At 45.0% G+C, this 1,153,433-nt stretch overlaps 23 protein-coding genes and 7 long non-coding RNA genes across 59 annotated transcripts; 15 read left to right on the top strand and 15 right to left on the bottom strand.

Annotated features, from left to right (window-relative positions):
* Positions 1-17,023: 17,023 nt before the first annotated feature.
* On the top strand, positions 17,024-102,266 carry PCDH1 (protocadherin 1). 4 transcript variants are annotated; one of them, XM_081917719.1, is made up of 6 exons: positions 17,898-18,444; positions 44,922-45,733; positions 50,338-52,530; positions 86,673-86,892; positions 94,544-94,587; positions 98,070-98,205. In XM_081917719.1, exons 1-5 carry the CDS (start codon positions 18,117-18,119, stop codon positions 94,567-94,569), a joined length of 3,579 nt encoding a protein of 1,192 aa, XP_081773845.1. In that variant the 5' UTR covers positions 17,898-18,116; the 3' UTR covers positions 94,570-94,587; positions 98,070-98,205. The 4 variants fall into 4 exon arrangements, with proteins under 4 accessions (XP_081773844.1, XP_081773845.1, XP_081773842.1 ...); XM_081917718.1 differs by lacking the exons at positions 17,898-18,444; positions 94,544-94,587 and adding an exon at positions 17,024-17,042 and having other exon boundaries at positions 98,070-102,266; XM_081917716.1 differs by lacking the exon at positions 94,544-94,587 and having other exon boundaries at positions 98,070-102,266.
* Positions 36,184-38,734, bottom strand: LOC309374346. Its single transcript, XR_014170536.1, has 3 exons — positions 38,633-38,734; positions 37,416-38,283; positions 36,184-37,026 (listed from the first exon to the last, which is right to left on the bottom strand). It is a non-coding gene; the product is annotated as an uncharacterized lncRNA (long non-coding RNA).
* A 25,010-nt stretch (positions 102,267-127,276) lies between the features above and the next one.
* Positions 127,277-135,411, bottom strand: LOC309373621. The gene is made up of 3 exons (XR_014170102.1): positions 134,878-135,411; positions 132,634-132,753; positions 127,277-127,806 (listed from the first exon to the last, which is right to left on the bottom strand). It is a non-coding gene; the product is annotated as an uncharacterized lncRNA (long non-coding RNA).
* Positions 135,412-186,336: 50,925 nt separating this feature from the next.
* On the bottom strand, positions 186,337-187,553 carry LOC309373616. The gene is made up of 2 exons (XR_014170097.1): positions 186,641-187,553; positions 186,337-186,543 (listed from the first exon to the last, which is right to left on the bottom strand). It is a non-coding gene; the product is annotated as an uncharacterized lncRNA (long non-coding RNA).
* A 237-nt stretch (positions 187,554-187,790) lies between these two features.
* On the top strand, positions 187,791-208,730 carry DELE1 (DAP3 binding cell death enhancer 1). Its single transcript, XM_081917865.1, has 11 exons — positions 187,791-187,947; positions 188,043-188,151; positions 195,356-195,431; positions 195,581-195,716; positions 195,946-196,086; positions 197,400-197,461; positions 202,010-202,103; positions 204,654-204,796; positions 205,885-206,046; positions 207,505-207,622; positions 207,736-208,730. Exons 1-11 carry the CDS (start codon positions 187,896-187,898, stop codon positions 207,981-207,983), a joined length of 1,341 nt encoding a protein of 446 aa, XP_081773991.1. The 5' UTR covers positions 187,791-187,895; the 3' UTR covers positions 207,984-208,730.
* On the bottom strand, positions 208,679-219,266 carry PCDH12 (protocadherin 12). The gene is made up of 4 exons (XM_081917741.1): positions 212,684-219,266; positions 211,376-211,473; positions 210,429-210,541; positions 208,679-209,417 (listed from the first exon to the last, which is right to left on the bottom strand). Exons 1-4 carry the CDS (start codon positions 215,381-215,383, stop codon positions 209,128-209,130), a joined length of 3,201 nt encoding a protein of 1,066 aa, XP_081773867.1. The 5' UTR covers positions 215,384-219,266; the 3' UTR covers positions 208,679-209,127.
* Positions 219,267-219,416: 150 nt separating this feature from the next.
* Positions 219,417-234,226, bottom strand: POLR3F (RNA polymerase III subunit F). Of its 2 annotated transcripts, XM_081917903.1 has the most exons (9): positions 234,098-234,226; positions 229,978-230,095; positions 228,582-228,649; positions 228,168-228,235; positions 227,380-227,492; positions 224,256-224,399; positions 222,296-222,403; positions 220,512-220,703; positions 219,417-219,799 (listed from the first exon to the last, which is right to left on the bottom strand). In XM_081917903.1, the coding sequence occupies exons 1-9, from the start codon at positions 234,139-234,141 to the stop codon at positions 219,722-219,724; spliced, it is 933 nt and encodes a 310-aa protein (XP_081774029.1). In that variant the 5' UTR covers positions 234,142-234,226; the 3' UTR covers positions 219,417-219,721. The 2 variants fall into 2 exon arrangements, with proteins under 2 accessions (XP_081774029.1, XP_081774028.1); XM_081917902.1 differs by lacking the exon at positions 234,098-234,226 and having other exon boundaries at positions 222,332-222,403.
* A 77-nt stretch (positions 234,227-234,303) lies between these two features.
* On the top strand, positions 234,304-260,008 carry DZANK1 (double zinc ribbon and ankyrin repeat domains 1). Of its 4 annotated transcripts, none has more exons than XM_081917839.1 (17): positions 234,304-234,376; positions 235,198-235,321; positions 237,779-237,932; positions 239,555-239,672; positions 242,830-242,926; positions 243,571-243,695; positions 244,118-244,231; positions 244,387-244,479; positions 245,748-245,967; positions 246,773-246,876; positions 249,156-249,230; positions 251,625-251,721; positions 253,063-253,157; positions 254,695-254,779; positions 255,725-255,848; positions 256,683-256,757; positions 259,123-260,008. In XM_081917839.1, exons 2-17 carry the CDS (start codon positions 235,213-235,215, stop codon positions 259,277-259,279), a joined length of 1,842 nt encoding a protein of 613 aa, XP_081773965.1. In that variant the 5' UTR covers positions 234,304-234,376; positions 235,198-235,212; the 3' UTR covers positions 259,280-260,008. The 4 variants fall into 4 exon arrangements, with proteins under 4 accessions (XP_081773965.1, XP_081773967.1, XP_081773968.1 ...); XM_081917842.1 differs by lacking the exon at positions 234,304-234,376 and adding an exon at positions 234,383-234,506; XM_081917840.1 differs by lacking the exon at positions 234,304-234,376 and adding an exon at positions 234,498-234,516.
* A 663-nt stretch (positions 260,009-260,671) lies between these two features.
* KAT14 (lysine acetyltransferase 14) lies at positions 260,672-278,493 on the bottom strand (the record flags this gene model as incomplete). Of its 2 annotated transcripts, XM_081917789.1 has the most annotated exons (10): positions 260,672-260,896; positions 262,720-262,910; positions 264,122-264,297; positions 265,692-265,828; positions 267,894-268,453; positions 270,598-271,014; positions 271,837-272,018; positions 272,532-272,653; positions 277,119-277,237; positions 278,238-278,493. In XM_081917789.1, 10 exons carry the CDS (start codon positions 278,491-278,493, stop codon positions 260,723-260,725), a joined length of 2,334 nt encoding a protein of 777 aa, XP_081773915.1. In that variant the 3' UTR covers positions 260,672-260,722. The 2 variants fall into 2 exon arrangements, with proteins under 2 accessions (XP_081773915.1, XP_081773916.1); XM_081917790.1 differs by lacking the exon at positions 270,598-271,014.
* Positions 278,494-278,510: 17 nt separating this feature from the next.
* PET117 (PET117 cytochrome c oxidase chaperone) lies at positions 278,511-280,859 on the bottom strand. Its single transcript, XM_081917957.1, has 2 exons — positions 280,699-280,859; positions 278,511-278,759 (listed from the first exon to the last, which is right to left on the bottom strand). The coding sequence occupies exons 1-2, from the start codon at positions 280,792-280,794 to the stop codon at positions 278,613-278,615; spliced, it is 243 nt and encodes an 80-aa protein (XP_081774083.1). The 5' UTR covers positions 280,795-280,859; the 3' UTR covers positions 278,511-278,612.
* Positions 280,860-289,071: 8,212 nt separating this feature from the next.
* Positions 289,072-298,673, top strand: OVOL2 (ovo like zinc finger 2; the record flags this gene model as incomplete). 2 transcript variants are annotated; one of them, XM_081919139.1, is made up of 4 exons in its annotated part: positions 289,072-289,429; positions 294,035-294,219; positions 296,021-296,210; positions 297,608-298,673. In XM_081919139.1, 4 exons carry the CDS (start codon positions 289,072-289,074, stop codon positions 297,916-297,918), a joined length of 1,044 nt encoding a protein of 347 aa, XP_081775265.1. In that variant the 3' UTR covers positions 297,919-298,673. The 2 variants fall into 2 exon arrangements, with proteins under 2 accessions (XP_081775265.1, XP_081775266.1); XM_081919140.1 differs by lacking the exon at positions 289,072-289,429 and adding an exon at positions 290,431-290,515.
* An 881-nt stretch (positions 298,674-299,554) lies between these two features.
* On the bottom strand, positions 299,555-307,164 carry MGME1 (mitochondrial genome maintenance exonuclease 1). Its single transcript, XM_081919141.1, has 5 exons — positions 307,034-307,164; positions 305,903-306,506; positions 302,269-302,488; positions 300,739-300,871; positions 299,555-300,249 (listed from the first exon to the last, which is right to left on the bottom strand). Exons 2-5 carry the CDS (start codon positions 306,426-306,428, stop codon positions 300,103-300,105), a joined length of 1,026 nt encoding a protein of 341 aa, XP_081775267.1. The 5' UTR covers positions 306,429-306,506; positions 307,034-307,164; the 3' UTR covers positions 299,555-300,102.
* Positions 307,165-309,223: 2,059 nt separating this feature from the next.
* SNX5 (sorting nexin 5) lies at positions 309,224-333,095 on the top strand. Its single transcript, XM_081917867.1, has 13 exons — positions 309,224-309,328; positions 315,357-315,461; positions 316,712-316,822; positions 318,531-318,652; positions 320,875-320,998; positions 321,536-321,631; positions 322,483-322,588; positions 322,683-322,758; positions 326,091-326,130; positions 327,784-327,870; positions 328,688-328,847; positions 330,525-330,610; positions 332,513-333,095. The coding sequence occupies exons 1-13, from the start codon at positions 309,269-309,271 to the stop codon at positions 332,561-332,563; spliced, it is 1,224 nt and encodes a 407-aa protein (XP_081773993.1). The 5' UTR covers positions 309,224-309,268; the 3' UTR covers positions 332,564-333,095.
* A 1,203-nt stretch (positions 333,096-334,298) lies between these two features.
* On the top strand, positions 334,299-342,240 carry BANF2 (BANF family member 2). The gene is made up of 3 exons (XM_081917955.1): positions 334,299-334,433; positions 340,332-340,460; positions 341,974-342,240. The coding sequence occupies exons 2-3, from the start codon at positions 340,335-340,337 to the stop codon at positions 342,118-342,120; spliced, it is 273 nt and encodes a 90-aa protein (XP_081774081.1). The 5' UTR covers positions 334,299-334,433; positions 340,332-340,334; the 3' UTR covers positions 342,121-342,240.
* A 2,896-nt stretch (positions 342,241-345,136) lies between these two features.
* Positions 345,137-383,452, top strand: RRBP1 (ribosome binding protein 1). The gene is made up of 22 exons (XM_081917756.1): positions 345,137-345,272; positions 347,687-348,340; positions 350,197-350,345; positions 351,967-352,089; positions 353,880-354,032; positions 355,388-355,506; positions 356,711-356,864; positions 359,018-359,156; positions 362,475-362,662; positions 362,865-362,902; positions 364,550-364,640; positions 365,836-365,928; positions 368,912-369,004; positions 371,228-371,305; positions 375,496-375,585; positions 376,366-376,458; positions 377,038-377,109; positions 377,399-377,494; positions 381,207-381,290; positions 382,203-382,295; positions 382,676-382,819; positions 383,282-383,452. The coding sequence occupies exons 2-22, from the start codon at positions 347,707-347,709 to the stop codon at positions 383,321-383,323; spliced, it is 2,766 nt and encodes a 921-aa protein (XP_081773882.1). The 5' UTR covers positions 345,137-345,272; positions 347,687-347,706; the 3' UTR covers positions 383,324-383,452.
* Positions 383,453-388,084: 4,632 nt separating this feature from the next.
* Positions 388,085-424,421, top strand: MARCHF8 (membrane associated ring-CH-type finger 8). Its single transcript, XM_081917849.1, has 8 exons — positions 388,085-388,103; positions 395,300-395,426; positions 397,923-398,100; positions 404,948-405,027; positions 406,417-407,235; positions 411,886-412,066; positions 414,549-414,696; positions 423,201-424,421. The coding sequence occupies exons 3-8, from the start codon at positions 398,008-398,010 to the stop codon at positions 423,503-423,505; spliced, it is 1,626 nt and encodes a 541-aa protein (XP_081773975.1). The 5' UTR covers positions 388,085-388,103; positions 395,300-395,426; positions 397,923-398,007; the 3' UTR covers positions 423,506-424,421.
* Positions 424,422-427,103: 2,682 nt separating this feature from the next.
* ALOX5 (arachidonate 5-lipoxygenase) lies at positions 427,104-465,693 on the bottom strand. Its single transcript, XM_081917821.1, has 14 exons — positions 465,514-465,693; positions 454,836-455,034; positions 453,660-453,741; positions 451,958-452,080; positions 450,550-450,656; positions 447,373-447,545; positions 445,374-445,520; positions 445,092-445,295; positions 443,616-443,702; positions 440,727-440,905; positions 439,280-439,401; positions 436,958-437,058; positions 433,927-434,097; positions 427,104-432,879 (listed from the first exon to the last, which is right to left on the bottom strand). Exons 1-14 carry the CDS (start codon positions 465,661-465,663, stop codon positions 432,700-432,702), a joined length of 2,025 nt encoding a protein of 674 aa, XP_081773947.1. The 5' UTR covers positions 465,664-465,693; the 3' UTR covers positions 427,104-432,699.
* A 4,117-nt stretch (positions 465,694-469,810) lies between these two features.
* SEC22B (SEC22 homolog B, vesicle trafficking protein) lies at positions 469,811-476,492 on the bottom strand. Its single transcript, XM_081919292.1, has 5 exons — positions 476,333-476,492; positions 475,688-475,797; positions 475,368-475,528; positions 474,402-474,548; positions 469,811-471,254 (listed from the first exon to the last, which is right to left on the bottom strand). The coding sequence occupies exons 1-5, from the start codon at positions 476,405-476,407 to the stop codon at positions 471,100-471,102; spliced, it is 648 nt and encodes a 215-aa protein (XP_081775418.1). The 5' UTR covers positions 476,408-476,492; the 3' UTR covers positions 469,811-471,099.
* A 2,993-nt stretch (positions 476,493-479,485) lies between these two features.
* PACS2 (phosphofurin acidic cluster sorting protein 2) lies at positions 479,486-529,219 on the top strand. Of its 8 annotated transcripts, none has more exons than XM_081917759.1 (25): positions 479,486-479,642; positions 482,331-482,418; positions 483,899-483,988; positions 485,501-485,626; positions 485,881-486,043; positions 487,854-487,927; positions 488,777-488,833; positions 491,624-491,683; positions 495,137-495,294; positions 495,576-495,666; positions 496,333-496,407; positions 498,206-498,324; positions 501,465-501,597; positions 502,998-503,102; positions 505,524-505,630; positions 509,668-509,822; positions 511,906-512,016; positions 512,974-513,082; positions 515,044-515,076; positions 518,955-518,997; positions 519,765-519,807; positions 522,462-522,597; positions 524,849-525,075; positions 527,054-527,167; positions 528,160-529,219. In XM_081917759.1, exons 1-25 carry the CDS (start codon positions 479,509-479,511, stop codon positions 528,270-528,272), a joined length of 2,664 nt encoding a protein of 887 aa, XP_081773885.1. In that variant the 5' UTR covers positions 479,486-479,508; the 3' UTR covers positions 528,273-529,219. The 8 variants fall into 8 exon arrangements, 6 of the variants coding, with proteins under 6 accessions (XP_081773885.1, XP_081773884.1, XP_081773889.1 ...); XM_081917758.1 differs by having other exon boundaries at positions 488,777-488,857; XR_014170070.1 differs by lacking the exon at positions 522,462-522,597 and having other exon boundaries at positions 488,777-488,857; positions 524,991-525,075.
* Positions 528,688-631,210, bottom strand: LOC309373641. Its single transcript, XR_014170121.1, has 2 exons — positions 630,850-631,210; positions 528,688-529,839 (listed from the first exon to the last, which is right to left on the bottom strand). It is a non-coding gene; the product is annotated as an uncharacterized lncRNA (long non-coding RNA).
* On the bottom strand, positions 533,059-537,466 carry LOC309373633. Its single transcript, XR_014170113.1, has 2 exons — positions 537,389-537,466; positions 533,059-535,349 (listed from the first exon to the last, which is right to left on the bottom strand). It is a non-coding gene; the product is annotated as an uncharacterized lncRNA (long non-coding RNA).
* MTA1 (metastasis associated 1) lies at positions 537,062-609,838 on the top strand. Of its 5 annotated transcripts, XM_081917814.1 has the most exons (21): positions 537,068-537,398; positions 545,196-545,261; positions 550,075-550,142; positions 552,169-552,262; positions 561,298-561,450; positions 561,578-561,641; positions 565,000-565,117; positions 567,197-567,299; positions 572,325-572,424; positions 573,676-573,864; positions 576,073-576,147; positions 577,532-577,590; positions 580,685-580,800; positions 584,324-584,475; positions 584,611-584,800; positions 586,094-586,183; positions 587,620-587,772; positions 590,336-590,371; positions 598,216-598,247; positions 606,567-606,718; positions 609,225-609,838. In XM_081917814.1, the coding sequence occupies exons 5-21, from the start codon at positions 561,302-561,304 to the stop codon at positions 609,361-609,363; spliced, it is 1,917 nt and encodes a 638-aa protein (XP_081773940.1). In that variant the 5' UTR covers positions 537,068-537,398; positions 545,196-545,261; positions 550,075-550,142; positions 552,169-552,262; positions 561,298-561,301; the 3' UTR covers positions 609,364-609,838. The 5 variants fall into 5 exon arrangements, 4 of the variants coding, with proteins under 4 accessions (XP_081773942.1, XP_081773941.1, XP_081773939.1 ...); XR_014170071.1 differs by lacking the exons at positions 545,196-545,261; positions 609,225-609,838 and adding an exon at positions 598,025-598,094 and having other exon boundaries at positions 537,062-537,398; positions 561,324-561,450; positions 606,567-606,691; XM_081917813.1 differs by lacking the exon at positions 545,196-545,261 and having other exon boundaries at positions 537,067-537,398; positions 561,324-561,450.
* A 3,649-nt stretch (positions 631,211-634,859) lies between the features above and the next one.
* Positions 634,860-926,083, top strand: ENOX1 (ecto-NOX disulfide-thiol exchanger 1). 8 transcript variants are annotated; one of them, XM_081917830.1, is made up of 18 exons: positions 634,860-634,955; positions 709,000-709,103; positions 782,924-783,009; positions 791,887-791,978; positions 811,117-811,231; positions 811,713-811,847; positions 837,878-838,051; positions 839,232-839,438; positions 846,160-846,393; positions 853,523-853,735; positions 867,184-867,290; positions 874,492-874,612; positions 897,214-897,398; positions 907,313-907,420; positions 912,687-912,746; positions 919,977-920,079; positions 921,859-921,944; positions 925,185-926,083. In XM_081917830.1, exons 5-18 carry the CDS (start codon positions 811,222-811,224, stop codon positions 925,314-925,316), a joined length of 1,875 nt encoding a protein of 624 aa, XP_081773956.1. In that variant the 5' UTR covers positions 634,860-634,955; positions 709,000-709,103; positions 782,924-783,009; positions 791,887-791,978; positions 811,117-811,221; the 3' UTR covers positions 925,317-926,083. The 8 variants fall into 8 exon arrangements, with proteins under 8 accessions (XP_081773956.1, XP_081773952.1, XP_081773957.1 ...); XM_081917826.1 differs by having other exon boundaries at positions 811,710-811,847; XM_081917831.1 differs by lacking the exon at positions 791,887-791,978.
* Positions 926,084-949,849: 23,766 nt separating this feature from the next.
* DNAJC15 (DnaJ heat shock protein family (Hsp40) member C15) lies at positions 949,850-973,858 on the bottom strand. The gene is made up of 6 exons (XM_081917934.1): positions 973,682-973,858; positions 962,751-962,802; positions 962,074-962,147; positions 958,074-958,150; positions 955,503-955,573; positions 949,850-950,100 (listed from the first exon to the last, which is right to left on the bottom strand). Exons 1-6 carry the CDS (start codon positions 973,778-973,780, stop codon positions 950,030-950,032), a joined length of 444 nt encoding a protein of 147 aa, XP_081774060.1. The 5' UTR covers positions 973,781-973,858; the 3' UTR covers positions 949,850-950,029.
* Positions 973,859-974,797: 939 nt separating this feature from the next.
* On the top strand, positions 974,798-1,015,458 carry EPSTI1 (epithelial stromal interaction 1). Of its 3 annotated transcripts, none has more exons than XM_081917908.1 (12): positions 974,798-975,014; positions 990,803-990,861; positions 992,179-992,262; positions 994,674-994,747; positions 995,254-995,337; positions 996,903-996,976; positions 1,005,291-1,005,384; positions 1,005,545-1,005,628; positions 1,007,149-1,007,222; positions 1,008,321-1,008,423; positions 1,013,121-1,013,169; positions 1,015,024-1,015,458. In XM_081917908.1, the coding sequence occupies exons 1-11, from the start codon at positions 974,926-974,928 to the stop codon at positions 1,013,136-1,013,138; spliced, it is 837 nt and encodes a 278-aa protein (XP_081774034.1). In that variant the 5' UTR covers positions 974,798-974,925; the 3' UTR covers positions 1,013,139-1,013,169; positions 1,015,024-1,015,458. The 3 variants fall into 3 exon arrangements, with proteins under 3 accessions (XP_081774034.1, XP_081774035.1, XP_081774033.1); XM_081917907.1 differs by lacking the exon at positions 974,798-975,014 and adding an exon at positions 981,167-981,364; XM_081917909.1 differs by lacking the exons at positions 974,798-975,014; positions 1,005,545-1,005,628 and adding an exon at positions 981,163-981,364.
* A 31,604-nt stretch (positions 1,015,459-1,047,062) lies between these two features.
* Positions 1,047,063-1,053,457, top strand: LOC309373628. Its single transcript, XR_014170108.1, has 3 exons — positions 1,047,063-1,047,570; positions 1,047,964-1,049,948; positions 1,053,139-1,053,457. It is a non-coding gene; the product is annotated as an uncharacterized lncRNA (long non-coding RNA).
* On the bottom strand, positions 1,049,851-1,060,143 carry FAM216B (family with sequence similarity 216 member B). Its single transcript, XM_081917956.1, has 4 exons — positions 1,059,979-1,060,143; positions 1,056,776-1,056,911; positions 1,053,465-1,053,585; positions 1,049,851-1,049,989 (listed from the first exon to the last, which is right to left on the bottom strand). Exons 2-4 carry the CDS (start codon positions 1,056,872-1,056,874, stop codon positions 1,049,937-1,049,939), a joined length of 273 nt encoding a protein of 90 aa, XP_081774082.1. The 5' UTR covers positions 1,056,875-1,056,911; positions 1,059,979-1,060,143; the 3' UTR covers positions 1,049,851-1,049,936.
* A 6,426-nt stretch (positions 1,060,144-1,066,569) lies between these two features.
* LOC309373604 (snaclec coagulation factor IX-binding protein subunit A-like) lies at positions 1,066,570-1,082,536 on the top strand. The gene is made up of 6 exons (XM_081917958.1): positions 1,066,570-1,066,677; positions 1,067,959-1,068,044; positions 1,071,161-1,071,387; positions 1,073,650-1,073,787; positions 1,079,934-1,080,069; positions 1,082,160-1,082,536. The coding sequence occupies exons 2-6, from the start codon at positions 1,067,984-1,067,986 to the stop codon at positions 1,082,240-1,082,242; spliced, it is 645 nt and encodes a 214-aa protein (XP_081774084.1). The 5' UTR covers positions 1,066,570-1,066,677; positions 1,067,959-1,067,983; the 3' UTR covers positions 1,082,243-1,082,536.
* Positions 1,082,537-1,119,126: 36,590 nt separating this feature from the next.
* Positions 1,119,127-1,152,029, bottom strand: TNFSF11 (TNF superfamily member 11; the record flags this gene model as incomplete). The annotated part of the gene is made up of 5 exons (XM_081917901.1): positions 1,119,127-1,123,856; positions 1,125,635-1,125,733; positions 1,125,823-1,125,871; positions 1,138,125-1,138,292; positions 1,151,814-1,152,029. 5 exons carry the CDS (start codon positions 1,152,027-1,152,029, stop codon positions 1,123,435-1,123,437), a joined length of 954 nt encoding a protein of 317 aa, XP_081774027.1. The 3' UTR covers positions 1,119,127-1,123,434.
* LOC309374581 lies at positions 1,139,615-1,139,930 on the top strand. The gene is made up of 2 exons (XR_014170632.1): positions 1,139,615-1,139,720; positions 1,139,772-1,139,930. It is a non-coding gene; the product is annotated as an uncharacterized lncRNA (long non-coding RNA).
* Positions 1,152,030-1,153,433: the final 1,404 nt, after the last annotated feature.

Raw genomic sequence — 1,153,433 nt, 5'->3', positions numbered from 1 at the left:
TTGAACCTGGGACTTTCTGCATTCATTTTGGTGGAAAATCCAAGCGGTGTCCCCTTGTGAGAATGAATGAGCATATACGTAATTGTGCTGCTGGCTGTTAGAAGTCTTTTGTGGGTATCACAGTAAAATCTCGTTGCACATACAAAAAATTATCTGTGGGTTTACCATGAAATAGACAATGAATTCTCAAACATGGCATAGATTTAGAAGACCCAGGTAAATACTGTACTGACCGGTCAGCTTGACGTTGGTACCAGGAAAGCTCCTAAAAGAGATGATTAAACAGTCAGTCTGTGAGCACTTAGAAAACAATGCTGTGGTTACTAAGACCCAGCCTGGGTTTCTCAAAAACAAGTCATGCCAGACCAATCTCATTTCTTTGTTTGATAGAGTTACAAGCTTAGTGGATCAAGGGAATGCTGTGGATGTAGTAGTATATCTGGATTTCAGTAAGGCTTTTGACGGGAGAAAGTCCCATCGCACAGGTGGAAGTCCTTCCACAGGACTTCCGCTGGTAGGGCTGCTTAGCTGAATCCCACCCTCTGTTTCTGATGGGTCAAAAGAATAAATGATTCTTTCCTCACGTAGGAAATCTGTGACACACACCCCCAGGTACTGTTGGACTATAATTCCCAGCACCCCCTAACCACTGAGCATGCTGGTAATCCAACAACATCTGGAGGGGTCCCCTGCTCTAGGATCTTTCCACTGGTAGGGAGCCTATTCTATGTGGCTCGGTAGCCTCTGTTTTGGAGGCTTCCAGGAAGCTATATTTGATTTTGAGCCCTTTGAAGAGAGGAATGATTTTGTTTCTACTGTGTGGTGTTGATCAGGCTCTGTGGATCTGTGATTACAGATATGTTAAAAAATAAGAGGCATTCTTTTCATCAGCCTGAGCTGAGGGACAACAGAGTTCAGGCAAGGAAGGGTAGGGAGAGAGCATTCTGGGATTGGAGCTAGAGGCCTTCAGATGTCAGTTAGCATCCACATTTTGGATGAGATGGGAAAACATATGCCCATGAGGAGCTCATGACTGTTTCTTCATAGCAGGATAACCTACCAGCAAAAGTGAATATCATGTGTAGATCTATTTGGGTTTTATATTAAGTAGGATAGACTAGCTGTGGTGCTCTGGGCATGGGTACCATTTTCAGATTTCAGCAAAGGCAAACATCTCAGTTCATTGATTCCTTTCAAGTTAAAATTGAAAGGTTGTCTCTCTGAGGAGACTTTGTGAGCATTTAAGTTAAAAGTCACCACAGAAAATTTATGAACATCCACCATTCATTTAGCAAGCAGTGAGTTTCTCCCCCTGCTGACTGTTTTCTAGCAACCCCTTATTTGACATCAGGGTGTTTTTTAAAAAAAATAATAATGATATGTAGCTTAATATGAAACTGAAGTGATCAGGGAGCCTGTGCTAGCATGTTAGAAACTGGGCAGAGGGAGTTGGATATCATAGCTGTGAGAGAATTTGAACAGAGCTCCTGCTTAAAAACAACTAAAAACAAAACAATTAAAAGCAAGTACGATTCTATGGCTTGGGACAATAGAAATCAAGCTTTAAAAATGTGTGTGTGTGTGTGAAAACTAGAGCACAAACAGAACAAATCACATTTTAAGCTAGCCCAGAATTCTTTTTCTCAAGTATGATCTTTTCCCACTACTGCTGCTACAACTGCCCTTTTTTACTTCTGGCTAAAAGGACAAATATTGGCTTCACCCAATATAGAATGTGATATTCCGTGTTGAGTTCTGCTTCCTAGAAGTCTCTGCTTGCTTTCATTTTTCTTTTTTAAGTCGTTGTCTAGCCTTTAGGGAGGAAAGGATATACTGGAAAGAACATGGGCAGAAATCTTGCACTTTGAAATCAAGTGGAGCAGAATGGCTGCTCTAAAAAGCTCTTCAGAGCACCACTTAGCACTGCACTTTTGTGCACACTCTCATGTGTGCAAATAAAAGGGCGTGCTCATTCAGATGCAGATAGTTCTCTGATTTGTAATGGGGCTGCACACAGCTCACCCACTCTGCCTCATGGCTCTGATCTGGAGGGGTCCCCAATCAGGCTGACCCACCCTGAGCCAACCCAGGGACCACCCACCCCACCCTGGACCTGGTTCAGCGAAAGGCTAATTACTTAAACATACAGCTGGGGCAAGAAAAGGAGAAGTTGCATTTATTTATTTTAGCCCCAAAGCTTTCTCTGTGAAAACCTGCTCTTTAAAGCTGAAATGTAACCATTGCCTTTAGGTTTCTCCACAGATTGCCGTTTGTTCCTATTCAGCGATAAAGAGCAGGTTTTTGCAAGAAAAGCTCTGGGGCGAAAAAATGAAGCTTTAAAGCATGGATTGTGCCCAGAAAGCACAGAGGAAGGTAAGTGTGGGCAAACCCCAAGGCTTACTTAGTTCTGAAGTCAGGTCCAGACCCAAATTGTAATGAGTCTACATAATCTATCCCATCCAATGAGTTTAACCCATGATGTCAGCCCTCTGGAATAAGTTACTGGCTAAAATTAGCCAGGCAGGTGGCGCCATGATATTTAGGCCCCCACTAAAGACATTTTTAGTGACGCAGGTGGCGCTGTGGTCTAAACAACAGAGCCTAGGGCTTGCTAATTGGAAGGTCAGTGGTTTGAATCCCCACGATGGGGTGAGCTCCCATTGCTCAGTCCCTGCTCCTGCCAACCTAGCAGTTCGAAAGCACGTCAAAGTGCAAGTAGATAAATAGGTACTGCTCCGGCAGGATGGTAAACGGCATTTCCGTGTGCTGCTCTGGTTCGCCAGAAGTGGCTTAGTCATGCTGGCCACAGGACCCGGAAAAACTGTCTGCGGACAAACGTCAGCTCCCTCGGCCAGTAAAACAAGATGAGCGCCGCAACTCCAGAGTCGTTCGTGACTGGACTTAACTGTCAGGGGTCCTTTACCTTTACCAAGACATTTTTATTTAAGAAAGTTTCCCCAGTCATTTTGTGCTTTATCGTTTTAGAGCTTGCCTTTTTATTATTTATTTTTTGTATTTTATCTCATTTTTACGTGGTATACCACTTTGCGGGCTTCAGTCTGTGAAGCAGTTTATAACTTTGTAAAATAAATAAATAACGAACCTGGTGCCCACGGGATGTTTTGAGCTCCCAGCTGTACTTGATCAAAGTTGCACTCTGAAACATCTGGAAGGCTTGATGAATGCTGCCATGAGGAATGTAGCTACAAACTTGTGGACTGCTGTTCTCAACCAGCTGGCCATGATCAAGGGTATGTAGCTCTTGAATTTGGGATCTGTACTCCCATTTTTTGAGAACATAAATAATGCTATATGCCCAATCCCTGTCTGCACTGAGCCAAAGTGGTTAAAACCCTGCATCACAATTTGTGCATGCACTTGGTCTTGACATCCTAAAGGTTTGGGAAGTGTGTTCCAGCCACCCACTGACCCCTTTCACTCTCAGTGGCTGCAGGATTCGTGTCTAATACCTTGAAATGATGAGAAGAGAGGGAAGGACTTTGGCTGGCATTGGCGCAGCTTACAATTGGGACAACTGGACATGCCAGGGCCTCTTGTACAACCATATAAGCAAACTGTCAGGGAATCCATGTATTAGCTGTGAATTAATGTCCTGCAGAGACTGGAACCTGGATCATGCAGGGATTAAAGAGGCATTACCCTTTTGTTAAAGCTGATGTTTCGGGGATAATCTGGAAGCTTTAGCTAATACATTATTGCAGAAACTTCTTCAATCACAGTGGCAGACAGTAAGCAGATTTGGATATTACTGCATAACTGTGTGCGGAAACCGCTTCTGGCTGCGCTTCGTAGGCTGAGTTGGCGTCATGATGGCGGGCTCAAACTCAACCCGAACCAGGGCTGGGGGAGAAGGAAGAGGGTCCTTTCAGGCAAGGAGTCACAATAGGTAGACTTCTGGTCGTGCTGTGAGAGCAAAGGGCAACTGGACACTTCCCCAGTGAGAGGGTGATCATTGGAATCACTGGGGGAGGCCGACAGACTGCGGCCAAGACTTCAGTCTTCCATCAGGACAGGATATGGTCATCTTGGAAAGGAAAAGAGCTTCTCTGTCATTGATGACAGCTGCTGCATGTGGGAACCAGGTACTGCCGTCTGATGATGAGGCATCAAAATCCAAGAAAGCCGGCCAGAGCCCTGGCTCCCCACCCCCTGTGACCCTGAGGGGACAGGGTGGCACTTCTATATGGAGCTAGAGTGTCTAGCCCAGTACTAACTCTTCTGGCTAGGACAGGTTCTTCAAGTCCTCCCTAGTCCTACTACTGGGAGGATGCTGTTTTTAAAAAAGCCAAAGTCATGTACTTTATAACAGACTGTAAATAGTCAGTGCTTTTTTTCTGGGGGTATTCAAGGGTATACAGTACCAGCAACCCCCTCCCCAATGTTAAAAGGGTGTCACTTACAGTTACAACTTCATGGCCAGTTGTTGACTGCTTCATGGGTGCCACCACACGACTCAGGTAAGGGAGGCTTTGGCAGGGGTGTGGGGCACGCACCTCAGGTGGCAAAATGGAACTTGCCACCTCTGGTGGTGGGACAGGGCAGCCTAAATTGTGCTGACTTCCTGTGTTTTTGATTGCTGTGCCTGCCTTGCAACTACCCTGTGAGGCAAATTAGGCAGAAAGGTAGTGGCTGGTTCAATGTTGTACCAAAAGCTTCACAGATCTGAAGTTAGGCCTCCCTCCTTTAAGACCAAGACTCTAACCACTGTGCCACACTAGGTCTCTTTGTCTCAAACTGCTGTTGATGGAGTTCAGTTGTCAAAGGTCCATTAATACAATGGTCTGAATTCATGCAATTGTTTGGGAGTTTCCATTTTTACTCCAGGTGCTGCTTAGACTCTTGTGCACAACCCTCGTTTCCTCAGCTCCTCCCTTGTTCCTTCTCTTCTTCTGCCCTGGAGCAGAAGATCTCTCCTGTCTGCATGCGCCCTGTGGCTGTGTGTCTGATTTTGTGCCTTTGGCCTCTCTGTCCTAAACATCATTTGCTGCTTCACTCCCCTGCTGTTTTTGATCCCCCAGCGCTGTGTTGAATTAATCCTTATGGGCTGATCCTTGCTTAATGCTGTACTTGCTCCTGTTCAGACTTATAATAAAGCATGATTCTGCAATGACTTGTCCAATAGCTCCAGACAGTCTCTGAGATTGTGAGCTCGGTTAGTGGTGGCAGCAACAGCAACGCTCCAATTTGCTTGCTCTCCTTTCCAAGGATGCCACTAGGGTCTAAGGAAACGTTTCCTCCAGCTACTGTTGCCGGTACACCCCCCAAGGGTATTTAGATTCAAGAAAAAGAACAAAGAGTTTTGTGGCATCTTGAGGCCTAACAAGTGTTTGATGGCAAAAGCTTTCATGGACTACAGTGTAGTACAAAGTGTTGTTTGAGTTACAGTTACAATAATAGACACACTTTTTTTTCCAGAGGGTGGGATTGTAAATAGTGAGGTCAGAGGGAAATGAAATCCACAGACAGTGATAATTAAGCAAATAACAGTGACAAATCACAACACAGTTGTTGATGACACAAACATCCTGGCATTGGTAAACCAATTAACACAGGTAAAGGTAGAGGGACCCCTGACAATTAAGTCCATTCTCAAACAACTCTGGGGTTGCGGTGCTCATCTCGCTTTACATGCCAAGGGAGCCGGCATTTGTCCGCTTCCGCAGACAGTTTTTCCGGGTCCTGTGGCCAGCATGACTAAGCCACTTCTGGCGAACCAGAGCAGCACAAAGAAACGCCATTTACCTTCCGGCCGGAGTGGTACCTATTTATCTACTTGCACTTTGAAGTGCTTTCGAACTGATAGGCTGGCAGGAGCAGGGATCGAACAACGGGAGCTCACCCCATCGTGGGGATTTGAGCTGCCAACCTTTCAATCGGCAAGCCCAAGCAACACAGTGGTGTAACCCACAGTGCCACCCGTGTCCCTAATTAACACAGGTATTGTGCTAGAAATTGATTGTCTCAGTATAGGACCTAATAATTTCATCCACAACGTCAAGTGTTCCTTTACTTGCCTCTCTTTGAATATGATAAAGCCCATCATCTGCAAGCAATGCCCTTCTGCATTCTACTTAAGACAAACAGACTGGTCTCTGTGCGAAATACCGGTAATAAATAGACACAAATCAGAAACGACTATTTTCCAAAGCTAGTGAGCAAACATTTCAACCTCTGAGAACACTCTATAAATGACCTTAAAGTGGCCATCCAGGAGCAAACGAACCTTAAACATGAAACCTCTGTATTACAACTGAACAAGATGTTCAGTGCAATTACTTTTGGATTGAATTGAGACAAATAATTTTCCAAGATCCTTCATATGTTAATTAGCTGACCAATGCTGGAATGTCTGTATTATCAAAAGCTGCTTTGTGAATTGCCACTGATGTTTACGTACCGTAATTATCACTTTCTGTACTTTTCTGCGTTTCAGTTCCCTCTGGTCTTGCTGCTTACAACCCTGTGTATGTATGCCTGTAACTCAGGATAACACTTCAATGCAGCGATGAAGTGGACTGTAGTCCTCAAAACCTTGTGCCATAATAAATCTGTTAGCCTTGGGAGGTTGTTAGAAGTAGGATGTTGAAAGCACAATAGCCAACAACTGCAGAGCAAGAAAACTTGGGTGGGTGCAAAAGGAGCTTTCTGATGATCTCATATTTTAAAGGGACATGTATAGGAAACAGAAGGAGTGTCAGGGGGGCTTAAAGCTCAGAATGAGCTTAGGCTTTCGAGATAGGTAAAAAAAATCACAATAAGGGATTTTCGACTGTGTTCAGAGCTAGAGGCAAAACAAGGAAGTGTAAGTCTGCTGTGTGGAAAAGATGGAGAAATGGCAGCTTAATGAAACTGCTGGAGACACTTCTGCAGGGAGGAAATTCTGCACTTAGGGGCTGCCTCAGGGAAGGCCTCACCCAGGCAGAGGTGTAAGGGAGAGGCCGTCTCTTGAGTAACTTGGTCCACACCTATTTAGGACTTCTTAAGAACTTGGTCTGGTAGCAGATAATCCACTAGTCCAGCAGCTTAGACAAAGCTGTGATATGTTGGTACTGGTTAGCTCCAAACAGCAAGCACACCTTCTGGACAATCTGCAAGGGCAGCCATACTGTGTACTATGATCAAAAAATGCGGATGTTTTGCATTTTTTGCCTCAGACACAGAATGTCCAGGGCAGGGTTAGGCCCTAGTTGAGACAAGAATACAGTGTCTCTGTTGCTGGAGTTGCACCTGGGCTTTGGGTGGGACTAGCATGGAAGCTGTGTCATGGTCTGGAATAAGGCTGCTACTATGTGAGTGTTGGGATGCGGGTGGCGCTGTGGGTTAAACCACAGAGCCTAGGACTTGCCGATCAGAAGGTCGGCGGTTCGAATCCCCACAATGGGGTGAGCTCCCGTTGCTCGGTCCCAGCTTCTGCCAACCTAGCAGTTCAAAAGCACTTCAAAGTACAAGTAGATAAATAGGTAACACTCTGGCGGGAAGGTAAACGGCATTTCCGTGCGCTGCTCTGGTTCGCCAGAAGCGGCTTAGTCCTGCTGGCCACATGACCCGGAAGCTGTACGCCGGCTCCCTCGGCCAATAAAGCGAGATGAGCGCTGTTACCCCAGAGTCGGCCACGACTGAACCTAATGGTCAGGGGTCCCTTTACCTTTTACCTATGCGAGTGTTGTTGCATGCCCCCCAACCTCTGAGCAGTGTGTGAGTCCAGGGGTTCCCGGCGCTAATCCAGGGTTCCATTTCCTTGGAATGAGGGAGAGCAGAGACTGTGGCATCTTTATGATATGTGGTTTATTTACACAAATGTATAACGTGATCATATGATGGAGGGGCTTACAACACCCCAGAACATCTTGCCTCTCCCACCTGCACAGCCTTGGATTCCAGCTGAAATCTGGACTCCTAGCTTTTGCCTCCTTCCAGCTCAGCTCTCTGCCCTTATCTTTCTTTATATCAGCCAGGTGAAGAAGGTCATTTGCCCTCTGGCTCAGAGCAGCTTCCCTTGTCAGTCTAATGACCATACTTAGATGGTAACTATGGGCATTCTCTCAGTCCAACAATGGGATCCTCCTTGAGAGTTTAACCCTTGCTGGGTCCAGCTCTCCAGGGATGGTAAGAGGTTCAGGCATCATAAAGACAAGCCCCTCAAACTCAGAACCCTATGCATCATGAATCATCAAATAGCAGCATCAGAACTATGAGCAGAACAGACCTGATCTTTTTGAGAAGTTCCAATTTAAATGGAAGTAAGAATAATCTTTACTGTTTTTATGAAACAGCAAACTAAAGAAGCATTTGAGCCTGATTGGCTGAGGAAAGGAATGCAGTAGGATGTTCCTCTTTAGACGTCCTTTAAGAAATTTAATGCTCTGTCTCATTAAGTCCTCCTCACAAAATTAAATCCATTGGCATGGATGCATTGCTGTCAATTGGACAGAAAGCTGGCTGAACATCTTGAATAAAAGATAATGAGAGGTGTCAGCATTTCAGAGAATGAGGCGGTATCTGTTTGTGAACTGCGGTGATCTTATTTAAACACCTTTCCCTAGTGATCTTAGAGATAGAGTAAATACCTAGACTAATGGGATTCAAAGATGCTATACTGGAGAAGATCCGGTGCACAGAGCAATGAGAGAGAGATGGGAGGAGAGAGAGAGAGTTTGTTATGCATTTTTCATGATCAAGATGACTGCAGAGAGCAAATACTGTGTGCAGGAGTTTACTAAACAACAACAACCACCTGTTTCTTTGGCAGGATTGACCAATTTTTTGCACCTTAACTGAAAATTCAAATAGTACCCTCCCATCCAGCAGGGGAAAAAACACACAAACTGACACACCACTTCACTAAACCAGAAACCATTTTTCACCACCTGCCTGTCTGCTTTGGCATATGCAGGCGGAACATGGCTGGTACTGGAATCATGAGCAGTTTGTCACACAAATTCTTTGTAATGTGCTTTGAATTTTCAGTTGAAACTCATGAATCCTGTTACAATTTTGCAGATCTACTGGTTATTAATTGTGGGAGGAATTCGCTGCTGTGCTATTAAGAACTGCTGCTGTTGCTCCATTTTGGTTTCAACTCTATGGTGGTGGCCTTTTCTTGAGCTCAGAGGATGAATGCAACCCTGATTCCAACATGCTACATACTTCTGATGGGTTCAGAGCTGAAGCGGTTAGCAAATTCAGGTCCTGCAATGGCCCCAAATGCATGGCAGGAGTTGAAAGGATGAAGGCAGGAAGCCATTCCCTCCCTTCCGCCATCCAGCCCTTTAGCCTGGCCAACTGAAGCCTGTGCCCATGTATTGCTTTCTGCTGAGAGGGGTTTCGCATGGCTATAAGTGGACAGACTCAAGGACATTTGGCTCACAAATCTGGGTGGGAGAACTAGGGATTTATTGTGGATTTCTTAAGATCAATGGTGGCCAGCAAGGGGTCTCTTTCACTAAGTGACTCCTTCCTGATGATGATGATGATGATGCAGCAGCAGGCAGAAATAAATAAACAAACAAACAAACAAACTTTCTACCACCAATAGCAGCTGTCTTTGTATGCCTGTGTAGTGGCTTCCCCAGTCCAGGTGCCTTGGGCTGAAACTACATCTTGGGCATTAGGGCAAAAACTAAATGGTGGACACCAGCCCACAGCCACCACTTTGGACAGCTGCATGGCCACCCACTGCTTTACAATGGTGTGTGTGTGTGAGAGAGAGAGAGAGAGAGAGAGAGAGAGAGAGAGAGAGAGAGAGAGGGGAAGGAAGGAAGGAAGGAAGGAAGGAAGGAAGGAAGGAAGGAAGGAAGGAAGGAAGGAAGGAAGGAAGGAAGGAAGGAAGGAAGGAAGGACTCACTCCTTAAATATCTTTAAAATCACCAAAATTGATTCCCCCCCCCCCAATTCACTGCCTCTGATGAATTTTGAGGGTCAGATTGAGATCAGCATTATATGTGAAGCTGCCCTTCTTGTACCTTGACCCCCAAGTAAACATTTCCTGGGTTTTAGCTAGTTAGCCATTCTGGCAGTTTAATGCCTTTCTTCTCCCTTACATCTATTGCTTTCAAACCACTGGAAGGGACCACATGGGACATGTAGTCCAACCCCCTGAAATGCAGGGAAATCTTTGCCCGATGTGGGGCTCAAACTCACAACCTTAAGAATCTCATGCTCTGCTGACTGAGCTATCCCAGCAGTCAAGTTATGTAAAATCACTTTAACTAACTGCATGGTTTTAAGGTCTATTTTAATTGACTGCAAGTCACTTTGAGAGTTGCAAACAGAACAAGCGGCTCATAAATGTATAACAATAGAGATACCAACAAATAATTCCATTCTTCAAGTGGGCAATTGAGGCTGAGACTTGCCAAAGGCTACACACAGAATCTATGTTTGAAACCCATTGGCTTTGAGCATCATGTAAGCACAAAACTTATTACAAGGGCTGACATTTGCTCACTCGTCTGGGATCATGTGTGACTCATGTGTGTGACACAAGGAGTTTGACAGCAGGGGAAGAGGGTGCCAAGAATGCCTTTGCTTGCCAGAGAATTGTCACATATTCACATATTTTAAGTTAGAACCAAGGCCATTATTCAGCTCATGCCTTAGAACGGTTGGGGGAAATCTCCCTCCTCACTCCTAGCATTCTGTTCCTGTCCATCTTGCTTCTATTGGCTAGTCTCTTTTTATATACTAGAACCCACTTCCAAAGGTTCCACATACTCTTTTATGACTATTGTCCCCTTCACACGCAAACATGTGAATGGATTAATTTTTAACTTTGAGAAATCCTGAGAATGCTGTTGCTTGCACCCCAATCTCTGAGTGGTACGAGACTCCAGCCGTTCCAGTTCTCACCCAGGGTTCTGTTTCCTTGGAATGAAGATCACTGGAGACTGTAATGTGGTTAGGATTTGTGATTTGATTCACACATATATACAACATGAGGATAGGATGGAAAAGCTTACAGCATGAACTCTCCAACAGCTCTGGCTTCCCCGTTCAATGTATAGGTATGTCCCCAAAACCATAATTTTGGATTCAGCACAGAGAGCAAAACAAGCCTCTGTGTATCTCTGCAGCTTCAACTCAAACTAAATGGAAGACCAGCTGTTGGCCTTTTGTTCTCCTAGATGATGTAGCCTCTAGCAGAGTGAAGGGGGAGGCCTACCCCCTCCTGAAATAGCACCACCAACCAGTTGTTGCAGTGGTGGCACACCTGTCCTTTTCCAGCTCTTAAGGCATGTAAATGGAGTGCATACAGGCCCATCCCAGGGACATAAACATAATAAAGAAACTGGTTTGACCAGTTCAGCAGCTCCTTCTACCACAGACTGTAGTCCTGCAGAGATAACATCACAGGCTTGATTGGCATCCACTGAAGTCAACCAAAGCAACCCCTCTGTCGTATAACAATAGTTATGGGCTGAAGATAAATTGATTAACCCAATTACATTACATTACACTTTGCATAATTTGCTCTTCTTAATGAGCATTGCAATTAGCATTATTTTAATATCCTGCTTTATTTACAAATTCAAAATAAACGAGTACCTCACAGGTTAAATGAAACTAAACTGGCAGGAAAGCTGGATATTATTTCATGGTTAGCAACCCTAAAGAGCATGGCTTATATTAATAAATAAACCCCTATCCTTCCAGGGCCCCAAATCATTCCACAATGCCACCTTATTAATCTATGTGACCTTGCTGGCTGGGAAGCAGCTACGTGTTTTGTTACTGAGAAGTATGGTAAACTGGATTCATCCATTGGTATAAGGCTACATTAGAACACAGCAGACCAGATACCTAGAAATTTAAGAAGCGGACTCTACTGCATTGGTAACTTGCTTTTTTCAAACAAGAATACCTCCAAATATCATGCCAACGCAAGCCTTTCCAATACAGTGGCCACCCCAGAAAGATTGCCTATTTGAGCATCTCTGCACATAAGTAAACACCACTGAGGGGTTCTTGATTTAGGGCTACCTAAGGCTGAAGCAGGTTAATAATAATTTTTAAAAAGCCTTTCCACTTATAACTGTAATCCCCATTGCTTGCCACGGTGGAGGCTGCTGTAGGGATGGAAGACACTACCTCATTATCACATGTCACTCTGGTTCTTGGTAGTATATTAACAATTAAGTACTCCCTGTGTTTCAAGAATCACTCAAGAATCCTTACAAGTTTCTTGTAAGGTGGACTAGGGTTGTTATCATCCCCAGAGCAGTATCCCATGGATTACTGCTTACCAGGAACGTGCTCTAACCATGCAAAATGCAACTGTCTATAAAACATGGGTTAAGTTAATGGAGGAATCTTACCTGTGTTCTTGCCCAAAGCAGGGCCTCAGGGTTAGAGATGGCATTGGAAATCTAAATGTATCATAGTTCTCAAGATATACTGGGCAGCCTTATGGTTCTGCTATTCAAGCAGACCATTTGCACTGTTGCAGTGTTGGTAGAATGTATTCCGTACCTCTCCAAGAAACACAGAACGAAGCACCCATACCCACAGTAGAGGAGCTACTAACAGCGACACCTGCAGTAGCAATTGAGTCCCTGGTTCCCCTTTCTGTCAGTGTCCCATTGCACTCATCTGTAGCAACAATGAATTACCACGAAGAGGGGGGGCATGGACTCCTTATTTGCTCACTCACTGTGACAAAGATGCAAACTTTTATTGAACAGCACCAGGGATGGGGAGGGGGTTTCTGCAACATGCGTATGGGTTTGCCAAGTGGTTGCTCCAGTAGGGCTCTTCCGCCTTTGACAGCTGCATGGCCAACAGCAGGACAGGAGGGTCACATTGCCTGTGACTCCATCTCTGTTCTGCATATCTCTTTGCCTGTTATAGAACTGCCTCTCATGGAACTTGCAAAGGTGCAGGATCCTGACTAGAACAAGTTGGTTGTCCACCACACTGAGGAACAGCTGGGAGCACTCAGCACCCTGCTGCTAGGACTGCTGTGAGGCCTCCCTTGTGGTCTACCAAGAACTGCATACATGGAAGGTCCTGTTCTCTGCAGAGCGCCATAGAAATGAAGGTATGCAGCAGGTATTATCTGGTACCAGCTGTGGTGTTCCATCCATTGCCTCCAACCATGGAGGAAGAATAGCCATCACGGCTCAGATGTTTGTGTTCCTTTTCCCCCCATGTAAATGTCTCCAATAAAAACATCCCTTGTTTTATTAGATTTTGGTATGAAGTATTATGTGGTGAAGGAAAAATGAGCTGAGCAATTTGGGCCATTCCCTTCCCCTGGGGCAGTGGTCCCTTCCGTCCTCCTCTTGGTCCACGCTCTGCATTCTGTGTGGACTCCAAAGGCCAAGGTAACGAATTAGGACCCGAAGGAGAGGGAGCTGGCAGGCTGAATGGGTGGAAGCAGCAGGACGAAGCAGATCTCAGGGTGCCGAAGAAGCACCCTGTACTGTACAGGGAATATTTAAAAAGGATTGGCATCTTCTTTTGGAATACTAGGCTCATAGGGGGGAATCTGAAAGACATAAGCAAACCAGTGATGTAACCGTTAGCAGCCAATATTTCCCTCTCTTCCAGATTTCCTTCTGGGACTTGCTTCTCAAGGAACAGGGGAATCAACAGTCAGGAAGGAAAACTGACATCAAAGGGAGCGGGAAAGGGCAACATCCACTCAGAGGGTTCTCGTTCAGTGGGTGCAGCCATCTGCATCTGGTAATCTTCAGACAAGACCACGACTTGAGGGGCCTTGGGCTAATAATGGGAATTCTCCTCTAGCTCACAGCCCCTTCCTCTTCCTCCCATCACCGCAAGGTCTGCATCAAACTGGCATTTGCAGCGGCTGACACAAGCTGCCTGTGTTTTCTTATTTTTGTTATTTTTGAGAGGATATTTTAGCGCTGAACGCATTCCCTCCTGTTGCCATGGCAGCCGTGACAGGGGTTATATACCGTGAGAAAAATACCAAAATTAATGAGTGAGTGAAAGTGCAGCAGAGAGAAAAACAAGGTTAAAGAAAGAGTTAAAACAGTAATAAAAACAACCTCTTGATAATTTGGCAGCATGTATCCTACAGGCAAGAGGAAAGAGAGAGAGAGAGAGAAAGCTTTCCAGGGAAGAGCATACATCATGGCCTCCGCGAAAAGCCCTGTGCGACAGGAATCACACCTACACAAGAGCTCCTTCCTGGTGCCACTCCAATATGTGAGTGATGCTGCAAAAAACAGAAACAAACAAACAAAAAACCCACCACCCCAAATCCATGCCAAACCTTCTCTCCTGACAACCCCAGCCCAAGGTCTCACAGTGTCTGGCACCCTTCTGACTATAACCTGGACTCAGGATGATGCCACACCCCAAATCCATGTGAATATCATACAAGAATATCAGCAAATACATTCTATCTCAGGACCCCAAACTGGCACACTTCCTGCCTCTACTTGCCGATCAGCATGACAACTCTGAGATTGTCATCACAATCAACACCCAGGAATTAGCACTGTGTCTTTGAACCACCACCATAACATTGTCTATTTCATGTCTACCCCCCCCCTTAGTGTGAGCTGGTGCCCCCTCCCCAAACAGTGGTTCCTTTCTGCCCACCCATTTGGTACTGTAAATTCTTAAAAGCAGCCCAGGCGGTCCTCATATCAGCAGGACATCTCCCCAAGTGTGCCCTAGATACTGTTAGAACCTGGCTTGAAAAATCAACATTGCGCTCAGATCTAGCAATGGTGCCCAGGCTGCCACACAGAGACACCCATCTTTGTTTGGCCTTGTATTTGTTTGCAGGAGCAATACTGTATGGGGGAAGAGGGGAAAAGCCTAGAGTCTTTCATGTTGCTCATTTCCTCATGTTTGTTTTTCAGTGCCTTTTGTTTTTAATTGTAGGAAGGAGAGAATTGTCAGAACATCTGTGTTATTAGCATTAGCTGCCCGAATCCTCTCCCTCCCCCCTCCTGTGGAGCCCAGAGCTGATGAGAGAACAGAGGAGCCTTTGAAACAGCTCACAGCAACCAGCAGCCAGGTTTGCAGCATTTGTGTTGGGGGAGAGTATTTATTCTCATGTAAGGTTCATTTGCTCTCCTATATTTCCCCTTTCCTGGAGGTTTATCTGGCTACTCTCCCGTCACAGACTTTGTTTTCCTGACAAGGCCCCGTGGCACCACACTGCAGCTGTCTCTGTGCAATGTGCCACAGCATGGTAGGGCTGATGGACTCTTCTGCGCCATGCTGGGCTCCCCAGTGTCCTCCGGAAGGGGCAGCATCAAAACCTGCGGGTGGTTGAGGGAGAGAAGGCACTGCTGAGAGCCGCTCTTCTTCTGAGGATCACCCACGCCTTCACGGAGATTCGCTTCCTCCTCTTGAACACAGTAGGAACCAGGCTGAAGGACACGGGCAGGGCCTTTTCAGTCATAAGCAGCTGTACCCACAAGGCAAAGGCAAGGAGCTGCCTCAGGTGGCAAATGCAGAGGAGCATGCCACTCAAGGACTGCGGTGAGAAATAAACAAATGCAGCCCTCTGAACACCACCCACCAGGAAAATAATGGGAGTTAATTAATGGGAGAGGTTTCGAAGGAGGGGCATTCAAGTGACAACCTCCCTCCTTTTGACTCTTGTGCGAGTTAAGAGGAGGGACGTTGCTACTTCAATTTCTCTCCTCATAAATCTATCTTAGGGTAACATTCAGTTCTCTTTTAAGAACTGGAAACACCTGAAGGAACAGGAACAGGAAGTGTACTGTACTTCTGAGAAGACCATGTAGCTGAACATGATCTCAACCCATCAACATCCTTGATGCTCCAGCAAGCTTTTGAAAGCAGACAGAAAATAAAAGGGAAAAGGTAAACTTTTTAATACCAGCTGCATGCTTCCTAGTCTTAACAACCCAACTAGAATAACCCTTCCCCAGTCTCTAACGCAGGTGCGGCCTCACACCAGTTACCTGGGTATCTTATGCAAACAAAGTCTTGCAGGCCTACCTACAAAATAAACAGAGCAAAGTCCTTTGAGACTGGGCTGGGCAACAGGCACATTACCTTAGCCAGATTTGTAGCTACAATGGGAACATGCAAACGCCATCCTAATTGGGGTCAGAGTTCACTACTGGGTGAAGATCAAACTAAAAAGCTTGAAGTGGCCAGTTCCACTGCAGTGCGTTGCTTTTCCAAACATCAGCATCGAGTGATGTACTAGGGGAAAGCAAACTTCAAGCCTTGGATATGATTTAATTTAAGATGAAATGAAACAAAAGTGGGGGGGGGGGATAAACATAGCTCCAGAGCAGTGGGCAGTAGCAGAAAAGCCTGGAGCAAGCAAGGAGTGGAGGATTAGACTGGAGAGATGAGTAGGAGCAAAGAGGAGCAGCAGGAATCCTTAAGAGACTCTCTCTTTTTTTTGGGGGGGGAAGAGTCTTTTGATAAGAAATTCACATTCCTCACAAGACCCCTCTCTCCCAGGAAGGTGCAGAGATACTCTCTCTTTCTCTTTTTAACACACACACACAGCCCAAGGACTCAAACTCACATAAAGCCCGTCATTCCATTGGAAGACAAAGCAGCCTCTAGATGGTGCAATGGGTTATGGAAGGCGAATGGAGCATGTATGGGAAGAAGGGACGCGGGGGCTGCGCTGCGCAACAGGTTCATAGAGCTGAGCAGCATGTAAAAAATCTGGAGCTGCAGGAAAGAAGCAACACGTGTTTTTAACAGGTTGGCTCTGCCTCTAATCTACTCCTAACGATGCTAGAAAGTACACCGTGCGGACTTGGGAGCTCGCCAGCAGGGCAGCCCGGCAGCCCCCCACCCCGGGAGGGCTCCGCAAGGCGCCTGCTGAGTTGTCTGACGCGGCCGGCCTGCAGGGGCCCAAGAGCCAGGGATCTCTGGAGCCTGGCAGCTTGGCACCGGGAGCGCCAGGCTGAATGTTAACGAGCGCTCAGTCCTTGGCAAAGGACCAGAATCCAGCTTGGAAATCCGGACCACTGGCAGAGCGGGGCCCGCGCCGCTTAAAGGGGCAGAGCAGGAGCCGGCGCTCGGCAGCCGCTTCCCCGCGTGTGAGTGCCCGCGGTTTTCTCGGCCGCCCTGGATGCCGGGGCAGCTGGCAACCATCTTGGCCTCGCCAGCCCGGAGTTCTCCCTGGAAGCCCCTCGCCCGCCCGCCCGCCCCAAAGGGCCCGCGGGAGGGTCGCCGCCTGCTCGGAAGCGGCTCTCCGGAGACGGATCCCGAGGGCAGCTCCGCCGCGCGATCCCCGAGGGGCATCGGCATGGCACTGGCCAGCCCCCTCGGGGGTTGCTGCAGTGGCGGCGAGGGGGAAGGGCGGGCGGCTGGGCAGGTGCGCAGTCCCAGCTCGCTCCCTCCTCCCCCGGCAGGTGCAGCCGGCGACGCGCGGGTGACTCACCGGAACCGGCCGCGAGGACAGCGGGGGAGGAGGGGGAGGGGAGGGCGCGCGGCGGGGCTGGCGGGGGCAAGGTCAGCGGGAGTCACGCGGGGAGAGCGAACGGCGGGCAGGCGGCGCTCCAAGCGGCTCCGGCCAGCAGGGCAGGCAGGCGGGCGGGCGGGCGGGCGCGCAGGCCTGGTCCGCGTCTCGTGGGGAGCAGGCCTCGCGCGCCCCTAGTGGCCGTGGCCGCCGCCGCCGCCGCGAGTGGGACGCCTCCTGCTGCCGGGCGCCAGCGCGCGACCTCGCGGCTCGGGCAGCTGCAGCGACGGGCTGCAAATCCTCGGGGCGGGCGGGCGGGCATCTCGCCGCGAATTCCCCGGGCAGCGCGGGGCTGCCCATCGCTTCCCCCCAAGCAGGCAAGTCAGCGGCCGCGAACAGGGGGCCCGAGGCGGCGCGCCGGTCGCGATGATGCTCCCGAAGGCGCTCGGGGAGGGCTTGTTCCCTTCCTCGGCTGGGCTCGGCTAAGGCACGCGAGGCTGGCTGGGTCGCTGGCGCTGCGGCCACCTCCGCGCGGAGCTTGGCTTGGGCACCGGCTCTGCCAAGGCGCCGGAGCTCCGCCTCCCTCTCCCCGGGCAGCGAGGACGGCGGCGAGGAGGAGGAGGAGGAGGCGGCCAGCCGGGAGGGAGCGAGCGAGCGCGGAGAGGGAGGCGGCGGCGGCGCGCGCGCGCGAGAGGAGCGGGCGGGGGGGGCGATGCAATCCCTGGGCTGCGCTTCCCCTGCACTTCCTCCTCACACACACCGAGAGAGCAGCTCCGGCTCGGACACAGCCCGGCTCGGCGCGCGCCCCGGCAGCAGCGGCTGCTTGGCTGGGCTCGTGGCGCGGGCGAGCGGGGCAGGAGGGAGGGCTTCCTTCGGGTGGAAGGGACTGAACGGAGCGGCGCGGATTTGGAGCGGAGCGCGACGGCGCGGGGGGCTCGGAGAGCCCGGCTGCTGGCGGATTTGCTGCGGAGAGCAGCGGCGGGAGGCGAAGATGCCCGGCGAGGAGCGGCGAGCCAGGAGGAAGCCCCGGGCGCCGCGAAGTAAGGAAGCGCGGCGGGCAGGCGGGAAGCGGCCAGGGCGGACCCCGCGGCGGAGGACCGCGCTCGGCTCGCGGCTGTGTCGGAATGCGGGCGCCGGGCTGGAGGGAAGCGAGCGAGGCAGGCGCCCGCTCGAGGCTGCGGGTGGCGGGAGCAGCGGCGGGCGAGCAGCCGCGCAGCTCCCCGAAGACGGACGGGCGAGGGGTGGGTGGAGGGGCGAGGATGGCGATACTTGGTAGGCAGCTTGTGGGGGTCAAGTTTTTGCTGCAGCCGGCGGGCGACTCGCCTGCGGTCCTGCGCCGGGTCCTTCTTCCTCTCGCCGCATCCAGCTGCTTCGCGCCCCCCCCCCCCCGCGAGCTGCGGCGCCTCCGTTGCTGCTCTCCCTCCCGGAGCCAATTCGATTCATTCTCTCCCCCCCGCGCGCGCCCCTCCTTTTCGGCACCCTGTTTTTTCACGGATCGGGGTCTCGATGAATCTTTTCCAATCTGCGGAGACAGGAGCGCCCCCGAAATCGGAAGCAGCTCCCGGGGGGGGGGGAGGCAGTGAGGGCTCCGCGCACATTGATACCCCCTCCCGTTACAGGCGAGAAGCAGCGGGGGGGACGACGACGACAGGGAGGCGTTTGTGGGCGACGCCTGGCTTCCCCCCGATGGCTGCACCCCGATGCGCTGCGTGCGCCCCCTCCCGGATCAGAAAGGGGGGCAAGTAGTCGGGCTCCTGCCAGGACCCAAGCCCCCTCGCCTCCTGCCACTTGTTGGGTGCTGGGGGTGGCGAGAACTCCGCTTCGCTCGTGTGCCCCCCCCCGCCCGCCCCGACGCCTGCCCCTGCCCCGGAATGCCCTGCCTGTGTGCGGGCTCCGGGGACGTGGCATCCCTGCAAGCGCCTTTTCGGACTGCGCGTGTTTTGCTGGTGCGGCGAGGGGGGGGCGCGGGCGGGCGAGGCTGGCAGCTGCCCTGGCTGGCGCTCGTGCTTCGTTCCTGCGCGCGGATGGCCGAGGCGGCAAGCGCGCCTCCTCTTCCCCGGGTGAAAAGTGCGTTGCATTCTCGCCCTTGCCAGGTCCCCCCCCCCCCACACACGCTCTGTCCGGGGCATTGCTGCTCCGGGGTTGGGGTCTGGAGGAGCGTCTGCACGGGAAAGGGTGCTGCCGCGCAGCGGGTTCGGGTGTAGAGACCCCGAGGAGTGCCTGGGGAAGGAGCAGAAGGCAGCCCAAGGGAAGGCTGGGGAATACGCCCGAAAGAGGAGGAAGGCGAACGGGGTGCGTGTGCATGCAAGAGCGGACAGGTCTGAGGTGAACTTCAGGTGTTGGGCATGTAAAGGAAGTGGGCATGCATGGAGACCCGGGTTTCAGCGCTGGCGTACGCTTTCGGTGAGAACTCGCGCCCGTAGCGTGTCGTCGATGAATCGGAGTGTGTGTGCGCGCAGATGAAGTACGATGGGTGGAAGAAGGGGAGACGTGGAAGGTGCACAGAAAAGAGGCGCCCCTGGGTATCCCGGGGGGGGGGGTGAGGCAGGCTGGAAGAATGTGGTGGCGGTGCATGTACCTTCCTATGGAGGAGGAGCATGGAATGCGTGTGTATCCTATGAGGATGTTCCTAGGAGTGAGGGATGGGTTAGGTGTGCCCTGCGAGAGGGGCTGTATGGATTTGATTGTGCAAAAAGCCATTTGCTGTATTGTTGCCGGATTACTTGTTGCCATTCGCTCTTAACCCGACCTCTTTGAGGGGCTGGAAGGGTGGGGTGAGGCGGAGTCCCCTTTACAGCTAGTTATATGCAGCCTCGTATGCAGATACTAACTATGAATCATGCTCTATTTTCCTCCTCCCGTTTGTGGTTACTGTAAGTTTCTAGTCCAGCATCTGGGGACCTCTCATTTTCCCAGCGCTAGTACTGAATGTTTCTTATGTGTTACCCAACCAATGATTATTTTTTTTATAAAAAAAACTGCAGCAACATCCAAGCATTCTTTCCAACACAATATTTGAGACCAGAGAATAAGTTTGTGCCTTTTATCTGCCATCACTACGTGAATTAGGTAGCTGCTGTTTTAAGGGTTTTGCACAGCACAATCTGATTTCGACCCCAAGCCCTAATTCTCATTTGTGCTTCCTGGTGTTCCTGTGTGTGTGTGTTCTGTTGCCCGGAGAGCTTTTATTTCCTGTGCACAGTGTTTTCAGTGTATGGCTTTCATCCTATAGCCTCTTCTAGTAAGGTAGGGGGGTTTGATATTTTGATAGGGAAGTCATGAGTTAACTGCCATTGCCAGCTGCTGGTGACCCCAAGGAGTTCTAGGACTTCTAAAGAAATCTTTATTGCTTTCTGAGTTGCCTTAAGGCAGATCTGTTATCTATGTGTTTCCCAGAATCAAATGCTACAAAAGACCACCACCACTGTATCCCTATAGGCAGAACCTGCTTCCAAATAGGAGCCAGGAGGCCTAAGCCCTGCTGAATAGCTTTGTATATGCTAATGTGTTTACACCTAAATGAGTTGGAGAATGGTCTTGCTAAGCCAGTTGTAAGAGGAAGGGAAAATTGGTCTAACAAAGCCAGGTGTAGATAACAGGTGCTTTCCTTGGGGATTTGAAAGCATCTCAGCCAGCATAGGCCTTTGGCCAAAAGTCTGGGTTGCAACAAATCAGTGGGACCTACAGGGCAAAAGACTAGGTCATGGATCATGGGCCAAACCCATAATCCTCAGCCCCAGCCAACATGCTTAGGGATGGGAGTGGTCTTCCAGAATACCTGGCGTTGGTGGCCAACACCCTGTTGGCACCCTCTGGACTCAGAGCTGGATTGATACATGCTGAGGCCCCAAGCTATGGCAGCTTTAAGAGGCCCCTGAGCATTACCCAGGCTGTATTATTCTAACAAGAAGGACAACGGAAATAGAAATAATGAACTATTGTATTTGTATACATGCCGATGCATAGGCTAGGATGGAACTGAAAACTAACAATCTTGCACATCTAAGCCTGCTTGCTTACGAAAATACCATATGATTTCTTAGCATATATTAAAACAATATTATTGTTATTTCTGAATAGATATATAAACACAACGTGACAAATTATTGTGTAGCCGTTGAGTATATTTCATCATATCAGAATGAGTTTGTTTTCCTATTTCCTTCATTAACCAATTATGCAAAACTCCAAATTTAGGTTAGTTTGGTTAGTTTGTTTTTTACTTAGAGGCCTCTCATAATCTGAGGCCCCAAGCTGCAGTTTATTTTGCTTGTGCACAAATCCAGCACCGACTAGACTAGGCAAGCAGCTCGACAAGGTTAAAGCTCTGACCCTGACTCTGGCTTAGAAGCGTTGCAGAAGGAGCCTAACGAAGTGGTGGAGCTGGATTTGTTAGGCAAGAGCATGAGCTGTGGCTTGTTCTGTTGTTGTTTTTTCCTTCTCCTGGGTGAAATGTGGCTTCTCTAAGATCACACAAAAATAATAAGAAATGCACTATTGTGAGACGGTGAATAGTCTGTGTTGAAGGTTGGTGTTGAGCTGGTATGTGTTGAGCATCATTCTGCAGGAATGCTGCAAGGGCTTAAGCTCATAATGCACATGCGTGCTCATATTGTACGGGGACATGGATAGAGAGGAATGTATGGATGTGCTTGTTTCCACTGGGTATGCACATGTATGAAGTAATCAACAATGAATTTCTCAAGGGCAAATGCGGTGCAGAATCCGTGGGCAAGAGGCTGTGACAACTCACACTGCAGCCTTGACCATTCATTAGCCAGGTGTGGCTCAAAATATGGTGCTTGAGATGGAAATGCAAAATGGTGACTTTATTTTAGTAATTAAGCGTGGTTACAATCCACTGGCAAGTTCCTTCAGGAACTTCTCAATGCCCAGAGTCAGCTATCTTCCTTTGCCTGCATCTGGTCAGATTGCACAGGTAATTACGTTAGGAAATGCAATTATTTCATTTTTATCCCATGAAGTCCTAATGCGATGGACTTTAAGGAAGGCTTAGCTATCCTATTTCCACATTTCTGCTGTTGCTAGGCTCTGAATTGAATTGGCAGTAGTATGAGTTCCTTTTTCTGCTCCCTATTGCAGGCCTACCATGTTGGCTGCATCATTAGATGACTGAAATGCAGTTCAGGAATTGCTCGGCTATCTGCTTTCTTGGGTTCTGTTAAATGTTTAGAAGTGGAGCTCTTTGTTTTAACAGGGTTCCTTCCATTGCATTGGCCTATACTGGGTACTAAGTACAAAGTATTTCTGGGTGATACGTGTTGCAAAACTATCCTCTCGCAAATCCCTCCCACATTTTGGCTTTCTCTCATTTCCTCGCCGCCTGCACCACTGCCCCTCCCTTTTTACTGCCCATCAGGATATAATCCCTATAGTTTACAGACAACCACCCCATCCTATCTGAAGGGCAGAGTCCATACATTTCACGTACAAGGTGGATTGAAATCAAACATCCGCAGCAATAAAGGTCTAATAGTAGGGAGGGCCTGCTTCAAAGTTTATCCTGGGTGGGGAGGGGGGCAAGGTTGGCTTCCATGTGGAGGAGGTCCAGTTCCATTGCAGCTACAACCCCCAGCCCCTCCCAATATGCAGGGCTATCTCTGTGCTGTATTTATTTTGACTGTTGTTTCTAAGGGCATTTGCTTTGGTTTCTGTTCTGGTTTTTAATTGGTTTTGTGTATTTTATTCTGATTTTTAATTGGCTTTATGTATTTTAGTGATTCTTTTTTTAAAAAAAGAAATGCTTTCTTGAATTCAGTTCTTCACCGAATGTATGTATACCAACCAGTTGCCATAATAGCATTTTTAAAAATTGCCTAGTGCCTTCTGTGCCTTATTTCTGGAAAATTCTGAACAGTTCTTCAGAAACATGCATAGGACCAGACTGTAAGCCCTACTTTGTTCAGTGGGACTTCTTTCCAAATAGTCGTCCATAAAACCACAGCCTTAATCTCTACACACATGATCTTGCTTAGTATCTTTACATATGTAAGACCCTAATGAAGTTATAACTAAATGAAATTAGGATTATATCCAAGTAGATAAAAGCCAAGCAGAAAACACTTAGAATACTCCAATACAAAAGACATGTGGACTGACCTCCAAAGGTTGCCTATTGCTCCTAGATCAGGGGTAGGCAACCCAAGGCCCAGGGGCCAGATGTGGCCCAATCGCCTTCACAATCTGGCCCGTGGATGGTCTGGGAATCAGCTTGTTTTTACATGAGTAGAATGTGTCCTTTTATTTAAAATGCATCTCTGGGTTATTTGTGGGGCATAGGAATTTGTTCATTATTATTTTTTTCCAAAATATAGTCCAGCCCACCACATGGTCTGAGGGACGGTGGACCGGCCCACGGCTGAAAAAGGTTGCTGACCCCTTTCCTAGATTGTCCAAAAGCCCCGTGCAGTTGCAACTCAGTACAGACCCAGTTCACATGGTATGCTAAGCCAAACAATGTGGGTTCCTTCCTACAGGGGAGATAGCTGTTGCTATGCTGCTCCTCATTGCCTGTTGCTGCGCCACTGTGAGCTAAGCCATGGTTAGGCTTAGTGTGTCATTGGAACCTGGGCTCATAGTTTCCCTTACTCCAGACAAATGATGAGCTATAGCCACGGTTTGTTTTATGGCTTACTGCTCGTGGGTTTTTTTGTAGGAGACAAATCATGAACCAAGTACGGATGATATGCTAAACCAAACCATTGCTTAGCTCTCAGTGATGCAGCAAGAGAGCAAAGCAGCTGTGGTCTCTCTGGAAGTGCACATGCTCATGCATTTATGCTAAGTCAGGGTTTTGGTTAGCATGATGTGTGAACTGGTGGAAAGCAAACGCTCGTGTATTTTGATTAGGAATCATAAATATTTTTTGACCTGTGCATTTATAATCCCCATTTGCAGCATAATTTTAGCAATGCTGTGAATCTTATTATACTGTTTTATTAGCTGCTGCTGCTGCTAAACATTTTGTGCTACTTTTTATTGTTTATTGCTGGTTTGTCATTACATTTTAATGCTGGATTGTTGTAAGCTACCCAGGTAACATTGCTACCGGGTAGCACATAAGCACTGCAAACAATTAAACAATTAAATATTCACAGTTTGAGAGCTCAACACATTGCAGAGGCCAGGTAGTTAGGTGGAAGGAATAAAACAAGGACATAAGAGCATCAGTAAGTGTGTTTGTGCAGTGATGGGCCCTCCAGATATTATTAAACTACAACTTCCGTTTCCATGACCATTGGCTATGCTGGCCTGGGGCTGATGGGAGTTGGAGTCCAACATTTGAAGGGCCTCTGCTTTTGCCATCCCTTGTTGAGTGGATGATGCTGGTCTGATATAGGATGGCATTTCTGGGATCTTTTCAGGGCACAGTAAGTAGCTGAGGAGAAGGGAATTAAAAGCCAAGAGAGGAGTATTGGGGTCTGCTTTGGTGCAGAGCAAGCAATGGCACGTATTGCCTTCAGCTCACCTTTAGCTCCTTGTTGTTGTATGCGTGTGTGTATGCCTGATGCTTGGTCAACTTCCTGATACAGAACAGGAAAAACGATTGGGCTGAGAAAGTTGCAGGGTTAGCAAGGAAAGGAGTCTAGTGAAAGGAAATGGGCAGGAATAGGGAGGCAACTAACTAGGAGAAAGTAAACGGAGCAGGCAAAAGGGACTAGGATGAAGGACTAGAGAAGGAGAGGAAGAGTTTGGATTTGATATCCCGCTTTATCACTACCCGAAGGAGTCTCAAAGTGGCTCACAATCTCCTTTCCCTTCCTCCCCCACAACAAACACTCTGTGAGGTGAGTGGGGCTGAGAGACTTCAGAGAAGTGTGACTGGCCCAAGGTCACCCAGCAGCTGCATGTGGAGGAGCTGGGAAGCGAACCTGATTCACCAGATTACGAGTCTACTGCTCTTAACCACTACACCACGCTGGCTCTCATCTGGGGGGCAGGAGGGACCGAGCAAGGGAAGGAGGCCCCTGGGCTGAGAAGTGTTCCCCACCTCTCAAGTCCAGCAGGCAGCCTTATCCAGGCAGCCTTTTCTGCCCCTTCCTGGTTCTTCCCTGGTATCATGCCATCCAGAAGCTCCTGTCAAATCCAGTGAGGCAGGGAAGTGGGGCTAAGCAGCTGGATCTCGCTCAGACCTGGACGGGAACAATCTGTCTTTGCTGGCTGTTGCTAGGCAACAACTCCCACTGAGGTCCTTTCAAATGTAAAAAGAAATCACAAGTAGCTCTCAGTTTGCCTATTATTATTATTATTATTATTATTATTATTATTATCTGTAAGTTTGCATCCACAGATCAAACCACTTACTAGCTGCTTCCCATTTGGGGATCTTGGGTGGTTCCAAGACAGCAACGAGTACAAATTCTAACTAAAGTCCCATGATTACCCAGAGCACTTATGTCTGATAAGAAGGGTTTAATTTTTAGCAGTGGTGCCTTTTAGCAGTGAGCCAAGGCATTTTGGTGTCTGATGTGGAAAACATAAATGGCTAGTTATTTACTTTATTAAATGTATATCGTGCCCTTCTACCCAAAGAAGCCCTATTCTCTCCCAAACGGACACAATTCACCAGGAAATTGGCTGATTGATTTAACTTATATGCCACTTTCCCACATTGAACTGTGCACAAAGCAGCTTACAGTAAACGTTGAAAACATTCAAATAGAGGACATTGGAAATACAAATATATAGGCTATATAAGATATGCAAATATATAAAATGTCAAAAATCAACAATTTAGCAAACAGAATAAATTAAATATTACCAAAAAAACACACCAATCTAGGCTGAAGTATATAAATACAAAGCAAAAACGATAGATAGCCAACAATAAAGTTTCTGCTACTGCTCTTGCTGCACTCTCCTGCACAAATCCTGTTCAAATGATCAGTAACGTGTGCGCCATAAGTCATCACTGTTTTCCATTGCATTGCCCAAGGCAACTGCAGCCATTTTTCCAGGGTTTGTGTGTCTAAAGTACATGCATGGGTGTACAAAACTAGTCCTGTTGAGTAAGTGGCAGTGAAGCCTGGGCAGCAAATCTACCAAGCTGGGTAGACCTGGTCCCCAAGACACTTGTACCACATCTACCCCTCCATTGGGGCTGACCTCAACCCAGAGCAAAAACAACTATTCCCGAAAAACAGCAGCAGCAACAATAACCTGTAGCAATGGTTCATATTTAGGAAGAAAAGGCTAGAGAGAAAAACTTCCTGGTTCATTCGCTGGTGAAGAAGTGATTGCTGCCCCAAAGGGCAAGAGCAAAACCAGAAATTCAGCATTTGAGAGTAGCTGTGACTGGGTAGTAGTGTTTGTACCCAAAATCAAAGAAAAAAAATGACAGCAGGATTAATGATTTAGTCATATCTTACTTAATGCCCCACCCCCCAGTTTATTTTTAAAAATAAATGTGATGGGGAAGAAGCACCAATAAACACCATCGTTTTTATTCAGGAGCTGGGCTTGTGGTTTAGAGAGTACAAGTTACACCAGCCCTGCAAAATAGTTCAGTGTTGGACCCTTTTTGTTGGGTAATGTATGACAGCCCTGCAATTTAGTCCTCTAATAATAATAATTCTATTATTTGTACCCCATCCATCTGACTGGGTTGTCCCAGCCACTCTGAGAGTCTTCCAGCAAATTATCAAACCAAAGTAAAACATCACACATTAAAAAAACTTTCCTATACAGGGTTCGCATTCAGATATCTTCTCAAAGTCAGATAGTTGGTAATCTCCTTTACATCTGATGGGAGCACATTCCAAAGGGCGGGCACCACCACCGAGAAGGCCCTCTGCCTGGTTCCCTGTATCTTCACTTCTTGCAGTGAGGGAACTACCAGGAGGCCCTCAGAGCTGGACCTCGGTGCCCAGGCTGGATGATGGGTGTGGAGACACTCCTTCAGGTATACTTGGCCAAAACCATTTAGGGCTTTAAAGGTCAACACCAACACTTTGAATTATGCTCGGAAACGTACTGGGAGCCAATGCAGGTCTCTCAGCACCAGAGTTATATGGTCCTGGCAGCCACTCCCAGTCACTAGTTTAGCTGCTGCATTCTGGATTTGTTGTAATTTCCAAGTCACCTTCAAAGGTAGCCCCACGTAGAGTGCATTGTAGTAGTCCAAGTGGGAGATAACCAGAGCAGGTACCCCTCTGGTGAAACAGTGCACAGGCAGGTAGGGTCTCAGCCTGCGTACCAGATGGAGCTGGTAGACAGCCGCCCTGGACTCAGAATTAACCTGTGCCTCCATGGACAGCTATGAGTCCAAAATGACACCAAGGCTATGCACCTGGTCCTTCAGGATACGGTTGCCATATGTCCTCTTTTTCCAGGACATGCCCTCTTTTTCATGGGTAGAGTCGTCATAGCGATCCATAATTAAAAGTAGAAGTCAACAAATGTGTCCTCTTTTTTGCTCTTCAAAATATGGCAACCCTACTTTAGGGGCACAGTTACCCTGTTGAGGACCAGGGGCTCCACACCTGCCCTCCCCGTGTCCCCCAGAAACAGTACTTCTGTCTTGCCAGGATTTAACCTCAATCTGTTGAACGCCATCTGTGTAAAACCTTTACAGGAGATCTTGGAGTCCTTATTAGACCCCAATAGTGAAGGTGGTTCTGTTAAACTTTGAACCACCTGAAAGAGTCTCCTGGAACAGTTTTCTGTGGATGCAACAGAGGTGGCGAATAAATTTTCTTCGCTATCGCCACTAGGTAGGCTCTCACCCGTTGAGCTCTCACCCGTGTTTGGTCTGATATGAAATGAGTTTTTCACCACCAGCATTCTAGCCTTCTCAGTAATGACTCAGCCCTGGGGAAAACCTTGAGGCCATCCGGGGTCCATGCAATTGAGAGGGCACTTTGGAGCCAGACAGTTGATAGCCCTGTTTAACTCTGCAATCCATCAGGCCACCAGGGAATCAGCTGAGAGGCCATCAACCTGGGAAAATTCATTCCCTACCACTTTCTGGAAGCCATTTGGATCCATTAAGTGGCGGGGGTAGGCCATTCAAATCTGTCGCCCTTCCCTGTGGAAAGGAAGGGTCGCAGAAAAGTCTAGTTACACCAGGAAGTGATCTGACCATGGCACTTCTTTTGTTCTACTGGAACTTAGTGTTAGATCACCCACTTCCACAGAGGAAAATGTCAAATCTACGGCGTGTCCATGACTATTGAGTAGGGTCAGATTTATGCAAGGAGAGACCCATGGAGGCCATGCTTTCCACAATGTCTCAAGCAGCCCCTTGTATGGCCAAGTTGGCATGGAGGTTAAAATCCCCTAGGACAGAGGTTTTCAAACTTTTTGAGTCCATGGCTCCCTTGACCAGCTACATTCTTTCTGTGGCACCCCTGTGGGGCTCAGGAGCCAAGTTATGTCACCCCTTGCCTGCAGAGCTGAATGCCTCTCACCTTTTTCAAAACACCTCCCCTCAGCCTCCTCTCCTCTTCTCCTTGGGAGTCCTCTGTGTAGCTGCTGCTGCCATACCTGGTCTCTGAGCTGCTCCCCTGCCCAACCCCAGAGGCACCATTCGCCTGCCAAGCTTATAGCCAGGGCTGCTGCAATAAACAGCTGTGCAAGGTTGCAGCACCCCTGACCATCATTCAAGGCACCCCAAGGTGCCAGAGCACAGTGCTTGAAAACCATTGTCCCAGGACCACCAGGTTAAATGTCTACAGGAGAACACCCGGCAGGACCTGAAGCAACTCAGGCAGGGGATTTTTGGTGCAGCAGGGAGGTTGGTACACCAATAGGTATCCTGTACTGCCTCTATTGCCCAAATTCCAGAACTAGTGTTATATAATCCAGATATATACAGGTAAAGGTACCCCTGACCATTAGGTCCAGTCATGAACGACTCTGGGGTTGCGTGCTTATCTCGCTCTATAGGCGAGGGAGCCAGCATTTGTCCACAGACAGTTTTTCCAGGTCATGTGGCCAGCATGACCAAGCCACTTCTGGCAAACCAAAGCAGCGCATGGAAATGCCGTTTACCTTCCCGCCGGAGCGGTACCTATTTATCTACTTGCACTTTGACATGATTTTGAACTGCTAGGTGGGCAGGAAATCTAGATATATAATTAGATATATAATCTAATTGCCAAATGGCACCTTAAACCTAAGTTAGTCGCCACAGTGGAATGTCTAGGTGGCATTTCCCCACCATAACTGGAATTTGTTGCTGTTGTTAGATTCATTTCTATAGCATTTTATATTTTAAAGAACAAATCTCAAAGTGGCTTACAACACATTAAACCTCAAATAAAACAATCCATAGAATCATAGAGTTGGAAGAGACCACAAGGGCCATCGAGTCCAACCCCCTGCCAAGCAGGAAACACCATCAGAGCACTCCTGACATATGGTTGTCAAGCCTCTGCTTATAGACCTCCAAAGAAGGAGACTCCACCACACTCCTTGGCAGCAAATTCCACTGTCGAACAGCTCTTACTGTCAGGAAGTTCTTCCTAATGTTTAGGTGGAATCTTCTTTCTTGTAGTTTGGATCCATTGCTCCGTGTCCGCTTCTCTGGAGCAGCAGAAAACAACCTTTCTCCCTCCTCTATGTGACATCCTTTTATATATTTGAACATGGCTATCATATCACCCCTTAACCTCCTCTTCTCCAGGCTAAACATGCCCAGCTCCCTTAGCCGTTCCTCATAAGGCATCGTTTCCAGGCCGTTGACCGTGGTTGGTTGCCCTCCTCTGGACATGTTCCAGTTTGTCAGTGTCCTTGAACTGTGGTGCCCAGAACTGGACACAGTACTCCAGGTGAGGTCTGACCAGAGCAGAATACAGTGGCACTATTACTTCCCTTGATCTAGATGCTATACTTGATGCAGCCCAGAATTGCATTGGCTTTTTTAGCTGCCGCTTCACACTGTTGGCTCATGTCAAGTTTGTGGTCAACCAAGACTCCTAGATCCTTTTCACATGTACTGCTCTCAAGCCAGGTGTCACCCATCTTGTATTTGTGCCTCTCATTTTTTTTTTCATTTTTTTTTGCCCAAGTGCAATACTTTACATTTCTCCATGTTAAAATTCATCTTGTTTGTTTTGGCCCAGTTCTCTAATCTGTCAAGGTCGTTTTGAAGTGTGAGCCTGTCTTCTGAGGTGTTAGCCACCCCTCCCAGTTTGGTGTCATCTGCAAATTTGATCAGGATGCCCTTGAGTCCATCATCCAGAATAAAACAAATTCAAGCTTCAAGGATCCTTATCTGAGTGACGTTTTGCTCTTCCCATTCACCAACCTGGTGTCCAGAGATCTTCACATGGTCACTCTTGGACCCATGCCAGTTGCAAAATGCGCCCAGCACTTGGCTAATTTCTAACACTGTTCTAGAACATGCACTCAGAGAACTGGGTCTCCTTAATAGGACACCTGATGAAAACTGAAGGCTTCCTAAAAACCACTGAATCCACCTCTCCCTACCCACATGACCTGGGCTGCTGTGTGTGAGAGAAACATGGTGGACAAGCAGCAGCAAGAACAGGCCCATCTGCTTCATCCAACCAAGTCTCTGTTACATGTGCCAGGTCAGTTCCCCCAGCCATGATCAAGTCATGGATGGCACTGGTTTTCTTGGTCATTGACCTGGCACTGCAGAGCAGCACCTTCAAGTCATGTGGGACATCCTTGTTGACACCAGTATCCTTCTGGGATAGCCTTCAGATAGTGACTAAACCTGCCTCCTTGGTAATGCCATGGTCTGGTCCTAGTGCAGCTCCTCCTGCTGACCAGGGTCACTGAGATTGGGTGTTCCATTGCTCCCGTCCTAGTGGTACCTGCCCCATCCATAATATTGGCTAGCCTTCTGTTGTTATCCGGTCAGCTGTTGTGTGGTTTTGGTTTTTAAGGAAATGCTGGGGGAGGGGGTAATTCCCACCCCCAAAAAATTCTCACATATGTTAGGGCAGGCTCTGTTTAATTTGACATGAAGTTTGCTATGACAAGGATTATAACTGCCTGTTTTCTATTTTGCGATAATTGCCTGGGAAGTTGGTGTTGTATCATGTATGGCTAGTGGAGTTATTTTAGAGGAGGAGGAGGAGGAATGATGAGTGGGAGGAAGTCTGGGTCAGTGAGACTGGTAAACAGGATGGTAGGCAGATGGTATGTTGTGACTTCAATGCGCTGCACACTGTTTGGAGGAAGTGAGTTTGGGTTGCACTCTGGCATGTTATTGGGTAGGCTGAGCCGAAGTTGGGTAATGACTTTGTTTGAATGTAAGCAAGATAGCGTTTGAAGATCCTTTCTCAGAAAGGAATGTACTTTGTTTTGAGGCCATGGAAGTGGGTGTGGAGGACACAAGTCTAAATAGGATGTCGGTGATTGGGATAAATGGCAGCTGTGCTTCACTCCCTGGAAAACAAAGGATGTATCACAATCCAGTTCGCTTCTGGAAGTATTAATTGATGGAAAGGCTTTTAATTTATGGGTTTAACCAGTTTAAACACTCTTTAAGGACCAAATCCTGATTAACACAATAAGAATTACTTTTGAGCAAAACCAGGATTTTGCCAACATTTAGCAATATTAGAGTTGCACACTTGTCAGCTACAATTTCACTTGATTAATCTACTGATTAACCAATGGAGGGCCAACTATAATAGGTGAGAAATAATTTCCATCTTGGTTGTCTGTATATTATGTGTCATACCCTGTACTGGTTCTGGAGAATTAATATAATGGAACGGAAAAGAACATATATCCTTGTTTTTGTTACCTTACAACTTCCTATTTTTTTTAAAAAAAGCCCTTATATTAAAGTTTAGTAATATGCAAATTTTATTTTTAGTACTCTTCATTGCAACTAGGTCTTTGGCAAAGCAGCATATTTTAGAAATGTGTGCATAAATACACACCTAACCCACAACCCTTTCTACTGCAGAGAATACAGGACAAGACAGAACCCTGGTCTCCCATGGTATATCAGCCCTTAGCATTATAATGATATACACTAAGAGCTGGCCTACCAGGTCCGACCAGTGGCGAGTGTTGAGTGACAAGTGCTCACTTTATATGCAGCTGGTTTTGGAAGTTACTGAACCTGTGGCTTCCATTACTGAGCAACCACTACAAGGGATCTGTCTGTGTCAGAAGTGCTGACTTCCTAAATGTAGAACAGCCAACTGCTTGCTTAGGTAGGTAATAACAATAAGGATAACAATAATTTTATTACTTACACCCCAGTCACTCTGGGCAGTTTCCAGCACATATAAAAATATAATAAAATGCCAGACATTAAAAACTTTCTGATTTATCTTTGAGTGAAACTTGTTGTGCAAGAAGGGTATACAGGTGACTTTCAACGTACGATAGTTTACATTCCTGGGACAGCACATAAAGCCAAAATTGCATATAGTCAAAACACATTGGGTGCAACGGCAGCTGGCCTTCCTTTTTAATTTTTCTTTAATTGCCAAATGTGTAAAGCTCAATGCGGACAAGTTAAATGTGCATAAGTTGCGAGTTACCAGTACCTGAAAAGATGTTAACATCTTAACTTAACTGGGTAGGTCGTATTTCCGTCAATATTGCATCAAAAGTATTTTGTCCATGACGAGCTGTTTTAAGGAACATTGCACTCAGATGAATTAGTTATCCCACGCAACTACCTCTGGAAAGTGGCACAAGGGCTGTGCCACACAGTTTTTCCCACACCCTATCAGGGTGACCACATCTGGGATGTTGCAAGAACCTAATTACTGCTGAACGTTTTCCAAGCTCTGCCTTCCACTGCCTACTGTCTCATTACCCAAGGATCAGAGAACACACACCCTGGGAGCCGGGAATATGACAGCTTCCTTGGAAAAGGGAAAAACCTTGCCAGAGTCCTCTCCCCCCCTCCCCCCCCCCCGCCACACAGCTGTTTGCAAAGTTAAGATGCTGGAAGCCTCATTTTCTGCTGGGGATCATGTAGATTGTTATTCAGCCCGATCGCCTGCAGAGAAAGATGCTTGCAGCAATGATTCACCTTTCTTTTGCAAACAGTTGGGGGAAGGAGGAGGCCTGGTGGGCTTCTCCTGTTCTTGAAGGAGTGATGTCTGCCACCCGCTGTGCGCTGGCGCATGTCTAGAGTCTGCAATCCTCGCACAGAACGGTATCGTTCAAAACAAACCGGCCTCCTCTTAATATAGCCAATGTACCTGAGAAAATACTATATTTAACAAAAGTGTGTGCGAGGGGGGGTGGATCCCATCTTTATTTAAAAATGCCTCAGTCCACGAGAGGGCCATGTTGCACACTTGCTAGTTGCTACACTCCTTCCTCCTCCTCTTCCTCCTCTTCTTCTTTTAAAAGTTTAATACAGAAAATCTATTTGATATTTATTAAACTTAGTTTCTCCAGTTACAGTTTTGCATTGTACAAAGCATTTTAAAAGTTAAAGTTAAAAAGATCTTTACAAATTGAAATGTGATACCCTATTCTCCAAATAATTAATTGCCATAAATTTGTTTAAAAATACACATTAAACGCATACTTCAGACACTAAACGTTCTATAATCTCAATACCACAAAATACATAGATATACTATATAGAGGCGGGAATCTAGTTAGTATATAATATTTTGCTCACCATTAACATACGTGAAATGCACATACTGACTTAGAAATCCTAATTTGGAGCCCCAAAGTACCCTTTTGAAATTTCAAATGTTTTGCAAAGTAAATGGGGGGTGGTTCTTCTTCTGAACATTGGGGCTCCATAGGGCCTATACATTCTGGAAATAATGGAAATGTTTAGAATTGGATGCATTTTAGTTTGGCAAATGTAACCTTGATAACTGGGGGTGGAGTCAATTCTGTCTCCACTCATGTTATTTTTCCTCAGAAGCATGGGTGACTCCAGCTATAATGCTCTAAAAATCAGGGGAGGGTGGACTTCCGGGTCGGCGCCATCGCCGAATGGCGGGCTCCCTCCGAGCTCCGGAGGGAGCCTGCTCGGCAGGGGCTGGGTCCTACCGCACCGGCGATGCGGGGACCCTTAAAAACCACGGCCACGGAGGCCGTGGACATGGAGACTCGGCTGGCACCGTCAGCGCCCTCTCGATTCGTGAAGGAGCCTTTTTAAAGGCTACGGATCGGGTGCCGGGGAGGAGCGTGGTGCTTTGAGTCCTCTGCTATCCCTGCCGAGCGCAGCCGCATGCCATCCGGCGGAGAGCGCTGACTTCTTCTATTGAAAATTTGGACCCAAAAGAAGAACCCGTGAGTAATTGGAATATGGACTAAAAAGAGGGATAAATTTTTAGAATTTGGAGCGAACGGGGGAGGAGGAAAAAAGGAAGTCAGCACCCCCCCCAAATTGTAGAAGAGCCAAAACAAAGGACTGGATAACTAAGATCGAGAGGAACCTTATCTTGCCGAACTAGCAACTTCGCGAGGGAAATTTATAAGATTGAGCTGGAGGAGAAAAGTGGAATTCGTATTAAAAAGCAACCCCCCCGGAACCCCTGGAGCGATTCGGGAAAATGCCTGGAGAAGAATAACGGAGGTTTTGACAGCTGTCAAAGAGCTGTCAAAACGGAAGAATGAAATTGAGACTTTGTTATGAGGACTTTGCCGGTTACATTTGTTATAAATTGGAGATAAATTGTTTCAAATAAGGATTTATAAGTTATTTGGACTGGCGGATGTGATCTGGAAGGGAACTTTGTTATTGTAATCCACCTAGAGGAGCTGAGGGACATTGCATGTGTTTTCGACGGGAAACTTGAACAGTTGGATAGAACTTTTAATCTCCTGGGAAACTGCAGAAATGGAACATTATTTTGTCTACAGAGGCCTACACTTTACTGGAAACAATGGATTATGTTTTGCTCCTGAATAACAAGCCTCTGTAGAGACACTAGAAGCCTTTGGAAAAAGAACATTTCTGTGAGGGAACAGGGAAGTAAAAAGGAGGAGAGTGATTGACAAGAACAAGGAAACAACAAGAACTGGACAGAACTGGAGTGGGAACATTTGGGATATCCAGATTTGACAAGCTTATGGATATAAAATTGGAGTTTATACTCCTGGATATAAAAATCTGGATAGAAGAAATGGGCCCCCTTTGATAGACTCCTTCTATGATTGGACATCTGTAATTTAAAAAAAAAAGACCGGTAAAGAACCAGAGGGATGTGGGTTTAGTGAAATGTGGGTTCATCAGGAAGACATTAGAAGTGGAGGGATAGGAGGAACGCAACAGGGAAAGAGGGGAGGGAAATTTGGAATCCAAAGGTTGTAAAATTATTGTTTGTTTTTATTCTATTTTCATCTGTACTATATTTGAAAGGGGGGAACTCGTGGAAGGGAAGAGGTCGACCTTAGGGGATGGAAATTTGGATAAATTGAGTTATTGATGATGAGTGTATTTTGGGAATAAGAATTTGTTGAATATTATTGCTTTTTTGGAAGATCTGGAACACAAGAGGGGGTGGGGAGGGGAAGTCCTGGATATTGGAAAAAGTTTATGAATTGGATTTTATTTGTTTTAATTTGGAAAACCTTAATAAAAATTATTTAAAAAAAAAAATAAAAATCAGGGGAGGGTGCAGTGGCGTAGCATGGGTTGTCAGCACCCGGGGCAAGGCAAGTAATTTGTGCCCCCTAACCCGTGGATTTTGCGCCCCCTAACCCGTGGATTTGCGCCCCCTAACCCGTGGATTTGCGCCCCCTAATCCGTGGATTTGCGCCCCCTAACCCTAACCCCCAGATGTTGCGCCCGGTGCGGCCGGGCCCCCCTGCACCCCCCACGCTACACCACTGGGAGGGTGGTTCCCATTCAATTTTGCTACATAGGTTTGATCTACCTAAGGGCAGGCCATCAGACCTTCCTCTAGATCCTTCCATCCTGAAACACCTCTCTGCTTCCCCCTAAATACCACAGCCTCCCCTAATCTGGAGATCTTCAGGTGTGTTGGACTACAACTCCCATGAGTCTCAGCCATCATGACCATGCCAGCTGGGGCTGATGGGAGTCATAGTCAAAAACAACTGGGGGGTACCAGGATGGCAAAGGCTGCACTGCCCCCCAAAATATTTGTTTATTAGTTCATTACACTTCTATGCCACTCTTCCTTCCAAAGGAGAGCCCAAGATGGCAAACATTGGAGTGTTAAAGTTTAAGATAAGATAAAAACATATTTAAAGCAGTTAAAAACTCCACTGCCGATCATAGAGTCCCAAGATGGTTGATACAGGAGAGCTACTCCCTCAAGGACTTGAGTCCCAAGCCGTGTAGGGCTTTCTGTGCTAGTGCTAACACTTTGAATTGGGCTCAGTAGCCCACTGGCAGCCGGGGCAGAGCTTTTGCAGCTGGCAAGATATGGTCCATTTGGGCTGCCCCAATGACTACCCTAGCAGCCTTATTCTTGTGTACTTGCATGGGTAGGGTATAAATAAAATTAGTAGTAGTAGTAGTACTTTATGGTGTTGATTCCTACCACACAGGTAGGCATTGAACCACCGTGCAGAGCCTTTGACTTCCATTCCTTTGAGGTCTTCCAAAAGGGCACCATGATCAAAAACTATTGTGAGGCTGAGAATTTCCAAAATGGTACTCCGGTCAAAGCCTCAAGCAAACTAAGCTTGTGGCTTGTGGGTGACTATTCTGTCTGCATCTCTTCATGAGGAACGGCTAAGGGAGCTGGGCATGTTTAGCCTGGAGAGGAGGAGGTTAAGGGGTGATACGATAGCCATGTTCAAATATATAAAAGGATGTCACATAGAGGAGGGAGAAAGGTTGTTTTCTGCTGCTCCAGAGAAACGGACACGGAGCAATGGATCCAAACTACAAGAAAGAAGATTCCACCTAAACATTAGGAAGAACTTCCTGACAGTAAGAGCTGTTCGACAGTGGGATTTGCTGCCAAGGAGTGTGGCGGAGTCTCCTTCTTTGGAGGTCCTTAAGCAGAGGCTTGACAACCATATGTCAGGAGTGCTCTGATGGTGTTTCCTGCTTGGCAGGGGGTTGGACTCGATGGCCCTTGTGGTCTCTTCCAACTCTGATTCTATGATCTTCCATGCAGGCTTCCAAGAAGCATTGCCATAGTTCAAGGACACATTCCAGGCAGCTGAAAGCTCTCAAGAAGGGCCCAGAAGATGACCATATGGATTGTGGCCTGGGAAGAGTCCCAAGGGCCAGGATAGACGGGACTAGAGGGCTACATTTGGCCCTCGGTCTCCCACCCCTGGCCTATACCAACAGAAGGAAAGTAGAACTGACCAAAGACATTTCTCTGCCTCAGGCGAATGACAAAATGGACCCCTTTCTGCCTCCCACATACAGCAGCCGATTGGACTGGTAGCTGAATCTTAATTCAACACTGATGATAGGACAGAGGCAGCAGGTATGGGGCGGGGAGCAATACACACTGTGAAAGATCCACAGCTTTCTCCTCCAACAGAAGGGAATGGCTGAGGAGTGACTGTCTTCAGCACCTGCCTTACCTTGCCTAATGGTAGGGTGGGTGGGCCCTGAAGGGGAGGGCTTGTCTTATTGTTCCCTTCTCGTTCACAAGAACTAGACCACATTCTCAGTCCTCAAGTGGGCATTCGCCAGCAAGAAATGACACCTGGGGGGGTATGGTAAAGGTATGGTATGGTATGGTAAAGGACCCCTGGGTGGTTAGGTCTAGTCAAAGGTGACTATGGGGTTGCAGCGCTCACCTTGTTTCAGGGCAAGGGAGCCGGCATTCATCCACAGACAGCTTTCCAGGTCATGTGACCAGCATGACTAAACTGCTTCTGGTGCCAAAATGTTTCCAAAACTGAAATCTAAGGTCAATCAGGTACCATAAAAGGAAAATGCCATGGTGTGGAGATGGTGGGGGGTAGGAGGGTTCTGGACTTTGTTTATTGACAGCTAGTACCTGTACATCCGGGGACGCGGGTGGCACTGTGGGTTAAACCACAGAGCCTAGGACTTGCTGATCAGAAGGTCGGCGGTTCGAATCTCCGTGACGGGGTGAGCTCCCGTTGCTCGGTCCCTGCTCCTGCCAACCTAGCAGTTCGAAAGCACATCATAGTGCAAGTAGATTACGGGAAGGTAAACGGCGTTTCCGTGCGCTGCTCTGGTTCGCCAGAAGTGGCTTAGTCAAGCTGGCCACATGACCTGGAAGCTGTACGCCAGCGCCCTCGGCCTATAGAGCGAGATGAGCGCCGCAACCCCAGAGTCGGTCACGACTGGACCTAATGGTCAGGGGTCCCTTTACCTTTTACCTGTACATCCAGGGCGAAGATGCTTGGAGGGGGGGGAGGCTTTGCTTATTGAAACGACCCTCTTGCTTCCAAACACAGTGCCTGTGAGGAGGGATGGCCAAGTCTCAGAAGCATGAGCTTTCCCCCACTGGCTTAACTCTTTTGTCAATTCAGAGAGAGAGGGAGAGAGAACATTTGAAAGAGCTGGTGAGCAGAGTTTGTTTGGTGGGTTCGTTCCATTATTCAGCTTGTCTTGTTTTCCTTTAGTCCCTCCTGGCCTTAAATCTGTGTTTGCTTGCTCCCAGCCTTCCCTTTCTCAGTCAATCAGTCCCATCCTCCTTATTTTAAAATAATAATTGTTGTCTGAGTCTTATCTTAGTTTTCCATTTTGAACCTGTTTTCATGGGCACAGATGTTTTCTCTTGGGTTGTGCGTGTCTGTTAGCAGTTCTTCCCGCAGCTTGTCTTTCCATTAGCGCTGCTTTACGGCCCTGCCTTTTCCCACCCAGTCTCCCTTACCCTTCTTGCCCAGTACCCAGCCACCCACAACCCAGCCTTGCAGCTTCTCCAGTCCTTTCCTAATTCATCATTTCCCATCCTTCCTTGTAGTAGTTTTAAAAGCAAAATGGCTGTTCGTTGTCTGCGTGTTTTCTACCTTAACTGTAGCTTTGCCTTGTGTATGTTATGTGTATTGGGTAAATCTTGCATGTGTGCATCCACCATTGTACGAGCACGCACATCGCAACATCACACATTGAACATAGCACAGAATGAAATGATAATAAATCAAGGCACCTGCCTGGCAGCACCGTGGTGCCAACAGAGGCACAAGCGGCAGAGGTGCTGGCAGCAGCAGAAGCACCACTGGCCAGACCGGTTCTCTCCCAGTCAGGCTAGTTCATCCGCCTGCTCCTGGTGCGAGGGGGGGGGCCTGCCTGCCTAAGTTACCTGAATAGCCCCTTACTGCCAAAGCAACATCTTACCTGCTCCTGTGTAAGTTGCCCCGGTAGCAGTCCAGATCCAATGCTGCCTGTCTAGGCTGTACCAGTCACCTAAGACCACAAAGAGTTGGGGGTAGCAGTCTCTCAGTGGGGAGAGCGTTCCGCATGTGGGTCCTGTGTTTAAAGCGCAGGCAGGTCAGTATGGAAGAAGGGGGTCTGCTCCTTGCAGATTTTGGTCCAAGGCCATTTGGGCTTTAAGCACCAAAGTCAGCCTTGGAGCCACCACCATCCCTGCGCCTCTTGGGCATCCCTGACTGGGTGCTACAGGGGAGCTGATGCATTGGGCTATTAGCTTTGGTAGCTTAATGCAGCCTCCACATTCAGGGCTAGTGAAGAAGAAGAGTTTGGATTTGATATCCCGCTTTATCACTACCTGAAGGAGTCTCAAAGCGGCTAACATTCTCCTTTCCCTTTCTCCCCCCACAACAAACACTCTGTGAGGTGAGTGGGGCTGAGAGACTTCTAGGCTAGTGTGACTAGCCCAAGGTCACCCAGCAGCTGCATGTGGAGGAGCGGGGACGCGAACCCAGTTCACCAGATTACAAGTCTACCGCTCTTAACCACTACACCACACTGGCTCTCAGTACTAGTGTCCAAGTACTAGTGTACTTCAGAATGTTGCTTTCTTGGGTGGGTGGGAAGAACACGGGCAGTTTTATCATTTCATGCCTGTCTCAGGGCCCTCTGGGGTCAGGAAAAAATGCTTGGCCTGCAGAGGCAGCTGCTGCATGGCTACCTAGCTGTCCCCATGTTTGGTATCATTGTGTTGTGCCTTCTATTTCTGCTATGGCCAGCTGCCTCACAGACTTCCTACTCCATTGCTATCTCTTCCTCTGGGCTCAAGGAAGTCCATCACCCCCTTCCAATGGATCTTCTTCTTAAAGGACAGGGCCTTGAGTCAAAAGACTTTTGAATAGCCCTTTCTCCTGACCCACCCATCACAAGCCCTGGAGGTAAAGGACTCCCTTGCCCTGCAACAGTAGCAGGTGCCTGGCTGACCAGCCACCCCCAGCAGACAGCCCCACTATCATGTCTTCTCAACTGCTTCCTGGCTCTACAGCCTCACACCTCTCTGTCCCAGCTGCATGCCTCTGCTGCCAGACTAAGTTGGCAACCACAGCTGCCTGCCTCCGGTCTCCAGGATTGGAGAAATCAGCCTGCAGAGCCAGCTGTGCCGCATGCCTGTCCGGCTGCCCCCACCCCCACAAACATCTCCATCTCCAAGGCTGCTATTTGACTAACCTCCCCCTCCCTCCTTGCCTACCTGCATTGCTGCCTGAGTCACCTCCTTCTCTGCCGCCTCTTCTCTTCCTGCTGGCCACCCAGACTCACCCGCTTGTCTGCCGGGGCGAGCTACCTGCCACTGTGCTAGCCCTCACTTGCCCAAAATCTCAGCACTCTCTGTGCGTGCACCGCGTGGTGTTTTTTTTCAATTTCCCTGGGCCGTTTGCTGTGGCGTTTCATGGCTCATCAGATCTGATTCAGAGCCTGCCACTTGGGCTCCTGCCGCCTGCCTGCTTCCAGTGGTCTGCCTCAATTGTCCGGTGCATTTGGCGTTGGAAACTTCAACTGCCTGGCTGACGGCCTCCCACTCCCACCCCACCCCAGGCTAAGCTGGACAACCTCCCTGCACCTTGTATGTCTGGGGCCACCCTGACATAGAGTCCTGTTATTTAGTCAGAGCCGTCTTTCCCATTGGTCTTAGTGGTGTGTCGCGCCAGGGCGCTGGCCTCTCAGGGACGCCCTAGCGAGTGGGGGAGCTGCGTGGCTTTGCCGGAAGCCTCCCCTTTGACTGCACGCCCCCAGCTGCGCCCCGCCAACTATATGGCTGGCGGGCGTGCAGCTTCCCTCCCAAGCCTCTGCATCTGTAAAGACGGCCCTTCTCCTGGTCGTTGTCCTTCTCCTGCTTCCTGGAGAAAGGCGGCGCACAGCCTTCCCGGGCTGCCTTCTCGGGTGCGCCAACGCTGGAGAGCATGTCCGCCAGCATGTTTTCCTGCTTGATCGCCCCCACCACGCTGGGGATCAGGGTGGTGGGGGAGGCAGAGAACATTTTCCACCAACCCCTACCTTGCTTTGGATCTTTGCACCACGGTGCCAGATATGATTAAGACGGCCCTGTGTTTAGTGTTCCACTTCCAGGTACTTCCTTGGGGGAATTTTACATGCTGCAGTTCCTCATGGGTCCTCCTTTCTCACAGTCATGCTGAGTGTTGACCAGGAGACTGCTGGCACCGCTCTGCCCCCGGCCCCCTGTCTTGCAGGGCCATGAGGATCCCTTGTGCTGTGGTTTTTCCATCTCTGCTGCCCCATGTCAGACTTCATTCCTTGGTCTCCCTCTGTGGTGCCAGCTGCCTGCTGCTCTCTCCCTCTCTCGCTACCAGCCCCCTCTTCCTTCCCTAGGGCCGGGGAAATTGGTGTGCAGACCAAGACTGCTAGGCCGGTAGGCTGGTTGCAGCAACCCCATATTTGCCTAGTCTAGTCCACTGTGTCCACTGTGCTCATCCCAGTATGATTGCTGGTGCTGGTGCTGGTGCTGGTGCTGCTACTGCCTCCTAGATTTTAGGGCCTGGAATCAAAATACACATTCCTATTTTCTCTCTCATTTTACATTTTGCCCCATATATGACAGGGTCCCTCTCACGTTGAAAAAGCGACTGTTAATTCTTTCTTTCCCATCACCACTGCTGCTGACAACAATCTGCCCCTTATAAGACAGGGATTTGAGTAAGAAGTCTCCCATGTTATTTTTCTGTGCATATCTGCCTATCAGATAAGGCAGGTCAGTGGGGTTTCCAAGGATTGGTGGTGGTTTTCTGGATTGCAGTTCAGATTCGGTGGTTGGGTCAGGGCAAATCTGTATTACTGAATCAAGTGGGGGCACAACAATTTGCACTGCCTTCATTTTAATGCTCCAGAATGCCATTTAAATGCTAAGGCTGCAGTCCTGGATGCACTTACCTGGGAGTAAACCCCATTGGACTCAATGGGTGTTACTTCTGAGTAGACTTGGATAGACTTGTGCTGTATGTATAATTATTAACCATTTACATCAGGGATTGCAAGTCAGTTTATTTACATCCGTCTCCAGATGTTCTTCCCCCTTATTGTAGCGTGTGTGTGAAACAGTGATAAAGTGAGTCTTCCCTCCTGTTAGCAGATGACTTCTTGGGGAAGAAAAGGGCAGATGGTGTCTCCTAGAAAGAGAACATGGAATAGTGGGTCTCTGCTTGGTACGGCACAATAATTAAGTTGTGATTATCCCTTCCATTTATTTTTTTAAATAAATATTTTTATTAGATTTTCCATTAAAAAAAACATTTTTACAAAATTATACATCCATTTTTAACTTAAACCCTTTTTTCCAGAACTTCCCTCAGCTTGTCTGATAATTTTCCGTTTATTTTTTATCCTCGTCTCACATTTCCCAATATTATATTGTGATTATCCCTTCCAAAGTGTTCTTTGCAGAACTTATGAGGTAGGAACAGGTGCCTTCAGTCAGACCCCTGCCCCAGTTCTGCTTATACTCTGGGTGCCTTTGGACAGTGGCTGTGGGTCACATGCAGGTCATTCAAATGCAGTTCTTATGTGTTCACATTATCTTCATTCCCTCATGCATTCATGTATTTATCCATTTCCCAGATTTTTGTATATATACATAACATATTTTCCATTACAAGTCAATTCTCTTAGGACTTACCAGTCCATTCTTCCATGGCATTCTATTTTTTAAAAAAAAGCTTAATTCTCATTTTATTACTCTTCCACCATTTGGAATCCACACCAGAGTTTGGCCTAATGTATCCAGGCTTATTTTGTATACCTGTGTGCACACACTTAAAAAATAAAAAATAAAAATCACTCAAAGATCATGAGAACAAACATTGCTGGCCCTTAGTTATCATGTCCCATAATGGGGAAAACGGGAGGGGAGGGGTAATACCCATTTCCATTTGGTTTTTAAAAATAATAAATACATACATACAGAAGTCTTGCATAAGGGTAGTATTTAGCTATTTTAACTGTTTGATTTTTCTGGGATGGAGTGAGTGGAAATGTAAAATAAAAAAAATGGGATATCAGATGGTCCCTTGTAACTGTTAGCAAAAGAGCCAGCCACACAACCGTTTTCATTTATTTCTTCCCCCGAAAAAGAAGCCCTGGTGCCACTCCTCATGTAGGAATTAATGAGATCTAATTGCTGGCTGGCAGAAAAAAAAGTTATGCCTGAACAGCACAGAGATTTAGAGGAGACTCCCTAAAACACATCCAGGTGTTGTTGCATGAAGTGCCGTAGCTCACGGGCGGGGAGCCTGCGGCCCCCTAGTCCGTGGGTGACTGTTGGCAAGGCTGGCTGGGGCTGAGGGGAGCCCTACAACTTTTACTGGGCTGGCGGCCTGCCCTACCCAGACTGATGCTATACCATTGGCCCCCAGACCAGTGTGCCTGCCCGCCTGTGTTGATGACGCCACCTTCCCATTTGTGTGCAATGCTGGCCTTTTTTAAAAAAAATCATTCCTATGGCAGTGTTGGCAAAACCAGCTTCATGGTCTGACTTGGATAGCATAAGAGACTGTTGGCGTTGTGTAGGGTGTATAAGATTTTGTGTGTGTGTGTGTGTGTGTGTGTGTGTGTGTGTGTGTGTGAAAGAGAGAGAGAGAGAGAGCATAATACTGGTGTTTGGGTGTGTTCTTAAAGAGCAGCTGTGCTTTCCTCATTCTCGTGTTAGGTATACTGGCATAGCTGTCAACGTTTCCCTTTTTTTAAGGGAAATACCCTTATTCCGAATAGGATTCCTCGCAAGAAAAGGGAAAAGTTGACAGCTATGATATACAGGAGCACACAGACATTTCTGTGAAGGAAAGCTCACGCCATAGACTGGGTACGTGACATAGTCTGCATTTATGGCTCTTTGTCTCTCTGGGATGGAGCAGCCTGCCCACCAGGAGTGCTTGGGGACATTGTAGCTACCCCCCCCTCGCCTTTCTGCATCCCTGGCAGCGATTACAAGTCTTCCTGTGGTGACTAAGGAGCCGAGCAGTGGGAGGTGCGGCTTCCGACAGGGTCGGGCGGGCGTGGCCAGTCTGGTTTCGGGGTTGGGATGATTGACGTCAGCACCTCCGAGGCTGGGCACTCTTCACCTGTTTCCAGGAGGCGGCAAGGCCCATACAAGTGTTTGCCTGCTCCACAGAGGACTGTGTACATAGCCCTCAGCAGCTAACATGCTGCCTCCTGCAAATATTCGGCGAAGACTTCTTGGTCAGGCAAGTGAACTATACTAATGCCTGCTCTCTCCCTCCTTTCTTCCAGCTCTGCCACCCTTCAGGATGCAGCAGCTGATCTCCTGCCTGGGCTTGTGGCTCTTCTTCCAGCTCCCCTGCCTGAGCTCCGGGACACGTGTCGTCTACAAGGTACAGGAGGAGCAGCCACCCAACACACTCATCGGCAGCCTGGCAGCAGACTATGGCTTCCCGGATGTGGGGCACTTGTATAAGCTGGAGGTAGGTGCCCCCTACCTGCGTGTGGATGGTAAGACTGGTGACATCTACACTACAGAGACCTCCATTGACCGAGAGAGCCTGCGAGAATGCCAGCAGCTGTTTCCAGGGGACCCGTGCTTCCTGGAGTTTGAGGTTTCCATCACGGACCTGATGAACAATAGCCCACGCCTGCTGGAAGGGCAGATTGAGGTGCTGGACATCAATGACAATACACCCAACTTTGCCTCTCCCGTTATCACATTAGCCATTCCTGAAAACACCAATATTGGGACACTCTTCCCCATTCCGCTGGCCATGGACCGTGATGCTGGCGCCAACGGTGTGGCTTCCTATGAGCTCATGCCTGGTTCAGATGCCCAGAAGCTTTTTGGCTTGCAGGTGGCAGAGGACCAAGAGGAGAAACAGCCACAGCTGATCGTCATGGGAAGCCTGGACCGGGAGCAATCGGAGTCCTATGACCTGACTATCAAAGTACAGGACGGGGGCAACCCACCACGTGCTAGCAGTGCCTTGCTGCGCATCACCATCCTGGACATGAATGACAATGCGCCCAAGTTTGAGAAGCCCCTCTACGAGGCCGAACTCTCGGAGAACAGCCCCATTGGTCACTCCGTGCTGCAGGTGAGCCCCTCCTTCTGTGGGGAAATGGGGGGAACTAAACGGCTCTCAGGTGGGGCTGATGAATGCATTTCCTGTTTGAAAAGCAGGGCAAGGGGCGGGCTGTGTGACTCAAGGTTTAGAATGACTGGCGTTTTCAGAGGCCGTGCAGATATGCCGCTGCTTTTCCCAGCTAAATTTCACTGCCGCTTGACAATGTGGAGAACGGGAAGAGGGCGTGGGGAAGGCAGAAGTGGCTTAGCAAGGATTTTCATGGGGGAGTGAAAGCCAGCTTGGGTGGGAAGGGTAGAAAAAACACAGGTGTGTCTGGGACACACCATCTTCAGTGCTGGCCCAACCCTGGCTGAGACCTCATCACTTCAGAATGGAGATGGCAAATCTGATGTTTGATTTATGCCCCTATAGATTTTTTCAATTTCATTGTTCTGTATGGGACAATGAAAATAAAGATTATCGTAATTGTAATATATATATACACACACACACACACACACAGAGAGAGAGAGAGAGAGAGAGAGAGAGAGAGAGAGAGAGATACAACCTTGTTGGATCAGGATAATGCTAATGTATGTATACACACACACACACACACACACACACACACAGGTCAGAACTTTTCCTCCTAGCATAGGTGAAATTGGTGGTGCTCAGGCATTGAAAGGCATTCCTAGGATTTGGGGTTAGATAATTTTACTGTGGGTTTTAAATTCTAATTTTTCACTCTTCTATTGGGGTATCACTGGTTAATAAAGCAGCAGCCCAAGCCGAGGGTGTGAGCATTTGATTCCTGCTTTTTTAGAAGAAGGGGCTGGGGTACCACCTTCCACCTTGCGTGTGAAGGTGATACCTGGAATTGACATTTAACATCAGGGCCCTCCATCCATCCAGTACAGCAAAATGATAAGCAAGAGGAGCAAACAAGAACAGAAATGACTGGTTGTAAGAGAAAAGCAAACATTAGCCAGACCTTTTAAAAAAGCAAACAATGAGTATGGGGGTGATTTCTTGGAATAGGGCGCAGCTTTGAGAAATGAGTAATCTGTGGCCAAGGTGACTAGCAACCTCTGTTACTGCTGCTCCTGATGTTTAATAAAGTGCTTCTATCTGGTTACCTGGCAGGAGGGCTGGTGCCAATCGCCATCTGGTTTCTCCACCTTCCCTTCCAGAACAGTCTCATACAATGTGTCTAGATTGGCTCCCCTCCCTTTTGAATTATTCCCATTAAATTGTAAACTATTATATTAAACTGTGAAATCCGTGTTTATAAAGTGCATTTCATGTGTTCACAGTGTGCCATGTGCATTTTCGCAAAAGCTCTTTCAATCATTCTGTTAGGTATTTTGTAAAACAAATCTCTTTCTGTCTAGATGTAACACCTGAAGTGGCTTAAGTTACTGCAGGTAAACTTTCTCCTTCAGACACAATACAAGAGCTTGGGCATATATGGGATTGTGTGTAGCAAGAAGAGGAAGGGGGTGGGTCTTTGCATTTCACCATTTTTCTTTCTTGCATTTTTTGTTGTTGTTGCTCTTGCTGTGGCCCTGCTTGGCTAGTTTACATCTTCTCCATGTTTATAATTAAAGCCAATTGCTGAATATCCATTTTCTGATGACAGCAGAGAGACATGTTGTCTTGTCAGTCGGGCTGTGTTGTTGTTGTTATGCTGCTACTGTACTTCACAGCCCCCTTTGTTGTCTGCTGAGTGGTGCAATCTTATACCTGCCTATTGAGAAGATGCTTGATAGCATCAGGTCAGATTAGTTATCTCGTATTTTAACGAGTAACTGATCGGGCAAAGATGTACCCTTGGGACAGTCCCACCGCAGGAGCAAGACATCACAATGAGGCATTGTTGGTGCCCACCATGCACCTGCCATTGTGAGACTCACTGTTTCCTCTAGGTTTTGCTGACACCTCTGAGTCCTGATTTTTGGAGCTGACACCCCACTCTAATGAATGCAAAAGGAAAGTGTGGATTCCCACAACCCAAGAGGCACATACAGATCTATGGTTGCCTCACCTCAAAAAGGATATTGAAGAGTTGAGAAAGGTTCAGGAAAGGGCAGCCAAAATGATCACAGGTGTGGAACACCTGTCCTGTGAGGAAAGGTCCCGTGACTTCAAGCTCTTTAGCTTAGAGAACAAGCAAGTGAGAAGGTAGTGTGACAGAAGTTAATAAAACTATGCATTGCATGGAGAAAACGGAGAAAGGTTTTTGTCCCTCTTTCGTAACACTTGAACTGAGTGTTGGAAGATTAGGAGAGATAAAAGAAAGCACTTCTTCATGCAGCATGTAATTAGACTATGGAACTCGCTCCCCCAGTATTGATCTTGGGTTTGTCCCTTCTCAGCTAGGGAGTCATTCAATGGTTTATGCAGTAAGGACTTTCTCTGCAGAAACCCTTTGGCAAAGCCCCACTTCTTTCTATTGCTCAGCGTCAGGGACCTGCTGGGTGGTTTTTGGATTGGTTTTCTTGGTAAATTCTTCGCATACCAGAGCGGAAGAGGTGGCCTCTCAGCTAGACCAGCCAAGCCAGTTCCACCAGAAAGAGAAATGCCTCCTGTCAGTCTCAGGCAACACCTGGGCTTTTGGCCAAGAGCTGAAAGAACTGAGGAGCCTAGCAAGCTTCTGCAGAAGTCATGGGATGTGGGTTATGGAGTTGTTGTATGTGCAGTTGGGGCACTTAGGAGAGACGGTGTTTGGGTGTATCAGGTATGGATTGTGGGTGTCATCTTTGACTAACAGAGGACTTGAATGGCGGGATGTAGTAATAGTGGTTTTTTTAATAGGGACAATTTGCATGTAGTGATAAACCACGTTTAATGACGACTGGGACAGCCAGATCACTCTGGCTTTGCTCCTCCCTTGGTGGAAGTGGGAGTAGGAAGCCATGAAGCCTTTGCATGTCATTACCAAGGTTGCGGTTTGTTTCTGCCTAACAAACCATGATCAGCAAGTCAACAGCAAACCATGACTTCATGTTGGCTAATGATTGTGGTTTGTTAGGGAGAACCACAACCCCAGATTTGTAATGCTGTAATGACAGGCAAAGGCCTTATGGTTTATTGCGGCTGCTTGCCACCAGAGAAGGAACAAAGTAGGGAGTGATCCGGCAGCATTCATCAGCACACTTCTCAATAACCCTGACTTACTGCTACATATTAAGGAGACCATTTGTTGTATTTTACCACACCATTTCTCAAACGTGGGCATTGACTCATTTTATCCTCCCCACAACAACCCTGTGCAATTGAGTTAGGTTGAGAAAAAGACTGGCCCAAGATCACCTGGTGAGGTACTGTGTACAGTTCTTGTCACCCCATCTTAAAAATGTTATAACAGAGTTGGAAAATGTGTACAAAAGGCCAACCAAGGGGTTGTAGCATCTTCCCTATATGTTTGGGGTTTTTTTTTAATAAAGAACTTGTTTTAGAGAAAAGGAGACATGATAAAGGTTTATAATATTATGTCTCATGTGCAGATAATATATGGAGATATATTTCTGTCTGCTTCCCAGAACACTAGAACGCAAGGCCACCCAATAAAACCTATAGCTCAGCTAGTATATTCCAGACAGACAAGGAAGAACACAATGTCTGCTTTGTAATTCCTCCATCACAGGAGGGTGTGGATGGCCACTGCGTCACAGTGGCTTTAAAAGGGGATTGCGCAAGTTCATGGAAGACCGGTTTATCAGTTAGAAGAGACACCTGGAACCTCCATGTTCAAAGGCAGTGTATCTCTAACTGCTAGTTTCACGGGGGCAAAGTTTGCATCTGGCTGGCCACTGATGGAAATAGGATGCTGAAGTAGGTAGAGCAAAGCTCTTTAATTTTTCTTATTATTTATGGATGAGAGAGGATACGAAGAGATCCAAAGCTGTAGAGTCCACACTACAACATCTCTTTTAATGCTTTTATGACAAGACAAGGCACGCCTCGTGCTTGCAGGGTTGTTTTGTGTTTTGTTAGAACCAGGAGTGGAACAGCCCAGAGCTATGTGAAAAATAGGGATTCCTGGAGGTAGACTTACACCTCAGATTAAAGATGAGGGAGCCTCTGAACACATCTTCAGTCTAGGAGCACCATTCATACAAGAATGCACTCATGGCTTTCCCTCGCTGTCTTTCATTTAGACAATGAAATTCAGATTGGGGGAAAACAACCCTTTTCGTTGTTGCTATTGTTCTACAGTTAAGAGTAAAACAGAGTTGCCAACCTATTACAAATCACCATTGTAGATCCTGATGTACTTTCTGCCCACCGCTATTATAGACAACAGTGCTATAAAAGTTTCAGTGTGAAACTTTTATTGGTGATCACCAAGAAAAATATTGGTAACTTTTGGAATTTTGACGGGGATGGCTCCCTTTGGCTTGCATCTTGCCCAGTGAGAAGCAGCTGTAGTGAACTAGTGCTCTTGGTGTTGGTGCAATTGATTCAGTTGACATCACACAATGTGATACAACCCTTTGCAATGGCTGAAGTGTTCTATCATCTCCTTGGTGCAAGGGATAGTTGGGGCACATTCTTAAGGCCAGCAAGCTCAGTTTTCTCAGGCATCATTTATCAAGGTACCTGCTCACCACTTCCTTTTCTCATTGCAGGTGAAGGCCAATGATTCTGACCAGGGTGCCAATGCTGAGATTGACTACTCCTTCCACCAAGCTTCCGATGTGGTTCGCCGGTTGCTGCGCCTGGACAGAGCCACTGGACTTATCACTGTTCAGGGTCCCGTTGATCGTGAAGACATCAATGTGCTCAAGTTCTCCGTGTTGGCCAAGGACAAAGGGGCCAACCCCAAAACTGCCCGTGCCCAGGTGGTGATTAGTGTCAGGGATATGAATGACAACGCTCCATCCATTGAAATCCGTGGTATTGGCTTGGTCACCCACCAAGATGGCATGGCTAATATCTCAGAAGATGTGCCGGTTGAGACACCTGTGGCTCTGGTACAGGTGTCTGATCGGGATGAAGGTGAGAATGCTGTTGTGACCTGTGTGGTGGCTGGTGATGTACCTTTCCAGTTGCGACAAGCCAGTGACACCGGAAGTGACAGCAAAAAGAAGTATTTTCTCCAGACCACAACGCCACTAGACTATGAGGCCGTGAAAGAATACACCATTGAGATTGTGGCTGTGGATTCTGGCAATCCACCTCTGTCCAGCACCAACTCTCTCAAGGTGCAGGTGGTGGATGTTAATGACAATGACCCAGTTTTCAGCCAGAGCTCAACAGAGGTATCTTTCCCAGAAAATAATTCCCCAGATGACTTGGTGGTAGAACTGAGTGCTACTGATGCAGACAGCGGGTCCAATGCGAAGCTGGTGTACTCCCTGGTGACAGAGCCTTCATCCAAAGGCATATTCTCCATTGATCCAGAGTCTGGTGAAATCCGAGTTAAGACGGTCCTGGACCGTGAGCAGCGAGAACGCTATGAATTCTTGGTAGTCGCAGCGGACAAGGGCAGCCCTAGCCGGAAGGGGACGGCCTCTGTTGCCATCAACGTCATGGACCGCAACGACAATGACCCAAAGTTCATGCTAAGTGGCTACAACTTCTCCGTCATGGAAAACATGCCCCCTCTGAGTCCCGTGGGCATGGTGACAGTAATCGATGCAGACAAAGGGGAGAATGCCTTCATTCAGCTCTCAGTAGAACAGGACAATGGGGACTTTGTTATCCAGAATGGTACTGGCACCATCCTCTCCAGCATTTCCTTTGACCGCGAGCGGCAGAGCACTTACACCTTCCGACTGAAAGCTGTGGATTCAGGTGACCCACCCAGGTCTGCCTATGTTGGGGTGACCATCAATGTTCTTGACGAGAACGACAACGCTCCTGTCATCATTTCTCCATCCAACGCTTCTTACAAGCATATCCAGCCACACACTAGTCCTGGGCAGCAGGTCATGAGTGTCGGAGCAGAAGACATTGACTCTGGGATCAACGCGGAGCTGCAGTACAGCATCATGGGTGGAAACCCCTTTGAGCTCTTCAAGATTTCGCCCCAGAGCGGAAACATCACATTGGAGAAGGAGATCCTCCGCAAGCACCACGGTCTTCACCGCCTGGTGGTGCGCGTCAACGACAAGGGGAAGCCGTCTCGCCACGGCACCGCTCTGGTCCATTTCTACGTCAACGAGACCCTGACTAACCGCACGCTGCTGGAGACTCTGGTGGGACACAGCTTGGACACGCCTATCGACATTGACATCGCCGGCGACCCCGAGTACGAGCGCAGCAAGCAGCGCAGCAACATCCTCTTCGGGGTCATTGCGGGCATAGTAGCCGTCACTCTGGTCATTGTGCTGGTTGTGCTGGTGCGCTACTGCCGCCAGAAGGAGGCCAAGAGCGGCTACCAGGCGGGCAAGAAGGAAACCAAGGACCTGTACGCTCCCAAGCAAGGCAGCAAAGGCAACAAAGCCAAGAGCAAGGTCAAAAAGAACAAGTCCCCCAAGCCGCCCAAGCCAGCCGAGGATGAGGAAGAAACGGGCCTGCAGAAATCCCTCAAGTTCAACCTGATGAATGACTCGGTCAGCGACAGCCCCCGCATCCACCTGCCCCTTAACTACCCCCCTGGCAGCCCTGACTTGGGCCGCCACTACCGCTCCAACTCCCCCCTGCCTTCCATCCAGCTCCAGCCCCAGTCGCCGTCTGCCTCCAAGAAGCACCAGGTGGTGCAGGACCTGCCGGCCACCAACACATTTGTGGGCACAGGGGACAGCAATTCCACAGGCTCGGAGCAGTATTCAGACTACAGCTACCGCACCAACCCTCAGAAATACACCAACAAGCAGGTAGGAGAGATTGTCCTGCACCCTCCCAGAGCCCCCTCACGCCGCACCCGGGCCATATGGACAGAAGTGTGGGAGTGACGTGGACTCCGCCCACCCTGAATGAATGGACCTTGGCCCCTTGGCATGTTGCAGGCCGGAGCCTGCAGGTGTCCAGGTGCCGGTTGCTCAGGAAAGGACTGCTCAGGGAAGAGGCCTCCTGCCAGCCCAGCCGGTGGAGGGAACAACTGTGTGGGAGGCGGGAGGAGACCTTCTGGCTGCAAGGAACAGGAGCTGGCAGGTGGCATCTGGGGGGAAGCAAGCATGTTGCTTGGGAGGGGCAGGATCCACTGGCGGGTGGGGTCTCTGTGCGTTCTGCTGGAGCCCTTTCACGGAGCCCTCCATGTATGGTGCTCGCTGAAATAAAACGGGTCGGAAGGCATGCATTCTGGGTCTTTGTATGTGTGTTCCAGGCTCCAGCCACTCTTCCACTCACAAATCTTATACCTCAGGCAAGGCACAGAAATGCCTGTCCCAGTTCTGCCGCAGAGCCTGATAACACGAGAGCCTCAGTGTATCTGAGGACGCAGGGTAAGAAAGGCAAGTATCTTGAGCGGTGGCACAAAGGGTGTGGCTGCAAGGCTTCTGCATGTGGAAATGGCACCTGCCCCCGCAGCTGGGGCTTCTCTGCTGCTTTGAGTGCGCCTCCGCTCTGAGGGCTATCTGTGCATGCGTTGGGATACATCCGTGGTTTACAAGAAAGAGGTTAGCTTTGAGCGCATGTAGGGCACAGAGCTTATTGCTTCTTCTTCTTTCTTCTTCTTCTTTTTGTTCTTGCTGTGTTTGAAGCAAGGCCTGGTATCTGCTGAAATAAGAGATTCTGAACTGCATGACAGGGTACTTGGCAGCTTTGGGAGCACAGGAGAGGGACACCTCCGGCTTGCAAACTGGTTAATGCACCGGGAAAGTCCGTAGGCGGTGTGGCTTCGGTAGGCTTTGTCCTTTCAAGCTAGTGACCTGAAGAGGGTTTTCTGTGCAGGGTTCTGCAACAGATCCAAAGTATTAAGAGGAGGGGACTTGTCTCCCTGATACTGTGCCATGTTCTCCTTCCATCCAGACTTGTATGTCCTCAGAGTGAAAAGGTGTTTGCCTATTGAAGGGCTGCAATAAAATACCCGTTGCTAGTGAGCATGTTGTGAAGTGTGAATGTCTGGCTGCTGTATCGCAGCCTCTGGGGCAGTGCAGGAGAAGAGAATGAGGAGGAAGGAAGGACTTTCCTTCCAGAAGTCATTTTGCCACTGATATCCTCTTGTTCCTTTTTTGTTCGTAATTTAATATGGCCTGTTTGTGTATTTTTTATTACTATTTTATATGGTATGTTGGGCAGGGAAAGGGGAATATGGGGGGTCACATTAAATCATGTTTCTTTTTTAAAAGAATACCATATGAACAATATTTCACAAATTAGTTTGGAATAATGCTATTGCATTATCCCAACGGGACCTACTATTTTAAAAAATAAATAAATAACCCCCAGTTGTTTCCACACACATGCATTTCTGTTTAACAAAACAAATGGGTTTAAATCACAGTAGTGACTTTGTGTGCACTCATAACAAACTGTATTTTCTGCAATAATAATAATAATAATAATAATAATAATAATAATAATAATAATCCTCATAAAAAGGACTTTTTGAGAGCTCCAGTTTTTGGCACGAGGCATTATTGCTGCATTATCAGTGTATAATCTAGATAGCATTATTTTAATCCAAAGAACTGTTTGTATTGTTTCTCACACCCATTTGGTGCTCAGAACAACAGGGATTTCAATTTTTTATATCCTGACTTTCCACCAAGAAGATGAAAGCAGCCTATATCACTCTCCCTGGCCTGTGTCATCTTCACAACCACCCTTAAAAGGAGATTAAGCTGAGGGATATTACCTGGTCTAAGGTCACCCAGGGAGCTTCATGGCTGCATAGGGATTTGAAGCTGAGACTCCCCAGTCCCACTCTGACACCGTCGTCAATACACCACGCTGTGTTTTTATGGGGGCCCTAAGTATTTAATTTTCTTACATAACCAGCAAATCTGCCAAACATCTGTAGGGTTAGATTTGCAGTACGCACACAGCAGATTTGCAGCACAGTTTGCTCAGGGGTAGAAGTGTCCCTGCTGAGAATGTAAACAGCTTTAACAATAGATTGTTGTAAGCCAAAGTGTCTAAGAACTTTTTGTTGAAGTGTAGTGTATGTACATGTTCCAAATAAACACACAAGTGTTTTAATTCTTTTTACTGCTCACATTTAAGGATACAGAGGTTGCTAATTTTTATATAGGTACTGTCAATCTTTATCTGAAAAACACACCTGCAGGTCCAATTCCCATTTTACCTTACTTGAAAATGGTTCAGCCTCTGTTGTAATAGTATGTACCCTTTTCAATATTTCCAAAGTCATGTTGTGGCTCCTCGCATGGGAATAAATCCTTTTGAGTACAATTTCTGAGTTGGCCAGCATAAGGTTGCCATGTTTGTTTCCTTTTTGTGTTATATCATGTCCAGACGTTAAGGACCCCATCCCTAATGTTGGTAGTTCTGTGATTATTTATTATAGCAGCGAAAGGTAAAATTATATTGATCATCACAGTATCTGCTCAATTTTTTCTTTACCGTCCCCAAAACAATACTTATCCTACTTATTGAGAAATATTCAGCGCCCAAATTTTAGACTGTAGTGCTGGTGATAGTAGGGCCAAAATCCATTTATATTTCCCCCAGATGTTTACAGTTGCAGACTTAATTACATGATTCTTTAATTTTATAGAGCTCCTCTCCTTCTCTGCCCCTTCCCAAGGTCTATCCCTCTTTGCTCTACAAACCGCCTCCCAAGTTCACTACCTGGCTCCCACCAAAAGGATAAAACCATTAAAATGGCAGCGTAGTAATAATTGTTGCCGTGCTGAGAAGTCTCAAGCCATCCTTGGATACCAATTACTGTGAATTTTCTAAGCTAATTCTTATGTCCCTCACCCTCCAATGAATTGATGGATTAATTAAGTGGATTTGAATCTTCTTAAGTGTTTTTGGAGGGTCATAGGTAGGGAGAGGGAGCTTTCATTTTAACAACCGGAAGCCTTCCTATCCAACAAAAACATTTTCCCCACCTGGTTAAATTGTGCCTTAGCTCATTAAACAAGGGGTCCATCTTGTCATTAAACAACCACCAACAAAGGCACTCTTTGATTACAGGCAACTCCCCATTTGTGCCCCATTTGTGTTCCAAGGCACCATGCACACTGGCGAGATGTACATAAGCCCCCTCCTCGCTCTGCCCCAGCCTCAAACCCAGTCAAATGGGGAAGAGTATCAGGGTGAAGAGGTGGGGGTAGCTGTGCGCAGGTGTGCAGCCTGGGAGTCATTCTGGACTCACAGCTGTCCATGAGGCACAGGTAATTTCTGTGTCCAGGGCAGCTGTTTATCAGCTCCATCTGGTACACAGGCTGAGACCCTATCTGCCCGCAGACTGTCTTGCCAGAGTGGTGCATGCTCTGGTTATCTCCCGCTTGGACTACTGCAATGCGCTATGTGTGGGGCTACCTTTGAAGGTGACCCAGAAACTACAACTAATCCAGAATGCGGCAACTAGACTGGCAACTGTGGGTGGCCGCCGAGACCATATAACACCGGTCTTGAAAGATCTACATTGGCTCCCAGTGCGTTTCCGAGCACAATTCAAAGTGCTGGTGCTGACCTTTAAAGCCCTAAACGGCCTCAGCCCAGTATACCTGAAGGAGCATCTCCACCCCCATCATTCAGCCCAGAGACTGAGGTCCAGCTCCAAGGGCCTTCTGGCGGTTCCCTCGCTGCGAGAAGCCAAGTTACAGGGAACCAGGCAGAGGGCCTTCTTGGTAGTGGCACCCACCCTGTGGAATGCCCTCCCACTAGATGTCAAAGAGAAAAAAACTACCAGACTTTTAGAAGACATCTGAAGGCAGCCCTGTTTAGGGAGGCTTTTAATATTTAATAGGTTATTGTATTTTAGTGTTTTGTTGGAAGCCACCATGAGTGGCTGGGGAGACCCAGCCAGATGGATGGGGTATAAATAAATTATTATTATTATTATTATTATTATTATTATTATTATTATTTATTTTCCTGTTAAGGCGTGTCTCATAGCAGTTGTTTAAACTTTTTCTATAAGTGCAATTATTTTAAGCGTTTTTACATATGTAGCTGTTTTATATTTGCTTTTATGTAAATCATTTCACGACGCCTCATAGAAAGCGATTCATAAATGAAATGGTAACGGCATAATAATAAAATTGCACGAAGGATTGGCCCATATGCTCATAGTGCAAGGGGAGGCAGGGACTCTTTGCAACGTGGATGGGATGGGGGAAGAAAGAGATGGCGGCCTACACTTAATCCCAAAGCAGCAGCAGATAGGATACCCTCAAAAACTTGATGTGGTTTAAGTCTGGGTGGAGCTTGTGCTGGAGAAGGAGGAGCAGAAAATTGGTGGGGGTGGACAGACACATGAAACTGCCAGCCGTGTGGTCATCAGGAGATGGCTTGGGAGGAAGGTTGTGCTACTTAACTGAAGCACCAGCAGGAGAAGAACTTTATCAGAAATTGCCACTGTTATTAGGCCCCACCATCTCCGACTGCTGACCAGTGGCTGTGAAGATACAGCAGTCCCTGAGAGCAGCACTTTGTGGTTCAGCAACACCCCTTCCTCGCTCTGTGGCAGCCGTGGCAATGGTTCACCTTCTCTCCTTTCTCCTGGACCAAAGAGGACAAGTGGCACAGAGGAGCTGTTGCTTCCTCATCCATCTACTAAAGCTGGCAAATGTATGGCTGTTCCAAAGAGGAGGAGGAGGAGGAGGAGGAAGAAGAAGCTGCTGCTGCTCCTGCCCCTTCCCATTTTCTTTGAGAAGTCCAGCAGGGTGATTCAGCTCAGTGGGCATAATAATAATAATAATAATAATAATAATAATAATAATAATAATAATAATAATAATAATTTATTATTTATACCCCACCCATCTGGCTGGGCTTCCCCAGCCACTATGATACATCAAACATTAAAAGCTTCCCAAAGGGAGTGTGCCCTCCTTTCTTTTGCACACCCTTTCTGGATATTAGGGTGGTGAAAGTTTGGGCCTGTGATCTAGATTTCAAGACCCTTCCATATTGCATTGCTTTGGAGAAGCTCTTCATAAGCGCTCCAGCATCCCATCCTTCCTTTAGTCTGTGCAATTGGAGAGCAATGGCGGGAAGGAGGGCGAAAGGGACCCTCCCTTTGCTGCTGTTCCATCCTGTTGAGGATGCTAAGGAGAACAGAGTTTATGTTTGGGAGAGCAAAAGCAGCTTGGGGAGGTTCAGGAGAGTGGCAGGCGGCGGGTGGGTTAGAGTACACCTTTCTAAACACTTGTATTGGGTATTTTCTGGGTTTTCAAAAGTGTCCGCAGAAAGTGACAACATTAAAATCCCTAGCCATAATTATTTCATGTTTAATTATTATTATTATGTTATTATATATGTATTAATTTTATATCCCACCGTTCCTCCAAGGTGCTCAGGGTGGCACACATGGTTCCTCTCCCCCCCCCATTCTATCCCCACAACAACAACAACCCTGTGAGGTAGGTTAGACTGGCCCAAGGTCACCCAGTGAGCTTCCCAGCTGAGCAGGGATTTGATCCCCTGTCTCCCAGGGCCCTAGTCCAATCCTCTAGTGACCCCATCACACCAGCTGTCATTTGTGACATTGACCAATCATGTTCCTTAAGCCAAGAATCCTTCTAAGAACTAGGGGGATTGCAGGGAATATGCAACCGTGGGAAAGTCCTGGCTCTGCTCTTCTACTCTCTTGCCCTCATTCTGGTGCTTCTACAAAAGCAGGTGGGGATTGAACAAGTGTCAGGGGTCTGGGACCTTGAATCGGGAAGTCTGTCCATAGGCTCCCAGTGCACCACCAGAGAAGCCCTCGGGAAGAGAGGGTCTCCAGCTTCATCTGTATTGTGTTGCAGTAGTGCCCTAGTGAAAGCCAGGAATGGAGTTGCAGCTTGGCACTCTGGCCATAGCATATGACCCAAGTAACTCCTATCTAGCTCCTGCTTCAGGTTTGGTTCTTCATTCTGAGCAACTCACCCATGATAGAAGATGCTAAACAGATGCCTGCTCTGCCTTCCCTCAAGTTCACTTCATATCATTTGCCCATTTTGGAACTTGACCATGGAAGAACCACCAGCTCAAGGCTTGATCTAAAAGCCTGCGAGCGTCTGGTTGAAGCACCTACAGAATGATCAGGCTGCTTGTGGAGTGCCCTCCTGCCCATCCCTTCTCCTGATTCCAAAGGACCAGCATCTTGCCTGCACTGGCAGTGGAGGTGGGAGCAGATGCTCCAGGTCCCTGGTGCATCCATTTCTGCCAGGAATGCCACTGGGATTTTAAGCCCCAGCATTTCCAGTAGAAAAACTATGGTTTTCCACTTAGCTGGGAGAAGGCCCTCTGGAGATCTTTCTCTAGAACCAGATCAGCACCCCTTTGGTTCATTATCTCCTTTCTTTGGAAGCTGATTGTGACCCTGTTTGGACTCTCTGCCTCTAGTGGTTCCTGACAGTTTGCTCAGACTCCATTAATCTACGGGTTTACATTACTCTCAAAAACATAATGGATGGAGCCCCAACTGGTCCCCAGGCTCTGCAGGAACAGATCATCACCAGGCAGAAAACTAGTTGTTCAAAGACAAGATTCCCAACTGCAAGCAGAAGACTGTCAGAAAACCATTGTACCACAAGCCAGGAACTCACAGCTCCAAATGCCTTTACACGAATGTTTTAATAGCACCCAAACAAACTTGCATAGTTTTATTGCCCAGTGCCAAGCTATTGTCTATGCTGCAGCCTGAGACCTATCACATGCACAAGACTCAATTGGTTCTAGCACTATGGAGAGAAGATCTTGACTGGGTATCTCCGTCCCTGAACAGGAAAGCCCATTTCTCCATGCTGGGATGCTTTCTTAGCTGCCTTTATGAAGATTTTTGAACCACCTAAGGCCTGCCAGAGCAGCACTTTGCTGACTTATGTCACTCGCTGGTCAGGTTCCACTTATGCGGCTCAATTCTAATCCCTTACAGGGGATATCAGCGACCAGAGATGAAGGATGAATTGGCCGTTGTGAAGCCCATCACTGAGTTAATGAGCGTGCCTCTGTACTGACACTCGCCTCCAAGAGCAGAAGCATGGGGGCGTGGCCAATGAGATCTTATGGGTGTGGCCAGTTCTGGTTTTCTCTCCACCTGGCTCCCTTGCAAAGATACTACTGATTCAGTCAAGATACAACTGCTGCCACAGTTGCTTCTCTGCAGGAAAGAAATATGTGCGGCCCCATCTCTCCCTCTCCTCCTCCTTTGCAATGAAACAGTGGGTTTATTTATACCTAAGTGTTGTGCCTTGGTTCAGAGTTGCCACCACAATTTCTAGTGTGTGTTCAAGTCAAAGAAACCGTACATTACTCAGAAGCAGGCCTCAATGAATCCCTGGGATTGCCACCTCATAAGCTTGTACACAATTGCAACCTGAGTAGGTTAGTCATAAAGGTGCCCCACAGGCACTGTTTGGGAGGATACAGTGATCTTAGTCATTTCTACATCATCATTCCAGAATGTGGAATAGGGAGAAGGGATATTAAGTGGACCAGGAGCTGGGAGACTTGGATTCAAATCCTCACTCAGTCATGAAGTTCACTGTCTGACTTGGGCCAGTCTCTCAGCTTAACAAACTCCACAAGGTCTTTGTGAGGATAACACGGGGGAAAGGAGACCCATGACTACCACCCTATAATAATAATAATAATTTATTATTTATTCCCCAGCCACTCTGGGCGGCTTCCAAAAAAATATTAAAATACTGCAATACATCAAACATTAAAAGCTTCCCTAAACAGGGCTGCCTTCAAGATGTCTTCTAAAACTCTGGTAGTAGTTGTTCTCTTTGACATCTGGTTGGAGAGCGTTCCACAGGGAGGGCGCCACTACCGAGAAGGTCCTCTGCCTGGTTCCCTGTAACTTGGCTTCTCACAGTGAGGGAACTGCCAGAAGGCCCTCAGTGCTGGACCTCAGTGTCCAGGCAGAACAATGGGGGTGGAGATGCTCCTTCAGATATACTGGACCAAGGTCGTTTAGGATTTTAAAGGACAGCACCAACACTTTGAATTGAGCTCCTTGGAGGAAGGGTGGAATGGACACAAACCCAATAATGATTAAAAGAAATGAGAATTGTTTAAAAAGTAAATATCCAGCCTTCCTGCCCCTGGTTTTGAATTGGGGAGGTGTGGAGGGCCAGTTTGGAATCATTAAACAAACAAATGAAAAACAGCAACCCAAAAGCAAAGGGGGAAATGGTCTGGTCAACAGCTGCGATATGCGGACCTAGAAACATAAGACTTCATAGGTAACTCTTCAGCAAATCCAACATGTGCCTTGCCTGTTGCAACAGGCTTGCTTGGGTGTGGTGTGCAAGAAGAGACTGCAACCCGCGCACAGTGTTCTTGTTTGAGCCTTTTGTAATGCATTTTAAATTTGCCCAAGTGTTGAATACTCTTTTTATCCTTAGAAGCCTTCAAAATAGCTTGTACAATTTCAGCAAAACAGGGAAAGGACCAGCATGTTTATCAGCGCATAAGCTTTTGGAGGCTAAAGTCCACTTCGTCCGATGCATCATTTGTAGTAAACCATGAACGTTTATGTAACAATGCACTTGCAAACCTTTAAGGTGCTCCCAATATCTCAGTCCATGTAACAAAAATTGTGTAAGTAAAACAAATACATACGGAAAGACAACAAAGCCACTTTGCGGCCAGTCCTGCTCAGTTACACAAAAAGGCAGCAAGGAAGCTCAGAGAACAAGGCCTGGCTGGGTATGTGTGGTCTTCAAGGAAACAGCTCTGAGCATGCTCAGAACAGATGCCTGGTTCTGAACCATGCTAAGGCTGTTCTTGAAGCAGTCCTAACACCTCCCAAGTTTGCTATAGTGGCTGTGCTTGATAGCCCTCTTAACCACCGATTTTTTAGTTGGAGAAGTCCAGTCAGTCACATGCTTTTTTTGCTTAGAGATGCATGGGAGGAATCTCTCTGCCATACTGTACTTTGGGGTTGGGGTTGGCTGTGTGGTGCAGAGAGCTGATTGACAGCAACGTTTGCAGAACCTCAGACTTCAATCAGAATTATAAAATGGGGGGGGGGGCGGCACAGGACAGAGAGTGTAGCTTTGAAATAAGTTTATTTTAAAAATGCTTGACATACACATTAGGAGGGCTGTGCCCAGTGCTATTTTTGTAGAAAAAGAGGTGCCAGAACTCGCCATGAACACCTCCCTCGTTCTCTTAGAATGGCAATAGTGCCCACCTGAGAGGTGCCAGAACTGAGTTCCAGTGAGTTCCCACGGAAAAAAGCCCTGGCTGTCCACTGCTAACCCTGGTGGACCAGCTTCCACTGGTTCCCTGTTCACCTAGCCTTCTGCTGATGGCTTGGAACCTGCAAGTGGATTGTGTCTGACCTAGGGGGAGTCCTACCACTAGCAGCAGCACTATTTTCTTTCATGGCTTTTTGAGTGTGTGCACGTGAATTTCACTTTAAGGAGAAGGAAAAAGGCAGAGAGATGGTTAATAATAATAATAATAATAATAATAATAATAATAATGCTCCACCCAAGTGACTGGGTTGCTGCAGCCACTCTGGGTGCCTTCCAATCAAGTGTAAAGGAACACATCGAAACATCAAACAGCTTTCCGATACCAATCTAGATCCTAGTTTTGCTCATCTTGGGGAGCAGGCAAGGATCTAAGAGGAGCCGTGGTCCAGTAGGTATCCTCAGGGTCTGGGGTCCCAATCTCAGGTGGTATAAGCTCCTACCAAAATGAGTTCAGGGTTGCAGGTGCAGCACTACTCAGGCAAGCCAAAGACAAGCACAGAGAATCCGTCTAGGTCCAAAATACAACCCAGAGGTGGGGGGGAGGGGACAGCTCAAGGTCATTATCACAGGGACTTCAGGCAAGATACAAGGAGGGGTAACTGGACCAAGGCATCAGCAACTTGAGATATTTCCAGCAACTGGAAGGCTCAAGAGGGAGACCCCCTTTAATCTATCCTTCTATATCACACCACTGCAGCTAGTAATGAAGGCATTTCCGAGATTGCTTACTCATGAGACCAGGCGACAACTCTGGGATTGTAGAAACATGCTGTGTCATTGCTGTCTGGCCTGGACCTTGATCTTTACAAGGACCTCCTCTTCTGACGGGGACGCGGGTGGCGCTGTGGGTAAAACCTCAGTGCCTAGGGCTTGCCGGTCGCATGGTCGGCGGCTCGAATCCCCGTGGCAGGGTGAGCTCCCGTCTTTTGGTCCTTGATCTTTACAAGGACCTCCTCTTCTGACGGGGACGCGGGTGGCACTGTGGGTAAAACCTCAGTGCCTAGGACTTGCCGATCGTATGGTCGGCAGTTCGAATCCCTGCGGCGGGGTGAGCTCCCGTCGTTCGGTCCCAGCTCCTGCCCACCTAGCAGTTCGAAAGCACCCTTAAGTGCAAGTAGATAAATAGGGACCGCTTTCTAGTGGGAAGGTAAACGGCGTTTCCATGTGCTGCGCTGGTGCTGGCTCGCCACATGACCCGGAAGTGTCTCTGGACAGCGCTGGCCCCCGGCCTATAGAGTGAGATAGGCACACAGCCCTAGAGTCGGACACGACTGGCCTGTACGGGCAGGGGTACCTTTACCTTTACCTCTTCTGACAGCACCAAGGACTCTTCAATGGGTCTTCTCAGCACTGATTCCAAGGGGCCCTGGCAGCTCCTCCTTGACCAGTGCTGTTTCTGGTTTGTCTCTGAGGACAAATGTCTGGTACCAGGTCAGATAAAGGCATGGCAGCAAGTCACTGAAGCGCTTCACATAACCGGTGGAAATCTTATGAGGTTCCATGAGATTCTGAGGCTTCAGCAGGGTGGTCTTTGAGGCCATAAGCAGAATAAACTTGTTGCTTCATCTGAAACAGGTTCATACCCTTAAATATTACTATGAGCCCTTAAGCCATCTCTCTCTTAGCACATCACATACCAAAAAATGAAATAAAATGAGGGGAGAACCTAAATCAGATCCTTTTTGTGCTATTTGGTCTAAATTATTGATATACGTCAATACAGCAGAGACGGAACATGGACTCTCAACGGTCCAATTAAGTTTGTAGAGAGGATATATTTTAGAAGATTATGGTAGAATACTTTTTTCATGCCTTGGATTGTGACTATAAAAGTTGCATCACATGAATTAATGTAAGGTAAAGGTAAAGGTACCCCTGCCCATACGGGCCAGTCTTGACAGACTCTGGGGTTGTGCGCCCATCTCACTTAAGAGGCCAGGGGCCAGCGCTGTCCGGAGACACTTCCGGGTCACATGGCCAGTGTGACATCGCTGCTCTGGCGAGCCAGAGCTGCACACGGAAACGCCGTTTACCTTCCCGCTGGTAAGCGGTCCCTATTTATCTACTTGCACCCGGAGGTGCTTTCGAACTGCTAGGTTGGCAGGCGCTGGGACCGAGCAGCGGGAGCGCACCCCGCAGCAGGGATTCGAACCGCCGACCTTTCGATCAGCAAGTCCTAGGTGCTGAGGCTTTAACCCACAGCACCACCTGTGTCCCGGTATGAATTAATGTAGGGTGCATTAATTAATTAATGTAGGGAACAGAGTCTAGAGCTTGCTGATCAGAAGGTTGACAGTTCGAATCCCCGCAACGGAGCTCCCGTTGCTCGGTCCCAGCTCCTGCCAACCTAGCAGTTCAAAAGCACGAAGTGCAAGTAGATCAATAGGTACCGCTCCAGCAGGAAGGTAAACGGCATTTCCGTGCACTGCTCTGGTTCACCAGAAGTGTCTTAGTCATGCTGGCCACATGACCCGGCAGCTGTCTGCAGACAAACACTGGCTTCTTTGGCCAGTAAAGCAAGCTGAGCACCGCAACACCAGAGTCGTCCGCGACTGGACTTAACGGTCAGGGGTCCCTTTACCTTTACTTTTATTATCTTCTCTTACCTTCCCCTCCCTTTTATCCACTCTAGTCACTTCGCCCCTCTTTCCTTTTGTATCCGTATGTTTTGTGTTGTTTGTATTTTGTCTATATTTTAAAAATTAATAAAGTTTATCTTATAAAAAAAGACGGCACAGGTTGTGGCTTCAAATGCATAGAGTGTGCCCATGATGGACGGTGAACTGTTCCAATGGTGTGTGTAGCTTTGGTGAGATTCTTTTTCATGAGATTTTAAAGACTTTTTTTCCCAAGACGTGTTAAAATAATTCAGTAGCGGAAGCTGCTGTGACTTGCAGTGCAGTTCTATGCAGAAGTAACTTTCCTTGAGTTCAGTTGGGCTTGCTCTCGGGGTCTAACTGCACACAAACTTTAGTTGGAGAGGTAGGGTCTCCTCTCTTACCTGCTATCTCCATCTTGTGGCAGGTTGCTGTCAGTAATATGGAAATTGGTTCCAGCTTGTCAACCGCAGTTTGTTATAAAATTGCACTGTCCACTAAAATGAGGCGTTGTGCTTCAGGTCTGTCCATCTTCTTTTGCTAAACTGTATTTTCAGGCTAGAGGCTGCTTGAATTTTGATTTATTTGTTTGCAATGTTTATATGCCAACCAAATAACAAGAGTTCCCCAGGTGACTTACAATAAAGGTAAAACATTGCCTATGAAATTAAAACCGCAGTATCTAAAGACAGCATAAAAACAGAAGCAATATAATGAAAGCCACAGCAGCACCCAAAATGTCACAGTTCTTTAAAATCCAGGAATACCAAATCTATAAATCAAAAAATGTTTCATGATAAAAACCCTGGGGGTCCCGCTGATTACCCTGATCTGTTGCTGCTAAGTCAACAGCCACCACTGCCCCCTGCCCTGGTTTGTGGGTTAGTGTGGATTGCCCACCCCCATCACCAGACCTCTCCTTGTGTCAGCAGCTCTTTATCATCTCATCTGCTCCTTCCCGCTGTTGCTCCTCCACAGTCTCCATCACCTTCTCCCTTTGCAGTGCTCATAACTCACTTGGAAGTAACCACTCAGTCACTGGGCATTTAGCCAAAGATTCTCAAAATGCAAGAACCTTCACATGGGCAAGATAGGGGAAGAGGAGATATTCAACCTTGGTCACTACCTCCTCCATCTTTTTTCTTAGGTGTCAGTGGTGTGTCACCTGTCCCTGATACCTCCTCTAGTGTCTCCTCTTGCAAAAGAAACTCCATTTCACACCTTCAGGAGCAAGAAAGCCCTCCCACCATACCCTGGGGAGGGGATGCATGTCCAGTGATCCCCTTGTTACTGATTAAGACAACAACAACAACAACAATGAATGAGGGTAAAGGTAAAGGGACCCCTGACTGTTAGGACCAGTCGCGAACAACTCTGGGGTTGAGGTGCTCATCTTGCATTACCGGCTGAGGGAGCCGGCTTACAGCTTCCAGGTCATGTCGCCAGCATGACTAAGCCACTTCTGGTGAACCAGAGCAGCACACGGAAACGCTGTTTACCTTCCCGCCGGAGTGGTACCTATTTATCTACTTGCACTTTGACGTGCTTTCAAACTGCTAGGTTGGCAGGAGCAGGGACCGAGCAACGGGAGCTCACCCCGTCGCGGGGATTCGAACCGCCGACCTTCTGATTGGCAAGCCCTAGGCTCTGTGGTTTAGACCACAGCACCACCCGCGTCCCTAAGTGAGGACAAAACCAACTAGCAATTGCCACACTCTTGCTTAAGGCTTTGTGCCACACTTGGACTCACTACCATGCTGTCCAGGTTAGTGTTGCACACATATCTTCCTATATACATAAAAATGCAAGGCTGCTATCATTTGTAGTGCTGCATCACAATCCTGGATTTCCTTGAAGTCGGAGCACAGCCCCCTCTGAAGAAATTGAATCATAGAATCATAGAATCCTAGAGTTGGAAGAGACCACAAGGGCCATAGAGTCCAATCCCCTGCCAAGCAGGAAACACCATCAGAGCACTCCTGACATATGGTTGTCAAGCCTCTGCTTAAAGACCTCCAAAGAAGGAGACTCCACCACACTCCTCGGCAGCAAATTCCACTGTCAAACAGCTCTTACTGTCAGGAAGTTCTTCCTAATGTTTAGGTGGAATCTTCTTTCTTGTAGTTTGGATCCATTGCTCCGTGTCCGCTTCTCTGGAGCAGCAGAAAACAACCTTTCTCCCTCCTCTATGTGACATCCTTTTATATATTTGAACATGGCTATCATATCACCCCTTCACCTCCTCTTCTCCAGGCTAAACATGCCCAGCTCCCTTAGCCATTCCTCATAAGGCATCGTTTCCAGGCCTTTGACCATTTTGGTTGCCCTCCTCTGGACACGTTCCAGTTTGTCAGTGTCCTTCTTGAACTGTGGTGCCCAGAACTGGACACAGTACTCCAGGTGAGGTCTGACCAGAGCAGAATACAGTGGCACTGTTACTTCCCTTGATCTAGATGAATTCCCTTGATCTAGATTGCATGAATTCAGAGTCAGGGAGCAAAAGAGAGGGCAGGCTGTACATCACCAGCAGCCACCACGGACAGGGAAAGTGGTGGTGTAAAACAACAGCAGACATTTGAGTAAAACGGGTGGAGGGAAGTGAGAGTAAAATGGCAGTTTTGCACCATGACAGAGGTTCTGAGTAAAGTTCTGCATCTTTTATCTCTCACATGAGGAAGCTGAGGTATGCAAGAGGGAGACGTTTGAGAATAAAAAGAGACACTGAAAAAGAAGTGGCTGTTTTAAATAAGGGCAGAAGTTTGAGAAAAGCAGCGGTAAAGCAACACTAAGGGAAAAAATGGTTTTAAACTACAGGTATTTGAGTAAAGCAGGAGTGCAGTTTTAAACAACAGCAGAGGTTTGAATGAAACAGCAATGGAAACGAAATGGTAGAGATGTTAAACGGTGGGACTTCCGGGTTGGCGCCATCGCCGAATGGCGGACTCCCTCCGAGCTCCGGAGGGAGCCTGCTCGGCAGGGGCTGGGTCCTACCGCACCGGCGATGCGGGGACCCTTAAAAACCACGGCCACGGAGGCCGTGGACATGGAGACTCGGCTGGCACCGCTAGCGCCCTCCCGACTCGTGAAGGAGCCTTTTTAAAGGCTACGGATCGGGTGCCGGGGAGAAGCGTGGTGCTTTGAGTCCACCGCTATCCCTGCCGAGCGAAGCCGCATGCCATCCGGCGGAGAGCGCTGACTTCTTCCATTGAGAATTCGGATTTTAACAACAACCCGTGAGTAATTTGGAAACCGGGTTTAAAAGGAGGGGAAAAAAAGAATTTTTTTTCGGATTTGGCACGAGCGGGGGGGGGATCCAAAAAGGAAGTCAGTCCCCCCCCCTACTGTAAACCTTCCAAAACAAGGACTGGGAAACCAAGGTCCAAAAAGAATTGGATTGCTGATAAAAACTAAGAATTCCACGATGGGAAACTACAAGAACTGTGCTGGAGGAAGAATGGAGGGAGAAGGAAAACGTAAACCCCCCCCCTGGGAACCGGGGTGATTGAGGAGAGAGCCTGGCGAAAAGTGAAGGAGATTTTGACAGCTGTCAAAGTAGCTGTCAAAGTCGGAAATTCAAAGAGGACTTTAGTACGAGGACTTTGCTGGTTAATTTTGTTACAATTTGTTACAATCTGTTAAAACTTGGATACAAAATGGCGAAAACATGGATAACAATCGGACTTTTGGATTAGAGAAAACAAAGTTACAACAACCCCCCTAGAGGAGTTTCGGGACATTACAAAGAAGGTCGTAAGTGGAAAAATACCATCGGAATTTTACAGGACTGGTTATCTTCTGGGAAAGCTGCAAAACGGAAACAATATTGTGTCTACAGGGTGCTCAGCTAAAGGAGACAATAGAATTTTCTATTGAAGAAAGGAAGGGACTGAACGCAAGTTTTTGTTCCTGAATAACAATAACTCCTGCAGACTTACTAAACTTCTGAATTAGAACGTTTTAGCAGCGGAACAAGAGGAAACTAGACTATAACTTGGAAAGAACAATAGGGGGAGTTTTATTAAAAGATTTGAAGTTAAATGGTTTCAAAATAATTTTAAAAAATAATTATAAAAAGGAAAAGCCAACAAGGAGTTGGGGGAAAAATGTGACTTATGGATTTTAAGAATTCCAGGCAGACAACAAGGATTGGTGGTCAGGGGGAAACTAAACCGGGGACGGGGGGGGGGGGGGAGAAATAGAATCCAAAGGCTTGTCAACTATTTTCTGGATTGGCTTTTTTGTTTATTTACTATATTTCTTTATTTCTTATTTTCTTATATTTTTATTGTGTGGGGTGTCTTTATCATCAAAAAAAGGGAAATTGTGGAACGGAAAGGGGGCGGGCCCTGTGGAGAGAACTTTTGTCTTTTATTAAGTGTATTGATGAGGATTGTATAAATTTTAATCTAAATTTGACTAATGGTTTAAACAAACTAAGTTTTAATTTGAATTGAGAGCTTGTGGAACTAACAATATGATAGGGGAATATGGTAGGGGTGGGGGAAGGAGGGAGTCCCGGAAAGTGGGTATATGAAAATAAGGCTTTGAATGTACTTTAATCTTTTCTTTCTGTATTTCTGAAAATCTTAATAAATATTATTATATAAAAAAAAAGATTTTAAACGGTGGCAGAGGTTAAAATAGTGTTGAGTAGGGGTGACAATGAAGGAAGGAAAGTGGCAATTTAAAACAGGGATTGAGTACAGCAGGAAGGAAGTTAGGGAAATCCTCTCATTTGTAAGCTTCTGCATTGTAGCTTCTCCTGCTATTTCTCCTTCTTCAAACTGCTTTGTTTCCTTGCTTTTAGAAAAACAAGCCCTCTGTGTTATTCCACCCCGCTTCACTCAAACATCTGCCATTTTTTGAATGGGGCAAGAAGGGAGGACACTCAAAGGTTTTTGGGGGACAGGAGGCGGGCAGGTGTGGAGGATTCCCTGGTCCTGAATGGGGTAACTGTGCCCCTGAAGGACCAGGTGCGCAGCCTGGGCGTCATTTTGGACTCACAGCTGTCCATGGAGGCGCAGGTTAACTCTGTGTCCAGGGCATAGGCGCCGACTCCATGGGGCCTGAGGGGGCCCGAGCCCCCTCAAAAATTCGTTTGGGGGGGCTCCGCCCCCCCAATAATTTAAGAAAATTATTAGTTATATTATGCTTTGTAAAATCACAAAATTATGTTGGTATTTTTTATTTTCCTTGTTTGACGATAGTTACCTTTTAAAATACATTCAGTAATGAGTTAAAACAAAGCCACTCCCGATCTAGAGAGGGGGTGGGGTTGCAGGCTCTCGACCCATCAACAATCTCGCGGGGCTGGCATCAGCCCCGCGAGAAGCGGGGATTCCCCCTAGCTCATTAATATTCACCGCCCACGGCAGCAGCCAATCGGCTGCCGCAAAGGGCGGTCCCTCACAGGTTCACTTAAGGTCGGGGCAGCCCGGGGCTCGCCCCTTTCGTTCCCCCAGCAGCAGCGGTTTGGAGGTCATGGGGCCCCCCAATATTTTTTATAAGTCGGTATGGGCCCCCGCCCCCCCCAATATTTTTTATAAGTCGGCGCCCCTGGTCCAGGGCAGCTGTTTACCAGCTCCATCTGGTACGTAGGCTGAGACCCTATCTGCCTGCGGACTGTCTCGCCAGAGTGGTGCATGCTCTGGTTATCTCCCGCTTGGACTACTGCAATGCGCTCTACGTGGGGCTACCTTTGAAGGTGACCCAGAAACTACAACTAATCCAGAATGCGGCAGCTAGACTGGTGACCAAGACCATATAACACCGGTCTTGAAAGACCTACATTGGCTCCCAGTATGTTTCCGAGCACAATTCAAAGTGTTGGTGCTGACCTTTAAAGCCCTAAACGGCCTCGGTCCAGTATACCTGAAGGAGCGTCTCCACCCCCATCATTCTGCCCGGAAGCTGAGGTCCAGCGCCGAGGGCCTTCTGGCGGTTTCCTCATTGCAAGAAGCAAAGCTACAGGGAACCAGGCAGAGGGCCTTCTCGGTAGTGGCGCCCGCCCTGTGGAACGCCCTTCCAGCAGATGTCAAAGCGATAAACAACTACCTGACATTCAAAAGACATCTTAAGGCAGCCCTGCAGGGAAGTTTTTAACGTGTGATATTTTACTGTATTTTTGGTTTTTATGGAAGCCGCCCAGAGTGGCTGGGGAGGCCCAGCCAGATGGGCGGGGTATAAATAATAAATTATTATTATTATTATTATTATTATTATTATTATTATTATTATTATTAAAGGAGCGGAGTGGCTGTTTTACACCTCTCCTTCCATTCCTCAGTTGTCTCAGGTGAGAGAGAGAAAGTATGCAAAGAGCCCTCAAATATTCTAGGAGGCACAACATTGCTCCAGTCATCAACCTAGCTACTGCATTCTCTAAACGTATTATGAGTAATCTCAGAAATATTGTAAAATAAAACCAGCCTATTATTATTATTATTACTACAGAGATTATACATATTATTTCAGAGAACCTGACATTTATTCACAAATATTTGTTGTACATCATCAGAATTAACACAAAGGATTGACTATGCAGCTATTGGTACTACTCTATATAGTGATCACAGTCCAATTAGTTTTACTATTAACTATACAATATAATGCAAATATTAATTTGTTCTTAATACAGAGTAAGTCTTTTGTTAAAACTGTTTCAGAGGAACTTAAAATATAGCTTGATAATAATGATACCCCAAACATTACTGATTCTATATTATGGGAATCTGCTACGGCCTTTGGGGGGAGGGGGTTAAAAAAGATGCATCTAAGGGGGGAAAGGATGCAAGGAAATGATTAATGAAAAATTATTAGAAGCTAAAAGCCTATTATAGTGAAAGTACAGTTTGGTTTAGCAAGAAAATGTTTTTTTTTAAAATAAAGGTAACAGATGATAAATTACTTGCATATTATTCAAGAAAGAAGTTTAGAAAGCAAGTTATTCCACTTAATAGGAAGGATGATAATCAATATGTTCTTAATGAGCAAGAACTAAAGGAAGGGTTTAAGAAATATTATATCAGGTTATGTCTTCCAAAAATCCACAAATACAAGAAAAAACAAAAGTTTTTTCCTAATATAAGACTGTGAAACCTGACAGGTGTAGAAAAAGAATGTTTGCATGCTCCAATTCAAGAAAAAGAAGTAAGGAAAATGATAGCAAAAGCTAAAATTTAAATATTGTCCAGACCTGATGGATTTTCATTTGAGCTCTACAAAGCATTTGGCTGCATTGCAGGGGGTTGGGCTAGATGACCATTGGGATATCTTCCAACTATACAATTGTATGTTATACAGGAAACTCCCCACTCACACAGAAGTGCATTCATGACCAGCCCCAGCCCCTTGCAGTGCTGAAAATTGCACACGCGTGCTTATTGCATGGACATGGGCCGATGCCTATGATTCCATGTTGAGGGAAGGTAAAATCCTACAAACATTGAATGAGGATTCAGTCATGATTATTCCCAAACCAGAAAAGAATTTATTACTACCCATATAGCATACTCCAGTATCATTATTAAATTCTGATTAAAAATATTTGCAAGGAGCTTTGATGTGGTAATGCATAAATAAATTTATACAGAACAGTAGGTTTTTCTTAGAAGGAGAATGGCATATAATATCCTTGAAATGATAAATATAATAATTTCATCAATGGGGGTTCACATTCATCACTTTTGTCGACACTAAAAAGCTTTTGATAGGGTTGAATGGTCCTATCTTTTATATGTGCTGCATAAATTTGTCTTTGGAACAAGTTTTATAAAATAGATTCAGTTTACTCCAAGCAAGAGTTTTAGTGAAAGGAAGCTTACCTACAAAATTTAATCTGCAGAGAGGGCAACATCAAGGTAATAACTTGGCAACGATTAAATATCAGTTTTATATAGGCTGAAAAACAAAAACACCACAACTAAAAGCTAAAATAACGTACACCAACAAAGATAAGGGAGGGTTGTCATCTCCTGATTTAATAAATGAATATCAGGCAAATAATTTGAATTACCAAATGGTATTATCAACCAGGACAAGGAGAAATAGGAGTAGTAGAGCAATGTTTTGTAAGAGTCCCATCAAATGTATTATTATGGATGGACCCAAAAGACAGAATATTGAAAAAGGGTTGTTTTTCCAGCACTTTGCACTATATGGGATAAATAAAAAGCAAACTGTGTCTATTGACATCACCAATTACATCTCTGCTATTTTATCCACCATTCAGGAAAAATGGAACCGTGGGGTAGTTTGTTAACTGGCATAAAGGAGGGCTGGAAAATTTGGTTGAACAGGTTGGTAATAATCAAGTAATGTCTCTAGATCAAATGAGGGAAGCTTTGGCTAATGTAGAATTCATATTATATTAATATTTTTGAATTAGAGATTCTTAAAATAAATGGCCAAATAAGTTTGAGAAATCAATTTGTCAAAAACCTGGAAAAAAATCGCCCCAAAAATATCAAATTGTTATTCACGTGGGAGACAGAACAAAAATTGACTATGTTACAAAATGGGAGGAAATTACTAAAGTGCTATGTTGTATTTTATTTTATTTTTATATAAATTTTTTTAGTTTTTAACATATTAATTATCATTCATACAACAAAACTTCTCATCTTATACAATAATTTTTGGACTTCTGTCAACACCTCTGATGATTTTCCTTTCTTATCACTTATTATGCATTTCTTAATTTCATATTATCTTTAACTAAGAATTCTCCTCATTATCTTTTTTTGCAATATTTCAAATAATTCACCTTACAAAACTTCTTGCAAACCGTGCTATGTTGTATTTTAATGCCATTTAACAGCCATGCTGCATGGGCTAGCAGTTCCTCAAGGCTGGATAAATCTATATTGATGTCTGTGGGGGGACAGACTCTGTTAAACTTTGGATATTGTGGTATTTATACACAACATATACAAAATGGGAAGTGGTGAGTGCTGGAAATGGATGGATGTGGAATGGATAGATAGAGCAGAATTTATCCACTGCTGGTGGAACTGTCCTGAGGCTAAAAAGTAATGGCATGAAATGGTATCTGATATAAGCTAAAAGGGGATTAAAACAGATGTGAATTTTCTACATGTCTGGATAGGTTTGCCTAAACAAAAACATTTTAAACAGGCACTGAAAAAAGTACAGCTAAGGTGTCTTCCAGATATCAATAGGCAGGGGGGTTCCAAAGTGTAGGTGCCGCCACACTAGAATAATGTTTTCTAGAGCAGAATGAATATTATGTGGCGCCTGTAACTGTGCACAGTTCCACAGATCAAAAAAGTTGGACCTAAAAAAAATTTTTTTTAATGACTATTCCCATAGGTTCTCACTCTGTGATACTGTGATGTCAAAAGTTTTTTTGGGGGGAGGATCCAGGATGTCCATTAAATTCCTTTTTTAAAAAAATTAAATTACTGGCTGCTCCCTCCCAGAATTCATCCCCTGCCTTACGAGTTGCCCCTCAAAACTCACCTTTTGCAGGGAGCCTTTGGAACAGCCAGCACCCTGTTGTAACTAAGCCAAGATTCATGTAATTGCAACGATCACATACTCTTCCCCTTTTGCCCTGCCTCCATTCTCCGCTCCTCTGTTGTTTCACTTGTATTTATTTTAAACTGTACGCTCCTGTGATAGGAAGCTATCAAACACAATGTAGAACCCAATGTACGGTATTTTTCGCCCTATAGGACGCACTTTCCCTCTCCAAAAATGAAGGGGAAATGTGTGTGCGTCCTATGGGGCGAATGCAGGCTTTCGCTGAAGCCTGGAGAGCGAGAGGGGTCGGTGCGCACCGAACCCTCTCGCTCTCCAGGCTTCAGGAGAGCCCCACCGCCAGCCCCCAAAACTTGGGGGACAGCGGGGGGTGCAGCGCGCCTTTCCCGCTGTCCCCCAACTTGGTTAGAAGGCTGGCGGAGGGAAGAAGCCTGCTCCTCCCCCTCGCCAGCCCCGCAAACTCGGGGGACAGCGGGAGAGGCGCAGCGCGCCTTTCCCGCTGTCCTCCGACTTGGTTAGAAGGCTGGCAGGGGGGAGAAGCCTGCCCCTCCGCCTCGCCAGCCCCGCAAACTCGGGGGACAGCGGGAGAGGCGCAGCGCGCCTTTCCCGCTGTCCTCCGACTTGGTTAGAAGGCTGGCGGGGGGGAGAAGCCTGCTCCTCCCCGTCACCAGCCCCGCAAACTCGGGGGACAGCGGGAGAGGCGCAGCGCGCCTTTCCCGCTGTCCTCCGACTTGGTTAGAAGGCTGGCGGAGGGCTTCCTCCTCCTCCAGCCCCGCAAGCTCCCAGAGCGATGCCAAAGCTGCACACAACTTCGGCATCACTCTGGGTCCCGTTCTGGGGGCTGGGGGAGGGGGAAGCTCGGGCTTTCCCTGCCCCAGCCCCACGCCTGGGGGGGGAATAATTTTCTTCCCTTCCCCCCCCCCCAAAAAAAATCTACGTGCGTCCTATGGGCCAGTGCGTCCTATAGGGCGAAAAATACGGTATGTAAATAGCATATCATTATCATTATATCATTATCATTATCATCAACAACACAACTTTATTATTGTTATTATGCTAATAATAACAACTGTTATTGTTGTTGTGTGCCATGACAGTGCAGTCTGAAGTGTTTGACTCTATTGAAAGCTACGTCCGTGGCTCCACCTTTGCACCACTTTCCAATCTGTACAGAAGTACCTCCGTGTATAAAAGCCCCAGCTTCTTGCAACCCCAACCCCACCTCTCTCTCTCTCTCTCTCTCTCTCTCTCTCTCTCTCTCTCTCTCTGCTGTGCAGGGATGCCAGTAGCTCTGATTGATATTCCCGGCACTGTAGCTCATGCCTCGCACATTCAGCTGCATTGCTGTTTGCTTATTAGAACTTGTGATCCCTTTGGAGCAAGTCATTATCTACTACCTCCTGGTATCAAGCCAAGGACCTTTTGTGACCTCATCTAGCAGCTTTTGGAGACTTCTGTGCATTGGGCAGAACAGGCACAGGAAAGGGAGGCTGGGGTATGGAGTATTAAATGGCGAGAGTTTATAAGGCTCTTTCTGTTGACCCGTTTTCCTAAATTTTCCATTGCAACCCGTTATTGCATACCGATAGTGCTGCATGCATGCCATTTATTCGTGATTTGTAATTATTGTCATAATCCTATGGCAGTGCAGGAAAACCGTGGGTGCCTAATTCATGATCCAGGTTCATAATTCATCTCCCAGTCATTCTTTTGCTCCTTGCCCCTCAACACTTCTCTGATGGCTGACTGCAGCAGTAGAAATAAAGGAACCTTAAATTGCCTCTTTAATCTGCTTCCTGTTCCGATGTGAGAAGCAGCGGTTGGTGAGGAGACTTGGCGGAGAGAAGGGAGGTTATGTAAGTCTCCATACCCACTGCCAACTTTCTTCCTTCTTAATTTGGGGTCTGGTTACCCAATCCTTACAAAAGTTGTATGGAGAGGAGCCACCTTCTTTCCCTAAGACCCTCATGGGAACATGCACAGGAACTTAAAGCAGTCTCACTCTCCCTTTGAACATTCGTGGCTCCCCCCAAAGAATCCTGGGAACTGCAGTTTGTTATGGGTGCTGAATGCTCTTAGGAGACTCTTCTTACCATCTCAGGGCTACAATTCCCAGAGTTCATTGGGAAGAGAGATTTATTGTTAAACCACTCTGGAAATCGCAGCTCTGTTGGAGGGAATAAGGCTGCACACACAAGTCCTGCTATCCAAACACAAGGCGTTTTCAGGAAATTGTTCATTGGGTGAATGTTTCACATAACGAGCTAACGATTTCCATTGCTTTCTGTAGGAAAATTTCTAATGCATTCTTGAACATGGAGTTTTCACACACACACAAACACACACACACACACAGAGAGAGAGATGAAAAAACCCTGGAAAACCTCTGAAAGTTTGCAAAAGGAGGGAAAGGGAGGCAGCAGAAAAATAAGAAAGCGCCTTCTCCTTATTTGCTTGCCTTTTGCAAGTGAAACGGTTGCTGCAGACCAAAACACAAAAAACAAAGTTTGTTTAAGGCTGCTTATTTGTTTACAGTACTACACGTAGGTCCGGCTGTTTGGGTACCTGTGGTGTGTATTGCAAGGTTAGGGCACTAATTCCTCATCTTTGGATAAGTGAATTTTTGTACAATGAGCATTTGGATAGCAGGAGCTGTGAGTATACGGTAATGGCAAAGGCAGCTGTTGAAATAAAGGGCACTTGAGAAGGTACTTTTGCCCTGGACCTTTAAGGAAGTGTCTTTAGAGAAGCTTTGGGAGAGCCAGGGACTTGACCAGCTGCCCCTTAGATTAATATTTTGAGCACACCTGCCTGCTCTGTTTCCCTGTTGTCAATGGGTAGATAGGTGAGTTCCATTCAGCCCATCAAAGCATTGTAAAGGAGAGCAATTCTGGGGATTTCCCCAAAATTCTCCACAATTTGTAGGGAGAAAATGAAGTAGAACCATTGGCAGGTCCGAGCTGTTTCTGTCTGGGGACAAGTTATCAGGAATCTCAGGGCTTTGGGGAGCTAATTTTGTACTCGGTACTCAAACATAAAACATGCGCACAGTTTTGCTTACTTCAAAATGGATGATACTCGGAACGGAAAAGAAAATGTCTCCAAAATGGTGGTCCTTGGAGGATGGAGCTCTGTGAAAAATGGTGGTAGCCCTACTTGTCTCTGCAAGGCATCTCTCTGGATTGACAGCTGCTTCTTTTTCATTGGCTCTGCTCTTGTGAATTTAGCAGCAGACAGATACACACAAAAAGCTAATGAGACCGAAAAGTGAGCTTATCAATGCTGCAATCCTATGCACTAATGAATAAAATCTTTTCATCACGGGGGAACTTACTTCTAACTATACATGTAGAAGCTCAGAATGGAAGTTTCTCTAGCCAGGTGATGAATAGCTTCATCTGTTTAATTTAATTAATCTTAGCATTCTGGAGGAGTAGGAGTGCAAGCCAGTAGCAGAGCATCTTCTTTGCATGCAGAAGGTCCTGTCGGGTTAATCCCTGGCATTTCCAGGTAAAGGAAAGGTCCCTGCCTGAATCCGTGGACAAGTGCTGTGCAGACGGTACTGAGCAAGAGGAACCGAAGATCTGACTTGGCAACTTCCTGTCCTGGTTCCCACTGGGCGAAGAACTCAAATTATGGGTTCAACAAAACCGTTAATACTGAAATCAGCACAGTACGTAAACAAAGGGAAGTTCAAGACCCTGCAGATGCAATGTATGGCTAAACAAGCTAAGATGTTGGTCCAACAAGCAACCTCCTCCTCACCTATGATCCCATGATATGGAGTGGGCACAAACCTAGCCTGGCAAGCGGGACTGTTCCTTAGACTATAAATACAAGTGTGCATTCCTTTGAGAAGACTGGGCTCATGCCTGTGTTGTGAATCCTCTGGAGTAGACAGGTTTCTCTTGAGGGGCCAAACCAGAGACAGACTCAGATGCCTTTGGAGGCAGGTTTAGCCTCACAAGCAAGATGTCTGGAGTGGACCCTGGCAACTCCTGAGATGCAGAAGCTGCATGTCTGAGTGATGGGATTGGGCAGAGAGGACCCTGCCAAACTTGCACCTCTCCCTGGATCCTCATCCACAAGCCCCTGGCAGGGTCTGTCCAACCCCACTGAGACCCTCCCCAGGAGCATCCATTGCATCCAGCCAGCCCTGCTACTTGGAACTCATGGCGCTTCCTATGGGCAAAGCAAGGGGACGTGGGGACACCAACCTTTAGCTCCACCTACCACTCACTGCCATGTCCTCTGCCCCACCAGGCCCAATGCACAGACAGGGTCAAGCAGGAACTGGGAAGAGGCAGCTATTACCATTATTTCAATCACAGTCATTGCCAATGGGGTGTAGATAGCTTTGCAAGCCTCCATGGAGCCCATTGGCCCCACATTGGTGACTTCTAGTATAGAAAGCATTATTAGTGAAAATGCTGGGTAAATCTTTCAAAATAATAATGCTAATTTACATCATTTATGCAGGTTACAGATTCAGCTTTTCTAGGTTCCTCTGTGGGACATTCTTTTCTTTTTCTTTAAAGGCAATGCAGGGTAAACTCTAGGCTTGCAGGCAAACAGTGTACGCTTAATAATGTAGTTTGCATATAAAGGGCACAATTCTCCTCCTTCTCATCTTACTGCTTCCCCTTGACAAAATGATGAGATGGATAGCCACATAAAAGTGAGTAAGTATTGAGTAGCATCTACCAGCAGGTGTCCCTGTGGCTGCAGCTGAGAAGGAAACAAACTCCGTAATCGGAACCAGAGCACAGAGCAAGGAAGGTACGCTGCGAACTGCAGCGGACAGTGGAAGTGATAAGAGCCCAAGCAACTCTTCCCAAGGAACACCCAGAGCTGGCTCAGGTGTTGCTGGTCAGGAAACCAAGTGGTAGTGACATTACCGAATGATAATAAGTGTGCTCACCTGTTGTGTTAGATGCACTGTGACTCACGGGTAGAGCAGGCAGAGGTCCCAGCTTCAGTCGCTGACATCTCTAGGTAAGGCAAGGACAGACTCTAGTTTGAAACCCTGGAAAAGCACTGCCAGTTACTAGCAGCAACAGTGAGTTAGACTTAGAGGGACCACTGGTCTGGCTTGATATAAGGCAGCCTCCTCTGTTTCCAGACTACCAAGAAGTGTGGGTGTTGTTCACACCAAATTTGCAATGTGTTGCAGGAAACCAAATGCCTCATTAAAGAGGGATTTGTTCCCCAAGATGTTCCATATCACGCTGAACAGTAATCAAAAGAGCGTGAAATGTGCTGGCCAGGAAGAGTTTTCTGCCAGCCCACCTCTGCATCAGAATATCAGCTGGTTGGAACAGGCTCCTTTTCAAGCAACAGAAATGGACTGCCCTCAGCCCTCGATAGATTAAGAGGAAAGGAACCAACCACCCTGCTGTTGGCAATCTGGAATCTTTCTGAGACTGCAGTTCTTTAAGGTCATCGTTTTGGAAGAGACACGCTCCAGTGTGTTGTTTTAAATTCCACACTTTCTAGAACTCCTAATGAATTATTATTATTATTATTATTATTATTATTATTATTATTATTATTAAAACAAAGTAAGCTGCAACAAATATTGTGGAATGCATGTATAAGAAGAAAATCCCATTGAATTAAATGGAACAAACAGTCAGATATGAGGGCAACAATCTGGTTTTCTTTCTTAAGTTCAGAGTTCTGAAATTTCTTATTTGAGGCGTGGCAGCGATGCATTTGCAATCCCTTTTTCGTCAAGCTTGCTGTCATGTGCAATTTGCCGCAGTTTTCAGTTAGTATGATTATGCACATTAATTAAACCATACAAAAAGGATTGAACAGGGATCTTTTTCATATGGATTTAGTTTTTGTGTGAGTTCCAGGCGGTGTGTTTGGTCTTTCAAGGGGGATACTGCTGCATCCAGAACCCGTTGTAAACTTCCTTCTGGATCTGGGGATCTCATAATCTTGCTCAGATTTAAACTCAGGTTATTCACCCTCACCCACCCCAGAACTGTCTCCAGTCATCGGTTCAGAACTTCAGCAACCCCTTGGATCAGAGGTAGAGTTGTGTGTCACCAGTGTACTAATAACACTGCAAACTTCTAGATGACTTTCCTCATTGGCTGAAAATCATATAGACTCCCATGGAACTCTGTAAACCCTGGCACCACCCTATCTGAGAAGGACCAAAACTGCTGTAAGATGGCGCCCCCTTTAGCCCAACCCTGACAGGTGACCTAGAAGGATAGCATGGTAGGTGGTACTGAAAGCTGCTATGAGAGGTCCAGAACTAATATGGTAGCACATAACCCATCCATTCACCTGTGTAAGTCATCCACCATGGTGGCCAAAGCTACTTTTGTCCCATAACCAGGCCTGAAACCAGACTGGAATGGATCCAAATAACCACCATCACCCAAGACTGTCTGGAATTAAGAGGCAACCACTCATCTAGCACCTTGCCCTCAAGAGGGAAATTTGAGACCAAGGGGTCCATAAATAGTCTTATCAGCACCTCCTTGAAGCAGATAGGAACAAACCCTTCCATTAGGGAGGTATTAAGCCACCTCAGAAGCCTAGACATCAGATGTCAAAGAGATAAAGAATTACCTGACATTCAGAAAACATCTTAAGGCAGCCCTGTTCAGGGAAGTTTTTAATATGTAATGCTGTACTGTTTTTAACACTGATTGGGAGCCGCCCAATAAATAATAATTTATTATTTATACCCCGCCCATCTGGCTGACCAGCGTATTTCCAAGATCTCATCTGACTCCAGAATGCTATGAATGATACGATTCTGTGAAAACTTTGACACACCTGCCTAATTTCTGACCCTGAGGACAGACTTTTTAGGAATGGATCTACATGAGTTTGTATTAGGGATATAGAGACCCCTGACCATTAGGTCCAGTCGTGGCCGACTCTGGGGTTGCAGCGCTCATCTCGTTTTATTGGCCGAGGGAGCCGGCGTACAGCTATTGGTCATGTGGCCAGCATGACTAAGCCACTTCTGGCAAACCAGAGCAGCGCACGGAAACGCCATTTACCTTCCTGCCAGAGCGGTACCTATTTATTTACTTGCACTTTGACGTGCTTTCGAACTGCTAGGTTGGGAGGTGAGGGACCGAGCAATGGGAGCTCACCCCGCACAAGGATTCGAACCGCGACCTTCTGATCGGCAAGTCCTAGACTCTGTGGTTTAACCCACAGCTCCACCCGCGTCCCTCTGTATTAGGGATATGCAGCCCAAATTATGAAGTGAATTTGGGTGATGTTTTCACGTGTTTGTGTTGGACTGTACCGGTAATAAGGCATCTCACATTGCACCAGGGACCCTCTAAAGATCTGTGGACTTAGCCACCCCCTCCCCCCAAACCACGACATTTTCCTATTTAACATAAAGCAACTATTGCAATTAAACAAAAAACACCCTGAGCTCAAGTGGGAAGAGGGCGGAGAGTTGGGCTTTTTTTGGTGGTCAGATCTAGGTTTTCATGAGAGCGAAATATTCTTCCAAGGCATACATATTACAATGATTTGGAGGAGGAATGTTGAAGTAAATAAAAAGCATTTGTTTCCTTGATGCTGTTCTGCGAGTTCTGCCTGAGAAAGCGGGGGGGGGGGGGGCTTGGAAGAGGAGTGGACTGTTGGCATTCTTCCCAGTTGCTTTCTGTTTCCTAGCAAACAACTGAAAATCAATACTTCAATCAAATTGACTTCATTCTGCTGTTTTTCATTTTTTCCAGATTGTGTAAGTTTGGTTGTTATTTTGCAAACTTTTAGGAGGGATCAGTATAGGGTCATTCCATTTTACCCCTGCCTTAGTTCACTTGTACGGCTTTTATTTATGTGATTTATTTATTTGTTTGTTTCTTTTTTTATTCTAATCACATTCTGTTTTTTAACAAACACCACCTACTATAATTACTTGTTTTTAATTCTGTTTGTTCCATTTTATTTTTCCTTTTGTTTGTCTTCAAAAAAAAACATGCCTTGTTGCTTAATGTGTCTATTGCTTTTATTAATTTTGCGATTTAGTTGAATACTTTAAAAATATCAAGAATACTCAGGGATGTTGAGACCTTTTGAGAGTTGCTATGGGCCACCACCTTAAAACCTCTATGCATAGAATCTGCAGTCTGCCTAGTCAGAATGAAACCTGGATGGATGGATGGATTTATTAATTAAATTTCTGTACTGCCATTCATCCAAGGATCACCTGGCAGTTTAAAATATAAAATCACAAAAACATATACCATAGCAACAAACAAAACAGTAACCCCCACCACCTGAGTTTAAAAGGCCATAGATGGTTGTTAAGTTGTGGGTTGACATAGCAGCCGGCACAGCGATTTCTTCAAGTAGCTCTTTATTTTGTAAGCTGGAATAGAACTGACTGCAAACAGCTCAGCCGGCCTGCTTTTATAGGCAGCCGGCTGTCAACATTGTAACAACAACAGCCCAGAGTTCCCGCCTAAAATAACTGACGCGGACCTGAGTGAAAACTATCTACAGACCTGAGTGAAAACTATATACAGTATCCCCCTGTTGGCCCAGGGTGAAACTACACTACATAACAATGGTTTAATTAGCCAAAAGCCTGGGAGAAGAGGAATGTTTTTGCCTGGTACCTAAAGATTTGTAAGGAAGACCTGAGGTCAACCTCCCTGGGAAAAGGGTTCCCCAAATGGGGAGCCACCACAGAAAAGGGACCATTTTCATGTTACCACCCACCAGAGCTCTTGTGAGGGAGGCCCATGAAGAAGGGTTTCAAAGGATGATCACAGGGTCCAGGCTGGTTCATATGGGGAGAGGTGGTCCTTGAGGTGTTGCGGTCAGTGCCGGATTTATGTATAAGCTAAACAAGCTATATCTTAGGGCCCCACTCTCTTGGGAGCCCCAAAAAATTTAAAGGAGGAAAAAACTGGATGCACATTTCCAAAATATAAGATAAAAAACAAATAAAATAAAACCTACATACAGTGGTACCTCTGGTTACAGACGCTTCAGGTTACATACGCTTCAGGTTACAGACTCCGCTAACCCAGAAATAGTACCTCGGGTTAAGAACTTTGCTTCAGGATGAGAACAGAAATCTGGCGGAGTGGCGGCAGCAGGAGGCCCCATTAGCCAAAGTGGTACCTCAGGTTAAGAACAGTTTCAGGTTAAGAACGGACCTCCGGAACGAATTAAGTGCATAACCAGAGGTACCACTGTACAGCTACAGTGTTTTGTGTTGTGTAGGCTCCTATGATGTAAGTAATGGACCCCACCTGCTAGCCTGCTCTCTAAAATATCACTGGTTTGCTCATTTCTATATACAGTACAGATCAACAATTACTTTGATAAAATACATTTTTTGTTATGTGCAAATGGCTTTAGATACCTATTAGGTCCATAAATTGCCATATGGCATATATTCAACACACAAAAACCAGCAACAATTTGTTGTTGACAAAGGACAGCTGGACATATGAAGGGCCCCATTACCTTCAGGGACGCGGGTGGCAGTGTGGGTTAAACCACAGAGCCTAGGACTTGCCGATCAGAAGGTTGGCGGTTTGAATCCCCGTGACGGGGTGAGCTCCCGTTGTTTGGTCCCAACTCATGCCCACCTAACAGTTCAAAAGCACGTCAAGTGCAAGTAGATAAATATGTACCGCTCCGGCAGGAAGGTAAACGGCATTTCCGTGCGCTGCTCTGGTTCACCAGAAGCAGCTTAGTCACGCTGGCCACATGACCCGGAAGCTGTACGCCAGCTCCTTCGGCCAATAAAGCGAGATGAGCGCCGCAACCCAGGAGTCGGCCATGACTGGACCTAATGGTCAGGAATCCCTTTACCTTTTAGCTTCAGTAGCTTAGGGCCTCATCAAACCTAAATCCAGTCCTGATTGCGGTCCTGAGTCATTTAAGGCTTTATAGGTCAAAACCAGCACTTTGAATTGGGCCTGGAAGCTAATTGGCAGCCAGTGCAGTCTGGGCAGGATCAGTGCAATATGCTCAAACTGCATATTTGCAGGTATCACTGCACCACCATATTCAACCTTGCAGTAAGGACAGCAAAGAGGAGCTTCAGACCTGGTTAATCAAGAGGGTTGCCATGAACCCTGTGTGGGATGGGTGAGATCTGCCAGAGGGAGAAAGGGATTCTGAGATGGGGGGCAGAGGCAGTTCAAACACCTTGCTTGCCGTATCCAACATCCCTGCAAATCGGAACGGTTTAGACCAAGCAGTGCAATCGCTGCTTGCCAGTCCGCTGCTAAGTCATCGTGGGGTGATTTAAAGTAATGAGCAATGTCTCCACCATTTGACAGGTTGTTAGTTTCACGCCTTTCCCTGGTCGGAGCCCATCCTGCACGGTATCAGTTTCATTGGCGCTTGACAGCCCCAACTAAGAATGTTCTCTTTCATGCAGATCTAATTCAGGGGGTTTTGTATGTCTCCTACCAGATGCCAGTTGCATTCCCCTGCTAGATTGTCCGTCTCAACAACTTAGCGCATCTAAGTTATGTTGGTATAGAGCAAAAAGGACCTTGGTGGGTATGGGAGAGATTAAATTATACAGCCATCTTGCACGCTGGCAAGCTGCCACCCCCATGACATACATTTTGGGGGACTGGCATCTACTTCATCAGGTGCCTCTGTGACTATGGCACTTATGAGCAAAGAAACCACTTTGAAAGGGTACATAACTTGAAAGGAAGGGTAAAAATATGTAAAACAGTGATTTATTATAGATAGATAGATAGATGATAGATAGATAGATAGATAGATGATAGATAGATGAGAGAGAGAGAGAGAGAGAGAGAGAGAGAGAGAGAGAGAGAGAGAGAGAGAGAGAGAGAGAGAGAGAGAGATATGATAGATAGATGATAGATAGATAGATAGATAGATAGATAGATAGATAGATAGATAGATATAGATAGATTAGATAGATAGATAGATGATAGATAGATAGATAGATAGATAGATAGATAGATAGATAGATAGATGATAGATAGATAGATGATAGATGATAGATAGATAGATGATAGATAGATAGATAGATAGATAGATAGATAGATAGATAGATAGATGATAGATAGATAGATAGATTAGATAGATAGATGATAGATAGATGATAGATAGATAGATGATAGATAGATGATAGATAGATGATAGATAGATAGATAGATAGATGATAGATGGATAGATAGATGATAGATAGATAGATAGATAGATAGATAGATAGATAGATAGATAGATAGATAGAGATAGATAGATGATAGATAGATGATAGATAGATGAGATAGATAGATTAGATAGATAGATAGATGATAGATAGATAGATAGATAGATAGATAGATAGATGATAGATAGATAGATAAATAGATAGATTAGATAGATAGATTGATAGATGATAGATAGATAGATAGATGATAGATAGATGATAGATAGATGATAGATGGATAGATAGATAGATGATAGATAGATAGATAGATAGATAGATAGATAGATAGATAGATAGATAGATATAGATAGATTAGATAGATTAGATAGATGATAGATAGATAGATAGATAGATAGATAGATAGATAGATAGATGATAGATAGATAGATGATAGATAGATAGATAGATAGATAGATGATAGATAGATAGATAGATAGATAGATAGATAGATAGATAGATGATAGATAGATGATAGATAGATGAGATAGATAGATAGATAGATAGATAGATAGATAGATAGATAGATGATAGATGGATAGATGATATAGATAGATGATAGATAGATAGATAGATAGATGATGATAGATAGATGATAGATAGATAGATAGATAGATAGATAGATAGATAGATAGATAGATAGATAGATATAGATAGATGATAGATATAGATAGATACACACACACACATACACATTCACACACACCAGGGAATCTTGGAGGTTTACATGTACCTTTTATGTGCTTTCTACTTTTGAGGAGGCAGCATCACAAAGTGTGAGAAGGCATCTTGAATCTCTGCCTTATGTTTAGTACAAAGATCATTGGCATTGACTATCTTCAGGTTGCTAACAGCTCTTCGTATTTATTACTGTTGCATGTGCTGGGTACGGTCTAGCTCATCTCACGTTCTAGGTGGGCTCTCTTAATGGAGAAGTGTTTCTCAGGTTGCATTGATAAGTTGTGCTTCCTTGCTATTCATTGTAGTCAGTGGCGTCGCAACAGGGGGCGGTGCGGGCGGTCTGCCATGTCTGGGGGGTGACAAGAAGGCACCCCATGGGGGCTCGCGGTGGCGCGAGCAGCCATCACGCTGCCACAGCCGCATGTGGAGGATCCTCCATTTGTGGCTGCAGCCGTGAGCAGAGGATCCCGGCACTGTCCATATGGCGCTGGAGCGGCGGCTCCGGCAAACCGCTATGTACAGCGCATGTGCAGCATTGCTACCTTTGGCGCATGTGCCGTACGTAGCAATGCCACACATGCGCCGTACATAGCGGTTTGCTGCCCCGGGTGTCACGGCGCCTTCGTTCGCCCCTGATTGTAGTGGCAACATTTTACAGTTCACCTATGGAATATGTTTTTGTGATTTCTTGTTTTGTTTTTGTTTTTGCGCAGTTACCTCATCGCCGAGTGACATTCTCTGCAGCCAATCAGGCGCAAGATCTGCAGGACCCCTCCCAACACAGTTACTATGACAGTGGCCTTGAGGAGTCAGAAACACCAAGCAGCAAGTCGTCATCGGGGCCCCGCATTGGACCACTGGCTTTGCCGGAGGATCACTATGAGCGCACCACGCCAGACGGCAGCATTGGGGAAATTGAGCACCCTGAGAATGGTAAGGAACCTGCTCAAAATGGCTAAGGCTCTTTAGGAAACCCACCAGTATGAGTAGAGCTGTGTCCCACTTGCCAAAGAGCGTGCACTGCTGCTACCAAAGCAAGGGACAGAGCAGGATTGTGCATTGGACGTGAACAGTGGCGGGCAAATACTTTAGTAGTAAATTTGCTGTAAAAATTGGGACAGATCAATATCCAAAGAGTGGATAGGGGCAGGAATGACAGGAGCAGAAGACACACAGAGAGGGTTTCAGGACACAAGTTTGTAGCAGACTATTCAGCATATGGATGGATTTACTGTATTTTTCGCTCTATAAGACGCACCAGACCACAAGATGCACCTAGTTTTTGGAGGAAGAAAACAAGAAAAAAAATATTCTGAATCTCAGAAGCCAGAACAGCAAGAGGGATCGCTGCGCAGTGAAAGCAGCAATCCCTCTTGCTGTTCTGGCTTCTGGGATAGCTGCGCAGCCTGCATTCGCTCCATAAGACGCACACACATTTCCCCTTACTTTTTAGGAGAGAAAAAGTGAGTCTTATAGAGCAAAAAATACGGTACTCCATACCAATCCATGAGTTTGCTATGATCTGCATTCCGTTCAGTCTACCTTCCCACTTAACTTGGTGTAATTCTCAACATAATTTCTGATTTGGTGCATGCCTTTTTTTTGTGCACCGTTTTCAGTTTGCTGGTGGTTACTGATGCACACCAGAATATATGCACACTGCAAAAAGTGACCTTGATGTGATGACACAATAGGATTCACATTCCTTTCCGTGTTGTAAATTAGTCACTCCCCAGATGTACTGGTGCACATCGGTAAACTGTAAGAAAAGAAGATGCAGCCTGTGGACCTCAGAAAAATGCAAAGTCCTGAAAACAAAGTGGAAGAATAGCAGATCACTAATGCATCAACATGGGACGTGGGTGGCGCTGTGGGTTAAACCACAGAGCCTAGGACTTGCCAATCATAAGGTTGGCAGTTTGAATCCCCGCGACGGGGTGAGCTCCTGTTGCTCGGTCCCAGCTTCTGCCAACCTAGCAGTTCGAAAGCACATCAAAGTGCAAGTAGATCAATAGGTACCACTCCAGCGGGAAGGTAAACGGCATTTCCGTGCACTGCTCTGGTTTGCCAGAAGCGGCTTAGTCATGCTGGCCACATGACCCGGAAGCTGTACGCCGGCTCCCTCGGCCAATAAAGCGAGATGAGCACCACAACCCCAGAGTCGGCCAGGACTGGACCTAACGGTCAGGGGTCCCTTTACCTTAATGCATCAACACTTATGTAGAAACGAAACCCCGAAACACAGACAGAAATTTGCATGTTGAGCAGCAGCTCGGGTACATGCTTGCCTTTGGCTGCTAAGGATTAAAGAAGTAGGAGGGAAGAAAAAGAGGAAGCCAAAAATAACCCACCTCAATTTATTATTAAGATTTCCAGCACCACTTGAATGAAATAATGCACCCCACTGAATTTGAATGGCGGGGGGAGGGGCAGCAGGAGGTTAAGTAACAGGGAGAGAAGATGTTTGTGTGTGTGTGTGTGAAAGTTTTGAGTGTGAGTGTGCTTTTGGGGAGTGTGTGTAAAAGACAGGGTGATCCTGAAAGAGAGAACTGTGGGTTAAGGAATGGTTTTATGCTTTTGGCATCACCCCCCACCTCTGCCTTTGTCCTTGGGTTCTGGGGCAAGTTAACTGTCTCCTTAGCTAGTATCACCACTTTTCCTTCTGTGAAATGGGTTCCTGTTAGAGCATAAAACTGGCTTAAAAGAGGTGATTTTGCACATTGGGTATCAGATCCTTTCCCCTGCCTTGCACTCAGGTTTGGAGACACATACGTTTCATGGTCTTGCAGAGAGATTGTTCGTTTGTTTATTAAATTTATAGCCTGCCCTTCCTCCTGCAAGAACCTGGGTGTGGGGCGGGAAAATATATATAATATACCTGCATTCAGGTGTTACATGATGTTGTGCTAAAATATAGTATCCACAAATAAATCCAGGGCCAGAAACAAGTAAAAAGATGTCTGAAAGACAATAATATGAACAGGTAAGGCTTGCCTCACAATTGTATTTCCATGTTAGAAAAGGCTTGCCCTGTTAAATTTGTGCCAGCCACACAGTCGTTAAAAGCACAAGAAATCATTCACTTTGTTCCTGTTCCTGTACTTCTCACTGCCAGCTGCTCCTGTTGGAAGAGAACAAATCTCTTAATCAGGGAAGATACAGAAAATCCCTCACATTCCTTCCTTCTGGTTGCTTAGCAACAGTGATTAAGTGACTAAGCATCCTTAGCAACAGCAGTGCCTCCATATCTGCCTAATAAACCTTAGAATGTTGCCTCCATGTTCTGCTTTCTTTAAAGATGTTGAACTGACTCCTTTTTAAAAATGTAAGCTAGGAGCCCAATGGAGGCAGGGAGAGAATGAACATGAAGATGAACTAGAAATTATTCAAAGTTCTACTCCAAAATGAACTTAATTCACCTTTAGTTTACCTGACAACTTTGGGAAACTACTTTTGTGTGAAGTTCAGATTTTTTTCCCCAGCTAGTTCAGTGAACTTGGGTCAGCTGAAGGAGTTCATTCCAAGCACTGAAGATCCCTCCACGTTCTTCTGCAATAGTACCTCAGTCCATCCTAGGTGCTGGATTTAAGGTGCTGCCTTAAATGTACCTAACATAATGTACCATAAGGAAAAAGGATAAGTCCCTCATTTGATGATTTTATTCACTAAGCAAGTCCAGGTATTTTATGTCCACCAAAAATCCATAGCTGACAGCTCCAACTGGTTTCCCTCAGACCTTCAGAATATATTGAAGAACATTTTTGAGCCATTCTGCAAGTTTCACATACCATTTTGATAGACTTGGGTGGTAGAATTCTAGACACTGGGTGATATTCAACTACGTTTTACTTAAAGTTGACTTACTTGTTGAAGTTAATGGGCCTAAGTTAAGCCATGTTCATTAATTTCAATGGGTTTACTCTGAGTAAAACATCAGATTGCGGGGGGGGGAGAGAAGGGTCATATTTTTGGATACTTCCTCACGTAAAAACTCCCTGCATGTAAGCTCCGGGGAGGGGAATGAAATTGGACAAAATACATGTCAAAGTCCATTCATTACATTTATTTATACCAGGATACAATTCCTCCCAAAGTAACATAAAGATACATCAACAAAATCACAATAATAATATTGTTTACTCTTTTTATCCACACACCATAGTACAGTAATGTACGCATGCATCTGTATACCATTGCACTGTAAGAACTATATAAGGTAAAGGTACCCCTGCCCGTGCGGGCCAGTCTTGACAGACTCTAGGGTTGTGCGCTCATCTCACTCTATAGGCCGGGAGCCAGCGCTGTCCGCAGACACTTCCGGGTCACGTGGCCAGCGTGACAAGCTGCATCTGGCGAGCCAGCGCAGCACACGGAACACCGTTTACCTTCCCGCTGGTAAGCGGTCCCTATTTATCTACTTGCACCTGAGGATGCTTTCGAACTGCTAGGTTGGCAGGCACTGGGACCGAACGACGGGAGCGCACCCCGCCGCGGGGATTCGAACCGCCGACCATGCGATCGGCAAGTCCTAGGCGCTGAGGTTTTACCCACAGCGCCACCCACGTCCCTGTAAGAACTATATAGTGAATTCTTAATGATTGGCTGGACTTCAGTTCCTGCACAGAAGCATCCTCTTTGCAAAGTTTTCACATTTTGCATTTCCACTTACTGTGCTGTCGTATTTGCAGAAAATAAATGAGGAGGAGTCCCTGATCTCAGGTGAAACATCATAGCAAACATGTAGCCTAGCTAGATGAATGGAAGGGCTGGCTCCAGGTTGTTGTAGTTCTTTGGGCAACCAAACATTAGTAGACCCTCTTTGGCACCGCCCCTTGCTTCTTGTTGATCTGGATCCTGAACCAAAAGCATAGACTGCTCTATTGGACTGCTCCATTCATTATGCTCTCTTTATGTCAGTAGTGTTTATATCCTTCAAACTATACAAAGCCCATTACTGAATATTCCAAATACATTTACCAAGGAAGAAGCCCCCACACTGAACACAGTGGGACTTAATCCTGAGCAGACATACAAAGCATTCTGTGGCACAGATCTGCTGCAAAGTGCACTGTTTGCCTGCCAGCCTGAGATTCCAGTGGGTGGCTATAGACTGTGAGGAAAGATGGATCTGAGATTTGGAGGTGATGCATCTAAGGAGGGAAGAACTCACAACAGCAAGGGGAAGAAAGAGAGACATGATTAGGCTGGAAACAGAAGATGGAGAAGCAGGGAGACCCTGAGGCTTCTGCTAGGCTTGCTTGCCAAGAGAGAAGGGAGATTTACTACCTGTCCTTGGGTGGCGGCTTAATGGGTTGGCGTCAAGGCAGTAGAAACAATTGAAACAATTTGTCTTTGTTTTGCACCACCTGCATGCTCTCCCCTTCTGTCTTAACCACTGATTATCCAATGCCTGAAACCTTTGGGTTGTAGCCAATGTTGTTTCTACTCAGAGTAAACCCACTGAAATGAATTGACATGACTAGCTTAGCTCCATTAATTCCAGTGCCTTACAGGCCTCTTCCAATTCCTTCACTTGGGATCTGTTTGCATTTACCTCCAAATCTTTTCCCTGGGATGCTTCTGAATCTGAGGCAGGGAGGGCGACCAAAATGATCAAAGGTCTGGAAACCAAGCCTTATGAGGAACGGTTGAAGGATCTGGGTATGTTTCGCCTGGAGAAGAGGAGACTGAGAGGAGATAGGATAGCCATCCCCAAATATATTAAGAGCTGTCACATGAGAGATGGAGCACTCCTGCTCTGGAGGGGAGGACTCCAACCAATGGCTTTAAGTTACAAGGAAGCAGATTCCGGCTTAACATCAGGAGGAACTTTCTGACACTAAGAGGTGTTCAACAGTTGAATGGACTCAGAAGGTGGTGCGCTCCCCTTCCCTGGTGGCTTTTAAGCAGAGATGGGATGGCCATCTGCCAACGATGCTTTAGTTGAGATTATTGCATTGCAGAGGGTTGGAGTAGGCCCTTCCAACTCTACTAGCTAGCTATTATTCCTAGCTCTGGGCTTAGGGAATATGTTGTTTCCAGCTACGGTGTTTTCCTTTTATGGGTCCCTCCTGCTGCAAATGCAAAACAAACATTAGCAGCATCAATAAATGTAAGTTCCTACAGCAATCTTGCTGCCTTCTCTACAGCGGCAGGAAGTTCCATTGATGAACATTCTGCTTACTCTGAGTTCTTTGATGCTTATTCTGTCAGGGAATAAATGCAAAAAAAGTAACTGCACACTGCGCATTAAAGAGAAAGCTCATTAGCAGTAAATGCTTTGAAACAAACACTGGGGGAAAGGTGCTTTCAGGAAAGGCATCACCAAATGTTCTGCACCAGTGCGGGCAGTAATAGATGTCAACAGTAGCAGAATGTAAGCATCATAGCCAAACAATGGAGGGACCTGTCAGAAGTAAGCATGGACCAATGGTACCAAATAGTATGGGAAACAGCCCTACTAGAAAAATTAACCAATAAACTGAAACCGACACGGGGACAAATAGAAGAAGACACCTTCACCCTGGTATGGCTCCCCTTTATCACATACACAGCCCAACAAGACAATGACAAAAATCCACCAACAGCATACAAATCAGTATGGCTAACCTGATCCAAAACACCCACCCACCCCACTCTCATATGAAAACAAAGACCACCACAACCAACCACAAATGAACAGCCACACCCCAGGCCAACCCCAACCTCTCTCACCACCAAAGGAAGACAAGTGAACAGCAAAGAACCTGCACAAGCAGCGCTGACACAAAACCCTACATATAGTAGTAAAATAGAAACCTGACCCCACTCCCACCTATCTTCCCCCCCTCCACCTCTTTCCCCCTTTTCTTCCTAATGTCTCAACAAATGAAACTGATTTGTAAAAATGTTACATGGGGAGGGGGGGGGACAAGAGAGAGACATTGCAAACACTTTTGTAAATCAAGAAAATCTTTAATAAGAAAATTTTTTAAAAACAGTAGCAGAATTTCTCATAAGGGGGCCTCAAATAAACAATCACTAGCTGCTCTTCCCCAATAGAAACTTCTAAGCTCCCTGTGGAAATCTTAGGGTGCTTTGCAAGACCCAACCATGTCATTACAATTTTAGTACCGTCAAGCTCAGACCCGGACGCCAGACTCTGGAGGGGGAGGAGTCAGAGGTTGGAGGAGATGGAAGCCTTTCCCTCTCTCCAAATTGCCCCAAATTTGAGACAGGAGTTCCACCCTCTTCCCCGCTTCCTGTGGGAGAAAGAGTGCTGTTGGAGTCCAGGGAGGGCTCTGGGCCACAGCCTAGGGAGACTGAGCAGGATGCAGAGGGGGAGGCCGGTCCAGCGCTCTCTCCCAGGGGAAGGCAGCACCTATGGGGAGGCAGGAGACCCAACCATCTAGATGCAGCACCTGACTGGAGGCAAGACCTGCAAGAAGAGATTCTCATGAGTAAGGACTGCACCCCACCTGAGCTTTAAAGCTTGGCTGGTGGGTGTGAAGACTTGTTGGAACAACTTCTCAGCTCCCACGAAGTCCGGAACTCCTTCTTGCTGATCCTGGATTCACAAGCCTTGGCCCTGGTTCCTAGGCTCACGCCCCAGGTGCCTTTCCACTTGCATGCCTGTTTTTATTGAATTCCCGTATTTTTCACTCTATAAGACGCACCAGACCACAAGACGCACCTAGTTTGCTGTTCTGGCTTCTGGGATAGCTGCGCAGCCTGCATTCACTCCATAAAACGCACACACATTTCCCCTTACTTTTTAGGAGGAAAAAAGTGAGTCTTATAGAGCAAAAAATACAGTAGTTTCCTTGGGACCTTTGAATCTGTTAGCTCAAAGGGCAGAGTGGACTGTGCTGTCTGCTTTCCCTGCTGCTCAATCTGTTCAGCTGCTTAATTTGCCTGTTAGTTTGGGTCTCCCCAGGCCCAGTCCATCCCTCTAATCTTTACACAAGTGTGCCTGGCCCACAGTTTGGGATTCGCTGTGTGAAAATGCAGGTTAGGAGCACAAACCTTGTCAATTTGGGAAGGGGGCGGGGAGAAGATTGTAAAAGGTGTTGACGTGAATCAGAATACTCGTGGGTTTCAGAACTGGCTGTTTCTGGGGGAGGCCAGGATCAGGTCTCGGAGAGATAGCATTGCCCTACTTTGGTGGTGAAAGCCCCATGGGATTGCTGGGTGGGCAGGTGGAACAGTGAACGCTTAGGGAGTTGAGAGTGGGGCTGTATCCTGAGCAGTGCCGGATTTACGTATGAGCTAAACAAGCTATCGCTTAGGGCCCCACTCTCTTGGGACCCCCAAAAAAATTACAGGGAAGAAAAAACTGGATGTACATTTCCAAAATATAAGATAAAAAACAAAGAAAATAAAACCTACATACCGCAACAGTGGCAAATGGCATTAGATACCTATTAGGTCCACAAATGACCATATAGCATATGTTCAACACAAAAAACAGCAACAATTTGTTGTTGACAAAGGACAGCTGGACATATAAAGGGCCCCGTGACCTTCAGTAGCTTAGGGCCTCATCAAACCTAAATCCGGCCCTGATCCTGAGTGACCCTCTCCTCCTTTTTCTGCTCCTCATTAGTGTCCCCCGAATGGAGCAGACTGTGAAGGGGGCTCTGCACCCAGGTAGGTGTGCATGGCTTTCCAGGGAGAGAGGGGGCTCAGGGACCTACGGATCCCCCCCACACCTTGCGAGGGTTTCGGGGAGGCAATGGAAGTGGGGCTCCAGGAAGCGCAGCCCCGCTTGGAGCAGCATGGAGATGTTTTGGGAGGCAGCATTGGGAGATGGAACAAAGGCACTGCTGGCAAACTGGCGTGGGTGGAAGTGCGAGGTGAGAGAGAGAGAGAGAGAGAGAGAGAGAGAGAGAGAGAGAGAGAGAGAGAGAGGTGCTTCCGCTTTGCTGCTACCAAAAACGGGGCAAAGCCAAACAGAAACGTTCAGTGCTGCATGACTTGGGGAAACGCATGCTCTTGGGGGCAAAGAGTGCAACAGGCGACAGCTGATGCAATTTCAAAAGCTAAGGAAGGGAGGATACTGGCATGTTCTGAGCCTCCCTGCAGATATATTATCCAGTCCCTTTGCTTTTTCTTCCCAAGCCTCTGTTGTCGCTGGAATCTCTGGGCGACGGAGAGCAAAGGGAAAGGGAGGTGGCTGAGCTCGTGATTTTCATCTTTATTATTCTTCATTGATTTGCTTATTCATTAAAGTGCTTTAGTCCGCTTTCCCATCTGTGTGAATCCTATGCCGTGATTATAGTATATATCTCACAAATGCCAATGGGCAAGAGGAATCAGTCTTGGCATTTTGGGCGTGGTTGTGTGGGAGGGCAGGAAAGGTGATCCAAGTGATCCCTTGAGACAAAGCAGTGAACACGTGGAGCATTCAGAAGTATAGGTGTAACCCGATTTCCTGGTTAGCATAAGCCTTAGGGGACATTAGCAGAGCTAGCATTGGAGTGCTCAGGATGGGTGAGAGAAGGGGATTATTTTATTTTATTTTATATTTATTTTATTTTATTATTTTATTTTATTTTATTTTTTATTGTAGTGTAGTGTAGTGTAGTGTATCTGCCTGCAGTCTGCAACACACCAGTATTTTATAGCCTTTTACAAGTTGTTAGGGCAACTTTAAAGTGGGACATGGCAAACTTCCAAAATATCTCTCTCTCTCTCTCTCTCTCTCTCTCTCTCTCACACACACACACACACACACACACACACACACACACACACACACAATATCTTAGACTGACTTGTCCTTCCTTAATTGGTAGTGACAATAATTAGCGCGAATAATTGGTATCTGAGCTTGCAGGAATGGGCTCATAAATAGAGATATTGCAGGGTATTTTTAAGCATGTATAGTAGTGGGGAGTTCTCCTCCTCTGGCCCTTGTGAATTCCCTTCTAGTGAGCTCAAAGTGTCACCACTTTTCTGTTTGTCCAGCCTGCTTCTTCACCCTCAGGGCACGGATCCCTTGGCCCACCTCACCCATTCTGTGCCCCTTCTTAGTAAAGGAAAGCAATTGCAGGTGATGGAATCATTTGGAAAAAAAACCAAACACAGTACATCCCCCTCCACTGAAGCTTCACAAAGCAGTGAGGTTTCTGTGGGGGGCAGCGGGAGGTAGGGAGGGTTAAGTATCCATGGCTGGAAAATCAGATGGCACAGAATGCAGAAAATATGAACTCGGGCATGCAGTTACTATTTTGGAAATCTGGATGTTTTTATTTAAATGTAAATACTAATTTTTTTAAAAAAAAAAATCACATTTAAATTAAAGTACATTTCTCACAATATTGCTTCATAGTGTGGGTTTTATTTTAATATAAGGCTAAGCCCTCCTCTTTGCATGATTAAAAATACCCTTCCCCAATGAAAAATTCTTTCTATAAAAGCATGGCGAGAGATCTGTTATGCACCTTTGGCCCAAACAGCTACAGTTGGGCAGAAGCGATAAACACCTAAAAGCAGAAACATATAATTTATTTAAGTAGTCTGAGCCACTTTTTCTTTTCCATCTAGGCACCCCTGCGAGATAGGCCAGCATGGGACAGAATGACTGTCCAAGTCCCCTGGCAGCCTTCACAGCTGAGCTGGGAGCTGAATCCAGGTTTCCCTAGTTGAAGTTCAACTCCGTCCTCTACACCATAATACTAGTGAGGTGCCTTGCAAGTACTTAGGCATCGAGGGTTCAGTTCTGTGCATGAAAATATTCTCATCGCAACATACATATATATGTTTATTTTTCTATGTCCACGTCAGCTGTAGCCTAGGCAGGGGAACAGCTGCCACCTTGGGGAGCGGCCGCTGGTTTTTGGTGCCCAGGTGCCCCCTTGGGGAGGAGAGGTGAGCTTTGCTGGCAAATAAAGGAAATCTGGCTGAAATGAGAACTGGTACTACGATCCTGTAGGGTGTGGGGTCGGGGGTATGTTTGTGCATAAGCACATGTGCAAAAACCAAACCAAACCAGAGGTAAACAGAAAGACAGAGTTCTTTAGACTGGCCTAAGCTATAGGCTTGGTTTGCACATGAAGGAAAATAAGATGAAAGAATCTCGGAGGAGTTAGACTGTATAGCCATTTCAGACTCTTAAGTGGGAGGAATGCCATTTTTTAAAAAAAGTTAAAAATCTGCAGTTAAAAAAACAACCCTTTCGGGATAAATTTTCTCTCTAGCATGTAAAGATTTTCCTAATGTAGAAGAGCAGTCACATATCTGATCCCTCTGCTACAGTCTGAAGTGTTAGAGTTCATTTTGCCCCATCTGGACTCAGCTATATATCAGTCCAGCCTCATTCTGTTGTCTGGACCAGGCCTCAGTCTTTTTGCCTGTAATACAATGGGAAACAGGAGGCGCTGGGGGTTAAACCACAGAACCTAGGACTTGCCAATCAGAAGGTCGGCGGTTCGAATCCCCGTGACGGGGTTAGCTCCCGTTGTTCAGTCCCAGCTCCTACCAACCTAGCAGTTCGAAAGCACGTCAAAGTGCAAGTACAGTAGAAGGTAAATGGCATTTCCGTGCGCTGCTCTGGTTCGCCAGAAGCGGCTTAGTCATGCTGACCATGTGACCTGGAAGCTGTATGCCAGCTCCCTTGACCAACAAAGCGAGATGAGCGCCACAACCCCAGAGTCGGCCACGACTGGACCTAATGGTCAGGGGTCCCTTTACCTTTATAGTAATACAATTCACCTAACCCATGAGGGCTAGTGCTTTGCTTGACTCTCTAGTCAGTTGCAGACCGTGGGTCCTCAACTTTCAGTGGCGCCCTGCAGAACGCCAAAATTTGGCACCCTCTCGCCTTGCATTCTGCATCCTAGTGGTGCCACACACCCCAAGGCTCTGTGCCCAGAGTGACTGAACCAGTTGTGCTCCCTAACTCTGCCTCTGCTCCAGTCCTCACTTCTGGTACTTCTTCTGTGACAAATGCAGCACTGCAATAATGGAAAAGACTGGTGAGGAAGATGGCTCCTGAGGGTGTGTACTCCCAGGCATGATTTGCCTGACGTTTGGCCATAGCGGCTTCTCAGACTGTGTACTGTGTCTCTATGCGTGTTTAATCCTCCTCCCTCTCCTTCCTTTTTTGTTGTTGTTGTTGTGTTGTGCAGATCTCCGGCCTCTGCCTGACGTAGCCATGACAGGGAACTGCACCCGGGAATGCACAGAGTTTGGTCACTCTGACACCTGCTGGATGCCAGGTCAGTCCTCTCCAAGCCGGAGGCCCAAGAACGCCCTCAAACTCTCCACATTTGTGCCTTATCAAGACAGAGGGAGTCAAGAACAAGTTGGGAATGGCAGCCCCAGACTCTCAGAAGAGCGCAACACCAAAATGGCTAACCTCCACCTGCTCCCCACGTACAGTGCCTTCTCCAACAGTAGCCATGAGCCCTGCAAGGACTCCCCCATGGAGGAAATCCCTCTGACCCAGACCTCGGACTTCCAGGCAGCCACCACACCATCGTCCCAAACTGCCAAGCGGGAGATCTACCTGTGAGATGAAGAGGACCGTGGAAGGTGCCTGCGAAACACCTCAGACCAGTGTCTGGATTTCAAAGAAGAATAAAAAGAAGGGACTTTTCAAACTGTGATGCTTTATCGCTCGCATTGGTGGTTCTGTGCCTGCCAGGTGAGAATGCCTTGCCTAAGCCCTGGGCACAGGAACACTTTTTTATGAACTCATTGCTCCCAGGGCAAGAGAACCGATGTCAACATGAATTTCCAAGCTCTCAGTAGAGTGGTCCCTAGATGCCTGGAAGGAGGGAGAGAGGAAGGTAGCGAAGAGGGCTTGGCCTCATGGCTTCAGGGCTGGGGGTGGGGGGAAGGGCTGAGTTACCAAAGGTCCACGTAGACTTGGTGGAGTCCATTGGGCACAGGGCCAAGGGCACCTGGCGCAGGTCCAGGGGGAAAAGCTGCCTCTCTTGTTACTGTAGACTCCTGTAAATATGAATCTTAGGAATGACATTTGCGTCCTGCCTGATCAGAAGTTTTATTGTCCTTGAAACAAAAAGACTTTGAAACAAAACAAAACCACAGGGAGCAATTTCCAGCTTGAATCTTTCACCACACAGAAGAGCACATGGGAGCAAGTGCTTCCAAGCAACCCACCCTCGCCTTCCACAGTGTAAAAAGGATGGGGCACTGGCTGGTGAGGGGAGAGCTCTGGCCGGTCGCCAGCACTGGGCAGAAGGGCATTGCAGAGCTTTCAACCCCAATCTCTTTCCAGACTTCAGCAACTCTTCTCGTCACATGTGAGGAGGAGGAGGAGGAGCCTTAGAGCTGCTGGTTGTGGGTTTCATCTGGTCCTCCCTTGCCCCTGCCCCCTGGACAGTGGAGCTAAGGCCAGCTGGAAAGGTGGAAGAGACGTCCAACCCCCTAACTTCCCAGTATCTCTTCTGCCTCGTGCGAGGCAGGGAACTCCCATGGGGTCACTGGGCCCCAGCGCCATGATCCCGGCCTTTGAAAAGTCTGCCTGTAAGCCACCATTGCCTTTGTGAATGGAGCTTTGACTCAGGGTCACATTGGGGGCCACGAGGCCTCTGCATGCTGGAGTCACCCCCTCCCTCCCTCTGCCTTGAGACCAGAGAGCCAGCCTCAAGGGCTCCAGTGTTCTCTTTGGGTGCCACAGGTTTAGCCACATAGGAACTCTCTGGCGGTACCTTGGTTCCAGCAGGGCCCTATAACAAATAATGGAGCTACCCTTGGAAGCATTGATCCCCACAGTGGGTTGTCCCCTTGGATGGGTGAAAAGACCAGCCCCAATTGGGCGAGGGGCACTCTTCCACCTCCAGCCACCCATGGGCTGCTCAAGTAACTTGGTTCTTCAGTTGCTCGTAGGTGTCCTGACTTAATTGGACCTGGCTCCAGATAGCCAAGAGCTCGTGGCCACCCCTGCCCATCCACCTGTCCACCCTGCGAGCGGTGGGGCTTCATTCCAATCTGCATGGCAATGGAGGATACAACTGTTTGCCCCGCACAACGTCCATTGGTAGAAACTCCAGTGTGGGACCTCTGTTCACCTGACCACTGATACTTGTTGGGCCCGGCTCAGCCCTCTTGGTCCCTGCATTGGACTTGGTTCTTCTGGTGCCCATAGACCCTGCCCCCTCCCCCCACATTTTACCATGGGTCATGGATGTGTTCTTCTTAGCTGGGCTGCAGGAGGCAGACTGGTCGTCACCCTTTGCTGTGTCTCTGTTCAACTTTCTCTGTTGCATGGATCTGGGGAGAAGGGGGAAGCACCTCGTGGTATCTGCAGGGATACTTCTCCTTAGCTTTTGTGGTACAGTTGTGTGTGTGTGTGTGTGTGTGTGTGTGTGTCCGGGCTGACAGTCTGGAAGCAGGTAGGTGGGGAGGAGCAGTCTCCAAGACTGAGCCAGAAGCTTTATAGGACCCTCTTGTCCCATTGTGTCATCTGGCTCCCACCAAGTAGGTTGCTAAACTATCATCTTCTGACCATCGGCATTGGTGACACCAAAGTGCAGAACAGAGCAAACAAGCATCTTCCTTCAATGGCTGCCACCAACCAGAGAATTAGGTGTCTGGATCTCGGTACTAGAGTCCTCCATTTGCGATCCCTGGTGACTTGCAGTCTGCACGAGAGCAAAGGACTTTCCTGTTCTGTTGCCTACATCTCTGAGACTCAGGGCTGGTCCAGAAGCAACTCACAGATAGTAGGGGGCGCCTTGCACTACCTATTTATTCTGGTACCAAGAGGCTGGGTGACCAGTGGTGAGCTTTGACCTCAAAGGAGCTGGAAATGGCTGTTCTTTCCATACCCACTCAAACACAAGCTTATATCTGCTCTGCCCAGGGATCAAAGGGATTTCAGCCACCCATCCTGAACCATACATTGTCCTTTCCAGACACTTTAAAGTGCCACTCTAAGGTGGAGAGGGGGCAGGACCCTCTCGCTCTTCCATATTATTACTTCCCTGCTGTGGAAGGCATAGACGGGAGCCAGGCTCACTCACCAGGGAATACCTGTGGTTCCCAGGTAAGGTTACCTTATTTCATTTTTAATAATAATAATAATAATAATGCCTATGGAATGGGACATTCAAATAGGCCTGTCCATAAGTTGGGCCTGCTGAAAGAAAGCAAAAAGAACACAACGGAAAAGCCCAGGCCTTTCGCTTGACAATGGGCATTTTAAGGCTGCCCTCAGCCGAACGCTGCTCCCATCCTTGGATGCATTTGCCACAGGGCTCCGGGGAGCAAAATGAGCATGTGCCAAGCAGGCTAGGGTTGCTTGTCCCCTTCTCAGTTAGGCAAAGGCCGATACGTGAATGTGAATGACAGGCTGGATCAATCCACACTGGTGTATCTGGTGGTATCTGACATGGTGTGTGTGCGTGTGTGAGTGTGTGTGTGTAGAGTCTTCCACCTCTTCCCTCCTGGTTTGCCCCTGGAAAATTGGATAAAAGAAGGCAGAGGGAGGAAAGAGAAGGGGGCTTGGTCTCTGGTCCCATGAAGGAAAACCATGAGGAAAACCACGTTCAAGACATAGCTGCCTCCCGCGTGCGGCAGAAGAGGTGAGGATGTTTTGGGGGGACAGCGGTAGTGCCCTTGGGCTGAAAGGCCACGGAATAGGGAGGTGCCACAGGGTGGTGCAGGCAATCTCCAAAAGCCCAGGTGCCACCAGGAGAAGCTCATTTTGCACAAGTCAAAGCCAGAAGGAGAGAGCCTATGTGCGCAGGGGAGGAGGAGGAGGAGGAGCTCAAGGGTCCTGGGCTAGACAAGCACATTGAAGGGCGAGGGGGGAGGGAAGGACACTTTTGAGCACTGCACTAGGACAAGCCAGGGGTAAAACCAAAGGTGGGAGGCCAGGCACAGGCCAGCTGTGTAAGATGGAGCCAAGTGACCCCTTTGTAGCTCTTCGTGTTGGTTCTATTTATATGAGATTTCAGTTCCTTGCTTGTGATGCCTTGTTTTTTGTACAGTTTTATGTACATGCAGGTGTAGCTTTTTCTAAAAGGAGGAATCCTACGGCAGAATAAAGAGTACCCAACTATTTTTCAGAAGGTGACCTATGTTTAGGCGCTGCCTCTCTTGCTAAGGTTGTATTGCTCTCAATGTGATGCATTTCCCTTGCACTGGGACGGCCTTGGGCCCGGGGCTTCGTTCTCCCCAGGCGCCATGAGCACAATTGATTCCCTTGTAATCCTTTTTGTTTGGAACAGTGAGCATGACACCTCGTGAGCCCTTTTCTGTTCTCTTCCATTCTGTTTGTTTGCTGAGCTGTCAGATGACAAACTCCACTGTAATTAGCCCTCCCAAAGCTTTACAATAAAAATGTGAAAACCTTCTGGCTTGATCCGATTTATTGTCTCGGCAGATCAGTTAGGTTAGGTGTCAGATATATATACCCTGGGCTTCTTTTCAGATCATTTCTGAAGGACAAAATATGCAACCAGGAAGACCCATGACTAGATCTCCGTGTGTGTGTGTGTGTGTGTAAAACACCACGAGGCTGTAAATAAGGGTTAGTTAGCCTGGAGCAGTAGCACCAGAAGGAGAGAAGGGGATTCAATGAATTCTCCCAGCTCAGTGACCCCTGCCAGTTGATATTTGTCCCACAGGAGGGAAAGACATCCATACTATGCCCATTTTCATAGCAGGGGGAAAAACAGTCGTGTAGTAAACTTAGTTTAAATATATCTGACTTGCCTTTTAGGGCAAAGTTCTCATAAGGCATTTTGCAGACAGAAGTTAAAGGCTGGCAAAATGTTAAAGGCTGGCAACTTAATAATAATAATAATAATAATAATAATAATAATAATAATAATAATAATAATAATTTATACCCCGCCCACTCTGGGCAGCTTCCAACAGCATATTAAAATACAATAACCTATTAAACATTAAAAGCTTCCCTCAACAGGGCTGCCTTCAGATGTCTTCTAAAAGTCTGGGAGTTGCTTTTCTCTTTGACATCTGCTCGGAGGGCATTCCACAGGGCGGGTGCCACTACCGAGAAGGCCCTCTGCCTGGTTCCCTGTAACTTGGCTTCTCGCAGCAAGGGAACCACCAGAAGGCCCTCAGCGCTGGACCTCAGTGTCCGGGCAGAACGATGGGGGTGGAGACGCTCCTTCAGGTATACTGGACCGATTTTATTCTGGCATAATATGGATCCACTTCATTGTGGATCCAGTGAAGGATAATTATGCATATGATGAAGTGGACTCTAGTCCATGAAATTTTCATTTCATTTTATTTATTCAATTATTGCATTTATGTTCCAGTTTTTCCTCCAAGGAGCTACATGGTTCTCCCTGTCATTTAATCACCACAACAACCTGTGAGGCAGGTTAGGCTGAGAGGCAATGACTGGCCTAAGGTTACCCAGTGAGCTTTATGCCCAAGTCCGGCACTTCAGGTCCTAGTCCAACACTCTTAACCACTGCACCACGCTAGCTTTAACCATAAGCTTAATAAATACCGTATTTTTTGCTCTATAAGACTCACTTTTTCCCTTCTAAAAAGTAAGGGGAAATGTGTGTGCGTCTTATGGAGCGAATGCTGGCTGCACAGCTATCCCAGAAGCCAGAACAGCAAGAGGGACTGCTGCTTTCATTGCGAAGCGATCCCTCTTGCTGTTCTGGCTTCTGAGATTCAGAATATTTTTTTTCTTGTTTTCCTCCTCCAAAAACTAGGTGCGTCTTGTGGTCTGGTGCGTCTTATAGAGTGAAAAATACAGTAATTTTAATAGTCTTTATTTGCGTTGTGCCAATAGTCTGTGTTGTATCCAGTCCCTCCCTCCATTGTCCTTCGTGAGACTATTAGCAGCTTCAGTGGGCAAGGAAATGGCCCGGTGGAATAAAATTTAAAGTATCCCTTGTGTGTCCTACTGCCCTGAGCCAATTCCCCCACCCTGGGGGGCTGTTTTAAGAAGGCTGCCGAACAAGTGTCTGAGGTCAGCAATACGGCTGGATGAGAGTGAATAAACTGAAACTCAGCCTAGACAAGATAGATCAAGGAAGTGGGGTTCCGCCTGACCTCAGGGATATTGTTTCTCATCTGGGAAAGCTGTCTGCCCCACACCTGGGACACCCACAGAGTAGCTGCAGCTTGGAGCAGTTTTCCTGGATTCCTCTCTCCCGAAACGAAACCAGGCTGCCTGGGTAAATGCCCAGACAGGGCCGTCTTTTGCAGATGCGGCACTTGGGTGCAAATATCCACCCTGCGCCCCCAAATTACCACGGATAGTGTTGGGGTGGCCGTAGCTGCGCACTGCCAGCCATTGGTGGGTGCAACTCTCCCCCATGCTGCTGCGGGAGAGCGATCCTTGCAGTGGCTTGGGAGTGAGGTTGCGCCACTCCCAAGCCTTCTCGGGAGGAGAGCGATCTCCGCAGAGGCTTGGGAGGGAAGCTGCATGCCCACCAGCCTTATGGTTGGCGGGGCGCAGCTGGCGGACATGCAGGGAAAGGGGAGACCACCGGCAAAGCCCCACAGCTCCCCCACTTGCCGGGGTGCCCTTGAGAGGCCGGCACCCTGGCGCAATGCACCACTAAGCCCTATGGGAAAGACGGCTCTGTGCCTGGAATTTTAGGAGATCTTTACTTATGATGGCAGGGACCTGTTTGGCCACCTGAGGAAAAATAGGAAGGTGGCATCCGGGGCTGTAGCTAGGGGGTGGTCAGGTGGGCCCCAGCCAGGGGCGCAGGCAAGGGGGTGCACAAAACCGGCTTTAAAATATGTCCATAAAAAAAAATATTGATTACTGCCTTATAAGAAAAGAGGGTGAATTGAATGGGGGGGGAGGTTTGGAGTAGAGGTGGAAAGAAGAGCTAATTTGGGGGCGCAATCTGGACAGTTCTGCCAGGGGCGCAAGATCACCTAGCTACGGCTCTGGTACTGCCCTCCCCACTTCGCAAGTCTCGCTTACTGGGATCATGGGTGGGTGCTGGTCCCGTTGGGGTGGGGGAAAGATCCTGCCAGATGTACCTCATGGGTGGACTGGCCCTGTTCTCAGTGAATCATTTCCCCAGGGCACCCCAGTGATTTGGGAAAGGAGTTTGGGTCTGTTTTTTAACCCGGTTCTATGCCTTCCCCAGCACATGCCAATGGAGATCTCTTAATAGCATTTCCCAAAATCCACGTTTCTTCCACCAGCAATCTTTGGAGGTAACCAGCAGGGCTGTGCACTGGATTCAGCCAAACCCAAATCTAGAAAAGTCAGATAAGTTCAGGAGGATCTTGGGCCAAGGGCTTGGGCCAAGTGATATTGAATCAGCCCTGGATCTCCCCTGATGTGTACCATAAATCTACCACTTGTGCTCCTTTTACTTGTCAACTTGGGGAGCTTCATCCCTTAACCAGATGTGCTTGCTTTAGTGGGCAGGGAGAAGCAAATAGATTAATGGAAAACCATTCTCTGCTGTCCCATTTATTTATATTCCCCCCCATTGCACCAGGTAAGCAACCCACCACCACATGAGGTTGGGAGCAGTTCTGGGGGTTCCCCTCTATGCGTTTTTGCCTTTGATGAGGTAGACCCACTGTACCTCCACATTACTGGAAGTAAAATGTGGTTAAAATCGTTTCCTGTCAAAGGAAACGCATAGAGAGCACATATAGAGCTACTTCTCTATTTAGGGCATTTTCCACCTATGTAGAGCTTGCCGGGGGACAGGTTGGTTGGAGAAAACAAACATATATCAAACTGGGTTGCAGGAAAATGTCAGAACACCCTTGTGAAGCTCTGAGATAGTTCTGAATCTTTGGGGCAAGCTTGATGTGACTTGAACCAATTGGAAGGTCGGCGGTTCAAATCCCCGCAACGGGGTGAGCTCCCGTCGCTCGGTCCCTGCTCCTGCCAACCTAGCAATTCGAAAGCACGTCAAAGTGCAAGTAGATAAAAAGGGACCGCTCTGGCGGGAAGGTAAATGGTGTTTCTGTGCGCTGCTCTGGTTTCGCCAGAAGCGGCTTAGTCATGCTGGCCACATGACCCGGAAGCTATATGCCAGCTCCCTTGGCCAGTATAGCGAGATGAGCTCCGCTACCCCAGAGTCGTCCGCAACTGGACCTAATGGACCTTTAACACCTGGAGAATTCATGGCAAAGCCGAGTATACAAAAATCAAACCTACACACATTTTCTTTGTCATGAATGCTATTGAACGTGAACACGAACGTTACTAACTGAGCTTTTCAAGTAACTGTGCTTCGGGCGGCAGCCAAACAGGATGGGGGAGGGCCCCACAGGGCTGCCAAGAATTATTTCAATAAGGTGAAATACCAGAAATACAGTGGTACCTCTGGTTACAGACGCTTCAGGTTAGAGACGCTTCAGGTTACAGACTCCGCTAACCCAGAAATAGTACCTCGGGTTAAGAACTTTGCTTCAGGATGAGAACAGAAATTGTGGTGCGGCAGCAGCAGGAGGCCCCATTAGCTAAAGTGGTACCTCAGGTTAAGAACAGTTTCACGTTAAGAACGGACCTCCAGAACGAATTAAGTTCTTAACCCAAGGTACCACTGTACCTCAAATGCAGTAGACAAGCATAGAATTACACTGTAGATGTTGTTGCGGTTATTGCCAGAATTTGGTGCAAGGGACAAATATCAGCAGACAGGACACGGGAGCTGGATTTCACAGAGAGGAGCAGGCTGGAGGTGAGGATCCCAACAAGAACACGTGTCATGATGAGGACCATAGCCCAAGTTGTGGGAGAAGGGCCCACCATAATGGGAGAAAAGCATCTGACTATGCAATGTAATATTTTGCCTTAGGTGCTAAATGACCAGAGGCTGAGCCTGCCTGCTGAACTCTGGGCAATCTCTTGTCCCCTGTGATACCAGGTGTGCTTATATCCAGCCTTTCCCTGCTAGCTTTCCTAGATTGGAATGGAGAAGGGAGCCATTGCGTTGACGGCTTGGTGCGATTCATAGAATCATAGAGTTGGAAGAGACCACAAGGGCCATAGAGTCCAACCCCCTGCCAAGCAGGAAACACCATCAGAGCACTCCTGACATATGGTTGTCAAGCCTCTGCTTAAAGACCTCCAAAGAAGGAGACTCCACCACACTCCTTGGCAGCAAATTCCACTGTCAAACAGCTCTTACTGTCAGGAAGTTCTTCCTAATGTTTAGGTGGAATCTTCTTTCTTGTAGTTTGGATCCATTGCTCCGTGTCCGCTTCTCTGGAGCAGCAGAAAACAACCTTTCTCCCTCCTCTATGTGACATCCTTTTATATATTTGAACATGGCTATCATATCACCCCTTCACCTCCTCTTCTCCAGGCTAAACATGCCCAGCTCCCTTAGCCGTTCCTCATAAGGCATCATTTCCAGGCCTTTGACCATTTTGGTTGCCCTCCTCTGGACACGTTCCGGTTTGTCAGTGTCCTTCTTGAACTGTGGTGCCCAGAACTGGACACAGTACTCCAGCTGAGGTCTGACCAGAGCAGAATACAGTGGCACTATTACTTCCCTTGATCTAGATGCTATATTCCTATTGATGCAGCCCAGAATTGCATTGCCTTTTTTAGCTGCCGCGTCACACTGTTGGCTCATGTCAAGTTTGTGGTCAACCAAGACTCCTAGATCCTTTTCACATGTACTGCTCTCAAGCCAGGTGTCACCCATCTTGTATTTGTGCCTCTCATTTTTTTTTTGCCCAAGTGCAATACTTTACATTTCTCCCTGTTAAAATTCACTGGAAGGAAATCCGCAAAGGGAGACCAGAATAGCTATTGTCTGGAAAGGAAACCCGGTGGAGTGGGGGGGTGTCAGCAGAAGGGAACAACTTTTCTTTCAAGGCGCTGACACAGAGTGTGTGACTGAGAACAGGAGGAAATCCTCCTCAAAGTAAAAATAAGTGTAGACAGGGGGAGGTGGCTGCCTCCTTAGAATTTATTATTTGAAAATTGCTTTATGGTTTTATTTTATTTTTCAGTTCCTTATTTCCATAACTTACACCCTGTTCTTCCTTTGTATTTCAACAAAAGGGCTTCAGGATAATTAAAAGTGGGGCTTTGCCACCCTTAGGTGCTCATAGAGGAAGTGATGGCATCTCGGGTGACCAGCTGCTACCGCACAACAGCACTTCTGGCACACCCTGGTTTGAACCCAGTTGGGCCCGGCTGTGGAGTTGGGCACCAGCCGCTGCCAACCTCTCACATCCAGTTGGTGAAGAAAACTGAACAGCCCAGTCCACCATCTTACAGCCCATTCCAAGAACACGCTAAACTTTTGAAAACAGCACAGGATTTGGTAAGGGTAAAGGGACCCCTGACCATTAGGTATAGTAGTGGCGGACTCTGGGGTTGTGGCAGTCATCTTGCTTTACTGGCCGAGGGAGCCGGCGTACAGCTTCCGGGTCATGTGGCCAGCATGACCAGCCGGCTTCTGGTGAACCAGAGCAGCGCATGGAAACGCTGTTTACCTTCCCGCCGGAGCAGTACCTATTTATCTACTTGCACACTGAAGTGCTTTCGAACTGCTAGGTTGGCAGGAGCAGGGACCGAGCAACGGGAGCTCACCCCGTCGCGGGGATTTGAACTGCCGACCTTCTGATCGGCAAGTCCTAGGCTCTGTGGTTTAACCCACAGCGCCACCCGTGTCCCTACAGGATGTGGAGCATCACACAAATGCAGAATCATGTGAAAATTGCAGGATTCATGTGCAAATGTGACATTTCAATGCACAGAGGAGTAGCGTTTTCTTGTTGGACCTCACCTAGGAGAATAAAAAAAACACACTTCTATTTCAACATCTCAAGGTAGGGTGGTGAATTTTAGGTACAGCTGTTGATCTAACCTAATACTGTATATATTAATATTTTTGAAAGCAAAAATGGGTTTGGCCTTACTTTCTCCAGTCAGCCTTTCTTAGCCTTGCTTTTTTCATCCATCAGTTTGAAATACTAATATGATTTTCTTCAGAATTATATGAATCTAAATTTATTGGAAGAGATTTTTTCTGAGACATTTTTCTGAGAATTTTCCTTTCTGAACTGTTTAAAAATCCCCCTTGCAGAATAGTTGGTGAAATTCACATGACAACATATCCGATGGGAGCAATGTAGCATTCAAACAAGTCTCAGGAGTGACATCATAACCTGTTTATGCCTTGTTTAGGCATGTGGTCTGCAAAACTGGAGACTTCCATAGCCATGGCAATCAGGGATATATGAGAGACCTGCGCATACACAGCCACTTCCTAACTGAATCTAATCTACAGCAAGAGGCAGGATTGAAAAGCCAGACTTAATACTCTCTACAGCAATTACTCACAGAAAATAAAGGAGCAGATGTAGGAAGGAGCCTTGAAGGATATCTTGATGTTATGCTTGGGTATCACTTGCTGTCCCTTGGCTGGATCTCAATGCTGGCAAGTACAGTGGGCTTCCAGATACCCTGGACTTCGTGTGACTGCTCTGTCCTCAAAAGCAGCACATCATCTCAACTCGCTCTGCATGTTGGTGTTGGAAGTGCTCATCCCAGATCTCTGAACCAGGAGTCCTTCCTCTTGGGTGTCCAAAAGCCCTGTATCAGTTTCCCATGCAAATAGCACTGGCAATAAAATGTTCTGAGGTTCCGCAGCTGAGCTCACCAGAGGCACTCAAAAACGATGACCATCTTAAGCTGCATTCGGGATTTCTCTGAATTTCAGACTGAAAGGTACAAAGCTATGAGAGAAAGACAGGTCTGTATTTCTCACAGCATCGTGGGAGTAATTGGTCAAGATTAGCTTAACAGGGGAAAAATCCAGTGCGCATTTGAGCCGCTAAGGCCACCTAGACTTGCACTGACAGCTGGGTCAGGCATCAAAAGTCAGGCACCTTCCAGGGGCCCAAACCCTGATTCTGACCATACTAACAGGAGCCTCGTGGGACTGCTCTTCCACATGGTAGTGAGAGGGAACAGAAGCCACTGCCTGCTTGTTCGTAATTCTAGGACTGTCCCTGGAAAGTATGGACACCTGGCATGGTATAGAACCTCAAAAGAATGTAAATTATAACTGTCAAATGGTGGAAACCCAAAATACACAGCAGGCGGGGGGATCTGATTTGCATATTGTATGTAGCAACAGTATCTGTTGGTCTGAAGTACTCTTCAGTCTTCCGCAGTCGGCTCTACAGAAAGCCTAGGCGATGGCTCTCTCTGCCTGGCAGTGGCAAGCACAGATGTGCAGGTCTTGGCGGATAAAGGATCTGTGCATAATTTTTAAAAAGCTAAATGGAGGTCTGCCTGGCTCTTACTCCAATGGCAAATGAGCCATTTTGTTTATCAGTGGCCGGGAGCACCTTTCCTCAGCTTCAGCTGGTTAAACAGCTGTGACTGTTTCTGGACCAAAATAGTTTGATCACCACAGTTTAGGTACTCATGACTTCAAGACCTGAATGCTGCACTCAATGTGAGTCTTCCGTATTGATTGATCCTGAAACTGCACCTCGTACAGAGTGCTGACATGAGACTGATGCTGTGACATGCATATCAAAGGGATACATTGCTGCAGTCATTATCCCTCCATGTGGCCTACCTTTCAGGCTTGTTGGGAGGATAAATGCGGGAGAAGAATCCTGAACACTCCCAAAAGCTTCTGCACAGCCTCATTCTACACATTACCACACTGCAACCACTGATTAGGGGGTAGGGTTAGAGTTTGCAGTGCACGAGGTTAGGATATTATATGACAGGTCACGTCCCCACATTAAATGTTGGAAATATTAAATGTCCTGCAGAAATATTGATAAGCCCTTTCCTGACCAAACTGATGTACAGTATTCCTTAACAACAAAAAGTAGGCATTGCACATAGCAGCCACTAGGTGGCTCTCTCTGCAAGCACTGCACTTCTGACGGGACGTGTGGATCTGACCATGCCCTGTGCGATCTGCCAGTACTTTGGTTTCCATAGGCTTCAGTGGGGCAGGGAAAGCATAATAACTTCTGAACTGCTGCTCAGAACTTCTCCCAACCAATGCATGATCGTCTTCCATGGAAAACCTGAATAAAGTACGTACGTCATTCACACTAAGATTGGAAAGAAATGTGATGGATCATTTCTCAAACAAACAAACAAATGGGGCAGTATCAGTTTTCAGCACTTTTTAATTTGCTGTACCAGTGGCAATTTTCATCAGATTGGTTTGAAATCTGAAATGGTTGTAGACCTCATCGTGCAGATCATGTATGCAAAATTTCAAGGTGTTAGCTCAGCAAGTGTCATTTCTATGAACTATAGAATCTTGAAAGTGAACTTTCCCCCCCCCCCCACACCTTAACTAAAGGGAAAATCTTATTGCACTTTTAATTGCTTTTTTGTTCGTTTTAGTAAATAGAGTCATTTGATCACATTTCAGGTGGTTGTATCAGGAGGTGTGATGGGGAATGGGTATCAAGTCGTCCAAAGTCAGGTCCCAGGTTTCCCTAGGTGGGGTCCCAAGTGAGAAAAGGGATCCCTAGATCAGGACTGGTGAACCATTTCCATTTCCATTGACAGTCAGCGTGAAGGTTGCATGACCAGCACACACATATGCCCATGCACACAAACACAGACACCAGACACGAAGCTCTCTCTCATGCCAGCTCTTCAGGGATTGTTCCCTGAACAGCCAGGGATCAATGACAACGTTTCCCACCCCACTGCCCAGTCTTAGCCCTAGAATATGAGGAGAGGGGAAGCCATCTCTTAGGGGATGATCCTTGAATACAAGCAGTGTATCCCACCCCAGCAGCCATGCCCAAAAACCTTCCTGAACATTTCTGCTGCTCTTGTTACTATTGCTGTGACCTGGATTGCCTGCACAAAATGTGCCGGCCTCATAGATGATTGATTGGGCTTTGATTGGGTTGCACAGGAAGAGGCTGGAATCAATGGCTTTTTGCTTCCAGCTTTATGAGACTGTGCTCCCATGAAAAATGCCCCTGCATGGAACAAGAAAACCTGCAGAGGGGGCATAGAAGGGACTTGAGAGCCTCTGACATTAGAACACCCGATTGATGGATAGAACATAATGATGTAAGGACTGACAGTATCCGAAACCAGGAAGAAGGGACGCTGGATAAAGTTAGAATGAGAATCTCTTTTTTATAAACTATTTTACTTTTGGAATTAGTGTAACACTAATGAAATACTAAAATGTGCTGGAAAGGAATTAATTGGCTTTAGCAGAAAGGTTTGAAGGAGTTAAGTTTAAATATGGTTTAAATCCCAAAATTTTAAGGTTTAGAAGGTAAGATAAGATTAAAGAAATTAATGGTAAATTGAACTGTAAAATTTTTAAATGGTAATGATGTTGAAATGAAACAAAGCAGTTCTAGTAATAAGGTAAAATAAGAATTTGTAAGAACGGATTGATATTAGATGAATTTGAAGTGATAAATAATCAAGGGTAAAATATAGAGGGTATGAATTTGCTGAACCAATTTTTAAATGGAATACAAAAAAGCGAGGTGAGAGGAAGTCAGGAAAACAAGTAAATGAATGGTAAGAAATTTAAAAGAGGGATTTTTTTCTTTTCCTTTTTACTTTTTTATGTTAAATTTTGGGTTTTGTATTTTTTTGTGCCTTTTTATTTTTCTGTCTATTGTTTTGTAACCTTTTCTCTGTTAAAATCTAATAAAATATCATTTAAAAAAGAAAAATGCCCCTGCATGGTGGCTCCCTTATGCAGCAGATGTAGCTAGAAGTGTTTAAACTAGTGCTAGGTGATTGTGTCCCAAGTTACAAAGAAAATGCTGTCAGGCTGCTGACGGAAGCCAAAACATTCATTCATTCATTTACAACTATGATGATCATGTGATGGCCTGGGATTCCGATTCAGAGGATGAACCAGAGGAATCCCAGCCTGCACAGGAGTCCCCGCCTCCAGGGCCGGCTGAACTGGGGCAAGGCCTAGATGCTGAAGAGCCTGCACCTGTGACAGAGCATCAGGAGCTGGCCCCAGGTGAAGCCCTTCTGGCCCCAGAGGGGCTTGACGACTCAGTGGCCACAGGTGAGCCTCCTCCAGGGCCCAGTAACCCTTCGGCCTCTCCTGATCTGCAGAGGCTTAGGGCAGAGAGGCGAAGGGAACTGGTTGCCCCCAGGAGGAGTGCTCGCCTTAAGGCCAGAGGAGGCGGGGCTCCTGGGGGCCGGGACCGCCCCCGGCCTTAGAAGAGGATAAAAGCCCAGTCAGCCCGGCCCCAGGTTGCGGGAGCAACGTCGTTGTTGGCTTCGTACCTTCCTGTGTTCCTGTTCCCTGCTCGGCCTCCTGTTCCTGACCATCCGGTGCTCCTGTTCCCTGCTTGGCCTCCTGTTCCTGACCATCCGGTGCTCCTGTTCCCTGCTCGGCCTCCTGTTCCTGTTCATCCGGTGTTCCTGTTCCCTGCTCAGCCTCCTGTTCCCCGCCCGGCTCTCTGCCTCGGACCTCGCTCCTCTTCGTGTGGACTCTGCTTACACCCACGGTACCTTACCCCCGGGACCAGCACAGTTTGCTCCCGCCACACCCGCACTCCCCCTTCGTTGGGGTGCGTTCGGGAAGAGCCAGAGGCCATGGCTGACCAGGCAGCTGCACTGGTGGCTTTGGCCCAGGAGAACCAGGCCTTGACTCACACCGTGCAGCAGCTCAGTGACGCGGTTACGGCACTTCAGCAACGCTTGGAAGCCCTACCGGCTCCTGGGGCCGACGCCCCGGCTCCTGGCAAGTACCCAGTGGCTTTGCCTGAGAAATTTGATGGGGCCCTGGCCAGCTTTCCCATGTTCCTGGCCCAGGCCAAGCTGTATATTCAGGGGCGAGCCCGGAACTTTCCTGACGACCGCACCAAGGTGCACTTTTTGATTAGTTTGTTAAAGGACCAGGCGGCCAAGTGGGCATTGCCGCTACTCAGGCAAGACTCCCCCTTGCTGGCAGACTATACGGGGTTTTGCAATCGTTTGGAGGCCGCGTTCGGCAACCCCCAGAAAGGGAGTCAAGCCAACCGGGCGATTCAGCGGTTGAAACAGGGCAAGTCCACGGTGGCCGCATATACCACGGAGTTTCGGCTGTTGGCACAGGACTTGACCTGGAATGACTCGGCGCTGTGGGACCAGTATCTTGAAGGGCTTTCGGACGAGATACTGGACCAGCTGGCCACAATGGAACGCCCCACCACGCTAGACACTCTCATTCAACGGAGTCTACAAATAGACGACCGGCTGGAGGATCGTCGTCAGGCCCGGGGTCGCCGACACTTCCAGTTCGCGGCACCAGCTTCTTCCGGCAGCCCCACGGTCACAACTGATTTAACGGAGGAGCCTATGCAGCTCGGGGCAGTGCGGCCACACCTTTCCCCCGCAGAGAAGGCGCGGCGTCGGGAGGGAAATCTCTGTCTCTACTGTGGCGGAAGTGGACACTTCGCTCGGTCCTGCCCTGAGAAACGCCAGCCGCAGGGAAACCGCCAACCCCAGTAGCTGATGGCCCTAGCTACCGGGGGTCCCGAACCGCGCAGAATGGGCCCGCACCAATGGACTTGCAACATCTTATGGTTTCGGTACGTTTATACCCTCCAGGTGGGCCCTGGATCCTCACCCATGCTTTGGTAGATTCAGGGGCAACCCGCTCCTATATGGACGCTGCTTTTGCTGCCCATCATCAGGTGCCACTTCGGAACAAGCCAGTACCGGTCCAGGTGGAAGCAATTGACGGACGACTTCTGCGTTCAGGTGCCGTTACTCAGGAGACTCAGCCCCTGGTCCTGTGTCTCCAGCAGCACCGGGAGTTGCGAACTTTGGACATTGCCTCTATGCCCCGCTTCCCCCTGGTGCTCGGGATGGACTGGCTGGAAGCCCACAACGTTCAGATTGACTGGGTCAAACGGACCGTGCACTTCCCAGACCCATGTTCCCATGCTCAATCCGAGACGCTGGCGGCCGCACCCTCAGAGGAGGCAGCACCCACGCTCCCAGCCGTGTACCAGGACTACCAGGACGTGTTCGAGGAACGGGGGGCAGACCAGCTGCCGCCGCATCGGCCTTTTGACTGCGGCATAGACCTCCAACCCGGAGCGCCTTTACCAGTAAGTCGCTTATATTCTCTAACAGAGCCAGAGCGCGAGGCTTTGCAGGACTTCTTGCGCAAGAACCTGGAGCGTGGGTTCATTAGGCCTTCCACCTCGCCTACCGCGGCACCAGTGCTTTTTGTTAAGAAGAAATGTGGGGAACTCCGCCCTTGCCATGATTACCGAGCCCTGAACAAAATTACCATCCCAGACCGGTACCCCTTGCCCCTTATCTCGGAGTTGCTGGAGCGGGTGCAAGGGGCACAGGTGTTCACCAAGCTGGACCTCCGGGGGGCCTACAACTTGATTCGGATCCGAGCCGGGGATGAGTGGAAGACAGTGTTTGGGACCCGGTACGGGCAGTTCGAATACTTGGTTATGCCTTTCGGTTTGTGCAACGCGCCTGCTGTGTTCCAACGCTACATCAACCACGTGTTTCAGGACTTGTTAGACAAGTACGTGGTGGTGTATTTGGATGACATAGTGGTTTACTCCCGTGACCCGGCTCGCCATGAGGGACATGTCCGGACCGTGCTGCAGCGCTTGCGTGAGCACCGTTTGTATGCAAAGCTCAGCAAGTGCGAGTTCCATCAGCGGACTGTGGACTTCCTTGGTCACCGGCTCTCTCCAGATGGGGTGCAAATGGACCCTGGGAAGGTGACAGCGGTTCGAGAATGGGCGGCACCCCGGAACCGCAAGGACCTACAGCGTTTCCTGGGGTTCGCCAACTACTACCGGACCTTCATCGCAGATTATGCTCATCGCACCACCCCGTTGACCCGGCTACTGCGCCCGAAGACGCCGTTTTCCTGGGACAAGGAGGCAGAGGAGGCGTTTCAGGGGTTGAAGGCCTGTTTCCAGAGGGCGCCAATCTTACAACATCCTGACCCCTCTCGACCCTTTGTGGTGGAGACCGACGCCTCCAGTACGGCTCTCGGTGCTGTCTTGTCTCAACAGAATGGTCCTGAAGCGCCACTCTTACCCTGTGCCTTCTATTCCCGCCAGCTCCTACCAGCGGAGCGTAACTATACTGTGTGGGAGCGGGAACTACTGGCCATCAAGGTAGCCTTTGAGGTCTGGCGCCACCATCTTGAGGGGGCACGACATCCGGTGGAGGTGAGAACCGACCACCGGAACCTGGAGTACCTCCAGACCACCCGCAAGCTGAACCAAAGACAGATCCGGTGGGCGTTGTTCTTTTCCCGGTTCCAGTTCCGGATCCGCTACATCCCTAGCTCTCAGAACCAGAAGGCGGATGCCCTGTCCCGGAAACCTGAAGACAATGCAGACACGGTACAGCAAGCAGAACCCACCACGATCCTACCTCCGGCTGCATTTCTGGCCACCCAGGAGGCGGAGCCACTGCAGGCTCGGGTGCGGGAACAGCAGCGGGTTGACGCTTGGGCCCAGGAATGACTCCGGGAGCTGGCTGAAGGGTCCAGCCCACAGTATCCGGGGCTGGTCCTGCATCAGGGCCTTCTGCTGCACCACGGTCGTCTGTACATCCCGCCAGGGCCACTACGGCTGGAGGTTCTTCGGATGGCCCATGATGCCCCAGCAGCGGGGCACTTTGGACGGTATCGGACCACCCATCTGGTCAGTCGTGAGTTTTGGTGGCCCCGCCTGAAGGCTGACGTGGCTCGCTACGTTGCTGGTTGTGATGTCTGCCGGCGCGCCAAGGGCCCTACCGGGCGACCCCCCGGCCTACTTCAGCCATTGCCAGTTCCACCGCGCCCTTGGCACACGGTTTCGTTGGACTTTGTAGTGGACTTACCCCCGTCTCGTGGCTGTACCTGCCTTCTGGTTTTCTCCGACCATTTCACCAAGATGGTGCACTGCGCTCCCTGTCCATCTGTACCCACAGCCAAGGAAACCGCTCAGCTGTACCTTCAGCATGTCTTCCGCCTGCATGGCCTACCTGAGCGCGTGGTGTCCGACCGGGGCGTTCAGTTCACATCCCGGTTCTGGCGAGCATTACACCAGACCCTCGGGACAGAGGTCTGCCTCTCGTCAGCCTACCACCCACAGACCGATGGCCAGACGGAACGGGCGAACGCGGTGCTGGAGCAGTACCTCCGGTGTTACTGCAGCTACCAGCAGGATGACTGGGTCGACCACCTGGCATTGGCGGAGTTCGCCTACAACAACGCGGTGAATGCGTCCACCCAGCAGACCCCGTTCCAATCCAGTTATGGTTATCATCCACGGCTGTTTCCAGATGTGCTGCCGGCATCCGCGGTCCCGGCGGTGACGGAGTGGCTTCAAGAGCTCCAGTCCCAGCAACAGCTTTTGGTGGAGCAACTGCACCAGGCCAAGGAAGCGTACAAAGCCCAGGCCGACCGCCACCGCCAGGTGGGGCCGGAACTTCGCGTCGGTGACCTGGTTTGGCTCTCCACGCGCCACCTCCACCCCTCTCGACCTTCGCGGAAGTTGGACACCTGCTTCACCGGCCCGTTCCCTATCGTGGACCAAGTCTCTCCTGTGGCATTCCGTCTCCGGTTACCCGCAACCCTGAAGGTTCACCCGGTCTTCCACAGGTCCCTTTTGAGTCCGGTGGCCCCACCCGACGAGTTCCACCCGAACCGTCCCCGCCCGCAGCCAGTGTTGGTTCAGGGAGAGCCTGAGTACGAGGTGGAACGCATCCTGGACTCCCGATACCGCAGGGGAAAGCTGCAGTATCTCATTGACTGGAAGGGGTACGGACCGGAGGACCGTTCCTGGGAACCAGCGGCCAACGTCCACGCACCTGCCTGCCTCCGAGAGTTCCATGCGACGTACCCCGGCAAGCCGGGTCCGGACCCTCGGTTGAGGGGGGGGCCTGGGAGGGGGGATGGTGTGATGGCCTGAGATTCCGATTCAGAGGATGAACCAGAGGAATCCCAGCCTGCACAGGAGTCCCCGCCTCCAGGGCCGGCTGAACTGGGGCAAGGCCTAGATGCTGAAGAGCCTGCACCTGTGGCAGAGCATCAGGAGCTGGCCCCAGGTGAAGCCCTTCTGGCCCCAGAGGGGCTTGACGACTCAGTGGCCACAGGTGAGCCTCCTCCAGGGCCCAGTAACCCTTCGGCCTCTCCTGATCTGCAGAGGCTTAGGGCAGAGAGGCGAAGGGAACTGGTTGCCCCCAGGAGGAGTGCTCGCCTTAAGGCCAGAGGAGGCGGGGCTCCTGGGGGCCGGGACCGCCCCCGGCCTTAGAAGAGGATAAAAGCCCAGTCAGCCCGGCCCCAGGTTGCGGGAGCAACGTCGTTGTTGGCTTCGTACCTTCCTGTGTTCCTGTTCCCTGCTCGGCCTCCTGTTCCTGACCATCCGGTGCTCCTGTTCCCTGCTCGGCCTCCTGTTCCTGACCATCCGGTGCTCCTGTTCCCTGCTTGGCCTCCTGTTCCTGATCATCCGGTGCTCCTGTTCCCTGCTCGGCCTCCTGTTCCTGTTCATCCGGTGTTCCTGTTCCCTGCTCAGCCTCCTGTTCCAGCGTTCCTGTTCCCCGCCCGGCTCTCCGCCTTGGACCTCGCCCCTCTTCGTGTGGACTCTGCTTACACCCACGGTACCTTACCCCCGGGACCAGCACAGATCACCATCAAGGTCATGGGTAAGCAAACTAAGGCCCAGGGGCCAGATCCAGCCCAGTCGCCTTCTAAATCCGGCCTGTGGACGGTCCAGGAATAAGTGTGTTTTTATATGGACACGGGTGGCACTATGGGTTAAACCACAGAGCCTAGGACTTGCCAATCAGAAGGTCGGCGGTTCGAATCCCCGTGACAGGGTGAGCTCCCGTTGCTCAGTCCCAGCTCCTGCAAACCTAGCAGTCCGAAAGCACGTCAAAGTGCAAGTAGATAAATAGGTATCTCTCCAGCGGGAAGGTAAACGGTGTTTCTGTGCGCTGCTCTGGTTCGCCAGAAGCGGCTTAGTCATGCTGGCCACATGACCCGGAAGCTGTACGCTGGCTCCCTCGGCCAATAAAGCGAGATGAGCGCCGCAACCCCAGAGTCGGCCACGACTGGACCTAATGGTCAGGGGTCCCTTTACTTTTACCTTTACATGAGTAGAATGTGTGCTTTTAAAATGCATCTCTGGGTTATTTGTGGGACATAGGAATTCATTCTTTTTTCCTTTTCTTTTTCAAAATATAGTCCAGCCCCCCACAAGGTCTGAGGGACAGTGGACCAGCCCCCTGCTGAAAATGTTTGCTGACCCCTGGTTAAGGTGGTCCAAGCAAAATGGAAGGAACAGGCCTGGGGTTCCAAAACAGAAGGGAAGGGAAGGGTACTGTTTCAGAACCACACTTTGCCCTGCAGCTAACCCAGAAAACCAGAAACAGCTGTCTTAGCAGTGTCTTGAGGCAATTGGCGGAGCTTTATATGCTGGACCGGGAAGTGAAGATGACAGCCCCAGCCATTGGCCCCAGTGCAGGTTATCAACCAGGGTGACCAATGTTGCTTCAGTGCCAAAACCAGGCTGGAAACCCAACTGGAATGAATCTAAATCATCAACATGGAGTTGCATGGTAATCCCCTGCTCAAGCCAGTTGCCCAGTGGTTGTGTGGAGAGAGGATGCAGAGGAAGGGAGCTCTGGAGGAGGAGCAATGGCGTCTTCTGATAGACTGCCAGCATAATCGATTAACCCTCCTTGCCCCGTGCCCCACCAAGTGGTCAGTCTTGGAGGCCCTCCATGCCCACCCCATTTCATTTATCATCATCATCCCCACCACCAAACTGATTTTTCGAATTTATTTATTTAATTTATGATTGCTCCTTTAGGTATCTTTCTTTAATACTATGTTATCAAGTTGGGGGGTGGTTTGGGGGATCCACTGGAGTCCACAAAATCTGCCCCTTTTATCTGTTTTTTAAAAGCAATAATTCTTTTTCCTGACCACTACCACTGTACTGGGACGCGGGTGGCGCTGTGGTCTAAACCACTGAGCCTAGGGCTTGCTGATCAGAAGGTCGGCGGTTCGAATTCCTGCGACAAGGTGAGCTCCCATTGCTCGGTCCCAGCTCCTGCCAACCTAGCAGTTCGAAAGCACATCAAAGTGCAAGTAGATAAATAGGTACCGCTCCAGCAGGAAGGTAAACGGCATTTCCGTGCACTGCTCTGGTTTGCCAGAAGCGGCTTAGTCATGCTGGCCACATGACCCGGTAAAACTGTCTGCGGACCAACGTCGGCTCCCTCAGCCTGTAAAGCGAGATGAGCGCCACAACCCCAGAGTCGTTTGCAACTGGTCTTAACTGTCGGGGTCCTTTACCTTTACCTTTACCACTGTAATACCAAAAACCGACCCCTCTCAAGAGACCTCGAAAGCTGCTCAATGATTTTTTTTAAGCCCACACCCACTTTTACAGTTCCGTCACACCCACTTTGAAATGCCCCTCCAGAGCATTGGGTCAATACTGGCCCTCTGCCTTAAAAAGGTTAGCTACCCCTGCCCTAAAACATGCTCTAAACTCAAGTTCAGCCAAGAGTTCTTTTTTAAAAAAAATGAATATTTATTAGCATTTTCAAAAAAGAACAACACATATAACAACAAAGACAAAAAGAAACAAAAAAAATACAAAAATACAAAACTTAAAAATAAAAACAATTAAAAACACCTGAAAGTTCAAATACTTATTTTCTTTTAACTTATTTCTCAGACCTCCTCACACCTCCCCTTCTTGTATTCCAATTTAAATTATTGGCTCAGCAACTCCTTAATTTACTTCTCCATTTTAACTTAATTTAATTTATTCTAACATATTATTTTATTTTTCTTCTTTCTTCCATTTCCTCAATTTACATTTACAAACCTTATTTTCATTTAATTTAGCCATTTAGAAAAAGATCAATTTGAACTTAACCAAATTTACACATCAATATTTATACCTCATTATTTTTTCTTAAACATTTTAAACATTTTTCCTAAAGTCGACCAAAATTTCCCTTCCACGTCTTTCCCAATTTCCATGCCAATAGCAAAACAAAGTAAAAATAAAACAAACTATATTTATATACCCTTTGGATTCCCAAACTCCACTCACCCTTTTCCCGGTTTCAGTCCTTAGCAAAAATCCATCAGTCTCAATATAGTGTTTCGCCTGGAGATCTCAGGTCCGAGGCTCTCAATTCTCTCTCAGTTCCTCTCTGCCGGTCTTTTTGGTAGTCTTTAATGTTAAACTCCAAGTCTCGAAGAAGCTCCAGCCCAACAGGATCCAAATCTCGAAGAAGCTCCGGTCCCACAGGATCCATATTTCTTCCAACCAGACCTCCATTTTTAGAGGTAAAGCTTATGGGGTACTTCGAATCTTGTTTTATACTCCTTTCAAGTCCAAATGTCCCCCAGCCAAGAGTTCTTCAAGACGTCCTCCATCTGTGTTCTTAGCATGGTCCCTGCTGCTTCATTGCTCCCACTCACCCAGTCAAGCATCAAACTCTGTGACCTCTTGCCAGCAGGAGAGCGTCCTTGGGAGCAATTGTGGTATATTTCCCCCCACCCTTTATTAATAGTCTTACAATACATTACATAAATATATGATACATCTCATAAAGTAAATTGAAGTTTCAATCATATGCACAAAAAAAGAAAAGAAAAACATATACTTTATCTTTTCTTACCTTGAACTTCTGCTGTATTTATGTTACCTTTTATGTGATCATTAACAAAAATTCTCATCAAAAATTATTAACAAAAAATATCCTAAGGACTTTGGACTTCCTGTCAATTCCCGTTGTATAATTTTATTTTGATAGCGAATGTACCTACCATGATTATTCTTTATATATTCTCTAATACATTCTTACAACAATTTGTACCGTTGATCTTATTTACCATATGTTTCTTTATCCAAGGTTGATCAAGTGTTGCCATAGATGATAAAACCACTGGCATATTTTTGCACATATCTCTTATATTTGTCCCATTCTTTTTCCAAATTCTTGTCTTGAATTACCCCTTAAACTGTTGGTCAATTGCACCATTTCCACATATGCTTGTAGTTTATTCTGCCACTCCATTAAAGTTGGAACATTTTCCCCTTTCCAATTTTTTGCTACTAGTGTTTGGGCATATAAAAATATTTCTCTTAAGAAAAACTTAAGGGAGCAATTGTTGTCTAAGCTATCTCTGAAAGACTGGTCAAGGTGTCAACAGGAGCACCAGCCATGCTAGGTGGAAACTTCCCAAAGGCTTTCAAGAATCCATCCACTTGCACAGGTGGACCATGTGGTTGTATCGGCCTGCAGGGGGAGAAGAAATCCCATTAGGAAAGGGTTTGAAAAGGGAGTTCAAAGAAAGTCCTCCACATGCAGACCACCATCCTCCTGGGCTGATTAAATGTCAGATCCAGAGTGGAGAATTGCACTACAAAGTGAATGTTAGCTCAGTTCGTAGAGCGTGAGGCACGTAATCTCAGAGCCATGGGTTCAAGCCACACATAAGGTAAAGGATTCTTGCATTGCAGAGGGTTGAACTAGATCAGTGATGGCCAAACCTGGCCCTCCAGCTGTTTTGGGACTACAACTCCCATCATCCCTAGCTAACAGGAGCAGTGGTCAGGGATGATGGGAACTGTAGTACCAAAATAGCTGGAAGGCCAAGTTTGGCCATCACTGAACTAGATGATTCTATGAACTGTTGTTGTTTAGTCGTTTAGTCGTGTCCGACTCTTCGTGACCCCATGGACCAGAGCACGCCAGGCACTCCTGTCTTCTACTGCCTCCCACAATTTGGTCAGACTCATGTTTGTAGCTTCGAGAACACTGTCCAACCATCTCGTCCTCTGTCATCCCCTTCTCCTTGTGCCCTCCATCTTTCCCAACATCAGGGTCTTTTCCAGGGAGTCTTCTCTTTTCATGAGGTGGCCAAAGTATTGGAGACTCAGCTTCACAATCTGTCCTTCCAGTGAGCACTCAGGGCTGATTTCCTTAAGAATGGATACGTTTGATCTTCTTGCAGTCCATGGGACTCTCATGAACTATGATTCTATGAATATTTATGTGGATTTTCTTTCATGTGCATAGACCCTAACAAGATAAGGCATGGTGTTACGGGTTGGCCATTAAGAGTTGTTTTACTCTTAATAGTAGTGTATCCATCTAGAAGGTTCTTCATCTGGCTTCTCAAGGCTGAAATAATGAAATAGGTGGCCAACCTTCAATGAACAAAGAGCCAGCCAGAAAGAAGACTATCTGTCCTCTCTTGCTGTGTCCCTCGTTTGCGCTGATCTCATTAGATTTGCTCGCATTAAAGCTCGTGCAGGGAAAGTGCCGCTGCTAATGTCTGCCTCAGAACAAGCAGATGGGAGAATCACGAGCCCACATCCCAGTGGGATTAGACAATCCAAAGCACTTCACATGCTACAGCTAAGACAGCTTGGCTGTGGTGGAGGGAGAAGGCCAGGGAAGGAGAGGAAAAGTAGAGACTGGGGAAAAGCAAAATCTTAGTAACCACCAAACTGCAGGCAGGATGCTTGAGGTCAAGAGTGTGTATATAACATGGAGGTTGATGCCCAGTGATGGATGTGGACTAACCATGCATTTAAAATGCTTGTTTACAAAGTTATTGTACTACCAACCTTACTGTACGCTTGTGAAACATGGAGCACTCCTTGAAAAATTCCACCAATGATGTCTCCAAAAATTTTACATATCACATGGGAAGACAAGCAAACTGATGCCAGTGTACTTGAAGAAGCCAAGATCACCAGTGTTGAAGCAATGATCCTTCAACATCAACTTCGTTGAGGTATACAACTGCTCTATTCTGAACATGAAAATGGAAAGTGTAATGCTGGTGATCAACAGAAGAGGTTTAAAGACGCTCTCAAGGCAAATCTTAAAAAATGTAGTATAAACACTGAGAATTGGGAAACACTGTCCTGTGAGTGCTCCAATTGGAGAACAGCCTTTACCAAAGGTGTCATGGACTTTGAAGGTGCTCAAACTCAGGATGAAAGGGAGAAACGTGCTAAGAGGAAGGTACATTTGGCAAACCCTCATTGTGATCAACTCTAGCCCGGAAATCTATGTCCCCACTGTAGAAGGATGTGCGGATCCAGAACTGGCCTCCACAGTCACCTACGGACACACTGCTAAGCCCATGCTCATGGAAAACAATCTTACTCGTCTACGAGTGATCACTATAGAAGAAGAAGCATTCAAATACTGTAATCATACAGGCCAATTGCTAGGTGGCTGGCCGTAATGATTGATCTCTCATCCCCGCTCTCCCTATTTTTGCTCTGGCAAACTTGCAAAATACCAAATCAATGACCCTCGGCTCTGCTTGGACTCTAAAGCAGATCTAGTCAAGATGCAATAAGATACAATTGAGCGCTTCCACTGGTCTCTCTGTGGCACCCGTTTGGGAAGAATAGGTAATGATTTGCAACTTTCCCCCTCTTTAAACCTATTTTTCAAGGCTTTTCCTAAGACCTACTGCAATTTTCCCTTCCCTCCACCTTCTCTGAAACAAAAATAGCCACTTATTATGGCACCCCAGATCCCTGGGTCCTACGCCACCTGGGAGGGGAGATCTGGTCATATAGAATGTCTCCTAAAGAATATCTTCCTTCTGTTAAAGTTTCTCAAACTCCAATGCCTCAGAAGCCTTATTCTTGGTAATCCATGAAAACCTGTGCATATTTACTCTTTTTTTTAAAGTACTACTGAACTACTGTTCAGTATTATATTTAAGTGTTGTATTTTTGCTGCAAACCATGGCTAGTTGGCTGAAAGTGCACTATTTTGGCTTAGGGAGAAGGAAAATGTGAGGCCAATCAAAACATGCTGCAGCCTAAGGGGGTTCATTTAAGTTGGGGGAGGGGTAGCTAAGAATTATGGACCTCAGAAATACACAGCATGAGCATATGCAGAGTGCAGCTGCTTGACCAGTGAGGAATCCCTGTATTTAATAAGATGATTTCTCAACAGCTGAAATATAACCCACCCCTCCCTGTCATTGTCATTCATGGGATGCATAGAATCACTGCCTTTCATTTACTAGGCTAAAAAGCAGACAGGGTTTTTTTTTTGGGGGGGGACAAGCAGTCATCACTGTAGTGTTAAGGGAATTCAGTCTGTATTTTAGCTGCTCCAATTTACCAGAGCCGAGAGCAGCTCCAGTCCATGTTTTACAAAAAGCTGAGCAGCCTGAAGCAGCTGAAGGAATAGATTGCTGGTGGCTATGTTTTTTCCCTATGCCTAATGTGTGTTCCACTTTATTCTAAATAAGGTGATTTGGTCATCAACCTCCACTTAAAGAGTAAATCCGACCATCACCACAGTATTAACAACAATTGAGCGCTGCACTCAGTCGGTCCAGCAGCAATCGTACACTTCCTTACACAGTAAATAGCCCCAGGTCGAGGCTATAAGCGAACAGCCCCCTCCTGAGACTGTGTTTTACATGACATTTCTGTTTCGGTTCCAGCCTTTAAAACACCCCACAATTTAACTGGAGCTTTCATTGCTCCAAAGTTACAGCTTACTAACTGAGAAATCTTACTTCTTTTTAGGGCATTTGTTGTTGTTGTTTAGTCGTTTAGTCGTGTCCGACTCTTCGTGACCCCATGGACCAGAGCATGCCAGGCACTCCTGTCTTCCACCGCCTCCCGCAGTTTGGTCAGACACATGTTTGTAGCTTTGAGAACACTGTCCCACCATCTCGTCCTCTGTCGTCCCCATCTCCTTGTGCCCTCCATCTTTCCCAACATCAGGGTCTTTTCCAGGGAGTCTTCTCTTCTCGTGAGGTGGCCAAAGTATTGGAGCCTCAGCTTCAGGATCTGTCCTTCCAGTGAGCACTCAGGGCTGATTTCCTTCAGAATGGATAGTGCATAAAATTCATCCTTAAGAATTTTACTGCATTTACTGTACATGCCACCTTTCCTGCCCATGTTTCTCTTCCTTCCCATTTTAGTCTCAGAACTATCCTGGGAGGTAGGCTAGGCTGAGAGACTGTGACTGGCCCAAGGTCACCCAAGGGAGGTTCATGGCTGAAGTGGGCATTTGAACCCCGTTTGCCCCCAGGCCCTAATCCAGGGGTCAGCAAGGATTACCTGCCATAGGCCGGATCACTCCCACGGAGATCTTCCGTGGGCTGGATTGGCGCAGTGTGGCGCCGAAAATAGCGTCTGTGCATGTCCACAGCGCCAGAAATTGCTTCTGCGCATGCCCAGACGCCGAAAATTGCACCTGAAAATTGTCTGGACATGCGCACATGCGATTTCCGGTATCTGCGAGTGCACAGACACAATTTCTGGCACTGCTCAGCAAGTCCCTGCACTGTGCTGGGCTGGTTTAGTGCAGCGCATGGGAGATTCGCCAAGCGGGCGGCTCGGTTCATGGGCCGGTAAAACGGTCTTTGTGGGCCAGATTTGGCCCATGGACCGCACGCTGCCGACCCCTGCCCGGTATTTCTCAAACTTGGTTCTCTAGCGGGACTACAATTCCCATCATCCCTGACCACTGATTCTGCAAGCTGCAGATGATGTGAGTTGTAGTCCAGCAACAGCTGGAGACCCAAGTTTGAGAAACACTGCATCTACCTAATACAAGATAGCCAAGAAAACTACTATCCTCATCACTCAGCATTTCTTTTCTATTATTTTCACAAGCTTTATTTATTAAACATAAGGCAAGAAAAACAACAGTGTTCAGCATGCAAATCTGATTAGGAGAAAGGAGGAGGGAGGATAACCTGCAAAGTGCTATTTCTTAGGAGTCTGCAGTTCAAAATGCAGATTTTTCACATCCCTCCCCTAAACCATTCCAGATGGATGGGAGGGACCTCCTGGCCACAGCAATATAGTTTTGAACGGGGACTGGCTGAATTGTGCAGAGAGCTGATTGGTCAGGGAACTATTGGTCAGAGAAGATTGACAGAACTATTTTCACAGGAGTCTCCCTAAATGTGGAGACCAGGAAAGAGTGTGGCTTTGGTTAGTTAGTTTTATGGAGGGGAAGGGCTTTTACCTTTTTTTGCTTGCAATTCTATTTACCAGTAGACCTAGTGGACCAGCCTCCTCTGTTTAATCTATTTGCAATGTGAGGATTGACTTGGAAAACTTGTAGGACTTGCTGGTTTGCCTCTGCATGCAGCCGCAGGACTGGGAACATACATAAAATATATAGCTATAGGAATGATGGTCCCACTCAACTGCTCCTTAAGATGCTATGGAGAAAAAGAATGCATAGTTCAGGTCTCAGAAAACAACTACTGGATCTTGGGCTAAATTAGGCTTTACTTGTTATGTACTTTTCTATGAAAAGACCCTTGAAAGAACCCAAGAAAATATTTAATTAAAATATTATTATTATTATTATTATTATTATTATTATTATTATTATTATTATTATTTTAAAAAGACCCTTGAAATGTTGTGTTGTGTTGTTGTGTGTTGTGTTGTGTTGTGTTGTGTTGTGTTGTGTTGCAACACAATTGTCCTCAGGCCCATCACTGGTCCCTGGAGGGATGGGCATCCTCAAATCTGATTACTCACATTCCCACCCTATGCAATGGTTGTTCTGAGATTCAAATAGCATTCTCAGATACGTGATAACAGTATTTTATGGGGAAAGTGCCTACAAAAATGCTTATTTTAGGGGAAATGCATTGTGGAAATGCAAGTACATCAATAATAGTATTTTCAGAGAAAGTGTACTCTGTGAATGCATTCCCACCCTTTGTTCCTATAGAACTTCTGAGTAGAGTCAGACCTGTTAGTTGTTACAACATACATGTTTGTACTACAACTGAAGTACACACTTTTTTGCACAAGTGTTTACTGAACTTCACATAAATTAACTAGAATGATCTACAAGATGGGTCAGTGGCTATGATTGGTGGCTAAGATAGGGGGGTTTGCTGTGGTCACATAGCTGAGATTTCCTCTAGCTCCAAGCTCACATTCTCAGCTCTCCTGGAAATAAACAAAGAAAAATATGGATGAGAGATTCTAGCGAATGTTTTCCATGCTCACACTTAAAGAAACAGGAAATATTTAATTAAAAATATTGGTTGGACTAGATGATCCTCCAACTCTACAGTGCTATGATTCTGTGAAATACAGAAGCACTTTGGTAGGGATAGATAGCGACCAGCGACCATTAGCAATAGCTCAGTGACAGAGCACATCCTTGGCATCAAAGATTGAGATTGAATCCCGACAAGACAGAAGTACTGTTTTGGGGGGACAGGAGGTGGGCTGGTGTGGAGGATTCCCTGGTCCTGAATGGGGTAACTGTGCCCCTGAAGGACCAGGTGCGTAGCCTGGGAGTCATTTTGGACTCACAGCTGTCCATGGAGGCACAGGTCAAATCCGTGTCCAGGGCAGCTGTTTATCAGCTCCATCTGGTACGCAGGCTGAGACCCTATCTGCCCGCGGACTGCCTCACCATAGTGGTGCATGTTCTGGTTATCTCCCGCTTGGACTACTGCAATGTGCTCTATGTGGGGCTACCTTTGAGGGTGACCCAGAAACTACAACTAATCCAGAATGTGGCAGCCAGACTGGTGACTGGGAGCAGCCGCCGAGACCACATAACACCGGTCTTGAAAGACCTACATTGGCTCCCAGTACGTTTCCAAGCACAATTCAAAGTGTTGGTGCTGACCTTTAAAGCCCTAAATGGCCTCAGTCCAGTATACCTGAAAGAGCGTCTCCACCCCCATCATTCTGCCCGGACACTGAGGTCCAGCTCCGAGGGCCTTCTGGCGGTTCCCTCACTGCAAGAAGCCAAGTTACAGGGAACCAGGCAGAGGGCCTTCTCGGTAGTGGCGCCCGCCCTGTGGAACGCTCTCCCATCAGATGTCAAAGAGAAGAACAACTACCAGACTTTTAGAAGACATCTGAAGGCAGCTCTGTTTAGGGAAGCTTTTAATGTTTGATGTATTACAGTATTTTAATATTTTTTTTGGAAGCCGCCCAGAGTGGCTGGAGAAGCCCAGCCAGATGGGCGGACTATAAATAATAAATTGTTGTTGTTGTTGTTGTTATTATTATTATTATTATTATTATTATTATTATTATTATTATTATCAGTTTCAAAAGACTCTCATGTAGTACCATTTGAAAAGATCATTTGCCTGAGATCTTATAGAGCTTCTGCCAGTCCGAATAAACAGCCCTAGACAAGATGGAGTTCTGTCTAACAAAACATGACTATTTTATATCTTTGGGACCTGCTTGATTCAGTGTCTGGTACAGACTGGCAATATTAAAGGCACCCGCACACCTTCTTTAAGGCACAGAAATACTGTATGGCACATCAGCCGCCCTTCAGGAGGGTGACTGTGGAAATCCTGCTATTGTGAAAGAACTGGAAATGTTTGCGTTTTCAAGCCCGGTGTCAGAGAGTGAGCCTTGGGGTTGCCATGGAAACCTTTCATGCCACCACTGCAAAAGATGTGAAATCCATAATGTGCAACTGCCTGGCTCTTTGATTTGGGGGAGAGAACATGTACAATATTGTGTGTGGAGTGGGCGGGGGGGAGAGGAGACCTAGACTACATTCAGTAATAAAAATGATACAGACAGATGGCAACATGGAGATGGGTCAAGAGAAATCAATCTCAGTAACAAAGGTAATGAACAATTCTCCCTTCCAATATTACTGAAGAAGATTCTGATAAACAAAAATGTGGGAAAAAATCGCTTTGGAAGTGTCTGTCATTGCCTTCCTACATCTATATACAATTCTGAGTAGAAAAAGAAGGCTGTGCAGCATAAATTTCTAGCCACAGAAAGGGGAAATGAAGAATATCCATTAATGTAACAAGCAGATTCTCATTTTTCATTTGCAGTTATTGCTAACTGAAAGACACCACCCCAAACTCCAAGAGATGCTTACCAAGGTCTTTGTTTCCTTTTGGGAACATTGAGGCACAATGGAGCCTATTGCTGACCACCTGACAAGGTGTATCATTATACTCCAGGGGTCACCAGCCCAGTGCCTGCGGCACCATGACACGGGTGCCCCAAACCCAGACTCTGAGCTTTCAGTAAAAAGTACCTAGCTCTCCTAGAAAGAAAGATATGGAACAGAAAGTGCAGGTCCCTTCTAAGCAATTTCTGTGAAATGGGAACTGGAACCGAGGAGTGTTCCCTGTTGTTATTAGGTGGTGACAGCATCGCTGTGGTGGGTGCATGTAAAATCAGGAGCTGTAGGACATAGCTGACTTCCTGTGGTTAGCATGAAGTTGTTGCGGGTGGTTGATTTTCTAATTCTGTGAGTGCCACACCTCACACAGCAGCCATTTTGTGACTGGCACCCCCGGTATTCTCTCAAAATTCAAAATGTCCCCATTGGTTCAAAAAGGACATACTGTACAGTGGTACCTCAGGTTACAGATGCTTCAGGTTACAGACTCCGCTAACCCAGAAATAGTACCTCGGGTTAAGAACTTTGCTTCAGGATGAGAACAGAAATCGTGCGGCGGCAGCGGGAGACCCCATTAACTAAAGTGGTACCTCAGGTTAAGAACAGTTTCAGGTTAAGAATGGACCTCCAGAACAAATTAAGTTCTTAACCCAAGGTACCACTGTACTAGATAGTCATCGTACTGTGAACTGGATAGTTCACAGGTAATGATCACACACAAACATCAGTATGAATTGTTTTCTGTGAAATGACGGATCTTTTATTATAGACTAGTTGGAGTTTCCTGTTCTGTTTCATAAACATTTCAGGCAGGGATCTCTGGGAGGGACCCATTCTCATTGGTTGCTGTTTAATATATAGCCTATATTTTCAAACAATGCCAGAAACCCCTGGCTAACGTCTTTTCCCCACCCCAGTTTGTGGCTATTTGATCATCTAGAAGATGCATATGAATCACATATGTATCTGTTGTTTGGCTCTTGCACATATCTCAGCTGAACCAAACAACATACAAATGTCATTTACATATTACAGTTTTACTAGCGTAGGTGTCGCTTTCAGCAGCTGGTCACAGGGAATGAATTCCCAAGGTACTGGTCCAAGAAGCTAAACTAGGGCAGAAAGGGCAAAGTTCCTGGAAAAGCCCTACCTTCAACTGGGGGCTATTGTGTAATGTCCTTCCTTTTCAATTCCTCCCTTCCTTAATCTAGGAGAGCATTCACAATAAGATGCTTATCTGGCAGGTAATCACATCCACAGCTGTTTCCTGCTTTGTCAAAACCAGTCTGAAGACGAGGAAAAATAAGGATCTCATCCAGCTGAAGAAATAGACACAAAAGGCATACACTGGGTAAAGAAAAAAAGCAAGACTATATGTCTTTCTAATCACACTAATGTTAACACTCGGCTAAAGGAACTCCTTGTTCCAGTTTGCTTTGGATAGTGCCTGAAATATGAACTGTCCTTAAAAAAAAATATTTTTTTGTTGATTTTGAAGCAAAAGTACAAAGAAAAAGAGCTGTGTACAATAGTGTACGCGGACGCGGGTGGTGCTGCGGTCTAAACTACAGAGCCTAGGGCTTGCCAATCGGAAGGTTGGTGGTTCGAATCCCCGCGATGGGGTGAGCTCCCGTTGCTCAGTCCCTGCTCCTGCCAACCTAGCAGTTCGAAAGCATGTTAAAGTGCAAGATGACAAATAGGTAAACGGCATTTCCGTGCGCTGCTCTGGTTCGCCAGAAGCAGCTTAGTCATGCTGGCCACATGACCCGGAAGCTATACGCTGACTCCTTCGGCCAATAAAGCGAGATGAGCACTACAACCCCAGAGTCGTCCACGACTGGACCTAATGGTCAGGGGTCCCTTTACCTTTACCTTTTACAATACAGTGTATTTCTGCATGTTCAGACTGTTATAGGAAAGCACCTCCTATGTGTCCATGCATTTGGAACATCTGAGTGTGTCCAGGTTTCAACAGCAAACAATCCCAAGAAATGGGTAGCAGGGTGCCATGTGAGAAATGTGGGCTTGTGTGCCAACTGCACCCTTCATAACAATAGTGCTTCAAGGATAGCTGCAAGGCCCAGGAGGTTCTCGCCAGCTGTCTATTGTCACAGCCACAGGAAGGCTGTCTCAGTCTCTGCCCCCAAGTCAGGTTCCTCAGCACCCCCACCTAGTGCTACTGCAGCTCTTGTCACAGTTGTGTCCTGATATGTGTTTGGATCTTTGACTAAGAATCATGGTGCACCATAATGATGGTTGGTGTTACGTACTGAGCTGAATCCTAGATCAATAGGATCCAGAATGCAGCAGTCTGATTGGTCCGCAGGAGCCACCCAATCCAGCTCCAGGAGGAAGTGAATCCGCAACCTGATTGGCCTGCAGGAGCAGCCAATCAGGATTCTGGAGGAATGAATCCACAACCTGATTGGCCTACAGGAGCAGCCCGGAATTAGCCAAGCACGCAGGGCCCATTGTGTAAATAATGTGTATATATATAGCTAGACGTTCTGGGGAAAGTTTCATTCATTGCTACTACGAGCTGAATAAAGAGCATGAAATTCACACTCGACTCCGAGTATATTTCAGTTGGGTTGCCTGATAAAGGGGAAACGAAGTCTAGAATAACAAAATAGGTTGTAAACCAGAGGTTTAAACCCGCCCCGCCCCCGCCCCCGGCACTCTCTTCCCTCATATCTCAAGACAGACAGATCCCAACAACATCATTTATTTCCAATCTGTAAGAAGGACCCAACTTGTATTACAATAATATAGTAGAGGAACCGTGTTTCACAATAGAGAAACATGCAGCTTATCTGCATTATTAAACAACAGCTATTACTGCTATATCTGAGACAAGCTGCAATGACCTGTGTTAATAGGGATCGGTTGGCATCTGTCTGCCTCGGGAAACATCGATCCTCAGAAATCCATTGGTGCATGAGTACAGTCAGACAAGATTGTCTTGGAATTTGTCAGGCGATGTTCTCCTATGTAAACATAAGGAGAGAGTACACGTTTTGGATTTTGCTTGGATGGCTCCAAAGAATTTTTCAGTTCCTTTCTACGTAGCTGGTAGACAGCAGCATCTGAGGTGAAGTGTGTGATAGAATTGTAATAGAATTGTAGAGAACTGTAGAATTGTACAATTGGAAGGGACCCTGAGAATCGTCTAGTCCAACCCTGGCAACACAGGAATATACCGCCGACCCATACAGGGATCGAACCTGCAGCCTTGGCGCTATCAGCACCACACTCTAACCAACTGAGCTATCCATGACATGCGGAAGAATCAGTGTAAAAGAATGAAAGCTGGCGCAGTTGATGTCAGTGGGTACAATCTATTCCCGAGAGAGAGAGAAGGAAAACATTACACAGAGAACATTACACTCTTCCATAGGCATGGAGATGGAGGAGAAATGCAAATTCACATTCAGATGTATTTTATTGGCAGGAAGAATGTATTTCTTTCTTTCTTTCTTTCTTTCTTTCTTTATTTATTTATTTATTTATTTATTTTCTACACCGCCCTATACCCGAAGGTCTCAGGGCGGTTCACATAAAATACCAAATACATAAAATCAAAACAAAACCAACAACCCAATAAAAAAAACCCAAAAGAGCCAGCCTTTTTTAAAAGGATATAGGATATAAATCAAGTCAGGCAAAGGCCTGGCTGAAAAGAAACATTTTTGCCTGGCGCCTAAAAGTGTATAGTGAAGGCGCCAGGCAAACTTCCCCGGGGAGAGCATTCCACAGATGGGGAGCCACTGCAGAGAAGGCCCCGTTCTCGTGTTGCCACCCTCTTGACCTCTCGTGGAGGAGGCACACAAAGAAGGCCCTCAGAAGGTGATCTCAGGGTCCGGGTAGGTTCATATGGAAAGAGACGGTCCATGAGGTATTGCGGTCCTGAGCCATTTAAGGCTTTAAAGACACTCTTTACTATCTTTTGAAGGGGCAGGGACAACACAAGTCCAGTTCAGACATGTAGCTTTCCCCATGTTCTAATGATCATGGGAATTAGGAATGTGTGTGACCCAGTTATTCACATGTACGGTCATACACACTGTTGTAACCATTTCTACTGTTGGAAATGGCACCTTCTTTTCCTGGTTTGCCGCAACAAATATTTTCTCGGACGCAGTGAGAGAAATTCTGAAAGTATGTGTGTCCCTTTCCAATGTGGAAAACCATTGGTACACCATGGAGAGGAAAGGAGCCCACTCCTAGGCGCTACCATTCAAATGGTGTGCATGCCCTATAACAGGGGTCAGCAAACTTTTCCAGCAGGGGGCCGGTCCACCGTCCCTCAGACCATGTGGTGGGCCGGACTATATTTTTTTTGGGGGGAGGGAATGAACGAATTCCTATGCCCCACAAATAACCCATAGATGCATTTTAAATAAAAGCACACATTATACTCATGTACAAACACCAGGCAGGCCCCATAAATAACCCAGAGATGCATTTTAAATTAAAGGACACATTCTATTCATGGAAAAACACACTGATACCCAGACCGTCCACAGGCCGGATTGAGAAGGCGATTGGGCCGCATCTGGCCCCTGGGCCTTAGGTTGCCTAGGTAAAGGTAAAGGGACCCCTGACCATTAGGTCCAGTTGTGACCAACTCTGGGGTTGCGGCGCTCATCTCGCTTTATTGGCAAGGGAGCCGGCGTACAGCTTCCGGGTCATGTGGCCAGCATGACTAAGCCGCTTCTGGCGAACCAGAGCAGCACACGGAAACGCTGTTTACCTTCCCGCCAGAGCGGTACCTACTTATCTACTTGCACTTTGATGTGCTTTTGAACTGCTAGGTTGGCAGGAGCAGGGACCGAGCAACGGGAGCTCACCCCATCGTGGGGATTCAAACTGCCGACCTTCTGATCGGCAAGTCCTAGGCTCTGTGGTTGCCTACCCCTGCCCTATATCTTGTGACTGATTACGCAGGGAAGAGATTACCTCCCTCCCTATTTTATTCAGGTGGCACCTCTGATGGAGACGGATGGTTCTGGGAGCCATTGACTAGGACTGGAACTTCCGCAGGTCTGGTGCTGACCCAGGAATTATATGCAGCACACGGAGTCAGGCTGGCAGCAGCATCCATTAAATACCTGCTGAGAGTTGGTTTTGTGAAGTCCTCTGTAGTATCACATTAGTTCTCTGGAATACTGGCTCTTCTTGACAACTTCACCATGCCCCGAAGGCCAAGGAAGCTTTGTCACAATAAACCCGGTTCAGTTTTCCTTCGACATCCTCATTTGATCTGGGAGGCAAAAGAGGAGGAGCATTAGAAAGCCACCTGAATTTGCAAAGGATGCTGAACAGGATGCTGCAAACAGCATTTAGAACAAAAAGGAGAGAGGGAGATAAATTTAAAGGACGCAGCACTGTGCTGACCTAGCAAACATAGGTCACCTCTGGGAAGGAAACAGCAAATGAGATGAATTCTAGGAAAGTGTGATATTGTCCATCTGGAGAATAAATTGCAGAGAGAGAGACGTTTGCATCCTTCTCTGGTTCCCCTCCGCTTTCCTAATTCATTCACCCTCCCTATTCACTCTTCATCAGATGTAAGAGTTTGATTTGTGTTGGCATCTAGCAAACCAAACAGAAAAAGATTTGAAAACGTAAGAAACTTGTTCCTCTTAAGAACCTTGTTCCTCCTCAAGTGTTATTAATTAATTTACTTATTTAAAATGGATGTTTTAAAAGGTCTTAAATTATATATTTATCGGTTATGTTTTGATGACTACAGTCATACCTTGGGATAAATGTGCTTCAAGTTAAGTATTTTCGGGTTGCGCTCCGCAGCAACCCGGAAATAACGGAGTGCATTACTTCCTGGTTTCGCCACGTGCGCATGTGCAGATGGTCAAAATGATGTCACGTGCATGCATGGAAGCGGCGAAACACGACCCTTGCCCATGCAGACACACAGAAGCAGGTTGCATTCGCTTCAGGATGCGAACGGGGCTCCGGAACGGATCCCTTTCGCATCCCAAGGTACCACTGTATTTTAGAAGCGATTTTGTAAACTACGGCTCTTGTGAAGTGGCTGATGAATGTGTTAAACTGGTGGGAGTCCCTACTTGCTCCACTTGTCAACCCCCAACCCCCTGCCTGCCTGTTGGCCTCCCCCAGGGTTTCCTTCTCCAGGACCACAATCTCCTTTTCCCCAAATTGATGTTTCTTTTCAGGATGACTTTCCCTCCTCAGACCATCACGGATTCTTTCTTCCTCAGCTTCCAAGCTCACAAACAGGTCCCCATTCCTGAGACCCCCTTATTTCCTATCCACAGCTGCTCCCCAGCACTATGATGTCACCCTCCCTCGGAGCCTCTCCTTCCTACATTTTTCTCCTGAGAAGCCCCATTCAGGTTCTGACTTGATTCTGAAAAGGTCACTCCGTGGGCCTCTTCTGCCGCCTAGTGGTCCAGACTGTCATCACAGCATGATGACGAACTTGAGTAAACGCAGTATAAAGAGGGAGAGATAAATATCATAGGAATACAGCCCAACAATGAAAACAGAACAGCAGGGAGAGCCAGATAGTGCCACCGGTCAGAACTAAAACTAGAAAGCGTGAGTGAATAATAAAAAAAAAGGTCTTCACCTGGTGCTGAAATGGTAAGAGAGCTTCTGATAGGCTAGCCTTCTGCCAAGAGCAGTCCTGAGATAGTGTGCCACAACTTAAATCGTTTTATCACCTGCCTCACTTCATGGTCCTATGATCAGGTAATGGAATGACCCCAAGAAAAACCTCTGAGGAGCACCTTAATACCTGGGCAGGCATGTGTAGGAGGAGACAGTCCTTCAAAAATCCTGATTCCACACCATTTAAAGGTCAAAGTCAGCACAATGAATTAGGCCTGGAAATGGACTGTGAGCCACTGCAGCTATTTTAAAACTGGCAAGATATATCCAGGTCAAATTAATAACCTAGCTGCCATACTTTGCACTAACTGTAGCCTCTGAATTGTAGTTTCTTTAAAGATGGCCCCACAAGCATTGCAATACAGTCATACCTCATGTTACGTCCGCTTCATGTTACGTTCTTTCAGGTTACGTCCCGCGGCAACCCGGAAGTACCAGAAAGGGTTACTTCCGAGTTTTGCCACTCGCGCATGCGCAGAAGCACAAAATGGCATCACACACATGCGCAGAAGCGGCAAATCACAACCTGCGTGTGCGCAGACGTGCCGCTGAGGGTTGCACTCTTTTCATGTTATGAACGGGCCTCTGGAATGGATCCCGTTCGCAACCAGAGGTACCACTGTATTACAAATGGGATATTACCATAGTATAATAAACTATGTCTCAAGCTGTCTCTGACTCTCTAGGAGAAACCACAAGGGACACACCTGCCTCAGTTGGTGAACAGCGCTTCAGTCCACTGAGGCCATTCGGATCAAGCTAAGGTTGGCTCTAACCACATACCCAGGCTGAAGAAATGGTCCATGCACCTGCAGAAGAGCAAAACACCATCCTCCAAGTCAGATGAACCACCAACCAACATCTGGTCAAGACATAGCAACTTGTCAAAACATAAAAGGTAAAGGGATCCCTGACCATTAGGTCCAGTCATGGCCGACTCTGGGGTTGCGACGCTCATCTCGCTTTATTGGCCAAGGGAGCCAGTGTACAGCTTCCGGGTCATGTGGTCAGCATGACTAAGCCACTTCTGGCAAACCAGAGCAGTGCATGGAAACGCCGTTTACCTTCCCGCTGGAGCGGTACCTATTTATCTACTTGCACTTTGATGTGCTTTCAAACTGCTAGGTTGGCAGGAGCAGGGACCGAGCAACGGGAGCTCACCCCATCACGGGGATTCGAACCGCCGACCTTCTGATCGGCAAGTCCTAGGCTCTGTGGTTTAACCCACAGCGCCACCCGCGTCCCATTGTCAAGACATAGCTGCAGTTTATTAGTCTTTATGCAGAGGCATTACAGGGATGCAGCTTCACCTGGGTTTAAACAAAAGGGGAAAGGATTTGGGCATCCTCAACTAAAACCTAATGATACCTCAACTGAAACATCTGGAGGACCACAGTGGTTGTAGATGTTGAACAGCAAGGGGGACAAAGCAGAGCTGTGCTACACAGCATCACTGCCATGGACAAGAGCAGCAGTCTCCCACTCAGGGATCTTAACCCAAAAAATATATTTATGAACAGAATAATACTGAAAATCCAAGTCTGTGGGTGTGTTTGTTTTCTTTTTTAATTTATTCTTTTGATTAGTTTCAACTAATGATCTAAGTGCTTGCGTAGACTGGTGTGACTTTCTCAAGGAACATCCTCACAACTCTCTTTAGAAAGGTATTTATTACCTCTGATTGGCTCATGAAAAGGTTAAGTGATGTCTTTGCACAGCGGAGAGAGACCTTCTTCCAGAGTCACACATTCCTCCAACATGTTAGTTATCCACAACCAGTGTGTTGCTACATACCTAAAAGATTTGTGGCATGGACCTTTGAATATAAATTGGCATAACATTTTCTAATCTACCTGTGCAGATGAAAACTTGGAAAACATTTACATGAACTTTTGTGCCACTGTGTTTGCAGACATGCTACAGTTCATCTTTCTCCTCACTGCAGACAGGGAGGCTTCCAATATAATTTTAAATGCATTCACACAGAAACTGCCCAACATGTTTCCCAGCAGTCTAGCTGACCAGCATATATGAGCAAATATGTATTATTAGAGAAATTAGGACTGAGTAAAAAAAGAATTGTGGAAAATTTTTGAAGGTTTTCCCCCTTTGAGCCTTTCTCTCCTGCAGACTACTAGGCAAAACCACCTGCGGATTTTGGATAGAACTTTGGATCTAGTGTTAATCCTTTGCATAGCTGTATTTGAGCCAAAGTGGCACTGTGGGTTAAACCACAGAGCCTAGGACTTGCCGATCAGAAGGTCGGCGGTTCGAATCCCCGCAACGGGGTGAGCTCCCGTTGCTCGGTCCCTGCTCATGCCAACCTAGCAGTTCAAAAGCACGTCAAAGTGCAAGTAGATTACGGGAAGGTAAACGGCGTTTCCGTGCGCTGCTCTGGTTCGCCAGAAGTTGCTTTGTCATGCTGGCCACATGACCCAGAAGCTGTACTCCGGCTCCCTCGGCCAATAAAGTGAGATGAGCGCCGCAACCCCAGAGTCGGTCACAACTGGACCTAATGGTCAGGGAGGGAAGCCTACGGCTGGTGTTATGTACTGAAGTTCTCACCCTGGGCCAGCAGGGGGATACTGTAGATAGTTTTCACTCAGGTCCACATATGCAAATAAGGGATTGAAAGTGACATTCAGTGATCGGATAGTTACAGAAAGTGGTTACTGTTGCGTTGTAGTGGAACTCTATATAAGCAGGCTGGCTGAACCCTTCAGTTCGGTTCTGTTCTGGCCTGTGAATAAACAAGAGCTGTTTGAAGAATCGCTGTGTCGTCTGATATGTTCACCCACAACTTAACAGCTTCCCCAACCCACAACACACTTGGCCATCATTCAAGGTGCCCCAGGGCATCAGTTATTTAGGACCCTGCGTGTCAAAGGAAGAAGCCATGGTGGCTTTTCATGATGGTCCTAGCATTTTCAGGGCAGTTGGAGACTATGCAATTTTAAAATGCTATAGGAGATAAAGGATATAAAATGCCATTGCATGCACCAATATTGTCCTTGGCTGGCTGGCATTCCCATCTCACAGGGCAGGTGATTATACGTATTGCATGCAATGTAGGCCAAGGCCTTCTGGCCTCCTGGAGTCCAGGAGCTTCATCTGCATAACAAAAGACAGAAAGGATTTAAAAAACCCACCAGTTGGCAGACAGCCAATCCCTGCTGAGATAGGGCCAGTGTTGTGATTTGCTAATTTCAAGGTGACCTATCGCAGGTGAGGTGTGTATTTTGCCGAGCCGGCTTAAGGTATATAAAATGGTCCAAGTGCCCCTGTTCGTTAGTCTCGTTCTTATGCTCCTGATGTTCCAATAAATCCTACTCTTTCCAGTCATCTCCTTGGTCCACTGATTCCTTCGTTCACCAAAATGATCTCGTAATAGAGTTCCATTAAATGAGCGGAGTAGTCAGCATCCCAATTTTGCTGCCCACATAGAATGGAGAATTTTGGAAAGCCGTTTTAGCTCAGCCCATGAGAAATCGAGATGCTTACCACTGGCATGCTTCTGTCTCTCCAGAGAGCAACCTGCAGGCAAAGGCTCCTGCACCCGTTCAACCTTTCGATAACCCTCATCGAACGACAGAAAAACCGCTCCGGCTTCTAGGTCTCCCTCCCTGCTGCTGTGCTTGTGTGTGGTGAAGCCCATAGCCGTGGGGCTGCTCTGAGTGCCAGCGCCAGAGTGTGTTAGGAAGCTTGTGAAGCTATAACAACGGCTTGCCCAGTGATGGGGCGAGGGAAGAAGGGGGAGAAGGCGGATATTGCTCATTATCAGGCCTCACTGCCTGGCCTAATTGCTTGCTCAAGCTGAAACAATTGTGTTAGATGCTGCTTTGCCTAATTATTGTGAAGCTAACAATCACTGGTAAGGGAGACCCAGCACAGCACGAGGAAGCCAAGGTGTACGTGGGGAGGTGCCTGTTTGCTGGGCACTTAAGGGACGTGGCTGCTAAAGCTCTGAGTTAGAAGAGAGAGAGAAAACATGACCTGAAATTGGTTGAGCAGGTCTTCTTTCTGTCTCTCTCCCACCCACACATTTCCTCTGCAAGCTCCATGGAGAAAAATAACAACAGATCTAGTGCCATGGCAGTAGATTTGATCTGCACCTGGAACTCCAGCAAATGTAAGCTGTTGGGGAAAGAAAAATGGGCACCACAACAGGATATTATTATTATTATTTATTATTATTGATCCCCATCCATAGCATTAGGTTGAGGCAGAGTTTGCAACGGACACCGCCACAAAGTGCTACCTCCCACCACAACTCACATGTGCACACATCAACCACAGGGTGCAGTATACGGGGCACACATTTCTCTGTACTAAATCAGGCAGCTGCAGCTCTCTATAGGTAGAACAGATGCTCACCCAACTAATAGCTAGCAGGGACCCCACCATTCTTTGCAGGCTGCAAAGGCATCTAGTTGTTACACTGTGGAACAAAAAGCCTGCCAGCCTGTCTATTACGTACAGAATTTGCTCCATGTCATTTGGTGTTTTCTGCTCTACTAATTTTTTGTCCCCCCTTCCTGATTTGTGGCTTCTTTAATCCCACATTTTAAAGATCCAGCTACGCAGAGTAGCAGTTTTGGAAAGTTAAGAGGCATTGAAAGCATAAATATAAGTTCCAGCTATAAGGAGCTGGAGCTGGAAACTAGGACTTTGCACTGACTTCACATTTGAATGTGAATTTAGGTTCAGCACTTTTTGTTTTGATTTGCTTCGTTTTCTGGGCAGTAGGGTGGGCATTGGTTCAATACATCTTACCCACTAAATCAGATCTAAACGGATACGAGGAAAATCTGAAGGGAGATTTTGCTTCACCAAGCTCCAGTTCAGAGGATAAGATTGCATTTTCTCAGGCCACAGTTGTAGAACAACAAGAAAAGCTCCCAGACCTGAGGTAATTAATCAGTATGTAATACGGTTGAAATAAATCTGGAGCAGAAATGTGGATGAGCAGTAACCACACCCTAACTGCTGCTGCTGGCAGTGAATAAGATAATGTTTACTCCTGAGTAATAAATAATAATAATAAATTTTATTTATACCCCGCCCTCCCCAGCCAAGGCCAGGCTCAGGGTGGCTAACAAGCAATAATAAAAACAAGTTGAATGAATGCAACTTAAAAACAAGATTAAAATACAACATTAAAATATTGAAACATTAAAATGCAGCCTCATCACAGGAGGAGAAAGGAAAAAAGAAAGAGGGGGAGGGAATCAAACTGACTTCAAGCCAAAGGCCAGGTGGAATAACTCTGTCTTACAGGCCCTGCGGAAAGAAATCAGATCTCATGAGGCAGAGCGTTCCACCAGGCTGAAGCCAGTGTTGAAAAGGCCCTGGCTCTGGGTGAGGCTAATCTGACTTCCTTAGGGCCCGGGACCCCTAGGGTGTTGCTATTTATGGACCTTAAGGTCCTAAGTAGGGCATATCGGGAGAGGTACAAGGGTCCTAGGCCGTGAAGGGCTTTAAAGGTCAAAAGCAGCACCTTAAATCTGACCCTGTACTCCACCGGGAGCCAGTGCAGCTGGTAAAGCACTGGGTGAATATGCTCCCATGGCAGGGACCCCGTGAGGAGCCTCGCTGCAGCATTCTGCACCGCTGGAGTTTCTGGGTCAGCTTCAAGGGCAGCCCCGCATAGAGCGAGTTACAGTAGTCAAGCCTGGAGATGACCGTCGCATGGATCACTGTGGCCAGGTCGGGGCGGGAAAGGTAAGGGACCAACTACTTGATGCAGCGAAGGTGGGAAAATGTCGCCTTGGCTGTTGCTGTAACCTGCGCCTTCTTGGAAAGGGAGGAGTCAAGGATTACACCCAAACTCATAACAGAAGGCAATGGCACTAATTGGGCCCCCACAAGGGAAGGGAGTTGGTCCCTCATCCCATGCCATCCCGACCCAGCCATAGGACCTCTGTCTTCGAAGGATTTAGTTTCAATCAGCTCCCATGAAACCATCCAGCCACAGCTTCCAAGCATCTGGTCTGTGTGTCCGGGGCCGAGTCGGTGTGGCCATCCATCAGCAGATAGAGCTGAGTGTCATCAGTGTATTGGTGACAGCCCAGCCCAAAGCTCCGGACAATCTGGGCAAGGGGGCGCATAAAGATATTAAAAAGCATCGGGGAGAGAATTGCGCCCTGCGGCACTCCACACACCAAGGAGTGGCACGATGACATCTCCCTCCCTAGTGCCACCCTCTGTCCTCGACCAGAGATAAAAGAGCACAGCCATTTATGGGCTAAGCCCTGTATCCCCACGTCGGCGAGGCGGTGGTCCATAAGTTCATGATCGACCATGTCAAAGGCTGCTGACAAATTTAAAAGAATCAGCAGTCCTGACCTGCCTCGATCCAGTTGTCTATGGAAATCATCTGTTAGGGCAACCAGAGCCGTCTCGGTCCCGAAACCAGGACGGAACTCGGACTGAAATGGATCTAAAGCCGATGTTTCCTCCAGAAACCTACCAAGCTGTTCAGCAACCGCTCTCTCAATTACCTTACCCAGATATGGAAGATTTGAAACTCGGCAGTAATTGGATAGGTCTAAAGGATCTAGTGAAGTTTTCTTTAAGAGCGGACACACCACTGCTTCCTTCAGTTCCCCTGGGAATGTCCCCGTGCCAAGGGATAAATTGATAATTTCAACCAGGGCGGGTCCGTGCGACATCTGGACACGCTCTAATCAGCCAAGACGGGCACGGATCAAGGAGGCAGGTGGTGGGCCTACCAGCTTGGAGGAATCTATCCACATCAGCAGGGAGTATCTGATTGAAATGGTCCAACACTGGCCCCGAAGACAGTCGAGGGGCCTCCAGTTCAGTCACTGTATCTAAATTGGCAGGGAGGTCACAGCAGAGCAACAGGACTTTCTCCGCAAAAAAGCTCGTGAATGCCTCACAGCTGTGGGTCGAATTTGTGCTTAAATTTGGTTGTCCTCCTAAGGACGTTAGGTTGTCCTCCTAAGGAGTAGACCCTTATTCACAAATAGACCCCCTTATAAGTCTTATAAGTTCTGCCCGGACACTGAGGTCCAGCACCAAGGGCCTTCTGGCAGTTCCTTCACTGCGAGAAGCCAAGTTACAGGGAACCAGGCAGAGGGCCTTCTCGGTAGTGGCACCTGCCCCGTGGAATGCCCTCCCACCAGATGTCAAAGACAAAAACAACTACCAGACTTTTAGAAGACATCTGAAGGCAGCCCTGTTTAGGGAAGCTTTTAATGTTTAATAGGTTATTGCATTTTAGTGTTCTGTTGGAAGCTGCACAGAGTGGCTGGGGAAACCCAGCCATTAGGGCAGGGTATAAATAACAAATTGTTATTATTATTATTATTATTATTATTATTATTATTATTATTATTGATGGTTGAGGGGATGGGGCACGACACTTTTTTTCTCACATTCCCAGGGGTTCTTCATCAGATGTCAGTCCACAAGTCGCCCCAAGGAGAACCTCAGCGCTCCATTCAGGGGTCCCTGTCTGCTCCTGAGCCTGTGTGGTGTCTAGTTCATCCTCTGAGGAGTCCATGCCTGAGCTGGGCATCACAACTGCACAGGAGAGCCTGTGTGGTAGAACTGTTAGACCTCATGCCCCTATGTCAAAAAGCAAGTCCACTGTGGCCATTTTAGTTTTGCAATGCAAGTCAATCGGATTTCCTGAGATTTGGAAAATCTGGGTAGGGTTGGACCAGGTCTAAATCGGTCTGGAACAGACTGGGCCTGATCCGGATTTACAAATCGGAGCCACGAATTGAATCTGCAGGAGTCTGAGGCACAGCCCCAATATTTACTTACATTCACTACTTTGTGTGCTTTGTCATATGACCAGAAAGCCTGCCGAAATCTGACAGATTTAATAGCAGAGAGCTTGAGACTTTTGAGAAGGAAAAGATATTAGCAAGTTAATCATCTCTCTCCAAATTAGTCCAGAGGGAGCACATCCAAGCTCCTCATAAAGCGCCGGAAAGGAAGAAAACTGACAGAGAGAAGCTGTTTGTATAAGAGCAATCTTAGCACCCAACTACAAAATACAAATACCAAAAGCAGTTGCACTGCATATATAATGGTGGGAGAGGGAGATGAGAGAGAGGAGGGCAAAATTGCCTTGGCACTAATGACAAAAACCTCACCAATTAGCTCAGAGTTCCTTCACTGGCATCTCATGGGACTCCCAGCCCCATTTCTCAAAAACTCCCTGTTGGTGGAAGCCAAATCCTCACTCTGGGCTGGCTGAGTGAAAGGAAGGAGGGCTTCTGCATGTGCATCTAGTTAGTTCTTGCATCACAGGTAAGTACCTGAAGAGGGAACATCCTGCACAGGAGAGTGGGGAGAGGAAGCCAGTGGGGGTCTCGAGGCAGAAGAGGAAGTGGGGTATCCTGCCAGCAGCGGCGGAGGAAGCTGCTCGGGTGCCTGGGGAACCAGTTACAGGGAACCAGGCACAGGGCCTTCTTGGTAGTGGCACCCACCCTGTGGAACACCCTCCCACCAGATGTCAAAGAGAAAAACAACTACCAGACTTTTAGAAGAAATCTGAAGGCAGCCCTCTTTAGGGAAGCTTTTAATGTTTAACAGAGCATTGTATTTTAATACAGTGGTACTTCAGGTTACAGATGCTTCAGGTTACAGACTCCGCTAACCCAGAAATAGTACCTTGGGTTAAGAACTCTGCTTCAGGATGAGAACAGAAATTGTGTGGCGGCAGCGCAGAACAGTATCAGGTTAAGAATGGACCTCCGGAACAAATTGCTGTAAGTTCTTAACCTGAGATACCACTGTATTTTGTTGGAAGCCGCCCAGAGTGGCTGGGGAAACCCAGACAGATGGGCGGGGTATAAATAAATTGTTGTTGTTGTTGTTGTTGTTGTTGTTGTTACAGTGGTACCTCAGGTTAAGAACTTAATTCATTCTGGAGGTTTTACAGGGCAACAGGAGCTCACAAAAAACCCAAAAGGTTTGTTGTTCCAAGAATCTTACAAAGTTCTGAAGGAAAGCACAGAAAAGGGAAACAGAACGAAATTATGCAAAATGATAAGAATGCAGTATAAAGAATACAAATTAGGAGGAAATTGTGCACATTTGCTTGATATAGATTTTTGAAGTAACAAGTAACCCATGATGGCTCAATTGCAAAAGCATATGCAGGTTTTTTAGTTCACCAGAATTCTGGAGAAGAATTTGTGTGAAAAGTATTGCGTTCTATTTTGTGATTTTTTTTTTGTGGGGCTCTCATAGTGGTATTGTTTTATACTACTCTTTTATGGAACAATTCAGGTTTAACAATTCACCTTTTCTTGCATTAGACTTTGGATAAGCTTGGGCTGACATATATATGTGCATAGCATTAATCTAGGGCTGCTATTGGTTCACCCAGAGCTGTCGGTCCAAGATGTGAAATCACCTGAATGTCTGGAGGCTTACTGAGCTTGTGGGAAGCAGCAGTATAACTGGTTAGTAGAAAGCACAGTGGCGTTGTATTTGCCTTAATATTGTCTTGTGGACTCAATTTGCATTTATGAACAGCTTTGGGAGATGAACTGGTGAATTTCCCCATCTAATGGAGCAAGAATACACCAGGATCTGAAATATCAGATGAGCTAACTGAGCAGCACTGTGAATTGATGGTTTCCCAGCTTCTGGCTGAGGAGAAAGGCACATTCACCCCTCGGGCTGCCTAGCTATGCCAAGCGCAAAGCCAGCTGCAAGGCGAAGGGAGGCAGCGAGCGAGAAAATGCCCAGACCCTTGTGTTAAATTCCTGTACACTAGCCCTGTCACTTCCTGTCACCATGCTTTGCCCATCATGTGAATCTCCTGCTCAATTAAAAGTGATGTATCAGTGGAGCAATAACTGAGGGGTGTCGGCTTCCTGTCCCGTCCCCCCAAGCCTGCTACAAGCAACCTTCTTCACCTGGCTAGGTGCCAACCACTAGCCAGGGCGATCTCACAAAGGAGAAATGTTTGGTGCCACTTTCAATTATATAGTATATACACACAAAGTAGCAAATGTGGTGACAGTAATAATAATACAACAAAACAACACCACCACTAACTGGCTTATAAGTATAAAACCAAATTCACTAGAATAATAGCTAGAATAGAGATAGACTTGTAACCCTTCAAACAACAAACATACTCAGGTGTCATGTGCAAGACAAAGCCTGGAAACATGGAGTGGATAAATGTATAAATGTACAACTGTATCTTAACAAGGTAAACACCTATCTGCAATAGGTAAAGGTAAAGGGACCCCTGACCATTAGGTCCAGTCGTGGCCGACTCTGGGGTTGCGGCGCTCATCTCGCTTTATTGGCCGAGGGAGCCGGCGTACAGCTTCCAGGTCATGCGGCCAGCATGACTAAGCTGCTTCTGGCAAACCAGAGCAGCACACGAAAACGCCGTTTACCTTCCCGCTGGAGCGGTACCTATTTATCTACTTGCACTTTGATGTGCTTTCAAACTGCTAGGTTGGCAGGAGCAGGGACCGAGCAACGGGAGCTCACTCCGTCACGGGGATTCAAACTGCCGACCTTCTGATCAGCAATTCCTAGGCTGTGTGGTTTAACCCACAGCGCCACCCGCGTCCCCTCTTAACAACTTACATGTGCAGTAAATGTTATACAGACTGGATAAATGATACGTTCAACAAGTTCGTAAGTCCAATCACAGAAAGGCAACCCAGTGTGTTACTCTTGCTGTTGTGGCGGCACGGGGTTGCTGTTCTGTGATTGGACTTACGCTACTTGTACATTTATCCACTCCATGTTTGCAGTATTTCCAGACTGTGTCTTGCACATGGCACCTTAGTATGTTGGTTGTTTTAATGGTTACAAGTCTATCTCTATTCTAGCTATTATTCTAGTAAATTTGGTTTTATACTTAAGCCAGTTTGCGTTGTTGTTGTTTGGTTTCAATTATCACATGCTTTCATTTTGTGAGACACAGCTATGGCTTGACTCAGCATTGAACAATGGATTAACAGTTGTTGTTGTTGTTGCTGCTGCTGCTGCTGTTAATGTGAAGAGGAAACATGTCACAGTTCGGACCTAAAGCAGCCTGCTGGATCCTCTGAAGTCCTTACCCTGCCAGAGCTCAGGAATCCATGCATGTGTGTTCCCTAGAACCATTTATCCACTGAAATACTGTTTCTGTAACTCTCATGAATGCCAACAGGCCTGTGCTAGTGATTTATCACGAGAATTTTCTGCATACGGTTGCTGAGTTGCATGTGGGAGATGCCATTTTTGAATGCTCCATGTTAAAAGCAAGAGCAACTCTTAATTACAGGGAAAGCTATTCTAAACCAGCTCTCTTTCTGCTGGGCTAATCCTCTACAGTATTTGCAAGAAGTTTCATTAATAATAATAAAAGAATCCACCTGTTCTGATTCAGCCAGGACTGCTCTGTTCTGTGTTCTGAGCCTGGTCCTACAGAAAGCCTTAATCTCAATCATTCTGATGTTAAAGCAGTTACTTCTGTTTTCTCATTGCACTGTCAATGCCTCTGGTAGCTAAAGATGAAGCCTAGGAAAGGACCGAGAGCTCAGCCATTTGCTGAAAACACTGGTCTAGCATGTGTTTACATGCACACATGTGCCTGAGTTATAACTATGCAGAGAGATGGGGGGGGGGAGTTGTTCACTGATTTAGGCAGGGCACTGTACGTGCTTAGGCAACAAAAGTTAAATATCTTTTATTGAAAGAAAAAAAGTTAATGGTTCCCTGCATGAAACACCTGCATAGATTTGCCTGCAATTCTGTAGGCTTAATCCGCTCAGGAGGTAATTCTGTGTATCTGCAAATTTCATCCACTTCTGCAAAAAGGAAATCACTTATAGCCATTTTTAGATTCCCTCTTATATTCAGTTTGAGTGGGAGGGTGTGGACACAGAGCTTCAGATTTAACACATCTAATTTGGACCTGAATAATAAGCTGAATGTGTACATGCCTGGTGTACATACCTCTCTTTTTTTAAAAAAAAAGCTGCAGCTCTCAGGGAAGAGCAGAGGAAGTCTTGGGAGTAAGGAGTATGGGTGGACGGGGAGGCAAAAAATAAAACACAGTTTCTGCCCTTAACAGATGTATTATTTAAGCAATATATAGTATTCTAGCTCAGAAGCAGCTCATGAGATGGGGTCACTACACTAGCTTCCCAGCATGTGGGTCTCTGCTGCTTACCAGAAGATGGAGGGCAAAGAAAGGAGAGGTTGGCATGGTGCAAATGGACTGGTGGAGCCAATTGTCACACCTGCTGGTGCGTTTGCACCATACAAACTTCCCTGCCCCCTCGCCCCCTTCAGTCCCAGTAAACAACAGCAACACACCTGCCAGGAAGCTAGTATAGTGACTCCACTTTACACCCCCTTAGTTCCAGTTTGGAGCTAGAAGGCTGTCAGTGACAGAGGGGTGAACCTAAGTCCCAGTTTTGTCTATTCACTGGAACGGACATGAGGAGTCCATTCAACTGAAGTATTCCGAACTTTAAAATGGAAAGTGTAATGCTGTGGTCAATAAAAGAGGTTTAAAGACTGTCTCATGGCAAATTTTAAAAAATGTAGTATAAACACCAACAATTGGGAACACTGGCCTGCGAGCGCTCCAAAGGTGTTGTGGGCTTTGAAGACACTCAAACTCAGGATGCAAGGGAGAAAGGTGCTAAGAGGAAGGCACATTTGGCAAATCCACACCGTGATCAACTCCCGCCCAGAAACCAACGTCCCCACTGCAGAAGGATGTGTGGACCCAGAATTGGGCTCCACAGTCACTTACAGACTCATTGTTAAAACCGTGTTTACTCGGCTACAAGTGATCACCAAAGAAGAAGACCATTCTATGTTGCAGGCAACCAATACAATCCCCACATAATGATAGATAGGATAATATGTCTGACTCCCTCAGTGGCCAACGCAAGAGGAGTGAATCAGATAGCAGATGTACAGTCTTCTCCACAGGCAGAGGAAATGAGTTTGAGGACAGACCTGGGGTGGGGGTTTGGAGTGGCGCTGTGGGTTAAACCACAGAGCCTAGGACTTGCCGATCAAGGTCGGCAGTTCGAATCCCCATGACGGGGTGAGCTTCCGTTGCTCGGTCCCTGCTCCTGCCAACCTAGCAGTTCAAAAGCACATCAAAGTGCAAGTAGATAAATAGGTACCACTCCGGCGGGAAGGAAACAGCGTTTCCGTGCACTGCTCTGGTTCACCAGAAGTGGCTTAGTCATGCTGGCCACATGACCCAGAAGCTGTACACCGGCTCCCTCGGCCAATAAAGCAAGATGAGCACCGCAACCCCAGAGTAGGCCACGACTGGACCTAATGGTCAGGGGTCCCTTTACCTTTACCTATTGCAGATAATAATATTGTGCAGCTTGAAGCAACTGGATGATAAGAACTTTCTCCTTTTGGAATAAAACATTGTCCAGACCCATAAGTTCGATTCAAAGCTTTACTTGCAGAACTTTCTTCAAAACAGAAAAAACAGTACATCCAAACATTTTCATAAGATCATGTGCATGTTCAGCACAGGCTCAGCTTCTTAGAAATTAAATAACTTATAATCAGAGCTGACAAATATCGCTTTCTCTCACACACAGGCTCCATTAGACTGTATTCCAACCCCAAGGCTGTTGAGCTCCTGGAGTGAGTCATTCACACATCTTTCTCCCACAGAGCCTGGGAACAAAAGACCACCAAAGACCAACTCCCCAAGATGGCAATCTGCAATTCAATACCTCTCATGTGATCTACAGTTAAACACTCACATGTTAGCTAGCAGAGACAGTGACGGTTAATTATCAACCCATCTATGTGCTTAGAGCGCTTTTCTTTAGCTTCAATGGAATCTTCCAATTAAACCCTTTCAGCGATGCACACAGGCATTCTCCATTTCAGTGGGAATTAAACAATTATACTTAACAAAAACAAAACAAGAAACTGGGCTACGCTAATGGACATTCTGCATGTGTTGCGGTGAAGTACCATCATGAAAAGTTCATTTGGTTAATTGTGCATTGATCTTAGGTATTTTCGTAATTATCTACTGCAAAGTTGTTCTCTGTTCATTTTCTCTTCCTATGTGTTTCTTTAACATTCTTTTAAAATTGAGGGAAATGACGACAGCAAAAAGAAAGATTTTAAAGCCCTTTTGCTTTGTATAGGATCAAACTGTACTGTGGCATTATTAACACCACTACAAAACAGGGGTGAGGCTTGTCACCCTCCTCCCAGAGACCCTCATAGACAACAGTTCTGAAATTGAAGCTGTTGCTAAGCAACACAGCTTCCTACTGAGCATGTGCCACAGCATACCATATCACCATTCATAGGATAAAGTAGCCCAAAATAAAATGCTTTACAAAAACTACCTACAGGTTATACACTTACTCTGGCAAAACACATAGTTTGCTTTCCCCCTGATTTAATGCAAATATCTTTCCTCAAATGGAGAAATCTGCCAACAAAGTCTAACCATAGTTTTAAAATGCCATTTGCAAAGCAGTTTACAGTGCAATCCTAACCCTTATGTCTACTCAGCAGTATCGTAGATTCCGGCGTATATGCGGCAGCTTTGCTGGGCAGCGGCAATGGGTGGCGGACTCCACGCCGGGAGGAAGCTGCCCGCCGAAGCTGCCCAGCGATGCTCAGCCAACTTAGCCAACTTAACGGAGCCCGATGCCCACTGCCGCTGCCCAGCAAACCCATACCTGGCGTATAAGACGGCCCCCAACTTTTTAGAGGAATTTTCTGGGGTTAAAAAGTCATCTTATACGCCGGTAAGTTATATTGAACGCAATGGGGCTTCCTCCCCCTAAGCAGAGCCATAGTTAGGGGGGGGGCTAGCCAGCATTTTTGCCCCGGGTGAAGCCCCCAGAGGGGCACCATTGATGCTCCCAGCCTGTGTGTGTTTGTGTGTGTGTGTGTGTGTGTGTACGCAAATGCATTTGGGAGCGTGCCAAACCAGGTCTTTGACCCAGTGAAATAATGCCTAGTTTTTCCCCTGCGGCCTCAGTGGGGTTAGGATTGCAGCCTAATTACACACAGGTCTCACTTACCATACACAATGCATTCCCAATAAATTGTTTGCTAGGTGAGCATTCGCATAACAAATTGATGATTTTCACATAATGAGTGGGAGAATAGCGGGACCTGAGAAACTGAGGAGTTTCCACATCTCCCATTCAATATCTGTGTTGGTTCTCAGACTTGCTGCCATGCAGATTGATTTTATTCCTTGCTCTGAGTTTGAAGCAAGGAAGGAAGGGGGCACCCTATTTTGTTTTTATGTGTTGACCATTGTATTTAATTTTTATTGTGGCTAGGGGCCCCAAAAGGTGAAAGTGGCCTGGGCACCTCTGTGTCCTTGATGAAAGAGCCAGTGGTTTCATCTGATACCATCTTCTCCCTCAATCAGGCATCTCTAAGGTCATAGAATCATAGAATTTTTTTGAATTGGAAAGGACCCTGAGGATCATCTAAACCAACCCCCTGCAGTGCAGGAATATGCAGCTGTCCCATACAGGAATCAAACCTGCAACTTTGGTGTTATGTTACCAGCTGTGATGGCCTGGGACTCCGGCTCGGACTCGGAGCCAGAGGAGTCTCAGTCCGCACCGGATCCTGTGCCTCAGGCGGCATCTGAACCTAGTCTGGGGCCTGATTCTGAAGAGCCCCAGTCTCCACAGGTTCCCCTGCAACAAGCACCAGCTGGGCCGAGTCAGGGGCCTGAGCCTGCCCTGGCTCCAGATGCGGGGATGACCTCGTTGTCTCCAGCTGGGCCATCACTTACAGCTGCTCCACTACGAGTTGGGTCAGGAAAGGCTGAGGCGGCCTCTGGGTCTAATAACCCACCGACATCTCCCAAGCTGCATAGACTGAGATCTGAGAGAAGGAGAGACCTGAGTACTCGCAGGAGGAGTGCTCACCTTCGGGCGAGACAGGGAGGTGAGTCACCAGGGGATCAGGACCTGCCGTTACCCCGACAGAGATAAAAGGCTGCTGGACCCCGCCCCAGGTTGTGGAAGCAATGTTGCTGTTTGCTAGTACTTGCCTGTGATCCTGTGTCTGACCTTGTCTGGTTTCCTGCCTCGTGTCCTACCTTGGCCCTGTTGGACTGACTCCTTGCACAACCCTTGGATTCGGGACCAGACCCCAGGCCCAGCACATCAGCACCGCGTTCTAACCGACTGAGCTATCCATGATGCCACCCTAGCTCACCAAGCTCCACCCACCGAGCCATCAGCCACTTCCCTTTAGCACCAAAACTACACTTGGGAAGATGTGGAAATAAAGGATAGCCGGTGTCAAATTGAATCCAGATGAACCAGGCAGGTTGCATTCTTTTCTGTGATGTAGATTTAAAGCTGCTATTGCCGCTGTAGGTGGCACTGAGTCCAGATGAAACCGCAAGTCACACTATTCTTTTACAATAAAGCTGCTCTTCTTTTAAGCAAACATTTTGGCCTGGCTTCTTCCCTGAAATGACCTGACGCTTCCTCTGTTCCAACACTGCCACTCACCCTGGACTCTGCCTTCCACCTTTGGCCCTTTCCTGGGCCTCAATTCTGGCCAGTTGTTCTCCATTCCTAGTTCATCAGCTCTGTAATACTGCACTAAGTGGGAAGGCACATGGAATTGGGGTGCTTGCCTCACTTTTATGGGAAGCCTGCTTGGGCTCTGGGTTGAGCAATGTAGGGATGCCAATGCACTCCTTTGCCCTGTTCACCAGCCATTCAAGGACCAGCTGTAGCAGCATCTTAGTACAAAATTTTATCTCTTTACATTATGATGCTCTCTTGGTTGCCCAAGAAGACATCCATGGCAGGCAAAATCCCAGAGACACAAAAATAGCTTTGCATTTCCCCCCACCCTGCTCTAACCTGTTCTCCTCTGGCTGTGCCAACCCCACAGCCAGTCCATCACAACCCTATTTCTAGGGAAGATCAAAGCATGCCTTCTTCTTTTTTGCAGCTCCATTATGGGGCTGCAGAGATGAGGGAGCACCATCTTTATTCCTTTCACTGGAATCTCAACCTAAAGTCTTTGGGGAAATGAGGTATATCGTGTCCTCCCTTAAAGTGTTGTGGTGAGACCTGGAAACCGAAACCCTGTGTTGTGGGTAGGTAAGATTGGTCAGCCACAACACCCAATTGGTACAGTAGGTCCCTCGATGCTGGGTTCAATCTGGCCAACGGGGTGCAGTCCAAATGGATCGAGGGACCTTTATATACCCATGCACACGACCCAGAGCTTCCTCTTTTGGTGTGTGCATTCGGAACAGCAACAGTGTGTCCTCTGTGCTGCCAAGAGAGGGTGATTTACCTTCGACGTATCGTCCTGGTGATATCTTTCCATTTTCCCTTCTTTCCCAAATCCAATTTATTTCCTTTGTTAATTTTTGCTCCTTTCCCTTCCTTTGCCTTTCCTCCTTCGGCCCCTGAGTGCTCCTGCTTGCGGAGATTCCCGCTGCTCGTTTAATCACCTTTGGTTTCCTTGCGCAGCGGTCTTTTGATTCATTTCCTTAGAAGGGCTTTCGCCCCGGAGTGCTCCCTGTTCGGAGCTTTCCTCTGCCTGTTCAATCGCATTTGGGTTGCTTTGTGCAGCGGTGTTTAATTCAGTTCCTTAGAGGAACCTTCACCCACGGAGCAGTTGCTCCAGAGTGCTGCCGGTTCGTGGAGCTTGCTGTTGCCTATGTAGCATCATCCTCGGGCTCCCCCTTGAGCAGCGGCTGTTGCGAAGTTCCTTTGAAGGCTTTTCACCTAACGGGCCTGTGCCTCTGAGCACTCCCTGTCTGCAGAGCTTCCCACTTCCCCTCAGGCTCTTCGAGCAGCGGCCTTTCACATCGGGTCCAGCTGCGCTTGCAGTTTTGGCAGGAACGCCATCTTGTGTGGCAGGAGCGCCATCTTGTTTTGGCGGGAGCGTCATTTTTTTACAGCCTGGGTGTCTTTAATTTTGTTGTAGTATCCCTGCTTGTTACGGAAGGGTTTAAAATGCCTGTTAAGAGGAACCCTAGTCCTGCTCTCCCTTCAAAAAGGGTAATTAGAGGCCCCTCTTAGTCATTGCATTCAGTGCAGTTCCTCAGCATACACTGGATCGCTTGGGTGCTAGTGGCCAATATTGGTTCAGACCCTGCGGCCTTGACAAGGTTTAATATGGAGCTTGAGTCATTGGCTCAGCAGTTTGGAGGCAGCCTGATTCTCAGTCCAGCCCCTCCACATCTTCCATTGTTTTTGAGGCCCATGGTCCCTCTGATGCGAGCGAAGGGAGCGAGGCTTATGACCCTTCTGGGGTCCTGCTCTCCCAATTCCAACCTTCTAGGATCCCAGCCCCAGCTAGTCCTAGGGGTCGTCTAGGAGTACGGGTGCCATGGTTCAGCAGGCGTTTCGGTCTGGCTTGCCACGTTCCCAGTCAGCACCTCCGGGACCTGGGAGCTCAGGGCCTTCAGTTGCACAACATGGGGGGGGGGACTTCTTCCCAGCAGAGTACCTCACATGTTTTAAGTTCTATGCAGGATCAGTTGGCTCCATCAAGAGAGGCGCTCAGCACCCAGTCTTCAGAGGAGGCTCTCCCGGTGCCTATGGTCCCTTCATCCGGTGGCAAGCAGCAGAAGAGTCATCGCTCCAAACGCAGGGCCAAGAGTTGCAGAGATGGTGATTCCTCCTCTTCTACTGGTACATCTTCTCAGTCCTCTGATGATGATTCAGATGTGGTTATGGGTCTTTATTGGGGCCACGGTGAGGGGGTTTCGGGCCTTCCCAGGTGGGCATGGCAGCATAGAGCCAACACGCACAGGGCTAGGTATGGCCTTCCCCTCAAATGCATCGATGGTGAACCGGTCAAGGATGTTAAAGTCTCAACCAATGCTGTCAGGGATATTATTCCCGATGTGCATTGGCCTTCCAGGTTGCGAAATAGGATTCTCAATGGTTGCTATGTGGATATCTTCAAACTCCTTCCCCCTAATGAATGCCCGGACAAGGATAAGCAGGTTATTTCGTGGAAGGGCAAGGCCAGCTCCCTTAAAGTGGAGAGAACTTTTGAGAGATGGCTTGATATCCAGAGGAGGAATGCTTCGGAGGAGCTTCTCCCTACAGTGCGGGCAAAGGTGTCTGTGGAAGTCACGCCTGTGGCAATGGTGGTGCAGCTGGGCGAGAACAATTTGCCGGAAGCTCCTGGCTTGAGCCTGTGGACCTGTGGACTTGGAAGAGTTGAAGGCAGCTCTTCCCAGATTCAAAATTTTTTGGTCGCAGCTGTTGCAGCAATGTGTGACGAGGTAGCTGGTGCCCAGCTGCCACCGAAAGGGCCAGGAGGTGCGTCCAGAGTGCAGTGGCCAAGAAGGTTCTGGCCTTGCGCAGGACGGTGATCCATCACCCAGGCATTACCTTCCGTGATGTGTCCCTTTACAAGCTTGATGGGGTTCATCTGTCTGTGATTGGGAATGATTTGTGGCTGACCTCCGTGTCAGCGGGGTTAAGGGACTGGTTACAGGTGTGAGTGGTTGGCGGCGAGCGCAGGTGCTCGTGTGGTGGATAGGCTCTGGTTCAGGTGATAGGGATGGGAGAACAGTCTCGCCATCCCTATGTGAAGGGTATTTCGTTAAAGGAATCCAGGGACTGAAATGGTTTGGTCAACCCTAGGGAGGGCGTTGTGCCCATGCCTGAGTCCAGGGGGGCATCTGGGTGGCGGACATAGTCTGTTCCTGGCTTTTCACCTACCCAGGTGTTCACCCTTGGCTGACCTATGCTGGAACCCTGGGTCAGCGCTACCTGCATGGCAGGGAGCTAATCAAACCAGAGCCTATGAACCACTCACTTTCTGCAATCAATAAAGTTGTGGCCTAAATTCTGCCAAAAACCAAACCAAAATTTGAGTCAAGTGCGAATTTATTTAGGGGGAGGTTTCTGGGTCCGAACACGCAACTAAGATTTTGTTAAACGGTTTTTACAGCTGTGGCAAAGCAGTGGCACTCTCATGACTCTTTGGGGCCACCTACCCCCACAGTGATGTAGTGTCCTTCCTCACATCGAGGCATCATATAGGAAGATGGCCGGAGGAAACTGTATGTATCCTGCCATGGTAGCAAAATCTGTTTGAGAAAAATGAGGAGGGGAGGAAACTCTGCTTTTTAAATTTGCTAATTGAAGCTCTGCTCCCCAAAAGTCTCTGGAGCCTAAAAACCTCTGGCAGCCTCCCTTTCCAGCTTCCTGGGCATCGTGCTAATATGCTGCCTTAGTTCCCAGCCTTGTCTTCTCCAAGCCCATCTTTCCTTCCATAATATTCTGCTGGTATCCCAGCACAATTCTTGTGGATGGAGATATATGAGGGTTTGCGTCGGAATAGCAGGGGTTTATTAGGTTTGAGTTGGAAGCTCTGAAGGGCTGAGTTCACAATTAAGGTCCCAAAGGCATCCTATAAAGCATTTTGACACGGGGGGATCTGCGCCTGATTATGAGCATCCTTCATCATCAAATATTAATGCCGAAGATGCTTAGAAGCGGGCAAAAGAATTATAGAATTTAATATCTACCCTGCTCTGTCAATAGACTGGGAGAAATGTACTCGCCCCACCCCATGCACAAAAATGTTTGCATTGCTTCTGTGTAAACTGGAAGAATGGCAACATTAACAAGCACGGCTCTTGTAGCGGAACCACTGGGAACTGCAGAGAAGGAAACACCAGGGATCAGAAGTGTTTAATATGCTGGTGAATTAGCTCATTAAACTGTAGTGGGGAATCTGTGCAGCCAAATTAAAATGCAACCGAGAAATCCATCTGAAGCAAGGAGGCTGAACTGCAGCCACTGCTGTTTATTGCACATTCATGCACCCCTGGGCTCCTGGGCTCCCTCTGCTTGGCTTGCCGCTGCTCAACATACCTAAATCCTGAACGCTATATCACCTCCTCTAAAGTCACATACTTAAAACTCAACATATGCTGTTCCGTGAAGGACTGGGAAGTAATCACAGACTCAAAAGAGAGAGCATCAGTTAAACACAGTTATACTGCAGAGGTCTCCTACTTAATTCTGTTAATGCTGTAGTATCAGTATTACAGATTTACAGTCCTTTAATCGTTATTTCCTCCCCATGGGAATCCTGGGAATTGTGATTCTGTATAGTTATAAGAACTGTACTTCTGTATCATCGGTTCTCAAACACAAAATCCTTAACACTCTCACCAAATTCCTGTTTCAGGATTCTCTGGGAAGGCATGGTAATAAACTGATTAAAGTCAACATAGGCTTATAGTGGGTTTCTCCAACTCAGTGCCCATAGCGTTCATTCAGCATAGGCATCCCTCGCACTGCATCTCTATCAAAAGCTACACTAGCCATCTCAAAATTCGAAAATTTGAGGGGGGAAAATCAAAATTTCAAAAATTTGCCAAAATTTCAAAATCAAAATCTCAAAAGTAAAAACAGCTCTTCACTGCCTTGGGCACTGTGAACTCCGAGGGAAGGGGGTGTTTACTTAATCCCCTCTACACAATGGAACAAAAGGCCATGTGTTTACCAGCAAGTACACTCTGAAAAATACTCTTCAGCATAGGATCTCAATCCTTTGCAATCCTTGAAAAATACTCAAAAATACGCAACACTGGGGCCAATAACCCTTTGTGGGAATGTTCAGGGAAGCAGGAGAGGATATATTGTTTATTAATATCCTTCCTAACTTGCATTAGCAAGTTCCTTTACTTAGCAGAGTGCATTCCCCTTTACACAGCAGAAAACTAGTTGAAAACTCGTGTGAGTTTCTTAAGACAATATGTAATTCAATCTGGCTTGTCCAGATTGAAATGTGTTCTAATATTTTCCTGGTAAGACCCCTTGGATCCCTCCTAAAAGAATAAAGACACCTCAATTTTATTCATAAGCAATAAAAAGAAAGTTTGCTCACGATCAGGCAGAGCACAGTGTGATCCTTGAAGGCAGGTTTAAAGCTTAAAGTTACAAATAGGTTTACCCCATATGTGGGTTGACCTAGTGACTGCAGTTAACAGTCCGAGGAGTTTGAGGATGAAGATGGAAAAGGAGGGGAAGTGGCAGCATGCCTTGGCCTTTTACCAGGTCTGGAAAGGTCACGCCCACCCACTAGTCACATGCAAGGGAAGGATGCTCCAGGCCAGGAGGAACAGAAAGTTTCAACTGGCTGGACCAAACATTTCCTTGCATGTGGACTCTTAATCTGGTGAACCGGGTTCGCGTCTCCACTCCTCCACATGCAGCTGCTGGGTGACCTTGGGCCAGTCACACTTCTCTGACGTCTCTCAGCCCCACTCACCTCACAGAGTGTTTGTTGTGGGGGAGGAAGGGAAAGGAGAATGTTAGCCACTTTGAGACTCCTTAAGGGTAGTGATAAAATGGGATTATCAAGTCCAAACTACTCTTCTTCTTCTTCTTCTTCTTCTTCTTCTTCTTCTTCTTCTTCTTCTTCTTCTTCTTCTTCTTCTTCCCTTGCATGTCCATTCTAGCAAAACAAGGAATAATAATTATTATTATTATTATTATTATTATTATTATTATTTATTATTTATACCCTGCCCATTTGGCTGAGCTTCCCCAGCCACTCTGGGCGGCTTCCAACAAAATATTAAAATACGATAGTCTGTTAAACATTAAAAGTTTCCCTAAACAGGGCTGCCTTCAGATTGTCTTCTAAAAGTCTGGTAGTTGTTGTTCTCTTTGACATCTGGTGGGAGGGCGTTCCACAGGGTGGGTGTTGTATTTGACTGCTCCCGGTAGATTACATCCCACACGGCGGAGGACTAGAGGGGTGTCCCATTTTAGCAGAAAATAAAAATGTGTTTCAAAGGGTCTGTGGCTGAATTTTGCCATACGTTTAGTTCATAGGGGCGCGTGATTGTTTCAAATTAAAAATGGAAACAAATAGGGCCTCGTTTGTTTGTTTTTTATATGATACTAGCAAAGAAATGAGTTCCAGAGTCACAAAGGAGTTCCAAATGTTCTTTCATCTCAATTCTCAGGGCAGAGAGCGGCACCTGACATCCTTGGGCAGCTGGAATACCAGCAGCATCCCAGAAGAGCCCACCACGGATGCCCACTTTAACCCCACCCCTGCGTTTTGTGACCTGGCTTTTCAAGCAGCACCGTGCAATGAAGTGTAGCTCTGATTTTAATTTCCCTGATGTAACGTCACTCAGAAGAATTGTGGGAAATTAAAATGGCAGCTAGATCCAATTATCTGCCCCTGCTTAGAGAGCTGCTTCCCGCTGCCCTAGACTGGGCACTCACACTGCTAAAGGGCCCTTTGCTCAGGGGCCCCGCACACCTGGAGCCAAGGTGACTTCTACGTCTCAAAATTCTTTAGTCAAGTTCTGGGGTTCATGATAAAGAACATGCACAGAGGCAGAGAACATAAAATTCTCAAACTTCAAACAGTAACAGTATTTTTTCTTAATGAGTGTATGTAGACAATTATAAAAGCATCAAAGAAGCACTTCATGCAAGCTTGCTCTGGATCCCTTTTAGGAGTCATTTAATCAGTTAAATAATATATATGTTACTGTGATTAACAAAACAGAGGATTTTTTATTTATGTGGCAAAATGTTTCGGCTTCTGCCTTCATCAGCTGCTCTGATAAAAATGAAACAATGCTGTTTCCAGAGGTGGGAGTTACAAAGCTTTGAGGATGGGGTGCTCAGGGAAGCTTCATGCCCTGAAGGAAAGCGATGCTGGTGCCAGGTTGAGGCCATGTGGTGTCCATGTGTCCAGTGGGCACATCCATAAGTTAACATTATTAGATCTGTCGGCATCCGAGTGCCTTGGAGACATCAAAGGCCATTGGCACCAGCTGGACTACCACCCCTCCCATTTTCAGACCCTCTCATGCCCCTGCTTTCATCTGGGCACCAGTTCTGGGCACCACACTTCAAGAAGGACACTGACAAACTGGAACGTGTCCAGAGGAGGGCAACCAAAATGGTCAAAGGCCTGGAAACGATGCCTTATGAGAAACGGCTAAGGGAGCTGGGCATGTTTAGCCTGGAGAAGAAGAGGTTAAGGGGTGATATGATAGCCATGTTCAAATATATAAAAGGATGTCACATAGAGGAGGGAGAAAGGTTGTTTTCTGCTGCTCCAGAGAAGCGGACACGGAGCAATGGATCCAAACTACAAGAAAGAAGATTCCACCTAAACATTAGGAAGAACTTCCTGACAGTAAGAGCTGTTTGACAGTGGAATTTGCTGCCAAGGAGTGTGGTGGAGTCTCCTTCTTTGGAGGTCTTTAAGCAGAGGCTTGACAACCATATGTCAGGAGTGCTCTGATGGTGTTTCCTGCTTGGCAGGGGCTTGGACTCGATGGCCCTTGTGGTCTCTTCCAACTCTATGATTCTATGATTCTATGATCTTCAACCTCATTACCATGCCTCCTACCCCCTACTTTTTTGCAACCCCATTTCCACCTTCACCCCCTTTTAGAAGGCGATAAGGATGCTTAGCAATGCAATGCAGGCAGGGCCGGCCCACTCATGAGGCAAGGTAAGGCGACTGCCTCGAGCAACAGAAGCCCATGAGGAGGAACCCCTGCGGGCACCCTGCCACCATTAAGAAGTGGACCGGCAGCTGCATCAGTTTCCAACAACATCTTGCCAAAATTGCAAGAGATTTCACCAGAAGCCATTGCCACTGCTCCACAGACCCTGCCACACAACACAGGTAAGTGGGTGGGGGGCTTTAGTGGTGGTAGGGAGCAGGTCAGCGGCAGCAGGCAGTGGTAGCCTCAAGCGGCAAAACAGGAGACATCTTCCCTGAATGTAGGGGAGGAAGAAGTTGCCAGAAGTTGCCATGGGGTGGTTTGTGAGCCAAGGGGAGGACCAAAGGAGCAGGAGGACCAAAGGAGCAGGATGTGTTCATGTGGGTGTGCTAGTGAAAATGGGTGCAAAGTGGGACTGTGAAATCGAAGGGAGAATTGGATTCTGAAATGAGATTGGGAAGTGGAAGTTCAAAGCGGTTAATGCCAGGCTGTTGGTCACATGGAGGAAAAAGACTTATGGAGGGCCACCAAACCCCTATTGGTTCCACATTTCACCCCGGGTTTCAGTCAATGCTAGTCCTATTTGTAGTATACCCATTGAAATTAACAGACCTAGGTTAGGCATGTTAGGAAGAAGTGTTCTATCTTCTTATAAGTCTTCTTTCCTCATAAGCCCTTACAACTACAAAGGCAAGGAAAGATGCTTGTGGAAATCTTGCAAAAAAGGAGACAAAAGTTTGTTTCGTCTGTGTGGATTCCTTCTCCCTGGAGACGGAGCATTTGCAGGTTCCTCTGCTAGCCTATTTTTCATTTTTATGCACCAGCCATTCCTCTTGCACATCACCTCTTATAGCCCCCTGGAGCATTTTCAATCCATTCCACGCAAGATTTCCCTGCCTTTACCCATTTCCTTATTGTTTTTTAATTGTTTTGTGGTGTGGTGTGTGTAGATAGAGATGTTAGTTAATAGCATGATCTCTGTGGGTTGAATCCAGACTTTGTCCTCCTTACAGTAAACCTATTGAAATCAGTGGCACTTAAGTCATGACTAACGTAAACCCCACTGATTTGCTAGGGGTTGCTAGACAGATAGGGATATTTTTCTATGCAGGGGCCTAGGAAGATTGGCTGACTGCCAGACCCCACAGCCACAAAGGCAAGCTATTTTCAGCCTGGTGGTGGGCAGGGGGTTTTTCTTTGTGGTTGTTACTTCAGGGGTGAGAACGAGGGCAAACGCAGGCTGGGCCAAAACTTAGAAAATGACTTTCAATTGGGACAAATGTAAGGTTCTGCACTTAGGCAGGAAGAGCCAGATGCACAAATAGAAGATGGGGGGCATCTGGCTTACTAGCAGTACATGTGAAAGGGATCTAGGGGTCTTGGTGGACCACAAGCTTAACATGAGTCCACAGTGTGATGCTGCAGCAGAAAATGATAACACTCTTCTATGCTGCATCAACAGAAGTATAGTGTCCAGATCAAGGGTGGCGCTGTGGGTTAAAGCCTCAGCGCCTAGGACTTGCCGATCGAAAGGTCGGCGGTTCGAATCCCCGCGGCGGGGTGCGCTCCCTTTGCTCGGTCCCAGCGCCTGCCAACCTAGCAGTTCGAAAGCACCTCCGGGTGCAAGTAGATAAATAGGGACCGCTTACCAGCGGGAAGGTAAACGGCGTTTCCGTGTGCGGCTCTGGCTCGCCAGAGCAGCGATGTCACGCTGGCCACGTGACCCGGAAGTGTCTTCGGACAGCGCTGGCCCCTGGCCTCTTAAGTGAGATGGGCGCACAACCCCAGAGTCTGTCAAGACTGGCCCGTACGGGCAGGGGTACCTTTACCTTTACCTTTTATTCTGCCTTACTTGGCAGAATACTTGGTATTCAGACCACACTTGGAATACAGTGGTACCTCAGGTTAAGTACTTAATTCATTCCGTAGGTCCGTTCTTAACCTGAAACTGTTCTTAACCAGGAGCACCACTTTAGCTAATGGGGCCTCCTGCTGCCGCCGTGCTACCGGAGCACGATTTCTGTTCTCATCCTGAAGCCAAGTTCTTAACCCGAGATAATATTTCTGGGTTAGCGGAGTTTGTAACCTGAAGCGTATGTAACCTGAGGTACCACTGTACTGTGTCCAATTCTGGGCACCACAATTTAAGGAGGATGTTGCAAGCTGGAATGTGTGCTGAGGAAGGCAACCAAGATGATCAAGGGTCTGGAAACTAAGCCTTATGAGGAATGGTTGAAGGAGCCGAATATGTTTCGCATGGAAAAGTGGACACTGAGAGGTAATATGAGAGCCATCCTCAAATATCAAAAGAGCTGTCACATGAAGGAAGGAAAGCAATCTTGTTTTCTTCTGATCTGGAGGGCAGGACTTGAACCAATGGCTTCAAGTTACAAGAAAGGACTAAACATCAGGAAGAACTTTCTGGCATTAAGAGAAATTAAGACAGTGGAACAGTCTTCCTTGGGAGGTTGTGGACTCTCCTTCCAACTCTGCAATTCTATGATTCTATGGAAATCCTTAAGTCTAAAACCCCAACACTGAGCAGCGGTACAGTATTCCCCATGGTGTGCATATCTCAGAAATCTCAAAAATACGAGTGTAAAGTATGCACAAAATGCATTAATTAGTGAAAATGACATATATACAAACATGCGTTATCATAGGGGAAATTGCTCTTCCAAAATGTGCATATTAGGCAAAACTGCATTAAGAAAGTGTGTAGTAGGAGAAAATGGTGCTAAAATGCTGGGGACCTTTTAGAAAAAAAATCACAAATTGATGTGGAAATGTGGAGAACTGATCTGAAGATTGGGAAAATGAGAAACTGAGATAAACGGAAATTGACAGATTTGCTCACCCCTAGCAGGCACTACAATTACAATGCCTGTTGGACAGAGGCACGGCAATATTTTACGTGCTCCCTTCACTCCTGAGCCTCCACTAGTGAGGAGCAAGTCTTTCCCTGGCACTCAGAAAACAGCAAGGGAGCTCAGCAGCCAGCCTAGTCAGAGAGCCAGCTCCCGGCACTTGCCTTCCAGGTGTGTTGAAGGGTTGCTATGGCTACCAGCACTGCCACTTTATTCAGCATTTGCTGTTAAGATAAGCTTTGGTCTCTGTGTCACAGCAAGAAGCTGCTTGTGTATACTCTCTAGGGCGCTGTCTGTTTTTGCTTTGAATTACTTGTGTGATGCAGCCTCTGTTCCTGCCCTTGAGGTGGAAAGAGATAATTGTGTGACCTGGAACCAACAGGGTTCTTCCCCAGACACATCTTCTGTCTCTCAATTTTATCCCAACCACTCTTACTTTATCTTACTGCCATGGATTATCTCTTTCTTAGCTCTTTAGTTAGGCATCATTAAGAACGCAGCAGCTCAGGGAGCTTTGTACACTCCCAGTTCAGCCAAACCTAGGTAAAGGGACCCCGGACAGTTAAGTCCAGTAGCGAACAACTCTGGGGTTGCGGCGCTCATCTCACTTTACAGGCCGACGGAGCCGGCGTTTGTCCGCTCTGCAGACAGTTTTTCCAGGTCATGTGGCCAGCATAACTAAGCCGCTTCTGGCGCAATGGAACACCGACACCAGAGCAGCGCACGGAAACGCCGTTTACCTTCCCACCAGAGCGGTACCTATTGATCTACTTGCACTCTGAAGTGCTTTCGAACTGCTAGGTTGGCAGGAGCTGGGACCGAGCAATGGGAGCTCACCCCGTCGCAGGGATTCGAACTGCCGACCTTTTGATCGGCAAGCCCAAGGCTCAGTGGTTTAGATCACAGCGCCACCCAGGTCCCACCAGCCAAACCTTAACTTCCCCCAAAAGCTGGAATTATGAGCTATGAACATACTTTCCAGCATTTCACAAATCAAAAGCGAGGCAGGCTTTCAACACCTCTATTACTGAGTATCACTGCCTAATTCCTACCTCCACTTCCAGTTGGACATTGCTGACATCTATACATCCTTTGTGTGGTCTATTCCTTTCCTTTGCAACTCCTTGAGCTGTATTGTTGTTAGAAAACAAACGAACCCCAAACCCCGGGACATTTGTTTCCTGGTTAATCACCCTCAAGAAAAATACAGTACTCTTACAATCTCTTGTTATCATCCATTCAAAACTAACCTCACCAGCATGTGAAATGGCAAGCTGTGCAGTGATGATGCCTTAATGTGTGTGCATTTATGTCAGGGATGAGGGATATTTGGCCCACCAGATGTTGTTCAACAGCTGGGCTGCAGAACACTTTGCAAATGGTCCCATGGGGCAGCTGCATTTCCCCCCAGGAGTGCCTCTGGGAACACCATCCCATAACGGCATTCCCAGGTGTATTCTATCCCTCATTTGAAAATTATTTGGCATCCAACATTATGCTGATATTTATTTCTACCATGTTTTTCAGCCAAAGGCCTCCAACGCAATGCATAAGGAATTTAAAATGCACAATAGACCAGCAAAATTAAAAACAAGCAAGAAGAAAAAGAAGAAAAAACAAAGAAGAAAAGGAAACAGCAACAATATCATAAGGAGCCAGGAAAATGGAAAGAAATCAAGCAGAAATAGGATGAAATGTGCTCATTATAAAAGATCTAGTGGCTGAAAGAATGGCTGAAAGTAGAAGCAGGAGGCAGTCATGGACACTTTCTGAGGGGACCCCACAATCTAGATGCTGCTATTGAAAAGTTCCCATCCTGTGTATACACTGATTTAATCTTACATCTAACACCAGTTCTGAGAGATCTGCATTGGCTCCCAGTACGTTTCCGAGCACAAGTCAAAGTGTTGGTGCTGACCTTTAAAGCCCTAAATGGCCTCGGTCCAGTATATCTGAAGGAGCATCTCCACCCCCATCGTTCAGCCCGGACACTGAGATCCAGCACCAAGGGCCTTCTGGTGGTTCCCTCGCTGCGAGAAGTGAGGTTACAGGGAACCAGACAGAGGGCCTTCTCGGTAGTGGCGCCCGCCCTGTGGAACACCCTCCCTTCAGATGTGAAGGAAATAAGCAGCTATTCTATTTTTAAAAGACATCTGTTCAGGGAAGTTTTTAATATTTAACGCTGTACTGTTTTTAACACTTGATTGGGAGCCGCCCAGAGTGGCTGGGGAAACTCAGCCAGATGGGCGGGGTATAAAAAATAAATTATTATTATTATATTCTTATTAGATCTTAGACTGGACCAGATCTTTATCTACAGACCCTGCCCACCAAAGGCCATGTTTGAAGGGGAGGGGAGGGCTAATCACCTGCCAATCACTTGGTGTCACAGTGATGTCAGGTTTTCACTGCCAGCATTTGAAATAAAGCCATTCGGGCAGAAGCAGTGACAATCCGTTAATTGCTGGGGCTTCTACTCAGCAAGCTTTATCTCTCGCTCTTAGCACTTTAATTACCGTAGCTATTGCTAATATCACACCGGCTCAACAGCTTCCACAGAGCTTCTGAATCTCCAACAATCCGTTGTCAGGGCTTGCAAAGTGTTTTGCAGGTGCTACTGATCAGCTGATCACAGATGCCTGTAAACCCCATTTTAGCCCTACCTGCTGACACAATATATGATGTCAGGGGTGAGGCAGGTGGACATGGCTTGGGGGAAAATCTAGGAAAAATCATATGTCCTTGATTTCCTCCTCCACCGCTATTTGATGGCTGAACCTGCTTTGTATCTGCTTATTATTTTAGGTTTTAGGCAGAAAGCCAAGGAGGAACTATAAGGATGCTATTCTGGCTGGCTTTGAGGCCCTTGCTAAGCCTCTGAGCAATCTAATATCTGCTTTTTCATCTATCATTGTGAAAACATGCTTCGGCATTCCAAGCTGAAAAGGAAGTATTACATAATTAACATTATTTCAAACACTGTCAGTATATTACATATTTTATGCCCACTGGCAACATCTCTGAAATAGAGATTCAAGACATGAATTAATGGGTAAATTAGAGCCCTAACTGTATCAAAACTTTCAAAACCAAGATGTGCAGCAAACAGGAAACTTTTGCAGAGCTCTACTCATTTGCAGGACACCTTGGCAAGGACACTGCCAAGAGTTTCAGAGAGCATGAAACTCCGGGTTGGGGTTAGTATGATCCCATCTCTCCACCTTGGCTGTTCCCCTGCATTGGGGGACGCTCTCCTGAGCCCCCCGGCCTCCAGGTCCTACAATTCTGAGTGGGTGAGGGAGGTTGACTCCAGTTATGGTTCCTTACCCTGTTCCATAGGCCCCACAGCCCTGAGTGGCAGGTCTCTAGAATTCTCCATCACCTTAAAGATGATTCTGGGTGCTCACTGGTGTGAACAGCAATTTTTGAAATTATCTTTACCCAGCCTCTTTGGGCAATGAAATATACTCTGAGTCTAGTGTGAAATTCATGCTCTTTATTTAGCTCGTAGTAGCAATGAATGAATCTTTCCCCAAAACGTCTATACTGTACATTATTTACACAATGGGCCCCATGTGATTGGCTAATTCCGGGCTGCTCCTGTAGGCCAATCGGGTTGCAGATTCACTTCCTCCAGAAGCCTGATTGGCTGCTCCTGCTGGCCAATCAGGTCGCTGATTCACTTCCAATTGGAGTTTGATTGGGTGGCTCCTGCGGACCAATCAGACTGCTGCATTCTGGATCCTATTGTTCTAGGATTCAGCTCAGTACATAACAGGCAAGTAGCTAAACTCATGCTATCCAGAAGAGGGTGGCTGAGTGCTGTGTGGCAATGCTAAGAGGACCTGGCGAGAGTGTGCCACTGCTTTAATGGCCCACTCACAGCAGTGCTGATGAAATGTGAGAAGGGCCAGACCAAGACATTTTGGCACCTGAGGCAAATCACAAAACGGCCAAAAGAAAACCCAGCCAGGGAAGATGGGGTGGGTTAAGATCTACATCAGGAACAAGGAGGAAATTGAACTGGGAATCAAATGGGGGGAAGGGGCCCACTCTGAATCGCCCTGTGGCAGGTGCAGAACCCAGGAGACCCCAGAGGGCAGCCATCATCATTTCCTCTCTAAAGTGGGAGACCACCAGCAGCACCTCCTATTTGCTAAGAGGCCACTGTAGAGATGACATTTCAGAAGGAGGTGGCAGATCCAGCTCCAAGGAGCATCTCGCTGCCCCCATGGCAGCAGTAGTGGGCAATGCGTTCCCTGGAGGCCAGATCTGCTGCGCCATGGATCCTGCTGTCCCAGACAGTTGGCCTCACCTTGCCTCTGGAATGGGCCAGCCTTGAGTGTGGGAATACACACAAATGTTCCCTGCCTCCGTCAAGGGCTGCTGCAAACATCACCTCCACCTGAACCTTGCTGAGCCAAATGGGGAAGCGGATTTTTCAGCCTCATCTCATTTGTGCCCAGGAGTGACACCTCTATCGCACCATCCTGCTAATTAAACCATTTGATTCCTGGATGCAAATTTCCTTTTGCTGTTATTTCTTATTGTAGGAAGGGGGCAGTTTGTGCCGGAGGGAACGAGCTTAGAACAATCACGGTTGGGTTCCATATTTATTTCTGTATATACAAAAGCAGCACCTTCATTATTCATCCCCCTTCAGGGCAACTATCTCATAATAATAAAAACGTCAAAAGGAATACACAGATACATATATCCACCAACAGAGAAGGTTCTACAAATGTGCCTGGAGAGACTGTGATTTATGACCTAGCGAAAATGGGGATGGGGTGAGGATCCTGCTGCGCCAGCTGAAATGTAACTCCTTCTTGACTAGCTGTGTTGGTTACTGGAATCAGTCATCTCACGGGGCAATGCTCTGAGCACCTACGTATTAATGTTAGGTGTTTAGAAAGGTGATACATAAAGCCATGTGTGCAGTGTGAATGTACACTGGTAGCTCACGGCTGTGCCGTCCTCTCTGAGTAAATCAAACCCCCACCCTTTTCCATGGGAGTAGGCAGGGGGGCAGCTGTTCTCCCCCAATCCAGCAAATAAATAAAAATACTTAACTAACTGACCATTCGCATCACAGATAGATCAGTTCTGCCCCCCATAAATCCTGCCTCCCACGAACATAAATCCTGGCTACGTCCAGGCTCCTTTCTAGGAAAGGGCAGAGTGATTTGGACTGCACTTCTATGAACCTTTCCACTGCACAATGCACAGCTGCCTTAAGATTTCCCTCTCCGCGCTTCCCTTTGTCTAGTGATTTCTAGTCTTGGGTCTTTTGTCCCACCGCATTCGCCAGGAAAACCCGATGTTTACTGCTGAATCGGAACAAATATCAATAGTTTTTTCTGCAGATTGCATTTTTTTGTGATTCACCTGCAGGGGAAGTCCCTAACTCACTGAGGGTTTGAGACCCATTGGCTCCCCTCACCTGGTTTAGGCTGCCAGTCAGAGCCGTTTCCTGGGCTGTGGCCGTTGTCACATGCTGACAGCTTCTAGGAGCCACAGCTGAGAGCTGAGTGCAGGGTGGGGACCCAAGGTGGACAAACTACGCCTGAAGGAGCACAACGTGCCCCCCACCAGGGGTCCCACCCCTCCCCTAACACCCTATGCACTCCAGAGATTGCAATACTGTGCAGCTAAATAGACCCCACACCTCAGCAATAAGAATGTCATATCTTAGGGCTGTCGTTCTTCCTAGGCTTCTGTTTCGTTTCTGGCACTTGAAAATTCCCCTCCTCAACTTCCCATACCACTTCTGTCCCTCGAGTCCTTGGGTAACACTCCTTCATCCTAGGCATCTTTGCTTTTGACGTTAATCCCATTATCTCTCTAGCCTCCATCTTTTTTACTACCTCACTTGTTTATAACCATATCTTGGTTGCCAGTGGAGTCATAAATCTCTTTTACGCCTCTGGTGAGTGACACCGTGGAAATGCTCCGAAGGAAAACTCATATTGCTATAATATAGCTTACTTTGTGCACCTCAAGCACTGTGGTGTTTTATGTGTGTGCATATTTAAGAGAAAGAACATATCAAATGAGGATGAGGATGAACCATTAATGACTACTCTTGGGTTAAGTCAGTCAACCAGCTACAAATCCACCGAACGGTTACATTGTCAAGCTCACATTTGACCAGCTTTTTCCGCAAGAATATCAAGGCCCCAGTAGATAAAAACAAAATGGCCTCAAACCATATAGAGAAAGTTGAAGGGATGATGGAGCAGCTCCCACAGAAGCAGCTGCAGCAAAAAGACTTGACAAAGGGGTGGATTAGAGCCCTAAGATTCCCAGGGACACAATTCACATGAAAATCACAGAAGCTGAGGCCGCAGCCAGCAAGGCATTCAACATGGGTGTGAGGCACAATGAAAAGATCCAGTCTGTTATAATGGCTAGTAAGGAACTCAGCTAAAGGTATGAACCAGGGGGACTGTGTTAGAAGAAGGATTGGTTTGGGGGTCCCAGAATTCTCTAGCTGGGCTTCCTCCATCTAGCCTTCCAGACTATGGATGTTGGAAAAAACCACAGAGTCTGACATATAGACTTACCTCTGAAACTCATATGGCACATAGTCATATAGCTTGAGTATTACCAGGTAAAAGAACTCTTGAATAAAAAACACCCCCTGAAACTGGCTTGAAATGAAAAACAATTGCTTTTCCTCCAGGATTTGAGCAAGGGATATGCCATGCAGAGATAAAACCTTGATACCAGCTACAGAGAAACTGCAGGAGACAATCTCTGATGCAGGTGGGACTTCCCTTTTCACCTCATTGTTCACGGAGGGCATAAACCATTCAGCCACAACACACAAAGGAACCAGGCACTTTATGTCTTTATTTAAGATGGAGCAGTCCTGGTCACTGGAAGAACAAGAGGACAAAGTACGTAAGATACAGACAAAATAGGGACATATTCCAGCAAAGAAAAACTACATTCAGCACCACTCCAGGACATCCAGATTTTTGTGATTCTACCAAAAACAAAGTTTCCCACAGAAACTGGAAGTGCCCCTGTTGCTAGACCACATTCACCTGAATTGGCATGGCTATGGCATTATGAACACGTCACAATTTCAGCAGCTGGCAAAAGGCTACAAGAGCAGGGAAACATCTGCTAACAGCATCACCCTCCTTTTCCTTCTCCAGTGTTCTGCCAGACACCTGCAAAATGTTTGCCTGAACAGACTGCGGGAACCTCCCTCTGGAGAATCTCTAGCAAGAGGGCACACAATGGATCAAAAGGGTATTGTGATTGAAAATTCTTTGTCACACCAAAAGGTTGTGAGTTGAATTGGCATCTAAAACAGGGAGTGGGGGACCTTTGAGTCATATCTGGGAGATCTCATTAAATGGAAAAGGTTTCCAAACTTCTTTAATAACATAAACCCAATGTTACTTGCTTGCAAGAGAGGCATCTCGTTAAAAGCAAGTGTTAAATGATGAAGGGAAACATTTTTCTGCCCCAGGCTTGTCCAACTCCAAGATAGTGACAATTGTATTATGCACCCCGCCCCAGAGCATAGGAAGGGGGGCACGGTGGGTGCGGACCGTCCCAGGTGTCATCACTGAGGGGGGTGACAAAATGGCAAAAATATATGTTTTTAAAATAAGAAATTCCCATTGCGGGGGGGGAGGGGAGAGGTTTTAAGTGCTTATGCTCACAATGTTAAGTAAATAAACCAGAAAATAACACATTTTGGTTGCCCTCCTCTGGAGACGTTCCAGTTTGTCAAGAAGGACACTGACAAACTGGAACGTGTCCAGAGGAGGGCAACCAAAATGGTCAAAGGCCTGGAAACAATGCCTTATGAGGAACGGCTAAGGACGCTGGGCATGTTTAGCCTGGAGAAGAGGAGGTTAAGGGGTGATATGATAGCCATGTTCAAATATATAAAAGGATGTCACATAGAGGAGGGAGAAAGGTTGTTTTCTGCTGCTCCAGAGAAGCGGACACGGAGCAATGGATCCAAACTACAAGAAAGAAGATTCCACCTAAACATTAGGAGGAACTTCCTGACTGTAAGAGCTGTTCGACAGTGGAATTTGCTGCCAAGGAGTGTGGTGGAGTCTCCTTCTTTGGAGGTCTTTAAGCAGAGGCTTGACAACCATATGTCAGGAGTGCTCTGATGGTGTTTCCTGCTTGGCAGGGAGTTGGACTCGACGGCCCTTGTGGTCTCCTCCAACTCTATGATTCTATGATTCTATGACTTGCAACTGTAAGTATCTTATTTTTCCTTCTTTTAAAATTTCAATGTGACAAGAAATTTTCTGCACCGGGTACCACCTGACCTTGCTATGCCACTGCACGCCCCCCTTCCCTTCCAATATAAAGAAGTAGCAAGAGACCCTGAGGGGAGATTTATATTTGTGAAATGCTAGCTTAACAATTAAATATTGGAGAGGGAAAGAGAAATTGGAGAGGGAAAAGGGGTCATGGGGGAGAAAATTGTGGATGGGGTCAGGCCTGTGCGGGGGGAGGGGGTAACCTCAGGCCAGGGGTCCTGCCAGGGACTGGCTGCTTTTTTGCTTGAGTTTATAACTTTGTTCTAACAAGACTTCTTCCCGGGCCTCAGGCAAGCTCTGCATGAGCCTGGATTGGATAGTACCGTTTCTGCATCTCCATGCTGTGCACGCATGGCACTCGCAATGATGCTGAAAATATGTGATCACAAAGGCTACTTTCTTCCTTACTTATGACCAGGTGATACTTCTAGTTATATGAAATGCCGCCTCCGACAATATATCTCATCGGTCAAGGGCGGAATGAAGAGAAAATGTTCCTGCCACACGACGTGAGGGGCAGAGTAGAAGTATAGCAACAAAATTCTTCTGGATGTTCTCCTGCACATGCTCCACTGAAAGGAATGAGGGTCACACAAGCATATAAAAATATGCAAGCTACCAGTGCAGTTATCACAGGGTGGGATTTGGAGAGGGGAAACAGAAATTGTACATATGAAACAAAACAGAGCCATTACTGTTTGGTTTATACTGTTCTCTGACTTCGCTGGGGGTTAACCAAGGAAATAAACTCGGTTGCAGCATATTTCACTTACAGCATCAACAAACACAGGTTAACTCCCCAGTTTCAATCAACCACTGACTGACAATGTGATAGACAATCATCGACACTTCAGGCAGGCTCCATTAGAGTGACATGGCAATAGCTGGGTTCCTGGCAGAGGAGTTGCCATGGCAACGCACCCGGGACAATGCATACGATGAGATGCACCTGTGAGAGCACAAAACATTAGGCAGAGAAGGGGAAATATTTCTGGATTCACAAATATAAAGCAGCCTTCTGTGTCCTTGGGCGTTTAAGCATTTGCTATCCGAAAGGCTTTGAAAGCAATGTTCCCCCAAGATGTGGTGGGAAATTCAGGGAGCTTGTGAGGTATAACCATAACTGTCAACTTTTCCCTTTTCTTGCGAGGAATCCTATTTGGAATAAGGGAATTTCCCTTTAACAAAGGCAAACGTTGACAGCTATGGGTATAACCTCCCCCCACCCCACTTCAGAATCCCCTCATTTATAGTTGATATAAAAATTGGGGTTTGGCTTTTGCTGCCCAACTCCCCATGGCACTCTGAGTCCCTGAAGACCATGACTGGTCAGAGAAGAATGGATGGAGGCAGGATCCAGTGGAGAGCAAGGCAGATATTTATTTTTCTGTTGCAACAGAGTTCTTGCCCTTCCTTCCAAGGAGGGAGACCCTGAACAAAAATGTGCAGGAACCTTTAAAGACTTTTGACACTGCCCAACTGCCTTAGCCAAAGACCACCCCGAAATCATCACTGGAAATCCTGTCTGCCAGGATACCAGATAATGGTCACTGACTGCATTATCTGGGCAGCCTAGCCATTCTTTTGTGATGGTTAATACTTTAGTTCCTGGTCAAGATGGGTGACACCTGGCTTGAGAGCAGTACATGTGAAAAGGATCTAGGAGTCTTGGTTGACCACAAACTTGACATGAGCCAACAGTGTGATGCGGCAGCTAAAAAAAGCCAATGCAATTCTGGGCTGCATCAATAGGAGTATAGCATCTAGATCAAGGGAAGTAATACTGCCACTGTATTCTGCTCTGGTCATACCTCACCTGGAGTACTGTGTCCAGTTCTGGGCACCACAGTTCAAGAAGGACACTGACAAACTGGAACGTGTCCAGAGGAGGGCAACCAAAATGGTCAAAGGCCTGGAAACGATGCCTTATGAGGAACGGCTAAGGGAGCTGGGCATGTTTAGCCTGGAGAAGAGGAGGTGAAGGGGTGATATGATAGCCATGTTCAAATATATAAAAGGATGTCACATAGAGGAGGGAGAAAGGTTGTTTTTGGCGGCTCCAGAGAAGCGGACACGGAGCAATGGATCCAAACTACAAGAAAGAAGATTCCACCTAAACATTAGTAAGAACTTCCTGACTTCCTGCTGCCAAGGAGTGTGGTGGAGTCTCCTTCTTTGGAGGTCTTTAAGCAGAGGCTTGACAACAATATGTCAGGAGTGCTCTGGTGGTGTTTCCTGCTTGGCAGGGGGATGGACTCGATGACCCTTGTGGTCTCTTCCAACTCTATGATTCTATGGTCACAGGCTTACCCTATTCATACACAAACACGTCCTTAAGACAGGATTTGTAAGCAAAAAGGCAATGGGAAGGCTTTCCCAATTTGCCTCCCTTACTGCAGAGGAATACTTGAAGTCATTGGGAGAGTCAAAATAGCTTCAGGATTGCTCTCCCGTACTATTTCAGATACATGGTTTATATATTTAGATATGTGTGCATTTATGAATATTTATTCTATATTTGAGACCTTAAAAAATCTTATAACACAGTATGGTGGGACATGGGTGGTGCTGTGGGTCAGAAGGTCAGCGGTTTGAATCCCCGTGATGGGGTGAGTTCCCATTGCTCAGTCCCAGCTCCTGCCAACATAGCAGTTCGAAAGCACGTCAAAGTGCAAGTAGATAAATAGGTACCGCTCTGGCAGGAAGGTAAACAGCATTTCCGTGCGCTGCTCAGAAGCGGCTCAGTCATGCTGGCCACACAACCCAGAAGCTGAACACTGGCTCCCTCGGCCAATAAAGCAAGATGAGCACCGCAACCCCAGAGTCGGCCACGACTGGACCTAATGGTCATGGGTCCCTTTATCTTTAACATAGTACAGTGGTTAAAGTATCAGAATACGACCAGGGCAGCCCAGCTCCAGGTGTCTGCTTGCAGCCCTAAAACCTCAAGGCCACACACAGTCTCTTAGTCAAACATACATTTGACAACAATACGATACAATACGATACAATACAATACGATACAATACAATACAATACAATACTCTTTATTGTCATTGTCCCATACAGAAGAACGAAATGGAAAAAATCTACATCAGACATTCAGAAACCCACAAGCCTGCTATCCCAGCCTGGTCAGCCCCTAAAAACTCTGATACCCCATAACTGAATACAATATACCCACATAAAGACTACCCTACACTGCGTTTAAAACCAAAATCACATTTGGATAGAAACTGTTTCTAAGGCGGGGGAAGGGGTGGCCTTGAGCTCCTGGGGTGTGGAATTAGTTGGGGGGCAGATGAATGGCAGAGTCTAACTCAAGGCAGCCAACAATCTCCCTCACTAGTTGGCTCCACTGCACCCCACACACAAAAAATGGTGCAGGGCAATCCACATACTGGCTTTTCGAGGCAAAATTACTAACTCCCCAGCAGGGATCAATAGGAACCAAAACACCTATCTAGAATAAACATCTAGAATAAAATAAACAAATATCAAACATGCATCAATTGTGGGACTTCTTTGTGACAGTGCCTGAAACAGAGAGAGGGCTTATACAGATTTTCCCCCACAAAAGGCTAGCATTTCCCAGCAAGCAGGCAGGTAAGTCCACACCGAAGTACCTTAAATATGCAAAGATTTTCCTCTCTCAGAGTTGCTTTGGTTAATTACTTTGGGAGATGTTTAACATATTGGAAGGATTGGCTCTTTGAACTTCAGAGAGACTTCTTCAGGTGGGATAATCTCCTTGTTATAATCCTGATTTTAGATATATCTGGCTGACCTTCTTATAACCTGGTGCCAATGATTAAGAGTGTGGCCTTGCCTTTGTGGCATCATTAGGTATCTCTCCTATTAGACACTGTTCTAGTTTTTCCTACAGCACATGAGAGGAGAGGTGTATGGCTGCTGCTGCTGCTGCTGCTACACAGAACCATAGAATCATAGACTTGGGAGGGACCCTAAGGGTCATCTAGTCTAACCCCCTGCAATGCACAAATCTCAACATGTTGCCTCTGACTTACCCCTTCTCTAAGCCCCTAAGCCCCAGATGCTGCAACCTTACTCCACAGGGGAGTTGCTCGATCCCCTCGATCACTTTGGTGGCCCTTTTCAGAACCTTTTCCCATCTCCACAATATATTTTTTTGAGCTGAGGTCACTAGAACCGCACACCGTCTTCCAAATGTGATCACACCATGGATTTGTATAACGGCACCATGTTTCTGCCAGTTCTGTTTCCAGTTCCTTTCCTGAGGATCCCTCTTTTCTCTCTCTCTCCTTTTGTGCTGATGAAAGGAGAATCCAGCTCTGCGGACAAGTCATGCTTCTGAGTGCAAAATGCTTCATTGGCATTAATTTATGATGACTACAGGACACAGGTTGTGAGTTTTTGCCTCCTTTGGTTTGATGGACTCAGTGTGTGTGTCAGGGGCGAATGAAGGCGTCGCAACACCTGGGGCGGGGATGTCACTATGTAGGACACATGTGCAATGTCGCTACATACGACGCATGTGCTGTACATAGCGATGCCACACATGCACTGTACATCGTGGTTTGCCAGCGGCGGCTCTCCAGCACCAAACGGACTGTGCTGGGATCCTCTGCTTACAGCTCCAGCCGTGAACAGAGGATCCTCCATTTGTGGCTGTGGTGGCGATGGAGGGATCCCACCGCCGTCCATAAAGCGCTGGAGCGGCGCCAGCGGCAAACCGCTATGTACAGCGCATGTGCAGCATCGTCACCTACGGTGCATGTGTGCGATGTCACATATGTGTTGTACATAGCAGTTTGCCACGGCAGCCACAAACAGAGGATCGTCCACATGCGGCTGTGGCGGTGCGATGGCTGCTCGCGCCGCTGCGAGCCCCCGCGGGGTGCCTTCATGTCAGCCCCCCAGACATGGCACCCGGGCACACCGCCCCCACCCCCGTTGCAACGCCACTGGTGTGTGTGTGTGTGTGTGTGTGTGTGTGTGAGAGAGAGAGAGAGAGAGAGAGAGAGAGAGAGAGAGAGAGAGAGAGAGACCTTGTCTCTATGTTTTATATATATATATATAATTTTATTCTGGGACGCGGGTGGCACTGTGGGTAAAACCTCAGTGCCTAGGACTTGCCGATCGTATGGTCGGCGGTTCGAATCCCCGCGGCGGGGTGAGCTCCTGTCGTTCAGTCCTAGCTCCTGCCCACCTAGCAGTTCGAAAGCACGTCAAAGTGCAAGTAGATGAATAGGAACCGCTTTATAGCGGGAAGGTAAACGGCGTTTCCGTGTGCTGTGTTGGTGCCGGTTCGCCAGAGCAGCTTCGTCACACTGGCCACGTGACCCGGAAGTGTCTTTGGACAGCGCCGGCTCACGGCCTCTAGAGTGAGATGAGCACGCAACCCTAGAGTCGGACACGACTGGCCCGTACTGGCAGGGGTACCTTTACCTTTACCTTAATTTTATTAGTTTTTTTAACATATCATTTTCTTTTTCTTTTTTTAAAAATATTTTTTATTAACAACCAATCAAATCACATTAGTTCCAAATTATACCATTACATAATAAACTCCAAATATTTAGCCAAATTTTAAATTTTTGTTGGGGGCACCCTTGCTTCGAGCTCAGAAAGGGTCGAATCCTCTCTTTTTTTAACATATCATTTTCAACAGTAATTAAACATACTTTTACATCTTATTCAAATTTTTGACTTCCATCAATCCTGTCTGAAAATTTTCCAATCCAATCTCTCTGTATGCATTTCTTATCTTCCCTATTACATTTCAAACTCATAACCAATATCTCTCTCTTTTTCTACTCTGTAACACTTCGTATATATCTCCTTACAAAATTTCCTGTAGTCCTACTAGCGTAATTTGTTGATTACAGCTTACTCTTCAAATAATTCATATGCTTCTTCCAATCTTCTGTAAATCTCTGGTCTCACAGGTTTCGAATCCTTCCTGTCATTTTGTCCAATTCTGCATAGTCCATTAATTTCGTCTGCCATTCTTCTTTCATCGGAATTTCTTCTTGTTTCCATTTCCATGTCTCTATGTTGGTCGTGTGTACACAGGCACCCAGGCTCCTTTGTGAAGCCTCCTCTGCAGGGGCGGTGGTGGAAGGAAGGCCCATTGTGCCGCTGCCTTGCACCTTGAGCAGACACCCACCCAGCGCTCACACTTCCTATGACCTTCCTTGGGGGCTGCCTCCTTTCCCAAACAGTTGTGGGCAGGAGGGAGCCGTTTTGGCCACTGCCCAGGGCTGTGGGGCTCAGTCCCAGCCCATCAGCTGTGGCGACATCAGTTCCTGGAGGGGGAACGCTCAGGAGAAAGTAGTGGGGGCAGATCCACGATGAGTGGTCAGAGAGCAAACTGGGAAGAGGAGGAGGTTTTGGAAGCTGAAGGGGCAACAGGTTTTAGTGAGCAAGAAGAGGCTGTAGCAGAGAGCAGTCCAGACTCCAAGGCTGAAGAGGAGGCTGGAGGAGACTGGAACCAGCTCCCTTCTCCCCTAGTCTCCTAGAACACAGAGAGAAATTAAAAGGGCAGAGGAGAGGTTGGTTGTGCACAGGTGCAGTCTATGACTGCTTGGGGAAAAAACCTGGACTTAGGCAGCTGTGGGAAGCAGGGACCTTCATTCCTCACAACTGCCTCATTCAGGTAGGACCTACTGAGAAGAGCTGGAATCGCTAGGCCTGTGCTGTTTTGATTTATTTGAATAAAGAGTTAACTTCACTGACACCAGTTTTGTTGTTGTTGTTGTCGCTGCTGATCTTCACCTGACTCCCGCTTCTGACATGTAGCCAATTCTTCCCATTTCTGGTCTTTGCTGTCCCTGCTCCACATTGCAGGCATAACATTTTAGGGATGTTTTAGGGTCACTTCCGGGTTCAGTGAGATGTGCACATGACTGGTCGCACATATATGAGATGCGCCTAAAATGGTCACTGCCTGTACAGTGGCACCTCGGGTTAAGTACTTAATTCTTTCCGGAGGTCCGTTCTTAACCTGAAACTGTTCTTAACCTGAAGCACCAGTTTAAGTAATGGGGCCTTCCACTGCCACCGCACCGCTGGAGCACGAATTCTTTTCTCATCCTGAAGCACAGTTCTTAACCCGAGGTACTATTTCTGGGTTAGCAGAGTCTGTAACCTGAAGCGTCTGTAACCTGAAGCGTATGTAACCCGAGGTACCACTGTACTCAGTTTCAAATACCAGCAGTAATGTTTACACATCAATAATGTGACACAAATATTTTTGCAAAAAATATATATATACCAAAATGGAACTGTTCCTTTGGAGCACGCTGATTCTTACACCCTGTGGGAATTAAACTTATGAGAGACCTTGTTTACTTTACTGCTTTAAGCTACTTGAGTTTAGTTAACCTGGGTAGAATGTTAAGTCCTTTGAGGATTTTAAACTGCTTAAATTGCTCCGAAGATCAGCTTAGTCTTAAACTGTTCAAAAGGTTTACAGTGCAGCAATTAATGCACTCTAAGCTGATTTAAAAGCTTGAATTTTACTTACCGCACTCCCATTGCCCCACCTCACTTTTTAAATGTAATTTCTTTGTCCAGTCATATCTTACCTGAAAATGTAAAAGGTAAAAGTAGAGGTAAAGGACCCCTGGATGGTTAAGTCCAGTCAAAGGCAACTATGGGATGTGGCACTCATCTCACTTTTCAGGCAGAAGCCAGAGCACATGGAAGCGCCATTTACCTTCCCGCCAGAGCAGTACCTATTTATCTACTTGCACTGGTATGCTTTCAAACTGCTAGGTTGGCAGGAACTGGGACAGAGCAATGGGAGCTCAGCCCATCACACAGATTCGAACCGCCAACCTTCTGACGGCAAGCCCAAGAGGCTCAGTGGTTTAGACCACAGTGCCATCTGCATCCCTACACCTGAAAATGTAAGAAATCTCCAGTCATATGGTGATTCTACTTAATAGATCCTTGACCTAAAAGTCATTGCCTTGAGGATGTTATTTGAATATCAGAACAAGAACCAAGGAAGTACAGCAAAAGCGAAAGTTGTCACATACACTTGAGCCCTATTCGCATGATGAATCTGAATTATACTTGTAGACCTCTTCCAGATCTTTGTACATTTAGCCAAACCTTTAAGCAGAGACTATGTGTGGAGGAGTTCTTTGTGATCTGCATCAGTATTCTGAACACTGCACAAAGAGCACGGAGATATGCACATTGTAAGCTCTAGCCAGAGGTACAGCTTAACATGCAGATAAGGGGTGTGTGTGTAGGTATAAGCTTAAGAACGTAGGCAAAATCTTAGATATAAGTCTAGATTAGATCCAGCAACTTTTCCATGGGTTTGGGGCCCAAAAGTGAATATACTACCCAAATTACAACTTAAATTTGCACAAATGTTACAAATACCATTAGTGGTATCCTCATTTAGATATTTAAGTGTGGAGGTCTTCAAAAATAAACTATATTGCCATTATTATGGTTGATTGTGGTCCAGAATGAAGCCAGAGATAGACATTGTCTCACTGGAATCTTTCACTTTTCAGTAGAAGAACTACCCTAAAAATGATGCTCTTACCTTGATTCACATGCATTTATGTACTTATTCTATACGCTACCTTGGGAAATACCATCATATCTAGAGATGGCATCACAAATAGAATTATTCACCTTCAAAAGCACAAAACCCAGAATAGCAAAAACCATGAGATACAAATCCCCTTTAGAAGTTGGATGTGGATCCCACAACCTTTACTTTATAACCAAGCATCCCAATTTAGATACCTAATTACCCTCATGAATGACACAGGAAAAAAGCAATGGGTACAAGCTGAAAAAACCTTTATTGGCACAGGAAGATACAGGTGGCATTCATTTTAATAAAAAGGCTTTAAAGGAAAACATAGCAAATAAAAAAATCCACTATACCATCAATACTGCACTGAAGGTTTGGCATCATAGGAAAGGTAGTTTATTGCCAGGAATCTCCCCTCTGACACCGATCCACAGATATCCAGACTTCTATCAAAATGATAGGAACATAAACACAGATGCACCAAAGGAGGATTACTACATAAATACACAACCCATACTGAGAGATGCATGGAAAACTAATGCAAAAAAAATGAGTTTCGGGTGGTTGTATTGATACCAGTTGAACACTTTAATAATATGGACCAAGGGCATAGAGGTTTAACACATTTTGAAAAAATTAGGCATGGTAGTTTAGAGAATAGCTCCTCCTCTTCCATTCCTCTCCTTCTATTTTGTCTTTCTCCCTTTCAGGATGCAGCTGGTAACAGAAGTGATGCAGGTCTATCTGCCTGAAAGGCAGAGCAGTGGGAAGCCGACACATCCATCACAGATCTGCTGTTGGAATTATGAAAGCACCACAAGTTCTAACTGTCAGTCACCAGTTCCAGTTTGCTGCTTCCATATGCTTCCAGCCAGCAGACTCTCCCTCACAATCCCTGCCAATTAATGCCTATTAAGTTCACAACTTCATTATTGTAAAACAGAACGAGCTGACCCCTCCCTTTCTCCAACAGTCACACACATTCACTGAAGCTGAGATTCATGGTACCTTAAGGAGGTGGTGCAGAATGGCCAATATTTGACCAGATTTCAGGTCTAGAGAGGAACAAAACAGGGGTGCCCTTTATCACCCCAGCTTTTCATTTCAGCAATCAAAGCAGTGTTAGGCAAATTATCGTATTAAAGGTATTAAAATAAATGGCATGGCCCACACACTTAGTAAGTTTGCTGATGACATCACTCTGGTTTTCTCCGGCTTGGAGACCTTGATGTCAGACAACATTCGGGTGATTGAGTGCCTGGACTGACAATCACTCAGAATCTGAAACACTGTGCTTGAACTTTCCTCCTGCAACTCAATCTAAATTACACAAAATTGTCAAATTCAGTTTCCCCCCTAAATATTTTTAAATATACAAGTCACCAGACACTGGTCAAAAATTTGTAAAATAAGCTTAGTATGGATTGTCTGACAGGGATGGCTAACAGTGCCCTACCCCACCCTTCTTATAAAAGCTTAGCTTGTTTATATCTCTCTCTCTCTGGCTTCTTATAGAGGAAGAGAAGGGAGGGGAATGAGCAAAAGACTCCACCTCTCTACCAAAGCCGCTCTTGTGGGATGGAGATACTGGAGACAGGGGTGGGACCTGCTGGCAGTGATTATTTTTGATTGGCTAGGCAGAGATGGGCAAAGCATTTAAGAAGCCTTTGAGACAGTGAAAAATTTATTAATGACTGTGACAGGAGAAAGGGTTATGGCTCTGGAAGTGCTGGGAGGGCTATTTTGCCCAACAGAAGAGGTTCCGCTGTGAAATGACAAGAATTGACAGGAGACATAGATATTCTGACATGCTCTCTCTGAGAGAGCTCACAACCCATGCTTGCTTTCCTTGGTGCAGTGCTTTCAGATAAGCAGTGTACTTTCAGCTCACCGGAACCTCTTAAAAATTCCCCAAAGGAGCTAATGCAGTTACTTCTACACCTGCCAGCGGTCTGGCTTCAGCACCTTGCAGAAGTGGCAGGTGGGAGAAGAGCCACTGTGCAGTGCCTCTGATACGATTACGCTTTCCCAATGAGTTATTGCTAGGTTAAAGGGCTGTGATAGTGCCAATATCCAAAGCTGGGTTATTGTGTTATTTATGCGCTATTGTCACTGGATATTAGCTCTATGATCAATCCCAGTGACAGAGGCTGCTTAGCCTGTCACACTTTGTTTTATCTTCCATCCTTACTACCTCAAAATTGCTAATCCAATGTCTCTATAACCAATTTAGGGGAGATCAAACCCTGCTGTTACAGAGTGGTATGAAAGCAGGTTCTTGGTCTCCAACATTGCACAGAAGATGAAGTCTTCAGGCTTTGGAGCTAAGCTGCCGCTGCCTGTTGTCTGTCTGTCCATCTATTAGCAAAACACCCATCATTAGGAGTGTGTGTGTGTGCGCGTGTGCGCGTGCATGTGTGTATTTGTGTAGCAAGAGTGGTTCCTGCCTCTAGATCCCTGTGAGGGAGATCCCTGTATAGGGACCAAAGGCAGAACAAGAATGGTAAACGTTCACTTGAATAGGGGGACGCAAAGAGATACATTAAGACAAATCATTGGAGTGGAGGCTAAACCTCCTTGCAACTCAGTCACTGAGAATTAAGCTTTTTCTATCCATATAGTTCTATTCTGGATTCTTCATGGCATAGAATCATAGAATTGTAGAGTGGGCAGGGATCCCAAGGGTCATCTAGTCCAACCCCCTGCAATGCAGGAATCTCAGCTAAAGCATGCATGACAGATGGTCACCCAACCTCTGCTTAAAAACCTCCAAGGAAGAAGAGTCCACAACCTCCCAAGGGAGACCATTCCACTGTCAAGCAGCTCTTAATATCAGAAAGTTCTTCCTGATGTTTAGTTGGAATCTCCTTTCTTGTAACTTGAAGCCATTGGTTCCAGTCCTACCCTCCAGAGCAGGAGAAAACAAGCTTGCTCCCTCTTCCATGTGACAACCCTTGAGATACTTGACGGTGGCTATCGTATCTCCTCTCTGCCTCCTCTTTTCCAAGGCTAAACATACCCAGCTCCTCCAACCGTTCCTCATGTGGCTTGCTCTCCAGACCCTTGATCATCTTGGTTGCCCTTATCTGCACAAGTTTAAGCTTGTCAACAGCGTTTTTATGTTGTGGTGCCCAAAATTGGACACAGGACTCCCAAGCGAGGTCTGACCAAGGTAGAATAGAGTGGTACTATTACTTCCCTTGATCTGGACACTAGACTTCTGTTGATACAGCCTAGGATAGCATTAGCCTTTTTTTCCCCTTTTTTTCCTTGCTTGTGGTCCACCAAGACCCCTAGATCCCTTTCACATGCACTGCTAATAAGCTAGGTGTCCCCCATCTTCTATTTGTGCATCTGGTTCTTCCTGCCCAATTCTGTCTTCTGCGGCATTAGCTACACCTCCCAGTTTGGTGTCATCTGCAGATTTGATTAGACCCCCTCCATTTCTTCCTCCAAGTCGTTTGGAAGAGTCCAAATCAATTAATTTCATAAAATTTCTCTACTGCTGGATTATAAAGCAACCACCACCTTCAAAGTAGTTTACAAAATGGGAGATATTTCCTATGACTTGTTGCTAGGAGTGAGACTTCACCCTTAGACCTCCTCATCCCCGTTTCTTTCCGTTTCTGCCCAGTGTGTTCTGCCAATAAACAGCTTTCCTTAGGTTGCAAGGAAGGGAAATGTTATGAGTTTGTGGGTGCCAGACTCTTGTGTCATGAGTTTCTGGGTGCCAGGCATTGAAGCCCTGGGCATTGAACATCTGGAGAGTTGATCTAAGCCTTGTTTAGATGTACCCCAAGCTCTACATTTGATTATTGGCTATTAAAAACTAGTTGGAACCATTTTATTTCATTCACAAAAGAATTGGAGCAGTACTATTACTTCCCTTGATCTGGACACTATACTTGTTGATGCAGCCTAGAATAGCATTAGCTTTTTTTGCTGCTGCATCACACCATTGACTCATGTTAAGCTTGTGGTCCACCAAGAGCCTTAGATCCTTTTCACTTTTACTGCTAGTAAGCCAGGTGTCCCCCATCCTATATTTGTGAATCTGGTTCTTCCTGCCTAAATGCAAAACCTTACATTTGTCCCTATTGAAATTCATTTTGTTAGCTTGTGTTCAGTTCTCCAATCTGTTAGGGTCAGGGTCATTTTGAATTCTGATTCTGTCTTCTGCACCAATAGATACCTCTCCCAGTTTGGTGTCATCTGAAAATTTGATGATCAACTCCTTCATTCGAGTCATTTATAAAGCCATTGAAGAGCAATGGGCCCAGGACCCCACTTGTGGCTTTTTTCCAGGAGGACAAAAATGTCCAGGAGGACATTACTTTTTTATTATGATTTTCAGTTTTATACATTTCAATAACTTTACAATCATTTTAACATTTCAAAATTCAACTTCCGTTCCCCTCTTTCTATCACTTAATATTTTATATTTCCCCCCCTGCATATCCAAATTAACTTAATTTGCTCATTTATTAATCTACTTTAAATATACTTTTATAAAACTGCAGGTTATTACAATGTTCTTATCTGTTTACAGTTTATTTGTAAATATTTCCATTCTTTTGTAAGCAGTTTGTAAGCAGTGGGTTTCGCCATCTCTGCACATTTCATAAGATTTGCTATCCATTCTGGGACTTCTTCTTTCCATTATTGGACAAGTAACCTAAGGGACCACACTGGAGACTCATGGTGTTTTTTAAATACTGTAAATTCAGGCCTGTAAGGCGACCTTTTAACCCCGAAAGAGGTTAAAAAGTCGGGGGTCGCCTTATACGCCGGATATCCGCCCCCTGCTGCTGCTGCAGCGGCCTCTGCTCCACACCGGAAGAGAGTGGCCTGGCGTGGAGCCCGCCCCCCACGCTGCTTCTGAAGCAGCGGGCAGCTGGCTCAGCTCCACGCCGGGATAAAGCCGCCCGGCGCGGAGCTCACCCCCCCCCCCACCGCACTGCTTCAGAAGCAGCAGCAGTGTCGGCGGGGTCTGCTCCGTGCCAGGCGGCCTTCTCCCGGTGCAGAGCTGCCCAGCGTATTAGGCAACTGGGCTTATAAGACGAACCCCCAAATTGCAGCTGCCAATTTGGGGGGTCGTCTAATACACCCAGGCGCCTATATATCTATGGTATATATCTAATTGGGGGAACTGGGTCTTGGTGGAAGGAGAGTTGTATTGGAGTTGCGGGCCTAACTGCTGTCGCTGCCTGGAAGAGAAAAGATGAGAAACCCAGAAAGATGGGTTATTAACATAATAATAAATGAAAATATTAATTTATTATTATGTTGATAACCCATCTTTCTGCAACAATCTCAAGGTGGCTTACATTAGCCTACCTTTCTTCCTTCCTCATTCCATCGCTGAACTCTTCTTGAATCAGAGAGCTGCCCCCCACCCCACCCCACCCCCACCCCACAGCCAGATTCTCTCTGGCCTCCCTGTTCCTCATGAACAAAGATCAACACTCACTAGCCATATTGCCATCGGTGGCATTCATTCATTCATTCATTTCTTGATACTCTCTATCTAACAGCTAAACCTCTGTTGAAGAAAATAGTTGCTCAAATAGTTGCTCTTCCCAAAGTCATCATCCCATCCCTGAACTGTTCTTGAATCGGGGAGCTGCCTCCTCGCCACCCCCTGCCCCCACAGCGAGTCAAATTCTCTCTGGCCCCCCCTGTTCCTTATGAACAAAGATCAACACTCTCCATCCATGTTGGCATCAGTGGCATCCATTCCCTGGTCATACAGTCTTACATATATGGTTCTTATCTGCATTAACTCCTCCTTCTTATTTTTAATTACATTTACTTCATCATCCCATTGATGTGGCGATATTTCTACCTTCTCCTCCTTACAGACCAGGGGATGGATCTTTGGCATGTGACAACAGGAGACCAGCAGCCCATGCAGCCTTTGATACCTAGGGAAGAAGAGGGAAAATAATCAGGAAATGGGTTCTAGATACTTCCTTGATACTCTATATCTCTGAATTTAGAGCACCTGGCAACTAAAGCTACTTTCAGAAACCTCTATTGGAGAGTACAGCAAGCAGTTGAACCCATGGAGGAGGGCATCTTGTCAAAGGACCGGCCAAAATTGGGAGATGCTCTTCTTGTGATGATGCCCACAAGGGGGAAGGCAAGCCATTTCCCTCAAAGCATCTAAGATGGCCCTGAGGACAACCTTAAAAAATAAATCTAACCATGACCTGATTCCCCATGTTTCTAAATCTTAAGGGGTAGCAAAAGAAGCAGACTGTGGAAAGAAGAAGAGCTCCGACTTACAGGCAAGATGAAGAAATTTTCATTTTTCAGAAGACACAATTCATGTAAACAGCCTCTTTTCTTTGAACTATCCTCAAATAGTTGCTCTTCCCAAATTCTCAGCCAAGTCACTCAGCTGGGAGACATGTCACAATGGAGGACATGACCCTGTTACTGTAGCTATCATACTTAACAATTAGCATTGTTCCCCTTAACATGCATTTTTCAAATATATCTTTCAGTGGGTTAAGCGGTTTTATTCAATTTATTTAGAAAAGATCGCGAGCTGGCTTTACAGATGCAATTCTCCTCTCTGTATTCTGTGCTTTTCCTACTTTCTTGCGCTGCAAACCACCCCTGCCAAGTTTGGGTGAAGGGTGGTGCTATATAAATTCAATAAGCCACATAATCATAATAATGCATCTCTCTCTTCTAGAAAGCTCCCGCCCAGGCACTTTTAAGGAGCAAAGCGCAGCAGCCGAACCCCAAACGACGGCTGCCATTCGTCCGGGTTTTCCCCGTCACGTCTGCAAATTGGGCAGGGAAATGGGGCGCTTTTTGCGGAATAGGTAAAACCCGGACATATGGCAAGGGAGGTTATTCTCTTTGCTTCTTTTTTCCCGAAAATAACCCTTTAAAAATCCAAAAAGGCTCCCAAACTTTTGTTTTGTTTTGTTGGGGGAGCTGTTTCCCCCCCAAAAAAATCTCAATATATCTGTCCGGATTTCCACTTGAGGGAATATGGCAAAGCGCGAGGATAAGCCTCCTTGCCGCGCGCAGGCGCATTCGCGTCCTGAAACCGTTGGTCGAGAGCACGCAACGAACCGCGCGCTCGGCTCCAGGGCGCACGCGCAGGCCCCTTCCGTTATTTCCCCTCCCTCCCGCTTCGGCCTCTTAGAGGAAGGGGCGGGGCATCCGGAGCTCGCCGGAGAGCCCCGGAAGCCAGCCGCTCGTGGCGCGAGCCTGACGCAAGCCGGGCGCTCTGTCGGGGACGGCGAGGCGCCTCTCTATGGTCGCCGGGACGATGCTGTGGCGGCTGCTGTGGAGCCTCGGCCGGGGAGGTGCGTCCCGTCTCGGGGCGGAGGGAGGGCGGGAGGGCGCGGCGGGGGCCTCTCGCCCCTCTCCTCACCTCTGTCTCTTTCTCTCCCGCGCGCAGTGAGGCTCCCCGGAGGAGGAGGAGGCGGCGGCACCGTCGCCCTCTGCCGCCACCGGCCTGTGGGCCCGGCCCGGCCCTGTGACGGAGACCCCTCGCCGACCGAGGACAGGTGAGGCGCCGAGACCCCGCCGCACCTGCAGCCGCGCTCTCCGGGGAGGGGGGGGCTGTCATTGCCATGGCCGCTGCTATTTATTGGGACGTGAGCCGCTTCATCCTGCCCGCAAGCAGAGGCAGAGAAAATAAAGCCTCAAGCAGGGCTGACAGGAAGGAGAAAAGGGCGAAGGGCAGCCCAGGGAAACGGTGGCGCCAGGTGAGCCTCCCTGGGTTACCTGCGCAGGTGTAAACGACACCCCCCACCCACCTCAGGCCTTGAAAAGTTGCTGGATCAGCTTCGTCCGTTAAGTTTATTCAACGAGAAGAACTTGTTTGTTTATTTTATATATATATATATATATATATATATATATATATATATATATATATTATATTTTTATGAGTTTTCAAATACAAAAACAAATTTATACATTCCATACATCTTAATTACATCTTACTCCTTTTTTGACTTCCCTCAATTTGTCTGCCATTCCTTCCTATTGTTACTTTTTACACATTTCTGCCCTTTTAACCCTTTCCCCTCACAGAGCTTCCTTAAAGCTTACAAACGTAATTTTATTATCACTCAGTTTTTGCATATATTGGATAAACTTTTCCCAATCTTCTGTAAATCTTTGGTCTCGTCGATTCCGGATCCTTCCTGTCATTCTGTCCAGTTCTGCATAATCCATCATTTTAGTTCTCCATTCTTATTCAACCAGAAGAACTTGTAATTGGATTTCAATTAAACATGCAATTAATTGGTCGCTCTTTTGAATTTTATTGGGTTATCGTCTTTCTTAGCGGGCCATGCAAACCACAGGGGCTCCCAAAAAGTTTGGGAACCAGCCAATAAACCTTTGGCTGTTACACAGAGAATTTGGATAGAAAGCAGCATCAGAAACACAGCGGGCATGCCTGTGTGGAAAGAAGTGAATTGCTGTCTTTTCCTTTTAATCACACTTTGCTCCTGTGTGGGTGGATTTTGAAAGGGCAGTGAAAGTAGAAAAATAACAAGATTTATCCTTGCTTGCAATCTGAAACATGTTTTGGGTTGGATCGCTTGTGGGAATCTAAAACAATCACTGACAGAAAGAGAACCAATTTCCTATAAAGGTAAAGGGACCCCTGACCATTAGGTCCAGTCGTGACCGACTCTGGGGTTGCGGCGCTCATCTCGCTTTATTGGCCGAGGGAGCCAGCGTACAGCTTCCGGGTCATGTGGCCAGCATGACAAAGCCGCTTCAGGCAAACCAGAGCAGCGCACGGAAACGCCGTTTACCTTCCCGCTGGAGTGGTACCTATTCAATACTTGCACTTTGACGTGCTTTCAAACTGCTAGGTTGGCAGGAGCAGGGACTGAGCAACGGGAGCTCACCCCGTCGGGATTCAAACCGCCGACCTTTGGATCAGCAAGTCCTAGGCTCTGTGGTTTAACCCACAGCGCCACCCGCGTCCCTTAATTTCCTATATAGTCAGGTGGGGCAAAAGGAGAAATAAAGAACAGCGACAATTTTCTTGTTTATTTCCCAAACGAAAACCTTTAAAATTGAACTACATAACTGGCAATAATTTATTACTGTACAGTAACCATTCATGGCTGAAATAAAGTTATAAGGCATGAATTTTGTGCTGTATAACTTTAGACTACATTTGGATTGGTAAGAACAATTGTTACAATTCTAAGTGCAAAAGAATTGATGGAAATCCATACTGTGGTATCTTTGTTTGCATATGTCTTGGTTTGCATACATTTTAGATTACAAACACGTCAAACCCAGAAGTGCATGTCCCGGTTCGCAATCTTTTTTTGGATTACAACCCATTTTTTTATTATTACGAACAAATTTTTTTGGGAGGTCCCATTGTTGAAAGCGCTCCTTGAGTTAAAACCTGTTTTGGTTTACAAACAGACCTCCAGAACGGATTATGGTTGTAAACCAAGGTACCACTGTATTTTTGCAATTTTTCTTTTTAAATGGTATCACAGCTGTGGCCTTAATAAAAACAAATTGGCTAGAAATGATGGCATAAAATTGTGATTTGCTATAGTGAGGATAATAATATGAAATGTATAATTTTAGTTCGTTCGTTCGTTGGTTCATTCGTTGAAGGAGACCTAGCTGACCAAGATTGACCCACAGGTCAGAAGTTTCTCACCCCTGCCCTAAACTGACACCTCACAGCAAGCCCAGAATCTGGGCAAAACCAGGCCATGAGGCAGAAATGGGGAGCCACAGGCTCGCTCTGGCCCTTGGGACTCTCCCCCCCCCACACACACCCCGGCTAGAATGTGTCCTTGGATTTTGATCATGCTTCTTGGATGGAGGATAGAGAGGGATGTCTGAGTGTATGTAAATACAAGTCTACTGTACAACCTTAAAGTTAACATTGCTCTAATTTTGCACTGGCATTTCCCCCCCAGAATGCTACCTTAAAAAGAATTCATTTCTCAGGCTGAAAACAGGTTCTCCATCCCAGCCCTAACCTGGGCTCTTTTTATCATTAGTTCTGTCCTGCGATATTCGATATTCGTGATGGGTGGCAGCTCAAGCAGTTGTCCAGAAGAAGAGTTCTTGTTTGCCTGAGGCTACATTCTTTAAAGCAGCTTCCAGTGTGCTTAAAGGGAAATATGTGCAATTTATATTCTCAGCATGTGATTGTAATGATCAAAGCCATTTTTTCTCTGGAACAAGACTTTCAAGCTAATGCTCATTTTTCAAGCTCATTGGCTTTGGTTGCAAAACTCTACAAATAAAGGGCTTTAGAAACTGCAAAGTTTATTCACCCTGGGGTTCTTTTTGTGGGGTGCGGAGCAGGGAAACCTTAGCTATTTCAGAGGGAGGACTTTTCACATGAGGGCTGTTCAACAGAGTGTTTGCTACCTTCACCTTAGTGTAGCCAAATTTTGGCAACTGTAAGGTGATCAGGAAATATTGCTCACTGCAGACACATAGATTATCAATATAGCTTTGGCAAGGATTGTGTTATTTTAATATCTTTGGGAGTCTTATGGAAATAAAGCTTTGAGCTTGTCGCCTCTGCTTTTATGACTTCTGGTCTGCCCAGCTCCACATTACAGGTGTTTCAAAGATGAATTTTGGGCATAGTTATATTTAAGGGTGGGTTGGGGGAGCTAATGTGCCTTGGAAGAGGGCCAAGTCTCTTCTTTCTCTTACTTCAAGCCTCCACCTTGTTGTGTTGTATCAGTTTTAAGCTCAGAGAATTGTGCCTGCAAGCATGATATTCTGCCCCAACAAGACATGGTTCCAATAAGGAAACTCTCAAATAGGAAATGTACCTTTTCCTCAATTTTTGTTCAATCCAATTTCACATGCCTTTTGTAATAATATTAAACACATACACACAATGTTCTATTGACATTTGGAAAAAATGGCAGAAAAAATACTGTTCGTATATTCACCACTAATGCCAATGAAGTACTATTCTAAAGCTAATGACCTCTCTATTAAAAATACATTATTTGACAACCAAAGGGTTATTGTTGAAATATTTTTACCAAAATTCATACCCAATCTGAAGAAAGCAATTAACCTTGGCATTAAGGAACCTAACCTGTAAGATGGCTTCACGTTTATCAACTTTTAGATCTATTGCAAGACCCTGTAGTCCCCTCTCATGCCACTCATCTGTTCTCCTAATGGAAAGGTATTTGTGGTAGCAATGTTTAAGAGCTTACTGAATTTGTATTATGAGATTTTAAACAAGTTTAAAATCTAATTGGGAGATGAACCTGAGGGAAACCAAAGATGAAGCTACCTAGTCAGGAATGGGGGGGAGCCCCTTTAAATCTAACACTGTTCTTACAAGGGAACAGGCATTAGAAATAGCTCATAGACGGTATTTTACACTGGTCAATTTTTCCAGTATCTCTTCGGAGTCCTACCATTTGTGCTGGAGAGAATACGATCAACAGGGCACATATGTGGTGGGAATGTCCAAAACAACAAATATGGTTTGAGATATAAGTAGACATTTTGAAAATTATTAAAGACCATATTCAGTTTTCTCTAAAACTTGCTTTACTCTGGATATTTGAAGGAATAAATGAGAACATTAAATCCAAAGAACTGCATGCCTTCCTGATTTCTTGCAGCAAGACTGTCTAACTCAATGCCGGAAGCCACTTTTGATTTCAGTATTACAAACTAGTGGAATAAGATTTGGAACTTTGCTCTTCAGGAAAATAATAATAATTTAATAACAATAATTTTATTATTTATACCCTGCCCATCTGGCTAGGTTTTCCCAGCCACTCTAGGTGGCTTCCATCACATATAAAAACAAAAGATGTCAAACATTTCAAAAAAGCTGAGACGGCATTTCAGATTCCTAAAGGGAAAGGTAGAACCAGGCTCCTTCATGACAGTCTGGTGGGGAATTTTTAGACTTTGTTAAAACCCATCAAATACATCCACCTGTTCCTTCGGCATTTACGGACCTCTAGGTCACGTAACTTACTCCATACTCACATTGGCTGGAAGAAACACAACCATAATCCTTCTCCTCAACATAATCCTTTGACCCTCAACTTCTTAGTTGTCAGCTTAACCATACTGATCCTTTATATAATAGTATAGCAATATTATGAACAGTTATTGCCCTATGCCTCATGTTTGTTTTTCTGTTAATGTATTTAAACTTAATAAATAAAAAAGAGCTATGCCTGCCAGCTTCCCTTGGAAAACAGTGCCCACTGTCACCATGCAATTCTTTTGTAGCCAGAGGAGCTGATCATGTTATTCCAGTTCTTTTTCCATCGCTACCTCTACACATAAACTCAGCAAGGAGCTGTGGCCAGTCCTAGCTCTGAGGAGTGTACCTGCATTATATATCTGTTTTCGAGCAGCTCCCCATTAATGCTTTATATTTTTAGGTGTACATTTATTTTATATTTTAAAGTGATGAGTTGTGAAAGTGGTTTGTGTCAGTGTATTGCCCTAGAATCTGACCCTATTAGAATATTGCTTTGATGTGGATGCTGGTGCATGTTTTCAGATTAGCACCCCATGCTCCAAGCATAGCCTAAGTCCCACTGCCTCCCTGAATCCCTGAGGCACTTGGGACAGCCATTACTGATACAGATTTAATAACACTGCAGTTCATTACATGGTCACAGGTTATTAAACAGAGAAGACTGAGGAATTAGATTTCAAGGCTTTAATAATGCTCCGAATGATAGATGTAAACCATAAAATAAGCTGCAATACAATATTCCCTCATCTTACATGGGACTCAGATCCAAGGGTTTCACGCAGCACTATTTTTCTAGAAAAAGAGGTGCTGGAACTCACCATGAATGCCTCCCTTGTTCTTCTATAATGGCAGTGCTGCCCACCTGAGAGGTGCCAGAACTGAGTTCTGGTGAGTTCCGGCTGAAAGAGAAACCTGGTTACATCAAGCCCTTGGATCCGCCCCATGGCTAGCAAGTAAGGAGGTGGGGAGAGAGCATTCCCAGCACTCCCAGATCTGGCACGCTGAGTGGGTCTTGCTCAGCAAGCAAAGCATAGAGCTTTCAAACTTTTTTCACACTGGGTTGCCAAAGCAGACCTGGTGCGAAAATAGCTTTTAAGATCTCCCCCTTGCTTGGGGAGCAAGGACTGCTTGGTGTGCTGGCATGAGATCCCCCTCAAAAGTCAGATTGTCTCATGAGATCTTGTGAGAGTATTCCAAAGTTGGTGTGCCGAGTGGACCCAGTTCAGAGAGATCTTTTAAGCTACCTGCCTTCCTTTGAACTTTACCTGTGTGGTTTAAAGCAGTCTGCCTTCAACAGCATATTGTTGAGATTGCACAAGTCAAATGCATGTAAGAGGAAGGATTACTGTTCTTGGATTTCTCAGTTAAACAGAACTTCCCCCTCATCCCTTTGGGGTTTCGAGTGGAACATTGCACATGCAGGGACAGTTTTTCCAGCCCTGCACTTGAGTCCATGCCTTCCTGTCTCTCCTGCAGGATACTGTCCTAGGTGTGGGTTTACTGTCTGTGGGAGACACTGCTCCCAGCTGTTGGTAGAGCAGAGTGTTAAAGCAATACATTTGGCCAAGACACAGTATACACATATAGCACAGTGCTGAAAAGCATGTGGTGTGTGCGTGCTGTATATGTGTGTGTGTGTATAGGCAACTCCCATTCACGGGTGTTCAGGGCACGTGCAACTGCCCACGGGGGCAGCTGCAGAAACAATACCTTGTAGCATGGTTGCTGCCTTTCTTTGTTTACCTCTGTGGAGTGCTTTCTTCCAGTTGTGGAGGTGGAGTGGGAGTTGCTGTTGAATATTTGTGTCTAGAGTTCCAAGACAAGGTACAAGTCTGGGTTCTAGTTAAAGGAGTGTTAGCTATGTGCTCTGACAGGCTGCTTTGTGCAGAGTGCCCTTTCTCCCTACGTACCATCACCCTTGTGTGTTGTAAGTGTGCACACCCTGAGGCAAGAAAGAAATAGCTCCAGCATTTGAGTTATCTCCCTCTGTGGGGTTCATAGGCTGTTGGTGGTATGTTGTAACTGGGTGCTGGTTTGCATCATATTTTACTGCATCATGAGGGTGGCTTGAGGCGTAGGGGTGGGCAGAGTTTTTTTGTTTTGTTTTTCTCTCTACCGAGTTTTTAAAAATAAATTATTTATTTAAAGTGTATCTCATCATCTACTGCCATGTCAGGGGGGCAGAAAGGGGTTTCCACCATATCCAGCAGATCATGAGTACAGAATTGCAATCTAAAATTAAAAAGATTTTTCATCATCCTCTAGAAATCTCCATTTTGCTCCAGCTTGAATTACATCCATGCTGGAGAGGCAGAACACAGCCAGCATCAGGCTTACACAAGTTCACAGATGAACCATGTCCTCGACTCAAAGGTCACTATACTTTGGAGACTTGCCCAGAGATTCCAGTGCTATAGTTCTGCATCCACCTGACACTAAATTTAAGCTAAATATGTTTGGGGTGAATAGTTCATAGGGGGGAAAGAAAATTGTTGAGTTAACTTTTCTAACCCTGCTTACATACGGGAAAAACACAGATGAATATTAATATGAAAACTGAGTGGCAGGTAACCCCAACCGCAAGAAAAGCTGGTGTCTGAGTGTAGATTGTGGAGTAGGTCACACATAGCCTTTTCTCCAAAGCTTTGGTGCAGGCTGAATTAAATGCAAGCTTATTTTCTGGTTTCCATATCCGTTTTCATTTCTTGTCCTTCTTTCTGAAGCCGGCATGGTAGGCACCAGCAGCACAGAAGTTGTGGATGTGGGAACCTCTTGCATCACTGCACATCCTTCACCTTGGTAAGTAGGCCTGGGATGATTGCATGGTAGAAGAGAATGGTCGCTTTGGAGGGGCAGAAGCCAGGGTGTCTTTATAATAGGAACAGAGTTGTATATAGCCTTTAACAAAGCTGTTCTGATAGTCCCTAACCCTTGCTCTCCTTTGTTAGAGTGCATTGGCTGTTCTTGCTGTGGAGTTGGTGAAGCATGTTCGAAGGCTGAGCTCTGTGCAACCAGGTGGAGGAGATGTTGGGTTTTACCAATTGGAGGGTCATCTTGCTGTTTTGCCCCAAAGTCAACATTCAGGTAAGCTTGCTAGGGAATGGCACAACTGAGTCTAGAGCATCATGTGCTGGGAAGAATACACTGCGCACACACCCACACCCACACTTCAGCTATATGTACTGCACTAGAAACTCCAGCAGTAAAACTGTATCAGAATTGTAAAGACTCCTAGATGCTTGAAGATCTATCTTCGTAAAATAGGGATTGAGACAGCATCCTATGTACTTTTAATATGTTTCCTCTCCTTCAGTCCCTCCCACAGCCCCTTCTGCTTGCTCCAGTGAGAAAGAGGAACAACATTTCTTCGTGGGAGATGACTCCAGCTATGCACCAAAGAATCCATCTAGCAAAACTTCACAGCCAAAACAATATCAATATGTTTCAGAAACAGGTACAGATCTTGATTTTAGAATGCAAAGACACATCAGAATGCATGGGGTCGTGGCCAGCTGCAAACGAGGACAGGCAAATCAGCAGGTCGTGCAAGCAGCCTGTTCTGAGGCAGAAGCCTGGAGAGAATTTGGCTTGGGACATGGTTGCCTGAGATGTCTCTGGTTAAACAGGAGATTCACTTGTGGGCTTTCCAATCAGTAGCTGCTTTACGGAACTTTCCAGTCAAGTACCTTGTGTTTCAAAAGCATTTGAATTATTTGGGTTAAATAATGGAGAAGACAGGTTTTGAATGAATATATCACCCTTATTTTCATACTTTTAATGAAAGAAGAAAGTGGGACTTAAAAACGTCTACAAAAAGAGGAAGTTTAAAGTCTTGTCGAAACAAATTGATGAGCAATATAGTCATCAATAAATTATTAGTAACCCAAATAGCTGCAATTTAAGAAGAAAAATTGTTTACATTAATTACCTTCTGGCCATAGGTGAATGGGAATGGGAATGGGGTTCTTGTAATCAACAGGTATTTGGGTCATTACAGAATCTCTAAAATCCAGTAGAGAGAGTGGGTATAGCTGTACAATAGCCTTGTGGCTAATGTGAGAGAGGTGCTGTCTTCTCCAGGGGGCAACTGTTTTCCAAGGCTTCTGCAATAGCAATTCCCAGCCCTCCTCTACGATCCAGGGGTTGAACCTGGGAAGGCTATATGCAAAGCACATGTTCTTACACTAAGGTAACGTGGAGGCACAGGAGTGTGCCCATCTAATCACACAACTGCTAATAAGGAACCCCTTTATTAACCACAGGTTTCGTCCCAGTCTGGTGAGTTTTTGTGGAGACAGGCAGCAGTGTAGGCCTAGGTATAGTGCTGTACCTGACTGGGCTCCCCTGCTTCTGTCCAAATGTGTCACAGATTCTTGATCCTTATTCCACTTTTGTGATCTGTGCCACAGTTTGCTGCCCATGCTGTGCAAAGAACGGCTCTGGCCAAATTATTTATTTGACTGAGTTCTCAAAGATGAGCAGGGTGACTGTTGAATCAGAATAGACCGGTTTAAATTCATGGATAAGGTTGAGTGAAACCTGTTAATTTCAGTGGGTTTACTCTGAGTAAAACTTAGTTGAAGGGACGTAGAAGAGAGCTGTCCGCTGTAAGGCATATCACAAAATATTGCTGATTTAACAGAAGAGTAGGAGAGGAAGCTGCAACTTCCAGATCTGGGCAACCAGGAGTATGGCAGGGAAGGCAACTCTGTGTTGAGGCCCAGACTGTCATTGCCTTACCTTTTTTTCCCCTTTCTTTTTTTGCAGGGGACATCCTCTTCCTATCCAGCACAAGTTCTGATCCAGACTCGTCCCTATTACGCTTGCAGGTAATTCCTCTTTTCTTTTTGTGGGACTTGACTTTTAGCATGAATTTAGCTCAGAGTTTCTAAAGTAAGAGATAATGAGCTAGGGAAGGGTCTTTAATTTTTCGAAAGCATGAACACACTCTGCATAACCTTGATACCACTTGCCGTATTAGTATCATGTGGATTTCATGTGCATTTGGTAAACTTCAGGGACATCGTGATAGCTTTGAGACCAACTAAATTCAGGGTAGAAGCAAAGGCACATATTTTAATGTTTGCTTTGGAACCCCTACCTTGACATGATTGCACAATGAGAGTAAGAAATGGATATGCCTACGTAGATTAAGCTATAAGGCACCACAGTCTTGGGCCATGATCACTAGCACCACCCCAGGTGAAGAATCTTGGTTTGTTTACTGAAGTGGTATCATCCATGTTTCCTTCTGTTACTCAGAATTTGCAGGTATACGTTGTCTCTTGAAATCTGCCAGACATTGAGGTTCTAGCAAGACAGCTCACTTAATGCAAACTGTATACATTGACATAAAAAGTGTTTAAAGATTTTGGGTTGACTCATCTGACAACAGTTGGTTGATGTCGCAAAATGTGCGTGTTCCAACTGCTCAGGGGATAAAACTGCTAGCAACAGAATGTTCTCCAGCTTCTGTGAAAGAAGAAGAAAATACCAATTTCGGCTGGGATTAAATTCCTATGCCTTCCCAACCTGGCACTCTTCAGATGGTTTGGACTTCAGTGTCCATCAGCCCCAGCCAGCATGGCCCATGGTCCAAGATTATGGAAGTTTAAGTCTAAAACCTGTGAAGGGCATCACATTGCGGAAGGCTGCCCAGGAGCAGTGAGGAGAGGTTCAGAATGGAGCAGAGCCTCAGAAGGAGGCTGAGTAGTTAGTGCAGGCTTCCTCAAACTCAGCCCTCCAGATGTTTTTTGAGACTACAATTCCCATCATCCCCGACCACTGGTCCTGCTAGCTAGGGATCATGGGAGTTGTAGGCCAAAAATATCTGGAGGGCCAAGTTTGAGGAAGCCTGAGTTAGTGTGATGAGATATAGGAACCCAAGGGAAGGATAGGTGACAGAAGCCTTTAAAAAAGCAGGACAGAGAAGACCAAGTGGTATCTGATAAGAAGGTGGAAAGCTCACATGGCTGTACAGATAGAAGAAGCTATATGGTAATAGCAGGAAGTAGGTTTGTCCAGGTAAGGAGAATAGCTAACAGAGAGTGATGGTGTCTCAGCTAAGTGGTATCAAGTAGATGCGGCCTGAAAAACAGAGACTTGGGGAAATGATAGTGTCACGACCCAGATTGAGGATGAAACTGGATAGTGAACTTTAAACAACAGCATTGCTGTGTCTGCCTGGTTGTTCAGGCCTGAGACACACGGTTTGGGAATATATTTACTAGGATTTCCAGTTTTACTAAAATCATGTTTAAAGATACAAGATGCATTTTAATCAGGACTATAGAAGTTTGGATTGAAAGAGGTAAAGAGAGTAAGGCAAGAGCTGACACAGTGCTCTTGAATTTGTTGGAAAATCCTAACAGAAATTCAGGTTGTTGTCATTATTATTATTATTATTATTTCCTGCAACATGTTGCACTCAAAATGCAATACAAAGGGAAAATATGGGCAATGACCGATTAACACGCGTCTGAATGATGCACAATCATGCACATGTGAATGAACGATGCCAAACCTGGAAGTGACCCCAAAAGTCTCTAAACACTTCACTAAAAGGGCAGAATGGGGGCAGGGCAGGGTGGAATGGGGGTGAGCGCTTACCCACACTCCACCGGTGTTCACAGGGGCCAGGGACGGGTGGGTAATTTCTGGGTCCAAATCTGGAAGCGCACTTTTCATGCCAGAGAGCTGCATTCACATCTTTTGTATTATTATCAAGCCAGGCTTTATAGCTTCTGATACAAAAGCATTTTTAATTTTCCATAAGGAAGGACTAACCCATCTTGCGTTCTGGCAACGGTCCTTACTGCCTCTTAATCCTGACAAGATGAAGCGTATCCTGTAATATATACTTCTGCCATCTGATGGCACCAAATCATTCCAGTACAGTACTGAAATTGCTGACTCCGTAGATTTGCTAAAGATTCACTGAAAAAATAAAACACTTACTTGGCTTCAGTAAAATTAGCATGTGCTAACTTTCTAAACTTTCTGAAATCTTCTTTTAAAGTGTTGACTTTAATATCAAGAAATAAGGGATATACTGAAGAGGTAAGAGGGCAAAAAATATTCACCTAAAAAGCCCTCTAAACAACTGACAGGAAGTGAAATGTACCTCAAATGGCTATGTTGTATATGATGATAAGAGATTATCCAAATGTTCATTGCTAGTAGCAGATTGAGAGAGGCTGGACTCAGTGAACCCTGTGATCAAGCAGAACTGCTCTTGCTATACCTGCATGTAAAGTCTTGAGTGCCAGTAAGTCATGAGTGCCACAGCTGTCAGGCTGAAAGAGAAGGGAATAGCATTAAAGGTGGAACTGCCTGGACCATCTCCCCACTAATGTGGTTTTCCAGGGCTTGGGAAGAGGTTTCCCTCCCCCACCACCACCCTGCCGCCTGATTTCTGTGACATGTTCCAAGTCTTCTCTTAGTAGATCCAGGGCATAGACATAGTATAATCAGCGGGCGTAGTATATCAGTGACTTAAGAATTGGTAGGAGACCCCTGGGAAGAGGGATTGATTGATGAACCACCGTGAGGGGAATAGAAGTCTCCTAGCAACTCTCAGCACCCTTAATGAACTATAGTTCCCAAGAATCTTTGAGGGAAATTCCTCCAGGGAATCTTGACTAAACACCACAGTTGCAAAATTAGTTTGATCAAGACTTACAAGAAAGGGACATTTGTTTAAATGTAGGTCAGTAACACACAGACATGCAACTCACACAATTGTGTGTGAATAGCACCACAATTCAGTTCTGAAGCAAACTCCAAGAGCATTTTCTTCTACTACTGCAAATTTAGCATGCATTCTAGAAAAGTAGCACAATTTATGTGTGTAAGCAATACAGTTCTGTTCTACAATAATTGTGCAACAAACATGTAACATGATAAAGAAGGAATCTGTTCTGAACAGATAGAGAATATGATTTAAAATGCATCATTTTGGGCTTTGGGATGTAGCCATTAAAAGTGTGGCCATATGTCATGAGATACATCTGAATGTATCTAAATTTCCAATTGAAAGAAAGGATAATGGCAATTTTGGATATTTTGAACTGATCTCTTACACTATCTTTCTGTTGAGTTTTGAGTTCCCTCTTTCCAGCTGGGGCCTATTCACATGGAGTTGGTATATTAGATTATTTGTAAAGAGTACCAAATTCACAGCCAGGCTAGCATATTTCATGTCACCAAGGTCTGCAGTCAAAAGCAGTGTGAAAATGCCAGGACAGCCACTTGTGACATTTGTCAGTTCGCACCTCTGAACTGCAGGGTCACTGCTATGGCCACATTCTGACCAGCAGTTTCCCAAAGCCCAGTGACAAGTCTACACTTCAGGAAATGACTCCACCTGTCCAGTCTCCTGCTGGAGGATATGGTTGTCAGTATATTAATCTCGATATTCTCAGCAGTGGTAGGAAATCAGACTTTGTGTTCAACACAAGTGGGAGAATGAAATAGTTTTTATCTGTCCATTTGCAAATTGCCGCAGTTGCTCCAGAAAACCATCCACTTCTTCCTTTCTTATTTTTGTGATCCTTAGGTTAAGAGCCATTAGGAAAGGACAGTCTTTCAATTCTCACTCCAAATGTCTGGTGACTGTAGGATTGCCACACAATATGAGGATTTCTTTGGTACAGAACAGAACAGTAATTGTGGGCACCTTTAGAAATTCTGAAGAAGCAACTGCTTCTGAGCAAGTTTTCCTGGGACAAAGAACCTGGGTTGCGAGGAAGGGTTGAAGGATTCCTACTCTCCCTTTTGCATCTCCCCACTTATAGGGGGGTCATTCTCGGGTACTTCGCATATACAGACAACAACAGATATAGGAGTGTCCAAATGATGTGTGATTGCGCATATGTGCAGGCGCTGAACCTGGAAGTAGCCCCCAAACATCATAAAGATGTCACAAAAGGGGTGGGTTTGGAACGTATCCCCCACACAACATGCGGATTTCCTATATGTGAAATTGCATATAGTGAAGAGCACCATCTAAAAAGCCAAACTCTGTCCCAAATCTGCCAAACTCCATCACAATCATTTCTTCCAAACCTTTCTCAAACTGGTGCAAAGGCTCCTGGGATTGCAGTTGCAAAGGCTTATGCGATTGCTAGTCATTTTCTCACTCTTTTAGTGCCTCCCCCCACAGTTTTCCCACTCTCTTCAGGCTGTTTTTGTGCCTTTTACAATTTAATTTGATTGATTGATTGATTGATTGATTGATTGATTTTCCTGGTGCCATATGCATACATAAACACATGTAGGTGGGGAAGATGCCTGTAATGTGAAAGCTAGTGCAAAGAGAGGATTGTCCACAGATGGGCAACCTATACACAGTTTTCATTTTTGCCTCTCCTGTGCAGGGCAATCTGGAAGAGGAGTCGTCTGTTGGTGAAGCTGCTTCTCAAGTGCAGCAGGTGTTTCAAGCCAGCATTTCCGTGGCATCAAACATCCTTGGTAACAGCTTATAGAGTTACTTATCCCGTCTTCGTCAGGCAGGGGCTTCTGTCTTCTACTGTGTCATAGACCTGACAGAGATACTAGAGGTTTAAGCCACTCACTTATGTTAAAAAGGGCAGTGACTCAGGCCCAGTAGCACAGAGTTCTGTAGGTCCCTTTCCTTTCAGTTTTATGCAGTTTACTCAGCCCCCTAAGTATTCCGCATAGGTTTATCTTGTAACATTTGCTGGGAGAGCAGAGCTGTTTGTTCTGGGATGCAGCAAAAACTCCCTCTTTGCCCCCCCCTTTTTTTATATGGCTAAACCTTTCCTTGGTCTTTGGTTAAATCACCTTGGCTTGCTCCATTCTCTTGTATGACCCAGTCTAACTTTGTATACGCTAGTTATCTTGTATATTTGGAAGAACGTCTGCTATATCATATGCTACCATTGATATGCTTGGACATTTGAGATATAAGGAGAGAGGAGTAGAGTCTCAGGGATCAACCTTTGGTCTTTGCCACTCAGTGGGGATGGAATAAAGGATTCCTAGGCTCCAATTCAGCCATGACTACTTCTGAGTGCTGAAGGAAGGGGGGGTGCCTCTGTGGTAGAGGTGGCTAACCTGCAGCCTGCAGATCAAACACAGCCATCCCTAAAAGGTTTTCTGTGGCCCCTAAAGACTCCCGACCCCAAAGGTTTTGGTTTTTAATTAAACAGATCCAAACTGTCCTCTGAACTGTTCCTGGACTGTGTTCACAGAATTCCCAAAATTATATTTGGTCTCCATATTGCTTCTGCAGTCCTTCCATAGAATAGCTGGCTCCATATGCTGAGGGTTTCTGCAGTGCACAGTAGCCTTGGTTAGCTTTCATAAACTCTTTCCTACTGATGGCTGCCCAAGAGAGACTTCTACTACTGTTCTCAGTAATAACTGAACTGCCTGTTCTCCTGGATCATCTCTTTTTGGCAGCCATTGGGGACAGCTGATTGCTGCACTTTAGAGCCAGCAGGCGAAGGGCTCATCCAGACTTGCTTTTGTGCCACACTTTCTAGGCACAGGTCTGCACTTTAAAGTGCTGTGTCCAAGTACCCCTCCCCTTGCCCAGGTACTTTCCCCATGAAAACCCACCCTTAAGCTGAATCAGAGCAAACAGCAATCCGCAGAAAACTCAAGATTGCCATTTGTTCCGCTTCAGCGTTAAAAGAGCAGGTTTCTGCAGGAAAAGCACTGTGGGGGAGGGGGAGTGCTCAGACCTGGCACTTTAAAGCACAGACCTTCGTCTAGGAAGTGCAGCGCAGAAGGAAGTGTGAATGAGCCCTGAGCATCACAGCAGCAGGCAGAAACTCAAAAATCCTTCTGATGAGTCTTAAAATACAGTGGGAGCTTGAAATAATAACAAAGACAGTTAACATGCTGGTCTGGGCTGGGGAGGGAATGAATTAATTAAAACCATGATTTATAAATCTTTATAGAGTTTTTTCTTTTGTGGGGGACGGGTTGCGGGGAAGAGGAGATGGAAGAATTAATAATGTGATTTGCACTGTCTTGAGGGGGGAAATGAATTAATTGGATGAAATGAATTAATTGCTCTATCTTGAGGGAGAAATTGATTTATAAGAGTGGAAATAATAATTAATAATTTTTCGCATGCTGTCCGGGGGGGGGGGAATAATTTGTGCAATTTGGATTCAGTCATGATGGCCATTTTTGTGTGCAGGCAGTGCCGGATGGGTGGCCATGGGGGAAGGTAGGGAAGACAGGGGAAAAAGTTCACCATCACGGCTCAATGGTTTGTGGCAATGATAGAGAGCATGTGTTGAATCAAGAAAGTCTCAGGTTCATTCCTCAGCAACCTACGTTTTCAAAGGGTCTCAAGTTAGAAGGCATGGGGGGGGGGTTCTTTCAATGAAAACTGCTGTTGTTGAGAGTAGATGCCAAGCCTAGATGTACCAAAGGTGTGACTTCATACGAAAGAGCATCATAGGAGCTGTGCTTTAAGGTAGCTTCTTCCAGTGTGTGCCTGGGTACGTGAAATGACATGTGAAATATTTCCCATTTAAGTAAGAAAAAGCATTCATCCCGTGATGACTAGATAAGTAGGTGAGAGTGTGGTGCATTTGAACATTTTTTCACCAGAGTGTTGTTGTTTTTTTGCAACAGCATCCTATTTCACTATTGTCATGTCCTGCCTAGTTAAATAAGATTAAAGGAAGACTTTGCAGAAGTTACATGACCAGCTGCGTAACTGTGTCCAATTTTATGCTCCGTGCCACCTTAAGTACCTGAGTATGTACTGTTCCCTGTGTTTTTAGCTGTAAAACAGAGATAGTAGGACTTGCTGGATGTAGTGTAGTGCAGTGGGAACTTGTCTGAAAATGAATTTTATATATATACATTTTATATTGAATTGCCACTGCCTGCCTCATCTTCACTGCAGGATAGCCTCTGAATTAGCGAATAGTTTGAATCATAAGTGTCCTCCTGAGGGTATTCTCTCTTTGATAATAGGTGCAATCACCATCTCAGGTTAGAATTTGGACCACTGTTTTTACATTATTTCCCCAGGGCTTGAGAACATGCATGACAAGCAGTGGAAAACGGCCTTTTCCTGCTTCAAGCTGGCTGCAGATCAGAACCACAGCAAAGCCCAGTTTAATGTGGGGTTGTGCTACGAACACGGAAGAGGCACCAAGAAGAACGTGGCCAAGGTCCTCCATTCCCGTTTGTTTCTTGGCCTGTGTGTTGCTGCTGTGCACAAGAGGGAAGGAAAGTGGGGGGCAACTTCAGTGTGTGCCATGTGTGTTGGGAGACATAATTTGTTTCTCTTTCTGAGTCACAAGCTTTAACCCAGAGACCTGCAGTGGGATACTTGCTGCAGTTCATCACACACACTGGATTTGTATGTGAAAGTTCCCAGAGTCCATTCCCAGCATCTTCAGGTAGGGCTGGGAATGCTCCCTGCCTGAAACCCCTGAATTCAGCTTCCGGTCATTGTAAGGAATGCTCAGGTGGATGGTCTGACTCAGTAGAAGGCAGCTTCCTGTGTCCCTTTCTCTGATTTTCCCTGATGGTCTTCTCAGCTGATCCCAAGAGAGCATGGCTGTCCCTGTAACACTCACTGTCATAAGAAGCTAGTAACAAAGCAGCTTTATGTGCAACGGTAGGCTAGAGGAGAGCATTTGCCATAACGATGGAGGTGGGCGTAGGGGGCAGCCACTCCATTTGCAGCAGTGACCCAGTTCATCTCTTGCTCCAGGCTGCCTGAGCTTCCTTTGTTTTTGCATCCTTCCTCAAAGGGGGGTCAGGCTCTAGGCAGGAAATATCGGTCCTCCAAGTCACGCCTTTTCCAAGTGTTCCAGTACAAGAGAAACTCATTTATTCAGTTACGAAGAATCTTCCATTATGCCGACACTCAAAGAGAACCTCAGTAGAGGTACTTAATGTCCACATTATAGAAGAGCCTCCAGTTGCATTATGCAACTTGTGCCTGCAGCTTAGTCAAAAGCTACCCTGTAAGGAGCCAATGTTTTCACTCAAGAGAGCTAAAACATTCAGCAAGAGAGAGAAAGATGTCAGGGCTGTCCGAAGGAGTCTCCAGCTGCTGCCCCCTCCTCCCCCCCCAGGCAGGTATTCTACTTTGTAGTAGTTCTTCCTTGCAGTGGGGTTGGGGCTAACATGCCAGGCCACTTGCCTGCCAATCATGTGTGGGACTGAAGCCAGCAGGGAGGAACACTTGCTTGTCTGGCAGGAGCACAGTTTATCGGATGTGTAGTAGTGTCCCTGTTCTCTGTTCTAGGCAGTCTTCTACTACCAGCGGGCTGCTCGCCAGGGACACCCCGTGGCCCAGCACCGCTACACTCAGTGTCTCCTCCGCCACTGCCCAAGAGCAGACAAGATGGAAAATGTGCAGGAAGCCGTGGGTTTGTTGGATGAAGGCGCTGCTGCTGGGCTGACAGAGGTGAACATCAGCTTGAAGAGTTATGGCGTACTGTTCAGAAGTAGAAGTAGGCTGTTCATGGGTGACATGAGAATCCCTTTCTTTTGCTCTTTACAGTTTAGCTGTTTGGCATGCTTAGGTGAGGAGGTGCTCACCTGGCTCAGTCAAGGCATTCTACTACAGGCTGTGCAAATAATAATAATAATAATAATAATAATAATAATAATAATAATAATAATATTTATACCCCGCCCATCTGACTGGGTTTCCCCAGCCACTCTGGGCAGCTTCCAACATAACACTAAAATAAAATAACCTATTAAACATTAAAAGCTTCCCTAAACATGGCTGCCTTCAGATGTCTTCTAAAAGTTTGGTAGTTATTTTTCTTTTCGACATCTGGTGGGATGGAAGGGCATTCCACAGGGCGGGTGCCACTACTTAGAAGGCCCTCTGCCTGGTTCCCTGCGCTGGTGCAGCGAGGGAACCACCAGAAGGCCCTCGGCGCTGGACCTCAGTGTCCGGGCAGAACGATGGAGGTGGAGACACTCTTTCAGGTATACTGGACCGAGGTCGTTTAGGGTTTTAAAGGTCAGCACCAACACTTTGAATTGTGCTCAGAAACATACTGGGAGCCAGTGTAGGTCTTTCAAGACCGGTGTTATATGGTCTCGGCAGCCGCTCCCAGTCACCAATCTAGCTGCTGCATTTTGGATTAGTTGTAGTTTCCGGGTCACCTTCAAAGGTAGCCCCACACAGAGCGCATTGCAGTAGTCCAAGCGGGAGATAACTAGAGCATGCACCACTCTGGCGAGACAGTTTGCAGGCAGGGAGGGTCTCAGCCTGCATACCAGATGGAGCTAATAAACAGCTGCCCTGGACACAGAATTGACCTGTGCCTCCATGGACAGCTGTGAGTCCAAAATGACTCCCAGGCTGCGCACCTGGTCCTTCAGGGGCACAGTTACCCTATTCAGGACCAGGGAGTCCTCCATACCTGCCCATCTCCTGTCCCCGAAAAACAGTACTTCTGTCTTGTTTAACTACTCCTCTTGCTTTCCATCTAGTCACAAACACAAGATCCATGAGCTGCTGTGCCTCTGTTTGTGCTAGGCTTTGTTTGTTCCTTGATATCTATTCTTCAGTTAACTAAAACAAATGTCAGCCTAGTATCTGCCACAATCTAGGTATTTTTAAAGTGAACATAAGCCTTGGCAGCTGGGCTTTTCTTTTTAATTATGCATAGTGATAGATCTGGCTTTGGAGAATGTGCAGTTTTTTAAAAGGCAGTGTATGTGGAAAGGCCCAGGGCAGTGTTTACAGCTTAAGCATGGTCTTTTGCCTTGAATTGGATGGTTCTAAAATAATAATATACTGCATTTCAGGTGCATTGGAGTGGATGATTAATGCTCTTTATACACATGTACTTGCATGTAGGATTCCTCAAGCAGCTTTCATTTGTGTGTTTGCTATGAAAAGGGCACTGGAGTCTCCCAGAACTCACCGACAGCAAGACAGCGTTACCAGGAAGCAGCAGCTGCCGGCTCCAAGGCTGCACAGGAGAGAATCAAAATAATGGCACAGAAGGAGATAGCAGGTACTGAGTTGTGGGAGGGGGGTGGAATGGTGTGGAAATGGTGCTTACTGGAGAATGAATGAAATGTTGGCTACTGCAGTTGTGATAATTATGTGATATTCTCTCTCACTTAGCTACACAGATCCGGGACCAGTCACCACTGGCAGCAAAAACCTCTTCATCCAGCCCTTGCCTTCAGCTCCTGGATCAGCTGCCGGCTTCTCACTTTGGACAGCCAGCTTTTGGCCTGCTTCACTCCTGGAGCACAGGAAGCCTTAGGGATGCAGCAAATAGCTCTGCAAACTGCATGCCTACCACAGCTTTCCCAGATAACCTCAAGCTACAGTCCTTAGCGTGGTCTTCAGGAGTAGCAGTTGGATAACATGGCTAATGAGAAACTTTCTGCTTTAGATGGTGGCTGTGTTACTGGCTGCCACAGTGATCCTTTTAAGAGGCAAATCACATGGGCATAGCCAGCACCTGTTTCCGTCTCTTCCTAAATGTATAACTTCTTATTTGACAGTTTGCCCGCAGCATAAAGAATGATACAGTGGAGGCTATCCATCTAGGCAGCATCAGATTGTGAATGGAGCCAGGATACAGGGCTCCTGCTGAGTGACCCTTGCACCATGGAAGCAAATGTTGCATCTGCAAAATGAACATGGGGAGCCTATAGACTGCAGTTTTGAGGGCCAAGTCTTGAAGCACTTGGTGCTGAAGTTAAGCAGATGTGGACTTGCACATCCCATGTAAAAAGGGGATACAATCATAAGTGGTTTCTGAAAATCAGGCAGGCGATTTCACACTGTAGTCAGAAATGTCTTACAGAAATTGGGGAAGGAGTCTGCCCTAGTCGTCTTTCTCTAAATGATTTGAGCTTACTGAATTTGTTAATTGCACAAGGAATTCTACTGGTTCCCCCCCGCATTTCAGAAAGGAAAGGAGATTTTTAGCCACGCTTCAGAATCTTAAGGGAGCGAAAGGACCTTCTCTCTAATGGGAAGGAAATTTTAATGCAATAGAATAAAAACAGGAAGTGGAGTTTGGGAGGTAGACTGAATAATTCAAAGAACAGAATTTGGTTCCTGAGAGTTTTATTTTTATTATAAATAAATAACGGACTCAAGCAGCAGCTTCTAAATTTCATTGTTGTATAAAAGCTTGGTAATAGGTGAGCAGCACCTGCTGGAGACTCAGTGCCTGACCAAGAAGCAGCATTTCCTTACCTTAGCTCCTGCTCCCACTCAATTCAAAATAATTAAATAGTGGCTGGGGGGGGCAGGGAGCCTTATGCTCCAGTTTGCCTTTCATTGTCCCATAGAGGTATGCTGATTTCCTGCAGCAGGGATGTGGTAAGAACAAAGAGGACTGGCTGCTAGTAGCTGTTCTGGAAGAGATGAAGGTCTCCTTGCTACTGCAATTGCCAGTTCTGTTGCCCAAAGCACTGTCCGTTTCAGCCCCCACATCATCTCTAGTCAGATCTTGGGGCTCGCTACGTTCTGAGAGTTGCTCAAGAGCCCCAATCATCAATCTACCTGGGGACTGACTTTCTGAGCCAAGATCTTCTCAAAAAGTGTATTCATCTCTGAGAGGAAGGTACTGGAGAGCCTGGGCTCCGCTGAGTTTGGCTTGTGCCCAGCTGCTTTGCCAAAGGTTGCAAAAGTGTGAGGTTCATCTCTGCCTGTGGTTTCCTCGCTCAGTGGAGACGGTTCAGCCCCTGGTGAGACAATATTGTCCTTGTAGTCAGTTGAGATGGGAAAGGACAGCCTCGCCATCCATGCTGGGTCTTCCACGTTCAGCTGATCAAGATCCAGCCCTGCAGGGTGGGCGAAAGAATAAATTAGGCTTCATTGATAAGGATAGACTCGGGGCTACATGAGTCGTGTAATTTCATGTGAGTACTGATTTCAGAACTCTGCATCCTGTTAATCTCATTACTCGTTTTAAAATCAAAAGCAAATTTCTACCCCTTAATGTTTCCAATGCTTCTACCCCTTAATGTTTCCAATGCTTTGTGGGTCGAGGGGACACCACAATAAGATTTTTGTTGTTCATCAGCGGTTGACCTAACTGCTGCCCCCTCCATTTCTAGCAGAAGCAACTATGTACTCAGGGTTTTACGCAGAGAGCCAGTGTGGTATAGTGGTTAGAGCAGGCATAGGCAAACTCCGGCCCTCCTGATGTTTGGGATTACAATTCCCATCATCCCTGACCACTGGTCCTGTTACCTAGGGATGATGGGAATTGTAGTCCCAAACATCTGGAGGGCCGGAGTTTGCCTATGCCTGGGTTAGAGTGATGGAAAGAGACTTGGGAGACCAGAGTTCAAATCCCTGAAGCTCACTGGGTGACCCTGAACCAGTCACTGCCTCTCAGCTGAACCTACTTCACAGGCTTGTTGTGGAGATTAAATGAAGAGGATGAGGACCATGTATGCTACCTTGAGCTTGGAGAAAAAGGGAGTATTTTGAATAAATAGATAAGCCTGTCTACCTCCTTCCTTGGAGGCTGGATGGCCATCTGTCCTGGATGCTTTAGTTGGGATTCCTGCATTGCAGGGGGTTGGGCTAGATGACCCTTAGGGGTCCCTTCCAACTCTATATAATTCTGTTATTCTACCTTGATCACTAGGAAGAGGATCCCAGCAATGCACTATTCCTGTGTCTTTTCCTAGGTAGCATATTACAGAACAGGGATTAGAGACAGAAACATTTCTATGCCTAGTGTGCCATTACGTGATACGCCCGTGAAAGGATAAGATCAGCTAGGATACACCTTAAGAGAATGCACCACTGAGACGGAGGAGACACGAGTGATGGTATCTCACCAGATGGGCAGTCCAGTAGGTTCCCTAGCTCCTTTCCCAGCAGCTCCCAGTCATGATGTTCACAGCCGCTGCCCTCCTTGGTGATGAGATCCTCAACATTTGAATTGGGGTTCCTGTGGAAAAGGAGAAGCATCTTAGGTGATTGGGCCTTCACCCAACACAGGAGAAACTGCCCCTTCCATTGAACTGCTTAGCCTGTGCTTTGCAGAGATCCCACAGTGACAAGCCTAAGGGGATATGCCCAACAGCAGCAGTGGATAAGAGAGAACTTTCATTAACTGTTAATAAACAAAACCACAGTACTATGCCTTATACAACCTTCATTGTAAGAGAAGCATTAGACATTCAGCACATTATCAGTCAACTCTTTAAAAAAATGTAGGAACTGGCTACACCTCTACTGAAGACTTCCTCTCAGCAAAAGTGCCTGGTTCTTTAAAGGTAAAGGTACCCCTGACCGTTAGGTCCAGTTGTGGACGGCTCAGGTTGCGCGCTCATCTCGCTCTATAGGCCGAGGGAGCTGGCATTTGTCCGCAGACAGCTTCCGGGTCATGTGGCCAGCATGACAGCTGCTTCTGGTGAACCAGAGCAACCACAAATGCCATTTACCTTCCTGCCGGAGTGGTACCTATTTATCTACTTGCACTTGACGTGCTTTCAAACTGCTAGGTGGGCAGGAGCTGGGACCGAGCAATGGGAGCTCGCCCCGTCTCAGGGATTCGAACCGCTGACCTTCTGATCAGCAAGCCCTAGGCTCTGTGCTTTAGACCACAGCGACACCCACGTCCCTTATCTTTAAAGGTACAGGACCTATTAAACAGTGGGCAAACCTAACACCTGTGATAGGGAGACAAGTTTCTAGAGGACATGAGGAATAGGCCAGTCATTTCCAGTGAAGGAGAAAAGCTGCTTTACAAGGCTGGGCATATAAGGTGCACAAAACTCACCTGCAAGAAGCATTCTTGGCAGTGTACTTGTTCCCTCTGTGGTTGGGCTTTGGCTGCACTTGGCCCTGATGCAGTAGAGACAACAACTGCGAGATTTGCTGAAAGACAGGAAGAGCCGGTATCCGCATACAATCCTGACCAGAGCTGTTTCCTAACAGGATATCCCCACTCCCCTATGCTCCGCTTGGGCTATTTATAATGTCTAGTCCTCTTCCCCTCTCTGCAAGAAAACAAGCCATTTGTGTCTATCTGCATCTCTGTTTACTCACAGCAGCTACCACTCATCATGCAAAGCTGACAACCGCTGCAGCGTTACAGTGGTTTGAATGATTCTGAACTTGCCAAGTTGGACAGTTTCCTCTGACAAAACAAAATTCCTTCCAGTAGCACCTTAAAGACCAACTAAGTCAGTTCTTGGTATGAGCTTTCGTGTGCATGCACGCTTCTTCAGATAAGAAGTGTGGTATCTGAAGAAGTGTGCATGCACCCGAAAGCTCATACCAAGAACTGACTTAGTTGGTCTTTAAGGTGCTACTGGAAGGAATTTTTTTTGTTTTGACTATGGCAGACCAACACGGCTACCTATCTGTAAGCAGTTTCCTCTGAGTAATTTCTACTGCACACTCTAGTTGCAAGCCTACATAGGTTGGCATTGCTTATAAATCTAGCAACCCTGAATAGAACAGTGGAGGAACTAAATCTCACCCCTTGCCCACCATTGGCAGCTCAAAGACGTAGCCATGCAGTGCCACAGCTAAGTGTTTTGAAGCCTGGGCTCCCAATTCCTTTCGTCCCTCGTCTCTCTGGGATCTGTCACTACACAAATTAAAAGGATGATAGGTGAAGTGGCAGAAAGTTGCAAAACAGAAGCTGCCCCTGAACTGACTTCTGTGGAAAGTGATTTGTAAAACCAGAGCGACATATTTGAGGCTGAAATCCTAGACGCATAATACAGAGCAATCCCCGTTACACACCATGGGACAGAACTTCCAAGTAAACCTCCTGCACAGGACTGCCCTGTAAGCAATGCTGAAATAAAAGGGGTAGAAATAAATCCTGCTACTTCTGTTACAAGTGTTTACTGCTCAGATAAAGAAAACACAGAAACTGGTGCAAAAATACAATTCTGCCAGATCCTACTGACTAGTTGTCATGGCTTTTTAGAACAGAATAATGTGTTCTTTCCTCGCCCCATCAGCCATATTCAATAGATGAACCTATATATCCCTATTCTTACTATATATCCCTATTCTGCTGTACCTACCCCTTTCCCACAACCCACCCTGTTCCCGTCCTGAAGTCTCTTACCTGGACAGGGGCAGATTCCATGGCCAGTTGTCCTCCGGGGCCTTGCTCAGCAAGAGCTGCCAGAGAAAGCCTCACAAGGCTTCTCAAGATGTGCTGGCGACTAGGAGCCTCTTCTGGACCTGCCTTCGCCTTTTCCGACAAGTGGTCTTTAGGCCAGAAGATGGAGTCGAGGAGTTTTTTATCCGTGGGCTGCACATCCCGAGCGGTGGGGCTTCTGAACCTTTGTGCATAGCAAGGAGCCTGCTCAGCAAGGCTGCTGGAATTTCTCTGGTTCCTGAGGGTCCTGTACAGAGTGGGGGTCATGTGGCATGGCACCCCCAAGGCCTTAAGCCAGGCAGCTTCTGATGGATTCTCTATCTCAGCTGGGGGCTGCTGGGTATCCTCCTGTCGCAGCACAGGCACAACATGGATGTCTGCTTTCTGGATGGGCTTGGGGGGTTTCTTCGGCTGCTGTTGGCTGTAAGCCTGCTCTGCTTCCCGACAGTTATATGCCATGCTGCCGTGCTTCTCCCTTTTACACAGGGACATAATCAACCCCAAGCCTACCAAAGAGATGGCAAGCAACCCTAGAAGGCAGATTCCCGTCACTACAGAGGGGCTGAGGGGCTGGGACACCGGGAAAGAATCAGGCATGCGCTCACAATGCCTCTTGAATGTGATCTTCACCAGAAATCTGGTGGAGAGTGGCACCGGGCCTCGGTCACTCACAGATATCACCAGGTCCCATTCCCTGCCCAAAAGGCTGCTAGCATTGCTACCATTCAGATAAAGCTGCCCAGACTGGGGATCAAGGACACAGATGCCGGCTTCATTGCCACTCAGGATGCTGTAGAGCAATGTCCCATTCAGACCGGAGTCTGCATCGGTTGCCAGTATAGTGAGCAGAAGGGGTGCATTAAGCGAGGCAGCTAGTTCGGAGCTCCCTTCTTCCTTGGGCACCAGCACATGTCCAGTGTCAGGATCCACAAGAGCAGTGACACTTGCACAGCCACCTTCCAGCTCTGGCTTTATTACCACTGGGGAATTGTCATTCACATCAAGCACAGTGACCGTCACGGAAACGTTGGCCGATAGCTGAGGCTGGCCCATATCTTCTGCTATTACAAGGAAGTCAAGGCTGGTAATCTTCTCGGCATCAAAAGCCGCATGGGCCCTGATTTCCCCAGTGCTGGCATCAATAGTGAGCCACTCTAGAACTAGTGGATCTGGGATTCTGTACACAACTTTCCCATTAAGGCCGGAGTCTGCGTCTTGGGCCCTGACCATAACTAAAACGGAAGGTGGCTCACTGTTCTCTGCAATGGAAACATGATAATGGTTTGTTTCAAAGCAGGGCATGTTGTCGTTGACATCACTGACATGGACAGTGAAATGTCTGGTTATGGCCAGCAGTGGGGTCCCTCGGTCCTGGACCAGCAAGCTCAGGTGGTGCTGTGTCCAGCTCTCCCTGTCCAAGGGGGCATTTGTTAGCAACATGTAGCTGCCAGGCGAGAACCTTTTCAAAGCAAAGTGTTCTTCACCTTGCCTGATGTAACAATCCACCTGCCCATTACGGCCTGAATCAGGGTCAAATGCTGTCACTAGAGCAACAAAGCTGCCCTGGGGTTGAGCTTCTGATAGTACGGCTGCTTGTTTTGCCCAGGTGACTTGGATCTCAGGCGTATTGTCATTGACATCCAGAACACGTATGAAGAGCTTGCAGTGAGCTGGAATGGAGTTGGCACCCTGGTCTCTGGCTTGCACCTCCAACTCATAGGCTGAGTTCTTCTCATAATCCAGTGACTGCTGCAAAAGGACACTGCCAGTGTGACGCTCCACAGCAAACGTTCTTAGCACCTCCTCAGAAACATGTTTGCTGAAGGAGTATTCAATCTCTCCGTTAGGTCCTTGATCAGGATCAGTGGCAGTGAGGTTGATCAGAAAAGTCCCGGGTAAAGCGTCTTCCCTGATCTCCACCGACACAGAACCCTGGGCAAACGTGGGGCTGTTATCATTGGAGTCCAGCACATGCACAGTCACAACAGTGGTCCCAGATCTAGGGGGCACTCCATGATCAACTGCAGTCAAGACCAACTCAAACGAGGAGTAGAGCTCCCGGTCCACTTCTTTAATGACCACCAGCTCTGCCTGCTGAGTTCCGTCAGAACTGGCTGTGACCTCTAAGGCAAAGTGCTCACTGGGCGACAAGAAGTAGGAACAGAAAGCATTAGAGCCAGCATCTGGGTCCAGGGCTCGGCCCAAAGGGATTCGAGTCTGTAAGGATACACTTTCAGATATCTCCAGTTCCAGTGCTGCTTGAGGAAACCGAGGCCCATTGTCGTTGATGTCCAAGACGTGGATCTCCACATGGATCAGGGTGAAGTATTGGGCCGCTAGAACGCTGAATGAGAGGACACACGGGTCTCTGTGGTGGCAGAGCTGCTCCCTATTCAGCCTTCCTGTGGTGCTCAGCAAACCGTCTCGAGAGTCCATCTGTATGGGAAACACTGCAGAAGACTGGAGCACCTGAAAGGTTCCCCAACTGCCCTCGGTCCGGCCAATTTCTTCCGACAGCCTTCCCAGAACAGTCCCAGGCTGTACTTCCTCCAGAATCTGATACTGCATGGTGAATGTAGAAACTTCCTGACAATCCATCAGCAGAAAAAAAGAGCACAATATCAGAACACATAACGCCAAGGACATTCTTCTGAATGGTGGCATTGCAAATTTCAACCCCTCTGTAAGTGGGGTTGGTCTGAAAGTTGACTATCCTAAAGACTCCAAGAGAACACAAAGCCTTCCTTAGAAGCAAGATCCATTTCCACCTTTCTTGCTGCAGGAAAATCAGACTCTCCAGATAATGCCAGCGATTGTCCAACTGCTTCTCTTGCTAGCGCTCAACCCCCCCTGAGCTGGGGGCTTGGAAAGAGCAGAAAGCGTGTATTCTGCCCCCCTAGAAATGCAGACTTCGCCCTGCAGCTTCCTGCCAAGGCCATTTCCTAGGGAAACTCCACCTACAGGAAAGGGGAGGTAGACCAGCTGCACAATGGCTAGCTCTAGGTGGGATTTGCAAGGAAGCTAGGGACAGGAGTGGTCTCGCCTACATCCCAGAGCAGAGGTAATGCACAAATCTAGGGCGTGGTGATGATGAGCCTATACCTAACCTAGATATGCCAAAGCAAATAGCACACATGGATCTGCTTGGATCCGATTCTAGGGATCTGCCCCCTCTTGCCCAAGGTGTTCTTGTGTAGTGTGAACAGTAGGCTGACCTGCCAAAATCCACAGGATGAAGGGTTTTGTGGCACAGAGATCACTATTATCACCTACTAAATGTGACAGCAAGGACAACTCTACTTCCTCTCCCCATATGTAATAATAATAATAATAATAATAATAATAATAATAATAATAATAATAATAATACATTTTATTTATATCCCACCCTCCCCGGCTAGAGCTGGGCTCAGGGCGGCTAACACCAGTAAAATTACAATAAAAACATAATAATAAATTTTATTCTACCCTGATTACAGCTGCCCCTGCTCCTATTCTCTCTTGAACACTGTCTACCACTCTGACTGTCCCATCATGTCTTAACCCTCCTGCAGACTGTTTAAACTGAGAGCGGATGTTGCAAACTGCAAAATATAAACCCTTTACAAAGACACGAGGTCCATCAACATGAGAGACTACAGCTGTTCGTGTTTATGAAAGAGATGAGGAAAGAAGGAATTTCACATGAGGAAGCAGCAGCGTTGTCCATACTTCCCGTTTTTGTTATTTGTTTAAAAAGGATTGTCACACTGCGTGTCATTTTACAGAGAAAATATGGAAGAAGAAAAGGAAATATGCCTGTTCCTATGCACCGGGAGGTAGGCGGGAATGTCAACAAAAGGGAGAGACATTGTGAATCATGTAAGCAAACACAGTTACCATGTTAACATTATCCACCAAGTATTATTTTGTCTGGATTAAAGAATCCAGTTCTTAATAAAGATTGTGCAGCAGAGGGAGCGCTAACATCACCAAGTTAAATCGCTGACTGTGGCTCTCTGTTAGAAGATCTTGCTGAAAAGATTGCCAGCAAAAAGGTTCTTGAGGTGTGTTCAGGAAACCAAAAAAAGCTTATTTAGCACATCTGAAGATACAAGTTCCCAGATATATTGCCTCAAGATTGCTTTGTCAGGGAATCCAAGAACTGTAACCCATAGCCCCTCACATTTACCTTCCCACTTAAATACACAATCCCCTCCAAAGCTCCTACAGTGGGGTAGGAGAGCTGGCGGGGAGAAATCACATCTGAAACCCAATGTGCCACTTTGGTTTCAGATGGGTAAAGGTAAAGGGACCCCTGACTATTAGGTCCAGTCGTGGCTGACTCAGGGGTTGCAGCGCTCATCTTGCTTTACTGGCCGAGGGAGCCAGCGTACAGCTTCTGGGTCATGTGGCCAGCATGACTAAGCCGCTTCTGGTGAACCAGAGCAGCACATGGAAATGGCATTTACCTTCCTGCCGGAGTGCTACCTATTTATCTACTTGCACTTTGACGTGCTTTCGAACTGCTAGGTTGGCAGGAACAGGGACTGAGCAACGGGAGCTCACCCCATCACGGGGCTTCAAACCGCCAACCTTCTGATCGGCAAGTACTAGGCTCCGTGGTTTAACCCAGAGCGCCAGCCACATCCCATGGGTCAGATGGGTAGACGAGTCTAAAAAGCCCAGGACACAAATTTTCATGGCCTTCTAGCGGCTCATTTACCAGAAGCGATGCATTTAGTGTTAGCTCTGGGAGTATATACCAGATTCTGACCAGAAAAAGCCTCCTAGAGCAAAATATAGATCAGGATTATAGCAACGTACTCTATGTGGGGCTTCCCTCATGCTAGATCTGGAAGCTGCAGTCGGTGCAGAATGCTGCAGCACAATTGGTGACAGGAATGTCAGCATATAGTACCTGTGCTCTGAGATTTGCACCGGTTGCCAGTTTGCCAAAAGGTCAAGTTTAAGGTGTTACTATTAGTATATAAAGTCCTTAAAAACCAGATTATGTTCCCCCTCATGTGCCAGTTCAGCCACTTTGATCTGCAGAACTTGTACTGTTACAGGTGCCACACATAAAACCGATTTTAAAAGGTAAAGGTAAAGGACCCCTGACAGTAAAGTCCAGTCGTGAACGACTCTGGGGTTGCGGCGCTTATCTCGCTTTACTAGCTGAGGGAGCCAACGTTTGTCCGCAGTTTTTCCGGGTCATGTGGCCAGCATGACTAAGCCACTTCTGACCGGAGCAGTACCTATTTATCTACTTGCACTTTGACGTGCTTTCGAACTACTAGGTTGGCAGGAGCTGGGACCGAGCAACGGGAGATCACCCTGTCGTGGGGATTCAAACCGCCGACCTTCTGATCGGCAAGTCCTAGGCCCTGTGGTTTAGACCACAGCGCATTTGTAAAAAAAATGTATTAAAGTGGCAGCACCTACACTTTGGAATTCCCTGTCTACTGACATTAGACAGTCACCTTAACTGTACAGTGGTACTTCAATTCTCAAACGTCTTGAAAGTCAAATGTTTCGGTTTTTGAACGCTGAGAACCTGGAAGTAACTGCTTCGGTTTTTGAATGCTTTTCGGAAGTCAAACATGCTACACAGCTTCCATTTTGAGTTTTCCATAAGTAAATTCTTCCAGAAATGCATGCTTCGGTTTTCGAACGTTTCGGAAGTCGAATGGTGTACCGGATCGGATTACGTTTGAAAACTGAGGTACCAATGTCCTTTTTTGGGGGGGGGGGGGAACAAGCCTACCCAGATATGCAGAATGTTGATGTGTGTTTTGTCTTCAGTTTATCTTTCCCAATGTTTCTCTTTTTTAAACAACATTTTATTGATTGTTTCAAATAGTTTTAGAAGTTTTTACTGATTTTTTCTTCTCTTTGTAAAACATTTTGAGGATTTTACAATCTAGTGGAATATAAATTTCATGAAATAAATGAATATTTCTCTGTATATGAGGAAAGAGGACAAGAGATCATCAACAGAGTATTGCCCTCCGGAAACTACAAAACCCAGTATATTGAGGAAGAAGTCATGGCTGTAAACTGATATAAAAATGTAAGTTGATCATATAAATACCCCAAGGCAAAACGAGTTATGAAACATCCTGTACACTAAAGTTTGAATACCTGACAGTAATTTGGCCAGGCCTTTGGAGGGTGTGTGCAAGTTTATAACCACATGAATGTGCTGGGAAGGCAAAGAGACCTTCATTTTCCTTGCTGAAGCCAGGGTTGGGGGGTTGGGGAGGAAAAGGCGGCAGCAGAGCTAAAAGTAAGAGAACATAACACAGAGAAGTGGGCAATGCTCCAAGCAGGACAGGAAATGGAGCTCAAAGTCCGTCAACAGAGAGAAGCTACAAGCAAAGAAAATTGCTGATCTAATTTCCTGCCTTCCAACCAGTAGAATCCACTTGGACATCACTCACACTCAACTTACAATCCATTGTTTTCGCTGGATTGGATTTTACAATTTAAGACAAGCACCTGGAAAAGATTTGCCAGAACAAAAGATGTAGAACTTACAAGAATATCTCCGCTTCAGCCCGCTTGTGTTCCTATGCACCTCCCAGTTACATGGATAAGTCTTCAACAAGAGAACATTTGGGTGGGTTGTGCCCACCCAGGACCACAAAACAGGGCTGCTTCTTGTTCAGCTGCTCTCTACCACATTATGATCCAAAAGGCACACTGGGGGACTCAGTGGCAATTTAAATTATTTATTTTATTTAGCACAGGTATCAACAAATCTCCCAAAAGGTCAAAATATAACTTGCGTCTCTAAAAAATATGCAGAACTCTGTGCCTGCATACAGTTTATACAGGAAGCAATTGCGGAGTCTTGGCCCCTTTCTTTCCATGTGTCCAGTCAGTGCCCGAAGTGAGATCAGAGTCTTTGCCACAGCAAAGACACCGTCGAGGATTTTTTGCATTCTTCTTCAAGAAAAGCAGCGTCCATAATTAGAAGGTTGATCAACCTAGGTTGCAATAAGCTCTCTCCACTTACTGCTAAAATTCTAACCACTCTACCATATAAATACAATTTGACGGAGATATCTCACCACCTTCATGGCAGTCATCAAAAACCTAGGAAGAGAATTAAACATACATAGTTTATGCCATTTGCTAGATCAATTCAGTTATATGTGCATACAGTACACCCCCATTCAGCCCCAAGGACTGCATGTTAGTTTCTCAATCATATCCTTGGGGCATGGGGGGGGGGATCATATGGATTTAATAAGGTACCACTGTGGCGGGAAGGTAAACGCCGTTTCTGTGCGCTCTGGCGCTCGTCACAGCGTCCCGTTGCGCCAGAAGCGGTTTAGTCCTGTTGGTCACATGACCCAGAAAGCGAGATGAGCGCCACAACCCCATAGTCGCCTATGACTGGACTTAACCATCCAGGGGTCCTTTACCCTTTTACCCTTACTACGCTTCTGATTTTTTTTGTAAACACAGCTGTTGTTGGTTTCCCCCCACCCCCAAATAGTTATATCAAAATAGAAGCTAATAACAGAAGAGCAAATGCTGGAAGTCACAAGATGAGAGTGTTGTGTTTGCGCTCACACCCTGCTTGCGATTTCCCCACAGGCCTCTGGTTGGCCACTGTGAGAACCGAATGCTGGACTACATGGGTGACTGGCCTGTTCTATTCCTGCTTAAACATTTTACAGCTTGTAGGATTTGTTATGTATGTTCTCTGCTGTCCTGCCTGAATGGCTGTCTAAATGAGAAATAAGCTTAAATATGTCAGATTAGCTAAATATCTTTATGTTATTCCTGAGAAGTAACTCACCGGACAGAGTCCACAAGGCGTCCGAACTAAGCCTGTAGGCTGGATGATGGGGTTGACGGCTCTGTACAGTTTCATGTGCCCGTCCACGCTGCCGGCAGCTGCCTCTTTTGCAGCAACAATGGTCATTTCTACCTTTCCATCATAGATTAATGTGTTGAGAATGGTTTCAATATCTTCCATTGACAATTCCACCTAAAAAGGGGATTTGTAAAAATGAAACAACAGAAGAAGCTTTTTCAAACAAAGAAGATATGTATCGATATCTTAATTATCGATATTTTAAGCTTTATTTCAAGCCATATTTTAATTAATTAACTTTTCTTTCTATTACGTTTTATTGTAATTTATATTTGGTGTTAGCCGCCCTGGCCGGGGGAGGCGGGGTATAATTAAATTATTATTATTATTATTATTATTATTATTATTATTATTATTATTATTATTATTATCACTTCTAGACTGCGACTAACACTGCACAAAAATTGAAATTAATGCCGCAGAAATTAGAGGTGCTAGGAAATAACAGTAAGAAAATCAAAGGTTTCTCAAGCAGGAACTTAAGGAAAAAACCTCATCTATTATTGTTAAAAACAATTTACCGTATTTTTTGCTCTATAAGACTCACTTTTTCCCTCCTAAAAAGTAAGGGGAAATGTGTGTGCGTCTTATGGAGCGAATGCAGGCTGCACAGCTATCCCAGAAGCCAGAACAGCAAGAGGGATCGCTGCTTTTGCTGCGCAGCGATCCCTCTTGTTGTTCTGGCTTCTGAGATTCAGAATATTTTTTTTCTTGTTTTCCTCTTCCAAAAACTAGGTGCGTCTTATGGTCTGGTGCGTCTTATAGAGCGAAAAATACGGTATATAGTGCTTAACTACATCTTCTTGGGAGCCGAAGAGGGAATGAGGAGCTGGCAGTGCAACAACAGCATCTTCTGCTGGACCTAAACCACCCACAGGCCTAATTAGGACCAGCACGGGTCTCCATTTGACCTGCAAGGCCCTTTTTACCAAGCCACGGCCACCTGCCCTAAACCTGACATTATATGTGACATCAGGTGTGGAGCAGGTAAGGATGCAGTTCCACAGGAGCAATGAAAGCTCCTGATTATTCCTTTCAAAAGTGGGGCTCACTGATCAACCCACTGGGAGTGGAGACACAGGGATCATGCAAGGCCAGCGCCAAAAATCAGCTGAATGCCTTTACCTGCAGCACTCTGATTTCACAGACAAAGAAAAACAAGCAGTAAAAAGAAAGTTTTACTGACTGCTCCCATATTTCCCCCCACTGTGAAGCCATAAGGTTTATTTTATCACTTTCCAAGCCCATGCCCGAATATTTGTTCTTTTTTTTTAATTGAGCATTGTTTTTAAAAACTTTAGTAAATAACCATAGGAGATGAAATCTTTAGGGGGGGGGGATGAAAACCCGATAAAGTAAGATTACGCAAATGCAGACTGTAATAATGATTAAAAGCTTTTAATGCTCTCCTATACACCAACAAAGAAGTAAGTATTTCCCTGGGGAGGATATTTCTAAAATACAGGATCATCAGAGAAATATGTAGCTGAAGTTGAGTTGAAGCTAAAAAAAAATATCCAATTATCCATAGCTACAATGCAATCTGACCAAACTGCGGGAGGCAGTGGAAGACAGGAGTGCCTGGTGTTCTCTGGTCCATGGGGTCACGAAGAGTTGGACACGACTAAACGACTAAACAACAACAACAATGCAGTATTGATCATTGTGCAGAAAATGCAAGGAAAGAAATAGAACGACTGCTTCACCTTACTGACACCTAACTCGCTGATGTATTTCCACACCTCGTGTGAGGATGCAAACGAGCTGTTTCTCTGGATCATGGGGTTCTGCTTGCTTTCTCGAGCTGCTTCGGCCTACAAAATACAGAGAGAAGCACGGTGTGGCAGAGCCAGTCTGCATCGGTAAAGGAGGATACATTCCTAGTTTAACATACAGTGGTGCCTCACAAGACGAAAAGAATCCGTTCCGCGATTCTCTTCATCTAGCGGTTTTTTCGTCTTGCGAAGCAAGCCCATTGACAGTTTAGCAGATTAGCGCTACAGTGGTCTAGCGGCTTCTAGCGATCAGCTGTTAAGCGGCTTCTAGCGATCAGCTGTTAAGCGGCTTATCAGTGGATCAGCTGTTAAGCAGCTTAGCGGCTTAGGAAAAGGGGGGGGAGCGAAAAAAACCCGCGGGGACTCGCAAGATTTTTTCGTCTTGCGAAGCAACCCCATAGGGAAATTCGTTTAGCGAAGCACCTCCAAAACGGAAAACCCTTTCGTCTACTGGGTTTTCCGTCTTGCGAGGCGTTCGTCTTGCGGGGCACCACTGTAATTTTAGAGAGATTATTGGACGTGGGGCTCAGTGGCAAGGCACATGCGGTAAAGCACATGCATCAGGTTCCGGACCCCCTTCCCCAAACGGCTCACTCGCATAGGGGTGGTTCTCTTCCAGTATTTAATCTCACATTCTGGGACGCAGTGAGGTTAATTATGTGGGAAATATAGCAATGCATCCCTGTGAACGATATGGCATGTCTTTAGCCAGTCCAACAGTCAAACCACTAGGCAACACTGCCTGCCAACACTGCACTGTTAGCATCACAGTGCTCCTGTCCCCAGTGGAGGGGAAGTGTAGCGTAGTGGTTTGACTACGGAGCTAGCTGCATTCCCTTCAGAAGGAGAGAAAGCGAGCAGGCAATCTGGAGGGCAGTAGCCACCCTCACCACTGCATCTGGGCCTGAAAGGCCAAGGGAACCTGCGGGTGGTTGGAAAGTGTTAGGAAGCACAACTTGTATCACAATTGTGCATCACTGCCAATTATGGTGCATGTATGTTTAGGAAGATTTATATGCAGTTTAATCAAAGAGGTCTCTAAGCACTGTACAGTGGTACCTCGGGTTACAGACGCTTCGGGTTACAAACTCCACTAACCAGGAAGTGGTTGCTCCAGGTTAAGAACTTTGCCCCAGGATAAGAATGGAAATTGGGCGCCAGCAGCGCAGCGGCAGCAGGAGGCCCCATTAGCAAAAGCACGCTTCAGGTTAAGAACCGTTTCAGGTTAAGAACGGACCTCTGGAACGAATTAAGTTCTTAACCCAAGGTACCACTGTACATAACAAAAATGTAGAAAAACACACACACAAACCACAAAAATATTTAAAAAACAAATATACATAAAATAATTATACACATATAATAAAAATAAGTAAAATTCAAAACAAATGTAACTAAATTAATTAACTAAAACCAGCCAGCTTTGTGGTGCTTGAACCAACATGAGCCACCCTTAAGCCGCCAGGTTTTTTTAAAAAAATCACTGAGTTTACTTTGTTCCTTGCAACCATATGCAAGGCATTTAGTGTCTGAGATATTTGCAGAGCCCCATCCTATATTCTGGGTAACACTGGAGTGTGATGGAACCCTTCAAACTAACAATATCAGGGCTCATCACCAACAGCACTCCCAAAAATGCGACCAGCATTGGTGACAAGTAATATAACAATATATTTCTTCTACAGTATTTTAGGAATAAGGAAAACTGGAGACAGTTAAAGGACTTTATGAGTTTATTCCTGCAGACTGTTCCTTAGTAGCTGCTCCTTCCTGCTTCACAGCTGGCCAGCCGAGATATGCTATCAGTGAAAACTGCAAAGCAAAGATCTCTTTGGCACATTATTGGGATTGCAGTCTGACATGGCACAAAGAACACGGATAGTTCACTCACCTTGGTCTGTAAGAACTTAAAACACTGTTGGTTAAGCACCTCTACAAATTCAGACTCAAAGTCTTGGTCGCTATACCAAGCTCCTCCTGTCACAGAGCGATCTGGTTGAAGGTTGTATAACATATACACTTTCTTCTTGGAAGCCTAGGGAATTAATGGTACAGGTTTTGTTCACACGTTCTCTTTCATTAAGAGAGAAAAATTAAGCCTGGATTGCTGAGTTGGTTACTGAGAATGCCAGTGTTGAAAGTTCAATCCCTGTCCGGGACAGCTGCATGTTCCTCCATTGCAGGGGGTTCAGGGGTTGGACCTAGGGTCCTTTCCAACTCTACAATTCTATTAAAACTTGTGTATTCTGGAAAATGCCACAAGCAGTTTTGTGCATGCATCTCTCTGACTCTGCCAAAGTGAATTGCTTAAGCACAATTGTATATAACTAATCCAGAATGCGGCAGCTAGACTGGTGACTGGGAGCGGCCGCCGAGACCACATAACACCGGTCTTGAAAGACCTACATTGGCTCCCAGTACGTTTCCGAGCACATTTCAAAGTGTTGGTGCTGACCTTTAAAGCCCTAAACGGCCTCGGTCCAGTATATCTGAAGGAGCATCTCCACCCCCATCGTTCAGCCCGGACACTGAGGTCCAGCTCCGAGGGCCTTCTGGCGGTTCCCTCACTGGGAGAAGCCAAGTTACAGGGAACCAGACAGAGGGCCTTCTCGGTAGTGGCGCCCGCCCTGTGGAACGCCCTCCCATCAGATGTCAAAGCAATAAACATCTACCTGACATTCAGAAGACATCTGAAGGCAGTCCTGTTCAGGGAAGTTTTTAATATGTGACATTTTAGTGTATCTTTCATCTTTGTTGGAAGCTGCCCAGAGTGGCTGGGGAGACCCAGCCAGATGGGCGGGGTACAAATAAATTATTATTATTATTATTATTATTATTATTATTATTCACTTCCACCTGCCCTACGTTGTGTGTGCTCGTTTTGTTTTTGTTTTTCTAAATATTTTTCATTGGCTTTTACAAAAACAAATTCAAAATAATGAAGAAAAAAAAACTTTTACCATATACCGGTACATATATGAGATTCTCTGAATTTCGCAACCTCCCCCCATCCCCTGCATGGGTCCTTAAAATATTTTTTCTAAAACTACTAAAGCACGTTCGCAACCCGCAGTGCCACGTCTGCACACGCGCAGGTTGCGATTCGGCGCGTCTGCACACGCACAAAGCGCGATTTAGCACTTCTGCGCATGTGCCGAAACCCAGAAGAAACCCGTTCCAGTACTTCTGGGTTGCGGTGCGCAACCCGAAGCATCTGGAACCCAAGGTATGACATAATAATAATAATAGTAATAACAATAACAATAACAATTTTATTATTTATAGCCCGCCCATTTGGCTGGGTTTCCCTATATTCCTCTTCTCTAAATTTTCATTTCTAAATTTTCATTTCTAAAGTTTCCATTTCTCTAAATTATCCATATTTGTCGTTTCTTTACAAGTTATTTTTACAGTCCAGCTAACGTTTTTACAGTGGTGCCCTGTAAGACGAATGCCTCGCAAGACGAAAAACCCGCTAGACGAAAGGGTTTTCCGTTTTGGAGGCGCTTCGCAAAACGAATTTCCCTATGGGCTTGCTTTGCAAGAAGAAAGCCCATAGGGAAATCTCCAGGGACCTCTTTTAAATGCTAGCGGTGGGAAGCAAAGCCTTTCCCCCCCCTCCGGCCTTCAGAAGAGGTCCAGGAAGGCCGGCGGGGGCCGAAAGGCTTTGCTCCCCACCGCCAGCATTTTAAAAGCAGTCCGGGATAGCAGGGAAGCGCTTCCCGCTATCCCGGATGGCTTTTGAAGGCAGGCGGGGGGGAGCAAAGACATTTGCCCCCCGCCAGCATTCAGAAGAGGTCCAGGACCTCTTCCGAAGGCGGGCAGGGGGCAAAAGTCTTTGCTCCCCCCTGCCTGCCTTCCGGGAGAGCGGAGAAAGCAGCGCTGCGTTTCTCTGCTCTCCCGGGAAGGTAGGCGGGGGGGGGGGGAAGCAAAGACTTTTGCCCCCCGTCGGCCTTCAGAAGAGGTCGGGGGACAGACTGTCCCTGGACCTGGTCTGAAGGCGGTTTCCATAGGAACGCATTAATTGATTTTTAATGCATTCCTATGGGAAACCGTGCTTTGCAAGACGAAAAACTCGCAAGACGAAAAGACTTGCGGAACGAATTAATTTCGTCTTGCGAGGCACCACTGTATTTGTTTACAATGGTCTCCTAAGTAAATTATAAATTTTCCCCATTCTTTTTTAAAGTCGGTATCTTCTCGACTCCTGAGTCTCATGAGACACAGGCATGACCATGGTGTGGGGCTAGGGGTGGCTCCGGCAGTGTCCGTGGCAGAGGTTTGGGCAGCAGCAGCGCTGCTCATTTCTTTAAGAGCATAAGGACAGCCTGCTGGATCAGACCAGTGGCCCATCTAGGCCACCATCCTGTTCTCACAGGGGCCAACCAGAGGCCTGTGGGAAACCAGCAAGCAGGACCTGTGTGCACAGTATCACAGAACTTTTAGATTTGGAAGGGACCCCTAGGGTCATCTAGTCCAACCCCCTGCAATGCAGGAATCTCAACTGAAACATCCAGGACAGATGGCCACCCAACCATGGCCACCACCTCCAGGAACCAGGAATGGCTGCAGCTCCCAGTCAAGGGCGCTCATTAGAGACAAACCCATTATTTCCACCATCTAACTCAGGGGTCAGCAAACTTTTTCAGCAGGGGGCCGGTCCACTGTCCCTCAGACCTTGTGGGGGCCAGACTATATTTTGAAGGGGGGGGGGATGAACGAATTCCTATGCCCCACAAATAACCCAGAGATGCATTTTGAATAAAAGGACACATTCTGCTCATGTAAAAACATGCTGATTCCCGGACCAGCCACAGGCCGGATTGAGAAGGCGATTGGGCCAGATCCAGCCCCTGGACCTTAGTTTGCCTACCCATGATTTAACAGGTGAAACCACAATTAGACGAGGACTCTTAAGAGCTATTTCTTCTGTTACACGATAGAAATGCTTTACTCCCACACAATGGTCAGGCAGTACAGACTGTTTAGCTAGTTCAAAATTATGAGCTACTCACCGCTACAGACTTCACAGCTTTAATGAGTTTCTTGCTTTCCAAGTTTTTCAGGATCTTGTTGATCTCAGTTAACGGAAGATTGCTTTTATATCTAATATCCCTGCTCCAAATACCTGTTTTGGTTGTTTAAAAAAAGGTAAATTAATTCATCTTGAGCATGAATCACATTTTTACATACTACATTGTAATGGTTATAAGGGTTGCTCGTGCGTAAGTTGCCACCACTCCTGGCTAGGTTGCCTGGTTAAACCTTTTCTGTCTGGACAGCCCTTCACTTTGTGGCTGTTTCAGTCGCTAGCAGAATCCGTCAGTGGGCGTTTCTTGAACCTCTTCCAGCAAAGAAGTTCTTTGACGCCAAGTCTCCGCCTACTCTCCCTGCGCGGAAGTCTTCTGCGCAGGGTGGGTGTGGGCAGCAGAGGACCCGTGCTCTCCCCGCTGGTCTCCGGCGAGGAGTCCTGGAGCCCCCTCGCCGATTCCTCCATCTGCCCCCCTTTATCCCTGGTGTTACGCTGATTTCCTTCCCCAGCTGATGAGTTGCCTCTCTCCGTGCTGGGCCCTTCTCCAGCATCGCTTTGGAGCCTTGCCTCCGCCTCTAGCTCCAATGGCAGTTCCCTGACATACATGTATCCAGGTTGTCATAATACCATCCCCACACCCTTTTCCTGTATTGAATGCCATTTCTCCAAGTAAAATAAAACCTTTCTAACTCCACTGCATTCAGGAATTAAAAAGCTACAGTGAAGAAGACCATTAAGTGGAAAACACAAAGCGACAGACAAGCACATTACCTTTGTTTCCTGCATCCTCTATAATCTGATACACCAGCTTCTCCTGATTGTCAGATCCCTTCATTTTACTGCAGAAAGCCAACATAAGAAATGAATAGTGTTTGGTTTTTGAAAATCTCCGGGGATTTGATCGATGTCAAATTAAATACTAAACAACTTTGAGGTTTCCCCTCCCCCAAACAATCAAGAGGCATATACATTTTATGAAATAAATAAATACTATACAAATTTTGAGATGTCAAAAAAAGGTAGAATTTGACCACAGATGAGAGAGTTTTCTACTGGTTATTTAGAAATGTTCCTTCACCTAAGGTGATTTTCCAAGCTACAGTATCATGGTAATTACAATTATGTCCATCAATTTCTCAGTGACAGAAGCAGAAAAAGTGTTGATGCTTTGAGAGCACAGCTTACCCAGCATTCTGAGATTCCTTGATCCTGTAGAGGAGGCCAGTGCTGCTCCTCAACAGATCCAGCTGTCCCTAAGAGAATACACATTATTGTAATATTTTGACAAATTTCTAAAATAATGATTTGAAATTAGGATGCAATATAAAAGACACCCAGTACTAAACTTAGACTGTATTAATTTAATACTGCATATTCCCTTATACAGTGGAAGACAGAAGTGCCTGGCCTGCTCTGGTCCATGGGGTCACGAAGAGTCAGACACGACTAAACAATTAAACAACAACAACAAATTCCCTTATATAATTAATATTCCTTCTTAATGGATAGGGAAAAAATATTTTCACCTTAGACGTTATACATTTCATTTTTGTGACTCTGAAAGACACCTAAATGGACTACATTTTTAAGCATACTCTACAAATTGTAATGTGTGAACATGTTTATGGATATGCATGGCACAAGTTTATGGACACAGATATAATTGTCAGGGAAATTTGGCTGCAGTTCTCTGTTGAGCATAAGTTCTATAGTAAACCTTGATTTGCTGTTGTACAATACAGTGGTACCTCGGGCTAAGAACTTAATTCATTCTGGAGGTCCGTTCTTAACCTGAAACTGTTCTTAACCTGAGGTACCACTTTAGCTAATGGGGCCTCCCGCTGCTGCCGCCGCACAATTTCTGTTCTCATCCAGAAGCAAAGTTTTTAACCTGAGGTACTATTTCTGGGTTAGCGGAGTCAGTAACCTGAAGCATCTGTAACCTGAAGCGTCTGTAACCTGAAGCATCTGTAACCCGAGGTACCACTATATGTGAAATGGTTCTAAGCAGCAAAGCTAGACAAATGGATGAAGATTATGAGATGAGCTAGATTAGCAGCCTTCAAGAGAAGGCTTAAATCTGTGATGTTGCTTGCTAGACAGGGTTGGGATATGATCAAGGACCTGTTTGCCACCAGAAGCCCCTGCTTCACATGCAGAGGGCTCAGTGGGCAGAATGTGGTGGTGTTTTTGCCAGCAGTAGCAAAAATTAAAGCAGCACGTTACACATATTGCCCAGAGAATGTAGCCAAGATACAAACATTCTCCAATAGGCTTTGAATAAGGTCCATATCCTGGCTGCATTCTATACATTCTCTAAGCAATATGCTCATTCTCTAATCGGTATGTAAAGTCTCCCAGAAGCATGCTTCTCTCCTTACACGCAATTCTTCATGATGAGCAGATTATGTGCACATTCTCCATGAGTTTTCATGAATATGCACAATAGCTGGTTGTTAAGCACGTTAACCGCTTAACGTGCATTATCCCAATATATAATCCAGTTTAAATGCTGTCAAAGAACTAGGTGCACTCTCTTGTCTTTTGAGACAAGCAACAACAGAACAAGGGAAGGTCTTACCATTGAGAGCAGCCTGTTGATGGCCACTGCCCGTTGCTGAGCCTCCATGTGAGGCATGTCATTCTGAATCACCTGGTCTGTGATACCTTGGGGAAACTGATGGCACAGCTCAATGATCCTGGCAAAAGTAGAAATAGCAAGTAAAGTACCACTAATTATGGAAAAAATCCACAACTAACATAACATAAAGCCTCTATATCTACTCTTTTCTTAAGTCCCAAATAACTAATAAGAAAAATATAAATTGCAATAAAAAAAGAACTATCACTGAGAAAACAGCAGCAGAAAAAAGATGTAAAAACAAACACCTATAACAATAAGAAAAATAATCAAGAACTAACACGTAAGCCATTTACAGTGGTACCTCGCAAGACGAATGCCTCGTAAGACGAAAAACTCGCAAGACGAAAGAGTTTTTCGTTTTTTGAGTTGCTTCGCAAGACGAAAACGTCTTGCAAGTTTGTTTCCTTTGTCTTGCAAGTTTGTTTCCTTTTTCTTAAAACCGTGCATTCAGGGGGTGCAGTTGCGACTTGACTTCGAGGAGCAACTCATAGCACGCGGTGTGGTAGCCTTTTTTGAGGTTTTTGAAGACTTTGGTGATTTTTGAAGCTTTTCCAAAATCCGTGCTTTGCAAGACGAAAAAATCGCAAGACGAAAAAACTCGCAGAACGAATTAATTTGGTCTTGCGAGGTACCACTGTACTCTACACCAGGGAGTAAAAGGCTAAAAGCTCCCTGGAGAATCAAACCAAGTCAAATTGCTGGCTGAGCAAATATGGCCTGGTCCACAGCCTGCCTTGCTACAAGAAGAGTGTCTGCCACACTGCCCCTTAAGGACCGACTGACAAAAGACTAAGAGAGGAGGCTGGTTTGGTACCAGCCTGGTATATTCTCCAACCCAGAAAGACTGTATGGTTTTTGCCTGCATTATTCTGTTTGTCCAGTGAGATATCTGCCTGCAGGTAAGAGTGGTGACTGCAGTGTGGGATGCTATTTGACTACTGGTCGACTGAATGCTGCTGGAGTGTGGTCCAGAGCTTGCCTTGCTATAAGAACAAGCTCTGTTGTGGGCAGTGGGGATGACTGTTTTGGGTTGCTACAGGGGTAGGGTAGTCCTGCACTGTTTGTCAGGATATGGCATTGTAGGTCAGGCACAGTGACTCTCACCTGGTGTGAGACCATGGTAGAAAAGTCTGGTTTGTTTCGGTTTCCCCTGAGGAAGAGACAGGAGGGGTATTGGAAAGGACATCATCTGCCATCTGACAATGTGAGACGTTGTCTACTACTGTGCCTTAATTTATTATCTGTGGCCTAAATCTCCCAGTTATACATGCTGATACTGGATGGTGCTAAAATGTGCCTGGGGAGATGTATCTCCAGAGACTCCTCATAGAATCAGAGAGCTGGAAGGGACCCTAGGAGTCATCTAGTCCAACCCACTGCAATGCAGGAATCTCAACTACTGTATTTTTCGCCCTATAGGACGCACTTTTTCCCCTCCAGAAATGAAGGGGAAATCTGGGTGCGTCCTATGGGGCGAATGCAGGCTTTCGCTGAAGCTTGGAGAGCAAGAGGGGTCGTGCGCACCAACTCCTCTCGCTCTCCAGGCTTCAGGAAGACATCCGCAGCCTAGGCAGCCCTGCGGGAGGTCCCGCAGGGATGTCTAGGCTGCGGATAGCAGCCTGCTTCCCGGAGCGTCGGGCGCCCTGAAAGCAGAGCGCCCGGCGCTTCGGGAACACATCCGCAGCGTGGGGAGCCCTGCAGGAGTTCCCCGCAGGGCTCCCCACGCTGTGGATAGCAGCCTGCCACCCAGCGGGCGGGGCACCCTGAAGCAGAGCGCCCCTCGCGCCGGGCAGACATCGGCCAGCCCCACAAGCTCGGGGGACAGCAGGGAGGCGCAGCGCCACCATCCCGCTGTTCCTCGACCTGGTTCGGTTTCCCCGACCTGCTTTTGGGGGGGAAATAAAGGGAAAAAATTTTTCCTATGGGACGGAGCGTCCTGTGGGACGAAAAATATGGTATATATCATCCAACCTCTGCTTAAAAACCTACAAGCAAGGAGAGTCCACCACCTCCTGAGGGAGACCATTCCACTCTCAGACAGCTCTTACTGTCAGAAAGTCTTCCTGATGTTTAACTGGAATCTCCTTTCTTGTAACCTGGAGCCATTGGTTCAAGTCATACCCTCCAGAGCAGGAGAAAACAAGCTTGCTCTGTCTTCCATGAGACAGCCATTTAGATATTTGTAGGTGGCTCTCATATCTCCTCTTTTCCAGGCTAAACATACCCTGCTCCTTCAACCTTTCCTCCTAAGGCTTGCTCTCCAGACCCTTGATCATCTTGGTTGCCCTCCTCTGCCCACATTCCAGCTTGTCAACACACTTCTTAAACTGGGGTGCCTAGAATTGGACACTGGACTCCCAAGTGTGGTCTAACCAAGGCAGGATAGAGTGGCACTGTAACTTCTCTTGATGTGGACACTATATTTCTGTGGATGCAGCCTAGAACAGCGTCAGCTCTTCTCTTTGCTGCCGCATCACCCTCTGAACTCCTGCTCAGTTTGTGGTCCACCAAGACCCCCTCGTTGAAGAATTGATACTTTTGAATTCTGGTGCTGGAGGAGACTCTTGAGAGTCCCACGGACTGCAAGAAGATCAAACCTCTCCATTATTAATGAAATCAGCCCTGAGTGCTCACTGGAAGGACAGATCATGAAGCTGAGGCTCCAATACTCTGGCCACCTCATGAGAAGAGAAGACTCCCTGGAAAAGACCCTGATGTTGGGAAAGATGGAAGGCACAAGGAGAAGGGGATGACAGAGGACAAGATGGTTGGACAGTGTTCTTGAAGCTACCAGCATGAGTTTGACCAAACTGTGGGAGGCAGTGGAAGACAGAAGTGCCTGGCGTGCTCTAGTCCATGGGGTCACGAAGAGTCGGGCACAACTAAACAACAACAACAAGGTGGCTATCATATCTCCTCTCAGTCTCCCTTTTGCAGGCTAAACATATCCTGCTCCTTCAACCTTTCCTCCTAAGGCTTGCTCTCCAGACCCTTGATCATCTTGGTTGCCCTCCTCTGCCCACGTTCCAGCTTGTCAACACACTTCTTAAACTGGGGTGCCTAGAATTGGATACTGGACTCCCAAGTGTGGTCTAACCAAGGCAGGATAAAGTGGCACTATAACTTCCCTTGATGTGGGCACTACAGTTGTACCTCTGGTTGCGAATGGGATCCGTTCTGGAGGCCCATTTGCAACGTGAAAAGCCCGCAACCTGAAGCGCCATATCTGCGCAGGTGCACGGTGCGATTTGGCACTTGTGTGCAGGTGTGAAGGGTGATTTAGTGCTACTGTGCATGCGCGAGCGTCGGAACCTGGAAGTAACCCTTTCTGGTACTTCCGGGTTGCCGCGGGACACAACCTAAAAGAACGTAACATGAAGCAAACGTAACATGAGGTATGACTGTATATTTCTGTGGATGCAGCCTAGAATATCATCAGCTCTTCTTTTGGCTGCCGCATCACCCTGCAGACTCCTGCTCAATTTGTGGTCCACCAAGACCCCCTCGGTCCCTTTCACATGTACAGTGGTACCTCGCGTTAAGTACTTAATTTGTTCTGGAGGTCTGTTCTTAACCTGAAACTGTTCTTAACCTGAAGCACCACTTTAGCTAAAGGGGCCTCCTGCTGCCGCCGCGCCGCCGGAGCACGATTTCTGTTCTCATCCTGAAGCAAAGTTCTTAACCTGAGGTACTATTTCTGGGTTAGCGGAGTCTGTCACTTGAAGCGCATGTAACCTGAAGCGTATGTAACCCGAGGTACCACTGTACTAGTGCTCGTAAACCAGGTGTCCCCCATCCTACCTAAATCTGAGTGAAGGAGCTTAACCTTCGTCCCTCCTGAGATCCTTCCCCCCCGCTTGCGCCTTAATCCCTTTCAGGGAATCGTGTCCCCTGCGCTGTTTGCACCCCTGCCCCACTTCCAACCCAGAAGACTGGATGAGCCTCCCCTCCATTCCCTCCTCCACGTCGCTTGCGAAGACGCGGATGAGGACAGAGCCCCGCGGCACCCGGGTCCCCTGGGTGCAGGCGTCGGTTCTGACTCGGGCTCGGCTTTTACCTGCTCTCTATCTCCAGCGGCTCCGGGGCCTTCGCTTCCGCCATCGCGGAAGCCTCCGTCGCAAAGCGAGACCAGGGGAGTCGCGTGTGGGGGCGATGACGTCAACAGAAGGCGCCCGCCGGGAAGGCGGGGCCGGCGTGAAGAGCGGCTGCGGTTGCCGTGGCGACTGTGTCGGTGACGTCAATAGAAGGCGCCCGTCGGGAAGGCGGGGCTGGCGTGAAAGAGAGGCTGCGGTTGCCGTGGCGACGGACGAGCCTTGGGCCCGGAGCGAGGCCGCCGGTGAGTGTCGCCTGAGGGGCGGCTGGGGCTGCCTCGTTCGCCGGGGGGAAGGGCGGTGGCTCCGGGGCTCTTCCGTTGCACCTGGTGCTTCTCCCCGGTGACGAGGACCGGAAAAGATACAGGACGAAGGGTGATGCTTGGTTGTCTATCCCCCCGTTTCCTACAGGGAAGCCGCTCAGAACATAACAAAATAATGATGACATTGGTCTGTGGTTTTTTTTTACTGAAACAGGATAATCACGATCAAATTCTGAGGCTCAGACAGCATAAAATGGTTCCAGCGATATTTTTGAGGACTGAAACTAAAGGGGGCCATGTGAGCCCCCTAAATGAGGGATTCCTAGAGCAGGTGTGGAGAACTTCTGGCCCTCCAGATGTTACTGAACTACAATTCCCATCAACCCTGGCCATTGAGCATGCATGCTGGGGGTGATGGGCATTGTAGTTCATTAGCATCTGGAGGCCCAAAAGGTTCCTAGCACCTGTTGCAGAGCCTAGATCCAGGTGACCTATCTCATTGACTCAGCAAGGGCGCCTCAGACAGTGCCACTGAGCTTCCCTGGAAGATACTGGCATGCAAACAGCCTTTCAAGGATCCCAAGAGGAGAAGTTTACAGCAATCCTCCTGCAATTCATAGCATGCACAATTGAGATCCTAACCATTTCTATTTCGAATTATTGTAAATCCCACTGGCTACAGTGGGCTTACTGTCGGGTAAGTATGAATAGGATCGCAGTCTCAGTCTTGGAGTGGATGTACACATGTATTACTTACTGCATTGTTCTGTTCAAAATAATAATATTTTGCTTTGTTCCAATAGACCTTGAGGGAAAAAATGACTGCCGGATCCATCTTAGTGCCTCAAATTATACCACTACGATTCTCAACACCAGGCAAAGCTAAACATGAAATAGATACAAATACACTTATAGAGATCAAATCAGGTATTTGCAACAGCTCAGAATGCATGCTATATGTTTCATTTTATATGGGTGACACACATACTGCTGGTCTTTCCATTTCACTTCATAAGTGCTTTCATCTTGTAAAAAGGAAGACACTTTAAAACAGATTTGGGGAACCTCAGGCCCAGAGATGAAACACAGCCCTCCAGGCCTCTCTAAATGGACCTATGGACCTAAATGGACCTTACTACCAACGCCACAGTTCTCCCTAGATCACACTTCATTCCAGCTCTGCCCCAAACCCTTCTGGGCAAAAGGGTTGCATGTTCTTGAACTGTGATAATGCCTCTTGTTTGTCCTGGATGGAGAGAGGTGTGCATAGGAGTGTGAATGAATGAATAAATGAATGTAGCCTGATGTACAAAGGTAAGAATCACACCTGTTGGCTCTTGTCCAACCCACTATAGGCTTTTATCTGGGACAGCATAAAAACAGTGGTTAGAGGTACTGTTTTGGGGGGACGGGGCAGGTGGGTGTGGGGGACTCCCTGGTCCTGAATGGGGTAACTGTGCCCCTGAAGGACCAGGTGCGCAGCCTGGGAGTCATTTTGGACTCACAGCTGTCCATGGAGGTGCAAGTCAATTCTGTGTCCAGGGCAGCTGTCTACAAGCTCCATCTGGTACGCAGGCTGAGACCCTACCTGCCCACAGACTGTCTCACCAGAGTGGTGCATGCTCTTGTTATCTCCCGCTTGAACTACTGCAACGTGTTCTATGTGGGGCTACCTTTGAAGGAGACCCGGAAACTGCAACTAATCCAGAATGCGGCAGCTAGATTGGTGACTGGGAGTGGCCACCAAGACCATATAACACCAGTTGTGAAAGACCTACATTGGCTCCCAGTACTTTTCCGAGTACAATTCAAAGTGTTGGTGCTGACCTTTAAAGCCCTAAACAGCCTTGGCCCAGTATACCTGAAGAAGCTTCTCCACCCCCATCGTTCAGCCCGGACACTGAGGTCCAGCACCGAGGGCCTTCTGGCGGTTCCCTCACTGTGAGAAGTGAGGTTACAGATGTCAAGGAAATAAACAACTATCTGATTTTTAGAAGACATCTGAAGGCAGCCCTGTTTGGGCAAGTTTTTAATGTTTGAAGTTTTATTCTGTTTTTAATGTTCTGTTGAAGGCCACCCAGAGCGGCTGGGGAAACCCAGCCAGATGGGCAGGGTATAAATTATTAAATTCTTCTTCTTTGCTATTACAGTGGTACCTCGGGTTAAGTACTTAATCCGTTCGGGTGGTCTGTTCTTAACCTGAAACTGTTCTTAACCTGAAGCACGACTTTAGCTAATGGGGCCTCCTGCTGCTGCTGCGCCGCCGGAGCACGATTTCTGTTTTTATCCTGAAGCAAAGTTCTTAACCTGAAGCACTATTTCTGGGTTAGCGGAGTCTGTAACCTGAAGCGTATGTAACCTGAAGCGTATGTAACCCGAGGTACTATTAGCAAGGACATAAAGGAATTGGGAGGACGGGACACAAATGGCAAAAGCATTTATAACATAGTACTTCAAAAAAAGAAAGGAACTCACCATCCCCAAAATTATTCACTTCTCTCAATAAATACTGTTGTTGGCATCTATTTGTCTTGAGAGACAGTGGAGTGTGACTCCAGGGGTGAAGTCAAACCGCTGTGTTAGCAAAGTGCAGGCCTGCGTGTCCTATGCTGCCCAGACAACAAGACCCACTCTCAGCCTCACTAATATGCTGCAAAGGAAAGCAGGGCAATATGCTTGGCACCAGCTTGGGCTGCAGGAGTTGCTGGAAGGAGGCACACATGGCTCCTGCTTCATTTCCCATAAAAATCATGTGCTACTGAAGCAGGAAAATGCACACATGGAGAAAGCATCCTTTAACACCTGAGGCTCAGTAGTACTGTTTTTCTGCAGATCTATATATAGGCATCAGGTGTATCAGCACTGGAGAAGTCAGATGTGTGCCAGGAGTTTAGAAAGAGAATGGGGAAAGGGAAAATTCTTCCCTTTCTTACTCTGCAACAGTGTCTGCCCACCCCATAAAGTGCTCTGGTTCAGTGCTGACAGCCCTTAATTAGAGCCTTTCAGCACTTTATTGGGAAAGGGGTTCCCTTCTGAATCCTCCAAAAGCACAAGGCTCCAGTTTCCGCCTAGCTAAAACACAGGCAATCCTACTTGGTGCAGCTGCTAAATCACAATATTGTTGCAGGTTGCAACTTGCAGTTACTAATCTTTGGGAAAGCTTGCTTCCAGGCTGTACAAATACTGTATAGATTGCAGCTGAATACTGTATATTTTTATGTACAGAGAAAAATGTATTCATGGTCTTTAAGGGGGAGATAGACATCTGCTTGCAGGAAGTCTATTCTTGTGATTTAAATTTGTGGGGTTTTTTTAAAGGAATATTTTCATATAGAAATTATTGTTTGAGGGAAGAAGGATAACATCCTTTTTTTCATCTTTCAGATACCCCTGATGTCACCATATATTATACTACTGATGGAAGTAAACCACAGCTCTTTAGGAAACTTAATTACAGAGATCATAATACTTTTAAGTATAATGGACCAATCACATTACCAGATGGGAAAATAACAATTAAGGCACTAGCAGTTACAAAGTAAGTGTTATCACTATGTAATCCAGCTTTTAAACAAAGGCAGATTTCAGTTTGTGTGTGTGTGTTGATGGACAATTAATTTTTTTGGTATCATCTTTGATATATAACAAATATAGGTGAAATACTACTCTGTGTTATCATCTAAAGCTAAACTAGATATGACTATAATTGCATTAACACCACTGAAGTATACACTTTTTAAAATGTAAATAGCAACCAAGGGGAAGCCTCAGCAGTCTAGGGGTAAAGGAAGTTTAACTTTTCTTTTCCACTGTCTCAACACAAATCCCCTCTCAAAAGCTGGTATGTACATTTTAAAGCAGTTCTTCTCTGACACTGTAACACTGCCTGCCCTTTTAGAAATTTTGTGGCCCAGAGACTCCCTTGCTTGAAGTCTGGATAGGCAAAACCAAGTATCACTCCTCCCTGATATACAATAGTGTTTTCTCTTTGGTTAAGAAGAGCCCAAGACAAGATTCCCCCAACTCACACCTCTTCCCTATCCAGACAAAGGAATTATTTCCCCAAGCACAAATCCCTGAAGGTTTCCTGCCTCATGCTGCTCCAGGTCTCCACTCCATTAGCTGGTTCTCCAGCCTTCTATTTTATCCTCACAACAGCCCTGTGGTTAGGCTGAGCGATAGTGACTGGCCCAAAGTCTCCCCAGACCTAGTCCAACACTGTGATGCTGAAGGCTTACTGGTCACAGTAGGTCACTCTTATGTTTATCTCCCATGAGGTTGCTCCAGCAATACATGCCCACGATTTCGGCAAACAGGGAACCAGGAGAAGTTGGGCTGGCTCTTCCTCCCCATAGTGACTGGAGAAAGTCTGTAAGTTTCCCCATCTCCAGAATAAGAGACTAAAGTACTAGTGAAAGGTTGGGGTCAGGAGTTGCACTTGAGGGTGCCATCCACAAGGTGGAATTATACAGAGGCTTTGTGACCCTGCCAAATGCAAAGAGCAGCTTCAGCAAATAGATTTCTGTTAGGACCATGATAAGAGATCAAAAAAGGTAAAGTTTCATGAGATTGAAGCATAAAATCACAGAACTGTAGAATTGTAGAGCTGGAAGGGACCCTGAGAATCGTCTAGGCCAGGCATCCCCAAGCTTCGGCCCTCCAGATGTTTTGGCCTACAACTCCCATGATCCCTAGATAACAGGCCCAGTGGTCAGGGATGATGGGAATTGTAGTCCAAAACATCTGGAGGGCCGAAGCTTGGGGATGCCTGGCCTAGTCCAACCTCCATCAATTCGAGAATGTATATCTCCATGTTGTTTCTACTGTCGTTTCTGTTACATTGGATGTTATTTTGTGTTATTGTTTATTTTATGGATTGGTTTTGGTTTAGTTTAACTTTGATTATTGTTAGCTGCATTGAGGAGTTTCTTTGAGGACTTAAAGGCAAGATATATATTTTTTTAGTTAAGTAATAAAGTTGAAACACATTTAATCCTTATTTACCTATTATTTTCCTACTGTGTTGGAACGCAGACAACATGAGACCCGCAAAGCCAAATTCTTATACATTTACCAGAGGCAGCAAAAAGAAGAAAATCCCTTATATGAGACACAAATTATGCAGGCCTGGTCTAGAGTTTCTTGATTCTTAACTTACAGAGACGGCAGAGAGAGTACCGTTGTAACAAAAGTATTTATAGTAGAATATGTAACTCCCAACGTACATGTACCTGATGAAGATGAGAATGAGGATTTCCTGGAAGATCTCATCAGTCAGGCAAGTTATAAAAATGTTAAATCTGCTGAAAAGTGTTATGAATCATTAATGCTGTTAAATATGAAGGTCTTGCAGCATATTATTATTTTTTAAACTCCCCTTCTTGTTGCTGGAGAGATCCATGAGGAGTGTTTCAGAAAACATTAAGGTACTGGAAACAAAAAGTAGAATTCAATGTCACACTAACACAGTTGTTCCATCAGCATGACCATTTTTGTTTGCCAAATGGAACAGCCTCCCCTCTCCTTCTCTCAAGTGCTGTTCTGGGGGTTCTCCTGACCCCCCAGAGTGGATTTGTGGGAGAAGAGAGAGAGAAAGCCCCATTGTACCAGCAGGAGTTCTTTCACTGGCTTCTGCTAGTGCACTGGGTTAGTTGGATCTAACTCAAAGTAGCTCAGGATTGTGCAGGGGAAGCATCTATTCAAGTAAGTCATCAGAACCCTCATGGAGCAAGTTCATGGTCAAGTAGGGCTTCTTCCATTCCTGCTGAAACATAGGGAACAACAGTGGCATAATAATCCATGTTCTTCCTGTCTGCCTGGGGTGTCACGAAAAGGGGAGAGATATTGACCATCTGCAGAAGATATTCCCTCCACCCCCAACCCCTATTCATGCATACCTGCTGGTCTCCATTCATATTGGAGGGGTCACAAGTTGTGCAAGCCTGTTATAACGTACAAAGGAAGATAGGTAAAAGGTGAAGGACCTCCGGAGGGTTAATTCCTGTCAAAAGTGACTGGGGTGTGGCGCTCATCTTGCTTCAGGCCGAGGGAGCCAGCGTTGTCCACAGACAGCTTTCTGACGAGTACCAGAGCGCACAGAAACGTCATTTACCTTTCCGCCACAGCGGTACCTATTTATCTATTTATCTATTTATCTACCTATTTATCTATTTTACTGGTGTGCTTTCAAACTGTTAGGTTTGCAGAAGTTGGGACAGAGAAACGGGAGCTCAGCTTGTTGCAGGGATTCCAACCACTGACCTTCCAATTGGCAAACCCAGGAGCCTCAGTGGTTTAGTCCACAGTGTCACCTGTGTCTCCCTACAAAGGAATATAGAAAGCTGCCTTACATTAAATAAGAATCATTGGTTCATTTAGCTTAGTATTGTCAGCACCAATGGGCTCATATGGCCATGGGTATCATAGAATTGTAGAGATGGAAGGGGCCCCAAGGATCATGTAGTCCAGCCCCCTGCAATGGAGGGATCAACCAATGGTTGAAGATGAGGTGGAAAGGGGGTGACGAGAACCAGCTCGCCATCAGTAAGAATCAGTCTCACACAGAGATGGGTTGAAGAATTCTGGCTGCTTTAGAGCTGCTGCAGCACAGCCTTTATTGTGTGAAGTCCGAAAGATACAAAATACAAGGAATGCAACCTTTTCTAAGCCAGCAGATAAGGACCATCGCACTAGACCACGCAGACAATCAGGCTATGTTACGTGGACCAATCATTAGGACAGCATGAGCTGTCCACGCGTTGATCATGCTCCAAGCGGGCCTCCTGCTATGAAATCACCTTGCAACAATAAGAACTTTGCTCATGCTCTTATGTACAAGCAATCATTTTCCCACAAGGGGGAGAAAAATAAATAGGAGATATAGGAAGAGAGAGAATTATTGCCCCTTTTTGGACACCAGAGAAGTGGGCAAGGAACCAAGGGAGATAATCAGCTAAGAGCTCACATGCTTCAGGAATAGCAGGGGCCAGGAGATGCATAGAGAAAAGGAGAAACAAGACTCCAAAGAGAATTTCTGGATGAAAGGCTCCAAAGGGAAAAGAAAAGAAAAGAAATATTCAGGCATGTTGAATGTAAAATATGTATTTGTATTGGCCTCTGGTTTATCTCCATCCCTAATCAAAGTTATGCTTAAAATTCTACAAGGCAGGCTTAAGCAGTATGTGGACCGAGAACTCCCAGAAGTGCAAGCTGGGTTTCGAAGGGGCAGAGGAACCAGAGACCAAATTGCAAACATGTGCTGGATTATGGAGAAAGTTAGAGAGTTCCAGAAAGACATCTACTTCTGCTTCATTGACTATGCAAAAGCCTTTGACTGTGTTGACCACAGCAAAACTATGGCAAGTTCTTAAAGAAATGGGAGTGCCTGATCACCTGATCTGTATCCTGAGAAATCTATATATGGGACAAGAAGCGAATCTTAGAACTGGATATGGAACAACTGATTGGTTCAAAATTGGGAAAGGATCACTGCAGATGGGAACACCAGTCACGAAATTATAAGACGCCTGCTCCTTGGGAGAAAGGTGATGGCAAACCTAGACAACATCTTAAAAAGCAGAGACATCACCTTGCCAACAAAGGTCCGTATAGTTAAAGCCATAGTTTTCCCAGTAATGATGTATGGAAGTGAGAGCTGGACCATAAAGAAGGCTGATCGCCGAAGAATTGATGCTTTTGAATTATGGTGCTGGAGGAGACTCTTGAGAGTCCCATGGACTGCAAGAAGATCAAACGTGTCCATTCTTAAGGAGATCAGCCCTGAGTGCTCACTGGAAGGACAGATCGTGAAGCTGAGGCTCTAATACTTTGGCCACCTCATGAGAAGAGAAGACTCCCTGGAAAAGATCCTGTTGTTGGGAAAGATGGAGGGCACAAGGAGAAGGGGACGACAGAGGACGAGATGGTTGGACGGTGTTCTCGAAGCCACAAACATGAGTCTGACCAAACTGCGGGAGGCAGTAGAAGACAGGAGGGCCTGGCGTGCTCTGGTCCATGGGGTCACGAAGAGTCGGACACGACTAAACGACTAAACAACAACAAATCAAATTATGGCTCTGAAATAAAAAATGGATGGAATCCTGAAATGTCTCTGGATTGTAGAGTGTACCTAGATAATACAAAGATTAAGTGGAACATTTCATTCCATGCATGAGATGTTGTAGCAATTTATGCCAACAGATGCAGGGATTGTGTTGTTTCTAGATAGCAGTAGAGGCCAAAAATGTGTAGGGTGTCCACAGATGCAGACATATCTTGTCACTTGCTGCCTTGCCCCATTCATAATTCCCTCCTTCATTCCTACCACAAAGCCTGTTACAAAAGCATGCTGATAAGATTCCTTTCAGAATGGCTAGAGCATGTGCAACAAACCAAAATATGTATATATGATTATATATCAGAATCTTTGTTCTTAGGAGATGGAAGATGAATTGTCTCATTTGAAACAAAGAAAGGAAGAAGCAAGTGCTGAAAGCAAGTTCCATTTGCCTGATGTATCACTGGAATTACAAGGTAATGTATGTTAAATCCAGAATTGAGGGAACTCCAAAAAGGTCACTGGTTCAAAGAATTTGAACTGGTAGCACATGAGCTTTATGGATAACTTCCTGAACCCATTCTTTTCTGTACTCAAAGTTACTCCCTTGGGTATTGCCACTTTAATTTTGTATCAAAATGGCCAGTGAAATTGGCAGTGCTGTCAATTTGACTTTGTGCAACTTTATCATTCTAGTTTTTAGTAAGCATTAGGCTACCAGTTTACCATATACAACTGATTAGCATACTTATGCAAAGCATACAACCGCCTCCTCTGTGTTTTGTATTGCGTGCAAACGTGGTCCATATGGAATAACACCTGTGGACCAGTTCTTTATTATACGCCTGGTACAATTTTTGAACCATTGAACAGAATATCAAGATAATTATATAAATAGGGATTAAAACAACAATAGTCTAAACTACAGGGCAGCATCTATATGTTATTATTTCCATGTATGTATTTTGGTATATGTGAATTTGTCATTGATTTAACTCTTTTCTAATTTATTTCATTCCAGAACAATCTTTACATGCGTTTTACACAGTTAGTCAAGGTTAACATTCTTTTGAAGTGTGATATTGAAAAATAATAAAATGAAATGTGTGCGTAATTTTAGGCTTGTCAAAAGAAAAATCATTTGTGCCCTCACAAATCATTGGAACACATCTGTTGAAAAATTACTTGAATACCTCAAGTGATGGAGAAAAGTCTAATTCTGCCACATGGATGCCTCGATCTCAGGTAATGAAAGTGGCTAGTTGGGTCAAAGGCACGTTAAGTGTTTGCTCTGGCTTGTATAAAGAAGTAGTGTTAGAAAGGATTTGCAGATCTCGACTTTTTCTTAGTGGACACACAGATTTGCCCCAACCAGGTCTCCACTGTTTCCATTGCCACCAGTGTCAGTTCTTGCCTCCATTGTCACTACTCCACCAGGAATTAATTTCCTAGTATTTTCATAGACATGCTGAAACAGTAAAGTCTTGAGTGCGGTTGGCTGCTGTTGCCTTTATTGCCCTGTCGCTATGCATGTGAAATTTCTTTTTTTACTTTTAACCTATGATTCATTCCACAGTTTTTGACAGTTCTCCCCTTTCAAAGTTTGAGGATTATTGTCCTAGTTTGGCAAGAAGATGGGTACAAATGTGTCTGTTATTTTCCTACAGATGGCATTGTGCAACAAATGCCAGACTATGGTGCCCAGGAACTCACCAACATGTATCGTATGTGAAGCTCTGATGACTCCACGGCTGCAAGAACAAGGCAGCATCCACCAAAAGGTAGCTCAGAGTTGATGTAAAAATAAAAGATTTCTGTATAGAAACAGTTTCTTGGGGGGGTGTTCTGCTGTAGCAATGAGAACATAATACCTGATATATTCCTACATTGCTTGACACTTACATTTACTGAAATGTGCTTGTTCTATAATCCAAAGGGCAAAGTAGTCTACTGTGTGTGCGGAGCAGGAAATCCAATTTGCATTACGCAGTGTGTGGTCTGTGGGATCCAATTTCCAGAAGCGCAAATGGTAAGGAAATTTCCGCACAAAAGAATCACACACAAGCAATCTGAGAGGCCCAGCACCACTTGACAAGTTTCTCAGTCCTCTGGTTCAAGTGAGATGTCGTTAAATATTTTACAGATTACTTTCTGTATAATTTGCATAATAGAATGAAAGCCTTAGTATCGAAACCAGGTCTGCTGCATAAATAAGACTGCTAGTACACAGAACTGCATTCATTTGGGTGCCTACAAATCACTTTCTAGTGCATTGTATCCCTTATCAGTAGCTCAAGGGAAGTCATGCAGACAATTGCACAATCCTATACATATCTAGGGACGCGGGTGGCGCTGTGGGTAAAACCTCAGCGCCTAGGACTTGCCGATCGTATGGTCGGCGGTTCGAATCCCAGCGGCGGGGTGAGCTCCCGTCGTTCAGTCCCAGCTCCTGCCCACCTAGCAGTTCGAAAGCACCCTTAAGTGCAAGTAGATAAATAGGGACCGCTTTATAGTGGGAAGGTAAAGGGCGTTTCTGTGTGCTGCGCTGGTGCAGGCTCGCCAGAGCAGCTTCGTCACGCTGGCCACGGGACCCGGACGTGTCTTCGGACAGCGCTAGCCCCCGGCCTCTTAAGCAAGATGGGCATGCAACCCCAGAGTCGGTCACGACTGGCCCGTACGGGCAGGGGTACCTTTACCTTTTTATATATACCTAAGTTCTACTGGGTTCAGTGGGGCTTTCTGCCTGAAGTGGCTGCTGCTGACCAGCAAAATCCAAACAAGTAAGAAAATGGGCAAACTCTGGCTGTTCAGATATCTGAATCAGCCGCTTGTATAGCAAGGTTTGGATATTCTCTTTTGGATTCAGGTAACTAAGTTTTCAGAGAATGAGTGTTCCGATAGTGGGACCAGCATGTAATAAAGACCAAAGAGGAATTTTCTATGTGCCTTAGGCTGAAAATGAAAATGAGTCTGCTTTAAAATAAGCCAGTATATTGCACTTTGTTAAAACCTATGGCTAAAATAAATAACAGTGAACAAATATAAGCCATTTATGATGCACATCTATTTAGACTACAATACTGGTGAGGCAGTATCTGCAGCAGCACTCCTGCATTTTGAACCCTCAAAATGGTGAGTGTAAATGTATGTTCAGACCACTGGATCAGATAGAGAATGTCAGAGTTCCTTCAGAAAACATTTTAATTCATTTAGGGAAAATATATTGGTGAATTTTTTTATGTGTATCTGATAAGCTGTGTCAGCCTTTTTACCTATAATACAACCTATTTTTAACAGAGCAACAGCTTGCAGACCCGGCAGCAATCAGTCATTTCATTGCCACCATCAGTACCTAATTTACTAGAGAAAAAAGAGCAAGGAACTCAAACCATTGGCTTGTACTACCCATCCATCAAATTTCTAGAGAAGAAAGAAAGTGAGCTCCTTTCTCAAAAGGAAAAATCGAATGAGACAAATTATCACAAACCTCTGCTCACAGCCATCAGTCCTGGAAGAGGTAAAAAGATGCTATTCAGAATGAATTCTTCATAAAACAGCCCTTGGGTTTCTCCTATTCCTAGACTCCTTTGCAGATGAAGAACTTGAGTCATTGTGCTTACAGCAACTTTCAGCTATCCTTTTGTAGTAGGTTCAGTTTTTTATGCAGGTTCTTAGATTTTGATGCTGGTATGTTCTGCTGTATTTTTGATATGTGATTGATTTTGATTGGGGGATTTTAATTATCGTATACTGCCCAATTAACCATACCGTCTGGGGGATTCACAATTTATTTTTAAAGGTGATTTGTTACCCACCTTGGAGAAAATATTTTTAATGAAGGGAAACTAAATGTTTAAACATAAAATAAATAACAAGGTTTTCAGTCAGGCTGCTTAGGGGAAGTAGGAAGGGAGGGGAGATCTGGTCCAATAAGTTCCTGGAAAATGGAGACAGGATTCCCCTCTCATCAGGGCCGTTATATGCAGTCCCACTTTCAATACTGTTGGTGCCTGCAAAAGTTTCAGGGCAGTCATACGGCTTCATTTCCAATCAGTTCATGCCTTCCTGTTGAAATATTGTTGTTTCTTTGTCTCATTTTTGTTGCCCACCCACCCAAGCAATAGTGTAATAACATTGGGGAAGCATCACAGAACAACTAATAAAATGAAATGATTTGTGGGTGGTCCAATATGGATCCACCACTGTTGTGTTTCTGACATGTTGTAGAAACCACCTGCAAGAGCCACCAATCTAGAAGGACCCTCTTTCTTGAGCTACTCTGTAACACCAGTGATATGTTCAGTCTATTTTCCTTCATTCAGGTTACTGGAGGAAGCAACTAGATCATGTTTGTGCACACCTCAGAAGCTACACGCAAAACAATCTGGAGTTCAGGACTTTGATTGGAGAGCCTCAAATGGGGAAGGTAAGAGAAAGAAGGGACCTTTTATAGCTCTAAACTTTCTCCTGTGATGCTGATGCATAAAGGGAATTAGGGTAGTGATTTAAGGCAAGAGGTGAGATGACTCTTGGCTTTTTTTAAAAAAATAGAGGCTTGCTGAGAAGAAGGGAGACAGTCCTTTTTTCTATGCAACTGGTGAGAGAAGTTAGTGTCTGGATTTGTTTTATATCACTTTCTCAGTGAGAATGAGGAGGTCGATGTTAGGATGGATATCCTTTTCTCTGGTATTATTTTCTATTGCTTTTCATAGATTTTTAAATTCAGCGAGTCTTCAGTTTTATAAATTAGCTGGCCAGTTTTAAGTCTCTTGCTGACTCAAGCAGTTTGCATTATGTAGTATTCTTTTAATCAGACTGAAGAGAGGCCAAACTCTGGAGGTGCAAAAGATGCTTGAAGAGAGAGACGCTTTACAAATGTTTATACACTAATGCTAGAAGCCTCCAAGCCTAGACGGGACATAATGGAAACCTAATGGAATGGGAAGAACCAGTGGGGCACAGTTTTGTCTCTGGGTATCAACTTCATGGGAAGGACATATCGGAGGTGGTGTCTCCGTGTGCCAAAGAGAGCAATGAGTCCAGCAAGCTAGAAATCCCCAAAGAGGCAGACTCATCCACAGAATCATTGTGGGTGATAATACTGGGCTCCAAGAGTATGTTAGTATTGGGAGTATGCTGTCATCTCCCTGATCAAAATGAGACACTGAGATGGAGAAGGTTAATAATCAGTTGTAAGAGTTAATGATAAAAGGGTTGATGGTAATGGGGTCTCAGTGGTCCACTTGGCTGGGGTCAGCCTCTTTTGGATGGGATCACACTCTGCATTCTCCTGTGAGGGTTGGGTTTGCCATTAGAGCGTACTACTGAGCCTGGTGTTGCTCCTGGGTGCCTTGGTTTTAGAATCATAGAGTTGGAAGAGACCACAAGGGCCATCGAGTCCAACCCCCTGCCAAGCAGGAAACACCATCAGAGCACTCCTGACATATGGTTGTCAAGCCTCTGCTTAAAGACCTCCAAAGAAGGAGACTCCACCACACTCCTTGGCAGCAAATTCCACTGTCGAACAGCTCTTACTGTCAGGAAGTTCTTCCTAATGTTTAGGTGGAATCTTCTTTCTTGTAGTTTGGATCCATTGCTCCGTGTCCGCTTCTCTGGAGCAGCAGAAAACAACCTTTCTCCCTCCTCTATGTGACATCCTTTTATATATTTGAACATGGCTATCATATCACCCCTTAACCTCCTCTTCTCCAGGCTAAACATGCCCAGCTCCCTTAGCCGTTCCTCATAAGGCATCGTTTCCAGGCCTTTGACCATTTTGGTTGCCCTCCTCTGGACACGTTCCAGTTTGTCAGTGTCCTTCTTGAACTGTGGTGCCCAGAACTGGACACAGTACTCCAGGTGAGGTCTGACCAGAGCAGAATACAGTGGCACTATTACTTCCCTTGATCTAGACACTATACTCCTATTGATGCAGCCCAGAATTGCATTGGCTTTTTTAGCTGCCGCGTCACACTGTTGGCTCATGTCAAGTTTGTGGTCAACCAAGTTTGTGGTTTTAGGTTTGGCTGATTCAACAACTGCACTGCTACTGAAAGATAGACCCTAGATACCTTGGTTTAACCAGAGGATATTACTGCAGTGCACTCCACTTGGAGCTGTATTTTAAAATAGTTCAGGAACTTTGGCAGGTGCCAAATGTTCCTGCTCGCCTCTTGGTGGGCTTGAGTCAGCATAATCATATATCACCTATTTTTGGCAGCCAGTTTCTGCACCCTATACAAGGTGCTGGTTTTGACCTTCCAAACCAAAAATGACCAGGTCCTGATAAGTTCTTTGAAGTACCCTTTTCTTCCAAGAACTAGAAGTAGAGCCCTTCAGATTCCATCTTGTGTTGAGACCACAGTAGCCTCTGCAAGAAGCAGAGCCTTTTCCATTACAGCTCTGACATTGTGGAATACTTTCTGCAGGTGGTGTTTTGGTCCCCTCCTTGGTATCTTCTTGCCAACTGGCCAAGGCTCATCTCAAAATGCTTTGTACTGCTGATTTATTTTTCTTACTGCTATTCTGCTTTTCTTTTCAACTAAGATTTTAACTGGTTTTATATATAACCTAGCTGTATTGTACACTGATTTGAAAAATCTTTTTTGAAAGTAATATATGTCCGTGTGTGTGTGTGTGTGTAAGGATCATAGCTATTTTTCTTTTTAAAAGAAGAAAGCTTAATCACATTTTTTCCTTCTATAGCTTATTTCTGCTACAGTCCACAAGGACAGCTATCAAGTCAGTCTCCAGATAAATTATGCACTTGCTATAAATAAGGTCAGTGTGGAAATCAAAGCTGATAAAGATGGGAAGGTGCTATAATGAGAATCATTGGTAGTCGGGAGTCAGTAAATTGCAACTGGGCTAATCAAGGCTCATTGCAGTTCTTTTAAACCAGTGGTATTCCAAATATCTATGGGACGCGGGTGGCGCTGTGGGTAAAACCTCAGTGCCTAGGACTTGCCGATCTCATGGTCAGAGGTTCGAATCCCCACGGCGGGGTGCGCTCCCGTCGTTCGGTCCCAGCGCCTGCCAACCTAGCAGTTCGAAAGCACCTCCGGGTGCAAGTAGATAAATAGGGACCGTTTACCAGCGGGAAGGTAAACGGCGTTCCGTGTGCTGCGCTGGCTCGCCAGATGCAGCTTGTCACGCTGGCCACGTGACCCCGAAGTGTCTGTGGACAGCGCTGGCCCCTGGCCTCTTGAGTGAGATGAGCGCACAACCCCAGAGTCTGGCAAGACTGGCCCGAATGGGCAGGGGTACCTTTACCTTTACCTTTTATTCCAAATATCTACCTTTAGGGAAATCTTTCTTCACTGGGGAATCTGTGTGCAGCTGCCTTAAAGCATTTTACATTAGGGGTGACCCTCCGGAGCTGGTTTTTATCTATCTGTCTGTCTGTCTGTCTGTCTGTCTGTCTGTCTGTCTATCTATCTATCTATCTATCCTCCCACCTTTTTTTGTAACTATATATTAGACAGGCTTATTCCCTTTCCTTAGCTTTACACATGTGCAGAAATGAGGTCACATTCTCAGAGAAAAAGCATGCCTGTGTTATCAGAGCTAGATGACTGACTCTGGAGGATCAGTGTCTACTTTCTATCTAATCTGAGGCTGAGTTTTTCCTACACAAACATTCTTGGCACATTCTTAATACAGTCTGGGTAAGCAGTTTCTCCTAACGAATATGCTTTCTAATATATTGCCCATCTGATCTTCCTTTATATATTCTTCCAAAATAGCACTTTATCCTTCCTGCTTATATTGCCACCAAAGAAGAGTCCGCGACCAGAAGGAGGAGGAGTATCAGGAGGAATGGATGAAATTCAAAGACTATTTAGCTAAATATATTAAGATAATTTAAATAGAAATACTTGCAAATGCCAGATTGGCTTAGGATTTAAATATGTGATGTTATAAAATAATATGTTTAAAGTTAGAATGAAAAGAAAGAAAGATGTTAATTGACTAAGTAAATTTTATGAGAAATTTGTTTTGGAAAACTGTCACAAGGATATACATTGAAACTCAGCCAGGGGGATTTGAGGAAGTCACCTAACAATGTTAATAAAAGTGGAATAATTACAGTTAGGATTTATGTTTGTTTGTTTGTTTGTTTGTTTGTTTGTTTGTCTATAAGTTTTGGAAAATCAATAACATGTGTGTGTGTGTGTGTGTGTGTGTGTGTGTGTGTGTGTGTATGTGTGTATCCACCAAAATCATAGTCTGTATCCAGGACATTAGGCACACTTCATTACTCTTACTTCACTGAATTTTTTTGGTCAATCTAAGTGCCATTAATCCATTAAATTCCTGGAAGAATTCTCCACTTATCCCATCTGGACATTGGTCCTTTTTTATTCCTTGGTCTTTTTCACTTAAAATAGAAACATCTAATCTGTATCACTGTTGTCTTGTGGTCTTAGGGATTCTACTGCTATTCATATAACTTGTTTTATCTACTTCCAAGGGTTCTTTTTATTTTTATAGCTCCCAGTAACAACCCATACTTTGATTGTTGCCATGCTTGAATTGAGAGTTTGATTAAGGATTAGTCCCCACAGATTAATACAAGCAGGTGTTGTACTTGTGGATGCTCCTCAAAAGTTTGTTCGTTCTTCCCTTGCTCCTGCGCTGTGAATAAAACAAACCACAGACTGGTTTGTCATGTAGTCTGAACTTAGGCTCGTGGTTTGTTTCCTCATAGCCATGAGTGGGCTTGTATTCTGTTTTCTTCCTTACACACCATGAGTTGTAACCAAGATTTGCTCTTGGCTTACCACTTTTGGTTTGTTCAAAGGAAACAAACCATGAGCCCAGGTTGGATAACTCAACAAGCCAAGACTGTTGAGGTGTGTTGCAGAACATTGAGCGCGGCGCACCAGCATGGTGCTCATTCGCATTAAACCATTGTTTGTCTTTAAACTGTTATTTAAATTTTTATGCAACATGCAAATTGCACCTAAGATTATTCCCAACACCTGCTGTAGCTACACATCATAGGGAAGGATAAGCAGTGGCGTGCAGATCGTCTTTGAGAGAAGCTTCACTGCCATAACAGATCTTCTCATCAAGAAAATTTGCAATACAGTTTACAACCACTGTGCTGAATTATAGCTTATGTTGGTATGGCAAAGGTTGTCATTTAATATACTGTTTATCCTTGTCCAGGATATTTTGACCAATAAACCACTGGCATTTGGCTATCATGAACTGAGCCCCAGCAAAGCAGGAAGAGCTGGATTATATGAAAGTCAAGCCGGTCTGGGTGAGCATTCTGGTGTGATTTGGTTCAAAGGAGTGCTATCCTTGTTTTGTACATTTTCAAACAGTGACTTGTACCCAGAAAAGTATGCACCACTTAACACCTCTGAAAATTAAACCTTAAAGTAGATCCCAAGTGCATGGTATTCCCAAGGACCCTTCACTGCTTTCAGCACCTTTCCACTCTGTAATATAGGGATCTATGAGGATGGTCCATCCTCAAATGGATTTCCAGATGGCTCTGGGGGCTTTTCCAGCTAATATGACTGGCGCTGCTGTCAACGCCCTCACCAACCTCTGGAGCACCCAAATGGCCATTGACACAATCTCCTCTGAGTGCCCTCTCCTGCTTTGTGGGGCCGATTTGACTTCCTGATATACTCCGGAGCTCAGGGTGAGGAAAGACGCTGGGATACAGCTCAAACGCAAGTGGAGAAAAGCTCCAGCTGAATGCAATCAAACACTTGTGAGGGCTCATCTTGGAGCCTACCTAGTGGCAGAGAAGGCAGCAAAGGTGGCTTTCTTGGCTGCCTCCATTGCATCCTTGTTGTGCTCTCTGACAAAGCTTTTCCAGGTAGTGTGAGTCTGGCCTGAAGGAGGTGGTAGAACCAATGGTAGCTCACTGTGACTTGTTTGCAAAGCATTTTGAGGACAAAATCACTTGCATCCACCGGGATCTTGACTCCGTTGTTACAGCAGATGAGTCTCAAGACATGTCAAGAGGGCGGCAGCAGAACGGGCATTTTTTGCAGTGGCTCCCTGCTTAAGGAACAAGGGAGGCTGGCCCGATGCCTTCATTGCATATCTTTAAGTGCCAGGCAAAAACATTCCTCTTTTCCTAGGCCTTTGGCTATCAGTTATAGCAACTCAACACAATGACCCCATGGGGCTTTGCCTTGTACTTCACCTGATGCCTGCTGGTTCCATCTCAGATGCTGGTCCCTTTGATAGTGGAAATGTAGCCTCCTGCTGTATCTCAGGCTGTGAGCTACAGACCGAGAGCCAAAAGAGGTGGCACACACACCTCTTGCCTAGATTTCTTGGTGTGGATGGGAAAGGCGCTTCCATCAAGAGCTTCAGGTATTCACTGACCTGAAAAAGAGAATTTGATCAGCAGCAAAGTCAGAAAGCCATACATCTTTAAAAAGCAGAAAAACCTACCAGGCATCTCAGTGGAAATACCAGAACATATTCTTGGGGGAGAAGGCTGCAGGGTTTGTTAAGAATATTGCAATAAATAAAAAACTTTAGTTAATAGCTCATGCTGCTGTTAGGTGGGGCTCCTATGTTATTTTGCTATACTATGGACGTCACCTGAATATCATTGTAGCTTTCTCTATTTTAGCCCGAGAAGAGAGTCAAAGAGTGCCAAGCCCCAGCGGGAAAGTCAAAAGGATGATGAAAACAGAGACATGTCTAGAAAAAGAAGACAAGCTCACTGTATGTATGTGCTCTTAGTATGGTGGTTAACACCTCTGTAGGAATGCTGCAACATAAGCATTGTTAGTACCAAGCAGGTTTTAAAAACGAATCTTTTCTGGAAAGTAGTATTTGAGGTGGGGGAAGCACAGCAAATATTATTACTTCCATTGCCTTTTCCCTTCCTCCTATTTCTGTTCTGAGCAAGGCATTTCCATTTTTGTCTTGGTAGCCAGAGCAATCCCACAGGGAGAGCATGTAGAGCAGGTAAATGCCTGGTTAAGGCCATGCAGTATATCCCTGGCCTTGGCACCAAAGTGGGTAGGTGGTGGAAATATTGGACAAGAGCTATTGGGTCACGCTTCCATCCTGTCACAAGTGGGTCATCAACTGGCCTGCCGTGCATTCATTTCCAATCTCACTTGTCCATGCAAACGGAACTGTTTACAGTGGTACCTTGGGTTACATACGCTTCAGATTACATACGTTTCAGGTTACAGACTCCGCTAACCCAAAAATAGTACCTTGGGTAAAGTACTTTGCTTCAGGATGAGAACAGAAATCGTGCTGTAGCAGTGCAGCAACAGCAGCAGGCCCCGTTAGCTAAAGTGGTGCTTCAGGTTAAGAACAGTTTCAGGTTAAGAATGGACCTCCGGAACGAATTAAGTACTTAACCCAAGGTACCACTGTATACAAATCCCGGGAATCTGCATACTTGACTTAGAGGTCAAGTATGGTCACTGGAGTCTCTGAGCAAGAGTACCATGTGCCTTGGCCCTTTTCCTCACTGTCATTGTGCCTGCAGATGTTCCTTCTGAACAGGGCTTCCCTCAAGGTCATATGCACACTCTTGGCACCACGGCTCTGGGGAAAGATGCCTTCCAAAGCGAAACAAATCTGTTCTGAAACTGGGGCTGATGGCTCTCCAATATGTAGCAAATGGTGATTTTCAGTGGGATGTCTCGCCTCTCTGTTAGGAGCAAAGCTCCAGTGAGCTCATCGTTTTCCTCTTGACTGAAAGGAGTTCCAGGGGATGATTTGTGTGGTTGACATATGTCACAATTCTGGCACCCATCCTGACGTCTATTATTCAGAACTGACCTCACCAGCAATCAGTCAATGTATAGCTCCATTCTGCATGGTCTGTCACCTGACTTGGGGTTGAGATCACCTTGAAGAGGGTTTATATACTGATGGGGGGGCGTGCTGTGACAACACCCTGAGCTCACTTATTTAGTGGTCGGTCTGGCAGGTGGGGAACAGTTTTTTTCCATTGATCTCTGTGGGAGGACAATTACTTATATTGGCCTTTGGCAAAATGAGACTTTGTGCCCTCAGGGATGGAGTAGCTGATGGAGCTTAGGGTGTGGCAGGCACCAGCCATGCCCACGACCCATCCGTGGCATGTTGCTTTCACAGGCACTCCACCATTGTTTGGTCAGTGTGGTATTCTTTGAAATAGAGCATTTCTGCCAGCAGCCCTGGGTGGAGGTATATGCAGGCACCTCCATCCTGTAGATAAGCCTATATTAGCTGTTTTGTTTCTGCATTTTTCTAGACTGAATCTAGGCAGTTGCTGAAGGAAGTGGGTCCAAAAGGCCAAGGGCGACCTTTCGTAGTAGAACAACTGATTGACGAGGCAAGTTTCAGTAGTGTGGCATTCTCAAGCATTCTGTTCAACTACATTTGTTTCTTTTTTAAAATAATATTTCCCCAAAAGAAAATCAAACTATCCAATAGATGTATACCATAAAGGTACCTAGATTGTCAATACATAGTTCTTTATGCTACTCACTTAACAGGTATAAGCTTGAATAGGTGATCCACTTAGAATTCTTCCTCTGTAGGTACAAGTTTCCCTGGCATATGTTAGTCAAACAGTTCAGACAAGTTACAGTATTTGCATGTGGTAAGGGGGTTGTGGGATGAGAGCTGGTGAGCTAGGCCTTGTTCCTCTCCCTGCTCCCTGCATGTGAATCGTCAGCAAGTCCTGCTTTTATAGCCACCACTTACTATGCTCATTCCTCTTTCCTCCAGTTTAGTAAACGTGTGGATATATGAACCACATTGCCAGGATTCAGCCATCAAAAACAGTGTCTGGGCAGAAATTGCTTAAATGTCTGGAAATCCCTGTTGGAAGCGTAGAAGGAAAAAAAAAGCTCAACAACTATTTTAAAATCACTTTTTAAAATATGGCAACCCTAGTATATATATTCTAACAGTTGTAATTTTACTTAACATTAACCAGATCTTCCTGTGATTCAAATACCATTTGAACAATGTGTAATGTGCAATACAGTGGTACCTCGGGTTACAGACGCTTCAGGTTACAGACTCTGCTAACCCAGAAATAGTGCTTCAGGTTAAGAACTTTGCTTCAGGATGAGAACAGAAACCGTGCTCCGACGGCGAGGTGGCAGCAGGAGGCCCCATTAGCTAAAGTGGTGCTTCAGGTTGAGAACAGTTTCAGGTTAAGAACGGACCTCTGGAACGAATTAAGTACTTAACCCGAGGTACCACTGTACCTTAAAAGAGGGAAGGAAGGGAGGTATGTTTGATTCTCTACTTTTCCCACACACTCCAGGGAGCTGACCCTAACTGCACCAACAGCGAGGACCAACCTGCTTTAACGCTGGCTGTGCTGAACAGGCATCATGAAGTTATTCCCATTCTCGTGCAGAAAGGTGCCAACCTGGACCATCAGTCAAGACCGTACGTCAGCCTTCTGCATTCTGATTAACTGGTCTGATTGTTTATGCTTATTTGGAAATGGAAGCTGTTAACATACAGAATGAACTCTGAATACTTTTTAGCAAGAAACTCCCAATGACAATCCTTGTTGTTACAAATTTTTACATGGCTGTTTATTTGTATATATTTTAAAATTTTATATGTGGATGTTTTATGATGGCCTATATTTGTAATACATAATAAAGGTTTGGTGAAGTAACTCTGAATACTAGGGGGAAATCTAAATGGCATTTTTACATGCCTATATAGTTCACACGGCATGCACTGCTGCCTGAAGCTGTCAACAGGTTGTTTGAAATATGCCATGCCAATATGCAGCTGTTCTCCCAATGCACAGTTGTCCTCCCCCACCCCTTTTTAAACATTTAATCTCACATGGAAATGTGTATTTTGTATGGAAGCTGCACAATCACACTGAATGCTGCAGATGGGACATGGAACAATCAAAATGTCAGTTCCAAGCCATCTGACCAGGGGGGAAAAGAACTTCTCTGGTATGCAGTCATATTGCATATTGGTTCGTTTTTGTTCTTATTTTGTCTGTTTATACGTTATTATTATCTTGTGAACTCAGATGAAGTGTGGTATACAAATTTAACTAATAAATAATAATAAGTGCCTACAGTAAATTAAAAGCAGGTTCCCCTTTTATATGTTATGATTTAAAGGTGAGTTCTTACTACTACTTGTGATTTGTGATGGCTGTAAGCAAGCCTGCCTCATTATTCTTACCTTACAGTTGGCAGCCTAGGTTTCTTACGCCTTGTCCCCTTTCCTCGCTCTACTTTTACACAGGCTTAACAATACAGCTCTACATGAAGCAGTCTTGCTTGGATTGGAAGGATGGGAATGCGTGGATGCATTGCTAGGGTAAGTATGGAATCATAGAATCATAGAGTCGGAAGAGACCACAAGGGCCATCGAGTCCAACCCCCTGCCAAGCAGGAAAAACCTTGGCTTAAAAAGGAGTGCTGAGCGCATCCAGCACCTACCGTATTTTTTGCTCTATAAGACTCACTTTTTCCCTCCTAAAAAGTAAGGGGAAATATGTGTGCGTCTTATGGAGTGAATGCAGGCTGCGCAGCTATCACAGAAGCCAGAACAGCAAGAGGGATTGCTGCTTTCACTGCACAGCTATCCCTCTTGCTGTTCTGGCTTCTGAGATTCAGAGTATTTTTTTTCTTGTTTTCCTCCTCCAAAAACTAGGCACGTCTTGTGGTCTGGTGCGTCTTATAGAGCAAAAAATACGGTACTTCTTCTCAGGATAAGTAGAGAGTTGACATCGTATCATTGGATTAAGGGACCCTGCGATGTTAGTTCCCCCTGCGATGTTAGTTCTAGTAACTCAACCCTGTTCTTCTAACAGATACATCATTATAAAAGAAATTTTAACTGGTTGTCCAGTCCACCCACACTGAGGCTAGGTTATTGTGATGCGCTACAGCTGCAGGTTTACATCTTCTCTGACAATGGTAGCAGTAGTGGGATTGGGTGGCACAGCAGTCTGGGACCCCCCTGAGTTGGCGGTGGATCCCAGCTGTGCCATCTGCCTGCATTGCAAGGAGAAGCTGAGCAGAGAAAAGTTCCAGAGACTATGCCAAGAGCAGCCTTAAAGTGCACCTTTAAAGAGCCAGTGTGGTGTAGTGGTTAAGAGCAGTGGACTCGTAATCTGGTGAACCGGGTTCGATTCCCTGCTCCTCCACATGCAGCTGCTGGGTGACCTTGGGCTATTCACACTTCTTTGAAGTCTCTCAGCCTCACTCACCTCACAGAGTGTTTGTTGTGGGGGAGGAAGGGAGATTGTTAGCTGCTTTGAGACTCCTTAGGGTAGTGATAAAGCGGGATATCAAATCCAAACTCTTCTTCTACACCTGCACATACGGTAGTAGTTCCTCTTGCTTAGGTAAGAGGCAGAGGCAGAGATGTCAGGCATGAAAGAGGAAAAGAGAAGCCCCCACTCACTCTCTGCTCACCCCAAGAAGTAGGATCAGTTTGGGCAGGTGGCTAGAGAGGAGGAAGTATGGTCCAGGAAATGAAAGTTTCCAACACCCAGACCAGCTGCTCCCTTAAATCTTGCTACTCTGTGTCTAGTACCACCCAACACCATTAAATCAATGCCCACAAACAAAACTACTGGTAGGAAACTAATCCCTTTAAGTTTTTTCTCCCTATCCCACCTCCCTATTTAAAGGCACTAGAATGCAAGTCTGAAATTTGGAAGCATGCAAGCTATGGGCGCCACTTTAATGTATGTTGTTTTTAGAACAATTGCACTCAAAATACTAGTGAAGATTATTTTTTCACTTTTGTTACCTACCCTACCCCCCAACTCTAAAAGTGGCCTGTGTGGGGAAAGCACTGCAGTTATCCTTCTGAAATTTGGCAGGATTCATCTCTTGGGATGGGTCTATGACATGGGTAGGCAAACTAAGGCCCAGGGACCGGATGCGGCCCAATTGCCTTCTAAATCTGGCCCACGGACGGTCCAGGAATCAGCGTGTTTTTACATGAGTAGAATGTGTGCTTTTATTTAAAATGCATCTCTGGGTTATTTGTGGGACATAGGAATTCATTCATTATTATTTATTTTCAAAATATAGTCCGACCCCCCCAACGTCTGAGGGACAGTGGACTGGCCCCCTGCTGAAAAAGTTTGCTGACCCCTGGTCTATGGTACCTGCAGATTTAATGAAATTCTTCCTAAAAATAAAAAGACACTTTTACTTTGTGCGGGAGAGCTTTTAAAGTTTAATTTAAAAAACAATCATACCAACCCACACCCACAAAACCCCTTATTTCACTGTAATTTGGTAGGCATTGTTTACTCCAGGATGGGGGAAACTCTGCCTGCTGTGAAAAGAAGTATAACTAATTTTGACTTCCCAATGGCGAGAAGTGGGAGGGAACAAACCCTCATTTTTCCTGAAGATAATGCTGCCATGGACCATGAGTCGAATCAATGGGCCTCGCTTCACGCCAAGGCATGTTGTTTTCTGAAACAGCAAATGAGGCTCCAAAGTTAATTTTGTAGCCCGGGAGCAACCCTAGTATTAACACATTTTTATGTAGTTTTGTTATAACTGCTGACAGAAGTAAGAGCTATTGACACTGTTTGAAACAAGAATCGTGACTTCATTTTCCTGGCACAACAACCTAAGCCCTCCTTCCGGCCAGCCAGAGAGAGGCAGTTGCATTGGGTAGAGGTATCACTAATAAAAGGTCTTTTTTACCACAGATGTAATGCAGACATTAAGAAGAAGAATTCCAGAGGGCTATCAGCCTGTGATTTGGCACTGAAGAGTGGCATTGACAAAATAGTTTCGTTGTTTGCTAGAAAGCTAGGAAAGAGGATGTTAGACAAAACTTCCACAACACAGGCGGAGTCCACCTAATGGCCCAGGGCTGCAATATCTCAAGGACCGCCTCTCCCCATATGAACCGACCTGGACCCTGTGATCGTCATCTGCAACCCTTCCTTATGTGCCCCCTCCACAAGAGGTCCAGAGGGTGGCAACATTAGAATGGGCCTTTTCTATGGTAGCTTCGTTTATGGAATGCTCTCCCCAGGGAGACTCACCTGGTTCCTTTATTGCATATATTAGGCACCAGGCAAAACCTTTCCTCTATAACCAGGCCTTTGGTCTTGTGTAACTCTCTGTGGCCTTTTAGAATTGGGCTGGATGCTCTTAATTTATTTTTTCCCCTTTTGTTTTTAATGTATTAATGTGCTGGGGGGGTGGTAGCAAGTCGTTTTGCCTTGCCTTTGGAAAAATAAAGTTTCTAACAAAACACCACAACAGACAAAATCCTTAAGTAGCATGATTAAACCAACAAACCATGACATCAAACTGAGGTCACCTTGACCATGTTGGATGCCAGCATGCCTTGCTCACCTGAACCTCATCAAACTTATGGATGACTGCAGGAGATGTGAATGGCCACAGGCAGGCCTAACCTACTTACTTCCAGGAGGAAATGCAAATGAGAATTAACATTGTACTAGACAAATCCTTGATAATGGACTATATCAATATAATAATTGGATGCATACCTGCAACATTTAGCATCTGTAGCATGTATGCTAATTCTCTTTTTGATACAATAAAATTGCATTTGATTTCTCTTGGTTCTCTTTGTTAAGCCTTGGAGTGCTAAAGTGTAGAGCACCTTCAGGTCTCATTGCCAAAATATCCTCAAAAGGGGTGCCAGGGCCACATGTGCGAACTGCACACCTCATAACACTTTATTAGTATTGAATAACTACATTAGGGATCCTATAAATTTCATGGCATTATGTGAGGCCCTAAGAATTTGCACACAGCCTTTTTATTATGTATATATCCAATCTGAATTTTGACAGGTTAGATCAGGCTTCCTCAACCTCGGCCCTCCAGATGTTTTGAGACTACAATTCCCATCATCCCTGACCACTGGTCCTGCTACCAAGGGATCAAGGGCCGAGGTTGAGGAAGCCTGGGTTAGATTTTTCCACCTAATAAATGTCATGTCTAGAGAGACTGAATCAAACATTTTATTGCTTTCTGCAAAGAATAGTTTGAACATTTGTATCTTCATTCAGTATGAGAACTCATTGGGAAATATCAACTGGTTTGTCAAAAGGGTTCTTCATGAAGAACAGGACGACCAATTATATCCTTACAGAAAAAGGAAGGAGTTTCTGTATTTTTGTCTTGGCCAGACAGACTCTATTGTAGTAGATATATATATCAGTAAAGACCACAGACAAATAACTTAATAGCAATAAAGGCAACAAAGCACCTCAGTAAAAGCGCTAAACCGTATTTTATTGTAGTGACCAGATTTCCCTTGCATTATCATCGACGCAACCTCAGAAAGAACGCATGTTTGCATTCCTTACTGTCCAAAGGGTAGTATTTGTCATAGAAATCTAAAATGTACTCCTCAGTTTTAAATCCAAACTTCTGGTACAGCAGCATTGCAGAATTACTTGCAGATACATGAAGGGTTGCATCTTTGCCCATACAAGTCTGTGAAAAGAAAAAAGAGTTGTATTACATGTGAGGAGGGAAATGAGGAGATAACTAATTATGGGAGCACTGTGCAGTCAAAGCAAGGCAACTTTCAAGGAGGAAGAGATACTAAAAGCAGACAGAAGTATCATGCATTAATGTACATCATAGATGGATAACAGATGATATAGTAAAGCACAGGTTAACATTTAATACCAGTTTCTCTTGGGAAAATGAATTCAGGATACTAAATTTTCAGAATTGCTAGCTTCCAAGATTGACTGTCCTTCAATTCTGCTTGATAAGGACCTCAGTCATTCAGTACTTACAACTGGTAAACTTCAAGAAGTAGCAACCTTCAGAAGATGCAAAGTTACAGCAGCACTGACATAGCCTTAATTTCACTAAATAAATTAAGAAAAGTACCAGAAAAAAAGGGCTGGAAGAGTGGTGGAAAGTGGAAGTATCTCATTACTTGCAAACGGGGTAAAACAATTAGCCCCAGCAGATAATAAATTTGGTCAATGAACTAACAGGTTTTGTGATGAGGAACTTGTTGAGTCATTCAATCTGGATATGAAAGCTACAGAACTCAAGACAACACATAAAAAAGTAGATCGTTTGCTCCATGCTGGCCAAAACTGCGTTTGGGAATTTAGGGTTGTGCTGCTATTGGATCGACTAGGCATCTGTACCTGAATCCCAAATGCAAGCCACAAATTTTACAAGGGTGTTTTCCCGTCCTTAATGAATCCGCACCAGTGGCGTAGCGTGGGTTGCCTGAGCCGAGGTAAAAAAGGAATGGCAGCATCACCATGGGAAAGGGGCTAGCATGACATCCTGTGTCCTCCCCCCTGAGCTCTCCTGGGAGGTGCTGGACGTGGACTCCAACCTCACAACCGGAGCCCCTCTGGCACCGCAGCTCACCCTGATCCAGCTGCTCATAGCACACCCACAGAAAGCTCCACCAGTCCAGCCAAGGAGCCAGCATGCTGCCAGCCAAGGCTCGCATGGTTGCCTCTTGGTTCACACCAGGCACTCCAACAGCACCTGCCGTGCCTACGGCTGCCTGCTCCCACACAAGGGCTGGGCTGGGGGTTCTGTGGTGGCCCCAGGGCAGAAGGGAGATGAGGGTACTGTTGGGATTTTTGTATCTCACCAGCTGCGAGGAGCAGCACGAGTGTGCTCTCAGGATGGATGGGTCGCTTCTTACTGGTCTCTCTGGACTGAGGGCAGTTTCCAGCCAGAGAGTGACCACTGGAGAGACGCCTCGGTGTCTTGGGAAGTTGGCACCCTTCCCGGTGGGCGTTTTTCCAACAGGGACCACCCAGCACAGCAGCGACCCGGCATGCACACTGTTGGCACCAGCCATGGCATAAGAAGCGTGTTGTGCACAACACCTGCAAGCTAAGGATACGAACCCGAGGCACCAAAGGGGGCAGGGAGCAATAGGGGGTTCTGCCCTGGCACAGGAAGGCCTGGCCGGCTACCCACTCCCCACTCACAGCCCACCCAACCACCCAGGAAAAGTTCATGCCGCACCCGTTGCCAGGCTAGAGAAGGGAGCCCCCTCCTAGTTTTGCAGCTCCTTCAGGACCACTGCAGCCCATTGGTATAACATGGGCTGCGCCCTTAAGAATTTTGCACCAGGAGCAATTGCCCCTGCAGCCCCCCCATGCTACGCTACACCACTGATCTGCACAACATAGATGTGACAACTGAACGACAAGTAGGTCATCAAAGGGATCTAAATCTTCTTGAGTAAACCTGCCCTGTTTGCACTTGTATTTAAAGTAAAAGGTACAGATCATGCTTTTCAAGATAATAAATCATAAAACTACCTGAATAAGATGATAGATCATAAAGGTTGCAATTCCTGATCTTCTCCATTCAGGGTGAACAAACAGAAAAGAGATGTATGCTTCATTGTATTTAACATCTGGTACCATAAAACCAAATGCAACAATGACCTTTTTGTAAAGGACAACAACACTGAAGTCTGGATATTGCAAGCATTCTGAGAGGTCGATTCCTGTGGGAGAGAAAAGCACACCACAAATGATCACAGATTGTTGATGGAAAAGGAACATTATATAAAATATCTATTTAAGGCTTTTTTTTAGAAAAGAAAGAAAAAGCTTTGCTCATGTGGAGCTCTCCTATTTTCATAATTTGACATTAGCATGGAGCCTAGTTCATAACGTCCTAAAGGACTCAAAATTTAATTACGGGACTGGGAATAAATAATCCTACAACGAAATGTTAAGGACATTTCCATGTTAAAGGAATAATATACTGTTAGATATTATAATTATATGAATAAAATGACATAGTAGTTCAATCCTAAATGCATGCTTACTTGGAGGTACGTCCCACTGAATTCAATGGGTCTTTGACCAGAAGCTCTGGTCCATGGGGTCACGAAGAGTCGGACACGACTAAACGACTAAACAACAACAACAACAAGTGTCCACAGGATTACACCCCAAAATCACAGTAAATGTCTGCAGGTTATTCAACTTTTCCACATATACTTTCAAAAGCTACATTTATTCAGTCATGAGAGAGAATTAAAGACGGTTTTATAAGGTTATGAGATTCCATTGGAATCAGAAAAATAGGTGCTTGTTCTGTTAGAAACAGGTCACTTCAGCCAATAGAAAATGCATTGATACATGCACACAGGCTTTTTATTAATATTAATATTACTATTACATTTCTTTTTATTCCACAAGAGTGACTGTAAGCACCATACAGTGCAAAAACAAACATTTAAACTATGTATAAGAACAATAATAAAATAAGAACCCACAATGTTCAGTCATAATATATATAGCCAATTCAACCCACTCCACTAAAAATACCTAAGTAGCCTCCAAATTAAGGGCCAAAATTCTGTGCGAATAAAAGTATTTTTGCCCAGCCCCTCAACACAGATAAATGATGGCACCAGGCACAAATTCATTAATCAACGTCCCAAAACCCTTTATTTTCCTTTCCTTTTCAAAAAAAACAGCTTCATAGCTTTTTACTACCCACTACCTTTCTTTTCCAACTGTCCCACCCATCCTTCTTCCGTCTTCCCAGGATTCAAAACTAATGTATGCCTTGTGGGGGGCAGCTGAAATTCTCCTTGGGAAGGGGAGAGAGAGAAGCAGTGGCAGCATTAGAGCTGTAGTACATCTACCAGAATGGAATGAGTAGTCGCCCCATTATTTCCCTTGACCACCTAGTAAATCCTACCTGGCCAAAAGAACTCATGGCACATTGAGTTAATAGTGGGAATGTGATTAGGGCGAACATAGCAGTAATCAATGGGTGCCTCTGGCTCAGCAGTCCAGCTGGGATCATTCTTGTGCGAATGGGCACGAATCTCATTCAGCAACCTTAGTTTTGGAGGCTTGGTTTCATAATCACGCCTGGAGGGGACACAACAGCAATATTTGTCATTTTCAGGGTATAACAGCAGTCAGACTCAGTCGGGCCTGAAATTAAGACACAAGTATGGTGAACAGAGAACAGGAGAGATTTGTTGTTGCTGGGGTCTAGTTGTGAAAGCCAGTCACAAGTTGGAGAACAGCCATGTTTAAGTTCAAGGGTGCACCATTCTCCAGATGTCTCTCAAGTCTTATTATGATACCATGCTGGAAAACGTGTCTGGGCTTGGAGAGAGCACCTTCCCTTTTCTGTCCATGCACTAAATATTTCAATCTGGGACCATATCCATCCACCAAACTACCAAAAAGGTAACCACATCATCTATTTCACAGCAATTCAGGGACCCCACTGATGAAATTATTTTGCTATCTGTTCAGTCCTTAAGGTGCTCCATATTAATTCATTAAGCTGTAATTTGCCTTTTATTTTATTATTAAACCTTCCTATTTGTGGAGAGTATTCCACTACCTAGACAAAATATCTGAAGTTGTGCATGCTGTGCTCCTGTACATTTGATAAATGTATTTGTTTCTATCCCAACTCTAGCATACTCACAGGAAGAATAGACTCTGGGCTGCAGAGAAAAACGATCCTCCTAGCATGAGAGTTTTGCATCTTATGAAATACCACCAAAACAGGAAAGATGAACAAGTAATACTTCATGTTTCCATGCTTTTGGTATAAAGCACAAAGGGAGCAGTTGAGTATCTGCCCTGCAAGGCCACCTACACTGAGAACCCATACATCTTCACAGGACTATGGACTTAAAGATAAAGGTAAAGGGACCCCTGACCATTAGGTCCAGTCGTGACCGACTCTGGGGTTGCGGCGCTCATCTCGCTCTATAGGCCGAGGGAGCCAGCGTTTGTCTGCAGACAGCTTCCGGGTCATGTGGCCAGCATGACTAAGCCGCTTCTGGCGAACCAGAGCAGCGCATGGAAATGCCGTTTACCTATTTATCTACTTGCACTTTGATGTGCTTTTGAACTACTAGGTTGGCAGGAGCTGGGACCGAGCAACGGGAGCTCACCCCGTCGCGGGGATTCGAACCACTGACCTTCTGATCAGCAAGTCCTAGGCTCTGTGGTTTAACCCACAGCACCACCCGCGTCCCTATGGACTATGGACTTACTTGGTGGTAAAATCACCTCTGCCAATTTCAGTTCTCCATCTGTAATATTGGGATAACAGTGATCTATTAAACAGAGCAGACTTAACAGACTGTCTTTACAAACTTTTAAAACATGTATTTCAGCCTACAGTCATGGCCCTAAGAGTTGAATGTTCAACAATTGACCAGAAAGAGAACAAATCTGGAGGGGAAAAGAAGAAAGAGCCATCTGCTCATAAGTGAAAACAGCTCTGTGATCTGTACCTGATGTAGGGTTTCAAAACACGGGAAGTGTAGGGACTGATAATGCTGTGGTCAGTCAAAGCATCTTCTGAGCCTACAAGTCGGAACAGAAATTTTGTTGGCAGTTGTCGAAATCCCTTCACAGCAGACAGCTTAGTCTGTAAAGCAAAGCCAAAAAAAAAAAAAAAAAAAAAGGAAATCAGTCTAGAATGAACATAAAGAAGAGAGCTATCGCTGATAGAATACAAATAACATCTTGGTAAAAAAATGCCGATGGCAAGTTAACTACAGTGTACCACTGGCTATTTTATAAATGGTAATTTCCACCGATCACAAAGTGGCTGTTACTACTGTCAAGTCCAGTTTTGAAAAAGGAGAACGGACAGTATGCATCTAGAAAGCTGCACCAGCACAATAGGATTCCCTCCCTTTCCTCCCCACATGCCATCCCCAAATGTGTACCAGGGGGGTGGGGAACCCAGAACAGGTTTAGGGGTCACACAAAGGGAGAAGGGAAGGATGTTCCATTGTGCAAAGAGAAATCTTTGCACTACACCTTGAACACAACCTAAGTTGCCCTATCTGCAAGATGCTGAGATTACCTAGTCCCTCTTAGGAATTCAAACAGCATTAGTTTATTGGTCTTATAAAAATGAAGTTACTGGGACACTGTAATCTCTTTAATGGATGGAGGTTACCCAGGAGTTGTTTGCTCCCCCCCCTTTGCTTCGAGGGCAGAGCTATGCAAATGACTTTGTGACTCGTCTTTCAGTGGAAGAAGCCTCCCGCACCCAGTTTCAGGGCACAGGGAGGGATTCACTTTACAAGCCCATAAGCAGAATCTCTGAGCAAGGACTTCAGCTTGTGCAGCAGGGCTTTCCCTACCTCTTCTCCCCACCCCCTTGAAACTGGCTCTAGGGAGATCAGCAGAACCATCAGTGAAGCATGCAGGGGAGGAGAGGTGGGATATTTTTGTGGCAAGCTGAAATGCTTGCGCAGATGGAACCTTTGCTAGCACAATGTTGAATTCCACCCATAATATGCTCAATAAAAACATAACTTGGTTTCCAGTTAACCATTAACTTCTGCAGCAGTAAATTATAAATGAGTGCGTACATTAACACCCAAGAATATACAGATAAAATGTCATTCCCAGGATTTGGACAATGTTAGCTATTGAACCGAGGAGTCCCAGAATGCTCCAGATGTCTACAACAGTAGAGAAACAAGCTGAGGTGTTTCTGGGTGATCTCCATCGAGCCAAGAGTGTAGCTACAGATCCCTCACTAGAGGGCTCCTTAGAGCTTTATGGATTTATAGAATTCCTAAGGTCCTTTAAAGCTGAAGAAGAAGAAACACATTATCTAGGCTTTAGAGCTGGGTGATATATTGGTATGTTGTCTGAAACCGAGATGTCATTCAGATTGAAATACCAGCTTTAGACATTTTGATCTGGCAATACATTGTGCCAGCTCAAATTGCCTACAGACGGCAAAGGCGCAGGCAGGCAGGCAGATGGAGCCTGAAAGTGAACACCTGAAGGTGAACACCTTCTCAAGCTCTGCTTACCTGCCTGTTTGCCCCCACCCCATCCCTCCGTCTCACCTGAGCCAGAGCAGTATGGGGGCTTGCACAGCTGAGAAGCAGAAGGCTTCCCATCCTCCAGCTAATCAGTTTAAGGAAGTCCCGATGCCCCTCTGACTCACACAAGCTGGAGCGGCATGGGGGCTTGCGCTGAGCGATATACCAGACTTTGTGGTATATCAGCATACTGCGGAATTTAACTGCTGGTATATCACAATGATGAGAGCCAGATACTGCCCCACCCTAATAGGCTTTGTGGTGGCAAGCTCTTTTGTTGCCCTTGAAAACACTTCCTTGGTCCTTCTGGACACAAAAGCATCACCTAAGTATACCTAGAAGAAATGGATATAAAGTAAGTGAAAACTGCCACATATAACTTCCATAAAAACAGCAAAGCACTCGCTCACTCTCTGGAAAGGAGAAGGGATTGAGCAGCCAGTGCCAAGGAACACATTGCCCCATTCCATTAAGAGAAATTTCACAATGGATGTGATCATGGGCAGTGATTCACAGATAATGACCTAAGAAAGGGTGTCTAGACGTGTGGTATATGGACTAACAGGTTGAGTTCCCTTTGCCCACTACCCCTATCCAGAGTATGGGAGCTATCAAAAAAACAGTTGAATTGGAAACATTAACCTGGTATCGATCCAAGATTCTGAAATCCTGGCTGGTAGTTCTGTACATTGCGTAATTTGCTGGGGGACAGGGAGCAATTCCTTCCTTGGGTCCATAAATCCGATCAACCAGGAGAAGGGCTGCATTCACAATACTGTCCAAGTCAAAGAGGGGCAGGCCTCTCTCGCGCTTGGCCTGCCGAATTATCAACTTGCGCCGCAGTCTCTGAGCTTCGGGGGTCATGGCTGCAGCATTTGGGCAGCTCTCCAAGTTCCTCAAGAGAAGCTTTTCTTCATAGATGCTAACAGGTGCATACTTGGGCATGCCAAACTTAGCGTTCTTATGTTCCAACTGCATCCTCCTTTTGTCTCGACCCTGATCCTGAAGGGATGTGCGAGTATGATCAGAGTTTTCAGTGTCGCGTTCAAGTCTCTCTGCTTTTTCTTCCTCGCTCTCCATCTCTTGCTTAATCTGCTCTGGTGTCTTCACCTTCTTTCGGATCATTCCCACTGGACCACTCGGGGGTGGGATATACTCTATTCCCGGATCTATAACACCATCACCCTCCATCTCTTCATCATCTATAAACAAAACAAAATAGTCCATAAACTTTGTGACAGTGTAACAAATACAACTTATCTGAAGAAGTGTGCATGCACACAAAAGCTTATACCCAGAACAAACTTAGTTGGTCTCTAAGGTGCTACTGGACAATTTTTTAATTTATTTCGACTGCATCAGGCCAACACGGCTAACCTACTTGAATCTAGAATACAACTGTGTGTTCTTCCTAGGAGACTGTGGCTTTTATATGAAAGGGTACACAGCCATTCCCCATTAATATTCAGTTGAGACTGATCTTTCCAAAGTAGTATTCTCAACATTTGCTAGTTAAAGAGGTTTTGATTTATGAAAATCAGGCCACTTTAGTAGATCCAGTGTAGCTCTGATTAGGGTGCTTAATTCAGGAAGGAAGATGGACCACAAAAATCTGACAGCAGAAATTTCTGTAGCACAAATATATCTAAAAGTATACTGTTACAATAGCCAGGAACAATAACTTAATGGATGTATATAAAGATTGTGGCAAGTTGGTCAGAATGAAATGCTAGACTTACTAAAAGGTAAAGATAAAGGACCGCTGGACGGTTAAGTCCACTCAAAGGCGACTATGGGGTTGTGGCGCTCATCTCGCTTTCAGGCCGAGGAAGCCAGTGTTTGTCCACAGACAGCTTTCCGGGTCATGTGGCCAGCAGGACTAAACCGCTTCTGGTGCAACAGGACACCATGACAGAAGCCAGAGCACACGGGAATGCTGTTTACCTTCCCACCACAGCAGTACATCTTTATCTACTTGAACTGGCGTGCTTTCGAACTGCTAGGTTGGCAGGAGCTGGGATAGAGCAGCGGGAGCTCACTCCTTTGTGGAGATTCGGATCGCTGACCTTCCGATCGGCAAGCCCAAGAGGCTCAGTGGTTTAGACCACAGCAATACCCACCTCCCTATTAGACTTACTATGAGGTTCTATTACAGCAAAATGTGTATCAGGAGGCTTGGTTTGGTCAAAATCGAGTATACACTCCCAGAATTAACGCTAAATACAGCGCTTCTGGTAAATGAGCCACCATAGCCGCTAGAGCAGTGATGGCCTAACTTGGCCCTCCAGCTGTTTTGGAACTACAACTCCCATGATGCCTAGCTAACAGAACCAGTGGTCAGGGATGATGGGAATTGTAGTCCCAAAACAGCTGGAGGGCCAAGTTTGGCCATCACTGCGCTAGACTAGAGCAGCGGTTCTCAACCTGTGGGTCCCCAGATGTTGTTGGACGACAACTCCCATCATCCCTGAGCTCTGGCCTTGCTACCTAGGGGTGATGGGAGTTGTAGTTCAACAACATCTGGAGACCCACAGGTTGAGAAAGGCTGCGCTAGAGGATTGTGAAAATTTGCATCCTGGGCTTTTTAGACTTGTCTATCCATGTAGTATCTGAAACCCAAGGGGTGCATTGGTTGTCAGATGTGAAATATTTTCAGCATTATTTTCAGCTCTCCTGAAATTAGCTGTTTGAAGGAAAGGCAACGTAAATTTTAATAAGCAATAATAAAGCATTAGGAAAGTTAAAACACAACTGTTTTGACAGGGAGGGGGAGAGGGTGGAATATCCAGAACTAGCAACCTAGAAGGTCAACCAAAACAAAAAAAAAGGCATTTTTCTATGTTCTAGTGTTATTGCTAATTTTGTTTGTTTTGGTACAGTTGAGAAAATAAGTTAATTTAATTTTTTCGCATGAAAGTACTATAATAATGCCCTTTATACAAGACCAAGTACACATAGTATTAAGGAAATAGCACTTGCAGCATTTTCTTCTTTTTTGCCCATGTATATGCTTCCAGAAGAGAACATCAGAGAAAGTTAACATTCCAGCAAGTATCTAGCAACACAGAGAACATATATATGATTGTTAGAAGCACTGGTTGGGTACACAATTTGCTATATGAATTAATACTAGACAAAGAATAATATTACTGATAAGTGCTTGAATATTTTTCACATTAGAAAACATTTTCCTTGGTGCGTTAGTGAATATAATTATTGAGAATAAGTATCAAAGTTCCTGGTAGATGTTAAATACCACCAGCAATAGAACTATGGTCAAGAAATGGTTGTGGAAATGAGATCCAATAGAGGTTAATAGACAAGGAAATGTTAAAGTAGCTTTTACCATGAAACAGGGCCTGGGGTGGCATTATATCTGGAATAAGGTCTGCTTCTGAGAGCAGGCTCGGTGTAGCTGAGTGAGATGCTGGCGTTCCGGGAGCAGAGAAATCTGGAGAAGGAGATGGAGATGGGCTTGTCAAAGGAGTTCGATCAGAGGAGCTCAGGGAAGAAAAGTCAACCACTTCCCCCTTCTCCAGTATAATGTCAGGACGCCGGCTTCGACTGATGAATTTGACTGGCGTGGAGGATGTGCTTCTGTCCAGGAAGGCAGCTGCCTCCTTCTGAGCTCTCCTGATGTCCTTGGCTTCCTGAGTGCGAGATCTCTTCTCCTTCAGCTCCATGGCAGATTCTACCGGATTGCGGCTCACTCTCTTTCTAAGTCCCTCCACCGTAATGATAGGGTCTAATGATGGTTTTGAACCTGCCAGAGAACAAGTAGTGGGTTTGTTCCGACATGCAGAGAGAACACCAACTTTAGAACTTTAGGGAAGCTTTTAATATTTGATGAATTACTGTATTTTAATATTTTACTGGAAGCCACCCAGAGTGGCTGGGGAAACCCAGCCAGATGGGCAGGTTTAAATTATTATTATTACTCCAAAACAAAGGTAGCATCTATTTCTACAGAAGGTATCCAACATAAACTTTATCTTTAAAGACAATAAAAATACACCTTTCCTGATACAGGAAAACGTGACAAGCAGGTGCTAACATTCTTTAATTCCAGACTGCATATAACAGAATGGGGGAATGCAATATATTTTTGTCACATACATTGAACGTTTTCCACCAAATTTTTAAGAGGAAGAAGAGAGGCAAGAAGTAGTGAAAAGGAGAACTGCAAAGCGGTAGAAGAAGCTGGGGAAGAAACTGGTGAATAGAGAGGCTGAATAGAGAGGTGAGCTTGGGAGTGGCTAGGGAATGAAAACAAGAGTGGCTGAGAAGTAGAAGCAGTAACCAAGAAACATATAATGGGATGTACAAGGGGCAAGATACCGATACAATACCCTTTGCAGAAAGTTCACGGGTCTTTAAAAACTGAGGATGTCTTGCATGATGGCGTACCCTTCACAAATTTCTGCATTTGAATTTTTTTTTTCCGATTGAAATCCATAATGTCAATAGTACAGAAGAGTGCAAACCCACTCTCTTTCCTCACATACCCCCACCCTGCCAAAACCACCAGTTTTAGGACTACTGCATCCTTAAATGTGCAAATGATATGCAGTTTACAAATTATTACCTTTTGTTTTTAGGGCAGATGCTGAAAGCTTCTCTCCTTCCGGCTTCATTGTAGGGGGCCTATTGTGGACAAGTTTCCACCATCCTGGTTCTCCAAACTCTTGAGCCCCTGAACGGAAATATAAAGGACTCCCCACAGAAAGACAACCAGCAACAGTGCTCCACCAAGTAGAAGTCTTCTTCCTAAATCAAAGAAAGAGAAAAATGTCTATGAAAGAGAGCTCTGTTTACTACATTGGTAGCAGATTGCTAGTTCCTCTTCAGATCTTAAGTGAAATTAATGGGGTGAGCACAGTAGCAAGGACTGGAAGCAGGAATCAATTTCTGCAATCAACTATGTATACGCATTATTTCAAATTTTATTCTGGATTCTCAAAATCTTAGGACAAATTTCAAATGAGGGCTAGGAGATGGTAAAAGTCACTCTCAACATGGTGCAATCTTGTGCTATTTTGAAAGACCAGAACAAACTTTGAAATAAAATGGCCGTATATTTTGGCCTTCGCTGCTTGCAGAAACCAACTGGAGGAAGACAAGCTAGGGAAAGTCATACTATGCAGAACTATACCTTCACCCACTATGGATACCTTCTCTCTTTTACTCTCAACTAGGAGGAAAAAATATTTTCCGACATTTTAATTATATGTGGACGTTTTGTTCTTCACCCTCAGTTTCAAGACAACATAATGGCATTACCGGTTTCCTAGTAGAAAATTCCAGTGTTTTTCAATGAAAGAACAAATGTCTTCCTTCCACCTAAAGTAGCCTTGGCGGCCAGTTCCTTCCAGGGATAGATTGTACATTGCCAGCATAACAACCTGAAACACAAATAGGAACCTCTCATTTACAATAGGTAAGAAAGATTTTTTGGGGGGAATAAAAAGATTCTCTTCTCCTAACAGGTTATATAAAATAATCAACTCCTAGACAATTCAGGGTTTGGGGGCGAATTAATCTGCCTGGATTAAGATTATCCTAAATGCATCTATTTCAGTTAACAAATGTTCAGATATGTTTTAGCCTTAAAGAGGAACACGACAAATGTGTCCTTTATTACCCTAGCTGGGGCAATAAAAATACAAATGGAAATACAAGGAGCTAAGATCAGACAAGAGCAATTTAAAACTAACTGGTATGTGGTATGTCATCTGGGAAACACCTAAATTTGTTTTACAGAATTCAATGCAATCTCCAGATACAAATTGATTTTCACAAGGCCTGAATGGATGGGCTTCAACTTGGATAGAACTACAAGGGGAAAAACAACAGGGTACAGTATCTGATTCCATAGAGGGACTTTCTAATTAAATACTTAGAAATATGATACTACTATAGTCCTAACTATTATGGGAACTCATGGAAGAGTTTAAGGAAGATTTGTTGCAATAGGCATACTTGAAGATACCCTAATAAGGGAAAATCTCAGCTTTAAAAAAAATTGTACCATTTGATAGTATTTATATTTTTAAATATTTCTCTGCAAGTACTCACTACAGCAATTACTGTATTTTTTGCTCTATAAGACTCACTTTTTCCCTCCTAAAAAGTAAGGAGAAATGTGTGTGCGTCTTATGGAGCGAATGCAGGCTGCACAGCTATCCCAGAAGCCAGAACAGCAAGAGGGATCGCTGCTTTCACTGCGCAGCGATCCCTCTTGTTGTTCTGGCTTCTGAGAGTCAGAATATTTTTTTTTCTTGTTTTCCTCCTCCAAAAACTAGGTGCGTCTTGTGGTCTGGTGCATCTTATTGAGCGAAAAATGCGGTGCTAATCAGCAAAAACTCAAATTGCATTTCCTTTTGAATTGGAAGGAGCAGAAAAAGTTATATCATGATGAATAAAAAAACAATGATGCATTAAAGAACTTTTGCAATGTTGCTATGTTAATGCAATTTAAGTCCTTGCTTTATTTAGTTGAGAATATTTTTGGAACAAAGTAACAAATAAATGAAACTTTAAAATACACTCTTGCAATGTAGTTAATTTGATGACAGACTTGGTTAAAACACCTATTTAACCAAGCAGTATGTTTTAAGGAGGAATTGGAGCATAAAGCTTGTTAGGCAATTTGCAGCTTGGAGAACTTGGATAACTGAGAAATTTATTTATTAAAGGAATTTTGAAATTTTATAACTGATTAGATAAGCCAACACCATTCCCTTGACTCCAATATTCACAAATAAAACATAGTTAATAGTTTTTTATTCTGTATTGTGGGGTAGTAGTCCTACTTGCAATTTACTTCAGGTATCTTCAGGAGGCAATTTAGGGAATGGGATTAGCATGCCAGTCAACTGACTACATGTAATTTGTCCAAGTAAGGTAAAAAAGGTAAAGGTACCCCTGCCCATACGGGCCAGTCTTGACAGACTCTGGGGTTGTGCGCCCATCTCACTTAAGAGGCCAGGGGCCAGCGCTGTCTGGAGACACTTCCAGGTCACGTGGCCAGTGTGACATCGCTGCTCTGGCGAGCCAGAGCTGCACACGGAAACGCCGTTTACCTTCCCGCTGGTAAGCGGTCCCTATTTATCTACTTGCACCCGGAGGTGCTTTCGAACTGCTAGGTTGGCAGGCGCTGGGACCGAGCAGCGGGAGCGCACCCCGCCGCAGGGATTCGAACCGCCGACCTTTCGATCAGCAAGTCCTAGGCGCTGAGGCTTTAACCCACAGCGCCACAAGTAAGCCACTATGTAAATAGAACTTTCTCTATTTCATTATGGTATGTCATCTGTCAGCAAGGAGTGAAGGCAACTTGTCCCTTGGCATTGGAGCAGTCTGGCCAAACTGCAAAGTATCTCCCACAGTGGAGTACAGGGTCAGATTTAGGGTGCTGCTTTTGACTTTTAAAGCCCTTCACGGCCTAGGACCCTCGTACCTACGGGACCGCCTCTCCCGGTATGCCCCACGGAGAGTCCCAAGGTCCATAAATAGCAACACCCTAGTGGTTCCAGGCCCTAAGGAAGTTAGATTGGCTTCAACCAGAGCCAGGGCCTGTTCAACACTGGCTCCGGCCTGGTGGAACGCTCTGCCTCATGAGACCAGGGCCCTGCAGGATCTGATTTCTTTCCGCAGGGCCTGTAAGACAGAGTTGTTCCGCCTGGCCTTTGGCTTGGAGCCAATTTGATTCCCTCCCTCTCTTTCTTTTTTCTTTTCCTTCTCCTCTTGCGATGAGGCTACATTTTAATATTTTAATGTTCCATTATTTTAATGTATTTTATTTTTGTTTTTAAGTTGTAATCATTCATCTTGTTTTTATTATTGCTTGTAAGCCGCTCTGAGCCCGGCCTTGGCTGGGGAGGGCGGGGTATAAATAAAAAATAATAATAATAATAATAATTATTATTATTATTATTATTATTATCATCTAATTTAACTGAAGACATCGCCCAAGAGTAGCATATGTAGTCTTCAGGCCACTGTCTAGTTGGAAGAGTATTGGAATAGGAGCAGGGAGCCCAAGAAAAAGGCTTCTTCCCCTTACAGAGGCACTGTTGGACTTGAACTAGTTTCCTGGGGTTTCTCCCCACACATGTGAAATACTGGAACTATCTATGCTTCCTTCTCTGTATGTCATTCTGTTGAAAGAATTGTTGTATGCATGTGCATGTTATATTTAATGGGATTTAAGCTTCCGAATGCAAAGATGTTTAGAATGTACTCTTCTATGTACATCTACTATGCTTTTAGTAAAAAAAAAAAAAAGGGAAAGGACCCCTGACAGTTAAGTCCAGTTGCGAACGACTCTGGGGTGCAGCGCTCATCTCACTTTACTGGCCACGGGAGCTGACGTCTGTCAGCAGTTTTTCCGGGTCATGTGGCCAGCATGACTAAGCTGCTTCTGGCGAAACCAGAGCAGCGCATGGAAAAGCAGTATACCTTCCCGCCGGAGTGGTACCTCTTTATCTACTTGCACTTTGATGTGCTTTCCAACTGCTAGGTTGGCAGGAGCTGGGACCAAGAAACGGGAGCTCACCCCGTCGCGGGGATTCGAACCGTCGAACTTCCGATCGGCAAGCCCTAGGCTCAGTGGTTTAGACCACAAAAGTAAGTGCACTCAAATTGTTGAAACATATATGTATACTTGTTTGTGGGGTTGTGATTTGTGTGTGGTGAGGTACAGCAGTATCAAAAAGGCATTTCTCCGTCAATATTGCTTATGCGGGTGTATCCTCAGCACACTGTATTTGTGGTGTTGCCTTGGACACTGGGGTAAGTCTGATGCTATTGCTAAATGTTATCTCTTACTTAAAGTGATATCATGGTATACATAATATCTAGGTTATTGATAAGGGAACTCCTGTACATCGCTTAAGGTTGTTTCAAACATTTGCAAATTGATTCACGTGTAGAAATCAAAGCATCCTTGGAAATGTAACTTGGGGTGACTGTAGAGGAAGTAATGTCTGTTACAGTATGTCTATTGTTAAAAACACTGCTTCCCAGTAGCCAACATGGTGACTGTAAAGTGTACCAGCTTCAGCACCAGATAAAATCTTACTATGTTGACACAGCTAGGAAACCAGGCCTCCTATACGTGAAACAATTTACAGAGCTATGAATCATTCCTTGGCTAGTCATAAGATATTATTATTATTATTATTATTATTATTACCCCAGCCATTCTGGGCAGCTTACAACATATCTGAAAACATAAATCACCAAGTGTTAAAATCTCCCAATACAGGGCTGCCTTCAGATGTCCTCTAAAAGTTGTGTAATTATTTATCTACTTGACATCTAAAGGGAGGGCATTCCACAGGGAGGGTGCCACTACCAAGAAGGCCCTCTCCACATATAACACATTGAGTTTCACACAGTCCACATTACTATCAATGTGGTTCCCTGTCTATCTACCAGAGTACTAGAGATGTTGGAGCAGCACAAGTTGTATTATCTACATTGCTAACTTCCTGGTTTTTTGGAGGGTCAATGCTACTCTATGAGCATGTCCATGTTTCTCAGTTGTGTATTGCAATGCCAAAAAGGCAGCACAGCTGATTAAATTTGGAACAATTATTTTAACAATCCATGGCCAAAAGATAATTTCCTTTCTGTGTTTACATAACAAATAAAGAACTCTCAAATAAAAAAAAAATAATTTGGCTTTTTGCAATGAGTTTTTTAGACTCCAAAATACTCATGTACCTTTAAGGGTAAGCAAATATAAAACCTTAGATTCACACTTAGAAGCTTGCTAACAACCCCTCCCCCTTGCACCTTATTATAATACACAGAAATGTGAAATCCAGTTTGGGTGCAATTACTAAGGGTCTGCTTGTTACTTACCTGCTGCCAAGTTAGCCTCAGCCGTTCAAACTGTTCCTTCCCATCTTCTGAGCAATCAGAGCAAGTAAATCTGAAAAAATTATCACCTTTGAGATAGGTGATCTGTTCTCTCACCTGATCTGTAAAGAAGCAAACAAAACCTTAGGCCTTCTTTCCCAACAAATGGGGCCTACACACCAACACATTACGAGCAAGGTCCAAAACAGCACAAATGGGGTTCATTCCAACAGCATTCATTCACTCTGCGTTTTGTTTTGTTAATCACCTCCTACAGAAATCCATGTAACCTCAATTGGTGGGCACATCTGTCTCTATTTTGGAGATATCACATATATATGTATCATAAGTGCAATTCCTTTTGAAATCTTAAGAACTGTGCGTGCAGGTTTCCCCCCAAAAAAAAAACCAGAAAAAAATTCTTATCTATAGCTTTTATGTAGTTCTTGGGAACGCCATCCCTGAAGAGGCTAGTCTAGCCCCTTCTAAAGGGATCACTGGAGAGGCTAGCCTTGGCCTTGAAGTCCACATGCCAGTGGACTCGGCTAGGGCTGAAAACTGAAGAGCATATGCAGTCGCATCTCTGTGTAGGCACAGGCTTTAACTTCTTTTCATAGTCCCTAGTGCTGATGGGTGGTGCTATGGGCAACATCCAGCAGAAGGGGCTGAGCTTAGAGGAGGCATACACTCGCCATGAAGGAAGCTGCCATAGAGGCTCTGATGGCTAAGGCTGAGAGTTTGTGGGTCCTCTGCCTTCCTGTCAATGGGGTTCTTCGGGAAATCCTCCCCATGTTTTAAAAAGGGGAATGGGATATCCACCCATTCTTTCTTCTGAAAGGGGCATAGCTCATTTACCAGCAAGCAGGAGGGCCAGGAAGCTTCTGAGGTCTGCTACTCACTCATGATTGTGGACTACAAGTCATGTGGAAAAACCTTTTGCTAGGTTTGTGCCTTGGGAAGGATGTGCTTTCAACTGGCTTCTGTCTGATCTGCTTCCTGAAGGCCCAGCTCAGCAAGAGTCACAATCTTGTAGGTCTTCCTGACCAAGGCCTTGAGGTCAGAAGGGCAAAACAAAGGACACGTTTTTATTATTTAAAATAATCAAGAATTAGGAAGCCTTACTTGCTGGTATCCATTTCTGACATCTTTCACAGTAATAAGACATCTCTTCTGTCCAGGATGTGTCCCCTTCATCACTATTTATAGAGTCTCCACTCTGATCATGACTCAAATCCACGGATGCCTGGTCTTCAGACTCTACTATGAGGAGAGTTTCTCCTTCCACTTCTCCTTCTTCCAGCCCTTCTGAAGGTGATGTCCTTGTGGCTTCATCATCATGACGGCTCATCATCTCGCTCATGTACACATTAGTATCCATTGTGAATTGACAGTCACTTTTATTATGCAAGAAGCCCAGCAAAACAAAGACTGTTCCAACAAATACGAAGACATTTAAATAACTGAAATGAAAAGGGAGATCCCAACTCTTCCTGGCCCTTACTGTGAGGACTCTTTTCCCATGAGCATTTTGCTTCTTTCCATTTCAAGTTGCTCAGTCAAGGCAATCTGTTGCTCCAAAAGGCGAAGATTTTCTTGCTTACGATGCTGCCTCTCAAAGTCTCTCAGAACTCCTTCACGTAGCCTCTGAAAGAGAAATCTCATCATATTATGGTATATATCTCTTAATAATCTACTGTTCAAAAACTTGAGAAAGTGTAAAGGTACTGCTATAGGAAATCACTCTATGATTCTATGATTCTATATGGTGTTTCCTGCTTGGCAGGGGGTTGGACTCGATGGCCCTTGTGGTCTCTTCCAACTCTATGATTCTATGATTCTATGAAATTAAGGCCAACTGTGAATCTTACAAAGCAATCATACTGTTGCAAAAGTAACTTCAAAGGTTTTGCTAACTGTAGGAAGTATACATCCTCATTCCAATACAGGACTAAGCCATCTGCAAATCATAAAGGGTCATTCCCTGAAGATCGCTATATCACAAACCAATAATCAGAGGCCTTCTGTGGCTATATGAAACACTGGGGCATAAAATGCTGGGGGAAATTTATGTTACAAAGTGCAAAGATAACATGGAAGAAGGAATGGTTGAATTGGGGGAAAGGGCAGCAACAGCAGATGCAATTTCTCCTCCTATGCAAAGTGTCAAACACCTCTGTTCATTTTTGCTTCCTTTTCTCTCCAGCTCCTATACACCTTTTTGAAAAGAAACATATTAAACGGCTTCATAGCAAGTGTACGTATGTGTGTTTAAAAAACATCTGGCTATATAGGAGAATTTCCTACTTCTACCCCTCCAGGCTTTTGGACAGAAATCCAGGGAATATTCTCATGACTACTTGGCAGTCCAGGCAGCCCCCCCCCCGCCCCCAATCTCCCATTTGTGTGGGGGTTACGTTTGGAGCAGGGCTTTTTGTCAAGTCGGTGCCACTGCCATGCTAAGAGGAGGTTGTTCATGGTGAGTTCTGGCACCTCTTTTTCTAGGGAAAACAGCATGGTTTCCGAGGCACCACACACATTGGTGAAATTGCGTACGATTGAAAACCCACTGGAAAAGACCGCAGACACCCTGTCCCACCCTTTGAGAGATTTTTCCAGTGACATATTTACAACATTTCGGGGTCCCTTCTGGGTTCGTTGTGATGTGCGTGTATATAGTGAACCCATGCAGTGCTTTTTTTCCTGGGGAGACGCAGGGGTAAGCATACCCCTAAGCATTTTGTCACTCTAGCAGAAGAAACGGGGGGGGGGGGAAATGTTTCGTTTCTTCTCTAGCGCTGTGAATCTGTTGCTACCCCCAACGGCGGCCTCATTTCCTGAGCCTCAGAGGGAAGCGAGCGTTTAATGTGTGAAGCAGTGTAGAATGTGGATGTGTGGAGTTTTACTGATGGAACTTTGGCCTCATTGAGGGGCAGCATTTCAATATGAGTAGGAAAATTACCATGAGCTGTCAGCTGTGTAATACAGTGGTATCTCGGGTTCAGTACTTAATTCGTTCCGGAGGTCCGTTCTTAACCTGAAACTGTTCTTAACCTGAAGCACCACTTTAGCTAATGGGGTCTTCTGCTGCTGCCGCGCCGCCGGAGCACGATTTCTGTTCTCATCCTGAAGCAAAGTTCTTAACCCGAGGTATTATTTCTGGGTTAGCGGAGTCTGTAACCTGAAGCGAATGTAACCCGAGGTACCACTGTATGAGGTAATGATGCATGTTATTTGTACTTTTGTCCATTTACTGTATTTATTTCCCCCGATTTGAACTACACAATGGTGATTTTCTTGAGTCAAATTGCGAGTACCCCTAAACATCTTTTTTTAGAAAAAAACAGTGTAAATTTGGGGGGAGGGGGCGTGTCCGCTGCCTGTGCCCCGCCCACAGCCATCTTGCCCGTTGGTTTACACGTGCACCGTTCAGTCCCTACTCGGCAAAAGGGTCGCATGCATTCGCCCTAATAATAACGCAGCCCCGGAAAGTCAAGGGCTCTTTCTGCCGCCGAATCCGCCCCTCCCCCAATGCTCCCACCTGCAAGGGGGGAGGGAGTGCGGCGGGGGGGAGGGAGAGGCCTACCTCCCTGACGCGGCTCTGCTGGAGGTGGACGCCCGCGACGACGGCGCCCGAGACCGCGACGGAGGCCGCCAGAACCGCCTTGGACACCGTCGACATGCCCGGCGGTCTCGGCCTTCCCCTCAGCGCCCGCTGGGACCCCAAGGCGCATGCGCGGCCTCCTGCGCATGCCCAGCGGCTCGGCGCCTTCCGAGCGTTCTTTCGGCCGCGGCTCAAAGAGGCAAAGGCCCTGGACGCTCTCCTGACAGCCGCGATTTCCGGTTCCATTCGGAGCTGGCCGTTCCACGCCGCAAGAGGGGCAAAGAGCGCGCAGCGCGTCTCCTATGATAGTTTTGGTTCGGGTTCAGAAACCCGGGGGTTTTTTTCTGCAGCCACGAGGCTTGAACTCCCCTGGGGTGGTCGGAGGGAGAAACACGGGCTTTTCAGTTCGATTTAAGATTTTTATGGACGTTCTTCATAATTCAGTAATATATAGAAGAATAATCTAAGCAAAAAACAAACCAAATCTTAAGCTCCAGTTACAGATAGGTAGCCGTGTTGGTCTGCCATAGTCAAAACAAAAAAAATTCCAGTAGCACCTTAAAGACCAACTAAGTTTGTTATTGGTATGAGCTTTCGTGTGCATGCACACTTCTTCAGATACACTGAAATAGAAGTTACCAGACCCTTCTCTTAACGACTGCAATAGGTCTTTCACCCCTTGCGTTTTCCTGTAAGACCTATTGCAGTCGTTAACAGTCGTCAACAGGCTCATCACAGCTATCTGCCAATCACCCATTCCCACCACCCTTCTGAGTAATACCCCTCCCCACCTTCTCACTATATAGAAGGGTCGGGTAACTTCTATTTCAGTGTATCTGAAGAAGTGTGCATGCACACGAAAGCTCATACCAAGAACTAACTTAGTTGGTCTTTAAGGTGCTACTGGAAGGAAATTTTTTTGTTTCAAATCTTAAGCAAAAAAGAAATCAAAACAGCTACCCAAAATATGCAAACAGAATAAATAGAATGTAGAATCCTCTGCCTCTACCACCCACAGGAGAAGAAGAAGAAAGACAGAGAAGGAGAAAAGGGGGGCAGATTTCCTTTTTCCTCCCCGCCACGGGGTGAGCTCCCATTGCTCGGTCTCCTCCTGCCCACCTAGCAGTTGGAAAGCATGTCAAAGTGCAAGTAGATAAATAGGTACCACTCTGGCGGGAAGGTAAACAGTGTTTCCGTGCGCTGCTCTGGTTCACCAGAAGCGGCTTAGTCGAAAAAGAAGGAACATTTCATCATATGTGGTGGGAATGTAAAAAGGTGAAATGCTTCTGGGAGATGATATATAATGAGTTGGAAAAAATGTTGAAATATACATTTATAAAGAAACCAGAAGCATTTCTCTTGGGTATTGTTGGAAATGATATAAATAGAAAGGAAAGTAAGCTTTTTCATATGCAGTAACAGCAGCAAGAATACTATTGGCCCAAAAATGGAAGCAAGAAGAATTACCAATGATGGAAGAATGGTAAGAGATATAGGTTAAGAGATATAAAGGCAGTATTAAGTTAGGAAATGCATAAGAAGTGAGGTAAGACGGAGGATTATCAGAGGTGCTGATGGAAGTCTAAAAAGATTGTATCTGTGATAACTTTGTGTGGTACATTTTATAATTTTGTATGTTAAAAACTAATTTTAATTAAAAAAAAAAAAAAGAATCGGCTTAGTCATGCTGGCCACATGACCCGGAAGCTGTATGCCGGCTCCCTCGACCAATAAAGCGAGATGAGCGCCCCAACCCCAGAGTCGGCCACAACTGGACCTAATGGTCAGGGGTCCCTTTACCTTTAAGTTTCGGGGAGTGGTGTCTCTGTGTAGGTGCAAAAACGGAGTCCCGTTTGTGGGCGTAGTGCCAAATGGGTACAGGAAGGGGCAGCTACCCCCCATCAATAAAAATAAATAAAAATACATAGCAAACTGAGGTTCTCCCCCACGACAAAAGGCCTGCACACACACCCCCAAACAAAAATCCTGGCTATGCTCATGGTCCTTTTTATATGGAAAATAACATCTCTGCACCAAATGAAGGAAATGGTGAAGCTGCCATCCGAAGTCCTCCCTATGATTTGAAAGGAAAAGGCCACCAGTCCCTTTTAAATCCATGAACTGCAATGCTTCAGGAGCCAGCCATTTCTTAGGAAATGCAGGGAGCGTTGGTTCCCTTGTGAGAGTCTTGTTATGGCAAAGGGATCTGGCTGAGAGGGGATGGGTATTTTTCTTTATCTCATTGCTGGAGAGGGGGCAAGAGAAAGCAATAGTTACCGTAATTCTGGAGACTGGAGAAGCTTGCATTGTGATGTGGGGGGCGCTAGCTGAAGAAGGGAGGAGTGACATTCATTTTATTATTTAAAATAAGTCCAGAGTACGGTTTAAAAAAACTACCGTGTTAGGCTTCAAGCAGACTTATCATGGAGTAAGCTTACTTCTGAGTAGATATGTGTAGGCCTATGCACTTAACTGCGGGATAAACGCACTCCAGCCCATGGGGGCAGCAGCTGTTATGACTGCAGCCTTAATAAACACAAGCACAACCTTCAGGTGAGTGTCTCCAAGTGGATTAAACCTCCCCCCTGTTAGGAATTGTGCTTTGCGCTAGGAATTGGACAGTTAATCCAGTTTCAGCCCTAGATAACAGAAGCTTTGTCAGCCTGTAGGATTCCCTTTAAAACAGTGTTTTTCAACCACTGTTCCGCGGCACACTAGTGTGCCGCGAGATGTTGCCTGGTGTGCCGTGGGAAAAATTGAAAAATTTAAAAAATTAAAAAATGAAGTATTTTATAATTTTTCATATTTCTGTTTACTTACTATTTCATAATAAAGTAATTATAAAATACTTTCTTTGTGTTTATTTGATTCCTATTCAAGAGAATTACTTTATATATAGTCAATATAGGCACAGAGTTAATTTTTTTAACATTTTCTAATGGTGGTGTGCCTCGTGATTTTTTTCATGAAACAAGTGTGCCTTTGCCCCAAAAAGGTTGAAAAACACTGCTTTAAAACAGGTCACCAGTGGTAGAAGAGCATTTGACAACTAGCTGCTTAATCCTAACCGTGATTCTATTCAGAGGTAAAGTCCGTTGAAATCAATAGGGAAAGGATTACTCCCAAGTAAATGGGTTTAGAGTTTCAGGATAAACTGCAATCCGAACCCTACTTCCTGGGAGTTGTAAAGTATATTGAAGTTGTGTGTGGCACCTTTAAGACTAACCAGTTCAGGCTCCAGTCCTAACTGGGAGTAATCCCTATGGCATTTAATGGGGCTTATTTCAGAGTAATGCATGGCTATAGTGACAGTTACTCAAATTATAAATTTTGACAGCAGGGAGTCAAGGACCCCTTCTAAAACAAGGTCAGACGCTTTTTGTTTTATTTTATTTTATTTATAAGATATTTATTAGCGTTTTACAAAAAACATAGGTTTACAGAATAAAAGGATTTAAAACAGAAGTTAACAAACTAAGAAGAAAACATAGAAGAGAGAAAAAATAACAAGAAAAAACAAAATACAAAAAACAAATAGCTAAGAAAAAATTTAAAAATAAATCCATTTTTTTTATATCTTTGAGCTCATTTGCTTGTTTCCTTGACCTCCTCACACCTCCCCTTTTTGTATTCCCATTTACATAATCAATTCAGCAAATCCTTACCCTCTTTCATTTATCTTAACTCTATATCTTAACCTATTATAACTATACATTTTTATCCATTATCAATCCATATTTGCATATTCTTAATAACCTTGTTACCAATACCACTTATTTTCAATCCAACATCATTTTAACATTCATTAATTTTACAGTATTTCTGCAAATAGTCTTTAAATTTCCAGACGCTTTTTGTTTTAGTTAGGTACTATGTACAGTGGTACCTCAGGTTAAATACTTAATTCATTCCGGAGGTCCGTTCTTAACCTGAAACTGTTCTTAACCTGAAGCACCACTTTAGCTAATGGGGCCTCCTGCTGCTTCCGTGCTGCCGGAGCACGATTTCTGTTCTCATCCTGAAGCAAAGTTCTTAACCTGAAGCACTATTTGTGGGTTAGCGGAGTCTGTAACCTGAAGCGTATGTAACCTGAGGTACCACTGTACTTTATGCAACTGCAACGCTTTTGTGTCCACACCTTTGCAAGCGAGGAGGATGAGGGGGAAAAGCAAAACAACTTGGCCCCATCCATGTGACTTTATTGGCCTTCCCTACAAGTAACTTCTGGGGTGGCTCAGTCAAGCATAGAATCAGAGATGGAAGGGACCACAAGGGTCATCTATTCTAACCCCCTACAATGCAGGAAGCTTTTGCCCAATGTGGGATTTGAACCCACAGCCCTGAGATTAAGACCCTCATGCTCTCCATGAAATTCTTAATCTCAGGGTTGTGGGTTCAAATCCCACACTGGGCAAAAAAAAACCGCATTGCAGGGGGTTGGACTAGATGACCCTTTGGTCCCTCTTCCATCTCTACAATTCTATGATTCCTCCCTGGCCACTGGTCACCCGAAGTGGTCCAGGGGCTGGCAGCCACCAGTGCACCATGGTCTAAAAGACATCTCATTAGATCCATGGGGCAGATTGGAGGTGCTATTGCTGCATTGTCCACACTGAGCAGTCTCCCTGATGGAGCTTAAGAAGGCATCTCTCAGGCATGGTGTTGGACGCAGGGCTGGCCCTATCATGAGACGAGGGGCAGCAGGAACCACAGGGCAGCAGCCTCCGGACAACTGGGAGGGGCAGCAGACACTTGTGGGCTGCCACTGTCTCTTCCTCTGCAATATGGACACCTGCCACCATGCACCCACCTGCTGCTACCTGCTGCTAGGTGGGGGCACAGCAGTGGGTGGGTGGCAGCAGGTGCACAGTAGAGGAGAAGGCAGGGGTGGACTTGGGTAATCCTTTGTAATGTGGCTTAGGGCCCTCGTATTTACGGGACCACCTCTCCTGGTCTGCCCCGCAGAGGACCTTAAGGTCCATGAATAACCATAGTTTAACCTTGTGCCTCCAGATGTTTTTGGCCTACAACTCCCATCATCCCTAGCTAGTAAGACCAGTGGTCAGGGATGATGGGAATTGTAGTTCAAAAACAGCTGGAGGCACAAGGTTGGGAAACACTGGTTTAGAGGTCCTGGGCCCTAAGGAAGTCAGACTATTATCCACCAGGGCCAGGGCCTTTTCATTGAAGGCTCCGACCTGGTGGAATGCTCTGTCCCATGAGACTAAGGCCCTTCAGAATTTAACCTCCTTCTGTCGGGCCTGTAAGGCAGAGCTATTCTACCTGGCCTTTAATTTGAATTCAGCCTGATCTTTTATTTCCCTTCTGTTCCCTCCCCCTCCCCTTTTATGAAGATTCCCCGCTCTGAGACCCCACAGCTAATTCTCCCCTGGCCTCCCCGCTGGCCCAAGTAGGACCAATTCAGTAAGCTAGCCCTGAGGATTATCTAATGTTTATTTCTTCCTAAATTTATTGCTGAAATTTGAATTGTATTGTTATTCAAGTTTTTATACTGTATTTTATGCTGCTTTTATAATTAAATGTTTTAATTTTGTTGTTAGCCATCCTGAGCCCTGTTTTTGAACTGGAAAGGCGGGGTATAAATAAAATTTAGTAGTAGTAGTAAAGGTAAAGGGACCCCTGACTATTAGGTCCAGTCGCGGACGACTCTGGGGTTGCGGTGCTCATCTCGCTCCATAGGCCGAGGGAGCCAGCGTACAGCTTCCGGGTCATGTGGCCAGCATGACTAAGCCCTTCTGGCGAACCAGAGCAGCGCACGGAAATGCCGTTTACCTTCCCGCTGGAGTGGTACCTATTTATCTACTTGCACTTTGTGCTTTCAAACTGCTAGGTTGGCAGGAGCAGGGACCAAGCAACGGGAGCTCACCCCGTCGCAGGGATTCGAACTGCCGACCTTCTGATCAGCAAGCCCTAGGCTCTGTGTAGCAGTATTATTAGTATTATTATGGTGCCTTGTGTGAGGTCAAAATTCAGTGCCCCAAAACGGATCTTCTCAAGTAAGGATCTTCTAAATTTTGCCTCTCCTTAGCTCAGAGCCCTGAGAATATTCTGTTTTGCCTCTAGTGCCAAAACATCCTGGGTCGCCCCAACTGGACGATTTACGGAATCTGATGGGGATTTTCCAATGTCAGCAATCCTGTTGAGCTCCTTACCTCACTGTGGACCAGGGAGATAAGGAGGGCTATTGACTCAATCTCTTGGGAGCGTCTACTCGGACACTGCGCAACTCATTGTGCTCCTTAGTTTTCCTCAGAATTAATGTGGATTGAAGCAGGCCAGGCAATGTCCAGCTGGCTAGTGTGGAAGTGGCAGAGGGCAGCTGACTGAACAGCAAAGCTGCCTGACTGATGGGGTGCTAGAACTGTCAAAGACCTGCTGTGACAAGATTGCTAGACATTTTGAGGACAGAAGGGCTCGCCTTCATGCAATCTTGATGCTGCTGTAAATACAGACTCTGATGAGGCCTTGAGAGTGTTGCCTTAGTCGATTCTCCAATTGCTGAGGCTTTTCGGTTAGCATAAACTGTATATTGCCCCCTATATAGATAGTTGTCTGGGGTAGGAACTTACTGTAATTATGCTGTTTAGGTTGTATTTCTGTTGTATTGACTAAACTTCAGCTTCTAGAAGAGAGTGGGATGTGTTATTTCATTTGTGCATGATGTTGTACAGTAAAAAAAGATATTTAAAAGAAAAACAAATAAATGTTGTTCTTGCTGCCTTCCAACTCCACCAGAAGACTCTAAACACAAACCTTGGACGAACAGGGCTTTGTCAGTAAAACTGTCTGAATGCCACAGCTGGAAAATAAGAGCAGATGTGTTTAGGATTAAGGACAAGGCAAGTCTAGAATCATATTTCACATTTTGGGTTCTTAACTGTGACATGGGTATAACATCGTCCCATGTGTCTCCTACAAAATACAAAGAAAAATGTAGACCTCAGGACAACAGAGCTTTGGGATGGTAGGCCCATCGTGGCCATTAAATCAAGATGGGCCCCTCAGCACCACAAGGGGGTCTGATCCCATGCTGCATTGGTCATTGGATGAGGGGCAGGCCACCCCGAGGGGCATAGAAGTCACTAAAGGCACAGGGGCATTTTAAACATGAGCCTGTACATTGTGGGGACTTGGAAGCAGCAACCTTGGAAGAACCAGATGCACAGGAAAGAATATATACACAGCATATGATTTAATATTGAATTCATATCCTTTCCTATAAAAAGGTAGGACTTCTGGTGAAAAGGGATATAAGTACCTGCCACTTTTTTCAGTGATTGACACACGTCTTATATTCATCTTTTGTTTACGGATCTATACATCCCAGTTATTGTATTGTAGGTTTTATATATTTGGTACTCACTTTTTTGGATTTTTATTGCTTTTCTGTGCCTTTTTAAATAAGATTCAACTCTTATGTATTTTTTTTTTTTATTTATGGGCATCACAGCCATTAGATTTTGTGTCTATAGATAGATTATAAAGTTCATTACCCTTGATTTGTTTATCTTATGTTGTTGCCTTATTAACCAGGGGTCATTTTTCCTTCTTTTGGTTCTAGTGAGAAGCGGCCTATACTCTACAGTATTTGCTTTGGAGCTCTACATAAAACACACAGCAGAGTCCTTAATGTACATAGCAGGCAGCTCCATCCATTATTATTTTTTTAATACACATTAAAACGTAGGCTCTCGTGTTTCATCTAGACATTCTCACGCTTACATGCTGGAGAAGCACCCTTGCCCTACCCCTTGCAGTGCTTGGAGGCATGTTCATCACCAAACTCAGAGGAGAGAGAGGCCTCTGAAGATGACTGCATGCAAAGCAGAAAGCAAAAAAATAACTTAATTTAAGTGCCTGGAGCTGCTTGGCTTTGAATGTCAGCCTGTAGTTACTTCCCATGGGTGCACTGCGTGTCCACACACACACAAAACCTAGCTAGAGGGAAATTCTTGCATGTCCCGCAGAAGCATTCATTATATTAATATGAAATTAGCTGGTGTGTTTGTACATGGCAACCAGATACACATTTAGAGCCCCAAGGGGAGAGCAGCTCAGAACCCAAATCAGCTTCCAGGACCTTGCAGACATAAGAATGCAACCCCAAGGCTCCCTCTGGGTTGGTGGGGGGTCTCCGCTGCTGTCAGGAAAAGGGGTGCTTGCTCTTGCTGGTGACAGAAATGACCTGGGGAGGGAAGTCTACGGTCCTAGGAATCCCCCCTCCTCATTTTCAGACGTTACATTCTTTGCAAACATTCATGCCTAAGGAAGGGCTGGAACAAAGGAGATCTGCTCCAACCGGTCGGACAGGTAGAGAGGCTTGTTGACACCGTTATGTTTGCAGCACGCATGCTCCCTCCAAGTTTCCTGGTGGTGCCTTCGCTCAGATACACCTTTGGGAAGGGGGTGGGGGTGAAGGGGGGCACCTCCGGCGTGGGGTCTCTTGCTCTCCTGGAGGAGGGGGATCGGGCCGGGGGGCGCCAGCAGAAGCCGCGACCCCTTGCCAGCGCGCCTCACCTGGAACCCCAGGGAAGGGCGGAGTTCCCAGAAAACGGAACGGCCAGGAGGAAAGGTGAAATCGCGGATCTCATCATGCCCAGAGTATTTCTGGTGAAGAGGAGGAACCCGCTGCCGGCCAGTCGCAGCTGGGACGAGCTGCCCGACGAAGAGAGGGCCGACACTTATGTCCCAGGTAAGGCGGAGGAAGCAGCACACCTGGCCGCCGCCCCCCCCACCGCACCTCGGCCTCAGCCGGGCTCCTCCCGCCGCCCCCAAACCGGTTAGGCTCTTCTCCAGGAGGCAGCCCAAACAGCTTGGAAGCCGGATTGAGACCGGCTCTGAATCCTGGCCGCAACGGGCAGAGAAGAGAAGGGAACTCTGCGTATGCTTCGATGCACCTTTGCTCTCACTTCGTAGACCTTAGCGCCGAGTCCGGCATTGAAAAGCATCTGCGGCTAAGCCCTGGCGGATCTGAAATCGGTTTCCGCAGGAGAAGTTATAACGTTTTCGGCTGCGGCCCCAACCTCCTTTCCCCGGGAGCGAGCCGTACCGAAGTCAATAGGAGTTACTTCTGAGTAGACACGCTTAGGAGCAGGCGGGACGGGACGGGAGTCCCGTGGCAGCCAGTCTCCGCAGGGCTGCTCATAAATGCTGCCCCGCCGCCGAGTTCCACGAGGCTTCCTTCTGGCCAAGTTAACGCGAATCGGATTGCAGCCCCATTCTACCCGTGTATACTCAGAAGTGAATTCCCTCCGAGCAAACATTGCTTGGCTCCCGCTTTGAGCCGCCCTTTCGGCGGATTGCGGTCTCAGGGGTCCTGAGGTCAGGGGCGGGGCTTCGGCGGCGGCTCTCGGCCGGGAAGGGACCGCGTGTCACGCTTTCACACGACCAGAGAGAGACCGAGCGGCCCTCGCTGGCTTTTGACAAGGGCCGCGGAGCAGAGCCGCGCGGGAGGGCTGCTAGTCTCGCGCACGCGACTCGAAGGCTGCCTTCCCTGAAAGGGCAAACCAAACACGTGTCACGACGACGCGGGAGCTGCACTTGCGCCTGGCGGAGCCTCGTCCGGAGCGGGCGGCGGGGGCGCTCGAGGCGGAGCGCGGTGACCTTTGCGCTCGGCGGCGGGCCGAGCGCTCCCGGTTGCAGCGGCGAGGCGGGCGAGGCGCCGGGCGGCCCCGGGACCCGCCCTGAGATCAAACAGGCCTCGGAAGGGAGCGCCTTTGTTTGCCGCGCCGCCCCCGGGGAGCTCCTGGCCCCCGAAGGCAGCAGCCCCGCGCTCCAGGTGGGCTGCGCGGTGGGGATCACGAAAAGAGGAAAGTGAATGGCCCTCATTCGGAAGATCACTATTTCACTTTCAGTAACTTTCAACTCAAGTTACTCCACCCCCATTCCAGAGCATTGCCATTAACTGTAGATTAGGAGAATTCTCCATTTCAGTTACAAGCATGAAGGCGTCAACTGCTACAGGTGCACACCAGGGTGTTTCTCTCCCTAGCCAGGCCTACCAGCTCTAGGGGCCAAAGGTTCCTTGGCCCCCTTAATATATGTTTTAAGCAGGTTGGGCCTCCTCAGTCTTCAGGCATCCCTGTGCATGTTAAACAACGCAGGTCCAGTGGCCGAACACTCACCTCCTGTGTCATGTGCATGATTCACATGTACACAGTGCGCACCAATCTTGGGAGCGACCCAGCACCTCTGCTCTTAATGGTCAATCTACCTGTGGTCACTGCTGGGGACACAGGCCTGCCTTTCTGAAGACACTGTGCTTGTCTGCAAGGGATTCCCACATGGTGGAGTTGATGTTGCCAGCCTTGCCAATGGGTCTGGTGCCTTAAACCAGCACATGCTTGGGGATCCTGCCACCTTCCATTCTGTGTTCTTGACCAAGCCATCACTGAGACAGAAGTGCAAACATGCTAGGAATGTAGTCTTGGAAGAGCACATCTTCGTTTGAAACTGCCCTGCCATGCCCAGAATCTTCCCAAAACAGCGCATGTGGAAGGCGTTGAAGAGTCACTCCTGACGGTTGTTAGTTACCTGCAATTCACTTCCATAAAGCAGCCTGCTCAACACACACACCTGGGAGACTTTCATCTTGGCGTTGGACATTAGCATCCCATTCTCCCATACCCTTACGACCTTTGCCATAACTGCCTTGCCAGCTTAGCATCAATGGAGAGGTTTCTGGTTATGGTGGAAACCAGGTAGACAAAATCATCTACCGCCTCAAGTGTGTGGTCACCAGTGCAGATGTGTTTAGTGCTGGTGACATCCTGACCCATGATGTTTCATCAGGCTGACAGTAAGGCCGACCGAAGGCCCTGCAAGCTTGGGGCAAAATGGTAGATCTTCCTCTGAATGTGCTGTCAAGGCTGCATCATCTGCAAACAACATCTCTTGGGTAAGGACCCTCCACATTTGAGGAGAAGGAGGTTTCTGCACTTGCTGTTGAGGAAATGAGGGGCAGATGGGGCTCATTAACCTAGGAAGGTAGCCTACCAAAGAGAAAGAAAACTGTGATCTTAAACCTCTACTGCTTTGCGGCTATACTCATTCATGAGAAAGGCTTCAGAGTAAGTTCTGAGGAATAATTAGTATCCACTGCCTTGCAGGACATCTTTGAAAGAAGGCCAAGGAGTAAACCCTACACAAATCTGCAGTGGAGTCCCTAAGGCAGTTGGATGGTGCCTTCTCCACATATATTGCCCAGGTTTGCGCCCTGGAGAGGTCACTTTAGTGTTGCAAATGCAGCACAAACAACATGGGAGGCAGTTATAAGATATAAGCTCAACCTGACTGGTGTAAGGTACAAGATCTTTGGGTTGCCTTCATTGGTGGGAAAGATAATTGCATCAAACTGGTCAGCTACTGCTCACCTGAGGCCAGGCAGTCATCAGTCAATAAAGTGCCAATCTGGCACTGTCCACCTTCTTCAGTGAATGTTTGGAACCCAAAGTATCTCCCGGCAAGTGGGCTGAACCACAGCATCAGGCAACAAAGAAAATAAACAAACCCTCCTGCACTTAGTAAGCTGGAACATCAGGACCATGCATCCTGGCTTACCCTGTGACCTGCTGCATTCAACGTCATTCAACGTCATTCAACATTCAACGTCAACATTTTACAGGAGACCATACTCGCTTGGAATGGCAGCCTCCGAGAGAAGGACACGTTTTTCTGCCAAGGAGGGCATCCAGAAGAACCACGTATTCCCCACAGAAGCCTCACAGTGAGGGACTCCCTTCTGTTTGTGACAGAACCACCCAGCGAGGGTGCTTTCCCTCCGTCTCTCAGCCACCTCCGGGTTGGTCAACACCTTGAGCATCCATGCTGCCACTGTGTGCGTTGGCATACAGACCAAGGACCAGTTCTAGGAGAAAGTAGACCAGACTATCAGGAAAGCCCCAGCCTCCAAACACCTATTCCTGCTGAGAGATTTCAGTGCCAGAGCTGGGGATGGTCATCACACATGGAACAACTGCATAGGCCTCTTTGATATTATTGGCAGCATGAGCGAAAATGGGCAAAGTCTGCTTGAACTGTGCTCACAGGACAGCCTTTGCATCAGGGGCCTTTGTTCTTCTCTTCCAAGGCCAGGGAGGTGAGCAATGCCTCCCTGTGACACAGGGCTGGTCTCTGCCTGTTTGAAGGAAGCAGTGGTAAAGCCACTCCTTAAGAAACCCTCACTGGACTCAGAACATCTAAGGAACTACAACTGCTATTCTCCCCTTTTTGGGCAAGGTTGGGTGGTTGCAGACCAGATCCAGGCACTCTTGGAGGAAACTGATTTTCAATATCCATTTCAATTGGGGTTTAGGCCTGGTTTTGGCACAGAAACTGCTTTCGTCACCCTATATGATAGGGTAGCATATGTAGGTAGCTTACGATAGGGTAGTGTATGCGGTGCCGGGGTGCAAAGATCCGCCCGGCCTCTCCTGCAGGTTGCCCAGTCCCAGGCACGCGGGAGGGTGGAGCCGACCGGCTACCTCAGCGTCTCACTGGCTCAGTCGCCTCCAAACTCGTGGTGCAGAGTCGCCCACAGTAGAAGAGCCTGCCGTGGCGCTCCAACCGACGGGCAGGCTCTTCCCCGGACTCCACTTTCGGGCCCTGGACTCTTGGCCTGGCGCCCCTAAGAGCCCATCACCCGGCTGCCCTGCACCCCTAGCACCTATGGGTAAGACGGCCCTGGTGATGACCTCTGACAGGAGAGAGACATGGGAAATCGTAGAGTCGGAAGGGATTCTTCCTCTAGTCCAACCCCTTGCAATGCAGGGATGTCAGCTAAAGCATCCATGGCAGATGGCCATCCAACCTCTGCTTAAAAACCTCTAAGGAAGGAGACTCCACCACCTCCCAAGGGAGACCATTAATCTCCTTTTTTGTAACCTGATTCCATATGATTCGACAGAAGCTTATGACCACCTTATGGTGTTGTTATCCAGTCTCCTGGCGGTGTTTTTAAATAAAGGAGCCCAGACAAGCTGCTCAGGTGTAGGAGGTATTTTGCAGACAACTGTGTTAAATATGCAGATAGAGGATGAGGCTGGTGTGGGGAAACAGTGTCAGGAGGAGGACAGTAGTTCCTGCTTCAAACTCTGGGAATCTAACACGCAGGCAACCCATTTACTGAAACTGGGTTTTTAAAGTCAGGTGCATAATGATTAGCTTATGGTTCTGTATCCCAACTCTGTGAAACAGATCAGGCCCTATCAAATAAGTAATCCCAGGAGTACGTTGCAAAAATCATTATGCATATGAATGTTCCCTGTTTCTGTCATTTAACCGTGTGCTCAATCTCCAGGAGAGGTGAAGCATGCCCTTCTCAACTATCGCAGTGAAGATAGCTGCAGCTTAGAGAGCAGCAGCAGCAGCAGCAGCAGCAGCAGGGACACAGAGGCTGCCAACACCTCGGCTCCTGAATCCACACCAGAGGAGGCACTTCTGGACTCGGCAGTGAACCGACCCACAGTCAGATCCAAAATCAAGGTACAGACTGGCATTGTGAATGAATGTCACAGGTGGTCAGGGGACAGGAGGCGGGTAGGTGTGGAGGACTCCCTGGTCCTGAATGGGGTAACTGTGCCCCTGAAGGACCAGGTGCACAGCCTGGAGTCATTTTGGACTTGCAGCTGTCCATGGAGGCGCAGGCCAATTCCGTGTCCAGGGCAGCTGTTTACCAGCTCCATCTGGTACACAGGCTGAGACACTATCTACCTGTGGACTCCCTCACCAGAGTGGTGCATGCTCTCGTTATCTCTCGCTTGAACTACTGCAATGCACTCTATGTGGGGCTACCTTTGAAGGTGACCCGGAAACTACAACTAATCCAGAATGCAGTAGCTAGACTGGTGACTGGGAGCAGCTGCTGAGACCACATAACACCGGTCTTGAAAGACCTACATTCGCTCCCAGTACAGTGGTACCTCAGGTTACATACACATCAGGTTACATACGCTTCTGCTAACCCAGAAATATTACCTCGGGTTAAGAACTTTGCTTCAGGATGAGAACAGAAATTGTGCAGCGGTGGCGCAGCGGGAGGCCCCATTAGCTAAAGTGGTTTCAGTTTCAGGTTAAGAACAGACCTCCAGAACGAATTAAGTTCTTAATCTTAACCCGAGGTACCACTGTATTTTTCCAAGCACAATTCAAAGTATTGGTGCTCACCTTTAAAGCCCTAAACTGCCTCGGCCCAGTATACCTGAAGAAGCGTCTCCACCCCTCTCGTTCTACCTGGACACTGAGCCAGATGGGCGGGGCATAAATACACAGACACACACACACACACATATTATATATGTTCCTTCTATATGACATGGGGCTGACTTGTGCAGTTAATCTGACAAAATATTAGATGATTTTAACATTTCTAGACACCTATAAAGAAGCAACATTTAGACAAGCAGCGCATGTTGAGGGACACACAGCAGGCTGGTCTAGCTAATCCGCCTGTCAGTATTGCTCATGCAAGCTTTGAATTTTGAAAATAAATAAATAACTGTAAATGAAAATGTCTACTCTTGTCACTGCTAGTGGAAAGTCGCTTCCTTATACAATGACTATTGTTTGACTAGAAGCCGATTCCATTTTTGGAGCACTAGTCATTGCCTACCATTAATGCGTAGAGCAGCTACTCAACCTGTCCTTCCATCAGGTTTCATAAAGTTGGAATTGTGATTTGTAGAGCATTGATACAAACCTCAGACATTTGCCAAAACTGAGATCAATGCGGTTGAGGGCCTCTGACCAAGTCAAGGCTACTGTTGGGCAAGACCTCATCTTGGAGCCTTTGGTACTGTTCCCCATGGTATCCTTTCGGATTGTCTTCCTGGGATTAAGAATTGGGAGCACTGTATGGCTGCTGAGTCCAGGGAGTAGTACTGGGATATTGCTTTTTTCATGCCCCTGGCAGTAAGGCTCTTGCCTCCATACCCCTACCTCCATGTTATCATCCACACCAAACTTGTGAGAAATCACCAAAATTGTGAGAAATAAGAAATCATGTGAGTTAACATTCCAGTAGAGGAGCAGAAGGGGATCAGAAAAGTTGTCTGATAAGAAATTATATTTAAATTTTATATTTTTAAATATCCATATGTCATTATCCCAAGGAAATAAGGCAATTGGCAGGCACATAGTATGTCAGTCGCAGATTGGCAGATCTAAAGTTTTGCAGGCTTGCTCCAGGACATACTTTAGTTCAGGCTAGGTAAGATCTGAGGGGCCTCACCAGCTCCTCAGTCAGGACCTGTGACTCTTAAGACCCTGTTTTATTTTCCTCTCTTAGTTCACGACTGGCACTTGTGGCGAGACCTTGTTGTACAACTGTGAGCTATGCGGCAAAGGATTTCGCCTGCAGCGCATGCTGAACCGCCACACCAAGTGTCACAGTCAAGTGAAGAGGCACTTGTGCACCTTCTGTGGGAAAGGATTCAATGATACTTTTGATCTGAAAAGACACGTAAGGACACACACAGGTAAGAAATGAGGTGCACTTTCCATTTCTTCACAATGTCCATAGGAAAGTTTGCTCTATTGACTGTTTGTGTATTGATTTAAAGCATTTTTCTTCTACTCTTCAGGGGGGAAAGAAAAGTTCTCAGAGCAGCTTAGAAATCTCAATGATAAAACAGATAAGCCCATTTGCTTTTTGCATATGAACACACCAAGTTGCTTCTGGTTCAAAAGGAGTGGGGGACTTCAGGGCCACGGCACAAGTGTGGACCCCAAGACCTCAGTGTCCAACTGTGGAAATCTGCCCAGGCCACACGCTCTTGCTGGCCCTGCTCTGCCCCCTTCTCTAGTGATTTTACCCCACTGGACTGTGGCAATACCACTGGCCATGGCCTCTTTCTCCACCCCTGCTCATCTACGGTTGCTAACAGGCAACTTGCAGCTTGAACACGTTTAAGCTGTGCAATCACTAAAGCGCTAAAAAGCTCTTCTGGGTTCTGGGAAGGTTTAACATGAGTTCTAAGAGCCTCCAGAGCCCGGTAAGCAAGGTGGAGAGCAAGGCTTGCTGCCTTCAGGGAAGCAGGGGTAGTTGCACTGGGCAGTGGCGTAGCGTGGGTTGTCAGCACCCGGGGCAAGGCAAGTAATTTGCACCCCCTAACCCGTGGATTTGCGGCCCCTAACCCGTGGATTTGCGCCCCTAACCCTAACCCCCAGATGTTGCGCCCGGTGCGGACGGCCCCCCCTGCACCCCCCACGCTACACCACTGGCACTGGGGCACTATCCAGGGTCGTTCTGATAATACACGATTTTGGCTTTGCAAGCAATCCCCCAGAACATAACCCTAGCACAAGTTGCAAGCCTACTGTACTCCTCTGAAAAGGAGCAGCAAATACTAACACTGCTGTTGTGTATTCTGTTTTGTGTTCATTTCAAATTAAAAGGCAGCGTTCAGCTAATGAAAATACCTCACTGTTAATCTTGAGCTCCCCAGCACACTTTCCCCCCCAAACGTTCATATTTTTTCCCCAATTTTATATAATTAATCATGCATTTTAAAACTAATTTCTAGATTTCCCCTCTAGTTTTGACAGCTTTGGGGAGGGAAAAGAAGCTATGCAAGACACTGAAGTCTGGTGCAACTATTATAAATATTACCCAGTTTCTCCCTTATAAGTATTTTCAACCATATATTTTCAGCTATAAAGGATAGAAGCAAATTTCTGAGTTCTGCAGAAATATTAATTTTGTGGCTTGTACCACATTCAGCCCTTTCCCCCAAAGAATTAAAACACACATAGCAACGAGAAACATCATCAGCTATAGTTTGCAGTGATCAAATCTGTAAATGTATGTAGTGGAGTTAAATGCAGGGGATTATTTTTAGAATGTTCCTTAAAGTTCCTAAAAATTACATTGCAGGAATCCGCCCATACAAATGTGAGATCTGCAACAAAGCCTTTACCCAGCGCTGTTCCCTGGAATCACACCTTAAAAAGATCCACGGAGTGCAGCAACAATATGCTTACAAACAGCGAAGAGATAAACTGTATGTCTGTGAAGATTGTGGCTACACAGGCCCAACCCAAGAGGACTTGTACATGCACATCAGTAATATTCATCCTGGAAGTGCTCTTCTGAAGAAAACATCCAAAAAACTTGCAGCTGTTTTGCAAAACAAACCGACCTCTCCAATGGAGATGAGCCCAGAAGAGACTGGGGAGCAACAGTAATACTGCACTGCATTGTAGTGGCCAAATGAGTTGGAAGTTTACAATTGTCTGAAGTCGGCTTGCCAAGTGTCATGGTCTGACAAAACGTTTCAGGGTTTTAGTGGCCCTGTTGAAATCTCTAGAGGAAGGGAAGACTGAAATCTTTTGGGCAGGCAAGCTAGCATCTGTTTGGCTTACGAGTTTTAAACTATTCTCGCTGTTAGTACACACAGGCCCATTAGATCAGAATCTTCCCTTGACCTGTCAGGTGCTGTCTTCAGCCTACATTTGATGTCACTAAACTCTGCTCGTAACCTTGTAGGATTTACCTACCAAGCTGCAAAGTGCCATCCTTTAAGCTCCCTATTCTCTGAACTCTAAGACATGGCGACCCTGACCAGAACTGAATTCAAAAGGAAGACAGCACTCAACCTGGTCTGATCAAACTGTCTAGGTACTTAATTTCTGAACATGAATAAAATCTCCCCAGTATGGGGCGAACACAGTACAGTGCATAGCATAATCTGAATTGTGCTTGGTTCTCTCTCAGCCTTTGTACAGACATCTAATATTTGCCTTTGATAAAGAAACAGTTACCTACGGCTATAACGTATTTGACCAAAATAACTGTATTTAATTTGAATACAGGTAACTGGCCTAGAATTCAAATAAAATATATTTGTCAATAACACAATAACCATCATTTGTATTCCGCCTCTCCACCAAAAAACCAAAGTCTGCTATGAAATATTCCAATAAAGTTATTTATGACTCTATTTGAAAGCATGTTTTGTGTCCAAGCCTGTGGTGGCACTCCCTCTGTGGTCAATGCCCAGCTCCCACACCAACAGGACATCGTATAGCTGTGGAGCTTTCCATAGGCTTACTGGGGTGGGGTGGAGTGGCATAAGTCCCCTCCCTGCATCAGACTTCCCTCTCTTCTGGTAGAGCAGGACCTCAGCTGTATCCTCAGATGGCTCTTGGCTAGCTTTGGAATGGCACCCAAATTAGCAATAGATTTAAGTGTGGATTTCCACACAGCTATATAACCATATAACACTGGTCTTGAAAGACCTACACTGGCTCCCAGTACGTTTCCGAACACAATTCAAAGAGTTGGTGCTGACCTTTAAAGTCCTAAATGGCCTCGGTCCAGTATACCTGAAGGAGCGTCTCCACCCCCATCGTTCTACCCGGAAACTGAGGTCCAGCGCCGAGGACCTTCTGGCGGTTCCCTCGCTGCAAGAAGGCAAGTTACAGGGAACCAGGTAGAGGGCCTTCTCGGTAGTGGCGCCCGCCCTGTGGAACGCCCTCCCACCAGATGTCAAAGAGAAAAATAACTATCAAACTTTTAGAAGACACCTGAAGGCAGCCCTGTTTAGGGAAGCTTTTAATGTTTAATAGGTTATTGTATTTTCGTGTTCTGTTGGAAGCCGCCCAGAGTGGATGGGGAAACCCAGCCAGATGGGTGGGGTATAAATAATAATAATTAATTAATTAATGAATTAATTAGCTATTGAATCAGAGCTATGTCCTGGGAACACAATGTAATCCATCTATGCAAACCATTTTTCATTCAGGCAATGTCTTCCTAGAATATATTGTTTGTAGTCAGGTCACCTCAAAATAGCACCTCAACCGTTTGGAGCAAGGCGGCCAGCGTTTGTGCAATTTAAAATTTAATCTGCTGCTTGGAATATGATTCACATTATAAACTTTTCACGCAATGGAAATTACAGTGCAATCCCTCTACAGCAGGAGCAGTCCTGACCCCAGGGACGACTGATTTTGGTGTCAAGAATAATTCCACCCTCCTTTTTTTTTTTACAGTAGACCCAGCATAAGATATTTTCACCATGATGGGAGTTAATCACCTGTCATGGATGCAAAAGAGAGGTGGGAAGTGCCAGCTGGGGAACTCCCAAGGGAACCACCAGGGGACTGGGGGTGGGATGACAATGACTGGTCAGAGGGAGAAGGCACAGCTGTGCTCCCTGCATAAGAGGCCCAGGCAGTCCATTGTACCTCAGCTAAGCAGAATTAACCAGAAGGGAAATTCTGTATGCAACCACGGCTGCCAGAATGAGCAACTCTTAGCTTAATACCACCCACTATGTTTTCCTGGTAGGGCTTAGTTCTTCCATTTGCTTCAAAGTAAAAAAAAAAAATCAGTCTGCCTTAAAGGGAGCTTAAATTTAAAAAGGGTCACACAATTCCAAAGTCTTTCTCTTTATATTCTTCCAGGCGAAGCAGCCACTTGTTCCAGTACTGACAGCATAGCTCAGAGTCTATGTAATGTGCATGTGCAGGAGAACCATCTTTGTAGGCGACCACAAGGAGGCCACAGTCAACCTGAGGAACAAAGCAAGTTCAGCAGAAGTTATGCAAGCGAAATGCTCAGGAAAGTGACTTTTTTGTTCTAGACTTAGTCTTCGACTCTTTCTACAGAATGAATTTGCTAGACATGCACATAGAGCTAACACTACAGTGTGGATTGGGCAAGTGAGTGGTACAGGTCTCTGTGGGTGGAAGAAGCTTTTCCTACTAGCTCAGTCCTTATTCAGGCAACTTACCTGGTTTCCTTCTGGAGGAGGGCAGGAAGAGGCCTCTCTTACCCCATGCCCTTACAGAAACTAAGCAAACAAACTACTTTGCCCCAGCTCACCCAAGGTATAGGAACAACACCTTTTTCCCGCCCCACCCTTCACTGTCCTTATTTTTCTGGAATGTCGTAGGATAAAACGGATTCAGCTCCAGAATGAGCATGTGGAAATAAGAGACAGCAAGTGCAAAAACTTATTTGAATTGTCATGCTACTCAGCAGCTGCCCAGTTTACTGACCTGAAAGTTGTAATTGGCATCGTGGTTAATGGCTCCTATGTATGCTGCAACCTGGAGTGGATTGTCAAACGTATTCCGAAGAAATGGTTTCGCTTTCCCTGATGTCTTCCATTCAATTGCACATAATTTCCCACTTTGTGCCCAAGCGTAAAAAGAAAACACAGTTATGAATCAGCCAGCCAAAATGCTTGTGCTTTTTGCAGACCCTCCTTGCTGAGGGAGGGGGGTGAGGGCTTGTCCAACACCACACTGAGCAAGGGGCTCCCTGTTGGACAGCCCCTCTTCTCCAGCTCCCAGTGAGATGAGGCTGCTTTCGGTTGTATATATTCATCAGCGAAGTTTCTCATTGCTGACACAAGTGCTTCTAAAATCAGCACAGCATAAGAGAGCCCATCCCAGGGCCCAGGTGAAGAGTGGGGACTTGTGCTGCTGTTAGGCTGCAGAGCTTGTGGAAGCCACTCACTTGCCTAAGGCAGAGGCAGCTCCTTCTCCTGTTTTGTTACTTCAACAGAGGTGGCAATTTAGATGTGCCAAAGCTCTCTGGAGCCTCTCTCCTGATAGTCCCTTCATCTGATGAAGGGACTAAGGAATGTAGGGTCCTTCAAGAGTGAAGAACTGTGGACAAGTACCCCTGACGAGTGCTTATACACAATCTGAAGAGAAATCAGATTTAATGTATTTGTTATGTGCGCGTTTTAATTTTTTTTTTAAAAAAAAAGGTGCTTGTACTGCAGCTTTGCTGCCAAGGCAGCAAATAGTAGATAGCTTTACAGCAGTAAAATTTAAAAATGTAAAATCTATCAATCTACTACAGTGGTACCTTGAGTTGCAAACGCCTCAGGTTACGAACACTTCAGGTTACAAACTCTGCTAACCTGGAAGAGTGACCTCGAGTTGAGAACTTTGCCCCAGGATGAGAACAGAAATCGTGTGCCAGCAGCGCAGCAACAGCAAGAGGCCCCATTAGCAAAAGCACGCCTCTAGTTAAGAACAGTTTCAGGTTAAGAACGGACCTCCAGAACGAATTAAGTTCATAACTAGAGGTACCACTGTATTTGGCTATTATATCATTTTAAAAAGCACAAACCATTTAATGCATTAAATAAATATATGCAAAGGTGGCACAAAAGCAAGGTGGCAATGACTATGCAGAATCCCCCTACACTTTTTCTCTAAGTGGCCTGTTTTGCTGGTCTAGTAAGTACAAAGCCGCCAAATTTATTATTAGGGGAAAGGATGACCTAATTGAGTCACTTTGGGCAAGCTACCTTGGCTTCACTCTTGACTCAACTCCCAGAGTTTGGGAGAGGTGAATGGGATGCGGTCTCCTGTGTCTCAGTTTGCAGCATAGGGCAGGTATAAATCTAGATAGTTTTAAACATTTAGGGCACAAGGCACCTGGAGTTAAACACTTTTGTCCCATTGGTTTCAATGGGCAAGCAAAGCATATGCCTAAGTCAAAATTACTTTAAAGCATTTAACATGGTTTGGAGCGTTCACGTACAGTATTATGCAAAGTTAGCCACTCACCGATATTCTGCCACACAATCCACTAGGCCTTGGTAATGAAGGGTCTCATGCTGTACCGCACTTTCAAGGACTCTCACTCCAGTAACATGTTGCAGCACATGCTGCACACTTCTTATGTAGCCAGATACATTGGTGTCTTCTTCCTGCTCCACAGAGATTTCTTCAGCTAAAAGTAAAGTTTCCATGGCTGCATGGAATAATTTACCTTGTTGAAAGATATCTGCAAAACAAGAAAAAAATAATTATACCGAGTAATTATTCAAATTTTGGCTTTGCAAGGTTAATGCTGCAGACCATTTCACACATATATTGAACATATATTATTTCATAACCTGATTTATCGGAATTTGATGACTTGTAGATCGATGTATGAACTGCTGTGACTGAACAGTAGCATGTTCATATTCACCTACTATATATTTTGATGGCTTGAGAATTTGTCCACTATACAGAGTATGAAAGTAATAAAAACAAAAATGGGGGAAGACAACTTGGGGTGTCAAGAGAAGGGCAGTATATGCTGTAATGCACATTCAAGGACTCTCACTTAACATCTTATTAAATTAGGACTCATAGGGAAAATGCTTCATAACCCAAGACCCAAGGCACCTGACCCTCAATAATTTGTAAACAGCCTAAGCAACTAAGCATTCTGGTGCCAAGAATGACCTCATTCACAGTAGACTCCTGAAGAAAAGACCCTTCTACTCCCTTAGCATTGGTTCTCTGTGTGTTCAGACAGCTCTCAAGATATCATTGCCAAACTCTGCACAAGGGTTCCCAAAGTGGTCACAGCAGTTTTCATCAAAGTTGATCACCAGCCACCATTTTTAATCAAGATGGTGGTCCAAAATGTGACTCTAGCATGACTTTGGCCATTTTTTGATGTTAAGGGTCCAGTTTGATGTGGCTTCACCAATAATGGTTCCAACCTGCACCAATTTCTACTGAGCCATTCAGCTGCTGAAAACTAATAAAGTCTATAATGGGTGCCTTTTACCTGGATTGCACATTATGTCCCTTAACTATGGTTTGCTAACAATGGTTTGTTCATGAAAATAAGCCATGGTTTGTTGCTGGCTTACTAACATTAGCTATGACCTAGCGTTACAAGTGAAAACAGGCACCTGTAGTCTGCTGTGTCACCCCACCCAAATCACTTGTCAAACAACAAAGGTGCTAGACAAGGGTGGCTTGAAAATAAAGCCACACTCAGTTCCCAGCTCCTCTCACTGGTGCTTTTCCTGAAGCTGACATTGCTGGAAACTCTGCCTAGTAACTGGACTCCTTTTGCTACTGAACTCCACTCCACTTAAGCTGAGTCACAGCTGCAGCTTAAGCTGGAGCTGCAAACTTATTTGAACAATCACTTTGCAACAGCTGCATGCTTGACTGATTTTAGATGATGAATGAACCAAATTTGTGAGCATGCTGTGACCCTTAAATTTCATCCCTTGCTTAGCTTGTATCTGATGCAGTATCTGCGGCTGGAAAGGTTTTTAAGCCGCACCTGTCCTATGTGACCTTAATGTAAAGTTCTTGCAACAACAACAGAAACCCTTCTGGGTGTGTTATATTCATGCTGTTAGGATGGGGGTTCAAACAGATGGGCTTGCACAGTTGGAAAAGGGGAGGGAAGGGGATGTGTGTGAAGTGCTGTCTTGAAACAACTGCACTTTATCCCGGTAGGAAGAGCTCACAGATTTGATAGCAAAGCACAGAAAGAAAATACAGAGTGGGTGTTGAGCAAAATGAGGTTCCATTTCTGACACTGATTTGACTGACAGCTTAAACTTACTGATGTGTGCATTAGTAAAAGCTGTCAAGGCCTCCAGCAGCAGAGGGGTAGAGGAAAGGCAGTGGTGATTTTTTACTAAATTACCGTATTTTTCGCACCATAGGACGCACTTTTTCCCCTCCAAAAATGAAGGGGAAATGTGTGTGCGTCCTATGGTGCGAATACAGGCTTTCGCTGAAGCTGTAGAGCGAGAGGGGTCGGTGCGCACCGACCCTCTCGCTCTCCAGGCTTCAGGAGAGCCCCACCACCAGCCCCACAAGCCCGGGGGACAGCGGGGAGGCGGAACGCCGCCATCCCGCTGTCCCCCGACTTGGTTAGAAGGCTGGCGGGGGGAGAAGCCTGCTCCTCCCCGTCGCCAGCCCCGCAAACTCGGGGGACAGCGGGAGAGGCGCAGAGCGCCCTTCCCGCTGCCCCCTGACTTGGCTAGAAGGCTGGCGGGGGGGGGGGGAGAAGCCTGCTCCTCCCCGTCGCCAGCCCCGCAAACTCGGGAGACAGCGGAAGAGGCGCAGCGCGCCCTCCCGCTGTCTCCCGACATGGTTTGGAGGCTGGCGGAGGGCTTCCTCCTCCCCCAGCCCCGAAAGCTCCCAGAGCGATGCCAAAGCTGCGCGCAGCTTCGGCATGGCTCTGGGTCCCGTTCTGGGGGAGGGGGAAGCTCGGGCTTCCCCCGCCCCAGCCCCGCGTCTCCAGCCGGGAGACGGTTGCGGGGGGCTGCTTTAGCCCCGCGCGTGCTCTCCCGGCTGGAGAGGTGACGCTCGGCTATGGCAGAAGCCTCCATAGGCGCGCGTCACCTCTCCAGCCGGGAGAGGGTCGCGGGGGGCTGCTTTAGCCCCGCGCGCGCTCTCCCGGCTGGAGAGGTGACGCGCGCCTATGGCAGGAGCCTCCATAGGCGCGTGTCACCTCTCCAGCCGGGAGAGCACGCACGGGGCTAAAGCAGCCCCCCGCGACCCTCTCCCGGCTGGAGAAGTGACACGCGCCTATGGCAGGAGCCTCCATAGGCGCGCGTCACCTCTCCAGCCGGGAGAGCACGCACGGGGCTAAAGCAGCCCCCCGCGACCCTCTCCCGGCTGGAGAGGTGACGCGCGCCTATGGCAGGAGCCTCCATAGGCGCGCGTCACCTCTCCAGCCGGGAGAGCACGCACGGGGCTAAAGCAGCCCCCCGCGACCCTCTCCCGGCTGGAGAGGTGACGCGCGCCTATGGCCGCTGCTCCCTGACCTGCTCTTTGGGGCTGGTGGTGGGCTTCCCCCGCCAGCCCCAAAGAGCAGGTCGAAAGGAACCTGAAGCCTGGAGAGCGAGAGGGGTCGGTGCGCACCGACCCCTCTCGCTCTCCAGGCTTCCAAGGTAGCCGCCTGAACGCACCTTAAATGGCACCTTGTTTTAGAACGGGAAAACAAAAGGGGGAAAATTCTCCCACTCTCTGCGCAGAGCCTCCTGCCGCTTCGCTGAAGGGGTGCTGGGCAGAGAGCAGAAGAATTTTTTTCCCTTGTTCTCCTCCCTCTAAAACAAGGTGCGTCCTATTGTCCGGTGCGTCCTATGGTGCGAAAAATACGGTACATTGCTGATTATTACTAAACTCAGAACATGGAATCATTGATTAATTCGCCCCTTTTTTTCTTGGTGATTTCAATCAACCCACCCTAGGATGTTCATATAATATTTATATATATATATATATATATATATATATATATATATATATATATGGGTTTTGGTGTCCTCGGGTGTCTTCCCGTGTAAAAGTTGGGGTGTCTAGGCGACCCGTGAAAATCTACGAAAGCATATATATATATATATATATATATACACATATATATTCAATGCATTTAGTCATTGCTTACTTTTAGTGTATTCGGCAAAACCCTCTATCCCAAGTTCTAGAATCATCCGCTGTTTCCACTTCTCCAGATAAAAAGCTTGCTCCGCAGGCATGGTCTGTTGTAGAACAGCTGTCACAGTAGCCAAGTTTTTCCTTTGCAAACTGATTTGCAAAGGCTGTCCTGGAACAGCTTCTTGAGGCAAAGAGCTCTTACTGGGATTCATTAGAGGACTCCAGTTCCTACAAACTTTTGGTTCATCCTCCTGGTATGAGTTCTCATATTTCCTTTCTGGTCCATTTAGCAAGTTATCTTCTTCAAATACCAATTCAGGTCTTTGAGAACTGTCTTTGTAGGATGTGAGGTAGTTGATCAAATCTCTGTATTTTTCTTGGTCAATGTTTTCATACCGGATGGTTGTTTTTTTCTTCCCATAGAGAGAGCACGAAGCAGCAAGTGATCTAAACCTGAATCCTTCGTGGTTCACCATTCCTCTCAACAACATTGGGATTCTCCAACATTTTCTGTTAATGCAGAGAAATGAAATCATACTGCAAGACAGTATTTACAGAAGGCTGACTCCAGAAGATGTTTCATTGAGAAATGCTTCTACTTTCCCATAATTTTCCTATTAGATAAATATAAAAAGCTTTGGTTATTTGCTGTGTGCTGTCATCGGGTCTGCCACTACTACAATCAGGGTGATACATCAAATATGCTTCAGATAGCAGATTTTGAGGTAACAGTGAAGTGCAGCAAAGTATGACATATTCAAGAAATAATTGCATTTTACCAGCAAGAGGGGTACAATTTAATCCTAAAATGTATCGGGCTCTCCAACTACTATCATGTATTTTTAGCTGCACTGACAATTCTCTCTGAGGCACATTTCCTCAGAAGGAAGCGCCATTAGTATCAGAGATAACCCGTCCCCCCCCCCCCAAGCTGGGGCTCCAGCTGTTTTCGGACTACAAGTCCCATCATCCCTGGCCATGAGTCCTGATAGCTAGGGATGATGGGAGTTGTAGTCACCACGGTCGCTTTGGCAGCTGAATAAAGCCGGAGCCCTGAAGAAGAGCAGTCGGGATGGGAAGCGGCTGAGGGAAGAAGCTGCGTCTAAGCGGCTGGAGCGAAAGACAACTCCTTAAGAGCCACCTGAACAAGAGGCGGGAGTCACCCGGCTCAACCTCCACGTCCCGCGGGAGCGACGCCGGCCTCAGACAAACATCCCGACGGCCTCCTTCAGCCGCTCGCCTCACGACGTCACTTCCGCCCGCCTTGCCCGCCGGAAGCGAAGACAGGCGGGAGAGAAAGGAGAAGGATAGAGATAGAACATGGTGAATGCTACGCGCTGAAGGATATTCCGAGTTTCTTTTCTTTTCTTAATGTAAAGTGCCATTTATTTCATCTCCCCATGGGGAAAATAGTTTCTTAAAAAAAAATAAAAGCACCGTCAAAACGCTCAGCACATCCTTTCCCCAAGAAACCAAAGCCCTAAAAGGAAACATAACCAAAAATATTTTTGAACCGTAAAATGAACCCCCCTACACACACCCAGCAGAAGCCTCACTGTTCAGATATATATAAGCATTATGGGGGGAAAAGTACAGTAATTAGATCACATGATCCCACTAATTCATTGACAACTTTTAACTCAAACACTGAATATTATCCATTCAAAACAAAAAAAATTCCTTCCAGTAGCACCTTAAAGACCAACTAAGTTAGTTCTTGGTATGAGCTTTCGTGTGCATGCACACTTCTTCAGATATTATCCATTCAGATCAATATTGCGAGTTTCCGTGCATTTTTTTATTTGTGTGCCATTTTGCATAGTGCGATTTAGTAAAAGCTTTCTGTGTTGGGAGTCCTTGCTGTGCCGTCAGGGATCCGCCCAAGCCTCTTGTCTTTGACCACAAAGGGACAGGCTTCCAGGTTTTAGGGGGCCCTCGGCAAAGCGCCCCCAAACGGCCTCTCCACCGGCATGCCTGGACAGCTCTTCCAATGTCCCCCCACGTAGCCGTTGCATGATGCGGGTGGCCCTCCCCACCCCGGCTTCCCCTGGAGATGCAAAGTGCCCCCCTTCGCAAGCCGTCAGGTCAGTCACCTGAGAATCAGAGCTCATCCCCCGCCCTCCGCTCACCTGCAGGGAGTCTGCCCTGGGTGTGCTAATTTGGAGGCCACACCCACCGCTGCCAGGTGACTCCTGCGAGGTTTGTTGTTGCTGTTGTTTAGTCGTGTCTGGCTCTTCGTGACCCCATGGACCAGATCATGCCAGGCACTTCTGTCTTCCACTGTCTCCCACAGTTTGGTCAAACTCATGCTAGTAGCTTCAAGAACACTATCCAACCATCTCGTCCTCTGTCGCCCCCTTCTCCTTGTGCCCTCCATCTTTCCCAACATCAGGGTCTTTTCCAGGGAGTCTTCTCTTCTCATGAGGTGGCCAAAGTACTGGAGCCTCAGCTTCACAATCTGTCCTTCCAGTGAGCACTCAGGGCTGATTTCCTTCAGAATGGATAGGTTTGATCTTCTTGCAATCCATGGGGCTCTCAAGAGTCTCCTCCAGCACCATAATTCAAAAGCATCAATTCTTCGGCAATCAGCCTTCTTTATGGTCCAGCTCTCACTTCCATACATCATTACTGGGAAAACCATGGCTTTAACTATACGGACCTTTGTCGGCAAGGTGATGTCTCTGCTTTTTAAGATGCTGTCTAGGTTTGTCATTGCTTTCCTCCCAAGAAGCAGGCGTCTTTTAATTTTGTGGCTGCTGTCACCATCTGCAGTGATGCATGGAGCCCAAGAAAGTAAAATCTCTCGCTGCCTCCATTTCTTCCCCTTTTATTTGCCAGGAGGTGATGGGACCAGTGGCCATGATCTTCGTTTTTTTGATGTTGAGCTTCAGACCATATTTTGCGCTCTCCTCTTTCACCCTCATTAAAAGGTTCTTTAATTCCTCCTCACTTTCTGCCATCAAGGTTGTGTCATCTGCATATCTGAGGTTGTTGATATTTCTTCCGGCAATCTTAATTCTGACTTGGGAATCATCCAGCACAGCCTTTCGCATGATGAATTCTGCATATAAGTTAACCAAGAGTTAATGCAGCCCTTGGGCCATAGAGGGGTGTGTTGTGTTGCGTGTTGTCCAGGGTTACAGGCGGTCGCCTCAGCTCTCCCCCTGGGCGGGCCGGCGCTGCCCACCTTTCCTCCCCATCCCCGGACTCTAGGCGGCTCAGGGAGGAGAAGATGCACGGGCAGCTGCAAACGGGGCTCATCTACCCTTTTCTTATCTCTAGGGCGGGGGCGGGGCCTCCCGAGCAGCAGAAAAGGCGGTGCGCGGGGGGAGCCTCCGCGGCTGCGCAGTAGGAGCCTCCAGGGCGAGGCGCTGTCATGTCTGTGGCAACGAAGGAGCAGCTGCCGCGGGAGGAGGAGAAGGGGAGTCGGGAGAAGGTGAGCCTCGCGCGGTGCAGGGGGGGGGGCGAGGGGAGCCCCTCTCTCCGGGCTTGGCTTGGGGGGGGGGCAAGGAAGCCTCTCCACAGCCCCGCCCGAGAAGAAGCGCTTCCCCTCCCCCCCCGCCTCTTTTCCCCTCAGAGAAGCGCTGCTCTGTCAGGCGCCCGCATATTTTGAGGGGGGGGGGAATGCGCGCGACTTTTACCCAACTGAAACCACCACCCCCCTCTCGGAGCAGAAAAAGGCCTCCGGAGTCCGGGCTGACGGCTCCAGGGAGCGAGTGGGTTCCGCTTCGCTTGTGGACGGGCGTCGCTTCCTGGGAGGGGAGGGGGCAGCTTGCTTGCGCCTGCCTGCACGTGTGGACGCGGCCGGCCCGCTTCCTGCGCGTCGTCCGGCTCCCTCAGGCGGTGTCTGCTTCAATGGCGTAGCGTGGGTTGTCAGCACCCGGGGCAAGGCAAGTAATTTGAGCCCCCTAACCCGTGGATTTGCGCCCCCTAACCCGTGGATTTGCGCCCCCTAACCCGTGGATTTGCGCCCCCTAACCCGTGGATTTGCGCCCCCTAACCCGTGGATTTGCACCCCCTAACCCGTGGATTTGCGCCCCCTAACCCGTGGATTTGCGCCCCCTAACCTGTGGATTTGCACCCCCTAACCCGTGGATTTGCGCCCCCTAACCTGTGGACTCGCGCCCCCTAACCCATGGATTTGCGCCCCCTAACCCTAACCCCCAGATGTTGCCCCGGTGCAGCCGGGCCCCCCTGCACCCCCCATGCTACGCCTCTGGTCTGCTTGTCTCTGCCTCAAGGGCGGAGCTGCCCCACCGTGAGGCGCTTCTCGGTCTGTGCCTCCAGCGCCGGAGGGTCAGAGGTGGGCCGGGCTGCAGTCCGGACACGGGGCGATGCGCTCGTAGGAAGCTGCCTTCTTCCACCATGCCAGGCCTCTGGTCTGCTAGCTCAGCACTGCTGGCAGGGGCTGGCCGAGGGATTCAGGCCGGACACTGAGGTCCAGCATTGGTTCCCTCATTGCGAGAAGTGAGGTTACAGGGAACCAGGCAGAGGGCCTTCTCGGTAGTGGCACCCGCTCTGTGGAACGCCCTCCCACCAGATGTCAAAGAGAAAAACAACTACCAGACTTTTAGAAGACATCTGAAGGCAGCCCTGATTAGGGAAGTTTTTTAATGTTTAATGCTGTATTGTGTTTTTAATATTTGATTGGGAGCTGCCCAGAGTGGCTGGGGAAACTCAGCCAGATAGGCGGGGTATAAATAATAAATTACAGTGGTACCTCTGGAAACGAACGGGAACCGTTCCGGAGCCCCGTTTGCATCCTGAAGTAAACGTAAGACACGACTGTGTGTCTGTGCATGCGTGGGTTGCGTTTTGCTGCTTCCGCGCATGCGCGTGACATCATTTTGAGCGTCTTTGCAAGCGGCGAAACCCGGAAGTAACACACTCTGTTACGTCCGGGTTGCCGCAGAGCACAACACGAAAATATTCATCACGAAGCTACTTCAACCCGAGTTATGACTGTATTATTATTATTATTATTATTATTTGGCGGAGGTTCCCTCCAAGCCCCACCGGGAGACCCCATGGACTGAACTTCAAGTATGCAAAGGAGATGGGTTCCTGTTGCTGGAGGTGTCCGGTTTGGCCACAGCGACACGCTGCCCTAGTGATGTCCTCTCTGTGTGGGGCTGCGCTTGAAAAGTGCTCAGGGACTCCAGCTGCCTCAAAGAGCTGCAGCCAGATTGTTATAGGGGAGCAGACGGCTTGCTAGAAAAAGCTCCAAACTGGCTACCAGTCTGTTTCTGGGCACAACTGAAAGTGCTGGTTATGAGCTGGAAAACCGTATTCCCTCATACATACCTGCCCAGGTTTGGAGGTCTTTGGGGGATGTCCTTCTCTCAGTCCTTCCACCCTCACAGGCAGGCTGGGTGGGGATGTTCTCGGTGGCTGCTCCCAAACTTAGGAGCTCCCTCCCTAGGGAATCTAGATCAGCTCCATCCTTCTTTCCTTCCATCAGCAGGTGAATACTTTTCTGTTACAGCAGGCTTAGGGGAACTGACTGTTTTTAATGAAAGTACTGGTGCCATGCTGTTTTTATTGTAATTATTGGTATGACTTTAATATATTTTATATCTGTATATAGTTTTAATTCTATCAGTAGTTTTTCAGTGATTTTTTTCTTTGTTTTTCGAGGTTCTTGTTTTTATCTGTAAGTCAGATTGAGTCATGTCAGAGAAAAAGGAGGGGAATAAACAATGCCAGTGAACTGCAGCCTATCTCCAGTCAGTTTACTTTTAAAATTTGTTATGCTTAAATGCAAAAAACTATTACCATCATGTTCAGTTTAGCCCTAAATCAGTGGGACATCTTGTGCAATTCTCTGCAACTTTACTTGGAAGCAACTTCCACTGTTTTCAGTAATGCTTATTCTTAGGAAAGTGTGCATAGAATTGCAGCCTAAAATTTATTTTGTAGAACGTATATACCATTGATTGATAAAAAACACACACACAACCCCCCACTCAAAGCTGTTGAATGCTAAGATTATGCTGTGCCCACATTTTTAATATGCCTTCATCTTAACATCAAGTCGCCCTCAATTTGTGACCCACATTTTTATATTTTTAATAGAATAATGCTTAATAAATCCTTACAATACGTATTGTGGTTCCCCGGATGGTGTTGGGCTGCACTGCAACTCCCATAATTGTTTCTGACTGCTGCCAGCTGAGTGTGTTGGCTGAGGCTAATGGAACTATGATTCCAACAGCACTGGAGGGCTGCAGCTTTCCTATCCTGTTTGCCTGGGATCATTAATCATTAGCCTGCAGGCAAGATCAACTCTGAGTGAGTAGCATTGCGTACCACAAGTGGACATGCTGGAAACCAATCTGCACGTAATGTGAAGTGATCCTAAACTGCACTATGAACCAGTTACAGATAGGTAGCCGTGTTGGTCTGCCATAGTCAAAACAAAAATTTTTTTTCCTTCCAGTAGCACCTTAAAGACCAACTAAGTTAGTTCTTGGTATGAGCTTTTGTGTGCATGCACACTTCTTCAGATGCAGACCAACACGGCTACCTATCTGTAACTGGAACTATGGAAGGCACCACATTGAGCCGCATGAAATGGAAGTCCATCAACCTCACCAGGTATCTGAAGAAGTGTGCATGCACACGAAAGCTCATACCAAGAACTAACTTAGTTGGTCTTTAAGGTGCTACTGGAAGGAATTTTTTTTTTGTTTTGCACTATGAACTTCATGCATAATCTGTTGCTTATTCTGGAATAGAGTGTTATCTGAGCGGAAGCTGTTTCTTTTGTCCAGTATCCTCCCCCCCCCATGTACTCTGCAATATATATTGTTTTGACAACAGAATGTGCCTGGGCAGTTAAGATAAGTAACTTCAGAATAGCTGTATAAACCTTTTGGCAACTGAATGTGCTGACATGGCACACAGTCTACGGGCAACTCCTGTTTTGAGTGTGTGACCGTAAATGCTGGAGTTGTTTTTGGACTCGGAAGTGGGCAGGGTGGACTTATGCGCACTCCACTGACGCGTGTGATGACCCAGAACGTAACCCCCACAGAAAATGGGGGTTGCCTGTATATACATGTAACTTCAGAAGTGCAGGAATCCCTGACCCAGCTAGGTGACAGAAGTTAGGGTCTATTTTTTTCTTAGAGTTTCAGAGCATGGAACAATGTAGTACATCAAACAAGCAAGAATATAACACAAAACAAAAAGAAAATCTAGCCAGTTAAACACTCCAAAAGGCAATAGAAGAAAATTAAATAATGGGTAGGGTGGAAGAGGAAAGGGTAGAAGATTGAGATGATGTAACAGCTTCCCCCAAAATGTGTTTTGGGTTCAGAGGGAGGCTAATATGACCACCTGCTACATTAATAAGGAAGGGGAACCAAATTGGTTGAACACTCTGTCCGTTTGAGCCTGTTGAGCACCAAGCTTCATAGGTCTGTTCCTCACACTTGGCAACATACAATATATGGTTATACCAGGCTGTAAAGTCAGATGAACTTGGAGGGGGAAAGGGATGCAAAATATTAATTAATTAGCAATTTGTCTGTTTCTGAATGGCAGCAGGCAGGCTTTTCTTTACCCTAGACCTGCTACAATACTGAGAAGTCTAGTGCAGACATGACTAAGAATTTTTTGCCATGCTCCCTGTTGGTCCAAGCTCGCAGAGGCACATAGCAGCAGCAAATGTGATGACGTGGACATGACCATACTTGTGCACACTTTTTGTACACACGGGCCACAGACATGCATACATATAGACAGGCGGTACTTTTATGCACTTTTATGTGCATACTGCATCAGCATTTGAAACTAACAGGGAGCCAGTCGCCTTTTGGAACTAAGGAGCGCCCCCTTGTGACCAAGTGGAGATAGATATCCTGCCACCACAGGAGATAGAAATCACCACCACAGGAGCGGAAGGGTAGTGTTCCTGGCTGACTAAAACAGCTGAAAAGCTGTCACCAGCTATTGAGCTGTTGGCATTCCCTTTCATCCCTGCTCCCCTGAAGCCTTTTCAGGGCTTTTTCTCAGCTTGAACTCACTGCAACTCAGCTTCAAGCACCTCTCAGGTGGGTGCCATTGCCATTCTAAGAGAAGGAGTGAGGTGTTAATGGTGAGTTTTGGCACCTCTTTTTCTAGGAAAAGTAGCACTGTGCCTTTTGATGTGCTGAAGAGACTCCCTTGTGGTACTCTTGGCATAAGTAAACAAAACTCTTTCACATGCTTAAATGGATTCCTTCTCACTTGGGAGTGGGGAGCGGGATAAACAGCTAACTTTGCAGGTAGCAACTGAAGACCAAAGCAAACTGTCCTTCTGTGGTCTGGCCATTCCCACCCTCTACCCAGGATTCCAAAGGCTGTAGCAACTCATTTTTCAGCCTGCCTACCCTAACCTCTCCCTCAGCCCCTCTCTGCCTTTGCTCTGCTGTTTCGTTTCCACACAGCTCAGCTTTCATTTCCTTGCTCCTAGATAGACATCTGATTTTTTCACATTGTCATATATCACTATTAAAAAATTCCTTCCAGTAGCACTTTAGAGACCAACTAAGTTTGTTTATTGGTATGAACTTTCGTGTGCATGCACACTTCTTCAGATACCAAGAACTAGTGATATATCACTAGTTAACCATCGCAGTACAGTACACCAGTATATTACAATGTCTGAAATAAGGAGGGGCAGCTGGGCTGTGGAGGGAGGGAAGGAGCAGGCAGGCAGAGGAGCATCTTGGGTTTCCTCTGCCAAGGCCACCACAACGGGAATCGTTCTCTTCCCAGCAATCACCACCCAACAGAGCTGCACGCTTGCAAGCTCAAAAGTTTTGAAACTGTTACCGCGATCTGATCTTCAGACCGGTTTCAGACAATGTATTGATACATCACACAGCCCTAGTTAGGACTCTGATTTCCATATATATATATATATATATATATATAGTGGAACTCAGAGAGGGACCTCAGTTGAAGATCTTAATGCACTAAGAGTGGTGTGGGAGGAGGTCATCATACATGGGGGCAAGCAGTTTTGATAAACGATGTTGAAATTAATTTTAGCCCTTCTTTTGAAATAAATTTTGAAATAAAATTTAAATTAACTGTCCGCCAGTCCTACATAGGCTTCTCTGAGATTGCAGTATAAATCTAAACTACCTAAATGCCATGCTGCTCCTAAGGAAAGAAAAAAAAAAGTAGTTTTATCTTCCCCACCCCAAGACCTGTTTTTGTTCAATTGATGCTATAATAATCCTCTCATATATTTTTCATGTATTGTTACTGCTAATGGTTATAAATTGAGATTGAACTCTGGTAAGGACTCCTCAGCAGCAGTACCACAGTAAATAGGTGACCCGAAGGTTGCTTCCAAAGAATTGCTATTCCTTATCCCATCCTCCTAGCTGAGGTTTAACAGGTATGGAGCTGGTGTAGGAAACTATTGCTGAGATCTCCAGCCCTCTAAATTCCTTCTGCTTTCATTTCAGATGAGGTCTGTGTCTGTGGATCTAAATATTGACCCTTCACTGCAGATTGATATCCCTGATGCTCTCAGTGAAAAAGACAAAGTGAAATTCACAGTCCATACTAAGGTAAAATGGCAGGGAAGAAGGATAATTAAAGTTGGGACAAAGCTGCAACTTTGCCATGTTTAGTGACCGAGGTAACTTCTACAAAGTTACAGATTAGTGAACATGGCTTGGAAAATAGCCTTACCTCATGTAAATTGAAATGAAATCATTTTAATGCCAATTTTTAAAAGATGATGTGGTCTGTTTCTCCACAATTATCTCTTCGGAAATCTTCCCTCTACAGTGGACCCTTGGGTTATGTACCTCTCTGGATATGTAATCTTCGGGTTGCCAAAACGGCAAACCCGGAAGTATTTTTCCGGGTTTTGCTGCTTGCGCATGCACAGAAGTGCTCTATTGCACTGTGTATGTGTGCAGAAGCGGCGCCTCTGGATACAGATTTTTTCGGGGTGCGTACGGACCCGCGGAACGAAGTAAATCCGTATCCAGAGGGTCCACTGTACTTTTTATTATATTTTATTTTTTCACTTGCTTCCATATACATCTACCGTAAATACCTCTTGTATTAATCAAGATTGAGCAGTGTATTGAAAACCACCTGAAAAGCCATATATCATGTTTTAAACCAATATATATATATCCATTTATATAAAATTCAAAATGAACCATGGCCTAAATAAGCTGAGATTTTGTTTAAATTTTACAAAAGCAAGATTTCAGGGATGATGTTGCTCATGGGTCATTTTAAGATACTGGTTTGGGGTTAAGAAATTTAAGAAACTGGTTTTTGGTTCATTTGTTTAATCTCACTTTATATTCACACATTATATTACTGCTTTTAATAACATGTAGTAATTCAGATTTGATTTCAGTAAGGGGGGCAAGATTTGGGACTTAGTCTTTAAATTTAAAATCAGTTCAGACTTTTTCTGTTTGTTTGTATCTTGACTTCTAAACAGTTTTTAGATGGCAGTTGTGCTGCCTGCATAGATCTGAATATGGGATGTGGTTGCAATAGCAAGTGAGGAAAGCTAATAGCGGAGTTTTGTGTAGAAGGGCTGTAAACTCCATTTCTGGCATTCAGAACAAATTCCTCATCTCTTGTCTCAGAATACTTTAATTTTACACGTGTTTCTTTACACCCGGCTCCAGTTGGTGGCTCTCAGGGTTCTAGTTAAAAAAAAAAGTAGATCCTACAAACCTGAAGTCTTCCCCCCCATGTTCCAGCTTAACAGGCTCAAAAGCCTACACTATTTATTTATTTTTTTGTATTAATGAGGTCCAAAGGAGTAACTGATCTCTGCTTTCAGACTACACTGCCAGTTTTTCAGAGCACAGAATTCTCAGTTACAAGACAGCATGAAGATTTTGAGTGGCTGCATGACACATTTATTGAGACAGAAGAGTATGCAGGACTAATTGTAAGTACTTACAAAATCTGATTTAAAATACAGACATCTTTGCTAAACAAAGAAATTGCAAACAAGTAATTCTGTGGTTTCTGATATTTTTTTTAAGAATTTCATAGTACTGATTCTTAATCTCCAGTGTATATTGATATATATCTGTAGCCTTGAAACTCATTTCAATGCATGAGTGGGGTTGCTATGGATATTTCAGTTATGCTGCAGTTCTGTACCCACTTAACCTGGGATTAAACCCCACTAGGTTCAGTGAGACTTACTTCTGAGTAGACATGGGTAGGTTGCACTATTAAGTAACCACATTTCAACACTTTACAGTAACTAATTTTGAGTTTATCAAATAATGAAACCTTACTGAGGGCAGCAAGATGATAATTTAATGAAGTAGTGATACTTCATTGGTGGATCATTGTGAAATTGCCTCCAAAAGGAGATCTAAGAAGAGCCAGAGATGTGGATCTTGCTGAAGTACAGTTAAATTCTGCTTTATTTTGCTAATCTTTTAATTGTGTGGTTTTCTGAGTTTTCTCCAGTTTCTAAAATAAATTTAGTTGTACTATTGTTGGTTTGGATTTTTTTTAGCTTGTTGGTTTTATTGAAGACTGAAGTAGTTGAGAAATGACATATATGTTTAGCAGCAAGAGTGTGTGTATGCTTGTGTGTGCTAGAGTGCTGTTCTCAGTTTCAGCTCCAAGAGCATTTGACACCCTTCAACAATTGCCCCAATTTTTTGTGCTAGGGGCTCATACAAAGGCAATGAGATTATTGTCAGGACTTCGCACACTTCAAATTTCATCATTTTATTTAAATTAGACATACAATACTACTTTTTGGAGATGCAGTTTTGCATTTACTTGCAATGTGCTACGTCTCCACCCCTGTCTATCCTCAATCTCCATCTCAAAAGATCTGTAGCTACAGATTTGCCCTTAGAACACTCTGAATACATTGGTCATATTTTAGTTCATTTCACATCTTTTCAGCATTTACACTGCTGTTCTATAGCGAAATATTGTTATACTATACTGTACCTAAGTTATTTTTTACTTTAACAAATTATATACTACTTAATTACAGTAGGGGGACGCAGGTGGTGCTCTGGGTTAAACCACAGAGCCTAGGGCTTGCCGATCAGAAGGTCGGCGGTTCGAATCCCCGCGATGGGGTGAGCTCCCGTTGCTCAGTCCCTGCTCCTGCCCACCTAGCAGTTCGAAAGCACATCAAAGTGCAAGTAGATAAATAGGTACCGCTCTGGTGGGAAGGTAAACGGCGTTTCCGTGCGCTGCTCCGGTTCGCCAGAAGCGGCTTAGTCATGCTGGCCACATGACCCGGAAGCTGTACGCCAGCTCCCTCAGCCAATAAAGCGAGATGAGCGCCGCAACCCCAGAGTCGGTCACGACTGGACCTAATGGTCAGGGGTCCCTTTACATTTACATTTAATTACAGTAGGAGACACAATACAATGAAACTTAATATGACTAAAAGCTATTATTCTATTAATTCTATTAAAAATGAATAAAAATGTCTTCAGAAAGCACTGGAAGCTCAACAGAGAGGTGGCTTTTCTGACCTCAGCTGGAAGGTATTTCCATAAAAATTAGATGTTTGACTTGCAGTGTTCTTGTAGAAATTGCTAGACAGTAGAAATTACTGAAGTTCTCTTTTTGGACAAGGAGGTTCCTAACAACAGATATTTTTGTCTAAGATTCCTCCAGCACCTGCAAAGCCGGACTTTGATGGCCCCAGAGAGAAGATGCATAAGCTTGGGGAAGGAGAAATGTCTATGACAAAAGAGGAATTTGCCAAATTGAAGCAAGAGCTGGAAGCGTGAGTGTGATCATACTTAACGAAAAGACCCTCTATATCCCATGTAAATGTTTGCTTGCTGACAAATCTATATGAGTGTAAAGAAGGCTTCTGAACTGTCAAGACTCTACAGGTTAAAACGGCCTAGTAAGTTTTCTGAATTTGCATTGTCTTCCCACTCCTCTTAGTGGTTTGTTAGTTTAGTTTAGTTTGTTGCATTCATATACTCCCTTTATTCTAAGGACAATATATAGCCCTGGATAGCTCAGTTAGTTGGAGCATGGTGCTGATAATGTCAAGGTTGCACGTTTGATCCCTTTCTGGGACAGCTACATATTCCTGCATTGCAGGGGTTAGACTAGATGATCCTTAGGGACCCTTCCAGCTCTACAATTCTGATTTTATCCTCTCAGCAAACCTTGTGTGCAGGTTTGGCTCTAAGGTAGTGACTGGCTAAAGGTCACCCAGTGAAAGTCCAAGTGCCAATGGGGATTTGAAGCCAGTTTCCCCAGTCGTAGTTAAAAGCTCATGTTATTTAAATATGTTTATACACCACTATTCAGACAATTTGTCATTTACAAGCTTAAGAAAACTTATAACATAATTAAACATTTCAATAAAGTTACAAGACATGATAGCAGTCTGTCATCCAGTGTTTGTGAAAAGTTGGGGTAGGCAAATTCACCATTCTCCAAAAAGAGAATAGACCTGTCCTGGTAGACTATTCCAGAGATCAGAGCTGCTACGAAGAAGTCTTCTCTCCTGTTTGTGGGTAACCTAGGCTTCCCATAAGACATGTTTCAAAATAGGGTCTCCTTAGAAGATCTCAAGTCCTGGGAGAATTTGCACATTCTCAGAGATTACTAGAACCAAGTTGTTGAGGGTTTTAAAGTTAAGAACCTGTGCTTTGGATTAGGCCTGGAAATCAACTTGGGATCCAGTTTGAAGGCAGAGTTGCTGCTAGTGAGAATGTCATCTGTCCAACTAGCTGGTAACCAGTCTGTTCTGGAAAGAGTTAACACGCACACACGAAAAAGAAGAGATAGGGAGTCTGTGGCTGTCCAGATCTTGACAGACTATTCTGATTGGATCAAATTAGGAATTGAAGTCAGCAGTGGAGGGCTGCAGGTCCCCCATCCCTGCCTTGAATGATCTGGTTTGTAGACTCTTTGATCCAGCATTGTCATTGGAGACAGATATGTACGGTGGCTTGTAGCACTTTTATCAGCTTAGTGTCACAGTCGATCTATCAGCCTGTCATGACAGAAAGCCTTGCAGCATTTTTTTTAAATGGGATTAAAGGGTAGTTCTTAAGTCTGAGAGGTTGAATACTGATTTAAAATATCAAGATATGGGTGTGTGTGAAGGAGCTAAAGTTCATATCTGGATACAAGAACCAGTGCTTTTTTTCTAGGGAGATGCAGGGTTACCCTAAACTTTTTGTGAATCTAAGTTTGGCCTCATTGAGGGGCAGTATCTCAATATGAGTAGGAAAATGAGAGTACCCCTAAACATTTTTTTAGAAAAAAAGCTCTGACAAGAATTGTGTATGATGGAAGTCATCCAGTTCAGCTAGGGAGATGAGTTTGCTGTGAAGGAGGTGCCCAAAGTCCTGTTTCTGGGGATGGTCTCTAATTCCAGTCTCTGGCTGTGCGTGTGGTTCCTACTGCCAGATCAGGACCCGTACACATAATTCGAGGTATATGGTCATAGCAGCCGCTGATTGTATTAGTGGGTGAGAGAGTGTCATCTAATCTGTCATCTAAAATGTAAATAAGAAGCTATGGGATTCATCAGTGAAAGCAACTACAGTCGTACCTTGCTTTTCGAACAGCTCAGTTCTCAAACCTTTTGGCTCCCGAACGCCGCAAACCCGGAAGTGACTGTTCTAGTTTGTGAACTATTTTTGGAAGCCGAACATCCGCAGCCTCCAGTTGGCTGCAGGAGCCAATTCTGCAGCCAATCAGAAGTTGTGCTTTGGTTTCTGGACGTTTTGGAAGTAAAATGGACTTCCGGAACAGATTCGGTTTGACTTCCAAGGTATGACTGTAATTGACTGCAATTGGCTGTGATTCCTGAGGGGCAGATGACACTTTGGGTCCTTTCCAGCTCCTCGATTCTATGCAAGAAGATACCTGCAATGCTTGTATGCACAGCCCACTACGATGCAGGTGCACCTTAGGCCGAAGTGTGCACAATGTGGGGCACATTTTTTCCCATCCCATTTTTTTTTTTTCTTCCAGGGAGTACCTTGCGGTCTTCAAGAAAACCGTATCGTCACATGAAGTCTTCCTTCAGCGAATTTCTGCCCACCCTCTTCTCAGTCAAGATCACAACTTTCATGTCTTCCTTGAGTATGATCAGGATGTAAGGCACATCTGCTTTTCATTTATTTACATTATTTCTTAACCAGCCTTCATCAAAAATATCCCAGGATGATTTACAGATCATTAAATTTAAACATCAAAATTCATAATCAAGATAAGCATTAAAATATAAAATATACAACTTTACATTGCTTCCATAAATAACACCTATTTAACTTGAAGACAGCTGAACTATGGAACTCCTTGCCACAAGGAAAGTGCTGTGGTAAAGAATTGAACAATTTTTGAAACAGGATTAGAAATAATAAAATTATGTCTGTAATTGCTGATTGAATATTCCAAACTCTACCTGCCACAATTTTGTAACTGTATCTGTTCATGTAGTGCCAATTTCTCACACATAGTCCTCATTAATAGCTACCACTCTAAAGTGGGCTCCGTGGGTAGAATGCTGGAAATGCATGGGTTAGGTTAGGGTATGGTGCCAATAGCACCAAGATCACTGGTTTGAATTCCAGCATAATGATAATGGATAGTTTATCACTGCCTAATGTGTCTCTCTCCCTATCTTTCTTAGCTAAGTGTTCGGAGGAAAAACACAAAAGAAATGTTTGGTGGCTTCTTCAAAATTGTGGTGAAGAGCGCTGACGAAGTTCTGTTCTCTGGGGTTAAAGTAAGAGTTCTTAAAGCTAGATTGTCTCCTGCGTTATTTTCCATAAATCTGTATGCCTGCTTACGTATACTGTATTACTAGCATTTAAAAACCTTTATTCCAGTTGCTCTCTTGGATTTTAATTGATTTCATATAAATGTTGTTGTTTTGAACTGCTTTTATATTTTTAAAAATCTTTTTATATATGCAGTTGTTTTAACTGCTTCTTCGTATGTTAACTGTTTTATTGTAAATCACTTCAAGACTTTCTGGCATGAAATTGTGCAAATTGCGTTGCTAACAACAAACACTTAGGCTCATTCTTTAGCAATGGAGTGGGTTGGAGGGGGGGGCAAATCGGGGGCTCCAGGACACCATGAATTCAGTACTACTGTGAGCAGTCCGCCCTATTTTTGGAGGTATAGACATAACAACAGCCCTGCTGGATGAGAGCAAAGTGCTATCTTCCCCACCACTTTCCTTTCCACTGTAAAGTAAAACTAACTTATCAGGATTTTTTTATGGGGTAGGGAACAGAGCGGAGGGAATGGAGATTGCTTGTGCAGTGAACCTATCAGAGCAAGACTTTTAAAGTGTTTTTCTTTTTTTAAGGCTGATTATTTTGAAAAGATTTAAGCAACTTTCAGGTAAAAGGGTGTTGGGGCTGTCATAATTCTGCACACATACACAGACCTTCACATGATGTTCACTTGTTTTAGGGAAGGCTTAAAGTAGCTAAATATTTTGTAAATGATTTCAAAAGCCAAACTCGTATTGCATTCCTACTAAAGAGGGTTAATGTGAAAGTAACTCTAGCCGAATTTTTGTGTTTTCTTGGTCAAAACACTAATCATCCGAAAATCTCTTTCCAGGAAGTAGATGATTTCTTTGGACAAGAGAAGACATTTCTTATAAACTACTACAACAGAATCAAGGATGCATGTGCAAAGGCAGATAAGATGACAAGAGCTCATAAAAGTAAATTTTTCACCTATAGAGACACTTGAGTATTTTCTAAATACTGCTCAGTTCAGAGACAAGACTGAAAGTGTTTTGTGTTCTTTCTCAACAGATGTTGCAGATGATTATATTCATACTTCGGCTTGCTTAAATAGTCTAGCTCTAGAAGAACCAACTACCATTAAAAAGTAAGTCCATTCCATTCCTCTTCAAAAATAGCTCTGGCAAAGATTCTCAAACTTTCATTGTACACAGGTTGTACATTGACAATAAAGGTTTTATTTATTTATTTATTTATTTATTTATTTATTTATTTATTTATTTATTTATTTTGTCACAGTGACAAAGGCCACTAAGGTTCAAAGTAAATGTAACGTGTCAGATTCATCATCTGCTATCCTGATAACTTTTTTATTTAAATGGCAGCAGGACATGTTAGGGGTGACACAGTTGAGACCTCCTGTATAATTAAGCCAAACCTGAAAACAATATTAAAGGGAAATTAGAGTTCAGAATATTAACTTTTGGTGCCTTCTGTAAATTTGATTAGTTTTCATGCTATTCCCTTTTATTTTTCTGCCTTTGATATTCACTTTCTGTATTTCTTTCCTATTGATTCTTTTTTGCAAGTAGGTGATATCCAGCTTAGGGAGTTATCCAACTGTACTGTTTCACTAGGACAAGAACTTTCAGCTGTTCAAGAGAACGATCCCCACTTCTCCCTGTTCTGCCACCCCCTTCCAGCTTGACCTTTGAATCTATTGCAGGGGATCCTTCCCCTCTCTGGAGCAGATTTACAGGGCGTGCAGGGTGAGGAGAGGGTGAAGAATTTCCATTGCACAACTAAGAATCCTTACACTAGTGGAACTGTTCACTTGGATACTGTCCCATGTCATATTCAGCATAGACCTATTGATTTCAGTGGGTTTCCTCTGAGCATGATGAATCTTGATATCACCTAGTGTCTGTAAATTTCTCTGTTCTTAGTTTTTGTCTCAATACTATTGATTTCTTAACTGGCAGCTAGCTGCTTCTGCTCCCTGCATTCTGCTATTCTTACCCTCTCGTGTAACAGCAGTTGACTCCTGTGGATTCATTGGGCTGTATTCAACTAAATTGTTGCCCTAGCAGAAACCAGTGTAATGATTCCCGCTAGGGTAAGAGGACTGCCCTTGCTTCTCCTTCCCACCCACACCATGATCTGCTCTGGAAGGTCTTGAGAGCCCCCAGAACAGCATACAGAGCGAGGAGAGGGGAGAACATTCCATTGGGCAAGCAGAAATGCCTGTACTGATGGAACAATCTCCTTAGGACCCTCGTACCTATGGGACCACCTCTCCTGGTATGTCCCACAGAGGACCTTACAGTCTTCAAACACATCTTGGAGGTGTGGCAGGCCTCAACCAGAGCCAGGGCTTTTTTGGCTGTGGCCCCGATCTGGTGAAACGCTCTGTCACAAGAGACTAGGGACTTGACATCTTTCCGCAGGGCCTGCAAGACCGAGCTGTTCCACAGGCCTTTGGCCAAGGCACAGTCTGACAGAACTCTAGCTCAATGCTTGCCATTAATTTGATTTTGAATTGATTTTAAAATGAATTGATTTTAGAATGCTGTTTTACTTTTATTGTTGTTTGCCGCTCTGAGCCCGGCTTATTTATTATTATTATTATTATTATTATTATTATTATTATTATTATTAGCACTACTTTGAATGCAACCCCCCTTATGGTATTTTTTGCTGCCAGTAAAAGGTAAATGTAAAGGACCCCTGGAGGGTTAAGTCCAGTCAAATGTGACTATGGGGCACAGCGCTCATCTCGCTTTCAGGCCGAGGGAGCCGGCGTTTGTCCACAGACAGCTTTCCGGGTCATGTGGCCAGCATGACTAAACTGCTTCTGGTGCAATGGGACACCATGACAAGTGCCAGAGAGCACAGAAGTACCATTTACCTTTCCACCACATGGTACCTCGTATCTAGTTGCACTGATATACTTTTGAACTGTTAGATTTGCAGGCGCTGGGACAGAGCAATGGGAGCTCACCCCATCATGGGTATTCGAACAGCCAACCTTCTGATCAGCAAACCCAAGAGGTTCTGTGGTTTATACCACAGCGCCACCTGCTGCCAGTACAGTGGTATTCACTTGAGTGTGCTGTCACCTTCTGATACAAAAGTGTTCTGAAACTCAGGTTTAAAATTTTGCAAATATACAATTACTGAACACTCTATTCCTGATCCATGTATGTTTCTAGTTCTTTGCACCAGAACAACACCAGCCCTTGTTCTTTTTCTATGGGGTCTTCTTTTTGGGCCAGTGGGCACATCTGGAATTTTGAGAGAGTGCTGTGGGCTCCAGTCACAAAATGGCTGCAGTGAGGGGTTGTTGCCTAAACCAAAATGGCTGCCTTAGGCAAGAGCAGAACAAGAGGCAGGACTACCGAATGGCACAGGCATGCCGCATTGCCCCACTCCAATCAGTTAGGGGGAGGCACTACATCAGGCATTTTCCCTCTGTTCAGAACAGAAGTGAAGGTGGGTGTCCAGTCCGGGCATCCAATGAAAAGTGGACATGTTTTGGGGAAAGTGTTCATTGTAGGAGAGGGGAAACCAGTGCTAATAGGGACTGAGCATGAAGACCAAATAGTCCCTCATGCGTTGTGCACTTTTGAGGCTTTTTTGGGGGGCGCACTGATGCCTGTGGGCGCCATGTTGGCAACCTCTGATCTAAGTTGTCTTCTAGTACTATACTATCTTCCTCAAGCATAATTCCTGACTCCTCTCTGTTGGACTTGTTTATAGTGATGAAAATTGAGTTCTCTCTGGAAGACTCTGCTAAAATTTCATTGCTGCCTAGCAGGATGCAGTAGCATGAATACATTCACCAGATTATCCAGTTAATGTGGTGTGGTAGCTTCTGTTGGTCAGGGATGTCTGCACATCTTGTCTTTCGTACGGCTTCATACCTCTACTGTTAGTATCTCCTTCCTTGCCCTGTGTTCTTCTGTGTCATCATAACTGGAGTCTTACGGAACAGGCCAATCTGTTCAGGCAGGTTGAATCAGAATCTAGCCTTATATAAATAAGCCCACAAAAGTTACTTGCAGTGCCATTTCTTTTACATGCCTGCTAAGGGGCTAGTAGCCTGTGTCACTGTGCTGGCCATAGAAAAAGGGGGAGCACTCTTCTTCCCAGCCAGCATGGAAACAGACTAAAAATATTGCTTTCCTCCAGGTAGACTGGTGGAGGTGATCCAACCTGGAGGTTTCTATCCTGGTTGTGGAGGAAAGACTTTCCTTTACAGTTAGCACAGAAGCCAAATAGTTTGGCAGAGGAGGTGTGGAGACAGGTCACTCCTGCATGGTCACTTATGAATTTAACCACTAACTTGGCAGCCATAGCTGATGTGGCCCAACTCCTTGCCGCAGTGCAGGAGGTTTGCTGCTAATATAAAGCTATTGGTGTGAGTTCAGGGTTTGGGAGATACAGTTAACATTCTCTTCTCACCCTATTCCTCCCCAGGTACTTGGTGAAAATTTCTGAGCTCTTTGAGAAACTCCGGGTAACTTTTATTTTATTTTATTTTTTATTTAAAATATTTATATCCCGCCTTTCACCAAAAAATAATCCAAGACAGTAACATCCCTCTTAAAAGTAACCAAAACATTTTAGATTGTATTATAAAACATAAGTAGCATAAAGCAGCAAGATAAAAATGTAATCTACAGAAAAAGCAGCAGGAGACAAAACAAAAAACTATAATTGGCACATGCCATCAGTATAAAACCGTATCGGTCAGATGTCTTTCTAAAACGGAAGGTATTTGCCATCTGACAAACTATTGTAAGGGAGGGGTCAGCATTCACTACATCAGGAGGGACCTCCTCTGAGAAAATCTCTCCTTAGACACAGCCTGACGGACTGCGCTGGTCAGTTGGGACACACAAGAGGACATCTGACCATGATATTAGTGCAGAAAACAGTACCTTTAGTATCATTAGCCTAAAAACCACAGGCCAGTTCAACTAAGAAGGTGCTTTAGCAGGTACCAGCACAGCAAACTGACCTGGGGTGTGTGTGTGTTGGGGTCTGGAGAACCCCCAGAACAGTGCCTGACGAGAGGAAAGGGGAGAATGTTCTATCAGCAAGCTGAAGTGCTTACGCTGACAGAACCATTGGAAAAGTGCAACGTTCAATTCCTCCTCATAATGGATGTTAAAGATTATTGCACTCTGGACCAAACTGAGTTTCCAGACACCTTTTCAAAGGAAGCCCCACTTAGAGTGCATCCACTAAGAGTAGTCCAGACAAGGTGTAACTAAGACATGTGTTTTCAAGGCCAGATCTGTAGTTGGTGTACCGGCTTGTGCTGGGCAAAGGAATGCCCACTGCAGCTGTCACCTGAACATAATTTGTCAGAGTTGGGTCCAAGGGTATTTCAAAATAATAACCTGTGTTTAGTGCCACACAGCTTGAACCCCTGTTTCTAGAGAAGTTCTACTGAACTGAACCCTACTGATGTGCACACTATCTTGTGTTTCTGCATGCTCTGTTCTGGATAACTTTGTTGATTTGTTGGATTATTGGGGAAATGTGTGGTGTGTGGTGTGATATGGTTTAGCAGCTACAGTGCCATAAAGTTCAGTATGCCTGCCTGCCTGCCTGCCTGCCTGCCTGCCTGCCTGCCTGCCTGCTGACGCAGAGCACCATAGCTATTCCTGGATTAAGCTTCATTTGTTAGCCTAGAGGCAGTCCATGGAGGCCCCAGGCACTGATGCAGAATCTCAGCAAGGTTGAACTTTGAGGCACCCTATAAGTAAATGACCAAGGTGTAAAATAGAAGTTCCCCAGCATTACTGTCTAGAACAGGCTTCCTCAACCCTCCAGATGTTTTTGGCCTACAACTCCCATGATCCCTAGCTAGCAGGACCAGTGGTCAGGGATTATGGGAATTGTAGTCTCAAAAACATCTGGAGGGCCGAGGTTGAGGAAGCCCAGTCTAGAATCATATCCTCAAGTCACACTCCTGTGTCCTTGTGTGGGTCATTCAGCAGGGCAGCCAAGGTTGTTTCCATTCCTAAACAGCCCAAGGCCCGATTGAAATGGAACTATTTATTTGCAAAATTTAACTTTTTTTTCTTAAAGATGCTACAGCCAAAATGCACTGAATTTTAAATTGTTTGTCTATACAGTAATTATGTTTTCTTTTCCACAGAAAGTAGAGAATCGTGTTTCTTCTGATGAAGATTTGAAACTATCAGAATTACTAAGATACTATATGCTCAATATAGAAGCAGCAAAAGTGAGTCCTCTCTGAACGTTTTCTCCAGTACTTACACTATGAGAACAATTGGGCTGAACTTTGTACCACAGTTCTTATAGCAATGCATTAACATGCTCCACATGATTGCAATCTGAAGGTTGAAATGGTACCAAGATAATATGGAGACTATGTTCATTGTTGATTGGGTACATTTTTTTGTCATTGAGGTTCAGAACTTCTTTGGCTACTCCTAGACCAATTGCCACGACCTTATTCATCTGCTTCTGATGAGAAACTTGCAGCCCTTTCTGATTCAACTATATCACTAAGCATGAAAAAATCAGGAGGTTGCAGAGCTCAAGGCCAACTTATTGCATCCCAGCTTACAGCATTTCTGAACCTTGGCCCTGCTCGCTTGGACTGATGGGAGATGGGAGTCCAGCATCATTTGGAGGGTACCACATTGGGCACCTAGATTGGCCGGCTTGTGCTAAGGAGATATGCTTCATATCTCTGCTTGTCTACGACTCCCGAAATGACTCCCGGAACAGTTCGAAGAGCAAGGCACGGCTTCTGATTGGCTGCAGGAGCTTCCTGCACTCAGTCGGAAGCTATGTCGGACATTCGGCTTCCAAAAAATGTTTGCAAACTGGAACACTCACTTCCGGGTTTGCAGTGTTTGGGAGCCAAGCCGTTCAAGTACCAAGGTACCACTGTAATAAGGTTTATCTTTGTTCTTTGTTCATTTTGGGGTGCTTCTTGAGATATAGATCAGGCTGCATATCTGTATAACATGGGGTGTAGCTTTGAGTTAAATTCTCTGATCAAGAACTGTTTTTTCTTTCAACCTATTCAGGACCTCTTGTACAGACGTACACGGGCCCTCGTGGAATATGAAAATTCAAATAAAGCTTTGGATAAAGCTAGGTTGAAAAGCAAAGATGTCCAGTTGGCAGAAGCACATCAGCAAGAATGCTGTCAAAGATTTGAGAAACTTTCTGAATCTGCAAAACAAGGTAAAACCACTTCAGGACACCACATTAAGGCAAAGCTTTGCAGTGGATGTGCCTGAGATGTTTTTCCAGAATTTTTCAGTCTAGAGTTTACTTGCCTTGTAGAAAGATGTAACTTCTGCTTGAGATATGCAGTCTAGGGTGTTCATGACTTTGTTCGCTCGCAATCAGCATAGGGATAAAGATTGAAATTGCCCTGAAGTGATGGGTGGGATCTCATTTTTCTGCATCAAGTTCGACAACCAGCATCTGTGTCGTGGGGATGGCAAATGGAGTCTGGCCCCCTCAGTAACATGATTTGTCTTAAAGGTGAGGAGGCAGGAAGCTTATGAATTCTTTAATGGCCTCCCTACCACTTTCCTTGTAATTTGAACACCGACCAAAAGTACTGGATTACCCGACTTATGTTTAAGGAACAAGCACAGCAAAAAAATGAGCTTGTTTGGGGTATTTTTGAACCAAATGACATTTGATATCTCCCCCCCCCACCCAAAAAAAAGAGAAAAAAACCAAACCAGCTGCCATGGGGAAAATCAGAACTTTGTTAAGACATCCTTAAATGCCACTATAGTTTTATTTTATGGTTTAGTATTGTTTTTGTTTTGAATTACACATAAGGGTAACTATAATAAATTTCTGTTCTTCGGGTCTCTAAAGGTTTGCCCTACTGAGCACGAACTGAAAATAAAACCCCACCTGCTTCACCCAGTATAATTCCACATGTACATGCTCTGCCAGCATTGAGCTATTTCTATGAATGAATTTTGTTGGTTTGATTGCTATTTCCCCTTTCTTTACCTCTACAAAATCCTTCTAAATTTACTACTAGGGCTAACACTAAGAGTTTGGTACAAGTATTCATACCTTCATCCCAGACTTTTGATTCAGTCAACAACCATTTTGCACGGGGGTTCCTTTCACGGCCCCCGCATGCTTTGGAGGAACGCGTATGAGCATGCCCCACCCCCATTACGCCCTTTTAGCAACGTGTTAAGTGACGTTTTCAGGTCACTTCCAGGTTTGGCACCATGAATACGTCCACGATCATGCATCTTTCAGGCACACACACTCATCGGTCGCTGCCTGCATTTCCCTTTCCATAGTGCTATGGAAATCTTTCAGAAAAACTGGGTATTATTTGGAATAGATATATATCAGCATGTTTGGCACTTATTTATAGTTTGACAAAATGGGTTAATTCAGTTACCAAGTTTCTCAAAAGACATAAAACATTTTGCTGCCTGTAAAAGTTACTCATTCCTGTTGGCAAGTACTCAACATCAATATGCTAATGATTTGTTCATGTGTTTGTCATTTAACTCAATTAAAATGACAGTGGCTTAAGCTATTGGAGCATTAACCCTACCCAAATGAATTCTTACACTAATGGAAGTCCATGTGTGTTAGGTTCTGGCATGCAGGCATTCTTCTGTAGTAGCAGCACTCTTCTCCTACCCAGCCCATCTGTAATGCACAGGGTAGACTCTTGTTGATGTGTCCGCCCACCCACCCCATTTGTGCCTAATAATGAAACTGAAAACAATTCTCTCCCCACCCTATTAGAATAATTTTCAGATTATGCAAAAATAATGTAGTGATTTAAAATTATTTAAGACGATAAGATACCCCCCCAAGACTCCATCTCCAAGTGATTTAACGTTTCTGTTCTCCCAACGGCAGAACTGATCAACTTCAAACAGAAGCGAATAGCAGCATTTCGTAAAAATCTAATTGAAATGTCTGAGCTCGAGATCAAGCATGCAAAGGTATGTGTTCTAAAGTAAGACACTGATTGGAGGCTGCCTTAACTGTAGAAAATATTCCACTGTATGCATTTGGGGCAGTTCAGCGTATTTGTCCTTTGAGGGCTGGCAAACAAGCCTTTTGCAATATGAAGACTGTTCAGGTGGGGGCGGGATTGCTAATTAAGTAGTTTGATTTAGATTAGTGTGTTTTATGCTGTCAACCAAAACTTTCAATATCACTAAATAAGCCCTGAAGTCTTTTTTGGGCATGGTAAAACTTTTCAGATATGGACAGAAAACTTGTTTAAATTTGTTTCAAAGAACTACTGTGTCACTGCTTTTCTCTGGGTGCAGGGAAGACTTGTATATGTCTGAACTGAGTACTCTGACCTTTAAGGACAATCTCATAGAGCCTTTTATATGAATAAGAGTCAGCTATGAAATGGCATGGTTTGTTTAGGAGGAGGGACTACTGGAGCATATAATTAAGAGCAAGGTGCCCAAAAGGTTGAGAATTCACACTGCGTAGCCATATCCAGGGGGAGGGATGTTTTGCTCTTATTTTTATACAGAAGACCTACTTCATGTGTCTACTTAATTTTAAAACCTCCACACAAGTGCTTGAAGCTCTTTCATGTCAAGCCTCAACTCAGGAAGGTGAAGGTCTGAAGAAAGGAGCATTCTATACTCAAGGCTTCCCATGCAATTTTGAGACCTTGTACAGGAGAATCCCAGTGTCCGACCATACACCTCCACACAGTGGCAAAGAAAGCTTAGTATGCTCACTCATGATCTATTAGTGCTTGGAAAGTTCATTTTTAAAAGAATCTAGTTCTGGTTCATCCTGTCCATACAGGAACTAGTTCCAGTTTATCCAAATGAACCTTTAGTCCATAAAAAGTTCATCCTCTGCAAAATAAAAATCAGCATTCAGATCTTATAAGCCGCTGTGATGAAGTATAAGGTCCGACAGTGTAACAGAGGTCACAAACAATAAGTTGTCTGACAAACAGCATACCAGCAGGTGAAGCTTCCCCCCCCCCCAATTGGTTTCCCATACCAGAAAAGACTAACCCTGTTTAATATGTTTCAGCCACACAGCTGTTAAAGGCATAAGGCATCATTCACTTTGTCCCTGTCTCTGTATTACTTGTTGCAAGTTGCTCCTGTTGGAAGAGAGCAAACGGCTTCAGCAGGGAAGATAAAGAAAACCCCTCCATCTGATTGTTTAGAAACAGTGACTAAGACATTAGCCACAGCAGCATCTCTATCTGGCTAATAAAGTCATACCATGTTACCTCCACATTTTGTAGTTGTTTTTTTTTTTTTAAAGTAACAGCTAAGAGTTTGGCGGGGGAGGTATTGAATGTGAAGATGAACTAGAAATCATTCAAAGTTTTGCACCAAAGTGAATTTAACCCACCTTTATTATTATAATAATAATTTATTATTTATACCCCGCCCATCTGGCTGGGCTTCCCCAGCCACTCTGGGCGGCTTCCAACCAAGTATTAAAATACAGTAATCCATCAAACATTAAAAGCTTCCCTAAACAGGGCTGCCTTCAGATGTCTTCTAAAAGTTTGGTAGTTGTTGTTCTCTTTGACATCTGGTGGGAGGGCGTTCCACAGGGCGGATGCCACTACCGAGAAGGCCTTCTGCCTGGTTCCCTGTAACTTGGCTTCTCGCAGTGAGGGAACCGCCAGAAGGCCCTTGGCACTGGACCTCAGTGTCTGGGTAGAACGATGGGGGTGGAGACGCTCCTTCAGATATACTTTAGTTCACCTGGCAGTTATAGTAACTGCATCTGCATAGGGCTACAGTGTTGAGTTTATGTACGTAAACTACCAAACTGACTTCTGTGGTTAGGTTTGATGGCTCCCTGTCTCCTCCACCTAACGGACTACTTCTTTTGCCTTCCAGAATAATGTTTCTCTCATACAAAGCTGCATTGAAGTGTTAAAGAAGAACTGAAAGCAACTTACCTGTGGGGGGTGGAGTGAGGAAGGCACTTGGAAATTGCACTCAAACGCCCGCATGGGACTCTGTTTCTAGCTTGGTTTCTCTACACCACCTTTTTCTGGCTAAAAACTTAACCAAGCTGACACTAATGCATTGATCTCAATGATTTAAAAAAAAATTGTATTACATATAGATTTGCTTGAATTTCCACTGACGTGTTAAACCTCAGGGTAAGCAAACAATATGTGTATGAGTTTGATAACTGGTAAATTACTATTGTGGAAGAAACTGGTTTCTGGAAAAATGCCTTAGCACTGGAAATGAGTTTGTGCAGTGGAAGATTTGAAATTACAATCTGTCATGGTGCCTGTTGCATATATACCATAACCCAAATATCTCTATTTCCATGTGCAAATGACTACAGCTAATGCTTTGCAATTTTATAAGGAAATGCATTAACATTAAATTTCATAAACCTTTACTTCAATATTTTTTGATTCACTGTGTATGTACTCTTGAATACAAAATAAATGTCTACTCTTGATTTATGTAGCATTTAATTGATGTGGAGTCTTCTTTGCTCTTGCAACAGTAATAGGCATCTATGTTCCACGGCTATTTTACATATTGAAATGTGCAGTGTAACTCTCGTTCCACTGGCTGAAGCGACTTAGTATTGCAACAGAAAAAGATGAGTTTATTTGATTTGATTTAATAATTGTATTCCACTTTTCCAACAACAAAGGTGGCTCACAATAACCACAATAACATTAAAAACAAACAAACATTGAAATCACAATAATAAATTGAAACAATGATTAGGTAAAGGGGACCCCTGACCATTAGGTCCAGTCGTGGCCAACTCTGGGGTTGTGGCGCTCATCTCGCTTTATTGGCCGAGGGAGGCGGCATACAGCTTCCGGGTCATGTGGCCAGCATGACTAAGCCGCTTCTGGTGAACCAGAGCAGCACCCGGAAACGCCGTTTACCTTCCTGCTGGAGCGGTACCTATTTATCTACTTGCACTTTGACGTGCTTTCGAACTGCTAGGTTGGCAGGAGCAGGGACTGAGCAACGGGAGCTCACCCCGTCGCAGGGATTCGAACCACCGACCTTCTGATTGGCAAGTCCTAGGCTCTATGGTTTAACCCACAGCGCCACCCGAATGATTACTGTTCAATAAAGTCATAGTAATTCATAGATTTGCCAGGATACTTCCTAATCACAAGAAGCCTTACTCCACAACAGCAGCAAAATGAATTAATTGATGGCTTGGAAACTACACTGGTATGTCACCAGGGGAGTCCACAACTTCCCTGTTCTACTGTTGAACAGCTCTTAATGTCAGAAAGTTTTTCCTGATGTTTAGTTGGAAATCTCCTTTCATGTAAATTGAAGCCATTGAGTTGAGTCTACCCTCCTGGTGATATTATACCAGTTACCTGTCATCTGCACTAACTGAAAGTCTGTTTCTGGGGCCAATGTCTGATATTTAATCAAACTCCATTGAAGCAGAATTTGATTTTTCTGTAAATGGTTGCTGTTTGTATTATTTTGGAACAATAAACTTAATAATTTTCATCATTTCTCTATATGATAACTCATGTCTCTCTATATGATAACTTAATGGGTGTGTTTTTGTATTTTTCTGTAATGTAAATAAAATGTAATGCCCTCTCCCAAAAGATGGGGAAGTTAAGATCTGAGGCATCCTATCTCCTGGCCAGACACCATTGTCTGTTCATCAGCACCTAGATACAAGCACCATGGCTACTGCTACATACCTAATCACACATTTCCATCCATTTGTGAACAGGGCTGCATGAGCTACAGAGATGGTCAACTTCAGCGCCTCCCAAGTTAACATAACCCAAAGAAGCAGGTGAGCAAAAACTTACTGTGGAGTGTCTTGACTGTCTCTAGAGCATAGGGGGTAGAGTATGACACCTGGTTTCAAATCAGAGAAAGGACTGTGGCTCAGTGTAGAACACATGCTTTGCATAGCAAACGCCCCAGATTCAGTCCTTGGAATCTCCAGGTACAGCTGGGATAGACTGGAATCCCGAGAGCCGCAGGCTCTCACATGAACCTGACCTTTGGTGAGTTTGTAAGTAAACCATTTTTAACTTACCAAATGTGTGGTATTTTTCTATGCTAGGGGAAGAAACTTACAAGGGCATACGTTAGACATCAAACTGCTTACATTTCCATGCTTTGCTGCATATTTTAAGTCTCTCTTGGGGTTCTCTCACCAAAGAGAACTTGCTCCAAAAGGAACTTGGATCTTGGCATTCAGGAATTGTCGTTTCACACCTATTTTTTCTTGCCACCAGCAAACTGGATACTAGACTTCTATTAATGCAGCCTAGAATTGCAATAGCTTTTTTTGCTGCTGCATCACACTGTTGACTCATGTTAAGCTTGTGGTCCACTATAGATCCTTTTCATATATACTGCTGTCAAGCTAGGTGTCCCATTTGTTCTGCTAGTTATTCCTGCCTACATCTGCTCCTATTGAAATTGATTTTCTTACTTTTGGCCCAGTTTTCCAATCTGCTAAGGTCATCTCAAATCTCCATTCTATCTTCTGAGGTACCCATCCCAATTTGGTGCCACCTTCAAATCTGATGAGCATCCCATCTAGTCCTTTGTGCAAGATGTTTATTAAAGATGTTGGACAACACTGGGTGCATCCCATTTGCCCCTTTCCCTCCCAGGAATGCAAGGAACTATTGTTTGTAACATGTACTTGCTTGTGACATTGCAATCCAGACTAGCAGTAATGGTGACAGCACAACTGCACAACACAAGGAACCCTTTTGTCAATTGTCAGTGAAAGATCTAAAAAGATTAGGACAAAAGACTACAAATCATAACATAAATGTAAAATCTTACACATTTTACAAGAAGTCATATGCCATTGTGAGGCAGTCTCTCTCTTCCCCTCCCCTCCTTTAGCTACAATGAAGGGTCTGTTGTGAGCATGAAAATGAGATCTTTATATAGACACACCAGGTGCAGAATTTAGCACAAATATAATAGCACACTATAGATAATAGCCTCAAGTGACTGTTGGGGATGCAGTGTAAAATATATAAGACACCCACTTACACAAATATACAAACACACCTCATAGGTGACATAATGAGCATGCCTCCTGATTGTATGTCTACTCACACGTAAGCCTTACCAAGTGCAATATGCTTGCTGTCAAGTGTGCCAGAAGTTGTAGCCTTTGTATGGAAACCTAAAAAAGGGGGGGGGGGTTGGGAGGCTGCGAAGGGGGAATGGCAGAGAAAAATATTCCTGAATTAGGGTTAGCTGGTACAAAAATTGGTATCGTGCATAGGGCTCTATGGTCCACCTTAGCAGACATCTCTCCACCTCCTCCATAACAACTCTGGTTGTTGGGAAATGGGCAGCCAGCTGCACCAGAATAAACACTCTGTCTCCATAAATACAAATGCAGTCCAGTGCTCACACAGGCAGGAACTTGGCAAGCGTCATGAGGGGTGTGGGAATATGCATGTGCACACAAGTAAATACTGCATCTAGAAAAAAATATGACTAGAATCAGATCAGGCATACTATTTCTGGCTGAGATGGTGCCTGAATGGTGGTGAAGCCTGGAAAGGCGTGGCCTCTGAGAAACTTGCATCCCACCCCTCTGGTCTACTCTTCTGTTTCTTAATGGGCATCCTAGCTGTCCATCTAGGGATACTCCTTCTTTGGCGATCACTCGTAGCCAAGTAAGATTGTCTTCCATGAACACAGTTTTAACAGTGAGTTTGTAAGTGACTGTGGAGGCCAGTTCTGGATCCACGCATCCTTCCACAGTGGGGACATTGGTTTCCGGGCGGGAGTTGATCACAGTGTGGGTTTGCCAAGCGCGTCTCCCTCTTAGCACGTTTCTCCCTTTCATCCTGAATTTCATTCTGAATTGGCTGTTCTCCAATTGGAGCTCTCACAGGCCAGTGTTTCCCAATTGTCAGTCTTTATACTACATTTTTAAAGATTTGCCTTCAGAGAGTCTTTAAACCTCTTTTGTTGACCACCGGTATTTCGCTTTCCATTCTAAAGTTGGGAATGGAGTAGCAGCTTTGGAAGATGATAATCAGGCATCCAAACATGACCTGTCCAACAAAGTTGATGTAATAATCATTGCTTCGACACTGGTGATCTTTGCGTCTTCCAGTACACTGGCATCAATTCACCTGCTTTCCCAAGTGATGTTGTAAATTTTTCAGAGACACCGTTGTTGGAATCTATTGAGGTGGAGATGGCGTTTATAAGTGGTCCATGTTTCACAAGCATACAGTAAGGTAGCATACACCTGGCACCCACACACTGAAATCCTGCATTATTCCTCAGTCTCACCCTGTCCCCTCAGGAAAATAAACCACAATTTATTTTGGTATGCAATAAGATCCAAGTTCCAAAGATACAGTACTGAACTCTCACCATTGCTGCTATCTTTTTGTGTTTGACTTGACATGTTCCTCCCTTACCACAGCTACACTAAGCCTGGGTGGATTTGATTTAAATCAAAGCGATTTAAATCACTAGTCAGTAAGGCTTGATTTAAATCATTATTTTACAGAAAGACTCATTTTTGCTGGTAAAAGGTTTCATATTTGGAATTTTAAAAATTCAGAGTAGTTTTTACAGTTATATCAAAAATTACTGATTTGGTTATGCTGTTAGAAATACATAGAGAGATAATTATGAAATTATTGCGAGGTTTAATAAATTAACTGTTTATATTTGGACAACTTTTCTGCTGTACTTTTTCTAGAGGGGGGAGGAGAGATACAGTTGGTAGGCCTAGGCTGGAACGGGCTTGCAGAAAGAGCAGGCCTGGACGTCTGTGTCCAGGACAGCTGTGTACCAGCTCCATCTGGTACGTAGGCTGAGACCCTATCTGCCTGCGGACTGTCTCGCCAGAGTGGTGCATGCTCTGGTTATCTCCCGCTTGGACTACTGCAATGCACTCTACGTGGGGCTACCTTTGAAGGTGACTCGGAAACTACAACTAATCCAGAATGCGGCAGCTAGACTGGTGACTGGGAGCGGCCGCCGAGACCATATATCACCGGTCTTGAAAGACCTACATTGGCTCCCAGTATGTTTCCGAGCACAATTCAAAGTGTTGGTGCTGACCTTTAAAGCCCTAAACGGCCTCGGTCCAGTATACCTGAAGGAGCGTCTCCACCCCCATCATTCTGCCCGAATGCTGAGGTCCAGCGCCGAGGGCCTCCTGGTGGTTCCCTCATTGCGAGAAGCAAAGCTACAGGGAACCAGGCAGAGGGCCTTCTCGGTAGTGGCCCCCGCCCTGTGGAACGCCCTTCCAGCAGATGTCAAAACGATAAACAACTACCTGACATTCAGAAGACATCTTAAGGCAGCCCTGTTCAGGGAAGTTTTTAACGTGTGATATTTTATTGTATTTTTGGTTTTTATGGAAGCCGCCCAGAGTGGCTGGGGAGGCCCAGCCAGATGGGCGGGGTATAAATAATATATTATTATTATTATTATTATTATTATTATTATTATTATTATTATTATTATTATTATTTAGAAACAGGCTGGTAGAAAGCTGGAAAAGGGGAACCAAGGACTAGAGCAAAGAACTTCAGGGATTCCTGCTGCAGGACTGAAGTTCGAGGTAGAGACTTTATTGTTTGGACAATGTCAGGCGAGCCCTGGGGAGATGGCCTGCAACCAGTGATTAGATGGCCTGCAACTGTTATTAGTTGACTGGCAAGCTCTTCAAAGTCTCGCCAAGGACTTACAGATCCCAGTTACTATTTCCACCCCTTTTGGATTTGCTTATACTGTACATTCAGGTACCTATTCTGTACAGGTAAGTGTTAATGCAGTTGTTGGAACCCAGTGGAATTGGGAAAAGGTTGCCAGCCCTGAAGTGCCTTCAGCACTTGCCTCAAGTCTTGAGTTGCACAGACATGCAACTGACTTGCACAATTATTACACAAAGATCCCAAGACTCATGGAGTATTCTGCTCACAAGGTTGCACTTTCATTTTTACTGCTTTACACTTAGCTACTTGTGCAGATAGGGGGACGCAGGTGGTGCTGTGGGTTAAACCACAGAGCCTAGGGCTTGCTGATCAGAAGGTCAACGGTTCAAATCCCTGTGACAGGGTGAGCTCCCATTGCTCGGTCCCTGCTCCTGCCAACCTAGCAGTTCAAAAGCACATCAAAGTGCAAGTAGATAAATAGGTACCACTCCGGTGGGAAGGTAAACGCCGTTTCCGTGCGCTGCTCTGGTTCGCCAGAAGTGGCTTAGTCACGCTGGACACATGACCCGGAAGCTTCCTTGGCCAATAAAGTGAGATGAGCGCCACAACCCCAGAGTCGGTCACAACTGGAGCTAATGGTCAGGGGTCCCTTTACCCTTTCTATTTCACTTCAAACAATCTATTCACTGAACCTCTTGGAACTTAGCATTTATGAGGTAAGGGGTTGATTCTATGTATATAAATTTGCAAAGGAACAATGGAATTAAGGTTTTTCCCTCAACTCTGTATGTTTATTTTATAACATTTTTCCTGTGAAGAAAAGGCATTTATCTCTGCAGACACAAACTCACACTTTTGAGAACTGCAAAAACAAGCATCTGTGATAATATCTTCTCGTTAGAAGAACTGTCCCAAATAACCTTACAGAAACCTCTGGAAGCGCATGACATTGTGAACGGATTAATGGAATTCATTTACCAAAAAATTTAAACGTTGCCTTTAAAGCCTCATGCTACATAATTAAAAACAAATCCTTATTTCCTGATGAATTGCCTTTGGACTATAATGTAACTTAAATAGAAAACTATGTGGTGTAGTGGTTAAGAGAGGTAGATTTGTAATCTGGAGAACCGGGTTCGATTCCCCGCTCCTCCACATGCAGCTGCTGGGTGACCTTGGGCCAGTCACCCTTTTCTGAAGTCTCTCAGCCCCACTCACCTCACAGAGTATTTGTTGTGGGGGAGGAAGGGAAAGGAGAATGTTAGCCGCTTTGAGACTCCTTCAGGTAGGGATAAAGCGGGATATCAAATCCAAACTCCTCTTCTTCTTCGATCTTTAGAAAGATTTTTCCTCCAAAAGCATTTTGTTTTAAAAAATCCAATTTACTTTTTTTAAAATTGATTTTTTTATTTTTCTAAAAAATATATTATTTTTATCCACCCTGGTAGGCACCAAGCTTATTAAGGCACGTGTGTGTTGCACAGATTCTATTTTTCCATGTGCACTTTTATTCACATATGAGCACTTTCAGTTTAAATCTATTTCCCACCCACACTTGGAGTGATGCTTGATGGAATCTATTTGTGGGGTGTCCCTCCACAAAAACAATACCTTTGTCAGTAGCCATGGTTTAAAAAGGCATTGGAATACCATCAATGCAGAGGAATTGCATTCTTCTCAAGGGAGAAGGAATTCCAGTGCTGAGACACTGCTATGGACAAGGTCCACCCCCCCAGTGGCGTAGCGTGGGTTGTCAGCACCCGGGGCAAGGCAAGTAATTTGTGCCCCCTAACCCGTGGATTTGCGCCCCCTAACCCTAACCCCCAGCCCCCCCTGCACCCCCCACGCTACGCCACTGCCACCCATGTCTATCACATGGTGGTGGAAGTCTAAGGAGGTTTCCCAGCAGATATCCACCCCTGGGCAGGTATACTCAATACTTCTGGGGCTCCTTATTCTTTGTATTTATATTCTATTATAACTCCTCTGTCTTGCCTCCTCCTCTTGTACTACTGTTCTAGATAATGGCCATCAGAAGCAGGAAATTCCAGGACTTTGTATCTGAGCCTATGGGTGACAAACCAATTATAGTAGTTGATGGCATCAATGAGGAGCTTGGAGCCAAACTAGCGGCAAAGGGCTTTGACAAGGTAATTGTTTTAATGCTTTATGCCCCACAGCACTTTTTATTTATTAACCCACGTAATTCGTGATTTACCTAAATCATATTCACATAAAGAAATGTCTTTGAAACCTGGTATTTCTGACATTTGTGTTGCAATAGTTCGCAAAGCCTGACCACCATTGGGCAAATTTTGTATTATACAAGATACCATTGCTTTTATAGACCAGGTCTGTCAATGTGTCCATTTTTGCTAATTGAACACACTTCAAAAACAAATCCTTCACAGATGGATTATAATGAGGTGGTGTCCTTCTATCTTCTAGCCTGTTCCATTCTGGTTGTGACTATTAGGACTTTTGTTAAGGACTTCTGTTGTGTAGACACATTATCCGCAATCCAATGAAATGCTGCCCCAAAAGACCTCTGTTGAAGCCCTGCCCTGCCCCAGTGCTAGATCATTCCTGACCAGTTTCAAAGCGGACATTATGACAGAGTCTAGAAGGCAGGGAATCTTGTGTCTTATGTCTTGCCAGTGGTCACACAAGATGGAACTGCATGGCCACTTTCCATACATTGCCAACTTGACTTCCTTGCCAGATGGAAAACTTTATATTTGTAACCTCTGGCCAAGCAGTTGAGATATCCCACGTTTTCTGCATCCATGGAGCATGGCAGCGTTGATCTCCCCAGTTGCCAGATGCCAAAACAGCTGGAGCCCAGGTGTTCCAAATGGGGCTTAGGGAAGCACACCGGCAGACAGAGTATGCACAAGTGTGCTAGCCCTGTCTCTCATCCCAATCACCTTCTGCATGTTCCAGGGTGATTGTCTCCAAGGGAAAGGACTCCCGAGCTTGTAGAGGTTTCCATGTTTTGAAGCCCTGGTTTTCCAGGATTTCAAAATGCCCAGGGGCCTCTGTGAGTACAGGAGCTTTTCCCGCTACACACAGCCACCTTTGAACCCATGGAGGGCGATGAGGATCGGGGACAGTGCTAGTTCCTCTGTCTCTCTTCCTTGCGTGTTTACTTAAGCCCCGTTCAGAACATCTGAATTGGACTTGGCTCTCAGTTTGATGACAGTGTTTAAACTGCAATCATGCACTGCCTCCTTTGTCAACCCAGTCTAGCTTTCAGGCTAAAACTAGTTTGGCCTTTACATTTCCCTCAAAATTATCCACTGTGGGTGCTGATATTGAATATCTGACAAATGTTTCATCCACATTTGGCTGAACTGAACATACTATGAAGCCCATCGTTAAGTTTAATTATTTAATTATTCAGCTAACCATTCCGAAAAGCTGAATAGGTCAATAATGGGTAATAAACTGACCCCACCCACTCCTGTCAGAAGGGGTGGGTTCAACAAAAAAATCAAGTGTTGAAAATTGAATGTTTTGGGCTCAAACTTCAACCTCAAATTCCAAATGACAAAATTCACAATTTGCCACATTTCCCCTCTGTTTATTTCAATATTCATTTCAGGCCTGCTTTTCTTGCTACTGGGGGAAAATACTAATTCTGCTTCCTGATTTTCCTTCCAGGCCTACATCCTCCTGGGTCAGTTCCTCCTCTTGAAGAAGGAGTGTGCTACATTTCAAAAGTGGCTGAAGTTATCCTATGGAGCAAGCAGCTACCAGGCTGAGCGCTGTGCCCACTGTCTCTTGGAGTGGTGCCTCACATTCCTGTAGGATCACAGGGATCCTCCACGCCCCAACACACACACACTTCAAAAGAACAACCTCTTCCCCCTCACAGACCTGAAACCAATGATTTCTTGCGGTCATGATGTTATTAAACCAATGAAGCATTTATCTATCCAGCTGGGACTTTATTTTAAATCATTTATATACACCTTTTTTAAAAAAAAAAAAATATTACAATGGTTAACAAATCTAAAACTCACTAAACATGCTTAAAAATGGGATATTCCCCCCAAGAGATGCAAGAACACAGCAAAGGAGCCACAAACATGGAGCACAGTAGTAGTTTTTGGAGACTTTAAAAAGGAATCCTGCATGCAGTTTTGGCTAATATACACATTTTTTCAGGCAGTTTCCCTAATACTATGCATTTTGCTATGTTTTCACAAATAAAAGCACACTTTATTCCAACATATGCATACACATTACTTGACTGGAGAAATGCATCACATAATTTGGAGAAGTGCAAAATTTGAAGGATGGCTATGTTTTGGTTTAGCTGTTGTTTCAGAAAATGCAAATTTGTTAAGTTCACCTTTAAATGTGAATTGAATTGAATTTCTCCTTCTCCCTTCTCAGCACCAACTGGTATGAATAGGTTTCACCTTTCTGTGTAAAATTAGCAGGGAGAAGTTGGGAATTCTCCCTTCTAAGAGAATTCATTTACAAATGAACTTTTAGGTTTATATATTTAAAAGTTTAACAAACCATGAACATTAAACTTACATTAAACCACAAAACACTGAAAAGTTCCTTTGCTTCTGCAAGAGGAATGGCCCCATGCATGGATTCAGAAATTCTTGCCTGGGTAATGGACTGGATGAGAGCCAATGAACTGAAGCTCAATCCACACAACAATTGTCAAGGCTGCACTCCCTCCGAAAGAGCAGGTACGTAGCTTGAGGATCCTTCTGGATCCACTAGTGTTGCTTGAGGCTCAGGTAGCCTCAGTAGCAGGGGGTATCCTTCCATCGTCCCGGCTGGTGGCCTAGCTGTGCCCCTATCTGATCAGGGACAGCCTAACTTCTGTTGACTACGCTCTGGTAGCCTCTTGGTGAGACTGCTGCCTTTGAAGATGGTTCGGAAACTGCGGAGGTGCCAGGGTTTCCCAAACTTGGGACTCCAGCTGTTGGGGGACTACAATTCCAATCATCCCCGACCACTGGTCCTGCTACCTGTCGGGAATTCAAGCCCATATCAGGAGAATCTGGCAACAATCCCAGGCACCCGGCTTGATTCCCTGTTGACCTCCCTGGCTGCATTCCCCAGCAAGCACAGGCTAGGTCTCGATCGGCGATTCTTCTCAAACGTGAGAAGAACACCCCCCCCCCTCTTTCCTGCCCCCTGGCAGGGGAAAGAGATAGACAGAAACGTATTTACATGCCTTTATTTCTGTCTTTGCAGCATTACAAAAAACATGACTGCTCACTTCAAACTCCAGCAGTGTAGTGGCAAACCCTTCCTGTACTTCCTGGACAGGAACAAACGGAAGAGCTCATATTACACTCTGAGCTAATTCCGGTGCTTCGCACTGTGAATTGACTGTCCCTCTGTTTCCCACGGACAGTCTCAACATTCCTATCATGTTTACTTTTCAAGCTAGGACTTTGCAGCAGCATTGCATCCATATCGTAGGGATGATGGGAGCTTAAGTCCGAAAACTGCTGGAGACACAAGTTTGGGAAACCCAGGTGTAGACTGTAACAGCCAGGTTCTGGCTGGGGTATGACAGTTTGAGTCTATCGTGCCAACCTTGGCCCGATTGCATTGGCTATCCATTAGCTTCCTGTCACAGCGCCACAACTAGACCTGAAAGGCGTCTATCTCCTGGAACCTTTTTCCAGCCTCAGGGCAGGTTTATCGATCTACTAAGGTGCTGGGGATGGGAGGGTTTGCTGGCCTACTCAACTTAGGCATTAGGTACCAATATGTTGGGGGCCCCTTGCCAACAAAGGTCCATATAGTTTAAATTATGGTTTTCCCAGTAGTGATGTATAGAAGTGAGAGCTGGACCATAAAGAAGGCTGATCGCTGAAGAATGGATGCTTTTGAATTCTGGTGCTGGAGGAGACTCTTGAGAGTCCCATGGACTGCAAGAAGATCAAACAGATCCATTCTTAAGGAAATCAGCCCTGAGTGCTGACTGGAAGGACAGATCCTGAAGCTGAGGCTCCAATATTTTGGCCACCTCATGAGAAGAGAAGACTCCCTGGAAAAGATTCTGATGTTGGGAAAGATGGAGGGCGCAAGGAGAAGGGGACGACAGAAGACGAGATGGTTGGACAGTGTTCTTGAAGCAACCAACATGAGTTTGACCAAACTGCGGGTGGCAGTGGAAGACAGGAGTCATAGCTGTCAACTTTTCCCTTTTCTTGCGAGGAATCCTATTCGGAATAAGGGAATTTCCCTTTAAAAAAGGGAAATGTTGACAGCTATGACAGGAATGCCTGGCGTGCTCTGGTCCAGGGGGTCAGAAAGAGTTGGACACGACTAAACGACTAAACAACATCAAATGTTGGGGTCCCTGGGCGTTTCCCCCCACCGCGCACTAAGGAATCCTGAGAACAATCGAAAGCCCGTGCCTCCCCCGCAAGTCTGTTTTCAATCCCCACGTGCAACTGGGGAAACGTGGCTCGCTGTGTGAACGCGCAAGAGCAACACGCGTGCTGGGACCAAGGGGTCTGTGAAGACCACCGTGGGAGCCGGCTTCTCGGGACCGGCAGACGAGAGCGTCGGGGCCGCCGGCTCCCTCGGCTGCCTGCCTGGCCCAGGCCCCTTCGGAGGTCGACGGAGGCGGCGAAGGGCCCGGGTCCGTCCCGCCCCTTTCCTTCTCGGTCCCGGGCAGCCGCCTCCTTCGCGCTGGGCCTCGTCCGCCTGGCGGCTGGGCTGCCCTGGCAGCGGCTGCCCTCCCCTCGGGCGGACTTCCGAGCCGCGGGTCTCCCCACTGGGCCGGAGCGCCTTTGACTGGCGGGCCGGACACCAACCGCAGCCCGGGAACCTCCTTCGGCGCCGGCGACGGGGCGGGGATCCTCGCGGCGGCCGCGCTGGGGAGGTTCTCCGAGGAAAGTGCCACGACTTCAGCGCGCCCGCGGCAGGAGGGCCACGCGAAGAAGCGAGCGCGGGAGAGCCAGCGGAGCGAGGTGAGCGGGGAGCGCGCTCCGTCCGCGGGCGACGCGGGGAGGCAGCAGCCGTCTCCGCGGGCGGAGCAACGGATCGGGCAGCCCGGCTGCAGAAGGCAGCGCGGAGCGGCGCCTGGACTCCCGTCTCGGGCGCCCGTCGGACGGCTGCGAGCAGGAGCCCCGCTCGGCCCCTCCAGGGATGCAGCGTCGGTGGGGGGTGCAGGGGGGGCCTGCCGCACGGGGCGCAACATCTGGGGGTTAGGGGGCGCAAATCCAAGGGTTAGGGGGCGCAAATTACTTGCCTTGCCCCGGGTGCTGACAACCCACGCTACGCCACTGTGCAGCGCAAGAACGGGAGACCTCGCGGGGCGGGTGGCTCTGTGGCCGCGGGGATGCGTCCCCCGACGGCACCGCGAGGGAGAAGAAGGGGAAGGCTGCCGGCTGGAGCGCCCGAGCGGGGCGTCGAGCAGGAGGCTCGGCGTGGACGGGGAAGAGCGTGGTCAGCTGCAAGGAAGGAGCGGGCGAAGCGGCGCCCTCGCTGCAACCGAGTCTCTCCGGACTCGGCTGCGAGGGCCGCCCCGACGTGCGCGGGGCTCTCTTTCGCCCTCGGCCCGGCGGCCGGACCCTGGACCCCGGGCCGCCCCCCGACGGGCCCGAGTGGCGACGTGTCTTGCTCTCCGGCGGGGAGGAGGAGCCTGGCGCCGAGTCCTGCGGGCTCCTCCCGCTGCTGCTGCCCTCTCCGCAGCGCCTGCAGCTGCCTCTCCGCTGCCGTCGGGGGGCTCCCAGTTGCCGCAGCCGGCCGCTTTCCCGGGGCCGGAGAGTCCCGGCCCGGTGATCGCCCCTTCAGCCCCAACTTCGAGGGCTCTGGCGCTTCTCCTCCGCAGCGCACGAGGGAGATCGCCGCCCGCTTGGTCGTCGGGGATAACTGCGTCTGCGGGGAAGGAGACCCCACGCTGCGGCTCCCTTGCCGTCCTGCAACAGGCTCCTCTACTTCACCAAAGCTGCTCTTGTGACCCACGGTTGGTGCCGGGCAGTGCTATGCTGGCTCGTGTCCCTCGGTCAGACGGCAGCGGCCTCGACGCCACGGCTGCAGATTTTTTTGTAGCCGCTCCCCTCCTGCTCTTCGCTGTCACCTCTCCACCGACTGGGCTGGACTCTCTGCTTGCTTGCTCTGTTGCAAGCCTTTGGCTGAAACGAACTGCCTCTCCACCCTCTCCACTTTTGCAGGGCAGTGGCTGTTTCAGTGTGGATGTTGCAGTGTTGCTGGCTGCTACTCTCGTGGGGTTGCACAGCATCCTATTTGTGGAAATGACTCCCTTCGGAGGTGGTGGACTCTAAGCAGAAGTTGGGTGACCATCTGTCAGGGATGCTTTAGCTGGGATTCCTGCATGGCAGGGGGTTGGACTAGATGAGCCCAGGGGTCCCTCCTAACTTTCAGATTCTACTATACTTCTATTAAAGCTGTTAAATGCTTTGTTGGGCTCTTCAGGGACAAACTAACTTCCATATTGTGTTGTTAATGAAATGACTCTTGCTGAACGTTTATTTAAATTCCAGAGAAAGAGAGAGTTCCTTTAACCCCTGCTGGAGAAGCTATTTATCTTCCCTGGGCTGCTGCAAAATTTGTTCCATACTATAACTATTGCCCAATATGTGTCTCGCTCCTGCCACCAGTTGCTCTGTACTAACTGTTTTCCAGACAAAGCACAAGGGAAGCTCCCACGTTGAAAGCATTTCAGTGGTGCCTGATCTCTCGTGGTCAAGCTATCCTGGTCCAGTAACGGCCATCGCTGTTCTATCAGCTGAAACTGATTTTAAAATGCTCCTAACAACCAAAGCCACCCGGGTCTCCAGTAACAAAATTGAATCTATAAGCAGCCCTATACTTTGTACCTGCACCTTCAGAGGGAACACAATCCTGTCCAGATCATGCAATTCGGCATTTATCGAATGTGATTGTTGCTTTAATTCTAATTATTCTTTTAGTAGGAGCTCCTTGTTGCCGTTGTTCAAAACTTCTAGTTATACAGTTGTACCTTGGTTTTTGAACAGCTTAGTTCTCGAACATTTTGGCTCCTGAATAGTTCCGGTTTGCGAACTATTTTTGGAAGCCAAACGTCCGATGGGGCTTCTATGGCTTCCGATTGGCTACAGGAGCTTCCTGCAGCCAATCAGAAGTCTCGCTTTGGTTTCTGAATGTTTTGGAAGTCGAATGAACTTTCGGAATGGATTCCGTTCGACTTCCAGGGTATGACTGTATAGTGTGGAATGCCACAAGCTAGTCTTGAGTAGAATTCTACGCTGAGTACACTCTGCCGAGGTCGCTTCTGAGAATGCCTCTAGGTCAGCTGTGCAAGCTGGCCATTCTGCTATGTAAACATGCATCTGCAAACATCCTTCTAGCTCAGCATTAACTTTCTGACTTTGTTTTGCAGGTTAAGACTACAGAGCAAGAATGGATTTTTATGACCCTCAGACCCTGGGCGTCATGGTCTTTGGAGGATTCATGCTGGTCTCAGCAGTTGGGATATTCCTGGTGTCCACCTTTTCCATGAAGGAGACGTCTTTCGAAGAAGCTTTGGCAAAGCAGCGCAAGGAGCTAGAGAAAGCCAGCCACCACAAGGTGGAGAAGAAGAAGAAAGAAAAGCCTGCTGAGAAGAAAGGAAGGGCGAAGAAAAAGGAGGAGAAACTCAATGGACTGCTGGAGCCAGACGCAGGTCTGGACGCCTCTGATGGAAACCCTGAACCAGTCTTTGAGGCACCCATTGTGTCTCTTCCAGCTCCTGAGGAAAAGCCAACCCTGTCTCCTAAAGACAAGAAGAAGAAGGAGAAGAAAGTGGGGAAGGTAGAGTCGGTTCCCAACCTGGCAGCGTCTTCTCCACCAATAACTGCTTCGAAAGATCTGGTTTCTGATGTGGTTTCCAAGGAAATGCCAGTAGCTGCTGCTCCACTAGCTGTGGCTCAACAGAATGCTCCCTTAACTAATTCCGTGAGTGCCAAAAAAACCCAAGCTCTTGGAAACAGAGAGGAACAAAGGCACGACGGCGCTTCCAACAAGAAATCCATTGCCCCAAAGAAAAAGGAATCAAGTGAGTCAACTGCTGTAAATCACAGATGTGTACTTACAGTATATATGTGTATTAATTATTTGATTAATATCTCACCCATTCCCAAAGGTTTAAGGTGGGTAAGCTACTCACAAAATCCAAGGCAATTAAACCCTTATCTTTCCTTCTCCCTACTTTTCCTGGCCACCCAAAGTTACTTTTCATAGTTTCCAGATGCTCACACTTTGTCTTTGTTAAGTCTTTTGATGGCCAGAATTAGTGCTAGCTATAAAATAATGGATGGTGATTATCTTCAAGGAAAATAAATTCCATAACTGAGGGGAGGCAATTGTTGCAGCGGAACAGAATTCGCAAGAAAGGTGAAGGCCCTGTATACTTTTCTCATGAAGAAGGCAGCACCGTTAAGGTGGAAAAATGTATCTGAGCTCTGAGTGTTGCATATGTCACAACATATCCAGAAATCATCCTGTAATGTGCTAGTTTATCTTACGCAAAAATATTGGTACTACACACTTTGAGTGAGTAAAAGTTGCTTTGAAAAGCTTTTCACTTCCTCAAGAAAAGAAAATATTTCATACGACTTCACCTTTAATACCCCCCAACTTATATATATATATTTTAAAATAAATTTTTATTGAAGTTTCCACAGATTTTTAACACACCAACCAAGCACGGTAACAAACAAAAAAAAGAAAAAATACATTATAAAAGATACAAACAATAAACACGTATAAATTCAATTTACACTTTCTTGTGGCTTACTTTCCCGACTTCCTCATACGTACCTTCCCTTTCTGTATTCTAATTTCTGATAAAGTTATCAGCAAATCCTTCCCTTACTTTTAACTTAATTTCAATATTATTTATTTTCTTTAAATTATCCCTTACCGCTATTAACCTCTTATTTTATAATCCAGTGTCATTCTAACATTCCTTAATTTTACAGTATTTCTTTAAATAGTCCTTAAATTTTCTCCAGTCTTCTTCCGCCGTTTCTCTTCCCTGGTTTCGGATTCTGCAATACCCCCCAACTTACATTGGAAAAATTGAAAAATGCGGTGGTGGTGGTGGTATTTTTTGGGGATTTTTCTGTCCACTCCTTCATAGACTTTATATGTTTGGCCAGGACATTTCCTCCTGACCTCCCTTAGGAAATGGGTTGTCCAATTTCTGTGTTGATCCGTTGAAAGGCATGGGTTGCTCCTCCATCTCTAAGTACAGGTTACTCTCACCTGGTTACTTTTGGCAGGAGACCAGCAGTTACAAAAGGTTTTTCATTTTCTTCCAAACCACACAATGACGCCTGTGCTATAGGCAGCTTATTACATTTTTACTGGGTTTGTAACTTCAGAAAGTGGACTTGTTGCAAGGCTGGGGAAATGTAACTGTAAGCAGAAAAAAGTGGTTGTAAATTTCTCACATTTTGGGGGTAAAGGTAAAGGGAACCCTGACCATTAGGTCCAGTCGCAGACGACTCTGGGGTTGCGGCGCTCATCTCTCTTTATTGGCCAAGGGAGCCGGCGTACAGCTTCCGGGTCATGTGGCCAGCATGACTAAGCCGCTTCTGGCGAACCAGAGCAGCGCACAGAAATGCCGTTTACCTTCCTGCCAGAGCGGTACCTATTTATCTACTTGCACTTCGTGCTTTTGAACTGCTAGGTTGGCAGGAGCAGGGACCGAGCAACGGGAGCTCACCCTGTCGCGGGGATTTGAACCGTTGACCTTCTGATCAGCAAGCCCTAGGCTCTGTGGTTTAACCCACAGCGCCACCCGCGTCCCTCATTTTTGGGTAGACTGTCATTTTTGTTGTTGTTGTTGTTGATAGTTTTTTTTTTTTAATTCCCAGCTTACTTCTCTCCTCACACTTCTGTTTTTAGGTTCCACAGATGCTGAAAATATGCTTTACGTTCCCTATAAGACCTTATGTTCCATAATTAGCAGCATGGTTTTTGGGGAAGGCGAGGCCCAGCAACTGATTGAAATCTTGACTGAGAAAGCAGGAGGGGCTCAGCACCCATGGCTAATGGTATGGACCTCTCTTGATCATCAAAGGCTGCTCTTATGCTCTTATTTTCTTACGTTCATCTTGAGGACATTGACTCTACTCCACAGACTAAGGAAGAGCCAGACCATTTGGTTATTTCTTCTACAGCTGAGAAAGCAGCAGGTCTCAATTAGGGTGTCCTTCCCCATTGAAATGGCCATGACAGTAGGCTCATATCAAGGGCGATGTAACTCAGAGCCTCTGACTTGGTTCAGTTTATTTTATAAACCAATGGATCTCTGGTTCATGAAACCACCCATATATATATATATATTATGGTTCATCAGCCCCAAATAAAATTAAAGTTGCATAACATAAAATATATGTTACTTAGAAGGAGGTTTTTTTAAAAAAAGCAGTTATAGATTGTGAAATTTCCATGTTTAGATATTTTGCAACTTGTTCTGTGATTTAAAAAAATTAGAGCTTGAGGCAAAGATCTCTGGTAGGTTAATGAAGGGCTGGGTTTGCTAACAAATGTGTTATGGCATAAGCTTTTGTGAAATGTTGACTGTAATGGAAGCAGGAGGCTAGGAGAGGCTGCTTATGCCCTTCCTTCCACAACAACCTTGCAAGTAGGCCAGTCACATCTTAGAACTATTCAGTAATCACTGTGACCACCATCTGTCAACACTTATTGAGTGTTGCAGAGTGCAGAGAGTAGGGGATTCTGGGACGCTCATGGAAGTACTAAAAACTGGGACCCCAGGATAGCATTCGGTTTCCTTGATCTTTCCTGGGGTTCAAGAAAGTTGCTTTTCTCTGCTAAGATCCCCCTCAGTTCACGAGGGACAACAGAGCAAGCGTCTGACTGCTTTCTGCACCATGGGGTCCAGTGAAGCTTGCTTTTTCACCTCGGTAGCATCTAGACAGAATCCTAGAGTTTGACATAAACTCATTTCAGAGCTCAGCAGCCAAATTATATGAAGTTTTATGAAGAATACAAAAGAAGAGAACAGGAGAAAAGAGCAAAAGCAGGCTATTGAAAATAAAGAGAGCTTTTTAGCTGAGATCTACCTTTCCCTGACCTGGTTACAAAGAGGCTTGTGGTCTCCTCATGTGCAGAGTTTTATGATGGGTGGTGCAGGCACCTGGAATGGAAGGTGAGGGAGATGGACCCTGGTGGGGCTGCCCATTTTTATTGGCTCTCCCACCCACGTCGGACTCAATGATAGTTGGCATTTTTTAGCCAATCAGAGCACAGGTCAGGTAACTAGTGTGAAACTTGCCAGGGGTTGGGAAGATGGTAGTTGCTCCCAGGGCGCAGGAAAGGATGATTATCGCTGGTGGAAATTGCCGCTGGATTTCTCCATCTTTCTGCCAGACAGAATCTGTTCTGGTTTTGTGGATTCAGGAGTTGGCTGGAGCACGGGCTTGTCTTGATCAAGCAAAATGGAGGGAGAGAGAGCATGGATTTTCTACGCATCCACTTTTTCTGATGATTAACAAGGAAAAGAAAATTTGGATAACATTCTGTCCTTCCACTGATTGCCATTATGAAACCAAGCACTCACTTTTTGGTCTGATAGCTGGCTAACCTACAAGAGAATACCGTGGTAGTTCTGAAGCACTTAATCTAGCACTGAATTGATTCTTGTTGCAGGCAACTCAGAAAGGTGACCCTGTTGCTGTTCTGAAACGACAGCTAGAGGACAGGGAGAAGCAACTTGCAACGGAGCAAGAAAATGTAACTGTCGCAAAAGCTAAACTGAGAGAACTCTCCAAGGTAGGTTCTTACACTGGCTTCAGAAGTGGCACTTCAAATACCGTATTTTTCGCCCTATAGGACGCACTTTTTCCCCTCCAAAAATGACAGGGAAATGTGTGTGCGTCCTATGGGGCGAATGCAGGCTTTCGCTGAAGCCTGGAGAGCCGCAGCACCAGCCCCACAAGGTCGGGGGACAGCGGGGAGGCGGAACGCCGCCATCCCGCTGTCTCCCGATGTGGTTTGGAGGCTGACGGCGCGGAGACGCGTGCTTCTCCCTGCCGCCAGCCCCGCAAGCTCCGGGGACAGCGGGGAGGTGCAGCGCGTCTTCCCGCTGTCTCCGGACCTGGTCTGCAGGCGGGTGGCGGGGAGAAGAGCGCTTCTCCCCGCTGCCGGCCCCACAAGCGCCGGGGGGGGGGGGGAATAAAATTTTTCTTCTTTATTTCCCCCCAAAAAAACTTGGTGCATCCTATGGGCCGGTGCGTCCTATGGGGCGAAAAATACGGTATTCAGAACCTACATTTTGGGCCCCGTTGTCCGGATACAAGCTCCTTATCTGTGTCCAGAGTGTGATTCATATTTTCATTCTTGGTTACGGCACTTGCTGGCAATGGGAACATTCTCTCATTTTGCTCTCAATCATTTATTTATTTATCATCGTGGCACTTCACTGTTTGCAGTGAATTACATAGTCTCAACAACAACATTCTGAAGTTGCCCACTTTAGGACGGATTTGCAAATATACATATCAAATCTTGGCAACAGGTTTTCTGCACCAATGGGCTTCCTGCTTCAGTCCATACAAGGGGTGCTTACTGGGTGACCTGGTACAACATACAAAGAAACGTATTGCAGAATGTAATCAATCATTTTCTCCTTCTGAAGAGCTGTGGTCTGATATTCTGTTTAGCATATTTAGAATAGTCCCAGGGCTCAAGTGAATATTATGAATACCATTTGAAAATGCTCAAAATTAGACTGAAAAGTTTGTCATTCAGCGATGTCAATGCCTTTTCTGACAGAGTGTTATCAAATATTACATTGCTTATATTGAAGAAGACACTTTCCACCTCAGGGGCTTTACTTGACACCACCAACCCTTTCTAAGTGACCCTCCAATAACACCTTTTTGCAGACCAGGCCTTTAGATACTAAAGTAATTTGTGGGAGTCATCTTGTGTTGCTTCAATCTAATCTGTGAAGCTACCCACAGTTGGAAGTGGATGCGTAACTTCATTCCAGGTCAACCCTATAACTAGCAGACCTCAACACTTTTTAGTGGTTATAGCATCAGGTAGCTACAAAGTGCAAATGAACCCACTTAAAGTTCATGGTGTGAGCTGTGTTCTCTGCTATGAGGGGTGGAGAATCTCAGGCCGGGGACCGAAGATGGCTCTGTCCGACCCTTGGGTCTCTTCCACAAACCCCACCTCTCACTGCAGGGCACATGAGGTGGTGGTCTCACAGCAGAGGCTCTAGGCAGCTGGAAGGGTTGGCGCTGCCACCACATGGCCACTGCTGCGCCCACCTGTCATAAAGAAACAGTGACTATGATGTGTGAGTTTGTATAGTTTGTGTGTCATAACCTAGGAAATCATGGCAGCATAGTTCAGAATGGCATGCTGCTGGCATCCATAAGCAAACGAGTTAATAATACTGGTTTAAATCTGTGTTTTGGTTAAACTGAGGCCTACTGTAGTGCTGAGTAATCCCAAGGATCAGCACTGTCTTGAGTTTGTCCTGTGCTGTATGTTCAAGACCTTGACTCTGCATTTTATGCAGACCTCATTATAAATGTCTTCTCTTGAAGGAACTCACAGCTGAGAAGGCAAAAGCCTTAAGTGTTGAGAATAAGCTGAAGGACCAACTGCAGACACGTGAGCAGGAAATGACTGCTCTACAAGCCCGTATGCAGGCCAGTTACCAGGATCGTGAGACTGAGACCCAACAGTTGCAAGGAAAGGTGGGATAAGCGACTTAATATTATTCAACACATTTAATAATGTTCCTTTGGAATTCTTTTTCTAGTGGAAGAATGTGAAGAGCAATATTAGAGCTTTGTCCTGTTTGCATCTTCTTCATCCAAAGCACAAATAAGCAACTGGCTGTGTGATGAAGCATTCTTAGCTACTTTCTCATACACTAGATTTGGCCCCTTTCTTTTTAGCTCAAATATATTCAGTCTACACCAAGGGTAGGGAAGCTTTTCAGATGGGAGGCCGCATTACCATGGTGGAAAACTGTCCGTGATTGCATTCCGCGATTCGGCAGGGGCAAAGCGCACCCACAAAATCCCCACCCAAGCTGTTTCCCATGGAAACTGAGGCATATAGTTAATTCTTAAAAGTTTCACCTTCCGGTTTCTCCGTAGACTTTTAAAAACAAAATTGGTTTAAAAAGCTCTCCTTTAATCTATTCCGATAGTTCAAAGGGTGAAAAGAACTCTGTAATGCTATCAGAGGATTGCAAATAATCAGTACCCATCAGAATTGCAAATCCTGCCTTAAAGGTAAAGGTAAAGGGACCCCAAATTGTTTAGGTCCAGTTGCGAACGATTCTGGGGTTGTGGCGCTCATCTCGCTTTATTGGCCGAGGGAGCCGGCATACAGCTTCCGGGTCATGTGGCCAGCATGACTAAGCCACTTCTGGCGAACTAGAGCAGCGCACGGAAACGCCGTTTACCTTCCCACCGGAGTGGTACCTATTTATCTACTTGCACTTTGACGTGTTTTTGAATTGCTAGGTTGGCAGGAGCAGGGACCGAGCAACGGGAGCTCACCCCGTCACGGGGATTCGAAATGCCGACCTTCTGATCGGCAAGTCCTAGGCTCTGTGGTTTAACCCACAGCGCCACCCGCGTTCCTAAACCCTGCCTTAGAGCTATTCAAAGCCTCACGCTTCAGAATGCAATGGCATATAAAAATTGCATGTATTTGCAACAGAAACCAAGTATGCTTCTCTGCGGAGACATGTTCCCTTTGTGTGACAGAGGAAGGAGCTACAATTGCACACTTGGAGCAGCACCAAAGCCCTTTCCCTTCTCAACTGCTCCCTGCTGGCTGGAAGGGGACTCAGAGGGCTGCATTAGACTGTGAAGACATCTGGCCCATGAGCTGAGGTTCTAGTCTACATCCTGGTTGACATACCGGTTGACTCTCAGTTAAAAAACAAAAGAGAAAAAACCGTGTAGAGTCAAAAGAGAGGCCTAGAATCTTCATGGTCAAGCTATATGCTTTCCATGCTGAACTGTGAGCTGCTGCATCTAGATGTGAATGATAGCAGGGAGCTGTTCTGATGTTCTTCTTCATTGATTTCCAGATTCGAACTCTACAAGAACAGTTGGAGAACGGCCCTAACACCCAACTTGCTCGCTTGCAGCAAGAAAATTCCATTCTCAGAGATGCTTTAAACCAGGCCACAAGCCAGACCGAAAGCAAGTAAGATGAACAGTATTTTAGTTAATGTGAAAATGTAATGTAAGAGGAAAGAATTTAATAGCAGTGGGCTGTGCAGACAATAGGTGTGAAGTATTTGAGTTAGTTACCAAATTTTTCACCCTGTAGGACGCACTTTTCCCCCTCCAAAAATGAAGGGGAAATGTGTGTGTGTCCTATGGGGCGAATGCAGGCTTTCGCTGAAGCCTGGAGAGCAAGAGGGGTCGGTGCGCACCGACCCCTCTCGCTCTCCAGGCTTCAGGAAGCTATCCGCAAGCCTGAGGACCCCGCGGGAGTTCCCGCCGGGCTCCCTAGGCTTGCGGATAGCTTCCTGAAGCCTGGAGAGCGAGAGGGGTCGGGGGAAGCTCGGCTTCCCCTGCCCCAGCCTCGCATCTGGGGGGGGAAATTTTTTTTCTTTATCCCCCCCCCAAAAAACTAGGTGCGCCCTATGGCCCGGTGCGCCCTATAGGGCGAAAAATACGGTAGGTGCTAACACTGAATAATTTCTTTATTGTGTGACTTCTGTTCTGAGAATATTCACTTAGTAGGCAACATCCAGAACAGTTGATCGTTGTCATGATAGACCATTTCCCCCCAACCCACTCCAAAAAGGTAGGGGTTGTTCTCTATTTCCAGTCTCTTGCTATCACTGATTTAGCAGCAGCGATCAATTTAGTTGTTACCTCTAGATCATTTTTTAAGATGACCATGTTAAAATAACCAAATATAACAGTCTTGGGCATGAAAGGTATATAGCATATCCCAAATAACCACAGATATTGAATTCCAGAATAGCATTTGAGGGCATTCCTTCCAACTATGCATAAAATCTGTTTTAAATAACTGCCTCTCCAACAGTTATCATGCCCTAATCTGTATACAGTATTAAATTTAACTTATGTAGAGTATCATTCTCAAATAATATTATAATAGCTCTCCTTCAAATCAGCAGATAACAATTTAGGTGGAACGTTTGTCCGTAACCATTTCCATTATTTCATGTTCCTGTCCCTTATATATGCTGGTGGCAAGCTAAAAAAAAAGTGACCTATATTGCTAGGAAAATATGGATGGTGAGGAAACAAGATGCTGATACATTTCCATTTTTCAAATGTTGCATATGGGCAGATTTTACCGTTCTTTAAAATCGGAATTGTTTTGAAGCAAGCTTGATCCACACCTTACTGTTTCAACTTTTGCAATTCAGACAAAATGCTGAACTGGCCAAACTGCGTCAGGAGTGTAGCAGACTAGGCAAAGAGTTGACTGAAAAGTTGGGCACATTACAGCAGGTGGAAGAACAGAAAAAGGTCTTGGAGACGAAGGTTGCTGCCTCTGAAGAGCAAATCCGTCAGCTCCAGGTCAGTAACAGACAGGTACCAATAATTCTGTGCTTAACGGTGAAAAGAATGCTAGAAGTTGAAAGATTTGGGTTCTGTTCCTAGTCATGGCAGATTTGCGTCCCACTGTAAAGGCCCTTCAGATATCCATGGGGCAGGAAATCAATAGGGTGGCCCCTGCCGTGTATGTTACCATTCAATTCACACGGTTGCAGGGCTATTATTCATCTATGCACCCTGATGTTGTATGGGCTTGTCATATGCAGCTGTTTGACCAATGCACAGTCTGTAATTAAGGAAAATGTGTTACTCAACAGATAATCATTTGGGTTCAAATGGTCTGTTTCATAGACAAAGCCTTTTTCCCACATTGGAGGAATGAAAGAGTGAGTGAGTGAGTGAGTGAGTGAGTGAGTGAGTGAGTTGGTTGGTTGGTTGGTTGGTTGGTTGGTTAGTTAGTATACCATCCTTCATCCGTAGATTTCAAGGTGTTTCACAACAGAAAAATCACAAAATGCATAGGAATTACATTCTGTAGGAAATAGTTTTCCATTTATACACAATACTGCATATTCATCTTAAGACTGATATGAAACTGTCTCTTATCTAATTCAGATGCATCTGGGGCCATTATAAAGGGTCTTATAAGATCTGGCCCTTTTGGCACAGCATCTAAAGCAGGCATAGGCAAACTCCAGCCCTCCAGATGTTTGGGACTGCAATTCCCATCATCCCTGACCACTGGTCCTGTTAGCTAGGGATGATGGGAATTGTAGTCCCAAACATCTGGAGGGCCAGAGTTTGCCTATGCCTGATCTAAGGTACCTTCCCATTCAGGAAATCAGTGGATGGGGTCTTCCATTGCTTTTTCAGAAGATCTGTTTAGGGTTCTGGAAGCGTGGAACATTGGGGGATAAGCAGACTGTCGTATCCCTCTAATCCCGTAATTTGTCATACTTTGTCTCAGCTCTATGGCCAATGGGCAACAAACTGAAAGCACGATGGGCTTTGGAGACAAGTAGACCGGGGGGATGTGTAGACCGGAGGAACTGCTGTTCACTGTTCTGCCATTACAACAACCCCACCCCTCCACGTCTCAGGGTGATAAAATGGAATAAGCTCATGAACAACTCTAAGGAAACTGTGTTGGACGCAAATTCATTTATTTATACCTGCTTTCCTGAATGTATCTGCACTGGAAAGCTGCAGCAATTGTTGCTTTCTGGTACTCGTGACAAATAAATATGTGTGCTTCATGTGTAACAAAGTTCCTGAATAGCAGTGATATCCATGGAGTCATCTGTAAAGCTGTCTTCATGACTGTCTGCACGCTTGAATGAATGAATGAATCTTTATTTGTGTCATCCATCGACCATAGCAATAAGGCGACAATACGATATACAAAGCATAGAAATAAAAAGTCAATTATATAAAATACATTTTAGGGTTTTGAATCAATAGTCAAACAGTGAATGTTATTCTAATTGCCCCAGCTAAAAACTTGGCAACCTTTGCAGTCACCTGCTCATCTTGATCTGTATTCATGCTTTGGGAAGTACAGGACAGGAATTGTCATGGCAATAATCAGGGCCATCCCAGGATGTTGTGCCACCGAAGGCAAAACGGAAAACACCCTTGCCTCCTCCTCTGGCAGTGGGTGGTGGGCTTTGGTTGTGCAGTGGATGAGGAGGTAGCCAACAGCTGTAGGAGGCAGTGAGGAGGGTACTCCATGGAGGCTGGATCTGCTGCCCCAAGGCAACTGCCTCACTGTACCTCTTAGGGAGAGCCAGTGTAGTGTAGTGGTTAAGAGCGGTAGACTCATAATCTGGTGAACCGGGTTCACGTCTCCGCTCCTCCACATGCAGCTGCTGGGTGACCTTGGGCCAGTCATGCTTCTTTGAAGTCTCTCAGCCCCACTCACCTCACAGAGTGTTTGTTGTGAGGGAGGAAGGGAAAGGAGAATGTTAGCCGCTTTGAGACTCCTTAGGGTAGTGATAAAGTGGGATATCAAATCCAAACTCCTCCACTTCTTCTTCTTCTTCTTCTTCTTCTTCTTCTTCTTCTTCTTCTTCTTCTTCTTCTTCTTCTCCTTCTTGCTAGAAGTCACGTGGCTTTCAGAAAGTCACCCTGCTTTTGTCTCCTGTCTTAATTTTTATCCCACCTCCTTCATGCAGATATCCCAAAAAGAAAAGGAGGCACCACTGCAGAAAAGCTTGGAAGAGATGGGCGAAGAACTCTGCAAATCCCAAGCCAGCTATCAGAGCTTGCAGAAAGAGCTGGGAAAGGCAAAAGAGCAGCAGTCCAGTCTTGCTGGTGAGATTGCATTGTAGGGAGGATGTCACAACATCCTCCGTCTGGCACACACCCCTCTAAAATAAGTCCCCTCCCCACTATAATGACCCCCAACTATTAGCTAGTACAGTCATACCTCGGGTTTCAGACGCTTCAGGTTGCGCGTTTTCAGGATAAAGACACGCCAAAACCCGGAAGTACCGGAATGGGTTACTTCTGGGTTTCGACGCTCGCGCATGCGCAGAATCGCAACCCGTGCGTGTGCAGACGTGGCGCTGTGGGTTGCGGACGCTGCGGGTCGCGGCCCTGCCTCCAGCATGGATCATGTTCGCAACCCAAGCATCCACTATAGTAAATTTGTTTGGGGTCATGGTGCTTCTGTGAATGGTGGTTGCCCAGTTCCAGGCTCTGATACGTAATCCTGATTTTTGACATCCATTTCAGTTGACTTCTAGCTTGAATTGGGACAAAAACAGCTTGGCGCCATCCTCTGGTGGCTCCAGCTCTATCTGGCAAGCAGATTCCAGATGTTGGTGCTAAGGACTGTTCCTTGGCTTTGTGACATTTACGCTATACAGCTCTTACAAACAACAGCAACAACTTTTCCTCCATCTTGTTCAACATCTACAGGTAGGTGGGTAACCTGTGGCCCTCCAGATGTTGTTGGGTTGCAACTCTCCTCCTCCCCGATTCTTGGCCGCTCTGCCTGGGGGTGATGGGGGTTGCAATCCACCAGTATCTGCACCTCGAAAAGAAGATGAGATGCCTGGACATGGTTCAGAAAAGGGGAACCAAAATGATCCAGGGACTCAAACAACTCCCCAGTAAGTAAAGGTCGGGAGCTTTCAGTTTTGAAAAGAAAAGTCACATAAGGGAGAGACATGATTGTTGTTGTTGTTGTTTAGTCGTTTAGTCGTGTCCGACTCTTCGTGACCCCATGGACCAGAGCATGCCAGGCACTTCTGTCTTCCACTGCCTCCCGCAATTTGGTCAAACTCATGTTGGTAGCTTCGAGAACACTGTCCAACCATCTCATCCTCTGTCGTCCCCTTCTCCTTGTGCCCTCCATCTTTCCCAACATCAGGGTCTTTTCCAGGGAGTCTTCTCTTCTCATGAGGTGGCCAAAGTACTGGAGCCTCAGCTTCAGGATCTGTCCTTCCAGTGAGCACTCAGGGCTGATTTCCTTAAGAATGGAGAGATTTGATCTTCTTGCAGTCCATGGGACACTCCAGAGTCTCCTCCAGCACCTGGGACCACCTAATGAGGCTGAATAGTGGGAGATTCAGGACAAGAAAAAAGAAATGACTTCTTCACACAGCACATAGCTAAAACTGTGGAATTTGCATCAACACAGCACAATGATGCCCCCCCCAAACCTGGACAGCTTTAAAAGGGGATTATTCATGGAGGATGAGGCTATTAAGGACTACTAGTCTTGATGGCTGTATACCACCTCTGGTGTCAGAGGCAGTAACCCTCTGATCATCCGCTGAGAGGGATGCTGTTGTGCATATGAACTTCCTATAGGCATCTAGTTAGCCACTGAAGAAAAGGATAATTATTAGATTGACCTTGGCTGTCATCCAGCAGGCTTCTTCTAATGTTATGTCACAGTTAAATAAATGTGGCTGCCGGTGCCACCATCTCATCTAATTTGGCCCGAATTCTGAAAGAAAATGGACTAGGGCAGGCACCCTTAACAACGACAACAACAATTTATTATTTATACCCCGCCCATCTGGCTGGGTTTCCCCAGCCACTCTGGGCGGCTTCCAACCGAATATTAAAAACAATACAGCATCAGGCATTAAAAACTTCCCTAAACACTTGTCTTTTAAAAGTAAAATAGTTGTTTATTGCCTTGACATCTGCTGGGAGGGTGTTCCACAGGGCAGGCGCCACTACCAAGAAGGCCCTCTGCCTGGTTCCCATCATTCCCATCATCCCTGACCACTGGTCCTCTTAGCTAGGGATGATGGGAGTTGTAGTCCCAAAACATCTAAGGGCTGAGTTTGGGGATGTCTGGACTTGGAACTTCCAGAGGCAAAGCCAAGAATGTATATGGAATACTGAAATTGCACCCACCTTTATTCCCAGTTCTGTTTATACGAGCAGGGCTTATTTTTATCTTTTATTTATTCCACCAAGCTGGATGCGCAGCACTCTGTTACTGCATTTCAGAAAAGCTGTTCCAAACTGTTAATGATTTTTGTATGGTGTAATAAGATGTCTGGATCAACCTAGTTCTATCCCATGCTGGTTTCTCTCTTGTCCCGTTCGTGGGTGGAATTTTTAAGGGGAATCTTCTAAGAAATCTGTCAAGCTTTTTATTCTGTCTCTCTCTCACACACACTTATTATACACCGTTTATGTGGTCGTCCCAAGGCTGCCTCTTTCTGTAACATTTTACAGCTGCTCAAAGCGGCTAATACCTCCTCCACACAGTAAGTAAATAAATAATCTGCACATCCAGTTTGGTGGAATACATGGAGGGCCGTAATCTTGTCCCATTCAATGTCCTTGTAAGACCACAAGCGATGTTGGAACAGGGTGCAGGGAGGCTATCTCCATAAATTCATGGGAGCAGCCATCTCTTTCTTTGTACAATTTCCCAAGAGTGACTGCATTTTATGACACATTCAAGGAGGGTTTTTTTGTTTTTGTTTTCCTGTGTGCCCATTATTTATTAACTTAAAGGTAAAGTTAAAGGGACCCCTGACTGTTAAGTCCAGTCATGGATGACTCTGGGGTTGCGGCCCTCATCTCACTTTACTGGCCGAGGGAGTCGACGTTTGTCTGCAGACAATTTTTCCAGGTCATGTGGCCAGCATGACTAAGCCACTTCTGGCGAACCAGAGCAGCGCATGGAAACGCCGTTTACCTTCCCGCCAGATTGGTACCTATTTATCTACTTGCACTTTGACGTGCTTTCGAACTCTAGGTTGGCAGGAGCTGGGGCCGAGCAACAGGAGCTCACCCCGTCACAGGGATTTGAACCGCCGACCTTCTGATCAGCAAGCCCTAGGCTCTGTGGTTTATTATTTATATAATAATATATATAAATATAAGTTTGTTTGTTACTATGTACTATATAAGTTTGTTAGCTTATATAGCGCTTATTTACCAAGATGGCTTCTGAGCAGTTTACAAGTATATTAGCTGCTCTGAGCAGTGGCTGCCCTGGGACATCTGTGTTCTGATCTATGCTTGGGCCCTGAGGAGGACGGCCTGGGTAGATTGACTCTGCAAGATGCATCTCTGTGATATAAGCAAGAGGAATGATGGGTGCAGCTTAAATTGCATGTTTATGACCACCAGCGTTTTATCCACCTTTAACAGAACTTCAGTCTAAACTGCTGCACTCTGAAATGATGGTGAAGACAAAGGCAGAAGAACTAAACAGTTTACAGACGAAGTTGTCAGAAGCCACTTCCAAGAATGCAGAGCTTGCAGAGAGGATTCAATCGGCCGAAGCCCTCCTAGAGGCAGGACAAATGAGAGAAGCGGAGAAAAACAAAGATGTTCAGGTCAGAGTCTTGCAATCTCCTTCCCTGCTAGCTTCTGCTTCCGATAACTTTGCTTCTTTTTCTGGGGTTCCCTCTCTTTATGGCACACTACTAAAGCATCACGGCATTATTACTTACAGTGCCGCTTCCTATGTTTTTAGATACAAGGACTGCTTTGAAGACAGCAATGTAATTTCATTTCTTTCTCCCCCTGTAGATTCAGGAAGCAAACCAAACAGAAGCCAGCCAAGTGCAGTTAAGGTAAGGCTGGGGAATACTGTGTTTTTGACACTGATCATTAAATAGTTGGTCTGTGAGCTGTTAGAAAAGAACACTGTGATTAAAAATAGCATGCAAGACTATTATATCTTTTATTTATAGACAGTGCTTTTTTTCCTAAAAAAATATGTTTAGGGGTACTCTCATTTTCCTACTCATATTGAAATACTGCCCCTTAGTGAGGCCAAACTTAGATTCACAAAATGTTTAGGGATATGCGTACCCCTGCGCCCCCCCCCCCGAAAAAAGCACTGTTTATAGAGCTACTAGTGGATCAGATAAGGAGTATTCTGTCCCTGTAATATATATTTATTTCAGCAAGGATTTCAACAAGGTCCCTCACTGTTAGGTTGTGGGTGAACATAGCAGACGACACAGCGATTCTTCAAACAGCTCTTGTTTATTCACAGGCCAGAACTGAACTGAACTGAAGGGTTCAGCCAGCCTCCTTATATAGAGCTCCAGTACAACATAACTGTAACAATTTTCTAAAACTATCCAATCACTGAACGTCACTTTTGATCCCTTATTTGCATAACTATCTACAGTATCCCCCTGCTGGCCCATGGTGAGAACTTCAGTACATAACACTCACAATGTTCTTGTTGACAGGCTGGGAAAATGTGGGCTAAGAAGTTACTTCTGGGGGGATTTCTAACTGGTTGGTGTACTATATCCAAATAATGCTAATTAATGTCTCCTCATCAACCTGCACAGGCATGATAAGTTGAGTGCTGCAGTGATCTGTCCTGAGTGCAGTGTTGCTCAACATCTTAACACACACACACACAATTGCATGAAGGGAATGTTCATCAGATTTGCAGATGACACCAATCTGGGAGGAGGAGTTAATACCTTAGACAGAAACAGGATTAGAAATGTACTTGGCAGGATGAAGAACGGAGATGAGAATATGGTATGAAAAATCAGATGCAAAAATGGGATGTGTGGGATGCCTGGCGTGACAGCAGTGTTAGTTCGAGGGAAAAATATAGGTATAAAAAGGAGAATTCCCTGGATGCCAAGATCCAGGTTTGGGGTGTGTACTCTTTGGTGAGAGAACCCCAGCAGAGATTTAAAATCACAAAATATGCAGCAAAGTAACGCATAGAAATATAGGCTGTTGGTCCTTCAAAATATGTCCTTGTGAGTTCCAAAACTTCCCTCTTCCCCCAGCATAGGAAATGACCACTTATCTGGCAAGTTGAAAAATTGTTTTCTTACCATTTCTTCAACGGTTCATGGGCTTTTCCATACAAGCACCCAGAAAAAAGTTGCCCAGGCAGTAAAACTTGGCTTAGTTTTAGTGGTGAAAGTCCCTAAATTATTGGTACAGTGGTACCTCTGGATGTGAACAGGAACCGTTCCAGAGCCCCGTTCGCATCCTGAAGTGAATGCAACCCGCGTCCATGGGTCACGATTCTCCACTTCCGCGCATGCACGTGACGTCATTTTGAATGGTCCTCTGGTTGCGAATTCCTCGGGATTCAGCCGAACCTCCAGAACGGATCCCGTTCGCAACCGGAGGTACCACTGTATCTTCAAAATAATAAATAAGTGTGCGTGTTTAAAACTGTATATTGTGGAATATTACAGATAATTAATTTGTAAATCTTTTTTCTGCTTTAGATTCCAAGGCATATCCACACAGGTCACCACCTTAGAGAATGAAGTTGCTGAACTGAAAAATACAGTTGACCAGCTGAAAATAAAAAACAATGTGAGTTAAGCCGACTGTATTATTTCCCTAACATAACGAGGACTTTGGGCTGGTTTTATGAGAGCAGTCCTCCATTTTGGACACCTGCAGATTTGTATCTATGAAGATTACTTATATAATGAAAGCCAGGAAATAATTAGAAAGAATTAAGAAGGGAGCCTAGTGAAGGTATCTTAGCCTTCAAAGCAAGTATGAGATAGGAAACTGAAAGAATACACTTAACCTGAAAGGCACTGCAGGGTCCAATTGGTGTATGTTGGTATGTTTTTTTTTTAAAGAGCCAACTGTATCAAATACATGAAATGGATTGACAAGGAGCTGGAGGCAGGGGTGTGGGTGGGTGTCTGTCTTTCTGTCCGTCTCTGTGCAGATGTATTTTTCCATGCATCTGCAGGCACAAATATGGAACTGGCGTAAATTTATAGTTAGAATATTTTAACAAGGAAACAGCTTAAAAATAAAGTAGCACAGAAGAAACCATTTGGGAGATAAGCAAGTAAAGGAGAATATATGTAAAAGATGAGAAAGAAGAAAAGGACCATATTTTTTGCTCCATAAGACTCACTTTTTCCCTCCTAAAAAGTAAGGGGAAATGTGTGTACGTCTTATAGAGCGAATGCAGGCTGCGCAGCTATCACAGAAGCCAGAACAGCAAGAGGGAATGCTGCTTTCACTGCGCAGCGATCCCTCTTGCTCTTCTGGCTTCTGAGATTCAGAATATATTTTTTTTCTTGTTTTCCTCCTCCAAAAACTGGGTGCGCCTTATGGTCTGGTGCGTCTTATAGAGCGAAAAATACGGTAGTTCTCAAGAGAAAGAGATACAGTGGACGCTCGGGTTGCGAACGTGATCCGTGCGGGGTGCACATTCGCAACCTGCAGCGCTCGCAACCCGCGCCTGCGCATGCGCGAGTTGCGATCCAGCGCTTCTGCGCATGCGCGGCTGCTAAAACCCAGAATAACCCTTTCCGGTACTTCTGGGTTTCGGCGGTCTGTAACCTGAAAAAACGCAACCTGAAGCGGCTGTAACCCGAGGTATTTGATTTAAGTTGCAGCAACTTAAATCACTTTAAAAATTCCGGCAGTTTTGAAAACGAACTTGAGTTTCTTAATGGGGATGGTTGAATTGCTGTCCATAAAGTTTTGTGGCAGCCTTCCTACAAATAAATAGTTTGTTTTTGGTGTTTGTTTCCAACAGGAGCTGCAAGAGAAGAATATAGAAGCCACGGAAGCCCTGGCTTCTGTGGAAAAGGCATGTGAAGAAAAGCTGCTGTCTTCAGCTAAGGCAAAGGTTAGCTTTCCTGTAAATCAGGGGTCAGCAAACTTACTGTGCCTTGGGCCGGTGTCTCCAGCGCCGATCGTGTGGCGAGCTGGAGGGCGGGGGAGCGTGTGCCCATACGCATGCCCATACACGTGCGCACACGCTATTTCTGGCGCACTTCCGGGTCAGAGGAGCACCGGAAATAGCTTGGGTGCATGTACACGGGCCTCCTCCAACCTGGATGTGCGCTGGAAATAACGCTTGCGCATGCGCAAATAACGCGCATGCGCCAATAGTGCTTGCGCATGTGCACCAGCTATTTCTGGTGCTCCTCCTACCCGGAAGTGGGCAGCCGTGCAATGCCGGTAAGAGTGGGCGGCGGAGGTTGCCGCAAGCCGGATAGACGAGTCCCTCGTGCCTTATCCGGCCCGCGGGCCTTAGTTTGGGGACCCTTGCTGTAAACTCTGCAGTATTTTGTACCATACAGTGACATCATTATATATGAGCCACACACCTTCACCAGAATTGGACTAGGTTTGGCAGGCTCTGGTGCAGGAGGAAGAGGAGGGAACGAGGAAAAGAGTGGGAACCTGAGTTGCAGGAGGGGAGGTCTCCGCTTCCCACCTTTATTCCTGTTCTTTAGAAAAGGGCCCAGGGTTGCTGGCTCTCCCCTAAGACTTTCCTGTGAAACGCCTCATTAAAGACTAGGGAAGGCTTTGATCAGCCAGTGTGGGATTTGACCAGATGACCACAACTGAACAAGAACCCAAACAGGAGGGTGCAGTCTTGCCCCCTAAAACTAGACACCTGTTTGTGAATGGAGCAGACTCCCCAGTCTTCAAGGAGCACACATTTTCAATCTTGACATTACCACAAGTCTTGTGAGCGTAACCCACCTCGACTTTAAAAGAGGGTTGGGGAAACTTGTTGGGACATCTTCATTGCTTCTGCCCAGTTCTAAACCCCTTACGCTGCTCCATAATTCCTGTATTGTGACTCCTGAGCACCAGATCTGCTTTCCAGCCTGTACTTGAATACGGTTGCCAAAGTAAAGACCTCTTTCTTACTTCCAAGTGAGAGTATCTGTCCACATGTGTTGTATGGGAGCCTCACCACTCTCCACACCCCTGTTTCTGGTGCTGGAAAGAGTGGGAAGGCAAGAGATGAGCTGGAACCCATCCTTGCCCCTTATCTTGCCCCCAGAGGAGGGGAAAAGTTGGCTACCCAACCAATTGAAGTGGAGGAATCACAGTGCAGAGCAACATGAAGCCTCTTAAAGGGCACCCGCACCTTTTGCTTCATAGATACACCCCCCCCCCCGAAAAGCTAGAGACTTAAAAAAATTCTGACTTCTGACTGGGGCTGCTAATGAAGGCCTTCATGGACCCCATGGGGCACAGGAAAATATCTACTATTCAAAATTGGTTACTAAACAGGAAAGAAAAGAGCATGACCTGGATATATGAATAACTCTCTTTTTCTAACTAGACAAAACACATGTGTGTTGCTCTTAATGCCCTTCCAGGCTAGACAAGAAAATAACAACAACTACAGCAACATTATTTTTTTATTTATATCCCGCCCATCTGGCTGGGTTTCCCCAGCCACTCTGGGCAGCTTCCAACCAAATATTAAAAACACAATACAGCATTAAAGATTAAAATCATCCCTAAAGCAAGGTGGTTTTCAGACCAACCATCTTGAGGTGGCTGAGGGGCTGCATTCTTCTGTTTTAGGAGTATCTGGGTAACCCAAGGGCATAAGTAATCCCTCAGTGGCCCCTTTTTCATATCAGAAGATGGTGGCCACTGGTCCTACAGACACATATGTCTTGGGTAGCCTGTTGTTTTTTGTTGACTTAAGAAAGAATATGGAGAAACAAAACTTGGGATGTGGGGACAAATTGGAGGCAAGCCTATGCTCTCTGGCAACAGAGTGGGCATTCAACAGAGAAGCACAGCCAGTCCTGTCTCCCTGGTGAATGAACCTGTTTGGCATACATGCCTGTCATATTCACTCTTTAGGTCTACATTTAAGGTTGTTTGACTGTGGACAGTGTTAGAGTTGCTGTGACGGAATCCCTGATCCCTGTAGAGTAGAAAAGAATTTGCTCTCCATCACAAGAACGAGTTTCAAAGCTTTACTGAAAACTGTCTTAAAATAGTTACAAAGAAATACTACAAAAATACAGAGGAACACATTGCTGTTTAACAAGTTAGCAATGTGGCCCTGTCTTCTTTTTAGTCCTTAATACTGTTTAATAAACTGCTGGCTCCATTGCTGACAAAGAAGCTGAGCTTCTCAGGTTTCATCTTCCTGCTTTGAGAGATCTACAGCTTGGGGTTCTGGGATGAGTCATCATTTAACACAAAGACTGAAACAGAAAACTCTTAACCTTTTCTGCCGCATTTGCCAGAGTGAAACATCTTGCCTAGTGCAGACTTCCCTACTTTGCAAATGCAAACTTTTACCTAAGTTTTTTCAAACTTCAATGCATATAAATATTACATTTTATACATATTAAACTTACAATGCGGTTCCCTCATTGTGAGAAGCAAAGCTACAGGGAACCAGGCAGAGGGCCTTCTCGGTAGTGGCGCCCACCCTGTGGAACGCCCTTCCAGCACATGTCAAAGCGATAAACAACTACCTGACATTCAGAAGACATCTTAAGGCAGCCCTGTTCAGGGAAGTTTTTAACGTGTGATTTTTACTGTATTTTTGGTTTTTTTGGTTTTTATGGAAGCCGCCCAGAGTGGCTAGGGAGGCCCAGTCAGATGGGCGGGGTATAAATAAATAATAATAATAATAATAATTATTATTATTATTATTATTATTATTATTATTATTATTATTATTATTATTATTATTATATTACATCTTTAACAGACAGGCTGTTAGTCTGACACACCTCAGCTCAAGAGATACTCAAAGATGTCTTAAGATTCCTGTTAATCAAGAGAAAGGTGTAAGGTCGTTTTCAGTTTTTGAAAGTCCTTCTTTGTTCTTCCAGGAAGCATTGGAGCAACAGCTTGGAATAATTCAGGGACAAACAATGAAGGTTCTCTTGTCCCTTTTCCCACAGATCCAGTTAGGTGATCAACAGGTAAGCAACAATTGTTGTTTAATGCTCTCCAGACCTGAAATGCATGGTGATTCAGGCAGTTTCAAATGGAAATAACATAAAAAAACTAAAGGGAAAGATGCACAGTGAAAGAATGCTATACACACATATTCTGGGTGCAGTCCTCTGCACTTCCAGTAACAAATGCCTCTGGCAGTGGGGCGTGGAGAGTTGCTGCCAGTCCAGGGGTGCCATGGTTCAATGGACAGCTTCATCACTCACTTTGTTGTTGTTTAGTCATCTTAGTCGTGTTCAATTCTCCATGACTCCATGAACCAGAGCAAGCCTTGGAAACTCCCTTTCTTCTCAAAGCTTCTCCTTTTTTTATGTCCATGGCGTTTTCTTGGCAAAATACTGGAGTGGTCTGCCAGTTCCTTCTCCAGGTGGATCACATTTAGTCTAAACTCTCGGCTATGACTTGTCCGTCTTGGGTGGCCCTGCACAGCATAACTAGTGGTCAACAAAAGAGGTTTAAAGACTGTCTCAAGGCAAATCTAAAAATATGTAGTATAAACACTGACAACTGGGAACCACTGTGAGCGCTCCAGTTGGAGAACAGCTTTTACCAAAGGTGTCATGGGCTTTGAAGACACTCGAACTCAGGACGCAAGGGAGAAACGCTCTAAGAGGAAGGCACACTTGGCAAATCCACACTGTGATCAACTCCCACCCGGAAACCAATGTCCCCACTGTGGAAGGACGTGTGGATCCAGAATAGGCCTTCACATTCACTTACGGACTCATTGTTAAAACCGTGTTTATGGAAGACAATCTTACTCGGCTACGGGTAATCGCCGAAGAAGAAGAAGAAGCTCATAGCTTCTTGGACTTCTTCAAGCCCCTTCACCACTGTGATGGCCTGGAACTCAAGCTCGGACTCGGAGCCAGAGGAGTCTCAGTCCGTACCGGATCCTTTGCCTCAGGCAGCATCTGGACCAAGTCTGGCACCTGATTCTGAAGAGCCCCAGTCTGCACAGGTTCCCCTGCAACAAACACCAGCTGGGCCGAGTCAGGGGCCGGAGCCTGCCCTGGCTCCAGATGCGGGGATTACCTCATTGTCTCCAGCTGGGCCATCACTTACAGCTGCTCCACTACCAGTTGGGTCAGGAGAGGCTGAGGCGGCCTCTGGGTCTAGTAACCCACCAACATCTCCCCAGCTGCAGAGACTAAGGTCTGAGAGAAGGAGAGCCCTGAGTACTCGCAGGAGGAGTGCTCGCCTTCGGGCGAGACAGGGAGGTGGGTCACTGGGGGATCAGGACCGGCCGTTACCCTGACAGAGATAAAAAGGCTGTTGGACCCCGCTCCAGGTTGTGGGAGCAATGTTGCTGTTTGCTAGAATCTGCCTGAGACCCTGTGCCTGACCCTGCCTGGTTTCCTGCCTCGTGTTCTGCCTTGGCCCTGTCGGACTGACTCCTTGCGGAACCCTTGGATTTGGGACCAGACCTGGACCGCGTTACTCAGGTTACCCCCAGGCCCAGCACAGCCACGACAAGGCCAGTGATCCATGAATGGGCCTCACTTACATAGGAAAGCGAAATTAAGACAGTGAGCTACCTAATGGCTGTGAGCAAATGGAGTCGTACTGGCACATCTTTTAATGCAAACTATACTAGCAACACAGTTTATGCTAAGGACCCAAGTCCAGTGGGAAGCCCTTTGTCCGAAGCTCCTTTAAGTCTTATTAGCAAATGTGTTCCTGAAAGGAAAGTTTAGTTGGTTAAAATCATTCCCCACAAGAAAGTGGTGAGGATCCACTGTACATCCCTTAGAGATATTTTTAAAATATATTAAGGGATTTATAAATGGTGTAAATAAATAAATTAAAAAACGGTATCCCAAACCCAGGACAGATGGTTTCTGTGCTTTCGGCTGCTGGGTAACTGGTTTTTATTGGACTGGGATGTTAAAGTCTTAAGCTGGTTGAGGAGAGAAGGAGTGTTTGAAGGCAGCAGACAACGTTAAAAAGGGATCCATAAGGGGAGATTAAGAGAAGGTAAGGAAGAAGAAATTGAGACAGAGTGATTTAGACATGTACAAGCTCTTAAAAATGGACACACTGTTGAAAGTAGGAGCTGGAAAGGAATATAATACTTGGCAATGTTTATGCACTTCATAAGCCCAGAGTGGCTGGGGAAGCCCAGCCAGATGGGTGGGGTATAAGTAATAAATTATTATTATTATTATTATTATTTGTTTCCTTCTCAGGCGTATGGTGAATGGTTGCAACAGTTTAAAGAAAAGGCTTTGGAAACGCTTCAGTCGCAGGGTGCAAGAACAGAACCTGTAGGTATAATCTGCAAATACCCTCACGTGAAAAGTGTTATACAACACAGTAACAAATATCGCGGGTGGACCATACTAATAAGGCCTCATTTGGAGAACTTGGCATTGCACAATAGTGGCGGAGGTTTTCTTTGTTGAATAGCAGCTGAACGGGCAGCAGTAGCAATGTCCCTCCTATGGAAGGGAGGCAATTTTTATTGGGAATGCAGTGCAGAGGGAAAGAATAGTAGGAAGCCCATGAACCCCAACTGGGCCTGTCTGTGGCTACTACAATCGTACCTTGGATCCTGAACGCCCTGGAACTCGGACATCCTGGATGCCGCAAACCCGGAAGTGATTGTTCTGGCTTGCAAACGTTTTTTTGGAACCCGAACGTCCGACGGGGCTTCCACAGCTTCTGATTGTCTACAGGACCTTCCTGCAGCCAATCAGAAGCCCCAATTTGGTTTTCGAACGTTTTGGAAGTCGAACAGTCTTTCACAAACAAAACAGAAAATCACACAAACCAGAGACATTGGATACGATCACACACATTGTAACATATTGTGTAGTTTAGTCATTTGTCTAGTGGCAGATACCCATGTTTGAGGAAGGCTAATAACTTGGTGTTAAATAAAACATTTGTTTATATATATAATTTTTATTGGTTTTTACACATGTTCCAAACGTAACTTCCCATTTTAAACAACATAACGAACCTTTGGCTATCACAGCCTAGGACTTCCATCAACCTCAACTGATGGTTTTCTAACGTCCTTTCTAATTTTGCATTTTGTTATTATAATTATTGCTATAAAATCCAAATCCTAAACAAACTCCTTCTTAGTCCTCTTTTGCAATAATTCATATAGTTCTCCTTACAAAACTTCTTGTAACCCTACAAGCGATGTTAATAGATTACAACTGTCTTTCAAATATATCATGAATTTCTTCTAGTCCTTCAGGAAAGTCTGGTCTTGCTGCTTCCGAATTTTTCCAGTTAATTTCGCCAACTCGGCATAATCCATCAATTTCACCTGCCACTCTTCTTTTGTTGATAATTCTTCCTGCTTCCATCGTTGGGCTAACAGTATCCTTGGTGCAGTTGTCGCATATAAAAACAATTTTTATCACACTTATGAATCTCTGTACGTACAATACCAAGTAAAAGGGCTTCTGGTGTTTTTTCTTTTTTTTTTACAGATGTATATTTCAACATTTTTAAAATCTCATTATAAATAATTTCCCAGAAGTCCTTCACTTTCTTAAATTCCTACCACATATGGTAAAAAGTGCCTTCTTTTTCCTCACATTTCCAACATTTATTATTCGTTTCATAAGGTAAAGGTACCCCTGCCCGTACGGGCCAGTCGTGTCCGACTCTAGGGTTGTGCGCCCATCTCACTTAAGAGGCCGGGGGCCAGCTCTGTCCGAAGACACTTCCAGGTCACGTGGCCAGCGTGACGAAGCTGCTCTGGCGAGCCAGCACCAGCACAGCACACGGAAACGCCGTTTACCTTCCCTCTATAAAGCGGTTCCTATTTATCTACTTGCACTTAGAGGTGCTTTCGAACTGCTAGGTGGGCAGGAGCTGGGACTGAAAGACGGGAGCTCACCCCGCCGCGGGGATTCGAACCGCCGACCATGCGATCGGCAAGCCCTAGGCGCTGAGGTTTTACCCAGAGCGCCACCCGCATCCCTATTCGTTTCATACATTTTAGCTAATTTCACTGGTATTATATACCATCTGTACATCATTTTCATTATATTTTCCTTTAAAGCAGTGTTTCCCAACCGGTGTTCCGCGGCACACCAGTGTGCCGTGAGACCTTGCCTGGTGTGCCGCGGGAGGGAGGCGGGAGAGGGAACTCCCCCCCCCCGCGCGCAAGGCTTGCGGGCGGCAGCCTGCAGCGCGGAGCGCGGGGCGCCCTTTGGAAGACGCCCCGTGCTTCGCGCAGCTGTCCGCAAGCCTTGGGCGCCTGGGGGAACTCCCCCCCCCGCGCGCAAGGCTTGCGGGCGGCAGCCTGCAGCGCGGAGCGCGGGGCGCCCTTTGGAGGAGGCTGCGGAGGGTGGCACGGAGCTGCCTGCGCTCCAGGGCTTCTTGCAGCTCCGCGCCACCCCCCCGGATCCCGGCGCGAAGCCGCGCGGGGCTGCGGAGGGTGGTGCGGAGCTGCCTGTGCTCCAGGGCTTCTTGCAGCTCCGCGCCACCCCCCCGGATCCCGGCGCGAAGCCGCGCGGGGCTGCGGAGGGTGGTGCGGAGCTGCCTGCGCTCCAGGGCTTCTTGCAGCTCCGCGCCACCCCCCGGATCCCGGCGCGAAGCCGCGCGGGGCTCCGGAGGGTGGCGCGGAGCTACCTGGGCTCCAGGGCTTCCTGCAGCTCTGCACCACCCTCTGGATCCTGGCGCGAAGCCGCGCGGGGCTCCGGAGGGTGGTGCGAAGCTGCCTGCGCTCCAGGGCTTCTTGCAGCTCCGCGCCACCCCCCGGATCCCAGCGCGAAGCCGCACGGGGCTCTGGAGGGTAGCGCAGAGCTGCCTGCATCCCGAAGCCTGGTGCGCGCTGAAGAGCGCCCCCGGGCTTCACGCACCTCTCCGCAAGCCTGGGGAGACCAGTGTGGCTCCCTAGGCTTGCGGATATCAGGCTGTTCTGGGGGCTGGGGTCGGGGGAAGCTTGGGCTTCCCCCCGCCTGCCCCGTGCCTGGGGAGGGGAAATTTTTTTTTTCTTTATTCTCCCCCCCAAAAATTAGGTGCGTCTTATGGGGCGGTGCGTCCTATGGGGCGAAAAATATGGTAGTCAATATAGGCACAGAGTTAAATTTTTTAACATTTTCTAATGGTGGTGTGCCTCGAGATTTTTTTCATGAAACAAGTGTGCCTTTGCCCAAAAAAGGTTGGGAAACACTGCTTTAAAGCACTGCTGGCAGTAAAATTTATTCCCTCTCTCCATAATTTCCCCCATTCTTCTAACTGTATATTATGACCAATATCTTTAGCCCAATGTTAAATAAAATATTTGGGCTCACCCCTCCTGCAGCTCTTAGTCAAAATATCTTCCAAAGCCCTGGAAGCTTCGTCCTCCCATATGCTACTCCCCCCCCCCTAGTGTACACACAACAGTTTGAAAGCCTTGAATCTCCTTTATGTAACAGGTCTAAGCAAGCAAAATGTGTTGCATGGGCACATATTTTGCTTAAAGGTAAAGGGACCCCTGACCATTAAACCAGTCGTGGCTGACTCTGGGGTTGCAGCTCTCATTTTGCTTTACTGGCCAAGGGAGCTGGCATACAGCTTCTGGGTCATGTGGCCAGCATGACTAAGCCGCTTCTGGCAAACCAGAGCAGCGCATGGAAACGCCGTTTACCCTCCCGCCGGAGCTGTACCTATTTATCTATTTGCACTTTGACATGCTTTCGAACTGCTAGGTTGGCAGGAGCAGGGACTGAACAATGGGAGCTCACCCCGTAGCAGAGATTCGAACCACCGACCTTCTGATCAGCAAGCCCTAAGCTTTGTGGTTTAACCCACAGCACCACCCGCACCCACATTTTGCTTAAAAGAGGATGGCAAATCCTAAATCACAGTCTAGAGGAGAAAACAAGCAGCATCTAAATCTACATTTTATTTTCCCCAGATGTAAAGTGGGTGAAGCCGATTTAAAATGGCACCAGGAGAAGATTTTGAGTCCTGGGTGTGGGAGGGTTTCTCACCTTCCCTCAAGCTGGAGAAGACCACCAGCGATCACGATGAGTTGTAGCCAGTATAGCTCTAAGTGAACATTTTTTCAGCACACGGATTTCTCTTTGTACAACATTCCCCTCTGTCCTGCCCACATGCACACACACACCCAGTTGGTTCTGTGGGTTTCCCTCAACCCTATGGAGCAGATTTGAGGAGATTTACAGCATGTACAGGCAGATTAAAGGGGAGGAAGGTCCCATTGCAGAAGGGGTAATCCTTGCATGGATGGGATGAGTTAGTTCCATATTGGCCAACTCTATCAAGTAGTTTTGCCTTTCAGTATTTACTTGTATATTCTCTGAAATTATTATATAAATGCATTTGTGTTGTATATCATACCCACTCTGATTTTGGCATGCTGAATTTTGTGGCATTTTTAGGGTTGGGGTTGATGGACTTTTTGGCTGCTTTCAACTCTGGTATTGAATCTACTCAGCGCAGTTTCCTCTAAAAACTTGTCTCTGAAATGTGTTTTTAGGAGATGACACTTCCGTTAAGAGAAGCAAATGAGGCAATGAGTGCACTGCAAGCAGAATGTGATCAGTATAGGACCATTCTTGCAGAGACAGTAAGTGAAATTGATTATACCAGATAGACATATTTCCAGTTGACTGGGTACTGCTCAGAAAAGTTGTTTTCCCGTAGGGGCCATTGTTTCTGTGCTTTGCTTGTCCTAGGTGTTATGTACTGAAGTTCTCACCCTGGGCCAGCAGGAGGATACTGTAGATAGTTCAGGTCCACATATGCAAATAAGGGATCGAAAGTGACGTTCAGTGATTGGATAGTTACAGAAAGTGGTTACTGTTGCGTTGTAGTGGAGCTCTATATAAGCAGGCTGGCTGAACCCTTCACTTCAGTTCTGTTCTGGCCTGTGAATAAACAAGAGCTGTTTGAAGAATCGCTGTGTCGTCTGATATGTTCACCCACAACTTAACACTGGGATAGATGCCACATTTGGACGTTCTACTCTATAAGAGACCTGTTCTGCTCCAGAGGAAGAACTGAGGAGAGAGAGATTTTCTGCAGGCAATGGCTTTTCCACCTGTCTTGCCCCACCCTCCAGCCCCGGGATCCTTTCCCAGACTATGACTCTGAAAACAGCAGAAACAACCTGGAAGAAAGGAGTTCAGGGATAGTTTTCTCGGAACAACGGATGTGGTTAATTATTCTGTGTTTAACAGTTTTTAAGTTGTTAGTTTTTCCAAGTTCTGGAACTGAGCAGTCTCTTGCTCAAGATTTGCAGAGCTAGTGGCAAGAGTACCGACTCATCTAATGAGGAGAATGAACTTCAAATGTAAAGTCCTTTCTATTCTCAATTGTGTTTTCATGCTTTGTTTCTCAAAACTAGGAAAGGATGCTCAAAGACTTGCAGAAGAGCGTGGAGGAGGAGGAGCAGGTGTGGAAAGCGAAGCTGGTTGCATCTGAAGAAGCACTTCAGAAGGTACTTGCCGAAGGAGAGTGTGTGTATTTGCGTGCATGCTTTAGAGTTGTTACCGAAACCACTTTCTCCTTGTGACCGGTATGAGCACTCCACTGTGCAAGGAAGGTGTTTGATCAGGTCAACCATCATTTTCCACTGTGCAGCGCAGAGGAGATGGTGAAATATCTCATTGGTTCACCCCTCTGCCAACGATATTATTTCATGTCCAAAAATTAGGCACTTCCCCTCAGGCGGTTTAGATAATGGAGGTGAACGTGTGTAGCTTTTTCAGTTATGTGTTAAGGAAGAACCGCCTGAGATCTATGGGTGAAAGACAGTATATAATTTAATTAATTAATAATAATTATGATGATGTTAATAATAATAATAATAATCTGGAAATTCTCTACCTGCAACTTCACTTTCAGCCGATAGCCCTTAGGTGTTTTGTCTTGTTTTCCTTGATCTCAAGGCATGTAAGCAGAACTCTAGATGGCATATTTGTGCCAAGATATCACTCAAGTGAAAATATTAACGGTAAATGCTATACACTAATGCTCTAATTTCTGGTCCCTTGGGTGTGGGAAATGCTTCATTTAGTCCCAGGACCAAATGAAATCTCTTGAAGATGATGTGGAGAAGTTAAAGATGGAACTTCAGAATACAGACAAGGTATGGAAGCATTCCAAGACTCCAGAAGGAAAGTACATTAAAAAATTGAAAATGGGGCATTTTACCACTTTCCTTTAGACTGTGGGACATGAACTTGGCTAACGCAGAGCAAGCCCAAAGCATGACTGGGATGTGTAATCCCAAAACCCTTTCCTTATGAGGAGGGAGGATTTCTTGTGGTGTCCAGGAATGTATAAATATGATTCCAATGCAAATTTTCTGGTATAAAGAGGAAATGTGAGCTTAACAGCTTCCTGTTGTTCTCCCTGCCCCCCCACTTTTTTAACAGCTGAAAGAATACACCTCTCTTTTGGAAGCACAGCTGGAAAATCACTTGGCAACGGCCAACTCCGAACGTCAGAATTACATGAAAGAAGTTGAGCATGTAAGTGTTTGTGAGACATTTGAGTTCTTAGGGAAAGTGTACTGATCATGATTTGGAGAATTGGTGGCTGAAAAGGTTAAGGAAATAATCATGTGGTGTCCGCGAAGAAAAGTAGGTGGACCTTTTCAAGCTCGTGGTAAAGGAATACGCATTCTTTTGAGTTACAGAGGACTATTCTGTGATTCAGCAGAAAGTGTTCACAGGTTCAGTGGGGGGGGGGGAAAGGGACTTGCCATTTAATAATCTAGACCCCTGATTGTTAAAACACTTCTTTGAATGCAGTCCCACTGGGTGAATAGAACCTTTATTAACATTTACTTTGATTTTAAGTTGCATTGATGGCTTATAAATGAAATCCCCATGCCGACATGGGGATCCAGGGCACAGTCCTTCAATGGCTGCGCTCGTTTCTCTCTGGTCGGGGACAGAGGGTGGTGCCTGGGGGGGAATTGTCATCGCACCACTCCTTTGTGTGTGGAGTGCCTCAGGGTGCGATTCTTTCCCCGATGCTTTTTAACATCTTTATGCGCCCCCTCGCCCAGCTTGTCCGGAGTTTTGGGCTGGGCTGCCATCAGTATGCTGATGACACCCAACTCTATCTATTGATGGACAGCCATCCTGACTTGGCCCCAGACACACTGATCAGATGTTTGGAAGCTGTGGCTGGATGGTTACGTGGGAGCCGGTTGAAGTTAAATCCTTCGAAGACAGAGGTCCTTTGGCTGGGACAGGACGATATGGGATTGGGGGGGCAACTCCCATCTCTTGCGGGGGCGCAATTAGTGCCAGCACCGTCCGTTAAGAGTTTGGGTGTAATCTTCGACACCTCCCTTTCCGTGGAGGCGCAGACTGCAGCTATAACAAAGGCGGCATTTTTTCACCTCCGCCAAGCTAAGCAGTTGGCCCCTTACCTCTCTCGTCCTGACCTAGCCACCGTGATCCACACGACGGTCACCTCCAGACTGGATTATTGTAACTCACTCTACGTGGGGCTGCCCTTGAGACTGACCCAGAAACTCCAGCGGGTGCAGAATGCCGCAGCGAGACTCCTTATGGGGTCCTCGCTGCGAGATCACATTCACCCGGTGCTATACCAGCTGCACTGGCTCCTGGTGGAGTACAGGATCAGGTTTAAGGTGTTGGTTTTAACCTTTAAAGCCCTACACAGCCTAGGACCCTCGTACCTACGGGACTGCCTCTCCTGGTATGTTCCACAGAGGAACTTACGGTCTTCAAACAAAAACATCTTGAAGGTCCCAGGCCGCAGAGAGGTTAGGCTGGCCTCAACTAGAGCCAGGGCTTTTTCGGCTGTGGCCCCGATCCGGTGGAACGCTCTGTCACAAGAGACTAGGGCCCTGCGGGACTTGACATCTTTCCGCAGGGCCTGCAAGACAGAGCTGTTCCACCAGGCCTTTGGTCAGGGCGCAGCCTGACTCCCTCCCTCGGCAATCTTCACAGAACTCTAGCCCAATGGTTGCCATCAATTTGATTTGAATTAATTTTATAATGAAATGATTTTAGAATGTTGTATTATTTTATTGTTGTTAGCCCACCTGAGCCCAGCTTCGGGCGGGATATAAATAATTTTTTTTTTTTTTAAAAAAAGAGAAGTCAAGTTATAGATCTCAAATACTAACACAAAAAGTTGTGTTGGTCCTCTTTCATAACACTTGAATTTCCACTGAAGCTGAATGTTGGGAGAGTCATGACAGATAAAAAAAGTGCTTCATCATGCAGTTAAACTATGGAACTTGGTCCCACACTAAGCAGTGTTGGCCACCAACCCCAATGGCTTTAAAAGAGAATTGGACAAATTGATGGGCATAAGGTTATTGAAGGCTACTGGGCTACGGAGGCTGTGCTCTGCCTCTACAGTTCCAAATACCAGTTGCTGGAAACCACAAGAGGGTTCTTTCGCTTGGATCCTGCTCTCTGGTTTCCCACAGGTTTTGGCCACTGTGAGAACATGATCCAGGCTCTTATTGGTCCCTTACCTTTCCCGCCCCGACCTGGCCACAGTGATCCATGCGACAGTCACCTCCAGGCTTGACGACTGTAATTCGCTCTACGTGGGGCTGCCCTTGAAGCTGTCCCAGAATCTCCAGCGGGTGCAGAATGCTGCAGCGAGGCTCCTCACGGGGTCCCTGCCATGGGAGAATATTCACCCAGTGCTTTTCCAGCTGCACTGGCTACCGGTGGAGTACAGGGTCAGATTTAAGTTGCTGCTTTTGACCTTTAAAGCCCTTCACGGCCTAGGACCCTCGTACCTACGGGACCGCCTCTCCTGGTATGCCCCACGGAGGACCTTAAGGTCCCTAAATAGCAACACCCTAGTGGTCCTGGGCCCTAAGGAAGTCAGATTAGCCTCAACCAGAGCCAGGGCCTTTTCAACACTGGCTCCAGCCTGGTGGAACGCTCTGCCTCATGAGATCTGATTTCTTTCCGCAGGGCCTGTAAGACAGAGTTGTTCCGCCTGGCCTTTGGCTTGGAGTCAATTTGATTCCCTCCCCCTCTTTCTTTTTTCTTTTCCTTTCTCCTCCTGCGATGAGGCTACATTTTAATATTTTAATATTTTAATGTTGTATTTTAATTTTGTTTTTAAGTTGTATTCATTCAACTTATTTTTATTATTGCTTGTTAGCCGCCCTGAGCCCGGCCTTGGCTGGGGAAGGCGGGGTATAGATAATAATAATAATAATAATAATAATAATAATATTCTTAGGTTGTCTGTTCTGGGAAAGCCAAGAACAAGGAAGAGGGAGGGTTTGAAGCACAGTGTGCAGAACTAGTTGCTCAAATAGAAAGCACCTTCTGCTGTCAGGAAGTCCTCAGAAATACAAGAAAATAGTTAATTAAAAATTGTTGTTGTTAAAAAGAAATAAACCATTAAGTTTAACCCTGATGGATACCATAAAGTATCACACTGGATGGAGGAGAAATCTGTTGTAAATGGATTTAGGCATGGAATTTTATGTGACTGAGCTTTGTTTACATCAGACTGCCTCCTGTATTGAGCTCCTGCTTCTGTTAACCACTGATACGTTTTTATTTTTTAAAAACCCTAAGTATTATATTAATACTAAACATAGAAAAGAGTCGAGCGCTATACCTTGCTATATTTCTGCAACATAACTGAGGTCAAGTGATTTGCATTAGAGTCAACATCAGTCACATTTTTGAGCTGCAGCTCAACATTTTCTGCATTTTTCAGCTCAGTGGCAGAGCTGAGTTCACTGTTGAGACGCCTGCTCTGTGCTGAGCCCAACTAGGCGGATAGAAACTTTATTTGCATGAGCCACTAGCCATAGCAATAAGATAAGATATACTGGGGATAGAGCTAAATAGTTAGCTATACAAAATACATTCTAGAGGTTTACATCAATACAAAACAGACTTAAGGTTCATCACAAACTGAACCTGCATGGTCAAAACCATGAGCACTGAAAGAACACAGACAAGCAGTGACCCCATCCTTAGTTATATGGTCTCAGAAGGTTATGGCTCTTCATCTTCAAATAAACTCTGTTTATATACTAAGGCAGGCATAGGCAAACTTGGCCCTCCAGATGTTTTGGAAGTACAACTCCCATCATCCCTAGCTAACAGGACCAGTGGTCAGGGATGATGGGAATTGTAGTCTCAAAACATCTGGAAAGCTGAGTTTGCCTATGCCTGTACTAAGGTGCTGCAATTGTGTCTCTGTGTGTTTTAGCTGAGACAACTGTTATCTGAATCCCAAGAACACCTGGACTCAAGAAAAACAGAAGCACTCAAAAAAGCCCAGGAGCTGGCTCAGGTAAATGATTACATCATGACAGAGTTTCCTCGTTGTTGTCAATAAGATATAGTAAAACTTATAGGCCAATGGTAAACCTCAAGACTACATAACAATATTTGAAGTCACTTCGCCACTGATGCCAGGATTGGGGGCTCTTAATTTGGAGGTCTTGCAACTGCCACAAGTTATTGTGTTAACAATAGCAAGTTTGTTTTCACTGGTGTGTGTTGACAGTCCTATAAAGAAACACAAGCCTCAGCCAAGTCGGTTTGGGTTCCATACAAAAAATCAACCCTGTCCACAGGAAACTAGTATGTGAATTTTTTCTCAAACTCTTCACGTAGACATTTTGGGCCAAACCACACATTATGCTTTATGCATAGCATGCAGCAGTGTCTCTTGATTTCCCCCCCTTTCATTTCTGGCATCGAGTCTCCCAATTTCTTCTTGAGATTACTGAGAGGAAGAGTTATCCCTTCTCTTACCAGCCAGGATTAGGCCAGAAACCTCTCCTCACTTTGTCTGCACCAAGAGCTTTCTCTGGTGTGTTTCTAACACACACACACATACACTGCGGCTGTGCGATTTGGGGGACAATCGGTAGCAGGAGGGGAGCTAATAGATAAGTAACACAATTATGAGATATTGTGCCCCATACTTGAAAAACTATATTTCCGTTATATAACAAAGAGGTCCTTGTCCCAATGTACTTTTCATTAATATTCCCTGCTTCCAAGATTTGACATTTTTATTAGCATCGTTATTGTAATAAAAATATTCCAGATGAAGTTTTATGTGTTTATGATCAGCCTTCCAATGCCTGTTCTGAGTAGTTTCCAGCTTGATAAGGCTCTTTTTTATTAAAGTGTTGGTTATTTCGGCTCTTCAATAGTGCAGCTGATTTAAACTTCAACTTTTTTGAAATTCAAGGCTCAGGACTTGGTGTGCAGCTTGCAGGCTGAACTGGAGAAGCTAAAACTTGGTGGAAACGAGGCTGCCAAGGAAGATGTTTTGCGGCTCCAGGTAAGGCTTCTACCATTGTGTTGCTTTAGGCAGAGGGAGGAACAAGGCAGAGATGTGGGAACTCACCATTGAATTCCACCTTCTTGGAAACACAGTGGTACCTCGGGTTAAGTACTTAATTTGTTCCGGAGGTCCGTTCTTAACCTGAAACTGTTCCTAACCTGAAGCACCACTTTAGCTAATGGGGCCTCCTGCTGCTGCCGCGCCGCCAGAGAATGATTTCTGTTCTCATCCTGAAGCAAAGTTCTCAACCCGAGGTACTCTTTCTGGGTTAGCGGAGTTTGTAACCTGAAGTGTATGTAACCCGAGGTACCACTGTACCACACATTCGTTGCCCTGAGAATAATTGTTTGTTTGTTTGTTTGTTTTGCCAACTAAAGGAAACACTAGAGAAGGAGAAGAAGTTAACAAAGGACTTGGGATGTGCAGCTACCAAACTAAAAGAGCTTTTGCAAGTCACTCAAGAACAGCTGGCCAAGGAAAAAGACACAGTGGTAAAACTGCAGGAACAGCTTAAGGAAACGGTATTTGAATTCCTCCTCTTTCCTTGACTCATCTGCCCACGTTAACCTGGCATTGTCTCCTATTGGAGCAAGAAACAATTTTTGGTACTGAAGAACGTGGAGAGCAGCACTAAAACATTGTTAAAAATATAGGGCTTCAGTTGACTGTGGCCCAGCACCTGCTCCCCCCCCATTGCTTTCTGCAACATGAGATACAATTTGTACAACGTAGTAAGATCAGAGCATGCAGATAAGCGTATGATGTATTATGCAAGAGGAGGCGGGATTGTACAATTCAGAAACCCCGAAATTCCTACATTAATTTTGTCTCTGTAAGACCTCAGTATAAACCCCATTTGAATTCCTCACATCTGTAATCTTAATTTACAAGGTTTCTTTAATTTTTTTCCTGTTCTGACAAGCTGCTTCTTGAAAACTGTTTAGAACACAAAGTGCAATAACTTACTTTTCATTCTGCTTCAGGGAGAAAATGAAGACGTTGCCAAGGAAGGCACATCCGTTTGACCAAACCGAAATCCAGGACATGTTTTTCACCATATGAAATGCCTTAACACTTTCCTAAACTATGCACTTGTTTAATGTAGGGAGAAGCAAAAGAAATAAAGAAAGAAAAAAGACACTATTGACCAGAAATTGCTTTAGTGTTGTTGTTTTTTTAAAAGAATAAAAGTAAACTGTGCAAGAACCCATCAATAAACACACTCTTTGACTATGTGGTAAAAACTGCAATAATTCCTGCTGCAGGAAAAACTGTGGGCCATGAGGAGGAACCCGGTAGCTTTGGAATCATGCCTGATCGATGGGGTGATTGCCACCATCAAAATGGCCTTGAAAATTGTGTGAAATGCTATTAAGACAAACATGCCTTGGGTAATCTCATAGATTCATCGTGAAACCCCATCCATTGCCTGAGAAGCATTTGATGAAGTTACGTGTGGCTATAAGCAGCCTGCCTACACAATCACGGCAGTTTGTCTCTATGTGAACACCTTGCAACATCTGGGAGAGGACTTCACGTGTTGCTGTTGCTTGCAAGGGACAGTCAAACACCATTCCAAAGGCAGGCTGCGGCCACATTCTGAATACAGTGGTACCTCGCAAGACGAAATTAATTCATTCTGCGAGTTTTTTCGTCTTGCGAATTTTTTGTCTTGCGGAACACGGATTCCCATAGAAATGCATTGAAAATCAATTAATGCGTTCCTATGGTCAAAAAAAGTTTAAAAATCACCAAAGTGTACAGTACTTTACATACATTTTCTAAGACTCTGGGGAACAACTCGAAGAAGGTTCCTCTTCCACTCTTTGCTTCTTGCTGAAGAACCTGTCCTTTGTCTGCTGCTTCATCCGCCTTTTCAACACCTCCCTGAAAGATGACATGGCCCTCGTATCAAAAGTGTTCGCAAGGTCACGTGTCAGGTCCTTGTCAGGGTGGTGCCGCTGTGCAAAAGCCTGCACATCTTTCCACTTCTGGCAAATGTCCCTCAGTTCTTTCTCCTTCTTCCTCTCGCCGGCCTCTGCAGCTGCAGTCTTCTTGGGCCCCATGGCAGCACAGCTCCTACCTTCGCAACCCCCTCCCCCAAAATATCAGTGCTTCACATCCAAAAAATTCAAAAGCACCAAACCTCCTAGAAAACACCCCAACGCAAAATCCAACAACCCCCAAAAAAGTTTTAAAAGTTTAACTTACCAAATGGCTGCAAAAGAAGTTTTGGAAAAGCTTCAAAAATCACCAAAGTCTTCAAAAACCTCAAAAAAGGCTACCACACCGCGTGCTATGAGTTGCTCCTCGAAGTCAAGTCGCAACTGCACCTCTTCAAGCAATGCACCCTGGGTATTAACAGTTTTAAGAAAAAGGAAACAAACTTGCAAGACGTTTTCGTCTTGCGAAGCAAGCCCATAGGGAAATTCGTCTTGCGAAGCAACTCAAAAAACGAAAAACTATTTCGTCTTGCGAGTTTTTCGTCTTACGAGGCATTCGTCTTGCGAGGTACCACTGTACTGGAGTCTCTTCCAGAAACAGGGAACCCTTCTGTTTCCCACCTGTGTTCCAGGAAGGCTGGGACTCCGTCTTCTTAAAGGCTCCTTACTGTCCTAGTTGCTGCAGCACAAACAAGTTACAGGTGCTACTGTCATGCCCTGTTTGTGGGCTTCTCCCAAACAGCTGGTTGATCGCAATTAAAAACGGGATTCTGCGCTAGCTTGAGTGGAGGTATTAAATTTTTAAGAAGATTAGTAATGGCAGCTTCCCTAATATTCTCTGGCAGCGCACAGCACACATGAAAACATGGAGCGTGTTCATAGTTTGAACATTAGAGCCCAAAAGGACTGCTTGGTGCTGAATGTCAGCTGTGTGTGCAGTCCAGAATACAGCGGTACCTCAGGTTAAGTACTTAATTCGTTCCGGAGGTCCGTTCTTAACCTGAAACTGTTCTTAACCTGAAGCAGCACTTTAGCTAATGGGGCCTCCTGCTGCTGCTACACCGCCGGAGCACAATTTCTGTTCTCATCCTGAAGCAAAGTTCTTAACCTGAAGCACTATTTCTGGGTTAGCGGAGTCTGTAACCTGAAGCATATGTATCCTGAAGCGTATGTAACCTGAGGTACCACTCTATACCCTGCGGCAGTGGTTTTCAATTCTTTTGAGTCCACAGCTCCCTTGACCAAACACGTTCTTTCTGTGGCACCCCGGTGAGAGCCACTTACACTGGGGTTCCCCCATTCTGCCGCTGCCCCGTTCCACCCTGCCCCCTTTCAGCGCCGGTTTTGGCGCGCATGTAAGTGGGAGCGCATGCGAAGATGGGAACCCAAGCAACACCACTGCTCTGCAGGACTGAGCTGAAGCACTCCGCATGGTAGCGCCTTTCCTGAAATTAGTGTACACAATGGAGGTGGAGGGAGCTAAACAAGATAAAGCGTGCAGCCAACACAGAATGGGCTGTTATAACGCCTCTTCGTCCAATTACCGTATTTTTCACTCTGTAAGACGCACTTTCCCCCTCCTTACACAAAAGGGAAAATGTGTGTGCATCTTATGGAGCGAATGCAGGCTGCGCGGCTAAGCCAGAAGAGGGAGAAGGAGCGCTGCGCAGCGCTCCGTCTTGCTGTTCTGGCTTCTGGGACAGCCTGTGAAGCCTCTGGTGGGCAGCGGGGTGCCTTTATCCCACTGCCCTCCGGAGGCTTCACGGCCTGTCCCAGAAGCCTCTGCAGGACACGGGGATGAAGGCTCCCCATGCCTCCCCATGCTTCGCGCAAAGCTAGACCAGCTCTAACTATTCTGGCTTTTGGATAGCCCCTGCGAAGCCTCTGTAGGGCAGCAGGACGAAGGCTCCCTGCTGCCCTGCGGAGGCTTCGCACGGCTCTTGTGGGAAGTGGGGGGAAGGGACAGAGCGTGCGACTCTGTCTCTTCCCCCACCTCCCAGAAAAGCCCCCAAGAACCGCACTCCCTTTAAAAAGCATGCGGTTCTTGCGGGAGATGGGGGAAGGTACAGAGGGCAGCCTCTTCCGGCCAGGGGGAGCCTTCATCCCGCTGCCCGGGAGAGGCTTCAGCGGCTATCCCAGAAGCCAGAACAGCAAGAGGCTATCGCAGAAGCCAGATCCCTCTTGCAGTTCTGGCTTCTGGGATTCAGAATTTTTTCCCCTTGTTTCCTTCCCCCCCAAACTAGGTGCGTCTTATCGTCTGGTGCGTCCTATAGAGCGAAAAATACGGTACTTTGTCCCTTTGTATTTCGCAGTGTGTCTGCCCAGTTTGATAATGAAGTGAGAAATGTTCCTGGTGAAATGTATGCTGTCCAATTAAAAACAGAATTTATATATCCAACTACAATTATTTGTGCATCCAGCTCGTATTGGAGCTTTGGATCTGTAAAGCTTTTTTTAAAAAACACAAGCAACCCTAAGAGTTGCCAAAGACAGAAATACATTGCTGCTTTGCATTGCAAAGCACATTCAAGAATATTGTGGCATTGCATTGGAGGAAATTACGCACATTCCCTGAATAAAGAGCTGCCTCCTTAAGTAATCACCGTTCCAGAGAAATCAGGTGTAGAGGAATTTGCTGTGTATTTTTGTAATTCTGAACGATAACTTGTAACCACAGAAGAGCTCCCAAGGTCTCTCAGTCCATGGCGACGCAACTTCTGCCAGCCAACAAGCCCAAATAAATGCATTATGTGCTATTTCATCAGTACATGGGAGAATATGAGTTTGTACTATCCAGATGTAATGGGGCTGCTATAAACAGCTTATTGAGAAGGGAAATGCCTCTTTATTTGAGGATATGATTAGCACATTGGTTAGCCTTCAGCTATGAATTGCCAGAAATGTGCCGGAAGCAGCTTTTCCTGGGAAGCTGAAGCCTGCAGAGCACATCCCCTCAGAAAAGTCCTCTGCCTTGATATCTGAAGTTATTTTTATATTATAGTCAACATTTCAGAACTATAGACAGACTTCTCCCTGCTCAGATACAGAGTTTGGATCCATTTTGCTCTGACCAAACTGCAGTGATGTAGTGTAAGCCTCTGAATAATAAAATAAATAAACAACAAAAGGGGGAAAAACCCCCACAAGTTTCCTAAAAAAAAACCCCTGCTGGCTGCTGAACCATTGCAGTGAAATAATTTAAAGTCGATTGGCTGCATTTTCCTTCAAAATTACAAATGCGAAGTGCTTTGTATGCCAGCGTCGCATTTTCTTCGCTTTCGCTTTCAGTATAAACTCTTGTCTTTGCAGCTGATCGTGTGTCTTCTCGTGGTGGAAACGTGCGTGTTGACCTCTGGATCCCAACACACACACACATACAGAGAGAGCACACACGTGTCATACATAAGCAAGCGGGCCTTGCCCTTTTAAATTGTTCCACCCTTAACAAGAGCTCCTGTTTCCAAAATAAATAAATAAAATCAGCTTCCTTTTCTTTTTCCAGTGAATTTTCCCGGATTTCCCGGCCTCATCTTTTTATTGCGACCCGCCTCCTTGAGGTTCACCTGCGTCTGGACCGTACGGAATAAACCCGCGAATAAAACCCGCGGTCGGAATCCCTCCGCGCTCGACCGGCGGGGAGGGGCGTGGCTTATTCAGGCCCCTCCTCCCTCCCCCCCCCCCCACCGGCCAATCGCGAGAGGCGGCCGGGGCTCGTCGACTCCGTCGTCGTGCTGCTCCTGCTCTGCGGGCGCCACAGGTGCCCCTTCGGAGGCCTCGCTCGGCAGGCGGGCCGCGGGGCTTCGGCCTGGCTATGGCGGCGGCGGCGGCGGCCTGGTCGGCCTCCCCGTGAGGCGGCGGCGAGGTGAGCGCTCTGAGGGGAGAAGGGCCTCGCCGCCAGGGAAGCCGGCGCCGGGGCCTCGTCTCCTTGCGCGCCGCCGGGCAGGAGCAGCGCCCGTAGCCGGAGAACCGGCGCAGGGGAGCGGAGGCTGGAGCCGCCCTGGAAGCGGCGCGGCGAGGCGGGGTGGCGGGTGCAGAGCCTCCCAGGGTCCCTGTTTTGGATTAGACCCGGGAACGTCCCGCTTTCCCTTCGGACAACGTCCCTAGTTCCATCAGAGAAATGTTGAAGGGACGCCAGGATGCGACCCTCTAGCCACCTGAACGCAGGGGAACTTTTCAGTCAGATGGGGGTGGGTATAAATAGTAGTATTATTTGGTAGGAGGTCCCTATTTCCATCAGAGAAATGTTGAAGGGACGCCAGGATGCGACCCTCTCGCCACCTGAAGGCAGCCCCGTATAGGGAACTATTCAAATGTTTTTGTAGATGTGGGAAGCTGCCCAGAGTGTGTGGGGCAACCCAGTCAGTATAAATAGTATTATTATTATTATTATTATTATTAGAGTAGGAGGTCCCTATTTCCATCAGAGAAATGTTGAAGGGACGCCAGGATGCGACCCTCTAGCCACCTGAAGGCAGCCCCGCATAGGGAACTTTTCAAATGTTTTATTACGTTTTTGTAGATGTGGGAAGCTGCCCAGAGTGTGTGGGGCAACCCAGTCAGTATAAATAGTATTATTATTATTATTATTTGAGTAGGAGGTCCCTATTTCCATCAGAGAAATGTTGAAGGACGCAGGGATGCGACCCTCTAGCCAGGGAACTTTTCAAATGTTTTATTACGTTTTTGTAGATGTGGGAAGCTGCCCAGAGTGTGTGGGGCAACCCAGTCAGATAGGGTGGGTATAAATAGTATTATTATTATTATTATTATTATTTGAGTAGGAGGTCCCTATTTCCATCAGAGAAATGTTGAAGGGACGCAGGGATGCGACCCTCTCGCCACCTGAAGGCAGCCCCGCATAGGGAACTTTTCAGTCAGACGGGGGTGGGTATAAATAGTAGTATTATTTGAGTAGGAGGTCCCTATTTCCATCAGAGAAATGTTGAAGGGACGCAGGGATGCGACCCTCTCGCCACCTGAAGGCAGCCCCGCATAGGGAACTATTCAAATGTTTTATTACGTTTTTGTATATGTGGGAAGCGCCCCAGAGTGTGTGGGCAACCCAGTCAGTATAAATAGTAGTATTTTTTTATTTATATTTATTATTATTATTATTATTTGGTAGGAGGTCCCTATTTCCATCAGAGAAATGTTGAAGGATGCCAGGATGCGACCCTCTAGCCACCTGAAGGCAGCCCCATATAGGGAACTATTCAAATGTTTTATTACGTTTTTGTAGATGTGGGAAGCTGCCCAGAGTGTGTGGGGCAACCCAGTAAGATAGGGTGGGTATAAATAGTAAAATTATTATTTTTTTTCATTTCTTTTTATTGAATTTCACTTAGATAACCAAAAGAGAAAACAAACCAACCATTTCAAAAAGAATATCCAAACATAACATAAATATAACATCAGCTTCCGTTACAGTTCTTTGTCTTCACACTTAAGTCTTTATATCTTTAAATATTTAAATCTTTCCTCCACACACCTATTGACCTCCATCCCTCCCGATTTCAGGCTTCTTAATATAAATACTTTCTTTTTCCTGCAGCTGATAATTGTTGATGGTTTAAAATTATTGTTGTTGATGTTGAATTTCCATCAGAGAAATGTTGGAAGGTTTGCAGGGATGCGACCCCCATGCATCTGAAGGGAAGCCCGTATAGGGAACTTTTCTAATGTTTTATTATGTTCTTATAGATGTGGGAAGCTTCCCAGAGTGTGTGAGTCAACCCAGTCAGATAGGGTGGGTATAAATAGTAAAATTATTATTGTTGTTGTTGTTGTTGAATTTCCATCAGAGAAATGTTGGAAGGTTTGCAGGGATGCGACCCCCAGGCATCTGAAGGGAGGCCCGTATAGGGAATTTTTCAAATGTTTTATTATGTTCTTATAGATGTGGGTAGCTGCCCAGAGTGTGTGGGGCAACTCAGTCAAATGGGGGTGGGTATAAATAGTAGAATTTATCGTCATCATCATTATTATTATTAATTTGAGCAGGAGGCCCCAATTTCCATCAGATAAATGTTGGAAGGTATGCAGGGACGTGACCCCTGAGCATCTGAACTTTTAAATTTTTTATTTTGTTTTTATAGATGTGGGAAGCTGCCCAGAGTTTATGGAGCAAACCCAGTCAGATGGGGGGCTATAAATATTATCATTGTTGTTGTTGTTGTTGTTGTTGTTGCTGTTATTTGAATAGGAGGTCCCTATTTTCATCAGAGAAATGTTGGAGGGTATGTGGTTGGGAAGGGGATAGTGGGGGGCTATGGCTGGGGATCCCTGCCTCTGTGTGAAGATCTGACCCCATAGAAATCCGTGGAGTAACAGCATGTGGGATGCTGTGCGCAAGTTTCTCTCCAAAAGGGGGGTGGGACTGGGGCCAGCAACTCCGCCTTGGGAAAACTGCCCAGATGATCAGGGCCAAGAGCATCTCCCCTGTGGTGGAAAGGAGGTAGCAATCTGGACCTTTTTAGTTTATACAAAAGGTGACTGAGGCAGAGCATGGTAGAGGTTGGTGTGGAGAAACTTGGGTAGAAGATTGACAGCAGACAAGAAAGTACTGTGAACAAATATATGAAATGAACAGCACAACAGCAACTTAACACGTAAAGCCAAAATCACATATAGTTAAAATGCAATGGGTGCAATCGCAGCTGGAATTGCCACTTTGGTTTTCTGGATGTCCACCCAGTTTTTGCCTCCCTTCATTTTTCTTGCAAAAAAAAATTAAAGCTGAAAGTTCACGAGTTACATGCACATAATTTGCAGGTCTGCTGTATTGTCACAGGAAGTGGTGGGGACAACTAGCTTATATTTTTAAATAATAATAAGAATAATAATTTATTATTTATACCCCGCCCATCGGGCTGGGGAAACCCAGCCCGATGGGCGGGGATGGATAGGGGTGGAAACGCTCCTTCAGGTATACTGGACCAAGGCCAGAAACACACTGGGAGCCAATGAAGATCCTTTAGGACTGGTGTTGTATGGTTCTAGCAGCCACTTTCAGTCATCAGTCTAGCTGCCACTTTCTGAATTAGTTGTATAGTGGTACCTCAGGTTAAGAACTTAATTCGTTCCGGAGGTCTGTTCTTAACTTGAAACTGTTCTTAGCCTGAAGCACCACTTTAGCTAATGTGGCCTCCCACTGCTGCTGCGCCACCAGAGCATTATTTCTGTTCTCATCCTGAAGCAAAGTTCTTAACCTGAGGTAATATTTCTTGGTTAGCGGAGTCTGTAACCTGAAGCGTATGTAACCTGAGGTACCACTGTAGTTTCCAAGTCACCTTCAAAGGTAGCCCCACATAGAGCACATTGCAGTTGTCCAAGCAGGAGATAACCAGGGCATGCACCACTCTGGCGAGACAGTCCTTGGGCAGGTAGGGTCTCAGCCTGTGTACCAGATGGAGCTGGTATACAGCTGCCCTGGACAGAGAAACAATATTAAGAAAAGTAGAAATACTCTTGAAGGATACTTGGATCACTGAGTGCTTGCCATACATAATAGTTGTATGGAACCTTGGAGACAATGTACCAGTTGCTTTGAGAGGGGATATTGTTTTCATGCCCTGTTTTTAGACACAATCTGATTTTCCACTGTACGAAATGAAATGATGTTGATCTAAATGGAACTTTTGTCTGATCCAGCAGATCACGCAAACTACGTTCCAGGGATGGCACCCAAAGAGAAAATTGCATATAGTCAAAACACAGTTGGGTTCAAATTAGTCACATAATAGTGTGGCTGGTGTGTGGTGTTTAGCCATTATCAGAATATTGGGATATACAAAATTAACACAGGTGACCATGAAAACCTACTGCATAGTGAATAAAAAGTGGATCATTGTATGATTTTCAGAGGGGATCCTCTCAAAACCATTGAAAGAAAGCTTACATTGATATTCCTGTACTGCAGAGGGTTGGACTAGATGACTCTCAGGGTCCCTTTCTACGATTCTGTGATTCTATGCTTGATCCATAGGCTGTAGAGTCAAAATTACAGATCTGGCCCTTGACAGCACTGGTATGATTCAAACATTGATCCAAAGCACCAATTCCAATGGGTCTGGTCTTCATGATTTTTGCATAGGATACTAGCATCAAATCACAGAGCACATACCTGTTTGCAAAAGTAGGTTAAAAATATGATGCAAGTATTTATTTACATCCCCTAAAATTTGGTGGGAGTTTAAAGTCCCACTGGAATCCACTCCCAAGAGTTCACTAATGCTTTTGCACATATTAATAGTCATGCTTATATAGTATACTTTTGGAAAGGGAACAGTGTAGTGCAACTCCCTATCTTATAGCACAAAGCATCCCTAGCTCCATGCTGCTTGGACTTCCAGGCTGATTTATGGTGTCTCAGAGGAGCCTAGTGCGCTCTGGAAATTTTAACACATGGAGTGCATCTGAGCTGAAGACCTTCCTAATTCAACATTGCAACTGAACATGCTGCACATAAACTTCTGTTTCAGTGTATCTGAAGAAGTGTGCATGCACACGAAAGCTCATACCAAGTCAAATACAAGAGCGGTGTTGATCTTTATTGATGCGGAGAAAGCCTTTGACAACATTTCTTGGATGTTTATGAAGAAAAATTTGGAAAGGATGGGAGTAGGGCGGGGGTTTGAAAATGGAATAGAAGCAATCTATTCAGAACAAAAAGCTAAATTGATAGTGAACAACGTGGTGACAGAGGAGTTCAAAATTGAAAAAGGGACACGACAGGGGTGCCCTCTGTCTCCTCTGTTGTTTATCTCAGTCCTGGAGGTGCTATTGAACAAGATTAGAAATGACCGGTTGGCACAGGGAATTGTGGTCGGAGAGAAACAATATAAACTGAAAGTATTTGCAGATGACTTGGTATTAACACTACAGGAGCCAGCCTCTAGTACTAAAAGAGCGTTAGAATTAATTTCTGACTTTGGTCGGGTGGCGGGATTCAAGCTGAATAAACAAAAAACTAAAGTTCTAGCAAAAAATTTGACAACTATTGAAATAGAGGAGTTCAGAAAAGAAACGGAATTAAATGTGGTTAAAAAAGTAAAGTATTTGGGGGTGCACTTGACCTCCAAAAACTTGAATTTGTTTAAGGACAATTATGAGAAATGTTGGTCAGAGATCAAAAGAGATTTGGAAACATGGTCAAGATTGAAACTTTCCTTGTTGGGTAGAATAGCTGCTATAAAGATGAATGTATTGCCGAAAATGCTATTTTTGTTTCAGGCCCTCCAGATCGTGGACAAGGTGGAATGTTTTGGAAAATGGCAGAGGGCTATTTCTAAATTTGTCTGGCAGGGCAAAAAGCCCCGAATTAAGTTTAAAATACTAACGGATGCGAAAGAAAGAGGGGGGTTTGCCCTGCCGGACTTGAGGTCATATTATGAATCTGCAGCCCTCTGCTGGTTGAAAGATTGGATTTTATTGGAGAACACTGATGTCCTCGACCTGGAAGGATTTGATAATGCTTTTGGGTGGCATGCATATTTGTGGTATGACAAGGTTAAAGTTCATAGATCATTCAAAAACCATATTGTCAGAAGGGCAATTTTTATGGTCTGGTCAAAATATAAAGACTTATTGGAGAGTAAAACTCCGAGGTGGCTCTCACCGATGGAGGCCAAAGCACGGAAAAGACTCAATATGGAGGCCCACTGGCCTAAATATTGGGAAATAATTGAAAAAATTGGAGATAATTGGAGGTTGCAGAGTATGGAAAAGTTAAAAAACAAGGTGCGAGATTGGTTACATTATGCTCAAATTCAGGAAGTTTTTAAAGCGGACAAAAAAGTGGGTTTCCAGGAGGAAAAGTCGAAATTAGAGACAGAGTTGCTTGAGCCAAAATCTAAGTTAGTTTCGAGAATGTACAACTTGTTGCTTAAATGGAATACACAGGATGAGATTGTTAAATCCTCCATGATAAAGTGGGCGCAGGATTTGGGGCACAACATTATGTTTGAAGACTGGGAAAGGTTATGGAACACCGGAATGAAATTTACGGCATGTAGTGCCCTGAAGGAAAATATTATGAAAATGACATACCGGTGGTACATGACCCCAGTCAAGCTTGCAAAGATATATCACCTGTCCGACAACAAATGTTGGAAATGTAAAGAGGAGGAAGGGACATTCTTACACCTCTGGTGGACCTGCCCGAAGGTGAAGGCCTTCTGGGAGATGATACATAATGAACTAAAAAAGGTGCTTAGATTTACCTTACCCAAGAAACCGGAGGCCTTCCTCCTGGGCATGGTGGACCAGAGGGTGGCAAAGAAAGATAGAATTTTCTTTATGTACGCTACTACAGCAGCAAGGATCTCGATGGCAAAGCACTGGAAGACACAAAATCTACCCACATTGGAAGAATGGCAGACGCAGCTGATGGACTATATGGAACTGGCTGAAATGACTGGCAGAATCCGAGACTCGGGAGAAGAAGAAACGGAGGAAGTTTGGGAAAAGTTCAAGGATTATTTGAAAAAGCATTATAAGTTGTATGAATGTTAAAAAATGCTCCTTTTTAGGAAATTACAGCTTCAGCATCGGTTAATTTTTTGAATTGGAAAATAAGGAACTATAAGACAGAAGTGGTGTAATGAAATAATTTTATTGTGCTGAAACTAAAACAATGGAATTGGACTGAAATGTCTAGAGACCAGATATCACGATAAAATGGAAGATATATTATTATGTTTAAAATAAGTTAACAATTTGCTGAGGTTTTAAATTTACAGAGAATGCAGTGTTCGGAAGATGGGGGGAGTCCACTAGATTTATGGAAATAAGTGTTTGGAAGTTGGATTTTGTATACTATAAACTTAATAAAAATTATATTAAAAAAAAAAAGAAAGCTCATACCAAGAACTAACTTAGTTGGTCTTTAAGGTGCTACTGGAAATAATTTTTTTTGTTTTGACTATGGCAGACCAACATGGCTATCTATCTGTATGCTGCACATAGTGAGAGTCAGTACTTGGACTTGAGGTCCTCAAGTGATCATAAAGTTTACTTGTTTACTTGTGATTTATTTTCTCAACTTCTCTTTCTGCCTAGGCTCACGGCAAGGACAATTTTTGCCCATTTGGAATTTGATTTTCCCATTTGGGAGACTGTGCAGAAGTAAGATTCAAAGGTGTGGTTGCCTAGGCTTGGAAATTTCCCTGGCTTGCCATCATGTCAGGTAAGAATTGATTTGGGTTTGGGTTTCTTGAGGCATTTTGACCTCAGAGATACCCAGTGGCTGCCCTGCTCCCCTTGTCTCACTTCCACCAGCTGTGAGGTTGTGATAGATGCTGAAACACAGCAGGTTAATTCTCTCAACTATTCACTGAAATTGGAGTTTTTCTTTGCAATATGGTGTCAGGTTCCTGGTCCAAATAAATGGTCTAAGTACAGTAGTTGGTTATTCTGTTGAAAAAGGATTGCAGAATATGAATTGGAGGCACACACACGTTAAAAGTGTGGCATATTCATTTTCAAGATGTTTTTATGTCTCATGAGGGGAAATACCCCCTACTTAGAGCTGATAATAATGGGGTCCAAGTTAATTTTAGCAGCTGACTTAATGTCTTTTGCTACTATGATACAGGCATTAAAATTTTCCAGTTTCCAGTTGAAGCTGGCAGGTAACATAGGAATAGCACTCAGAAGTCTGTTTTTTTTGTTTTGATGTGTTTATACACATAATATTTTATACAAATACAAATATACAAAATATTGAAACTGAATCCTGACAATACAGAAGTGCTGTGGCTTAGTTCCTAGATCCAGCAAATAGGAAGGCAGCTTGTTTTGGACACCTAAAAGGCCTGGTGTGTAGTCTTTGGGGTACTGATGGATTCTGCGGTGATTTGTGACCTAAGGGGGTCTGGGTGATGTGGAGTGCCTTTCTCCAGTTCAAGTGGGTTTGTGAGCTCCATCCATTTTGGACCAGGAATTGCCTGGTCACAGTCAACTATGCTCCTGTTTCTGCTGTCTTTATGAGGGGCTACCTTTGAAAATGGTTTGGAGGCTGCAGCTAATGGAATATGTAGCATCTGAGATTCTGATAGGCTTTACCTTTCATGACCATGTCCTTAAATATCTGTACTCCATACCTATTCATCATGGAGCCCAATTCAGTATATTAATTTTGATATGCAAAGCCTGAGTGGCTTGGAACCCATTTTCTATTCTGCCTGGGAATGGGGAGCCCCTCTAGGTGATACTTTTACGCAACAAGGACAGAGGATCCATGACCTACCAGATGTCCTTCTCAGCAATGGCATCCCAGTTAAGGAGCACTCTCCCCTCTCCTCTCCTGCAAGATAAACCCTTTTTGCAGTTCAGCCTCCTTTTCCCCACACTCACTTGTTCCCCAGGTACCTTGAGTAGCATGGGGCAGTGAGGGCGGGGAATCACAGGGAGGGGAGAGGTTTAAACTTTCCTCCCCACTCCCATGATCCTGTGTTATCTACCAGGAAAAAGAGGCCTGTGAGAGAAGAGAGAGTGAAGTCCCTCTGGCCACAACCACCAGCATTTATCGTCCACTCGCTGTTGACAGATTACTTCCAAGAGAATCCAGGTCTCAATGGGGGGGGGGGACTTGCCTACTCCTGATTTCATTGCCGTAGCCTTTCCAGGACTAGTTGTTGGCAGCTCATAAACTTAGGCAATATGCATATAACTCTTCCTCATCTGGTCAACTCTTCCTTTACCTGTGATCCTGGTGATGATTAACCCCGTGCCACAATTAATTATTTGATCAGCTAAAGAGTGGGGTGGGCAGGCTTTTTGCTGGTTTGTGGGTCTCAGGTCTGCATTTGAATGTGTGCTCTAATGTGCAATGTGTTCTGGTGTGGATGTGTGCATATGTGATCTTTTTGGGCCACATTCACCGCTGACATGTGGCCCCAAGAGGGGCTGAGAAGGAGCAGTGCAGTCCTTGTTCTTGAAAGGGCTAGAGGTGGTGTGCCTCCACTGTGCAGCCTGGTTTAATGGCATAGGCAAGAGCTGGCAGTGTTAAATTATGGAGGAGTTGTGACAATTATTTTATTTTATTTATTAAATTTGTATACCACCATTCATCCAAAGATCACAGGGTATCTCACAACATAAAAATACAAAATGAAGATACAAAATACAGAATTAAAAAATAAAACCCTCCCACAAAAACATTTAAAAGGCCATAGAATATTAATCAACCAAAGGCCAGGTTATAGAGAAACATTTTCACTTGGTGCCTAAAGGTACTTAATGAAGGTGCCAGACGAGCCTCTCTGAGGAGAGCATTCCATAAATGGGAATTATTAGGCTGAGATAAGGAAAGTGAGGTGTCAAAAGAAATAACTAGTTCCATAAATGTAGCCAATTAGGAAACGTAATATTTTACACCAAATATGTGTATACCGTACAGAACTGCATTATTTTATCCCAATTGATTGGTCATGCCTACCCTCATATTTTTTATTTTTTGCAAACTATAGTTTGCTGAGGGTGGTGAGAATTTATTGTTATAGAGACCTGTTATCTCTGCAATGCTATACTGGTTTTATTCTGCATTATATTTTATTTTCATGTACTTTTACTTGTAAAACACCCATGAAACTTTCGTTACTGGGTGGCATATAAATACAATATTGGAAATAATTTTCTCATCAGTTTTCTGCTAATTCACCCCATGATATTTATTTTTTAGGTGTATGGCTTAGCAAAGGCAGATAGTGCACTTAATATCCAGAACGTCATCTACAAGAGAGGGCCAATTCTGTATTGGTGGTGTGATGAATATGCCATTGCATCAAATCTCTGTGATTCCAGCCCGGGATGTAACTTTTTCCAGAGTCTCTAAGAACAAGGTGAAAGAGAAAGAACAGGTATTGTGTAATACTTCTTTATTTTTCATTTGTTTAGGAGATTTCAGGTCCCTACACTTATCATTCTTACTGCATTTTGTATATGCTTATGTCAAAAACCATACTGTGTGAAAAATGACAACAATTTTTTTAAAAAGGGAGGTGGGTGAGAATAAGATTTGTTTCTCATTACTTCTTTTTGAGAAACCCATGCTGGCTCTTAGTAAACATGAGTTTTGAATCTTTATCTGTGCCTCTGGGGATGTTAGAGTTCATTACTATTTGTCATGGATGAGTTTAGCCACATCTTTGTTTTTAACTCTTATTCATAATTAAGTAATTTAATATGCTTTGTGGTCATATGGTTTCATACTATGGCTGTGTATCATTAGGTGGTATGTGGACTATATAGGTTGTTCACACCCTCAACAACACCCATCAAGTTTTTAGGGGGGCTCCCTCACATATATTATTGGGGGGCTCCTATGATTCTGTATAAGCATGCATGGGCCTGGTTCTGTATGAGCAATGTCAGTAGTGAACATGTGCTGATCAGCAGAAGTGCCTTGATCCTGCCACATCATGAACATTGGTAGCTGTTGTGTTACCTTAGGCTGCCAATAGTCTGGGTTCTCGATTACTCCAATGGGGAGAACAAACAGGAATTTGTGTCCACAGTGCACTGAGCACTTGGGTTGTTGAAGGAAGGTATTTGTGGTGCCAAAGGAGGAAGTGCCTCTGATGTGAACAGCACAGACTTTGCAGTAGGCATGCCAAGGACTGGGGCTGAGTTTGGGTCTTGCCATATGTACATGAATTCCAACATTATGACAGGTGCTGCTGTTGCTCTCAGGGGAGCGTTCGCAAACAGATTGGGATTATCTGTGTGTTTTGGGACAGATCCTGGAAGAGCAAAGTGCCCTCTCCACCCCCCTTCTCTCATGGAGCATGCTGTGTGCCCCCTCTGAGTTCTGGGCTCCTAGATAGCCATTTTCCCTGGGGGTTGAGATTCCTTACTTGGGTCGTTTGTTGGATGGGCTGTGTGGTGGCTGGCTCTGGAGGTTTGAAGTACAGTGGTACCTCAGGCTAAGTACTTAATTCGTTCCGGAGGTTCATTCTTGACCTGAAACTGTTCTTAATCTGAAGCACCACTTTAGCTAATGGGGCCTCCTGCTGCCGCTGTGCCGCTGGAGCACAATTTCTGTTCTCATCGTGAAGCAAAGTTCTTAACCCAAGGTACTATTTCTGGGTTAGTGGAGTCTGTAACCTGAAGTGTATGTAACCTGAAGCATATGTAACAGGAGGTACCACTGTATCCTGAGAGCTGTCATTTATTTGGGGGCATGTCAGAGACTTGTTGCAGAGTTGGATTTAGGAGAGCGTGACTGGTTCAATCGCTCTGGACGCGGAGAGCGGGAGAGCGAGAGATTAGGTGTGTGCTGAATTTTGGCATTGCACAGGGCGCTGCTGAAAGGGATGTTTTGCAGTTCAGATTATATTTGGTTATGTCTGCCTACATGATGATGTTGATGATGATGATGATAATATTGATTGATTGATTGATTGATTGATTGATTGATTGATACATACCCCGCCCATCTAGCTGGGTTTCCCCAGCCACTCTGGGCGGCTCCCAACCAAATATTAAAAACACGATACAGCATAAAACATTAAAGACTTCCTCAAACACGGCTACCTTCAGATGTCTTTTAAAAGTAAGATAGTTTAGATAATTTAGACTTTAGTGATTGTGGGTGGGAATGTCCTTGAGTTAATGATGCAAAAGATACTCTGTACTGGAACGGCACCCCACTCTTGTGCACAGCACATTCCATTTTCACCCGTCCTGAGTGCAGTTTGGAAGGCAGAGTGAATATGAGACTGGGTGGGCTATAAGGTTGGAGAGGTTTTGACCTTGGAGTTTTTAGTCCAAGTATTGGGAGAGCCATCTCCAAAATCACGGTACTGCTTTCTGATATACCATACCACCAGTCAGTGGCCATTATTGAGCCATAAGGTTTTTCAGCTCACCTCCCAAATTAGATTCTTCCAGAGAGAACATGCAATCATGTATTTTAGAGAAGTTTATAATAATAATCTAAAAAATTGAAAGAAGCAAGAAAACCATTAAAGTGCTAAATTGTACTCAGATGGAGAAGGTGCTGCATTTCACTGAATAATAATAATAATAATAATAATAATAATAATAATAATAATAATTTATGTGTACCCCGCCCATCTGGCTGGGTTTCCCCAGCCACTCTGGGCGGCTTCCATAGAAACCAAAAATACACTAAAATATCACACATTAAAAACTTCCCTGAACTAAAAACATTTGAGAAATGAAGAAGGTAGACAAGGTAGACGAACTGCTTGTTATTTTACTGAAAAAGAAGCAAAATTATCTCATTCCACCACTGCAAAAAATGTAGCCAATAACTTAGGAAATAGCAGGGGGATTTCTTAATTTTAACAGCAGATTCTATGCTCTAGAAAATTTATTGGCAGTACACCTTCCCTAAGAAACCAGAGGCCTTCCTCCTGGGCATTGTTGACCAAAAGGTGTTAAAGAAGGACAGAACTTTTTTTATGTATGCAACTACAGCAGCAAGAATACTCATTGCAAAATACTGGAAGAACAAGATCTCCCCACACTGGAAGAGTGGCAGACGCAATTGATGGATTATATGGAACTGGCTGAAATGACAGGCAGAATCCGAGATTTGGGAGAAGAAACAATGGAAGAGGACTGGAAAAAAATTAAGGATTATTTACAAAAACATTATAAGTTGTATGAATGTTAAGAATCTGCATGATTTGGAAATTCTAGCTCCTGCAACTAGACTGGGAGAACAGGAGATTAAGCTATAAGTAAGAAAAAACTGAAATTTAAAGTTATTTTATGTTTATCGTAAGGTATAAGTAATTGATAAAAAGTACTTTAAATCTAGAAGTATAATACTTGAAAGATATAAATAAGGTACGAAACAAGGTAATAATTTGCTGATATGTTTATTGTAAAGAACGCAGGGTGAGGGAGATGTGGGGAAGTCCAGTTAGTAATGTAAAAATGTCTTTGAAAGTTGGATTGTCTTTTTTTCCTCTTCTTTCTTCATTTGTTTTCTTTTCTTCTAAGTTTCTTATATTTCTGACTTTGTAATTGAAAATGTAATAAAAAAAATTTTAAAAAAAGAAAATTTATTGGCAGACAAGATTAGAAATTTTGTCGCAAAGGTAAAGCGTTGCTCAATTCTCAGAAGAAGAAGAGGTTACAAGAACCTGTAGCAGCAGAAATATTAAAGTAGACTATTAAAAAAAATTAAATCTTAAGAACATAGGAAGAGCATGCTGGATTAGAGCAATGGCCCATCTGGTCCAGCATCCTGTTCTCAGAGTACCAGTCAGATGCCTTGGGAAACCTACAAGCAGGACCCATCGTTCTGCCTGGACACTTGGTCCAGCGCCGAGGGCCTTCTGGCAGTTCCCTCATCGCGAGAAACAAAGCTACAGGGAACCAGGCAGAGGGCCTTCTCGGTAGTGGCACCCACCCTGTGGAACGCCCTCCCAGCAGATGTCAAAGAGAACAACAACTACCTGACATTTAGAAGACATCTGAAGGCTGTTTTTAATGTGTGACATCTTAGTGTATTTTTGGTCTTTGTTGGAAGCTGCCCAGAGTGGCTAGGGAAACCCAGCCAGATGGGTGGGGTACAAATAATAAATTATTATTATTATTTATTATTATTAACACAAGAGCACCCCCACCCCACCCCAAATACAGTTTCCAGCAACTGGGAATCAGAAGCATGACCATGGAGGAAGAGCGTAACCATTGATAGCCCTCTTCTCCATGAATTTGTCCTGTCCTCTTTTACAACCGTCCAAGTTGGTGGCCATCACATGCACCGTATGAAGAAGGATTTTCTTACCTATTCTGAATATTCAAACATTCAGCTTCTACATTCTATGCATCATTTTACAGTGGTACCTCAGGTTGAAGACGCTTCATTAGCTAAAGTGGTGCTTCAGGTTAAGAACAGTTTCAGGTTAAGAATGGACCTCCGGAACGAATTAAGTACTTAACCTGAGGTACCACTGTATACACTTCTATCATGTTGCTTCTTACTCTCGTTTTCTCTAAACTTAAGAAGCTCCAGATGTTGTAACCTTTCCTCATTGCTCTATCTCCTTGATAACTATGGTTGCTCTTTTCAGCTCTACAATATCCTTTTGGAGGTGAGGCAAACAGAAGTGTACATACTATTCCAAATGTGGCTGCACCATAGCTTTGCATTAATAATAATAATAATAATAATAATAATAAAATTTATTTATACCCCGTCCTTCCCGGGCGTGCTCAGGGCAGCTAACAACAAATTTAGCTGCACTCAGGGCGGCTAACAACAAATTTAAAACACTTTAAAACATTTAATTATAAAAGCAGCATAAAATACAGTATAAAAACATGAATAACAATAAAATTCAAAAATCAATTAGATAATCCCCAGAGCTAGCTGGCTAAATTAAATTGGTCCTACTTGGGCCAGCGAGGAGGCCAGGGGAGAATTAGCTGTGGGGTCTCAAGAGTCTCTTCATAAAAGGGGAGGGGGAAGGAAGAGAAGGGAAATAAAAGATCAGGCTTAATTCAAGTTAAAGGCCAGGTGAAATAGCTCTGTCTTACAGGCCTGACAGAAGGAGGTAAAATCCTGAAGGGCCCTAGTCTCATGGGACAGAGCATTCCACCAGGTCGGAGCCATCACTGAAAAGGCCCTGGCCCGGGTGGAAGATAGTCTGACTTCCTGAGGGCCCGGGACCTCTAAACCAGTGTTTCCCAACCTTGGGCCTCCAGATGTTTTTGGCCTTCAACTCCCATCATCCTTAGCTAGCAAGACCAGTGGTCAGGGATGATGGGAATTGTAGTTCAAAAACAGCTGGAGGCCCAAGGTTGGGAAACACTGCTCTAAACTATGGTTATTCATGGACCTTAAGGTCCTCTGTGGGAGGATTATGATATTGGCAGTTTTATTTTCAGTTTCATTCCTAGTGATCCCTAGCATGGAATTCACTTTTTTCAAAGCTTCTGTACAATGGGTCAACGTCTTCATTATGACCGCAAGATCTTGTCCCCGGTCAGTCACTGCCAAGAGAATTGGGGGGGGGGGTAATTGCCCCAATGTACATCACTTTACACTTGTTGATGCTGAATTTTTTATACAGTGGTGCCTTGGTTTACAAACTGAATCCGTTTCGGAAGTCTGTTCTTAAACCGAAACCATTCTTAAACTGAGACATGCTTTCCCTAATGAGGCATCCCACTGCCGGTGCCCTTCCACCCTTCAGATTCCATTCTTCGTTCTTCGACTGAGGTAAAGTTCTCAAACCAGAACACTACTTCTGGTTTTGTGGAGTTCGTAAACCAAATCATTCGTAAACAGGACTGTTCTTAAACCGAGGTCCCACTGTACTGCATTTCACTCAGTTTGGAGAGTTCCCTTTGGAGCTCTTCACTAACTTTGTTGTTTTAGCCATCCTAAAAAGATTAGTATTAGCCAACCTGGCCACCTCACTGCTCATCCTTAACTCTAGATATGGGCAAGTTAGAAAGCATGGGGCCTGGTACTAATTCTTGAGGGACTCCATGTTTCACACCCCTCCATTGGAGGGGTGTCCATTTATTCAGATCTCTGCTTCCTGTTGCTTAACCAATCCCTGATCCACGAGAGGTCCACTTGCTCTATGGCTGCAAAGCTTACTCAAGAGATTTTCACAAGTTACTTCGCTGAAAATCCAAGTCCATTATGTCAACTAGGTCACTACTAACTATATGCTTGTTGCAGAGACCTTTAATAGATTAGTGAGACAGCACTTGCCCTTGCAGAAGCCATGCAGGTTCTGCTTCAACAGGGTTTATTCTTCTATGGGCCAGACACTAAACTAACTGGCCTGCGATTTCCACGATCTGCAGGATTCCTTAAAAAAAGATGTTACCTTAGCTGCTTTTCTATCCTCGGTTATGAGGTTTGAACTTAGGGACAAGTTACAATTTTTTGTTAGAAGTTCAGCATTTTAATATGTGAAATTGCAGAGGGAGAGGGCAGAATGGAAACACTGTAGAGTTGTTGGGTTTTTTTTTAAAAAAAACATTTATTGGGACATTTGTTAAATGCTATAAGATTTCCCAGAGACTTGAAATATATCAAACCTTATAGCTGTAGGTAAACAAGGGAAACATCTTATACTTTCAGACCAATAGCTCTGCTCAGCCAATATCTTAAAATCTGGCTATTTGGCTAAGAGATTGAACTATGTAATTAGTAAATGGATCGCAGATTTTTAAATGGGTCTACTGACAAGACTTCTTTAATTTTGTTTTAACAATTTGTATACCACTTAATCACGGTCAACTTTAAGCAGTGCTTTCATACAACAGTGCAGTAGTAAATATAATTCATGTTGTTAAAAAACTAAAAAAGGCAGGAGGACTGTTTTTGGATCCTGAACAAAATTGGTCATCAAAATAGAACATCTGCACTGGGTTCTGGAGAAGGTTGCCATAGGAAGCAAATGCATACAAGAAATTATAGGCTATTCTGGCTCCTTTAATTGTATTATTTTGTCATGTCAAATCACTCATTCCATTCTCATTGTCAGAACTAGGAAGGGAAAGAGAAGAGGCTCCACCAGCAATCGAACGGCTGTTTATAAAGATGTAAACTCACCTCTACCTTTTTCTCTCTCTACACCCATGTGTACTGTTCTGGATAATGTTCTCTCTGTGTGGAACAATTATCATGTATTGTAGTTAGAAAGAGAATCCTGTTGTGTGAAACACACTGATGTAAAAACATACGTGTTATTTTTCTTGCAGGCTGGTGGTTCAACCTCTGTTTCTGCTCCTCGCATCTTCTGTCAAACATCTGTTACACCAACCAGTCAGGATATATGCAGGTAAAGTAGTGGTTGTGTTGTTGCAGTAAAACATTACTTTCAGTTTTGCACATGATGGCTATTCACAAACATTCTCAAGTTGTCAGAGATGAGATGCATGGATTACAATTCAAAGCAAGATTCTCAGACACCTGACTCCTCCAATATGCAGCCATTTTTCTAGTGTTTTCAAAACGCAACAACAGAAGTGCCTTTCCAAGCAAAAAAGACCCAGGAAAGTTAGCAGTCTTGGAGTATAATATTAAGGGCTGAAGTTGTTGTTCAGGGGGCACAATTAGTGTGTTACATTGCATGTCATGCCAATTTCCTATAAATCAGAAAAAGACTGCCCACCTGTGGAATATAAAAGCACAACAAATAGGGTGTTCAGGCCAGAATTCAAGATAAAAGCACGGAACAGCTTCTTCCTTTTTTCTCTTTAAATAGATTCCCTATTTATATTACATATATTTTTATTTACAAGATTTGCCACACATCAGGCCTCCATGATGGCTAACATAATATACATAAATAAAGCAGTAATAAGATTTCTTTAAAAGCTTGTGGTGACTTACAAAACTCTAGGGCAGGAGATGCCAATGTGGTGCCCTTCTGATGTTGTTGGACTACAGCGCCATCAATACCAGTCAGCATGGACATGGGTAGGGATGATGGGAGTGGTAGTCCAATAGCTTCTGGTGGACATCAAGTTGGCTCTCCCTCCTCTGGGGGACAGTGATGGAAAATGCCCACTCCAAGCTTTAGGTGTTTCTGTTGCTGCTGTTGCAGCTGCTGGTCTTTGAAGGTTACTTGGTGACCCTACGGGACAATCCTTCTCTGAAGTATGCTACCTTACAACTCAGGGCCAGGTAGGATCAGATGTTTTTCGTCCCTGGGACTAGTGCATATGCTTTGCACTACTGTTAGCTGCTGCTGTTGGTTTTATTTTGATTTATGCTGTTGCTGGTTTTATTCCGATTTAGACTTCATGTTTGTATTTTACTTCATTCTTACAGTTTATTTTTTTACTCTAAACTGCCCCAAGAACCTTGATAAATAAATTAAATAAAATCATTATCCTCAGCTGCTTTCCCTCCAGTGGGGATTGTTTCTGATCTTGGAGCTTCACCAGGAGAACAGTTGTTAAGAATACTTTTGGAGGGTTCAGCAATCCCTGCCCACACATGCTGTGCTTTGAATGGCATGTTCACATCGCTTAAAGGAAATTGGCATGGCACACATGGCATCATATTGACTTGTCTGTTTAATGCTACTGTTTGCCACTTCTGTTCTGCTTGCTACTTGTCATTCCCACACTAGCTGAAATTGTCATTTCTTCACGTAATTGTATGCATTCCTTTTATAATTGTTTTTACTTTCTGTGCTTTTATTCCACTGTTCTGCATGCAGTTCCAGTGCAGTGTGTTCTGAATGTTGTCATCACAGTCCAGTGCAATCTGCTGTTGTCTTGAAAAATCCTGTCTCCCAGAATTCTCTGACTCAAGGGGCCACTGTGACAGTAATCTGTCAGGATATGGTGCAGGCTTCCAAGAAAAAGCTCCATGGGCATGATTGTGGCCATGTTCTCAAGTCTAAGAATGGAAAAGCTATCCAGTCTCTGAAATTCTCCAAGTCTCTCAGTGATATGGACCAGAAGGCTCAGAGTGCATTCAAGAGCTTTCACTACGCAGAACGAACCTGTTCAGAAGGCAAACTCTCACAAGCCCAGGAGCAGTGTTTAAAGCTTAACACATTTTATCACAAGGAGAAGAAAACATTCAACCTCAGGCCCTTTAATTTCAGTAGCTCCAAACTCTCTTATTTCCAGACTCTTTCCACCAATTACTCTAGCGCTTCTGGGGCTAGTGCAGTACACATCCCTCTCCTGGAGGAGAAGTGTGAAGGTGAAACATCCCGGAGCAAAAAGTTGCTGCACTACCTTTTCTCTTCTCGTAGCTCCAGCGCCAGCAATCATGAATTGGATAACAACTCAAGCTGCCTCCAACCAAAGAAATCATCCAGTGTGGTGGTAGAGAGCACAGGTTTCTGTTCAGATGACATGGGAGATGACGATGTCTTTGAGGACAGTTCCTCTGTGAGGCTGAAAATTACAGAGCTACGAGCACCACTCTGTTCGGTTGAAAAGGATAGTGACCTAGATTGCCCTTCCCCCTTGTCAGAAATGTCCCCCCCGCTTTCCCCTGTGTCTGTATCTGGGGATGCCTGCAGGTCGGTTTACAAAGCACCGTCTTTTTCTTCTACCCCCTCCCAACTCTGTTGTAGTCTACTCTGTCCCTCGTGTTTCCACTCTTGCTTGCTTCAGCACATGCAATTTTAAGACCATGCTGCTCTCCCAGCTTACTTTTAGCATAACTTCCTCTTGAGTTAGTAAACTCTTTGAAAAAAACAAATCAATTGAGTGGCCAAGGTAAATAAAACCCATAAATACCCCGGTGAAGCCACAAATAGCAAAAGAAAATGGGCTACTTGTGTGAAAGACGAAGGTGAACTTACAGACTGAAAGAACTTAGAAACGAGGTGGCTGCGGTCCTGGACCCACTTGCCTAGGAGTGAGTTCCATTGAACTTAACCGGACTGAGTTAGGTGTATACAAAATTGCTCCATAAATGGATCTTGGGATCCTAGCCACATAGTCAAAGACTTACTAAGGCTTATCTGAAATCTCCCCTCAAAATTCACTTGTTCCCACGTGGCATGGTAATCTAATCAGGGTGGTTGGGGTGAACGAGTTTAACTTGGAATGGGGGAAGAGACATTTAGGCATGTTTAGTGTGGCGCCAGAAGTACTTTTAAAAAACACCACTTGTGATGGGAACCAGAGCAGAGCTTCAGCCACCTTTCCAACCCCCAGGATGGGCTTCTGGAATAGCACTCGTGTTGTTTGCTGAAATGAGGTGAACTGGAGGAGTTATTCCAGTCCTACAGTCAGCACAACGTTTGATGTATTCCTTAGAGAAAGGTTGTGCTGCATGACCAGCGGTCTGAAGCCTATTTAAGGAAAGAAGTTGGAAACAGGTAATTGCACTTCTGTTTCCTTTCTCCAAATAGCCTCAGGTGTTGAAGGAGAGAAAAAAAGGCTGGCACAAAAAGTGAATTCTTTCTTGACTGCATGTGTCACCATCTGTCTCTGGAGGCAATAAAGAAATATTGTAGATCCTGGGAGAAGGAGAAGTGGAGATGGTCACTTTGTACAAAGTTTCAACAAATCCAGCCCTTCCTCCCTTCCTTCTTTATTCCTTCAAAGGCAACCAACAAATATCACTGAATCCTCCAGTATGTAACAATTTAGATTTTAGGACAATCTGGTTTTTTTTCTTTATTCCAGTACTTCTGGACAGAGAGCCAGTCTACCTAATAGAAATGTTGTGGAGGGAGATCTTGAATCCCCACTGGTAGAAAGATCATTCTGGTTTTTATACTTCTATGACACCAAACATAAATAGTAACTTTACTGTGCATGAATCTCCTGGCCCATGATCTTTCATTTGGCATGGTATCATGGCTACATGATACACGTCTGTTTGTCCCATGATTTCTAGTCATGGGTCCAATAAGCTCTCTCTGTTTTGTCCGGCCCTTCTCCCTGGCAAAACCCGCTGTTTCCCTCCTGGTAAGCAAAAGTGACCCACATGCCAAGAAACTAGCATGGTGGCCTTGCCCCACCCGGCAAGCCACTTTGGCTGTGCCGTTGTAGAATTCAATTCTAGCACTTTCAATTCCCCAGAACTAGAGGACTTTATTTGCTCTGTCTGAATAAGCATGTTGTAGCTGGGCATACTGTCAATCTATTTCCTGAAATAATTTAAGTAAGTTTAAGGTGGGTGGAGTTGGGGGACGACAACATTTCATTTATTGAATGTAGTGCTCGCTTACACATAGCAAAACATACGTTACACACACACACATGCTCTGTAGCACGAGTGCTCTAACTGCTAGGTGGCCTGTTTAGAAGTCTGAAAGGAGGAGGCAGGAGTGGAACTGTGGTTTCAGCAGCATCATGCTGCTCTAGGTGGATGAGGAGTTCGTGCCGCTCATTTTGTCCCAAAAGGTTCTGTCTTCTGCCCAGGCTTTTGCACTCTTCCCTAGGGGATCAGTTGCTCACACACCCTTCTTTGACACACTTGATCACAGGTTGCCAGCACATGGTCAGAGAGACCTTAGTCCCATAACATCAGTGATCAGATACAGGGGCGAATCTACTAGGAAATTAATGAAGCTTAATCTTCAGTGCCCTTAATCCCAGAAGCACTGGGATTAAAAATCATGCTTTAAAAAGGGGATCCTGCATGTATATAACATTTCCCTAATTTTCATTCCCCCCCCCATCATAGAATAGTTGGAAGGGGCCACAAGGATCATCTAGTCCAACCTCCTGCAATGCAGGAATATTTCATCACCTATGGGACTCAAAGCCATGATACTGAGATTAAGAGCCTCATGCTCTACCAACTGAGCTGATACTCAAAAACGATAAAGCATAGGAAAATTTTGTTCACACCAGTGACTTTGACATGTGAGTACAGCAATTTTAATCAAAATGTGAGATGCAACTAAAACAAAACTGGTGATCTGTCATGGAACAAAGCCACTGAAGAAGTTAGCAGTGGTTACCCAGACTTTGTTGCTGATTGCAAAGGGACCCCCCCATATCAGTTCAAGCTTCAGGGTCCCCAAAATGTAGGTGCACCACTAATCTTGGTGTGTTATTTTGGACTGAGGTCACACATACAGGAGCCTGACTGCGTGCTGTTTCTTACAGTTGATAGATGAGGCCTTTCAGACTTGGGCATCTTCAGCCAGTTTTGTTGTGTTGGAATACCAAACATGATGAACTAACATTGCCTGTTGCTTCTTTCCTAATAGTAGAGCGAACTTTTCTAAGCCAAGCAGCATTCATTCCTCGCTTATTTACAATTGGTCCATATTAACATTGAGGATATTAAAGACTAATATACTTTGAGAAGACTAAAGGTACAATGTTGTAGGAATATAATAGCAGTTTATAAAGAAAAGATGGTGTTTATACTTTAAAAGTTTGAGTGGGAAGCATTGGAGGCTTTGTGCAAGGGAAAGAACATACATGAAAACATACCCCATAAACACATACCTAACTTATTTAAAGGTGTATTATGTCCTGGTAAGTAGTGCAGTAAGTAAGATATTAATGTCCCTGTAGAAAGATGAAGTATTATAATTATTTTGCCCACCCTCTCTTTGTTACCAGTTCTTTTCTTGACTTTATTTATCCCACCTCTTGAGCTTTAGAAAAGCTAGAAAGACAAAACTGTGTCTTGTGCTTACGTAGTGTTATGTGTATATAGCATACTTGTATTACTGTATCTGAACAGAAATCGTCCTTGCAGTCCTTTGGAGATCTGTACTGGCTAGCCATGCATGATCTTCAATGTATATAACCCCTTCGATATTGCGTCACATGTAATGTTAAGTCAAAACATGGTGTAGCATGATTGAGCAAATGTGCAAATTCCTGGAGCAAAGATTGTGGCTTCATCTCTTGTCACTGCCCCTCAGTTCCTCAGACTTCCCTCCTGCAAAAAGTTCATTCAGGCACCAGGGATTCTGCCCTGTATCTTACATTTTGAAGACTGATGCAAAGAATTCATTCGGCTTCTGTGCAGTTCCCTTATGCTCCTTTAGCACACCTATGGATTCCTTATCATCCAAGGGTCTGATCACCTCCCTAGACATTCTCCTGCTAATGTATTTAAAGAACTTAATGTTGTTGGTGCTGCGTTTTGTTTTTTGTTTAGCAGTGTTCTCAAATTCTTTTTTTTTTTAGCATCCCCTGTCATTGCTGCCAACATGCACCATAAACACTGACTCCTCTCCAGGCTATCTGGGTGGCGAGCAACATCAGCTACCTTTGCGCCCAGCAGACAATTCACCCTGTGTCTATCACACACCCTCCTATCTATAAGTTCTTACTCCCACGATTCCTCCACCCCCTGGAGAAGTATCTTCAGAATAGAGGATAGCTGCTCCCACCCCCCGGAATGGTCCTTTCTAAGTGAATGCTTCCTTCTTCCTCGGAGCAATGCTCCCCTCCCTGACATTAGGGGAGCTATCATCCTCAGAGTGCGACACAGCTATAACATCCCTGAAGGCCTCATCCACCAGTCTTTTTGCCTCTTAGCTTTTCCAGTCTGGCAACAACAACAACAACAACAATAATAATAATTTATTATTTGTACCCCGCCCATCTGGCTGGGTTTCCCCAGCCACTCTGGGCGGCTTCCATAGAAACCAAAAATACACTAAAATATCACAGATTAAAAGCTTCCCTGAACAGGGCTGCCTTAAGATGTCTTCTGAATGTCAGGTAGTTATTTATCGCTTTGACATCTGCTGGAAGGGCGTTCCACAGGGCGGGCGCCACTACCGAGAAGGCCCTCTGCCTGGCTCCCTGTAGCTTCGCTTCTCGCAATGAGGGAACCGCCAGAAGGCCCTCGGCGCTGGACCTCAGCGTCCGGGCAGAACGATGGGGGTGGAGACGCTCCTTCAGGTATACTGGGCCGAGGTATACTGGGAACAAGTGTTCCCAGGGAGCCTGGGGCTCATTGCACCTTGGGCACACACACAATCATAGATGTGGAAGACAATCTGGGCCAAGTTGAATGTGAAACTAGGCAAAACAAGGGCTTAGCCCCAAGTAGTGCAACAGCAGCAGCGGGACTGGGAAGGAATGCAGTGCCTGCAATCTTTGCTGCAGAAGCCCACCTCTTTGCTCACTTGTGCTAAGCCATGGCTTGACAAAGTATTACGTGTGAATTGGGCCTGTGTTTTCTTGGTTTGGTTCACAGATCTTCCCCCTAACAACTTGCTTTGCTCCTGACATAGGATATGCCATTGTGAAGGAGATGATGAGAGCCCTCTAATCACTCCCTGTCACTGCACAGGGAGCCTTAATTTCGTGCATCAGGCTTGCCTGCAGCAGTGGATCAAGAGCTCAGACACCCGCTGCTGTGAACTCTGCAAATATGAATTTATCATGGAGACCAAATTGAAACCTTTAAGAAAAGTAGGTGCAATGAATGGCTTTCAATCGTGTAAATTGTAGATTTCCTCATTACCTTAAAGGGCCACTTCACACGCATTTAAGCAGCACACATTACAGGTATCTGAAGTAGTTTTCTTTGTTCAAATGAAAATAGCAGACAGCTGTGAGGTATCTATGCCGGGGTTGGGAGGAGTCATGGCCAGAGAGTGTCCATGCGGCTTTCAAAGATGTGCTGCTCCCTGTGCAAAGAAATACAGTGGTGCCTCGCAAGACGAAACTAATTCGTTCCGCAAGTTTTTTTCTTGCGAGTTTTTTGTCTTGCGAAGCACGGTTTCCCATAGGAATGCATTGGAAATCAATCAGTGCGTTCCTATGGAAACCGCCTTCAGACCAGGTCCGGGGACAGGCTGTCCCCCGACCTCTTCTGAAGGCTGGGGGGGGGGACAAGGGCTTTTCTTCCCACCCCCAGCATTTTTAAAAAAACCAGGACAGCAGAGGACGTCTGCCTTCAAAAGCCGTCCGGGATAGCGGGAAGCGCTTCCCTGCTATCCCGGACCGCTTTTAAAATGCTGGCGGTGGGGAGCAAAGCCTTTCGGCCCCCGCCGGCCTTCCTGGACATCTTCTGAAGGCCGGAGGGGGGGGAAAGGCTTTGCTCCCCACCACCAGCATTTAAAAGAGGTCCCCGGAGATTTCCCTATGGCCTTTCTTCTTGCGAAGCAAGCCCATAGGGAAATTCGTCTTGCGAAGCAACTCGCAAACGGAAAACCCTTTCGTCTTGCGGGTTTTCCGTCTTGCGAGGCATTCGTCTTGCGGAGCACCACTGTATGTTTGAGGTGCTGCTGAAACTGAGTGTACACCCAAACACTATACGTGACTGTGAGGTGACATTGTGTGCGAGGGGAGGGGAGAGAGGTGCTGTCGGAAGGCAGGAGGGAAACCTGAAGGGGTCTGAGAGTAGTTTCAGGGAAGGGTGCATAAGAAAGGTGCTCCTGTTGTGGGGATGGAGTTGTGCAAAAGGAACTGCTGTTGCACGTGCAGCAGCACTGTTGGGCATGCCAGAGGTGTGTGTTTGTGTATAAGCATGAGAGGGACTCTTTGACCTGTTGCTCAGGCTGCATCCCTGTTGTCTGGGAGAGAGGGGTGTGTGTGTTGCTGTCTTGGCTTGAGGTCTCCCCTCAGGGCAATATAGGAAAAAACAGCCATGGGTTATAAACAGTGAACCATTGGACAGACTATTGAGGTAATTAAAAACAAGAATGATGCAGCCCTTGTGGGATTGATGTAGATATGATATCGGCTATGTCCTCTCAATATGTTAAAACACTATTTGATATGGTTGGTATAATGGGTTAGAGTCACAGAAAATAGCTCTTCTGTTGGGTTTTATTATTTTATCATTGTTTATTAAATTTATATACCACCTTTCATCCAAGGATCACAGGGCAGTTTACAGTATAAAAACAAAAATATGTAACGTAATAGCAAACAAAACAATAACCCCCACTGTAGTATAAAAGGCCATAGATGGTTTAATTAGCCAAAGGGCTGGCGCATAAAGATACGTAACGAAGAGCATCCCACAAGCGGAGAGCCACCCTAGAAAAGGCCCGTTCTCATGTTGCCACCCTCCAGACTTCTTGCAGAAGGTGCACAAAAAGAAGGGCCTTAGATGATGATCTCAGTGGCTTTGTCAGTTCATATGGGGAGAGATGGTCCTGGAGGTATTGCGCTCCTGAGCCATTTCATGCCACCAAATTCTGCACCAGCTGAAGTTTCTAAAGAATCTTCAGAGGCAGCCCTGCATAGCATGGTTAAGCACTAGCTGAGGTCCATTGCCCAGCAGAGGTGCCTTTGTAATCTCCTATTTCTTCTCCTTCCCTCCCTCTCTCAAACTGTGGTGGGAGGGAGAAGTGTGGGGAGGAGATGTCGGGAGTTGAGGGTGACAGGAAATAAAGGTGTCTGAAGGAATGGGGAAGAGAGGAGAGAAGGCCTTTCCTACCTATACCTTGCCCCTTCGTAGACAGAAACTAATATGTGTGCATTCTTTAATGCAAGACACCAAAGAGAGGGCAGCTGCTGTTGGCCATATAGGGAAAACTCTGTGGTCACTCCAGTGCAAGAAAATGTGGCCATAAAATGTATCCGGTGGGAACTGCTTTTTGAACATTTAACTTGACCTAGTAGAGCAAATTCATAATATTTTCAACATAGCTGAGGTCGTTAAATTTATATACGTAAGTGATGGAGAGAAAAATGGACTAATATGTTTATGGTATCAAATAATTCTGAGTTGGCCTGTCAAGGATGTGGATCGTAAGTAATGTGCCATGGCTAGAGGGTGTCCATAAGCTACTCAGATCACCTGCTAAGCAGGGAACAGCACTTGTAAAGTGAAATAAAAATTAGTTTCTGTCTCCAGTAAATACAACTTGCCTCTTCTGCCGTGTTCTGGCATTCCTTTTATGATCTCACCACTTGTTCTGCTTTCTGGATTTCTTCCTAGTGGGAGAAGCTACAGATGACAGCCAGTGAGCGAAGGAAGATCATGTGCTCTGTGACTTTCCATGTAATTGCTATCACTTGTGTGGTGTGGTCTCTCTATGTCCTCATCGACCGAACTGCTGAAGAGATTAAACAGGGGGAGTCCACCGGTATGTTACTTTGCTTTTTTCAACAGAAAACGGGCAGACAAAAAATACTTGCCCATTTGATCCAAGGGAACGTTATAGCAACATAAAAGGTGACAGAACCTTGACATTTTTGTTTTTATGCTGTTTGCTAATCTGATTATACCTCTGATTTATGTGCCATCATACAGAACATATCTGGAGGTAAAAAGTATTGCAGGGGAAATAAAAAGCAAAGTGGCTTATGCTTTTTGCAAAAAAAAAAAAATCCCACAAAAGCATTTTGGACTAAGACCTGTGGTCAGTAGGTACAGCCGACCACCATTTTGTGTGGGAGTTCTGTTCCCGGCCCCCATGCGCATCGGTGGAGCATGTATTAGTGTGCCCTGTTACGCCCTTTTAGTGACGTGTTGAGTGATGTTTCCAGGTCACTGCTGGGTTTGGCGCGATGCCTGTGTGCAATCACGTCTTTTGAACGCGTGTTAATTAGTCATTCTCTGTGTGGGGCAAGGAAGCCATGACAGCTTTCAAGAAGGAAGATAAGCAATGCTCTTCTCCATTTCTGATCATTGCAATGTGCAAGCTGTGATAATGAGACAGAAATTGGGGAACTGGAGCCTTTCCCTTAGCACATATTGCCATATTTTACTTGCTTAATCTTCCATTATGTCATCTCTTTCTGTATTTCTGTAGGGAACACAGATGCTTGCCTGTTCTTCTTCATTGTGCTATTTCTTTGTCCATTTTCTTTGTCTTTCTTACATACAAAATCCAAAATCCCATTCTTGCATCACATTCTTATGGTACTCCTCCATATACTCCCTTCCTTCCTTGACTCTCACAGATTTTGTTGGCCACTTGGCCTCCTTTTTGTTTATCTGCTGGTTCCTATACCTAAAATGGGGATAAACCTCAAAATCATTTCTTCTGCAAAGGCTTTTTCTAGGCCAGCATCAGTTCACCTATGGAACCCCCTTACTTTGCACTTGTAAGCATTCACATTGGTTATTTTTCAGGGCTGTACGTATTCTACAAATGCTGCAAAAAGTATAGGACTTCAGATGAAAAATAGAAAGTCTCAAGTAGTGAGAGCTAGCATGGTGAGGTGATGAATCTCAGTTTGAATTCCCACTCAGTGTGAAGGCCATTCTCATGGAGCCAACAGGGCTTTGTGGAGGAGTGGAGTCACTCACTACTCTAGCCACAGCCTGGCCACACATGGTGACCAGGGAGGAAAGTGGGCAAGGCAGGCAGGTGCCTGTGCCTCTAATGGAGCTATCAGGCACAGCAGTAGCTGGACCAACACACCCTTGGAGAGCTTTCTGCTTCATGGAGCCTTCATCTGCCTGCATGTTTGGTGGGTGGAAGGAGGAGCCCCATGCCAGGTGGGACTCTGCCATCATTTTACAGATGCCAGCTGACCGCAGACCCTTGGAGCTGGGCAGAGGAATGCCATCTCCCAATCTACACACCTCTAAGCCATCTAAGCCTGGTGCAAAGTTGTTAGGAGAAAAGATAGTACATAGGTCCTCTCATCTGCTTAGACATAGTCTGGTAAAAATGTCATAAGAAGAAGAGTTTGGATTTGATATCCCACTTTATCACTACCCGAAGGAGTCTCAAAGTGGCTAACATTCTCCTTTCCCTTCCTCCCCCACAACAAACACTCTGGGAGGTGAGTGGGGCTGAGAGACTTCAGAGAAGTGTGACTAGCTCAAGGTCACCCAGCAGCTGCATGTGGAGGAGCAGGGAATCAAACCCGGTTCACCAGATTATGAATCTACCGCTCTTAACTACTACACCACACTGGCTCCAATATTAGAGATGCCTGCCTTCTGTACATTTTCCCATAGGAGAGCTGGAAATGCGAGTGGGGATTGAACTGGAGTTTGAATGCAAAGTATTCTGAAAATGTGTAAGAATTCCTATTTCAGATGTAATACCTGACCTTAACTTAACTGTAGTTTGTTGAGCTTCTAGTTTGTTGCTGGCTTATTTTGCTGAGCACTGATTTCTTCTCTGGAAAAGTAAGAAAGGCATTTTGAAATCTCCAGGCTTGCCCCTTACTCCCAGAGGAGCCAAAGTCAGCTTTCACCCCAGACCCCTCTGTACTTCTATACTCCCAGGAAGGTCTTTGTTGGGCTCCTAAAAGCCTACTACATAGTGCTTACAAGACTTTCTGTTGCTGGTTTTCTTTTTTCTCTTTCCTCTGTCCTCTTCCTCACCTCTACCTGTCACTTCTGAAAGGGCCTGCTGACTCCCCCTCTTGCCCCGTTACTGGCCTTTGAACTTTGTGGCTGGTCCGGGCCACCAAAGGAGGGAAAGGGCCATGGCATTCCTGCTATTTGGCTCTGTGAGCAGCTGCCTTGCCCCACTCCCATCCTGCCAACCCACACACCTCTTGGAATGGAGCTGTGGAGCCACTATTCAGTGTAAGTGCACACTGTTAATGGATCTGCTTGTGGTTGTTCACACCTAGATGTGAACCTGTATCTTACATGTGTGCTCACCAAAGTACAACTTGGGGTATCTTTAATTGGAGGTGATTTTGTAGTTACAGTATTGTATTATGTTACTACCCATTTTTAAATGCCAGTATTGTTCTGCTTGGGGACGCAGGTGGCGCTGTGGGTTAAAGCCTCAGCGCCTAGGACTTGCCGATCGAAAGGTCGGCGGTTCGAATCCCTGCGGCGGGGTGCGCTCCCACTGCTCGGTCCCAGCGCCTGCCAACCTAGCAGTTCGAAAGCACCTCCGGGTGCAAGTAGATAAATAGGGACCGCTTACCAGCGGGAAGGTAAACGGCGTTTCCGTGTGCGGCTCTGGCTCGCCAGAGCAGCGATGTCACGCTGGCCACGTGACCCAGAAGTGTCTCCGGACAGCGCTGGCCCCTGGCCTCTTAAGTGAGATGGGCGCACAACCCCAGAGTCTGGCAAGACTGGCCCGTACGGGCAGGGGTACCTTTACCTTTACCTTTATTGTTCTGCTTACTGGCCAGAATTAGAAAAGAACCAACAAAAGTCAATGTAAATGAATATAGAATATAGAATCTACACAAATGGCGGACAGCGAGTATTATGGCTTTAGGGCTTGAAGACCTAATAGATAAAAAAGATGTTTGATTGTACAAATAGACAGGCTACCCAAACTCTTATTGCCCAGACCATTAGTTTAAACAGTTCCTGTAACAGAGATAGCAGTAGATGGAGGCAGATTTTGTCTTTTATGAGTTACTGTGGAAGCCAAAATGCACCATGGCAGGATTGGGGGGAATGCTTGGCATATAACTCTGCTTTGGATAGCACAAGGGTTGAAAGGACAAAAGATGATGAGATTAGGAAGGGAGGAATAAGAGAGAAGCAAGATGTTAATAATTACTTATCACGGGAAGGACAATGAGAAATGGTTTCCTGAACTTCACCATCTCCCGTCCGTTGCAACATAGCATAAGCAGCTCACCACAGCTGCATGACTCATCAGGGCTTTGTGGCCATTTGACAAAGTTCAGGCTCAAAGAAAAATGTCTGATGCTACAAGCAGTTTCTCCTCTGCTTGTAGCATCAGCCATCAGGCACTGGTTTGAGAGCCAGTGCAGTGTAGTGGTTAAGAGCGGTAGTCTGGGTAACCGGGTTCGCGTCTCCGCTCCTCCACATGCAGCTGCTGGGTGACCTTGGGCCAGTCACACTTCTCTGAAGTCTCTCAGCCCCGCTCACCTCACAGAGTGTTTGTTGTGGGGGAGGAAGGGAAAGGGGAATGTTAGCCGCTTTGAGACTCCTTAAAGGGAGTGAAAGGCGGGATATCAAATCCAAACTCTTCTTCTTCTTCTTCTCCTCTACTGCAGGCATCGTCAGTGTAGTGCCCTCCAGATGTTGTTGGACTCCATCTTCCCTGACCACCGGCCATGCTGGGCGGAACTGATGGGAGTTTGAGTCCAGCAACAGCTGGAGAGCACAACGTTGGCTATAAAAGCCGCTAAGACACAGTTCCATAGGACCAGGGGCACTTAGGAGTTTGTTCAGTCCCCCCCCCAAAAAAAATTCTGAATCTGAAGTGTTTCATACAAATTCCTAAAGAAGCAACACATCAGGGTGGATATTTTAAGATTAATTGATGTCATCCATAGAATCTCAGATTTGGTGCCAGTTCAGAACCTGGAGCACCCAAGAATTCAACTGGACATTTCATCTTACTTCATGCATTTGTCAGAAGAGAGGATGGGGAAATTATAGCTTCAATCAGTCTGGTGTTGACATTTTGTCTACATGTGGTCCTTGCAGAGCATCCTGTTGCCTTACTGACTGCAGATCATAAACACAGCCAACATTTCAGCATTTCAGTACTAGTGTCCAGCACACTAAAGGAATCAGTGATGTGATGACTGGATCAGAGGCTCTCTGAAGGGTTCAGCCTTGCAAGACACTGACAGATTGTAATTACTCCAGATGTGGAGGCCCGTATGTTAGGCCAAGCGGCAAAGGGTGTAGTGAGCAAAAGTATAAAGTGGCTGAGCAATCAAGCTGGTGCTGAGATCATGTCTAAGCCATAACAAGGGTCGTCATGTGCACACATACATGTATACCATACTTCAGTGAAGGTATTTGTCGATGATGTCCAGTCGTATTCCCTCCACCAAAAAGCCAGCAAAACCTTCAACTGGACAGAAAGGCATTTGACCCTGTGACAGCAGGTACATCTAATGGTTGATTGGCTCAGCGTCTGGACTAGTCCTTCACCCACAGATTATGCAGTGCTTCAGAAAACCAGTGAGGCATCTGTTTTCAATGAAAGCAAACTGACAGATACGGAGATTCATGTCAAGGTACCAGCATCCCAGAGAAGAGGACGTAAACATCCTGGAAGAACAATGGCCAGTGGGACTTGTGTATGCTTTTTCAGGGTGTTGAAGTAACTCAAACTAGCAGCAGAGATCATTCTGATTATGTATCAGTAGTCAAGGAGCCTGTGGTTCCTAGATCTGGTAGAAATTGTTGGAGGAAAGCAAATCCATTTCCTTCTCTTAAATTTGTAGTCAGTGCATGTTTTACTTTAAACCAGCAGAGGCCACTGTATTCTACAGCAATCTAGTCAGCACTTGCATGTCATCTTTGTTTTGTTTAAGTTTACACCACCCCTAACAGCTGAGCCAGTTTGTTTGTTCTTCTCTCCAGCCAAGATGCTTGCAGCTTTCTCGCATTTCCACTCATCCTGCATGAATAAAGCCTTTGAACTTTAATTCACACAAGCTGCAAGAGAAATAACAGTCAAGACACATTGGAATCTACTGGAAAGGGTGGATTTGCTTTCTCAAGGACCAGTCCTCTTTCTTCAACTCTAAATATGCCTTGACTGCGTAGAGGCTGAAAATATCTGACTGCAGTAACTTGGATAATCGCACAGTTTTTGAAGCCCTCTTTGAGGAAAAAATCGATGGGAACACCTGGAAGGCCTTTGTATAGTGGTACACTTTGAAAAACAAAGCTTAAGGCCTTGAGAAGTCTTGTTAATCTTAAGAGATTTTAGAGGATTAGTCTGGTCTAGCTGGATGGTAGCATCCCCAATCAGAGGAGTCAAAAGTGGAAGATGACCCTGCCTCTTGTTGGCGTGAGAGGCAGATGCAAAGCATAAGGAACACCTTCCTTACTCTTCCCAATAGCAGGATATTTATGGTAATGAAAATTCCTGCTGCCACTGCCTCTTTTGTTTGTACTCACCTGATACCCACAAGCATTTGTAGCAGTCCAAGCCTGGTGCTACCTTACCACATCACCAGTTCAGTTACCATTAGCTGGCAGCAGAAACACAACAGAAGATGCAACCACTGCTGCCAAACACACTTCCAAAACTTCCCTCAGTTCTAGTGCACTCCACTCTACAGAGGCCTGCTGCCATTTCCCAGAATACTTTCCTCCCAGTTCTCTGGAACAAAATAATATCTTGCTACAAGATACCTGTCCATAAAGTTTTTAGAAAATTGTCTTGAAGCCCCCAAAGGTGCCTGACCTGTGGTGAATGGATTTGTGAAACTTCTCTGCTGGAAACCCAGATACCTAGCATAGGCTATGGGGAAAATCTCTGTACAGTGACTTTACTGGTCACTAGTTCCCAGCCTGCAAGCGCCACTTCTTCACCTTCTTTTGCTCCCTGCCCAGAGAGCTTGAGATGATTCTGTAGAAGAATATCCTCCTTCATCTCACAGATGATGCGGAAGATGCAACAGGTCACGGTCACGTCAGCAGCTAAATTTTCCTTGATGTCCACTAAAGACACTCTTCACAAGCAGGCTGGCCCAGCTTTTACAGCATTTGTACTGTAGTTCTTTTTTACTGCAATCCTTGGAGTCGAGTTTGGCAAAAGGATGAGTTGCTTCTGGTGTGATAGGAATTTTATGGTTTTAGATATATGGCAACGTTCATAACCACATGTACATAGATCAGCACAGGAAAGCCAACCTGGAACCATTTTGATTCCTAAACTGAGCAAATGTTTCTCTGCATGGTCAAAATGGAAAAGTCTCCCCATTGTCTCTTTCCTCACAAATCCTGTCTTAAGGACACATTTAAGATACAAGGTGTGAGCCTGTGACCTGGCCCAGGAAATAAGTATTTTACCACTACAAAAGAATGGCCAGGCTCCCCAGGAAATCCAATCAAGTAACCTGCCAGACAGGAGATAAACAAGGACAAGAGAAAAACAACATTTAAATTTCTGTGATGTAGGTGGGATGTATCTGAGGGGTGGTCTTAGGTTACACCCCTTCTGTGATGTATGCATAATGTTTCTGGGGGTGGTCTTGATCTACAGGGTGGCAATTTCAATAGTCTTTATAAGGCCTTGCAGGCCATTGTTCTGGGTCCTCTTCCTCTCCTGCGTGTGAGGGGAGCACTCTGTTGCAACAGATCAATAAAGATCAAGCTTACTAGCTGCTTTGCTTCTCAATATTCTCTGGTTGGCCTCTGTTATTTTCTCCTACCAATAGGGAACCTATGCAAGGACTCTATATGGGCTCTTGGATACCCCATAAGGGAAAAGGGCATATTTTTATTTACAACACTGGTTTGCAATAATGAGCTGTTACCAAGAGGCTCAGTTCAGCTGGCCCTCTGACCACCAGCTTGGATGGCTTTATAAAAGGATTAGACAAATGCATGGAGGAAAAGGCTATCGATGATTGTCAGTCATGGTGACTGTGTAATGCCTTGAATCTGAAATGCAGCAAATCTTAACTCTGGTCAGTTGCAACAAACTGATTTCAAACTTTAATTTAAAAGATTGGCTTGATTCAAGTAATTATGATTAACATAAACACCGCTTAAAGTTTGAAATAAATGCTAAATGCTAAACTATCTGATTCCTTCAAATTTGCTCAGCAGCAGATAGTGCAACAAATGTGGTCTCATTGCACATGCAAAGAGGAAGTGGATCTTGGCACAGTCTGCCTTCATTAAGAAGAGACTACTTCTTGTTACCTGTATTTTTCATGGGTCTTTTTATTTATTTTTAGAATTCTATTAGTATTTAATTACTTTTTAATTATTATCTTTTCTATTTTTTGTATTTGTGTACTTGTGTACTTTATTTTGCATTTTTGCATTTGACAATGTATTAAAAACAAAAAATAAATCTATACAAATTCATCCTACATTTTCTTCAACTTCCCTCCACCCTCTCTGCAGTTCCTTATTTTATATCATTTTCTTACTGCATAACCAATTCAAACCTATTTACAAATTTATTCTTTATGTTCCCTTTTAAATATTTCTTGCTGCACATGTTTATGTCAATCCTGCTAACATTTTTAATTGCTTAAAGTTGGTCTTCATATATTCTGCATACTTTCCCCAGTCCGTTAAAAAAAAGGTCTCTCATCCTGATCTATAATTCTTCCGGTAACTTTTGCCATCTCTGCGTATCCCATCAGTTTTAGTTGTCAATTGCCTTTCATTGGAACGGCTTCTTTCCATCTTTGGGTATATACCATTCGGGCAGCTGTAGTAGCATACATAAATATATATATTTTTCCTGTTCTTTGGGTGCCTCTCTACCGATGACACCTAAAAGGAAAGCTTCTGGTTTTTTAACAAAAGTTATTTTCAACATTTCTTTCCAACTCTTTATAAATCATTTCCCAGAAGACTTTTGCTATGTTACATGGCCACCACATTTGAAAAAAGGGCCTTCCTTCTCTTGACACTTCCAGCAGGTATTTGATTCCACCTTATACATTTTAACTGGTTTACTAGGACTGCCCTAGGCCCCTTTGGGAGAAGGGGGGGATATATGTTTTGTTGCTCTTTAGAAATAGCAGAAGCTGAGTGAATTTATGCCAAAAGTGCATATATATATACAATTTTCTTTATCAGTTTTAATGCAATTTCTCTTACGTGTTTGCACAATGTTTTTAGATCTTACAATACATCTGTTCCCATAGTCTAGAGAACCTTGAATTTAAACATTTTGGTGGGTTATATCTTTTGTTAACAGAGACTCACTATGCCAGCACTTTAAACTTCCTCTTATCTTCTTTCCTTTAGGTATTCTAGAGTGGCCATTTTGGACTAAACTAGTAGTGGTAGCTATTGGTTTCACTGGAGGAATTTTGTTCATGTATGTTCAGTGCAAAGTCTACATACAGCTTTGGAAAAGACTTAAGGCTTACAACCGTGTTATATATGTTCAGAACTGTCCAGAAACAAGCAAAAAGAACATATTTGAAAAACCCGTGCTTATTGAACCAAATCTTGAAAATACAGATATGCTTGCGAGTCATCATGCAGAAATGAGCAGTTTACATTATACAGAGCCTGAAGACTCCAGGGCAAACATTCTTCATATCTAGCATATTTTCCCTCCATGAAGATCTGCACCAGCATTGTTTACCCTGCTCAGCAGCTCAAAATCAGCAAAGGTTGAGCTGGTGCAGCTTTTTTTCTTTTGCACTTAATAAACACATTACCAGGGTTGCAAATCTCAAGCTGACCTGAAAGAAATACAGGATTGATTGCAAGATTTGTAAATGAGGTGAAATGTCCTTGTCCTCTGTAAGGAATTGTCAGTTTTTGGATCCTACTTCCCCCGTCCCCCCAAAAAAAACCATCCTCCGCTATTCCAGGGCCATGTAAGAACTGATGAAGCAACCATTACTGCGTGAAACAACCAAAAGCGACCTCTAGGAGCTAAAGCATGCCATCTTTATCCATAAATGATATGTCTAAATGCTTCCCAGCTACGTAAAAAGAAAAAACGTACTTGCAAGGGATGGACAGACCCATTACAGACAACTCGGGGCTGCAGCTAAGTCCACCCCATCCTTTAAAATCTCTGTTCGAAAAATAAAAGTACTTAAAAAGCTGTCTGAGGGCTCCAGCCTCAAATCTGTTCCCCCCAAAAGCCCTTTTGCAAAACTCCAGAAGTCTTCCAGCCACTCGCAGCTTATTGCACCTAGTGTGGGGGCTTCATACTATGGTGTGTTTTGAGTAGAATAGAGAGCAGCAGGACTTGGTGGCTTTCTGTCGCTCTCATGGTGCTGGAACATCAACAGGTTCCATCTCTCAGAAGGAGACTTGCTCTGTTGGGTGCACACAATGTCAAAAACCCATCACGGGAGCTGTTCTAAGCTGTGAGCATCTGGAAGACTTCTGGAGCTCTTATTTTGGAGAAGCAAACTTCTCAAAGGAAAAACCGCTACAGGCAGCACTGGAGTCCGCAGACCACCCTATTATTATGAGACCTGTAGGGCTGCACATTCCAAAATGGGGGGGGGGGGACCTGGGTCATGAGCCTCTCTGATTGAACCAGTTCTGGTCCACTTAGGCTCCAGTTCTACAGGTTTCTCCTCCATTCCTACTTCCTGCAAACACAAAACAAGCATATCAGGAAGGCGGCTCACCACCACCACGTGTAAGCCTGCAAGTCCTAATGTAGTTCTAATATTACCTCAAGCAATCTGCTTAAGTTCCAGCTGTGAGATGTTGCTGAATATTGTAACAGGAAAAAAAGAGGTTGCAAAGCATAGAGCACTTTAAGGGAGCAATCCTTCCTATCGAGGGAGAGAGATCTGTGGCAACCCAGAGCAGGAAGTGGTGTGGTTCACCCCTCCCTTTGTTTTTCATTGTGTTCCTTCCCATTGCAGACAGAATTAACTGCACCAGCACTTAAGGACCCTTTTGGAGGAGTGCCAGGGGAACAAGTAGCCATATTATCCTGCAGACCCATAAACTCCCTGGTCACACATCCAGTAACTGCTGTTCCTTGCTCAGTCATAATCAGAACAGTGACGACAACAACATAGATTTTCACCATCGCACTTGCAAAGCTTACTGTCTCTGGTAGCAGAGGTCCACAGCATCTTACGACCCCTTTGCCACCCTTTCAAGGGAGCATAGGATTGCTCCCTTAATTGTTTTTATTTTATTTTAGAAAAATTAAGTAATTTCTTTTTGGTTTGTTCCTTTGACTTAATCAAGACTCAGTTGCAACATAGAGCTAACCACTTGCCTTAAAGCAACGAAAAGGAGACATGGTTTAAATTAAGAATCTACAAACATTCTTAAGCCTAACACTACAAGTTCTCTGGGCATTTTCCCAGGAGTACATTTTTTTTCTGGGAATATTGCACATTTGAGTTTTGTAACAAGGAAAAATTGATATAACCATAGATTAAATGTAGACTCATTTCAGTGTTTTGAATTGCTTGTCTGAAGAGTGAAGACTCAGTCGATAGGCTAATTTCTTATACAGAGAATTGCAAAGGGAATTTTGATGCTGCATTTTGAAGGCCTTGGGAAGCTGCTGCTTGTATGTATGTTTTCTGTTATTTCCACCTGGGAATTTCAAATAGAACATTTAACAAGAATTCATATAGTGAACTGTATGATGTTGGTTGTTCTGATCAGCTGATCACACTTCCTAAAGGGGATTAGGATCCTTTAAAATAACTTGAAAAATACATTGGTCCATGTGGCCACATATAACTCTGTTTTCCATTTTGACTGTTTCAATATTTTCTATAAACTTCTGATTTATTTCCAAAGAACTTTTGCAAATCAAAGTTCTCTAACAAAGGTGTTTAGACCAACATCATTAGTTAATGTAATAAACAAAACCAGTGACTGTGAACTTATTTGTATCAAACGTAAATGTACTTTACTGTTTACTATGAAGACCCTGACATGTGTATGATTTAGTATTTAACATCGTATTGCTTTGTAAATTTATGAAATCTTAATTGTAGTGCAGTCCAAAGATGGGGAGGGAGGGGAATATGAAAGTGGTTATATTACTCAAGAGCGTGGCTGGTTATCTCCAGTTTGGGTGTGTGTCAGGGGGGCGGTGGACCTTCAGGTGCTCTCCATTTTGGTTGGCCCTGCTGATGTTGGATCTCCAACGATGCCTTGGCCAGGGCATTGGAGGAGCCAGAAGCTGAGAGGTTGCTTCTGACATCAGATCTCTGTCCCCAGCATTGGAGGAGTTGATCTGACTTGTCCTAGGGGCCCTTAGGATTGCATGCCAAGTGCCTTAATTTTTACTCGAACAGTAATTCTAAGCATATCACTTGTTAAGAGTTTCAGCCTACTGAATTTTAAGGTATATCTTTTTTCTAGTTGAGAAAATAGGAAAAGAACATTGTAGCGAACAAATTTTACCTGCTCTTAAAAACAGGGCAAATGTTTAGTTTTAGAGGGGGGGCTTCTGTGGGGCAGAAAAGCAGGTTATCTGACTGCCAACAGCTAAAAGGCCTTTCCTTTCCTAGCACCACTGCTTCAATAATCTTTGCAGTGCCCATCATGTTTCTGCTGTAAGATCTCCCATGATGGAAGTGTACCTGCCTGAATTTCAGTGTGAGTTCTGACAAAATGTGTTTAAAGAAAAAAGACTTGAGAGACTGTGTTCATGAAAAGCGGTGCACTTTAAAATAGCAAGCATTATTTTCAAAGATTATAAAAGAGCCCTTTCTATAAAGAGCCTTATCCAAAATGACATTTCTGAGCTGTCGCAGTGGAGAAGAGAAGAAGCCGTGCTATAACAGTAAGACGCTTTTCATGATGCAAAGGTCAGGGAGTTCTGGTGGAAGGAACCTAATTTACTATACAGATTTCTCTAAACATAATACTTTAAGATTGCAGTTTGATGTCCCTTCCTTTGACATCGCCCCCTCCCCCCCAAGTATTTGGCCTAGCTAAATCATGAACTTCTTGAAATGTTAGTAAGCCTCCAAAATATTCAATCTCATATTCATTTATGTCATAAGTTTAAGATACTGTATTAGCATCACTCCCTTTGTTATTTATTCAGCTGGGTTTACTTCGAATTCCTTATCTGCACTGTATGTTATATTATTTCTGCATTGAATAATGTACTATAAGTGCATTTGGACAAAAGATTTGGGCACTGACAGATTGCTGACAAATTAAAAACAAAGTGGAAGAATTTTAAAGAAAAATCATGAGCCTGAATAAATTCTATTGCATCTTTTCATACTTTTAACATACTGTGAGAGGCAGGCAAGCAATAATGATACGGATTACCAAACAAGCTTATTACACAGCAAGAGTCTTACAAGGTTTGGGAATACTAAAGAGGACACAATGTGAGTTATAAAGATATGCAATTTTACAGTTTTCTATCATTTAAAAAAATGAATTAACTACTAATGGATTGTTTTACAAGTCTTGTTTTAATTTTTTCCCAGAATACAGAGAGGATGTTCAAAAGATGCAGAACAGAATGACTAATTCTTTCCGCATAGGAGAGTCATTTGCTGTGCCCAAATGCCAAGCTCAGGGCTGGCAAGGGGCTTTGTGCAGAAGCTCCCCAGGGCCTCGCAGCCTGGGGCAGCACTGGGGCCTGGCAGGTTTGGTTTGGCCGTGGGGCAGAGATTTGCATGCCTGCTCTGAGACCTGTTGTGATAGGACTGGTGGTACTGACTGTTCCTTGAATCCAAAGGACATGTATTTCTCAACATCAAGTATTTTAGTTCACATCTTTTAAGAAAGGCAAGTGGGGTGACTCACCAAACTGTCACCCAGTAATTTGTCTTGTTCCCACAAAAAATATATATTCATGACATCTTTTAGGTAAGTTAGAACAATAGATTGAAGAGAAACAGGTCCTCAGTCCTGTAGCCAATGCCGGCTGGCTTTCTCAATAGTACAATTGATCAATGACGATGACGACGTTTTACAAAAGTACATTGGCAGTCCACCAAAATAAGTTGTGTGTTGCATTTGTTGAACTCTCATCTGACTTTGCGGGGAAACTTTACAGCCAATTCACTGGATAAATGACAAATGGCTGTTGTTCCTTTATAACGATGCAAAAATTTGAACTGCACTTGCAGGCTGTCTTTTATATTCAATATTTACATAAAGGGAGTACAACAGTGTTGTATTTTGTCCCCACTACTGTTTTTATGTAATAACCCTCATATAAGAACTCACTTCTCTCCCTGACTCCCCTCAGTTGATAATCGAAACGTTCTAATGGAGAAGATTGCTTCTCCAATCTGAAATTTATTGTAAGCAGGAAGATTTCTACTGTAATAAGAACAAAGTGGTGGTGTGGGTCCCGAATGGTCAAACGGTGTTGCTTCATTTTTGTGAAAACACCCTGTGGCACACACCCATTTGGAAGCAATTAAAATGTCACCTGCCCATTCATTGGATGCTATAAAGACACTTTATTGTGACCCTTAGGTCATCATTTGTTAGAAATGACAATAAAAATTTTTGTTGCTAAAACTGTCTCTTGCTTTTTATATGGTGCAGCAACTGGAGTAGCTCTGGATAAACTGGAAACACAGTCATACCTTGGAATTCAAATGGCTTGGTTGCCGAATGTTTCAGCTCCCAAACGATCAAAAACCGGAAGTGATTGTTCCGGTTTTCAAACATTCTTTTGGAAGCCAAACACCCAGCAGGCCTTCTGCGGCTTCTGATTGGCTGTAGGAAGCGCCTGCAGCCAATCGGAAGCTGTGCCTCAGTTCCTGAACGTTTTGGAAGTCAAACAGACTTCCAGAACGGATTGTGTTCGACTTCCAAGGTACTTCTGTATTGTAAAATAAGTTCCTACATAATACTATTTAGAATCCCGCAAAGTTCACCTGGTAGCTGGTGCACTACTTCTGAAGATCCCTAAAAGCACTTATTCATAAATCTGTGGTTTTATCCTGAAATGATTTGGGGAACTTTGCGATTTTAAGGGCTGACAGCTTCAATTTTTGCTCTGGAGTTGCATTGTAATGGCCATTGGCTAAAAACACTGGAAACCAGACTTTTCAGGCATTTCTGGAAATTGCAGCCAAGACAGAATGTAGATAACATTGGACCCAAACTGACTCAAAATTGCTATCAATAAATTGTTGGGGAAATGACTAGAGTAGGAGTCCCCAAGTTTTTGAGGGGACCAGGGGCCTGCTGGAATTTTGTGAAACTTTTGTGGGTACTGCTCCCAAATTGACTCCTGGGGGGGGATGTAACTAGCCACAAGATAATCTCTAGGTAGACCATGCACAAACCCCTTTTGCCACAAAAAAAGGCTTTCTACTCACCATGCAGAGCAGCAAGAATCCTTCTGCCAAAGAAGTCAAGGGATGCAGAGGGAATGGAGTGCTGTGGGTCTCAGGATGTTATTACTGGAAGGAAAAGGGTAGGAGAACGGGAAGGGCTGGGAGAGGTCAAGGAGGAGGCATGCATGGGAAAAGGATGGGTGGGGAAGCCACTCAGATTCTTCCAGTTTGCTGCACAGGTGATCAGGCTGAAGGAACGGAGTTTGATACCCTGTGATTATTGTTTTAAGCCTTTTAAAAATCAATTTCAGTTGGAATGGATAGGGAGCAAACTGGAAAATAGCTTGAGGCAGTCCCAAATAGTTTTATACAAGCTACAAAAAGAGTGAAAAGTCACACTGGCGCAGGAATAAAATGCTGTTTGTTTGCTTGTTTATTTAATATCATTTATAAACCACTTTACTATTTTTAAGAACACCTTAAAGCCATAACAATATCAAGCATAAAATATATTGGGGGGGGGTCTTGGAAACACACTGAGCTCATCGCTATTTTCAGACAACTAGTCTCCTGTTAAAATACAAAACGGAGGAAGAGAGAATCTTTCTCCTCAAAGACTTTAACCAACCAGCTCCCACCACAATTGCCCTTGTTCTGCTGAAGATATTGTCAGCTCCAAGGGCTGCTTAGAGCTCTGCTCAGCTGCTCAGCTTCTGGGGAACTTGAGGGCTGGGGTTGCCTTCCTTTCCTGCACATGAAGGGATGTGGTTTTAGGCTGAAAGTGCGTAAATGTTGGTTTACTACATTACATTTTGCCCGTTTGCCTGCGTTCCCATACCAGAATAGGAGATGCAGTGCTGGTCAGTTCACAGCAATGGCAGTGAGCACTACCTATTGGAAATGTTCCAAAGAAAATCCTAATGCCTTTCTTACCATGGTTCGTTTGTGAAGGGCTGTGTTCTACTGATAGCAAAGGAAGCATGAAGCACCTGGTGAAATATTGAAATCTCAGTGATATTTAATATACTATAGAAGTTGATTAACCCGGTTTCCGGGGGCGGACCCCAAATTACTCAAATTTTGAAAAAGAGGATAATTTAATTTTGATAAAAATGAATTTGAGCAACCAGATTGCAATGGAATTGAGACCCGCTAAGAAGGCTTGAAATAGATTAGTGATTTTATTTTAGCAATTGTGGAACTGAAACTATGATATCTTGGAAGAGGAAGTCGTTGGATAAGCAAAAGTTCTTACGATTTTTGCAGTCAGCACTATGTAGTCACTGCGGTGAACAGAAAACTGATGAGCTTTTAGTTATTTGAAAAATAGGAAGTGGTGCTTGTCTCTCACACGATCAAAACCTTGCATAATTTTCATGTAAAACAATTTAGACTGCAATCCTATGTGAATTTACGTTGGAATAAAACCAGTTGAGCTTAATAATAATAATAATAATAATAATAATAATAATAAATTATTTATATCCCGCCCTCCCCAGCCGAAGCCGGGCTCAGGGCGGCTAACAACAATAAAATAAGACAACATTTTAAAATCATTTCATTAAAAAAATACTTCAAATCAAATTGATGGCAACCATTGGGTAGATTGCCAAAGGAGGGAGTCATAGGCTGTGATGGGTTTTACTTCCGAGCAGACATGCAGGCAATGTGCAATGCACTAACTAAATCTATGCACTTCGCAAAGATTCGAACTCCGTATCACCGTTGCATTATACAACAGTATGCCAGCTGGAATTAGTGGGTTTCCAGCAGAATAATTAAATTCAGATTCAAACTCCTAATCCGCCCTGTCTCCCTCCACCAGCCTCTGCCCACAGAAAGACATTCGCGTTACTCCACTGGCATAAAGCTCTCTGTTCAACCAGCTCAAAAATGTGGGCAGGAGGCAGTAAGCACCAGTAGTAGATGTTCTGCCAGTGACAGCAGCGCACAGGCAGCCCCAAAATAGGGCATTTTGGAGGGGGTCTGATCCAGCTCAGGATCCACCCATGGATAGCATTGGGTCCCATTGCTAGGCCAGCTCCAGGGTTTTGCCTGCCCCTTCTGCCCTAACTAGCATGACTGGCAGGGCTTGTGTGTGAAGTACTCTGTGATGGGCTGTCACTATTAGGCTAGGGCTTGGGCTGCTCTGATATTTTATCAATATTTTCCCAATTTAGTAAATAAGTGCATTTCAGGACCAGCTACATCATCTTTTTAAAAACACAATGCTTTTGCATGCTGAATAAGAATGACATTGTTTTTACATTATTTAAATACTTCAGAAGCAAACAAACAGGAAAGTGGGGACATAATAATCCACTTTATCCACTGAATATGTAGGGAAGGATTTTTGTTTACATGTTAAGGAATCACAGAAGCAGTTCAACAAAGTGCTTAAGGAAGCCGTAAAATCACACAACCTTCCAATGAAAGCTGGTATTTATATATTATATCATGGATGGTCAAGCACCATAGTACCACTCTTCTGACTTGGGGAGATAATGAGACCTTGTTTCCTGCTAGGCAACTGGTAGACGCCCCCCCCCCCCACTGGACATGTATGAGACTTGTAAGCATTCTTATCATTCTAAAAACGACAACCAGGAATGTCATAAGCATTTGAAGGGGGTCGTTGAAAACGTGACAGGCCCCATTCGAAAGCCTGTGTGCATATCCAAAGCGAGCGGAGCTCAGAGCTCATAATCTGCTGAAAACTCCCAAGTCCAGCCTGCTCACCTTATAAAGGGTGAACCTCCAACTGGACTCTTGCAGCTCCAGCTCCCTAAAAGAAGCACAACACTGCTGGTTGTGTTTGTGTGTGTGTGTGTGTGTGTGAGTGAGTGATGATCTGGGGAACTTCTTTCTGATGGCAAATGAACGGAGCAACGTATGTTGCTACTCGTCCTTCTGTCTCAGATAATATTGTGGGCCCTTCGGTGGCATGGAAATGTGAGGTAGGGTCAAGTTTCTGCTCAGACACTCCTTTGGCTTCAATCTTCCCCAGTTCCATGTCCCCCAGACCATCCTTAATGTCTTCATCTGTTGTTCTGAACCCCAACAAAAGCAGACTAGAGACGTTTTTAAATTTCTAGTGAGCTCCTGTAAAAACAACCAGACCAGCCAACAAACATTCCTTATGGAAATCATCAATTCACTCGGTTCCTAAAAACAAAAACTTACTGAAGAAGGGGTAACAGCTACCAAAACAGAGGTGTTCTGACCACAAATAAGAAACAAATGTGTGGAATAGAGTTTCTCCATTGGTAAAGGTTCTGTTTTTAAGGTAAAAAATGTTCCTTAAGGTTTTGTATTTCCTGACAATTATAAAAATTATTATCGAACAGTAACACGGTACCAACTAATTATATATGAGGGCTAGATATTCAAAGAAAACTTAAAACTACAATAGTATCTAGTACAAATTAAGACCCAATTGGGTTTGAAGCCAGCTGATTTGCTTGTAGATAATTTGCCATGATTGTCACTCCAGTTCACTGCCTTTTCATGTCTTTGAAAAGGCTAATTCAAACAGCCACACTGTTGGGTATTTGATCCGGAGAAAGATAATAGTAGGGGAGTTTTTTGTTCCTGTTCCTCTCAGCAATGCAACTGGTAATTTCATCAAGATTCTTGCGGAATTTCCTCATGGCCTCCTTCACGGGCTTCTCTATGAAATGTTCATCTGGATACATCCCCAAAAACACCTAGTTGGAGAAGAAGTCACAAAACGTATCTGTTGGGAAATGTCTAAAAGAAATAATGCAGCTAATTCTGAGACACTGCCAAAATAGACCCTTCCTCGTCTAGTGAGCAAATATATTTAAATATTAAATATTATATATTTAATATAATATATTTAATATATTTAGTATTAAATATTAGTCACACCAACAGGGTAAAGAACAGCTTCTATCCGTGGGCTGTTAGGCTGCTGAATGAAAAGATAACAACAGGGCAACTGACTTTTGGGTTTGGTGGGTGTGCGTCAGTAAACGAGGGGAATTAAGACTAAGAGAGCTGAGTGGGGGTGCTTGTGTAATCTCACTGTATACAAGTTGTACAAGTGACAATAAAATATTTCCAGTCGTGACCGACTCTGGGGTTGCGGTGCTCATCTTGCTTTATTGGCCGAGGGAGCCGGTGTACAGCTTCCGGGTCATGTGGCCAGCATGACTAAGCCGCTTCTGGCGAACCAGAGCAGCACATGGAAACGCCATTTACCTTCCTGCTGGAGCGGTACCTATTTATCTACTTGCACTTTGACGTGCTTTTGAACTGCTAGGTTGGCAGGAGCAGGGACCGAGGAATCGGCAAAAACTAAAGCATTTTTCCGTTCCTGTAGTTAGAGCTGTCCAGAGGTGTGTTTACAGGGAATGTTAACAGGTCCCAAATTTTGGACAGCTCATCAAAATGCTCTGAAAGCACTATGGAAAAACATGGATTTCCAAGCTAAGCACTGACCCTCAGTTTTGGCCCCATGCATTATGACTGAGATATACGAGAGGAATATAAGAAGAAGAAGAAGAAGAAGAAGAAGAAGAAGAAGAAGAAGAAGAAGAAGAAGAAGAAGAAGAAGAAGAAGAAGTAGTAGTTTTATTTATATCCCGCCCTCCCCAGCCGAAGCCGGGCTCAGGGCGGCTAACAACACTAAAACAGTACAACATTATAAAACATTATAAAAATGAATTAAAATCAAAATTGATGGCAAACATAAACTAAAGTTTTGTAAAGATTGCCAAAGTTTCACTTACTTCGTTCTCTTGAAACTGACTCAAGGCCCAAACAGCACCAAGATGCCAACAGGAGCGCCCTCTGTCTGGTAAACTCTCAACAATATACTCAATGGTGACGCTCCCCTTTTCTGTAGGGGCTGGGCGACGCATTGTTGGAGGGGCATTAGGAATCCAGGAACACCAGTCGTACTGGGAAATAACAGGACAGAGCCAGTAAGATATAGGAATCTCTATGAATCATAAAGGGTGCTTGTGGGGCTGGAAGACTCTCCTGTTTATACAAAAAGGGGTTTTCATTGTAGCTTCAGTCCCATGCCGCAGAATCCCACATTGGAACATGTTTTTGAGGGCTGCAGCTAGAAGGAGGAGACCGGATTCTCATTTCCACTTCCTCTTTGTTAATGCAGGATGAGCTAATATAAGAAGTCATAACTGAAAAGTCATGAAATTTAGTCCAGAGTCTGGAATGGGGCACTGGTTTTTGTTTTTTTGCCCATTTCCGCCCCCGCCCCTGTGACTTACTCTTTAATGTCAGGCTGGTGTTAAAGGCAGTGGAGTGAGCGGGGAGTAGAAAACCCTAATGTCTAATACACTTTCTTTGGAGTAAGTCCTATGTATTCAGTAGGGCTGACTAAACCTGCTTTGGATTAGACTTTGTGTGGTAAAATAACTGTTTACGATGGTTTCTCTATTGGAAGGATGTACTGACACAATTTGTCACAAGCAGGCATACTGCTGAAATGTGACTTAGCTGTGACTACAACACAACCCCATGCATTTACTCAGAAGTAACTCCCACTGCGTCCCGTGGAACTTTCTTTTATAGAAGCGTGCTCAGAACTGCAGCCAACTACCTATCATTAGCTATCCTGTGTCCCACCAATGTAAAGAGCCAGCAGCTGCCACTAGCCTAAATAGCCCAAAATAACGCCCCAGATTAGCAGATTATCTTTAGCGGAAATAATGCCTAAAGAGAAAATGGGCAACCTCCAAGAGAACAACAAGTTTAGCATCAATTGAGAATTGCGATTCGGCAACCTGCCCTTTCACAGCAGTTTCAGTTCACATGGTGCGCTGATTTTATGCATCAAAAGAAGAACATAAAACGCAGATACCTAAAACAGAACTCTACGTGAACTGCACTATATAACATGATGTACCAATACGTGAGGTATTTTCCAAAATATAAACAGGTGTTGTTATGTATTGAAGTTCTCACCCTGGCCACCAGGGGTATTGTGTATATAGTTTTCACTCAGGTCCACGTAAGTTAATTTAGGCGGGAAACCCTGGGGTGTTGTTACAATAAAAGCAGGACGGCTGAGCTGTTCAGTTCAGTTCAGTTCCAGCTTACTTATAAAGAACTACTTGGAGAAATCTCTGTGTCGTCTGCTTTGTCCACCCACAACTTAACAGGTGTGTTATGTACTAAGTTTGGAGCCTAGAACAATAGGCAAGTAGGATCCTAGAATGCAACAACTGATTGGCCTGCAGGAGATGACCAATCAGGCTCCAGGACAGAAGCAGAATCAGCCAATCAGAGAGGATTCATTGTGTAAATAATGTATATAAAAGCCTGAGGTTTGGGGGGAAATTCAATCACTGTTTTACAAGCTGCAATAAAGAGCATGAAATCACTACAGGACTCCGAGCATATTTCAAGGTGATGGGTGCAGAAACATGCATGTTGATGGTGGCAGCAATCCTCATTTCTCATGTTCTCAAAACTGTTATGTTAACTGTTACAAATACCGTGGTTTCCTGTACTTCACAGATGTGCAAACTTTGGCCCTCCTCTGCCCTCACCACATCTCAGTTCTGAGCATTTCCAAAGTCTTCCCTTTATTCTCTGGTGAAACTGCATTCGGATTATCTCTAATCTACTACAACCCCTCCTTCCTCCCTTTTGTCATTTTTTTTCTCCTCCTCAGTCTGGCATGCCTCTGACCTGGTTCACATATCATGTTAAGCTGTGGTTTAAATAAAAGTGAATTAACAGCCTGTGAGTTATTGTTCCATTTGAACACAGCACAATGCTTTAAATATGGCTTACTGATCTTAGCATTCAGTGTGAACCTCTTCAGCTATGATTTAAGCGTTTCATTGGCCAAGCCCATGCCAAGCCAAATTGTCCACCAAGCAGCAAAGTTGCTAGGCTGGGAAGTAAAGCTAGATTTCAGCACTCAGATGCCCTTGCTGGTGCTTTTCTTGAAGCTGACACCAGGGCTAACTGCAGCAGGATCCCTCCCTGCCCAACCTCCTTCAATTCAAGCTGAAGCTCAGGCTGGGCTTGAAAAGGGAACGTCTTTCAACTTCACTGCTAGATACTTGAATGGTGGTGTTGGTGAATAGGTTTTAAGCATTATGAAAGAAGACTTCTTTTTTAAAGAAAGACCTTGTTAATGTGTTTTTAGGATAGGATGGTTACACAGGTGCTGTTTTGTTTCCTTTATCCTATTCCTAGCTTTCTCAAAACTGGTGCCCGCCAGATGTTTGGGGACAAAACTGCTATTAAAGGTAAAGGTACTCCTGACTGTTAGGTCCAGTCACGAACGACTCTGGGGTTGCAGCGCTCATCTCGCTCTATAGGCTGAAGGAGCCAGTGTTTTTCCACAGACAGCTTCCAGGTCATGTGGCCAGCATGACGAAGCCACTTCTGGCGAACCAGAGCAGCGCACGGAAATGCCGTTTACCTTCCCACTGGAGCAGTACCTATTTATCTACTTGCACTTTGACGTGCTTTCAAACTGCAAGGTGGTCAGGAGCTGGGACTGAACAACGGGAGCTCACCCCGCTTGCGGGGATTCGAACTGCCAACCTTCCGATCGGCAAGCCTTGGGCTCAGTGGTTTCGACTGCAGAGCTACCTGCGTCCAAATCATCTGGAAGATAAAATTTTGGTTAGGCTGCTCAATGCCTTTTAACAGGCACTCAGGTGACACCAGCATTCCCATCGTTGATATTTCTTTATCAAAGTGTAGACTATCTGGACTGGTGTGTAAACCCACTTTAGAAGTTCAAGGACAGAATTGCTTCCAGATAAACTGTACCTGACCAAAATTTACTGCTGCATGTTGTGCAGATGCTGTAAAGATCACTACGGTAAGATATTCTGACAGCTTCTGGCGTGTCTTTATTGTCTTAGGAAATCCTGAAAGAAGAAGAAAGAGTTAAATTAATAAGAGTAGGAGTAGGAGTAGTAGTGATAATATTAATACCGTATTTTTTGCTCTATAAGACTCACTTTTTCCCTCCTAAAAAGTAAGGGGAAATGTGTGTGCGTCTTATGGAGCGAATGCAGGCTGCACAGCTATCCCAGAAGCCAGAACAGCAAGAGGGATTGCAGCTTTCACTGTGCAGCGATCCCTCTTGCTGTTCTGGCTTCTGAGATTCAGAATAATTTTCTTCTTGTTTTCCTCCTCCAAAAACTAGGTGCGTCTTGTGGTCTGGTGCGTCTTATAGAGCGAAAAATACGGCAATTAATAAACTAACGGAAGGCTGTGGAACTTTTCTGAATTCACCCCCAGTTGGAAACACAACAACATTGATCTATCACTGTCCCATGAGATGAGACCAGATGGAAGGGGAGCTTGCTTGCTCTTGATAATAAATTAATAATCAATTTTTATTTATACCCTGCCCCTCCCAGTTTAAAAACTGGGCTCAGGGCGGCTAAGAGCAAATATAAAACATTGATTAAAATGCAACTTAAAAACAGTATAAAGCAACATAAAATGCAACATAAAATGCAGCATCAATATCAATAAAATTCAAAAATTCAGGGGTCATTTTGGGGGAAAACACAAAACAAAAAACACAGTCAGTAGACATCAAATGATCACCAGGGCTAACCGGCCAAGTTGGTCCTACTAGTATCAGCAAGGAGACCAGGGAAGAATTTAAATGTGGGGTCCCAGAAAGGGTTTCTTCATAGAAGAGGAAAGGGAAAAGGGAAGAGAGGATCAGGCTAATTCAAATTGAAGGCCGGGCGGAATAACTCTGTCTTACAGGCCCTGCAGAAGGAGATCAAGTCCTGCAGGGCCCTAGTCTCGTGGGACAGAGCATTCCACCAGGTCAGAGCCGTCACTGAAAAAGCCCTGGCCCTGGTGGAGGATAGTCTGGCTTCCTTAGGGTCCGGGACCTTCAAGCTATTATTATTATTCATGGACCTTAGGGTCCTGTGCGGGACATACCAGGAGAGGTGGTCCCGTAAGTACAAGGGTCCTAGGAGCAGCTACAAAGGTTGGGGCTACTTGTGGATCCTTTTCTGTTGCTTGAGCCTTAGGTGGCCTCAGTGGTGCAGATTGCCTTCCATCAGCTTTGGCTGGTAGCCCAACTGCATCCCTATCTGGACAGGGGCAACCTAACTTCTGTTGTCTATGCTCGGAAAACCTCTAGTCTAGGCTGGATTACTGAAATGTGCTATACATAGGGCTGCCTCGGAACACAGTTTGGAAGCTTCAGCTAGCACAGAACTCAGTGGCCAGGTTGCTCATCGGAGCAAGACGGTTTGAACAAATCCTGGTCCAACTGCACTGGCTGCCAATTAGCTTCCAAGCTCAATTCAAATGCTGGTTTTGACCAATAAGCCTTAAACGGCTCAAGACTGCAATGCCTCTCTATATGAACTTACTTGGACCCTGAGAACAACTATGATTAAGCTAATTTATTACAAAATAATACATATAAACCAGCCTACCAGATTACGGAAATTTTCACATTTTTAAAATGTTTTGCACTAAATCCATTGATAATGTCCAACCCTATGCTGCTTTCAACCTGATTAGTAAATAAAATTTGAATGCAGAAAGAAAGAACGAAAGAACGAACGAAAGAAAGAAACATCTGGATTGATATAAACAATATATCGATTTGACTTGGATCTTAAAATGTTTTTATTCACTTTTTTTTTAAAGCCCAAATTATTTATGTTAACTTTTATCACACATTATTATAGTGGCTAGAATAGGGATGAATAAAAATGTCCCTAATGCAAGTAAATGGTAGAACACAATTAATGAATTTTTGATATTTTTTTCAAGAGATTAGAAGATACTTTATCAATTATGACAATACTCATATTTCTTTTACAGCTGAGGTTTAGAGCACATATATGATATACTGAGAAATGCATGTCCTGCCTATTCTTTTGTTATTAATATCTTACTTTCTAGAACTTTTGAATGGGTTGATAAGAAAGCATAGCATACATTTCAGATTGTCTTCCAAACTTCCGTTTATACCAGGAGAAGAATGGATTCATTTGCTGGAAATTTTACATCTCTAACTCAGTTTCAGATCAAAGGAGGAATGCATTTCTGTTCATTAGCCAGCAATGCCACAGGACGTAGAATCTGGCTAGCAGGTCTCACCTGAAGCCTTGGTTCCTCTCAACCCATAAACATAGACGTCCTTCACAAAGGCCTGGAGTTCCACGTCTTCACAAACCATCTCTTCGCTATCGTAATAGAGGTCCACAACATCTGTCACAAAGCTGCAGAAAACAGAAAGGAAAGTGACTAAAAGCTTTTACATTCTCTTGAACTGCTCTGTTAACACTGAGTGCACACATACAGGCACATATAACTTTTGTCAAAAATGCAACAGGGAAGTGGGGGGGGGGGCGGGACGCAAGCTTTTGCGGTATCTGGAAAAATCTGTATTCCCCCATAGAAAAACAACAGCAGGCTGCTTTGTATGGCAATACTCAGCATCCCGTTAGGTTAGAGACAGAATAAAAAGTCTGGATGAATTATATTTTGAAATTTTCTTTAATGGTGTCCAATGGTACCCTGCCCATCTTGCTTCCACACACTTCTCTGGGCGGAGCCAATATATTTTTCAGAAGCAGGGTTTATAATCGTGTGGGGAAACTCCATGAGTAGAGAAGGCTCCCTGTTTCTGATCTTTATCCTCGAACGCATGGAGGTCACTAAATTACGTGCTGATGGCAGCATACCTCTGCTTCTCTTGTGTGTTTCCTTACACGTGAGAAGTCTACGGCTGAATGAGGCAGAAAGATAATTTCTGTCATGGATAAACTGTGTGTCTTCCGCAAGGCATTACGATGTGATTTGTAGCAGGAGTCCCTTTCAACTCTACTATTCTAAGATTCTCTGATTCTATACCACTCTTCATCTGGGGATTATTTATGTCATAAAGGGCATGTTTCATGTTTGGATTTGATATCCCGCTTTATCACTACCCTAAGGAGTTTCAAAGTGGCTAACAATCTCTTTTCCCTTCCTCCCCCACAACAAACACTCTGTGAGGTGAGTGGGGCTGAGAGACTTCAGAGAAGTATGACTAGCCCAAAGTCATGCTGGCCACATGACCCAGAGGTCTCACTGCAACACATGCCCTCTTTAAGGGAGGACCCAATTAGGCAGGCAGCTTGGTCCAGACAGATACTCCTAGAAATATAGTATGAGTGGATCTGGATAAACGATATGAGCAAACAAAGAAATGTTGAGAAATCCAAGTCAAGGGTTATAGGGAAGCCTTTTGTAGCGCTAGGTGGCAGAGCCATGCCTATTAGACTAAAATGGTCTATTAGACCCTTCTAAAATGGTGGCTAACAGGACCACCCCCAATACTGGTCCTCCGCCAATAATATGAGTCATCTGTCATAGAGCAAAACAAAATGGATTCACTATGACCTAGTGGCCATGTGAAGATTCTCGGCTCCTTCAAAAAGCACCTCGTGTGGAACGTTGTTAAACGGAACATGCAATAGGTAGATTCACACTTCCAAGATCTCGGTTAGATTTCCTGGTTCTCAGCATGACAAAATAACATTTATTTCAGACCATCTCCTACCTCTTTATGGCCTCCCACACTTTGAGACCATCGTCCCGATAAAAGTAGTATGGAATCTCCTCCGTACTTTCCATGCCTCTTGCCTTAATTTCTTCAGGGAAGCACAGGGAACTGTAGGTGAGGTGCTTCATTGCTCGCTGGAGTATCTGCGCAAGCCCTCCTCCTCCGGTGGCATTGGCCTTTGGCACCCAAAACAAGTGGCAGAGAGAATTAAGGAATGGAGGCTCCATAGAAGAGGGGCCAACTTGAATAAAACATGTGGGGACAGGTAACTGATCACATGATATGGCACACACACACACACCATTTGAATGGCAATACCCATCAACTTTGGCAGGGGGCAGCCCCCTCAAATCTTTTTTGGGGGGAGCAAAAGGACATTGGCCCCTAAGAGTTGGCTCCTGTGTTTCATAGCCTTAAATATGAGTGTTCATAACAATGGGGAGGATCTTGCTGTACAAGGGGATTTGGAGATGAGAGTCTAGGCCACACTGGAGTGAAGTTTTGACCCCTGCATCACGCAGCCGTGACATAGTGCACATGGAGTGGGATTAGTGCCATTGTAAACCTCCTTGTAAATGGGACGCGGGTGGCGCTGGGGTTAAACCACAGAGCCTAGGACTTGCTGATCAGAAGGTCGGCGGTTCGAATCCCCATGAAGGGGTGAGCTCCCGTTGCTTGGTCCCTGCTCCTGCCAACCTAGCAGTTTGAAAGCATGTCAAAGTGCAAGTAGATAAATAGGCGGGAAGGTAAACGGCATTTCCATGTGCTGCTCTGGTTCACCAGAAGCGGCTTGGTCATGCTGGCCACATGACCCGGAAGCTGTCTGCGGACAAACGCCGGCTCCCTCGGCCTATAGAGCGAGATGAGCGTGCAACCCCAGAGTGGGTCACGACTGGACCTAATGGTCAGGGGTCCCTTTACCTTTAAACCTTCTTGACCAATACACATGCCCAACGCATGGCCGTTGACCACTTCCAAGTCCGCCAAAGAATACATACAACCTTGTCAGGCCAAGCAAGAAATAAGGATGTCTGCTTTCCTTTACATAGTCATTGTGTAAAAATTGTATTTATTGTTCCTTTTACAGAATAAGAAACCTGCCAGCTAAGTGTATGGTAAACATAATATGAAAGACACTGGAATAGGTTATATCCAATGCTAGACCTACTCAGAGTAGATCCACTTAAATTAATGAACCTAAGTCAGTCATGCTAGTCCTAAATAGAACCAGCATAAAATCTCACTCTACAGATTAACTGCTTAACTACAGTATTTGTAATGGTATAGGTTCGCTTGTTTTAAAGAAGCCAAGCGTTACAGTAACTGGAGACTGGAAAGTATGCAATTAGCTCAGTGGCGTAGCATGGGGAGTGCAGGGGGGGCTGGCCGCACCGGGCGCTACATCTGGGGGTTAGGGTTAGGGGGCGCAAATCCACGGGTTAGGGGGCGCAAATTACTTGCCTTGCCCCGGGTGCTGACAACCCACGCTACGCCACTGAATTAGCTTGAGTCCAAATAAAATTACTTTGGGGAGATTTTCCTTCATGCAAAAGACATGGCCGTTTGAGGCATAGCTGTCAACTTTCAGATTTGAAAATAAGGGATCAGCAGCCTCGAAAATAAGGGATCAGCAGCCTCACCTGTCCCGGGGACAGTCTACAGGAAATCTAACAATCCGGGATAGCAGCAGGAAGCAGCGGGAAATGGCGCTGGAATAAGGGAATTTCCCGCAAAAAAAGGGAAGGTTGACAACTATGGTTAGAGGGCTTGTGAAGGGGATTTTCTTTAGGTCAGACCCTGTGGGTTTTTCTCTTTGGTGCATTGGCTTGGGTTTACTTGATTATTTTACAGTCTGCTCTAGCTTTGTAATTCCAAGCCCCTATTTTGAGTTCTGTATTTTCTCTTCTGTCAGCATTGTGTCAGCTGCATGTTGTCTGGCCTTGCTATTCAGCCTTGCTATTTTAGCTGCTCATATCTGCTTCAACATGGGCATCTCTTTACTGATAAGAAGCCCCTTTACAACTTGTACTGTATTTCAGAGTAAAATCCACGGAATATAGTGGAGCTTACTTTTGAATAAAATATTGATCTTAAAGGAAAAAGGAAGGGGTGAGATGGCTAAAAATAGCTTTATCTTATCTCATTAGACATGATAAAGCTATTCTTAGTCATCTCATCTCTTGCTCTTTCCTGTAAGACCAATTGCAGTTGTTAACAGTCAACAGGTTTACCACACCTATCAGTCAATCACCCATTCCCACCCCCTCCTGAGTGATACCCCTCCCCACCCTCTCACTATATATAAGGGTCTGGTGACTTCTGTTTCAGTGTATTTGAAGAGGTGTGCATGCACACGAAAGCTCATACCAATAACAAACTTAGTTGGTCTCTAAGGTGCTACTAGGGACACGGGCGGCGATGTGGGTTAAACCACAGAGCCTAGGATTTGCCGATCAGAAGGTCGGCGGTTCGAATCCCTGAGACGGGGTGAGCTCCCGTTGCTCGGTCCCTGCTCCTGCCAACCTAGCAGTTTGAAAGCATGTCAAAGTTCAAGTAGATAAATAGGTACCGCTCCAGCGGGAAGGTAGACAGCATTTTCGTGCACTGCTCTGGTTCGTCAGAAGCGGCTTAGTCATGCTGGCCACATGACCTGGAAGCTGTATGCTGGCTCCCTTGGCAAATAAAGTGAGATGAGTGCCGCAACCCCAGAGTCGGTCACGACTGGACCTAATGGTCAGGGGTCCCTTTACCTTTAAGGTGCTACTGAAAGGATTTTTTTTAATTTTTAAATTTAATTTAATTTATTTTATGGAGAAAAGTCATTGAAAGAACTATGTGAAAGACACTTCCTTGAGGTACAAACTTACGAAATCGAGGCTCTCTCACCTTGTCAAAAAGGCCATATTCACAGATAAGCTGTTCTCGGGCTTTAGTGTTGATGGCTATTGTAAACCGCACATGGGATACCAGGAGCTGTAAACCAGAAGAGAAAGTAGATAAGAATGAAATATTCCTTCAGTGTTAACAATGGAATATGATGGGCTCCCAAAACAACTTGCTTTCAAAAAAGGAACTACAGCCTTAATGTAAATTATGACTATGAACTGAATACAATTTCAAAGCATAGTCCTTTACAATTTGATAGATGCTGCTAGATATCAGATCTGCAGTATGGGAAACATGCCCTTTATACTGCCAAAAGGCGTTCAACATTGTTAAGTTGTGGGTGAACATATCAGACGACACAGCGATTCTTCAAACAGCTCTTGTTTATTCACAGGCCAGAACAGAACTGAACTGAAGGGTTCAGTCAGCCTGCTTATATAGAGCTCCACTACAATGTAACTGTAACAATTTTCTAAAACTATCCAATCACTGAACGTCACTTTCAATCCCTTATTTGCATAACTATCTACAGCATCCCCCTGCTGGCCCAGGGTGAGAACTTCAGTACATAACAAACATGTAGTTAGTACAGTATTCAAACATGTTGGACTGCACTGCACCAGAATTGAAGGTTAAATAGGGTTTTTCAGCTAAATAATACAAAGATATTGATTTGTCCATTTGGGCAGTTTAGAGAAGGCTTACGGATTCACATAATTCAGACCAACTATACATAGTGTTGTTGTCCAAGGGCACCTCAGGGCGCACTCTTTAACAAGGTATGAACCATTAATCCATCTTCATCCTGCACGTTACTTCCAGCTTCAGACACAAATCATCGTAGACAATTTGCCACTTGAAGACACTATTTGTGTGCTTTATTTATCTAATACTGGTCAAATTAAAGCGGCTCAAAGAAAATTAAAATGGCCAGTTTTGTGTTTTTTTTAAAAAAAACACCACTGCACTTAAGAAGACTGTTTAACTGTGTTATCTTAGCTTTTTCTTAGTGGAATATTTTAAAAATGAGCCATTTTACAATTCAGAAGAGGTTATTTTTTCTTACCATATCTCATAGAACTGGGACAAATTATCTTGAATATACACACACAGACACACACACACACACACATGTTCCAGTCTTATAATGATAGAATGCTGTTTGCCTTATCTGCCTTAAATTTACAGGAAGGTGTGAGGAGGTCAAGGAAACAAGTAAATGAAAGATAAGCTATGGAAAAATTGATTTGTTTTTAATTTTTTAATTTTTCAGTTTTTTGTAATTTTTTGTTCTATTATTTTCTTTCTTTTTTCTTATGTTTGCAATTTTTTGAAATGTTAATAAATATTATTATAAAAAACAACAACCAAATATTACTTTTATTAACAATACATTTAACAGAAAACTGCAGGTCTAGCAGAAAACAAAACAATCGTCTCTGATATGTACATCTTCCTAGCACCCAATTAACCCACCTTAAAGAGAGGATGGACGGAAGGCAGTTGCCGGAACATGGCTACTCCAAACACTTCAGAAATTAAGTGAGTCCGAAGGAGGTGAGTAACAGTCTGATGGATGTGGAAATCTGAAGAACGTACCCAAATTTTGGCCAATAACCAGTCATACTTTGCATCTGATGGCAGGAAAATAGGATTCCCTGGCTCAGGAGCTTGTTTTATCTGGAAAGTGTAACAAAATAATTAACAATTCTTTCAATAATGAAAGATTATTATTTTAGTGGGTAAAGCATAGATTACCTGGATTGCAATAGGGACAATCTTCTTCTCTAAATTCTTATATAATAAGCAGACTGGAGCAGACAGATATTGCACAGTGCAGGGGTCCGTCTTATTGCCTTCAACGCCGTCCAGAAGTTCATAATCCACTATGAAAATATTCCCTTGCTGTAGGAAAAATGAAAGAAAACATGCACACCTGTTTACTTTGATTAATGGGTTATTCCATGAAAATGCCAACCTACAGATTCAGCTTTCATTTTTGGACACCGCTAACATGTTCTATATCATTCTAAATATAATTTTCAAGAGTTTCATATGGCAACGTTATTTTGAAATTGGAGTAAACAACCATAAGTGTGACATAGAAGACGACTCAGAATTTCTCTACCTCCACCCCCAGGAGAATAGGTTATTGATAGCTTTACTTTCTCATTTGGTGAAATGGCAATAAATTTTATGAAAATCAAATGAGCTTAAAGGCAGCATAACGTATGCTGCTTGTGTTACATTAGTCACAAAAATACATACTCTCCCCACAACAAATGAAAAGAAAAATCTATGTTTCAGCTACATCCTTGTCTTGTGAGGTTCTTAGCATTAAGGAAATGTGGTGAGATATTAACTGAAGTATGTTTTACATGCAACATTACTTGTGACCAACATAACATCACAATGTTGCAACTTACGTAGCATAAATGTGTTGTCATGTGTGTCCTTTAAGCCTCTTTTTAGGAGCTTCAGATTTTTGTCCCTGAGAATGTACTAAATTCTTAGGGCAGCAATCCTATGCCCAAGAAACTGGCTTAAAGCAAACAGGTTAAGCCAGGGTAAAGTTACACCGGATCCAAAAACTGTTCAGCAGCAGGACAGCTGCTGTTGTTCTCCCGAAGCAAGGCCGAAGCAAAACAAGCCTTTAAAAGAGTGTTCTACACTGGGTTGCTGGGACGCGGGTGGCGCTGTGGGTTAAACCACAGAGCCTAGGACTTGCCGATCAGAAGGTCGGCAGTTCGAATCCCCACGATGGGGTGAGCTCCCGTTGCTCGGTCCCTGCTCCTGTCAACCTAGCAGTTCGAAAGCACGTCAAAGTGCAAGTAGATAAATAGGTACCACTCCGGCGGGAAGGTAAATGGTGTTTCCGTGTGCAGCTCTGGTTCGCCAGCAGCGGCTTAGTCATGCTGGCCACATGACCTGGAAGCTGTACGCCAGCTCCCTCGGCCAATAAAGTGAGATGAGCGCCGCAAGCCCAGAGTCGGTCACGACTGAACCTGATGGTCAGGGGTCCCTTTACCTTACACCGGGTTGCTAGGTCATATGGCTGAGCTGAACAGGGTTGAGATCCAGCCTAAGTCTCCCTGCAGGACATCCCTTTTGGGGGATTAACACTGGCCTTGTTGACATCCCAGAAGCCAAGACCGGCTGAGCCTCAGTGGAACCAGGATGAGCAAATTATCTTTGGCTGAGCCAGCGTCAGGGACTTAATGGAGACCCACTGTATCCTAAGCTTTTGATTCCTGCAGATCTTGCCTCCAAAGCCTGTTAGATGTCTCAGACCAGGCATGCATCTCACAGAGTTTTGCAAAAAGAAACAGGTGTCTGCCCTCAAGAAGCTTCCTGTCTTAAAGACAAGTCAGACAATGGGGGTGGGCAAATGTTATTGCTTTAAAAGAAATATAACAATGTGTTAATAGGGTTAGTAATCTTTTTATTTATGTGATCATCGGAGGAAGGATAACTCACAGGACCATCATTCCCATGGAGGCAAGGAAGAGGTGTTATAATTTAATCAAAGTGTTCAGCATTAAAAAGTGCAACCCATAGTACTGTATAGTAGGCATTCCCTATCCTGACTTGAATGTTGCCTTCAAATTACGTACTTTACATACAAACTGCAAATCTTCTGTTTGGATAACAAAGCACTCCTTTCCCAAAGAATGCAGTCTGCTTCTATACATTTCCTGAAAAGCTTTTAAACTGACGAGTACTATAACACTGAAATAAATCTATTCTATGTTTATACCTTGATTTCCTCTTCCAGAGTCAGATTTCTCTCCAAACTGCATTCTACCATTTCCGTAGTCACAGGAAATTTCTTTGGTAACTCTGTGCATTTTTGGATCAATACAGGATTGCACCCATTCAGGAACTGGTATCCAAACATAAAATCTTCTTGCCAATGCTGCATCACATACTCTACAAAAAAAGAAAAAAGAGAACGAAACCCAAAGGCTATTTTTAGCAGAACTCCTATTCTGCTATTCTAATAATAACTATTCTATAATAATAATAACTATTCTATATTAAACTATAATAATAACTATATATAATAATATATAATAACTATTCTATATTAAACTATATCAAGTAAAACAAAAAATAAAATAAAAAACCAAACAGAAAAATGGAAAGCACAGCCTGAAAATGAGGCTCAGGGTAAATTTATTTAACAACATGATATGCCCAGCACACATGCAGTCTTCATTAGAGGTGCTGGGAGAGACTGAGATTACTGGATATTAAAATATTGTTACATAAAAAGCATACATACACATAATGGGCTCCTTTGCTAAATTGTTCTACATATATAGCCCTGTCTAGTTGCTGATGGAACCACATAGAACAGAAAGTCAAACTATTGAGCTTGCCAAATTCCGGTGAGCAGGAATGGCATGGCAGATGGACTGAGGTCCATTTAGTGCTGTGAGAATGGGGATGTTTGTCAAGGGCAGGGGTCAGCAAACTTTTTCAACAGGCGGCCAATCCACTGTCCCTCAGACCTTGTGGGGGGCCGGACTACATTTTTTTTGGGGGGGGATGAATGAATTCCTATGCCCCACAAATAACCCAGAGATGCATTTTAAATAAAAGGGCACATTCTACTCATGTAAAAACACACAGATTCCTGGACCGTCCGCGGGCCAGATTGAGAAGGCGATTGGGCCATATCCAGGCCCTGGGCCTTAGTTTGCCTACCTATGGTCAAGGGCAGGCAGAGGCAAACTGGGCCCTCCAGATGTTTTGGGACTACAGCTCCCATCATCCCTAGCTCACAGGACCAGTGGTCAGGGATGGTGGGAATTGTAGTCCCAAAACATCTGGAGGGGTGAGTTTGCCTATGCCTGGTCAAGGGAGTGGATACTGGGTGGTGATTAAGTGGGGATGATGCAGAGGCTATGGGGCAGTTGAAACCCTCTAGGACTGCCTTTAAAAACTTTTTGAGACTACCATATTTTTCGCTCCATAAGACACACCTGACCATAAGACACACCTAGTTTTTAGAGGGGGAAAGCAAGGAAAAAATATTCTGTGCAGAGCATGTAAGCGGCTCTCGCTTTTCTTGCTTTAAACCCTTCTGTCCCTCCTCCCCCTTCGCTGAGCAGCCAGCAGAGCAAGAGCGATAGCTGCACAGCACCTCTTGTTCTGTTAGCTTCCCAGCAAAGTGGGATGAGGGACAAAAGGGAGCCCTTACAAGGGAGCGCTGAGCAGAGCCTGGTAGTGGCTCTTGCTGGCTTTTGCAGGAGGTGTGTGAAAGGACAGAGGGCAGTCAGTCCCTTCCCCCACCTCCTGGAAAAGCCAGCAAGAGCTGCATGCTCTTTAAAGGGAGTGCTGAGCAGAGCCTGCATGCATCCCAGATGTGAATGCAGGCAGGAGGCTCCATAAGACGCAAACACATTTCCCCTTACTTTTTAGGAGGGGAAAAGTGCGTCTTATAGAGCGAAAAATACGGTAGTTGAGAAGTGGTCTTATGCAGAGCTGAAAGTAAGGATGGGGGAGAAATTCGATTCGGGACAGCTCACTCTACCTAATTTGCAAAACAATAGGAGAGCCAACATGTAGCCTTCCTTCAGAAAATCCACGTCTCGGAATATTGCAGTCCAGATCTCCAACCAAGTACCGTATTTTTCGCCCTATAGGACGCACTTTTTCCCCTCCAAAAATGAAGGGGAAATGTGTGTGCGTCCTATGGGGCGAATGCAAGCTTTTGCTGAAGCCTGGAGAGCGAGAGGCGTCGGTGCGCACCGACCCCTCTCGCTCTCCAGGCTTCAGGAAGCTATCCGCAAGCCTTGCGAGCCTGGGGGAGTTCCCATGGGCTCACCAGGCTTGCGGGCAGCAGCCTGCAGCTCGGAGCACGGGGTGCCCTCCGGAGGACGCCCCGTGCTTCAGGAAGGTGTCCACAAGCCTCCTGCACCCGGCGGGAGGTCCTGCCAGGCTCGCGAGGCTTGCAGGCAGCAGCCTGTTCTGGGGGCTGGGGTCGGGGGAAGCTTGGGCTTGGGGGGGAAATAATTTTTTTTCTTTATTTCCCCCCTCCAAAAAAACTAGGTGCGTCTTATGGGGCGGTGCGTCCTATGGGGCAAAAAATACGGTAATGTGTACAAGAATGTAAATTCAAGTATTCAGAACAGAGTTCAAGGTTGCAAAGATGAAAAACTGAGAGAAATTGACATTGGCAGTTTTACCCCTGGCTAAGAATTGGATAGAGGACTATCCTTTCACTTTCAAGGTGCTCTTAGCAACCTTAAGTCAGGCCTGCTCTGTTCTTAAATCAAGATAAGGGCAAGTTACCCCACAGTTTTAAGCTGCAATTTGCACTCTGGTTTTGAAAACTGCACAAAAAACTGAAGCTTTCAGCAAATACTTCCTTTTTTTGCTCGGTTTGCTGCTCTTTCCTCCCCTAAAAAGTAAAAGTTACACTGACTTTGAGGTGAATGCGAAGTAGACTTTGCTGATTCTAACTTGATTTTCCCCACTAGCTAGGTCTCTACTGTGCAAAACTATTAGGGACAGGTGGCCTGTTTTATACCTCTTTTCCAAACGCTTATTGGTTTACTATGGCTTCTCAAGGCTTCCCTGCTATGGTGAAAATGAAAACTCGGTTTCTACAGGCTTATCACGCCATGATTTGGCTCATGAGATACACGTTTACAGGGTTTACCTCCTAACACACATTGCCTTTAGTGTACCATTATTACAGTGCAGTGTAATTAAATTAATAAATTTACATTACTTACCTTTAGTTTCTTGAGTGTCCTTCAACTTGTGCTGGGTACATAAATTCCAATAATTATTGGCCTAACACATATCCCAAAGGTTTTTAGCTGGAAAATTACTAAATGGCATCTAAACTTAAATTTTGGTCAACAACATAAAGATTAATTCATCTTGTGATGCTAGTGTCAACAACTGCAATCGATCTTACCAGAAATTGTATTGCTTATTCTGACAAAGATCTTCTCAAAATCTGCAAAGTCACTCCAGGAAGATTGGAACATGTGCATGAAGCGATTAACATAGAGATTTTCCATCCTAAAAAAACCAAAAATACTGTGAGGTTATTGGCTGTAATCTTTTTTGTTTCATTTCTCTCCTTGTACATTTCACTTTCCCCACAACTTCTTTACTTCTTTATAAAATGTTCAGAAATGAAGGACGTAGATTAAATGAAGGGGAATAAATCGAGGAACTAAATCTCACAAGCGAAATGGTACCAGTGTTTTAAAACATATTGGACACTGGCACCACTTCTAAATCATCTTATGTTAGCTTCCAAAGAACTGCAACAAAATTTCTCAGGAGACATTTTACTGAGTATACATCTAAGATTTTTCTTTTTCTAATCTTCCTAGAAAAACAAGCTTGAGTTGCAATTTTTTTGCTGAACATTATCCACCATTTTAATGGTAGCTGCTATTTCTCCATCACGATTCTCTGGAACGCCAAGTCCAAGGTATCGTGGAGGATTAAAAAAAGGCAAATACCGTCTATGACCGTATTAAACTAATTGGACTGGATGCAAACACAGCTGTCACTGCAGTAGCAGCAGCAGCAACAACAAATCTTAGGAAAAACTGTATTTATAGCACTGGCAGTGCTGTGAGCCCGACCACTGAGAAACTGTTGGAGAACTGCTACTCCCCTTGGAGAAATTGGGTGAATCGGCCACCAATTTCTCTGCCCATTAACAAAGTGGAGAACTTTAAGGAGTCATTTCCACACAACTCTACTTCCAGTTCACCCTTGCATGTAGTCCTGCGCATGCAACTTATTGCTAAGTGAAAAGATTTATGGGTTGGGATCTAAACTCAACAATGCCATAATAAAGAAGTGAGCAAGACATCTTTGAAAAAAATTATGTGGTTTTTTAATGCTTTTAAATAAATAAATACAGCAATAATTGAGACAGTATTTGGACAGACAGGCAAAGCCTACATATAAAAGATATATATATATTTAAAGCAACTGAGACTATATTACAACTGGCTAATTTTATAAATTTATCTATACTGTGAGAAGACAGACAGGGGCTGGGTAGATAAAATTAGAATATGTTGATAGTGTTAGTATCATTTTATTAATTATTTGGGTTGTACTGTAAAGGTAACATTTATGAAGTATAGTCATAAGTATTATGTTTGTTACCATTGTTCTGATTACTGAAATTTTATGTTCAAAATGGAATCATGTGCTGTTTTGCATCGTCATTTAAAGTGTTACGTGGTTAAAATATATGTTTAAATTGTCCTTTAATCAATTTTGTCCTTTCCCCCATTATCCCAGACCAATCCAGAATATGGCTACCAAATAATGAGAGCCACCATAATACTCACGCTTTAGTATAATTCAAAACAAAGTCGACGCCTTTCTCACTGTCAAACTGGATGTTTCGAGGCAATTCCTTGTGAGATTTGGCATCTATGTTCAGGGGAAAGCCTGGGTGCCATTCTGCCCACCTGGTTAAAAATGAAAATAACTCAAAAGGCAGCTTCTCCATTTGAGGGCAAGCTAGGACAGGAAACACAACCTTGCCATGGTCCCTTCCTCTGTCCAATCCATTCGGCAGCAAGGACAGTGGCAACTCTCTTCCCATCTGCTACTGCCCACCAGGTAGCCAGAAACGATCACACAGCTTTTAGTTGTTGCCTGCATATACCTTAGTCAACAACTGGGGTGGTGGTGGTGTTTTTGAACTGGGCAAGCTATCTTTGGGTGTGGAATAGTGCCTCTGGGTACCTGAGCATGCCTAGATGTGTCTTTTGCTACCAAACCCAGCCATAATTTGTAGTCCCTGCATATATGTAATACGCAAAAGACTTTTCATTGCACTCTATTCTCTGGTTTAAAAAGATGTATGAACGCTCCCCTTTCAGGCTTTGCAACTAATCAACGTTTCTTGGGTCATGAGTACACCATGTTTTCTCTATCTCACTAGTACAGAAGACAAAGCTTTACTTTGACCTAGATCAGAAAACTGATGTAATTGAAACTCGTATGAATTTGATTCACTTTTAATCAGAGAACTTTCCCCCTGTTACTGCAAGAGTCCAGCGTTTGCGGAAAATTTTCAGACAATCTATGTGTTGATAAATTGCTGTATTACTGCTGGGACTGGACTTCACAGCCAACTAGTAGAAACTAACGCTTGCCTAATGAACTCAGCATATATTCAACATGCAGAATGCCCTTGTATTTTATGCAGCAGTTCCATTTGTTTTAAAATGGGAGCCAGAAGTGATGGCTATGTGTGGCTCTAAGTCTCTATGGAATATGCAAGCATTGTCCAAGCATTGTCGAGTGTGATGGCCTGGGAATCCGATTCAGAGGCTGAACCGGAAAAATCCCAGCCTGCACAGGAGTCCCTGCCTCCAGGGCCGGCTGAGCTGGGGCAGGGCCTTGATTCTGAAGCGCCTGCACCTGTGCGGGATCCTCAGGAGCAGGCACCAGGTGAATCCACTCTGGCTCCAGAGGCGATTGAGGACGCATTGCCTACAGGTGCGCCTCTCCCAGCCCTGTCAGGGGAAGGTGAGTCTCCCCCTGGGTCCAGTAACCCTCCAGCCTCTCCTGAGCTGCAGAGGCTCAGGGCAGAGAGGTGGAGGAAACTGGTTTCTCCCAGGAGGAGTGCTCGCCTTAAGGCCAGGAGAGGCGGGTCACCTGGGGGCCAGGACCGCCCCTGGCCTCAGAGAAGATAAAGGCCAGTCAACCCGGTCCCAGGTTGCAGGAGCAACATCGTTGAAGAGCTGTTTCGGCCAGCACCCAGTCCTGTTCCTCCAGAGTTCCTGTCCTTGCCCGGCTCCTCGCTTTGGACCCCGCTTCGCCCGTGGAGGACAGTCTCCCAACCCTCGACCCAGGTCCTGGACCTCGCCCCACGGTAACCTCCCCCCGGACCAGCACACTGAGAGACGTTTGAGAGCCACAGCTTGTAGGTATTGGTGTATCATTATATAGTAAAATTGAAGCTAGGTCTCCTTGATCACAACTTCAGGGTACTATAGAAAAATTATAGCGCTAAATAGGAAGTTTTAGGAAACTGACCGATACATCTTCTGACGATCCTCCAGCTCTTTGCGTCTGTGATGCTTAAGAACTTGAGTCTTGTCATCTGCAGAAAGCTTGGCTGTGGAAGATGATGAAAAGATATGCAGACTGAAAAATGCACCAACAGCTTTGTACAAAGGGCAAGCACAGTTCTCTCCTTCGTACTAATAAGCTAAAGGCCAAGCATGCAGCTGATTATTTGCCAATCATTACGAACTTCAAGCTGTCTCATCTTTGCAATTTGCCATGTGCACCTTCCTCTCTGCCTATTCTTCCTCTATATGTTCCTTCCTGTCTCAAACTCTTAATCTTCTGGGCTGGGGTGGGCAAGCTTTTTCAGCCAATGACCACATTTCTTTGGGCTTAATTTGTCAAGGGCCACCACCAGTGATGAGTGGAGACAGCTGAAGGAGGAAACAGATCACCCCTCTGGAAGTCCAGTTGGTTTGTTCAATTATTTCTCCATACGTGTTGGCAAGGGTTTTTGCTTTGCTTATTGTCTTGATTTACTGTTTGTGTTTCAGATATAAGTGTTACCAGGATGGGGCAGGTGATGTAACACACACACACACACACACACACACACACACACCATCCCAATAATGACTTCTGGAACAGGGTGGAAGAGTTAGATATCAGGCCTGGCAGCACTCAGCCACTAAGGGTCTGAAGTATATAAATTTGAGCTTTGATGTAAGCCCTGACTGGTTGGATGTTGTGTGCTAGCCAGTTGGCGCTCTCGTTGGTTCCTGGAGCTCTAAGCGACCAAATGGAGATAAATTTCCTATCTTGCTTATGTTATGTTATTCTGCTTAAAGTCCATATCACTGTAGTGGTGCATTCTCAACTACTGCTTAGGTTTTTTAATTAGTAATCGTTAAAGAATAAATAATATTATTGTAGTTGTGGCCGACAGAAATGTAATACAGCAGATATAAACTATTTTCCATAAGTGCTTGCATGTGATCTGGTGGACTATTATAGCAAAGGAGCTACTTAGCAACTTTTCTAGACTGAACAGAACAATCTGATATACATATTGAAGGTGATGAGTTGTATCTCTTGTCTGGATACCTTGGAGTAATACAACAAATATGTAAAGTTAGGAACTAAGTAAAGAGGTTCTCTGGCTTTGCCTAGTGTTCTTAGTCAAGGACACTGCAAAGCACTCACCTCGTCCGTCTCGGAGTACCACCTCTTTGTCATCTGTAATCCATCTGTAACAAGGAAACTCTAAGTAGTCACCCATGGGTGTTTTCACAGTGACATACTTCAAGTACCAGTCATCAGGAAACCAATACTTCCGTTTCTCAATTTTTATCAGCTGGATCTCCCCGAGGTCTTCAGTTACTGTCACATCGTAAGTATCAATCTAGAAGAATGAATGAAATTCAGAGGCTCTGATCTGTTGGAGTCTAAGGGCAGCCACATCTGAAAGATGTTATTTGATCCTCACTAAACAGCATAACTACAATAGTTAGGGCCATTCCATGCTATGATGGCTCTTGACATGTCTTTGGTGAGCCCCTGTACCAAGGAGCTCGGTTCACCTGGAACTCTGCACAAGCTGAGGGCTAAGTGCCTATTTTGCTATTGCTCTGAGCCACATAGCTCATGTGGGGCCCTCCTGTTGCTGGACTGCCAACTCCAGCCAGCAAAGCCAATGGAAAGGGATGCTGTGAGCTCTAGTCTGACAACATCTGGAGAGCACTACATTGGCTGCCTAGGCCAGGCTTCCTCAACATCGGCCCTCCAGATGTTTTGAGGCTACAATTCCCATCATCCCTGACCACTGGTCCTGCTAGCTAGGGATCATGGGAGTTGTAGGCCAAAAACATCTGGAGGGCCGAGGTTGAGGAAGCCTGGTCTAGGCTTTTAGCAACGAGCGCTGTATCGCTGCAAAATTACAGAGAAAGCTACAGTGGATTAAGCCAAATCTTCACCCATTGCAGCTGTCACACATGTGATTCAACTTACACGTGGGCCACAAAATTAGTGCAAGCTTAATGAGTCCCTGGAACCTCTCCTACACTCAATACAAACATTGAGGAGTCCAACTGCCACTGTCTTAAGGAAAAACTAAATGACTGGTGCTGTTTTCCCTTGTGCTCAACATTTTCACCTGATCTGCTCTTGGGTTTGATCTTGCTTTCAAGGAGGGCAAGACAGCCAGAACTACCACTGATATCAGCAAGGGAGGAGGATAAAAGGTAAAAGGCAAAGGACCCCTGGAATGTTAAGTCCAGTCAAAGGCAACTATGGAGTGCAGCACTCATCTCGCTTTCAGGCTGAGGGAGCCGGCTTTCTGGGTCATATGGCCAGCATGACTCAACCGCTTCTGGCGCAACAGGACACCGTGAAGAGTGCCAGAATGCACAGAAATGCCATTTACCTTCCCACCATAACGGTACCTATTTATCTACTTTCACAGGCGTGCTTTCGAACTGCTAGGTTGGCAGGAGCTGGGACAGAGCAACGGGAGCTCACCCTGTCAAACCACTGACCTTCCAACTGGCAAACCCAAGAGGCTCAGTGGTTTAGACTACAGCGCCACCTGCGTCCCATCAAGGGAGGAGGACAGCTCCATCAGGCCCCCTCCTGCAGTAAATAAATAAATTCTATGTCTCTGGGGGGGTGTGGGGGGTGTTAAGGGGTAGTACCTCTGGTGGGGAACACATCATGCTCCTTCTGGGTAGTTTGTCTAGCTTTGGCCACCAGTACTTGATTTATTTAGAATTTAAGATCTGTTCTGTCCAGCATTGCCATTAAAGTAATCAACCTCCTTTGTCAGAGCTAATGCCAATTAGGAAGCTTATTTCTTATAACTGACCACATCATAGATCCTCATACTATTTTCCTTTTTGGACACTCAGAAGGCTATTCAATTTTTCTCTGCTTCAAGCCTGTTCCATTCCCATGGATGTCTGCTGAAGACTTATTCAACTTAGCTAGATCCTTTTCTTTTCCTCTTATCCCCAGCTCCCAGCTTTTTAATCATTTTACTCAGTTTATTTTATTTCTTTTAATTTATTCTACTTGTATAACACCCTTCATCTGAAGATCACAAGCTGATTCACAAAAAAGTATTGTTAATAATAATAATAATAATAGTTGTTGTTGTTGTTGTTGTTTTGTTGTAGTAGTAGTAGTAGTTGTTGTATTTGTACCCTATCGATCTTCCAGGGTTGCCCCAGCAACTCTGTAAGACTTCCCACATATATAAAAACATATTAAAACAGTAAACATTAAAAATCTCCCTATACAGAGCTGCCTTCAGATGCATTCTAAAGGTTGTATTGTTCCAGAATATTCACACATAAAAACAGAGTCACATGAATGTCTCAAAGGCACTTTTAGTGGTAATTGCGAAAACACTTTTGGGTACTGCATCCACATGGCAAATGCATTCCTAGAGGACAGCGCCTGCAGATTGGAGAGTTCTTTATTTATCCCAGAAGATGAACTACTGGCTGCTGCTTAAACCATCAGCCTTAACTGATAGTTCTTTTCTTAACCAAGGCCAGGCCTGCTTCCTTTTGTCTGGTGATTAGCAGATGATAAAGATAATTCTGTGAGGTAAAGCTTTCATGGAAACAAGTAGGGGTGGCCCTCATACTGTGAAAAATAATGAACATAGATATGCAAATACTATGGATCCAAGATGAATCCAGATGGTCCAAAAATATCACCTGAAACTAGGTTTTCCTGCTGAGAACATAAAACACAAAGTGTTTATTACTTCTGATATCATGGGGGATAGCTTACAGTTTGATTCCCTGTAAAGCTCAGACAATCGACCTGTGATCCCAGTACTTTGTTTATATGCAAACGGCATTGGATTAATCCCAACAATGGTGCAATTGTTACCCAGTAGCTTCCCAGCATGGTGTGTGTGGGGCATCACGTAATGCCAAACTATACCAAATTATCTTCACTGTAATGTTATGTTTCAACCTCCCTTAGGAGACTATCATAATCCTCGAAAACACTTAGGTACCAGTTAACTAGGCACTGTGTGTTCTGAAAGGAGCTACTCCAACAAAACGTTTTCAATCAAAAAGACTTCAGAAAATGTATTTCTTGAAATGAAGGTGGAATATAGATATAGTGCAAATCTTCATCATCAAACAACATTTACACATTAGCAAGATAAGTGTGGGTGAAGCCACAATTTACTGATTGTCACAAGCAAATAATATTTCAAAAGTTTTCTTAAACTTTTACCCATAATGATATGCCTGACATGTCCCACACACACACACAGCAATAATGAGTTTCCTAACCTAACCAGGAGGCTCTGATGGACTGATTCTGATGTCTGTATAAACATCTCTATATTTATAGATTTTTGACAGGGTGATAAATCAGAATTAACAAAGAAAACATTATATAGCAATGCATTTTATTGTAAATCTCAGGCTTGCTCTCTGAATAATATTTTATTCGGCATCTTTCCTGCCCCGCTGCAAAAGAAGTTTTCTTTTAAGTTTTTAGTTTTTCTTTTAAGTTTCAAAATAAGATAAGTGATCTTTAGGTCATGGTTGAGCTCTTTCTCCTTTGACATCTGCCATTATTTTTGAGTTAGTGGAACAATGAACTACCTGACATTGTATTGATACCCCAAAATATTCTCTCTCCTGCATTTATGTCAAACACTGAAAACCTTTGTTCCTTGAGCCATATTAGGCCCACTAGGGATCCTAATATGACCTGTGAGGCCATTTTACCCAAGCCACACACACCTGCCCCACAAGATCACATGTGACATCAGGTGTGCTGCAGGTAAAGAAGACAGCTGCACAAATATAGGATAGGGACACCTGGCTTACTAGCAGTACATGTGAAAAGGATTTAAGGGTCTTGGTGGACCATAAGCTTAACATGAATCCACAGTGTGATGTAGCAGCAAAAAAGCTAGGGATATTCTAGGCTGCATCAACAGAAGTCTGGTGTCCAGATCAAAGGAAGTAATAAAGGTAAAGGTAAAGGGACCCCTGACCATTAGGTCCAGGTGTGGCCGACATCTCGCTTTATTGGCTGAGGGAGGCAGCGTACAGCTTCTGGGTCATGTGGCCAGCATGACAAAGCCTCTTGCGGCGAACCAGAGCAGCACACGGAAACGTCGTTTACCTTCCCGCTGGAGTGGTACCTATTTATCTACTTGCACTTTGAGGTGCTTTCGAACTGCTAGGTTGGCAGGAGCAGGGACCGAACAACGGGAGCTCACCCTGTCGCGGGGATTCGAACCGCCGACCTTCTGATCGGCAAGTCCTAGGCTCTGTGGTTTAATCCACAGCACCACCCATGTCCCAAGGGAAGTAATAGTCCCATTCTATTCTGCCTTGGTCAGACAACACCTGGAATCCTGTGACCAGTTTTGAGCACCACAGTTGAAGAAGGATATTGACAAGCTGGAATGTATGCAGACGAGGGCAACCAAGATGACCAAGGGTCTGGAAACCAAGTCTTATGCGGAATGGTTGAGCATCATATTATGTGCATCATATACTCCCCTCCCTGTTGCCTTTGGACTGGGGGAAAGTTCTGACACTGGCAGAAATTTGCTTAAGCTAAAAACAAGGTGAAATGGGCAGAGCAGACATTTTAAAAAGGACACTGAATCAAACTAAGTATATTCCATCTTTTAAACATATCCTATTTTGAGGCACAGATAACAATAACATAGGTTGTCGTAGAAGAATTTTACAAGTATCAGGAAAGCATAAGGTAAAGGGACCCCTGACCATTAGGTCCAGTCGTGACCGACTCTGGGGTTGTGGTGCTCATCTCGCTTTACTGGCCGAGGGAGCCGGCGTACAGCTTCCGGGTCATGTGGCCAGCATGACTAAGCCGCTCCTGGCGAACCAGAGCAGCGCACGGAAATGCCATTTACCTTCCTGCTGGAGCGGTACCTATTTATCTACTTGCACTTTTATGTGCTTTTGAACTGCTAGGTTGGCAGGAGCAGGGACCGAGCAAAGGGAGCTCACCCCGTCACAGGGATTCAAACCACCGACCTTCTGATCGGCAAGTCCTAGGCTCTGTGGTTTAACCCACAGCGCCAGCTGCGTCCCTCAGGAAAGAATACGAAGCCACAATAAGAATGAGCAAAAACTTCCGGGACTACAATTAATTTATTTTCCTGTACACTTGAGAAGCAGAAGTAAACGGGACAATTGGTATGAATAAGGAAAGACCTGAGAACAATAATAGGATTACCACTTTTGCCGACTTCACTTCTGAAACTCTTATTTTCACATTAAGACCTTCTGTCTTGCAATAGACTTCCTATGTAGGATGTGATACTATACGGTTTCTAATTTTAATAATATTCCCTTTAGTGCTTAATTCTGGAATGGATCTGGTTGTAATGATGACAGAGCACTTGCCATTCAAAAACATTCAGTAATGCTATCTAGGTTTGTGATTTTTGGGGGGGTGGGGCAAAGAACAGAAGCTGTGAACAGGCCCCATTGGTCCATGGACTCACCTGCACACCCAGGTGAGTATGTTATTCCTCCAGAAACAATTCTTGCCCTGTGAATATAACACTGTAACTTGGCAGAGATATTAGATATTAGTGGTCACAGAGTGAGAAATAGATCTCTGGATCTCTTTTTGCTGCAATAAGCAAAAAGTCCTACAACTGAGTTTCAAAACAACTCCCTGGGAAGGACAGTAAACTAAATGAGATGCGGAACTAAGACATTATGCAACATTATTTGTGAAAGAATCTATACAGGAAAAAGAACAAAAGCAGACATTAAGAAGCAGAACTAAGTCTGAAAACGTGTGCCCACTGGATATACTTCCAGCACGCCTGTTCCAGAAGGGGAGCCATGCTGATCTATCTTTCTTTCTTTCTTTCTTTCTTATTGTCTTTTAATGATTTAGTCCCGCATGACCCCACTATTCTGACTTTTCCAAACAAACCACAGTGGAGTCTAGTAAATCTAGATAACCTTCTAGTTATGATCAGAATTAGGTATACAAGTAAATTTCCCTTTCAGACTTTCCATATCTGCTGCTCTTATTTGGCACACAGCAGCAGAATTAGGTATACAAGTAAATTTCCCTTTCAGACTTTCCATATCTGCTGCTCTTATTTGGCACGCAGCAGCTCAAAAGGCTTGTTCTTTTATCGAAAGGACCCACCACAAATTTGAATGACTTCAGAGGAAGCGAGAGCTGTGGAACCCAAAGAGTCTATGCAAAAGAGGAAACCAAGGATGACACTGCGGGGAGAAAGAGGCCACCTTGCCGTATGTGTGCACCAAACTGGGTCTTTGACCCAAGTGGAACGAAGTCTCGTTTTGCCCCTGGGGAACGAAGCTCTTAGGATGGAGGAGGTGTGCAGCATGTCTCCTTTGTGAGGAGATCCTGCTCATTGCATCCCACCAGGCCAAGAGCATAAAGAGCCCTGCTCACCCAACCACAGACTCTCTTTGCAAAGGTCCCCTCCCCTTAAAACAAACAGCAAGCCCCTTCCTGTCTCCACCCTTCTTGCGACCCTCAGCTGACAGGTGGGTCTGTTTCATGAAGTCTCTTTGATGAGAGAAGGTGGCAAGGGAGGGAGGGGAGATGCTGGGGGGGGGGGAGAAGAGGAGAGAACAGGTATCCCTCCCCCTCCCCACCTTTTTCAGTAAATTTTTAAAGTGACAGCAGCCTCCTCTGAGAGAGATCCTAAGATCTCCCAGACAGAAGTCCTAGCCAGGCAGACTCAGTTTCATTCATGTAATCAAGGGGGAGATCTTGGACGGGAGGGTTTTATTTTTATTTCCCCACCCTCTTTCTTGGGGAAGGGGGAGAAATACCCCATCAGCACCTCATTTTGTTTCAGTGTGTTCAGAGATGCTTTCTCTGGAAATGTTTATTTAAGGAGAGTTTTACACAAATCAGCAGCTCTTTTTTATTTTTTAGCAAAACAGCATCATAGCAATAATGAAATGAGTTGAAGTTCAGTATGTTAATGAGTGGTCTTGTTTGGTTTATTTAGAAAAGCGAAACTGGTTGGTCAAATGGATCAAAGGATGTGATTGATATGTAAGGTAAAGGTAAAGGTACCCCTGCCTGTATGGGCCAGTCTTGCCAGACTCTGGGGTTGTGCGCCCATCTCACTTAAGAGGCCAAGGGCCAGCGCTGTCCGGAGACACTTCCGGGTCACGTGGCCAGCGTGACATCGCACACGGAAACGCCGTTTACCTTCCCGCTGGTAAGCGGTCCCTATTTATCTACTTGCACCCGGAGGTGCTTTCGAACTGCTTGGTTGGCAGGCGCTGGGACCGAGCAGTGGGAGCGCACCCCGCCGCAGGGATTCGAACCGCCGACCTTTCAATCGGCAAGTCCTAGGCGCTGAGGCTTTAACCCACAGCGCCACCTGTGTCCCATAGATTGATTGATATGTAGTATATAGTTATATATTCTTCCACCTACCACACGCCCCAAATGAGCAGAAGAGAGGTGAAAGAAATTCTACAACTGATGAGGGGGGTTTCATGTCATTTCCCACTTTTATGCAGTCCTCATCAAACAGCTTTCCCTCTCTCATAACCGTTTTCTATGCTTCACAATCCTTTTTTTTTTAATAGGGAGAAATAAATAGCGTGACAGGAATTATTAGCCTTACAATGTTGAGACTTTGTTAGCAGATTTCTAGTACAGGTTTGTAAAGAGGTCCAAAGTTAAAAATAGCTTTCTCTCATGACAACCTAGAAAGCAAATATTCAAGATGCACTTCTCTCCTCATGAGACTTTCCTGCATATTACATCAGGACCAGGGCTATTGCAAATATACATTTTGTAGAGGGGAAGAAAAACAGCATGTAAACAGCAACAAGAGGAATACCGGGACCGTTTTTTCTAGAAAAAAAGCGCTGATGACCCTGAAAAATTTGGTATCATCATCAAACATGGCTATGTCATTGTGCACCCACCCCTAATCTAGATGGTTTATGAACAAGTTACGAAGCACATGTCCCAACGCGGATCCTCAGGAGCTCCATGCTTTATATCCCTTTGTTGGATGAATTGTCCATTCATTTCTACTTTCTGCCTCTGGTCTCATAACCAGTTACTGATCCGCAATGGACCAGCAAAGTGAGAGGAGGATGCTCCTTGCAGAACCAGCACTGCCCTTTCAGAATAACACATCTCCCTACATTTTTTTCATTAGTATGGCAGAATCAATCAGACAAGAGATGACTGAAAGGCAGAGGTGAGTCCATGGATCCTTCTCAGAATGGGCCAAATCTGACAGGTGAGGGGTGTTCACCTGTCAATCATTGGCGTCATTATGATATTGCATGATTGACAGGTAGATTACCCCCCTTTTTTTGTTTATTAAAGATTTTCTTGTTTTACAGAAGTAAGTGTAATGCCTCGTATTTTTTCCATGTAACATTTTTACAAATCCGTTTCATTTGTTGAGACATAAAGGGGAGAAGAATAAAAAAAAGGGGGGAGGGAGGGCCCTACTAGAAAAATTAACCAATAAACTGAAACTGACACAGGGACAAACAGAAGAAGACGCCTTTACCCCGGTATGGCTCCCCTTTATCACATACACAGCCCAACAAGACAATGACAATAATCCACCAACAGCATACAAATCAATACGGCTAACCTGATCCAAAACACCCACCCACCCCACTCACACACGAAAACAAAGGTTACCCCCCCTTGACAAAACTATTTTTTCCTCTTTGCCCTCCCTCCCTCTGCTTCCCTTTGATCCCCCCCCTCCCAGCACTGCTGTGGGAAGAGTGAAAAAGAAGCCTGTATTTTCCAAACTTTCCTTAGCTTCATGTGCCAGTTCCCTGGGCAGAACCAGTGGCATCAGCTGATGGAGGTGGTCAGGGGAGAATGGCCTCATGGGCCCAATTGGACTTCCTGTTCTCAGGCATGCCTGCCACTGCTTCGGATTGCTTCTCTATCTCCTTGCTCATTCACATGCTCTCTTTGGGCGGGATGGTAGATAGGATGGGCCCTGTGACCTCACCCTGAGCAAGCAGGTGGAAGCTGTGGCTTTTCTTCAAAAGAGTCTCTGCTTACGTTCTCTGCCCTTCTCTCCGGGTGGCGCCAGAGGCTGCGCCACCCACAAAGAGAAGGCAAACGGAGGGAAAGTTCCCTTTAGGAGCCATCTGATTCTGCTCACTTGCACACCTTTTGGACCTTGAGGTTTTGGGGGTCAGCACCCAGCTGCAGTGTCTGAAAAAAGACGGCTGCTGTTACCTGTGTGCTGTTAAGAGAAAGAGGGTGCAGCAGGCAGAGGGAACAGGTCGTCCTGCAAAGCAACCCCAAAGTCTCCTTCTCCCCACCAGGCCCCTGGATGGCAGGCAGAGGGAGGCTCCGCTCTGGCTCAGCTGCACCTCAAGGCTCAGCCCGACAGTCAGAGGCAGCTGTGGCTGTCCTTGCAAATATCGTAAGGTTGCCCTCCTTCGTGGGCAAGGAAGCTGAAACTTCCCGGTAACACTCATTGCTGTGGGCAGAGGAGGTTGCGTGGCTGTGTGTGGTGGCAGGGAGCAAGGGGCGCAGTCGGAGCAGCCACCCCATGAGCCCAAATCTAGACTCGGACTGAACCCACCCAGGCTGAGTCCCTGGAGAGCTTCTGCCAGCCCCCACTAGACTGAGCCACAGCAGTTCTCGACTATGGTTTTTTAAGCTCCCCGCCAGGGCTGTCTTAAGCATATCCGGCGCTGTGGTGCAAAGATCCCTCAGGCGAACCCCGTTTCCCAGAGTTGTCGACCTTTTCCCAAGCCTCTTCAGGGATCCCTCTCCTCCGTGGAGGCTTGGGAAGGAAGCCGCATGCCTGCTAGCCCTATGGTTGATGGGGCCATAGCTGTCAACCTTCCCTTTTTTTGTGGGAAATTGTGTGGGTGGCGCTGTGGGTTAAACCACTGAGCCTAGGACGTGCTGATCAGAAGGTTGGCGGTTCGAATCCCCGCGACGGGGTGAGATCCCATTGCTCAGTCCCTGCTCCTGCCAACCTAGCAGTTCGAAAGCACGTCAAAGTGCAAGTAGATAAATAGGTACCACTCTGGCAGAAAGGTAAACGGTGTTTCCGTGTACTGCTTTGGTTTGCCAGAAGCGGCTTAGTCGTGCTGGCCACATGACTCAGAAAAGTTGTCTGCGGACAAATGCCGGCTCCCTCGGCCAATGAAGCGAGATGAGCGCTGCAACCCCAGAGTCGGCCACGACTGGACCTAATGGTCAGGGGTCCCTTTACCCTTATTTCAGCACCGTTTCCCATTGCTTCCCACTGCTATCCCGGATTGTTAGATATCCCGTAGACAGTCCCAGGGACAGGTGAGGTTGCTGATCCCTTATTTTAGAGACTGCTGATCCCTTATTTTCAAATCTGAAAGTTGACAGCTATGGATGGGGCACAGCTGGTGGGCTTGCAGGGAAAAGGGAGGCCGCTGGCAAAGCTGCGCAGACCCCTCACTCCCTGGAGCACCCCTGAGAGGCCAGCGCCCTGGTGCAATGCACCAGTAAGCCCAATAGGAAAAGACGGCTCTGCTCTGGTTTGTGCCAGCGCCGCCCGCCACGTCCAAGATGCTGCGCTGGGACCAAACGGAGCCCCGGAGAGGTGGATGGATGCGAGGCATGCAGGACGGGCGTAAAAGAGAAGCGGGCAGAAGTTTCCATTGTCAGTAGGAAGCCACAAAATGGGGAACCCGCTTGCTAGACGGGGAGAAACAGCGCGGGGGGAGAAGCCCCCCGTCTCGATGCCTCTCTGTGGAAGGAAGGCTCTCAGGCAGCTCTGCAGCGGGAGAAGCGAGCGGGTTTCTGAGCCTGAGCAGAGCGCGGGCTGCCGAAGCGCGCCACCCGCCCCGTCCCGTCCCTCACTCACCGCTCCGCGCTCGAAGTCGTCGTAGAAGGGCTTGTCGAGCAGGTGCCTCTCGCTCGTGCCGCCCGAGCCCACCAGGCTCAGGTAGACGTAGTCGTCGGTGCCCGCGAACCACTGGCTGCCCGTCGCCACCGTCACCGAGTAGGACGGCATGGCTGCGCCGAGGAGCCGAGCAGAAGTCGCGGGGCTGCGCGCAGGCACAAGAGGCGCCGCCCCGCCGAGGAGGGCGAGGTCCCGCTCCGAGGGGAGGCGCTGGCGCGGCCGCCGCAGAGAAGGCGCCCCGCCGCCGTCGGGGGCCAGTTGAGGCGCTGCCCTGCCGCTCCTCGGGCTGAAGGGTCGCGGACGCCCCGTCCAGGGGCTCCTCCGGCAGGAACTTTGCTGGCGCTCTAGCAGAGCCTTTTTCCTTCTTCCAACTTAGCCCCCCAAGACCAAGCAGTCTTTCTGGGGGAGCGGGGTTTGGGATTCCACTGCAGACGTTTCTAAACCTAGACGAGAACTGTGTTCCTCTGTGAGTTCTCGTCTAGATTTAGAGGTTGGGAGGCATCAGCGGCAGAGAGTGCTGCCGTGGAATTGCCTAGTTACGGTTTATATCTCTATATAAGATCTAGATCCTAGATATGGCTTATATCTCCAGTTCCGTCTAAGTCTTGTTTTGCATCCTCCGGCGCAAATATATTCAAATGATGTACTTCTGCCTCGATGACTCACTGCCTCGTGTGCGTGTCGTTTTTCGTTTGTAAAGGGAGATTTAAAGTATATTTCAAATTGGTTCTATGATTCCCCACAGCACACAATATACAAAATACAGTGGTACCTCGGGTTAAGTACTTAATCCGTTCTTAACCTGAAACTGTTCCTAACCTGAAGCACCACTTTAGCTAATGGGGCCTCTCGCTGCCACCATGCCGCTGCTGTACGTTTTCTGTTCTCATTCTGAAGCAAAGTTCTTAACCCGAGGTACTATTTCTGGGTTAGCAGAGTCTGTAATCTGAAGCATATGTAACCTGAAGTGTATGTAACCTGAGGTACCACTGTAATGCAAAGACCACACCCTTTGTACTTGGATGGTTGCTGGACCTCCTCAATATACCCCCTTGGTTTTCCTTGTGTGTGTGAAGACCGAACAAATATAATGGGAGAAGTTCTACTGTGGCTCCAGTGATAAGAGGAGCCTCTCCTTCCCCCCCCCCCATTAGGACAATGGGAGAGGTGAAATGCCTCAGAAAAAATGGGGGGGGGGAGAGAGAAATTGGTAGGGGTGGGATTGAATGAGATAGGTATCAGGTTAGATAAGTATCATAAGACATGAAACCAGAAATTAAGAACTGCATTCAACTCATGGATAATGAAATAAGGATTTCAACCCAGTACGTTTCCGAGCACAATTCAAAGTGTTGGTGCTGACTTTTAAAGCCCTAAATGGCTGTGGTCCTGTATACCTGAAGGAACATCTCCATCCCATTGTTCTGCCCGGACACTGAGGTCCAGCTCCGAGGGCCTTCTGGCGGTTCCCTCACTGCAAGAAGTGAGGTTACAGGGAACCAGGCAGAGGGCCTTCTTGGTAGTGGCACCTATCCTGTGGAACACCCTCGCAGCAGATGTCAAGGCAATAAGCAACTATCCTTCTTTTAAAAGACATCTGAAGGCAGCCCTGTTTAGGGAAGTTTTTAATGTTTAATGCTGTATTGTGTTTTTAATATTTGATTGAGAGCCGTCCAGAGTAGCTGGGGAAACCCAGACAGATGGGTGGGGTATAAGTAAATTATTATTATTATTAACGTTAAAGGGCTGGAGTCGATTATGAAAAGGGTAGCAACATAAATAGCAGATAAATAGTCAAATCTGGGGGGAAATGTGGAAGAAACGCCCTTTGAAAATGTTGTCTATTAGGATAAAAGAAAATTATACATTAGTTTGGAGGTGGTATTTAATACCAGTCAGATTAAATCAAATAAACAAGGAATATTCAGTGTTATGTTGGAGGGGATGCCAGGAAACAGGGAATTATGTTCACATGTGGTGGGGGTGTAAATATGTACAATTTTGGAGGGCAAAGAGTGTTTAAGGAGATAACAGAAATCACTGGGTTAAAGCTGACCAAAAGTCCAGAGGTAGCATTATCATCAATTTATAATGGTGTGGAGGGTTTGCAAACTATGAAAGACTTGCTCACAAATTTATTGACAGCTGCGCGAATTATTATAGCTAGGAAGTGGAAGGGGCAAGGTGAATACAAAATAAAAAAATGGTATACAGAGGCCTGGGATATAGCTATTAATTAACATGTGCTATTAAGGCAAGATGGGGAACATGCAGGAGAAATTATTTTGAGGAGATATGGAAGGTGTTTGTAGAATTTGTACTGTTAAAATGGGAAGGGGTCAAACCATCGCCAAGAGGTGTTGAAATATTGGGAAGTTGGATAGTTACAATGGAATGGTCTCAGGAGTACGGTGCCCATTTTTATTCTTATTTATTTATTATTATTACTTTGCCAAAATAAAACAATTTTTAAACAAAACTAATGTGGACAAAAGGAAAACGGAGCAAGACACCTGGTGCTGGCTTGGTTGCCAGAGCTATTGGAAGGCGGCATACAATGTACCATCCAACCATCTTAGAGCTGGGGTCGGCAAACTAAGGTCCGTGGGCCGGATAAGGCCCAAGGACCCTGCCACCTGCCCAGTCAGTCCCTGTGCTGAATTGGCATGGCGACATCTCGCTGCATGGGGACTGAATTCTGAGACAGGTGCACAGGCTGCTTTGGATTGGCTCCAGGAAGATCCCACAACCAATCCGAAGCAGCGGATGCCTCTGGGCAGGTGGCGACACTGGCCAATCCAAAGCCTCGATGCCCACGCGCTGAGAAAACCCGGTGCGGCTTCGGATCGGCTCCAGGAAGCTCCCGCAGCCAATCTGAGGCTGCGGAAGCCTCTGGGCGGGCAGCTACACTGGCCAATCTGAAGGCACACTGAATTTCCTCTGCAGCCTTGGCATCGCAGCCATGAAACGAGAGGCGCTGCCACCGCCATCAGCTCCCAACTGCTGCCAGGAAGTAGGAAAGCAGGAGGGGGAGAGAGAAGCCCCCCTCTGCCAGTGTGTGTGTGCACATGTGCCTGTGTGCATTCTGGCCCGCCAGAAGATTTGACGGACAGTAAGCTGGCTTGCTGGTAGAAAAAGTTTGCTGACCCCTGGTCTTAGGGACTCCATTCCAGATTTGTGTAGGGCTTGTTCTTCTTCCAAATATGTCCCACCAGGCAGCTGGTACGGATTTTTACTCCCAAATCCTCTCACAAATGTGTATAGCCAGAAGAGGTTTAGTACCAGTTTGCCTTCTCCTAGATGGGTGAGCTTCCCAGGTATGGGGGTTAGGGAAGGGTTAGTACCTCTGGTGCAAGACACGTTGTGCTTCCTCTCGGGTAGTTTGGCCACCTTTGGTCCCTACCCTGCACTCACCTCTCACCTGTGGCTCCTAGAGGCTGTCAGCATGCAACAGCGGCCACACCTTGGGAACAGCTTCGACTGGCTATCTAAAGCAGGTGAGGGTAGCCGATGGGTCTCAAACCCTCAGTGACTTAGGGACTTCCCCTGCATGCAAAGACAGGCGTCGGCAGATTGAGTGGACCAGACCAACAGTGGGTCCAACTGTCAAGAAAGTGGTTACTGCACTGTGTCGTAGAGTGAAATGAGAGGCAGATGGGGCTTCTCAGTGAAAATGTAGCATAGGGAACTAAGCATCCCGTCTATTCATCCAAGTCCTTTATAAAGATGTTGAACAGCACAGGGCCAAAGGCAGAGTCCTATGACACGCTACTTGAGATTTTTCTTCCACTGATGCAGTCTTGAATGAGGGATGTTTGGGAATTCGTTTTAAAAAGCTGAAGATCCATCTAACAGTGGTATTATTCAAATTACATTTTACCAGCTTGTCAGCAAGGATATCCCAGGACACTTTGGCTTGTTCCCAACAAAGTCATTGCATGAATGGAATTCATTCTACTCATACAATGGAATCCCCCCCTCTATTCTCCCTCTGCATGCATGCATGTACGCAGTCAATCAATCAATCAATCAATCAATCCACATACATACACACAGACACACATGGCCTGGAGCAGGTTTGGGGATGGAGCAGGGAGGGCGAATTCCATTGCTTCAGTCATGTAATTACTTTAGCTGGATACAACCTAATGTCCACTACAACATTCCCATGAGCTACCAAACTACTAAGTATCAAAAAAGGTGGTTATATATATCTGCTTGAGCTTCAAAACTTCAAATTAAAAATTGTTCGATAAAATGCTGTGAATTCACCTTTTATTTTTAAGAGAGAGCTGTAATAATGCGCTTGCCAATTGAAATAAATAAAACCAATTTTCTTTTCATTATCTCTGATGGAAACATAGTATGTGGTGTTCTGCTCTTCAACTCCTTTTCTCTTCCCCTTGCAAATACTCAGACAGGCTGCCTGAGAACACATGGGAGATTAGTTCTACTACCTCCTTATTAGAGATTCGCTCTTAAGACACATCTGAAAATACTTTTCACACTGCATGATAGCATCCCTCTGAGAGTCAGCAGTCCTCAGACACAGATACCAGAGTTCAGGACACTAACAGTTTCTGCTCCACAGGTTTGCTATACAGAAGTGGGAAATAGACAAAGATACTGTGAAGAAGAGACGGACAAAGGAGCTTAATTTTTCAAAGCACAGACTGTCAAGAATTCAGGAAGAGACCTGCTCTTCTTCAGCCCTTTCGTGTGCCACGAGATCCAAATAGTAGGTTGTCTTACAGACTGCACAAAGCAAAAGAAATAGTGACATTTGCGGGAGAGAGGAAAAACCCAACAAGCAGGAGACGCCAAGCCCCTCCCTGTAAAATATGCAGAGAATGTGGAACTTGCTGTTGGTTTTAAAAACATAGATTTATCTGAAATGAAAATGAATTACGTGCTTGTAATTTAATTCTGTGACAACTATTTCAACATTATACTTAGCACTTAATGATGTCTGCTGAAACAGAATTTCTTATCTACTTTCTAAATCAATGGTGTAATGATTCAATATATCTAACAATAATGAAGTCTACTGAAGCAGAATTTCCTATCTGTTTAAGAAATTAATGTCAGTATGTCGAAAGTACAGTAAAGACTCAGCCTTTAAACAGGAATTTCTGCACAAGTAGCAAGATCCAGACCCTTAAGAAAATATTACTAGCACCAGGAATGTTCATTAGAGTCCCTTTACTATGAGGGCTGGGATCATTTACAGGGAGAGGGGGGCGTCTACTGCAGCATCAACGCGAAAGCTGTCAATCAGCCTGATAAGCCAACTCAGGACTTCCCTCTCACATTAGGGATGGAAATCGTGCTGCTAGTGGGATGGACAAATTTCATGTCTTCTAAGTGCAAAAGAAAATCCAGAAAGCTTTGACATTTGGGAATTAAGATTCACCGGAAAGTAGCAGCAATTCTCACTATACAGTCATCCCATTGGGGACTTCTAATGTACATTCCGGTGATCTTGGCATCTTGCAACTATGCATCTGCTGGGTTACTAGCTGTCCCTCTTTGGTGCCTGGAAACCTCTCAAAGCCACCAGAACCTCACATAGACAATCAACATGATAAAGAACACAGCGACAGCCGCGAGCTTGGCATAGGTGGAACGCATGTTCAAATATTTTGCATCCTGGCGATATTTCTTCGACAAACTGGACAGATTGTTTGCCTTGGAATCCAAAGCTGTTTCAAAAGAACAAATAATTAATAATACACATTAGTATGGGTAGGTGTGCAGTTATGGATTTATATCGCATTGCCATATATTCATGATATGTTTCAAATTAAAGGCCCGAATCTGCTGACTTCAGTCTGACCTAAGAGCAGACGTTTTCATTTTCCTTGTTGGAAAAATTACAGGAGGATGAGAGTTTCTGTCAAGCACCCAGTGTCTATTATCTGCTGTTAATCAAAAAGTTTGCTTTTCGTTAGAAAAAGTGGCTTACATTTATTCCAGCAGCCGCCCATCATCTGAAAAGTCTCTCTGGAGGGATGTGGGACTCTTCTGAAGAACGAAGGAGGGGACATTGGGGGGGGGGCATGCCCATAGTCAGGTTTGGATTCTAAGTAAAGGAAGCTCACAAAAGGGATGTGTCTTCTCCCATCCTTCCTCTATTGATTTGAAGGATGCTCCCACCCCACTTTCTGCAAAGGTTTTCAGCTGCAAGTGGGGAATGGGAAGGAAACTGCCCTTCCATTTATTCCCATAGGTTAATGTATGTTAGGACCCAAGCAAGAGTTTATTAAAAACTTCTCCTTGGTTTCTAGAACTCTGACGTTGCGGCGATAAGGTGGTGGAAGTACTAGCTGAGAAACTGAGGCACTGCCTGGGAAGTCATGGATCCAGAAGCTGCTATGGGCAGGATGAATGAGGACTGAGCGAAACCATCTTCCCCTACAACTTTTGAACTGTGTTACAGCAAAGATTTGGTCAATATGTGATGTGTATGTTTCTCACTCAAAAGTGTCCCAAGCAATGGCTAATACTGTTAGTCACTGTTCGGAGTGTATCATTTTTAACGTGTAAACTGAATGCAAACTGTGCATCCTAAACTCATGTCAGAAGCATGCAAAACTGCATTCTTTCTCTGCAATGCAACCCTCTGAATAAACCAGTCAAGTTTTTTTTCTGAATCAATGGATGTCTGCCTATATAACAGCCTGAGCATCTGCCATTTTTGAGGACATCAGGCTGCTCCCCTACCCTTTCTGAAGCTACTTGCAAATAACCCCACCTCACAGACTTTCATTTCTTGTATTCTGTGGGATACATGCCCCAAATATTTATATACCAAGATCCAACTACTGCCAATAACTCATCACCTGCTCACTGCCTCCCCTGCTGCTGCCACCACCAAGCCCCTTCTTTTCCTGTGCCCTTGGAAGTAAGCCCCACTTCTCCATTAAAGAGAAGCTGGACACACATATTATGGGCACAGCAAGTGGAAGAACAGTTGCCCTGAATTCTACAATAATGTACCTCCCACATTTTGGGTCTGGGGTGGGACACGTAATGGCAAACTGCATAAGTTCACATCTGAACTGCTCAATTGCTGCTCAAATAAAAGAGGAAGCAAGAAATTTTGAAAAGTATGAAGCAAAAGCTACAGAGGTGGAGAAGCAGAAGCTACAGAGGTGGAGCTCCATCACAGAGAAGAAAAGGCGCTATACCATTTGCCCAAGTGATGGGTGGCTACTGCAACCACTGCCAAGTTAGGCATGGTTCCAGGCCAGGTTCCATTGCTGAAGCAACGAGTTATGAAGATACTTACCATAAACAAGCCAGCTTGTTCAACATACAATTGAGATGGACATTCTGCCTGCTTTGGCTTTAGGGCAAAATCAGAAAAGGCAGATCTCTGTTCTGAGGAACTTATAAATTAAGCATGATGAACAAAAGAAAAAAAAAGATGAAGAATGGGATATGCAATGGTTAACATGGAAAGAAAGAAAGAAAAAAAGATACATATATTTAGGCCTAATTTAACTGGGAATAAGGGATGATCAATATGCCGAAGGATTTGGAAACCAAGCCTTATGAAGAATGGTTGAGGGAGCTGGGTAGATTTAGCCTGCAAAAGAGGAGACTGAGGAGACAGGATAGCCATTTTCAAATAACTAAAGAACTGCCACATGGAAGATGGAGCAAGCTTGTTTTCTCCTGCTCAAAAGGGTAGGTCCTGAACAAGAAAGGAGATTCTGACTAAACATCAGGAAGAGCTTTCTCATGGTAAGAGCTGTTTGCCAGTGGAACCCACCTCGGAGGGTGGGGGACTCTCCTTCACTGGATGTTTTTAAGCAGATGTTGGATGGCCATCTGTCATGGATGTTTTAGCTGATATTCCTGAACTGCAGGGGGGTGGACTAGATGACCCTCAGGGTCCCTTCCAATTCTATGATTCTATGATTTAAAGAAAAAGAAATAAGTAGTAACACCCAGGTGTTATGGGGGAGAGCTCAAGGTACAAGGGATCGTGAGAGAACAGAAAAGAGTAGGATACGTTAAGATGCTATAAGAGTGCAGTGAAGTTTGGGGAAGATCATAGGGCACAACATGTCATTGTACAGGACAAAGCTGTAGGGTGCTTTAATTCTAAGGAGAAGAATAAAGATTTGTTGAATGGGGATGGAGATGAGAAATCAGAGCAGAGATGACTGCTGGAGCACCACTAACAGAGTTTTGGGGAACAGGGGTCAACAGGTTTTTGCCTGGCCAAGGCTGGAAATTGTCATGCTTGCTATGGTGCACGACATGATAGAAATTATTCCTGGTATTCTACTACACACTTCAAGCAAGTTTCCAGGGGACTTAATAAAGCAAAGCAAATCAGAATAAAAGCAGTTAACATATACAGACAATGCTGTAGAAGCAGGAAAAAAAATATGTAAGAGCAGCATAAAATCATGAGTAAATACATGTATAAACAAACATTTATGAAGCCTGGATATATTAAAAAGTGTTCTCATTTATTTTATTTATGTCCCACCCTTTACCAAAAAATCACAGGGCAAGCCACAAAATGGGGAGGGGGAATTACATAAAAACAGTTATTTGAATATTTATGACATGACATCAAAGCGACATCAGAGCTGGAACACATTCAATCTCAGAGAAAATAGCCACTTACTGCAATTCCAATGGTGTGGGCCCCCATAATAAAGCATCTGTTGAATATCTTAACGTAGGGAAAGCGCATGTGCAGACAGGGTGTGTTATATTGCACAAAGCAGCTTGCCACCGCTTCCCCCGTTCCTACTGCATAGGCTACAATTGCATCTGATCATCCTAGAAAAAGGCAGAGCAGCTTGTGCACCCAATAGTCACCGTACCTGAAAGTGCTTCGCCTCGTTGTAGAACTTCTTCAATGTTGGCTACCATGATTCTCTGTACATCCTGCAACTCTGTGTTGATGGAGCCAAGGTTTCTTCTTGCACGACTGTCAATATATAGTTTCTTGGTTTTCTGGATATAAGTATCTGAAACAAGAGGTAGCTGCTCATGAATTAGTCTCTCTTCCCTTCAGTGTCCAACAGCTAATTTATGTCTTTTATTTATCAGTTCCACACATGTGGTCAGTCTTGGTTTTCCACCAATTATCCTTTATGGTGGCAATTTTCATTGTAGCATTCAGTGGAGGGGAGGTTTAACCTTGTCTCCACAATCATGGTCCTAATGAAAATTGGCTCCCCAAGACTGTTAGCTCCATTGGCATGCTTTAGAGCATTTTCTTCTAAAGCTAATAATAGGGTGGGATGGGAATTCTCACTGTGGCAACAGTTGGGAAGGGTTAAATCTACTCTCCCTGTGCACTGAGATACTTATAAAATTGGAACTCACATTGACCTATTGCTAAATAGGTGTTTTTGTGTAACATAGGTGTGCAACTTAATGATGGTTGCAGCATCACATGCAATAATAGTCCATAATTTTCCTATCAAGGTTGAGCAACCATGGTGGCAAGCATTCAGAAACTCTCACTGGTCCTAAGTACAAGAGTGTTTATAAGAGATGACACAGATCACCCAAGAACAAAGAATGTCAGAGTCCACTGTATTTGTGTGAAGGAAAGGGATATTTACATAATCTGACCTGATATTCTGTAAAGCTTCTGGGAGGATCCAGTCTCTGGGGTCTTTTTAGAGGACAGCAATTATTATTTTTTAAAGGACCGTGCTAATGCAAGAAACTTTCCAGGAGGGAGAACTAGGGATGGCAGAAGGAGACGCCGCCATCAGGACTACCAAAGGGACTTTGCAGGAAGGCCTTTGCCTGATGAGGAAGGGGAAGAACCTCACCAAACTCAATGAAAGAATAGGGCCTGGACACTGTTGGGACCTTCTTTCCATGCTGCTCATCGAATTCTGAGTGCAAATCTTCCAGGTATGCAAAGGCCAGCTTTTTGGGGAAGGCGGCTTCACACAACACCAGGTAACACACCCCTCTCTCAATGATGTAACTACAAAAGAAGATACAACAGGTCTGATGTTAGCTTGACAGCAAACCAACTTCCATCTTTCCCAAATTTTCCCTAAAGACACGAAGCAATCATCCTCTTTAGCAACCCCTAATCCAGCATATGGTCTACAACTTCCGATTGAGTTTTTGTTGTACTTACTGAAAAGTCATGGCTCCTGCTTCCAAGGTGCACCTGGTGGGAGACTGTTCATTGAGCTTCCGGAACAGCTGTTTGGCTTGGCTCTGGTACTGCTGCAGGTCTCTACCAGACTACAAAACAACACAAATCTTTAATGCAAAGCTCCAGCAGGCTGACAGCGCACTGGCCTTTGCTCAGAGCAAAGTGTCAGTCACTGAGCCAATAGGAACTAGACCAAACCCAAATGCTCCCCCTTCTGCTGCTCCTACTAGACTGTTTCCTCTATACAACAACAGAAAAGGCACCCAGCTGGACCCCCGAAATTTCAGCTCAGGATTCCCAGCCCCCACAATGTGTTCTTCTAAGAAAGCAAAATATTCAGAGCAAAAGAAGGAAGGAAGGCTGTCCCTGCTGCCTCATCTCTTAGATGGGGGCTCTCTCTTGCGGTGGGGGGTGGGAAGAGGGCCATTCTCGGCCGGGCCCGCTCAGCAACCGCGGACCTCCCCGGCAGGCCTGGCGGGGAGCCCCGAGGCCGACATCTCCAGCGGACCGACGGAGGCGGCGCCTTTGGAGCCAGGATCGCGCAGGGCTCCTGCTTCCGAGTAGCCGCGCCCGGAGTCCCGGGAGCAGGAGGTGGAGGCCTGGCTTGGCCCGCCCGCCGCTCACCTGCTCGTCTTCCTGCATGGAGGCGGCCAGAGGAAGCCCGTCGGCCACCCGCGCGATGACGGTGAGGAGCACCATGGCTGCCTGCCTCGCACCCGCGGCTGCCGCTGCGCCACGGCCCACACAGCGGAGCTGGCCGGAAGGCGAAAGGGAACTTCCGGGTTCGTGGGGGAAAATGCTCCGGCCCACTTCCGTTCCGGTGGGTTTAAAGGCCCGGATGGAACGCGGCGCCCCCGGAGCTCGGGTTCCGCTGCTGCCCTCCGGCTTCCCTCCGGCCGTCGGCTTCTCCGTGGCGTCCCCTCCCGGGGAAAGGAGCCTTGGAACTCCCTGCTGCAGCAGCGCGGGGCTGGGTTGGGAAGCGGCCGGAGGGAGCAGCCGAAAGCAGGCGGGTCGCGGGGAGGGAGCACAGCTGTCAATTTACAGATTTGAAAATAAGGGACCAGCAGCCTCGAAAATAAGGGATCAGCAGCCAAAATAAGAGATTTTGGCTTAGTTTATACAGAAATCCGGCACTGATGGAGCCATGCTGCTTTGGCTGCAACTGACTGTGTTTTGCAGAGGGTTGGACTAGATGATCCTAAGGGTCTACAACGCCGACCAAAGAAGAGGGGCAGACAAAACCGATGAACGACGTCGAGATGGCAAAGCTTACAGGCAGAAGAGGACCTCTTTAATAAAGAAGGGGGAAAGTTTATAATTTATTTGAAAAGCTATTGTAAAGAGTTACATACATTGGTAGGATTGACAGAAAACTTGTAGTAAAAATTTGAACGATGGATGGACAAATGATTTATAAAAATAGAGTTATGAAAGGCATGCAGAGGGGGAAATCACTACATTAAGATTCTGCACTGGTTGGAGGAGATGCTAGACAGCATGTGGGGGCTGCCATCGTCCTGGCGCAAGGAGTTTCATTGGCCCTTCCCTGCCTGAGAGACTCTCGCCCATGACCGCCCGCAAGCCTGGCATGAGGTGGTTGTGGCGCCGCGGCGGCCGCTGAAGCGCCGCCCTTCTGCATCCCTCCCCATCTCCTCTTCCTCCTCCCTCAGTCCACCGCTGCCACTGCCGCCTCCGGCTTCCCCTGGCAGCACGGCAGAAGTCTCGCAAGAGAGGGGCTGCCTGTCCACCCGCCGCCACCCGTCTCCTCAAGACGTGCCCCTGAGGGGGGAAAAGGAGAGACAGAGACACGGCGGAGCTGCTACTTCCCTCCCGAGCCGGGCAAGCATGAAACCTGGGAAATTTAAGGGACATCATCAATAAGGGACAGCAGCGGGACACAGCGCTGGGATAAGGGAGTTTCCCGCCGAATAAGGGACGGTTGACAGCTATGGGAGGGAGGCAGCTTGGTAAGCGGTGGGGATGAGGCGCCTGTAAGCCGCCTGGGGTGTCTGCCAGGGGAAAAAGCAGCGTACAAATAAAGATGGCAATGTTACAACAGAGCGGTCGGGAAAGGGGCAAGGGAAGTCAGTCAGGTGTGCTTCGAGCAGACCAAAGCCGAGGGGCTGTTTGCTTTGGCCACTCAGTCCAGCCTCCTGCCTGTTGAGCAGATGCCCCAAGTGGGAAACCCTCAAGCATAGCTGCCAACGTTTTCCCTTTTTTAAAGGGAAATTCCCTTATTCCAAAAAGGATTCCTCGCAAGAAAAGGGAAAAGAAGAAGAGGAGTTTGGATTTGATATCCCGCCTTTCACTCCCTTTAAGGAGTCTTAAAGCGGCTAACATTCTCCTTTCCCTTCCTCCCCCACAACAAACACTCTGTGAGGTGAGTGGGGCTGAGAGACTTCAAAGAAGTGTGACTGGCCCAAGGTCACCCAGCAGCTGCATGTGGAGGAGCGGAGACGCGAACCCGGTTCCCCAGATTACGAGACCACCGCTCTTAACCACTACCTCCAATAAAGGCAGAGTGTAGCCTCCGTCAGGTCTGGCAGTCGCCTCCTGCCCTCTCTGGCCACCGCCGCCACGAAGCTGTCGGACCCTCTCCGAAAGCCACCCGGGGGAAACTTGAAGGAAGACTCGTGCTCCCTCCAGGGGACCACGCTGGCCACTTTGAAAGGGCGCAAAATACACGTCCTGGGTGTTTAGCACTTCACAGATGCGTGCAGTGAAGAGGATGAGCGGGAAACAGATTACTCCTTGGACAGGAGGCAGAGAGTTGGCATTTTTGCTGCAAAAATCGGATGCATGCAAAGAATTCCGTTTCAGCAAGACCCGGCGCTTGGTGGTCCAGATTTGCACTCGCCTTTCCTACATGGAAGAGGCAGCCCTTGGCTGAACCTTCACACGGCACTTAAAACTTGCGGATAGAAGAATGGCAGGTGAAGATGATGGATTTTTCGGAGCTAGCCGACCTAACAGGAAGAGTCCGTGACCAGAAGGAGGAGGAGCCGGAAGAGTTGATTAAATTTAATGATTACTTAGTTAAATATGTTAAGTTAAATTAACTGAAAACAGCTTGCATATACTTAATAGCCTTAGGATTTTATTTCTGTTAAGTGATGAATTAAGTGATGTTTAATTTCGTAAGGTGAAGATCTAAGGATGTTAATGTTTATTTTATAAGAACTGTGATTTGGCAAAAACCGTTAAAAGGACATGCAATGAAATTCAACCAAGGGGAAGCGAGGAAGTCACTTAACAATGTTAATAAGTGTAATTTTCATTAAGGCTATATGATTTATGTTTGTCCTATGTGTTTGTTTAAAATGTTGTGAAAAGCAATAAAAAATAAATAAAACTCACGGATGTGTTTTTCAGTTTAGAGTGCTTTTATTTTTATTTTATTTTTTTTGCACGACATACAATACGGGGAAGCCAAGGAAGCCGGGCACCCGAGCAAAGGCGACATCGGGGCAGCGTTTCCGACTCCCTTCCCTGCATCTCGCAAGGGCATCTCGCAGGGAAGGGAGACCCGCGGAGCGAGATGCAGATGCAGCAGCAGCAGCAGTCCCTCTGCTCCTCTGGCACTGCGGCGGAACAAGCGCCGCCGCCGCCCGCCTCCCTCCCGTCTCGGAGGGGCAGGAGGAGGAGGGGGGGCTCTCTTGTGACGTCACCCTCCCGGCGCCCCTCCCTCCCCCCGCGGCCGGTCACGCGCGTCCCGGGCGAAGGTGCTGCGCCGGCGCGGAAGGGCCGTGGCGGCCGGAGAGGCGAGCCGCTCGCTGCATCCCCTCGGCCAGGACCCAGCCATGGCGGCCGAAGCGCGCGGGCGGCCGGGCAGCCCCCCGGGCGGGGTGGTGGCGGCGGCGCCGGGCGGCCCGCTGCCCATGAACCTGTTCGCGGCCTGGGAGGTGGACGGCTCCGGCCCCAGCTGCGTCCCCAGGTGAGTCCCGCCTCCCCGGCGCTCGCCCCGTCGGGGCTCCCAGTGGCGTAGCGTGGGTTGTCAGCACCCGGGGCAAGGCAAGTCATTTGCGCCCCCTAACCCATGGATTTGCGCCCCCTAACCCGTGGATTTGCGCCCCCTAACCCGTGGATTTGCGCCCCCTAACCCTTGGATTTGCGCCCCCTAATCCATGGATTTGCGCCCCCTAACCCGTGGATTTGCGCCCCCTAACCCATGGACTCGCGCCCCCTAACCCGTGGATTTGCGCCCCCTAACTCCCAGATGTTGCTCCTGGTGCGCCCGGCCCCCCCTGCACCCGCCACGCTACGCCACTGCCCGTCGGGGCTCCCAGTGGCGTAGCGTGGGTTGTCAGCACTCAGGGCAAGGCAAGTAATTTGCGCCCCCTAACCCATGGACTCGCACCCCCTAACCCGTGGATTTGCGCCCCCTAACCCTAACCCCCAGATGTTGCGCCCGGTGCGGCCGGCCCCCCCTGCACCCCCCACGCTACGCCACTGCCCGTCGGGGCTCCCAGTGGCGTAGCGTGGGTTGTCAGCACCCAGGGCAAGGCAAGTTATTTGCGCCCCCTAACCCATGGACTCGCGCCCCCTAACCCGTGGATTTGCGCCCCCTAACCCTAACCCCCAGGTGTTGCGCCCGGTGCGGCCGGCCCCCCCCCTGCACCCCCACGCTACGCCACTGCCCGTCGGGGCTCCCAGTGGCGTAGCGTGGGTTGTCAGCACCCGGGCCAAGGCAAGTAATTTGCGCCCCCTAACCCGTGGACTCGTACCCCCTAACCCGTGGATTTGCACCCCCTAACCCCCAGATGTTGCGCCCAGTGCGGCTGGCCCCCCCTGTACCCTCCACGCTACGCCACTGGGGGCTCCGCCTCGGGGCCAGGGCGGTGGTCGTGTGAACGCACCCTTACGGGGATACCTTGCGGAGAGGAGAAAGCCTTCCCCTCTCCCTGCCCCACCCCAGCCGGACACCCAGCTCGCTTCCTCGCTCTTTGCATTTCAAGGCAAACTGCTGCTGACATCGGCAGAGGCCTCCTTTGCAAAGCAAAGAGCCCTTTTCGTCAGGCTGCAGAAGGGAGAACGAGGGATGCTCAGGCTTCCCCGCTGCTGCCATTTATATAGCAAAAAAAGGGAGCATGTCAGCAGCTGCGTTCAAGGCAGTTCAGGTGACATGTAGTTTGGCCCGCAGACCAAGAGAGAGGGCGATGATCAGATGCTCTCTCAATGCTGCTTCCTTTCTGGCTGCTCTCTGGTCTGTGCATGGGGAGGATTTTCCTCGTCTTGCAATAGGAAACTGCCCTTGATTGCTCTGAAACTGGTATGAAATTCGACTGCCCCCCTGAAGCAGCTCATTTCAAACTTATCTGCTCCTCCTCTGGAAAATGCACCTTTCTCCCCCCCCCCCCCAATTTTTTATATTGGTTTTCATAACATTATAAACAAACAAACAAACACAGAAGACAAACAAACATAAATCATAACCTTATTGAAAATTACACTTATTAACATTGTTAAGTGACTTCCTCGCTTCCCCTTGGTTGAATTTCATTGCAATGTCCTTTGAACGGTTTTCCAAATCGCAGTTCTTGTAAAATTTAACTTAAACATTAACAGCCTTAGATCTTCACATTATGAAATGAAACATATTAATTTGACACTTAACATAAATAATGGGGAAATGCACTTTTTGAGGAGATGCACCATCAGTGACAACCTGCTCAGTGGCTTAGCGTGGGTTGTCAGCACCCGGGGCAAGGCATGTAATTTGCGCCCCCTAACCCGGGGCAAGGCAAGCAATTTGCGCCCCCTAACCCCTAACCTGCCGCCGCTGCCAGCTTCTTCTTGCTGCTGCCTGGTCTGGTCTGGTGTGGTTCTCTCCCGCGCTCAGCGCTGCGCTGGGCGGCCGCTGCGCTGTCCTTCCCCCAGATAGTCCCTCGCTCTCTCTCCGCACCGCACGCCTGGCACCCACCCCCTCCACAGTGGGCGGCGACCCGGCGGCTCGGATCGGATTCGCATAGCCAGCACTCCAGTGAGAGAGAGTGAGTGAGCCAGGTAGGGGCAGAGAGCTGCGAGTGCTAGCGCGCCCCCCCAGATGTTGCGACCGGTGCGGCCGGCCCCCCCTGCACCCCCCACGCTACGCCACTGAACCTGCTCCATGGCTACCTCCAGTTGCGGGCATCGCTGTTAGTGACATCGCTTCTGGAAGGACTGGCCTCCTGTCATGGTCCTTATTTCTTCTCTACTTTCTCACCCAGATGGTGAGTGAGGTGAGGTTCGTGTGGCTAAGCCATCATTGTCAGCTAGCCAAAAATAGTGGCCATTCATAATACAGGTGACCCAGGTGACCCAGTGCACTTGTACATTTAAAAAAAAAACCTTCTGAAAAGCATACCTTGCTGAGTCAATAAGCTTAGCAGGCATGGAACAAGGAGGGAGGTCCTCCTCTTGTGGATCAGGACCTGGTTAAGAAAGCAGGGCTAAATGGATAATAGAGAAACCTGTGCTTTTTATCTCTTTCATAAACAATCTAGAATTAGGGGTGGTCAGTGCAGCAACCCAGTTTGCTGATGATATTAAATTGTGAAATTGATTTTTAGTTTCGGCCCAGTTCCCCAATCCCTCAGTTATTTTCCCCCAATATCACAGGTTTTGTTTCGTTTTTAATTTGCAGGTTGTGCAGCTTGACTTTGAAGAAACTGATTGTATTGAAAGAATTGGATAAAGATCTCATTTCTGTGGTAATTGCAGTCAAAATGCAGGTAATGCAAGCCTCGCTAGGTATAATAATATTAGGTGCTTTACAATTGAGCTTGCTAATATTGGGAGTTGTGTGATTTATTAGTGAGAAAAAACGGTTTCATTAATATACCGTGCTACAAATTGGGTACTGAGAAATCTGTTGATACAGAATTGATGCTAATTTATATCATTGCCTTTTGGGAATTGTACATCTTAATTCTTGAAACAAAGTTGTTCACATAATCTTAACTAGGTGTTACGCCGTTCATGAAAGGAACGCTCAGGGACGTCTTGACCCGGGAGTGCAAGAGGTGCAGGGCACCCGCTGTCTAAGCTCTTAACTATCTACCTGTTATGAAATAATAAATAATTTTGATCAAGCTAGAAAAACAAAACACATATATATCTAGGTATTACCGTAATGTATACCTACTGTTTCACTAAAGGACTTTCGACTTTGTGTGCTCACTTACCAAAGATGTGCCATGCCAGTGGTGGTGTTTGTCATTCACAACAGTGGCACTTCTCATTCTCAACGGCGCTGTGCACGCAAAATTAACTAAATTTGGGGGTGCTGGGTGGATCTTTCCACCCCGCCAGCGCATATGCTAAAGACGGCCCTGGTGGCGCTGTGGTCTAAACCACTGAGCCTCTTGGGCAGGCATAGGCAAACTCGGCCCTCCAGATGTTTTGGGACTACAACTCCCATGATCCCTAGCTAACAGGACCAGTGGTCAGGGATGATGGGAATTGTAGTCCCAAAACATCTAGAGGGCTGAGTTTGCCTATGCCTGCTCTTCGGATTGCGGATCGGAAGGTCAGCGGTTCGAATTTGCATGACAGGGTGAGCTCCTGTTGCTCTGCCCCAGCTACTGCCAACCTAGCAGTTTGAAAGCATGCCAGTGCAAGTAGCAAAGTTACAGGGAACCAGGCAAAGGGCCTTCTCGGTAGTGGCACCCGCCCTGTGGAACACCCTCCTACCAGATGTCAAAGAGAACAACTACCAGACTTTTAGAAGACATCTGAAGGCAGCCCTGTTTAGGGAAGCTTTTAATGTTTGATGCATTACTGTACGTATTTTAATATTTTGTTGGAAGCTGCCCAGAGTGGCTGGGGAAGTCCAGCCAGATGGGCGGGGTATAAATAATAGTAGTAGTAGTAGTAGTAGTAATAATAATAATAATAATAATAATAATAATAATAATAATAATAATAGATAAATAGGTACCACTGTTGTGGGAAGGTAAATGGTGTTTCCGTGTGCTCTGGCCCTCGATAGCCCAGTAATTGCATTAACTTGGACATTAGTCTGTGGGAAGGGGGGGGTCAGTGCCTCTGCAGCTGTTGTGGCCACTATGGCCAATAGTCACGGACAGTGGAAGAGGTCATCAAACAACAGCTGGAAGCCGCCGTTGCCCTTCCCTGGTCTGTAGTGACACTTTCTACAAATCTGTGATTACTGACTAACAATAGCTGATCTGTTTTCCTTTTTCTGTGCAGGGTTCAAAGCGAATACTGCGGTCTCATGAAATTATGCTGCATTCTAGTGGGCACGTAGAAACAGAACTTGCCCTGTCCTTTTCCCTGCAGGTAATGTAGGAATCCTTAATATTTCCTTCCTGCCCCTTCCTGTAAGCAGCTTAATTTAGGACATATTTTTTAAAATTGGAATGGAAAAATGACTCGTTGCTTCATCTGATATCCCACGGCATTGTAGAGGTGGAAGAGACTAGAAGCTTGCCTTGGGATATCTAGGGTGTTGTGGAAGAATTAAGAGCGGGGGTTCCCAGCCTTCATCGGCCTTGGGCACAAACAAATGAAACACAGGCTAAAATTCAGACAAATATTCAAATAGGCGACCCTTCCAAACAGCCTACCAGTTTAATAATAATAATAATGATGATGATGACCTTGGTGGGGCACCAAATCTGAGAGCAGTTTTTACTGCATGCATCATGTCAGGGGTCCCATGCTTAAAGGATGCACTAGTTAAGCAGCTAGATAAGGAAGGGTGGAATGTAAATGTAATTAATAAATTAGTGAACTAATTTATCATCCAGTCTGATCAAGATACAAAGTACTCTGTCGACCCTTTAGGAGAGAGGGATCCACTTTTTTAATTTCTTTATAGGTGGAGAACCAGCTTTCATTTATGGCTGCTGATTCATCTCCCAACCTCTTCCACCAAATTTCTGTGCAGTATTATTTACCAACACTTTTAACTATATCCCAGTAGCTGTGGTTCAATATGGTACAAAACCAGCCAATAAAAGTAACAATATGTTGCTTTTTCAAGAGATTCTGTATATTCTGTATTTTAGGCTTGTTCCTTGCCCAATTCTTCTTTCTGTGAAGGCTCTAATAATGTTAAAGTCTAGTGTCATTCATCTCAGGGTTCTTAGAGACCACCTGACAGCCTTTCCAGGTGCTTCCTTGAGAAGGTGAAGTTAATATCCTCCTGTTTATGCAGCCTAGGACCCTCGTACTTATGGGACCGCCTCTCCTGATATGTCCCGCAGAGGACCCTAAGGTCCATGAATAATAATAGCTTAAAGGTCCCGAGCCCTAAGGAAGCCAGACTATCCTCCACCAGGGCCAGGGCTTTTTCAGTGATGGCTCCGACCTGGTGGAATGCTCTGTCCCAGGAGACTAGGGCCCTGCAGGACTTGATTTCCTTCCGCAGGGCCTGTAAGACAGAGCTATTCTGCCTGGCCTTCAGTTTGAATTAGCTTGATCCTGTATTCCCTTTGCTCTTCTATGAAGAAACCCTTTCTGGGACCCCACATTTAAATTCTTCCCTGGTCTCCTTGCTGGCCCTAGTAGGACCAACTTGCCCAGTTAGCCCTGGTGATCATTTGATGTCTACCGACTGGGTCCCACCCCCATGACCTCTGAATTTTTGAATTTTATTGATATTGATGCTGCATTTTATGATGTGTTTTATGCTGTTTTATGCTGTTTTTAAGTTGCATTTTAATCAATGTTTTTATTTGCCGTTAGCCGCCCTGAGCCTGGTTTTTAAACCGGGAAGGGCGGGGTATAAATAAAAAATTATTATCATCATCATCATCATTATGAAACCTTTACATGTTTTATTTGCAGTATCCTCATTTCTTGAAAAGAGAAGGCAACAAACTTCAGATCATGCTGCAGAGGAGGAAACGGTATAAAAACAGAACAATTCTGGGTTACAAAACTTTGGCAATGGGATCTGTGAACATGGTGGAGGTAGGTGCCCCTCTGCATAGCTCACTAACATAAAGGGTGTTAACATACTTTTTCCTCTGGTCTTCTGTAAGGCTACATTGCAAAAGCATTGCTGAAGTTCTTTCAGATGTTGTGTTTATCTCTGACCGATAGCGGACTTGTAGGGACTTTGGCCGTAAAAGCCAACCCCAATTTTCTGACAACAAACATAAAGTGGGTAAGAAATAGGGTGTTAACTTGTAAGCACGCTCTCTCTCAGACATTGTGTCTCGTAGGTGTTGCAGCACCCAAAAGAAGGAGGCCAAGTTTTGAACCTTTTCAGCAGCATCAAGGAAACTGCAGTGAAAGTAGCAGAGATCTGGATCTTCTCACTGTCCAGTCAACCAATAGACCAAGAAGATAGTGCTATACACCTGAGCCAGAAAATCAAGTCTGCAGGTATCTCCAGAACTGTAAAAAGTTTACTTTCTGCACCTTGTGCCAATTGATGATGAAATGTTGTGGAGACAACTTTTGGGGTGCAATGGGTATTTGGGAAGCTGCTCTTGGATATAATCCTTTTTCCATTTAAAGAAACACTTGCATTATAAAGTATTGCAGCAGTGTACAGGAAGCCAAAAATGTGTACAAAATATATGCCAAAGAAAATGCAGTTAATATAACACTGCAACACTAGAAGATTATTGGCTGGAAGAGGATAGAGAAAGTCATTTGCTCATCCCTTATGCTCAGGTGTTACCTGTGGGATTCAGGTACCATTTTGTCCCTGCTGCCGTTTCTTCTTCTTCTCCCACCCTAGAAAAAATCATTTGTGAAGTCAACATTTCACCAGATACTCAGGATGCTGTTGTTGAATGACGCACACAGAATGATGCAGAAACAGACTCTCTCTCTCTTACACACACATGTAATTCCATTTGTTAGATATGTTTCCACCTTGTGTCATCATCAACAACAATCTTCTAGTGTTGCAGCTGACAAATGTTGGCTTACCTTCTCCAGAGTAGAAACATATTCAAGCTTGCGTAAATGAGGCATCGTGTTCTTAAAACTATTATATTTCCATTACTCTAAAAACAAATTTTGCTAGATGTGCCCCCCTAATTGTAATTCCGAGTGACAAGGTAAAAGTCTTTGAACAGAATTTCAATTAAATGAGCTTATGTAGTTGCACTCATCCCTGAAAGTGCCCATCGACATTTTGTTGTTGTGGTTTAGTCATTTAGTCGTGTCCAACTCTTCGTGACCCCCTGGACCAGAGCACGCCAGGCACTCCTGTCTTCTACTCCCTCCTGCAGCTTGGTCAAACGCATGTTTGTAGATTCGAGAACGCTGACCAACCATTTCGTCCTCTGTTGTCCCCTTCTCCTTGTGCCCTCCATCTTTCCCAACATCAGGGTCTTTTCCACGGAGTCTTCTCTTCTCATGAGGTGGCCAAACTATTGGCGCCTCAGCTTCAGGATCTGTCCTTCCAGTGAGCACTCAGGGCTGATTTCCTTCAGAATGGAGAGGCTTGATCTTCTTGCAGTCCATGGGACTCTCAAGAGTCTTCTCCAGCACCATAATTCAAAAGCATCAGTTCTTCAGCGATCAGTCTTCTTTATGGCCAGCTTTCACTTCCATACATCACTACTGGGAAAATCATAGCTTTAACTATACGGACCTTTGTCGGCAAGGTGATGTCTCTACTTTTTAAGATGCTGTCTAGGTTTGTCAGTGCTTTTCTCCCAAGATGCCGGTGTCTTTTAATTTTGTGACTGCTGTCGTCATCTGCAGTGATCATGGAGCCCAAGAAAGTCTAAGATAGGTTCCATAATTGCTATTGTTATTGCTTAATGTCAACCATATTTTTTCTTTGGACTTCCTCTTTTGTATTTTCAATTGTATCCCAATCTCCTTCTCTAGGACCTTCCATTTTCAAGAGAAGGTACCATAACTTTAGTAGCATCATTCTCCGAATTCAGTCCAAATTGTATGCAGACTGCTTTCACTCTGCTAGAACTGAGCAAAGGCCAGGACCGAAGTTTTCCCAAAACTTTCCCCCCTCTCAACTCTTGCAGTTCCTGACTTTGTCGTCTTCAGATGGTTTTAATAAGAAGATTAAAACCAGAAGACTAGAAAAACAACAACTGTGAAATTGCCATAATGGCCCTTGCAGTTTTCTTCCTGGTTTGCCATTAAACCAATGTGCAGTTGTTGTTTTTAGTAAGAGCATAATCCGATTGCTTCTGTATCATCCTTCTTTCAGACAACTATTCCGAAGAGGAATATGAAAGCTTCTCTTCAGAACAAGAAGCCAGTGATGATGCTGTTCAGGGACAGGTATTGTCTAAGCAAATAAGCCCTTCATACTTATCTTAAAAGTCATAAATGCAAGGGAGTGGACTGGTTATTTCATTCATTTATTTTATTCAAAACATTTAGCCACTTGATAGCCTACTAGAGCAGCTTCAAAGAGAAACTGAAGGACTTATTAGGATTTCCCAGCCCACAAGATGTTGGATCCAAATGGTTTTCTTATGACTTGGGGAAATTTTTCTTGTCCCTTATTGCTGGCAATCCTTTGAAAGTCCACTCCTTCAGTTGGTTGTTGATGCTCTTTGATGGTTGATTCTGAGGAAGTTGACCCTCTGAATCACTCTCAAAGAAGCAACCTGGAACAGGGTCTCCAATGAAGATCTGAAGGTCTTGCTAGGTTTCTCCGGTCAATATCCAGAAGATTTCGAGGTCCTGAGCTTTAAAGAGGTTTATGTCAAAACCAGCACTTTGAATTGGGCTCGTAGCTGCCGCTGGCGTGGTAAAAGAATTAGTGTTGTAGGATTAATTTTTATAATGAAATATTTTTAGAATGTGTGATTATTTGACTGTTTGATTATTTGATTGTTGTTAGCCGCCCTGAGCCCGGCTTTGGCTGGGGAGGGCGGGATATAAAGACATTTTATATTATTATTATTATTATTATTATTATTATTATTATTATTATTATTATTATTATCTGTTTGCCCTAAATAACAGATTTAACAGTTGGGACAGCTTAGTGTACGTTTGCATACATTTTAATTAATTAAAAAAACGCTTGCAAGGCATTCCATCTGCCTTGATGTTGCAACACCCCTGTTCCCCTCATTTGACCTTTGTTGATGATCATAACAAACGTTTCTTTTTCTTCAGGATATGGATGATGATGAGTATGAGTTGGGAAAGCCAAAAAAGCAGTGGAGATCGATAGTAAGAACAGCATCCATAACCAGGGTTGGTGGAAATTAATTTTACTAACATTGATGTGGATTGGGACCAAGGGTCTGCCCAGAATGAAAGAGTGGACTAGATATGGCATGAGGTTTGGACGAATACAAAGCCACAGTAGTTGTATTCATATTTTTGTTTTGTCGTGCTTTGTTGTGAACCGCTTTGAGTGTAATGCATACAGAACAGAATTATAACAAGTAATAAGCAGCTGAAAGTGACTCGGGTGGTTACATGCGTGGCAGGGGAGTAACGTAAGCAGAGGAAACCTTTGTTGTGGTTGATTGAGGTTGCATACAAAAATTGCCCCCTCTCATTTGATCTGCCATTGCCTTGAAGGGGGGCTAGGCTAGTTTGGAGCGATTGACCCAAGGTCATTTGGGGTGCTTCATAGCCAAGCCTGATAATTTGAGGCACATGCCATGTCCTGCTTTAACAACAACAACAACAATAATAATTTATTTATACCCCGCCCATCTTGCTGGGTTTCCCCAGCCACTCTGGGCAGCTTCCAACAAAATATTAAAATACAATAGTCTATAAAACATTAAAAGCTCCCCTAAACAGGGCTGCCTTCAGATGTCTTCTAAAAGAGTCTGGTAGTTGTTTTTCTCTTTGACATTCCAGAGGGCGGGTGCCACTACCGAGAAGGCCCTCTGCCAGGTTCCCTGTAACTTGGCTTCTCGCAGCGAGGGAACCGCCAGAAGGCCCTCGGTACTGGGGTAGCACAGCTACCCCTCTGGAAATTTTTATGAAACATGAGTCTGATTCAGTAATAGCTTCTTCCTTCCGAAGAATATGGAGATAGCAAGGTGCCCTTTGCACCTTTTCTGTCAATAGGGTACATTCAGAGGAGCATTCAGCGTTCCAAACAAGGGTTTTTGAGCTTAAGTCAGTGGGCTTGATGAAACTTGGCTCACACTCTGACACATCTGGATACATGCACCAGGGAGACAACACACTACTGGCTTGTGCCCTGGATTTGAAGCACAAACCTCCAGCCTGGAAAAACAAAACAAAAATATGACTGTTCTCATAGGCTAGAGTTTCTTCTGCAACCATGCTACTTCTGGCACCTTAAGACTAGGTCTTGGACCTGGGGGAAAGAGAAATCCCCCAGGATGTATTAATTAATATCTGTTCCTAAAGATGAGTAGCTTAGGGCAGGGCCGGATTTAGGTTTGATGAGGCCCTAAGCTACTGAAGGTAATGGGGCCCTTTATATGTCCAGCTGTCCTTTGTCGCTGTTTTTTGTATTGAATATATGCTAAATGGTAATTTATGGACCTAATAGGTATCTAAAGCCATTTGCACATACCAAAAGGAGCCTACACAACACAAAACACTGTTGCTGTATGTAGGTTTTATTTTATTTGTTTTTTTTATCTTACGGTATATTTTGGAAATGTACATCCAGTTTTTTTCCTTTAATTTTTTTTTGGGGCCCCCAAAATAATGGGGCCCTAAGCTATAGTTTGTTTAGCTTATACGTAAATCCGGCACTGGCTTAGGGACCTGTTGTGTTGCATCTGCTGTTTGGGTTCAAATAAGGATCTCCTACTTTTATGCCTTTGACACAAATGGTATTTTCACAAGCATATAAAAGCCATTGGCGGGGTTTGAAGTCCTGCCTCTTGCTTCCCAACTACATTCTATACCAAGAGCCACAAGTGTTTCTGTGCTCTGTATATGCCTGTGGCTGTCCTTGTTGCATGGCCCTTCCCCCCAGAGGCTTGACAAGAGTATTTCTCACCCAGGTACGTCTTAAATCTTTGTCCCTGGCGGGAAGGGAGCCTTGTGGCTGATCCATTGTGTTGAATCCTCTTTCTCTTGCCGTACACATTGCTAGCAGGCTTGCAATTTATATTTATGTGCATTCCAATTGTTTTGGAATTTATTTATTAATTATTTGGAGTAGACACTCAGACATCTAGAGGGGTAACTTAGTGCCATGTCCCCATGCAAAAATACAACCTATATTCTTCAGACATCATCTATGTGCCATGGATTGCAGATTTTGTTGTAGAGTCAGTTTGTGGAAAACCGTGTTCTGATGAAAAAGACTCTGTTTTCTGTAATTACTTTGTTTTTAATCTTGTGTTAAGAGTCAAAAAAACAAAAAAAAGGTTAAAGATTTGTGTTAATGGAGCTGGCTTTGGATGAAACGCAGAGCTAACTGTTCCTAACAAACTAATACAACAATACACCTCTGTTAGAGATTTCTAGTGGCATAGAGTTCTAGGGTTGAATATATGCGATTGGAGATCAGGAGTGAGAAGAGCTCATTGGCTTCTTGGCAAAAAAGTAAAAAAGAAGCTACTCATCAGGAATTATTTAATCCTACTCCACTAAAACTGCAAAGTGAATGGTGGAATCCAAGCACAAGCAAATAGCGAAACAAGGGAGATTGTTCTAGACCTCTGTGGGCTTGTCCTCAAGCCTCCAGGGCAATGAATGGCCAGCTGTGTCATTGCACTAGAGGAATATGAGACATCTCTGCCGACACAGAGACAGCAGTTTGCACGCTCTTTCCAGTATGGATCTGGAACTGGCTGTCCTAGCTGAACCGGAAATTCTGGCCCAATTCCTAGTTGGGATGGAATTTAAACAGTCCCTCAGATGAATGAGCAACAGCCGTGGCCCACCTTCTGTAAGCTATTTGCACGTATTAACTGAGAATAAATGGTGCATGGTTTGTTGTGGCGCTGTGCTTCAACACACAGAGATTGTGTGCTTTAGTGTTGTATTGATTGTAATCGTTTGCCTTTACAGCAGCAAAACTTCAAGCAAAAAGTGGTGGCCCTGTTGAGGCGGTTTAAAGTATCTGACGAGGTAAGCTTCTCTGTGGTTGCTGTCTCTAGCAACTTCCTTAAATTCTGCATGGGTTTTGCATTATCCATCAGGCTAAGGGCGCTTTCGTCAGAAATGCAGGACCTCTCTTCGCAGCAGGGACTGGAAACCTTTATCATCTCAAGGGCTGAATTTCTTCTTGGGCGACCTCCTGGGGACCGTGATGGGCAGGGATGGAGGCAAAAGCAAATGCCGCGACAGATGTGACTCTTGTTTTTGCACAATAGGCTGCATTCAGCTGGGCATTTCTGCGCACACCCCCATGCATTCATCTTTCATTCCAGCCAAGGAATGGAACTTGAGGAAGCTGTGCCGTGTGACCTGGGCAAAGTTCCAAGAGCCAAATAAAGAGGCTTTAGTCTCTGGGACTGAGGTTCCGCACTCCCGAGGTTTTACACCAAGGCTTAAAATGGCGGCAACGTACCCCCTAGTTTACCTGTCTGATTTTAATGATCTGGCAAAAGTTGTCTTTTGCGTGTGAAGCTTTGTTAGCCTTCTACAAGAGCGTTAATGTCATTGCCGAAACTGAATGGTCTGAGTAACCTTCTGTGCTTGGGTCTCTTCTAAACTGTAATAGGATAACAGGGGAACCTTAAGAGCACAAAAACATTATTTTCATATAATGTGAGTGATCAGTGTTTTTGAAACATTCAGCCGCTTATAAATTATTTTTAATAAATAAAATATAATGGCCGAGGTGCCATTTACCAACTTATTGTTTCATGTGAAAGCACCTTAATTCTTTTATGAACTTTAGCGGTCTCCCTGTCCTGCTTTCTTGGTAGGGGTGAACTTGACTCCCATTGAAATCAATGAAACATCGTGATTGACCTGTCCCATTGATTTCAGTGGGACTTGAGTCCAGGTAACGTAGCCTGGCTCTTGCCCTCTGTTTCTGTAAAATGTCCTAAGTTATTTTGCCTGTATCTCGCACAACAAAATATGGGCCCTGGTAACTTCTTTGAGCGCCAGTGTGGTGTAGTGGTTAAGAGCGGTAGTCTCGTAATCTGGGGAACCGGGTTCGCGTCTCCGCTCCTCCACATGCAGCTGCTGGGTGACCCTGGGCTAGTCACACTTCTCTGAAGTCTCTCAGCCCCACTCACCTCACAGAGTGTTTGTTGTGGGGGAGGAAGGGAAAGGAGAATGTTAGCCGCTTTGAGACTCCTGAAGGGGAGTGAAAGGCGGGATATCAAATCCAAACTCTTCTTCTTCTTCTGAAAGTAACTTCTGCTCAGTCTTCTGCCTCTCATAAAAAACAACCCTTTTGGCTTCCCAACAACCCTGTTATTTGTAATGCTTGCTTAAGGCAGAATTTGTTTTCTTGCCCAACAGATATGCCTGATGTACTCACCAAGACAACAAAGTAATTTGTGCAATTACCTGAGGGCGGGGATCATATAAAACAAAGAATAAACCTTTGGAGCAAAAATTCTTTTGAAAATGATTATGCCATTTTCTGTAAAATAAGTTTGGGCATTGTACAGATATTCAAAAGGACAACAATCAATATATTATCATTGTAAACTTGGGAAATGAATTATAAAACCCGTTCCTGCATATAGTTACACAATTTGTGCTTGGAGAACATTCTCTCCCTGGTACTTTGCAAGCTGTATCAAGATTGCACAAGCAAATGACCACATCTTGGTGGCAACGCCAGTTTTGTTTCATTTAGCTTCTTAGACTCACAAAAAAATGTCTCTATACCCACTTACCACTCAAACAGAATTTATTTTCACAGTGCAAAGGCTGCAACCATCACCCCAAATGTGAACTTTGAAATAGTCTGTCTGGAATTGCCAATACATCAGAGGGTATCCTGTTTTATTAGGAAAGGTGCCATTTGTAATCATCTGAAAGGTTTTTCAATGGACACCACCAAATGGACACCAAGTGGGGATCTCATTGTGTTCCCACTTCACTTAAGGCACAAAAAATGTCTCCATTTCTGGAGGCTTCAGTGTTGGCTCTTAAGTGACATTTTGCCTCCTGCTCAAAGGTTAAACAATCATGCAACGTGACACAAAGAACAATAAAAAGGCAAGACACAGATACCAAAACTCACAGTTAAACATAGCCAACATGGTGTTGGGGGGGGGGGCTTGGTGTCCTAGTGTCTCCTCTCACATGAATACAGATGGAATCTTCTCCAGTGGACACTGGGAGACCATCAAGGCCTGGGCAAGAGCTGGCTCACTGACAGGAAAGAATGATTTGCTGGACAACATGCCTTCACTGTTGTACTTGTGAAAACTCCCCATATGAGGGGTCTAAATCGCACAGGGAGCCTATTCCACTTTTAAATCGTTATACAGTACACAATGCTTTGTTCCTAAAAAAAGGTGCTGATATTCTGGGCAGTTGCCCTGGCCGAAAAATTTCCTCAGGGCCAGGAAAAACAATTACAGTGGTACCTCGGGTTACGGACGCTTCAGGTTACAGACTCTGCTTCAGCATGAGAACAGAAATTGCACGGCGGTGGCAGCAGGAGGCCCCATTAGCTAAAGTGGTACCTCAGGTACCTCCAGAACGAATTAAGTTCTTAACCCGAGGTACCACTGTACATGTAAGACAATTACATGTTTGGAACTTCATTAAGATCTTGGCATTCAGTTATTCCATGATGCATGATAATTAGATGACTTGCTGCAATGCCATACCTTTTTCTGTGCTCTCAGTACCTTACTGCCTGGGTTTGGGAAGGAAGTATTGGGCTCCAGGATCCTGTCAGACCCTCATGCCTACTTCCCCAAACCTGGGAAGTATTTGACCAGCTTAGGGAAGGAGGTTCGAAGCTTTGTTGGGGTCAGAGAGCCCTTCCGCCTCCATCTCCTCCTCCCCTAAAAGGGGCTTGCCGATCAGATGGTTGGCGGTTCGAATCCCTGCGATGGGGTGAGCTCCCGTTGCTCGGTCCCTGCTCCTGCCAACCTAGCAGTTTGAAAGCACGTCAAAGTGCAAGTAGATAAATAGGTACCACTCCGGTGGGAAGGTAAACGGCGTTTCTGTGCGCTGCTCTGGTTTGCCAGAAGCGGCTTAGTCCTGCTGGCCACATGACCCGGAAGCTGTACGCTGGCTCCCTCGGCCAATAAAGGGAGATGAGCGCCGCAACCCCAGAGTCGGCCACGACTGGACCCAACGGTCAGGGGTCCCTTTACCTTTACTATGCATGCTTTTAAATAAATAAATATGAGCGGAGAAGGCTCCCTGCTGCAGAAGATCAGCACCAACATGAGAAAAGCAGTTGAGCTGAGCAACAAGAATGCAACAGAGAGGCAGGACTTGGTCTCTTCATACAGTTCTAATTTTGTGTGTATGAACTTGTGAAGAGGGCCTAGATATAAATACTTGAATGCAATTAATGACCAAGATGATATTTGCATTTCAAGGAAGCCTCCATTTAACACACTTTTATGCTGCTTGTGCTCTTCTATCTAGGTTTTGGATTCTGAGCAGGATCCAGCTGACCATGTCCCAGAAGTAGAAGAAGACCTAGACCTTCTCTATGATACACTTGATATAGAAAATCCTAGTGACAGCGGCCCTGACATGGAAGATGATGACAGTGTCCTCAGTACTCCTAAGCCAAAGCTAAAGTAAGAAGAGATTTTGATGGCAGCTTTGCAGATTCTCGAACCGACTGTCTGTTAGGATGAGAGATGCTGGGGCAGCAGAGGGGAAAGGGGGGTGGACTGTGTTTCGGTATCTGCCTGCTTGGTCAAACGGCTACTTAGGGAGGGAGAGATCTTGGGAAGGATTGACAGCAGCCTCTCATGTTTTGGCACATGGTTTCTAGAGGTTTCTATAGCCTTGGCCATGTTTTGGAGCTCCTAGAAAAAACAACAACATTACGATGCCATTTGTTTTCTTGCTATAGACCTTACTTTGAAGGAATGTCACATTCAAGCTCTCAAGCAGAAATTGGAAGCCTCCACAGTGTCAGAAACCAGAGAGAGCCACCTAGTCCTGTAAGTGCATAAAAATAATTGAATGCAACCGATAATCACAAATGCATTGCCATTTCTTAGTAAAGGGGTTGTGAGTCAAGTATGGCAGTTTTATACAGTGGGCGCTTGGGTTGCGAACGGGATCCATGCAGGAGGCACATTTGCAACCCGCAGCGCGTGTCTGTGCATGCGCGTGTTGCAATTCTGTGCATGCACAAAGCACAATATATAGTGTTTTTGCGCATGTGCGAGCACCGAAACCTGGAAGTAACCCGTTCCGGTACTTTTGGGTTCGGCGCGGTGCGCAACCCGAAAACGCGTAACCTGAAGCGTCTGTAACCCGAGGTATGACTGTAAATCTATGGATTTGCCTTAACCAGAGGTATTTGCTTTTTGAAGAGGGTTTCGCACAAGGGAATTGTGAATGGTAGGTCTATCTGGAGAAGATAATTCTCTGCCTTTTCTCACTCATGTCTGACAGACTATGCTATATATCTGCATTGTTCAACAGAAAATGCAGCATACTGCATTTTATGGGGGGAAACGTGGATTATTCTGTTTCAGTCATATGCTCCAGCCAGGACTTTCTCCTAGATAGTGTTTGTTTGCAATGTTGCTGTAATGCTAGCCAGTCTCGGGACCAGTATGTTGTGTGATCCTTGTTTTACCGACCCTTGTACAAAACAGGTTGAAGTGCCTGAAGAGGACAAGAATATTGGAAGCAGACAACCAGCAGACAGCGTCTCTGACACTGTGTCTTATGTAAGTGCAATTGCCTTTTTATCATTCAGGCAGGGATCGCTAGAGTGAAACACAGAAATATTTAACAGCTCTACAGAACTTCAGGGTCATTTGGCAAAACAGATGACAACTTCTGTCCTAATCTTTTTGTTTTCAGGGCATTCATTTTGGATTGGTGCCTGTTTATTTTGTTTTTTTTTTAATCTCTGCCCAAGTGTACTGCATTTTCTCCTTTCTTGGAGAAAACCTTGTTTTTTGAAACCTTGCATCCTTTATAGGCCACAATTTGAATATTTAAAAAAGAACAACCACTATCGGCCTTCAGCCCAGGTACACATTCCATGCAGGTGTTTGGGAGAGAGTCAGCTGGGAACTGGGGTGGGGTGCCTATTTTACGTAGGAAAGGTTTGTTGGAGATAGAAGTGTTTTGATGGAGATGTTTTTGATGGACCTTTGAGAGGCGATGTTGAGCTATGTGTAGAAGGTTGTTTTTACTGTTTTTAACTTGAGTGTTTTAAATTCAGGGTTGGTATTGTTTTACTTGAAAAATGCTCCTGGGGTGAGAGTTGCTGAGATGGGGGGCAATTACAGTAGTTCAGGGCAGGAAGGAGGCATGGTATAGAAGTTTGGGCAAGCCAGGTTATACATAGGGCTGCCTCTGAAGATGGTTCAAAAACATTGGCTGGTGCAGAATTTGGCGGCCAGGTTGCTCACCGGGGCAAGACAGTTCGAGAATATTACACCAATCCTGACCCAACTGCCCTGGCTGCTGATTAGTTTCTGTGCCCAATTCAAAGTGCTGGTTTTGACCTATAAAATCTTGAATGGCTCAGGACTGCAAAACCTCAAGGACCTCCTCTCTCCTTATAAACCAACCCAGACTCTGATCATCATCTGAGGCCCTTCTTCATGTGCCTCCTCCATGAGAGGTCCAGAGGGTGGCAACACAAGACAGGCCTTTTCTGTAGTGGCCCCCCCTCTGCCCTCTCTGGGGAGGCTTGCCTGCCACCTTCATTGTACATCTTTAGGTGCCAGATGAAAACGTTCCTCATCAACCAGGCCTTTGGCTGATTAACATCCTACGGCCTTTTAAATGTGTTTGTGGGAGCGGAGGGTTATCATTTTGTTTTTTGTTTTGACTATTTATTTTTGCTTTTGTCCTGTATTTTTATCTTGTGAATTGCCCTGAGATCTTTGGATTAAGGGCGGTACATAAATTTTACTCCTACTATGACTACTGCTACTACTACTACTAGGAGAGGGGTTGGTTTATGGGGTTAGAAAAAGGAAGTAAAATGTGCTATTGAGAATGCTTTGACCCACTGAGAGTGGAGGTATATATGAGCTTTGTGGGTGGGTTGATTTGGACTGAGGCAGGAAGAAGAGGTGGAAAGTAGTGAGAATGTGAAGTAGACATCTGGCTGAGTAATGTTTGGTACCTTTGGGTTTTGCTGGGTATAACATCAGCTGCAGAGAGTTTGTTATCCAGTGCCCAGCTTGTCAAATACCATGTGCCTTTGCAACACTGGAGACCTGGGATAGAATGAGGTCTCTGTTGGCATCTGGACTACAGCAGAAACACAGGCCAAAGTGGCTGTTTTACAGTTCATGTTGAAGCCAGACCAACTTGGGGCTTCATAGAATCTATGATACTATTTGGGATAGATCCATAGCTAATGGACTGCATGATGTTTTGCACTGGTCTGGCTATGGTCATGGATTGACCATTACTTATTGGCACTTTTTTATTATTATACATGCTGGCAGAGTACAAAGGCTTTCACAGAACATCCACTCCAGTGTAATTTGTTGTTTGCAGGAAAATAAACAACAGGAAGACATAGAAACTGAACTGTCTCCCCTGGATAGCTTCATGGAAAAGGCTCCACTAAGTGGCAGGATGACAAAGACAGAATCTCTCATAATTCCTTCCAGCAGGTAACCTGTCTATAAGCTGCAACATCAGCTCCGAAACTTACCTTGTTTGTAAATATGCAACTTGAGACAGATGAGCTTTTAACTTGTGGCATCTGAACATCGCTTTGCATGGCTTTCAGTCCCCGTGTTTTGTTCCAGATGTCATGCACCTTGGTGACCATTCCGCTTTCTTACCCAATTTTTTAAAAAATATGACTCAAAGTAAGCTGGCAAAATAATATTTAATAGCCTCACCAGTACAGTGATTAATTAAAGAGACAAAAGTTATACCTAAACAATGAAATGGACATGGCAGAAATCTACTGACAGCTGAGCAACTGCAAACTGCACTTTCCTTTTTCTTCCAGTATTGAGATTTGTGGAGCTATCAATGATTTATACCTCAGCTTAAACCCTTTTATTTGTTCCAGTTCCTTCTGCAAGTAATACAGGGTGTTCCAAACCTGCAGAGCAAATTGTGGGGTTGCCAACAGTGAGGAGGAGGAGGAGGAGGAGGAGGAGAGGAAGAGAAAGTCCTGTTGTTTAAGCAGGAGGACACCATAGGATGTCACTGCTTGTGCTTTTCTAAAATTTGACCCCACTAAACTGCTGCATTCCTAATTCTGATGCACCTTGACTGATAGATTGACTTATCCAGGTAGACATAGATTTCCTAATGAGGTAGCCACTTCTGAGAAGACTCAGTACTTTGGGGACACCTCTCACAAGGCACTTTCCTTGAGGTCTTTTCCTATGCTCTGAAGGCATGTTAACCACTGCCTTTTTCCATTAGAGGTTCATTTTGTTATAAAGAGAGATGTTTCCTTTTGGTAGTGGTGCCCCAGTTATGGAGTGCCCCCCTCCCAAGGTGTCAGGCAAAGACTTCTTTATTCACTTTGAATTACATAATTCAAAACAGTTTTACTTCTTAAAACATTTTTACTTAAGTATTTGAACTGTGAGGGACACGGGTTAAACCACAGAGCCTAGGACTTGGCAATCAGAAGGTCAGCGGTTCGAATCCCCGCGACGGGGTGAGCTCCCGTTGCTCGGTCCCTGCTCCTCCCAACCTAGCAGCTCGAAAGCACGTCAAAGTGCAAGTAGATAAATAGGTACCACTCCAGCGGGAAGGTAAACGGCGTTTCCATGCACTGCTCTGGTTCACCAGAAGCGGCTTGGTCATGCTGGCCACATGACCCGGAAGCTGTACGCCGGCTCCTTCAGCCAGTAAAGTGAGATGAGCGCCGCAACCGCAGAGTCGGCCACGACTGGACCTAATGGTCAGCTGTCCCTTTACCTTTATTTGAACTGTAACTTTAAAAGAGACTTTGGCTGTTTAATGTTTTTAGTTTTGTCCTTATCTTATGATAATAGAATCATGGAATTGTAGAGTTGGAAGGTGTGGTGGTTTGAGTATGCTGTTCGCAATAAGCACTCTCTGCTCACTCAGAGAGATATTTACAGTTCTTTATTTTACCTGTGTACAAGCAGCACAGTAGAATCTTTTTTTAAAAAATATATTTATTGACATTTCAAAGATTATGCAAAAAGAAAAAACAAAATATATCAAAAATACAAAAAATACAAAACTAAAACAATTTAAAAACACATAAAATTCCATTCACTTATTTTCTTTTAACTTACTTCCCAGACCTCCTTATACCTCTCCTTTTTGTATCCCAATTCAAATTATTAATTCAGCAAATCCTCACCATTAATTTTCACTTAATTTTCAACCTTTCTTTCTCCCCCCCCCAATTTATCTTATTCATTACAGCTGAAAACCACTTAATTTCTAACCAACATCATTCTAGCATTCACTAATTTTGTAGTATTTCCCAAGATAGTCCTTAAATTTCTTCCAATCTTCTTCCGCCGTCTCTCTTCCCTGGTCTCGGATTCTGCCAGTCATTTCTGCCAATCCCATGTAGTCTATCACCTTCATCTGCCATTCTTCCAGAGTGGGCAAAGCAGCACAGTAGAATCATGCATCCGAATTGTCCGGTTCAGATTTGGGGAGTGGTCTTCTCCTGCTTCTCCTCCAACGAAAGAGGCGGGGGAGCTTCATGGGATGTCTCTGACCCTTGTGCTTTAACCCTCTCCTTTCCTGTGCCAAAGGCATAGGCTTCCCATCTGTACCTGAGCTTTCCTTGCCTCGTCCTGGCTCTTTCCCTCTTCCCCTTCCATCATCTCCCGACCATTTCCTTCTGACTGTTCCCGCTCTGACTCTTCTTCTCCCCCCCCCCGACTCCAAGGCGTCCCTTGGCAGTCCTGTGACAGAAGGGACCCCAGGGGAACATCTAGTCCAACCCTCTGCAATGTAGGAATCTCAACTAAAGTATCCATGACAGATGACCACCCAACCTCTGCTTAGAAACCTCCAAGGAAGGAGAGTCCACAATCTCTCAAGGGAGTCCGTTCCTTGGTCAAACATCTCTTGCTGTCAGAAAGTTCTTCCTGATGTTTAGTCAGAATCTCCTTTCTTGTAACTTGAAGCCATGGGTTCGAGTCCAAGCTTCTGGAGCAGGAGAACATGTGCTTGCTCCATTTTCCATGTGCCAGCCCTTTAGATAGTTGAAAATGGCTACCATACCTCCTCTCTGTCTCCTCTTTACCAGGCTAAATATGCCCAGTTCCCTAAATTGTTACTCATTTAGATTTATATCAATATTTGTGTGATTGTGTTTAATTTGGAAATTGTTTTTTTTTTAATATGCTGTTGTTGATTTGTTAGCCGCTTTGTGCTTCATTCAGTTATAGTGGTACCTCAGGTTAAGAACTTAATTCATTCCAGAGGTCCGTTCTTAACCTGAAACAGCTCTTAACCTGAAGCGTGCTTTTACTAATGGGGCCTCCCACTGCCGCTGTGCCGCTGGCGCGCTCTTATCCTGGGGCAAAGTTCTTAACCTGGAGCAACCACTTCCTGGTTAGCAGAGTTTGTAACTCGAAGCGTCTGTAACCTGAGGTATCGCTGTATTAGGCAGGATAGAGTTTTAAAAGATAAATAAAAAAACAATTGCACTTTAATCTGCTGTGGTAGGTTAAAAAACCAACAACCAACATTGAGATTTCCTGCTGGCCCAGGGAAGTTGTAATACAGTGAGCAGCATCTGTGCCGTTTTGGTTTTCTTGCTAAAGGTCCCCATGTTCTCCTTTGGCAGATCGGAAGCAAAGCACATGGGACGCAGAGGCAGAAGCACATCTCTGAAGGAAAGGCAGCCGGCGAAGCAGCAGAATGAGAGAGCCAACAGCCTGGACAACGAACGCTCTCCAGGCACCAGGCATCGCTTGCAGGTGAAATGGGCTGTTCAGTGCCAAGGGAGCATCCTCCTCCGCATTTATGGTGCTTCTGGGGGCATGCTGCAAAACCATCTCAAAGCTTTGTCATAGTTTTGGAGGGGATCTCAAGTTTTGGGGTTTGGAGTTAGTAACAGCTCTCAGCATGTGCACCAGAATGTGCAATAAAGATTCTCTATTTTTTAGAACTGTTTTTATCATATATATTCAATTCAATTACAGTTCAATTGAAATATATATATATATATATATGCTTTCGTAGATTTTCACGGGTACAGGAATGCAGGTTTTGGTGTCCTCGGGTGTCTTCCCGTGTAAAAGTTGGGGTGTCTAGGCGACGTTTCGACGAGGTCTCACTCGTCATCTTCAGGCTGGTGCTTTCGGCTTCTTGTTACTGGAACAGAGCAGGATCTCAGTGTTTGAGTTCCTATAAATACTGTTGAGGGGGTGTGGTGTATAGCCTCCAATGTTCTGGGCAGAGAGGAAGTTCCCAGGCTAGAAGAAAAGGCACACTAGCCTGGGAACTTCCTCTCTGCCCAGAACATTGGAGGCTATACACCACACCCCCTCAACAGTATTTATAGGAACTCAAACACTGAGATCCTGCTCTGTTCCAGTAACAAGAAGCCGAAAGCACCAGCCTGAAGATGACGAGTGAGACCTCGTCGAAACGTCGCCTAGACACCCCAACTTTTACACGGGAAGACACCCGAGGACACCAAAACCTGCATATATATATATATATATATATATATGCTCAACACACAACAAAAGAGACAGAATAAACCAGAATGAAAGTACCACCAGTCTCACCATACAGAGAGAAATAATAAATATTATAGAATCATTAAACTGTTTTTAGCTGGGGCAATCAGAATAAGATCCACTATTTGACTACTGACTCAAAATCCTAAAATGTATTTTATATAATTAACTTTTTGTTTCTGTTCTTTTGTATGTCGTACTTTTGTTTTATTGCTATGGCCGATGGCTGACGCAAATAAAGATTCATTCCTTCCTTCCTTCATTCATTCATTCATTCAAAAGAGGCTATATGAGATCTAAATGGAACCCCAGCCAGTAACTCAGCTGTTGCATTTTGGACCAGCTGAAGTTTCCAAGTCATCTTCAATAATCCCTTGATCCTCAGCAAGTCAGGAATTGGCAACTCTATGGACAAGTAGCAAAACAGTGTGCCTAGATGTTTAAATCAATCCAATTATTTTGGGTGCGCTTCATATTTGACATCACTTCATAGATGTCCTAGCTTAATGGGCTGAAGAAAAACACATCAGATTGTGGGAGTGATTTAGACTGAACATTTATTTAAATAGCTGGGTAATAGACCTTGTTCCAATAAATGAGGAATCTTAAGGGCTGCTTTCATTTATTTACAGATCCCTAGGAAAACTGTGTACGACCAGTTGAATCACATCTTGATCTCAGATGATCAGCTACCAGAAAATATCATTCTGATTAATACCTCCGACTGGCAAGGACAGGTAAGGAGATTTGGAGTGATAAGTACATAGTCATTTTAGCTTAAACCACGAAGGGCCAACTGCAGACAGACCCCTAAATCAGGCATAGGGAAACTCTGGCCCTCCAGATGTTTTGGAACTACAATTCCCATCATCCCTAGCTAGCAGGACCCAGTGGTCAGGGATGTTGGGAATTGTAGTCTCAAAACATCTGGAGGGCCGGAGTTTGCCTATGCCTGCCCTAAATGTTCCAGTCCCCAGGTCATTTGGCTGCCCTTTTTCATCTGTTCAATATTCTTTCTGAGTGGCCAGAACTGTGCACAGTATTTCAAATACGGCTGCATCCTAGATTTGTACGAGAGCTTTGCAATACTGGCAATTTTACTTTCAGTCCCTTGTGAAATAGAATTTCCCCTTTTCATGCTGCCAAATTTATCCCTTCTGGTTAGTCACCGAAGTTCTTGTTGCAATTTTTTGGTTCCGTGTGCATCAGTACATGTACAGGGCAATCCTAACCATTCCTACTCAGAAGCAAGCCCTTCCGAATTCAGTAGATACTACTCTCAGGTAAGTGGGGTTAGGATTGTAGCTGCACATTCGTTGAACTTAATTTACCGCCCATGTGTTGCCCATTCGTGGCGCTTCTATTGCAGCACTTCTAAGGCAGGCTCCTCGGATGTTTGCTATCCTGAGTAGTCTGGTAGCTTTGCCAACTTGGCTGCTTTACTGCTCACTAGATAATTAATGCACAAATTAAATAGTACCAGTCACAAACTTGGTCCGCCTAAGCTGGTTTTGGTTCATTACGTAAAAAGTACTTTACATTCTTTTTTGTCACAAAATTTGCATCTGATTTTGGGCAGCGTTCAAACCCACGGAGGGTCCCGAACCTGGAATCGCAGGGAAATCTGATTGCAGTAGGTGTGAAACTTATCTAGCTCTCACCAAATGAAGAAACTTCAGGAACATACCACAAAGGAAGACTCTCAACCAGGGTTCAGCAACCGTTTTCAGCTGTGGGCCGGTCCACCATCCCTCAGACCATGTGGGGGGCCGGACTATATTTTTTTGGGGGGGAAATGAACAAATTCCTATGCCCCACAAATAACCCAGAGATGCATTTTAAATAAAAGGACACATTCTACTTGTTATGTACTGAAGTTCTCACTCTGGGCCAGCAGGGGGATACTGTAGATAGTTTTCACTCAGGTCCACATATGCAAATAAGGGATTGAAAGTGACGTTCAGTGATTGGATAGTTCCAGAAAATGGTTACTGTTGCGTTCTAGTGGAGCTCTATATAAGCAGGCTGGCTGAACCCTTCAGTTCAGTTCTGTTCTGGCCTGTGAATAAACAAGAGCTGTTTGAAGAATCACTGTGTTGTCTGATATGTTCGCCCACAACTTAACACTACTCATGTAAAAACCACGCTGATTCCCAGACCATCCGTGGGCTGGATTGAGAAGGCGATTGGGCCGCACCCGGCCCACGAGCCTTAGGTTGCCTACCCCTGCTCTCAACAATAACGGCAGAGATAGTCATTGATATTCTTTAATCGTTAATAAGTATAAAAACATTAAGGTCAGATTTGCTTGCTCACCTGAGCTATAATGGCCCTAGCTGCTTGGTTCTCTGTGCTACGTTGCCCCCCACCCCACAGCTGGACGCAATTTTGAAATACAGAGCTGTGCTTTGAAGTAAAGTTAGGGAACATTCTTGTCCTCACAACATATTTTGCTGTGCTTAACAGATACCCCCACTCAATGGCATCCAGTGTTTCTTCTTTCGAAGAGTTCCTTAGAGCTAGGACCCAAAGCAGTGGATTCAAATTACAAGAAACATTGGGGGGGAGGAATTCCCGACAGTAAGAGCTGTTTGACAGTAGACCTCTCCTTCCTTGGAGGCTTTTAGGCAGAGATTGGATGGCCACCTCTTAGGGATTATAGTGGTGTAGTGGTTAAGAGCGGTGGACTCGTAATCTGGTGAACCGGGTTCGCTTCCCTGCTCCTCCACATGCAGCTGCTGGGTGACCTTGGGCCAGTCACACTTCTCTGAAGTCTCTCAGCCCCACTCACCTCGCAGAGTGTTTGTTGTGGGGGAGGAAGGGAAAGGAGAATGTTAGCCACTTTGAGACTCCTTTGGGTAGTGATAAAGCGGGATATCAAATCCAAACTCTTCCTCTTCTAAATGACCCCCAGGGGCCCTTCCAACTCTACAGTTCTTGGATTCCAGGAGACCTTAACGAACCCGAACAATTTTCTCAAGCTAGTTTGCTTGAAGGATTGTTGGCCACTGCGGCCATGTTTGAATCAATTTATGTTAATACAATAGCGTGTAAATTTATAAAAGGACAGTACAGAAATAACGAAAATAAATCAACAATGCATTAAAAATATATATATAGAAGGTCCTTTTTTTTACAGACTTGTATATCATTCTCAGTTTCTTTCAGATATCTTGCAAAAGCATGGCCTTCCAATCGTCTGCACTTGCTCTTCTGCAGATATCCAGGCAGCTTTCAGCACCATTGTCTCTAGAATACAGAGATAGTAAGTTCTTTTTTTTTTTAATGATATTTATATACATGCTCCCTCCCTCCAGATATACACCCCCCCCTGCCAAGGCCTTCTGCTGTGTCCCAGATTCTCTTGCATGGGCCCAACAGAGCTGCCCTACGTTTTATTGCCGGTAAAAAATAAGGCCACAACTCTCGTCCCTAAGGAGAATTTGAGTTGACTTTCCCTGATGAAGTCTAGCAAGAGAGATGTTTTTCTAAAACCACTTCATTATTTTACCAATATGTATAAGTTACCAAGTGAAAGAATTTTACAATGCGTCTGTCTGAGACATAAGAAACCGACTCTTCTATAAAGGCAGATGGGTGAAGCCAACCGCAGATGTTCAGGGAGGGAAGGCGAGGCTCAGGAGAGATGCTGCACTTGACACTGTCACCAAGGCAGCTCTCTGTAAACGCCCATAAAAATGGCAAAAGTAGTTTCTTTCCCAGATAGGTTTCGTCTTAAACAACTGCAGAAACAACAAATAAAGAGCTCACTTGTAATATATCAGTGGTTCAGTGCTCATTTCTTCTCTTTCCAAAATGGATTTTATCTTGAACAATTGCAAACGTAATACAGAGTCCACTTGTGATATTGCAGTCGTCATTGTATCACCACCCTGTTCAGCGGAGACGCTGGCAGATACCAGCGTCATAGAGGGATGCTCACTGAGGAAGCTTGGCACTCAACATAATGAATGACCCAGCCTCCCTACAAACTGAAAGACATTTCCATAAATTTGCTAGCTATAAGCACCAGGCTGTGTGGTACCCCACTGCTTTTACTGCTTGAATCCAAAATTACTTTTGTCAGTATCCATTTTCTTTGTTGCCCTCTGCAGGAATGCATCCCCCCTCCTTTTAATTGTTTGTATTTCCTTATAAAGAGTCTGAAACGTGGTTTAAAACATGCAGTTGTAAGCTAATGTCCTCCCCGGTAGCTTCCTTATCTCCTGGTGAGATACCATTATGTATTGAGTAGAAGCCTGCTTGTAGCATCTGTATAAAGACAACTCTTGATAGATGGCTGTTTTCTGGGACGAGCGTAAGTGGCGAGCTCGGCTTCTGCAGCACATAACCCCCAACAGCCCCAATACATCCTTTGCTGTCGCAGCAAACTGTGGCCGTGGCACAGGCACTTTCGTGGCCATCCCACCCAGAATGACTTGCTCTGAAGAAGGCCCCTTTAGCTTCGTCCTAACCACAGAGCCTAGGACTTGCCAATCAGAAGGTCGGCGGTTCAAATCCCCGCAACGGGGTGAGCTTCTGTTGCTCCGTCCCTGCTCCTGCCAACCTAGCAGTTCGAAAGCATGTTCAAGTGCAAGTAGATAAATAGGTACCGCTCCAGCGGGAAAGTAAACGGTGTTTCTGTGCGCTGCTCTGGTTTGCCAGAAGCGGCTTAGTCATGCTGGCCACATGACCTGGAAGCTGTACGCCGGCTCCCTCAGCCTATAACGCGAGATGAGCGCCGCAACCCCAGAGTCGGCCACGACTGGACCTAATGGTCAGGGGCCCCTTTACCTTTACCTAGAGCAAAGGAGGGAGGAGATGGGGGCACAGGGTTCATTGGCAGGGGTGCATTGCCGCCCTTCCAGCAACAAAGAAGCAGAAAACTCAAAGTTTTCATTTCTACACTGCCACCACTGCCATGAAGAGGAAAGGGGGCAGAGACAGGAGGAAATGGTGGTGGTGGCTCAGTGTCACGGCTTTGGGAAAGTGTTGCATTCCAAAAGCAAGGAAGAATTGGACTCTGATTAATAAAATACACACAAGGCTTCACCAGCAAGACTCTGGGAGGCAGTGCGAATAATCCTCCGTCCACCCCTTGGCCCAGGTCGTTTTATTCACAAAAGAACTTTTTACACAGTGTTCATAAGAACCAATCAGATGTCCTCTGAGCATTTCAAAAAACCCCATGTGGGACAAAGTCAGATCAGAAGAAATCCTCTTAACTACAAATAAACTATTTTCTACCTGAGCATGCATACATAGTTCAGAGTAAATAAAATAGGAATCAAGGAGGAAGGAGGAATGTTTTTAGCAAACTCCAGAGGTCATAAACAGCAGTAAACAGGAGAGGAAGGACAGGTAGTATTTACCGTCTCTCTTCCTGGCCCTTACATTATCAAAACTAAAGAAAGGTACATCAAAGAAGCTAACTACTACCTTTGTGGCCCAGGATGCCTGGTGAAGCAACCGGCAACTGGTCTGTGTTTAGAATGCTTATACGTGCCTGTCAGGCATAGAGAAAGCAAATGGCAGAGGTGTAGAGGTTTGTGGGATTTGATCAGAAATTATTGTCAATGAATCAAACCCAGTCACTGCAATGCTTTCATTGCTGACACAATGGCTTGCTCCATATTTAATTATTCCTCGTAATCCCACCTGACCCCCCACAGGAAAGCTGTTTCTCCCCCGGTTGCAGCAAGAGCAGAGAAAAGAAGGTAGAGTCCTTTTTAATGAGTTTATTCATTCAGAATAGTGAGTGACAAAAGAACGCGGTAAGCCTGGACAAGCTCCAACTGGGCTCCTCCTCCCTCCTCCCTAGCAACAGCATCTCCCCTTAAGGAGGCCGTTCGTGGCCAAATGTCTCTGATTCTTTCCTTCCTGCACTCTTAACAAACGCCGGGTTCTGAGAGAAGGGGGGGGGGTCAGAAATACTCTCCAGTGACAATGTGTCAGCTGGCTGCCCTGTCCTGCTTCTGTCTCCCTGCCCCCTTCTTCTAACACTTCCCAATTCTTTGGTTCATCTGTCTCTGAGCTGTGACTTTACTCCAACCCCTCAACCCCCTGCTGTAAATCAAAGCTGCATTCCTCTTCTTCTGCAGTGTCAGGACAAGGAGGGTGTGTGTTTGTGCGCGCCCCATTCCTCCTCCGTCTCGCCCTCTTGAGTCCATTCCCTGACACTCAGGCAGTGCGACCGCTTGTTAGATTTCTGTTACGCCACTGTGCAGTTTTTGGAGTCACAAGACTCTGTTTACATTCCAGACTGTTGGAAGTCTCACGGGAGATGGATGTTGATGTTACTGGTTTCCTGTTTCTTTGTTCCAGTTGTTCACTGACTCTCACAGAGAGCAGATGCATATTCTTTTCTGTCCTGCATAGTTAGAAATAAACATAGCGATGTAGCATATATTTCTCGCCCTTCTGCTGTTTGGATACTCTGTGTAATGGGGAAGCGTGCCTGAAGCCTCATTAAAGGCTTAGGTTGCTAATCACTGTCGGAGGAGAGCCTCGATGGATTCCGAAGTACGTCATGGAGGAGAGCCATTTGAGCTTGGTCACAACGGAAGCTCCGACACCGCTTAGGCCACCCTTGGCTGTAACTCGGTCAATACTCTGTATGCAAAAGGTCCCAGGTTCAATCTGAAGCCCCAGAGAGTCACCGCTGAGCTGGATGGATCGGTTTTGTAACCTGGTCTAAGGGAGCTCCCTAATACTGGCAAGTATATAGGAAGCCCCCTTAGGAGATGTCAGCCCATTGGTCCATCCTGGCAGTGGCTCTCCAGAGTTTCAATCCAAAGATATTTCCAGCCCTACCTGGAGGTGCCAGGGGTAGGATGTGGAACCTTCTGCATGCAAAGCAAATGTTCTGCCCTATAGCTAGCATACTGATGGTGCTGAAGTTGACTTGCATACAAAATTAAGGTTGTTGTGGACAGTTTGTCTGATTAATCGTAACTTTCTTACAGTTGGAACAAAAACATAGCAAAAAGAAGCAAGCAAACAAAAAAAACATCAGGCAGGCCACTGTTCCTATCTTTTTAAACAAACCTCCTGTCCTTTGACTAAATAAAATGGGAGTCACGTGAATGATTCTCTTCTGGTTCATAAGGCTGATGTAGCTCACTGTCTAAGAGACCAAAGCTCAAATTTGCTGGTAGGAAGTCGCTGAGTGCCTATTTGCTTTCAGTCTTGACCTTCTGTCATAAGTATGTACTTACAGTTAGGTTAATAATGTACGTGGTACAAAATACCTATCAATCTCTGGATTTTATTTAAAAGCAGTAATATTCCCTTTCTCTTCAGCTGCAACTGCAATTCTCAGCCTCCCAATCCAATTAAAATTGCAATTGCGGGAGCCCAGAATTACCTCAGTGCTGTGCTGAGGCTCTTTGTAGAACAACTGTCTCACAAAACCCCAGACTGGCTCAGCTACATGAGATTTCTTATCATACCAGTAGGTAAGCAAGCTTTTCTGTCCTTTCTTCTTCCTTTGAATTAACCTTTTTCTCACTACATCACAACACAGGAACTGTTTGTCTGTTCAAGTTGTGTTGTCCGCTCTGGCTATAATGCTCTTGTACAGGGTTGCTGGATATTAAATATAACAATGGCAGCCTCTAGAACACCAGCACTTTCCTATCACTCCCCTTCTAAACTTTGTGGCAGAATGAGAAGGATAGCTAGCAGTCAGAGCTTCAACTGGAGTGGAGGTTATTTATAGTTCCTTCCATTGTGCATTGCAAATTGGAACTGAATCTAAGCAAGACAGATGTTCTATAAGTGGACTGTTCCAGTGTGCAGGCGTTGGCAGAATGACCTGCTCTTAATGGGGCCACACACCCCTTGAAGGGGCAGGTCCATAATCTGGGATGCTCCAGGAACCATGGTTGTTCCTTGAGGGCCAGCTGGCCTCAGTGGTTAGGAGTGCCTGTGCTGATGTGCCAACCACTGCCATTTCTGCATAGGGATAGCCTGGGCATGGTTACTTGGGCTGTGGTAACATCTAAGTTGGACTACAGTGGTGCCTCGCAAGACGAAATTAATTCGTTCCGCAAGTTTTTTCTTCTTGCGAGTTTTTCGTCTTGCGAAGCTCGGTTTCCCATAGGAATGCATTGAAAATCAATCAATGCGTTCCTATGGAAACCTCCTTCAGACCAGGTCCGGGTCCCCCGACCTCTTCTGAAGGCTGGGGGGGGGGGACAAGGGCTTTTCTTCCCACCCCCAGCATTTTAAAAAACCCCGGGACAGCGGAGGACTTCTCCGCTGTCCGGGGCGATCTTAAAATGCTGGTGGGCGGCAGCGAAGACCTCTTCTGAAGGCCGGCGGGGGGCGAAAATCTTTGCTCCCCCCCCCCGCCTGCCTTCAAAAGCTCTCCCGGGAAGGCAGGCAGGGGGGAGCAAAGACTTTTGCCCCCTGCCGGCCTTCAGAAGAGGTCCTGGGCAAAAGTCTTTGCTCCCCCCGCCTGCCTTCAAAAGCCGTCGGGGATAGCAGGAAGCGCTTCCCTGCTATCCCGGACTGCTTTTAAAATGCTGGCGGTGGGGAGCAAAGCCTTTCGGCCCCCGCCGGCCTTCCTGGACCTCTTCTGAAGGCCGGAGGGGGGGGGGAAAGGCTTTGCTCCCCACCGCCAGCATTTAAAAGAGGTCCCCGGAGATTTCCCTATGGCTTTCTTCTTGCCAAGCAAGCACATAGGGAAATTCGTCTTGCGAAGCAACTCGCAAACGGAAAACCCTTTCGTCTTGCGGGTTTTCCGTCTTGCGAGGCATTCGTCTTGCGGGGCACCACTGTACAGTGGTGCCTCGCAAGACGAAATGAATCTGTTCCACGAGACTCTTCGTCTTGCGTTTTTTTCGTCTTGCGAAGCACGGCTATTAATGGCTTAGCGGCTATTAGCGGCTTAGCGGCTATTAACGGCTTAGCGGCTTTAAGAAAAAGGAAACAAACTCGCAAGAACTCGCAAGACGTTTCGTCTTGCGAAGCAAGCCCATAGGGAAATTCGTCTTGCGGAACGACTCAAAAAACGGAAAACTCTTTCGTCTTGCGCGTTTTTCGTCTTGCGAGGCATTCGTCTTGCGAGGTACCACTGTACTGTAATTCACTTTACATGGATCTGCCCTTGAAGACATCTGGAAATTGCAGCTAGTGCAGAATGTTACAGGAGGAATCTCAATAGGGGCAACAGGCCACAAGCATATAGCGCTGTAGTAATCTGACGTCTCCCAACCCCACGGAAGATTTTTATTATGTAACAAAGTTGTATATAATAAGGAGCGTCCTGCTTTATTTCCTACCTTTGTTTCTACTGCCTAATTTGTGACCGCTTACTTTCCATTTAAAAACACTAAGAACTTCTCACAACCCAGAAGAGGAAGAAGAAACAGAATTTCAGCGACTTTTCACAATTTTGAGCACATCTTCACTCTGAAGGCAATAAGTTGGGATATCCTTTCTTCTGACCACTAAAGGGATATAGACGTAATATATTCTGTACTGCTATTGTGCATCTGCCATACAGAACAGATTTATTTGTTGTGTTGTTTACAGGTTGTCATCCGGTGGCAAAGTATCTGGGTTCCGTTGATTGTCAGTATAACTACTTCTTCCAAGATTTGTCCTGGAAAGATTTATTTAACAGACTCGAAGCACAAAATGCTGGTAAGGCTGTCTTAATACTTATTTGCATCAGGTTGACTGAATTGATAACTTTGAAAAAGAATAATTGTTTACTGCAGGGCATTGCCACTAATACCTGCTGTGTCCCATTAGTGGAATTAGTTGAATTTTCCTTTTAGAGTCTAATAGTATCTCAAGTCCTCCCACCTGGAGCTGGGAGAAGGTAGCCGTGGTTGGCATCTGCCATTCTACCCGTTGAATTCGGGTAACAGATGCCATGTCATGGCACTCTTAAGCTGGTACAGAGAAAATAAGGCCGTTGGAGGTGACATGGCCATATTATTTTAAAAAGTAAATGTGAAAAAGAGCTTTATTTGAGAAAAAATGCTCTGTGGATGTGTTGTATACAGAGATCAGAACAGTCATCACCATGATGCCCTCCTTAGGACTCTGACTGGTTGTTGTTGGAAACAGAAAAGTTGGGAGTAGGTAGATTCAGCAAGCAGGGACGCGGGTGGTGCTGTGGGTTAAACCACAGAGCCTAGGTCTTGCCGATCAGAAGGTTGGCAGTTTGAATCCCCGTGACGGGGTGAGCTCCCGTTGCTCGGTCCCTGCTCCTGCTAACATAGCAGTTCAAAAGCACATCAAAGTGCGAGTAGATAAATAGGTACTGCTCCAGCGGGAAGGTAAATGGCGTTTCCGTGCGCTGCTCTGGTTCGCCAGAAGCGGCTTAGTCATACTGGCCCCATGACCCGGAAGCTGTACGCCGGCTCCCTCGGCCAATAAAGCGAGATGAGCGCCGCAACCCCAGAGTCAGCCATGACTGGACCTAATGGTCAGGGGTCCCTTTACCTTTACTAGATCCAGCAAGCAATTTCTTCTACTCTGGGACCCTTCAGGAGGGAGGGTGGGGTATAAATTGGGTGGATGAATGGATGGATGGACTTGCAGTTCCTTCGAAATGCATGGCAAATGGTCATGTGCTTCTCTCTGTTTCAGTCCAGGAATCACCTGACATTGTCTCCAGAATAACTCAGTACCTAGTGGGAGCAAACTGTGCCCACCAGTTGCCCATTGCAGAAGCCATGTTGACATACAAGCAGAAAAGGTACATTTTTAATGAAAAAGCAATTTCTCCTTGGTAGCCAGGAAATCTGGGCAGCTGGACGACATTTTCCAAGTATGATAAGCCAGTCAATAGCCCTTTCGATAATAATCAATTCAAAGCAAAGTACTGCTTGTGGAAATATTTGTACTTTGAATGCAGCCCATGTGATATTACAGAAAGGCAGCTAGGTCCTTTTACAGTCGTACCTCGGGTTACAGACGCTTCACGTTACAGGCACTTCAGGTTACAGTCTCCACTAACCCAGAAATAGTATCTCGGGTTAAGAACTTTGCTTCAGGAAGAGAACAGAAATCCCGCAGCAGCAGCGGGAGGCCCCATTAGCTAAAGTGGTACCTCAGGTTAAGAACAGTTTCAGGTTAAGAACGGACCTTTGGAATGAATTAGGTTCTTAACCTGAGGTACCAGTGTATTGGCTTGGTAGTGTGGGAATCTCAGCATCGCCATTTTGTCCTGTGCCATCTGCATAACATGAAGAGCTTTTCAGCTGCGCAACACATATGATTCCAGGCTTCTCATATTACTTTAACAACATCGGAAGGTGCAGTGCTGCTGGATGTAACTATATTACACAGCCTCACAAATTAGAGAAGCTTCGCTTCCTTGGAAATTGATAGGATGCCTCCTCCCCACCCCCCCAAAAAACAACAAAGAATAAAGCTTAACATAAGAATAAAAAAAAAAGAATCCCAAAAGCCTGGTGAAGAAAATCAAAGGCAACAAGCATTGCATTGCAGGGGTTAGACTGAATGACTCTAGGGGTCCCTTAAAATCTACACAATTCTACAATTCCATAAGCACACCAGACTGAGTGCAAATCCATTCAGGCTTGTCTAACGTTTGAAAAGGTGAATTGAGTTATCGTTGCTACCTATGACTTCTGGCGGTTCCCTCACCGCGAGAAGTGAGGTTACAGGGCCTTCTCGGTAGTGGCACCCGCCCTGTGGAATGCCATCCTATTAGATGTCAAGGAAATAAGCAGCTACAGTGGTGCCTCGCAAGACGAAATTAATCCGTTCCGTGAGGCTCTTCGTATAGCGGTTTTTTCGTCTTGCGAAGCAAGCCCATTGACAGCTTAGCGGATTAGCGCTACAGCTGTCAAGCAGCTTCCAGCGATCAGCTGTTAAGCGGCTTATCAGCGGAACAGCTGATAAGCGGCTTAGCGGCTTAAGAAAAGGGCGAAAAAACCCGCGGGGAGGATGCAAGATTTTTTTCGTCTTGCGAAGCAGCCCCATAGGGGAATTCGTTTTGCGAAGCGCCTCCAAAACGGAAAACCCTTTTGTCTAGCGGGTTTTTCGTCTTGCGAGGCGTTCGTCTTGCGGGGCACCACTGTATCCTATTTTTAAAAGACATCTGAAGGCAGCCCTGTTTAAGGGAGCTTTTAATGTTTAATGCTGTATTGTGTTTTTAATATTCGATTGGGAGCAGAGTGGCTGGGGAAACTCAGCCAGATGGACGGTGTATAAATAATAAATTATTATTATTATTTATGATCTAAAAACGGTTTAATAGTTAACGCAATTGGGAAAGGCGCTTGCCTACCAAAGGTCTGACCGCAGTCTCTCTCATCTATTCAAAAGCTGGCCATTCCTGCTAGTCCTTATTAAGGTGGGAGTTGCCTGTCACTCAGCAGAACGGGACTGGCAGCAGCGCTGAGCTTCCCCACACTACCATGATAATGTGAGATGGGACCACATGAGAGGAACCGACACTGCAGCTCCTCTCCCCGCACTGCCCCCCCCGAAAGAACTGGGTTCATGTCAGAATGGGGAGGACCCGCAGCATGGCAGCTTCTTCTCCAAAGGCGGCTGCCATAGCAGTGGAAAGTTAAGGAGGATTGGCTCTGTTGTGGCTTCCAACCCACTGGGATCCAGTGTTAACGTTTTGTTTGTCTCCATAAGTATAATAATTTATTTATTTTTCTTTTGATTGCTTCTGAAAAGGAAAAAGAACTTTCATTTTGAATTTAATATAAGGTACTTGTCTGTCTAGATCACCCTCTTCTTATCCTATACATCTTATTTCCTTTGCTGGTCTTTCACCACCTTCATGGTATTTATAAGGCTGGAATGTTCAATTTGTTATATATATATATATATACACGCAATTTGCTGCTTTTGACATTATTTGAAGAGGCAGAATACATTGTCCAAAAGAATCAAGAGAAAAGGCATTTACTCAAGAATGGTTGGGGTAAAGTTTGTATAGGTCATTCCGTAAGTTAGCGCTAACGCACTTCAATGCTGGCTGGCTGGTTATTTAGCTCAGCAAGTTCTGAAATAGTCCATACAACTTTTTTCCAATTCACATACCCCTTCCCTCTATGCTTATGCTATAGCAATTATGGTAAGGAGGCTGGTATGGCTAGGACCATTCTGCATGCTGCTTAGCTTGCCCTCTTTGTTCTACATAAGGTGTTTGGAAGTTGCATTTCTCTGGAAAGCAGTGGCCATGGGAACTCCAAAATCATCAGCCCCTTGTCTCATTGGTGGTCATTAGCCTAAATGCTAGGGATGAAGAGCTTGACACCTGCTTATGTTTTGCTTTAGGAATTGCTATGCTATTATCCTGTAGTAATAATGGTTTTGTTTCATCTTCACTTTAGCAATATTAAATTGATTTGGAAGAGAGATAGAATTTTCCCAAATATCCTTCACAATGGGCTGTATCCATCCCTTTTTGGTATACATTCAGAACTCCAGAAACAAGAATGGAGCCTGGGAAATCTTTCTGTTGGAAAATTCCAGCTTGTATTGGCTTGAATGGGTTTTTTTGTAAATCCATATTATTCGGCAACGAAAGCAAATGTGGAAATGAAAAAAAGCAAAGTCTTGAAAAAGGTGGGGACATAGGCAATGTAGACAAATCTGGAGCTGTCATGGGGCACTTATTCATATTGAACGGTCCATAAAGGGACCATTATTCTGTTCCACTTCAGTTAAATGATCCGAGTGACTCCATGATAGTAAGTGTGCTCACATTGCTGCATCATAGTATTTACATATAGAGGGAAACGACCACCCTCTATTTTATTGTATTTATTAATGTCCTAGCAGATACGCTAGGCTTTTTCTTGCCCCAATAAAGTCTATCAATGGTTTTGGACATGCCATAATCACTTAGGTCCATTTTGAGTAGAATATTTTTAAAAAGGAATAATATTTTTGGAAGTGTCATGATCGTATCTGTTGCCGTCTTTCCCATCCATGCTTTCCATAGAAATGTAGCTTCCACGAGTGTGGATACGACTGTGTTTGTGTCTCACCCTCGGAGCATAACAGTCCCGAATAAGCCACTCTGTTAATAATAGTATGTGAAGCAAAGTCAGTGCAATTCTATTGGTTCAGGATTATGTAAGCACTTGGTACAAAAATGATAGCCATTTCAAAGAATATTAGGGTGCATTAGGAATGATTTCATAGGGCCTTGCTTTCTGCCCCAAGCAACTGCTGTATCAGAGCTGAGCACTTTAACTTCTCTTTAGACCTTCCCTTTTCCTTTGGGGCTTTCCCAATTTCTTATGTGGCCAAAAGCAAGCAACTTCAAATCTACACGGGTCTTGAACAGATCTAGTGCAAGGGCAGAAAATTCTACAAGACAGCAATTAACTGGGAGTAGGCCAGTGAGACTCAGTAGAACTTCCTTCCAGAACTTCCTTCTGAGTAATTCTGCATAGGATTACTCTGCCATTGTATTTGGGATCTTCAAATTCTTTTATTGTGTTCTTTCAGTCAGCCCTAGTGATCTGAGGAATTGAAAAAGAGAAACATTTTTACAAGCAGTTTCCCAACAATCTCTGTGATGCTGACTGACCATAGCTGTCAACTTTTCCTTTTTTAAAGGGAAATTCCCTTATTCTGAATAGGATTCCTCGCAAGAAAAGGGAAAGGTTGACAGCTATGTGACTGACTCAAGTCCCTTCCTCCTTTCCTTCCTTCTCCATTCTTGGTCATGGCAAAAACCAACCAAAACACTGTTGCATGAACTGCGAATGTGTTGTGCAGAAGCTTCCTTCTGTCTGTTTGGGAGTACTGTATATGGTGATGAGTTCAGGTGCTTGGAAGAGGAAGAGTCCCTGGAAAATCTAATGTGGCATTTTAATCCTATTGAGGTAATTCCGCTTGAAATCCAACCAACCTACTTCCTTGGGTTCGGTCCATTTCAGCATCTGATAAATTGGACTCTTAAGGCCCTAAGATGAATTTTTTAGTTTTCCAGACTGTCATATGCTTGGGTTTGAAAGCAGAGGCAATTCATCCATTTGAGTGCAATTCATCCATTTGAGCAGGATTTGAGTACAAGCTTCCAGCAACTGGCGTTCAGAAGCACACTGTCTCCAAATGTTCAAAACTTACATTTCACACTTCACTTCCTTCCTTTCTGTCATAATATGTTGTTGATCCCAAGGCTTTCTCACTGGCTTGGTTTGACAATATACACTTCATTTGGAACAAACCTTTGGTTGCAGTGAAAGAAGCCATTTTGAGCATGTGTTGGTTTGCTCCTGATTGGAGCAAACTCTGGCAGTTCTTTTCACAACCTGGCAGTAAAAGCTATCCATTATAAAAAAGGGATGAATGGGAGTATAAGCTTTAGATAAATATGCCCTGCACTTTCTGCAATTTTTAGAAGTTGCCTTAAGTGGAGATACATGATCTGGACACATGGATTGGATTGGAATTTTGTGTTATTAGGTTACCTGAAGGATTGCCTCTCCTCATATAAACCGTCCCAGACTCTTGTGTTCATTCACTGAGACCCTTCTTTGTGTGCCTCCTCCACATGATGTCTGGAGAGTGGCAACATGAGAATGGGCCTTTTCTACAGTGGCTCCCTGCTTGTGGAATGAATACTTTCCGCAGGGAGGCTCGCTGGGTGCCTTCATTATTTATATTTTAGGTGCCTGGGGAATCAGCCTGGCCTGATTAATATTCTACAGCCTTTACAATGTGTCTGTGGGAAGGTGTGGGGTGGGTTTTTATCTTCTGTTATTTTTCTTTCAAAACTTGTGTTTTTATATTGTATTTTACTCTGTAAAGGAACGCGGGTGGCACTGTGGGTAAAACCTCAGTGCCTAGGGCTTGCCGATCGTATGGTCGGCAGTTCGAATCCCCGCGGCGAGGTGAGCTCCCGTCTTTCGGTCCCAGCTCCTGCCCACCTAGCAGTTCGAAAGCATCTCTAAGTGCAAGTAGATAAATAGGTACCACTTTATAGCGGGAAGGTAAACGGCGTTTCCATGTGCGGTGCTGGTGCAGGCTCGCCAGAGCAGCTTCGTCACGCTGGCCACGTGACCCGGAAGTGTCTCCGGACAGCGCTGGCCCTCGGCCTCTTAAGTGAGTTGGGCGCACAACCCTAGAGTCGGACACGACTGGCCCATACGGGCAGGGGTACCTTTACCTTTTTACTCTGTAAACTGCCCTGATATCTTGTGATGAAGGGCAGTATATGAATATAATAAAATAAAATAAGTAAATGGTACCTAGTTTTACATTGCAAAATGCATAATATTTGCTTGTAATGGGAAATTCAACATAATCTACATATACTGTTAGTCACCTCTTTTATATATTATTTGAATAAATTTTCTCTTTATGTTAAATCATGTTGCTCTAACTACACAAGTGTCAAAGTAAGGACAAGTGTGCTGTTTTTATAAGTGCGCATGTTTGTGTGCACATATCAGTGTGCCGGCTAAATTTCATTCTGCATGGGTTTGCAGCAGAAGAATTATTCTGGGCCTATAGAAAAGTCTATGCTTGCATGTTTTTTGCAACCACTGCACGCTTGATAGTAACAATAAGAAAATTTCCAGCTTCTGGCTTTTGAAATGATCATGATTCTCTGATCTTTTTAGCCCAGATGAAGAATCTGCTCAGAAGTTCATCCCTTTTGTTGGAGTGAGTAGTATTTTTTTTCCATTAAGAATTCTGACAAATTTTCATCCCCAAATATTTTCATGCTGAAAAGTGTGCTTTCAGAGATTACAACAAACACCCCCAAATCCCCGTCTTTAATTTTTCCACATTTTTATGCTTGTTTACAGCTGTTACGTCCACAATCTATGGCAGCAGCATAATTTTTAACAAATCCGAAGATGACGTTTTCCTTCTCAATCACAGAGCATGTTAGTTAATATCCTGTTGTTGTGGAGCTACATAGTCAGTCATATTTGGCTATGTTATGCAACCAAAGCTGTATTGCCCTCACTCTGAAACTCTGGCCCAGTTCTACATGCACATGTACACATTGAACCTTGTGTCCCATTAAGAGCAATTGCAATATTTCCTTGGATACTTCATGACTGATGCTTCCCATTTACTGAACTGTGCTTTGACCTCAGTGCAGGTAACCAAATTTATTTTACTTTTTTATTTGTTGAATTCGTATACTGCCCTTCACCTGAAGATTGCAACACTGAAATTCAAAATGAAAACACAAAATACAGAATAAAACAAAAACAAACCGGTAGTATCCCACCTCCCACAAAGCAGTTAACTTTAGCCTGATTAGCAAGTCAGTGGGGGCACATTTCCCACCCCCAAAACACTTCTCTTTTGAGCTCCCCTCAGCAACAAAGTCAGCTGCTTTTCAATGGGTACAGGGAACTGATTAAACTGTCACTGCAGAGCTAATAATTCTATGTAAAATGTTTTTCTTCCTCCAGGTGGTAAAAGTTGGAATAGTTGAACAGTCCTCTGCAACTTCAGGTAATAAAAACTTTCAATGATGTTGTCATTTGTCACTAAAGCATGGCATGGGTGTTGGAGGCCAGTATACTCGGAGTCAAGAGTGGATTTCATGCTCTTTATTCAGCTCATAGTGGTGAGGAGGAATGGAAGTTCCCCCACAATATCTGCTTTATATACATTATTTACACAATGGGCTGCACGTGATTGGCTAATTCCGGGGTTCTCCTCTAAGCCAATCAAGTTGTGGATTCACTTCCACCTGGAGCTGGATTGGGTGGCTCCTGCGGACCAGTCATACTGCTGCATTGTTCTAGGACCAATCAGACTGCTGCATTTTGGATCCTAATCAACTCAGTACATAACACGATCCCAGATGTCTGTTTTTCAATTGTATTTTATAATAGTGCCCCAACAGAATTATGTTGTCCAGATCAAGGGAAGCAATAGTCTCGGCTCTGTTCTGCGACCAGTTCTGAGCACCACAGTTGAAGAAGGATCTTGAAAAGCTCGAAGGTTTTCAGATGCTGGAGCCCTACTGCCTGGGCAAGAGGACCCTTGGTCCCCATCGGAGCATCACATCTCCCTCCCTAAGCCAGGCAAAAGCTTCCTGGGCTTTGGGAGGGAGGCACCAGGCTTTAAAGGTTTAATACTCTAATTTACTGGGAACGTTTAGGGGACTAACGTAGTCTCCCTAGTCCACTGACCTCACTCCATTGCATGCTCACAAGGTCTTTCAGCTTCCGAGCACAATTCAAAGTGTTGGTGCTGACCTTTAAAGCCCTAAAGGGCCTTGGTCCTGTATACCTGAAGGAGCATCTCCACCCCCATCGTTCTACCCGGAAACTGAGGTCCAGCTCCGAGGGCCTTCTGGCGGTTCCCTCACTGCGAGAGGCCAAGTTACAGGGAACCAGGCAGAGGGCCTTCTCAGTAGTGGCGCCCTCCCTGTGGAACGCCCTCCCACCAGATGTCAAAGAGAACAACAACTACCAGACTTTTAGAAGACATCTGAAGGCAGCCCTGTTTAGGGAATCTTTTAATGTTTGATGTATTACGGTATTTTATTATTTTATTGGAAGCCACCCAGAGTGGCTGGGGAAGCCCAGCCAGATGGGTGGGATATAAACAATAAATTATTATTATTATTATTATTATTAGTGACCCCTCACCATTAGGTCCAGTCGTGACCGACTCTGGGATAGTCCTTTGCTATAGGTTGATGCTGTTGTCTGGAAGTATCATTTTTTATCCACATGGCTCTCCGTAGATCCCTGACTAACTTCCTCTCAGCAGTAGCCGTCCCCCTCAGACCGTGTGCTGAAGCAGAGCACACAGCAAAACACACACAAAAGCAAAGCCTCCAGGCAGCTCAGGCAAGCAAGCAGCTCTTTTCCAAAAGACACGAGCTCACTTTGTTCTGTGTCTTCCACAAACATCCTCAAGCAACTCAGAAGGAAAGCAGGCTGAATGCTCACTGCCACAGAACCACCCTGACAACCAATCAGAAGGAATGCTCAATAAAGAGAATATAATTTAACCTCCATGTCAGCTTTGTGCAAGCAAATTGGGATCAAAGCTCTGGAGGAGCCCCTACACCAGCAAAGCTAAATCAGGGATTTGTTACCATTTATCTCATTCCTTTGGAAAAAAATACACTAACCTGACTTGTGAGTAATTTGGGAGGGTATAACTTCATTTTCATTATAAGCTTTCTTATTCACATTAGTTTTCTTTCCCCCTCTCTCTGTGTGTTGTAATATGTGTACTTCAACTTCAATCGAATATTGAAAAGATATTCATAAAAGGATTGTGGAAAATTTCAAAATTTACATTTTTAAATAAATTGCTACTCCACTTTTCTACTTCCCCCAGTCTGATCTAGATCCTCTAAATTCTTCTGCCATTGTCAATATTACAGTATTACTTCTATGACTATCATCACTTATAATAATAAAGCATAATATATGCTGATTACTTAATAAATGGCTAACATTTTCTAAGTGCTTAGCTAATATTAAGATAGCTCATTCTCACAGGCTTATTTTATAATAGGCATGATAGCAATATCTGTTACTCAGCTGGTAGCACCTCAGAATCTTAATCTCAGAGTTGTGGGTCCAAGTCTCACATTGGGCAAAAAGATTCCTGTTTTGCAGGGACTAAAATTATCCTTCCAATATTACAATTCCGTTCCTCTACGAAGACAAAGGAAATTAGTATCTCAGTAACTTTTATCTATATTTCCCCCTCCATTTTGCTTTAGAACTTTCCTCGTTGTTATTCCACTTGTATTTTATTTCCCATTTTAGAAAATTAAACTCGTGTTCCTCCTTGTAACAGTTCCAGGTGATTGATCTGCAATGACTGTAACCATAACTGATGCATTCCTCAGTTTTGCCTCTAGGAAACTAAGCCAGGCTACTAATTGCACCTACTTACCGTGGCCGGATCCTTCCCTTAGGTCTGCCAGGCACAGAGGTTTTCCATGCTATTTTTATTCTAACTTTTGTCTCTGGAAGAGCCGTAGCTTTGCTTGTTCTCTTGTTCTGCTGATATGTCGGTCGCATCTCACCTGCCTTCTTTCCATCTATCCTGTAAAGGTCATTGTTTGCCATATGGTGCTTAAAGTGGTCTTTGTTGTCTGCAGACCAACCATTTGAATCCTGTTTTTAAAGGTGACTCGGATGATGCTGCTCCCTGCAGTTCAAGTGTCCTTTCCTCCACCCCACCTTCTGTGTCTCCTGCTCTGAAGGAATCTTCTCCCACCCCACCCTCCTCCCCATCGGTCACAAGCACCTTTGCTTCCTCCAGGTAAAGCACCTTCTCCCTTTTCTCTCTCTTCTATTATGAAATACAGAAGAAGTAACACCCCTTTATATGAGGACCTTGAATTGCCAGTTTATCCTCGTGATTTGCTCATATTCGCCTTCATCTCAGCCGATTCAATACCTTTCTGAAAATTAAATCTCCCCCCAAAAGCAATATTTAGTTGTTTACGTCAGCAGGTCTTCCTGATAGAAGTGCCTCTACGGTGCCTTGCACCTGTTTTTGACACTAGGTTATGCTAGCAACCTTCAGACATTAACGCAAGTTTTTCCTGATGTGAAGAGCAATATACCGGGTAATCACTTTACTATGAAACACAATAACATAAATAAAGCAAACGACAAAAAAAATCCAAAACGATTAATACATTTCAATATCAAATTAATAATTCAAAATAGGAATTGGAATATTTTAAATAGTAATTCAAAATATCAGAAAAAAAATTAGTTTTATGAGGTTGGGAGAAAAACATTTCTATGTGTGTGGCATAATGAAAGTGGATAATTTTATAAATTCCTACCATGTCATAAAATCATAGAATTGTAGAGTTGGAAGGAATCTCGGGGGTTCATGCCTTCCTATGCAGGAATCTCAGTGTCGGAATGCTGACTCACCTTTTCTCTAAACTAAAAAGTCCCAAATGTGGCAACTTTTCTTCATAAAGGAGTTGCTCCATCCCTTGGATAATTTTGAGAGCATTCCACAAACAGAGCCACTGCAGAAAAGGTCTGCTCTTGTTGCCACACTTCCGGACACACAAAAAAGGCCTCAGATGATAACTGCAGGGTGCAGGTTGGTTCATATGGAGAGAGGCAGTTCTTGAGGAATTGCAGTCCTGAGCCTTTGAAGGCTTTGCAGTATAGGAATGTTCAGGGAGGCAGGAGAGGATATATTGTTTATTAATATCCTTCCTAACTTGTGCTAGCAAGTTCCTTTACTTAAAAGAGTTTCACATTCCCCTTTTAAATGCCCATTGGGTAGCTAGTTGCAGGCTTGTCTAAGCCTCTCACTTTTATACAGTTCAGTCTGTCTCTGACTGAATTGTACATTCTTGGTAAGTTCCCTTAAATCCCTCTTAAAAGAAAAAAGACACCACAATCTTATACAAAGTGAATAAAAGAAGTTTACTTACATCAGGCATAGTGTGATCCCTGAAGGCAGACTTAGTTACAAAGTATATACATGTGGATCTATCCCATATGGGGATAATCCCTGTGTCCTCTGTGGAAGTGAAAAGCTGCTCCAACGATGGAGGAAGTCAAAAAGAGAGAGAGTGCTGCATGCCTTGTCCCTTTTGTTACCTGGACAGGTAAGGTCACGCCCACCTATAGTCACATGCAAGGGAAGTATGTCCCAGCCAGGAGGAAACAGGAAGTTTTGACTGGCTGGACCAAACACTCCCCTGCATGTCCACTCTAGGAAAACAAGGAATGCTGTACTTCACTGCTACTTACATATCACATCCCACATGCAGGTCAAAACCAGCCTGCGTTTTGGGTCTTTCCTTAGGGGTGTGGTTCATTAGGGCTGCTGCGATGATCTCCTGCACTACAAATTTTCCACTACACTATGTAATACTCTACAAAGAAAAGGGTTCAGAGCTTCTCTCTTCCTCTGCCTATGCAGCACTTTTAATATTCCCATCATTTCTGGGCTTTATGAAGAATTAAGCAGAACATGACCACATCTAATTTTGCTCTTAAGTCAGCAATGTTATATAGCATTTAGTTGGAATCTGTTTTCAAACAAAGTTGAAATTACATAAATAGATCCGTCCTGTTTAGTTCTATTTAAGATGGTCTACATATTAGATAGGAAGTGGTCCAACTGAACAATATGCTATATGTTGCTTCTTACACTGTTTTTGAAGACAGATGTGTCACACTCAGGAAGTCACACTCAGTTCTGAAGAGGCCTCAAACTCTGATTCCTAGGTGCCTCAGTCCAAAGACACACCTGGCACAAGATTCTTGAGGAGGCTGTAATATTGAGTTGTCATTTGGGTCTCAAGTTACATTATCTATTTTCAAATATATGTGCCTGAGTTCTTATAGTTATGTGAGAAGTCTTTTGATTGCACCTGTGCAGCCAAGACACTTGAAAGGTCTATCACAGTGTCAAATACTAAGCACTGTTCCAAGAATGCTTTTCAATTTGGTATCATCCGTGTTTCTCACCTGGGCTATCTGGCACTGTCACAGCTTAGAAATGATAGTATTTTCCTAACGTATTTCAGCTGTGGCCTTGGTATGGAACTGATGGGTCTTCAGGTGGATTACTGGATTGCAACTCATCCTACGGAGAAGAGGAGAGACTCAGAAAAAAGGGACCCCTCTGCTGCCAAAAACACTCTGAAATGCACTTTTCGGTCTCTCCAGGTCAGCCGGCTGCCTACGAGTGGGGATGCCATTTCCACTCCAACAATGTCAATGACGGTTGTCACAAAGGAAAAGAACAAAAAAGGTGCAGAAAAGGGACGCTTCTTGGCTATTGTGACATACGTTCTATTGCTTAACGCTAGCATTTTTCAGTAGTAAAATATTCCTGGAGGTCGAAATCACCGATTTTGTTAGTGTGTGAGATGCATTTAATTGCACTAGAGTTTCCAATTAATTTTAGCGTACCTTTCTGTCTTGCGATGCTGTGCTGGCTGCTCTAAATCTAGCTCAAGCTAGGACCAGTTCCTTCACATGTGGAAACTGATCATAGTGTAAACTTTATTTTCTCATGTTGGAGTGGCATGTTAGCATTTGTGTCTACCGTTCAATGAGCATAGGAATTCACCTTGAGCTTTTCCTCTGTGGTTAGAGTGGAAATAGAGCTACAGTGAATTTGAACTGTCATTCCCTCCTTTAAAAATAGTATAAACAAGACATTACAGGTGCTTCGGTACCATATTTTTCGCTCTATAGGACTCACTTTTCCCCCTCCAAAAATTAAGGGGAAATGTGTGTGCGTCCTATGGAACGAATACAGGCTCCTTGGCTTCAGTGATAGCAACACGAAGCCTCCGAAGTGCAGAGGGAGTGCTCCCTCCGTGCTCTGGAGGCTTTGCGTTGCTTTCGCTGAAGCCTGGAGAGCGAGAGGGGTCGGTGCAGGCTCTCCTGGCTTCAGCAAAAGGAACCCGAAGCCTTCAGAGTGCAGCGCGAGTTCCCGCTGAGCTCCAAAGGCTTCAGGCGGCTATCCCTGAAGCCTTCGGAGCACAGTGGGAACTTGCGCTGCGCTCCGAAGGCTTCGGGTTCCTTTTGCTGAATCTGGGAGAGCAAGACTCTCCTGGCTTCAGCAGAGAGGGAGAGCTGCGCAGCACCCCTTCAGCGAAGCGGGATTAGAAATGGAAGGGGCGCCATTTCTCCTGCCGCTTCACTGAAGGGGCGCTGATCAGAGAGGGGGAGAATTTTTTTCTTGTTCTCTCCCTCTAAAACAAGGTGCGTCCTATGGTTGGGTGCGTCCTATAGAGCGAAAAATACGGTAATTGTGGCCAACTGGCACACCAGCCTTACCTGGAGGAAGGAGCTTTGTGCCACACTTCAGTGCTGTAGACATCATGCTTTAAGAGCTCGAACCTTTAGGACGGGAGTGGAAAACCCTTTCAAATCCAGGGACCACATCTTTTTTTCTGGCCACACCCTGTGGGCCGAATTTGACAGGTGGGTGAAGGGGGGAAGTACAAGTTGAATGTGAAAGGAGAACAGGAGAAGATATAGGAGATGGGTAAACATACTTTGAGAGGCACAGGGGTAGGTGGGAAGGAAAAATATGAAAGAAAAACCCTCTGCTTAGAGCAGGCATAGCCAAACTCGGTCCTCCAGATGTTTTGGGACTACAATTCCCATCATCCCTGACCACTGGTCCTTTTAGCTAGGGATCATGGGAGTTGTAGTCCCAAAACATCTGGAGGGCCGAGTTTGCCTATGCCTGGCTTCGAGCTTCTGGATCAGTGGATTTTGTCTCAAATGTGAGCTGGGGAGGTCACAATATCTCCAGAGCCAGAGTAGATATCAATAGAAAATGTCAATAATTATACCAAACTCTGCCACCATTTTGTGACTGGCTTTGCCCCTGTGGCACCATTATGTGACTGGTGGGCTTCAGCGATTTTCAGCCATCTCAAGTGGGCCCTGCAGGTAGAAAGTTTGAGATGCCCTAGCAGAAACCGGATCCGTCCAGGCACCTCTCCACTTGGCATGCAATGAGCATGCACACGACTGCTGATGCGTGTGCCATTTTTGATGCCAAAAGGGGGCAGGGTGGACTGGACTTGGGCATGTCCTGCTGGTGCATGCGGCAGCCAGGAATGGAGCCCCCATGTAAGCAGGGATTCCTTTGTACTGTGAAAGGTCCCATTAATTCCCAGCTTTCTGGATCTTAAGACGTTCACTCAGGAGAGAGGACACCGAAAGATGGTGCTGCTGTGTTTACATATCTGCTTCCTTTCCTCTAGTGATGTTTCTGCCTAAGAAAGTGAAAGACAAAGACTTTGATTCTAAGAGTCAGTGCATAGAGGGGATCAGCCGGTTGATTTGCACAGCGAAGCACCAGCAGACTATGTTGCAGGGTAAGTGTACGTTATCCACTGCTACGACTGGCAGTCTGCTTTTGGACATCCTCCTTAGTTCATTCTTTATCTCTTGTGTTTACGGGTTTAGTTCCTTTGCAGAGCAAGCTAGAATGAAGTTCAGTTTTAGGCCCAGATTCTCCGACCAAATCCAGAACACCCCCATTTGAAGAGAAGGGGTCATCACTTGCCTCTTTCCTCCTTGTGCCTGTGATTGTTTTCACACAGTCTGTATTAGTGTTTCCCAACCTTTTTACGGCCGTGGCCCCGGGTGGTGCTGTGGTCTAAACCACTGAGCCTCTTGGGCTTGTTGATCGGCAGGTTGGCGGTTTGAATCCCCGCGATAGGGTGAGCTTCCGTTGCTCGGTCCCTGCTCCTGCCAACCTAGCAGTTCAAAAGCATGCCAGTGCAAGTAGATAAATAGGTACCGTTCCGGCGGGAAGGTAAACGGCATTTCCATGTGCTCTGGCACTCGTCACGGTCTCCCATTGCGCCAGAAGCGGTTTAGTCATGCTGGCCACATGACCTGGAAAGCTGTCTGTGAACAAACGCCAGCTCCCTCAGCCTGAAAGCGAGCTCCCGTTGCTCGGTCCCTGCTCCTGCCAACCTAGCAGTTCGAAAGCACACCAACGTGCAAGTAGATAAATAGGTACCGTTCCGGCGAGAAGGTAAGCAGCGTTTCCGTGCACTGCTCTGGTTTCACCAGAAGCAGCTTAGTCATGCTGGCCACATGACCCGGGAAAACTGTCTGCGGACAAACGTCGGCTCCCTCGGCCAGTAAAGCGAGATGAGCACCGCAACCCCAGAGTTGTTTGCGACTGGACTTAACAGTCAGGGGTCCCTTTACCTTTTTAGGGAAGCGTTTTTGCAATGTATCTGGATGAATTTTGATACATTTATTTTTATGGCAAGGGGAAATTGCTGGGGTGTAAGTTGAAACCAGGTCCCCAAGCACTTCTGTCCTAATCATCTTTCTTTATCTCCTGCTGCAGTGCTTATTGACGGAGTGGAGTGGAACGACGTGAAGTTCTTCCAGCTAGCAGCACAGTGGTCTTCCCATGTCAAACATTTTCCAATCTGCATATTTGGGCATTCCAAATCCTAACAGAGCAGGAATTATGGGACAGTTCTGCAAGCCACAACACATGAGTACCAGCTGTTTGTGCTCTCTTACTTACGTGCTTGGATAACAGCTCAGATACGCTTCTGTTTGTTCTTCTGTTGTCTGCAAGGGAAGGATAGTCCTTAAAACCTCAGCAATTCAATATTAAGTCTAGCCAGCCATCTAAGATACTTGCAAGAGCCCTTAATAATTTTTTAAAAACCCAAGAGTAACTTGCTTATTAACGTAGAACCTGATTAGATGGAGAGTGGGAGCATGCTTGTGAAATTTTCCAAATTCAGCTGGAGAGTAACTTCCAGGGTGCCCTTCCTTAGCACTCATCCAGCCTCCCCCACCCAAATTACTCCCTGCTTTCAAGACAATTTCTCCATCTAGGACATCTGATCTACGCCTCCTCATTGCGACTGCTTGTCACCATGATCATTATGAATACCAGGATTAAAATTCCTGATAGACCTAGGTAATTCCATTTTTCCCAAGGGAAAAGAGAGAGAAGGTGTGAGGGTGTGTGTGTCAGATTTTCCTCACTTCCTCTTACCAGCCACCCCCCACCCCCCAGTAGCATCAGAAGGTCCAGTTTCATTGAAAGCAAGAGAAATTTCAGAGGAATGCTGGACTGAATGGGTGGAAAGGAAGAATTGGGGCAGCTTGGAAGCTAAATAATGAGTATCAGATTGGCTGATAAAATTATCCAGGTTACTTTTTATTTCTGGGGAAATGACTTGTATCGCTTCTGAACCAATCCAATATGAGGTTGCCCATTTTGACAACTTTTTTGTGTTAAAATAAACGCTAACCCCTAAATTTTACATAGAAGCAAAATTGTTCAAATCATTCTCTCCTCGACCCGGAATGGACAGCCTGCCACAAATTGCGGCTCATGCAAGTGACAGACCTTCTAACTGTGATTATGTAATCTGATTCCCCCCACCCCCAAACTCGTGGCTATCTGACTTGTGGTAGAGCACTTTTCAAAACATAAATTATGAATGTTATTTAGAAATGTAGTACTGCCTATATCAGCAATATATAAAAGCAGCCCAATTTCCGTCTTCTGATGCAATTACCAGCATGTAGAATACCAGTTTGGGGCTTGGTGTGTTCACTTTTGTCTAGCAATTTGCACTTACTAATGTTGACCCGTTAATGTGAGATAATATTTGCAAACATTATGTTGTCACGAAAGAGAAGAAAAGAGAGTGCCCGGGAGATAGAGCTGGTGCTCAGCATGGTGAATAGGACTTATTTCAGCAATATAGCTTTGTCTGCACCTACAGAATAGCACAGTCCTGCAGATACTCCACACTATTTCCTTATCTTCTTGCAGAATTTTGGCCATATTCCCCCTTCCCTCTAGGACTGCCTACAAGACTTTCTATGTACACACTATTAAACTAGAGTGCATAGATCACTTGGGAGAACATGCCCCAAATGTCCTTCCACTGTTCCCTGCTTCTGGTGGCAAATGAGTTTTGAGCTCCCAATGAGATACTTCTGTCTGTGGTGTTGGGCAGGTGGCAGGGAAAGACATTATTGAAGGGGCCTAAGTCTTTGCAAAAAGGGTGGCACTGTGGGCTAAACCACAGAGCCTAGGGCTTGCCGATCAGAAGGTCGGCGGTTTGAATCCCTGCAGCGGGGTGAGCTCCAGTTGCTCAGTCCCTGCTCCTGCCAACCTAGCAGTTCGAAAGCACGTCAAAATGCAAGTAGATAAATAGATACCGCTCTGGCGGGAAGGTAAACGGCGTTTCCATGTGCTGCTCTGGTTTGCCAGAAGCGGCTTAGTCATGCTGGCCACATGACCCAGAAGCTGTAAGCCGGCTCCCTCGACCGATAAAGCGAGATGAGCACCACAACCCCAGAGTCGGCCACGACTGGACCTAATGGTCGGGCTCCCTTTACCTTTAAGTCTTGGCAGGAAAGGTCTGCCCTCAAACACTGGTGTGTTTCTGTGTGTTGGGGAGCGGGGTGATAATATTATTGTACTACAGACAAATACCCAGATCAAAGGAAGAATGCTGTGAGCCTTTTTCTTGGCCACAAAATCTCTAGTTTTATTTTATCATTTGATCAGTTTCCTTACTGTTCAAAGTTGGGTCTGCAAGTTGTTCAGTACTGTATCGGCCCAACTCTGTATAGCCCTGAATCACCCTGAAAAGGAGCCAGTGGACAAAATTGTTGGTAGAGCCCAGCAATAATGAGTAGCCAGGCAGATGAGCCATCTGAAAACTTCCAGAAGGTTTGGGTGCCTTGTGTGGTGTAGTGGTTAAGAGCGGTAGACTCGTAATCTGGTGAACTGGGTTCGATTCCCCGCTCCTCCACATGCAGCTGCTGGGTGACCTTGGGCCAGTCACACTTCTTTGAAGTCTCTCAGCCTCACTCACCTCACAGAGTGTTTGTTGTAGGGGAGGAAGGGAAAGGAGAACGTTAGCCGCTTTGAGACTCCTTCGGGTAGTGATAAAGCGGGATATCAAATCCAAACTACTCGTCAGTTCTCTCTTCCCTTGCCCCCAAGCTGCAGGTTTGGGCTCATTTGGCATATCTTTCTTAAGATAAAAACAAACACTAATTCTTTTGAAGATCCCTGCAATGTCCCTCTTGTATGGTGTGCTGATGTGTGTGTGTCCTGAGATGTCTGCTACAGGCATATGTTCAATTTATTTATTTTTTATTTCTCTTATTGTTTGTTCTTATTCTTGGGAGGTGAGGAACCTAAGGCCTGGGGACAGCATATGGCCCTGCAGTCTGGTCTAGTTCTTGGGCCTTTCCCTGGGCCAACCCCTTTCCTTAGACAGCACCCCTCACTCATCTCTCCTGGAATATTTTTGCCCCATTGGAATGTGTCCATGAATTCTGCCAGTATGGGAGAGAGAGGTGTGGGGGCATCGGTAGAAATTGGCTTGCTGTACAAAAGTAACAGTTGCATCTGTTGCTTCTTCCATCTCTGGCCCCACTCACTGCGACGTTTACTGGATTATTGTAACTCGCTCTACGTGGGGCTGCCCTTGAGACTGACCCAGAAACTCCAGCGGGTGCAGAATGCTGCAGCAAGACTCCTTACGGTGTCTTCGCTGCGAGATCACATTCACCCGGTGCTATACCAGCTGCACTGGCTCCTGGTGGAGTACAGGATCAGGTTTAAGGTGCTGGTTTTAACCTTTAAAGCCCTATATGGCCTAGGACCCTTGTACCTACGGGACCGCCTCTCCTGGTATGTCCCACAGAGGAACTTACGGTCTGCAAATAAAAACATCCTGAAGATCCCAGGCCACAGAGAGGTTAGGCTGGCCTCAACTAGAGCCAGGGCTTTCTCGGCCGCGGCTCCAATCTGGTGGAACGCTCTGCCACAAGAGACTAGGGCCCTGCGGGACTTGACATCTTTCCGCAGGGCCTGCAAGACAGAGCTGTTCCACCAGGCCTTTGGTAAGGGCGCAGCCTGACTCCCTCCTCTGGCAATCTGCACAGAATTTTGCTTAACGGTTGCCATCAATTGGATTTTAATTAATTTTCATAATGAAATGTTTTTAGAATGTTGGATTATTTGATTGATTGTTGTTAGCCGCCCTGAGCCCGGCTTTGGCTGGGGAGGGCGGGATATTAATAATAATAATAATAATAATAATAATAATAATAATAATAATAATAATGTGGCCCCTAGAAGGTTGCCCCTAAGGAAAGGTAGCCCTCAAGATGGAAAAATGTTCCCCACTCGTTCTTTACACGATTACTTTGGTTTCTGCTGCACTTAGGGAATGTGGCACTGCCTTTCCATCAAGTTTTGTGAGAGAGCAACCCTTGACTTTCCTTAGAAGGCAAGTCCAATCCAAGGTGATTTAAGCTTGCTGCTTGCTCTAAGATAGCTTCCAGCATTGCCTTGGGGAAAAGGAACACAAGCACACACATATTTCTGATTGGACAAAGCAGCCCTTTAAAGGAAATTGCTTGGTTTCCTCCTTCCGTCCTCCTTCATGCTTGTCCAACCACAATGACAAAAGCACATTTCATATTCCGTGTATACTTCACGAAGTTCTGGACTGGCCAGCAGTGGTTGAAATATTCTTTGCTATAAATGGGTGTAATTAAATTTTCTATCCATTATACATAGAGACTAATTCCAGGACCGGGGTCAGCAAACTTTTTCAACAGAAGGCCAGTCCACTGTCCCTCAGACCTTGTGGGGGGCTGGACTGTATTTTGAAAAATATATATGAACGAATTCCTATGCCCCACAAATAACCCAGAAGTGCATTTTAAATAAAAGCACACATTCTACTCATGTAAAAACACCAGGCAGGCCCCACAAATAACCCAGAGATGTGTTTTAAATAAAAGGGCACATTCTACTCATGGAAAAACACGCCGATTCCTGGACCACGGGCCAGATTGAGAAAGCGATTGGGCCGGATTTGGTCCCCGGGCCTTAGTTTGCCTACCCCTGGTCTAGGACTTCCACACACACCCATGGCAACTATTTTGTGCTCCTATTGGGTGGGTTTTGACTTGCTCACACAGTTCAGAAGCCACCAGTAGCAATGTGTTTTATCACATTTACAATAAAGTACTAGGCCTGGATTGCTTTATGCTATGAGGCAATGTGACTTTGTCCTGAGTTAACTGCTCAAACAGTTGCAAACTGAGGTGTTGGCAGCAATAGCGTTGTATCATAGATGCTTCTCTTGCCATGTTTGGTTTGAGGCACTCGGAATAGTTTGTAACCAGAAAACATCAGAACTGGTAATGGTTGCTTTTGTTAAGGAAAAAACAGGTGCTGTCTTAAAAACAGGTGCTGTTGGAGGTCTTTGGGGCTACTCTCTTGCACCTTCTGTTCTTCCATCTGAAGCCGTGGGTGCTCTCACTGACTCCGCCACCAGTGTGCTCCCACTGCTGGTTTGTGAATCCATGAACACACGTTAGCCACAACTGGCACCTATGCTATAGTTTATTGAGAAATACTGTGTTTTGATGTGTTTCCCACCAAACCAGCTTCCATCAGGTTTGAAAATGTAAGTCATACGAAGATATCCACACATCCTCTCTGCACACTGGGCAGACAGTGGACAACCTGGGAGCACACCAATCTGTACTGATGTGTTCAACAATTTGCAAATGCAATTTGAAACACAGTCGGGGTGGGGAGACCCCCCCTTACATCTACAACTGATGGTGGATATGTTACTAAAGAAACTATTGCTTGTTGCCTAAAATTAATGTTACTGAATATTTTTGATGATACCAATGTAAATATAGTCAAAATAATTGGTCTTATGTATGAACTTGGAAGCACAAATAGTAATAGCAACTGGATGGACAACAGCCCAATATCTTACATGGGACGCTTTGTACCATTCGCTCTGGAATATAGCTATAATGGAGAAAATCATGCATAATTTGACAACAAGGACTAAAAACTATAGACACTTTTTATATGATTTACCAGTCCTTTATGACATATACAGTGAAACCATCATTTTCAAAACAACCTTGGCAAAACTGGACTAGACTTGATCTGATAAAGTTGATAGTCATTACTTGGACTTTGTTATTTTAATTCATGTTCAACTACGCATTCTACGTGCCTGCTTTATTTTTAATCTTTTAATTTTTGTCTGTTATAATTGTTTCTGTTTTATATATATATTGTAAAATGAAATAATAAAAAAACTTTATCCCCCCCCCAAAAAAATGATGGTAGATTTGATTGTAATAAAGGCTGTGTAGATATTACCAGCTTAAAACGCAGAGGGATCACCCCCCCCCCACCGGTAAATTTCAAATCACATTTGCATGTTGTTTACATATCAGCATAGTTTGATGTGCTTCCATGTTGCCCATTCTATTTTCACACTACATCCAGCTGGTTTCTCCACCTCTGCAACCCACCCACCATTTTCATTCATGAAGCTGTCATCTGTGCATGCACGCAGGTTGACGTCAGCCATGTAAGACCACCCACCTGTAAGAAAGGCAGTGTGTAAATGTACACACCTCAGTTTGTTTTCAATTCAGATTAAAATTGGTTTGGCAGGAAATGCATCAAACTGCTGTATTTCTCGATATATCTCTTGCATTTCATAGCCGTTTGGCCCCACTGATTACTGGATAAAATTATGAATATGTTACCCATTTAGTTCCTATTTTCAAGTCACCCCTTTCTCTCAAAACTGCTACTCAAGCAGTAGCTTATCAGTCCTTTGAGCAAGAATAGGAAGTGGAGTCTAATGATGGAGGGACCTTAGATCTGGCAACTTAGCTCAGTGCTTCTTTCAGTAAGCAAGCAGTTTGTGGATAGTGTTTGTGCAGAGTGACCTTTCAGACAAGGAAAAATGAAGGAATGTTGTCCATTTATATGTATTTTTAACAGTCCATCTCTTTCATTGTACTGTTAGTTTGTTTTTAAAATCAAGACTGTAAGTGTACATAGCCTTTTTGGAATAAATTGCAATGTACACTACTTTGTGAAATATTTTATGGTACTAATGCCATACTAATAAAATTGGATTGGAAAGCACATACCTATCCTGTCTCTTGCTTTGAAATGACCCCCCCCCCCACTTTCTGCCTCAATGACATTTGGATCTTGTATGGCAATATTTGGGTGAAAATTAAAATATTTTAGCTAGTACTAAAGGCACACACACAACCAATAGGAAAGAATGTATGGAGGTAGTTTCCATTTCTGCATCACTATCTGCTTCCTTCAGTTTAGGTGCTGCATGATCCAAAACTGCCAACATTTCATCAATTTGGTCTGAAGCTTCTAGGTATTCCCCATTTCTTTTTTCCAACATATTCCTCTGTCTCATTTTCTTCATCTTCATCAAACATTGATCTGATCATTTTTAATTGTTCAGCCATCAACTGTTTAACTATACCAACCATCACTGGTTGATTCAAAAGTACATTTGTCACATGGGATACTTTTAATATTCTGGATATTATTAGCTACTCAATCCACCTTGATGTTTCCCCCTTAAAATCACAGGTGCGGTTGCGCTCTCTCAGAACAGACAAATTCCTTTCTCATGGTTAAGGATGGTTGCTTAACTTTTGATTTCACCTGTTCTTTAGTGGCAGGAAACAAAAGGATTAAAGATGAAAGAGTTTCTATCTGTTTTAATCTTTCTTGTCCACTATAAATCAAGCCTTCTGCTTTGCTTTAGACACTTTAGACAATTAGTTTCCTTTCTATTTTCTCAACAACAGAAGCACATGGGCCAGTGTTTCCGTATCACCATTTCTGCATGGACATGTATGATTATGAAATGGGGTTCCCTGACTGCTGAAGGAAGCACCTTCAGTTGTGCACTCAAGAAAGCTCTTCTATCTTTACAGTCGTTAGATTCCGTAGATAAGATGTCATAGTATGAGGGGGACAACTTTGAAAAGCGTCATACGAGGGATGTAGTTTTTTCATTGCAGGAAAGCATAATGTTGCCCATCACCTCAATCTCTGAGCCGTGAGATTCCAGGTGCCCACCCACCCAATGTTCAATTTCCTAGGAATGAAGGGCAGTGGAGACTGTAGTGCCTTTAGGATATGTGGCTTACTTACACACATATACATATCCTGAGCCTACGCTGGAAGGGCTCACAGCCTTAACTCCCCATATGGTCTTGCTTCTCCCATACAGTCATATCTCTTGTTCTGTTCAATTCAGGTTACATCTTTTCAGGTTGTGTCCCGTGGCGACCCGGAAGTAACAGAACGGGTTACTTCCGGGTTTCGCCACTCGTGCATGTGCAGACGCTCAAAATGAGATCACATGCATGTGCAGAAATGGCAAAACACGACCTGCACACACGCAGACGCGGGATGCATTCTGCTCATGATGTGAACGGGGCTCCAGAACGGATCCTGTTCGCAACCAGAGGTACCACTGTATATGCACAGCTTTGGATTGCAGCGGAAATCAAGCATGGCTCTTCGTCTCAGGCTTCTGCCTGCCTCCTGCTTTTAGCCCAGCTCATCCACACCTCAGCTCTGGCCTTTGTCCTCCTAACTACCAGCCAGGTGAGGGGGGGGGGCTCAACCACCCACCCATTTGCCCACTCCCCCCAACACAAAGCAACCTCCTTTCTTAGACTAAGGGTCCCGTAAAGTCACCCAGAAACGTGGCTCCTTTGCCAATGGAATCCTTCCCCCCACCCCAGCCCAAACTCACCACCTTAAATTTATGTATTGCACCCCACTACTTTCCTGTGAATCAAGCACAACTGGAGAAACAAGGCTTGATGACTAAATGCAGGGAACACTTTTAATACGTAACGGTGTATTTTTTTAATATTCAAGTTGTCTGTTTTTTAAGCTTTTTGTACACTGCTTAGAGATGTTCTAGACATATTAAGCAGTATAGAAATTAAATAATCAAATAGCTAAATATTGCAAATCTAGACTTTTTGGAAAACAGAGGCGAGGCCAATGCTTTTTTTTTCTGGAGGGACACAGGCGTACGCATACCCCTAAACATTTTGTGAATCTATTAAGTTTGGCCTCATTGAGGGGCAATATTTCAATATGAGTAGGAAAATGAGAATAACCCTAAACATTTTTTGCAAAGAAAAAAAGCACTGGGCGAGGCCATTTTGGAAAGACCCAGCAATCTTCCAAAACACACCCTGGTTCCAAGGACATTTGCCTAGGCCCTCGGGAGAGTGCATGGGGTTTCAATGGTCCTCAGCCCACCTCGGGACCCCCTAAGTAACTGAGAGGGGGGGGGGGCTTGGCCTTCAAAAGTGGCCTTTTGCCGGGGAAGACGGAAGAAGGCCGGCCACGAACCCTTTCCCCCCGGGAAGAAGCCCTTCCCGCGGCATGAGGACCCGCAAGGGTGGCCGGGGGCAACCGCAGGCGACATTCCCGGTCTCTTGGCAGCGAAGCGCCTTCCCGAGCCGGCCTGGCGGGGAGGGCCTGGCGGCGTCGGCGGGCTCCTCCCAGGCCCCTTCCCCCTCCTCCCGCCTGGTCTCCTCCCTCTTCCCCGGTCTCCATTTTCCAGAGGATCCGGCGCCGACGGCAGCGCAAGCAGCGGAGGCAGCGGCGGCATCACCGTCGGCGCCTGCCGGGCCTTCCTCGCTCCGCCGCCGCCGCTATGGCTGCCAACATGTACCGCGTTGGAGGTGAGGCCGGCGCCTTGCTCCCCCGACTCTCGCGCCGGGGCCTGGCGGGCGCGCCCTCGAGGGAGGCCGGCGGCGGCGGCGGGGTGGGGGGCTTCCCGAGATGCTGCCCGGAGGGGAACCGAGGGAGAGGGCGAGGCAGCCAGAGGGGGCGCCGGCTCCTCGCTTGCATCGCCCTGGCCGGGGCGAGGGATTGGGAGAGCGGGGGAGGAAACGCTGCCTGCCCGCGCTGGTTTTCCTTTCTGGCTAGGGCCCGTGTCCAGCCTAGGGAGGGAAGGTGAAGAAATGCGGGGAGTAGGTCCAGAAAGACCAGGCTCCCTCTTCCCTGGGCATCGCCTGGGAAGAGGGGCCAGCAGGCGACCGGCAAGCTGCAAGGCATCCCCACTGGCTCCTACTCTGCTCCCTTGCCTGCCAACCTGCCCTTGCAGAGCGCCAGACCCCCCAGTCCATAATACATAGGTAAAAGGTAAAGGGACCCCTGACCATTAGGTCCAGTCGTGACCGACTCTGGGGTTGCGGTGCTCATCTCGCTTTATTGGCCGAGGGAGCCAGCGTACAGCTTCTGGGTCATGTGGGCAGCAGGACTAAGCCGCTTCTGGCGAACCAGAGCAGCGCACGGAAGCGCCGTTTACCTTCCCGCCAGAGTAGTACCTATTGATCTACTTGCACTTTGTTGTGCTTTTGAATTGCTAGCTTGGCAGAAGCTGGGACCGAGCAACGGGAGCTCACCCCGTCGCGGGGATTCGAACCGCCGACCTTCTGACTGGCAAGTCCTAGGCTCTGTGGTTTAACCCACAGCACCACCCACGTCCCTAATACAGTCATACCTCGGGATAAATACATTTCAGGATAAGTATTTTCGGGTTGTGCTCCGCGGCGACCCGGAAGTAACGGAGCGCGTTACTTCCGGGTTTCGCCATTCGCGCATGTGCAGACGGTCAAAAGGACCTCATACGCAGAAGCGATGAAACGCGGCACGCACAGACACGCCGTTGTGTCTTACATTCCATTCAGGATATGCACGGGGCTCCAGAACGGATCCCGTTCGCATCCCGAGGTACCACTGTATTGTGCTCAGGGTGAGATGGCATGGGAGGCAGAGGCAGCTGCTCTTCACAACCCGCCAAATTGCCTGCTTTACTAGGTGTGCTACTTCTTTGGCGATCACTCGTGGTCATCCATAAACACTGTTTGAACAATGAGTCCGTAAGAGACTGTGGAGGCCAGTTCTGGATCCACACATCCTTCCACAGTGGGGACATTGGTTTCCAGGCAGGAGTTGATCACCGTGTGGGTTTGCCAAGCATGCCTTCCGCTTAGCGCGTTTCGCTCTTGCGTCCTGAGTTCAAGTGTCTTCAAAGCTCGTGACACCTTTGGGAAAGGTCCAACGAAGTTGATGTTGAAGGGCAGCCTTTGCCCTGCATCTCTGGCCCTTGGAGGAGGTTGGGTGAGGGGCAGAGTTGGTAGCGTTGTGCATGACGCCCAGAGCAGGGGGCACAAAGCAAAGGCTCACACAAGTGCAGCCTTGGGGAGTGGGGTAACTACACATTAGCAACAAGTTTCCTGCACCCACACGAATATACCAGACATCGTTGAAGCCCTGTTTTATTTTTCCACCTATGCGTGGGCATTGTAGACAAGGGTATTTGACTAACAGTGGGAGCCTAACCAAGGCTCCTCAAAAGCTAGTCCTGTTGAATTCAATGGGGTTTTCTCCCAGGTAAGTGGGGTTCGGACTGCAGCATCTGTCACACACTGTGTAGATCCACTGTAGATAAACAGGGTTAAATTACACACATCAAGAGTCCATTGATTTTTATGGGTCTGCTCTGTGTATGAGTTAGTCAGATAACATCCAGGGCCTTTTTTGTAGTGATACCAAGGCAGGGATTGCCCTGCCAGAAGCTGGCCATATTGCTGCTCACCTATTTAGGTAGTGCTTTAGAAATTAGAATTTTGACTACTGCTGGCTTCTACATCAAGGTATTCAACTAAGTTTTACCCACTGAAATTATTGGCCATGACTAATTTGGATCCATTAATCTCAATGTATCTACTCAGAGTAAAAGTTAGTTTACCTTTTGCTTTGATTAGTTATTAGCGGTTTGTTAAATTTTATACTTTTTTCTCTTTAGAAAACTGTTTTAAAAGATTTCTTAAAGAAATGTCATTTCCCTAGTTAGAGAATATCAATTTGAAGGAGTGTGAGAGATCAACCCGTTGTTGGCATAAGAGTTTTCCTGTCATACATACTGGCGGCAGACCCTGACTTGAAATTGTTTTGGGATGCAGCCAGAACATTGACTTCTGAGATCTGCCTTATGGCCCAGTGTCTGTTGAGACGCTTGCTTTTTTGCAGTCAGGTAGAGAAAGCAAAGTAGATGCGGCTGGAACTCTTATCCTGCTTTTTTCTTCTTTCATTCCTTTCATATTATCTGCTTTCATTCTGTTCTGACAATCTGTTGCATTTATTTATTTGTTTGTTTAGTATTTATATGCCACTTAATCATTAGCATCTCTAAGCAGTGTACATAAAATTACAAAAAAGTGTGTTGGTTTTATGGTAATTGTTGAGGGTGTATGAGTGGGAATGCTGCTGAATTGTGATTCTTTAATTTTATTCATTTATATCCTGCCTTACTACCAGCATGGCTTACAGTTAGGTTTGTCATATTCTAGTTCTCCCCATCCTGGCAGCTTGATTTATATATTATGTAAATCAAGTGAGGAGTTGGGAAATTATGCTCCTTCCAAACTGGTTTTATAAGAAGGAAACAGATCATTTGGCTTATTTCTGTATATATCTTGCAGGTGAGAACGAGGACTGGGCGATAGCTGGTTTCAAAAATTCTTATATATCACCAGGCAAACATTGTTTTTTAGTGATATATCTCAATGTCTGAAACATGGAACTGTGTAGGGTGTGTGTGAAGTTTGGGCGAAGGAGCAGTCATTGGAGAACATGTGGGTGGGGTGGTGGAGATCCTGCGAAGGAGCAGTCAAGGAGATTAACAGGTATGTGCTATGTGCACTGTGGATTCCTCCCCTTGCTTGCGTTTGGAGAGCAAACTCCTTCCACTCCTCCTTAGACAGAGAAGAGATCCAACTTCATTGCCTTCATTGCATCTCCTAGGAGGCACCCACTGGAGCTGTTCTGGATGGTCCAAAGGTTGATTACTCCTGACTAGGGGGTGAACCTCTGGAGCACACAGTAACTAGCTGTAACTGAATGGCTAAACACTTCAGTGATAAAGTTGCTCGGTTCTGCAGTGATTTAGATGCCGCTATTGTAACAGTACCAGCTGAGATGTCCAATGCAATGTCGAATCTGGTGTTGTGGGATCATTTCCAGTTGATGTGTGCTGAAGATGTGGACAGAATACTTGAAGTGATGTGCTTGATCACCTGCTCATCAGATCCTTGTCCATTCTGGTTTATTAAAGCTATCCAGGGTCAGGTAGCTGAATCTGTGACTGCTGCTCAACTATCCCACCCTAGACCCAACAGAGTAACAACTATAGACCAGTCACCAACACCCCTTTCTTGGCAAAGGTGGTGGAGAGGGTAGTTGCAGAGCAACATCAGGTATTCCTGGAAGAGACTGATTATCTCCACCCCAATCGTTCTCCCTGGACACTGAGGTCCAGTGCCGAGGGCCTTCTCGGTAGTGGCACCTGCCCTGTGGAATGCCCTCCCACCAGATGTCAAAGAGAACAACAACTACCAGACTTTTAGAAGACATCTGAAGGCAGCCCTGTTGAGGGAAGCTTTTAATGTTTGATGGATTTCTCTATTTTAGTATTTTTTTGGAAGCTGCCCAGAGTGGCTGGGGAAGCCCAGCCAGATGGGCAGGGTATAAATAATAATAATAATAATAATAATAATAATAATAATCCCCAGCCTGGGTTCAAACCTGGTTTTGGAACTGAAACAGCCTTGGATGACCTTTATCGTGAGAGGGACAAGGGGAGTGCCACTCTGTTACTTCTGCTTGGTCTCTCAGTGACTTTTGATACCATCGACCATGGTATCCTCCTGCATTGACTTAGTGAGATGAGTATCTGAGGCACTGTTTTACAGTGGTTCTGTCCCTGTCCTCAAGGCGGTTTCCAGAGAGGTGCATTGGTGAGTGTTCCTTGGCCCCCTGGCATCTGTGCTGTGGGGTTCTGTAGGGTACTGTTTTCTTTCCAGAGCTATTTAATATCTGTATGAAGCTGTTGCGTGTAGTCCTTAGGAGTTTTGGAGGGAGGTGTCACCAGTATGCTGATGACATGCAACTCTACTTATCCGTAACAACCACATCAGGAGACACTGTGGAAGCTGTGGGCCGGTGTCTAGATGCAGTGATGTACTGGATGAGGACCAATGAACTGTGCTTGAATCTTGGGAAGACAGGCTCTTTGGATGGGTGGTTCCCATGTTTGGGCAATTGGCAAGTTATCTGTTCTGGATGAAGTTGCACTCCCTCTGAAGGAGCAATTGCATAGCTTGGTGGTACTCCTGTAGACATCTTTGTCACTAAAGGCCCAAGTGTCCTCTGTGGTTAGGAGATCTTTTACCAGTTTCCTGTGGTTCACCCAACTATGGCCATTCCTGGACAGGGATAGTCTGACCACTGTAGCTCATACATTGGTAGCCTCCAGGCTAGATTACTGTAATGATGTCTGTGTGGGGTTACCCTTGGGTCTGGTTTGGAATGCGTGTTGACACCATTGTTAAAAAAGCTGCATGGGCTGCCCATGTGTTGCCAAGCCAGGTCCAGGGTTCTTGTTTTGATTTTCAAAGCCTTGGACGACTTGGGCCCAGAATATGTTAGGGATCTCCTGAACCTTTATATTCCAGATTGACCACTGAGATCACCTGCAGGAGCATCTTGGGTGAAGTGGTGAGGCTCATTTGACAACGAGAAATCAAGTCTTTGGTCCATTTCTGTGGAATGCCCTGCCAATATAGATTCAGTAGGCACCTTCTGTGCCAGTTTACGTCTGTTGAAAGCTTTTCTGTCATCCAGTCCTATGCTGGCAATTAAGAGCACCCCCCCCCATGGTCTATTTAATTTCTTTTGCCTTTAAACTTCTCTTTTTAACTTCTTGTGATGCTGTTGTTTGGTTTCATGTTTTTATACTGTTGTAAACTGCTGTGATATATTTTTTTATGATACAGCAGTATATAAATATTTAAATAAATAAATAAATAAATAAATAAATAAATAATATAAATAAAACTTTTAAGCGTGAGGCAAAAACATTCCTCTTCTCCCAAGCCTTAGCTAATTAAACAAACTATGGCCTTTTAAAGGGTTGATTTTGTGTATGTGTATGAGGGTTATTGCTTTGTTTGCTATTACGTTACACATTTTTGTGTTTCTATACTGTAAACCGCCCTGTGATTTCCAATTGAAACTTGATATATAAATTTAATAAATAATAATAAGATGATATACTGGTGAAATCACCCCATGTAAATTGTTGCCATTAAGAGGAATGCAGATGAATAAAGTTCAGGATTCCCCGACAAATGTGTTTACTGCAGAGTATTTGTAGCATGTGTTTTATTTATTCAGGTGCTTCTGCCCTGGTCTTCACAGCTAAAAGCCTTCACAAGGTGACTTTGAATATTAAGCTACTATAAATGCAATGCAAAGCCATAAAAATTCAGGATAGAAAACAATTGCAGTAAAAACAGCTGTTTAAAATAGAAAAAGAAGACAGTCAAAAGGTCTTTTGAAGACCATACTTAAAAACCACGAGGGAGGGGGCTTTTACAGATCTGCTGTAGAGTGAGTTTCACAATAGCAGTGCTACCACCAAGAAGGTCCTGCCTTCAGTGTATCTCCCCAGTCCCTGTTTTTGTCCTTCAAACTTTCAGACATTTTCTTGATGACATTTTTCTTTGTGTTGCAATGACAGCTTGTGGAGTAGACCAGGTGCAAGAGCAAGCACTTAAAAATAGACTTAAAAGTCTCTTCTCTAATGTTCAGTCACTTCAGCTGAGATGTGCATTTTTTGATGTGTGTTCCACAAGAACAAGGCAATCACCTCACCTTCCTCCAAGCATTTGGCAAAGCTATACTCCTATATGATCACTGCAGATGGTGACAGCAGCCACGAAATTAAAAAACGCCTGCTTCTTGGGAGAAAAGCAATGACAAACCTAGACAGCATCTTAAAAAGTAGAGACATCACCTTGCCGACAAAGGTCCGTATAGTAAAAGCTATGGTTTTCCCAGTAGTGATGTATGGAAGTGAGAGCTGGACCGTAAAAAAGGCTGATCGCCGAAGAATTGATGCTTTTGAATTATGGTGCTGGAGGAGACTCTTGAGAGTCCCATGAACTGCAAGAAGATCAAACCTATCCATTCTGAAGGGAATCAGCCCTGAGTGCTCACTGGAAGGACAGATCCTGAAGCTGAGGCTCCAATACTTTGGCCACCTCATGAGAAGAGAAGTCTCCCTGGAAAAGACCCTGATGTTGGGAAAGATGGAGGGCACAAGGAGAAGGCGACAACAGAGGACGAGATGGTTGGACAGTGTTCTCGAAGCTACCAGCATGAGTTTGACCAAACTGCGGGAGGCAGTGGAAGACAGAAGTGCCTGGCGTGCTCTGGTCCAGGGGGTCACAAAGAGTCGGACACAACTAAATGACTAAACAACAACAACATACTCCTATATAGTTGGAAGATGTAGTGGCTGGGGAAACCCAGTCAGATGGGTGGGGAAGAAGAAGGAGAAGGAAAAGAAGGCCTCAATTGGCTGATTTCAAAGCTGCACCCCTATCTGGACAGGGATAACCTAACTTCCGTTGTCTATGCCCTGGATTACTGCAACACATTAGAAGTGGGACTGTCTCTGAAGATGGTTCAGAAACGTCACCTGGTGCAGAATTCAATGACCAGGTTGCTCCCAGGGCAAGACGGTTTGAGCATATAACACCAAACCTGGCCTGACTCCGATTCCAAGCCCAATTCAAAGTGCTGGTTTTGATCTATAAAGCCTTAAATGGCTCAGCACTGGAATACCTCAAGGACTGCTATAAACCAAACTGGACTCTGCAATCATCATCTGAGACCCTTCTTTCTCCTCCTCCACAAGAGGTCCAGAAGGTGGACATGAGAATGAGCCTTTTGTGTGGTGGCTTTCTGTTTATGGAATGCTCTCCCAGGGAGACTCATCTGGTGCTTTTCTTACGTAACTTTAGACACCAGGCACAAATATTCCTCCTCTCCCAGACCTTTGGGTGATAGTGAGGAAGTAGAAGAATAAATGAATTCTGGTATATAGAACTCTGTAACTAGTACCTGAGTTTACTTTTTTCTTACTCCCACCCCATCCCTTTTTCCTTTTAAGTAGTGTCTTTTGGATTGTAAGATTGAGGACAGGGGCTTTTTTTATTAATCTGTAAGATGCTCTGGGAAACTTCTCAGATGTGGAGTGGGATAAAAATGCTTTAAATAGATAAGTAAAATAAAGTTCCTTTGTCTAAGATTTGTAAGGTGACTGTAATACTTTGAACAAAGAGGGGAGTGCATTTAGAATTAGTAGTTAGAATTTATACACTCTTTTGGGTGTTCCAGGTTCTACTTAGGCATGTAATTTTCAACACTCAATATTCTGATGAAGTTTTATGTCAATTTGTATTAAAATTTGTTTTTATTGCTATCTGTGATGAATATTTTAGATTATTCTTTGTATACTGCTTAGAGGCTTTCTCTCAAGTAAGTGGTATATAAATTTGGTTAAATAACTTTATATCCATGACCAGTAATATAGTTCTGACAGTATTATTATCCCCATATTGCAGGTGTGGGGCTGACCGGTTGACAGACAGCTAGACATTTTCCGCAGAAAGTCACCTTACCCATCAAAGGCAAGATTTCATGTGGATGTCTGTGGATCTTTTATCTTGCTCCCAGGGACAGCCAGGCAGCCCCTGTTTCAAAAGAACACTTTACTCAGTACAGTGGTGCCCCACAAGACGAACGCCTCGCAAGACGGAAAACCCGCTAGACGAAAGGGTTTTCCGTTTTGGAGGCGCTTCGCAAAACGAATTTCCCTATGGGCTTGCTTCGCAAGACGAAAATGTCTTGCGAGTTCCTGCGGGTCCCCCCCCTTTCCTAAGCCGCTAAGCCGCTTATCAGCTGATCCGCTGATAAGCCGCTTATCAGCTGATCGCTAAAAGCCGCTAAACCGCTAATAGCGCTAATCCGCTAAGCTGTCAATGGGCTTGCTTCGCAAGACGAAAAAACCGCTATACGAAGAGCCTCACGGAACGGATTTATTTCGTCTTGCGAGGCACCACTATACATATAAGTTGAAAACTTTATTTACTCTCACAGCTAACACCACCATAAACACCACATCTATGAATAACGATTCCTGATTTCTTTCTAACTTTCCAGCACTAGACAGATTAAAATTTTTGGTCTCTCACCAGTCCTCCAGTCCTTACTGTGAGGACAATTGCTTTACAGCACGCTAATGGTCTGGTCAGGAACAAATTGACAGTATTTCAGGTACCCACTGTCTTCTTCCGATTTCCTTTGTGCTCAGATTCCTGCATTTACCTGAGAGAATTCCATAGGAGTTACTTCTGAGTAGGTGCAGTTAGGATTGCAGCTTTGGTCCATTTGTTGACCTGTCTATTCTAGCAGAACATGGGTTATCTTGAGAGCGTTTTGTATCATGAGGTTGCAGGTACAAGAGAGCATTCCAATGGTTGAATCTGGAAGTTTAAGCCTTGATAGTGTGTCAGGCCTAGTCGCAGCCCTTGTCATATCTTTCTCTGAAGGTTTATCTGCATCTGGTGTAACCTCTCTGTATCTTGTACATGTACAAGATCTCTTTCCCCTGCCAGGGAGGGCAGGGAAGAGGGGGGGTGTTCTTCTCACGCTGAGAAGGATTGCCTATTGCGACCTACCCTGGATCTTGCTGGGGAATGCAGCCAGGGAGGTCAACAAGAGATCAAGCCGGGTGCCTGGGAGAGTTGCCAGTTTCTCCTGATATGGGCTTGATTTCCGACAGTTTTGAGTCCAGGATCCGTTCCGGAGCCCTGGACACTCAACGAAAGGGATGCTCAACAAAGCGCTGCTCTGCGCGCACACGCGGAACAGTTTGTGCTTCTGCGCATGCGCGAAGTGCGATTTAGTGCTTCTGCACATGCGCGAGCGGCAAACCTGGAAGTAACCTGTTCTGGTACTTCTGGATTTGCTGCGGACGTTCGCTGAAATGGACAGTCGACAGGGTGAAGGTTCGTAGAGGTATTACTGTATCTAAAACACACAAAGTTAAATAAGTTCATGCTGTAGTAACAATTTTTTTTTTATGGATCAGCACTTCCGGAGGAAATTAATTTAGAGAAATTAATTTAAACTTCTCCATTTCTCTTATGGCTAATTCTGTATAAAACCACGAACTATATCATCAACATCATTTTATTTCTATGCTGCCTTTCCATAGTTAAAACAATGCTCAAAGCGGCTAACAACATGACAAGATTTACATAATTACCAACATAACAAAAATCATGAACAATAAACAAAACACATCCAAAGGTACCCAACCAAATGGAAAACAATTTCCACATAAATCATAAAATCTAAAACTAAAAATACATCTAAAAATAAAAATATATAAGCACGGCAAACAAACACAGCAACTTCTTTATGCAGGGATCTCATACCCTACAGAGTAGAGGATTGCTTCAAAAGCTGCACAAAACCAATTTGTTGCTTGCTTGCAGGGCTGTCCCAAAACATTTTGCTGCCTGAGGCAAAGGACAAGATGGCAACTCTCCCATTCTAGTCACAAAAGCTCACCTGACTGGTAGCTGAACATGACTTCAACACTGACAACACTACTGCATGATTTTTTCCTGTTTTTTCCAGGCCTTCCCATCTCTAACTGCACCTAAGGGCAGTTTCAGATGTGACAGCAGAGGCCACCTACCACACAAAGATTTTTTTTGGGGGTGGGGGCTTCCTGTTGGTATATGCTACCTGAGGTGGTTGCCTCATTTTGCCTAAGGATAGGGCCGTGACACTGATCGCCTGGTTTTGTATGCTTTTGGTTGGGACTTTCTGATGCATAAGTGACCAGAATGAGCTAAATGATTTAGAATGGAGTAATTAAAACATTATAGTCAAACAGCAGGTTGGACGTCTGAAGGGGTGTGCAGCTTTTTGAAACCTTTTGGGCACCTCGCACATTATTTTCTTCATTTACCATTGTGTTCTACAGCATTCTTATCTCCTGCTTCAATTGTTCTGTTGTCCCTTATTATTTACTGCTTGAAAGAATGCTTAAGGCACTAGCGTGTAAACCTCCCCACCCTGGCAACTTTCCCTTTTCATTGCATGTTAGTGCTCTTAATGTAATCTTTGTGGCAATTTGTAAACTTTTGATACCCCTTAGTATGTGCCAGTGTTAGATATGTGCACACTGCAGGCATGTTCTGTGCAGTTCGTCCTGCAATTGAATACATGCCAGTGGTTTTGATGTCTATTATAGCCAGTTTCCATGGAATTATAGCATTGACCATTAGGCTTTTGGGCATTACGGTCACAGGTGAATGTTTTCTTGTAACATGGATGCATGAGCTGCCACTAGGCACGTGGCATGTCTTTACATCAAATATGTAAAGAAACTTTTTAAAATGATGACATTCCTTTTTAAAAAGACCATTTTACAGTGGTGCCCTGCAAGACGAATGCCTCGCAAGACGGAAAACCCGCTAGACGAAAGGGTTTTCCGTTTTGGAGGTGCTTCGCAAAACGAATTTCCTATGGGCTTGCTTCGCAAGATGAAAATGTCTTGCGAGTTCCTGTGGGGTCCCCCCCTTTTTCCCAAGCCGCTAAGCCGCTTAACAGCTGAGCCGCTAAGCCGCTTATCAGCTGATCCGCTAAGCCGCTAATTGCGCTAATCCGCTAAGCCGCTAATGGGCTTGCTTCACAAGACGAAAAAACCGCAAGACGAAGAGACTCGCAGAACGGATTCTTTTCGTCTTGCGAGGCACCACTGTATTGCAAATTGATAAATTTATTGGTTTATATCTGGCTTACGGCTCATGGTTTGTTTAAACCAGGGTTGAGGAACCAATGAGGAGGGGAGAAATAAAGTTGTCTTTTGAAAACATTGCAAGTAGCTGTTGTTGGCAAAATACACTTTTTGCAAGCAGCTTTCAAAAATTCGCTCCACCCCTGTAAAATGGGGCGATGGGACAATTTTTGCCAAAGGGAGAAGTCTGGTGTGCAGGCAATGCTTTCAAAGGGCAGTCTTCTTTTGAAGCCTGATCTTGCTGTCATCTCAAAGAGGAACAGATTTGCAAAGGCTTTGGGGGGTCTCTCACACCAACTCCATACCACCCTGCGTTTGAGATGGCAGTGGGATTAGTTTTAAAAGGGAAGCAGGGGAGGAGCTCACTGTATTCTCAAAGGTTGGCAGAACCCTTCAGGAGTACCCTCCCTTCTCTTTTAAATCTCCCCTCTCCCCTTAATCCTTGTTCACAAACTACTGTATTTTTCCGTGTATAAGACTAGGTGTCCCCCTCAAAATATGTCAAAACTCAGTGGGCGTCTTATACACGGATAGTGCCTAGGATGGACTGGCGATTGGTTGTTGCCTCCCAAATATGGGGCGTCTTATGCGTGGGGGCATCTTATAGATGGAAAAATATGGTAATTTAATCTCTCACCTTTCGATCCATTCCTGGAATCATCCTCTAAAACTCACACATCTATATGGGTTATTATTATTTATTATAAGTATTTTTATATGGTCTGTCAATCATATTCCCATAGCAGTATGCAAAAGCAATTTGCAGCAGGTTTTTTATTTATTAAAAAAATGATTTATGCTGAGTTGTTCTCTGCCAACAATGGTTTTTGACCTGGCAAATGGGCAAAAGTGTCCGTCTGAGTGAGAAGGGTGGAATTTTGAGCCCTCCTTTGCTGTCAAAAGCATTCATGCAGACTGGCTACTGTTTCTCTCAAGTGATATCACTGCCTAACTATTGTGGGAGGACCAGAAGTGGGCAGGTCCAAGCTAAGTTGCCTGTAGACCAGAATTGATGAGTGCGGGAGCAATTTGGGGGGGGGGGATTAAACCACAGAGCCTAGGACTTGCCGATCAGAAGGTCGGCAGTTCGAATCCCCACGATGGGGTGAGCTCCCGTTGCTCGGTCCCTGCTCCTGCCAACCTAGCAGTTTGAAAGCATGCCAAAGTGCAAGTAGATAAATAGGTACCACTCCGGTGGGAACGTAAACGGCATTTCCGTGCGCTGCTCTGGTTCACCAGAAGTGGCTTAGTCATGCTGGCCACATGACCTGGAAACTGTACGCCAGCTCCCTCGGCCAATAAAGCGAGATGAGTGCCGCAACCCCAGAGTCGGTCACGACTGGACCCAATGGTCAGGGGTCCCTTTACCTTTACCTTTATGGGCTGGAATGGATTTGATGTGTCATTGCTGCCTGAGCCCATGGGGAGTGAGTGATGCATAAGTATTGGCAGTGGGGAGGATATCACTGCATTTGATGATGGCACAAACAAGCGATCTTTAAAGGTGGTGTGAATGTGTGTCGCTGGGAGGGGGTGGGTAAAAAAAAAATGTACTCATTTTTTCTTATTTATAAGCTTTAGGTGTCTAAAACTTGTACTTCAAGATTGGTTTTTTTTCCCCTCCCCAGATTATGTCTACTTTGAAAACTCTTCAAGTAATCCATATTTGATAAGGAGAATAGAAGAACTCAATAAGGTAAAAAATATATCAGTGCACTCAGTGACTTTTGAAGGTATAGGCGGTACTTGCTAGTTCTGCTACCAGTTTTTATAATTTTCAGCTAACTCTCAATTACCTTTTTGTAAAGTGATAGAATTTTAAAAAAATTGAGATAGGGGGTCAGCACATGGAAGGAAGAAGCAGGCAAACTGCCCTAACCCATCCCCACTAATCCCCCTAGCTCACCACGCACTATTCTACCACACAGCACAAAACTAATAATAATAATAATAATAATAATAATAATAATAATAATAATAATTTATTTATACCCCGCCCATCTGGCTGGGCCTCCCCAGCCACTCTGGGCGGCTTCCATAGAAACCAAACATACAGTAAAATATTACACGTTAAAAACTTCCCTGAACAGGGCTGCCTTAAGATGTCTTCTGAACTTCCAGATAAAAACCTGGCAAGCCAAAGGCTTATGCCGTCTAGCAGACTTTTACAAAAATAACAAACCCACATCGACACAAGAAATACAAGACAAACTAGGGGACACCCGAACACCCTGGCTAACACACCACCAATTACACACCTTCTTAAACAATACAGTAGTGCAGTGGTGTCCAAACTTTTTTCAAAGAGGGCCAGATTTGATGAAGTGAAGGGCCATGGGGGCCAACCAAAGTTGTTGTTAACCTTTTTTTAGGCTTGAAGTTGTTGAGGTTTTTTTGGGATTCTACCCTAGGAAATAAACTGCCACAGAGGCCGGATTAAACTGACTGGCGGGCTGGATTAGGCCCCCAAAATGGACTTTGGACATGCCTGCAGTTGTGAAGTCAGCAGCAGCTAGGTAGGCCCATGAAAACCTCCTCCTAACAGCCCATGAAAACCTCCTCCTAACAGCAAAGGGACACAGCAAGGGGATGGTATCCACAATATACAAAATACTGCTCCAAAATCCCACAAAACCCATCAACATAATCAAAAAAAACAATGGGAGGATGACATAGACCCCACCCAGTGGACTAGAATGTGGTCTAAACCTCCCTTTAAATCCATCCCAACTTAAAGCAAAGAACTCAGATTGTACCTAACACAAAGGAAACTAGTGCTGATATGCTCAGGAGCCTCACCAAAATGCTGGAGAGGCTGCGTCTCCACAGCACATACCTCCCCATGTGGTGGGATTGTCCTGAAATCCAAAATCTTCTGGACATCAGTCATGCAAGAAATATGCATTGTCCTATTTTGAAGTGAAAGTGTCTGCCACATTTAAAAATGTTTCCCATTCATTTCACTTGGACGTGCTGCTCAGTTTCCCTTGTAGGAATACGAACAGCTATAGTTGTATATGGTTATAGTTGGGCATTAAGATAATGTAATAGAATTTTAAAATTGAGTATGAAATAATTGCATAAATATAAAAAGTCCACAGTGCCGACTCAGATATATGACAAAAGCTTGCTTTAAGTAAAACCTGTTCATAGACAGTCCTATAAATAGCCCCGTACAATGGTATACATAGTATAAATATTATATCAATTTCATTGAAAACTGGCCATTTGTGTGATTCTTAGTGCCTTTTATAATTTCATAATGATTAATCGAAATGAGTAATTGAAGCAACCAAAACAGCATGGATAACTGTAGGAAGGCTATAACTGTCCAGATCAGGTTGAAGTTAATGTGTCTGATTTCCCCCAGAGCTGATCTCTAGGTTTTTATTCGAAAATTGACTTAAGATCTATAGTAGCAGAATATAGTTTGATGTTTAGAATATTACATCGGACCTTTTTCCTTCACTCACTAATGATCGTGTGTACTAATACGCAAAGAAAAATAATCAAAATGAAATCATTTGGTTGCTAAGTACATTATAAATTGAGTATTATAAAATTTGCATTCTGCTTCATTTTGGTTTTTAGTATTGGTGTTCTGTGGTTTAGTTAGTAATAAAGCATTTATATGCCTACCGTTTAAGCCACATTTAAATACCTACCATTTAAGCTTCTCACCTGAAATTAAATTTTTATTATTATTTTGCTCACTATGACAGACAGCCAATGGAAACGTAGAAGCAAAAGTGGTGTGTTTCTATAGACGGAGGGACATCTCAAGCACATTAATTGTACTGGCTGACAAACATGCAAGTAAGCTTTCTATATTATTAACTTAAATGATAAACTGTTGACTTAGTTTTAAATAACGTGCTAAAGGGAGCTGCTGGATGGAACGCAGTGCTGTGCTCTTCCAATTGTTTCGTCTGCACAAATGTTTAAGCATGCCAGACAGAATGATTCCCCCCTCCCCACTCCTCATGTACCATCCTGGGGGGTCTCTCAGAGACTCTGAGATTACATCCACAAGCTCCCTTGGGTGCAGCTCATTAGGCCTTGGAGATTTGAATTCATTTAAAGTACCTGGGTATTCCTTTACCACCTCTATTCCTGTCTTGGGCTGCAGCTCCTTCCTTCCATCATTTATTCTGTTATCACCAGATGGGCATTGCTTTCCTTTTGGGTGAAGACAGGGGCAAAGTAGGTGTTGAATTGTTAACTGTTACCCAATAGCATTTCTTCGCCTTTTCCACTACTCCACTACAGAGGACCTGCTACTTGCTTGTTCTTCATCCTGCTTCAAACATAGCTGAAAAAACCTTTGTTTTTAACTTCTGTTGCAAGTCAGAGTTCATCCTGAGCTTTGGCCTCCCTGACCTTCACCCTGCAACTGTTGGCTACTTGCATATACTCCTCCTTTGTGATTTTTCCTTTCTTCCATTTCTTATACATTGCATTCTTAACTCTCAGCTCATCTGTGAACTCCTTATGCAGCCACACCAGTTTTTAGATGCCTCCCATTTTTCTTTCTTGTTGGAATTTTCTGTGTTTGTGCCTTCAACATTTCACCTTTAAGAAATCCCCATCCATCTTGGACTTCCTTCTCTTTCAGTATTTCTGACTATGGGATCTCACCCAGTAGTTCCTTAAGCTTTCTGAAATCGGCCTTAAAGTCCAGAGTGCATATCAGACTACCCTCAGCTTTCCCTTGGCTTTGTATCATGAGACCCAGGAGAACATGATCACTTTCTCCCAAAGCTTCCAGGACTTCCTCTTCATCAATCAGTTCCTCTCTGTTGATGAGGACCAGGTCCAAGATAGATGATCCCCTTGTTGCTTCTTCAACCCCCGGGAAATGAAATTGTCAGTGAGGCAATGGAGGAATTTGTCAGACCCTACATTCTTGGCAGAGTTGAGTTCCAACAGATCATGGGGAAGTTGAAGTCTCCCATTACTAATATGTATCTCCTTTTTGAATGCTTGGTAATCTGCTCTGGGAAGACATCATCCAAACTTTCAGTCTGTCTTGGTGGTCTACAGCAGACACCTACAGTAATGTTGTAGCCTTATTAGAGTTCACCGATTGGGTCTGCGTTGCTCCGGGACAGGAGGAAGGAAGTCAAAATGACACCGAGGTTGTTTCAAAGAAAGAGTTTATTCTGCTCTCCGGATAGCAGAAGGCACTTGCATGGTGAGTCCACAGCAAGTACAAAGAAATGACAGGTTTCATGCAGTTTATATATCCTCCAGGCACCCTCTCCCTCCTCCCCTAGGAGCCCAACCACGTCGGCATACGTACACAGGTTGACATCACATATGTTCCTGCTCTGGTACTCTCAGCCATAAAGGGATCTTCCTTCCTGTACTTCTGACCATAAAAGGATATTCCTGTTCCTACTCCTATCTTGGAGCAAGAGGTCACTACTTCCGAGAACATGCTCTGGCGTTAGTCCCAGACTTGGGTCTCTGCATCATTTGTGTTCAGAACATAAGATATGTCTGTGTCTGTTCTACTGGTAGAGTCAAGGCCAGTCTTGCCGTCAAACTGATAAGGGAGAGCGCTGTGTTCTTGTTTTGCATTTGCTCAACGGCTGAAGTTTATGCATTTTAGCTAAGGAGAAATGGGGATTTTGGTGCAGTTTAAAAACTGCCTGCACAGTCAGTTTTGGGGTTTGGGAAACCCATTCCTTCATTCCCTACTCTTCTTTTGGACAGCCTTTCGGCTCGTCCCAAGGTACTGGCTGGTATTCTCATGTCAGTGCTGTAATCTGGGGCCGAATCATTCGTAACATCATTTTATGCATCATATTTTGCAGGCATTGCGTTAAGCAGGGTATACAGGAGCAGAAAAGAAGCAATATTAGTCTATTAACATCATTACAAGTCCTCTAAGCCACCCAAGGTTTGGAAGCCACTTAGTCAACCAAGACATGTCCCATCCTTTCCAGGTTGGGACAGGAACATGGGCTACTTTCTCTCTGTTGCCAGGTGTCGAATAGCTACACCATGGTCAGAGATGTTAAAGCCACAGGCTCCTTCTGTCAAATTTAACACAGCCCAAAATCCGGTGGAACCCAAAATCGGGGCCGTAACTGAGGACTCATTCCAAGGCACAGGGAGGAGGGGTACTCCTCCCAAAGCATCTGTAGGTCACAGAGTGCGAGAGGTTCCAGGTGCAGACCGTGCAATTGGTTCGGTTTTGCAGAATAGGCTTCCATTTCTGCGTGTTGCGGGCACCCCATTCTCTCATTAGCCTCTGGGTTACCTTAAGTGGTGTGGGTGCGGCGATGGCCAGAAATCAGAAGACTACCATCCCGGCTAAAACCATGCCCCCCCACAGCCCTACTTGCATCATTTGGGCACAGGGATATATCTATTTCCTAATACCTTCTTCTTCTAATAAGGAGGGTACCTCCCACAAAGCTATATACAAAGCTATATATTCAAAGGGAAAGAAAAGAAAATGTCCTCTTTTAGTCCACACTGGAATTTTCTCTTGCCATGCGTAGAGATGCCAGTTTCCCGGGGTGGCACCAGCAAGGTTGTCGTTTGGTGGGCGCCGAGCCGATGCGGTGAGGAGAAGCATGAGGCGATGTCTGTAGGGCACTGAGAGATGGTGAGTCGAAGGGGTTGGTGTAGATCAATCGTAGCAGTCCAATCTCATACTGCCTGGGGTTTGCTTCATCCTTCAAATCAGGCCTGCTGTAATATATGCAGTCAGGTGTTGGAGGCCCATCCTCTCCCATAGGTAACCAGGTTAAGAGTCTCAGTAATTCGCAGCTGCAACCGTGGGTTCATGGGCAATATAAGTCAGCTGCTAGGCGCTTCATCATCTCTGCTTGGGATAGAAAAATAAGTTCCTTTCATGTCCACCAATGCTGGCACAGCATGAGGAGTGACGCACGTAGTTTCTTGTCCAAAGGTGAACCTGTCAGTTCTCTTTTAGTCAGTGGCAGCCGCCACTACTGCTCACATGCAGGGAGGCAAACCTTGTTCCGTAGTGGTTAATTTTTCAGACAAATAGGCTATGGGTTGGTCATCAACAGGGTCTAACAATTACCTTGATAAAATTACCTGGATAAAAACATATTTTGCCATGTGCAAATGGCTTTAGATACCTACTAGGTCCACAAATCACCATATAGCATATATTCAACACACACACAAAAACGACAATTTGAGCCCAACAAAGGACTGCTGGACATCCAAAGGGCCCCATTACCTCATTAATGCCTTCTGTTTCTTCGGCCAATTCCCATCCCTGTACTCTGCTGCCCTCAGGACCAATGGCGCTACGCCCACTTTATCGCTATATGATCTTATATACTGAAACACCCTTTTGTACTGTCCTTTTGTCTACTTCACCTCCTTTTCTTAAGTCCTTTCTAAATTATTCAATCCCAACATCATTATTTTTTTTTCCCTTCTCTCTCTCTCTCTCTCTCTCTCTCTCGTTTGTGTGTGACACTGACACAAAGATGAAGTACATTAACAAGGTAGCACAGGTTATCTGGTATCTGAAATCATTCACACAAACAGAAAGCTTAAAAACACAAAAAAGCGTACCAGATGCTGGCTCTCTTCTCCAGGGTTAAATGTGATTGTAGCATATACACACAAATTGCAAGCAGAAATTAAATCACAAAAGAATGAGATCCTCTTGGAAGGTAGCATATTACCGTGATTACCCTTCCTTTGCCTTTTAAGATATGCTTCTGTTTTAAATTCTTTCTGCAGAATATTTACTGCGAAAGGGTGTTCTGTTGGGCTGCATTTGAAAGTTGATTGAACTTTTGAATAAACTGTAGGACAGTCCTTCCCAGTTTTCCCTATTATTATCTATTATTTATCTGCAAATAATTAAATCCTTGATATACATATTCATGTACTTAATTGATTAGGGTACAGCAATAGGTTAAGTTCCACCTGCTGTATGGCTCAATTTTCTTATAAGAAAACATCTGATGACAGTCAGAAAGGGTATTCCTATTAAACAGGAGGAATAAGCAACTCATGCTGACTAAATATAAACTCATTTCTGCATCTGTATATTACACACAGAAGGAGACAGAGTGCAGCTCAACTCTTTAACACCACCTTTTTTTTGGCATATCTATTTAATTCAATCCCATGTAGAGCAGATGGGGGGGGGGGTTGAGAGAGCAGGTACCAAGACACTGTTTAGGGGAAAGGTTCCTGCTTGTTCCTTTTCATAATGTGAAACTAAATATCTGACCTAGAGCACTAGGAACATTTTAGAGAACACCACATAGAAGGCTATGACAGCATACAAGCAGCCCTGATAAGAAGTGCCTGATAACTTCCATATTTGAAACCACAAAGAAAGTCACAAACCACAAACAAACGAATACAGGCAGTGGGGCCTCTTGCTTGGTGTTATTTGCTTTATGAATTAAGTCCCAGTTTCTCAATACACACTTGCTATTCACCCCAACACTCTTCCTACATGGATTCACACATTCATGAATTCAGTTCGGCCAGTGTTCACATCATCCTGTTTTACTTAGCATTTTGGTTTGAAGACCCAAGTTCCACCTTCTCTGCACTTGTTGCAAGATTGTATATTATTAAACAATAAAAGGCACAATTTTCCAAGAGAACATATGTCTTGGAGTTGCATATAATCCCCACCAGGCGTCAGAAACTGGCAGATATTACTCGGAAATTTCAAAATTAATGCCCAGATAATTCATATCTTTTCCCCCTGGGTGGTCGCAAATATAAACTTGAAAGTCTTTTGATACATTCATATAAAAGTTCATTTACACCTTACATACTTCAGATAGAAATGGTTCTGGAAAAGTGCAGTTACAATCAGAACACAAAATTCTTCCTCTTCCAATTATTCACCATGGTTCAGTAGCATACCAGTGATTAGTTCATTGTACATACTTTCTCCATTTACTTTAATACATCAATTTGCATGCAAACATTAAAAATCACTTTTCCTTCAAAGGAACCATACATAAGGTAACTTTGTTCAATATTGCCTTTCACCCAAGGGAAACCTAGGAGGAATCACCTACTGGGTAACTGTATCAATAAGCATCGAGGTATTTGTCTATCAACAACTTAATTCTGCTGTCACTAATGCATTTGACAACTTTGGAGGTTCAATCAACACGAAGAGCTTCAGTATCTCCTACTCATCATATAAGATGTTTGTTTTGGAACACTTTCCACAGCCAAATGTGAACAGGGAAATAAAAATTATTTTGCCTAAGACTTCTCCTGGCATGTACACTCAGAGCCATCTCAATTTTCAATTAATAGATGTCCAAGGAGTATCTTTCATGGGAGGGACATACTAAAAAAAAGCACAAACAACATTCCAGGTCCCTACTCTTGCTGTTAATTTATGGATGGTTAGCTGTCCAGCCAGTCAAAAAGAGGGCTGTTCCATATTCTTAGTTCTTAATTCAGAATTCTTTAAAAGCTGGTTTTACTCATGAAAACTTCAACCAAGAATCTTAGTGTGGATCACTCCACATATCCATGTAGGACTGTGACTAAGGTGTGTTGCTGGTCACACAGCCTCTAACTATTCGGCTTTTACTATATTTAGTAAATTCTCTCTGAATAAAAAGAATTTACTTTCTCAATAATAGCATATTATTGCTCATATAATTAGCTGTATTAATTACTCTCAATAATAGCATATGAATATATTAATTTCAGTGATACTAATCAGCATAAAACACTCAATTGTCTTTACAACCCATTACCCAACCTTTCTCCTGTTCCAACATCCTCACTTCTCTACCCTCTACCTCTCACCTTTTCTACTTCCCTCTACCTTCTCCAGCCCAGACCACTACTTCACCTTCTGCATACATCTCTCTTCAAAAGAAGAGCCTTCTCCGACAGACCACTACTTCACCTTCATACAATTGTTCATCCCTTTTACAAATAAAAGTATTATACGCATTTCAAAAATATAAAGGTAGTGCAAAAATCAATTTTGGTTGAATTTAAATATTGCTATGCAATATTTGGTAATTTGTAATTTTCCTTAGTGTTCTCTGTCCCCATTTTAACCTGGTTTCCAGACTCCACCAAGGGCTGCATAGCATCTTTGTTTCTGTGTTAAAAAACAGAGACACTGCAAGGGGGATGATTTACTGCTTTGTCCCCTGTAACCCTCTCACTTTTCTTCTCATCTGTCTGAACATGGGATGGGGGGGTTAAAACCCCATCCCTTTTGACAACACTACCTTTTTCCATACATTTGTACATTTTTACTTTTGATCAACATTTAACAAGCGGTTTCTAAATCCACCAGGGTACCTTATGCAACAGAGTCAATAAGAAACAATCTTATTAACAAAAACATCTTAACATACCAGGTAGCTCAAAGCACAGTGAATTGATGACATTCAAATTCTGAAACCAGTACATGATTATATTAGTAATTGAAACCTTCCCACCTTTATCATGAAAATATAAAATTTGACCTCATTAACAACTCATGTCACTTTTAATGTTAAAGACCAAATAATCCTACCCCTTTTTTTAAATACTTGTACTCTGCAAGATTCTAGGTGTTTTAAGGTCTGTTTCCCAACCCCCTAAGACACAGCACAGTAGATGTGGCAGAATTGAGAACCCCTTCATGCAGGGTTCTATTCCTGCCTCTGCAGAGCACATACCCCCTTTTTCCCCGGACCCCACGTGTTGGCAATACAATACAAGCCAACTGGACGCACCTATGCTGGTTACTGCCAGAATACAGAAAGGAGCTTAAAGGGTTTTTTTTTTCAACTGTAGCTTGACATTTCCAATTGTCCAAAAAGAACAAAGACTGCTAGGGGGTCGGTTTACTTTTCCTTTCTTTTCTTTTTTTTCTTTTTCTTTCCCTTAACCTCTGGGACACTCCGTCCACCTAACGTTGTTTCCCACTCAGTCACCTTTCTCCGCGTCCTGTCATTGGCCTAGACGGACTCGCATCGCTAGGAACCGCACCTTACAAGGACCACACTTCGCTTCGTCAGTGGCTCTGAGCCTCAACGTCTCATCCACTCAAAACATTCACTGGAGTGTCCCCATACACAAATAAATACACATACATACAAACCCCATACACATACAAACCCCATGCACCTCCCCAATCCCCTTTACCCACAAACTTCCCAAGACCGGTGGCACTTTACTGCTCTTCTACCGGCAAACCAGCGGCACACTACTGCTCTCTACTGGCTAAACCCAGCGGCACTTTACTGCTCCTACTGGGCGGGGCTGATCAAACCCCTGACCCCCACAAAACAAGCTGTGGAGCCTGGGTACCCTTCTCCCGTGCAGCTGCTGTCTTTCTTCCGTCTCTGCTGCGTCTCCACTCAGGTACGGGGTGGGGGGCTCCCCCTAGAAAATGTAGGGTGCGCGCTTGGAGCCACCAACGCCGACCGAGCTGTTCGCTGAGCAGTGACGCCCCGGTCCTTCGTCCTTGTCCTCAGAGAACACGGATTCCCGGCCAACGCACCAAGAAATGTAGCCTTATTAGAGTTCACCGATTGGGTCTGCGTTGCTCCGGGACAGGAGGAAGGAAGTCAAAATGACACCGAGGTTGTTTCAAAGAAAGAGTTTATTCTGCTCTCCGGATAGCAGAAGGCACTTGCATGGTGAGTCCACAGCAAGTACAAAGAAATGACAGGTTTCATGCAGTTTATATATCCTCCAGGCACCCTCTCCCTCCTCCCCTAGGAGCCCAACCACGTCGGCATACGTACACAGGTTGACATCACATATGTTCCTGCTCTGGTACTCTCAGCCATAAAGGGATCGTCCTTCCTGTACTTCTGACCATAAAAGGATATTCCTGTTCCTACTCCTATCTTGGAGCAAGAGGTCACTACTTCCGAGAACATGCTCTGGCGTTAGTCCCAGACTTGGGTCTCTGCATCATTTGTGTTCAGAACATAAGATATGTCTGTGTCTGTTCTACTGGTAGAGTCAAGGCCAGTCTTGCCGTCAAACTGATAAGGGAGAGCGCTGTGTTCTTGTTTTGCATTTGCTCAATGGCTGAAGTTTATGCATTTTAGCTAAGGAGAAATGGGGATTTTGGTGCAGTTTAAAAACTGCCTGCACAGTCAGTTTTTGGGTTTTGGAAACCCATTCCTTCAATGTCACTGTTGTTTCTCTCTTCTGAAATGTTCACCATTATGCTCTCAGTCTGCCTTCCATGCTCCAAGTCTTGGATCTCTTCACATCCTTTACATATAATGCTACTCCTCCCTTCCTGTTTGGTCTATTCCTTTTGATAGGTTATACCCATCTCAATTTCCATATCCCTGCTAAACTGACAGGACTTGCTTCTGAGTAAACTTGCATGGGGTTAGACTGTGCATGCGTAGATCTGTCACAGTGTCTACATGTCTGACAGCTTGGTGCCACAGCAGCTGCAATGAAGCTGTAGGCAACTACTATGCTTTCAATAAGTCCTAGAAAAAGTGGTGAAATAGGATTTCTGTTGAAAGTGGTTGGGCTCTAGGCCTTAGCAGCTGCTTGATTATGTCAACTTCTGAGGCCTCCTCTGGTGTAGTGAATGACATCAACCTTTTGGGCATGTCCTAGCCCAGTAACCATGAGACCAAGGTAGTTCACAAATTATGCAGTGAGTTCACTAATTCTATTTTCTTTGCAATCCTAGCATGCACATCCAAATCATGACCTGAAGCAGGAGATAACAGGGTTGCATCTTTAAAAAAAATAAAGTTTGCCATATAGCAGTGTTCTGTTACAAGAATGATCTGATGCTATGCTGGGTAGTTAAATTTAAATGTAAAAATTGCATCTGGCAGTGCATTGAAGTACTATTTCAACCATCTTCACAGATTAATGTTATTTCATCTTCAACTAGGAGAAATGGAAGAAGAGATGGAAAACCCAGAAAAGATTGATTTACCAGAGAAACAGAAACATCAACTGCGACACCGAGAACTGTTTCTCTCACGTCAGCTGGAATCCTTACCAGCCACTCATATTAGGTGTGGACTGAATAATTAGATTTTTTGTGTAATGGTTTTTAATAAACCTAAGAACATATTTGTATTTTACGTAATGAGGCATTCCAAATGCCCTTTTTCCTCATCTTATTTTTCTTTCTTTTTTTAGAGGCAAATGCAGTGTTACACTCTTAAATGAAACAGAATCCCTTAAATCCTATCTGGAACGTGAGGTAGGCACATATATGAAACTGAAAATCTTCCAAGTTGTTTTGCCACACTTGTTTAAAGCACTTGTCCAATGTTAAAAAGGTAAAGGACCCCTGGCAGTTAAGACCAGTCGCGAACGACTGGGGTTGCAGTGCTCAACTCGCTTTACAGGCCGAGGGAGCCGACGTTTGTCCACAGACAGTTTTTCTGGGTCATGTGGCCCTAGGCTCAGGACCAAATGGCATGCTCCACCTTCCTCCTTGATTTCCTGGTTCATAGCACTTTGCTGTGGCATCCAAACTGCACCAACTGTGGCGTGTGCAAATCATAGCTTGCCTCTAAACCAGAGTTAGAAACAATGGTTTGAAGGTGGCTTCTGCCTTTCTAAAAAAGCAAACCGTAGTTTGTTCGATTCAGATGTAATGGCAAACCGTGGTTTGTTTCAAACCAGGAAGTTGTGGCGGAGCACAATGTGCAGTGGCTTCTGGGAGCACAATGACCAAGTCATGCTCTACAATAATGCTTTGAAGTGGGACAATATTATCACCATCTTGGGATCGTACTTTGAAGAAATACCACCTAATTTACAGGTGGGCATGGCTGGGAGTTCTCTAGTGTATTTCACTTTTTGTAAAATATACAGTTCTAAGATACTACTTTCGTCTTTTCTGAGGCTTCAGGAGATGTGACGGGGCTTCTGTAAACGTTTAGACTCCCATGCAATTTGTTTCGGCATTAACTTCTTAGTGCTGCATATGAAGGCAATTCTTTAAATAGTACATTTGGCAATTCATGAACATCTCTGGTACAGTGGTGCCTCGCAAGACGAAATTAATTCGTTCCGCAAGTCTCTTCGTCTTGCGAGTTTTTCGTCTTGCGATGCACGGTTTTCCATAGGAATGCATTGAAAATCAATTAATGCGTTCCTATGGAAACCGCCTTCCCCCGACCTCTTCTGGCAGGCGGCATTTTAAAATCGCCCGGGACAGCGGAGGACTTCTCCGCTGTCCGGGGCGATTTAAAAGCCCCTGGGAAGGCAGGCAGGGGGGACAAAGACTTTTGCCCCCCGCCTGCCTTCAGAAGATGTCCAGGACAGGCTTCGCGGACCTCTCCGCAAGCAGCGGGAGCACTCCTTGCGGAGAGTTGCCAGCGCGCCCAGGCTTCGCGGCCCCGCCGCCGGGCTTCGGGACATCGTTCCGAAGCCGGGCGGCGGGGGGAGGCTTTCCCGCCCCGCCGCCCGGCTTCGGGACATCGTTCCGATGCCGGGCGGCGGGGGGAGGCTTTCTCGCCCCGCCGCCCGGCATCGGGACGATGCCCCGAAGCTGGGCGGCGGGGGGAGGCGTTCCTGCCCCGCTGCCCGGCATCGGGACGATGCCCCGAAGCCGGGCGGCGGGGGAAGGCTTTCCCGCCCCGCCGCCCAGCTTCGGGACATCGTTCCGATGCCGGGCGGCGGGGGGAGGCTTTCTCGCCCCGCCGCCCGGCATCGGGATGATGCCCTGATGCCGGGCGGCGGGGGGAGGCTTCAAAAGCCGTCCGGGGGCTTTTAAATCGCCCCGGACAGTCCCAGGACCTCTTCCCAAGGCGGGCGGGGGGGGCAAAAGTCTTTGCCCCCCCTGCCTGCCTTCAAAAGCCGTCCGGGATAGCGCGAAGCGCTTCCCTGCTATCCCGGACCGCTTTTAAAATGCTGGCGGTGGGGAGCAAAGCCTTTCGCCCCCGCCGGCCTTCCTGGACCTCTTCTGAAGTCCGGAGGGGGGAAAAAGGCTTTGCTCCCCACCGCCAGCATTTAAAAAAAGGTCCCCGAGATTTCCCTATGGGCTTTCGTCTTGCGATGCAAGCCCATAGGGAAAATCGTCTAGCGAAGCGTCGCAAAAACCAAAAAACCCTTTCGTCTTGCGGGTTTTTCGTCTTGCGAGGCATTCGTCTTGCAGGGCACCACTGTATATTTGGTATATTCATGAACATGTCTTAGAAATCAGTCTGCAAATGGACCGATTTGGTGTCCTAAGTAAAGGTAAAGGTACCCCTGCCCATACGGGCCAGTCTTGACAGACTCTGGGGTTGTGCGCCCATCTCACTTAAGAGGCCAGGGGCCAGCGCTGTCCGGAGACACTTCCGGGTCACGTGGCCAGCGTGACATCGCTGCTCTGGCGAGCCAGAGCTGCACACGGAAACGCCGTTTACCTTCCCACTGGTAAGCGGTCCCTATTTATCTACTTGCACCCGGAGGTGCTTTCGAACTGCTAGGTTGGCAGGTGCTGGGACCGAATGACGGGAGCGCACCCCGCCGCAGGGATTCGAACCGCCGACCTTTCGATCGGCAAGTCCTAGGCGCTGAGGCTTTAACCCACAGCGCCACCTGCGTCCCCCAACGCAGGTGTCCTAAGTACTTTAACTTAAAGGTGAGGCTTCATGAGGAAGGAAGTTCTCTAAGATGAAAAAGTGAGCAAGGTTTATGCCTTGTCTAGAGGTGAGAGGGATTTTTCCATAACACAATGTGGAAATACGAAGTGATCAGAGGTAGGGGACACGATGTAGAAGGGACAGAGTTAAGGAGCAAATAAGAGGTTGTCTGCAAAACTAAATAAGGAACTTTAGTGCCAAGTGCAAAACTGGAGTGCCACAATGTCATGGCAAATCCTAACCTGAAGAAATGGAAAAGAACAACCTGTTGATTAGGTGCCAAATAGAAGTGTGTGCCTATGTTGGCAAATGGAGCAGGTGTCGAAGCATTTGTATCCTACTGCTTCTCTCCATAAATGAGAGTCAATTTAATTCATTGATGATAGTAGCTAGGCATGCTTGCCCAAGCATGCTCTGCACAACCACCCGTAGAGTGAAGTTTGAGGAACCAAGAAATGGAGAAGCAAGCTCAGGGGAGCCAGCAAGACTGTGTAACTCCACAATATTCTGCAATTTTTCTGCTATTAAACGCCAGGTAGAACTCATCATTTTTGGTCAAATGGTTTTCTGGTGCCTAGCGAATCTAAACTCCTCCTGTCAACACTGTTATCTCATTCACCCATTGAGATTGCACAGCTATTTCTAGCTGACTCCAAACATGGAACAGGTAGCATTTCTGAGAATGCTATCTTGGAGAGCCTGGATTGGAACATCCTGCCTAGCAACTTAAATTTTACTTTCACAATACACACCTGCATTTCCCAATGTATTTGGTGCACATTGCTGACTCCTTCCTAAAATGATAATTTGTAAAAGATAATTTTTATTTATTTCATAAGTACATACTTTATATGCATTTGATTTCTCACCACCAGGTTTTCTGTTGTCATTTGATGGTGCAAAAATTGTTAGGAGTGGCTCTATAGTCACAATTCAAGTTGTTGGGAATGCTATAATTTTTACTTCCCTTCCTGTCCCCAGGACTTCTTTTTTTATTCACTAGTATATGATCCACAGCAGAAGACTCTTCTAGCTGATAAAGGAGAGATCAGAGTTGGAAACAAATACCAGGCTGATGTAACAGACTTACTGAAGGAAGGTAGTTTTATTTCTGTATAAATCCATAAAGAATTCATGTTGTGTTGTGGAAGGTTTTGGAAACTGTGGGGCTCAAAGTTTTTTGTTTGAGGAACTGCAGAATGCTTTCACAGCCTCTATATCCCATGATGTGTTACACTAACTAGTCCTTTCATGCTGTCCAAACATACCGTATTTTTCGCTCTATAGGACGCACCTTGTTTTAGAGGGGGAGAACAGGAAAAAAAATTCTCCCCCTCTCTGTTCAGTGCCCCTTCAGCAAAGCGGCAGGAGAAACGGAGCCCCTTCCATTTCTCCTCCCGCTTGGCTGAAGGGGCAGTGCGCAGCTCTCCCTCTCTGCTGAAGCCAGGAGAGTCTTGCTCTCCTGGCTTCAGCAAAAGGAACCCGCTGCGCTCCGCAGGCTTCAGGTTCCTTTTGCTGAAGCCGGGAGAGCAAGACTCTCCTGGCTTCAGCAAAAGGAACCTGAAGCCTGCGGAGCGCAGCGGGAACTTGCACTGTGCTCCAAAGGCTTCAGGCGGCTATCCTTGAAGCCTGGAGAGTGAGAGGGTTCGGTGCGCACCAACCCCTCTCACTCTCCAGGCTTCAGCGATAGCAACACGAAGCCTCCGGAGTGTGGAGGGAGCGCTCCCTCTGCGCTTTGGAGGCTTCGCGTTGCTATCGCTGAAGCCAAGGAGCCTGCATTCGCTCCATAGGACACACACACATTTCCCCTTAATTTTTGGAGGGAAAAAAGTGCCTCCAATAGAGCAAAAAATATGGTACATAGTTTCTGTAATGATACTTGATCTTGGTTTACCTCTGTTAAAATATTTTTACTGTATAGTGTTTTTCTAAAATGTTTCACAGCAGCTTCCAGCATTTTAAAATAATTCCGGAATAAGAAACACAGACATTTAAAATTCAGATTCAACTTTACACTAAGCTTAAATCTGAAAAATTCAGAATAAATTATATGAAACACTTAAAAAACACAAAAAACTTTTGGACTGGAGGACATTCAGTTAATAGGATGGCACCTCCCACTGGACAGGATTTTTTTTTGTTTTGCCTGCACTTCCGGGGGGAGGAGCCACCCCACCCTCCAGATTTTCCCTGCCTCTAGTCAGGTCGGTTGGGTCCTGTGTTCTAGGCAGAATTTAGCATTTGTTTACTCTTTGAAATGGTTTTTGTTTTGTCTTTATGCTTTTCTGCCCTGCCTTAAATCCTCTTCTGTGTACGTTGCTTATCTGTCTTCTTGATCTTAATAATAATAATAATAATATCATCATTGTTAGGTTAAAGAAGGGTGTCCTTTCTTTAGCTTCCTTTTCCTATAAGTCTGCAAATCTGCAGTTTTTTTTCATGTGGGTTTCTTTCCTTTTTACCAGCGTGAGACTTTCTCTGGTGGCACCTAGCACCCGGGCCTCACAGGCAATGGAGCTATCACAGAGAGTTCGCTAACTCAGCCTTCCTGTCAGAAGGGTTCTTTTGACTTCTCCCCCCTTGTGTTATCAGCCAGCAGTTTTTTGTGAATGAGGGGAGGACGTGACGCATCACAGTCTTAAATTCATCTCTGCTGCACAAGAGGAGGAGAGAGACAAATCAGTAACACTCCTGCATTCTCCCTCTCGGAGGACTTTACTATTCTGCAAAGTTCATTGCTCCAATAGCATGCTTGCCTTTGTTGTCATTCTCCTTGGCAGGCTGGAGTGGGATCTCATTTAAGAGATCAGCAGGTGTGATCAGCTTTTTGTGTGTGTGTGGGAGCTGCCATGTTTTGTTCACTTTGAGCAGGAGATACCTAATGGTTCCGTATTTCCAAAGCTTTTGTATACATGTGAATTAAGTGCCTTCTTTGGGGAAATGGGGCTGGCATATGACTTGCTGGATGGTTGGATGTGTACTTTTCACTCATGTTATTCGGCGGGAGGTAAACTCTTCTTGGCAATACTACAAAAGAGACAACCGTAGCATTTTCCACCAGTGAATGTTAAATGTTTTCTGTAGTTTCCAAGATTTGTGGAAGGCAAGCTCCTCATCAGCACGCTATTTGTTTTGCCAGATTGCCTAGGAAAACCCTTTTTTATTTGAATTTGTTTAGGTGAAGATGATGGCAGAGACCAATCAAAACTTGAAACAAAAGTTTGGGAAGCATTTAATCCACTAATAGACAAACAGATAGATCAATTCCTTGTCGTAGCACGGTAAGGAGAAAAACATCACAATTTGCGTCTTAATCTGGTTATTCCCCCGCTTGCTGATTATACTGTTCCCCTAAACAAATGCTTGCTGTTTGTCAAACATCATTATGGTAATTATAATCTTAATGTTTATATACCATTGTTTTGGGATTGAGTCATTCATTAGCAATGATTTGATTTGCTAGTAAAGCAGATAATTCACTGATCTCTTCCACTGTGTCCCCAAATGTTCAGTAAGTTTGCACAAGGGCTTTCTGCATACTAAGGCCATGTCCTGATCGTTACTGATACAGTCAACATTAATAATGTCTTCATTGCAAGCTTTTTGGAAGTTGTTACTGAGTTTTAAATGTATGGCTTGTAGTACTTGCATGCATCGGATTGGGTGGTGCGGATACTGCCCACATGGAGGAATTAATATAGGTATAGTGGTAGGTAACAAACATTGCAAATGATACTTGACTGAAGGAGGCAAATTTTCATTCTTCAACTTGCTGCTGTTCTAAAACCATTTGTGAATGGAAATCCTCGCAATAGCAGATATTTGCTCTGACCTTTCCTGATTCCATTGATTTGAAAGACTGGTAGTGGTTTTTCTGTATCCTTCATGCAAGTGTGAACATTCAGTTAGCAATAGTTTTCAGGTGTGTGGCATATGAAATAATTAGAAGGAAAGGAGATGGGAGTTGCAGTCGGGCCCGAGACAAGGAAGTAGCATATAGATGTAAAGCTAGATGTTTGGAGAACTGTCTTGAGGGCATTCATCTGATACAGTTCTCCTGTCCCTTGTTGTTGGCTTCTGTCATTGGCTTTATAGAGCATTGTCCTTGTATGGCATAAGATTGATATGTGCTTTGAAGAGCATGGGCACCATGAGCATCACATAGGTCCTTGGAGGAAAACAAACAAATGTTAGCAAATGGTACTTGGACAGAAAAGTGTATTCATCAGTTGCTAGTACCTTTTTTGGATTCCCTGATGGCAATTCAACTTGCTCTAGGCATAGGCCTCTAGTAAGGTTTAAACATGCGATAGGTGCCTTATTCCACATTTAGGCACTGATTTTGTATATTCTCACTTCTTAAACTGTGATTTTCTTCAGGTTTCAAGCTCATGAAAATGAATTTCATCAACTTGGGGGAACTAAATGTGCATATGAGGTTACATGAGATAAATAAGCAGAGGTCCTCCTTTTTCCTCTGGTAGTGTAAACAAAAAGGTCAAGGTGTACATCCTGTACAGATCTCATTGCCACAAACAGTGAATGTCAGAGAAGTCATTTTGCCACTCCGGCAAGTAGTGTGTATAAGCCATCATACTGGAAGACAAGATGACGGTTTTGAATTAAAATTTTGGCCAATATTTCAGTCCGCCACCCGGGTTAGAAACCAACGTTGTATGAACTAAGGTGATAGTCATACTGGATTCAAAGAATTTATGGTCACATTACACAATTCTTCATTATTACATAACCAAAAGATGTGCAAAATTGCTACATCAGTTGTGTTCTGTTTTCAGATTACTTTGACATGAAAACCTCAGATGGAGCTGATAAAAGACTCACACTTAAGCAAATGTTTCGGTGGAGCTGCTGGCAGCAGGGAGTCCAGCAAAGCAGAGGAGGTAACGACTTGTAATCTACGAACCTACATCAAAACATAAATATGCCTGCTAGAAATGTGCACATAGGCAATCATTTAACACAGGACAGTTGCTGAAATTGGCACATTTCTGGCATTCCGACTCTCATGCTAGTTATTCATCCCTGATAAAGCACAGAGTATATTGACTTCACTTGTGCGTTCTTCCTCAAGTTATGGAAGTAGTATGAAAATCAATGGGAGATGCAGCAAGAGTTGTATAGCCGCATTCCTTCTTGTTTTGCAGACATCATTTCTAAATGCAACAGCTTTGTTGCATTGATTCGTTGTTCGATAGCATCAGAATCTCATTCTTTTCTTGGACTGAGCAGCCACACAATGAAGTTATCAAAATAGGCCATGCATAGTGGCGCAATACTACTTTCAAAATATCGGTGTAATCTCTTCTGAAAAGAATAGAAGTTTGGAGGTGGCAGAGATCTGAGCAATCTCACACAATACAACACAGGCAACACCCAATTTGTGCGGGGGTTGCGTTCCAGGTCATTGTGTGCAGTGGCAGAGACTTACAACCCACCCCATTCTGGCCCCGCCCCCTTTTCCTGCCACTTCTGGGTTTGCGGTGATGCGCATGTGCACGGTTGCGCATGCTTTGAATGTGCGCAAAACGGTTGTTGCCTGTACAATGCCGGATTAGTCATTATGGCACTGCTGTTGCCTGAGGCAGTTGTTTCATATCATACAATGGCTGCCCTAGTGGGATTCCAGCTGGATGACTGTGAGAGTGTTTGTTTTGAGCTCATTTGATATATATTTAAAATGTTGCAATTGACTCAGCAGTCCTAATGGCTGGGTATTGAGCATATTTGCCTTATCTTCTTTTACATTAACACAAAAGGGTTTTATTTTGTTGGGAGCAGTCCAGAGTGGCATATAAATAATTAAATTAATTAAAATTAATCTCTATTAACTGCAAGATACAAGTTTCTGGCTGGGAGTCCATAGTCGTGCAGAGTCTTTTGGAGTTTTAAGTTCTGAAAACCAATATAGCACGCGGATATTCATCATCTCAATAACTTTTCTGGCTTACCCTGAGGATGAGCTAAGCACCTAGATTTTGAATAAAATAGGTAAGGGTCCACCCTCTCTTCCACCCTGAAGTAAGAGGGCATTGAAGGACAGAGCGGAAGAGCCTGAGGCTATGAGAAAAGCACTTCAGAGAAGCCCTCTGTGTTTATACCCTGCAGTCGCAGGTCTTACTATACAAGGGTACAAGAAACAGGGAGCACCACTTGTATCTGAAAATGTTTCACATGTTAGACAATGAAGACAAAATAAAATTACAAGCTCCTACCCCCGAGGGATGCAGTAGCTGGCAATGAACGTACATCTCAATCTTCAGCCGCCAGTCTTTTCTATATTGACTACAGGGGTGCAGCGCAAGAGGCTAATTGGGGAGAATGTGTCATTAACCTGGCCATGGAGATGGCTTTGGCTGAAAAGGCACCAGCTACTGGTAGGATGCAAGCAGTGGAGCGAAGGGAGCTATTAGATGATCTCATGTTAAAACAGGTAAATGAGCTGCCAAAGTGCCATACTCAAGAAAACGAGACTTCCCTACCTAGAGTGGAGCAGAGGGAGGAGAAAGACATTAACTGACTATTTCAATGGACCAAGTATATCACAAAGGAAGAGGAAGTATTAGAATGTATTCAATATACTGGATGAAAATTCTAGAAGAGTGTCAGAAGCCTGTAAGGAAATGTGGCACCAAAAAAAAGGAATAAAGTCTCTATATATGATCAACATACCTCTGTCTCTCCCCCAGCAAAAGTTGATAAGGAAACGGCAATGCAAGATCCCTGGTTTGGTGTTTGAAAAGGGCATAGAATTGAGAACTATCTCAACCGCTGTCACAGCTGTCAAGTCTACAATATTACGCTGATTGGGATTTACAGCTAATATGTCAAAACAGGGCTTTTGTATCTACCCAAAACAAAGTGGGCTGCTCTCCCAGAGTGAACAGAATCTTGTCTAATCGATATATCACAACCAGCAATCACTGGCTTATATATGACTATCCAAGTGGTGGTGTTCTGCCGGCACAACTTTCCTATTTCTCACAGTTTGGAAGATTAGCAGCAGAAGAATTGTATTTATTTGGTGCTTAAACAGTGGTTGCCGTGTAGCAAGTCTGAAGCTTTTGCTTTTCAAGGGATGTCTAACACCTTCATCTTTCAAGTACATTGTTCAGACTGTACACACTTTCAGTGTAAAATAGCCCCGTTAGCTCACGTCTTCTTGCACAATCTCCACATGCAGATAAAAACATACAACTTCTACTTGTTCTTCCTGCCTTGATTAAGATGATAATGTGCCTCCCATTCTTCCCTATCAACTGGTATTGCACTGAATGAATCAAATGACACTTTTAACTGCCTTTATAGCAAGCTGCTGGAGGTATTTTTTTCCGCTTGATAATGCTTGTGCTTTTTTCACTTGATGATGAAGAAGGGGTTTCACTTTCAACTTGTACCTTGTATGAATTTCTTAGTGATCTCTAAATGTGCGTAAAATAATTGTAGCAAAACCACGGGCCATTGAGGCTTTTGAAATGTTGCACTGTTGGATTAAAACACCGTGAAAGCTGATGGAAAATACATTTATAGGAAGTGTTGATTTCAGCAGCTGTCCTTTGTTAAGCAGATTCCTAGTTTTCATTAGTACAATTCCAGCAGGTATGCTGAGCCTGGTGGTTGACTGTGAGCGTACATCACTGACACCATTATGCATGTTGTAGATTCTGAGTCGTAGCTCCCATGGTTCACTGGACTCAGCGATGCTACATGACACATGGCGTTTGCTAAAGAGTGGTGAGGGCAAGTTTCGTACTGACAACCTGCATTTCAATGTTTTCCTTCTGAGGGAATCTCAAATAGAATAAAGCTGATGTAGCAAATTTTCATCCTTTTGGGGTATGCAAAAATGAATAATAAAAAAACATTTGCAGCAGCCATCTGCGAACTCAGTATAGCTGTGATGATGGACACGATTTCTCTTCTTGGTTCCTACAATGTTGACTTTGTCATCTAAATAAGTTCCTAACCTGATGAGGGAGTGAGCTGAAACATGGCGTTTGTGACATCTGTCTTAGATTCCGGTACACACACTACCTATTTCCCCCTGATAAAGGTCGACAGTTTTCTGCGGTGACAAAATCGAGAGGGGGTGGGCAACGGTCACTTCTATGTCTGGGGAAACTGTGTATTATCATTGAAGTCAATGAAAATGTAGCAAAAATGCTTTTTTTCCTCGTATAAATAAATGATACATGCCAAATTGTTTTTGAAAGTGCTTGCTGTAAACTTTCTTCGCTTTGTGTGTGTTTTCTTGCATGGAAAGACAACCTTCTCTTCATTTTTTTTAGCTCTGTGGGTACATTTGCTCGCGCTCTAGACTGCAGCAGTTCTGTTCGGCAGCCAAGCTTACACATGAGTGCTGCAGCAGCATCTAGGGATATCACACTGGTAAGAATTTAAGAAAATAAATCCTAATGCTGGATTTTCGGTTAAAAGTAATACAGTGGTGCCTCGCAAGACGAAATTAATCCGTTCCTTGAGGCCCTTCGTATAGCGGTTTTTTCGTCTTGCGAAGCAAGCCCATTGACAGCTTAGCGGATTAGCGCTACAGCTGTCAAGCGGCTTCCAGCGATCAGCTGTCAAGCGGCTTATCAGCGGAACAGCTGATAAGCAGCTTAGCGGCTTAAGAAAAGGGCGAAAAAAGCGGAAAAAACCCGTGGGGGATGCAAGATTTTTTTCGTCTTGCGAAGCAACCCCATAGGGGAATTCGTTTTGCGAAGCGCCTCCAAAACGGAAAACCCTTTCGTCTAGCGGGTTTTTCGTCTTGCGAGGCGTTCGTCTTGCGGGGCACCACTGTACCTCTATAGCATAATGGCAAAAAGAGAGTAATATATCAGATTGAAAACACTGGAAGAGTCCTGAAGCATTTTACATTGGTGTTGTTTGTGTGCTTAAGAGACAGTTCTGTTAGGAGCCAATTGGAGCTGTGAATCTATAACACACACACAAAATCTAGCATGTACATGGTAAATTTTAAGCTCGTGATCATTTACAATGCTTAATTAAATGATTTGTATGACTGATGTGGAGTTTATTGATTCGGAAGGGGTTTCCTCTACCATTTCAACAGAATTTAACCCCTACTCATTGGTGTTCACCGGGTGATTAAATCCTGTCCAGTTGGGCAGTTCAGTGCAAACCATTGAACCACTGCTCCAATGAAGGTTTCTTCCTTAGTTTAAGAATTACCTTGCCCATGTTAAAACGGGGGGGGGGGGGGGCTTTGTTTTAGCAGCAACTTTGGAGTCCTGACCAGATGTCATTGTGACGTTGGGTGATTTCCCCACCCACCTGTCAAATTTGGTAAGGATTTGATCTGTGGAGCCAAAAATATTCCTCATGCCAGCATTAGAGGATAATAATAATAATAATAATAATAATAATAATAATAATAATAATAATAATAAATAATAATAATAATTCTTCCAGCAGCATTACCCTGCCCATCTGTCTGGGTTTCCTCGGCTACTCTGGGTGGCTTCAGCATATATAAAAACATAATAAAACATCAAACAGCCCCCTGATATGTATCAGTCCCCTAGTTTCATTCATAGCTTTTTATTTTGAAATGTGTTGCATTTTTTAAAATGTATTGGGAACTTCTTTTTTTACACTTTGTATTTGGTTTGTTTTATGTAGTTCCATGCCATGGATACTTTGCACAAAAACATCTATGACATTTCCAAGGCAATTTCTGCCCTTGTGCCCCAGGGTGGGCCTGTCTTGTGCAGGGATGAGATGGAGGAATGGTCTGCTTCTGAGGCAAATCTCTTTGAAGAAGCCCTTGAAAAATATGGAAAGGATTTTACTGATATTCAGCAAGATTTTGTAAGTAGGCAAACGGCATTGCACATCTAGAAAATCATGGACAGCATTCTCCAGTTAAAGAAATTAGGGCGGTATTCCTCTAAAAACGTGTGTAAGCAGAACATCTTCCATTTGTGCAGTGGCAAATTCTCTTCCCCATGTGTCCCATGACATTTCCAAATTGCTGGTATAGTTTAGGGATACTGAGCTACATGCTTGGGGGATAAGGCAAATGCTGTGGACATAGCACATCTTGATTTAAGTAAGGCTTTTGACAACGCCCCCCATGATATTCTTGCAAGGAAGTAGGTAAAATGTGAGCTTGACAATGTAACTGTTAGGTAGATTTGTAGCTGGTTGACTGACTTAACCCAAAGAGTACGCATTAATGGTTCATCCTCAAACTGAAAAAAAGTTAGAAGTAGCATGCTGCAGGGTTCTGTCCTGGGTTCATTGTTGTTCAGCGTCTTTATAAATGACTTGAAGGAAGGATTTGAGGGGCTGCTCATCGAATTTGCAGATGACACCAGACTGGGAGGGGTAGCTAATGTCACAGAAGACGGAATCATAATTCAAAATAACCTTAACAGATTGGAGAACTAGGCCCAAACTAACAGAATGAGTTTCACTAGGGACAAATGTAAGCTTCTGCACTTAGGAAGGAAGAATCAGCTGTACAAATATAAGATGGAAGACTCCTGGCTTACCAGTAGTACATATGAAAAGGATATAGGGACCACAAGCTTAGCATGAGTCAACAGTGTGATGCAGCAGCAAAGAAAGCTAATGCCATTCTAGGTTGCATCAACAGAAGTCTAGTGTCCAGATCAAGGGAAGTAATAGTACCACTCTATTCTCCCTTGGTCAAACCACACTTGGAATACTGTGTCCAATTCTGAGCACCACAATTTAACTCATAGAATCCTGAAATCCCCCTGCGATGCAGGAATCTCAACTAAAGCATCCATGACAGATGGCTATTCAACCTCTGTTTAGAAACCTCCAAAGAAGGAAAGGTTTGTCTCGCCATCTTCTGGAAGGTGTGCAGAGGAGGGCGGCCAAGATGATCAAGGGTCTGGAAACAGTTGAAGGAGCTGGATATGTTTCGCCTAGAAAAGAGGAGACTGAGAAGAGCTATGAGAGCCATCCTCAAATATCTAAAGGGCTGTCACATGGAAGATGGAGCTAGTTTGTTTTCTCCTGCTCTGGAGGGTAGGACTCCGACCAATGGCTTCAAGGTACAAGAAACGACTAAACATCAGGAAAAACTTTCTGACAGTAAGAAGAAGAAGAGGGGGAGGAGTTTGGATTTGATATCCCGCTTTATCACTACCCGAAGGAGTCTCAAAGCAGCTAACATTCTCCTTTCCCTTCCTCCCTCATAACAAACACTCTGTGAGGTGAGTGGGGCTGAGAGATTTCAGAGAAGTGTGACTGGCCCAAGGTCACCCAGCAGCTGCATGTGGAAGAGCGGAGACGCGAACCCGGTTCCCCAGATTACAAGTCCACTGCTCTTAACCACTGCACCACACTGGCTCTCAGTTGGTGTCCGACAGTGGAAAGGTCTTCCTAGGGAGATAGTGGACTCTCCTTCCTTGGAGGTTTTTAAACAGGTTGGATGGCCATCTATCAGGGATGCTTTAGTTGAGATTCCTGCATTGCAGAGGGTTGGACTGGATGAACCTCGGGGTCATTTCCAGCTCTTAAGATTTTAGGATTCTGTGAGTTCTGGTACCATTTTCCCAGCTGGAAATGCATTGTGAAAAGCCAATGGTGATCAAGGCTTTAAAGGTTTAGTCTTAGGAGGCTGGAACAGATTAGACATTGTACTTGTTTCTAACATCATCTGGAACATTGTGCCTGAGGCATGTTGGAAATCATACGACTATGTGTGAGATGCAGCCCACAGGGCCTCCATACTGGGACTGAAACCACCCCAGTTTGGCTCTGCAGTACATCCTTGCACAGCAACTAGGTTGATAAAAACAGCTTTTACTGGTGTTTTTTAAGCCTAATTGCAACATGGGGAAGGTGAAGGGGGGTGTACAAAGCTAGATAAAGAAGAGTTAACTCACTTCTTCAACATCTAGCTTTGTGGCAGTTGGGTAGCTATATGCTTGGGAACTTCTGAGTTCTGACTTTTTGCTGTTAAAGTCTTTTTTGTTCCCAGGATGATGTAGATTTGACACCTCATGGGCTTTTTTTGGTTTTGTTTATACGTGTTCTTAGCTTCCATGGAAGTCCTTAACCAGCATAATTGAGTACTACTATATGTGGAAAACAACAGATCGATATGTTCAGCAGGTAAGAACAATGTAGTTACATTTCTCAAAACAGATGCTTCTAACTTCTAATTGCAATCTATTGTAGTAGTCATTATAATCCTATATACTCAGTTTTGCTGACATTTGATGAATGATTTGAAACTTGTAACTCCTTTTTGAGTGGGTGAACATGACTGCCAGATGTCTCATTAAGGTATTATTGTATGGATTGACTTTGGGTGGATCTCTCCAACTCAGAGATCTCTTCTGGAAAAAGCATAGGAGGGTCATTTGCCATTGAGACTAACAAAAAACTATTGTGTTCAGTATGTTTTTAATTAGCTGTTTCTTACCTATTTTCTTATTATTGAAACTTCGTAATGGAATTCGATATTTTCCCACTGTCTTAGCAGATAAATTATTTGAAGTCTTATGGTTACATGTGTCTTTAGGAACATGCATATACCGTATTTTTTGCTCTACAATATGCACTTTTCCCCTCCTAAAAAGTAGGAGGAAATGTGTGTGCGTCTTATGGAGCGAATGCAGGCTGCATTGCTTTTGCTGAAGCCAGAATAGCAAGAGGGATAGCCGCGCAAAGCCTCTTCAACAACATTTGATTCAGATTTTTTTTTCTTGTTTTCCTCCTCTAAAAACTAGGTGCGTCTTATAGAGTGAAAAATACGGTATACCTGATCTACACATGAACCCCCAAGCACAGTGTAGTGTAATGGTTAGAGTTTTGGACCTGGGAGACCAGGGTTTGAATCCCCACTCAGCCATGAAGCTCACTGGGTGACCCTGGGCCAGTCACCATCTCTTAGCCTAACCTACATCACATTCTTGTTGTGAGGATGAAATCATAGAATTGTGGAGTTTGAAGTTTTATGCAGGGGTCTCAAATGAAGCATCCCTGACAGATGACAATCCAACCTCTGCTTAAAAACCTCCAAGGAAGGAGAGTCCACAACCTCCAGAGGGAGACAGTTCCACTGTCAAGCTGCTCTTAATATCAGAAAGTTCTTCCTGATGTTTAGTCAAGAGTCCCCATTCTTGTAACTTCTACCTTCTGTGATCTTACATGCATTGCCTTAACTAAGTGGTGTGCAATTGGTTCAGTTTCTTTGCAGGGCTCTAGCCATGATTAAAATCTGTTGCTTTAATTTCTTATGGTATGAATTCATTTCTTTAATGTACTGATTAATATTTTCAGCCCTGCTGATCAGTAATATTCAGAAACTACTTTATAAATCCATGATGCTAACATAAAGGGATGAACTGCCGCCCTTGTTCCCTCAAGGTGAATTGACTTTTTGTATACCTAGAGAGGTATTTGTTGAGAACAGGAAAAATGTATCAGATTTAGTTATAGTTTGTATGGATTGCTTTTATGTTCTAATTTTATTTTATTGTATTGTATTCAGAAAAGGTTGAAAGCTGCGGAAGCAGAAAGCAAGCTAAAGCAAGTATATATTCCTAATTAGTAAGTGCCTGTTATTATATATATATTTACATTTATTTACATTTATTTATATTTATAGATGGAATGAAAACATTATAGCCATTCTTACTTGTCTTGCAAACTTATGCATCTGAATTTTTTACCACGAAATAGATGTTACATTCTCTAACAGGGCAATCCAATGCATGCCTACTCTGAAGCAAGTCTTATTTTCTTCAAGGGGTCATAGTCCCATGGATATGTGTACAGGACCGCAGCATAAATTTTGTAATGTTTGTTTCTGCTAAAAAGCTACACTTGTCTCAAAACCTCAACCAAAACAGCTTTGATTCTCCTAAGGATCCCAAGATGGATTGTACATACGCAGGCTATCATCTCTTGTGAGACAGGGCATTGTATTTGTTCTGTACTAAATTGAAAATGAAGCTATGGTTAGAGAGAGGAAAACAAATTTTTGATCCATTGCTGTGCGTGGGTGAGGGTGTCTTCATCCCGTCCCAGATGTGCACAGGGATGGGCTGCGTTTGCGACAGTGGCTTCACATTTTAAACCACTAATGTGAACATTCTATTAGAGATTCAAGTAGGTGGCCGTGTTGGCCTGACGCAGTCGAAATAAAATAAGAAAATAAGAAAATTGTCCAGTAGCGCCTTAGAGACCAACTAAGTTTGTTCTGGGTATGCACACTTCTTCAGATACCCGAAGAAGTATGCATGCACACGAAAGCTTATACCCAGAAAAAACTTACTGTATTTTTCACCCTATAGGACGCACTCCCCCCCCCAAAAAAAAATGAAGGGGAAATGTGTGTATGTCCTATGGGGCGAATGCAGGCTTTCGCTGAAGCCTGGAGAGCGAGAGGGGTCGGTGCGCACCAACCCCTCTCGCTCTCCAGGCTTCAGGAAGCTCTCCGCAAGCCTTGGGAGCCTGGTGCAACTTCCTGCCGGGCTCCCAAGGCCTGTGGACAGCAGCCTGCAGCCCGAAGCCTGGGGCGCGCTGAGCAGCATGCCCCGGGCTTCGGGCAGATATCCACAAGCCTGGGGAGACCTGCGGGAGTTCCTGCCGGGCTCCCAAGGCTTGCGGATAGCAGCCTGTACTGGGGGCTGGGGTTGGGGGAAGCTCAGGCTTCCCCCACCCCAGCCCCACGCCTGGGGGAAAAAAATTATTCCCCCCCTTTATTCCCCCCCCCAAAAAAAACTAGGTGCGCCCTATGGGCCGGTGCGCCCTATAGGGCGAAAAATACGGTAGTTGGTCTCAAAGGTGCTACTGGACATTTTTTAAAATTTTTTTATACTATTAGAGAAGAGCATAAGGAAGGACTGCTCTTCTCTCGTTCTCCCTTACTCTCATGCAGGGCTACAAAGGCAGACACCAGCCAGAAGCTCTTGACCTTTGGGAAGGGAAAAGAGGAAGAAATAAGCAGGAAAATAACTCGGAAGGGGAAAAGGTATCCAGGAACTTCTGGCACGTTCGGGCTGTTACAGGCTCAGACATTGAATACATTAGAAAAGAATGGAGTGGCTCTAGAATGATGGTTTCCAAACACACAAAGCTTGTTTTAAAAAGCCTAGTGCTGTCCTCCATGAATTTAATCCTCTTTTAAAGCCATTGGTGGTCAGTTCCACAGTTTAACTAGGTGCTGCACAAAGAAGTATTCATGTCAAGCTCACTGATCAGTAGTTACCTGGTTCTTCTTTCCCCCTTTTTGAAGATGGCTCAGAGCCTAGGGAATTGGTGGTGGGACACAGGAGAGGTCAGAGGGAGAGACTTGTGGGGAGGAGCTGGACGTTGAAGGAGCAACAGGGTTTAGTGGGCAGGAAGAGACAGGGAGCAGCAGTTCAGACTCCGAGGCTGAAGCAGAGGAGGGAAGTCAAGAGGCTGTAGAAGAATCCATGGAGTCTCCCCCTCCTGCTGTGACAAGCTCCCCTTCCCCTTGGTATCCCAAGAACGCGCAGAATGATGAGGAGGACAGAACAGAGGCCAGAGGTGCACAGACACAGCTTGAGACTGCTTGGGAAACATCTGGGAGAGGAGAAGCCTTAGAAAGGATGGAAGGCAGGGACCTTCAGTCCTGGCAACTGCTCCATAGGGGCAAGACCTGCTGGGGAGCGTTGCTGAGTTTGATGCCGTTTCCTTGAATAAAGAGTCAATTTCACTGACAGCAGAGCCCTATGTCTTTTGTACTCACCTCCGTCTGACTCCAGCACTGACAGTTATTATTTCTTCAAAACTAAAACTCAAATTCAGGAATGAAGATAGCTATTGGTTTTTCTGTAAATTGTTGATCTTCTGTCGCTGCTTGAAAAACAGATCATGTATTTAATATGCTATAATGTAACATTGGTGCAGTGTTTACTATATATTTCTTTATTGCATTTATTTATATCCCACTCTTCAGAACACAAATCTTTCCAGGCCAGGTTATAGGAAACATTAAACAATTTTTTAAAAAAGCACAAATAATGAAAGCCAATAGAATCATTTCTAAAGTTCAATTGATAGTAGAACTCCTGGAAGGGAGGATATTTGCAATTTGTGAAGAACAAATAAAGTTTGATAAAAATAAACAAATGTGATACATTGTTTTGCTGAGATGTAGATGAAAATTCAATAATGCCTGTGGAACTTTAAACCATGCCTGTGCAAGTTTAAACTGCATGTATAGCTTTTAGACACCTGTTACTTCTCAGTTATGTAGTTCTTGAACCCTTTAGCACTAATAGATTTGACTGGGGGATTGACAGTTTCATTTGGCAGAAGAGGAGGGGGACTGGGTACACTACATTCTTCTCTAAGTTAGTGAAAATATTTTATATTAGAACTACTGTATTAGAAATGGGAGATGCTCAATATTTATTTACCATGTCTGAAGTATCAGAAGGTTGCTTGTTCCTTTGGTTGTTGGCATTCGTCTGTCTCAGGAGACAGTGGAAGTGTGTGCCTTAGGTGGTGAAGTCAACCCATTGGAGAGTTACAGCACCTGCTGTGGCTGTATAGGCCGATAACAGGAGAGACATGTTTTGTTGCAGCGGGGGCAGGTGACGGCGTCTGGTGGTGCTGATGGCATTTCTTCCCATAAACTAACCACCCATTTCCTGTTTTTCATTTCTTTAAGCAACAAGCCAAATCCCAACCAGATTAATGTCAATAATATCAAGCCAGGAGTGGTAAATGGTACAGGAGTTCAGGCACAGAACACGGGAACAGGACGAGCCTGCGAAAGCTGCTACAGTAAGTGATTTGTGAATGTGTGCAAGAAAAAGAAGCCCGTGAGGGGATGCAAGTCCAGTCTTATGTGCCCTTGTCTTTTTAGAGTAGACACATACAGTCGTACCTTGGAAGTCGAACAGAATCTGTTCCAGAAATCTGTTTGACTTCCAAAACGTTTGGAAACCAAAATGCGGCTTCTGATTGGCTGCAGGAAGCTCCTGCAGCCAATCGGAAGCCGCAGAAGCCCCATTGGACGTTCAGGTTCCAAAGAAAGTTCGCAAACCGGAACACTCACTTCTAGGTTTATGGCGTCCGGGAGCCAAAACGTCCGAATACCAAGGTGTTTGGGATCCAAGGTACGACTGTATTTTAAATCTGTGACTCAGGGCCAAACACTTACCACCTCCCCTCTTGTCCTGCTTCCTGGAGAAGCCTGGCTTGTTGACTGTGCCACGTTGCTAAGAGAAGCACCACTAGGAAGTGGTTGTATGATATGGGGCTGGTCCTATCACCATGTCCCCTGGCATCATTTGGTGCAGTAATGGAGGAGACTAAGGACAGGGGGGTTTCCATCTGAAGCCAGGAGAAAGACCACACTCAGACATCCCAGAAGGAAGAGGAAGCGGAAGATGCTAGAATCCCAGCATATCTATACCCTCAAAGCAAGCCTGGCAGGTGCAGATTCCTCTGAGGGAGAGCATATGGAGATTTCTAAATCTGACATATCTGGGACCTGAACTGAACTGGCAACCCTTATCACAGAATAGGTAAAGGTAAAGGGACCCCTGACCATTAGGTCCAGTCGTGACTGACTCTGGGGTTGCGGCGTTCATCTCGCTTTATTGGCTGAGGCAGCCGGCCATGTGGCCAGCATGACTAAGCCACTTCTGGTGAGCCGCAGTGCATGGAAACGCCGTTTACCTTCCCGTCAGAGCGGTATCTATTTATCTACTTGCACTTTGACGTGCTTTCGAACTGCTAGGTTGGCAAGAGCTGGGACCGAACAACGGGAGCTCACCCCGTTGCGGGGATTCGAACCGCCGACCTTCTGATCGGCAAGTCCTAGGCTCTGTGGTTTAACCCACAGCGCCACCCGTGTCCCATTAGTATGACAGAATACTATCAAGCTATTGATAATGAGAGGATACTGAATGAAAAGGAGGTGTTACTTAGGAGCAAAGCTTTGGCATAATTTGGCATAATTTCTTAACTTGTTTAGTTTCATTTATATGTATTTCTTAACCTAGAGTGGATCACAAAGTGCCCACTGGGGAATACATATTCTAAATCAGTAGGGCTTGGTCAAAATTGGGTCAGGAGTGGACAGACAGTTCAAACAATGTTTAACTTGACAAACAAGCACAATACTCCTGCTTTTGTTTCGTGAAGAATCCTTCTGCTCCCCTTTCTCACTCCCTTTTGCTGAGGAGCTATAGCAGGCTTTTGACCTCTGTACATGAGATTCTCAGGTCAGGGTTCCTTACTCCATTGCCCAGGCTAGACACTGAAACATTTCCCAGCCCATCGTCCCATTTTATACCATGGGGTGGATTTTAAAAAGAAAGGAAAAGTATCCCATCTCTAATGCTCTCAAATGCTCACTCTTGTCATAGAGCAGCTAGGTAAAGGTAAAGGTACCCCTGCCCGTACGGGCCAGTCTTGACAGACTCTGGGGTTGTGCGCCCATCTCACTTAAGAGGCCAGGGGCCAGCGCTGTCCGGAGACACTTCCGGGTCACATGGCCAGCGTGACATCGCTGCTCTGGCGAGCCAGAGCCGCACACGGAAACGCCGTTTACCTTCCCGCCAGTAAGCGGTCCCTATTTATCTACTTGCACCCGGAGGTGCTTTCGAACTGCTAGGTTGGCAGGCGCTGGGACCGAGCAACGGGAGCGCACCCCGCCGCAGGGATTCGAACCGCCGACCTTTCGATCGGCAAGTCCTAGGCGCTGAGGCTTTAACCCACAGCGCCACCTGTGTCCCAATCATAGAGCAGCTAGTCCAGGTTTAAAAAAAACCACAGCCAAAACCACACCCATTGTGTCACTGCTGAATTATTTGCTTCATTGATAATAATCTGAGGTGATAGATGCGCCTTTAGAAGTAATACTGATTTATCCCAGCACACACCTTCCAGACGGTGGTGCCACGACTCCACAGTGAACATTGCCTTCAAATCATAAAATTGGTGCAATTATCTTGCAAATAATTATTAATGGGATGGTTGCTCACCTTCTTTTCTTATCTCGCCAGTACTATGAAATAGCTTCTAATCTCTTTATATATACCAGTTTGCTGAGTAAACTCACAAGGCGAGTAGTGCTAAGAAGGTAATCTTCCAGAGCATTATGCTAAAAATAGGGCAGTACTATGGAGACCGCACTTTCTCACTTCTTGTTTTGAAAGTCAGTAATCCTTTTTTGTTATTAAAAAGGAAGCACTGCAGAAAACATTGTTCTTTGTTTCACATAATGAAGCTGTGTGTTTACTGGTCTTGACTGGTTCTTCTAGTTTTCGTAGAAGATTGAGCCATAAATTTATTTGCTAGACTGCTGCAGCTACACAACGCAGTGCCACAAAGTCTGCCCAGCTTTCCATGTAGCCGTGGGAATAATAATAATAATAATAATAATAATAATAATAGTAAATCATTTCTACCCTGCCCATCTGCCTGAGTTTCCCCAGTCACTCTGGGCGGCTCCCAATCAAGTGTTAAAAACAGTACAGCATTAAATATTAAAAACTTCCATAAACAGGGCTGCCTTCAGATGTCTTTTGAAAATAGGATAGCTGCTTATTTCCTTGACGTCTGATGGGAGGGCGTTCCACAGGGCGGGCGCCACTACTAAGAAGGCCCTCTGCCTAGTTCCCTGTAACCTCACTTCTTGCAACGAGGGAACCGCCAGAAGGCCCTCGGCGCTGGGAAGAGCCTTCTGAAGACCAATGCAGTTTGTCCTGCAGGTATGGGGGGGAGGAGTATTGCTAGTCAACCCAGGAAAGATGCAGATGGCACAGATTGAGCAAAAACACTTGCAGAAACTGATCCCCATTTCCAGAACAAGCTTAAACGTATCATTTTCTAAATGTGCTATTAAAATTTAGATTTTAGCATGTTTCTGAACATGGCAAAGTACTTTTCCTATTATAACACAAAAGTGAGCCTTTATTGCCATATACAGTGGTACCTCAGGTTACATACACTTCAGGTTACATACGCTTCAGGTTACAGACTCCACTAACCCAGAAATAGTGCTTCAGGTTAAGAACTTTGCTTCAGGATGAGAACAGAAATTGTGCTCCGGCGGCGCGGCGGCAGCAGGAGGCCCCATTAGCTAAAGTGGTGCTTCAGGTTAAGAACAGTTTCAGGTTAAGTAGGGACCTCCGGAATGAATAAAGTACTTAACCTGAGGTACCACTGTACTGTAAAAGCAAGTTGCTGTCATATATTGGAAAGCTAGGTTGTTTATCTTTGGCAGTGGCCAAGAGTCTCAACAGATATGGCATGCAAAGGAGTCCTAATTGATATTTGCTTTTGCTGTTCCCAGTGACGCAATCTCACCAGTGGTATTCTTGGGGTCCCCCGAACATGCAATGTCGTCTGTGTGCATCTTGCTGGACCTACTGGAAGAAATACGGAGGCTTGAAAATGCCAACACGGCTAGATGGAGAACGGCCGGGGCCAAATCGAAACAATTTGGTAGGCACATTCACCATATTCAGTTAGTAAATCAATCCGCAGTTCACCACTGTGGTTCCTTAGGCCAAAAACAAAAAGATGAGGCAAGGTCTAAGGTGAACCAAGGTTCCTCCTCACAAATTTTCCTTTTCCCAGAGTCCTCACAGTGGACCCTTAAGGAACAATGGGAGCCCCAAGTTTGCCATGAAAACGCGACAAGCTTTCTATCTCCATACTACAAAGCTGACCAGGCTGGCCAGACGATTATGCAGGGACATCTTGCGTCCGTGGCACGCGGCACGGCACCCTCATATGCCTATCAACAGTGGAGCAATCAAAGCTGAATGTGAGTCTTTCTCTTCATAATTGCATGATGTCAGCTTACACGCCTGACAAGAGCTTATGCTATCAGAATTGTGGTAGGAGTTGAGTTGAGTTGAGGGAAATGGGATCTAAAGAAATCAGGCAAACTCTCTGACTTACTTGACCTCTCTATGGTTGAGAGCAACTGGGGTAGCAGAAGGAAGAAAAATGGGGTCGGTGGAAGAAGATTGGAAGAAATTTAAAGATTATTTACAGAAACATTGTAAAATTAATGAATGTTAGAAGGATGTTGGAATGAAGTTATGTGGTTTTAGCAGAAATGTTATAAAGGATTAAGTAAAAATAGACTGTTAATTGGTGAAAGGAGGGAAAGTAAAGTTAGATTATATCAAGATAAATTATAGGACAAAAACTGGGAAAGATGGAAAGGATTTGCTGAAATAGCTAACCGAGCTGGAACACAAAAAAGGGAGGTGTGAGGAGGTCAAGGAAACAATCAAATGAAAGATAAGTTATGGGAATGTTCGTGGTGTTTTTAATTGTTTCTATTTTTTGTTTCCCCCCCCCCTTTCTCCTTATTGTGATGTGTTGTTTTGTTTTTGCTTAATTTGGTCTTTTTTCTTTTTGTACCCCTTAAAACTTTAATAAATATTACTTTTTTTAAAAAAAGAAGGAAGAAAAATGGGGGAGAGAGTAAAATAGCTTGTCAAACCGTTATAATGCTATCATATGCTCACAATTGGCGCTGGCAGCCGTGTTTCACAGCAGTGAAAGATCGGGGGGTGGGTGAAGAAAACCCTCAGTTTGTCCTCACCAAGCCTGCAGAGAGCCAGTGTGGTGTAGTGGTTAAGAGCGGTGGACTCGTAATCTGGGGAACCGGGTTCGATTCCCCGCTCCTCCACCTGCAGCTGCTGGGTGACCTTGGGCCAGTCACACTTCTCTGAAGTCTCTCAGCCCCACTCACCTCACAGAGTGTTTGTTGTGGGGCAGGAAGGGAAAGGAGAATGTAAGCCGCTTTGAGACTTCTTCGGGTAGTGATAAAGCGGGATATCAAATCCAAACTCCTCTTCTTCTTCTTCTAAAAGTACATTGCAAGCTGGGCAAGAGTACTTTTGTTAAGGGCTGGGAATATACTCCCAACATTGTGATTCAGGCCTAATTTGTATTAAATATTATTTTTTGTGCATTCCTTTTGTGGATTTCCTTTACATTGAAATGCTTCAGAAAACTCTGGCTTTGGTGTCAAGAAGGCTGTCTGTTAGGTTTTTTTGTTGGCATGTAAATGAAGTCTTATTTGTTCCAATATTGTCTTCAGGTGCATCTCGTTTACCAGAAGCTTCAGAAGATTTGTTGCTATTAAAACATGTTGTCAGAAAACCTTTAGAAGCAGTACTTCGGTATCTAGGTAAATAGACTGCTGACTCCTATACATGCATTTTGGTGACTTCAAGTATAATATTATTCGCTAGCAAAAAGTGCCATATTTGACAGGCAGAAGAGGGTTAACCCAGTGTCCCTTCCCATGCTACTAACTCTGTTCCACCAGCTAATTCTGCCCACACCACAACATTGGCCCTAACTTTAATTTTCTCCATAGGAATAAACGACATTTCGCTTGTACTGTATGGGAGAAAGTCATGGGATGCCCATAATATATAGATTGCACCTTACCACTATTGATCCCAGTCACTAAGCCAGCAGCCCTTGTTTGAATGTTCCCTGGGTTGATGCTTTTTCTTGCTCATGATAGATGGAACAGAATGTGAGGATATAAATACAGTGGTGCCTCGCAAGACGAAATTAATTCGTTCCGCAAGTCTTTTCGTCTTGCGAGTTTTTCGTCTTGCGAAGCACGGTTTCCCATAGGAATGCATTGAAAATCAATTAATGCGTTCCTATGGAAACCGCCTTCAGACCAGGTCCGGGGACAGTCTGTCCCCCGACTTCTTCTGAAGGCCGGCGGGGGCGAAAGTCTTTGCTTCCCCCCCGCCTGCCTTCCTGGGAGAGCGGAGAAGCAGCGCTGCCTTCCCGGGGGCTTTTTAAATCGCGATTTAAAAGCCCCCGGACGGCTTTTGAAGGCAGGCGGGGGGGAGCAAAGACTTTTGCCCCCCGCCCGCCTTCAGAAGAGGTCCTCTTCTGAAGGCCGGCGGGGGGCAAAAGTCTTTGCTCCCCCCCGCCTGCCTTCAAAAGCCGTCCGGGATAGCGGGAAGCGCTTCCCTGCTATCCCGGACCGCTTTAAAAATGCTGGCAGTGGGGAGCAAAGCCTTTCGGCCCCCACCGGCCTTCCTGGACCTCTTCTGAAGGCCGGAGGGGGGGGGAAGGCTTTGCTCCCCACCGCCAGCATTTAAAAGAGGTCCCCGGAGATTTCCCTATGGGCTTTCTTCTTGCAAAGCAAAAATTCGTTTTGCGAAGCGCCTCCAAAATGGAAAACCCTTTCGTCTAGTGGGTTTTTCGTCTTGCGAGGCGTTCGTCTTGCGGGGCACCACTGTATCATACAAATTGAAGGATATAAGTGACAATGAGAGAGAGAGAACCACAGGCAAAGAAACACAGATCTTGGAAGGACACCCTTGTTTTCAAAAGCTTTATTTCTCTCCTTAATATCTGCACATGAGGATGTCTCTTTCTTGGCCTACGTGTCTGCGCTGCTTCTAAGGCAACTGTAGGGTCTGAATCCTGATTCAGCCTCTCTCACCTGCATACATATTTTGTTCTTTTTTAAAAATGTGGCACCCCTCTTCTTCCTGCTTTATTCATGACTGGGTCAGAGTTGGGTTTAAACAAAGGAGTCTGCCACTGTCCTTTGTAATATGCTCCTAATACGCTGTTCTCACCATACAGAATCTCACCCCTGCTCTCTGAAACCTGATCCTGCTAAGAGTTTGTCTGGCTCCCTCAACAGTGTGCCTTGTGCTAAGTTTACGCCAGTGATTAACAATGGATCTCCAACGATCTTGGGGAAAAGAAACTACGAACAACAAAATGGGATGGATGGTAAGTATTTTCTGGTGCTAACGTGTTGCCAGTGTTTGCAGGTTAATTTTTAAGTCTGCAGGACTAATTGTCTTGGTGGCTTTTCATTTTCAGTGTTGCTAATACTGCTTTTGTCAGAACTGTTTAAAACTTATTTTCTGTTTGAAAAACGTGTTCTTCCCATTTGCTATTGCCAGATAGTGCTTTAGAGCTTTCCTCTTTTTGAATATATAGAAATAGCTATAGGACAACTCCTGTGTTTTATCCACCCTTAAATATCATGGCTTCTGATCTTTAAAATCTAGCCTAGGATTGTTTAATTCATCAGAGAAAAAACAAGGTTAGTAGTGTGGAGAAAGCGAGCACCCAGCACATTTAGACTTCATTGTGCTGATAGTAGTTGAGAATCCTTTTCTCTGCTGGAAAAAATGTGTTGCTTTTAACTATATACAATTTGCCTTAACCAAAATATGAAGGTGGGAAGAAACTTATGTCTAGAACAATGTCCCACAAAACATGGAGTACTGACTCCTTTACACAAACATAAATGTGCCTCCCCTTATTCGCTGGTGGGTGCTTTTAGGTGTTACAGAGCAGATGCATGAGAATGCTCTGGCCAAACAGGCTTGAGTGGCCAGGATTGCTTGGCCAGACACCCAAAGGGGGCCTTAGGTATGTAATACGCGGAACACTTTTTGTAGGTTTGACTAGTGTTGAACATTGCGAATGCTTGAAAGTAATCTGCAATAGTTCTAAGAGAAATACTGTAGTGGACTCTGCCCTGACGTGCAGCAGGGGGGTGGGGGGAGATGCCACGGATAGCAATTTTAATGTGTAAGTTTGTTACATTGATTGATTGATTTATAGATTGATGAATCACTTGATAAAACTGATTGCTAAAACACCCCAAAACTATTTAACATCCAAAACCTATATTAAATCAAGTCCGAGTCCAATACAGACTAGGATAAAAAACTCCTTAAAAACTTCGTTGAAAAAGTTAGCTATCCAATGGAATGTGCTAAAAGGATTGACATCAGTATAGCATAGCGAAGCAAAATTCAGCTGAATTCTTTTCACAGAATTGTAGAGTTGGAAATGTTGGGATACTGCCAGGGAGACACTGGATTAGATGACCCTCAGGGGTCCTTTCCTGTTAGGATAGGACCCCTGAGGGTCATCTAATCCAGTGTTTCCCAACCTTGGGCCTCCAGATGTTTTTGGCCTACAACTCCCATCATCCCTAGCTAGCAAGACCAGTGGTCAGGGATGATGGGAATTGTAGTTCAAAAACAGCTGGAGGCCCAAGGTTGGGAAACACTGACAACGCCCTGCAACGCAGGAATCTCAGCTGAAGCATCCCTGACAGATGACCATCCAACCTCTGCTTAAAAACCTTCAAGGAAGGAGAGTCCATCACCCTCCCAAGGGAGACCATTCCACTGTCAGATAGCTTTTACTGTCAGAAAGTTTTTCCTGATGTGTAGTTGGAATTTCCTTTCTTGTACCTTGAAGCCACTGGTTTGGATCATACCCTCCAGAGCAGGAGGAAATCTTGCTCCATCTTCCACGTGACAGCCCTCTAGATATTTGAAGATGGCTATCCTGTCTCCTCCCAGTCTCCTCTTTTCCAGGCTAAACAGACCCAACTCCCTCAACTGTCCCTCATAAGGCTTGGTTCACAGACCCTTGATCTTCTTGGTCGCCCTCCTCTGCAACTCTCACCACAAAATTTCCAGTTACAGTGGTGCCTCGCAAGACGAAATTAATTCGTTCCGCGAGTCTTTTCGTCTTGCACGGTTTTTCGTCTTGCGAAGCATGGTCAGTCGCAACTGCACCTCTTCAAGCGGTTTTAAGAAAAAAGGAAACAAACTCACAAGTCGTTTTCGTCTTGCGAAGCAAGCCCATAGGGAAAATCGTCTTGCGAAGCAACTCAAAAAACGAAAAACCCTTTCGTCTTGCGCATTTTTCGTCTTGCGAGGCATTCGTCTTGCGAGGTACCACTGTACTTAAGAATGTGGAAGGACGCAGGTGGTGCTGTGGTCTAAACCCCTGAGCCTCTTCGGCTTGCCAATTGGAAGGTCAGAGGTTCAAATCCCCACGATGGGGTGAGCTCCCATTGCTCAGTCCCTGCTCCTGCCCAACTAGCAGTTTGAAAGCACGACAGAGTGCAAGTAGATAAATAGGTATCGCTCCGGCGGGAAGGTAAATGGCGTTTCTGTGCGCTGGTCTGGTTTTGCCAGAAGCGGCTTAGTCATGCTGGCCACATGACCCGGAAAAACTGCAGACAAACATCGGCTCCCTTGGCCAGTAAAGTGAGATGAGTGCTGCAAATCCAGATTCGTTTGCGACTGACTTAACTGTCAGGGGTCCTTTACTTTTACCTTTAAGATTGTGGAAGTTGTTGAACGTTTCCCCCCCCCAACCATACAACCATATCTTCTATCTTAGATGTGCTATCCTGTTAATTTTTTTTGACAAAGCAAGCAAACACCTGCACAGATAACATGTCATTTGTTTAAATTAAGCTTGTGAAATAATGCAAATCTGATTGTTGATCTTTATGTCCACTGTGTTCTACCAGGCCCCGTGAAGAAGCGCCTTTTGATGCCAAGCAAGGGTAAGATTACGGAGTTGTTCTCGGCTTGTGCTTGGACAGTGTAACCTTTTCTCGATTCATCCGCTGACTTTTCAAGTTTGCTTCTTTGTGCTTGTGTCCACCCATTTCGTATTGTGTGTACATGTTGTTTTTGTGACTTCTAAATACATCGCCTCCCTTCATAGTTTCCCATGTGGTATTAACCCACCATTATCAGTTTAACTGCAGCTGATAAAAATATCCCGATTTAGCAACCCTTCTGACGTATGTTTGAGTTTTGGAAGGTCTCTAGAGGAAGGGTTTTTCATGATTAGAGAGCGGCCACCAAATCCTTCGCTGTACACAACCTTTTGCACAGAGGTGGGGAACTGTTTTTTTGACTGAGGGCCACATTGCCCCAGTTGAAAGCTGTTGGGGGCCTGACCTAGATCCAAAGTGGACAGGGCCAGACACGGGCATTATCACATGCTGCTTACACACAACTAAATGTGTACACGCACATGCAATCTTAACATATGCACAGACATGCACAGTTAATACAGGGCTGCATCTTCTCCCCTGCTCCTACTACAGATTTTTTAAAACCCTCCTACTGAAGCCAAGAGGAGTCCCCCCCCCCCTAAATATGAAGCAGTGGGGTCTAAATGTAAAGCCTAAATGTGGAGCAGGGTGGAGAGGGCGGTTGCAGATGCAGAGATAAAGTTTAACCCTTCCTTACCCAGCTGCAACTTTCCCAGTGCTGCCTCTCACTTAAACAACAATGGTAGGTTTTTAAAAGCCTGACTGTGGTGCCAAGATAAGGAGGCTTTGGGCTGTATCTGGCACACAAGACTGGTCGTTCATCACTCCTGCTGTAGTTTCTTGGGCGATGTGGTAGCTTCAGGCAGCAGTGATATTTTCTGAGGTGTGCAAGGCCAAAATTATTTAAGACTTTATAGGTGCAGCTTGAATTTTGTCCAGAAGAAAACCTGTATAGGTGGAATTCTGCCTTGGGTGACTGTTCTGAGCAAAAGGGTGAGATGTACATTTCAAAATAAAGAGTCTCGCAGGAGGATAGTCCATTCTAGTCTGTTGCAGGACAGCTTAGCAAATGCACTAAAGCACCAGCTGCCATGGATTCCAGTGTACTTCGTCTGCTGCATGAAGATTCATCCTCAGCTGGCAGGAAGATGTGCATATAGGTGTAGAAAAAATGTACAAAAAGTATAGTAAGCATTAATTAAGCTTCCATTCTTAACAGCTTTAATCAGCAACTAAGCTGTCATTCCTTGGTGACTCATTTTGGTATGTGCTTCAGAAGAAGTCTTCATTTCTTTCTATCAAGAGTGTGTGGTGGTAGTTGCCAGTTGTCAAGAGCAAGCAGTACGAAGTGTAATTGTTTTTGCCAATAGGCAGCGTATGGCATAATTGCAGCCCGATGATGCAGTAGCCCTATAAGGCCGAGAAATGCATTGACTAGGAAAGGGATTGCTTCTCACTTTAGGTTGGAATAGAATACACTCATCATGATTACCTTATTCAGGCCTCGATTCTGTTTCACTGACTAAATGAAGAGGGAGGTGAACAAGGTCTCATAGAATCATAGAACTGGAGAGCTGGAAGGGACCCCAAGGGTCATCTCGTCCAACCCACTGCAATGCAGAAATCTCCGCTAAAGCATCCAACCTCTGCTTGAAAACCTCCAAGGAAGGAGAGCCCACCACCTTCTGAAGGAAGTCCGTTCCACTGTTGAACAGCTCTTATCATCAGAAAATTCTTCCTGGTGTGTAGTCGGAATCTCATTTCTTGTAACTTGAATCCATTGGTTCAGGTCCTACCCTCCAGAGCAGGAGAAAACAAGTTCACTCTTCTATGAAAGCCAGTGTGGTGTAGTGGTTAAGAGCGGTAGACTCGTAATCTGGTGAACCGGGTTCGTGTCTCTGCTCCTCCACATGCAGCTGCTGGGTGACCTTGGGCTAGTCACACTTCTTTGAAGTCTCTCAGCCTCACTCACCTCACAAAGTGTTTGTTGTGGGGGAGGAAGGGAAAGGAGAATGTTAGCCGCTTTGAGACTCCTTCGGGTAGTGATAAAGCGGGATATCAAATCCAAACTCTTCTTCTCCTCTTCTTCTATGTGACAGCCCTTGAGATATTTGAAGATGACTGTCCCATCTCCTCTCAATCTCCTCTTATCTTATCTTTAATTGCATAAACTCATTTTTTAAACTTTAGCCACCTTTTGTGCGGGAGGGATATGCAACTCAACATTATTTTTAAAAGAATTAATTAGAAATTTATGCGCACGCACAGTATCACAAAATATCAATCGCACAGAGGAATAGCGCTAAAATAATAAAACGGAAAGAGCAATCAATTAAATTCTTTGAGCAGGTGTCTCTTTGACATCTGAAGGCCTTGGTCCAAGTTCCACGATCGAAGAAGATACCGTGGGCATCTACTAGGAGCAGAGAAGTTATTCAAGTTTTATTCTTTACAGTAATAGATCCATGCTTGATGGACTTTGGGAGGTCATTTTGCATTGTGGGGGCCTTACAAAAAAAGGAGCTAGCTCCTAGTAGCTGCTCACCATTGATTCCTCAGCCGTGGATGGTAAACGGACCTACGGGAGAGAATATTTGAATGAGAGATCCTTAAGATACAGTGGTGCCTCGCAAGACGAAAAGAATCCGTTCCGCGATTCTCTTCGTCTAGCGGTTTTTTCGTCTTGCGAAGCAAGCCCATTGACAGCTTAGCGGATTAGCGCTACAGCGGTCTAGCGGCTTCTAGCGATCAGCTGTTAAGCGGCTTATCAGTGGATCAGCTGATAAGTGGCTTAGCGGCTTAGGAAAGGGGGGGGGAAAGCAAAAAAACCCGCAGGGGACTCGCAAGATTTTTTCGTCTTGCGAAGCAACCCCATAGGGAAATTCGTTTTGCGAAGCGCCTCCAAAACGGAAAACCCTTTCGTCTAGCGGGTTTTCCGTCTTGCGAGGCGTTCGTCTTGCGGGGCACCACTGTACCCAGATGCCAAGTTTAGAGCTTTAAATTTCAAAACTAGAACTTTGAATTGAGTCTCTTTCTAAAGGGTAGTTTCTGATGCCATCTTCATTTAATTTTACTCCTTCCACCATCAAATTTTGTAGTCTAATGCCTTCTGCATATGCTAGGCATGAAATGAGGTTACCTCCAGAAAAAAATGGAGTTTTGTATACTTAAGTGTTGCCACCAGTATGTAAAAAACAGAAAGACCCAAAATGGCCTGACAAAGTTCCCTGTTTCTATAACCAATGGAACATTGAGGGCAGCTGAGTATATTCATTCATTCATTTATTTCATTTATTTTATTAATTTCTATACTGCCCATCATCTGAGGATCACAGGGCGGTTTACAGTATCAGTTGTGGGAAGCCCAGTAACTGAGTTACTGGCAAAACCAGCCCCTCGTAGTCCAACTGATTATAGCAGAAATTGGGGTTTGTCCAGTAGCATAATTTAGGACTAGCCTGTAAGGGAGTGCAAGGGAACACGAGCTGAAAATGCACACTCCCTCCTTGGCAGCAAAGCATAAAGGAAAACAGGAAGCAGCGCAAAAAAAGTTTAAAGTTGGTGGAAGTTTAGCAGCTGGAAGAGGAGGCAAGGGCAGTACAAGATGTTCTGGAACATAATTTGGGGCCATCCCATCCCATCTGGGCAGCAGGATCTACAGGGACGGCACATCTGGCCCCCCAGGGAACGCATTGCCTTTCACCACGGCTGTGGCAGAGGAAGCTGTGATGCTCTTCTTGAAGGCTGGATCTGTGGCCTCTGCTTCTGCCACGCACAGGCGCACCAGCACTGCGGTGGCCATCCTGTGTCCCGTGCCTGAGCTGTGGTGAGATAATTGGGAGAAGGGGCAAGATGGCACTGAGGCTCCAGCCGATACTGGAGCTTAAGCAAGGTGGAAGGTACTGTTACAAGGGAGGAGGAGGCTGCAGCTGAGCGGGGCCAGGATCTATAACTGCGGAGCCTCTTTCCCTTCCCCTCCCAACCAGAAGTGCTGCTTCAGTTCTGAAGACAGATTTTACTTCCACAGTCAAGACAAAGGCTGCCTCTTGGAGAGACTTAGATACGTTCAGCCCGGGGAAGAAATTTGAGCTGCACATTCACTGGCAGGTTTGGGGTAGGGAGAAGAGTCTCAGGTGAAAATCAAAGTTCACAGGGAGATTCATAAGGGGTGAAGCAGTTCTAAGATAGTCTGGTTCCAGGCAGTTTAGGTTTTGATCAGCATTCTGGCTTCGCCTGCATTCAACCGTTTGAGCAATGAGCATTGTCTTTTGCACATGCTTGGGTCTCATACATTGTCTTGTACCTCTCTCTCCTGGGGCCACCAGAAGTCCCTGGATTGTTTTTGTTGATGGATTGTTCTGTACACTCTGAAATGCCGCTCCATTTTTGGAGCAATCCATCAGCACACCAAGAGATGTCAAAATCTGCCCAAGGAACTCTGTTCACGTTGTTTGATCTAGCCACTAGAGGACAACTTGCTTAACACGGAGCTGTAGCGTGTGTGGGTTTATCAGAATGTTGTCCAGGTTGTAAATCGTGAACTGCTGGAACACTTAAGAGGAGTTACAGACGCCTAGCAGCCCAAGTGTGCATTTCAAGTGGCCATAGCAGGTTTGGAAGGCCATTTTTCATTCATCATCATGCTCCTGTGATCTAAATCAGTGTATATGGGGGCAGGATGTAACTGGTCAAAGAACTGTTGGATGAGAGGCAGCCTGTGGTCTTCTTTAGTGTCTGATGCAGAGATGTAATTCTCTGGATCTGCTCTTGCTGCTGGAGATATCCTTGTGTGAGATGCTAAGGATCTGATGAACTCCTCCAGTCCAGAATGGGGCTGTATCACCAGCCAAACACCACAATATAGTGATACATTGGGAGGTTGAAAAATGGAGGAACAAGTTACATTGGCTCCGGCACCTTGTTAATTCTCCTTGACCTCTCAGTTGGCTTTTGATACCATCAGCCATTGTTTCCTTCTGGAGCGGCTGTCTGAGTTGGGGGTAGTGGTTTCCAGTGGTTCTGGTCCTACTTGGATGGTCGTTCCCAGAGGGTGATGCTTGGGGAGTGCTCTTCAGCCCCGTGGAGCCTTCAAGGTGGAGGTCCTCAGGGCTCAATTTTATCCCCCATGCTGTTTAACATCTACATGAAACTGCTGAGAGGGGTTATCTGGAGTTTTGGAGATTGGTATGGCAGTGGTGTTTTCTTGCCTGGATGAGAGCCAATGAAACTCAATCCAGATAGCACTGCGGGTGGTTCCCTAGACCAGATGGCTGGAAGATTGCCTGCTCTTGATGGGGTTTCCCTCTGAAGGAGCAGGTATGTGGCTTGGGGGTCCTCAGTGGTGTTGCATGCCTTCCATCCGCTTTGGCTGGTAGCCCAGCTGCACCCCTGTCTGGACTGGGACAGCCTAAGTTCAGTTTTCTATGCTCTGGTACCATAACCTCTAGGCTGGATTACTGTAATGTGTGACACATAGGGCTGCCTCTGAAGACGGTCCGGAAACTTCAGCTGGTGTAGAACTTGGCAGCCAGGTTGTGTCAGAATCGCCCTTGAGCCAGTGCCACCGGCTGGACTCATCCACTTCAGCCCCGACTGGGCCAGGCGAGCTGGGTAGCACTTCCAGAGACCACCTTCTACACAGGAACAGGTCAAAGTGCTGTGGACTCACAGCTTAGAGTTGTGAGCACCGGATTCACTCCAACAAGAAGACAGTTGCCGCACAGCAGAGTATAGCAGAGTACAGCACAGCATAAACGACTCAGAGAGCAGCTCTGTAGAATATCTTCTTTATTCTATCTATAACTATAATACACAACTATATACAGAGCTAAATGAGGTCGAAACGAAAATGCTGAACTGCACTGAGTATCTGCAGCTGCTCTTATCTATACACACGATCTCTCTCTAACACTCAGTCTCTCTCTCTCTCTTTGATGTAAGGCTGGAGCGGAATAAGTAGAGAGCAGAAACCGCCCCCTCCTCTCTGGAGAATCAGCAGAGAACATCAGCAGATTCTTGGATATGGGAGGGGTGAAATCTCCTCAGGTTGCTCACCAGGGCAAGACATATAACCCCAATCCTAGCCTGACTGCACTGGCTACCAATTAGTTTCCTGGCTGGTTTTGACCTATATAGACTTAAACAGCTCAGGACCACTATACCTCAAGGACTGCCTCTCCCCATATTAACTGACCCGGACCCTGAGATCCTCCTCTGAGGCCCTTCTTCGTGTGCCTTCTCCACATGAGGTCTGGAGGGTGGCAACACAGGAATGGGGTCTTTTCTGCAGTGGCTCCTTGATTGCGGAATGGGGTCTTTTCTGCAGTGGCTCCTTGAATGTTCATCTGGCACATTCGTTATATATATTTAGGTACCAGGCCTTTGGCTGATTAATAATCTACAGCCTTTAAAATGTGTTTATGGGAGGGGGAGTTTTTGTTTTGTTTTAACTATTTATGTTGTGCTTTTATTTTGTGAACCACCCTGAGATCTTTCGATGAAGTGCTGTACAGTGGTACCTCAGGTTACATACACTTCAGGTTACAGACTCCGCTAACCCAGAAATAGTGCTTCAGGTTAAGAACTTTGCTTCAGGATAAGAACAGAAATCGGGCTCCGGCGGCACGGCAGCAGCAGGAGGCCCCATTAGCTAAAGTGGTGCTTCAGGTTAAGAACAGTTTCAGGTTTCAGGTTAAGAACAGAACTACTTCATGGGCCCCCAGAGGCATCTCAGAAGATACAGCGGTACCTCGCAAGACGAAATTGCAAATTTTTCGTCTTGCGAAGCACGGATTACCATAGGAATGCATTGAAAATTCCCATAGGAATGCATTGAAAATCGTTTTCGTCTTGCGAAGCAAGCCCATAGGGAAATTCGTCTTGCGAAGCAACTCAAAAAACGAAAAACTCTTTCGTCTTGTGAGTTTTTCGTCTTACGAGGCATTCGTCTTGCGAGGTACCACTGTACCGTTAGAAAAGGGATGCTGGATTAAATAGATCTTCCATCTGATTCAGAGGTGGGACGGGCGTATATTTGAATCAGTTGGTAGGTTGCTATGTGACTCACAGTAAATTGGCAAGGCTCCCAATAATTTGACAAAAGCAAAAACAGAAAGGCTGCCAGTGAAACCAGGAATAGATTGTTGTGCGAAAGGAATGTGAATTCAGTTCTGGTACTAAACACCTTCCTTATGCCCAAGACACAGACTGAAACACAGTAAAGATTTCTGCTCCACTCCTCAGACTTTTTTTTTTAAGAAATAGGATAATTCTTCACTGATAAACCACATATAAAACTGATTTTATGTCCAACCAAGAGAGGGCAGGAGTTGGATTATTAATTCAGATCCCTCATTTAACGATGCCTCAGAGAGAATGGCTCAATGCCTGCCTCCTTTTGAGGCTGCCTTGCAAATAGCAGGATTTTTCCAATGTTTCCCAGAGGAAAATGTGAGTCTCTGTTAAGCTGAGCTGAGCCAAACCTCAGCATGTCAGATAACTAATGGTAGGCAGGCTGGTTGGTTGGCTGGCCGACCTGCAGGTAAGAAAGCCAACAAGTGCTTTCCTATAACTTCTGCACACTTTCTCCTGCTGCTTTCATTGCCATTAATAAAGATGGACAGTATATTTAAATATTTTTGCAATTATTTTTAGATCACTTAAGGAGCTAATCTCATACATTTACCAAAGAAAGCAAATGTGAAAGCGTTTCCTGTTTTGGAAAGTGAGTCATTTTCAAACATTAGCCATGCTGTTTTTTATTTTTTGTGCTTTCTTTCTTTTTATTTTTCTCTTTGGAAAAGCAATGGTGTCTTACGAGCTCTATTCTCTTTCCTGTTTGTTAGGTCTGCCCAACCACGGACAAACCAGACAAATGGTAAGAGAATGTTCATCTAAAAAAAGATACAGTAAACCACCATCCCAAGCAGAAAGCCCTAAGGCAGGGGTAGCCAATGTCGAGCCCTCCAGTTGTTGCCGGACTACAACTCCCATCAGCCCTAGCCAACACGGTGAATGGTCAGGGATGATAGGAGTTGTAGTGCAACCTCTTGAGGATATATCATTGGCTACCTCTGCTCTTAAGGTGCAGTTCTGCCACTGCTTTTCTTAGCTCTTACTGCATTCTTTTTTTAATTAAAAAATGGCTCTGTATATTAAAACAAGGAAGGAACCAAATAAACAAGGAAGGGACCAAATAAAATGATACACTAAAATGGATAAACACATTTTGTTTGAAAAGATCTTTTTACCTAGAAAACTTGTATGAAAGTGATTGTTGTCAGTGTCTGGGCAAAATATTCAGACCACATATTTTTTGTAAGTTTTGTAAGTTTTTGTAAGTTTTGTAAGTTTGTATTAATTTTTATAAAGTGGGTGGTTCTAATTCTGTGGGGGAGAGGGGGATCTTATCTTTAAAATCAAGGTGACCAAGGCTTTTCTTTCACTAATAATAAAAAGCCTTTCCACCACTTCAAGCAGTGGCAGCCCAGTGTCATTCCTAAGTCGGAATTCCCAGGAAATTATGTTCTGACCTAGAGCTTACTCACCCATAACACTAAGGCAAACCATAAAGGTAAAGGGTAAAGGGACCCCTGACCGTTAGGTCCAGTCGTGTCTGACTCTGAGGTTGCGGTGCTCATCTCGCTTTATTGGCCAAGGGAGCCGGCGTACAGCTTCCGTGTCATGTGGCCGCATGACTAAGCCGCTTCTGGCGAACCAGAGCAGCGCATGGAGACGCCGTTTACCTTCCCGCTGGAGAGGTACCTATTTATCTGCTTGCATTTTGATGTGCTTTCGAACTGCTATGTTGGTAGGAACAGGGACCGAGCAACAGGAGCTCACCCTGTCGCAGGGATTCGAACTGCCAACCTTCTGATCGGCAAGTCCTAGGCTCTGTGGTTTAACCCACAGCACCACCCGCACCCCAAGGCAAACCATGGATTAACACAAATGCACATGTTCACGGCCTCTTTATTCATTCTCCGGTCCTTGCCACTGCTGCATTGCTGTGGACTAAGCTGTGGTTTGATTTAGTGTGTCATCTGAACACCGAACCAGAAATACTAGATGTTTGTTAAAAAGGAGAAAAATACCTAGTATGGATTTGGGTTATTTAATAAAATACTAGAAAGAGGAGATTTGCCTAAATCCTGGAAACCAGACAGAGTAGTTGTGCTGCTCCAACTGAGAAAGGGTTTAGGCTCAGAAAGACCCATAAGCTTAATTAACCAGGAAATCAGCAGTATTGATAGCTAGGCTTAAGTCCATAGCTCATTATTTATCAGAAGAGGAGGCACTTAGCAGATTCTGTGAGGCAGGTGTTAAAATTTATTTGCAGCCAGCAGATCATTATAACATTTTAAACAATGAACAATAACATCAATAAAAAGTCACATTAATACAACTGAATTACACAGAATTATAATACTGAAAAATATATGTATCAAAGCAACCGCAATAGATCAAATAAGGATGGCCATATTAAAAAAACCTTGCAGCTTGTCTCATGACTGACACATTGGAGCCCTGAAGGAAAGTGATCATAAGAGTCAAAGCAGATACAAGGGTTGGGCTGTAAAATAGGATATATTAGGTATCCTAGCCACTTGATAAAAACTACAGGAAAAAAGGACATGAATGCTACCCCAGCATTGTTACAAGGGAAACATCTATTGTTCTATTTTATTGTTTTATTGTATCTGCCGTCTAATAAATTAGAAAGGAGGGCATTCAGCCTTGGCACAGAGAAAGCTTTCCTATAATTCAGGGGAATTTTTTTAGGGGAAGTATGCTAACCCTAATGACTGAGGGGAGCAGGGTCTCTACGCAGTAGTTTTTAGTTTTTTCATAGAATTGTGGAGTTGGAAGAGACCACTAGGGTCATCCAGTCCAACCCTTGGAAGCTCTTGAAAACCTATATCCAAAATCCTCTGATTAACCACTGATTTGGCACCCTTTAGATCCAGGGGTCAGCAAACTTTTTCAGCAAGGGGCCGGTCCACTGTCCCTCAGACCTTGTGGGGGGCCGGACTATATTTGGGTGGGGGGGAATGAACGAATTCCTATGCCCCACAAATAACCCAGAGATGCATTTTAAATAAAAGGACACATTTTACTCACATCATCATCATCATCATCATCATCATCATCAACAACAACAATAATAATTTATTATTTATACCCTGCCCATCCAACAAAATATTAAAATACTGTAATACATCAAACATTAAAAGCTTCCCTAAACAGGGCTGCCTTCAGAAGGGCTGCCTCATGTAAAAACATGCTGATTCCTGGACTGTCCGCAGGCCAGATTTAGAAGGTGATTGGGCCGGATCCAGCCCCTTGACCTTAGTTTGCCTACCCATGCATTAGGTTCATGGTCAACAGGTAAGATGGTTATAGATCTGTTGAGGTGAAGGTGTTAAACAATATTCTCATACGAGGCCAGTATTGGTATTCTCACTGAATGCCTATAAAGACTTTGGCAAGGTGCAATGGCCTTTCTACCTAAACCACTGACTGAGATAAATTTTGGAGCCAAATTTGTTATTGACTATGGTGGTGGAGGTTTTAGGAGAAGCAATTTACAGATCAAAGGAAAAGCTCACAGTGTCGGTATCTTTGCAGAGCCTGCCCTGAGCAAACTGAAAGAGGAAATTAAGGAACCTGAAAATCCTCTGTCGGGATTTTAGCCTCATAGCAGGTCTAGATGCAAACGAAGATAAATCAAATCTGTTTCAGCACCCCACGAGCTGAAGTTGGTGAACTTTGGAAACATTCAGGGCTACAAATACAACAGCATTCTCAAGTTTTAGGGAATAAATCTCATTGTGGGTTTCAAACAGCTGAAAAAAGGAAATAAAATATTGATCCAATAATGGAATAAAGTAACTCTTTCGTAATAGAGGAAGATTCCTGCCACCAAAATTACATTACAGTGGTACCTCGAGTTACAAACACCTCAGGTTACAAACGCTTCAGGTTATAAACTCAGGTAACCTGGAACAGTTGCCTTGAGTTGAGAACTTTGCCCCAGGATGAGAACAGAAATCGTATGCCAGCAGCACAGTGGCAGCAAGAGGCCCCATTAGCGAAAGCTTGCCTCTAGTTAAGAACAGTTTCAGCTTAAGAACGGACCTCCGGAACGAATTAAGTTTGTAACTAGAGGTACCACTGTATTGCCAAAAGTTATTTTCCTGTTTCATACACTACTGATTGAAATTTCCTCTGACAGGCCTTTGCTGCTGTTTTAATTTTTAATTAACCAATTAACAGCCACTTTAATTAGCTGTATTTTTATTTCTAAATGATGTTGTATGTTTTGATGTTGAACACCACCCCAATATTTTGTGATTTTGCGTTATAGACATGCTTTTATAAATAAATAAATAAATAAATTTCTAGGATGTGATTAAAAGTGGAAAGGAAAGCTTATGGAGTTTAGTAATTCTAGCAAAGGGTCCAGATTTTGTGTGTGTGTGTGTGTGTGTGTGAGAGAGAGAGAGAGAGCGAGAGAGAGAGAGAGAGAGAGAGAGAGAGAGAGAGAGAGAGCGATGCATATGAGCTGTGTCCACCTATAACAGTTTACCTGGGATTGGGGAATGATCTCATTTGTTATTAGACAGCAACAATACTGTTGGCAGTTTGGGCAGGACTGCGAAATCACTGCTGACTTTCCACATCAAGCATGAGGTTGTGAGGTACACTCCCTCTAATTCTGTGTAATTTACATTTGTGGCTGGTATCCACAGCACTTTCTCAAAATTTGAAGTGTGTCCACAAGTCCAAAAAGGTTGCCAACCCTTGGAGTATACTACTCAAATGGTTATTAAGCCTAATTTAGAATCATAATTACATCACATGAGTCTCCGTGGAGCTCACTTTCCTTCTTTGAAAACTGTCCCTTTTATGTCTGCTATGCTCTATTCTTTCAAGGATTAAAAATTCCATTTTGAATTCTGGGGAAGGAAGCAATTGATAGGGATTTTACCACTTCTCGTCTCATCATTACTTCCTTTTTCAGACGATCCTCAATCCATGCACATAAATCTCAATATTTGGGCTAGGCTGCACACAGAATCGGAGATCTACATGTGAGGAAGCAACCTATTTCTGAAGCTAGACTAACGGAACTAATGTGAGAAAGGCAAATTGGTTTCAAAAAGTAGCAGACTTTAAACACACAGTATATGCCACAAGTGGAGCATAATGCCCACATACATTATTTGAGCATTGTGTATTTATTCCATGAGGGCCAAGACTGTGTCACCTTTCCAAAGACCCAACCGTTTGAAAACAGTATGGGAATCCATAATAATAATAATAATAATAATAATAATAATAATAATAATATCTTTATTGTCATTGCCCCCTCTCGGGGACAACGAAATTACTTGGCTGCTCCATCCACCCAGGTAGGGCACTCCACACAAAATCAAAACAACTATAAAAACACTAATTAAAACAATACAGTATAATACAGCAAGGAAGATTAGATGACTTTCAAAGTCCAGGCTTCCCATTCAGGGCCGAGATCGCTCTGGAGAGGAGAAGAAGCTGTTCTTAAGACGGCTCGTTCTTGTCTTCATCGTCCTGTATCTCCATCCCGACGGCAGGAGCTCAAAGAGACAGTGACCAGGATGCGATGGATCTTTTACTATGTCCAGTGCCTTCCTATGGCACCTTGTGGCATAAATCTGCTCTAAGGTGGAGAGTGGGCAGCCAACAATGCTCTCTGCTGCCTTAACAACTCTGCACAACCCCATCCTGTCCTGGGTAGTACGGCTTCCGTACCACACACATAAGCCATAAGTGAGCATGCTCTCAATGGCACAGTGATAGAAGGCAAGCAGCAGTTTCTGCGGAAGATGGTTTTTCCTTAGAATTCTCAAAAAGTACAGTCTCTGTATTTGGGTCAAAGCTGGGAGAGAGAAGACTTGGAGCAATCTGCCCATACAAATGGCATCAGCCAGAAATTGGCGCACCGAGCACCTCTGTGAATTTACTTTACATGAATGGCAACATATCTTTTGTGCTGAAGAGGGTATAGAATCGGAGAATCTTTCACTTCTGGGCTTGTCCACTAGGTCAAGCTGTCATTGAGCAAATATTACAGCCAGATCCAATGTTTGCACTCCTTTTCTGAACTCTGACCAACAGTTCTTTCATAATATTTTTGTCTTAATGATGTTAGCTACTACTTGCAGGGACTCCTTGTCCCCCACCTTGCATTTGCGCAGCCTGTTATTCTTAAGTGCAGAACCTTAAGATTTGTCCCTGTTGAAATTTGTGTTGTTAGTTCTGGCCCAGTTCTCTAATCTGTTCTTTTTTGTGTGAATTTGCATTTTATTTATTTGGTAACATTCTTATATTACATCAGTAAACATTGTCATATTACATTACAGGACTTACTATAATATAATTTCCAACATTTATACAAAAATTATATACAAATTTTATATACCTAGAAAGAAAATGAAACAAAAAAGGAAAGAACAAAGAGAAAAAAGAAAAACAACCCCCCCAAAATTAATAATATACATATTAACACACTAGCCTTCCTGTCTATCCCGTTGTATATTCCTTTTTTACAAATGAATGTACTCTTATTATTGTATATTTCTTTACATTTTATCTAATACATTCCTATATCAGTATGCACTCTTAGTCTTATTTCTCAACTCAGTCTCACTCCAACGTCAATCAAATGCTAGCATAGATAGCGAACCTTTGCTGTATTTTTGAACATATGTTTTATATCTATCCCACTTTTCCATAATTTTTTGTTCTGAATTGCCCCTCAGGGTATTTGTTAACTGCTCCATTTCAGCAAATTCTTGTAGCTTGTAATGCCAGTCCGTTATTGTCGGGGCTTCTTCTTCCACCCCTTTGCCACCAAAGTCGAGCTGCGGCCGTTGCATATAAGAACACCTCCCTAAAGGCCTTCGGGATGTCCCTGCCAACAATGCTTAACATCATCTCGAATCCTGACTCTTGTCCTCTGTGGCATTAGTTGCTCCTCTTTTTAAAAGTCTCACTCCTCTCCTACAGGGGGTGTCCCCCCTGGCTCTTCCGACCAATAAGATCTAGAATCAGTTGGCCAGGTTGATTCCCTCTCCCAGGTGGGCATCTATGAAATGTGTTGATGCTGTAATTTCGACACCCAACCGTGTCTTTATTTCCACCAGATTTTAAATCTTCTGTATGTTGCTTATATGCTGAATGGTGTTTGTTTTCTGTGCTGCCGCCTACTTTTATACAGTCAGTAGCACAGGAGTCTCTTAATCTCCGGGTCATAGATTCAAGCCCCAAGTTGGGCAAAAGATTCCTACATTGCAGGGGTTGCGAGAGTCATGGTCCCTTCCAACTCTCAATTCTGTGATTCTATGCCAGGAGGGCACGATGTCTCTATGGTGCTATCTATTCTGTTGCTGCTACTTTTATTCTTTTGCTTTGCTTTGCTTTTCTAAACTGTCCTGGGAACATGATGAAGACATATTGAGTACCTTTCAAACTACAGTGGTGCCTCGCAAGACGAAAAGAATCTGTTCCGCGAGTCTCTTCGTCTTGCGGTTTTTTCATCTTGCGAAGCAAGCCCATTAGCGGATTAGCGCTATTAGCGGCTTAGCGGATCAGCTGATAAGCGGCTTAGCGGATCAGCTGTTAAACAGATCAGCTGATAAGCGGCTTAGCGGATCAGCGGCTTAGCGGACCAGCTGATTAGCGGCTTAGCGGATCAGCTGTTAAGCGGCTTAGCGGATCAGCTGATAAGCGGCTTAGCGGATCAGCGGCTTAGCGGATCAGCTGTTAAGCGGCTTAGCGGATCAGCTGATAAGCGGCTTAGCGGCTTGGGAAAAAGGGGGGGGAAGGAAAAAACCCCCGCAGGAACTCGCAAGACATTTTCGTCTTACGAAGCAAGCCCATTAGCGGATTAGCGCTATTAGCGGCTTAGCGGATCAGCTGTTAAGCGGATCAGCTGATAAGTGGCTTAGCGGATCAGCGGCTTAGCGGATCAGCTATTAAGCGGCTTTGCGGATCAGCTGATAAGTGGCTTAGCGGCTTAGCGGATCAGCTGTTAAGCGGCTTAGCGAATCAGCTGATAAGCAGCTTAGCGGGTCAGCTGATAAGCGGCTTAGCGGCTTGGGGAAAAGGGGGGGGAGGAAAAAAACCCCGCAGGAACTCGCAAGACATTTTCGTCTTGTGAAGCAAGCCCATAGGAAATTTGTTTTGTGAAGCACCTCCAAAGCGGAAAACCCTTTCGTCTAGCGGGTTTTCTGTCTTGCGAGGCATTCGTCTTGCGGGGCACCACTGTACATGAGAGAAAACAGTGTTTTTTCCCCTTCTTCCCATAAATCTCTGCATGCAAGGGAGGCAGGAGGTTATTTTACCACTTCAGCTGTTGGGGATTAGAATTGGTTCACCCTTCTATTGACAGTCTGAGATGGAAGGCGAGGTAGTGCGCCCTTGAATCCAAACAATCTTTCTTGGTGAGCCTACTGGGGTTGGTAGTGTTTGCACACCCAGCAGCCTTTCGTTTATTTTTTCCGTAAGATTTTGTTCAAGCTTTTTCATAAGACAGTCAGATGAAAAAAATAATGTGAATAAAAACAAAAAAAAACAGAGAAAGGGAAAAGAAGATGCAGAGTCCTCTCTCAAAGGTAGCTCTTTAATGCTCGTCACCCACAGATAGTGGTGGACCCTCCCAACATCTCCCCCTCCCTTTATATAGGGTCTCTGCTGTGCTCCAGTACAGTCGGGAGAAATTGGACCCCTCCAACTGCTAACGCTCAACCTCCTGTCAGGGATATGTCACATAATACTGGATGTTCCCCTGCCTCCCATCAGAGCAGGAATTTACAGCAAGAAAAGTTCTCATTTTCTGTCCATTCAAGAGATACAGTGGTATCTCTGGTTGAAACAGGATCCATTACAGAGGCCCGTTCGCAACATGAAAAGAGCGCAACCCGCAGCGACGTTGCGATTCGCCGCTTCTGCACATGCGCGTGACATCATTTTGCGCTTCCGCACGAGCGCGAAACCCGGAAGTAACCCTTTCCGGTACTTCCAGGTCGCCGCGGGACATAACCTGAAAGAACGTAACATGAAGCAAACGTAACGAGCTATGACTGTACTTGTTCCCAAAGTGGTTTCTGCAGGGACCCATAACGTTTTTGTTGTTCTTTATGTATTGCGTTAGGGACCAAGTCGAAACTTGCTGCTCAATGGGAAATCATACCAAACAAAAGTCCGGTTAATCCGTGGTGGAACCATGTTTCCAGTGAAAAGGAAGAGGATGAACTGGATTGACGCTCCTGACGATGTTTTCTACATGGCCACCGAGGAAACCAGGTAGCATGTGCACTTCAGTAAGAGTCCGTTCTGTGATTCTATTAAGAGCGATCAAATGTAATTTACAATTGGTTAATGACTGAGCTTCTGAAAAGATAGAGTAAGATTGAAATGAATCAATAGTTTCTTTTTTGAAAAAAATAGACCTAGTGAAATGGTCGTCTTCAACCAAAAGTTGAGTCCTCCTTAGCCTGCTGTGCTGAATTTACCACTTACAGGTGAAACTCGAAAAATTAGAATATCGTGGAAAAGTTCATTTATTTCAGTAATTCAACTTAAAAGGTTAAACTAATATATGAGATAGACTCATGACATGCAAAGCGAGATATGTCAAGCCTTTATTATAATTGTGATGATTATGGCGTACAGCTGATGAAAACCCCAAATTAACAATCTCAGAAATTTAGAATGTTGTGAAAAGGTGAAGTAGCTATTCAATCCATAACACCTGCCATGGGTTCCTGAGCCTTTAAATGGTCTCTCAGTCTGGTTCAGCAGGAAGCACAATCATGGGGCAGGCTGCTGACCTGACAGTTGTGCAGAAAGCCATCACTGAGACCCTCCATAAGGAGGGAAAGCCTGAAAAGGTAATTGCAGAAGAAGTTGGATGTTCCCAAAGTGCTGTAACGAAGCACATTAATGGAAAGTTAATGGAGGGTCTCAGTGATGGCTTTCTGCACAACTGTCAGGTCTGCTGCCTTCCCCATGATTGTTCTTCCTACTGAACCAGACTGAGTTCATGACAGATGGACATCCAACCTCTGCTTAGAAACCTCCAGTAAAGTTTTACGAAACATACTTTAGCAAGCAAGCAAAGTTAAATGAGAATTGGATAGTAAAACACGTGTAATATAATACATAAAACACATACCGTATTTTCGCTCCATTGGACGCACCGGACCATAGGACGCACTGGATTATAGGAGAACAGGGAAATTTCCCCCCCTTGTTCTCCCCCTCTAAAACAAGGTGCGTTCAAGGTACATTCACCAGAGCTTGTGGGGCTGGCGGTGGGGGGAAGCGCTGCTTTCCCCCACCGCCAGCCTCAAAGATCCCTGAAGCCTTTGGAGTGCAGCGCCCTGCTGCCCTGCAGAGGCTTTGCGCGCAGCCGTCCCCAAGCTAGAGCAGCAAGACGGAGCCCTCCGTCTCGTTGTTCTGGCTTGGGAACAGCCTTGCTAGCTTCTGCAGGACAGCGGGGTGAAGGCACCCCGCTGCCCTGGAGACCCTGTGCGCGCAGCCGTCCCCAAGCTAGAACAGCGAGACGGAGCGCTCCGCAGCGCTCCGTCTTCCTGTTCTGGCTTTGGGCTTAGCGGCGCAGCCTGCATTCGCTCTATAGGACGCGCACACATTTCCCCTTAATTTTTGGAGGGGAAAATGTGCGTCCTATAGAACGAAAAATACAGTAACTAAGTGGCACATGTTGTGAGGCCAGACACACAGGTTTTCATGAGTTGGGAAGCTTTTAATGCAAACTTAGCTGTATTGAACATAACAGGCTTATCCATGCTAGACAGCAGACCTTTCATTTTGTCAATGTCACTAAGAATGGCAATCGGCTCTAAGAATTTCTTTAATAATTTGCCATTGGAATTCAATACAGCTTTCAGCAGAACATTGCTGCTGAAGACAGAATTGGGATTCAAGTTGACCTTAACGGTTTGAAGAACTGAGCCCAAACTAACAAATAGAATTTCAATAGGAACATCTGTAAGGTTCTGCCCTTAGGCAGGAAGAACCAGATGCACAAATATAGAATGGGGGACATCTGGCTTGCCAGTATTACATGTGAAAAGGATCTAGGGCTTAACTGAGTTACTGATGCAGCAGCCAAAAAAGTAAATGCTATTCTAGGCTGTATCAACAGAAGTCTAGTGTCCAGCTCAAGGGAAGTAATAGCACCACTTTTCTTTTTAGGACCCAGCCTATTTTTGTGATTATAGGTTGTTTTAAACTGCTTTTAATGCTGTATTTTAAATTATTGTAACCCGCCTTAGGGTGAAAAGCGGACAATAAATTAAAATAATAATAGAACAAAGTAAACAGGATGTTTATACAGCCCCCTAACTGAACAGATGCGGGTGGGTTAAACCACAGAGCCTAGGTCTTGCCGATCAGAAGGTTGGCAGTTTGAATCCCCGTGACGGGGTGAGTTCCCGTTGCTCGGTCCCTGCTCCTGCCCACCTAGCAGTTTGAAAGCACGTCAAAGTGCAAGTAGATAAATAGGTACCGCTCCAGCGGGAAGGTAAGCGGCGTTTCCGTGCGCTGCTCTGGTTCACCAGAAGCGGCTTAGTCATGCTGGCCACATGACCCGGAAGCTGTACGCCGGCTCCCTCGGCCTATAGAGCGAGATGAGCGCCGCAACCCCAGAGTCAGTCACGACTGGACCTAATGGTCAGGGGTCCCTTTACCTTTAACTGAACATATCTTGAAGCAACTGATAAAAACAGGAAAAGAAAGTTACAAGCATCTAGTCTCGTGACACGGTTTTCTTTTCATTCTCTCCCAGGAAAATCCGGAAGTTGCTTTCTTTCTCTGAAGCAAAACAAGCTGCAAGACGGCCTTACAAGCCGATTGTCCTCTGGCCAGTAACAGGTTTACATCTACAGCAGCCTGTGAATGATGAGCCAATAATCATTGAGGACTAAAACGAACCTGACTAGCCCTTGAAACACTGATGGAGTTGCCAGAGAACTTTTCCCAACTCCCACATACTGTGCTGTAAGTTCTGTGGCCACAGAATGGGAATCCGCTGCTGATGAATGAGAAGGAACAAAACTGCGCCAAGACGGGTCCAAGACGGAAGTTGGGCCTGCTCTGGTTCTTGATGGCCACAGATGACACACACCCGCTCTTTCTCCTTTAGCAGATTTTCTTTTGCTTGTAGTTTATTCTGCTCTTTTTGTAAGCAAGTGGGAAGCAATGTAAATGTAACTTATTGGAGACACGGATATTCCGCATATTCTGTTTTTCTCTTTTCGTAAAGCAAGACCCTCCATTTTATGAGACGGTTGTGTCGTGTTCGTGTGTTTCTGTCAACAGTACCATTTTGTGTTTATTCCTTTGTAGATAAAAGTGCCAATGTGTGTCTGTTACACCTGGAAATATAGGATTTAGAAACCAGCTACAGGTTTGGTGGGCTTTTTGCTCCTGGTTCCTTTTGGTTTTAGGAAACTTGTGGCAGTTTTGCCTCTACATGGACGCATGACAGGGAGTTCCAATGGACAGTAGGAGTATTCTGCTACAAGGGCCCCCCTATGCATTTAAAGCTGTCCCTCATCCCAAGTAGGAATATTATTCTTGATCTCTCTGCGGTTTCATGTATAGCATGGGTAGGCAACCTAAGGCCCGGGTTCCAGATCCAGCACAATCGCCTTCTCAATCCAGCCCGCGGACGGTCTGGGAATCAGCGTGTTTCTACATGAGTAAACTGTGTCCTTTTATTTAAAATGCATCTCCGGGTTATTTGCTGGGCCTGCCTGGTGATTTTACATGAGTAGAATGTGTCCTTTTATTTAAAATGCATCTCTGGGTTATTTGCGGGGCCTGCCTGGTGTTTTTACATGAGTAGAATGTGTGCTTTTATTTAAAACACATCTCTGGGTTATTTGTGGGCCATAGGAATTCATTCATTTCCCCCCCCAAAATATAGTGCAGCCCCCCGCAAGATCTGAGGGACAGTGGACCGGCCCCCTGCTGAAAAAGTTTGCTGACCCCTGATGTATAGGATTGATTGCAGTCACAACAGCAGCCACACAGGGAAATCTAGGGGGATCTCTTGTCATTATGGGGTTTTTTTAGTCTATTTTGCAGGTAGGGAGTTAATTATGGAGCCTTTACTTTTAAGTTGAGAAATACAGTGGTACCTCGGGTTAAGTACTTAATTCGTTCTGGAGGTCCATACTTAACCTGAAACTGTTCTTAACCTGAAGCACCGCTTTAGCTAATGGGGCCTCCTGCTGCTGCTGTGCCGCCAGAGCACAATTTCTGTTCTTATCCTGAAGCAAAGTTCTTAACCTGAAGCACTATTTCTGGGTTAGCGGCGTATGTAACCTGAAGCGTATATAACCCGAGGTACCACTGTACCTCACTTTCTGTGTTCCAGTATTTTCCCCAGCATGGCTGCAATATAGCAGGCATTATTTAAGTGCCCTGGTTATAGGGGCCTGGTTCCCATCTTGGAGAGGTACTGCCATTCTCCAGCAATTTTGGGTTATGTTTGGAAAGTTTTCTTCCCAGCAAGAATGATACTAAGGTTTCCTCTCAGCTTGTCTTGCTGACAGGCAATATCTGGCTATATCAATTTGAATTTTACTTCAACATCTCCTTTAATTTGTGGGAGAAATGCATGCTTTCGGGCAGGGACTCATTCCATACTTGTTTGTACACTGACCCAAATCCTGGACAAAAAAGAGTTTTCTTGAGGAGAGAAGGCCTTCATCTCCAGCTGGAGCTTCCATGGCTTTGCTTCTTCCTTCTTCACCAAAGTTACCAACAACTGCTATATTTAATAGATCTGGACCTCAGTGGTTTTACATCCAGAATAAAAGGTGTTCCTCCTCCGGCATCTCTCTCCTTTGAAAGCCTGTGAACATTTCTAGTGAACTCTCTCAATGCATCATTATATGTACCAGAAAGACAGCTCTGACTTTTTTCTATAAAATTATACAAGATTAATTTAAATCTAAGCCGAATCTCACTGTGCTAGAATTTCTGCCCATGACTTGTTAAGCATCCCCGCCACATATGGAGAACATTTGCAGGAGGAGCATTTTACTTCTCACAAATAAATTGTATTACAGGAAACTTGTTGAGCCTCGTGGGCACAAAACAAAATAGATTTCAAAACGTAACATAAAATTCAGTCATACTTTAAAAGGTTTTAACATATATACATAAAGAAATACAGTGGTACCTCGCAAGATGAATGCCTCGCTAGACGAAAAACGCGCAAGGCGAAAGGGTTTTTCGTTTTTGGAGTTGCTTCGCAAGACGATTTTCCCTATGGGCTTGCTTCGCAAGATGAAGCAACTCGCGGAACAAATTAATTTCGTCTTGTGAGGCACCACTGTAAAAGAAAATCCTTAAAACACATACCCAAAATTTAAGTTGTCACAGATGTCATCAATTTTTTTAAAATTCGTGAATTATTCAGAGAAAGAACACAGACAAAACTCGGATCAGGACCAGGCCAGGATATCTGCATTTAACCAAGCAAAATGCCCTACTCACTTTACCATACTACAGTAATCTTGCTTGTCACAGACCATAATAGTTGTGTTAGGTTATTGTTTATTCTTTGTTACGTACCTTGGAAAATCAATAAAAAGAGTTTCAAAAAAGAAGACAAATTTATACTTGGAAATATTAAAACTAGAGCAAAGTCTCTTCACCTGAGCTTGTCTGTTTCCCTGGCACATTGCCCTCAACTGTCAGTTCAAATAAATCATAGATCTGCATATCAAATAAATCATAGATCAGATCTGCATATCTATACCTTCAGGTATAGGGCGGTATTTAAATTAAATATCTTCATGGTATCAACAGTTGAATACTACCATTCACTGATGAATTAATATTCTTAATGCCTCCAAAGTAATATTTATCATAATCCATGTGAGAAGAAATTCTGAATCAATTAACCACTTATTTGATTTTGTATCACAGTTATTTAAAGTTAGACTCTTCCCGTGCAAAAGAAAATAGCTCATTTTGATTCCCTTGGGATTTGGTTGCTTTAGTGAAGGGGATTTTGCTGGGTTTGGGCCTTCACAACATCTGGATATATGTCCTCCTTCATTACATCTGAAATAAGTTTTGGATGGAGGCTTGGCTTTTTTCTGAAACTGGGTTTTTCGTTCCTTTCTCAAACGAACAATGACATCAGTCAGGGTTACTTTTGCCTTTGTTACTCCAAAAAGTAGCAGACTCTCAGGACATCATCCACTTTAAAATCTGCTTGTTCCAGTTCCTCAGTAATGGCTAGGAACTCATGATTTTTAGTCTTTCTTAGACTCAAGCTTTAATTTGAATAGTTCCTTCAAGCTTGATGAGAATGTGTGCTTGTAAATACGAAAGACTGGTAAATTGTCAGTCCTCTCGGTAGCAGTATCGCAATGTTTAGCGTGGACCATCTGGGTGTCTGAAAAACTATCCAAATTAATAGACTGCTATGTCATTCTGCTGTTCCCATTTTATTAATTCTGCCCCAGCTTTTCTTCCTCAATGCAAGCTATAATGTCTCTTACTTTCATAATGGTTTCCAACCTGTTCCATTGAGTAAAATTAAGCAGTCTGCAGCTTTGAGCAGCAACAAGATTTTGGCTGTCTGTCGTAAAAAGAGACACTTCTAAAAAAATCTCCAACAAAGAAAAAAAACTTCTGCCTACTGCAGAAGAGGGAGAAAAATCTTTCTCTACTCTAAAAAAACAAGTTTTTAAATTCCTTCAACAAGCTGAAACCCTGCATAATATTCCTCACTAGAATCTCATCAAAATATTCCACATTCTGAGCCCACAACCTGTGTAGTTATTTGATTGATTAAAGAAGAATTTGCTGGGTCCCTAGATCCAAATGTAAGGCAGAATACTCTCCGGTAAGAGAGAGCCCCAGGAGAGGTGTTAAAGCATGCAGCAAAGCATTTACAGACCCTTTAAATATCCTGTTTTAATGCACTTTTAAAATTGTTCATCACTAAAGGTGAGGGGGCGTAACCTAGCTAAGTCTAGGAAAACAGCTTACTCTATGGTCTTAACCCCTTCATGCATTAACTAGAGCTACGCATGCTGAATGAGACTGAACTTCCCACATAAACTTCCTAAAAGCCAGGAACTCTGGAGACCAACACACCCTGCGTTTCTGAGACAGTTACCTTATAAATTGCAGTGTAAAGGCAGCCCAAACTCCCCAAGTATCCCATATCTCAGAAGAGCGTGCTGGACTTTCACAACACTGGTCCGAAACTTTCAATAGCATGGACTCCAGGCGTCTCGGCACAAGGGGATTCCAGAACCCAGAGGTTGGCAGACACACACACACTGCAGTGGTCAGATTAGGAAACTATATTGAAAAAAGTAGGGGGGAAGCAGGCAGAAGGTTGGAACAAGACTAAGCAATAAACCAGAGCCCTGTGGCTCTAAAACGACTAATCCTAGCCTATTCATTACAATGTAGCTGTTGGGTTTACTCATAATCAGCAAAGATGGCCAGCTCTGTCGAAAGTCTGGTCTGGATTCCAGACGCTGGGAGGGATCAATCAAGGCTCTCTACCCTTCTCTTTGGACCCTTGACCCTTATGGAGAGTGGGAGGTCAGAGCTCAAGTCCTGCCCATCTCTCAGGTATGGGGTGTGTGGATATAATATATCCAGTCTCTTTGTTTTCAAAAGAACTTTACTTTCAAAAACATAACTGAGAAGAACATATCTACAATCTCCTGCTTATTCACTTTGTTCCTTATAGAGAGCACAGGGTTTGTCCTCTTTCTGCTTCACCCTAGACAGACCATACCGCCCTCAGAAGCATCCAGGGAAACCTCTCTCGGAAGCCATTCTTCTCACATAGGCACACCCAGACGGAAGAAACAGAAAAAGCTGATAAAAACGACAGTTCCTGGAATAAGAGTCACAACAGAATGGAATGCCTCTCTCATGTGACTCAGCCAATCCCATGAGAGAGCTACTGCCAAAAGAAAAATGCCATACGATAAAATACACAGCAATTCAATAGAAGCAAACATTCCCATTTCAGGAAATTAAACTATTATCCTAAAAAGGTGGGCATTTGAAGAGCCTGTTTTGCATTTGAAGAGGAGATATGTGACTTAGAGTTGGCTTAGAGAAAGCACCTGGAGCACCTTTTTACTTACTTCACAATGTAGTACTACAGTTCTTGTTTGGCTGTTTTGGTCTGTTTGGCATATTGTATAGGCTGGTGATGGAAATCAAGATATTTGTTGAGTATTATCCTGAGGTATTTCTGGGTTGGGGGCACTCAGGAGTTACCACCCAAAGCAGGTGACTTTAACCCTAATCTTGACGCTTGACACCTAAGCCTGATCCTGACCTCTCATCCTCATAGCTTGACCACTAACCACTGTCTCATGACCCTAACCTTAACCCTGTCCCCTTGACCCTGGCCCAAACCATAAACATAAACCCTAAGCTTGTTCCTGACCTCTAAATCTAACCTGAACCCTGACCATTGAACCCTAACCTTTAACCCCTAACCCCCAGATCCTGACCCTAACATTGCAGTTGGTGTCTCAGATATTAAGCTGATGGTATAGGGGTTTCTCAACTCCAAAGTTTACTGCGTATTTATAGCTGTTTGCCTTCCTGTTTAATTTGCATAGTCCATATGACATTACCCTGAAACATCACTAGTCATGCTGCTTTATTGGGTAAATTCAAGTTTACCCAATAAAGGGAACAATGCAATAAGGTGGGGAAATCTGGGGTGACAGATTATTTCAATGTTTTGGAAGGATAGTTTATCACTATATAGTTTATCACTTTTTGCTATTCCTCTTTTCATACCTACTGCTTCCTCAGTGCTTTCATTTCTTTTTCAGCCTGCTCATAACTATTTCAGGGTCATGGATAGATAGATAGATAGATAGATAGATAGATAGATAGATAGATAGATAGATAGATAGATAGATAGATATGATAGATAGATAGATAGATAGATAGATAGATAGATAGATAGATGATAGATAGATAGATATAGAAAGATAGATGATAGAGATAGATAGATAGATAGATAGATAGATAGATAGATAGATAGATAGATAGATAGATAGATAGATGATAGATAGATGATAGATAGATGATGATAGATAGATAGATAGATAGATAGATAGATAGATAGATAGATAGATATGAGATTTCTTTAATCCCTCAGATTTGCACAAAACCAGAAAACTGCCAAGGTGTGGGGTGATTATCTATATTAATTTGCATACCGGCCTGTGCCCATAAATCTCAGCTGGGCCCCAAACATTTGTAAGAAACAAGGGGTGTTCACAGTTATCTACACACAGGACCCATTGATACTTAATTGGCTTAAAATAACGCACAAGTGAGAAAGTGGGGAGAAGCACTGGCAATGCAAGGGGACATTAGATTCTAGGAATTAGATTCTTCTTCTTCTTCTGAATTGTAAAGAAAGAAAAAGTTTTGCCATTGCAATTTGTATCTTGGGCAACAGATGGCAGTGTTGTGTTGTAAGGCTGCTGAGTTATTCTGGAGGCATTAAGTTTCCCTTTCAAATCAGTGCAGGCAGGATTTTTGGAATTGTGGTTTTTGGATCCTGATAATGTTTGAAATGCTAGCATTTTTGCATTGTACTTTTTTGAGGGGGAAAAGGATTTTTTAACTGTAATTTTTGGAAGGGTTTTTATGGGGGGGAGGGTTCGGGGTTTTGACTTTTTAAATGGCTAATATCAATTCAGTTGTTGATGAAAGCCCCAAATTGCCTAAGGTAGCCCAAGGCAATTGCAGCGCAGAAGATGGAGGTGGGGGGAGCAGCTTTGACAGACTATTAGAGCACATTAAGAAAGCAAAATCCAGTGAAGGTAAGGCCTCAAAATTCTGGGAGCAGCAGAACAAATGAGCAGTGTCTATCTATCGTCTTAGATAATATCACAGACACCACCCAAAGAAGGTGAGACAGTTGTTTAGATGTACCAAAACGTAGAAAAAGCATATGGATTCTCCAGCAAGTGTTCACATGGTATCTTTGTGAGAGATTTATACCATCTGAAGCTTGAATCTAAGATATATTGTAAGGTAAGGTAAAAAGTAAAGGACCCCAGGACAGTTAAGTTCAGTCAAAGGTATCTATGGCAGGGGTAGACAACCTAAGGCCTGGGGGCCGGATGCAGCCCAATTGCCTTCTCAGTCCAGCCTGCAGATGGTCCGGGAATCAGCGTGTTTTTACATGAGTAGAATGTGTGCATTTATTTAAAATGCCTCTCTGGGTTATTTGTGGGCCATAGGAATTCGTTCATATTTTTTTCAAAATATAGTCCAGCCCACCACAAGGTCTGAGGGACGGTGGACCTGTGTATGGCTGAAAATGGTTGCTGACCGCTGGTCTGTGGTTTGCGGCACTCATCCTGCTTTTCAGGCCAAGGGAGCCAGTGTTTGTTCACAAACACTTTTCCGGGTCATGTGGCCAGCATGACTAAATCGCTTCTGATGGAAAGCAGAGCGCACAGAAACGCTGTTTACCTTCCAGCCGCAGTGGTACCTATTTCTCTACTTGCACTGGCGTGCTTTTGAACTGCTAGGTCAGCAGGAGCTGAGACAAAGCAACGGGAGCTCACCCCGTTGTGGGGATTCGAACCGCCAACCTTCCGATCAGCAAGCCTCAGTGGTTTAGACCACAACGTCACCCGTGGGAAGGAGAGCACATTGTCCAATTAGGAACGACTCCCCACACAGGAGTTGTTCCTAACTTATCCTTTTGTTTGGTGCAAGGCAGGGCTGGCTCAAGAACTTTTGCTGCCTGAAGTGAACCAGAAATGCCCCCCTTACCTGGTATTCAGATATAGATAAAGTAAAGGTAAAGGGACCCCTGACCAGTAGGTCCGGTCGTGGCCGATTCTGGGGTTGGGGCTCATCTCACTTTACTGGTCGAGGGAGCCAGCATACAGCTTCCAGGTCATGTGGCCAGCATGACTAAGCCGCTTCTGGTGAACCAGAGCAGCGCATGGAAACACCGATTACCTTCCTGCCGGAGCGCTACCTATTTATCTACTTGCACTTTGACATGCTTTCGAACTGCTGTGTTGGCAGGAGCAGGGACCGAGCAACGGCAGCTCACCCCTTCACAGGGATTCGAACCGCCGACCTTCTGATCGGCAAGCCCTAGACTCTGTGGTTTAACCCACAGCACCACACGCGTCCTGGTTCAGATATAGATATAGGGGTTCTATTTCAGCTAGGACATTTAACAGGCCTTGCTAGACAACCCGCTGTCTGCATGCCTCTTGCCTCCTTTTAAAGCCGTTTGACCTAGCGGCCAACCCCGTTGGCCTGCACAGGATCTCCTCTGCCCGTCCCGAATGGAAGAACCCAGTGGCGTAGTGTGGGGGGTGCAGGGAGGGGGCGGCTGCTCCGGGCGCAACATCTGGGGGTTAGGGGCGCAAATCCACGGGTTAGGGGGCGCAAATCCACGGGTTAGGGGGTGCAAATTACTTGCCTTGCCCCGGGTGCTGACAACCCACGCTACGCCACTGGAAGAACCACCCCCCTGTGTCTTGAAGGATTGAGGACTAGCCACGTGGTTGGGAGTCTTGGGTTGTTAAAAGCCCAGCCCCCCTCAATCTGGTCCACCTTGAAGGGGGTCCGCCATGCCTTCTAGCAAAGTCGGCAGCATGAATCGGGGGGTGGGTGAGCTGGGCTGAGATTGCACGCAGACAGACAGGGCACAGTGCGTCTCTGATTTTTATTTTTAGGGGGGGCTTTATGACTCCACATGCATCCCTCTCCAAGTCCACAACCTCCCTCTTGCCCTTCGGCTCCTGCTCCCCTGCCTTCCTCCAGCCATCCCGTCACCAGCAAGGCTGCCTTGCCCCAGGAGCGCCATGGGGAGTTTTGTGGCCAGCTCCTCAGCTGCCAGGCTCACTGTGGGGGCTGCCCCCTGCCCCCGTGAAATATACTCGGAGTCGAGTGTGGATTTCATGCTCTTTATTCAGCTCAGAGTAGTGAGGAATGGAAGTTCCCCCGAAATGTCTCCTTTATATACATTATTTACACAATGGGCCCCACGTGATTGGCTAATTCTGGGATTCTCCTGTAGGCCAATCAGGTTGCGGATTCACTTCCACCTGGAGTTGGATTGGGTGGCTCCTGCGGACCAATCAGACTGCTGCATTCTGAATCCTATTGTTCTAGGACCAATCAGACTGCTGCATTTTGTATCCTATTCAACTCAGTACATAACACCCTGCATCCCTCTCAGCCTGGCCAGGTAGCAGCTGAGCTCAAGACAAGGAGTGCAACAGCAGTGGGGCTCCCCCTGGCTGGAGCAGAGTGACAGGTCCCAAGACCAATAATGGCTGAGCAGGCAGACTGTGATGGCCTGGGAATCGGATTCAGAGGCTGAACCGGAGGAATCCCAGCCTGCACAGGAGTCCCCGCCTCCAGGGCCGGCTGAACTGGGGCAAGGCTTTGATTCTGAAGCGCCTGCACCTGTGCCGGATCCTCAGGAGCAGGCACCAGGTGAATCCACTCTGGCTCCAGAGGTGGTTGAGGACTCCGTGCCTACAGGTGAGTCTCCCCCTGGGCCCAGTAACCCTTCAGCCTCTCCTGAACTGCAGAGGCTCAGGGCAGAGAGGCGAAGGGAACTGGTTTCTCCCAGGAGGAGTGCTCGCCTTAAGGCCAGGAGAGGCGGGTCTCCTGGGGGCCGGGACCGCCCCTGGCCTCAGAAAAGATAAAGGCCAGTCAGCCCGGTCCCAGGTTGCGGGAGCAACGTCGTTGTTGAGTGCCTGTTCCTGCCCAGACCCAAACCTGACCCTCCAGTGTTCCTGTCCCCGCCCGGCTTCCTGCTTCGGACCTCGCCCCACTCCTTGTGAACTGTTTCCAGGCTAGTGACCCAGGACCGGACTTTGACTACGCCAACGGTAACCTTCCCCCTGGGGCCAGCACACAGAGTGACAGGCCCCAAGACCAATAATGGCTGAGCAGGCAGACTGTGATGGCCTGGGAATCGGATTCAGAGGCTGAACCTGAGGAATCCCAGCCTGCACAGGAATCCCTGCCTCCAGGGCTGGGGCTTGAACCTGAAGGGCCCTCACCTGTGCCGGATCCTCAGGAGCAGACACCAGCTGAATCTGCTCTGGCTCCTGAGGTGATGGAGGACCTGCAGATGCTCCACTCTCAGCCCTGTCAGGGGAAGCTGAGGTTGCCTCTGGGTCCGGTAACCCTCCAGCCTCTCCTGAGCTGCAGAGGCTCAGGGCAGAGAGGCGGAGGGAGCTAAGTTCCTGCAGGAGGAGTGATTGCCTCCAGGCCGGGTGAGGCAAGTCACCTGTGGACTGGGACCGCCCTATGCCTTGGGGCAGATAAAAGCCAGCCAGTCCCAGGTTGCGGGAGCAACATTGTTGGTAGCCTGTTCCTGCCTGCACCCTGTCCTGCTCTTCTGCCAGAGTTCCTGACCTCACCTGACTCCCTGCCCTGGACCCCGCTTCAGCTTTGACGGACAGCCTCCATACCACACCCTCGGCCTCAGACTGGACTCGGACCACGCCTCACGGGAACCCCCTGGGACCAGGACATAGACGTGCCTGGCCCCACGCAGCCAATCTGTGCCTGGGGTGATAGGATTTCCTCAGCTGGGCCTCAACCCCTTCCTTGTGCACAGGTGTGCAAAGGAATCTCCTGTGAGAAAGCAGAGGTGTGTCAGAGTCTGTCTACTTAGCTCCACCCCAAAAAAACATTCTTGAGGGTGCAAATAATATTATAATAGAACTGTTTAACTGCTGGTTTTTATTTCTTGGGTGGGGGGCGGGATGTTTTCAAATTTTGACATAAATCCAGCAGGAGAAATTAAATAAAAAAATGAGATGTTTTGCAATGCTAGTTTAGTTTCTTCTGGTGCATTTCCTTTTGACTTTTAAATCTGGACCCGTTCTCAAAACTGAGCAACATTGAGCATCTTAACCATAATAAAAGACAGAAGTTTGTTACAACATAATTAAAAGAGATAGTAAACCGCAAATGAACCTGAACGGAAACATTGCATTCTAATAATTGCTAGATTAAAATGCCATTTCTTTGCATTAATTACCTTGTTATTCATGCCACGGTTCAGAAATATGCTTTGTATTTTTTTGTTTTTTTATTCTTCTGTTTCAGCCTTCCAATATGTAATACCAGTATTTGTTTAGCCTATATTTTATAAACTATTGCCTTAGGTAACTGACCTTATTTTCTAACATCCTCGTTTTACTTTGTAATCTTCCTGTTTATACATTTTTACTTGCATTTTAATAAAACACCAAAAGATGCTTGAACCCAGCAACTAAATTTAAAACTAATTACCATCCTGATGATTCTTTATAACAATTCAGGAGTAATTAGCTACAGTAGTGGGTAGTACTGTGAGATGCTTGGTGCTTTAGTGGGAAAGAATAATGTAATAAAAAAAGGATTTAGAGGTCCCACTCTGTACAAGATTCACATAAGGCAAATCCCACTTCTTAGTGGTCCTGTAAGCAACAGTAATTTCGCTGTTTAACAGCTATTTGTTCCCCCAGGACATATTCTTACATTATTTCCTACCTAGCCCCCCGAGATCTACAGATGAAGGGTGGTATACAACATATATAATAACAACATTTATCATTAACTCTGTTGGGAGCTGCCCGGAGTGGCTGGGGAAACCCGGCCAGATGGGCGGGGTATAAATAATAAATTATTATATTATTATAACAATAATAACAACAATAATATTTTAATTTCTAGACGAGGAGCAACTTTGGCTTTTCCCATTTGCATCATCAATAGGTTGGGATTGAGGGGTGCATGGCTGTCACATTTCCACACTGGCAATCCTTGACTGGCCTTGCAAGGCTCAGATCTGGGGAGGCTGGCATGAGGAAGGTGCAACAGTCATGCCGCTCAGGGCTTGTGCTGTTCAAGTCACGACGGGCTCTTTTCCTCTATGCACCTTCCCCATTTTTCCTACTTAAAGCTTCTTTAATAAACATCTTTAAATTGGCTACCAAAGGGACCGTTTTCCCCTCACATGGCCCTGGACCCTTTGGCTTCATGCTACAGTAAAGGTAAAGGGACCCCTGACCATTAGGTCCAGTTGTGGCCGACTCTGGGGTTGCGGCGCTCATTTCGCTTTCAGGCTGAGGGAGCTGGCGTACAGCTTCCGGGTCATGTGGCCAGCTTGACTAAGCCGCTTCTGGCGAACCAGAGCAGCGCACGGAAACGCCATTTACCTTCCCGCCGGAGTGGTACCTATTGATCTACTTGCACTTTGACGTGCTTTCGAACTGCTAGGTTGGCAGGAGCAGGGACCGAGCGACAGGAACTCACCCCGTTGCGGGGATTCGAACCGCGACCTTCTGATCGGCAAGCCCTAGGCTCTGTGGTTTAGACCACAGCACCACCCACGTCCCAGTAAAGGTAAAGGGACCCCTGACCATTAGGTCCAGTCATGGCCGACTCTGGGGTTGCAGCACTCATCTCGCTTTATTGGCCAAGGGAGTTGGCGTACAGCTTCCGGGTCATGTGACCAGCATGACTAAGCCGCTTCTGGAGAACCAGAGCAGCACATGAAAACACCGCCGGGGCGGCACTACATGTGTGTAAAAGAGATTTGACAAAGGAAATCAAGCTCCCCCAGGGAGCGCTAGGAATGGGAAGGATGCTCCCTCATCCTGAGAACTAAAATAAATCCCTTGGAGCCTTGAGAACTGCCCTCAACTCAGGGTTAGAGCAAAAGGAGGGCTGGGACAGCAAACTTCAGTTTCGGGACACCAGAGCTGTTCCTGGTCCCTGTTCCTCTTTTACAACACACACTTGGTACTTTTAGGTATTTTGGATTCACAGGCTATTCACTCTGCTCCTGCCCCATTCCTCTCCTTTTCATGATGTCTTTATGACATTTTGGGGCTACTTGCAGGTTTGGCACTGTGCGCATGTGCATGATTGCGCATTGTTCAGATGCACCTAAACTGGGAGTTGACTGTATTCAGTTTCGGAAGGCAAATAAGGGATTAAGCTGAGGAGACTGTGGTTTCGCCACAACTCTATCTGTCATAATATGTCTCCCTGTTGCTCTCATACGCCTTCATCTCAACTGAAGATGGACGTTGTGTACAATCATTCAAGGGGCAACGGGAATAGGTTCAAGCTGGCACATTTCCATGCAAAGACCAAAGTATGGCAGGTTCTTAACTGCAAGATGTGTTTTTTTGCAGATGTTGCAGCCTTGACAGTGCACTCTGAGGAAGCTCTACAGAGACTCATCAATTATTTTGCCCAAGCTTGCATGGAACTCAGCCTCACCATCAGCATAAAAAAGACCAATATCTTGGGTCAGGACACCACCAGCACCCCATGTTTCACCACTGGTGACCACATGCCTGAGGTGGTAGATGATTTTGCCTGTCTGGGCTCCACCATAACCAGCAACCTCTCCATTGATGCTGAGCTGGACAAACATATTGTTCAGGCAGGTACAGCAATGGTTCGCCTCTCTAAAAGGTTATGGAATGCTAATGACCAACACCACAATAATAATAATAATAAATTTTATTTATATCCCGCCCTCCCCAGCCGAAGCCAGGCTCAGGGTGGCTAACAACAATAAAACAGTACAAAAGTACAGCACAAACAACACTCTAAAATCATTCATTATAAAATTAATTAAATTGAAGCCACTGGCCACCATTGGGCCAGAGCTCCGCGAAGATTGCCGAGGGAGGGAGTCAGGCTGTGCCCTGGCCAAAGGCCTGGCGGAACAGCTCTGTCTTGCAGGCCCTGCGGAAAGATGTCAAGTCCCGCAGGGCCCTAGTCTCTTGTGACAGTGTGTTCCACCAGGTCGGAGCCACAGCCGAAAAAGCCCTGGCTCTAGTTGAGGCCAGCCTAACTTCTCTGTGGCCTGGGACCTTCAAGATGTTTTTATTTGAAGACCGTAAGTTTCTCTGTGGGGCATACCAGAGACGGTCCCGTAGGTACAAGGGTCCTAGGCCGTATAGGGCTTTAAAGGTTAAAACCAGCACCTTAAACCTGATCCTGTACTCCACCGGGAGCCAGTGCAGCTGGTATAGCACCGGGTGAATGTGATCTCACAGCGAAGACCCCGTAAGGAGTCTCGCTGCAGCATTCTGCACCCGCTGGAGTTTCTGGGTCAGTCTCAAGGGCAGCCCCATGTAGAACGAGTTACAATAATCCAGTCTGGAGGTGACCGTCGTGTGGATCACAGTGGCTAGGTCAGGGTGAGAGAGGTAAGGAGCCAACTGCTTAGCTTGGCGGAGATGGAAAAATGCCGCCTTTGTTATAGCTGCAATCTGCGCCTCCATGGAAAGGGAGGTGTCGAAGATTACACCCAAACTTTTAACGGACGGTGCTGGCACTAATTGCGCCCCCGCAAGAGATGGGAGTTGCCCTCCCAATCCCATATCGTCCTGTCCCAGCCAAAGGACCTCTGTCTTCGAAGGATTTAACTTCAACCTGCTCCCACGTAACCATCCAGCCACAGTTTCCAAACATCTGGTCAGTGTGTCTGGGGCCGAGTCAGGATGGTCATCCATCAACAGATAGAGTTGGGTGTCATCGGCATACTGATGGCAACCCAGCCCAAAACTCCAGACAAGCTGGGCGAGGGGGCGCATAAAGATGTTGAAAAGCATCGGGGAGAGTATCGCACCCTGAGGTACTCCACACACCAAGGAGTGGCACAATGACAATTCCCCCCCAAGTGCCACCCTCTGTCCCCGACCAGAGAGAAACGAGCGCAGCCATTGAAGGACTGTGCCGTGGATCCCCACGTCGGCAAGGCGGTGGTCTAGGAGTTCGTGATCGACCATGTCGAAAGCTGCTGACAGATCTAGAAGAATCAGCAGCCCCGACCTGCCTCGATCCAGCTGTCTACGAAGATCATCTGTTAGGGCAACCAGAGTCGTCTCGGTCCCATGACCATCGCGGAAGCCGGACTGGAATGGATCCAGAGCCGATGTTTCATCCAGAAACCCACCAAGCTGTTCAGCAACCACTCTCTCAATCACCTTACCCAGGAATGGAAGTTCTACCAAGCCTATTAATTGAACATGCTGCTTTATGGAAGTGAATTGTGGGCAACTTGTATATGCCTCAATGCGTTCCATATGTGCTGTGTCAGGAAGATTTTGGGCACTATATGACAGGACAGAGTCTCAAACAAGAAGGAAGCAGGTGGCCTGGAGAATTCTCGATGGGCTGGAGATTGCGTGAAAGGAATGGGTAAAAGTGCCATTGTGTTATGATCTTTTTAATGATTTGTTTTAAATGTCTTCTTTTACGTTATTCTTTTACACATCTATGATGAGATGCCTCTTTCTAAGGGTGGGGGGTGATGTTATGAGTTTGTGGGCTGGGACTAGATCCCCTTAAATGTGTTATGATTTAATAAAAGTTAGAATTAGTCAATGTTTGATCAAACTTTGCCAAACACAGAAACCTCCTGGATTTAGTTGACACCCACTCTTTATAGGGAAGGCATCCGAGGATGAGCTATCATAACAGACGGTGCTGCACATGTTCTTGTGGAAGAACACAATCATCTTGTGGAGCTTAGGTGGGCATCCTATCTAGTTGAGCAGTGTGAAGAGTCATTTTTGTCTGACGAGGTCAAAGGTCTTCATCAGGTCTATGAATGAAACAGACAAGGGGTGTGTCTCTGCTCTCTGCATTTCGCCTGCAGCTGGTGCAGTCAGAAAATCATGTCAACTGTTGACCTCTGGGCCCTAAAGCCACAATGTGAATTGGGATAGACCGTGTCAGCGAGTGACTGTTGAGAACTACACAGGCAAAGACTTTCCCCATGGATTCCACAGTAGTTGTTACAGTGGGGCGGTCACCTTTGTTCTTGTAGAGGGTCACAATGATGGAGTTGAGTGTGTCTTGTTGCATGGATCCTGTTTCCCAAAACTGCTAGAGGTGCTCATGAAGGGGTGTTATGAGGAAGAAACTGAGGCTGACTTTCAGTTCTTCTGTTGCGATTCTGTTCTGTCCTGGGATTTCACCACATGCCTGAGAGTTGATGGCATTGTCAAGTTAGGTAGGTACAGTACATCCAGGTCTTCTAAGACAGGCAAAGTCTGGATGCTGTGGCAAAGACCATGGTTTCCCACAAGGACTGTTCTTGATAGTGCTCTGCCCATCACTTCAACTGCTTGCTGAGGTCTATAATGATCTCTCCAGACAAGGTTTTGGGAGGTGGAGTTTTTCTGACTGTTGGTCCAAAGGCTTTCCTCATACCTTCGTACATTTTGCAAGTGCTGCCAGGGTCAGCAGCAAGTTGAATGACACAGCTTTGGCCAGTAGTCACTGGCACATCTAGCAATCTTCTGGACATCCCTTCTTTCATATGGCAGCAAGTGTCCTCTCACAAGGCGCACACCTGTAGTTCACAAGAGCTTTGTGAACTTTGCAGTGATAACAGGCTCCATGTCTTTCATGCCAGCCTCAAACCAGCTGGGGATGTGCTGCTCTCTTTTGGCCAAAGAGTTCATAGCTGTGTTGTAGGTTTCCTCTTTGAGGTGGTTCCACCTTGCTTTGACGCTGCCTCTGGGGCAGTAGAGTTTTTTTTAAATGTATTTTTATTAAAGATTTTCTTGGTTTACAAAAGTATGTGCAATCTCTCTCTCTCTCTCTCTCTCTCTCTCTCTCTCTCTCTCTCTCTCTCTCTCTCTCTCCTCCAAGTAACATTTTTTACAGATCAGTTTCATTTGTTGAGACATTAGGAAGAAGAGGGGGAAAGGGGGGGAAGATGGGTGGGGGTGGGATCAGGTGGCGATGTTTCTATTATACTTAATATATGTGGGGTTTTGTGCAGGTTCTCTGCTATTCACTTGTGTTCCTTTGGTGGTGAGAGGGGTTGGGGTTGGCCTAGGGTGTGGTTGTTTGTTTGTGACTGGCTGTGGTGGTCTTTGTTTTCATGTGTGAGTGGGGTGGGTGGGTGGGTGTTTTGGATCAGGTTAGCCATACTGATTTGTATGCTGTTGGTGGATTTTTGTCATTGTCCTGTTGGGCTGTGTATGTGATAAAGGGAAGCCATAAAGGTAAAGGTGTCTTCTTCTATTTGTCCCCGTGTCAGTTTCAATTTATTGGTTAATTTTTCTAGTAAGGCTGTTTCCCATACTATTCGGTTCCATTGGTCCATGCTTACTCCTGACAGGTCTCTCCAATGTCTGGTTATGGCGTTTCTGGCTGCTGAAAGTAGGTGGGTTATGAGTTCTTTGTGGTGTAAATTGGCATTATTGTCTTGGAAGATGTCTAGTAGGGCCAACTCTGGGGTGATTTCTAATACTTGCTTAGTTATTTTACATATTTCTCATATGGCTGTTGTCCAGAATAGTTGGATTTTGGGGCACTCCCACCACATGTGGAGGTATGTGCCTATGGAGGTGCTTCAGTAGAGTTTGTTCAACAGAATCAGAGAAAGTTCAGGTATGACTTTTCTGGCAGTGCTGATTCGAGGCTACCACTTTCTGCTTTGTGATATGGGTCCTCTTTGGCTGGAGAAGGGTCTTGCTCGCCACCAGGGAGTGATCCATGTCATAGTTGATGGCCTGTCCCTGTAGCCCTGCCTCTACCTTGCTTACTGAGGTTGTTCTGCAGCAGCTTCTGGTGAGATCTTGTGAGAGTCCCACAAGCTCTTGCCGGAAGCTGCTGCTTCTCTGGCAGCAGGGGTAGTTGGGCTGCCCTACAAGAGCATTCCTCTGTGGGATTCTGCCACCAAGGTGAAATGGTCCCTGCTTGTGATGATACTTTCTGCAGATTAGTGGGAGGCAGAAAGTTTACCTGAGAAGACTTTATTCCACCTTCTTATTCCCCGCGGCTACAGAATTGCCTGCTAGTAATGGTTTTGTCCGTGAATGTGTGTGTAAATAACAACATGGGTTATTTATACTGTAATTCCCTGGCCTTCTTGACAAGTGGATTAGGAAGGAAATGAATGAGAAATTAAGTACCTCCAAATGTCCAGCCCTTCCCCAAGCCCATGTAGGATGCTAAATGAAATTAGTCTGTTAGTTTTATACTTAGCAATTTGGCTTGGCTAAGTTCCTCAGGAAAGATAATAGTCTGATGAAGCAGGAAACTAAAAACAAAACCTGAATGTGGAAGTTCAAGTAAGCAAAATTAAATGCGGTGAAATCATTAATTTATGTACTGCTGTAACACCTGCACCCCCCGAAATAAAGACATTGGTAATTAAAGTCTCATCTCCCCAAGACAGCAGAAACCAACTAAATAAGTGACAATTTATCACTCATCCCTCCAGGTGCCCTGAATCTGCAGGGGGTGGGGTGTGGGGTGGGGAGAGCTGTGAATTAACACTGGACAGAATCTGTGCTGAGTACAAGTTACTTGTGGGTAAACAGTATAAGGTAAAAGGTAAAGGACCCCTGGATGGCTAAGTCCTGTCAAAGGTGACTCTGGGGTTGTGGCGCTCATTTCACTTTCAGGCTGAGGGAGCCAGCGTTTGTCCGCAGACAGCTTTCCGGGTCATGTGGCCAGCATGACTAAACCGCATCTGGCACAACAGGACACCATGACGGAAACCAGAGCACATGGAAATGCTATTTACCTTCTTGCCACAACGGTACCTATTTATTTACTTGGTGTGCTTTCAAACTGCTAGGTTGGCAGAAGCTGGGAGAGGGCAAGGGGAGCTCACCCTGTCACGGGGATTTGAACTGCCGACCTTCCCAAGAAGCTCAGTGGCTTAGACCACAGCATCACCTGCATCCCTGTAAACATTATAGGACGATCTTGTCCACAGGGAAGGGCACTGATGGAGAATATGGTGCTATTTTAAGTTGTATAAGGAGCCGCCTCTTTAATCCCACAAACAGCTCATTTGAACATCTCGGCAGCACGTAGCAGTTCTAGTGTGGAAGCAACTTATATGTGCCATGGTTATTATGACTTATACATATTCCTATAGATTTATGACTTCCATCAATAAAATGTCCCCCCAGGAGACAGCTGCTTTTCAGCTGAATATATCACTATTTATAGCATATCGTTGTTTACTGTTGCAATCACATTCCTACAGTAATTATTGCGGCAGGTTTCTTTTTATTCATTTTGCAGTGGAAGCCGGGAACATAATTCCAAACATGGGACAAAACACTGATGTTGATCTTCACGTTTTAGCAGTTCTCAAAGTGAGGGGAAGAGATGTACAGTGGAAGTTCAGAACTTATTGTTGCTTGCATAATGAAAGCTATAGTTCTTTGTATGTGTGTGTGTGTAAAAAGAAAGACAAAACTCAGGAAAAAGGTGGGGAAAGTAAAGCTGTTGGTGTATCAGCATGCGCTGTGCATAATGAGCAAAATTTAAATCATGACATTAAAACGTTCTCTGACAAGCTGTCAAGATTATTACTAATTATTATGAGCACACCGTGTCTAAAAGCAGCTAAGTAGTTTGCAGGCAAACATACATTCAAAACATCTCAGCAATCTGAAGAAAGGGAATGGGCGCTGTTACAGAAACACACGCAACTACTTTGATTTTGATGAATCAAAATTTATTTTGGACAAACATGCAGCTTCAAGGATCTGAGCAGACAACTTAGCAGCTCTCCTATTCTTGTAATTCTGATTGCTGTAGAGGCCCTTTTTCTAGTGCCCTATCCACTCACAGTTCTGTCTCCTTCCCCTTGTCAACCATGTACATGCTGTGGCTTTTGCTAAGACAGGATCTGCACTGATCAGTGTACGGTGTGGCAGTGCCACTTCCATTCTGTTTGAGCTTCAGCCGTCAGTATTTCTGCCTTTGGGTTAATGCTTACTATTTATCGTCCCAAGACTGCACTCGTGGGGCAATGGAGAATAAGTTGATTCTCTTGGCATGGACAGGGTCACACGATTCTGCTATTCTTTTTTTTTTCTTGGTCCATCTCGTCCGCTCTCGTGTCCAACTTGCTCAAGACCTGAATTTCTTTGCTAGTGCAACATTATGACTCACAATGTTCCACTGGTGCTACTGACCCGATTCACTTTTTGCATTGCACAGAGAGCTATGGGATCAAGGCACTGGTGATTCAAAAGGCTAGTTACCTGAAATAAATTATCTTTCTATCTCTTCACTGCCGGAATATGTAGAGCAGTTGAAGATATTAGACAACCATCGATATCAAGGCACATTACCACAGGAATAAGAGTTCACCAAAGAAAATGTGGAACTTTGTTGTTATAAGTGAATAATTCAGGTCTGCTATTTTCTTGGCGCTATACTTAGTTCCACAAACACTTGCTTGATTTTGAAAAAGGAACAATTGATTTTACAGTTAATTTAAGTATGTCTCACATCTTTCGGAATGCTTGATATAAAGTTATATTCTGGTGTGTATTAGCAGGACAGGGTATATGGCTAAGTTGTGTCTGATTATTTTTTCTGGTACAAAGAAAATGATTTTGCATGTCTAGTAGCAATTGCACCTTGTCTTCAAAAATCAAATATTCAACTTGTCCTCCCCCCCCCCCTTTTAACAGTAAATGGATGAAAACTGACGTGGGTCTTTCTGTCCTGCACCAATTCACCTTGTTTCTGACGAACAAATGCCAAAATGAAGATTAAGTAGGTCCCATTGTGCCTAGCAAGGGGTTTCCTTTTCCCTCCGGAGCATAAGCAGTTAACTCACACACCTTAAAGCAGTGAATTAGGTTTGAACGCTTTGCCCTTTACATGGATGTCCTTGAGTTCCTCAGTGTAATTTGTGTCAGTACTGTTCCGTTGTCACTGCACCAACTGAAGCCGTGACACGTAGCTTTGCCAGCCAGCCAGAGGGAAAAGCCACACACAGAGGCAAGCCAGTATGACTTAAATCAGGCAACCCAGTAGCATGAAAATTACTTCGGTTGCAAAAGGGTGGGGGTATAAATCAGTTACCCAAAATGGGTGCAACTTTTCTGACTATGTTTTAATAATGCTATAATGCTAAACCCACCCTCTCCCTGCAAAATACCTAATGAGAATACAAAACATAAGTATTATAATGCTCTACCAAATAAGCCATCACATAACCATAAAAAAGCACATTATGGATTCAACACAATGATCACAAGTTGTGCCAATAACCGACATAAAATATTACTGCAGACATGCATAACTTGTGGTGCCTCCTTTTTGGAAAACTAGATGTTGTATAGTCAAGAGAACCTGTAAAAATTCCCCCCCTCCTCCCATTAAAATAGCACGACACCTATGAATATGCTTCTAACCAGTGGTGATAAGAACATACATATCTTGAATTTTAATATGCTGCTTTAATCCCCCCCTTTTTTAAAGTTCAGAATGAGTCTTGTCATCCTGACTTTCTGCTGGGCACAATTTGTATTATGCTGTTGCCACTCACCCCAATCTCTGATCCGTGTGAGATCCCAGGGGTTACAGGCACTTACCTAGGCTTCAGGGACACAGGTGGCGCTGTGGGTTAAACCACAGAGCCTAGGGCTTTCCGATTAGAAGGTCGGCAGTTCGAATCTCTGCGACGGGGTGAGCTCCTGTTGCTCGGTCCCTGCTCCTGCCAACCTAGCAGTTCAAAAGCACATCAAAGTGCAAGTAGATAAATAGGTACCTCTCTGGCGGGAAGGTAAACGGCATTTCCATGCGCTGCTTTGGTTCGCCAGAAGCGGCTTAGTCATGCTGGCCACATGACCCGGAAGCTGTACGCCGGCTCCCTCAGCCAATAAAGCGAGATGAGCGCCACAACCCCAGAGTCGGCCATGACTGGACCTAATGGTCAGGGGTCCCTTTACCTTTACCTAGGGTTCAGTTTCCTTGGAAATATCACAATATATATCACAATATATGGGCCACTGACACACACTGTATATACAGTACAACCTGAGCCTGCGATGGAGGGGCTCACAGCACTGACAGAAAATCAAGCATGCTTCTCACTCTCCTGTCTGCTTCTTGCCAAGCACAAAGGCATACGCACCCCTCTGGTTTTTATTTTTCTCACTACCAACTGGGTGAGGGAGGGGCCCCACCTCTTTGGCACCAGGCAACTGCCTTTCTAATACTAAAGACCCACACTTAGGGGCATTACTAAGGTCATGCTGGCCTGTCGACTTGAACAACGGAATCCTCCATTACATTTTAACCCTTGCTGGATCCAGGAATTAGAAGGGACCTGGGTATCACACAGCCTAACTGCCCCCAACAACCTCAGAGCAACTCTCTCTCTCTCTCTCTCTCTCTCTCTCTCTCTCTCTCTCTCTCTCTCTCTCTCTTTCATTATACAGTCCAAGGATAGGTATCACTTTGTCAGAACAAGGTGAATTGGTGCAGGACAGAAAGACTCATGTCAGTTTTCATCCATTTACAGTCATGTTAAAAAGAGGGGGGGAGGACAAGCTGAATAATTGATTTTTGAAGACAAGGCGCAATTGCTACTAGACATGCAAATTCATTTTCTCTGTACCAGAAAAAATAATCAGACACAACTTAAGCATATACCCTGTTCTGCTAATACACACCAGAATATAACTCCTCCGTAGTTTGCAGTTCTTTTACAGTGGTACCTCGGGTTAAGTACTTAATTCGTTCCGGAGGTCCGTTTTTAACCTGAAACTGTTCTTAACCTGAAGACCACTTTAGCTAATGGGGCATCCTGCCGCCGCCGCACCACCAGGGCATGATTTCTGTTCTCATCCTGAAGCAAAGTTCTTAACCTGAAGCACTATTTCTGGGTTAGCGGAGTCTGTAACCTGAAGCGTATGTAACCTGAAGCGTATGTAACCTGAGGTACCACTGTATTGGTGTCAAGTACTATTGAGAAACTAAAATATTAGCCACAACATGGATGAGCAACAAAACTGTGGATGAGCAACAAAATTATCATGAAGTGGGAGTATAGATAAGATGATATGGCAAAGAGCAATATAGGAGAGAGCACAGCGTGTCCTTCAGGCAGTTTAACACTGAATCCTGGCAGCTGACTTATATGAACATAAGCATCTTACAACTTCCTTGACATTTATCTTCCCTCTCTTGTTCCCTTTTTTTTCCTGGACGTATAAATGAATGTGGGAGAGACCTTACAATACCAGTCAACACAGCAATCCACCAACAAATCAGTTTTTAATTCCACAAACTTAAATGGAGATTGTCGTTTGGAAAAGGAGAGAGATATTATTTATCGCTGCTTCAGCCCAAGAAGCTTTGTTTCCCAGCTGTGTTTATCTGCTCATGGTGTCTTGAAATGTGCTCTGATTGAGATCCTTTTATTGTGTGCAGGCCTGAGACTTCCAGACGAGAAGGAGCCAGAAGAGGGGCCGGCAGATTCTTCGGCACTCATCGCCATCTCAGCCCTTTCCCCCCTTTCTCCCTGTGGGATCACACCGCCAGACTTCCAGGATCCCTCCCTTGGTGCCTCATCTATAATTTAAGACATGATTTACACTGTAGCTCAGCCAACAGAACCCAGAGCATCTTTTACCTTGCTTAGTAGCTAATGAAGCCTCACTTTCTCTTTGTTGCTGTGGTTCTGCTCGGCTACAATGGCCACGGAATGCCTGGCTTTTATGCAAAGACTAAGCAAAATGCCCAGAGTCTGTATTAAGGAAATACAAAGCAGGAAGACTCAAAGCAATCTTGGAGACTAAGTGGTGTCAAAGAAAAGATCAGAGTGCTTCCTGCCCCTCACTCTTCTGCTTCCTGATCTATTAAAGCACCACCCACATGTCATTCTTGCAAGGTCTCTGCATCTGCTACTGAGTGAACTATCTCCTCCTCCCCAGCCTGCCCTTTCACCAGTGGCGTAGCGTGGGTTGTCAGCACCCGGGGCAAGGCAAGTAATTTGTGCCCCCTAACCCGTAAATTTTGCACCCCCTAACCCGTGGAGCGCACTCCCCCCAGATGTTGCGCCCGGTGCGGCTGGCCCCCCCTGCACCCCCCATGCTACACCACTGCCTTTCACTATTCTTACTATTGCTTTCCCAAACCTGGTGCTCTCTGTAGGATTGGGACTACTGCTTGCATGAGAAGTTTTTAATGTCTGGTGCTGTATCGTTTTTAATATTCAGTTGGAAGCCGCCCAGAGTGGCTAGGGAAACCCAGCCAGGTGGGCGGGGTATAAATAAATTATTATTATTATTATTATTATTATTATTATTATTATCCAAAACACTGGGAGGCAGGGCTGGATTAACCATTAGGCAAAATAAGCCCATGCTTAGGGCATCAAAGAAAAGGGGGCATCGTATAAATGTTCCATTGCCAGATTTACCATGGACCACACGGTGCAGATGAACAAAAATAAACATTATTTATACAAATATACAAAAATAAACATGTTCCATCTTGCTGCAGATTTTGTTTCATTTTTTTTTAAAAAAAAATTATTTTATGGCTTGCGGTTGTTTATGTTTTGAATTAGATATATAAGAGGGCACCACAATCTTGTAATTGGCCTCTAAATGTCTTCATCCGGCCCTGTTAGGAGGGTTCCAAAATTGGGGAGGGCTGCTTTACTAACTCCAGCTACTGAGATTGCAAGGTCGTGGGGTTCCACCTTTTGAAAGGACTATTGTTGGGGAGGGAACGGGGGAGCAACTCCCAAGGCAGCTTGTGACCCCAAGATATTGCGTCCGCCTCACCTGCCCTCTGGGCAGACTGGAGGGCTGGAAATCAGCTTCCTGCAACCCGGCGACTGTCCGGCGGGGAGTTACATACAGCCCGAACCATCTGGCCGCCTCCCGGGTACCGGAGCCCGGACGGGGAGCGCACGCCAGGGGGAGCCGCGCGCTCGTCTTGGGCGGCCTTTCCCCCACATCCCTTCCCCTCGGCGCCCCGTATGCTGTGTCTCTCTCTCCTTCCCAGTGGCGTAGCGTGGGTTGTCAGCACCCGGGGCAAGGCAAGTAATTTGCGCCCCCTAACCCGTGGATTTGCGCCCCCTAACCCCCAGATGTTGCGCCCGGGCCCCCCTGCACCCCCACGCTACGCCACTGCTCGTTCCTCCCTAAATCCAAGCCCGTTTGCTCCCTTCTCCGGTTTTCCCTTCCACAAACGAGGCAGGGAGTTTTTCTCTGCGCCCCCGACGCCTTTCCAGCCCGATGCCGAGCGGGGCAGCCCGCCTCCCGCAACCCAGGTGCGCGCCTCGACGGCTGCCCTTCCCACGCCCCTCCTCTCCGCCTGAAAGTGCGCGGCGGCGGCGCGCAAGGCCCTCCCCGCCGCCCCGCCCCGCCTGCGCGGACTCGCCGGGGCTCCTTTGTGTGCGCTTGGCCGCCGCGCCGGAATTTCGCCCCGCTCCCTGGCAGACGGCGAGCCGGAGAGGGAGGGAGGGAGGGAGGGAGCGGGGCCGCCGCGGCTCCTCCTCCGGCTCCTTCGCCCAGCCTCCTGCTCCGCCGACCGCCTGCCTGCCTGCCTGCCCGCCCGGCCGCCCGCGCTGCCGCCGCCGCCGCCGCCTCCACGCGCGTCGCCGGAGCCTGGCGGGCGGCTGCTCGGCTCCTGGTCGCCGGATCCCGGAGGCGCCGCGCCCCGCGGGGGACCCTGCGCGCAGGTAAGGGCGAGGGGCGGCCGGGTGGGCGAGGGGCATCGTGCCGCGGTGGCATCCCGCCTCGCCCGCCGGGGATGCTGCTGCTACCGGGCGGGCGGGCGGGTGACGGGGCGGGCGCCTTGCGCGGGGACCGGCGGAGGCAGCGCGCTTGGCAACCTCTTTGCGCCGGGAAGGCAGGCAGGCAGGCAGGCGGGCGGGCAGCAGGCCGGGCCGGGCAGCTCTCCGCGCGCCGGGGCGGGCCGACCCCGGACGGGAGCCTCTCCCTGGCTCTCCGCGTCCCTTGCGCGCCTGCCTGCGCCCGGGCGTCTCCAAAAGTTTCTTCCCTCGCGCGCTCCGCTCCGAGCTTGGCGTGCGCCCCTGTGCGCGCAGCGGAGGCGTCCGAGGTGCCCGGCTCTTGCGCGCTAGGAGGCACAGTCCCGGGAAGGGCTCCTGCGCTGCGCAACCGGTGGCGCCGCCGGGCTGCTCGGTCGCTTGCCTTGGGTGGCGAGAGAGGGCGCCGCACCTGCCCAGCAGAAGCAGGCGGCTCGGGTCCGGAGGAGGAGAGGTCCGGGCTCGGGGAGGAGAACCCGACGGGGGCACCGTCTCCCCCTCGAGCCCAGGCTTCGCTTGCGGAAGGTTCTAGGTTCTGTTCTGTGCAGCTCAAGTTCGACAGTCCTTGGATGCGGGGCGAGGAAACATTAGGGAACCGTTGCCCATCAGAATAGACCATCCTGGGCTAGACGATCTGACCTGCTAGAAAACCGCTTGATCGGTTTCTGTGTTCTCCGGGCTTCCAGAAAACAGTGTTTTAGGGCTGCAGCCAGTAACCCAGATGTCGAGGTGTGTTACATCGGATAATTGTCTAATCTGGAATAATGTAGGAACACGGAAAGAGAGAATCCGCAGGACACATAAGGAGGCACTTACTCCATTTCCCATTTCTTGGAAAGATGCCCAGGGGGGTGGCTTCAAGAAAGAACATCTGAATTTTGGGGCTGAAAGACTGGCACAATCTTCTGCTACTTGAGCTCTCTGAAAAATTACTTACTGTTTTGTTTTTTTAAAAAAAGGTTACGTATTGCACCCCTGCACGTCATAGCTTTGTTTTGCTTTGTTTAGAAAATGCTTTGTTTAGAAAAGGCGTTATTTGTTTCCCCCTCTTAGATTAGATTGCAGCAATAAAAACCTAAAGTACTAAGTATTCATAACAGGAAAAAGCCTTTGAAATTACAAGAAAAGTGCCTGGCAGGCAGCTCCAGAAATTATAGGTTTCGTTGGAGTGGAGCTCTTTCTGAAACTTGGGAGGTGAGCAGGCTGGGTTACGCTTTCTTTGGATGTGCTGAGAGGGCTCTAAGCTCCCTAGTAGAGCACCTGCCTTGCATGTAAAGGGCCCTGTGAATCCGTATCACGTCTGATTAAATCATGATGAGATAGCTGGGTTAAAAAGAAATCTGTACCGGAGACCAGATAACACTTTCCTTTTGAAAGTAGACAATATTGGCCAATGGACCAGCTGTCTGGCTGTGTGGTGGGCTTATTATGTTGTTAAACCCTAACGTGCAGTCTTCTCCTCTAAAGGAGAACCTATGAAGCTGGTGTGCCTAACCTCCGGATCCTAAAGCAACTGTTGCCAAATAAATGCTTAAAGCTGGCAGACTTGTGCAAGATTCTAAATAATAATGTTATTCTGCCCTTGCAGAATAAAGAAGAGCTGGCCAACCATATGCTTATGGATAACACGCTAGCAGGACATAAAGACAACCATGCTCCCCTGCTGTTAGTTCCCAACAACTGGTGTTCGGAGGCATGTTGTCTCTGATCCTGCAGGTGGCACATAAACATCATAACCACAGATTAGTAGCCCCTTGTGTACTTTTTCCTCATGAATTTGCCCAGTACTTTGTCGGTGGCCATCCTCACGACGTGTGACAATGCATTCCCCAAGTAGGTGTTGTGTGGGCAGCTCTTCCCTTGTCTGTCCTGAATGTCCAACCTTTTAGCTTTACTGCTTATATTGTATGAGAGAGAAAGAGAGAGGAAAGCACTTTCTAGCTGCTGCTTCGGCTCCTCCGATCCCCTTTCTTGTCTTTTTGCTAAACCCCAAACCCCTAAACATTGCAAGCTTTCCTCAAAGGGCAGTTCTTTACCATGTAGATTGTACTTTTCCTCCTCTGCTGGACAACATTTTGCATCTTTTGCAGATCAATGTTCTAAGGAACTCAAATTTAGGTAGAATGCTTTAACCAGCTATAAGCTCAAGAAAAAACTCTGCTTGGAATTGTTATCATTTTCTGTGTGATATTTGCCATCGTGTGGGTAAAACTCTACACTGCTGATCAGGAGCGGGCAGGTGTCCCATTTTGCCACTTGAAGTGACATGGGAAAGTGGCCCCACCACTGGTGGGGAAGTGGCGCTGCCATCAGCGCACCAATTTCCAGCAAGCTCTCGCACACGGCTCCCAAAATTGCTGGTGATGTTGGCACCATTTCTCCAGTGGTGGTGGGGCAGTAGGGAAAGGTGAGTGACCCTCAGGGCCTTTTTGGGCAGCCCTTGGCAAATTTTGGCACCCCCCCCCCCGTGATGGCCAAACTTGGCCCTCCAGCTGTTTTTGGACTACAACTCCCATCATCCCTAGTTAACAGGACCATTGGTCAGGGATGATGGGAATTGTAGTCAGCTGGAGGGCTGAGTTATTAACTTACTGGTTCTGCTTCACACACTCTCGACCTCACCCATCAAGTTTTGACTCCATTGTAGACTGTATCACTTCCTTGTTTGATATAATTATTTGGTCAGTTGTGGTTGGGAATGTTGACCAATCTAAATGGCATATTCTGTGGATGCTGTTTCACATCCAGTGTTGACCACTGTCTTGATGCTGGCTGAATTGCTTATCTTATTTGATGCCTACTGAACGTGAAACTGTTGAGAGTGCTCAAAACTAAACACAGCAACTCCCATTTTCAACAGGCTTGTATTTCTTACTTGTATCATGCATTCATTTATATGTAACATAGCGTGTTTATAAGGAATAATAGAAAGCAATAAAAGGTTTGTGCCATGCGAGGGAAAGAAGAATGCCGTTTCCTTGGACAAGTTAGGAAAAGAGATATATTGGCTCTTTAAAATTGTATTGCTGTTGGTTTCAGTGGCCTTACTTCCAGATATTTCTGAGCTTCCCGGTTACATTTCCAGCTCCAGGGAATTATCAAGTTCTTATTTAGCTTACGATTTTAATAATGTTGCCCCATCTTTCCTCACCCGCCTCCTCCAGTGACCCTGTGTTGAGTTTTAGAAAGAATCATTGCCAGACAAGCTGGGCGATAGGTCACAGGATGAGGTAATGGTATCTTGTTTCTTAGTAACCACCCACTCAGCTCAGAAAGCAGAACAATGCAAGGTGAAGCCCACCGCCCTCCTCGCCGCGTCTGAGATTTCCAAAGTCAAAGCTCATCCTCACTGGACTGAACAAAATTGGCTGAAGCAAAATGATGCAGGGAACTTAGTGCCACAATTAAACAGCGCAAACTCCAGCTCGTTAAAGCTCAGTCCATAATCAAAGTGTCAAATTCAAAGCTTGAAACGTAAACATATGCAGAGTTTTATGTTTTTCTCCAGCCCTGCACATGGAAACAGAATTAACACTGTGTGCGTACGCAGGGGAGATTCATGTATTATAATAACATTCGTATTTAAAAACAAACTGAAGTATCAGCTCAGTAGAAGGAATTTATTTACTACCTGCGGAAGTGAAGTATATGTGCATTGGAAATTCATAACATGCATTCTGTTTCTGTTACCAGGTGCCGGTTTATTTACAACGGTGTTGTGTGCTGCTTTCTTTTCGGTATACCCCTCCGGCACCCTCTCTGTTAGCCCCTGTCACAAACTCTGTGTGTCCCTGTTTCCCTTTCCCTCCATTGTCATTGTCCCATATAGAACAACAAAATTGAAAAAATAAATAAATCTACCTAAGACATTCAAAACCAACAAGTCTGTTATCCCAGCTATCCCAACCTGGTTAACCCCCCTAAAAACTCTGATACCCCATTTTTAAAATACAATATACTCCCATAGAGACTCCTTTGTTGTTGTTTAGTCGTTTAGTCGTGTCCGACTCTTCGTGACCACATGGACCAGAGCACGCCAGGCACTCCTGTCTTCCACTGCCTCCCGCAGTTTGGTCAAACTCATGCTGGTAGCTTCGAGAGTGTCCAACCATCTCGTCCTCTGTTGCCCCCTTCTCCTTGTGCCCTCCATCTTTCCCAACATCAGGGTCTTTTCCAGGGAGTCTTCTCTTCTCATGAGGTGGCCAAAGTATTGGAGTCTCAGCTTCACGATCTGTCCTTCCACTTACACTGCGTTTAAAACCAAAATCGCATTTGGATAGAAACTGTTTCTCAGGCGGCTAGTCCTAGTCTTTATAATCCTGTACCTTCTTCCAGAAGGCAGAAGCTGAAAGAGAACTATGAGCACACCTTGCTGGCCATGGATCCAGCCTTATCAAGGGGCTGGTTGGAGCAGGGTTCAGCAACCGTTTTCAGCCGTGGGCTGGTCCACCGTCCCTCAGACCATGTGGTCGGCCAGACTATATTTTATGGGGGAAAAGAACAAATTCCTTGCCCCACAAATAACCCAGAGATGCATTTTAAATAAAAGCACACATTCTACTCATGTAAAACACGCTGATTCCCAGACCGTCCACGGGCCAGATTGAGAAGGCGATTGGGCCGCATCTGGCCCCCGGGCCTTAGGTTGCCTACCCCTGGGTTGGAACGAGGGAGGCATTTGGGGTCCCCCGGTTCCCCCCACTTTAAATGTTAGGGTCTGGTTTGGTTCCTGCTTTAGTCGGTGCTAAAACTCCAACAGGAGGAGACTTTGATCCTGAACCATGCAGTCATTTTGATATAAATCATCTGTTTTCATTCTTTTATGTCTGAGGCTTGAGATACTAACCAGAAAAATGTTTCTTGGCACTGGGCTGTAGGTTAACTTCACATGCATTTAATGTGCATTGCTATTGATCATGAAGAACAAAGGCAGGCATTTCATACTATGTCCTGTCAATCAAGCCCAGCAGCTGAGTTTTCTGGTTGCCAATTTGCAGCTGCTTAATGGTCCTGAGACTGTAACCTTCTTCTGTAACCTTGTGCTTGCAAGCGGAGCTGCTTGTTTAAGCAGCGCTAGAAATTCCCCAGGCGTGTTTTGCGACTTGCATGGGTCCAGTCGCGACTGGGGGGGGGGCGGATCTCTGGATGGCCATGTTGGTGACAGACATCTCCACCTGGCTGACCCCTCCAGCTTTCTTAAGCAGGTAAGCAGAAGAGTTTATTTACTGCATTTATATCCCACCTTTTTCTCCAGGGAGTACATGGTTCAGTGGGTCTCCTCTGAGTAAAACAACACTCTTTACTTTTATCAGAATTGGAACTGTGCCTTCTGTTCTAATGTCTAAATAGCTGTCCCAGGAGTCTGCTGTTCAGTAATCACACAGTTTCAAAGTTGGAGCCAACTTTTTATTAGCAAAACCACAATCTCCACAGACTTGGTTGAGTGTCAGGCCTAATGAGCAGAGCAGCTTGTTCCCGGTGATCTTACTCCATGAAAGTCAGTGGCCGAGACTGAAAGTCCCCTCTTCCTCAGCACCTGCCAATTTAGAGGTAGAGCTTTTGAAGGGGGAAGAAGTTCCAGAGCTGGACGCACCTGGAAGGTCTCTCCCTTCCATGGTGAGTGGTCCATTCTGAAGAGCTGAGCACCCCTGTGCTGCCTAGTCGTCCTTCAGTTTTCTGCATGCTGAAGAATTGGCCTGTGCCACTGGGTGTCTTATCCACAAGAGGGACCAAAATCTTAGGAGTGCTGCATTTGCTTGGATTAAGCCACCACTGGAGCAGCTAACAAAGCCAATGCAATTCTGGGCTGCATCGATAGGAGTATAGCATCTAGATCAAGGGAAGTAATAGCGCCACTGTATTCTGCTCTGGTCAGACCTCACCTGGAGTACTGTGTCCAGTTCTGGGCACCACAGTTCAAGAAGGACACTGACAAACTGGAACGTGTCCAGAGGAGGGCAACCAAAATGGTCAAAGGCCTGGAAACGATGCCTTATGAGGAACGGCTAAGGGAGCTGGGCATGTTTAGCCTGGAGAAGAGGAGGTTAAGGGGTGATATGATAGCCATGTTCAAATATATAAAAGGATGTCACATAGAGGAGGGAGAAAGGTTGTTTTCTGCTGCTCCAGAGAAGCGGACACGGAGCAATGGGTCCAAACTACAAGAAAGAAGATTCCACCTAAACATTAGGAAGAACTTCCTGACAGTAAGAGCTGTTCGACAGTGGAATTTGCTGCCAAGGAGTGTGGTGGAGTCTCCTTCTTTGGAGGTCTTTAAGCAGAGGCTTGACAACCATATGTCAGGAGTGCTCTGATGGTGTTTCCTGCTTGGCAGGGGGTTGGACTCGATGGCCCTTGTGGTCTCTTCCAACTCTATGATTCTATGAGATGCCTGCATTGCAGGATTAACAGGGTCCCTTCCAGCTCTCTAATTGTATGATTCAGTCTGTTTTTGACCCCAGAAATACCTCTTCTGCATCTCTCCTGCGACACTTTATTTGATGAAAGGGGGGGGGGAACGAGCACAGTGTTTTCACTATGCTGTTAACATTTTACCTCAGATCCATAGGTGATTTAACTCAGTGAATGTTAAGCAGCATGGAGGTGGGCAGAGGTGGCAACTTGAGTAAAATATTTTTTGGGGGGGCAGGTAAGCTGCACATCATGTAATTGATCACATGACATGGTGCATGCACACCATTTCAATGACAATGCCACCCAGACTGGCTGTGGCAACCCAAGTGAGATTCATATTTTAGCATTTTCTTTTTCCTGTCTTCTCCTTGATGTCAGATCTTTCCAGTGATCTTTCCAATGAAAGTATAGCCTCTCACACCACAACCTCCATTGGTTACAAGTTTCTCACCAACCCTTGAAATATTCTACCTGAAGGAGTGTCTCATCCCCATCGCTCAGCCCGGACACTGAGATCCAGCGCCGAGGGCCTTCTGGTGGTTCCCTCACTGCGAGGTTACAGGGAACCAGGCAGAGGGCCTTCTTGGTAGTGGCACCCGCCCTGTGGAACACCCTCCCATCAGATGTCAAAGAAATAAACAACTATATGACTTTTAGAAGACATCTGAAGGCAGCCCTGTTTAGGGAAGTTTTTAATGTTTGATGTTTTATCACTTTATTATTATTATTATTAATTATGTTGGGAGCTGCCCAGAGTGGCTGGGGAAACCCAGCCAGATGGGCGTGGTATAAATAATAAACTATCATCATCACCACCACCATCATGAGTTGGACTGCAGTGTTCAGGGCCCAGGGCCCAACTTGATTTGCTCCATGGAAAACCATGAGCAGGACCAGCTTACAGATGCCCCCTGTTGGACCCCAGCAGCAACGTAGCCCTTATTCCCTGCCTGCTGCAGTCAGTCACTTAGGAGCCTTAGGTTGCCTACCCCTGGGTTGGAACCTGATGATCCTGATGCTAGTCCTGAACGCTAGGTCTCTGGGAAATAGTCTGCATGTTGAAGGACAACTCCTGCACGTCTCAGATGATGCCACTGTCAGAGTTTCAGCTTAATAAAAGAAACAAGCATGGCATTCTACACAAGCAGAGCTGGATCAGTTATGCTGGTTTTAACAGTTTTGCTCTTTTACATTTCCCACAAAGTTCTTCAGGTATAGGAATGCCGAGTAATGATGAAACCAAGGAAATAATGGGCCGCATGCTGCTGTGATGGCCTCATCAATTGATTGAAATTATTGAATGTTTTTGCTGCAGCAAAAGAGGGATCCAGTATAAAAGGATGGGCAGCTGTTTCAACACCCTGCCTTCCTGTATACACAAAAGCATGTACAATGTCAGGTATAAAATGCAGTTTTTTTCTTTATGGAGCAGCCACACATTTTCCTACATGAAGGAATAACACATGACCTGGCTCTGATACAGTGTCAGAAACTCAGATATAGAAGCTAATTGCAAAATGGCACCGTAAATCTAAATCGCGGTCGCCACAACAGTATGTCTAGGCACCATTTTTACTATTAATAATAATAATAATAATAATTATTATTATTATAATTTTCATTTCTATTCTGCTTTATATTTTAAAGAAAAAAATATCAAGGCGGTTTACAACACATTAAAACACCAGATAAAACAATCCAGAATAAAACAAATTCACGCTTCAAGGAAAATATTTCAGCTCCTTCTGCTTTCCCCATATTGGTTTACCTGCTCAATTTATATAGCTGCCCCATAGTACTCTCTTCTGAGAGTGGTGTAATGGTGAGAGTGTCGGACTAGAAACTGGGAAATCAGGGTTCAAGGCCCCACTCTGTCATGACACTCACTGGGTGACCTTGGGTCAGTCACAGCCTCTTAACCTACTTCACAGGGTCATTGTAGGGATTAACTGAGGAGGGGGTGAACCATGTACTCCCTGGAGAAAAAGGTGAGATATAAATAAGATCTTTTGCTTACCTGCTTAAGAAAGCTGGAGAGGCCACCAGAGATCTCCAGGTGGTTGCAATTGGACCCATGCCAGTCGTACATTGTGCCTGACGCCTGGGAAATTTTGAGCAGTGCTCTGATAATAGCTCAGAAAGAATGATTGAATCTAGACCTGTGGCCCAATGGAGGACCAACCAGAGGAAGAACCAGCAGTGACTATGTCAGACCAGTCTCCTTTGAACCTTTGCTCAGTGAACAGCACCCTTTTGAGAGAATGAATCTCCAGCCCTTTCCGGCTCAGCACCTGATCTAGTTTCAGCTCAGACTCTGGTTCCAGCCACTACACCAGCCGTGGCTTGGTACATGATCAAAAAATGGGGATCCAAAGCATTACAGTAATTCAGCCTGGAAGTTCCCAGAACATGGATCACTGTGCTCAGGGTCTTCCAACCAATTGAAGGTCTCAACCGAAGCTCATAAGAAATACTGTGCGACTACTTCTGGGTCAAGTGGCGAGCCTGTTCCTTCCAGGGGAGTGCCGCTCCATCTAGAACAGGTAACACACCAACTTCCTGGACCTTGGAACCACCAAAATACAGTGCCCTAGTTTCTCACTATTCATCCTCAGTAGGGGTACTCGTGTTTGTGTGAGTAGAACAGGCTCAACAGCATTTTGCTATATTAATTAAATCCAAATATAAGATAATGGAAGTGGTTTAGCAGAACCATTCGACAAAATTTGCAGTACACAAAGACAACTCTGAACGCCTTTCAGAGATGACGCTTTTTCAATTAACTCTGTGTGCCATGGTGAACACTCAAAATCTTCGGTGAATAATGTGTGACACACGTGACTCTGTAGCCACGATCTCTTGGATGAGTGGCTCACTGTAATGAACGCTGTTCATCTAGGGAGGAGGCACATTTATCTGTCTAAATAGAAAGAGGGGCCGTAACTCTTGTTGACATGTGCTGCACAAAGCAAAGTTGTGACACCAGTCGAGCAGTGGCTCAATGCCAGGATATAAATATAATCAGTGCGGAGCTATAATTTGCATTTCTCGCTCCTTGATGAGAATGCCACTCAATAAGTCCTCGTTCTTGTGAACAATGTGCCTATGATTGCAGGCTCCTTTCCTGGGATCTATGCTTCCTTGTCTGTTACCATGAGACATGAGCCCTAAGGGGACTTGGGTTAGGAGACTCTTCATTGAAGAAAGGCCAGCAAACCTGTACATCCAGACAGTGGTACCTCGGGTTAAGTACTTAATTCGTTCTGGAGGTCTGTTCTTAACCTGAAACTGTTCTTAACCTGAAGACCACTTTAGCTAATGGGACCTCCTGCTGCTGCCGCCGCGCCGCCGGAGCACGATTTCTGTTCTCATCCTGAAGCAAAGTTCTTAACCTGAAGCACTATTTCTGGGTTAGCAGAGTCTGTAACCTGAAGCATATGTAACCTGAAGCATATGTAACCCGAGGTACCACTGTACAGCTGTTGTACCACTCTGTTCCATAACTGCTCAATCATACGGCACTCTCAATAACTTCAGCTAAAGTGTTGCCACTATTCTCAAGTGGAGAGAGATCCACTTTGTTGTTATTTCACATTAAAAGGTAAAGGACCCCTGACAGTTAAGTCCAGTCACGGACGACTCTGGGGTTGTGGCACTCATCTCGCTTTACTGGCTGAGGGAGCCGACGTTTGTCCACAGACAGTTTTTCGGGGTCAGATGGCCAGCATGACTAAGCCGCTTCTGGCGAAACCAGAGCAGCGCACGGAAATGCCATTTACCTTCCCACTGGAGTGGTACCTATTGATCTACTTGCTCTTTGACGTGCTTTTGAACTGCTAGGTTGGCAGGAGCAGGGACCGAGCAATGGGAGCTCACCCTGTCGTGGGGATTTGAACCGCCAACCTTCCGATCGGCAAGCCCAGAGGCTCAGTGGTTTACACCGTAGCACCACCCGCGTCCCATGTTCACATTAACTGCAATTGACTCTCCCATGGATGGGAAAACAGCTGGGGGGGGGAGGTGAGTTTGGGGGAACAAAAGGCCGAAAGGGAAAGAGTTAAATAACACTCCTCCCTAACATTCTCTTGCTCTTGCAACCTTGAGGATGTTTTCCATTTAAAAAAATTGTGAACAGTTTTCTTTTGTTAAAAAAAAAAAAGCAAAACACCCTCCGTTGTACGAAAGAAATCGTACAAGGGAGCGTCATGTGTAGTTTGGCCCCGAGTTGAAATGTTAACGAGATTCCTCCACCTTCCCTTGAAACCCATTTAAAAGTTATTTCATAAAGATTGTTTAACTAATTGGCTTAACAGACAACATCTGATCCTGATAAATGGGCCATTGGCAGGTGATAGAACAGTTACTGCTGCACAACATAAAATGGTTTTATAACCCCTTAATTGGCAGGCCTTTTAATTTAGGCTGCGCTGGTATTTCTCCCCATATCTTTCTGTGCTATGGGATATGTACTCATGGGGCGTGGTGATGCTGCCTCCATAGAGCTAAAGACTGAAGATGTGATGTGGGGCTGCAGATCCGAAGACTTGGGGCAAGAGCTGTTGCAACTACATTAGGCATTGGGTCAAAGAAGTAAATCTCACTTTAGTTGAGGGTCACTGTGGCATGCCTTAGAACAGGCACCCCCAAACTCGGCCCTCCAGATGTCTTGAGACTACAACTCCCATCATCCCCAGCTAACAGGACCAGTGGTCAGGGATGATGGGAATTGTAGTCCCAAAACATCTGGAGGGCCGAGTTTAAGGATGCCTGCCTTAGAAAGTAAGAATAAAGCTATAATCCTATGCACCAATCCTTAGATTGGGAAGTAAGCACCACTGAAATTAGTTGTACTTGCTTCTTAGAAAACATACTAAGGTTTGGGCTCCACAGGATGGCATTTCTGACCCATTTATTGTTTTAAAACGCACATAACTCCTTGAAATTTGCACTCACAGCTATTGTAACATGACCTTTTTTATTCCAAACCTCAATGAAGATGCCGCCCTTTCCCATGTGTATCGTGTTCCTGCCTTCCTTTTTTTCTTAACATGCACATGATTAGTCAATTTAGCCATCGCTGGTACATTTCTGTTCCTATCCTTTCATAGTTGCCATAAAAAAAAACTTTTGCCCTTGTGAAAATGATATATGAAATAATATTCCTATGCTTTAGCTTAATTTTTTCATAACTGATAACAAAAACAACAATGGGTCCATTTTAAAATTAAAATTAAATCAAAACCAGTAATCCAATAATTTTTGAGAGCTTGCAAGTCCAAAACTTTGACTCTACTGGACGTGGCTTGTACGCTATGTCCATGTTAGTTTGGTGCTTCTTGTATCAATGCTTGGTGCAGCTTCTGGAAAGTGCTTTGGGGAACCCCTAAACCTCTCAGGGGTTTGTCTCACCTGTGCTTTCTGGACTTGCCACTGCTGACCCGCCTTGCTATACTTCCTTGGCGCCATTCACACACCTGCTCCCAGAGAGTGGAATTCAAATAAGCACTGCTTGCAGCAGACCCACTAAGTTAGGTCAGGTCATTTAAGTGGGTCTGCTCCCAAGTAAATCTTCGTTGAATACCACCCAGTTTTTCAGTTCTTTCTTCCTCTCTCTGGTTAGTGGAGCTCAAGAAGGCTAAATGGCCTTATTGTGTAGAGACCAGAGCGCACGGCATTCAGGGAGGCATTTATTATGATAGATGGCTGTGTAAATTGTTGAGCAGGGAAAGGAAAACAAAGGGAGATGTCGACAAGGCTTAATTATAACCATTTAGTTCCTCCAGTGTTTGAAGAAGCTCCTAATATTTCTGAAGATCTGTGATGTGTTCCTGCTAGGTGCTGCAGAAGACCATGGGGTTAAAAGGCATTCTGATCTTTGTATGGACTTTCTCAATGACCACAACTTACATTACATTTGCTGTTGCCAACAAAGGTCCGTATAGTTAAAGCCATGGTTTTCCCAGTAGTGATGTATGGAAGTGAGAGCTGGACCATAAAGAAGGCTGATCGCCAAAGAATTGATGCTTTTGAATTCTGGTGCTGGAGGAGACTCTTGAGAGTCCAATGGACTGCAAGAAGAACAAACCTCTCCATTCTGAAGGAAATCAGCCCTGAGTGCTCACTGGAAGGACAGATCCTGAAGCTGAGGCTCCAATACTTTGGCCACCTCATGAGAAGAGAAGACTCACTGGAAAAGACCCTGATGTTGGGAAAGATGGAGGGCACAAGGAGAAGGGGACAACAGAGGACGAGATGGTTGGATAGTGTTCTCAAAGCTACTAGCATGAGTTTGACCAAACTGCGGGAGGCAGTGGAAGACAGAAGCGCCTGGCATGCTCTGGTCCATGGGGTCACGAAAAGTCGGACACGACTAAACAACAACAACAACTAATGGACCTATTTATGCCGAAGTGACTAACGATGTGGACGTCATGTATGGGCAAGATCCACCTAATGTACCCCATCAGTGGAAGACCTGCACAAGGGGGCTTCTTCCTACTCCTCTCCTCATCCCCCCCCCCCCAAATTGGCTCTGGCAGGGAACAGTGCATCAAGGCTCGTTCCATGTGGCAAGCTGATGTGCTTGCGCAGACAAAATGTTCCACCTTCTGTGATTAGCTTGGATGGACCTTCTTTTTTTAAAAAAAGGTTTTGAATTGTATGATAAAGTTATGCTTTGCTGGGACCTAATTTTTTATAAACTTAGCTTGATTCTGCTCTTTGTCAGTTACACTGGTTTCACGCTGTTCAGCCCAATGTGTCTGATATCTCACGAGGAGGTTGAAAAAGCTAAGCTGCTTGCAGGCACAAATATAGCAAGCCTGTAACTTCTGCGAATCGTGCCTCAAGCCAAAATCTTCTACCACTGTTAAGAATCAGAAATTCTGGTGGTGATGATGATGATAATTCATTATTTACAACCCGCCCATGTGGCTGGGTTTCCCCAGCCACTCTAGGCGGCTCCCAACAGAATAATAATAATAATAATAATAATAATAATAATAATAATAAAGTGATAAAACATTAAAAATGTCCCTAAAAAGGCCTGCCTTCAGATGTCTTCTAAAAGTCAGATAGTTGTTTATTTCCTTGACATCTGATGGGAGGGCATTCCACAGGGCAGGCGCCACTACCGAGAAGGCCCTCTGTCTGGTTCCCTGTAACCTCACTTCTCACAGTGAGGGAACCACCAGAAGGCCCTCAGCGCTGGACCTCAGTGTCTGGGCAGAACGATGGGGGTGGAGACGCTCCTTCAGGTATACTGGGCCGAGGCCGTATATTTGGCTGGCCAACTTTTGTTTGTAATGCCCTAGTTTGGTTTATACTGGTGTGACCCAAAACACATGGAAGTTAAGCCCATTTATTCAATAGTAGGGAGCACTCAGGCAAGTAAGAAAGGTCTGCTGAGTTTTCAGCCTTTCAAACCCCGAACTGGTGTGGAACAAATGCACCTGTGACTGTTACTTCATTTTGCAGCTGTCGCCTCCTTTTGCTTGTGTAGCGTTTGGGAATGTTTTCGGGCTATTCTCAACAAACCTGGAATGGTGACAAGAGAGAGGCCTTTGCAGTGGTGGTTATTCGCTTATGGAATTCTCTCCCCAAAGAGACTTGCCCTGGCACTGCCATCTGTTCAGTGCCAGGAAAATGGCCTTTGGGTGACTTCTGACATCTGTTCTGCTGTTGCTGCTATCTGATCAGTCTTAAACGTTATCGTGTTGTCACTGTTTTGCCTTACTTAAGGATTACAACTCTGCAGCTTGCCTCTTTGAGGAGGGCAGTGTTATTACCTGAACAAGGTATTACAGAAACTTAAAACAAACAAACACCTGGTGGTCTTTGGAATAAAGCATTGTAACGTGGTTTTAAATGTTTTTGTTTTTTCCCTGGGCGAAACCAAATTAGTCGTTGGTGTAATTAACGCATAGTAAATCATCTCCACGCCAGAAAAAAAAACCTTGTAGTTTTTATTCCCCAAGAAACCAATTTCATGTCTTGCTGTTCATGTGTTCAAAAATAGCTTCCCTGTTAGCTCAAGATGGTTGTGCAATGTTTTGCGAAGGGCAGTTCAATTCCAGCATAGAAGTGTCTCATAGACTTGTGGAGCGGGGGACCGGGGAGGACTTTTTCGACTTGATGGGCTAAGTTTGACACCTGGGTGGGACTGGTGCCATTCGCCTTTCAAAAGCCCCTTCGCTCCAACCTTAAAAGGGAAGTGGGAGGAGGCTTGCAAAGTCCCCGAGACTGGGAAGATAAAGGGAATCTCCTCCCTCGGTTGCCTCCATTGAGCGATCCCACTGGGAACAGGATTGCACAGCCAAGGCAGTGAATGTCCACTGATGAAGGCTGATGGGTCCTGGGGAAATGGCCGGATGGGCCAAATAGGACCTCTCTGGCACCATGAGCTAGAAGGCAATGGGGACGGGCACCTGGTTAGCTACCCAATATTCTGATGAGCAGAATGCATTCTGGTTGTCGCCTCCCTGCAATGCTGTTGTACCCAGCTGCCCCCACTGCTTACCACTCTCTCACCTGTCCTGTCACACTCTGCGCTCCCCTGTTGCTGCTCCTAGTCTCTTGCGTACTGAAGTTCTCACCCTGGGCCAGCAGGGGGATACTGTAGATAGGTCAGGTCCACATATGCAAATAAGGGGTTGAAAGTGACATTCAGTGATTGGATAGTTACAGAAAGTTGTTACAGTTACGTTGTAGTGGAGCTCTATATAAGCAGGCTTGCTGAACCCTTCAGTTCAGTTCTGTTCTGACCTGTGAATAAACAAGAGCTGTTTGGAGAATCGCTGTGTCGTCTGATATGTTCACCCACAGCTTAACAGTCTCCACTGCCATTGGATGCTGCTCAGTGTCTAAGCCAGTCGTAACACACGGCTTAAATGCCGCACATAAACAAAAGTCTCTTGCCTATTCTGCCGCAATTCCAACAAACTAAACATTAGTTTTGCTCCCTTGTGAATTATTTACCCTCTGGGCAGAATCCTAAGCGGGGCTTCCTTCAGTGAGGCAACATCAGAAAGGTTCTGCCTTGTCTTGTGTCCAGAACATGTGTGTGTTTGTGCTACTTGCGCTCTTATTTTCGGAGGGAATTGCTTCTTCCTGCAGGGGACTGCAAACTGCCACTCTCCCTATGCAAAATCATACTGCTTTTCGTCTACCACGTGCAATACCCCAGTTTTCTTGCGTCGGAGGGAAAAAGAGTGGGTTGCAAGTTATGTGATGTGTGAAATAATAAGCAGTTGTTGTTTTTTTAAAAAAAGAAAATATAGCATGCTTAAAAAAGAAGTCAGGACATCTTGCCATATTTGGAAAGACTCTTTTTGTTTTTGCCTTAAACTTTTTTTTATCAGTAAAACTGTTAAATAGAACTGAATGTTGACATGAAGGGTAAGGGGGAAAGTGAAGTTGCATTTGGAGAAAATGGACTTTTCCTCCAAATAAGTTGGGTAAACAACACCACTTCTATTTTCCCCCTCCTGAAAAAGCTGTGATCTTATCTCTGTAATTGAAAATAATCCTCCGAAGGCACTTTTTAACTAGAGTTACACAATCGCCTTTTAAATCAACTGTTATCTTCCACTGAATTTCACCGCAAATGCTACTGCTTGCACTTGGGACTTGTAGAACAAGCCAGGCCCAGCGACCGAAACAGGTGAAATTCTTGTGCCAGTCATAGTGCCTCTTACCAGTCCTGGAGTGTAGACAAATAGTTTTGCCGGCGTTGCCGTTATACGTTGAATTTATGTCAGCATGTCTTAATTGCTAGTTCTTGCCAGGCAGAAACACACGGAACTCTTCAGTCTGATACTGATTTTTTTGTGCTTTGTAAGATTTTAGTTAGAAAGGCAGTACTGAGTCCTAGAACATCCAAAAGTTCTATTGGTTTATTTGATTCCGATATAACTTGTGAATGTTCATCCACGTCCCAAACACTTTGTGTTCCCCTGAAATACTGTATTTTTCTGTGTATAAGACGCCCCCATGTATAAGATGACCCCTATTTTTTAAATCCAAAATTAAGAAATTAAGTTGTTTAGCTTTTTGGGGGGGTTGGGGTTGGGGGAGGTCACTTCCACCAATCGCTCACCCACCTGCCTGCCACTGCCAATCGCTTGCCACAGCCACTGCCAATCGCACACCTTGCCGCAACCGCCAATTGTCTGCCCGCATCACCACAGCTGCCAATCGCCTGCCCGATTGCCGCAGCCACAGCCAATCACCAGCAGGCCTTGCTGCAGCCACCAATCACCCGCCGAATCGCCACTGCCAATCTCCTGCTTGCTGCTGCCATTAATCGCACCTCCCCCTGCATTCACTATCTGTGTATAAGACGACACCCTATTTTTGCCCTTTTTGTTAAAGCAAAAAGCATCGTCTTATACATGGAAAAATACGGTAGTTTGTTAGGGTGGCATTCGCACAAGGAGCTGATGATTTCCATGAGTTCCATGGGAATATTTCTAATCCATGCTGTGTCCGTTCTCTCTCCCTCCATGGTTTCTTCCTGAAACTGGTGCAGCCAACCAGCAGAAGACAAAGGAAGAACTGATTTGTCCTGCTCCTCCATTTGTACAATCTCTCTTCTTCCCTCCATGGTTTCTGCCCAAAATTGCTGCTGCCAACCAGCAAAACACAAACAAGTGTGGAAGTGGGCAAACTGGCTGTTCAGATATTTGAATCAGCCAGGGTGGATTCACTTAACATGCAGCGATTGCTATGTGTTAGAATCACTTGCTTCCCTTCTGTTTTTCTCTTTGGTAAAATAATAGAAGTGATCCCATAAATAGTGGCTGAATGGCAATGAAGGTGTGAAGCTAAAGCTGTTCCTACTTATAGAGTAGGTCCACTGTAATTAATCAACTTAACTTAGAGAATGTTCGCAACAGCAATCTTCCTTCCACCCTGGACGGTCTGCGACAGCAGGACCTGCCACTCCAAACTTCCTGGATCCCTTGTTAGGATATTTATTACTCCACTTGTTTCCATGTCTTAGGAACCTGGTTGTAATCAACTGCTGAGTTAGAAATACAGTAGATGCGATGCTGCAGAGATCAATGAACAGGTTATTTTTCAGATTTTGGAATTCCATTGCATTCTGTTTCTATTGCACGCTGTGCTGAGCTTTGTCCTCTCTTGCCTGTGTCGCCGAGAACTCTTGCGCTCTCGGTCATTTGTTCTCAATACCCAGAGATGTAGTAAAATTTCCAAAGGTAGGATTCTAACCGTGTTATCTTGGTATGACTGCTGCAGAGTGCAGATCTGGCTGCCTTGGACTGTGGTAAAAATGAATGATTGTCAAGACATGCTCTTTAGCCATTCATGAAACTGTAGAACAGAGGCCTTCTGTTTTATGATACTGGCGGATAGGCTCACATTCTCGGTGATGGTTGCATCTATTGCAGTCGCCTGTTGGAATGAAAAGTGGGGAAACCTATTGGGTGCTTTATTCAGGATGAAGTCTTCTCCCCAGGACCTAATTTTAAAAAGAAAATGCTTACCTAGTGGCCTTGGCTTCATGGGGAGCGCTACTACCTGATTTTCTGAGCTGAGGTGCTCAAAGGAAGACATGCCTGCAATGTTGTTTACAAGGAGCTTGGGAGGAGCTGTTTGGGATGGAGGGCATGCACAATATTACCCCAGTTTCAGTGATTGTAGGATGCAAAGACCTGTCCATGGGGGAAGAGTACCATATTTTTTGGTCTATAGGACGCACTTTCCCCCCTCCAAAAATGAAGGGGAAATGTGTGTGCGTCCTATGGAGCGAATGCAGGCTCCTTGGCTTCAGCGATAGCAACGCGAAGCCTCCGGAGCGCAGAGGGAGAGCTCTCCCCGCGCTCCGGAGGTTTCGCGTTGCTTTTGCTGAAACTGCCTGAAGGCCCCGGAGTGCAGCGGGAACTCCGTAAGGCTTCAGGCAGCTATCCGTAAGCCTTCGGAGCGCAGCAGGAGTTCCCGCTGCGCTCTAAAGGCTTGCGGATAGCCGCCTGAAGCCTGGAGAGCGAGAAGGGTCGGTGCACACTGATCCCTCTTGCTCTCCAGGCTTCGCTTCACTGGAGAGGCACTGCACAGTTTTCCCTCTCTGCACAGCGCCCCTTCAGCGAAGCGGGAGGAGAAATGGAAGGGGCTCCGTTTCTCCTGCCGCTTTGCTGAAGGGGCACTGAGCAGAGAGGGGGAGAATCCCCCCCCCGTTATCCACATCCTATGGTCTGGTGCGTCCTATAGAGCGAAAAATATGGTACATTTCTGAGCACAATTCAAAGTGTTGGTGCTGACCTTTAAAGCCCTAAACGGCCTTGGCCCTTATACCTGAAGGAGCATCTCCACCCCCATCGTTCTGCCCAGACACTGAGGTCCAGCGCTGAGGGCCTTCTGGCGGTTCCCTCACTGCAAGACGTCAAGTTACAGCGAACCAGGCAGAGGGCCTTCTCAGTGGTGGCGCCCGCCCTGTGGAACACCCTCCCATCAGAAGTCAAAGAAATAAACAACTATCTAACGTTCAGAAGACATCAGAAGGCAGCCCTGTTTAGGGAAGCTTTAAATATTTTATGAATCATTGTATTTTAATATTCTGCTGGAAGCCGCCCAGAGTGGCTGGGGAAACCCAGCCAGATGGGCGAGGTATAAGTAATAAATTATTATCATTATTATAAATTGCCATGGAAGAGGAGGCTATTTATACATTGCTTTTTGCCCCTATCCAAAGGCAGGTTTCCTGGGTACTCATCTCCTTTGTGCATTCATCTGCTGTGCATTCTGTTGCTCAACAACAAATGGGTGCATAATAAGACCCCCCCCCCAATCCATGATTTGATCACGGATGAGGATACTGATCTGGCATGTGTTATTGTGACCTGGGTGGCTGAGCTTGGAGATGTTGAGCTGACCCAACTGTGCCCACTCAAATGCTCAATGTGGCATCAGATCTGTGATCTGTAGAAAGTCCAGCTGTATCCCTAGGAAGCCCCTCTGTCTGTTATTGTGTTGTGGTAGTTCCTTTGAAATGCTTCATGGGAAATGATTGATAAATGAAATAAAATTAAATAATGTGAGCTTCCTGAATAGAGACCAGGGAATTATCCGAGGCTCAGCTCTTGTGAAGCCAAAAGGAAGGTCTCATGAAGTACCTTTAATTTATCTGCATCTTTTGCAGATCTGTGAGCTTTTAACTTGGATTCTGGAATGGGTGGCATAAAACCTTCCCTCATAAAAAAAGAGAGAAACTTGCTCCTTTTTTTGTTAGTACTTCTGTACAAATAAGCCTGGGTAAGGTCAGCCAATGAGATTTCCCTTAACATGAGAATTATGTACCAGTGAAATCCTAAGGTGTGGTGTTTGGGCTTTTGTGACTAGGATAAGGAAGGAGAAACTGTGTAGGAAAATGCATTTGAGCGCCTACATTTTGAGAGATTCTTTCTTTACTTTTTGTGCAGTTGTATTTTGAAAGACAACGCGATCAGATTCAAAGTTGCATTTTTGAAAGCTCAATGTAGTCATCTTGGACGTGGAAAAATATTAAAGATGCCCATTTCTTCTTTATTTTTGCATGTTGCATACAGCAGATGGTTGAATTATCCCAGAATGTCTTTCTTTTGATTTTTCTCTGCAAAAGGTCACTGGTAATTGTGTGTGGGTCATTGTCTTTAATCCTTTTAAATAGAGATGGTAAGTATTGAGCTTGTAACAAACAAACAAAGTTCAAGTCAGGCAAGCAGTTTTTAAATTCAGAGCAAGCTACAGAAATGCTAGGAGTACCGTAATATTTTGTGCCCATCATTCATAAATTACAATTAAGTAGTATATACGGTATATCCCCCTCAAAATTAGACTAATCACACTGGGTAGTTTAGCACCATGGAGAGTGATTTCATGACTGAATATGGGTTCAAGGTTGAGGTTAGATTCATTTTATTAGGCCTCAAGCCTATTTTGGCAGGAGCTGATTTCTTAATGTATGAAAGGAATGAATATCTTTTAATTTAATAATGAAAAAGTACTGATAACTCCTTTGTTACAAGCATAATTAAATGTGAACTGACTGCTGTTTGTCCTCTGTGAAGCTCTGAAGTAGTAAGAAATGCCATTTCAGCGGTCATCGTTTTAGAGGACAAATGTGGTCATTTAAGTCTGTTCCACCATAGCCATCCACTTTAATCCTTACTTAAAACAATTCCAATGATATTGACTAGTATTTCAATGGGCACATGCAGTCCACAATTACTATTATTTTTAAAGTGAATATCATCACCATGTTTAATGTGGAAATATAGTCAACTAAGTTTAACTCAAGAGTAGACCACTGAAATGAATGATACTGACTAAATTGGGTTTGTTAATTTCTGTAGGTCTACTCTGAGTAAAACCTCCTCGAATAACACCTCGTGTATATTGTACCCAAACATGGAATCTATTTTCTGTAAAAGTCCTCATAGGTTTACAGCTGTGCCAGACATTTTTGCTGATTTTAGGGTTTTGAATGCAGATATCGTCTTTCCTTCCCAGCCCTGCACCTGCAATTGACAACAACCAGGAGGTCTATTTGATGTTAAAATACAATTGTCCGTCTTTGGCTTTGCACGGGCCTTATGTTCTTATATTGACACCATCTCCCCAAGGAAGGAAATTGACACTTGTGGTCCTTTTTTTTTGTAAATGGAAAATGCCTCTCTCATCCCTTCTCTCTTCCTGTGCATCTCCAGCTTCTCTGTTGAATTTGTAGGTAATTTTTAATTAAATAGAACACACGCACACACCAGTGTTTGAAATTAGTCCAGCACCAGGTTCATTCTGCAACTGAGGAGTCCCTGATTGCGAGCACTTCCAGAAGTCTTGTTGCATTATATGGTGACTGACCGATACTCAAGATCAGGAATAAAATTGCCACTGCTGACCTCTAAGGAAGCAGGAGGAGAAATGTCTCCCTGCCCAACTCCCAAGAGAGACTGATGCTGCCTCAGGCCGGCTGAGAGGTGATGCGGGGCAGGCCGCCTGTCAGCTGGCCTTGCAGATCAGGCAGGCAGGAAGCCGGCATTCTGCAATGCAAAGTACAGGGCTGCTTCCTGCTTGCTGATCTGCAAGGCCAGCCGATAGGTGGTGTGTGGCACGAGGGCTCATATATATATATATATATATATATATATATATATATATATATATATATATGCAGGTTTTGGTGTCCTCGGGTGTCTTCCCGTGTAAAAGTTGGGGTGTCTAGGCGACGTTTCGACGAGGTCTCACTCGTCATCTTCAGGCTGGTGCTTTCGGCTTCTTGTTACTGGAACAGAGCAGGATCTCAGTGTTTGGTACTCAGGATATCACTCAAGAAATCACTCAAGATATCCCTCAAGTAATTAAGGAACAAAAGAAGAAAAGGCACACTAGCCTGGGAACTTCCTCTCTGCCCAGAACATTGGAGGCTATACACCACACCCCCTCAACAGTATTTATAGGAACTCAAACACTGAGATCCTGCTCTGTTCCAGTAACAAGAAGCCGAAAGCACCAGCCTGAAGATGACGAGTGAGACCTCGTCGAAACGTCGCCTAGACACCCCAACTTTTACACGGGAAGACACCCGAGGACACCAAAACCTGCATTCCTGTACCCGTGAAAATCTACGAAAGCATATATGTAAATATGTATATATATGTGTATATGTATAGATATATCCAATTATAAATGATTCCAACAATCATTTAACATAACTTCTTATCTTATACAGCGGTACCTTGGGTTAAGTACTTAATTCGTTCCGGAGGTCCGTTTTTAACCTGAAACTCTTCTTCTTCTTCTTCTTTTTAAAGTAATATTTATTGAAGTTTTAAGGTTACAAAAACAAAAAACAAAAAACACCGAGTTAAACAAAAACAAGACGACACATCACAATAAAAAAAAACAGAAAAATAGAAACAATTTTTTAAAAAACACCAAATCGAACCTTCCCATAACTTGTCTTTCATTTGCTTGTTTCCTTGACCTCCTCACACCTCCCTTTTTTGTATTCTAGTTCAGTTAGCTATTTCAGCAAATCCTTCCCATCTTTTCCAATTTTTGTCCTGTAATTTATCTTAATATTAATGTAGCTTTACTTTCCCTTCTTTCACCAATTAACAGTCTGTTTTTTTCCTAAACCTTTGTAACATTTCTGCTAAAATCACATAAATTCATTCCAACATCATTCTAACATTCATTAATTTTACAATGTTTCTGTAAATAGTCTTTAAATTTCTTTCAATCTTTCTCCACCGACTCTTCTCCCTGGTCTCGGATTCTGCCAGTCATTTCCTTTAACCTGAAACTCTTCTTAACCTGAAGCACCACTTTAGCTAATGGGGCCTCCTGCTGCCACTTCGCCGCCGGAGCACGATTTCTGTTCTCATGCTGAAGCAAGGTTCTTAACCTGAAGCACTATTTCTGGGTTAGCGGAGTCTGTAACCTGAAGAGTATGTAACCTGAAGAGTATGTAACCTGAGGTACCACTGTACAATATTTTAGACTTCCGTCAACAACCTCTGAAGATTTTCTGTTCTTTATCATTTGTTCTGCATTTCTTAATTTCTCTATTACTTTTAATTGTCATTAACTAATCATTCTTTTCATGGTCTTCCTTGCAATATTTCACAAAACCTTCCTTACAGAACTTCTTGCAATCCTACTAGTGTAATCTGTTTATTACAATTGCTTTTCAAATAGTTCCAATATTTACTTCAGTCCTCTAAGAATCTCTGATCCCGCAGGTTTTGAATCCTTCCTGTTAATTTATCCAATTCCGCACAGTCCATTAGTTTCATTTGCCATTCTTCTTTCGTCGCTAATTCTTCTTGCTTCCATTTTTGTGCCAATAATATTCTTGGCACGAGGGCTCTCAGGCAGCTCCGCACCCTGCGATCCAGGGAAGCCAGAAAAGATATTCTAAAATGGAGTGAAATTCAGTTTACCCTTCTACAATTGGAGAGGATAAGCGAAGGAAAGGAAACAGTGAACATGAAAGAAACCAGATCGGAGGGAAAGACAAGTGCCTGACATTTCCGAAGGGCAAGACGATTCCCCGTTGACTTGCAAAGAGCTCGCCTGGGTGCAAAGATCAGGGCCTCTTGCCCTTTCGCCTCTTTCTAGAGACCCAACATAAGAAAAGCAGGAGCCAAGCCACGCTGATCGCCTGATGGCGAAAAAGAAACATCTCACTTTGCTGATTGGAAATCTCCCTTCCCTCAAGCTTCAGGAAAGCGAGTTACTCGCGGACCAAGAGTGTGTGTGTGTTTTAAAAATATTGCAAGAGTCTCTGTACAACCATCTCCAAAGCAAAACTTGGCTTTTCAAGCACTTCCAAGGTGATTTCCCACCCTCTCCACAAGAAGCACAGCGGCTTTGCAGATTGGGCAGGCAGGAAGCTTGCCATCATATTGCACTCAAAAGACGCCATGGATCCAATAGTAGAAAAACAACCCATTTCTAGTGTGAAAGTAACCTTAGGGCAGTGTTAATAATTTATTCTCTATATAAATATTTGTACATATGTACAGAGCACATGGGAAGACCTTCCTGGCGAAATTGATTTATGTACAAGCACACAGATAACCGCGTTAGTCCACACCAATGCCTGTTACTGCTGTTGAGGAACTGACGATGGTCCAGAGGAATGGTCTCAGCCGGGAGGACTTCAGCGCTGCAAATGCAATTAATTTGTAGTGAAAGGATGTTGCTACAGGACATATTAGAATACCGGACTTAACGATAAAGAGTAGAGTATTTTTGAAAACGGAAGTATTTTATTTATTAAATTTACCGTATTTTTCGCTCTATAGGACGCACTTTTCCCCCTCCAAAAACGAAGGGGAAATGTGTGTACGTCCTATGGAGCGAATCCAGGCTTCAGGCAGCTATCTGCAAGCCTTCTGAGCGTGGCAGGAGTTCTCCGAAGGCTTGTGGATAGCAGCCTGTTCTGGGGGCTGGGATCGGGGGAAGCTTGGGCTTCCCCCGTCCCCAGCCCCGCAAGTTCTGGGAGCGGCAGCGAGGTTGTGCGCAATCTTGCCGCTGCTCCTGGAACTGTTCTGGGGGCTGGGGTGGGAAATAATTTTTTTTCTTTGTTGTTGTTTAGTCGTTTAGCCGTGTCTGACTCTTCGTGACCCCATGGACCAGAGCATGCCAGGCACTCCTGTCTTCCACTGCCTCCTGCAGTTTGGTCAGACTCATGTTTGTAGCTTCGAAGACACTATCCAACCATCTTTTCCTCTGTTGTCCCCTTCTCCTTGTGCCCTCCATCTTTCCCAACATCAGGGTCTTTTCCAGGGAGTCTTCTCTTCTCAAGAGGTGGCCAAAGTATTGGAGCCTCAGCTTCACGGCTTTTTTTCTTTATTCCCCCCCAAAAAACTAGGTGCGCCCTATGGTCCAGTGTGCCCTATGGACCGAATATACGGTATGTACCACCCTTCATTGTAAGATCTCAGGGTGATTCTTTATTGCATAAACAAATTTAACATGCAAGTTCAAATCTAGCCCAATAATTTACATACTTATAATATATATACACACATATACGTATACATATATATATATACATGCCGGTATTTCTCAGAAAAATCTGGGAGAGAGAGAGAGGAGATCCCAGCAGACTTTAGGGATGCCAAAAGTATAAATCTTTTTTTTTAAAAGGTGATGGTACAGATTGCGATTGAGTTCCAGGATGAATTCCATCGTGGCGTCTCCAGGGGGGGCTGGAAGAGAGCCCTGCCTGAAATCTTGGGCAGCTGCTGCCAGTCAGTGTAGACAGAACAGTGGTACCTCGGGTTACATACGCTTCAGGTTACAGACTCCGCTAACCCAGAAATAGTGCTTCAGGTTAAGAACTTTGCTTCAGGATGAGAACAGAACTCGTGCTCTGGCGGGGCGGCGGCAGCAGCAGGAGGCCCCATTAGCTAAAGTGGTGCTTCAGGTTAAGAACAGATTCAAGTTAAGAGCGGACCTCCGGAACGAATTAAGTACTTAACCCGAGGTACCACTGAAATAATAATAATAATAATAATAATAATAATAATAATAATAATAATAATAATTTATTTATATCCCTTCCATCTGGCTGGGTTTCCCCAGCCACTCAGCAGCTCCCAACAGAAAATTAATAATAATAATAATAATAATAATAAAAATAATGATGATGAAGCGATGAAACATCAAACATTATAACTTCCCTAAACAGGTCTGCCTTCAGATGTCTTCTAAAAGCCAGATACAACCGTGCCTCCGCTTACGTATCCCTCTGGGTACGTAAACTTTGGGATGCAAACGCAGCAAACCTGAAAGTATTTTTTTGGGTTTCGCCGTGCACGCATGCGCAGAAGCACTAAACCGCGCCATGCACCATTGCGCAGAAGTGGTCCTCCAGTTGCAAATTCCTCGGGATGCGTCCGGACGTCCGGAACGGATCCCATTCGCAACTGTAGGTACCACTGTAGTTGTTTATTTCTTTGACATCTGATGGGAGGTCATTCCACAGGGCGGGCGCCACTACCGAGAAGGCCCTGAGCTGTACCTATCCCAACTATTACTACTGCTATGGCGGCATCATACCCATTTGAACACTTGTCTGGCCGCAGTTTGCAGGGGCCTCTCTTGTGCTGCAACAACGCAAACCGCTTTAAAGGCATGCAGTGTAGCAATACTTGCTGCCTGTGGAGCTTACAATTAACTTTGTGCCCTGCACAGGGGCAGCTGTTAATATTTGTTTTCTTTTCTCTTTGATCCTTGCCAAAGAAGTTTTGACTTCACGCTTACAAAAATATATATATTTTTAAGTTATTATGTGGATTTTTGCTCTTAACCACACATCAGATTTCCAATACAGAATCTGGAGAGTAATTACCGTATTTTTCGCTCTATAGGATGCACTTTTCCCCCTTCAAAAATGAAGGGGAAATGTGTGTGCGTCCTATGGAGCGAAAACGCCATAGCCCCGCGACCCTCTCCCGGCCGGAGAGGTGACACGCGGCTATGGCAGGGGCCTCTATAGCCGCGCGTCACCTCTCCGGCCAGGAAAGCGCGCATGGGGCAAAAGAAGCCCCCCGTGACCCTCTCCTGGCTGGAGAGGTGACGTGTGGCTATGGCTGGAGCCTCTATAGCCGCACGTCACCTCTCCAGCCGGGAGAGCGCGCGTGGGGCTAAAGAAGCCATAGCCCCGTAACCCTCTCCCGGCCGGAGAGTTGACGCGCGGCTATGGCAGGGGCCTCTATAGCCGCGCGTCACCTCTCCAGACAGGAGGGCGCGCACGGGGCAAACAAAGCCCCCCGTGACCCTCTCCCAGCTGGAGAGGTGACGGCGTCTATGGCAGCAGCCTCTCCGCTGCGCCTTTCCGCTGCTCCCTGACCTGCTCTTTGGGGCTGGTGGTGGGCTTCCCCCCGCCAGCCCCAAAGAGCAGGTCGAAAGGAACCTGAAGCCTGGAGAGCGAGAGGGGTCGGTGTGCACCGACCCCTCTCGCTCTCCAGGCTTCCAAGGTAGCCGCCTGAACGCACCTTAAACGGCACCTTGTTTTAGAGCGGGAAAACAAGAGGGGGAAAATTCTCCCCCCTCTCTGCGCAGCGCCCCCTGCCGCTTCACTGAAGGGGCGCTGGGCAGAGAGGGGGAGAAATTTTTCTTCTTGTTCTCCCCCCTCTAAAACAAGGTGCGTCCTATTGTCCGGTGTGTCCTATGGTGCGGAAAATACGGTATGTGATGTTCACGCTGTGGCGTGGGTTTCCTATCTCTTGTCCCAACTCCAGAGCAACCAGCGGGTTTTCTGCTATGGCACGGGCAGGCAGCAACCAGAAGCCATGTCCCTGGGCACCAGCCGCTGGCAGGGTGACTCAGGAGCAGGGTGAATTTGATTTAAATCAAATCGATTTAAATCACTAGTCAGTAAGACTTGAATTAAATCATTTTTTATTTTATTTTTTACAGAAAGACTCATTCTTGCTGGTATAATCTTAATATTTACAACCAGAGGAAGGTTTCATTTTTGGAATATTAAATTTTCAGAGTAGTTTTTTTACAGTTATATCAAAAATTACTGATTTGGTTATACTGTTAGAAATACATAGACAGAGAATTGTGAAATTACTGTGAGCTTTATTAGTTAACTGTTTATATTTGGACAACTTTTCTGCTGTACTTTATTGGAAGGAGAAAAACAATCATTTTCTTAATAACAATTTTAGCAATTTATTTAACTAAAGCAATAACATTATTGCATATGCACCCATGTTTGTTAACTGATTGAAAAACAAATCCTTATTTCCTGATGAATAGCCTTTGGACTATAATGTAACTTAAATAGAAAACTATCTTTGGAAAGATTTTTCCTCCAAAAGCATTTTATATTAAAAATCTGATTTTAATTTATTTATTTTTTAAAAAACACACCATAGATTTTTATCCACCCTGCTCAGAAGCAGCGGAAGATGCCTTGTATGTGCTCACTAGCATGGCCAGTGGGTGGGGTCCCACTGGGTCCCAGACATCTGTGGGGCGTCCCATGGAAGGAAGCACTGAGACAGAAGAGCAGAGAGCAAGGTGAGATATCTGGGGCACCCCAACAAAAGCCGGCGAGGGGGACAAAGTAAGATTCCTTGTGGAAGTGTCACAACTATTTCTAAAATGTCTGTTGCTTTTAAGTGCGGCAGTTCTTGGCTTCCCAGTTATATTATCCTCAGTAAGTACACCATAGATCTTAGACAGTAGTCATTTTAGCACTGGACTGTGAGGTCATTCTTTTTTATATATAATCAAGTTAGATTCCTGTTTAGTACATATGTCACTGAGGTTTTTAAGATACAGTATCTTATCTGAAAATGCTTATTAAAATAAATGTCCATGTCTTCCCATTTTATTACGGATTTCACCATATTGCAGAATTTGATTAATGCTGGGGAAACCCAATGCTATTAAGAACCAAATAGTTTCCAAATATCATTATCACTGAGGAAATGCCTTCAGATCATATTTCTTTTTGTAAAAAGCAATGACATTAAAGGCAAAAACTTAGAACTTGCTGTGTGTGGCTTACTGTAGCATACTCTTGATTAACAGGGTTTTTATTCAGCTGGCTAAACCTGGGGAGAACTGTTATGGCAGAACTATAAAGTAGTAGCATGTTAGCAGCTCCATGGGACTGGAGGATATTCCCCAAGCATCACCGTCTGGGATCGACCATCCAAGTGGGACTGGAGCCACCACAAACCAGTGCCACCTACACCCAACTCAGACAGCCTCTCCAGAAGGACACCATGTCTCTCTCCCAACAGAAGTCATCATACATGGTGACCAAAGCAGTTTCTGTGCCAAAACCAGGCACAGATGCCTGATTTAAATGGATCTAGAACAGGGGTTGGGCGGGATGCAGGATGCGCTGTGGTCTAAACCACAGAGCCTAGGGCTTGCCGATCAGAAGGTCGGCGGTTCGAATCCCCGCAACGGAGTGAGCTCCCGTTGCTCGGTCCCTGCTCCTGCCAACCTAGCAGTTCGAAAGCACGTCAAAGTGCAAGTAGATAAATAGGTACCGCTCTGGCGGGAAGGGAAACGGTGTTTCCTGGCGCTGCTCTGGTTTGCCAGAAGTGGCTTAGTCATGCTGGCCACATGATCTGGAAGCTGTACGCCGGTTCCCTCGGCCAGTAAAGTGAGATGAGCGCTGCAACCCCAGAGTCGTCCACGACTGGACCTAATGGTCAGGGGTCCCTTTACCTTTAGAACAGGGGTCAGCAACCTTTTTCAGCCATGGGCCGGTCCACCGTCCCTCAGACCTTGTGGGGGGCCAGACTATATTTTGAAAAAAGAAATAAATGAATTCCTATGCCTCACAAATAGCCCAGAGATTCATTTTAAATAAAAGCACACATTCTGCTCATGTAAAAACACCAGGCAGGCCCCACAAATAACCCAGAGATGCATTTTAAATAAAAGGACACATTCTACTCATGTAAAAACACGCTGATTCCCGGACCGTCCGCAGGCCAGATTGAGAGGTCAAATGGGCTGCATCCGGCCCCCAGGCCTTAGGTTGCCTACCCTGATCTAGAAAATCAGTTTCCGAAGGTCACCAGTGGAGATGTTGGCAGCCTATCGGAAAAGGGGAAATAGTTTTTAAAATAGGTTCAGGTAGGTAGCCATGTTGGTCTGACAAAGCAAAATTAAAAAAATTGTCCAGTAGCAACTTAGTTGGTCTCTAAGGTGCTACTGGGCAATTTTTTTATTTTAAAATAGGTTTTTGTCAGGTTTGCAAAAAAACAGTCCATGCAGCCCTGCTAATTGCAGTGGATCTGATAGTCAAAGGGAAAATTGCCTCTTTTCAACAACGTATAGGAGACTTCTTCCATACATCAAGTCCCACCACTGGTCCACTTAACCGCGTAGTACTACTGTTTCTAACTGACAGTCTTCTGCAGGGTCTTTCCTAGCCCTGCTAACCGAGTTCTGTTTTACTAGCAATTCCAGTGACTGCCCCTAGGACCTTTCTGCTTTCAGAGGACACTTGGGTCCCCGATTCCTGTCTCAAGGGGGGCAGCTGCCATGAGACTGCTGTCTGGATCTTGCTGAACCATTTAGTAACAGCAGCTTGTTCTTTGCATGCACAACTGCAGTCAACTTTTTATCTCAGAAGAATTCTAGGCCTCCCTCAGAGCACTCCGGCAGCTCTCCTTAGAGTGGAAGTAGGATTACTTTCTGTGTCTGCTAGGGCCCACTTAAGATTCTTGCGTTTTTTCATCAACCTCATAGATGCCCCGAACACCCTATTGGCTAAACAAGCCTTTGTATCATTACAACATAACACCTCTTGGCATAAAAGTCTATTAGACATTCTATCCAGATACAACTTACCAGAGTTTAACACTCTCAAATTGTGGAGCCCTGATAAAGTTCCGGAATGGATCTTTGAAAAAGACGCCTTTTTGGACACCACCAAGATAAAAAACTCTGGGTTTTCCTACTGGTTCCCACGAGTAAAAGCAGTCAAAATCTGTGCCAACTACCTGGTGGAGTTCACTGATCCCACCCTTCGGAGAGCTTTCACCATGGCACGGTTTCAAACATTGCCAACTGCTTATCTGTCCGGCAGATACACAAAAACCCCAGTTGAACATCGTTTATGTCCTTGCTCTATGAAAATTAAAGAGGATCTTACACACTACTTCCTCTATTGCCCCATTTACTCGGGCTTTAGAGACGCATTGCTGCAAATTATACCCAACTCTATAACCAGTCCTGAAGATAGAGTAAAATTTTTGTTAGTTGATGCAAACCCACGCATTACCCATGTGGTAGCGGTCTTTGTGATGAAGGCCATGAAAGCCAGGGAAAGATTTATAGACGACAATGTAAAGACCCCTTCACCGTCTGTTTAACTCGCTGCTTCTTTTCCCTCCTTTTCTATCTTGTGGGAAGAAGGTTTTGTTGGCATAGTTTGTAATGAATTTTAATATTTTTAACTACTGTAGTGTTGATTTTTGTGCACAGGCATGGTCCTCACAATAAACGGATTTGTTGTTTGTTGACAGAGAGCATTGTTGCTGCGTTAGGCAATATTGCTGCTTTACTTGTCTAGGGACAGTAAAAACTTTGGACCAACTTGTGTTGATTTAGACGTTTGTGGATCTGTGGGGCTCTTCAAAGGTGCAGTTGAACAAAATGCCCAGTGCACGCTGCAAAATCTAAAAATGACGAGTACCTTTGATTAATTGAGTTGTACTCTTGCTTGGAAGCTGATTGTACTAGGAGCTGGGCATGGCTGAGTGGCTTCTTCATTTTGGTTTTTTCCCCTGCTAAATAATTCCTCATACGGTGTATTACGCCATGTGTTGTTGTTCATCTCAGGTTGTATTTACCTAATTTTAAGACCTGCTAAGGAACAGATGATTGTTGTTATGTCCTGATATGTAAAACTGTTAAGTTGTGGGTGAACATATCAGACGACACAGCGATTCTTCAAACAGCTTTTGTTTATTCACAGGCCAGAACAGAACTGGACTGAAGGTTTCAGCCAGCCTGCTTATATAGAGCTCCACTACAACGCAACTGTAATACTTTCTGTAACTATCCAATCACTGAACGTCACTTTCAATCCTTTATTTGCATATGTGGACCTGAGTGAAAACTATCTACAGTAACCCCCTGCTGGCCCAGGGTGAGAACTTCAGTACATAACAAAAACCACAGAATTCAAAGAGGGTGTACTCTCTTTTTCCCAAAACTGCATACGGAACTTCCAATTTGGAGGACCCAACCATAGTGCTTGGGGACTGGAATTCAAACAGTGAAATGCTCCGGTTCTCCATAATCATTCTAGCACAAGCATTTCTGAGTTCCAAAATCATTTCTAATAAATTGAATGTTCTAGCAATCTTTTTTTTTAAAAAAAATAAGTTTCTTCATTTGAAGAGGAACTGGTGCATGAATATTAGGAATTTGGCACATTACATTCAAACAGCCTCCAACAAGTTTTCGCATAAAACAGGGTTGACGAGAGGGTTGATTCCAGTACCGGGACAAGAACAACGAACTGGGAAACAGAAATTAAAATGATCCTGAGAATATTTTCAGATGAATTTGCAAGATGTTGGATTTCCACAGGATAAGCACTGTTTTCATCCTTCTATCCTGGGACACGGGTGGTGCTGTGGTCTAAACCACTGAGCCTCTTGGGCTTGCCGATCAGAAGATTGGTGGTTTGAATCCGTGTGATGGGCTGAGCTCCCGTTGCTCTGTCCCAGCCTCTGCCAACCTAGCAGTTTGAAAGCACACCAGTGCAAGTAGATAAATAGGTACTGCTGCGGCAGGAAAGTAAATGGCATTTCTGTGCATTCTGGCACTCGTCACGGTGTCCCGTTGCGCCAGAAGCGATTTAGTCATGCTGGGCACATGTCCCGGAAAACTGTCTATGGACAAATGTCGGCTCCCCCTAGGCCTGAAAGCAAGATGACTGCTGCTTCCCATAGTCGCCTTTGACTGGACTTAACCGTCCAGGGGTTCTTTACCTTTACCTTCATACTTCTATGAAAATATGGGCCACAAAATAGAGACTTTTAATCATCTTACATAAACCCAGAAAATTGAGGTCAGTGTAAGATAAAAGTTGGCAATTAGGGCCGATAATTAGCCTGCAAGTTATCTTGCTGTTGCATATTATGTGAGCGTCCAAAAGTGTAATGCATGATTTTTTTACATATATGCTGCAATCCTTGGGCAATATGGGGTAAGCTAAGGACAGCATGTCAGATATAATTCTCATCCTTAAGTCTGATTCTGCCTGCTGTTGCGGATTTGTCAGACCTTTAATACAAGTATTGTGCCTTTTGAATTTTGAAGCATTTTTTGGTTAGGTAAAATCTGCCACTAAAAGACAGTCTTTGCCTTCTGTGTATTTTAAAGTTATAATTTTTACATTAAAGAAAACGATTGGCATGGCACAACGATCACAAAAAACAATTTTAGTGTCCTTTCATTTTTGACAAATACTACAACGTGTCCTGTTGGTTGCAAGTTCAGTGGAAAAAATCAGTTGGCTCAACTTGTATCTATGTAGCTCTGTTTCATTAAAGGTCAGCCTTTTTACCAGATAATAATCTTAAATGTCAAAATCGCATATAAGTGTTGAGTATTACCTAGATTTCAGTATCTGGCTGAATGAATTTTGAAAGCTGTCCTAGCCTCTTTGGAAAATGTCTACCATAAGAACTGTCCAGGACATAAATCGTGGCATGGCATGTGTAGTTCCTATGTATCAATTAAATTGTAAAATGTGGTACATCTTACATTGAAGACCAGAGCTCAGATGTGCTTCTAAATTCATATTAGAGAGATTTGCAAATAAATTTACTCTCCAGTTACCATGGAAGGATAATAGCAGGTCTGCCTCTATGGGCCAAACTAGACTTGATGATGGTTTGGCTGTCAACCAGATATTGCATCTCATCTCTGTTGAACTTCACACCTCTGGTGTGGGCACATTCAAGTATTTGTGTAGACGGCCTAGGACCCTCGTACCTACGGGACCGCCTCTCCTGGTATGTCCCACAGAGGAACTTACGATCTTCAAACAAAAACACCTTGGAAGTCCCAGGCCACAGAGAGGTTAGGCTGGCCTCAACCAGAGCCAGGGCTTTTTCGGCCATGGCTCCGATCTGGTGGAACGCTCTGCCACAAGAGACTGGGGCCCTGCGGGACTTGACATCTTTCCGCAGGGCCTGCAAGACAGAGCTGTTCCACCAGGCCTTTGGTCAGGGCGCAGCCTGACTCCCTCCTCTGGCAATCTTCACAGAACTCTAGGCCAATGGTTGCCATCCATTTGATATGAATTAATTTTATAATGAAATGATTTTAGAATGTTGTATTATTTTATTCTTGTTAGCCACCCTGAGCCCGGCTTCGGCTGCGGAGGGCGGGATATAAATAAATAAACAAACAAATAAATAATTATTTTATGATGATGATGATGTCATGCTCTATGCTGTGTTGTCTGCTATGATGTGGACACCCAGGATGTCTCCAGCAACCCCAAAATTATTCTGCAGGAAGACCTCAGTGGCCGATTAAATGCCAAAAGGGAGCAGATTTAAAACCACAATGCTCCGATGGTGTATTCACCATACATAGTTCAGCTGCCTGATGGGGGGCCATTTGAGAGAGACCCATGGCTGCGTGTTGAGGTCCCCTAGCCACCCTCTAAGTAAATCACAATTCACACAGAGATTCTTGTTTAAGGTTTTTGGCATAATTTTGGCCACAACTTTATTAAAATACATAATGTGAGTGTTTGCTTAGGCATTGGTTACGACTATCTGTCCCCGTCCAGGGACAGAACTGACTTCCGCAACCCTGCAAAAGTCAGTAAGGGAAAACATTTTCGGGGAGAGAATAGAACTGGGTGCCAGACCCTCACCTCTCCCCAGATGCTCCCAGGGGCTCTTGCATGGCCCTAGCCCCTTGACAGGGGTTCAGACAAGAGCATGGTGAGCCCCTGGATTCCTTTAACGGAATACCCTTGCAGCAGCAGCATTGGAGGGGCAGGCACAGCCAACCCTTACCCCTCCACCATCCAATTTTCTAAAACCAATGCCTAACCGCAACCTTACAAGTTGTGACGATTTGCTACGCAGTAGGCAAAAAAACCAAATGGCACCAGCCGATCTGCCAAAAGGACAAAATTCCTACCAGGCCTCTGCCCCAAAAGCAGACGACCCCACAACAGACCCAAATTAGGGAGGGTGGGCGGGTGATCCGATGCACGCAGCGAAAGAGAACGCACCACACTGTGTGCAAGAATATACAGTGGTACCTCGGGTTAAGTACTTAATTCGTTCCGGAGGTTCGTTATTAACCGGAAACTGTTCTTAACCTGAAGCACCACTTTAGCTAATGGGGCTTCCTGCTGCCGCCGCACCGCCAGAGCACGATTTCTGTTCTCATCCTGAAGCAAAGTTCTTAACCTGAAGCACTATTTCTGGGTTAGCGGAGTCTGTAACCTGAAGCATATGTAACCTGAAGCGTATGTAACCCGAGGTACCACTGTATAACCTATGGGTCATCTCACAAATTGGTAACATCAAAATCTCCCCAACAACCCAAAATAGCCCAATCACAGTCATGGCCATCTAAACGATTCCGCCCAGCAACCAAAAGGGGGTGTTCTGTTGGACCCCACCGCAACACATGCTCTCCATGAAGAACACGCTTGGCCGGAGGATAGGGCTGGATGATACCTGGAGTAAATATGGTGAGATACATCGCCCAGCCCTATCTGCTCTCTCCATATCGGCCCCGCATTAAACAGGTATCCTCATGGCAGGGTTCCCAGCCCCCACCGTGCACAACACAGCACACAACCCTGCCTCTTCAAGGCAGGTTTTCAGCCTCCCAGCAGCCAGCCAGCCCTCTGCAACCAGCCAAGCAGACGACCAGCAACACTGTCAGCAAGCTGTGCCACTCCTTACCCTGCAACTCCCCACTTGGGGCCCGTCCACAGGATCGTGCCCTGCTCAGAGAGGCACTGCCGGCCTTCCTGGGCAGTGCCCCCGCCTGGAGCTGTCAGCCCTGGCCCACATCAAAGTCTGCCCCATGTCACTTCCACAGCCCCTGTCTGGAGCCCCTGTCCGTTTAAGACCCTGGGGTGTAGCACCCACCCTGGCGTGACCGGAGGTGAGGAAGAGAGACTTGAGCCCAAGAGCAGTCTCTCTTCCCCCTTGTGATTCCCAGAAACTAAATCTCAAATTCTGTAGACTGTTAATTTGAAAGACAAAATCAAATGTGACTTGAGTGTTTAAACATTTAGCCCAATTGATTACTGATAGGGCTATTGTCCATTTACATTCAAGTATGGCAATTTTGGCTGGCTGGTGGATCAGGAGGAAAATAAACTGATGTCTGGCTAATCCATAAATTTTGAAATTTTAGGCACTTAACAAATTAATGAGGCGAGACAAATGCAGCATCTTTAGACTTACACGCTATTAAGAAACTCTTACCCAGATTAGAATTTCATTAATTGTCAATTCAGCAAGACCTTCTTAAATCAAGCTCTTTCTAGTCTCCTGAAGAATAAGCCTCAATAAAGAAAAGTCACTGAGAATTATGTAAGCAGCAAAGCAATTTCCATGGTAGACCATTCCTTGAGTCCGAACCTTCCAGACCTTCTGACCTTCCAGACCCGCAAGGGCGTTTTTCTTGTGTCAACAGACCGTGCCAAAAAGTGTCGCATTCTGAACTCATATCAGAAAAAGGAGAGGCAATCACATGCAGCCACATAAATTACATTCAATTGCACTGCAATAAGGGTTCCCAATTTTTTTACCCCCAGGGCTCACCTGCATAGCTGTCAACTGTCCCTTATTTGGCGGGAAAGTCCCTTATCCCAGCGCCGTTTACCGCTGCTGTCCCGGATTGATGATGTCCCTTAAATTTCCTGGGTTTCAAAGGAAGCAGCTCCTTTCCCTCCCTCTCTGCCGGCCAGGGAGGAGGGAGGCTCCAACTGTGTTGCTTGGCTGCATTGCTCACCCAATAAGGAGTCTAAGAACGACTGGGGGGTGGAGCTTGCATGCCTTGTGTCGATCAAATCGGCCGTGTTGCCTGGGGACTTGCCTTTGCTCAGTGCTTCCCAGCGGAGAGGTGACGGTGGTTTTCCTTGCTGCATCCCCTTTGCCGGGTTGCTGCGCTGTGGGAATCACCGCTTGAGGCTTCGTTTGGCTGCTGGTTGACTAAAATCCCTTATTTTGGCTGTTGATCCCTTATTTTTGAGGCTGCTGGTCCCTTATTTTCAAATCTGTAAGTTGACAGCTATGCTCACTTGAAATGGCTGAAAATTACTGAGAGCCACCAGTCACAAAATGATGCTGCAAAGACAGAACCACCCACAAAATGGTGGCAGACACAATTTTCTACCAATATCTAATCCATCTTTGGAAATTGCTTACAGATGCTTATTTAACCATTACCAGTTTTTGGAAAGAATTACATTTATATTGAAAGTAATTAGGGGACAAGCAAAGAATGATTACTTTGTAGGAGAGTGGTATGATTTCCACCCCGACCTTCGTCAACGATAAAACTCATTATTTCTCTCCTTCATATTATATGTGGGGCTTTTGAAGTAAACTACTTTTCTGATAGATGTGCTATCTTTGGGTATACATTATGAGCCGCGTATAAACTGTTATTCTACCGTAGATGGGGATATCATTTCAGAACCCAGAGTATCTGGAGGAATCCAGGTCCAAATGTCTTGTTCCTTCAACAACAGCAACAAAAATTCTGCAGTGGATCAGAGTGACAGCCAGGAAAATATTTCAGATTCAAATGGCCAAATGTTAGCATTCGATTTTAACAAATAAAATTGAATTCTGGTTAAAATAGAATAACTAAAATCCACCAACTGGCTAATAATGCCACGTTCCTATTATTTAAGCCCTAGCTTCTATGTTATTAAGATATTACAGTGGTACCTCAGGTTAAGTACTTAATTCGTTCTGGAGGTCCGTTCTTAACCTGAAACTGTTCTTAACCTGAAGCACCACTTTAGCTAATGGGGCCACCTGCTGCCGCCGCGCCGCCAGAGCACAATTTTTGTTCTCATCCTGAAGCAAAGTTCTTAACCTGAAGCACTATTTCTGTTTTTTTTAATAAAAATTTTATTAAGATTTTTGTGTTACAAAAAATAAAAAAATAAAAAGGAAAAAATACAAAGTAAAAATTGTTAAAAACAATCAATCTTTCCATCACATTATTTTCCATTTACTTGTTTCTCGGACCTCCTCATACCTCCCTTTTTTGTATTCCAATTCGATTTGTTAGCTCAGCAGTTTCTTTCCCTCTTTATTCTACCCAAATCTTTATTCTTAAATTTATTACAATATTAAATTTTTTCTTATATAGACCCATTTTTTCATATTCTGAAGCACTATTTCTGGGTTAGCGGAGTCTGTAACCTGAAGCATATGTAACCTGAGGTACCACTGTACATGCTTCTTAAATGAAGACCTAGGTGTCAACTCCATGGGGCTGAGATGTTCTCAGCTCCCTTATCCCCATAAGTTGGGATGGAGCTGAGCTCCCCCAATCTTGAGGGGTTGGACCTTGCCGGGCCTCCCTGTCCTGGTGGTGGGCTTCGCCAGGCCTTGCGACCTCCTCCCAATGCATATGATGGGCTCCCCCAATGTTTGGTAGAACTCAGCATGCTTGAAGGAATATAATTTTTAGCCAAGATAATTACTGACATCACTTTCTACTGATGTCTAATCCATTTCTGGAAAATACTTATGACTGCTCCTTTAACGACTGTCAGATTCTGGAAAGATTTAAAGGGTGCTGTGTTGGACTACTGGCATGGGAGAGTCTGGGGGTTAGCTTTAGTGGGAAAACTTGCATATAAATTGAAAGTAATTAGGGGACAAGCAAAGAATGATTCTTTTGCTACTTACCTTCATTGGAGGCTTCTAAGCAGACTCTCGTGCTTTAGTTGAGACTTCTGCATTGCGGTGAGTGGATAAGGTCCGTTCCAATCCTACAAATCTATGGTTCTACTGTGGGACATTTTTGTGATACTTGGAACCAAAGAGTTGGTTGTGGGGGATAACTTCATGTTGCAAGGGGTTATTAGGTTTTTTTTTGTTACTATGGTTATCTGTTTTTGTGTTTTTTACATTGTAAACTGCCCCGTGATCCTCTGATGAAGGGCGGTATAGAAATAAAATAAAATTGTTATGTACTGAAGTTCTCACCCTGGGCCAGCAGGGGGATACTGTAGATAGTTTTCACTCAGGTCCACATATGCAAATAGGGGATTGAAAGTGGCGTTCAGTGATTGGATAGTTACGGAAAATGGTTACTGTTGCGTTGTAGTGGAGCACTATATAAGCAGGCTGGCTGAACCCTTCAGTTCAGTTCTGTTCTGGCCTGTGAATAAACAAGAGCTGTTTGAAGAATCGCTGCGTCGTCTGATACGTTCACCCACAACTTAACAAAAATAATAAGGTATGTGCCTGTGTTAATTATTCTCATTGCGTTAAAAAAGGGGGATAGACCTTTGCTTGTGGATATGATGCAGGAGAGAGAAGTGGAAGCAGAGTTTTGAGTTATACAGCGTTGTTTGGTGCAGATACAAAGGACGACAGGTTCCAAAGAGCCCTTTTTCTGCAAGAGGATGGGGAGTTTTTCATTGCCTGCCAGGTCACTGTTGAGGTTGATAAGGAAAAGATCAAAGTTGTTACCTGCAAATCTGAGACCCACTGTGCTCCAAGAAAGAATGTGGCTTATGAGAGACTTTATGTTCTTCTCCAAAGATCAAATGAAAGCATTTATCTTTATGTCACAGATTTAGAGATGCTTGTACAGATTTGTTTTGGGAGCAAAAGAGACTCTGAATCCATGTAAACAGACACTGGTTTGGTCTAGAAGTTGCCACCTGACTCATTATCTCTGTTTCACATAGAGAGGGCTAAGGCTGAGAAGGCGAATTGCCCAGGTTGTCCCACTGAAACAGTGACTCCGTTGGGGTTTGAACCCAGATCTGATTGTTTATTCCTGTTATCGAACACAGCATTCGGATGATCCGTCTCAAGCAGAGTGGTTTCCCTTCAACATGCAGAGCTTTTATTGATTCCTCTTTCCCCAGGGGCTCTTTCCAAAAGCTTGGGCTTAGTTCACCCAAAGTGATTTATTAAGAACCAGCATGATTTGGTCAGAAAGATTTATTGAGAGATAATCTGATAGCAAATGACATCTATTTCGAGTAGTACAAGAATGGTTTTGTCGTGCTGCTGTGTTTGCCCTGGGCCTTTAAGCATTTTATAAACTCTCAAGATAGTTATCTCTTGCTCCTTCATTTATTATAAATGTGGGTATTTGTTCCACACTTTGATTTCTGGTTGTAGAATTTAGCACACACGAACCAATAGGGGGTTGGTTTTTTTTCCTTTTAAAAACATGTTGAGGCTGTTCTAGGAAAGACCAGGGTGTGAGGAGGCTATGGTCCTCCACATGTTGTTGAACAACATCTCCCATCAACCACACTCAGCACACATGGCACCTGGAGGGCCATGATTCTCCCGTCTTGGAGAATTATGACAAAATATATTAGCGTCAAAATTACCTTTCGTTGGACTTATGTCAGCAGAATAATCTGTGGTTATGGTGCAAATTTGGTGAGTCCTGCATACATTATGGGGGTTATAGCTGCTGGGAGAATTTTTTTTTTTTTTGCAAAAAAATTATTAGTTTTTACAATATCATCGACAAACAAAAACATAAAACAAACAAAACATAACAAACATAAATCACAACCTTATTGAAAATAACAGTTATTTACTTTGTAGAAGGACTTCCTCGTTTCCCCTTAGTTGAATTTCATTGCATATCCTTATAACGGTTTTCCAACTCCCAATTTTAATACCCTTTAAATTAAACATTAACATCTTTAAATCTTCTCCTTCTTGTATTAAACATATTATTTTATCAGTTAACATAAATAAAATCCTAAGCCCATTAAGTATCTGGAGGCTATTTCCAGTTATTTTAGCTTAACGAATTTAGCTAAATAATCATTAAATTTCTTCCATTCTTCGTGGTGTTCCTCCTCCTTCTGGTCGCGGACTCTTCCGGTTAGATCGGCTAGCTCCATAAAATCCATCATCTTCATCTGCTGGGAGAAAATTTTGGAAACTCGTTTAGAAAGAGATCTCAAAGTAGAGCTCACACCTCTTTTAGCAAATCTTGGAAGAGCGTATCGTATCCTGAAGTGAACAGTTGCCTTCTCACTTGTCTTAAATCAAGCTAGCTGCTTGTTACCTTCACCCGCCTCTCAGCTTTCCTTCTCTTCTCTCCTCCCTCCTTCCTATTCCCTCAGCACATTTTCTGTCCCCTTGTCTCCCCTCCATCCCAGCAAACACCAGCTCCACTCATTCTGAGTTTTTAGCTTTCCCCCTGTCCCTTTACTCAGTCTGTTTACTGCTTTCTCACTCCCAAATGATTTCACTTCTGACTGATAGCAGCCACTGAGAGAACAAGGAAGGCACTGTCCCGGGTTAGGAAACTGCTCATGGTCATAGAGGCGGAGCCTAAGGAGCTTGGCCTGCTTCCTGCATGCGAAGGCAGGCTCTGGTCGATTGAGCAGAGAAGACCAATTGTGGGTCAAACAGTGAAGAAGGTGATTTCTGCACCTTCACTGGAAAGGAGGGCAAATGGGGCTTGTCAACCTGGGAAGGTTGCCACTGATCCTAAACATCTGTCTCCTTAGTTAGGTAAAGGTAAAGGGACCCCTGACCATTAGGGCCAGTCGTGGCCGACTCTGGGGTTGCGGCGCTCATCTTGCTTTACTGGCTGAGGGAGCTGGCATACAGCTTCCGGTCATGTGGCCAGCATGACTAAGCCGCTTCTGGCAAACCAGAGCAGTGCACGGAAATGCCATTTACCTTCCCGCCAGAGCAGTACCTATTTATCTACTTGCACTTTGACGGTCTTTCGAACTGCTAGGTGGGCAGGAGCAGGGACCGAGCAACGGGAGCTCACCCCGTTGCGGGGATTCGAACCGCCGACCTTCTGATCGGCAAGTCCTAGGCTCTGTGGTTTAACCCAGGGATAGCCTAACTAATGTTGCCTATGCTCTGGTAACCTCTAGGTGAGGCAATTCATTAAACCTAGGGCTGTCTCTTGAGGGCATCGTGAGAGCTTTCAGCTGATGTGGCCAGGTTTGCTCACCAGGGCAAGATAGTTTGAGCATATTACACCCATCCTGACCCAACTGCACTGGCTGCCAATTTGCTTCTGGGCCCAATTCAAAGTGCTGGTTTTGACCAATAAATCCTTAAACGGCATGGGACTGCAAAACCTCAAGGATTGCCTCTCTCTATATGAACTGACCTGGACGCTGAGATCATCCTCTGAAGTCCTTCTTCTCCTCCATGAGAGAGCTAGAGGGTGGCAACATGAGAACGGGCCTTCTCTGCAGTGGCTCCTCATTTGTGGAAGGCTTTCTATGTCCTTTTAAATGTCTTCGTGGGAGTGGGGTTATTGGTTTGTTTTTGAATTTATTTTATTGTGCTTTATGTCTCATTTTGTATTTTTCTGTTGTGAACCACCCTGTGGTCTTTGTTATGTATTGAAGTTCTCACCTTGCCCAACAGGAGTATTGTGTGTGTATATAGTTTTCACTCAGGTCCACGTCAGTTACTTTAGGCGGGAAACCCTGGGTTGTTGTTGCTACAATGCTGACAGCCAGCTGCCTATAAAAGCAGGCCGGCTGAGCTGTTTGCTGTTCAGTTTTGTCCTGGCCTGTGAATAAACAAGGGCTGTTTGAAGAATCGCTGTGTCGTCTGATATGTTCAGCCCAGTGGCGTAGCGTGGGGGGTGCAGGGGGGGCCGGCCGCACCGGGCGCAACATATGGGGGTTAGGGTTAAGGGGCGCAAATCCACGGGTTGGGGGCGCAAATCCACGGGTTAGGGGGCACAAATTACTTGCCTTGCCCCGGGTGCTGACAACCCACACTACGCCACTGGTTCAGCCACAACTTAATAGTCTTAATAGCAGCAGCAATAATAATAATAATAATAATAGATGATGATGATGATAGATAGATAGATAGATAGATAGATAGATAGATAGATAGATAGATAGATGATAGATAGATAGATGGTCTGGGAAGAGAAGGATGTTTAATTGCTGAAACAGGGAAAAGGCAGGGCAGCCAAATGACAAAGTAGTGACAATTTCAACAAAACCCTTGTATCCACCTGCATATCACGGCAGCTGCACTTAGATTTGTGCGTCTGTCTCTCCTTGAATTATCTCCATTATCTGATACGAGTATGGGGCACTTCAGATTCCCCTCAAACCCTCTGAAAGAAAATGATGGGGGAAGTGATTAAAAACTCATTGAAAACAAGGAGTGGTTTTATACACAACAACAATTTTATTTATTCTCAGCCTTCACCTCACCCCCAATGAGACACAAAGCAGCTTACTGATAAAAATAAGAACCACTGAAAACATAGAATAAACCAATTGAAAAACTAATAAACATATATCTTCTAACACATCTGTTAAAACCATGCCAATAATTACAATAAAAACAGCATGGCGCCAGCCTTTTCATTAAAAGCATTCATTTCCCAAGAGCCCGTTGGAGCAAGAAAATCTGCAGCTACCAGGAGAAGAAAAGTGAGGAGGGAGCCAGTCTTAAGTTCTCCAGGGAGGGAGTTCCAAAGTCCGGGAGCAGCCACTGAGAAGGCCCTCTCCAAAATTGGCTTTTGCATTTCCCAAATCAGTGATTTGAAAGTAATGTCTACGTTAGCTCGGTTTGATATAACGGCCCGCTTCTATGCGTGCAAAGAGCGGAGGAGTGGCTCAGAGAACTAGCTGTGTCATGTCTGAAGATGCCCCAGGTCAGAGTCAGCCAAGGCTGTATGTCCATAGACTGCAGTAACTATGGCAACGCAAATGTAGAAGTTCATCAAGCTGCAGAGATCACAAACATGGAGAGCTGAAACCTAAGACAGCCCTGCTAATGTTTCCTACTCCCATGACAGCTTGTGGGCGGTTTCAGCTCCCATGATAAATTGGCCCTGACCCTTGCCACAGACCTCATGGATTAGATTCCAGTAATATATGATGGTGTGATAGTTTAAACAGAGGACGGCTTGTGGATCTGAGAGACCGTTTGTGATGCTGAAGCTACTGGTATCTAAAATGCTCTCCCAAGTAGATTCTTAATAATATGAATACAGACTAAATCTGGGGTCATTGCTGGGAAAACGTGTTCTCCCTAGCAGAGAGCGCGTGTTGCGGTGGGGGATACAAGCCACCCCATTGTTGCTGGGCAGATTTAAGGAGGGACCCAGGCAGTGAATTGGTTAATCGGGTCGCTGGGGAGAACTGCTTGTTGCCAATTTTGAAGGAGGGGTCAGAGGTTTTTGTTACGATATTGAAGCAATGCTGCTGCATAGTCCTAGCTTGAAAAGTAAACATGATGGGCATGTTGAGACTGCCCGTGGGAAACAGAGGGACAGTCAATTCACAGTGCGAAGCACCGGAATTAGCTCAGATTGTAATATGAGCTCTTCCGTTTATTCCTGTCCGGGAAGTACAGGAAGTGTTTGTTTTAACACTGCTGGAGTTTGAAGAGAGCAGTCATGTTTTTTGTAACGCTGCAAAGACAGAAATAAAAGCATGTAAATACGTTTCTGTCTATCTCTTTCCCCTGCCGGGGGGCAGGAAAGAGGGGGGGGGGTGTTCTTCTCACATTTGAGAAGAATCGCCTATCGAGACCTTGCCTGCGCTTGCTGGAGAATGCAGCCAGGGAGGTCAACAGGGAATCAAGCCGGGTGCCTAGGATTGTTGCCAGTTTCTGCTGATATGGGCTTGAATTTCCGACAGTTTTAAATATTGGTCGCCCAATTTTGGGCGTCCTCTTGGGCTGCGGGCACCAGATCACCCTCCCACCCTCACTGTATGGGGGGGGGTTGTTTGCTTGACCTTGCTATGCCTGTCATGGGGTCATCTGCTTTGAGGCAGGGGCCTGGTAGAATTTTGTCCATTTGGCTGTTTGGCTGGTGCCATTTGGTTTTTGCCTACTGCTTAGCAAATCATCACAATTTGTAAGGTTGGTGGTTAGGCATTGGTTCAGATTGGTTGGTGGAGGGGTAAGTGCCTACCCTTCCAATGGTGGTGCGGAAAGGGAATTCCGTTAAAGGAATCCAGGGGCTTGCCATTCTTTTTGTCCCTGGCATCGGACTTGGGCCGTTCAAGCCCCCAGGAGCATGCGGGTGAGAAGTGAGGGACTGAGGCCCAGCTTCATTTTCTCCCCAAAATTTGTTTCACGCACTGGCTTTCGCTGGAATCTGGAAGTCAGTTCTGTCCCCTGGGCAAGGACAGATAGTCGGAAAGTTGTGGCCAAAATCGTGCCAAAAACTGAAACCAAAATTGATGTGTGATATGTGAGTTATTGGGGGTGGCTTGGGGACCTCGACACGCAAATAATATCTTCCGTTTCTCAGCACCAATCTGGAGCTGACCATGGTTGCTTTTAAATGAAATTTAAAATGTGGAAAGATCCTACCACATATCTCTTGTGTCATGTGTACATTGGCCAGAAAGGCAAAAGGAAATAGTTCCACTGGAAGGTATTTGAGAAATAGCTGGTAGAACACAATCCAGGATGTGATAACATTTCAAAACAACATTCTAACCACCAGCGTGCTCCAATGCATTTTTAAAATCCTAGTAGCTTACAAAAACTAATCTCACAATGTGCCAAAGTAATTAAACCAAAGTAAATAATCTCCAGTGTTCTTATTCCCCACAGAAATTGTTTAATATCTTATCTTTCAAAGCGGGTTTCCTGTTTATTCATGATGTCGGCGAAAAAGGTTCTTCAGTATGCAAGGAACAAATCTTGTTCCAACAGGGCAAGAATGTCTCTATAAACCATTCTTGGGTGACTAGTTTGCTTTGAGAATTGCCTTACCTCCAAGTATACTGTTGGCAGGGACAGGAGCCTGGCCCACTGGGAAGAAACTTCTTTTGTGCAAGTTCCATGGAAATGAATGGGGCTGAGCCACACTTTTGTGGTGCTGCCACTCATATCTGTGGAGCTTGTGCCAGAAATTGCCACTTAGTGCCCATCCTTTTGGCACATATTCCCAAGGCCAACATTGAATACCTTACCCCAACACCCATGGATCAGTACTGGTACAAAAATGTATAAGGTTCTACTCAACTTGTGGTAGCAATTGTCTGTCAATGAATAGCTATATTTATGATGTTTAACTTTTTTTGTTTGGTTTTTATTTTTGTTTTTCTCCACTCTGCCTTGCAGCCCATAAAGAACTCCCAAGTTTAGGTGGGAGGTTATACAGCAATGAAGTGTACAGATGGCCATTGAAACAAAACCAGTTAAAATAATTCATAAGACAACATCATCATTATTATTACTATTACTATTACTATTAGTAGTAGCAGTAGTAAACCTCAACCAACCCTATGGATGTAACTCAAAATCAGATCTGATTCTTATTCAAGTATCTAAAAGAGAAGAATATGCTTTCAACTTGGATAATACTTTCAAGTAGTCACATACATTATTTTGTTGGAATTTGCACAATAATACTATAAAGTAGGCCGGTATTATCATGCAGCATTTTGGGGGGGGGGGCGCAGTGTCTTAGGAAAGAGACTCTAACCTACCAAAGGCATTCATAGTGGAGGTGAGTCTCAAATCAGCAAAGCGTGTTCTCCTTCATGAAGAGCATGGGTTGCTGTGGGGTTCACAAGACACCTCTCTGTTGCCGGGCAGGTTAGTCACCATTGTGATTGGGCTACTCTGGTTCTTGGGGAGAGTTTGATGTTGCCAATTATTGATTGACAGCCTTAGGTTTTAAATTCCCTGCACGCAGTGTTGAGCTTCTTCTTTTCGCCGCGTGCGCCATAACACCCGCCCACCCTCCCTAATTTTAGGGCTTTTGTGTTTGACCTTGCTATGCCTGTCATGGGGTCGTCTGCTTTTGGGGCTGGGGCCTGGTGGGAATTTTGTCCATTTGGCAGATCGGCTGGTGCCATTTGGTTTTTTTGTCTACTGCATAGTGAATCGTCACAACTTGTAAGGTTGCGGTTAGGCATTGGTTTTAGAAAATTGGTTGGTGGAGGGGTAAGGATTGGCTGTGCCTGCCCCTCCAATGCTGCTGCTGCAAGGGTATTCCGTTAAAGGAATCCAGGGGCTCACCATGCTCTTGTCTGAACCCCTGTCAAAGGGCTAGGGCCACGCAAGAGCCCCTGGGAGCATCTGGGGAGAGGTGAGGGTCTGGCACCCAGTTCTATTCTCTCCCCGAAAATGTTTTCCCTTACTGACTTCGCAGGGGTGCGGATGTCAGTTCCATCCCTGGGCGGGGACAGATAGTCGCAACCAATGCCTAAGCAACCCTTACATTTTGTATTTTAAGAAAGTTGTGGCCAAAATTATGCCAAAGACCTTAAACAAAAATTCCTGTGTGTAGTGTGAATTTATTCAAGGGTGGCTAGGGGACCTCGACACGCAACTTACCAATTCATACTTCAGCCTCTTATTCACTAATTCATACATCCCATCTCATGTTAGGACCGTGAGCGTTAAGATAGTAAAAAAGGAATCAATACCTTGGCCTGACATGACACCGACTTATCACCTGGAGAAATGTGGCAGTGTGAAAATTAAGAATATATAAAATCAGTTTCAATGTACGTAATTAATGTGTTTGGGGAAATAAAGGTGGCTTTTTGAACCCAAACCAACTTCTGCTTGTGAGGCAACCTGCTTTCCCTCCTGAGCCACATGGCTCATTCTTGTCGTCTTCACTGAGGAGCCATAACTCTGGCATTGCGCGAAAATAAAAGGTGCTACGTAGACCTTGACTGAGTCTGACTAGAACTGCCAGTTTTCCTTCTGTGAGCATTTCGAGAGAAAGAGCTTTCACTTTCTCGTGAGGCTGTTTTCGCTGCTGAATTTGCGGTTTGTGGACAGCAGTAGTTTGTCATAGAGAGAGTGAGTGGAGATGAGGAGCCGGAAAATGAACCTGTGTTTTGCTATTGTCAGCTGTTGTGTCTGGTCAGCGGCAATGCAATAATGCATAAGGGCTGCAGAGAGCAGTCCATGTGGGCTCCAGTCCTCCTGCCTGTGAAACAGCAGATTTGGGGGCTGGGAAGGAGGGCATGGTAAACAGCAGGGAAGATGGCCTTGGGGTACGCAGGAAATGCTCAACCTTCTCAAGAGGCTATTTAACATGCTTGGTTCTAGACCAGCTTTTTTCCGTCGTCTTCTTTAAATTGACCCATTCTTTGAATGCTGCGGAAATAGCGGAACCAAATTATCATCTGAAGACAAGTGAAGCAAATGGATTTCTGGCAGCTTAAAGTGTATAGATTCTTATTTTATATATATATACTACTTGAAAGTTTGAGACTTTGGAATTTGAATTTTCAAAGTCTGTATGTCTTGATGAAGCTTGTAACTTTGGCTGGTTTGTGTCCCCTGGTACATTTCTGTGTATGATCATTCGAAACCCCCATGTTACTAAAGCAATACAGTGGTACCTCAGGTTAAGTACTTAATTCGTTCCGGAGGTCTGTACTTAACCTGAAACTGTTCTTAACCTGAGGTACCACTTTAGCAGAGACATTACCTTGCTAACAAAGGTCCGTATAGTTAAAGCCATGGTTTCCCCGGTAGTGATGTATGGAAGTGAGAGCTGGACCATAAAGAAGGCTGATCGCCGAAGAATTGATGCTTTTGAATTATGGTTCTGGGGGAGATTCTTGAGAGTCCCATGGACTGCAAGAAGATCAAACGTGTCCATTCTTAAGGAGATCAGCCCTGAGTGCTCACTGGAAGGACAGATCCTGAAGCTGAGGCTCCAAGACTTTGGCCACCTCATGAGAAGAGAAGACTCCCTGGAAAAGACCCTGATGTTGTGAAAGATGGAGGGCACAAGGAGAAGGGGACGACAGAGGATGAGATGGTTGGACAGTGTTCTGGAAGCTACCAGCATGAGTCTGACCAAACTGCGGGAGGCAGTGGAAGACAGGAGTGCCTGGCGTGCTCTGGTCCATGGGGTCAAGAAGAGTCGGACACGACTAAACGACTAAACAAACAAAAAATAACCACTTTAACTAATGGGGCCTCCTGCTGCCACTGCGCCGGCGGAGCACGATTTCTGTTCTCATCCTGAAGCAAAGTTCTTAACCTGAGGTACTATTTCTGGGTTAGTGGAGTCTGTAACCTGAAGCGTATGTAATCCGAGGTACCACTGTATTGCATTTCTTGGGTCCAGAGAGTAAGAGACTGCGGTTTGTGGCAAGGAGGCAAACAGGAGAGAGGGAGGGTAAGAGGAGAGACTTTTAATCCTCTCGTCACCTACAGCTGCCCCCTCCCTCCTGCTAGCCTTGAGCCTCTCACCATTGGGCAAGCCAACCCCAGTCTAGTGACTGCTGTACCTGCTGCCAATCTAAGTCTCCTGGCAGCAGCAGCAGCAGCTACAAGTTCATGAATCAACACCAGCACCTTCAGTTTGAACTAATAGCCTTTAGACCACGGGTAGGCAAACTAAGGCCCGAGGCCTGGATCCGGCCCAATCACCTTCTCAATCCGGCCTGTGGATGGCCCAGGAATCAGCATGTTTTTACATGAGTAGAATATGCCCTTTTATTTAAAATGCACATCTGGGTTGTTTGTGGGGCCTGCCTGGTGTTTTTACATGAGCAGAATGTGTCCTTTTATTTAAAATGCATCTCTGGGTTATTTGTGGAACATAGGAATTCGTTCATTCCCCCCCCCCCCAATATAGTCCAGCCCCCCACAAGGTCTGAGAGACAGTGGACTGGCCCCCTGCTGGAAAAGTTTGCTGATCCCTGCTTTAGACAGCACTGTTGCAAATCCTGGTGCTTGGATATTAGGTACTCTGGATAGTTTGATCTTAGTGATCCACCTACCCTGTTAGGAATCAGTTTGCATCAGTTGCAACAATGAAGCATCCCTGTAAGTCAGGCTTTCCCAAACTTGAGTGGCCAGCTGTTTTTTGGACTACAGTTCCCATCATGTAGAAATACCAGGCAGGCTCCACAAATAACCCAGAGATGCATTTTAAATAAAAGGACACATTCTATTCATGTAAAAACATGCTGATTCCCGGACCGTCCGTGGGCCAGATTGAGAAGGCGATTGGGCTGGATCCAGCCCCCGGGCCTTAGGTTGCCTAGCCCTGCCTTAGGCAGCAAAACACCATGGGCTGCCGCTGGAGCTCACTTGTCTTTGCTATGATATTAAGATGTGTTGATTATTGTATTTCTTGGCTCATTCATCACCCTTTTGATTAATCTGACTTGCTTGAATTGCACAGCAGTTATTGGAAGCAACAGAGGTGGTGAATCATTGAAATGTCTTTTGCAATTGTTTTATGCACTTTCAAGGACAATAAATTTGATTGAACCCCCACCCACCTACCACCACAACATACACAGTTATTAGATCCCATTTTAGAAAGAACATTAAAACATGACAAACAATATCAAGAACTTCAGAAAGATTAATTTTTGTAAAAAAATCTATCAGGTTTCTAATGCCACTACCCATTGTAAGGGCCTCAGATTGCCCATAGCAAGTTCTTTAACGTATCAAAAAGATACAGCCAGCTATGTTGTATCTTCCCGTCTTGATCTTCCTTCTTTTTTTTTTTTTAATATTTTTTATTAAGGATTTTCTTGTTTTACAGAAGTGTAGTGCCTCGTATTTTTTTTTCCTTCTTCTTCCACGTAGCGTTTTTACAAATCTGTTTCATTTGTTGAGGCATTAGGGGGAGAAGAAAAAAGAAAGAAAAAAGAAAGGGGGTGGAGAGAGGGAAGATGGATGGGGGTGGGGTCGGGTGGCGGTGTTTCTATTATGTTTAATGTATGTAGAGTTTGGTGTCAGCGTTGCTTGTGTTGTTCACTTGTGTTCCTTTGGTGGTGAGAGAGGTTGGGGTTGGCCTAGGGTGTGATTGTTTGCTTGTGATTGGCTGTGGTGATCTTTGTTTTCGTGTGTGAGTGAGGTGGGTGGGTGTTTTGGATCAGGTTAGCCATATTGATTTGTATGCTGTTGGTGGATTATTGTCATTGCCCTGTTGGGCTGTGTATGTGATAAAGGGGAGCCATACCGGGGTGAAGGCGTCTTCTTCTGTTTGTCCCCGTGTCAGTTTCAATTTATTAGTTAATTTTTCTAGTAGGGCTGTTTCCCATACTATTTGGAACCATTGGTCCATGCTTACTCCTGACAGGTCTCTCCAGTGTCTGGTTATGATGTTTCTGGCTGCTGAGAGCAGGTGGGTTATGAGTTCTTTGTGGTGTAAATGGGCATTGTTGTCTTGGAAGATGTTTAGTAGGGCCAATTCTGGGGTGATGTCTATTACTTGCTTAGTTATTTTACATATTTCTTGTATGGCTGTTGTCCAGAATAGTTGAATTTTGGGACACTCCCACCACATGTGGAGGTATGTGCCTGTGGAGGTGCACCCTCTCCAGCATTTTGGTGAGGTTCCTGGGTGTATTAGCGCTAGTTTCCTTGGTGTTAGGTACCACCTGTAGGTGAGTTTCAGTGTGAATTCTTTTCTTTTCGTTGATATGGATTTAAAGGGGGGTTTAGACCACATTCTGGTCCATTGAGTGGGATTAATCTCATAGCCTATGTCATTCTCCCATTGTTTTTTGATTGCGTCTAGGGGATTTGCGGGATTTTGGAGTAGTATTTTGTATATTGCGGATACCGTCCCTTTACCGTTTCCCTTTGTTGTTAGGAGGAGGTTTTCGAAGGTTGTCAGGGGCCTAGTTGCTGCTGATTTTACTGTTGGGTTGTTTAAGAGGGCATGTAGTTGGTGTTGTGTTAACCAGGTCATTTGGGTGTCTTCTAGTTTGTCTTGTAATCTTCCTTCTTTTCTTCTGTATACCTTTGCCTTCAACACATTGTATAAAAATTTTGCATAAACTATTTTACAGATATTATCTGCATCTGTATCCACTAATTTATCATTTCCTAATAATCTTACAATGTATTTATCTCTTGTTTTAACCTTATTGTTGTCTATTTTCCCCGCAAAACTGCTCATTCTGTACATGTAAACCAAAATGTTCTGATATTAAATTTTCTTCAAAATAAATAGAAAAGGTACTTACAGAAAAGAAATATTCCCATAGGAAATAATGGAAATTGTCAGCTCGTTATGCAAATGCTTGTCTGACGAATGATTTCTGGGGAACACCTTGTGTCAGGAAAGTGAGACTTAAGAGAAGTTGTGGAGGATACAAAATAGCTGGATGTAACAGCTGGGCCTCACCTTCCCTCTTCTCTTCCTTCCTCCAGATGTTAAGCAACTGGCCTGTGAAGGGAGTTGTGAAAATGAAATGATTAATCTTTTAGGAAACATTTTAGTGTATAGGAGCTTTTATGACTTGCATGTTGTGTGGGTGTAGAGTATTTGCTAAAAGGAAGAGAGCTTTACACTCCACCATATATCCCAGTGACTTAGGGCCACAAACCATATTGGAACATTATCTTTCCCCAAGCTCACCTTGTTTATTACCCTCCCTAATTCTGATCCTTCCATTTTGACTGATTTAAAATATTGGAAGCATAAAAGTACAATACATACCGTATTTTTCGCTCCATAAGATGCACCTAGTTTTTAGAGGAGGAAAACAAGAAAAAAAATATTCTGAATGAAACAGTGGATGTATGATTTTTGTGGTTCATGCTGTGGCCACAGACATGTCATTTGATGGTGAGTTTGGGGTAGCCCAATGCAAAAATCCTGAGAATCCATGTGGATCCGTGCTTTGTAACCACGTTTTTGCGCCATTGCGGCACCACGCAACAGTGGGTGCCTGATGTTTTTGGTGCAGGCTGTAGCCATGGACATGCTATTTGATCTGATGGTGAATTTGGGGTGACCCAATGAGGTCCCTCACAAACAACAGAAAGACCCATGGGAACATTCATTTTGTTAATCGCTTTGAGGTTTTTCTTTACAACAAGCAGTATATAAACTAATAAAATAAATGAAAGTATACTCTAATGTACTCAAAAGGCATATAGAAAACTGAATAAATACTGATGCAGATAATGCAATAAACAATACATGACAGAACAAGTGTTGTGGATCCATTTCAACTAATGCATCTTTTTCAAATATGATGCTGTCGATAATGGAGCTTCCAGAATACAACAAAACATCATTGTAGAGATAGGGAAGAGGTTAGTCTGTTCTCATACCTACTTCGAATCCACCCTATCTTTGAAGCCATAACCCAACCTCCGCTGGATGGGCCTGCCTTCCAGGAACCCCCGGGAATAGAAATTCAAAGTAAGAATTTCCATTTTCCCTCAGAGGTTCCTGAAGGGAGAGTCTAGAGTGTCTAGGGCTATCATATCTTGAACACGCCCAATCTAGTCTGATTTCAGAAGATAAGCAGGTTCAGGCCTGGATAGTAGTTCACGGTAAGAATTTCCATTTTGTTTGTTTGTTAGGGAAAATATTCCGACCTGTATCAAACAGGGGTTGGAACGATAACACTCTCCCTTCCTTGGCCCCAGAATTGCCTATAAAGCGTTGGCCTTTAGGGTGCCATCGTTTGGCAAGACCACCTGAGCTGAGTGGCTTGGGATACAGCCAGCGTCAAGTCCCTATCCCCAGCTCAGCCGGATACACCAATGTACCGTATTTTTCGCTCTATAAGACACACCAGACCACAAGACGCACCTAGTTTTTGGAGGAGGAAAACAAGAAAAAAAAATATTCTGAATCTCAGAAGCCAGAACAGCAAGAGGGATCGCTGCGCAGTGAAAGCAGCAGTCCCTCTTGCTGTTCTGGCTTCTGGGATAGCTGCGCAGCCTGCATTCGCTCCATAAGACGCACACACATTTCCCCTTACTTTTTAGGAGGGAAAAAGTGAGTCTTATAGAGCAAAAAATATGGTAATTTGCTCAACTGGAGCTCAGCAGATGGAGCTGAAGACGTCTGGGCTGAGGTAAGTTTCACAGAAGGGTTGTTCTGGGATCATGGTGAGAGCAGGATCAAAGATGGGGGACTTTGGCTGGACCCTAAGCCCATGTACCTCAATAACACCCCCACCATATTGCTCTCCTTAGAGTTAATTGGATGCACAGTTGAAATTACAGAGATCACAGCATTTAGCCACCACTTAGTAAGCCTAAACACAGTTTATTTTCACTTCCCCTTGTGATAACTTCAGAAACCACTTGCAAAATGAATTAGTTTCCATTTCCCAGACTATATAATAAAAGGGTATGTCAAGCTCATTTTCTAAATGTCCTCATTCCCTGCCCATTGTAATTAAATTTTAAAAATTAATAAGAGTATTAGTGCAAGAAACCTAGTGCATCAATCCTTTCATCCTTTTCTTGAATTGCTTCGGAAGATATATGTAAGAACATTTTTTTTTTGTTTCTAAATCTGGATGAAGGAAGCAGAACTGATGCACACAGCCAAAAGGAACGCCTTTAATTATGTACAGATGGTCCCATTATTTCCATTAAAAACGTGTTTCAGATTTCTTATTCCGTGCAGTCCAGCAAACAGAACAGCACTCTCAAATCTGTTACTTTCATATATTTAGATATTAATAAATGGAGAAGGTAAATCTAAGACTGGATATGGAATATGTGGCACATGCTACTATACATGTGTCATCTGCTGAAATAACCTACGTGGAAACATAAAAACGGGCTAAATAATAATAACCAGGGCTTTTTTTCCTAGGAGTACAGTACTGTACTGGCACCTTTCTAGAAGAAAGCACCAATAATAACAATCGTTTTGTATAACAGCATTAATATACCTTTAGTTTTATTTTCCATTCTTTTCCTCATGCTCCCCAGCATGGATTTTGCCTTTCCTGCTGCCGCCACATGCCGGGTTGCCTTTATTTCCGCCCTCCCCACCAACCTGCCGTGATCACTGGCTACTCCTGTGGAAACCATGTTTGTCTTTCTCGCTTGCCTTCTTCACATACAGTGGTACCTCAGGTTACATACGCTTCAGGTTACATACGCTTCAGGTTACAGACTCCGCTAACCCAGAAATAGTACCTTGGGTTAAGAACTTTGCTTCAGGATGAGAACAGAAATCGTGCTCCTGCGGTGCGGCGGCAGCGGGAGGCCCCATTTGCTAAAGTGGTGCTTCAGGTTAAGAACAGTTTCAGGTTAAGAACAGACCTCAGGAATAAATTAAGTACTTAACCCGAGGTACCACTGTATAGAAGTGGGGGGAGTCTGTTTTCTTTTATATACATTTTTATTGGGGGTTTTTTCATATCATTTCCAACAATCACATAACTTAACTTCTTATCTTATACAATATTTTAGACTTCCGTCAACAACCTCTGAAGATTTTCCGTTTTTTATCACTTATTCTGCATTTCTTAATTTCTCTATTACTCTTAATTATCATTAACTAATCATTCTCTTCATAGTCTTTCTTGCAATATTTCAAATAGTCCTCCTTACAGAACTTCTTGCAGTCCTACTAGCGTAATCTGTTCATTACAATTGCTTTTCAAATAGTTCATATATTTACTCCAGTCTTCTAAGAATCTCTGGTCCCGCAGGTTTCGAATCCTTCCTGTTAATTTATCTAATTCTGCATAGTCCATTAATTTCATCCACCATTCTTCTTTTGTCAGTAATTCCATTTTTGTGCCAATAATATTCTTGCTGCTGTCATTGCATATAAAAACAACTTGCTCCTGTCTATTAATATCATCTCCTACAATGCCATGTAAAAATGCTTCTGGTTTCTTAATAAATGTATATTTCAACATCTTTTTCATCTCATTATATATCATTTCCCAGAAGTTTTTCACTTTTTTACATTCCCACCACATGTGATAGAAAGTTCCTTCCTTTTCTTTACATTTCCAACATTTATTACTTGTTTTATACATTGTAACTTATTTCACAGGGATGATATACCACCTATACATAATTTTCATTGCATTCTCTTTCAAAGCATTGCAGGGGGAGTCTGTTTTCTTGCACCAAAAGTGGGCATCAGAGAGCTCCCTTTTCTCACCTTACCACATTCTGCCACTTTTGGCCCCCAGTCTGGATTATCAGAGCTGAGCTGGGAAGAAAAGTCCCTGGAGCAATGGATCTCAGAAAGGAAAGCAGGAGGACTGATCCCTCCTCATCCATGCACAACCTTTTTTCAATAAAATTAACACCTCCCCCATGTCCTTGAACAGGACAAAATGGTCAGTTAACAAATGTAGCTGCCTCCTCATATTTGATGAGGCCCTTTCTTCCACAGAGCATAAGGAGTTTTGTATAGATGTCCTGTCCTGAGGAGCAGTTTCCTCTTAGTGCTTTTCTTGACACTCATTGGCATTTGAGCTCCGTGAAGCTTAAGCAAAAATCATGATCAATACCTGTACGACCCGAGGTCATTTTTCTCTCTCGTACTGCTATTTGTATGAGAAGAAAGAGCAACAGTGCAATGTTGTTATTTCAACACCCATTTGACTATTTTTTAAAACATTGTGGTTGTGGCAGGCTTTTCATAACATAGTTTGCAGACCTTAGAGTTAGAGGAGTGTGTTTGTTAGTAAGCCTGTTTCATTGCTTCCTCCTTTCTGAAGAGTGTAGATAGGACCAGGCAACTCTGTGTAGCGCTAAGGGCTGCACCACTAATATGCAGCCTTTATCAGCAAGACCAGGGTGGCACATCACCGGGGTGGCAGATGACTCCATTGTGGCAAACTGTCCATATTGTGCTAGATTTTCAAAAGGCAGTTTAGCTGCCAAAATGGCCAACCTAAACTTGGTGCTGTCTTGCTCCTTGTGGTTTAATTGGACAAATTCCATTAAATCACTCAGAAGCCTCTAGCTTCTGATTTTCACAAAAAGGCCCACGATGGACAGTCAAGTAAGAGGTCTTTATAGTTTTGGAATTTGTTCCTGTTCAGAATTTTCCTAACCTGAGTATTTTTGAGTGAAGGTTCATTCTAATAAACCTTAAGTTTCCTAGATATAAAATAATTCTGTTAATGAAATTATTGGGGGGGGGGGCTGTTGGGTTGCTGTTTTTATTTTTATTATGTATTTTGTGGTTTTATATCTTGGTATGCAAATTCAATAAATAAAAATAATAATGATAATGATAATAATAATAATAATAATAATAATAATAATAATAATAATAAATAATAATAAATAATATCTGCTACATTTGTTTTAAAATGATGGGAAACTATGCACATATAATTACAGTATATTAAATGTGTTAGGGAGTGCCTAGTTTAAAACCATAGATTCCTCAATACAATTAATTACTATCTTCTGCTATCCATTCGCATTCTTACTAATTAGTAAGTGCTTTAGGTGGCATAAGTTTCTAGTTGATTTCATTTCCTCTTAAATATTTGCGTTTTGGATTATTTTCTCTCCAGATGCATTAGTCTGGCTTTCAAAGGTGAATTTTTCTTCCAGTTATTCTCTTGCTTCGCACCATTACATGGTTGGTTTAAAATGTGATTACTCCAATTCCTTTAGTTTGTGGCCTCCTTCAAAAGGCATTACAGTTAAGTAGAAAGTGTGAACATACTTTGGAAATATTGTAAACTTATTTCTTCAACTATCACCAAAGTGAAATTGTTGCTTAAGTCTACTGGGAATATTTGCCATGTTCAGCATTGGAGCTGTGTTGGGGCATTCTGAAATCAGGGACCTTGTGACAACGGCCCAAATATGCTTAGGTTCTTTTTGTGTGTTGGGTGTTGAGGTTTTGCTTTTCTGGAGTTGCTGTTACATAAACACTGGTGATTTGTTCCTGCCCTTTGCTTTTCATTTTCCTGCTGTTGCAAGGGATTGTAGCACCCTTGCAAATATGTCTGCAAAATCTCCTGGCCTGCCTACCACACATATCAGTGTGAGTCATTTGACAACAGGCTGAAAGGAGAAAAAGAGTCCAATTTATTCCCATTTATCGTAACTTCCATGCCTGACCATCTAGAAGCAATCGATAAGCCAAGGGTGAATGTGTTTATTATTATACACTAGGGAAAGCACAAATGATTTTTTCTTGCCTCAAACTTGATGCTTGGTTTTATAATATATTTCTGCCCTCCTTACTGACTCTTGCACCATAATATTTAATTCTGCATATGCCGCTTCTTCCAGGAATTAAGACTGCCAGTACTTTTCTCTCTTGATAATCAGCCATAAAACAGAGTTAAACAGCATGTCTGAAAAGTAACACTGTTGTTTGCAGGGAACTGTAGCTCTGTGATGTCAACACCCTTAACAAACTACAGTTCCCATGATTCTTTGGGGGAAGCCATGACTGTTAACATGGGATAAGGGTACTTTACATGTACAATGTGGATGTGATCCAGTGCTCTGTGGCCCCTAGCCAAGGTCTTTTTTTCTACTACTGTGTGTTTATACTAAATATTGCATTATATATCTCCTGACACACACACAGAGATATCTATTAGATAACACCTTCCAGGAAAAATATGTCGAAGTTATTGCTTGGTGACAGTAATACAGCCATTTTGCATTTTTGAAGCAAGAAATTTTCCTCAAATTTTTAAGGTAGTCATACTGGTGGAATTTATTCTCTAACCTCCTGAAGTATTGAAACTTCTATCAGAGCTTTCTATCACAGCATTTTATTTATCTTTGCCTACTAAGTTTACTCTGGGAGATGTTAACAAGTGTGGTTCACAACATAAAAATACAAAAAGAGAACACAAAATTACATAATAAAACAGAAACCAACACAGATTCACAACATTTATCTGTTGAAATTGTACTCGGTTCAATCTTTCTATCTAATGTGTCCTCCTGTTGCAGTGGTGGAACCTTTGTTAAATTTGGCTCACAAACCATTAGTGTAGTGAAGGAAGGTGACGACAGGTGACCTCACCTAGGCCCAAAGTCACCTCCCACCAAAGCAGGCTCAAAGCTTCTCAAAGCTTTTCAAAGTCATTTTCTCAGCAGCTAAGCATCAGAAACATTCCGCTCTGCTGTAACAAAGGTAGAGCATAGTCCATTGTTTCTCAGGCCTTTCTGATGCCTTCTGGCCTTGCTAAAGAACCACATTGCAACTTACTTTCTGTCCGGGAACCATGAGATTGAAACCAAGAGATTGAAACATATCTGAACACTCTGAAACCCCTTTCCTGGGAAGGGCGCCAAGAGTCCCAATAGTCCCAAGACAGCTTTCTGTTCATGCTCAGAGGACTCCTGAGGGAGGAGAAAGGAGGAGGGAACGGGAAAGGGGTATATATGCTTGTGCACATGGCTGTGAATTTCGTGCATGCTTTTTGTGACTTATCACACTTGCTCCTTCTACCAGTTCATGAATGGAAGAAATAAAAGCCTTTTCTCCGAAACTATTCCTTGAGTGTCTGTTGACTCCCACTTCCCTTTCCCAGGCACAATATTTTTCCCACCCGAGGGCAAAGCCTCATAAGGCTACAGCAGCTCAGTTTGTAGGATTCAGAGGCAGCAAGAAAAAGGAAGTAGAATGGCTGTTCCCACTGAAGAATAGCTTGTTTCAGGTGTGCAGTCAGGTAGACCATTGGAGGTCAAAGCTGACTTTATTTATTTTTCCAGAAAGAGGTCTGCATACCCTAAATGTAAACAACTGAAAGCATTAAAATGTAAATGACTGAAATTTCCCAGTATAAGATGGAAGAGCACACAACCCACCAGTATGTTTTCCTCTTCAGCCTCCATAAAATGAACAACTATACTCTTGCTTCTTTCAGTGAAGCTGAGGCATGAGACATTCCTGGAGAATTGTCTGCAAGCATCTCCCCAAGTTAACTCAGACATCTGGAGGTGAATTTAGGCCAACTTGCAAACCCATGTGGAAAACATCTGCTGCGCTTTCTCTCTTGGCAACTGTTTATGCCATTGTCTCTTGCTCTGAAAAGTCTTGGCTGTGTCTGCACCATATATTTAAGGCACACGACTTCCCCTAAAGAATTCTAGGAGCTGTGGATTGTATTCTTTGAGACTGTATTCTTTGAGAAGGGTAAGCTGTCAAGAGGTATAGAGGCAGCACCCTCCTGTCTTTCATGCAGATTTTGATGACATCCATATACGAACCCCACTGCATTGATTTCCTTAAATATTCTATATTACAGCAATGTACCAGAAAATATGTATTAATGCAATGATCTTTTCTTTGCAAATAAAAGTCAGCCTTTGCTTTAGAAATAAAACAGCAACGAAGGGCAGAGAACAGCTTCTACATGTTCACTTCCTGCCTGTGACTGTAGTGAAATGCTTATAATCTTCCCTTCTAGGAGACTAAAATAGTGGTTCACTCTTTTGTGTAATGAAATTATCTTGAGAAAACCAACAAGCTTTATTTCAAAAACAAATTGGATTGCTGTATCTCTATAGATTTCCTCCTAAGTCTGTTCCTTACTGAAGTGGTCCCAGGCATTTCTTATAATCTAGCAATTTGCATACATTCATTAAGCTAAGTGACGGGGGCATTTGAAGAGGTTTTTGTTTGGTGCCTTACTGCATCTTTCTGCCAAGCAGTGTTTAAAGGATGTGGCCTTCAATTTGCCAGCATTTATTTTAAAAGTCCAGTAGAGGCGCTTGATAGTTGAACATTAGAGAACTGGCGCAGCATAGTGGACTAAGAGACGGAGCTATGCATTAGAAAGATCTTGGTCTGCATCGGACCTCTGCATGTTCTGGCTAGATGGCTTATGGCAAGCTCCTCATTTATCCTCAGACTCCAAACTTCACTTTGGAGATAATAAGGTGAAGGTAAAGGGATCCTGACCATTAGGTTCAGTCGTGACCGACTCTGGGGTTGCGGCGCTCATCTTGCTTTATTGGCCGAGGGAGCAGGTGTACAGCTTCCAGGTCATGTGGCCAGCATGACTAAGCCGCTACTGGTGAACCAGAACAGCGCACGGAAACGCCGTTTACCTTCCCGCTGGAGTGGTACCTATTTATCTACTTGCACTTTGACGTGCTTTCGAACTGCTAGGTTGGGAGGAGCAGGGACCAAGCAACGGGAGCTCACCCTGTTGCGGGGATTCGAACCACCGACCTTCAGATCGGCAGGTCCTAGGCTCTGTGGTTTAACCCACAGCGCCACCCGCGTCCCTTTTGGAGATAATACTCACCTTCTATACATGGTTTTATGAAGCATTTGGAGCACTGGAAAGCACAATGCAAATAGAGCTTTTAAAAACATTAGTTTAGAAATGGAAAGGAACATTCATTCTCAGCCGGCTTCATGCCTAGCTTGGCATGCCAACCACCTAGTTGTTTGCTCACAATGTGAGACCTCCTGGCAACTGCATCCAGTTCGTGGCCTCGTTCTTCCGCAGACTCATTTTGGTTGAAGCACTTCTTCACCCAGCATATAGTTCAGCTGGAATTTGCTACCATATGAGGGAGAGATGTCCCTCAACTTGGGTGGCTTTAAAAGAGCCTTAGACAAATTCATGGAGGATGCTGTTGCTGGAAGTGTGCTTCTGAATAGCAGTTGTTGGAAACCACAGGAGCTTTTGCGCTCGGGTCCTGCGTGTGAGCTTTCCATAGGTATCTGGTTGGCCACTGTGAGAACAAGATGTTGAGTGAGATGGGCACCAGCCTGCTCCATCGGGCTCTTCCTGTTATGTACTGAAGTTCTCACCCTGGGCCAGCAGGGGGATACTGTAGATAGCTATGCAGATAAGGGATTGAAAGTGACGTTCAGTGATTGGATAGTTTTAGAAAGTTGTTACAGTAACATTGTACTGGAGCTCTATATAAGCAGGCTGACTGAACCCTTCAGTTCAGTTCTGTCCTGGCCTGTGAATAAACAAGAGCTGTTTGAAGAATCGCTGTGTCGTCTGATATCAGTCTCAGTCAGTTTTATTGCACATAGCCAAAGGCTGCCGCAATGCACACATAATTATTTGACAATTAAAAGAAAATATACTGAATTGATAAAAAAAGTCTTAAAACATTTATATTATTAATACATTACGTACTCTAAACAAAGCTATAAAAATACCCCAATGTACAAATAAAAACATTAAACTATACAATTCATAAGCTAAAATCATCACATGGTCACTAATGTTAAAAACAATATCAATTAGTACAGTGTGCAATTTATACTCAGAGTGTGGTGACAAAGACAGAGCATAGCCTGAGGTAGATAGATAGGATCAAATAAATTCATCACCTTTACAGTTAATGGCTACCTTGGCTATATAATTTGCTCTAATTTTCCTAGCAGCAGTTGCAAAAAGTGTTACCCGCCAGGTCACATACTTACCTGTGTCTGCAAGGAGATATAAAATCATGTCAAGGGGGTTCTGGCCAGGGGACCCTGTGTCGTCTAATATGTTCACCCACAACATAACACTTACATTAGTTGTAGCTAGCATGGGCAGTTGAATCCCCAAAGTGCTTCCAATTTGGGCCATGATAAAGTTTTCCCCACTTTCAGCAATGCAGTGATTTTCTAGTGGTTTTAATGACCCAGGGTTTATAAAGCTGCTTGCAAAATAAAACCAATTACCGTATTTTTCGCCCCATAGGACGCACCGGCCCATAGGACGCACCAAGTTTCTTGGGGGGGAAATAAAGAAGAAAAATTTTATTTCCCCCCCCAGGCGCTTGTGGGGCAGGCAGCGGGGAGAAGCGCTCTTCTCCCCGCCGCCTGCCTGCAGATCGGGTCCGGGGACAGCGGGAGGACGCGCTGCGCCTCCCAGCTGTCCCCAGAGCTTGCGGGGCTGGCAGCGGGGAGAAGAGCTCTTCTCCCTGCCGCCCGCCTGCAGACCAGGTCCGGGGACAGCGGGAAGACGCGCTGCGCCTCCCCGCTGTCCCTGGAGCTTGCGGGGCTGGCGGCGGGGAGAAGCACGTGTCTCCCCGCCGTCAGCCTCCAAACCACATCGGGAGACAGCGGGATGGCGGCGTTCCGCCTCCCGCTGTCCCCAACCTTGTGGGGCTGGCGCTGCGGCTCTCCTGAAGCCTGGAGAGCGAGAGGGGTCGGTGCGCACCGACCCCTCTCGTTCTCCAGGCTTCAGCGAAAGCCTGCATTCGCCCCATAGGACGCACACACATTTCCCCTTCATTTTTGGAGGGAAAAAAGTGCATCCTATAGGGCGAAAAAACGGTAATACTTAATAAAATGGTTTGTTTTTTATTCCGACTTGTATCTCACTCTACCCCCAGGGCTCAGGGTGATTAGCATGGACCAAACGTGTTTCCCCATGTTCAAAGATGAGGCCGTGGGCTCCGCAGAAGTCAGGTGGGGGAGACACATTTCTTCTACATTAACTCTACGTTCCCAGAGGACTCAGCACAAGAAAAGCCCATCTGACCACCATGTCCCCAGCTTGAGAAAGTCATGCTGCTATCATGTTTCCACACCCCCGTGTTCCCACTGGAACCCTTTTCAAGGCATGTGTGTGTGGACCATGCTGAATAGTAATATAAAATCAATCTAATACCCTTGTGGCCTGGATTTTCAGCACATCTGAGATGTATCTGAGATGCTGCCTGCAGGCTAAAGAGGAGGGATTGACCTGAGAAATAGGCACGAAAAGAAATGTTTGTGCTGGGGGGGAAAACTGGCCAGCCTAACTATTATTGTTACTATTATTATTTTATTATTTCCCGCCCTTCACCTTAAGCACCCAGGCCAAGTTGCAAGATGGCAAGCAATTTAAAACAATTAGGAAAAATAAAAAATAAGATAGGCCCCAAAAACATGCACATTGAGTGTCAAAAGCCACTTAAGAGACTTTTGTAGTTAAGGGGTATATAAATTGCTTAAATAAATCCATGGTGAATTGAGGAGTGTCAATGAACAAAGGACAAAGGTTTGTGGCTCCCAGTGAGGGACTCCATTGATTCTCTGAACCAAATAGCTACCGCACGGCTGAGCTTTCTGTAGGCAAATGCCTTTCTGCTTTTCATGTTAACTTCAATGGAATTCTCTTTGTAGTCCTTATATTTCTCCTCTGTGAAGTTCTGTCACTGTGGGGATTCTGTAAAAGGTGCCACAAGGTATTCTGTCGTTTTTGTTTCTCTCTGTGACAGTTTTTGAATGTTGATCTGAATTCAACATTAAACCTGGGAAAATGGTAAGCAGGCATATGGGTTTTATCATCATTGAAGTACAGTCTCAGATTTGTGTTCGCAGTGACTGAGCATAGAAGTATAAACTGGGGAGGAAGATAATTTGTAAGCACAGCACCACTGAATGTCTTGTAGCTCCTGGAATGTTTTCTAGCCTTGGTAGTTCTAAGGAAGTGTCCGATCCCCCCAAATTAGATCAAGATTTGTGAAGCCTTGGGGGTCAAATAACTTTTCACTCATGCCTACATGCACAATTTTGCACTCAACCACTGCAGATATGGACTGTATGCACATAAAAAAAATAAGTTGGAATTGGCATACCCAGTCCTATAGCTAGGATCAGACCAGAGGGGCATTTTTTCCTGATTGCCCCTACCCAGTGTAACAGAAGCTGAGTGAAGAGGGTAAAAAAGGAAACAATTATTTCAGATACAGTGGTGCCTTGCAAGACAAAAATAATCTGTTCCGCGAGTCTCTTCGTCTAGCGGTTTTTTCGTCTTGCGAAGCAACCCTATTAGCGGCTTAGCGCTATTAGCGGCTTAGCGGCTATTAAAGGCTTAGCAGCTTGCGAAAAAAATCGCAAGACTCGCAAGACGTTTCCGTCTTGCGAAGCAAGCCCATAGGGAAATTCGTCTTGCGAAGCGCATCTAAAAACGGAAAACCCTTTCGTCTAGCGGGTTTTTTGTCCTGTGAGGCATTCGTCTTGCGGGGCACCACTGTACTTTTGGCTTTGGCAGGTTAACCCTGTCCACCCCTTCCACCATTTGATCTTATCCCGTATTTGAAGAATTTCGTCTCTTTTGGTCATTGTCAGATGGCTGGTCTGGGGCACTGTATTTTTCACATACTCTTGGGGAAACTGTTATAATAGAGGGCAGCTTGAATTTTGGTCCACAAAACAGGCACAATTTAAAATGTGTAGTTTTCTATCCTTTGTTCAAAAGCAACATTTCATTCCCTCTTTTAATAACTTTTCAGTTGTCTTTGCGAAAGGCTGGAATGTTGTTATATTATTGGGTGGTAAAGCTAAATGAATAACTACAGGGAGCTTTGTGCAGGACATATGTGAGATGCTTTGGTTCAAATCCAGATTTGGTGCTTTGTAAATCAGCCCCCACCCCAGATCTGAGGTGCTTCATAGGTTGGCTCAAGTCCTCTCATCAGTCTGAGCCCATGCCTTCCTCCATCCATCCATTTCCTTTCCTTTTGACAGAAGTGGAGGAAATTTGCAGGCATGTTAGAACCTCTAGAATAGATATAGCCTGTTCAATTACCAGCAAATAGATCCAGGATGTTTGTGCTCAACACATTTAAATTCTTTTTTTTAAAAAAGAGAAGCCTCTCTAACATTTTGGGGCAGAATTAGATGAAATTTATGGGCATGAATTGTGGGAAATTTCAGAAAGATGCCTGTAGTGGTTTTTCCACATGGACCATCATTATAGTTTTTGGGATCTGCTCAATTGCACCCTTTCATTATTGGGAAATTAAACTTTAGCTATAACTCTTGTTTTATTTTGACAAAAATGGATGAAATTTGCAGGATAGCTGCAGTGGTTTTTTTTGCAAGCTTTTTGGGGTGTTTAAACAAAGGTTCACTTTCAGACAAATTTCCCACAAAACAATGTAGGAGCCCCTGGGGCTATTTGTCTGAAAGTAGCATGAGAGAAGGTACCCTTAGGTATGCAGTCAAATAGCTCCAGGGGCTAGGAAGTTTCTAGGAATTTAGAAACTTGACCTGTCAGTCACAATAGAGATTTCACATTGACCTCTACCCACCCTGTCCTGGTATCTTCCTTAGGCTTAAAGGAGACCAAGTATTTTGCTCTTTGAAAACTGTCCCTGTCCTCAAAGCACTGGGATTGGTACGTGCTGGTAAAACCACCTCTTCTGGTTACAAGCTAGACCTGTCAGTCACAAAAGAGGCCCCACCCACTCTTGATCCTCCTTAAGGCAGAGTTGTAGATTTTGATTTGTTAAACTCCTTACATCTCTCCACATGTCCAACCTTAACAGTTAAGCTGAGAAACATCATTTCACTATTCACATAGGCTTGTCTGTAGCTTTTTTTATTTCAAAAGAAAAAGTCAGGATCACCGAGGCTGCAAAGTGCTCAGGGGTTTCTGCCGCAACACATGCCTGGCCTGTACAGATTAGCCCCATTTTGTAGAAGTCCCAAATCTTTCCAAAGCACCCCACCTTTGCTCATTATTTAGGGTTCATATCAATCTTTTGCACATCTAAAATGTAGCAAATGAGGAAGAAGAGATGTTGCAGACTGGCTTGGATTGAGTAGGCTCAGTGGACTCAATGGACTTACCCAAGTGTAATGGAGTGTGTGAATGTCTCCACCACTATTTGTACTTGATGTACAACGTGTCCTGCTGTAAGAAAGGATGAAGTGCAAGGAGAGATTATCCAGTCTATTTAATTCAAAAAGGATTTTAGGATCTAAGTAGCTTCCCCTCTCCCCACTTAGATCTAAAGAACAGGTGGATTTGATCACATTCATTTGATCTCTAGGAGCTTAAAAGGGCCAAGAGTTTAGGAGGAATGGATTATCTGTAAGAAAAGACTAGAGTCAACCAGACGAAATCTGAGATTAGGTTTGTTCGTCTTTAATAATATCATTTATATTTCACCTTTCATCTTGCTCTCAGAGATCATTGGAGTAGGAATGTATCTGGTTTTTTTAAATGGGAAAATAAGTGGAATAGAGAACTTATCAGGAAAGGTAGTTAGCTTCAGTCATTCTTAGATTCAGCTACTAGCTGTCCCCTGTTTGGCACCTCAAAAAACTGAAGTTGGATTGTCATGTTTTCCTCCTCAGGCAGTCCCAAATCAAGGGATGGAGCTATTGTTGTTGTTTTCTTGGGGGACAGCCTATTTATTTTGAATTACCAATTTATTTTGAGGAGGATCTATAGGAAATAAGAAACTTACGTTGGCATCATTGAACTACCTAAATTTGGATCAGCTTTCTTTCCTCAACTCCCAGATTTGTTTAACAACATCATTCTGGGCAGGACAATCACAGAGATCTTGCCCAAAATTCACCTTGTGGTTATCCCAAAGCCAAACAAGAACCTGGAATCTCAGGATGAGGTTAGTGTTAGATGGATTTGTAGCTTGTTGACTTGACTCAACCCAAAGAGTTCCTTATCACCCTGGAGAAATGTGGTCAGAATACTGCCTGTCCATTTCCTACCAGGGGCAGAGACTTTCTGTTACTGAAAGCTTAAAATCTGGACCATTTCATGCCCTAAAAGGATGCATGTGTCTGAAATCTCAGCAAAATCTGGTTATTTGGGGGAGCGCTGAATTGAGTGTCCAGATAGTTCCTATTCCCAAACGTTTGGCAGAAGATTTGTAACAGAGTTTGAGCAGAACAATTGAACCCTATGGGCTACCGTACATCCTCTGGAGGATTGGGGAAAGGGGTGTGTTGTACAAAAGATAACAATCATGAATGCATTTTTTCCCTAATCTTTAAAAATATGTGTTTAGCAAATTTCCAGACATTTGAAAGCCACTGGAGTTATGCAGTGGCTGAACTGATGTGAAGCTATATGTGGGTGGATTTCGTGGGGACAGGTTTATTTAAATTCAGAAAATAAGATACTTTCCATCATCTCAGCATTGTCAGCCAGGTAAAAATTAACTCAATTATTTATCAGTCATACATCTGCTAATGAGTCCTGACAGTCTAAATTGACTCTCTGTCAGGAACTCTGTCGCCAACTATTTGGTAATACCAGCAATTATCCCAGAAGGACGTAGTCACTCTAGTCTTTATAAATGTAAAGCAAATGCTTTTTTATTTTTGTAATGCTTTCAATTCTAGGCTGCTATCAATTTAATTACATTTAATTAGTTTGACAATAAAGAGCCACTGTCTTAATTCCCCAGCCTGGTTCTTGAAATTCTATGCCTAAGAGAAATGGCTCGGGCTGCTGATTAACTGCTGAGTAGGTTTTTGCGTGGGATAGTGGATGTGGAGCCCACTCTTCATGGCTGCCATCTCATTGTTCCACAACTAACATAACAAAAGCAAAAGTCTCTGTATTCTTGCTTCCCCCACGCACTACACATTTTCTCCAGAAAATGTAAGACCTTTCCTTTAAGACCTCTTTCCTGTAAGACCTATTGCAGTCGTTAAGAGTCGTCAACAGGCTCATCACAGCTATCTGCCAATCACCCATTCCCACCACCCTTCTGAGTAATTCCCCTCCCCACCTTCTCACTATATAGAAGGGTCTGGTAACTTCTATTTCAGTGTATCTGAAGAAGTGTGCATGCACACGAAAGCTCATACCAAGAACTAACTTAGTTGGTCTTTAAGGTGCTACTGGAAGGAATTTTTTTAGTGTGAGATGGGCACTTTGCAATATGCTAAATTTGAAGGAGTTTCCCAGTAGTGATGTATGGAAGTGAGAGCTGGACCATAAAGAAGGCTGATCGCCGAAGAATGGATGCTTTTGAATTCTGGTGCTGGAGGAGACTCTTGAGAGTCCCATGGAAGATCAAACCTATCCATTCTGAAGGAAATCAGCCCTGAGTGCTCACTGGAAGGACATATCCTGAAACTGAGGCTCCAATACTTTGGCCACCTCATGAGAAGAGAAGACTCCCTGGAAAAGACCCTGATGCTGGGAAAGATGGAGGGCACAAGGAGAAGGGGACGATAGAGGACGAGATGGTTGGACAGTGTTCTCGAAGCTACCAGCATGAGTCTGACCAAACTGCGGGAGGCAGTGGAAGACAGGAGTGCCTGGCGTGCTCTGGTCCATGGGGTGTAATGGTTCTAGGGGTTGCTCTTGCGTAAGTTGCTGCCACTCCTGGCTAGGTTACCTGGTTGAACCCTTTCTGTCTGGACAGCCTCACACCCGTGGCTGTCTCAGTCGCTGGCAGAATCCATCAGTGGGCGTTTCTTGAACATCTTCCAGCAAAGAAGTTCTTTGACGCCAAGTCTCCTCCTACTCTCCCTGCGCGGAAGTCTTCTGCGCTGGGAGGGTGTGGGCAGTGGAGTACCCGTGCTCTCCCTGCTGGTCTCCGGCGAAGAGTCCTGGAGCCTCCTCTCTGATTCCCCCATCTGCTCCCCTTCTCCACCGGTGTTTCCTTCCCCAGCAGATGGGCTGCCTCTCTCCCTACTGGGACCCTCTCCGGCATCCCTCTGGAGCCTTCCCTCCGCCTCTGGCTCCGATGGCAGTTCCCTGACACAGGGAAAGGGGGCAGGGGATAGCTTGCTGAATAAGACAGGAACAGATCTAAGGCTCTAGTCCCATGGAAGGAAGGTAACCAGAAGGGCAAAATGGTCAGGCACAAGGCCAGTCCAGACGTTTGGCTGTAGGGGGTGAAAGTGGTACCCAAAGGAAAAGGGAAGCCAACAAGAGCCACTTACTCTAGGAAGAGAATGTGAGGTGGTCAGAAGAAGAAGAAGGGAGTTTGTAAAGCTTTGTAAAAGTTCCAAGAATCAGAAGAAAAGAGGAAATGGTGAGGATAAATGTTTCATTTTGACAATGAGTTGCTGTGGATAGTGAGGGAAGGAGAATGTGAGATTTGGGACTGAGGCGCCCAAGGAAGAAGAAAAGACCATTGCGTGGGGAAGAGAGAGAAGTGGTCTCCTCAGGAAATGGGCACATGACTGAGCTTAACAGCAAATGCTAGGGGAAAGGGAGAAGAAAAAGTGGGGATTTGGCCACTTGATGGACTTGCCAGAGATGGGAGATTTAATAATACAACCATAGAATGGTAGAATTGGAAGGGACTCTGAGGCTCATCTAACCACCTGTAATGCAGGAATCTCTACTAAAGCATCCGTGACAGATGGCCACCCATCCTTTGCAAAAACAAACAAACAAAAAAAAACCCCTCAAATGAAGGAGAGTCCACCACCTACTGAAGTTGTCCATTCCACTGTTGACAATCAGGAAGTTCTCAAGATGTTTTGTCAGAATCCCTTACTTGTAACTTGAAGCCATTGGTTCAGGTCCTACCCTCCAGAGCAGGAGAAAACAAGCTTTCTCCATCATCCACATGACAGCTCTTTAGATATTTGAAGATGGCTATCATTTATCCTCTCTTCCAGGCTAAACATATCCAACTCCCCCAACTGTTCCTCTGTGGCTTGGTTTCCAGACCCATAATCATCTTGGTTACCCAGTTTTTACTGTTCTGTGAGGTCAGGGAGAGAGGAAAGTGTGATATTTTAGGTGATCATATTTTGGCTTAACATTTCCAGAAAGGAGTCTAATGCTCATTTGTTTACTTTAAATTTACAAATGATAATGGAAGATAGCATAGATTTGATGGGTATTAGTAAGAGGGTATATTAATTATAATTGATCTTCTACAGAGCCGTGTGGCGGGGTGTGTGTGTGTGTGTTAGCACAAAGAAAAAATGGCCAGCACCTGTTTTTTTAAAACACAGGACTTATACATAAAGAGCCCCAGTAGCAGAGTTAAAATCCCTTTCGTTAGGCAGATTTAATGAATCATTGGAGTTGGTTTTTAAATCTTCTTTTGATAACGTTCCAGCTCCTGAAGGCAGCTGGCTCCCTTTCCCCCCTTTCCCAATAAAACAGACCACAGACTGCAAGGTTAGTTTAAAATGCTTTACTCACAGTTATTAGGTTTCAGACTTGCATTTTACTTAATAGCAGTGTTAAGAAATGTATGTAAATGTTCTTTGTTGAAAATGCAGCAAAAGCTGCCTCTGAAACATATCTAAAGCAGAGAAAGCTATGTTATGGCATGTCTACTCTGTTCCAATGTTGCTTGAGAGAGATCGGAGAGACCAAGAAAAAGTCCCACTTCTTCCCCAAGTTGAGTGTGACCTAGGTGAGTGTTTTCTAGCAATTTACACCTCTGTGGTCCTTAACCACTTCATTTACTAACTAGCAGAAGCATGCATTGTTAGGTTTGCCAGGCAATCTTCCACAAGATTCATGTTGAAGGAGACAGTAAGCAATGGATTCACCAGGAGCGATTGCAACTCAACTTGTTTGAAGATGCCTGTGTGGATTCTTGTAGCGGGAGGAGTAGCTGAGATTTTATTATGATTTTATATGTCCAAGTTTTTTATTCAGGGTCTCTGGGGAGAGTCACAGCAAAGGACTTATGCAGAGGTAAACAAAAGTATAAACTCAACTACCTTAACGATAGGCACATAAATACGGTCATACCTCAGGTTGAATGTGCTTCAGGTTGAGCGCGTTACTTCTGGGTTTCACTGCTTGTGCATGTGCAGACGCTCAAAATGATGTCACACGGATGTGCAGAAGCTGCAAAACACAACCCATGCATGCGCAGACGCGCCGTCGCATCTTACGTTCCATTCAGGATGCAAACGGGGCTGTGGAACAGATCCCGTTCGCATCTCAAGGTACCACTGTATGTGCATAGCAGCTGGAGGCTGAGGAATGGACAGAGGGTGAAGAACTGAGAGCTGGGCCTTTTCCTATCCTCTGGAACACCTGGGAAACTCAACAAACCTGCTTAACTGGGTGTAGAGAGGGCAGCTGAGTGGGACATAGTGGGGGGGCAGCCTGAGGAAGGACCACCCACCTTGGGCCTGCCCATAGAAGGCAAGTTTCCAGGAACTCTTGTCGTTGTGAGACTTTTGTGGGTGAGCTGAGAGCTTGTTTGGACCCTGGTGGCTGAGAGGGAAGGTGTGCCAGAAGGAAAATGAATTGAGATTGGGATAGAGATAGGCAATTTTGTTTTACTGTAACATTTTTATATGTAAAGGCTGGAATGTTGTTATATTATTGGGTGGTAAAGCTAAATGAATAACTACAGGGAGCTTTGTGCAGGACATATGTGAGATGCTTTGGTTCAAATCCAGATTTGGTGCTTTGTAAATCAGCCCCCATCCCAGATCTGAGGTGCTTCATAGGTTGGCTCAATTCCTCTCATCAGTCTGAGCCCATGTCGTCCTCCATCCATTCATTTCATTTCCTTTTGACAGAAGTGGAGGAAATTTGCAGGCATGTTAGAACCTCTAGAATAGATATAGCCTGTTCAATTACCAGCAAATAGACCCAGGATGTTTGTGCTCAACACATTTAAATTATTTTTTTAAAAAAGAGAAGCCTCTCTAACATTTTGGGGCAGAATTAGATGAAATTTGTGGACATGAATTGTGGGAAATTTCAGAAAGATGCCTGTAGTGGTTTTTCCACATGGACCGTCATTATAGTTTTTGGGATCTGCTCAATTGCACCCTTTCGTTATTGGGAAATTAAACTTTAGCTATAACTCTTGTTTTATTTTGACAAAAATGGATGAAATTTGCAGGATAGCTGCAGTGTTTTTTTTTTGCAAGCTTTTTGGGGTGTTTAAACAAAGGTTCACTTTCAGACAAATTTCCCGCAAAACAATGTAGGAGCCCCCTGGGGCTATTTGTCTGAAAGTAGCATGAGAGAAGGTACCCTGGGTGTAGAGAGGGCAGCTGAGTGGGACATAGTGGGGGGGGGCAGCCTGAGGAAGGACCACCCACCTTGGGCCTGCCCATAGAAGGCAACTTTCCAGGAACTCTTGTCGTTGTGAGACATTTGTGGGTGAGCTGAGAGCTTGTTTGGACCCTGGTGGCTGAGAGGGAAGGTGTGCCAGAAGGAAAATGAATTGAGATTGGGATAGAGATAGGCAATTTTGTTTTACTGTAACATTTTTATATGTAACTATATTTTGTAAATATTTTACTTAAGTTGTCGGTTGTTTCTTCAGCTTTTTGTACACTGCTTGGGGAGATATTTTTAAAAATATATTAAGCAGTATAGAAATTAAGCAATCAAAAATAATCAATCAATATATAAGGGGTTTACATAAGTGACCCAAAGAACTAAACCGGTGAGGAGATTTCACCCCTCCCATATCCAAGAATCTCCTGGTGATCTCTGCTGATTCTCCAGAGAGGAGGGGCAGTGTTCTGCTCTCTACTTATTCTGCTCCAGCACCAAATCAGTCAGTCAGTCAGTCAGTCAGTCAGTGTGTCGGAGAGAGAGAGAGACTGAGTGTTACAGATCGTGTGTAGAGATAAGGTTGCTGCTAAGAGCAGCTGCAGACACTCAGTGCAGTGCAGCATTCATTTATGCTTAGAACCCATTTAGCTCTGTATATAGTTGTATTATAGTTGTAGACAGAATAAAGAAGATATTCTACAGAGCTGCTCTCTGAGTTGTTTATGCTCTGCTGTACTCTGCTATACTCTGCTGTGCGGCGACCTTCTTCTTGTTGGAGTGAATCCGGTGCTCACAACCCTAAGCTGTGAGTCCACAGCACTTTGACCTGTTCCTGTCCAGAAGGTGGTCTCTGGAAGTGCTACCCAGCTCGCCTAGCCCAGTCGGGGCTGAAGTGGATGAGTCCAGTTGGTGGCACTGGCTCAAGGGCGATGCTGACAACCGGGGCACTGGCATTGCAAAGCCAGTCCCAGCAGAACCTCTCCGTTGGCTCACTCTCAACACTAGCAGGTCTCCCTGAACCTTGATCTTGCTGCCGGTTGCAGAGAGAAAATTGTTTCTGTTCAATCACCTCAGCTCTACAGCAGTCTTCTCAAAATGGCTGCCTGTGCCAAAAACTCTGTAAAAATAATAATAATGGAAATTCCCAGTCCCCTTATATCAGAATGCCCCTGTGAAGTTTGCATCAAAAACTGGGCTTGATTTTGGGCCACTGCAAATTGGACATAATTTCCAAGAATCTGATAATTTCCATATTAATTTATGGTGTGGGGTAGCATCATAATAGTACAGAAAAGGGAGTTAGTCACTTTAGGTGAATATTGCACACGCCAAAGAAAAAGTATTTTGCAGTGGCAGTAGGAGTTAATTTCATTCTCATCACGAGAGTACTCAGAGGGAATAGCGCCTTGCCTTAGCTCCTGTGTTATTTCCAATAAATATGGAAATAATGTCTCAGTACTTCAACCTGTTTGGAGATCTCATGGGAAATATCACAAGATTACGTGATGAGTTTGAAATTAATCCATGGAACACACTCTAGTCCTGTTTCTGTGTTTGCTTGCTGGGGACAGTAAATACCTTTGTCCAAACTTGGCATTGCACTTTGCCTACAATAAGAGTATTTATTTACATGAATAATGGAAAAGTAGAAAATGTAGCTTTACAAAATCAAACGACAACATCACATGGCAGCGTCCTGGTTCTATTTCTCTATTTAGGTAGCTTTGTTACTACATTGGCCAGCCTTCCTTTTTTAAGAGCTATTCCTGATTTGTTGGTTATTTCTAAGGTTGTGTGTATGTGTGTTTCACAACAAATGAATAAGAACTATAGAGGGAAAAAGAGAGAGAGAGGTTTTTGTATGAATATATGCTCCCAGGAGGTGATGGTATCTGTTCCTGTGTTTCTGGGCTCACACACTTTTCTTAAGAAATGTTCTTTTTATTTCAGGTTTCACTGAAATCTTGGGTGGTTTCTCTTACTGAATACAAAAATATATCTTGCTGAAAGTAACTGGCTGAGAAATATCTTCACCTTAGAGCCAGCATTGAAAAGTAAGTGGTCAGAATTATTCCTTCTAGTGATGACATTTAATATATTAGTACTGTTGCTGTTGTCACCAGCATTGTGAAGTGTGTATCTGTTTCAAAGCACAGTAGTTATGCCCTTTTGAGTAAATGGCTCTATGTTGTTTGACAGAAAAATGAGGTATAAGTTTTAACAACCATCACCACCACTCCCACCACCCAAAAACATTTTTGCTTGCTTACAGGAGGCCTTGCTCAAGGTCATCCTCCGATGGCACTGGACACCAGTCAGGCTGGCAAAAATTAATCCCTCCCTTTCCCCTTTATGTTGGGAGGACTGTGGAAAGCTTGGTTCGTTTGTTCATGTTTGGTGAGAATGCCCTTACGTTACAAACTTTTGGGATAGAGTATTCTCCATGATATCTGCAACTGCAGGCCAACCCCTTTCACCAAATCCTGCCTTCGCCCAACTATCTTTGGACATAGACATAGTCTCCATCTTGTGCCCCAATGAACTAGTAGGCTTCCTACTGACCGCAGCACAATTAGCGATTGCTCAACAATGGAAGAACTAGACTGAAATACCCTTGAAGGTATGGGAAAATAGATAAACTAACAGGAAGGATTCGAAACCGGCGAGACCAGAAATTCACGGAAGACTGGAGTAAATTTACGGACTATTTGAAAAGTAATTGTGAAGAACAGATGACGTTTGTAGGGTTGCAAGAAGTTTTGTGAGGAGTATTATTAGAAGTATTGTAAAAATGGACAAGGGGGAGGATGACTTGTTAAGATAATATAAAATTAAGAAATACATAAGAAGTGGTTAAAACGGTGGATCATCAGAGGTGCTGATGGAAGTCTAAAAAGATTGTATAAGTGATAAGGTTTGTGGTACATTTTATAATTTATATGTTAAAATTAATAAAAAATATTATTAAAAAGAAGGTATGGGAAAATAATATCTGGGTTACAGCAATGTCTGAGCATCTCATCAGAAACAGGAGGGCAATTGAAAGGCATAACGAATAGAGACACCTTCCAAGAAACGTGGACCCAATTTTTTTATTATCTTAATGGCCAAAATCAAGACCTTCTTATCCCAAGTGCTCAATATTCTCAGTGGAGGGGTTACTTAAAGTAATACGTTTGAATGCTGAATGTGTATGACCAGAGACAATTGATAAAACAAACACTGCTGGATAAGTGTTGTATTTGTGTAAAAACCAGCACAAAATTGTTTAACCACCACCATCTCTTAATGGAAGATGCACATTGTAAAAAAATGGTTTTGAACAACTACACAATGTTTCCAGGGTTTTAGTATCTTATGGTTGAAATAGCCAGAAAAGTAGAAAAAATGTGGCTGGTTTTGAGTGAATTCTTTGCCGCAGAACGGCTTGCAGTCGTGGTATTGCTCAGTTCCCTCTTCTTGTGTATGCTAATTTGTCCTTCCAAGCATTTTTCTGCCAAGCTGCCGTGTATGTTCATATCAACAACAATAGCATTTTGGAGTGAAAAGGAAACCGTGCTTGTTTCCCCATTATAGCAAAAAGATTAAAAGAAAATCTATGCATATTCTCTCCAATCAAATTTGAGTCTTCTGTCTGTAGGAAACAGACATTCTGTTACAAATGGGGTGAAACCCATGTTGAATTGCACTGATAAAAACATCTCGGCAAAAAAAGGATCTTGTGAATAAGGTTGCAGTTCTCCCAGTTCAGTTTCATGTGCTATATGTGGTTGTCTCCCATACTTTTGCAAACAGAAGATTATTTAGAGCAGAAAGAAACCAAAAAGTAAATGAAAAGGCAGGGATTGACGGCCTCTTTGGAAAGCCTGCAAGAACAGGTTATTTTTAGTTGTTGACAGCTTTCAGATGCCTTTAGGGTGCTGTAGGGAAGAGGAAGTCCAAATGTGCCAAGGAGCCATGGATCTGTGTTGTAGAGAAACAGATTTAGGATGGCAGCGAGAAAATACTGCATGTTAAAATGAAAACAGAATGTATTATGCAAGGTTGCAAATGGGAATGGCACATTTTATTTTTAGGAATTAAAAAACGTAAGATATTGTTTTCTGATTAGTTTTAGTGAATAATGAAAACAAGCTTATGTTTTTAAATAAAGGGGCTGCACAAGAACTCTAGTTCAGTAGTGGGGGCAGCACTTGGGTCTGGCTGAGCATGTTGGTCAGCTCTTATTTATTGCATTCTGCTCATTCTTTCCCACATTTTACCCTATGTCCCAAAATGGTACCTGTGACTGTCAGGCAGGCAGGGAGCACACCGGCTGTTCCCACATTTGGGGCAGGGCCCTCCCCAATTCCTACAAGACAAACTGCTGGCCAACTAGCTCTGCTTTGGCTAGTAAGGTTGCGTGTCGAGGTCCCCAGGTCCACCCCAATAACTCACACATCACACAGAAATTTTGTTGAAGGTTTTTGGCATAATTTTGGCCACAACTTTATTAAAATACAAAAATGTGAGTGGTTGCTTAGGCATTGGTTGTGACTCTCTGCCCCCACTGTGGGGGACAGACTGACATTCCGCACGCCTGCGAAAGTCAGAAAAGAGGAATACACTTGGGAGTTACGCGGAGCAGGGAACCTGCCCTCATCCCTCCCCAAATGCAATCAGGGGCTCTTGCGTGGCCCAAGCCCCCTTGACAGGGTTCGGACAAAAGCAATAGTGAGCCCCTGTATTCCTTTAACGGAATCCCTTGCAGCAGCATTAGAGGGGCAGGCACAGCCAATCCATGCCCCTCAACCAACCAAACCATAAACCAATGCCTAACCGCAACCTTACAAGTTGTGACGATTTGCTACGCAGTAGGCAAAAACCAAATAGCACCAGCCAATCAGCCAGATGGACAAAATTCCTACCGGGCCCCTGCCCCAAAAGCAGACAGCCCAGGCATAGTAAGGTCAAAGCAAACAACCCTAATTCTAGGGAGGGGGGGGGACGGGCAATCCGATGCACGGGCGAAAAGAGGAAGCCCTAGCCTCATGCAAGGAGTTTTAGTATTTCTGGCTGTCAATCAACAAATGGCAACATTAACTTCTTCCCAGCAACAAGGGAAGCCCAATCACATCACTGACCAACGATCAATTAGCCCGCCCCACAACTTTGGAGTGTCCTGTCGGCCCCCACCGCAACATGAAGGAGAACATGCTATCTCAAAACTAAGCAGGTCAAGGATTGTTCTAGCTCTCCATTCTCTGCCTGACCTGTGAATTCACAGGATAAACAACTCAGGCCTCTTATACCTGGAAGACCACCTCCTTCCATACAGACCTTCCTGGGTATTAAGATTGGCAGAGGGCACCCACCTGGTTGTTCCACTACCCTCAGGTGCTCGGTTTGGGGGGGGCAGTAGAGGACATTCTCTGTGGCTGCTCCTAAGCTGTGGAACTCCCTCCCCACAGAGATACATCAGGCATTTCAATATAAAGCTGTTGCCGAATGCTGAAGACATACACACCTCTTTGCTCTGGCTTTTGACCCTTGAGATGTATATTTTAGGACCTGCCTTATTTCTGGTTTTTTATTTTTATTTTTTATTGATACAGCAAGGAAAGAAAAAAGAGAAAACACAAATACCAAATTACACACAGGAATAGCAGTAGATGCTGAATTTTCTTAACAAACAATAAGACATGAATTGGTCTTAACACTAAAGACCCAACCTCCCGTCTATTCCATATTTCGATTTCATATAACTTATTGCCAGTACACACTTTTATCATTATTAAACTTTTTCTTAATATATCTTAATTCTTATATCTGCCTTGCAACTGTTACTGAAGTTCCTCAAATGCTGCAACTGAATTTAAACTACTATATTATATTTCAAATATTCTTTGAAAACCTCCCATTTTGAAACAAATTCCTGTTTTGATTTATTCTTTATTTTTTTCCAATAGACCGTCTAATTCTGCATATTCTGTCAGCTTTTGGATCCAGTCTTGCAATCTTGTATAGAGGGAATGTCATGAACTCTTATTTCTGTTTTTAACATGGTGTTTAATGGTTGCAACCTGTCCTAGGACCCTGGGGTGGAAGGTGAAGGATGGGGAAATCTTCCTTCAACGTAGGCAACAATTTTGTTGAAGGAATTAGGCACCTGCTCCACTTTATCCATGGTGTGCATTACACAGACATCGTTTCTCCCATCGTGTTTGGCTTGGCTGTAATAAATTGCAGACAAAGAAAGGGAACGGTAATGAAGCCATGTGAGTCCTGTGACTTTCGCTGGACGGGGAGGCCAGCTTTTGTAGCCTGGAGAATGATGGCGCAGGCAGGTGGTGACCTGGGACCAGACTCCCTCACTGGCATAGAGCTTGCTGGCTAATTACAGTGGTGCCTCGCAAGACGAAATTAATTCGTTCTGCGAGTTTTTTATTTCTGCGAGTTTTTTCGTCTTGCGAAGCACGGATTCCCTGGGTATTAACGGTTTTAAGAAAAAGGAAACAAACTCGCAAGACGTTTTCGTCTTGCGAAGCAAGCCCATAGGGAAATTAGTCTTGCGAAGCAACTCAAAAAACGAAAAACTCTCTCGTCTTGCGAGTTTTTCGTCTTACGAGGCATTCGTCTTGCGAGGTACCACTGTACTTGTTTTGTGTACATCCCATTCTTCCTGCCAAGGGCAACGTCGTTTTCCCTTCTCTTTGGTCTACCTTACGGTGTGTAAGCTGAAGGAGGCGGAAACAATTCCTGCTTTCAGCCTTCGTCCACACCAGTATTATTTATTGCACTGTACATCAGGGTCTGAATAGTGTTGCTGAAGAAAGAGATGATTATATAGGATGTCATTGTCAGCATGTTTACAAGGTCAGTGTGTCAGCTCAATATTAAAGGAAATTAAGGATAGCAATAAAGGGACACGGGTGGCGCTGTGGGTTAAACCACAGAATCTAGGACTTGCCAATCAGAAGGTCGGCGGTTCGAATCCCCGCGATGGGGTGAGCTCCCGTTGCTCGGTCCCAGCTCCTGCCAACCTAGCAGTTCGAAAGCACGTCAAAGTGTAAGTAGATAAATAGGTACCGCTCCGGCGGGAAGGCAAACGGCATTTCCGTGCTCTGCTCTGGTTTGCCAGAAGCGGCTTAGTCATGCTGGCCACATGACCCGGAAGCTGTACACGGGCTTGCTCGGCCAATAAAGCAAGTTGAGTGCCACAAGCCCAGAGTCGGTCACGACTGGATCTAATGGTCAGGGGCCCCTTTAACTTTACTTAAGGATAACAATGAGCAACAAGCCCAGGTGAGTCCACTTTCATAGGCCTTGGAGAGGATCCAAAGGAGCGATAAGCTCATGCGAGTAAAATCATGCATGCAAGGCATGGGCATCATAATTAACACAAAACTGTGTTGTTGTTGTTTGGTGCTATTTTAGTGCCCTGAGTGCAAACAACGTAGTACACATCTGTTGAAAAGATGGTAGTGATACCACACTTGAATATTCATACTTTTCCATCTTGCAGGCCAATCTTATAATAATAATAAAATTTTATTTATATCCTGCTCTCCCCAGCCGAAGCTGGGCTCAGAGCCCCTTGGCGGTTCATTTGGGCCCCCCTGGTTCTTTCCCCCAAACCACACCTGCCAGCCCATTACCTGACATCACTGGTGATGTCAGATTATGGGCAGGATGACAGGGTTTAATCCTGCATGGGCTACACTGCCCAGTTCTCAGCTGGGAACAGGACCATGCAGCCTAGGATTTCATCTCTGCTCATCAGAGGAGAAGAGGCTCATTCATAGTGTCACTTTAAGTCAGCCACTGAGCTTCCAATGTTTGCAAAGTGTCATTTGAACTATCCTCTTCCTCCCCCCCCCTTTGCAAGGGGACTTTGCAAAACAATGGAGGGGTGTTTGACAGGTGGGTGGGCATGCTAGTCCCACAGCTGCCTCCGGACCTGGAGGAGGAACACACTCTGCACGCGCTCAGGAGCGCATCTCGGCGCCGCCCACTCACCGGCATTGTTTTTTTTAAAAAAAAAATATTTTTATTAAAGTTTTCTTGGTTTACACAGGTATGCGCAATGTCTCTTTTTTTTCAAGTTACATTTTCCATAGGTCACTTTCATTTGTTGAGACATTAGGGTTACATTAGGAAGAGGTGGAGGGGGGAAAGCTGTGTGGGAGTGGGGTCGGGAGGCGATGTTTCTAATTTGCTTAATGTATGTGTGGGGTTTTGTCTCGGCGTCGTATGTGCGGGTTCTCTTGGCTATTCGCTTGTGTTCCTTTGGTGGTGAGAGAAGTTGGGGTTGGCCTCGGGTGCGGTTGCTTGTTTGTGACTGTCTGTGGTGAACTTTGTTTTCATGTGTAAGTGGAGCGGGTGGGTGTTTTTGAATCGGGTTTGCCATATTGATTCGTATGCTGTTACCCGCCGGCATTATTGATGAGCAGCCGCCGTTCCATCAGTCCATCCCCGCAGAGCTCCCAGGCGGCATGCACCACACGCTGTGGCCTGTCATCCAAGGCCAGGTCGCCAGGCTGTACGTACACGCGGAGCGCCGGGCAGGTGGCACACAGCTCGCCCTCCAGCTGCTCCAGTATGGCCGCTGAGTGCGCCATCACCAGCAGCTCTGAGTCGAGCGCCAGGCAGGCTTGCCAAGCAACGATGCCCATGGCACAGCTCATGCCCGCCTCCTGCCCGCTGGCCTCTCCATCCATATCCACACCGGGTTTACCTCAGTGCACAGGCAGCAAGGCTTCCTGCAGCCAATCCGAAGCCATGACAGCGCCATGGAAGTCAGTCCCCGCACGGTGAGGCGTTCGTGGCTTCTTTGCAAGGAAACGCTGTGCCGCGTCGGTTTCGCTCAGCTCAGGGACTGACTGAGTGGGTGAGGTGTCCGTGGGCTGGATTTATGAGCCTGGTGGGCCACATCCAGCCCCCGGGCCGTAGACCCCTGCTCTAGTATTACCGTGGTCTTGGCCACACCACATGGACATGCACCCACTTACTGGCCTTGTTGTGCCCCTCATGTCCCAGCTTTTGCAATGAACCACTTTGTCAGGGCACCATCTGGCTTCAGAGTAATGTGGCTGAATTCCCGAAGGGTCAAAATGGCTCTATTTTGATGAATGTGAAGAGCTGTCCACTCTGTGGGTACTTCCACAGACTACAGGAAACATTCTCTGGCTGTGAATTCATTCCACACCTCCCACAGTTCTGCAGACTGAATTTTAATAGCGGAGATGTTCAAAGCCCTGAGCTGACCTTGTTGAGACATAACGGGTATATACTGAAACCTCATTATAGTGGAATCATCAGGGAAGTAAAGAAATCTAGTTTCAGATATTTCTTGTTCTGCCCTTTGTGATAAAGGGGTGGGGTGGGGACTGAGTAATAAGATTCCAGCAGAATTGTGTTCTGGCTGCAATGTTTTCTCTGCATGTCTTGGTTTTTTAAGGCCTTTTAAAATGGTCCTGTGGAAATAAGTATTTCGTGTTCAGCAGCTTCCCTTGATGTGATCTTCTGGTGGAGTTCTTGCATTGCAGGCCACATTTCCTTCGGGGGGGGAAAAATCATTTCTCAAAAGGTCTTTTCCATGACAAGGATTTCATCTGTTTAGAAATGAGAAACCATACTTAAGCACAAAGTCCAGTTATTGGGGTGGCTTTTGCAGCGCTCTTCTATGCAGGCCTGTGGTTTTTCTATATTTGTTTTTGATAAGGATATGTATCCCAGTCACCATTTTGAAAAAGTCAAAGGCAGAAACGGATTCCATACTGCTTTGGATAGAACTGAGACACACCTAAATTGAAAAATACAATATTTTGTGATCCCAGTGGTATTGGCATCAGGTAGAAAGAATCAAAATTGATTAAAAAAATAATATTGGGCTTGCCTCACAATAGGGGAGGGGGCATAACTTATTAGTAGGGGACATATTTCACAAGTAGAAGGTCCCAGATCCAATCCCTGTGATCTACAGGCAGGGCTGGGAGAGATCCCTGTCTGAAATTATTGAGGCAGATGAACTAAAGGACTTACTCGGGATCAGATAGCCCAATAGTGGCACCCTAATCCCTTCGATTGGAAATAAGGTTGTCCCTACCAGTACAGTCATACCTTGGGTTAAATATGCTTCAGGTTGAGCATTTTCAGGTTACACTCCGCGGTGACCTGGAAGTAACGGAACACATTACTTCCGGGTTTCATCACTTGCGCATGCGCAGGCCCTCAAAATGACGTCACGCGCATGCGCAGAAGTGGCAAGTCTCGACCCGTGCATGCGTGGCCGCGGATTGCATTCTACTCAGGATGCGAACGGGTCTCTGGAACGGATCTCGTTCGCATCCAGAGGTACCATTGTACTTACATTTCAATGGCAATGGAAGGTGTGCTCCGTGTCCCCACCCCGGTCTTTGGGGATGAACAGGACAACAAGGCTGAATGACTACTATAGGAAGCTATCTCAGACTGAGTTGGGTCCATCTAGCTTACCACATTGAATGGAAGAGGCTGTCCAGGATTTCAGGCCGGGCTCAATCCTGCATGCAGAACAGATGGTCTCCTAAGCTTTGGGCCTTACCTGATTCCAAGATGTTCTCATTCTGCAGTGTAATATATTTTAATCCGATTTTTAAATTGTTGCATCGGGATTTGATATGATTATTTATACACTTTAAAATTTCTCTCTTCTCCCAGGGATTTGATGAATTCAGAACTGATGAATTATGGTTGATAGCCTATTGGATGAAATGTTCTTGCTGCTGCTGACCTTTTTGTTGCTTTTTCTACTGCGCTTGTTCATTGAATGGTTTTATTGAGATGTATTTTTTGTATGTTATGCCTTTTTGTGTGTTAATCTTTTTTGAACAGACTGCTGTCTAGAATGGGGCAAATGAATAAATAAATGTACTGCCCTGAGACCTATACAGCTGAAGCCTTCCACCATCCCTAGCTAATAGGACCAGTGGTCAGGAATGATGGGAATTGTAGTCCCAAAACTGCTGGAGTGCCAAGTTTTGCTATCACTGCCTGAAGGGCAGTCTAGGAATAAAATGAAATAATTTTCTTCCTATAATAATTAAGGAGCCCTGAGTGCTCACTGGAAGGACAGATCCTGAAGCTGAGGCTCCAGTACTTTGGCCACCTCATGAGAAGAGAAGACTCCCTGGAAAAGACCCTGATGTTGGGAAAGATGGAGGGCACAAGGAGAAGGGGACGACGGAGGACGAGATGGTTAGACAGTGTTCTCGAAGCTACAAACATGAGTCTGACCAAACTGCGGGAGGCAGTGGAATACAGGAGGGCCTGGCGTGCTCTGGTCCATGGGGTCACGAAGAGTCTGATACGACTAAATGACTAAACAACAACATAATAATTAAAACCAAGATAGAATTATCCTTGAGGCATGTGACTGAAGGACAACACTGACAAGATTGGCTGTTTTTGGCTCTTAACTTTTAAAAAAACACTTTGCAGCTGGACTACTATCCAAATTTAACTGTCCTCTAATTCATATACAAGCAGATTAAAAGAACTGTTGGCATAAAGGTACACACACCATTGTCCCATACAAGATACAAATATCCAGAAAGGCTTCCTGCAGTACATCTGGTTTTCTAATCTGTTGGCTACTTTTCAGATTTGGATGAAAAAGCCCATACGGCTAACTATGATAATTAAATCCTCTCTCAGACAGCTCAACTAATATTTCACACAATAGCAGCAGTGTAAAAACCCTGGTAATTCCCAGACCTGGTCATGTAATTGGATTAAAAATCTTGTTAATTATTATTATTTTTGAAAGCAGCTGCTTTTTGAAGTTTGGTGCCTTCTGGTGACTGCTGTTACCCTTTTCCTTCCTGCTAATGCAAATAGCCAAGAAGTATTACAGCTTTCTCTGAGTTCACACCCCCACATTTCAGTTTGGATAGCTATATTATCCAAACAGCTGCACCTCTTTTATTTTCCACGCTAATTCAGCTGAACAGAGCAGGGTGGACACAAGAGTAATGTTTAGCAAACAATGACCAGACTCAACAGGAAGGTCTCCTGCACATATGAACGTACTGGCATGCTCTTCCACAGACCCCTTTTAATAAGTTTTTCACATGAGAACCTCGTGCACCTATCCAAATCTCTTAAGTGGACCTTTGACTCTTTTCCTTAGAGGATTGGGGACAAAGAATCCTCCAGTAGCCCTTAACAGCAACAATTTGTTGCATAAGCATTTCTGAGATGCTGCATCACTAGAAACGCCCTTTTCAGCTGTTGTTCGTCACTTTGTGGGTTTGGTTTCCCAGAAATAGTGAAAAAACTTCCCAGGCTAGAGGCCCTCTGTGGGTTTGTCTTAAAGCAGCAGTCAACTCTACCACAGTGTCGGGCTGGCTGGACACTGAAGAGCGGTGGCTGGATAATGAGAAGAGGGCACCAGGACAGGAGAAGCAGGGGTGGAGACTGACATGGAAGAAGAGATCTTGAAGCGCGCAGAAGCTGAGGTTGGGAGGATGGCCTCTCTGTTGCTGCAACTGCCTCATCAGATGAGCATCTAGGGGTAGCTGAGAGACGTAGGACTGATAGACTGAAGCCTTTCCCTGACTTGTAAGTGTACTTTTCACTATAAAGAGTTAATTCCTTTCTCTCGACATCCCTTGTCTGACAGCGCTAGGACAAACAGGTTTCTGATGCTCCTGAAGGGTCAAGGAGGAACAACAGGGTGTCTTCTTCCTCTCTCTGGATATAACAAATCCATCCCATTTGTGTCCCACCTTTTCTCCATGGGGCTCACTGAGACATTTGTGGGGAGTTAATCCCCTTCATCCTCACAATGGCCGTCTAAGGTAGACAAGATAGAGACACGTCAGCTAATGGTCACCCAGGGAGTAGAGAAGTAGTGTATGACTATATGACATTTTGTATGTCAAGGAGATGAGTAATTATATAACATTTAGGAAACATCTGAAGGCAGCCCTATATAGGGAAGCTTTTAAAGATTTATTGTTTTGTTATGTTTTTATCTTTTTATATATGCTGGCAGCTGCCCAGAGTGGCTGGGCAACCCAGTCAGATGAGTGGGGTACAAATTCTTCTTCTTCTTCTTCTTCTTCTTCTTCTTCTTCTTCTTCTTCTTCTTCTTCTTCTTCTTCCTCTTCCTCTTCCTCTTCCTCTTCCTCTTCCTCTTCCTCTTCCTCTTCCTCTTCCACTTCCACTTCCACTTCCTCTTCATTCTGACCCAGATTACTACCATGGTGTGATCTTTTGATAAGCCAATGATTCTGTTCCCCTTTTAAAAATGGCAATAACAAGCCTAATAACTTGTGAGGCTTGTGATTGTAAAATTGGTAGTGGTTCGAAAATGAATAGTAGTGTAGTTCTGAATAGAATAGTAGTTCTGAATTAGGCCACTTGTACCATTCAGCAGTAAATAAGATCCTTTCTTTTAACCATTTTAACATGTTTAGAGTAGTGTGAAATCTATTTTGCATTTAAGTGGTTCATTTTGTGGCTGATTTTAATTGGGACACATTAAGGCAGTAGCAAGATGGCTCTTAAGAAACCATCTGGAAAAGGTACGCCCAGCCCTTCCTTTGACATCTGTTTAGTGGCTGGGGGAGGGACATCAGCTTGTCAATCTACCAACCCCACAAAGGCTGCTCTCCATCTCTTTCGTTACGTGCAGCAACAGTTTTGAATTCATCAGGAGCAGAACTTAAGAAGAACTGGAGGTGGGAAGAGGAGATAAAATATAAGAACAATATGTAGAATATGAGAGAAATGAGAAATGTGAACAATTTCATTTTTTATATAAAGTGCTTTTTCCCATAGATCTAATATCTGGAACTGGTTTCACAGCAGTGAGAAATGTGTTGGCATTTATCCATCTTTGTGGAATGATGAATCTGCACTGTCCCTTCTGGAAGGTTTTATTGGTTTCAGCTTCATTTCCTCTGGTGAACAAAGAGGCTGAACCTGGTCTTAAAGGCTTGCCGTAAGAAAGTCACCTCTATAATTCCTGTGGATAAATCATGAGAGGCACTTACGTTCTTGTCTTCAAACTTGTCCCAGAGCTGTAGAAACAAATAGTCACGGGTTTGTGCGATGCCCCAGGGTTTGTGATGTCCCAGTAACCAAGACTTCCCTGCTCAGTGAAATCTGTGTCAAAACCTCATGGATTACGTTTGCAAATATCCTTAAATTGACTCTTTTGGTGTGCCATAGCTCTTCTGATTGCTAGATATTACAATATAACACAAAGGGGGGGCTAATCAGGAGCATGAGACAGCTCCAAGCCAATTTTGTTGCCCCCTAAGATTTGGGAAACAGGAGGAAAAGGATTTTCTAAAAAGCAGACACAGCGGTGCATTGGAAAGAAGGCACCAATTTCCTCCTCCTAGGTCATCAAATTCATAATCTGATGAGTAGAGACCGAACATTCTTTATGTATGCAACAACAGCAGCAAGGATACTTGTCGCCAAGTGTTGGAAAACCCAAGATTTGCCCACACTGGAAGAATGGCAGATGCAACTGATAGACTATATGGAACTAGCAGAAATGACTGGCAGAATCCGAGACCTGGGAGAGGAAGCAGTGGAAGAGGACTGGAAGAAATTTAAGGACTATTTACAAAAACATTGCAAATTGTATGAGTGTTAAGAAAGATGCAAGATTGTAAATAACATGGCACCACTAAGCTAGTTGAAAGGAATATGAAGACAAGTGAAATTTAAGAAAATATAAATTTTGGATAAATATTATGTTAAAATTAAGTTTTTAAGGTTTGGATAAAAGTATCTAAAATTAGGGACACATTATTGGAGAATTATAAAATAAGAATTGAAACAAGGTGATAAATTGCTGGTTAAAGTTTTATAAACCAGGAACGCAGGAACGAGAGATGTGAGGAAGTTCAAAAAAGTGAAGAAAATATGACTATTATAAGATGTAAGTGTTTTTTCTTTTTTCTTTTTTGTTGTTATTTTGTTTTTTCTTCTTTATTGTATTAAGAAAATCTTTAATAAATATTTTATTAAAAAAACATAATCTGATGAGTAGAAAGAGGGAAATAATCCCCACTCCTCAGTTAATTTGTATGAATCAGCTGAGAAGGGGGACTGTGTGTTGCACATGCGTGTGTGCGTGCGTGCATGCACAAATGTGCAAGAGAGTATGGGTAGCTGCACCCCCTTTTTGCTATCCCCACTGTAAAGCATTCTCCTGCTAGGAATCACCTTTGTTCCAAGATGGTACACATGTAGAATTACTACTAATAGACCACTATCCGTTTGTATTACTGATACAGTTAACATCAGTGCACACATCTTGAATTAAACAGGTAAGTTAATATAAGCCCTCTAGATATCCAAATAGGGATCCACATAAAACCGACACCTGTATTTTGGGATGCAGCCAAGGCTGTGAGGCCCTCAGGCCATTCTGTAATAGATGATGGGTATTCATCCTCCCCAGCATCTTAAAAAGCAGAGACATCACCTTGCCAACAAAGGTCCATATAATAAAAGCTATGGTTTTCCCAGTAGTGATGTATGGAAGTGAAAGCTGGACCATAAAGAAGGCTGATCGCTGAAGAATTGATGCTTTTGAATTATGGCGCTTGAGGAGACTCTTGAGAGTCCCATGGACTGCAAGAAGATCAAACCGATCCATTCTGAAGGAAATCAGACCTTAGTGCTCACTGGAAGGACAGATCCTGAATCTGAGGCTCCAAGACTTTGGCTATCTCATGAGAAGAGAAGACTCCCTGGAAAAGACCCTGATGTTGGGAAAGATGGAGGGCACAAGGAGAAGGGGACGACAGAGGATGAGATGGTTGGACAGTGTTCTCGAAGCTACCAGCATGAGTTTGACCAAACTGCGGGAGGCAGTGGAAGACAGGAGTGCCTGGCGTGCTCTAGTCCATGGGGTCACAAAGAGTCGGACACGACTAAACAACTAAACAACAACAACAACATTCATCCTCCCAGGCTCAAAAGTATAAATCTCTCGGCCACCATAGGTTATCATCTCTCTATCTCAGAAGACAAACCATTGGAGACTTGCAGAGCCTACTGTGGCTGTACAGGAGAGACATGTTTTGTTGCAGCTGGGGCAGGTGAAGGTGCTTGGATTCAGTCATCTGCAAGGGATTCCCAGCCTCCATGTCAAGTTTTCAGGCATCTTTGTAACACAGAATTGGTCTGCCAATGGGCCTAGTGCTTGAAGCCAGCTTCTCACAAAGCATATCCTTGGGGAATTGGCAACCATAATGGTTTACAAAATCCACTTCCGTTGCCCACCTGCTAATGCTCATATTGCAGGGATACAGTTTAAAAATACGCGAACGTATGCCCAGTAGTGATGTATGGAAGTGAGAGCTGGACCATAAAGAAAGCTGATCGCCGAAGAATTGATGCTTTTGAATTCTGGTGCTGGAGGAGACTCTTGAGAGTCACATGGACTGCAAGAACAAACCTATCCATTCTGAAGGAAATCAGCTCTGAGTGCTCACTGGAAGGACAGATCCTGAAGCTGAGGCTCCAGTACTTTGGCACCTCATGAGAAGAGAAGGCTCCCTGGAAAAGACCCTGATGCACAAGGAGAAGGGGATGACAGAGGACGAGATGGTTGGACAGTGTTTTCGAAGCTACCAGCATGAGTTTGACCAAACTGCGGGAGGCAGTGGAAGACAGAAATGCCTGGCGTGCTCTGGTCCATGGGGTCACGAAGAGTCGGACACGACTAAACGACTAAACAACAACAACATGCAAATAAAAATAATTTTTGCTAATACCAAATTGATGTGTGAAACAGCTTCAGACCAAAAGCAATTTATCGCATTATGTGCCTCAAAGAGGAATCCTAAGTGCTACACCTTACTTCCTGTGCAAGCACTGAGGAGTTCAATATACTCAAAATATTAATTTTTGATGAATCAATCACAATTTCAGGTCCATGGAAATATTCTGAAGCAACTTGCCATTGTTTGGGCTGTATAAAGGTAAAGGTAAAGGTACCCCTGCCCGTACGGGCCAGTCTTGACAGACTCTGGGGTTGTGCGCCCATCTCACTCAAGAGGCCAGGGGCCAGCGCTGTCCGAAGACACTTCCGGGTCACGTGGCCAGCGTGACATCACTGCTCTGGCGAGCCAGAGCCGCACACGGAAACGCCGTTTACCTTCCCGCTAGTAAGCGGTCCCTATTTATCTACTTGCACCCGGAGGTGCTTTCGAACTGCTAGGTTGGCAGGCGCTGGGACCGAGCAGCGGGAGCGCACCACGCAGCAGGGATTCGAACCGCCGACCTTTCGATCGGCAAGTCCTAGGCGCTGAGGCTTTAACTCACAGCGCCACCTGCGTCCCTTGGGCTGTATACCACCTTCTAATTCTCTCTTCCACATTTCTCTAAGTTCCTCACCAATGTCCATTGGACATTTATAGACTGTAGTTACTGGTTTTGTTTTCTGTAAGGATCCAATAATCTCTCCAACAGAATAGAATCACCCAAAGCAAATGGGCTGTAAATAGACGCCGGCAGATGTTTGTAACCGAATATATTGCCATTCCGCACTCATTGGAAATTGATACTTGTGGAAAAAGAAATGATAAAAAGCTTCGTTCACTCCAGAATGGTTTAAAATATGCCAACTTTGCAACACACTAGCTGGTCTTGCACCTAGATTAACACCTAGCTTTTTGTATATACATAAACATGAGCTCTACCATTTGAACTTTCACCTCCTAAAGAAAAGGGAGGGAAAGCTTCTCTTGACCCTTACTTTTAAAAAATTGGCGATGCTGGAGATTGAATCTTGAGCCTGCTGCAGACCAAAGTTGTTTTCTGTCACTAGGCTATGGCCCCATGGGATCCAGCTGCGTTGATGCGAATGGCTATAAATATTTAAAAACCCAACCAAATTTTATTGGTTTACCTATTAGCCCGAGGCAAATATGATTGTCATAATGGTGGACTATGTGTTTTCTTTTCTTAATTGTTTTTTTCCACAGTAAAACTGTTTGAGAGTCTGCTTTAGCATAATGGGAAATGGCTTTGTGTGAAACAGATAATTCACGTCACTGAGGCACTGGAAGAAAATTCTGCATCTCTCTTTCGCGGCGCATAGAGAGTAGCTTTCCTTTTTATGCGAGAAAGCAATGAAAATGTTAAGCAAGATTAAATAGCTGCAATATGGTGAGAGGAATGGCTGTCAGATTGTTTCTGAAGGGTACCAAGGTGGATGCTTAAGCCAGAAATAAGGCTTTCTTCATTATCTCCTCCTGTTTTGCACTATGACCAAATAAAGCTGTTTCTATTCTATGGCAAATATTTTGTAGCACAGCTACAAAATTAACTACATTTTGTGCTCTATTTTTTAAATACATAATGCTCAAATTCAACTGATATTGCCCACACATTTTCAAGTGTATATTTGCTGCTAGAATAGATAGATCAGGCATAGGCAAACTCGGCCCTCCAAATGTTTTGGGACTACAACTCCCATGATCCCTAGCTAACAGGACCAGTGGTCAGGGATGATGGGAATTGTAGTCCCAAAACATCTGGAGGGCCGAGGTTGCCTAGGCCTGGGATAGATACAGTGGTAACTCAGGTTAAGAACTTAATTCATTCTGGAGGTCCGTTCTTAACCTGAAACTGTTCTTAATCTGAGGTACCACTTTAGCTAATGGGGCCTCCCACTGCCGCAGCGCCGCCGGAGCACGATTTCTGTTCTCATCCTGAAGCAAAGTTCTTAACCTGAGGTACTATTTCTGGGTTAGCGGAGTCTGTAACCTGAAGCGTCTGTAACCTGAGGTACCACTGTACTTGATTTTAAAAGAAAGAAAAAGCGGAGGCTCTCAGGAATCTGAATTCTGTTCCCAGTGGGAGCAGTTGGGAGTCCCTCCTGACCCGTGGCTAATCGAAGTGAGGTCTGACTTGACTTAGCAAATACAGAAGCCTGCAAATAACCTTCATAGCGTGGCTGTGCATTCCTCCTGGATGTGTTCCACTTGAATTTCAAGACAGGCACTCCTGCGAGTGCCACCTTGGTGGCAAATGCCCAGCAGCAGAGATGCTAATTCGCAAGCATTTCATCCGTCATTTCAAAGGAGAGGTCACTCAGATAAGAAAAATGAACAGCATGCTGTAGGCAAAGCTGTGACATTCGATGAGTCCTTGTCACTGGGACCCATTAGCATGCACGTTGGTGTGGTTTCTGTCTGAGCAGTCGGTGAGCATTTCTTGACCCAGGCAGTGAGCCTTTCAAGCAAGTGATGTAGCAACTAATACCATTCAAGCTGTGTGTTTTCCCCCCCTTTGGAGCAATGCTTGTGTACGTGTTTAAACCTCTCTTCGCTTGTGTGCCTCTTAAAATAAGCAGATAACGGTGTTTAGATGCAGCAGTAACGGAATGACTCAGTCGTATCTGTAATGAGGATGGTGTAATATTTTCGTGTCCCCAAGGCATGAATTGATTGCATATGTCAACTGGAAACCTTTTCTCTAAGGGATACCTGGATATCTTTAGCAGCTGCCAGCGCTTGGATTCCACGAGGACTCCAACAACCCACAGCGGATTGAACCCGCCTTGACATCACTGTTGCCACAGTGGAAACCACAGCAAGGGCTGCAGCCGAAGGACTGGAACTTTTTCGGTTCTCCAATACAAAGGCCAAATGTTATGCATGCATCTTTCACTCCCCGACATCCCTTAAACAAAGAAGACAGTCAGAAAATCTCTGCTGGAGATCCAGCCCAGCATCCTGTTAGCAACAATAGCCAACCAGATGGTTTTTGGAGGGTTTATGAGCAGAGCATGAAGGCAGCAACCCTCCACTGCTGTTGGTCTCCTAGCAACTGACATTTAGTGGCACATTGGCTTGGAGCACCGAGGCCTTATTTACCTGTCATGTCTAATAGCCCTTGATAGACATCTCCTCCTCTTCCTTCAATTTCTGTCATGCCCCTTTGAAGCCATCTAACACCACCACTATTTCACAAATTCCACAGGTTAACTAAGTGCTCTGTGAAGAAATCCTTTTTTTAATTTGCCAACCAATTTCATTTGGATAAGCCAACATTTTAACGTTATAAGAGGCAAAATAAATTTCACTTCCTCCTCCTCATGCATCATTCTAGAGAGCTTTTGCAGAAGATAAGCCTTGGATGCTGGTAGGAAGACCTGAAAAGTAGCAGCTGCCAAGGAAAGGGGCTGCTTAACCCTTTCCCTCCCTTCCATTTTCCTGCTCAGTCTTTCCATTTCCTGCTCCACATCTTCCTCCAGGGATAAAAGAAAATATCAGAACAGGAAAATCTCTGTTCTATTGGAGAAAATAAGTTTGGTCAGATGAACAACTGGGGTTGGGGGGAGGTCGGCAGGATTAAGCCATCCCTTGCATTGCTGAGCTCATTCTGAGCTTGGGCCCACCTGACCTTCTGTTTGCAATTTTGGGCTGCTAATGTATGCTCCTCCTTTGGGATTTCTCCTTTCTTCCATTTCTTATACATGCCCTTCTTAAATCTCAGCTCATCATACAGCCTCACTAGTTTCTTTAGGTGGCTCCCACGCTTCTTTTATTACTGGAATTGTCTGTATATGTGACTTCAATATTTCACTTTTAAGAAACTCCCATCCATCTTGCACTCCCTTCTCTTCGAATATTTCTGACCGTGTAGCTTCTTAAGCTTTTTGAAACCAGCCTTCTAAAAACTCCAGAGTGTATGTCCTCAGCTTTCCCTTGCCTCTGTATCATGAGATTCCTCCTAAGTTAATAATAATAGTAATACTACTACTACTACTACTACTAATAATAATAATAATAATAATTTATTATTTATACCACACCCATCTGGCTGGGCTTCCCCAGCCACACTGGGCGGCTTCCAAAAAAATATTAAAATACTTTACTACATCAAACAGGCCTTCAGGTGTCTTCTAAAAGTCTGGTAGTTGTTGTTCTCTTTGACAACTGGTGGGAGGGCGTTCCACAGGGAGGGCGCCACTACCGAGAAGGCCCTCTGCCTGGTTCGCTGTAACCTTACTTCTCGCAATGAGGGAACCGCCAGAAGGCCCTCGGCGCTGGACCTCAGTGTCTGGGTTGAACGATGGGGGTGGAGACGCTCCTTCAGGTATACTGGACCGAGGCCGTTTCTGAGTACTTCCACTTTGTTGTTCAGTTCCTTCCTGTTAGTGAGGACCAAGCCCCCTTGTTGCTTTCCCCACCTTCTGGGAAATGAAATTGTCAGTGGGACAATAGAGAAATTTCGTTCTTGGCAGAGTTTCAACAGGTATCGGGGACCTTGAAGTCTCCCATGACTACTATATGTCTCCTTTTTGAATGTTTGGTAATCTGCTCTAGGAAGGCATCACCCGAGCCTCTGAGGTGGTGGAACTGTACCACAGTGTTTCCCAACCTTGGGTCTCCAGCTCTTTTTGGACTACAACTCCCATCATCCCTAACTAGCAAGACCAGTGGTCAGGGATGATGGGAATTGTAGTTGGGAAACATTGCTGTACTGTATTCATAATGACGGTGGGTGTCAGGTGAAAGACTGGACTACGGCTTTTGAGGTTTCGTGGGCTCAAAGTCTTGCAAGCGCTACATTCCACTTTGCCCAACAGAGGAGTCTTTGCTCTGGACAAATTTGCATGTGGTTGTTCATAATAATAATAATAATAATAATAATAATTTATTATTTGTACCCTGCCCATCTGGCTGGGTTTCCCCAGCCACTCTGGGCGGCTTCCACAGAAACCAAAAATACACTAAAATATCACACATTAAAAGCTTCCCTGAAGTTCCCTTAAGATGTCTTCTGAATGTCAGGTAGTTGTTTATCGCTTTGACATCTGATGGGAGTGCGTTCCACAGGGCGGGCGCCACTACCGAGAAGGCCCTCTGCCTGGTTCCCTGTAGCTTTGCTTCTCGCAATGAGGGAACCGCCAGAAAGCCCTCGGCGCTGGACCTCAGTGTCCGGGCAGAACGATGGGGGTGGAGACGCTCCTTCAGGTATACTGGGCCAAGGCCGTTTAGGGCTTTAAAGAATACATTGGTACCTCGGGTTAAGAACTTAATTTGTTCTGGAGGTCCGTTCTTAACCTGAAACTATTCTTAACCTGAGGTACCACTTTAGCTAATGGGGCCTCCTGCTGCCGCCACGCAATTTCTGTTCTCATCCTGAAGCAAAGTTCTTAACCTGAGGTACTATTTCTGAGTTAGCGGAGTCTGTAACCTGAAGCGTCTGTAACCCAAGGTACCACTGTATGTGCAAAGGCAGTCTTGAGAGCATGAATGCAAGTATGCATGCAAAGCTGAGCTTCTTCCTGAATTTTTTCTGCTACAAGGGGCAGGAAAGTTTACTGATATTGGAAAGACCAATCAGTGCACTCACAAGACTATTTTGAGTTTCATTGAACTAAAAGCCGACAAGTGCCATGGCTAGAAAGAAATGTTTACTTCTTTTGATACGTTATATGTTTGAAAATGCACTCTAAGACGCGTGCCGTAGGCATTTCAAAGAGAATATATGGAATATAATTGAGGAGGCATTCCTTTTATGCTTTTCAGTTGTGCATGTATATGCTTCTCATGCATCAAAACAATTTCTGGAGGCCTATTCAGGCAGGAGGTTTTGCCTTTGTGTTTTCTGCCGTTGGCCCTAACATGATTCCGAATGCTTATTCTGGTGGCGGCAGGGGTGGGGGTGGGGAACCATTGTGCCAAATTCTGAATGTTGTTGTTTAGTCGTTTAGTCGTGTCCAACTCTTTGTGATCCCAAGGACCAGAGCACGCCAGGCACTTCTGTCTTCCACTGCCTCCCGCAGTTTGGTTAAACTCATGTTGGTAGCTTCGAGAATACTGTCCAATCATCTCGTCCTCTGTCATCCCCTTCTCCTTGTGCCCTCCATCTTCCCCAACATCAGGGTCTTTTCCAGGAAGTCTTCTCTTCTCATGAGATGTCCAAAGTACTGGAGCCTCAGCTTCAGGATCTGTCCTTCCAGTGAGCACTCAGGGCTGATTTCCTTCAGAATGGATAGGTTTGATCTTCTTGCAGTCCATGGGACTCACAAGAGTCTCCTCCAGCACCATAATTCAAAAAATTCTGAATACTGGCCCCAAAATGGTTACGTTATTCCCATAATGTCACCAGATGTACTGATCCATGGGTCACACTTATGTAATGCTGCTCCTGGATTTAGTAAAACTGGGGAAGAAGTGCAAGATTCTGTAAGACTCTAGCACAGATCTCTGTGTGCTCAGCTCTTTGGTGCACAGCTGAACTGTGGCAATTCCACCCAAATCACCATTTCCTATGCCCAGTCCTGGATTTGCGTATAATCTAAACAAGCTATAGCTTAGGGCCCCACTCTCTTGGCCCCCCCCAAAAAAGTAAAGGGGAAAAAACTGGATGTACATTTCCAAAATATAAGATAAAAAACAAATAAAATAAAACCTACATACATCAACAGTGTTTTGTGTTGTGTACGCTCCTATGATGTAACTAATGGGCCCCGCCTGCTAGCCTGCTCCCTAAAATATCACTGGTTTGCTCGTTTCTATATATAGAGTGCCTACATTCTGCATGGACTGGTTGCATGGCAACGTCTGCAAATGGCTTGAGATACCTATTAGGTCCATAAATTACCATATAGCATATATTCAACACAGAAAACAGCAGCAATTTGTTGTTGACAAAGGGCAGCTGGACATATACAGTGGTACCCTTGGGTTAAGAACTTAATTCATTCTAAAGGTCCGTTCTTAACCTGAAACTGTTCTTAACCTGATGTACCAGTTTAGCTAATGGGGCCTGCCGCTGCCACTGCGCCGCTGCCGCATGATTTCTGTTCTCATCCTGAAGCAAAGTTCTTAACCCAAGGTACTATTTCTGGGTTAGCGCAGTCTGTAACCTGAAGTGTCTGTAACCCGAGGTACCATTGTAAAGGGCCCCTTTACCCTCAGTAGCTTAGGGCCTCCTCAAACATAAATCTGGCCCTGCCTCTGCTTCTTCCAACGCATAATTAGTTACCTGTTAATAACTCTACACCACACATTTCCATAATATATGATATTCAGCTATTGTGTACATAAACTCAAACCCTCAAAATGCCACAAGACACCCTTGTGTGGGATGGGTGATGAACAAATATTGGAGCACTGCCTTCTCTGGGATGTCCCCCACTTGCTCGTTCTGTGAATTTGCCCTCTTTCGAAGCTAATCTTGGTTTCAGAGAAGTCTTCTTCGTTTCCTTCCACTTTGTTGGTCCTTGTTTGTTTTCTTTCTGTTCCTTCAGATGGATTCACTTTGTGTCATGCCTTCTACCAGGTGACTGGCTTCCAGCAATGCTATTGTTTGCATTTAGGCTTTTTTTTTGGGGGGGGGGCGGTTTCCTCTGATCCTAGTTTGTAACTGTCAGAGCAATCTTCTTGAGGGGGTTGAGAGTATAAGAGAAAAAAGGATTGCGTACCTTTCCAACATTGCTCCAATGAAAATAGGGACATCCTAAGGAAAAGTGGGACATTCCGGGATCAAATAAGAAACCGGAACGGCTTCTCAAAATCAGGGACATCCCTGGAAAATAGGGACACTTGGACAGTCTGGAATTAATTTTTATTTTAATAGACCATAAAAACAAATGGAACACCTCCTGGAGCTTCTGACTTGGAGGGAAACATTAGTTTCCACTATTTTTTCAAGCAGTTCCTTCCCCCTGAGGTTGTGGTTTTTATGTTCTTAAGAGTTCTTTTTTCCCTTTTTTATTCATTCATTTTGTGTGAGCTAATTGTTTAAATTAGGGTATATTAAAAGAAAATGCAGTAGAACTATTTTTTTAAGAATCTGTTGAACATCTCAGTGAAATATTTCTCATGCACAGGATAGCCTTGGTAATTTTTCTAGTGAATACCATTGCTCCAACATATCACGGTAGAGAAGAATGGCACATGGCCCCATCCAAGATGGAGGCTTTAATCATGGGCTGGTAGAGAACTGACTTTTCTAACAAGTGCTAGCTGGCCATTTGGCAGAAACATGGCAGGTGACACTTAACCAATTAAATTTTATTGCTTTTCAAAGTTATTAACAAATTAACATCAAATCAAATTTAATGCAAATTTAAAAGTTAACTTCCTACCCCGCTTCTGTGATGTTTCTCTTCCCACCCTTACTTCCTACTCCTTGTCACATTGTTGTTGTTTAGTCATGTCCGACTCTTCGTGACCCCCTGGACCAGAGCACGCTAGGCACTCCTGTCTTCCACTGCCTCCCGCAGTTTGGTCAAACTCATGCTGGTATCTTCGAGAACGCTGTCCAACCATCTCGTCCTCTGTCGTCCCCTTCTCCTTGTGCCCTCAATCTTTCCCAACATCAGGGTCTTTTCCAGGGAGTCTTCTCTTCTCATGAGGTGGCCAGAGTATTGGAGCCTCAGCTTCAGGATCTGTCCTTCCAGTGAGCACTCAGGGCTGATTTCCTTCAGAATGGAGAGGTTTGATCTTCTTGCAGTCCATGGGACTCTCAAGAGTCTCCTCCAGCACCATAATTCAAAAGCATCAATTCTTCGGCGATCAGCCTTCTTCATGGTCCAGCTCTCACTTCCATACATCACTACTGGGAAAACCATAGCTTTAACTATATGGACCTTTGTTGGCAAGGTGATGTCTCTGCTTTTTAATATGCTGTCTAGGTTTGTCATTGCTTTTCTCCCAAGAAGCAGGCGTCTTTTAATTTCGTGACTGCTGTCACCATCTGAGTGATCACGGAGCCCAAGAAAGTAAAACCTCTCACTGCCTCCATTTCTTCCCCTTCTATTTGCTAGGAGGTGATGGGCCCTTGTCACATACTTTTCTTAATTTCAATTCAATACTTAAAACATTTTAACATGTTATCATTAATCCCCACCACTTCTTCATTCGCCATCAGCTGTACATATCCCGATTCCTGCTTAGACTTTTACTTAACTCTAACATATTTCCAAAATGTCAAGTAGAGTTACTCTCCACTTTGTCAGCCCACAAAAATCGTTAGTTATAAATCAATAATTGCACAAATACAACTTATCCCTCCTGCCGTTTTCCTTGCGCAAAAGTCTTGACAGGTGATAGTAAATAAGAAATTAGTCTAAGTGTGCCTTTTACCAGCACCAACTAGAGCCATATCTTGGTCAGGATAACCTGGCCATGGTAGTCAGCTCAACAGCTTTGCCAAAAAAAAAGCTCAACACCTTTTCTGCCCGGATATTCGCTGTTTGAAATACGGCAACCCTATCTGTGTGGGGCTCTCCTTACCTCTTATTTGGAAGCTCCAGGTAGTGCAGGATACAGCAGATGGCCTACCCCAGATGGCTGGCAGCATGTAGCAGCCTTGCTAAAACATAGGCCCATATGTCACCAGGGCAGGTTGAAGGTTCTTGTTTTCATATGCAATAAAAGGCCCTGAAAAACTCCAGGCCAGGATACTTCCTGAGCCCTTGTCTCGCAGCTTGATCAGTGATATCGATAATCCACAGGAGCACTGTAACTTACCCCCCCATCACCACCGCACTCACCCCCATTTCTCAACTAATAGTCAGTCACCTTATTGCACATAGCCAATGGCTGCCGCAATGTACGCAGAATCATTCAACAATCAAAAGAAAATATTGGATTGATACAAAAAACTTAAAACATTTATATTATCAAGATATTACCTACTCTAAACAGAGCTATAAAAGTATCTTAATATACAAGTTGACATTAAACAATAACATTTATAAGCTCAAGTTATCGCATGGCCACTAATATATTTAAAATAATGTTAATTAGTATAATGCATTTCTCAACTAGAAGTTGAGCATTTAGTGCCACCACTCCCATGCTGTAGAATATTCTTCCGGCAGAGATTCAGCAGCCATCCTCATGAATACTTTTTGTGTGTGTTGACACAAATTCAGGGGTTTAAGCTTTTTAACAACCTGCATCGTTTTTAATGGTATTTTATCTCTTTTGTAAATCATTTTGAAAACCCCCCTGGGATTATTTTTAACGAGAGATGGTCCATAAATATATATTTTTTAAGATAAACAGCCTACTTCACAGCATTACTTCAATGACATAAAAAGCTAATATTGTTAAACACTCTGTATGCTGGAAAACCCTATAGAAATTATTGTTCATTTCAGCTGGCCCCAGATTTTGCAGCTGTTCACAAAAGGATTTCTTTTCTAAGAGTTCCTTGAGCAAGGTCCTGACAATGACTAGTTTAGGAGTCGCTGTCACTGTGCATTCTAGAAATCTTTCCATGAACAGACCGCACATTCCGGGGCCTTATCAGCCGGGAGAGGCATCGATCCAATTTGCAGGTTACAGCCTGATTCTCTGTAAGCACTTGGAAAGTCTCAGTGAGTGACACTTGCTGAACTTGGCACAATAATGCACTTTCTCTGTCAAGCTTTTTTTGCACTGAGTTTAAGTAAGCAAACCCTTTAAAATCCAAGTGTCACTAGAGCTGGAGGACAGTCTTTTGTTTTATTAACCGGGACATAGCTGCTTTTTCTCGCCCTTCTCTGCTTTCTCTTCCATCATACTATATTCACTGTTTTACAATCCAGTGTGGTGTAGTGATTAAGAGCGGTGGACTCCTAATCTGGGGAACCGGGTTCGCGTCTCCGCTCCTCCACATGCAGCTGCTGGGTGACCTTGGGCCAGTCACACTTCTCTGAAGTCTCTCAGCCCCACTCACCTCACAGAGTGTTTGTTGTGGGGGAGGAAGGGAAAGGAGATTGTTATCCTCTTTGAGACTCCTTAAGGGGAGTGAAAGGTGGGATATCAAGTCCAAACTCCTCCTCCTCCTTCTCTTCTTCTTCTTCTTCTTCTTCTTCTTCTTCTTCTTCTTCTTCTTCTTCTTCTTCTTTGTAGGTTGCCATTAGAATCTGCCCCCCCCAACTTGTTTAATAACACACATTTAGCTCAAGCAAATTTGATGATTCCTCTTTTATATTTTATTGTCGCTTAGTTGTTTAGTCATGTCCGGCTCTTTGTGACCCCCATGGACCAGAGGACGCCAAGCACTCCTGTCTTCCTTTTATATTTACCTGCCTTTAAACCCACTTTCATATTCAAACAAAATTTGGGGTCCAATTGGAAACCACAATTTAAGAAGGATGTTGAGAAACTGGAATGTGTGCAGAGGAGAGTGACCAAGGTGATCAGGGGTCTGGAAACAAAGCCTTATGAGGAAAGGTGGAAGGAGCCGGGGATGTTTAGCCTAGAAAAGAGGATACAGTGGTACCTCTGGTTATGTACTTAATTAGTTCTGGAGGTCCGTTCTTAACCTGAAACTGTTCTTAACCTGAGGTACCACTTTAGCTAAGGGGCCTCCCGCTGCTACCACCGCCCGATTTCTGTTCTCATCCTGAAGCAAAGTTCTTAACCCGAGGTACTATTTCTGGGTTAGCGGAGTCTGTAACCTGAAGCATCTGTAACCCAAGGTACCACTGTACTGGGAGGAAATAGGATAGCCATCTTCAAATATCTCAAGGGCTGTCACATGGAAGAGGGAACAAGCTTGTTTTCTCCTGCTCTGGAGGCTAGGACTCGAACCAATCAAATTATAAGGAAGGAGATTCCAACTAAACATCAGGAAAATCTTTCTGACAGTAAGAGCTGTTCAACAGTGGAACGGTCTCCCTCAGGAGGTTGTGGACTCTCCTTCCTTGGAGGTTTTTAAACAGACGTTGGGTGGCCATCTGTCATAGATGCTTTAGTTGAGATTCCTGCATTGCAGGAAGTTGGACTAGATGATTCTCAAAGTCCCTTCCAACTCTACAATTCCACGATTCTACAAAATCTTAATTTGTTTTTGTGTTACCTATTAAAATGTTTTGTTCATTTCCCTGCAATGTCAATAAAAGGGGTGTGTGCCTTTTGTTTGAAAGCCTCTTTGTGGTTAAGTCAGTGGCGTAGCATGGGGGGTGCAGGGGGGGCCGGGCGCACCGGGCGCAACATCGGGGGGGGGGCGTGCTCGCACTCACAGCTCTCTGCCCCTACTAAAATCCACGGGTTGGGGGCGCAAATTACTTGCCTTGCCCCGGGTGCTGACAACCCACGCTACGCCACTGGGTTAAGTAAGAACAGAGACATCATAGTGTGACAAGCCATCGACTGTTTCCATTATGGATGGAATTTCAGTTGCCACAAAACGCTGTGTTTTTTCAAAAGGACTTCTAGTTTTTACCATCTATGATATCTGCAGCAAACAGGATGTCATCTGCTAGCTTCATTGACACAGCCTTGTGCACATTTACTGCCTTGCACGTTGAGAATGTGTTAAGTTGCTGAACTGAGCTTCTCTCCTCTCTGTTTCCATTTCCCCTCTTTTTTGCCAATGATTCAAAATGCTAACCTGTCTAGCATGTGTTTTGTGCTTTGAGTTTCCCTTTGTAAACCAATTAGGTCTTTGCAATTTAAATGGTGTTTTATTTGCCAATGGGGAAGCATCTTCCTTGGTGGAATAAGATTTTCTTCATCCTGCAACTGCTGCTTGATATAATGATTTATTAAGGTACTAGGAGAAATATTGATCTGGCTAATAGCTTCTTCCTCGCTGCATAATGTTTTACATTTTACTCAACTGAAAGGGCCCCATATTCCTTCTCTCATCCTCTGATTGACCATAAATGTTCTGGCCTTTCCCCCAGCAATTATCACACTTACCAAAGAGGTAGGTAAAAGTCAAGTATCTGTAGGCTAAATTAAAAGAGTCAGTGCATCTAAATAATGTCCTGTGCATAAGGGATAGAATCCTTTGTAAGATTAAATAATGTTTCAATAGCATTCCAAAAAAGAAGATGTTGCTTTAGAAATTGCCATATTTTTCGCTCTATTAGACGCACCAGACCACAAGACGCACCTAGTTTTTGGAGGAGGAAAACAAGAAAAAAAATTTCTGAATCTCAAAAGCCAGAACAGCAAGAGGGATTGCTGCGCAGTGAAAGCAGCAATCCCTCTTGCTGTTCTGGCTTCTGGGATAGCTGCGCAGCCTGCATTCGCTCCATAAGACGCACACACATTTCTCCTTACTTTTTAGGAGGGAAAAGGTGAGTCTTATAGAGCAAAAAATATGGTACCTTAGCACTAGAAGGTGTACCAGTGCAGAATGAGGCCTTGGCAGGGTTGCCTGGAGAAGAGCTTCGTAGGCAGAGATCTGAACATCTCTTTCACTCCAAGAAGCAGCTATGTGCTCAAGTCAGTATGCTGGCTGAAGACTGTTCAAGATGTTTAAGAAGATTTATGCTAATCAAACTTTGGTCTACAAATCCTTGCTGCTTCCCCGGTTTTCAGAAAATTGCTGGTTGGCAATCTCCTATGAGGACGCTCAGTTCTTAAATCTACACAAGAAATGAATTTGGGGAGCTTAGGAAGTGAAATATAGGATTGGAGGTTCAAACCACCCCTCTGTTCCCTAAGGACCAAAGTGTACATTACATGCAACTTTGGGATAGGTTTGTTTTGAGCAGAGGAATGTAGTATTTCCTGCTGACGATTTTTCTGCTCCAAATTCATTTCCCCGACATGTCTGACACTTCTTGGCACGGGGAGTGGGGACAACTGGGGTGTGTGTGGTGATTTGAAATTGGAAAATGTCCCATTGGGAAAGTATGGGCCCTTGGAAGATACAGATAGTACTGTACATTTATATAAATAAACTAAGTCTATGTATAGGACAAGCTGGGCCTGGGAGCTAACCAGGGTGCTGAAACAATCCACAACCAGGAATGGGGTTGATAGGAATTAAAGTATGATGTGTTTGTCCACATTCTGTAAATGAAACTAAATTGATTTTTCTGCAGTAAGTACTTTGGCAATTTGTAATAAATAATTTTCTTTTGAAAATATTGATTTGGTTCCAGTTACACTTTAAAATTGTTGCTGAGTCTCAAAAGGACCATTCAGAGCTGTGTTTTATTGGGGAGTGGATTGAAGCTCTGAACAGGCATGGGGTCCACAGTCACGTGGGCTCATGAGTAGCTCATCTGTAGCTGGTGGCCTCCTTAAAAGGGCTTCTGCCTGGGGTCATTTGGCAGACCCACAGCCCTTTGAAGCCTTTTCTCACTTCTGGTTTTAACCCACTGTCATTCCAGACAGTAATACCAGCCACTTGCCAAACTTGTTGGTTTTTTGATGTTCTGCCTCAGTTACATTTGACCTGACTTGGAATAGTTTCATTTTTTTTTGTAAAGCTCACAGGAAGAAAATCTAATGAACAAGTCCCTGCAGGGTGATGTGATCTAAATCAAATTCTTCCCTCTGAGTGCTTCCTATGGACGACAGTCAGATATTATTTTCCCCAAAATATTGGGTAATGTTGGTTTTAAAAAGCAGAGGACAAGCAGTGAGTACTGGGACATAAATAAATATTAAAAGTACATATATTGGCAGTTGTGGTCATATTTCCCATGTGCCCAATGCATAGTTGCCTAGTATATTAACTTTTATTTTTGAAAAGTTATTATTGGGGGGAAAGTTACGGTGCAACAGGTCTCCCTATATGCAGACACATTCCGGAGTGTGTGTGCATTGGGTTAAGGCTGCAATTTTAACCCTACTGGGAGGAAGCCCCATAGACTTCAGTGGGATTTATTCCTCAGTATGCATGGATGGGTTTGCACTGTAAGTCAATAGCTTCCCAGGGAAGAAAAAACAAACCACACCAATCCAGGCTAATCCTGTGAAAACAAGCAGCTCACAGGCCTCCATTCTGCTGCTCCATTCATAGAATCATAGAATCATAGAATCATAGAGTTGGAAGAGACCACAAGGGCCATCGAGTCCAACCCCCTGCCAAGCAGGAAACACCATCAGAGCACTCCTGACATATGGTTGTCAAGCCTCTGCTTAAAGACCTCCAAAGAAGGAGACTCCACCACACTGCTTGGCAGCAAATTCCACTGTCAAACAGCTCTTACTGTCAGGAAGTTCTTCCTAATGTTTAGGTGGAATCTTCTTTCTTGTAGTTTGGAACCATTGCTCCGTGTCCGCTTCTCTGGAGCAGCAGAAAACAACCTTTCTCCCTCCTCTATGTGACATCCTTTTATATATTTGAACATGGCTATCATATCACCCCTTAACCTCCTCTTCTCCAGGCTAAACATGCCCAGCTCCCTTAGCCGATCCTCATAGGGCATCGTTTCTGACTTCTCAATATGGATGATTGTCAGCTGCCTTCTGTTTGTATCTCACCTGCAAGAGGACAGAAGCCTGATGGGCTTCTGCATCTTTAACAGAAGGAGGCAGATAGCAGCTGCTACACATTGGTGCATGTTCTCTAAAATGTTGTTAGGAGCTTCTGCTTTTAAATAAAATAAACACTGAGAAATGCTTTCCAGGATTCCCAAAATCTGACCTAAAGAATCTATTGAAAAATCTCTCTGTTCCTACCTTAAGACTGCAGAGCCTTAGAAATTTATTTTTCCATCCCTTTGAGTTTTGTGTTATTTACCATCAATCCTGACAGAGAATTCTGTGTAATTCAGAATTGCATATGTCACCAATGAATTTTAGTTTAGCCTAATGTAGTTTCAATATCTTTGGATATTTTCTAATGGATTCACACCTGGGATTTTTTTTTTAAGGTAGTTTGGAGACTGTCCACAGGCCTATTTGGGCTTTTAAATTTTAGGTCATTTTGGCATATATCTAATGTTTTAATTGCTGCTTAACAAACATCAGCTTGGCTTTATTTGGAAGGCGTATTCAGAGATGTATGAAATTTTGCCATGTCCCATCTTCTTGGTTCTTAAATAACCCTTTGGACATGAGGTGAACAACAGTGGCAAACAAAGGGAGCTGTAAATCTTCCTGAGCTAAGTCTGGTGTTCCTAATTGCTTCAAGGTAAAATCAGGCTTTTCTCTGCTGTTCATAGTTGACCTAGCAAAAGATCACTTAATTTTTCTATTAAGACTGAGTGTGGCATAGATTTTTTGTTGTTCCTAGCAATTTTTTAATGGACCTAAGCAGCCAAGAAGGCTTTTAGGCAGGTATGTTCTAGCCCAAAGGCCTTTGAGATTAGCTTTTAATGCATTCAGCACATAACCTTCTGCATGACATTTCGATTTCTGCTAAGTACAGCAAGCGTTCAGAGGTGAGGCTTGTCTTTCTGCAAACTATTCAATACTCTAAGCAGTCAAAGATATCAGACTATGGGCACAACTAGCTATGCTTCTGTTCAGCTCATATTTATTTCAATGGGACTTGGGCAAGAGAATTTCACAGAGACAAATGTTCAGTTGTCTTGCTTTGTGAAACCTTTAGAAAGCAAGGGCTTAGCCACACTTACTTTCCAGGCATAGTCTGCGCTTCAAAGTTCCGTGTCTGAGCATTTTATTTTGTTTATTTTTTGCTCCAGAGCTTTCCCCATGAAAACCCAGTCTTTAAAGCTCAATCAGAGTAAACAGCAACCTGCAGAAAACTTGAGTGGACATTTGCGCCGATTAAGCTTTTCAGAGTAGGTTTTCATGAGGAAAGGAGCTTTTGAACATGGATCTATGCCTGGAAAAAGTTCAGCAAAAGGTCAGTGTGGAAAAGCCCCAAGTGATGTCCTGTGAATTTCAAATGCATTTGGGGAACAGGGGTGGGGTGCTAGTATTTTCAAACTGTGACGCTTGCTTCATTCTGTATAACTGTGTATTATAGTTAGAGACTTTGGAGGGCTATATAAATAGGCTTGTTGGGTATCCTGATAAGCTAGAAAACATGGTGGAAATTAGCTGTCTTCCACTGTGTCAGGCCACTAGCACATTGGCCTGGATAGTATCTTGTGTGATTGGCAGCAGCTGTCAGATTCTTTCAGTTGTGCTGCCAGGGGCTAAAGCAGACATTTAGCACACAGAACAGGCATTCTGCTACCAAGTTATGGCTTGCTCCCCACTCTGTAGATTCTGTCTCTCCCCCCCCCCCCATTTTCTTTCTTTTTGGCATTAAGTGGTGTCACACACATACCCCATTTCCCAGTTCATCTTTTTTTTTAATTTAAACTTTTTAAAAAAATTTAGCCCTTCATTCTTTTTGATTTCACAGTATCGTTGTTGTTTAGTTATCTTAGTCGTGTTCGACTCTCCGTGATCCCATGAACCAGACCTTGCCTTGGAAACTCTCGCTTTCTTCTCAAAGCTTCTCCTTTTTTATGTCCATGGAGTTTTCTTGGCAAAATACTGGAGTGGTTTGCCAGTTACTTCTCCAGGTGGATTACATTTAGTCTAAACTCTCGGCTATGACCTGTCCGTCTTGGGTGGCCCTGCTCGGCATAGCTCATAGCTTCTCTGAGTTCTTCAAGCCCCTTCACCACGACAAGGCAGTGATCCACGAAGGGGTCACAGTATCATACAATTATATATATATATATTCCATCAGATTAAAATGCCTTTGTAACCAAATGCGTTTTAGCCTAGTACTAAAAATCTGAACCTCTCTCTTGAGAGGATGTTCTATAGCTGGAACATAAGCCCTCCAGCTATTGAATGCTGCCAATAAATAATAATAATAATAATAATAATAATAATAATAATAATAATAATAATAATTTTTATTTATACCCCAGCCAAGGCTGGGTTCAGGGCGGCTAACAAGCAATAATAAAAACAAGTTGAATGAATACAACTTAAAAACAAGATTAAAATACAACATTAAAATATTGAAACATTAAAATATTAAAATGCAGCCTCATCACAGGAGGAGAAAGGAAAAAGAAAGAGGGGGAGGGAATCAGATTAGCTCCGAGCCAAAGGCTAGGCGGAACAACTCTGTCTTACAGGCCCTGCGGAAAGAAATCAGATCCTGCAGGGCCCTGGTCTCATGAGACAGAGTGTTCCACCAGGCCGGAGCCAGTGCTGAAAAGGCCCTGGCTCTGGTTGAAGCTAATCTGACTTCCTTAGGGCCCGGGACCACTAGGATGTTGCTATTTATGGACCTTGAGGTTTCTCGATAAAGTTTTCAGCAGAAGATGTCAAAGCATTGATATGGGGAGAGGCACTCGTGGGGCATCTTGAATTGGGCCCAGAAACAAGCAAGTCAGTCAACTGAATTCTTTCAGATTGTAGACCTGGCTGTCATAGTCAACCAGGACCTGCATTTTGCAACAGGTCTTTAGTGGCAACACCATCTACAACATAGAGCAGATACCAAAGCAGGAGGTTACAAGAGCATGGCTCATCAGGGCCAGATTGTCCATCTCCAGGGGTGGTTGAAGCTTTCTAAAGGCACTCCAAGCCACTGACAGAACCTGGACTTCTGTTAATAAAACTGGATGTAGGAGTACTCTCAAACTCTGTTCTTTCACGGGCAGCACAGTCACTTCTAAAGCAAGACATGGATCAGTTTCCTGGACTTGTGCCGCAGTGCCTCTGTTTCGTCAAGGTTTAGTTTCCTTTTTTAGCCGTCATCCAGCTCAATACAGCATCCAGTCAGAGCTCCAGTATCCCCATAGCCTTACCTGATTCAGATTGTAAGGAGAAACAAATATGGTGGACAAGGCCAGTTTCTTCGCAGGGTTGCCATATTCCAAGAATACTGCCCCACTCTTCGCCTGTATACTTGCTGCCAAGCCCCATAGCAGTAACTTCAATCAATTCCCCCATTGATTGGGTGCATTGTGTTCAAAAGTCAAAGCGGGGTCGGCCTACCTACTTGTAGAAACAGAAGCACCTGTCTTTTATAATATGTCTTTATAATATGGCACCATCATTGGCTGATTGGGACCTGATCCCAAACCAGCTGTTTTACACTGGCAGCAGTAGAAGGAACATGGGGTACAAGTCAGGGCTCAATTGCAGAAACAAGAGCAGTCTAAGGATGTCCACAAGAATATAACAAAGCTTTAGCTTCCTGAAGGTGAAGTATAAGAGTTTCTGTCCCAAAAGAAGGAAGGGGTTTTAATATTGTTTGGGAATTTTAAGTATGGAAACTGAGTGCATTCTACACATGTGTATGTTAATGCTGTCTGTTGTTTTAAACAGTGTTAGAAACTGAGATACGAAAGCTAGGAGCTAAATGGGACCTTAAACCTACATTATGGGCACAACAACGGAATGGCTAGGCGCTCTTTTTTAATAACAAGAATACAAAGCTGAAAATGAATATTCTAATATCCTTAAGAGGGTCTCTTCTCTTCAGAGGGTAGCTGGAAGTGGGGAGGCAGAAAAAGACCCTCCTTTCCTTCTACTCTGCAGTTTTAATCTGAAATCTTAGGTGCAGAACTATGCCCAAAGCTCAGAAACTGCTGGTGCTAATGAAATTCCCTGTCGCAAAATGCACCTAGAATAATACGAATTTCAAACACTGGTTTTAAGTGCAGTGGTACCTCGGGTTAAGAACTTAATTCGTTCTGGAGGTCCGTTCTTAACCTGAAAGTGTTCTTAATCTGAGGCACCACTTTAGCTAATGGGGTCTCCTGCTGCCACTGCGCCGCCGCCACACGATTTCTCTTCTCATCCTGAAGCAAAGTTCTTAATCCGAGGTACTATTTCTGGGTTAGAAATAGAGTCTGTAACCTGAAGCGGCTGTAACCAGAGGTACCACTGTACTTCAGTACCAATGGCATAATTTGTTTTCTAATTGCACGCTAAAAAAAAACTTGGAGTGAGATTTTCATGTGAAATCTTGGCTGCTTTGTGGTGAAGAGCAGGAGGAGGCCACCATTACTGAGCAACAAATGTAGCATAGCGTAGAATACAGGGCAAGAAACCAGCTCAGCCTTCTTCAGCTCTTTCTACCTCTGCCTGTCTTCATACAAAGCGTGTTCTCCTTCATGGAGAGCACAGGTTGCGGTGGGGTTCACAAGACACCTTGCTGTTGCCGGGCAGGTTAGTTTGGATGTCCACCATTGTGATTGGGCTCCTCTTGTTGTTGGGGAGAGTTTGATGTTGCCAATTATTGATTGACAGCCTTAGGTTATATATTCTCTGTACGCAGCGTTGAGCTTCCTCTTTTCGCTGCGCACATCGGATCACCCGCCCACCCTCCCTAATTTTAAGGCTTTTGTGTTTGACCTTGCTATGCCTGTCATGGGGTCGTCTGCTTTTGGGGCAGAGGCCTGGTAGGAATTTTGTCCTTTTGGCTGATTGGCTGGTGCCATTTGGTTTTTGCCTACTGCATAGCAAATCGTCACAACTTGTAAGGTTGCAGTTAGGCATTGGTTTTAGAAAATTGGTTGGTGGAGGGGTAAGGATTGGCTGTGCCTGCCCCTCCAATGCTGCTGCTGACAGGAAATTCCATTAAAGGAATCCAGGGACTCACCATGCTCTTGTCCGAACCCCTGTCAAGGGGGCTAGGGCCACGCAAGAGCCCCTGGGAGCATCTGGGGAGAGGTGAGGGTCTGGCACCCAGCTCCATTTTCTCCCCAAAAATGTTTTCCCTTACTGACTTCACAGGCTTGCGGATGTCGGTTCTGTCCCTGGGCGGGGACAGATAGTCACAACCAATGTCTAAGCAACCACTTACATTTTGTATTTTAATAAAGTTGTGGCCAAAATTATGCCAAAGACCTTAAACAAAAATTTCTGTGTGAAGTGTGAATTCATTTGGGGGTGGCTTGGGGACCTTGACATGCAATACAGTGGTATCTCAGGTTACATACGCTTCAGGTTACATACGCTTCAGGTTACAGACTCCCCTAACCCAGAAATAATGCTTTAGGTTAACAACTTTGCTTCAGGATGAGAACAGAAATCGTGCTCTGGCGGCGCGGCAGTAGCAGGAGGCCCCATTAGCTAAAGTGGTGCTTCAGGTTAAGAACAGATTCAGGTTAAGTACAGACCTCCGGAACGAATTAAGTACTTAACCTGAGGTGCCACTGTAGAGGTGTTTTGCTTCCCAGTTTCCAAGCACACGGGTCCCGCTCCACACTGTTAATGTGGACCCGGACCACCTATGGCCTGTGCAGTTCTACAGCAGGTAGCAGAGAAACAATGACATTAATTAGTCAGAGATCTTATAACCGAATCTTAGACTTATATGATTCATGTAATCCCGTGAATTCATGTGATTGATGTAATCACAGCAGGCTAAATTACAGAGCCTTCTTTAAAAGCAGCAGGGAGCCAGCAGTCTGAGTAGCAGACCTTTAACTATGGTTGAGACCAGATATTATTTAAAGTAGATATATACAAATGCCAAAAAAAATATTACTTTTTCCCCATTGGAAAGGCTATAAAATGCATATTGGTCTCTAGCCCCATTCATCAATGTCTTTATAGTGTAATTACAAATCCTGTGAATGTTGGGATCACTAAATTGAAATACAGAGAGGCGTTTGGAAAATGGTGCCATGTCAGCACTGTTAGTGCAATAAATATGAGCCACAAAGTAAACGCAGACTTTGAAGCTGCCTAAGCAGGCGTCATTTTTCTTTTTTCTTGACATATGGTTCTCTGCCCCCTTTCTTTATCATTTCAAGGTTATATTATGTCTCAGTTTCGGAGAGTTGAGGAATTACCACAGACCAAGGGGGATTTTTTCCCCTTTTGTTTTGCAGCTATTCTAAGCTTTATTTCTGCTCCAGATTGCTCCAGTAATCCCTATCAATGTGTTGCCATCTCTCAACTTATAGCTGACAGGTAGACATATGAAGCAAGGAGGAGGATCACCTTCTGGCTGAGGTCATGGCTATCACTGCTCTATAACACGCACCCGACCATAATAATAATAATAATAATAATTTATTATTTATACCCCGCCCATCTGGCTGAGTTTCCCCAGCCACTCTGGGCGGCTCCCAATCAGTGTTAAAAACAGTACAGCATTACATATTAAAAACTTCCCTGAACAGGGCTGCCTTAAGATGTCTTCTGAATGTCAGGTAATTCTTTATCTCTTTGACATCTGATGGGAGGGCGTTCCACAGGGCGGGTGTCACTACCGAGAAGGCCCTCTGTCTGGTTCCCTGTAGCCTCACTTCTCACAATGAGGGAACTGCCAGAAGGCCCTCGGCGCTGGATCTCAGTGTCCGGGCTGAACGATGGCGGTGGAGACGCTCCTTCAGGTATACAGGACCGAGGCCGTTTAGGGCTTTAAAGGTCAGCACCAACACTTTGAATCGTGCTCGGAAACGTACCATAACACGCACATAGTTTTTAGAGGAGGAAAACAAGGAAAAAAATATTCTAAACGAAACAGCGGATGTATGATTTTTGTGGTTCATGCTGTGGCCACAGACATGTGAGTTTGGGGTAGCCCAATGCAAAAATCCTGAGGATCCATGTGGATCCATGCTTTGTAACCACATTTTTGCACCACTGCGGCCCCAGGCAACAGTGGGTGCGTGATTTTTTTGGTGCAAGCTGTAGCATGGACATGCTATGTGATCTGATGGTAAATTTGGGGTGACCCAGTGCAAAAATCCTGAGGATCCATGTGGATCTGTGCTTTGTAACCACGTTTTAAGTGGGGAGGGAAGGAAAAGCACTCAAGGGACAAGGAACACGCGTGGGGTGGGTGGAGAAGGATGCTGTTAATAATGCAGAAGAGGGGTATAAGAGAAGGCTCCTCTCCTCTCCCGCTTTGCTCCTTTAAAGCAAGCAGGCTCTCTCCTCCCCACTCAGCGGCTCTTCTCCCACTTTGCTGTTTCAAAGCAAGCCACGGAGGAGGGAAGGAAGGGAACCATGGATCCTCTGCTCATGACTGCAGCAGATTCCCCCCGCCATCCGTAGGCATTCGCTCCATAACATGCACAGACATTTCCTCCTACTTTCTAGGAGGAAAAAAGTGAGTGTTATGGTGCAAAAAATACGGTAGGTGGTTGTTGTTTTCCAAAGCAGGCATCCTGCATGTAGCTCTCTTCAGCTAAGCCCTTTATCCTGTAGTGTAGCTGCTCCAAAGGCTGGTATAATTTTGCTCCACCCTGTTGCTTCAGGCCCTTTTCTCTCTAAACTGAGAGGCCCAGCACTCTTCCAGGATTGGTGCCTGGTCAGAAGGAAGGTTCCTGAGCAAGGGAGGTGCAGGGAGCAGGATCCTCCTTCTTTCCCCCATGTGGCCTTCTCTCTTAGAAGTTAGGACCTACCCTCCATTTTGTGTATGAACAAGGAAAGCATGTGAACGTCAGAAATCTAGGTTGGCTCATACAAAATTAGGCACAGATTTTGGGCACAACTTGGTGTCCAACTCCATTTGGAATCTTGGCCATCTTTATTTTAAACCATCACCAAACTGACAGGGCTCAAAATTGGCAGGGTTGAGGGTGAAGAATGAGCATGGACTACTAGCAAAATGTCAATCCTTATAACAGATCAGGAAGAGAAGGGTGCAAAGCCAGTGTGGTGTAGTGGTTAAGAGCAGTGGACTCGTAATCTGGTGAACCGGGTTCGATTCCCCGCTCCTCCACATGCAGATGCTGGGTGACCTTGGGCTAGTCACACTTTTCTGAAGTCTCTCAGCCTCACTCGCCTCACAGAGTGTTTGTTGTGGGGGAGGAAGGGAAAGGAGATTGTTAGCCGCTTTGAGACTCCTTAGGGTAGTGATAAAGCGGGATATCAAATCCAAACTCTTCTTCTCCTTTTTGTTTCCAGTACCAGTTTTGCTTTACTTTTCTCTTTCTGGCAGAAGTATGTTTTCCATATTATGGGGAGCTGCCTGCATAGCAGAACTTACCTTGGAGCCAACTAAAACAAACAGTTCTTATTCGTATAGCTCCGCCTTTCATCTGCTTAGCCCTGGCCAGGTTTGAGTTTCTTGACTCATGCTAGAAGAGCCCTGTTCAGAGGTTTGTTTTATATAGAGAAAAATGCATGAAGGGGGAGTTGGAATTGCACTTCCAGGTCCCACTCTTCCATATTTCCCTGTAACTCCGTCACAGAGAGCTTTATGCACAGACTCTGTGTGTCCAAATTGGACCCAATGGATACCCATAGAGGCCCAGCACAGAAAGGACTGTGAATGTGTGGAGTTGAGAGGGCAGAGCCAGTATGTGATGTTCTGATTTTCCCTTCCATATAAATATTCATAACTACAGTGGTACCTCGGGTTAAGTACTTAATTCGTTCCGGAGGTCCGTTCTTAACCTGAAACTGCTCTTAACCTGAAGCACCACTTTAGCTAATGGGGCCTCCTGCTGCTGCCATGCCACCGGAGCACGATATCTGTTCTCATCCTGAAGCCAAGTTCTTAACCTGAAGCACTATTTCTGGGTTAGCAGAGTCTGTAACCTGAAGCGTATGTAAGCCGAGGTACCACTGTATTTCTGGGTTAGCGGAGTCTGTAACCTGAAGCATCTGTAACCTGAAGCGTCTGTAACCCGAGGTACTACTGTACAAGGATGAAACATCTGCATAGAGTTGGTGTACAGGACCCAATGGTTTCAGTTTTTCTAATATTGCAAAATACTGACCGTTATTTATTTGATGTATCTGTTTATGTGGGGACTGATAGGGAGAAGCTGTAGGTATGTGGGAAAGAGGGGTGAGTTCAGCTCTACCCCCCTCTTTGCTATGTCTGGCTTCTTCCTAGCAATGGTTTCATTCAAGAGACTGACCCTTTTGCTACCAATTTCCACGGTTGGCATTTGATGGGAAACTGCATTTGAGTTAGCCAATTCAGTTTTCAGGGGTGGTTGTTGGTTTTTTTTTTTTGTCTCCTTCTGAAACCTACAAAAAAATCTAGACCAAATATGTCAGCACGCCACTAGGATTAACCAAGTATCTGCTTCCTGGAATTTGGCTTAAAAGGTCAAAAAGAAATGCATTGTTACCCCATATCTGCTAATTACATGCAAAGGCAAACTCAAATCAGCTTTTCTCCATGTGATCTGTCATTCAAGAGTGCATTACAGCTGATTTGGAATTACTGTATTTTCACGAAAGGCCTTTGCAGGTCAAAGTAATTGGCAAGCTTTGCTGGCTGGAAAAGCTGGGAGGTCAGGGACTGTCAGCAGTTAAGAAATATATGGTTCTGGAGGAAGAGGCATTGTTCCTTGAAAATCTTTTGGGTGCATGAAAGTAAATTGCTCCTTTCCCATTCCTTCTATCTCTTCCTTCTTGCACAGCCCAGGCATTAATTCTAAAAATACCTTCAGTGTCTTTCAGGCCTTATCCCTTTAGCCAGCTAAGAGTGCCATGTTCAGGAAGGGCACATTTTCAGAATCCTTTTGAATAGAAAACTGGCAGTGGAAATATTTCACCCCCCCCCCAACTCAGTCTAATTCTAGGTCTGTCGATGTTGTTGTTTTTCAAATCACCTGGGATTCAACCCAGTCAGTAGAGACAAAACTGCATTTTCTCATTAGACCTTTTAACAAAGGCCTTTCGCTTCCCAAACTTTTGTCTGGACAAAAGTAAGTACCGTATTTTTTGCTCTATAAGACTCACTTTTTCCCTCCTAAAAAGTAAGGGGAAATGTGTGTGCGTCTTATGGAGCGAATGCTGGCTGCACAGCTATCCCAGAAGCCAGAACAGCAAGAGGGACTGCTGCTTTCATTGCGCAGCGATCCCTCTTGCTGTTCTGGCTTCTGAGATTCTGAATATTTTTTTTCTTGTTTTCCTCCTCCAAAAACTAGGTGCGTCTTGTGGTCTGGTGCGTCTTATAGAGCGAAAAATACAGTAAATAAGAGTTGGAATAAATAAGCAGTGGCAATTAGGCTCTTTCAAATAAGTTATTGGTGGACAGTTGGGAATAAACAGGGCAGTCACTTAAAAGAGAATAGTCATCACCTTCATGATGGAACAGTAATAATAATAATAATAATAATAATAATAATAATAATAATAATAATTTATTTATACCCTGCCCATCTGGCTGGATTTCCCCAGCCACTCTGGGCGGCTCCCAACAGAATATTAAAAATGGAATCAAACATTAAAAACTTCCCTAAACAGGGCTGTTTTCAGATGTCAGATGGTTGTTTATTTCCTTGACATCTGATGGGAGGGCGTTCCACAGGGCAGGCGCCACTACCGAGAAGGCCCTCTGCCTGGTTCCCTGTAACCCTCACTTCTCACGCCAGAAGGCCCTCAGTGCTAGGGATGGAGACATTCCTTCAGGTATAGTGGGGATGGAGACATTCCTTCAGGTATAGTGGGGATGGAGACATTCCTTCAGGTATAGTGGGGATGGAGACATTCCTTCAGGTATAGTGGGATGGAGACATTCCTTCAGGTATAGTGGGATGGAGACATTCCTTCAGGTATAGTGGGGATGGAGACATTCCTTCAGGTATAGTGGGGATGGAGACATTCCTTCAGGTATAGTGGGGATGGAGACATTCCTTCAGGTATAGTGGGGATGGAGACATTCCTTCAGGTATAGTGGGGATGGAGACATTCCTTCAGGTATAGTGGGATGGAGACATTCCTTCAGGTATAGTGGGCCGAGGCTGTTTAGGGCTTTAAAGGTCAACACCAGGGGTCGGCAACATGGTCGTTTTACCGGCCCACAAGCCACCCTCAAACCAAGCTAAAACTAAAGTGAAGCATTCCTTAGTGTTCATTGTGCCCCAATACTGAAAAATAAAACAGTAAGTTTATCTGTAATACATTGTTTTTGACATAAGGGACAGTTGTTGCCAGCTGAAATGGTTTGCCTTTTAAATGCTGTCATTTTAAGGAAGGCAGAAAGCAATTACTTTTTTCTCTTGTAAGCAATGACCTGCACCAGCTCATTTAGGCAATTGACACCTCTGCAGACAACATAAAGACCAGCTTATATTTTACACAGCAAATGAGTTTGGATTTTGCAGTGAGCCAGAACATTTGAAGGGCTGGTATTCGCTGGGAGCTACTTCATAGTTATTAAAAATGGCAGCTGAATTTTTACAATGTCATTTGTAAATCAAGGTGGAGTTGCACAGGGCACATTGTTGCTTGTGGTGGTTTTTTTGGTTTCCATCGTTTATAAGAAGAGGGTGGAAACCTGAGATTTACTTAGTTTATGCTGATAAAGATAGCTTGGGTCAACAAAATACAACAGAATATGGCTGTCTAGGGTGCTATAGTTTTCCCAGTAGTGATGTATGGAAGTGAGAGCTGGACCATAAAGAAGGCTGATCAACAAAGAATTGATGCTTTTGAATTCTGGTGCTGGAGGAGACTCTTGAGAGTCCCATGGACTGCAAGAAGATCAAACCTATCCATTCTTAAGGAAATCAGCCCTGAGGGCTCACTGGAAGGACAGATCCTGAAGCTGAGACTCCAGTACTCTGGCCACGTCATGAGAAGAGAAGACTCCCTAGAAAAGCCCATGATGGTGGGAAAGATGGAGGGCACAAGGAGGAAGGGATGACAGAGGACGAGTTGGTTGGGCAGTGTTCTTGAAGCTACCAGCATGAGTTTGACCAAACTGCAGGAGGCAGTGGAAGACAGGAGTGCCTGGCGTGCTCTGGTCCAGGGGGTCACGAAGAGTTGGACACGACTAAACAACAACAACAGGGTGCTTTGAACTTCTGTACAATGACCAGAAAGCTGAATTGAATCAACTTTTATTTCTGGACTAAAACTGAACCTGGACCATTATTTGATTAATTTAATTTAGTCTGAACCAAAGAAGAAATCTGGTTGTCGGTTCAGAGTGTAGGATTGACAATACTAATGAGATGCACAAATCTTTGTGGCCACCTAGAAGGAATGATGAGTGCATAAACCTGATATCCGGATAGGCCTTTCATGGCGTATTGTCCTTTCCTTCTGTACTCTCTCCTCTGGGAATCCGCAGGCAGGAGAGATGCTTGTTGGCTTAAGGCTGTATTTCAGAATAGCAGACTGATTATAAGCTACCTAGTGGTGGAAGGGCATGGGTAGGTAATATTACTGTGCACAATAGGTTGTCTTCCCCATAGCAGCTCTGTAGCCATTGAAACTGTGGCAAAAACCTTTTCTTCCTATTGCAAGTGGTGTGTTTGTGTTTGTGTATGTATGCAACATATGTATGCGCACTATATGCAGTTCCTTGCAGACAGGAGGTGGCACTGGTGATGGCTGAACCTGCTGAGGGCAACAGTCTTCCAGTTACCTAATGCTGAAGAAAAAGAGCTCCCTGTGACTTGCTCCCCTCTGCTTCTACAAATCTGCATCTTAATATTCATGATAGTTACACTTTCCCACTTGATTTGAAGCTTAACCAATTTAGATACAGTCAGGGCTGGATTTAGGTTTGATGAGGCCCTAGGCTACTGAAGGTAATGGGGCCCTTTATATGTCCAGCTGTCCTTTGTCAACAACAAATTGTCACTGTTTATTGTGTTGAATATACAGTGGTACCTCGGGTTAAGAACTTAATTCATTCTGGAGTTCCGTTCTTAACCTGAGGTACCACTTTAGCTAATGGGGCCTCCCGCTGCCGCCGCACGATTTCTGTTCTCATCTTGAGGTAAAGTTCTTAACCCGAGGTACTATTTCTGGGTTAGCGGAGTCTGTAACCTGAAGCATCTGTAACCCGAGGTACCACTGTATGCTATATGGGAATTTATGGACCTAATAGGTATCTAAAGCCATTTGCACATGTTTCCATGCAAACAGTCTGTGCAGACTGTAGGCACCCTATATATAGAAATGAGCAAACCAGTGATATTTTAGGGAACAGGCTAGCAGGCGGGGCCCATTAGTTATATCATAGGAGCCTACACAATGCAAAACACAGTTGCTGTATGTAGATTTTATTTTATTTTATATTTTGGAAATGTACATCCAGGGGTTTTTTCCTTTAATTTTTTTTGGGGCCCCCCAAGAGAGTGGGGCCCTAAGCTACAGCTTGTTTAGCTTATACGTAAATCCAGTACTGGGTTGGAAACTGAATGGAATCCGTTCCGGAAGTCCATTTGACTTCCAAAACGTTCAGCTTCCAAGACGTGGCTTCCGATTGGCTGCAGGAGCTTCCTGCAGCCAATCGAAAGCTGTGGAAGCCCCACCAGATGTTCGGCTTCTGAAAGAATGTTTGCACACCGGAACACTCACTTCCGGGTTTGCGGTGTTCAGGAACCCAAACATTTGACTGCTAAGACATTCGTCAACTAAGGTTTGACTGTATTTAAAACCAATTTCTGACCTGAATGCAATAAAAGCGGAGCAGTTAACTTGAACTGAATCCCAAAATATAGTTGCTTTACCTTGATTGCTGCCACCTTTTGGTGGCTGAAAAGGGGAAAGTGTGATCCTTTTTATTTTTTATTCTTCTGCATGTCTTTCATGCTCAGGCACCAGATAAGGTGGACACTATTTTTTCTTATGAGACTCTTTGATCCCACAAAACAGGGAGCTTATTAAATCCCCAAACTGCTTGGGTGTCTGCCCTCCACAGTTCTTTTTACCAATATTTCCTCCAAAATCCAATATTTAGAAATGTTTAGCCAAGGATCTAAATGGCAGCATAAATATATGTCTCTGATCACCACAGGACGATAAACGCATCAAGTGGCCTTTAAAAGGCGATTTAACATCCAGCAATTTACAGCTCCAATAAGGTAATGTTCCAGGGACTACGAGGTCCAAAAAGCAAAATTGTAAAACTTGATTTAAGGGAGGACATAAATAGTATCTCTTCTGAAGCATCAGACTCTGAAATGGGAAGGCGAGGGGTGGGGGTGGGCTACGTCAGCAAAAAGGCAGGAAATCAATCAGATTTCAATATGGTGGCCGATGGGGAGCCAAATGCTTACATAGACAAAAACCAAAAAGCGCTAGCCTTGGACTGGGCAATTGCTCTAGCCCCCTTCAAAAGATGATTTGGCACGCTACTGGCAGACCTTAAGGAAATCTCCAAAACGGCTAATGAAGCTGTGAACTGAAAACCAGTCTGAAATTCAGTTTCTTCAAAAGGCAACTGATGACCAATCACTTAAGCCAGAAGAAAAATTGGATGGAGACAGGCAGAAAAAGCTTAAACCTAATGGTTTACCTGGCGAAGTGGAAGGGGGAAGGTAATGGATTCATTTATGACCGACTGGCTACTGACCTTGACACACAATGTTCGAGTGGATTTTGTGTGGACCCCTAGAGTCCCAATTACGAAAAGCAGAGCAGGTGAGGTCCCAAGGGGCATTGTGATTTAGTTTGAGCACTCCAGGCTCAACAATACAGTCTTCAAAGCCCTTAGGAATATCCGGAATATAAAATATAATGATTCCACAACTGATATCTTCCAAGATATTAGTTTGCTACACTCAGCAGGAGAATGTAAAAACGTCCATATATTTTGGACCAAGGAGGTCTTTGATATAATTGCTAAAACCATTAAACACCCTCTCTCGCCAAATCCAGCGTTAGCCTTGCTTTCATTTAACATAGATTCTGACCTCACTATTCAACATAAATATTTAGTTTTCTTTCTACTGAGGACTATCTCAGAGTGACTAACTGGGCTTAGAAGGGTAGCAGAAGGTGTTACAAAAAGAGATACCTTGGTTGAAACCTGGGCTCCTTTATTTTCATATGTAAGGCAAGAAGATAACAATTATCTCTGGCCAACTACTCAAATTTGTATATGGAGAGCCTATATTGAAGGTTAATGTCTTAAGAATATGTTTGAAATGACACTACAAACTGAATGCAATTTTTTGTGTGGAGATTGTGTTATATAATTAGACTTGTACCCGGTTATTGTTGTGAAAAGTTTTATTATTTTGGACAATATTTTTTTTTTTTTAAAAAAGGGTTTAGAAAACACAGTAACCTGCATTGGAAGCCACACCTTGCATTAAGCTCATAACAATAAGAAAATATATTTCCAGTGGTTCAGCTAAGTGGTTGTTGATCTTTTCTATAAAAAGCAATTTGGTTAGCAGTTTTTTAAAATTGTTTTGGCCATTATAGAATATAAAAATCTGTAAGCAAAAACTGGAAAAGAACTTTTGGCAACTACTTTTCATATGTTTAATGTATTTTCTGTATCTCTCTGCAATTAATTCTGGCAGACTCCTCTTGCCTCTGTGTTGCTGTTTCTTTGAGTCCCTTCTACTGCAGTATTTTCTGCTGTCTGCCCTGTCATGCCTGGAACCTATGACATTTTTCTGGAATTGATATTAGGCGAACAAATTAGCCCACACAGATTAGTTCAAGAGCCCCGTCACTGTTTTCTCTCCCCTGGCCTTGATAAGGAAACCAATTAAAAGCCATGAAGCATGTTTAACGACAGTGCTAAATGGGCCACATCACAAATTAAAAATTCACCATGTACAGAGAAAGTTATTTACCGTGGTTTGCTTAAGAAAATAGTATCCATTATTTTTATTCCTGCTTTTAAAGGCCACAACCAGGAACTGAGACAAATAAAAGTGGAAGAACCATGTTTATCACCTTACTTCATAGCTGTCAAGCGTCCCTTATTTGGCGGGACAGTCCCTTATCCCAGCGCCATGTCCCGCTGCTGTCCCTTATTGATGATGTCCTTTAAATAAGCTACTGAAGGTAATGGGGCCCTTTCTATGTCCAGCTGTCCTTTGTCAACAAAAAATTGCTGCTTTTTTGGTGTTGTATATATGCTATATGGTAATTTATGGACCTAATAAGTATCTAAAGCCATTTGCACGCAACAAAATATGTATTTTATCAAAGTTGATCCCTTATTTTGGCTGCCGATCCCTTATTTTTGAGGCTGCTGGTCCCTTATTTTCAAATCTGTAAGTTGACAGCTATACCTTACCTGCATGACCTGCCATTTCCCCTCCAGATTTCTTCTCAAGAAGCCCACCTGACTGATAGACTGCAATTGCAGACTGTCAGGCAGGAATACCTTACCACCCATTGCACTTTGCTCTTCCCCAGTTTTTCTGTGCCAGATATTGAAAGGGATCGATAACTTTCCAACCTTCGGTTCTGCCAGTCTCAGCAGTGACCCTAGCTGATATATTTATTCACTTGTCAATTTATTTTATATGCAACTTTTCTCCCAGTTTAGAACCCAAGGCAGCTCACAGCATAAACAAAAACAGGGGATTCCACCCACCCACCCCTGAGACTGCTTTGCCATCCTGTGGACAGAGACCAACAGCTCCAAAAGGAATGGTTTGGGGCTGGTTCAAATGGGGAGTGGCTCCAGCTGATGGGGGGTGGGGGATGTATCCAGGTGGATTATGGAAGGCTGTGTAGAAGAGAGAAGAGTGTGGCTTTGAGATTTTTGGAGAAACTTTTATTATTATTATTACTTGGTAGGGTGTGCCCATGGGACGCAGGTGGCGCTGTGGGTTAAACCACAGAGCCTAGGGCTTGCCGATCAGAAGGTTGGTGGTTTGAAACCCCATGAAGGGATGAGCTCCTGTTGCTCGGTCCCTGCTCCTGCCAACCTAGCAGTTCGAAAGCACATCAAAGTGCAAGGAGATAAATAGGTACCACTCCGGCGGGAAGGTAAATGGCGTTTCCATGCTCTGCTCTGATTCGCCAGAAGCGGCTTAGTCATGCTGGCCACATGACCCGGAAGCTGCACGCCGGCTCCCTCGGCCAATAAAGCGAGATGAGCGCCGCAACCCCAGAGTCGGTCACGACTGGACCTAATGGTCAGGGGCCCCTTTACCTTTAGGGTATGCCCTAATTCTCGTTGTGTTGGAAAATAGAGTTTTTTTGGTGGACAAGGGAGTTCCAATTTATTATCTGTCTCTCAGAGTTAACCAGTACAGTAATACCTCCATGAACGTCCTCCTCATCTAGCGTCCATTCCGGCAAACGTCCGCAGCAAACCTGGAAGTACCGGAACGGGTTACTTCTGGGTTTGCCGCTCGCGTATGCGCAGAAGCGCAAACCGCTCCGCGCATGTGCACAGATGCGGCACTTTGCTCTGCGTCCTTTTCGGCTAGCGGCCGGGGCTCCGGAACGAATCCCGGTCGCAAAACAAGGTACCACTGAAGTATCATTTGGGTCAATGGTTTCTCTATAAATCTATTCCAGCCCGGTCTTTACCAATTGATAATTCTGTTGATTAGTAGCTCAGTTTTGCAGTAGCAAATGTGGTTCTAATTACAAGCAAAATAGGAGTCTGATCTCATGTGTGGGCGATATGCAATCAAATCTAACAAAGCATCTTCTTGCTAGTTAGCATGTGAAGGGGTTAAAACCATAGAACTGTATTGCTTATAGGCAGACTCGGACCATAGAAACATAATTGTAGAGAAGGGTCTCTGTGATGTCATTTCTCCTCCTCTCCTGGGAGGGAAGAAGTAAAATAAGCATTTCCTCTTCTTTCTCTCTCCACCCCATCCCCTTCAACCAGCCATGCAGACTGATGTCTGTCCGCTTGCTGCAGCATCACATATATGCCTGAAGCGGTTTTTGCTGTAAACACAAGTCTGTTACCGGAATTTACTAATAATGCTGTTGCTGCTAAGGACAAATGCTTGACTGTGAGTAAACTACCGTATTTTTCGCTCCATAAGGCGCACCGGACCATAAGGCGCACCTAGTTTTAGAGGGGGAAATCAAGAAAAAAAAATCTTGTCTGTCTGCTTCTTCTCCCAGAGCTGCTGGGGCTACCAGGGGAAGCCCGGGTCCCCCCCCCCCAGCCCCAAAGAGCAAAGAAGTCAAGACAGCGAGTAGGATCCATCCCGCTCGCTGTCTTGGCTTCCTCTTTAACCACACGCACCCTCTCCAGCTGGGTGAGGCTGCATGGGGCTAAAGAAGCCATAGCCGCGGGCAGCCTCTCCCTGTCGGAGAGGTTGTGCGTGGCTAAAGAGGAAGCTTGGCTTGTGCCATAGCCGTGCGCGGCTATGGCAGAAGCCAAGATAGCAAGTGGGATGGATCCTGCTCGCTGTCTTGGCTTCTGCCATAGCCGTGTGCAACCTCTTCCTGCCGGAGGGGCTGCGCGTGGCTAAAGAAGCCAAGACAGTGAGCGGGATGGATCACATTTCCCCTTAATTTTTGGAGGGGAAAAAGTGTGTCCTATAGAGCGAAAAATACGGTATATGTTTTAAACTTACTTTTCAGTCTGTAGCCTACTTCTTTGATAAATGGGGTGACAAAGGGGGAGACCAGTCTAACTGCTAACTGCGATGCTTTCAGTTAAACTGCTTAAGATGGGATTTCAACTTTGCTCAGCCCCCTGCTTTTAAACGCAAACTGTAAGCTGATTCCTTTGTCTGTTAACCCGCATACATGGATCTGTAAGAGGGATAAAAAAAACCCATCATCTCAGACATGCGAAGCGAGAAAAGGAGAGGATCGAACTGTAATAGTCAACACTGCACTTTGGTCAAATCCTCACCTTTTTGAAAGAGCTTTGATCTCAAATTTAGAGAAAACGAATGGAAAATTTTATCATTTGAAATGTGTCAGAAGAAGGGCCCTGCAGTTACTTCTGCAATTCCTGAGATGATCAAAGAGATATTTTTAAAAAGACACAAACGAAGGCCCATTGCAGGCTGAGGCCCATTCTCTGTGATGTGGTAAACCTGTGGTGAGCAAAGCAGCTTATGGAGAACATGGAGGCACTCGTCTTTTTGATGTGCATATTTCTAGCCAGGACTTAGATAGGAAGCTTTGATTCTCCACCACCTGCCACTTCCAGGAGAATCCTCAGAGCATCATTGTACACTTACATCAGAATATACTGGCCAGGGCTGTTGCTGCAAGAGCTCCGGCACCCTCCTGCTGGCAAGTCTCTTCAGGGCTTGTCCTTCATCCTGCTTCCTGGTAGCTAGTTTCTTCATGTTCCACCAATCCCCCGGCGCACCACTGGGACTCTTCGTCACAGACTCTGACTCTATACTCCCATTATTATTACCCCCAAGCACTGCGGGTGGTGCTGTGGGTTAAACCACAGAGCCTAGGACTTGCCCATCAGAAGGTCAGCTGTTCGAACCCCCGCTGTGATGGGACGATGAGCTGCTTGTGCGTAAAATGCAAGTCCCTCAGAGTTTGATCAGGTTTTCAAACCTCTGCCTGTGACGGAGCCCCTCCAGCATGGCTGCGTCAATCACTAGTAGAATCCGAAAGTGGCTGCTTTCGGAATCGTTTCCAACATAAAAGCTCTTTAACGGAAACACGTCGTCTGGCCTCTCGGCGTGACAGTTTCCGGCGAGGTGTGGGTGTCCCTATAGGAGGTCCTGAGACCTCCCCACTGTTTTCGCTGGAAGCGTCTCTGAGCCATCCCTCCGACTCACTTTCCCTTGGAGTTCTTGCTCGCCCTCTACTGGTTCCCTCTTCCGCTGCTACTCCTCTCTCAACCTCAGTGAGCCTTTGCGCCCCCGGCGCTTTAGATGGCAGTTCCCTGACATCCACCTCCCCTCCAGGGCCCCCTTCACCCCCTCCCGTCTCCTCCCCTACTGGCGGCGAGGAGGTAAAACCCCTGAAAGAACCTCCTTCGTCTTCCGACGTCGCGAACACTTCCCTCCACTTGTTGCTGTTCCTACTCTCTCGGTAATCTTCGTCATCGGAGTCCACTCCCTCTTCCAACTCCGACTCCGCGAACCCTTCCATTTCCTCTTCCTCATCGGTGGTGCCGAAATACTCCCTCCTAAACCTTGCTATCGGCTGAGGTTTCCTCGGGAACCTTTGGTGGAACGTTTCTGTTAAAACCTCGTCATTGACTTCCTCTGCATTCACCCAGGTGTTTTCTGACTCCGGTTCCCCTTCCCACGCCACCAAATACTCCACCTGATTTCCCTTCCACCTGGAATCGAGGATTTCCGCTACATGGTTGCGGCGTTCCCTCTCTTCCAAGGCTGGTCCCCTGACGTACTCCCCTTCACGTCCCCCCCTGTATGGTGACAGTAACGACCTGTGGAACACTGGGTGCAATTTCATGTGGTTGGGTAATCGGAGTTTGAAAGCTACCGGGTTGACCTGCTGAATGACCTCAAAGGGTCCCAATCTTCTGGGCCTCAATTTCTTACAACCCCCTTTGAACGGCAACCCTTGGGTTGACAACCACACTTGATCCCCCACCCTTATGGTTTCACCTTCCCTTCTGTTCTTGTCTGCCTGCTTCTTATATTGTGCCTTAGCCCTTTCTAAGTTGAGCTGGAGCTGATGATGGATCGCTTCCATCTCTTCTACAAAATGTTCAGCCGCTGGGACGCTCCATCTCTCCCCTCCTTCCCCTGGAAATGCCCTGGGGTGACACCCGTAATTAGCCAAAAAGGGACTCATCCCTGTGGACACATTCTCCGCATTATTGTAGGCAAATTCTGCCAACGCCAACTTTTCGACCCAATCGTTCTCTCTGTCATTGACATAACACCTCAGATATTGTTGAAGAATGCCATTTGCTCTTTCCGCCTGCCCGTTGGTTTCAGGGTGCCGGGCAGTTGAAAAATTGACTTCCACGTGCAGCAAGCTCATGAGCTTCCTCCAGAACCTGGAAGTAAATTGTTTGCCGCGATCTGAGATCACCCTCAAGGGAGCCCCGTGCAACCTAAAGATGTGTTCTACAAACAACTTCGCTGTTTCTTCCGCTGTGACTGCATGTGAGCATGCTACAAAGTGGCACATCTTAGTTAACAGGTCTACTACTACCATGATGGCTGTTTTCCCCTTGGACTTTGGCAGATCCGTCATAAAATCTATTGATATCGCTTCCCAAGGCCGTTCTGGTGTGGGTAATGGTTCTAATAACCCTGCCGGCGCCCTTCTTTCCCCTTTGGCTCGCTGACATTGGTCACACCCTCTTACATACTCCCTTACATCTTCCCTCACCTTAGGCCACCAAAATTCCCTGGTAACCAACCACATGGTCTTGTGTTGTCCAAAATGTCCCGCCGTGGGGCTATCATGCAACTGCTTGAGTACTCTCCCCCTCAATTCACCTTCGGGTATATACAGTGCCCCTTTGTAATACAATGCCCCATTTCTTTCCTCAAAACCTCCGGGGCTCTCGCCCTCCCCCCTGAGACCTCTGAGCTTATCCTGGGCATATTCATCATTTTCCGTTTCCTCTACCAGTTCTCGTTGCCCCACCAGCGCCGCCCCACACACCCAGCGGTCCTCAGGGATGACATGTCTCTCTTCGATCACCCCCTCCCCTTCCCAATACTCTGGTTTGCGTGAGAGCGCGTCCGCCCTGACGTTTTCTGGGCCTGGCACATAACAAATTTCAAAGTTGAATTTGGAGAATTCCTGTGCCCATCTCACTTGTCGTTGGTTGAGCACTCGAGCTGTTCTCCAATACTCTAAATTCTTGTGATCGGTGCACACTTGCACCTTGTGTTGTGCCCCAATTAATAAATGTCTCCACCTCCGGAATGCTTCGTGAATGGCAAGTAGTTCCCTGTCATACACCGTGTAATTCCTCTCGGATTTATTCAGCTTCCGCGAGAAGAAGGCACACGGTCTCCACTCCGACGCACTCCTCCCCGGTTGAAGAAGGACCGCCCCTACCGCCCGGTCGGATGCATCGGTTTCCACTCTCATGGGTTTTCGTAAATCCACATGCAGAAGTTGTTCTTCCGAGGCGAAAGCCCTTTTCAGTTCTTCAAAGGCTCGATCCGCCTCTACCGTCCAAACAAATTTCTTCTTGCTGCTGAGGCAGTCGGTGATGGGCGCCGTCAAGTGGGCAAAGTTCTTGATGAACTTCCGATAAAAGTTCCCAAACCCCAAGAATCTTTGCACGTCCTTCTTGGTCTTCGGTGTCTTCCATTCCAGTACCGCTTGGACCTTGCCTGGATCCATGGCCAATCCCTTGTCTGACAAGCGGTACCCCAGGAATTCCACCTCCTTGGTATGAAACTGGCACTTCTCCAGTTTCACCCACAGCTGGTTGGCTTGCAGCCTGCCCAACACTTCTCGAACGTCCCTCACATGCTGTTCCTCATCTTCCGAATACACCAACACGTCGTCTAAAAAGGCCACACAATTCTTGTAGAGCAAAGGTCCCAGAACGTGGTTTATAAAAGCTTGAAAACACGCGGAGCCCCCTTGTAGACCGAAGGGCATAACGAGGTATTCAAAGGCTCCCAAAGGGGTAAACATGGTGGTCTTCCATTCATCTCCCTTCCTTATGCGTATCAGATTGTACGCCCCCCGCAGGTCCAGCTTTGTAAAAATCTTTCCCTTCCTTACTCTGGTCAAAATGTCATCAATTCGGGGCATAGGGAAAGCCAGGGGCTCCGACACTGCATTGAGGGCCCTAAAGTCACACACCAGTCTCGGTTTGTCTGTGTTCTTTTTGTCCACAAAAAACACTGGGCTGCCCCCCACCGCTCGGGACTCTCTGATGAAACCTCGCTTCAGGTTTTTGTCAATGAACTCCCTCAGCTCCTGCATCTCCCTGTCTGACATGGCGTACAGCTTGCCTACTGGGAGTTGGGCCCCAGGGAGTAGGTTGATTTGACAGTCAAAGGGTCTATGCGGTGGCAGTTTGTCTGCTTCCCTTTCGCTGAATACGTTGCTCAGATCTGCGTATTGCGGGGGCACCTTCCCTTTGTCCATTACTTCCATCCCGGCTAGGGTGACTCTGTCTCCTCCCGAAACCTTCCCCTCCTTGCAGTGTTCTAGGCAATGCGCTGACCCAAAGGAGACCACCCTCTGATGCCATCCCACTAGCGGATCGTGTAGCGCCAGCCAGCTCATCCCCAAAATGATAGGCGCTCCTCCCAGGATGGCCACATTAAACGCTATCTGTTCGGTGTGCCTTGCCACCCTCATTATCATCGGGACAGTCTGTTGGCTAACTTCTCCCCCCAACAGCTCTCTGCCGTCAATCGTAGTCACCTGCAAGGGGTTACTTAAAGGGATGGTCTGTATCTGGTGCTCAGCTGCAAACTCCTTACTCATGAAATTACAGGAGCTGCCTGAATCCAAAAGCGCCTTGATCTTTAGTGGGTGTCCGTTTGGCAGTTCTAGTAACACCTCTATCACTAAAGCGGGTCTGGGAGGTTCCGGCATGGGCACTTTCACTGCTCTTTGGCCTGGCTGCTGTGCCCCGACGGTGGCAGCCAGGCGTTGGCTTTTACTTGCTCCTTGCCTTCCTCTTCCTTTCCCCCAACAGCTCCTGCCATCCCTTGCCATTCCTTTCTTTGTGGGCAGACTCTGGCAAAGTGCCCTGGCTGTTGGCAGAGATAACATCTCTTGGCGCTCCTTCCCTCCTTCTTCCGCCCTTCACTGGGATTTGAAACTGCGCGCGCCCGCGCTGTTCCAACTTCCATCGGCTCTGCCGGCGGGAAAGGTGGCTCTGGAATGTCTGGAATGCGGAACTCCCTCCAACGGTCTCCTTTCCCTTCCCGCTTTTCCAAAGCCCTCGCCTCCTGGCGCGCTCCTATGCACAGCGCAGATTTGGTTAACTGATCCATAGACTCCGCCCTGGGCCCCCGGGAAAGCTCATCTTTGACGGTTGAAGAAAGCCCCTCTTCGAAAAGCATTTGGATGGGCTCCGCCGATAGGTCCCACCCCAATTTATGAATCAGCATAGTAAACTCAGTCCAGTACTCACGGACAGATCTGCTTCCTTGCTGGCAAGCCATTAACTGCCTTCGCACCACCCCCTGCTCAATATCGCTGGAAAACATCAGGTCCATGGCACGAAAAAACTTCCTCGTGTCCTTTAGGATCTCATTATTCGCTGCCATCAGGGGTCTAACCCAATCCTTCGCCCCGGATTCGAGATGGCCAATCACAAAAGCCACTCGCGATTCCTCGTCGGGGAAGTCATCAAACTGCAAGTTTAGAGCGTATTGCATCTCTGTTCTAAAGGCATGATAGTTCCTGGGATCCCCCCCGAATTTCTGCACCAATCCTGGCACCTTTCTGGCGAGCGGGGTGGTTTTCTCCTTTCCCTTTTCTGCATCCTGAGCCCTCCTCTCCTCAAGCCTCGCCGTTTGCAGCGCCAACTGGATCTCCAACGCCCTGTACCTTTCTTCCAGGCTTGGACCCCCTCCAGCTGCTCCTGCTCCTCCGGTTCCGGCTGGGTTGCTCATGATGCTTCTCCCTGCACAAGCTGGCTTTCGGTGACTTTCGGATTGCTGTGATGGGACGATGAGCTGCTTGTGCGTAAAATGCAAGTCCCTCAGAGTTTGATCAGGTTTTCAAACCTCTGCCTGTGACGGAGCCCCTCCAGCATGGCTGCGTCAATCACTAGTAGAATCCGAAAGTGGCTGCTTTCGGAATCGTTTCCAACATAAAAGCTCTTTAACGGAAACACGTCGTCTGGCCTCTCGGCGTGACAGTTTCCGGCGAGGTGTGGGTGTCCCTATAGGAGGTCCTGAGACCTCCCCACTGTTTTCGCTGGAAGCGTCTCTGAGCCATCCCTCCGACTCACTTTCCCTTGGAGTTCTTGCTCGCCCTCTACTGGTTCCCTCTTCCGCTGCTACTCCTCTCTCAACCTCAGTGAGCCTTTGCGCCCCCGGCGCTTTAGATGGCAGTTCCCTGACACCCGCGATGGGGTGAGTTCCCGTTGCTCGGTCCCTGCTCCTGCCAACCTAGCAGTTCGAAAGCATGTCAAAGTGCAAGTAGATAAATAGGTACCGCTCTGGAGGGAAGGTAAACGGCGTTTCCGTGTGCTGCTCTGGTTCACCAGAAGCGGCTTAGTCATGCTGGTCACATGACCTGGAAGCTGTCTGTGGACAAACTCCGGCTCCCTCGGCCAATAAAGCGAGATGAGCGCCGCAACCCCAGAGTCGATCACGACTGGACCTAATGGTCAGGGGTCCCTTTACCTTTACCTTTACCTTACTGCGTGCTTCCTCCTTCAAATCCCATTTCTTCCACCTTCAGACCCGTTTCTCCCCACATTTTTCACCATCTCTATTCCCCTGTGTTGCTCACTCCATAAGTGGAATGGAACGCATCCCAGCAGCTCCTCTCTGCTTTCCTCTTCCTGATTCCTAATCAAGGTCGTACCTCTCTCTCAGCATTTCTGTTTTTTCAATACCTTTTTTATTGGGTTTTTGATAATTTTATACATATAAAACAAAACCATTTCAAGCATTAGAATACAAGGTTCTTTTGAACCTTCAGACCTTCTTCCCTCCCTCCATGGGTTCCATATTTAAGTTTCAGTTTACTGCATCTTTTACCTCTATCCATCTATTCTATAACCATAATTCCCATAGCCTCTTTTCATTTATTTTTCTGGTTACCTGCCACCAGCCAGACCTTGTTTCTTGTAAGTGGGGTTTCCTAGGGCCTCCCAGAGGCACAACACCATCGCTGATGCCTCCTCACAAGGTTTATTGCAGGGGTAGGCAACCTAAGGCCCATGTTTTTACATGTGTCCTTTTATAGTCATACCTCGGCTTACAAACGCTTCAGGTTGAATTTTTTGGGGTTATGGACCACTGAAACCCGGAAGTACTGGAACCAGTTACTTCCAGGTTTTGGCGGTCACGCATGCACAGATGCGCTGAATCGCAACCCGTGTGTGCGCAGACGCGCCACTGCGGGTTGCGAACATGCATCCTGCACAGATCACATACACAACCCAAGCATCCACTGTATTTAAAATGCACCTCTGGGTTATTTGTGGGGCATAGGAATCCGTTCATATTTTTTCCCCAAAATATAGTCCAGCCCACTGCATGGTTTGAGGAACGGTGGACCGGCCCATGGCTGGAAAAGGTTGCTGACCCCTGGTTTACTGGAACACCTCCCTCCTCATTGCACACTAAAAGTGTGTTTGATGGTGCTCCCCTGTTATGGAGAACTGTGCAGACACAGTTGCATCTTCACAAGACCCTCAAACGTGCAACGGGTGGGCAGCATGACATGTGCAGATGGCAGTGGCAGAAGGCAGGGCAAACCTCGGCTTCTCTGTTCATCCCTTCAGTGCTTTGGCAGAGGGTCAAGCAAACATCCGTCATGTCGTTGCTGCAACCAAAAGTCACTGTAGTTTGACTTGCTCCAGTAGTTCAGATGTAGCGGGAGTATTGCAAGTATCGCTCTTTTTTGCCAGATAAGAAAGGAACGCTGTCTGTGTCAACAGAGTCTTGATGGGTCTTTGGGAAAAATCTAAACAGAGTTCGAGATAAGAGAGAATGTGCATTTATATTTCTTATATTTCTTTCGCTAGGGCTTTATAACGAGACACTGCAGATACAGTTGTACCCAAGGTTTCCTTGGGTTGCTTAAACATTTACTTGCTTTTATGCTAATCTAAATTCTTTTTCATCACAGAATAAGTTTAACTGCTTTAGGCAGCTATCCTCTAAATTCTTACTCTGGAATAGTTCCCTTTGACTTCCTTTTGAAGGAAAAGGTTTGAGGATTGTCACAATATCAGCTCTATCACACTGCTTTGCATGAGAAATAGGGGGAAAGACACTGGGGAGCTTTTTTTGATTCACAAATTCAGTTTTCAGGCCTTTGTCAGAATAACGCCTTTGAAGTGAACAAAACTCCCAATCCTTTTTATGTTAAATTTAAGTAGGAAGTGTGCTTAAGAATGCTTATTATGTAGCAGCTCTAGGTTCTGTATAACTGATTGATAGAAAGAATGAAGATGCAGAACTGCTAAAATACAGTTTCTAAAGTGTGAATGAATCACCCTAGACACTGTAGCAAACTGGCCTTCCAGCTTGTGGGAGAGCCTTATGGAAGAATGCTAGGATCCAGTCCCTTCTGTCTCCACGGGAGACCACCTGTCCCTTGAAAGTAGTTAAGCACAGGCAACAACCGATTTACTCATGTCCAATTGACATGGGGATGGGACCCGGTTGGCGCTGTGGGTAAAACCTCAGCGCCTAGGACTTGCTGATCGTTAGGTCGGCGGTTCGAATCCCCGCGGCGGGGTGCGCTCCCATCGTTCGGTCCCAGCGCCTGCCAACCTAGCAGTTCGAAATCACCCCCGGGTGCAAGCAGATAAATAGGGACCGCTTACAAGCGGGAAGGTAAACGGCGTTTCCGTGTGCTGCGCTGGCTCGCCAGATGCAGCTTGTCACGCTGGCCACGTGACCCGGAAGTGTCTTCGGACAGCGCTGGCCCCCGGCCTCTTAAGTGAGATGGGCGCACAACCCCAGAGTCGGACACGACTGGCCTGTATGGGCAGGGGTACCTTTACATTTACCTTTTAATTGACATGGGATCACACACATGCACATTGCGGCGAGCCAGAAGTGGCTGGAAAAGGGGGTGGGACAGGGTGGTGGCAAGGTGGGGGTGGGGCAAAATGGGGTGTAACGGTGGTGTGGGCTTGTGAATGTGCAGGGGTCAGGAGCAAATTGGCCATTGCCTTTACTTAAATATTTGTGTCTGATTGATTGATTGATTGATTGATCGATCGGTTGCACTTATACGCCACTTTCCATTCACATGAATCCCAAAACAACTTAAAAACAATAACCTGACAAAACACCACAAGCAGAGCATAAATCATATAATATAATTAACTAAACATCAGTAAAATAATTGCATTCTATGAAACACTATTAGCAAACCAGCAACTAAAAAAATTGGCTATACATCACAATAACAGCGTACGTCCTACTATATAATAAACAAATCATGAATAAAACATTTATAATCTATAAAACATTATTAAGAACGTAACATCTAAAACTAAGCTAAACACTATTACACTTTCTCTCTCTTGCACACACAAACACACTCATCCCTCCCTCCCAAGAACTCATAATCTTTCATTCCATTCAGGTATACCTGCACATCCATCCCTCAGGAGGACAGTGATCTGATAGAAATATCTCCAAGAGAGGTGTACTTTAACTTATTAGTTATTAAGTTAAACCTGTTTCCCATCCTTCTGACAAGACATGTTCAAGGCAGCCGCCAGCAATCGCAGAGATATAGCAAAATAAACCAATCTCCGTATCCATGTCCTATAGAGCCATGGAACTATAAACATTTTGTCTAGCAGAAAAGATGTGTGTTTTCCCTCACATTTTAATATTTAAATATTTAGTGAAGAGTAAATTGTTCTAGTTTCTTAAGGGTCAGGGGGGAAAACGGACAGTTTTAAGTAACAAGGAGGTTTTAGGTTTTACGGTGTGTTTTTAAACATGTGTTTAAACATTTTAACATTACTAGCAGCATGGGGGTTATAGGGCCTTATTCTGTGAGTAAGCCTTCCAAATCTGAGGAGTAAAGCAATGTCCTCTAGACTGGAAGGACTTGATACGCTACAACAGCAGCAAGAATACTTATTGCAAAATATTGGAAGACACAAGATTTACCCACTCTGGAAGAATGGCAGATGAAGGTGATGGATTACATGGAATTGGCGGAAATGACTGGCAGGATCTGAGATCAGGGAGAAGAGTCAGTGGAAGAAGACTGGAAGAAATTTAAAGACTATCTACAGAGACATTGTAAAATTAATGAATCTTAGAATGATGTGGGATTGAAATTAAGTGATTTCTAGCTGTAATGGTATAAAAGAATATGAAAAAATGGTTTTTTATAAGTAAAAATTCAAGGTTATAATAATTTAAGATTAAAGATCTGGGTAGAATAAAGAGGGAAAGAAACTGCTGAGCTAATAAATTGAATTGGAATACAAAAAAGGGAGGTCCGAGGAGGTCTAAGAAACAAGTAAATGAAAAATAATGTGATGAAAAGATTGATTGTTTTTAACAACTTTTATTTTGTACTTTTTCTTTTTTCTTTTTCTATTTTGTAATGTAAAAATATTAATAAAAAATTTATATTAAAAAAAATAGACTGGAAGGGCTTGGGAGTGTGGGGCAGTGAGCCTTCCAGAAGGTTGTCAACCTGGTCCCTACAGCCTGTTATGTACTGAAGTTCTCACCCTGGGCCAGCAGGGGAATACTGTAGATAGTTTTCACTCAGGTCCACATATGCAAATAAGGGATTGAAAGTGACGTTCAGTGATTGGATAGTCACAGAAAATGGTTACTGTTGCATACTAGTGGAGCTCTATATAAGCAGACATCAGCACACTCATTCCTTGTGCCCCACAAATAACCCAGAGATGCATCTTCATTCCTTCCTTGAGCCATGTTGCAGCACACTCATTCCTTGGAGGTGCATAGAACCTGGACCTCCAAGGTGAGCTCGACCTCAGCAACTCAGCATTTTGGCTAATCTACTTTATTTACATATAAACACGCACAGAGCACTGCAACATGGCTCCCTCTCTCTCTAGCATCAGACAGCAAAGAGAGAGACAGAAGGAGGTTAAATCCTGAAGGGCCCTAGTCTCATAGGACAGAGCATTCCATCAGGTCAGAGCAATTACTGAAAAGGCCCCGGCCCTGGTGGAGGATAGTCTGACTTCCTTAGGGCTCAGGACCTCTAAACTATGGTTATTCATGGACCTTAAGGTCCTCTGCAGGGCATACCAGGAGAGGCGGTTCCGTAGATATGAGGGCCCTTAAGCCCTTAAGACGATGGCAGATTTGAGAAGGAGAAGGGGCCACTTACGGTTGCTGCAAAATTGCTGTAAAATTATTTGAGTTGGCAGAGGAACTTCGCCAAGATTTGTATAAAATAATAATAGAATGAGTATTTGTCAACAAACGTTTTTGCCTACGCAGTTGTAAAGCTCAGAAGGCATGAGATAGCTACTCAGCACTTTAGATCCTATGATGTTTGGAACACTCACAGGAAAATATGTTCAGTGTCATGCAGCCACTGGGATACAGCATTCCTGAGATAGAATCATAGACCATCTAGTCCAAACCCCTGCAATCTCAACTAAAGCATCCATGGAATGCAGTTTAAAAGCTGCATTCTGCTACCATTACATCTACAGTGGTGCCTCGCAAGACGAAATTAATCCGTTCCGCGAGTCTCTTCGTCTTGCGGTTTTTTCGTCTTGCGAAGCAACCCTATTAGCGACTTAGCGGCTATTAACAGCTTAGCGGCTTAGCGACTTTAAGAAAAAGGAAACAAACTCGCAAGAACTCGAAAGACGTTTCGTCTTGCAAAGCAAGCCCATAGGGAAATTCGTCTTGCGGAACGACTCAAAAAACGGAAAACTCTTTCGTCTTGCGTGTTTTTCGTCTTGTGAGGCATTCGTCTTGCGAGGTACCACTGTATGCTGAGTTACTTCTAGGTCTCTATAGAATAATAATAATAATAATAATAATAATAATAATAATAATAATATTTGTACTCCGCCCATCTGGCTGGGTCTCCCCAGCCACTCTGGGCAGCTTCCAACAAAGCTTAAAAGTACATTAAAATGTCACACATTAAAAACTTCCCTAAACAGGGTTGCCTTGGAAGTCTTCTAAAAGTCTGGTAGTTGTTTATCTCTTTGACATCTGATGGGAGGGCGTTCCACAGGGAGTGCGCCACTACCAAAAAGGCCCTCTGCCTGGTTCCCTGTAGCTTTGCTTCTCGAAGTGAGGGAACCGCCAGAAGGCCCTCGCTGCTGGACCTCAGTGTCCGGGTAGAACGATGGGGGTGGAGACACTCCTTCAGGTATACTGGGGATGAGACCGTTTAGGGCTTTAAAGGTCAGCACCAACACTTTGAATTGTGCTCGGAAACGTACTGGGAGCCAATGTAGGTCTTTCAGGACCGGTGTTATGTGGTCCTGGCGGCCACTCCCAGTCACCAGCCTAGCTGCTGCATTCTGGATTAGTTGTAGTTTCTGGGTCACCTTCAAAGGTAGCCCCACGTAGAGCGCATTGCAGTAGTTCAAGCTGCCCTGGACACAGAATTGACCTGTACCTCCATGGACAGCTGTGAGTCCAGAATGACTCCTAGGCTGCGCACCTGGTCCTTCAGGGGCACAGTTACCCCATTCAGGACCAGGGAGTCCTCCACACACACCCCGCCCCCTGTCCCCCCAAAACAGTACTTCTGTCTTGTGAGGATTCAAACCAGCTAGCACCCTCGTCCTCAATTTTTGCCTGTATTCTCACTGAAATAAGGTGGTTAAATGTGAATATTGTGTTCAGCTTACTTACGTTTTACTTCCAAAATTTGCATGGTTGGAGGATTTGGCAGATGAGGCTGGTTCAAATTCTGAGAGTTCTAGAGGATTTTCATTTGTAATCGGGTGACTCTTCCACTCTCATTCAACAGCTAAACAGGGGTGGAACTTGAAGTCTCAGATAAGTGGTGGAATGAAAAATCAATTACCAAGTGAAAAATGCTTTGGTTGTTTCCCAGTCAACGTTGCAAAGAAGTTTTGGTGAAATGTCACACATCAGATATTCCATCTGCACTGAAAATAGGGCATGTTTTCTCGGCCAAGTGTAAGAATTGAAAGTATTCTACATTTATTTAATCGTTTGCCTTTTTCTTCCCTGTCTGCCAATGTACATGTAACATACTCCATATGACTTAATTGCATTAGAAGATGTGTTCTGCATTAGGCAGCAGCCTGTGGGCTTTCATTGAAGAGAGACCCACAAAGAGCACATTTATTGCAGTTGTAAAGCCATGAATTACAACTGTGTGAGGATTTGTTATGTTAGAACCAGCTAGTGTCCCTCCTCTCAGATTTTGCCAATGCTCTCACCAAAGGGATGTGGTTTTGCTTTACTATTAAAGTTTACTTTATAGCTTTAGCTGGAGAAGATATTTGAAGCCGATGCATTTCCAAACCTGGCCATTTAATTCCCTGATGCAGCCAAAATATTCAAAATGTCTTACGTAAGAGACAGCCACTTTCATATCTGTTAAACGACAAGTGGGGATGGGAGTCTCCCAGTTTTATTACCTCCAAGAGTTGGTGAAATTCACTCTCACTCCCTGTTGCAACTTTAATGTTCTGGGCTCACCACTGTGTAGTATTCACTTAATCCTCAGAGACTGCAAAACTGAGAAAGACCGAGTGCTTTCTGTTGCTTTTACTGCTCATTCGAAGTCCCTATCAGTGAAATAGACATATTGTAATCTCCTCCAGTATCCTGCATATGTGATAATGCGCTAGAATGATCATTCCCAGCCAGAGGGGCTGTTCCATAAATTGATGTCAAAAGGTGTTTGTGTTCTCATTGAATGGGGAAGGCTGCAGTAGTCCTTAGTGGAACATGATCTAGAATGTGGGTGGAAACCGCACATTTGTAAACAGTCCACAGTTTAGCATATGAGACTAGGTGGACAAGGAAGGTAATAAGAGATCATTATTTATTGTAAAAGGGACATGGGTGGCGCTGTGGGTTAAACCACAGAGCCTAGGACTTGCCGATCAGAAGGTCGGTGGTTCAAATCCCTGCGACGGGGTGAGCTCCCGTTGCTCGGTCCCTGCTCCTGCCAATCTAGCAGTTTGAAAGCATGTCAAAGTGCAAGTAGATAAATAGGTACCACTCCAGCGGGAAGGTAAACGGCATTTCTGTGCGCTGCTCTGGTTCGCCAGAAGCGGCTTAGTCATGTGGCCACATGATCCGGAAGCTGTACCCTGGCTCCCCCGGCCAATAAAGCAAGATGAGCGCCGCAACCCCAGAGTTGGCCACGACTGGACCTAATGGTCAGGGGTCCCTTTACCTTTATTTATTGTAAAGAAGAAAATAATGCTTAGGTGAAAGAGCTTAGGGCAGCTTTGGTTGATTTATGAAGCCATGTGAAATCCAGCCGGCCCCTTTGCGGAGTCCGCCTGGCTTTGCAGCACTTTCCAATGGTCAACCACATTGCAAGCACCTAAGAATAAGCCACAAGCACCTCCCTCTTTTGGCCAACAGCCATAGTTGTGCAGGAGGTGATGTTGGCTGCCAGAACCTGCACCATGAATACTGTAGTGCAGCCAGTGGAGGTGAAACGACGGCCCTTCGTGGGGTGACTACGGTAATCCAGAATGCGGCAGCTAGACTGGTGACTGGGGGCGGCCGCCGAGACCACATAACACTGGTCTTGAAAGACCTACATTGGCTCCCAGGACGTTTCTGAGCACAATTCAAAGTGTTGGTGCTGACCTTTAAAGCCCTAAACGGCCTTGGTCCAGTATACCTGAAGGAGCGTCTCCACCTCCATCGTTCTGCCTGGACACTGAGGTCCAGCTCTGAGGGCCTTCTGGTGGTTCCCTCATTGTGAGAAGCAAAGCTACAGGGATCCAGGCAGAGGGCCTTCTCGGTAGTGGCGCCCTCCCTGTGGAACGCCCTCCCACCAGATGTCAAATAGATAAACAACTACCTGACATTCAGAAGACATCTTAAGGCAGCCCTGTGCAGGGAAGTTTTTAGTGTATGACATATTAGTGTATTTTTGGTCTTTGTAGAAGCCGCCCAGAGTGGCTGGTGAAACCCAGCCAGATGGGCGGGGTACAAATAATAAATTATTATTATTATTATTATTATTATTATTATTATTATTATTATTAGTCTCTAAACTCCCCTCAGCCCCAGCCAGCAGGGTCAATGGCCAGGAGTATTGGGAGATACAATCCACAATGTCCGATAGGCCACAGAAGCTCCACTTCTGCTTCATTGCATGCTGAGATTTAAGCCTGGGGAAAATATTTGTGCGACATCTGGACCGCAACTATAGAGGATGACTGGAAGCAATGGGCCTTGAAGTATTTGGCAACACTTGCGCAAATTAAATCTGCATCATAGGGGGCCAAGGGAAGCAAAGAGAAACAAAAGCCCATTTCTCTGTGCTCAAACACCCACACCCATACATACCCCCACGCACCCCAATGTTTCCACATTGATCTTTCTCGTGGTTTCAGCCCGTTTAATTGTACACAAGAAGATCAAACCTATCCATTCTGAAGGAAATCAGCCCTGAGTGCTCACTGGAAGGACAGATCATGAAGCTGAGGCTCCAATACTTTGGCCACCTCATGAGAAGAGAAGACTCCCTGGAAAAGACCCTGATGTTGGGGAAGATGGAGGGCACAAGGAGAAGGGGACGACAGAGGACGAGATGGTTGGACAGTGTTCTCGAAGCCACGAATATGAGTTTGACCAAACTGCAGGAGGCAGTGGAAGACAGAAGTGCCTGGCATGCTCTGGTCCATGGGGTCACGAAGAGTTGGACATGACTAAACGACTAAACAACAACAACAACAAATGTACACAGGGAAATAGAAGTTCTAAAGTAATGAGAGAATATAGGGCTCGTTTACACTTCCAATCCTAGAAACTATGGGTCCATGTGGTTTTCCGCTTGACCCACGCTTTCTAGGCACGAGTCCAAGCAGTTTCCCCCTTGCCCCACTCCTTTCCCAGGGAAAACCCGCTTTTTAGCTCTAAATTGGAGCAAACGTCAATCTGGAGAGAACCCGCATTGCCATTTGTTCCGACTGAGTGCTCAAGAGCTCTTTTCCCTGGAGAAAGCAGCGCTACACAAAGAAGTGTGCATAAGCACTAACTTGAGAAGCACTTCAAAAAGAGTTCTCTTAAAGTTGTCCTACTCAGCCTATTAGTATGTATTAATTTTTGGTGCGACTTTTAAACTTACCTCATTATAATAATTGCTCTGCCTAATGTGCTGGGAGATCACTGGATTTTCATATTATTGTTCAGACCAGGGTACAGAAACTACCTGCAGCCATTTGACTTGTTTGCATGATGCTCTGCTGATGTTTTTACATCAAATTCTTGGGTGGTTTTGTATTGGATACCTTCCAGCTGATTTCTTGGATGCCAACCAGCAAGAGGTGTTCTTTATCCTTCCAAGTCAGTCTTACTCTGTCCAAAGCCAGAAAGAAAAGGTTGCTCCTTGTGTGGTTGTGTTGGGGGGGGGGTGTGGAGAGAAAACCTGAAGTAGTTTTCCCGGTACAGTGGTACCTCGGGTTAAGAACTTAATTCATTCCAGAGGTCCATTCTTAACCTGAAACTGTTCTTAACCTGAAGCACCACTTTAGCTAATGGGGCCTCCTGTCGCTGCTCCGCCGCCGCCACACGATTTCAGTTTTCATCCTGAAACAAAGTTCTTAACCCAATGTACTATTTCTGGATTAGCAGAGTCTGTAACTTGAAGCGTCTGTAACCTGAAGTGTCTGTAATCCCAGCATTAGGGGATGATTAGAGTCTACCTCTGCCTCTGTTTGTGCCAGTCACCTCTGTGCTCAAATCATGGGCTTCCCATGGGCACCATAAGAACAGGTTGGGACATGGGCCTGATCCAACAGGCACTTACCATATTCTCATGTTCTTATGACCTTTGTGGCACCACATACCGTATTTTTCGCTCCATAAGACGCACCTGACCATAAGATGCACCTAGTTTTTAGAGGAGGAAAACAAAGGAAAAAATATTCTGAATGAAACAGTGGGTGCGTGATTTTTTTGGTGTAGGCTGTAGCCATGGACATGCTATGTGATCTGATGGTGAATTTGGAGTTACCCAATGCAAAAATCCTGAAGATCCATGGGCTTTTACCTCCCCCCTTCCAGGCAGCCTCCTTTATCTCTAGCATCCCTTATCTCCCTCCTGATCACTTAGTGACCCGCTGCTTCCTTTCAACATTCCCTTCCCTCTTGTTTGCCTTAGGTGTCTTTTCCTTAGCTGGAGCAGTTTTTTTGCTCCTCCTTTTCTTCTAATTTCTCCCCTCATTGCTTTAGTCTTCCTGTCTCCTCTCCTTGCAAGTTTGCTGTCTTTACCTCCCTCCTCCCAGGCAGCCTCCTTTATTGCTAGTGTCCCTTATCTCCCTCTCGATCTATTGCCCATTAGCGGCTTTGTTTCAACACCCACTTCCCTCTTTCAAAAAAAAGAGAGCATGATCTGCTTTTCGCCCCTGGGCAATTCAGCTCCAGGGACCACGCATTCACTCCGTAAGACGCACAGACATTTCCCCTTACTTTTTAGGAAGAAAAAAGTGTGTCTTATGCAGCGAAAAATACGGTAACTCTTTGACAATGGTGATAGGTACACCAAGTGCCCCATCCACACATAACCACCTCAGAAGTCCTCAAAACTCTGAGCCTGCCTGTGTGTCTCTGGTTTACCAACTGCACAATGTCACTTCCATGAGGCCACCTGAGTGAAACACACATGGAGAGGTTCTGGGTTCCCCAGCAATCTTCCTTCTGCGTGGCAAATGTCAGCTTGCCTCCGTTGGCATCACTCGAGTCCTCGCCAGTAAGAATGGTCGCTGGGTGGGCATGACCCATACTATGCAGGCTGTAATCTCTGGTCTCTGTTTGGCTGCAGTTCAGAAGTAACTTTCCTTCACTCGCAGCCTTTACGAAATGTGCATTGTTTTATGTCCAACAACCATCCTTTGTACACAGCAATGAATGATCTGTATATGTGCACAAACTTAGGAAGTAGTTTGCTAAAATTAACATTTAGGAGGCAGGCATCACTAGTTATTTCACACGTTATTAACTTATATTACAATTCAAATAAGCTTACAGCTGGCAAAAGTAAGTCTCTTTTGTAAAGTGATCTCCAACATAATAGGCTTAATCAGAGATAAATTAAATTAAGCAGCCATGCATACTGCAGCATATTAGCACTGACTAGGTATTAAATACACTTTCTGCTATCAGTTGCACAAGCGAGGATTGTAAGCAAATAGAAGATAACAGGCCCCAGTAAATAAAGTTTGTTAGAGAAGCCCTATTCTTGACAACACCTTTTCTCTTTTCTTCTCAATGTGTAGCAGGGTCTTTGCAAGTAATACCAATGCTCCCTTGTATCTCCAGCTATGCCCGAACTTCACTCCCAGGCAATTAGCCAAATGCAGAGCAGACAGAACTAATGAATACCTAGACAACAGATGTTCAGCATGTTTCCTGAATGGGAACTTTTTCCAAAGCAGTTTTTTAAAATGCATGAACGAGTCATAGCTACTGATGTGGAAGATGATCATGGCAATTTGCAATTGCTCTAAAACGGGACTTAATGATTAAGCCTTTGCAATGCAAATAGTCCTAGGGGTTGGGAGATCCCCTTTATGGATCCATCCTCAAATCCAAGCTATGGCAAGGGAAAGGGGCTGCTGGCATCTGAATTGGTTTATCACTCCCAGCATTGTGCGTTTGGCCAAGCACTGCAGCCCTCTAGACGGCCTTTGATATGATTTCTTCTTTTAACAAGAGATGTCAGAGATGGAACACGGGACCTTTTGTGTTCTATGTGCCACAGGGTTATTAGCTTATTGTGTCTGCTGTGGACAAGCTTCACAGATATAAATAGGCTACTCCAAATGATAAGGATTTATAGATTTAGGCCATCGTGACTACAGGCAACTCCTAGTTTGCGTGGGAGTTGCGTTCTGACACACTGCGCATGTCGATGGGGCTGGTATAAGCCTGCCCCATTCTGCCCCCTTCCAGGGCCGAAAACAGTTTGTGTATTGGTGGTTGTGTGTGTGCTGGGTGCACACACACGAGCCTTGCCTGTATTGTTGTTGTTGTTTAGGCGTTTAGTTGTGTCTGACTCTTTGTGACCCCATGGACCAGAGCACGCCAGGCACTTCTGTCTTCCACTGCCTCCCGCAGTTTGGTCAAACTCATGCTGGTAGCTTCGAGAACACTGTCCAACCATCTCCTCCTCTGTCGTCCCCTTCTCCTTGTGCCCTCCATCTTTCCCAACATCAGGGTCTTTTCCAGGGAGTCTTCTCTTCTCATGAGGTGGCCAAAGTATTGGAGCCTCAGCTTCAGGATCTGTCCTTCCAGTGAGCACTCAGGGCTGATTTCCTTAAGAATGGAGAGGTTTGATCTTCTTGAAGTCCATGGGACTCTCAAGAGTCTCCTCCAGCACCAGAATTCAAAATTGCCTGTATTACGGACTGTTAAAGAATCATAGAATTGTAGAGTTGGAATGGACACCAATGGTCATGTAGCTGAACCCCTTGCAAGGGGCAGAGGAAGGGGGGTACAGTGGGGTGGACTGGCCCAGGTGTCACCACTGGGGGGTGGGGTGACAAAATGCTGGGCAGCATTCACTGTGGGGTCTACAGGGCACCCAAAGAGGATTAAAATGGAGAGGCAATGCTGGTACAATGGCTGTCCTCCTCTCTGTGACATTTCACAGGGTAGGGGGCAGCTGACATCACAGGTGCAGAGCGATCGCCACAGATGCTGATGGAGGCAGCAATGGCATCTCCTTGCTTTGTTAGAGCATCTTTTTGTGAGAAAGAACGAGACATAGCATCACTCAGGCCTTCCTGACAGGAAAAATACATGCGTGGCAGGATTCAGGCAGCTTGCCTTGCTCATTCATCCATCTCTTGGAAACCTATCAGTTGTGCATTGAGAGCTGCTAAAAGTTCCCAAACGTGACCTTAAAATCTTTGGGAAACATCTGACATTCAACTTAAAGCTCAGTGTAAGGTGACAAGAGCACTGAGCTGCCCACAGAGCAAATTGTGTAAGTAATCTTTTATCTGTGCTGAGCCACAGGTACAATAATTGGAAAATTAAAGTGCCTGTGAACTATGCAACACTTTGAAATGATTAATGAAGTCAAAGCTATGCAACTATTTCTGTCAACATGCACTTCAGACAACATGCGCTTCAGAAAACTGTAGAGAAAGGGTAGCATTCTGTTTAGCGCTTATTTGCCTTGAAAATTCCCCACTTAAAATTATTCACAAACACTTAAATTATTTAACTGGTGACCTGCCTTATTTCACCCTAATGTAGAAGGAAACCCTAACAATGCTAATTAGAGTATATCAGCTGTCAATGTTACAGAGTAAAAGTCATATTAGCAGTCATTTTTGCATGGACTGCTCAGTACTGCGGCAACAACAGATCAAACAATGTGAAACAAGATGGTTCTGGGACACCATTAAATACTTCCATTAAATACTGGTGAAATATTTTGGCCCAACCACCCACAATACTCTGTTGCTGCTGTATATTATTAATTAACAATATATGGCAAATTTAAATAAATATATCTGTCACAAGAGGGCTAGTAGGAAGTTGATTTCCATACTGAAATGTCTTCATGATCCAGGAAAGGTCCTAAAACAGATAATGGAACAACTGGTCTGTGAGCACTTAGAAAAGGATGCTGTGATTATTAAGTCCCAGAATGCATTTCTCAAAAACAGTCATGCCAGAGAAGTCATATTTCTTTTCTTTTCTTTTCTTTTTTTGATAGAGTAACAGGTTTGGTGGATCAGGGGAATGCTGATTCCAGTAAGGGTTTTGACAAATTTCCCATGATATTCTTGTGGAGGAGGATGTAAAATGTGGGCTGGATGACGTAGCTGTTAGATGGATTTTTAACTGGTTGAATGACTGGACCCAAAGAGAGCTCATTAATGGTTCCTCATCATCCTGGCGAATCTGACAAGTGGGGTGCTGCAGTGTTCTGTCCTGGGTCAGTTGCTGTTCGACGTCTTTATAAATGACTTGGGTTAAGGATTTGGGGGTGCTCATCCAATTTGCAGATGACACCAAACTGGGAGGGGAAGCCAATGCCATGGAAGACATAATTGGGATTCACGTTGACTTTAATAGATTGGAGAACTTACCCAAAACTAGCAAAATGAATTTCAGTAATCACAAATGTCAGGATCTACACTTACTAAGGAAAAACCAACTGCACAAATATTAAGATGTGGGACTCCTGGCTTACCAATGTGAAAATGATCTAGGGGTATTAGTAGGCCACCAGCTTAGCATGAATCAACACTGTGATGGAAAAAGATAAAGGTAAAGGGACCCCGACAGTTAGTTCCAGTTGCGGACGACTCTGGGGTTGTGGCGCTCATCTAGCTTTATTGGTCGAGGGAGCCGGTGTACAGCTTCTGGGTCATGTAGCCAGCATGATTAAGCCGCTTCTGGCGAACCAGAGCAGCGCACAGAAACACCGTTTACCTTCCCGCCAGAGCTGTACCTATTTATCTACTTGCACTTTGATGTGCTTTCGAACTGCTAGGTTGGCAGGAGCAGGGACCGAGCAACGGGAGCTCACCCCGTCGTGGGGATTTGAACCGCTGACCTTGCGATCGGAAAAGCATTAGCAAAAAAACTAGTGCTATTCTAGGCTACATCAACAGAAGGTTAGTGTCCAAATTGAGGGAAGGAATGGTACCGTTCTATTCTGTCTTGGTCAGACCACACCTGGAGTACTGTGTTCAGTTGTGGGCGCCTCAATTTAAGAAGGATATTGACAAGCTGCAACATGTGCAGAGGAGGGCAACCAAGATGATCAAGGGTCTGGAATCTTAGCCTCATCAGGAACAGTTGTGGGAGCTGCATATGTTTACCCTGGAGAAGAAGAGACTGAGAGTAGATAGGGTAGCCATCTTCAAATAACTAAAGGGGTGTCTCATGGATGATGGAGCAAGCTTGTCTTCTCCTGCTCTGGATGGTAGGACCTGAACCAATGGATCCAACATACAAGAAAAGAGATTCTGACTAAACACCAGGATGTACCATATTTTTTGCCCTATAGGACACACCGTCCCATAAGGCGCACCTAGTTTTTTGGGGGGGAAATAAAGGGGAAAAAATATTTTCCCCCCCAGGCACGGGGCTGGGGAGGGGGAGGCCCGAGCTTCCCCCGACCCCAGTCCCCAAACAGGCAGCTCTCTGCAAGCCGTGGGAGCCCAGCACTGGCTCCCGCTGCTTGCGGAGAGGTCTGCGAAGCCTGGAGAGAGAGAGAGGGGTCGGTGCGCACCGACCCCTCTCGTTCTCCAGGCTTCAGCGAAAGCCTGCATTCGCCCCATAGGACTCACACACATTTCCCCTTCATTTTTGGAGGGGAAAAAGTGCGTCCTATAGGGCGAAAAATACGGTACTTTCTGATAATAAGAGCTGTTAAACAGTGGAACAGTCTCTCTTGGGAGGTGATGGACTCTCCTTCCTTGGAGGTTTTTAAGCAGAGGTTAGATGGCTACCTGTCAGGGATGCTTCAGTTGAGATTCCTGCATTGCAAGGGGTTGGACTAAATGATCCTCAAGATCCAACACTACCATTCTATGGGTATAAAATTGGCTTAAGTAGATTCTTGCAGCAGTTGTACTGATCAGATGTGAACAGTCTCAAAAGCCCATTATATGAATTCATTAAGTACTGTTAATGAACAATGCAGCACAAGATATTCAAGGCAGAGGCTGAGAGTGTTTATATAACAGTCTTTTATTAGCCGGAATAACATACAAGACGTGTTTTAAGGTCGTAAGGTTCTGTTATTTCCTTGAAGACTGTCCTCTTCCTTACAAAAAGCAAAGAAGCAACCCCCGATTGCATGTACAGAATGTTAATTTCAGCCTCAGTTTCTCCAGCATTATTGAGCCTCCCCCCTCCCTCTCTGCCCCCAGGCCTTAATTTGTTTGAGGGCTCAGCTAGTATTCATAAAGCAAAGAAAAAGAGTTTAAGTAGCTCTAAAGGAAGAAAAATCCATATTAGGGCTATATCCTTATTAGGCCAACCATACAAGTGTTCGAGTTCCCCAATACCCAGACTAGATGTTTAAGGAAAATGGCCAGGGGAGGGGAGAAAAAGGCTGCTATCGATAGCTGGGTTTAGTAAGCCATCTCTGTCTGTATTTGGAAACTTGGATTTTGGGAAGACCTTGTAGGCATTCAGATGAGATGCTTGCAGGTTTCATGACTGATCTTCCATGCACATTTACTGCAGCTAGCTTTTACTAGCCTCTGTCCTTAGGCACTACAACTTTGCTAAGTGGAGAACAGGAATAAAGAGAAACTAGGCAGCCCTTAGATAAAGAGAGGCGGAAGGCAGCACAGGTTTTCAAAGGCCCATTTTGAACATGATTGCAGTTGTACTCACTCTTCACTCGACCGCTGCTAAGGAGCTACTCGGTGAATTACTTTTAGATTTACCTTTTCCACTTTCCCATTTAACCCTCTTGGTTTATTGAACCGTGGCAATGTCTGGTGACGTTATCCATAACCTCCGACATTCCTCAGATGAAAATGGGGACATTCTGTTCTACATCAGGAAGAGTGACGATAATAATAGGGTGAAGCACAGCAGAAGCCTGGCGCGCTCTTGGGGGGAGACAGAGGAAGTAGATGAACCCATCTTTTGAAACCTCTTCAGCATTCACCCATTTTATTCTTTATTTTGGGGTTGGTAGAGCAACAACCCACACAAGACGGCACTGCAAAGCAGTTATTCATGACAAATCTGCTTAGATTTTCCTCTTCAACTCAGCAGGAAACTGAGATATTTCTTTCACAGTTAGCTCTTTAAATGCCTATTGTAGAATGTTTTCTTTGCCTCTGTATAGTTAACATTATACAACCCAGCTTTAAAGCAGGCATAGGCAAACTCTTTTTTAAAAAATATTTTTTATTAACAGGCCAATCAAATCACATTAATTCCAAATCACATTAATTCCAAATTATACAGCCAAATTTTAAAAAATTTTTGTTGGGGGTACCCATACTTCAAGCTCCAAAAGGGGTCCACACATCACTCTTGCTGCTGCTTTGATTAAACAGTTCTATCCAGTTCTGTTCAGATAGTCTTTTTGTTATTTTCTTCATCTTGAGAGCCAGTGTGGTGTAGTGGTTAAGAGCGGTAGTCTTGTAATCTGGGGAACCGGGTTCGAGTCTCCGCTCCTCCACATGCAGCTGCTGGGTGACCTTGGGCCAGTCACACTTCTCTGAAGTCTCTCAGCCCCACTCACCTCACAGAGTGTTTGTTGTGGGGGAGGAAGGGAAAGGAGATTGTTAGCCGCTTTGAGACTCCTGAAGGGGAGTGAAAGACGGGATATCAAATCCAAACTCTTCTTCTCCTTCTTCTTCTTCTTCTTCTTCTTCTTCTTCTTCTTCTTCTTCTTCATCTTCTTGTTGTTATCATATATTCCTTTCTTTGTGATCTCTGATAATCTTCACAAGCGGGTGAAAGACAAACATCTCCTGTGTGGGTTTTACACTCTCCAATAGTCATATCACATAAAAGACAGACGCCATTTCCACACCTCCGTTGAAAACATTCCCAAAGTCTGTCCGTTGATTCACAGGCTTGCCAATCTATATCTCAGAGGGCCCTGCCAGGTCAAGATAACGTTCCGATAACCATACATTCACATTCCAATGACCCTGGTCCTCCTCCCCCTCGTCCTCCTTAGGCAAGCCTGTTAAAGCAGGCATAGGCAAACTCAGCCCTCCAGATGTTTTGGGACTACAACTCCCATCATCCCTAGCTAACAGGACCAGTGGTCAGGGATGATGGGAATTGTAGTCCCAAACATCTGGAGGGCCGGAGTTTACCTATGCCTACTTTAAAGAGAAAGATTTAGGATTTTTCCAACAAACCTAACATTTGTATCTTTTTCTTTTCCCATAGATGCTGCAATTGCAAATCCAAAGACTGCACTCATCCCAAAAGAATGCCCAGAGGTTTTCACGGCCAAAAGGAAGAAATCTGAGTAGGTAGGTACTGTGTAATGTTTCTGGAATATTCCATGGAAGAGTCCCTGCAGGCAAGGGAAAAGAGTAATAAAGAACAAGAGGAATCCCTTCAAAGCAGGTTGTGTGTAGGGAGGAAAGGAGGGGAATATGGAATTTATGCAGCCTAAGAAACCTAACTTGGGTCTGCAGTGTTAACCGGTGTGGCTGCATAAGGAGCTTACAGATGAGCTGAGATTTAATAAGGGCATGTATAAGAAATGGAAGAAAGGGGAAATCGCAAAGGAGGAGTATACACAAGTAGCCAACAGTTGCAGGGTGAAGGTCAGGCTGGCTTAAGCTCAGAATGAGCTCAGGCTTGCAAGAGAAGTCAAAAATAATAATAAAGGTTTTTTGGCCGTGTCTAAAGTAAGAGGAAGAGTAGGCAAGTGGAAAAGATGGAGAAATGCTATTGAGTAAAAGAGAGAAGGCAGAACCGTTCAACACCTCCTTTGCCTCTGTCTTCACCCAAAAGGAAAGCAATGCCCAACCCGGTGATAACAGAATAAATGATGCAGTGAGGGAGCTGGTATGGTGTTGTTGTTCAGTCGTTTAGTCGTGTCCGACTCTTCATGACCCCATGGACCAGAGCACGCCAGGCACTCCTGTCTTCCACTGCCTCCCGCAGTTTGGTCAAACTCATGTTGGTAGCTTCGAGAACACTGTCCAACCATCTCGTCTTCTGTCGTCCCCTTCTCCTTGTGCCCTCCATCTTTCCCAGCATCAGGGTCTTTTCCAGGGAATCTTCTCTTCTCATGAGGTGGCCAAAGTATTGGAGCCTCAGCTTCAGGATCTGTCCTTCCAGTGAGCACTCAGGGCTAATTTCCTTCAGAATGGATAGGCTTGGTCTTCTTGCAGTCCATGGGACTCTCAAGAGTCTCCTCCAGCACCATAATTCAAAAGCATCCATTCTTCGGCAATCAGCCTTCTTTATGGTCCAGCTCTCACTTCCATACACCACTACTGGGAAAACCATAGCTTTAACTATATGGACCTTTGTTGGCAAGGTGATGTCTCTGCTTTTTAAGATGCTGTCTAGGTTTGTAGAAGCAGGCATCTTTTAATTTTGTGACTGCTGTCACCATCTATAGTGATCATGGAGCCCAAGAAAGTAAAATCTCTCACTGCCTCCATTTCTTCCCCTTCTATTTGCCAGGAGGTGATGGGACCAGAGGCCATGATCTTCGTTTTTTTGATGTTGAGTTTCAGACCATATTTCGCACTCTCCTCTTTCACCCTCAATAAAAGGTTCTTTAATTCCTCCTCACTTTCTGCCATCAAGGTTGTGTCATCTGCATATCTGAGGTTGTTGAAGTTTTCATTAAAATAAAAAGAGGTCCGGAGTAAATGAATGCTGCTATTCAAAGTGGTTTTTGTTGGAGCGGGTTGTGAGACAAGGTTTTCAGTGTGAAAACATGAGAGTGCTCCAGAAATAATGATTCATTTTCTAAAAAACAGCTATCTTTAATAAAATAGCCTCAGCATAAAAAGTGGGCCTGTGTTACTTCCACAGCCTGTTGGTAGCAGTGTTTAAAATAATGCTGTTCAGAACATAGTGCTGTGTGAGCAAGAGACATACTATACAAATGAAAATAACCTGCCAGAACAGTGATCCTGAAAACATAGCCTCATAGTTCTTTCCGTACTGTCACCAAACTGTAAGTGGAATAAAACAAATCTCATGGATTTAAAAGGTCTGGGTTGCTCCTTGATATTTTCCTCATCTTTACTTGTCAGTTTCTCCCTAGCTTTTTTCTAAAACCTTTCCTATATACCAGCATTATTCTTAAAGCCAACACATTGCATTACTGCCCTTGCAGGACAGATGATATTATCTCTCACAATTTCATACCAAAAAAAAGTAGATTTCCGTTGTTCAGACCATTCATCCTCCCCTTGTTTTCGATGCCTGTTCTTAAAATATGAGCTCACTCTTTGTTTTCATTCACTGACACATAAACACACCTTTGTGTATAATTTGCTTTCCTTTCATCAAGAAATCCATCTCAAATCTATACCACTTTTATGTTAGGATTGGCATTTGCCACTTCCAGATATCTTTGTCTCTTTGCAACTGATGTTGCATTTTAAGCCCTTTGACAGAGCCAGCTCTTTACATTTGCTGGCTGACAGCTCCTCCAGTTCCAGATGTCACAGATGTATGGGGGTTGTAGAACTGAGACCATTGCAGGGAAGAATTCTGCCCTCCTCCACAGACATGGCCAGTGACAAGAGATATGCAGCACACACTTTCTGTAAATGGAGGGCACACATTGTGGTGAGACCTGGAAAACCGACACCCTGTGTTGTGGGTGGGTACAGTTGGTCAGCCACAACACTCGATTGGCTGGTCCCTCAAAGCTGGGTGCAATCTGGCCAATGGGACGCATTCCAAATGGTTTGAGGGACCCATGCACATGACCTAGAGCTTCCTCTTTCGGCTCGTGCATTCGGAACACCCACCCACCTCTCCCTACTTTTAGGGCTTTGTGCTTGACCTTGCTATGCCGTCGTGTGTCATTGGGGCACAGCAGGAATTTAACCCACTTGGCTGATTGGCTGGTGCCATTTGGGTTTCACCAATCGTGTAGCAAATCATCACAACTTGTAAGGTTGGGGATAGGCTCTGGTTCAGGTGATAGGGATGGGAGAACACCCTCGCCATCCCTATGTGAAGGGTATTCCGTTAAAGGAATCCAGGGACTCCATGGTTTGGTCAACCCCTGAGAGGGGGTTGTGCCCATGACTGAGTCCAGGGGGACATTTGGGTGGCGGAGTTAGCCTGTTCCCGGCTTTCCGCTTATCCAGGTGTTCACCCTTGGCTGACCTAAGCTGGAACCCTGGGTCAGTGCTACCTGCATGGCAGGGAGCTAGTCAAACCAGAGCCTATGCAACCAGTCACTTTCTGTAATCAATAAAGTTGTGGCCTCAATTCTGCCAAAAACCAAAAATTTGAGCCATGTGTGAATTTATTTAGGGGGAGGTTTCTGGGTCTGAACACACAAAGGTTCCATGTGAATCTGCCATATACATTGTTTATGTCTTAATATATATATATATATATATATATATATATATATATATATATATATACACATACACATATATACACAGTGGTACCTCGCAAGACGAATGCCTCGCAAGACGAAAAACGTGCAAGACGAAAGAGTTTTCCATTTTTTGAGTCGTTCCGCAAGACGAATTTCCCTATGGGCTTGCTTTGCAAGACGAAACGTCTTGCGAGTTCTTGCGAGTTTGTTTCCTTTTTCTTAAAGCCGCTAAGCCGTTAATAGCCGTGCTTCGCAAGACGAAAAAACCGCAAGACGAAGAGACTCGCAGAACGGATTAATTTCGTCTTGCGAGACACCACTGTATGTGTGTGTGTGTGTGTGTGTATGTATATATATATATATATATACACCGCTTGGTTGCAGGAAACCTCAAAGTGGTTTAGAGAACACAACTCAACTGCTGATGGGGAAATGCTGTTATTGTTCAGTGCCAACATTAATGAAGAGTTTAAACAAATGCAAGCCCAAACGTGGGCAATTCAAACAAGAAAGGAAAGTGGGAGGCATCTAAAGAAATTGGTGTGGCTGCATAAGGAGCTTATGGATAAGTTGAGATTTAAGAAGGGCATATATGAGAAATGGAAGAAAGGAGAAATCACAAAGGATATCCCAAAGGAAAAGCAGTGGTGAAAACAGAATAAACAATGCAAGGAGGGACCTGCAGCCCAAGATAAGAAAAGAAGCAATAAGGGAACACCCACCTACTTTGAATGAATTTAAACCTCCATAGTATAATGATCCAAGGGTACTAAAGGAGCTTGCAGATGTAATCTCAGAACCTCTGTCTATAATCTTTGAGAATTCTTGGAGAACTGGTGAGGTCCCTATAGACTGGAGACGGGCAAATGTTGTTCCCATCTTCAAAAAGGGGGGAAAGAAGACCTAGGTATCTACCGACCAGTGAGCTTGACATCGATACCAGAAAAGCTCATAGAACAGATAATTCAACAGGTGGTCTGTGAGCACTTGGAAAAAGATGTTGTGATTACACTGGTACCTCAGGTACCAATTAATTCATACCTACTTAATTCATTCTGGAGGTCCGTTCTTAACCTGAAACTGTTCTTAACCTGAAGCCCCACTTTAGTTAATGGGGCCTCCTGCTGCCGCTGTGCCGCTGCCATGCGATTTCTGTTCTCATCCTGAAGCAAAGTTCTTTTTTTTTAAAAGATATTTATTAAAGTTTCAAAAATTTATATAAAAACAAAACAACAATACAAACAGACACAAACGCAAACAAAAACAAGTATAATTTCAATCTCTTATTTTCTTGTACCTTACTTCCCCAACCTCCTCATACCTCCCCTTTCTGTATTCCAATTTCTAATTATTAATTCAGCAAATCCTCTCCCTTATTTTCCATTTAATTTTTAACCTTTCTTTTCACTTAATCATTACAGCTGAAAACCACTTAATTTCTAAACCAACGTCATTCTAACATTCATTAATTTTGCAATGTTTCCTAAGATAATCCTTAAATTTCTTCCAATCTTCTTCCGCCGTCTCTTTCCCCTGGTCTCGGATTCTGCCAGTCATTTCTGCCAGTCCCATATAGTCTATCACCTTCATCTGCCATTCTTCCAAGGTGGGTAGGTCTTGTGTCATGAAGCAAAGTTATTAACCCGAGGTACTATATTTGGGTAGCCGAGTCTGTAACCTGAAGGCTATGTAACCTGAAGAGTATGTAAACCGAGGAACCACTGTACTGAGATCCAGCATGGGTTTCTCAAAAACAAGTCATGCCGGACAAATCTCATTCCTTTTCTCATTTCCTCACCTATTGGCCTCCTACTTTGCCACATGTGTGCTGTGAACCCACCTACCTGCTGCCATATGTCCACCCACAGTTGCCTGTGAACCTAGGAAGCAGGCATGTTGGTGGCACATAGCAGAGGAGGATGTGGTGGTGATGGGGGACATTTTCTGTCTTGCCTCTAGTGGCAAAACATCCTGGGCTGGCCCTGATCCATTCCCACCCCACCCCTCTCTCTCAATATTTATGACTATGGGACCCCACTCAATAGCTTTTTGAAATCAGCCTTCTTAAAGTCCAGAGTGCACATCTGAGTACACTCAACTTGCCCTTTCCACCGTAGAACGAATCTCAAGAGGACATAATCACTTCCTGCCAAGGTTCCCATTACTTCCCCCTCACTGACCAGTTCTTTCCTATTGGTGAGCATCAGATCCAAGAGAATCAATCCACTTGTTATTTATTTCACTTTCTGGGGAATGAAATTGTCAGAATGGCAGTTGAGGAATTTGTTAGGCTTCTCAATCTTGATGGAGTTTGAGAGCCAACAAATATCAGGGTAGTTGAAGTGAAGTCCCCCATGACTACTGTATCTCCTTTTTGAATGTTTGGTAATCTGCTCAAGGAAGGCAGTCATACTCCCATAATGAAGTCACTGTTGTTTCCCTCCCTCACAATTTTTACACCAGTGCTCTGTGTTCTGTGCTGCAAACCATGGGTCTCTACATATGTATACACATCCTTCCTGTTGGTATACCTTCTGAATAGATTATACCGCTCAATTACTACCCTCCAGTCTTATCCCACCAGGTTTGTAATGCCTACTAGATCATATTTGCCATCCTGTGTTCAAGAGATCAAGTTTGTCTTGCTTATTTCCCATGCTCTATGCATCAGTATAGAGACAACTGAAACAATGTGTCATTCCTTCCTTTCCTTCTTGTTTTGTACTGCCCATTAGGAGTTTCCTTTAACAAGACCTCAGTTTCCAGTACATCAGTGAAGTTATTGCCCCCAGTACTTAGTGCCCCCCTGTGCTCTGTTTTATTGGCTTTCATCTCCAGGAGTTGCCTCCTCAAAGATAAACTACTTTTTCAACTTATTTCTAGCTTTGCAATTTTGAGAATTTACCCCAATTAGCTTTTGCAATCTTTGAGTAAATACTTCAGGTTTGAATCTGTGGGTAAAGCATTGAAGCAGTTTGTGGGATGTCATTTCCCCCTATTGCTTCAAATTCAGGGTTTATGAAAAGTAGGCTATTGTGAAAAATAGCTATATTTTATCAGCTTTTAATGTGTTCTTAAAAAAACACTGATCTACAGAAAGGTCAACAATGTTTGATAGCAGAATCTTAAAAGAAAAGAGTGTTAACCCAAGGTAGTTAACACAAAAAACTGAACCCCCTTTGTGTTTTATAGTTTAAACTGTAGAAATTATACAGTTAAGGAATTCATTAATCCAACTTTCAATCAGATGATTGTTGATTAGGCTCATTCTTCCCATAGTAACTGAAAGACAAATGGGGCACTCTCTTGAAAGGATTAAATAGATGTGATATATTTTAATCTCCAGAAAGGATTGGATAGATTAGAGAATATTGGTTCTTCCCTCTAGCTGGCTCTACTGCTCTTCAGAAGTTGATAAGGTATCATTGAAATAACAAATAATATTGAATTCACGCTTTATAAACTGAGATTGCACATTAGCAGGGGAATGGATCTGAATAACATTTAATCCATCTCCTCTCTTCTCACATAGTAGTAGTAGTAGTAGTAGTAGTAATTTTATTATTTATATCCCGCCCATCTGGTTGGGTTTCTCCAGCCACTCTGGGTGGCTTACAGCATATATAAAAACATAATAAAACATCAAACATTAAAAAACAGAATATCTTATATAGACTATAAATTAACCAATAAATCAATTAATAATAAACAGTTTACAGTTATACCCAAATTACAGTAAAACAACTGCCAACCCCAACTAAATATTTAACCAACCCCAACCCAACAAAAACAAAACAGAGGAACCAAAATTAAAACCATTTAGAACATTTTAGCCAGTTGCCTCAACCCAAGAGTTTTTCCAGCAATGTCCCAGGACCCTCTTTTAGCTGTTCAAGGTGAGTCTGGGCCTTGCCCCTTAGGCTAGATGGAAACAGGACTTGCAGTAGGGAGCGGTCTTCCTTCCAGCATTCATGGCAGCAGTATAGTGAGACACCATCTTTGATACAGTCATAAAAGGTAAAGGTACCCCTGCCCATACGGGCCAGTCGTGTCCAACTCTAGGGTTGTGCGCCCATCTCACTTAAGAGGCCGGGAGCCGGCGCCGTCCGAAGACACTTCCAGGTCACGTGGCCAGCGTGACGAAGCTGCTCTGGCGAGCCGGTACCAGCACAGCACATGGAAACGCCGCTTACCTTCCCGCTATAAAGCGGTACCTATTTATCTACTTGCACTTAAGGGTGCTTTCGAACTGCTAGGTGGGCAGGAGCTGGGACCGAAAGACGGGAGCTCACCCCGCCGCGGGGATTTGAACCACCGACCATGCGCCCTAGGCGCTGAGGTTTTACCCAGAGTGCCACCCGCGTCCCTCAGTCATACCTCAGGTTAAAGATGCTTCAGGCTGAGCGTTTTCAGGTTGCGTGCTGCAGCAACCCGAAAGTAACGGAATGGGTTACTTCTGGGTTTCGCAGCCCACGCATGCACAGACGCTCAAAATGACATCATGCACATGTGCAGAAGTGGTGAATTGTGACCCGCAGACGCCGGTTGCATTCTGCTCAGGATGCGAACGGGGCTCCAGAAGGGACCAAAAGGAAACGAATATTAATACAAAAGCAGTTTTAATTTTTATTGATGCGGAGAAGGCCTTTGACAATATTTCTTGGAAATTTATGAAGAAAAATCTTAAGGGAATGGGAGTGGGACGGGGGTTTGAAAATGGTATAGAAGCAATCTATTCAGAACAAAAAGCGAAATTGATAGTTAATAATGTAGTGTCAGAAGAGTTCAGAATAGAAAAAGGAACACGACAGGGATGCCCTATCTCTCCATTGTTATTTATCTCGGTCCTGGAGGTGCTTTTGAACCTGATTAGAAGGGACCAGTTGATGATAAGATAGATAAGATAAGATAAGATAAGATAAGATAAGAAAAGAGATAAGATAAGATATGATATGATATTCTCCATCCCACTAACACATTTAAAAGGCTGTAAAACGTTAATTGGGACGCGGGTGGCGCTGTGGGTTAAACCACAGAGCCTAGAACTTGCTGATCAGAAGGTCGCGGTTCGAATCCGCGCGACGGGGTGAGCTTCCGTAGCTCGGTCCCTGCTCCTGCCAACCTAGCAGTTCAAAAGCACGTCAATGTGCAAGTAGATAAGTAGGTACCGCTCCAGCGGGAAGGTAAATGGCGTTTCCGTGTGCTGCTCTGGTTCGCCAGAAGCGGCTTAGTCATGCTGGCTGCATGACCCGGAAGCTGTACGCTGGCTCCCTCAGCCAATAAAGCGAGATGAGCGCCGCAACCCCAGAGTCGGCCACGACTAGACCTAATGGTCAGGGGTCCCTTTGCCTTTTAAAATGTTAATCATTTAAATGGCTGCTTGAAGAGAAACGTAATGAAGGTGTCAGGAAAAGCGTTGCACAAACAGGGCCACCACAGAAAAGGCCTTTCTTGCGCTGACATCCTCCAGACCTCTAATGAGAGTGGCATCCAAAGAAGGAGCAGCTGGATCTGGTCCACCACTACCTGTTCAAGAATCTTGCCCAAGAAGGAGAGATCAGCGACTGGCCGGTAGTTACCGGTACTTAGTTTCCAAATCTAGGGAGTGTTTCTTAAGGAGTGGTCTTATTGCTCAGGCAAGCAGAGACCACCCCTCTTGCAGGGAGGCATCAGTCACCTCCCTGGCCCAGTTAGCTATCTCCTCCCTGCTAGCTTTTATCAGACAAAGGGGCCAGGGTTCAGAGCGCAGACCGATCCAAGCACCTTGTCCACATCCTCAAGCCTATCAGCTCATTTTCTGTTATTGTTTCAGGATCATCTACGCAGAAACAGAGAAGCTGTAATAAAGCAGCCCTTTTTCATGGAACTCCTGAACTGGAACTGATGAAAAAAACTTGGGAAAAGGTAGAAATTTAAGTAAATGACAGTCACAGTTGTATCTTGACAGTGCATTCAATGTTCTTTTTGCGCTTTTCACATTTCATTTATGGTGTACACTTAATCTGATTGCCTTAGGGTACCTGTAGGTGGTATATATTAATGTCCCAATGAAATTTCTGCACGAAGAAAATTTTTTTGGAAAAGAAAATGTTTTGCTTCAAAAAGTAAACATGCAAATCAGTGGAATGCATGCGAAGTCCTCTATTTTTAGTTTCCTGATGTGAATTTGTTATATTGCGACCAGGGACGAAGCCAGTCTGGTCTGGGGCTATTAATTTGTGTAGGAAATTTTTTTAGGCGGTTAGCCAAGATTGATGTGAATATCTTGTAGTCTTGGTTTATTAATGAGATTGGGCGGTATGAGTCCTATATTTTTGTAAACATTTATTAACTTTGCAGAATTTATTCAAGCTACAATGTATGGAATGTGACTGAACACCCATGCTCCTCTCCTAGGATATGTTGACAGACATAGTTTGAAATGCATCTTTACAAACATAAATACTTGAAACTGGTTCTCCCCCCAAAAAACTCAACACTGAATTCCTGTGAACATTTTATTGAGAGTAAGTGCAATTGTTTCAGTGAGACTGCCTAAAAATTTATATATGAATGGGCCATGAAATGCTGAGAATTTCTGATTCTGTCCCACTTAAACAGTTTCACATAGAATCATAGAATTGTAAAGTTTTTTCTTTACAAAGTTGTTGCGGACTTATAACAGCATATCTATTAATGCAGTGCAGCTGCAAACCTTACCACTCTCTCTTAAAATGACCTCAGGAATAATCCTGTACAGTCATACCTCGGGTTGAAGTAGCTTCAAGTTAAGTATTTTTGGGTTGCGCTCCGCGGCGACCCAGAAGTAACAGAGTGCGTTACTTCTGGGTTTTGCTGCTTGCGCATGCGCAGACGTTCAAAATGATGTCATGCGCATGCAGTTGCGTCTTACGTTTACTTCAGGATGCAAATGGGGCTCTGGAATGGATCCCGTTTGTATCCAGAGGTACCACTGTACAGTCATACCTCTTGTTACGTTTGGTTCAGGTTACGTCTTTTCAGGTTGCGTCCCACGGCGACCCGGAAGTAGCGGAACGGGTTACTTCCGGGTTTTGCCGCTCGCGCATGTGCAGATGCTCAGAATGATGTCACTCGCATGCGCAGAAGCGGCGAATCGCGACCCGCGCATGCGCAGACGCCAGTTGTGTTCTGCTCATGATGCGAATGGGGCTCCAGAACAGATCCCGTTCGCAACCAGAGGTACCACTGGGTTGAGCAGGGTTAGGATGCAGCAGTTCTGCAGCTGTGCTGCCAGGCTCTGCCAGCTTAACTCCTTCTTTATTGGATCATCCAGAGATATTCTGGGTGTCGCCCCATCCCATCCCAGCTGGGATCCCAAGCCTGTTCACCTGAGTCACATGAACTGGGACCACAGCCAAAATTAATCTAGCCAAAAGAGTGGTGTTCCTTGAGCACCGTTTTAAAGGCTTGCTTTTGCCCTATGCCAGGCTTAAACTGACTCAGCCAGCCATCACCCGGCTCTTGAATAGAGTTTGGATATGCTGGCTTTATTTATGCTGGCTTGCTTTACGCCAGCTTCTTGTGTATAGGATTGCTGCCTTAATGTGCTACACAGCTAAAGATGCAGGGTTACTGTAATGGAATTGTGAGACCGAAAAAAAGCTATTTACAGGTATTTAAAGCTAACTATGCGTTACATAAAGGTCTGTATAGTTAAAGCTATGGTTTTCCCAGTAGTGATGTACGGAAGTGAGAGCTGGACCATAAAGAAGGCTGATTGTTGAAGAATTGATGCTTTTGAATTATGGTGCTAGAGGAGACTCTTGAGAGTCCCATGGACTGCAAGAAGATCAAACCTCTCCATTCTGAAGGAAATCAGACCTGAGTGCTCACTGGAAGGACAGAACGTGAAGCTGAGGCTCCAATACTTTGGCCACCTCATGAGAAGAGAAGACTCCCTGGAAAAGACCCTGATGTTGGGGAAGATGGAGGGCACAAGGAGAAGGGGACAACAGAGGACGAGATGGTTGGACAGTGTTCTCGAAGCTACCAGCATGAGTTCGACCAAACTGTGGGAGGCAATGGAAGACAGGAGTGCCTGGCGTGCTCTGGTCCATGGGGTCACGAAGAGTCAGACATGACTAAACGACTAAACAACAACAACACGTGTTACATGTGTGGGACACAGGTAGTGCTGTGGTCTAAACCACTGTGCCTAGGGCTTGCTGCTCAGAAGGTTGCCGGTTTGAATCCCCACGACGGGGTGAGCTCCCGTTGCTCGGTCCCTGCTCCTGCCCACCTAGCAGTTTGAAAGCACCTCAAAGTTCAAGTAGATAAATAGGTACTGCTCCAGCAGGAAGATAAACGACGTTTCTGTGCGCTGCTCTGGTTCACCAGAAGCGGCTCAGTCATGCTGGCCACATGACCTGAAAGCTGTACGGCGGCTCCCTCGGCCAATAAAGCAAGATGAGTGTCGCAACCCCAGAGTCGGTCACGACTGGACTTAATGGTCAGGGGTCCCTTTACCTTTACCTTTTTATGCATTACATGTACCCACATACAGAGCTGATGTCTCCCCCTCCCCTTTAGGAAGCTCTTTAAAAAAGGGCCATAGGAAGCTGAGAAGGAGGGCTTAATGCCTGTAGGACATTTCTTCTGAGGAAAATTGCTTAAGAAGCTGCCTTTTTGTTCTGCTGAAGGCAGAAAAATACCCCAGTAGGAAAGAGTTAAGGAAATGTCAATCCTACCAGTGCTCTGCTCAGGATTCCAGCCTTCCTTTGCTACTTTGCATGAAACAAAACCTAAAGGAAGCCAACCAGCCAGCCAGCCAGTGCTTCTGTGCATACATGTACTTAATTTAAAACATAACTTGAAGAAGCTGCCTTCCCGCTCTCTCTACTAAATGTTTCTTTCCTAAATGTGACTGGGGCTAGATCTACATTGATTTGTAAAAACACTTTAAAAAAAACCCCATAATATGGCTCTCAATGCGATTTTCCATTGGTGATGGATTGCTGCTCTGCAGTGCCCTCTGGTGCCACATTTTTATAATGCATTTTAACGTTATAACTGACCAGTGTAGTTTATTCCTGGATAGAATCTCATTAGTCAAGGGGAGCAGAGTCCTCCAGATGTTGTTTGACTTCAAATCCCACCTGTCCCCACTACTAGTTGACCAGGGATGATGAGAACTGGAGTCCAACAAAATATGGAGGGCACCATGTTGAGAAATGTTGCCCCAGACGCTTTTGTCTCTCATCACCAATTGATTTAAAAAATGGGTCATGTAAAACATGAGCAAAATGCTGTGTATGATTTGAATATTATTATGGTGAAGTTTCTTGATTATGTACAGTGGTACCTCGGGTTACATACGTTTCAGGTTTCATACACTTCAGGTTACAGACTCTGCTAACCCAGAAATAGTGCTTCAGGTTAAGAACTTTGTTTAAGGGTGAGAACAGATATCATGCTCCGGCGGCGTGGCAGCAGCAGGAGGCCCCATTAGCTAAAGTGGTTCTTCAGGTTAAGAACAGTTTCAGGTTAAGAATGGACCTCCGGAACGAATTAAGTACTTAACCCGAGGTACCACTGTACTTGTGTAGTGCATAATTTTTATTCTCTCCCTTACCCCATCTTTGATATTGAAAATCTACCCCTTTTATCGCCCTGCCCTCCAGCTCATTGCTCATGTTTGTTTCTGGCAAATTATTGTTCGTAGTCATCACTTGTAGAGCAGGATAAATGTACTAGCCAAGAAACTAGCCAGTTTCTTTCAAAAAATTTCATTTGTCAAGGGGTGATTGTTGCGTTACAGCTTCTACATCCTGCACAATCTTTTTTGAGCGATTACAAATGGACACAGTAAAAATAGATTGCATGCATATATTCCGTGAGTTCAGTTCGGTGCCGAACGTTTTATACAGGTGGAAACGGAGAAGAGGGGGAATTTTAAAATGGGGATGGGTTTGGTGTTGTCTCCGTATTCTTACAGAATTTCTAGGTTTTTAAAGAAAATATACAATAGCATTTGTTCTTGCATTAGGTAGTCAGGCCTCAGATAATTGAGGGCCTGAGGAGGAGTTGCATCCTACTCATCTCTATCAATATGCTGAAAATTAGAATTGCGGTTTGTTTCTCAGGCTGGGCGGTTGTGCTCCTTCCCTTTCCTTGGACATTTTCCTTCTTGTGTGCATTTCTGAGCTTTCTCCGGAGTCCTTCTTGCTGACTTCCTCAGTGCCCACACATTTTTATTTCCTTCTCTCTCACTTCCTCTTACTTCCCCCCCATAAAATGTCAAACCCCAGGGGGCCCAAGCCTGTTTTTATCATCAAGCCATCCAAAGACTCTTCTTTCTTCTATCTAACTTATCTATATTTATAAGGTTACATCTTCTCAAAGGCAAATTTGCGTCTGGCTAATGCCTTTCCTCAGCTGTGTTTCGGAAGCAATGATAAATAGTATGCGGTGTTAAACCTCCTGCTGATCTTCAATGGTTGCTGTTTTGTCAGCCTTTAGGTTGCAAGCAATGAAGGATAAAGGATAGACATGAGGTTTCTAGGCAGATAATCTGATAATCTGAATAACTGCTTTGGGGCCCTGGTAACACATTGAAACCCTGATTTATCAGTGAAACAAACACAGTTCTGAGAGTTAAGAGCCAGTCCTGTGCATGCTCACTCTGAAGTAAGAACCACTGGTTTTGGTGAGACTGTTGTAAACAAAAATTGCCCTTTTCCCTTATGGGGTATCCAAGAGCCCATATAGAGTCCTTACATAGGTTCCCTATTGGTAGGAGAGAATAACAGAGGCCAACCAGAGAATATTGAGAAGCAAAGCAGCTAGTAAGCTTGATCTTTATTGATCTGTTGCAACACGGTGCTCCCCTCACACGCAGGAAAGGAGGAGGACCCAGAAAAATGGTGTGCAAGGTCTTATAAAGACTTTTGAAATTGCCACCCTGTAGATCAAGACCACCCCTCAGATATACCATACCTACATCACAGAAAAGGCGCGCTAAACAGAAATTTAAATGTTGTTTTTCTCTTGTCCTTGTTTATCTCCTGTCTGTCTTGATTGGATTTCTTGGGTAGCCTGGCCAGTCTTTTGTAATGATAAATACTTAGTTCCTGGGCCAGGTCACAGGCTCACACCCTATTCAAACACCCTTAAGACAGGATTTGTGAAGGAAAAGACAATGGGGAGGCTTTTCCACTTTGACCATGCAGAGAAACATTTGCTCAGTTTAGGAATCAAAATGGTTCCAGGTTGGCCTTCCTGTGGCGATCTATGTACGTGCGGTTATGAACATTGCCATACATCTAAGACCATAAAATTCCTATCACAATACACAGAATTAGGAGTGGGTTGTCGAGAGTCTCCTCTGTTTAACTTCTAATTCAGAACTACCCCAGCGCACGGATTTTGGCATTCAGCAACTGTTGCTGTTTCTGAATCCGAGGGACCTTGAAGCTTAGAGGAGGAGAGGGCAGAACAAAATATTTGAAAATTGTTGTATTACACCATTACCTAATATCAATTACAAAATGCCCAAAGCTCATCACTTGAAGAAATCTTTACTAATCAACATGTCCTTAGAAAACAGACAGGTCAAGTGCTACCTGAGTATTGCTAGGTAACAGACTTGACATTTTTCTTCGTCTTGTGGCGGTTAAGGAGAGAAATGCTTAAAATACCATTTAAGTTGCTCCCTGTAGCGTAATTACAGCCTTTTCAGTAAGTGAAGTAATTTTTAAATTATAGATTAGACCAGTCATTTAATTTGATGGGAACAATTGTGGTTAATTTTACAATTCCTTATGCTACCAAAACAGTGACAAAAATGGTTTTGTATCTGCCTGCCTTTGCTCTAAAATGTCTATTAAAACAGGTGGTTGGTTGTGTTGTTCTTGTTTTTTCAAATTAGAAAAAGACAAAACTTACTTTTGTTGAACAAACTTCTTAAGAAAGATTAATGCAGGGGACACAGATCAAAAAAGTGAGGCAGAACCTTCATCTCATTCTGCTAGTACAGACTTGAGAATATGCAGGTAAAGCCATCTTGGAAATTTTGAAACGCTTTAACAAAAGGATTTGGGGAATGTGTGTGTTTGCTGTGTAGCACCTCCTATCGAAGACAAACACTGAGTGGTAATCCTTCTTTCTATTTGCCAATCTTATTTATTTATAAAAGTATTAATATATCACAAACTCATCTAGAAAACATCTAGATGGTATGCAGCCTACATAAAACTACAATAACCATAAAGGCAGAAAATGGGATAAGGAACTGGCCAGTTACATAAAATTCAACTGACTTAAAAGGTCTTTTGCAGTCAGATGTACAGGTGATCTAGCCATAGTGCGCAAAAGCCAACAAGAACTACAAATATGCTGTCAAATCTGCAGTTTTGTAATGCTGGTTTCAGTAGTGTTGAAAACTCTTCATAATCGATGAATCCAATGCATATAGGTGTTTTTAAATCAATATGTTAATAGATTATCTGTTGTGGAATATCCTTTTCTAAATGCTGTTGGTTCATTGGGTTGATATTCATCTAATTCTTATTAATTTCTTGGTTAGTAATTATTTTGGTTAGCAACTTGGGTATATGCAACAAGAGGCTTATTCTTCTAGAGTCATTGGAGACTGAGCGCATGTCTTTTGAACATACTCCGTACACAGTCAGGAGCTATTGCATTTTCTCCCCCTGGTTTCATTCTGGAAGTAAAAGCTCATTACAGATCGATTCTGAGTTATGCCTTTGTTTGCCTATTTGAAAATACATATAAGTGGCCCCAGCAATGGGGTTGTATCCGCACTTGCCCAGTGATGCTGTGGGTGGGCATATACCAAAATCTTCTTCATTCACCTGGGGCATGGACAACAATGAAAAGGCATGGGTAACCTAATCAAGGGGAGGGTTTTCAAATGCATATCAAGTAACCACACACACCCTTGCGGATGGCAAGTTCTAGAACAGGGATCAGCAAACTTACCACGCCTCAGGCCGGTGTCTCCAGCGCCGATCACGTGGCAGGCCGGAGGGCAGGGGAGCGCGTGCCCATACGCTATTTCCGGCGCACTTCCGGGTTGGAGGAGCACCGAAAATAGCTTGTGCGCATGTGCATGGGCCTCCACCAACGCTTGCGCGTGTGCACAACACTTGTGCATGCGCACAACACTTGGCGCATGGGCACAAGCTATTTCCAGTGCTCCTCCGACCCGGAAGTGGGCAGCTGCGCAGCACAGCGCTGGTAAGAGCGGGCGATGGCAGCGGGTGGCAGGGGTCACCATGGGCCGGATAAATGAGTCCCTCGGGCCTTATCTGGCCCGCGGGCCTTAGTTTGGGGACCCCTGTTCTAGAATCTAGACTGAAGGCAACTTGTTGAAGATCATCCTGAATGGTTCTGCATTGAGAAAAGCTGTGTTTTTGCGCTACAAAAGGATTAAAATATGCACAGAGACCGATTTGCATCCCGGAACCGTGCTCCTTTTCTGTTTCACCTGTCTCATAGAATTGTAGAGTTGGAAGGGAGACCAAGAGTCACCTAGTCCAACCCCCTTCAAAGGATGAATCTCAACCAAAACGTCCATGGCAGACGACCACCCAGCCTCTGCTTAATAGCCTCCAAGGGAGTAGAGCTCGCCACCTTCTGAGAGAGACATTTCCACTGTGTAACAGCCAGGTGTGCTATTTGGCGGGCTGGGGAATCACCCCCCAAATTTTCAAGGAAAACTGTAATGGCTTTAAGGGTTGCTTGTGCGTAAGTTACCGCCTCTCCGGGCTAGTTTGCCTGGTTAAGCTGTTTCCCTCTGGACAGCCCTCCACTCCGTGGCTGTTCAGTCGCTGGCAGAATCCGTCAGTGGGCGTTTCTTGAACCTCTTCCAGCAAAGAAGCTCTTTGACGCCAAGTCGCCGCCTACTTTCCCTGCGCGAAAATCTTCTGCGCAGGGTGGGCGTAGGCAGCGGAGGACCTGTGCTCTCCCCGCTGGTCTCCTGCGAAGAGTCCTGGAGCCTCCTCTCCGCTTCCCCCATCGGCCCCCCTCTACCCCTGGTGTAGCGCTGATTATCTTCCCCAGCCGGGGACCTCCCTCTCTCCCTGCTTGGCCCCTCTCCAGCATCGCTGCTGAGTCTCGCCTCCTCTGCTAGCTGCGATGGCAGTTCCCTGACAAAAACTAAGACACTTTATGATGTATAAGATCCAGTCATGGATCTCCTAACATTTTAGTTTTGTTTCAAAGCAGCTACAGAGTATTCCACTTCTGACTGCAGCAGTGGCTGTCGATGAGAAAGTCGTTCACCTTTTCTTGTTGTGCTGTTTTCCTGTCCTGCGGGGAGGGGGCAAGAGTACACACACATCCTTATACGGTTAATAGCGGCTTTTGTCAAGGGGTATTTAACTGGGAGATAAGCAGCAGAGGACTGGTTAAAATACCCACTGCCAAAGGCAGCCTCTCTCAATAGTTGCCTTTCGTAAAATAATATATATATATAAAATCAACAGCCACTTATTTCACATATAGTTTGACCCTGAATCTGGAGAGAGGGAGGAGGGTAGAACAAACATTCATAAAAGTAGAGGTTTCTCCCTGGTCTTCAAACAATGTGTGTGCGCACACTTGAGACTCCCACCTCCTGTTGTTTTCCTCCTCCCTCCCTAGCAAAATCTGCTTTTGGATGCTACCAGTGTCTGTTCAGTGAGTCAACTAATGGCAGGTGCCTTCTTTTGTAGGCTGAATGCTCGAAAGAATAGGCTACGAATTTGCCGTGTCTATTTTACTCTTCAGGAATCAATTGCAGCAGTAGCGGTAACCTCGTGAGGTGAAGGTGATACTGAAATGAAACTGTTGTTCCCGTTCCGAATTGCCATCTGCTTCTCTTATGGTACATTGAATTTCTGTTCTGCGTCTCAATTTAATTACAGTACGTTTAACACAAACATGACCTGGTTCAAACAGATATTGTAGGCTTTTACACCCCGCAGCATCTCTACCTGCCCTGTAGCACAGCCTAACACTTTCCCAACTCCTTGCACATTTTTCAGACAGTTTGCATGTACAGTGGTACCTCTGGTTGCGAACAGGATCGGTTCCGGAGGCCCATTCGCAACGTGAAAAGCCCACAACCTGAAGTACCATATCTGCGCAGCGCGATTTGACGCATGCGCGAGCGGCGAAACCCGGGTGTAACCCTTTCTGGTACTTCCGGATCATCGTGGGACGGAACCTGAAAAAATGTAACATGAAGTAAATGTAACATGAGGTATGACTACAAGCACTGGCAGAGGAAGGTTGCAGGGGGGCGGGCTGCCCCGTGCGCCATCAATGAGGGGGGTGACAAAATGCAACTCGACACTGCCTGTGGAATCGAGCACGGTTGAGTTTCATCGTGATGCGTCCCCTTCCCAGCGACCAGCCAGGCTCTCCCTGCCCATCCCGTCCATGTCCCGCCCTTGCCTCATGAGCAGCATCACAGCTTTGAGCATAGCTGTCAACCGTCCCTTATTTGGCTGTTAAGTCCCTTATCCCAGCGCCGTTTCCCGCTGTTGTCCCTTATTGATGATGTCCCTTAAATTTCCCAGGTTTCAAAGGAAGCAGCTCCTCTGCCTCCCTCCCTGCCGGCCAGGGAGGAGGGAGGCTCCAACTGTGTTGCTTGGCTGCGTTGCTCACCCAATAAGGAGTCTAAGAACGACTGGGGGGGGTGGAGCTTGCATGCCTTGTGCCAATCACATCGGCCGCGTTGCCTGGGGACTCGCCTTTGCTCAGCACTTCCCAGCGGAGAAGTGGCGGTGGTTTTCCTTGCTGCATCCCCTTTGCCGGGTTGCTGCGCTATGGGAACCACCGCTTGAGGCTTTGTTTGGCTGCTGGTTGACTAAAATCCCTTATTTTGGCTGCTGACCCCTTATTTTCGAGGCTGCTGGTCCCTTACTTTCAAATCTGTAAGTTGACAGCTATGGCTTTGAGTGCGGCCGCACGCACACACTGAGGGGGTGACATTCAGCACGCCGCCTGCCCATGACTCCCAAGCCTACCCCAAGCTGTCGGTGGAAGGCGGGGAGCTGTGCTGCTTTGCCGTGGCTTTCCCCCTTCCCCCTTCGTTTTGACAGCCTGGGGGAGACTTGAGAGTCACGGGCGGGCTTCGTGCCCTTGCCCCCACACTCCCGGGCTGCTGGAGGAGGGCAGAGCACTGCTTTGGCGGAGGGAGGGAGGGAGGGAGGGAGGGAGGGAGGGAGGGAGGGAGGGGGAGAAGGCAGGATCTACATTGGATAGCTGCCTGTACGGCTTTCTTTGATGGGGGAGGTGGAGGGAGGAAGGTGGAATTTCCATGTGGGAGGGTGGCAAAAAAATTCCGCACCGGGTACCACCTGACCTTGCTACGCCACTGTGTACAAGGGGCTGAATCAGTGGATTGTAAGAGCTCCAGAGAGCCCTGTCGGGATGGCCCTTCTAGTTTGTCAGCAGATTCTGCCCAAAGGCAACTGCTGTTTGTTATTCAGAAGTGAGAAGCACATTTTGGTGGGTAAAGACTATGCATGTACAGAAGACTATTTGTGTACATCTAGAATTACCATACAGCAGCAGCACATAGCGAGCCTTCTTTTGAGCGTCAAGCACAGGACTAGCCTACTTAAAGCATATGAAAACCTCAGCTGCATAGCTGGCCTACGCAAAGTCTGATTAGCTACTGTATTTTTTGCTCTATAAGACTCACTTTTTCTCTCCTAAAAAGTAAGGGGAAATGTGTGTGTGTCTTATGGAGCGAATGCAGGCTGCGCAGCTATCCCAGAAGCCAGAACAGCAAGAGAGATTGCTGCTTTCACTGCGCAGTGATCCCTCTTGCTTTTCTGGCTTCTGGGATTCAGAATTTTTTTTTCTTGTTTTCCTCCTCCAAAAACTAGGTGCGTTTTATGGTCTGGTGCGTCTTATAGAGCGAAAAATACAGTAAGTCTGGTTACCATTGGAGGTGTGCACACATAATAGCACAGGAAGAAGCAAAGGCTAAGAGGGTAAAGCTAAGCCCTCCTATTGGCGTGCCCTCGTCTCACCAGTGTGCCAACTTTGGCTCATGGGATGTCAGGCAAAGGTAGCCTGCAAGAAGCCCAGTAACAGCAGCCTGAGCAAACTGTAAAATGAAAAGCAATGATTTTTTTTAAAAAAAAATACAGATTTTGTCTGAGAAGACAGAAGCTTTGCACGCTTATGTAAAAGGCATACCAAGAAGATAAGCACTGAGCTACTGAGATCTTTGCAGCTCGGTTGCATGCCATTGGCAGCTGAGAAATGCCTTTTTATGTTAGCTAGACACTTACTCTTGGGAGATGCCTCTGTGGCAGAAAGTGAGAAGGTGCTGCAGGGAACACGTAACAGGATCCTTCATGCGATATGCAGATCCGGCTGCTGAGTAAACACTTCACAGGAGAGACAGCAAGAGGTACCTTAAATCAGTGTTTCCCAACCTTGTGCCTCCAGCTGTTTTTGGCCTACAATTCCCATCATCCCTTGCCACTGGTCTTGCTAGTCAGGGATGATGGGAGTTGTAGGCCAAAAACATCTGGAGGCACAAGGTTGGGAAACACTGCCTTAAATCACTGAATAAAGTTCCAGAGATTTTTTTTTTTAAAAAAAAATCATACCCAGGAATAGGAAAAATACAGACAACTCGTGAGTCCCTCCTCTCCATTTTTAAACTGTTTTAAGTTTTAGCCTAAGCTTTTAACTGGGATTCATTGTTGGATGACTTGTCCTTTACTTCAGCTAATTTTCTCTGGTGATGGATAAACATTGCTGGGTTTTGATTTGTTTCTGGAGCATTCAGAAGGATTTTGAGAAATAAAAAGGACTGCTTGGCTCAGGACAGAAAAGTGAGATTTGAGGCAGTTGTGAAATTTTACCTAGTTCTTAGAGCACAGTAACATCCAGATCTCAGGATTGTACTATTTTGAGCTTCACTACAAACTCAAAAACATTTGACAGCAACATGTAGAGCTCTACTTAATGTATTCATCCTGATGCAGGTATATGCTACTGATCATGCAAGTGTACACTACTGCAAGTCCTGCATTGCAGAGTATAATGCCCCCGTTCATTCCTTAATTTTTTAAAAATGCAAATCAACCATATTCCAAATAGAGTATGCATTCCTAAAGAGAGAGAATGAAAGTATGCTTGCCCTTACCTGGCACAGTGGTGTTGCAGACTGGTGCTGCCAGCCCGACACAACCCAATGATGGGTGCCCCTTTGGGCAGCAGCCACAAGCTATCAGAGAATAGAGTGGTACTATTAGTATTGTTATTATTGCTATTATTAATCTGGCCTAGGAAGGCATCGTCCAAGCCTTCAGTCTGTCTTGGAGGTCTATAGCAGACCCTCACAGTAAGGTCTCTGTTGTTTCCCTCTCCTGTATTTTTTACCTATATACTCTTGATCTGCTTTCCATGTTCCAGGTACCTTGGATCTCTTCACAAGTGTATTCATCCTTTACATATAGTGCGACTCCTCCTCCCTTCCTGGAACATTCCAGTCATGAGTTTCATCTCACTAGTTTTCAGTAATGTACTAAATCATATTTGCCATCCTGTATTAAAAGCTCTAATTTGTCTTGCTTGCTTCCCATTCTCTGTGCATTAGTATAGAGACAACTGAAACCAAGAGTCATTCTTTCCAACTGCTTTCTTCTTGTAGTTTCCTGCCTTTTAGCAGGTTTCTGGAGCACCACCTCAGTTTTCTGTGCATCAGTGAAGCTCTTATCCCCAGTACCAAGTTTTCCCATGTCTCCTTACCCCTTAGGATTCAGTTTAAAGCTCTCCTGATCAGGTTTGTGAGACTCATAGCAAACACAGTATTGCCACCCACTGTGAGGTGCAACCCATCTCTTACCAGGAGTCCTTCCTTTCCCTTCTGTTTTTTAACAGAGGCTTTTGTGTGTATTGTATTTGGAACGCTAAAGAGAGAAACCAAAATGTTTATTTAATATTCAAAAGGAATCAAAACATAAATGCAGCTACTGGTGATGCAAAATGATACAGCTATTTTCCCCGACAGGTGACAATAACCACCTGACAGTTCTTCTATTCCAGTGCTATGTTTTCTGCAGTCATATTTATTCATAGCCGTTCCATCCAGAATTTCCACCTCTGGATTGGGACCCATGACGATAAGTAAGATGAACATGTGAATGCCATCCGTGGGCACAGCATTGGTTCCAGTGGCCTGTTTATCTGGTGCACAAGTGAAACTGGATTGTGGCAAGTGTGTTCTGTTTGTTTTGTGGCAAATCAGGGTATTTGACATGCTTGGCTTGGGTTATATTAGTTACTGTAGGTATGCCATTAGCCCAGAATTTTCGAAATCTTGATGGAAAACATACATGTAAAGAGACAGAAATGTACATGGCAAAGCCCCTGGTGGTTTCTATTCCAAAATTATTGTTTCAAGAGAGTTTGGGGTGAGTGGGGGGAAATGTGTTTTTCTCTCTGGGTTCTGTTCAGACTTCTTGTCTGTTAAATGAGAAAACAGTATAATTTATTCAATGAGCATCCTTTACCTTCAAGATTGGAGAGTGATGCACATTTTAGAACCAACTTCTAGGCAGAATGAAAAATGGAGACATAGTTGTTGAGATATGGTGGCATTTTGTATATGTGCAGCGACGGGATCTGGTTTTTTTTTTTATCACCAGCACAGCGGCCAGCAGGCTTGCAAACTTACTTCCCTCTGGGTGATGATTTTGTACTGCATATGCTTTCGTTATCACTATACTGGACTTTCATAATGCATCATGTTATGGAATTCCAAATTGTGCTATTTTTAGATGCAGGTTTAGTCTGACTGCAGCTGCCAGCATGATAAAATAAAAATAAAAAGAGCCGCACATTTGACACATCTTAGGCGCATCCACCAATTAACAGTGACCAGGATTTAGTTTAAAATAGTGCTGGAATAATATTTAAAGGAGCACTCAAGGCCCCAGCTATTTATCTTGCAGGTTGTTGTTTTGAGACTTTTTATGTCTTCCTGTGTTCTGCTGCTTGAAGGAAGTTTGACTTACATCTACATTATCAGTGCTTTATTCAGAAACTGGGGCAGGGATACAGCATGTTGGGCTTTGCTGGAATTGAGAATAACACATCAACACATAACTTGCTGAGAACTAAATTGCTATTTTGTCTCTGGAATTATGAACACTCTCTATAGATGGTGCATACCTGTTGCCTACATTACAATATTGGCAAAAACTGTATAGCCCTGTGCTTAGCTAGGCCATCGGGGGTATGTTGAGCTATCGCGAGTCATAATGATAATGATTCTCTGGCAAATTGATGCATGCTACTTGCAAATGGAACATGGTTCGAAGCTATTTCCCTGGGGATGCCATGATGGACAAAAACTGCTCTCAGCTTTGCCACTTCCAATCTGAATCTCATCCCTCAAGGGCCAATAATGAGGTGAGTGGAGACCCAAAGATTGGCTCTTTCCTAAATCAGAGACGCTGTTAGGTGGTGAGTTAAGGGAGCCAGAGCCTCAGGATGTTTGCACTGGGCTCCAGATCAATCCTCTCGTCTCCCATTTTGCATTTATACACTTTGTTTAACAGGGCAGGTGGGTGCTATACAAAGCCACTTGCCATCTTAATTTGCCCAGAGGTACGTCGTTTAGATTTAGTATGTACATTAGCAGCAGTTGTTGCCAATAGATTACAGGCAGGCAGAGGCCCCAATCCACATATACTATACTGGCCCCAGAAAATCTTGTTGATACCTCAGCAAGCTGCCAGCAAGAGCTAGTTTCTTTTTAATCTCTGAAAGCCTGAACTAAATTAGTGGCTGAAATTTTGTTTATGGTCCTATGCCCAGAATCATTTGAGTACCCGTCAATGTCCTCACCCTGGAAAACTCCGAATATTCCCTTTTCACTTTATTAAGGGGACTTTCTGGTTTCACACTGGGCTTGCCAACTCAACCAAGAGCTCAAAAGTGTGGCCACCTGCCGGTCTTCTGGCCTGTTGAAATAATACGGAGGTGGATTGGTGAATTTGGCCACCAAGGCTTTGGCTTGTGGTTGTCAGCTGACACAGTCCTGTTGAGTCTTCGTTTCATCCTGAGAGCTTTGGTTGAAGCCTTTGCTGTCTATAAAAAACCAGCAAGGTAAAAGCTGTGAACTGCGCCGCATTTCTAGCTACAGGCCAAATGCTTTATTCATAATGCTGCAGAACGTTTGTTTAAAGAGTAACTAACACACTGTTTGTGACTCTTGTCCTAAAACAGAACATGCTGTTGGCTTATGGTGGTTACATTCTACAGTGTGTTCCCCTTGCAGGCATGCTGATGCAGATTTAGTTTTCTGCCACAAAGAGGAATATAGGTAGCTAATTTACAAAAGTTTGTCATTCTTTACTTCAAGGCTGACCACTCACCTTTGCTAGGGATCATTTACCCTAAGCCCAGACACCAGCGACTGGGGACACATTGACTTCGCTGGGCTGAAATTTTGAACCTTGCTCTTTCCCTAACATTAGGATCTGTACAGCACATATTTAGGTACGCATGATGTTACACATGTGCAGAGTGTCATTATCTCCAAAGTGAAGATCATCTGTTACTCTCTGCACATCTGTGGTCAGAGAAAGAGCTTCAGACAAGATTGACTCCGTCTCTCTTATTTAGAAAACCTCCCATTTATGTTCAGTGGCACTTACTCCCAAGAAAGTGTGCATAGAATTGGATGGTGGATGATAATAATAAAAAAAAGCTTGATTCCCCCCCCCCCCACAAACCTAGCCTTTGGTCCTGAAACAAAAACCAGTGGGACTGATAAATTAAAAATACAATGGCAGGATTAGGTTTTCAGGACAGCATTCTGGAAGTAGGACCTCTAAGGCTGCAATCCTCCGCACACGGGTGAGACCGAATTCAACATAATGGAGCTTACCACAGAGTCAATACATACAGGGATTGGACTGAACTTTCCAGCAAAAGATCGGCTTGCTTAATTATTCCATTGAAATCAACAGGAGTTGAAATGCTTTAATTGATATCAAGGTCACCTCTTTTTCTGCCCCAGCCCTGTAAGTTTGACTCTGGGGAGGTTCAAAGGCACCTATGTGAGCAAATGCAGTCTCACTGACTTCGTTTAGGCTGCAGGTGAAGAATGTGTGTGGATCTGGTTTTTTACTGAAATGGTGCATTTGAGGAGACACTTGAAGGAAAAGAAAAATGTGTAACGGTAGCTGCAAGTTAGTATTTTGGAGAATGGAGTGAAAAATAAATAAATCTTCTCCTGAATTGAACTTCCAAGAATATCCATCCGCTTTCTTTTGACAGACTGGAGATGAGAATCCCTTTGAGGATGCAGATCCATTGATCCCAATCCACTTCTATCAAACCGATCTTGTTGCTTTTAAAAAGCCCTGCTATAGAGTGGGATTTGCAGCCAGGGCCGTCTTAAGCGTATCCGGCACCGTGGTGCAAAGATCCCTCTGGCACCTCCCCTGGCAACTCCAAAACAAGGGAGGGGGCGGTGGAAAACTCCCCCACTGTCCCGATTCCCGGTGTAGTGGCAGCGATCAAGCAGGAAAACATGCTGGCGGACATGCTCTCCAGTGTGAGGGCGCCCGAGAAGGCAGCCCAGGAAGGCAGCACACCGCCTTTTGCCTGGAAGCAGGAGGACAACGACCAGGACCAGGGCTGACTTTAGAAGATGCAGAGGCTTGGGAGGGAAGCAGCTTCGATTCTAAGCCTCTGTGGGGATTGCTCTCTGCCTGCGGAGGCTTGGGAAGGAAGCTGCACGCCTGCCAGCCATATACCGTATTTTTCGCACTATAGGACGCATTTTCCCCCCTCCAAAAATGAAGGGGAAATGTGTGTGCGTCCTATGGTGCGAATGCAGGCTTTCGCTGAAGCCTGGAGAGCGAGAGGGGTCGGTGCGCACCGACCCCTCTCGCTCTCCAGGCTTCAGGAGAGCCCCACTGCCAGCCCCACAAGCTCGGGGGACAGCGGGGAGGCGGAACATCGCCATCCCGCTGTCCCCCGACTTGGTTAGAAGGCTGGCAGGGGGAGATGCCTGCTCCTCCCTGTCGCCAGCCCCGCAAACTCGGGGGACAGCGGGAGAGGCGCAGCTTCGGCATGGCTCTGGGTCCCATTCTGGGGGAGGGGGAAGCTCGGGCTTCCCCCGCCCCAGCCCCGCACCTGGGGGGGAAAATAATTTTTTCCCCTTTATCCCCCCCCCCCCAAATCTAGGTGCGTCCTATGGACCGGTGCGTCCTATAGTGCGAAAAATACGGTAGTTGGTGGGGCGCAGCTGGGGGCGTGCAGGGAAAGGGGAGGCTGCCAGCAAAGCAGCTCCCCCACTGGCTAGGGTGCCCCTGAGAGGGCGGCGCCCTGGCGCGATGCACCACTAAGACCAATGGGAAAGACGGCTCTGCGTGCAGCCAAATCCTATGACTGCTTAACCAGCTGCAAGTCCTACTGAGTTGAAAGGGATTGGCAGCCTGATCCTATGCAGGCTTACTGGGAAGTAAGTTCAAAGGGATAGGTTCAAAGGGATTGCAGCTTGAACTTAGTACTCAAGTACTCAAGTACTTTATTACGGTCATAGACCAGCATAAGCAAAACATATACATAAATAGCATAACAGTATGAATCCAGGTGAATAATTATTAAATGAATAGGAGCTAGAACCAAACGTAGATTTAAACATATACATAGAATACTTAATTAAGGATAGATAATGGGTGAATAAAAAATTATAAGAAAAAATAAAAGATCAGTTAACACAGCTATATGGGGTGGGCTTCAGAAGTGCGGATCTAATAATATGGGCCTTCAGTTTAGGATTGAATTGTAGCATAGATCATTCTTCGTCAAATATCTATCATGGCAGCGCAATATCTGGTGACTGAATGTGTGACTTCTGGCCTCTCTTCCTGTGAACCAGACCAAGTTTTATTGCGGCAAAAGCCAGTGACACTAAACACCACAAGATCAAACAAAAAGAAATCAACAACAACATCAGGAAAAAAAAAAGATTACACAAGGGAACTTCGCAGTGTGCCATTCAACAGAAGAAATTTATGCTTCCTGATTACTAAAGTGCAAAATTTGGCCACCTCATATGATATTGAGCTTGAGGAATCTTCCAGAAGGTATTTTGACAGGGTTGATTCGGCTGATCTGGCTGGCTAGGCTTGAACCTAGTTCAACGCCACACTGTTTCACAGGTCCCTTCCACTGCTGCCTCCTCCTGCCCCCCCTCCCATCAACCAAATCTCCGGAAGAAGGAGAGCTCGGAGCCTAGTCTGCCGCCCCTCTCTGATCTGCCGCTGAAGTTTCCACCTCAGCCAGCCACATGGTACAACTGGCTCTGCACCCCACCCTTTTCCCCAGGGCTTAAGATTTGCCAGGCTCAGTAGTAAGGCTGGATGAGACCCAGCTGAGCAGGGATGGGGGAGATACACCAGTGTTAAATGCAGTGGGGTTTATTACTGGGTGCAGATGCCCGGGACTGCCCTGTGCAGGTTTTGATGCAGTACAAATATCATTACGATGCCAGAGTATTTAAAAAGAAACTGGCCGTCGGTCAATTGTGTGGCATCCCATCCTCAACTCTAAAGGATGTTAAAAGTTATCCCAAGGTGGTTTTCCCTGCCTCCCCCCCCCCTTACTGTGCAACTTAGCAGGCAACAGTTTTCTTCAAGCTTTCAGTATCAATTAATATTTAACTTTTTTAAAAAAATCATTTGTAGCCTCAAGTCCGCCCATCCAGTGTAAGCCAGCTCGCTAAGGCGGCTGTGCAGGTGCTGATAAGACGTAAACTGCTGAGAGGTTGCTCAGCCCAGAGGCTGCGCATTAAACAAGTTATTATATAGCACTATTTGTTCTGTTCTCAGGAAGCAAAGCAGGGTGGGGTGGGGGTTGGTGCCTTAACATCATTTCTGATGCCTTCAAAAGGTGCGTGGTCAAAACTGCTCTGGAGACCCAACTTAGACTGGCCAGCCATTGGAAAGTGGACTGCCCACCACAATCTGCCTTGAAGAGATATTTTAAAGCAGTATTTAAATTGTTGTTTTTCTTTTCCTTCCAGAGCATACCCATTCTAGGGATGAAGAGTGCTTACATTTCAAGATGTTAAAACAGTATCAGGTGAAGAAGTGAAAGTGGAACAAGCTGAAGAAAACCTTCTAGAACCATGGCCACAGGTGAATGCCTCCATGTCATCATCAGTGATGTTTTGTGTTTGATTTGATTCATTGCCTCAGCGCTGGATTTCAGCGTTTCTGCTCTTAATCAGAATGTGGTATCTCCCTGAGATTTGCCATCTTGACCTGGCTCTTTCTTCCTGGCACCTTGCTAATGTCTTTATTTTGGTGCGAAACTGAAAAGCATTCTAAATTGGTTATTCTTGCAAATGCATCAATGTCCTTGGGAATTTGTTTCCATAGGAACCTTTGCCCTTATTGGATTAGGTTTCTTTGTGCACTGGTTTTTGTTGGTTGGCTGCTGTGCTGCAAGTTTCCCCACAGATGATCAGGAGAGAATGACTAACAAGAAGTCCTCAAAACCCTACCCTGCAGCAATCGGACAGATTATTATTTTCGTTTTTTTGCTAACTTGCAGCTTGTCATACTTGCTTCTTTGATTATGAACTAAGAAGGTGTTTTTACCCCCCTCCTGCAGCAGCAGATGGTGTGGGCAGCATAGCTATAGATACCTCGCAACTTAACATGTCAGTCACTGAACCAGCAGCCTGGGCAACTGCAATGAATAACCTGGGGATGCTTCCAGTGGGACTGGCTGGACAACAGCTGGTGACGGGTAAGATTTTCATTGAGATCTGTTGCACTGGTTTGTGGATTTTTTTAGAACCCTAAGATAAATGTCTAATTGTTTTCTGAAGGTGCATGCTTCTTTTTTCAGTGTGCTTCTGGAACACAAGGCATAGGTTCCCTTTCTTAATATTGTGAAGTGTTTAATCTCTTGGTATTAACAGCCATCTAATCCATGAGACATCTTAAAGTTGGTGGAAGCTGACAAAAGCCCTTGGGGAAATTTGAATCTTTAAAGCCTCCAAATAATCTCTAAGACCTGTTCTGCATTGAATCCGAAAGCGAAGCCTCATAACAGATATATTTAACATTTTTAAAAGCTGTTTCCCCACCCCCACATGGAAGCCTTTGCTAATATTCTGCCAAGGAGCAGCATGGGAAATTGGCTAAAAGCTTCTGCAGAGAGAGGATGAGCATTGTTAGGCTGACACAAGGAAGTACAGCTATAAATAGAGACGTTATAAAAATCTGAATCCCAGATACCTGCCTACACCATCAGGTGAGTGGACCTGAGAAAGAAACCCTTTTCTTATTCACTCTTCACTGAGACCTTTTTCGTCACATGGTAGCCTCTTTAGCTTGACATTCCACTAGTGTTTTCTGCAGGAAACACGAGGGAGGTTGAAATCTCTCGACCTACGGTGGTCCCATGATGGGTTTCTGCAGCACCCACCTCTCTCTGCATACATTCCTGTACTTGCGTGTCAAGGTCCCCAGGGCCACCCCAATAACTCACACATCACACAGAAATTTTTGGCATAATTTTGGCCACAACTTTATTAAAATACAAATTTGTGAGTGGTTGCGTAGGCATTGGTTGCGACTATCTGCCCCCACATGGGGGACAGACTGACATTCCGCACGATGCGAAAGTCAGAATGGGGGAATACACTTGGGGGTTACGCGGAGCAGGGAACCTGCCCTCACCCCAAATGCAACCAGGAGCTCATTGCTATGGCCCGAGCCCCCTTGACAGAGTGGACAAGCAATAGTTAGCCCCCAATTCCTTTAACGGAATCCCTTGCAGCAGCAGCATTAGAGGGGCAGGCACAGCCAATCCATGCCCCTCAACCAACCAAACCATAAACCAATGCCTAACCGCGAACCTTACAAGTTGTGACAATTTGCTACGCAGTAGGCAAAAACCAAAGGGCCCCAGCCAATCAGCCAGATGGACAAAATTCCTACCAGGCCCCCGCTCCAAAGCAGACGACCCCATGACAGGCATAGTAAAGTCAAAGCGAACAACCCTAATTCTAGGGAGGGGGGGACGGGCAATCCAATGCACGGGCGAAAAGAGGAAGCCCTAGCCTCGTGCAAGGAGTTTTACTATTTCTGGCTGTCAATCAATAAATGGCAACATTAACTTCTTCCCAACAACAAGGGAAGCCCAATCGCATCAGTGGCCAACGATCAATTAGCCCGCCCCCCAACTTTGGAGTGTCTTGGCGGCCCCCACCGCAACACGTGCTCTCCATGAAGGAGAACACGCTTTGGCATTGCACACCTCCCCTTTATAATTTGTGCATTTACTGCAATGCACCTTGGCTCTTTAACACCCCAGACTGCATGACTTCAGTTGTGAAGTGCTTTTGAGTTTCCAGTAAAAGGCAGAGCTTGGGGAACAATCAGAAGGAAGGTTTTCATTTCTGGCTCTCTGACTGCTTATGAATGGGTTTGGGTTCACTGGGAGAAGAATGAGAAGACCAGGTTCTTGTCCCCCTAGCATCTCCAAGTTACAAAGCTCTTGGGTACCAGGCCTGGGAAAACACTCCTGTCTTACACTTTCATAGAATCGTAGAAGTGTAGAGTTGGGGTCACCCATTGGTGATGGCCATCCAACCTTTGCTTGGAAACCTCCAATAAAGGAGAGTCCACAACCTCCCAAGGAAGACTGTTTCACTATTGTGGTGTTTGCCAATTCTTTTGGAAATGTCTGTATAGGGGGAGAGAAAGGGTTAATAGGTAGACCAATAGAAAAACCCAGAGGTGGAGCCTACCTGTTTTAAAAAAGGCTTAGCCAGAGGTTTAGACAGTTGGGAAAAAGCAGTTGGAAGACAGATGGAAATACAGTGGTGCCTCGCAAGACGAAATTAATCCGTTCCGTTCCTCTTCATCTTGCGGTTTTTTCGTCTTGCGAAGCACGGCTATTAGCGGCTATTAGCGGCTTAGCAACTATTAACGGCTTAGCGGCTTAGTGGCTTTAAGAAAAAGGAAACAAACTCGCAAGAACTCACAAGACGTTTCATCTTGCAAAGCAAGCCCATAGGGAAATTCGTCTTGTGGAATGATTCAAAAAACGGAAAACTCTTTCGTCTTGCGAGTTTTTCATCTTGCGAGGCATTCGTCTTGTGAGGTACCACTGTAGAGAGACAGTTAGTGCAGGTGGTTCTTGTGTGAGAGGAGGTAGAAGTATTAGAGACAGGATAAAATAAGGCTAAGAGGGTAAAGCGTAACAGCATTTCGAATGCATTTAAAGTTTATTTGTGTTTGCAATAAACTACAATCTTCGTTGTTAACTTGAGAACCAGACTGAGACTAAGTGTTTTACTGGGGAGAACCTGGTTGGTGGCAGCGGATTAGTGGTGTGTGGGTCAATAGTCCATGAAACGACCGGGGGCTCCGTATGACTGTCAAACAGCTCTTACTGTCAGAAAGTACGTCCTGATGTTTAGTCAAAATCTCCCTTCTAGCCTTTGGAGCAGGAGAAAACAAGCTTGTTCCCTCTGCCATGTGGCAACCCTAGAGATATTTGCAGATGGTTATCCTATCTCCTCTCAGTCTCCTCTTCTCCAGGCTAAACATACCCAGCTCCCTCAACTGTTCCTGATGAGGCTTAGATTCCAAAGCCTTGGTCATCTTTTGGTTGCCCTCCTCTGCACATGTTCCAGTTTGTCAACATCCTTCTTAAATTGCGGTGCCCAGAAGAGGACACAATACTCCAAGTGTGGTCGGAACCAAGGCAGGACAGAATTGCTGGGGAAACCCAGCCAGATGGGTGGGGTATAAATAATATATTCATCATCATTACTTCCTCTCTTATCCAGAAATCCAGAAGTACAGTCTCTTATCCAGAAGTCCACACAGTTGATTGTTCATGCTAAGCTATGGTTTAGCTTAGACTTAAATTCAAACAAGTTGATGCATAAGAAGAACGTTTATTTTTAAGAGTAGACTGATATAGCCAGCTGTACTAATGTAGCCAGAGGGTGAGACCAGAGAAGGAAATATTTTCAAAGTCATTCAATGGGTTGCTTCCAAGATTCTGTTTTAACAGTTGCTTAGATTTGTTGCTCTGGAATTATTGTTATTTATTTATAAAATAGCTGTGTATTGCTGTTCATAAAAAATATCAGAGCTGTTTACAACAATCGTACATAAAACCCTACAATAAAAATGATATAAAAAAATAAGAACAGAGATAAACTATTACAGAAGGATATTTTCTTAACTATACGGACAAAGGTCCATATAGATAAAGCAATGGTTTTCCCAGTAGTGATGTATGGAAATGAGAGCTGGACCATAAAGAAGACTGATCGCCGAAGAATTGATGCTTTTGAATTATGGTGCTGGAGGAGACTCTTGAGAGTCCCATGGACTGCAAGGAGATCAAACCTCTCCATTCTGAAGGAAATCAGCCCTGAGTGCTCACTGGAAGGATAGATCCTGAAGCTGAGGCTCCAGTATACTTTGGCCACCTCATGAGAAGAGAAGACTCCCTGGAAAAGACCCTGATGTTGGGAAAGATGGTGGGCACAAGGAGAAGGGGATGACAGAGGACGAGATGGTTGGATAGTGTTGTCAAAGCTACCAGCATGAATTTGACCAAACTGCGGGAGGCAATGGAAGACAGGAGTGCCTGACGTGCTCTGGTCCATGGGGTCACGAAGAGTCGGACACGACTAAACTACTTAACAACAACAATTTTCTTAGTTGGCAGCATGAGTTTGGTACCACAGAAAGGTTTTCAATAGGTGCTTAAAGATTCAAACAGAAGGTGCCTGATGAATCTCTATTGGCAGAGCATTCCACAGGATTGGGCCAATGGCACTAAAGGCTCAGTTTCTTTTACTTTTTTATTGAAAAGAAAATTACAAACTGAACACCTGCCTCCCTCTCCCCTCCCACATCCCAAAGGCATAGTTCAGATGCAAAGAATAATAGTTTATACAAGCACTAAAGTAAGGAGAGACTGAGTGTTGCTAATATAGAAAAATGCTAATATAACCAGATATTATGGAAAGTAGCTTAGTTTCTTGTTCCTGTCGTATGGGTCTTGCCATCTTGAAAGATGATCAACAATGCCTTTGCAGATGACCTCCACATTCGAGCCGAGATATAATAGTTCAGGTGTTCCCTAAGGTACCCTGGACCTAGGTTGTGCAGGAATTTGTCTATTAATACAAAGACTTGGAACCTGACTCAGTATTAGATGAGCAGCGGGTACAAAAGTTTTAACTGTTGTGTCACACTTTGCCAGCCCCCATTAGCATTCTGCATCAACTGGAGCCTCTGAACCAGGCCCAAGGGCAGCCCCACATAGAAACCGTGGCAGTAATTGAAGCTTGGGTCATAGCTGTCAACTGTCCCTTATTTGGCGGGAAACTCCCTTATCCCAGTGCCGTTTCCTGCTGCTGTCCCTTATCGATGATGTCCCTTAAATTTCCCGTGTTTCAAACGAAGCAGCTCCTCTCTCTCTCTCTCCCTCCCTGCTGGCCAGGGAGTAGGGAGGCTCCAACTGTGTTGCTTGGCTGCGTTGCTCACCCAATAAGGAGTCTGAGAACGACTGGGGGGGTGAAGCTTGCATGCCTTGTGCCAATCAAATCGGCCGTGTTGCCTGGGGACTCGCCTTTGCTCAGCGCTTCCCAGTGGAGAGGTGACGGTGGTTTTCCTTGCTGCACCCCCTTTGCCGGTTTGCTGCGCTGTGGGAACCACCACTTGAGGCTTCGTCTGGCTGCTGGGCTGGCTGGGCTTTCTGCCTTTGGTTCGTGAGCTGGTTGACTAAAATCCCTTATTTTGGCTGCTGGTCCCTTATTTTCGAGGCTGCTGGTCCTTTATTTTCAAATCTGTAAGTTGACAGCTATGGCTTGGGGTTCCTGATGCATGGACTGCAGTGGTCAGGCCGTTCAACCTATCTGAGAAAGAATGGACTTCTGAAATTGTATTTACTGGTTGTATCCAATTAATTCGTTGCACTCGCAGAATGACTTTCATTTGTGTGGCGGAAGTTCTCCTGCCCTTGCACACCCCCAAATCTGTCCTGGGGTTTCCCCCAACCCTCCAAAGTTTGATGTTTGCAGGGAGAATGTGAGGAGAAGAGAAGTTGTCTTGTGCAAACACAAGTCGTTCTGCGAGAGCCATGTCTTTATTAGACTCAGCCCCTATTTTTTTTCAGTTCAGGGTGTTTGATTCAGTAATAATTTAAGTGCTATATTTTGAAAGTAACAATCCAGAAGTGGTGATTATAATACATGTCCCATTCAAAAATTAATGTTTCATGATATTGAAATTCTTGACCCTGGGTCTGGGATTTATTGCTAGTTAATTGTAGACAGCGGGTTAGTTTGTGCAATTGTCTAGTTCTCGATGAATCGATAAATTTGTTTCTGGGCAGAACCACTTCAGGCATGGGTGTAGCCAGGATTTTTGTTCGGGGAGGCAGGCTGTTCGTTAGAGGGGGCAGGCCTTCTGTGGGGGGGGTATTTATTGGGGGGGAGCTACCCCTCCTTGCCCCCCCTTGACTATGCCCATGATTTCAGGTGAGGGCTCACTTGAACATTTTCTCTCTGGATACTATTCTATGTGTCCACCTAAAAACTACTAAAATAATATCAAGTTAAAAGCACAGGAAATTGGGCAGCTAAGGCAGAAGTGTGGTGAAATGTTGAGAGGCACAAGCAGTGTTAAAATTCCTGCCCCATGATTGCAGTCATGGGATTGTTGTCTGTCACATGACGGTATATGTTTTGACTCCACAGAGTGGGAAGTGATGGAGACAGGATGTTTGTGTTACTGTGTTCCGTGAAGTGGGACTATTGTCCTTTGTTCTTTCTCTTTGCTGTCTGATGCTAGAGAGAGAGGGAGGCATGTTGCAGTGCTCCGTGCGTGTTTATATGTAAATAAAGTAGATTAGCCAAAATGCTGAGTTGCTGAGGTCTGTTATGCATGATGCGCAAACTCTGTGGATCCCTAAGTGTGCTGGTGTCTGTTGGCATCGGTCACTGTGATGTTCAGGCTGAAGAAAACTTTTGAAGCTCCCGAACGATCGACCAGGAGGGAGGGAGCATGCCAGTCGGGCATGTGTCTCTGCCAGGGTCCTACTCGAGTGGAGCAAAAGGCATGTTCCTGAAGTTCCAAACATGGTCTGGTGTTCTATCCAAACTAAGTCGTCAAGAATTAGAGGATGAGGCAAACAAAGACCGCTTTAGAGAAAAATTGGTGTGTTTGAACCCTTCATGCCACACACATGCAGACTCAAATCCTTAAAAAGCCATTCAGCCAGAAGGGTTTTGAAAGTGTTTATTGCAGCTGATAACCTGGTTCCATAACAACATAACGGTGGTGTAAAATTGTGCCCATATCATGATACCCAGCTAAGCCATACTCTGAGTAGATCCATTAAAATCAATTTTATAGGACAAAATAAACTCTAACACCACATACGTAATGTCTGGAATGATGGCTGTCACCTCTTCTGTAGTCATAATTCGTAATGAGGATTAAAATCCCCACTTCATCCATAAATAGTCATTAAAAGGAACCGCTGCCTGCCCTGTATGATCACGTATTAGGGGATAATTCTTCTGTGTTACATGATTTCCACCCATTTGGATGTACATTTAAAGTTTTTGTCTGCCAGCCTCTGTCGATGCAGCAGTAGCTTGATCACTTTATAGCCTACAAGGGAAACTCTCTGAACAATGGAAAGGCTTTAAAATGGCGTGCAACTTCTGGTTTGCTTTTCTATAGCACTCTTGGGACATAGTTTGCTTGGCCTTGATGGCGAATCAATTTCCAGCACTGCTAGCCTTCCAGGACTCAAAGTACCCTATATTATTCCTTATTTATTAGTGCTGTAAAATTGGATTTTACATCTAAGCAAATGTCAAGGTTTTAAATGGTAGCAAAGTTTCCGATTGTATAGAATCTCTTTTGCTATTTGCTTTGCCGGTTGCTTTCTTCTTTATGTCGCGTACCCTCTGAAGTTGCCACACATTTAGTAGTCAGTGTATGCAGTTTAATGCTAGAATATGATTTAGACAATGCATAGTTCCTTAACAATGTAGTTCTTAGAACTGTTAAACGCTGATCAGTACATTGTGCCTAAAATTAGGGTTGCATCGATTAAGTTTTATTAAATGGAGATTAATGAGCCTAAATTACCTATGTCCATTAATTTCCGTGTGTCTACTCTGAGTAGGACTAGTGTTAGCTACAACCCTAGCTTACACACAGTTTGATGTTGTTGTTCTAAATTAACTTCAGTGGCTGAAACATTTTCTGGCGGGTAGCAATCTGCCATGGCTGTTTTAGCATTTCTGCATTTCATGGGGTTAGATTAGATGACTCTCAAGTCCCCTTACAAACCTGCAATTCTGTGAATGATCGAAGTAATAAAAAATATTTGACGTGCATTTTTGTTAAATATTAGGATTTATTTCTTTAGGCTTCATAGTTGTATAGGCTTCATCTGGCATTCAGCTGAACAATTGAACAAAGTGCGGACCAGGACAAGGGTCACTGCCGGACTTACGTATAAGCTAAACAAGCTATAGTTTCAGGCCCCATTCTCTTGGGGCCCCCCCAAAAAAATTAAAGGGGGAAAAACACTGGATGTACATTTCCAAAATATAAGATAAAAAACAAATAAAATAAAACCTACATACAGCAACAGTGTTTTGTGTTGTGTAGGCTCCTATGATGTAAGTAATGGGCCCCACCTGCTAGCCTGCTCCCTAAAATATCACTGGTTTGCTCATTTCTATATACAGTGGTACCTCGGGTTAAGTACTTAATTCGTTCCGGAGGTCTGTTCTTAACCTGAAACTGTTCTTAACCTGAAGCACCACTTTAGCTAATGGGGCCTCCTCCTGCTGCTGCTGCTGCTGCTGCACAATTTCTGTTCTCATCCTGAAGCAAAGTTCTTAACCCGAGGTACTATTTCTGAGTTAGCAGAGTCTGTAACCTGAAGCATATGTAACCTGAAGCGTATGTAACCCGAGGTACCACTGTATAGGGTGCCTACATTCTGCAGGGACTGGTTGCATGGCAACACGTGCAAATGGCTTTAGATACCGCTTAGGTCCATACATTTCCAAATAGCATATATTCAACACAAAAAAAACAGTGACTATTTGTTGTTGACAAAGGACAGCTGGACATATAAAGGGCCCCATTACCTTCAGTAGCTTGGGGCCTCATCAAACCTAAATCCGGCCCTGGCAAGGGTAGACACCCAAATCCTGCCCTCCATGTTCTCTTCCATGCCATGCCCCTCCCCATTGCTGGCATACCCCATGATGCACATGGAAGGTCTGTAAGCAGGTTCGCTTTGTGTTTGCTTGAGCAGAAGTAGACCAGCTTTACCTGCTGAGGTTGATTTGAGCACATCATTGGATAACGTAAATGTTAAGTTGTGGGTGAACATATCAGATGACACAGCGATTCTTCAAACAGCTCTTGTTTATTCAGAGGCCAGAACAGAACTGATCTGAAGGGTTCAGCCAGCCTGCTTATATAAAACTCCAGTACAACGTAACTGTAACAACTTTCTGTAAGTATCCAATCACTGAACGTCACTTTCGATCCCTTATTTGCATATGTGGACCTGAACTATCTACAGTATCCCCCTGCTGGCCCAGGGTGAGAACTTCAGTACATAACAGTAAGGCCAAGGAGAAGGCAAAGAAGAAACTTCTTTGTTGTGCCCACAGGTCTTCTCCAGAGAGGTCTGCTGTAGCCCAACACTATGGGTCTTTTGGAGATATATTAAGATGGTTTTGTTGCAAAGCTAGTTTAATAATTTGTGTAGAAAAGCAGGTGCTGACAAGTGTTTTTCGATAGCAATTTATACATCCATGAGGAAAGTCTTCTAACCCAACAGCAGCTGAAACCCAGTTTGGATTATATCAACCACTCTCCCAAATCTGTCCTAGTAAAAACTGCTGAGACGTTGTTGCTCCTAGATTATCCACATGGTTTCCTGCTTGTTTTTTGCTTGAAAATGGCTTTTTAAAATAAGCAAATATCCTTATATACTTGCAACAAATGGCGCACACGTGCTCCGCAGGCACGAAATCATCAAATCCTTTTAACTCTAATGATGTTACCCTTGTTTCCTGTACTTCTAATTCTGTTTCAGCAATGTCATCTGAGTTTTTGTTTGGCCTTCCACTCATTTGTATACATTATGTGAGGAACAAAGGGAACCCTCCAAAGCATTTTTATTTCACTTGTAATCCGTTTACAGTTGGGAAATGGCTACCCTTTGTTTGACTCTTCTTGGAGTGCAGATCCACTCTACAGAGCTGAGGAGAACATGTGTTTTTGGGGTGTCACAGTATTAAAAGCATAACTTGGTTTGGTTTTTCACAATCAAAAGAACTGGTTTTTAAAAAAGCATGCGCTGGCTCTTTAACCTCTTCCCAAGATGGAAGAAACCAACTTGCTGCTTATACAAATATGAAGTTTAAAGCCACAAAAGAGCAAACAGATGCTCTGATTTAATAGCAGCCAGGAGGCACTCTAGCAATGCTCAGGGGTTTTGCTATGTCTCTTGGGGGGGTTTCCTTACTGTTATCTTGGAAGCAGCAGAGCCCATCTGCCAGAGCACAACAAACAGCGTTTAGGTAACGAAAGAGAAGTCAGTTGGGCAGTTCTAGCTAGAATCTTCTGCTGTTTAAGTAAAGAGTCTTCTCCTTCATGGAGAGCACGTGTTGCGGTGGGGGCCGCCAGGACACTCCAAAGTTTTTTGGTTTTTTTGAATAATATTTTATTAAGTTTTAACAATAAAGAATTTATAAAACAACAAATAGAAAAAAACACAAGAAAAATACAAAAATACAAAGATACAAAAGTACAAAAATACAAACATTTAACATAAAAAAGAAAACACACCCAAAAAATCCCTCTTTTTTAATTTCTCATCTTTGGTTAACTTATTTTCCTGACTTCCTCACGCCTCCCTTTTTTGTATTCCATTTAAAAATTGGTTCAGCAAATTCATATCCTGTTAGTTTATCCTTAATTATTTTTCCTCACATATTATAGCTTCAAGTTTTCATCTAATATCAATCCAATCTTACATTTTACCTTATTACTAGAACCCCTTCATTTCATTTCAATGTCATCAACATTCAAAATTTTTACAATATTTCTGTAAATAGATTTTAAATTTCCTCCAATCTTCTTCCACCAACTCTTCTCCCTGGTCTCGGATTCTGCCAGTCATTTCCGCCATTTCTATGTAGTCCATTACTTGCATCTGCCATTCTTCCAGGGTGGGTAGGTCTTGTGTCTTCCAGGACACTCCAAAGCTGGGGGGCTGGCTGATTGATCGTTGGCCAGTGATGCAATTGGGGCTTCCCTTGTTGTTGGGAAGAAGTTAATGTTGCCATTTATTGATTGACAGCCAGAAATACTAAAACTCCTTGCACGAGGCTAGGGCTTCCTCTTTTCGCCCGTGCATCGGATTGCACGTCCCCCCCTCCCTAGAATTAGGGTTGTTCGCTTTGACCTTGCTATGCCTGTCATGGGGTCGTCTGCTCTTGGGGCAGGGGCCTGGTAGGAATTTTGTCCATCTGGCTGATTGGCTGGGGCCATTTGGGTTTTGCCTACTGCGTAGCAAATCGTCACAACTTGTAAGGTTCGCAGTTAGGCATTGGTTTATGGTTTGGTTGGTTGAGGGGCATGGATTGGCTGTGCCTGCCCCTCTAATGCTGCTGCTGCAAGGGATTCCGTTAAAGGAATTGGGGGCTAACTATTGCTTGTCCACTCTGTCAAGGGGGCTCGGGCCATAGCAATGAGCTCCTGGTTGCATTTGGGGTGAGGGCAGATTCCCTCCTCCGCGTAACCCCCAAGTGTATTCCCCTATTCTGACTTTCGCATCGTGCGGAATGTCAGTCTGTCCCCCATGGTGGGGGCAGATAATCGCAACCAATGCCTAAGCAACCACTCACAAATTTGTATTTTAATAAAGTTGTGGCCAAAATTATGCCAAAAATCTTAAACAAAAAATTCTGTGTGATGTGTGAGTTATTGGGGTGGACCTGGGGACCTCGACACGCAACAAAAGAGAAGTCAGTTGGGCAGTTCTAGCTAGAATCTTCGTTGTAAACCTTTTTGTCGCTCTTGCAGAGACCCTGGTGGCCAAGCCATTTGCTCAAGGATTCCCTCAAACTACTACACTACTCTCTGCCCACCCCTCACCCCTGTGGCAAAAGGGGTACATTTACTCAGCTCATTGGTTGCTAAGTGCAGAAAATAGATTCAAACTCTGAGCTCTGTACTAAAAAAGACATTTGCTGGGTGGGTGTGTATGTCTGTCTGTGCTTTCTCTCAGTTCCACTTCAAAGACTCAAGTGCTGAAGGAAGCACAGTCTGTTAAGACGCTGATGTTACCTGTGTGAAACCTTGCTCAGAAATTTTATTATTTATTCTTTATTTATTTACAAATGAATGAATGATAGCAGGGACATAGAAGTCCTGTTCTAGCAATAGGGGAACCTATTATAGGGGAACTTACTATTTTCACCTTTGTGAAAATAGAATTCTTGGTTGCATTATTTATTAATGTTAATATTATTATTTATTAAAATACTGTACACCCATCCTTCCCCCAAGGATCACAGGGTGGATAACAATAGAAAAACACAAAAATATATAAAGTAGTAATAAACAAAAACAACAACATCCTGGGAACTTCCGGGGAGGAAGACGGTGGATTAGTCATTGACCGCTGACACTTCTGTCAGGGGAAATAATTATGCAGTGATTAAAAGCTACCAAGCCATAAATCTTGATTGTCAAAGCTCCCTTTTGAGATAAGTGGGGCATCATGGATTAACCTCTTATGGTCAGAAGAAGACATTCATCAGGATATAGGATAATGGCCAACAGAAAATGGGACTGGAGTATATGGAATTGAGTGTGAAGATGTAACAAATAATTATGGACTACCACACTGTTGGGATTTGTTGGAACCCTTGTAGAGAAATTCATAATACTGGGTCAGATAAGAACTATGATTGACATTTAATGATAATAAAAAATGAAGAGCTTCTTTTGGACTTTTTTGGGGGGGAAGGTAGATGCGAGAGGACTGGAAATGAAGATTGAAAAACCTTCGTCTAGCAGATGGAGAAAGAGCTGGACAATAGTATAGCCAGATGTTATATTGGAGTGCATATTCTGAACATTTTGAATAATTGTTACATACATAATTGGCAGACAGAGAATTGGCAGCCCTTCTTATTTCTTTTTCATTAATTCCTTTTCTATCTTCCTTTTCTATGATTTTCCTTTATACTTATATTTTGTTTTGTAAATTGAAGTTCTCTATCTTGGAATAAGGAAGATAACACCCATTGTCAACAGTTTTATGCTCCCATTGTGAATTTAACTCATATGTGAGGTTTCTAATTGTTAACCCTTTAGGACATTAAGGAAATAAGAGAGCAGGCTAAAAATTGTACGCTCCAGTGGAGAGCTGCAAATTGGTTGCGGATTTTGTCATTGTCATTATTTTTCACAATACTTGGGTTCATCATCTTACTGACATATACTTTAAGTCTTTAACATGCAGAATTCAGGAAAGTGTCATGATGAACCTCAGGCAGTATTTTGGAGAAAAAAATACTGTTCACCAGCTTGGTGGAATATATGTAGTTTTAAGTGTTTCAAATAATGAAACACTCCAGTCACACTTCTGTTTCTGTTTCACACCTTCATATATGCTTTATTTTATTCCTATCCTTGCTTTCAAACTACCCTTTTCTTTTCTTTTTGTAATTGTGCTCATAAAATGCATGTAGATCAGCTTAGTTTTGATTACCATAAATTCAAAATGGCAACCATTTTTGCATTTATTGTGAACACAAAAAATGGGAAACTCTTAAAATGTAACAAACCCTTAGGTAAAAATGTAGTACGTTTATATGTATATATATACAGTTATACCTCAGGTTAAAGTTGCTTCAGGTTAAGCGTTTTTGGGTTGCGCTCCGCGGCGACCCAAAAGTAACAGAATGCGTTACTTCCGGGTTTTGCTACTCGCACATGCGCAGGCGCTCAAAATGACATCACTCACATGCGTAGAAGCGGTGAATCGCGACCCGTGCATGTGCAGATGCGGGTTGCGTTCGCTTCAGGATGCGAATGAGACTCTGGAATGGATCCCGTTCACATCCAGAGGTACCACTGTATGTATATGTATATGATGTATGTAACAGTGGTATTAAATTGAGGAAATGTTGAAACCCTACCCCTCTGAAAACCCTAAACGGTGATTCCTTATACGGGCACAATTCACATTAAATAGATATTGGTCAACTTCCAGAACATAGATTGCCACTGGGAGCAAACCTACACCTGCAGAGGCCTTCCCTGGTACCTGTGGGGTCCTGTGTCTCTCTCCCCCCCCCAGGTCAAATTAGGCTCAAACAAAGCCCCTTTCAAGTCTAATTGTGTGGGGGGGGAAACAATTTTGGGAGGAGGTCACAGCGGGGGAGGGTGAGTTCTTTGAAAATGTCCCTGTGCCTCAATTAGGCTTCAAAGAAACCTTCTGTTGGTTATATTACAGCGTAGATATCAGATGTCAGAGCCCAAAATGGCCCCCACTGCAATTAAACTTGAAAGAAGCCAAGGTCTACTCTTGACTGCAGCTCAGGGTCATAGCTGTCAACCGTCCCTTATTTGGTGGGAAACTCCCTTAGCCCAGCGCCGTGTCCCACTGCTGTCCCGGATTGATGATGTCCCTTAAATTCCCCAGGTTTCAAAGGAAGTAGCTCCTCTCCCTCCCTCCCTCCCTGCCGGCCAGGGAGGAGGGAGGCTCCAACTATGTTGCTTAGCTGTGTTGCTCACCCAATAAGGAATCTAAGAACGACTGGGGGGTCTAGCTTGCATGCCTTGCGCCGATCAAATCGGCCGCGTTGCCTGGGGACTCGTCTTTGCTCAGCGCTTCCCAGCGGAGAGGTAACGGTGGTTTTCCTTGCTGCATCCCCTTTGCTGGGTTGCTGCGCTGTGGGAACCACCGCTTGAGGCTTCGTTTGGCTGCTCGCTGGGCTTTCTGCCTTTGGCTTGGAGGGGCTCAGAAGTTGAACATACCTGTGGTTGGAAAATCCCTTATTTTGGCTGCTGATCCCTTATTTTCAAGGCTGCTGGTCCCTTATTTTCAAATCTGAAAGTTGACAGCTATGCTCAGGGTTAGAGAGGAGAGCGCTTCACCATGCCAAGCCAAGTCCAGGGTGGAACGAAGCAGCTGTGATCCTGCACATTAATGATCTTACTTCCAATGTATGGTCGAACTCTGTTAGAAAGGGTTGCAACATTGCACTCCCTGGCCAGCTTTTGGCCTGTCTGGTTAAAAAGCTGGAAGTCAGTAGATACTGTTTACTTATCTTGCTGTGTATAGATCGGGTCTTCTTCTTTGTTTAGGGATTAATTTTGCTGTTTAAAATTGTATTTTATTGATATAGTTTTTATTAAATATTTCAAAGATTTCTGTCCTGTCTTCCTATAAATATGCTAATTATCCATTTTGAGCCACTTAGAGCATCTGAGAAATAAGTCTTTAATATTTTAAATGCAAATAAAGACTTACTGAAGCATTTTTATTATTATTACAAATAAATTAAAAAGGCATCCTTATGCAACAAGACAAATATGGCAATACTCATAAGTGACACAAATACATTTTTCTTTAAAAGAATTGTCTGTCAAATGAAACCTCTGTGACATAATTTGGTTTAATTTTTTTATATAAAAATGGTATTAGTAATTGTATTATAAATTGGTATTGTTATAATGAGGCTACTATTGGATTGTAATTGAAAACTAATAAAAATTATTATTAAGTAATCTTTTTTTAAAAAAAACCTGCCCCATTAAAGTGGCTAATAGTTTTTTGTTGCTCATAAAATCAGCACGTTATTGAAATCACTGTCAAAGTGAATCATATATAAAAGTTTCAGAACCAACGGGATGACAAATAATACTTTTTATATCAAATTATTATGCGTTGTAGTCCTGGGGGATGATAAAGACAGACAAGTAGGGAGGTTACCAAAATGAAAGAAAAGAGGAACATTCTAACAGCAGTTTTGTACATCGAAGAAATAATTAAGTAGAAGATGTATCAACATGCTGCAATCCAATCAGGATGACTGCTCATTGATGTATAACCTCCCCACAAAAAAGATCAGAATTAATGCTCAATAAAGACTGAATATAATTTAACCTCCATGTATGCTTTGAGTGGGCAAATCAGAATGACTGCTCAATAAATAGGTTGTCTGGAGGAGCCCGAAGTCTGGATTTAGCAGTTACTGACAGAGAGCTAAACATATTTTAAACCTTAGCATCACAGCTGTGTTCTTCAAAATAGGCTGTTCTGTTTTAAAGGTAAAAGATTTTCCTTCTGTGAATAATGAATAATGAAACCATTTGTTGTTGGAACATCTAACTGCTGCATTTTAAAGAGGTGATTTTTCTGCTGTATGGCTTACTTTTAAATCCCATTGCAGAACCTAAAAACGAACTTCGAGTGAGCCATTTCTCATTTTTATAGATATTTATCAGTTTTTCTATATCTATGCAAATAAAAAAATATATTTTGTGTGTGAACAATGTAGAATATGTACATTCCCAGGCCAAGTTTGTTAAGGTGGTGAAGTAACTTATTTCTTCTGTGGGTCTTTCCTTGCCTACACAAGTGTCTTCTCCTTGCTGGCCTTATCTTCTGTTCTCAAATGCCTCACTTTGCTTGTGAGCTGGCCAGTGTTGGCTGAAGTCCTTCCAGTTGGAGATTTGGTCCACTGTCAACACCAGTCTGGGAGATGAAGAGGAAGCTGAGGTGGCAACTGAGTCTTGATTGTGTGTTCCTTGTGTTGAATGCTAGCAATGGTTTGGGGATTCTCCTGGTATGCTTTCTAACAGAGCCTGGAGAGGTGGTCTTGAGTCTAGGATTTTGGGTTTCCAGATTCACTGCTGTGAAATTGCTACATCCATGTCAAGTCCTTCTCTGGCAGCCATTGATTAGTCCCAAAACATAAAAGATCACGTGTGGAATTCATGTTCCTGCCCTTCTGAAGTCATTCAAGTGAACGGTGTGGTTGTTTCCTGCAGAAGCAAAGAGCTCATTTGCTTGGTGCATGTAGAAGATTTTCCTTAAATTAAGTTCCAGTGCCATACTTTGTGTACCACTAAGGCAGCATATCTAAGAGCTGCAATGTATCACCTAGAGATACCACCTGGGCAGGTTTATAAGCTTCATCAACTGGCTTAACACATACCCTCCAAGTGTCCCTATTTTCCAGGGACAGTCCTGGATTTACTAATGCTATCCCAGCTTCTAATTTTATCCTGGAATGTCCCTGTTTCCTCTGGCAGTGCTGCCACCACAAAGCTCAGGGAAGAGGATGAGTCGGTGTCATGGTCCAGTTCACGGGCAATTGAAGTCCCGGCAGGGGACGTCAGGCAAGATCGTGGGGTGGGAGCAGGAATGGGGGTCCAGAAGCCAGGAAGCCAAGAGTCCAAGGGTCAGAGAGCCGGAAGTCACAAAGTCAGACGAAAGAAGAATGGCAGACTAAATTAATGGACTATGCAGAATTGGACAAAATGGAAGGATTCAAACCTGCAGGACCAGAGATTTAGAGAAGATTGGAAGAAGTATATGAATTATTTGAAGAGCAACTGTAATCAACAAATTACGCTAGTAGGACTACAAGAAGTTTTGTAAGGAGAAATATATGAAGTGTTACAAAGTAGAAAAAGATAGAGATGTTGGTTATGAGTTTGAAATGAAATAGGGAAGATAAGAAATGCATACTGAGAGATTAGATTGGAAAATTTTCAGACAGCATTGATGGAAGTAAAAAAATTGGGTAAGATGTAAAAATATGTTTAATTACTGTTGAAAATGATACATTAAAAAAACTAATAAAAAATTATATATATATATTTTTAAAAGGGAGTCACAAAGTCAGGGGTCCGAGGATCGAGAAGCAAGGAGTCAAGAAGCCGGGGTTCAAGGATCAGGAAGCAAGAAGCCAAACGCAGCAAGGCAGGAAGCGTGTTGTTGTGGCAAAGAGCCGAAGGGAAATGCTGACCTTATATCCCTTCCCAGCTCTTGCCACCAGGTGCTGTGAGTTACCATTCGGCCTCACTTGTGAGGCCACGCCTTGCCTCTTCAGAACAAACTTAGGAAGGCCCCAGTCCTGCAAAGTTCTATTGGTCACAGGGCCTGGCTCCTGCAATGCACACCTGACAGCCGGTGTTTGTTCTGAGCTGCGGCAGTGGCAGTTGCAAGGGAGCAGGTGCCTCTCCATGGCCGTTGCTGCCAGCCTCTTGGGAGCCAGTGTGGTGTAGTGGTTAAGAGCGGTAGACACGTAATTTGGGGAACCGGGTGTTATGTACTGAAGTTCTCACCCTGGGCCAGCAGGGGGATACTGTAGATAGTTATGCAAATGAAGGATCGAAAGTGATGTTCAGTGATTGGATAGTTTTAGAAAGTTGTTACAGTAACGTGGTACTGGAGCTCTATCAGTTCAGTTCTGAGTCCTTCAGTTCAGTTCTGTCCTGGCCTGTGAATAAACAAGAGCTGTTTGAAGAATCGCTGTGTCGTCTGATATGCTCACCCACAACTTAACACCGGGTTCGCGTCTCCGCTCCTCCACATGCAGCTGCTGGGTGACCTTGGGCTAGTCACACTTCTTGAAGTCTCTCAGCCCCACTCACCTCACAGAGTGTTTGTTGTGGGGGAGTAAGGGAAAGGAGAATGTTAGCCGCTTTGAGACTCCTTCGGGTAGTGATAAAATGGGATATCAAATGCAAACTCTTCTCTTCTTCCCTTGGGCAGCTCATAATGGCTGCTGGAGAGCAGACGAGGAGGAGAGGCTGCCGTCGCTGAGGCCCAGTCCCATGTGACGTGCCAGTTTTGAGGGGCAGGCAGAGGGCACAACCACCTTGCACCCACATCTAATCACTGCTTCTGGAATCTGGCCTTTGGACTAGACTGCTTGCCCTCCAGCTCATCTGCTCACCAGCTCCTCTTTCTGGAACCTGACCTTTTCTCTTGTCTTTTACTGTGCTGCTTGCCTCTGACTCATCTGCTCGTTCTCTTTCACCTCTGAAACCTTGACACTTGCCTTCCTTCCTTCCTTCCTTCCTTCCTTCCTTCCTTCCTTCCTTCCTTCCTTCCTTCCTTCCTTCCTTCCTTCCTTCCTTTCTTTCTTTCTTTCTTTCTTTCTTTCTTTCTTTCTTTCTTTCTTTCTTTGTAATTAACTTTTATTCAATTTCCAATAAGCATTCCATCCATGTTTAACATCCACTTCTAACATATACATCTTTTAGACTTCCCTCAGCCTGTCTGACAATTTTCCATGTTATCCCGATTACTCACATTTCTTAAATTTATATTGCGCTTTAACAATCTTGATCTTATCATATCTTTTAAGCAACATTTCTATCAATCATTTTCACAGAGCTTCTTAAAAGCCAACAAGCGTTAATTGCTCCTCACATACATTTTTTATATACTCTGTAAATTTATTCCAGTCCTCGGTGAATCTCTGGTCGCGTTGATTCCAGATTTTCCCCGTTAATTTGTCCATTTCTGCATAATCCATCAGTTTCATTCTCCATTCTTCCCTCATCGGCATTTCTTCCTGTTTCCATTTCTGGGCCATCAAAATTCTAGCTGCTGTCACTGCATACCTAAATAACTTCACATCCTTCTTTTTAATTTCATTCCCTAATATTCCTAATAAAAATGCTTCTGGTTTTTTAACAAAGTATATTTCAACATTTTCTTCATCTCGTTATAAATCTTTTCTCAGAAGCCTTTCACTTTCTTACACTCCCACCACATGTGATAAAATGTTCCTTCTTTTTCCTGACATTTCCAATATTTATTACTGATTTTATACATCTTACCAAGTTTCACTGGTGTTACATACCATCTATACATCATTTTCATAACATTTTCTTTTATTGTAGTGCATGCAGTGAATTTCATTCCTTCTTTCCACAATTTTATCCACTCATCAAATTGTAGACACTTGCCTTTCTGGGACTACACTACTCTGGCTTGTTCCCAACTGACATCGGGTCTCTGGTCTTGGAGTACTCACCTCTGGCAGAGCATGGCACATTGTGGTGCAGATGTGAGTCTAAAGCTGGGTTGTCTAGCCTGCCTCTGTGCATAGATATCTTGTGCTGGATTGAGTTGAAAGGCTGGCTGTAGCCAAGGAGATGGGAGAAGGGTGTGTTTTTTTAGATGATTGTGTTGGATGCTGAGAGATGAAGCTTGGGAGAACCAGCTCTGCCAGGAATTGCTGCCTCTCACTCATTGTCAACTTTTAAAAGAATAAGCAGATATGTACCGTATTTTTCGCTCTATAAGACGCACCAGACCACAAGACACACCCAGTTTTTGGAGGAGGAAAACAAGAAAAAAAATATTCTGAATCTCAGAAGCCAGAACAGCAAGAGGGATCGCTGCGCAGTGAAAGCAGCAATCCCTCTTGCTGTTCTGGCTTCTGGGATAGCTGCGCAGCCTGCATTCGCTCCATAAGACGTACACGCATTTCCCCTTACTTTTTAGGAGGGAAAAAGTGAGTCTTATAGAGCAAAAAATACGGTATATAATTTCACATTGCAGCAGAATTTCTCAGCAGAGGCTGGTTCTGAAGAGATTGCTCATCACTTCCCACTTCTTGAAAAAGATGAAAGAAAGCACTGAATCACGTTGCTGTGGAATATCTGCCTGATCTATTAAAAGCACCCCCTCCGCCTGCAAATAATTCGGGAGAAGTAATCTAGAATTTTACCTCAACTCAAAAACTTTAAATTGATGCAGGTTTTCCAAACTCTCAAGAAACACCAAATTAAATGTCTTCGCATCAAGAAAGAGTAACAGTTGCTAAAGAAAACAATTTACCATCTGGAAGCCGAGTCGGTTTCCTTTGTGTGTTATTTTCGAATAGAACATCCAGAGACAAAAATGTATTGTCAGTACCAGCAAGGCTGAGAATTTCACCATATGTTAACGTCTCACTCAAAGGAAAAGGAAGCAGCTCTCATTATTTTGCTGCTTACTCAAGATGCATTTTTAAAAATTATTGATGGAGAAAGGCAAACATGAGAAAAGAATTAAGAAAAGATGTGGAACTTATAATTAGACCAAACAGCAGATAGAATCAAAACTTGCTCATTCTGAATTTTGCTCCAAGTGTGCCCAATTCTACAAATTGGTCTCCAAACTGGTTTCCTTCCAGATGTTTTGCTTCAACTCCCTCAACATGGCCAATTGCCAGAGGTAATGCAGTTGCAGTCCAAAATCATATCTAGATGGCACCTGTCTGAGGATGGCTAGACTAGAAGGTATTCTGTTTCCTTGATCAGCTGGTATTCATGGGACCATAGCAGGAGTTTAGGTCCTAGGCAGCTGGGTGCTCCATAATAAGCCACAGACCAAAGCAAACTACTGTATTTTTCGCTCTATAGGACGCACTGGACCATAGGACGCACCTTGTTTTAGAGGGGGAGAACAAGAAAAAAATCTCCCCCTCTCTGCTCACCACCCCTTCAGTGAAGCAGCAGGAGAAACAGAGCCCCTTCCATTTCTCCTCCCGCTTGGCTGAAGGGGCACTGCGCAGCTCTCCCTCTCTGCTGAAGCCAGGAGAGTCTTGCTCTCCTGGCTTCAGCGAAAGGAACCCGAAGCCTGCAGAGCGCAGCGGGAACTCGTGCTGCGCTCCGAAGGCTTCAGGCAGCTATCCCTGAAGCCTGGAGAGCGAGAGGGGTCGGTGCGCACTGACCTCTCTCGCTCTCCAGGCTTCAGCGAAAGCATCGCAAAGCGTCCCGGAGTGCGGAGGGAGCGCTCCCTCTGCACTTCAGAGGCTTCGCGTTGCTATCGTTGAAGCCAAGGAGCCTGCATTCGCTCCATAGGACGCACACACATTTCCCCTTAATTTCTGGAGGGGAAAAAGTGCGTCCTATAGAGCGAAAAATATGGTATATGTACGGGGGAAGCAGTGAAAATTAGGCTTAATGCTGGCTGCGACCATCTGTTGACAATGGCGACTTTTTTACTTGGGTTCAGATAACAGGTGTGCCATACAGTTCAGTCAAAACTAAACAGTTGTGAACGCCATCAATTTCAAAGGGAGCGATTAGCATTTGCCGAAATCTCCCACAATTCAGTAGGACAAGAGAAGTGCTTGCTTTTGGCTGCATTGCGTCCTATGTGAGCGGTGTGTCCCTTAAGAAAAGTGGACTTGTAAATATCTGCTTGCGTTAATGGAAATAAAAAGTATGTACACTGAGTCCTTTCCAGAGTAATGGAGTCCTTGTTACTATTTTGCTTAGAAGACTCACTTTTCAATGGAGAATGTCATGTTTCATTTTTAAACCTGAATGAGGTTTGTGGCATCAAGGAAGGTTCATAAACATAGAATCGTAGCATTGGCTCGGCCAGAGATCTCCCGGATCCTAACTCGCTTATTTTGGCTGATCTCATGTTAGGGTTGTGTTCCCCCCCCACACACTTTTTGTAAACAACAACCTTAGGTTTTAAAATATGAATGTACAAATACAAATGCTCACTTCCAAAATGTATTCTAGGGCTTTTCAGAGATACTACATTATAGGAAAAGGGATGCGGGTGGCGCTGTGGGTTAAACCACAGAGCCTAGGACTTGCCAATCAGAAGGTCGGCGGTTCGAATCCCCGCGACGGGGTGAGCTCCCGTTGCTCGGTCCCTGCTCCTGCCCACCTAGCAGTTTGAAAGCACATCAAAGTGCAAGTAGATAAATAGGTACCGCTCTGGCGGGAAGGTAAACGGTGTTTCTGTGCGCTGCTCTGCTTTGCCAGAAGCGGCTTAGTCATGCTGGCCACATGACCCGGAAGCTGTACGCCGGCTCCCTCAGCCAATGAAGCGAGATGAGCGCCGCAACCCCAGAGTCGGTCACGACTGGACCTAATGGTCAGGGGTCCCTTTACCTTTACATTATAGGAAAGAACACTGTCATGTAGTTTCAGGACAAGGCATAGTTTTTATTTTCAAGCTTTGCTCTTTTTTGTTGTTTATTTGTTCAGCCACAACTCCCAGGCTGCCAAACCCTGGATTTTTCATGTTACCATTAAATATTGCTGCATTGTGATCCGAAAGCTTTTGGGAATGCCCAAACAACTCGCCATTGCCTCTGAATAATTGATGGTATCAAATTGCTGCAAAATGTTGCCAGCAGAAGGATCCGAAAGGATTGTTTCTTAAGAAACAAGCAAGTTTCATTTTTCTAACCCCCCCCCCAACAAAGAAAGGGCTCATGAAGTTGCCTTTATAGTATTCAAAAATATCTGCTGTTTTATGTTTCATCATCGTATAATTTTTGCTGCTGTAGAGCAGACATCTGCTTCACCTTTGTAATGTTGGGGGGGGGGAGAGGGGGTAGGAATGACTTTCATGCAGTAAAAAGCACTACCCATTCTCCTTCTCACCAGTCTCCCTGGTGGTTATGACCAAGGTTGTCTCAGGTGTGGTGTTGGGGGTTTTGTGGTTTGGGCCACTTCAACATTCACACTGAGGATTCTTCAGGTCCTGCTCAGGTATGCATGGCCTCCTCAAATGATCATTTATTTAATGCATGGATAGACAAACTAAGGCCTGAGGGCCAGATCCGGCCCAACTGCCTTCTAAATCTGGCCCGTGGACGGTCCGGGAATCATTGTGTTTTTGCATGAGTAGAATGTGTCCTTTTATTTAAAATGCATCTCTGGGTTATTTGTGGGGCATAGGAATTCGTTAATTTTTTTTCCTTTCAAAATACAGTCCGGCCCCCCACAAGGTCTGAGGGACAGTGGACCGGCTCCCTGCTGAAAAAGTTTGCTGACCCCTGGTCTAATGCATAGAGCAGAGCTTTCCAGACTTTTCACGTTGGTGACACACTTTTTAGACATGTATCATGTTGCAACATTCAGTTTTGCATCATTCTGCGACACAGTTAATACAGTTTTACTAGCAAACTGGAGGTTAAACTAACCCCTTTCCAACCCTGGGAGTTGTGTTTGACACACTAACATGTCGTGTCACATGTTTTGGAAAGCTCTGGCATAGAGCAAGTCATGCCCTTGGTTTAGTCTTCACCTCATTGTCATGGTCAGTCCACTTCCTGGTGAGGTGGAAGGCCCTCTGCCTGGTTCCCTGTAATTTGGCTTCTTGCAGCGAGGGAACCACCAGAAGGCCAGATAGAATGGTCCACCTTTGGAGACTGGTCAAATCTGATGGAGTCCTGACTGCTCCGGGCAATTCTAAAATGGATAGAGCAGGTGATCCTGTTGAGGCCTTTGTTTCACTATGGAATGGTGAGACCCATAGAGCCCTTGACACGGCTGAGCACTCTCTGGTGCCATGGAGTCATTTTGCCCCTTGGTATTCTGAGGAGCTGCGGTAGATGAAATGGACTTTAATTTCTATTTTTTGAAAAATTTAATAAAATATTTAAAATCAAGGCATAGATCTCACTTGGGAACTGATTGATCACAACTTCAGAGTTGTGGCGCTGAGGACAGTGAAGAGATCCTTCTTCACTGCCTCCATTGCAAACTTGGGGAACTATCCTGCAGAGTTGTTCTGTGTTATCTGGAGGCTGGTTTCTCCTAACCAGATGGCTAAACATTTTGCAGATAAAGCTCCTCAGATGCCAGCCGAGGTGTCTTACACAACGTCAAGCCCATTGTTGTCAGATTAGTTCCAGTTCATACAGCCTTAGGATGTGGACAGGATATTTGCAGCAATGTATCCAACCACATAGGGACGCAGGTGGCGCTGTGGGTTAAACCACTGAGCCTAGGACTTGTCAATCAGAAGGTTGGCGGTTCGAATCCCCGCGATGGGGTGAGCTCCCGTTGCTCGGTCCCTGCTCCTTCCAACAATGCAGTTCAAAAGCACATCAAAGTGCAAGTAGATGAATAGGTACCGCTCTGACGAGAAGGTAAACGGCGTTTCCGTGCGCTGCTCTGGTTCGCCAGAAGTGGCTTAGTCATGCTGGCCACATGACCTGGAAGCTGTACACCGGCTCCCTCGGCCAATAAAGCAAGATGAGTGCCGCAACCCCAGAGTCGGCCTTGACTGGACCTAATGGTCAGGGGTCCCTTTACCTTTTTATCCAACCATATGCTCATTAGATTTTTATCCTTCCTGGCGTATTAAAGCTGGCCTAGATGGTGTGAATGGGTCAGAAGAATGGTAAATGGATACTTGCAATGATGGAGTGATACCCACTGTTATTAAAGAGGGTGGTAAAAGCCTACTCTAGACACCCAGTGAAGTGTAAGAACAACAGACCGGTCACCAAGACTCCTTTTTTGGCAAAGGTGGTAGAGAGGTTAGTCATAGGGTGAGCAGCCTCTGGGACCTCATGACCAGGACATGTCAACAGGGCTATTTTCAAGGGTTTGGTGGAGGAGACTGTGTTTTTTGGATCAAGGCTGGTTGCTTATCTTTTTTTTATTATTATTATTCAAAATTATAACAAGACATATTATCCAAAAACATATCATCCTTGTTTCCCACCCCCATTTTTCCTCCCTCCCGCACAAAACCCACCCCACCCCGACTTCCCTCAGTTCCAGTCTTTGGTTTCTCTAAGAATGCTGTTTTCTGCATGTTACAAAGTTGTATAGATCCTCAAACTATTTAGCTGATTATTATCAATAAAAGGTTTGTGAATGTTTATTCAAATCCTGCCAAGGAGTCCAGTTCGCTTTGTTGCGTCTTCAGATACTTTGTAAAGGGTTCCCATTCATCCTTAAAGTCACAGTTATCCTTGTCCCGTAGCTTATATGTCAGTTTTGCCAGTTCTGCATAGTCCATCAATTTTTCTTGCCATGATTCTTTAGTTGGGGTTTCTTCAGTCTTCCATCCTTGTGCTACCAGAACTCTCGCGGCCGTTGTCGCATGCATGAAGATGTTTTTCAACTTTTTTGGCAGGTCTGTCCCTACAATCCCTAATAAAAATGCAAGGCTGGTTGCTTATCTGAGCTGTTTGTGTGGGGTGGGAAAAGATATAGATCACCTGCTTGCTTTTGTGGCTTTTAAACTCTTGCTAGGGAGTTAGCACCATGCAGCTGCAGACCTCAGAACACTCTGAGGTGGGTTTGGAAGGTACAGTGTACAGATTCCTACCATTCCCCAGAGGGGGCAGAGACGAGTGGCGGTGGTAGGTGACTCCCTACTGAGCGAGATAGAGGCACCAGTGTGCCGAGAAAACAAGATATCCCGGGAGGTGTGCCATCTTCCAGGTGCAAAGATTCATGATGTGACAGAGAAGATGCCAAGTCTTATACACAACCCCTTCCATCTGATTCATGTGGGTACAAGCAATACTGACTTTTAATTAAAGCAGCCTTACAGTGCAGGATACGGTTTAGCTGGACGTTTTCCCACATAGGCACCAGTGAAATGAATGGAGCCTGTACAAGAGTAGCGGCCATTTTTTTACACAGCCATCAAGAATTTCACAGAACCGTGACCATTAATTGTACTATCCAGTACTATCCTAAATTTATATACTCTTTCCTTCTTCCTGCATATTTGGGTTTTCTCTCTCCCCCCCCCCCCCAGCCTCTGCCTCAGTGCTTGGCTGAAACGCCGAATGGGGTTAATGTCAGGTTTAGGTTTTGGGTGCATGTGAGCAAACAATGATTTCTTAACAATAAATCTAAAGCAAGATGATCTCCGCAAGAAGGCCAAAAGTCATTTCAAAGGTGCTAAAGCAAATATTTTATTTTCTATGTTTGCAGATTCAATTTGTGTACGAGGCTTTGATCCAAACATCAACATGGTCACCGGAATAACTCCAGTTAACCCCATGTTGTCAAGTATGGGATTAGTAGCCCAGCCGCCACCAGCGGAGGTGCCTGTCATCAAAGAAATAATTCACTGCAAAAGCTGCACGCTCTTCCCTCCAAATCCAAGTAAGTGTGCTTCGTTAATTTAATTAATGCTCCAAATCATTAGTCCAGTTCAGGCTGTCGTAATCGGTTTTTACCCAGGGTAACAATGGCAATTTAGTTATCCCTTAACTTAGCGTTTCCACAGGGAAAAAGACTTCACAATTTGGATAACATGAGGCAAACTTCCTTCCTTCCTTCCTTCCTTCCTTCCTTCCTTCCTTCCTTCCTTCCTTCCTTCCTTCCTTCCTTCCTTCCTTCCTTCCTTCCTTCCTTCCTTCCTTCCTCCCCTTAGCACAGCTCTGATATATTAGCATCCCACAACATAGGGAGCTTTCACTTTATACAGTGGTACCTCGGGTTAAGTACTTAATTCGTTCCAGGGGTCCGTTCTTAACCTGAAACTGTTCTTAACCTGAAGCACCACTTTAGCTAATGGAGCCTCCTGCTGCCGCCACGCCGCCAGAACACGATTTTTGCTCTCATCCTGAAGCAAAGTTCTTAACCCGAGGTACTATTTCTGGGTTAGTGGAGCCTGTAACCTGAAGTGTATGTAACCTGAAGCGTATGTAACCCGAGGTACCACTGTACCTTGGTCTATGTAGCTCAGGGCTGCCAGCATCTCTCCAGGGCTTCACAAACAAGGGGACACTCCCTATCCTACCTGGAGATTGAAGCTGGCTTCTTATTCCACACACCAAGCAGATGTTCTGCCACTGAGCTGAAACTTCTCTGCAGGTCCAATATTTGCCCCAGTCCCCGTCTAGGGGATCCTTATTCGCTTGTTGCTGCAGCCACAGGTTTAGTCTTCACCCCCTTTTAGTAGACTCTCCTCCCCCACCTCGCCAGTTGTTTTTTTTGTGATAGGACTTTTATGTGATAGGTTTTGTGTCATTTTGATTTGATTTTTTTTTTACCTTTTGTTCATTGTGATGATCTTCACCTGAACAAAAAATGCTTTGATTAATTGGGAGCTGATAAAGCAAACAGCACTGAGCACATAATTCCCGTCTTAATGGCAGAAATCTGTGGTGTCAGCTGATTAATATTTTAATACCCAAATAACTTCTGTGAGGACTTGATATGATTAGATGCCTTTCTGATTATTCAATGTTAAACTTTTATTTAAGCAATTTATTTTATGTCTGAAATGAATTATGGGGCTGAATAGGAAAGCAAGTGAGAACTTTAATTTTTCTCTTAGATCTTCCGCCACCTTCAACAAGAGAGAGGCCACCTGGATGTAAAACCGTGTTTGTTGGGGGATTGCCAGAAAACGCTACTGAGGAAATTATTCAGGAAGTCTTTGAGCAGTGCGGTGACATCACAGCAATTCGGAAAAGCAAGAAGAATTTTTGTCATATCCGTTTTGCTGAAGAGTTCATGGTCGATAAAGCCATTTACCTTTCTGGTATTTGTCACATCCTTTAATGGGTTTTCTTTGCGGCTTCTCATTTGCATTTTGCGATGTTGATTTGCTGTTATGTTCTTTAACCTTTATCGGAGCAAGTGTTTGCAAAGCTCAGGAGTTTGGGACAGAAACTGCAAGGGCACAGTCACAATTCCTTGATCCCTAATGTATGGTATTCCTCTGAATTCCAGGTGTGAAGGGGGCTGTTTCACAGGATTCTGTGAGCACAGGATGCTCGACTCGAGGGACCATTCACCTGATCTGCTGGAGCCATTCCTATGGTCTTGTTCCTATGTTCACCAGAACTTTCCCCTGTTTTCTGCTGCTCTGTGATAATTCAGTAGAGAAGATAGGCTCCCCAAACGGTGCCAAAAACCATTGTTTCATATAGGGTTTTTATATATGGTACTGGCCCTATTCAGTCAGGACAGCTGGTTTTGATATCAGTAGCCTGTACTGCATTCTTTATAAACAGCCGAGTCCCAATCAAACTTACCTGACTTACTGAAATTGGCTAAGTCAAATATATCTCTCAATCGGTCTTCTGTCTTCTTAGCCGATGGATTTCCTAATTCTAGGAGAGGATGCGGGCAGTGCAAAGTATTTTTAAAATATGGGAATAGGCAGAATCTTTACAGCTGCAGTTGCAAAGGGCATCTAAGGATATCGCCCAGTTGAGCAGGCATAAAAATCGCCGTGTAGACGATGGATCAGAACTGGGTCATTGATGCAAGTGGATAAACCAGGCACGCTAATGAGCAAGATCAGAAGAGGCGAGGCTGTAAACACGGGGTATAAATATATCACTTTGGGATATGTCCATCTGTGCTTAATGTGCACATCTGTGGTTGTGTTATTACACAGGTAATGACCCCAGTGTAAGACCTGGTTTGCACGTGCAGCAAAATGAATGGGAATGAGGTAGAAGTGAGTCAAATGGACTGTACCACTTAAGACATTAATAATAATAATAATAATAATAATAATAATAATAATAATAATACCTTTATTGTCAATGTACAACCTGTGTACAATGAAATTAACCGAGCCTCCCTCCCTCCACAAACACTCAATCTCATTGCAGTCTGTCTGCTTGTCACACAACACACCAACCCCGAAAGTCAGTTGCACTATATTATTTTCCGTTCAGCAGCCTAACAGCCCACAGATAGAAACTGTTTTTTAGCCCAGTGTTTCCCAACCGGTGTTCCGCGGCACACTACTGTGCCGTCAGACATTGGCTGGTGTGCCGTGGGAGGGAGGCGGGCGAGTCGGGCGGTGAGAGGCGGCGGCGGCGAGGATCCGCGTCGAGCCGGGGGCGGCTCCGCGGTGGTGGTGCCGAGCGGCGGGGCAGCGCGTGCAAAAGGGAGGAGCGCGAGACAGCGGAGGAGGAGGAGGCCGGCATGTCCGGGCAGCAGCAGCAACAACAGCAGCAGCAACTCCCGGCGACGGCTCCTCAAGCCCCGCCGCCGCCCCCTCCTCCGCCCGCTATCGCCGCCACCACCACAACAGCCGCCGCCGCCTCAGTTGCCGCCGTCCCTCAGTCCCTCGCTCTGCTGCCTCCTCCCACCCCCAAAGCTTGGAGGTTCCCCGGCAAGGGGGAGGGAAAAAACTTTCACTTTCGTGCGTCCCTCCCGGCGTGACGCTGCGCGCTGACGTCACGGGGCGGGGCTTTAATGGTGGTGTGCCGTGAGATTTTTTTTCAGTAAACAGGTGTGCCGTTGCCCAAAAAAGTTTGGGAAACACTGTTTTAGCCTGTTGGTACGACTGGCTATACTTCTATATCTCCTGCCTGAGGGTAGAAGATTAAAGAGGTGCTGGCTGAGGTGTGAATCGTCCCTGAGAATTTTTCTTGCTCTCCTAAGGCATCGATCCCTTGCGATGTCATCTAGCAGGCTCAGGGGACAGCCGATGATATCATGCGCTGTGTTCACCACCCTCTGTAAAGACTTTCTGTCCGTGGCTGTCAAGCCAATGTACCACAGTGTGATACAATATGAGAGGACACCTCCTATTGTGGACCGGTCGAAGGAGGTCATCAATTGTTGTTTAACATTGTTCTTTTGCGAGACCCTGAGGAAATGGAGTCTCTGTTGGGCCTTCCGAACCACCTGAGTTATATTGTTTTTCCAAGTGAGGTCTTCACCAAGGTAAACTCCCAGGAATTTAAAGGAAGAGACTCTCTCCACACAACCCGCTCCTGATACACAACAGGGCTAGTTCCCCTCTCTTCCTCCCTAAGTCCAACCATCTCCTTTGGGATGCTCCTCACACATGCAAACCAGGTCCTACAATGGAATCATGAGGAGAACCCCTCATAACCTATGTGAAGATCCCAAACTGTTACTGCATCGTATTACGCTAGAATACTCATTCCACCGTATCTCAAACAATACCAGAAAGAGGAAAATAGCTTTGTATTTACTGGGTCTCCTCCCAGGCTTAATTTTCCTAAAATAATGTAGCAAAGTTCTAGCTTCTAGTGTGACAGAGAAGCTGCCGTGGGTTCGGCAGATGCTTTGTTTTAATTGCACTGAATTACTGTTTTTCCTAGATGATCTTTATTATGTTTTCAAACATAAAACATTCTGAAGAGTGTAATTTTTCAAGCCTGTAATAGACAAGAGACATAAAAATAGAATACGTAAGTTATTGCGACTACAGTCTTCATGGTACATGAGGATAAAGCTCTGTTGCTGTCGTTTACAGTATAAAGGTGGATCACACACCCAGTCCTAGATATGCTCTCCTCACAGAAGTCCCACACACGCCATTGAGGTTTCTGATGTAAACAGGGCCACACGGATTGAATTCTCACATCTTTCATTTACTTGCCAGTTTATGCCATCGTATGTGGGGGAAAATCATCAAAAAAAGGAAGTAGTAGGCTTGCTCCATCTTCCTTGTGACGGCCCTTTCAGTATTTGAAGATGGCTCTCATATCTCCTGTCAGTCTCTTCTTTTCCAGGCTAAACATACCCAGCTCATTCAACCGTATTTCATAAGGCTTGGTTTCCAGACCCCTGATCATCTTGGTCGCCCTCCTCTACACACCTTGCAGCTTGTCAACATCCTTCTTAAACTGTGGTGCCCAGAATTGGACACAATATTCCAGGTGTGGTCTGACCAAGGCAGAATAGAACAGTACTATTACTTCCCTTGATCTGGACAATAGATTTTGATTGATGCAGCCTATAATATCCCTAGCTTTTTTGCTGCTGCATCGGAAGGTTGACTCATGTTAAGCTTGTGTTCCACCAAGACCCCTAGATCCTTTTTACATGTACTGCTAGTAAGCCAGGTGTTCCTCGTCTTATTTTTGTGTATTTGGTTCTTCCTGTCTAAGTGCAGAACCTTACATTTGTCCCTACTGAATTTCATTTTGTTAGCTTGCAGCCAGTTATCCAATCTGTTAAGGGCATTTTGAATTCTGATTCTGTCTTCTGTGGCATTAGCTACCCCTCTTAGTTTGGTGTCATCTGTATACAGTGGTGCCTTGCAAGACGAAAAGAATCCGTTCCGCGATTCTCTTCGTCTAGCGGTTATTTCATCTTGCGAAGCAAGCCCATTGACAGCTTAGCGGATTAGCGCTACAGCGGTCTAGCGGCTTCTAGCAATCAGCTGTTAAGCGGCTTATCAGCGGATCAGCTGTTAAGCGGCTTAGCGGCTTGGGAAAAGGGCGGAAAAAGCGGGGGGGGGGAAAACCATGGTAACTCGCAAGATTTTTTCGTCTTGCGAAGCAACCCCATAGGGAAATTCGTTTTGCGAAGCGCCTCCAAAACAGAAAACCCTTTCGTCTAGCGGGTTTTCCGTCTTACGAGGCGTTTGTCTTGCGGGGCACCACTGTATTGGATGAGCATCCTCTCAATTACTTCATCCAAATGGTTTATGAAGACGTTGAACAACAACGGGCCCAGGACAGAACCCTGCAGTACCCCACATGTCACTTTCCCCCAAGATAATGAGGAACCATTAATGAGTACTCTTTGGGTTTGGTCAGTCAACCAGCTACAAATCTACCCAACAGTTACCTCTTCCAGCCCACATTTTACCACCTTCCTCACAAGAATATCATGGGGGACTTTGTTAAAAGCCTTACTGAAATCAAGATGTACTATGTCCACAGCATTCCCCTGATCCACCAAGCTTGTAACTCCATCAAAAAAAAGAAAGAAATGAGATTCATCTGACATGAGGTATTTTTGAGAAACCCATGCAGTACATACATTGATGCAGAAGATTTTAAAGGTTAACATTCCATTGAAGACAGAACTTTTCCTGGTAGGAATAATGGAAATACAATTAGAAAAGGACCATGGAACATTATTTCAATATATGATCACAGCAGCAAGACTTATATACACAAAAATAGAAGGGTTCATCATTACCTACCATGGGGGAGTTGACATGTTTAATTACAGAAAAATCAATGTTGATATTTACTAAAGATTGGAAACCTCTTCTTCTTGCATGAAAAAGAAAAAGAATTGTTATATCTGGGTTCTAGGAAGAAAATAGAATGCAGAAAATTTGGGCGTTACATTGGAGTGGGTGATTAGAATATATAGCTGGCAAAGAATCAGAAGTTCTCATTTTTTTCTGTTTTCCAATTTTTATTTATTTCTCTTTTTTCTTCTTTTCCACTTCTTGGTTTGCATTTTATGTAGATTAGGTTTTTTATCTTTGATATATTAAAAAGATACTGGGTATTTGATATTAACTTTTGTATATCTTTTTTCAAACTTTAATAAAATATATGGGGGGGGGATAAGCAAAGACGGATAAGTAAGCTATTAGGAAGCAATAAAAAGTTCATTTTAACCAGGGATGTCAGTTTATTGTGGAGTTGTTGCTGCTCCTGAAGGCAAGTTTTATGCAGCATCCACATGTTTTCCTCATTAAAATGTTGTGCCGTACTGTTTCCCCATTAAAACCATATATATATATATATATATATATATATATATATATATATATATATGCACACACCCAACAAGTGGTGAATCTGAATTAAAGATGTGGCATTTTGATGAGGATGTTGTGTGGATGATGCAAAAACTTGCATGGGTGTGCAACACCAAATCCGCAATAAACTGCTGTGTGAAAGCACAGGGATCACATTCACAATATCAGTCTGTTTTCCTCTATTATTGACACCACATTTGGCTCAACAGAAGTGTTATGTGCCTTCAAAATGCAGATGGGTGCATTTCTTTATTTAAGCCATTGTTAACCATTTTTAGTCCAATGCAGGGTTTCCCAATCTTGGGTCTCCAGCTGTTTTTGGACTACAGTTTCCATCTTCCCTGACCACTGATCTTGCTAGCTAGGCATGATGGTGTTGGGATTTTCCATTCCACCTTACGTTGCAGACGTGTGAGATTGTTACATGTCACATGTCTGTTTACATTCCAGCACAGTTTGCTGGAAACATCCACTGTGTATTGCTTTTGCCTCTCTCTCTGAGGAGACAGAAAGAGAGACAACATGTTTCTTTGTCCTGATTTATGCTTAATAAATCTGTAGCTTGTTAGTATGTTTCCACAAGCCTCACGCCTCTTCTGTTTGCGCAGTTTGCTCTGCTGATAAAGTGTGCTCAGGCTTTGAAGCCTGAGTCGTTGATTTACGTCACACCTGAGGTAAAGGGATTATCAAGGCTGGAAGGGCATGATCCAGCTGGGGGCTAGCCAGCTGGCTTCTCGACCCCCGAAGGATGCCGGCAGATGAAAGTTGTAGTCCAACAACAGCTGGAGACCCAAGTTTGGGAAACCCTGGTCTAATAGTTACAAATAGCAATAAGAGGGCAAGTTAACAGTCTAAAATATGACATGATTTATTATTATTATTATTGTTAATAATAATAATAATAATAATAATAATAATAATAATAATAATAATAATATCCCGTCCATCTGGCTGGGTTTCCCCAGCCACTCTGGGCGGCTTCCAACAAAACACTAAAATACAAAAACCTATTAAACATTAAAAGCTTCCCTAGACAGGGCTGCCTTTAGATGTCTTCTAAAAGTTTGGTAGTTGTTCTTCTCTTTGACATCTGATGGGAGGGCGTTCCACAGGGCAGGCGCCACCACCGAGAAGGCCCTCAGCCTGGTTCCCTGTAACTTGGCTTCTCGCAGCGAGGGAACCGCCAGAAGGCCCTCGACGCTGGACCTCAATGTCCGCGTAGAACGATGGAGGTGGAGACGCTCCTTCAGGTATACCGGACCGAGGCAGTTTAGGGCTTTAAAGGTCAGCACCAACAATTTGAATTGTGCTTGGAAACGTACTGGGAGCCAGTGTAGATCTTTCAAGACCGGAGGTATATGGTCTCGGCGGCCACTCCCAGTCACCAGTCTAGCTGCCGCATTCTGGATTAGTTGTAGTTTCCGGGTGACCTTCAAAGGTGGGAAAAGGTGCTGAGAGAGAGGAGGAGGTGAGAGAGAGGAGGAAGACAGCAAACTCAGACAATGGGTTTCACATATGGAGTATTTGTAGCAGCCAGTTCAAGGAGTGAAGCAGCCTACAACCCTCTCTTCCTCTTTTTATATCTGGATGGCGTGCTGTTGGCTTCTTGTTTTCCACATAATGAAACCACCGTTTTAATAGGCAGGCTTCAAGCAAACCAGCAAGCATAAATGTTAACTCACTGATACGATGCGAACGCATATGGACATAAATAAAGGAAAGGAGACCTGACGTGGTTTTTGCTTGTTGTTTCCAGGTTATCGCATGAGATTAGGATCTAGTACAGACAAGAAAGATTCAGGCCGACTTCATGTTGATTTTGCACAGGCAAGAGATGACTTTTATGAATGGGAATGTAAGCAGCGGATGCTGGCCCGAGAGGAGCGTCACCGGCGCAAAATGGAAGAAGATCGGATGCGGCCCCCATCTCCGCCCGCCATAATGCATTATTCGGAACACGAAGCAACTTTGCTGGCAGAAAAACTGAAAGGTAACGGGACGTTTCCCAGCCATTTTATCGGAAGGTTGATAAATCTACAACTCTGTCGCAATAAGTTGTGTGCATATTAATGGGTAACAAAGCATGTCTCACTCTTAACTTCCCTATAGCTGTTCAGGTGTGATAGTGCAGGTTGTTAGGTAAAGGTAAAGGGACCCCTGACCATTAGGTCCAGTCGTGACCGACTCTGGGGTTGCGGTGCTCATCTCGCTCTATAGGCCGAGGGAGCCGGCGTACAGCTTCCGGGTCATGTGGCCAGCATGACTAAGCCACTTCTGGCGAACCAGAGCAGCGCACGGAAACGCTGTTTACCTTCCTGCCGGAGAGGTACCTATTAATCTACTTGCACTTTGACGTGCTTTCGAACTGCTAGGTGGGCAGGAGCAGGGACCGAGCAATGGGAGCTCACCCCGTCGTGGGGATTCGAACCGCCGACCTTCTGATCGGCAAGTCCTAGGCTCTGTGGTTTAACCCACAGCGCCACCCACATCCCTAGTGCAGGCTTTAGCCTGTAGCAAAAGAGGCAGGCATACCAAACAAGACACTCTGCCTCCTCTCTCTCTCCACTGCTGCCACATGGGTCTCTCTCAATGTGTGTGTGTGTGTGTGTGTTTAAAAAAATAAGTCTAGGAACAAACATTTAACCAAATGCATGGACCGTACTTTTCTGTGTATAGGATGATGTTCTGTATTTTAAAAATTATGTAAAAAAAATGGGGTCATCTTATACACGGATAGTGCATAGAGGGGATGTGGGATTGGTTGCTGCTGCGAGCCAGAGATTGTCAGCGGCTACTCGGCGTGTTATTGGTGGCTGCAGCAAAGGATGGTTTTGATTGGCTCAAAACAACTCTGGGCAATCCTTCCTGCAAAAAGCTCAGCAATCCCATTTTCTTAATTTGGAGTCCCGAAAAATACAGGGTGTGTGTGTGTGTGTTATACATGGAGAAATACGGTACATGTGCTTAAAAATAATGGCAATGTATTTTCCTTTCACACATGATATCCTGAATGCACTTAGGGGTGAATAATGCAAAGAGAGTCAAGATGTTTGTAACAGTTCTTGTTTATTATATGCTATCTATTGTAAAATTACATAGAATGAAATAAAAATATAAGAATAAGAAGAATAAGAATAACAACTAAAAATGCACACATGGTGGGTAGGTGTAAGATAATTAACTGCTCAGCTTCCAGATTCTTTTATCCGTCACTGTTGTTCACAACGTGGGAGGCAGTTGGGTTCATCCCACAAAGGATTCACTGCTGTTCTCCTCCTCCTCCTCCTCCTCCTCCTCCTCCTCCTCGGCTGCTGATTTCAAATATTGTTAAAAATCACACAGCACCTAGGCAGTATGGTACCATTTCTACAACAGACAGAAAAACTTTACATGGTCCACCAAGTCCCTCAGCAATTTTCAAGTGGTCTCTGGTGGAAAAAAGTTTGGGAACCGACGCTAAGCTCATACAGAGCAAGAGGCATTGTCCAGGATCACACGGCCAATGAGATGGCTGCAATAGGGGATACCCAGCTTGATAAATGCGCTGTGGCAATTTTGTAGGCAAAAAGGACCAATGGGTTGGGTCATATTTGTGTGTTCAGACCCAGAAAGCTCCCCCCTAAATAAATTCACACATGACTCAAATTTTTGGTTTGGTTTTTGGCAGAATTTAGGCCACAACTTTATTGATTACAGAAAGTGACTGGTTGCATAGGCTCTGGTTCGACTAGCTCCCTGCCATGCAGGTAGCGCTGACCCAGGGCACCATCATAGGTCAGCGTAGGCTGAACACCTGGATAAGTGGAAAGCCGGGAACAGGCTATCTCCACCACCCAAGTGTCCCCCTGGACTCAGGCACGGGCACAACCCCCTCTCAGGGGTTGACCAAACCATCGAGTCCCTGGATTCCTTTAACGGAATACCCTTCACATAGGGATGGCGAGAGTGTTCTCCCATCCCTATCACCAGAACCAGAGCCTATCTGCAACCTTACAAGTTGTGACAATTTGCTACGTGGCAGGCAAAACCCCAATGGCAACAGCCAGTTAGCCAAGTGGGGGAAATTCCTGCCGTGCCCCTGTCCCAACGACAGACGACGGCATAGCAAGGTCAAGCGCAAAGCCCTAAAAGTAGGGAGAGGTGGGCGGGTGTTCCGAATGCATGTGCCGAAAGAGGAGGCTCTGGGTCACATGCATAAATAGGTCCTTTGAACCGTTTGGACTGCGTCCCATTGGCCAGATTGCACCCAGCTTCGAGGGACCTACCAATCGGGTGTTGTGGCTGACCAATCGTACCCACACACAACACAGGGCGTCTGTTTCCAGGTCTCACAGCAATATATGCCCTCTTTAAGGGAGGACCCGATTTTGGTGGCGCCTCCGCAGCCCCAGAAGGGCTGCTGTTATTCTACTGATTTTGGTGGCTATGCAAAGATATTGGATCTCACAAATAGAGCTTCTCTGAGTGTCACCCCTCTCAAGATGGTGGGAGTTGCAACATGAGAACTTTATCTGCAGATTTGAAGACCTGAGGTTCAAACATTTGAACAGATACTTTACATTGGACACCCAGATGGTTGACTTTCATCAGCTGATGGCATTCAAATATATAAATCATGACTTTCAAGACAAGTCTGTGTTGCAAGGTTTTAATGGCACTTCCCATAAGTATGTTTATGCTTGAGTAATTGACATGCTGCCATCCATGCAATAATTTCCTCTAAAATATACTGTACAGTTGGAGAAGAATGACTTTTTTAATATAAGAAAGTGCTCCAGTATACCAAACAATGACAAAAAGATCAGTTATGCAAATCAATTATACCTAAGAGCATTTATATAAGCAACAAAACATTATATTTTTTTATTTGCATTCCTCTGAAGTAATATTTTTGAACGGTGTCAGCTTGACTCTGAAGGAGAGGCTGCAAAAGGCTGGAAACCAAGCCCAGCTTTTAAATTGGATTCTATTATTTGCGTTCCATAAGATAGCTCCAGCAGACAAAAAATAAATTTACTGTCAGGGATCCAGGTGAACTTACAGACGCTTAGGAGGAGGTCTGCGTTCTATTTTCAACGAAGATAATTATTTCAGCATGTAAGCCACTGGGCAGTCGGCTCATCAATTTAGGAAGCAAGGAGTGAAGATGAAATTAGGATTTTAAAAATAACCCGTAGAGAGGGCATTATGTTAGGTAATGTAGTTGAGCTGTGAATAATTTCCCTCTAGCACTTGTTAAATTGTTAGCAACTTGTATCTCCTAATTACAGAACCAATGAAGATTTTTCTCCTTGTACAGAACCGTCAATTAACTGTTAATAGGCTTGCAGGCCCATGCAGCTTGCCGGTGATGTGGGCCTAGATTTTCCTGTGAGCACTCAGGGAATTTCCCTAACCCTGCAATGTTGCACACACAATTGCTGCCAAGCTCAGCAACAACCTATGCTGTTTCCATCCAATTAAATGGTTTTGCAACTGTGGAAACTTTGTTTAGTGATGATCATATTTTTTTTAAAAAAATCTCATTTTTTAATAAACAGTTGTCTCTTGAATGTTACTACTGAGTGTCCTATAGTGGAATAAGAAATGTGTGGAATATATATATATATATTATTAATTTCAACATACCAATTATTATACATTCCACAGAACTTCACATCTTATACAATCTTTTTGGACTTCCATCAGCACCACTGATGATCCACCATTTTTATCATTTCTTCTGCATTTCTTAAATTCCTATTGCCTTTAATTATCTTAACTCACAATCCACCTCTTTAACCATTTTTGCAATAATTAAAATAATTTGCCTCACAAAACTTCTTGCAAACCGACAAACGTAATCTGGCCATCACAATTACTTTTCAAATAGTCCGTAAATTTACACCAGTCTTCTGTGGTTTCGAATTCTTCCGGTTAGTTTATCCAATTCTGCATAGTCCATCAATTTCATCCTCCATTCTTCTTTTGTCGGTAATTCTTCTTGCTTCCATTTTTGTGCCAATAATATTCTTGCTGCCGTCATTGCATATAAAAACAACTTACAATCCTTTCTGTTTATATCATCTCCTACAATGCCAAGTAAAAATGCTTCTGGTTTCTTAATAAAGAAATTTGTGGAATTTTTAATATGTTGACTTTTGAAACGTCAGTGGAGTAACAATTCTTATTTAAAAGTCTACTGCAGAATTAGAGTTCTCTTATTAAATTACAGGGATGGATCTGGACAGAAACACACAAAAGATGTGCTCTTTTGTTCAGACCTATTTCCACCATTCTCTGGCTTTTAGTCTGCAGCCTTCAGGTTGTTCCTGCAAAGACAGACTTGATTGGAAAGCGTTGTATAATAAAGATACCAATTATAATAATAAACATCACATTTTCTGTCCGCTTTAACCTCATTTCCAGCTTATTTTCCTCAGTTTACATGTTACTCTAGGCAGCAAATGTCACATGAGAATAACATTTGCTGAATTTTTGTTTTTGAGAAAGAAAAAGCGGCTTTAGAAGGCTGCGATTTCAAGTGATGTAGTGGTTCGACTCATTCCATATTGGCTATGTTTCCCTTTAAAATGGCGTCCCTGTTTTCTTTCCTTGGGCTCCAGATGAGGAGGGGCAAATGGTGAGGTAGAACGAGGCATTTATAAGGAATACAAAGCTGCTGTCACTCCTTGTCGCTTTGCGCCATTTTTCTTTGAAAATTGAATGGAATGTTTGAGGTGTTGCTACCATGTGGGAGCTCCTCCCTCCAGATGGGCGCATGAGGCAGTGGTGCAAGAAACATAAGAAGCTGTCTTGCGCCAAGTCAGACTCTTGGTCTGTATTGTCAGAGGCCCTCCAGTGCAGTGTAGTGGTTAAGAGCTGTAGACTCGTAATCTGGTGAACCGGGTTCGCGTCTCCGCTCCTCCACATGCAGCTACTGGGTGACCTTAGGCTGGTCACACTTCTTTGAAGTCTCTCAGCCCCACTCACCTCACAGAGTGTTTGTTGTGGGGGAGGAAGGGAAAGGAGAGTGTTAGCTGCTTTGAGACTCCTTAGGGTAGTGATAAAGCGGGATATCACATCCAAACTCTTCTTCTTCTTCTCCAGGATAGGGTTGCCTCCCATCCCTTAAAAACAGGATTGCTTCATTTTTGAACATCAGTGTCCCCTGTCCTATTTGGGATGCCTTTTTCCCACTTTCAAAGTCATGAAAAAAGTCACCTCCACCAGTGGCCTGGTCCACCTTTATCTATCTCATTCTGGCAGGGTTGAAGTCATGGGACAGGGAGTTACAGCTAGTCGTAGTTTTCCATTGAATGTCCAAATTACCTTTCCTCTTGGTACCAGTGTGCTCAGTTGGTCCGAACTTAAAAATGGAAAGCGTAATGTGGGTGGTCAACAAAAGAGGTTTAAAGACTGTCTCAAGGCAAATCTAAAAAAATGTTGTATAAACACCGACAACTGGGAAACACTGGCCTGCGAGCGCTCCAGTTAGAGAACAGCCTTTACCTAAGGTGTCATGGGCTTTGAAGACACTCAAACTCAGGACACAAGGGAGAAACGTGCTAAGAGGAAGGTAAAGGTAAAGGGACCCCTGACCGTTAGGTCCAGTTGCAGACGACTCTGGGATTGCAGCGCTCATCTCACTTTATTTTCTGAGGGAGCCGGCGTACAGCTTCCAGGTCATGTGGCCAGCATGACTAAGCCGCTTTTGGCGAACCAGAGCAGCGCACGGAAACTTCGTTTACCTTCCTGCTGGAGCGGTACCTATTTATCTACTTGCACTTTGACGTGCTTTCAAACTGGTAGGTTGGCAGGAACTGGGACTGAGCAACGGGAGCTCACCCCGTCATGGGGATTCAAACTGCTGACCTTCTGATCGGCAATCCCTAGGCTCTGTGGTTTAGACCACAGCACCACCCAGTACGCAAATCCACACCGTGATCAACTCCCGCCCGGAAACCAATGTCCCCCACTGTGGAAGGACGTGTGGATCCAGAATTGGCCTCCACAGTCACTTGTGGACTCATTGTTAAAACCATGTTTGTGAAAGACAATCTTACTCAGCTACAAGCGATCGCCAAAGAAGAAGAAGAAGAAGCTCAGTTTGTAAAACCAGGTTTTCAATTTGTGCTAAAATGTTCTCCCTGTTATTTTAAAAAATGAAATATTTGTGGAATTAAATATTTAAATGAAAAAGTGATTTAGTCAAGTTAAAAATGTGTTAAAATAGCCCCACTTCCTTTCTGATCAACACCAATTTAGTACCATGTTAATTTCCCCCACCCCCTGCAAATATTTTAATTAGCACTGGAACACTTTTTTTGCCCACCTTTTAAAATAAGCTATTAAAGCCAAGTGATTATTCAGTGGTACCTAAATAAGATGTCCTTAGCACAAATTAAAGAACCAAATTATTAAAGGCAATTGAAAACATTGATTAAAAAGCTCAGATTTGTCCCTTCCCAGTGCACATGCCAATGTCATGCTCATTAGTGAAGATAGCAGCATACGCACACACATAAAATTATCCCCCCAGGAAAATCAATTACGATTTGGCAGCCCAAGACATTTGGGCACCTATTTGAACTGCAAATTGCTGCCCACTTCCCACCAGGGAAGAAGGGGTGAGTGAACAAGGGAAAAATAAATATCTTTATTAGGTTCTGATGCCCCTGTGGATCCTGCTGCCTGAGTCGGTTGCCTCACCTTGTCTCATGGGTGGGCAGATCCTGGCTCAAAGCTACAAGGCCGGAAGGCTTCAGGGTCAGAGCACTTGGTCACTGAAAGCACTATAGACAAGATAAATTAATAGTTTACATTTAAATGATTCTTCATCTTACTCTTGACTGTGAGCAGGGAGAGCCTTAAAAATCCTTATCATATAATTATTCCCAGAGCGAAGCTGCTTCATATTGCTTTATTGGATGAAAATTCAAGCCACAACATTTTACAAGACTCATAGTAATTAGGCCTTTGGATGACAATTTATAAAGTTTTATGTTAGGGCGTTAAGTGAAGTCTAGTGTAAGAAACATCATAAATGTTATTTATGAGGCGATTAATTCATAAGGGCAGAAGTGTGTTCATAGCACAAAGCATGTAATCGTAATTTGAACTTCTTGAATTGATTGTAGATGACAGCAAATTTTCAGAAGCTATTACAGTGCTGTTCACCTGGATCGAGAGGGGAGAGGTGAACCGTCGGACGGCCAACCAGTTCTACTCCATGGTGCAGTCGGCAAATAGCCACATCCGCCGACTCATGAACGAAAAGGCAACTCACGAACAAGAAATGGAGCTAGCCAAGGAGAATTTCAAAAATGCCTTAACGGGGATCCTCACTCAATGTAAGTAACACCCGTTAGTCTTCCGGTGGTAGTGGTGGGGTGTTAGGTAATCGGTGGTGGTGGTGTTGTAACCCTGAGGGTAAGTAGTTTTGATATAGTCACTGTGGAAGATCAAGGACCATTCATAAGATTTTACTTCTCAAGGTGAGCAACGTTATCTCAGTGGTGCTGTTGTCGTTTGTCAGTAAACTCGAAGCAATAAGGGAAATGTAAGGAGACTGACCGGGCGATTCCTCTGTCATTGCTGTGAGCAAGCCCAATTATTTTTGCATTGAGATTCATCTGATAGCATCTTGGAGTCTTGTAGGAAGTGGCACTTGTTTTCACTCTTTGGGGAGGGGATTGTAACTAGACAAACAATAAAAAGATGTCTAGCTCTAGGAAACAAGAGTATATCCAAGCCACAGAAAACCCAGCCGCCTTTACTGAGTATCTCAACTGAGGCCCAGCTGCTCTTTTTGCCCTCAAACAGTAGAAGGACTTGACGTCCTGAGCAGAAGCAGGTGATGCTACGACAAAATGGTACCATATTCCAGAGGAGGTGGAAGCCGTCCCAGTTTACCTGTCAAAGCAGGTCTCACCTGATCCCTGTGGATGTGATTTGTTTTAACTGTTTTTAGTTTTGTATTGTAAATTGTTGTAACCTGCTTAGGGATTTGCTGGTGAAGAGCAGGTGGTATTATTTATTATTATTATTATTATTATTATTATTATTATTATTATTATTAGCAGCAGCAACAACATGATATTTTATATATATTGGGGATCCTTATAGATTGCCAGGTGGCAGAAAAATCTGATAAATAAATTGGCAAGTGTGAGTACGAATTCTGCCTTATGCACCAATTAATTATCCAAGGGGTTTGTGTGTGTAAAATATAATCAGTTCCATAACCTTAATGGGCCTTCCTCATAAAAAATAATCAGAATAATTTCTTGGCAGATTCTTTCCCTTTTTTTGTAATAAAAAGTACTTCCTGCCCCTTTAGTTATGAACATTAAAACCAACTTTTATTTTACTTAGACCATGTGGAAAATAGCTTGGATCCAGTAAACTGGTAGACAAATCACTTCAGTCAAAGCTTCTCAGTTATCCCAGCATGGAGTCGCCTTTTCAGAGTAGCAGAGGTTAATCCCCTGTTTCCACTGTTCCCCCCACAGAGAAAATGTGATAACCAAGATTTACCGTATTTACTAGAGTCTAATGCGACATCAAATCTAATGCGCACCTCAATTTTCAGAAACTTGAAACCAAAAAGAGAGAGTATTTGCTGGCGAATGTAAATGTGCCATCAAACCGAATGTCCACCTTAATTTTCGCAACATAATTTGGCCAAAAAAGGTGAGCATTAGATTTGAGTAAATACAGTATAGCTTAGCTATCATTAGTCACCCCATAATTATCTCTGTTGGCAGAGTGTCGACAAGAGATGTCTAGTGCGCCACCTTCCCTCCCTGAAAGTCCCCCCAAGCCTATTAAGTGTAATATCACCATTGTAAGGCATCTTCCAGAGTTTTACTAAAAGGTTGCCTGCCCTCAAGAAGCTCATAGTCTGAAGGACATAGCCAGACAAGGGGAGTGCCTATACATTATTTCTTTCAAAAGAATCATGACTATGTGTTAATGTATTTACTAATCAGTATTTAATTAATTTAGCAATCAGTAATTAATCTTTCTTAGGTTAATTATCTGAAACTTCAACCTTGGTATGGTTTAGAACAGCGTAGAATTTGTTTTTCTCTACCAGACTCCTTTTCTTGAAGATTGGCCTTTGTTAGCTAGGCTGAATGGGTACAATAAAGTAAAGTACAATAAAAACAAAATAATAAAGATCGAAAACATTTTATATCTAGACTCTACCTGCTTTCTTTATTGTGTTGGTTAGGTATTAGATTCTTGTTCCCTTTTTCAAATGTAACATGGAAGTTTAATGGTTTTGCTGAGTTTGAGATTTATCTTATGGGAAGGGTGTCTTCAAACCCTTGTGTGACACCCGCCCGCCCACTGCTTTTGTTGTAAAATAGAGCACATTTTGTGTTGAAAGCATTCCCCAAAGATTTTCCTGGGGACATCCGATACTCCTCTCTCTTTCCTCTTTATCCTGTTCTTCCAAAGTGTAACAAGAACCGCCACTTCATTTCTGGTCGGAGATGCTTCTGAATTATTGATCTCAATCCTCAGAACATGGGACTGTACATGTTTTGTTATGGAGTCTGCAGCAGATGGAAGGGAAAGTATTCCCCAGATATCACAGAGCTATCTTTGCCATTGTGCTTTCTCATTCCATGAAAAGCCAATGCAGAGAACAAGCTGTATCGACAGATCAGAACAGTTCATGCAAATATCTTAGAGTGGTGGGTTAGTCTGTGAGCCAGAACCCTGATATTGGGCAGACTGGTGCCAAGCAGAGATGAAACAATGTTTTTTCTTCTAAAAGCTTATTGCCTTTATAAATATGCATGCTGGATTTCTATAACTTTCAACTTTACGAGGTGCTCATTTGTATTCGATCCAAATAGCTAACTATCCGTCAATTTCCCAGTTATTTGTTGGATGCAGGGCACTGGCAGTTTTAGGGCACAGTATCTCATGAAATCTTGTTGAAATCTGGTTTACAGAATAGGCTTTTGCAAGATCCGAGAAGTGTCAGTTTACTCACTTGAGTAATGATCCAATTGCTAGGTAGATGGAATTGCATGAATATTCCCAAGAAAAAATGGTAGTCATCGGTCTCTGTCCATTGAGCCCTCCTGCCAGCCTTTCCCTTGAAAAAGAGCATTGGAGGGGGAGCGCCCCACATGAGTCCAACACTTCCTCTCCCCCACCCCCTGACAAACCTGGTCTTTCCCTGGTACACCCTATTTGACTCTGCTGCTTAAAATCCAACAGGAGGGTTGGACAGTGCATCACATTGGGCACCCATCAGGCCTGGGCAATCTATTGATAGATCGCTCAGAACCGGTATGAGGACCACAATGTCGGCTTCACTCAGCGGTATATCGCTGGTGAAACCGCCGCCGCTCCTCTGCTAGCAGCGTCCACTGGAGGGACTCAAGAGTTCCTGACTATCCCCGCACTCTCCACCTCGTTCTCTCTTTCTGTCAATCAACTGCATTGCACACAACCTGGTCCAGCCTGCAGCAGGCTTAGTGAGTTTTGCAGGGGTTCCAAAGGATAGCAATTATTATTATTATTATTATTATTATTATTATTATTATTATTATTATTTAAATTTGTATACCACCCTTCATCCACAGATCTCAGGGCAGTTCACAACATAAAAATACAATATGAAAGCACAAAATGCATGATAAAAGCAAGAACAAAAAAACCCTAACAAACCAAAACCCTTTCCCTCCCATTTCTTTCTCTGGCCTCCACTAATGCCAGCAGATTCTCATAGCCATATGCTGTGTTCACATTAATCTCTGCACATTCACCTAGTTCCCAGAGAGTTGGGAAATTTAGTAGTTGGGCCAAGCAACAAGAGATTGAGAAACGCTGACTGCACTGCAATATTGTGTCACTTCACCAGTGGATAATTGTAGACTTGGGACTTAAGATTTCCACACACTCTGTCACCAAATAATCTCTGTTGCAAAGCCGTGTTCTTTGGAAAACATCACCCTTTCTGCTCCAAAGCTGGCCTGCAGACACCAACTCATTAATTATCGTATCTCACCTTGACTGCTATAATTCTTTCTGCCAATTCAGTTGTCAGGCTTCAGCTTTTTCAGAACTCAGCCGCCAGCTTCTGACTAGGATCAGATTGGCGGTGTAAACCCCCACTTTCATGGGATCTGAACCTGGGCTGCCATGGAGAAATGAACCTGAGACTTCACAAGGCGAATGACGTCCTGACATTACCGCCGGCCTCCACTCTCTGATCAGAGCCCCATTTCTGACCAAGGCTTGGTCAGAGCTCAAAGCAAAGTAGTATAGTGGCTCTGTGCCTCTTTCCTTCAACTGTCTGTTAGTTAGAAAGACAAAAGGCCAGAATGGAGAACTGAATTATGTGAGCTGGATACAAAAGCTACAGGCTGGGAAGGCAGGGAGAGAGAGAGAGAGTTGGAGAGATGCCTGATTTCTGCAGGAACCCAAGGCTGTGAGCTTGGGAGAAGCAAGACCCTCTGGCTCAGGTTGTATATATGTGTAAATAAACCATTGATCCTAAAGATGCCACCGTCCCTGCTGTACCTCATCACAAAGGAAACACAGACCCTGAGTAAGCACCTGGAACCACTGGAATCTGGCACTGCTCAGAGACGGGGTGGCATTCAATGGTATCTTGAAAAGGGCTTGCTTTAGGTTTAAACCAGAGTTGACAGTGGCACCCGTCTTTTGTTCACTCACTTCCCCATTCACATATAAAGAAATTGGAGGAGAGATACGTCTTCTTCCTTGTTATAAGGGTATGCAGGCCCTGTGCTCTGTCACAGAAGGTTCCTTTTCCTCAGCCCAACTCGCTTCTGGTAAATTTCCTGAGGTGTTCCTCTCGTCAGCTTGGAGGAAGAATTGAAGTGCGAATGGACAAGGCTCCTTTTAACCAGAAAAGGCAGGGGTAGAGTTAACCACCCAGACAGAGCTGCCGCTTCCATCAATCTGGGGTTATCTGTTGCTGAAGGAATGCAAGAAACCTGCCATGGCCTGGTCTATACATGGCGCTGGCTGTTTCAAATGCCTCTCTGCTAGAGCTATCCATTGGCGCTGAATGGTGGCAAACCATGGTGAGGTAATACAAGGGAGGGTTTATTTACACATGCATACAATCTAAGCCTCTGATGGAGGGGTTAAGTTCATTAACACCCCCCAAGAGGGTATTGCTTCTTGCCACAGCCTTGGATTCAAACAGCTCTCTCTCTCTCTCTCTCTCTCTCTCTCTCTCTCTCGTTTCCCAGCCTGCACAATTCTTCCAGCTTCTACTTCACCCATCTCCCTTCTCAACTGTGGCCTATGTCTTTCTAACTACCACCCATTTGCACCAAGCCACCATCTTTGTTCCATTACTGCTCACCAGGTAGCCAGGCATTAGAAATGTCTCAGCATACAGCCTGCCTACCCCCCCCCCAACAAGCCTATCACAATACAGTTGTGTATTGTGTATTTCCATTTATCCATACAATTTACAGGAAATACAGTGGTTTTCATGAGAACATATTCTTGCATCTTCTATCTTCTCAGGATACTTTAAGGGGGAAATTGCCTTCCGTTATTGACAGCGAGACAAAATGTTGCATCTGGCTAATGAAAATTTTATATGACGTTAGATTAATCAACAGATGCTTGTTGATGAATATTTAACCATGCTTATTGCATAGCACTTCTGCTGAACGATGCTGCCCCTCCGCCATTCTCATTAAGACTCATTATACCCTTTTCCCTTCTGAAGCTTGCATTCGTGCACGCACCACTGTTTTCCTTGCCCAGAAACCCTTGAGATCTCTTACTGGTTCAAGATGGGTGTTGCTTCCTTCAAATAAGCTAGTTTCCCCCCTCATAACACAATATATTCTGTGAGTCACAATCCAGCTTGTGAAGCAAGACTTGAGGAAACGAGCAAGGGGAATCCATTTTTTCTCTTTTAGGCTTGATGGCTTTATTGGCAACATGAGGGCAAAATGCTAATAAAGTAATGCATCGATGCCGTGATGTGTGCATTTAAAATGCAGGGGAGATGCCAAAGACATCAGTTCCCTCAAGACATCTACTAAAGTGTCCAATCTCTTATCTCAGTCAGGGCATGGCTGGACCCTGACTTCTCCCCAACTGCTTAAACTTTTCATTCCTCCTGATCCTTGTGTGAAGTTCTTCATTAAAATCACATATTGCTATTGTTCTGATATGCTTGGAACTGAAACAGCTGCTAGAGATCAAAGTGGTCTTTAGAATAGAAAATAAATCATAATAATGATATAGACCCTTTTAACCCAGCACTGATGTGCAGGGTGTTCTATAAAAAGCGTTCTCTGTAACATGAGGGGCATTTTGCAAAAATCTTAGGCAGTAACATAAGTGGCAGCCTTTTTCCGGCAGTCTTGGGGGATCCACGTGAGAAGACTGCAAATGCGCTCATTCGGTGATCTCTGATGATTTGTCATATTTGCCAGCATTCCTCTCGCTGCGGATGTATCCGAAGCAATATCAGAAAATAGTGTAATCTGATTTTAGAAGTGAAAACAAACACAAAATGCTTGAGCGGTTCCGTTCATTCATGCTCCGATCGATATCATGTTGTGAAGCCATCAGTACATGGTACCTTCTTGCAAGGCTCAACTACCAGCCTGCCAAACCTTTAGAGCAGGGGTAGGCAACCTAAGGCCCGGGGGCTGGATGCGGCCCAATTGCCTTCTAAATTTGGCCCACGGACAGTCCAGGAATCAGTGTGTTTTTGCCTGAGTAGAATGTGTCCTTTTATTTAAAATGCATCTCTGGTTTATTTGTGGGGCATAGGAATTCGTTCATCCCCCCCTTCAAAATACAGTCTGGCCTCCCCACATGGTCTGAGGGATGGTGGACCTGCCCACGGCTAAAAAAGGTTGCTGACCCCTGCTTTAGAAAATGCCCACCACTAGAAAAGGCCCAGTTTAGAAAAGGCCCAGTTTAACACTGCCAACAACATTGGCCCTTGCAGAGGTGGCGGAGAGGGAAACAAATTAAAATTACATGAAGGCAGGACTAATGCCTCTGTTTGCATTAGTATGATCTTTAAACCAGGTGTCAGTGCTGGTAAGGGCGCTCTGCAGCCCCCAACAGGCTGTCACTGGCAGTGAAATTTGCAGAGCACAAGAAATAGTAAGTCTCTTCCCCTGTTCATTGCAATCAAGCCTCAGTTTCAGTTGCTGCAGGGATTTTCTCTCAGCTGTAAGAGCGTTTTGCATGATTTCCAACTCTCTCCGAATCTCAGTGCAAATGAGATAGTTCTGTTACACTGGAGCATGTTGAATTTTTCAGTTTTCAATTTCCAAAAAGGAGAGGTGCCAAAGGGTTGTAACTTGACTTGGGATTTCAAAGTAATTTTTTTTGTTAAATTAATATAATTTAGTTTTGGTTGGTAAAGGACTACATAAAAATACTGACTTTTAAACATTTTTGTGGAATTTCTAACAATTTTAAACTTGTTCGTGAAAAAATTATGTAAAAATCATGAGAAATGATTGCCAAGTACCTGCAGTTATCTTATATATTAATACTTTTTTTTATATATTATGCATATTTTATATTAAATTGCATATAACACACACACACACACAAACACACACACACACACACGAACTTGCTTTCACTGAAGGCCAGAAGACAGTTTCTACTGGACCACATCAGATTGGCTTGCTAGACCTGCCAGAGTGTAATAGACAAGTCAAAAAGCACAAGCGTCAAGAAGACGGGAGAAGGTGGCTTTCTGAATGTAAGCAGAGAAGGAAGCGAGCAGGATGCTTCAGTGCCATCAAATGAAATAATTTTCTATGCTGATGAAAATGAAGAACAAATAGTTGATGCCCAAGATGGAAATGATGGAAGTTATGAATTGGCATTAGGAAAACCAAGAACGCCTTCCATAAAAAGGCAAGCGCAATAGAAATACATAATGTTGCTGTGCAGAACATCAGATATAGCGTTGGCCTCCGTGCTACAGCTGCCGTCATCACAGCCTCTTTTATGGATGCTGGCTTGATCACTGAAGAAGGCAAGAGACTTGTAGCTGATCACAATAAAGTCAAGAAAAAGTTATGATACCCCTGGATCAAGACTTTGATGATCTTTGTCAGAAGCGTGAAGTTGACAGCATCTTCTTTGATGACCGCACATCATCTCAGAACAGCATTGTTCTGTGTGCTGTGAGCCAGGTGGAAGATACCTCTCTCTACCTCTTCCCTCTAGAGCAGCGGTTCTCAACCTGTGGGTCCCCAAATATTGTTGGACTCCAACTCCCATCATCCCTGAACTCTGGCCTTTCTAGCTAGGGGTGATGGGAGTTGTAGTCCAACAACATCTGGGGACCCACAGGTTGAGAAAGGCTGCTCTAGAGAAAGCCTCAAAGAGAGAAAAACCATCAGACGTTATTGCCAATAATCTTGTAGATTTCATGAAGAAGGGCATTGATAAGCACCTGTAGGCCGTTGGAGGTGATTCTACCAATGTTTACACTGGCTGGGAGGGTGGAGCCGTGCATTGGGTAGAGGTCAAGCTTGGTCATAAGCCATTCTGGTTAGTTTGTGCCCTCAACACCAACAGGTAACATTGGCAAGGTGCTAGACGCAGCTACAGACCTTGAAATTGATCATTCGCCAAATCAGAGAGATGATGATGATGATGATGATGATAATAATAATAATAATAATAATAATAATAATAATAATAATAATAAACAATTAATAATAATTTATTATTTATACCCCGACCATCTAGCTGGGCTTCCCCAGCCATTCTGGGCGGCTTCCAAAAAATATTAAAATACTGTAATACATCAAACATTAAAAGCTTCCCTCAACAGCTGCCTTCAGATGTCTTCTAAAAGTCTGGTAGTTGTTCTTCTCTTTGACATCTGGTGGGAGGGCATTCCACAGGGTAGGTGTCACTACCGAGAAGGCCCTCTGCCTGGTCCCCTGAAACTTGGCTTCTTGCAGTGAGGGAACTGCCAGAAGGCCCTTGGTGCTGGACCTCTGGTAGAACGATGGGGGTGGAGACGATCCTTAAGATATACTGGACCGAGGCCGTTTAGGGCTTTAAAGGTCAGCACCAACACTTTAAATTGTGCTCGGAAACGTACTGGGAGCCAATGTAGGTCTTTCAAGACCGGTGTTATATGGCCTCGGTGGCCGCTCCCAGTCACCAGTCTAGCTGCCACATTCTGGATTAGTTTCTGGGCCACCTTCAAAGGTAGCCCCACATAGAGCACATTGCAGTAGTCCAAGCGGGAGATAACTAGAGCATGCACCACTCTGGCGAGGCAGTCCGCAGGCAGATAGGGTCTCAGCCTGCGTTCCAGATGGAGCTGGTAAACAGCTGCCCTGGACACAGATTTGACCTGTGCCTCCATGGACAGCTGTGAGTCCAGAATTACTCCCAGTGAACTCTTGCTTCACTGAGTTTCATGTAACATGTTTGACATGCCTGAAGGCAATTCCAAACCAGGTTGTGAAGGACATTGCTTAAGTTCCATACACAATTCTGTGAGTACCAAAGTGCTGCTTCCTTGGAGCAAGTCTCATTGAAGTCAGTAGGGCTCACTTCTAAGAGGCCATTCCTCTTAGACGTGCGGGTGGAAGTACATGTAATCTTATGCTTGTTCAGCATTTAGATTCACACTTCATATTTGACAAAATGTATCATAAATGAATTCCTTTTCACATGATTTTATTTTTTTGAAAAATTCTGTATAAGGTTTGATTTGTGGTTGGTTTATTCTAATATATGAAAAATTGGGGGAAATGAAATTCTTTTGGTCTAGTGCCTGAGGCATGGGTTGAATTGCACATTTCTATATGGTAAGGCAAGGTATCCAGTTTTAAATTCAGCTCCGTAGTGTGGGGTCAGTACTACTTGTAGTTACTTCTCACAGATAGTGGAACTCACTAACATTTGCATTAAAAATTGCTCTCTGCAGAGCTGAGAATTAGTGGGTTGTCTTTTCAGCAGATGACTATTCTGGTTTCATTAGAAAAAATTGCATATTTTTTCACAACCAGAAGTTTGGCCACTACATGTTGCCAAGCAACTCTCTTCAGGGCAAACATGGAAAAACAACCATCTGTCTATGGTAATTAAAATACTGCAGTATTTTATTTTTCTACTTTCATGCATTGAAATCTTTGAGTGATCGCAGAAGTATTTATAATTAATTCTAACACCTGTAGAAAAGAGCTCTCAGCCATTTTCATAATCAGAAACTTCAAAGTTCAAGGGTTTCAGCAGAAGAATCATAATGTTCCAACTTGAACATTTCCGGTCGGAAAATGGTAGAATATCATTTCCTTGCATCTTCAGGAATATTTTCTGCTTGAATCTTCTGTCACTAATTAATTACACACAGATTGTTGATTAAGTTTAGTGCTCTTTGCACTTATGATAGACAAAACAGAATTATGTCTGGAATCTAAATCTCCTGGTTAATAAACTAGACCCCTTAATGCCAACCTTTCCATATTTTCCTATACTTCCAGTTTAAGTCAATAAAGCTGTGAATACAGGCCACTAAAGTAGCTAAATGCACAGTACCAAACACTGAAAAGTGTTGCTGTTTTGTTTTATTTGTTTTATTTTTACTCCGTGTTGCAATCAAATTATCTCCTAGGCTGCTTGCAACACATTGCAGCAAAGCTAAAAGCTACCCAGCAACAGCCTGACCAATGGATGAGGCCAGACTTCTCTTCAGCTCTGTAGTCCCAGTGACAACTGGCAACTGGAACAGAGCATATTTGCAGGCCTCACACTAACCCTGCCCTTGCAGCCCCTCCCCCCTACAAAGGAAGAGACCCAAAATGTACTCCCAGGCCACACCCCATTGGCCCGCCATCCAGGGGTTGGCCAAGCCCGCAGTTACCTGGTGGGTGGCACCCGGCCAGGTGGCTCCACTTGGTGCCACAAACTCTGCCCACCTGTTGGGAAGGGGTGAGCAGGAATTTCTGCTTCTTCTCTGGCCAATGGATGGAGCCAGGTTGGTCTCCCCCTTGCCACTGGTCTTCTTCTTGGGAAACAGGGGTTTAAGTCTCCCAGAAGCCCTCCATGCCTTGGTCAGACTGTGCTTCCCTGCAGCTCCAGGCAACTGACAATTGGAGCTGAGCCTTCTTTCTGGCTGCAGCAGATTGGGAGTCATTTGACCAATGGCTGCAGCCACAGGTAGTCTGCCTATTGCTATAATGTTCTTCCTGGAAGAAGGAGGGATGCAACTTCCCCGGTTGGTGGTAGAAGCCGGAGTGTCTTTCACCTCACTTGCAAAGTCCCAGGGCAACTCACAGTTTTGTCCGTGAGATCATTTCGCTCCCCCGGTTGTCAGGTTTGACATTCCAGAATTTGATTTGCGGCAGCACATTTGCTTGGCAGTCACAGCGTTTCTCCTCTGGAAAATTAAAATATGAAAGCTCTGCTGTCCCCGTGTCTGCAAATATCCCTCACGTTTAACTCTTAATGGATCTGTGTATCCCTAAATCTAACTCACAGTGCCTGCATTGTGCAGCTTCATTGTGTGGAATAATAATAATAATAATAATAATAATAATAATAATAATAATAATAATTTATTATTTGTACCCCGCCCATCTGGCTGGGTTTCCCCAGCCACTCTGGGCGGCTTCCATAGAAACCAGAAAACACTAAAATATCATACATTAAAAGCTTCCCTGAACAGGGCTGCCTTAAGATGTCTTCTGAATGTCAAGTAGTTGTTTATCGTTTTGACATCTGATGGGAGGGCGTTCCACAGGGCGGGCGCCACTACCGAAAAGGCCCTCTGCCTGGTTCCCTGTAGCTTTGCTTCTCGCAATGAGGGAACCGCCAGAAGGCCCTCGGCACTGGACCTCAGCGTCCGGGCAGAACGATCACTTCTGTGAATGATCACTTTGGTTCCTGTGATGCTCACAAAAAGTGAGAAGCTATTCTTTAAATGGACAGGTAACATCCAGGCGAGAGGTAATGTCACGAGGTAGTTTCTGTGGCCTAGGCTCAGGCGGCAGCCTGGACAATGTCTGTTTAGAGCAGTGTTTCCCAACCGGTGTTCCGCGGCACACTAGTGTGCCGCCGGACGTTGCCTAGTGTGCCGTGGGAGGGAGGCGGGCGAGTCGGGCTAATCCTCCAACGAGCTCCACCTCCAGACCCATTGCTCAAATCCTTTAACCCAGGAGGGCGGGGAGGGGGGGGGGAGAAAGAGAAAAAAGAAAGGGTGGGAAAAAAGAAGGGGAAGAGAAAATATTTTTTTTAAAAAAGGAAAGAGAGGGAAAAAAGCGAGGGATGGAGGAAGGGGAATAAACAGAAGGGGAGGACAATGAAGAGGGGCGGGGCTTGGCAGGCAGCAGATAACTGGGGAGGGGGGCGCGGCTGGCGGCGGCTCAAGGCAGGAAGGGAGGAGCTGCCTCACGGAGAGTCTTGGGCTGCAGAGATTTCCCGTTCAGGAGCGCGGGAGGCCACGCCGTGGATGGGAATCTCCTCCTCCTCTTCCTCCTCCTCCTCCAGGAGAGAGGGTGGTCCGCCCCACCGAGTCGGGCGTGCTCAAGCGTGGGAGCCTATAGTTAGAGCTCAGCTCCTTTTCTTGCCTTCCCCGCCCCCCCACGGAGCACATTTTCCTCGCCCCCCCAACCCCCGCATGTAGAATAGAAGCCCTCCAGCCTCCACGGTACACAAACTCTCCCCTCTGCAACGAAGCGCTTTGTTGCATATCTTTGGTGAGGTTTTTAGGCAGTCTTGGTGCACCTTAAATCAGCGCTAATTGCGCCTGGACGCAGTATTTACTTCCGAGTAGGCCCCCTCCCCCCCCCGGTAGCACCTGACGTTGCTATTCGTATCATCAGGTTTGTTTGTTGATAATTTAATTGTTTTAAAAGCATCATGCTAAAGAGCTCTCTCCCACCCCCAGACCCTTGGGCAAAACAGAAACACACACATACACAAACACAGAGATTGAGCCCTGCAGGTTTTATGAAATGAATGGATTCTGAATGCCTGTTTCAGTGGCTTGTCCGCCTTAGGCTGCTGGGCCAGACACCTGTTACACGGTGCAGTCCGTAAGCTGTGAGCGCTGCTACCTGCCGCCGAGACCACGTAACGACAGTCTTGAAAGACCTACATTGGCTCCCAGTACCTTTCCGAGCACAATTCAAAGTGTTGGTGCTGACCTTTAAAGCCCTAAGCGGTTTCGGTCCAGTATACCTGAAGTAGCGTCTCCGCCACCATCGTTCAGCCCAGACACTGAGATCCAGTGCCAAGGGCCTTCTGGCAATTTCCTCACTGTGAAAAGTGAGGTTACAGGGAACCAGGCAGAGGGCCTTCTCAGTAGTGGCGCCCGCCCTGTGGAATGCCCTCCCATCAGACATCAAAGAGATAACCATTACCTTCTATGCTGTTACTATTTTTTTATTTTTTTTTACATAAGTAAAAAGTGACCTTTCCCCATCTGGCATGGTGGTGTGCCTCAAGATTTTTTTCATGAAACAAGTGTGCCTTTGCCCAAAAAAGGTTGGGAAACACTGGTTTAGAGTGCAGTCAGAGAAAATGCATGCTTATCTTTCAGTAATCTGTGTACAATTTGTGTAGACTTAAGTTATGGAGACAGACATGAAGGGGGACATCTCCAAGAATTCTGAAATGTAAGTACAGAAAGACACTTGATTGGATGGATATCGGTGATGTCGTATCAGCAGTGACATCATCCATAGACTCCTAGTGTCTTTGCTTTTGCCTTTCTCTAGTGCTCACAACATAAATTGCTTGTCTTGTTTGACTTCCTTGTTCACCAAAGTTGAGCAGATTGTGGCCGTTTTCAACGCCTCCACCAGACAAAAAGCTTGGGACCATTTCTCGAAAGCTCAGCGCAAGAACATAGACATTTGGCGAAAGCACTCTGAGGTGGGTGAATTTCTTCTCTTTTATCCATCATCTCATAGCCTGGACTAAAGCAAGTGGGGAACCAAGTTTGTCTCCAGTTGGTTGTGATGCATTCAGCAATATCTAATTGCTGCAATTCTAGAGAAAAGTAATTAAGAGCTGGCTATACAACCTCTTGAGAGAGTATCTGTGGGTCCCATTCACCTCTGTAATGATGTAAGTTGAAATAAAACTACAGTTTTATTTCCTCCAAGAAGCCTGAACTGCCTGGAGGAGCATATTTACCACACCAAAACACTGAAATGATGGAATAAGCCAGGCCACTTTGAAATTATTGCTTTATCTCTGCCCATAATTTACAGGTATATTGAAATTTTATTCTATTATTGAAAAGTGTTGTGACAAAACAGTTTTCTCATTTCTCATTACTTTCCATATTAAAATGGTTTTCCTGTTGAGATATATCCAGATTTCTTAATAATTAGCTAAGACAAAACGAAGGACCTGTCAGGTCTGGAGGTGGTTGCTCTTGAGTAACCAGGCAGAACCCTGACGTGTCTTTTCCAGGTTTTATTGGTGCAAACTATTTACAGTGCAAACCCCAAAAGTTTATGTCCGTCTCAGTCACTTGCAGATTCCGGGAGTGCCCCTTTCCGGTCCCCCCCCCAGCATAAGAACTTAGACACCCCAAATTTCTGCCTCCCCTCCTTACGTTTCACCCCTCTGCGCAAGCAGGGCGACGGAAGCACCGTGTGTGTCTCCTGGCCGAGCCTTTGACCCCTCTCCCCCTCAGCTCCAGGGAAGGTGTGGCTTTCTCCACTGCCGGACAAGGAGCTGCTTCTCAGAATCACCGGAGGCTCTCTGTATCTCTCTGCCTCCCTCCCCCATTCCTATGGCAGTCCCCTGACAGGACCCACCTCCCATTTATTTTCTGACAAAATAAAAATAAATCATTTGCATTGGCCACAACCTAATGAGCTATTTTAGGTTCACCCACAGCCCTAATACTATAGAAAATTCCCAACTTTGTTTCTTTAAGAAGCAGCCTGGCAAGGTTGCATTAAAATATTTTGTGGTGGTTTTTTTTAAAAAAAAATTTGGCCAAACTTAGAAAGCAACAAGATTTTCTAGCATCCAGGTAACAGGAGAGACCGGCTTTCTTTTCTCTGCAACAACCCAGCTACCATTTTCAAGTAGGGTTGCCAACCAACTTGCAAAAAAAGGGGGGGGAGGCTGGCTGGTTTAGGAGAGCTTCCTCTGTCCCAGAAGGTAAAGCTAATTTTCCTAACTAATTAAAGTTAGTTTTCCTAATCAATTAATTAATTAAACACCTGCAAACTGGGTAGGACCATACACAGAAATAGAGGCTGTTCATAGCACTAGCTCACTTAAGTAAAATTCAGCTGGTTGGCCTGTCTGCTCATTGTTTTCCTGGGCTCCCTGGGAGTAGCATCATGGCAAGGATGAACCTGGCTCACCTGAGGCCAGATACCTGAGCAGCAAGCATGCTTAAGGTAGTAAAGAGAGAGGATAGGCAGCAAATGGGTGATGAGGAGAAGTCACACCAACTGGCTGCCTTTACTCGCTTTACCTTTGCCCAACCCTGTTCTCCTTGAGTCAAACCCTGCAGCCAACATCCTCCCAACATGGCACGTAACTTATGGTTACCAGATTTTTTCCAATGAATCCGGGGACACGACCTCACTTTAAGCAGTTGCACGTTCAGGCAAACATGGCTTCAGCTTCTTACACAACATTCTCAGCACGCAGGTTGTTCCTTGCTTTCTGAGGTAATCTGGCTCGTGCTGTGATCTGCGGGGGCTTGGAATCATGTGTGACTGGTTGTTGCTCGGAGGTAGGGGGTTTTAAGGGACATGGGACAACTATGCACCTTCAGAAAGTGTTTTCTGGGTGCATCCAGGCTTTGCCTTGGGAATGGAATCTGCCTGGGCACACACGGAATCCACATCCTTGGCACCAGAATGGCAAGAAGTGACCACCCTATTCACCAGGCCAAATGTTTTGGTTGCCAATGTGTACTGGGCACCTGAGTTTTTGTCTCTCTCGCCCCCTATACTAAATTATTTATTTATTTATTTATTTATTTATTTATTTATTTATTTATATTATTTTATTATTATTATTATTAATTATACCCTGCCCTCCCTGGTCAGAGCCGGGCTCAGGGCAGCTAACACCAAATATGATACAATAAAACCTAATAGAAACAACAACAACAATCAGTTAATTAAAATACGGCCTAAAATACAGCTTAAAATGCAGCCTCGTTTTAGTAGTAGCCCATAAATCAAGACCATAAAGGGGGGAAACATCAGATATTCACCCAAGCCAGCTATCCATGCTGGTCCTACATGGACCAGCAAAAAAGCCAAGGGAAAATTTATATACCAAATCCCATGTAAGGGGTCAGAGTGAGTCTAAGCCGAAGGCCAGGCGGAACAGTTCCGTCTTGCAGGCCCTGCAGAAAGATGTCAAATCCCGCAGGGCCCTAATCTCTTGTGACAGAGCGTTCCACCACGTCGGGGCCAGTGCTGAAAAGGCCCTGGCCCTAGTTGAAATCAGTCTAACCTCCTTGAGGCTTGGGCCCTCCAAAGTGTTGGTATTTATGGACCTTAAGATCCTCTGCAGGGCATACCAGGAGAGACGGCTCCGTAGGTACAGAATGATTTGTTATTGAAACCCAAGTTCACGTGCAGCATGGCTGCTCATGGGGGGTGGGGTGGGAAGTAGACAAACCAAAATCATATGGAGTAAGACTAAGCATATTTTTTCTGAAACCAAAAGCCACAGAAATGAGTGGGTCTCCCATTGAACCTTGGCATTAATTGAAGAATTAAAGACCGTATCCGCATTCACACAGAGAGCCATGCACAGAATGTTCACACCTTTGTTGAAAGGAAGATGGTCTTCAGTTTAAAAATGTAACTTACCTGTTCAACCATGTGCACCATTGAACTATAACTGTCAAATAAACTTAGGGCTGCAAAAGCGAGTCTTTCCCCTGTAGAAATGTATTTTCAGGGGATAAGAGATCTGGAACTATTGTGAGCAAACAGCACTGTCACCAAACTTTGTTTAAATGGTCATGCTTTTTTTGCTTTAAATTCAGTATAGAACGCTATGAGACTTTTTTTTGGTAAAGTAAGTACCACAATGTTTGTTTCATCTCCTTTAAATCTTTTGAATAGTATACATCAATTTGCTTAGCACTCTGTTAGTTCAGCATGTCAGTTATTAACATCACAGTCCTCTTAATGTTTCCTTGCCTAACAACAAAAAAGTTTAGAAGGTAAGATGCGTTTATTTAATTATTTTATAATATATTTGCAAAAGAAGTGTTGCATGTTTATAGCTTGAAAAGGAATAAAATTATGCTGTGATCTAAATCATTTGGGTAACATTTTAAGTGCCCATTAACAAATGCTAAATTGAACAGTGGATGCAACAAACGAATGAATAAACGAATCCCTTATTATCTCTGCTGTTATGGTGCATATCAAATGGCTTCCTCATAATGGGGTCCTTCTTATATAATGGTAGCCTTGATTTATTAGCAAGGGTAAGAATTCATAGAAGGGGCAACAATGGCATCAGATTTTGTTAATCTGGAAGCTGCTAGTTTTTGCTTTTCTAATCTGCCACAGATATATAAACTACGAAGTTTGTTTGCTTTACATATTAGCTGCATTGACAATATTCAAGAGGGAATTAATTTGTTCGCATCCGAATTTTTCATGCGGCAGAATTCACTGAAAAAGTCTTTCGAGTAATGTAAATCTACAAAACATCTTTGCTTAGTTAACAATGATGATTCCCCTGTCTTTTGTTGCTGTGTTATCTGAAAGCAATATAGAGGGGGTTTTTTTGGGGGGATAGCACCTTAGGAGGAGCCCGTGGTTTGGATCCATAGATCCCACAGCAGGAGCAGAAAGCCACTGGGTTTGCATGCTTGTCATGCTGGTAGTTTATCTTCTGCTCTGAAGCGATCTCTGACGTTCTGCTTTTCAGAGGGCACTGGGAGTTTGAAGAAAGGTGGGGTGGTGATCCTCACCCAACAAACAAACCTGCCTTCCAGTTGCTCAGTGGGATCTTTTCATCACAGCCAATCTCTCCAAGTCAATATTTACGTTTCTTTTAGGTGACTCCTGCCTTCCTGGTGTATCGGAGGAGACCCTGTTCATTTTGCTTTCCCCTTCTTCTTGTCATAAATGTTTCGTGGTCCTCTGGTGGCCAACTGTTCCATAATTGACATGGTTCCCAGCTGACAACCCAGCCAGAAGGCCAGAGGGGATCTGGAACTAACCTTCATTGGTCTCGATTCAGCACCTCAAATTATGTGATGCCAACATATTGTTTTGGTATTTGGCTGCATTAAATAATTCCTTATTTTTGTTCTAACCTCATCGCATATATTACCTCCTAATTGGACTTTTTCCTGGCATTGATTAGGGTTCAAGGACATACTTTCGACATGTCGTATGTCACTTCCCGAAACACCATATCACAAACTGAGCACTGGTAAAAGTAGCTTGCTAAGTGGCAGGGAAATGCCAACCTGTTTGTCAGGATACCTTTGACCTGGGATGTAGAGCAAATGATTTGCATGCAAGTAATTCCAGGTTCAGGGACGCGGGTGGCGCTGTGGGTTAAACCACAGAGCCTAGGACTTGCTGATCAGAAGGTCGGCGGTTCGAATCCCCGCGACAGGGTGAACTCCCGTTGTTCGGTCCCTGCTCCTGCCAACCTAGCAGTTTGAAAGCATGTCAAAGTGCAAGTAGATAAATAGGTACTGCTCCAGCGGGAAGGTAAATGGCGTTTCTGTGTGCTGCTCTGGTTTGCCAGAAGTGGCTCCCTCGGCCAATAAAGCGAGATGAGCACCACAACCCCAGAGTCGATCATGACTGGACCTAATGGTCAGGGGTCCCTTTACCTTTACCTAATTCCAGGTTCAAAACCTGGCATCTCTAGTTAAATAATTTCTGAATAGCAATGACCCTTACATAAGACTTTGGAAAGCTGCTGCCATCCGAGGAGACAATACAGGGTTAGACGGAGGATTTTTTCTCATTCAGGACGAAGTAGCTTCATTTTGTTAACCCCTTGGGGAGGGCTCATAGCTTGGGAGTAGGGCAAACCTTTACATACAAAATATTCACTCCCCTTCATATCCACTTAACTGCTCATAGGCCACAGATTTGAGAAAGGCCCATGGTCTGAGACTTGTTGTTGCCAGTCAGAGTAGACAGCCCTGCCTAAGTGGATCACTTGTCTAAGTGTAAAGACAGCTTCATATTTTCACTAGACTGATTCCTCTTGGGCACATAGTATTTGTTGAGGAGTTATGTGAATCCAGCACTTAACGAATCTGGTTCCCTATGACGGTCACATCCATTCTTAAGAATACGTTTTAACAATATGCCTATCACGATGCAGATATCGGTGCGTTATTCCTAAAGACCCTTCCACAACTCTCTCTGACTGTTGTTTGTGCATCTTAGAATACAACTGTGGTTCATCGCAGCAGAGATAGTTAAGCTGCTGCCCTCCAGATATTGCTAGACTGCAGCTGAACAACATCCTTGACTATTGGCCATGCTGGGGGGCCACAGTTGGCCCAGCCCTTCCTTGGGCCCCCCACTTTCTGTTTTTACAGTGCCAGAAACATTCTGCAACATCCAAGTATTTTTATGTAAAACATGCATCAATCCACGTCAGAGCTTTTGTGGTGATTACTACTCACACCTTTCACTATAATGGGTTAGATTTATTGATGAACTCTGGGTGCGTCTCCCAGAAGAATTCTCTCAGCTTCTCATTAAGGAATAAATAGCATGTTCTTTTGGTAACATTTATCCCCTGAAAGTGACTTCTCTTCCTTGTTCCAAAGATTTCAGACCACCTCTGTGGGAATTGGGCTCTTTGTTGATAGAAAAATTAGCTGTCTGCCGACTGAAAAGCACTACACTAATCACTGGGCTTGCATCCTTGTGTTGCACCTGACAGTATTATTAGGATAAAATAGAATTCCCTCAATCTTCCTTTTGCTGCTGTTAAGGAAGGCAGCCATTACACATGCTCTTATGCTTTTCTGTGAGAACAAAAGTGATCTGAGCTTTTCTAAAGCCATACATTTGCTGACTGCATTCCCTGCCAGCCTTTCCTCCCAGCAACATCTCTGCTCAATCAATCCCGCATTTATTCCAAGCCCTTTCGGCAATATTGGCTGTTCAACCTCACATTTATTCCATAAATGCACACATTTCCGCAGAGGATTAGGGACTCCATCTTTCTACTTACGGCGCACTATAATCTGTCTGATACGGACAAAATTTTAGAGATGCATTATGTGGAAGGTGGGATCCTGCTTCCGCAGTATGGAGAGCATACAAAATAGGTGAGGCAGTATCTCTTATTGGAGCACCTTCTGTCAAAAGATAATGGAAACTTTCACACGGCTCAGAACTACCAAATACGACCCTAGTATTCAACACAGAATCTGGTAATTAATATCCCAAGGATCTGAAGTCTGTAAGCTTCAGGAGGACTAGGATACAGTTTACTAAATAGGTGGTGGGAATTCTCCCACACTGGGTACTAGTACTTGTTTAGTTTCTTTTATAACTCAGAACAGATTGTTGGTTATTTGGCCAAGGATCCTAAGATTTCTGGTGCAGAATCCCAGAACCCTTGGTTTGATGGACAGCAAAGTCAGTAACTATGAACAGGCACAATACACACACACAAACAAACGAACAAAAGTTGAAACTGCAGCAAAGTATTTGGCATAGAGCAATTTCCCCTCCCACGGCACTCCTGGTGTATGCCCATCACAAACCATCAGCTGTCACTCTGAAGAGCTTTTACTCATCATTTAACTGAAGTGCTTTAAACGTATTTATATGTTTATGTTATAATTGATTTTTATATTAAGATGTATTATTGTTTCGTGTAACATTTTGATATCTTCTTGAAAAACAATAACATTAGCTGACTGCCATTTCACATTACAAAACATAAAATGACAAAATGATAAATGACCACTTAAAACCACATATCAATGTGTGTGTCTCAATCTAAATCACTTTTAAATTCTTCAGTGCTTTTTTTTTTTTTTAAGGGTCTTGTCCTGTTTATATTCGATGAGCTGTCCAAGAAACCAGTATAACTCACCAAGTGAGGTTTGGGTCTTTGTCATTTTTAGGAACTCAGGAATGCTCACAGTGAACAGCTCATGGGAATCCGGCGGGAGGAAGAAATGGAAATGTCTGATGAGGACAGCACTGACAATCTCAGTAGTAAAAAACTAAGAGTGGATGAATCAGGTAAAACAGCAACCCCCCCACCTTTACAGTTTCTTGCAATATCAAAGGGATCTATTCAAATTGTAAATGCTGTTTCTGCTGCAATCGTGGTTTGCTAATACTGTTGAGAGGAGCCACCTGCACCTTCCACAGGCCAGAAAATATGACGGACACAATGTATTTGTCAAACCCTGACCTTTCAGCTATACAAACTGGCACCAGACTTTTTACCCCTCAGCAAAAGTCTGTCGAAACAACAGGTAAAGGATTCCACTTTCTGAGAACATTTGTGCATGATTATATAGCTAATTAAGAGGAGGGCAAAGTAGAAAATGGACTCTGGGACAGCCTATTGATTTGCGAGGAAATGTTTGTGGGAAGTGCCTTAATGGTAATCGTTCCTCAGGTTCCTGCACATTTGCCCTGTTATCAGCTTAACGACTTGTGAGAGATGCATCAATACTGAGCCTTCCATCTTTCTACCCTAAAAGACAATTCCTTGCCAGAAAGTGATTTTGTGCCTTCAAATCAGAGCTGGGCTATATACGTGATGTGTCCAAAAGTGTAGTTCTGTGGTCCCTAGGAGGGTGGCCTTAGGACAGATTGGAGCTCTCTCTCAGATGTCAGAGCCTCCCTTCCTACAACCTTCTCTGACGTTCTGGACTAACCAATATTAGAGTTCTAACACTGGGAGACCCCCCAAAGGGAGAGCGTTAAGGGTGTGCCAGGAAGGATAACAACAGGAAGATGTAAAGAAGGAACTATTGGAAACTCAAGGCAGTAGAAACATAAGATGATTAAAGCCCCACTGAACTTGAAGCATGGGAAGCCCCAACAAAAAAATTATAATTTGGCAGAATATTTGGACTATGTGATATGTATTCATATAATTTGGAATACTTAATGTGATTTGATTGGATTGTTAAAATGGAAAATGTAATAAAAATTATTATTATTTTTTTAAAAAAGAGGGTGTGCCAGTAAACTGGGTCTCCGGGAGGCCTTAAGTCATTGTCTCATGGCACGCTGACTAAGCATGGGAGAGATTTCGGCACACCCCTGCCTGAATTGCTCCCTCACTATCCGCTTATATATCACTCTGCACAATCATTTTACCCTGCACAATTTTACTCTGCACAATCATTTGCCCTGCAAAACAAGGCATTACACTGTTGCTTAAAAACAACAATTGAAACTTGTGAAATGAAAAACAATCTCCAATGAGACATTCATTTCAGGTTCATTTGCAATGCAGTCTCCACTGGCATCTTATGCCTGCAGATGGGTAGTTCGTGCTGGGGTGGGTGTTGAGTTTTGGGCTGGGTGGGGTTTTTCCAGTGTTTTTTTGCCTTTCTGATTCATTTTCTGTTGTTTGCATTTAGTCTTTCCTAGGAAGAACTTTAGTCTTCTAATACTTCTGTAAGTAGATTAAGCAGAGAGTTTGAGATTTGCCCAGGGCTTTTCAGAGAACATCTTAATTCAGCAGGTATATAGATTCTATTAATAATAATAACCCTGCGTTTCCCACCTGAAATCCATGCCCTTGGCATGGCATCCATGGTGGTGACGTGGTTAAGATCAGCAAGTGCTCATTGGAAAGTTATCACTTGATTCCCACTTTTACTAAAACTAAATAAATACTATCCCTTAGTTTAAAACATACTTGGCTCACCAAGTTAAGGGAGCTGAAAGCAGATGTGAGAGAAGCCTACTTGGTCTGGTTCCTTTATGACCAAGATTTCAAACCTAGATAGCAAATTATATTTTTGTTTCTCCTAGTTGCGTGTCAAGGTCCCCAAGCCACCCCTCAAAAATAATTCACAAATCACACGTAATTTTAGTTTAAGGTTTTGGGCACTATTTTGGCCACAACTTTATTAAAATACAAAATCTGTGAGTGGTTGCTTAGACATTGGTAATGACTATCTGTCCCCCTGCCCGGGACAGAACTGACATACCGAACTCCATCGGAAGGCAGTGAAGGGAAAACAATGTTGGGGATCAGTTGAGCTGAGCGTCAGTCCCTCACCGCTCACCCAACCAGCTCCCCAAGGCTTGCCAGCCCTGGTCCCATTTCAGGGATTGGACGAAATCGTGGCAAGCCCCAGGATTCCTTTAACGGAATTCCCTTCCAGCACCATTGGAGGGGCAGGCCCAGCCTATCCTGACCCCTCCTCCACCAGCTTTTTATAACCAATGCCTAACCGCAACCTTACGAGTTGTGATGAATTGCTAAGTAGTAGGCAAAAACCAAATGGCACCAGCCAAATAGCAAAATTCCTACTAGGCCCCTGCACCAACAGCAGATGACCCCATGACAGGCAAAGCAAGGTCAACCGGAACACAGGGTGGGCGGGCAGGTGATCCGATGCACTCTGCAAAAGAGAAAGCAAAAGGCAGAGTGCCTCAATATTTAAAGACTATGGTCCCTCCCACCCAATTTGTTACATGCAATTTGCCCCAGCAACCCGGTCAGCCAATCGTTGCGCCAAGCAATACCCATTAACCTGCCTGGCAACAGAGGGCTGGCTTGGCGGCCCACACTGCAACACGCACTCTCATTTTATGGAGAACACGCTTTACCATTAGAGCTGATCCACACTTCCTTTTGTGTCACCCTTTCTAGGCACAGGTCCAGGACTTCCAGGTCTGTGTCCAAGCAGATTTTTCTTTTTTGCCTTGCTGCTTTTCTGTTGGCAGCCCGCCAGAAACCTGATTGCTGTTTGCTCTGATTCAGCAGTAAAATGCAGATTTTCCTGGAGATGATAGCGGCAGAAGATGAAGACGAAATGCTCAGACACGGACCTGGAATGAGCCCTAAGATAAGCTTAACTGTATATTTGACAGGTCTCTAACTGAGGTACATCCATATGGCTCAAATTGAATTCATTTTTAATTTTATACTTGCAGTCCCTTCATATTCTAGGAGAGAAGCAGAACAAAACTATATTTTTTTTTAAAAGTGAGAGCAAAATTGGTCTTCCTAAGCAAGCAGAAACAAAATAAGTATGGGATTATATTCATTGTAGAACTAACTACAGAAGAATATTCAGTCATGATAAAAATATTATGCTGTATTGCTGCAGTTCAGGGATCTCCTACAACTGAGTTTAGGTTTTTTCCTAATCCCCTGGGCACCATGCACGAATCATCTCTATGCCGCACCTTCTCTAAATTTGTAAAGTTGAAATCCTAACTGATGATAACAGAAAAATGTAGACCGAAATGGAACTGGGAACCTGGACCTCAGTTCAGAAGAACCTGAGGAATCCCATCTCTGAGTAAATCATATCATAACGTGTTCTGCAGTACTATCATCTTGTATCGAATCTTGAGATTTATTATCCAATCACAACAGCTTTTACCGGTCAACTGAGACAAGTTTTTCTCATTATTACTTGATAACCGTCGCCCCCAACTGAATTTGCTCTTAGGCATTGACAATCCTAACAGCTGTTTGCCACATCTTATTACCACATGGAACACAGGTTTATTGGATGAGATCCTAAAGTCCTTTGTTATCTCTCACACAGCTTATGTTCCCTATCGTGTTTTTAATATTCTGTTGGGAGCCGCCCAGAGTGGCTGGGGAAACCCAGCCAGGTGGGTAGGGTATAAATAATAAATTGTTGTTGTTTGTGGTTGGGGGAGAGCAAGAAAGAGGCTATATCTTTTCCCCTCTGGACTTCCCTTCACCTTCGGTCTTCAAATGTTAGATGCCCGTTCAGTTGCGCTAGGGGCAGAGCCTTGGGGGCATCTCAGGGAGCGCCGCAACTATGATATAGAATGAAAGGTGAGATGTAGGGGACACTGGATTTTGTCATTGCACAGGGCACCACTGAAATTGGAGACCCCAAAGTCCGTAACTGATACTGATCTCCTGAATCCCCTTTCCCCCATGTTTCAGGCAAGCTAGTCACATTTCCCCTCTGTTTCTGAATAGCTCATCATTCTCATTCTTCAAAGAGTTTTATATGTTTGAAAATATCCATGAGGTAATTGGGAGAAGGCTGCTTCTCGGTTGTCACAAGGCCCTTCCAGTAGGACCTGTGGATGCCCTCTCTGACCACAAACTGGTTTCTCTTCGGCTTCAAGCAAAGATTGAATGTCTGATCCAAATGGGCTGTGAGTGTGGTGCTAGAAGAACTATATTTAGAGTGTAGATTTCATATTCATTCTGCATGAGCATTTCTAGGGCATCATGAAAGCCGTTCATGGTGTGGACATCTTTTCTGTAAGGATTTGTCCTTCATTGGGCAACATGTTTGCAGCTCCTTTCATGGCAGAGTTCTTGGTTTTCTCCTTCAGTTCATATCACTGTTGTTATGCCACACAGTTAACCTTTACTGGTCCTTGACTGATTTACTTAAAGATTCAGGTATCTTTTTCTGTGCTGGGTCACTAATCTAGATCTAGGACAGCTATTTAGATTGGCTCTAAGAGCCTAGGACTTGCCGATCAGAAGGTTGGCGGTTCGAATCCCTGTGATGGGGTGAGCTCCCGTTGCTCGGTCCCTGCTCCTGCCAACCTAGCAGTTCGAAAGCACATCAGAGTGCAAGTAGATTAATAGGTACCACTCCGGCGGGAAGGTAAACGGCATTTCAGTGTGCTGCTCTGGTTCACCAGAAGCAGCTTAGTGATGCTGGCCACATGACCCGGAAGCTGTACGCCAGCTCCCTCGGCCAGTAAAGTGAGATGAGCGCCGCAACCCCAGAGTCGTCTGCAACTGGACCTAATGGTCAGAGGTCCATTTACCTTCCTCTTAGCACGTTTCTCCCTTGTGTCTTGAGTTCGAGTGTCTTCAAAGCCCATGACACCTTTGGTAAAGGCTCTTCTCCAACTGGAGCGCTCGCAGGCCAGTGTTTCCCAGTTGCCTTGAGACAGTCTTTAAACTTCCTTTGTTGACCACCAGCATTACGCTTTCCATTTTTAATGGTCAGGGGTCCCTTTACCTTTAAGGCCATTTCAGCTGAGACAGGAAAAAGTCAGGTCTCCCAGCTTGCCAACATGTCTCTTCTGTAATTTTTTTTGGAGGAGGACAGATCTCTGTGTTACCCTTGGGAAGCCTAAACTCTGGGGTCCATGTATAGCTGTAGCTGCTGCCAGACAACTGTCTTCTACATATTTGCATGCACGTGTCTCCCTTTGAAAGTTACACAAAAGGTGGGACTCGTTCCATTGTGGAAATGACAGGAATTATCTTGTCTGCAACAGCGGAACAGTCCTTACCATAGTAAAGGCATAAAGAATGCCAGGTATAATATCATTTGTGTTTGTGTAGAAAAGCGAGATAATGTGCCGTAACAATGGGTTATTTGGGATGCGTTCATCTATTTGGGGGGACGATGACCCAGTTGACCATTCTTTCTAGATTTGCTTTCTTTCATTGCACATGGAGTCATCTGGTTTGCAGAACAGAGATTCATAAATAGTTGGTCCTGATTTAGCAGCGGCGGATTGGATATTTTTTGTGGGTGGGTTTCCAAAGTGTGCCCACAATGCAGCAACTTCTACAGAGCTATGGGTATTCATTTGTAGGTTTGGAGCTGCAAGTCGGAGGTGATTCCCAGAGGGGAAACATCCCATTTGTCTTTTTTCATTTTCACCAACGGCATGTACTTAGCTAAAATGGTGATTGTCATAACAGAAATTCCGCCTCATTTGCATTGCTGCTGATAGAGAGTGGAATGAAAAACAAAAGTGGCTGCTTGCACAGAAGACTTTGTTTAAAAAGAGAAAGAGAAAAGAATGGGCCACCGACCAAATTAATTTATATAAAAAGGGGAAATTAAGGCCTGGCGACAGACGCAATTATTCTGGAAGGAAGAAACTCACGCCAGCCATAAAAACTGTAGTTCAAATACCATCTTGTAGGATCTCGCTCCTCTACCTTTTGGCACTGAGAGCAAAGATCTGGAAGTAAGAGACCCTGAAAGTAATTTTAAGAATTATTGAAGTGCAGCTGTGTGCAGGCAGCTAGCTGGAAAGATTTTTTACCCCTAGGATATATTTCTAATTTCCCATGTCGTAGAAGGGTAGTATTCTTATGTTCCTAATGTAGCAGAGGCACACGGAGGTCGTCTATTACAGCTCCAATAAGTGAAATGCTTTAGCAGAAAAATGGTATTAAATTGGGGGGGGTGTATTTTCTAACAGAAGGCCACAAAATGAAGAACCGAGAGCATCACTGGCCATGAGCTTGCTTGACCACTGTCAAATGTTTTGGGATAAGCCCCTGGGTTATTTTATTATGTTTAGAGCTTGGCTGTCGGATGAAAAGTGGCTACATGCAGGTATCAACAAATCCTCATCAGTTCAAAGTCGACAGAAAAAAAATGTATGAGTTTTGCAATAATAATAAAAAATCCCCTGACGTAATGTATTTGTGGGGGGTATTTTCCCTAAATAGAGGCACGACTTTACAGAATTTAATGCATTCTTGAATGCTATGTTTGGGTCACAAATGTCAGATGATAACTGCATCACCCCTAATTTTTTCACTGTATTAAGGAAGCCAAGTTTCTTCCTTGGCCAACATCATAAGTAGATATGTGGGGTTTGTTTTTCCATTTCTGCTGTTCAGCACGGTTGCATTAGCTTGTTATTAAATGAAGGGGCATCTGGCTTAAGCCTAACTATAGGCCACACTACCTTTTCTACTTGGTTCACTGAGAGCAGAGGGAAAGAGAGAGAGAGAGAGAGAGAGAGAGAGAGAGAGAGAGAGAGAGAGAGAGATGTGCCCATTCATAAAGAGTGGGGTGAATATATGAGGCTGCCTTAGACTGAGTTCTACTGGCATGTAATGTCTCCTGAATGGCACAGCTCTCCAAGATTTGAGATGGGGGGGGGTCTTTCCCAGGAAATTGCAGAATGCACAAAGAAGTATACATTATGTACAAAAGAGACACAAAACCTTTGTTTCCTGAGTATGCTTTCTGAGATTCCTTCACCTGGATATGGCAAAGACTGAACCTGTGACTTTCTATAGGACATGTGTATTCTACGTTTGTGGTTCCTCCCCATGGAACACAACAGAGAACATGCAGGGTCCAGCCTGCTTAGATTTTGTACTCTGGCTACTAATCTTGGACTCTTGAACCTTGGTCCTTCATCGTGGATGATTTCTTGCCAACACCATGCATCATGCATCACTTTATTTGTACGCCGCCTTTCCATACTTCAAACCACGTTCAAGGTGGCTTACAACCTGAAAAAATTACAAACATCGCGAAAGTGTTGTTGTTTAGTTGTTTAGTTGTGTCTGACTCTTCATGACCCCATGGACCAGAGCACGCCAGGCACTCCTGTCTTCCACTGCCTCCCGCAGTTTGGTCAAACTCATGCTGGTAGCTTCGAGAACACTGCCCATCCATCTCGTCCTCTGTCATCCCCTTCTCCTTGTGCCCTCCATCTTTCCCAGCATCATGGTCTTTTCCAGGCAGTCTTCTCTTCTCGTGAGGTTGCCAAAGTACAGGAGCCTCAGCTTCAGGATCTGTCCTTCCAGTGAGCACTCAGGGCTGATTTCCTTCAGAATGGATAGGTTTGATCTTCTTGCATTCCATGGGACTCTCAAGAGTCTCCTCCAGCACCATAATTCAAAAGCATCAATTCATCGGCGATCAGCCTTCTTTATGGTCCAGCTCTCACTTCCATACATCACTACTGGGAAAACCATAGCTTTAACTATATGGACCTTTGTCGGCAAGGTGATGTCTCTGCTTTTTAAGATGCTGTCTAGGTTTGTCATTGCTTTTCCTCCCAAGAAGCAAGCGTCTTTTAATTTCGTGACTGCTGTCACCATCTGCAGTGATCATAGAATCATGAAAGTAGTCACAAACAATAAATAAAATGCACCAAAAAGTACACAATGACCCCCGCCCCTAAAAATACCCCAATCCAAGAGTCTGTTCAGCAGCCTCAGCTTTGGCAGCTGAAGTCAGTCAGAACCCATGGGAAAATGGAACTTCCAGGACTCACAGCCAAGATGGTCAAGCATCTCAATACGATATTGAACCTCCTAACATTAAAAGTTCCAGTGTTTGAAGAGGCTGGTGGACATGGCTCAGTCTGGGACCAAACAACCTCCTCTTCAACCATCCCTAGTTGGATTACTTCAGACCACAGTCTGATGTGGTCCAACCCAGTCACAGATGTCTAAGACAGGGACTTGGGTTCTCCTTTCTTCCCCAGAGAAGTTCTGAGACCTCCAGCCAAGTGTAGGGAGAACATCAGTTCATGCACCCATATCCAGTCCCATCATCAGTCACCAGCTGGTATTCCAGGCTAGAGCAAAGGCCTTCTAGAACCTCCTCTGACTTTTCTCTGAGGTGGGAGGAGGCTGCCCCAGGTGTCCCCTTCAGGAAAGGGAAGTGATGTAGGCCCTGTCAGTAGCTAAGCCCTGTTCAGGCATTCACCTGCCCCACCCCACCCCTTATAACTAAATGAGGCAGAGGGCAAGGCATGCTCTCTCCCACTGCATTCCCATTGCTCAGCCCCATCAACTTCCATGAATCGGAAGGGTAACTAGAGGAGTTGTACTGGGATCCTGATCTCCTCTTTGGGCTCCCCATATGATTTATAACCCTGCCCAGTTAGGTTCTGCATTGTGCCGGGAGCTTACATGGGTAGAGCAGACTTTAATCCAGCAAATAGCTCAAAAATTACTCAAGGGAAATTATTCATTGACTCTAAATAACAGAGATTGATGGATTTTCAGGGAGCTCACAGGTTGGGGACAATGTTCTGGTTCAGAAGGTTGAAGAAAGAGAAAGAGGCTTGGCTATTATTTTTTTAAAAGGTTCCGCTCTAAGAAGAACTGACAGAAAAATGAGGGTAGAAGAGGAAACATATGTGATAACTGGGCGATAGATGAATATAAAATTATAGAGTTTGAGACCCTAAAGCAGGCATGTCCGAAGTCTGTTGCAGGGACCTAATGTGTCCCGCTGGTCTGTTTAATCCAACCCCCGTGGCAGTTTATAAAATTCCCCCCGAAACCTCCACAACTTCAATCCTAAAAAAAGCTCAACAACTTCAATATTCAAAAAAAAAGGTCAACAACTTTCATTGGCCCTTTGGTTAGCCCTCGTGGCCCTTCACTTCATCAAATCTGGCCCTCTTTGAAAAAAGTTTGGACACACCTGAAGAAAGAGAGTCAGTGGCGTAGCGTGGGGGGTGCAGGGGGGGCCGGCCGCACCGGGCGCAACATCTGGGGGTTAGGGTTAGGGGGCATAAATCCACTGGTTAGGGGGTGCAAATTACTTGCCTTGCCCCGGGTGCTGACAACCCACGCTACGCCACTGAAGAGAGTAGTGAGACAGAGTATAGGCTTTAGAACAGCAGGAGCCTAAATGAAATAGGAGATAAAGGAGGAAATTGAGATTTTTGGCAGTGCTAAAACAGTTGTTTTGAAATGTTTTTTATTGAAGGTGTTAAGAAATGTGGGAGTGACCCCTGACTAAAATGATTTCAACAAGGGACATCCTGTTTTGGGGCAGGGAATCAGACTGTGTCATCCATCCTACTGGGGGATACTTCTAATCCACTCAGAAATGCAAAGACCCTCCAGTTGAAAGTTGTCATAGTTTGGCAGGCTGTTTTAGGACTAATTCTAATACTTTTCATGGTCAGTCAGTGACCGCTTACATATAGAAAATGAGCATTAACTTGAATTATTCATTCAAGATTGCAGGATCCAGGAGAGAAAATAGCAGCTACTTCACTTCTCTCTGGTTGTGTTGTGCTGAGCCAAGTCATGGTTTAACTTCATGTGTCATCTCAGCCAAGACTCCCAGTTTAGATCCTGGACAAACCACAAGTTGGAAATCGCAGAACACAGACCTTGCTTACAGCTCAGGGTCCGTCTGGAGAGAGCTAAACCTGGGTTTGGATTGCACATTGAGCCAGCACAGCAGCAAAATCACCAGGGAGGAACGACGCAGACACAATCTCCACTCCCAGAACTCACATTCTCTTTCATTCATGTTAAGCTGTGGTTTCACTTAGTCTAACACGTGAACCAAACCAATGGGAGTTTCATTTGAGAGTAAGTTATTAATGTTAAATAACTTCTGTGCGGGCAGCTACAAAATAGCTGACTTAAGGCATCTGGTCTGCTAAATGTGGATATATTTAACATTCCGAGCTGAAAGAGAACATCTGTAGGAAACTGCTCAGTTTGTAATTTGAGTGTTATAAGATGGATGCATTCATATATGAATCATATTTATGAACGTTGGCGATATTACGAGCAGAATCAAAAAGGAAACTAAGACTTGGCTCAAGTGTTCTTATGAACTAACATTACAAGTTGAATCTATTCTCAGGAGTATCTCCATATTCAGAATTTGGTTATTGGACTATAAATCGTTAGTTTCTGTCTAACTTTTCATTTTTCCTTTATTTTTTGGCATGTAGGTGTTATAAAACCATTTTATAAAACAACAACGCAGCTTGTCCGTATTGATGCATTCATGGAATGACAATTTGGGTGGCAGCGGCAAAAAAATATTTTTTAAGAAGAAAGAGAAGAAGAGAAGAACAGGACACTATCTTGATAGGGATGTGTAATGGGAATTGGGGTTGCTCGTTCGTAAGTTGCCACTACTCTTGGCGAAGTTGCCTGGTTAAACCTTTCCCTGGCTGCACAGCCCTTACTCCGCGGCTGTGTCAGTCACTGGCAGAATCCGTCAGTGGGCGTTTCCTGAACTTCTTCCAGCATAAAAGTTCTTTGATGCCAAGTCTCCGCCTAGCCTCCCTGCGCGGAAGTTTTCTGCGCAGGGTGGGCGTGGCCAGCAGAGGACCCCTGCTCTCCCCGCTGGTCTCTGTAGAAGAGTCCTGGAGCCATCTCTCCGAAGCTCTCCCCTGCTCCCCTTTCTTCCTGGTGCCACGCTGATTTCCTTCCCCAGTAGATGAGTTCCCCCTCTCCCTGCTGGGCCCTTCTCCGGCATCGCTGGGGAGCCTTACCTCCACTCCTGGCTCCGATGGCAGTTCCCTGACAGAATGTGATTGATCATTTCATGAGTGGGGAGGGGGCAAGAATCAGCTGTGGAGGAGGGGCTGTGTGCAACTGAAAGGGTGCAGCCCTTGGCGAGTGAACCTGGCCCTCAGGTCAAAGCGGGTTAGGCATCCTTGCTTTGAAATTAGGCACTCTCTATTGCAAGGTACATATCACAAAACAGGCAAGGGACACAAAGCACACAAGATATTTAGGGCAAAGCAGAGACGTCTCTTCAGTGAAGAGCTTTTGTTGTGTAGCGAAGTTCCTGACTTCAGCATATCAAAGGACACCGTCATACTTCAATTCATCACAGCAATGAAAGGTTTATTAACCTTATTCTTGTTTTTTTTAAAAAAAGGGAGAAAGAAAATAGAACTTTCAAGGAGACATATTTAATAAGGGCTTTGGAAAAATTGACGGCCTAACTACAAACTGTATTGAGACGCCTGTGGTGCTTTGATGCCTTTGAACTGCCAGGAAAGCCATTATCTAGATTACATTTTATTATGTTTTCTGGTTTTTCATCCTGATAAGGTTTAATGCAGGATCATTACATATGAGAATAGATTTAATCCTGTTTTCTTAGCAGGCTTTAAGGACACCAAGGGGATTATTCATATAATAAGATGCAAGGTTGCTATGGAAAACTCTATAGCAACCCAACATCTTCACAAAAGCAAGCAGCCACTTGTGACAGCAATCTAAATTTACATTTATTTTAGTGTCATTTTTATCGACACTCTTAGTCTCTCATTTTGACAAGATGCTAAAATATATTTTGGTGCCTTTGCGTGAACAAAATTAACACTGTAGTACTGGAAGAGAAACAGTTCATAAAAATATTGGGAAATAATAATAATAATAACAACAGTAGTTTAGCAAAATAAAATTCTAAACTAACATAAAAAATGCTTTATTTCCCCCAGAAGAAAATATTGCTACTTTTTCACAAGTATTATCATTTATCATTTATTATTTACCTTGCAGTAATTTACTTCATAATGAAGTGTGATGTAATAGTCAGAAAACCTGTTACTAAATTTTTGTGCTGGCTAAATTGCCTGGCATCAGTGGCATGAATGCATACGGTTTGAAATTAAGAGGCCTGGTAGTTATATACTGAATACTTATAGCTAATAATACATCAAGCCTCAGGATAGAGGTGTAACAGATCACATCAGCAAGGCATGCTCTATCTAAAATTCAGCACTGATTTTCAAGGTATAAAAAAGTGACTTACTTTGACAGAATCATGCCCTAATTAAATGGCTTTCTTCTTATACCATGAGCAGTGTGTGGCAAAATATTTTAATGAGGAAATGAATTGTAATAGATTTTATGCACTTCTGAAATATATGGTTTCTAGCTGTATTCCAAGTTAATATCCAGCTGTTCCCCATTATGCTAGGTGATGTTTTCCCAGTACTCAACCCCAGACATCCCCAGTTAATTCATTCTCCTTTCCACACAAAAAGTCCAAAAGGGATTCTCCAGTTGTTATTATTGTGAAATGTTAAGAATAGTCTTCCTCCAGTCCAGTATGTCGAATTTATCTCCGAAAAAAATCCAGCATCCATTATTAGCATAATAATCCATAGTTATTTTCTAGTTGTATATTAATTAATTCCTACCCAATTCCATATCTTCCAATCCCTTTTTATGTTGGCCATGATTTCCCATCCTAATTTAACAGGAGAGAATGAGAAAAAAGAGGCTCCTTCTCTTTCCATTTATTCCATTCTTTTTTCAAGTGTATCGCCATCCCCACCCTCTAAATTCACTCCACATTGTGCGCCGAATCCTTTCTCTCTCAGTTCTCTCTCTGCCATCTCAAAATGTTTCTTAATGTCTCTGTCAATGGTTTCATCATCATCCCCTCCATTTTGTCATCTGCTGCCTCCCGTTTTGCTATTCCACTCTCTCTTGATCAGTACACACACCCACACACACCCTCCGCAAAGGCTCTGTGTATTCTTTGGTCTGGTCTTTCTCTGATCAATTTCCATTCACCATTTTATCCATCTTGGCTCTGAGCTCTTTCAATTGCTCATCCAATAATTGCTGCACAATACCAACAATCAGTGGTGTGTTTTGTTAGTTTGTTAACAGTCTCCACCTTGAAAACTTGCATCTGTCTCTTTCAGAAGTGCCTTCTTTTCACGGATGAAGTTTCATTTTTGCCAGCACAGCACAAAAGGGACGGAGAGTTAAAAGTAATATAAAATGAAGATTCTTAAGAACCAGAACTCCCTTATCCATTTATAATCTTTTTAAGTCAGAAACAATTAGAATAAGCTTTTTGCTTTATTTTTCAGTCTGTTTGTTAATGCCTCTTCTTATGCCAGCAGTCAGTTTGCATTCCAGTTGAACTATTAATTGGCAGACCAATCACCACAGTCGTAATTCATCCCAATCTCCAAAGTAATTAAAAGAAGGGAAGTTTAGCTGACCTGATGGCCTGAGGCTATTCAGGACTATTATGTGGTGCCTGGGAGGGAGAGATGGTTTCCACTGAATGGAAACCACTGAATGGAAACCTTCAACGGCGCAGACTCATACTACCCAACTTACCGCTGTTGGGAATGTGCCTGCTCCAGTAAACAAACCATTGGCCACCCTTGTTAAACTTCCTTTGAATTCCTGCCCTTACCCACCCCACCCTTGGCATGATGTAGGCTGAAAGGTGTAGGGAGGGTGCCCATGGCTGTCCTGAAATGGCCTGGCGGGCCAAATGGGGAGGTCTGCTGGGGCAATATTGCTCTGTGGGGCGGAGGTTCCCCGCCCCTGTTGTAGAGGGGGGGGGGTTAAAGCCGAAAATGCAGCGACTCTGCTAGAAGGCAGACTGGTGCACTTCTGTCTGAAGTCTAAAACAGGCCAGGCATTATTTGATTTCTCTTTTTGTTAAAAACAGCTATAAGGGATGTCATACTGGACTGGGACTGGGACTGGGACTGTGGGAATTAAACTCCCCCCTCCTCAGTGTCATTTCTCTAATTTTATTCGCCCCTCAAAGCTGCTGTTTGACCAAGGCCAGAATATCTGTTGTGCAACTGGAGCAATTGGTTTTTTTATTAAGATGGTTTGTCTTATTGCTGCACTTCATAAGCTTTTTTAGCTGAAAAGCTCTCTCTCACACACAGTTGTATAGTATACAAAAATAAAATAAAATACGGATGCTTCAGGACAGTGGAGTTTCCTCTCGCCCCTGGTGGCTACAAGCCTAAAATAACTCCTTAGGAATCAGCTGCCTGGGCACACTAACCTGAGCATAAGCTCAATTGAACACAAGTGGGATTTATGCATCTGGAACATGCAGTCATCAGGCCAGATTCAGATTGGTTCAAGCCTTGAGGCTGTACTCATTTGGGGGGGGGAGAACATGACTCTGTATCATACAAAGATGCATCGCTCCCGTAAAAGGAACCATATTATTGTTATCATTTATTTATTAGTTCATCAATTAAATCTCCACACTATCCTTCATCTGAAGATCACAGGCCACTTTATTGTAAAGGGCAGTTTACAGTATGGCGCATGGTTTCTAGCCGTTTCATGCTCCCTTAGCTATCTTCACAACAGGAGAGGAGGTGAGCAAAAGCAGAGATGAATTAAGTGAAAGAAAGTTTAATCTGTGTAACGACACATATTCAGAGTATTTTCGTTTTTGTTTATTAAAGTTGGCAAAATGCTGCTTCCTGGTGTTTTGCTGAGAGTTGTGAAACTCTGCCAGCTCAAGAATATTTTAATGTAGTCCAGAAAAGCTTATGCTGTAATTAATTAGTCTTTAGACTTGCTATGTGGCACCTTTGGGGGGGGGAGAAAGGGGTCCTCTTTGGGTAACTGCACCAGGGCTCCCAACCACTGTAATATCACTTTGCATTTGACTCCCCGGAGAAAACATACATTTAAAGGTGGACATGTGTCCGGCTTTACAGAGGATAGTTCTCTATTAGAAGTTGCTCTGCATTTAGTGTAGTTTCAAGGGAAATGATGCTAAGAAGGGGAGGCAGCCAGGACTCAGAAGTTGCCCATCAACTGTTTGCACCAGGACAGGCCAGGTAGGCAGTTGAGGACACCTGGTCACAGTGTCTTCTCCTATCGTATCTCTCCCTTTGGCCAATGGGAGCTGTCACTCAAAAGATCTGGAAGGCACCATCTTGGAGAAACCTGACTTAGAGGAAGGCGTTTCTGGTTTTCAGGACATTTTATCTTTTTGTCTCTGTCCTGGCAGCAGGGGGAAAAAGAGAAAGGTGAATTTGGGCCTCTGGTATGCCTTAATGTAATTTTAGGACTGCATATGCCCTAGCCCAGGGGTGCCCAAACTTTTTGCAAAGAGGGCCAGATTTGATGAAGTGAACATGTGTGAGGGCCGACCAAGAAATAAACTGCCACAGGGGCCAGATTAGGCCCCCAAAACGGACTTTGGACATCCCTGCTCTAGTCGTATTGGAGAACAGCTCTGAAATCCTCTAAAGATTCCACCATGACTTGAGATGACGGGAGGCTGTGCCTTTGTTGTGCTCTCCCTCTATCGCTCTCTGAGCCTCTATTCCTTCCATCCCTCTAAATCAGTGGTTGCATTTGGTGGCCCAGGGGGGTTGCCTATCCCAACCAGGGGGTCCGCAGCACCATTCACATAGCAATAGCTACCATAGAGAAATCAAGAATGTCAAAAGTAGGGGGTCCACGGCTTGGCTTTTGAAAAACAGGGGGTTCACAGACCCTGACTGTTAGGTAGGTCCAGTCATGGATGACTCTGGGGTTGCGGCGCTCATCTCGCTTTACTGGCCGAGGGAGCCGACGTTTGTCCACAGTTTTTCCAGGTCATGTGGCCAGCATGACTAAGCCGCTTCTGGCAAAACCAGAGCAGCGCACAGAAACGCTGTTTACCTTCCCACTGGAGAGGTACCTATTTATCTACTTGCACTTTGACGTGCTTTCAAACTGCTAGGTGGGCAAGACTTAGCTAATTAGGAACCACTGCTCTAAAGCACACAAACACCCCCCCCCCTTAAGACCATTTAATTCTGCATATGTTCTTAAGAATCTGCTGTTCTTTCCCCCTTAATAAATATTTCCTCCCCTCACCCTTCTCTTTAAAAATATTTGAATAATTTTATGTGATTTTAGTATTTAAAAAAATGTTCCGGGAGTCTCCAGGGTATTGTTTGGTCTCGTAAAATACCCTAAACACCATCTGTTGGGTAGGCATGCATATAAATATGGCCTGAATCAAAAGCATTGCATCATTTGAGATGTGGGGGGCTCTGCTATTTAGAGAGGGGGGGAGATTAAAATCCCAGAAGACCTCAGGCATGTCTAAAGCAGCATTTTAGATCTTCGCCTTTGGTTTCAATCTAGGTAAAATTGGTTGAGCTGAAGCCCCATTCAAGTGGGGCAGAAGTTTTCCCACGGCAACTATTTTCAGCTCCTTAAGAAAGCTTCCCACACAGTTGGAGATTTATGGGTTTAAGACAACAGAAACATAATAATTAAAACAAAATACACTATAGGCTTTTTTTTTTAATTCACTCCATTATTAATCACCTCATGAGATGGCCCCAAACTGCTCCATTTCTCAGCTGAAGAGAGGCAAAGCACTTTATGTTTGATTAATGGCACTTGAGAACTTGAGGAAAATGTTCATGTAATTTCTGGGTGAGAATAAAACATTATGATATGATGAATTAACCTTCTAAAGAAATTGTTTAAAATCATGCCAACAAGTGTGGGAAATCTTTCTTTCTCTGTCTCTCTCTCTTTTTAACCAACCACAGAAAATTATATCAATTATAAGGAACTAATGTTTCCATACTTTACAAAAGATATTCTCAAGTAATTCTATTATCCCAAAATGTCTATTCTTCTCCAAGCGTAACTTCAAAAGAAGTAAGCAGGCCAACAGGGAAGGAAACTAAAGGCACTTCCAGGCCCTTGCTATATTTGAGGGGTTGAGATTCAATTGTATGCCAGCCAATTCAGATTGCACAATTAAAGGGCCTTCTAGACTGGTATTTCACTGTGGCACATTAGAAGAGAAGAAGAGAAGAGTTTGGATTTGATATCCTGCTTTATCGCTACCCGAAGGAGTCTCAAAGCGGCTAACACTCTCCTTTCCCTTCCTTCCCCACAACAATCACTCTGTGAGGTGAGTGGGGCTGAGAGACTTCAGAGAAGTGTGACTGGCCCAAGGTTACCCAGCAGCTGCATGTGGAGGAGCAGGGAAGCGAACCTGGTTCACCAGATTACGAGTCTACCGCTCTTAACCACTACACCACACTGGCTCTCATTAGAGTTAGTTGTGGATATATGTTGATTAATAAATTATTCCGTGATGTGTCCCTAACACAACCACGTTATTTCTGTCTGGAGAACCTATAGCACAAAAAATGCAGGACAAAAAAAAAACCCCAATAGTGTTGGTGGTATGTCTTGTTACTACAGGATTTCAGCAGGAAATTACAGGATATGGACTGACTAAAAATGAAGCAATTATATGCCTGCCCCAACACATTTGCAGGCGCAAATAATATTGAAAGTGGGGTTGTATATGACTGCCCTGATCCCACTGTGGCCACAAATAATCATGAATGTGCAATAGAAAGAACGTCTACAGGGGCCGAAATTGGATTTGGTGCTCTTGTGCAACAAACTGGACTTTTTGCAGTACAGAAAGTGATGGGAAAGTGCATGAGAAAGTGTGGGATAACAATGAGGAATACAGGTGATCAAAAAATAATATTTAATTCAAAAGAATGACAAAGTTAACCAGGAATTTCAGAATGCATCCCTGGTTTTTTTGAATTATTTTCTCTTTACAGTACCTCATCTTCTATATAACATTTGTACCTGGGCAGGACATCTATGACCTGTTGTTGTACATTATGCAGTACTCATCTTGGCACTGTAGATTGATGGCCTCTTCTGACACCATGTTGCACGACATTATGACATTGTGTCCTTTGTTGAGACGGCGATGGTATATTACAGTGTCATCTCTGTAGTCACTATAAATATTTATGCGTGTCAGCTTCTGAACATCTCCTCTTGGCTCTTTTCTCATATTTTTGTGTTGATAACACCTGCTTCAGCTTACTCCTTTTTGATGGGCTGCCTCTGATGGGGCATTTGCAAATATTATTTTACTCTGGTTCATGTTACCATACATTTTAATACACATGCATGTATATTTCTGAGTGGAGACTACTAAACTGAGGATTAAAACTTGTTAATTTCCCTGTCATTCCATGAATATTTCATTGGCAGGATCTCAGTCCCAATCAGAGCGCCCGGGGATTCAGACTTGATGGCAGTTCCTGCTCCATCTCTCCTGGGTGCCTGAGAGATCAGTGTGCATCACTCAGGTGTCTCAGTCTGTCCTTGGGGTCCCCTGAATTAACTGACCTCTGCCCTTTCTCTCACAATCCCTACCCCTCTCCTCCCCTTGTGAGCCAGTGCGCTAACCTGCCCCCACCCCCCTCTTCACCTCCTTCCAAAACTGGAAGTCCTTGAGAAATTGCCTGCTGCTAATGAATTGCGATGGTGAGGAATTAATTTGAATCCCTCATACTAACCTATGTATGTCACCACATCCTATTAGCATTGCTTCCTTGAACTGTGATCGCTGCTTACAGCTTCTGTTGTGAAAGTAATTTGAAGGGTGGCTCACAAATATCTTCCTGTGCTGCTTTGTACGGTGTTCCAGGCAATTATTTTCTACCAATACTTCTGGGGATGTGAAACTGGTAACCATTAACAGCACCGTGTTCCTTTGTTTTGATTTTCTTTCTAATAATGGCTTGTTGCCCATGTTTAACAAAGAAAACCAGTTGATGTCATTCATCATTATGTATCTGGATCCCTGCTTAGCCACAAGGTTCAGGCTTCCAGGACCTCACATGGGGCCTCGGAACAAAATAAAAACAAATCTCACATATGGCCCTAGGGGCATGATAGCATGATATGGAATACAGTCGTACCTCGGAAGTCGAATGGAACCAGTTCCGGAAGTCTGTTCGACTTCCAATACTTTTGGAAACCAAGCCATGGCTTCCGATTGGCTGCAGGAAGCTCCTGCAGCCAATCGGAAACCGTCCCAGACGTTCATGTTCCAAAGAATGTTCACAAACCGGAACACTCACTTCCGGGTTTGCAGCGTTCGGGAGCCAAAACGTTTGACTCACAAGGCGTTCGGGATCCAAGGTACGACCGTATACAGGTTTTATCTGTATGTTGTTGATGATTATTTTACTGTTTTATGCACACAGCTGAGAGATTTTATTTTTATTATTGAGCAGTTTACTGCATTCCTTAATTGAATAAACGTTGGTCTGCATGCTCCTCTGACCAGAAAGGAAAATAGACATTGGGAAGCAGATAGGCTGAAGGGCCAAGAAGAAAGAGATATTAGGAGGCAGAAGAGCTAGGGAAGAGGTACCCACAAAGCAGGAGTAGCTAAGAGAAGGAAAAATAAGCAACTTATTTTAACATACCACGCTAATCTCTGCTGAGCGTCTGCACAAGATTCCAGGAGGTTCCAGACTCTCACTCAGGATTGTATTTCTGATGGGAAATTGAGGCACAGCGGAGATTAGCATCTTTAAGAAATATGGTTTATTTACACATATTTACTACACCTAAAGCCTTCAATGGAGCAGGTGCAGAACCCCCCAAGAGTGTCTCTCATCACCCCTTCCATAGCTCCAGCAGCCAGTCCTGCTCCCGGGTCTCTCGGGGCAGCTTCCTGCATGAAGTTGTTGTCCTTTCTCCTCCCCTTCCCAGCAAACTTTGTAGAAAACAGCTCCTCCCCATCTGTCCATTTGTCAACATCTCGCTAAGCTACTGCACTTGTTTTGGGGGTTACCTTATGGAAGCAGGTGGGTGGAGCCATCTTCCCAACACCAGACCTCTTACCTTGATGGGTCTGAGCTGGTGGTGAGGTCATCTCCACGTGACCTGCCCTGCAGGAGCCCTAGGCTGGTAGGCACTGCTCCTGTTATATACTGAAGTTCTCACCCTGGGCCAGCAGGGGGATACTGTAGATAGTTATGCAATAAGGGATTGAAAGTGACGTTCAGTGATTGGATAGTTTTAGAAAATTGTTACAGTTACGTTGTACTGGAGCTCTATATGAGCAGGCTGACTGAACCCTTCAGTTCAGTTCTGTTCTGGCCTGTGAATAAACAAGAGCTGTTTGAAGAATCGCTGTGTCGTCTGATATGTTCACCTACAACTTAACAGCTCTCAGCAGTGCAATTGCCCTGCCCCAGCCTTTTGCAAGTAAGCAGCAGAAATGCTGGTGTCATGGAGGCAGTTGCATGTGTCTGCTGCGCTCCACTAGGGCATACCACCTGCTTTCAGGCGTGCCTGCGAACCCTTCCCAGTTTGTCGTAAGAAATACTTCAGCATTCAGCTTTATGGTTCTGCAAGGGGAAATGGACTCTTTTCCGAAGCATGTTCCCATGCCTTTTGAAGTTCATGCTGCATATAATTTACATATACTGCTCCTGTCAGATGACAATTAAAGATTCCATAATATAGAACGTGAAAATTACACCATCACTGGCTTGAATCAATAACGTGCCCTTACTTATGAATGCTCATGGAATTGTTTGCGGTTATGAATTTGATTACAGCTGCTTTATAGTGATGTGAATTCACAACAGTACCAGAATAAATAATATGCAATATTTATTTACTAAGCCAAACAGTCCTTGATGCTGCCAGGAGAAAAGTTTTTTTTTCTGGAGGAGCGTAGCAGTGTCCCTAAAATGCTAGATAACACATTTGCCGTCCTGTCTATATTTCTGCTCAAATAATTTATTTAAATAATGTTGCTGCTGCGATCTTTATAGCTTCCTGCATTTTGCTACACAAATTTCAGTCTACACTGCAGACGGTGCAATTCATTTGCTAAATGTAATTTCCATCTCTGCATACTAATCGATTTCCTCACAAACACCTGCTATCTGTTATGATAATAAATCTGCCATTCTAAATTGAAAAGGGGCCAAATTCAGCTTCCTAAGGAAATGACTTAAGTGTCTCTCAATGCTACTAATGCAGTAATGCTTCTGTAGTGCCAACATTTTTTTTCCAGAGCATTTGCATTTTATATCACTTGGTTCTGTTCCATAATTTCTCTGTCTATGCATAGCCCAATGCTGAGGAAAGAATCCAAAGGGGAAAATCTTAGTTTTCATCTCCAGGCTTTTGCTGTAGTACTGACCCGCAGTGTGTGTTCAAATCGGAAACAAGGGCACGTTTCTTGGAGACTGGATACGGACCAGAAAATGCAGTCGAGATATGCACATCCCCCAACTGCTGTTGGAGATTAGGCATATTGTGCACATTCTCCATGAGGTCTGGGGAATGTGCACAATGGCTGGTTGTTATGCACATTAGCCGCTCACATTACCCTCAACATACATGTGTATAGGGCTGTTATGCAGAAGATGGAGAGACTTCTTGTTGTTTTTATTGCTTCAGAGGGCAGGATTAGAGCCAATGGATGGAAACTTCAGGAAAGCAGATTTCAGATCAACATTAAGAGAAACTCTCTAAGATTAAGAACTTTTCAGTAGTAGAATGGACTGCCTCAGGAGATGATGTGTAAGCAGAGACTGGACACTTATCTGTCAAGGATACTGTAGTTGCATTCTGCAGCACAGATCCTGCACTGAGCAAGGATGACAAGATGATCTCCTTCCTTCCTTCCAACTCTATGGTTCTATTATTTCCCCCAAAGATGCGGCTAATAGAAATTATCAATCAATGTCATTTTGGGAAATGTTTTGTTAACTTGTACAGCGGAAACCAGCTGAAAGTTTAACCTGTGTTCATAGCTATTGTCTATTTTTATAGCAAAAGAGGTGCAGGGACGCCTCCCTTGTTCTCTTATAATGGCAATGGCGTCCAGCTGAGAGGTGCCAGAACTGAGCTCCAGCTGGAAAAAAAGCCCTTAATATTGCACAATTCTCTGGTTTTCTTTCAGTTTTGTGCTTGGGGTGTGTGAATGGGGTGGAGATGTCCCTCCACGTAACCCAAAATGCTTTTACCGGCACCTTCCTAGAGAGGGATATTGGGTTCAGCCCTCCAGCATTGAGCCCCATGTTCCACCTGCCAAACGTTGAGGCGGGACGAAGTATCGCAAACCATGCTGCAAAGATCCTGAGCCAATCCAAGTGGGGCTTGCTGACTTCAAGCACTGCTGGGACCAATAAGCGATTAGGAGCTGCCGAGTGGAACCAATCCCAGTGGAGATTGCATCTGGCACCAAATCTAATATACGCCAGCCGCACTTTCCAAGGAACAATTCGGAACACCTTTTGAGGCTCTCAGTTGCAGAGGAAGGAAAATAACACAGAAAAGCAGGCCTAAACCATGGTTTGGTTGGTGTATGCTTGAAAGCTCATACCAGGGTTTGAGTTCTAATCTGTGGTTGACAAAAAACCATGTTCTGTTGTGATGTCTGAATTAAGCTTCTTTCATGGTGCCCATCTGTGTTCCGCTGCAAATTGGCTTATCTAAGATTATCTGCTGGCCTGCCAAGCAAATGAATTTCTTGTTACCTGTTGAATATGATCCCATTATATTAACTACCAGAGTGTTTCCCTTCTTTCAGCCTTAGCTGCTCAAGCTTATGCACTTAAGGAAGAGAACGACAGTCTCCGATGGCAACTGGACGCTTACCGAAATGAAGTTGAACTCCTGAAACAAGAGAAAGGACAGCTCTTTCGAACAGAAGAAAGTTTGACAAAGGACCAGCAATTGCAGTTCTTGCAGCAAACGTTACAAGGCATGCAGCAGGTATTCCTTTACCAGAGGTTTGAACTGTTTTTAAAATAATCCTCCCAAACTGACGCATGCTGGGGGGGCATACGTGCAATCGAGAGCAGTCACCAGAAAGCCCCCGCCAAATTTGGTGCAGTGCTCTGGAAGAGAACTGATTATTACTCCTGTAACCCAAACAATGGGATGTGGGTGGCGCTGTGGTCTAAACCACAGAGCCTAGGACTTGCCGATCAGATGGTCGGCGGGTCGAATCCCCGCGACGGGGTGAGCTCCCATTGCTCAGTCCCTGCTCCTGTCAACCTAGCAGTTTGAAAGCACGTCAAAGTGCAAGTAGATAAATAGGTACCACTCCGGCGGGAAGGTAAACGGAGTTTCCGTGCGTTGCTCTGGTTCGCCAGAAGCGGCTTTGTCCTGCTGGCCACATGACCCGGAAGCTGTCTGCGGACAAACGCTGGCTCCCTCGTCCTACAGAGTGAGATGAGCGCACAACCTCAGAGTCGTCCGCGACTGGACCTAATGGTCAGGGGTACCTTTACCTTTAACCCAAACAATGGAGAAGCTGAGTGTGCTCATTATTTAAAATTTAACACATAAAATTTCAAAAAAAAAGAACCTTAAAAAATTATATGCCTTTTCTTTTCTTTTCTTTTCTTTTCTTTTCTTTTCTTTTCTTTCAATATGTGTATGTTCCCCTCTGAGGTACAGGGAGTGTGCATTCACAAACTAAGATTTTTAAATGAAGGGGTGTAAAGTGTAATTAAATGTCAGGGCGGTATTTCAAAAGAGGAAATAGACTGGCTGATATTTATCCATCTGTAAATGTTCTCAGACATGTTTTTTGAAACTGCATGAATTCTGCCGTTGGAGCTGTACAGCAGAAAGCACCAAGTCACTAAAATAAAGGTACAGAGAAAAGAATTCAAAATTGCTCAAGCATTGGAGAGTGTATTCCTAGTTGTTTGTGAACGTGGAAGTAGTAACCAACAAATGCCCATTGACACTTCTTGTCCTCCCATTCTCTGTGGCAATTTTAAGTACAATGGGTGGCCTAATAGGTGGAGAATTGTGCTTTGCTAGGAACAAAATAATGCTTGAGTATGGGGGAAACGAGATATCCCTACAACCAAGTTCCAGCTGGAAAAAATACATTTGTATTCCTCTGCCATTTTTTCCTCTGCAACTGCTGGGATAAGGATGTTTGTATCTACTTCAGCTGCACATAAGGACTGCACATTATTTCTGCAATTATCTAATCTTTTGGAAAAGCCCTCTGTCTGAGGAAGAAGCCTATCAGCAAAAATAAGTGTATTTTTTCTGTTGAAAAATAAGGAAAATATGGCAAAACTGGTTTATTTGCAAGCTACTGCTCCCAGTTCTTCTTTTCTCTCTCTCTTCTTTTCAAGATTTCTTCCCTCATTTAAAGGACTAGGCAATCAAAAATTGTATTATCATTTTTTTTCTTGGGTATAAAAATGGCAACCCTTGCGATTGATATTGTCTGGAAATGAAAATCCATTTGATTTAAGGGCAGTTCGGGCGTTGCACTTATACTTTTTTGAGATAATTCTCCTCATAGAGCTACGTTACAGTTTAATTTCACACCCAGTGTGAGATCTCTAACAAACAAATGGAAATAATGTCCCGTATCCATGGTAACAAATGAGATATGCTTTACCTGATCTCATGATGGAACTGAATGAGGAAACTACAGAATTTAGCTCTGAAAAAAGCATTCGAGACTTATCTGAGCCATTCCCTTGACCTTAAAAACAGGTATTCCATCCAGCTCACATCTAAATTAGGAGCAAATTGTTTTTGGCAGCTGTCTCAAGAGAGAATAGAGGAATGTGCCTTCGGGGGGTAAAGTCAAACTGCTGTAGCTGTAGAAGCCAATACGGGAGAGACATGTTTTGTTGCATCTGGGGCAGGTGCTTTCACAGATAGTTATTATTCCTTATTATCCAAATTGTGGTCACAAAGTTCAGGTAAAGTCAAATCGCCACTGCATGAAATTCAGCACCTCCTCTTTGACCCCAGCCTTCTGCCTCCAAACATCTCTCTCAGCCATCCACTTCTTCCCCAAAACTGTACAGTCCCTTCTGGCTGGGTTTGTTTCTGTTTTTCTCCCCGTCTTCTCTGTGCATATTCTTCTCTAGGATATTCTGCTTCCGCTCTAAGAGACTCCTTCCGTCTCCTTGTCCCTTCCACGGCCCACATTTTCAAAGAAATATACGGAGTTTCTGTGCTGAATCAGACTCTGGCCTAGGTCTTTGTCTCCCTTAGGGGTCAGCCTGTTGCCCCAAGCTCACAAGAAAACATAGTACTCATTCCTGCAGTTTTCCGCAAAGTTTTTCTCTGCCCCTACTGCCTTTTCCTCCTTCCCTGCCAACACAGCATACCTAATCCATCCCCTTGCCCTTGAATGAGTTTTTCACCTGTGCATGGGACATTGCTTTGCAAACTAAACTGGGTTCTCAAAAAAGAGTTGTCTGCGCTGCTCAATATGATAAATTTATAGAAAGATGGTCCCTTTGGAAACGAAATGTGGATTATAATACAGTGGTGCCCCGCAAGACGAATGCCTTGCAAGACGGAAAACTCGCTAGACGAAAGAGTTTTCCATTTTGGAGGTGCTTCGCAAAACGAATTTCCTATGGGCTTGCTTCGCAAGACGAAAATGTCTTCGAGTTCCTGCGGGGTTTTTTTCCTTCCCCCCCTTTTTCTAAGCCGCTAAGCCGCTTATCCGATAAGCCGCTAAAAGCCACTAATACAGTGGTGCCCCGCAAGATGAACGCCTCGCAAGACGGAAAACCCGCTAGACGAAAAGGTTTTCCGTTTTGGAGGCACTTCGCAAAACAAATTTCCCTATGGGCTTGCTTCGCAAGACGAAAATGTCTTGCGAGTTCCTGCGGGTTTTTTCCCTTCCCCCCCTTTCCTAAGCCGCTAAGCCGCTTAACAGCTGATCGCTAAAAGCTGCTAAACTGCTAATAGCGCTAATCCGCTAAGCCGCTAATAGGGTTGCTTCGCAAGACGAAAAAACCGCTAGACAAAGAGACTTGCAGAACGGATTCTTTTCGTCTTGCGAGACACCACTGTATCCCACTCTTTAACTCCCTCTAAAGGTAACTTTGCAAAGGTGGGGAGGGGAGAATATACGGGGGCTTTTATAAGTTTTTATTTTTCCTTTCCCATTTTGCAAAAAGTCTAAATAAAAATAAGAGTGCTTTTAAAAGAATGGCATTAAGGAGAAAATAATAGTGGCTGGGCTCTGTGAATGGAACTGTAAGCTAAATGGATTGTGTGGGTTGTGATGGGATACGGAGATTATTGCCTCCCGGTTTCTGATTCATATCATATTCGGGGAAAACAGGATTCAAGAGAGCTGACTCACCTGGATGAGGCTTTCAAGGACTGGTTTAAGAACCTGATGGCAAGCTTTTCATTTAGTGTCCATTTGTAATGGCTTTCGAGAGAGTGAGAGAGAGACAACATAAGGTTGCAGTTTTCTATATCTCATATCGCTACTCCAAAAACTGGGAGCAAATCTCAAAATGTAATGTAGAGTTTTGTTTTGCTACTGAGTAGCTGGTTATATATATTATTATTGTTATTTTTAAACCCAGTTACCATTTCCCTCTCTAATCGGATCATTTCACATGAGGTGTCATCTGTAACCTGACAGTTATTAAGATTCTCAGGTTCTGTAGTTCAGGGGGAAAAACCTTAAAACACTAGTGACAAGAAATGGCAACGAATCATTCAGTATGGATTGCAGAATATTTCCAGAATAAATGTTGCTTCAGCAGCACGTACACTAAAATTGGAATGATACTGAGAAGATTAGCAGGCTAAATGTCATGCAGGGTTCTGGGAAGGGAAAATGCATTATATTCGAAGATGTTGTGTTATTCTGGTGTAAGAGATACACATTTCAAGTCAGAGTTGGCAGATAGGCGTTTCTTGAATTGGGGCAGGAATGAGGCAGCGGTAGCAGAGCAACTTAGGGACACGGGTGGCGCTGTGGGTTAAACCACAGAGCCTAGGGCTTGCCGATCAGAAGGTCGGCGGTTCGAATAACCGTGACGGGGTGAGCTCCCATTGCTCAGTCCCAGCTCCTGCCAACCTAGCAGTTCGAAAGCATGTCAAAGTGCAAGTAGATACATAGGTACCGCTCTGGAGGGAAGGTAAACGGCGTTTCCGTGCGCTGCTCTTGTTTGCCAGAAGCGGCTTAGTCATGCTGGCCACATGACCCGGAAGCTGCACACCGGCTCCCTTGGCCAATAAAGCGAGATGAGCATCGCAACCCCAGAGTGGGTCACGACTGGATCTAATGGTCAGGGGTCCCTTTACCTTTACCTAGCAGAGCAACTTCCTGTCATGATGTTTACTGGACTCATTTGTGAGCCCTGGATTTAAATCAGGTGAATGAAGTCCATAGGGGCGGGGTGAATTGAGATAACACAGGATAAGACAGGGGGACGCAGGTGGCGCTGTGGGTTAAGGCCTCAGCGCCTAGGACTTGCCGATCGAAAGGTCGGCGGTTCGAATCCCTGCGGCGGGGTGCGCTCCCGCTGCTCAGTCCCAGCGCCTGCCAACCTAGCAGTTCGAAAGCACCTCCGGGTGCAAGTAGATAAATAGGGACCGCTTACTAGCGGGAAGGTAAACGGCGTTTCCGTGTGCGGCTCTGGCTCGCCAGAGCAGCGATGTCACGCTGGCCACGTGACCCGGAAGTGTCTCCGGACAGCGCTGGCCCCCGGCCTCTTGAGTGAGATGGGCGCACAACCCCAGAGTCTGGCAAGACTGGCCCGTACGGGCAGGGGTACCTTTACCTTTACCTAGGATAAGACAGATTGGCAATGAGGTATATTATTATTACTTATTCAATCTGCATACTGGTCTTCATCCTAAAATCACAGGATGGCCCACAACATAAAAAAATACAAGTTGAGAACACAAAATACATAATAAATATATGAACAAAAATAAACCAATAACCCCCTCCCAGAAACACATTTAAAAAGGCTATATATTGAGGATGAGGCAGTTGTTCTCTTGACCATAGATACTCACGACTCTTTTTATCAATGCATAGTCAAGTTGTGACCTCACTTATTTTATATATGCTAATAATTTAATACAGTGGTTCTACAGCTGTGGTCTAGGACTGCTGGTGGTTCACGGTTCATTTCAGGTCCTTGAAACTGTGCTGAGAATATTGGAGGAGAAAAATTCTGTGCCATGTCCACATTAAGCGTTCATATTTATTTTTAATTATATTTATACTGCTTCTAAGTGGACTCTGGAGGCTCTCGCAAGATTTCAGATGTGCCCCCCCGAGATCTCATGAGAACCTCCCAAAGCCCAGTAAGCAAGCCTGAGCGCTTAAAAGCTCTCTGCCTTGCTTGGGGCACAGGTGGGGATGGTAAGAACCATTCAGCATGCCAGCTCTGAAATAAAAGAAACAATAAAATACTGTTAAAAATTATGGCATCTAGCACTGCCATTACAATTACTAGAATAGGCAGGAAAAATTCTTAAGTCCGCTGAAACACTTGAAAATTGTCAGTTGGTTCATCGGGGGGGGGGGGAGTTTGGGAACCACAGACGTATTTGATATACGGCATTATGGGTTAAACCACAGAGCCTAGGACTTGCCGATCAGAAGGTCGGTTGTTCGAATCCCCACAACGGGGTGAGCTCCCGTTGCTCAGTCCCTGCTCCTGCCAACCTAGCAGTTTGAAAGCACGTCAAAGTGCAAGTAGATAAATAGGTACTGCTCCAGCAGGAAGGTAAACGGCGTTTCCGTGCGCTGCTCTGGTTCACCAGAAGTGGCTTAGTCACGCTGGCCACATGACCTGGAAGCTGTACGCTGGCTCCCTTGGCAAGATGGGCGTCACAACCCCAGAGTCGGCCACGACTGGACCTAATGGTCAGCGGTCCGTTTACCTTTACCTTTACATACTACACAATATGGGGATGCAGGTGGCGCTGTGGTCTAAAACAGTGGACTTGCCAATCAGAAGGGCGGCGGTTTGAATCCCCGCGATGGAGTCAGCTCCCGTTGCTTGGTCCCAGCTCCTGCCAACCTAGAAGTTTGAAAGTATGCCCAAAAGTGCAAGTAGATAAATAGGTACCACTCCGGCGGGAAGGTAAATGGAGTTTCCGTGCACTGCTCTGGTTCGCCAGTGGCGGCTTAGTCATGCTTGCAGACAAACGCTGGCTCCCTCGGCCAGTAAAGCGAGATGAGCGCCACAACCCCAGAGTCATTCGCGACTGGACTTAACTGTCAGGGGGCCTTTACCTTTTGCATACTACACAATATACCACAAAATCTCAGAATCCTGTGTTTAATATATATTAGCGGGAGGGTGCCCTTGTGTCTTTCATTGAGGCTGGTCTGAAAGGGACACTGCAGATGGCGGGGAGAGAAACCTTGGGATTGTATTTAAAGAATTTGCCTAGTCCTGGGCAGCTGCAAACCACAATATGCCACCAGTTCAATGAAATATTCTTGAGAATGGCAAGGCCTGCTATTGAATCAGTAGGGTATGCAAGAGTAATTCAGATGTACCTGATTCAGTACACCCCAAAGCCCCTGATTACTCTTATTCGGTTGTAGCTTCCTATATAAGTGGATTGTGTTTGCTCATTATGCGTACCAATTATCGGATGAACTTACACATTCTCGTGTTTAGAGAGGATAAGACATTGTGGCAGGGTGCTACTAGCAACAATTCACACAATCCTGCATTGGCCTTTGGAATTTGTGTACGCTTGGGAGCATTTCGTGAGTGTTAGCATTCTGGGCCATGCTGAGAATATTCATTGCAGAGGCTTGAGCAACCCAGCTTTTGTCTATAGTGCTTTCTATATTTAATGCTTCAGAAACGCTCAAGATTGGTTTTGAGATGGTGATTTTTCTGTGGTGTATTTATGAGATCTGAGACATGGGATGATGGTTGCAGGGAGAGAATGAGCAAGGAGTTTCAATAAGTAATAGTGCCACTGTATTCTGCTCTGGTCAGACCTCACCTGGAGTACTATGTCCAGTTCTGGGCACCACAGTTCAAGAAGGACACTGACAAACTGGAACGTGTCCAGAGGAGGGCAACCAAAATGGTCAAAGGCCTGGAAACGATGCCTTATGAGGAACGGCTAAGGGAGCTGGGCATGTTTAGCCTGGAGAAGAGGAGGTTAAGGGGTGATATGATAGCCATGTTCAAATATATAAAAGGATGTCACCTAGAGGAGGGAGAAAGGTTGTTTTCTGCTGCTCCAGAGAAGCGGACACGAAGCAATGGTTCCAAACTACAAGAAAGAAGATTCCACCTAAACATTAGTAAGAATTTCCTGACAGTAAGAGCTGTTCGACAGTGGAATTTGCTGCCAAGGAGTGTGGTGGAGTCTCCTTCTTTGGAGGTCTTTAAGCAGAGGCTTGACAACCATATGTCAGGAGTGCTCTGATGGTGTTTCCTGCTTGGCAGGGGGTTGGACTCGATGGCCCTTGTGGTCTCTTCCAACTCTATGATTCTATGAAGAAATCAGCTAAACTGACTATCAGCAGAGATAATTTTATAATTTCTTTGTGCTATTTTCAGCTTTTTAAATTACTCTGCAAATGACAGCAGAGACTGGGGGGGGGTTCCTACTCATCTTAGAACCCCATCGCAAGAGCTTTAGCTCTAACAAGGCTCATTCAATCTACCCATCCTGTGGCGGCATCCAGGATCTACAGGTTACAGCCCCCAATCATGATTTGCTTTGCTTCTTTCCGCCCTTTTCCTCCCCACATCTGCACTTCATTTGAGCATTGGGGAGAGCGTTAGTATTGCAGCACCCCCTAATCAGCTGCACATTCACCAAAGGTTGAGTTCCAGTGAAATCGTTGGGGATTACTTCTCAGTAAACCAGAACAGGATAATTTAAGTAACTTGAGAATTGTCCGTCTTTGACCAAATACTTCACCATGCATTAAAATCAAAAACATTAAGATGCTTCATGGTTCCATATTCTGTGAACCGCCCTGAGAACTGCAGGTATAGGGTGGTATCTAAATTCAAATAATAATAATAATAATAATAGTTGAAGGCAGTGGATTGTGCTTTCACTTCACTATTTGTAACAATTGTCCACTCATTAATAGGTTTGAAGCTGACCTTTCCAACAGCTTATCTAAAGGAAGTGGTGTTGGGGTGGGTGTCTCAAAGCTCCATCCTCTCCCCAATGCTTTTTAACATCTACAGTGGTACCTCAGGTTACATACGCTTCAGGTTACAGACTCCACTAACCCAGAAATAGTACCTTGGGTTAAGACCTTTGCTTCAGGATGAGAACAGAAATCGTGCTCCGGCGGTGCGGCAGCCCCCATTAGCTAAAGTGGTGCTTCAGGTTAAGAACAGTTTCAGGTTAAGAACGGACCTCCGGAACGAATTAAGTACTTAACCCAAGGTACCACTGTATATGATACTGCTGGGAGAGATCATCAGGTGGGTTGGGCTGGGTACTCACCAGTATGCAGATGATACTCAGCTCTACCCAATGCCATTTTTCTAGAAAAAGAGGTGCCAGAGCTCACCATTATTCTCTTAGAATGGCAATGGTGCCCACCTGAGAGGTGCTGGAGCTGAGCTCCGGTGAGCTCCTACTGAAAAAAGCCCAAGTTCTACCTTTCTTTAAAATTGGAACCAGTGAAGGTCCTGTGTGAGGGTGTTGAGGCAGTTGGGGGATGGATGGCGGCTAAAAGATTGAGGTTGAATCCCAACAAGACAGAAGTACTGTTTTGGGGGGCCAGTGGATGTGGGGTACTCCCTAGTCCTGAATTGGGTAACTGTGCCCCTGAAGGACCAGGTGTGCAGCCTTGGGGTCATTTTGGACTCATAGTTGTCCATGGAGGCACACGTCAACCTGTGTCCAGGGCAGCTGTCTACAAGATCCATCTGTTACTCTGGCTAAGGCCCTACTTGCCTGTGCACTGTCTCGCCAGCATAGTACATACACTGGTTATCTCCTGCTTGGGCTATTGCAATGCGCTCTACGTGGGACTACCTTTGAAGGTCACTCGGAAACCACAACTAATCCAGAATGCTGCTGCCAGACTGGTGACTGGGAGCAGCCACTGGGACCACATAACACCTGTCCTAAAAGGTCTACCAGGGAAGAATTTAAATGTGGAGTCCTAGAAAGGGTTTCTTCATAGAAGAGGAAAGGGGAAAAGGGAACAGAGATCAGGCTAATTCAAATTGAAGGCCAGGCGGAATAGCTCTGTCTTACAGGCCCTGCGGAAGGAGATCAAGTCCTTCAGGGCCCTAGTCTTGTGGGACAGAGCATTCCACCAGGTCGGGGCCATCACTGAAAAAGCCCTGGCCCTGGAGGAGGATAGTCTGGCTTCCTTAGGACCCGGGACCTTCAAGCTATTATTATTCATGACCTTAGGGTCCTCTGTGGGACATAGCAGGAGAGGCGGTCCCAAATGTTGCATTTCAGATGGAATTGATGCATTTCAGATTATGGCTTTGGGGAGAATGATGTGGCTGTGGCCCAGTGACTAATTATATTAAAGGACTGCATTAGTAAATTATTTAGGGGCTGAAGTGTTTACCTCGGTATTATTAAAACCAGAGTGTCTACAAATAAGGCTTTGGCTCAGATGGATGTGACAGCTTCTCTGCAGATGGCATATCCAACCAAGAGTTTGTGTTCTAATGTGTGGTTAAGCTATTTGTTACATTAAGAGAAGTGCATTTCTCTGCTGAGTGGCAGAAAATGCAGACAGAGATAATTTATGTCTTGTTCAGCTTAGACACAACAGTCACAGCAATAAAAACAGAAAACGAACAGTGTTGCTTGCATGAGACTCTGCCATCGTGAATATTTATTCACAGGCTCAGGCATCAGTAATCAGAAACATCTTTTTTATTTTTCCCGTGCAGCAATTGTTGAAAATCCAGGAAGAATTAAACAATAAGAAGTCAGAACTTGAGCAAGCAAAAGAAGATCACACGCACACCCAGACGATACTGAAAATTCTCCAGGACCAGGTGAGTATGAGCTCTGTTAGCAGAGTTGGGTTCATAGTGCCCAGTAGCATTTGAAATTAGTGCAACACGGATTTCATTGTCTCTCTCTTGTTAATCACATACGACCCGTGTCCTTGCAGTTGTTTGCATATGTAACTGGTTTTAAAGGAGCACACAGTAGAGTTGAAGAAAACGGTGTCAAGGCATAGCGGAGGCCTGCCTCTGTGGCAGCGGGAGATCTTTAATCTCATCCCTTGTAGCACATTTTCCTCCGCACAGATACCAGCAATGCCTGAGTGTTTTTCTATCTGAAGACAAATGGATTTGAGGAAAGCTAAATATGCCGGAAAAGCAAACGTATTTCAAATAAAACAGCCATTTCTTTGAAGACCAGTAGTGAGTAAAATGAGTTTAGCATCTCCTGTCTCATTCATGCAGATGCATGCGCGCAGGAGAGTGAATCATGATGACAGCAAAAGATCCCCAGTGTTTCTCTACACTTCCCCAACAGTGGCAGGAAGCAAGCCTCTTATAAACCTAAGGATTCCGTTGGATACAGTTTTCTTTGATGCTGTATGATGCTGAAAAGCATGGTCCAGTGTGAGACACTTAAGTCTCTAATAAGGGGATAACCTAATGATTCTGGAATAAAGTATTGGACACAGTTACGTACAGTGGTACCTCGGGTTACAGACGCTTCAGGTTACAGACACTTCAGGTTACAGACTCCGCTAACCCAGAAATAGTACCTCAGGTTAAGAACTTTGCTTCAGGATGAGAACAGAAATCGCGTGGCGGCAGCAGTGGGAGGCCCCATTAGCTAAAGTGGTACCTCAGGTTAAGAACAGTTTCAGGTTAAGAACAGACTTCCAGAACGAATTAAGTTCTTAACCTGAGGTACCACTGTACCATGTTCATGTGCTATATTAGTGTTTTAAGTTTGGTGCAGTTGTGACTGACTCTGGGGTTACGATGCTCATCTTGCTTTATTGGCCGAGGGAGCCGGCGTACAGCTTCCGGGTCATGTGGCCAGCATGACTAAGCCGCTACTGGCAAACCAGAGCAGCACGCGGAAACGCCGTTTACCTTCCCGCCGGAGTGGTACCTATTTATCTACTTGCACTTTGACGTGCTTTTGAACTGCTAGGTTGGCAGGAGCTGGGACCGAGCAACGGGAGCTTACCCCGTTGCGGGGATTCGAACCGCCGACCTTCTGATCGGCAAGCCCTAGGCTCAGTGGTTTAGACCACAGTGCCACCCGCATCCCTGTTTTAAGCTTATATTGTCAAGATTGCCATTGTCCATATTCTTTTCTCTCTCCAAGACGGTCAGACTAGCCAGGGAAGGGATAGCCTGCCACGTGTATAAATGTGTCTGCCCCACCCTAAATCTGGGTGACAGGTATTTTAAAAAACAAAAACAAAATGTGCCCCCTTCAGGCAGCTTTCACTAGTCTTGCCCACTTCCATTATCTGAGCCATGCTGGAAGAAGAATGTGTGGGGTGACAAGAGTCCAGGAAGGTACATTGTGGAAGAGAAAAGGTTCAGCACATTCGGTTGTCAATAATGGATCCCACCCACTGCTTTAGGGTGGGGACCAAATATGGCTGCCTGGTTCACAAAGACTCAACAGAAATCCCTTATTTTATGCTGGGAAGAGGTAGTCATAAGCAAAAGGCATTTTGGCTAGCAATGAAAGGCAGCTGCGTCTTTGCCAGTTTGGTGCCAGAACTCAGGCTACTGATTACTTTCAGCATTTCAGAAGCCAAACAACGTTTACCCAGCAACCATGTCCCTTGCATGGAAGGGCCTCTATTTCCCAGCATAAAATCCAACTCAAGTTTGTCCTGTCACCTTTCGAGCCCTTTGCTGAACACATTAAACTTTTAGATGATACACTCTGTGATGTACAAGAAATGTCCCGCAATCAAAAATATTGTAATTTAATATCATCATCAATCTTTATTATGGTCCAGAGACCCAACAAATCGTTACAAAGCAATGCACAATTCATACAGCCTACCTCCAGGTTAAACAAGCAGTTTGTTCAGAATATAGGGATCATTGGTTCTTGCAACCACCGATAAAAGCTTTGCCGCTGCTAATGTTCTAGCGTTTGTCCGGTCTTCCAATAGCGAGCCTCTGATTTTCCCAGAAAAGGTACCAGCAAGGGTAGTATCAGTTCAGCCCTGGCTTGCTCATATTTTGCACAGTGCAGCAAAATATGTTTTATGAAATCGATGTCTTGAGCACATGAGCCAAGTCTGTTCCTTTCCTTTCCTGAGATATTCCTTTCCTGAGATTTTCAAGTTTTGTGGCCCATCCCCAGGGGGAAACCCATGCCCATGTCCCTCCCCAGAGGAGAGGATGGCAACCCCTAAACATTCTTCTCCTGGCTTGTTAATCTGAAATCAATTGTAAGTTGTTCGTTGCAGGTGTTGAAGTCTTAGGTGGGTCAACACAAATCTTGCCTGTTACAGGCACTGAACAATATAACAAGAGCTCTGCAAGGTGTGTTGCCTATTTCCAAAGCTTGAGGGAAGAGAGGACAGATTCTTTAAGACAGCAAGGAAGGCCAGCAACTGGAAGGAGGCAACCTCATTGCCTCACGATATCGCTGTGGTTTCAGGCAAGTTGTAATTGGTCAACTGAGAAATTGCCTGCATAGAAAAGGGCTGGGAATTAAACATTATGTCACTGTAGTTGGAGCCATTTTAACTGGAGCTGATAAAGCTTTGTAATTTTGGAATCTAATTGAAGTTAATTCATTCTTGATTATCAAGAGATTAAGCAGCTGCCTGAATTAAACAAGGGACCATGTTTGATAACTTGCCTTAATGACGCAGCCGAGGACTTTCACACGTGCTCTCAGCGAGGCTTAGTGGACTCTTGCAAAGATGCCGTTCCTAATACTGAAATCTGAGCATCTGCAGCGATGACCTTTTTTTACTATCTAATATTCCACAGATCTAGGCAGGGGCATTCTTGCACATATTTAACTACAGGGTATGCAATATTTTTTAAATTGCTATCCATTCATTCTGCTTGTTAAGGATCTCAATTGTTTTGCAATCCGTTGGTTAAAACCACATTCATTATACAATCCATTTGTTAGAATAAACAGTCTGGGGGTAAGTATTGATCCAGCACTGAAGTGCCTTTTCTTTTCTTTGCTTAATATGCCAGCTGGGACCTTTCTTGTATGGAGACAGCTTGGCCAACTGTCTAGACTACTGCAACGCATTGTACATGGGGCCACCTATATAAATGGTCCAGAAACTGACATTGGTCCAGAACAGGGATTCAAGATTATTACCGTATTTTTCACTCTATAAGACGTACCAGACCACAAGATGCACCTAATTTTTGGAGGAGGAAAACAAGAAAAAAAATATTCTGAATCTCAGAAGCCAGAACAGCAAGAGGGATCGCTGCACAGTGAAAGCAGCAATCCCTCTTGCTGTTCTGGCTTCTGGGATAGCTGCGTAGACTGCATTCACCCCATAAGACACACACAAATTTCCCCTTACTTTTTAGGAGGGAAAAAGTGTGTCTTATAGAGCAAAAAATACGGTAGCTGGGATGGGTGTTTTGACTATATGGCACTTGTGCTTTTCACCAGCATTGGCTCCCAGTTGATTACTAGACTGCCACCTAATTTAAGCTGCTGAAAAACCTTAAATCCCTAAACGACTTGAGACCAGGTTACCTGAAAGGGCATGTTTTCCCATATATACTTACCCAAACTTAATACTGTTTTTGGAGGCCCTGCAGAGGCAATCCTAATAGCCCCAAGATGGGCTGGACATTTTTAGTATGCAGACCTAGTGAAGCTGGTGGCTGGGCAGCATTTCTCCACCTCCGCATCCAGCACCAGACTCCAAACTTCCTGAAACTGACCACTTGAGGACTGAGCAGGAGCTGCTAGCCCATCAGGTCACAAGGTTGGCCTCCAGGAGAACTCCAACAGGATCTACCAGCTTATCTGGTAAGCTAATACACTGGTAGGAGGGCCCAGCAGCAGCTAGGGAGGCTGACCACCTAGATATTCTGCAGGATGGACTAGCAGCGCTGGCAGAGGAAGAGGAGTGCGTGGGGAGCACACTGCTCCTGGCAGCGCGATCCCAGTGGGGTGCCATCGCAGCTGCCCCCCTCCCGCACTGGGCGCCACGCCCCCGCAGGCAGCACCTCCTGCCCCAGGACACTTGCCCCACCCCTGCAGGCAGAGCCCCCGCCCCCAGGATGCATGCCAGCCCTGCCCCAGCCTGCTCTCCGCCCCCCAATGCCGGAGCATGAAGCCCCATCACTGACTAGCAGTGGGTCTTCAGCCAACTAGAGAGAAAAACAACATACAAAATCACAAAATCGTCCTAATGCATGATCATTGGTCGTGCTGGCTGGGGCTTCTGGAGTTCAGTAACATCTGGAAGACCACAACATCCCCATCTCTGCCCTATTGCCTTCCCTGAATGGCTACCCTGCTTCCGTGGTGTGGTACCTCGGGTTAAGAACGTAATTCGTTCCGGAGGTCCGTTCTTAACCTGAAACTGTTCTTAACCTGAGGTACCACTTTAGCTAATGGGGCATCCTGCTGCCGCTGCACCGTCGTCATACGATTTCTGTTCTCATCCTGAAGCAAAGTTCTTAACCCAAGGTACTATTTCTGTGTTAGCGGAGTCTGTAACCTGAGGCATCTATAACCCGAAGTACCACTGTACTTAGAAAGATTTCCCTCTCTCACTTTCTCTCTCGACGTCTTGTAGTCACACGGAATCTGAGAGATCATTCTGTTTGCAACCGTTTGGGATCTAAATGAGCTGCTCTTTCTTTCTGCAGATGCTCCCTTGAGAAGGAAGCCTATCGTAGCACGTCAGCCTTTTGAACCAGCCAAAATATATTGCTCAAAAGTAATCATTAGCTAACTGCAATTTAGCAAGCAGCAACTTGCAACCACAGCAAAGTTTCAAATTAACAGCAACAGGAATGGAAAATGCAATCATTTATTACTCATAAAAGCCAATTTTACATACTTTTTATGCCCTGAGACTGCTTTCTAATCTTATTATTTAAAAAATAATGATCCTGTCTTAGAATTTGCTTCCTTTTATTGTTTTTATTTTCAGCTAACCTATTAGCTTCAAACTAGTTCCAGCAAAAGCTGAAACTATATGTTCCATCTGTTTTGCTCATTGGGAGCCTTATAAAAAAACAGTGCTCCAAATAAATCAACAATAAGTATGTGAAATACTCCAGTAAAGAATAATATATATATATTTTGTCTTCACAGTTAAAAAAAAACACCAAGGAGTTTGCAGAAACTAATGGTCGTGATGAATCTCAGGCAAATGTAGGTACAACTTTGTATTTCTTTGTCAAGATCCCATGCTTACTATTTGCATTCTGAAATAAAAGTAACTGCATTGAGTTAATAGCTAGGGAAATATCTGCCTTTCCCTGGAATCATAGGTTCACTTCCAAGCATGCTTATTTCAAGACAAATGAAATGAATTTCCCAATCTGCCTTTTGGAATTAACACGTCTCTGGTAAGAAATGGCTGTCCTGCTTTGTAGCATTCATCACAACAAAGCTTTCTTGTTTTTCACTACTGAAAAATGTATGGGACCTAGAAGAATTGTGAAGAATGGAGAAAAAACAAAAACCTGCAGCTTTCAACAATGAGTTTTCAGAATCCTAAGGTTTGCTCTTTAATTCTCGCACCCCCCAAAGCAGCTTTCTAGACCACGTAGTAGCAGTGAAGTTCCAGGGCCTAGTTACATTTTAATTATTCTGTTAAAGGTAAAGGTAAAGGGACCCATGACCATTAGGTCTAGTCGTGGCCAACTCTGGGGTTGCGGCGCTCATCTCGCTTTATTGGCCGAGGGAGCCGGCGTACAGCTTCTGGGTCATGTGGCCAGCATGACTAAGCCGCTTCTGGCAAACCAGAGCGGAAACGTCATTTACCTTCCTGCCGGAGTGGTACCTATTAATCTACTTGCACTTTGACGTGCTTTCGAACTGCTAGGTTGGCAGGAGCAGGGACCGAGCAATGGGAGCTCACCCCGTCACGGGGATTCGAACCGCCGACCTTCTGATCGGCAAGTCCTAGGCTCTGTGGTTTAACCCACATTCTTTCACAACTTTCTCAGGGCAGTTTACAATAATGCAGTAAAAACAATAATATAGTAATGGAATACAGGCAAGAAGACTTACAAATCTAAAGCAACAAATGGCAGAGCAGAAAATGGCTTGTGGAAGCCATTTGGAGCAGAGATGTGATGGGATGTCTTCCCCTTTAATGGCTGCTTCTCCATTCCAAATCCCTCTCCCCAAATCTACCTTTCCCAGGAAAAGGATTGATTTTGTTACATATAGATGCAACATGCAGCCCTGCCCTTAAAACTGGTGTGCTAATGACCGCTCCCTGCATAAGACGGGGGGGGGGCGCCCTTTGCCTGGATCAGGAGCGGCTCCATCAGCATAGGCTTGGCTTTGCCTTCCCTCAGGTGGGATACCTGGAGGTCTACCCCAGTCAGTTGTCCAATCCCACCTGGGGGATGCATTGCCAAGGAGACCAGGCCAGGTAGGGGGAGGGATTACCTGCCCACACAATAGAGGGAGGATCTTATCTGGGAATCCTCACTTGGCTCCGCCTGTCCACGCAAAGACCTTGAGCTGAGTTGCTTGCCATCCGTACCTGATTTTCTGCGCAGGGCGATTCCTGCTTCCCGTTTCCTCCGTCAGCTGCTCCCCATGTGACAAGGACTGAAGAAAGCAAGAGTGAAGACGAGTGTCACTCTCTTCCAGGAGACTCTGTCTGGGCTTGTCAGCAAGTCACAGATGAACATGATAGCTCTGCAGTAGCACCCACAGTCCCTGAGGGAGACAGGAAATCTGGCCACCTCAAACCCTTCATCCTCTGCTTGTAGGGATGATGATGGCTTATTTATACCCCACCCATCTGGCTGAGTCTCCCCAGCCACTCTGGGCAGCTCCCAACAGAATATTAAAAATAGAATCAGACATGAAAAACTTCCCTAAACAGGGCTGCCTTCAGATGTCTTATAAAAGTCAGATAGTTGTTTATTTCCTTGATATCTGATGGGAGGGCGTTCCACAGAGCTGGTGCCACTACCGAGAAGGCCCTCTGCCTGGTTCCCTGTAACCTCACTTCTCGCAGTGAGGGAACCCCCAGAAGGCCCTCAGAGCTGGACCTCAGTTTCGGGGCTGAATGATGGGAGTGGAGATGCTCCTTCAGGCCTTCCTTCATCTAGGAGCTGAGAAGAAGAGGGCTGTGGGCCTGGGGCACAATCTCTCTCCTGCTTAGCTGCACAGCATTTTCTGCCTTTGCACTCTAAAGAGAAATTGCTTTGTTGCAGATTTGGAAGTGGTTCCAGAGAACTATAACTGAGAAATAGGGGACATAGGCTCCAATAATAATATTAATAATAAATAATGCTGAAGGTTTCATTTGCTGCAGTAATGAGCATCATTGATGGATGAGAGCCCTGTAAAGAGTATTTCAAGATTAATACTTCTTCTAAAATGGTGGTTAGTTAATATGCAACAGTGACTTTTTGGGGGGAAAGCTTTCAAAAGTACATTTATTACTAAGGAAAGTTTACAGTTCTTTTCCCCTTGAGGCTAGTCTCTAAATCTGAGCAGATCAAAATGCCCTGAGAGGAAAGGATTTGGTGGCTCATGCTTGGTTATTAGTGGTCTCTGATGCATTTAATGGGATTAGTACCTATTTGATACAGTTGACAAGTTGGATTTAGCAAATACCCTCATATTCAGCGCAAGATCCGTGTGGTGTTGGCAAAGAAATGCAGAGATGCTTGTCCCATATTTTGAAATATCTGTGAGAGGGTGTTACTTAAACTAGTATAAAGAAGTGCATTCCAGACAGGGCTGACAGCCAAACTGTCATCTGTGCACAACAAAGATGCACTGCAAGAAATGCTGATCTTTTAGCGTTGCTATGCAGAGAATAATCCTCCTCAGGACCCGTGAAGCTCCTCCTAGCTTGGAGCTGGCCTTGGTAAGCATCTTTGCAGGGCAATCATCCTTGTTCCTTTTCCTGTTTAAAAAAATAAAATAAGATTGCAGGCAAATGAGACAGGCTTCTTTAGGGAAGCACATAGTTGTCAGGGGAGATGCTATTGCCCTTTCGTTTCTTCTGGACCGATTTGCTCCATTACTCTACCCTCAAGTCAAGGCAAATGGTTTGTATGCCTTTCCCTTGTTTGGTGGTTGTTTGGTGCTGAAAGCCAGCAGAGCAACATCTCAGAGCAGGCAAATCTAAAAAAATGTAGTATAAACACTGACAACTGGGAAACACTGGCCTGCGAGCGCTCCAGTTGGAGAACAGCCTTTACCAAAGGTGTCATGGGCTTTGAAGACACTCAAATTCAGGACGTAAGGGAGAAACTAAGAGGAAGGCATGCTTGGCAAATCTACACTGTGATCAACTCCCGCCTGGAAACCAATGTCCCCAACTGTGGAAGGACGTGTGGATCCAGAATTGGCCTCCACAGTCACTTATGGACTCATTGTTAAAACCGTGTTCATGGAAGACAATCTTACTCAGCTACGAGTGATCTCCAAAGAAGAAGAAGAAGAAGCTCCCCAGATATTGTTGGATCCCAGTCCTCCTCAGTCACAACCAACATGGCCATTTGGCCATTGTAGTCGGACAGTATGAGAGGCCACCTTGACTGAGAGGCTTTTAGTATATAGCAAAGGGCTATGGGTACGGGAAGTTCTGCCTCTTTCTCTACTTGCCTTTGGTGCCAGAGTTTTTCATTTGATATAAAAATCCTTCATCTAGACTATTTCATGCTCTATTTGTTTTGTTTCATGATCAATTTTGACATCTGTAGTTTTAGATTAGAGTGCTGTGGTGGTTCTGGTTCCCCGTGATGAGAGACAAGGAACAGATAAAAGAATAATAAGCTTTTGTGTACAATATGGTCCAGCACGGTCTTCATCTGGCAGGTCGGGAGCCCCTAGTGCGTCATGGCCTGATCCAAGGAGGGTCACGACAGGAGCACTACCACCATGCAAATACATGGGGAAATATTGAGAAATGAGACCCCTAAATGCACGTTTGGATTAAAAGGGGGTCCTGAGTTTTAAAAAGGTTGAGTAATACTGTAGTAAAGAAAAGAGGAATCTTTGAATCTCTGTATTTCTACCTTCATTTTCACACCACAGGTTCTGGCAAGGCAAAACTAAAGCAAAACTAAAATGTTAGCTAGTTTGAGAGTAATTTCTAAAACACCCCAAATAAATATGTGGAGGCTCTGGCAATAATCATGGTTTGTTCTCAGAGGAGCCACACAATGAATTAAGTCAATCTGGACATGAGCTGGTTGTGTTGAAGGCTTTGATCCAGTCGGCTCAAGTTGTGACCCATCGAGCCCAACACTGCCCACCAGCCATATAGGTAAAGGTAAAGGGACCCCTGACCATTAGGTCCAGTCGTGACCGACTCTGGGGTTGCGGCGCTCATCTCGCTTTATTGGCCAAGGGAGTCGGCATACAGCTTCCGGGTCATGTGGCCAGCATGACTAAGCCGCTTCTGGCGAACCAGAGCAGCCCACGGAAATACCGTTTACGTTCCCACCGGAGTGGTACCTATTTATCTACCTGCACTTTGACGTGCTTTCGAACTGCTAGGTGGGCAGGAGCAGGGACTGAGCAACGGGAGCTCACCCCATCGCGGGGATTCAAACTGCCAACCTTCTGATCGGCAAGTCCTAGGCTCTGTGGTTTAACTCACAGCGCCACCCGCGTCCCATATAGTGACCAGCAAAATGCTTAACTAATGCCATGTTCTTTGCAGTCCAAGCTGGGGGGAAGGGTCGGTGCAACTGTGATGTAGTGAATTGAGCAGAATGGAAGGCAAGAGGTGGGGGGGCACTGAATTTTGGCCTTGCACAGGGTGCCACAGAAATTTGAGACCCAACTCCGCCCCTGTTCCTCTTACAGCCACACGAGTTTCCTTAGATGCCTCCCACTTTTCTTTCTTGTGTGCATTTGGGCCTTCGATACTTCACCTTTAATAAACTCCGTCTCATCTTGGACTGCCTTTTCCTTATTTCTGACCACATTGGGATAGCCTGTGTTCGGACAATATTTTTTACAATGCTGCCTATAAATTAGAGATTTATAGAGATGTTTATAAATTAGAGGTTTCCAGCCCTTTTATAGTACTACAGTTCCCAGGATGCTGTAAACAGGAACCTTGCAAGCTAAACAAATTTCAAAACTGGTTTGTTTTTTTAGTGTAATATAGATATCCTAGACATCAACATTGATTTCTTCTTAACCTGTTAATTCTGTCGTTACATATATGAGCCATTTTCTTGCAGAAACAAGCTTTTAGTAAATGCCTTTTCTTAACTGAATGCTTTTCAAACAGAGGTGCTATAGTTAATTCAGTTTGTTATGGAATTCTGAAGCTATGACCATCTCTACAAATACAAGTGCTTCAGTGTTTGGGGCGGGGAGAAGCCCATATTATCTCTGCAGCAAAGGGAGCAAAGACAGATGACAGATAGGTTCCCTTGAACAACTCTTATTTATTTTAATGGTGTGCAAAAGAACTTCCCGGTGGATTGGGCTCAGCGTATGGTAATGCTGCGTCCGTGAGCAGCAGAGCAACAGGAACGGGGTTCTTTGGTTGCCTCTGCTGCGTATTATTCATAACAGAGCAAGAATAACTTAAGTTCAAGGCCCTGCCTGACAGTTGTGAAGCTATTTCACGAATGGCTGGCCAGGTGCATATGGAAATATTGGTTCCAGCTAGCTGCTTTTCACATCGTTTGAAGTAGCCTCTCACCCGTTGCCTTCTGCAGCAAGGAAAGCTAAACAGAAGGGGACTCTCACGCCTCCTGGAGTGGATCTCAGGCCCCGGCGATGTTGCTCTGCTGGCATGTCTGCGCCAGTAACCAACCCCCCAAACAGCACATGTAGGAGAAATTGCAAAGCACAAGGGGCAGGTCACGTTGGTGCTGACCTTTAAAGCCCTAAACAGCATCGGTCCTGTATACCTGAAGGAGCGTGTCCACCCCCATCGTTCTGCCCTGACGCTGAGATCCAGCGCCGAGGGCCTTCTGGGGGTTCCCTCCCTGCGAAAAGCCAAGTTACAGGGAACCAGGCAGAGGGCCTTCTCAGTAGTGGCACCTGCCCTGTGGAACGCCCTCCCAGCAGATGTCAAGGAAATAAACAACTATCCGATTTCTAGAAGACATCTGAAGGCAGCCCTGTTTAGGGAAGTTTTTAATGTCTGGTGCTGTATTGTTTTTAATATTCAGTTGGAAGTCACCTAGAGTGGCTGGGGAAACCCAGCCAGATGGGTGAGGTATCAATAAATTATTATTATTATTATTATTATTATTATTATTATTATTATTATTGCTACTTCATACTCCATTTGAGCTTGGCTGCAGTAGCTCCTTGTTCTTAGTGTAGCTCCAATTGCAGCTGCTTAAGCCAAGGGTGCAGATCATCCAGCCCATAGGTCAGTCTTGGCCTGCTAGGGAGTCCAATTTGACCTGCAAGGCTATTTTCCCCAAACCATGCTCACCAGTTCATCAGCTGATGACATGGGTGACATCAGTGGATGGGGGCAATGCAGGATTCCTGCGTTGGCTGTACACACCTGTTGCCTCAGCAAAGGCAGCAGGATTTCAGGGTTGCCAACAAAGGTCCGTATAGTTAAAGCTATGGTTTTCCCAGTAGTGATGTATGGAAGTGAGAGCTGGACCATAAAGAAGGCTGATCGCCGATGAATTGATGCTTATGAATTATGGTGCTGGAGGAGACTCTTGAGAGTCCCATGGAATGCAAGTAGATCAAACCTATCCATTCTGAAGGAAATCAGCGCTGTGCTCACTGGAAGGACAGATCATGAAGCTGAGGCTCCAGTACTTTGGCCACCTCCTGAGAAGAGAAGACTCCCTGGAAAAGACCCTGATGTTGGGAAAGATGGAGGGCACAAGGAGAAGGGGTCGACAGAGGACGAGATGGTTGGACAGTGTTCTCGAAGCTACCAGCACGAGTCTGACCAAACTGCGGGAGGCAGTGGAAGACAGGAGTGCCTGGCGTGCTCTGGTCCATGGGGTCATGAAGAGTCAGACACAACTAAACAACTAAACAACGGCGACAACAAAATAATCTGCATTGTGTTGTTGCTGCAAGAGCAATGCATGAGACAAATTGAATCACATTATTCTTACTTGCCTTGATTGTGAAATCATCCATGGTAATCTTCAGGTCTTAGCTAATTTTGCTGAGGAAGGTAGCAAATCCTAAAGAGACGATTACACAATCTGGACCTTTTCCTTCCTCACCTCCGAGAAAGAAAAAGAAGAGACAAAGCTGACCTAGTTTGCAATTGGGAACAGAGAGCTTCCGGAAACAGATCAATAACTTATAATTATCTTTCCTGTAGCTGTAAATTAAAGTAATGATCTTTTTTTATTGAGATGAAAAATGCCAGCAATACTTATTGAAATGGATAAATCCTACATAAGCACCTCTTTTATTTAGTTTTGTTTGTAAACTTTATAGGAAATCAATGTGTTGACGGTACCAGTGGTCAGCCAAGACAGAGAAAAAAATCCTGAGAAGCGAAGCCAGCCACTAAAATCGGAAAAAGAGGCCCTGTTGATAGGTAAGGTGACCTGGGCGCCATTTCTGAATCATAACATCGCCTGCAGCAAACCAGGGGTGGCTGTGCAGGAATTAGCGGCCTTGAAACCGTGTCTTATTGTGTGAGAGACAAAGAATGTCATTGTGACCAGATACATTTGGTGAATAACACTGCAAATGAAAGCATCGTTGCAACATTAAGCATAAGTGTAAAAGAATTAGATCAGTAGAAATGGCACAATCAGTGCAGAGGTTGTAGGCGTGTCCTAATAGTTTGATTCACCCATTGCTTTTTTAAAAAGGATAACTATACCTTACAGCAGCAGCAATTCAGGTTTCAGTGCAGACTGGGCAAATGAAAAATGACAGCAGAATAGTTTTGCTTCCTGCCTTCCTTCTTTCCTTTCCTTTCTTTCTGCATATACCCATTGGCTTCTCAAATGCAACCTGTCCCTGGCTCTTTTAGATTTTAAAAAAGGTGGGTTAAGAACCACAAAATGCTTCTGCATACCTAAAACTTGTTCTACTGACTCTGTTAGGTAAAGGGACCCCTGACCATTAGGTCCAGTCGTGGCCGACTCTGGGGTTGTGGCAATCATCTCGCTTTACTGGCCGAGGGAGCTGGTGTATAGCTTCCGGGTCATGTGGCCAGCATGACTAAACCGCTTCTGGCGAACCAGAGCTGCGCACGGAAATGCCGTTTACCTTCCCGCTGGAGCAGTACCTATTTATCTACTTGCACTTTGATGTGCTTTCGAACTGCTAGGTTGGCAGGAGCAGGGACTGAGCAATGGGAGTTCACCCCATTGCGGGGATTCGAACCGCCGACCTTCTGATCGGCAAGCCCTAGGCTCTGTGATTTAACCCACAGCGCCACCTGCATCCCACTGACTCTGTTACCAGTGCTCAATAGTTGAGGTCCTCTCTCTCCACTTCACCATCTTGCCCATAGAACATCCCTTTGTATGTCCTCAGCAGTTTGGAGCCAGACAGAATAGGTGCACATGCATTCACAAGAAATCCAGAAGAAAACCAGTTTGAGTCAGAGAGATCCCAGCACTTTTGGCCAAGGGACCAAATGTCAGATAATTCAGGAAGAGTAACCATTTTAGTCTGAGGCAACATCATGACAATAAGATGCAACTAGTTTTTATGTGGAGCTTGTATCATTTGATGTGGAGAAAGATAAAGGCAGGGAGAGGAACTCTCTGCACAAAAACACACACTACCAGCTTCTTCTGGTAAGATGTGATTCTTTTTTCTTTTTCTTTTTTCTACTAAGAAATAAGTAATACAGATAAGACAGACAAAATGGGTAGTTTTAAAATAGAAAAATGGAAACCCGCCTGAAAAAAATGTTTCCGTTTGCTCACTAATCTGGATTAAACACAATCCATGCTGAAATTATTAGAGCAATTCAAGACAGTGCAATTTTGGATGCATTTGGTATCCAACATTTTCATGACAAGAACAACTGAAGAAGAAAATGCACAATATTCTCATTTCCATGCCTACAATGTTTTATTGGCAAATTAAGCATTAAACTGAGAGCTGAAACAAATGCTTCCAGAAAGTATTTGCTGTGAAATCTTCCCCTTTATCCTGGTCAGCTGGTTGGGATCCGTAGTCATTGTTGAAAAGTGAGTGACTGCTTTTCAATAGGTCGTCCTAATTGTTTAGCAGATATAAGTGACCTAATTTTAGTAAGAAGCAGGCACGGTCATATGCAAACCTTATTTTGTTTTGCCATGTTCTGTTTTGCCTAAGGAAATGTTCAAGTTTGGTGTTTCTTTTAATACAGGTATCATCTCTACCTTTCTTCACGTCCATCCTTTTGGAGCTAATATAGAATATCTTTGGTCTTATATGCAGCAGTTGGATTCCAGGGTAAATTGAATTCACTATTATCAGTTTTGGGGTTATAGAAATATAAGATTGCGTGTAACTGTGTGGAACAGATGCAGGACAGAGGCAGAAATCCCAGCCATTCTTGATCAAAGAACTGTCCAAAAGATGTATTGAGTCCCATTCGCTACTGTTTTTGCTGTAAAAGCAAATTGATTAATGGGCACCCTTACATACATAGCCAGGAGCACCATTAAGATGATTCAATCTGTCCACACAGTCCAGCCAAACATTTGTCACAGCTGCCCAGTGAACTTGCCCCTAGGCCAGGGGTCTGCAACCTTTAAGACAAAAAGAGCCACTTGGACCTGTTTCCGAAGGAAAAAAAACTGGGAGCCGCAAAACTTTATCACTTTTTTATTATTTTTTTGTTTGACCCCTCAGAATTACTCCTCCTCATAGAAATAAACGTTAAATTAACAAGTTACCTTTTCTTGTGTGTGTGTTCTTCACTCCCCTTCAAAACAGTGACCAGCGTACATGCCCCTTACAATGTAGTGGGCGGGCGGGAAGGTGACGTCGGGACGATGCGTGACTAACGCACGCACCGCCCCCATGCGACGTCACAGCCAGTACAGCGCCCGCCACAGTGGGGAGTGTTGGGGCGCACAATGCGCCTCCTCCCCTCGCTAGTATCCGCCCCAGAGCCGCGGCAAAGGTGTAAAAGAGCCACATGCGGCTCCGGAGCCACGGGTTGCAGACCCCTGCCCTAGGGGGATGAGCCACACTACCTGCTGAAGGGAAGGGAGAAATCCCCCGGCAGCTGCCTCTCCCAGTCTGGCCATTTTGCCACCATCCATTAGGAGTAGCCAACATGGTGCCATGCTGGTGCTGTGAAGCACAACTCCCATCAGTTTCAGCCAGTATGGGCAATGCTCTTGGGTTGTGGGAGTTGTGCTCCAAAGCAATTGGATGGCACCATGTTGGCTAGTCCTGTTAGACTCAAGTCAGGTAAGATTTGACTACCAAAAGTGTTACCAGGATATCTGTTGCTCCACTCCCTTCAGACACCAACCTAATTTAGATATGTGCTTCCAAGCAGGAATAGCTTTCCCCACTGTTACCATGACAGGGATTTTAAACCCATCCCTAGTTCATTCACAGATGAATGCCAAGTAAGCCAGTGTGGTGTAGTGGTTCAGAGCGATGGACTCGTAATCTGGTGAACCAGGTTCGCTTCCCTGCTCCTCCACATGCAGCTGCTGGGTGACCTTGGGCCAGTCACACTTCTCTGAAGTCTCTCAGCCCCACTCGCCTCACAGAGTGTTTGTTGTGGGGGAGGAAGGGAAAGGAGATTGTTAGCCGCTTTGAGACTCTGAAGGGGAGTGATAAAGTGGGATATCAAATCCAAACTCTTCTTCTTCCCTGCACTGTTTGCTGCTGTCGTGACGGGTGCAAAATATGTGCATTTCACAACAAAATAAAAGCGGAGGTGCAGCCATTAAGCCCTTGCAGAACTGGCAAATGTCACGAAAGCTTTTGAACAGTGTTCTCCGGGCGGGAATCTGTGAGCATTCAGGCTAGGACAGCCAGAAAAAGGTTCCCATGTGTCTGAGGCAGCAAACGTGGCTCAAAATTAAGGTGTAATGCACCCCAGAACTGCCCACCTCTCTGCACGGATTCTTCCGAGGGCATTCAAGGATGAGAGACTGTCAGTGATGCAAACAGCTCTGCCTCAGCTATTATGGCAAGGGTCCCCAACTTCTCTGGGTTCAGGCGTACCTGGAAACCTATGAATCGTGACGGCGATATATCTAATTAGAGCCACACAAAGGGCCGCCCCGTTCTCAAGTTGCCACCCTCCGGACCTCTTGAGGAGGTACATGGAGAAGGGCCTCAGATGACAATCGCAGAGTCTGGGTGGGTGCATATGGTTCATTGATCTGACTGCTCATGAATGCAGTTCTGCTACTCTCAGCTGCCCAAAGGTACTTAATCTCTTAAACTCCAGCGGGTACAGAATGCTGCAGCGAGGCTCCTCACAGGGTCTCTGCCATGGGAGCATATTTACCCAGTGCTTTTCAAGCTGCACTGGCTCCCGGTGGAGTACAGGGTCAGATTTAAGGTGCTGCGTTTGACTTTTAAAGCCCTTCACAGCCTAGGACCCACATACCTACGGGACCACCTCTCCCAGTCTGCCCCACGGAGAGCCTCAACACCCTAGCGGTCCCGGGCCCTAAGGAAGTCAGATTAGCTTCAACCAGAGCCAGGGCAATTTCAACTCTGGCTCCGGTCTGGTGGAACACTCTGCCTCATGAGACCAGGGCCCTGCAGGATCTGATTTCTTTCCGCAGGGCCTGTAAGACAGAGTTGTTCCGCCTGGCCTTTGGCTTGGAGCCAATTTGATTCCCTCCCTCCCTCCCTCCCTCCCTCCCTCCCTCTCTTTCTTTTTTCTTTTCCTTCTCCTCCTGAGAGGAGGCTACATTTTAATATTTTAATGTTTCGATATTTTAATGTTGTATTTTAATTTTGTTTTTAAGTTGTAATCATTCAACTTGTTTTTATTATTGCTTGTAAGCTGCTCTGAGCCCGGCCTTGGCTGGGGAGGGCGGGGTATAAATAAAAGTATTATTATTAATAATAATAATAATAATAATAATAATAATAATAATAATAAACTATTTTGCCTGTTCTCCCAAACACACCTGGTCAGTGGTGGGAGCAGCCAACAGCAACTTGTAGAGAGAAGAGAGGAATGAAGTCCGTTCCTCACCACCACCACCTGAAAAGCACAGTGGCCTTTGCAATTTGTATTCTTCCCAAAACTACTGCAAATGTTTCCATCTGAGCTGCGGGGAAGAATTTGGGGGCTTCAACCCTTTCCTCTTGTCTGAGGCTGGTTTTCATGACCTCTGCAGTTCTTATTCAGCGTTCTGTAGACATCTCTAAGAGAAATACAAGAGATATCCCTTAATTAATGGGTAGGGGAGACGTATCAATTAATGGCACAAATTGCCCTAGACAAACGATCATGAGAACCCACCCCTGGCAGGATCTGAGCATATCCATCAATTATTGCTGCCAAGGAGTGTGGTGGAGTCTCCTTCTTTGGAGGTCTTTAAGCAGAGGCTTGGCAACCATATGTCAGGAGTGCTCTGATGGTGTTTCCTGCTTGGCAGGGGCTTGGACTCGATGGCCCTTGTGGTCTCTTCCAACTCTATGATTCTATGATTTGTGATCACAAATGGAATGTCTTTTGCTATGTTTTCTTCCTTTTCCTAGATCTCTGCAAATGAAATAGAAATGCTTTTGATGAGGCTTCCACGCATGTTTAAGCAAGAGTTTTCTGGAGTAGGAGCAACACTGGAGAAGAGATGGAAGTTCTGTGCCTTTGAAGGAATTAAAACAACTTGACTGTGGACGGGAATGGAACTGTGTCGGGGGGAGACTGGTGGGGGGCATGGCAGGGGCGAGTGGAAGTATTAAAGGGCAACCCTTAGGTTTGGCATACACCTTCCCAGAGTGCTCCAAGCCTGGTTTTAGTTGCATTTCTGATGTCCTCTTGTGAAAATGTAGTTGTGTGCCAGTTCCAATAAAAAAGGGGGAGGGGGGAACAAGACTTCTGAAATGTGACAGTTCTGTTTCCTATGAAAACTCAAAATTAGCTCACTGAGCAAATGAGAAGAATTTTCGGTTACTAAGCTCAGCGATATAAATGTAATATGTAGTAGATCTTCCTCAAGTTCCATTCCTGAGAGTCTTTCTGTTTAGTAAGAATACAAAAGTGATTTCACAGTAAGAGAAAGTATACCAAAAGCAAACTTGAAAATGTGTCTCAACGGTTATTGTATTTTGTAAATTAAGTTATCTCCTGTACCAGGGACTTTTGCCTTACTGCTAGAGGCCTGAAAAAAAATATGTGATTGGATTCCTTGAGAATGCTTTATCCAAAATATTATTTTTCTATTGTAACTATTCTCCGTTCTAAGTTCATTTAACATAGATTGCATATCGATTTTCATAAACATGTAAATAACGGAGGAAGTCAGTGTTATTGTATTGTATTTGGTATGTAACATTCAGGGTTATTGCATCCAAAAATAAGTATCCAGTTGCATTACTGTTATGGATTTTATAGCAAATATATTGATTTTTCCCAATAAATAGGACTTCTACCATAATGGCTTTTTCACGAGCTGTTATTTGATCCCATCTTATTAAAAATCCCAGTTCAGTGTAATACCATTGCTGCCTTTCTGCTCCAGCAGAAGCCAGAGATCCCATTCATTCTGATGCTGTGTGTTAGACGTCTGTTCTAGTAGGGACAGAATAATGTGAGACTGGATCCATGGACTGAGAATGGTCACCAAAGGAGTCTTTCACATTACCTATTTTTTGCTGAAATGAACAAATTCTATCTTATCTATCTATCATTCATCATTCATTTAACTTATATGCTGCTCTTCATCCGAGGATTACAGGGCAATTTACAGCATAAAACACACAAATACATAACATAATAACAGGATAGTAACCCACCCATCCCCACAGTTTAAAAGGCCATCGACGGTTTAATCAGCCAAATACCAATGTTGCTTTAAAACTTCATCATCCAGATTTCCTTTTTAACTTAAAAAACACAATATGAAGCATATGCATTGCCACATTATGCAGGATATCTAGAAGACCATCAATAGTTGTTTATAGCCTTTTCAAAGTAGGCTGAGGAAATATATTTGTTGTCTTAAAGTAAGAATTGTCTTTTTCTGAAAGCATATTGTATTAGAATATTCTATTCAGGGAAGAGCCTTCAGAGACAGAGAGAGAGAGAAAGAGAGAGTGAAGTCTCACTGAAAGGTAGAACCTTGTTTTGCAAAAATAATTAGAAGTGAAAGACCCCCCCCCCTTCCCTCAGTGGATTATAACAAAAGGATCGTTACAAAAGGTCTGCAAACATGTTTGTTTATGGTAATTTCCATGTTAAAATTATAGGGAACAACTTATGACAGCCAGTTACATCGGTTTCTCGTTGCAATTATGACAGTAGAGGGATGTGCTAGTTTCTATTTTGAAAAATATGGAAAATTTACTGCATTTTGGCCTCACACATTTGGAAACACCTGCATGTGGCATCCCCATGACCGGACTCGGCTCATTATTTCTTATTTTAATCAGCAAGGGGGGGAACTATGTTTCAGTGGGAAGAGACAGCAAAAAAAATTACACTACAGGCATATTTGCTGAAATGATGCCAGGTGGTAGCTGAGAATCAGCAGAAGAGTGACAGTGCTTTCATTTTCATTTTTTTGGGCAATGTGCAGTTTGGAAGCTGAAGTCTTATTTGTGTGCAGAACATGTGCCATGTGGTATAAGAACACCAGGCGCACTTCTTGTCCCCACCACCTCATGCTACCATCTGCTGTAGCTACAATAAAATATCTGTTTTATTGGACTCCCATTGCCATGGAACCACGGGAACCGCCCGTTTCCAAATATATTTATTTCCACCCATGAAGGAGAAAGGGAAGCGTTACTGTGATGGGAGATTTCTACAGTACAAAAATCCAGAGGAAAGTTCCCCTTCCCCAGTGACTTCCCATCAAGTATTTAGTGAGCCACAATATTGTGAAATCTGCTCTCAGTATCCCTCCAGGCCTACTTAACCTGATCTATTTTGCATCTAAGGAAACAGCATGGGTGGGCTCGCTCCATATTGCTTGCTCTCAATATGAGGGGGGGAGGAAACTGGAGGAAAAATAATGCCAAGACATGGCTAAAAAGCAACACGGGCAGCTGGTGTAGTCTTTGTGCCAAGACGATGAGGTACAATCAGCTCACCCCTGGCTCACATGTTGCCCACCTGGTCTTAGGCAAACCACTTTCAACACAACAACTCCCCTCTGCAGCGCAAGTCTCCTCCACCTGCTCAAGGTGTGCTGTGCCTGTGTCAGGAATTTCGGAAGAGATGCTTGCCTAGCAGAGTCACGGACGCACCTGCCCTGTTCCTGCCTCTCAGTGCTGAGCCAAGAACTACTGGGATCACAGACAAAACGGCTTATTTGTAGATTGAGTTGAAATACTTTATTGTCACTTGTACAACTTGTATACAGCGAGATTACACGATTGGGAGCTCAGAGCCACAGCGTATGAATGTGCCGCCATCTTGGAAGACAAACGGACTATAAAAGTAATGGTTATTTTATTAACTGTCATGGTCGCCCCGAAATCTTCGTTTCAAAAGAATGAAACTAGTGGTGTGCAGAAACCACTACATGAAGCAACAAGCAAAACACACACACACTCTCTCTCTCAAAAACAACAACGGAAGGAGCAAGGTGTCTGGTGTTACCATGTTGGAAACCCCAAGTTAAAAACCTAAGACTTTATCAAATAAGGGAATCACTGTGGAGTGGAGAACTCCTTTGTCCCCTTTATGTGGCTGGATCCTTGGGGCCTTTGCTCCAATCTGGAACCCGGCCTGACACACATTCCAAACCGTCCCGCAATCCTTACACAAATGCTGAGTTTCAATAGGTTTATTCCTCGGCACAGAGGAAGCTGTTGGGGTCAGACTATTTGACCATTCGCTTTGGCTGGCAATGGCTCTCCCTTACCCTGAAAAAATGGAGATAATTTTTCCTTGCTAGCTTGCTCCCAATTTACAATATTGTAAGAGTGTTTGTTCTGCGCTTGGTTTTATTTCTTCCATTTCATACAGATAAAAGAGGGGAAATATGGGCCTTGTGTCAAACTGCTTAGTCCGAGGTAAAATAACTTACTTTCATCTTCTCTGGGAGTTTCTGACCCAACTCCATAAATCCCTTCTTACACCCATTACCTCCCAGTCTAGCAAGACTCATGTAAGTCCTTCAGCTGTTTGTTCTCCTCTGCGTCAGGTGCCTTTAATTAGTTTGTTATGTAATTTGTTTTCCTGGAACTCTTATGAGTGAAATTAATTGCAAAGGAGGGAGGATCATCTTATCAACCCACATAGTAAAATAAGTAAAATATGTATAATGACAATGTTCCATGTACGACACATTTACATGCAAATGGCCACCCATATAATTTACAAAGAAAGCCAGAAGCCAGCAATTGCAAGGAGAAACCCATAAACAGGGATATAAATTCACAACATGAATTAGCCCAGAAAGATGAAAGGCAACTTGCAGGCGGTTATTTAACTCCTGAGAGATGAGCAGCTACCGTCTCACCGGCATATAGATTTCTCCTATGTGATCACTTTTTTTGTACTTGGAAGGAACTCCTGATGCTATCCAGAATGCCGTCATACAGATATACCTGAATTGGGTGGGCTGTGTTTTCTCCAAGCCAGATGTCCGTTGTAAATATATTTGCAGTGGACAAGGTTGATTCCCAACAATCTCTCCTTTACCTCAACTTTTTCATGTGTTTTTACCACAAAATGTATTTGCAATCAAATGTTCTGTAACTTTTTTTTACTAGATCGGTTTTAAAGGAATACAAGAATATGTGTGTGTGTGCATGCGCTCGTCTGCGCGCGCACACACAGAGACACACACATATTCAACCACTGCAGAGAGCTTACTCTACTTTTAATAACATTTATTCTGCTTTAGAATACAATATGAAGTGCTATGAAGTGGTATAATCTGATCTGGTTTGCATAACAATGTAAACAATTCCACCAGGCCCCAGGTATGACAACTTATGGATAAAGTCAACACGTGAGCAGGCATTCACAGATGTTGCGAGCGGCAGTGGTTGGGAGCATGTCAGCAGGAGAAAGCATGCTGCCACAATCATGGGAATTGCTGCTGTCTGCATATGTGATAGTCAAGTTCACACTGTATATTTGTCAACACGAATCCCAAGGACAGTTGGGACTGCTTGCAAGTAGAACAAAAGCTATGTATGAACAGGCACTCAAGACAGATATATTTCAACAATTATTGTGAATATTTTGAAACTAAGTACTGTAATTGTTTCTCCTATGTGAAGGGGCAGAGGGAGTTCAGCCCAGCGCATGTGGCTCTCACTCTGACAGCAGCCACAGAAAACGTCTTCGGTCTTAAGACAGATTGTTGGCATCAGAGAACTGCGTTTCCCAGTTATTACAACACTCTTATTACATCCGTGCAATCTCATTCTGCCGGCCTCGCACATTTGCATAACAAGGAACGTCAGATATCCAAATCTTAAGAGACAGTTTCAAGTCAGCAAATTCTGTGGTTTGCTTTGTTTCTTGGGGGGTGGGGGTGGGGGCGGAGAGACGGATATGCTGAGCACCGCAGCATGTGAGTGTATGTAGCAGAATACACACTATGGATGGTTCCAGAAAGATGCTTATGGACAAGGACACCAAAAATGAGGATTCAGGGCAAGCCCAAGGCAATCTTTCTAATCTCTTGGTCTATTTGTGAAATTTTGGCAACATGATCACATTGAGTATAACTGACAGTGAACAGAGTTCTGTGGTTTTGCATCAGTTGAAGTCCTGGTCATGCTGTTGTGAAACATTTTGTAACCAAGCTACTGTCTGAAGCGGTGAAAATATTTGTTTCTAAATAGGCAAGAGTTTGTATAATTCAAAACTTTGCACCAAGGAAAGTTGGTCACCCAGCTGCTTTGTATCTGGCAGAATTAGGTCCCTCATGATGACTGAGAAAGCATCACCTCACTGAGCTGAGAGTAGGATGGGGAAAGTGACAGTCACTGAAGCCAAAGGTCAGCACAAAAATATTTTAAAAACTGGTGCGAATACAAAATATCAGGGGCAAGACAACCAAAATATACTTACTTAGATTGGTCCCCTCAGCATAATACAAGCAACAGATAGTGCCCAACGGAAATCCTCTCTCTTGCAGATTTATTCAGAAGCTTTTATAGGCATTGCATAATTGTATTTGTCCAAGTCAGCGAACACAAAGCAGATCTTACCAGAATCAGATAATTAAACATTGCCATGAATCAGACTCCTAAAACATTTTTCTCTGGGAACCTGACAAAAAGGACAGGATACTACACAATGGACTGCTACTGTAACATGTCCACACTCACAAAAGTATCATTCTAGCAGCATACATCCATACATCTGCTGTCTGCGTATATGTACTGGAAATGTCTGGAAATGCAGTTTCCAGGTGTGGAAGGTCGGCTGCTCTAAGTAACATTGTGGGGCATCATCAGCCCAAAACAGTGGCTAATGTGAAGCAGGAGGGAGGGGACAGGAAGTGTTTAAAAAAAGGACATGTGCATTAATGTCTACAACCAGTGTGGTGTAGTGGTTAAGAGAAGTAGTCTCGTAATCTGGGGAACCGGGTTCGCGTCTCCGCTCCTCCACCTGCAGCTGCTGGGTGACCTTGGGCCAGTCACACTTCTCTGAAGTCTCTCAGCCCCACTCACCTCACAGAGTGTTTGTTGTGGGGGAGGAAGGGAAAGGAGAATGTTAGCCGCTTTGAGACTCCTTAAAGGGAGTGAAAGGCGGGATATCAAATCCAAACTCTTCTTCTTCTTCTTCTTCAACTGGCTGGCTAAGGATGCCAAGATGGAGATGGACTCAGAGGAGGAAAGGAAAATGGCAGCAACAGCCCTGATGGTGAAGGGATCTTTGATGCCGTTCAACTCAATGCCTCTTCATGTAACACCGGCTTGCTTCTTGTGTTGCTTCCTTCATTTGTTACAACAAAACAACAATGGAGTTGCTTTCCTATTTTTTTTAAGAATAATTTTTTATTAACCGACCAATCACATCAAATCAAACCAAATTACATAAATTCCAAATTACACAGCCGAATTTTAAATTTTTGTTGGGGGTACCCATATTTCAAGTTCCGAAGGAGATCCAATCAACTTCTTGCTTCTTACTGCTGTTTTAATGTCCACAAATCTAACCTTATGATGTTCACAGTACTATCCAGTCCTTTCTTTTTGTTTTTCCACATCTCTTGTTGTTATTTTCATATATTTTTCCTTTCTCTTTGTGACCTCTGATAGCCTCCGCAAGCTGGTTAGAACAGTTTGTAATCCTGCGTGGATATTATTATTATTTTTTTATCCAGTAGCCATATCCAGACGTTTTCCATATAACATCACTTCCATACATCAAAACAGTCTTAGCGTCATTAATCTTCACCAATCTGCCTTCTTTCTAAAAACCTCTGAGGAGATTCACTAGGAATGCAATCTGAAAACAATTCCGTTCTTCCTCCTGGCTATAAATCCTTTGGCAAGATGGCGACTCCAAATTAATTGCTGCGCCATTCCCAAAAGCTCTTATTGCTTCTCGGTCTCCATAAAGCATACTTTTGGTTAAAGTTTATCTCCACACAGACCTTAATCATCCTGCTTGGGTCAGTTCAACCGACAGTTCTAATGGAGTTGATTTCCAGCCCTTGGAAGTGGAAGCTATAATAAACCTGCTAATCTTTTAGGTGCCACAAGACTTTCTGCCATCTTATTGAAATTTTCGTTAGTTTCTTTCTTTGCATCCCTCAAAAAAAAATCTTTACGTGAAAATGTATAGCAATTCTAGCCTCAGGTCTTAATAACTTTATTGACTGTGCGGAGAGTTTCTTCAACAGCTCCAGTTTTTCAACAGAACATTTTATGCTGGTGAGAGAGGATCCCCACAGCAGAACTTCAATTTCCCAGCTTTGTGTCCCATAAACAGCTCTTCAGACACCCCTGAAAAATGCCCTGAGTCATTCTGAAATGCTTGCTTCCTTCGCAGGCCCTTGCTTGCTCCTCCTGAGTAGCAACGTCCTCTTCTTCCACTGCCTGCAAAACCCAAACCGCAGTGACTATTGTTGGCAAAGATGTGGCAGTCCTGAGGCACAATGGCCTCCAGACCCAATTAGGAGAACAAGAATCCCGTGAGCGATCAATTAGAGAACCTGCAGATGCAAACAACCTGGCAGCCATAAATCCCTCCATTTAAAGGCAGCTGCTGTGTTTTAATTTTTTGTGTATCATAAAAAATACAAAGAAATGGATCTAATATTGATCTGGCTTAAGGGGTGAAGGCTGGTTCAATTGAAGAGTAATGAGAAACTCATTTGAACTCAAGTGGGTGTTTTTTCACGTTCTTCCTTTGAAAGCAGTATTTACATAGCAGTGTTCGTAGGACTGGCAAGGAGTAAAGACTATCTACAGGACTATCTACAAGTAGATCAAACCTCTCCATTCTTAAGGAAACCAGCCCTGAGTGCTCACTGGAAGGACAGATCCTGAAGCTGAGGCTCCAATACTTTGGCCACCTCATGAGAAGAGAAGACCCCCTGGAAAAGACCCTGATGTGGGGAAAGATGGAGGGCACAAGGAGAAGGGGACGACAGAGGACGAGATGGTTGGACAGTGTTCTCGAAGCTACCAGCATGAGTTTGACCAAACTGTGGGAGGCAGTGGAAGACAGGAGTGCTTGACGTGCTCTGGTCCAGGGGGTCACGAAGAGTCGGAGATGACTAAACGACTAAACAACAACAACAGGAGGGTAGATAACACAGAGATATTGTGAGTTGGCTGGCTTGATCACAGTCCCACATTTTGTCATCTCCATGAGTCGCTCAAACACATGCAGCTTCTAAAATCCGTGGAGACCAGCGAAGGCGCTCTGCTGCAGACATTACTCCTCCATCCATGGGAGTTGGCAGGAACCATGCATGTGTGTGGAACTAGGAACCCCATTCTCACTCTCCCTCATCGAGAGAGGGGTTTAGAGTGCCTGCACAGAGCTTCTGTCTCTCTTTCTGAGTGTGTTGCTATGGAAGTGTGATTCCCTCCCTTTCTTATAAGGGAAAAGGGAATTTGAACCTAACATCCAGCACTGCCACTTCTTCTGAGCCAGTGTGGTGTAGTGGTTAAGAGTGGTGGACTTGTAATCTGGGGAACAGGGTTCGCTTCCCCGCTCCTCCACATGCAGCTGCTGGGTGACCTTGGGCCAGTCACACTTCTCTGAAGTCTCTCAGCCCCACTCGCCTCACAGAGTGTTTGTTGTGGGGGAGGAAGGCAAAGGAGAATGTTAGCCGCTTTGAGACTCCTTAGGGTAGTGATAAAGTGGGATATCAAATCCAAACTCTTCTTCTTCTTCTGCATCATGGTGATTCAACTCATACCAGCTTCCGTGACGTTCTTGATTCGACCCCTAATCTAAATGTTCTCCCTAATCTAAATGGCACGACCGTCCTCCATCCCAAAGCACACATTAATTTGTATGAAAGAACTGTCACTGCCAATTGCATCTGACTGAGGTTCTCTGGCCTTGTTTGGTTTTAGTGAATTCTCAGGTGCATGGGAGATCTCAAGGCCTCAGCAGTTTGAGGAGCCCCTCCATGGGTCTCCAACCGCACCTCCTGCAGGCAAGGCTCAAATCCAGCATGCTCATTAACACTATTCACGGACAGATAAACCAAATAGCATCAAGGCCTGAAGTGAATAAAGGACACAGAATGGGGGCGAGCAAACAGAAAAAAGCAGCATGTGGGAAAATCACAAATGTTAAACAGTAGCACCAAGCAAAGCTGGGGTTTTTAAAAACTGTTCATACTCTGTTTTACAATTCCATCCACTTTTAATGAGGGTGAACTTCTGCAGGAAATGTGGCAAAAACATTTTTTTCAAAACCTTGCCATCACAATCAAGCCAATTATTTTTTAAAATGGTAAAAGTAAAAACAAAACCCTCAATTTATTTTACAGAAAAGAGACTCACTGTCTGTCCACTGGAGCTCACTCACACAAATAGTGAAATAATGAAAATACAAAGCTGGCCCAGAGTTTTGCTAGTGTGCAGGTGTGGCCTTCAAAGAAACAGATCTGAGCATGCCCAGAACAGACATATTGGTTCCTGGGTCTATCAGGATTGTCATCATGACAACAGGAGGGCGGGGAAAACTGCTAAGAGGCAGTAGCTCCATTAAGCAAGGGTGGCAAATTTGTGGCTATCCAGACATTCTTGAATTACAACCCCACCTTCCCTGACTGTTGGCCATGCCAGCTGGAGCTGATGAGAACTGAAATTCAACAACATCTGGAGGGCCACAGGCTCCTCATTCCTGCTGTAAATAATGCCTCATACTAGGGGCACACAGCGGCAGTTTTCATATTTCCTAGAGATGATTTAATTTTTTAGAATTCAACACACGGGATAACAAACTAATGGAGACTTTGCTAACTCAGCAAATCCCTCCCAGCAGGAGCAGAAGGAGATTTTATTCTGCTCCGTTTTACTTGAGATGTTGTCATAGTCTCAAAATCCTTCCAACTGATTTCCCTTGGGACTTTTAGAACTTGTAATCCTCTTTATCTAGCTCCACTCTAATTACTTCTGTTATATATTAGAAATTAGGTTGTGGTTTGAAATGGACATTTTTTTTGGTCAACTGCTCTGAATTAAATGGGAAGAAAATATGGCTTCTTCTAGCTTCTCTGCAGAACACCAGGGGGCACAAAATGCTAAACTGTCCATTGGCCAGCTGCCACGACCTACCCGCTTTTTCTGGTTGTGAGTTGATAAGGTTGCGAGAAGCCCCAAAATGGAGAGAAGATTGAAGCTTTTAAACCAAAACCCTTAATCATCTTGGTCTGTGTGAATTTATTTTTTTTATATTGCATTTATTTATTGCTTTTATTTCATGAAATTATACACCCCTTGATTGTAAAATCGTCAAAGCGGGTTAGCAAAAAAAAAAACAACCCACACATACACACGCTAAAATTCAGAATGACAGGAACATGGCTGTGATTAATGTAGCAAACTGAACATGGTCAGCCTTAGGGGCTCCTTGTCTTCACTGCAGGGCCCTTGGTATGGAGACCTTTCATGACAAAATCCTCCCCACTTCCATCCTGAAGTTCTCACCCTGGGCCAGCAGGAGAATACTGTAGATAGTTATGCAAGTAAGCGATCAAAAGTGACATTCAGTGATTGGATAGTTTTAGAAAATTGTTACAGTTACGTTATACTGGAGCTCTATATAAGCAGGCTGGCTGAACCCTTCAGTTCAGTTCTGTTCTGGCCTGTGAATAAACAAGAGCTGTTTGAAGAATCGCTGTGTCGTCTGATATGTTCACCCACAACTTAACACATCCCATGCAACCAGATGATGTTTCTCTGTGCGGTGGGGCATGAATTCAATTCAGTTTGCATTAAAACAATATGGGAACTTAAGCACAGCCATGCTTGGAAATTCACACTTTTCCGAATTTTGCAATGCAGTTCTGGAACCAAACAATGTTTACAGAAATGCCTATATTAAGGGGGAAGTGTAAATAAAAATGAACAATTGAATGAAACTTAACGGTATACAAACATGTGCTTATTAGGAGAAATTCACATTAAAATGCTGATCGATTCTGTAAGGATTTTTTTTTAAAGGAGATTACTGCAGATATGTGGACAACAATTAAAGATTGGGAAAATGAGAAATTAAGAAAACCGAAATTAACAGATGCATCTGTCCCTCGTTTCAGAGAAGTGCGTGTGCCGAAAGTCCCATGTGCAGCCTCTCGAATCTCTGGCCAGGCCTAGGAAAGACTCATTTCTGACAATCTGGAGAGAGTTGGCACCCGGCAGCTTCTCTGTCCTTATCCATGTGTCAATGGTCCTTTCAGTACGGCCACACAAACTTGCTGCCACCCCCAGCACCAACATGGATTGGATTGGATTGATCTTTATTACGGCCATTGGCCCGCCACACGACAGTTTCATACCAACATAATATACTTAAACCTCCAAATTTAAAATCGCAAAAACTTACAAAGGACAAACAGAAGCCAAAGCAAAACCAAAAAGAAAGACCACCATCATACATTACAGTAAATTTGTAACCTAAACATCGCCCTCTGGTCATAAATTAATCAAGGATATCAATGGTGATATCACCCAAAACATCCTAAAACATAGATCATGGTTTAAAGGGATTATCCGAGCCACACAGGAGTCCGTTTCTCTTCTTTAGGGATAGGACACTGATCAAGAATCTGGCAACCATGAGTGATCTTAGGGGGTCATCATCAATTAGTAGATATCTCAGTTTGGCTTCAACATGCAAACCACGCTGCTAGTTCCTAGAGGACTGGAAAGACTCTTGTACACCTGTAAAGCCTGGAGTAATAGCTGTGATTTAATAGAATCAGGAGCTGGAAAGGAGAATTTGCTGTTGCTGGTGGCTACCTCAAATGTCCCTTGTCGGAAGGACAGGTCACAAGCTTAACTTAATAACTAAGAAGTACACCTTGCTTGTTTTTTTTTTTTAATAATAATTTATTAAAGATTTTATGAATACAATAGAGAAGATAACAGAAAAAACAGAGAACAGAACAAGAAAAAAGAAAATAAAATTAACATCTTTTAGAAACCATATTTTCTTCACTTTTTGGACTTCCTCGCATCTCTCGCTCCTGCGTTCCAAATTTATACAATTTTAACCAGCAATTTATCACCTTGTTTCAATTCTTATTCTATAAATTTCCAATATTGTGTCCCTAACTTTGAATACTTTTATCTAAGTCTTAAATCCCTGATTTAGCATGATATTTATTCAAAATTTATCTCTCTCTTAAACTTCACTCATTCTCATATTCTTTTCAACTAGCTTAATGGTGCCATGATATTTTCAGTCTCGCATCCTTCTTAACACTCATACAATTTACAATGTTTTTGTAAATAGTCCTTATATTTCTTCCAATCCTCTTCCACTGCTTCCTCTCCCAGGTCTCGGATTCTGCCGGTCATTTCTGCTAATTCCATATAGAAGTACACCTTACTTGGAGGTCATGAATGAGACATTTGGAGGAGGACGTGTGTGTGTGTGTGTGTGTGTGTGTGTGTGTGTGTACATAATTGTGTTAAGCTTATTTTTAGTTGCTCTTTTCTTAATACCATTTTATACTTTTACATGCTTTGTTGATGATTCATTAATAATATAATAGGATTTATGCTGTAATTGTGATGTAGAGACTATTTTTAGTTGCTGCTTTGCCAGTAGTGTTTTTAAAGATGGCAATTGCTTTATTGATGTTTTGTTAATTATATTGCATGATTTGTGCTGCACTTGTGATGTTTTCTTAAGTTATTGTTATTTATTGTTTGTAAGCTGCTTTGGGATTCATGTGAACGGAAAGCAGCATATGAAGTCCAGGACTCTCGTACTTACGGGACCGCCTCTCCTGGTATGCTCCACGGAGGACCTTAAGGTCCATAAATAGCAACACCTAGACCCTAAGGAGATTAGATTAGCCTCAACCAGAGCCAGGGCCTTTTCAACACTGGCTCCGGCCTGGTGGAACTCTCTGCCTCATGAGACCAGGGCCCTGCAGGTCTGATTTTTTTCCGAGACAGAGTTGTTCTGCCTCGCCTTTGGCTTGGAGTCAATTTGATTCCTTCCCCCTCTTTCTTTTTTCCTTTCTCCTCCTTCGATGAGGCTGCATTTTAATTTTAATGTTTCAATGTTGTATTTTAATCTTGTTTTTAAGTTGTATTCATTCAACTTGTTTTTATTATTGCTTGTTAGCCGCCCTGAGCCTGGCCTTGGCTGGGGAGGGCGGGGTATAAGTAAAATTTATTATTATTATTATTAATCAACTGCTTTGCTACAACCTGTTCTGCATAAAAACATTCCATGTATTTATGGGTTTAGTTCCACTGGAAGAAACCTGGTACCGTGGTACCTCGGGTTATGTACGCAGCAGGCGGCCCCATTAGCTAAAGTGGTGCTTCAGGTTAAGAACAGTTTCAGGTTAACAACGGACCTCCGGAACGAATTAAGTTCTTAACCCGAGGTACCACTGTACATCGTTTCCTTAGAAATCCCCACCTAGGCTCCTCTTTGCAGTCTTTCAATAATGAAATATGAAGGTTTATTTTAGGCTTTCATATCTTATGGAGCTGCTGCCTTCTTTTTTGAGCTGGTTGCCTTTTGAGAGTTCCCTTCCTATTTCTGCCTATGTACCCATAACTCATCCTGGTGTTCTCCAGATCTTGGGGGACCTCCCTTCAGCAGCACCCTGGGTGCCAATTGTCACGGAGGAGGAGGGTTTTCGTTTGGTCTTATTTATTTATTTTATACCACCCTTCAGCTGAGAATCGCAGGGCAGTCTGTAGTCTAAAAGCACAGGAATGCTATGGCACAGTAACAAAAAGGCCATAGATTGTTTAATTAGCCAAAGGCTAAATAAGAGGCTTCTTTTTGCTGGGTACCTAAGGATATGTAACAAACACACCAGGCAAACCTCTCTAGGTAGAGCATCCTACAAGTTGTAGCCCCAAAAAAATCTGAAAGGCACCAGGCTGACAAAAGCTGCTGTTTCTGAAAATGAACAGTTACGGTCTCAAGTGATTTCTGGAAGTAGTATTGACCTTTACAATGAAAAGAACTTTACCCATGACTATGTATCTCTGTATCTATGTCTATATCTATCTTCTAGCTGCTAAATATTTCCCCCATGGAACTAGTCATTTGTACTCCCCTCTTTTTAAATGTCTCGTAGTGATATAAATGGTTTGTTTATCATTAACAAAAGCAATAAACCTCTCAAGAATTGGTTGTTGACAAACACACTGCTCTTCTATTTAATATTCAGTAGCAGGTCCTAAGTGCTGAAAATCACCAATTTATTGCAGATTATTGCCTGAATACATTTCAGAAGCAAATGCAGATCATTAGAGCCTACAAGATAAAGTTTAAAATTTTAAAAAGCTAACTAAAGCTACTGATTTTCACTGAGCCAACTAGTGACACGCATATTTTTTTTAATTTGAATGTTAAATGAAGTTTTGTTCATTTAAGGATTGCTGCTATCTACAAAAAATAAGCTCTAACCCCTTCCCATTTTTCTTCAGCAGTAGAGAAAACAGTTATGCATTTTAAAATGGGTGAAGACTTCACATCTATGTGTGTGTTTGTATATTTGTATATCACAAGAGAAGCATACGGCTCACGCAGTCTGCAGTATGCTGGTGAATTGCACTTACTTCAATAGCAAAAATATATTCCGATGGATCGTGGCATGGATGCCACCTTTTTTTGCAATGAATGGCAGGGACCTTCCTCACCATAGCAACTACGCTTATCTCCAAAGAACGTTAGTCTCCTGCATTAGCAATTTTACATCCTTAAATATAAGAAGCAGTTGCATGGCATTTGGCTAGATTATATTGTTTAATATATATACAGTGGTGCTTAATTCGTTCCGGAGGCCCGTTCTTAACCTGAAACTGTTCATAACCTGAGGTACCACTTTAGCTAATGGGGGCCTCCCGCTGCTGCCGCGCCGCTGGAGCACGGTTTCTGTTCTCACCCTGAAGCAAAGTTCTTAACCTGAGGTACTATTTCTGGGTTAGCGGAGTCCGTAACCTGAAGCGTCTGTAACCCGAGGTACCACTGTAAATATATATATATATATATATATATATATATATATATATATATATATATGCAGGTTTTGGTGTCCTCGGGTGTCTTCCCGTGTAAAAGTTGGGGTGTCTAGGCGACGTTTCGACGAGGTCTCACTCGTCATCTTCAGGCTGATGCTTTCGGCTTCTTGTTACTGGAACAGAGCTGTTCCAGTAACAAGAAGCCGAAAGCACCAGCCTGAAGATGACGAGTGAGACCTCGTCGAAACGTCGCCTAGACACCCCAACTTTTACACGGGAAGACACCCGAGGACACCAAAACCTGCATTCCTGTACCCGTGAAAATCTACGAAAGCATATATATATATATATATATATATAATAAAGTGTGTGTGTGTGTATGTGTGTTTTTCTCTCTCCAGCACTAACTAATGGAAAACTGAAAAATATGGTGAGATAATTGAAGAGCTAAGAACATACAAATCACACTCTGATGCTCTCTTTTCCACACATGACCCCCCTGTTGTTGAGAACATTTGCTAAGTGTCTGACTTTTTTTTTTAAAAAAAAGAAGGCTGTGAGCGGGGAGGATAGCAGGAGGAGAGGAGGAGAAAAGATAAAAGACTGCAGAATTTCTCCTGATTGGCATAATATCTCATTTCGCATGGCCTCTGTCCTTCTGCATGCAAATCTGAATAAACCTTTATGGTTCATGCTGCCAGAAAGCTTCCGTTGCGCCAGAGATTCCCAATTACCTAAATACTGCGGACCTCCAGTTTTTCAAAAGCCAAACCATTGACTCCCTACTATTGCTATCTCTTTGGCAGTATTTGTTATGTGACGTTGCTCCCCTCCGCCCCCCGGGACCACTGAACCAAATGCTTTTCAACTCTGGCTCCGGCGGAACGCTCTGCCTCATGAGACCAGGGCCATGCAGGATCTGATTTCTTTCCGCAGGGCCTGTAAGACAGAGTTGTTCCGCCTGGCCTTTGGCTTGGAGCCAATTTGATTCCCTCCCTCTCTTTTTTCCCCCCTTTTTCCTTTCTCCTGTGATGAGGCTGCATTTTAATATTTTAATGTTTCAATATTTTAATGTTGTATTTTAATTTTGTTTTTAAGTTGTAATCATTCAACTTGTTTTTATTATTGCTTGTAAGCCGCTCTGAGCCCGGCCTTGGCTGGGGAGGGCGGGGTATAAATAAAATTATTATTATTATTATGAACACCCGTTGGGAACCAGTGCGTTAAAAGAAGCTTACAGACAAGGACGGCAGGCCTTGTCCCATCATCCACCGTAATTTCAGTAAATGTCCAAAGGGCCATGGACGGAGGGCAGGAGGTTTCTCTTGTTCTTTTTGCCCTGATGTTTCCTCTCTGGGAAGCTGACCCTCAAGGCCCAGAACAAAAACTGGGAGATAATCGGGGTGTGTGTGTTTGTTTTTGGCGAAAGCCCCCCCACTCAATGCCATCATGCTGCTGTGTGCTCCTTTGTGCCTGAGCACATCTTTCCACCCCAGCAACGAGGGGTGTGTGGAAATTGATTTCTTTATTTCCTTTCTCATACCCCCCAAGCGTCCCAATGTAATGTGCTTGGATTTTTCTTATTCAGCTGAAATGGCACTTACTGTGTATCTATGTAGCTTGATTTTCCTGTAGCTAGTCTTTCTTTCTTTTCGTTTGGCAATCATTCGTAGCCGAGTAAGATTGTTTTCCATAAACACAGTTTTAACAATGAGTCCTGTTATGTACTGAGTTCAATAGGATCCAAACTGCAGCAGTCTGATTGGTCCTAGAACAATAGGATCCAAATGCAGCAGTCTGATTGGTCCTAGAACAATGCAACAGTATGATTGGTTGGCAGGAACCACCCAATCATGCTCCAGATAGAAGTGAATCCACAACCTGATTGGCTTACAGTAGAATTCCGGAATTAGCCAATCATGTGCAGCCCATTGTGTAAATAATGTATATAAGGCAGATACTTTGAGGGGACATTCATTCATTCCTCCTCACCACTATGAGCTGAATAAAGAGCATGAAATCACTTTGCGACTCTGAGTATATTTCAAGTCCGTAAGTGACTGTGGAGGCCAATTCTGGATTCACACGTCCTTCCACAGTGGGGACATTGGTTTCCAGGCGGGAGTTGATCATGGTGTGGATTTGCCAGGCGTGCCTTCCTTAGCACGTTTCTCCCTTGCGTCCTGAGTTCGAGTGCATGACACCTTTGGTAAAGGCTGTTCTCCAACTGGAGTGCTCGCAGGCCGGTGTTTCCCAGTTGTCAGTGTTTATACTACATTTTTAAAGATTTGCCTTGAGACAGTCTTTAAACCTCTTTTGTTGACCACCAGCATTACGCTTTCCATTTTTAAGTTCGGAATAGAGTAGTTGCTTTGGAAGACAATCATCAGGCATTCGCACAACATGACAAGTCCAACAAAGTTGATGTTGAAGAATCATTGCTTTGACACTGATGATCTTTGCTTCTTCCCGTACAGTAGTACCTCAGGTTACATACCCTTCAGGTTACATACGCTTCAGGTTACAGACTCCGCTAACCCAGAAATAGCACCTTGGGTTAAGAACTTTGCTTCAGGATGAGAACAGAAATTGTGTGGTGGCAGCAGGAGGCCCCATTAGCTAAAGTGGTGCTTCAGGTTAAGAACAGTTTCAGGTTAAGAACGGACCTCCGGAACAAATTAAGTACTTAACCCGAGGTACCACTGTACGCTGATATTAGTTCACCTGTCTTCCCAAGTGATGTGCAAAAAATTTTGGAGACACCGTTGATGGTATCTTTCAAGGAGTTGGAGATGGCGTTTATAAGTGGTCCATGTTTCACAAGCATCCAGTAAGGTTGCTAGTACAATAGCTTTGTAAACAAGCATTTTGGTTTCCCTGCGAATGTCCTGGTCCTCAAACACTCTGCACTTCAGTTGGGAGAAAGCTGCACTCGCAGAGCTCAGGTGATGCTGGATTCTGGCATCAATGTTGGCCCTTGTGGAAGGCATATCTGTCAACCGTCCCTTATTTGGTGGGAAAGTCCCTTATCCCAGCGCTGTGTCCCGCTGCTGTCCCTTACTGATGAGGTCCCTTAAATTTCCCGGGTTTCACAGGAAGCAGCTCCTCTCCCTCCCTCCCTGCCGGCCAGGGAGTAGGGAGGCTCCAGCTGTGTAGCTTGGCTGCGTTGCTCACCCAATAAGGAGTCTAAGAACGACTGGGGGGTGGAGTTTGCATGCCTTGCGCCGATCAAATCGGCTGCGTTGCCTGGGGACTCGCCTTTGCTCAGCGCTTCCCAGGGGAGAGGTGACGGTGGTTTTCCTTGCTGTATCACCTTTGCCGGGTTGCTGCACTGTGGGAACCACCGCTTGCTGGCTGGGCTTTCTGCCTTTGGCTCAGAGGGGCTCAGAAGTTGAACATACCTGTGCTCTGAAAATCCCTTATTTTGGCTGCTGATCCCGTATTTCCGAGGCTTCTGGTCTCTTATTTTCAAATCTGTAGGTTGACAGCTATGGGAAGGATAACTGCCTAGGTAGGAGAAGTGATCGACAGTCTATAAATGGACTAAATAAAGCAAGTAATGATATGCACCTTCATGTCAGTAACTGCAAAGCAGCTACAGGAATGTAAGAATGCAGATTGCTTCAGGGCTTTCAAATGCTATCCATATGTTACTCTGGTCCAAACGTGTTAAATCAATTGGAATACACGCAGCACCTCCTCCTGCCTTGGTTTGTAATGATATCCAGCCTGAAAGGGTTGGGGCATTTTGGTAACATCTGCAGAATGGTGCTTATTATTACGTAGGTGGGTAGGTAACCTCGACTGGCTAGACGCAGAGCAAAAAACAAAAGCCTAATTGTGTGTCATCAACATACACAGGTTGCAATTGAGCATGAAAACTACTTGCAGATGTTACATCTTGCCACCTTCACACCTGGTTTGCAGCAGCCTACAAATTCCCAGGGCCTTTGCTGAAGTGCTGTCTTCATGCTAGAAACGGCGTTTCAACACTCCGTGGAGAACACAATCAAGAAAAAGGAGCACCCTGCCTTATTCCCAAGATCCAAGGAGCCCTTCAGCTGTTGAGCACTTTTGTATACAGGGAAAATGTAGTATCAATTCATCTATTTAGGTTCATCTGGGCAGGTGTTTTTCTCCCTTTTACAGTATCAGCACAAGCCACATCTGGGCCCTTTGGTTCTCATCCCCGCCACCAGAACTGGATCTGCAATTCTTCATGTTAAAATCCTGAAATTCTTCCACTGGAAAATGTGAATTAAGAGGTCATGCAGAGGGTCAAGTGGGAAGGCTGTGTTGGTGCCGACAAGTCTGGAGGAGACTCCTTAAGGATGCTGCTGTTGGGAATTCCTTTCCACCCTTTGCTGCAGATATGTGGATTGTTGCATGTCACATGTCACAGATTGCTGGTATGAGCAGAACTTCTGCCCTGTATTGCTTTTGTTTCAGTCTCTGTCCCAGAAGATGGCAAGGAGAGAAGCCATGTTTTCTTTGTCCTGATTTATGTATAATACAGTGGTACCTCGGGTTAAGAACTTAATTCATTCTGGAGGTCTGTTCTTAACCTGAAACTGTTCTTAACCTGAGGTACCACTTTAGCTAATGGGGCCTCCTGCTGCCGCCACGCAATTTCTGTTCTCATCCTGAAGCAAAGTTCTTAACCCGAGGTACTATTTCTGGGTTAGCGGAGTCTGTAGCTGTCAGTGTTTGTAAAAAGCAAAAAAGGTTCTGACCTCCTTTTCTCGCCTCAGCCTGGTCCTTGGACCCTTGTCGGCATAAAAGAGTCCACGAGAAAAATATTCTTGCAGAGTACTTTCTGCTTTTATTATTAAAAGTCTTTCTGCAAAAGCGACTGACCATCAACACTACCAGCTTTCAACACATCAACACTACCAGCTTTCAACACATCAACACTACCAGCTTTCACTAACCAATCAACCAACCAACCCAACCAACAAACTAACATTTCTCACTCTGTATATACAACCCAGTGCAGGCCGCTGACTCATGCTGACCCAGCTTATTTAAGCATTAAAGAAACAGCAGCTATTTTAGCCATGACAGTAACCTGAAATGTCTGTAACCTGAAGCGTATGTACCCCGAGGTACCACTGTAAATGCGTAGTTTAGTACCATGTCCACACCTCAAGCCTCATCTGCTGTGCAGTTTACATTGCTGAGTAATGTGTGCTCAAGCCTGCTCTGCAGCTTGAGTCACAGATGCACATCAGGGAGGATGAGTGATGGATCTCTGCAGCGGCAAGACTGAGAGGGGAGACACTCCAGCTGGGGCCAAGCCAGCTGGCTTTTCATCCCCCGGTTCCGACAGCTGGGGACATCACCTCTAGGTGAAAATGTTTCTGTGAATGCAGAATAAAAGCCAAGGAGAAACCACTCACATTCCCTAATGTCTCATCAGGCTGCTGTTTCTCCTAGTCTAGTGGATGAGAAGCTGCATTCATGGAAGCTATGGGATTCTCTGGAAGCATCCTTTGGCCGTCCTTGATGAGAATACCAGAATCTGCCCATCCTGGTTTCTCTCTTTCCCATTTCCCCCGTTCTTCACATTTCTTCATATTTGTGGTTTTTCTTTTAAAGTGCTGATGGAAATTTGTCAGCATTTTACTGCAAATTTCTCCGGATATGGAAATTTGGAAATGAGGTTTTGCCTGATGTATACATTTTTCCAATTTCTCCCCATGTTAAGTGCATTGTATTTCATCTTTACAACTATATGCTTTTTATGCACACTTTCCCCTAAAAGACACATTTTGTACACATTATTTGGTTGGAGAAGTGAATCACACAAGATGGATACGTGCAAATTTTGAAGGATACCCGTGTTTCACTATGTTTATTGTTTCAGGAAGTGCAAATCAGGTAGGTTCACATTAATATCCAGCCCAAATCTAATTTATCCTCAAACTCTAGTAATGGGTAATAAAGTTCCCTGCAACACAGTTTGCCCATTTCTCTCCATCTTCCTGCAAAGCCACAGTGGTTGTGGGGCTGGTTGAGAGACAACACAGATCACAAAGGGTGGTGTTTTATATGAACAACATTTTCCTTAGGATACTCAGGAATTCTTTGCAACTTGCAAATTTAAGTTGGTGTGGAAAGGGTGCCTTGAATGCTGCAAGTCTGAAAACCTTTACTCCACTGTGTTGCACTGCTAAACCCATGTCAGAGCCTCCCCAGTGTTTTCTGCCATATTATCAGAAAAACAAGTGCTGTAAGCTTCCTAGCTGAAAAAACAAGGAGAAAGAGCTTTCAACTATTCTTCACAAGCTGCTATTGCAAAATAAAGTTGCCCTCTCTCCTGACAACAGCAGAAAATTATGACCATCCAAAATATGTATGTGCATAAGGTAAAGGTAAAGGTACCCCTGCCCGTACGGGCCAGTCGTGTCCGACTCTGGGGTTGTGTGCCCATCTCGCTTATTTTTTATATATATATATATAATATTTTTTATTAAGTTTCACAAAAGTTAACAACAATAAAATTAACTCAAATCACAAAAACCAACAAACACACACATCAAATATACAGACAAAAAGACAGAATAACAAAAATAAAAAAACATAAAAAGGAAAATTAAAAATTAAAAAAAAAGACTCTGTTTCAAATTAATAGCTTTCCAGATCTTATTTTCCTTGCTTCCACCCGCCTTCCTTTCATGTATTCCACTTTAAAATTAGTTCAGCAATTATCATATTATTCAAGTTCATCCTTTATCCTTCCCTTTATACTCTTATTTATCTTAATCACTAGAACCCCTTCATTTCATTTACAGTGCCTTTAGCATTCATAAATTTTACAATGTTTTTGTAAATAAACTTTAAACTTCTTCCAGTCCTCTTCCACCTGCTCTTCTCCTTGATCTCGGATTCTGCCGGTCATTTCTGCCAGTTCCATGTAGTCTATAACTTGCATCTGCCATTCTTCCAGGGTGGGTAAGTCTTGTGTCTTCCAGTGCTTTGCGATGAGTATTCTTGCTGCTGCTGTGGCATACATAAAAAAGGTTCTATCCTTCCTTGGCACCAATTGGCCGACCATGCCCAGGAGAAAGGCCTCTGGTTTCTTTAGGAAAGTATACTTAAATACTTTTTTCAGTTCATTATAGATCATTTCCCAGAAAGCCTTGATCCTTGGGCAGGCCCACCAAAGGTGAAAGAATGTTCCTTCCGGTGTGCCCATCTCGCTTAAGAGGCCAGGGGCCAGTGATGTCCGCAGACACTTCCGGGTCACGTGGCCAGCGTGAAGCTGCTCTGGCGAGCCAGCACCAGCGCAGCACACGGAAACGCCGTTTACCTTCCTGCTAGTAAGTGGTCCCTATTTATCTATTTGCACCTGGGGGTGTTTTCAAACTGCTAGGTTGGCAGGCGCTGGGACCGAACGACGGGAGCGCACCCCACCGCGGGGATTCGAACCGCCGACCTGACGATCGGCAAGTCCTAGGCGCTGAGGTTTTACCCACAGCGCCACCCATGTCCCCATGTATGTGCATATCATATAGTAAAAATATCATATATCATAATATCATATAGTAAAAGGCCAGAGGCTTTCCTTTTAGGAATTTTAAATGACGATATTCCAAAAGTCAAAACTAATTTCTTCTTATACGCAACGTCTGCAGCAAGAATCCTGGTGGCCAAGTAGTGGAAAGGGAATCAGCTACCCACTAGGGGAGAGTGGCTATGTAAGCTCTCAGAATACTTAGAATTAGCCAAATTGACAGATATAATAAGACAAAAAACAAAAAGTGAAGTAAAAAAAGAATGGGAGTGCCTAAATGAATACCTCAAAAGTCAAGGTTCGAGGGCAGAAATCTGGCTGAGTCTGGAATAACTTTGTGAAGTGAAAGGATGTGAAAGAAGGATTTATATCTAGATGTTAGGATAGAGAGGATAAAGAAAACAGGAAAACAGGAAGACACAATGAGAGATAAAGGAGGTGCTGTGGGATTGGTGGAAGTCAATGTCTTGTGGTTGTTTTAGTGTTTATAATATTAACTTGCAAGATATGGATTTGTTTGTTTTTTGTTGCTTTTTTGTTTTCAAATGTTGATTTTTGTGTGTTGTGTATTGTTATTTTTTGCTATCTTTCGTGTTGTTGTGTGGAAAATACTAATACAATTCATTTATTAAAAAAATAATAAAAAAACACAAAATATGTATGTGCATATATGTGCATTATGCATCTGGGAACCATACAGAAAATATAAAAAATCTGGAAAAAGTGTGAGCAAAGCAACCTGAAGGCACATATGCCAGGAGGCAGATAAGCTTCCTTGACCCTGTTAAGTATCCCTCTAGGAGCTAGAGGGACCCCTGGCTGGCAAAGTGTTAAGGTCAGTTAGCAGATGTGCAAGTTCAGCAGCAGGGTGAGGCTGCCACTCTGCCCAACAAAATCCTAATCCCAAAAACAATTATGGTGGTAGAAAGCCAACAAGGTGTGGGCAGGGGCAGCCCAGGATGTTTTGCTGCTGTAGGCAAAATGCCCCTTGCAGATCTGCCATCATGAACACAGAGTTTGGGAAGTTTAGGAAACTGCAGAATTTGTTGGGGTTTTTTAAGGCTATATTTTCTGCCATCAACAATATCAGCAGCTCTTTTTTGAACAGAATCTGGGTGGCCAACAATTAAGGCAAGAGCTTTGCTCAGTTAAAGTATATATATATTTAAAAATACTACTATGCCTATTGAGTGTTTTCCTGCTCTGTACTATATGGAATTGGGCAATAACCCTGGGAAGCAGCTTATCAAGATGTTTTAGACTATTATCATTTTCCAGAACTGCGCTCTGCTTTGACCTTGAACAGGTGTCAACTAAGAGGTTGTCTCTTCTGGGTAGACTCCAGAAGGGGCCTGCAACCCATTAGAAACACCAATTTTCTCTCTTGGTATCCAATCTTGAGAACGGAGCATTTCAGAGCTAGTTAGCTGATCAAACTCACCAGCTTCCCTAAGAAATGACTTTAGTGAGCTGCCTTTCCAAAAGCTGCCCATTGCAGTCTTGGATGGCTGCTACAAGGTCCTGTATGCAGACAGACTTTGCATTTGTGGTCAACCTCAGTTGGAAGACATCACACATTATCTGTTAGTCTGCTGGAGTGAACACAGGTTTCAGAAAGCAGTATCTATATCGCTTTCTGAAGCCTTTGTTCACTCCAGCAGGCAGGCACATCCCAGCAGAAACCGCCGGTTTCTTCTGAGTGATAACAATACCTTCTTGACACACAAAGTGGCACTCTATGCACTGGCTGCAAAAACAAAACCAGGAAAAAGGAGTTAGATAACATCACTATAAATTGTTGTGGCGATTCAGAAGTTCTATTTGAAATCAAGCTAGATTTGGCTTTCTCAGTTTCTCTGGTAACCTCTCTTACATCATGGATGCTGGCTCATCAATGTTGGATGTTGTTTTATTGGTAAGGTTGCTGCAGGTTTACTACGGACTTTGGCTTGAATAATAAGCTTATAATGTATTGCATGATCTCATAGGGGAGGGCTGCCATTGCTGATGTCTCTCACTGTTTTGGGAGTTTATTACCCATGCAAATATACTTCCCACAAGAACGGCAGATGTGAGGTTTCTAATACTGAAAGTGAATTTTATTATTAAGTGCTTGAAATTACAAATTCCACTTTCTGAATACACTGTGGCTGAAGATCAGGTCCAACATTAGCACCCAACACAAAACAGAAAGCTGCTTTACAGGAGTAAGCTGCATGATGTACGATGCTTCCTAACGAAACAGAATCCTGGAGCCCTAATGTTTACTGCTTGATTCCAACAAATCTTTTGCTTCATTGATTTTCATTGCCAAGTACGGAGAGCCACCTAAATAAAGAGAAGAGAGAATAAAGTGAAGACTACATAATGCTGGATTTAACAATAAGCCTACCCCGCAGTTATGGAAAGTAAATTTCACATGTCATCTCACCAAGTTTCATTAACTTTCTAACAAGAAATTGACACAAGTATCACAATCAACCACAATCCTAAGGGCAATTAAATTGCTTTTTCTGCTGGCGCAATTCTATCCATGTCTACTTGGAAGTAAATTCCATTAGAGTCCACTAGGGTTCAACTTACTCCCAGGTATAGTATAGCATTTCGGGTTAAGACACAAGACAACTGACTTTCCTAAATCTATTGACTAATGTCTCTTTTTGTTAGGAAATGGGTTCTCTGGAATATCCACAAGCAAAATTTTGGAGTGTTGCAGTTCAGAGCCTTCTCGGTGGTGGCACACCATTTGTGAAACCCTTGCCAGTGAGGCCTACCTGGTGCCAACACACTTTCAGCACCAGACAAGATGTTGTGTTTTCCCAGGCTTCTTAATAAGCTGCTTGTGTTTCATCTTAGCCGACCCAGAACTTCTGCTGAAGAGCAATATTTTGAATGAATGAATGAAGTGAAGCACTGATTTCTTCAAAGTCATTTCAGTCCAGTGCTGGGGTTTGAAGTCTATGTCAGGGCTGAGGAACCCAAGGGCCATATTCTCTCATGGGCAGCCTTTCAGGGGCCGCATGCCATGGATGAGGCTCTTTACCAGGCCCTGAAATTCCCCACTCCTTTGGGAAATGATTTATAATGAATTGAAGAAAATGTTGAAATATACATTTGTTAAAAAACCAGAAGCATTTTTATTAGGCATTACAGGTAATGAGATAAATAAGAAAGAAAAGAAGTTATTTTTATATGCAATGACAGCAACAAGAATACTGATGGCCCAGAAATGGAAACAGGAGGAGCTACCTACGATAGAAGAATGGAGAACAAAAATGATGGACTATGCAGAACTGGACAGAATGACAGGAAGGATCCGAAATTGACAAGATCAAAGATTTACAGAAGATTGGAAAAAAGTAATTGAATATTGGCAAAAATTAAGTGATAATCAGATTACGTTTGTAAGTTTTAATGAAGTGTTGTGATGGGAGAATGTTATAATTAGTATTAGTATTAAAAATGGGAGGAAGTTTATAGTAAATATTGAAGAAATGTGTAAAAAATTAAAACATGAAGGATTGGCAGACAAATTGAGGGAAGTCAAAAAAGAGAAATAAGATGTAATCAAGATGTATGGAATATATAATTTTGCTTTGCATTGGAAAATGTATATATATCTGTGTGTGTGTGTGTGTGTGTGTATAAAGAAATTCCCCACTCCTGACCTAGAGGCAAGGAAACACTGCTCTCCATCATAAGAAAGTTAGGATTGCTTTCCCAAGATCAATTCCACAAGGACAGATATATCGTTGTGCAGTAACAGCATCAAATCCTGAGCTCAGACCACAGGCAGATTAAGGTACCGCACCATGTTTAATTTATTTTTGACAGCATGCTTTGAAGGAAACTCCAGCAGGAATATTTTAACGTAGAATCATTAGGTGTGCACTGCAAACATGCCCCATTTTTCAGTTAAGGCACAGGCATACCAGCCAAATGCATCACATTAATGCTGTTAGGCACAGAATACTGCCTTCTTCTTCCCTGTCCTCAACGCTGCCACTGCTTTCCAGTCCATCTAACAATCTGATTACAGTTCAGCAGCCTCGATGTTTGTTTTTTTCACTCTCCTCGAGTGCCAACCATCTGCCTCCTGCCACTGAAAATAACAACGAAAGGTCTGTTGTCAGGAGCTCACCGTGCAGCAACGAACACCTAGATGTTTTTCTGGGACAATGTGCTTTCCACTGCAGAACGTTACAAACAACCTTTTCTAAGCATCTGCTTGGAGGAATCACATACAATGGAAATTCCAGCTACAGATTACCATGCTATGAGAACCCTGCACTTGGTTCCCTTCTTTTTATAGTTTTTAATCCACGTGCTGACCCCTCTGCATCTAGGGTCTGGAGGGAAGGGAGGAGCAAAGTTGTGCAATGCTGCACGCATATAGGCCCCTGCATAGAATGAACGCCATGTGAAGCATGATGCCGCGGGAAACATGAAACCTTACATGGGCACACCCCACATCTTGTATAACCCCACATCTTGTATAACATTACGTTAACATCAGAGCAGCAAGATGACAAGTGGGAAAGATACAAGACACTCTGCAGAACTTTCACAGCAGGAATCTGAGCATGCACACAACAAAATCCTAACATGCTGTCAGAGAACTGCCATCGGTTCAGGAGGGAGAGAGGAAAAGCCCAGTGGATTATAGAGAGCCCCCAGGGATCGTAGGGAGCAGCTCCTCTTCGTCAACGGAGGAGAGTAAACACGCATCCAGTGGAGAGGAGCTGCAGGAGTTGGAAGTGGCAAGGCGGTCCCAGGACTCCTTGCCTGGGAAAAGCGGGGAGGAGAGGGGTCCTCTGCTACCCACGCCCTCCTTGCGCAGAGAGCATCCGCGCAGAGAGGGGAGGCGCAGACTGGGCGTCAAGTAGCTGCTTTGCTGGGGAAAGTTTAAGAACCGCCCACTCACGGATTCTGCCAGCGATTGAGCCAGCCACGGGAGAGTGGGGCCCCGGACAGATAAGGTTTATTTTGGCAGCAGAAGCAAGGCTTTACAGCCAGGCAGGGAGATATTTGCCTGCTTACTCTCGAGCAACCCCTTGGAAACACTACACATGCATACTGAAGTGAAGTCCATAGTGCCTTTACACCATTTAACAGGAACAGGAAACCCCCACAAATGATACAGCTTCTCAAAGTGAGGCATTTAAGTCACCTTTGGTTAATCTGGGGAGGGAGAGGAGGCTAGAAAATTGGGTGGATGTTGCTATACAGGTGGGCTAAGGGAAAGAAGAGAAAAATAAGTGAAAGACGAGGAAGGAAACTATGCTCTGGTGGGGTGGCAGTGGGGAATCCTGTGGGTAAAAGGAGAACCCTGCAGCCCCAAACTCTGAAGAGGGGCAGGGAGTGCTGCATTGCACATGCTCCTGATAAGGATCTCGACAAAGAGGAACAGAAATACCTGGTAGATAACAGACATATCGTGGAATACGGATGTAACAGCAATAACACTTGTGATTCTTTGATACTGTATTATGTTCTCCCATCAGGAGATTTTACCGTAGTCACTAATCAATATAATTTTATCTGTGTCTAGGAGCGTGTAAATATGTACGCCAGAAACTTGCCCCAACGTTTATTCAGGTATATAATGCCTGAATACACAATATTACTCCGCCAGGGCAAGGCTGTAAATTGGCTGGCCTCAAATCTCATTGCTGAAAGTGCAGTAACTGGGAGAATCCCAAGCAGATGATGTTCCTTATCTGTGCTGGCCTTGGAATCACTAAAGAGCAGCATATAGCTTACACAGCATAGAGATTATTACCACAGCCTCTCAAAACGTCCCATGCAGGCACATATTACAACTGGCTATAATACGGCCTCCGTCAGAGGATAATAGGCATGGAGACAGAGCAAAAATACAAACTAGGCCACAGATATGAAAACATGATATCATCTACATTTGTCAGCTGTGTATTTTCAACTCTTCTAATATTTGAATGTAATGTTATTTCACCAGTCGCGATTGCTTTTTCAAAGCAAACCTCCATTAAGGAAATTGGCATTGTGCAAGACATTGTACCTGCAACATTCCCATGGCTGCTCTTGGAGCTGCCACGGCTTCTGCTGTGACAATGATTGATGTTTAGGAAGTTGACTGATGCCAGCAGAAGTGTCTTAGTCAAAGCCCACCCCCTAAAAATTATCAGAATGAGCTTGGCCTCCTGTGGGAAACTGGAATGGAAAAATCCCATGAAGGTCCCTTGGACAACTAAAACTTCACGCTGGGCCAAGACATCTGATATATGTCCAGCCCTTTTATGTCTTGGAATGATGGATGGGCTGGATGAAACGGAAGGAAGGATTGTGCCCGGTGCTGTCTCAAAAGCATTCTTCACATGTGTAAGTGGGGAGCCATTAGAGTTTTGTGCTTTAGCAACTCCCCCTTCACTGCAGCTGAACTGCAAACCTCTTCCCTTTGCCCATGACTCTCCAAGGTGTTAAGCAGCAGTGTTTTGACCACAGAATTACACTTCTTTGTTTGCCTCCAAATGCATTTTCTTCCATCACTGTCTCGTTCCTGAATCTACAGAGCAAATCCAATTTTATTGATTTATTTAATGAATAAATTACTAGTAAAAAGAGGGGCAGGAAGAAATAAGAACTGGTGTGCTCCACACCTTTCACCTTAATGAGGTCAGGATTAATTTTATACTCCTGAAATGAGAAGGAATAAACTATAAATCTGTCAACGAGATATAAAAGTCTTCACTTCCCCCCTTTTGGCTTTTTAAATACTGTGCAACTCTATACCATCTGTTGTTTCAAAGTACAAACAGCAATGAACATATGGGCTTTCCTTCCCAACCAGCTGTAGTGTAGTTAAAGTTATAATAAGAGCTTTTTGGGGAGATACATACATTAAAAACCTGGCTAGTTAAAACATCTGTGCCTGCTTTTATAGTTTTTAAGAGCGCTAAAATCTAGTACATACATTTGTATGACATTCTGCTCAAAAATGTGTTTGTCTATTTATGGCTGCACATACTCTGTTCATATAGACATGGATTTTTGCAGCTTCATGGTTAATAATCTACCTTCTTCAAAAGTGAGCTACTTCACACAGTGGTTCTTCACGCTGTGTTGGACAGCTACTTAGTTTGTGATCAAGTAAATGACCCCAAAGGCAGCTATACATTCCTTCCTTTGTATCACAGAGATCGGATGCAAATCTGTCTCATACTGCAGGCAACACTTCCGAGATATGTTTTGCAATGCACTGCAGTGAATTTGTGAAGTTAGTGGTTAGTGTTTTGCTTCATACACATGTGAAGAGAGAAGGTCTGGCAGCACATTAAAAAGGTAAAGGTACCCCTGCCCGTACGGGCCAGTCGTGTCCGACTCTAGGGTTGTGCGCCCATCTCACTCTAGAGGCCGGGGGCCAGCGCTGTCCGGAGACACTTCCGGGTCACGTGGCCAGCGTGACGAAGCTGCTCTGGCGAGCCGGCACCAGCGCAGCACACGGAAACGCCGTTTACCTTCCTGCTATAAAGCAGTACCTATTTATCTACTTGCACTTTAGGAGTGCTTTCAAACTGCTAGGTGGGCAGGAGCTGGGACTGTTTGACGGGAGCTCACCCCGCTGCGGGGATTTGAACCGCCGACCATGCGATCGGCAAGCCCTAGGCGTTGAGGATTTACCCACAGCGCCACCCGCGTCCCTATGGCAGCACGTTACCTATCAACTAATATTTATGAAACTCAAAGCTTACCTTTATCAGGGTGATTCAAAAGCATGATTCGTCTGTGAGCATTTCTAATCTTGGCCTTCCCAGCGGATGGACTGTAACGATAAATTTAGAGTGTTTACCATAAATAAAGATTCTTGCGGGCTCTAAATTAGCAAAATTGTTTTCTTCTGATAAACAACATCTAGAGGTAGTTACAGGTAGGTAGCCGTGTTGATCCGCTGTAGTCGAAACAAAAATAAAAATAAAAATCCTTCCAGTAGCACCTTAGAGACCAACTAAGTTTGTTCTTGGTATAAGCTTTCGTGTGCATGCACACTTCTTGAGATATCAAAGTATCTGAAGAAGTGTGCATGCACACAAAAGCTCATACCAAGAACAAACGTAGTTGGTCTCTAAGGTGCTACTGGAAGGAATTTTTATGTTTTGTTTTAACATCTAGAGGTATTTGCCATCTGGTGGGGAAGCGACAGTATTACATCCTTGAAGAATGAAGTTTCAAAGTAATCCATAGCTTTGCGTTTTGGGGATCTTTTGAGAGTGGTCTACACATTTACACATGAGTATTCACCTGTGCTGATCAGTGGTACGAGACACCTGCAAGCAGTGCCAACAGTCAAAACACACGGCGCTGACATAAAGTGTCTTGCTGGAGCATGAGATGGAAAAATCCCCTCCTAGTGGTGCAGCAATAAAACTGCTAGCACATTTGCAAAGCTAAGCAGGGTTTCAGATTGGATGGGGGACCGCGTGTTGAGATTCCTGCATTGCAGAGGGTTGGACCAGTCGACCCTCAGGATGCCTTCCAACTCTTACCATTCAGTGGAGAGAGTGGACTATCAAATCAAGCTGTAAGAGTACATCTTCTTCCCAACAGGTCCACCAGCCTGGGCACTGCTGTGTTGCAGCAGCCCTGTTGGGAATATCCAGCCCAGAGATCTATAGAAGGGCCTCATCCCCTTTGTCTGTTGTTTGGATAGCTGCTGTTTGTGGGGGGCAACTGGTGTGTCCTCTTCAGTGAGGCCATCACGAAGTTTACTCCAATCTGTTTGTCAGAGCTCATGTTTGCGGAAGAGTAGCCTGGCTGGGGACGCGGGTGGCGCGGTGGGTTAAACCACAGATCCTAGGACTTGAAGATCAGAAGGTCGGTGGTTCGAATCCCCGCGACAGAAGTCGACATTTCGAATCCCCACGACGGGGTGAGCTCTCATTGCTCGGTCCCTGCTCCTGCCAACCTAGCAGTTCGAAAGCACGTCAAAGTGCAAGTAGATAAATAGGTACCGCTCTGGCGGAAAGGTAAACGGCGTTTCCATGCGCTGCTCTGGTTCGCCAGAAGCAGCTTGGTCATGCTGGCCACATGACCCGGAAGCTGAACGCCGGCTCCCTCGGCCAATAAAGCGAGAGGAGCTCCGCAACCCCAGAGTAAGTAACGACTAGACCTAATGGTCAGGGGCCCCTTTACCTTTACCTAGCCTGGCTGGGGACGTGGGTGGCGCTGTGGGCTAAACCACAGAGCCTAGGACTTGCTGGTCAGAAGGTCGGAGGTTCGAATCCCCGCGACGGGGTGAGCTCCCGTTGCTCGGTCCCTGCTCCTGCCAACCTAGCAGTTTGAAAGCACCTCAAAGTGAAAGTAGATAAATAGGTACCACTTTGGCGGGAAGGTAAACGGCGTTTCCGTGCGCTGCTCTGGTTCGCCAGAAGTGGCTTAGTCATGCTGGCCACATGACCCAGAAGCTGTACGCCGGCTCCCTTGGCCAGTGAAGCGAGAGGAGCACCGCAACCCCAGAGTCGGTCACAACCTGCCTTGTGAATTTCAGGGAAAATCCTTTACCTTTAGCCTGGCTGGGAGTTGGGCTGACACCCACAAATCCAGGTCTACATGCCTGGTGTGTGGGAGACTGAGTGCTTGTTATAATGTAGTTCCACTTGTAGGCATTGGGCCGTGTAGTTTAATGAACTGAGCAGAGTGAATGATCATGGGCTTGCGGGAGGAAGTTGAGAGACTGCTTGGCAGGGCTGGCCTATCAGGTAAAATACTGAGGGGTGGGAGGGGGAGGGAATGGGTCACATGCACTGTCGGGGGGAGGAAATGTCCCCAAATGACTGGTTGACCCATACAGAGGCTACACACTCAGGTCTACACAGGACTCCTTCTGACTAGCTCATGTGCACAAAGCATAGATTTTAAGCCATCCAAGTTCTGAATCATGTAGAATTAAACATGTGCAAAACTGCAGAAGTATAACTGAATGTGCCACTTAAAACTGTTTTTAATACGGGAGAATTAGTACCCAAATTTGCTAATTTTCCCCTTCCATCTTCATCCTTTTTGTCCTGTCCAATTTAGTATAAGCCAATTTTTTTATTTTGTAAGCTATTTTGAATTTATTGGCAGAAGTATACAAGTATATAAAGGTAAATAAATACCAAGAGTTCTTTCAACACAGCAAACTGGTTAATTTTTGCAGGCCACTTCTTTGAGTGCTTTTTATCCTTAATAAAACTACTGGATAAGATGGCCTACCCCACATTTCACACCACTTTTCTTTCGGGCTTTGGCACTGAATAGATTCTGTTTCAATGCAAAACACTTACCTTGTGCCTAAAATAAGACTAGCTTCTCGATGATTCATTTTCTGTTCAAATCCGCCTTTATAATAGGAAGAAAGATTCTGTATGGGAGAGACAAGATGAAGTAATTTGATCTGTGTGTGAGGTATAATGACCTTGATTCAATTTTGTAGCTAGGGCAAAAAGTGGCAGCTAGGCAACTCAACATTTTGTCTTGCTGCAGTCGCACGGCATTGCTCTCAAACGAGCTGCGCTGCCTACCAATAACTGATTGGGCCAAGTTTAAGTTTTTGATTCTCACCTGTAAAGCCCTAACACAGGCATATGCAACCTCGGCCCTCCAGATGTATTGGGACTACAACTCCCATGATCCTTAGCTAATAGGACCAGTGGTCAGGGATGATGGGAATTGTAGTCCCAAAACATCTGGAGGGCTGAGGTTGCCTATGCCTGCCCTAACAGTTTGGGAGCAGGTGATGTATGGGAGCATCTTCACCTCTCTTGTCCTATTCAAGTGTTACAATCAGAGGAAGATGCTTTTCTGTGATGGCACCCTTCTTAATAAATCACCTCCCTTCTGAGCTCAGGCAGGTGCCAACACTGATGAAGTTTTGATGCCTACTAAGAATATATCTATGTTCCCAGGACTTTACAAGTGTTTAATTCCAACAGACTGTTTATGTTTCACCTCTGCCCTGTGTATATTGATTTTAATATGAATAGTATATTTTATACATACTCTGCCTCCAGACTGATGTGGCAAGTGGTATGGAATCATAGTTAGAAGGGACCCCGAGAGTCATCTAGTCCAACCCCTGAAATGCAGGAATCTCAACTAAAGCATCTCTGCCTCCAACCTCTGCTTTAAAAAGATCAGATTTGGTTCTGAAGTATGATCAATGGAACAAGACTTTTGCTGTTGCTAGAGGAGATAAAATCATATTGTATCTACTGTATACATTGGTGCCTCGCAAGACGAAATTAATTCGTTCCGCAAGTCTCTTCGTCTTGCGAGTTTTTCGTCTTGCGATGCACGGTTTTCCATAGGAATGCATTGAAAATCAATTAATGCGTTCCTATGGAAACCGCCTTCCCCCGACCTCTTCTGGCGGGCGGCATTTTAAAATCGCCCGGGACAGCGGAGGACTTCTCCGCTGTCCGGGGCGATTTAAAAGCCCCTGGGAAGGCAGGCAGGGGGGGCAAAGGCTTTCCCGCCCCGCCGCTGGGCTTCGGGACATCGTTCCGATGCCGGGCGGCGGGGGGAGGCTTTCCCGCCCCGCCGCCGGGCTTCGGGACATCGTTCTGAAGCCGGGCGGCGGGGGGAGGCTTTCCCGCCCGGCCGCCCGGCTTCGGGACATCGTTCCGATGCCGGGCGGCGGGGGGAGGCGTTCCTGCCCCACCGCCCGGCATCGGAACGATGCCCCGAAGCCGGGCGGCTGGGGGAGGCGTTCCTGCCCCACCGCCCGGCATCGGGACGATGCCCCGAAGCCGGGCGGCTGGGGGAGGCGTTCCTGCCCCACCGCCCGGCATCGGGACGATGCCCCGAAGCCGGGCGGCGGGGGGAGGCTTTCCCGCCCGGCCGCCCGGCTTCGGGACATCGTTCCGATGCCGGGCGGCGGGGGGAGGCGTTCCTGCCCCACCGCCCGGCATCGGGACGATGCCCCGAAGCCGGGCGGCTGGGGGAGGCGTTCCTGCCCCACCGCCCGGCATCGGGACGATGCCCCGAAGCCGGGTGGCGGGGGGAGGCTTTCCCGCACGGCCGCCCGGCTTCGGGACATCGTTCCGATGCCGGGCGGCGGGGGGAGGCGTTCCTGCCCCACCGCCCGGCATCGGGACGATGCCCTGAAGCCGGGCGGCTGGGGGAGGCGTTCCTGCCCCACCGCCCGGCATCGGGACGATGCCCTGAAGCCGGGCGGCTGGGGGAGGCGTTCCTGCCCCACCGCCCGGCATCGGGACGATGCCCCGAAGCCGGGCGGCGGGGGGAGGCTTTCCCGCCCGGCCGCCCGGCTTCGGGACATCGTTCCGATGCCGGGCGGCGGGGGGAGGCGTTCCTGCCCCACCGCCCGGCATCGGGACGATGCCCCGAAGCCGGGCGGCTGGGGGAGGCGTTCCTGCCCCACCGCCCGGCATCGGGACGATGCCCCGAAGCCGGGTGGCGGGGGGAGGCTTTCCCGCCCGGCCGCCCGGCTTCGGGACATCGTTCCGATGCCGGGCGGCGGGGGGAGGCGTTCCTGCCCCACCGCCCGGCATCGGGACGATGCCCCGAAGCCGGGCGGCTGGGGGAGGCGTTCCTGCCCCACCGCCCGGCATCGGGACGATGCCCTGAAGCCGGGCGGCTGGGGGAGGCGTTCCTGCCCCACCGCCCGGCATCGGGACGATGCCCTGAAGCCGGGCGGCTGGGGGAGGCGTTCCTGCCCCACCGCCCGGCATCGGGACGATGCCCCGAAGCTGGGCGGCGGGGGGAGGCTTTCCTGCCCCGCCGCCGGGCTTCGGGACATCGTTCCGATGCCGGGCGGGGGGGGGAGGCGTTCCTGCCCTGCCGCCCGGCATCGGAACGATGCCCCGAAGCCGGGCGGCTGGGGGAGGCGTTCCTGCCCCGCCGCCCGGCATCGGGACGATGCCCCGAAGCCGGGCGGCGGGGGGAGGCTTCCAAAGCCGTCCGGGGGCTTTTAAATCACCCCGGACAGTCCCGGGGCGATTTAAAAGCCCCCGGTTAGGCAGGCAGGGGGGGCAAAAGTCTTTGCCCCCCCTGCCTGCCTTCAAAAGCCGTCCGGGATAGCGGGAAGCGCTTCCCTGCTATCCCGGACCGCTTTTAAAATGCTGGCGGTGGGGAGCAAAGCCTTTCGCCCCCGCCGGCCTTCCTGGACCTCTTCTGAAGTCCGGAGGGGGGGGAAGGCTTTGCTCCCCACCGCCAGCATTTAAAAAAAGGTCCCCGAGATTTCCCTATGGGCTTTCGTCTTGCGATGCAAGCCCATAGGGAAAATCGTCTAGCGAAGCGTCGCAAAAACCGAAAAACCCTTTCGTCTTGCGGGTTTTTCGTCTTGCGAGGCATTCGTCTTGCGGGGCACCACTGTAGTCATATTTGACACAATAGCTGAGAGAAAAAAGTAAGTCATAAGGTCTCTTTGAAGTTTTCAAAAATGATTCTTAACTCCTAAGTCCTAAAGTATTAGCAGGGTGCTCTTTCCTACGTTTTGTGTGATTCTGAATATATTGAATTTCTATTTAAAGCTGTAACTTTAATATTGATCAAAGTCCCTTTGAATCTAATTTCATTTGCATTGAGGGATCAAAAGCGAACTAGTTGATCTGGAACCTGATTTATACAACTAAACTGACTAAAACTGGAAGGATGCACTTATTCACTCTGTGCATAGGAATTACGCATAGTAATGGTTTACTCTCTCAATCCATTATTTGAATGCACAATTTTTAAAAAGATATGATTGGCAAGACCTAGGGAAAACATGTGTGCACAGAACCAAAAGAAGGGGGGAAAGTTAATATGGAAGACATGAAATGGATAGTTGAACTAAAATGTTCGTTTTTCTTAAAACTTAATTCTGCTTTTTACGCCTGTCCTCTTGCCTTTTCTAAACAAGCTTCTTAAAATTGGCTATTGCCTGCAAGACTCAAGGAGATACTGTCATGCTCATCTGCCCTAGACCCTTTGGCTCAATGCTACGTGAGGTATAAGTGGGATTTGACAGAAGAAAGCAAACTACTTTGGATTCCAGTGAAGGACAAGTAGGCTGGCTGCTTGCCTTGCACCCCCAGGTTTCACTTCCACCCAGGACTGGAGGAAATGTAAAGGAAATGTGGTAACCATGTACCTGAGAGTCCCTTGACTGCCTGGCCAACCCAGAATTTACAGCCTTGGTGGGACAGGATGTGAATGAGTCCCTGTTCTGTTATTGTAGTCATCACCTAGTTGGGTCAGGGTTAGGTATACTTATCCTGCAACGTTATCTCTGTCTCTCTCAAGCTTCTAATCTCACCAGAGAGACCTGAGCTCTAAACTTACAGCGGCTGAAATTTTCCTTGCTGTTTCTGTGATTACTTGTTCTAGTGGTTTCCAGAGCTGGAATGCATAACGACCTATAAAATATTGAAACAAAAGGCAATTTAACATCTGTTCATCTGCTAAGCAAGCATGCAGCAACAGTAATTTCTGCAAGAAAACAGAGAAGAACCCAATTTTTCATCTCATTTGTCTGAAGGTCCAAATTGTTGCCCTTTCCTGATTCAAAACGTTCCCTGAGTGGCTGCTTTTGGAGGCAAGCCCAGCATTGCACCACGATGAGCTGGCAGGCACACCTCCCATTTATAGCATCACCAGGAAACCTGTCTTTTAAGAGAATCATCAGGAATAGCAAAATTCTTATGTTAATAAGAAAGTCTTTTATGAACCTGCCTTGTGAATTTCAGGGGAAATCTTTCTACTCAAATTTATTTCCTTGGTTGGGAAGCCTCCTGCTTAGGATACTGGAGGGTCACTGGTAGCTAGAGTAAGCAATCCAGGGCTCAGCGGGTCCATTATAAATATAGAAAATATAAAATATTACAATATAAAAAGAAGTTCAAGTCCTTTTCTCATTAAAACACATTACATTACTATTCAGTTTGTCTTAAGAAATGCAGTAATGGGTGACACATTTGTTTCTAAACACACACACATCTCTCTCCCCCAAAAAAACTTACCAGCAAAAGCAATGGCTGCAACACCAAGGCCAATACTTATCATAGATCGAGCCTGTTTAAAATAATAACATAATACAATTATATAGGAATGTATTAAGTTGTAACTAGTCAAGCTGGCAATACATATAACAAACAGTGGAGGAAAATACAAAAGGAGTCCATGTAATTTTAAATATTGACACCAGATTTCTAGGTGTCAATATTTAGTATTTTAATATGTTACACTTAATATGTTTTCTAAAGCACAGTACATACAGCCCTGCCCATAGCTCACTAGGCAACTTCCTTTCCTTTCCCCACAAAATCTTCCCTGCAGCACTATCTCAAGCCTGATGTAACGTATTTTTCACCCTATAGGACGCACCGGCCCATAGGACACACTTATTTTTTTGGGGGGGGGGAATAAAGGGGGGAAAATTATTTCCCCGCCGAGCCCCAAAGAGCAAAGAAGCCATAACAGCGAGTGGGATGGATCGTTTTTAGCCTTGGGGCTGGGGGTCCAGGAGCGAAGGCAAGGTTGCACAACCTTGCCATCGCTCCCGGAGCTTGCTTGCGTCGCTGGGGGCGAGGGGTGGGGGAAGCCCGAGCTTCCCCCGCCCCCAGAACAGGCTGTTGCCTGCAAGGCTTGCGGACACCTGCGTGAAGCACGGGGCGTCCTCCGGAGGGCGCCCCATGCTTTGAGCTGCAGGCTGCCGCCCGCAAGCTTTGCGAGCCCGCGGGAACTCCCCCCGGGCTCGGAAGGCTTGCGGATAGCTTCCTGAAGCCTGGAGAGGGAGAGGGGTCGCCTCTCGCTCTCCAGGCTTCAGCGAAAGCCTGCATTCACCCCATAGGACACACACACATTTCCCCTTCATTTTTGAAGGGGAAAAAGTGCATCCTATAGGGCGAAAAATACGGTAACTGGATTTTCAGCAGACTGAACCACACCTCTCGCTTCCAGCCAGTGTTAGAAATTTCCCAGGCGCCAGACGCTTTTTGCGACTGACAAGGGTCCAACTGGGACTACTTGGAGATCTCTGGTTGCCAGGTTGGCGACAGACATCTCCCTCTGGCTGGCCTCTCCAGCTTTCTTAAGTAGGTCAGCAGCAGAGCTTATTTATTGCATTTATATCCCACCTTTTTCTCCAAGGAATACAGTGGTACCTCGGGTTACATACGCTTCAGGTTACATATGCTTCAGGTTACAAACTCAGCTAACTCAGAAATAGTGCTTCAGGTTAAGAACTTTGCTTCATGATAAGAACAGAAATAGGGCTCCGGCGGCGCGGTGGCAGCAGGAGGCCCCATTAGCTAAAGTGGTGCTTCAGGTTAAGAACAGTTTCAGGTTAATTCGTTATTATAATTATATTTTATATAATAATATATAATTATTATATTTAATAATATAATATTATTAAATTAATTTATTTTAAAATAAAATAAAATAATTATTAAATTAAATAATAATAATATAATATAAAATAAATATATATTAACATATAATTATATAATATATAATACAATAAAAAAAGGCAAAGGTATGGGCCAGTCGTGTCCGACTCTAGGGTTGTGCGCCCATCTCACTTAAGAGGCCGGGGGCCAGCGCTGTCCGGAGACACTTCCGGGTCACGTGGCCAGTGTGACAAAGCTGCTCTGGCGAGCCGGCACCAGCGCAGCACACGGAAACGCCGTTTACCTTCCCGCTATATAAAGCGGTACCTATTTATCTACTTGCACTTAAGAGTGCTTTCGAACTGCTAGGTGGGCAGGAGCTGGGACCGAAAGACGGGAGCTCACCCCGCCGCGGGGATTCGAACCGCCGACCATGCGATCAGCAAGTCCTATTATTATAATTCAGGTTAATCCGACCTCCAGAACAAATTAAGTACTTAACCCGAGGTACCACTGTACCACTTAATCCTTACAACGCCCCTGAAATGTAGGCTAAGAGGTTGCTACTGACTCTAAGGCATAGCTGTCAACTTTCCCTTTTTTAAAGGGAAATTCCCCTATTCCAAATAGGATTCTTCGCAAGAGAAGGGAAAAGTTGACAGCTATGCTCTAAGGTCTAAGGTCACCCAGTGAGCTTCATGACAGAATGGGGGTTTGAACCCTGATCTCCTCGTCCGACACCCTCACCGCTACACCCCACTGGCTCCCTGTAGTCCTTCTGCTATGGAGCAGCTATATAAACTAAGCAGTTAATAAATATGGGGAAAGCAAAATGTCACTTTGTGAAAGATCTGAAATATTTCCCTTGAAGCTTGAATTTGTTTTATTCCAGATTGCTCTATTTGATGTTTTAATGTGTTGTAAACCGCTGTGATATTTTTTTCTGTAAAATATAAAGCAGTATAGAAACCTAGAAACGAATGATAAATTTCACAGTTTAAAAAAAGCGCTCTGTGGCAACTGCAACCTAGGTTTAAGGCACCATTTGGCAATTAGCTTATACACCTCAGTTTCTGCTTCCAGCAATTTCCATACTTTGGGAAACATGGAACCACGACTGTTTATTACCAAGATTATACACATTTTATTTTATTTTCAGACCACTCTTCAACCTGCATATCACAAAATATAAACATTAGATTTAACAGGATTAAAACCACTGCATCCAACCATTAAAAAATAAGCAGGCTTAGGGTTGCACACATACCCAATGCCTGGGTTGATAATATGTGTTTTAAGCTGCCACTGAGAAATCATTGATGAGGGATAAAATTGTACCTCCAAAATGGTGGAACATCTACATATGAGGTGCCACCATAAAGAAGATCGTATCCTGATATATTTTAATTTTGTTTTTAAAATTTTAAATTTATCATTTGCCCGATAATAAATGCTGGAAATGTAAAGAAAATGAAGGCACATTCTTTCACCTTTGGTGGACGTGCCCAAGGATTAAGGCTTTCTGGGAAATGATATATAATGAAATGAAAAAGGTATTTAAATTTACCTTCCCGAAGAAACCAGAGGCCTTTCTCCTGGGCATGGTCGGCCAATTGGTGTCAAAGAAGGATATAACTTTCTTTATGTATGCAACAACAGCAGCAAGAATACTCATTGCAAAGTACTGGAAGACACAGGATCTACCCACTCTGGAAGAATGGCAGATGAAGGTGATGGACTATATGGGACTGGCAGAAATGACCGGCAGAATCCGAGACCAGGGAGAAGAGTCAGCGGAAGAAGACTGGAAGAAATTTAAAGACTATTTACAGAAATATTGTAAAATTAAGGAATGCTAGAATGATGTCAGATAGAAATTAAGCGGTTTCCAGCTGCAATGTTTCAAGAGATGAAAAAAAAGGTTTTAGAAGTAGGTTAAAATTTATTGATAAGGATTTGCTGAATTAACAATCTGAATTGGAATACAAAAAAGGGAGGTATGAGGAGGTCTGGGAAATAAGTTAATGGAAAATAAGTTATGAAAATTTTGTGTGTTTTTAATTATTTTTATTTTTGGTTATTTTTCTGGTTTTTTTTCCTTTTTGATTTTTATTGTATTAATATTGAAAACCTTTATAAATATCTTATATAAAAAAAAGAAGATCGTATCCTGAATCACCATAATATGAGCTCCCCCTGAAGATAGCAAGGCTTGGATTGGCAGATATGGGGAGAGGCATTCATGTACAGTCGTACCTTGGTTGGCGAACAGAATGCATTCCGGGAGTCCGTTCAACTCCTGGAACCATTCAAAAATCAAGGTGTGGTTTCCGATTGGCTGCAGGAAGTTCCAATTGGAAGCCACGGAAGCTGCATCGGACATTCAGCTTCTGAAAATTGTTCAAAAACCAGAACACTCACTTCCGGTTTTCGATCATTCAATCATTTGGGAGCTAAAATGTTTGGTAACTAAACCGTTCGTCCACCAAGGTATGACTGTACTTCGTTTCTCAACACACCAGCAAAAGTAATAGTTGCAACACCAACACCAGTGGTGATGAAGTCGTTCAGGGCTTTATACGTTTAAGATCAACACCCTGAATTGGCCTAGTAGTAGATCAGCAGCCAGTGCAGCTCCTGAAGAGTCCCATTTGTTGTACTGTTCAAAGCACTAGTGGCTGCATTCTGCACCAGCTGCAGTTTCCAGACCCTATTCCAGGATAGGTCCACATAGACTGTGTTAGAGTCACCTAGCTGGGAGGTTATTAAGCCATGAATAACTGCAGCCACGTTACACTAGTCCAGGAAGGGCTATAGCTGGCAAGCCTGATGCAGCAAGAAATAGGCCCTTCAGCACCAAATCCATCTGGGTCTCAAATAACAAAGCCTCCCAGTCCTGTTATTTCAAGGAGAGCACAACTCTATCAAGAACACTATGTTACCGCAATGCAGTGTGCTCTATATCGGGCTGCCCTTGAGGCTACTGCAAAATTCAGCAGCTTGACTGCTCACTGGGGCAGTATAGAGTGGTACCTCGGGTTAAGAATGTAATTCGTTCTGGAGGTCTGTTCTTAACCTGAAACTGTTCTTAACCTGAAGCACCACTTTAGCTAATGGGGCCCCTGCTGCCACCACCGCACGATTTCTGTTCTCATCCTGAAGCAAAGTTCTTAACCCGAGGTAATATTTCTGGGTTAGCGGAGTCTGTAACCTAAAGGGTATGTAACCCGAGGTATCACTGTATCACCATCGTATTATGGTGCTACTGACAGAATTGCTTTGGCTGTCCATTCTCGACCAGACTAGTTTCAAGGTCCTGTTACTGGTGTACAAAGCCCTACATGGCCCATGACCATGCTAATATCTACAAGATGGGTTGACTATGTAGGGGTAAGACCATCACCACATTCCACATTCCAACCCATTAGGAGCGCCATTGCACACAATTGCACCCAATGTTGGAACGGGACCTTTAGTGCAGCCGCAACCACCTTTTTGCACTGCTAAAGACATTCCTCTTTCAACCAGCCTTCTAAATGAAGATCTTTTCCCTAGTTGCTGTCTGCACTTGATTTGAAGTGACTTTATGTATGTGCTGTTATTTTAAACTGTATCAATTTTTTTTAAATTGCTCTTATATGCAGTTGACCCACCATCAAAGGTAAAATCTTGCAAAGTCAGGAATTCCCCAGAACTTAAAAGGTCTACTGCCAGTAAGAACTATAAAAACCATTTATGTATCCCCAGTGGTGTTTCCACAAACTGCAGTGTGAGAAATCTTGCTATAAACATGGATTCAATGAGAAATGCAAGGTCACATTTAAAACAATTTTTAAAGTGTTCAGTGACAGCAAGACCCAGCCCAAATCCTACAGCACTATTCAATTATTTTCTTGCCATATGTCTCATTTCCGCATGGCTTGCTTCTGCATAAAGAGATTTAAGGTTTTTGTATCATCCACACATGCAGTTGCTGAACATTTACAGCTGCATAGTCTTGCATGGCAGGGGACTGGACAAGATGATCCTAGATGATCCTCAGGATCCCTTCCAACTCTACAATTCTCTCTCTGATGCACTAATAATATTGATTTCACAGAAAATAAAATTCTTTTTCCTAGTCACATGTAAATAAATAACATGTGAAACTATCAATAAAGGTACTCAGTGCTGTTCTAAGCTAAAAAGCCAAAGAGCTTTAAAGGTGCTGCACTTAATTTCATTGAAGTAAATTGTAACTTTTCTCTATAAACTTGTTGTGAAATGGTAGTACAGTAACACTTTCCAGTATCTGGGAAAACAGGAAATTCTAACAAACTTCATCTCACCTGTTAACGTGGCTAGACTTTATGGCCCTGCATAGAGTGAATATGCTGTACTGATTCAGCGCTTGCTTTCATTCCCTAAGAAATCACATTAATATTCTTTAACACCCCAGCAGATGCACCACTTCAAGTGATTACAGTTCGCTGTTGGAATTCTTGTCATGTTTTGCCTGGTTACAAAAACCTAACTCATCATTTTCAAGACTAATTCTTTCCACTTGTATGGCATCTTTAATCTAAACCTCTTGAAGCAGTTTACAAACATTAATTCTTACAATAAGAGACACAAGGTAATTAGATTGTTCATTTTGCTAATGGGAAAAGGCTATGTTTGCTGCCCCTGACCTCCAATCTATGCCAGAAGAAAACAGGTACTTTGTGTTAAGTGATCAAAAGGTTCATAGTATATTAGTACAAAACCAAAACAGATAACAGAAGTTGATCAGGAAGGGACTGGTGGTTGAGTGGCTCAATATGGCAGCAAGCAGCTAAAGTAAATGTCATTTAGGTTTCTGACCTGCTCTATTGCTCTCTGCAATGAAAGAATGACATGCATCCCAACCCTGCAATTAAAATGTTTACATATTACACATTTTTATTTGCCTACAATCCCCAAGCCTACCATGACGTTTCATTTTGATATATTCCTACATAAATCATGCAGTCTCATTGGAGCAGTTAGAAACTCAGATATGTAAGCAAATTGCCCCTTAAAGCTAGGTTACAGGTGCAACAAAGGAATGCCTAGTCACCATTTTTTCTTCTTCAAGATTACAAAGCAAAAAATGAATTTTGTATATTGTCAACGTTTTCATATATTTTACAATTCAGTCACACATTTTACCAATTACAGCAATTTTTTTTGAAATGTGAATTAATGCATAATTCACATCAGTGACACATTTTTAATATCACATTTTAAATACCAATTGTTAACTGGAAACCACATAAATAAATGGGGGTCAGCCACAGCAATAGTGGCCAACAATAAGTATTTATAAATACCAGTATGTATATCTATATGTACTCTTAACCCAATATGTTGCAGCTTCAGCAAGTACTGCTGTCACAGTTAAATTTGCCTTTTAATCAAAATTATTGGAAGAACGGGCCTAACAGCACAATTCTAATCATTTCTAAATAGAAATAGATGTTACCGAATTCAAAAAGGCTTACTCTCAGACAAATGGGATTGTGATTCATTATCTCTCCAGCAGCATGCTTTCGATTTGCAAGACAGCAGTGGAAAACTAACTATGTAAATGTTAATTCATTTTGCAGACCTTCCTTTTAATATCCAGAATCCGAGAATCTCTTAAAACATAAAAAGATTAATGTAAGCACTACCCTCCCTCTCTCCCTTAATGGCTGCCATGTCCACTAAGTAATGTTTTCTTGTGTAAATACAACGAATGGGGCTCCAGTATTAGGGATTCATCACAATAAAACAACAAGGAGATGACACTGTAGCCTAAGCGAAACAAACATTTGTAGGTTACAGTTGCCTTCATCAGATGCATACAGCAGTCTGACGAAGTGGGCTGCTTAAGTCTTTAAAATGTCATAGTATTAATTTGTGAGAAAGGGTGGTTTACAAACTTAATATAAATTTATATAACGTCTATCCCTCAAAATGCCCATTTCGTATTTATGCTTTTCCATCAGCTTATCAGCTGTGACAGAAAGATATGTAACATGTTCTAGGTAACTTTCTTTGTATAGGAATGCCATCTTTTTCCTGGCGAGCACCTGCGGCTGCAGCATATGTGGATCAGGTAGAAATTCAACTGGTGATGCTTATTTTATCACCATATGTCTGAAATGGGGAGGTTCCAGAAATTTGACCTCTGCCTGTCATCAAGCTGTCACAGGTACAGAAATTCTGTCATTAAAAAGTTGTAACTCTGGGTAGGAGCTTGTTTCTCAAATAAGAACAAAACCAGTTGCTTTAATACATTTAACTATGTTAAATGTGGAGAAGGAAGAAAACAGAAGTGCAAAACTGGACTGCAGAAGAGAAGAATTGGCTTCAGAAATGGGTTGGGCAAGTGAAAGCAAACTTAGTAACTGAATGGTGTAAAAGGCAAAATATTTGTGTGAGAAACCAGAGGGTTGGTGCTGTGGTGTATTTATTGTAATTAACTATGTTGTAATAGTTCATATAGGCATGTTGTTCTAATTATTTTATTAATTGCTTTCTAATGATTGCTTCCCCCATGTTTTTAGCTGTTTCTATTTTATCTGTAAGTCACTCTGAGTTCCTGTCTGGGGGGGAAAGCAGGATATAAACATAAAGCAAAACTTACATCTATCTGGCCACTGGAGCAAAAACCGAAGCCTCACAAGCCAATCCTGTTAAGAATCGGTGCTATATATCTCTAGTTAACAAAGCGAAAGAACATTTCCACTTTTCTTCTCGCCTATCTGCACAAATCAGTGTGCCCCGTGGCACGATGGTTGACAGGCATATAGAAATACTCTTTTTATGTTTTCATGAAGTCGCGGAAATTCGCATAAGGAACTGCCAACACCAGAAACCCCAAATGGAGAAAGTGCCCAGATGGTCACAACACTCATTGGTCAGAATAGGGTGGCGAAGTTGGAAAGAACACCCCCCAAAAAAATTCCCCCCTAGCACCAGTTTGGGCGTAGGGCAGGGATAGGCAACCTAAGGCCCAGGGACCGGATGCGGCCCAATCGCCTTCTCAATCCGGCCCGCGGACGGTCTGGGAATCAGCGTGTTTTTACATGAGTAGAATATGTGCTTTTATTTCAAATGCATCTCTGGGTTATTTGTGGGGCATAGGAATTCGTTCATCCCCCCCCAAAAAAAATACAGTCCAGCTCCCCACATGGTCTGAGGGACGGTGGACTGGCCCACGGCTAAAAAAAGGTTGCTGACCCCTGGAATAAGCAATGGTCAGCAGATGCAAGAGACGAGCCCCGAATGTTGGTGCTTGATAGGTATGTGAGCACAAGTGACTATGAAAGCGCATGTAAGAGAAGGGCTCTCCTAGTGTCCTCCCCTCAGACTCCTTTCCCTGTTGGGGGAGAACATAGAGCAACGGAGACAACTGTGTGGGAAGTTGCTATGGCACTCCCTGTGCAATGGTTGTTTGTGCTGCTCAGACTGTCTTCCTGAAATACCAAAGGCACCGTGACTGTGTCCTCCGCGCCTTGCTGCTTGTTCTGCTGGCCTCCTGTACCTTTTTTAAGCTGCAGGGTACAAATCAACTAACATTTTGCTTGCTTTCCGATTCACTCTCTCTGCAGCTCATCTCAGCCATCTTCCAGGTAGGCTTCTCCACGAATGACTTGTCCACTACCTCATCCCAGCAGGGCTCAGGGTCTGCTCTCAGCCCCTCTGAGCTTCTGCAAAGGCAGATGTCAGCCTCCCTCACACTGCAGGCACAATGGACACACACCATCCCAACCTCCAAGCAGGGCAAGACTCCAGGAGTTCCAGGCATAAACCCAGGGTTTGCGTTCCACTTGGAAATGGGGACAATGGAGTAGAATGTGTACAGTGGTACCTCGGGTTAAGTACTTAATTCGTTCTGGAGGTCCGTTCTTAACCTGAAGCACCACTTTAGCTAATGGGGCTTCCTGCTGCGCCGCCGGAACCCAATTTCTGTTCTTATACTGAAGCAAAGTTCTTAACCCAAGGTAATATTTCTGGGTTAGCAGAGTCTGTAACCTGAAGCGTATATAATCTGAAGCATATGTAACCTGAGGTACCACTGTACTTTTATTCAAAATTAATCTCGGGGTTATTTGTGGGGCACAGGAATTCATTCATATTTTTTTTTCAAAATATAGTCTGGCCTACCACATGGTCTGAGGGATGGTGGACCGGCCCACAGCAGAAAAAGGTTGCTGATCTAAGTGCTGCTAAAGGCAGAAGGGAGATTATCTTGGCTGCAAGTCAAGAGGTGCTGTTCACATGTAGCCTTGCATTTGCCACACTACAGTTGTTTTCTGAAACTCCTTGAGTTTTCAAGCTTGTGTTGCTTTCTAGATTTCTGGAACATACATAATGCAGCACAAGTCACAATGATAGGCAGCTGTTAACAAAATGCTTTATAAATTCAGACGCAGTATACTTTTGAGGTAGTGATGTATGGAAGTGAGAGCTGGACCATAAAGAAGGCTGATCGCCGAAGAATTGATGCTTTTGAATTATGGTGCTGGAGGAGACTCTTGGGAGTCCCATGGACTGCAAGAAGATCAAACCTATCCATTCTGAAGGAAATCAGCCCTGAGTGCTCACTAGAAGGACAGATCGTGAAGCTGAGGCTCCAATACTTTGGCCACCTCATGAGAAGAGAAGACTTCCTGGAAGAGACCCTGATGTTGGGAAAGATGGAGGGCACAAGAAGAAGGGGACGACAGAGGACGAGATGGTTGGACAGTGTTCTCGAAGCTACCAGCATGAGTTTGACCCAACTGCGGGAGGCAGTGGAAGACAGGAGTGCCTGGCGTGCTCTGGTCCAGGGGGTCACGAAGAGGCGGACACGACTAAACAACAACATACTTTTGAGGATCAGACACTGAGGACAAAGGCACAAGAATCACGGACACTCCAGCAAGTTGTATTTAACATGGAAGGAAGCATTAAACTGCAGAAACATTGAAATATGCACAGAAACTGATGGGTAGCACCTCTGTGCCAAAACAACTCCCTAGGGCAGTGTTCCCCAACCTTGGGCCTCCGGCTGTTTTTGGACTACAATTCCCATCATCCTTGACCACTGGTCTTGCTAGCGAGGGATGATGGGAGTTGTAGTCCAAACACAGCTGGAGACCCAAGGTTGGGGAACACTGCCCTAGGGCATTTCTCTGAAGCGCAGGGGAGGGGGGTCTCCGCACAGGCCCTGCTCTCCCCTCTCCCTCGCCCTTCTGAGGAGGTGGCCTTCCTCCCATGACACTTTGGGGAGCTGGGGACCTGAGTCAAAGACGCTGGAGGAGGAGCTGGAGGCCGCCGCTTCCCTCCCCTCGAGCACCAGCGGGGTCTGCAAGGGCGACGGCAGGTCCTGCGCCGCCCCAGAATGACGAGAGGCGAAAGAGAAAGGAAGGCCAGGACGAGGCCTCCCTACTGCGCAGGCGCGGCGGAGGGACGTCGCCATGGCGACAGCCGGTTGCTCGAGTGGGCGCCCAACTCCCACTAGGCCGCAGGGTGCGTGCGCACGCCGCTGAGCCACCCCCCCGCCACCCTATCCGACTCAGTCCACTCACCAGCCCCTCGTTCATGCCGGGCCCGCCGCCGCTGCCGCCGCCTTTGTACTCGGCATAGCGAAGGCGCTCTCCCTCCGAGGCGCCCTTCGCGCTCCCCATCCCGGCCAGGCAAAGCGAAATGGAGAAAGCGAAGGCGGCTACGGGGCGCCGCGAGGGACAAACTCGGCACGCCTCTCTTCGCTTTTGCCCTCCCATGGACAGGGGAAGCTGCCCTGAGCATGCGCGACATCAGTCAGCCGCCTCGAGCCCCTGCTGGGAAAAAGGCGGCGTGTAAACGAAATACGTAGTCGGAACAAAATAATAAAAATCCAGTAGCAACCAACTAAGTTTGTTATTGGTATGAGCTTCCATGTCCATGCACACTTCTTCAGATACACATTTCGTGTGCGTGCACACGAAAGCTCATACCAATAACAAACTTAGTTGGTTTCTAAGGTGCTACTGGAAGGAATTTTTTTTATTTTGTTTCGACTACGGCAGAGCAACTCAGCTACCTACCTGTAATGAAATACATAGTTATCTTGGGGATTTTAGCGCTCTGGGTTAGCGGCTGGCAACCCTACAAAAGAGATGCAAGAAATGAATTAAGTCATTCTGCTCTAGGTGCTTAGCATGGCACTGATAAATGCTCACTCCGTTTTTCAGGAGGCGTTCACATGGTATCAAATCTGCGTTCTGGATTTTCCTGGTGTTTCTTCCCCTACCCTCCCTGTAATGACCCAGCTCAAAAAGGCCTGCCAGGAAGGCTAGGGGACCCTTCTGAGGTGTAAGACAACCCTGCCATCTTTCTAGACACCTCCCAGTCTGCTGAGTTTTCCCTAAACACCTATTTACTTCTGATCCAAAGCAAACCTTGTCTTTCTAATGGTATGCAATGGACAAAAATCAAGTAAGCGCACTTAAATTAACAAATGCTTTCAAACGAAATAATCACTGAATGGTCAGGTGAATTTACCCTTCCCCCTCACCACCACAGAAGTTAATGTCATGCCACTGATATGAATGGAATATCGCAAGAAGTTCGCACAATACCTCCCAGGATTGTGGGAAGCATCTTACAGTTTTACCTGAAGAGCAATTATTGGATAATGCTGGGAGCCACTCATTGACAGAAACTTCCAAACAGAATGTTGGGCTCTGGGAAGGCGGCAGTTGGGACAGGTGAGCCAGAGAAGCTCAGTGATGTGCTTTGTATGTTGCCAAATCTGGCAGCAACCTGTGGACTGCTTGTATAAGTGTAATAGATGTCGAGTAAAAGGCCTCAGCATCGGTTGGTGCCTTTGCGCACAAAAACAAAGAAAGATCCCAACGTGAAGAAAGGCCACAAAATGGGGTGAGTTTTGACTTGCCACACAAATGCCAACACAACAAAAGAACCCGTGTGTTGTGTTTATGATAAAGGCTTAGGCACATATCTCCCTCAATATGCAAATTTCCCTCGGCTCAATTCATAAAGACTTGATGCTACGAACTTTATTGACATTTCTCAGGGAGAGCAGCTTTCAATAGTTCTCGCCTGGGTTGGAAGGATGCAGAGACACTAAACCTTTGGGATGGATTCAACTGACCGGCCCCACACCAAGATTTCAGCTAGTGCAACAGGACTTCTCCCCCTGGTGCCCCCAAATTGTCTTAAAGGTAAATGTAAAGGGACCCTTGACCATTAGGTCCAGTCGTGACCGACTCTGGGGCTGCGGTGCTCATCTCGCTTTATTGGCTGAGGGAGCGCCCGGCATACAGCTTCCGGGTCATGTGGCCAGCATGACTAAGCCGCTTCTGGCGAACCAGAGCAGCACACAGAAACGCCGTTTACCTTCCCGTCGGAGCGGTACCTATTTATCTACCTGCACTTTGACGTGCTTTCAAACTGCTAGGTTGGCAGGAGCAGGGACCGAGCAACAGGAGCTCACCCGTCATGGGGATTCGAACCGCCAACCTTCTGATCGGCAAGTCCTAGGCTCTGGTTTAACCCACAGCGCCACCCGCGTCCCTCAAATTGTCTTAGGGGGAGATTATTATGTTGGGCAGGCTTAAATGGGAAGCATTTGGGAAAGCGGGGTGTTGAATTCTTCCCCTTGACACCTGAGATGTATATTTTTAGGACCCACTCAAGTTGGGATTGTAATTTGTTTTCTACTGCTTTTTATTGTTGTATTTTACATTGTTGGGAACCACCCTGGGATCTTCTGGCTGCATTTGCCCTGCACCCACCCCAAGTGTCTGCCGTTGTGTGTACAGTCGTACCTCCTTTTGCATCCCGGATCCCAACGAAAGTGCCGCTCGACAAAGTGCCGCTCTGCGCATGCACGAAGCACGATTGGCAAACCCGAATTTTATGTAGAACAAGGGGCTAATATGAGTTTGCCCCTGAAAAGGGAACATATTTCAGAGGCCATTGTCTGTTATTAGTTTAGTCACTTGAGCCCGAGACTCTGAAGCCACATTGGGCAAAAGATTCCTACATTGCAGGGGTTTAGACTAGATGGCCCCTTGTAGTCCCTTCCAACTCTACGGTTCTGTGATTCTGAGTTTTGCACGATGATCTACAGAAGAGATGCTTTTGAATTCTGGTGCTGGAGGAGACTCTTGAGAGTCCCATGAGCTGCAAGAAGATCAAACCTCTCCATTCTGAAGGAAATCAGCCCTGAGTGCTCACTGGAAGGACAGATCGTGAAGCTGAGGCTCCAAGACTTTGGCCACCTCATGAGAAGAGAAGACTCCCTGGAAAAGACCCTGATGTTGGGAAAGATGGAGGGCACAAGGAGAAGGGGACAACAGAGGACGAGATGGTTGGATAGTGTTCTCGAAGCTACCAGCATGAGTTTGACCAAACTGCGGGAGGCAGTGGAGGACAGAGGTGCCTGGCGTTCTCTGGTCCATGGGGTCACGAAGAGTCGGACACGACTAAATGACTAAACAACAACTACAACTACAGAAGAACTCCAGAAATAACTGCTGGGACAAACCATACTTTACAGTTTGCAGGAGAACATCTATTGAAAATGGTGCTTAGGAATAAACCTAGCCATTAAAAGGTGGACAGGTTCATAGTCTGAACCAGAACATCTCTAATTTGAAATGAAAATTACTAGGGTATACAGTGGTACCTCGGGTTAAGTACTTAATTCGTTCCGGAGGTCCGTTCTTAACCTGAAACTGTTCTTAACCTGAAGCACCACTTTTGCTAATGGGGCCTCCCACTGCTGCTGCACTGCTGGAGCACAATTTCTGTTCTCATCCTGAAGCAAAGTTCTTAACCTGAAGCACTATTTCTGGGTTAGCGGAGTCTGTAACCTGAAGCGTATGTAACCTGAGGTACCACTGTACTTCCCTGACTGAAGAAGCTGTTTTCCCTATTGCCCAACAACCACACCTATTTCTGGATTTATTGGCTACATTTTAATCCTACTCTGTCCTCCCAGGTGTTCAGGGTGCTCATATGGTGTCTTTGCCCCCTTTTAAACCTCAGAACAGCTTCGTGAGGCTAGGATGAGTAATATTGTTGATTAGTCCAAGGTCACTAGGGAATACCTAGATTTCAAATCCTATATTCAATAGGATTCAAGTCCAATAGTTACCCACTACAGCACCACTCAACACATTTAGGGTAGGGGATTAGACCCAACAGTAGCAGATTCATGTGCCAGAATTTGCCCATGGATTTGTTATAAGGGGGGTGATTCAAAGTTCAGCAGGAGACGGAGGAGAGCTAAATTCTATCCCTGTTGAATTTCCACCCCCCTGCTGCTTCTCTCTGGCTGTCAAATTTTGAGGCTCCAGTTCTGAAAGTAACCCATAGCAGAAGAAAAATGGATAGGGAAAACCAGGAGGGGGGCATGTAAAGCGCTCATTCCCCCCTTCCCGCCTGCCCAATCTGTGCTTTAAGTTACTTCTCCAACTTTATATGGAATTGGTGCAAACTGCATACCGAAACAAATGCTGTGTACCATCTAGTTTTGCCCTTAAGGTCTCCTTTCTTAAGCAGGATTGCCACACACATCGCTCTTCTGTGTGGGGTGGGAGCCCCCCAACAATTATGGGGTTCTGTATGCCAAAAAGAGCAGCAGACCACCCCGACTCCCATTTCCATGCCAGAAAAGTCTCCACCAGAAATTCTTTTTGTGGTGTGGCTATTAAAAGCACAGGGGGAAAAAGACGTCACCTGAATTATTCCAGAGAAATGTGTTTGCATACAGCAGTCTAGAAAATTGCAAGCCGTTTTCAGAGTGTGTTCTGGGACATTCCTATTGACTTCAGCGGGGCCAAACTGTATTTGCTTCAGCAGCAGAAATTATGTGGGTGAACTTCTCCTGGCTGGGAGATAAGTGGTGAAAAAGACTTGCCTGCTGTGCGTCAGGCTGTTGTTAAAGGCACAAAGCAGGCCCAGTTGTTTAACATTGTGGGTTAAAGCACAGGACCTAGGACTTGCCGATCAGAAGGTCGGCAGTTCAAATCCCCGTGACGGGGTGAGCTCCCATTGCTCAGTCCCTGCTCCTGCCAACCTAGCAGTTTGAAAGCACGTCAAAGTGCAGGTAGATAAATAGGTACTGCTCTGGTGGGAAGGTAAACGGTGTTTCCGTGCACTGCTCTGGTTCGCAAGAAGCGGCTTAGTCATGTTCACATGACCCGGAAGCTGTACGCCGGCTCCCTCGGCCAATAAAGCGAGATGAGCGCCGCAACCCCAGAGTCAGTCACGACTGGACCTAATGGTCAGGGGTTCCTGTACCTTTTTAGGCCCAGGAAAGCGAAAGGAAAGGCTGGAAACCTTGGAGCTGGCAAAGGCCTTACTAGGTAACCATTTCCAGGTTACCTTCCCAAACATACTGCCCTGCATGGCTTGGCTCTGGCAAAATGAATGTCCTTTCCCCATCATGTCTACTAGGCAGGTTTCTGTTATGTACTGAAGTTCTCACCCTGGGCCAGCAGGGGGATACTGTAGATAGTTCAGGTCCACATATGCAAATAAGGGATCGAAAGTGGCGTTCAGTGATTGGATACAGAAAATGGTTACTGTTGCGTTCTAGTGTAATGGAGCGCGTTACTTCCGGGTTTCACCACTCGGGCATGCGCAGATGCTCAAAATGATGTCATGTGCATGCGCAGAAGCGGCGAACAGCGATGTGCGCATGCACAGACGTGCTGTCGCTAGTTACATTTGCTTCTGGATGCGAACGGGGCTCCGGAACGGATCCCGTTCGCATCCCGAGGTACCACTGTATAATTTATACTGAAATGAACCCTTCATTTCAGTTCTGTTCTGGCCTGTGAAAAAACAAGAGCTGTGTCTTCTGATATGTTCACCCACAACTTAACAGTTTGCTCAGAAGTGCCCCCCAGCATCTAGCCCCCCCCTTAATTCTCCCACATTGAGGCTGCATTCGACAACCCACATCCTAGGGCGCAAGGGACCATAGCCGTCAACTTTCAGATTTGGAAATAAGGGATCATCAGCCTCACCTGTCCCAGGGACAGTCTACGGGATATCTGACAATCCAGGATAGCAGCGGGAAACAGCGCTGAAATAAGGGAATTTCCCGCAAAGAAAGGAAAGGTTGACAGCTCTGCAAGGGACTCACAGAACTCGCACCAGAGGACTGTGCCAACGGGATTGCAACTCACAAGAACGTTGGTCCCAGTCAACAGGCAGTGTCTCAATGAGCACAGTGGGGTGCATATGGGGTTCGTCCTGCCCCTCTTGTGCCACACAGTGCCGGGAGAGAATTTGGAGGCAGAGCTGAGGAAGGTAGCACCTGCCAAGGGGCTGGGCCTCGCTTGCCTCCTCTTTGGGTGGGTGTCGTGAGGAGCTCTCATTGGTCCCTGAGCTTCCTCTGTGTGAAGGCCTTACAGTGCCAGCCCAGCCATGCCTGCCCAACAGCGAGTCCTGTTGCATTGCATGGCGCTTGTTGTTGTTGTTTAGTCGTTTAGTCGTGTCCGCCTCTTCATGACCCCCTGGACCAGAGCATGCCAGGCACTCCTGTCTTCCACTGCCTCCCACAGTTTGGTCAGACTCATGTTTGTAGCTTTGAGAGCACTGTCCAACCATCTCGTCCTCTGTCGTCCCCTTCTCCTTGTGCCCTCCATCTTTCCCAACATCAGGGTCTTTTCTAGGGAGACCTCTCTTCTCATGAGATGTCCAAAGTATTGGAGCCTCAGCTACAGGATCTGTCCTTCCAGTGAGCACTCAGGGCTGATTTCCTTCAGAATGGAGAGGTTTGATCTTCTTGCAGTCCATGGGACTCTCAAGAGTCTCCTCCAGCACCATAATTCAAAAGCATCAATTCTGCGGCGATCAGCCTTCTTGATGGTCCAGCTCTCACTTCCATACATCACTACTGGGAAAACCATGGCTTTAACTATACGGACCTTTGTTGGCAAGGTGATGTCTCTGCTATTTAAGATGCTGTCTAGATTTGTCATTGCTTTCCTCCCAAGGAGCAGGCGTCTTTTAATTTCGTGACTGCTGTCACCATCTGTAGTGATCATGGAGCCCAAGAAAGTAAAATCTCTCACTGCCTCCATTTCTTTCCCTTCTATTTGCCAGGAGGTGGTGGGCCCAGTGGCCATGATCTTCATTTTTTTGATGTTGAGCTTCAGACCATATTTTGCACTCTCCTCTTTCACCCTCATGAAAAGGTTCTTTAATTCCTCCTCACTTTCTGCCATCAAGGTTGTGCATATCTGAGGTTGTTGATATTTCTTCCGGCAATCTTAATTCCGGCTTGGGATTCATCCAGCCCAGCCTTTCGCATGATGAATTCTGCATGTAAGTTAAATAAGCAGGGAGACAATATACAGCCTTGTCGTGCTTCTTTCCCAATCAGTTCCATATCCAGTTCTAACTGTAGCTTCTTGCCCCACATAGAGATTTCTCAGGAGACAGATGAGGTGATCAGGCACTCCCATTTCTTTAAGAACTTGCCATAGTTTGCTGAGCTCAACACAGTCAATGGCTTTTGCATAGTCAATGAAGCAGAAGTACAGTGGTACCTCGGGTTAAGTACTTAATTCGTTCCGCAGGTCTGTACTTAACCTGAAACTGTTCTTAACCTGAAGACCACTTTAGCTAATGGGGCCTCCTGCTGCCGCTGCGCCGCCGGAGCACGATTTCTGTTTTCATCCTGAAGCAAAGTTCTTAACCAAGCACTATTTCTGGGTTAGCAGAGTCTGTAACCTGAAGCGTATGTAACCAGAGGTACCACTGTAAATGTCTTTCTGGAACTCTCTAGCTTTCTCCACAATCCAGCGCATGTTTGCATGGCGCTTACTCGCAAGTAAGTGGGATCCAGGCTGGCCCTGCAACCGAGCATGCTCAGCGGGGGCGCCCCCGCGCATTTGGGCCCCTGGGGGGTGTGACTCCATCCTTCATGAAGACCACCTGTGTCCCTCGGCAGGTGAGGCGAGGGGGCGTGTGTTCGAGGGCGGGGCGTGTCTTGGCGGGGAAAGCGAAAGTAAAGCGCCTGCGGCAAACTTTCGATTTCGTTTCCTGCGGCTGGGCGAGGGAGCAGCTGTTCTAGGCGCGCGTGTATCCGCCAGCGGAGTCCTTGCAGCCGGAGCCATGAGCTGGACGCATTCGGCTTCTCCGTCTCCTTTGCCAAGGGGCGCCTCGCCGGGCGACGCCTCTGCCAACCCCCGGGATGGGGGCGCTTTGGGGCCAGAGGGCGGGCAGGAGCAGCGGCCGCAGCAGTAAGTAGCCCGGGCGCCGTCAAACTCCCCCCGTCTGAAATAATAAAAGGGAAAGATAAGCAGAGCCGTCTCATTCCAGTGACCCATTTCGTCCCGTATTAGGATCTATTTCTTGCTTTATTTCCTATTAAAAATAATTTCTTACTGAAGACTTTCTTGGTTTGCAAAAGTGCATGCGTTGCTTCTCTTTTCAGGTTGTGTTTTCCATGTTGTATTCATGGCGATTGTATTGCATTATATATTTCTTGCTTTCTCTGCAACTCATTATTCTCTTCCCTTCATTTCAATAGGGACCCCAGTAATGTCCTTCAGCCCTTGTTTCCTATCCACTCTCGACTTGTTCCCTGTGGGTGGCATTTATTCGTTTATTTATTTAGTGTAGCGCTACTTCGTTGTAGTGTATCAAACTCTAGCGTTGCCAGCACAGGCCTGTCATTAAGAAACCTAGTTGTCGACTGCCAAATAATATATTTCAAGAACCTCTTTGTGGTCTTAGGAGCTTTTGGGTTGAATTTGTAAAGTATCTGGATAAAAGGGCCCTTACAAAGTCCAGTAAACTACTGCGGTTTTCAAAGTATGCGGCCATCTAATGCGAATGATGCTAACAAGGTCTTGTTACTGTACTACCAGCCCTATTATAATACAGTCTGTGCACACTTCCACTTCTCCCTCACCTAGAAAGCACAGATCCCTGCGGTTTTCCATTTGTCCCACAGGTCTCCCTGGAAAAACCTGCCATTTTCCGCTGAAGTGGAGCGGATGGCGATCCATTGAAACCCGGTTGACATTTTCTCCAGTTCAGTGGTAATGAGGGGGCTTCCCTTTGAGAAAGCAGCAGGACAAGCAGAAGTCCTGCTTGGGCTGGGTGTCCATCAATATGCAGATGACACCCAGCTCTACCTCTCTTTCAAATCAGAACCAGTGAAGGCGGTGAAGGTCCTGTGTGAGTGCCTGGAGGCGGTTGGAGGATGGATGGCGGCTAACAGATTGAGGTTGAATTCTGACAAGACAGAAGTACTGTTTTGGGGGGAACAGGGGGCGGGTGGGTGTGGGGGATTCCCTGGTCCTGAATGGGATAACTGTGGAGTCATTTTGGACTCACAGTTGTCCATGGAGGTGCAGGTTAATTTGGTACGCGGACTGTCTCGCCAGAGTGGTGCATGCTCTAGTTATCTCCCACTTGGACTACTGCAACACACTGTACGTGAGGCTACCTTTGAAGGTGACCTGGAAACTGCAATTAATCCAGAATGCAGCAGCTAGACTGGTGACTGGGAGTGGCTGCCGGGACCACACCGGTCCTGAGAGATTTGCATTGGCTCCCAGTATGTTTCCGAGCACAATTCAAAGTGTTGGTGCTGACCTTTAAAGCCCTAAATGGCCTCGGTCCTGTATACCTGAAGGAGCGTCTCCACCCCCATCGTTCAGCCCAGACACTGAGATCCAGCGCCGAGGGCCTTCTGGCAGTTCCCTCATTGCGAGAAGTGAGGTTACAGGGAACCAGACAGAGGGCCTTCTCGATAGTGGCACCCATCCTGTGGAACACCCTTCCTTCAGATGTGAAGGAAATAAGCAGCTATCCTATCTTTAAAAGACATCTGAAGGCAGCCGTGTTCAGGGAAGTTTTTAATATTTAATGCTGTACTGTTTTTAACACTTGATTGGGAGACGCCCAGAGTGGCTGGGGAGACTCAGCCAGATGGGTGGGGTATAAATAATAAATTATTACTATTATATATTAAGTTTGGTTGAGCCCTAACTGTCATGTTCCTGAGTCTTTAGGAGTCATTTGTGGGAAGCAGCCAACCTGTTCCTACAGGTATGGAGAGAAAACCAAACAGCAGGTCTGGTCAAAACTTCTGTCTCCATTGAAGGCGGCCAGCGCTCATGCGCAAAGCATGTCAAACCTCCTTTGGCGTAGCGTGTAGACATTTCTCATCTTGCAAATGAAGTTTTCTGGGAGAGCTAGTGTGGTGTAGTGGTTAAGAGCAGTAGACTCGTAATCTGGTGAACCGGGTTCGCTTCCCCGCTCCTCCACATGCAGCTCCTGGGTGACCTTGGGCCAGTCGCACTTCTCTGAAGTCTCTCAGCCCCACTCACCTCACAGAGTGTTTGTTGTGGGGGAGGAAGGGAAAGGAGATTGTTAGCCGCTTTGAGACTCCTTCGGGTAGTGATAAAGCGGGATAACAAATCCAAGCTCCTCCTCCTCCTCTCCTCCTCCTCCTCCTCCTCCTTCTTCTTTGCAAGACCACACCCTACCTAGAAACTTAATTGAGTCATGCTCTGGAAAACTCCCATGGCTACATAGCAGGAAGTAAAAATAGGAAGTGTTTAGTAAATCCAGTAGCTCAGTTTGTTGTGGCATTTCCAGTACTCAACTTTTTAGAAGCTTGAACACGACATTAATTGTCTCTTAGGTGCAACTGCACAGTCCTTGTGTGTTGCTGTTTGCAAATAAATTCCAAAATCAAAACAATCCACAAAATTGGAACACCAAAACGCACTCTGCTTGTTAGCTCAGCTTTTGGTTAATTGGAATTGTGTTTTGAATCAACTATTGGGGCCTTTTTCACTAATCAGTTCATGATCTGATCACCACCTCCCTCAAGCACTCCAACAGCATTATTCTGAAGTCTAGACGAAATGAGAGTGCCGTTATCATAGCTGCCAATGCGTACTTTAAAAGGCTGCATGGGGCTCCAAACTGGATAAATAAGGGCTGCAGTACTGAGAGTTTATGTGAGAATCATTTTTCTCCATGTAGTTTCTCTTAATCTCTTTCCCTGAGCTGCTTTTTGCCCTGCTGAGTTATTGGGAGTCTTCTGGACCCATCCAACTGGGTCCTAAAAAGAAGCTGTTTCCCTAAGAGTTTGATTGTTTCCACTGCAGCGTGAGCAGCATGGGAACCTAGGATGTATTGTTTGTAGTCAATGATGAGCATAGCTTCCTGCAGAAATGCCCTACCAATTCAAAACAGGCTTGTATTAAAAAACAAAAATGTACAGTGGTACCTCAGGTTAAGTACTTAATTCGTTCTGGAGGTCCGCACTTAACCTGAAGCTGTTCTTAACCTGAAGCACCACTTTAGCTAATGGGGCCTCCTGCTGCCGCCGTGCCCCCTAAGCACAATTTCTGTTCTCATCCTGAAGCAAGGTTCTTAACCTGAAGCACTATTTCTGGATCAGCGAAGTCTGTAACCTGAAGCTTATGTAACCTGAGGTACCACTGTATTTGAAAGCTACTTCTTAGTAAAGGTAAAGGGACCCCTGACCATTAGGTCCAGTCATGGCCTACTCTGGGGTTGCGGCACTCATCTCGCTTTACTGGCCGAGGGAGCCGGTGTACAGCTTCCGGGTCATGTGGCTAGCATGACTAAGCTGCTTCTGACGAACCAGAGCAGTGCACGGAAACTCTGTTTACCTTCCCGCTGGAGTGGTACCTATTTATCTACTTGCACTTTGAGGTGCTTTTGAACTGCTAGGTTGGCAGGAGCAGGGACCGAGCAACGGGAGCCCACCCCTTCATGGGGATTCAAACCGCCGACCTTCTGATCGGCAAGTCCTAGGCTCTGTGGTTTAACCCACAGCACCAGCCACGTCCCTAAGCTACTTTTTACATTATAACAAAATGTGCAATCCACCCTTCGTCCGTATCGGTATCGGGGCACAGTGCCACAAACAAAACAACCAAACCTCAGAAATGGAATTTCACAAGCAGAACAAATTAAGACTGCTAAAACTATCAACAGCACAGCTGGGTTAAGCAATCAAAACTAAAACTCTGAAAATGCCTGGATTAGGAAGTATCCCAAAGCGACAGAGTTGGTGCCAGTCAGACCGCTTTGAGGAGAAAGCAGTCTATACCCAGAGTGCCATTGCCCATTAGGGTTTCTCATGTGTTGCCACGTAATGGATTACCTTAGATGGTGGAAGCTGAAGAAGATGCCACTCCTCAGACCCAGACGAAAGGCGCAGGCAGGCTAGAATAGGGAGAGGGGGTCCTTGATGAGTGTTGTCTAAGGCTTTAACATGCACCTTCAATTGGTCCAGGAAGTGAACAGGCAGACAATGGAGTAATTCTTCTAGAATTGGTGTCCTGTTGTTGCATCTGGCAGCCTCGTTGTTGCATCGTAGCAATGGCAGCCCCATGTGCAGTGCGTTAAAGTAAGGCAACTGGGAAATGACCAGAGCACAAGATACAGTGGTACCTCGGGTTACATACGCTTCAGGTTACAGACTCCGCTAACCCAGAAATAGTACCTCGGGTTAAGAACTTTGCTTCAGGATAAGAACAGAAATCGTGCAGCAGCGGCAGCTGGAGGCCCCATTAGCTAAAGTGGTACCTCAGGTTAAGAACAGTTTCAGGTTAAGAACGGACCTCCGGAACGAATTAAGTTGTTAACCCGAGGTACCACTGTACTGTGGCCAAACACTCTCTGTCCCAAAATGGTCCTAACTGGGGAACCATCTGAAGCCAAAAGAAGGCCACAAAAGACATTGTCATCTCTAGGGACAATGTTGGATCCAGGAGTCCTCACAAGTTATGTAGATGCTCCCTGAGAGAGACGGCAGTCCTATCGAGACCAGGCAGGGCACCTAAATCTCAGGTTGGAGAACTATCTCTGTCTTGTCAGTATTTGGTTTACTGGTCTCCTGCTTTGACCAGTAGAGCCCACAGTCTAGATCCCCCAGGTCAGGTAAGTGCAGTTTTGAGGTGGCAGTGGGTAGGGTTGGGAGAACGGAGCTGCTTTTTTGCTGTTGCCAGTGCTGGGTCCGGTGGCAGCCTGGGCCTGACTCTGCAATGCGCAGGGTGCAATCCACCCCAGCACCTAGCGCATCAGGGCCTTAGGATGTTGCCAAGGGGCACAGGGCCCATTGGCAGTGTTGGCCAGATCTGCAAGGGGTGGGGTCATCTGGTGCTGCTGACATGCATCTAGTAAATAACAAAGTGTCTACTCAGAAGAATGTTGTTGTTTAGTCGTTGAGTCGTGTCCGACTCTTCGTGACCCCATGGACCAGAGAACGCCAGGCACCTCTGTCCTCCACTGCCTCCCACAGTTTGGTCAAACTCATGCTGGTAGCTTTGAGAACACTGTCCAACCATCTCATCCTCTGTCGTCCCCTTCTCCTTGTGCCCTCCATCTTTCCCAACATCAGGGTCTTTTCCAGGGAGTCTTCTCTTCTCATGAGGTGGCCAAAGTATTGGAGCCTCAGCTTCAGGATCTGTCCTTCCAGTGAGCACTCAGGGCTGATTTCCTTAAGAATGGATAGGTTTGATCTTCTTGCAGTCCATGGGACTCTCAAGAGTCTCCTCCTGCACCATAATTCAAAAGCATCAATTCTTCAGCGATCAGCCTTCTTTATGGTCCAGCTCTCACTTCCATACATCACCACTGGGAAAACCATGGCTTTAAGTATATGTGTCAAATAACTAGGGTCAAATAAGTGTTGTTTTCTTTTTATAATACCTGGAAAATGGATCTCCCTTAGGAGGTTCTGGACTGTTCTTCCTGGGAGGTTTTTAAGCAGAGGCTGGGTGGCCTTCTGTCATGGATGCTTTAGCTGAGTTTCCTACATTGCAGGGGTCTGCACTAGAAAGATTACCTTTGGGCTCCCTTCCAGTTCCATGATTCTCTGTTTTCCTGCTTCAACATTATTTCATTATGTTCCTATCATTTTATGTAATTGTATTTTGTATAAATTTTGAAAGTATAAATAAAACACCTCCTATTTACAAGCAAAGCATTTAAATAGCTACCTTTCTACCAGTAGGATGGGGGTAGCCAGGATTTTTCTTGGGGTCGAAGGCAGAACCTCAGATTTGTATTGACTTTTTTCTTATTGGGGGGCAGCTGCCCCCTGCCTCCCCTTGACTACGTCCATGGGGGCCACAGGAAGGAAACAAGGTCAGAAGGGGGCCACATTCAGAAAAAGGTTGTGAAACTGTTAAGTTGTGGGTGAACATAGCCGACACAGCGATTCTTCAAACAGCTCTTGTTTATTCACAGGCCAGAACAGAACTGAACTGAAGGGTTCAGCCAGCCTGCTTATATAGAGCTCCACTACAACGCAACTATAACAACTTTCTGTAACTATGCAATCACTGAACATCACTTTCAATCCCTTATTTGCATATGTGGACCTGAGTGAAAACTATCTACAGTATTCCCCTGCTGGTCCAGGGCGAGAACTTCAGTAAATAACAGAAACACTCATGTACACAGATCAGATGCAAGCTGATATTGATAGTTCCTTACAGCAACTCTCTAATGAAAGCTTTAAGAACAGTCAGCCTGAGAAGCAACCGCTTGCATTTCTGCAGGCAGCAGAACGATTACATAATTAGGTTCTACAGATGTTAAAATCCATTTGCTACACGTTCATGTGCCTAATTAACTGAAAACGTGTCATATAGAAAAGGGTCAGCAAGAGATATATCGTGCGAAAATGCAGCAGTTTTGCAACAAAGGTACCGTATTTTTCGCCTTATAGGACGCACCGTCCCATAAGGCGCACCTAGTTTTTTGGGGGGGAAATAAAGGGGGGGAAATTATTCCCCCCCCCAGGCACGGGGCTGGGGCGGGGGAGGCCCGCCCCAGCTTCCCCCGACCCCAGCCCCCAAACAGGCAGCTCTCTGCAAGCCGTGGGAGCCCAGCGCTGGCTCCCGCTGCTTGCGGAGAGGTCCGCGAAGCCTGGACGCGTTGAGCTCTGTGCGCGCAGGCTTCAGCATGCAGGCAACTCTCCGCAAGCAGCGGGAGCGCTCCCGCTGCTTGCGGAGAGGTCCGCGAAGCCTGCATTCGCCCCATAGGACGCACACACATTTCCCCTTCATTTTTGGAGGGGGAAAAGTGCGTCCTATTGGGCGAAAAATATGGTAAATTAGGTCAAACTGCCACATTGCATTTTTAATTCCCCCACCGAACTCAGAATATTGCTGAGTTTAGATGCACTATATGTTATCATCACTCTCTAATGATGTACAATAAATGGGGATATCATACTAAAAGAGGAAATCAGGGTGTGTGCACAGGGTGTGTGTGGGTATCTCTTTAATTCTCTGCTGGTGTTTGTCAACCCTTTCCTTCTGTGCTCCAACTTATAAATCACTTTGGCTTCTCCTTTCCTTACAGGTGTCATTGCTATTCTTGCTGACTTGCAGAGCTGTCATACAAAGTGTTAAATGTATTTGGATCTTGCCTTGACAGAAGGGCTCTTGTTCCCAGGCGCTGTTCTGTAAGCGTCTCACAGAACTGAGCGAAGGCCTCTGTCTGCATAATAAAATAAGATTTGTTGCCTTTTCCCCGTGTGCTGACATTTCCTGTGTATGCCACAACTTTCTCATATCTAAAAAAAAATGCTAGAATCTATCTTTTGCTATTACCAAAAGCTACACAAGCCTTTAACTTTGATGCCATGGAAATGAAATGAGAATCTGGCCAAGCTGTGACAGAGTTCTGTTACTGCACTTGGCAGCAGACATTACGATTATGATCTAGGAAGTTTTGTCCTGGGAAATAAAAATACATCCTTCCGACTTCAGACGCGTCTGTAAGGACACATTCACCACTCTCCTTCCTCTGTAGCAGGGAGAAGGCAGCATAACTTCAGGTAGGGTGGTGGCGGTGAAGGAAAAATTTTGTATTCTGTGCGAAGTACAGTGGTGCCCCGCAAGACGAATGCCTCGCAAGACGGAAAACCCGCTAGACGAAAGGGTTTTCCGTTTTGGAGGTGCTTCGCAAAACAAATTTCCTATGGGCTTGCTTTGCAAGGCGAAAATGTCTTGCGAGTTCCTGCGGGGTCCCCCCCCCTTTTCCCCAAGCCACTAAGCCGCTTAACAGCTGATCCGCTAAGCCGCTTAACAGCTGATCCGCTAAGCCGCTTAACAGCTGATCCGCTAAGCCGCTTAACAGCTGATCCGCTAAGCCGCTTAACAGCTGATCCGCTAAGCCCCTAAGCCGCTTAACAGCTCATCCGCTAAGCCGCTTAACAGCTCATCCGCTAAGCCGCTTAACAGCTCATCCGCTAAGCTGCTTATCAGCTGATCCGCTAAGCCGCTTATCAGCTGATCTGCTAAGCCGCTAATAGCGCTAATCCGCTAAACCGCTAATGGGCTTGCTTTGCAAGACGAAAAAACCGCAAGACGAAGAGACTCGCGGAATGGATTCTTTTCGTCTTGCGAGGCACCACTGTACCAGAGAGGTTAGAATAGGTAAGGAAGCAAATAGAAGCACTAGGGTAGCCATTCTGAAAATGCTTAAGTTCATATTTCTTCTGATAAATACTAATTAAAAGAAATATGAACAAACTATTTATATATTACTCACTATAATTATTTATAGCCCATGCTTCAGGATAATGCTATCAAGGCAGTATACAATTAAATTGATCCCAAGTGAGTCTTTTTTCTTTTCTTTAGGGCTTCTCTTTCTGGAGTTTTCTTTCAGATTTATTTAGCTTCATACGTTTCGGGAGAGAAGCGGCTGTGTCTTTTCATAGCTGGCAAAATGGAACTACGGGTGGTATTCAGATGTGGCTGTGTACACATTAATGGCTTAAAAGTTGAAGTAATTTACCAACTTCCTCCCGCTGCCATTTCAATTCACATTTGCCCTTTGCTGTACACACCAGAGAGGGGTCGGGGATGTCTTCACCAAGAAGCGTTACCTGCTTGGTTTTCCTGCCCCTGCAATGCGCACACACAAAGAACCCCTGTTCGTGAAGATATCGCCTGTGAATGCTCATTCATGTGAATGTGCACAATGATTCTCTCAAATGCACACACCAGATTCAACATGAGAATGTGGCCCAGCTTTTCTAGTTGCATTGAAGCAGGTTTGAAGAAAAACAAATACCAGTGGTTATCTAGAACTCCAGCCCTTCAGATGTTTTGAGACTACAGTTCCCATCATCCCTGACCACTGGTCCTGTTAGCTAGGGATGGTGGGAATTGTTGTTCCAAAACATGTGGAGGGCCAGAGTTTGCCTATGCCTGATCTAGAAACTACAAAATCGGTATGGATTGTAGGTAACGTGTAAATATGACTTCAAAAATAGTGGGAGTGCACTGGATTGCAATGTGTACTCTTTGTGTACCCATGTTTTTACTCAGAGGAGACCCATTGAAATTAATGAGCATGACTAAGTTATGCCCATTAATTTCAGTAATTCTACAATGAGTAAAACATTGGTTTTTTACTCTTATGAAATATGGTTGCCATATTTCACAGCAACCATCACCATTATTTTCCATTGAGGGGAAAGACTGGGTCTGTGCAAGAAATAGTTTTGGAGGGTGGCATATGAATGTCCTTGTCTCAAATGAAATAAATGCAGCTAAAAATCTACAACAATCTAAAGATACATCTAGTGAATGCTAGATAGTAATGTATTTTCTCTCTCTCCCTCCCGTGTCTCTTCTTTCAACCTGCAACCTCTCTAGTCTGGGTGCGTTTGCTGTGATCCCTCCAAATCCATTAAGGAGGAATCAGTTACAGAAAAGTAAGTACGTGATCCTGTTGACAAACCTCTTCATAGCGTATCAGTTCCTGGGTTGTATGTTGCCTTTGTGGGCAGGAATAGATGCTCACAAGTCTTCCTTCTTGCTGACAAGTCCTGAGAAGAGGAAGGGTGTCGCTAATCTAGAAAGTTGCAGATGCTTTAAACCATCTGGGCTAGATTAGTAAATGGCAACAGGCAGCTCCTTATGCTTCAATTTTAACAAAGTGCACCTGCTAATTGGTGTGCTCTATAGCTTTTTTTCAGGGTGCTGTAGTCTAAACCACTGAGCCTCTTGGGCTTGCCGATCAGAAGGTCGGCGGTTCGAATCCCCGTGACGGGTTGAGCTCCCGTTGCTCAGTCCCAACTTCTGCCAACCTAGCAGTTCGAAAGCACGTTAAAGTGCAAGTAGATAAATAGGTACCGCTCCAGTGGGAAGGTAAATGGCGTTTCCATGTGCTGCTCTGGTTTCGGTGTCCCATTGTGCCAGAAGCAGCTTAGTCATATTGGCCACATGACCCGGAAAAACTGTCTGTGGACCAATGCCGGCTCCCCGGGCTATAAAGCGAGATGAGCGCTGCAACCCCAGAGTCGTCCGCGACTGGACTTAACTGTCAGGGGTCCTTTAAAGGTAAAGGGACCCCTGACCATTAGGTCCAGTCATGGCCGACTCTGGGGTTGCGGCGCTCATCTCGCTTTATTGGCCGAGGGAGCCGGCGTACAGCTTCCGGGTCATGTAGCCAGCATGACTAAGCCGCTTATAGCAAACCAGAGCAGCTCACAGAAACTCTGTTTACCTTCCCACCGGTCTTGAAAGTATTATGAGGACTACAACCTCATTTCTGCATTTTGTATATCCACTGAAACATTGACTGAATTGGATCTCACTCCTTTCACTTCTGCAAGACCTCTGCCCCTGTGGTCAGGGTATCATGACCGACTTCAGCTATTACAGTGTAATCCTACAAACGTGTCATTGGAAGCAAGCCTACACCTTGCAAGTGGCCTTAAAGTTCACTCTTGCAAATTATAGTTCCCTGTAGAAGTCATGGGTGTCGATGGGTGGCAGAGCCTTAGTCTCCAGGGCCAGCCCACCCACAAGGCAAGTTGGGGTGACTGCCTCAAGCGGCAGAAGCCCCTGTGGGCACCTTGCCACCAGTGTGGTGACACATTCCCATTTTGCCTCAAGCAGCACTTGAGTCCACCAAGTGGTCACTGACATTAACCTTGTGAGACATGTGGGGGCCATTTATTTTCTGCCTGGCCTGATACCTTTTCCTTGCAGTATTTTGACTCTTTGCTTCACTTACCATATTTCAGTTGCTACCAAAGAGTTGGAAGACCTGGAGAAATGGAAGGAACGGCACAGGCCGGGGCTAATTACCTTGACACCCCAGAAACTGGGTAAGCGAACAAGGGGGGGAAAGGGAAATACATTTGAGATGCTGTGTTTTTCTTAGCTTATTTTGAAGAATTCCGATTGTTTCCCACTGTTCGATTGTTGTGAGAATTAAAACTTCCTTTCTTTGGGGAAATGGAAGCTTCAGTGGCCAGATCATCAGGCTTCTAGAACTTTGAAGTTTTATATCTCACACTTGGTAACCTTGAACAAATAGTGTAGGAATTCCCATAATTATTGAAACATTTTATGTCCGTAGCTGACACCCAGGCAGGCAGCTCCAGTGTCTAGCTAGCTGATCTACAGAGCCAGGGATAAAAGCATATAAGACCACAGAACTCATTGCCTCTTCCGTAATGGAGTCCCAAGCAATAACTAGCATGGGTTTATAAATAGTTTGTGCCTGAAAAACTTGATTGGAACTGTTTAGCAATTTGCATTAAGTGATTGTGGCCATGTTAGCATTTTGCCCTGAGTCAACCATGTAATGTACTTCATAAACGTACCTGGAATATCAAAATTTCACTATTGAATAGCTTGAATAAACTGACGGAAGTGATGGAAAATAGCAATGATGTGTTGAGTAGAGGCAGAAGCCCAGAATATCTGCTTCAAACATTGACTAAGCAATAGTGGGGTTCCTTCCACACGAGAGCTTTTCAGTGCTGCAGAGGCATTCTTCTGGAAGCAGAATTTAATACTGTATAGTGCTACATTATGCCTCCTAGAACCTTCATTTCCATTAGCAGTGTCCTTTCTCATGCCTAGGGACGCGGGTGGCGCTGTGGGTTAAACCACAGAGCTTAGGGCTTGCCGATCAGAAGGTTGGCAGTTCGAATCCCCACGACAGGGTGAGCTCCTGTTGCTCGGTCCCTGCTCCTGCCAACCTAGCAGTTCGAAAGCATGTCAAAGTGCAAGATGATAAATAGGTACCGCTCCGGCGGGACGGTAAACGGTGTTTCCGTGCACTGCTCTGGTTTGCCAGAAGTGGCTTAGTCATGCTGGCCACATGACCCGGAAGCTGTGCGCTAGCTCCCTCAGCCAATAAAGCGAGATGAGTGCCACAACCCCAGAGACTGTCCCTCTGTACAACCATATGTCAGGAGTGCTCTGATGGTGTTTCCTGCTTGGCAGGGGGTTGGACTCGATGGCCCTTGTGGTCTCTTCCAACTCTATGATTCTATGGCTCCCTTGGCCAATAAAGCGAGATGAGCGCCGCAACCCCAGAGTCAGTCACGACTGGACCTAATGGTCAGTTGTCCCTTTACCTTTACTTCTCATGCCTAAGATCTACCAAGGGTGGCCTGAAGTGAAGGACATGAGGCAGGAGTTGATAATGCAGGTGAGCTGTGCACAGGTGAGCTGCAAGCAAGCTGCCGGCCAGCTCTGTGGAGGCTCCTTTTATTGACACAATATGCAAACCCAGGCAGATACATTTTGGGCAGTGACCTTTACACATCTTCCAGTCCCAGGATTGTGGGGTGGTACAAAGTTATTTTGGCACCTGTTTCCACCGTGTCATTTTCCCCTTGCAAAATGTATGATGAAAGAGACAAAGGTCTCAGAGACAAAGGTTACAGACAGGACACCGCAGACTACTGAGACTGCAAACGGTTAGACAGAGGGCACGATGTTCAGACAGCTGTGGCTTTATCTGTGAAAGGGGAGTGTGCTCCGCACCCCAAGGTCACGCGTGCAGGCAGGCTGAGGCTGAGGCTTCCTGTGGGTGGAGAGTGTGCTCCGCATACTGCGATCATCCATACAGTGGCCAGCTCTCAAGAGACTGCAATCTACTCACAGAGTTAAAAACTGGCAGTGATCAACCCCATGTTTTGGGGTGCAGGGCAAAAATGTTGAGCTTTTTTAAAGGGGAGCGAAAGTTTCTGAGCTTCTTTGGGGGGTGATCTACCTGTTGGACATGCCTGATCTACGCCATTCAACAAAGGCCTCTTCCAGCATTATGGAAAAGTTTCCTGTCTTTACTTGTTTTACTGGTGGAGGTGGGTGGGTAGTGGTGAATAGCCTCTGCCATGAGCAGCCTTCAAAACTTCCCCAGTGTCTGTCCTGGGGTGGGGCTTGCAAAAACTGGGGAAGGGAAAAAGGGAAGAAACTCAGAAATTAAAAGTAATCGCCTTGCAGAACAATACAGGGTTAAACATCATCTCCTTCTCCCAAACTAGCGGATAGCGCCATGTAGAAAATAAAATATATTGTCCTAGGTGGTGTTTTGTTGACTTTCACTGGGGATGTCCTGCATACGTCCCTGCATCTGCAAGTTTTTTTTTTTTGTAGCCATAACCATTGTGTCAGCAATGAATCCCTCAGCTAGCATACAATGTAGTTTAATGCTGCCTCTGATAATGCCATTATGTTGAGAGTGAACGTCAGAACAGATGATGCATTTTTGTATTTATAGGTGGAAGAATATCGGAGGCCGAAGTGAGGCAGAAACAACAACTTGAGCACATCCAATCTAAATACCAGCAAAAGGTCAGGCAGGATGCGACTGTCAGTTCCTTGGTCACAGCGTGGAACCAGGAGATGAATTTGTTGCCTTACCTTACCTTTTTAAATTTTTTTGTAAAGGAAACAAGTGCATGGAAACACTGGTCACAAGAGGATAAAATTCTGAAGCAGAAATTTCTGAACTCAATAATTATCCTTTAATTTTTATTTTACAAGATTCCTTAACTGCCGTTTACCACAAGGTCCCAGGGAGTGTCTGTGTCTGTTAAAAAACAAATAGAGCTGTTACAGCCATAAAATACTCTATTTACTCGAATCTAGTGCTCACCATTTTTTGGTCAAATTATGTTGCGAAAATTAAGGTGCACATTGGATTCGATAGCACGTTTACATTCGCCGGCAAATACTTTTTTTGGTTTCGAGGTTCTGTTTGTCAGTTTCCTCCCTGAAATGTGAGAAGGGTAAAAGTTAGCTTGCAGGTGTCTGGTCTGTAAAGTGACAGAACTTTCTCTCTCTCTCTCTCCTTGTAGCTGAAGAAAGAAGAATATGAAAGACGCAAAAGAGAAGCTGAAGAAGCTGACATTTTAAAAATGAAAATGATCCAGAGAGAGAAAGTAAGAAGACCCACTCAGGCCATTTTAACATTTCCCCCCCCCTCGTGTACCCCTTGCAAATGGGCGTGTGGGTGTGCCCTTCAAGCAAACTGATGCTACTTGATAGAAATATAGTTGTAATTACTTGCCAGGACGCGGGTGGCGCTGTGGTCTAAACCACAGAGCCTAGGGCTTGCCGATCAGAAGGTTGGCGGTTCGAATCCCCGCAATGGGTTGAGCTCCCCTTGCTCGGTCCCTGCTCCTGCCCACCTAGCAGTTCAAAAGCACATCAGAGTGCAAGTAGATAAATAGGTACCGATCTGGCGGGAAGGTAAACGGCGTTTCCGTGCGCTGCTCTGGTTCGCCAGAAGCGGCTTAGTCATGCTGGCCACATGACCCGGAAGCTGTACACCGGCTCCCTCGGCCAATAAAGCGAGATGAGTGCCGCAACCCCAGAGTCATCTGCGACTGGACCTAACAGTCAAGTAATTTTTGATATAACTGTAAAAACTACTCTGGAAATTTATTATTCCAAAAATGAAACCTTCCTCTGGTTGTAAATATTAAGATTATACCAGCAAGAATGAGTCTTTCTGGAAAAAAGAAAAGAAAAAAGATTTAAATCAAGTCTTACTGGCTAGTGATTTAAATCGTGATTTAAATCAAATCCACCCTGGGAGAAAGTCAACTTTAAGCCATGGTTTATGACCCGGGGAAGATCCCTAAAGTAACCATAGTTAAGATTAACCATGGTTTTGCATTTGACCAGAATATCAAACCATTATTAATTGAAAAGATAAGCCAAAGCTTCCAATATCCTCAGCAGACAGAGGGAAGGAAGGATCTATACTAAACCATCAGCGCTGAGTCCAAAGCTGACCAGCATCCCACAAACTGCTAGGAATGAAACCCTGGTACTTTTAATGAGGTTGCCCCTTGTGAATTGTGTCAGGGGCAGGGGAATAAGTCACTGCTATACTTGTACATTTTTTTCATTGTCCTGTGTGTCTGGTTTTAAACAGGCCCTCAAATGAGAGCAGATGTAATAGCATCTGCCCAGATCCCTACTTGGCTATGGAGCCTGCTAGGCTACTCATAAGTTTGAGATTTAAGAATAAAACAGAGAAGAAGCCATGTATGCCACCCCGAGCCTATTGAGGGAAGGGCAGGATAAAAATGCATGAAATAAATAAAATATATTAACTAGTACAGTGGTACCTCGGATTACATACGCTTCAGGTTACACACTCTGCTAACCCAGAAATAGTGCTTCAGGTTAAGAACTTTGCTTCAGGATAAGAACAGAAATTGGGCTCCGGCGGCGCGGCGGCAGCAGGAGGCCCCATTAGTTAAAGTGGTGCTTCAGGTTAAGAACAGACCTCCAGAATGAATTAAGTACTTAACCCGAGGTACCACTGTAATAAGGGACAAGCAGATTGCAGAAAAATACGGCTGCAGAGAATCAAGATTAACTTTATATCTTTGGTCCTTCTCTCGGCATGTGTGTGTTTAGCTTCTGGGTGACCTCTGTTAATTCTTTTTTACCTGCTGAGGTGACACCTTGTTTTGATGCCTTCCTATTATAGGCCAACAAGCTTGAAGAAAAACAAAGGCAACAGGAATGGCAAAGACTTCGGATGTTTGCTGAAGACCACTGCATGTAAGTTGAGCTTTGCCTTCAGCTTGAAAGGTGATGCTTTTTGCTTCCTGCGCCCAGACAACTTGCCACCAATTCCTGATAACAAGCAAACAATATCCTTCAGTTCTTTTTCTTTTTTAAAAAAATATATTTTTTATTAATTTTTACATATTAGTTATCATTCATACAACAGAACTTCACATCTTATACAATCTTTTTGGACTTCCACCAGCCCCTCTGATGGTCTTCCGTTCTTATAACTTATTCTGCATTTCTTAAGTTCCTATTGCCTTTAATTATCTTAACTAACAGTCCCCCTCGTTACCTCCACACCCCCCGCAATATTTCAAATAATCCACCTTACAAAACTTCTTGCAAACCTACAAGCGTAATATGATCATCACAATTACTCTCCAAATAGTCGTAAATTTATGCCAGTCTTCTGTGAATCTCTGGTCCCGCAGATTTCGAATTCTTCCTGTTAATTTATCTAATTCTGCATAGTCCATCAGTTTCATCCTCCATTCTTCTTTTGTCGGTAATTCTTCTTGTTTCAAATTTTGTGCCAGTAATATTCTTGCTGCCGTCATTGCATATAGAAATAATTTACAGTCTTTTCTTTTTATATCATCTCCTACAATGCCAAGTAAAAATGTTTCTGGTTTCTTAATAAAAATACCCTTCAGTTCTGGCAGTGTCCTTTTGGATTCAGGCTCCTATGCTATAGCTGAACAGTCCCTTCCCCTTTTCCTTGTTGCATGACATTTCACTTGGCGCAGTGAGATGTGTGACCTACTGCTCTCCTTCAGGGTAGGCTAGCTTCTACAAAGCATGGATCACCATATGGTTCCTGTCGACACAATGGCACCTGAGGTCTTGCCCAGTTCCTATGAAGGCTCTGACCCCACATCTGTTCCCTGGTCCCTTGATGATGAGGTGGGGAAGATGGTTAGCTTTCTCTTTCAGTTCTATGTGCTTTTCAAGGCTTAGATTAATTTTACAGGATCTGATTCTCAGCATCCCCTGCTATAAATAAATAGTTGCAAACTAACACAAGGCATCGGAAAGGTAGCTATGTCCGCTTGCAGAATCTTGGAAGTGGATAAAAGGGTCCTTGAAGTTTATGATGGACAGAGTGCAGTACTGCATTTTTCTAGTAAGATAAGAAAAATAAGGTCATTGACAGGTCCTTGGGGTGGTTCGTCTACAGTCCCTGAACAGGTCGGAATATGTTTTAGCTTATTATTTTCAAGGTTATTTCTTCTGACACTAAAACAGGTTCTAAATTTTTGAACTGTATCCAGCTTATGGAATAAATTACACATTTAAAAAATTACTGCACTACCGAAACATTTTTTAAAAAAATATTGGGAAATATTCAGAAAAGAGAGTTATAGACGTAATCCATGTGAATATATAATCAGAGACTGCCACAACAGAATAACCAATATAAAATGCCATTCATTACTCAGAATTATCAAACCTATTACCAGCAAATAAAAGCTGATGATTGAAGAGCATTCTTTGTTAAGAACTCCATAAACAAAAATAAAAATCTGTCTAATTATAAACATGAATCAAACTTAATTTTAATAATATGACTGTCCCATTAGGGTAATAAAATCAAAGGGAACGTTTGAGAATTGTTCTAATATTAAAACAGATTCTCATCCCATTAGATGGAGCAGTTTTTTCATTCACTGTAAATTTCTATTTTAGCTACAGCAAATAAACAGTTCTCCATATTTGTAGGAATCAGACTAAGAACCAGGGGCAAATGATTTTCATGTCTGCTGGAGTTATTGAAAATTCCCTCTTTTTGCAAAGAGGTTTTGATGATTAAGCGATACAAGCCTGATCGATTCACAGGTGACCTCTTTTGAATATTCCAAATGGGATCCCAAAGGGTGTTGGCAGTAAATTGCATCTTTAATTATGAAACCATGTTGCCAAAGGACTTGAATTTTTCAGTAACTCTGCTGTCCACAAAAATCATTTGCCTCCGGTTCTTGGCAATATCACAATAAATCTGGAAATGTTGGGGGTTGCATTTGTGTAATTTTAATAGGTGTAAAGTGTCCTCTATAGAACACCTTAAAATCTTGTTCCCTAAGAGCAGTGACTATACATAGAGTGCTTAACTTCCTCGTTGGAAACAAGTTTCTGTATTTGTTAAAATTAGGCCTTTCTCAGTCATTTTCCAATAGAAAAATTCAGGGGCTTGTGTGGAGAGGAGGATGCAGGAAGTTCCATTGCACAGCTCAAACTCCTTGCACTAGGGGAAGTGTCTAGTTGGATAGCAACTGAGGCTTAACCCTGTTCCACTCTCGGCAGTGCAACCTACAGCTGTGCAGAGCCTCTTTGATTGCTCAGCGTAGATCTTGAACTCCAAACATTTTAGCTACCGTATTTTTCGCTCTATAAGACTCACTTTTTCCCTCCTAAAAAAGTAAGAGGAACTGTGTGTGCGTCTTATGGAGCAAATGCAGGCTTTGCGCGGCTATCCCAGAACCCAGAACAGCAAGAGGGATCGCTGCACAGGGATCCCTCTTGCTGTTCTGGCTTCTTGGATTCAGAATATTTTTTTTCTTGTTTTCCACCTCTAAAAATTAGGTGCGTCTAATGGTCTGGTGCATCTTGCAGAGCGAAAAATACGGTACTTTGTCTGACCATTTATTGTCATTATTTAAAGCCTCCCCACTACAGTCAATAGTGTGAATCCACTGCAAATGGAAATATTAGCTTGTTTCCCCTGTATGGCAGAGGTCCTTTTCAGAAGTACTAGATGTGGTGGTCAAGCTGTCTCTTGCAGTATGGCAGGAGGCAGAGGGTCCCAATATCTCCCCAGCTGCTGTGTATGTTTAATATTCTGCTGACCATCTGGTTTTAGTAGAACTTTGCCGTAAGGGTAATGTCGCAAGGGTCTGATGTCTTCAAATGTAGGATATAAACCTTGCCAATGAAGACCTTTTAAATTTGTCTATCCACATAACTATTCCGTGTCATAAAATCAATTACCTACAATTCAAAATAGGAATGCCTTAGGAGCAGGGCTTTTTTTCAGCCGGAGTTCGCAGGAGCTCAGCAGCTCCAGCACCTCTCAGGTAGGTGCCATTGCCATTCTAAGAGAATGAGGGAGGAGTTCATAATGAGCTCCGGCACCTCTTTTTCTGTAAAAATGGCACTGCTGAGGAGGAATGGAGCCATTGCCGATCTCGCTGCTTTGTGGCTGTTGCTAAACGGCTGAAAACCCATTTCCTCCCCTGAAGCCCTCTCATTGTGTCAGCACTTTAAACCTTTCTAAGTAGGTCTGCTTGCTGCTATGCCCAGTTTTGTTTTTGCCACGATTATTTGGGCCTGGTCAAGTATTGATGGCTAACCAGCAGAAAACTAGGCTTCTGTAGGCAACCTCTTGAGCATCATAATGAAGGCAGTTTGAATGCCTGTGAGGGCGCTTTCTAATTGTACCCATTAATCTGCCCATTCAAGCTGGCTGAAAATGTAGAAGCAGATTGCCCACACAGATGGGGAACCCAGGATGACTTGCATGAGTCAAAACCCCTGCAATATACACTTCATGGCTGTAATTTCCTATGCGCTATGGGATTTATATCAACTGTTTCAAAATAATAAATGAAATCTTGATGCCTGAAATTGCCTCCAGCAACACACTAATAGGTTGGTGTAAAAAGAAGGTAGGCAAGCAGAGAAGCCAAGTCTGCCAGCCAAGAAAGAGACATGAAATAACATTAAGGTATTGGCAATAAAAAAAAGCTGATTGGAAAAGTTAATGAGAACTGAAATAAGATGATGCCGTGAAATTTTCTATTGATCTTTTTCTGCCTATTTGCTATCAAGGAAAATAAGGTTAGATTACCAGATACTTGCGCTGTTTATCAAAATTCTATCTCTCTGTGTATTCGTTCCACCCTTGAGAGAAGAGAGAAATGAGTGTTGGGCACTGGGGGCCTCTGTTTAGTGACTTGATCTCCATCTTCAAGTTCTGTGAAGGGCGAGATGAATTATTTGGGGGTTTAGAGAAAATAAAAATACAGTGGTACCTCGGGTTACATACGCTTCAGGGTACATATGCTTCAGGTTACAGACTCCACTAACCCAAAAATAGTACCTCGGGTTAAGAACTTTGCTTCAGGATGAGAACAGAAATCGTGCTCCGGCGGCGCAGCAGCAGCAGGAGGAGGCCCCATTAGCTAAAGTGGTGCTTCAGGTTAAGAACAGTTTCAGGTTAAGAACAGACCTCCGGAACGAATTAAGTACTTAACCCGAGGTACCACTGTAAAAAGTTTTTTAAAAAGCATCCTTGTATACTTCTGGCCAAGGGATGGAAAGATCACAAGGCTCCAAAAATAACAGATGGGCAAATCAAATTACAGGAATTGGTGGAGACGGCTCAACTGACTAGTAAACTCAGAGGAAACTCAAAGCAAATTTTTGCAGAAAAATGGGATGGTTATAGAAGATATGTTTGTTCAAAAATACAATAATAGTTTTGACTCCGTGCTAGCATTTGAGTGATAAAGGAACTAAAAGGAGGTGGACAACAATTAAGGATCTATTATGTTTTCAGAATGTATTAGAAAAATTATATAGAAAGGTTTATTGGTTTGTGTACATTCAAATGTAAGATAAAATATCTGCAAAGGGACTTGACAGGAAGTCAAAGATGAAGAAAAGATATTGGAAGATAAAAGGGGAAAAAATATTTACTTTCATTATTATCATTTTGTGTGCGGGTGTGGGTGTCTGCACATATGTGTGTTGTATGTAATGCTTGGGAGGAAATAAGACGGTAAATAACAAATAACAAACTAAATATCGATGTATGTAATTTCCCCCTCTCTTTTCTTAATTGTACTTAGTGGTAGTATGGCTGTATTGTTTTTTGTAACATAAAATCATTCAATAAAAATTAAATTAAAAAAAAAAAGAACGGACCTCCGGAACGAATTAAGTACTTAACCCGAGGTACCACTGTAATAAGTTTTTTAAAAAGCATCCCTTATAAGAAATGAAAAGCAGGACATTGTTCTGACAGTGATTCAACAATTCTATCATCTATCTCCCTAGGACATGATGAAAATGAGAGAGCAGAATCTCATTGGTAAACTGGAGACATCTCAGCCTAGATCCCTAAATGACTTCACTCAGCTGTTTCATGTAGATGTTCTTGCTGAGATTTGTTCTCCCCCCAAACTGGAGCTACCTGAGCATGGTCAGAAAAAGAAGTCCTCTCTGTTGCATTGCTTCCCAATTCATTTTCAGGAACTTAGAATCATAGAATCATAGAGTTGGAAGAGACCACAAGGGCCATCGAGTCCAACCCCCTGCCAAGCAGGAAACACCATCAGAGCACTCCTGACATATGGTTGTCAAGCCTCTGCTTAAAGACCTCCAAAGAAGGAGACTCCACCACACTCCTTGGCAGCAAATTCCACTGTCGAACAGCTCTTACTGTCAGGAAGTTCTTCCTAATGTTTAGGTGGAATCTTCTTTCTTGTAGTTTGGATCCATTGTTCCATGTCCGCTTCTCTGGAGCAGCCGAAAACAACCTTTCTCCCTCCTCTATGTGACATCCTTTTATATATTTGAACATGGCTATCATATCACCCCTTAACCTCCTCCAGGCTAAATATGCCCAGCTCCCTTAGCCGTTCCTCATAAGGCATCGTTTCCAGGCCTTTGACCATTTTGGTTGCCCTCCTCTGGACACATTCCAGTTTGTCAGTGTCCTTCTTGAACTGTGGTGCCCAGAACTTGATAGCTAACAAGCAAAAGTCAAGTTGTCTTGTAACCATTGCACGCCTTTAAGCCTTTGTGGGCAATGTTTTATGCATAGTCCCCCAGAATCTGTCTTCCAAATACTGCAGGAGTTTTCATTGCACCTCTTTTGCAGCATTTAGTTTATTTTGGGTGGTATTCAACTCAGTTATGTCTATAAATTTGAATCGGTTGACTAAATTGAATACCACCCCATATTTTTGTATTCATTTTAGTTATGGCCATATTTCTCAAAATTGCCCTTGGAATATAACTCAAGGATGATATAAAAATTCATTTTTTATTTCTCTTGTGACTGAGCAACAGGAAAGCCATCCAACTTAGCCTGCCACAACTTTAACTAACTTTAGATGAGCAGGTTTGGATGAAATGCAAGACATTTGCAGCTGCACGTCCTACGTTTTCTGTGGTTGAGTGTGAGGAATATAATTCTGCTTCTGCTACATCCAAGATGGAAAAACGCCTTGGATACGTGGTTCCACATGTTTTAGTATGGCTCATGATAGTTTGCATTCAAACTGTCCTTGACCCATTTTAAGAGGTAATTCAAAATAGAAAGCGTGTTCTCCCTAACAGAGAGCACGTGTTGCGGTTGGGTGAACAAGCCACCCTCCCGTTACTGGGCAGATTTGGCGAGGAACCCAAGCCTTTAAGTGGTTAAAATTGGGTTGCTGGGGAGTTTTGATTGTTGCCAATTTGGAGGAGGGGTCAGAGTCTTTAAATACAGGGGCCAGACGTTGGACGTCCTCTTGGCCATTTTGCACCGGATCACCCGCCCTCCCTCCCTTTAATAGGGTGTTTTTTTTCTTGATCGCTTGACCTTGCTATGCCTGTCATGGGGTCGTTCGCCTTGGAGCAGGGGCCTGGTAGGAATTTTACCATCTGGCTGATTGGCTGGTGCCATTTGGCTTTTGCCTAAAGGGTAAAGGTAAAGGTACCCCTGCCCGTACGGGCCAGTCTGGCCAGACTCTGGGGTTGTGCGCCCATCTCACTCTAGAGGCCGGGGGCCAGCGCTGTCCGGAGACACTTCCGGGTCACGTGGCCAGTGTGACATCGCTGCTCTGGCGAGCCAGAGCTGCACACGGAAACGCTGTTTACCTTCCCGCTAGTAAGCGGTCCCTATTTATCTACTTGCACCCAGGGGTGCTTTCGAACTGCTAGGTTGGCAGGCGCTGGGACCGAACGACGGGAGCTCACCCCGCCGCGGGGATTCGAACCGCCAACCTTTCGATCGGCAAGCCCTAGGCGCTGAGGCTTTTACCCACAGCGCGACCCGCGTCCCTTGGCTTTTGCCTACTGCGTAGCAAATCGTCACAACTTGTAAGGTTGCGGTTAGGCATTGGTTAAAATTGGTTCTTGGAGGGGTAAGTGCCTACCCCTCCAAATGGTGCGGAAAGGGAATTCCGTTGAAGGAATCCAGGGGCTTGCCATTCTTTTCGTCCTTGTCCCTGGCATCGGATTGGGCCGTGCAAGACCCCGGGGGCATGCGGGTGAGAAGTGAGGGACTGTTGCCCAGCTTCATTTTTTCACCCAATACTTGTTTCCCACGCTGGCTTCCGTTGGTGTACGGAAGGCCAGCTCTGTCCCTGAGGGCAAGGACAGATAGTCATAACCAATGCCTAAGCAACCACTCACATTTTTTGTATTTTGAATAAAGTTGTGGCCAAAAACCTTAAACAAAAATTGATGTGTGAAGTGTGAATTTTTTGGGGGGTGGCATTGTGGGACTCAACATGCAACAGACTGTTTAGATGGATCACAGAAATGGGAAGGTGGGAGAACCTGTGAGAATTTTCAGGCTATTGGACAAAATGAACGGCCTTGTTTGGAGACAAGTGGAAACTACTGCCTGCTGAATGGCAGAGTGGAGAGAATGGAGAACAGGACTTACTAAGTGTCCAATGGGTCCTTCTGGTTCAGCATGTAATCCAAATGCAGGTGTGTGGTTGTCTGGCTGTAAACTTGAGAACAAAACATGGTTGCAGCTTATGGTTTGTCTAGAGTGCGACAAACCATGAGGCTGGCTTCAAATGGCACACTAAGCCAAACTATGGTTTAGCGCATAGCTATGCAGCAGCAGCAGGACTGCGGGAAGAGCACAGCTCCGGTGTGGTCATGCTAAACCATGGTTTGGCTTAGTGTTACATGCAGACCAGCTCAGCGTGTGAGAGGTTAGCTGGAGAAGAGAGATTTGGGTTGGGAAATCAGAGTGGTTTCTACATGGCAGGGATAGAAAGAACAAGGAACAGACTATATTGTAATTTTATGTTGTGAACTGCCCTGAGATTGATGGGTGATGGGTGATATACAACTTTAATAAATAATAATAAAACACCTTGCTGACAGCTAAGTAAGCAGTTTCTTTTTTAATTGGCTATTTTCTTTGGCATCTAACTTTTTGGACTCTTTCTGATCTTTAGTTCTGCTTGCTATTTCTTGGTCCTCTTGCAGATCTAGCTACAATCCAGGGTCTGATATAATGCATAATCCTAACACCCTGAAAGCTCTGACAGCCATATTTGTATCCATCTTACAGAAAAAACAGTGAATTGTTGCACAGATTGGATGCAAGCCCATTCAACAGAACACCTTGTCCAATGAACCACCATAACCTCCAGCCTACCGCCTGGGTAAATGCTTTGAGTGAATTTCTTTTGTTTAGCAAGATGGATCGTCCTTTCTGTTTTGAAAACCGTAAGGCCTGCAAATTACATAAACATGGTGTCAAGGTCTAAATTCTAGATAGTTATTAATGTATATCTTTTTTGCACGTGATTTACTTTGCAACAGACCAGGAGCCAGTCATACAAGCAAATGCAAAGAGAAGAAGAAAACAGGAAACTCCAGCAGATGAAGGAAGAGCAGCGAAGAAAGGTGAAGAACAGCAGCAATCATAGAACAAGCTTTTTCCATAGCTTATTCTACAGCTGTTCCCTTGTTTTGCCCCATGGCGTCCTAAAGATGAACAAATTTATGATGGCATAAGTTTTCATGGATTTTGTGGAGTCCACTTTATTAAATGCAGGAAATAGTCTCCTGAATTGCAGGCGTAAACCAGGTTGGAGAGGTTTGCAAACAGTGAGGTATCGGGGATAACTTTGAAGGATCCTTGTGCAGCAAGCTTCAAACACTGTACAGTGGTACCTCGGGTTACATACGCTTCAGGTTACATACGCTTCAGGTTACAACCTCCGCTAACCCAGAAATAGTGCTTCAGGTTAAGAATTTTGCTTCAGGATGAGAACAGAAATCGTGCTCCTGCAGCACGGCAGCAGTGGGAGACCCTATTAGCTAAAGTGGTGCTTCAGGTTAAGAACAGTTTCAGGTTAAGTATGGACCTCCAGAACGAATTAAGTACTTAACCCGAGGTACCACTGTATAGAGGACATCTTGGGGATCTGTTTTCCAACTATGATGTTTTTAATTTGTTAATTAAATTTGTATACCGCCCATCCTCTGAAGATCGCAGAGAAATACAAAATGAGAACACAGAATACATAACGAAACAAAAACAAGCTAATAACAACAAACAAATTTATAAGACTATAGAATGTTAATTAGCCAAAGGCCTGGTTATAGAGGAATGTTTTCGCCCGGCTCCTAAAGATATGTAATGAAGGTGCCAGGCAAGTCTACACTTTTAAAGGTATTATCTGCTAAGCTTTTTAAAAAAGAAATGTGGTTAGTGTTGCACATTTAACCAAGCCATGTAGGTCTAGTTTTGCTTCCAGGAGAAAACATCAACTTGCATACTTTTACCACATTTTTGAAATTCAGAGGTGATTACTTCTTGTACTGGAGGAGAAGTGCAGAGTTCCATACTGTTAAGTTGTGGGTGAACGTATCATACGACACAGTGATTCTTCAAACAGCTCTTGTTTATTCACAGGCCAGAACAGAACTGAACTAAAGGGTTCAGTCAGCCTGCTTATATAGAGTTCCAGTACAATGTAACTGTAACAATTTTCTAAAACTACCCAATCACTGAAGGTCACTTTCGATCCCTTATTTGCATAACTATCTACAGTATCCCCCTGCTGGCCCAGGGTGAGAACTTCAGTACATAACACATACCATAGAATTACAACTGTTACCCCTAAAGTTTTTACTGAAGCATTGGAGGATCCCTTCTTCCAAGGGATCCTTGGAATCTTTTACTTTACTGAAGCATTGGAGGATCCGTTCTTCCAAGAAGACCCTTGCCAATGCTTCTGTGACACTTGAGAACATTTGTGTACCAGTGATAACTTAACAATAGTGAAACCGGTTATGTTGGTGGCTTGGCAGGGCCTTTGATAGTGTATAATGCTAGTTTATTATCACAGGATAATTGCCTATTGCGTTCTGCATGACTGTTAAATGTTAACTCACAGTTTTTTGCTTTTTATTGTCAGGCTGAATTGTTGGAACTTAAGAAAAGGGAAGAGGAGAGAATAAGAATGAAAGCACATCAGAATGAGCAGAGGAGGTAAAATTAGTGGAAGGAAGCCCGTGACTTGTCGTGTGAAACATTTATTAGGTTTGAATTCAGATGCCAGTTTTTATGTGTGCTTCATGTAAAATGACAATTGGTTATAGTTCTGTAGAGCACAGGAGTGCTTTGTGGACCAAAGAGCAGGGTATAAATGTTGTTGTTTTAAAATCTTCTGAATAAGCTGCATTAATCTTTTTCCCATACCAAAGCTTCCAAGCCTTTTGCCGTGTCTCATGTGAAGTGCGTAGGAAATCTGGCGGAATGCATTGCCCAAAAATGCCCATCACTTTTATTCTAAACAAATTTAGTGGGTCCCTCCCAGCTACATTTCTTGACTCCAAAGGAGACTTAAGTGTTTAATCTTTTGGTTTCCATTTAAGTTAAGAGAATTCATGCAACTAACTCAAGCAGTGCCTTGTATTACAGCACACCACTGGATTTTTAAAAATCAGGTTCTGCACTGATAAAAAAGCAAGGTTGGGTAATGAGTGAGTATCAAGAGCCATATTGTAAAAAGTTGCCATTATAGTCAGAGGTAGCCTTGCAAAAGGGATGCGGGTGTCACTGTGGGTTAAACCACAGAGCCTAGGACTTGCCGATCAGAAGGTCGGCGGTTCGAATCCCCACGATGGGATGAGCTCCCGTTGCTTGGTCCCAGCTCCTGACAACCTAGCAGTTTGAAAGCACGTCAAAGTGCAAGTAGATAAATAGGTACTGCTCCGGCGGGAAGGTAAATGGCGTTTCCATGCGCTGCTCTGGTTTGCCAGAAGCGGCTTAGTCATGCTGGCCACATGACCCGGAAGCTGTACGCTGGCTCCCTTGGCCAATAAAGCGAGATGAGTGCCGCAACCCCAAAGTCGGCCACGACTGGACCTAACGGTCAGGGGTACCTTTACCTTTACCTTTACTAGCCTTGCAAAATGAGGAAGCTGTGGGTTTTAATCAAATATAGTCTTCAGGCTCAAAAGGTTACCTGCACAATTGGCTGTTGTCATCGAAAAGCAAAGCAAATTTCTATACTGAATTCAATTTCATAATCTCTGCCTTTTGCAAGATTCTGTTAATGTTCATTTCCTCATTTCTATTTCTAAGGGTGAATAATGACTTTCTGGACAGACTACAAAACAATAGTCAGCCAGGTGGCGTGTACCAATCTGGATGTCTTGGGAATACGCCTTTTATTGCTGACAGCTGGGTAAGTAACAAACCTCATATTTCAAAATCCTGAAGAAGAAAAACAGTGAGGTGTTTTTAAAAAGTCACGCTACCTGAATAGCCTGTGTTAGTAATGTTCACTGTCTGGTGTGGGCACGGAGCCAGGCTGATGAATATAAATTCAACAATCGCTTTCGAGGAGAAAGGAATCGGGACTTAAAACAAGCTTATCTAAACACAAAATGACAGCTGCCCACTTCTGCAGAGTTTAGATTGCCTTGAATGTTCTGTTTTATCACTCCTTCTGTATACCACAACAGAAAGGGATCTTGAGAAAATGTGTTTATCTGCGGAGGCAGAAATAATAGCTCATATATAAGCATGGCAAGCAATACAGTCTGTTCAACCTCTAAATATAAAATGTTTAGAAGTTGTTTAAGGGAGGAACATTTGGTGCTCTACTATCGCAGCTTCTGCTATTTACACCTGCTCTGAGTAGTACAGGCTGTTGGGGGTGGGCAGAAGAACTAAAATGAAGGTGCCCAATTCTCTGAGGACTGAGAAATAGGGGGAAGGGGGCACTGATCCCCCTAATAGTCGTGACCTTGATGGGCCCTGTCCGCACCCTGGCATTTGCCTCGGCGTACCTACTGCTGACACCAGGCCTGCACACAGCCCGAAATAAAGTGTTTTGTCTTTATTCCAAACATGCCGTGCTGCATCCCCGTCGATCTTAGAGATGCATTTGCTCAGAAGCATGTCTTTCCACCTCACAGCCTTACCTTTGAGCCCCAAAGAAGATTATCTTCATGACTGAAGTGGCTCCTGTTTTTCCTATAGCATTCTTGAAATAGCTTGTGGAGAAATCGTTCATTTCCGAGCCAATACATTTTTTTTTAAAAAAAAATTATTAAAGATTTTATTAATACAATAAAAAGAAAAAAACAAAAGAACAACAAAAAAGAAAAAAGAAAAAGCACTTACACCTTATACAAAAAGCATACCACAACAGAATCAATTAGATAATAACCATATTTTCTTCGCTTTTTGGACTTCCTCACATCTCTCGTTCCTGCGTTCCTGATTTATAAAACTTTAACCAGCAATTTATCACCTTGTTTCAGTTCTTATTTTGTAATTTCCCAGTATTGTGTCCCTAACTTTAGATACTTTTATCTAAGACTTAGATACTTAATTTAGGCATAATATTTATCCAAAGTTTATCTCTTCTTAAATTTCACTTATCCTCATATTCTTTTCAACTAGCTTAGTGGTGCCATGTTATTTTCAATCTTGCATCCTTCTTAACACTCATAGAATTTAGAATATTTTTGTAAATAGTCCTTAAATTTCTTCCAATCCTCTTCCACTGCTTCCTCTCCCAGGTCTCGCATTCTGCCAGTCATTTCTGCTAGTTCCATATAGTCTATCAGTTGCATCTGCCATTCTTCCAGTGTGGGCAAGTCTTGGGTTTTCCAATATTTGGCGACAAGTATCCTTGCTGCTGTTGTTGCATACATAAAGAATGTTCGGTCCTTCTTTAACACCCTCTGGCCAACAATGCCCAAAAGGAAGGCCTCTGGTTTCTATTTCCGAGCCAATACAGTCATACCTCCGGTTACAGACGCTACAGGTTGTGTTTTTTCAGGTGACAGACCACCGAAACCCGGAAGTACTGGAACGGGTGACTTCTGGGTTTCAGCGGTTGCGCATGCGCAGAAGTGCTGAATCGCAACCCGCGCGTGTGCAGATGTGCAGCTGCGGGTTACAAACGCTGCGGGTTGCGAATGTGCATCCCGCACGAATCACGTTTACAACCCAAGCAACCACTGTATTTTGTTTTAAAGGACGGTATAAAGCAGGGGTCAGCGACCTTTTCCCGCCGTGGGCCGGTCCACCGACCCTCAGACCATGTGGTGGGCTGGACTATATTTTGGGGAAAAAATGAAGGAATTCCTGTGCCCCACAAATAACCCGGAGATGCATTTTAAACAAAAGCACACATTCTGCTCATGTAAAAACACCAGGCAGGCCCGACAAATAACCCAGAGATACATTGTGTGGTACGGGCCACATGTTCTCCTGCAATGTGATATGGGCCACATGTCCTCCTGCAATGATTTTGCAAAGTTTTTTGCAGATAAAATCGCTCAGATTCGGGAAGAAATAGACTCCACCGTAGGAGCAGGGCCGGGGCGGGAGAGTGCTAGAGTTCTGTCTAGTCAAGTTGAGTGGGATCAATTCCAATCTGTTACCTCCGAGGATGTGGACAGGCTGCTTGGACGAGTGAAGCCAACCACCTGTCTCCTGGATCCTTGCCCATCCTGGCTTATAAAAGCTAGCTGGGAAGGACTGGGCGACGGGCTTCGTGGGGTGGTGAATGCTTCCCTCTGAAAGAGGCGGTTATTAAACTGCTTCTTAAAAAAACATCTTTAGATGCGGCCACGAGGGCCAACTATCGCCCAGTCTCAAAGGCTGGAGGATGGATGGCGGCTAACAGATTGAGGTTGAATGCTGATTCCCAGACTGTCTGTGGGCCGGATTGAGAAGGTGATTGGGCCGCATCTGGCCCATGAGCCTTAGGTTGCCTACCCCTGGTATAAAGGAATGCACACACTTGAACGCTGAGGGTTAACTGACTGCAAACTTTCTGCCGAGAGATCGAAGGAATCAGCAGGCAGGCTGCAGGTTTAACTGACCTTACAGCATTGTTAGCAATGGGATTGACTTTGCTGTCCCTGTGGATTGAAAGCTGTTGAGTTGTTGTTTCTGTATCACTGCTGCAGGAAGTAAAGAACAAGTATAAGCACCAGATATTGGAGAATTTTAGATAAAAGGTTTTTTTGCAGCATTTTTGTTGTTGTTTAGTCGTTTAGTCGTGTCCGACTCTTCATGACCCCCTGGACCAGAGCACACCAGGCACTTCTGTTTTCCACTGCCTCCCACAGCTTGGTCAAACTCATGCTGGTAGCTTCCAGAACACTGTCCCACCATCTCATCCTCTGTTGTCCCCTTCTCCTTGTGCCCTCCATCTTTCCCAACATCAGGGTCTTTTCCAGGGAGTCTTCTCTTCTCGTGAGGTGGCCAAAGTATTGGAGCTTTTGCAGCATATTAGGAGACAATAAAAAATACACTCATGACCTAAGAAAATCACAGAACCCTGAGACAAGTGAACACAATCCTAGTATTTGGGGGGTAAAAATTAGTGTTTGGGGAGATCATCAGACCAGAAAGGCAGCGGAATGTCTGGAGGTTGTCTAAGCAGAACCAGGATGGGTGAGAAAAGCCACCAAGCAGCAGCAACTTTGTCTGATTTTATTCTTCTTTACGAAGTCTACTTTGCTGCGTCAGCTTGTTCCACTCCCGGTTCTTCCTCCAGCCTCTTCTCCTCCGGCTGCGGCAGGACTTACTTTTAGAGGCAGGCAACAAATTGCGCAGAGAACTCTTACAAAATGTATCCTAAGATGGAATCTCCCTCCTTGGAGGTTTTTAAGCAGAGTTTGGGCATGTTGAATTTGATAGCACTGTAGTCACTGCTCCCACTTGGTTGAACAATATCTTCCATTTCTTGCCAGGTCCTGAGTGCCGCTTAATCTTAAATCCAGGGTTTCTGGCCCTCTGCTTGGTTTCACGGCCTATTGTTCTTCTTGTTGTTGTTGTTCAGTCGTTTAGTCGTGTCCGACTCTTCGTGACCCCATGGACCAGAGCACGCCAGGCACTCCTGTCTTCCACTGCCTCCCACACTTTGGTCAAACTCATTTCAGTAGCTTCGAGAACACTATCCAACCATCTCGTCCTCTGTCGTCCCCTTCTTCTTGTGCCCTCCATCTTTCCCAACATCAGGGTCTCTTCCAGGGAGTCTTCTCTTCTCATGAGGTGGCCAAAGTCTTGGAGCCTCAGCTCCACGATCTGTCCTTCTAGTGAGCACTCAGGGCTGATTTCCTTCGGAATGGATAGGTTTGATCTTCTTGCAGTCCATGGGACTCTCAAGAGTCTCCTCCAGCACCATAATTCAAAAGCATTAATTCTTCGGCAATCAGCCTTCTTTATGGTCCAGCTCTCACTTCCATACATTACTACTGGGAAAACCATAGCTTTCACTTGTTGGCAAGGTGATGCCTCTGCTTTTTAAGATGCTGTCTATTGTTCTAGGGCACCTTTATTTAGGATATCTAGAAATTTTTCCTCTTAGTTGTTGCTGGAACATGCGAAGCTAAGTGAAGACACTGCAACACTTCTCCTTTGTGTGACTCCTTCATTTCACCATCCATTTAAAGATCACTCTGGGGATTTTAGTAGAGGGGGATGAGGGTACAACCACTGTACTGAATTATTCTTGGATCTCAGTATTGCCACACAGAGTAATTCTGTGGCAGTGTTTGCCCCTTCTGGGATTTCTAGCTTGTTAGACTCCATGTCCTCTTTGTTGCACACCCTTCCTTGGCTCTCCTGTGCAGTTTGCATCCAGAGATAACCGCGATCCATTGGTTCTCCCCATTCCACCAGGTTTCGGCCATGCCTTCCAGATCTCTGCACTCCTTTAAAACCATACACCCCAATTCACCTGTGCTGGTTCAGGGGCATCCAGTATTAGCGCACATGCATTTTACTCTGTAGCACTTTGACCTCTTCCGTATTGTTTCCTTGCAACTTTGATCCCCCTACCCACCCCCTTTGTAACTAGTTGTTGTGCCACAGCATAAGAATGTACTAATAGATCATGATTTTTTTTAACAGCCTGAACATTTCCAGTAAAAATTGATCTACAGAACCCAAACTACAGAGGGTAAGTGGGTTTTTTTCCCCTCCTCTCAAAATGGAACTAGATTTGTATTAAAACATTACGTTGGCTGCCTGAATTTCACATATATATATATATATATATATATATATATATATATATATATATATATATATATTTGCTTTCGTAGATTTTCACGGGTACAGGAATGCAGGTTTTGGTGTCCTCGGGTGTCTTCCCGTGTAAAAGTTGGGGTGTCTAGGCGACGTTTCGACGAGGTCTCACTCGTCATCTTCAGGCTGGTGCTTTCGGCTTCTTGTTACTGGAACAGAGCAGGATCTCAGTGTTTGAGTTCCTATAAATACTGTTGAGGGGGTGTGGTGTATAGCCTCCAATGTTCTGGGCAGAGAGGAAGTTCCCAGGCTAGTGTGCCTTTTCTTCTTTTGTTCCTTAATTACTTGAGGGATATCTTGAGTGATTTCTTGAGTGATATCCTGAGTACCACTTAGGTGGGTCATTAGGTGTGGATTAGTTGCTAAAGTCTTTGTGTCTTGACCTCTTGAACTTTGTGAAGAGTTTTTCTGAGAAGATGGCTGTACTGCACTTAGTTGTGCTCTGGCTTGGCCAAACCATGGTGGCACCTCCGGATGCTGCACCCCCCTGCAATCCCTACACAGATCTGGCTGACACAGGCCACAAAACCACAGCTCGCCCCTATACACGAAGCCAAGCCAGAGCACAACTAAGTGCAGTACAGCCATCTTCTCAGAAAAACTCTTCACAAAGTTCAAGAGGTCAAGACACAAAGACTTTAGCAACTAATCCACACCTAATGACCCACCTAAGTGGTACTCAGGATATCACTCAAGAAATCACTCAAGATATCCCTCAAGTAATTAAGGAACAAAAGAAGAAAAGGCACACTAGCCTGGGAACTTCCTCTCTGCCCAGAACATTGGAGGCTATACACCACACCCCCTCAACAGTATTTATAGGAACTCAAACACTGAGATCCTGCTCTGTTCCAGTAACAAGAAGCCGAAAGCACCAGCCTGAAGATGACGAGTGAGACCTCGTCGAAACGTCGCCTAGACACCCCAACTTTTACACGGGAAGACACCCGAGGACACCAAAACCTGCATATATATATATATATATATATATATATATATATATATATATATATATGTATGTATATGTTGACGCGGGTGGCGCTGTGGGTTAAACCACAGAGCCTAGGACTTGCCGATCAGAAGGTCGGCGGATCGAATCCCCGTTTCGGGGTGAGCTCCTAGCAGTTCGAAAGCACCTCAAAGTGCAAGTAGATAAATACAGCTTCCGGGTCATGTGGCCAGCATCACTAAGCCACTTCTGGCGAACCAGAGCAGCGCACGGAAATGCAGTTTACCTTCCCGCTGGAGCGGTACCTATTTATCTACTTGCACTTTGACGTGCTTTTGAACTGCTAGGTGGGCAGGAGCAGGGACTGAACAACGGGAGCTCACCCCGTCGCAGGGATTCGAACCGCCAACCTTCTGATTGGCAAGTTCTAGGCTCTGTGGTTTAACCCACAGTGCCACCCGCGTCCCAATTATTATTATTACAACCCTCCCCTTTTTTTTGAGGCCCCATTGGCGAAAGTGCGCCTTGGGTTACAACCTGTTTTGGTTTACAACCAGACCACCGTAACGGATTATGGTTGTAACCCAAGGTACCACTGTACCTTAGTGCCTTATATTTAGTATGAAATACATTTTGAATTCTATGTTTCTTCTGCTGTCCTTTGACTAGAAAGGGTATTTATATACTTCTCACATCTCAAACATGGAAAGTTTCAAGCTCAATAGCTTTAGATTTTTTTCTGAACACGATAGCACTAATTCCAACATCATCTTACAGGATTCCAGACATATTATCTTGGAGAAATTATCTTGGAAAAAGCTTCAGGGATCTATTCTTCCTCTGCCTGCACATCTCTCATCGCTTTTTTTTTTTTTTAGCCTTGCTAGTTTGACCTGCTGTCTTTCCTCTCCAGCTTATGAGTATTTCAAGCTATTGATTATGGTGCTGCTATTAAATCTCAAAGAAATTGTTTCTCTCACAACTTGTCTTGCTTGTTGTGGCAGTTTTTCATCTCTCAGAAGTTTTATGTCCATTTACTCTTGACTAGCACACCATCTGAGCTGCAGAAACCTGGCAGTTCCGACATGTGTGTACATGCTCATTTTTAATGTTACAGAGAGAAAAAGTAATTTTTATACTGTGTGTTGTAACTGGTTTTAATTCGAAACTCCTCTAATGTGCAAAAACATAATAAAATATTACATAAATAAATTAACAGTGCCATGGCCTTTTTGTACAAACTTGATACCTTTTTGATGTTTTGTGTCTTGTTGGGGAAAACCTTAGAAGAAGAACTCCAAAAATGTTTATTTAGCAGTCCCATGGGGAAAACTAGGGACACGGGTGGCGCTGTGGGTTAAACCACAGAGCCTAGGACTTGCCGATCAGAAGGTTGGCGGTTCGAATCCCCACGACGGGATGAGCTCCCGTTGCTCGGTCCCTGCTCCTGCCAACCTAGCAGTTCAAAAGCACGTCAAAGTGCAAGTAGATAAATAGGTACCGCTCCTGTGGGAAGGTAAACAGTGTTTCCATGCGCTGCTCTGGTTTCACCAGAAGCGGCTTAGTCATGCTGGTCACATGACCCGAAAGCTGTACGCTGGCTCCCTCGGTCAATAAAGCGAGATGAGCGCCACAACCCCAGAGTCAGCCATGACTGGACCTAATGGTCAGGGGTCCCTTTATGGGAAAAACAATACTGGACAAATGTTGTGAGGAAAGTTTAAATAGCTGATAGAAATATTGTTAGGCTAAGCTAAGAAATAGAGTACTATAAATACAGGGGAGAAGAATTTAGATGATGTAATAGCTAAGATACCTCAAGCTGAGGTATAAAAACTTAATAAAACATTACACATTAAAAAGTGCTCCTATACAGGGCTGCCTTCAGATGTCTTCTAAAATTTATATAGTTGCTCATCTTCTTAACATCTGCTGGGAGGGTGTTCCACAGGGAGGACGCCACTACCCTCTGCCTGGTTTTCTATAGCTTCACTTCTCACAATGAGGGAACCACCAGAAGACCCTTGGAAGATGACCTTAGTGTCCGGGTTGAGTGATGGGGGTAGAGATGGTGGGCCGAGGCCATTTAGGGCATTAAAAGTCAGTACCAACACTTTGAAATGTACTGAGAGCCAGTGAAGATCTCCTTGTAGCCACCCGCGTCCCCTTGTAGCAAATGTAGGGTTGCTATATTTCAGTAAGTGAAAATCTGGACAGAAAAGTCATTGAGCTTTCTTTGCAAAATCTTGGGGAGAAAATGAAGTTTTTGTGTTTTTAAGGGAAATCGCCAAAAATTACACTGCAAACATGGGTTGCCAGACGTCCAGATTTTCCTGGACATTTCAGCCAGCGATTTCCGCCCAGACACAGCTTCCGACGGCCAATTGCCAACTATGTCCGGTGTTAAGTTGTGGGTGAACATATCAGACGACACAGCGATTCTTCAAACAGCTCTTGTTTATTCACAGGCCAGAACAGAACTGAACTGAAGGGCTCAATCAGCCTGCTTATATAGAGCTCCAGTACAACGTTACTGTAGCAACTTTCTAAAACTATCCAATCACTGAACGTCACTTTCGATCCTTCATTTGCATAACTATCTACAGTATCCCCCTGCTGGCCCAGGGTGAGAACTTCAGTACATAACATCCGGGAAAATCCAGATGTATGGCAACCCTCAGCAAATGTGTTTCTTCCGGCAAAGAAAAGTACGGGGGCTGGGAATGAGATCTCAGAAGAGAAGCAGCATTTCTAGAATGCCACTGAACTGTTTGATGTTCAGTAGGTAACGGAATAAAATTCCACAGGTACAAATTGCAAGTGATTTTTTTTTTAATAAAATCTAAAAGTCTCCTTCAGCTTCACCTTTTAAAAATGTGGAACTGTGATTCATTTCCTTTTTAAATGCCTTGTCTGGTCAAATGCATTGGTATTCCCTCCCTTCTCTGCCTTGTACAAGAGCCAAGCAATAGGGAGAGCTGGAATTGGAAATGCTTCCCCCTTTAACTTAACCTGCCGCATCATTAAAAATGGCTCTTAGGTTCTCATTAGGTGCAGTCAGGATTCAAAGCAAATTTCTTATAAGCTCTGGATACCTTTGGCACCCTCTAGTGCCATTGAGGCAATTGTACACCTGTCGTTTTAAATGTGTGTCTGAGAAGCTGGTCTGGGTTGAAGGCTCAAAACTGGAAGCTTGCGAACAGAGAGATGGTGCTGATTTTGAAATGAAATGCAATTTTGCTTTGGTATTTAAAGGCTTCATAAGACCATTCACGTGATGAGCAGTCCCTCCTGCATGGAAACTTGCCAATGCGGAACTCTAGTCTTCCAAGGCTAGTAATAAATGCTCTTGTTAAATTTTATCAGTACAGTCATACCTCAAGTTGAATGTGCTTCGGGTTGAGCGCGTTCGAGTTGCGCTCCGCGGCAACCCGTAAGTAACGGAGTGCGTTACTTCCAGGTTTCGCTGCTTGCGCATGCGCAGATGTTCAAAATGATGTCACGTGCATGCGCGGAAGAGGCGAAATGCGGCCCGCAGATGCGCCGTCGTGTCTTGCGTTCCGTTCGGGATGCGAACGGGGCTCCGGAACAGATCCTGTTCACATTCCGAGGTACCACGGTAGGACTTCACTCATAGAAACAATGCGCTCTCTTCAACAGAATCATAGCTTTGTAGGATGTTTATATCAGATCAGGTGCACATCAGGTGCTTGCAAAGTCAGCGGAGGTCCAGCTTCTGACATGCTTGGAGGAGACTAGATATCTGGATGCATTTGAGTCTGGCTTCTAACCTGGTCATGGTACTGAAACTGCCTTGGTCTTCCTGGTTGATGACATCAGTCAAAGAGAGATTGGGAGAGTTCAGCCCTGCTTTCGATACTGTTGACCACGGCATCCTTCTGGGGGTTGTGGGCATTGTACTTCAGTGGTTCTGCTCCTCATGTATGGTAGCTCCCCTGTGCCGTCCTTCAGGGTCTCATCTTGTCCCCTGTGCTATTTTAACACCTATGTGAAGCCACTGGGAGCTCTCACCAGGAGTTTGGGAGTGAAGTGTCACCAGTCTGCAGATGACACCCAGCTCTATCTCTGTGTCATGTGAATCAGGAGAGGTGACTAGGGTGCTAGACAAGTGATTGGCTTCCCAAACGTTGTAGTCCCGTCATCGCAATCCAGGTCACTTCAAGCTAAGCTTAGGTAAACTGCCTGGGAATGGTAAAAGTAGTAGCATAACACTGTCCAGGGACCCAAAATTGAAGAACATGGAACTGTAGACCTGAACTGGTCTAATAATTATTGCCTCTCACCAGGGGCGTCTTGCCCATAGAGGCAAGTGGCGTGGGGTGCCAGGGCGCCAAGTTCTGGAGGGCGCCAGGGAAAAGGTGAAGGCTGCGCTGCGCCCGGAGCCTCTGCCTCTTCCCCATCAGAGGAGCTGCCCTCCAGCCACTGCCCACCTCCTCCAGCCCCGCAAAGCTGCTGGCAGTGCCGTGAAAAGGTCTGCAACTCTGGGAAACGGGGGGGGGCGCCGGAGGGATCTTTGCACCACGGCGCCGGATATACTTAATACGGCCCTGCCTTTTTCCAAAGAACTCTGGGAATTGTAGTTCTGTTTGTAAGGGGGTCTAGGGATCTTCAACAGAGACTTATCACCACCCTCCCAAAATGCCATTCCCTTGAATCTTTGGAAGAAGTCATGATGGTGGCCGCATGTCTTACTTTATCTCCTCCCAAATGTTATTGAATCTTTTCATCAGACAATACAATAAAAAAGCTAATCTAAATAAATCAATAAGAGTGAAGAAAACACTTCACTCTTAACCCTTGTCTCACCCAGCAGGGGGTGGACCACCCCAGCTCTAACCTGAGAACTTCCCTTTCTGCTTCCAGCCTCCCACCCTGGGAGATCTTCCTTTCCCTGCCTCTCATACAGGGTCCTTTACCAGACAACCCTCATCTTCATGTATGTACAAGAAGAAAAAGAAGCTGGAACATAAAAATAATGAAAAGGAGAGAGAGAGAGAGAGAGAGAGAGAGAGAGAGAGAGAGAGAGAGAGAGAGAGAGAGAGGAGAGATGACTTGGGATTCTGCACCTATCAGTTATTTATATATACAGATTATTCAAAGTTCAGGCAGTGACTGATTAACGCGTGCCCGGAAAATGCGTGATCGTGCACACACAGTGCCGAACCCAGAAGTGACTGAAAATGTCACGAAAAAGTCATGAAAAGGGCAGAACAGGGTGGGCCACGCTAATACATGTTCTGGTGACACATGGGCTAGGAACAGAATTCCTGCACAAAATGGTCATTGACTGTATTCAGAAAATACAGAGTATACAGATGGTATCCAGTTGTTTCCTTCTGGTAGGTGATATTCTCCCAGTCTTCAGACCCAGACATCTCCAGTTCATTCATCTTCCCTTCCACACAAAATGTATAGGAGGAGTTCTCCAATTATTATTATTATGGGTAAATGAAAACCATAGTGTTCCTCCAGTACAGCAAAATAACGACTTTACATCCAATGTTGAGAAACGACGACGCCTTCCTCTTTCTTCATACAAAAGTCTCTGTTGTGGTTATATATTAAAACAGCAACCCATAGCTATTTGCTTCTTGTATAATCATTGATTCACACCCAGTTCGATCTCTTCCAATCCCATTTCCTGTTGCCTGTGATTTTCCATCTTAAATTGGAAAAAGGATTCCCTTCCATTTCTGCTTCTTCCATTCTTTTTCCAGGAGTGCTCTCGATTTGAACAGCTGTCCAGTTCAAGCCTAAAGGTAAAGGTAAAGGGACTCCTGACTGTTAGGTCCAGTCGTGACCGACTCTGGGGTTGCGGCGCTCATCTCGCTTTATTGGCTGAGGGAGCCGGCGTACAGCTTCCGGGTCATGTGGCCAGCATGACTAAGCCACTTCTGGGGAACCAGAGCAGTGCAAGGAAACGCCGCTTACCTTCCCGCCGGAGCGGTACCTATTTATCTACTAGCACTTTGAGGTGCTTTCGAACTGCTAGGTTGGCAGGAGCAGGGACCGAGCAACGGGAGCTCACCCCGTTGAAGGGATTCGAACCACCGACCTTCTGATCTGCATGTCAGGTTTAACCCACAGCGCCACCCACGTCCCAGTTCAAGCCTAGTTTAGAGATAAACTAGAGGGGCATTCAAGCTGCCCATTCACAGTGACTGAGAGGCACAAAGCACATCTGGTCAGAGGCTTCCCACTATGGCTGAGATACATTTCCATTTAAATGATAGTATTATTTTTTTTAAGCATACCTATAGCATATGCAAAGTTCAGAAAAAATTGTACCCTCTCATTTCTCAATGCACACAAGGCCACTCTGCGTGAAAATTAGCAGTACAAAACTATAAGTTTTCCATGTAGAGATGACCTCAGGTATTGCCTTTTTGCAAATTCCACAAAATGTGTTTTAATTCAGGCTTTTTATAGCAGCATCCCACTTCAGTTGTGCATCACTTCACCTTGAATGCGAAGACGGGGAGTAACAGGTCAAGTCAAGGAGAGTTGAATACTGATTTGTCTAGCCCACTTTGGCTTTGCTATGCAGATGACACAACCTTGATGGCAGAAAGTGAGGAGGAATTAAAGAACCTTTTAATGAGGGTGAAAGAGAAGAGAGCAAAATATGGTCTGAAGCTGAACATCTAAGATCATGGCCACTGGTCCCATCACCTCCTGGCAAATAGAAGGGGAAGAAATGGAGGCAGTGAGAGATTTTACTTTCTTGGGCTCCATGATCACTGCAGATGGTGACAGCATTCGTGAAATTAAAAGACACCTGCTTCTTGGGAGAAAAGCAATGACAAACCTAGACAGCATCTTAAATAGCAGAGACATCACCTTGCTGACAAAGGTCCGTATAGTTAAAGCTATGGTTTTCCCAGTAGTGATGTATGGAAGTGAGAGCTGGACCATAAAGAAGGCTGATTGCCGAAGAATTGATGCTTTTGAATTATGGTGCTGGAAGAGACTCCTGAGAGTCCCATGGACTGCAAGATGATCAAACCTGTCCATTCTGAAGGAAATCAGCCCTGAGTGCTCACTGGAAGGACAGATCCTGAAGCTGAGGCTCCAAGACTCCACCTCATGAAAAGAGAAAACTCCCTGGAAAAGACCCTGATGTTGGGAAAGATGGAGGGCACAAGGAGAAGGGGACGACAGAGGACGAGATGGTTGGACAGTGTTCTCGAAGCTACCAGCATGAGTTTGACCAAACTGCGGGAGGCAGTGGAAGACAGGAGTGCCTGGCATGCTCTGGTCCATGGGGTCACAAAGAGTCAGACACAACTAAAGAACAACATCCTTTGCTCATTTTTTATTTTTTATTTTGGACTCCACCACAATAGCAGCAGCAATTTCACCATGCAGCTATAATCAATGTGGAAAAGGAGAAAGAGCAGAGAAGCTGTGAAGCTGTCAAGGACTTCTGTGAAAAGTTCAAGGTGTGTGAGCAAAATAATAACTAAAGATAATGGAAATATGATCTTAAAAATTAGGTTCGGTATCACAGTGTGACCGCGCCTGTCAGTGCCAGATTTACATACAGGCTGAGCAGACTGCAGCCCGGAGTCCAGGGTTTCATAATCTAGGGGAACCTCAGCCTCTTGCCTTTAAAAAAAACCCCACAAAAAACACACACTTATGCAACCTACAACAAAATGTTCCCCTGTGTAGTGCATCAACTCATTCATGCATCTACCAGAGTTAAGCATGTTGGTTATATCCCACATGTTCATCAAGTTGTTTGGAAGAACGTACTCCCCACTTTTAGGGGCTTAATTAATTTTTTGTGTGGGGGGCAGTGGTACCTCTGCAACTTTGAGATTTACTCAAGCCTGCAGATAGCTGCTTCGAGTGTCTAGATTCAGTGCTGGATTTACGTATAAGCTAAACAAGCTACAGTTTAGGGCCCCACTTTTTGGGGGGCCCTAAAAATGTAAAGGAAAAATAAACCTAGATGTACATTCCCAAAAAAACCCACTATTAATATACTACTTCTTAATTGTATTTCAGTTCAACAATTACTTTGGTAAAATACATATTTTGTCATGCGCAAATGGCTTTAGATACCTATTAGGTCCATAAATTACCATATAGCATATATTCAACACAAAAAATAGTGATAATTGACAAAGGACAGCTGGACATATAAAGGGCCCCATTACCTTCAGTAAGCTTAGAGCCTCATCAAACCTAAATCCGGCCCTGCCTAGATACAGTAGCACCAGTTTGACAAGAAGCAATGGCACTCGTCTCCTGAATAGAGTCACTGAGGTGAAATGCTGAGATGGGAACAAGTATAGCTGAATTTTTAGGGACGCGGGTGGCGCTGTGGGTGGCTTCCAACAAAGATTAAAAATACATTAAAAGATGGCTATTTTCAGTGCTTTTTTTCTGGGGGGACACAGGGGGACACATACCCCTAAACATTTTGTGACTCTTAAGTTTGGCCTCATTGAGGGGCAGTATTTCAATATGAGTAGGAAAACGAGAGTAACCCTAAACATTATTCCAGTTACAGATAGGTAGCCGTGTTGGTCTGCCATAGTCAAAACAAAAAAAATTCCTTCCAGTAGCACCTTAAAGACCAACTAAGTTAGTTCTTGGTATGAGCTTTTGTGTGCATGCACACTTCTTCACATCTGAAGAAGTGTGCATGCACACGAAAGCTCATACCTAAACATTATTTTAGAGTGGGGAAAGCACTGGCTATTTTCAACATTTGCAACTTGTTACATGAGAAAGAAATGGTGCTGTGCTCCCACATTTCTGCCCTGAGCGAAAGCCTTTTGCTTTCTTTCCAAGATTCTCTGCCATATTTTAGTTCTCGTTTAGAAAGGCTCTTTGCATGTCTGCTTATCTATAAAGAGTTCTGCTCAATGGCGTTTCAGCAGGCGATGAACTGACCACAGCAGGAAACGCCAATACATTAAAAGGAAAGGAGACTCAGATGTTATACAGCAACTGCTTCATTCGCTCCCCCTCTTCCCGCATTAATTTCTCATTCAGTTGAAGCACTGATATTTTAAAAGCTATCCACATTTTTATAAACAAAAACTTACCTCCTTATTTTCCCAGTTCTCATATAGAATAGTCTCTCTTCCTTGTGGTTTTCGGGATATCAGCCAGGGTTCTCTCTAGCCACCCCTTCTATCAGTTCACTGTTTTCACTATTTTAAGACTCAAAGGTGATAACATAATCTGGAATTGTGAAAAGGGGAACAAAAATGCAATGCAAATAACAAATAATGAAAATCTTTGTACAGCCAAGGACACAGAACTTTACAAAATGATGTGCTTTTATGCTTCAATTTGTCATAATTTATGTGCTTCCCACATCTCAAAATTCTCTTTTTGGAGAAGGATCCATACCACCAGCTCAAGCCCCTGGGTTGTTTGTGATTCACTATACAGTGGTACCTCTGGATGCAAACGGGATCCGTTCCGGAGCCCCGTTCGCATCCTGAAGCAAACGCACCCTACGACTGCGCGTTTGCGCGCATCGCCGCTTCTGCACATGCGTGTGAAGTCATTTTGAGTGTCTGCGCATGCGCGCGCGGTGAAACCCGGAAGTAACGAGCTCCATTACTTCCGGGTCGCTGCGGAGCGTAACCTGAAAATGCTCAACCAGAAGGACATTTAACCCGAGTGTCAGGGAACTGACATCTAAAGCGCCGGAGGCGCAAAGGCTCACTGAGGGTGAGAGAGCAGTAGCAGCGGAAGAGGGAACCAGTAGAGGGCGAGCAAGAACTCCAAGGGAAAGTGAGTCGGAGGGATGGCTCAGAGACGCTTCAAGCGAAACCAGTGGGGAGGTCTCAGGACCTCCTATAGGGACACCCACACCTCGACGGAAACTGTCACGCCGAGAGGCCAGACGACGTGTTTCCGTTAAGGAGCTTTTATGTTGGAAACGTTTCCGAAAGCAGCCACTTTCGGATTCTACTAGTGATTGACGCAGCCATGCTGGAGGGGCTCCGTCACAGGCAGAGGTTTGAAAGCCTGATCAAACTCTGAGGGACTTGCATTTTACGCACAAGCAGCTCATCGTCCCATCACAGCAATCCGAAAGTCTCCGAAAGCCAGCTTGTGCAGGGAGAAGCATCATGAGCAATCCAGCCGGAACCGGGGAAGCAGGAGCAGCTGGAGGAGGTCCAAGCCTGGAAGAAAGGTACAGGGCGTTGGAGATCCAGTTGGCGCTGCAAACGGCGAGGCTTGAGGAGAGGAGGGCTCAGGATGCAGAAAAGGGAAAGGAGAAAACCACCCCGCTCGCCAGAAAGGTGCCAGGATTGGTGCAGAAATTCGGGGGGGATCCCAGGAACTATCATGCCTTTAGAACAGAGATGCAATACGCTCTAAACTTGCAGTTTGATGACTTCCCCGATGAGGAATCGCGAGTGGCGTATGTGATTGGCCATCTCGAATCCGGGGCGAAAGATTGGGTTAGACCCCTGATGGCAGCGAATAATGAGATCTTAAAGGACACGAGGAAGTTTTTTCGTGCCATGGACCTGATGTTTTCCAGCGATATTGAGCAGGGGGTGGTGCGAAGGCAGTTAATGGCTTGCCAGCAAGGAAGCAGATCTGTCCGTGAGTACTGGACTGAATTTACCATGTTGATTCACAAATTGGGGTGGGACCTATCGGCGGAGCCCATCCAAATGCTTTTCGAAGAGGGGCTTTCTTCAACCGTCAAAGATGAGCTTTCCCGGGGCCCCAGGGCGGAGTCTATGGACCAGTTAACCAAATCTGCGCTGGCCATAGGAGCGCGCCAGGAGGCGAGGGCTATGGAAAAGCGGGAAGGGAAAGGAGACCGTTGGAGGGAGTTCCGCATTCCAGACATTCCAGAGCCACCTTTCCCGCCGGCAGAGCCGATGGAAGTTGGAACAGCGCGGGCGCGCGCAGTTTCAAATCCCAGTGAAGGGCGGAAAAAGGAGGGAAAGAGCGCCAAGAGATGTTATCTCTGCCAACAGCCAGGGCACTTTGCCAGAGTTTGCCCACAAAGAAAGGAATGGCAAGGGATGGCAGGAGCTGTTGGGGGAAAGGAAGAGGAAGGCAAGGAGCAAGTAAAAGCCAACGCCTGGCTGCCACCGTTGGGGCACAGCAGCCAGGCCAAAGAGCAATGAAAGTGCCCATGCCAGAACCCCCCAGACCCGCTTTAGTGATAGAGGTGTTACTAGAACTGCCAAACGGACACCCACTAAAGGTCAAGGCGCTTTTGGATTCAGGCAGCTCCTGTAATTTCATGAGTAAGGAGTTTGCAGCTGAGCACCAGATACAGACTATCCCTTTAAGTAACCCCTTGCAGGTGACTACGATTGACGGCAGAGAGCTGTTGGGGGGAGAAGTTAGCCAACAGACTGTCCCGATGATAATGAGAGTGGCAAGGCACACCGAACAGATAGCGTTTAATGTGGCCATCCTGGGAGGAGCGCCCATCATTTTGGGGATGAGCTGGCTGGCGCTACACGATCCGCTAGTGGGCTGGCATCAGAGGGTGGTCTCCTTTGGGTCAGCGCATTGCCTAGAACACTGCAAGGAGGGGAAGGTTTCGGGAGGAGACAGAGTCACCCTAGCGGGGATGGAAGTGATGGACAAAGGGAAGGTGCCCCCGCAATACGCAGATCTGAGCAACGTATTCAGCGAAAGGGAAGCAGACAAACTGCCACCGCATAGACCCTTTGACTGTCAAATCAACCTACTCCCAGGGGCCCAACTCCCAGTAGGCAAGCTGTACGCCATGTCAGACAGGGAGATGCAGGAGCTGAGGGAGTTCATTGACAAAAACTTGAAGCGAGGTTTCATCAGAGAGTCCCGAGCGGTGGGGGGCAGCCCAGTGTTCTTTGTGGACAAAAAGAACACAGACAAACCGAGACTGGTGTGTGACTTCAGGGCCCTCAATGCAGTGTCGGAGCCCCTGGCTTTCCCTATGCCCCGAATTGATGACATTTTGACCAGAGTAAGGAAGGGAAAGATTTTTACAAAACTGGACCTGCGGGGGGCGTACAATCTGATACGCATAAGGAAGGGAGATGAATGGAAGACCACCATGTTTACCCCGTTGGGAGCCTTTGAATACCTCGTTATGCCCTTCGGTCTACAAGGGGGCTCCGCGTGTTTTCAAGCTTTTATAAACCACGTTCTGGGACCTTTGCTCTACAAGAATTGTGTGGCCTTTTTAGACGACGTGTTGGTGTATTCGGAAAATGAGGAACAGCATGTGAGGGACGTTCGAGAAGTGTTGGGCAGGCTGCAAGCCAACCAGCTGTGGGTGAAACTGGAGAAGTGCCAGTTTCATACCAAGGAGGTGGAATTCCTGGGGTACCGCTTGTCAGACAAGGGATTGGCCATGGATCCAGGCAAGGTCCAAGCGGTACTGGAATGGAAGACACCGAAGACCAAGAAGGACGTGCAAAGATTCTTGGGATTTGGGAACTTTTATCGGAAGTTCATCAAGAACTTTGCCCACTTGACGGCGCCCATCACCGACTGTCTCAGCAGCAAGAAGAAATTTGTTTGGACGGCAGAGGCGGATCGAGCCTTTGAAGAACTGAAAAGGGCTTTCGCCTCGGAAGAACAACTTCTGCATGTGGATTTACGAAAACCCATGAGAGTGGAAACAGATGCATCCGACCGGGCGGTAGGGGCGGTCCTTCTTCAACCGGGGAGGAGTGCGTCGGAGTGGAGACCGTGTGCCTTCTTCTCGCGGAAGCTGAATAAGTCCGAGAGGAATTACACGGTGTATGACAGGGAACTACTTGCCATTCACGAAGCATTCCGGAGGTGGAGACATTTATTAATTGGGGCACAACACAAGGTGCAAGTGTGCACCGACCACAAAAATCTAGAGTATTGGAGAACAGCTCGAGTGCTCAACCAACGACAAGTGAGATGGGCACAGGAATTCTCCAAATTTAACTTTGAGATTTGTTATGTGCCAGGCCCAGAAAACGTCAGGGCGGACGCGCTCTCACGCAAACCAGAATATTGGGAAGGGGAGGGGGTGATCGAAGAGAGACATGTCATCCCGGAGGACCGCTGGGTGTGTGGGGCGGCGATGGTGGGGCAACGAGAACTGGTGGAGGAAACGGAAAATGATGAATATGCCCAGGATAAGCTCAGAGGTCTCAGGGGGGAGGGCGAGAGCCCCGGAGGTTTTGAGGAAAGAAATGGGGCATTGTATTACAAAGGGGCACTGTATATACCCGAAGGTGAATTGAGGGGGAGAGTACTCAAGCAGTTGCATGATAGCCCCACGGCGGGACATTTTGGGCAACACAAGACCATGTGGTTGGTTACCAGGGAATTTTGGTGGCCTAAGGTGAGGGAAGATGTAAGGGAGTATGTAAGAGGGTGTGACCAATGTCAGCGAGCCAAAGGGGAAAGAAGGGCGCCGGCAGGGTTATTAGAACCTTTACCCACACCAGAACGGCCTTGGGAAGCGATATCAATAGATTTTATGACGGATCTGCCAAGGTCCAAGGGGAAAACAGCCATCATGGTAGTAGTAGACCTGTTAACTAAGATGTGCCACTTTGTAGCATGCTCACATGCAGTCACAGCGGAAGAAACGGCGAAGTTGTTTGTGGAACATATCTTTAGGTTGCACGGGGCTCCCTCGAGGGTGATCTCAGATCGAGGCAAACAATTTACTTCCAGGTTCTGGAGGAAGCTCATGAGCTTGTTACACGTGGAAGTCAATTTTTCAACTGCCCGGCACCCTGAAACCAACGGGCAGGCGGAAAGGGCAAATGGCATTCTTCAACAATATCTTAGGTGTTATGTCAATGACAGAGAGAACGATTGGGTCGAAAAGTTGGCGTTGGCAGAATTTGCCTACAATAATGCGGAGAATGTGTCCACAGGGATGAGTCCCTTTTTGGCTAATTACGGGTGTCACCCCAGGGCATTTCCAGGGGAAGGAGGGGAGAGATGGAGCGTCCCAGCGGCTGAACATTTTGTAGAAGAGATGGAAGCCATCCATCAGCAGCTCCAGCTCAACTTAGAAAGGGCTAAGGCACAATATAAGAAGCAGGCAGACAAGAACAGAAGGGAAGGTGAAACCATAAGGGTGGGGGATCAAGTGTGGTTGTCAACCCAAGGGTTGCCGTTCAAAGGGGGTTGTAAGAAACTGAGGCCCAGAAGATTGGGACCCTTTGAGGTGATTCAGCAGGTCAACCCGGTAGCTTTCAAACTCCGATTACCCAATCACATGAAATTGCACCCAGTGTTCCACAGGTCGTTACTGTCACCATACAGGGGAGGAGGTGAAGGGGAGCACGTCAGGGGACCAGCCTTGGAAGAGAGGGAACGCCGCAACCATGTAGCGGAAATCCTCGATTCCAGGTGGAAGGGAAATCAGGTGGAGTATTTAGTGGCGTGGGAAGGGGAACCGGAGTCAGAAAACACCTGGGTAAGTGCGCAGGAAGTCAATGACGAGGTTTTAACAGAAACGTTCCATCAAAGGTTCCCGAGGAAACCTCAGCCGATAGCAAGGTTTAGGAGGGAGTATTTCGGCACCACCGATGAGGAAGAGGAAATGGAAGGGTTCGCGGAGTCGGAGTTGGAAGAGGGAGTGGACTCTGATGACGAAGAGTACCTAGAGAGTAGGAACAGCAACAAGTGGAAGGAAGTGTTCGCGACGTCGGAAGATGAGGGAGGTTCTTTCAAGGGTTTTACCTCCTCACCGCCAGTAGGAGAGGAGACGGGAGGGGGTGAAGGGGGCCCTGGAGGGGAGGTGGATGTCAGGGAACTGACATCTAAAGCGCCGGAGGCGCAAAGGCTCACTGAGGGTGAGAGAGCAGTAGCAGCGGAAGAGGGAACCAGTAGAGGGCGAGCAAGAACTCCAAGGGAAAGTGAGTCGGAGGGATGGCTCAGAGACGCTTCAAGCGAAACCAGTGGGGAGGTCTCAGGACCTCCTATAGGGACACCCACACCTCGACGGAAACTGTCACGCCGAGAGGCCAGACGACGTGTTTCCGTTAAGGAGCTTTTATGTTGGAAACGTTTCCGAAAGCAGCCACTTTCGGATTCTACTAGTGATTGACGCAGCCATGCTGGAGGGGCTCCGTCACAGGCAGAGGTTTGAAAGCCTGATCAAACTCTGAGGGACTTGCATTTTACGCACAAGCAGCTCATCGTCCCATCACACCGAGGTATGACTGCATGGGTAATTGCAAAGCATTTCATGGGGGGAAAGAATAGTTCTAATTAAACAACAATTCCTGGTTGAGACTATCTCCTTGTGGGGAGAAGCCTTTGTGCAGTTCGGAAAGGGGAAATTAGCACAAACCAATCAACAGAGATATTGGGTCATGTCTGTTTGAATCGAATGCTTTTTAAAAAGCTCAGAAGAGGCTGCTCTGATTTCTGAATTTGAGAATTAAAACTCGGGGGGGGGGGTCACTACCCAATAAGCCATGTGCTGTGCTACTTTATATAGCTACACAAAGCCTTGACCTGAAAGCCTGGGATTAGGAAAGGTATAAAATGTAAATCTCTTTGACTTTAGGGGAAAATCGGAATTCTATTAACAGCTCAGAGTAATTTTGGAAGTTTTATATATTGGATAATGCCACCTCCAGAAACCATCATATGAAATGACTTGCCTGTGAGTTACTCTTTTCCTCCAGAACGGGGCTGTGAGATCTGTGGCTTTCAGGTGTCTTTGGTCTCCAAATCCCACCAGTCCCTGCAAAACCAGTGGCCAGGGGGATGGGAGTTGGAGACCAGTAACATGGGGGGGGGGGACGACAACACACAAATTTCACCACCTGGGATCTAGAGGTACTGGATAAGGGCACCATCTTTCTCTCAGAATTATGAACTGCATTTATAGAAACCTTAGCAACAATTATGGGATATGTTAATGACATGGTAAGTGTTACTGTTGGCTCCCTGTAAGTTTCTCTGTTCTGTGTGCTGATATGCTGCAGACAGAGTAATTTGTTGTTGTTGTTTAGTTGTGTCCGACTCTTCGTGACCCCCTGGACCAGAGCACACCAGGCATTGCTGTCTTCCACTGCCTCCCGCAGTTTGGTCAGACTCATGTTTGTAGCTTTGAGAACACTGTCCAACCATCTCGTCCTCTGTCGTCCCCTTCTCCTTGTGCCCTCCATCTTTCCCAACATCAGGGTCTTTTCCAGGGAGTCTTCTCTTCTCATGAAGTGGCCAAAGTATTGGAGTCTCAGCTTCAGGATCTGTCCTTCCAGTGAGCACTCAGGGCTGATTTCTTTAAAAATGGATAGGTTTGATCAATGGTACATATTAAACGTTGGTGTTATGTACTAAGCTTGGATCCTAGAACAATAGGCAAGTAGGATCGTAGAATGCAACAACCGATTGGCCTGCAGGAGAAGACCAATCAGGCTCCAGGAGAGAAGCAGAATCAGCCAATCAGACGGGACTCATTGTGTAAATATGTATATAAAAGCCTGAGGTTTGGGGGGAAATTCAATCACTGTTTTACAAGCTGCAATAAAGAGCATGAAATCACTGCAGGACTCCGAGTGTATTTCAGTTATCCTTTCACGTCATCAAAGCACTTCAAGTGCATTATCTTGCTGTAGTCCTTACAACTGGGACGGTGGTATTTTTATCTATTTATTTTAATTTTTGTCCTGTATTTTGTATTTTCATACTGTCAACTGCCCTGTGATCTTTGGATGAAGGGTGGTTTATAAATTTAATAAATACTAACGAGTCTTATGGTATTTCAGTATTATATCCCCACATTTTACAGATCGGAAGGTTGAGTCTGAAAGAGTGTAGTTTCTGTACAACCGCCTAGTGAATTCCTGTGGGGACTTATTCAAAACAAAGGCTTTGCAATTTGTAACTCAGTCTCTCAGTCACTACTATTGTACGGGCAGCTCCCCACTTATGTGGGGCTTACGTTCCAGGTCCCTGCGAGCGTAAGAAAAATGTGCATAAGTCCTTGTGGCTCACAAGGAAACCCTCCCCAGAGCCCAAAGAGGACACCCTCTCCAGGCTCTGGGGAGGGTCTCCTCGTGAGTTACAAGGACTTTCCCACTCTCTCCTGCCACTTCTGGGATCCTGGCGCCGCATGTTTGCGATGTCACACGCAAGTAAGGAGTTGCCTGTAGACCAACTCTCTGAAATGCTCCTTGCCAAAGTTACATTGATGTGCTGATATTTCAGGTCACAGCATGAAGGAATCCATGATACTGACCAGGATCGAAAGAACAATTAAACTAGTTTGACTCACTGCATTGGATTTGGATTTGTCAGATGGCAGCCCGCCGTAGTGAATGATAAGCTACGAGGGAATTGTCTGCAGAAAGAACAAATGTCAATAACGTTAGCGAATGTATATCTGTAAAGCAGAAGGTTTGGTGGTTTGAGTCCACCTCGAATGGCTGTGGGCAGGATTCAATGACACTACAATTCCTTCCAATGCTACAATTCTATGAACCTTTGGAGAAGCCTAAAATATATCCTGAATATATCACAACTTACTCTGCAATCCTGCACACGCTCACTTCAGAATCAGCCCCAGTTAAGACAATGGGACTTACTTCTGAGTAAACATGCATTGGATTGCACTGTTAATAAGATGAGGCAGTGAGAGACTTTTAAAAATACTGGGACTTTTAACAAGAGACAATATTTTTTGCCTTGGATTTTGATCCAAAGGATCCATTAGCCACTGTTTCACGAAATCATCTAAGACTTGAAAATATGGTGAGAATTGCAATTCTCATGAGTCAGAAATGTCAAGTCAGAACATTCTTCCTGGCTGAAATAAGAGAAGCCTTGAAAAGATAGTGCTTCCTAAAATCCTGTTTCTAGTTCAGTCATTGCTAATATATATATTTATGTATAAACTGAAACAATGGCAGACCATATTGAATATTCATTTGGAAGGCTATTCATTTGGAAGGCTTAGTTTAAGTACCTCAAAGAGGTATATTGAAAGGCCCACTAGCAGTGCCAAATTTAAATCTATATTACCAGGTGGCTTGGTGGGTGTCTGTGAAAGCTTAGTTAAATCCTGAACGGAACAGGATTGTTATTCTTTTGGAACAAGAAGTATCAAATATTTGCTTTGAAATATCTCACTTGGCTGGATAAATAAAAGTGTACTCTTGGCTCAGTGAAATATAATAGTAAGCCCAATCATGGAAACCTGGAATAAATAAGCATTTACTATATTCTACATACATATAAATTCACTTTGTAATTCACTTAAAGAGCTACCCAGATTGTTAGGGTACTTTGACATAACCAGTGGTGTAGTGGTTAAGAGTGGTAGACTCGTAATCTGGTGAACCGGGTTCGCTTCCCCGCTCCTCCACATGCAGATGCTGGGTGACCTTGGGCCAGTCACACTTCTCTGAAGTCTCTCAGCCCCACTCACCTCACTGAGTGTTTGTTGTGAGGGAGGAAGGGAAAGGAGATTGTTAGCCGCTTTGAGACTCCTTAAAGGTAAAGGGTAAAGGGACCCCTGACCATTAGGTCCAGTCATGGCCGACTTTGGGGTTGAGGCGCTCATCTCGCTTTATTGGCCGAGGGAGCCAGCATACAGCTTCCGGGTCATGTGGACAGCATGACTAAGCCGCTTCTGGCGAACCAGAGCAGCGCACGGAAACACCATTTACCTTCCCGACGGAGCAGTACCTATTTATCTACTTGCACTTTGAGGTGCTTTTGAACTGCTAGGTTGGCAGGAGCAGGGACCGAGCAATGGGAGCTCACTCCGTCGCGTGGATTCGAACCGCCGACCTTCTGATCTGCAAGCCCTAGGCTCTGTGGTTTAACCCACAGCGCCACCTGCATCCCTTAAGACTCCTTAGGGTAGCAATAAAGTGGGATATCAAATCCAAACTCCTCTTCTTCTTCTTCATAACCTGGAGAGTTTAAACGAGGCATGCTCTCATCCAAGGCACTGTGATTTTATTAGGAGGAAATATTTGAAAATGGGGGAAATTAAGCAGTGCTCGTTAAAAACCTATAGTAGAAGCTAGTGCAGTTGATACAAAGATGTCCAAGCAATGCACTGTTTCCTGCTTCATTGTCTTCCTGCTCCTGTATACAATCAATGAAATCACCTTCCGTGATGCTACTCCGGTTTGCTGGAACTGTGTGCCTGGCAAGAGCATCCTTCTGTAGAATACATGAGTACTTCCTTGCTGGTTCATGAAAAGAAGGGAGAGTATGCACCCCTTTTGCTTAAGCCCTCTAGACAAACAGGTTTGGTCAGAGTAGTGTAATAGAAATGTGTTCCCTCTGCAAAGAGACATTAGGAACTACCTTCAGCTGAATTCGAGAAAACGCAACGGTGGCTTCTGTGTGTGCTTTTCTCTCGGTACAGGTAAAACCTTGTGGGACAATAGCAATACATGAGAGAACATGCGTGCGGTTTTTAAAATATTCTGTTCTGGGTTGACCTTGCTACTCCTTGCAGCGTGTTGTCCATGTGAGTGGTGTTTGTACAAGATTAAGAATGTAAGAAGAACTGCCTTGCTGCATAGGCCTGGCCAGTCCATCTTGGGTTCTGCTCCCAGATGAAGACAACAGGCCATTCACAGAGCTTGAAGGTAGCTCTCATCCTTCGTTCTTTGCATAAGCACCCAGTATCCAGTACAGTCGTACCTTGGTTTTTGAACAGCTTAGTTCTCAGGCATTTTGGCTCCCAAACGCCACAAAACTAGAAGTGAGTGTTCCGGTTTACGAACTATTTTTAGAAGCCAAACATCTGATGGGCTTCCTGCAGCCAATCAGAAGTCACGATTTGGTTTTCAAACATTTTGGAAGTCGAACGGACTTCTGGAATGGATTCTGTTCGACTTCCAAGGCACGACTGTATGCTACTTCTTAGCCTAGAAGTCCTATTGAGCTACTATGACTGAGGGCTCATCTACACAGAGGAAATTTTAGGGTAGTGCCCTTTATCAATACATTTAATGTGTGTGCATGTAAACACAGCACATTTCAGATCATTTGTTATTTTGCAGAGAGGGAAAGGACCACTCGACTACGAATGAAGAACTATGGGGTATATGTCAGCACAGCTCAGAAGGGCTGCTGTTTATTTCCTAGCTCTGTGTCTCCCCTCACAGAACGCTGCTCCGTCCAACAGGTGGCAGTGTCTATTTGGCAATTTTATGTAACATGGAAATTACATGCGTATCCTTTACCACAAAGAACTAATGTACAAGTGAGAGGTGCTGAGCAGAACATTTGCTAAATATTTCTGCAGAGTTTCCAACTGCAAGTCCTTAGAGTCATGTTTTGAAATAATGTGTTTTAGGGGGTTCACGACACTTCTGCAAGAAAGCCTTACAGCAGGAGAAAGTTTAGCATTACTAGTTCGTTGCTGAAGATGGGGATCAAAGGTCCAACTCAGACAAAGCAAGGACAACTCTCTCTGTTTCTTCATGTCTATCTATAACGGATATGGAGAGAGTGTAGATTTTCAGATCTCCACCAACTCCCATCATTCTTGCCTATTCGCTGTGTTAGCCTTACAGCATCTCTTCAATCCATACCAAAAATACTGTACCCAAAAATATCCACAACTAGAATTGAAGCTCTGGGGCCAGGAGGAAGCTGGAGGACACGCTGGGAAGTGGCTGAGGCTGCGCTACCCCACAGATCAGCTGTTAGGCGGGGAGGCTGAGCAGCGTAAACAAAGCCCTGCTGTGCCTCTGGTCTCTTTGGGACTTCCTCCACCTTCACTGATGTCCTCTTCAAGCGCCTTGCGAGCCACCTGCCATTTCCAGGTTTGAAACTATTTATTTAATTATTTCCAATCCACATGTATTCAAGGTCACACGTGGCCTGTAGTTAAACCCTCACTGAGATAGCTTCTGACCTCGAAAACTTAGGGCTTATCTGCACATCTTCCCCTGCAGGGGAAACTGCTCTTTAGTGCTCAGTCGGAGCAAATGACCATTTGGGTTTTCTCTAGATTAATATTTGCTCTAATTTAATTTTTGCTCTAATTTAATAATTTAATTTAGATATAATATTTGCTCTAATTTAGCGCTAAAGAGCAGGTTTTCCCTTAGAATGGTGTGGGGCAAGGTGGAAACCGCTCAGATCCATATCACATGAATTTTCATAATTAACAGGGCAGTTTTGTTTTGTCAAGCCATTGATCTTGGAAACAGTAGCTCCTCATGACTTCAGAAGAATTTCCTATATGAATCTGTAGTGTTCTTTATGCATGCACTTGTTTATTTTTCATCCATTCACCAATACACCAGAAATAAATAAAAACGGTAGCCAGGAAGGATAAAAACTAAGTAGGAAAAGATACCTATATAAGGCATGTGCTTGCTGATTTGAGCTTTGGCTTGCTGGCTGGCATGCATGCATCTAAAAGCTAGGAGTTAAATATAACTGCAGCACAGAAGAATACAGAATTAATGAAATTCTACAGATAAATTTGATAGCCTCCAACTTCATTTTAGTTCCTATCATGGCACATTTTCGATTTTTACTAAATGCTTCTGTAAATCAAGGTTCAGTTCAAAGAGACATCCTGATTTAACCTTTTTGAATGGAAATGTTTCACTATTATTTTCCATTTTAATTGAGCTAAAGGGATTTATTCTGTAAATCATGTACATGCACTTTAGTGAACAGACCAATATTGTTTCAATCCGTGGGTTGTTGTGTTTTTTCGACATTGTCTTCTCTCAGTTTTTGCTCTAATTGTCTCTTTCATCATCAGATCTGCTGCTGCTTTCAATAACTTCTGAGATGGAGTTTATCCGTGCAGCAAACTTAAATCATTTGTTTTCTCATTTACTGAGCGCTGACTAGAGACTTCCCATGTGCAGTCAGTTGGATTGTTATGAGTTTGTAATGTCCCTGTTTTCTCCCAAGAAAAGACAAGGATTTCAAAATAAAACTATTTCCTTCTGGTCTCTGGATAGAACAGTTGGCACTGCGCTGAATGCTTTTCTTCCTTCAGATGTGCTCCATTCAAATGTACATTCTGAAAGGTGATAAGAATCTGCTCAGCAACAGAGCAGATGAGACTGCGGCTACTTTGCTCCATCACAAAATCTTGCCATAGGGTTGCCACGTGTCCTCTTTTTCCAGGACACGTCCTCTTCTTCAGGGGTAAAAATTGAGACAAACTGCATTTATTTGCTTTGAATGGCTGTCACAGCATCATAGCATCTTCTTTTTTGCTCTTCAGAATATGGCAGCCCTACATATGGAGTGATCCTGTTCAGGATTTCAGCGGCTCCAGTGCCGGATTTACATATAAGCTAAACAAGCTATAGCTTAGGGCCCCACTCTCTTGGGGGCCCAAAAAAATTTAAAGGGGAAAAACCCTGGATGTACATTTCCAAAATATAAGATAAAAAACAATTAAAATAAAACCTACATACAGCAACAGTGTTTTGTGTTGTGTAGGCTCCTATGGTTTAAGTCATGGGCCCCAGCTGCTAGCCTACTCCCTAAAATATCACTGGTTTGCTCCTTTCTATATATAGGGTGCCCACATTCTGCATGGACTGGTTGCATGGACTGCATGGACTGCAGACTGCAGTGCAGCACAGTTGAATGTAGATCAAGCTGTTGTCAGTGGTGGAGCTTCATGCTCCGGCACTGGGGGGCGGAGAGCAGGTGGAGGCGGGGCTGGCACGCGTCCTAGGGGCGTGGTGCTTTGCCTGCGGGGGTGTAGCGTCTACCGTGGGGGGGGGCAGCTGCGATGGCCCCCCACCGGGATTGCGCTGCCAGGAGCAGTGTGCTCCCCACACACTCCTCATCCTCTGCCAGTGGCTGTTGTAAGGTAAAGGTAAAGGGACCCCTGATCGGTTGGTTGCTGTGTCCCACAGAGTGCACAGCAAAGGGCTCCGCAAGACCCAACAGCCTTGGATTGTAAAGGTAAAGGTAAAGGGACCCCTGACCATTAGGTCCAGTCGTGTTCGACTCTGGGGTTGCGGCGCTCATCTCGCTTTACTGGCCGAGGGAGCCGGCGTACAGCTTCCGGGTTATGTGGCCAGCATGACTAAGCTGCTTCTGGAGAACCAGAGCAGTGCACAGAAATGCCGTTTACCTTCCCACCGAAGCGGTACCTATTTATCTACTTGCACTTTGAGGTGCTTTTGAACTGCTAGGTTGGCAGGAGCAGGGACTAAGCAACGGGAGCTCACCCCATTGCGGGGATTCAAACCGCTGACCTTCTGATCGGCAAGTCCTAGGCTCTGTGGTTTAACCCACAGCGCCACCCGTGTCCCTTGTGGCTGTTGTAGCTGTTATCTAATATTAAAGAGTGCTTGTAGACTGGTGATCAGGCAGCATAAACTAAGGGTATGAGCCTTATGCCTACTGATTGATTTCATGTAATACACTATTTATTTTGATCCCATTATAAAATTACTTTAGAAAAATATTCATCTTTCTTATTTAGTAGGCCTATATTACTATTTACTAGTACAGTTCCCTATTACCCCCCACTTGCTACTATAATACTATATATAAATATTATAATTATAGTAAATATTTTACTTACTTATTTATAAAGGGCCCCATTACCTTCAGTAGCTTAGGACCTCATCAAACCTAAATCCAGCCCTGAGTGGCTCCATTGCATTCTTTGCCCCATTTTCCTTTCCTCTCCCTCTCCTATAGTCACCCCCCCCCCCGAGATGGTTGATCCCTCCTACCTTTCAAGTCATTGGATCCCACCGTTGCCCTGTCCCCCGACCCCACCCCTTTCAACATTCTGTGCCACTTAATTCTTTGGGAATTTGGAGATTTCCCCCATTAATTGTTGTTGTTGTTTGAACAGCTGCAAAGATCTTCACCTTTTGGGATACGGCAACCCTGAGCTATGGTTTTCCCAGTAGTGATGTATGGAAGTGAGAGCTGGACCATAAAGAAGGCTGATCGCCGAAGAATGGATGCTTTTGAATTATGGTGTTGGAGGAGGCTCTTGAGAGTCCCATGGACTGCAAGAAGATCAAACCTCTCCATTCTGAAGGAAATCAGCCCTGAGTGCTCACTGGAAGGACAGATCCTGAAGCTGAGACCCCAATACTTTGGCCATCTCATGAGAAGAGAAGACTCCCTGGAAAAGACCCTGATGTTGGGAAAGATGGAGGGCACAAGGAGAAGGGGCCGACAGAGGACGAGATGGTGGGACAGTGTTCTCGAAGCTACCAGCATGAGTTTGACCAAACTGCAGGAGGCAGCGGAAGACAGGAGTGCCTGGCGTACTCTGGTCCAGGGGGTCACGAAGAGTTGAACGTGCCTAAACGACCAAACAACAACAAAATCTAGTCCAACCCCCTTGTCAGGGACTGGACTGAAGGGGACAAGATTGAGGAGGAATGGTGGAGGTCGCCCCCCTTCTCTTCCTGAAGCTTCCAGAGAAGAGGAAGGCAATATTGAATTACAGCAGTGGTTTAGTCTTAATAGCACAAAAATGGAAGAATGAAGAAACCCCAACGAAAGAACTGTGGCAAGAAAAATTGATGGACTATGCAGAATTGGCAAAACTGACACACAAACTACGTGACAAGGATAACTGTGATTTTAAAGATGAATGGGAACCTTTTACGAAATATTTGAAGAAACAACAATACGAATTGGACTCTTTGGCAGCTTTTGAATAAACATTCACAAAATCTTTATTGGTAATATACAGACAGATAAATTGAGGATCTTTACAACTTTATAACATGCAGATAAAAATATATGTTGAGAAACCAGAGATAGGAGCTGAGGGAAGTTGGGGGGTGGGGATGGGAGGGTGGGTATATGTCTGGGGGGGAGGGGAGAAATGGGGGAAAAACAATGTGGATTATGTATCTTTGGTAAAATTATTGTGTTGAAATACTTAATAAATATGTATGTGTGTATATATATATATAGGGACGCGGGTGGCACTGTGGGTTAAAGCCTCAGCGCCTAGGGCTTGCCGATCGAAAGGTCGGCGGTTCGAATCCCTGCGGCGGGGTGCGCTCCTGCTGCTCGGTCCCAGCGCCTGCCAACCTAGCAGTTCGAAAGCACCCTCGGGTGCAAGTAGATAAATAGGGACTGCTTACCAGCGGGAAGGTAAACGGCGTTTCCGTGTGCGGCTCTGGCTCGCCAGAGCAGCGATGTCACGCTGGCCACGTGACCCGGAAGTGTCTTCGGACAGCGCTGGCCCCTGGCCTCTTGAGTGAGATGGGCGCACAACCCCAGAGTCTGGCAAGACTGGCCCGTACGGGCAGGGGTACCTTTACCTTTACCTTTTTTATATATATATATATATATATATATATATATATATATATATATATATATACACACACACACACACACACACACACACACACACACATATAGAATTACAGCAGTGGATTGAGGCTCAGAGAATGAATGAATGAATGAATGAATGAATGAATGAATAAATCTTTATTTGCGTCAGCCATCGGCCATAGCAATAAAACAACAATACGATATACAAAGAATAAAAATTTAAAAGTCAATTATATAAAATACCCATTTGGGGGTTTTGAATCAATAGTCAAACAGTGGATGTTATTCTAATTGCCCCAGCTAAAAACCTTGCAGAGACACTTGAACAGAAGAGTTGGGAGGCGTTAGGAGAAGATAATGAGGAGGCAGAGCCAGAACAGCCAGCTGACACGTTATCACTGGAGATTATTTCTAACCCCCCTTCTCCCAGAACTCGGCGTTCGTTGAGAGTGCAAGAGCAAAGGACTCAGAGACAATTAGCCCCTGGAGGCCACTGTAAGGAGAAGGGCTGTTGGTAGGAAGGGGGGAAGAGAAACTGACTGCCTTCCTTTGTCTCTCGTTGTAATGATTGAATAAACTCATCAGTAAGAACTTCTCTTTGTTTTTCTTTCTTCTTCTTCTTTTTTTATTAGTTTCAATTTACTAAACATCACCTAACACAAATCAAGCATACTAAAAAGAAAAACAAAGAGCAAAAAAAAACACATTACAGAAAGAAAACAATCTTACATAATAAGCAACACCAACAAGTCAAACATAAAATAACTTTACAACACATTATTAAACTTTGTGCCTTTTTGGTTTCTATTTTTTTGTGTCATTTTTGCCAATTCTATATATTTAAATAATTTAATTTGCCAGTCTTTTACAGTTGGGATTTTTGATGTCTTCCAATTTTGTGCTATTAATATTCTAGCCGCTACCGTTGCATATTGGAATAAAGTTTGGTGTTCCTTTTTGATTTCTTCTCCAATTATCCCCAAAAAGAAGGCTTCAGGTTTTTTTGAAAAGGTGTATTTAAATATTTTTTTTAATTCATTGTAAATGAGTTCCCAAAACTTTTTAATTACCTCACAGGTCCACCACATGTGCTAGAAATTGCCTTCCTTAATTTTACATTTCGAGCAGGTTTTATCTCCATTTTTATACATTTTTTCCGATTTTACAGGTGTAATGTACCACAAAATTCTCTTTGTTTTTCTCTGATTCTTGCTGCCACTGGGGGAGGGATAGAATTCCCTGAGCCCTGACACCCCTGCAATGCAGAACGTTTCCCCCCTGATGTACAATCGGAATCTCCTTTCCTGTAACTTGAAGCCATTGCCTCAAGTCGTATATATATAGAGAGAGGGGGGGGGGGGAGAGAGAGAGAGAGAGAGAGAGAGAGAGAGAGAGAGAGAGAGAGAGAGAGAGAGAGAGAGAGAGGTGTTTTATATTTTTATTTTGTTCTGTGAACTGCCATGAGACCTCTGGGTATAGGATGGTATATAAATTCAACAAATAAATAATAAATAAATAATACCCTCCAGAGCCTAGGACTTGCCAATCAGAAGGTCGGTGGTTCGAATCCCGGTGCCATGGGGTGAGCTCCCGTTGCTGGGTCCCAGCTCCTGCCAACCTAGCAGTTTGAAAGGACGTCAAAGTGCAAGTAGACAAATAGGTACCGCCCCAGCAGGAAAGTAAACAGTGTTTCCGTGCGCTGCTCTGGTTTGCCAGAAGCGGCTTAGTCCTGTTGGCCACATGACCTGGAAGCTGTACGCCGGCTCCCTTAGCCAATAAAGCGAGATGAGTGCTGCAACCCCAGAGTCGGCTACGACTGGACCTAATGGTCAGGGGTCCCTTTACCTTTACCCTCCAGGGCAGGCAAAAACAAGCTTGCTCCATCTTCTATGTGACAGCCCTTCAGTTATTTGAAGGTGGCTCTCATATCTCCTCTCTTCTTCTCTGGGCTAAACATACCCAGCTTCTTCAAGAGTTCCTCATAAGCCTTAGTTTCCAGAGCCCTGATCATCTTGGTTGCCCTCCTCTGCACACCCTCCAGCTTGTCAACGCCCTCCTTAAAATGTGGTGCCCAGAATTGGACACAATATGCCAAGTGTGGTCTGACCAAGGCAGAATAGAGTGGCACTATTACGTCCCTTGATCTGGACCCTAGACTTCTGTTGATAGGTGTGAAGAGAGCTTGATTTTTATGAGCGCGAGAGCATCCACACCTCTTGTTGCAGTCAGGAGCGAATGGGTGTGTGTGTGTGTGCCAGAGGGGCTGTGGCTTGGGGCCAGATTTTTGAGGGGGCACAAAGCAGGTCACCCCCACCCCACAGGTCCCCCAGTGCAGCCCGGCCCAGCCCAGCACTCCTTTCCCAGCGTAAAACTTTTGAGTTTTGCAGAATTCCTATTCCGGAGGAAGTGGTGGGAGCCGAGCAAAATGCAAATCTACTTTTAAAAAAGAAGAGCAGGAAGGATGAGGGGTGTCAAGTTGGCTTGGCTAGTTAGCACTTCAAAGCCACTGGAAAACAAAGGAAGTTCATTTGTACGGGCATTTATATGCTAATGTAATTAGGAACAATGCTCTGTTCTTGCCTTTGTTCTGAAATATCATCTTGTTAAGTTCGATGTGCCTCTCATTACAGCTCTCATTTGAGCTGCACACAGTCTTTGTCTATAATCTCACCTTCTCATTCTGCCTGCTTCCTCTCAGTGCTTTTCTCTGTATTAATAAGCCGCCTGAGTCACAAGGCAGTTGAGACACGACACTCGGGTTGTCATCAGTGTAGCCCCATTAAAGTAAATATGAGCAATTAGGCTCTAGCCCAGGTACTTTGGCTTAACTGCCTCACATATGAATCGGGTTGTAAAACGCCTAATTTAGCACAGCCCATTTTTGTATTTCTTTTTTTTACCAGTTTTGTCCCAAGTACTGTTGTAGGACATGGCTTCTTCTTGTTGTTTGCATTTCTATCACCAGATTATTCAAACAAGCGACATTAGCCAAGATCCACAGAGTGACTTTTCACTTTTCCCAGTTTTTACACCTGTAATCTCTTTATTTGCTCTTATGTTTTTGGCAAGTACTTCCAAGACCAGAATAAACAATAATGGTGATAATGGGCATCCTTGTCTTGTTCCTTTTTGGATCTTACAATCATCCGTTATCACCTGATTTATAATTAGTTTGGCTTTCTGTTCTGAATAGATTGCTGCTATTGCTTTTAAAAACTTAGGACCGCTTCTGATTTGTTCTAACAGCTTTATCATGAACTTCCAAGAAACATTATCGAAGGCTTTTTCAATGTCTATAAACATCATTGCCACTTTCTTTTCATTTTTAGCCTCCAAATATTCTATTATATTCAAAATATTCCTTATATTCTCCTTCCTGGTAGGAACCCGGCTTGATCTTAATGTATATATTCATTATTATTTTTTAATCTGTTAGCTAGAATATTTGCAAACAATTTGTAATCGTTATTTAACAAGGGGATAGGCCTATAGCTTTTAATTTGCAGCAAATCTGCGTCTTGTTTTGGAATTACTGTTATATAGGCCTGTTTCCATGTTTCTGGGATTTTGCCTGTGTTCAATATTTCATTCATGACATCTTTCAATGGGTTCGCTAATTGTTCATTTAATTTCTTATAATATTTTGCTGTAAAGCCATCTGGGCCTGGAGACTTGCCATTTTTAGAGCTTTTCATTGCCTCAAGTATTTCTTGCATTGTTATCTGGCCAAGATCCACAGAGTGACTTTTGATGCACCCAAGGACTTGGATGAACATGCCGGGTTTATTAATTTTCCCCACCCATTTTGAAGAGCAGATGCCCCCAGACCATATCGCAAACTGTTTAGGAAGTTCTATTCTGTTTCAAAAGAGGTTTGCCGTCTGGAAAGGGACCACAATTCCAGACTTCCATCAGGCGTGTAGAGGGAGCAACACACTGTTCTTCATATCTAAACCATAGTATGTCTCTACCTGCTCCATCCATTTCTTTCTGGACACCAAACAACTGAAGAATGTTTCATTTGGCTGAACATTTTGGTGTAAAGGCGCTGTAAGAGAGTGAAATGATCAAAGCTGAATCTTTCAACCTGTTATGTACCTGTTTCCATCCATTTTTAACCTTATCATGAGGAATTGCTGGCGAGTTCTCATAAATAAGGTGATTTCACAGTGTTTAAATTAATCTAGCCTTTGTTTGATTTGATTTTCCTCCTCTTATATGCTTGTACGTTGTCACTGCTTAACTTTTAATTTTAGTTACTGTATTTTTATGAGCTGACTTTTTATTTTGCTGTTCCCTACTTTGAGAACTCAAGTATTTTAAAAGCCACATGTTTTAAAAAATAAATAGAAGTACAATCCTATGAATGTTTACCTAGAGCTTACTGAAAGCCACTCACTCCCAAGTATGTGTGCATTGGACTGAAGCCTAAATATTTTTAAAATAGTAATCACCACATCTCCATAATCTGCTCCATAGACGTAGCCAAGGAGGGGCAGGGAGAGAGCTGCCCCCCCATAAATAAAAATAAATAAAAAATACATAGCAAACAGAGGTTCTGCACACACACACCCGCTAACAAAAACCCTGGCTATGCCCATGATCTGCTTGCGATATATTATGCAAATGCTGCCTACCATATTCATATTGTTATTTTAAAAAATGGGGGGTGGACTCCCCTAAAATCTCTGGATTCAATAAAGTGATTAAGATTTGAACAAAGCTCATAATTCCCAGCTTTAGTAAATGTTGGAGTTCAATCAATGGATTTAGTAGCACAAAAATACAGGCTAGACTTGTTTTCCTGACCAGGGAATCACCAAGGATGGATCATTGTGACACAAAGGCAGAGTCATTAACCCATCCAGAAAACCACTTAGGCAGAAGTCTCTCAGCTGGACACAAAGGGGGGAGAACCTGCCCTGAGCTCTGGGTAATGAGCAAAAGACAATCCCAGAGCTGGGAGGGGATAGTTTCCAGAATTGCGGTGGGTGAAGAAGTAAGCGAACAGGGGGGAAAGTGTCCCTTTTGCAAGGAGGAGGGGAGGGCCAGGAATCTTCTCAAGTCTCAGGCTGAGACCCTCCCTGCCCGCGGACTGCCTCACCAGAGTGGTGCATGCTCTAGTTATCTCCCGCTTGGACTACTGCAACATGCTGTACGCGGGGCTACCTTTGAGGGTGACCCAGAAACTACAACTAATCCAGAATGCGGCAGCTAGACTGGTGACTGGGAGCGGCCACCGAGACCATATAACACCGGTCTTGAAAGACGTACATTGGCTCCCAGTACGTTTCCGAGCACAATTTAAAGTATTGGTGCTGACCTTTAAAGCCCCAAATGACCTGGGCCCAGGATATCTGAAGGAGTGTCTCCACCCGCATCATTCAGCCCAGAAAAAGAGGTCCAGTGCCGAGGGCCTTCTGGCGGTTAACTCCCTGCAAGAAGTGAGGATACAGGGAACCAGGTAGAAGGCCTTCTCGGTAGTGGCACCTGCTCTGTGGAACGCCCTCCCATTAGATGTCAAAGAAATAAACAACTATCTGACGATTAGAAGACATCTGAAAGCAGCCCTGTTTAGGGAAGTTTTTAATGACTGATGCTTTAATGTATTTTTAATCTTTTGTTGGAAGCCGCCCAGAGTGGCAGGGTATAAATAAATTAGTAGTAGTAGTATGGATATTCTCAATTTTGCACCCCTTTGGCTTGGTGCCCTGTGTGGGGTGACTCTAAATCTGATGCTGGTTGTAAAGGTAAAGGTAAGGGGACCCCTGACCATTAGGTCCAGTCGTGACCAACTCTGGGGTTGCAGCGCTCATCTCACTTTATTGGCCGAGGGAGTACAGCTTCCGGGTCATGTGGCCAGCATGACAAAGCCACTTCTGGCGAACCAGAGCAGCGCATGGAAACGCCGCTGGAGCGGTACCTATTTATCTACTTGCACTTTGATGTGCTTTTGAACTGCTAGGTTGGCAGGAGCAGGGACCGAGCAACGGGAGCTCACCCCTTCGCAGAGATTCGAACCACCAACCTTCTGATCGGCAAGTCCTACACTCTGTGGTTTAACCCACAGTGCCACCCGCGTCCCAATGCTGGTTGTACATATGTGCAAATAAACCATATATCATAAAGACATCACAGGCTCTGCTGTGCCCCATTGTCCCCAAAGGAAACACAAACCCTGGTATATGCGCTTGCAAGCTCTGGAATCTCACTTGTGGAAATGGGAGTTGCATGTAAGAAGATCCTTGCTCTGTGTTCCTTGATCTTCCCCTTGTACAGATCTCTTTCAGCCTTTTGCTCATATCTGAACCTGAGAAAGGCTTGTATCCTTACTTTCTCCCTCTCCATCATTATGTGCCCCCAGTTTTCTTCCGGTTTTCTTTAGGATCAATTTACTAAAAAGTGCAGAAGGATGCAACTCAGTTGCTGCATCGATGGGCAATATACATCAAATTGCTTTCGTAATGTCTGGGAGGTCTATAATCAATAACATTTCTCAATGTAGCACTAAAACATATTGCAAAACAGTATACCCTGCTTGCGGAAAAAAGTACCAGGATGCTAGAGCATCCAGCTACAGTTTGCATTTACTTCCACCTATTCCTCTCAGAGCAAAAGACAATAACCTTGTGCGGAAGGTTACAGGGAGTGCAAACAGGACCTTGAATATCTAGAGATCAGTCATACAAGTGTCACTGGTAGAGCCAGTGAGTCCATCCCATATCACTGCCATGCATTCAGGGTATCCAGAGCTTTCTAAACTGTGCGTCACGACATGTTAAGTGTGTCGTGAGAACACTCCCCATGCTCCTTCCAGGGCTGGAAAGGGGTTACAGTGGTACCTCGGGCTAAGTACTTAATTTGTTCCAGAGGTCTGTTCTTAACCTGAAACTGTTCTTAACCTGAAGCACCACTTTAGCTAATGGGGCCTCCTGCTGCTGCTGCTGCTGCTGCACCACCGGAGCACGATTTCTGTTCTTATTCTGAAGCAAAGTTCTTAACCTGAAGCACTATTTCTGGGTTTGCGGAGTCTGTAACCTGAAGCGTATGTAACCCGAGGTACCACTGTAGTTTAACCACCGGTTTCCCAGTAAAACTGAATTCCTGTGTTGCAAAATGATGTAAACTGAATTACTGGGGTCACGAAATGATGCATGCCTAAAAAGCGTGTCACCAACATGAAAAGTTTGGAGAGCTCTTGTACAATCTGCATAAAGGTACTGCAGCCACACATTGTAGCAGTAAGTGCATTAAGCTAAGGTTACCAGATTGTTTTCAATGAATCTGGGGACACTTTTCAACTTCAATGGATTTTGTATGGGGACTGATTTGTAAAACCAGGGACTGTCCCCGGGAAACGGGGACGTCTGGTAACCTTACATTAAGCCTTATGGATTTCAGTGGAAATAACTACAGTCGTACTTTGGTTCTCAAAGAGAATGCATTCTGGGAGTCCATTCAACTCTCAGAACTGTTCGAAAACCAAGGTGCAGCTTCTGATTGGCTGCAGGAGCCGCGCCGGACATTCAGGAACACTGGAACACTCACTTTTGGGTTTTGATTGTTCAGGAGCCAATTTTTTCGGTAGCCAAGGCTTTTGAGATCCATATATAACCTCCTGGATTGTGCCCCATGAATTGCTATATGCTACAGAATCATTCCTATATTCTATATATGATTAATTCAATGACATTTTATACAGAGAGGGAAATGGAAGCTAAGATTGTTACCTAAAATTTGCCAGTGCTGAAAACATCTATTGCAAATATGACTCGTGGAGGCTACCATTACGGTATCCATGTAAGGAAATTTATCCACACTGTAAACCAGGTTACGTATGAATTAGACCCAGCTACCTTTTTCCAGGTATGGATGGAGAATTTTCAGCAACAGGCAGGAATGGGAACGTAGGTGCAGAAAAAGCTAGGCACACACAACTGGCAGGAATAGAATTCCCTGGATGGTATCCTAGCCAGCCTGACTTTGCTGGATCAACATTAGACATTTTTGGGGACTTGAACAGTTGTAGGAAGAAAGTCGGGGAAAACGAGGGAAGGAATTGCGGCCAAATAACAGGTGGGTGGTGGCCTGTTATGAATAACAGGGACACGGGTGGCGCTGTGGGTTAAACCACAGAGCCTAAGACTTGCCGATCAGAAGGTCAGTGGTTCGAATCCCCGCGACAGGGTGAGCTCCCGTTGCTCGGTCCCTGCTCCTGCTAACCTAGCAGTTCGAAAGCACGTCAAAGTGCAAGTAGATAAATAGGTACCGCTCCTGTGGGAAGGTAAACGGTGTTTCCGTGTGCTGCTCTGGTTAGCCAGAAGTGGCTTAGTCCTGCTGGCTACATGACCTGGAAGCTGTACACCGGCTCCTTTGGCCAATAAAGCGAGATGAGCGATGCAACCCCAGAGTCAGGGTGTCCTTAACACTTAACACAGGCCTTAACGACTGGTCAGGGGTACTTAACAGGCTAAGAAATGGGGTGCACAAAGAGTGAAAATGAAAGCTCTGGAATGAGGCGCATCCGCTTACTTCTATCAGAGCAGCCATATTTCACTGACAACCAACCTCTTGCAAAGTTTTATGGCAGGACCCTGGAAAGTAACAAAGAAGAGAGGCACTAAACCTGGTAGAGACACACTTGGCTGTCAGGAAGATGCAGCTGGAATGAAAAGGAAGGGAGCTAAACCATTCCTTCAGCAAACAGCACTTCCATTGGGGATCTAATCTCATGTTTAACACGTTCTGTATTTTGTAGGAGGGATTCAAGTGCAGACTGGGGACTTTATGACTACCAATGAAAGTGGATTAAAAGCATTCTGCCCTGAAAAGTGTGGGGTGGAAGAATGGTGAATGGAATGGCATGTAAACACCCTGCAAGTGAATCAGGATGAATGCAGAACGAATGCTCGTTGTCATATAGCCTCCCCACATCAAAACAAACACTCAGTCAAAAACGGGATATAATCTAACTTTCATGTAAGCTTTGTACAGTATGAGCAAATCAGGATGAATGCTAGTCAGTAAACAGGTCATCTAGAGAAACCCACTGGGCTGGTGCAGAATGCATGATTATGTGTCAGTTTCCGAAAAGCACAGAAATAGACCGTAATAAAGGTTTATGGAGCAGCTTTTTCAGAAAGAAAGCCATCTGCCGGAAAACAACTGGCGACGCTTTTGACCTGTCAGTATACACATCGATATAAATTTGATTTGCATTTGTTACATATTTCATTTCTTATTTAAAGCTGGAAATTAATTTAAAGGTGTCAGAGACAACTTAGAGTGTCAGTTTCCATACACATCATCGTAATGCGTCCAATGTTAACCTGTAATTTTCATTCTACAGTCGGAAGCTTTAAGCAGTCTGTCCTATACCATCGCTCAGAAGGCCCACTCTGAACAGGCTCCTCTCTATAAGATGACATCTGTTTTGTACACATCTTTACCAAGTAGTTCAGAGCTGTGATTACAGGTAAAGGTAAAGGTACCTCTGACCATTAGGTCCAGTCGTGGACGACTCTGGGGTTGCGCTCTCATCTCGCTCTATAGGCCGAGGGAGCCGGCGTATGTCCTCAGACAGCTTCTGGGTCGTGTGGCCAGCATGACTAAGCCGCTTCTGGCGAACCAGAGCAGCACATGGAAATGCCGTTTACCTTCCCGCCAGAGTGGTACCTATTTATCTACTTGTAGTTTGACATGCTTTTGAACTGCTAGGTGGGCAGGAGCTGGGACCGAGCAACGGGAGCTCACCCCGTTGCAGGGATTCGAACCGCCAACCTTCCGATCGGCAAGATAAGAGGATACAAATTCCTCCTCAGGCAAAATCTTACACTGAATAACCACTTGCATTATATTTATGCAAGTTTCTAGCCCTTGTGTATATGTGTCTATAGGGAGGAGGCCTGTGTGTGTGTGTGTGTGTGTGTGTGTGTGCACGCACACGTGTTTGAAAACAAGCATGTTTAGGAACTGGAACATTCTGCATTCTTGGTGGTTTCCAGGTCTTGCTTCAAATAAGTGTCCACTGCCCCCCATTTATCCCGAGTCTCCTTATTTCACATTTCCCCTTACCATTCCCCCCCCCTCCATGGCACAAAATGGCAAATTCTGCAAGATTTCAAATATTTATTTTCATACAATGCATGCAAAATTATGGAAATTTTGAGCAGTTTTTCCTAGAAGAGAGTGTGCATTTAAAAATAAAATAAAAACAGAAAGACGAGTTACCAGCTTGTTTTGTAAGCACCCAGCGCAACTTCTGGATGTAACGTTAAGTGTCCAATTCTCATGGAAGAAAAGTGATTCATCCTTTTTCACTGACTGTGAGTCATCTCTGGTTTCTTTGATTCACATTTAATTACAGAAACCGAACTCTGCCTTCCTGAGGTCTGTCTTCAAGGGAGGTGCAGTTCCCAGACTTGATTCCTCTGCTGGGTTTTTTAATCTTTCAGGTAGGATGCATAATATTTGACTTGCTGCTTTGTGATGAGCCCTTAAAAATATTGTTAAAGGAGTCAATAATGGTCAAAAGCACCCGTGCATAAATACATGGGGACGAGGGGGCAAACGGTGCATTATTCTGATGGCCAGTTATTCCTTTGGGCTGGCAAAAGTGTCCAGGACAGCTGAACAACTGGTCTAGTGTCATCACATTCGTCAGCATGAGCAGGAGAGACCATAAAAGTTGATGGGATGAATAGGGCTCCCTGCCATGCACAGAGCGTGGAGTCAGAAAATAACAACGGTAATTGCAAAAAGGAGTTGGTGAGCCTTCTGCTGTCTGCCGTCGTCCTGTGGCGATGTGACATGGTTTTCAATGATTGCAGGAGTGAAAGATGAGAAAGACCTACTTTGTGGAGCCTTAATTGTGAGATGAAAGTTTCGACTCCCTCTTTCCTTTAAGGTCTGCTGTTTTGTCTCTAATTTACACAAGCAAGCCTCCTGACATTGGGTGCAATCAAATAGTTTGAAAGGGGACCAGCCTGTTTCCGAAAGCGTCGGGGAAAGGGACAAGCCTTTCCTTTAAGAAAGATGGTACTTAGCACTAGGTAGCGATAGTTACCATGTTCTGGTAATAAATCCAGTTTAATGGGAAGACTGCCTCTAATTTAATCAAGTTTAGCAGAACATAAAATAGAGAATGCATACTTCACAGAATAATTACATCTGATTTTACTCCCCTGTTAACTGCTTCTGTTTTCCCCGTGCATTTTTGTTATTCCTGTGACAAACAGGGCCATCAATAGGATTTTCTGAACTTCATATTTGGGCCTTCACATTAAAAGTTTTGATAAAATAGTAAGCGTAAAGGTAAAGGTACCCCTGCCCGTACGGGCCAGTCGTGTCCGACTCTGGGGTTGTGCGCCGAACTCGCTTAAGAGGCCGGGAGCCAGCGCTGTCCGGAGACACTTCCGGGTCACGTGGCCAGTGTGACGAAGCTGCTCTGTCGAGCCAGCACCAGCACAGCACACGGAAACGCCGTTTACCTTCCCGCTATAAAGCGGTCCCTATTTATCTACTTGCACTTAGGGGTGCTTTCGAACTGCTAGGTGGGCAGGAGCTGGGACCGAAAGACGGGAGCTCACCCCGCCGCGGGGATTCGAACCACCGACCATACGATCGGCAAGTCGTAGGCTCTGAGGTTTTACCCACAGCGCCACCCGCGTCCCTTCAAAATAGTAAGCACTACGAGGCTAAATCATTTGTTTGTTTTACACCTGCAGTTCTGTGGCTGGGACTTGCTCATTTCTATTCTATAAATCATATTTTAAAACCCAGCCACCAGAATCAGCGAAAAAGAAAAGAAAGAGAAAATCCAGACCTGCCTTTCTGCGCCCAGGTCTGGACTCTCCACGTTTAATCATCTGCCTTCTCCAGGAAATGGCTCCAGGAGCAAGTGATTGCACCTGTTTCTCCTACCTTACAATTCATGCCAGTGGCGTAGCATGGGTTATCAGCACCCGGGGCAAGGCAAGTAATTTGCGCCCCCTAACCCATGGATTTGCGCCCCCTAACCCGTGGATTTCCCTAACCCCCAGATGTTGCGGCCGGTGCGGCCGGCCCCCCCTGCACCCCCCACGCTACGCCACTGGTTCATGCTAGAAATGGCAAGTCTGCATTCTCCTGCAGAAACGATACAGGGAGCATATATACTACACCAGATTACAGATCCATCTAGCTCACCATTGTCTATAATACACTGACTGGAAGCAGCTCCGCAGAGTTTCAGGTGCAGGTTATTCTCAGCCCTTGCTTTGAAACACATTTGTGTGCGTGTGGAGTAAATGGCAAATAAATAAAATAAACAATGAGCTGGCATGAGACTTATGGGGGGCTCTTGGCATGGTGCTGGTTCTGGGCCCCCGGTGCTTCCCAACTAGGAAGGGGCTCTGCCCTGCTTGTGGCAGGCATGGCCAACATTTGCTGTTGGGGTGACCTCCCCTGCTTTTGCCACAGTTGGGTCACTCACTGCCTGCCCCCAGACATGCTTCAACAGGGACACTTGTGGGATGTAAAACACAGAGCAGTCAAGTACAACGTTCCTAGAGTGAACATGTTTACACATGAGGAGGAATGTTTGTCCAGTCAGCAGGCTTTCTCTACATGTGACCAGAGGCGGGCGTGACCTTCCCTATGCAGGTAACGACAAAAGCATTTGTCTGACTACATTCATCAAAGAAGCAACATCTGCTTAGCCTAAGATGCTTTCAGCCAAGAGAGGACAAAGGAGCTGTCTCTTTATAGGATAGATTCCAGGTTACTTAAGTTACTTTTGTAACTTAAGTCTGCCTTCTGGGAACCATCTGTGAACAGAATGTGAGTGAGTACTTTTATAGAAGACTGTGTCGTGTCTACCGTATTTTTCGCTCCATAAGACACACTTTTTCCCTCTTAAAATCTAAGGGGAAATGTCTGTGCATCTTATGGAGCGAATGTGTGGCAAACTCGGCCCTCCAGATGTTTTGGAACTACAACTCCCATCATCCCTGACCACTGGTTCTGTTAGCTAGGGGTGATGGGAGTTGTAGTCCCAAAACATCTGGAGTCCGAGTTTGCCTATGCCTGATCTAGGATCTGGTGGATTGGGCTGGTGAGGAGGTCCTCAGCCAGCGTCTGACCTGGCTGACTGATGGTGTCAGGCTTGCTACCTGCAGATGCTCAGGACTGAATCGAGGTCAGGGTGTCTCAAACTTGTGTCTCCAGCTGTTTAGGGACTACAATTCCCATCATCCCTGACCACTGGTCCCGCTAGCTAGGGATGATGGGAGTTGTAATCCAACAACAGCTGGAAGCCCAAGTTTTGGAAACACTGACCTTTTGTATGCAAAACATGGCTTGTACCACTGAGCTAAAACCTTGAATTGAACATGAAAAGTCTGGGAGAACACAGAAGCTGTCTTTTCTGAATCACAGAACTAATCGCACAATCCTTTTAATGCTAACTCTTCATTTTGAAGTGTTTGTTCCTGAGTAGCTCTCCTATAGAAGGTTTCCAATTTTAGTTTTAATGTCAAGCGTTTGGGAGACATGTGGAGGAAAGCCCCCTGAGTTTTTGTGCGTCTGGGAGAAATGTGTTGGTTTGATATTTTTCTAAGGCAGCTACGAGAGCTAAACATTTATTCTAAAGCATTTGTCTTTCAGCTGTCTCTGTGTGTGTTTGTATCATTTCTGCGGAGAGGAACCGAAGACAAACTGCACAGTGGATGAATGTAGCATAAATAACACCAGACCTACATCATTTCACTGCCTGTTCTTCCCCTTGTCCCTGCTGAGAACGGCAGAGCCTCTTGGCTGAAGACTGTGTGAACTCTGCCTATAAACCACCATGTGCTCCGGCTGTGTGTCTGATGTACCTTCATGGCCCATAAACCTTGCCTCATAATCCCCTCAAGTCTCCGGATTTTCTCTGCTGCTCTCCAATTTCTCGGAGGTGCTGATGCAAGGAGCTGCCTTGGCTGAACACTCACCCTGCACGTTCTGGCGCTGGAGATTGATCACATACCGACGGTACAACATTTCCCTCGGCGCTTTGCTGTCATATATTCTCATAATGCTGTAAAAGTAGCGCTTCTGTCCTCTTTTCAAATCCTGTCAGAACAAGGCCTAGACTAGTTACAGATGGCAAACAGCACCCCAAACCCCCCACCACCACCCAAACAATGCAAAATGAGAATGTACGAGGACCCTGGACTTCTTTCACTCCCTCTTTTATCATGAAAAAAGCAAAGAAACATGCTGAGGTAGAAAATAGCCAGGGCTGCAAAGCTAGATTATTATAATTTATTCTACATTGGGCTGCCTTTGACAACAGTCCAGAGATTGCAGCTGCTGCAGAATGATGACTGAATGGCGCTTCAGCATGTGGTCATATAGCCACCAATATTGTGGGATTTGAGCTGGCTGCCTGACTGCTACAGGGTCCAATTCAAGGTTTTAGTACTGGTTTATAAAGTCCTTCATGCCCTGGAACCTGGCTGCATTCTTCTCCCATATCCATCCCAGGTCTTCCAGTTGGTGGTGAGGGTGGGTCTTTGTCACCCTGAGTGGTTAGACAAGCATGGGTTTCTGCCATCAAGTAAAAACACCCTAATTCCCCCAGGCATTTGGGGTGAACCATTTTTTAAAGAAATGTATTTTTATTAAAGATTTTCTTGGTTTACAAAAGTATGTGCAATCTCTCACTCTCTTTTCCCCCCAAGTAACATTTTTTACCGATCAGTTTCATTTGTTGAGACATTAGGAAGAAAAGGGGGAAAGAGGTGGAGGGGGAGAGGTGAGTGGGGGTGGGGTCGGGTGGCAATGTTTCTATTTTACTTAATGTATGTGGGGTTTTGTGTCAGCGTCGCTTGTGCAGGTTCTCTGCTGTTCACTTGTCTTCCTTTGGTGGTGAGAGAGGTTGGGGTTGGCCTAGGGTGTGGCTGTTCATTTGTGGTTGGCCGTGGTGGTCTTTGTTTTCATGTGTGAGTGGGGTGGGTGGGTGTTTTGGATCAGGTTAGCCATATTGATTTGTATGCTGTTGGTGGATTTTTGTCATTGTCTTGTTGGGCTGTGTATGTGATAAACGGGAGCCATAAAGGTAAAGGCGTCTTCTTCTATTTCTCCCTGTGTCAGTTTCAGTATATTGGTTAAATTTTCTAGTAAGGCTGTTTGTTTCCCATTCTATTTGGTGCCATTGGTCCATGCTTACTCCTGACAGGTCTCTCCAGTGTCTGGTTATGTTTCTGGCTGCTGAAAGGAGGTGGGTTATGAGTTCTTTCTGGTGTAAGTGGGCATTATTGTCTTGAAAGATGTTTAGTAGGGCCAATTCTGGGGTGATTTCTAATACTTGCTTTGTTATTTTACATATTTCTCATATGGTTGTTGTCCAGAATAGTTGGAGTTTGGGACCCTCCCACCACATGTGAAGGTATGTGCCTACGGATGTGCACCCTCTCCAGCATTTTGGTGAGGTTCCTGGGCATATTAGCGCTAGTTTTCTTGGTGTTGGGTACCACCTGTAGGTGAGTTCCACAGAGGCCTAGGGCTGCCAGACCTTTGGGGTGGACCTGAAGTCTCCTGGTCTGGCACCTGCCTTCCCCTAGATTGCAAGGAGGGCTTCAATCTTCTTGTCACAAAGACTGTGCGTGCAGCCTGCAAGCTTCACTTCTCATTCAAAGACAAATCTATCAAATCCACATACCCTGAAACAGTACATGCACTAAAACATAGCTGTCCTTTGGGATTTTCACTTAATCTTATTATGTGGTACAGTTCTCCAAACAGTGTTCACAAAATGCACATATCCGAGAAAATTGTGGATAATAATGAAGGTAACATGCAAAAATGTATAACATTCAAGACAGCTGCTTGCAAAGAAATTGTACATTAGTCAAACTGCATACAAAATGTGTTTGTTCACACTAAAAACGCTGATGCGTTTTCGTCAGGACTTTTAAAAAACAGACTTGCAAATAGCTGCAGAAATGTGAGAACCTAATTCAAGATTGGAAAAATGAGAAGCTGAGAGAACTGGAAATAACAGCCTTCCATCCCTACTTCTCCAAAAAGCAGTAATTTGGGGAAGTTTTGCAGATGGCAGTGCTCACCTGGGAAATGGGGGAGATTGACAGTGGGCAATGGGACACAGCCCTGGTGTTCTATGGTGGGTTTAGCACTCTGTTTCCTTATGAAACTCTTTAGGTCTGTGTGTGGCCCAGAAGCATTCGGGGGGGGGGGCATTACAGGCATGTACACACACTCTCACATATTAAAAATAAAAATAAAATAAAGGGGGAGGCAGGGACCTCTGCAGGTGCTAAGGGAGATGTCAGGATGCAGCACATTGAGAATGGCACCGTGAAACAAGACAGGAGACCCACTCTGCACTAAGAACAGGAGACCCTTCTATGCTAAGGTTACCAGATTTCTTTCAATGAATCCGGGGACACAATAAATAAATAAATGCTACACGTTCGGGACGTTGATGCTGCAGCAATGGCGGTGGCAGAGGGGCAGCCGCTGTCTTCACCTCAACCGCCACGTTTCCCCTTCCTCCGAAGCTTCTGTCTCCTTTCTCCATGAGCCTGGGCAGCCCCTGAGTTGTTGGTTCTTTGGCGGTGGTGGTGGGGAAGCGGTGGGCGGTGGTTCAGGCATGGAAGGTGGAGAAGGAGGGCCGAGAGCGGGGGCTCGGGCAGCACGATGCCTCCCTTCCCATTGGAGCAGCCCCAATACCATTCCTACTTGCGTGCAAGCAGGAGGGGTGGGGATCCCTCAGCTGGGAAGGGAGGCTTCCCGTTGCCTAACTGAGAGATCCCTGTGCCCTCCTGCTTGCACGCAAGCTCGGATAGGCAGCATGAAGCCTCCCTTCACAGCTGAGAGATCCCCAACCCACTCCTGCTTGCACACATGTAGGAGTTGGGAGGCTGCTCCGATAGGCAGCATGAAGCCTCCCTTCACAGCTTAGTTGCTGGGGTCAGGGAAGGTGGAGGCAGCCCAGAAGCTGCATCTTAGAGCCCCTGCACCACCATCATATGGGGACTTCCAAGCACTCCTGAAGCCAGCCAGAGCCGGCTGCTCAGACTGCCACCACTGCATTTCCCGGGGACATTAGATGAAATCCGGGGACATTCCGGGGATGGAATTTGTCTGGGGACTTATCCGCAAATCCGGGGACTGTCCCCAGGAAATGGGGACATCTGGCAACCCTATTCTAAAAGAACTGTTTTATTTAATAAAATCACAGAAGGGGTTAGGTCATGAGATTGGCACAGCTCTAATGTCAGCAGTCCTCCTCAGATACCTTCATTAAGGAGGTGTCCTGAGCTGATGAAGGGATCTGTATTCGTGGAAGTATAGGACCATGGCAGATGCTGGGCTTTCTTTTCCAGTTGTCTCCCATCCTTATCCTGTTTCCATGCAACAGAAGGTAAATCAACCTGTGATGACAGAGAAAAGTGAGTCAACTGTGAGAGCCAGTGTGGTGTAGTGGTTAAGAGCGCTAGACTCGTAATCTGGGGAACCGGGTTCGCGTCTCCGCTCCTCCACATGCAGCTGCTGGGTGACCTTGGGCCAGTCACACTTCTCTGAAGTCTCTCAGCCCCACTCACCTCACAGAGTGTTTGTTGTGGGGGAGGAAGGGAAAGGAGAATGTTAGCCGCTTTGAGACTCCTTAAAGGGAGTGAAAGGCGGTATATCAAATCCAAGCTCTTCTTCCTCCTCCCCTTCTTCTTCTTCTTCTTCTTCTTCTTCTTCTTCTTCTTCTTCTTCTTCTTCTTCTTCTCCTCCTCCTCATTGAGAGGCATGCCTTTGTTTCCTAAAAAGAACTATGTATCCAAGGTGAAACTGAACAATTATGTTTAGTTTGCACCTCAAATTCCATTAAGCAAGATTCTAAGGGGTTCCCATATTTCGGGGCCCCATGTGCTTATTTTATTCAGGAAGACCTTTGTGTCTTGGCAGATCCTCTGCACAGGCTGATCATTCATTCTGTGGACTTTGATGCCAAGTGTGCATGCTACAAAAGACTCAAATCCCTTTTCTTAAAAAAGAGGTGACTGGTTGATCTGTGTCAATGGTACTGCGTTTGTTTTGGTACCAATTATGACGCTTTCCCAAAAGTTACTTGTTTACTTCTTTTCCAATGACTTCAGGGCATGTGGCTCTCTTTCCTCCCAATTTTATCCTTATAGCAGGCAATTTTTCAATGTCTGAGCTAGGTTGAGATCTCCGTTTCATTTACGAGCAAGGGCATGAAGTTCTGTTTCCCCAGTCAAGCTCTCTAGAACCCACACACCTTGTCAAACGGTAGCAACTGTGAGGAGGTCTGTTGCCCCCATGGAAACTTCTCCTATGTAGGCCTCTACTTGACCAATGCAGGGAGCAAGGTGCTGCACTAGAGGAACCTTTGGTCAGATTTATTATTATTATTATTATTATTATTATTATTATTATTATTATTATTATTATTATTTTATTTATAGCCCACCCATCTGGCTGAGTTTCCTCAGCCACTCTGGGTGGCTCCCAATCAAGTGTTAAAAACAGTACAGCGTTAAATATTAAAAACTTCCCTCAACAGGGTTGCCTTCAGATGTCTTTTAAAGATAGGATAGCTGCTTATTTCCTTCACATCTGAAGGGAGGGTGTTCCACAGGGTGGGCACCACTACTGAGAAGGCTCTTTGTCTGGTTCCCTGTAACATCACTTCTCGCAATGAGGGAACCGCTAGAAGGCCCTCGGTGCTGGATCTCAGTGTCCGGGCTGAACGATGGGGGTGAAGATGCTCCTTCAGGTATACAGGACCGAGGCCGTTTAGGGCTTTAAAGGTCAGTACCAACACTTTGAATTGTGCTTGGAAACATACTGAGAGCCAATGCAGATCTCTCAGAACCAGTGTTATGTGGTCCCGGTGGCCACTCCCAGTCACCAGTCTAGCTGCCGCATTCTGGATTAATTGCAGTTTCTGGGTCACCTTCAAAGCTAGCCCCACGTAGAGCGCGTTGCAGTAGTCCAAGCGGGAGATAACTAGAGCATGCACCACTCTGGTGAGAAAGTCTGCGGGCAGGTATGGTCTCAGCCTGCGTACCAGATGAAGCTGGTAGACAGCTGCCCTGGACACAGAATTGACCTGTGCCTTCATGGACAGCTGTGAGTCCAGAATGACTCCCAGGCTGTGCACCTGGTCCTTCAGGGGCAGTTACCCCATTCAGGACCAGGGAATCCCCCACCCCCGCCCACCCCCTGTCCCCCAAAATATTTATATTCTTACATTGTGAATCTTCTCCTGGTCCAGACCTCTTTGCTCTTTGCTCTGCACTTTCTAGCCACGGGACCATGCTTTCTCGATCTGTGTCCAAACACTTTTCATTTTGCTCTGCTATCTTCCTGCAGGAAAACCCGCTCTTTACTGCCGAATCGGAGCAAACAGCAATGCAGGTTTTCTGTGGATTGCCGTTTGATCCGATTCAGCAATAAAGAGCCGGTGTCCAAGGGAAAAGCACTGGGGGGGGGGGAGCGCTGAGACACAGAGCTGGCCAGCCCAGGCCTGTGCCTAGAAATGTGCAGCAAAGCTAATTGTGGATGAGTATCCCTGGTTTAAACAGCACAGTGACCGAATTGCAACCTTCTTTTTGCCCAAATTGGCTAGTCCACAAAAAGGGGTTATGAACAACATTATTCAGTTTAAAATAGGTTCAATCTATGCACAGTGACAAAATTAAAAGCCTAAAAACAACAACACCTGAACCATGCTGAAAATGGGGTTCAAATCATAAATCAGCCCTCCTGGGGCAGCCACTCCTTCATTTTAATCTGCTTTTAAGGGTAAAAGGTAAAGAGACCCCTGACCATTAGGTCCAGTCGTGGCCGACTCTGGGGTTGCGGCGCTCATCTCGCTTTATTGGCCGAGGGAGCCGGCGTACAGCTTCCGGGTCATGTGGCCAGCATGACTAAGTCGCTTCTCGCGAAACCAGAGCAGTGCATGGAAACGCCATTTACCTACCCACCGTAGTGGTACCTATTTATCTACTTGCACTTTGATGTGCTTTCAAACTGCTAGGTTGACAGGAGCAGGGACCGAGCAACGGGAGCTCACCCCGTTGCGGGGACTCGAACCGCTGACCTTCTGATCGTCAAGTCCTGGGCTCTGTGGTTTAACCCACAGCGCCACCCACGTCCCTCGTTTTAAAGGGTACTTGTGAGAATAAAATGAAGGAGGAGCTTATAAAATACCCTTGAATTTAGGATTACTCTTGAACCCTTGGCATAATAAATAAGTAATGATAATGTCACCTAGTTACTAAACCTTATCATATAATTATATTTTCTACAAAGATGATTGCTCACGATTCCCTTTTAATTCTGGCCAAAGTAATGCTGGAAACATCATGACACTTAAAAAAAAAAAATCTTGCTTACTGAGGACTAAAATGCCCACCACCACCAATTTAAATTGTTTCAAATTTTACATGTTTAAATATACATAGGCTGAAACATTCAACTAACCCAGGTATTGCTTTGCAAATCTGTAGCCTCCTCTTCCAGATTGCTGGAATTTAACAGATTCCATATGAAATCAGATTCATCGATCGCCCTTGGAATGCTGCAGCACTTTTTCTTCACGAGACAATTATTAATATTAGATTCGTTATCTCCCGGGAGCTTCAAGTTCTGTTGACAACTATCCTAGCAACGGGTGGGGGTGAGGGGGTGGGAACTGAGCACGGCTGAATGCTCAAAGCAACTCGCCAATTGGTCTATTCATTTTGTCAACACGTTTCTCTCTAGTACACGTCTGGCCATTATGGACTTGGTTTTCTCCAAGCAACTAAACTAAACAATTGCCAGCCTTTGTGCGGTGGACATGTGCTAATTTGTAAGCAGGAAAATGACACTTGTGGGAAGAAAAATGCACACACCTTTTCCAACCGCTCAGCTGAAGATGTGACCTTCCTCCAATTAAATGTATTGCGTGGACAGGTGGAGTTCCCAGATCCCGCGCGGTCCCCCCGTCATATGGAATAACGACTCATGACAACGTGCTATGGGATTAAATTGGACACAACTTGATTAAATTTCAAATGTGGGTAGACCTTGGCTCAGGCATTGGGCGTTCTCCCTCCTCAGGCCCCAGCCGGGGACCTAGGGAGCATCAGGGTTATCCAGTGTGGGGGGGGGATGGGCCAGCTCTGGAGAACATATGTTCAAGCAGAGATAGCCGCCCCCGTTACGCCGCCACCGCAGGGGAGAGCAATGACGACCTTTCAGCGTACGGTCAAAGCCTCCCTTCAGAAAACCCCTTTAATGGGGAACCCTGGTATCACCGCCGCAAAGAGGAAAATGGACTAAAGGATTCCACCCAAGGCCTGATACCGCCAAAGTTGTGACGTTTTGCTACGGGAAAGGCGAAACCTGCCAATGCAGGGAAATTCCTTTCCGGCCCTTTAACAGCAACCTTAACGTAGCAGCGTCTGCATACCTGTGGGGAAAAGTTAACCTGCAAAACATGTGAAGAAAAGTTAACCTGCAAATAAGACATTAACTGAGGGTGGGTAGGGTGGGAGAAGCTCTGGAGCCAAGTGAGGATTCCCAGGTAAGATCCTCCCTCTATTGTGTGGGCAGGTAATCCCTCCCCTACCTGGCCTGGTCTCCTTGGCAACGCTTCCCCCAGGTGGGATTGGACAACTGACTGAGGTAGGTGGAGACCTCCAGGTATCCCACCTGAGGGAAGGCAAAGCCAAGCCTATGCTGTTGGAGCCGCTCCAGATCTAGGGGCTGTGTGCATCCACACAAAGGGCGCCCCCTGTTTTAAGCGGGGAGCGGTCATTGTGGTTTGGAGTGAAGATGTCAGGTGATAGCAGCACTCTGGACACAGCAGCTGATCTGAGGTTAGCATTTCACGCACGGAATCCATCACTTGATGCCATAGCCTTTATGTGGTGAACATTCCTTTACTGTACTGTGGTACCTCAGGTTAAGTACTTAATTCATTCCGGAGGTCCGTACTGAGAGCTAGTGTGGTGTAGTGGTTAAGAGTGGTAGACTCGTAATCTGGTGAACCGGGTTCGCATCTCCGCTCCTCCACATGCAGTTGCTGGGTGACCTTGGGCCAGTCACACTTCTCTGAAGTCTCTCAGCCTCACTCACCTCACAGAGTGTTTGTTGTGGGGGAGGAAGGGAAAGGAGAATGTTAGCCGCTTTGAGACGCCTTCGGGTAGTGATAAAGCAGGATATCAAATCCAAACTCTTCTTCTTCTTCTTCTTCTTAACCTGAAACTATTCTTAACCTGAAGCACCACTTTAGCTAATGGGGTCTCCCGCTGCCGCTGCACAATTTCTGTTCTCATCCTGAAGCAAAGTTCTTAACCTGAAGATTTCTGGGTTAGCAGAGTCTGTAACCTGAAGCGTATGTAACCTGAAGCGTATGTAACCCGAGGTACCACTGTATTTGCAAATATTGTTCTGTAACTCTCCCACCCAAACGCTGCAGAAAACAACATTTTTAAAAGTTCCATCCAAACATGTGCACTGTGAGCTCTGCTCCCAAATGCATTTATTTTTTCCATTTGCATGCTGTCGCCATCCATCCAAGGAAATGAAGCAAACTGAGTTTCAAAGCAAAGTATGGATTTACGTTCGGATTTCCTGAATCTTTTGAAGTTCCTGCTGTAGTCAGTATAGAATGTAGAGCAACCTGACTCAGGTGTGGGTTTTTTCCCTGACCCCCCCTCCCCTGCCCAATAGTTTGTTTTGTTTTGTTTTGTTTTGTTTTGTTTTGTTTTGTTTTGTTTTGTTTTGTTTTGTTTGTTCTTTAGATGAAAAGCCACCTTGGAAACTGCAACTGAGAGCGAAAGACTGTCAGGAGAGGGGCAGTTCTTTACCACTGGCCATTTCATTTCTCTCTCTCTCTCTCTCTCTCTCTCTTTAAATGAAATTCAAAAAGTTCATTTAATTTGTATATATCTGAGGAATACACTTCATGCATCTGATGAAGTGGACCACAAACATTTGCGCTATTTACTGAGCTACCAAGGGTCATGCCTAATTTAAGGTGCTCATGTATGTGCTGCCTAAAAAAAAGGACACTCATTTGCATAAATTCGCATGTGCTGATTTAGATGTATGGATACAAATTTAGAAGTGAATGTTCAAATTTAAATTAGATACAATACATCTCACCACAGTGGGGTGGACCTTGACCAGGTGGCCTGTGGGCTTGGTCTTTTTCTCCAGGTGCTAATTTGATAGGCTGCTACTCTCCTTTCTTAAGAGTTTTTTTTTAAAAAAAAAAAGTTTTAAAATCTTTAAATCAAACTTGGTTGGATGGCCTTCAAACAGAGGACTCCTTCAAACAGACATCTGAAGGCAGCTCTGTTTAGGGAAGTTTATGTTTTATTCTGTTTTTAATGTTCTGTTGAAAGCCGCCCAGAGTGGCTGTGGAAACCCAGCCAGATGGGTGGGATAGAAATAATAAGTTGTTGTTGTTGTTGACGGCCATCTTGGTGAAGTTTTAAGTGGCCCTGTGGAGCTTAAGAATCATTTCTTCAAAACAGTCCCTCTACTTCCCACCCTCCGAAAACTGGTGGGAAGTCCATGTGTGACTGTAAAGAAAGGTGGAGAATAAGGATTTTTCTGCAGCCCTCTTGGTAAATATTTGGCTCTCAAACAAATTCATCAGCTCAAACATATGTTCAATTGGTGGACTTTGTTTTGTGTGATCAGTAGATGCCACTCAAGGGTGTTCAGTCACCATTATGATTGTTGGAACAGGACTTAACAAATGGACATAAGAGCAGGAAAATGGAGCTTGAACGGATCCTCCTCTCCATTATGCAACATCCTGAAAGAAAAGTCATTTAAGAATCATAGAATCATAGAGTTGGAAGAGACCACAAGGGCCATCGAGTCCAACCCCCTGCCAAGCAGGAAACAAGTATAAACAAGAGGGCAAGTGTAGATGCAGATTTTATCCCCTTTTTCCTTTTGGCCTTTTTCTCACACAGAAGTGGCAGCTCAGGGCAAGCAAAGTAGGTCTGGAGCTGGTTGGTGCCACAATGGTTGACCAACTGGGACTCATCTGTTTTTTCTCAAAAGCAAAGCATGCCAGACAAATCTTCCTTCCTTCCTTCCTTCCTTCCTTCCTTCCTTCCTTCCTTCCTTCCTTCCTTCCTTCCTTTTTTCCCTTTCTTCTGAGTTACAACTGTGGTGGCTCAAGGGAATGCTGTGGACATAGTGTATCTTGATTTCAACAAGGCTTTTGACATGATATTCCTCCATTATCTTCTTGCAACGGAAGCTGGTGAAATGTGGACTGGATGAGGTAACTGTTAGGGTGGATCTTTAGCTGGTTGACTAACCAAACCCAAAGAGTGCTCATCAGAGGCACCAGCTTCTGAAGAAGAATGTGGGGGCTGGCGGTGTGCTGCACATGACTTTGGATGCAGTATTTCAGCACATCAGAGGAGCCGGGACAGAGCCAAGCATGGGCGCAGTGCAGTAGCAGCAGCACACCTTCAATGGCCATGGTTCCTCTGCTGCTGCTCTCACTGGATTGGGGCCTCCTAACTCCTTCCCCTCCACAGTAGGAGGAGGAGGAGGAGGAGAAGGAGGAGCTGGCCTGGGGCTGTGCTTGGCTCTGCACTTGGCCTCCTCCACCACTTTTGGACATTGGGGGCAGTCCCCTCCCTGAAAATATTCAAGGGCCTAATAATAATAATAATAATAATAATATACCCCACCCATCTGGCTGGGTTTTCCATCTGGGCAGCTTCCAACAAAATATTAAAATACAATAATCCTTCAGATATTAAAAGCTTCCCTAAACAGGGCTGCCTTCAGATGTCTCCTAAAAGTCTGGTAGTTGTTTCTTCCTTTGACATCTGGTGGGAGGGTGTTCCACAGGGCGGGCGCCACTACCGAGAAGGCCCTCTGCCTGGTTCCCTGTAACCTCGCTTCTCGCAGTGAGGGAACCGCCAGAATGCCCTCGGCACTGGACCTCAGTGTCCGGGTTGAACGATGGGGGTGGAGATGCTCCTTCAGGTAAACTGGACCGAGGCCGTTTAGGGCTTTAAAGGTCAGCGCCAACACTTTGAATTGTGCTTGGAAACATACCGGGAGCCAGTGTAGGTCTTTCAAGACCGGTGTTATGTGGTCTAGGCGGCCGCCGCCAGTCACAAGTCTAGCTGCCGCATTCTGGATTAGTTGTAGTTTCCAGGTCACCTTCAAAGGTAGCCCCACGTAGAGTGCATTGTAGTAGTCCAAGCGGGAGATAACTAGAGCATGCACCACTCTGGCGAGACAATCTGCGGGCAGGGAGGGTCTCAGCCTGTGTACCAGACGGAGCTGCCCTGGACACAGAATTGACCTGCACCTCCATGGACAGCTGTGAGTCCAGAATGACTCCCAGGCTGTGCACCTGGTCCTTCAGGGGCACAGTTACCACATTCAGAACCAGAGAGTCCTCTACACCTGCCTGCCTCCTGTCCCCCCAAAACAGTATTTCTGTCTTGTCAGGATTCAACCTCAATCTGTCAGCTGCCATCCATCCTCCAACCACCTCTAGACACTCACACAGCACCACAAGGGCTTAGCCCTTAGGAGGTGGTACCCCTGGTGCTCATTAATGGTTCCCTATCCTTCTAGACCATAAAGAAGGCTGATCGCCGAAGAATTGATGCTTTTGAATTATGGTGCTGGAGGAGACTCTTGAGAGTCCCATGGACTACAAGAAGATCAAACCTATCCATTCTTAAGGAAATCAGCCCTGAGTGCTCACTGGATAGACAGAAGCTGAGGCTCCAATACCTTGGCCACCTCATGAGAAGAGAAGACTCCTTGGAAAAGACCCTGATGTTGGGAAAGATTGAGGGCACAAGGAGAAGGGGACGACAGAGGACGAGATGGTTGGACAGTGTTCTTGAAGCTACCAGCATGAGTTTGACCAAACTGCGGGAGGCAGTGGAAGACAGGAGTGCCTGGCGTGCTCTGGTCCATGGGGTCACGAAGAGTCAGACACGACTCAACGACTAAACAACAACAATCCATCTAGGAAAAAAATTGACAAGTGGCGTGCCTTTAGGTTCTGTCCGGGGCCCGTTGTTGTTCAACATCTTTAGAAACAACTTGGAGGAAGGATTTGAGGGACTGCCCATCAAATATGCAGATGACACCAAACTTGGAGGAGCAACAAATGCCACAGAAGAAGAAGAAGAAGAGTTTGGATTTGATATCCCGCCTTTCACTCCCCTTCAGGAGTCTCAAAGTGGCTAACAATCTCCTTTTCACTTCCTCCCCCACAACAAACACTCTGTGAGGTGAGTGGGGCTGAGAGACTTCAGAGAAGTGTGACTAGCCCAAGGTCACCCAGCAGCTGCATGTGGAGGAGCTGGGAAGCGAACCCGGTTCACCATATTACGAGTCTACCGCTCTTAACCACTACACCACGCTGGCTCTCAAGGCAGAATCAGAAGGCAGAATCAGGATTCAACATAACCTTAACCAGGATGCCTATCTGTCATGGATGCTTTAGTTGAAATTCCTTCATTGCAGGGGGATGGACTCTACAATTCTATCATGAATCTAATTATAATTTATGGTTTGGGGGCAGATCCCCATAATCTCTATATCCAGTGAAGCATTAGAATTCGAGCAAAATCATAAATTCATTGCAGTGATTTGGATTAGATTGTTCCTGGCAGACCTTCCAACCATAGCTGTCAACTTTCAGATTTGAAAATAAGGGATCAGCAGCCTCACCTGTCCTGGGGACAGTCTATGGGATATCTAACAATCCGGGATAGCAGCAGGAAGTAGCGGAAACGGCGCTGGAATAAGGGAATTTCCCACAAAAAAGGGAAGGTTGACAGCTATGCTTCCAACTCTGCCATTCTATGATTCTATGTGCCCTACATTGGTTGGTATAGTAGGTCTGTGTTCACACTCCATGGATGAATAAGATTCAAGTATGTGTTTGTGAAAGGTGTTAGGGATCATCAATTAAACTAACAGTGGCGTCAAAGGCAAGCCCCCACCCTCCTTTGCTTAAGGAGGAGAGTATATATAAAAATAAAGACATGCACTATTAGCCTTCTTGTGCAAAGGAAAAAGCTCCAGTCATCCAAACGTTGGATAAATACTACTTAAAGTGGCTGCTGCTCATTACTAGTGTTAAAAGAAGGGAAGAAAAGGGAACAATCTACGAAACAGGTATTTCTCTAAATAGACATTTCATTAAAATGCATATATTTATTTCAAACATGTGAAATAACTTCCAAGGTGGCATACAAGTATTCCTCTTTATGGAGACACCACTCATATCAAGGAATGGAGGAGAGATTTGATTCAGGTCTCCTTTGAATTCAAATCTATTAAATCTGAATTTTCCAAAACAATATGAAAAGTGAAACGCAGCATTCCTTCACAATTCGCAGTTATGTGAATTTTGTCGTGCAACTCACAACCAGTGTTTACATAAGTGCAAATGTTAAGGGAGAGAGCACTTAAACATGCATTTACTGGTGATAACAACATAAGAACTAATATTAAATAATATTATGTTAGGATAAATTGCTTGCAAAAATTTGTATGTTAGTCGAAACGGTGTTTATTAGGATAAATTTGTAATAAAAGGCTGACGAAGTTCTGCAAAGGTTGTTGTTTTCTAAATCGCTAATTGCTGCAAAATCTGGAGAACTGCATTTGAGATTTGCAAAATGAGAGAGGACAAAAACTTTATAAAAGAATGGGGGAAATTTGTAAGTTACTTAGGAGACCACTGTAAGCAGATAAAAAATAAAAGCAGGATTTTGATTTCACTTGTAGTGTAAAAATTACCATGGATAATATGGTTTGATATAAAAATTGAAGTATGGATGAATATGCAGTAGTAGATGTTTAAAACGAGACACCATAGAGGAGATGGGGGGGGGGAGTCCTGAGATCCAGACAACCTCTTTATATAGATACATTTTTTATTCTCTGTTTATTTGTACTTTGTATTTGTAAAACCAATAAAAACGATTTTTTAAAAAAGATTGCAAAATGAGAAACGGAGAAAACCAAAATTGACAGGTTCTTCCAGCCCTACCCACATCCCACAGTTCTCCTATGTAACAGAAGATACAACATGGCATATTTAGTGCTCCAATCACTGAACATGTTCTGCGCTTTTGTGCATTCCCTCTCCTGCTCCCTCCCTCTCTCTCACACACAGTGATGGATCAGTAATCCATTTCTTTATCATCAGGCTTTAGGCGAGACTGCCACTTTACTGAAAAATTAGCTCACAATCTTGCAGTTTGGGAAATTCATGTCATGTCTGAGTTGCACGTGTCTTCGCAATTAATTAATCAACTAATTAAATTAAGTTGAGAGCTTCAAATGGGCTCAGTTCAATTTCAGGTACTTGTTAAAGTGGAAGAAGATCGGAATTTTGATCTTCATACATGAAAGCAGGTGTTCACGCAAACAGTCTTTCCTTCACTGTAGGTGAAAGTTCTGCTGCCAGCTGGCAATGAAGCCACATTCAGTTTTGATGCTCTACCTAGGAGTGCTGCTTCTCTCTGTATCTGAAGGTGAGATTAAAGTGCTTCGTGATCTTGATGTGAACTCATCTCCTGATACATCACCTTGACTTTTTGCTATATTCCCACACTGGCAGTGGTACAACTAGATACTTTTAGAACGTGGACTAAGTGATTTGATTTGCACAACCCTTTTAGAAAAAAATCTTTACCAGGACATGCTCCTGTGTTAACTGAAGGTTATGGGCTGATAACCTGGGAAAAGGGCAGGAAGTGGACTCATCCTTTCGTCTTCCCGGGAGCCCAGCAGGCAGGGTGGAGAGCTAAGTCTGCAGTTGAGACAAAGGCCAGAGCTTTAGGATTGCCAGGGAATGAAGAAGGAACCATGTTTCTCCCCAATGGAGGAAGCAGGGTCTACTGGGGTAGACTGAACTGTGAAACTATGCTTACGACCCACTTCTGTATATGTAAATGAATGAAAGTCCTACAAAATGCCAGTGAACTTCCCATTGGCTCAAAGGAAACAGAACTGTAGTATGTTGCGCCCAAAAATTCCTCACTGCTCTGGTAGTGGAGAGTATCTGGGAGTAAGGTTTGGGGTTATGCCCCAGTAAGTGGCTGTAATGATGAAGTACAGTGGTACCTCAGGTTAAGAACTTAATTCATTCTGGAGGTCCGTTCTTAACCTGAAACTGTTCTCAACTTGAGGTACCACTTTAGCTAATGGGGCCTCCTGCTGCCGCCGCGCCGCCAGAGCCCGATTTCTGTTCTTATCCTGAAGCAAAGTTCTTAACCTGAAGCACTATTTCTGGGTTAGCGGAGTATGTAGCCTGAAGCGTATGTAACCTGAAGCGTATGTAACCTGAGGTACCACTGTACTAGGATTGACCGGATGTTGATTGGATGCAAGCAGCCTCTAAGGAAAATTTTGCATTCACCTCACTATTGTTCTAGGCCACCCAAATCTCTGCCAAATAATAGCAGGATTCTGGGGGTCTTGGCACTTAACCAGGGTTCATGTTTCCTTGGGGGAAAATGAGGCACAGCAGCGAACTGGTACCTTTAAGAATCAAGGTTTACTCACAAACTGAGTTTACAGAGAGAGTTCAAAGCATTTACATCTCCAGTATGGCTTGTCTTTTCCAGCAGCACAACATTGGATTCCCAGTCATCTTAAGTGCCATGCCCCTGTCTCTCTGTCACAGCCTGCTTCAGCCAGCCATCATAGTTGCTTCCCTTCCATCTCCACATGAGGTTAATAATAATAATAATAATAATAATAATAATAATAATAATAATTTGTTATTTATACCTCTCCCATCTGGCTGGGTTTCTCCAGCCACTCTGGGCGGCTTCCAACAAAATATTAAAACACAATAGTCCTTCAGATATTAAAAGCTTCCCTAAACAGGGCTGCCTTCAGATGTCTCCTAAAAGTCTGGTAGTTGTTTCTTCCTTTGACATCTGGTGGGAGGGTGTTCCACAGGGCGGGTGCCACTACTGAGAATGCCCTCTGCCTGGTTCCCTGTAACCTCACTTCTTGCAGTGAGGGAACCTCCAGAAGACCCTTGGCGCTGGACCTCAGTGTCCGAGCAGAACAATGGGGTGGAGAAGCTCATTCAGGTATACTGGACTGAGGCCATTTAGGGCTTTAAAGGTCAGCATCAACAGTTTGAATTGTGCTTGGAAATGTACTGGAAGCCAATGTAGGTCTTTCAAGACCAGTGTTATGTGGTCTCAGCGGCTGCTCCCAGGCACCAGTCTGGCTGCCGCATTCTGGATTAGTTGTAGTTTCCAGGTCACCTTCTAAGGTAGCCCAATGTAGAGCACATTGCAGTAGTCTAAACGAGAGATAACCAGAGTGTGCACCACTCTGGCGAGACAGTCTGCGGGCAGGTAGGGTCTCAGCCTGCATACCAGATGGATCTGGTAAACAGCTGCCCTGGTCACACAATTGACCTCCGCCTCCATGGACAGTTGTGAGTCCAGAATGACTCCCAGGCTGCGCACCTGGTCCTTCAGGGGCACAGTTACCCCATTCAGGACCAGGGAGTCCTGTACACCTGCCCGCCCCTGTCCCCCCAAAACAGTACTACTGTCTTGTCAGGATTCAACCTCAATCTGTTAGCCACCATCCATCCTCCAACTGCCTCTAGGCACTCACACAGGACCTTCACCACCTTCACTAGTTCTGATTTGAAAGAGAGGTAGAGCTGGGTATCATCCGCATACTTGGTTCTACCCAATTTCTCCTTCTCCTTCTCAGCAGTACTTGCACAAAACAGCCCTTTCCCTTCTACTTCCAGTATCCCCCAGCCCCAGTCGCCCTGGCAACGCCTGTTTCTCAGGCCCACTGTAAGGCACTTTTTCTTCCTGTTGCTTACATCCGGCCAAGGGCAATCCTACCCCAAAAGCTATAATCAGCCTCTTGCTTCTTCAGTAACCCATCCCCAGCAAGTCATTGCCAGGCTGGCCCTTGCTAAATTCATGAGTTTGAGTTAGCTCAAATTCTAACACTTCACTGAATGTAGAGCTTATGGGGGATCTACCACCCCTCCCCCCAAAAAATCTCACAACAATATATTTAGTAAGATAATATAAGGTAAAGGGTAAAGGGACTCCTGACCATTAGGTCCAGTCGTGACCGACTCTAGGGTTGCGGCGCTCATCTCACTTTATTGGCCGAGGGAGCTGGCATATAGCTTCCAGGTCATGTGGCCAGCATGACTAAGCCGCTTCTGGCGAGCCAGAGCAGCGCACAGAAACGCCGTTTACCTTCCTGCTGGAGCGGTACCTATTTATCTACTTGCACTTTGACATGCTTTTGAACTGCTAGGTTGGCAGGAGCAGGGACCGAGCAACGGGAGCTCACCCCGTCACAGGGATTCGAACCGCCGACCTTCTGATCAGCAAGTCCTAGGCTCTGTGGTTTAACCCACAGCGCCACCCGCGTCCCTTAGGAATACTATATAGGAAGACTATAAAACCTGTTGTTAAGGTGTCCGCTTTGCAAGGAATAAAACCTGACTGAGCCATTTCAAAAGTGCTTCAGAGGAATAGCCTTGCCAACTCTTCAATTTCCACCCTATTTAGGGTCTTCATCTTTTATTTTAAAATAATTGGGGGTGTTTCTCATGGGGTGTCTGATTTTGTACTTTTTTCCCCAGGCAATGGGCTTCCGGAGGTCAAGTCCCGTGAACGCCGGTTCTTGCTGGGAAACGTATTTGATTGGAACAAGCCTCCTTCTGGGGACAATGAGGTCCCAGTATCCCGCGACTCCTCTGTGGTTGAGGCAGAATTGTTTTGCCAAGGCGGCTGCCTTGATGGCTGGATAAGTTACCTGGGCCAGTGCTACATGTTTGTTCAGAAACGAGAGACATGGGAAGCAGCTGAGGTAGGGGCATCTTCAAAATGAAGATTTTCTTGGGGGCTCATCTTTAATAAATAATAATAAATTGTATTTATATCCTGCCCTCCCCAGCCGAAGCCGGGCTCAGGGCGGCTAACAACAATAAAATAATACAACATTCTAAAATCATTTCATTATAAAATTAATTCAAATCAAATTGATGGCAACCATTGGGCTAGAGTTCTGTGAAGATTGCCAAAGGAGGGAGTCAGGCTGCGCCCTGACCAAAGGCCTGGTGGAACAGCTCTGTCTTGCAGGCCCTGCGGAAAGATGTCAAGTCCCGCAGGGCCCTCGTCTCTTGTGACAGAGCGTTCCACCAGATCGGAGCCACAGCTGAAAAAGCCCTGGCTCTGGTTGAGACCAGCCTAACCTCTCTGTGGTCTGGGACCTTCAAGATGTTTTTCTTTGAAGACCATAAGTTCCTCTGTGGGACATACCAAGAGAGGCGGTCCTGTAGGTTCAGGGGTCTTAGGCCGTATAGGGCTTTAAAGGTTAAAACCAGCACCTTAAACCTGATCATTTCCTTCCTTGCTTAGACTTTGTGCTGCATAAAACTCCTGCTGCCCTGCAACTCCCTGTTACGCTCCTCCCTTCCTAGGTTGCAGAAAAGAAGCAAGTCTCTACTTTGTTTTGTTCTTCAAGCATTTTTACAAAAAATAAAGATGAAAAAGGGAAAGGGGGCTATGGCATTCAAGTTAATTTTAAGTAGCACCCAGGACCTGCCGTGAGATGTAAATGTTCTTGAATCAACTGTCGCCATGGTGCTACTAAATTCAGAGCATATGTAATGATTAAAACATGCAAAACAGTCATATCTAACTTAAAAAGAGGATGCTTCTCAGAAATTAACCAGGATCCACCTTGGTGGACACCTCTCTTCAGATCTTAGGCATCTTCATTGGCTTTCAGTTTGTCCCTAGGTAAAATTTGAGGCTTTGGTTTTTACCTTTAAAGCCACAAATGGTTTGGGACCAGGTTATCTTAGGGACTGTCTTCTCCCGTATGGACCTGCCTGTGGCGTTCGCACAGAGCCCCCGGTTGTTCCACGGACTATTGACCCTGCACCACCACCGCTTATCTCTTCCACTGCCACCAACCAGGTTTCCCCGGTAGTATATTCAGACTCAATCAGGTTGTAACGTATTAACAAAGATTCCAGTTTATTGTGAATGCAAACAAGTTTTAAATACTTTGAAACACTGTAATCTGATTCACTCTTTCTCCATCTCCCCTATGTCTCTAACTCACTCCTATGCCTCCCACCCACAAGAAACCAACCAAACTAACTGCCAAAACCCCTGTGTTGAGCCTTAAACAGAGTTAGGCTCCACCCCTGGGCTTTCTTATTGGTCAGCCTATTAACCCTTTCTCTCTCTCCCCCAGTGCGACATCTCCATAATGAGCGGGCAAATGCCACAGGGGCAGTCCTTCCCACCTGCCAAAGCATCTTTCTTTCCCAGAGTCCAGAGGCAAAACACTCTGAGGAAAAGAAGATGGTGGCCATGACTGTTGGGAGATTCAGTTTGCAGCAGTGTATCTGCTTAGTAAAAAGGAAGGTAAAGGTAAAGGGACCCCTGACCATTAGGTCCAGTCGCGGTCGACTCTGAAGTTGCGGTGCTCATCTCGCTCTATTGGCCGAGGGAGCCGACGTACAGCTTCCGGGTCATGTGGCCAGCATGACTAAGCCACTTCTGGCGAGCCAGAGCAGTGCACGGAAACGTCGTTTACCTTCCCACTGGAGTGGTACCTATTTATCTACTTGCACTTGACGGGCTTTCGAACTGCTAGGTTGGCAGGAGCAGAGACCGAGCAATGGGAGCTCACCCCTTCGTGGGGATTCGAACTGCCGACCTTCTGATCAGCAAGTCCTAGGCTCTGTGGTTTAACCCACAGCGCCACCCGCGTCCCATAGTAAAAAGGAAAGGAGACACAAAGGAAAGATTTTGCAGTGACTGCTGCTGACGGGGTGCTGTCATCCTCCCCACCCTTCATGTTAGGCCCTAGACCTGTGCCCCCTAATGGTACCATTGGGTGGCATAAAAGTGGCCTACTCAGTCTCCTGTAAGGGGTCGTTTGTGTCTCTGTGACTCACTGCCTCCATATTATTTCACCCCTGTTGCATAAAATGGTGGTCATTTGCACGGAGATACTCATGCTGATTCTGCGATACAAAATCGGACGGTAGCATTTCCTGAGGCATTTTCACACCTTCTTCAGTTGCCTTCCCATTTCCAATTTACTTTCCAGAGAACTTGCCAGCGCAAAGTCACAGGTGGACATCTGACTAGCGTCTCAAGTGCCGAACACAATGACTTCCTTGTGAGTCTGGCGACTTACCACGGACAAGAGACGGCCCAGTTCTGGACAGGAGGAAGCCACAAAAAGGCAAGTCCAACTAGCACAACACTAAAAATGGTAACTCCACACCACTCTGGAGAGAAGAAAAAATACAGTGGTACCTCTGGTTAAGAAGTTTAATTCGTTCTGGATGTCCGTTTTTAACCTGAAACTGTTCTTAACCTGAGGTACCACTTTAGCTAATGGGGCCTCCCGCTGCCGCCGCGCTGCCGCCACGTGATTTCTGTTCTCATCCTGAAGCAAAGTTCTTAACCCGAGGTACTATTTCTGGGTTAGCAGAGTCTGTAACCTGAAGCGTCTGTAACCCAAGGTACCACTGTATACGGCACAGTTGCATTACCAAAGCAAAACATGGCACTTAAATGTTTTGCAGACACAATTTTTACGATTCTAACTCCTCTACCCAGAACTATTCCCAGTGCTCTAAGCCTGAGGGCTCGTTCACACTTCTGTTGGTCCCATGCTTTCTAAACACGGGTTCAAGTGGTTTGCCTTTGTTTAGTGATAAATTGGAACAAACAACAACCCACAGAAAACCTAGTTGCCGTTTGCTCTGATTCAGCACTCAGCTCAACCGCAGTTTTCCCAAGGGAAAGCAGTTGGGCAAACGAAAGTGTGGCTAATTAAGAAAGAGCTGTAAATCCTTTCCGTGTTCTGATTGATCTCTAGGTACTTCATCACCCCTGTTCTATAGGTGGTTCCCCCTCAAAATGAGGGGCAGGACGATGTGAATTTGGGCACAGACACAGTGTGCACACCACACATTGCCTTGCCAAGTCATTCCCCCCTTCCCTATACCACAGGCCAGGTGTGGGGCAGGGAAAGAGCTGACTCAGCCTGAAATATACTTGGAGTCAAGTGTGAATTTCATGCTCTTTTTTCAGCTGGTAGGAGCAATGACTGAAACTTTCCCTAAAACGTCTAGCTATATATATATATATTTGCTTTCGTAGATTTTCACGGGTACAGGAATGCAGGTTTTGGTGTCCTCGGGTGTCTTCCCGTGTAAAAGTTGGGGTGTCTAGGCGACGTTTCGACGAGGTCTCACTCGTCATCTTCAGGCTGGTGCTTTCGGCTTCTTGTTACTGGAACAGAGCAGGATCTCAGTGTTTGAGTTCCTATAAATACTGTTGAGGGGGTGTGGTGTATAGCCTCCAATGTTCTGGGCAGAGAGGAAGTTCCCAGGCTAGTGTGCCTTTTCTTCTTTTGTTCCTTAATTACTTGAGGGATATCTTGAGTGATTTCTTGAGTGATATCCTGAGTACCACTTAGGTGGGTCATTAGGTGTGGATTAGTTGCTAAAGTCTTTGTGTCTTGACCTCTTGAACTTTGTGAAGAGTTTTTCTGAGAAGATGGCTGTACTGCACTTAGTTGTGCTCTGGCTTGGCTTCGTGTATAGGGGCGAGCTGTGGTTTTGTGGCCTGTGTCAGCCAGATCTGTGTAGGGATTGCAGGGGGGTGCAGCATCCGGAGGTGCCACCATGGTTTGGCTACTGGATGGTGTCTGTAATTTATCTGTGGAGAGGGTCTGGGTTTGGGTCTGGTGTGGTTGATTGGTGATGGCGTTCTGTGTGCCTCTGGATCTGGTGTCAGTTTTAGTGGGGAGGGCTAATTTCCAGATGTCTGGCAAGCGGGATGTGTCGTCACGCTTGTTCATGTTGTGAGGGTGTTTCTCTATCTCGATGGCTTCCATGATTATTCTCTTGTGGTGATGTTCCATGTTAAAGAGCAATTTGGAATCTGCAAAATTAATTTCGTGTCCTGTTTCTTTCATGTGTTGGAAAAGAGAGGAAGTTTTTTCTTCTTTTTTGACGGCATTCTTGTGTTCTGCGATACGTGCATTTATTCGTCTGTTTGTTTGTCCAATGTACGTGGCTGGGCAGACTTTGCAGGGTATTTCATAGACCCCTTGGTTTTCCAACTGGATTTTATCCTTGGGGTTTCTGAGGATATTGGCTATTTTTTGGTTGGTGCAAAAGGCTGTTTTGATATTGTGTTTATGGAGGATTTTGCTAATTTTATCTGTAGTGCCCTTGATATATCCTAATGGTAGGTCATCCTAATGACCTACTTGTGAGCTTCGATGTTGTATCTCTCTTCACACAAGTGCCCATTAATGAAGCCTTGACAGCCATTCAAAACAAATACAATCCCCCCGAATACATCTTGGACCTGACCAACCACTGCCTAACCAACACGTACTTCATCCACAATGGACAAAGATACAAACAGATAGAAGGAGCACCTATGGGATCACCCCTCTCACCGGTCATCGCAAACCTGTACATGGAACACTTTGAAACCAATGCTTTAGACAAGTCAGAACACAAACCCAAACTTTGGCTCAGATATGTTGACGACACCTTTGTAATTTGGCCACACGGGAAGGAAAAACTGGATAGCTTCCTCACACATCTCAACAGCCTACACCCCAAAATACAATTCACTATGGAAATAGAAGCCAACAACCAACTTCCCTTCCTTGACGTCCTAATCTACAAAAAACCTGATGGCTCCCTAGGACACACTATCTACCGGAAAAAAACACACACCAACCGCTACTTACATGCACAATCACACCACCACCCTGCACAAATAAACTCCGTAGCCAAGACTCTCATCTCCAGAACCAAACGCCTGGCTGACAAAGACCACTTGACAACTGAGTTACAGAATCTCTCAAATGTGTTAATTGCCAATGGATACCAGCAAAACAGGGTTACGAAGCTAATCCAAAAAGAAACACCCCCCAAAAACCAAGACACAGAAGAAAACAATGGCATGGCCCTCCTTCCTTATATCAAGGGCACCTCAGATAAAATTAGCAAAATCCTCCATAAACACAATATCAAAACAGCCTTTTGCACCAACCAAAAAATAGCCAATATCCTCAGAAACCCCAAGGATAAAATCCAGTTGGAAAACCAAGGGGTCTATGAAATACCCTGCAAAGTCTGCCCAGCCACGTACATTGGACAAACAAACAGACGAATAAATGCACGTATCGCAGAACACAAGAATGCCGTCAAAAAAGAAGAAAAAACTTCCTCTCTTTTCCAACACATGAAAGAAACAGGACACGAAATTAATTTTGCAGATTCCAAATTGCTCTTTAACATGGAACATCACCACAAGAGAATAATCATGGAAGCCATCGAGATAGAGAAACACCCTCACAACATGAACAAGCGTGACGACACATCCCGCTTGCCAGACATCTGGAAATTAGCCCTCCCCACTAAAACTGACACCAGATCCAGAGGCACACAGAACGCCATCACCAATCAACCACACCAGACCCAAACCCAGACCCTCTCCACAGATAAATTACAGACACCATCCAGTAGCCAAACCATGGTGGCACCTCCGGATGCTGCACCCCCCTGCAATCCCTACACAGATCTGGCTGACACAGGCCACAAAACCACAGCTCGCCCCTATACACGAAGCCAAGCCAGAGCACAACTAAGTGCAGTACAGCCATCTTCTCAGAAAAACTCTTCACAAAGTTCAAGAGGTCAAGACACAAAGACTTTAGCAACTAATCCACACCTAATGACCCACCTAAGTGGTACTCAGGATATCACTCAAGAAATCACTCAAGATATCCCTCAAGTAATTAAGGAACAAAAGAAGAAAAGGCACACTAGCCTGGGAACTTCCTCTCTGCCCAGAACATTGGAGGCTATACACCACACCCCCTCAACAGTATTTATAGGAACTCAAACACTGAGATCCTGCTCTGTTCCAGTAACAAGAAGCCGAAAGCACCAGCCTGAAGATGACGAGTGAGACCTCGTCGAAACGTCGCCTAGACACCCCAACTTTTACACGGGAAGACACCCGAGGACACCAAAACCTGCATATATATATATTATTTACACAATGGGCCCCGCGTGATTGGCTAATTCCGGGCTCCTCCTGCAGGCCAATCAGGTTGCTGATTCACTTCATTCAGGAGCCTGATTGGCTGCTCCTGCAGGCCAATCAGGTCACTTATTCACTTCCACCTGGAGCTGGATTGGGTGGCTCCTGCGGACCAATCAGACTGCTGCATTCTGGATCCTATTGTTTCAGGATTCAGCTCAGGAAATAACACAGCCCAAATAGGACAAAGTACAATCCAAGGGATGCGGGTGGCGCTGTGGGTTAAACCACAGAGCCTAGGACTTCCTGATCAGAAGGTCGGTGGTTCGAATCTCTGTGACGGGGTGAGCTCCCGTTGCTCGGTCCCTGCTCCTGCCAACCTAGCAGTTCGAAAGCACATTAAAGTGCAAGTAGATAAATAGGTACCGCTTCGGTGGGAAGGTAAACGGCATTTCTGTGCACTGCTCTGGTTCTCCAGAAGCAGCTTAGTCATGCTGGCCACATAACCCGGAAGCTGTACGCCGGCTCCCTCGGCCAGTAAAGCGAGATGAGCGCCGCAACCCCAGAGTCGACCATGACTGGACCTAATGGTCAGGGGTCCCTTTACCTTTACAATCCAAGGCTGTTGGGTCTTGCGGAGCCCTTTGCTGTGCACTCTGTGGGACACAGCAACCAACCGATCGCTGCTGCTTTGCAGCCTGTACCTCTGCCTTTGCAATTCAATTTCAAATCATGTGGACAAAAATTACCACATGGTGTAACAGTGACCAGGAGTGAAACTGGGCTTTATTTCACCAGGGTCAAAGAGGCAGTTTGGCACATACACACACACACACCACACGTTTGCATACACATGCAAAGGGACTGGAAACCTCAAAGGCACTCCTCCGGAGGCTTCACTCAGGGCAAAAAACCTGGATAGCCACACACACACCCCGTAGCTATGGCACTGTAGTGACATCAGGTGATTGACTGGTAGGCAGCCTTACCCTCTTGTCCAGCTTGGGCTGCAGTGGGTTCTGGAGCTAATGATCTGGGGTGCTGATCAGATCAACCTCTGCAGCCCTGCAGCAAGGAAAGTGTGTGCCCACTGGCGGAGGAATAGGCATACGGGGGAGCGCACTGCCCCCGGCAGTGTAATCCTGGTGGGGTGCCATCACGGCTGTCCCCCCGCCTGCACTGGGCGCCACGCTCCTACGGGTGGCACGTCCCATCCTTACAGCCGGCACCAGCCCCGCCCCGCCTGCTCTCTGCCCCCCGGTGCCCAAGCATGAAGCTCCGCCACTGTATTATAGCTGTCAACCGTCCCTTATTTGGCGGGAAAGTCCCTTATCCCAGCGCTGTGTCCTGCTGCTGTCCCTTATTGATGATGTCCCTTAAATTTCCCGGGTTTCAAAGGAAGCAGCTCCTCTCCCTCCCTGCCTGCTGGCCAGGGAGGAGGGAGGCTCCAACTGTGTTGCTTGGCTGCGTTGCTCAGCCAATAAGGAGTCTAAAAATGACTGGGGGTGGAGCTTGCATGCTTTGTGCCGCATTGCCTGGGGACTCGCCTTTGCTCAGCGCTTCCCAGCAGAGAGGTGATGGTGGTTTTCCTTGTTGCATCCCCTTTGCCGGGTTGCTGCACTGTGGGAACCACGGCTTGAGGCTTCGTTTGGCTGCTGGCTGGGCTTTCTGCCTTTGGCTCAGAGGGGCTCAGACGTTGAACATACCTGTGTTCGGAAAATCCCTTATTTTGGCTGCTGATCCCTTATTTTCGAGGCTGCTTGTCCCTTATTTTCAAATCAGTAAGTTGACAGCTATGCACTGTATGTGCCAACTCCTCTATGGCGCAGAATGCAGCTCTTCTTGAGTGTGTGAATCAGGCTTTGAAACATGTTCCCACACTTCAGTGCTCATGTTTTCAGCTAAAGTAATAGCACGTTCAGAATTAAAAGTCATAGTTGCCATTAATATTTGACAGAGAAGCCTGTTTAACATGGTTAATAATGGAGCAGAGCTTTAGGTGACATCTAATTAAAAGGTTTGGTTTAGATTCTTGGAATAAGCTGTGCTCACCGAACAATGCTGAGTGGCAGATTCCATAAAATCTCGATCTGTTAGCAGAGAATCCATCTGATAAATTGCGCACCGCACATTATTCATGCCCTTTTAAAGTATGGAAACCCCGCTTCATGCAAGACTTTTGTGCGCATACCTTTGAAAGCGCCTCTCACTCACTCCATTTCAGTCGTGCTTGAATATGGAAATTCCTAAACAGTGTACCGGGTGGTGCGATGGTCTTCATTCAATTCCTGTTTGGTTATTCTGCAGGGATCTTCACTAGAATGGACGGATGGCTCCGGGGCAAATTTCCTTCAGCGTCCACTGAGCTCAATTCTTCATGTTTTTGGGGAAGCAATTAACAGTATTCTGCACAGTCGCATCTGCTTAAAGATAAATCTAGGAGGTACACTGTAATCCACAAATATGATATATGTATTTGTTTAGTTCATCCCAGAAAGCTAGGTTTCCTCCACTTTTCAAAATTCTAAGTATTAAATACTCCTCTGGTCACTTTCCCAGCAATTGATACTTTAAGCTAAAGTGATATTTAACACTTTACATGTTGGTTGTGTTTTGTTTGTGCTGTGCCATTGAAATGCCATTGGATACAACAGGCTGATGTTAATTTTAGAACATCATTGAGTGCAATTTGCATCAAAGTTCCATTGCAGAATGGAGTGAGCTCCCTAAAAAGGAGGTTTAGAGCTGATTCACTCCCACCCTCCTCAGATTAGGCATTATTTTTATCAAACTAGTTCAAATCAGAGTTAAATGCCTAGCCGAACAACATTGCAGCAGCTGGTCGTCCAGGGATTTCATTTTGGGATAACATCTACATTCATCTTCAGTTTCACTGTAGAAAATTTGGTGGCTGCCATGTCTTGAGAAATATGGCAAGCGTTAGCAAACCTGTTTTGACTTTCTTGAAATCACTCAATATTTTATTTCAGGATGAATATCCATATTCTCCTTGGGTGCAATCCACCTTAGGTGCATTTTCAGTCAAAACCCTAATTGCAAAGTTTACGTTCAAATGCAAAGTTTACATTCTCCAGGCTCATATGGTTCTTGGAACTTTTAAAAGTAGTTTGGCAAACCTATTAAGGACATAACTGGTGCTCCAGAAAGGCTTGGAGCCCACAACTTCATCGGGGAGAAATTCCAGAAGAGTGGTCATATTATTCTGTTCTTTGTGCTTTAGCAAAAGGGCTTTTATGATGGCCATATCATTCTGTGTGTGGTGGAAGTACTTTGAGCATACATTTCTTGCCCTGAAAACAAATGCATTTTAGTGTGCCCAAACCACCTCTGCCACACTAAAACTGTAACATCTCTTGTCCCCCTGAAATAGTAAGGGTACCAGATGCATATAAAGTGAGTAATGAGCTGCTCAAAGAAAATCACTCACCCATTTTGTGGCAGATGTACAATCTTCTCTTAAGCGTAAAACTCAGGCAAAACAATTGATTCCTTTTTGCAGTGAAGGGAGCAGAAGGCAACCCTCACTGGCTGATCATTTTGCCAATCATGTGGCTATTTTTCCTCTCTGCTCCCCAGAGGGTATTTTCAAGTTTTCATAAACTGAATGGGTTTAATATATATAACCTTGTAAGTTTATTCAATTAAGCTTTTGTCTAGTGCTATATATATATATTACCTCTCTCGCCCTGACCTAGCCACTGTGATCCACGCAACGGTCACCTCCAGACTGGATAATTGTAACTCACTCTACGTGAGGCTGCCCTTGAGACTGACCCAGAAACTCCAGCGGGTGCAGAATGCCGCAGTGAGACTCCTTATGGGGTCCTCGCTGCGAGATCACATTCACCCGGTGCTATACCAGCTGCACTGGCTCCCGGTGGAGTACAGGATCAGGTTTAAGGTGCTGGTTTTAACCTTTAAAGCCCTATACGGCCTAGGACCCTCGTACTTATGGGACCGCCTCTCCTGGTATGTCCCACAGAGGAACCTACGGTCTTCAAAGAAAAACATCTTGGAGGTCCCAGGCCACAGAGAGGTTAGGCTGGTCTCAACCAGAGCCAGGGCTTTTTCAGCCGAGGCTCCGATCTGGTGGAACGCTCTGTCACAAGAGACTAGGGCCCTGCAGGACTTGACATCTTTCCACGGGTCCTGCAAGACAGAGCTGTTCCACCAGGCCTTTGGCCAGGGCAAAGCCTGACTCCCTCCTTTGGCAATCTGCACAGAACTCTAGCTCAATGGTTGCCATCAATTTGATTTGAATTAATTTTATAATGAAATGATTTTAGAATGTTGTATTATTTTATTGTTGTTAGCTGCCCTGAGCCCAGCTTTGGCTGGGGAGGGAGGGATATAAATAAAAAAATATTATTATTATTATTATTATTATTATGACAAAAGCTTAATTGAATAAGCTTAAAAGCTTGGCATTTTTGATGAGAAGATAATATTTTTCTAATCTAATGAATTATTGGATTTTATTTTGTTTTTATTCACTACTTGCTTTTCTTCCAGGCCAGGGGAACTGGGATGGCTCTGATTGCAAAAAGAAGCTACCCTTCATCTGCAGCTACAAACCCAACTTGACACCCCCATAATCGCATCAGAAAAATAATGCAACCTCTTCTACTGAACCTGCTTTAACAAACACGGACACGGACAAAATCAAGTTTTTTTGCTTAAGTGCTACTTGTTAAATGTGGTCCAGATATTGACACATGCCATTATTTAGAGTTCGTACTACTTAAATAAAGTCTGGCTCAATTTGAGTGCTTAACAAGATCTATGTGCCACTTAACCTCCACGGGGATTTGAGGAATATTGATGAGAAACCTTTAATTTAAAAATAATTACAAATCATTCATTAAAACATTACTTATTTCACCATTTAATGGCCTGGTCATACATTTTAAATGCTGAAAACACTCTCCTTAGGCGTGTCAGATAAATCCATGAAGAGTTAATTGAATGCTGTTATTGGGTTGAAAGAAAAAAGAAATAGTTGTAGTTTTAATCATCAGTTCAAAGAAAAGTCACACAAACATGAAAGGAAGTGCAAATCCAATGGAAAAATCATGGGTCTATCATTGTACACACAAAAGATACAGAAATTTGTCAACAGCACTGCTGAATGCAAACTTGTTATTATAGTTATGTATGTTTAATTGCTTTGCATTATACATCACTGTGTCCTGTATAAACAGACAGCTTCCCTTTGTTTTTTTCTTAATTATAACTTGTGTATCATTTGTTAGACATAATAGATATGTCTGCCTATGTGAGGCACAATTCACAAAGATATTCTCCTGAGCAGCAGCCCATGGGAAGAAATAGGGCAAAGCGAGAACACATCTCTTTGTGCAACAATCTTGATGGATATCTGGCAGAGAAGAACATTGTGATGGATTGTGTTTATAGTCAACAAATGACAAAAGCGTTGAAGGGAATTACAAAAAAATAATAATAAATGCTCAGAGGTTATCAGTATTAAGTTGTGGGCGAACATATCAGACGACACAGAGATTCTTCCAAAGCAGCTCTTTATTTGTAAGCTGGAACAGAACTGAACTGAGGAGCTCAGTCAGCCTGCTTATATAGAGCTCCACTAGAATGCAACAGTAACCATTTTCTGTAACTAGCCAATCACTGAACATCACTTTTGATCCTTCATTTGCATAACTATCTACAGTATCCCCCTGCTGGCCCAGGGTGAGAACTTCAGTACATAACAATCAGGATTTGGTGGTTGTCAATGGCAGATACTTACATGTTTAAAGAATAGACACCTTTACCCTTATGGGCCTTACTGAAGTTGAAAATGAACAAATGCTGGATATGGATGGCATCCACACTGGAGTTCTTAAAGGACTCAAATCTGCTAGCCTTTTTGGAGAAATATGTAACATGTCCCTAGAATCAGCCTCCATGGTGGAGGACCAAAAAGTGGGTGATGTACCATTGTTTTAAAAAGAAGTATTCCAGGAAGGATACAGGAAATTACAGGTGCATTAACTTAACATCTGTTTGAGGAAATATGGTAGAAAGTATCATTATTAAAGATCAAATTACCAAGAACATACCTTGCTGAAGTAGAGTTGACCTGACTTCTCAAATATAAGTTCTGTCTAGCTAACCTTTTTAGGGTTCTTTGAGAGGGCCCATAAGTAGGTGATAACGGTGACCTAGAACACATCATATACCATTAGACCTCAGTGCCAGCAAAAGGCTGATGCCCTCCAGCTCTACTTCCCATTTTCCTTGGAGGCAGGTGAGGTTGTGCAGGTGCTGGACCAAGTGCTCGGAGGCAGGAGGCAGTCAGCAAACACACTTCTGCATAGCTGTCAACTTACAGATTTGAAAATAAGGGACCAGCAGCCTTGAAAATAAGGGACCAGCAGCCAAAATAAGGGACCAGCAGCCTTGAAAATAAGGGACCAGCAGCCAAAATAAGGGACCTGCAGCCTCACCTGTTCCAGGCACTCCAGTCTTCCTCCTGCAGACTGGTCAAACTCATGCTGGTAGCTTCGAGAACACTGTCCAACCAACTTTGTAACCAGAGGTTCAACTGAATAGAATCTGAATCACATGCACCACAAGGCCTATGCAGCCTCAACTTAAGATGGCTCCCCGGCCTGGCTTTGCACTGCAAAGTTTGCAGCAGCACGTGCAACAAAATGGCGTCCAGCATTCAAAAAGCCCCTCAGATTGCATTAACTAGCCACACACAAAGCATGCAAGCTCCACCCCCCAGTCGTTCTTAGACTTCTTATTGGGTGAGCAACACAGTTGGAGCCTCCCTCCTCCCTGGCCGACAGGGAAGGAGGGAGAGGAGCTGCTTCCTTTTAAATTTAAGGGACAACATTTAAGGGACATTTAAGGGACATCCATTAATAAGGGACAGCAGCGGGACTTGGCGCTGGAATAAGGGACTGTCCCTTCAAATAAGGGACACTTGACAGCTATGCTTCTGTAGGATTCTGCTTCAGTGGGCTCTCTCTGCCAACGGGCAGACCACACAAGGCAGTCATCCATTTTTGTTTCTCAAGAGATACAGAAGTCCCCATTCTGAGAGAACAGTTTGCTCCCCTCAGAGTCCTTGAATCCAGTCACACTCACAGAATTGCAGAGTTGGATTCCTGCAAAGCAGGAATCGCAGCTGACTTGTGACTTCCAAGGTCACAGTGGAAAATCCACCCAACTTTTTCCTTCACCTTCATGACAAGTTAACCATCTATTTTACTCTCTCACTTGTGTCTGGTAACTTCTGTTTCAGTGTATCTGAAGAAGTGTGCATGCACACGAAAGCTCATACCAAGAACTAACTTAGTTGGTCTTTAAGGTGCTACTGGAAGGAATTTTTTTTGTTTTGACTATGGCAGACCAACACGGCTACCTATCTGTCACTTGTGTCTGTCTTTCTTATTTCACAAATCTCACCTGTATTTTACATTTGTGAGATTTTGAAAGCTATTTTCATTTGAAGTTTCCCCCTTACTGGTTTCTTAACCCTCTCCTTATCCAAATGGAAGTCTGCTTTTCACTCCACAAGCATTTGTCTATTCCTGACAGTAGCAAAAGTTCATAGCTGAGCTAACACCCCGGCAAAGAATATTTCATCCTCCTCTGCTTAAAAGCTGTTTAATTCTCCACATTGCTACACTCAGAGATGCTCTGTCCCTGAGAAGGAAGACACTTTCTGTAAGGGATGTCCCTTTTCTTTTAAAGTTGTTTGGGCAGGCTAATTCCAAATCTGTTTGTAGATCTGCACAAAGAAAATAATGAGGCTGTTTGCAGACTGCAATGTTCCTTGCAAAGTGTGAAGGGTGAGCCTGCGAAGGAAAAACAGATGAAAATGGTTCTGATCTGCTAATTGGATTTTTAAAAAAATCTCCCCAGCTAATCTCAGCTGGAACTCTTAAAAGCAATTTCACTTGTGTGACTTTTGGGGCAACAGTGAAAAAATACAAATAACAACCACCGCTCTGGCATCATCTTGGCCCTCTAAGCTATACTGCCATTATTCCCATTTTACTTAAAGTCACCAACTGGCTGGCCATATTCAGATGTCCTGATAAACTGCAGGGCATGGTTTACTGTGAATGAGCTCGTATACACTTCTGATTCACTCCTGCTACACTCCTCCCTTGGTCCCAAGATTTGTTCCTGACTTTTCAGTTGTGCTTTGTTTGGGAAAGGAGTGCAGCCAGAGTAATTGGGCAAGTCCACAGCAAGTATCCCACATGAATCTCTGGTGATACTAGACTATTGTTGAAAGCCACCCCAATCTCTGAGTGGTGCAAGATTCCTGGGGTTCTAGGCTCTCACCCAGAGCCAGTGTTTCCTTCTAGAAATGAGGCACAGCATAGACTGTGGTGTCCTTAGGATATATGGTTTATTTACGCATATATACAACCTAAGCCTACCTTCTTCTTCTTTCTTTGGCGATCACTCGTAGCCAAGTAAGATTGTCTTCCATACACAGTCTTAACAGTGAGCCCATAAGTGACTGTGGAGGCCAGTTCTGAATCCACACATCCTTCCACAGTGGGGACATAGGTTTCCAGGTGGGAGTTGATCGCGGTGAGGGTTTGCCAGGTGTGCCTTCCTCTTAGCGTGTTTCTCCCTTTCGTCCTGAGTTCAAGCGTCTTCAAAGTCCATGACACCTTTGGTGAAGGCTGTTCTCCAATTGGAGCATTCACAGGCCAGTGTTTCCCAATTCCCGGTGTTTATACTACATTTTTTTAGATTTGCCTTGAGAGAGTTATAAGCCTCTTTTGTTGACCACCAGCATTACGCTTTCCATTTTTAAGTTTAGAATAGAGTAGTTGCTTGGGAAGACGATAATCAGGCATCCGCACAACATGACCTGTCCAATGAAGTTGATGTTGAAGAATCTTTGCTCCTTCCAGTACACTGGCATTATTTTGCCTGTCTTCCCAAGTAATGTGTAAAATTTTTCGGAGACAATCTTGATGGAATCTTTCGAGGAGCTGGAGGTGGTGTTTATAAGTGGTCCACGTTTCACAAGCATACAGCAAGGTTGGTAGCACAATAGCTTTGTAAACAAGCATTTTGGTTTCCCTCTAAATATCCCACTCCTCAAACACTCTACACTTCAATTGGGAGAAAGCTGCACTCTCAGAGTTCAGGCGATGATGGATTTCAACATCAGTGTTGGCCCTTGTGGAAAGATAACCGCCCAGGTAGGAAAACACTTGCCAATGTTACAGCGCTGAGCTGGATTTGCCTGCGTTGAGATATAATCTTGATAGCTATCATGGAACATATTAATCAGTGATCTGTCCAGCAGTCATCTGCACTCATTATAGCTTTTGCAAGGAGCACATCACAGCGAACTTCAGCTTGGACAATTACATGGTCTAAGAGGTGCCAATGGTTCAACCGAGAGTGCCTCCATGATGTTTTAAATTATTATTTTTTGTCAAAAGAGTGTGTTTTTAAAAACAAGATTGTGTGCTGCACATATAGTCAAAAGTAAGATTCCGTTCTGTTTGCTGTTACCAATTCCTTGTTTCCCAATAGTTCTAAGCCGCAGATTGAAATCTAGCCCAACTTTTGCATTAAAATCACCCAGGAAGATAATTTTATCCTCCTTAGTCATCTTTGATAGTATGGCACCCAGCTGGCAGCAAAAAAATTATTTAATGTTTTCATCGGCATCCAGTGTTGGTGCATAAGCACTTAGAATAGTAGCCTGTTGGCTTTTGGTGAGTTTTATTTGAAGGGTTGAAAGCTGCTCATTAATACTGGTGGGGATTTCTGACAATAGCGTCACAAGATCGTTTTTGATAACAAAGCCTACTCCATGTATTCAACATTCTTGTTCAGGTAGAGCTTTCCAGAAGAATGTGTACCATGGAGGGATTCATAGCATTACCAGCCTGCAACCCCTTCTCCTCTCAGTCACAGCACAGCCAGCTCTTACACTGTACTTCAAATGGTGGCTTTGATTTCTAGCTGACTCTGAATTGAGGTAGGCGTCCCACCCTTTGCCATCTAGCTCAGAGCCTTTGGTTCCTAATAGTCCATTTCATTCACTTTGTTCTCTTAATGGCGCATCACTTTTCTTTTGCTTTCTTAATGGACCATATCCCAGGCGATCTCCTGAATATGGGAAGATGGGTCCAGAGATTAGGAGTCTGCCGATCAGAAGGTCGGCGGTTCGAATCCCTGCAACGGGATGAGCTCCCGTTGCTCGGTCCCTGCTCCTGCCCACCTAGCAGTTCAAAAGCACATCAAAGTTCAAGTAGATAAATAGGTACCACTCCAGCGGGAAGGTAAACAGCGTTTCCGTGCGCTGCTCTGGTTCACCAGAGGCAGCTTAGTTATGCTGGCCACATGACCCAGAAGCTGTACACCGGCTCCCTCAGCCAGTAAAGCGAGATGAGCGCCGCAACTCCAGTGTCGGCCACAACTGGACCTAATGGCCAGGTGTCCCCTTTACCTTTACCTTTAGCCACTTTCACAAACACAAGTCTTGATTAGGCTCTAACACTTACTGGACCCAAATTTAGGGGATTCTGGCACCAGCAAACTCATAACAATATAAAGCTGGCACACCTTGGTCCAAATCCAGTATTGTGAATGCATTGCTGTGACGCATTTTCATAGGGAATGTGGTTTCGTGTTCTATTCATTTCATTGCTAGAACATTGAAGAATTAGGTCTCCTGCATTTATGTATGAGATGAAAATTTCCTATTGATTTTTTAAAATCAACAAATGTCAAGGGAAAAAGACATTGTTTAACTCATGCCCAATTCCAATTTTGTAATTATATTTCCAAGATTATTAAAATAATATCTTATAACAGTGAAGGAAAATAAATGGCACAGTAAATTGTATCCTATTTTTGCTCTTATCTTTGTCCTCATTCCATTGTTTTGCATTGATATTATTATATTTTGTTAAAGCTCGCTTTCATTTTTCCTCGCTCTCTGGAGATTAAGTCTAGGTGAACAATACAGGGTTATCAAGACAAATTCAATTTCGCAGGATCCTAAAGGGAAATATTTATGAAAATGCTACCATTAGAAAAGATAAGATGCCTGTCTCACTTGTCTTCCTGTGGCTGAGATTATAAATCAAAGCTGAATAAATCAAGACCAACACTTTCTGAAGCAAGGCAAGGGGCATAATATTTCAGCAATGGAAAAGATCGTCTTTTATTTTACCAAATACTTTTAATTTATCTGGTATTTTCAGTTTCTTTCTGCTCAAGCGTTAAAATTAAAATTATTATATTGTTACATCTGAAAAGTCAAAACATTTAATACATTTAATTGCAGGCTGGATCTTCCTTAGTTGTTTCTTGACCCATCAGCAGTTGACAAGGGATGGGATGGATCATCCAAGACTCAGTGACCCAAGATTCATCTTCCTCCTCCTCCTCTTCCTCTTAGTTTTTGTTCCAAAGGCCTCCCTCCCTGCATTTGCAACTGAATACAGCTAGAGTTCCTGCGTGCTACACCTGTTGAGCAGGTGCCAATGAGAGAGGTCTCCACTGGTGCCTTAAAACTTTTTTCTTGTTGATCCCTTCCTACAGAGGCTTAAATTATAAACCCCGGTGATCACTTTCTTGACACTGTTTCCAGAAGAGCTAATGTTGCTAACTAAGCTGACTGCTGTTAATTTTAATTAGGGGATGCAATCAACGTTAGTGCTTTCTTTTGGTGATGCACCCATGTCCACTGGGTCCTCCAATCAGGGTTCAAATTTTTCACAGTGGGACAGTGAGTAAAGAATAAACAGTGATAACAATCAAAGATTCGAGAGCATAACAGACACAAATCAGTTCATTGGTGTACAATGCTTCATTTAGGCATATTATAATGTTCAATAGAAGGTAATGATACAGTATTATGAAATTTGAATAAAATAAAGCAAGGTGAAGGAATCTAAGCTGACATCTTTATCAAGCTATCCACCATGACCCCAAGGCCTTGTTGCTGGTCAGTCACCACTGGTTTCCTTCTCATTAAAGCATATGTGAAATTAGGGTGTGTCCCCCCCATGTGTGTGACATCACACTTGCTGACCTCGAACTGCATTTGCATGCCTACAGTTTTGGGTTACTGTGGTGTCGCACAAAAGATGAGCTGCATTCAGCCCTAGAAATCATGGGACACGCGGACAAAATCCTGAGACAAACAACATGTGTCTGAGCCCTGCAATCTGTGAGTAAAACCTCTTACCGGTAGGCCGGCAGCAACCACACCAGAAGAGACCAACTCTCAGTCTGATGCCGGCAAAGCTACTGGCTGGGAGACCAAACCAGGAAGACTCCAGGCAGCCCCTTCAGCCTATTCCTCCTGTATCTATGGTTGCGTACAGAAGATGCTGATGGGGTGTGTGCTGAGAGCTTGTCCACACTGTGGACACTGCCAGTGTGGTGTAGTGGTTAAGAGTGATAGACTCGTAATCTGGGGAACCGGGTTCGCGTCTCCGCTCCTCCACATGCAGCTGCTGGGTGACCTTGGGCCAGTCACACTTCTCTGAAGTCTCTCAGCCCCACTCACCTCACAGAGTGTTTGTTGTGGGCGAGGAAGGGAAAGGAGATTGTTAGCCGCTTTGAGACTCCTTCAGGTAGTGATAAAGCGGGATATCAAATCCAAACTCCTATTCTTCTTCTTCTTTCTCCTCCTCCTCCTCCTCCTCCTCCTCTTCTTCTTCTTCTTCTTCTTCTCCTCCCTTGCCTAGAAAGCACAGGTCCAAGCAGTTTTCCACAGGTCTGAGTAGTTTTGCCTTTGCCCCATTGCTTTCCCCTGGAAATTGGAACAAATGGCAATCCGCAGAAAACCCGATTGCTGTTTGTTCCGATTCAGCTGTAAAGATCCAGTTTCCCTGGGGGAAAGCGATGGGGCAAATGGAGGTGAAGATAGGCCATGCACATATGAAACTGTTCTTACTTCCTGTTCTCATTTATTTGCAGAGAACACCCTGGAGCTTGGGGTCCTGTGATGAACTAGCCAAAGGATTTGAGACTGAGTGCAGCTCTCTCTCTGATCTGCTTCCACTGGTTCCCACTGGCTTTCATTAAAGGTCACAGAGCAACCAGCGCTTTGTTTTTTGCCCTATGCATGAACCCTCTGCAACAACCGTTTAGAAGGCCTCCTGCCTTATATTTTCTTATGATTTCATGATGAGTAACTCCCATAGCCATCATCCAAAAACACTCCAAGATTCAAATCAATTCCAGATGGAAGTCCACATGAAACCGCGGAATCTGCCTAGGCTTCCACCTCAAGTCATATATAAGCCTTATAATTCGAGCTTAATGTCCTGTTCATTCTAACCACAGTTCTGGCTTGTCCAAAAGTTAGCGGACATTTTTGGTAAATATTGTGGAGACTCTTGTCTGAATGTGGTGTGCTTAATAAAACCAGCATCTGACCCAACCAAGTTGGTCCATTGCTTTGCTTACTTTCCGACATTTACCAGATAGACAGAGGGACGAGCTCTTTTCCGAGGTACAAGGGAAGCAGCGGGCAAAAGAAGCTTCTCATGTGCACCGCAGTGGCAAGAACGTCCTTCTACGCCACACTGACGGTATCTGCCCTACGATTCAGACAATTATTTTTACACGGAGCAGACGTGTTTCCCACACAGCGATCCTTGGGAGTTTTGTTGCCATGTCAAGTTGAGGGAAATAACGATAAGAACAGCATTGCTTTGATAGATAGATAAATTTATTGTCATTGTCCGTATATACACAGTATACACAACAACGAAAATCAAACACCCAAAGACCGGGTTCACATACACATTTGCACGTATCTCCAACACTCTCATCCTATTCAGACATAATCTATAAAACATAACATAATCCAGAATATAACATAACCTATTAAAGGCATAACATAACCTAAAACCTATCTCATTCCTTCCTACTCCCTGCTTGCTATTTCTTGCAACTGGCCCTGAGATCATTATTTAGTGCAATCAGAGCTCTTGGATAGAAACTATTCAGAAGGCGTGTGGTTCGTGTTTTCATTGTCCTATATCTTCTGCCCGAAGGCAACAGTTCAAAGAAGTTGTGAGCAGGATGGGTGGGATCTCTCAGGATATTGTGTGACTTCTTCAAGCTGCGAGACGTGAAGATCTCATCCAGGGTTGGTAGTTGGAGCCCAATAACATTCTGGGCAATTTTAATTATTCTCTGTAAAGCTTTTTTATCCATTTCAGAGCTGCTCCCATACCACGATAATATACTATAGGTTAAGACACTCTCGATGGTACTGTGGTAATAGGACAGAAGTAGGTGCTGAGATAGATTCAGTCCCCTGAGCATTCTCAGGAAATACAACCTCCCCTGCACCTTCCTCACAACCATATTAATATTTGCAGTCCATGAGAGGTCCTCAGAGATATAAATGCCTTGGGCTTATTTACTTGTTTTTATTTGTTAAATTTATATCCCATCCTTCATCTGACGATCACAGAGCACCGGTTTATGCAATCTCTTTTTCTCACAAGGCCCTTGTGTTAAACGTGATTCATTTCATCCCATGGCTTGTGCAATGCACACCAGCCATGGCCCACTTCATTTTGTGAAAATGATGCAGTTCCCCCCGATTCTGCAAGATGTGCTGCAAGAACTCCTTTTGCTATTTGCAAATCCCCAGGCATCCACCTGCTTGGCCCAGTGGCGCAGTCCTTGGTTTGACTTGCAGAGTCTTGTCCATTTCCTCTTCTGCACACCCTCAATGCGGAAATAACCATTGCCTGTTTTCTTGCAAGCACAGTTGCTAGAAAATGCAGGGAAAACAGAAATATTTTAAACAAGACCAATATTTGATTTTATGGCATGGCTTGGGTGAGTGGGGAACAGCTTTTCCATGAAAGCAGGGACACAAAATACAAGGTTGCATGGATGACAATGGGCAATAAAATGGTGCAGAGGCTTTGAGAGCTGAGCTGGCTGATTTTTTCTGCGATATTTAGTACAGCAAGGTAAGTCCACTTGCCTGTGCATATGCATCATTGCTTTAAATGGGACTTAGGTCTAAGGTGACATGGTTAGGATTGTGCTGCTGTATAACCTTTAGGGCACATCTCAAAGGTTTTTGTCTAATTTTACAGTAGGAATTCCTGAGGCTGATAAACAAGCAGTCCAATTGAATCAGAATGGGTGAATTATACATAATATCCCATCAAACAGATCCTCCGTTCCTTTTTTTTTATCTTCCATGGGGGACAGAAAAGGAGAAGAGCTCAGAAATAGGGCAGAGAGGAGAGAGAGAGAGAGAGAGAGAGAGAGAGAGAGAGAGAGAGAGAGAGAGAGAGAGAGAGACCCACAAAGAGGACAATGGACAATAGAGCTTCTGCAGGACTGACCTCTTCATTGGCAAGAATCTTGTGTAGAAAGCATTACTACCTCCTTCTCTCTCTCTCTCTCTCTCTCTCTCTCTCTCTCTCTCTCTCTCTCACACACACACACACACACACACACACACACACACACACGCATCATGTAATGAGACCCTTAGATGAGACCTACAGGTAGCAGACCGGTAAAAAAGTATAGCAAGAGCCAGCGAGGTGTAGTGGTTAAGAGCGGTAGTCTCATAATCTGGTGAACCGGGTTCGCTTCCCTGCTCCTCCACATGCAGCTGCTGGGTGACCTTGGGCCAGTCACACTTCTCTGAAGTCTCTCAGCCCCACTCACCTCACAGAGTGTTTGTTGTGGGGGAGGAAGGGAAAGGAGAATGTTCGCCACTTTGAGACTCCTGAAGGGGAGTGATAAAGCGGGATATCAAATCCAAACTCTTCTTCTCTTCTTCTAATGGCTACCATCACCACCTCAAGAGAGCAGTTCCAAGAGATTCACATTTCTGCAACACCAACAAATCTGACGAGAAACCAAATCGACTGTTGGGAAGTTGCCATTGGATCGGTTATCTTTTGTTTGCTACAAAAGATCTCTGCTACTAAATACTACTAAGTCACCTGAACCTTATCAGCTTGTAAACATTTGCAAACATTCATGAACATGTGAACAGGATGGAGCTCAGTATCAAGCTTGATATTTGCGAAATTTACTACCATCCCTAGTTGGGGACACTCCATTCAACACTTTTCAGCATTAACTCCAGACTGCAAAACAGGTTAACTGCTCGTGCTTTGCTGAAGTGGGGGGTTGGGCCCGAGTTTCTTCTTGTTTTCCTTGTATGTGCCTTAAAATAAAGTTGAACTTGTCTATGGGAAGTCGTATGCAAGGACTACGAATGGTGTGCTGCATATGGGCTTGTTATTCTGGAATATGGAAGAGTCACATCTCATCTTAAGGAATTCAACTGCCCCTGAAGGCCTTGTGAGTCCTGAGCTCTGCAGAAGGAAGAGCCTTTCAGCACATTTGGCATCACACAGTTCTCTTGGGGCGGGAAGACGGGGAGGAATTAAAATTCAGGAGCCACCTTCTTTACCGGAGAATAATTCCTTGCCATCAAAATCAGTGAGCAACCAATTAATTCTAAACTTCCTGCCCTCAAGCAGGCTACATTACCTCTTGTAAAATAATTTATTTTCAGCTTCCTTCATTTTTCCCTTTCTTTAATAAAGATCGGACAGAACTGCTGAATTCCGTCACATTGAAGACGGGCGTTTTATATGGCAGGAGAGCTAGACTTTTCAAACCATTCACCAGGAATAAAAAACGTTAATCATGTCTTTGTGGAAGAGGCTGTCAGAGCTAGTCAGCCTTCGGTTCAAAAGCTTCCAGGGCGCTGGTCAGAGCAGAGCTTGATAAAATCACAGTGCTGAACTGTGCATGTTGCTCTAAATGCTGAAATTTCTATTTTTCTGAACAGGGAAGAAGAAGAAGAAGAAGAAGAAGAAGAAGAAGAAGAAGAAGAAGAAGAAGAAGAAGAAGAAGAAGAAGAAGAAGAAGAAGACCATTTATATTATTTAAAATGTTGATATTTGACATTTAAAAGGTTGACACTTCACATTTATTGAAACATTCAAATTTAGGCTCCCTGTCCGAATCTGATGAGGAAATTGCTATTGAGCATTTGGGGGGGTATGCAAACCCCCCCTTGTGGGACACGGGTGGCACTGTGGGTTAAACCACAGAGCCTAGGACTTTCTGATCAGAAGGTTGGCGGTTCGAATCCCCGCGACGGGGTGAGCTCCCGTTGCTCGGTCCCTGCTCCTGCCAACCTAGCAGTCAAAGTGCAAGTAGATAAATAGGTACCGCTCCTGCAGAAAGGTAAACGGCATTTCTGTGTGCTGCTCTGGTTCGCCAGAAGCGGCTTCGTCATGCTGGCCACATGACCCGGAAGCTGTACGCTGGCTCCCTTGGTCAGTAAGGCGAGATGAGCGCCGCAACCCCAGAGTTGGCCACAACTGGACCTAATGGTCAGGGACCCCTTTACCTTTACCTTTATGCAAAGCCCCTTACTTGGGAGCTGCTGTCTATTTCCTGGGCGAGGCAGGATTTGCTGGTTGGCTGTGCTGTTATGGTGGGGAGTTGTGGCTGCATCGGTGCAGCACCGGGTTTGTGTCGACATTGCTTTCTCCATAGAAGAGGGTCAAATGCTATCTTTTATAATAGTTCTCCGCAGGGTTAATAAAGCCCTCCTGTTTAAAGGCCCTAAGATTCCCAGCTCAGCCATTAAACTCACTGGGTAACATTTTGGCCAGCTGAAGTCTTTTTAAGGTTCTTTTCTTTGTGATGGTGGTTTGGAATATATGGGAGAAGAAAAATCCTCTTCACTGAAAATGCTGCCAGCTGGGGAAGGGTCCTCTAAGCAAGAGGCTTTCTAAAAGATGAAGAGCAACAGCAAACCAGTTTGCTTTGCACCTCACTCACACCCCTTGAATGGCCCCCCAAAATGTGGAACATTTGACCCAGAACTAATAAAGTCCATTCAAAGCTACCACAGACCCAAAACAGAAAAAAGCTAGTTCTGGGTATAAACCCATAAGTAGGGGTACTTATAAGGGAGAAGAAAATCTCTCAAAACAAATACCGTAACAAAGATTAATCAGAGCTGTGGGAATCTCATCAAAGAAAAAGCAAACCCCATGTGAAAAATATTACGAGCACCGATTGTTGCAAGTGTTTCTCTTTGTTGTTGTTGTTGTTTAGTCGTTTAGCCGTGTCCGACTCTTCGTGACCCCGTGGACCAGAGCACGCCAGGCACTCCTGTCTTCCACTGCCTCCCGCAGTTTGGTCAAACTCATGCTGGTAGCTTCGAGAACACTATCCAACCATCTCATCCTCTGTCATCCCCTTCTCCTTGTGCCCTCCATCTTCCCAACATCAGGGTCTTTTCCAGGGAGTCTTCTCTTCTCAAGAGGTGGCCAGAGTATTGGAGCCTCAGCTTCAGGATCTGTCCTTCCAGTGAGCACTCAGGGCTGGTTTCCTTCAGAATGGATAGGTTTGATCTTCTTGCAGTCCATGGGACTCTCAAGAGTCTCCTCCAGCACCAGAATTCAGAAGCATCAAGTGTTTCTCCTATGTTCCAGTAAATTGGTTAAGAGACAGGAAGCAGAGTAGGGCAGCCCTCCCAGTTGGCAGCAGGGCAAGCGACTGAGCGCCTGGGGTGGTCACGTGACCTGCACCCAGGGGCGGGGCCAGCTGCCCATGGGGCGGGGCGAGCCAGGGCAGGACACTCCATGGGGCCTCCGAGGAGTCTGCCTGTCTGCCCTACAGCTAAGGGGGAGGCTGCAGGCGGACCATTTGGGGCAGCGCGCACCCACGCCACCGCTTCTCTCCCAGGAGAGATGCGTGGCTCAGGCGCACTGCAGGCCCTGCAGTGAATGCCACCCGGCATTTTGCCACCCCCCTCAGCGGTGACACCCGGGGCAGCCCGCCCCCACTGCCCTCCTTCCTGCACCCAGTGGAGGGCTGCAGAAACCATAGTTCTGCAAGAATTGGTACTGAGCTCTGTGCTTCTTAACCTGTTCATAAATGAGCTAGAGTGGAAGGGGGAAAACATTTTTGGACCCCTGAATGCATTTTTGAGAGAGTGCATAGAGAGGCTGGCAGCATACAACATGGATACCTTCGTAGGCGTGGTCTAACACAAAACCAGCGCAGCAATGGTGAATCTTTCCCCATAATTGTATTTGCATAATAGAAAAGGCTTAACCTGCTAAGTTTCTACCTGCTAAAGTAAAGGGACGCCTGACCATTAGGTCCAGTTTTGAACTCTGGGGTTGCGACACTCATCTCGCTTTATTGGCCGAGGGAGCCAGCGTACAGCTTCTGGGTCATGTGGCCAGCATGACTAAGCCACTTCTGGCGAACCAGAGCAGTGCACGGAAACGCCGTTTACCTTCCCGCCGGAGTGGTACCTATTTATCTACTTGCACTTTGATGTGCTTTTGAACTGCTAGGTTGGCAGGAGCAGGGACCGAGCAACGGGAGCTCACCCCGTCACGGGGATTTGAACAGCCAACCTGCTGATCAGCAAGTCCTAGGCTCTGTGGTTTCACCCACAGCGCCACCCGCGTCCCTACACAGCAGTTAAATGCACACGCCCTTCTCTAGGCTAGTCTGTCCTGGGGGTGGGCAGCTGCCGCCACCAACACAGATTCCTCCCTGTCTTGGTAGGGGACTCAAAAGTTGTCACCTGCAGCCAGATCCCTTCTTCTGCACATGAAAGATTCCTGCATTGCAGTGGGTTGGACTAAATGACCCTCGTGGTCCCTCCCAACTCTACAAATCTATGATTCTAGCAATATTGCTACTTTTTGATTGCTATGAAAGCAAACCTAAAATTGCTTCCAGCATATTTAGTCTACACCCCCCCCCCAAAAAAAGAGTCAAAGTAAGGTTGATGTGGGAAAACGTAGTTCATTCTGTTATAGGAATCATATTACATTATATGCATGTTGTGACATGGGCTTTTTAGAACAAAGGTATTAGTCAACTGCAAAGATGAAAGTTCAAATATTACCATGCCCAAACATATTGCAGATGTCCTGTATATGGAGGAAGAGAGAGCACATAGAGACATAGACACCACTAAGAAGTTAGGAGTCAGTTCAATTTAATCCCACCACAATACAACAGGAAATTCAGATGATAGATCAACAAAATCTGAGAAGATCCACATAAGTTAACACATTTCTGGAGCAGCTACTACAAAAAAAGCAGCTGTTGCAGAGGCAACAGTATTTGGATAACCAAGGAATAATTAGAAGTTACCCTTTAGAAAGGAGTACCGAGTGCGTAAACAGAGCGTGAGACAAGAGACAAAGAGCAGCTTTCTCCTTGCATTCAGTATTTCCTATATTAAAATGTTTTAAACTTTAAAATGGTTATGTGGCTTGACATTTCAGTTCTGATGAAGCAACATAAAAGTCAAGTTGCTAAGAGTCAGCAATTCCTTACGGCAGTCCTTTGCATGCACTCTCTGGCTCACATCGAAGGAAGCTGCTCACACAAGCTCTGACTCTCCCTCCTTTCATCTCGCCGGGCCTCAGTGCATCTCCACAAATGAGAGGAGAAGGAGGAGCAGCCCGTGACAATCTGGTGATGGCTGCAAAGACTTTCCAACTGGTCTAGTGGGCCCTCAACCTTCCTGCTATCTTTTTTTTTATATATAATAATATTTTATTGAGTTTAACAATAGAAAAAGAAACAACAACCAAACAAAGAATAAAAACACAGGGAAAATTTAAAACACAACAATACAAAATTTCACAAAACATAAAATATAAACATTTAACCTAACGAGGGAAAAAGAAACATCAATCAACACACAAAAATGGAATAAGAAAAAACCACAAATCACTTTTTTCTAATTATTCATCTTTGATTAACTTATTTTCCTGACTTCCTCACGCCTCCCTTTTTTGTATCCCTTTTTAACAATTAATTCAGCAAATTCAAATCCTACTACTTTGCCCTTAAATATTTTACCTCCCAAATTTATAAATTCAAATTTCTCTTGTCACTAGAACCCCTTCATATTATTTCAATGTCATCAGCATTCATACATTTTACAATACTTCTGTAAATAAATTTAAAATTTCCTCCAGTCTTCTTCCACCAACTCTTCTCCCTGGTCTCGGATTCTGCCAGTCATCTCAGCCATTTCCATATAGTCAATTACTTGCGTCTGCCATTCTTCCAAGGTGGGTAGATCTTGCATTTTCCAATGCTTTGCAATGAGTATTCTTGCTGCTGCTGTAGCATACATAAACAAAAGTTCTATCCTTCTTTGGCACCAATTGGCCGTCTATGCCCAGGAGAAAAGCCTCTGGTTTCTCAGCCTTCCTGCCATCTCACCCCAGCACCCCTGCCGCTCTGCCCCTTCGCGTGCCACTGCACTTCTATGCGATCGGTGAATGGAAAAGCTCCAGGAAAGGAAGTTATAGTGGACAGGTTCATTGCTGAGCTGGGACCTGGGAGACCTGGGTTCAAGACCTCACTCAGCCATGCAGCTCAGCTCACAATGTGACACTGGAGGAATTGCTATTATTCGATTTCGGAGACTGTCTGCAATCCTCTTTCCACTTGCATGAGAGTAATGTTATGTACTGAAGTTCTCACCCTGAGCCAGCAGGGGGATACTGTAGATAGTTATGCAAATAAGGGATTGAAAGTGATGTTCAGTGATTGGATAGTTTTAGAAAATTGTTACAGTTACGTTGTAGTGGAGCTCTATATAAGCAGGCTGACTGAACCCTTCAGTTCAGTTCTGTTCTGGCCTGTGAATAAACAAGAGCTGTTTGAAGAATCGCTGTGTCGTCTGATATGTTCACCCACAACTTAACAAGTTGCTCCAAGCACCTCTGCTGCTTTCCACATTGCTCAGCGTAGTGGGATCTTGCTTCTTCCACATGCTGTATATGTGATTTCTGCCCCTAGAAGATGGAGAGCAAAGCTTCCGCTTACTTAAGGCAGAATAAACCAGTTATCCTCGGTCTTGCTGCTGTTTATAAGAGGTTTTTAGTTAGTTCAAATCCTAACTGGGCCAAATTGGCTTGAATGCTGCTTTACTGGGCAAAGAAAACATGTTTCTTGCCTCCAAAAGTCTCTTCTTTCTGTATGGAGGGATGATAAAAATAAGAACGGCACTTTTCTCTTGACCTGTTTGACTTTTGCCTTGTGTGCAGCTGTTACAGCACAGAATCTCTGCTTCTGGGGAAAATGTGATCTTTACAAGATAATGGGCAGGTATAAGGTTGCCTAGAGACTTGCTTTGTCTACGCAGAGCTAGTTCCTATCAGAGGGCTGCACAAATGGATTTGTAACATAAATGTCCTCCCATAGGTGAGAACTGCTTAGGAAAAGCTTCTTTCCAAGAAAGAGAAAATGGATTTCCGGTCTATAAAACAGATTTATAGGCCTGCAGCGATTCCCAGTAGTGTGAGCAAGCAGAGTTAGGTGTGCTGTGTTCCCAGGTAGCAAGAAAGAACAGCCAGACTTCATGGCATTTTTCTACAGGAGAGATAGACTCAAGCAAGGCGTGGGAGGGGTGTGGTCAGTTTTCTAAGCTTATGGTTTCTCGCTGCAGTGGAACAAGCCAGTGGCGTAGCGTGGGTTGTCAGCACCCGGGGCAAGGCAAGTAATTTGCACCCCCTAACCTGTGGATTTGCGCCCCCTAACCCTAACCCCCAGATGTTGCGCCTAGTGCGGCCGGCCCCCCTGCACCCCCCATGCTACGCCACTGGAACAAGCAGCTGGGCCAGGACGCTCCGTGGGGCCTCCAAGGAGTCTGCCAGCCTTCTCCCACTCAGCCGCCCTACAACTTAGGGGGAGGCGGCAGGCGGACTGTTTGGGCAGCGCAGAGCTTGCGCGCGCCAAAGCCACCATGTCTCTCCCAGGAGAGACAAGTGGCTCAGGCGTGCTGTGGGCCTTGCGGTGAGTGCCACCCTGCATTTTGTCACCCCCCTCAGTGGTGACACCCAGGGCTTCATTGCATGTTGTTGAACTCATACATATAGGTCAGCCCTGCTTCTTCCCAGAGCTGAAGGAGCTGCTGCCTGATCGCTTGCTATGTCAGGCCCTGTGGAAGCATCAGTCCACAAAACAGAAGGCGCTTGCATTCAAGAGGCACTAGAGGAAATTGACAGCAGCAAGGCCCCAGCTCTGTGCCCTGCTGCTGTTGGCTCTCCTGCCTTGGCCATACCTGGCCATGGACTGCTCTGACCTTGCCTCCTGTCTGACCCATGTGCACTCTGCAAGCTTAGACCTGGGCTGCTCCGACTCTCCAACATGGTGAGATGGCTTAGTATCAGTCAATCCAACAGCAGAGGAGACCAAGCTGCATGTGAAGTGGGAGAACAGACCTCTCAACATCTTTCTTCAGACTTGAAAGCAGTTCAGAAGGAGCCCGTTTGCATTGTGAAACCTGAAACCCAAAGGGGGACAGTATCTGAGCATGCAGGGAGGCCATTGACCACAATTCCTCCTTTTCTCACTAGCAGGAGAGGGCTTGCGGTTGGGTTGACTGCAACTTGGCTGGAGGTCAACTCAGCCGTCTCTCAGAGGATGCAGGAGTGTGATCAAGGGCAGGAGAGTGGGGTGGCAGCTCCCACTCTGTGCTGCAGTGACAATTTTGGAAGAAATCAGCAATGGATTCTAGCAGGTTGCCCAACCATGTCAACATCTGACACAAAACCTGGGCATGCACATACCTCATTGTTGCAACACCCAACTAATTTGGCTTCTCCCATTTTCCATTTGATAACTATAACTATACATTATATATAATGTCAGTGACGAGACAGTTTCTCTTCCCATTCCATTTTTAGGTAGGAGACATATTTCAGCCCACTTCTCATTGCGATGATAGTGGGTTTTTCTTCTAATCACAAATGCTACATCTTGAAAGCTTAATCTTTCTTGTTACGAAACCACAAAAGCATTAAATGGAGATGTCATCTTCTAAATCTCACTGACAATATTTAACCAACCAAAAGTCTTTCTGAATTACAAACCTTAGGCAGCATTTGCGAACAAACTTCTGTCTTCCAGTTATAAATCTAGGAATAATGAGGTGGGTTTAAGGAGAGAGAAAGAAAACAGAAGTCAATTGTACACTGTGAATTGTAGCAGAGCAAATTGTATCACTGCAAGAGAAAGTTAATGACAAGTTAATGGAAACTACTTTTTTGAGTCTAATTCTTAATTTATTGAAACTCCATCACTTAAAATACATCCTAAATGAGGGAAGCTGTATTCAAAGGATGCAGCATCACAATTTGGAAAGCACTGAGGACCTAACGACACATAACATTAATGATATGCTTAGAAATCACTTCATGTGCTTTTAACAATGAGATAATGGGTTGGAGGAAGAGCCTGCTATCAAAATGGCAGCATGTGGGGAGAGGAAAATTATGCCTTCCCTTCCCAGCCACAGAATCTGAAAAATGCCCCACAACAGCAGTGCCAGTTAGCATGGGGGGGACGGACACACACCTCCCATTATGACAGAGGGGGCAAATTGTCCAGCCACATCTCCCATCACCCGTTGTGGACAGGATGAGGGCAATAAACTGAGTTGGAACCCCAGGAAATATGGCAGCCACTTGACTGGTCTGAAGCTTCGGCTGCTGTCAAATGCTGCAGCTAGGCTTCTCGTGGGGCAGACTACTGCCATCCTGTAAAAGATGGTGCCCATCGTTCAAGGTTCTTGTGTTCATTTGCCTGGTCCTTAACAACTTGGGTCCTTCTAGGATATCTTAAGGACCGTCTGGTTCCATAGATCTCCGCTCAGTCATGAAGGTCTTCATGGAAGTCACTGTTGGTGGTCCCTCATAGTTCTGGTGTACAGCTCATATTCACCAGAAGCCATGGGGTGTGTGTCATGGGCCCAGTTCTGTGGGCCTAGTGAAGAACTGTCATGCGTCTAAGTTCCTGGCTTGATAACACAGCAAGCCTCATTAATTAAAAAGGAGGATTTATTGCAAAAGCAAACAGATGGCTCCGGACGGCTGTAACATAGCCTCCAGCATCATCAATCAAGATGACCCTTCTGAAGACTGTTTCCAGTTTTTACAGAAGATATGGAATTTGTGAACCTTGCGTCACTTGCTTTGTTTCTGGTCTAACAGCCCGCCCCTTAGTCGACTCTGAGGATGGATTGGCTCAGCTCCAACCTCTTCCCGGTCTGACAAACTACTTCCTTCTCTGTTCCTTCCTGATTGAACTTCCTGAGAGCTTTGGCTGGGTTCCAGCCCACTCGCAGTTGTTCCCTTATCAACTGGCATTCCAAGGGATGGGGAAGCTAGCTCTCTCTACGTTTCATCCTGTATGAAAGTTAACCCACTCTGTTTCTGGCTGCTTTCTGCAGCTGGCTGTAAACCTTCACTGGGAGCTGGTTCGTTCCTGACAAGAACTTTTTATTTCAGTAGGTGTTTTAAGTAAGTTCTCTGATCTTATGGTTGGTTTTTAACTGATTTTTATCATCATTGTATCTTTTTAAAGAGACTACTTAGAGACTACGGTGTACACATCATGGACATTTTTTGCTTAAAAAATGAACTTTTGTGATGATTATTTCAACTAAAATTGACAAATTGCTGCAGAAATTTGGAGAACTGAGTTTAGGATTGGAAAAATTAAAAACTGAGAGAATTGGAATTGACAGATTTGTCTACAACTACCCAGGTGTCAACAGGCCAGGACAAAGAGGTGTGTCTTTAGCACACAACAAAAAAATTACATCATGAAGGTGCTGGACACACTATTTATATTTTTCTTGTTGTCCTTATTGCCACAGGTGGTTTGCCCAAAAGGACCTGGAGACTACAGGGACAGAACAAATGCATTGAGCTGTGTCAGTGAATAAAGGTAAAAGGTAAAGAGACCCTGACCATTAGGTCCAGTCGTGGCCGACTCTAGGGCTGCGGCGCTCATCTCGTTTTACTGGCCGAGGGAGCTGGCGTACAGCTTCCGGGTCATGTGGCCAGCATGACTAAGCCGCTTCTGGTGAACCAGAGCAGCGCATGGAAACGCCGTTTACCTTCCCACCGGACCTATTTATCTACTTGCACTTTGAGGTGCTTTCGAACTGCTAGGTTGGCAGGAGCAGAGACTGAGAAACGGGAGCTCACCCCGTCACAGGGATTCAAACCGCCGACCTTCTGATCGGCAAGTCCTAGGTGAATGCATGTGTGCTGTTTGACTTAAGTCCGTGCCTGCAAGATGGAGGCAGCCAACGTCTTGACAGGGAATGTTGCAGCAGGAGCGTCACCGGTGGGTGAAGACAGCCTTGTGCACATTTATATAAGGAAAGGAACTGGGGGAATTTAGAACTGCATATATGTCCTCTCATTTCTCATACCGTTATATTGGCACAGTTGTATCGTCAAACTGCTCTTGACTGATATATCACAGGAGTTGCTGCTCAGTATTTCTGGAGCATAGCAGTTCCCATGTGTACATATTATGCTGTCCACATATAAATGAACCTATTTACAATAGTATATTGTTTACAATAATAAAAAGAAGGTATTTGACGCACCACTGCGTGGTTAGGAGGTACCACAGAAAATGTCCTCTACCAGGCCACTTCCACCCAACGTCTGAGGGCCGTGGAGCTACAAGAAGACCTCATTCGCGGATCTTAACACCCAAGAGGATCTGTAGAGAAGAAAATGTCTTCTCATATACTCTATACTGCTCCATATAGCAACTACTGGAGAGTGGCTTCACTATGATGATTCAGATAATTTCTCTGAAGCTTCTAGCCATTCCAATGAACTTTGGATGGCTTCCACATGGGCCTTCAAGAGAGCAGCCTCAGTCTTGCCCTTTGACCAGGAGACTAGAGGTCGGGGTGATGAACATTTGGTCCTTCAGATATTGTGGCACCATAACTCACCTCACACTTTCCTATTGGCCATGCTAGCTGGGACTGATGGGAAATGTAGTCCAGCAACATCGGGGGGGCCCAGAGTTTCCCTCCCTGGGCTGCAGATATTCCAACAGTGGTGACTCTTGAGCTCTACTGCCTCTGATTCCTGCTAGATTAAAATTATCTAAGTAATTAAGGCAAATAAGACAGTCTAATGGAAACCTAAATTGTGGTTTGAGAATAACATAAGAATGATTAGAGGAAATGCAGAACCTATTAAAAGATTATTATAAAAAAGCAATTTGAAAGGATTATAATGGTAAATATTTAAATATCTTTAAGTAGCTAAGAGGCTGCCTATGCTAATATTTCTTTGGTAATCCAGATTTAAAAGCATTTTTGGAGATTTCTGCCACCTTATGTAAGACATGAGATAATTTATCATAAACTATTGTTTATGAGCGTTAATACACTGTTGGCAACACTGTAAAGGTTTTGCCTGCTCACTTCTCAATGCCACTCAGGACACACATTTTGGCATGACAGTTCCTGAGATTGAGAAGAAGGTTTTGATCTATGTTTGGAAGCGGTTGAATGTCGTTTTGAATCAAGGAGACTGACAGAACCGTTCCTAACGGCACCGATTCAGATGTGTCTGAAGATATTGTCACCCAACCTGGCGTGCCTTCATTCAGTTTGGCGGGATGGAAAGCCAGCATGGAAGAGGCTTTGCTTGGCGTTGTTATACTCTGAAACGGTCAAATGATCGATCCTTGTGTGCCAATCCTTGGGATTCTGAAGTGAGCAGTCAAACAATCTAAACAGTAGCAGCACCAGGGACAAAAATTCTGCACAGAAGGGACAAAGTGTTTTTCTCTGCGTTCTTTCCACACCTCTGAGAGAAAAATAACAATATATGTTAATAAGAGAGCCCATTAGGGTCAGGAAGTGGGGAGTGAGCCCGTGTTTGTGGGGAGATCTCATGAGGGCCCCCAGAGATGAGTAAGCAAAGGGTCTCCAGCCTTCTTGTATGTATCTATGTATTGGTGATCCACATAGATCTACGATTGTGTACGTACAAACCAGCGTAAGTGGTGATCCTACAAAGCTCACAGGTTCACCAATGCTGGTCCCCATAACAAACTTCGCAACAGGATCCCAAGCAATATGGCGGCCCGACTGCTTGTTTCTAGATTATGTGGTTGCCCTATGATCAAAGTAGCCATTTAATGTGACACAAAACTCTGACCTGAGGGAATATTTCAAGTAATGCCCGTTCGCCAGGCCTGTGAGTTACTTGGGATGGGGTTAGAGAGGGAAATTGGCTAAAGGTATAATTTTTTATTTTGTAATTATAGGTAAATGTTGAATAGGTAAAAAGTGGACACAAAATTTAGCGAAGAACCTCAGTTTTAAGATTCTAGTCCTTACAGCAGAGCATACAAGTGTGCAGGTGAAATCTTAGGAGCTGAGAACAAGATTTTGAGTGGTTGAGGAATGACTCTGATGTCCTGCATAGTTTCTTTAGTCTAATAGTGGAACAAATTATCCACAAATATGCAGAATCTATACAAGTTGCAGAATTCAAGATAATAAGGCGCACCAGACCACAAGACGCACCTAGTTTTTGGAGGAGGAAAAGAAGAAAAAAAATATTTTGAATCTCAGAAGCCAGAACAACAAGAGGAATCGCTGCACAGCGAAAGCAGCGATCCCTCTTGCTGTTCTGGCTTCTGGGATAGCTGCGCAGCCTGCATTCGCTCCATAAGATGCACACACATTTCCCCTTACTTTTTATGAGGGAAAAAGTGAGTCTTATAGAGCAAAAAATACGGTAATTTGACACAGGATGTTGATGTGAGAATTTTTTCCTACATGGTATCCCTTTAACTTCCATCACTTACTGAATACCTTCCTTTGGCAAAAGGGCTTGCTGATGCCTTGGTTCCCGAACGACTTAGTTGTCGAACAAATCGGCTCCCGAACGGTGCTAACCCAGAAGCAAGTATTCTGGTTTGCAAACGTTTTTCAGAAGCCGAGTGTCTGATGTGGCTTTTGCTTGAGTGCAAGAAGTTCCTGCAGCCAATCAGAAGCCACGCCTTGGTTTTCAAACCATTTCAGGAGTCAAACAGACTCCTGGAATGGATTAAGTTTGAGAACCAAGGTACCACTGTACTACCATGTGTACCTTGAGCTTGAGGAAATGGGCAAGAATAATTTTACTAAAGGACCAGTTACAGATAGGTAGCCGTGTTGGTCTGCCATAGTCAAAACAAAAAAAATTCCTTCCAGTAGCACCTTAAAGACCAACTAAGCATGCACACGAAAGCTCATACCAAGAACTGACTTAGTTGGTCTTTTAGGTGCTACTGGAAGGAATTTTTTTTGTTTTTACTAAAGGAGAAATGCTTGACATTTTTACAAATTTCTATGTATGTGTGCGCAAAGCTGATCGTTGCTCAGGTCTGCTGCCGATGGAATCAAATCTTGGTTTCAAACTGTCGTACAAGTTTTATTTACTAAGCTGTATTGTGCATTTATAGTAAACATTTCCCTTTCCCTCACACATCAGTTCATTTTAGAGAGACCATCAAATGTTTTTGCTTTCAGCATTGCAGCAGAGCCAGTAAGTAGAAGCTGCTTAGTGATAAACAGAGTCACAGACTTTATTCTGCACCTTCAGCAAAATTGGAAGACTCTTGTAATTAGCATTAAAACTCAATGGAGTTGAAGGACAAATTTGATAACCACGTAAGTGTTGATTCCTGCAATATTTTGTGCAGGTATATACAGGGTGAGTCTTTTAAAAGAGACTCCGTAGATACAGAGTACACATGTTCCATGGGGTCTCTTTTAAAAGACTCACCCTGTATATACAGTGGTACCTCGGGTTACATACGCTTCAGGTTACATACGCTTCAGGTTACAGACTCTGCTAACCCAGAAATAGTGCTTCAGGTTAAGAACTTTGCTTCAGGATGAGAACAAAAATCGTGCTCTGGCGGCACGGCGGCAGGAGGAGGCCCCATTAACTAAAGTGGTGCTTCAGGTTAAGAACAGTTTCGGGTTAAGAACGGACCTCCGGAACGAATTAAGTACCCAACCAGAGGTACCACTGTACTTAAATAACAGCACTCAGCAACAGGAACTTGGCCACAGTTACTGCAGCACTCTCAAAATTCAGATCCACCACGGTTTCTCTTCCATTATTCAGAAAAAGAACATTTTATTTTATGTAAATTAAAGAGCTGCAGTCATACTTTGATTATAAAATATAATCTGAAAGGAAAATCTGGTGGGCTGACCTTCCTCTGCAGAGCTTTATCTAATTGGGTCAATTCGAGCATTAAAAATCCCAGGGAAAGCAGTGCTCTTTTAAAAAACTGACAAAGATGGTTTCTTGCCTGCAGGGCCCGGTGTGGCTTCTCAGGCAGAGTGATGCAGCTCATATCTGCCTCCCCCACACAAAGATACAATGCATGTGTCTGAACCCAGACACATGTCCAACATTTGCATGCATTCACACATGCACTAGGGGACGCGGGTGATGCTGTGGGTTAAACCACAGAACCTAGGACTTGCCGATCAGAAGGTCGGCGGTTCGAATCCCCGCGACTGGGTGAGCTTCCGTTGCTCAGTCCCAGCTCCTGCCAACCTAGCAGTTTGAAAGCATGTCAAAGTGCAAGTAGATAAATAGGTATCACTCCGGCGGGAAAGTAAAACGGCGTTTCCGTGCGCTGCTCTGGTTCGCCAGAAGTGGCTTAGTCATGCTGGCCACATGACCCGGAAGCTGTACGTCGGCTCCCTCGGCCAATAAAGCGAGATGACCGCCGCAACCCCAGAGTTGGTCACGACTGGACCTAATGGTCAGGGGTCCCTTCACCTTTACCTTTACACATGCACTACCAAGAGGTTTAGGATATTTTGCTAGAGTTGTGGCTTGTGTGGGTTATGAACACAGGCAAGCCTCCATTTACGCACATTCAACACGTGTGTGACTGCGCACACATGCATTACGCTGAACCCGGAAGTGACCCAAAAACACCATTAAAAGGGGCAGGGCAGGGGCAGAACAGGGTACAGTGGTGCCTCGCAAGACGAAATTAATTCGTTCCGCAAGTCTCTTCGTCTTGCGAGTTTTTCGTCTTGCGATGCACGGTTTTCCATAGGAATGCATTGAAAATCAATTAATGCGTTCCTATGGAAACCGCCTTCCCCCGACCTCTTCTGGCGGGCGGCATTTTAAAATCGCCCGGGACAGCGGAGGACTTCTCCGCTGTCCGGGGCGATTTAAAAGCCCCTGGGAAGGCAGGCAGGGGGGACAAAGACTTTTGCCCCCCCCCGCCTGCCTTCAGAAGAGGTCCAGGACAGGCTTCGCGGACCTCTCCGCAAGCAGCGGGAGCGCTCCTTGCGGAGAGTTGCCAGCGCGCCCAGGCTTCGCAGCCCCGCCGCCCGCTTCGGGACATCGTTCCGAAGCCGGGCGGCGGGGGGAGGCTTTCCCACCCCGCCGCCCGGCATCGGGACATCGTTCCGAAGCCAGGCGGCGGGGGGAGGCTTTCCCGCCCCGCCGCCCGCTTCGGGACATCGTTCCGAAGCCGGGCGGCGGGGGGAGGCTTTCCCGCCCCGCCGCCCGCTTCGGGACATCGTTCCGAAGCCGGGCGGCGGGGGAGGCTTTCCCGCCCCGCCGCCCGGCTTCGGGACATTGTTCCGATGCCGGGCGGCGGGGGGAGGCTTTCTCGCCCCGCCGCCCGGCATCGGGACGATGCCCCGATGCCGGGCGGCGGGGGGAGGCTTCAAAAGCCGTCCGGGGGCTTTTAAATCGCCCCGGACAGTCCCGGGGCGATTTAAAAGCCCCCGGTTAGGCAGGCAGGGGGGGCAAAGACCTCTTCCCAAGGCGGGGGGGGGTGCAAAAGTCTTTGCTCCCCCCGCCTGCCTTCAAAAGCCGTCCGGGATAGCGGGAAGCGCTTCCCTGCTATCCCGGACCGCTTTTAAAATGCTGGCGGTGGGGAGCAAAGCCTTTCGCCCCCGCCGGCCTTCCTGGACCTCTTCTGAAGTCCGGAGGGGGGGGAAGGCTTTGCTCCCCACCGCCAGCATTTAAAAAAAGGTCCCCGAGATTTCGTCTTGCGATGCAAGCCCATAGGGAAAATCGTCTAGCGAAGCGTCGCAAAAACCGAAAAACCCTTTCGTCTTGCGGGTTTTTCGTCTTGCGAGGCATTCGTCTTGCGGGGCACCACTGTACTCGCAGGCTTTTCTAAATGTAGGTGATTTCACGGAAGCACATGGTGCCTCAGAATGTGGAATTTCTTACCAGCCCAGAGGATGATTTAATGCAGGCCTTAGCTGAGAGAATCCATTTAAAAATATTTATTTATAATTTTATTTATAGTTCTCATTTATATGCATTTCAAAAGTTTGACAATAGTTCTAACATTTCAAACCTCGACTTCCTTCCTCCTCTTTCTGCGGTTCCTTAAATTCAGTGCTTCTTTTTTCTAAATAGGTACTCTGAGGGGTACTCTCATTTTCCTACTCATACTGAAATACTGTCCCTCAATGAGACCAAACTTAGATTCACAAAATGCTTAGGGGTATGTGTACCCCTGCGTGTCCCCCAGGAAAAAAAGCACTGCTCACATTTATTTTATCATTTCCCACAAATTCTAAATTAACCTCTCTGCAGCAATGCCTCTTCTCCTCCCCTGCCATATATGAAGGTCACCTATTCAAGTAATTAGATTCACATTTGAAACATATATTAACATAATACTAGCAAAAGGGCCTGCACTGATAGCTTTTTATCTTACAGCTGTATTATATGTACTTATTTCAGCAGCATTGATAATTGAATTCAACTGAATGGAGATCTGAGACCTGCTTCCTGGGCAAATATTTTCATATCTTCATCCTTTTCTCCATAGCATCTGAAAAATGCCTGTAAGCACCACAATTAAAGAAAATGTTATGAAAATGATATATCGATGGTATATAACACGAGTCAAATTAAGTAAGATGTATAAGGTGGGTAATAAATGTTGGAAATGTAAGGAGAAAGAAGGGACATTTTATCATATGTGGTGGGAATGTAAAAAAATGAAGTGCTTCTGGGAAATGATATATAATGAGATAAAGAAAATATTGAAATATACATTTGTTAAATCACCAGAAGCATTCCTATTAGGAATTTTAGGTGGTGAGATAAAAAGGAAGGATCAGAAAGTATTTTTGTATGCAGTAACAGCAGCTAGAACTCTTGTGGCCCAGAAATGTAAACAAGAAGAAATGCCCACGATTGAAGAATGGAGAACGAAATTAACGGATTATGCAGAACTGGACAGATTAACAGGGAGGATTCGCAACCGACGGGACCAAAGATTCACTGAGGACTGGAATAAATTTACAGAATATATTAAAAATATTTGTGATAATGATATAACGTTTGTAAGTTTCCAAGAAGCTCTGTAAGAAGGTTTGGTAGAAATATTGTTTAAATAACATGGTAAGATAAGATATACATAGTGCAATATAAATGAAGAAATGTGAAGATATGTAATAACTACGGAAAATTATCAGACATATTGATGGAAGTCTAAAAGAAAAAAGACGTGTGATGAATGCCTAATGTTTAATTATTGGAAAATTAATAAAAATTATATACAACAAAAGAAAAAGGGGAAAAAAAGAAAAATGCCTGTAAGACACTTGAATTCCTCAATTGTGTCAGTTCATTACAATTCACGGAGTAGTAGAAGAATCCAGATGATTGTTTCAGTCTTTATTACACTAATTTCCATTTTATAGATCTCTGTTCAGTCATTTGTTTATGTTCTTAGAGATGATTTTGTCATTTAAAAATATGAGCCATCTATCTAGTTTATCAGGCTGTGTCTCAATCTACAATTCATTTGAATGGTGTGAATTACAGAAGAAGAAGAAGAAGAAAAAGGATGGCTTGATGTTCAGGGCCAAACCGATATGCTTATGCAAAGACACTTTACCATGAATGTTTTAGCTGAGATTCCTGCCTCGCTGGGGCCTAGACTAGATTAGTCCCTTACAACTCTACAGTTTTATGATTCTAAGCATATTTGCATATAAAAGACATAGTGGATTTATGTGTCGGTATATTTTTTCCCTATAAGCAGAATATAACAGGGATCTATGATCTTGCCCACAAGACCAACATTGGAACAGTTTAGCCAGTTAGTAACTTTTCAGGGAATTTTTCAACATATGTATATTCAGAGGTTGGCTTCCAGAGAATGCAAAGGATGAATTCACATTGGCCTGAAGATTGTCTGTGTCAATCTGTGAGCAGTGACTACATTATTACATGAGCACTGTTCCACAGCATTTGATATTTTCATTTACATACATTCATTCAAAATAAGATGGGTTTATGAAGCAATTCTATATCCTCCCACCACGCTGACGAAGAATTCTATGAAACACTAGTCAATATCCGGAATCACTGTTCAGTGTTAGACATCATATTTGCTGAATACACAAAACTTCACAGCTTGCTTTTCATCGTACAAAGTCTGGTTGTTGTTGTTTAGTCATTTAGTCGTGTCCGACTCTTCTTGACCCCATGGACCAGAGCACGCCAGGCACTCCTGTCTTCCACTGCCTCCCGCAGCTTTGTCAAACTCATATTCGTAGCTTCAAGAACACTGTCCAACCATCTCGTCCTCTGTCTTCCCCTTCTCCTTGTGCCCTCCATCTTTCCCAACATCAGGGTCTTTTCCAGGGAGTCTTCTCTTCTCATGAGGTGGCCGAAGTATTGGAGCCTCGGCTTCAGGATCTGTCCTTCCAGTGAGCACTCAGGGCTGATTTCCTTCAGAATGGATAGGTTTGATCTTCTTGCAGTCCATGGGACTCTCAAGAGTCTCCTCCAGCACCATAATACAAAAGCATCAATTCTTCGGCGATCAGCCTTCTTCATGGTCCAGCTCTCACTTCCATACATCACTACTGGGAAAACCATGGCTTTAACTATACGGACCTTTGTTGGCAAGGTGATGTCTCTGCTTTTTAAGATGCTGCCTAGGTTTGTCATCGGCTTTCTCCCAGGGAGCAGGCGTCTTTTAATTTCGTGACTGCTGTCACCATCTGCAGTGATCATGGAGTCCAAGAAAGTAAAATCCCTCACTGCCTCCATTTCTTCCCCTTCTATTTGCCAGGAGGTGATGGGACCAGTGGCCATGAAGATACCAACGAAAGGTAAGTTTGGTGATATTCACAGTACCAAGAGATGCTAGTAGAATTGTAGATAGATGTCAATAAAGTTGTAGATGACAGGGTGTCGACGTTTTGCACCTGTTTCGCCCTGGCAGTCCAAGTAATCAAAAGGCCGCTGTTTGCCCCCAATGGGGTCCTTTAACTGGGGCTTGCATGTAGCACACTCCCAAGATAGTTTTCCAGGCTTCTTCAGTGGTCTGATCTCAAAGTCTTGATACATATATTGATATTCAATCTTATAGAGAATACTCTTTCTTGGCTTAAGTTTAAGAGACTGTTGGTATCTTCATGAACTTATCTAAAAGACTGAGTTAAGCATTTGAAAAATCTATTGAAACCAGACATTATAAGTTCATTTTAGGCTGGGTAGTTCGCAAGTCTTTGTGGCTTTGTTTAATGTTTTGTATTTTTCTCAGAAGGTTGATAAAGCATGTATAATTATTGTTCTGGATCCATCAGCTAAAAAAGTCATTGTGGGGGTTGGATGGACCAATGGTAAACCTAACTGTAAGGACAGGGTCATCGTTTCAAAACCTTGCTAATACTTTTGTGCAAGTTCCGTTCTTGTTTTTATGTGCAAAATATGTACATATTATGTGCGTAATATATTCATAATATGTACATGAGTAATATGGCAAAGACAAGTGTTGAAACTGCACTAGAATTGTGGTATCTTTCAATAAATAATATTTTGACCCTATCAGAGTTTTCTTTAGACAGTGATTCCAGTATCCCACAGCGTTCGAGGTAGAGTACAAACAAACAGTGCCATCTTTTGGAGAAGGCTTAAATTCCATACAGATATATAAAATGCAGACATTCTTTCTGCAGCGATCAACTCTGGGGTACTACCCTCTGAATGGAAGAATTTGCAGCCACAAAAAGGCGAGCACAGCAGATGACTTTGGTTGCACACATGTTCCATGAAGTTGTCTTAATTCCTTTCTAAAACCACCTGAACTAGTAGCTACCATGACATCGTTAAACTAACTGCAAATGTCCTAAATAAATAAGGCCTCCTTGGAGAAAGCAGATGCTTTGTTGATCCTGAACCTATTCCAGTCAAACCATCACATCACAAAAGCTATTTGGAGTATCTAACATTATCAGAGAAGACCCTCCATCATACCAACAAAAATGGAATGGCAGACAAAATTATTTGAGTATGCTGAGATGGCAAGATTAACGGGGAAAATTAGGAATCACAATGACCAAGAATTTAACAGAGAGTGGGACAAATCCAGACAATACCTAAAAGATCACTGTAAACACCTGAAATCTTTGGCAGGTCTTGAATGACTTCTGTTATGTGACATAACTTATGGAAATAATGGATAAATATTAACTAGATACTATTTAATAGGCAGTTAACTTAGAAAGGTAGAGGACCCATGTTGGGCCGAAGGGAAGTCTCAATACTTCATTATTTATCTTTACTTTATTTCCAACATCTCAGTATATTCTGTTGTGTATATTTTTGATGGCGAAGGTTAACTGTGATGTATTCCAAAAACCAATAAAGATTAAAATGCAAAAAAACCCCCCAAAAAACCAAGAAGACCTTCCACCATCTTCCCACATAGACTCTAGATACTTAGGTAGCGACAGCCATTAAAGGTTTTTTTTTGCATGTGAGAGGCCCTGGGTTCAGTTCCTGATGTTTTCAGGGAGGGCTGGGGGAGACTCCCATCTTACCCCCCTGGGGCGCTTCTGCCACTCAGGGTAGAAAACACTGCCCTGGGTGGACCATGGTAGTCTGACTCGCTGCAAAGCAGCGCCCTGAATTCCTATGCCAAGTGGTTGCAGAAATAAGACAACTGTCACCATCTCCCTGTGCCAGGCATTGCTGAAGCATGCCCTTTGCTGCGTCTTCACACCAGTCTGCAGGCAGGCAGGCAGGCAGGCAGGCAGGCTGTATTCACAGCCTTCCCTGGAAAATGCACAATTAGATTGACTGGGGGATAGTGTTGGCAGCTATTACTTCATTTCAGAAAGACATTGACCACAATATAAACTAAAAGCAGGTCAGGAGAATCAAATTGCATTCAAATTTTTCTCCATAAAGGTCACAGATGTCTGAATCACCCCCAACTCTGCCCACTGTAATTACATTGTCTCCCTCCGTATGCAACTCGCTAATGACAGGTTCTTCCTGGCTTCCACCAATCCTGGGGCTGAGAGGGGAGTGCTGTCACCCTTTGAAACCCACAGTGGATCCCAGAAGCAGGGAAACACTCTGGAGCTGTAGGGCCGCTGCCTCTTCTATGGCCCAGCTCTTATGAGAAACGTTTGGGGCAAAGGATTCCCTTGCAGGGAAGTCATTCTGTTCAGCCTGCAAGATTTGCAAAGTTTGAGCTGAAGCAAGATGTGCACGGGACGCGGGTGGCGCTGTGGTCTAAACCACAGAGTCTAGGGCTTGCCAATCAGAAGGTCAGCGGTTCGAATCCCTGCGAAGGGGTGAGCTCCCGTTGCTCAGTCCCTGCTCCTGCTAACCTAGCAGTTTGAAAGGACGTCAAAGTGCAAGTAGATAAAGAGGTACTGCTCCAGCGGGAAGGTAAATGGCATTTCCGTGTGCTGCTCTGGTTCGCCAGAAGCGGCTTAGTCATGCTGGCCACATAACCTGGAAGCTGTATGCCGGCTCCCTCGGCCAATAAAGCGAGATGAGCGCCACAACCCCAGAGTCGGTCACGACTGGACCTAATGGTCAGGGGTCCCTTTACCTTTACGATGTGTACACGATTGCAGCTGAAGTATACATGGGACCGAGGCGGGTGGGGAATATGTTTGAAAGAGCCGTCCAGTAGAGAGTCTTAATTGAAAGGATGTGGGTAGAAGCAATCATATGTCTCAATTTTGTGGTGTTCAGCATGGGAGGCAAGCCCAGCAGAGAGAGGGGAGGAACCACTACAGATAAAGTATTTTATAGGATGAGCTGCTGAAGGCAAAATGAGGGGTGAGCAAGTGCTTCAGCACATGAAGGCAAAAGCAAGAAAATGATAGTAGTGAGGGGAAGTATTTTTACTCAAACTAAATTTACAGTTGAGCTCAAATCCTGCAGGACAACTCAACCATTGAAAAACAACAGTTATATACAGGTAAATAATGTGTTTATCTTCACAAAACCTCAGACTGCTGGTGGTGGACTGGCTCTGGTTAAATAACCACATCATTTCCAGATCCTTCAAATAACCCTGGAGTGGGATCTGCCCCCCCCCCAGCATTCCTAAAACTGCCTCAGTGTCTTCCCTTGTTTTCTCCCAACCATCAGTTTTCTCAGGTATTGTGTTCTTCAGCTCGAGAACTCACAGCTTTGAGTCAGATGGGCATGCAATTGGCAGATACCGTTTCAATGGAAGCCCTAAACAGGAAATATCAACCCATGTGAAAAGCACTGTGTTGTGAACACTGCTTCCCCACCCCCCAAAATATCTCTACCTTCCTGCATAGAGTGCAAAAGAGGACTGGAGAGGACATTCTCCATAACTTCAAGTGTCCCTATTTGCCAAGATAGTCCCAGAATTATGAAAGCCACCCCGGCTTCTGATTTGATCCCGGAATGTCCCTATTTCCTCCGCCAGTGCCACCACTTGTCCTGGGCGATTGAGGCAATGGCTACTAGGAAATATCCCATTGCCTCTCCATGGCTACCGCTGCTGTTCTCTTCCCTTGGGCAGCTCGTAGCTGCAGGGCTACCCTGGCCAGGAAGAAAGGAGGAGCAGAGCAGAGAGCAAGGAGTCTTGATTTTAAAATAATAATACTTTGTGTGTCAGCATTAAGTCTCCAATCCTGGCTCAACATCCTGGCTCCTGGTATGCCCTGTGGAAGACCTTAAGGTCCACTAATGACACCATTTTGGAGGTCCCAAGTCGCAAGGTGGTTAGATTGGTCTCAACAAGGGTCAGGGCTTTTTCAGTACTGGCCCCGACTTGGTGGAACACTCTGTCACAAGAGACCAAGGCCCTGTGGGACTTGACATCTTTCCGCAGGGCCTGCAAGAGCTGTTCCGCCTGGCCTTTGGTTTGGACTCAGTCTGACCCTTATGTTTCCCTCCCCTTATGGTTTTGATCTATGGGCTATTATTAAAATGAGGCTGCATTTTAAATTGTATTTTTAACCTGTATTTTAAATTTATTTTCCCCCCTCCCCTATTATGTTTTTATTGTAATTTTACTGGTGTTAGCAGCCCTGAGCCCGGCTCTGGCCGGGGAGGGCGGGGTATAAATAAAAAATTAATATTATTATCAACAGAAGATACACCAACATAACTTGTTCATCCTGGCTGAGCCAAGACTGGTGTAAGCACCCCACAAACCCTTGAGCATTTCTCCAATGAAAATAGAGACGTCCTATTCCATAACCGTATGTTTACTATTTATCCCCTCTCATCTGACTGGGTTGTCCCAGCCACTCTGGGTGGCTTCCAACCTACATAAAAACATTTAAAAATTGCACATTTTTTAAAAAACTTCCCTATACAGGGCGACCTTCAGATGGCTAGGGAGGTCGGATAACTCCATACCCTCCGAAATTTCTCCGATGAAAATAGGGACGTCCTAAGGAAAAGCAAGGGACATGGGTGGCACTGTGGGTTAAACTGCAGAGCCTAGGACTTGCCGATCAGAAGGTCGGTGGTTCAAATCCCTGTGACGGGGTGAGCTCCCGTTGCTCAATCCCTGCTCCTGCCAACCTAGCAGTTCAAAAGCACGTCAAAGTGCAAGTAGATCAATAGGTACCGCTCCGGTAGGAAGGTAAACGGCGTTTCCGTGCGCTGCTCTGGCTCGCCAGAAGCGGCTTAGTCATGCTGGCCACATGACCCGGAAGCTGTATGCCAGCTCCCTCGGCCAATAAAGCGAGATGAGCGCCGCAACCCCAGAGTTGGTCATGACTGGACCTAATGATCAGGGGTCCCTTTACCCTTGCCTTTAAGGAAAGGCAGGACATTCTGAGATCAAATCGGAAACCAGGGTACCTTGTATAAATCCAGAACTGTCCCTGAAAAATAGGGACACTTGGAGGGTCTGAAAGGAGTGTTTTGGGAGTGGTACTTAGGTGGGATCCTTAGCATGCTCAGCTCCGGGTTTGGATCCGGTGCAACTTTACGCCAGCTTCAGTTACGCTAGCTTGCTTTACGTCAGCTTCTTGTGTGTAAGATTGCTCCCTCATTCTCCCATTCAAAGTAATTACATCTAAATGTGCTTTAACTATGGCTGGGGGCTTGCCCAGTATACATTTTAGGAAAAGTGACTCAACTTTCCCAATGTGCAAAATAGAGCTACTCCATTTCAGACTTCTGTAGACCATTCAATAAAAGGATGGCCAGAGTGCCAGAATGGTTATTGCCAACAATCAGGCAGCTACAATTACAATTACACTCAAATGGAAGACATTTCATAGCACATTCTTCAGTCTGCTTATTTAAGTGGCTTACAAACCTTTGTTTTTTGTCCTCTCTCCAGGAAAGGAAAATGGGAGCCCGAAGGTCTTGCTGCTCTTTTGGTAACTATCCCATTCCCATTGTTGATACAGACTGTCTCATGTTGGTAGCCAGCCCACACTTGACCAAATTTCATTCCTTCCTAACCTAAGATGACCTACAGCTATTAAAAAAACTCCTGTGTCTCTTATATAGACACAAACAGAAAATGCTAGATTGAATTGTCAATTACCCTTGTTTTGCATGGTCCAGTACACACACCCAAGCCACAGTCTATCTAAGATAATTCAATTTGGTTTAATTACTGATTTCCGAAGTTTGACATATTATTTGTGTAGCAAAATTTGCTGAAATGCCAAAAAAGGAATAATCTCACAAGCAGATAACAATGTGTAAATTGTTGTTTTCAATTTAGACCCTCTAGTTTCCTTTTTTGAGCCATTACCCAAACTATGACCCAGTTGCCAAATTGCAGAGAGGGAGATTGACTGTACACATGCTGTAACTGACAAAAAAATGGAGCAAAAACACACAAACATATCTCAAATGGGAAAGACCCACCACCTGAAAAAAAATGAATTTTCATTACACTGTTCAATTCCTGAAGTGCATTTCTTGAGAACAAAATCCTTGCTTTATAATCCCACTTAATAATGCAGTCATGTAGGGGGCAATCCTAGGGTAAGATCCACCAGACTTAGGATACAACAGATCTCAGTTGTAGCTGAGGGATGACTGGCTCAGATGGTATTCAGTTTCTGACCCCAAACTCCACTGAAGATACTCTGCCATAATTTGCTCAGCTAGCCACTAACCTAAAGACAGCAGCACTCGTTGTGTAGGTTTGGCATTATTTGAATTTATGCTGCTCACAGTTAAGAGAATTTGCATTCCATAGGTCTCAAACTAATAGCAATCACATTTGTTATAAATCTTTGCTCCAACATGGTATAGTGCTAGTACTACGATAAGAAATCTACAGAGAAAGGATGTGGGGGCAGAAGAGAAATGCAAACCACAAACTCTTTTTCTTAGAAATGTGTTTATAAAAAAAAGTCATAGCATTCAAAAGCAATGCTTATTATACAATATAAAATAATAGTAACATGGGCCTCTATGTATTTATTGGAAAAGGATTGTATTGCAAAAAATCTATTACAGCATTTACAGTATTGCAACATTTGCAATAGGATAAAATGTCTGTTGAAAAATTACATAAATACTCTTAACAAATCTCTTTGTCCGCTGTATACTTTTCCATATTCCCAGCTGTATGGTGTTAATCTAATTCAAAGGCACAATCTTGAAAAAAGTGCTGCCATTTCTCAATCCTTCCTGAAAGAACCCAATTCCCCCCCCTCAAGAATTTCAACATGACATAGAAGGACTTTGCTAGAATGAAGAATTTTGGAGATGCGAAAAGTACCTAAAATTATCAACAGTTGTCTAATGATACTTGGCCCTTGACTTCTCACTAACACTGATCAGATCGAAGAGAAGCTGTTAAATTAATAAAACACCAAGAAACATCACATTTGCTAGTGGCAAATGATCATATTAGCTGCAGTTTTCCCCCAACGGGATTAACAAAGTGCACTAGTTATCCATGTCTGTACAATTTTCAAACATTAAATACACATACAGTAAGTTTTTAAATATTTTGTATCAAATACTTTAGGACAAATATAAATTACAGATTTTTTTTTCAAACAAAACATACACCTGAAATATAACTTGATATTACAGAATATAAAAATACCCATTTTGCCTTTTTTTTCTTCTTTTTTTTTGGAAACTTATGTATTTGCAAGTTCTGCATGATGCTGAGAATCCATTGGCAGGACTTCCTTTCAAATTAGAAAGGCTCAATGCTCAATGTGTGGGACTCCTATCCTTCCCTGTACAATGGCAAGCCAACTGCAGAACCAGAGAATCGCAAGAAGCTTAACAGATCAGGCCAGCCTCAAATAATTTTATCAGCTAATGTCTAAGAAGTTGATTCTGACCTGCGGTTACCGTATTTTTTGCTCCATAAGAAGCACTTTTTTCTTCCTAAAATGTAAGGGGAAATGTCTGTGCGTCTTATCGGGCGAATGTGTGATCCCTGGAGCCGAATTGCCCAGGGGAGAAAAGCAGATCATGCTCTCTTTTTTGAAAGAGGGAAGTACGTGTTGAAACAAAGCCGCTAATGGGCAAGCAATTGGGGAGGGAGATAAGGGATGCTAGCAATAAAGGAGGCTGCCGGGGAGGTAAAGACAGCAAACTTGCAAGGAGAGGAGACAGGAAGACTAAAGCAATGAGGAGAGAAAAGGAGGAGCAAAAAACTGCTCCAGCTAAGGAAAAGACACTTAAAGCAAACAAGTGGGAAGGGATTGTTGAAAGGAAGCAGCTGGTCGCTAAGCGATCAGGAGGGAGATAAGGAACGCTAGAGATAAAGGAGGCTGCCTGGGGAGGGGTAAAAGCCCATGGATCCTGGGGATTTTTACATTGGGTCACCCCAAATTCACCACAGATCATATAGCATGTCCATGGCTACAGCCGGCACCAAAAAAACCACACATCCACTGTTTTGTGGGGCCGCAATGGCAAAAAATGTGGTTACAAACCACAGATCCACATGGATTCTCAGGATTTTTGCATTGGGCTACCCCAAACTCACCGTCAAATCACATGTCCATGGCCACAGCATGAACCACAAAAATCATACATCCACGGTTTCGTTCAGAATATTTTTTGTCTTGTTTTCCTCCTCTAAAAACTAGGCGCATCTTATGGTCAGGTACATCTTATGGGGCGAAAAATACGGTATATTGTGCATGCCACAGGAACCTTTTTCGTGGCATGACTGCAGGGAAGAAGGAACATACATCTCCAGGAACACAGATCAAAAGCTTCTGCGCTGGGTTAAGAAGACCAGGTTTACAAACTCCATGTTCTTCTAGTCAAAGCACCGAAGCATTAAATCTCCTTCTCTTCTATGTGAAGGGCAGGTAGGGGGTGTATGAACCTGAGGCTTGGTTGTTGCACATCAACAAAGCCAACATAATTCCAGCACTTAGTAATTCTGCACCCTTTATGTAGCAAGCCTCACACGAGACACGGTGGCACACAGAAGAGAAGGTGTTTCATACTGAAAGCATGTGAAATTTCAGGGAAGTTATGACATACAAGAAGGCTGGAAGCTCAGAAAACGGGGAGAGGTGGTCCCAGCATTCGAACTAGTTGCTGACCTGTGCTCTAGCTCCTATTGAGCAATTTAAGTTTTTTTAAAGAAAGCATGCTGAATTAATTTTGATGGACTCATGTCAAACGCTTCATGCTTTAAAGCAGCTTTTCTCAACCTTGGGTCCCCAGATGTTGTCGAACTACAACTCCCAACATCCCTAGCTAGCAAGGCCAGAGCTCAGGGATGATGGGAGTTGTAGTCCAACAACATTTGGGGACTCACAGATTGAGAACCGCTGCTTTAAAGATTACTTCTTGTAAGGAACAATCAACACCATCCCACACCTAACTATATTTTATTAGCACCTCTTAACACGCCAAGTGGGGACAGTTCTTGGGTCTGCCGTTACATCAGTGAACAGCTCGTTTGCTAAACCCAGGTTGCTGTTTTCCGAAAAGCCATTGCTCAGCGCACTGACTACGCAGTACGCATTTCAAGGCAGCAAACACAGGTTATGACACACTGACAACCCTGGATCTTTGATGAGAGGACCTGTATGTTAAATGTGTTTCTAGACATTACAGGTTACATCAAGATTAAATTAGCTGCATTTAATTCCTACCATAATCAATGGGACTGAAGTTAGGATTAAAGTTTTCCACTGATTTCAATGGAGTCAAAGTTCAACTAACTTTAGTCTGGATCCAACTCAACTACCATATTTTTCTGTGTATAAGACTAGGTTTTTCCCCTCAAAAATTAGGGGGCGTCTTATACACAGATACATCTTCCCCCACCCCATTTTCTTAAATCTGAGTTCGTAAAAACAGGAGGAGTCTTATACATGGGGACGTCTTATACGCGGAAAAATACGGTATGTTTAGAAAGGCACTTAAACTCTTGGTAGATGATTAAAAAATGGGATGTGAGTTAGTCCTCATTATCACTGCATTGTCGAATAGTCAATCACCCCACACTTCCAGTGTCACCTAGATAAGCAATAACTTCTCCCTTTTTCATTGCTGGTCTTCCATCACAACAGTAAAAGCACTCTTACATTGCAGGAGAAATGCATGTGGCAACATGCAAGTCAGGAACAACTTCAGTGCCAGAAGTTACAAAATGTACAACACGGGAACCATCGGCGGCATACCCCTTGGCCAGAATGGGTTGAGGGGAGTGGAACAAAACGAAAACCAATTAAGGCACATAGGTACAAAATACAACACACACAAGATGCAATTCTGCCTGCAGAAGAACAAATATTTTCATCATCTGGAAAACAAACAAGGAGAAGTGGCATTTCTGTTTTTAATTAAAGATTCTAACATTTTCCCTGAATCCAGGTCTAGAGAGACTTTTAAACTGGGCAAAATAAAATTGGCTTTTCAAATGCTTTGGTTATGGGGGGGAAATAGTACTAATGTTTATTTAAAAGTGCCATCAGTGCACAGGTTGTTTCGCAGACCAAACATGCAAAACAAACCAAATGTTAAAAATCCACACTTCTAAATCTTCCATCAAAATGAAAGCTGGAATCCTTTACACACTTACCTAGGAGTAAACCCCATTGAACTCCTTGGGATTTACTTCTGAGTAGATATGTACAGGATGGTTTTGTAAGTTAGTTACATTTAGTTCCCCCAAAATAAACGGGACTTTTCATTATCAATTTCAATGGAACTTGCATGCAACTAACTTAGTCTGGATTCCACCTCTTGTTTCTTGAGCATCGTGAAAAGTGTGCTCGGATTTTCAAGTACGTCTCTAAAAAAATAGTTTAGATGCTTATTATGGACTGATGCCAATTTATATCCACATTTCCCAAATCCATAACCCAGATCTTCACAAATAAATTTCAAATTAAGCATTGGAAAATAAACTATCCTAAGTGCAATTGAGCTGTAGAGAAGACTGTCTGCAACAAGGATAGCCAATGTGGTGCTCACCGGATGTTCTCGGGGTACAACTCCCATCAGCCCCTAGTCAGCCTCTCCAATGGCCAGCAGTTATGGGAGTTGTGGTCCGAGAAAATATGGAGAGCACCACACTGACTGCCCCTGGTCTAGGGAGAAATGATCGTTCCTGTACAATTGGATCCTAAAAGCCATTCCATCACATCTCCCGTAATCTGGTCCAGTTGAATGAATAGGCTACTTCCCCTTCCTCAATCGATATCCCTTATTTTAAAGGCCCCAAAGTAAGTTCCTTCTGGAGAGCGATCCAGTAATGATGGGTATGATACCTGGATACTTATTATTTCACCAGATTTCAGCTTGAAAAACCCTCCTACGTTTACAGAATAAAAATGAAATTCTGAGTCTCCTGACCAATTCTTTGTACTTCCTCCTTTCATCAAAACTACAGGGTTTCTCCTTTTAGCATCTGTTTTTATGACATATACCATCAACTGCAGAATTTGTCCAGTTAGGTTTCCCAAAGCTTCATGGTGTCTAAAGCATACATTGGTGTACAGATAATAAAAGCCATCATGATTGACTTCCAATTTTCCATCACTGAATGTCATATTCCGTATGTTTGCCCAGCCTTTGTCGTGATGCCAAGATGTAAGGTTCACTTTTTTGGTACCTATGAGGGAAACAGATAAGAAAACGTATATCTTATTTTAAGTTTAATGTCACAGGTGGATAATATATTGTTTTTGCAGCCATGAGTTGGTGTATACCTAGAATTGGTTTTGCTGTTATTAAGGCAGTCCTGCATAGAGATGCTTTTTAATGTGTAATGTCCAGAGCCTTCAACTTGACTTTACTCTTAAATCTCTCTTAACTTAATTTCCTCAATTTCTCTGGTCTCATTCCAACTCCACAAATCTATGATTCGATGACTCTTCTAGCTATGCCTGGGGAAGTAAACTCAGATGGCCATTTAAGGACACCCATGATGGCTCTAGTCATGCACAGAGATGCTCATCTCTTGGCCCCAGCCGAAGGGTTACTATGTTCCCCAGCTGTTTCAAAATGGGATGTGGGTAGTGGACATGGCATAATCTGGACAGAGAGCAGATTAGCCAGATTATAGGTTTTCCACAGTATTAGGCTATCCATTCAGTGAAGTGTGGCTGAGAATATTGGATTCCACTTGGACAGAAGGCAGTGGCCAGAACAGAATCATAACTGTCATCTGATTTTAGCCAATTAATCATCAATTCATTTTTAAGTAAACGGTGTTTCTGTATGCTCTGGTTTCCGTCACTGTGTTCCGTTGTGCCAGAAGCAGTTTAGTCATGCTGGCCACATGACCTGGAAAGCCGTTTGTGGACAAACACCGGCTCCCTCGGCCTGAGGCGAGATGAGAACCACAACCTCATAGTCGCCTTTGACTGGACGTAACCATCCAGGGGTCCTTTACCTTTTTTACCTTACCTTTTAAGTGAACATTCATACTACCCCAACTGAACATATATGTATTTTGGAGTTGTTGAAGGAAGTGTAATATAACTTACAATTTAATCAACAGAAGCCACCATATAACTAACAATACAATTTACTCAACAGAAGCCTGCATTAAAAGGGAAAGACAATTTTAAAACATTTCCTTTTTCATCCTCTATTCTGGAAACACACCAGAGCCAAGATAACCCAGATAATGGGAAGTATGCCCTTACTATTCCAGCCCTACAAATTATTGACATAATTTAGGAGACATGCTTGTGGATCAACTATCATATTAGCTTGGAATATTTCATGAATTGTGGTTATGACCACTGCTGACCAATGCGTCCTTGCTTTCCAGAATTTCCACTGCAAGATTTTTCCAACTTTATGCAAAGTTGAATAATTACATGCCTTACTGGGGGTGAGGGAAATCTGAAATCAGGAGGCCTCACAGAAGTTTTGCCATCTTACAAAAACTACACGACAGTTTGGACTTAATGAAAGCTTAATTTAGAAGTTTAAAGTATCTATTTTCATACTTGTTTATATATTGGCTCAACTTCAGCTACAGCGAACCAATTATTTGCATAAACCCTAGTTCAATTCAACCTGCAGCTTGCCCTCCCAAATTTACAAATAAAACAACAGGTTAGAGCTGCTTGTCTCATTTCATTTTCCATCTGCTCGGTTCACCATTCTAGGCAATGAAAGGAGACAATTACCATTAAAATGGTTTGTCAATTCGGATTTCCCATGAAGCTACAGTCAATGCAAACCTAGGTTTTCAAGCCAACTTCAAATCATAAGCAGATTCTACTTTGCCAGCCAACTTCAAACAATGGTTTATCAATTCAGACATCACACCACACCATAGTTGAGTTTTCTTAACCATGGTTTTGCACAGTAACGTAAACGGGCCCAAATCAGACAGCATAATATTGATAGAAGCAAGATGAAAAAGGAGCTTACCAGCTGGAATTTTATTGCCATCGATTATGAGATGGGCAAGGGGTGCTTTGTCAGGCTTGCTTTTCTTGGGCAAATCTAGCCATGATGCTCCCATTGTAGCTAAAAGCAAGACATCTTGTTAAAATCACCACAGAAAAATCTCATAAGATTTAAATAATATCAAGTAATGAAGCCACTGTCATACTTACATTTATCTGATCTTGACTGATCCTTACCAATAATAATACGCTGGACTTCCTAAAAATGGAAGAAACAAACTTAATTTTGCATAGTGAAGCTACAGCTAAACTTGTCACACGCTCACAAATCCTGAAAAACTAAGAGATGCTGAAGTTTGTGACAGTTTGCAAACCATACCATCTAGTTAAAGTGGCAGCAAGATCGCAAACTGCTTTGCCCAGTTTGGGCTAATTTGTATGTAATGCTGTAAGTTTAAACCATAGTGTCTAGTGTTACAAAAAAGAGCTGCAGCAAATCTGTAGGTTCATAAGGTTCTCTCTCCTTCTTTGCCATGGCTACAAAGAGGAGTTTGGAACTTTCTACTTAGCGTTTTAGATGAACTGCAGCCTGCAGTGCTGTCTGAACTTGGACAGATTTGGGGCAAATTCAAACCATCATTTATCAAGCTGGCTTGCTTTAATTAACCATTGGTAAAATTAACTAGAGTTTAGCAAAAATGGCACCCACAAATCAAATTCTTCATACGTTTCCCCAGCCACTCTGGGAGGCTCCCAACAGAATATTAAAAGCACAATAAAACATCAAACATTAAAAACATCCTTAAACTGAGCTGCCTTCAGATGTCTTCTAAAAATCGGATAGTTGTTTATTTCCCTGACATCTGGTGGGAGGGCATTCCACAGGGCAGGCGCCACTACCGAGAAGGCCCTCTGCCTGGTTCCCTGTAACCTCACTTCTCGCAGTGAGGGAACTGCCAGAAGGCCCTTGGAGCTGGACCTCAGCGTCTGGACTGAGCGATGGAGGTGGAGGAGACCATTTGAACCCACCTCTCTCGGCCAAGCAATCATGTTGCCTCTTACAGTTCATACGTGGACATATAATTATGTTTGCTGTGGTTGATTGGGGATGTTGACTCATATCTTGTTTTTTGTTAAAGGCGTGAAGCTGGATTTGCATGGCTTAACTGTTAGGATTCTTGCTCTGTGCTTGCAGTCATGGGATTGTTGTCTATCACATGACGGTGTATGTTTTCATTCCACAGTGTGGGAAGTGACAGAGACAGGATGTTTATGTTACTGTGTTCCGTGATGTGGGACTATTGTCCTTTGCTGTCTGATGAGAAGGAGGAAGGAGCTAAGTCGGAATGCTCCGAGTATATTATATGTAAATAAAAGTAGATTAGCCAAAATGCTGAGCTATTGAGCAAATACTCTGCAGGATCCTAAGTGTGCTGATGCCTCTTGATATCAGTCGCTGTGATGTTCGGGCTGGATAAAGGTTTTGAAGCTTCTGAACGATTGACCAGGAGGGAGAGAACATGCCAGACGGGCATGTGTCTCTGCCAGGGTCCTACACGCGAGTAGGACGATCCTAACATGAACACACTGCAGCAGCAGAAAAAGTTAACGAATTTCAATAGGGAAAAATAAAAGGTTCTACACAGGAAGAGCCAGCTGCACAATTTAAGATCGGGGGCACTGGCTTGCCAGTAGAACATGTGAAAAAGATCTAGAGGTCTTCGCAGACCACAAGCTTAACCTGAGTCCACAGGGTGATGCAGCAGCAAAAAAGCTAATGCTATTCTAGGCTGCATCAACAGAAGTATAGCGTCTGATCAAGGAAAGTAATAGTCCCATTTTAGTCTGCCTTAGTCGGACCTGGAATGCTGCATCTAGTTCTGAGCACCACAACTGAAGAAGGGTGTTGACAAGCTGGAACATCCCAAAACGAACAAGGGTCTGGAAACTAAGCCTTATGAGCAACTGCTGAAGGAGCTGTTTAGCCTGGAGAAGAGAAGACTATGATAGCCATCTTCAAATACAGTGGTACCTCTGGATGCGAACGGGATCCATTCCAGAGCTCCGTTCGCATCCTGAAGCAGATGCAACCCGCGTCTCCGCGTGCGCGGGTCGCAATCAGCAGCTTCTGTGCATGCACGTGACGTCATTTTGAGCATCTGCGCATGCGCAAGTGGCGAAACCCGGAAGTAACGCGTTCTGTTACTTCCGGGTCGCCGCCGGACGCAACCTGGAAACGCTCAACCTGAAGCTATTTTAACCTGAGGTATGACTGTATCTAAAGGGCTACATTCCCATGAACACTGAAAAAGAGACAGTGTTCAATAACACGCTCTCTCTCAACACAATAGAGAGAAGTGCTCATTTTTCTGTGTGAATGCATGTGACAGAAAGAAGTACCGGTTAATGTTCTCCCAAAGAAGCAAGAAAGAGAAATCTGCTGGAAGGAGAAAGTGGAAACCTCTCAGAAGGAACTGCATGGCCTGCCTGGGTCATGTACAGAGCGCTGAGTGGAAAGAAAGAAAGAAAGAAAGAAAGAAAGAAAGAAAGAAAGAAAGAAAGAAAGAAAGAAAGAAAGAAAGAAAGAAAGAAAGAAAGAAAGAAAGACACAGTTTGTTTAAATGTTTAAGAAAGAAGCTGTCATCTTCAACTAAGTAAAACTAAGCCCATGCTTTGTGAATAAGTACTTTGCACATATTCTTCTTTAGTTATAGGTTCTGAAAGGAAAAGCTTTTTTTAAAGAAGTGTTTGGGCATTGTTTTAATTTCAAGGAAAATGTCAGTAGCACAATCTGAGCATAACCCAGATAGGCTGCCTAGAAGTGACTGTGTGACAGGCATCAAGAAAGAGAAAAGATCACAATCATTATCTTCCAGGAAATTCACTGGTTTCTATCTCTGCAGCTCAGGAAGTAAACTGCAGAGAAAGCAAACAGGTTCAGAATGCTGAAGCCACAGAAATTGGTCCAGTGAATCTTTATAACAACAAACAGCACAACATGGGAAAGGGGACCGTCCACTGAAAACAAAATATCCCAATACCTGACTGGCTTGCAATATTTGCCAGGTTGAACGGGGGCGGGGGGCAGATGAGGAATGAAGAATGTGGACCAGATGGGGCAGCCCTATAGGCTTCATCCAACACAGAGGTCTGCCCCCACCCCCCTGGTCACATCATCCACAACTGGGTCAAAGAGTGAATTCCAGAAGGCCAGATTCTGTCACTCCTGCACAACAAGTTGCATCTATCAAAATCCCCTCTATTCTGCAATTATGAGAAGCCACGCACTCCACGTATAGTTACAACATTTCAAGGGGTCCCTGTTGCAGGTTGCAGTTTAGGTGGGCAATGGGCACACTGAAGAATATTCACACGTGTCACATTGGTCCTGACGCCTAACAGTTTTTAATTCTAACCCTACGAAAAGCACTTTGCATCCTCACATTGCCAACTCAAAAACAGCAGCGACGTTGAAGATGGTTTGCAGAGTGCCTAAATGAATACCTCAAAAGTCAAGGTTCGAGGGCAGAAATCTGGCTGAGTCTGGAATAACCTTGTAAAGTGAAAGGATATGAAAGAAGGATTTATAGCTAGATGTTAGGATAGAGATGATAAAGAAATGGATAGAGATGATAAAAACACAATGAGAGATAAAGGAGGTGCTGTGGGACTGGTGGAAGTCAATGTCTTGTTGTTTTAGTGTTTATAATATTAACTTATAAGATATGGATTTGTTTTTGTTGTTTTGTTTTCGTTGTTTGTTTTAGTTTTTGAATGTTGATTTTTGTGTGTTGTGTATTATTATTTTTTGATATCTTTCGTGTTGTTGTTGTGTGGAAAATACTAATAAAATTCATTTTTTTAAAAAGAAGAAGATGGCTTTGCAGAGTCTTCCAAATGCTACACAACATTGTGTAATGCTAAACAAAACAAAAACAGCCTCTGTGAGATAGTATTTTTACCCCCTTGTTGCAGAGAAGGGTGGGCTGAAGAGAACGTGGTTTGCTTACGGTCACCTCCAGAGTTCATGGCAGAAGCAGCATTTGAACTATAGGGCTTCCCTGACTCTCAGCTCCCTGCTTCAAACTCTCCCCTTCCGCCCCAGGACTGCGAGGCCAGACTCTCCTCAAGCACTCTCTCAGACGCCAACGTTTCCTCATGAAAGGCCACCCTGGAGGTCCAGCCGATGGAGTGCTTTGTTGCCATGCGCAAGACGAGTCCAGGCCTGAGTTTTCCCAAAGGTGACGAGGTCTGGAGCCCAGCCAAGGGGACGGGGACAGAGAAAAGTATGACTCCACAAACTGTCTCGCAGTTTTCTGTTTGTCCGTCTCGCCCTCCCGCTTTTTAAAGAGTGGGTTCTGCAGCTCTGGAGTGGCAAAGGCCTCAAGCAGGAAATCAACAAACAGACTACAAGAACAAAAAAATGTAATTTGGCTACTTGGTTTGAATGAAGCTGGGGAATTCAGGGACAATGGCCAAGATCCAAGTGAGAAAAGTGGCACCCTAACCTTAAAGGTAAAGGTAAAGGGACCCCTGACCATTAGGTCCAGTTGTGACCGACTCTGGGGTTGCGGCGCTCATCTCGCTTTACTGGCCGAGGGAGCCGGCATGACTAAGCTGCTTCTGGCGAACCAGAGCAGCGCATGGAAACGCCATTTACCTTCCCGCCGGAGCGGTACCTATTTATCTACTTGCACTTTGACGTGCTTTTGAACTGCTAGGTTGACAGGAGCTGGGACCGAGCAATGGGAGCTCACCCCGTCGCGGGGATTTGAACCGCCAACCTTCTGATTGGCAAGTCCTAGGTTCTGTGGTTTAACCCACAGCCCTGTGTCTAACCCTAACCTTGCACCTGTCTAAATGGAAGCTGGAGCCGCAGATTTCAGCAGAGAATTGCAAAGGCTGAAAATGGCGTTCCTAGTTTAGTGACTATCTGAACAAGCTGGGAAGGTCCAGTTCAGAGGCAGCCATTCCACGTGAGGCGGCTGCCACAGACTTTGGACAATGCTCTGTTGCAGGTGACCAGAAAGAGGCCGGGACATTTTTTATTTACTAAGCTTCCCCTTGAAGCAAGGCTTCCATGAGGCAAGGTGAAGCAAGTCCCCACTGTTGCCAGTTCCACTGCGCCGCCGCCGGCCCTGCCACAGCTCCGTCTGTGCCACCACTGCTAATTGCGGACGATGCTGCGCCTTTTGCTGGTCCAACCACTGCTCCATCAACCTGAACTTTTCAAGGAGTGCCTCAATTCCTCCCTCCATTTTGACTTCACAAACGCTCACAGGCCTTTTCTGCTAGGAAACACAGATCCCACTTCTGACACCAGTGTTACACGCCACCCCAATCTCCCCCGAGATTCCAGGGGCTGCAGGTACGCTATCCAGGGTTAGTGTTTCCTTCAGGAATTCGGCAGAATACTGGGGCTCGCAGAAGCAGCATCCCAAAACACACCTGCTGATTCCACCGCAGTATCAACAATAAGCCCAACGCCATCTTTCTCCCGCTGCCTAACTTGCACTGCAGAGCACAACCCCAAGGGGGATTAGCTTTCCACACCTATTCGCACTTAGCCCTTGAGAGAGGGAGGAAGCCCACAAATCTGCAAATGAGCTTTGCCCTTTCATCCCCCTGTGGCACCTAAATGGCTTATTCCCAGGTGGTCTCAAAAGGAAGTTACCTGAGTAAATTCGCTTTTACACTTGTTGATTCTACTGGAGCAATGTGCTGACATCATCTGCGCATGCTCCCATTTGCTTGTGTGGCACGAACATCACTATGGGATATTGGGGGGGCAGCCCCCCTTTGGGAAACTTTTTTGGGGGGGCAATGCCCCTAGCACCTACAGATCTATAGCAATATCCTGTCACATAGGATTTTTTTTTTTAAAAAAAATGTTGTTGTACAGAAAAAGCCACAGCCCAAGACTGCAACTGTTGTTGACCTGTTTTCCTGCCTTAGAAGGTACACATAATTATTTCAAATTGGGGGGGGGGGAGGAAAAGGCTTGAGATATATTCAGCTAAAATGGGGGTTACGTTCCAGGGAAAAGAGAAAATCATGTACAGTGGTACCTTGGTTTAAGAACAGCTTAGTTTATGAACAACTTGGATTAAGAACACTGCAAACCCAGAAGTAGGTGTTTTGGTTTGTGAACTTTGCCTTGGAAGCAGAACACGTTGAGTGTGTTCCATTTGTAAATCGAGTCCCACACTGCTATGGGAAAGCATGCCTTGGTTTAAGAACGGACTTTCGGAACGGATTAAGTTCGTAAACCAAGGTACCACTGTATTGTCGAAGCACATTGGGTTCAATGGCAGGTGGGATCATCAAAATCAAAATGTGGAAGCACGGAGACAGCATTTCACTAGGACACTGAGGCTAAATTGATTCCCTCTCCAAATGCCACTCTGACAAAACAGTTAGATAACTTCAGCACATTATTTCAGTTGTGTATATTATGTACACCTTTTAAAATGTGAAAACCAGGGCCTACCCTACCCATGCAAAATTTTATAATTTAACCTTGGGTTAAGAATTTAATTCGTTCTGGAGGTCCGTTCTTAACCTGAAACTGTTCTTAACCTGAGGTACCACTTTAACTAATGGGGCCTCCCGCTGCCACCGTGCAATTTCTGTTCTCATCCTGAAGCAAAGTTCTTAACCCGAGGTACTATTTCTGGGTTAGCGGAGTCTGTAACCTGAAGCGTCTGTAACCTGAAGCGTCTGTAACCCGAGGTACCACTGTACAACATTACACAGGGCTCTATTAAGCCCACTTTCTTCTGCACAACTCAGACAAAGCTTTTCTTTAAACTTTGAACTAGGGCAATTAAAACCTATTGCAGTAATTTTTATTAACAGAACTGTTGGGACATTAGAATCCCTCAAAGGCAATAAAGAGGAAACGAACCAAGAGTTTTCTACTTCCTACGCAAGGGGCAATTACAAACGACAGAACATATCAAGTGCCAGCACTCTGTCAGCTTTTAAAAGGCTCTAGATTAGATTGTAATTACATTTAAATAGAGCTAAATACGCAGTGATGTGTAAGAGATCAAACACTCTAAAGACCCTCTGGTATTTGCTTCTACCCAACCCTTAGACATTTTTGCCAGACACTTCCATGTGAAGCAGGCATATTGTGCTCAGTTTTTGAGGACTTGCTAAGTCTGCAAGTCAGGCAAAAGGGAAATTGAGAGCCAGTGTTCACTGAGACACACTATTCAAATGGGGCTGTATGTCCCCTGACTTCTCTTTTTTGAAAACAAGGCCCATGTCAAAATCTCCTTGCATCTGATGCTTGTTCTGAACCCTGGGCAAGATCTTTGTGCCAAAGCAAACACACAAGGAGAGGAGGGGAAGGCGAATGTGGAGTTCTTGGCCTCCTTCCCAGTTTCATCAACCTTTATGATTTATGGAGCCTTCCCAGTTTCATCAACCTTTATGATTTATGGAGCTTGGGATGGTCATCCAAACTGGGCTTATATACCAGAAGGTTTTGTATTGGGAATAGTACCAGGAGGTCTAAAGGAAGAAGACATTATATTTATATGCAACAGTAGCCGCAAGGCTATTGATTGCGAAAAATTGGAAAAGTGGCATTATACCGACAGAAATAGAGTGGCTTGCCAAATTATTGGAGTACTACAATATATCCCCCCCCAAATGGGAGAGATTGGAAGGATAGCAGGGACGCAGGTGGCGCTGTGGGTTAAAGCCTCAGCGCCTAGGACTTGCTGATCGAAAGGTCGGCGGTTCGAATCCCTGCGGCGGGGTGCGCTCCCGCTGCTCGGTCCCAGCGCCTGCCAACCTAGCAGTTCGAAAGCACCTCCGGGTGCAAGTAGATAAATAGGGACCGCTTACCAGCGGGAAGGTAAACGGCGTTTCCGTGTGCGGCTCTGGCTCGCCAGAGCAGCGATGTCACGCTGGCCACGTGACCCGAAAGTGTCTGCGGACAGCGCTGGCCCCTGGCCTCTTAAGTGAGATGGGCGCACAACCCCAGAGTCTGTCAAGACTGGCCCGTACGGGCAGGGGTGCCTTTACCTTACCTTACAATATATCCCCCCAAAAATGGGAGAAATTGGAAGGATCTCTAAAGAGAAGATAGACAGGGATTGGAAGGTGTTTAAAGGATACTTGCAAAACCATATCGAAAAATCAGAATAAAAATTAGAATAAACAAGTTCCGTTTTAAATACTGAAATACTAAATAAGATGGATAACAATGTGTAATAGAAAAAGAAGCATGAAATTAGGTTAAAGGTGTGTGAAAGAAAGTAATAGAAGTGGAAAGAAATTGCAATTGAGTAGATTGGAAGTCAAGGGACGCAGGTGGAGCTGTGGGTTAAAGCCTCAGCGCCTAGGAGTTGCCGATCGAAAGGTCGGCGGTTCGAATCCCTGCGGCGGGGAGCGCTCCCGCTGCTCGGTCCCAGCGCCTGCCAACCTAGCAGTTCGAAAGCACCTCCGGGTGCAAGTAGATAAATAGGGACCGCTTACCAGCGGGAAGGTAAATGGCGTTTCCGTGTGCGGCTCTGGCTCGCCAGAGCAGCGATGTCATGCTGGCCACGTGACCCGGAAGTGTCTTCAGACAGCGCTGGCCCCTGGCCTCTTAAGTGAGATGGGCGCACAACCCCAGAGTCTGTCAAGACTGGCCCGTACGGGCAGGGGTACCTTTACCTTTACTTTAGATTGGAAGTCTAACACAAAGGTGGGGTGAGGGGTGGTGGATGGTGATGAGAAAAGGAAGTATCTGTGGGATTGTGTGTAGGCATGTTTGAACATTTTTAAGGATTGTATGAAATGTATGCTTGTATATTCGCAATATGTGTGTATTAATGCTGAATTATTTTAACAATTAAATCATGACTGTTTAAAAACAAACAAACAAACTGGGCTTATATTTTTTCCTTTCAATTTATGGATCACTTTATCGTAAAGACTTGCTGCAAACAAAAACAGCTTTTGACGAGAGGCCATGTGGTCTAGTGGTCGGACTTGGAAGACCTACGTGGGTTTCAAAACCCCTCACCGTCTTCATTCAGATTCAGCGCTCAACTCAAAAGTGAAAGTTTCCGCTTTATAACAACAAACTGCAGTGAGCCACCTGTTTCTCACTTCTCCTCCAGCGTGGCTGCACGAAGGACGTTGGAAACTTTTTAAAAAAATATATTTTCATTAGATTTTTAGCAAATTGAAACTACAGATTATAGAAACAAGGCAATAATAGCAACAGCAACCATTACTTATTTTGGTTTTTCTTTCTCTTGCAGGAATTTGCAAATTATCACTTCTATGCAGTGCTATTTTTTTCTAGAAAAAAAGAGGTGCCGGAACTCACCATGAACATTTCCCTCATTCTCCTGTAAAGGCAATGGCGCCCACCTGAGAGGTGCTGGAATTGAGTTCCAGCAAAATCTAGCCGAAATCTAGCCCTGCTTCTGTTTTAGATTAACCACAACTTGTCTGAACTTGAAAAACCGTGGTTAACTGTAATCTGCGGTTCAATTATGTATTGAATATATTTCTAGCCTGCTCTTCATCGTATCTGATCCCTTTGTTGAAACAAGCCTCTCCAAGCTATAAAGGTAAAGCGACCCCTGACAGTTAGGTCCAGTCATGGACGACTCTGGGGTTTCAGAGCTCATCTCGCTTTACTGGCTGAGGGAGCCGGCGTACAGCTTCCGGGTCATGACTAAGCCACTTCTGGCAAACCAGAGCAGCATACAGAAACACAATTTACCTTCCCGCTGGAGTGGTACCTATTTATCTACTTGCACTGGTGTGCTTTCAAACTGCTAGGTTGGCAGGAGCAGGGACCGAGCAACGGGAGCTCACCCCACCGCGGGGATTCAAACCGCCAACCTTCTGATCGGCAAGCCCTAGGCTCTGTGGTTTAACCCACAGCGCCACCCGTGTCCCAAGCTATAGTTTATCATAATTTGTCCAGGTTCAGACAAGAGGAACATTTTTGCCTCGCACCTAAAAATGAAGGCACCGGGAGAACCTCCTTGGTGGGAGCATCCTGCAAATGGGGAGCCACTACAGAAAAGGCCCATTCTCGTGTTGCCACCCTCCAGCCCTCTCGTGGCAGAAGCACACAAAGAGGGGCCTCAGATGATGATCGCAGGGCCCAGTTTATATGGGGAGAGGAAGTCCTTAAGGTATTGCGGTCCTGAGCTGTGTCATTTATCTGCTGTTTTGGCCTGAATATAAGCCACACCCGAATATAAAATTCGGCGGGAGGAGAGAAAAGAAAAAATACCCGAATATAAGCCACTCCATTCCTTGCTGCCCCTGGCTGCATATGGGGCAGGGAGCCGCGCTGCGCAGAGGACAGGGGCCTATGCGCGGGACAGACGCCACTTTGCTGCGCTCCTGGCTGCATACCGTAAGGTCGGAATGTGGGGGGGAAGTGAGGCTTATAGTCAGGCCAATACGGTATTACTGTGTCATTTCACCACTAGGATAAATTCCAAGCACTTTCTGCTGAGCGACATGCAGAATTTACCGTGTTTTCGCTCTGTAAGACGCACCAGATCATGAGACGCACCTAGTTTTTGGAAGAGGAAAACAAGAAAAAAAATATTCTGAATCTCAGAATCCGGAACAACAATAGGGATTGCTGTGCAGCGAAAGCAGCGATCCCTCTTGCTGTTCTGGCTTCTGGGATAGCTGCACAGCCTGCATTCGCTCCATAAGACGCACACACATTTCCTCTTACTTTTTAGGAGGGAAAAAGTGAGTCTTATAGAGCAAAAAATACGGTATATTCTGTACCGCCTGAACGCCAAACTTTTTCCACTAAGAAGGAATGAAGAATTGTGGACCACAATTTATTGATATTGATTATAGAATTAGTTATATACCCCAGATGAACATAATGCCAGGAACAACAGTTTTTCCAAAGCAACTGTAAGTGTAAAATGAGCCGCGGGTAAGAAACAAAATGCAGGTTGGGTTAATCATGATTTTTTTTAAGTGTGCCACTTGTATTCGGATGGAAAAACAGCTCTGGGGTGCTGAACCGGTACTGTACAGTGGTACCTTGGGTTAAGAACTTAATTCATTCTGGAGGTCCGTTCTTAACCTGAAACTGTTCTTAACCTGAAGCACCACTTTAGCTAAAGGGGCCTCCTCCTGCTGCTGCGCCGCCGCAGAATGATTGCTGTTCTCATCCTGAAGCAAAGTTCTGAACCCGAGGTAATATTTCTGGGTTACCAGAGTCTGTAACCTGAAGCGCATGTAACCCGGGGTACGACTGTATTTGGAAGTGGAGTGGGAAAGCACAGTGCTTTTTTACTGGGGGTACACAGGGGTACGCACACCCCTAAACATTTTGTGAATCTTTGTGCTTTTGTCCATTTACTGTATTTATTTTTCCTGATTTGAACTATAAAATGGTGATTTTCTTGAGTCAAAATGAGAGTACCCCTAAACATTTTTTTAAGTAAAAAAGCACTCAGTTCCAGCATCTCTCAGATGGGCACCATTGCTATGAGTTCCAGAACACTTCTTTTTCTAGATAAATAGCACTGTACAGTGGTAGCTAAGGTTAAGTACTTAATTCGTTCCGGAGGTCCGTTTTTAACCTGAAACTGTTCTTAACCTGAAGCACCACTTTAGGTAATGGGGTCTCCACTGCCGTCGCGCCGCCGGAGCATGATTTCTGTTCTCGTCCTGAAGCAAAGTTCTTAACCTGAGGTAATATTTCTGGGTTAGCGGAGTCTGTAACCTGAAGCGTCTGTAACCTGAAGCGTATGTAACCCGAAGTACCACTGTATTACGTTCCCGATGCAGATTGGGACTACTGCATCGGGACTACTGCAACGCGCTCTACATGGGGCTACCTTTGAAGGTGACCAGGAAACTGCAATTAATCCAGAATGTGGCAGCTAGACTGGTGACTGGGGGCAGCCGCCGGGACCACATAACACCCGTTCTGAGAGATCTGCATTGGCTCCCAGTACGTTTCTAAGCACAATTCAAAGTGTTGGTGCTGAGTCCTAAACGGCCTCAGTCCTGTATACCTGAAGGAGCGTCTCCACCCCCATCGTTCAGCCCGGACACTGAGATCCAGCGCCGAGGGCCTTCTGGCGGTTCCCTCATTGCGAGAAGTAAGGTTACAGGGAACCAGACAGAGGGCCTTCTCGGTAGTGGCGCCCGCCCTGTGGAACACCCTCCCTTCAGATGTGAAGGAAATAAGCAGCTATCCTATTTTTAAAAGACATCTGAAGGCAGCCTTGTTCAGGGAAGTTTTTAATATTTAACACTGTACTGTTTTTAATACTTTATTGGGAGCTGCCCAGAGTAGCTGGGGAAACTCAGCAAGATGGGCGGGGTATAAATAATAAATTATTATTATTATTATATATTATTATTATTGGGAGTCACACCAAGAAGAAATCGGCTTCTCAGCTAAGCAGGGCCAGCCAGATCTATGTGTGCCAGGAACTCACTTTGCACTGGGTTAATGTGCAGGATAGCTGTAAGCTTTGGACCAGCTGAGCTGCACTGACCTTCTGCATCGCTCCTTGAAATGCCTGCTTCATCCTTCTGCACGATTCAGACAGCAGCCTTGTTTCTTGGTTTGCCAAGGTTGTTTCCTGCAGGTCTATATTCCCCTGGAGTCTCAGAAAGGTTCTCAGACAATGCGTATCCTCTTCCGAAATTCTGTTAGGGTCCATCTGAAAGAAAATATTCAAAGACATCTCACTGCTTTTATTTCACAGATTGTTCATGCACCCAAAAGCAGAAAGGAGGCCACCCCAGAGATATCAAATGTCCAAAAAAATAATTGCCCTGGTCCAGCAAGGCCATTGCTATGTTCTTAAAAGGAGCAGCTAAAGTCATAGTGGGCGGGTTTGTCAGAAGGTATTGAGCATGCAAACTAAAAACGGAAACTTTATTGTGATCAGACCCACACAGGAAGGGAGTCCTGGCCGTTAACTTGATGGCAGCCACACTTTGAAGAGATAACCTGATCTAGAGAGCCCTTTCAGGAAAGAGAATACAGTGGTACCTCAGGTTAAGTACTTGATTTGTTCTGGAGGTCCATTCTTAACCTGAAACTGTTCTTAACCTGACACCACTTTAGCTAATGGGGCCTCCTGCTGCCGCCATGCCACCGGAGCACCATTTCTGTTCTCATCCTGAAGCAAAGTTCTTAACCTGAGGTAATATTTCTGGGTTAGCGGAATCTGTAACCTGAAACATATGTAAACCGAGGTACCACTGTATACACAAGGATATGTGTGAAGCACAGTGCACACGTTTCTTTTTCATTGGGTATGCAAATCAGACTTAAGCAAGAAAATTAGTTATAAATGCAGAATGCACGGGGTTTTGAACATCAATTTTGCTGGGAAAACCTCACATCAGAAAGGGCTACTGGCAGCTGCCAGAAAAAAGGAAAAGCAGTGTTTGGAGTGGTGAGGGAATTGAAGGCTGAGAGGCAAAGTAGGAGAAGAGGTCTGGAAAAAGGAAAGCCCAGGGGCTAAGATCCCCGGGAGACGCAAGCTGGATGCCGTCTACAATTCTGCGTGTCTTAGGGGCTGTTCACAGAAACGTTTTCTCCACCCACCAAGATCCCATCTATAACACCGCAGATCTATATGTCTTGACTTTCAGGCAGAGCCAATATCTGTTGTGCAAATAGCACGGCCAAATGATTTGGAGGGCTTCAACACCTTCATTTGGAGAGACTTGTGACAAGAATTTTAAGGTCTTAGATAAGTAATAAATGTAATAAATGTCCATAAATGTACCAAGCAAACACGTACATAAATATATAAACCACTGTCTGAAAACCCCACAAAAAAAGTCCTGAACAAATTGACCTCAATTATTTCTCTGCAAGGTCAAAGTGGGAAACCTCCTCACTGTCTTTTTCCTTCACAAATCCTGTCTTAAGGGCACATTTAAGATATGAATAGGGTGAGAGCCTGTGACCTGGCTCAGGAACTAAGTATTTATCATTACAAAAGACTGGCCAGGCTTCCCAGGCAATCCAATCAAGTGACCATTAAACAGGTAACCTGTCAGATGAGATAAACAAGTCACTCAGATTTCTGCTGTAGACCGCCTTTTCTGTGATGTAGGTATGATGTATCTGGGTGGTGGTCTTAGGTTTCACCCCTTCCGTGATGTATGTATGATGTATGGAGGGGTGGTCTTGAGCTCCAGGGCAGGGAATTTAAAATGTCTATATAAGGCCTTGCGCATCATTGTTCTGGGTTCCTCCTCCCTCCTGCATGTGGTGAGTGAGGACCCTGTTGCAACAGATCAATAAAGATCAGGCTTACTAGCTGCTTTGCTTCTCAATATTCTCTGGTTGGCCTCTGTTATTTTCTCCTACCAATAGGGAACCTACGTAAGGACTCTATATGGGCTCTTGGATACCCCATAATGGGAGAAAGGGCAGATTTTTGTTTACAACAGACTCAAGTAGTGTTTTCCTTAATGTTTCATTGTTCACAATGGGTTGCCCCTGCCTTCCGAAGGACCTCCTGCTATCATGTTGTTGTGACGTGGGGTTTGTGATTTCAGCTCTCTTGACATAATATGCTGGAGACAGTTCTCTAGTAACACTTCTTTATTAAAGCAAACAAGACTGAGACCTGAGGAGGGGAGAACTACATTTATAGGGACAGGGAACTAGCTAGAAAGGATACATTTTGGAGGGATGAATATCAGGCAATCACAGTCCTGCCTTTTGGAGGAAACCAGTAAGACAAAGGATCCAAATACAGCAGCTTAAATGAACCAATAGTAGCTGTACCCTCTGGAACCAAAAGGCAGTTACTTTACCCTAATGCAAATACAGACAATAATAATACAGATATAAAATCCTTTGACTCAATACACAACAATGTAACTGCAGGGGGACTCCACGAGTCATCTAGTCAACCCCCTGCAATGCAGGAATTCCAACTAAAGTATCCATGGCAGAAGGTCACCCACGGCCACCCACTCTATGTATCTATCTACCCATCGACTAATATTTATAGATAGATACAGACAGGGCTTTTTTGCAGTCAGAACTCAGTTGCGGCACTCTCAGGCGGGCGCCATTGCCATGATAAGAGAACGAGTGAGACGTTCATGGTGAGTTCCAGCACCTCTTTTTCTAGGAAGAATAGCACTGGCGAGAAGACTTCTTCTCGGTGGCCGAGAAGCTCCCCTTGCATGCTGATTGGGCAGCTCTAGAATGCACCCGTGGTCCTGGGTGTGTGTGGTGGGACCAGAGAGGGGCAAGTTAGGATCGATCCTAAGCCCCTTCTGCTTGGCCACATGACCTGGCAACTCAGTAAAAGTTACGCTGGCAAAAGCTGGTGTAACTAAAACGACTAAAGGCTTGACTTACCAGCAGCTGCCCCACTGCTGAAGAAGAGTTGTTGTTGTTGTTGTTGTTGTTTTACTTATGCTTTTCAATTTTATACATTTCAAGAATTTTACAATCATTTTAACGTTTCAGAACTTGACTTCCTTCCCCCTCTTTCTGCGGTTCCTTAAATTTATTTTTAACATTTTCTGCATATCCAAATTAACTTAATTTGCTCACTTATTCATCTACTTTAAATATACTATATACTCTTATAAAATTGCAGATCATTACAGTGGTACCTTGTTTTATTGATTACAACCCTTTTTTTAGATTACGAATAAATTTGGGGGGAGGCCTCATTGGCGAAAGTGCGCCTTGGGTTACAACCTGTTTTGGTTTACAAACGGATCCTCCGGAATGGATTATGGTTGTAAACCAAGGTACCACTGTACAATAATCCTGCCAATGTTCTTATCTGTTTACAGTTTGTAAATATTCAATAAACCATTTCCATTCCTTTATAAAAAGTTTGTTATCTTAATTTCTTATTTTTCCAGTAAGTTTTGCCATTTCTGCATATTCATTAAATATTGTTATCCATTCTTCTTTTGCTGGGACGTCTTCTTGCCACTGTAGTTGCATACATGAATAAATTTCTATACTGTTTGTGTAGTTCTGTCCCTACAATTCCCAAAAGGATCCACTGCTGTACAGAGTTTGGACCTGGTGTTCTTTATCCTTAACCTGAAGCAGCTTGTTTTATTGTGCAAAGAATTGCTCCCACAGGCATATGTGTGTGTGTGTGTGTGTGTCCATATGTTTTAAAATGTTTTTATATATGTAATTATTTTGGCTGTTTTTAGATAAGCAATTGTTTTCTATATACCGTATTTTTTGCACCATAACACTCACTTTTTTCCTCCTAGAAAGTAAGAGGAAATGTCTGTGCGTGTTATGGAGCGAATGCCTGCGGGTGGCGGGGGGATCTGCTGCAGTCATGAGCAGAGGATCTATGGTTCCCCTTCCTTCCCTCCTCTGTGGTTACAAAGCATGGATCCACATGGATCCTCAGGATTTTTGCATTGGGCTACTCCAAACTCACTGTCAGATCACATGTCTGTGGCCACAGCATGAACCACAAAAATTATATATCCACTATTTCATTTAGAATATTTTTTTCTTGTTTTCTTCCTCTAAAAACTACGTGCGTGTTATGGTCTGGTGCGTGTTATAGAGCGAAAAATACGGTATATTTACTGTTATGTCTCATAGGAAGTAACTCATAAATAAAACAAAACAATGGAAAGCAGTGCATTCATCTACTGCTGTGGGATCACCAAACATAGGTACTCAAGGTCAACCATGTAGAGTGTTTTGGGTCCTTGAAAACAACTGTGTGAACCAGTCCTCAGAGTTTCACCCATGTTCCACTTTCTCTAGCACAGTAAAAACTCTTACTCATGCAAAATACAAAAACAGGTAAGCAACCACAGCTTCCTGGTTGAGATTCACAGGGCCATTCTGTTTCCTGTTTGAGATAACAACATGCACTTTTCACTCTGGTGTATGGTTTCACATGTGGTTAAGATTTTCATAAACCAAGACCTCAAGCTACAAGATGGCCCTGAAGAACGGAGCTAAGCTCTAACACAGAGTGAATTCAGGGCAAAATCTGGGCTTCAAAAATCCTGGGAGGGGAGGGGGACCCACATATGTAACGCTTTAAAAGTTTGATGCCGCTATACATTCAACATCAAAAAAACAAAGATCATAGCCACTGGTCCCAGCACCTCCTGGCAAATAGAAGGGGAAGAAATGGAGGCAGTGAGAGATTTTACTTTCTTGGGCTCCATGATCACTGCAGAAGGTGACAGCAGTCATGAAATTAAAAGACGCCTGCTTCTTGGGAGGAAAGCAATGACAAACCTAGACAGCATCTTGAGAAGTAGAGACATCACCTTGCCAACAAAGGTCCGTATAGTTAAAGCTATGGTTTTCCCAGTAGTGATGTATGGAAGCGAGAGCTGGACCATAAAGAGGGCTGATCGCAGAAGAATTGATGCTTTTGAATTATGGTGCTGGAGGAGACTCTTGAGAGTCCCATGGACTGCAAGAACATCAAACCTATCCGTTCTGAAGGAAATCAGCCCTGAGTGCTCACTGGAAGGACAGATCCTGAAGCTGAGGCTCCAGTACTTTGGCCACCTCATGAGAAGAGAAGACTCCCTGGAAAAGACCCTGATGTTGGGAAAGATGGAGGGCACAAGGAGAAGGGGATGACAGAGGACGAGATGGTTGGATAGTGTTCTTGAAGCTACTAGCATGAGTTTGACCAAACTGTGGGAGGCAGTGGAAGACAGGAGTGCCTGGCGTGCTCTGGTCCATGGGGTCACGAAGAGTTGGACACGACTAAACAACAACAACAAGAAGACATTCAAAAAATATCACCAACTTTGCAGCTGGCTGAGGGAAGGGCTTTAAACTACCCACCGCAAGCTGGAAAAAGTTGGGAGGGTTGTAGCTCAAACTCTTAAAATCAGATCTACTAGATCCATATGAAGCCATGTTGGACGGAAGCCCAGCATGGGCAGGCAGGCAGGAGGCGACAGCAACAGAGGGACGTGTGAGCGATACCATCGCAAATGTGCCTACACAATCTAGCTAACAACTTCAGCAAGACAAGGAATGTTTATGAGAATTTTATTAAGATTTAGGCGTTGCTTGCTAGCTACCAAACTTCATCAACCAGTTTAAGGTCGCGTGTGTAAACTTTCCGCAGACTGGGAAACAGGGAATATAGCAAAAGGGGGGAGTTGTTGAACCAAAGGTGAACAATCATAATCAATACTATAATTACCAAAAGCCAAAGATGTAGTGTTGTATGTAGTTAAAAGCATGTCAGAAAGTTTTGGTGGCTAACAGGTGGCAAATACATTTTATATTCTGTACTTGAACCATAGTAAGAACCTGCAAAAGACTGGGCAACTGGTGAAATTAAGAAAAATGCATCAAACATGAAACAGATAAAAGTTACTAAACTTGAGGCAGCTGTGGTGGAGGTGGCAGAAAAAGGCTACATATTCTGAATGGGCTTCGGGGCCAGCATCTAAGTCAGGGGTAGGCAACCTAAGACCCAGGGGCCGGATGAGACCCAATCGCCTTCTCAATCTGGCCTGTGGACGAGCCAGGTATCAGTGTGTTTTTACATGAGTATAGTGTGTGCTTTTATTTAAAATGAATTTCTGAGTTATTTGTGGGGCACAGGAATTCGTTCATTTTCTTCCCTCAAAAATACAGTGGTACCTCGGGTTACATACGCTTCAGGTTACAGACTCCGCTAACCCAGAAATATTACCTCGGGTTAAGAACTTTGCTTTAGGATGAGAACAGAAATTGTGCTCCGGCGGCGCGGCAGCAGCAGGAAGCCCCATTAGCTAAAGTGGTGCTTCAGGTTAAGAACTGTTTCAGGTTAAGAACGGACTTCTGGAACGAATCAAGTACTTAACCCGAGGTACCACTGTATAGTCTGGCCCACCACATGGTCTGAGGGATGGTGGACCGGCCCATGGCTGAAAAAAGGTTGCTGGCCCCTGATCTAAGTGCTGCTAAAGGCAGAAGGGAGATTATCTTGGCTGCAACCTTGCATTTTGGGACGCAGGTGGCGCTGTGGGTTAAAGCCTCAGCGCCTAGGACTTGCCGATTGAAAGGTCGGCGGTTCGAATCCCTGCGGCGGGGTGCGCTCCCGCTGCTCGGTCCCAGCGCCTGCCAACCTAGCAGTTCGAAAGCACCTCTGGGTGCAAGTAGATAAATAGGGACCGCTTACCAGCGGGAAGGTAAACGGCGTTTCCGTGTGCGGCTCTGGCTCGCCAGAGCAGCGATGTCACGCTGGCCACGTGACCCGGAAGTGTCTCCGGACAGCGCTGGCCCCTGGCCTCTTAAGTGAGATGGGCGCACAACCCCAGAGTCTGTCAAGACTGGCCCGTACGGGCAGGGGTGCCTTTACCTTTACCTTTAACCTTGCATTTGCTCTTAATGCCACACTACAGTTGTTCAAGCTTATGTTGCTGTCTAGATTTCTGGAACATACATGATGCAGCACAAGTCACAATCATAGGCAGCTGTTGACAAAATGCTTTCTAAATTCAGTTGCAGTATACTTTTGAGGACCAGACACTGAGGACAAAGATACAAGAATCACGGATACTCCAGCAAGTCGTATTTAACATGGAAGGAAGCATTAAACTGCACAAACATTGAAATATGCACAGAAACTGATGGGTAGCATCTCTGTGCCAAAACAACTCCCTTCTTTCCTTCCATTCTTAAGTGACACATTGGATGACCCTTGAAGACAGGAATCTTATTGTCGGTCTCATCCCCTCTGCCCCTAGTCCTTGCCACTAGTCCTTCAGCTTGGACCTAAAAATGAACAGGATGTTTAAGAGCATGACAAATTTCCATCCTTGCAGGAGGACAAGGACAGTGGATTTGGAGCATTGGTTCTCACATCTCCTGGACATACTACCTCTCTCAGATGAGGACAGAGATCATTAAAATCTGAAATCTAACGACACTGTGGACCAATGTGAAATTTCTAAAGAATTTTACTCCAAATGAAGAACTGAGTAAATCTCTGGCTAGTTCAGACTGTGAATTTGAATTAGTGTGCAAATTTCCAAGATGCAAGGCAGGACTCAGGTCTCTACCTAGATCAGCCGTCTCCAAACTCGGCCCTCCAGCTGTTTTGGGACTACAACTCCCATCATTCCTAGCTAACAGGACCAGTGGTCAGGGATGATGGGAACTGTAGTCCAAAAACAGCTGGAGGGCTGAGTTTCGGAACGCCTGACCTAGATATTTTATCAGTGTGCCTCACCTCAGACAAAGTGAAAATAAAAGCCTAAGAACTGCTTTGCCAGTTCAGGCGAGGGTCTTTCCATGCTAGTACACCATTTCCAACAGTCGCCTGTGGACTCTGCCCCAGTTAAATCCAGTGCTGACATTCCCCTGGAGGTCTGGTAAAAGCCATCAGCAATGGCAGTTAAATGGTCCATATTCAACTTCTTCCAAGTATGAACGTCCAAAGTGTATATTACTGCTACGAAATCTTTTAGCTGTTTTTGATGTTGTATTGCGGTTGCAACCCACACCAGGACCTTAGGGTGAAAAGTGAGTAATAAAATAAAATCATCATCATCATTTGCCTCTTAACATGAGTAATTTCTCTCTCTTTCTTTGTCTTGTTGTTTATACATTTAACATGGATATTTCATTCAAATACGGTTGACATTAATGGAGCAGGTGATTCTAATTCTTCTGTAAAGCCATCTAAACTGGTTGGTCATCTTTGGCTTCCAGAAGTTAAATTATGCTTAGGGAGGCAGCTTAAAAGACTCAGACTCTTGCTTATCTGCAGAGCAAGGTACACAAAGGTCTTTCCCACCAGCCACTCTCTTCCTTTCTCGGTTCCCTATTTTTTATTAGATGGGGCGACCCTAACAGCACATGGTGTTCTGTATGTGGCTGTGCTACAGACTAGCATAAATGGTTTGTTGCCTGCTTGTTAAACTACACTGGCTGTTATTTGATGCTGAGAGAGCCAAAACGAATAAAAACGTGATTTGAGCTCAACCTCTTTTTCTAGCATGTAGAAAGAAAATCATTCTGTGCTCTAGTGGACAAATATGACAGAGCTATAAAATTACAGAACGCAGATAGCATTTCTCCAAGTTACAATATTGTTCACTGTATGAACTTTGCATTCCAATGGCAAGACCTCTGTGATTAAGCCAAGTTTGCACAACTTTTGACCTGCTGAGCCCACCAGGCACTCGGCTGGCGGTCTGCTTTGACTAGCTGCCAGGAACTGCCCAGACAGAGAAGGCTCTGAAAACAGGGCCCAGCCCACAACTCACGTCTGGTGGCTCATCTTTACGTAGCTCGTTCAGGCCTGTATCAACCCATTTGAAATTGTTCTGAGGCACCAGTAAACAAACCATTTTTTAAGGTTAGTGCTTAAGGACAGAGTTGTTAAAAAGTACCGGTGAACTGAACCAGAGTCAAACCCAAATGTGCAATTTTATTGTCCCGGTGGAAAGAGAGTCACACCTCAGAAATAGGTGGGGGTTTTTTAATTAATCAGATATGAACCTCGGAACCTCATCCTTCCCCAAACACTGGTACCCAGGACTGTCCCGAAGGCACTTAGAAAATCATGTGCTGTTAGGGTCGCCCCATCTAATAAAATCCCAAGCCTTGCATGTGGGGGGAGGCACTGCCAGGACAGCCAGGACACTTCCTGGCCACCCAGACAGGATTTTCACCTCCTTTCTTCATAAAGCAAGGTAAGGGGGGAAGAGGAGAGGGAGAACCTTGGAGGCAGTGCTCCTGCAAAAGAAAAAAATGGGAAACTGTGGGGCTTCACTGTTGCAACAGCCCAAACAAGCCTGGAAGGCAGGTGAGGGTGCTGCCACCATACCCAAGAAGGGGGAGGGACGTGGGGAACAAAAGAAACAGCGAGTGATTTGCCCCGAGCTCTGCAAACACTCCGGATATTTATTAGACGGCAGCTCCCTTCACCCCAGTGAGTGTGGCCAAGGATCAGCAAGGATGGAAGTTGCAGCCCAAATGTCTGTGGGCACAAAGTTGGAGAATGTTGATGTGTAGGTAAAGGTAAAGGGACCCCTGGCCATTAGGTCCAGTTGTGGCCGACTCTGGGGTTGCGGCGCTCATCTCGCTTTATTGGCCGAGGGAGCCGGTGTACAGCTTCCGGGTCATGTGGCCAGCATGACTAAGTCGCTTCTGGCAAACCAGAGCAGCACACGGAAACGTCGTTTACCTTCCCGCCGGAGCAGTACCTATTTATCTACTTGCACTTTGACGTGCTTTCGAACTGCTAGGTTGGCAGGAGCAGGGACCGAGCAACGGGAGCTCACCCCGTCGCGGGGATTCGAACCACCGACCTTCTGATCGGCAAGTCCTAGACTCTGTGGTTTAATCCACAGCGCCACCCGCGTCCCGATGTGCAGAGTTGCAGATTAAAACCAATGGGCTGCAGAAGAGGGAGTCCACATGATGCCCTGCAGATATTTTGGACAAAAGCTGCCGTCCGCTTTGGCCAGCCTGGAGTTAAAAATGCCATCATCCAAAATGATTGGCCAGCACCACATGGGCTACAGCAACGCAGGGACACCAGGCGTTTAGTTTGCATGCGTTCCGAGGCACTAAATGAAAGCCCAAAGGAAAAGACTCCAACTTTAAGTTATCAAATGCTTTTTGTCAATGAGAAAATATTATCTACTTGACAATTCCACATTCACAAGGCTGTCTTACCCAACTGAACTGCCTTTCCGGGACACAGATGTTGACTCCCTGGGTTTGCGGCCGCCAGTTAATCTAGATGCAATGTATATGGCACAGCTGACATTGGTGTAATTGCACATTTGGCGGCTTAAAAGGGGTTTTGTGAATGGAAGCTGTAGCGGATGAAGAAATACTTGCAGCCCAATCCGAAGCATGGCAGATAAAGGGAAGCCTTACTCAAAAGTAAACCCCACTGAGTTGGATGGGGCATCAGGTTACTTCCTTAATACATCTCAGTTGCAGTTGCACAGACAGTCAACATTATCATCCTCAGAAATCCAATACTGAGCAGGGGCGGACCTTTCATTTAAGATACTGACGCATCTGTGAAGACCGCAAGTTTCAGTGAAGTGATTTACATGAGCTAACAGATGAATACCCAAGATATACAAGAGCATAATGGTTAAAGTGTTGGACTAGGGCCTGGGAAAGAAGGGTTCGAATCCCCATTCAGCCATGAAGCTCCCTGGGCAATCTAGGGCTAGCCACCATCCCTAAGCCTAACCTACCTTGCAGGCTTGTTGTGAGGGTGAAATGGGGAGGAAAAGAGCCATGTACACCCCTCTTGAGCTCCTTCCATCATGAAGCTCAATGTGCTTTCCTTGAAATAGCCAGGACTGACCAGATCCAGACTACTGAGCTTCAACAGAATGGTCACATCCTAGATTGGGGTGGTTATTTGAAGCTTAAAAGGAGCCACCTGGGTGGAATCCCAATATTTATGCTTTTTGTCTTGTTGTAAGGCAAGCGGTTTAATATCCCAAGGGGGAAATCTCCCTTGCATTTATTCTATAACATTTGTACAAACGTTTCTACAGCGCAGCATTACTGCCTTGCACTACTAAGAAACGTTTCGTTCGTCAGGAAGACAAGAGAAACCCAAAACCAGAATTTGCTTCTACCTCTGGGGAGATAAGAGCAAACATCAGCCTCTAACTTCCTTTGAGAAATTTCAGAACGCTAAGCCAAAACAACAACAAAAGCGAACTCAACCAATGCACAGGGTAATTTCCAAGAAAGAAAGAAAAATCTTTTCAGCACCACAGCATAAACCACCAGAAAGCCGATGCTACAAGCATCCTCCTCTACCCCGACAATGCAGATATATATGTGCTGCCCACAACAAACCCCTCTTTATTTTCTAGATTTCTGTGGTGTGAGGTTCTCTCTTTCAGAGATGAAATAAGGCATTTCTGGAACCTCTCTTCTTGAATCTATTCAGCAGTACCTATTCTTTTCCCAGGATTAAGAAATAAAATTTTTTAAACAGACACCAGTCTTAAAAATCCAGCTCTTTCCCAAAATAAATGCAATAAGAATCAGTTTGGGCTGGCTTTCTCTCTGCATTAAGAAAGTTACTAGATCCATGTCTGGGCACAATCCCAGCCCCACAGTAACCAATCACAATTGTATTAAAGTGGATTGCTACCTTGATCTTGAGCTGACAGCCACACGGTTTCAGAGCTAAGGTTCACCAGCAATCCCCAGGTTATTATTTTTCCATGAGACATTTACATCTCTGTCTTTCCAGTTTCCAAAACATCTAAGCAACTCGCTTCCAGCTGTACGGCAGCCATGATGCCCTTAAAGTTTCTAAACATGAGTTACCAAACTGATCAGCAAAAATCAAAGCTGAAGTTCCATGCCCTAGCATCCTTAAGCTCTCAGTAGCAGCTCCTTCTTCCCTCTGCCTTTTCCCGACTTAATGGAAAGCTGTGAAGCTTGTGGGTTGGATGCAACTTTCTAAGCTCCGTTGGTTACAGCACGGTGCTGATAACCCCAAGGTTGCAGGTTCGATGCCCTTATGGGACAACTGCATATTTCTGTATTGCAGGGGTTGGATAAATCAGGGGTCAGCAAACTTTTTCAGCCGTGGGCCAGTCCACTGTCCCTCAGACCTTGTGGGGGGCCAGACTATATTTTGAGGGGGGGAGAATTCCTATGCCCCACAAATAACCCAGAGATGCATTTTAAATAAAAGTACACATTCTACCATGTAAAAACACCAGGCAGGCCCCACAAATAATCCAGAGATGCATTTTAAATAAAAGGACACATTCTACTCATGTAAAAACATGCTGATTCCTGGACAGTCCACGGGCCAGATTTAGAAGGCAATTGGGCCGGATCCAGCCCCCAGGGCCTTAGTTTGCCTACCCATGGACTAGATCAGTGTTTCCCAACCTTGTGCCCCCAGCTGTTTTTGAACTACAACTCCCATCATCCCTGACTAGCAAGACCAGTGGCAAGGGATGATGGGAATTGTAGTCCAAAAACAGCTGGAGGCACAAGGTTGGGAAACTCTGGACTAGATGATCTTCTGGTCATTTCAAATTCTACAATTCTATGAACTATTAAGCTTGAACTTGCCACCTTCAAGTTCGACGGCAGCCACGGAGTAGCGTTGCCTGAAACAAACCTCATCCTCGTTCCAGTTAAACAGGCGCTACTCAACAAGCAGTGAATTTGAACGTCTTGTTAAAAATAAAAAGCTACATGTGCTTTTCAGAGGGTTTATAAACACACCCGACGGCGCATCACCCCCTTTTGGCCCAAGCTAGCCACTGACCTCGCCTGCTTTTTGGGAGAAAAGCAATGGCAAACCTAGACAGCATCTTAAAAAGCAGAGACATCACCTTGCCAACAAAGGTCCGCATAGTTAAAGCTATGGTTTTCCCAGTAGTGATGTATGGAAGTGAGAGCTGGACCATAAAGAAGGCTGATTGCTGAAGAATTGATGCTTTTGAATTCTGGTGCTGGAGGAGACTCCTGAGACTCCCACGGACTGCAAGAAGATCAAACCTCTCCATTCGGAAGGAAATCAGCCCTGAGTGCTCCCTGGAAGGACAGATCCTGAAGCTGAGGCTCCAATACTTTGGCCACCTCATGAGAAGAGAAGACTCCCTGGAAAAGACCCTGATGCTGGGAAAGATGGAGGGCACAAGAAGAAGGGGACAACAGAGGACGAGATGGTTGGACAGTGTTCTCAAAGCTATCAGCATGAGTTTGACCAAACTGCGGGAGGCAGTGGAAGACAGGAGTCATAACTGTCGATTTTTCCATTTTCTTGCGAGGAATCCTATTCGGAATAAGGGAATTTCCCTTTAAAAAAGGGAAATATTGACAGCTATGACAGGAGTGCCTGGCGTGCTCTGGTCCAGGGGGTCACAAAGAGGCGGACACAGTGGCGTAGCGTGGGGGGTGCATGGGGGGCTGGCCGCACTGGGCGCAACATCTGGGGGTTAGGGAAATCCATTGTTAGGGGGCGCAAATCCACGGGTTAGGGGGCACAAATCCATGGGTTAGGGGGCGCAAATTACTTGCCTTGCCCCGGGTGCTGATAACCCACGCTACGCCACTGGGCGGACACGACTAAACAACAACAACAAGCCATTGACCTGATGGTCAGCCTTCCCCTGGGACCTGCGCTCAAGCCCCCCAGCCGCGCCCGCCCAGCGCACCGGGAGCCGCGCGCCGTCGGTGCGCCCGCGCGCATCCCTGGCCGGGGATCCCCGCTTACCTGCGCTCGGAAGTAGAGGAAGAGGGCGATGCTGCAGACCACCTGGCCGAGGCCCAGCAGCGCCAGCGCGGCCAGCAGCGAGCGCGAGGCGGGCGCGGCGGAGGGCTGCGCGCTGGGCGGCGGAGACGGCGCGGGCAGGGAAGGCAGCGGCGGGGCGCCCTCCGGCTCCTCGGCGCCGCGCAAGTACTTGGCGTAGTCTCGGCTGGCGCGCCGCATCTCCGCGCGCTCGCGCCCAAACTGCCGCCCGGAGCGCAGCGCCGCCCGACGGGCCCTTTATAGGCTCGCCCGACGGCGACGCCCAGCCGGGACCGGCTCCGCCCCGGCGGGCAGGGAGGGCAGCGCGCTCAAAGCCGACGGCTGCTTGTCGTGGGCGCTGCGCAGCCGCGGGCGGAGAGCCGTCGAGGGGCAGCAGCAGCAACGCTGTCGCGGATCATCCGCTCCTGCGCCCGCCTGGAGAACTTCAGAATCGCCTTCCAGGGCGGAGAGAGCTTCCCTGCTGCTGCTTCGGACCTCGACTCCCCTTTTCTCTCCCCCGCTTTCACTTTTCTCCTTTCACTTGGAGAGGGGGAGGGGGCTTGTGTGGAAGCCGAAATCCAGCCCCCTCCTTTTATTTTATTTTTCCCAAAAAAAAAAAAATAGTTTTCACAACATTATAAACAAACACATAAGACAAACAAACATAAATCATAGCCTTATTGAAAATTACACTTATTAACATTGTTAAGTGCAGTGGCGTAGCATGGGTTGTCAGCACCCGGGGCAAGGCAAGTAATTTGCGCCCCCTAACCCGTGGATTTGCGCCCCCTAACCTGTGGATTTGCGCCCCCTAACCCGTGGATTTGCGCCCCCTAACCTGTGGATTTGCGCCCCCTAACCTGTGGATTTGCGCCCCCTAACCCGTGGATTTGCACCCCCTAACCTGTGGATTTGCGCCCCCTAACCCGTGGATTTGCGCACCCTAACCCTAACCCTAACCCCCCGATGTTGCGCCCGGTGCGGCCGGGCCCCCCTGCACCCCCCACGCTACGCCACTGGTTAAGTGACTTCCTCGCTTCCCCTTGGTTGAATTTCATTGCATGTCCTTTTAACGGTTTTCCAAATCACAGTTCTTATAAAATTTAACTTTAACATCCTTAAATCTTCACATTATGAAATTAAACATATTAATTCATCACTTAAATAAAATCCTAAGCCAATTAAGTATCAGCAAGCTGTTTTCAGTTAGTTTAGCTTAACAAATTTAGCTAAATAATCATTAAATTTCTTCCATTCTTCATGGTGTTCCTCCTTCTTCTGGTCGCGGACTCTTCCGGTTAGATCGGCTAGCTCCGAAAAATCCATCATCTTCATCTGCCATTCTTCTATTGTTCGTAATTCTTGGGTTTTCCACTTTTTAGCTAACAAAACACGAGCCTCAGTTGTGGCATACAAAAATAAATTCACATCTTTCTTGGGCAATTCCAAACCTGTTATTCCAAGAAGAAAGACCTCTGGTTTCTTTATAAATGTATATTTCAGCATTTTTTTTCAATTCATTATAAATCTTTTCCCAGAAGTCTTTCACCTGGATCTTGATAAAGCCATTGCACTCCTATTTCTGTTTAGATTAGAATATGCTTT

Source organism: Podarcis melisellensis, assembly GCF_964234715.1.
Source record: "Podarcis melisellensis genome assembly, chromosome: 7".
Taxonomy (NCBI): domain Eukaryota; kingdom Metazoa; phylum Chordata; class Lepidosauria; order Squamata; family Lacertidae; genus Podarcis; species Podarcis melisellensis.
This window is presented reverse-complemented; position numbering and strand designations above follow the sequence as displayed.

Excerpts from the sequence above, each read along its gene's own strand:
- PCDH12 (XM_081917741.1), bottom strand. The coding sequence starts at position 215,383 with ATGCCACCATTCAGAAGAATGTCCTTGGCGTTATGTGTTCTGATATTG. Across the intron at positions 210,542-211,375 it reads GCCAAGAATGCTTCTTGCAG|GAACCCCAATTCAAATGTTG; the intron begins GTGAGTTTTGTG and ends CCTTTTCCACAG. Across the intron at positions 209,418-210,428 it reads CCTACTGGACTGCCCATCTG|GGCTGGATCTTGATCAGCTG; the intron begins GTGAGATACCAT and ends CCCACCCTGCAG.
- DZANK1 (XM_081917839.1), top strand. The coding sequence starts at position 235,213 with ATGACTGCCGGATCCATCTTAGTGCCTCAAATTATACCACTACGATTC. Across the intron at positions 251,722-253,062 it reads TGAAAGTCAAGCCGGTCTGG|CCCGAGAAGAGAGTCAAAGA; the intron begins GTGAGCATTCTG and ends TCTCTATTTTAG. Across the intron at positions 254,780-255,724 it reads ACAACTGATTGACGAGGCAA|CTGACCCTAACTGCACCAAC; the intron begins GTTTCAGTAGTG and ends CACTCCAGGGAG.
- ENOX1 (XM_081917828.1), top strand. Across the intron at positions 897,399-907,312 it reads CGTTACAAGGCATGCAGCAG|CAATTGTTGAAAATCCAGGA; the intron begins GTATTCCTTTAC and ends TTTCCCGTGCAG. Across the intron at positions 912,747-919,976 it reads GTGATGAATCTCAGGCAAAT|GAAATCAATGTGTTGACGGT; the intron begins GTAGGTACAACT and ends TAAACTTTATAG.
- BANF2 (XM_081917955.1), top strand. The coding sequence starts at position 340,335 with ATGGCCATCAGAAGCAGGAAATTCCAGGACTTTGTATCTGAGCCTATG. Across the intron at positions 340,461-341,973 it reads CGGCAAAGGGCTTTGACAAG|GCCTACATCCTCCTGGGTCA; the intron begins GTAATTGTTTTA and ends TTTTCCTTCCAG.
- PCDH1 (XM_081917716.1), top strand. The coding sequence starts at position 18,117 with ATGCAATCCCTGGGCTGCGCTTCCCCTGCACTTCCTCCTCACACACAC. Across the intron at positions 18,445-44,921 it reads GAAGCCCCGGGCGCCGCGAA|CTCTGCCACCCTTCAGGATG; the intron begins GTAAGGAAGCGC and ends CCTTTCTTCCAG. Across the intron at positions 45,734-50,337 it reads TTGGTCACTCCGTGCTGCAG|GTGAAGGCCAATGATTCTGA; the intron begins GTGAGCCCCTCC and ends TTCTCATTGCAG.
- SNX5 (XM_081917867.1), top strand. The coding sequence starts at position 309,269 with ATGTCTGTGGCAACGAAGGAGCAGCTGCCGCGGGAGGAGGAGAAGGGG. Across the intron at positions 320,999-321,535 it reads TCCTTGAGTATGATCAGGAT|CTAAGTGTTCGGAGGAAAAA; the intron begins GTAAGGCACATC and ends TATCTTTCTTAG. Across the intron at positions 328,848-330,524 it reads TTCTGAATCTGCAAAACAAG|AACTGATCAACTTCAAACAG; the intron begins GTAAAACCACTT and ends TCCCAACGGCAG.
- POLR3F (XM_081917903.1), bottom strand. The coding sequence starts at position 234,141 with ATGGCGGAAGCGAAGGCCCCGGAGCCGCTGGAGATAGAGAGCAG. Across the intron at positions 228,650-229,977 it reads TCAACAGGCTGCTCTCAATG|GGACAGCTGGATCTGTTGAG; the intron begins GTAAGACCTTCC and ends GTATTCTCTTAG. Across the intron at positions 219,800-220,511 it reads CGCCTTGTGGACTCTGTCCG|GTTTTTGATGACTGCCATGA; the intron begins GTGAGTTACTTC and ends TTCTCTTCCTAG.
- PACS2 (XM_081917758.1), top strand. The coding sequence starts at position 479,509 with ATGGCGGCCGAAGCGCGCGGGCGGCCGGGCAGCCCCCCGGGCGGGGTG. Across the intron at positions 518,998-519,764 it reads AGTTCATCCCTTTTGTTGGA|GTGGTAAAAGTTGGAATAGT; the intron begins GTGAGTAGTATT and ends TTCTTCCTCCAG. Across the intron at positions 519,808-522,461 it reads ACAGTCCTCTGCAACTTCAG|GTGACTCGGATGATGCTGCT; the intron begins GTAATAAAAACT and ends CTGTTTTTAAAG.
- FAM216B (XM_081917956.1), bottom strand. The coding sequence starts at position 1,056,874 with ATGGGAGACAACTGGAAAAGAAAGCCCAGCATCTGCCATGGTCCTATA. Across the intron at positions 1,053,586-1,056,775 it reads AGGACACCTCCTTAATGAAG|GATTTGAAAAGAGGACAGAA; the intron begins GTATCTGAGGAG and ends TTGTTCTGACAG. Across the intron at positions 1,049,990-1,053,464 it reads CCAGCGCCAGAACGTGCAGG|GGCTCATCACAAAGCAGCAA; the intron begins GTGAGTGTTCAG and ends AATATTTTTAAG.
- MTA1 (XM_081917813.1), top strand. The coding sequence starts at position 537,371 with ATGGCTGCCAACATGTACCGCGTTGGAG. Across the intron at positions 576,148-577,531 it reads CAGATCGATATGTTCAGCAG|AAAAGGTTGAAAGCTGCGGA; the intron begins GTAAGAACAATG and ends TATTGTATTCAG. Across the intron at positions 577,591-580,684 it reads CAAGTATATATTCCTAATTA|CAACAAGCCAAATCCCAACC; the intron begins GTAAGTGCCTGT and ends CATTTCTTTAAG.
- DNAJC15 (XM_081917934.1), bottom strand. The coding sequence starts at position 973,780 with ATGGGGAGCGCGAAGGGCGCCTCGGAGGGAGAGCGCCTTCGCTATGCC. Across the intron at positions 962,148-962,750 it reads TGCAGCCATTGCTTTTGCTG|GTCGTTATGCATTCCAGCTC; the intron begins GTAAGTTTTTTT and ends AATATTTTATAG. Across the intron at positions 955,574-958,073 it reads AGTCTTATTTTAGGCACAAG|TCCATCCGCTGGGAAGGCCA; the intron begins GTAAGTGTTTTG and ends TTATCGTTACAG.
- SEC22B (XM_081919292.1), bottom strand. The coding sequence starts at position 476,407 with ATGGTGCTCCTCACCGTCATCGCGCGGGTGGCCGACGGGCTTCCTCTG. Across the intron at positions 475,798-476,332 it reads CCATGCAGGAAGACGAGCAG|TCTGGTAGAGACCTGCAGCA; the intron begins GTGAGCGGCGGG and ends GTTGTTTTGTAG. Across the intron at positions 474,549-475,367 it reads CTATTCTTTCATTGAGTTTG|ATACTTATATCCAGAAAACC; the intron begins GTGAGGTTCTTC and ends CTCTTGTTTCAG.
- LOC309373604 (XM_081917958.1), top strand. The coding sequence starts at position 1,067,984 with ATGAAGCCACATTCAGTTTTGATGCTCTACCTAGGAGTGCTGCTTCTC. Across the intron at positions 1,068,045-1,071,160 it reads GCTTCTCTCTGTATCTGAAG|GCAATGGGCTTCCGGAGGTC; the intron begins GTGAGATTAAAG and ends TTTTTTCCCCAG. Across the intron at positions 1,080,070-1,082,159 it reads CTTAAAGATAAATCTAGGAG|GCCAGGGGAACTGGGATGGC; the intron begins GTACACTGTAAT and ends CTTTTCTTCCAG.
- MGME1 (XM_081919141.1), bottom strand. The coding sequence starts at position 306,428 with ATGATTTCATTTCTCTGCATTAACAGAAAATGTTGGAGAATCCCAATG. Across the intron at positions 302,489-305,902 it reads TTTTGCCGAATACACTAAAA|ATATCTTTCAACAAGGTAAA; the intron begins GTAAGCAATGAC and ends CTTGTTTTGCAG. Across the intron at positions 300,872-302,268 it reads GATTGTGTGGCAGAATATCG|TGGGAAATTATGTGCAATTG; the intron begins GTGAGTGGCTAA and ends TTGGGCACAAAG.
- PET117 (XM_081917957.1), bottom strand. The coding sequence starts at position 280,794 with ATGTCGACGGTGTCCAAGGCGGTTCTGGCGGCCTCCGTCGCGGTCTCG. Across the intron at positions 278,760-280,698 it reads AGCAGAGCCGCGTCAGGGAG|AGGCTACGTGAAGGAGTTCT; the intron begins GTAGGCCTCTCC and ends TTTCTCTTTCAG.
- RRBP1 (XM_081917756.1), top strand. The coding sequence starts at position 347,707 with ATGGATTTTTATGACCCTCAGACCCTGGGCGTCATGGTCTTTGGAGGA. Across the intron at positions 354,033-355,387 it reads CCCAACAGTTGCAAGGAAAG|ATTCGAACTCTACAAGAACA; the intron begins GTGGGATAAGCG and ends ATTGATTTCCAG. Across the intron at positions 362,663-362,864 it reads AGAAAAACAAAGATGTTCAG|GAAGCAAACCAAACAGAAGC; the intron begins GTCAGAGTCTTG and ends CTGTAGATTCAG.
- DELE1 (XM_081917865.1), top strand. The coding sequence starts at position 187,896 with ATGGTCGCCGGGACGATGCTGTGGCGGCTGCTGTGGAGCCTCGGCCGG. Across the intron at positions 195,432-195,580 it reads ACTGCACATCCTTCACCTTG|AGTGCATTGGCTGTTCTTGC; the intron begins GTAAGTAGGCCT and ends CTCCTTTGTTAG. Across the intron at positions 202,104-204,653 it reads CGTGGCATCAAACATCCTTG|GGCTTGAGAACATGCATGAC; the intron begins GTAACAGCTTAT and ends TTATTTCCCCAG.
- ALOX5 (XM_081917821.1), bottom strand. The coding sequence starts at position 465,663 with ATGCCGTCCTACTCGGTGACGGTGGCGACGGGCAGCCAGTGGTTCGCG. Across the intron at positions 440,906-443,615 it reads AATATGGCCTTTTTGACAAG|GCCAATGCCACCGGAGGAGG; the intron begins GTGAGAGAGCCT and ends TGGGTGCCAAAG. Across the intron at positions 439,402-440,726 it reads GTGTGGGAGGCCATAAAGAG|CTTTGTGACAGATGTTGTGG; the intron begins GTAGGAGATGGT and ends TGTTTTCTGCAG.
- EPSTI1 (XM_081917907.1), top strand. The coding sequence starts at position 981,237 with ATGAGCTGGACGCATTCGGCTTCTCCGTCTCCTTTGCCAAGGGGCGCC. Across the intron at positions 990,862-992,178 it reads GAGGAATCAGTTACAGAAAA|TTGCTACCAAAGAGTTGGAA; the intron begins GTAAGTACGTGA and ends ACCATATTTCAG. Across the intron at positions 1,005,385-1,005,544 it reads ACCTCCAGCCTACCGCCTGG|ACCAGGAGCCAGTCATACAA; the intron begins GTAAATGCTTTG and ends ACTTTGCAACAG.
- MARCHF8 (XM_081917849.1), top strand. The coding sequence starts at position 398,008 with ATGAATATGCCATTGCATCAAATCTCTGTGATTCCAGCCCGGGATGTA. Across the intron at positions 398,101-404,947 it reads AGGTGAAAGAGAAAGAACAG|GCTGGTGGTTCAACCTCTGT; the intron begins GTATTGTGTAAT and ends TTTTTCTTGCAG. Across the intron at positions 407,236-411,885 it reads GTATCTGGGGATGCCTGCAG|GATATGCCATTGTGAAGGAG; the intron begins GTCGGTTTACAA and ends CTCCTGACATAG.